This window comes from Rhinatrema bivittatum, chromosome 4 (assembly GCF_901001135.1).
Source record: "Rhinatrema bivittatum chromosome 4, aRhiBiv1.1, whole genome shotgun sequence".
Lineage (NCBI taxonomy): Eukaryota > Metazoa > Chordata > Amphibia > Gymnophiona > Rhinatrematidae > Rhinatrema > Rhinatrema bivittatum.
Window position 1 is genome coordinate 262781387 of NC_042618.1, and position 842088 is coordinate 263623474.

The following is an 842088-nucleotide window of genomic DNA, read 5'->3' on the forward strand; positions in this document are numbered from 1 at the left end:
TGATTGCTGTATTGACGAAGATAAGGTCTAACGTGTGTCCGGCTTGTGTGGGTTCGTTAACTAGTTGAGTGAAACCTAAAGCGGAGTATGTGTAGTAGGCTTCGCAGTTAGGTGATAATATGGAGTTGTCGACGTGCAGGTTGAAGTCACCTACGATTATAGCTGGGGCATCTAGATTAATAAGGGAAGTAGTTAATTCGACCAGAGGAGAGGCGTCTGGTTTCCAGTAAGCCTGGAGGAGCGTAGAGAAGTAAAATTTGGAGTTTGTCTGACGAGAAGAAGCCAAATTCGAGTTTCGAGTCGGTGAGTGAATCTGAGGTCCTTTTTGTAGCTAGGAGGATTCCTCCTCCTTTTTTTTTCCCTGACTGGGATGGGAAGAAGTTGTATGTCTCTGTGGGTAATTGGTTAATTATTGCAGTGTCTGAAGGTTTGAGCCATGTCTCAGTAATTGCGCATATATCCGGTTTCACATCGATGAGATAGTCGTTTAGTATTACTGATTTCTTAGTTAGGGATTGTGCATTGAATAGTGTTAACGTAAATAGTGAAAGGCCTAGCAGTTGGGTAATGGGAGTGATCACGATTGGAGAGAGGGATTTAAGGTTGTGGTGATTGGCGTGTCGAGATGAATGTCCTTTGGAAGGTGGACAGTGTGGGAGGATTGGGATTGGAAAGGATGGAGACATTCTTCTCAGATTGTTGGAGTGTAAGTGGAGTGGCTGGACTAGATGCTGGATGCTGGAGTGGCTGGACTGGATGCTGGACTGGATGCTGGATGCTGGAGTGGCTGGACTGGATGCTGGAGTGGCTGGACTGGATGCTGGACTGGATGCTGGAGTGGCTGGACTGGATGCTGGACTGGATGCTGGATGCTGGAGTGGCTAGACTGGATGCTGGATGCTGCGGTGGCTATAACAGGTTTTGGCTGTAATGCAGGTAGTAAACTCCGTAGGGCTTCAGCACGTTTACTATCTGTTACTATAGTGTTGTTATGGCTGAAGTTACTTACGTGGGTATGGGTCTGGCCTCCTCAGGGCTAGTCGAAGGGGCGAGACAAAGGGGCCTGCCCCTTTGTCGCGCCCTTCGAGACGCGGCTCGCGGGCGCGGCGCGCCGAAGGTGTGAGCAAATTTAAAACCCCACAGGCTGGCTCCCGATTGGAGGCGCGGTTTGGGTGGGCGGGGCTCGGCGATTTCGGCGCGATTCTGCTTTTTTTCAGATTTAAGTTGTTATTTTAGCCTGGCTGAGTGCCACGTTATCGGCACCGAGGCCGGCTGGTTGGGGAGAGAGTAGCACTGACCTTCCCCGGCAGGGCTCGGCGCCGATCGCGCAGGCCTCCCCAATCGCGGCTGCAAGGCAGATGAAATGGCGCCGGACGTCTCTGTAAATTTAAAACCCCACAGGCTGTTGCCTGTGTCTAAGAAGCCTAAGCGTCTTTCTCGTTGCACTGCTTGTTTATATGGACATCTCAGCCAGGAGTGCCCGCTGATTTGTGCCAGCGCTGTTTGGAGGCTCAGGGTGAATTGTCCTATGATTTCACTAAACCTGGTTCTTCCCAGCAGGATGTGGGCTGGTAAAGATGAGTCAGGTGGGGCGCTGATTTTGGAACTCCCCTAACTGGTTCCTCAGCAGGGGAAGTAGCTCAGTGAGTACACCTCAGGTCCCTCCCATTCTGGATGCTTCTACTGTTATTGTTTGTAAGGTTTTGGGTGGACCCTTGGACACTGTGGCTGCTGACCACGCCCATGGGGGGTCCCGTGAGGGCCACAGGTCAGGCTCAGCTTTAGGACACACAACACAAGATAGATCTTTTGTTAACAGTATTGAGGAGCCACCAGAGGTGGCAGTAGTGAGCAGAGATGGAGCCCAGCTGGGTTTGTAATCCCTCAGGGCTCTGGAACAGCGATCCCTCAATGGCTGTGCTGTAGTGAAGAGATAGTGAGTACAATGAAGTAGATGCAGGGTTCTGGAATAGAACCTCGTTGGTTGAGTACTCACACAGCGGTTTCTCTCTCGATAGGAACCCAGGAGCTGGAGTAGAGGCAGGCCCTCGAGGAGCAAGTACCTGGTTCCAGGGGACAGCTCTGAGAGAAGTAGATGGTAACTCACTGATGGTGTAGGCAGCGGTATCTTCCAGGCAGAAGTGAAGTCCAGGCAGTGAGTCCGGGAACATGGGCTCTCGAGGAGCGAGTACCGGTTCCAGACAGCGACCTGAAAGAGAATAGAGAGGCCCCCGAGGAGCGGGTACCCTGAATAGAGTAAGTCCAATAATGGAGAGGCAGAGTAGCTAGGTACGGAGAACGAATCCCATCCGTAATGAATCCCTTTACCATTACTCTTGCTAACTCTATTAGCTAGCAGTAGTGTAGGGTATTTGTATTCGGGATGCGTGACATTATCACAGGGGGATGCCCCTGAGGTTCGCGCCAAAGAGAGTATTTGAAGCCGGGCCGCGCAGCACGTGCACCCTAAGGCAGCTGGACAGCATGGCGGGAGGCAGCTCCCAAGCCGGACCGAGGATGCCGGAGAGGATGGCAGGCAGAAGCCGCGGCAGCCAAACGTCCGTCAACCGTGGGAGGAGTCGCCAGAGAGGAGGTAAGGAGGTCGGAGTGGAGACGTCGGGCAGCGACAGTCGTAACAGTACCCCCTTCAAAGGGCGGTCTCCTCTGCGGGTACCAGGTTTAGGTTTTGAAGGATGCATGAGATGAAATTGACGGAGCATCTCTTTATCAAGGATGTTAGCCTGAGGCTCCCAAGAGTTTTCTTCAGGGCTGAAACCCTCCCAAGAAAGGAGGTATTCAAGTGTTTTGCCTCGTCTTCGGACATCAAGAATCTCTTCGATCTTGAATTCTAGGTCATCTTCTGCATTGATGGCAGGTGGTTCCTGAGTCTTGGAAGAGAATTCACTGAGTATGAGAGGTTTCAAGAGTGAAAAGTGAGAAAAGCGCTGTGGATGTTTAGTCCGGATGGTAACTTCAGACTGTAGGTGATGTTGCCAAGACGTCAGAGGATTGGAAATGGTCCAACGTAGCGAGGAGCAAACAGAGTGGAAGGTAATTTCAACCTGAGATGTTTGGTAGATAACCAGACTTTGTCACCGGGTTTGAAGACAGGCGCTTGAGAATGGTGAGCGTCATAGAACTTCTTAGCGCGGTCACTCGCTTTAACTAGCATGTCTTTCGTCTGAGTCCACAGGTTATGGATTTCATCAGCAGTAGATTGAGCTGCTGGGGACGTCACTGAGAGCTTCAGTGGAATTGGTGGTGTTGGAGAGCATCCATATACCACTTCAAAAGGTGTAGATCCAGTTGATGTTGCTGGATGAGAGTTGATGGCGAATTCAGCCCAAGGTAACAGTTCAGCCCAGTTATTCTGACAGCAACTTACGTAGGCTTGAATGAACTGCTTTAAGGTTCTATTCATCCATTCTGTTAGGCCATTTGATTGCAGATGATAGGCTGATGTGTAGCCTAGAGAGATGTCGAATAACTTGCACAAGGCCCTCCAGATTCTTCTTGCCGTGAATTGAGATCCTCGGTCTTAGACAATGTGTCTTGGTAGGCCGTGAAGGTGAAAAATGTGCGATATGAAGAGCTTCGCAAGCTCCAAGACTGAAGGTAAGCCAGGCAGTGCCACAAAATGGGCCATCTTGCTGAAGCAATCGACTGTTACCCAGATGGTATTCATTCCTCCAGAAGGGGGTAAATTGACTATAAATCAGTAGCGATGTGTGACCAGGTCTGTTCTGGAACTGGCAGCGGTTGCAGCAAACCCCACGATTGGCCAGAAGCAGGTTTGTGTTTGGCACAGTTGGTACAGGATGTCATGTAGGATAGGGTATCTTTCTTTATAGTAGGCCACCAATAAAACTTCTGGATCTTGAGCAGGGTACAGTGTTGACCAGGATGGCCAGCCAGCTTGGAATCGTATGCCCAAAAGAGCACTTTCTTCCTGAGGTGTTTAGGCACAATGGACTTACCAGCGGGCACCGAATGTATAGTTGTCAAGATGACTTTCTTCGGGACAATTATGTGCTGAGGTTCTTCAGGCACATCCTCCGAGAGAAAGGAGCATGACAAGGCATCAGCTCTGGTATTTCTGTCTCCGGGGTGATATTTAAGCACAAAGTCAAAACGATTGAAGAATAAGGACCATCTAGCTTGTCTGTGGTTAAGACGTTGCGCATGGCGGAGATACTCTAGATTTTTGTGGTCCGTGAATACAGTTATTTGATGTTGAGCGCCTTCGAGCCAAGGCCGCCATTCCTCAAATGCAAGCTTTATTGCCAAGAGCTCTTTATCGCCGATCCCATAGTTCTTCTCTGCCGGGGAGAAAACGTCGTGAGAAGAAAGAGCAGGGATGTAAGGCTTTAGAGTCTCCAGTCTGGCTCAATACAGCCCCCATGCCGACATCTGAAGCGTCAACTTCTACGATAAAGGGCTTGTTGGGGTCAGGATGCCGCAAGCATGGTTCCATGGAAAAGGCAGTCTTTAGTTTCTCAAACGTGGAAATGGCCTCCGCAGACCGTTTGAAGTGTTGGCACCCTTGCGGGTTATAGCGGTCAATGTTACTGTTAAAGAAAGTAGTTCTTTATAAAGCTTCTATAATAGCTGGTAAACCCCAGGAATCGTCTCAGGGCCTTCAGGCTGGTAGGTTGGGACCAATTTTTGATACTCTCGAGCTTTTGAGGGTCCATCTGGAAACCATCTTTAGACACGATATAGCCAAGAAAAGGCACTGAGTCTTTATGGAATTCGCACTTGGAGAGTTTGGCGTAGAGCCGGTGTTCACGGAGTCGGCGTAGTATTTGCGTGACATCTTCTAGATGAGTGGGCAAATCCTGTGAAAATATCAGGATATCATCCAGGTATACCACGACACTCTTGTACCGCAGGATGTCGTTCATCATGTTCTGAAATATAGCGGGTGCGTTACACAGGCCGAAGGGCATAACTAAGTACTCAAAATGGCCGTCTCGAGTGTTGAAGGCAGTTTTCCATTTGTCGCCACTACGAATGCGAACTAAGTTGTAGGCCCCCTTCAGTCAAGTTTTGAGAATATTTTGAACCCCTGAAGCTGGTCAAACAGCTCTGAGATTAAAGGCAGGGGGTAGCGGACTTTAATCGTGATCTCGGTGATCGATCAAGGACGTAGGGTTCCATACTTCTTCCCCACAAAGAAGAAGCCTGCGCCGGCTGGAGACTTCGATGGTCTAATAAACCCCTTCTGTAAATTCTCCTCGATGTATTTGGACATTGCCTTGTTCTCAATCGCTGAGAGAGGATAGACACGTTCTTTAGGATTTTCAGTATTGGGTTTCAATCTTATGGTACAGTCATAGGACCTATGCGGAGGAAGAATGTCAGCAGCTTCTTTGGAAAACACATCACTGGAGTAGTAGGCATGCAGATGACAGGAGCAATCTCCTTAAAGCACTTCCCATGACAACCTGGGCCCCAACAGGAGAGTTCCAAGGATGCCCAGTGAAATTGGGGTTGGTGCGACTGCAACCAGGGTAACCCCAGGACAATAGGGTGCATGGCCTTCTCTAACACAAAGGAATTGACTCAATATGGAGAGCTCCGGTGCAGAGTGTTAGTGGTACAGTTGGCAAGTCACGTCACCTGGTAAGGGCTCTCCATGGATGGAGGATAGGACTAATGGAATCTTCAAGGTGACGAGGGGAATCCTCAGATGTTCCACTAGGTGTCGAAGAATAAAGTTGCCTCCTGCCCCTGAGTCCACTAGGGCAAGAGTTTGAAACTCAGACGATCCGCAGATCAAGGAGACGGAGAGAGAGCGGAGGAGAGGGCGTAGTAAGGCCTAAGAACAGTCCTCCTGCAGGACTTAGGCCTGTCCGTTTCCCGGACGAATTGGGCATGTTGGGACATCGTAACCTGCCTGTCTACAGTACATGCATAGACTATGCCTCTTCCGAAGTCTTCTCTCTTTGGAAGTCAAATGTCCACGACCAAGTTGCATTGGTTCATCCTCCACTGGCAACAGGAATTACTGGAACCATCCGAGGTGCAGGTTTAGCACTAACTTCTTTCTGACCAGGTCCTCTATTAGGCTGGAGCTCTTTCACCTTATCACGAAGCTGGTGATCGATCCTAGTAGCCAAAGCCACTAGTTCATCCAGCGAGTCAGGTGTTTCACGAGCGGCCAGCTCGTCTTTCAAAGATATTTAGGCCTCTGAAGTAGAGGGTCTTCAGGCATTTGGGGTCCCAGCAGAGTTCTGTAGCAAGAGTCTTAAACTCTATCGCAAAATCAGCCAGTGGTCGATTGCCTTGCTTCAGGTCCACCAGTGCAGAACCAGCAACAGTCATTCAAGCAGGATCATCGAAAACGGATTTAAATAAGAACATAAGAATATGCCATACTGGGTCAGACCAAGGGTCCATCAAGCCCAGCATCCTGTTTCCAACAGTGGCCAATCCAGGCCATAAGAACCTGGCAAGTACCCAAAAACTAAGTCTATTCCATGTTAATGTTGCTAATAATAGCGGTGGTTATTATATAAGTCAACTTAATTAATAGCAGGTAATGGACTTCTTGTCCAAGAACTTATCCAATCCTTTTTTAAACACAGCTGTACTAACTGCACTAACCACATCCTCTGGCAACAAATTCCAGAGTTTAATTGTGCGTTGAGTGAAAAAGAACTTTCTCCGATTAGTATTAAATGTGCCACATGCTAACTTCATGGAGTGCCCCCTAGTCTTTCTATTATCCGAAAGAATAAAAAACCGATTCACATCTACCCTCTCATGATTTTAAACACCTCTATCATATCCCCCCTCAGCCGTCTCTTCTCCAAGCTGAAAAGTCCTAACCTCTTTAGTCTTTGCTCATAGGTGAGTTGCTCCATTCCCCTTATCATTTTGGTAGGCCTTCTCTGTACTTTCTCCATCGCAATTATATCTTTTTTGAGATGCGGCGACCAGAATTGTACACAATATTCAAGGAGCGGTCTCACCATGGAGCGATACAGAGGCATTATGACATTTTCCATTTTATTCACCATTCCCTTTCTAATAGTTCCCAACATTCTGTTTGCTTTTTTGACTGCCATAGCACACTGAACAGACGATTTCAATGTGTTATCCACTATGACGCCTAGATCTTTCTTGGGTAGTAGCACCTAATATGGAACCTAACATTGTGTAACTATAGCATGGGTTATTTTTACCTATATGCATCACCTTGCCCTTGTCCACATTAAATTTCATCTGCCATTTAGATGCCCAATTTTCCAGCCTCACAAGGTCTTCCTGCAATTTATCACAATCTGCTTGTGATTTAACTACTCTGAACAATTTTGTATCATCTGCAAATTTGATTACCTCACTCGTTGTATTTCTTTCTAGATCATTTATAAATATATTGAAAAGCACCGGTCCAAGTACAGATCCCTGAGGCACTCCACTGTTTACCCTTTTCCACTGAGAAAATTGACCATTTAATCCTACTCTCTCTTTCCTGTCTTTTAACCAGCTTGTAATCCACGAAAGGACATCGCCTCCTATCCCATGACTTTTTACTTTTCCTAGAAGCCTCTCATGAGGAACTTTGTCAGATGCCTTCTGAAAATCCAAATACACTACATCTACCAGTTCACCTTTATCTACGTTTATTAACCCCTTCAAAAAAGTGAAGCAGATTTGTGAGGTAAGACTTGTCTTGGGTAAAGCCATGCTGACTTTGTTCCATTAAACCATGTCTTTCTATATGTTCTGTGATTTTGATGTTTAGAATACTTTCCATTTTTCTTGGCACTGAAGTCAGGCTAACCGGTCTGTAATTTCCCGGATCTCCCCTGGAGCCCTTTTTAAATATGGGGGTACATTAGCTATCCTCCAGTCTTCAGGTACAATGGATGATTTTAATGATAGGTTACAAATTTTTACTAATAGGTCTGAAATTTCATTTTTTTGTTCCTTCAGAACTCTGGGGTGTATACCATCCGGTCCAGGTGATTTACTACTCTTCAGTTTATCAATCAGGTCTACCACATCTTCTTCTAGGTTCACCGTGATTTGATTCAGTCCATCTGAATCATTACCCATGAAAACCTTCTCCGGTATGGGTACCTCCCCAACATCCTCTTCAGTAAACACTGAAGAAAAGAAATAATTTAATCTTTCCGCGATGGCCTTATCTTCTCTAAGTGCCCCTTTAACCCCTCGATCATCTAACGGTCCAACTGACTCCCTCACAGGCTTTCTGCTTCAGATATATTAAAAAAAATTTTTACTGTGAGTTTTAGCCTCTACGGCCAACTTCTTTTCAAATTCCTTGTTACATTTGGTTCCATTTTCTATGTAAAGCTCGGTTAGCTATGTTTGTTTTAATGTAAATCGATGAGATGTTCCCAACGTTCATCGGTATATAAATCTTCTAAATAAATAAATAAAAAATTCTCTCTTAGCCTGTCTTATCAATGTCTTACATTTAACTTGCCAACGTTTATGCATTATCCTATTTTCTTCTGTGGATCCTTCTTCCAATTTTTGAATGAAGACCTTTTGGCTAAAATAGCTTCTTTCACCTCCCCTTTTAACCATGCCGGTAATCGTTTTGCCTACTTTCAACCTTTCTTGATGTGTGGAATTCATCTGGATTGTGCTTCTAGGATGGTATTTTTTAACACTTGCACACTTTTTACTTTTTAGCACTTGCACACTTTTTACTTTTGTAGCTGTTCCTTTCAGTTTTTTTCTAACTATTTTTCTCATTTTATAAAAGTTTTCCTTTTGAAAGTTTAGCACGAGAGCCGTGGATTTGCTTACTGTCCCCCTTCCAGTCATTAATTCAAATTTGATCATATTATGATCACTATTGCCAAATAAGTCCAAAAATCCATCTATGTGCTGCAGAATAGGATCCTTGCATTCCCACAGTGTAGAGGCCCAAGACAAGGCCCTTCCATCAAGATAAGATAGAATGTAAGTAGTCTTGGAAAAAGCTGTGGGGAACTGAGTAAGCTGTAATGCAAAATGCATGCAGCACTGGTTTAAAAAGCCCCTGGTCTTCTGAAACTCTCCCGAGAAACGAACTGGAGCAGCCAGCGGTACAGCAGCCTTTAAAGATAATTCATGTAACTGACCTTCATTGCTGGAATCAGCGCCTTGGGTCTTCTGTGTGTGCAGCTGATGAAACGCTGAAGTAAGTTTCTCCAATGCGTCTTGCTGTTCAGAAATGCGCAAGGCCACGCCCGGATGGCCTGCACGGCATTGAGCTGTGTCGGATCCATGGAGTTAGCAATCTGTTATTGTTTGTAAGGTTTTGGGTGGACCCTTGGACACTGTGGCTGCTGACCACGCCCATGGGGGGAATTCCCATGAGGGGCTACAGGTCAGGCTCAGGTTTAGGACACACAACACAGATAGATCTTTTATTAACAGTATTGAGGAGCCACCAGAGTTGGCAGTAGTGAGCAGAGATGGAACCCGGCTGGGCTTGTAGTCCCTCAGGGCTCTGGAACAGCGATCCCTCAATGGCTGTGCTGTAATGAAGAGAAACTGAGATAGTGAGTACAATGAAGTAGATGCAGGGTTCTGGAATAGAGCCTCGTTGGTTGAGTACTCACACAGCGGTTTCTCTCGATAGGAACACAGGAGTTGGAGTAGAGGCAGGCCCTCGAGCGAGTACCTGGTTCCAGAGGACAGCTTTGAGAGAAGTAGATGGTAACTCACTGATTATGTCGGCAGCGGTATCTTCTAGGCAGAAGTGAAGTCCAGGCAGCAAGTCCGGGAACATGGGCCCTCGAGGAGCGAGTACTGGTTCCAGACAGCAATCTGAAAGAGAAGAGAGAGGCCCCCGAGGAGTGGGTACCCCGAATAGATTAAGTCCAATAATGGAGAGGCAGAGCAGCTTAGGTATGGAGAACGAATCCCATCCGTAATGAATCCCTTTTACCATTACTCTTGCTAACTCGATTAGCTAGCAGTAGCGTAGGCTATTTGTATCCGGGATGCGTGATGTCATCACAGGGGGACGCCTCTGAGATTTGCGCCAAAGAAAGTGTTTGAAGCAGGGCTGCGCAGCGCGCGCGCCCTAAGCCAGCTGGACAGCATGGTGGGAGGAGGCGCCCAAGCCGGATCGGGGATGCCAGAGAGGACGGCAGGTAGACGCCGCAGTAGCCAAACGTCCATCAACCGCAGGAGGAGTCGCCAGAGAGGTAAGGAGGGCGGAGTGGAGACGTCAGGCAGCGACAGTCGTAACATCTACTTTTTCATGGGTAGAATTTTTCCGGTGGTAGCAGTCATTTCTTCAGACGCAGTTTTCGGTCCTGTCCCATGCTCCTAGAGCAGAGGCACAAGAGGAAAACCTTGCTTGGATTTTTTGTTGGGCACCAGAGTATTCTTGGAATGGCAGCAGGTCCTCTGGATGGAGATCCATATGGCATGGAAGATGACACCAATCCTGCCTCTCTTGATGGTGAAATTCTCCTGGATTAGAGCCATATTGAGCTATGTTGCAGTTCTTTCATAGCGATGAACTTCCAGCTCTGATTTCTCAGACCTTGAAAATTGCTTGGAGTTCCTGGGATAGATTCAGTGTCTGAGCCAAAGAGAAATCCTATTTTGCTTTCCTTGCGTAAAGCCTCTTGTTTTTCCCCATGATGGAGGTCATTTAAGAATTAATTGATCTTGAATGGGGGTGCCCCAGAGGCTAATTTCAAAGGGGATCAGATTTTGGAAGGCCTGTACCCTCTGCATCCAGTGGTAAGAGAGCGCTTATGTTTTTCCCAAGTTGGAAATGCACTTGTGTGTGCAGTCCAAGCAGATCACTATTCCTGTGGAAGGAGAAGCAGCCTTGAAGGATGCTCATGCTAAAAAGATTGAGACTATCCTTAAGCGAGCATTTGAAGCAGTGGCAAATCGCTTCTTGTTGTTCCTTGGTGGCTCGCTCTTGTTTGCTTCTCTCTCAGAAGGTTGATGACTCTGGGGTAAACTTCAGGGTAGTTGTTGAACCAGCTGCTGCCTTCTTGGTGGAGGCGGGCTGTGATTTGGACTGCACTTCAGCCAGAGGGGTGGCTTCGATAGTAGTGGCCAGGCATCAGTTATGGTTGAGAAATTGGTCGGCTGATGCGAACTCCAAGGCTAACCTCATCTCATTGCCCCTCAATGGCTCACTTTTGTTTGGTTGTGAGTTGGCGAAACTGACCAGTAAGTGGGACGAATCTCTGGTTCCTTGTTTGCTGGAGGATAAGAAGCAGGCTCAGCGCTCTCTTCACATGAGAGGTCATGCTAGAGAATCCAAGCATTCTCAACCCTGTAGAGGAGCGACCTTCAGAGGACTCGACCCTTCGGTGGGTCTCAGTCCTTTCGTCCTCGACAACCCAGAAGAGGTGCAGGCTCGGGTAATAGAACCTCTCGAGCCTTTCAATGAAGGTTTGCTGACCCACCCCCCGGAACAGGAGATTGAGAAACACCTTTCTTTTATCAGAGGTGAGTCAAATCACATCGGATCAGTGGAGGTGATACAAGAGGAATATGCACTGGGGTTTCACAGTGTTCACTGGAATGTGTTCATGGTGTCTCCCTGCCAATCACCACAAAAAAAAAAAGCAGTGGAAACTGCATTGCCAAGGCTCCTCAGTAAGAGGGCTATGGTCCCAGTGCCTACGCCTCAAGAAAATACAGGGCGATTTTTCTTTATTTTGTTGTGCCAAAGAAGGAGAGCTCTTTTTGTCCCATTCTGGACCTCAAAGGCATCAATCGTCATCCTTGAGTGAAGCATTTTCGCTTGAAGACATTGCTCTCGGTGACAATGGCCATGCAGTCGGGGGACTTTCTTACCTCTCTGGATCTTTCAGAGGCGTATCTCCACATTCCCATTCGACTAGAATATCAATGCTTTCTGCGGTTCGCAGTTCTGGGATGCCACTTTCAGGTCTGGCCATCGCTTCCAGTACGTGTTCCAGGGTAATGCTGGTATATCGCTCCATGGTGAGACCGCACCTTGAATACTGTGTACAATTCTGGTCGCTGCATCTCAAAAAAGATATAGTTGCGATGGAGAAGGTACAGAGAAGGGCAACCAAAATGATAAAGGGATGGAACAGCTCCCCTATGAGGAAAGGCTGAAGAGGTTAGGGTTGTTCAGCTTGGAGAAGAGACGGTTGAGGGGGGATATGATAGAGGTGTTTAAGATCATGAGAGGTCTCGAACGAGTAGATGTGAATCAGTTATTTACACTTTCGAATAATAGAAGGACTAGGGGGCATTCCATGAAGTTGGCAAGTAGCACATTAAGACTAATTGGAGAAAATTCTTTTTCACTCAACACACAATAAAGCCCTGGAATTTGTTGCCGGAGGATGCGGTTAGTGCAGTTAGTGTAGCTGGGTTCAAAAAAGGTTTGGATAAGTTCTTGGAGGAAAAGTCCATTAACTGCTATTAATCAAGTTTAGTTAGGGAGGGGGGCACTCTTGCGCAACGATCAAAATGGCCGCCTAAGTGTGTAGCTCCGTTCGAGATTTTTTCATTATAGGAAGGAAATACTACTTTTTGTGCGTCTCCAGCTTCCTTTTTTTGCCGATTCAGCTTCGCGAATGTCCAAGCTCCCGATGGCATCCAGTAAACCCGGGAAGATAGAAGCGGCGTTTGCGGCGTCGGCAGGCACTAAAAGATCCAAGGCCGACCCTCCTTCCCCTGACAAGGCCCCGCCAACGAAGGTAATGGCGTCTGCCGATGTTGTTCTCACCGAGCTGCGCCAGCTAAAAGAACTGATAAATGTTAATATTGATGCTACTAATGCGATACGAGGGGAATTAGTAACAGTTTCGGCTAAACTGGAGTCTTACCAATCCCGACTCGATGATGTGGAATCTCAAGTCTCCTCTTTACTGTTAACTACCGCCTCCGTTCCTCAGATAACTAAAGAGATGGAGCAACTTCAAAATAGTATTGAAGACTTATCTAACAGGAACAGACGAAATAATGTTCGCCTACTTGGAATTATGGAGGGAGAGGAAGGCAATGATATAACTGGCTTTCTCGTTAAGTTGCTTACCAACAGCCTCAGCGTAGATTTTCAATATCCGCTGGAAATCGAGCGAGCACACCGAGTTCCATTCAAGCCACCTTCTAATCCCAAATATCCAAGACCGATTATATTTAAATTATTACGCTACCCTCAAGTACTGCAAATCCTGGGGCTGCCAGAACTCAGGCACCTATTCAATATCAGGGCCGTAATATAATATTTGTGCCAGATCTGGCTAAAGCTACTGCGGAGCGCCGGAAGGCCTTTTTGGCGATGCGGCCGAGACTTCAGCATATTGGAGCGAAATATGGTCTCCTGTACCCCGCACAGATGCGTGTTACCTACAACAATCAAACGCGACTCTATCAACAGCCCCAGGCTCTAGAGATTTTTTCACACTATTGATATTACGCCTGCTATGGTGACCTGAACAATTAATGGCTTCTACGGAGGTCATGATACTAGCTGGAGACGCTATACGTCGTTGTAAGCACAATTTTTTTTGTTCATTTTTCCTTATCCGGAATCATGTTTCATTATCTTTCTCGAGCGATGAGTTCCACTTGGACTGGCCGTTGGTCCGCCTAGGGGCCCCTAAGTTATCCCTCTGGGATTCTACCCTTAGCACAGTTAGTGCTAACACCGTTTAGGTTCTCTTGTCTTATCCTCTTTTTCTCTTCTTTCTCTGTTTCTTCTCCCTCCCTTTCTACTCTTTCCAATTCTGTTTTCCCTCTTTCTGTTGCACTTGTGCTTTCTTCTTCATCCTATTCTCAGACGATATCAGTACTACGGTATCGGATATTGCTTGATTTCCTTTTTTCTTTTTTCTCTCTTTTTCTTCTCCTTTTTTTGCCATATGACTAATATTAAGGCCTCGTTTACAGTGACTTCGTTAAATGTTCAAGGTTTTTCGCACCCCATCAAGCGAAAAAAAAATCCTCACTTATCTCCAATCTTTGCATTCTGATATCGCCCTTATACAGGAAACTCGATTAACATCTACTGAGGCTCAAAAACTAAAGCAGCAATGGGTAGGGCAAGTTTATTTTAGCCTGCTGTCCAAAAAAAAACGAGGAACGGCCATTCTCCTACATAAAAGACTAGACGCTACGGTGACCCAACAAGCTGCGGACACTGATGGAAGGTGGAATCTCATCCAAGCATCCATTAATAATGACATCTATACGATACTAAATATATATGCTCCGAATCTGGATGAACCTTCATTCTTCCATGATACCTTTGCCCGCCTTTTAGCTCATAATTCTACATCTACCATAGTTGGAGGAGACTTCAATCAAGTCCTGGACCCTTTCATAGATAAGAAAACATCTGCTCGTTTGACTATCTCTAAATCCAGCAAGACACTCAAGCATCTTATGTCTTCTTGGCCTATCGGATCCATGGAGACTTCTGAATCCTGCTGAAAAGGAATACACCTTCTTCTCTTTCCCACACTCTTCCTATTCCCGCATTGACTTTTTTTTAACATCTCATCATCTCATATCACAAATTCAATCCGCTTCCATTGCACCCATCTTAGTATCGGATCATGCGGCTATTACTCTACAAATTGACTTGCAATCTCCAATTATGGCGGACAGATTGTGGAGATTTAATTCTTCCTTACTTTCTGACCCGGAATTTCTAGACTACATCAGAGACAAAACTACTGAATATTTTTTGTATAACTCTTCATCTGAAATTTCATTGTCCACTCTCTGGGACGCTTATAAAGCCACTATACGTGGTGATATCATCAGTTTCTCTGCTCATCAACGGAAATTACGAAACGCTGAACTTGATCGTCTCCTACAATCCATCGTTTCCCTGGAAACAGCACATATTCGCTGTCCGACGTCAACTTCATTAGCTGAGGTGCTTAAAGCTAAATTTCAATACAATCAGCAGCTAAGTGCTTCGGTTCGTTTAAATGTTTTTCACTCCAATGCTTTATACTATGCGGAAAACAACAAAAGTGGTCATTTATTAGCTACCTATTTGAAAAAACGAACTGAAAAAAAACGCATTACCAATCTCACATCGGCCACAAACCATACTTTGACTCAAGATGCAGATATCTTACAAGCTTTCAGGGACTTCTATGCGACATTGTACCAAAACGAGGTTGATGTCTCTGAAGCTGAACTGCATTCCTTCTTTTCTTCACTTTCGCATCCCTCAATTTCTTCTACTCAACATCAAGAGCTCGAATCTCCGATTACTGCCCAGGAAATTGAACTCGCCATCAAGTCCCTTCAGACCGGGAAAGCCCCCGGTCCGGATGGCTTCACTACAGATTTCTACAGGGCTTTTAGTCAAGAACTTATTCCATACTTACAAAAAGTGTATTCTATTGCCCCCACTCAACCACAGTGTTTTCCCACATTTTCTGAAGCATGTGTGGTGGTTCTCCCAAAGCCAGGCCGTGCAACAACGGAGGTTGGAAATTATAGACCCATCTCTCTCTTAAATACTGACTATAAAATCCTCACTAAAATATTGGCCACTAGATTGTCTAAAATAATGCCACATCTCATTCACCCAGACCAATCTGGTTTCATTAAAAACAGGCTCATCGCCAATAACACCAGACTTTTTTTTCACATTCATGAAGCGGTCCACTCAAGTCCTCTCCCTGTTATTGCGGTATCACTAGATGCCGAAAAGGCTTTTGACCGCGTTGAATGGTCTTTCCTCTTTTATGTCCTCCACAAATTCGGATTTGGCTCACAATTTGTTTCCTGGATTCGGCTCCTATATTACTCCCCTTCTGCATTTTTATATATTAATAATCGCAAATCCCCGAGCTTTTCACTCCATAGAGGAACTAGGCAGGGGTGCCCCCTCTCTCCGTTGCTTTTCAACCTGGCTTTGGAACCCCTTCTTATTGCAATACGTCAAAATTCTCACATTACAGGTGTCTCTATTGGATCTGAAACTTATAAACTATCGGCATATGCTGACGATGTATTATTATTCCTTACTAACCCTGAAGTCTCATTATCTCATTTATTGCAATTAATCAATGTATATTCCTCTTTATCTGGATATAAGATCAATTGGCACAAGACGGAACTATTACCCCTTAATGTCATGGGCTCTATGGTTGACTTATCTACTTCTGTCATACAAAAGGTCCCCCAATGTATTAAGTATTTAGGTGTATACTTTTATACCAATCCTACCTTAACGATTTCTAACACAGAATCTCGTATTTTACAATCCCTTAAGGACTTAACTTTGGGTTGGTCTCCTCTTCACTTGACGTGGTGGGGGCGGTTAGACACTATCAAAATGGTGCTTGCACCGAAAATCATTTACGCTTTGTCAATGATACCGGTTTTTTTCTCCCCCGCTTTTTATCAAAAGGTAGACAGAATCCTTTCCTCCTTTTTATGGAAAAATCGAAATCCGAGAATTGCCTTGACCAAACTAAAACTTGTTAAATCCAAAGGGGGAGTTAATTTCCCTAATTTTCATGCGTACCACCAAGCTTTTATGCTCCAACAGGCCTATCATCATTTTCAGGAGGATACTGATGAATGGGAACAACCGAGGTGGCTAGCCATTGAACGTTCCCTTTTGTCTCCTATCCCACTGTCATGTTTTCCTGGTATGAAACTTCCAGTGAAATATGCCACTAATCCGATACTGAATTCTTTACACGCAGCTTATTGTCTCTTTGATTCCCTTCGCCCTCGTCAGATATGTTCTTGGAGCCACTCCTGTATGGCCCCCATTTGGTACAACTCATTGTTGCTCATTAACGGTAGTTCTTTCCTATGGCCACTATGGCATACTAAAGGAATATGGTTTTTGTCTTCCATTTTAGAGGATGGTAATCTTCTTCCTTTTTCTACTCTACAAAGCCTTTATGGGCTCCCTAAAACCCAATTTTATGCATGGCTACAGCTTAGGAACGCATTATCCTCCACCCCATTTTTATCCAATCCACTTACTGCTTCTCCATTTCTATTACAAATTTTTCAGGAGTTTGGGACTAAAGGTCATTTAGCTTCCCGCTTATATAAGACTATTGTTGCAACTAATATTAATAAAAATTTTACTAAATTATACCCAATTTGGACACGGGATGTAAACGTTTCTATCACTGCTGCTGAGTGGAATCATCTGTGGTCCATCACCACACGCATCTCACTATCTTCCAGTTTGACGCAGTCCTCTTTTTTCTTTATGCATAGAGCTTTTTGGACTCCCTGGCGGTTGCACCGAGCTGGCCTGCTTCCCACTCATCAATGTTGGTCATGCTCTACCCCCAATGCCACATTTGAACATATGTTTTATTCTTGCCCATACATACATACGTTTTGGTGCCAAACCTGGTCTATTATTTCCTCAATTCTTACACTGGATTCCCCTCTTACATTTGCTATCATATTTCTCCGGGGATCCAATCACTCTTTCCATCTATCCTTACCTCACCGGAAATTGATGGATTTCCTCTGCGCTGTTGCGCTTCATACCATACTATCAAACTGGAAGCGTAGTGATTTGCTATCCGTGACTTGGTGGTGGAACTCAGTCTGTATGTATTATAAATATGAAAAAGCAATGGCTATTAAGAGTCATCGATTGGCCTCGTGGGCGCAGGTATGGAAACCTTTAGAAGATTATATTCTTGCTAATGTACCTTGAATATTTACCTGGTATACGAATCTGTCATATCGGCTTCTTCCTCCTCTTTCTGCTCTGATCTCTTCTCTTTTCTTTCCTTTCTCTTTTACCTTCTTTCTCCTCTCTTTTCTTTTCCCTCTATATCCTTTGCTCCTCTAGTCTCTCTTCTCGCTCTTTTCTTCTCCTTTACACCCGCTATCTTCATATTCCATTTACAGCTTCGGTAGGAAGCATTTCTGATCCATTTTGAACTAGCAATCACAGCTGTTTAGTCAAAGTTACCATTTTGTACACGTTTTGTTGGCAATGTCTTAATTGTCTGTTCTAGGGCGTGAATTTTATGACCCTCAACAATTCATATCGGTTTCGTTATATATGCTCTTACATCTTCATTTTCTGTTATCAACTGTATATATATGACCAGTTTATGTAACCATGTGACGGCTGTATTGTGAAACCTTTCTTTCAATAAAATATTGAAACTAAAAAAAAAAAAAAAAGTTTAGTTAGGGAATGGCCACTGCTATTAATTGCATCAGTAGCATGGGATCTTCTTAGTGTTTGGGTAATTGCCAGGTTCTTGCGGTCTGGTTTGGCCTCTGTTGGAAACAGGATGCTGGGCTTGATGGACCCTTGGTCTGACCCAGCATGGCAATTTCTTATGTTCTTACGGTAGTTGCGGCAGAGTTGAGAAAGGATGGACTCCTAGTACACCCGTATTTGGATGACTGGCTGCTTTGCGCCAGGTCGCTGGAAGAGAGCTGCCTGGTGATTCACAAAGTGGGAGCTTGGCCATGTGGAGAACCTAGCCAAGAGCAGTCTTCAACCTACTCAGTCACTGGAATACCTGGGGGTTCAGTTGGACATGAAGCAGACCAAGTTGTTCCTGCCAGAAGCTCAAATTCAGAAGTTGCTAGCTCAACTCTGTCTTTTGTTGAACACTCTGCGCCCAACTGTTTTTGGTTTTACCTGCAGGTCCTTGGCTTAATGGCAGCAACACTGGAAGTGGTGCCGTGGGCGAGGGTGCATGTGTGTCCTCTTCAGTTCTCCCTGCTGTCTCGGTGGAATCTGCAGTCTTAGGACTATTCAATTTGGCTCCACCTGCTGATGGAATGTCTTCTCCCACGTGCAGTGGTGGCTGCAGGCAGATCATATATGGAAGGGAGTTTTGCTATCCCCTCCGGACTGGCTAGTCCTTACAACGGATGCGATTCTCCTTGGTTGGGGAGCTCACTGTCAGGAGGTGACAGCTCAAGGGTACTGGAGTGCAGAGGGTCTCTCTGGAACATCAATCGCCTGGAGGCCAGGGCGGTCTGGTTGGCATGTTTATATTTCGGTGACAGGCTACAGGGTTGCTCGGTCCGCATAATGAAGGACAATGCAACAACTGTGGCTTAAATCAGTCAGCAGGGAGGTACCAAGAGCCAGCAAGTGTGGCAGGAAATAGAACATTTTATGGAATGGGCAGAGGTGCATCTCCAGATTATCTCAGCCTCGCATATCACAGGCTAAGACAAATGTAAGAGCACATTTTCTCAGCAGGGAGAGAGTTTCAGCTGATTCGGGATCACTAGGGTTTCCCGTTCCTGGACCTGTTGGCGACTTTGTGTATTGTGTAAATTTCGTGATTCTTCAGCCGCAGAAGAGAATCTGAGGTCATTGGGGACTAATGCCCTAGTAAAGGAGTGGTCGGATGACAAGTTTCTGTATGCCTTTCCTCCATGGTCCATGTTGGGGAGGGGTTGATTTGAGGGATTGAATGCCACAGAGGGATGGTGCTTTTGGTTGCTCCAAATTGACCCAGGAGACCGTGGCATGCAGATCTGCGGAGGCTCCTGGTGGATTCGTCACTTCGACTTCTGGTGCATAGGAACCTGTTGCAGCAGGGGCCTGTCCTACATGAAGATCCGACTTGATTTTGTCTTACTTGTATGGCCCTTGACAGGTCTTGCTTGCTGAAACATGGATACTCTGCGGCAGTGATCTCCGCTTTGCTTAGAAAGTTCTCCACTTCCTGGCCTATGTGTGATCGCTTGTTTGTCCTCCATGATGGTACTAGACAGGAAGAGACAGTCTCATGGGCTACAATAGCTCATTGGATTTAGGAGGATACTGGGAAGCCATTACCTGGTCAGGTTCGGGCCCATTCCACTTGAGTTCAGGCAGTGTCATGGGCAGAAGTTAGATTGTTGTCTCCCGTTGACATTTGCCAAGTTGCGACGTGGTCCTCCTTACACACCTTTCCAGGTATTATAGTCTGGATGTGCAAGCCCGGGAGGATGCAGCTTTGCACTTTTAGCTTTGACTGGACTGGAGGCAACCCCTGTCCTATTCAGGAGTAGCTTGGGTACATCCCACTTGTTTTGGATTCATCTGACTGGACACTAAGAAATGAGAAATTACTACTTACCTAATAATTTCCTTTTCTTTAGGGACAGTCAGATGAATCCAGTTTCCCTCCCTTGGCTGCCGTATGATTGCATAATGATCCTCCTTTGTGTCTGCTTGTTACAGGGCTTAGTGTTATTACATTCTTGTCTGAGCTCAGTGTTGCCTGTTGGCTGAGTATTGCAATGGTTATCTGTTTTTCATCAGGTTTTTTGCTAGTCTGTCCACAGATGCTTTTGAAGAGAATACTGGCAGGCTGATGTAACTGCAGGGGTGTTTATACTGTGACATCAGTTTACTCCATCTCCATCTGCTGGTAGGAATGCATAACCCACTTGTTCTGGATTCATCTCACTGTCCCAAAGAAAAGGAAATTATCAGGTAAGTAATTTCTCATTTTGTTTTATGAAGAATGGTGGTATTTCTATTTTTGCATTATTGTGTTGCATATAAGTCTGGCTCGTAGTGGTTTCCAGTTTAGTTTTTTGTTTGTATCTTCCGGCGTATAAGACGACTTTTTAACCCAAGAAAATCTTCTCAAAAGTCGGGGGTCGTCTTATACGCCGGGTATCGTCATATAGGGCATACCTGCTCTCTGACCGGTTTCTCTCAATCACACACATGCTCTCAATCAAATGCATTCTCTCACTTACACACAGGCTGGCTGGCTGGCTGCTTTTCTCTCTCTCACTCACTTCCTCTCCCCGCCCCCCAAGCACAAATAGTAGCTGCAGCCCCCGCAGGCCAAGAAAGAAGAATCCCATCGGCCGCGGGAGGCTCATGCTGCAGTCTCCTTTCCCTATTATCAGCTGCTTCGATTGCTCGGGGGCCGATGCTGCTGTCGCCGCTGCTATTTTTCATGCGGCACGGCTTTCTCCTTCCTGCGCACCGCACTGCCGTTGCCGCTGGGCTATCAGCACATTCAAGTCCAGCGGGAATGGCAGCGGTGAAAAAAAAAAAAAAAGGCTGTGGCATCCGCGGCTGGCCTTTTCTTCTTCCCCCCCCCCCTTTGAACCGGAACAGGAAGTGATGCGCGGGAAGAAAGAGCTGTGCCGCGTGAAAAAATAGCAGCGGCGACAGCAGCATCGGCCCCCGAGCAGTCGAAGGAGCTGGTAATCGGGAAAGGAGACAGCAGCATGAGTCTCCCGCGGCCGATGGGTTTCTTCTTTCTTGGCCTGCGGGGGCTGGAGGAGGAAGCTGCTGCCGCTACTATTTGTGCTCGGGGGGGGGAGTGGAAGTGAGTGAGAGAGAGAGAGAGAGAGAGAGAAGCAGCCAGCCTGTGTGTAAGTGAGAGAATGCATTTGATTGAGAGCATGTGTGTGATTGAGAGAAACTGGTCAGCGAGCTCATGTGTGTGTATATGTGAGAGACAATGAAAGTGACTGCTCAGAGAGATGACTGATGTGTATGTGAGTGTGAGAGAGAGAAAAAGCATGGAAGTGAGAAATCTGGGTATGTGAGAAAGCATGGAAGTAAGAAGCCTGATTATGTGAGAGAGAGCATGGGAGAGGGAGGGCTGTGTGTGTGTGTGCGTGCATGCATGAGAGAGAGACTGGTTGATAAGGTGACGGTGTGTGTGTGTGAGAGAAAGAGACTGGTGTGTGTGAATGTGAGAGAAAGAATGTGATTCAGGGAATGAGAAGCCTGTGCACGTGGAGAGCAAGCATGGAAATGAGAGAGAGACTGGTGTGTGTGTGTGTGTGTGTGAGACAGAGAAAGTGATTATGAGAGTGAGAAGCCCTTATATGTACGGTAAGCAGAACACGGGAGTGGGAAGCCTGTGTGTGTGTATGGCATGAGAGAAACTGTTCAGGAAGGTGTCTGGTGTGTGTGTCAAAGACTGTTTGGGAAATGATTGGTGTGTGAGAGACAGAAACTGGTCATGGGGGCATGACTGGTATGGTGTGTGTGTGTGTGAGAGACATGGGCCCTAGGGAAGAGGACCATGAGTATAGAGCTTAGCCATTACTGCTGCTTCTGGTGTGTGCTACGGCCTGCATGGAAGAGGAGTAGGAGAGCTGCTGGAGGGGGTAAGTAAAGGTGGCTTTTAAAGTTTATTTTTCTTGATTGACTGCCATTTTAATTATTTAATATTATGTGATGTGTCTGCTTTTTTGAAATATTTTATTGGTGTTTGGAGAATGTTTAATAGTTTTTATGAGTTTTTAATTGTTGGATGTTATTCTGTTCATAGCTGTTTGAAACATTTATTCTGCTTATTAGTATAGTTTTACAATTATTTCTGTGTGTGGGGATCTATAGCTGCTTGCTAGTTCTGTTTTCCTAATAAGAGGTGTATTGGTTTTAGGGCCTGATATACGGTATTTGTGTAGTGTTGCCTTTTCATAGATAGGGTTGCTCCTGTTTGAGTGTAAAATTATTTTTTTTCTTAAAAATATGTATAAAAAAGGGGGGGGGGGTCGTCTTATACGCCGGAAAATACGGTATTTATACTTTATGGCCTTTTTATTCTTATTTGGTGAGAGTCTGTTTGTGTTCTGCATTTGTGACCAAGGTGTGCTTGTCAGAAAACGTCTTGCACCTCTTGGGTTAAAGGTTTTGCTGATTTTTGGTAAAGGCTGGAATCCATTATTGAAGTGGTTCCTCAGGTGCTAAAAATGATAGTGCTGAACATGCTGGATGCTGAAATGCCTGCAAGTGTCGGGGGTCTGATTGTTGTATCGAGCTCAGCCTTTGTTGCAGTTGATACCTTGTAATGTAGCCTCAACACAAAAAAGTTTGTCCACCCCTTGTTTAGGCTCATGTCAGTCGGGATTCAGCCAGCCCATGGAAATGAGATCTTATTATTAGGCTTTATTAGGGATGTGAATCGTTTTTTGACTATTTAAAAAAAAATTGTTCGATATTTTTTAAATCGTCAAAAATCGGTACAGTGCGCGATACAATAGAAATTTTCACGATTTATCGTGAAAAATCGTTACTCCGTAGTGTCCACTAATGGGAGTTATTTGGGGGAGGGCGGGAAAACCGGCACACCAAAACAACCCCTAAACCCACCCCGACCCTATAAAACGAATCCCGTACCTGGTGGTCCAGTGGGGGCGCGGGGACCGATCTCCTGCTCTCGGGCCATCGGCGCCATTTTGGCTGCCATTCAAAAATGGCGCCGATGGCCCGATTAAAAAAAACCCCACCTGACCCTTTAAAGATGATCCCTTAGCTTCCCCCCCCCTCCCGATCCCCCCAAAACATTTTTAAATTACCTGGTGGTCTAGTGGTGGTCCCGGGAGCGATCTTCCGTTCTCGGGCCGTCGGCTGCCAATCATAAAAATGGCACCGATGGCCCTTTGCCCTTACCATGTGACAGGGTATCCGTGCCATTGGCCGTCCCCTGTCACATGGTAGCACTGGCTGGCTGGCGCCATCTTTAAAGATGGCCGCCGGCCTCACTAAAAAAAAATTAACGATGTGAATCGGAATCGATTCACATCTCCAGCGATCAGATTTTTTTCTCCCTCCAGCCGAACCCGATCGTTAAGACGATTGGGCACACGATTCACATCTCTAGGCTTTATGGATGATCTTCAGTTTGTTACTGATTTGTGAGATTCTGCCATTCTTATTCTTTTAAAACTATCAGCAGCCTCGGATGCAGTAAAACACTCAGTTTTACTGCGTCTTACTATTGTGTGTAGATAGCAGTGGTGTAAAGTTTTTCTTAAATGGTAAATTTCAGAAAATATTATGGAAGAATGAATGCTCTACACCATATTCACTGAAGTAAGGGAACCTTATTCTTCCCCGTTTTTGTTTAATGTTCATTTGCAGCCTTGGGGAAATCATTAGATGTCATGATATTTTATAACATACTTGACGCGCCGCAGCTACTCGGCCTTCTTTTTCCCCTGCGCCGGGTCTCTCCCGGCGTGCAGGACGCCGCCAGCTTCCCAGCCGGCTGGGCCCTGCCCTATGCGCATGCGCGCGGCTATGGCTGTGACTTAAAGGGCCAGCAGCGGGAATCACTGCGGGCTCCGTCACTTGACGTCATCTGTCCTGGCCTATTTAGGCCTGATTTCCACAGCACCTCCACGACTTGGCAACAAGTCTCCTTGTGCTGTATTCCTTGTGGGATCCTGCTTTATTCAGCCTTCCAGTACCTGCTCTAGCCTTCCAGTATCTGCTCCTGCATTCCAGTACCTGCTCCAGCTTTCCGGACCCCGTTCCAGCTTCCTGTTCCTTCTCCCTTCGGATGAACCTCCCTGGCTTAGGACTTTGGATCGGACTTCACGCTGCTTGCTTGCTGCCTGCCCAGTACTTCGGATTGGACTTCACGCTGCTTGCTTGCTGCCTGCCCAGGACTTCGGATCGGACCTCTCCCTACACTCCTTGTATCTCGCCTTTACTTCGTTGGAGCTTCTACACAGAGGCCCACCTAAGTTCAGCCGGTCCCGGAACCCAAGGGTTCAACTTGCGGGGAACGGGGTTGATAGTGGTGAAACTCCAGCCGGCCCCTGTCTTCCGCCAGCCTCACCTTCTGACATTGGAGTCTGCGGTAAGCCTTCCTCCCAGGTTGTGTCAATCCCAACTCAGGCCAGGGGTCCACATTTCACGTCGAGGTCGCAACAGTTTGCCAAGTCCATGGACCCGGCGGAGGCTTCGGTTTTGGAGTCCCTCGCCTCGGCTGTGAAACGCCTTAGCCAACATCTGGATTCCACCATTCATCTGGGTGCTTCAGCGTCTGCAGCGATGGGGGCCCCAGCCCCCCCGCCGGCTGCACGGTCTGTGCTGCTCCTTCCGGCACCACCTCGCTTCGCTGGGGATCCTCAACTCTGCCGCGGCTTCTTGAACCAATACCATATGTACTTTGTCTCCAGTCTGTGCTTTTTCCGGATGACCTCACCAAGACCACTTATATGCTCTCCCTCTTGGACAGTAAGGCCCTAGCTTGGGCATCCCCTCTCTGGGAGTGAGCTGATCCAGTGTTGCAGGACTTGCAGTGCTTCCTCCCACTCTTCCGCACCGTCTTCGATGATCCCGGGAGGCAGTCTATCTCTAGTACCTCCTTGTTGCACCTACGTCAAGGGTCCCATTCCCTAACGGTCTTTGTCATCGAGTTTCGCACCCTGGCATCGGAACTTCACTGGGGCGAGGATTGTCTATGCTCAATCTTTTTGGATGGCCTGGCTGGTCGGATTAAGGATGAGTTGGCAGCCCGAGAGCTGCCCCCCTTGCTGGATGGCCTCATAAAACTGGTCAAGCAGATAGATCGCTGACTCCAGGAGCGATCCCGGGAGTTACATGCTCCCAAGAGACTTCCTCTGCCTACCCGAGTTCCTCAGCGCTTGCCCTCTCCCAAACAAACTGCTAGTCCAACCAAGGTTGCCTCTGAAGAATCCATGCAACTGGGCTGTGGCCGATTGACTACTGAGGAACCACTCCGACATCATCGTGCAGGACTATGCTTGTATTGCGGTGAGGGAGGGTACCTTCTGGCTCAAATCCCGGTACACCCGGGAAACGCATGGGCCTAGGTCATATTGGGGGACTTTTCCTGGGCCTGACATCTCCCGATCCCCCTCTCACCCTACCCATTTCTCTCAAGGTAGACGGTCAAGAATTCCACACTCTGGCCTTGGTGGTGTTACGGCTATGGCTGCAGTGCAACCGCCTCACCACCAGGGGTCCCTCTAGTGCTGGCTCTCCTGACAGGCCCAGTCCATCTCCCCTGTCCACTCTATGTTCTGGGCTGTCCCTTATAACCCTGCCTGACAGTTTCCTCAGTGCTTCGGCATCGAGCTCGCCTGGGCTCCCTGCTCTAGCCTTCCTTCCCTGCTTGCTGTGCGTTTGGTCCCAGGACCTTGCCTTGCGTGGCCTTCGGACCTTATTCCTTGCCTTGCCTTGCCTTGCACGGCCTTCGGGCCTTATTCCTTGCCTTGCCTTGCGCGGCCTTCGGGCCTTATTCCTTGCCTTGCCTTGCGCGGCCTTCGGGCCTTATTCATTCCTTGCTTTGCCTTGCCTTGCGCGGCCTTCGGGCCTTCTACCTTGCCTTGCTCTGGGTGTACCTTTGGGCCTGCTACCTTGTACGGTGTGTGGCCTAAGGGCCTTCTGTGTGTGTGTGGCCTACGGGCCTTCTGACCTGCCTTGCCCTGCTTACTGTGTGTGGCCTACGGGCCTTCTGTGTGTGTGTGGCCTACGGGCCTTCTGACCTGCCTTGCCCTGCTTCCTGTGTGGGCCTATGGGCCTTCTGTGTGTGTGTGGCCTACGGGCCTTCTGACCTGCCTTGCCCTGCTTACTGTGTGTGGCCTACGCGCTTTGTGTGTGTGTGTGGCCTACGGGCCTTCTGACCTGCCTTGCCCTGCTTACTGTGTGTGGCCTACGGGCCTTCTGTGTGTGTGTGGCCTACGGGCCTTCTGACCTGCCTTGCCCTGACCCAGCCTGAACCCAGGCACTGCTATCTGCCGCCTGCCCTGACCCAGCCTGGACCCAGACACTGCTACTTGCCGCCTGCCCTGACCCAGCCTGGACCCAGACACTGCTACTTGCCGCCTGCCCTGACCCAGCCTGGACCCAGACACTGTTTCTAGCCATTCCTGTCTCTCTCCACCTGGAGCCACCCTTCTGGGTGGTGTTCACGACTCCTGACCGGAGCCCATTCGTAACAGTATGCCGAAGCCACCAATTTCCAGGGGAAGAGATAGGTCTTGGTACTACCGGTGAGCCAATTTTTTCTTTTTCCTTCTACTCACATTATGCCTCAGCGTCCAAGTTTTTATGTCTGTGCTTGTTGCCAGACTTTGAATTATCCCAGTTACAAGAACTGTCTTGCCTGTCAACTCTCAGACCAAGAACACTGGGTATGCAGTAGTTGTCATAAGAGGAACGTCTCAGTCTATCAGGAATGTTTAAATTGTCTAAATCCTAAACCAGGGTGGTGGAAATGCTCCTGTCTTCCATGTCTGTTACCACCAGGCAAACCCTGCCCCCGTTGTGCTGCTCTAGGACCAGCTGTTCCATTAGAAAAAACAATCACTCTCCTAACCGGTATTCTGCTTTTGGCTTTACTAAAACAGACATTTTAGCTGGCAGTTTGTGGATAGAAAAACCCAGGACTTACCTGGCCAAGAAGGCTTCTGTGACACCAGTGCTAGAGCCTCGGGAACAGGTTTCTCTAAAACGGAGAGAGTTGATTAACTCTAGCAGGGCTCTGCTTCCCACAGCTGCTGTTGAGACACTAACGAGCACCTTCCCTAGACGTCCTAGAACTGCCTGTGCCTTCTCTAAACTGCTCCTCCAGAAACAAAATCAGGAGCTTCAGACTTTGGCTCCAGGTATCAAGCCCACGGCAGTCCAATCTGTGTCTTCCATGCGCACTACTTCTAACCCTGCTGCTCCCCCGAGAGGGGTCCGAGAATGCTGTTTCACCCCGAGAGGGGTCCAAGCCTGCTACATCGTCCTGAGAGGGGCCCGAGCCTGCTGCACTACCCCGAGAGGGGCCGAGCCTGCTGCACTACCCCGAGAGGGGTCCGAGCCTGCTGCACTACCCCGAGAGGGGTCCGAGCCTGCTACATCGCCCCGAGAGGGGTCCGAGCCTGCTATATCGCCTTGAGAGGGGTCCAAGCCTGCTGCATCACCCCGAGAGGGTCCCAAGCCTGCTGTTTCACCCCGAGAGGGTCCAAGCCTGCTGTTTCACCCCGAGAGGGGTCCGAGCCTGCTGTTTCACCTCGAGAAGGGTCCGAGCCTGCTGTTTCACCTCGAGAAGGGTCCGAGCCTGCTGTTTCACCTCGAGAAGGGTCCGAGCCTGCTGTTTCACCTCGAGAAGAGTCCAAGCCTGCTGTTTCACCCCGAGAGGGGTCCGAGCCTGCTACATCGCCCGAGAGGGGTCCGAGCCTGCTGCATTCCCTCGAGAAGAGTCTAAGCCTGCTGTTTCACCCCGAGAGGGGTCCAAGCCTGCTGTTTCACCCCGAGAAGAGTTCGAGCCTGTTGTTTCACCCCGAGAGGGGCCCAAGCCTGCTGCTTCGCCCCGAGAGGGGTCCAAGCCTGCTGCACTACCCCGAGAAGAACCTGAGTCTGCTGTGTCGTCCCCGGAGGGGTTCGAACCGGTCCTGCTGCTCCCCCCAGAGGGGCTCGAACCGGCCCTGCTGCCGTCCTCGGAGGAGTCCGAACCGGTCCTGCTGTCGTCCCCGGAGGGGTCCGAACCAGTCCTACTGATAGACTTTCTGACTCAGCCATCTGAGTCTACTGAACCGGTCCTGCTGCCGCCCCCGGAGGGGCTCGAACCGGTCCTGCTGCCACCCAGAGGGGCTCGAACCGGTCCTGCTGCCGTCCCCGGTGGGGTCCAAATCGGTCCTGCTGCCGTCCCCGGAGGGGACCGAACCGGTCCTACTGACAGACTTTCTGACTCAGCCATCCGAGCCTGCTGAACCGGTCCTGCTGCCGTCCCCGGAGGGGTCCGAACCGGTCCTGCTGCAGTCCCCGGAGGGGTCCGAACCGGGCCTGCCAACAGACTTTGTTACTCAACCATCTGAGCCTGCTGTACCGGTCCAGCTGCCGACCCGGGAGGGGTCCGTACTGGTCCTATTGTCGCCGACCCTGGAGGAGTCTGTGCCGGCCCTGATGCCGACCCTGGAGGGGTCCGGACCAGTCCTGCTGTCGTCTCAGGAGGGATTACGGACTATTTCGCTGCCCCAGGTGGGGTTTATGTTCCCCTTGTCACCCCAGGAGGGGTTATGGAAATCTGCACCGCCTCTGCTACCCCAGGAGGGGTCTAACTCTGCCGCCTTGTCCCAGGAGGGGTTATGGACTATGTTGCTGCCCCAGGTTGGGGTTGTGTCTGCCTTATTACTCCAGGAAGGGTTATGGACTGCCTTGCTGCCTCGGGAAGGAGTTGAACCTGCCGCATCGCCCCAGGAGGGGTCTGACTTCATTATTGTGTACCCCCTGCTAAGATGGGACCCAGGAGGAGGGGGAGGCCTTGAGGAGGGGGTACTGTTACGGCTATGGCTGCAGTGCAACCGCCTCACCACCAGGGGTCCCTCTAGTGCTGGCTCTCCTGACAGGCCCAGTCCATCTCCCCTGTCCACTCTATGTTCTGGGCTGTCCCTTATAACCCTGCCTGACAGTTTCCTCAGTGCTTCGGCATCGAGCTCGCCTGGGCTCCCTGCTCTAGCCTTCCTTCCCTGCTTGCTGTGCGTTTGGTCCCAGGACCTTGCCTTGCGCGGCCTTCGGGCCTTATTCCTTGCCTTGCCTTGCGCGGCCTTCGGGCCTCATTCCTTGCTTTGCCTTGCCTTGCGCGGCCTTCGGGCCTTATTCATTCCTTGCTTTGCCTTGCCTTGCGCGGCCTTCGGGCCTTCTACCTTGCCTTGCTCTGGGTGTACCTTTGGGCCTGCTACCTTGTACGGTGTGGCCTAGGGGCCTTGTGTGTGTGTGTGGCCTACGGGCCTTCTGACCTGCCTTGCCCTGCTTACTGTGTGTGGCCTACGGGCCTTCTGTGTGTGTGTGGCCACGGGCCTTCTGACCTGCCTTGCCCTGCTTACTGTGTGTGGCCTACGGGCCTTCTGTGTGTGTGTGGCCTACGGGCCTTCTGACCTGCCTTGCCCTGCTTACGGTGTGTGGCCTACGGGCCTTCTGTGTGTGTGTGTGGCCTACGGGCCTTCTGACCTGCCTTGCCCTGCTTACTGTGTGTGGCCTACGGGCCTTCTGACCTGCCTTGCCCTGCTTACGGTGTGTGGCCTACGGGCCTTCTGTGTATGTGTGGCCTACGGGCCTTCTGACCTGCCTTGCCCTGCTTACTGTGTGTGGCCTACGGGCCTTCTGTGTGTGTGTGTGGCCTTACGGGCCTTCTGACCTGCCTTGCCCTGCTTACGTGTGTGGCCTACGGGCCTTCTGTGTGTGTGTGGCCTTACGGGCCTTCTGACCTGCCTTGCCCTGCTTACTGTGTGTGGCCTACGGGCCTTCTGTGTGTGTGTGGCCTTACGGGCCTTCTGACCTGCCTTGCCCTGCTTACTGTGTGTGGCCTACGGGCCTTCTGTGTGTGTGTGGCCTACGGGCCTTCTGACCTACCTTGCCCTGACCCAGCCTGAACCCAGACACTGCTATCTGCCGCCTGCCCTGACCCAGCCTGGACCCAGACACTGCTATTGCCGCCTGCCCTGACCCAGCCTGGACCCAGACACTACTACTTGCCGCCTGCCCTGACCCAGCCTGGACCCAGACACTGCTACTTGCCGCCTGCCCTGACCCAGCCTGGACCCAGACACTGTTTCTAGCCATTCCTGTCTCTCTCCACCTGGAGCCACCCTTCTGGGTGGTGTTCACGACTCCTGACCGGAGCCCATTCGTAACAGGTGGACTCCGGGTCTGGAGGCAACTTCATCCTCAAACAGCTAGTTCAACACATCCGGATTCCTACTCACCTTGCCCCGGTGCCTCTTGTACTTTCCTCCATCTCTGGGGAGCCTCTACCAGGCAAAGTTTCCCATACTACCACCCCGCTCATTCTCCACACCGATGCTCTGCACGAGGAGAGTATAACCTTCCACTTCATTGACCGCTTCATCCATCCTGTGGTACTTGGTCTGCCCTGGTTACGGAAACATTCTCCACAATTTGATTGGGCATCCTCGCAACTCTCGCAGTGGGGTACCATCTGTCAGGACTCGTGTCTAAAGTCACCCATGACCCACCACTGTCTCTCCACGGTGCTCCTTCCTGCCAGGCGATGCCCCCATGCGGAGGTATTTTCCAAGCAAGGCGCAGATACCCTGCCTCCGCATTGCTTATTTGACTGTGCCATCAACCTCCTGCCTAATGCCGAACCACCCTGGTGTCGGGTCTACCCACTATCCCTGGCTGATACCAGGGCTATGTCCAACTATATACAGGAAAATTTAGCCAAGTGATTCATCCGTAAATCCACATCTCCTGCCGGAGCGGGCTCTTTTTTGTGTCTAAAAAGTATTGTTCACTCCGTCCCTGTATTGACTACAGGGGTCTCAACGCCATCACACTGAAAGACTGTTATCCCCTGCCTCTCATTGCTGAATTATTTGATCGCCTACTGTGACGGGGTCTGCCCCAACCCAGAGATATAGGCTAAAAACCCCGGAACCAAAAATCCTAGAAAAGGGGGGAGGAAAAAGACAGCGACACCAAGTCAAGGAAGAACCCTGGTTCCTTCCCCGGTAACTATAGAGACAGAAAAGCTACAGGTGTGGGAAATAAAGGGTGGAGCTCCAGAAGCCAATCCCTGGCTACAGGGGGATGGCCAAACAGAGGTTGGGGCCCCACGAGCCAATCCTGTACTACTGGAGGAGTTTACACAGTATAAAAAGGATTCCCTAGCAGAGCACTCTGTCTCCTGCCGGGGACTGAGGAGGAAGGACTTTACTACCTTTTTACTCTGGGAGACTTTGAGTCTGGATGTTCCCGCTACAGCTGTAAGTGAAGGAGGACAGCAACTGTGATCACAAAGAAGGTGAGCTCGTGCCTACAAAAAGCTCCTATTTGTTTGGATTTGCTTACTTTAAGGATACTTCACCAGGAACTGCCAAGCGGGTGGTTATATCTCTTGGGACAAGCGTGATATCCCTGAGGTATGGTGGGAGGTGGCAGTTAGGCCCATTGAGCCAGACTTTGACTTTTTGAGAATGTATTGAGACTGAGTTTTGTTTTCTCTTGGATGGCACTGAGGACTGAAAAGCAAGGCTAGAGACTTAAGGTGAACATTTGAAGCGAGCCTTTGTTAGTTAAGCCGCTGGCTCAGCAGGGAGGGCATCTACCTTCCAACCACGCCTGGGACGGTTCAAACCCCGCCTGGGGACTTGTAGAGAAAAATTGTATATGACTGCTAATTGAGTTTTTCAAGTGGCCAGGAAAGCTCCTCCAAGACTAGATCTGGAGAGAAGGAGTTTGGAGTCCACCGACCAGAGGAATCGTTACACCTACAGGAGCCCGGATCTTCTCCAAACTTGACCTGCGGGGAGCCTATAACCTTATCCGCATCCGGGAGGGTGATGAGTGGAACACAGCCTTTAATACTTGCGATGGGCACTATGAGTACTTAGTCATGCCATTCGGACTCTACAATGCCCTGGCTGTTTTCAGAATATGATGAATGAGATCTTCCGCAACCTGTTGTATAAGTGTGTCATCATATATTTGAATGACATTTTAGTTTTTTCCAGTACTCTCCGAACCCATCGCCAGGATGTTGCCTGAGTACTTCAACATCTTCGAGACCACCAGCTCTTCGCTAAACTAGAGAAGTGCTCTTTCGAGAAGGAAAGCCTACCCTTCCTAGGGTATATTGTCTCCAGAAACGGATTCCGCATGGACCCAGAAAAGCTTAAGAGCATCCAGGAGTGGCCACAACCGACAGGTCATGGGCTGTTTGGCAATCTCTTGGGTTCGCTAATTATTAACGAGCAATTATCCACAATTACACCAAACTTGTAGCCCCGATTACTGCCCTGAACCGCAAGGGCATGACACCTAAACTGTGGCCTCCAGAAGCCGTAATGGCCTTTCAGCGTCTAAAGACCACTTTCCTCCAAGAACCTTTCCTCCAGCATCCCGATCCACTGTGCCCCTTTGTCCTTGAGGTCGACGACTCTTCCGAAAGAGTAGGGGTGGTATTAAGCCAATACTCTTCTACTGGCATGCTCCATCTGTGTTCCTTCTATTCTAGACAGTTCTTGCCGGCAAAACAGAACTAAGGAATCGGCGACAAAGAACTTCTGGCGATCAAGCTTGCCTTCGAGGAATGGCGCCCCTGGTTGGACAGATCCCAATACCCCATCACGGTATACACGGATCATAAGAATTTACAGTACCTTCATCAAGCCCAGTGGTTGAACCCTTGCCAGGCCTGTTGGGCGCTCTTTTTTACCCGCTTTAATTTCACTCTGTGTTAACGCCCAGCGGCTAAGAATGTCAAAGCAGACACCCTCTCCCGCGCTTTCACTCCTGAAGACATCGCCGATCCTCCTCGCCATATCGTAGATCCAGCGCGAGTTCTCCTGTTGGCTACCATCTCCGTACCTCTGGGGAAAATGGTAGTTCCTCGCAGACTTCGCAGCAAAATCCTGCACTGGGCCCATGACTCCTGCACCGCGGGGCACCCTGGACAAGCCCACACCCTTGCCACAGTCCTGCGATTCTATTGGTGGCCCATGGTCAGGACGGATTCCTGTCAAGTCTGAGCCCAGCAAAAACCCCTGTCGGGTCCAATCTGGGGTCTGTTACAACCGTTACCAGCTCCTGCTGAACCGTGGTCGTATATTGCCATGGACTTTATTGAGGACTTACCACCTTCTGAGGGCAAGACCGTCATCTGGATTGTGGTCAACTGCTTCGCCAAGATGGCGCATTTCGTCACCCTACCTGGCTTTCCCTCCGCTCCACAGCTGGCGCAGCTCTTTGTACAACTTGTCTTCTGGCTACACGGTCTCCCGAAATATATGGTCTCCAACCGAGGAACATGATTTACTGCCCACTACTGGAGGGCTCTCTGCAAACAATTCGATATCGCCTTGGATTTTACAACTGCATACCACCCGCAAGCCAACGGTCAAGCGGAGAGGACTAACTGGACCCTGAAACAGTTCCTCCGCAGCTATGTCAACCTACAACAAAATGACTGGGACTCCCTACTCCCTTGGGCGGAATTCGAATTGAACTCCCATGTCTCCTCCGCCACCAAATCCTCGCCTTTCCTGCTGGTCTATGGGCGGCAGCCTCTCCCTCCGCTGCCTTTACCCTTGACAGTGCCCTCTCCTGCTGCCCATTTAACAGCGCATGAATTGCACCATCTTTGGGAACGCACTCAGCTTCTCCTACTGAAGGCCGGTCAAAGAGCCAAGAAAACCACTGATGCCCACCGAAGACCTGCTCCACACTTCAGAACCGGCGAAAGGGTCTGGCTCAGCACCAAATATATCCACCTGAAGCTTCCGTTCATGCGCCTGGCATTTCGCTATATCGGTCCCTTTTCCGTGCTCCGTCAACTGGGACCCGTCACCTACCAGCTACGTCTAGCTGTTAACTTTGTAAAGTTAGAATATGACACAGGTTTCACTAGGACAAGTCAAACTAACTCTGCATATAGCTGTATATTTGAACACACATTGTTACCGAATCTTTTTTCACATTTTTATTTAATGTTGATTAATTTATGTTATGATTTGTGCTTTCCTGTAAACCATTGTGATGGTAAATAACGGTTTATAAAAGACTTTAAATAAATAGCTCCGTCCCTGAGGATTCACAGTTCCTTTCACGCCTCCCTTTTGAAGCCTCTGGTGTTATCTTGGCCCTCTCGAACTCCTCCCAAGCCTCAACCTTAAACAGCCAAAGAAAAGTCCATCTACCAGGTCCATGACATCCTGGATATAAGGAAAAGAGGACAAAGATGGGAATACCTATTATCCTGGGGCTTTGGCCCAGAAGAGAATTCCTGGGAACTGGCCGCTAACATACTAGATAAGAACCTACTTAAGCAATTTAATTACTCCCATCCTGGGAAACCAAACCCCCGGGGGGGGGGGGGAGGCCCTAGAGGAAGGGGTACTGTTGCACTCACCGACTGGCTCCTTGCATCCCCCAACGCCGCACTGTCAGGCTGCCTATCCCCGGGCCCTCCTCGACGCGCCACAACTACTCTGCCTTCTTTTTCCCCTGTGCTGGGTCTCCTCCGGCGCGCAGGATGCCGCCAGCTTCCCAGCCGGCTGGGCCCTTCCCCTATGCACGCATGTGCGCGGCTATGGCTGTGACTTAAAGGCCAGCGGCGGAATCACCCGCGGGCTCAGCCATGAACATCATCTGTCCTGTCTTAGTGTTGGGTAATTGCCAGGTTCTTGTGGCCTGGTTTGGCCTCTGTTGGAAACAAGATGCTGGGCTTGGTGGACTTGGTCTGACCCAGCATGGCAATTTCTTATGTTCTTATGGCCTATTTAGGCCTGATTCCACAGCACCTCCACGACTTGGCAACGAGTCTCCTTGTGCTGTATTCCTCATGGGATCCTGCTTTTTTCAGCCTTCCAGTACCTGCTCCTGTCTTCCAGTACCCGCTCCAGCTTTCCGGACCCCGTTCCAGCTTCCTATTCCTTCTCCCCTCGGATGGACCTCCCTAGCTTAGGACTTTGGATCAACTTCACACTACTTGCTTGCCACCTGCCCAGGACTTCGGATCGGACCTCTCCCTGCCTTGCCACAGCCACTCCTTGGATCTCGCTTCTTTACTTTGTTGGAGCTTCTACACAGAGGCCTACCTAAGTCCAGCCGGCCCCGACACCCAAGGGCTCAACCTGCGGGGAATGGGGTTGGTAATGGTGAAGCTCCAGCAAGCCCCTGTCTTCCACCAGCCTCGCCTCTTGACATTGGGAACCTGCAGTAGGCCTTCCTCCCAGGTTGTGTCAATCCCAACTCAGGCCAGGGGTCCACATTTCACGTCAAGGTCGCAACAATATTCAGCTGTATCTGTCAGTGAGAGAAGATTACTGGGCTTCCGTAAGCAGACTTAATGAGTGTCTGTCTACCATTTATTTATCTATTTATTTATGCTTTATTTGAAATATTTAAATACAACTTATCCAATTTCTAAGTGGTTCAGAATAAAATGATCGTAAAAATACATCAAAAAATAAAAAATAATGCAAAGCACATAAGTCTGTAAAAAAACCAATACAAAACAACATATATTTTCCCGTAGATAAGCAGCATGAATTAGCCATGCTGACTGGGACGTCCTCTGGGCGGCTAGGTGGTGGAGCTCTCTTAGAACACTGAGTCTTTTAGTGTAGTATGCCTGTTTGGCTCCTCCCCCGCTTGCCTCAGTTTCCTCAGTCCGTTTTTTTTCACGAGCCTAGCAGCACACGGAGCTCTCATTCTCCTCAGAGAAAGTTTTGACTGAAATTAAAAAAAAAAAAAAGGTTTTACAGAAAAATCTCAATAGCTCAGGTTTCTTATTCATCTAAACCTGATATATGTCGTCGATTACCTGAGATGCCGCGACCACCAGGATTTAAATTCTGCCAATGTGGTAAGATCATGTCCGTCGCCAACGGACATGACCAGTGTTACCTCTGCCTGGGTCCCAACCATGACCAGACTGCCTGTAGGGACTGCGGCCCCATGTCCCCCCCACACCCAGAGGTAGAGAGCGGCTAAAATCCAAAAATTGATAGAGGCAGCTTATGGGTTCTATGCCCCCTCAGAGGAGTCTGCACGGTCCTCCCCAACCTTCCAAGGAGTCGATGCTTCCACGGGCTGCTTTGGTGGGTCCTCCAGCTTCGTCTCTGTCGACATCGAGGCTAACGACACTGACGCCGACGCACGGTGCAGAACACGTGTCGAGAGCGTTGAAGATGGCATCCACGTCGAGTGGTGATGGGGCTGCGACGTACAATCGATGCGTCCAATGCAGGAAGTAGGAGCCATGCTTTGGGCTCAAAGCATGCGCATCAAAGCAAATCGACGCCGATGCACCGGCACCAGTCTACATCAATGTATATATCAACAAAAGCTCCAAACAAAGAAGCATGTCACAGGGCACAAGAGGCCTAGGGAACCCTCGCCTTTCCTAACAGTCGACTTGGATGTGGCATCCTCCTCACTGGACATCTCTCCTACTTCCTCAACTTCTAGAACATCATGTTTATATGAGGCTTCGCACAAAAGGCAGAAAAGACCCCTGACGCCATTGCCCAGAAGTCCAAACACGGACATTCAGTAATCTGCTTTACTGCCGCAGCCTCCACTCAGGGATATGACACCTCAGCCCAGCGAACCACTCAGCTCACCTTAGTCTCACAGGTAATGACTCAAATTTCGCTAATCCTCTCCCAGTTTCTCACCACAGTAGAGGAACAGAGTGGATGTCTACCTGTAGCGCAGTGGGAAGCTCCCACTTCCCCACAGGACAGCCCCAGCCCAGGGCCTTCCCCCGCACAGCCTCCGTCATCTCATACTCCTGGTGATCAGTCTTACCAAACATCAACATCGCCAGGATCCTCAACAGGGTACCCCTCCGATCCTCTGGAGGACCAGCCTGAGCCAGTCTCTCCTCCAGAGGACTTGAAAAGGTAGGACAATGCCTCAACATAGAAACAAGAATGGTTCTGGACCCGAAAGCTGATATCCTGGACATCCTAAAGATATTTGAAAACCCTGCGGAACGCACAGCTTTACCTTCACACGAGGTGTTGGATTCTGTTATGAACAGGGCCTGGGAGACTCCTTTTTCAGGCCCATCCACTTCTAGGAAGATGGACCTCAAGTTTTGTATGCGACAATCTGCATATAACATACAGCTTCCTCATACATCCGTGGTCGTAGAGTCCACTATGCAGAAAGCTAGAAAATCTCGCCTTCATTCCAACACCCTTCCTGGGAAGGACTCAAAATATCTAGACAACTTTGGCAAAAAGGCCTCAGTCTGGAATGCTTAACGCAAAAATACAGCAACACCAAATCATCATCACCCAATATCTTTTTGAGTGTTTGCAGTCCTTGAAGCCTTTGCTTCAAGAGGCATCCCCAGACCATCACCTTCCAGAAGAATTCCATAACATGGAAGAGGGCCTGAGACATTATAAGAAACCGTGTACAAGGGATTCGAAACATCTTCCAAATCCACGGCCAATGCAATTACGACCCGGCGTCTCACATGGCTGTGAGCCAGTGCCATCCGAGAAGATGTACATGAGAAACTCACAGACCTACTGTGTCTCCCTGATAACCTCTTCGGAGACAGATTCAGGGAAACAGTGGCACAGCTGAAAGAATAAAAGATGGCAGTCATGTCCCTGGCTTCCCCCTCTGACCCGACATCCTCGAGGCAGTATTTCCAATCATACCACAAACCTTATTATCAGAGGTTTCCTTTCAGACTGTATCCTGCCCCCCGGCCTCCACAATACGCTACCTCTCGACCTCAGTCTTCCCAGACACAAACTCCTCGACAGTGTCAGCATGCTCAGAGGCAACCTAGACCTCGCAGGATCCCAATCCCCCTAAACCTTCCCAGGGTTTTTAGGGTGCAATCCCCACCGCTACCGCTCCTGGTTGGGGGCAGATTCTCCCATTTTCTGAAAGCATGGAAAACAATCACATCCGACCTCTGGGTCCTCTGAATCGTACAGGAGAGCTCCATCCCTCCCACTCCTCACCTACTGCGCCAAACACACCTATCAGTGCACTGCAGCCAACTGCACCTGGAGATCAACAGCTTACTCCAACAACACTGTATCTGAGCCCCACAAGGGTTTCTGTTCCCAATACTTCCTCATACCCAAGAAGTCGGGAGGGTCACGTCCCATCCTAGATCTTAGAGCACTCAACAAACATTTGACGACAGAAAAATTCAAGATGACGTCACTCATGTCCATTCTGCCCTTCCTGCAATCCAGCGATTGGATGTGTTCCCTGGACTTCAAGGATGCCTATTCGCACATAACAATGCATCCGGCGTCCTGGAGGTACCTCTGCTTTACGGCCAATGGCCGTCATTTTCAGTACAAGGTGCTCCTATTTGGTTCTCCTCAGCCCCCAGAGTTTTCACCAAATGCCTAGAGGTAGCGGTGGCTCACCTTCGATGCCGAGGGATCCAAATATTCTCTTATCTAGACGATTGGCTACTGGTGTCCCCCAGCCCGTCCCTCCTGCAAGCCATTCTCCTCACTACCATCCAATGCCTGACAACTTAGGTCTGATGGTCAACTATGAGAAATCAAATCTGCAACCTTCTCAAGTCTTGCTATTCATTGAAGCTCATATAGACACCTCTCGAGACAGAGCCTTCCTTCTGGAGACCCGAGCTCTCACCCTAACATCGCTCGCCAACCGCCTCCAGCAGTCTGCCACTGCCCCTGCTTGCCAAGTATTGACAGTCCTCGGCCACATGGCAGCAGCTATCTATGTTGTTCCCACACCCACCTCCATATGCGGCATCTGCAAGGGGCCTGAAAACCCAATGGAACCAATTCTCCAACCATCTTTCCACACTGGTCACCATGACTTCCAGCATGAAGCAGGACTTAAACTGATGGTTGATGTCAACAGCTCTCACAATAAGAGCTTCCCTGCATCCCCGGCACATCACACCATACTCACCACGATGCTTCCACCAGGGGATGGGGCACTCACCTAGTCCACCTGCAAACTCAAGGTCTATAGTCTGCCTGGGAATGAATGCAACAGATCAACCTGCTGGAGCTTATGAGCCATTCGGAACACTCTCTGAGCCTTTGAGACAACAGTCCGAGGAAAAACAGTCATGGTCCACACAAACAATCAGGTGGCCATGTTCTACATAAACAAGGAAGGAGGGTCCAGTTCCTGGAACCTTTGCAGGGAAGTGGTGAGGATCCTAGAATGGGTGACCAGCAAATCCATCATCCTACAGGCCACCTAACTGCCAGACATCAACAATGACAGAGCAGAATCTTTCACCCCCATGAGTGGGAACTCCATCAGGATATGGCAGACAGCCTTTTTCAGACCTGGGGCCTGCCACGCATCGATCTCTTCGCTACAGAACTCAGTTGCAAGGTACAGACCTTCTGCTCGGTGTTCCCCAGCTCCCAGAGATTAGTGCAGGATGTGTTCCTCATTAACTGGACGGGGGGCTGCTGTACGCCTTTCCCCCCCATGCCTCTTATCTCTCGCACAGTCCAGAAATGCATCTCTGATAATGCAGACCTCATTCTTATCACCCCAGCATGGCCCAGACAACTGTGCTACTCGTATCTGATTCGACTATCAGTGGACTATCCAATACCCCTGGGCAACAGCCCTCACCTCCTCACCCTAGAGGGAGGCTCCCTCCTCCATCTGCTCCACTCCTCTCTGAATCTCACTGCATGGAGATTGAAAGGCAGTTACTCCATCACCTGAACCTTTCACCTCAGCTGCAAGATATCTTGCTTTCCTCCAGAAAGACCTCCACAAGAATAAATTATTGACAAAATTGGCCCGTTATGCCTCTTGGTGCTCCGACAGTGGGACAGACCTGCTCACCTGTCCACCAGAGCGGTTATTGGACTACCTCCATTTACTCTACCGGAAGGGGCTAGCCACGGCCTCCATCATAGTTCACCTCAGTGCCATAGCAGCTTATCACTCTCTGCATAACGAAGGTCCAATCTCTTGTCACCTGCTCATTTCAAGATTCATGAAAGGAGTTTTACGTCTCCGTCCTTCGATCCAGAAGCCTCCCATGCCATGGGATTTAAATGTTGTGCTGGAGCAACTGATGTTGCCACCCTTTGAACCACTGGATACTTGTCATCCCAGGTTCCTTTCCTGGAAGGTGCTGTTTTCTAGTTGCAATCACCTCCACGGGATGTGTCAGTGAGCTGCAAGCCCTGGTACACTACTCATCATATCTGGAGTTCTATCACGACAGGTTATGTTATGTACACATCTCACTTTCCTTCCTAAAGTGGTCTCAGTTTTCCACCTCAACCAGTTTATTACCCTTCCATCCTTCTACCCTAAGCCACATAGTAATGAGGCAGAGCGTAGACTACACATGCTGGATTGTAAGCAGGCACTCGCTTACTATAAACGCAGAACGCACAATGATTGCAGGGCCTACCAACTTTTCATATCATTTAACCCTAATGCTCCAGGACTACCAGTTTCCAAAAGAACCCTTTCGTCTTGGATCTCAAACTGCAGACAATTCTGCTATCAGAAACACTCAGAGTCTTTGTCTTCATCCCCAAAGGCACACCAAGTCCGGGCTATGGCTGCTTCCATAGCTCACCTTCATGACTTGCCCATTCTGGACATTTGCAAGGCTGCCCACCTGGTCCTTGCTACAAACATTCACCTCTCACTACTGCTTGGACAAGCACACCGCAGCCAACACAGACGTGGGCATAGTAATCCTCAAGGTGAGCACTTCTCAAGACTGCAAGGTCAAAAGATGAACTGTCCGCATACCGTAACTACTGTCTTGAGCCCACTACCTACACCCATCATTGGAACATGATCAAGAACATGTGCTCAAGCCAGCTGGGGACTCCCAGGCAGCATGGATAATTCATGCTGCTTATCTACGGGAAAAGAGCAGGTTTGCTTACCGTAAACGGTGTTTTCCGTAGATAGCAGATGAATTAGCCATGCTGACCCTCCCACCTCCCCGGACAGTTCTTACTACTTATCTTCTGCTTGGACACGGACTGAGGAGACTGAGGGAAGCGGGGGAGGAGCCAAGCAGGCACACTACACTAAAAGACTCAGGGGCCGATGCAATAAATGTGTGTAGAAAGCGGGTGCTGAACAGTCAGCGCCCGCTTTCTTAACGCACCCCAGGCGCCTCCAAGGAGGGCGCCATGCAACATTTAAATTAGGGGTCGCATTAGCAAGGAGGCGCTAGGGTCGCTTGCTCGTCCCTAGTGCCTCCTTGCTAACAAGAACCCGATCGCTTTTACTAACTCAGCCATCTGCCGGTTATGAAAATCGACGCCTAGTTTATTTATTTTATTTATTTATTTTTGGTTTTTATATACCGGAAGTTCCTGTATACAATACATATCACTCCGGTTCACATTTAACAGAAATAACTATCGCCGGGGAGGCGGTTTACATGGAACATATCGAATATAATGAACGGATAATAATCAAGGTAAAATCTATTATGAAACAACTAAGATCAACTTAGAAAACAACTTGAAACATATAACTGACGCAATATGAACATTACAATAATGCTGTAAGACAAGGCTGAAAGTTTGTTCTTCTTCCTTTTAGCTCTCTGGGAAAGCTTGATGGAAAAGCCAAGTCTTGAGTTTCATTTTGAAAGTAGTATGGCACGGTTCAAGGCGGAGGTCCAGTGGTAGTGAGTTCCAGAGAGACGGGCCTGCTGTGGATAGAGCACGTTTCCTCAGGGTAGATTTAGCAGGTTGGGTGATCATTCTATTCTGGTATGCCCTTCTGGTTGGTTTGTTAGAAGAGTGTAGTTGAAGCTGGAAAGTTAAGTTGAGTGGGGAGATGTTATGTAATGCCTTGTGAATCACCGTGCAAGTCTTGAACTGAATCCTATATTTGATGGGAAGCCAGTGGAGATGCTGGAGGATTGGGGTGATATGGTCCCTTTTTTTGGCATTGGTAAGGATCCTTGCAGTAGCATTCAGAACCATCTGGAGTGGTTTGGTAGTGTATGCTGGAGGGCCTTGCAGGAGTGAATTACAGTAGTCTAATTTGGTAAGGATGATGGCTTGGAGTACTGTGCGGAAATCCCTGTAGAGTAGAAGGGGCTTTAGTTTCTTTAGCACATGTAATTTAAAGAAGCATTCTTTTGTAGTGTTATTTATGAATTTATTAAGGCTGAGTCTGTTGTCTAGTAGTACTCCCAGATCTCTGACTTGAGGTGGTGGTGGAATATCCTGAGGCGTCTGGAGAGTTGCTGGATGTTGGCGGGGGGTAGAATGCTCCGGTGCTGATTATGAGAATTTCCGTTTGTTTGTGTTTAGCACCAGATTGAGGCTGGTTAGAAGATCGTTGTATAAGAAGTTTATCGGTACAAGTACAGAAAACAGTTTTCTTTCTGCTTTCTGTACTTGTTTTAAATGCGCTTAGCTATTAATGCCTACTCCAGGTAGGCATTAATAGCTGATCGCTAAATGTGCGTCGAGACCGCACAGTGGTTTTTTTTTGCATCGGAGTGAATGCATAATACCTCATTTCACGTGCATTTGCATGTGGATGAGCGCTATTAGGTTCACTCCGCGTTGGACATGCGTTTGAATAGGCGCTAATCCCCTTATTGCATTAGGGGATTGATTAACGCCTATTCAACCTTGCGTCTGACTAAGGGTTTATACAGTGCGCTCGGCTGAGCACACTGTTTTTGACTGGCCCCCTCAGTGTTCTAAAAGAGCTCCGCCACCTAGCCGCCCGGAGGACGTCCCAGACAGCATGGCTAATTCATCTGCCAACTATGGAAAACACTGTTTACAGTAAGCAAACCTGCTCTTTTTAGCTGCTTCAGTGCCTAATATATCCATTTCCTCCTAAGACATCTACTTGCACAAAAGTAAACATTTTGTTGATATCATACAGGGCTTGCTTATATAGAAAAAATACATAATTTTTATAAATAACACACACTTTCACTATTGCTGATGTGTGACTAAAGCAGTTACCTCTTATTTAATAATAAAAAAGTAAATTAACATAAAAAATACTTGACTTATTTCTATCATAAAAATTAAGTATTATATATACTTAATTAAACAAATGAGTTAAAAGTAATTTTCTAAAGCTAAGAAGAGAAGACTATTTTTTTTAAATCTCCAAGGTAAAGAGTTCCAAGCAAAGAACCTTGGATTATGAACAAAACATTTCACGTGATTCATCTAGCCTTATCAGTCTAACTGATTAGAACCTCTAATAGTAATTGGATGCCGATAGAAGAGGTCTTATAGGTTGGTATAATTTTAGATCAGCATTAAAACATGAAGACACAAGCCCACTGAATACTTAAAGACAACAATAAATTTGATTTACCAAGTAATAGGAAGCCAATGAAGTTGTTTCATGTTGGAGAAATATGTTGGCATATAGGAATTCCAGATATAATCCTCATTGCCAATTTTGAACATATGGTAAAGCTTTTAATATTATTTGTGGTAAGCCCAAAATAAGATATTACAATAATCAAGTGGAGGTCATAATCAGGAAATGTACTTTGTTTTTAGGTCATTCTCTTCAATATACAGGCAAATCTTACAAATCAAACGTAACTTATAATATGCATTACAAACAAGTTGTCCTATATGTGGACATAAAGATAAAGGAGTGTTCATAATAATACCCACATTTTGTAATTGTTTAATATTAGAATAGCGATTTTATTGATAACAAATTGGAAGGGAGATCTACCTCAGGATTCTTTGTAAGGTACAAGATTTCTGTTTTTTTCATATTCAGAGTTCAAATTATTCAATAATTGGCTACTGCTTGAGAGTAATGATAAAGTGACTTGATTTTTTCTAATGTATCATTCACTGACTCATCAATTTGTAAATAAATTTGAATGTCATCAGCAAATATATGAAATTAACATGAAGCCCAATAATATTTACAAATTGGTGCTAAGTACACATAAACAGGGAAGCGGACAAAGCCGAACCCTGAGGGATCCCAAGTTTTAAGATCAAATAATGAAGATTCAGTATTTTTAAAACCACTTTCTGGTAACACCCCTTTAAAAGGATGAGAACCATTTATGAACATTACTAGCAATATCAATTTCACTGAGTCTAGATAAGAGGAGATCAGGATATTGATATATCAAAAGCTGCAATGAGGATCAAGCAGAACCAAAAGGACTTTTTTCCATTATCCAAACCCCCTTCGAAAGACATCAAAAAGAGAAAGTAATGAAGTTTCTCTTTACTATGTATGACCTGCACGAAACCCTATTTGTGAAAATTAAGACTAGACTGATCATCTAAGAAAAGTTGGAATTGTTTTTAAGACCATATTTTTCAAGATTTTAAAGAAAGAATGGAAGATTAAATATGGGCCGATATTTATTAAAATCTTTCAAATCAAGATTCTTTTTTTTAAAACAACATTTATGGTAGCAGTCTTTAATAATTCTGGAATATGACCCTTCAGTTAAAGATACATTCCACAAATCTTGCAACGGAAGCTGCATAGTCAGATCTTAAGCACTTCAAAGCTGCATTGGAGCATTTTAAAATAGGACTAAAATTTAGTATTGAGATTCCTAATTACTTCAGTTATCTCACTTTCAGTAACTTCTTCAAAAGTATCCCAAAAAATGTGGCCTATCATAATCAATATTAATACTAAAAATATTTCAAAAACTTAGAATTCAGTACCTCAGTCTTACTAGTAAAGGAAATGACTAAATCACTGGCATTGAAACCTGGATCAGGGTTGAGAATTTACACTCTTAAAGCGAAGTAAAGTAAGATGTTTCACATTGTGAAATATCTCTTTTAAGAGGAAGTCTCATTTAATGAAGTATTTTCTTTTTGCTACATCAATTTTTTATACTCTTCAAATTTGGAATGATAACTTTTGATCAACAGGAGATTTTGATTTTCCACCATTGCTGTTGTGTGTCCCGCCCGTGGCAGGCCTGCGACTGGGCCTACTCGCCTCCAGTGCCTGTCTGCCGGACCTGGCCCGTCCTCACTGGCGGTGATAGGCAGCCCGCCTGCGCTCCTGCACCCCTTGCCTCCTTGGCCATTCCTGATTCCTCTGCGGACCTCTCCGGCTCCTGGCGGGTCTCTCCACGTGTGCTGCGGGGAGACGCCGCCGTCCAACGTCCTGCTTGTTCCTAAGGCGCGCATGCACGCCTTGCTGGCCTTTAAAGGGGCCGCAACGGGGAAACTGACCCATGGCCCTGGATGATGACATTATCAGGCCCTTGCTACTTAAGGTAGGGCCCGCCACTCATTCCTTGCCTCTGGCACACAGGTCTCCACGCTAGTCGTGTGCTCGTTGCTCATCCTTGTTCCTGACTCGGTTCCTGGTTCCTACCTAGCCTTTGCCTCGGACTGATTACTGCTTTGATACTTGCTACATTTGGGCTTTGACCCTTGCTACGTTTGGACCATGCTCAGGACTGATTACTGGCTTTGACCCTTGCTACGCTTGGACTCCGCTTTGGACTGATTACTGGCCTTGACCCTTGCTCTGTTGTACCTTGTCTACTCTGCCGCCTGCCCTGACTCCAGCCTGTCCTGACCATGCCTCTGGTATCTCCCTGGACTTGGCCTACTAGGCTTCGGCCTTCTGCTGCACTGGGTGTCACCTACTCTTGTCTGGCCGTCCTTGCTGCCCGGGCCTCTGGATCCCTGCCTTGTCCGGACCTGCCTCGGTCCCTCCGATACCTCTGCTGGTCCCTGGCTACCTACTACATCTTCCATTGGGAGTCGTCTGATGGAGGTCCGCCCTAAGACCAGCTGAACCCGGCATCCAAGGGCAATTGGTATCCCCCCCCCCACCCTTTAATCAGCCAGCACCCTGAGCTGACATCACAAGGTAGGGCTAACTGTTCTGTCGAGGGGGAGAAAAGAAGAGAGCGAGGGCAGGTGTTAAAGCTCTGTAGCAGTAGTATGCTGTATGTCAGCAAGCTTGCTGTATGATTAAACAGGTTGCTGCGTAACAAGCAATTAAGTTTAACCCTGACAAATGTGCAGCCTTGAAAGTCAGTATGAGTCCCATTCCTGGCCTGGTTTCTGATACTGTATTAAATAACTGTTACAATTCCACTAAAAAGTAGGCTGTCTGAGCATTACAATTAGATTCGGCTCTTATGATGGAATACCAGATTAAGCAAGTATCTTAGAAAGCCTTTAGATCTACATTCTATGTGCCAAATTCATCCTTATGTTGAAACATAGAAATGACGGAGCAGAAGAAGACCAAGTGGCCCATCCAGTACTGCCCAGCACGCTTTCACACTTATTTTCTCATTACTGTCTGTTACTCTGACTGCTGAGGTCAGGCCCTTATTGGTAACTTTTTGGTTCTAACTTTTCTTCCACCCCCCCCCCCCCCCTCCGCCTTTGTTGTATGAGAGCAGTGCTGGAAGCTGCATCAAAGTGAAGTATCAAGCCTAATTGATTACTTCACTTTGTAGTATGCGCAGTATTTAAGCAAGCTACTCCTATGTTATCTGTTTACCCAGCCTGTTGCAATTTAGTCCTTGTTTGGTTGTTGTCTGAATATAAATCCTCTTTTCTTCATTCCCCCTTGCCATTGAAGCAGAGAGAGCTGCTTGGATATGCATTGAAAGTGAAGTGAAGTAGCAGGCTAATTTGGTTTGGGGTAGTAACCGCCGCAACAAGCAGGCTACTCCCACGCTTATTTGTGAATGCAAATCCTTTTTCCCACATTTCCTCTTGCCATTGAAGCATAGAGCAATGCTGGAGTCGCATTAACAGTGTGTATGTTTATTGAATAAGGCTACTCCTATGCTTATCTGTTTACCCAGCCTGTGCAATTTAGTCCTTGTTGGTTGTTGTCTGAATATAAATCCTCTTTTCTTCATTCCCCCTTGCCATTGAAGCAGAGAGCTGCTTGGATATGCATTGAAAGTGAAGTAGCAGGCTAATTTGGTTTGGGGTAGTAACCGCCGCAACAAGCAGGCTACTCCCACGCTTATTTGTGAATGCAAATCCTTTTTCCCACATTTCCTCTTGCCATTGAAGCATAGAGCAATGCTGGAGTCGCATTAACAGTGTGTATGTTTATTGAATAAGGTTATTAATCATCAGGTAGTAGCCATCATTCCCGCAAGCCACCGCCATGCCTCTACTCTTCATTCACATCCTCAAGACTTTATGGATCCACAAGTTTCTATCCCCCCTGCCCCTTTGAATCCTTCACAGTTTTGGTCCCTCATCACTTCCTCCGGAAGGGTGTTCCAGGCATCCCTTCACCACTCTCCATGAAGAAATACTTTCTGACATTGGTTCTGAGTCTTCCTCTCTGGAGTTTTAAATCGTGACCCCTGGTTCTGTTGATTGTTTTCCAAGAAAAACCATTTTAAGACTCTTATGCACACTTGTATTATCAGGTCTAGATCATTTTAATTCCTTCTTTCTGGGGTTACCAGTTAAAAGCATGCACAAGTTATCGTTCAGAACTTTGCACGTTTAATAGCAGGTTGCTAGTGGAGAGACAAAATTAACCCATGCTGAAAAGCCCTTCACTGTCTCCCTATTATATAATCATAAATGTTAAAATCTTAATCTTTATCTTCAAAGTAGTGTTATGGTTTGGGTTTAGCATATTATCAAGTCGTGGTAAAACTCTATGTGCCTGCTAGGGTGTTCCACTCATTAAGAGCGGCACAGTATTGGGGGTAGGTTTTTGTAATATGTGCTTCCCGGTGCGCACACATGGAATGCTGTTGTTGTTGTGCGATGTTAGAAAATTTGTGCATCACGCTCACATGCGCACTGGAACTTTATAATCCACGCGCGTATGTGCGGGCAGCGCACACCAAGGGGGGGGTGGGGGGGAGACTTACACAAATGTTTGCACACAGCGACACATTCCAGCCTTCCCCAGTACCCTCCCAGTCTGTTCCAATTAAGGAGCGGACTGGGAAGGAACTTCCTTTCCCCTATCTAAATTTCCTCCTCTTTCCTCTCTCCTCCCCACCCCCTAAACCCTACCTTTTTTCTTTTTTTTTTTTTTCCTTTTTTTGACAAATTACTTCAGCTCCCAAGTTACACATGCCAGCAGCTGGCCAGCATGCGAGTTCGGGACAGCCATCAATGGCACTGTCCTGGCCCGTCCCTTCCAGAAAGCCTGGCATTTACACACGTAGGGCTTTGAAAATCTACCCTTTAATGTTTAACTTACCTTAGGGTTTTGTTCACCCAACTCCAATGATTCTAGTTTATTTACATATAGATATGTATAGGGAATGCAAAGTGTCCACCCCTTCAACTCTTTAATTTTATGGTGAAACATAAGATTGATGGGAGGAGCTCTTGCTATTCAGTTCCGGAGTGGGGTATCTCCCCAAACTCTTTAATCTCATGAGTCAGTCCGCAGCCAGTCCATACAGTAGGTTGAAACACACTGCTCTAGTTGTTCTATCATCATGCCAACTGATGAGTACAAGATTTATTTCCACTCATTTTATTGTTATATGTATTTAAACTTTTATTTTCTTTATACCTTGGATCAAGCTGAAAAAGCAGATGGATTAATGTTGCATATTTGTTTTATATGAAATCCCAGGCTCTCTTAGTTGCCGTCTTCAGGTCAGCCACCATTTTTATGAGGTTGGTTTTTTTTTTTTAAGAATTAAGTTTCTGATGTTCTTCCTTCCCTGTCACCTTGACACCGCTAATCTCCTCCTACTGCAGGACCATTGATCTCATGGCTAATGAAAGCTGGTGCTCCTCCTGCTCTGGCAATCATCTCTTCTTTGGCGCTCATGTTTTGGCCAGTCACGGAGAGGAAGTGACGGGATAGGGTGAGATGGGGGTATTTTTTGGATAATGGTGACAAATCACCACTGCTTTTTGGACCAGCAAAAAAGCTGCTGCAGACTCGCAGTTGGGAAACAATGTAGTTGTAGTGTATTCTTTTAAATAAATCTCATCTTTTAATGTAATTAGGAACATTCACCAAAGTTTTGGGAAAGGTTTTCAGTGGTATTGACAAATTTTATTTTTCCCAGTACTATTGAGACAACAATCTAATTTGTGATATTGTTGGTGCGTATCCTGACAAACTTATTTTTTCAGACCAGTTACAGAATGCTAACAAATTGAAATTTTTTTTTTTAAAGATTATGGCAGGGAAACTGAAGTGGGTCACGGACATAGAAAAGTCTGTGCTTATAAACAACTTTGAAAAGCGAGGATGGATTCAAGTGTCAGAAGGTGAAGACTGGAATTTTTATTGGTAAGCTAAAATTTGTGTTTACATTTTGATCTATAAGAGATTTAGATTATATTATTAACCTATGAAAGGTCAAATTACTGGAAATGTTACACAGAAAAGGGAAAGTATCTAAGTGGGTTGAGCAATAGTCTCTGATTCAAGTGAGATATTAGGATATGAGTTCAAATCTCCTTTCTGACACAAACTGTTAGTTTTGACTTTGTGCTTGATTTTTTTTACTTTTATCCTGTCTTTCCAAATGATGCTCAGGGCAGCTTATAGATTTATTATAATTCAGGTACAATAAGTCCTACCCCAAAGCTCTTACAAGCTAACTGGGTACGTGTGAGGCAATGATAGATAAAATGGCTTAGCCAAAGTCACAAAGGATGTCACTGGAGGAAATGGGATTTGAACTCAGGTTTCCCTGGTTCTCAGCCCATTGCTCTAACCATGAGAAACCTCCCTGTGTCTCTGAATCTTGGTTGAAAATAATGTATTTGCTGCAGTCAGCAAATCTCTGGAAATGATAAAACCTATTAAATTGTTACTGCAGGCGAATCTGTATAATCCTAGTCACACTTCTGATTGGATGCATGGAAGCAGAGTAGATAGCACTAAGCAAAACATACAAGTTTAACTTTTCTCCCCTTTGGTTAGAAAGATTATAAAATAATTTACTCTTGTAACAGATCCTTACATAATTGTGGTTTAGACCTCCTAAGAGATCATTATTACTTATTATTAAAGGGCCAATTTTCAAATAGACAGGTACTTTTCGGTCTGTTGTTGGAGAGCATAGCATTCTGAGCACAGTTATCACTGCTGTTCTCTCTCCCACCCCTCCCTTCCCTACATTGATACAGACTGAACTGCTTGGGTCCAGCACAGGAAGGGCACGTACGTTATTTGGAGATAGGGGGTTATATGGAAGGGGGTCGATGGTGAGTTGCTCATTTCACTTTCTGCTGCCTTCTCTGTGCCACCATTGGCTTGACACTCTGGATGAGTAGTCTAGCTTGCCCACCTGTAGCAACAGCCCTGGGTACTTTCGCATGCATCTATTTTTCAAAGAAGTTGTCTAGCTAGTTTCTCTTTGAAAATTAACTTTCCTTAGCGTTCAGATAGGTCCAGTCCCAACAAGTGGGTTATGCACCTCTGCCAGCAGATGGAGATGGAGCAAAAGCTGACGTCATGGCTATATAGTTTCGCCCGACATCAGCCCACCAGTATTCTCCATCTTCAGCAGATGGTGTACATGCATTTCCCTTGCGAGGAATTGCATGTGAGGTAAACCCCCCCCCCACAAAGAAACCCCCCCAGAAAAGTTGGAAAGGAGATGTCGACATAGCACAGCTTGCCTCCTGAGGTGATACCATGTGGTCCCTTCCTCAGTAGTGTGCCTCAATCCGGTAGCTTTGACTGGTGTGGACCTAAATTCCAATTAATGGTTGCAGGCCGAGAAGAGGCTCCGCGGTGAAGGCTTTAGCTCTCTCCCCCAATAGCTAGGACTTGGTACCTGCTCTCAACCAGGGAAGGCTGAATCTAAAATAAAAGTTTTTAACTTTAAAAAAAAAAAAAAAAAAAAAAAGAGTCAGTACAGGAAGACAGCAGAGAAGGATCTGTGTCCTCAGCATTCAGCTGTGTCCACTCACATCTCTGGGAAGTTCTGTGAGGTGAAGAAAAAAGTGCAGACTACGGTGGGTTGAACAGCTGTTTGGCTAGGTCCCACTTCCAGGCTTCTTCCATTTTGGCATGCGGTAGGCCACGAGGTACTTGCATGCACTTTTTTGCTGCAGACAGTAGGCACGCTTGTGCAGAGAAGACTACTTTAAGGAAGCTGTTGTACTTAAAGGTTGGAGTGAAAGATTGTCAGTTCCCTTTTTGTCCCTGTCTGTGTGGAGGAGGAGTGTGGTGGTGGGGGGTGGTGGTGCTGGTAAGGAGGAGGAGGAGTGTGGTGGTGTGCTGGTGGTGAGGAGTGTGGTGGTGGTGGTGGCGGCGAGGAGGAGTGTGGTGGAGGATGGAGCGTGACAGGAGTGGGAGGAGAGGACAGAAGAGGAGAGTTGAGAGTAGGGGACATAGTGGTAGGGTCTGAGGAGTAGGAGCAGGGACAGGGGTGGTGGGAGAGATAGGTAGGAGGGAAGTGATAGGAGGGTGGGGGAGGGGAAAGGGTGAGGCAGGAGAGAATGGTGGGAAGAGGTAGGGCTAGACAGGCAGAGCAGAGGGGAAGGGAGCAGGAAGTGCAGGGTCAGGTCAGGTGGGGGGGAGGAAGGGAGGGGGAATCCGGTGGGTCGGAGAGTGAGTCTAGGGAGGAGACCCCTCCGGAAGTGGCACCCCAGCCAGGCAAGGGTCAGGCAGCGTGCTATACGCTTCAGCCAGGAGGACAATGATCGGCTGATCGAAGGTGTCCTCCGTCACTATGCCCATCTCTTTGGCAACCTGGCAGTGAAGACGTCCAAGGCAGCCAAGGCACAGCTATGGGCCACCATAGCTGCAGACATCAGACGACAAAGTGGCATACTTCGCACCGGGGAGCAGGTGGCCCACCGTTACAGGGACATAAAGGCGCAGCTGAAGGTAAAGATTGCGGAGCGGAATGAGTACCTGCGGGAGACAGGAGGAAGGTCCCCTTGCCCAATCAGATTCACGGACATGGAGAGGCATCTGATGCAGCGGCTGGGACCAGATGTCTTCAAGGGGTTGGACCCACAACTGGATACATCCCACCTCGAAGATGGTAAGTTGGCCTGTACCTCCCACCAGGTCCTTTGCTGTCCTGTTCAAGGTTCATACACAATGTTTAGTCCTGTATTCAGTTGTGGTTTCCCATGTGTTCTCCAGAACAGTGTTGACCCTCCCTCCCCCACACTGTGCCTAGCAGTATGAGGTGTGGAAGAACTGCTTAGAACTGTGAATGTGTTCTCCTCCCCATCTGCTCTGCACAGCCCAGGGTTGGGCCCCCCTCCCCCACACTGTGCCTAACAGGATGTGGATTTCCAGAACTGCTTAGAACTGTGAATATGTTCTCCTCCCCCATCTGCTCTGCACAGCCCAGGGTTGGGCCCCCCCCCCACACTGTGCCTAGCAGGATGTGGATTTCCAGAACTACTTAGAACTGTGAATGTGTTCTCCTCCCCCATCTGCTCTGCACAGGCCCTTGCGGAGTTCCCATACCCCATTCCCCAGGCCATGAGGTACAGAGATACAATATAACCTTATATGCTGCCTCACATGATTAGGTGCCCCTGTTCCATGGTACTGTCATTCAACCAAACACTGTGGTACTGATGCTGTTCATCCTTTTGTCCCCACAGAGCACTCTCGTCCCAGGCAGCAGAGGTCTGATCCCAGCTGGGAAGGCCCAGGCACCAGCACTGACCCACCTGGGACAAGGTGGCCACCGCTGTTCACCAGGCCCTTCATCCTGTGAGGGATTCAGTGGGCGGATGAGGAGGAGGAGGAGAAGGAGGGAGAGCTGGGCCCCACAGCATCAGGCAAAGGCAGCCCCCCTCAACCTGACCGAGGCCCTAGAAGGTCTGGAGTGGGGGGCCTCCCCCACCACTTTGGGTGCAAGCAGCCCACTCGCATTGGAGATGACTCTTCCCATTCAGGATACCCCTGTCCCGTCTCCATTGAGCCCTGTACCAGCACCTGTGGCAGAAATTGCACATCTCCCAGCACCAGTAGCCCCACCACCAGCACCACAACCAGTTACAGCAGCCCCACCCGACCGACGACCCATTCACAGGCTCACAGGGAGAGTAAATCCGCATGGAACTGCATGGCCTGAGGAGAGCAGTTACACAGCTGACCCGCCACTTCTAGCTCCACACTGCATCCACCACCCAGGCATCCAACAGTCTGACAGCAGCTTGAGGAGGTTGGTTATCTTCTTATCAAAGTAGATGGCGAGTTCTGTGACTTTGTTGGATGCTTGCTCGTCAGGGATGGAAGGGGGCAAGGGTTTTGTAAGAGATGAAACGACGGAGAATAAGGCTTTGGAGTCGAATGAGAAGTTATGAATTTTTTTTAGCAAAGAAGTCTTTTTTTGGCTTTGAGGATAGCAATCCTGTATGCATTAAGGTGGGCTTTGTAGTATGCAAGGGTGTCAGTGGATGGGGTCGTGCGCCATTTGAGCTCTTTGCTACGAAGTTTTGTTTGATGCTTTTAAGATCCTGGGTGTACCACGGATTCCTGTTAGCTTGGGGTGGTTTTAAGGATTTAGTAATGGTTGGGCAGGATTGATCTGCAATCTTGCTAGTTATCTTGATCCATGAGTTAATAGCCGAGGGTGCATCGGTGAGATCAAGTCGAACCAGCTCTTTTGAAAGCAGTTTGCTAAGATGATCTGTAGAGCAAGGTTTCCTGTATTGTAAAGTGGTTGTAGGGAAGACAGGTCGAGGATGGTCATTAATTTGAATCTCGGCAGAGATAATATGTTGATCTGACCACGGGATTGGGACATAAGATGGGACGGAGGCAGATGATAGACCCTCATTGAGGAAAATCAGGTCTAAAGAATGTCCCGCTTTATGCGTGGGACCTTTAACGATCTGGCTGAATCCCAAGTGGTTGAGTGCTGTGAGTAAGATGTCACAGTTGTGGGATAATGGGGAAAAGTCCACATGGAGATTAAAATCTCCCATCAGAATGGATGGTTTGTCCCTCTTGAGATGTTTAGCTGCGAATTCGATTAGGGGTGAGGGATCGGAGTCTAGAGTTCCTGGGGGTGAATAGACCAGAGCAATTTGGAGATGGTCCGAGTTGAATAGGGCTAGTTCTAGGTTACTTATTCTGGTGGATAATTGCAGTGAGAGTCCAAGTCCCTTTTTAGCACCTAGTAGTAGGCCTCCTCCCCTTTTTTTGATTCTGGGGATTGAATGGATATCATAAAGTTGGTTGGGGAGATGGTTTAGTAGGACTGTGTCTGTGGGTTTCAACCACGTTTCAGTAATGGCGCAAAGGTCTGGGTTGTTGTCAGTCAGGTGGTCATTGAGGAGATGGATTTTTTTTTGTGATGGATTGGGCGTTGAATAAGGTTAGAGTAAAAAGAGTGAGGCCGAGGTCCAAAAAGAGACAGACCCTAGATCAGAAACCCTTGGTCTCCTAAAGATTTTTGATACTCCAGCATCTCTTCCACCACAAGAACTCCTGCATTCAGTCTTACAGAAATCCTGGGAAACACCTTACGCAATCGCAGCAGTTTCCAGGAAAACAGACATAAAATTTCTTATGAGGAAAACATCGCCGTACTCTCTACCACAATTACCTCATGCTTCAATTGTAGTAGAGTCGGCGATGCAAAGATTTAAGAAAACAAAGTCGCATTCCTCATACCCACCAGGGAAAGACAACAAATATTAAGATGAGTTTGGCAGGAAAATATACCATAACTCTATGTTGAATGCTCGAATTATGCACCATCAATTCTACATGGTACAATACCTATATGAGTGCATACAAGCTATAAAAGGTATGCTTTCCTCGACTGCGGATCAAATACCTCCGCTTCTGCATGACATGGAAGAGTGTTCTCGACACCTTTTGAGATCGATCTATTAAGCATATGAAACATCTTCCAGGGCATCTGCAACAGCCATTGCAGCCCGCAGACTTAGCATGGTTACGTTCAAGTTCGATATGTGAAGACTTGCACGAAAAACTAACAAACCTCCCATGTACAGGAGATAACCTGTTCGGAGAATGATTCCAGGACACAGTAGGTAAACTGAAGGAAGAAGCTATAGCAGTACAATCATTAACTTCACATCCTCGTTATTCGACCACACGTCGATATATGGGATCTACTCGTCGGCAATCATATGCCAGGAGACCCTACAGATCTTACCAGTCCTTTTGTACACAGGCTTACCCTGTTTACCAGCGTCCTACTCCACAACAGAATACCTCAACCCAACGTAGAGGTAAACCACGTAACCAGAGCCAGCTACTGCAGTAAAATCGACTCCATCTTTTTAGTTATTCAGCCACCACCACAACATCAAGCTCCACCCGGCAGGATTCATTCTTGCCTGGCAGCCTGGGAGAAGATAACATCCGATCAATGGGTTTTGGAGATAGTACGTCATGGCTACAACTCCAATTTGTCACAAAACCCATATTAGCTCACCTTTCCACTCTCAAAATTCAAGGCTTTCAACCACAATTGGGGGAGGAAAATGCTTTGCTTCACAAACAACAAGCAATTCGCAAAATTTTCCCGGGGACCCAATCAAAAGGATTTTATTCCCCATACTTCCTCATACCCAAGAAATCGGGTGGACATCGTCCCATCCTAGACCTGAGGGAATTGAACAAGTTCCTCATCAAGGAGAAATTCAAAATGGTATCGTTGAAAACAATACTTCCTCTGATTCAAACCAAAGATTGGATGTGTTCCATCGACCTGAAGGATGCTTACACACACATTCCAATCCATCTGTCTTCGTGGCGTTACCTATGCTTTCGCTACGGACATCAACACTACCACTACAAAGTTCTCCCCTTTGGACTATCGGCTGCACCCAGGGTTTTCACCAAATGCATGGTAGTGGTGGCTCATCTCACACAAGGTATAACCATCTTTCCATATCTGGACGATTGGCTCATAATTGCCTCAACTCCAAACATCTTAGTAGATCACCTACATCGGGTGATACAATGCTTACAGGAATTAGGATTAGTGATCAATTTTCAGAAATCACACCTACAACCAACACAACAGTTACAGTTCATAGGAGCATGCCTGGACACTACTTGCAACAGGGCATACCTACTCACCGACAGAATATCGCAATTCTGTCACCTTCTACATACCTTGAACCATACTCGGAGACCTTCAGCGAGAGAGGTTTTGGTAGTCCTGGGCCACATGGCGGCGGCAATTTTCACGGTTCCAAACACCAGGTTACATATGAGACGCCTGCAATGGGGACTAAAAAGCCAATGGAAACAACATTCACAACCATTGACACAGAAGTTATCTCTGACCGCCGAAATGAAAAAAGATATAACATAGTGGCTCCTAGACTCCACCCTGTCCAAGGGAGCACTGTTCAGTTCCCCTCCTCACAACGCAGTCTTAACCACAGATGCGTCTCGCAAAGGATGGGGGGCACATCTCGAGATTTACGAAACACAAGGGTTATGGACAATCTCGGAAAAAACCTGCAAATAAATTTAGTGGAACTCAGAGCGATTCGAAATGCATTACAGGCGTTCCAAAACCAGCTGCAAGGGCGAAGGGTCATGATCTACACGGACAATCAAGTGGCGATGTTTTACATCAACAAACGAGGAGGGTCCGGTTCATGGTCCCTCTGCAAAGAGACCCTGATAATCTTCGAACACGCTCACCGAAATTGCATATATCTCCAGGCAACTTACCTACCAGGCGTGGCAAATACAAGAGCGGACAGGCTAAGCCGCATCTTTCATCCTCACGAATGGGCACTCAACACAGAAATAGCCCAAAACATATTCCGGCAGTGGGGGATGCCTTCGATAGATCTCTTTGCAACAGAGATCAATGCTCAAGTTCCCAAATTCTGCTCGATAAGACCAAGCCAATTCAGGATCGCCCAAGATGCCTTCCTCATCCCGTGGACGACAGGCCCTCCTGTACACCTTTCCTCCCATACCACTCATAACAAGGACAATTCAAAAGTGCATAGCAGACAAAGCTCAACTGATACTCATAGCCCCGGCCTAGCCAAGGCAACCATGGTACAGTTTCCTTCTCTGACTATCCATCATGGATCCAATTCGATTACTGAATTGCCAAGATCTTCTCTGCCAAGATCAAGGGACGCTTCTACACCCGCTACACTCATCTCTCCACTTGACAGTGTAGAGATTGAGAGGCTCCTGTTAACAGAACAAGGAATTCCCACCTTGGCACAATTCATCTTGTTAGAATCCAGGAAACTCTCAACGAGGAAACATTATAGCTATAAATGGAAACGTTACTCTACATGGTGCACTTCCAAAGATGTACCACCATTGGACTGCTCACCTGAGTTGCTCATTGATTATCTTCACACACTATATAAAGCTGGTTTAGCAACATCATCCATCAGAGTTCATCTCAGTGCCATAGGGGCATATCATAGACCAGTTAACAATATTCCTATATCCAATCACCCCTTACTGTCTCGTTTCATTAAAGGGTTAACTCACATTCATCCTCTGATATGTAAACCTCCAGTTCCATGGAACCTCAACATAATTCTGGCACAGCTCATTCTTCCCCATTTGAACCCATGGACTCGGCACACATTAAATACCTCACATAGAAAGTGGTATTCCTGGTTGCAGTAACATCAGCACGAAGAGTTAGTGAGTTGCAGGCCTTGGTCCATTATTCTCCATATCTGCAATTTCATCACCAAAAGGTGGTTTTCCGAACTCACCCATCTTTCTTACCAAAAGTGGTTTCCCAATTCCATCTCAATCAAACCATGGAATTACCCACCTTTTTCCCTAAACCTCATGCAAATGATAGGGAAAAAACTACTGCACACACTAGATTGTAAAAGAGCGTTAGCATACTACAAAGAAAGGACAAAATCGGACTCCCTTGTTTCTCAACTCTTTGTCTCCTTTGACCCAAAGGCACCTGGATTACCAGTGACTAAACGCACCATTTCCAGCTGGATAGCACAATGCATCACATTCTGTTACAATAAACAGAATTTACAATTACATTCTACTCCTAAAGCTCACCAAGTCAGTGCAGTAGCAGCCTCCATGGCATACCTTAAGAATGTACAACCCATAGACATTTGCAAGGCAGCTACATGGTCATCGCTTCATACCTTCATATCTCACTACTGCCTTGATCAACAAGCAGTCACTGATGCGAAGATAGGGCAAGCAATACTGCAATCTCTATCCTCCTGTCCACGGTGACTGCCACACAGTCAAAGATCACGTACAAACAAATATATCATAAACAACGTGATCGGGAGCTTGGGACTCCCATGACAGCATGGCTAATTCAGCCCTGCTATCGACGGGAAAAAGCAAGTTTGCTTACCATAAACGATGTTTCCGTCGATAGCAGGATGAATTAGCCATGCTGACCCACCCTCCTCCCTGGCAGTCACCTAGTCTTCGACTACACTAAGGCTTAATCACAGACTGAGGAGATTCCGTTACTTTCCTGCGCGGGAACACACGCGCAGCTGCAGAGAGCAAAGCTCTGATCTCTGCTTTGACAAGCTCCGCCTCCCAGACCTGATTGTCAGATCCCATGACAGCATGGCTAATTCATCCTGCTATCTACGGAAACATCGTTTACGGTAAGCAAACTTGCTTATCCGAAGCAGAAAGCCTGTGAGGGAATCAGTTGGACTGTTAGATGATCGAGGGGGTTAAATGGCACTTAGAGTAGATAAGGCCATTGCGGAAAGATTAAACAATTTCTTTGCTTCGGTATTTACTGAAGAGGATGTTGGGGAGATACCCGTTCCAGAGAAAGTTTTCATGGGTAATGATTCAGATGGACTGAACCAAATCACGGTGAACCTAGAAGATGTGGTAGGCCTGATAGACAAACTGAAGAGTAGAATCACCTGGACCAGATGGTGTACACCCCAGGGTTCTGAAGGAACTGTAGGAAAAAAACACTTTTCCCTCTCTGGAATAATAAGTCTGTGAAAGAGGTCTTTATTTTAAACACACTTTGCAAGGTGGGTGAATGCAATTGAGCAAGCCCAAGTTTTCGCTGGACAAGACTTAGATTTTATACTCTCTAACTTCCTCTTTTTTTTTTTTTTAGCTTTGTGGTTAGCACGTTTGGCTATCTTCCTATCTTTTCTTGCCACCTGTGGAAGGCTGGCCTATTTTTTTTATTTCTGCACAAAGCTTGTGCAATAAGGGTGTGTGTTTGTTTGTTTGTTTGTTTTGTGCTTTCCGTACTTGGGGCTGTACAGAGGGGGATGCTTCCTTAATACTTAGTGAGGAAAAGAGAAAGATGTCTTAATATAGCAGCTAAAGGCCCCTGTAGAAAGAGATAACGTCACTAGGGCTGTGCAGACAAATGTGTAACTTTGTTTCTGGGTCTCTTGCTTCTCTGCTTTGCAGAGGCCTGTATATTTCACAAGCTCGTTCCATGGCCTTTATGACATGGTGGGATTTATTCAGGTAATGTGTTTCTAAGAGGGGAGTTTTGGGGAAAGTGTTTTAACTTTATCTTTCTGCTAGAATGAGGCCTGGTTATTTTGGCCTGCTTCCAGCAGCAGCTCTACACAGCTTGTCTGCCAGCTGCTGGGTCAGACATGTTAAATGATTTTTAAAAACAAGGATTATTCTTTCTTTCTTAACTTCTAGGCAAAAGCTACAATTTAAGCATTTCTTTAAGCTACAAAAGTATTTTCAAGCATTCAGTTCTTCCTACCCTATTTATCGCAGCATTCTTATTTCATATAGCAGCATAGAGTTGGTCTTTAATATAAGACACATAATCAACTTATATTTATTATTTTCTATATAATAGTGACATTTGAACTTTACTTCTCACAGAACTCAAAATGAAATTTTCAGATCTATTAGTAAAAATTTGTAACCTATCATTAAAATCATCCATTGTACATGAAGATTGATGGGTAGCTATGTAGCCCCCAATATTTAAAAAGGGCTCCAGGGGTGATCCGGGAAACTACAGGGCCAGTTAGCCTGACTTCAGTGCCAGGGAAAATAGTGGAAAGTGTTCTAAATATCTAAATCACAGAACATATAGAAAGACATGGTTTAATGGAACAAAGTCAGCATGTCTTTACCAAGGCAAGTCTTACCCTCACAAATCTGCTTCACTTTTTTGAAGGGGTTAATAAACATGTAGATAAAGGTGAACTGGTAGATGTAGTGTATTTGGATTTTCAGAAGGCATTTGACAAAGTTCCTCATGAGAGGCTTCTAGGAAAAGTAAAAGTCATGGGATAGATGGTGATGTCCTTTAATGGATTACAAACTGGCTAAAAGACAGGAAACAGTATTATTAAATGGACAATTTCTCTGTGGAGAGGGGAGTGGGCAGTGGAGTGCCTCAGGGATCTGTATTGGGACCGTGCTTTTCAATATATTTATAAATGATCTAGAAAGGAGTATGATGAGTGACGTAATCAGATTTGCAGATGATACAAAATTATTCAGAGTAGTTTAAATCACAAGTGGATTGTGATAAATTGCAGGAAGAGCTTGTGAGACTGGGAAAATTGGGCATCCAAATGGCAGATGAAATTTAATGTGATAAGTGCAAGATGATGCATATAGGGAAAAATAACCCATGCTATAGTTACACAATGTTAGGTTCCATATTAGGAGCTACCACCCAAGAAAGAGATCTAGGCGTCATAGAAATCGTCGGTTCAGTGTGCTGCGGCAGTCAAAAAGCAAACAGAATGTTGGGAATTATTATAAAGGGAATAGTGAATAAAACAGAAAATGTCATAATGCCTCTGTATCGCTCCATGGTGAGACCGCACCTTGAGTACTGTGTACAGTTCTGGTCACAACATCTCAAAAAGATATAGTTGCACTGGAGAAGGTACAGAGAAGAGCGACCAAAATGATAAAGGGGATGAAACAGTTCCCCTATGAGGAAAGGCTAAAGAGGTTAGAGCTGTTCATCTTGGAGAAGAGATGGCTGAGGAGGGGATATGATCGAGGTGTTTAAAATCATGAGAGGTCTAGAACGGGTAAATGTGAATTGGTTATTTACTCTTTCGGATAATAGGACTAGGGGGCACTCCAATCGGAGAAAGTTCATTTTCACTCAACACACAATTAAACTCTGGAATTTGTTGCCAGGGGATGTGGTTAGTGCAGTGCAATTAGTTTAGCTGGGTTTAAAAATGGATTGGATAAGTTCTTGGAGGAGAAGTCCATTACCTGCTATTAATTAAGTTGACTTAGAAAACAGCCACTGCTATTACTAGCAATAGTAGATTTAGTTTTTGGGTACTTGCCAGGTTGTTATGGCCTGGATTAGCCATTGTTGGAAACAGGATGCTGGGCTTGATGGACACTTGGTCTGACCCAGTATGGCATGTTCTTAACGAGGAAAAATCCCTGGGTAGTTGCAAATGAAGTCTTGTGCCAGATTCCAACCCAGGTTTCGATTGAACTTGAAGCCTGTAGGTGCAGGAAGAAACTACCAGGCCTCCCAAAAAAGCTATCATAGTAAAAAGATTTTGAACATTTTAGAATCACCTGTATGGACAGCATTAACTTATTCCTAGACTGACTGTATAGGTCCATACCCTAAAAGACTGGCTTTATTTTTTTTTAATATGCTCGCATGAGTGTTTGCTTTGAGGTGCACATGCATGTCTGTGCATACTTTCATCTGCAGCAACTTAGCATCTAGAAGTAGAATCTCACTGTAGTTTTAGCTGTAGTGCCAGTTAGCAGAGAGTGGAAATATGGACTGGTGTGGAAAGCCAGGCAGTGCAATGGATACAGTCTCACTGTGGCAGCAGATGAAGGAGATCAAGCACTCAGTGGTGCCATTCCAAAGGGGGGGGGGGGGGGAAGGAGAAAATCAGGTGCCTGGCAAAGCCAGTGTAGCAAAGGGCAAGCATTGCATAGTGTCAGTTATCTTAGATTGTCTAAGGCCAGCAAGATTAAAATCGCCAGCCTAAATGTTTTAAAAATGCTCTATCAATACTGGCCTGCTCAAATGGCTCTAGTGCAGCTGACACCATGGGATGGTTCCTTTGTGCTGCCCGCGCCCCATTTTTTTCACAGTAGACCTGGAGGAATGGCTCTGCCAGCCACTTGAATCCCCCATTCTTTTTTTGGCAGCCATTGCAGGATGGCCACCTTCGTGCTTTTCTTCTTACCACTGTTTCAGTGGCAGGGGGAGAGGGCCCAAGACAGGTGAGATAAAATGCACCTCCCTGCAGTGTCTGTAGATTGGATTTTTTTTAACTTGTATTTCTTGTTTTACTGGAGGTTTTAATCCTCCTGCTTTGGCCATAATTGCACATTTTCATGTCCCCAATCAGTTTGGATGACAGGCACTGATGATCCCGTATTGTACAGGTTCTCAGTTTTCTCCCTTCTAGGCCTTAAGCTCAAGACCTTAAACTTTGATTTCCTAGCGTGTAGCAGATGGACTCATTACAAATGGGTATAGTGTGCTCGTGCTAGCAGTTGGAGACGGATCTGACGTCAGCATGTGGTACATATACCACTGCAGGAGTGCAGGCGCTCAGTAGTTAATTTCCATCTCCAAAGCAGTTTGGAGCTACCTCACGCTCACTGAGCATTTTTCCAAATTCTAACGACCTAAATTCATAGAAGAATCCTACCTGAAGTCGAGCCCCGCACTCCTGCGGTAATACCATCGGGTCCCTCCCCCAGTTGAGTTTCCCGAGGTGATTTCCATGGTCCCTCGGAGGTACGAGCCTCGGTCCGGTGGCCAGATTCGCGGCAGGGACCTAGCCCCCCGAGTGAGAAGGGCTCGGGCGCGGCATAGAGGCAGCCTCGGTCCTGATCATTCGCGGTGAGGACTTGGCCCCCGAGCGAGACGAGTTCGGGCGCAGCCTAGAGGCAGCGGGTGCACTTCCTCGAGTGCGGCGGTTGATGGTAATTACCCTCTCCCCCCGCAGCCGGAGACCGCCCGGGTCGCAGCCGGGGAAGCGCCGAAGATCAGGTAAGGCGTACATCTTCCACTTTGCTAGGTCTCCGAGGAAGCGAGGATTAGCGGGGGGTCTGCCTGCGTGGCAGCCCGCCCTAGGAGGTCGCCATTTTGCCTGCCTGCTCACTGTCACATCTGCCCTGGTTCGCCGCCTCGCCCTAGCGCTCAGACCGGACTCAGCGCACAGGCGACGGCGCGCGTAGGTTAGCGCCCGAAACTAATTGGGCGCACATGATAATTGAGAGGCGCACGATTGAAGAGGCGCACGATTTGAGAGCAGCGCCACGATTGACGAGGCGCACGTTTGGGAGGCACGACGTTGAATAGGCGCACTACTTCCGCGCTATTACAACGCGCACATAGAGATAACAGGACGCGATGGAGCGTATGAAAGCCCATGCCGTCCGCAGAGCCGGCGCCTCCAGAATCAGGCATAAGAGCTCTAGGCCTCTGCTCAGCCTGCCACCTCAGAGCCACACAGAGCGAGGAAGCAGACTCACTATGTACCCAATGTGAGGAGGCCCTGGGAGTTCCAGCCAGGGCCGGTCCCAAGGCCCAGCGTAATTGCTAGTTCCTCAGGGAACACCCCGGACCTAGCAGGCCGTGGTGAGCAGCCAGGGAACCCTAGAGACCTGGTGCCCCTAAGGCTAGAAACCTGCTTCGCTCTCATGGTGGAATTATTCAAGGGGATTCACGCCTTTCTCAGATGCAGTCTGAACCCCGAACGGACCCGTACGTACTGGATGACCCTACCCCTGGACCCTCAAGACCTAGCCACGGCCACCCGCCACCCGGAAGCCCCACTGATGGGGATTCAGATTGCTCTGTGGAAGAAGAAGAGCTCCCCGATGAGGGAGAACTTCCCTCGGGGATAGAGCCGTATCGAACCATGAGACGCTTCTTTCTTAAGGAGGATCTCCCAGACCTGGTCTCTCAATGCCTGTCGGAACTGGCTATCCCGGGCCACGGCACCCCAGGGGAACCTAGAATGAACCCCCTGCTGGAAGGCCTTCGTCAAACGGCCCACCATTTTTCCCTCCTACAAGCAGCACAGCAGCTAATTGATCTCGAGTGGAATGCGCCGGAGGCCTCATTCAAAGGGGGTCGGGCCTTGTCTGGCATGTACCCCCTGGACCCGGCAACCAAGGAGCTGCTGGCGTGCCCCAAGGTAGACGCCATAGTTTGCGCAATTGTGAAGCGCACCACCATTCCGGTGGAGGGAGGGGCGGCCCTCAAGGATGCACATGACCGGCGCATGGACGTCATTCTGAAACAAGCCTTTGAGGTGGCAGCCATGTCCCTACGTATTGCGACCTGCTGCACCATGGTGACGCGTTCCTGTTTATCACAAGCCAGGAACAACACCCCGGGAGAAGAAATGGAATCAGCCCTCTCCTTCCTCAATGACGCTGCCTCCGACCTAGTCCGTACGGCAGCCAAGGGAGTGTCATCCTCAGTGGCAGCCAGGAGACAGCTCTGGCTACGAAATTGGTCGGCCGACTGACTCCTCCTCCAAGACGCGCCTTACCAGAATGCCCTTTAAGGGATCCCTCCTGTTCGGCAGCGACTTCGAGAAACTGGCTAACAAATGGGGTGCCTCTCCATTGCCCTGTCTACCAGAAGACAAGTCAAGGAGGAACCAGCGCCCTTTTCCTAGGCCATCCAGAGGTAGAAGCTCTCAATGCTTCAACCCTTACAGGACTCGCTACCAAGCACCTCGTTCTCAGACCAGGAACCAGTCCTTTCGGACCAGGCACAGCAAGCAGGGAACCGGCTCGGGTTCGGGTCCCGGCTGCACCCCACAATGAGAATCAGCCGACCCATCTGGGGGACGAAGCCAAAGGGGGCAGGCTAACCCTATTCTACCGCAGGTGGGTCAAGATTACTTCGGACCAGTGGGTCCTCGCCATTGTCCGGGAAGGGTATTACCTGGACTTCCTTCACCTCCCTCCGGACAAGTTTGTGGAATCTCCTTGTCCGCCCCTCAAAAGGGCGGCGCTGGAAGCTACCTTGGGAAGGCTCCTGTCCCTTAAAGCCATAATCCCAGTGCCTGCATGGGAGATAAATTCTGGGCATTACTCCATTTATTTCATCGTGCCCAAGAAGGGGGGCACCTTCAGACCCGTCCTCGAACTCAAGTCGGTCAACCGGCACTTAAGGGTCCCAGGATTTCGCATGGAAACTCTGCGGTCAGTCCGAAGTGCCATACAGCCAGGGGAGTATCTCACATCCCTGAATCTGTCAGAAACTTACTTGCATATCCCAATCTTTCGGGATCATCAGCGCTACTTACGCTTCAAAGTCCTGGGACAACACTTTCAGTTCCGGGCTCTACCCTTCGGGTTAGCCACCGCGCCACGGACCTTTACCAAGGTAATAGTAGTGGTGGCGGCGTCACTCAGGAAGGAAGGAATTCTCGTCCATCCCTACCTAGACGATTGGCTGATCAGGGCAAAGTCACCGGAGGAGAGCCACCGGGCAACCAACAGAGTTATATCTCATCTGGAAAGCCTAGGATGGGTAGTCAACACAAACAAGAGTTCCCTACAGCCTTCGCAGTCGCTGGAATACTTCGGAGTCCGATTCGACACCCAGGGAGACAAAGTCAGCCTGACCTCCAAGAGGAAATTAAAACTCCGGAACTGTTTGCAGACTTTGCTGAGTGCCACCCAGCCCACAGCTTGGGATTACCTACAGGTCCTCGGCCTAATGGCTCCACTCTGGAAGTGGTACCATGGGCGCGGGCTCATATGAGACCGTTACAACGCGTCCTTCTATCTCGGTGGAGCCCACGATTACAGAACTACACCGTGCATCTACCTCTACCGGCCAGAGTACGGCATTAGTTACGGTGGTGGCTGCAGCCCGGCCACATGAGCCGGGGGTCAAAAATGTCCTCTCCAACCTGGACCCTGCTCACTACAGATGCCAGCCTGAGCGGCTGGGGAGCACACTGCGAAGAACTAACCACCCAAGGTCGGTGGAACAGAGAAGAGTCAGGGTGGAACATCAACCGACTAGAGGCACGGGCAGTCAGGTTAGCATGCCTGCGATTTACCCACAGACTTCGCAACAGAGCAGTCAGAGTGATGTCGGACAATGCCACCACGGTGGCATACATCAACCGACAGGGCGGAACCAGAAGCTGACAGGTATCCTTAGAAATAGCCCCCCTGATGGCATGGGCAGAAGCAAATCTCCAGGACATCTCCGCCGTCCACATCGCCAGGAAGGAAAATGCCACGGCAGACTTCCTCAGCAGAGCAAGCCTAAACCCGGGGGAATGGCAGCTGTCGTCCACGGCCTTCCAGATGATCACGGATCAGTGGGTGACGCCGGGCATGGACCTACTAGCGGACAGGTCCAACGCTCAAGTACCCAGATATTTCAGTCGCTGGCGAGATCCTCTATCCCAGGGGATTGATGCCCTGGTACAGCCATGGCCTCAGGAGATCCTGCTTATATGCCTTTCCCCCATGGCCCCTGCTGGGTGCCATTATACACAAGATTCAGCGGCACAGAGGCCTAGTTCTTCTGGTGGCCCCGGACTGGCCAAGAAGACCCTGGTACGCAGACATGAGAAGACTACTGGCAGGGGATCCTCTACCCCTGCCTCCTCACAGGGACCTGCTTTGGCAAGGTCCCATCCTCCACGAGGATCCAGCTCAATTCTCTCTTACGGTCTGGCCATTGAGAGGGCTAGACTGAAGAAAAGGGGATACTCGGGGCCGGTAATAGATACACTCCTCCGTGCATGCAAGTTCTCCACATCACTAACTTAGATAAGGATCTGGAGAGTATTTGAAGCCTGGTGCGAAACTCACAGCACCAATCCACATGCTGCTAAAATCCCCATCATTTTAGATGTCCTGCAAGATGGGCTCCAGAAGGGTCTGTCCCTCAATTCAATCAAGGTTCAGGTGGCAGCGCTATCCTGCTTCGGCCCCAGGAGTGACGGCAACAGCATTGCCACACACCCAGACGTTTCACGTTTCCTGAAAGGAGTCAAACACATTCGCCCGCCACTGAAGTGGCCAGTGCCCCCTGTGGAACCTCAACCTAGTTTTGGACTTCCTAGCGGGACCTGCCTTCAGACCCCTCCGAGGCCTGTCCCTCCGTTTGTTAACCTTGAAGATTGTGTTCTTGCTGGCCGTGTGTTCAGCACGCCGCATCTCAGAGCTACAAGCACTGTCCTGCCGCGATCCGTTTCTCAGGATCACCCCAGGGGCTATCCATCTTCGCACGGTTCCTTCCTTCTTACCCAAAGTAGTCTCGCACTTCCACCTCAACCAAACCATATCCTTGCCAACCACGGAAGGTTTGAAGAAGTCGGAAGAAGGTCGAATACTGCGCCATCTCGACATCGGCAGGCTGCTGTCCAGATACCTGGAAATGTCGGAAGCAGTACGAAAGACGGACCACCTGTTCGTCCTTCACAGCGGGAAGAGGCAAGAAGAAGCGGCCTCACGGGCGACTATTGCTCGCTGGATCAAAGAAGTTATCAAGGCGGCCTACGTAGAAGCGGGAAAACCACCACCTCTACGGGTCAAGGCTCACTCTACCAGAGCGCAAGCGGCCTCCTGGGCAGAAACTAGGATGCTGTCGCCAGCAGAGATATGCAGAGCGTCAACGTGGTCCTCCCTCCCTACCTTCTCCAGATTTTACCATCTGGACGTCCAGGCCAGTGAGGACACAGCATTTGCAAGGGCAATCCTAAACGGACCATGGGCAGCCTCCCACCCAGTCCGGGAGTAGCTTTTGTACTTCCCATTTGTAATGAGTCCATCTGCTACACGCTAGGAAATGGAGAGATTACTTACCTGATAATCTCGTTTTCCTTAGTGTAGGCAGATGGACTCAGCATCCTGCCCGGCTGCCGATTATATATAGGGATTCACCGTTTCAAGGTAAGCTATGTTTCCTTACATTGGGCATCCACCCTGCCGGGTGTCGACGCCTTCCGGTTGAGAACACTGGCAGTCTCCAGCTACTGTCAATCGGTCAGGTTAATCATGTTCAGTTCATTGATCGGTCAGTCACACATATATCCATAAAGCTTTTGCAAGGAAGATTACTGAGCGCCTGCACTTCCTGCAGGGGTATATGTACCACGTGCTGACGTCAGATCAGTCTCCAACTGCTAGCACGAGCACACTATACCCATTTGTAATGAGTCCATCTGCCTACACTAAGCAAAACGAGATTATCAGGTAAGTAATCTCTCCATTTTAGCCAAAGAGGGGACAGAGGACCAACTGTAAAATCTGAACTATATTAGCCATGCCTTTATACATGATCCTATGTGCACAAACAAAACCTAATGAACAGATTACACAAAAAGGACAAAAATGTATAGGAAAGAGCAAGAAATAGTTATCTTCTAAACTTGCACAAAAACATTAAAATAATGAATGCATAAAGACAGAAGAAACTAACTGCAACAATGCACAAGCCTGCTTGTAGCAAGTTTAGAAGGGACTGTACACAAAAAGTATGTGTCCTTGACTAACGTACAGCATCCCACCCAGAGCAAACACAACAAAAACATGGACAAACATACAAACAGGAAGGCAGCTGACAAACCAGAAAAACAGGTGTTTTGAAAGCCACAATTGTGTCTGATTCTCACAAAAGACAGTGGGGCCGATGTAATAAGACCCATGTTGAAATTGTCACTCTTTTTCTGCATGTATTTTTTTTAGTGTGCTCAGCAAAAGCAGACACCTCCGCGGGATATAATAAGGGGACGGCATGCAACAGATAAGCAGCAAAAAAATGCGTGGAATACTAATACACGAGCCAATACCCACATAAAAGCCTAAATGCAGAAAACTGTGGGAAAAACGGCACTAAAATAGGCGCTCATGGAAAAATGTTATAGTCATTTCAAATGAATTAAAGTTACCATTATTCAAAAATAAATTGTTTCAGCTCCTAACCGCCCTTTTACTCCATTGCTGACATTAATGTGATTGTGTGTCTGTGCACCCTTTTCCTCACTGGGCTGCTTAGCATAGATAAGCTCTGTTGGGAGAAAGCAGGAACTGGGGATGGACAGACCGGCTATCTCCGGGAGCTACAGACAAAAGCTCTGACACTGCCTGGAGCCACAGCATCACCAGGACTGGAACTGAAAGCCGACAAAGTGGTAAGAGCAATTGCGATCAGCAAGCCCCAGGCACCCAGCGAGGAAAAGACTGCATGACACACAACCTGGCATCAGAAAACTATTCAGGAAATGAAGGAGTTTAACATAACAAAGCTAATGAGAACTAATGCCAGCGATGGAATAAAAGGGCCTCTAGACAGGCATTTTCACTTAACTCCTGCCCTGACCCAGGCACTAAAAAACCCACATTAACCAATCTCTCTGCTAGCGTGGCTCCCTTTATAGCCCATGAATAAATAATTGCCTCCTTTACTTACCATTTGCATGTACTCGTGCAAAACCTGCCATGGGTTTTTGCGTGGGTATGTGTGCATATTTTTCTGTGCTAAATGTTTTTTTTTTTACATACTCGCATAAAATTAGCATGGAAAACCATGTGCAATTACCTGGCAGGCTTTGCGCAGCTTATTACATTGGCTCCAATATGTGCATACAAACCTCTAGCCTACACACAAATGGCCACATAAGCAAGTAAACCAGATGCATAGGGACAACCGCCCATTTAGTGGGTTGGGGAAAGTAATTGTGAATTAATAGCTTCGCGCTAATAAGTGCAAAATGAATCCTGATAAAGGAAATGGTTAATCCATCATAGATAATTGGAAAACAGATTAGGTCATTAGCTGGAGAAAATACTGCTTTGTACCAGGATGGAGAGAGCAAGTAAGAACTTAGGTCAAACTCTGTTCCCCATCAATAAGCAGGACTGAATTGGCCATGACTGTGGGTATGTCATTTGACAGCACCAAACAGACCCATCTCTCATAGCTTAGTAAAACTTTACTAAGCATGCAGCATGGGTCCTACACATGCGCTGCCTCATGAGACTCTCAGTCTCCTTTTGTCTGAGCTACTGCACAGCATGTACCCTTTTTCTCTTTTTGTTTTTAAAGTTTTTCTATTTAGTTTTGTGCCTTGTTGCAGTCTGGGTTTTTTCCTGTTGCCTCAGCAGTCCCTCAACAGCACTTTTTAAATGCTATTCAAAAAAAGAGGAAAAGAAATAGTAAGATGGCAAAAAAAAAAAAAAAAAAAAGCAAATATCCATGAAGCCTGTTATTAGTGGCTTCAAGGTCTGCATTTTCAGGCGACGGTTGGCCATCACCAGTGCTCATTAAGTGTACTATATGCCGGGACCCAGATCATATGGCAAGCTACTATAGCTATGGCTGCATGGTTCCCAGGAGCATCAGTTTTGTGGGCCTGAGAGATGCAGGACCTCAGAAGAGTGCTGAATGGTAAGTGCTTGCACGAGTCCAGGCATCAGGGTTGCTCATCTTACTGGCTCAGTATTTTTTCAGGCTAACACATTTGGCACCAGGCCAGTGTTCTTTACCCCGTTCCCTCTCTGTGACTCCAGTTCCCAGATCTGTCTCAGGCTTGGAGTCTAGCAAGGCTGGAAGGCCTACAGCACTGGAGGAGCCACCGAGCAAGGCACCCTAGTGAGGCTCATCCTTGGGTCAGACCCAACAGAGCCAAAGAGTCATAACTTGGCACTCAGACAAGGACCTGCACTAGGCCCTTCATCTGCACCTTGGAAGGATCAAGCTATATTGATGCAGGTGCCATCCTCTTTCTTGGCACGTAAACTTCCTATGACTCCAGCGCATCTTTTCTCCTCTGACTCCAGTCCCACGAGGATACTGTCTGTTTTAATGGCAAGAAACACCCACTCCAAGATGGCATCAAAGCATTAGGAACACCCACTCCAAATTGTCATTGATAACCTCGATGTGGAGACCTGCGATAGTAGTGCATCCGGCACCATCAACATAAATGACTTGCAGCACTGTCAGAGAAAACACAGGCTTGATCTCTGCTAGCAAGGAAACCCTCCAAAAAGGTCTCTATGCAGGACCAACTCAGTTCCATTGGAGCAGTGTCTTAGAGCCAAATGGTGATACTGTCTTTGGAGCCAAGCTCTTTGGCGATGTTGCAGCAAAGTAAAGAACCCATAGGGTCCTCAGAAGTGGATGTATCTCCCCCAACCTTGGCCTAAAGGGCATTTTAGCCCATGGATCAGTTAACAAAGTTGGTGAATAATTTCTTTGCCTTATTAACACCAGAGGACAGAAAGGGTAACTTGGAGTCTATCCTTTCCAAGATGGAGGAAGTGTTTCCACGTAGTGGAGTTCTGCTTTTTTCAACACTAACTAGTGTCATATCACACAAATTTCCAGCCTGAGCCCACAAATTATGTAGATTTCTCCTCTTTCCGGGGGGTCCCATCAGGTGTAGAATGATGAAGAAGGGGTTTCTGCCTAGTTGGACTGCATCCTCTCTGAGGTGATGGAGGTCTCCACCCCCATCACTGTCTTCCTCCAGGCTGGGGTGGACGAGGGTTCTATAGGAATTCCATCTGATCCCTTACTTGACTTGCCTCAGTATATGTCTTTTTTTTTTTTTTTGATTTGCTAATGTCTCTCTTTTTTTTTTTTTTTTTTTTTTTTAAGACCTTTCCTACTCCCAAGTTCTTGGATAAACTAGTGAAAGATGCTGGCCTGAGGATGGATATTTTGAACTGTTGCAGTTCCTACAACCACAAGCAAATTCAGCTGTGATTCTGGTTTACAAGCTACTTTAGGGTCTTCAGACAAGGATTTGGCAGTCTCCTACTTCATGTCTGTTAGTAGCTTGTAAGCTTGACCTGAAGTACAGGGTACAAGCTGTCTCTGGTTTTAAAATGGTTCAGCTTCATTATCACTTAGTGATAGCAGAGTTGGCTCTCAAGTGGGCCAAGAAGACAGAAGAGTTCTCTAATATGCCTCCGGGGAAGGATCCAAAGCTTCTAGATACTTTTGACAAGAAGGTGTTCCAGAGTTCTATGTAGAAAGCCCGGATTGCTGCTTACCAGTTGTATATGGTGCAATACTTGCATGAGTGTGTTAAGAAGCTAAAGCTGTTGTCTACGTCTTCAGATCCAGATCAGGCTGATGTTCATAGGGCACTATAGGATGCAGAAGAATGTGAGAAGCACCTGATCTGATTGGTCAATGAAGCTTTTGATACTGTGGCCAAAATTTCAGCAGCAGCCACTGGGTCATGAAGACTGACATGGCTATGAACTGCGTGAAGATGCCCATAACCACCTGGCAGATGGCCCCTGCACCAGTGATAATTTGTTTGGGGACAGAATCAATGAGACAGTGGCCCAAATTAAGGAACATCCATTTATGATACAAACTATCTATATGAGGAGGGATCAGCCACTTCTGATCAGACATCAGTTATTCTGTTTTAAGCATTCATTCTCCCTGAAACACTGTTTCTGCTTTAACAGTATCATTTGGCATCTCCTACTCTGCAGCAGCTCCCTGCTAGCGGGTGACAGAGGGAAAGATATCAAGTGAAGACTCTGCAATAGATGCAGTCCAAACTGGGTCCAAGGTTTTGATGGAATTCAAGGCGGATTCCCCAGCTCATTTGTTGAAGTCCAGTCTTTCCTGATGGCATGGCAAAAAATTACTAAAGAACAGTGGGTCTTAAAGATTGTGGAGTGTATCTATCACTTGAGTTTTCTTGCCCTCTCTGAGCCAGTGTTTTTCAGCCTTCAATTCAGACCCATTCAGTCTGCCCAAGTACAGCTGGAAGTGTGGTTCTTTCAGCAGAAGGTGGCCAAGGTGGTGCCTTTACAGGAGTGTGGTCAGGGATTCTACTCCCAGTACTTCCTCATTCCTCAGAAAATGGGAGGTTTGAGGCCTATTCTATATTTACGAAAGCTGAGCCAACTGCTGAGCTGAGGGAAATTCAAAATGAGCTCCCTCTACATGTTCTTCTTCTTTATTCAGCCGGGAGATTGGATGTGCACCTTGGATCTGAAGGACGTGTACTTGCATATTCCAATTCATCTGCTTCACAGGAAGCTCCTCTGATTTGTGGTAAAGGAGGTGATTTATCAGTACAAGATGCTTTCTTTGGCCTCTTAGTGGTTCCAAGAATGTTCACAAAGTGCCTGGCAGTGGTAGAGGTACGATTTAATCGAGTGGGGGTTTGTGTCTTCCCTTACCTGGACAATTGGCTAGTGATGGGCCCCACCCCTCTGGGCATTTTGGAGTCCCTCACAGTCCATCCAGCTTCTTCAGTCCCTGCGGTTTCTGATCAACTTCACCAAGTCAAGTCTTGCCCCGATTCAGAAAATTCAATTCATTGGGGCATGGATAGATTCTGTATGGACGTGAGCATTCCTCCCAGAGAAGAAGGCAGCAGAGCTAAGGGGCCTAGTTGACTAAGCAAGAACAGTCCTCATTTCCTTGGTCACATGACAGCAGCAACACATGTAGTTCGCACCTTCAGTGGGGTCTTTGGAGCCAGTGGGACCAGCAAACTCAACAATTGTCACACCCGATATTGGTGACTACCAGAATGAGAACAGTGGTGGTTGAAACAGATGGCCCTTAGTGTGGGTCTCTTGCTGAAGATTCCACCTCATCAGGTGAATTTATCCACCAATGCCTTCACCAAAGATTTGGAGGGGTTTATACTGGCACAAGGGCACAGGGAGTGTGGTCCTTGTCAGAGGGGTGCCTTCAAATCAAGTTACTAGAGCTGTGTGCAATTTGTCATGCCCCGGAAGCTTTCCCTCACCACCTGTGAGGAAGGAAAATCTTCATCCAGACCGACAATCGGGTACACATGTTATCTGTAAACAAACAGGTTCATTCACCCTCTGTCAGGAAGTGATCCGAATATGGTCATGAACTCTCTGTCATGGACTCTCAGTCATGAGGCCCACCTGCAGGCAACCTATCTTCTTGAAATTCAGAATATATTAGTAGACCATCTCAATAAAGTTCTATAACCACATGAATAGTTCTTGGATCAAGGAGTAGTAGACAGTTTGTTCAATCTCTGGGGACAACCAATGATTAGCTGTTTGTTTTATAGAGCAACAGGAAGGTCAAAGAGTTCTCTTCTATGCTTGCAAGCAGGTACGTTTCAGCTCTGGATACATTTCTGCTAAGCTGGGACATCATTCTACTGTATGCATATCCACTAATTCCATAAATCACAAGGACAGTTCAAAAGGTCCGCCAAAAACAGACATGGATAATCCTCATTGTTCCAGCTTGGCCAGGGTAAGTTTGGTTTCCATTTCTCATCCAGTTATCAGTTCAATCACCAATTCTGCTGGGAGCATCTCCGACTCTCATCACACATGAGAAGGACATGCTTTGCCACCCGACTCTATTCTCCCTGGCTCTCACATGGATGTTGAGTACATATTTAGTTTTTTCTCTGCTTCTTCCAAAGAAGGTGGAAGACATCCTAGTATTGGCCAGGAAGTCTTCAGCTAGGAAGCTGTTACAGTTTCAAGTGATAGTGATAGTGATTCACATCCTGGTATCAGTCCAGCTGTCTGTACCATTTTCCCTGTAGCCTGAGAGATTGCTTCAGTACTTGTTTTGCCTATCTTCATCAGGTCTTAGTACCTCTTCAGTGAAGGTTCACCTCAGCACTATCGCAGCATTTCATTCTAAGCCTCCGATTTGTAAACCTCCAGTGCCTTGAGCCCTTAATAGAATGCTAAAACAATTTGTGAAGCCTCCCTTTGAACCTCTGGAGTTGGTGAGTTGACATTTCTCACCTGGAAAGTTGTGTCCCTTGTAACGGTTACTTCTGCTCATGGGACAGTGAATTGCAAGAGCTCTTATATTCACTATACATTTGGCTCTTCTATAACAAAGTCTTTCTGCATACTCTTTTTCTTCCGCTACCTAAGCTATTTAATATATGTATATTAGTTTAATTAAATCTATGGTAACCCCCCTTCCAATCCCTCATTCCTACCCCCTCCCTCGGAATACCTTGTTACCCCAAAAAGCCAACTCTTATCAGTTCTTACCAGTTTTGACACGTTACTCCCCATGCTTAAGCTGTATCCAAGTTTTTCTCTCCCCCTGTTCTATGTAAGACAACTTTGTCACTGTTTTTATGGTTGCAATGTAAACTGGAGTGATAATTAACTCTGTTATTTGAACTTCGGTATAGAAAAGTTATAAATAAATACTCACCCCAAGTTTCTGCCAAAAATGATGTTGGCTTTTCATATTAACCAAGCTTTCTGAGACCACATGCATGTAAAGGAGAACAGGCTTTTCCATTCCTTGGATTGTAGAAGTACACTGGCATATTATTTGAGAAGCACTCAACTTCATTGTGAAGCTTCTTAATCTTTTGTGTCTCTTTGATCCTAATACACTAAGAGTGACAGTAGCAGGAGAACTCTATCCAGTTGGCTAGCAGACTATAATTACGTACTATTTTGTGCTGGCTGGCTTTCAAGGCTTATCAAGGGAGAGCCCTGCAGCTTTGGTGGCTTACTTCAGGGTCACTTCCACTGAAGACATTTGTAACGCTGTGACTTGGTCGACTGTGCACCCTTCACATTCCACTACTGTCTAGACAACATATCAAGAGATGTGGACAAGCAGTTTTGCACAGCCTGTTTATCCAGTAGTCCACTCTCCATTGGTGTAGTCTGGGCTGCTTTTTCAGTAATTGCTCCATAATGCAACTCTCAGCTTGGGACTCCCCACAAGTCATGGCTAACTCAGCTCTGCTTGTCAATAGAGAAAGCAAGTTTGCTTACCTGTAAAGAGGGTTTTCCATAGACAGCAGGATGAATTAGCCATGCTTATTATTTCCCTGCCTGCCTCCCTGGAGGGTCGACTACCTCGCTAAAACTTTGTTATGGGAATGCTGGAGGCGGTCCCATTTCTGGGAGATTGTGTACCCTTCGGCCATGACACGACCACAGAGGAGTTCCGGGAAGCGCTGAGGCAGGCGAGGAGTATCCAAGCACAGGCTGGAGATGCAGGACCCTGGCCTCTGCCAAACCTGATTGCATAAAAGAGACCCAGCAACACAATGTTGGTCTCTGGGGTAGCCCTCCGGCCCCTCGATAGCACTTTCGGACCTGCCGTATGGGAACAGCAAATGCGACAGGACAGACAGAGGCTGAAGGGCGAAGACTTCAGACGAAGACGAAGACTCAGGATACGTGAGGGATTCACACAAAGAGTCAGGATACTTGAAGGATGAGACGAGACTTACGATACTTGAAAGGTTGAGACAAGACTCAGGATACTTGAAGGGTTGAAGAACTGAGACGGACTCAGGTTGCTTGAAGAGAAGGACTCCGACCAAGTGACGAGATCACGAATTCTGAATAGGTACTGCCACACCACGTGCCCTACGCAGCCAATTAAGACGGTCACGGACCACGCTGGTGGTTCCCGACTCAGGTTACTTGGAGGTTCCACGATGAAGACTCTGACGAGGCCTGCACAGAGATGCGCCCTCCATAGCCAGGCAAGGACCACGCTGATACGGTACAGGTTATGCAGAGTTCATTCATATGGACAAGGCAAACGCAAGGGGCTTCGAGGACTCGGACAGCATTCAGGAGAAGGAGAAGAATCTCAGGATCCAAGGACTCAGAGTAAAAGACTCAGCGCGGAGCTTAAGTGAACTCGGAGTATGGAACCTGAAGCTTGGAGGATTAAAAGCCAGAATCTTCTGGAGGCTTACGCTGCCGAGGCAAAGGACATCTGGATAAAGGAATATCAGGAAGAGAAGACATCTGGAGAAGAGGACGTCGGGACTTCAAGGGATCTGAAGGACGACACATCATGAACATCAGGAGATCTGAAGAGTCGGACGTCGGAACATCAGGAACTAGACGGATGAAGACATGGGGTTCGACGAGAGACCTTGACGAAGATGAAGACGAAGACATGGAATTCCAACATGGAACAGAGTGCCAACGAGAAGCTGGATTGCAGAGAAGTCCGAAGGAGGACTGGCTCCTTGCGAAGGTAATGAAGTAATGAAGACAGGTCCTTTTTATAGGGCTGAAGAGGAGACTCCCACGATGACATCATAGGAGGACCACTCCCACGCTGGTCCTTTAAATATAGAGAGGAGGCACGGCCCCGCTCCTAAGGAGATGGAAGGCAGGACCCTGGAGAGCGGCGTCCCTGACACAGCACGGTGCAGGAGGAGAGCTGGGTCACGGAACAGGCCCTGACGTTGGAAACTGCTTCCTGCCGTGGAGAAGCAGCTGAAGGTGGCTCCCTGCCACAAGCAAGGCCGAGGATGAAGGCCCCTCCCCACGGAAAGGACAAGGTAATGTTGGCAGCCTCCGGGCCTCATGGGAGTGCTGTCGGCGGCCCCCTGGCCGCAAGGGCAGCATCCAGCCGGCTCCCTGCCACCGGGTAGTGCAGGAAGGTTGGCAGCCTCCGGACCGCATGAGGAGCGGTGGCGGCACCCTGCCGCAGCATGGCCGCAAGAAGATTGGCGGCCTCCGAGCCGCATAGGAATGCCATCGGCGGCCTCTTGGCTGCAAGGGCTATGTGGGAGCGGCTCCAGCTGCGCAAAACAAGGCGTCGGTGGCCTCCAGGCTGCAGGAAAAAGCTGGACAAAGGAGGTGAGAGACTGCCCATGGTGCAAGCCAGGGCAGAATCGTAACAAACTTAAGCTCTGAAAAATTCTGAGGGTGCATTTCGGAACCACTGCACATTCTCAATAAAACTTTACTGAGCTATAAGAAATGGGTCTGTACAGCATCATAAGAACATAATTGCCATACTGGGTCAGACTGAGGGTCCATCAAGCCCAGTATCCTGTTCCAACAGTGGCCAATCTAGGTTAAAAGTACCTGCCAAGTTCCCAAACAGTAAATAAATCCCATGCTACTAATGCTGGCAATAAGTAGGACTATTCACTAAGTCAGCTTGGTTAATAGCAGTTTATGGCCTTCTCCAGGAGCTTGTCCAAACAAGGCCATTGCAGAAAGACTAAATGAATTCTTTGCCTCCGTGTTTACAAATGAGGATGTTGGGGAGATACCAGTTCCGGAGATGGTTTTCAGGGGTGATGAGTCAGACGAACTGAACGAAATCACTGTGAACCTGGAAGATGTAGTAGGCCAGATTGACAAACTAAAGAGTAGCAAATCACCTGGACCAGATGGTATGCATCCTAGGGTCCTGAAGGAACTCAAAAAATGAAATTTCTGATCTATTAGTTAAAATTTGTAACCTATCATTAAAATCATCCATTGTACCTGAAGACTGGAGGGTGGCCAATGTAACCCCAATATTTAAAAAAGGCTCCAGGGGTGATCCAGGTAACTATAGACCAATGAGCCTGACTTCAGTGCTGGGAAAAATAGTGGAAACTATTCTCAAGAACAAAATTGTAAAGCATATAGAAAGACATGATTTAATGGAACATAGTCAACATGGATTTATCCAAGGGAAGTCTTGCCTAACAAATCTGCTTCATTTTTTTGAAGGGGTTAATAAACATGTGGATAAAGGTGAACCGGTAGATGTAGTATATTTGGATTTTCAGAAGGCGTTTGACAAAGTCCCTTATGAGGCTTCTACGAAAACTAAAAAGTCATGGGATAGGAGGCGATGTCCTTTCGTGGATTACAAGCTGGTTAAAAGACAGGAAAGAGAGAGTAGGATTAAATGGTCAATTTTCTCAGTGGAAAAGGGTAAACAGTGGAGTGCCTCAGGGATCTGTACTTGGACCGGTGCTTTTCAATATATATATAAATGATCTGGAAAGGAATACGACGAGTGAGGTTATCAAATTTGCAGATGATACAAAATTATTTAGAGTAGTTAAATCACAAGCAGACTGTGATACATTGCAGGAGGACCTTGCAAGACTTGAAGATTGGGCATCCAAATGGCAGATGAAATTTAATGTGGACAAGTGCAAGGTGTTGCATATAGGGAAAAATAACCGTTGCTGTAGTTACACGGTTAGGTTCCATATTAGGAGCTACCACCCAGGAAAAAGATCTAGGCATCATAGTGGATAATATTTTAAAATCGTCAGCTCAGTGAGCTGCAGCAGTCAAAAAAGCAAATAGAATGTTAGGAATTATTAGGAAGGGAATGGCTAATAGAACGGAAAATGTCATAATGCCTCTGTATCGCTCCAAGGTGAGACCACACCTTGAATACTGTGTACAATTCTGGTCGCCGCATCTCAAAAAAGATATAGTTGCGATGGAGAAGGTACAGAGAAGGGCAACCAAAATGATAAAGGGGATGGAACAGCTTCCCTATGAGGAAAGCCTGAAGAGATTAGGGCTGTTCAGCTTGGAGAAGAGACGGCTGAGGCGGGATATGATAGAGGTCTTTAAGATCATGAGAGGTCTTGAACGAGTAGATGTGACTCGGTTCTTTTCACTTTCGAATAATAGAAGGACTAGGGGCATTCCATGAAGTTAGCAAGTAGCACATTTAAGACTAATTGGAGAAAATTCTTTTTCACTCAACGCACAATAAAGCTCTGGAATTTGTTGCCAGAGGATGTGGTTAGTGCAGTTAGTATAGCTGGGTTCAAAAAAGGTTTGGATAAGTTCTTGGAGGAGAAGTCCATTAATGGCTATTAATCAATTTTACTTAGGGAATAGCCACTGCTATTAATTGCATCAGTAGCATGGGATCTTCTTAGTGTTTGGGTAATTGCCAGGTTCTTGTGGCCTGGTTTTGGCCTCTGTTGGAAACAGGATGCTGGGCTTGATGGACCCTTGGTCTGACCCAGCATGGCAATTTCTTATGTTCTTTTTTTAAATCCAGCTATGAGAACTGCTTTAATCATATCCTTCAGCAATGAATTCTGGAGCTTCACTGTGAATTGAGTGAAAGGTGTTATGACATTCTCTGTTTTATTCACGATTCCTTTCCTAATAATTCCTAACATTCTGTTTGCTTTTATGACTGCTGCCGCACATTAGAACATAAGAACATGCCATACTGGATCAGACCAAAGGTCCATCAAGCCCAGCATCCTGTTTCCAACAGTGGCCAATCCAGACCACAAGAACCTGGCAAGTACCCAAAAACTAAGTCTATTTCATGTTACCGTTGCTCGTAATAGCGGTGGTTATTATCTAAGTCAACTTAATTAATAGCAGGTAATGGACTTCTCGTCCAAGAACTTATCCAGTCCTTTTTTTAAACACAGCTTTACTAACTGCACTAACCACATCCTCTGGCAACAAATTCCAGAGTTTAATTGTGCGTTGAGTGAAAAAGAACTTTCTCCGATTAGTTTTAAATGTGCCACATGCTAACTTCATCAAGTGCCCCCTAGTCTTTCTATTATCTGAAAGAGTAAAAAACCGATTCACATCTACCTGTTCTAGACCTCTCATGATTTTAAACACCTCTATCATATCCCCCCTCAGCCATCTCTTCTCTAAGCTGAACAGCCCTAACCTCTTCAGCCTTTCCTCATAGGGGAGCTGTTCCATCCCCTTTATCATTTTGGTAGCCCTTCTCTGTACCTTCTCCATCGCAATTATATCTTTTTTGAGATACAGCGACCAGAATTGTACACAATATTCAAGGTTCGGTCTCACCATGGAGCGATACAGATGAATTATGACATTTTCCGTTTTATTCACCATTCCCTTCCTAATAATTCCCAACATTGTTTGCTTTTTTGACTGCCGCAGCACACTGAACCGATGATTTCAATGTGTTATCCACTATGACGCCTAGATCTCTTTCTTGGGTTGTAGCACCTAATATGGAACCTAACATTGTGTAATTATAGCATGGGTTATTTTTCCCTATATGCATCACCTTGCACTTGTCCACATTAAATTTCATCTGCCATTTAGATGCCCAATTTTCCAGCCTCACAAGGTCTTCCTGCAATTTATCACAATCTGCTTTGAGCTAAGGATTTCAATGTATTATCCACTAAGACACCTAGATCTTTTTCTGTGTGGTAACTCCTATTTTCTAGCGTGTAGCAGATGGACTCAAAACAAGTGGGTATAGTGTGCTCGTGCTAGCAGTTGGAGACGGATCTGACGTCAGCACTGGTACATATACCCCCGCAGGAAGTGCAGCAAATCAGTAATTTCCGTCTCCAAAGCAGTTTGGAGCTACCTTATGCTCGCTGAGCGTTTTTCCAAATTATAACGACTAAATTCTTAGAAGAAATCCTATCTGAAGACGAGCCCCGCACTCCTGCGGTGATACCCTCGGGTCTCTCCCCCAGTTGAGTTTCCCGAGGTGATTTCTGTGGTCCCTCGGAGGTGAGTGCCTCGGTCCGGTGGCCGGATCGCGGCAGGGACCTAGCCCCCGAGTGAGAAGGGCTCGGGCGCGGCTTAGAGGCAGCCTCGGTCCCGGTGAGGACTTGGCCCCCGAGCGAGACGACGTTCGGGCGCGGCTTAGAGGCAGCGGTGACGGTACTCACCCTCTCCCCCTGCAGCCGGAGACCGCCCTGGTCGCAGCCGGGAAGCGCCGAAGACAAGGTAAGGCGTACATCTTTACTTACTGGTCTCCGAAGAGCGAGGATTAGCAGGGTCTGCCTACGTGGCAGCCCGCCAAGGAGGTCGCCATTTTGCCTGCTCGCCAGCCCTGGTTCGCCGCCTCGATCTAAGCGGGACGACGGGCGCGTATGTTAGGAGCCCGAAACGATTTGGGCGCCCATTACTGGTGATACGCGCACGTTGATAGCATAGGCGCACGCTGATACGCGCACGTTGATAGCATAGGCGCACATTGCTACGCGCACGCCGATACGCGCACATTGATACGCGCACGTTGTTAGGCACACGCTGATACGCGCACGTTTATAGGCGCACGCTCATAGGCGCTCATTGATTGGAGCTCAGACGCGATGAAGCGTAAGAGAGCCCATGCGGCCGCAGAGCCGGCACCTCCAGACTCAGGCATAAGAGCTCTAGGCCTCTGCTCAGCATGCCACCTCAGAGCCACACAGAGCGAGGAAACAGACTCCCTATGTGCCCAATGTGAAGAGGCCCTGGGAGTTCCAGGCCAGGGCCGGTCTCAGCCCAGTTTGACTGCCAGTTCCTCAGGGAACACCCCGAACTTAGCAGGCCGCGGTGAGCAGCCAGGGAACCCTACAGACCTGGTGCCCCTACGGCTAGAACCTGCTTCGCTCTCCTGGGTGGAATTATTCAAGGGGATTCACGCCTTCGTCAAGATGCAGTCTGATCCCCGACCGGACCCATACATGCCTGATGTCCCTGCCCCGGGACCCTCAAGACCTACGCATGGCCACCCGTCACCCGGAAGCCCCACTTATGGGGACTCGGATTATTCTGAGGAAGATGGCGAGCCCCCCGAGGAGGGAGAACTCCCCTCGGGGATAGAATCATATCGAACCATGAGACGCTTCTTTCCTAAGGAGGATCTTCCAGACCTGGTCTCTCAATGCCTGTCGGAGCTGGCTATACCGGGCCAGGGCACCCCAGGGAACCCAGAATGAACCCTCTGCTAGAGGGCCTGCGTCCAACGGCTCACCATTTTCCCTTCCTACAAGAAGCACAGCAGTTAATCGATCTGGAGTGGAATGCGCCAGACGCTTCCTTCAAAGGGGGTCGGGCTTTGTCTAGCATGTACCCCCTAGACCCGGCAACCAAGGAGCTGCTGGCGTGCCCGATGGTAGATGCCATAGTTAGCACAATTGTGAAACGCACCACCATTCCGGTAGAGGGAGGGGCGGCCCTCAAGGATGCACATGACTGGCGCATGGACGCCATTCTGAAACAAGCCTTTGAGGTAGCAGCCATGTCCCTACGAATTGCGAACTGCTGCACCGTGGTGACGCGCTCCTGCTTATCACAAGCCAGGAACAACATCCCGGGAGAAGAAATGGAATCAGCCCTCTTTGTCCTCACTGACACTGCCTCCGACCTAGTTCGTACAGCAGCCAAAGGAGTATCATCCTCAGTGGCAGCCAGAAGACACCTCTGGCTACGTAATTGGTCGGCCGACTCCTCCTCCAAGACTCGCCTCACGAGAATGCCCTTTAAGGGATCCCTCTTGTTCGGCAGCGACCTCGAGAAATTGGCTAATACATGGGGCACCTCTCCATTACCCCGTCTACCGGAGGTCAGGTCCAGGAGGGCCCAGCGCCCTTTTCCTAGGCCATCCAGAGGTAGAAACTCTCAGCGCTTCAACCCTTATAGGGCTCGCTATCAAGCACCTCGTTCTCAGGCCAGGAACCAGTCCTTTCGGACTCAGCACAACAAGAGGAGAACCGGCTCGGGCTCTGGTCCATTGCCACACTCCACAATGACAATCAGCCGACCCATCCGGGGGTAGCAGCCATAGGGGGCAGGCTAACCCTCTTCTACCGCAGGTGGGTCGAGATTACCTCGGACCAGTGGGTCCTCGCCATCATCCAAGAAGGGTATTACCTGGACTTTCTTCGGCTCCCGCCGGACAAGTTTGTGGAATCTCCTTGTTCACCCCTCAAGAGGGCGGCACTAGAAGTTACCTTGCGGAGGCTCCTATCCCTAAAAGCCATAATCCCAGTGCCTGCATGGGAGGAGAATTCTGGGCATTATTCCATTTATTTCATAGTACCCAAGAAGGAGGGCACTTTCAGGCCCGTCCTGGACCTCAAGTCAGTCAACCGACACCTACGGGTCCCCAGCTTTCGCATGGAAACCCTGCGGTCTGTCAAGAATGCAGTACAGCCAGGGGAGTTTCTCACATCCCTAGATCTGTTGGAAGCCTACGTGCATATCCCAATCCATCGGGATCACCAGTGCTATTGACGCTTCAAAGTCCTGAATCATCACTTCCAGTTCCGAGCTTTACCCTTTGGGTTAGCCACCGCGCCGCGAACCTTTACCAAGGTCATAGTAGTAGTGGCGGCGTCCCTCAGGAAGGAAGGAATCCTCGTCCATCCCTACCTGGACGATTGGCTGATCAGGGCGAAGTCACCGGAGGAGAGCCACCAGGCAACCAACAGAGTGATAGCTCTTCTGGAAAGCCTAGGATGGGTAGTGAACTTGAACAAGAGTTCCCTACAGCCTTCTCAGGCGCTGGAATACCTAGGAGTCCGATTCGACACCCAGGAAGACAAGGTCAGTCTGACCGCCAAGAGGAGAGCAAAGCTCCGGAATCGTCTGCAGGCCCTGCTGAGCGCCACCCGGCCCACAGCTTGGGATTACCTACAGGTCCTCGGCCTTATGGCATCCACTCTGGAGGTGATACCTCGGGCGCGGGCTCATATGAGACCGTTACAACGCGCCCTCCTATCTCGGTGGAGCCCACAATCACAGGACTACACCGTACACCTACCTCTACCAGCCAGAGTGTGGAATCAGATACGGTGGTGGTTGCAGCCCGGCCACATGAGCCGGGGGTCAAGAATGTCCTCGCCAACCTGGACCCTGCTCACTACAGATGCCAGCCTGAACGAATGGGGAGCACACTGCGAAGAACTCACCGCCCAAGGTCGGTGGAACTGAGAAGAATAGGGGTGGAACATCAACCGACTGGAGGCACGGGCAGTCAGGCTAGCGTGCCTGCGATTTGCCCACAGACTTTGAAACAGAGCGGTCAGAGTGATGTCTGACAACGCCACCACGGTGGCATACATCAACCGACAGGGCGGAACCAGAAGCCAACAGGTATCCCTAGAAATAGCCCCCCTGATTACTTGGGCGGAAGCAAATCTCCAGGACATCTCCAGCGTCCACATCGCCGGGAAGGACAACACCACGGCAGACTTCCTCAGCAGAGAATGCCTAAATCCAGGGGAATGGCAGCTGTCGCCCACAGCTTTCCAGATGATTGTGGATCAGTGGGGGACGCCGGGCATGGACCTACTAGCGGACAGGTCCAACACTCAAGTACCCAGATATTTCAGCCGCAGGCGGGATCCTCTATCCCAGGGGATCGATGCCTTGGTACAGCCATGGCCTCAGGGGATCCTGCTATATGCCTTTCCTCCATGGCCTCTGCTGGGCGCCATTATACACAAGATTCAGCGGCACAGAGGCCTAGTTCCTCTAGTGGCCCCGGACTGGCCAAGAAGACCCTGGTACGCAGACATGAGAAGACTACTGGCAGGGACTCAGTTTCCCCTGCCTCCACACAGGGACCTGCTGCGGCAAGGTCCCATCCTCCACGAGGACCCAGCTCAATTCTCTCTTACGGTCTGGCCATTGAGAGGGCTAGACTGAAGAAAAGAGGATACTCGGGGCCGGTAATAGATACACTCCTCCGAGCACGCAAGTTCTCCACATCACTTACATATATAAGGATCTGGAGAGTATTTGAAGCATGGTGCGAAACTCACAGCACCAATCCACATGCCGCTAAAACCCTATCATTTTGGATTTCCTGCAAGATAGACTTCAGAAGGGTCTGTCCCTCAATTCCATCAAGGTTCAAGTGGCAGCGCTATCCTGCTACGGTCCCCGGAGTGACACAACAGCATTGCCACACACCCAGATGTTTCACGTTTCCTGAAAGGAGTTAAACACATTCGCCCGCCACTGAAGTGGCCAGTACCCCTGTGGAACCTCAACCTAGTTTTGGAATTTCTAGCGGGACACGCCTTCAGACCACTTCGAGGCCTGTCCCTCCGTTTGTTAACCTTGAAGATGGTGTTCCTGCTGGCTGTATGCTCAGCACGCCGCATCTCAGAGCTACAAGCACTGTCCTGCCGTGATCCGTTTCTCAGAATCACTCCAGAGGCTATCCATCTTCGCACGGTTCCCTCCTTCTTACCCAAAGTAGTCTCACACTTCCACCTCAACCAAACCATATCCTTGCCCACCACGGAAGGTTTGAAGAAGTCTGAAGACGATCGAATACTGCGCCATCTCAACATCAGCAGGCTGCTGTCCAGATACCTGGAAATGTCAGAAGCAGTACGAAAGACGGACCACCTGTTCGTCCTTCACAGCGGGATGAAGCAAGGGGAAGTGGCCTCACGAGCAACCATAGCCCGCTGGATCAAAGAAGTTATCAAGGCAGCCTACGTAGAAGCGGGAAAACCACCGCCTCTACAGGTCAAGGCTCACTCTACCAGAGCGCAAGCGGCCTCTTGGGCAGAAACTAGGATGCTGTCGCCTGCAGAAATATGTAGAGCGGGTGACGTGGTCCTCCCTCCATACCTTCTCCAGATTCTATCGTCTGGACGTCCAGGCCAGGGAGGACACAGCATTTGCGAGGGCAATCCTGAATGGACCTCGGGCAGCCTCCCGCCCAGTCCGGGAGTAGCTTTTGTACATCTCACTTGTTTTGAGTCCATCTGCTACACGCTAGGAAATGTAGAGATTACTTACCTGATAATCTCCTTTTCCTTAGTGTATGCAGATGGACTCAGCATCCCGCCTGGCTGCCGGCATACATGGGGATTCACTGACTCACGGTAAGCCATGTTTTTCTTATAGTAGGCCATCCACCCTGTCGGGGGTCGACGCCTTCCGGTTGAGAACACTGGCGGTCTCCAGCTACTATCAATCAGTCAGGGTGATCCTGTTCATTTAATCGATCGGTCAGCTACAGCTTTTGCAAGGAAGATTACTGATTTGCTGCACTTCCTGCGGGGGTATGAGTACCCGTGCTGACATCAGATCCGTCTCCAACTGCTAGCATGAGCACACTATACCCACTTGTTTTGAGTCCATCTGCATACACTAAGGAAAACGAGATTATCAGGTAAGTAATCTCTACAATATGGTGCCTAACTGTGTAAAATGGTGCCTAACTGTGTGATGCCACCCAAAAGTCATGCTAATTCATCCTGCTGTCTGAGAATCTTGTTTATAGGGAAGCAAACGTGCTTTGTCCATTGAGTTGACTTGAGAGATAAGGGACCAGGACACAAAAGTGCAGCAGTACCTGCTACTGCTTATTTACCCCCATTTTCTTCCTACCTCACCCTTGTGCACTAATCCTAGGTTCCTTGAAGCAGTTCAACAGCAATAAAGTGGTGCCTTGGACTGCTTCCTCTTCCTATGCAGCTCGGAGCTAGAGAGTTGCATTTGTGCAGCCCCTTAGTTCAAAACATAATTTATTTATTTATTTATTTTTAATTTTTATATACCGGAATTCCTGTATGCAATACAAATCAATCCGGTTTACAAGTAACAAAAGGTTGCCCTGGTCTGGGAGGTTAGACCGGGGTTTTTTACATAGAACATTGAACAATAACAATCAACCAATGAACATTATTACAAGGAACAGTGAAATATCAATAATATTTAACAAATAATAAATAACCTTGTTCGTGTTTTGAATAGTATGTGTGTGTTCCCCTTTTTACAATGGACTTTAGTAGCGTATATCGACTGCAACGGTTATATAATATGTCCTCTGTTAAATGACTGTTAAGTAGGCAATTTTAAATAGTTAAATGTTAAATAGGCATTGCGAATAAGCAAGTACGAGTAAGAAGTTAAGTGTCAAGCTATTCGTGACACCCTACAATGGTTGGATCTGAAAGACAGGAGGAGGTGCTTAGTTACACTCTGGGAATTGGAATGCTTGCCTGAAGAGCCAGGTTTTTTTAACCTTTTTTTGAATTCTGGTAGATTGGGTTCGAGTCGTAGGTCTGGTGGGAGCGCATTCCATTGGTGTGGTCCTGCAGTGGAGAGTGCTCTTTTTCTTAGTGTTGATTGGCAGGAGCTGCGACTAATGTGCCTTTGTAGGCGCTTCTGATGGGTCTGGAAGATAAGTGTGGCTGAAGTTGAATTTGTAGAGATATAGGTGCGGCGTTATGGATTGCTTTGTGAATGATGGTTAAGGTTTTATATAGGATTCTCTGTTTGATGGGTAGCCAGTGGAGGTTGCTCAAGATGGGGGTAATATGGTCTCTTCTATTAGTGTTAGTTAGGATTCTGGCTGTGGCATTTTGTACCATCTGTAGGGGTTTGATGCTGTTAGAGGGGAGGCCAAGTAAGATTGAGTTGCAGTAATCAAGTTTCGAAAAAATAATGGATTGAAGAACGAGGCGAAAGTCATTGAAGTGAAGGAGTGGCTTTAGCTTCTTTAGGACCTGTAGTTTAAAGAAGCAATCCCTGGTGGTTGTGTTAATGAATTTTTTTAGGTTAAGTTGGTTGTCAAGCCATGCTCCTAGATTCCTGACGTCTGCAGAGAGCTCCATGTTTTGTGCCAGGCTGGGTGCGTGGGTGTTCGGTTTGTGAGAAATCAGTAGCAACTCTGTTTTGCTGGAGTTTAGAATCAGGTTCAGGCTGGAGAGTAGATGTTTAATTGGTTGAAGACAATTCTCCCAGTAGGCGAAGGTTTTTTGAATTGATTCTGTGATGGGGATGAGGATCTGGATGTCATCTGCATAGAGGTAATGAGTAAGCTTGAGTTGTGATAGGAGATGGCAGAGGGGGAGGAGGTAAATGTTGAACAGGGTGGGAGAGAGGGATGAGCCTTGTGGTACACCTTGGTCTGATAGGATGGGGTCAGATTCCTTGTTGTTAATTCTGACCTTGTAAAACCTGTTTGATAGGAACGATTTGAACCAACTGAGAGCTGTGCCTTTGATTCCTATGTTTGATAATTGTTCTAGTAGTTGTGAGTGATTTACCGTGTCGAACGCTGAAGATAGGTCTAACAGGACCAGTAAGAATGACTGTTTTTTCTCCAGGTTCAAAAGTAAATTATCTGTGAGAGAAAGCAAAAGAGCCTCTGTGCTTAGTGATTTACGAAAACCATATTGTGCAGGGGAAAGAATGTTGTGCTCCTCGAGATATTCGGAAAGTTGTTTATTTACAGCTTTTTCCATCAGTTTGGAGATCAGGGGCAGGTTTGCAATGGGTCTGAAGTTGGCTGGGTCCGTGGGTGATGCAGTTGGTTTTTTCAGTAGGGGTTTGAGGATTGCAAGTTTTAGTTGATTAGGAACTGTGCCCATGGCTAGAGAGGTATTGATGATTTCTGCAATAGGTTTTGCGACGGTGCTAGGGATGGCGGTGAGCAGATTAGTAGGGAGTGGGTCCGAGGGATGTGCAGATGGTTTAATTTTTTTAAGTAAATTTTCAATCTCCATGGCTGATGTGGGCTCGAATGACTCTAGTCTAGAATTCAGCGTGGGTAGGTATGTGCTATGAGGTGTTGGAAGAGTTTGATGGGTTGTAAGGGAGCTAGTAAGGTTTGAGATTTTTGTCTTGAAGTAAGTGGCTAATTCGTTGGCTTTGCTGAGCGCTAGTTGGTCTGGAATGGAAGGTGGCATAGGTTTGGTGAGAGATGACACGTAAGAGAATAGCGCTTTAGAGTCGAAGATGAAGTTATGAATTCTTTTTGCATAGAAGTCCTTTTTTGTTTTGTGTATGGCGTTTCTGTAGGTGTTGAGGGTGGCTTTGTAGTCCAGTCTGGATGTGGGTGAAGGGTTGTTTCTCCAGCTTTGTTCTTTGTTTCGTAGTTTTTGTTTTAGGGCTTTGAGTTCCGGGGTGAACCACGGTTTTCTGTTGTCTCGTGCCGGTTGAATTACTTTTGAGGAGGTTGGGCAGAGTTGGTCCTTCAGCGCCATGTTGAACAGAAGAGAAAGCAGCCCAAGGTACTGTGTTCTGCTGCTAAACTCTGCAGCAAGAAAGGGTAAGGAGATAGAGAGGGTTTCAGTGTGGGTGCTAGTAAGGGGATTACAGGGGGGCCTGAGGGTGAAAGTTAAGGATGGGTTTAGATGGGAAGGAACAGTGGAATAATAATGAGAGAGAGAGTGTGAAATGTGAGTGAGAGAGGAGGTATGTAGTGAATGTGTGAATGAGAGGATGTGTGTGGAAAGTATTTGTGAGAGGGGAAGGGATGGTTGGGGGGTTGTATGGAATAATGAAAGGGATTAGAGGTAGTGTGGCGAGTATGTGTGAAAGCAAATAAGGGGGTGTTGGGCATATGAGAGTGAGTGAGAAAAGGGATCTTCTTGGAGGAGTGTATGTGGATCTACCCTCCTTCCTTCTCCAGGATCCCACTCCTTCTCCACCTGTGAGCCTTTTTCTCTTTCCTTCTTCCTTCTTTCCCTCTTTTCATCTCCTTTTCCTCTGCTCCTGATTCCCATCCTTCATCCTTCCATCCCTTATTCTTCTGCCCCCTTTCACCCTGAGGTCCCTTCTACATCTCCCTCCAAGTTCTCCTCCCCTAGAGTGAGTGATAGATGCAGGGGGAGCAAGAGTTGCTGTTGAGGAAGTGAGGAAATCAGAGAGAATGCGGGAAAGGAAGAGAATGAAGAAATTGGAAATAGACGAGAGTGTAAGAGAATTAAGGAACAGTAGGGTGTAAGTGAATTGATTGAAGAGCTGTGCAGTGTGAGTGAGGAGATTGGAGGGGCATGTGTGGAGAGACAGGGGATCAGAGGGGGTGTTATTGAGAGAGAGGATCGATTGGGGGGGTGGGGGGGAGGCATGAGTGGATTATTCCTTCCTCTCCTGATCCCAGGTCATAGCCTTTTTCCTCCCTCTTCCCTCTTCCCTTATCCTTTTTCCTTCTCCTTCTCCTCCCATCCCCTTTTTCTCCTCCCTCTGAGTATCTATCCTTTATCCCTTACTCTCCTATCTGAGAGACCCTCTCTCTCCACCTCCAGATCTCTTCCTTCTTCCCCCATCGTCCCCAGGGTCATATTATATTTTAATATGCAATTGTCTGCAAAAATATGCAAATTGACCACATAGTTGTTGCAGAATTTTGAAAAAACTATTGCAGAAAACTGGGGCACTGCTAAACATTATAGGTTAAATGTGGAAGTATTGACAGTTTGGAAGAAGGGATTGTCAGCAGTGGTGAATGATCCATAGGACACCTCCTTTGGCTTTGTTCATTTGATAATATTTTGGTATAGTCTTGACATGGATTAACAGGTGGGTCAACTGAGATTGGAGAATTTGCTATCTATTAATTAGATTTCTTGAAGTTCCATCATAGGTAGAGAAGAAATAAATGGTAGAAACGGACATTTAGTATGAAAAGTAGATCTATAGGTCAGCTCAGAATAGTATAGCTAAACTTTACTTATGGGTTCAGTGTGACATAGACATTGTAGAGTATTATGCACATATAGCATACTTATATAAGTGTATTTTTCAGCTTGGGAAGATCTCAGAACTTAAGCAAAGTGTCATGGACAGGCAGATTGGGTCTGAGGATTCCACCAGCAGGAGCAACACAGGTTCTGGTGACTGGCAGACTTTCTTGCTATCATACAAGGCAAGCTGAGGTCAGGGCTGGTAGTGGTCAGGCAAGGTTGAGGAAGGCAGAAGACAATCAGGGTCAAGAGCCTCAAGAAGATCAGTCCTAGGGAAGCAGACTGGGCAGGCATTGTCAGCAGGGCAAAGCAGGAACAGGGAGAATACATACAGGCTGGAATGAGCTGCTAATGTACTCTGCAAAGATAGGGCAAACAGGAACAGGTGCAGACAGGCAAGGGCTGAGAGCAAGAGCACACAGAGGGGATAGGTCTGAGAGAGGCACACACAAGATACAGGAAGCTACTGGGAGGTCCACAAGGAGCAGAGGGCCACAGGGAAGACTGGACAGGACAAGACAAGAACTGGACAGGGACATGAGAACAGGTCAAAGATATAGAAACACAGAACTAAACAAAAAAAAACATCGCAACAAAAACAAAAGAAGGCTTTCATAAACTCCACATACTAAAACATCTCAAGCCACTACTACACCAACAAGTATTCAGAACCGTCCTACAATCTCTTATCTTTACCAGCCTCGATTACTACAACTCGCTGCTAATCGGTCTTCCCAAATCTACCATAAAACCTCTCCAACTTTTACAGAATGCCGCAGCCAGAGTTCTAACAGGCAAGAAAAAATCTGAACACATCACCCCTGTTCTGAGGAGTCTTCATTGGCTCCCGGTTGATCAAAGAATCAGGTTCAAAACCTTAACAATCCTACACAACGCAATTTACAGAGCTGATAATACCACCCTCGATAACATGATCCAAACACACAAACCTCAACACACAACAAGAACCTCAAGCAAACTGCACCTAGCCATACCTTCTCTTCCTTCAGCCAAGCACTCCAACACTAGGAACAGAGCCTTCTCCATTGCGGGACCGAAAGCATGGAACTCCTTACCGGATTACTTAAGCTCACTCAGTGACATAAAATCGTTCAAAAAGGAACTCAAAACCTGGATATACAGACAAACATTCACAGATGGTGTTGGCTAAGCCTACATCTAACACACCTGAGACTCAATGACTTTATCTTGTTTTTTCACGAAATTTACGCAGCAGTACTCGTTCTTACTCTGATTAGATATTGTTTTACACTGCATGACCTGTTTTCTTCAACTTTTTCAATGTTTTTGTTGCGTTTTTAGTTAACACGATTCCCGTTTATATCATGCGCTATATGTAATGAGTTGTTCAACTGTAAACCGGAGTGAAGGCAGAGTGCTATACTTCGGTATATAAAAATCTATAAATAAATAAAAACAAGATCTAATGCAATTGAGGTACATATAAGACAAGCAAGCAACAAACAAGGAGGCGTAAGCAGGCCACAAGGCAGGGCAAGATGAGGCTAGAAGGTCCGAAGGCCACATGTTAGGGCAAGAAGGTCACAAGGGCCACGCAGTAACAAGGCCATAAAAGGAGCCAAGGTGACTCGATGAGGCACAGAGTTGTGGGAGAGGCAAGGATAAATAGGACTGGTCTTTCTGCATCATGGAGCCATCAAGGAGGTGGCTAGAGCAGGAGAGAGAATGGCTCAGTGAGGACCTCTGCTGGCAGAGGCTGCCTAGCAGCCAGGACATTCACAAAGGAGTTGAGTATATGTAGAGGGGAAACTTGTCTGCTTCAGTTGAAGTTCTTTCTCCATCTTCTGGCAGGAAGATGAAATCCCAGTTGCCTGGTGACACTGAGAAAACTAATTAGCTCAGAGGACATTCTTTATTCAACAGAACAGTTAAATTAACACTTGATATATGTCTGTTTCAGGTGACTCCTGTTTGCTTTTTATCTAAATGGTAGTGTTCATGTTCCTAGTGTTTATTGTCTGTGTAATACTATGCATGCTTCTAGGGCAGTGTTTCTTACCCCTGGTCCTCAGGGCACCAAATGGGTTTAGTTTTCAGAGTAACCAGAAAATGCAAAATATTAGAATGTTAGATCAAATAAAAACAAGTGTATTATGAATGTTCATTGCTAATATCTTAAGACCTGATATGAACATTATTGGCAACTTTTTTTTAAATTTTTGCCATAGAATGAAGGTATGTACCAGAAAAGGTCAAATCCAGTTTTGTTTTTTTTCTGGCATTATGCTCCCTTCAGTGTGAGTGATATATGTCAATGACAGAGGTTTGTTTTTGTCTTTTTTTTTTTTTTTTGCCTAGTATTTCCTCCTTTCTCTTTTTTTCTTCCCGTTCAGTAAGAAACAATGCTATGTGCCTTTATTTGCAACCACCAGGGGATTTTTCCCTATTTTAAGATTCTCCCGCTGTTCCTAGTCTGGTCATTGCAACAATGGTCCTGAGGACAGGAACCATGCACCAGGGCTCCTTTTGGAAGCGAGAACCATATGCTCTAAATCCGGTCACTCAGTGTCACTCTTCATTGATGACCAATATTTCACCTATCCTCCACCCCAATCCCACAGGGTCTGTGCATGCTACCTTTGCAGCATTCCCAACTGACTTGGAGTGTGGAAGACTCTGATCCAGGAATTTAACTGGGCACTTTCTTCATGGAAGTACCCAGTATTTCCACTGAGCCACCAAAGCTTGTTGAATGTCTGAGTTTTGAATCTGGTTTCTATGTGTAACTTGTGCTGTAAAAATGTTATTTATTTGTGCTACTGACCAAGCTGCTAATTTTTATAATTTGAAAAAGTTGTCTTAAATTTTTCTTTCTTTTAGGATGAGCATTCAAACCATTCGAAATGTTTTCAGTGTGGAGAATGGCTATCGTCTTTCCGATGATCAAATTGTCAATCATTTCCCAAATCACTATGAGCTGACAAGAAAGGACTTAATGGTAAAAAATATAAAAAGATATAGGAAAGAACAAGAAAAAGAAGGAAGTCCCATAGCAGAAAAGGATGAAAATGGAAAATATATTTACTTAGGTATATATGTGCTTTTTAATTAACATTCTTGCTATTGACTAAACTAAAGAAATATTATGAGTGCTTGCCCCTTTGATTGTTTTATAACAGGAAATTATAATCTGCAAAAATCTTGAGCATCAGATTCAGTGTTTGTATTTTGCATTGAATGTTTCAACAGGCTTCTAACACAAGTCTGAGTCTGATAGAGTACTTACCGGTAGCTCATCAATTAACTACATCTCATGGTTTTCTAAATATTATTTTCCATCGATAAGCAGGCTGAATTAGCCATGACATGTGGATGATGTCATCCAGCAGCACTGAACAGACTCATCTATACTAGCTAGTAGAGTGTTGCCTCATGAGAGTCCTCAGTCATTTTTTATCTGAGCACAAGTACGGATATGTACTCTGTCTCTCCAGATATGTTTTTCTCAAAATCTTAAACTCTTGACTTTTGCTTTCTTTCTTAAGAAGATTTGTTTTGGAGTACATTCTGCCTCTGAGACATTTGTAAGCCACAGAAGTCTTTTCTTTTACACAAGGCCCTCAAAAATATGGTATTGATTGAGTGGGATTCCCCTCAAAGTGGAAAGGGTAGCTGGATACTTAGTAGATTAAACCCCTTTCTACTGGAAGAAAAGAATAATCTTTTATAAATTCCCCGAGTGGATACTTTGGTGTCCACAGTAACCTGTAAAATGGCCATTCAATAGAGGGTGGTATGGCCCTCAAGGATAGGAAAATTGAAGCAGTTTTGAAATAGCCCTTTACCACAAATGCTATGGCCATACAGGCCTTTATATGTGGGGGCTATGAGGCCCAAACACTAGTATGCTGAATTCAGCAGTTCCTGGAAAACCCAGGAACAGCACACTTGGAATCAGAGATGGCATTTTTGATAGACACCTTGTATGATTTGATCGCGAAATCCTCCCAAGTGGGTAGCTTCAGGAGTAGTGGCCAGGATGCTTCTCTGGCTGTATAACTGGGTGGCAGATTTGGCTTCTAAAGCTTGACTTTGTAAACTCCCTTTCAGGGGAAGTCTGCTCTTTAGAGAAGACCTGGAGAGACTTCGAGAATCCAAACCTCAGATACTTCCATAACCAAAGCTCATCATGGGGTGCGAGATTGGAGGTGCCAGTGAACCCAAGACTTTCGTAGATTCAGATTGGCAAAAATGTCCTCTCTTCAAGCAACTAAGTCCATAGCTCATCCCTTTCAATGTCCAGAAAAGGCCAAAGCTCTTCCTCCGCAGTAGTTGGTGGACACTAGACTCAAATGACTCTTGGCATGCCCCCTCCAACAATAATACCAGTCGGCGCCCGTTTCTTACACTTTTACCACAAGTGGTCACAAATCGCCACATACCAGTGGGTACGAAATATCATAGAGAGAGGTTATTGCCTAGCACTGGTTATGCCAGTTCTAAACATCTTCATGATCTCCTCTTGAACCATCCTGGCCAAGAGAGAAGCCATAAACACCACCCCAATAAAGCTTCAGAACCTACAAGCTATAATCCCAGTGTCTCCTGCTGAATGTGATCAAGGGGCCATTTCAATATATTTGGTTGTGCCAAAGAAAGATGGCTCCTTTCAGCCCATCCTAGATTTCTAAAGGGATCAACAAACTCCTGCACATACTCCATTTCTGGATGGAGACTCTCCAATTTGTTATGGCAATAAGGAAAGGGGAATTCCTCACCTCTATGGATCTAGCAGAGGCTTATTTTCACATTCCTATGTGGAAGGCACATTAGAAGTATCTCGTTCTGTGTTCTAGGGGGACTCTTTCAATTTCAGGCTCTACCCTTTTGGACTGGTGCCTGCCCCAAGAATATTCACCAAGGTGATGATGTAGGTCTACGCAGACAGGGAATAATGATACATGCTTATCTGGATGATTGGCTTATCAGGGCCAAATCCTTTTAGCAGAGCCAACAAGCCTCAGCGGTAGTCATCCAGCTCTTGGAACATTTATGGTAGGTGATGAATTATGTGAAAAACAGCCTGTCACCCTTACAGTCCCTAGAATTCCTAGGGTCCTGCTTCAATACAAGAGTTGGACAGGTAACTCCAACCCACAAAAGGGTCCTCATATTGAAGACTTGCATAAATCCCAGCTTTTGGGATTTATGACATTTACTTTGGATTTTGTCTCTTGGGTCAGGGCACATGTGCCCCTTAAGGCAGGTCTTCCTCTCTCCCTGGACCCCCATATCACAAGACTATGAGTCCTGCCTTATCCTCCCTCAACAGGCAGGGAGAAGCCTGGTCTAGTAGATGAACCTCATCAAAGTGCAAAAAGGGTTTCCTAGCATGTGGATAGATGGATTCAGGACCAGTGGGTTATGTACTTCTACCAGCAGATGGAGACAGAGCAAACTGACATCACAGTATATATACTCCTGCAGTGACATCAGCCTGCCAGTATTCTCCGTCTCCAGCAGATGGTGGATGTGCATCTCCTTAGTAGGGATTGCTTCAGACTTTAGATGGAGAATTAAAAAAAAAAAAGAAAAAAAAAAAGAATTTATTGCCTCGCTCTCTTGCAGTGATACCAAATGGTCCCTTCCTCAGTTGAGAATTCTAGGTGATTTCCATGTTCTCCAAGGACAAGCAGGATGTTAGTCCTCATACATGGGTAACATCATCAGATGGAACCCGGCACGGAACTTTGATCTCAAATAATCTAGAACTTTCAAACATGCCCTACTGAGCAACTGCAGCTGTAGTCATTACCCTGCCCCCTAGGCAGAGTCCCTCAGTCTCTATTTTTCCACAGAGCCATGTGGTTGCGGGAGTCATGTGCTCACGATATTTAGCTTTGCTCTCTTCCTCTATAGTCTTCGTAAGAGGTTTCTTATAGAGCTGCAACTGTTTTCTTTAACTTACGGTAGTTTTCTTTTCTTCTCTCCTCTGTCTGCCAGCCGCATGGTGGGCCTTAGTCACTGAGCAGTCTGACAGAGTCTATTTCTTCCTTTAAAAAAAAAAAAAGTGTGTTGAGAGATATATATATATATCCATCCACAAATTCGGCAATACCTACCTTACTAGTGCGGGCTCAACCCAATGTAAATTTTACATGTATGTGTTATACATGTACTGTTGTATTGCGCTTAAATATATAGGGTGAAACATTGTGTTAACATAAAGAGATTAGATGTGGGTTTTGTTTGAGTACAGTGGGTAATCTTAGCTAGTGAAAGCTAGAGAACAGTTAGAATTGAGAGATGAACAGGGGTTTTTAGGTTCAAAAACTGTACATTCCATATAGTACATTTTTGTGTGAGGATTTAGTATTGTATACAAACAAATCATTTTTATAAAAAGATGTTTTCAATAAATATGAATTTTTTATTCTAAATAATTGTGGTATCAAATACTATAAGTACATACAGGTGCTTTTTTCCTTTTCCCCCCCCTTTTTTAAGGATTTTTTTGTGGTGTATGTACTGAATACTCTAACTTCTTTAGCCTTTCCTCATAGGAGAGCAGTTCCATTTCCGTTATCATTTTGGTCTCCCTTCTCTGCACTTTCACCATTGCAGCTATATCCTTTTTGACATGTGGTGACCAGAACTGCACACAGTATTCAAGGTGTAGTCTCACCATGGAGCAATACAGAGGCATTATGACATGCTCTTTTTTATTTTCCATTCCCTTCCTAATAATTCCTAACATACACACAGACAGCCAAATTTTAAAACCCCCCTTGCGTGTAAAATCCGGGGGTTATGTGCACAAGAGCCAGGCCTCTTCCAAGGGACAGTCCCAGGGGTGGGGAGGGGCAGTCCGGGGGGCAAGGAGGGGTGGGGCTGGAGGCGGCCAGGGAGTGAGGGCATGCGCAAGTTGCTACTGCTCCGTTGGAGCAGTAAGCAACAAAATAAGAAAAAAAAAGGTAAAGGGAATGGGGAGGAGAGTGGAAAGGTAAAGGAGGTTAGGATAGGGGGTAAGGAAGTTCCCTCCTAGTCCGCTCCTTAATTGGAGTGGACAGGGAGGGAACTAGGGAAGGCTGGGATGCGTTGCTGCACGGAAATTGTGAAAGTGTTTCCCCCCTTGTGCCTGCTGCACGCAAGTGCGGATTATAAAAATCTGGCGTGCATGTGCGCGCGGCCCCTGGATTTTATAACATGCGTGCGCCGGCGTACACATGTTACAAAATCAGTGTGTCCATGTGTGCGCGCCAAGAAGCGTGCGCACAGCTTCTAAAATCTACCCCAGAATGTGCAAAATGTAATGCAGATGCATTAACACAAACAAACTTTTCACATAGGAGGAGTATAGTAAAGTTCTTTTGTGTTACTGTCTGTGGTAATGCTGGCCTCATTTGCATTTATTTATTTATTTATTTATTAATTTGTTCAGTTTTATATACCGTCATTCGGTTCAGCCATCATAACAGTTTACAAAAATCAAACAGAGAATAAACCATTAAAAATATTGATGCATAAATTAATAGTGGAAAAGAAGAAGGGATCGGGGAGAGGTTGGTGGTGAAAAAGGGAGCATAAGGAAAAGAAGGGAAAAGGAAAGTGGTAACAGTATTTAAAATTTCATTAACATTGGCTGCTAATTTGCACATCAAACACCAAATTTACATATGTTAATGCAGTTTATTAGATTGGCCCCTTAGATGTGAAAATCCAATTTGCACATGCCACTTTCCAACCCCACCCTAATCATGCTCCTCATTTTGGCCAAAAGTACATGAGCTATGAAACCCCACGTAAACTTTATCTAGACTGAGCCAGGACAAATTTCACATTAGCCAGTTTACCCTAGTTCTTTAAAAAATTGTCTAATTATGACCTCAAATGCTTATATATAATCACATTTTTGCTAATTCTTATGTTGGTCCAATAAAATTTATTACAGCCTGCAAAGAATACAGTATTCCCTAGGAACAATATGGCTACTAGAACTCTGCACTAAAAAAAATCTATTTCCTAATATTTTCTTTTTTTAGTTGTGGATAAAGAAGCAGAGGCTTAGAAAACCAGCAGACACAAAGGCAGGCCAGGCATTGACATGCTGACAATAATATTACTTAGGTTACTGCTTACATAACATTATTATTTTTTGTTTAGATTTTGTGCCAGTCACATTTTTGCTGCCCGCTGATTACAACCTCTTTGTCGAAGAATTCAGGAAGAATCCCTCTAGCACCTGGATTATGAAGCCTTGTGGAAAAGCTCAAGGAAAAGGAATTTTTCTCATTAATAAACTCTCTCAAATTAAAAAGTGGTCCAGAGATAGCAAAACATCTTCGTAAGTAAGATACATTTTGTGTTTCAAAATTTTTTACAATTAGCTGTTACATTATCAATTCTCTGTAATTACACAGCCCAGTAGATCTTAGGTGTCTGCATGTTTTATTTTTGTTCCTTTTCAGGGCTATAAAAAAGAGATCCTACTACATGATAAAATAGCTCCCAGTTATTTTCATCCTTATACTAGCAATCAGATTTAAGGATTGGTCAATAGTCCTGCAGTGTAATTTAAATTTTGATTACATGGAGGAAGTGACGTCATCGGCCTAAGGTGGCTGCTTGAACTTTCTCTCCAGCTACCCCCACAGCATTTTATGCATTTCTAGCCCACTATAGCGAGATATTCGCCTCGATTGCACTGTGTCTTACGTAGGGGACAACACCGATTATGTCTCTCCGGAAAAAAGCGGTGGATCTTCAGCAATTCTCCTTTGATGCGGGCGGATCCCGATTTGCGGCCTTGGGAGACTCGAGTGCGGGCTCCGGTCACGAGGGAGACGGGGCTAAACCGCGCCAGGAGCCGCCGGAGATGGAAGGCGGGGATGAGCCTATTCTAAAGAAAGATCTACAATATTGGTTTCAGGACCTGAAAAAAGACATTAAAACCTTGACGGAGGAATTTCGCGATGCCATTGCTACTCTCTGCACCGATGTTAATGATCTAGGTCAGCGGGTTGCGGATGGAGAATCAATATTGGAGGACCATGATCTTCGGCTACTTACCTTGCAGTCTGAGATCGCTCAGCTAAAATGTCTCCATGAAGAAACCGTTCTGAAGCTAGAGGATGTGGAGAATCGTACACGGCGCAATAACTTGCGCATCCGCGGCCTCCCTGAAGACCCCAACTATGCTAATGCGGCGGAGGTGGTCCAACGTATCTGCCAGGCGATTCTCACGGCGGCCTCAGAGCCGGGGCCTGGAGTGTCGGCGGAGTTACCACGAGACATAGTGGTAGAACGGGCTCATAGGGCGCTGGGGGCGGCGCCCCGCAATGCACCCAGAGACATAGTGACTTGCCTGCACAGTTTTGTGGTTAAAGAGGAGATAATGAAAGCAGCAAGGAAGCTTGAGTCTTTTGAATGGGATGGGCATGAAATCGCTATATACAATGATATTGCCCCAGCGACGCTGAAGCGGCGAAGAGATTTTAACCAGGTGACTGCCTTTCTGCGCAAGGAACATTATCGCTATCGCTGGTTGTACCCATGCGGTATTGCGTTTACCATCAAAGGAATTACCTCGAGGGCAAAGACACCAGCGGAAGCAGCGGGTATACTTCAGGAGGTGGGACTGGAGATTACCTGTCCGGAGCCTGCCAGTGAACCCACACGAGTGGCCGTGGATCAGGCAAAATGGCAGCGAACGGGAAAAGGAGGACGCCGCTTGAAGAGGACATCCGACACTGAGTCCCGATCGCGGATACCAGCGGCCGGGAGTGGGAAAGACCTGGCTCCTCCTTGAGTTTTCCTGAGGTGTATATGATCTGGAGTTACACCTCATAAGTTTTTCAGAGACTTAAGATAATTGAGACATAATTTATTGCTTTGGGTAGAGCCTTGCTATAGGCTGCTTATTTCTCATGCATACCTCTATGTCCCACTTTGCTCTGGGTTTTAGAGGCATTATCTTTTGCTTCGGTGGGGCTAAAAGGTTTGAAAATTAGTGAATGTGTGCATGCTGGGGGGGGGGGGGGGGGGGGGGGGAGAACTGGATGTGACTTCCTCTATTCAGTCAGGCCTATGTTGGGTGACTCTGTATGTGTGAGGGGGGGGAGGGCGGGGGGAGGGAAGGAATGCAGGGGGAAACTGGGAAGTATTGGGCTGCATTGACTGATAGCATTTTGCTTCGAAGGCTACGGGGAGTGCTGGCAGGGGGAGGGGGAGATTCGGATCTGATGTCTCTTAAGTTTCTTTCCCTGAATGTGAAGGGCTTGAATTCCCCGTTGAAGCGACAGCAGTTGTGTAATGAGTTGCAGAGGCATCCTGCGTCTGTGGTCTTCATTTAGGAGACGCATTTACGGCGAAAACATGAACATCTACTTCGCCCCAGGTTGTATTCCCATAGATATTATGCTGCCAGCACTCCTGATAGCAAATATAGCGGGGTAGGAATTTTGTTTGCTAATAATTTGGGAGAAAAAGTTCTTGACATTGTAGTAGGCCCTAAGGGCAGATATTTAATTTTAGTGGTGGAAATTCAAAACTGCAAGTATACCCTGGTTAATTTATATTGCCCGAATCAGGGGCAGGGTGACCTGTTACACGAACTTAACCAGAAATTGCACAACCTGGAAGGGGGATATTTGATAATGGGAGGAGATTTTAATTTAGCTCCTACAGCAAATCTTGATACCTCGTCGGGTCAGGGGGGAACGCATGCTCGGGATAGGAAGTCTCTTAACCAGTTATTGACGGATTGGAATTTAGTTGATATTTGGCGGGAGTGGTATCCTCACAGCAGGAATTATACTTTCTACTCAAGGCCACACAATACATACTCCCGGATTGATTACTTTTTAATTGACAAAGCATTGAGTGACCACACATTAAAAGTAGACATAGACCATTACTTGGTCAGATCATTCTCCCCTGTGGTGGGAGGTGGAAATCCCTTCCGTGCAGCAGAGATCTCAGTACTGGAAACTTAATGACAGCTTACTGAAAAATAAAAAATATCTGGTTAAATTGCAAGCCCAACTGGAGGACTATTTAGTTCTTAACTCGGACCCTGCGGTGTCTCCGGTGACAATTTGGGAGGGATTGAAGGCCACCATGAGGGGTAATCTTATCAGTTTGGGGGTATATCATAAAAAACAGGAGGCCACTCGGATCAAATTGGTGGAGCAATTAACGGTATGGGAAAAGGAGCATAAGAAAGGTCAAACGCCCCATGCCCTCAGGAAACTAGACGAGATCCGTAGGCAAATAAAAGATTTAGATGCGGAACGGATTGCCTTTCAACTTGATCTTGTTAAGCAAGTGTATTACGAACAGGGTGATAGGCCTGGAAAATTGTTGGCCCATAAGCTGAAAGGACAACGCTTACAATCACACATTCAGTCCATTAAAAATGACAGGGGGCAACTATGTACACAATTGTCCGACATTAAGAACTGTTTCACCAGCTTCTATGAGGGGTTATATTCCACTGATCATGATACGACTGCTGCAGATATCGATCATTTTTTGGAAGGTCTGGGGTTGCCCACGCTGCCCAGTGCCACTGGGGATAGGCTAGGCTCTCCCATTGTGGACAGGGAAGTCCAAGAGGCTATTAAATCCTTGAAGCAGGGGAAGGCCCCCGGATTAGATGGGTATACACCCTTCTTTTATAAAAAATTTATGGATCTATTAGTGAAGTCGCTGAAGGATATGTTTAATGCATTGCGGGAGGGTCACCAATTGCTGCCCAATGGGAATGTGGCGGGTATCACCATCCTACCTAAAGCCGGCAAGGATGCCACGCTTTGTGGGTCATATCGGCCTATATCATTGATCAATATTGATTTAAAGCTGTTAGCGAAAATCATGGCCAATCGCTTAAGGGGGGTAATTCTTGACCTAGTCCAAGAAGACCAAGCGGGTTTTATGCCGGGGCGGTCAACCTCGGATAATATAAGGAAAATCTTAAATCTCATCTCGATAGTAAAAACTGGCCCTTCCCCAGCGGTGCTACTGACTATCGACGCCAAGAAGGCATTTGATAGAGTGCACTGACCTTTCCTGTTTGCAGTGATGGAAAGGATGGGGGTGGGGGGATATTTTTTGGCGTCGGTTAAAGAATTGTACAGAGACCCCCGGGCCTGTATTAAAATCAACGGGGGGGGGTACAGTCACTCGTTCCCTATCCATAGAGGTACCAGACAAGGGTGTCCACTCTCGCCTCTACTATTCGCCCTGAGCGTGAAACCCTTAGCGGAAATGATCCGACAATCCAAGGACATTCATGGGATTAATATTGCGGGGACTCAATATAAAATTTCATTATATGCGGATGACATTATCTTCACGGTTAGGAATCCCCTCACATCCCTTCAGGCTTTGTCCAATGTGTTGCAACGCTTTGGGGCGGTGTCTGGCTTTTGGGTCAATATGGATAAATCCAAGCTATTTCCTATTGGGCTTCAGCCAGACCAGATCTCTATTTTGCGAAATCTGTTTCCCTTTCGGTGGACGAATGGTCCTATACGATATCTGGGTGTCAATTTGGTGGAAAATCGTAAGGATTTATTTACGGCTAACTATATCCCCCTGGTCGATCAATTATGTAAGGATATGCAACATTGGGATAGATATCATATCTCCTGGCTGGGACATATAGCAGTTGTGAAAATGAACTTGTTTCCCAGGCTTAGCTACCTTTTTCAGGTATTACCTTGTTTGGTTGCAGACCATTAGTTGAGAGGTTTACAACGGAAATTTTTTTCCTATATCTGGAAACGGAGGCCTCCAAGAATAGCACGGAAGGTGTTATACAGGTCTCGGCTTAAGGGAGGTTTAGGTGTCCCCAATCTTCAGAAATATTATGTGGCATCACAATTACAGGCAGTGGTGGATTATCACATCCCGGGGCCTAAGAAACAATGGATAATAATTGAACAATCGTGGCTGGGGAGGGATGTCCCAGAAAATGTTTTTTGGGACCGGATACCTCCCCCGCAGAGGGATTCTCGTATCCTGCCTTCTCTGCGTTGTACGTTGATTTTGTGGTATAAGTGGAGGGAAAGTCTAACTGGGAAGAAGGGATATTTCTTTCCGGCTCGTTTCCATGGTCTGTCAGATTTCCCAATGGGGCGGGGTTCCCGGATGTTTTGTACTTGGGCGGACAAGGTACTCCAACGGGTTCAACAGGTTTGGGAAGCGGGAAAAGTGAAGTCCTTTTCTCAGTTACAGAGGGAGTTCCCTTTGCCAGACGGGGATTTCTTAGCTTATGCCCAAATACACCATTTTTTACATAAGAGGGAGGTCCTTCGAGACCTCCAGAAAGGAGTCTCATTGATGGAAAATTTTTGTATTTCATTGAAACTACCACCTAAATTGATGTCCAAACTATATAAACTCTTGGAAGATACTGATGTGTATCAGGCCTCGCACCTTCAGGCTTGGATGCGGGATTTAGGGGGGACCTGGGACAAGGAACGCTGGAACACCTGTTTTCTGAGTCTGGGGAGATTGAAAACGAATATAAAATGTTGTACCGGTGGCACCTTTGTCCCGGGACTTTAGCAAAGTGGTACCCGGCACTCTCAGATAGGTGTTGGCGATGTGCGGATACGGAGGGGACCTTTGCTCATATGTGGTGGTCCTGCCCTGTCATACGCACCTTTTGGACAAAGGTCCAGGGACTCGCGACCGCCATAGTGGGTAGGGAACCAAGATTACGTCCGGAGTTGTGGCTTCTGGGTCTCTGGCAAGAGGAGAAGGACCTGCGCAATACTAGACTATTGCGCTATTTGGCAATAGCTACCAGGTCGGTGATAGCCCAATGGTGGAAAAAACAGGAGGCCCCGCCTTTGCAGTTGGTTATCACCAGACTCAAAGGAATCAAAACGATGGAAAAAATATCTGGCTTCCGGAGGGATCGGATGGTTAAGTACGCACAGATTTGGGACCCCTTTGAACAATGGCTTTCGAAACATGAGGGAAGGGGAGGGCCTTCAAATGGTAACTCATTGCTGGAAGGGGCGCCTCTTTTACAATAAATATCATTCATATCATTGTTGCTGATGGTTCATGAGTGCACTTCATTGCATCTTGTAATGTACAGTGTTGGCTCTTAGGATCTTTGCAATCTCTCCTAATAGCCTGTTTGTTTATTTTTGTTTAGCTTTGCTTGTTCTTGTAGTTTACTGTGGTGTATTAATGTTGGGGATCATGTTCAATGCAGGTCCTGGGCTATGGGGATGGGGAGGGGAGGGAAAGGAGGGGGAGGGGTTTATACATGAAAATGTTTGGGTGACTGGACAGTCCTGTGTGGGCGAAGCTGTATGACACAATTCTGGCTTGTATATTTACTGTTATCCAAATAAAATGTTTAATTACAAAAAAAAACATTTTGATTACATAATTTTTGTCCATCTTTACCCAGGACAGGAAATGTACAGCTAAACATGCTGTTTTACAATTGTACAGGTTTACAGTTGTGTGGAGGAGTAGCCTAGTGGTTAGAACAGCGTGCAACCAGGGTTCAAATCCCACTGCTGCTCCTTGTGACCTTTACCTTTCATTTGCCTCAAGTGCAGACTTACCCTAGATTTATTAAAATGCTGTATTTATAGCAGAAATAGTGCCTGTGATAAAAAAGGGGCGTTGTTAGGCCAATTTTCAAGCTACCACGTCGCAAAGGCAATGCACGCTACATTATCGCACCTTGCGGTAATTTCTGCAACACGTGCTGCCTTGCGTTATTTAACACATTGCAGCATTTTGGGGAGAGAGAGAGGCTAAAGAGTGCATTGTACATATCAACTCCTCTTGTACTTTTCATCGATTCAAACAGCAGAAAATCTTCAGTGATGTCAAATTTGCTGTTCGTACCTCCTACTGTGTATGTAATCCCCTGCCCCAACCTACCCCAAACCCCACACTGAGTTAAAAGTGCCCCCCTCTTATAGTGGTATAAATAGAGTGCCATATTTATTTCTTTACAGAGTCTCTCTCTCTCACATAAAAAACCTTTTCCCCAGTGGAGACAGAGAAATAACTATAGTATCTTAATGTAATCTGCTTCGAAGTGCCAAAAAGCAGAATGTAAAATTCAAATAAATAAAAAATGCAGGGAGTATTTTTTGTGTAAATTTGCTCTTCCATATTTTGTAATTCCCTAATCACATCTAATAGACACACTGATGGATCATATAATCTGGTTGTAAGGGATTTTTCCAATCTCTGGAGTTGGAATGCCATTGTGAGATATTTGAAGTCATAACAAGCAAGTGGTCCAAAATGTGGCAGCGCAGGTAGTACTAGGTTGCGCAAGAAGTGTTCCAGTATCCCTGCTGCTGGTAAATTTACATTGGTTGCTGGTCACACAGAGGTGTGTGTTTAAAAATCTTTTGCTGGTTTTTGAAATGTTATATGGCTTGGGACCACCACAATTAAAAGGCCAAATACAGTGGTGTATCATTGGGAAAGAACAAAGATTGAATAAAACATTGCAGCTGCAATTACTAACTCATTAACTGCAGTAACTAATTCAAAACCCTATCAAACCCAGGAAGTGGATATAGCCGAGAAAGCTCGAAACCTAGGAGTAATAATTGACACAGAACTTAGCCTTAAACACCACATATCACTGAAAGTCAGCGAAGGCTACGTCAAACTCATGATCCTCAGGAGGGTGAAACCGATACTATCCCAGAAACATTTCAGGACAGTCCTCCAAACACTTATCTTCACAAGTACTGACTACTATAACACACTATTTCTGGGATTACCGTACTCCACAATAAGACCTCTACAAGTCCTTCAAAAGTCTGCCGCCAGAATACTCATTGGCAAAAGCAAAAGAGACCACATTACTCAAACACTGGTCGAACTACACTTAATTCACAAACTAATCAAGGAAGATAAAGCTGACTGGTTAAACACAGCGCTATGCTTACACGTACCCCAAAGAAATCTGAGATCAGCCAATAAAGCGCTACTAACAATCCCATCGGTAAAAACAGCGAAACTAACACAAGTTAGAGAGAGAGCGCTATCCTTGGCCGGTCCAATGTTATGGAACACATTGCCACTAGAGACAAGATTACAGTGATCCAAAAATTTTCAAAAAAAAGTTTAAAAACCTGGCTATTCAGAAAAGCATTTCACAATGAGAACAGAGAATGAAAAAACTCAGAACAAAGTTACCTAGATGAGTGGTCCCACAACTTTTATTTTATTTTAAACTCAATTAAGTTAGAGAACTCCAGCTTAAGCATAACCCTTGTATGATTACCATATTAATCATATACATGGACTAGATCCATGCCACATTTCTTATACATTATTTTATATGAGCATGTACCAACATTGTAATGGCACTTTTGTAAATTCATTTGTAACCAAACCAAATATATGTGCCTATATGTAAACCGTTGTGATGGTGCATTACTAAACGACAGTATATAAAAGATTTTAAATAAATAAATACAAAAAAGATCTTTTACCACAGCAATTCCAAAGTTGTGAAATGAGCTTCCTGGGGGGCTAAGAGAAGAACAAGATCTTTTGAAATTTCGAAGAGTGCTGAAAATGTGGCTGATGAGCAACAGCAGTAATTAAAGTGTATGGAAGGGGCTATAATAGGTTGAGCAGTAGCAGTAAATAAAGTATATTGAAGGGGCTAAGCTAGGTTATTAGGCGAGATATACAGCAGCTACACTCTCAACATTTTAATTATTTTAAGTATTTTAATTATGTGTGGAGATTTTAATTATGCATGGAGATTTTTGTTCTGTTATATTTTAGTTTTATTTTGGCCGATGTATATTGTGATATTGACTGTACATTGCTTTGAGCAATTCTTAATTGGGAAGAGCAATTCAGAAATGTTTTTTAAATAGATAAACTAAAATAAATAAAATCAAATGTTCTCCCTTTCTTCCTGGTACCAGCCGACAAACCCCCCTACTTTAATAGCCCTAGTTTTATGACTTGCACGCCATCCATAGCAAAAGTAAAGTTACACAGCAGGGGACCCTGGCGTGTGCTTGTGTGCATATTTATGCACTGGTTTCAATGTGAAATCCAGGAACGCTCATGCCTTTTTTGGAAAGCATTTTTTATGAAAACATTTTTTGGAAAGCATTTTTTGTGTGCACAGCGGGAGATACACATGTATGCGGGCACCTTTTAAAATCCACTCGATGCACTCCAGCCCAATATATTCGTGTATCTCCCATTTTGGTGCGCGCTGAGCTTTTAAAATTCACATTTCAGTGTGAATAGGTAATATTTCGTTATTATATATCTTCATCTGTGAACTGAAAGTGTTTAACCCAGTACAGTAACTTATTGTAATAATTATGGTTCCTGCTCATTTATACAGTGTAGCTAAAGTGGATCATAAAGAAATTTATACTAGCAATAATCTTGATACTAGTAACCTGAAACACAGAGGCAAAATTACTTGGCCAAGGTCACAATCAGTAGCAAGTCAGGATTGAGCCTAGGTTTTTATTTACCATTTAACTACTCTTCTTCATTAGCTAGATTATTCAGTTACTACAAATTTGTCAGCAATATATATATTAGTACATATTCTAAGGGTTTCATTCAAAAGGAATTTTTTTCATTCTGTACCTATAGAAAAATCTTTTCCTGTCGATAGCAGGGCTGAATTAGCCATGCTGTCATGGGAACTGTTCATCAGTGCCCGGGAGGCGGAGCTTATGTAGCAGAGTGTAGATTTTTGTTCCCGCGCAGGAAGTAACAGATTCTCCTCAGTCTGTTTTTTCCGCGCACGGGAGCGCACTCGGAGCTCTATTTTCCTCACAGACATCACTTTTTCGACGAAAATGTCCAAGAAAACTTCAGGTTTTAAGCCGTGTCCCTGCGGTAGGATCATGTCCGTTACTGATGGACATGATCAATGCTACCGCTGCCTGGGACCGAATCATAGACAATCGGACTGTCATTTCTGTGCTCACATGTTCCCGTGAGCCAGGCGGCATCGAGCCTATCGGATGATGGAGCTCACATTAACTAACAGGCCGTCCAAGACGCATTCCTCCCCAGGACAAGAGTCAAGGCCGCCGCTACTAAAAAGAAGAGCCTCGTCTTGCGATCAACCACCCTCCGGGACCGGAGGTAAGGTTCCCCAGGTATTACTTCAGCGAGGCCCGCGTGAACCCTTACCACGGGGCCGCAAAAGACGACATCATAGATCTCCCGACCGCGCTCAGATCAGGCCGGAGCTGAGGGGTTCTAAAACGAAACACCGCTCGGCAGGCCTTGGGAGCTCGGAGCGCCTAATACCCACGGCGCAATTGCCGCCAAAAGCGCCGACTCGACAGCTGCCGGAACCGGCGCCGGGAGGAAGATCGGCGCCGAATTTCCAGGAGTCGGGACCAGCGCCGAAGCTCGGGGAGCCGGCATCGGCGCCGGAAGAAAGGGCGCAGGGTTCGAAGCATGAAAACCCGGCACCGAGAGCAGCGCCGAAGGACCGAAATCGGGACTCAGAGTCCAGAAACTCGGAGCCGGAAGACGTGCCGAGAGACCAGGGGCAAACCCCAAAATGGCACCAGACATGGAAACCGGCACCTGGCAAACCATCCCAGACCCCACAAGAGAAACACAGGCATCGACATTCTCGCATTAGTGGGCAACGCAAACATCATGGAAAGCACTCGTCAGACGAAACTCGCACGTCTCACACGCGGGCCACATCAGACTTCCATCTCACACTAGGAAAAGGTCTGGGCATCATGGACGAAGCCCTTCCTATGCTAAACATGGGCGAAGACATAAACATCATCGATTATCGGACCGTTCTAGAGATCGGTCATTCTCCATATCCTCTAGCCAGGATATAGAATCCGAACAGTCAGGAAACAGAGTAATTCCGATCTCCTCCTCTACGTCGTCGAGCTCCTGTTCAAAATCCTCGGCAGGTAACCTGACAGGACACGCAGACTCTATACCTGACGCAGCTAGTCTGAGACAGTCAACACCCAAATCAGGACCCGGGGACACTTCCGGTAACCGCCGGTCAATGCCGCCGGACACACAAAAAGCTTTCTGGGACCTCTTCCAATCACTAGCAGGATTTTTTGAGACCTTACAATCGTCTTTCACCAGAGGACAAATTAGACAAGTCACACACAACAGACAAGCCACGGTCGTTGACGGGAGACCCAGATCTCACTCCTACCCGGACGAGACTACCCTCACCGGCACCATTCCATCGCTCAAGGAGTGAGTTGCTAGAATCACGATCTTCTCATTCCTCATCAACTGGATACCCTTCTGATCCACCAGAACAACCGGCGGAACCATACTCTCCCCCGGAGGACCTATCTTACCCGAAATTCGTGGAAAAGATGGGAACCATTTTGAAATTAGATGTACAAAAGTTACCGGAACCTAGGGCGGAAACCTTAGGCCTCCTAAACATTTTTGACACACCGGAGGAACCCACATCCCTTCCTCCACACAATATGTTACATGGAGTTCTACAAAAATCGTGGGAAACACCATTTGCAATGCCAGCAGTGTCTAGAAAGACGGACCTAAAATTCAAACTTCAGAAACCTTCTACATACTCCATACTGCAGTTACCACACAAATACATCGTAGTGGAATCGGCGTTACAGAAGTCCAAGAGGTCCAAAACCCATGCCTCCAACCCTCCGGGCAGGGACAATAAATGTTTGGATGACTTGCCAAATGGGTCTACCAGAATGCTATGCTGACCGCTCGTATTCACCATCATCAGTTCTACATGGTACAATACATGTATGAGTGCCTCCAAGCAACAAAGGGCATGTTCACCTCGACAGGAGACAACATCCCAGCACCCATTTTGGACATGGAAGAATGTTCGCGCCATCTTCTACGAGCGGTATACGAGGGATTTGAGACCTCCTCTCGAGCATCTGCCACAGCTATAGCAGTGCGCAGGCTAGCATGGTTGAAAGCCAGTGCCATTCGTGAAGATTTACATGAAAAGTTGGCTAACCTCCCCTGTCAGGGGGATAATTTATTCGGAGACAGATTCTAAGATATGGTCAGTAAACTAAAGGATCAAGCCCTGGCAGTGCAGCCCTTAACCACTCCAACATCCGCCAAACGATTCTATCCATCGAATCGGCGACAGACATTCACTAGACGTCCATACAGGAGTTATCAACCCTTTCGACAACCTTCCTATACTGCATTCCAGAGACAACAAACCCAACCTCTTCCTCAAAACCAGCAGAGGAGAGGGAAACCTCTAGGACAGAGACCGCAACAACAACAAACGGCGACTACAGGGAAATCCACACCGTCTTTGTAAGGATCAGGCCACCACCACTGTTAATGGACACCCCTCCGGGCAGGATCACAGCTCGCTTCTCAGCCTGGAAGGCCATAACCTCAGATCAATGGGTACTAGAAATTGTGCAGAATGGTTACCAAATTCAGTTTCTACACCTGCCCCAGATTCCACATTTCACGCCCTGGAACCCCAAAACTCAATACCCCCAACTGGCCCAGGAAATAGCCCTACTCCGACATCAGGGGGCTTTCCAGCCTGTACCTCGAATGGAATGCAACAGGGGTTTCTATTCCCCCTACTTTCTAATTTCAAAGAAGTCAGGAGGGAATTGGCCGATTCTGGATCTCAGAGACTTGAACAAATGGACTGTAAAGGAAAGGTTCAAGATGGTGTCATTGAAATCCATCCTTCCACTGCTACAACCCAAGGACTGGATGTGTTCAATAGACCTGAAAGATGCGTACACGCACATTCCAATCCACCGATCCTCTTGGCAATACCTCTGTTTTCAATATCACAATCAGCATTACCAATACAAAGTTCTTCCCTTTGGTCTATCGGCGGCACCCAGAGTGTTCACAAAATGCATGATAGTGGTGGTGGCCCACCTCCGACAACAAGGATTAACGATTTTTCCCTATCTGGACGACTGGTTGATAACGGCACCAGATCCGACATTACTGCGGTCTCACATCTCTACAGCCATCAATTGCCTCCAAACATTGGGATTACTAATCAACTACCCCAAATCCATCTTGCAGCCAACGCAAGTTCTTCAATTTATAGGAGCCCGCCTGGACACCACACGAGCTCGAGCGTTCCTACCGGACGACAGGAAGCAGACAATCCATACCCTCCTTCAGTCGCTTCTGTACATGCAGCGCCCGACGGCTCGACAGGTGCTGACTGCATTGGGACATATGGCAGCAGCGAATTTTACAGTGCCCAATACCAAGTTGCACATGAGACGTTTGCAGTGGAGCCTCAAACGACAATGGAAGCAACACACACACAACCCGTGCATACACGAGTGGCGTTAACGTCACAAATGAGCATGGACATCAATTGGTGGCTCCGAAAATGTGCATTGGACAAGGGGGCCTTATTCAATCCTCTGCCGCACAATGCGGTCCTCACCACGGATGCATCTCCGAAGGGGTGGGGGGCTCATCTAGACAACTTGGAGACTCAAGGTCTATGGACACGAGCAGAACAGACCTTGCACATCAATCTTCTGGAACTCAAAGCGATCCGCTATGCCCTATGGACCTTTCAGACGCACCTGAGAGGTCGAAGAGTCATGATCTACACGGATAATCAGGTGGCTATGTTTTACGTAAACAAACAAGGCAGGTCAGGTTCCTGGTCCCTTTTCAAGGAGACCTTACATACCGGGGCTAGCGAATACCAGGGCGGACAGATTGAGTCGCATTTTCCACCCACACGAGTGGCAACTCAACCCGGAAATGACCCAGCAAGTCTTCAATCGCTGGGGGACCCCATCGATAGACTTGTTCGCCACGGAACAGAACACGCAACTCCCACAGTTTTGCTCGATACGCCCCAGTGCTGTCAGACTAGCCCAGGATGCATTCCTTCTCCCGTGGACGTCAACCTTCCTCTATGCCTTTCCACCAATTCCACTAATTACCAGAACAATTCAAAAGTGCATGGTGGACAAAAGCCAAATGATTCTCATTGCCCCGGCCTGGCCCAGACAACCATGGTACAGTTTTCTCTTATATCTCTCGATCGACGATCCGATTCGACTACCGGACCGACCGGACCTACTACTCCAGGACGGGAGAATACTAATCCATCCTCTCCACCCCTCCCTCCATCTGACTGTATGGAGATTGAGAGGACACTACTGACGGCTCAAGGAATTTCTACAGTAGCTCAAGAAATAATCATAGCGTCAAGGAAACCATCGACTAGGCATAATTACACCTTTAAATGGAAGAGATATTCCAAATGGTGCACAGAACAGGGGATTCCGCCCTTGGACTGTGCTCCGACGCAACTATTAGATTACCTTCACTCCCTATATCAGGCGGGTTTGGCAACCTCGTCCATACGAGTTCATCTAAGTGCGATTGCGGCGTACCACTGGCCGATAAATGATCATTCTATTGCTGAACACCCATTATTATCCAGATTCATCAAGGGGTTGCTGCATCTGTGCCCACCAGTGAATAAACCACCGGTTCCGTGGAACTGCAATATAATTTTAGAGCAACTAATGCTAACCCCGTTTGAACCCCTGGAGTCAGCACACCTCAAGTATCTCACTTGGAAGGTAGTATTCCTAGTAGCGGTAACCTCCGCACGGAGAGTGAGTGAATTACAAGCACTAGTGCATTACGAACCATACCTACAATTTCATCACAATAAGGTCCCACTACGTCCTCACCCGGCCTTTCTTCCAAAAGTCGTCTCGGTGTTCCACCTCAATCAATCGATAGAGTTGCCCATCTTCTTTCCACGACCTCACTCCAATGACAGAGAACGGTTGCTACATACATTGGATTGCAAACGTGCTTTAGCGTATTACAAAAGAAGGACTCGCGCTCTAAACAGGGCATCTCAGTTATTCGTTTCCTTCAATCCAAAGACACCGGGAAAGCCGGTGGCAAAAAGAACGATCTCCAGTTGGATAGTTCAGTGCATCCAGTTTTGTTACAACAAAAGGAAGCTCTCACTCCCCTCAATACCACGGGCACATCAGGTACACGCAGTGGCCACATCCATGGCACATCTCAGGAACGTTCAACCTATAGACATCTGCAAGGCAGCCACATGGTCTTCCCTGCATACCTTCACATCCCATTACTGCATAGATCAGCAGTCAGCGGGGATGCGAAGCTGGGACAGGCAATCCTACACACACTGCCTACTAAAGCGACCGACTACCACGTCTGATCATCACGCACACACAACAATAAGCGTGATGGAGAGCTTGGGACTCCCATGATAGCATGGCTAATTCAGCCCTGCTATCGACGGGAAAAACAAGTTTGCTTACCGTAAACGGTGTTTCCGTAGATAGCAGGATGAATTAGCCATGCTGACCCACCCACCTCCCTGGTAGTCGTAAATGGATCAACTACTTTTAAGCTTAATTACAGACTGAGGAGAATCTGTTACTTCCTGCACGGGAACCCACGCGCAGCCGCAGAGGGAACAAAAATCTACACTCTGCTACATAAGCTCCGCCTCCCGGGCACTGATGGACAGTTCCCATGACAGCATGGCTAATTCATCCTGCTATCTACGGAAACACGTTTACGGTAAGCAAACTTGCTTTATGCAATAAAGCCCTGCGTGAGAAGTTTTCTACATAAACCTTTGAGGATCCTTCAGGTTAATTTATTAAGGTCTCTAATTTTGCTTCCTTTTTACCCTAACTAATTTAATGATGACTGCATCAATATCACCACTATAGTTAGTAGGTGGTGACATCCTACAAAGCCAACTCGTAATGCCATTCCTTTGGTTTCGCAAGGGAGATGCATCTTTTTTTATGTAATTCACTTTCTATCCTGAACTTCATGTAGAGTCACTTATGATATGTTGTATATTTATACGCCACTGGTCAAAGAGCAAATTTTTCCCCAAACCTCAGTCTCTAATGTTATTGCTCAGCTCCCATACATCAAGCCGATCTGATGCCTTTCACTAGGCTAGTCAGTAAAAAAGCTGTCAGTTGTAGAGATGTAGGGTTTTAATTGGTTTACCATTTGCATTCAGTTGAACAAAGATTTCTTTAGTGTTTAAAACATTTTAAGAATTAATATAAATTTTAATTCTTTTATATATTGCTTAGGTTTGTGTCTCAGTCTTCCAAAGAAGCCTATGTGATCTCCCTTTATATTGACAATCCATTACTAATTGGTGGGAAGAAATTTGATCTGCGATTGTATGTGTTGGTGTCAACTTATCGTCCACTAAAGTGCTACATGTAAGACTGTTGTCTACTTCCAATTTTCATTTAAAGCAGAAGTTCTTAAATTAGGAGATATGAAATGTATAATTGTGGGTGTGCCAGCCAACAAAGGAAAAGGTACTCCTGTGATTACCAAAACAAATCACTTCTGCACCCCTGGAGGAGATGCTATATAGTTAGTAGATCTTATCCCACTAAGCCCCGAGGAGAACCTGCTCCTCCATACTTCCCTACTTAGAGCAGTAGCAAGCCAGCAGCATGAGGCCACAACAAATAGATGTTCCCTGTACATACCTGGATCAGTCCTGACTCCTGGGTTTGGCCCCCCCTCTAGCAGATGGAGACAGAGGTTTACAAACAAAAACTCCGTCTATATCTAGGCTGGTGCCACCTATAGTCCGGCAGCATTCTTCGGTCTCCTAGCAGGTGGGGAGGGTGCCAAACCTACAGTCTGTGCTGAGGCCTAGATTTAGGTGGTAGATAGTGTAAAAAAAAAAAAAAAAGGAAAGAAGAAAACAGTCTAGGGGAAACAGACTAGGGCTCGGACCGCAGAGGCTTGCCTGCTGGTCACCGAGCCTGCCTCCCAGAGGGTTGCGAGATCCTGAGGGGACCATCCCCTCTGGTTGAGGCCGCTGACGCGTGGGGGAGCTCCACTTCCAGCGTTTCATCAGTACTGGGGGTGGTGACACCAGGGTGCCCGGTTCACTCCCCCCAGCTGGACCCGGACCTGAACTGTTGGTAACGTTTTTTGTTTTGAAAAAAAAAAAAAAAAGCTACTTTGCCTGTTTTCTGTCGCTCTTGTCTCCTGTTCCTCGCAGGGGGGGGGGGGGGCAGTAGAGCGCCGTATCGCCGTTGCTGGGAAGGAGTTTATTTTTTTTCTTCCTGCTGGGCTCTTCTCATCGGGGTTGCGATGCCACGGAGGGCTGCGTGTTGGGCCTGTGGGTCCACGGCAACGCGGCTGTCTAGGGACAGCCTTTGCTCCTCGTGTGTTTCCGGCGGGGAGGGAGGGTCCACGGCTCCAGTAGGGACACGGGGAAGCAGGCAGTTGCGCGCCGGGCCCGATGCTGGCAGGCCGGCGATCAGTGCCGGGCCGGCGTCGGGGATGCCGGGTCCGGGCGCCATTTTGTTTCCCTCGGCTGTTTCGGCGGGAACGGTGGCCATTTTATCACCGCGGGAAGCCACGGCAGACACAATGCTAGCGAGTGAGGGGGAGGACGACCCTCCGCCAAGGTTATCCTCGCAGCGTGGGGTCCCCAAGGGGGACAGACCCGCTAGTCACATTGGGTCCTTGCCTTCACATATCTCTGAGGGGGATGATGATGAGGATACAGACTCAGACTCTTCATTTGGGTCCGCGTTCGTACTCCTCATGCATAAGGCATTAAGGCCCGTCGTTGGGCCAAGAACAGACCACAGGAGACCCCCACTCCGGACCCAGAGCCTCGGGCAGAGAAACGGTCCAAAACAGGCCCGGGGTCAGAGGGCCAGGCTAGGGCTCGACCACTCCGGCTGTCGCCACCCAGAGGGGACCTGGATTTGACCACGGACACGGATGAGCCGGAGGGGCCTTCCGGGGATCCAGATCTCCCATCCCAGCCTCCGCGGGGGGTTGATGGGGACGGAGACCAGGGGGCCTCGGGATCCCGTGTGTCCCATGCCACCGAGGGGGATGACCCGAAGGTGATTCGCTTGGGGGTTGAGAACCGGTAATGATGATCCTGGTGGACCGGTGTTGATGGTCCTGGTTATATGATTAGTTATCGAGTTTGGTTTGCGTTATGCTGCTTTGACATTAAGTAATACTGCCGGACTGTAGGTGGCACCAGCCTAGATATAGGCGGAGTTTTTGTTTGTAAACTTCTGTCTCCATCTGCTAGAGGGGGGGCCAAACCCAGGAGTCTGGACTGATCCGTGGTACTACAGGAACGAAAATTATCAAAGGTAAGAACCTAATTTTCTTTTCAGGGTCCCCATGGCCACTGTATCCCTCACATCCTCCAGTGTACTTCCTGTTTGGAAATGAAGTATATACTAGCAAGAGAGGAGCAGTAACTGCGAGGACTATGAGCATAGAACAAGGAGAGTGGAGGCTTTCTAGTGGTTGGTAGAATTTGGTGGTGGGCAGGAGGGTGAGGCTTGAGGATGGTAGTGTCACCAGTAGACACAGCTTAAGAGGTAGAGCCATCATGGAGGAGAAGACCATGTAACTTAGTAGTATTAGCAGAGGAAGGAGTAGGTTCACCAGATGGGGGAAGGGCGCACAGGCATAGATTCAGACACAAAAAGTAAAGGTTGTAAGTCAATTTTTTAAAGTAAACTGTTCAAACATTGAAAGATTTACTGTTAACAATTGACCTTTGTGCATATTAAGTAATTTAAAGCTATATGACAGAGAATATAACTTTAAAACAACTCTGTATGGCAGAATATATGCACATATATGGCCACATGTAGATCCACGATAGTACTTCAGATATAAAATACGTGTAATTCTACCCCTAAATATATACGTGTATATATGCTTATTTGGAAACCATGCAATGCATTGAAGGGTTTGGATTTGTTTGGATTTTTTCTATCTATTTTAAAAACATATGTGCAAAAATAAAGTTGGACTTACTTGCGTAACACCTGCTTTATGCATGTAAATTGGTATATTTTAAAACATGCGTATGCAAATTGAAATTACCAGTTACTCCACTATTTTGCCCAGTCTTTCTCCAGGTCATCGAGACCCTCCTGGTTCTTCAGCGTGAACTCCCCACAGTTCATCCAGACCTCTCACCTGACTAATAGTCCACAATAAACAAGATTTATATCACTTACACAAAATTAGTAAGTGTAAAATTACACAAGTAAATTGCCAAATGTACACCTGCAAGTTGCTTTTAAAATAGCAACTTATGTGCTTAGGTGTAAGCTACACCCCTAACATACCCACTTTTTTGTACATGCAAAGCTGCATATACATGCATATGTGACCTGGATGCTTCACATATATGGAGTGTATGCTCATTTTTCTGTGTGTAAACTTAAAATTTACTCCACAATAAGCAAGTGTGCCACAGAATCCCTGCAGAATCTCAAAAAATGAACTCTACCTAGGTGCTATCAAGCTAGGGCGAGAGTACATTGTCTACCTTTCCTCATTCCATATCACATCAAAAGTTCACTGATGTGTACTGTGCTGTTCGTACATCTCACTGTGAATGTAAAACTGGTCCCAAAACCCTAGACCACCACCAAAACCTCACCTCGAGCTACTAGTTGACCCCTCCTACAGTGGTATAAATAGTTGACTAATATGTGTGCCATCCCAGAGTCTCTCTCTCTCTCTCTCTCCTGCCCAAAATGGGATTTGCGATATTTTGCAAATCACGTTTCGGGCATATCGCACAGCTTAAAACTCAGAAAAAAAGGTGTTGTTATTTCGGGCATTAAAATGTGAAATAACTTGTGTTATGCTATCGCACGCATTTTCATAAACCCACCCAAACTCCTCCCCTTTGACTAAAATTTAAAAATTTGCATACGCATCTCGCGATACGATAAATAATGCATGTGTTATGGCATTATCATGGGCGTTAGAGCCCTAATGCCTGCGATAACGCCTAATGCATTTTGATGAATGACCCTGTTAGATTGTAAGCCTTTTGAAGATGTAATCCGCTTTGAAGTGCTAAAGTATGTGAAAAGCAGAATATAAAAAAATCTAAAAGAAAAACAAAACTCTAAATTCTAAATAGGAGACCTTGATTACTGTGTATATGAATGTGTATATAATTTTATGGGGTTTTTTATGCTCCAACTAATATTTATAAATGCTTCTTTTTTTTTAAGGTACAAACTTGGGTTTTGTCGCTTCTGTACAGTGAAATACACACCTAGTACAAGTGAATTAGATAACATGTTTGTGCATCTTACTAATGTAGCCATTCAGAAACACGGGGTAAGTGATTATATGTACAGCTTATTGTGTTCAAGAGTCTTAGCCATTCATCTCTGCATTCAATGGGAGAGAAATTATGCTTGAACAGGGAATCCATGTGAATAAAATCTGCTAAAATAACTTCTAAAATATTAAAATTACTGCTTAGCTTGGGAAGGCTTATTTTTTTATTCTTGGTTCTTTCCAGTGAATGCAAAAGTGCCTTATATTCACTGTAAAATTAATGGTAAATTTTAAAAGCTCAGTGTGCACTGAGATTAGTGGATGTGCAAAGAATTCGGGCTTACGTGCGCCAATCGTATTTTAAAAAGCATCCATTATATGCATGTAAATGCTGTGGCGCGCACATCTCAAACGTTTCCAAAAAGGGGCAGGGCATGAGCGTTTCGGGGCCTGGCCAAATACTTAACATGCACCAAGGTCCCCTGCCACATAACTTTACTTCCATGATGATTGCATGTAAGTTAAAAATAAAAGGATCAAGCCATTTCAGAGGGGTTTAAAGAGTCTGAGGTAAATGGGGGGGGGGGGGGGGGGGGAGGTGTAGTCTATCAAACTAGGGGGTCTTAGTTGTGAACCGGTAAACTGGGAATGGTGTGGGCATGCGTCCCTTTTAAAATCCGACTTATGCGGTAGAAGCAGGATTTGCATGCTCATGCATATGCCCACTTAACATTTGGCACACGTGAGCCTGGCCAGGCTATTTTATAACGTGTGCATATACACATGCAAGTTATAAAATAGCTGCGTCCCTGGGGATGGGCTGACTCACATGCGCAAATATGTACTCGCACACTGGTTTGAAAGTTATCATCTCTCTGTTTACATTGAATAGGAAGGCAAGCTTGTAACCTAAAGAAGAAAGTACTGTGGTTGCCATGTTTTTTTTATCTTTATTTGTGCAACCTAAAGAAGAGGAACTTCAGGCCCATTTTGCAGATAACAGGATTATTTTTAAATTAAAGTGGATACCTATAAGTAGCCAATTCAGGCCATCTTGGTTGTCTTGTTGCTCTGCTTCTCAAACTTGGTGTGTCTGCCTGCCACTAAATTTAGTGCCTTTGAACTAGTATTTTTCAAGACTCAGTTTAAGCAGTGGTTACACAGCCTGTCCTTCTCTTCTCCTGTATCTTCTCTGTTTGTCATTTGTCCAGTCATCTATTGCATATTTTTATGTCTCTCACTAGTTAGATGGTGAGGTGATTCAGAATCACCTCACCAGAAAGAGAAAGATATAGAAACACAAGCTTTGAATCCTAAGAAGGTCATTAATAAAGAATTATAGATTTTCTAATTCTGAAAAATAAAATTTATGTAACCACTTGTACATGACAAAGTCTCATTTACTGCCATACGCATGACAAAGCTAGAATTTTCAGAAACGGTGTGAGAAGACTGCTTTAATAATCAGTTTTTAAATAACTCACAAAGATGTAGACTATATGGTTGCTTTTAATATACATAACATAGTAAATGATAGCAGATAAAGATCAGTCAGCCCAGTGCTTTTTAAGGTTTTAACTGCTGCCCTGTGCAAGTTAGCACAATACATTCCTAGAAGCACAAAGCAATCAAACCTCTGCTGAACTACAAATCTGTGCACTTCATTAGCATTATTATTTATTTATTTGATTTATATTCCACTTTTCAGGCCCTACCCTCCTCTGTTTATCTTCTAATACCAGTTTTGTCTCCATCACCTCCAGAAGAGCATTTCAGGTATCTACTATCCTCTCCACGAAAAAATATTTCCTGATATTGTTTCCAAGTCTACCCCCTTAGAGCTTCACATCATTTATTCAAAGAGAGCCAGAACTTTTAATTGTTTCCCTGCATGCAGGAAAAGCCATGAGGCAGAGGGAAGCAGATTGCCCTGCTACCTTGGCAGTTCGCAGTGACAGCACCAGTCACCAGTTTGGGTTATCCCATGGAGCCACATATTTTCCATTTGTACTGAGCAGGTAACCACTAGCTGGAGAAGCTCTTTTATTTTACATGTGCACAAGCGGTGTGAACCCAGCAAGATCACAAGCTGAACATAGTACTCATTTTCCGAAGGCATCATGTTAAAGGCATTATGAAGGCCTGCAATTTAAGCCATTCATGGATGGTCTGTTTTACTCTTACTTTCCTTGCATGCTCGTGGGAAAGTTCCTGGGCCCCACCCAAGTAAAAAGTACCATTTGTTCCTCCAGACTCCTTGAATCATGGTCCTCCTCAGTCCAGGCTCTTAAAACATTTTGTTTGGGGGGGGGACTGAGCTGGTTCCTGAGTGTTGGAGTCCAGGAGCTTTAGTAGAGCCTTTCTTCCCTTTCCCTAGAAACGTTCTCCCACACAGGGGTGTAGTGCTCTTCTGCCCTAGGCTGGCTAGTGAACCTTGGCATCTAGGAGGCTTTCTCTACTGGATTCCCTTCTTGCCAGTAGGGGGGCTAATCATGGTGGAGGATAGACCCTTGCACAAAAAATTCAAAAAGCAAGCTGGCAAGGAGGGGAATAACTTCTGGTTATGAGCTAAGCTGATCAGATGTATGTCTAGATCAGTGGTTCTCAAACTTTTTTCGGTCAGAACACACCTGGCAGATAGTTCTCACATGCGTAACACACTGAAGATGTGACCATCGCAGGGCCAAATGTAAACATACACTCTGCATCCATAGGAACCCCCTCGACCCTCAACAATGGGTGCATAGCAGAATTAGGACATTCCCCATACAATTCACCATATAAAAAAGATATTCTAGTTCGGGTGACATCTCAGTAAAAGCAAACCAAACTCCCTCTACTAACAGGTGCAATAGCCCTCTTTATGAGAAGATGATAATTTACCACTAATGCATGTCCTATTGAGAAAAAAACAACAAATAAGATTTATACAAATACCTACATGCTAGTAAAATACTTTACGTCGGTCACACACACAAAACTGACCTTCACCACAAATTATAAATATGGAGATACAAACTGGAATGGAAACCCAAAAAAGCCACTCTGCATGCAGTGCAAACCTGGAGAAATGTAAACAGAAATATAGCACCTAAACACTCTCAGCATCTGCAATAATGCACCCAAACTAATCCGTACAAAGTTACACCCGTATTATGGAACACACATAAACAGTAAAAACCCTATCTATGAAAAGGCAACACTACAAATATTAAACCAGGCCCTAAACACCAATACACCCCCAATTGGGAAAACAGAACAAGTCAAGCTGTTGTATATCCCCACACAGAAATAATTGTAAAGTTATATTTCCTAGTGTGTAGCCAGATGGACTCAGGACCAATGGGTTATGTGCTCCCCTACTAGCAGATGGAGATGGAGTCAAGTTTCAAAGCTGACATCACCTTAGATCAGTGGTTCTCAACCGGTGTGTCGCCAAGCACACGCAGGTGTGTCGCCACACTTCCCGGTCCCCTGCTGCCCAGCTGCTCCCCCTACCCGAGCAAGATAGGTCCTACGCCCAGGATTAAAACGCTGAGAGCCCAGGCGGAACATGGCAGGAGAGCAGGAGTCAGCGGCACCGGCATGCTCTCTTCTTCCCGCCGCCCCCCCCCCCCCCCCCCCCCGCAGCCCGGAAGAGGAAGTGGTGAGCAGCGGGTCCATGTGTGGGAGGAAGAGACTTTGCTAGTGCGCTCGGCATCGGCCTGAAGAAAAGAAGCACGGTCTGAAGAATGAGCAGCGCGGCTCAGAGAAAAACGAAGAATGTCACCAACCCCCGCGGCCGATGGGACTCCTTGCTCCGCGAGGGCTGAAAATGAAGTAGATTGCTGCTGACTTCAGGGTTAGAAGTGGAGGAGGCTGCTGCTGCTGCTAGTTTGGGGGAGGGGGGGAGAGTGAGTGAATGAGCAAGCATGTGTGTTTGAGATTCTGTGTGTGTGTGTGAGTGAGATAGCATGTATGTGAATGATTGAGAGCCTGTACATGTGAAAGAGAGTATGTGTGTGATTGAGAGCTGGTTTAGGTGAGGGAGCATGTGAGTATGTGATTGAGAGCATGTGTGAAAGTGAGAGAAAGACAGCATGTGTGTCTGTGTGTGATTGAGAGCTGGTTTAGGTGAAGGAGCCATGTATGTGATTGAGAGCCTGTGTGTAAAATGAGAGAAAGAGAGAGCATGTTTGTAAGCATGTGAATGAGAGTCTCTGTGTGTGAGAGAAAAGGACAGCATGTATGTGTGTGATTGAAAGCCTGTGTGTGTAAGCCTGAAAAGATAAACAGCATGTGTGTAAATGTGTAATTAAGAGCCTATATAAGTGAGAGAGAAAAAGCATGTGTATATGTGAGCCAGTGTGTGAGAGAGAGAGGAGAAAGTTGCAAGCAAACCACCCCCTCCTCCTGCTAATTCAAAACAATCTCAGGGCACCTGGATATCAAACGTTCCAGGTATGCAGAGCAAAACATTTTTTATATCCTTATTATTTTTCATTACTGGGTCATTGTGTCTGCTATTTTAAAATATTTTATTGGTATCTAGAAATGTTTGATATGAGTTTTTAATTATTGGATATTCCATTCATCCGCTGTTTTGAAATAATCTGTTCTTTTTGTTAGTATGCTTTTACTGCTACTGATTTTATATTTCTTGATTTGTTTTATAAGGATGGGTGATGTTTCATTTTTTCCTTTGTTACACTGCATACAGAGACTCTGGCTTGTTGCGGTTTCCAATTCAGTTTTTGTCTGCATGCTTCTAGTTAAGCCTTTTGGTCTCTTTATTCTTTGTTAGGTGAGGGTCAGCACATGTGATTCAGGTGAGGTTCTCTGCTGGGGTGTAGTTTCTGTGTAGGGCTCTATAGCAGCCTGACTTGGTCCGTTTTCCTAATAGGAGATGTATTTCTTAAGGCCTGGTGTAATATTTTCAGTATTGCCTTTTCTTAAGTAAGGTGGTTACTGTTAAGTGCTGGAAATTGGTGCTGTTTTGGTGTGGGATGTTTACTGTTTATGCAATTTCTGTTCAGACACAATATGTATCTTTTCCTTGTGTCATTCTTAACAATAAAAATAATACTGGACCTTTACTTTTTATTTCCGCTGTAAATTGTAATGAGCAGTGTGTCACACATGTGAACGTGGTCTGTCAGGTGTTTCACAATGGGGAAACAGGTTGAGAACCACTGCCTTGGATATACCTCTGTAGTGATCTCAGCCATTCAGTATCTCTCCGTCTTCTAGCAGATATGGACATGCTTTCCCTACACCAGCATTGGTGGTTTAGTGGGATTGCAGTACTCGTTAACCTTTAAATTGGAGAAAGATTGAACCCCGCTCTCTTGCGGTGATACCTAAAGGTCCCTCTCCCAGTTGAGCATTCCTAAGGTGATTTCCGAGATGGCTCAGAAGCGTTCCTTGGTCCAGTAGCAAGTTTTCAAGCGTGGACTTGGTACTGAAGCAGCTGAAAGGCAGCGGGTGCAGGAAGTTGAGCAAGGTGGTGATGACCAAAGTCCTCTCCCCCTGCAGCCGGGGACCATCTCCATACTCAGCCGGTAAGCGCTGAGCCTAGGTAAGTAGAAGGACTCTTCCGATTCAGAGACGTAGAAGGGCTTCGGTAAGTCTTTCCTCTGGTCTCTTGCCCGGTGTGCCATACCGACGTTCCCGATCCCACTAGGGCAAGGAAAGGGGGTTTCCGAGCGAGTTGAGCGGCCCTACGATGGGCTAGGTCCCGCTTCATGCTCGGTGGGCACTCCATGTGGCAGGCCGCGGCGGCGTGATCTTGTGCCGCCATTTTCCTCTATAGATCATCCGTATGCTCAGTGCGGGTCGGCCTTGCTGTGTGCCTAATGTGAGCATACGTTCGCATGTACCTGGGCGCATACCTATGGTACATACCAGCGCGCATAACCGTGAGCATAATCGCGCACATACCTGCATGCATAAGTGCACGCATACGCTCGAGTACAACCGGACACTTAAGAGAGGTTATACTTACGTGCATCAGGGCGGATCTGTGTGCGCTCAAGTCCAAGTGCTAGCCGGCTGAACGCACAAGTTACAGTTAACTATGGCTCCAGCAGCAAAGAAGCACAAATGGCTGCATCTGCTTTGGGAAAGGACAGTTCAGCGGCACCTACCCCAGTTCCTCCTGGGCTAGGTATGGATCCGGCGGGTGGATTTCTTTCAGGGCCTTCAAGCCTTTGTTCAGGTGCAGTCAGCTGCTGCCCCTGCCCGAACTGAGCTCCAGCCAGGAAGACCTTGTCCTCCCAGCCCTATCAGTATGCCTTGTCTCACCAAGGGTATCCCTGACATGGATCCAGACACCACAGACAACGAAGGGGATGCAGACTCGGAAGAAGGGGAAATCCCTCCAGGCTTGGAGCCAGACCAGACCATGTTACGGTTTTTCCATTGAGATGAATTGCCAGCACTGGTCTCCCAGACCATGAAGACTCTGGGAGTTTCCAGCACGCTCCCTGCTGGTCATGTTGGAACCCACTGTCTCAAGACTACTCAATTTACCTCCACCTATCGATAGAAGTATGTTTTCGGCTCCAGTGGTGGCTACAGGAAGTTCACCTAAGCAAGGGTGTAAGCCTATCCCCACCCAACTGGCTAGTCCTCCCGATGGGTGCGAGCCTCTGAAGATGGGGGAGCTCATTGTCAGGAATTGACAACCCAGGAGTGTTGGACCGCTGGGACTTAGGTGCGGTCTCCCGGAGGAGGTAGCGAACAGGAAGAGTGGGCGGTCCGAAGGTCAGGGCTGGCAGCAGACAGGGATATCAGAAGATGTACTGGAGTCAGGAACTAGGAAATCAGGCCGAAGGATCAAGGCAAGGCTGGAAAAGGAGCAAAGACTGGAACAGGAACAAAGGCTGGAACTGCAACTAGACGACTCCCAGGAGTGCACCTCGTTGCAAGGTGATGTTCTGAGGCAGGAGCTGGGTTTAAAAATCCTGCCGGCGTCTGACATCATCCCGGGGACTGGCCGAGGTTTCCCGCCACTATCCCTTTAAATTCTCCCTCAGTGCGCGTGTGCGCGCCTTAGGGGTGGGGTTTTTGGGCTGAGCTCAGCGGCGTCTTCCTCATGGGGACGCCGCCGCGGAGAAGGCCTGCCAAGGCCTGAAGAGCGTCGGGGCCTGCTTTAAACCTGCCGGGCGGCCCAGAGAAGGTAAGGGCCCGATCGCAACACATACATGCTGTAAATCACACACAAATGCTCTCTCTCCCTCTGGCTCACTGTCACTCAGGATCCTGGTTGCACACGAGATGCACAAATTCTTCTACTATGATGATGGGGAGGGCTACCCACCAGTGCTGATCACCTTGTAACAGCTAACATCCAAGGTAAAAAGACAAAAAAAAAAATTGAAAAAAACTGCCTTTGAAATTGAGAAGAGATTTCTGTGGGGAAAGCCATGATTCTGAGACCCGCCCCCTCCCCTAACATCATCGCAAATGGATCCGGGCAGTTTGAAAGGCGCCAAGCCAGCAGGCGCCGCGCGCCGAAGGGGTGCGACAGAGGGGCACTCCCCTTTGTGCACCCCTTTGTGTTATTTGTTTAATATGCTCCTTGTTATACCTTTTGCTTAATTGTTAAGAACTTTGATTTTGATGATTTTATTTTTGTAATCTCTTAGCCTCAGGTACAAAAATTTTATATTGTAAGCCCTTTTAGGGGATAGTGAATTACCTATTGTACCTTATTGTAAACCGATGTGATATCTCTTTTCGAAATGAACATCGGTATATAAAAATCGTAAATAAATAAAATAAATACTAACACTGCTGCCGTTCTGTCCAGGCAAGAATAACAGCAGTGTTTAAAAAACAAAACAAAACCCTAAAACTTGCCCCATCCCTTCCTATTTATTAAATATAAAGCCCTCCCCCAACCCCCCTCAAGACTCTTCCAAGGTCCCAGGTGTTCTTGCCTGGACAGAACGGCAGCAGTGTTAGTGGAAGAATTTGTGCGTCTCGTGTGCAACCAGGGCAGCGGGACACCAAGAAGTCGCGACACACAGTTTGAGAATCACTGGTCTAGATGGCTTCTTCAGGACTCTATTCTTTTATCCTTATTTCTGTAAAGCTAGAGTTTTTTATGTTCAGAGATGACTAAAGAGACTGGGAAAAAATTGCTCCCAGGTATGTGGCCAGAGCCATCTGCTAAACTCAAGAGATTGGGGAAGAAACTTGCAGCCAAAAACTCTTCTTCAGGAGGCCAATACATTTGGTAACAAAGAATGGGCTGAATTGCTGATTTTTCTAAATGCAACGGACACTATCCGTTCACTCATGAAAGGGTTAGCCAGTAAGCTCTGCACTGTTGTGGAGAAAGTGATGCAGCTAATATCGGCAGTAAAGGAGCAAGGCGAACAGAAAGAAGATGAAATCCGAGTAAGCAAGTTCAAGGACTCCCTGACGGTAGACCAAAAGATAGAGGCCCTGAAGAAAAAATGTAAACATTTAGGAGAGAGATATGATGACCTGGAAAATCGTGATTGTTGCAGTAATCTTTGGGTAATTGGCATTTCTGAAAGTTCTGTAAAAATAGCAGAGTAAAAACAGGCTGAGCACATATGGCCCTTGTGCCGGCTCATGTGCGGAGAGGCAGGCCACATGTCATGATTCTCAGACTATACAACTTTGGGAACAAAGCAAAAATCATGAAAGTGATATGGAAGAAAGGGGACCTCATCTATCAAGAAAGTCACATACACATATTCAGACTTCTTTCCTGACCTGCGAAGGAAAAGATATGGGCTTATCTCATTATCAGTTTAAACGTTTGCATGTTCTCCAAAATACAGTTGCAAATTTCATTTATGACCTAAAGAAGTCAGATCATGTAACTCCAATACTTTTGGTCCCTTCATTGGCTTCCTATTTTGTGTCGTATTAAATTCAAAGTTCTTTGTCTGACACTCCACTCTTTACATTCTGGCTATTTGTTTTTATCTGTCAGAATTTTTGGTCTTATACTGTCCTTCCAGAACTTCCAGAACTTTGCAGTCTTCTCAAAAGGGTCTCTTCATTTTCCTCCTCCCTCCGTCAACAGACTAGAATCCACAAGAGGGAGTACTTTTTCATATCAAGGACCTCTGTTTTGGAATATTTTATCAATAGACATAAGAGCAGAATCTAATTATTTGAAATTTCGGAAAGCAATAAAGGCCTGGCTATTCTCAGACTTTTGACTGTTAACACCTGCAGATGGATCTTTAAGAATATGGAGTTAGCTTTGACACCGCCGCTAACTAGTGAGTAATGTATTGTCTGTATTTTATATATATGCAGATTATTAATGTTTTGATGATTTAATTTTATGCTTACCATTTTAAGTCTGCCAATATTTTTTTGTATTTGACTATTATGTATGTTTTATTTTGTTATCCACTTGGGTTACTTGCTTGAAAAGTGGTATATAAAGTTCAGTAAATGAATTGAAAAGTTTACTGAAGTGAAGAAGTTGAGAAAGCATGGGTTTGCTTGCGCATTAATTTATCCAACTTACGGGCCGATACAGTAAAAGTCTCGGGAGAGCGGGCGAACGCCCGCACTCCCGGTGCGCGCACAGGCCACTCTCCTGTGCGTGCGATTCTGTAGTCAAATGAGGGCCCGTGGCAAAAAGAGGCGCTAGGGACACTAGTGCATACCTAGCGCCTCTTTTTGGACAGGAGCGGTGGCTGTCAGCGGGTTTGACAGCCGACGCTCAATTTTGCCTGCGTCGGTTCTCAAACCCGCTGACAGCCACGGGTTCGGAAACCAGACACCAGCAAAATTGAGCGTCTGGTTTTCAAGCCACTGGCCAATTTCAAATTTATTTTTTTTTAACTTTCGGGACCTCCGCCATGATATTAAGTTGGAGTGTGCACAGAAAAACAGTTTTTACTGATTTTTCTGTGCAGTTTCCTGGTGCCTGGAGAAATTAACGCCTACCTTTGGGTAGGCGCTAATTTCTGAAAGTAAAATGTGCGGCTTGGCTGTACATTTTGCTTTCTGAATTGCGCGGGAATACCTAATAGGGCCATCAACATGCATTTGCATGTTGCGGGTGCTATTAGGTTCGGGGGGGGGGGGGGGGGGTTGGACACGCGTTTTCAACGCGCTATTACTCCTTACCGAATAAGGGGTAAAGCTAGCGCGTCGAAAACGCGCGTCCAATCGCGAGTTAACAGTGCGCTCCGACCTCCTGCGGGCCTTGGCTTAGGCACGTTCACCTCTCATTCCTTTAAAGGGGCCTCGGCGGGAAACTAGCCTAAGGCACTGGATGATGACATCATCAGGCCCTTGTATATAAAGACAACAGGTCTCCACGTTTGTTCGTGTGCTCGTTGCCCATCGTTCCTGGTTCCTGCTCCTGACCCGTACCTTGGTCCCTTCCTTGTTCGCTGGACTGATTCTTTGGCTTTGACCCTGGCTACGTTGGACCACGCTCGGGATTGCTTCTCTGGCTTTGACCCTTGCTACGTTGGACCACGCTCTGGATTGCTGCTCTAGCTTTGACCCTTGCTAAGTTGGACCACGCTCAGGACTGATTCTCTGGCCTTGACCCTTGCTCTGCTCTGTTTCAGTACCTTGTCTTGCTCAGCCGCCTGCCCTGGCCTCAGCTTGCTTTGACTATGCCTTTGGTATCTACTTGGACTTGGCCTCTAAGCTACGGCCTCTATTACTTGGGTGCCCTCTGTCTCTGCCCTGTTCCTGTTGGCGCCCGGATCTCTGGATCCCCGCCTCATCCAGACCTACATCTGTCCTTGATACCTCTGCTGGTTCCCGGCAACTCTTGCACCACTACTACTGGGAGTCATCACACGGAGGCCCGCCTAAGACCAGCTGGCCCCGATGCCCAGGGGCTCAACCTGTGGGGAACGAGGGCTGGTATTGGCGAAGCTCCAGTTGACCGCCTTCTCCTAGTCAGTTCTGTCTCCCTACGGTGGGAACCCGTAGGGCTTGCCCTACGAGTTGCATCAACCCCACCTCAGGCCAAGGGTCCACCACCAGCGCAACAGGTTGCCATGGAATCGGCGGAGCCTTCCGCCCTCCAGGCCATTCCGGGCCTGGCCCTGAAGATCCGGGAACAGCAGTGGTTCCTAGAGGCACTGGCCTCCTCTGTCGAGCATCTCCATGCTCAGATGGATACCCATGCTGGGACTACAGCACTGATGCCTCCACCAGCTAGCTCATCGTCCGCACCCTCACCCTCTGTTGGTCTTACCCGCTCCACCCCACTTCAACAGGGACTCTCGACTCTGCAGAGGTTTTATTAATCAGTGCTATATGCAATTTGCTCTACAGCCTTCCATCTTCCAGGATGAACTCACATTTGGAAGGCAAGGCGCTGGCATGAGTGTCTCCCTTGTGGGAGCGTTCGTACTCTCTTCTTCAAGAGTTATCACGTTTCGTGACTGTCTTCCGTCGGACATTTGATGACCCAGGGTGGCAGGCTGTAGCTAGTACCAGTCTTTTATATCTGTGACAAGGTCAACAGACTGTTAAAGATTACACTATCGAATTTTGGACCCTTGCCACAGAATTGGCTTGGCAAGAGGATTGCCTTTCGAGCCATTTACTTGATGGTCTCTCATCCCAACTAAAAGATGAACTCGCAGCCCGTGAGTTACCCTCCTCTTTAGAGGATCTTATCCCTCTGGCAGGCCGTATTGACCACCGCCACCAGGAGCGTCACCGTGAAGTTCGGACACCCCGACGTCTCACTGCGGCGTGTTCCCGTTCTCCACCTGCAGCAGGGGCCGCGACCAGCAGAGTCCCACCATCTACCAAGATGGAAGAACCCATGCAGCTGGGTTGAGGGTGCCTTACTCTGGAGGAATGCCTTAGATGGAGGTATTCTGGTCTGTGCTGCCTGTACTTCCTGTACTGGCTACTGTCTCCTGTCTTGTCCTGTCTGAGAAACTCCCGGGCCTAAGTTCAGTGGGGGTCCCGAACTTGGACGCTATTACTCCGGCCCCTCAATTGTCTCTGCCAGTCACCCTGACTTGGGACTTTCGCTCTTTCCCAACCATGGCTTTAATTGACTCTGGAGCAGGTGGGAGCTTTATTCTGAAGGATCTGGTACACCTCCTAGCATCTCCAATCGTACCATCGAGATATGGTTACACATCACCTCTATCCATGGCAAACCGCTACCTGGAAGGATTTACCAAGTGACGGCACCCATCCGTCTTCTCACTGGAGCCCTATATGAAGAGGAGATTGAATTCTTTGTACTGGAGAAGTCCATCCATCCAGTGGTTTTGGGTTTACTGTGGCTTCAGCGCCACTCTCCCCAGTTTGATTGGGGAACCTTACAGCTCGTCGAGTGGAGCCCAGCCTGTTGTCAACAGTGCCTCAAGAAGGTGGCACCTTCTCTTGTGATCCCCCTTGCAGTGTCTTTTTCTAGTCTTCTGCCTCCATATGTGGACTTCGAAGATGTTTTTTCGAAGTAGAGGGCGGATATCCTCCTGCCTCTGTGTAAGTTTGACTGCCCTATCGAGTTGATGCCTGCAACCACGCCTCTTAGGGGTAGGACCTACCTGCTGTCTGTACCAGAAACCCAAGCAATAAATGAATACATTCAAGAGAGCCTGGCTAAGGGTTTCATCCACCCGTGTACCTCGTTGGTGGGCGCAGGCTTTTTCTTCGTCATGAAGAAGGATGGATCTTCGTGACGATTACCATGGCCCTAATGCCATAACTCGCAAGGATAGATACCCGCTTCCGTTAATCTTGGAACTGTTCGACCGCCTCCAGGGCACTACCATTTTCACCAAATTGGATCTACGTGGTGCCAATAATCTGGTCCGCATACGCCCGGAGGATGTTTGGAAAACAGCATTTCACACTAGAGATGGGCATTATGAGTACCTTGTCATGCCTTTCGGACTTTGTAATGCTCCTGCGGTATTTCAACGAATGATTGAGATTCTTCGCGACCTCCTGTATACCAAGGTCGTAGCATACTTAGATGACATCCTCATCTTCTCAAAAGACCTGACCACTCATCGAGCCGATATCCGCACTGTACTTCAGCACCTTCGGAAAAATCATTTATTCGCCAAATTGGACAAATGTCTTTTTGAAAGATCCAGCTTGCCTTTCCTAGGCTACATCATTTCCCAGCGAGATTTCACTATGGACCCTAGTAAAGGGTATTCGTAATTGGCCCCAATCAGTGGGTCTTTGGGCACTCCAAAGGTTGCTTGGATTTACCAATTATCGTCACTTCATAGCGAACTACTCCCTGTTGGCAGCACTCCTCATGGCTATGACTCGGAAAGGCAGCAACACAAAGAACTGGTCCTCTGAAGCTTTAGCTGCCTTCCAAGACCTCAAGAACGCCTTCCTTTCTGGCCCTTGTTTGCGCCATCCAGATCCGAACCGCCCCTTCATCGTTGAGGTGGGCGCCTCTGCTATAAGGGCTGGGGCGGTTCTGAGCCAGTACTTGACCCGAGGAGTTCTCCATCCATGTTCGTTGTACTCCCATAAGTTCTCCCATGCTGAACAAAATTATAGCATAGGGGACAGGGAGTTACTAGCTATTAAGTTCGCCCTCGAAGAGTGGCGTCCCTGGTTGGAGGGCGCATAGTTCATCGTCTTTACGGATCATAAGAACCTTGAGCACCTTGGACATGCCGAGTGTCTCAATGCTCCCCAGGCCCACTGGGCATTATTCTTCTCTTGCTTCAATTTTGAGTTCTGTTACCGTCTGGCGGAGAAGAACCTCCGGGCGGATACTCTCTCTCGTTCCTTTGACCCTGATGATGTTCAAGATGAGCCGAGTCACATCATAGACCCTGCCTGTCTCTCCCTGTCAGCCACCATCACAGTTCCAACCGGGAAGACCGTCATGCCTCGCCGGCTCCGAGAGAATGTCCTATGTTGGGCGTACAACGCGCCCGAATGCTATGCTTCCTCCAACGCTACTACTGGTGGCCCACTATGTTTACTGATATGCGTGCCTATGTGGACTCATGTCCAACCTGTGCCTAGCAGAAGTCACCAGTAGGCCGACCTTGGGGCCTCCTCCAGCCATTACCTACACCAGAAGAGCCATGGACTCATTTATCCACAGACTTTGTAGTGGACCTCCCACCGTCCAAGGGGAATACGGTCATCTAGGTCATCATAGACCAATTCTGCAAAATGACTCATTTTGTCCCTTTGCCCACCTTACCATCAGCTCAGGAATTAACACATCTCTTCTTTCAGCATGTCTTTTGTCTTCATGGTCTGCCCACCGATATAGTCTTGGACAGGGTCCCCAGTTTGTCACCCGTTACTGGTGCCCTCTGTGCAAGACGTTTAGAATTACCATTAATTTGACTACAGCTTACCACCCTCGGGCCAACGGCCAAGCCTAGCGCACAAACCGCTTACTTAAGAACTTCCTACGCGCCTATACAAATGACCAGCAGGACAACTGGATGGAATTATTACCCTGGGCAGATTTTTCCCACAACTCCCACATTGTAGCAGCCACTGGAGTTTTTCCTTTCTCCATTGTATACGGCAGACAACCTCGGCTACCACTGCCGATTCCACTGTCTGTGCTCGCTGGCAGCTCAGGCTACAGCAGATGCTTTTCAAGCACTTTGGACCCAGATGAATCAACATCTTCACTAGGCTGCAGCACGTGCCAAGAAATCTGCTGATGCCCACCGTTGACCGGCTCCCGAGTTCCAGCCAGACCAAAAGGTCTGGCTAAGCACTCATCAAATTCGTCTTAAACTTCCTTCACAGAGGTTTTCACCAAGGTTTATTGGCCCAGTTGCCGTTACCCGGTGTATTGGGCCAGTTACATACCAGCTCAGGTTACCACAGACCTTAGGAATTCATAATTCCTTTCATGTGTCTCTGCTCAAGCTGGTGGTACTCACTTGGCCTTCTCGTAAGGCTCCTGAACCTTCCCAGCTTTCCACAAAACCGATACCATGTATCGTGTTCAAGAAGTCCTTGACTGCCAAAGGAGAGGCCGCTATTGGGAGTATCTTCTCTCTTGGCAAGGTTACAACCCCGAGGAGAACTCCTGGGAGCCTGCAAGTAACATCTTGGACAAGGGACTCCTCCTCCGTTTCCATCGTACCCATCTGGGCAAACTCAAGCCTCCAAGAGGGGGGGCGTAAAGGGGGAGTTACTGTTGCATGCCCCATCCGTAGTAGGCCCGCGACCGGGCCTACTCACCCTTGCAGCACTGCTCCCGGACCCGGACCATCCTTGCTCACGGCTGTGGGCAGCTGCCTACACCCCCGAGCACATACTGCCCCCTCAGCTGTTCCTGACTCCTCCGTGGACCTCCTCCCTGCATCCGGCCTCCTGCGGGCCCTGGCTTAGGCACGCGTGCCTCCCGTTCCTTTAAAGGGGCTGCGGCAGGGAACTGACATCATTGGGCCCTGGTATATAAGGCACTAGTTCCTTGGCAACAGGTCTCCACATTTGTTCATGTGCTCATTGCCCATCGTTCCTGGTTCCTGATCCTGACTCCATTCCTGGTTCCTGCTCCTGACCCATACCTTGGTCCCTTCCTTGTTTGCTGGACGTATTCTTTAGCTTTGACCCTTGCTACATTGGACCATGCTCAGGATTACTTCTCTGGCTTTGACCCTTGCTACGTTGGACACGCTCAGGATTGCTTCTCTGGCTTTGACCTTTGCTGTGCTCTGTTTCAGTACCCTGTCTTGCTCAGCCGCCTGCCCTGATCTCAGCTTGCCTTGACTACGCCTTTGGTGTCTACTTGGACTTGGCCTTTAGGCTACGGCCTCTATTACTTGGGCGCCCTCTGTCTCTGCCCTGTTCCTGTTGACGCCCGGGTCTCTGGATCTTCGCCTCATCCGGACCTTCTTCGGTCCCTTGATATCTCTGCTGGTTCCTGGCAACCCTTGCACCACTACTACTGGGAGTTGTCATGCGGAGGCCCGCCTAAGACCAGCCGGCCCCGGCACCCAAGGGCTCAACCTGCGGGCGGGGAACGAGGGCTGGTACTAGCGAAGCTCCAGTTGCCCTCCATCTCCTAGTCAGCTTTGCCTTCTGACGGTGGGGACCCGTAGGGCTTGCCCTACGGGTTGCGTCAACCCCACCTCGGGCCAAGGGTCCACCACCAGCGCAACACAGACAAGAGGCATTGCATAGTAATCCCTCTGATATGCCATTTTTTTTGTTCTGTTTTTTTAAGACTCCTTCATACTGCCTGCTTCAGGATTGTAAGCAGTGTGGGTTATTTAGACTTTATTCTTCACTTTATTAAGATGTCTGACAAGTTCTACATATTAGACTGTATTCTGGATAAATTCTTGTTGTTTTTGTTTTTTCCCTTGCCTGAGTTTTTAAGGGGGGGTGATATTTAGATTGGTACTAAAAGATGTGCTTTCTCAGGGATCAGAGTTTTCTGTCTTCCTGGATTGGTAGCAAAGAGGATTCAGTTATTAAACAGGAACATGGAAGCTTTCAGGTTCCTATGGGAAGTTAAAATATTTTGACTCTGCACTGAGGCAGATCAGTCCACACAGTTGGTTATGCACCACTACCAGCGGATGGAGATGTAGTAAAAGCTGAAGTCACGGACATATAGCCACACCCCATCAGCCTGCCAGTATTCTCAATCTCCAGCAGATGATGGACATGCATTTCCTTTCTGGGGATTTCTGTGGTAAAAAATTAATGAAAGAAAAGGAGAAGATGGAAGAATTTTCAAATACCTTTTGAACATCTGAAGTGACACCAGTAGGTCCCTCCCTCAGTTGAGTGTTTTCAGTCCGGGAGCTTGCCTCAGGCATGGACTTAAAAAAAATCATTAAAAAAAAAAGTGGTTGGAGCCAGAGGGAGTGCTCGGCAGTGACGGCTTGTGCTCTCTCCCCCCGTAGCCAGAGATCCGTTCGTGTTTTCAGTCAGGAGGGCTGAGCTCAGATATGAGAACCAAAAAAAAAGGGAAGAGTTTAGGGAGGTTTTTTCTCTTCCTTCTTTACCAGGTCTCCTTCCCTCAACACTATGTTTGGCATCCCTTCCCTCCTTCCTTCTCTCTTTCCTCAGAGTTTAGTATAGAGTGGGTGGCACGAGCTCTGTGGGTTGAGCAGCCTTTGGGTAGGCCCCGCTCATAAGGCTCGATTTTCTTCAACCACATGAGGGCTGTAGTGGCATGATTTTCCTGTGCACTGGCGTGTGTGCACCCCGCGTGGCAGTACACTGACGTGAAGGCGCAGGTGCGCGTATGTGCATAAGACTGCGGCTTATATAGAGTGAGGGGGTATGGTGCAAGTGCATACTGTTTTGAGTGCATGCTGTCTGCATACTGTGCATGTACTTTTTGAGCGTTTACTGAACACACCCCGTCTGAGTGCACACTGAGTGCTTACTATCAGTGTATGCTGAGTGCATACTATTTGAGCGCATACTGCACGCACAGTGTCTGAGTGCCTACTGTCTGAACACCTCTTGACTGAGTGCCTCCTGTCTGAGCACATGCTATCTGGGTGCATTCTCACTTGTTTGGGCGCTTAATGTTTGAGCGCATCCTGTCTGGGCACATCCTGTCAGCATGTATTCTGTCTGGACACATACTGTTTGAGTGCATTTGATATGAGCGCATTCTATCTGGGTGCATGCTGTCTGAGCACATACTATTTGAGTGCTTACTGAATGGAACCGTGGCCCTTTTCAGGCGTGTGATGGTGTATGTTCTCCTGGAATGGTTATGGTGCCAGGGACATAGAGGTTTCAGTGTCTAACTAGGCTGGCCTAGAAGTTAAGACTCTGGTCTTTAACCTTGCAACTGATGCTGGTTCAAGCCCCATTGGGGGTTCTTTCCAGACAAGCAGTTTTCGCATGAGTCTTCAAAGGAACCTTCTAATGAAGTCATATAAAGACAGTTTGCACTGTGTGTGTATGGTGTAATTATGTTTATGCAGCTTGCATATAACGGCAGTGGAGCCATTGCTTTCTCTGTGTCCGTGTCAGCACTGATTGGACAAGATGATTTACCTACTATGTTTCTTTGTTGATGCTGGCCTTCCCCTCGGTCTGAGGGGAGTGGGACAGAAGATCATAAAATGAATGTATCTCCTTCTTCTTGATTTCCAAAGACCGAGACATCTATGAGAGATGTGGTTCAATCCGGCAATGTTAGTCTTGGGCCTATGGGCTCTGGGATCCTCCCTTTCCTGGGTGGAATCCCAGCATCTTCAGGTTTTTCTGCAGGATCACCCAGTTAGGGTCTCCAGGCTCCCACTTTTCAGCCACTGCATGCAAGTGCCACAGTGAAGTAGTCTTGGTAATGTTCAGGAAAATGTGCTTGATGATATGTGGATGCATCTGATGGGGATTTGGGTTTCTCCCTTCTGGATGAAGGGGAGACTCCTCCGGATTTGGAACCACATTACACTGTGATCTGAGTTTTTCCACAGAGTTGAGTTGCCAGGTCTATTGTTTCAGACTTTGGAGATGTTTGGTGTGGCTGGAGTGACTTTGCCTGTGTGCAGCAGGAGGACACCATACTGGTCACGCTACGCAAGGTCTCATGTTTTCTTTCCCCTCCTGGATGTGATTTCAGGATTGATTGTCCTTGAACAGAGCACCTTTGAACCTAATGTCATTGGAGGGCGTACTTTGGCAGGATTGTGCACCTTAGTTGAAAACAAGGGTGCTCTACATGATGCTCAGGATAGGTTTGAGACTATTCTTAGGCAGGTCTTGTGGCCATGGCGATGTATTTGCAGATTGTATCCTGTTGCTTCATGGAAGTGTCTGTCTAGAGCAGTGGTTCTCAACCTTTTTTCTGTCGGGGCACACCTGACAGATGGTTCTCACATGCGTGACACACTGAACATGCGTGACACAACAATGAGCAGAACTAGGACATTCCCCGTTTAATTTACCATACAAAAAAAGATATTTCTGGTGACATCTCAATAACAGCAACATAAATACTCTCTCCTACCAGGTGCAATAGCCCTCCTTATGAAAAATCAGTAATTTATCACCAATGCATGTTCTATTGAGAAAACACAACAAATAATATTGATACAAATGCCTACATGCTAGTAAAATACTTCACCTCGGTCACACACACAGAATTAACCTTCAAGTACAGAAAGACCACAAATTACAAATATGGAAACAGAAACTGGAATGGAAACCCAAAAAAGCCACTCTGCATTCTGTGCAAAACAAAAATATAGAACATGCATTGGTGATAAATTACTGATTTTTCATAAGGAGGGCTATTGCACCTGCCTGACCAATCTCTCTTTCTCTCTCTCTCACACACACATACACACCAGTCACCTGCCTGACCAATCTCTCTTTCTCACACACACAAACACACCCACACACACACCAGTCACCTGCCTGACCAATCTCTCTTTGTCCCTCATACACACACACACACACACACACCAGTCACCTGCCTGACCAATCTCTCTTTCTCACACTCACAAACACACCCACACACACACCAGTCACCTGCCTGACCAATCTCTCTTTGTCCCTCATACACACACCCACACACACACCAGTCACCTGCCTGACCAATCTCTTTCTCTCTCTCATACACACATACACACCAGTCACCTGCCTGACCAATCTTTCTCTTTCTCATACACACACACACCAGTCACTTGCCTGACCAATCTCTCTCTCTCACACACACACACACCAGTCACCTGCCTGACCAATCTCTTTTTCTCTCACACACACACACGTCACCTGCCTGATCAATCTTTCTCCCTCATACACACATACACACACACACACACCCACACCCACACACACACCAGTCACCTGCCAGACCAGTCTCTCTCTCTCTCACACACACACACCAGTCACCTGCGTGACCAATCTCTCTCTCTCTCTCACACACACACACACACCAGTCACGTTCCTCACCAATCTTTCTCTCGCACACACCAGTGACTTTCCTGAGCAGTCTCTTGCTCTCATACATTTCTCTTACTTACACACACATATTCTCTCATACACTTACACACTTGCTGGCTCACTCTCTGACTCATTCACCCCCACCCACAGCCCACATAGCAGCTACAGCACAAGGTAGCCGGTATGCTGCTATTAAAAGCAGATTCCTGACAGGCTGGAAACTGCAGCAGGAATAACCTCCCCAGCTCCACAGTGCTAAGAAGGCAGCACTCAACTGTTTGCTTGTGCTGCGATCGATCGCGGCACAAAGCAATCAGCTGAGAATATAATTCTATGCTTTTCTCCCCACCCCAGCTTTTTTTTTTTTTTTTTTTTTTTGCAGTTTGATTATTATTAATTTTATATTTTCTTGCTGGTGTCGCACTGGCAAGAGAAGGGGAGATCTGAGCCGGGGGGGCAGCGGCACCGCCGTACTCCTGCAGGCCCTGGCAAAGGGCCAGCCAGCTTCGAATGCGATTTCTGCAGCAGCAGCATACATGCATGGCCTTTTCTTCTTCCCGCGTGCCCAGTAAACATCACTTTCTTTTCCGGGCCACGGGGTGGGAAGAAGAAATGGTCACATTCCTGTTGCCAGCTTCCAGAAATACTGCTGCCATTCCCCTCGGGGGAATGTGCTGATAGCCCGGGCAGGTACGGCAGTAGTGTTCATCTTGCTGAGGTGAAAGGGAGGGGGGCGGGGAAGAGCAGCGGGTGCGCGCGACACCTGCTGGTGCTTCGCGACACATCGGTTGAGAACCGCTGCTCTAGAGACAAACAAGAAACAGGGTCCAATGGCAGTTTGGTACAGAACCAGGGCCACCGCATTCTTAGCCGATGTGGGCTGTGATAAGGTGCAGATAACTACTAACAGACAGGTGGCTTCTGTGATTGTGGCTACATGCCAGCTGTGGCTACGGTGTCCAGATCCAATCTCACAAGGTTACCCTTTTAGGGTTTTCATTTCTGAGGCATCCTCCGGTACCGCAGCTCTTCGATCTTCACAATGAAACATACATAAAAAAATAGAAATGATGGCAGAAAAAGACCAAACGGCCCATCCAGTCTGCCCAGTAAACTCCCACACTTATATTCCCATACTTATCTGTTTCACCAACCACCAAGTTCAGGGCCCTTGTTGGTAACTGTTTGATTCGAATTTCCTGCCACCCCCTGCCGATGATGCAGAGAATAATGTTGGAGTTGCATCAAAGGTAAATCATAAGGCTTAATGATTAAGGGTAGTAACCGCCGCATCAAGCAAGTTACCCCGATTCTTGTTTACCCAGACTGCACAGATCAATGCCTTGTTGGATGCTGTCTGAATGTAAATCCTCTTTTCCACATTTCCCCCTGCCATTGAAGCAGAGAGCAACGCTGTATATGCATTCAAAGTGAAGTATCAGGCTTAATTAGTTTAGGATAGTAACTGCCGCAATAAGCAAGCTACCCCCACGCTTATTTTTTTACCCAGACTGTGCAGTTCAGTCCTTGTTGGTTGTTGTTTGAATGCAAATCCTCTTATCCACATTTCTCCTTGCCGTTGACACAGAGAGCAATGTTGGAGTTGCATTAACCGTGTGAAGGCTTATAGAGTAAGGGTAGTAATCACCAGGTAGTAGCCATCACCATTTCAGCAAGCCACCCCCTTGGCTCTTCTCTTCATTCCCATCCTCCAGCCTTTGTGGATCCACAGTGTTTATCCCATGCCCCTTTGAATTTCTTCACAGTTTTAGTCTTCACCACTTCCTCCGGAAGGGCATTCCCTTCTTCTACTGATTTTTTTCCAACAGAAAGGGTTTACTGTTGACCATGGATCATTAAAACCTTTCAAGTAGTTGAAAGTCTGTAACATATCACCCCTGCTCCCCCCCCCCCCTTCTCCTCAGGGTATACATATTTAGGTTCTTCAATCTCTCCTCATAAGTCATTTTATGTAGAACCTCCATCTTTTTGGTCACCCTTCTCTGGACCGCCTCCATCCTGTCTCTGTCCCTTTGGAGATACGGTCTCCAGAACTGAACACAATACTTCAGGTATGAGGTCTCACCAAGGCCCTGTACAAGGGGATCATCACTTCCTTTCTCTTACTAGATATTCCTCTCTTTATGCTGCCCAGCATTCTTCTGGCTTTAGCTAGCGCCTTGTCACATTGTTTCGCCAACTTCAGATCGTTTGACACTATTACCCCAAGGTCTCTCTCCTGCTCCGTGCACATCAGCCTTTCACCCCCCCATCAAATACAGTTCTTTCGGATTTCCACACTCCATATGCATGACTCTGCACTTCTTGGCATTGAATCTCAGCTGCCATATCTTTGACCACTCTTCCAGTTTCCTTAAATCCCGTCTAATTCTCTCCACTCCTTCCGGCATGTCCACTCTGTTGCAGATCTTAGTGTCATCCGCAAACAGACAAACTTTACCTTCTCTCCCATCTGCACTGTCTCTCACAAAGATATTGAACAGGACCGGTCCCAACACCGATCCTTGCGGCACTCCGCTTAACACTGCTCTCTCTTCAGAGTAAGTTCCATTTACCATCACATATTGTCTTCTGTCCATCAACCAGTTTGCAATCCAGGCCACCACCTTGGCATTCACTCCTACGCTTCTCATTTTATTCACAAGCTTCCTGTGCGGGACCGTATCAAAAGTTTTGCTGAAATCCAAGTAGATGACATCGAGCGCTCTTCCTCGATCCAATTCCCTAGTCACCCAATCAAAAAAGTCAATCAGATTTGTCTGACAGGACCTTCCCCTGGTGAATCCATGCTGCCTCTGGTCCAGCAATTCGTATGACTGTTTCATGGTGAGATCTTGAGTACTGGGCTCAATTCTGATCCCCACATCTCAAAAAAGATATAAATGCACTACAGAAAGTAGAGAGAAGGGCAACCAAAATGATAAAGGGGATGGAAGTACTCCCTTATGAGGAAAGGCTAAAGAGGTTAGGGCTATTCAGCTTGGAGAAGAGACGGCTGAGGGGGGATATGATGGAAGTCTACAAAATCATGAGAGGACTAGAACAGGTAAATGTGAATTGGTTGTTTTCAGATAATAGAAGGACTAGGGGATGCAAGTAGCACATTTAAAATAAATTGGAAAAAAATATTTTTCACTCAATGCAGTTAATTTTTGGAATTTCTTGTCAGACAATGTGGTTAAGGCAGTCAACTTAGCTGGGCTTAAAAAAAGGTTTGGGCAAGTTCCTGAAGGAGAAGTCCATAAACTGTTATTAGTTGAGTTGACATGGGAATAGCCACTGCTTATTACCGGCATTAGTAGCATGAGATATATTTAATGTTTGGGTACTTGCTAGGTACTTGAATCCTGGATTGACCACCATTGAAAACTGGATTCTAGGCTTGATGGACCCTCGGTCAAACGCAGTACAGCAACTTCTTATGTTCTTAAGACCTTTCACATGTGAGTTCACAGCATTGCCTCTAAGCCACCAGGCTGGCTTATTTCTTCCTCTTTTTGCATAAATTGTGATTGTAAAGCATTGAGATTGATAAAATAAGGAGTTAAGGGAATCCCAACTAATTAATTAAACTTCTGTGATTTCTACTCACAAAGGGGCTGATGTAATAAGGTGCACTGAAGCTGCCGCGGGTTTGTGCATGCACTTACACATGTTTGTACACGTGTTTTCCCATGCAAATTCCTATATGGGAATGTAATAAGGATTTTGTGTGCAGGAAAAAAGCATGTACGTGTTTGCTGACCTGCGTTTTTTTCTGTACGAATGCATTCTAAAGGCATGCAAAGGAGGCAATTATCTAATCATAGGCAATGCAGAGAGCCGCGGTAATGCTAGTGCGGGTTTTTTAATGCAAGTTTTTTACTGCCACAGTCAGCACGAATTAAGTGACAGTGCCAATTCGGGGGCTATTTTATTCCATCGTTTGCATAGTGTGATTTTGATAATGGAGATTTCTGATTGTGTCCAGCTATTCCTGATGCTGTGGTATATCCTGCGGCTTTGCCAAAGGATGACAGCAGCAGAAGGTGACAGAGGTCATGGCAGGAGAGAGAGGATCTGGAGAGAGCAGGCGGAGAGAAGGGATCATGAAGAGCAGGCTGTTCCAGCTAGATTTGTTCTTAGCTAGCCATCTTTCTAGGCGCCTGAGCAGAAGAGCGCCTGTCTCGGTGCCTGAGCGGCAAGATTCATGATTAGCTAGGCACCTTTCTGGGCGCCCGAGCGTCTAGATTTGCGCTCAGCTGAGCGCCTATTTCTGCGCTCGAGCTTCCAGGTTCATGCCCAGCTGAGCAACTATCTTGCTGCCATGCAGTTAACACACATGAAAATATTTTCCATTTTTTTCTGCAGCACACACTTATTCCAAATATTAAAAATATATTCCAAGGTCATACTTTCACTGAATAGGGAGAGCCCTTCGCTCACTCGCTTTAATACACGGATTATCGGCGCAGCTTTTCAGCATGGATATGGCCGCTTATTACATTGGGCTTTACCATGCTTAGGTATGCGCATTTCTTCATAAGTGTGCAGGTTTCTGTGCGCAAATCATTTGCATAATTTATTTCTTTTACATCCCACGGAAGCACCAGCTTTAGCCGCTCACGGTGATCAAAACCCGCGCTCATAACTAGCGCCTGTTTTGCTGCAGGTCTTATTTCATTGTCCTCAGAAGAAGAGTGATTTTTGCATTACCACAGGAATTTATTTATTTATTTATTTGTTGAGTTTTATATACCATCATTTTGTAGAGCCATCACAACGGTTTACAAAAGTATACATTTTTCTTAGCAGTTGTGTAACAGAAAAGCAATGTGAACATTATACATTTTCTTAGCAGTTGTGCAACAGTAAAAACAATTTGAACAATATCAGAAATAAGCATATCAACTCCAGAGAGCATTATTCGGTTGGATGAGGAGGGTATGCAGATTCAGGGTGAAGAGAATGTATTAAGAGGTTTACAACTGAGAGTTCAATTGAGAGTTGGGATGATTAGACGTCTGAAGGTCAATGTAGAATTTGCGGAACATTAGTGTTTTTTAGGTCTTTTTTGAATGTTTTTAGGTCGTGTTGGGTTCTCAGGAATTTAGGGTAGGGTGTTCCAAAGTTTAGGTGAGGCAATTGAAAAGGTTCTTTCTCTTGTGGTTGCCAGATGCGCATCTTTGATAGGGGGAATGTTTAGGTAACCTGAGTTATTAGAGCATAGGTTTCTTGGAGGATTTTGAGGGATTATGTTTAGGGTGTTAAGACCTTGATGATCATTGTTTAGGATTTTGTGGATTATGGTCATTGATTTGTAAGCAATACGTGCAGTAATAGGGAGCCAGTGAAGTGAGGTCAATATTGGTGTTATGTGTTCACTTCTTTTTGTTCCAGTTAGGACTCTGGCAGCTCAGTTCTGCAGTATTTGGAGTGGTTTGAGGGATGAAAAAGGTATTCCAATTAGTATGGAGTTGCAATAGTCGAAGGTGGAGAAGATAAGTTGTAGTACAGTTCTGAAATCGTAGGGGTTGAGAAATGGTTTCAGGTGTCTTAGGGTTAGGAGTCTGTGGTATCCTTCTTTAGTTTTATTTGCTATGTGGTTCTTGAAAGAAAGTTCTTTATCAATGATAACTCAGAGGTTCCTGGTGTGGGTGGTAGGGAGTATAGTTATCATTTGTTTGTCAAGTATTGTCAGGGGTGGCGGAGTTGGATTGGGTTTTTTATCCATGAGTATTATTTCAGTTTTGTCAAAGTTGATTATGAGTTTCAGGGAATTTAGGAGATGTTTGATTGAGATAAGTAGTTCTGAGGTTTTCTTGTAGGTGTCTTCAATCGAATTTTGTATGGGAATGAGGAGCTGAATGTCATCTGCAAAGAGGACGTGTGTGATTTCATATTCTTTTAGTAGCTGGCAGATGGGGAGAAGGTGTATGTTGAAACGGGTGGCTGATAAAGCTGATCCTTGAGGGACTCCGGTGTTGAGGTTGATTGTTTTTGATAGGTTGTTGTTGATTAATACTTGGTATGTTCGATCAGATAAATAGGAAGAAAACCAATGTAAGGTATTGCCAGTTAAACCAATTTGGGATAGTTGCTTCAATAGTATATTGTGGTTCACTGTGTCGAAGGCGGCTGAAAGGTCAAGAAGAATGAGTGAGTATTTTTCACCTTTGTCAAAGCCTCTTATAATAATGTCATTTAGGGAGATGAGGAGAGATTCCGTGTTTAGGTTTTTTCTAAAACCATATTGGGATGGAGGTAGGATGCTGTTTGTCTCCAGGTAGTCATCTAGTTGAGTGTGTACGACTTTTTCAATGGTTTTGGCTATGAACGAAAGGTTTGATATGGGACGGTAGTTGGTAAGGATTTCCGGATCTAGGTTGTTCTTTTTAAGGATTGGTTTGATGACAGCAGTTTTGAGGCATTTGGGGTAATTGCCTTCGGTCAGTGATAAATTGACAATTTTGGTGATGGTTTTTGATATGGTAGGTTCAATTGATTTGAGGGTTGTTATTGGAATGTTGTCTAATGGCTGGCTGGCGGGGTTCATTTTATTTATTATAGATTGAATTTCAATGGTGGAGGCAGTGTCAAAGTTTGACCATGATGAGGATATCTTGTTGTTAAGTTTGGTGTTCTGGTTCTTGTTGGTTATGTTGGATTGGATTAGATGAGATATTTTGTTGTTGAAGAAATCGGCAAAGTCATCACTTCCATGTTTGGTGCATGAAGACTCTTGGGTGGTTTTGGTAAGTTTCTGAATTATTGTGAATAACATTCTGGGGTTATGATGAAATTTGGAGATTTTGTTGGAGAAGAATTCCGTTTTCGCATTGTTGATGATATTTTTATATTGAGCTAAGTTGTTCTGATAATTATTTAGTGTGGTAGTATTTTTGGTTTTTCTCCATTCTTTCTTTTTTTCGGAGTATGCGTTTGGCAGTTCTGATATTTGATATTTGAATGTCTTAAATGGGAAATGACTGGAGTAGATACTTTGTATATCACTTGTAATAATTTCAGCCTGGTGTTACTCATCTGTAATAATGCATTCCAAGTTTCATGTGGATTTATGACTCTGTATAAGGCTTGATAATAAAGATGTTACTAATCAATACAGAAATACTGAAATCATTAACTCTAGTCTCCTTTAATGACCAAATTTTTCTTCACAATGCAGGATGACTACAATCACATACATGGAGGAAAATGGACCGTGAATAATTTGCGTTTGTATCTTGAGAGCACACGTGGCAAAGAGGTCACTAATAAACTCTTTGATGAAATCCACTGGATAATTGTGCAGTCACTGAAGGCTGTTGCAGTGAGTATTATAAGCAGAATGCAGCAAAAAAGATTTCCTGGCGTGTAGCCAGATGGACTCAGAACGAATGGGGATAGTATCCGCGTGCTAGCAGTTGGAGACGGATCTGACGTCAGCACGGGGTATATATATCCCCACAGGAAGCGTAGCAACTCAGTAATTTCCGTCTCCAAAGCAGTTTGGAGAGCCTGCACGCTAGCTGAGCGTGTTTTCCAAATCTACTTTTCTACTTACTAAAACTTCTATAACATCGAGCCCCGCACTCCTGCGGTGATACCCTAAGGTCCCTCCCCCAGTAGAGTTTCCTGGGGTGATTTCCGTGATCACCCCGGAGGTGTAAGTCCTCAGTCCGGTGGCCGAATCGCGGCAGGGACACAGCCCCCGGGCGAGGTTCGGGTGAGGCTTTCGAGGCGCCTCGGTCCCGGCGTGGACGAGGCAGCGGGTGCATATCCTCAAACACGGCGGTGAAGGTACTTGCCCTCTCCCCCCGCAGCCGGAGACCGCCCGGGTTCCAGCCGGGAAGCGCCGAGGATCAGGTAAGACGTACATCTCTTATTTCTGGTCTCCGAGGAGCAGAGGATCGGCGGCGTGGCACGCCGTGGAGGATGCCATTTTGGGGCCTTGTTCAGGTATTGAGCGCCTGTAATAGGCGCGGCTCTATTCCTCCTTGTGCATATATTGACTTATTGCTGTGTGCATGTGCCACTGTGCGTGTATTACTAACCGCCTGTTGATGAAAGCGAGACTTTTGGCAAGACTTTTGGCAAGTCTTGTGGGGGTTAGGAGCCCCCCCCAAGCTGGCCAAAAGTCCCTGGGGCTCCAGTGGGGGTCCGGGAGCGATCTCCTACGCTCCTGACGTCGGGGGACAAAAAACAAAATGGCGCCGGCGCTACCTTTGCCCTGCTGTCATATGACAGGGCAAAGATAGCGCCGGCGCCATTTCTACAACGCACTGGAGGCCCGAGAGTAAAAGATCACACCGGGACCCTCCCTCTGGACCCCAGGTAATTTAAGGCATTTTGGGGGGGTTCGGGAGGGTGGGGGATTTATTTTAAAGGGTCGGGGTGGGTTTTAGGGATGTTTTAGTGTGCTGGTTTTCCTGCCCTCCCCCGATTTACGATTTACACGATATTTTAAAAAACAAAACCGCAACGATAAGATTCCCTCCCCCCTCCAGCCGAAATCGATCGTTAAGACGATCGATCACACGATTCACATCTCTATTGCTAAGTGCCTATTGAATGCCATTGAGCATATATTGCTAACCGCATATTGCTGAAAGCCTATTGAATGCTATTGAGCGTGTATTGCTAACCGCATATTGCTAGGAGCATATTGAATGCCATTGAGCGTATATTGCTACCCGCCTATTGCTAAGTGCCTATTGAATGCCATTGAGCATATATTGCTAACCGCATATTGCTGAAAGCCTATTGAATGCTATTGAGCGTGTATTGCTAACCGCATATTGCTGAAGGCCTATTGAATGCTATTGAGCGTGTATTACTAATCGCTTATTGCTGAGCCTTGACAGCCTTTATGCGGGTATTGTGGGCTGCATATTGCTGAGAGCATATTGTATACAATTGAGCTGTTTTCATGACTGCCTAGGGCTGCGAACATATTGTTAATTTTGTGCGCCTGTTGTATTACGCGCCTATTGCTGCCGCATATTATTATTGTGCGCCTGTTGTATTAAGCGCCTATTGCTGCCGCATATTATTATTGCGCGCCTGTTGTATTAAGCGCCTATTGCTGCCGCATATTATTATTGTGCGCCTGTTGTATTAAGCGCTTATTGCTGCCGCATATTATTATTGCGCGCCTGTTCTTTTCACATATATTATTGCCGCTTCTCTTTCAATGGAACAGAATGCATCAGCGTCTTCAGCGGCGGCGCCGCCTGCATCAGGCATTAGAGCCCTTGGCCTCTGCTCTGCATGCCAACTTAGAGCCACGCACAGTGAAGAGCCAGACTCCCTATGTGCCCAATGTGAGGAGGCCGTGGGACCCTCGAGCCAGGCCCAGTCTCAGCCACGGTTTGCTGACAGTTCCCCAGGGGCTACCCCGGATTTAGCGGGCAGTCTTGACCAATCGGGGATCCCGGGGGATCTTGTACCCCGGCGATTAGAGGCTGCTTCCATTTCCTGGGTGGATCTCTTTAAGGGGATTCATGCCTTTGTACAGATGCAAACGGCTTCCCGTCCGGGCCCTGCTGTTCCTGCTGTTCCTGTTGTTCCTGCAGTTGCTGCGGTTCCTGCGGTGGCTGCGACTGCGGCGGCTGCTGCGGTGGCGGCTCCTGCGGATCCTGTTCCTGGACCCTCACGCCCTTATCGTGAGTGGGACCTCCCGCCGCTGGACAGTCCAGATCAATCGGACCAGGAGGTTTCACCGGACGAGTCCGAACTCCCGGACGAGGGGGAGCTTCCCCCAGGGATTGAGCCATATAGAACCATGAGGCGGTTCTTCCCCAAGGAGGATCTCTCCGACCTGGTGTCTCAGTGTCTGGCGGAGTTGGATATTACAGGTCCCAGCGCTACGGTACCCTCTGCGCAGAACCCCCTGCTGGAAGGGCTTCGTCCTACAGCCCGCCATTTTCCATTCTTGCAAGCAGCTCAACAACTGATAGATTTAGAATGGGCGGCACCAGCGGCTTCCTTCAAAGGGGGCCGGGCCCTGACGGGCATGTACCCATTGGCGCCGGCTATCCAGGACCTACTGGCGTGCCCTCAGGTGGACGCCTTGATTAGCGCTGTGGTCAAGCGCACTACCATTCCAGTTGAAGGGGGGACGGCCCTCAAGGAGCCTCATGACCGGCGACTGGACGCCATTCTGAAACAGACCTTTGAGGTGGCAGCTCTATCTTTGCGGATCGCGACCTGCTGCACAGTGGTGACGCGTGCCTGTTTGTCACAGGTTAGGAACAACGCTCCGGCAGCTGACATGGAGTCAGCTCTTTCGTTCCTCACAGATGCTGCATCAGACCTGGTCCGGACAACAGCTAAGGGGATTTCATCCTCCGTAGCCGCCAGGAGGCAGCTCTGGATCCGGAGATGGTCGGCTGATGCGCCTTCAAAGACACGTCTCACCAGATTGCCCTTTAAGGGCTCTTTCCTATTTGGCAGCGACCTTGATAAACTGGCCAATACATGGGGTGCCTCTCCAGTGCCTAGACTGCCGGAAGATCGGTTCAGAAGGGGCCAGCGTGCCTTTCTGAGGCCCTCCAGGGGCAGGAGTTCACAGCGCTTTGTTCCTTACAGGGGTCGCTACCAGGCACCACGTCCTCAGGCCAGGAATCAGTCCTTTCGGACCAAGCAGCGCAAGAGGGGAGCAGGCCCGGGCTCGGGTCCCGGCCGCGCCTCACAATGAGAATCCGCCGATTCATCTGGGGGACGGAGCCATAGGGGGCAGGTTAACCCTCTTCTACCCCAGATGGGTCGAGATCACGTCGGACCAGTGGGTCCTTGCCATTATCCGGGAGGGATATTATCTGGACTTTCATCATCTCCCTCCGGACAAGTTTGTGGAATCTTCATGTCCCAGACACAAGAAGGCGGCATTGGAAGCTACCCTGGCGAGGCTCCTGTCCTTGAAAGCCATCATCCCAGTACCTGCCTGGGAAGTGAATTCTGGACACTATTCCATTTATTTCATGGTACCCAAGAAAGGGGGCACCTTTCGGCCTTTGCTGGACCTCAAGTCAGTCAATCGCTACTTACGGGTACCAAGGTTTCGCATGGAGACTCTGCGCTCCGTCAAGGCTGCAGTACAGCCAGGAGAATTCCTCACGGCGTTAGACCTGTCAGAGGCATACCTGCATATCCCGATCCATCCGGATCATCAGCGCTACCTACGCTTCAAGGTTCTAGGCCGCCACTTCCAGTTTCGGGCTCTGCCCTTCGGGTTGGCCACGTCACCACGGACATTCACCAAGGTGGTCGTAGTGGTAGCAGCGGCACTCAGGCGGGAAGGAATTCTGGTCCATCCCTACTTAGATGACGGGCTGATCAGGGTGAAATCTCGAGAGGAGAGCCTTCGGACAAACGACAGAGTGATCGCCCTTCTGGAAAGCTTGGGCTGGGTAATCAACGTCAGAAAGAGCTGCCTACAGCCTTCCCAGTCTCTGGAATACCTGGGAGTACAGTTCGACACCCGGGCGGACACAGTCAGCCTCACTTCCAAGAGAAAGTTGAAACTTCAGCAGCGTATCCAGTATTTGATGGGAGCCAGTCGGCCCATAGCCTGGGATTATCTGCAGGTTTTTGGTCTCATGGCATCCACCCTGGAAGTGGTGCCTTGGGCGAGGGCCCATATGAGACCTCTACAACACTCCCTGCTCTCTCGCTGGAGCCCCCGTCTACGGAACTATTCCACGCACCTGCATCTGCCAGCCAGAGTGCGGACCCAGTTGCGGTGGTGGTTGCAGTCCAACCACATGAGCAGGGGGTCGAAGATGTCTTTCCCCCATGTGGACTTTGCTCACCACAGATGCCAGCCTGAGCGGCTGGGGAGCACACTGCGAAGAACTCACCGCACAAGGGCGGTGGAACAGAGAAGAATCAGCGTGGAACATCAACCGTCTAAGAGGCCCGGGCAGTCCGATTGGCATGCCTTCGATTTGCTCACAGACTGAAGAACAGAGCAGTCAGAGTGATGTCTGACAACGCCACCATGGTGGCATACATCAATCGTCAGGGCGGAACCAGAAGCCGACAAGTATCTCTGGAGATCGCCCCACTGATGGCTTGGGCAGAGGCGAATCTTCAGGACATCTCCACCGTCCACATTGCCGGGAAGGACAATACCACAGCAGACTTCCTCAGCAGAGAAAGCCTAAATCCGGGAGAGTGGCAGCTGTCACCCACAGCCTTCCAGATGATTGTGGATCACTGGGGGATTCCGGACATGGACTTACTAGCGGACAAGTCCAATGCTCAAGTACCCAGATACTTCAGCCGCAAGCGCGACCCGTTCTCCCACGGAATTGATGCCCTGGTTCAGCCGTGGCCTCCAGGGACTCTGCTATACGCCTTTCCTCCGTGGCCTCTGCTGGACGCCATCATCCACAAGATTCAGAAACACCGGGGCCTAGTTCTTCTAGTGGCACCAGACTGGCCAAGAAGACCCTGGTACGCGGACATGAGAAGACTACTGGCAGGGGAGCCCCTTCCCCTGCCTCCTCTCCGGGACCTTCTACATCAAGGTCCCATCCTCCACGAGGATCCAGCTCAATTCTCTCTTACGGTCTGGCCATTGAGAGGGCTAGACTGAAGAAAAGAGGTTACTCGGAGCCCGTGATAGATACACTCCTCCGAGCTCGCAAGTTTTCCACATCCCTCACCTATGTAAGGATCTGGAGAATATTTGAAGCATGGTGCGACACTCATGGCACCAATCCACATTCGACCACAATCCCTATTGTGTTGGATTTCCTGCAGGATGGACTTCAGAAGGGTCTCTCCCTCAGCTCCATCAAAGTTCAGGTGGCTGCGCTGTCTTGCTATGGTCCCAGGAGGGATGGCAAGACCATCGCCAAGCACCCAGATGTTTCTCGCTTCCTGCAAGGAATCAAGCATATTCGTCCGCCACTAAAGTGGCCTGTGCCCCTATGGAACCTCAATCTTGTTTTGGATTTCCTCGCGGGTTCCACCTTCAGACCCCTTCGGGGACTGTCTCTCCATTCTCTAACCTTGAAGATGGTGTTCCTATTGGCGGTATGTTCGGCACGCCGCATCTCAGAGCTACAAGCACTGTCCTGCCGTGATCCCTTTCTCAGAATCACTCCTGAGGCTATCCATCTTCGTACGGTTCCCTCCTTTCTACCTAAAGTGGTTTCACAGTTTCATCTTAACCAAACCATATCCTTGTCTACCATGGCGGGTTTGAAGAAATCTGAAGAAGGGTGTTTATTACACCATCTCGACATTGGCAGATTGCTGCCCAGATATCTGGAAGTGACACAAGAACTACGAAAGACAGACCATCTGTTCGTCCTGCACAGCGGGAGGAAGCAAGGTGAAGCGGCCTCGCGGCCCACCATCGCCCGCTGGATTAAAGAAGTTATCAGAGCAGCTTACGTAGAGGCTGGGAAGTCTCCGCCTCTACAGGTCAAGGCTCATTCTACCAGAGCACAAGCGGCATCCTGGGCGGAATCCAGGATGCTGTCGCCTGCAGAAATATGTAAAGCGGCGACATGGTCCTCCCTCCATACCTTTTCCAGGTTCTACCATCTGGATGTCGAGGCTAGGGAGGACTCAGCATTTCCGAGGGCGGTCCTACATGGTCCTCAGGCAGCCTCCCGCCCAGGCTGGGAGTAAAGCTTTTGTACATCCCATTCGTTCTGAGTCCATCTGGCTACACGCCAGGAAATGTTGAGATTACTACCTGATAATCTCCTTTTCCTTAGTGTAGACAGATGGACTCAGCATCCCGCCCAGCTGCCTGTATACATGGGTTTCATCGATTCAAGGTAAGCCATGTCATCTATTTCCATAAGAGCATACACTCTACCAGGTGTCAACGCCTTCCGGTTGTGAATGCTGGCGGTCTCCAGCTACTATCAATCGGTCAGGGGAATCCTGTTTCACTTTTCACTGAGCGTCAGTACACACATCCATAACAGCTTTTGCAAGGAAGATTACTGAGTTGCTACGCTTCCTGTGGGTATATCTATACCCCGTGCTGACGTCAGATCCGTCTCCAACTGCTAGCACGCGGATACTATCCCCATTCGTTCTGAGTCCATCTGTCTACACTAAGGAAAAGGAGATTATCAGGTAGTAATCTCAACATTAATTCACAATGACTAATTTTATATAACCATGAAATTCAAGTTATCATATTTGAAAACAAGCTGAGCCAAGCAGTAAATTATTTTTTGTTTTTTTTACATTACAGTATATTACATTCTGGCAAATAAACTGTGAATTGAAATTAAACATGGGAGAAGGGCTGAATAACAAAAGATCCTTTTGGACTCATTTGTAATATTTTACCTTTTCTACATTGAAGACTACCTACTGTAATGTAGCAAGTTTCCTCTGACTAGGCTAGGGCTGGTCAAACCTGATCTTTGAAGGCCACAAACAGGTCTGGTTTTCATGCTATGCACCATGAATAATCTTGACACATAATTGCATCTGTTGATTCTAGGAAACAAATTAATTCATCTTTTATGGTTTCCATGAAAGCTAGATTGTTTGGTGGCTCTCAAGGACCAGAAAGTCATATTTCTGACCTGGGGGAAGGAAGGTCAGAGTTCACATTTATTTATTTATTTATTTATTTAAACCTTTTTTTTTTTTTTTTTTTTTATATACCGGCATTCGTGGGGACATCATACCGGTGTACAGTATAACAGAAATGCTTGAAAATACATGTAACAGGGGAATAAAAGGGGGGGGGGATGCATAGAAGTCAAGGTAGAAAGACAGTGCAACCGAACAAACTATTTAACGTGAGAAAAAATTATTAACATGAGAAAAACTGTAAAAACATATTTAGATGGGGATGTCTTCAATTGCTAGTTTTATATACAAGACAGCATAATCATAAAAGTACATGGTAAACAGATCAAGTTCCTGGTACATGGTAAGGAGCTAATTTCTGGTTACAGGAGGGTGTAGGGAAAGAACTGTTAATCGGGGAAGGCCTGACATTCAGTGACATTCAGTGACATTCAATGTTGCTTTTCAGCAACAAGTACGTTTTGTTTTAACTGTTCATCTAGAGCAGGGGTCAGGAACCTTTTTGGCTGAGAGAGCCATAAACGCCACATATTTTAAAATGTAATTCCATGAGAGCCATACAATATGTTTAAAACTAAATACAAGTAAATGTGTGCATTTTATGTAAGATCACACTTTTAAAGTACAATAAGTCTCTGAAAATATTACACCAGGCCTTAAGACACCAATACATCTCCTATTAGGAAAACGGACCAAATCAGGCTGCTATAGAGTCCTACACAGAAACTACACGCCAGCAGAAAACCTCACCTGAATCACGTGCTGTCCCTCACCTAACATAGAATTAAGAGACCAAAACGCATAACAAGAAGCACGCAGAAAAAACTGAATTGGAAACTGCAACAAGCCAGAGTCTCTGTATGCAGTGTAACAAAGGAAAAAAGAAACATCACCCATCCTTATAAAACAAATCAAGAAATGTAAAATCATCAGCAGTAAAACTGTACTAACAAAAAGAACATATTTCGAAACAGCTGATGAGTGGAATATCCAATAATTAAAAACTCATATAAAACATTTCCAGATACCAACAAAATATTTCAAAATAGCAGACACAAAGACCCAGTAATGAAAAATAATAAGGATACAAAAATTATTTTGCTCTGCATATCTGGGAACGTTTGATATCCAGGTGTCCTGAGATTGTTCTGAATTAGCAGGAGGAGGGTTGGTTTGCTTGGAACTTTCTCCTCTCTCTTTTCACGCTTACACACACACACACAGGCTTTCAATCACATAAATACATGCTGTCTTTTTCTCTCACACACAGACTCACATTCACATGCTTACAAACATGTCCTCTCTTTCTCTCATTTACACACAGGCTCTCAATCACATACTCACATGCTCCCTCACCTAAACCAGCTCTCAATCACAGACAGACACACATGGTCTCTCTCTCTCATTTAAACACAGGCTCTCAATCACATACTCACATGCTCCATCACCTAAACCAGCTCTCAATCACACACAGACAGACATGATCTCTCTCTTACTTATACACACAGGCTGTAAATCATACATACACATGATTTCTCTCACACACAAAGGATCTCAATCATACACACATACTCTTTCACACAAATAGGTTTTCAATCACAAACTTACACATACAGGTTCCCAATGGTAAACTTACATTCATGCTCTCTCTCTCACAGGCAGGCTCTCAATCACAGACATACTCTCTTTCACATATACAGGCTCTCAATCATTCACATACATGCAATCTCTCACTCACACACACAGGATCTCAAACACACATGCTTGCTCGCTCATTCACTCTCTCTCTCTCCCACCCCCACCCCGGGAACTCGCGGCAGCAGCAGCCTCCTCCCAACGCTAACCTCCTTCATTTTCAGCCCTCGCGGAGGCGGAGTCCCATCGGCCGCGGTTGAAGCTCTTCATTTGCCTCCGAGCCGCGCTGCAGTCTTCTTTTCGTCGGACACTAGCATGGCCTCTTCTTGCCGCGCACACACCCGATGCTCTCCACTTCCTCTTCTGGGCCGCGGGGGGTGGGGGTGGGGTGGGAAGAAGAGACCACACTAGCGTGGTCTATTCTTCCCGCGCATGCACCCGATGCTCACCACTTACTCTTCCGGGCTGCGGGGGGGGGGGGGGGGGCGGGAAGAAGAGAGCATGCCGGTGCCGCTGACTCCAGCTGTCCTGCCGCGTTCCGCCCGGGCTGACAGCATTTTAAGCCCGGGCGGAGGAGGACCGGGGAGCAGCTGGGTCAGCGGGGGACTGGAAAGTGTGGCGACACTTGTCTGCGAGCCAGATGCAGCCCTCAAAAGAGCCATATCTGGCTCGCGAGCCATGGGTTCCCGACCCCTGATCTAGAGTCTGTAAAGCCTCTGCTGATTACTTACTGAAATTAGCCCGAGAAATAACCCTGAAAAAAATTTGCTCTCTGCTTTCCCATTTGTTGAACAAAGAGCTGATCACTGTGCTAGCCCAGATATCATTGTTTACATCTATATAGCCATGCAAAGGAGTAAGAATAATTATGAAAGATTTTATTGAAATCTATAGAAAGAAGTCATTACAAGTATAACTCCAATTTAAGATACATAAAATGTAACCAGGTGAATCCCCTAAGTATGTGGCTTCTTCTCAGGAATACCAATTGGCTGGTAACTTTCACCCTAGTCGAAACCAAGCCCTAGACAAAAAACTCAGTCCAAACTTGCCAAATGTTTTTATAGCAAAAATAGGGTTTCCACAAAAATCAAACCATAGGTTCAACGGCAAAATATACAGACAGCTAACAAAAAAAGAGAGAGAGCAGCATCTCATGGCAAATTCAGTTCAAGTTCTGCATGTATTATTTTCTAGGATTTTTTTTTTAATATACATGATGACCTGTTGCCACCAAAACAGTTTTTGCTTCTTGGCAATGTTTTCGTGTTATTTTCCTCCTTTTTTTTTTCATTCTGAGCAGTCTGATTTATATTCTGCCATTCAGGTACTGTAGGTATTACCCTGTCCCCCAGAGATGTTTTAAATTAGCCGAATAAGTTGTTCAGCTTTGTCTAGATATGGGCTTCAGGAGGTGGGAGGTGGGGTGGGAGGGTTTGAGTGGGTTTGACAGTGATGGGAGAAGATGGAGGGTGACTTTATGCTGGAGACCTTGTAAAGATCCATTGCCGGATGCTCCTCCAGCATGCATGTGGCACTGTGAGCCGCCTGAATTGTTTGTCTAAGCCTCCTAGCTCTGTGCTCCTCGCTTTCTCCTGGCGGCCATCTGGTTTCCTGAATAGGCTTGTATTTATACTAAGACAGTTTCAGCAGTCAGTTGCCAGAACTTGGTCCTATCATCCGTTCCTCATACTCTGGCTCCACTTCTATATTCAGAAGTCATCATTGGCTTCTACATTCAGCACTCCTGTTTGTTCTTCTTCCTGTGTTCCTGGATTCCTGGTACGTTCCTGCTCATTACCGAATTTCAGGCCTCATGCTTCTTATCTGTGTTGAACTTTCTGGTGCTCCTGTTTTCCCACAAGCTCCAGAAGGTTCAACCCAAAGGGAAGATGGCTGGCCTATGTAGAAGTTATCTGTCGTCTCTGGCCTGGATGTGACTTTCCTGGGATTAGGCCACCCATCTCTAGGACAACCCATAGACTATACCCCTGTTGCGCTTGCCGGCCACAGAGTGCCGCGGCCGGCTTCTCTTACCCAGTGCCGCTCCGTGGCGGGATTGGGCCCGGGTTCCTTAGGAACAGCAGGAAGCTGCTGTTGACGTGCAGTGCCGCCTCCAGTCGCAGTCTGCCTCCCCGATGCGAGCCCCACTGATGCCGCTGGCCCTTCTCTCTCTCTGTGGCTCGGACGCCACCAAGCTCTTCCAGCGAGGGATCTTCCTCTGTCTTTTAATGGACCCGCAGTGGAAAAATGCTGCTAGCTCTCTGACGACATCATCCTTGGGTCAGTATATAAGACTGGATCCTGTTTCCAGCCTTTGCCTTGACAACAGGTCTCCTCGCTTCCTGCAATCTGCGTGTTGTCCCTGAGTTTCTGCCCTCTTCGTTGCTTCCCTTTGTCTTTGTCTTCAGACCGGATTTGACCACGAGCTATGCCGCCTGCCATAACCCTTGCCTGGATACTGACTACGAGCTAAGCCACCTGCCACAACCCATGCCCGGATACCGACTACAAGCTACGCTGCCTGCCTTTCCTCTGGACTTCCATCTTCACGGAGGCCCCACGTAAGTCCCGCTGGCCCCAGCACCCGAGGGCTCAACTGAGGGGAACACGGGCTAGTAGTGGTGAAGCTCCAGCGGGATCTCTGCTAGCCTTCTGCTCCTCCCCACAAGTGGCAACAACTCCCCTTTGGTCCAAGGGTCCACTCTTAGAACAAACCTATTACAGATCTTCACTTAATTTATGTTGGGACTTTTGGTAGGTAAGGGAAAGGGAGGTTTTTTTTAATCTATAGGTCTGCAATGTTTTCTACATATTTTAGGAGGATTGGCTGGCAACGTGGCATTGATTTCACTGAGGTGGGGGGCAGGGAATTGGGCCATAAGGCTGCTCAGAACTTTTTTTTTTTTTTTACTGCAAGCACTGCTTAATCTGCAATATTCTTTGATTATCACAGGGTATGTTAATGTTAAGTTGGTTATTTTAAACGAGTCCACATCTAGACCTAGCTGAATAAAAAATTTGGCTAACTAAAAATATCAGACTTAGCTGAATACAGCTAAATTTTAGCCAGATAATTGACCAAATATTCAAAAGTTGGCATTTATCCAGATAACTCAAAAGTTATCCTTATACATGCCTTTGAATATCAGTCCCTTCATCTTTATTCCAAGATTGTCCAGCATGAATTCCTCCATACATTCCTATAATATAAGAAACTTAAAACTTACAATTGGAATTTTCTAAGCCATTTATTATTTAAAATTACTTTTAGCCCACCAATCACAGCACTAGCCATTCTAGGAGGGTTGCAGAATACATAAAAACAGTATTAGTCATAAAAAATAAACAGCAAACCTGATTTAACATACACAAAATAAACAGCAATGTAAAGAATTTAATCAAATACTTAAATAAAAAGGTAATGCTTTAGATCCTTGCAAAACTCTTTCAGGTACTACATGGAACACAGTTTTAATAGCAGAGTGTTCCATAATTTAGGACCTACTGCCGAAAAAGCTCGCTCCCTCATAGAAACATATTTTATTTCTTTAAATGATGGCATAATTAATAGTTCCTGATTCTGAAAACACAATGTATGATAGGGAACATAAGAGATCTGTTAAATATTGTGGTTTCCCTTCTCTTAATACTTTAAAAACTAATAAAAGCACTTTAAACATTCCGTATTGTACAGGGAGCCAATACTTTTAAGGCTGGAATTTTATGATCAAAATGAAGGGTGGCCGTAATAAGCTGAGCATTTTGAATCATTTGAAGGGTTTGCAACGGATGGTGTTCTAAAAGCTTGCATAAAAATTTAAAATCTTGCATAGATAACGGGTATTTCAAGCATCTCACCATACATAATTTATTTATTTTTTTTTGGTAATTATTTTTATTGGTATTTATCACATACATATACATGTACTCCTTGATACCAAACATGGAGAGGAGAAAAACATTAACGTTAACGTCAGATAGCATACAACTTAAACATCCATACATTGAACAGGTATGCCTCCGAGGCTTATATTACCTCCCCAGTCCTTTTGAAGCATTGGAACCATAGGGACCCTAGACAATAAACCATATTCTCTTCAATACTCCTATGAAGCCATCAATCTTCCTTCCCCTGTCCCTTCCCTTCCCCCCCTCTTACCCCCCTACCCTATATGTGTCCTACTAGAAACTGAAAGCCAATGGTCTTAGGATATGTATATGTTGATTAAGGATCTGTGTAAAGTATTAATTAAGGAGCTGTTTAGACTGTTGAAGGAGTCAAATAGTCTTCTAGAGGTTTCCAAGTTTTTTCCATGGCCAACCTTCTTGTGCTGGAGGTACCTTGACCACAGGTATATTCCATTGTAAACAGTTTAATCAAGAGCACGTCTTCTGAAACCCAACTAGCCAAAATAGTTTTTTTCCCTGTCAGACTGGCTTTTTGTATGAATTTTAAACTATATTTATCTAAACCATAGTTATCCAGTCCAAATAGCCAGATTGCAGGATCGTTTGGCAAAACCGTGGATAGCAATTGGTTACATATGCCTATAAGCTGCAGCCAAAAGCCCTTAATTACTACACATGCCCAAAAGTTATGGGTATAGGTGCCTGCTTCTTGCATTTGAGGCATATGGGAGAGTCCGCTATGTGGGCTCTAAATGCTCTGTCAGTCACCATATAGTATTGTCTTAAAAATTTAAACTGTAATTCCCTATACAGTACATTCTCCGACCATTCTTTTACGTTCTCCAAACAAGATAGATATTCCTGCTTGGTCAACGCAAACTCCGACCATTTGGTCCAGCGCATCCAGCTACTGGTTGTGATATCAATCCCAATATTTGAGTGTAGTGTTTTACCATAAGCAGCTATAGTGGGTTTTTGTACCTTATTTACCAGCACTATATCATGAATAGCCCAAAATTGGGAAGTGACTTGTAGAGAGAACCTTCGTGAGTTGTAGAAATTCAACACTTGCAAATATGGAAAGTAATCTGTTGAGGGGAGGAGATATTTCTGTTGAAATTCAGAGAAGGAATATACTCGGCCATTTTCCCTCGAGAAACATTGATAAACCCAGAAAACCCCCTTAGTTCTCCATCTGTGAAACACAGAAGTGCCTGTTGCTGGCGGAAAGAGTGGGTGATCACATATAGTTAACAATGCTGTAAGCCGTGAAGACAATTTAACCTGTGTGCACAGACAAGTCCACACTTTCCGACAAGCTTGTATCAAGGGCTGAGTTGCCATTTGTAAGGGTAACATAGCTCTAGGGACCTGAAGGATAGGATTTAAGGTCAGCTGTCCCCACCACGATTTTAAGAAACTTAGGGGTGTGTAATGGGACGTATCCCCCAGGAGGTGTCTCACATGACGAAGAAGGCAAGCCAGATTGTATCTACGAAGGTTCGGGCAACCCAGACCTCCCTTCTCTGCCGGCTGCATCAGGACCTGCAGGGGGATACGAGCTCTGTGTCCATTCCAGATAAATTTCCGGAATAGAGTGTGAACTTCTCTACATTCCTTCCCGGTGAGCCAGATGGGTGACATTTGTAAGATATAGAGCCATCTTGGCACAATCATCATTTTAATTAGCTGTATTCGGCCCAGAATAGACAGGGGGTAGACCTTGCCATTTTTTTAGCTTAAGGGCTGTGTCCTGCATCAGAGGGCCCACATTGATTCTATGAAAATCCGTTATGTCTGAAGAGATTTTTATTCCTAAATATTTCATGGCCGAGTCTACCCATCTCAAGGGAAAAGTGCCCTGCCATGATTGTTTCACCCGTCCTCCCACATCTAAAGCTTCAGATTTATCTTTATTGATGCGAAGACCCGCAAATGTACCATATGCCTCTTGCATACTTAGTAAAGGGCCTAGTGATTTCTGGGGGTCTATAAGGTATACTAAGATGTCATCAGCGAATGCTGCAATTTTGAACGTATGTGATCCCATTCCAAAACCTTTAATGTCCGGAGAATTTGCTATTTTCTGGAGTAGGGGATCTATGGCCAGTATATATAAAAGTGGCGAGAGTGGACAGCCTTGTCGCACACCTCTATTGATAGACAACCCCTCTGATTTGCTTCCGTTAGCCACTATATGAGACCTAGGACTAGAATAGAGCATGTGAATATAATTAAGAAAATTACCCTCAAAACCATATCTCTGCAGAACTGAAAACAAGTAAGGCCAGGATACCTGGTCAAATGCTTTTTCCAAGTCGAATCCTATTACTAATGCTGGAGGTTTCTGAGATAAGGAGGTAGTCATAGCTGTGAGCAATTTGATGAGATGCGTGCAGGCTGGATGATTTTTAACAAAGCAGACTTGATGTGCTGAGATAACAGACTCAGTGTCCTGCTTCCTTCTCTTATCTAGTGTTTTGGCCAAGATCTTGAGATCACAATTGAGTAGTGAGATGGGTCTATAGGAAGCAGGGGAGAGGGGATCCTTCCCCGGTTTAGGAAGTACGGTAATGAAAGCTGTGTTAAATGAAACCGGGAGGGATCCAATGTGAACTGTCTCATTGAAAAAATTGGTCAGGGGATTAACTATCTGGTGCTGTAAAATCTTATAAAAATCAAATGAAAAGCCATCCGGCCCAGGAGTCTTCCCTGCCTTACTGGAGGAGATGGCGTTTAATACTTCCAGAGGGAGGAGGGGTCTATTCAGATATGATCGCTGAGACTCAGTAAGGGTAGGAAGGGGGTAGACCCTGAAAGAAATCCTCCTCCTCCCTAGCTCCTCCAGTAGTATCATCAGTGTATAGTTGTTCATAGAAAATGTGAAAAACTTCGCAAATCTCTTTACGTGAGGTGACAATCTGCCCCGCATTGGTTCGCATAGATGGAATGAATGTATGTGCTCTGACGAGGTTGGCCAAATGTTTCCCTGCCTTGTTCCCGTATCTGAAAAAATTCCTCTCCGCTACTTGAAAAGCCTTCTGTGCTCTCTGATGCAGTTCACAGTTAAGATCCTTCAGAATACTAAAGTATTCTTTTTGTGCAGTGGGAGTCGGGTGAAGGGCCAATAATTGCTTAACATTCCCCAATTTCATTTCCAGATCTAAAATTTGCTGATTGATTTTCTTCGCCCTTGCCGCTATAAAGGAAATAATTTCCCCTCTTAATACTGCCTTTGCAGCCTCCCAATACAAATGGGAATTCTGGGAATGCTGACGATTATGTGTCTCGTAATCTTCCCACTTCCTACGGAGAAATGCTTTGAAATGGCTTGTTTGTACAGAGGAAGCCAGGGAAACGCCAAAACCTTTCACCGGGTTCCCATTTCTGAAATTGTATCTCCACCCATATCATGGCATGATCCGATACCCCTAGGGAGCCTATCACCGCCTCTCTAAGCGCATGCAACCCATCCCTGGGGATGAGGATGTAGTCAATACGTGACAAGGAAACATATGCTCTAGATATGTGTGTATAGTCTTTCTCTGTTGGATGCAATGTACGCCCGGCATCTAGGAGGGAGAACTCAGAGCACAAGAAAGAAACGCCTTTCCCTTTCCTACTGAGACTGAATGGTCCTGGTGGGGATTTGTCCACACTCGGATCGGCCGGGAAATTGAAGTCTCCTGCCACTATTACGTATCCTTTGGCATGTTCCACCAATTGTTCCAGAACATAGGTATAAAAGGGGTGAGAATATACATTGGGGGCATATATACAGCAAATAGTGATTTCTTTTCCATTTAACTGACTCGACACCATAAGCAACCTGCCATTCGCATCGTGGACAACATTAGAAACAGTAAATGAAGCAGTTTTGTTTACCAATACCGCCACACCACCTTTTTTTCCCTTACGCCTGTGTGAAAAAACACGAGCCAACCCAGTCCCTCTTAAGCTTAAGGCTTTCCAGGGCTGAAAGGTTGTGTTTCTTGAATGCATTGCAATTGTCGGTTTATGGGATTTAAGTTGTTTAAGGACCTTGTATCTTTTAATCGGTGATCCCAGGCCATTTACATTCCAAGATATAATTCTAATATTGTCTCCCATGATGCAGTTTTAAAGGACTAGTATGCAGATAGATATGAGAAATCCATATTATTGTTATCCATTCCCTCCTGAGAGAACCACCCTGCTGAGAGTATGAGACTTCCCCACTTCCCAGATCTTCCATAACAAAGAAACCCACAAAGAAGAGCACAGCTCAAAACAATCACCTCATGCGTATACATAATTTGCCCCTACTTATTCCTAAAACAATCGCAGTCCTAAGGCTTTCCTTAACCCAAATCTTTAGTGGACACACATATTCCCCTCCCTTCCTGCCCCACTCCCTCTCATCCCTATTCCCCACCCCCTCCCATCTAAGCCCCTCTGCCTCTCTTCCCTCCCAGTGTTGAGGGTGATGAGAGCATACTACCATAACTAAATCCCCTGTAATGGGGTAGAGATCACGTTTAGTGTGTGGTCAGGTGCCCCTCTCCTTCCCTCCTCCGATACCTGATCTCATAGAAACTTAATCCTACCCCCGAACCAAGTTATGTTTTACATAGGTTGGAACTTTAACTACTAACACACTAGATTCCCTTGGTGGCTGAGAAACACAATTACAAGAGAAAGCAGATTTTAAAATGTAAGTTCCTGCAGAACTTGCCCGGTCTACAGACCCTGCGTCTAGGGAAGGTCCTATATCCTGCGGTCCATCACCTGTAACAGCAAAAATAAATTCAATAGTAGTGTAAAGTCAATCGGATGAGGCCTCAAGCACGCGTGAAATTCAGACTGTAGGTCTACAGCATGCTAGAGCGGTGTATCTCCCGGCGGTGTGCTTGCTCAGCGAAGTTCCATACTGTGGCCAACAATTAACGCAAACTGTAAAAACCCAATTTGAACAGTCAGAAGCAGCAGGGAAACTTGAACTGAGTGGAAAATCTCACTTTGAAGCTTGCCTGCCGAAGGTTTCCTCCATCCCTGGGGAAATGAACTCGTGGCGCAGGCTATCTGCGTGGCTAAGATGGCAGCCGTCTTTTCTGGCTCTCATTTCAGAACCATTGTGAGGAATTTCTGTGCATCTTCCGCCTTCTCAAAAAAGGATATCTGATTCTCATGCCAAACTTTTAGGCGCGCCGGGAACTGCAGGGAGAAAACTGATCTGTTTCTCAAATAAGGCAGAGCATACCGGGCAAAAAGCTTCTCCTTAGGCCAGAAACCTTTGCGGAATAATCTTGAAAAAGACGCACCTTTTTCCCCATCATAGGCAAGGTCTGGGATCTTCCGGTAAGCCTGTAATAGAGCCTGCTTGTGCGCAAAATTTAGAATTTTTGCGATCACCATTCGTGGCCGGTCGTCTCCCTCTTTACGTTGTCCTAGTCGATGCGCTCTTTCAACCCGAAAGGCTGCGGCAATTTCTGGCAAGTGAAGGGCGTCGGGTAACCAGCTTTCCAAAAAGTTCCCCAGATTGCTTTCCACCAGCGTTTCTGGTAAGCCCATTAGCCGAATGTTAGACCTTCTGGCACGATTTTCTAAGTCATCCAGTTTGGAGGAGTGCGCCTCCACTTGTTTCTCAAGGGCCTGGATTTTGCCTGTTAGTGCCAGAGTATCGTCCTCAACGAGGCTTACTCACCGTTCCAGCCTGTCTAATCTTGGATTAATTTCGTCCAAAGCCGTACAAACATCAGCGATTTGGTTAGAAATTGCCGCCAATTTCGTGTCCAGCGCTTCCATTAAGATAGCCTTAAAGTTCTCCGTCATATCGGGCGAGAGAGCGTCTGCCGAGGTCTGAGTTGAGGCCGCCGCCATTTTAGGTTCCGCCGGCTTTGTCTTTTCCTTGTCTCTTCTCCCGGCTCTTATCGGCATACCGGGGGGGGGGGGGGACGACCTATTTCATGTAAGAGGCTATTGACATGTAGTTGTTTGTCGCTGCGTTTTGAGGAGTTTCTATGCAGTTATAATAGCAGATTATTTAGAAAAACTGGATCGAGGCACCCGGAGCCCTCCTGCACACGTCGTCCTCCGCTCACCACATCACGTAATCTCCATAATTTATTTTAAAAAAAACTGATTTCAATGAAGTGCTAATCTGAGGTTTTAAAGACAAATGATAATCGAATAAAAAAAAACAAGTTGTGTGCACACTGTGAAATATGTTAACGAAACCCCATTAACAGAAATAATGGGTAAATCAGTTGCAACAATAACCCTACTGAACAATATTGCCTCTGACTTTTGAGTATTTAAAAACAGGCAGTTTTGGGACAAACCAGGTATGGACAGCATTCAAACAGCTAGACAAGGCAGTGGTAGAACTAATAACTTGAGTAATAGGTCAGAAGATCTGGATATCGTCTGCATAGAGCAATAAACACATCCCCCATTTCTGAATAATAGCAAACACAGGCTATAGATATTGAATAGAATGGGGGAAAGTACAGAGCCTTGAGCTTTAAGTGAATGCCAGGATGAGCTGTTATTCCCCAATTTAATCTGCTGCTCATAAGTCCCCAAGGCACTCCAAAACCCATTCTCCAGTGCCTCGCAAGGAAAGCATAATATTTTTCAGCAAAGCAAACAATGCAAGAGGGCAATTCAGAGAATTTTGTAGACTATAAGAAAATTATTCCTTTCCTAGCGTGTAGCAGATGGACTCAAAACAAGTGGGTATAGCGTGCTCGTGCTAGCAGTTGGAGACGGATCTGAAGTCAGCACGGGTACATATACCCCCACAGGAAGTGAAGCAACTCAGTAATTTCCGTCTCCAAAGCAGTTTGGAGCTCCTTCACGCTCGCTGAGCGTTCTTCCACTTCGAGGCCTGTCGTTCCGTTTGTTAACCTTGAAGATGGTGTTCCTGCTGGCTGTTTGCTCCGCATGACGCATCTCAGAGCTACAAGCACTGTCTTGCCGTGATCCGTTTCTCCGAATCACGCCAGAAGCCATCCATCTTCGCACAGTCCCTTAATTCTTACCCAAAGTAGTCTCACACTTCCACCTCAACCAAACCATCTCTTTACCTACCACAGAAGGTTTGAAGAAGTCAGAAGAAGGTCGAATTCTACGACATCTCGACATCGGCAGGCTACTGTCCAGATACCTGGAAGTGTCCGAAGCAATACGAAAGACGGACCATCTGTTCGTTCTACACAACGGGAAAGAAGCAAGGGGAAGCGGCCTCACGGGCAACTATCGCCCGCTGGGCTCAAAGAACGTTATCAAGGCAGCCTACGTAGACGCGAGAAAATCACCGCCTCTACAGGTCAAGGCTCACTCTACCAGAGCGCAAGCGGCCTCTTGGGCAGAAAACTCGGATTGCTGTTGCCTGCTGAGATCTGTAAGGCGGCGACGTGGTCCTCCCTCCATACCTTCTCCAGATTCTACCGTCTGGATGTCCAGGCCAGGGAGGACCACCGCATTCGCGAGGGCAATCCTGCACAGACCGCGGGCAGCCTCCCACCCAGTCCAGGAGTAGCTTTTTGTACATCCCACTTGTTTGAGTCCATCTGCTACACGCTAGGAAATGTAGAGATTACTTACCTGATAATCTCGTTTTCCTTAGTGTATGCAGGTGGACTCAGCATCCCGCCCGGCTGCCAGTATTCATGGGATTTCACAGGCCTCAAGGTAAGCCATGTTTTACTACATAGGGCATCCACCCTGCCGGGTGTCGACGCCTTCCGGTTGAGAATCCTGGCGGTCTCCAGCTACTATCAAACAGGTCAGGGTAATCCTGTTTAATTAATCGATCAGTCAGTACTCATAGAGCTATGACAGCTTTGCAAGGAAGATTACTGAGTTGCTTCACTTCCTGTGGGGGTATATGTTACCAGTGCTGACGTCAGATCTGTCTCCAACTGCTAGCACGAGCACGCTATACCCACTTGTTTTGAGTCCATCTGCATACACTAAGGAAAACGAGATTATCAGGTAAGTAATCTCTACTTTACCTGCTAATTTTCGTTCCTGTAATACCATGGATCATTCCAGACGGTGGGTTATGTTCCATGTCCAGCAGATGGAGTCAGAACACAAAATTCCCAGGGAGGACCCATATAACCACGCCTCCCCTGTAACAGCTCTCAGTAACTAGACTAACAAAGCCCAAAAGAGAGAGACTAAAAACAGAGGATCAAGTAATCAAAGAAGGAATTGAAATAACCGCTGTCCAAATAAACAGCAACTAAATTCTGAACAGTGAACTTGCGAACAGCAGTGCGTGAACAAAAAAGACGCACAGTATTCGAAATACAGAGTAAAAGATTGTTAAGACAGGTAGGCAGGGATGTACCACAAGCAAACCCCAAACCAAGGGAGGGTGTAAGGGAATGAGGTAAGCGAGAAACAAGGCAAGAGTAAAATATATGTTATTGATAACAATTCTAAGCATTAATATATACGTTCTAAGCATTAAAAATATTGCTAAGCATATAATCTGTATCCGTGCACTGTATTTCTGCCAATACTCACCAACACCCTTTTAATCATCCGCCTGACTGAGAGAGAGCACACCACAGGCAAAAAAGGGGTCCTGTCACTTCGTATGTCTACAAAGACACGCATCACTTTGCATGGCCAGCAAAGTAAGAGCAAGTTTCTCGCTCTCCCCGTTTTTTTCAGCCATAGCTGTTTTGTCTTTTATAGCCTAATGTAAACAAGTGTGCGTGCCAAACTAGACTGTGTGTATGTGGGACAGGATTACTCATTATCTAAGCAACAGTCCCAGTCTAAACTATGCATTCCAGACTCCAGGATGGATGGGTCAGGTCTCTGGGCCGAATGTCAGTGGCTGCAGCTGATTCTGCAGTTTCCCTTACAGAGGGTGTCTGGAATGATCCATGTATTACAGGAACGAAAATTAGCAGGTAAGGAATAATTTTCTTTTCCCTGTACATACCAGGATCATTCCAGACTGTGGGATGTACCCAAAGCTTTCCCATCACGGGTGGGCCGCAGACAGCCCTGCTCGTATTACCTTGTCTCCAAGCTGACCGCCCGACGGAGCACCGACGTTCCAGGCGATAATGTCTCGCAAAAGTATGGATCGACTTCCAGGTGGCCGCCCTACAAATCTCCTGAGTGGAGACGGAGGAGGAGCTCTCCGCCCAAGATGTCACCTGGGCTCGAAGAGAATGAGCCTTGACAACCAGCGGAGGGGGACTTACCTATGCCAAGGTACGCCGCTATGATCGCTCCCTTCAACCACTGCGCTATAAAATGTTTGGAGGCCATGCAACCCTTCCGGGGTCCGGACCAGAGGATAAACAGATGATCGGAGAGCCGAAAATCATTAGTCACCTCCAGATAGCGTATCAGAGACCGCCGTACATCCAGTCTATGCAGGTCTCCAGACTCAGAAGAGGCAAAAGATGGTAATTCCACCGATTGGTTGAGGTGGAATGCCGAACCACTTTAGGGAGAAAAGAAGGAACCGTCCTCAGCGAAACCCCTTCAGGCGTGAAACGAAGGTATGGTTCACGACAGGATAGGGCCTGCAGCTCGGAAATACGTCTTGCTGAACTGATTGCCATGAGAAAAATGGTCTTGAGAGTGACGTCCCTTGATGGTAGCCGAGCTTAGAGCTTTCGAACGGCGAATCTGGTGCTCAGAGGACTCTGAGCACCAGATTCAGATTCCACGACGGACAAGGTGGGCGAATCTGAGGCTTCAAGTGTTTCACTCCTTTAAGGAAACGGGGAGACGTTCGGATGCGAGGACAGAAACTCCTTATTTCCACTGCGAAGAAAAGCCCCCAAGGCCGCCACCTGAACCCGAAGAGAATTGTAAGCAAGACCCAAATCCAAACCTGCCTGCAAGAAGGAAGGGACTTGTGGCACTGAGGCCTGCATGGGAAGAATGTCATTCGCTCCACACCAATCCTCAAAGACCTTCCAGACTAAAACATAGGTAACAGAGGTGGACATCTTACGTGCTTTCAGTAGCGTTGAAATAACCGGCTCTCGGATAACCGCGGCCTCCTCAACTGACGCCTCTCAAAAGCCAGGCCGCAAGACAGAAGTGATCTGCCTCCTTGAAAAATATTGGTCCCTGGCGTAGAAGACGTGGCCAGCTGACCGAGACGAAGGGGACCCTCCACCGTCAAATTGCGCAGATCCGTGAACCATGGTCGTCGGGGCCACTCTGGCACCACAAGGATCACCGGCCCTTGGTGTGCCTCTATCCTGCGGATGACCTTGCCCACAAGGGGCCACGGGGAAAACATATAGGAGACAGCGCGGCCAGGGCAGGACCAGCGCGGTCTACGCCCTCGGCGCCGCGCTCCCGCCTGCGGCTGAAGAAGCGGGGCGGCATTTGCATTTCCGGCGGTTGACCATTAGGTCTACCGCGCGGATGTCCCCCATCGCCGTACTATTATCCGTATCGCCTGCTGCGAGAGCTCCCCACTCTCGGGATCCAAGTTTTGTCGGCGAGACGTCTGCCTGTACGTTGACCACTCCCGCTATATGCGAGGCCGCTAGTCGTTGGAGGTGAAGCTCTGCCCACTCCATCAATTTGCGGTTTCCAGAGAGACCAACCGACTTCTCGTGCCCTCCCTGGCGATTGATGTACGCCACTGTAGTCGCATTGTCCGATAGCACCGTGGACTGCTGATGGCGTACTATGGGGAAGAAGACAACCCTGTAACGCCAGACGGACGCCCTGGTCTCCCAAGCGGTTGATGGGCCACTTCGACTGTTCCTCCGTCCATCGACCTGGATTGAGCTGTCCCGACAGCCCGCTCCCCAGCCTGTGAGGCTGGCGTTCGTGGTGATAATCACCCAATCCGGGTCCTCCAGCAACACCCCCTGAGCTAGGTGCCGCGGTTCCAGCCACCTATGGAGACTGATGAAGGTTCCTCTCGGAATCGGAAGGATTGCCTGGAAATCTCTCGACACCGGCTGCCACCGGGAGAGTGAGAGTAGGGATCTCTGCAGAGGCCTCAGATGCGCAAATGCCCAAGGAACCAGATCGATGGTCGAGGCCATGGTCCCCAGTACCTGCAGGTAGTCCCAGGCAGTGGGCGTCTCGAGCGCCATATAATCCTTGAATCTGCTGACGCAGAGAATGAGCTCTGTCTGGATGCAGAAAAACCCTGGCATTCTTGGTGTCGAAGTGAGCTCCCAGAAAATCCAACGACTGGGACGGGGACCAGGCTGCTCTTGGTGAAGTTGACAATCCATCCCAGAGATTGGAGACGTTTGTACCACTCTGTCGACTGCGAGGATACACTGCGCTCGTGACTTTGCACGGATGAGCCAATCGTCTAGGTAAGGATGCACAAGGATGCCTTCCTTGCGCAAGGTTGCCGCCACTACCACCATGATCTTCGTGAAAACCCGTGGAGCTGTGGCCAGGCCAAAGGGAAGAGCGCGAAATTTAAGTGTTGACCCAAAATTTTGAAGCGTAGGTAACGCTGATGAGCTTGACAAATTGGTATGTGGAGATACGCCTCCGTGAGATCCAACGAAGCCAAGAATTCTCCGGATGATGAACTGCCGCTAACACTGAACGGAGTGTCTCCATGCGGAAACGAGGGACTCTGAGGGACCAGGTTGACCTGCTTGAGGTCCAGGATAGGACGAAAAGTTCCTTCCTTCTTGGGAACCACAAAGTAGATTGAATAATTGCCCCTGGCCCAGGTCGGCGGCTGGCACCGGCACTATGGCCCCCAATTGAAGGAGACGATTCGAGGGGTCTGCCGCACAGCTCCCTGTTTGATTAAGGACCCGCAAGGGGCAAAACAGGAATCTGTCCCGAGGAGCACAAACAAAATCCAAAGCGTAACCGCGTCTTAGAATATCCAGAACCCATTGAATCCGACGTGATTTGGACCTACTCTTCATAGTAGAAGAGAGCAAGGCGACCCCCCAGTTGAGGGACCACCTCGCGGGTCCGTCTGGCATCATTGGGTAGATTTAGAGGATTGTACCAGCACCCTGCGCTTCCTTACCCTGGCGGTGCCTACGAAAGGGCCGGTTCCAGGAGTGCGAACGAGAAGAGGGAGCCCGAGGTGGCTGTTGCCTCTGAGGACGCGCTCTCCGCTGGTTACGATAACGGTTTTCTGGAGTAATTATATGATCTTGACGAACGGGGGGTCGATCTTCGGGCAACTTGTGCACCGCGTTCTCATCAAGGGACTTGATGATCTGATCCAAGTCTTCACCAAAAAGATACCTACCCTTAAAAGGAAGGGACCCCAAACGTGTCTTGGAAGAGGCATCAGCCGACCAATTGCGAAGCCAAAGGAACCGACGTGCTAAGACCGCCGCCACCATGGTTCGGGCTAGGACCCTTAAAAGATCATATAAAGCATCCGCTCCATAGGCAACCATGGCTTCCAGTCTGTCCGCCTGGTGAGCCTCAGCGTCTGGTAAGGACTGGGGGTGAGAAGCTGCTGCACCCACCGAAGACCCGCTCGCTGTGCGAGGGAACTGCAGATAGCCGCCCGCATCCCTAAGGCCGAGACCTCAAAGATACGCTTGAGGTAAACCTCCAGCTTCCGATCCTGCATATCCTTCAACGCCGTCCCTCCAGTGACAGGAATAGTGGTATGCTTTGTGACCGCTGATAACGCAGAATCTACGGCGGGAACTTTGAGAATTTACAAAAAATCGGCCGGCAGAGGATTACAATTTTTCCATGGCTCTACCGACCCTAAGGTTGGCCTCCGGGGAATCCCATTCCCGAGTGATCAACTGCAAGATCTTGTGATGAGTGGGAAAAGACTTGGCTAGAGGCCGCAGTCCTGCTAGGAGGGGGTCCCCCTTCTTGAGAGCTGGGTCAGGCCCCACCGGTTCCGGAGGGGGATCAATATCCATTTCCTGGAGGATGTAGGGAATGAGGTCATCTAACTCTGCCGCTTGGAAGATGCAGAGGACTCTAGGGTCGTCGCCCTCCACCTGGGCCTCCAAGGTGGGGTCGTCCACGTCAGGGTCCTGGGACTGTCCTTCCCCCGACGAGTCTGTATTATCGATGGTGTCCCGGTAGGGCCACGAGAGGTCCCCGCTCCCCCGCCTACTAAAGGGGAGCGAGCCTGAGGGAGGGTCCCACCCAGGAGGGGGGGTAGGACATGGTATCTTGGGGGAGAGGGGTCCCCAGGTCCCGAAGGTCGTGTCTCTGCTTGAAGAAAAGCCCTGTGTATCAGGACTATGAATTCAGGGGAAAAGGCCTGGCATCCTGAGGGGTCACCCCCCGGGGGATCCCCCCTCTGCCTACCAGGATTAGACTCGAGTAGTAAGGGTCCAAAACGGGCCTAGAAGTGGGGAACGGATTATCCGTGTCCTCCTCAGAAAGCGCGGCAATCAGAATCTTGCAACAAAATGGCCGCTGTTCCCGCGTTGAGAGGGAACGGGGCCTGGCGCTTCCTTCCCACGTGGTCTGCAGCTCGAACGTCCTTGTTAGTAGCTGGTGCACATTCCCCCTCGGGGAAACAGCCTGAGCACAGACCCTCTTCAGAAAATAATCCGGCCCTGTCTGAGCCCCTCACAAGGCACCGCGGACTGCATCGCCGCAGGGAGAGAGAGGGGGGGGGGGAGGCTCTACAAGTGGCTCGCGCCTAAAATTAGCGCCCGAAACCGGCAACAGACGCTTGCCGCGGTCCCCCACCGACCTGAAGAAGAACTGACGGGGAATTACCCTCCCGACAGCAGGCGGCCCCGGGGACTGGTGCTTTGCGGGGCCGCAGGTCAGGACGTCGGTCGCTCCCCAAAAGGGAGGGGGGAAAACCTGGGTCAGGAGGGAGAGGCCGGCGCTACCGACTTTCACCTCAGAGAGCCGAACAGAGTCCAAAAAATTGCAGTCTTCTGCTGAAAAAGAAGATGAAACAAAAATACACTTACCCCAACTGAGCCCTCAGTGAGGAAAATGAGAAAAGAAAGAAAGAAAACAGGCAACAGCCTGTCAGCAAGTCACCAGGCTAGAGAGCGATGAGCCAGCACCAGGGGAGAGCTCTCCCCCTGCTGTAAGAGGAGCCTTAGCAAAGTGACCTAAACTGTAAATTTTAAAACTTCCTATTTTTTTTTTTTTTTAAACTTGATCCCCCTGAGGAGGTAGCCCTAAGCTAACAAGCTGGGGACCACAAGTCCCCTGCTCACATCTGCTAGTCAGAACGTTACAGAGAGCTGTTACAGGGGAGGCGTGGTTATATGGGTCCTCCCCTGGAATTTTGTGTTCTTGATTCCATCTTGCTGGACATGGAACATAACCCACCGTCTGGAATAATCCTGTATGTACAGGGAATAGTATATTTCCTACCAGTCTCAAAACACATTTGATAAGTACCTCTGTATCTTATTCACTTCTCCTATCATTCAGACTCTGTCTTACTCCATTTTCACTTTACCTTGCATAGCTTCCTCTTAACTTTTAACAACTCTGTAGAAAACCATGGAATCAAAAAGCAAAATTGCACTGGCTACATGACATCAGAGAGCAAATCCCTCCGATTTCACCAAGCCAATAAACCCACTAGACACATTCATCTCGCCACCATGCCCACCACTTCACCTAAACTCTTCAAATTAACCTCTACGAGAGCCCGTGCATTATCAATCGCAGGGCCTATTCTCTGGAACACAATGCCAGTTGAACTTCGCCAAGAAGAATGCCCAAAAACTTTCAAGCGCAAGCTTAAGACCTGGCTCTTCACCAAAGCATACACTTAAATTCTCATTTCTCTCATCTATGCCCTCCCATCTCTTTCCCCTCTTGCCCCGGATTTTCACTAAATGCGGGTGAGTCCCCTCTCGAAACTGGCTTCTCCCTAAGCATACACCATTCCTCCTCTCACTCCCTTCTGTGTTACCCTACTCCCTTCCAACCCCTTCTTCTCCCCCCCTCTCCTCACCCCTTCCCTTCTCAATTGTTATTTCATGTTATCCCCTATATTTGTACATTTGTATATACCTGCAATCTTTGCCTACATTAATTTATTAATCTAATCTGATTTCTCCTGTCACTTTTCCTCCCTTTTTTTCTCTTTTTTACCCTCTTGTAATCATGTTATTTTAATTTTAGTTTAATGCTTTATTTCCACTACCTCTCCTTACTCTCTAGTTAATATGTTTCAATATGTTCTAATTGTATTATGTTTAAACTTGTTCGATGTAAAGCGCCGCCACAGGCACTAGTTTCATGTTACGCTGTGAACCGATGTGATGTCATTGATGAATGTCGGTATATAAAACCGTTAAATAAATAAATAAATAAATAATAAATGTGTTCACAACAAAGTCTATTTTACAACGGAAGTAGAACCAAAGAGTCAACTGAAGTAGAAACAAGTTGTATAGGAAGCAGCCCATTCATGTGAAAATTTATCTATAAACAATCGGAGGACGAATACTTCTGAGCACCCTATTTGTTGTGCTGAGTGACAAACATTTTTTGAAATTTAAAACTAATTTAGAAAATGATCTGACCAACCCACTGTTTTGAAATTTAAATCATTAATATAGCGCTCAGATATCCAAGAACTAGGGACAATTAGTAATCCTAAAGTATGGCCCATCTGATGGGTAGGGCTATTAATAGTTTTTATTATTTCATTTCATTTGTTACTTATATACCACACAAATCAGACTAATATAGCTGCCCAAGGTGGTTTATAACAAATTTCATAATACGTATCAGAGGCCTCCAGAACAGAACATAAATCCTCCATGCTGGAATCGAGGAGATCGCCCATATGTATGTTAAAATCTCCAATACTAAGATGATCGATATACTTTAATCATTAATGTTAGTCATAGAAGAAAGTGCAAAAGTGAAATTGAGAGACTCAGATGTGAAGGGGAGGAATATGTATAGAGTTATGAGGAAAAAGCAAAATTGCTTAACACATACTTTTAAGTGTTCATTGTGGAAGAGCCTAGAGCAGGACCATATAAAATGAACACAAATAAGATTAGAATTGAAGTAAAATTAAATAGATTTTCAGAACAGTGTTCATGAGGAGCTAACTATAAAAGAATGAATTTTAAGACCCATGCGCATGCACACATACGTGTACGTTTGCCGGCTCGCGCACATGGACATGGTGATTTTATAACATATATGTGTATACGTGTGCCTAGTATAAAATCAGCTATATACATGTACTTGTGAGCATGACCCTATATTGGTGCACGCATGTGCATACAAATGCCACCTTGATTGCACACCAATGCAATTACCTGTTTTCCCAGTTCATGCCCAGTTCCACCCCAGTAAAGGAGAGAACTTCCTAAACCCCCTAGCTAACTTTGCCTTATTAGCCCCGTTCCTTAAAACCCCTCTGACTAGCCTAGTTTGCTAATTTATTACTTACACTCTGTCCGTAGCAGAAGTAAAGTTACGTGGTAGGGTACATGCTTGTGCACGTAAATACTTAAGCGCCAGACTTTCAATGTTACAGACTCGGCCCACTCAGACCCTGCTCCACACCCCGCCCCTTTTATGAATTTTTGATCTGGTGCAGATTTTAAAGCACTACGCGTGTCAAAGCTAGGAGATAAATGTGTACTCTCCCAGTTTTTAAAATCCACGCGGCACGAGCTGGGCCGAGTTACGCACATATTTTCTGGCTTTGGCACGCGTAGCGCTTTTAAATCCACCATGCATTGGGGGCTGGATGGGATACATTCAAGGGTATTGAAGGAAAAGAAGTCCTGGCAAATCCACTGGCTGACCTTCTCAATGCTTCTTTAGATTCAAGGGTAACAAAGGATTGGAGATGGGCATATGTGGTTCATAGTCATAAAAGTGGAAGTAAAAAGAAGGCTGGGAACTATAGATTTTCCTAGCGTGTAGCAGATGGAATCAAAACAAGTGGGTATAGTGTGCTCGTGCTAGCAGTTGGAGACGGATCTGACGTCAGCACGGGTACATATACCCCCACAGGAACATAAGAACATAAGAAAATGCCATACTGGGTCAGACCAAGGGTCCCATCAGCCCAGCCATCCTGTTCCAAACAGTGGCCAATCCGGGCCATAAGAACCTGGCAAGTACCCAAAAACTAAGTCTATTCCATGTAACCATTGCTAATGGCAGTGGCTATTCTCTAAGTGAACTTAATAGCAGGTAATGGACTTCTTCCTCCAAGAACTTATCCAATCCTTTTTTAAACACAGCTATACTAAATGCACGAACCACATTCTCTGGCAAACAAATTCCAGAGTTTAATGTGCGTTGAGTAAAAAAGAACTTTCTCCGATTAGTTTTAAATGTGCCCCATGCTAACTTCATGGAGTGCCCCCTAGTCTTTCTACTATCCGAAAGAGTAAATAACCGATTCACATCTACCCATTCTAGACCTCTCATGATTTTAAAACACCTCTATCATATCCCCCCTCAGTCGTTCTTCTCCAAGCTGAAAGTCCTAACCTCTTAGTCTTTCCTCATAGGGAAGTTGTTCCATTCCCCTTATCATTTGGTAGCCCTTCTCTGAACCTTTTCCATCGCAATTATATCTTTTTTGAGATGCGGTGGGACCAGAATTGTACCCAGTATTCAAGGTGCGGTCTCACCATGGAGCGATACAGAGGCATTATGACATTTTCCGTTTTATTCATCATTCCTTTTCTAATAATTCCAACATTCTGTTTGCTTTTTTGACCTGCCGCAGCACACTGCACCGACGATTTTCAATGTGTTATCCACTATGACACCTAGATCTTTCTTGGGTTGTAGCACCTAATATGGAACCCAACATTGTGTAATTATAGCATGGGTTATTTTTCCCTATATGCATCACCTTGCACTTATCCACATTAAATTTCATCTGCCATTTGGATGCCCAATTTTCCAGTCTCACAAGGTCTTCCTTGCAATTTATCACAATCTGCTTGTGATTTAACTACTTTGAACAATTTTGTGTCATCTGCAAATTTGATTATCTCACTCGTCGTATTTCTTTCCAGATCATTTATAAATATATTGAACAGTAAGGGTCCAATACATATCCCTGAGGCACTCCACTGTCCACTCCCTTCCACTGAGAAAATTGCCCATTCAATCCTACTCTCTGTTTCCTGTCTTTTAGCCAGTTTGCAATCCACGAAAGGACATCGCCACCTATCCCATGACTTTTTACTTTTCCTAGAAGCCTCTCATGAGGAACTTTGTCAAACGCCTTCTGAAAATCCAAGTATACTATATCTACCGGTTCACCTTTATCCACATGTTTATTAACTCCTTCAAAAAAGTGAAGCAGATTTCTGAGGCAAGACTTGCCCTGGGTAAAGCCATGCTGACTTTGTTCCATTAAACCATGTCTTTCTATATGTTCTGTGATTTTTGATGTTTAGAACACTTTCCACTATTTTTCCTGGCACTGAAGACAGGCTAACCGGTCTGTAGTTTCCCAGATCGCCCCTGGAGCCCTTTTTAAATATTGGGGTTACATTTGCTATCCTCCAGTCTTCAGGTACAATGGATGATTTTAATGATAAGTTACAAATTTTTACTAATAGGTCTGAAATTTCATTTTTTAGTTCCTTCAGAACTCTGGGGGTGTATACCATCCGGTCCAGGTGATTTACTACTCTTCAGTTTGTCAATCAGGCCTACCACATCTTCTAGGTTCACCGTGATTTGATTCAGTCCATCTGAATCATTACCCATGAAAACCTTCTCCATTACGGGTACCTCCCCAACATCCTCTTCAGTAAACACCGAAGCAAAGAAATCATTTAATCTTTCCGCGATGGCCTTATCTTCTCTAAGTGCCCCTTTAACCCCTCGATCATCTAACGGTCCAACTGACTCCCTCACAGGCTTTCTGCTTCGGATATATTTTAAAAAGTTTTTACTGTGAGTTTTTTGCCTCTACAGCCAACTTCTTTTCAAATTCTCTCTTAGCCTGTCTTATCAATGTCTTACATTTAACTTGCCAATGTTTATGCTTTATCCTATTTTCTTCTGTTGGATCCTTCTTCCAATTTTGGAATGAAGATCTTTTGGATAAAATAGCTTCTTTCACCTCCCCTTTTAACCATGCCGGTAATCGTTTTGCCTTCTTTCCACCTTTCTTAATGTGTGGAATACATCTGGACTGTGCTTCTAGAATGGTATTTTTTAACAATGACCACGCCTCTTGGACATTTTTTACTTTTGTAGCTGCTCCTTTCAGTTTTTTTCTAACAATTTTTCTCATTTTATCAAAGTTTCCTTTTTGAAAGTTTAGCACGAGAGCCTTGGATTTGCACACTGTTCCTTTTCCAGTCATTCAATCAAATTTGATCATATTATGATCACTATTGCCAAGCGGCCCCACCACCGTTACCTCTCTCACCAAGTCCTGTGCTCCACTGAGAATTAGATCTAAAATTGCTCCCTCTCTCGTCGGTTCCTGAACCAATTGCTCCATAAAGCTATCATTTATTCCATCCAGGAACGTTATCTCTCTAGTGTGACCCGATGATACATTTACCCAGTCTATATTGGGGTAATTGAAGTCTCCCATTATTACTGCACTACCAATTTGGTTAGCTTCCCAAATTTCACTGTCCATCTCACCATCTTGACCAGGTGGACGGTAGTATACCCCTATCACTGTAGTCTTCCCTGACACACAAGGGATTTCTACCCATAAAGATTCAATTTTGTATTTAGTCTCATGCAGGATGTTTATCCTGTTGGACTCTATGCCATCCCGGACATAAAGCGCCACACCTCCTCCCGACTGCTCCTCTCTGTCATTGCGATATAATTTGTACCCCGGTATAGCACTGTCCCATTGGTTATCCTCTTTCCACCATGTGTCTGAGATGCCAATTAAGTCTATGTCATTCAGTAATTTCCGTCTCCAAAGCAGTTTGGAGCTCCTTCACGCTCGCTGAGCGTTCTTCCAAATTCTAACGATTAAATTTCTAGATAACGACGAGCTCCGCACTCCTGTGGTGATACCAGTCGGTCCCTCCCCCAGTTGACTTCCTGAGGGGATTTCTGTGGTCCCTTGGAGGTAAGTGCCTCGGTCCGGTGGCCGACTCTCGGCAGGGACCTGCCCCCGAGCGAGAGAGGCTCGGGCGCGGCCTAGAGGCAGCCTCGGTCCCGACGTGGACTTGGCCCCCGAGCGAGACGAGTTCGGGCGCGGCCTAGAGGCAGCGGGTGCACCTCCTCGAGCGCGGCGGTGAAGGTACTCGCACTCTCCCCCCGCAGCCGGACACCGCCCGGGTTGCAGCCGGGAAGCGCCGAAGACAAGGTAAGGCATATATATTTACTTGTTGGTCTCCGAGGATCCGAGGAGAAGCAGAGTGTGCCTCTGGGGCGGCCAGTTCAGTAGGCTGCCATTTCGTCTGCCTGCTCGCCATCGTCTTCTTCTTGAAGCGTCCCGCCTATTGCTGCGCGCACAGCTATAGGCGTCCGTTGCTACGCGCACGGCGATCGGCGCATAGCTAGGCACCCGTTCATAGGCGCACATTGCTAGGCGCCCGTTCATAGGCGAGCATTGCTAGGCGTCCGTTCATAGGCGCATATTGCTAGTAGGCGCCCGATTATACACGCACGTTATAGGCGCACGTTATAGGCGCACGTTATAGGCGCACGTTATAGGCGCACGTTGCTAGGCGCACGTTATAGGCGCACGTTGCTAGGCGCACGTTATAGGCGCACGTTTATAGGCGCACTGCTATAGGCGCACATTGTTAGGCACACGTTGCTGAGCGCTGATTCCAGGCGCCTGCTTTCGCGCACAGCGCAGACTCTTATTGAGTTCACTGGTGGCATGGAAACTAAGAGTGACCAGGCTTCGGCAGTGCCGGCACCTCCAGTATCAGGCATCAATCTCTGCTCTGCATGCAACCTCAGGGCCACACAGAATGAGGATGCAGACTCCCTATGTGCCCAATGTGAAGAGGCCCTGGGAGTACCGGGCCAGGACCGGTCACAGCCCGGCGTTCTTCCCGGTTCCTCAGGGAACACCCCGGAGCCAGCAAGCAGCGGGGAGCAGCCAGTGAACCAGGGGGGCCTGGTTCCCATGCGGCCAGATATGGCTTCGATCTCCTGGGTGGAGTTATTCAAAGGGATCCATACCTTTGTCACGATGCAGTCAGCTCACCGACCGGGTCCGTACGTCCAGAATGACCCGGCCCCTGGACCCTCGAGGCCTAGGAACGGCCACTCGCCACCTGATAGCCCCAATTATGGGGATTCAGACTACCCGGCAGAAGAAGATGAGCCCCCCCGAGGAGGGAGAGCTTCCCTCGGGAGTAGAACCTTATCGGACCATGCGGCGCATCTTTCCTAGAGCGGATCTTCCAGACTTGATCTCGCACTGCCTGTCGGAACTGGCCCTTCCGGGCCAAGACACCCCAGGGGAACCTAGAGTGAACCCCCTGTTAGAGGACCTGCGCCAAACTTTTCACCACCTCCTACAAGTGGCACAGCAGCTCATCGATCTGGAATGGGCTGCACTGGAGGCTCCGTTCAAGGGGGGTCGGGCCTTGGCAGGCATGTACCCCTTAGCCCCTGCAACTAAGGACATGTTGGCGTGCCCTCAGGTAGACACCATAGCGCAATTGTAAAGCGCACCACCATCCCGGTGGAAGGAGGGACGGCCCTCAAGGATACACATGACCGGCTTATGGACGCCATTTTGAAGCAGGCCTTTGAAGTGGCAGCCATGTCCCTACGAATTGCGACTTGCTGCACGGTGGTGACGCGTTCCTGCTTATCTCAGGCTCGGAACAACGCCCCGGGAGAAGGGATGGAATCAGCTCTCTTGTTCCTTACTGACGCAGCCTTCGACCTCGTCCGTACGGCAGCCAAGGGAGTGTCATCCTCAGTGGCAGCCAGGAGGCAGCTCTGGCTACGTAACTGGTCGGCCGACTCCTCTTCCAAGACGCGTCTCTCGAGAATGCCCTTCGAGGGATCTCTCCTGTTCGGCAGCGACCTGGTGAAGCTGGCCAATAAATGGGGCGCCTCTCCTTTACCTCGTCTACCAGAAGACAGACCACGCAGGAGGCAGCGCCCGTCTTCTAGACCACCCAGAGGTAGAACCTCTCAGCGCTTCAACCCTTACGGGACTCGCTACCAGGCACCTCGGTCGCAGGCCAGGAACCAGTCCTTTCGGCCTAAGCACGGTAAGAGGGGAGCCGGCTCAGGTTCCGGCCCCGGCCGTACCCCACAATGACAATCAGCCGGCCCATCCGGGGGTAGCAGCCATAGGGGGCAGGCTGACCCTCTTTTACCGCAGGTGGGCCGAGATTACCTCGGACCAGTGGGTCCTCACCATCATCCGAGAAGGGTACTACCTGGACTTTCTTCGGCTCCTGCCCAACAAGTTTGTGGAATCTCCTTGTTCACCCCTCAAGAGGGCGGCACTAGATGTTAACTTACAGAGGCTTCTCTCCCTCAAGGCCATAATTCCAGTGCCTGCAGGGGAGATACATTCTGGGCATTATTCCATTTATTTCATAGTGCCCAAGAAGGAGGACACTTTCCGGCCCGTCCTGGACCTCAAGTCTGTCAACCGCTACCTACGGGTACCCAGCTTTCGCATGGAAACCCTGCGATCTGTCAAAACTTCAGTACAGCCAGGGGAGTTTCTCACATCCCTAGATCTGTCAGAAGCCTACCTGCATATCCCAATCCATCGGGATCATCAGCGCTATTTATGCTTCAAAGTCCTGAACCAACACTTTCAGTTTCGAGCGTTACCCTTCGGGTTGGCCACAGCGCCGCGGATCTTTACCAAGGTCATAGTAGTAGTGGCGGTGGCCCTCAGGAAGGAGAGAATTCTCGTCCATCCCAACCTGGACGATTGGTTGATCAGAGCAAAATCGCCAGAAGAGAGCCATCGGGCAACCAGCCGAGTGATTGCTCTTCTAGAGAGCATGGGCTGGGTAGTAAACTTAAACAAGAGTTCCCTACAGCCGTCTCAGTCAAAGGAATACCTAGGAGTCCTATTCGACACTCAGGCAGACAGAGTCAGCTTGACTCTCAAAAGAAGAGAAAAGCTCAAGAATCGTCTGCAGGCCCTGCTGCACGCCGTCCGGCCAACAGCTTGGGATTACCTACAAGTCCTCGGCCTGATGGCATCCACTCTGGAGGTGATACCATGGGCACGGGCGCATATGAGGCCGTTACAATGCACCCTCCTATCCCGGTGGAGCCCGCGATCACAAACTTACACCGTACACCTACCTCTTCCAGCCAGGGTACGGAATCAGCTGCGATTGTGGCTGCAGCACAGCCACATGAACCGGGGGTCCAGGATGTCCTCTCCGACCTGGACCCTGCTCACTACAGACGCCAGCCTGAGCGGCTGGGGCGCACATTGCGTAGGACTCACCGCCCAAGGGCGGTGGAGCAGAGAAGAGTCGGGATGGAACATCAACCGATTAGAGGCACGGGCAGTCAGGCTAGAGTGCCTGCGATTTGCCCACAGACTGCGACACAGAGCAGTCAGAGTGATGTCAGACAACTCCACCACGGTGGCATACATCAACCGACAGGGCGGAACCAGAAGCCAACAGATAGCTCTAGAAATAGCTCCCCTGATGACTTGGGCGGAAGCAAATCTCCAGGACATTTCCGCCGTCCACATCGCCGGGAAGGACAACACCTCGGCAGACTTCCTCAGCAGAGAAAATCTACATCCCGGGGATTGGCAACTGTCACCCACGGCGTTCCAAATGATTGTGAATCGGTGGGGGACCCCGGGCATGGACCTACTAGCGGACAGGTCCAACGCTCAAGTACCCAGATATTTCAGCCGCAGGCGGGATCCTCTGTCTCAGGGGATCGATGCACTGGTACAGCCATGGCCCCAGGAGATCCTGCTGTGTACGCTTTTCCACCGTGGCCCCTGCTGGGCGCCATTATGCACAGGATTCAGCAGCACAGAGGCCTAGTTCTTCTAGTGGCCCCGGACTGGCCAAGAAGACCCTGGTACGTAGACATGAGAAGACTACTGGCAGGGAATCCACCAACCCTGCCGCCGCACAGGGACCTGCTGCGACAAGGTCCCATACTCCACGAGGATCCGGCTCAATTCTCTCTTATGGTTTGGCCATTGAGAGGGCTAGTCTGAAGTCACGGGGATATTCAGGACCGGTAATAGATACACTCCTTAGAGCACGCAAGTTCTCCACATCACTAACTTATATAAGGATCTGGAGAGTATTTGAAGCTTGGTGCGAAGCTAATAGCACCAATCCACATGCCGCTAAGATTCCTATCATTTTGGACTTCCTACAAGATGGTCTTCAGAAGGGTCTGTTCCATCAAGGTCCAAGTGGCAGCACTTTCCTGCTACGGTTCCCGGAGTGACGGCAATAGCATCACCACACACCCGGACGTTTCACGCTTCCTGAAAGGTGTCAAGCACATTCATTCGCCACTGAAGTGGCCCATACCTCTGTGGAACCTCAACCTAGTTTTGGACTTTCTAGCGGGACACGCCTTTCGTCCACTTCGAGTCCTGTCCTTCCGTTTGTTAACCTTGAAGATGGTGTTCCTGCTGGCTGTTTGCTCCGCACGACGCGTCTCAGAGCTACAAGCACTGTCTTGCCGTGATCCGTTTCCCCGAATCACGCCAGAAGCCGTCCATCTTCGCACAGTCCCTTCCTTTTTACCCAAAGTAGTCTCGCACTTCCACCTCAACCAAACCATCTCTTTACCTACCACAGAAGGTTTGAAGAAGTCAGAAGAAGGTCGAATTCTACGACATCTCGACATCGGCAGGCTACTGTCCAGATACCTGGAAGTGTCCGAAGCAGCGGGAAGAGTTCTACACAGCAGGAAGAAGCAAGTGGAAGCGGCCTCACGGGCAACTATCGCCCGCTGGGTCAAAGAAGTTATCAAGGCAGCCTACTTAGACGCGGGAAAATCACCGCATCTACAGGTCAAGGCTCACTCTACCAGAGCGCAAGCAGCCTCTTGGGCAGAAACTCGGATGCTGTCGCCTGCTGAGATCTGTAAGGCGGCGACGTGGTCCTCCCTCCATACCTTCTCCAGATTCTACCGTCTGGATGTCCAGGCCAGGGAGGACACCGCATTCGCGAGGGCAATCCTGCACGGACCGCGGGCAGCCTCCCACCCAGTCCAGGAGTAGCTTTTGTACATCCCACTTGTTTTGAGTCCATCTGCTACACGCTAGGAAATGTAGAGATTACTTACCTGATAATCTCATTTTCCTTAGTGTATGCAAATGGACTCAGCATCCCGCCCGGCTGCCAATATTCATGGGATTTCACAGGCTCAAGGTAAGCCATGTTTTACTACATAGGGCATCCACCCTGCCAGGTGTCGACGCCTTCCGGTTGAGAATCCTGACGGTCTCCAGCTACTATCAACCGGTCAGGGTAATCCTGTTTAATTAATCGATCGGTCAGTACTCATAGAGCTATGACAGCTTTGCAAGGAAGATTACTGAATTGCTTCACTTCCTGTGGGGGTATATGTACCCGTGCTGACGTCAGATCCGTCTCCAACTGCTAGCACGAGCACACTATACCCACTTGTTTTGAGTCCATCTGCATACACTAAGGAAAACGAGATTATCAGGTAAGTAATCTCTACATTTATTTTTTTTATTTATTTGTTTTTATATACCGACATTCAACATATGTCATCACATCGGTTTACATATAACAAGTTGATAAAGAAAAAAAAAGAAAAATGTTACATTGCAATAGAAAGTGGTAAATGAGAAAGTAAAACAAGGGGAGGGAGATTTAATTAATAGATAAGTGAAAGAAAGAAAATTAGAAGAAGCAAATAAATTAGGTAACGAAAAGATTTGAGAGGGAGGTTTATCTTATGTACATTTAGGTGGGTAGAGGAGAGGTATTCAGTGTAACTTGATTAATATAGGATTGATGTAGATGTGTATTAGACAGGGATGGATTTGAGATTGGGTATATTGTGGAGGAGATGGGGGTGGGTATGGGAGAGTTGAGTGGTGATTTTTCTCATTATGTTGTAAATGCCTTTTTAAAGAGCCATGTTTTTATTTATTTATTTATTTTAAGTTTGTGATGTCGGCTCAAGTCTTAGGTCAGTGGGAATGGTGTTCCATAGGAGTGGTCCGGCTATTGAGAAAGCGCGTTCTCTGGTTGAGTTGAGGTGGGCTAATTTTGGGGAAAGAGTTGTGAGAAGACCAGTGTTTTTTCTGTGAAATTTGGAAATGAAGTACTACATCCATCCATTCCGTTTTGTTATATAATGCTTTATGGATGAGGGATAAGGCTTTATATTGAACTTTGTAGGGGATTGGTAACCAATGTAGCTCCTTGAGAATTGGGTAATGTGGTCAGATGTTTTGCTGTTGAGTGACCTTGCTGCAGCATTTTGTAGAAGTTGGTTTAATAGTGGAAGCTGGTAGACCAAGGAGAATTGTGATGCAATAATCTACAGGCCGATACAGTAAAGTGCGGCCGCGGTTACCCTGCTTCTAACCCGCTTTCTACTCACAATTTGGCCGCGTTAGCCCAACCCGCGATTCACTATCCCTTTTACCCCATCCTTACCGCTTCTTTAAATCAACAGGTACCCCTTTCCGCCCGCGGCATGTATATGAGATGTAAAGAATCGGATTAGCTATTCCCCGCCCCCCCCCCAATTCAGTAACGCGCGCCCCTACTATCACCTTTTTAACCTGCAGTTTAGCCGCGCGTTTAACCTGCTAATTTACCGCCTACCCCTACCCCTGCGTTAGAGGCAGGGGTAAGGGTAGATGGCAAACTTTCCCCCAAAAGTAAACCTAAAATCCCCTCCTCCCGAAGTGACTGGACATGTAAAATTTGTAAAACCTAAAATCCCCTCCTCCCGAAGCGACTGGACATGTAAAATATGTAAAACCTAAAATCCCCTCCTCCCGAAGCGACTCGACATGTAAAATATGTAAAACCTAAAACCCCCTCCTCCCGAAGTGACTCGACATGTAAAATATGTAAAACTTAAAACCCCCTCCTCCCGAAGCGACTCGACATGTAAAATATGTGAATAAGTGTAACCAACTTACTTTTTGTTTCTTTTTCAGCCCTTTCAGCCTTCTCTGCCGTCCTCCGGAGGGGGCAGCCGGCGGGGGCAGCCGGCGAAAGCAGCTTCCAGTGGCCCCCGCCGGCGAAGACGGACGAACGCACGCCCGTAGTGCACGGGCATTCAAGCCAGCGAAAGCACATGGACGGGCGTGCGTGATAAGCCATGTGCTTTCATTGGCTCGAGCGCCCGTTAATTTGGGCGCTCTAGCCAGCGAAGCATACGCCGTGACATCATGCGCTTTGCTGGCTAGAGCGCCCAAATTGACGGGTGCTCGAGCCAATGAAAGCACATGAATGCGCGTGCGTGACGTCACGGCGTATGTCACGCACGCCCGTCCATGTGCTTTCGCTGGCTTGAACGCCTGTGCACTACGGGCGTGCGTTAGTCCGTCTTCGCTGGCGGGGGCCACTGGAAGCCGCTTTCGCCGCTGGCTGCCCCCTCCAGAGGACGGCAGAGAAGGCTGAAAGGGCTGAAAAAGAAACAAAAAGTAAGTTGGTTACACTTATTCACATATTTTACATGTCGAGTCGCTTCGGGAGGAGGGGGTTTTAGGTTTTTAGGTTTTACATATTTTACATGTCGAGTCGCTTCGGGAGGAGGGGGTTTTAGGTTTTACATATTTTACATGTCGAGTCGCTTCGGGAGGAGGGGATTTTAGGTTTTTAGGTTTTCTTTGGTTAAAGTTGGGATCCACTTCCTGGTGCCTGTCATTTCAAATGTCATTTGAAATGACAGGTACCAGTGCACCCAGGATACTGTATAGGTGCTGTATAAAGCGCCTATACAGTAAAATGGATTGCGCTTCATGGACGCGCGTTGGACGCGTGTTGGACGCGGCTTGAATTTGCATTTGATTTTAATACAGTATCGAGCAGTAGGTGAGCCGGACTGTGCGTGCGGCAAACGCGGGTTCGCCCGGCACTAACGCAGCTCTTCCTACCGCTCCTTACTGTATCGGCCAGATAGTTTGGAAAACAAAAGGGCTTGTAATGCTATATGATAGTCTTGAGGAGGGGTTTGATCCTTTTTAGCACTTGAAGCTTGTAAAATCCTTTTTTTATTATGTTATTGATATGCTTCTTAAAGTTTAGTTCAGAGTCTAATGTTATTCCTAGGTCTTTTGCATTGAGTATAATTTCTTTGTTTGTTATGCAATTGCTGAGATGGGGGTCAGGTATGGGTGATGTTTTGTTGCATATATAGAGTATTTCTGTTTAGATAGTTTAGTCTGACCTCTGTGATGAGCAAACTAATGAAATCTCTGCTAAAACAGAAGATAATGCAGTTTCTGAAATCCAGTGGATTGCAAGATCCGAGGCAGCAAGGATTTACTAGAGGTAAATGTTTTCAAACCAATTTGATCGATTTCTTTGATTGGGTAACCAGAGAGTTGGATCAAGGGAGAGCGCTAGACATAGTGTAATTGTATTTCAGTAAGGCCTTTGACACAGGAGACTTTTAAATAAATTGAGCACCCTTGGTATGGAACTAAGAGTGACTGACTGGGTTAGAAACTGGCTGAGTGGGAGGCGACAAAGAGTAGTGATAAATGGAGTTTACTGAAAGGGAGGGGGCTTTGCTAATAGTCAAGCCAATGTAATATCATGCGCTCAGGCTAGCATATAGGTTAACCCCTGGTGGGTTGTGCGTTTTGGATGCACATCCATAACGCCTGATGCAGTAAGGGGATCAGCATATCTTAAACGCATGTCCAAACCAACGCATAGCTAATAGTGCTCATCGCATGTAAATGCCATGTTGAAGAGGCTATTAGCTAGTACCCCTGATGTAAAAAAAAATTTTTTTTTAAAGGTGCACCAGACACGCACATTTTAACCCTCAAAAATTAAACCAGTCTCAAGCTACCATTAAGTCTTGAGTCACCCCTAATACCTGTACAGAAAAGCAGAAAATACTGCTTTTCTGTGGTTCCTCTGACTTAATATCATTGCGATACTAAGTAGGAGGAACCACAGAAAGCAGCAACATGAAAGAAAAAAGTCTTGATGGGCGGTCAGGTTAGGAAAACGGATGTTCAATTTACGAGCATCCATTTTCCTAACCTATGGCTCTGCATGGGTTAGGAAAATAGATGCTTGTACAATTGAGCATCTATTTTCCTAACTCGCGCACAGCCACATCTCCTGGGTGCCCGATGCCATGGATGTTCTAGGGATGCACAATTTATCTCTAGCGCATCCTTTTTAGTGTGGCAGTCCATTTGCCTTTCGCATCGAGTGCCCAAGAGAGGTGAACGCGAGCGGTAAAAAATGGGCAACCAGTTTGGATACACATTTTTTACATTCACTTTATTTCATCGGCCTGAGTGTGCCCTAAGGATCAGTCCTGGGTCTGGTTCTTTTCAACATTTTTGTGAGTGATAAAGCAGAAGGATTGTCAGAAAAGGTTTGTCTTTTTGCCAATGATACCAAAATCTGCAACAGGGTAGACAGTCAGGAAGGTGTGGAAAACATGAGAGATCTAGCCAGGAATGGTCTTGAGACTGGCAACTTAAATTTAAATGGTCGACAACAGACTATTCCCATTTAAGATGTTAATTAGAAAAGGTTATCAATACGAAATGTTATAGTACTATTATATTTATCTGTTACCATTGTTCCAAACTACCTGTTACGGTTTACTGTAATACGTTGTTACCAATACTCCAATATGTCTGTTATGGTTTACTGTAATACGTTGTTATATCTGTAAACCAGAGTGAAGGATTGTTTCAAACTTCGGTATATAAAAGCACACAAATAAATAAATAAAATAAATAAATAATGTCAAAAAATACAGAGCAATGTGTTTGGGCTTCAAAAACCCAAGGGAGAGGTATGGTATTGGAGACAAAATTTGCTAAGCACAAAAGAGGAGTGGGATCTAGGTATGATTGTATCGGATGATCTTAAGATGGCCAAATAGGTAGATAAAGTGACAGCAAAAGCCAGAAAATTGCTTGGCTGCTTAGGAAAAGGAAAGGTCAGCAGAAAAAGGGAAGAGATATTGCCCCTGTATTGGTCCCCTGATGAGACCCGATTTGGAATATTGTGTACAATTCTGGAGATCACACATTCAAAAGGATATAGACCGGTTAGAGTCTGTCCAGAATGTGGCTACTAAAATGATCAGTATTCTTCTTTCTAAAGCTTTTGGGGATAGACTCAATGATCTAAACATGTACACCTTAAAGCAGAGCTTTCCAAACTTTTCATGTTGGTGACACACTTTTTAGACAAACATAATTTCACGACACAGTAATTCAGTCTACTAGCAAACCAGAGGTTAAAGATTAAACAAACAAAACGTATTTCGACAATTTATGTATGTTTCCTTAATAAATATACATAAATTTTTGTGGATTACATAATGTTACACCCACACTGACCCCCAGGCAGCTCCCATTCATTCTCACATCACTCCCTCCCCAACCCCCAGGCGTGCACACATTCATTCTCACACACACACAGAGAACCCCAGGCAGGCAGGCTGGCACCAATTTATTCTCTCACACACATATACACCACACACAGGCAGGCACCTATTCTCACACAGACAGACCCCAGGAAGACACCCATTCGTTTTCATACACAGATACAGCCTCAGGCAGGCACCCATACATTCACACACATACACCCCCAGGCAGACTCCCATTCATACACATGCACACACTAAAGACAGACCCCCTCTCTTTCTTTTGCCAGCAACCTCAGAGCCTCTCTCATTCCTCTGCTGCCACTGTCACTGCTGCCATGTGGATATTTGGGGAGGTGCTGATTGCTGCTACTGGCACTGAAGCCCATTCTGCTGCTGCCTCCTCTGTGCAGGCCCCGCGGTATTAAATATTTGCGGGCTTCCACTTCCTCCATACTGATCTCGTACTTTATGAGATCGGCATAGAGAAAGTGCTACTCTTGCACATTCCCAAAGATAACATGTCAATCACTAAAAAGTAATTTTTTGTACCTTTGCCGTCTGATCTTAGTTTTCTAATCCGTTGGTCACAGGCTTTTTTTTTTCCACCTTCCCTTTCTTGTTTTTTGCCAATTCCTTGTACAGGGTCTTTTTTTTTCTATTTCTTTTCTCTCAATCTGTCTTCTTCCCTCAAACACATAATCAGGTTCTCATTCTCACAGCGGCCCTGCTACCGAGTTTCCTCCTCTTCTCGAGCTGCTGCGACATGGAATCCGCAGCGACCCTGCTTACCGGGTTTCCTCCTCTTCTCAAGCCACTGCAACGTGGGATCCGCAGTGGCCCTGCTGCCGGGTTTCCTCCTCTTCTCAGGCCACCAGAACGTGGGATATGTGGCGGCCCATTAACGCTGCTCTTCTGTACATGGCAGATGATCCTCCTCCTTCCTGCCCACGCGGCTCAGGCAACGTTTTTCATCCGGGGCTGTGCAGGAAGGAAGGAGGAGAACTGAACGTGACCCTTTTCTTCGGGCCGTGGTGAGGTAAGCTCCACCACAGCCCCGCCGATCTTCCTGCTGAAGTTCCCTGCTTCTGCCAGCCCTGCTGCTATGTGGACCGGGCGACACGCCTTCACACTGCAGGCGACACACTAATGTGTCACGACACACAGTTTGGAAAGCTCTGCCTTAAAGGATAAGGGAGATATAATAGAGCAAGGGTGGCCAACTCCAGTCCTTGAGAGACACAAATAGGCCAGGTTTTCAGGATATCCACAATGAATATGCATGAGATAGATTTACATACAATGGAGGCAGTGCATACAAATCTATCTCATGCATATTCATTGAGGATATCCTGAAAATCTGGCCTGTTTGTGGCTTTCAAGGACAGGAACTGGCCACCCCTGTGATAGACATTAAATATCTCAAAGGTTATACAGGGAGTGATCTCTAAGATTTATGCCATTCTCAATGGACGGCGCCTGGGCGCGCCGCGGCACCAGAGACAATGGGAGAATGACTTTCATGCCATCTTGCAGGACAAGGATTGGGAGCAAATATATATGGTGGCTCCAAGAAAATTGTTATAAATTAATATACAGATGGCATTACACCCCAATTTCCCTTCACAAATTTGCACCGGACGTTCCTGACACGTGCTGGAGAGGATGTGCGGAACGGGGTACCTATTTTCATCTGTGGTGGCAATGCCCTAAGGTTTCCCACTGTTGGAAGACAGTCTTGGCCTGGCTTGCTCAAGCTCTTTGTATTGCAGTTTCAGTGGAACCGTGGCACGCTCTATTGGGACTACCGGTTTCCGGCGCTACTCTTATGGAACAGAAATTGGTGTTACAGATCTTCATAGCGACGAGAGCAGAAATCGCCCTTCACTGGAAGCAGGAACGGGCCCCGACTTTGGCAGCTGTTCAGCATCGTTTACATTCTTATTACCGGTTGTATCAACTAATGGCATTACATCAAGATAGGATCGTGGAATTCAATAAGGTCTGGTGCCCATATATTGACTGGTTACGGGCTCAGGACTCTTGCACATTATTAAAAACGTAGGCTACTTGGCGTTCCCAAAAACCTCTCTCCTTTTTCAGGACATTTATCTTGATATGTAAGGGTGGGTTCTTGTTTTGTGGGTGAGCACTCTCTGATCCAATGTCCATTTGGTGTCTGAAGTCCGAACCTCAATCTGGCTAAGTATCTGATTGGCCTGGTCCTGGGGGGGGGGAGGGGGGGTGGGGGCGGGGACAGGAGGGGGATGGTATCACTGGTTATTGAAACGGTATCAGTGGCCGGATGTACTTCTCATATGTTATTTTGTCTGGTTCATATCGTTTTGCCTGAGTTGTGTTGCACTCACTTATTATGCACAATTGTACATGATGTGATTTTTTGTTTGATGCACTCCGTTTACAACAAAAAAAAAAATAAATCTCAAAGGTTTCCATCCACAGGAGGCCCGCCTCTTTCAAAAGAAAGGAGGCTCTAGAACAAGGAATCATGGGATGAGGATGAAAAGGGGTAGATTCAGGAGTAATATTAAGAAATATTTTTTGCTAAGGGGATAGTGGATGCATGAAGTGGCCTCCTTGTGGAGGTAGTGGAGTCAAAAATGTATCTGAATTCAAGAAAGCATGGGATAAATGCAGGGGATCTGTGAGGGATTGATGGGAATTGTAAGGGCTAGATAAATTAGATGGTTGGGCATACTAGATGGGGCCATATGGTCTTTTTTCTGGTGACTTATTTCTATGTTTCTATGTAAAGAAGTAATGAAATCCAATATCTTGATAAAGTTAGTGCTAATTACATGAGGTGGACAATATAAAAAAAGAAAGACAAAACGGTTAAAACTTACAAGTAAGCCTTCACATCCAGCCACAATAGATGTGGATAAACATGTTATTCCTATAGAACAAAACAGCTCCACAACCTTCTTTGGATTTTTCTAGCATGATGTATCCCAGAAAAACAAGAAGGGCATATCTGATTCAACAGAATAGTGTCTTCTTCCAGCAACCATGACTCAGTGAAACAAAACATCAATTTTATCTTCCAACAATAAGGAGATCACTATATTTAAAACACATTGCTTTATGCAGTCCTATAAGATAAAGATATTTTATACTTAGCATCAGACCTATCGAGGGGTATTCCAGGTGGATAAATCAATACCAAGAAATAGGAGTAGACACTGGAGCACAAAGTGGAAAATAACACCTCATTCCCAGAATTATTGGAATCAAGTAAGACTCTAACATCACTATTAGTCCAAGAATAATAAGAATACAAATATCCCACATACAATTCACAACACTCCACCACCCATCTTTAGAATAACATAATGTATTAAATAAGCAACAGCTCCTAAAACAACTCACAACACACAATATACTTGTTGGGCGCCTCATTCGCGTCCAGCCCGCGCACGGGCCTAGCTCCTCCTCAGGTCCCGGGTTGGCCTCTCTAGCGGCAGCCGCGAGCTCTTCCAGGCCTCGGCGTTAACGGCAGCAGTTGCTGGGCCTCCCACTGCGCACCAGGCCTCATGCTGGAATTCGGAGCCTTCTGTGGCGTTGGCCACGCCACTACGTGCGCGCGCGGACTGCCTGGCCTCTTGTAGGGCCAGGGGCGGGTCCTAGCTCTGTGGCGCGCCCTGATTGAAGGAACTACTTAAGGAAGTTCCTGCTTGCACTTCCTTGTCGGGTCGGCTTTATTGCTAGATTGTCTCTGCGTGCTAAGCCTTGTTCCAGTCTCGTTCCAGGATCCTACTGTTCCAGCCTTGTTCCTGCATCCTACTGTTCCAGCGTCCTTCTGTTCCTGTGTCTGTCGTCTCCCCAGGTAGTACCTTCGGACTGTCTCTCTGGTACTGACCTCGGCCTGTTCCTTGACTACTCTGCCTGCTGCCTGCCTTATGACCACGGCCTGCCTGTGACCTCGTCTGACCTCCGGAACCTGACCTCTGCTTTGTTGACTACTCTCTGACTGCTTCCTAGTATTTGACTCCTGCTTTGGCTGACACTCCTCAAACTGATCTCTGGATCCTGACCCCTGCCTGCTTGAACATGTCTCCTGATTCTGGCTCTGTCCCTTGCCTTGTCATCACCTATGCTATTCTGGTCTTCCTTGCTCCATCTGACCTCCAGCCTCGAACCTGATAGCGCTCCTCTCCTATCTGTGGGCACGCCTACCATCTCTCCAGGAGACCCTACAAGGCCCACCTAAGTCCAAGCAGCCCGGGTCCCTACGGGCTCCACCCAGGGGGGACCACGGGCTTCCACTGTTGAAGCTCATCCTAGCCTCTGTCTCCTCCAGTGCTCTGCCCCCCTAGGGGCAGGTGCTTCCTGGTCCCTACCAGGGAGCCATTCTCCACTGCTCCAGGACAAGGGTCCACCCCCTGAGCGCAACAGGTTGCCAAGGCCATGGACTCGGAGGAGTCCCCCGCCTCCAAAGCCCTACCGGGTTTGGTCGCTACAGTCAAAGAACATCACCAAGCTTTGGAATCGCTGGCTTCTTTTTTTTTTTCCAAAATAATTTTTATTATATTTTTAAATAAATACAAAAATAAGACAACTTACAAAAATAAAACACAATACAATAAAATACAATATCAAATTAAATAACCATCAAACAACAATCAAACATCCCCAATCACAATCATACATTATCTTTCATCCATTTAAAACCACACCACATTCAACACAACATTCATACATTTCTTATTACATAAACCTCCATTTAAGACCAGTCATGTTTATAACCAGAATCAATCAAACCAGCTTGTAAATCTTGAGGGAGTATCGCGTAATAAGCTTGCCAACAAGCACAATACAATTTATCAGGTTTGCGTGTACCGCTACGGAAGTCCATAAATTCCATTTGTAAAAGTAATATCATTCTATTTGTCCACGCTGCTAGGGTAGGTATAGCCATTGGATCAGTCCAATCCGCCAATATGGTCCTACATGCTAGCATAATAGCCATGCGCTCAAATTTCCGTTTTGAAATGTTGCATGGCAAGTCTGCTAAATGAGAGCTATCTAATAGTAATTGTCCAGTGACAGGTATAAATACATCTGTACATTTTGCAATCATATGAAAAACTGAATCCCAAAAGGCATTTAATTTTGGACAAGTAAACAAGCGATGATATAATGTACCAACCATTGTTCCACACTTACTACACAAAGAAGTAGAAGTCAACTTCATTCTATTTCTTCGTATATCATAATAATAAAAACAGTGAAGTATTTTAAATTGGACTTCTCGTAATCCTAAATCAGGTAGAGACATGTATAATGTCCTAAAGCAATATTTCAAATAAGATGGTGTAATTTGTATTCCTATCATATTAGACCAACGAGATGCCAAAGAGACCAAACAAGAAACATTAAGGAATTTCTTCACTACTTTTCCTCAACCTGTAATTGAGTTTGTCATACATACTGTATCAATTATATTTATAGCAAAATTTGATTCAGCAGCTAACTTTTCAGAACTCCATAAGAAAGAATGTAAATAATGACGGACTTGTAAGTAAGCAAAAAAATGTTTTGTTGGAAGCTGATACGTACGTGCCAATGTATCATAGTCTAGTAAGATATGAGAATCAGCATCAAATAGATGAATTGGAAACTTTAATCCACGATTTGCCCATGATAAATAAATACCTTTATTCTCAATTCCAGGAAGAAAATTAACATTACCAAGAAAGGGATTTAAAAGAGAAACTTCACCTGATAAATGTGCACGATGTCGCACCCATCTCCAAGCGCGTATACATGGAGCCAATAATATTCTAGGAAATGATACAATACATCTATGGCCTGGGCGTAATTGAATAATACTAAGAGGAGAACTTGGGCGAGACATACAATCCAACATTCCTTGCTTACAATAACGATAAGTTCCCATAATCCATTCACTAATAAAACGCAATTGGCAAGCTACATTATATAGTCGAAAATCTGGCATATTTAATCCACCCTGTTCTTTAGGACCTACCAAAATATTATAAGCCATACGGGCTCGACCACCTTTCCAAAGAAAATTTTGAATAATAGATCGCAATCGTTGAAGATCTTTAACTCTCAACCAACAAGGTAATATATGGAGAAGATATAAAAGTTTAGGAACAATCACCATCTTAATCAATGCACAACGACCAAATAAAGAAAGTGGAAGAGATATCCAAACCTTCAACTGCTCCTCTAAGCGTGTTATGCAGGGAGGAATATTTAAATCATACAATTTATCTAGCTGTCTAGGAATGAAAGCTCCTAAATACTTTAATTTTTCAGGAGCCCACTGAAAAGGAAAAGTACTATGCCAAGTAGTAGATAAACTATCATTAAGAGCCAAAGCTTCTGATTTAGCAAAATTTATTTTTAAACCTGCTACTAAATGAAATTGTTCAAATAAGTTAATAATAACAGGAACACTCTTGCGTGGATTTCCTACAAAAAGTAAGATGTCATCAGCAAACAGAGCTGATTTTAATGGATGACCATTTAAACTAATTCCAACAAATTGTGGTGTATTTCGCAAGACATTAGCCAACGGTTCCAATGCCAAAATGAACAACAATGGAGATAATGGACAGCCCTGCCTGACTCCGCAGTATAATTGAAAAGAATCTGTAGAATTTCCATTAAGCAAAATGATGGCACTAGGATTACTATACAGCAGGGGTCGGGAACCCATGGCTCGCGAGCCAGATATGGCTCTTTTGAGGGCTGCATCTGGCTCGCAGACACGTGTCGCCATACTTCGCGGTTCCCCGCTGACCCAGCTGCTCCCCGGTCCTCCGCCGCCCGGGCTTAAAATGCTGTCAGCCCGGGCGGAACGCGGCAGGACAGCTGGAGTCAGCGGCACCGGCTTGCTCTCTTCTCCTCCCCCCCGCGGCCCGGAAGAGGAAGTGGAGAGCATCGGGTGCCTGCGCGGGAAGAAGAGACCACACTAGCGTGGTCTCTTCTTCCGCGCAGGCACCCGATGCTCACCACTTCCTCTTCCGGGCCGCGGGGGGGGGGGGGGAGGAGAAGAGAGCACGCCGACTGGAGTCATCCGGGTGCCTGCGCGGGGGTCATCGGGTGTCAGCCGGGTGCCAGCGCTGGAGTCATCGGGTGCCTGCGCGGGTCTTCCCGCGCAGGCACCCGATGCTCTCCACTTCCTCTTCCGGGCCGCGGGAAGAAGAGAGCACGCCGGTGCTCTCTTCTTCCCGCGGCCCGGAAGAGGAAGTGGAGAGCATCGGGTGCCTGCGCGGGAAGAAGACTGCAGCGCGGCTCGGAGGAAAATGAAAATCTTCAACCGCGGCCGATGGGACTCCGCCTTCGCCTCCGCGAGGGCTGAAAATGAAGGAGGTTAGCGTTGGGAGGTGGCTGCTGCTGCCGCGAGTTCCCGGGGGGGGGGGGGGGGGGGAGAGAGAGAGTGAATGAGCGAGCAAGCATGTGTGTTTGAGATCCTGTGTGTGTGAGTGAGAGATTGCATGTATGTGAATGATTGAGAGCCTGTATATGTGAAAGAGAGTATGTCTGTGATTGAGATCCTGCCTGTGAGAGAGAGAGCATGAATGTAAGTTTACCATTGGGAACCTGTATGTGTAAGTTTGTAATTGAAAACCTGTTTGTTTGAAAGAGTATGTGTGTATGATTGAGATCCTTTGTGTGTGAGAGAGATCATGTGTATGTATGATTAAGAGCCTGTGTGTATAAGTAAGAGAGAGATCATGTGTGTCTGTGTCTGATTGACAGCTGGTTTAGGTGATGGAGCATGTGAGTATGTGATTGAGAGCCTGTGTTTAAATGAGAGAGAGAGACCATGTGTGTCTGTGTGATTGAGAGCTGATTTAGGTGAGGGAGCATGTGAGTATGTGATTGAGAGCCTGTGTTTAAATGAGAGAGAGAGACCATGTGTGTCTGTGTGTGATTGAGAGCTGATTTAGGTGAGGGAGCATGTGAGTATGTGATTGAGAGCCTGTGTGTAAATGAGAGAAAGAGAGGACATGTTTGTAAGCATGTGAATGAGAGTCTGTGTGTGAGAGAAAAAGACAGCATGTATTTATGTGATTGAAAGCCTGTGTGTGTGTAAGCGTGAAAAGATAGACAGCATGTGTGTAAATGTGTAATTAAGAGCCTATATAAGTGAGAGAGAAAAAACATTTGTATATGTGAGTGACTGAGAGCATGTGTGTATAGGTGTGTCATTGAGAGCCAGTGTGAGAGAGAGCGCTGGTATGTGACTGAGAGAGGAGAAAGTTCCAAGCAAACCACCCCACCTCCTGCTAATTCAGAACAATCTCAGGACACCTGGATATCAAACGTTCCCAGGTATGCAGAGCAAAAAAATTTTTGTATCCTTATTATTTTTCATTACTGGATCTTTGTGTCTGCTATTTTGAAATATTTTGTTGGTATCTGGAAATGTTTTATATGAGTTTTTAATTATTGGATATTCCACTCATCAGCTGTTTCGAAATATGTTCTTTTTGTTAGTACAGTTTTACTGCTGATGATTTTATATTTCTTGATTTGTTTTATAAGGATGTGTGATGTTTCTTTTTTCCTTTGTTACACTGCATACAGAGACTCTGGCTTGTTGCAGTTTCCAATTCAGTTTTTGTCTGCATGCTTCTTGTTATGCGTTTTGGTCTCTTTATTCTATGTTAGGTGAGGGACAGCACGTGATTCAGGTGAGGTTTTCTGCTGGCGTGTAGTTTCTGTGTAGGACTCTATAGCAGCCTGACTTGGTCCGTTTTCCTAATAGGAGATGTATTGGTGTCTTAAGGCCTGGTGTAATATTTTCAGAGACTTATTGTACTTTAAAAGTGTGATCTTACATAAAATGCACACATTTACTTGTATTTAGTTTTAAACATATTGTATGGCTCTCATGGAATTACATTTTAAAATATGTGGCGTTTATGGCTCTCTCAGCCAAAAAGGTTCCTGACCCCTGCTATACAGAGTTTGAAGCCAAGTAAAGAAATTTCCAGAAAAATTATATTTCTTCAGTGCCCAAAACATATATTCCCAAGATAGAGAATCAAAAGCCTTTTCGGCATCCAGACTAAGAATTAATGATTCTGCTTTTGGTTGATAACTTAATGTGGCAATAAGACGCCGAACATTACGTACCCCCTGGCGACCTTTTACAAAGCCAGTTTGATCTTCATGAATAAGAGAAGGTAAAATTTGATTTAAACGAGATGCCAAAATTGCAGACAAAATTTTTATGTCCACATTAATTAAAGATATTGGACGATATGAACCTACTTCCAGGGGATCTTTACCTGGTTTAGGAAGAACAACAATAGTTGACTGATTAGATGATACAGCAATATGTTTGTCAATTAACATTCCAGTATAATATTTTTGTAAAGGTTTTAAAACAATAAATTTTAGGATTTTATAAAACTCAGATCCTAAACCATCCTGACCCGCTGCTTTACCCAATTTAATTGATTGAATTACCGAATAAATTTCCTGTTCAGTTATAGGAGTATTCAATGCCAATACCTGATCTCTAGAAACTTGAGGCCAAGTAATATTTTGAAAAAGGTTTTCTGCTACTTCCAAATTCATAGGTTTATGACCATACAAGGCTGCATAATATTCAAGAAACCTAGTAGCAATTTTCCCAGGTGCAGTCTGATATAAACCCTGACTATCTCGAATACCAACTACAGATGTATGATTTCTTTTAGGGCGGATAAGATGCGACATTAAACGACTAGTACTATTACCATGCTTATATAATTGATAGCGATAGTATCGTAGCGATTTAGAAGCTCTCTGATGTAATAAAGTATTAAGGGCCTCTCTAATTCTATCAACTTGTGCCTTGGTATCATTAGTCATATCCAACACATGTTGCATTTGTGCTGTTTTCAGAACCGATGTTAACCTCAATATTTCAGCATTACACCTTTTATTTCGCGGTGGAAGAGCTTCGTTCCCAGCTACGAGATACAGCTTTGGCCAATCCCATGGGCCTATCTGCCTCTATGCTTCCCAAAGCATCGTTGGCACTTCTGCACCTCCTCGATATAATGGGGATCCACGCTCCTGTCGTGGCTTCCTTAATCAGTGCTTCATGCAGTTTGCACTGCAACCCTCTTTGTTCCTGAAGGAAATCACCAAGATGACCTTCATCCTATCTCACCTAGAAGGGAAGGCTCTTGCATAGGCCGTTCCCTTATGGGAACACTCTGATCCCATACTTTCCAAGTTATCTGAATTTATTGCTCTCTTCAAGCAGACCTTCGGAGACCCAGGCCGCCAGGCTGTAGCCAGCCATAACCTACTCCACCTTCGCCAAGGGTCACGGACCCTCTCTGAGTATACATAGAAATGAAACATAGAAATGACAGCAGAAGAAGACCGAACGGCCCATCCAGTCTGCCCAGCAAGCTACGCACTTTATTATTATTTTTTTTTATCTTTTTCTCTCACCCACCTGTTACTATTGGCTTCCAGTACCCTCCAGCCCTAATTCCCCTCCACCCCACCACCAATGTAGAGAGCAGCGTCGGATCTGCATCCAAGTGAACATCCAGCTCAATTAGGTGTAGCAACCGCTGCAACAAGCAGGCCACACCCCTGCCCCATACTCTTACCCACCCCTGTTTTTTTGGTTTTTTTTTTTTTGGAGATGGCAGCCCTCCATCCTTCTGCTCCGTGAAGGTGGAACACCAACAACTGGCCACTGGCATCCCGCTCCGTGAATGCCTCTGTGGCTTCTGCCGCTCCATGCAGTGTTTTGCTGCCTCCTCTTTATTCATGTCCTCTAGACTTGATGTGGAGTTTAGGACTCTGGCCACTGAGCTTGGGTGGCAAGAAGATTGTCTGCAAGCCATCTTCCTAGATGGACTCTCCTGCAGTCTCAAAGATGAACTCTCCATCCGTGAGACTCCCACATCTCTAGAGGACCTGATTTCCCTTGCTGGGAAGATCGATCATCGCCTCCGGCAAAGGCACCTTGAAGTAAAGTCTCCCCACTCTCCTACACCACGTCCCACGTGTGTTCCTTCAGCTAAGACTCCAGCACCACCACCCTGTTCCGTGGTGGAACCTATGGAGGTGAACCGTGGGTGATTGTCTCTGACCGAACATCTCCTTCAGAGGAAGGAGGGTCTTTGCCATTACTGTGGTACTTTTGGACATTGTCTGCAGTCCTACCCGGTTTGTCTGGAAAACTGCAACACCTGAGCCTGGCGGGGGTCCGAGCTTAGGCGCTACTGTCACTGGCCCTCAACTTTTGCTTCCCGTTTCTCTGGGAATCAAGGCCCACTCCTTCGCCACTACTGCTCTTGTCGATACTGGAGCAAGAGGCAGCTTCATCATGAATGACATTGTCAAGCTTCCTCTTCAGCCATTAGAGGTGAGCCTCCGTATCGCCTCCATCCAAGGAGAACACCTTCCAGGGCTCATCACCCACCAAACAGTGGCTGTTCGTCTTACCGTGGGCACTCTCCACAAAGAGGAGATGTCCTTCTATGTATTAAAACGAACGACACATCCAGTTATCCTGGGGCTGCCCTGGCTCCAGACGCACAAACCCCAGTTTGATTGGCATTCCCTGCAGTTGGTGCAGTGGGGCTCTAAATGCCAGAAAACATGTTTACATTCTATATCTCCAGTAGTCCCTGTTCTGAAGTCTGTCACTTTACCTGGTTTGCCTCCTCAGTACACTGACTTCAAAGATGTCTTCTCGAAACAGAAAGTGGATACCTTACCTCCGTTACGCAAGTTCAATTGCCCTATAGAGCTTCTACCGGGCACAATGCCTCCCAAAGGCAGAACTTATCCACTGTCTCAACCCAAGACCCAAGCTATGTCTGAGTATATTAAAGAGAACCTAGAAAAAAGGGTTCATTCATCTTTCTGACTCTCCTGCTGGAGCGGGGTTTTTCTTCATTAAGAAAAAGGACGGCGGTCTACGCTCTTGTATTGACTACAGAGGGCTCAACACCATAACCCGCAAAGACCGATATCCCCTGCCCCTTATCTTCAAGGCAATGCCCCAGCAGTCTTTCAGCGCCTTATGAACGAAATTCTCCGAGATCTCTTGTGCTCCTTCGTAGTTTTATATCTTGATGACATCCTAATCTTTTCCAAAGACCTTGAATCTCTTCGAGATCATGTTCGGATCGTCCTTCAACGTCTGAGAGAAAGCCATTTGTATGCCAAGTTAGAAAAATGCCTCTTCGAGTGTAATTGCTTACCCTTCTTAGGGTATATCATATCCGATTGAGGTTTCTCCATGGATCCAGAGAAAGTCCAGGAGATCCGTGACTGGCCCCAGCCAGTAGGCCTATGGGCCCTACAACGTTTCCTTGGCTTTACCAATTATTACCGGAGCTTCTTTGCCAATTATTCTACCTTAGTTGCCCCGCTTACCGCCATGACCAGGAAAGGGGCTAACACTCGGGTGTGGACACCCAAGGCACAAGCCACTTTTCAGACGATTAAGGAGGCTTTCTGTTCTGGTCCTTGCCTTCAGCATCCGGACCCAAGACATCCATTTGTAGTTGAAGTTGACACCTCTGCAGTTGGCGCAGGAGCTGTCTTGAGCCAGTTTTCTCCCAAGGGTAAATTGATACCTTGTTCATTCTACTCACACAAGTTCTTTCCTACTGAACAACGTTATACCGTTGGTGACCGAGAACTTCTCGCAGTCAAGTTGGCACTCCAAGAGTGGCGTCCCTGGTTGGAAGCGGCGCAACACAAGTTTACCATCTTTACTGACCATAAGAACCTTGAATACCTTAAAGAAGCTCAACTCCTGAATCCTCGACAAGCCTGATGGGTGCTCTTCTTTGAACGGTTTAGCTTCTTTCTATGTTTCCATCCAGGTTCCTAGAACCTCCGTGCTGACGCACTGTCAAGATCATTTGAACCTGAAGATGTTCCTGAAGTTCCTAGCTACATCATAGATCCTGCCTGCGTATTCCTTGCCATGACCACTACAGTTCCTACTGGAAAAACCGTCGTTCCACGTAGATTATGTGAACGAGTTCTGAAATGGGCTCATGATTCCAAGTTGGCAGGACACTCGGGACATGCCAGGACCCTAGAGATGTTATGGAGACATTATTGGTGGCCAAACATGGTGCAAGACTCCCGAAACTATGTGGACTCATGTCCCGTCTGCGCCCAACAGAAACCACCTACCAGAAAGCCTTAGCGCTTACTCCAACTACTTCCAGCTTACTCCAACTACTTCCAGCACCTACCGAGCCATGGTCCAGCATCTCAATGGACTTTATTACAGACTTGCCTCCGTAATACCGTAATCTGGGTCATCATCGACCGTTTTTGAAGAAGGGTCACTATTCTCTTGCCGGGCCTTCCGTTGGCCCCAGAATTAGCCAAGTTGTTTTTGAAACAGATTTTTTGTCTCCATGGACTCCCCAAGGAGATTATATCCGACCAAGGGCCACAGTTTGCTGCCAAGTACTGGCGCTCCCTATGTAAAAAGTTTAACATTGCCCTGAGTTTCACGTCGGCCTATTACCCACAGGCCAATGGTCAATCTGAAAGGACCAATAGGACCTTAAAGACATTCCTCCGCTCCTACGTGAATGATCAGCAGGACAACTGGTCTGATCTACTACCCTGGGCTGAGCTGTCGCACAATACCCATGTCGCTGCGGCCACCGATGTATCTCCATTCTCCGTGGAATTCGGACGACAACCTTGGCTGCCTCTTCCAGTTCCTCTGACTGTTCCTTCTCCAGTGGCAATCCATGGCCCACACCATTCATCAAGTGTGGAACTAAGTAAAAGAGCGCCTTTACCAGGCCGCTGAATGCTCCAAGCTTACTTCGGATGCCCATAGATGTCCTGCTCCACTCTTCCGTCCTGGCCAGAAGGTGTGGCTAAGCGCTCGACACATACGACTGAGACTTCCCTCTCATCACTTGGCTCCAAAATACATTGGTCCATTTCCAGTAATTCGAAGAGTGGGAGCTGTATCGTATCAACTCCAGCTACCTCGTGCCATGGATATCCATAACATGTTCCATGTGTCATTGTTGAAACCTTTGGTCCTCTCCTGGCCCTCATGTAGAGTCCCCTCTCCTCCACGGGTCTCTACAGAACCAGATACATCTCTTCAGGAAAGAGAGGTCCTTGACGTCCGTCTGTGTTGAGGGAAATAGGAGTACCTCCTAGCCTGTGAGGGTTATGGGGCAGAGGAGAACTTGTGGGAACCTTCCCACAACATCCTTGATAAGGAACTCCTGAAGACCTTTCATAGGACTCACCCTGATGATCCAGGGCCACGTAGGGGGAGGCCTAGAAGAGGGGGTACTGTTGTGCATCCCGTTCGCATCCGGCTCGCCCACGGGCCTGCTCACCTCTCTGGCTCCTCTGCAGGTCCCAGGTTGACCTCCCTAGCGGCAGCCGCAAGCTCTTCCCGGACTCGGCTTCCCGCCGTGGCGGTTGCTAGGCCTTCCACTGCGCACTAGGCCTCACGCCGGAGTTCGGTGCCTTCCGGGGCATTGCCACGCCCTATGCACGCGGGCACAGATTGCCCGGCCTCTTGTAGGGCATGGGGCGGGTCCTAGCTCTGCGGCGTGCCCTGATTGAAGGAACTACTTAAGGAAGTTCCTGCTTGCACTTCCTTGCCTTGGCAATCGGGTCGGCTTTATTGCTAGATTGTCTCTGCATGCTGAGCCTTGTTCCAGACTCGTTCCAGCCTTGTTACAGGATCCTACTGTTCCAGCTTCCTTCTGTTCCTGTGTTCGTCTGTCGTCTCCCCAGGTAGTACCTTCGGCCTGTTTCTTGACTACTCTGCCACCTGCCTGCCTTCTGACCTCTGCCTGCCTGTGACCTCGTCTGACCTCCAGAACCTGACCTCTGCTTCGTTGACTACTCTGGGACTGCTTCCTGGTATTTGACTCCTGCTTTGGCTGACACTCCTTGAACTGACCTCCCAGATCCTGACCCCTACCTGATTGACCACATCTCCTGATTCTGGCTCTGTCCCTTGCCTTGTCATCGCCTACGCTGTTCTAGTCTTCCTTGCTCCATCTTACCTCCAGCCTTGAACCCGATCGCGCTCCTGTCTGGTGGCACGCCTGTCTACCTTCTCTCCAAGAGACCCTGCGAGGTCCACCTAAGTCCAAGCGGCCCGGGTTCCTACAGCTCCACCCGGGGGAACGGCGGGCATCTAGTGGTGGAGCTCATCCTAGCTTCTGTCTCCTCCAGTGCTCCGCCCCCCTGGGGGCAGGTGATTCCTGGTCCCTACCAGGGAGCTGTTCTCCACTGCTCCAGGACAAGAGTCCAGCCCCAAGCGCAACAATACTATCCCTATTTGTATAGCAACAGCATACACTGAACAACTAAAATTCTTTACCAAATGATTGACCTTAGCATCCATTTAGGCCTCATTGGCAGGATATAACATTTTGTGCAAGCTGGTCTGAAACGGGTGTATTTTGTTTCTGAGAAACTTTAAACTGTGGTAACTAAAAAATGGGAAAACCTCTACTGTATCATTTGTAAATAGGATTACAATAATTATAATCACATGCATGTAGATTTTAAAAGCCAAAACCAGGAGATATGCGCACAAGCTGGGCCAGCACGCACTAAGCAGATTTTAAAATGCATCTGTGTATGCGCGTACTTGCCGCTACGCACACAAATCAATTTTCCAAAAAAAGAGGCTGGGCATGGGCATTCCTGGATTTCAAAATGAATCCAGCGCATACTTATGCGCACATGTGTGCACCGGGGTCCCCTATTGCATAACTTTACTCTGCTATGGATGGCGTGCAAGTCAGAAAACAAAAAAAAAGTAAAGAGGTGAGCAGGGTTTTAAAGGTCAGGATTAACAAGGAAAAAGGGAGGCTATTAAACTAAGGGGTTTAGAAATCCTATTCCTTGCTTGGGTGAACTGGGAACACATTGGTAAAATTGGTAGTTGCATCGTGCCCTTGTCTACTAAAATCCCCCCACTTACTCAGTAGAAGTGGCATTTGCACGCATAGGTGCACACCTTCTTAAAATTGTGCACATGAGCCTGAGCTAGGTGGTGAGAGGGGCTCGAAAGCTGCCGCCATACCTGAGATCCTGGACAACGAGGCTCCCAACCCCGGAACAACTAGTCCCGACCAGCGGACCCAGAGTGAGGCTGGTGTGACGTCAGCGGGTGTCCGCTGCTACAAATTGCACAGCGGATGCTGGAGACTCCTGGAGCCTGAGCTAGGTGGTGAGAGGGGCTCGAAAGCTGCCGCCATACCTGAGAATCCCGGACAACGAGGCTCCCAACCCCGGAACAACTGGTCCCGGCCAGCGGACCCAGAGTGAGGCTGGTGTGATGTCAGCGGGCGTCCGCTGCTACAAATTGCACAGCGGACGCTGGAGACTCCTGGAGCCTGAGCTAGGTGGTGAGAGGGGCTCGAAAGCTGCCGCCATACCTGAGATCCCGGACAACGAGGCTCCCAACCCCGGAACAACTGGTCCCGACCAGCGGACCCAGAGTGAGGCTGGTGTGACGTCAGTGGGCGTCCGCTGCTACAAATTGCACAGCAGACGCTGGAGACTCCTGGAGCCTGAGCTAGGTGGTGAGAGGGGCTCGAAAGCTGCCGCCATACCTGAGATCCCGGACAACGAGGCTCCCAACCCCGGAACAACTGGTCCCGACCAGCGGACCCAGAGTGAGGCTGGTGTGACGTCAGCGGGCGTCTGCTGCTACAAATTGCACAGCGGATGGCGCACCGTCGCCGACGGTGCACCCTAAGCCGCGCGCTCGGCTTGTGCCGGCTTAGGCCGGAGAAGGCTGGGAGGCTGTTACGGACTATGGTAGCGAGCTGAACCTCCTCAGACTTCACTTACCCTGACGTCGGATAACAGAACTGTGAGTAGAATAAGGAAAGGGTTATAAGTGATTTTACGACGTAACATTTATGCCCCATACAAAAAGAAAGGGCAGAGTCAGGCAGGATGCCTCTACCCCTGCCAGACTAGGCCCTATACAAACTACCCTAACCGGATTCTACCCACCAGCAACAATTGTGACCCCGGAGTATCCCATTACAACGACGGATATCGAGCAAATATCCACGCTGTCGGGAGAAACAAGTCTAAGTCCCGGGGGCCAAACAACTCCCCCACCACCAATGTGCGCCGCAGAAACCCACAGCCTTGATTCACCCCTTTTTCGGAAGGCGTTTTTAGGGGAGAGTCCGATAGAGGAAGTCTGTGTGGAAAAAGAAGCTGTGCAAGGGGAAGAAGGAGAGGCGTTCCAAGTTTTGGATCAAAGAGCTGGGGCAATAGGAGGAAGTGGTGTTACGCCGCACGGTGATCCTGCGTTAGACCAGGGACTTTTTAAAAAAATTAATGAATCCATCTGCCTCAAGTGTTAAGTTTGAAATAAATCAAAAAGTGTCATTAGAAATGTTGTGGTCAGCAATAATGACATTACATCAGAATGTAGAAAAAATGAGTAGTAATATTAGAGATGTCCAATCCACACTGCAAAACTTAAGCCCCTTAGTGACAAATAATGGATCGACTCTCAAAAAAGTAGAAACAGATATTATTCAAATAAAAGATGTTCAAACGTCTATAATAAAAGGCGAGACCATGCTATCTAGAAAGGTTGAAAACTTGGAAAATTTGATACGGTACCCTAACCTTAGGTTTGTTAACTTCCCTAAGTGTAGCATGGTCTCCCCTGTGGAACAGTTACGAAACTATTTTAGTGAAGTTTTGTCTTTGGCTCCAGATAATCTTCCTTTGATTAAAACAGCATTTTTTCTGAATATGAGAGCACAAAATCAAAACTTAAATCAATTATTGCAGGAGTCTCCATTAAATGTCACTGATTTGATAGAGTCGTCATTTAGTACCCAGATAGAGATGAGGGGAACTTTAATTGTAAAGTTTGCCCTGCATTGGATAGGGACAAGATATTGAAGACGTTTATGGAAAAGAGATCCTCCCTCTATCTGGGTCAAAAAATATGGGTCTATCCTGATGTGACAAAAGATACCCAGATAAGAAGAAAAAAATTTATTGCCTTGGCTGGATTGGCTAGAACATTTGGAATACAAATAAATATAAAATTTACGTGTAAATGTTTAATGAAGGCAGAAGGAATAAAATATGTTTATTATGATCCTTCAGATTTAGAAAGGTTCCTGGAGAAACGCAGGTCACGAGATGGTGAACCAGAATCCTCAAATTGAAGTTTGTTTGATTTAATTAAAGTTGCAATACTTCTCTTTATATTAGTAAATTTTACTTTAAGGTAATTATGTACAAATGGGATTTGTTCAACAGGCTCCAAATTTTAGGGTCTTTCAGGAAACTAGGAAAATTAAACTTTACCTCTGTTTTTTATTTAAATAATAATCTATAAATCCAATGTTTCCATAAGAATTCATTTCTGTTATTGTAAATGAATACAAATTGTTTTTTCAATTTTTCTTTGTAAAAATGAAAATTCATAAATAAAGAATTAAAAAAAAATAAAAATTGTGCACATGTTCAGCCTGTTTTATCCCATACATGCATATAAGTGCATATGTTATAAAATGGCCGCAACCCTGGGCACAAGCCAGCAAATGCGCGCACGTGTGCCCGCGCAACTTTTTAAAAGTTACCATTATAGGGAATACATAAATTTTTCAGTTTTCTGCATAAAGTTCTGTCCAGAATTGAAATATATTTGTTTATTAATGCAAGCAATGTTATCTGTGTACATAGAAATGCACAAGACCTGCCCCAAAGAGCCTACAAGCTAAACCTAAGGTATCCTGAGCTATATGTTGTGCCAGATCACATTGTGAAGGGATGAGAGAAGAATCAAACTGGAGTTTCCTTGTTAAGAGCTTTCTGGTACATTGCTAGTTGAGTATGTGAACTTGAGAGATAAGACATAGAGGACAGAAATGAGAGAGAATAAAAATTATCTGCCATCAGTAGATACATTTCTGGAAGTATTATTTCAGTACTTCCCTCTGGCTTTCTTCTCTGATATATTTGTTTTACTACTTTTTGCAGTCTGTAATGAACAATGACAAACACTGTTTTGAATGCTACGGATATGATATTATCATTGACGATAAGCTTAAACCATGGCTTATTGAGGTAAGTAATTGATCCTGTATTCTTCCAATATCACAGTCCTGGGATTGAAGACATATTTTGTCCTGAACAACATTATGACAGGGAAAACTTCTTGAGGAACACCAGAATAGCAAAAGTTTCTAAAGCAATTTCTTTGGCATTTGCACCAAATAAAATCATCGAGAGGTGGAGCTAACTTAGTTTTCTGTACTTAGGGAGGGTAATATTGTTAACAGCCCACATGTCAGTAAGTCTGTATGTACATTGTACATACAAGATGACAACAAAATAAGGGATATAGCTAGTATACAATGATGTGAGAAAAATGGCTAACTATATAGAATGTGTATCAAGTTGATTATAGTATGTGTTAAAAATGAACTATATGTAAATATAACAATAGAGATAAGACCTCAGTTTTGGTTCTAGTAATGACTCATCTAATGAGTCATTACTAGAACCACTTTCACAATTTATTGACTGTTTTCTGAGAGATTTTGTATCTAATAGCGCATCCTACATTAGGGATACATCCCATTTCTTGAATATGGTCGAAAACTTGTTCATTAACATCAAAGATCTATGGTTTGTCACCTTAGACATTAAATCACTATATACTTCAATTCCACAAGAAGAGGCTCTAAAAGTAATTAAAACATATCTTGATAAACGTTGTAGACCGCATCGGGTACCCAGTGATTTTCTATTACAATTGGCTTCTATCGCCCTTAAAAAGAATTTTTTCATATTTCAGGGTAAATATTACCAGCAAATTTCTGGAACAGCCATGGGCGCTACAATGGCTCCAACCATTGCCAATCTTTTCATGACAGAATTTGAACAAGAGTGGATTCATCATTCTCCGTTTGTTTCCAAGATTGTTTTTTACAAGCGTTACATAGATGACATCTTTATTTTGTGGAGCGGTACTGAACAAGAATTACACCTATTCGAGAAATGGATCAATACCTGTGATGAAAACATACAATTTGTATTAAATTACAATTTTGTAGAGATTTCTTTTTTGGATGTTTCATTGAAAAAAATGGAAGATGGTGCCATCGTCACCACTGTATTCAAAAAATCTACTGACCGCAACACGATGTTGCATTTTGACAGTGCACATCCTATGCCATTGAAGAACAGTCTTCCTTTTTCACAATTCCTGAGATACAAACGGAATTGTTCTAACACCACAGTGTACAGACAACAGTCTGAAAAACTTAAATTGGATTTGAAGAACAGAGGTTATCCCAATAAATGTATCAAAACAGGATTCAAACGAGCACTGTATTATGATCGAGATGCGCTCCTTACACCACAACCAAAATCTCAAGATGAAAATATGATCACGTGTGTTACTCAATATTCACCTTGGTCACGTAAAATCATACAAGCCATGCGTCACCATTGGTTTTTGATTAAAATGATACCTGGTATGCAAGACATTGAATTTCGAGCAGCTTATTCGAGATCACAAAATTTGAAAGAAATCTTAAGTCCATCTACGTTGAAAGACGTTGAACATTCTCAAACAATAGATGGCACAACACCATTGGGTCATTTTAGATGTGGACATTGCAAGATCTGTGACCAAACATTGGAATTGAAAGAGTACATTTGCACGCAAACACAGTATAGATACAGAATGTACAATTTCACTACTTGTCAGACAGATCATGTGATATATATTATAAGATGTCCATGCAATAAAATTTACGTTGGACAGACAACAAGATCGTTCAAATTAAGAATAGGAGAACATAAAAGTTGTTTGAAGAACAAAAAGTTATCTGCTCCTATTGTTCTGCACTGCATACAGAAAAACCATGACGTTAAAGAGCTCAGATGGTTTGTATTAGAACACGTCAAACGTGACATTAGAGGGGGTGACAGAGAGAGATCATTATATAAGAAAGAACAAGAATGGATTTTCAAGTTAAAATCTGAAGAACCGGATGGTTTAAATTCTAAAATAGAATGGAACAGCCTCATTCATTGAATCATTTTTCTCGTCAGGTTATCATCATTCATTTCGTTTACCTTCACTGTTGAACAATAAATATATGACGGCTTGTGATTGAGTTCAACATTAAAGATCTTTATTGACAAGCAGTAAGTGTTACATTGTAACAATACGTATGGCTCCGACGGCATAGCACAACGTTAGTACGTTGGCAGCTTACAATAGAGAACACTGATTGGTGACTCTTTAAGCCAATCAATTGTTTAAATTTAGCGCGGCCATTTTTGAAAACAATTTCAGTCTGAACCCGACTACACTAGAAGAAGGTTTCTCTACAAAGTGTAAGTGACTTTCATTGCATTTTAACGCTATTCTAGTCATTTTTTCAAAAGGTTAAAATATTTTTTCAATTGTTTAACTTTAGAGTCCGCCCTGAAGCAGCGTTTTTTGCGAAACGCCGGCCGCGTTGGCGGCGGTTGTCAGACCCCTCGGGTCTCAATACGGCAGCACAAAGGAAACACAATATCTGCATTGCCAGTGATCATCAAATCTATTGAATCAAGATAAGTGTTATGCCGTATATTAATATTGTCGGGCACAAGACTTCATGAGAAGAGACGGGGTGATTTATACCGTCCGTCCTGGTATCAATTATAAGACTGAAATTTCTATTTTCAAGTTGTATTATGGTTGAACAAGATTCTGCCACAAACCTTGAGGCATTTTGAGATACAAAGCGATTGAACTAGCTTGCAACAGTATTACCAGCTCATTTTTGTGATTTACTTACTGAGTCATTCAGCAATTAATTCAAGATTATCGAGTTGTTGGAATAGCAACATTGTTACCTTATCGGGACAAATTGAATATAGCAAGATTACAATCATCTGTTGATGGAGTAAAAGAATCGCTACTTCATCTCTTTCAAGTTACAAAGTTGCTAAACATCAATACTATGTTTACATTTTTTGAAATGTGTTAGTTCATTCTAATTTTCAAACAAGATAAATAACAATTGAAAAAAAGTATCCACTTAAAATCTATTATATCGCTGCCTCATTGTGTTAATTTTATAAAAAATTAATTAAATTAAAAATTAAAATAAAAAGTCAAAATAAAAAAGTATGCTTTATAGCAATTGTTTACAATAAAAATAATTTTATAAAAAATAATAAATTCATTTTAGAGATTATAAGACCGATGATTGGACCTATTGGCCATAGAAGTTTCTGTTAATTCAGATCTCTTGCCAAAACTGAGGTCTTATCTCTATTGTTATATTTACATATAGTTCATTTTTAACACATACTATAATCAACTTGATACACATTCTATATAGTTAGCCATTTTTCTCACATCATTGTACATACAAGCCCAAATTTTCAAAGCGCTGCACACACAAAATCGCCAGGTTATGCTTGTTTCAATAGGCGGTACACGCACGTTATTTTGAGTAGCTGGCAGTTGTTCGTGTATGTATACTTGTGCTTGTAAAATGAGCATGTCAAAAAGGGGCATGTCGAGGACGGACACCAGACATACGCACGTTTGATGTATTTTGTAAGGGCCACGCACTAATGAGATGGCGCATTCAGGCAAATACATGTGTGTATATTTGCTACTGCATGTATACGCGAACTGGTGCTAACTTTCATTTTTACTCGGGTGTTTTCGTTTGGTTTGCCTCTTTGCTGTGGGTAACTGGATGCAGGAGTAGGGCAGACAATGGGAGGAAGTGTTTATGGGACTTATTGTTGGAAACTAGGAAAGTGTCAGGTAATAATACATGGCTAGCAAGTTTTGAATGTGGATTTGATAGGGCTAAGGCAGGGAATAAAATTTTCATGTATGCACTGATGCTTCCAGTGGGAGCACTGAGAGGAGAGGAACACCTTGCTGGTGGCTAAAAGGAATCAGTAAGTTTTGCTTGGGGCATTATGTTTTTTTAATTATTGGGGAGAAGTAAACTATTGGGGTATATTATTTAGTCTGTTTCTGCTTTTAATAGTCAGTAAGGCAGCTAATGAGCAGAAGTTAGTGTGTGTATTTCCCACCCACCCTAGATCATCCTTTAATTTATAGGCAGGTGCCACTTTCACACTAAAAAAAAAAAAAAATCTACCTTTTAACTTTACTTCACAAATTCCCCACACCTTATTGAGAGTTTGATCATTCCCCTGTAGGCCACTACCAGACATATAGTGAATACACTAATACATTTAAAGGATGCTAATTAGACACATTCCTACTCCCATAGCAACCTAAAACTTAACTAGGAACTGAACAAATTTGAGATGAAGGCAGCAGTCCAGCAGCAAGTCTTTTGCATCAAGTGCCACATGTATGATTTTTTACCCGCCGGTGACAAGTTGTACGTGTGCTCCTGTCTCTCAGAGAACGAGTTCGATCTCTGGAGGCTAGCGTGGCAGACCTGGAGGAGCTGAGGCAGACAGAGAGGTATATAGATGAGACCTTTAGAGATTTAGTAGCCAAGTCCCAGCTTCAGACTGGCAGCCCTGGTGCCTTGGAGGAAGAAGGTCTCATGATTGGAGAGCTTCAACCTCGTGCAGCAGGAAAGGATCCTGTAGCAAGGACCTGCTCTTCTCGTGGTGCATTGTCTTTTCGCACTGAGGATGTGTCTCCCAGGGCTACTGCCCAGGAGGGAAGGGTTAGGTCGGCTGCCATAGTTGTTGATTCGATTATTAGGAATGTAGACAGCCGGGTGGCTGGTGGGTGTGAGGATCACCTGGTAACATGCCTACCTGGTGTGAAGGTGGCGGACCTCACGCATCACCTAGACAGGATTTTAGACAGTGCTGGGGGGGAGCCGGCTGTCATGGTACATGTGGGCACCAACAACATAGGACAATGGGGGAGGGAGATTCTGGAAGCCAAATTTAGGCTCTTAGGTAGAAAGCCGAAATTCAGAATCTCCAGGGTAGCATTCTCTGAAATGCTCCCTGTTCCATGCGCAGGTCCTCAGAGGCAGGCAGAGCTCCGGAGTCTCAATGTGTGGATGAGATGATGGTTCAAGGAAGAGGGATTCAGTTTTGTAAGAACCCGGGGAACCTTTTGGGGAAGGGGGAGTCTTTTCTGAAGGGATGGGCTACACTTAACCAGGGTGGAACCAGACTGCTGGGGCTAACCTTTAAAAAGGAGAGCAGCTTTTAAACTAGAACAAAGGGGAAAGCTGACAATCACTCAGCAATACATGGCTCGGAGGGAGGTATCTTCAAAGGATACTAATGATGCATTAGTATTAGGGCATCCCAACAGTGAGGTTCCAATAATAAGAAACATAGTCCAAGTGCCTGTAACTAAAAACTCACCTGAGCTAGAAAATTCCAGTTTATCCCTATCAATTAAAAAGCAGAATGAAAATACAAACAAAAAACACACTTTGAAATGTTTATATGCTAATGCCAGAAGTCTAAGAAGTAAGATAGGAGAATTAGAATGTATAGCAGTGAATGATGATATAGACTTATTTCCTAGCGTGTAGCAGATGGACTCAAAACAAGTGGGTATAGCGTGCTCGTGCTAGCAGTTGGAGACGGATCTGACATCAGCACGGGTACATATACCCCCACAGGAAGTGAAGCAACTCAGTAATTTCTGTCTCCAAAGCAGTTTGGAGCTCCTTCACGCTCGCTGAGCGTTCTTTCAAATTCTAACGACTAAATTCCTAGACGATATCTCTTAACAACGAGCCCCGCACTCCTGCGGTGATACCAGTCGGTCCCTCCCCCAGTTGAGCTTCCCGAGGGGATTTCCGTGGTCCCTCGGAGGTAAGTGCCTCGGTCCGGTGGCCGACTCGCAGCAGGGACCTGCCCCCGAGCGAGAAGGGCTCAGGCGCGGCCTAGAGGCAGCCTCGGTCCCAACGTGGACTTGGCCCCCGAGCGAGACGAGTTCGGGCGCGGCCTAGAGGCAGCAGGTGCACCTCCTCGAGCGCGGCGGTGAAGGTACTCGCCCTCTCCCCCACAGCCGGAGACCGCCCGGGTTGCAGCCGGGAAGCGCCGAAGACAAGGTAAGGCGTATATATTTACTTGTTGGTCTCCGAGGATAAGCAGAGTGCCTCTGGGGCGGCCAGTTCAGTAGGCCGCCATTTCGTCTGCCTGCTCGCCGTCATCTTCTACCTGAAGCGTCTCACGGCGATAGGCGCCCGTCTATAGACGCCCGTTCATAGGCACACATTGCTATCTTAGGCGCCCGATGATAGGCGCCCGATGATAGGCGCACGTTGCTAGGCGCAAGTTCTTAGGTGCCCGATTATAGGCGCACGTTATAGGTGCACGTTGCTAGGCGCAAGTTCTTAGGCGCCCGTTATAGGCGCACGGCTATAGGCGCACCTTGTTAAGCGCACGTTGCTGAGCTCTGGGTTCAGGCGCCTGCTTTTCGCGCACAGTGCAGACTCTTATTGAATTCACGGGTGGCATGGAGAGTAAGAGTGACCAGGCTTCGGCAGTGCCGGCACCTCCAGAATGAGGCATCAATCTCTGCTCTGCATGCAACCTTAGGGTCACACAGAACATGGATGCAGACTCCCTACGTGCCCAATGTGAAGAGGCCCTGGGACTACTGGGCCAGGGCCGGTCACAGCCCAGCGTTCTTGCTGGTTCCTCAGGGAACACCCCGGAGCCAGCAAGCAGCGGGGAGCAGCCATGGTTCCCATGCGGCCAGATATGGCTTCGATCTCCTGGGTGGAGTTATTCAAAGGGATTCATACCTTTGTCATGATGCAGTCAGCTCCCCGACCGGGTCCGTACGTCCAGAATGACCCGGCCCCTGGACCCTCGCAGCCTAGGCGCGGCCACTCGCCACCTGATAGCCCGGCAGAAGAAGATGACCCCCCCCCCCCCCCCCGAGGAGGGAGAGCTTCCCTCGGGGGTAGAACCTTATCGGACCATGCGGCGCTTCTTTACCAGAGCGGATCTTCCAGACTTGATCTCGCAATGCCTGTCGGACCTGGCCCTTCCGGGCCATGACACCCCAGGGGAACCTAGAGTGAACCCCCTGTTGCAGGGCCTGCGCCAAACTTCTCACCATTTTCCCCTCCTACAAGTGGCACAGCAGCTAATCGATCTGGAATGGGCTGCACCGGAGGCTCCATTCAAGGGGGGTCGGGCCTTGGCTGGCATGTACCCCTTAGCCCCGGCAACTAAGGACATGTTGGCGTGCCCTCAGGTAGACGCCATAGTCAGCGCAGTTGTGAAGCGCACCACCATCCCGGTGGAAAGTGGGATGGCCCTCAAAGATACACATGACCGGCGTATGGATGCCATCCTGAAGCAGACCTTTGAGGTGGCAGCCATGTCCCTACGAATTGCGACTTGCTGCACGGTGGTGACGCGTTCCTGCTTATCTCAGGCTCGGAACAACGCCCCGGGAGAAAGGATGGAATCAGCTCTCTCATTCCTTACTGATGCAGCCTCCGACCTCGTCCGTAAGGCAGCCAAGGGAGTGTCATCCTCAGTGGCAGCCAGGAGGCAGCTCTGGCTACGTAACTGGTCGGCCGAATCCTCTTCCAAGACACGTCTCACGAGAATGCCCTTTAAGGGATGTCTCCTGTTCGGCAGCGACCGGGAGAAGCTGGCCAATAAATGGGGCGCCTCTCCTTTACCTCGTCTACCAGAAGACAGACCACGCAGGAGGCAGCGCCCGTCTTCTAGACCACCCAGAGGTAGAACCTCTCAGCGCTTCAACCCTTACGGGACTCGCTACCAGGCACCTCTGTCGCTGGCCAGGAACCAGTCCTTTCGGCCTAAGCACAGTAAGAGGGGAGCCGGCTCGGGTTCCGGCCCCGGCCGTACCCCACAATGACAATCAGCCGGCCCATCCGGGGGTAGCAGCCATAGGGGGCAGACTGACCCTCTTTTACCGCAGGTGGGCCGAGATTACCTCGGACCAGTGGGTCCCCACCATCATCCGAGAGGGGTACTACCTGGACTTTCTTCGGCTCCCGCCAGACAAGTTTGTGGAATCTCCTTGTTCACCCCTCAAGAGGGCGGCGCTAGATGTTACCTTACAGAGGCTTCTCTCCCTCAAGGCCATAATTCCAGTGCCTGCAGGGGAGATAAATTCTGGGCATTATTCCATTTATTTCATAGTACCCAAGAAGGAGGGCACTTTCCAGCCCGTCCTGGACCTCAAGTAAGTCAATCGCTAACTACGGGTACCCAGCTTTCGCATGGAAAACCTGCGATCTGTCAAAAATTCAGTACAGCCAGGGGAGTTTCTCACATCCCTAGATCTGTCAAAAGCCTACCTGCATATCCCAATCCATCGGGACCATCAGCGCTACCTACATTTCAAAGTCTTGGACCAACACTTTCAGTTTCGGGCGTTACCCTTCGGGTTAGCCACAGCGCCGCGGATCTTTACCAAGGTCATAGTAGTAGTGGCGGCAGCCCTCAGGAAGGAGGGAATTTTCGTTCATCCCTACCCGGACGATTGGTTGATCAGGGCAAAATCGCCAGAAGAGAGCCATCGGGCAACCAGCCGAGTGATTGCTCTTTTGGAGAGCCTAGGCTGGGTAGTAAACTTAAACAAGAGTTCCCTACAGCCATCTCAGTCGAAGGAATACCTAGGAGTCCTATTCGACACTCAGGCAGACAGTCATCTTGCCTCCTAAAAGAAGAGAAAAGCTCAAGAATCGTCTGCAGGCCCTGCTGCATGCCGTCCGGCTCACAGCTTGGGATTCCCTACAAGTCCTCGGCCTGATGGCATCCACTCTGGAGGTGATACCATGGGCACGGGCGCATATGAGGCCGTTACAACGGGCCCTCCTATCCCGGTGGAGCCCGCGATCACAAACTTACACCATACACCTACCTCTCCCAGCCAAGGTACGAAATCAGCTGCGATGATGGCTGCAGCAAAGCCACAGGAGCCGGGGGTCCAGGATGTCCTCTCCGACCTGGACCCTGCTCACAACAGACGCCAGCCTGAGCGGCTGGGGCGCACATTGCGAAGGAGTCACCGCCCAAGGGCGGTGGAGCAGAGAAGAGTCGGGATGGAACAACAACCGACTAGAGGCACGGGCAGTCAGGCTAGCGTGCCTGCGATTTGCCCACAGACTGCGACACAGTGCAGTCAGAGTGATGTCAGACAATGCCACCACAGGGTGGAACCAGAAGCCAACAGGTATCACTAGAAATAGTTCCTCTGATGACTTGGGCAGAAGCAAATCTCCAGGACATCTCCGCCATCCACATCGCCGGGAAGGACAACACCGCGGCGGACTTCCTCAGCAGAGAAGGTCTACATCCCGGGGATTGGCAACTGTCACCCACGGCGTTCCAGATGATTGTGAATCGGTGGGGGACCCCAGGCATGGACCTACTAGCGGACAGGTCCAACGCTCAAGTACCCAGATATTTCAGTCGCAGGCGGGATCCTCTGTCTCAGGGGATTGATGCACTGGTACAACCATGGGCCCCAGGAGATCCTGCTGTACGCTTTTCCGCCATGGCCCCTGCTGGGCGCCATTATACACAGGATTCAGCGGCACAGAGGCCTAGTTCTTCTAGTGGCCCCGGACTGGCCAAGAAGACCCTGGTACGCAGACATGAGAAGACTACTGGCAGGTAATCCACTACCCCTGCCGCCGCACAGGGACCTGCTGCGACAAGGTCCCATACTCCACGAGGATCCAGCTCAATTCTCTCTTATGGTTTGGCCATTGAGAGGGCTAGACTGAAGTCACGAGGATATTCAGGACTGGTAATAGATACACTCCTCAGAGCACGCAAGTTCTCCACATCACTAACTTATATAAGGATCTGGAGAGAGCTTGGTGCGAAGCTAATAGCACCAATCCACATGCCGCTAAGATTCCTATCATTTTGTACTTCCTACAAGATGGTCTTCAGAAGGGTCTGTCCCTCAATTCCATCAAGGTCCAAGTGGCAGCACTTTCCTGCTACGGTCCCCAGAGTGACGGCAATAAAATCGCCACACACCCAGACGTTTCACGCTTCCTGAAAGGTGTCAAACACATTCGTCCGCCACTGAAGTGGCCCATACCTCTGTGGAACCTCAACCTAGTTTTGGACTTTCTAGCGGGACACGCCTTCCGTCCACTTCGAGGCCTGTCCTTCCGTTTGTTAACCTTGAAGATGGTGTACCTGCTGGCTGTTTGCTCCGCACGACGCGTCTCAGAGCTACAAGCACTGTCTTGCCGTGATCCGTTTCTCCGAATCACGCCAGAAGCCATCCATCTTCGCACAGTCCCTTCCTTCTTACCCAAAGTAGTCTCGCACTTCCACCTCAACCAAACCATCTCTTACCTACCACAGAAGGTTTTGAAGAAGTCAGAAGAAGGTCGAATTCTGCAACATATCGACATCGGCAGGCTACTGTCCAGATACCTGGAAGTGTCCAAAGCAATACGAAAGACGGACCATCTGTTCGTTCTACCCAGCGGGAAGAAGCAAGGGGAAGCGGCCTCACGGGCAACTATCGCCCGCTGGGTCAAAGAAGTTATCAAGGCAGCCTACGTAGACGCGGGAAAATCACCACCTCTACAGGTCAAGGCTCACTCTACCAGAGTGCAAGCGGCCTCTTGGGCAGAATCTCAGATGCTGTCGCCTGCTGAGATCTGTAAGGCGGCGACGTGGTCCTCTCTCCATACCTTCTCCAGATTCTACCGTCTGGATGTCCAGGCCAGGGAGGACACCGCATTCGCGAGGGAAATCCTGCACAGACCGCGGGCAGCCTCCCGCCCAGTCCAGGAGTAGCTTTTGCACATCCCACTTGTTTTGAGTCCATCTGCTACACGCTAGGAAATGTAGAGATTACTTACCTGATAATCTCGTTTTCCTTAGTGGCATCCCGCCCGGCTGCCAATATTCATGGGATTTCACAGGCTCAAGGTAAGCCATGTTTTACTACATAGGGCATCCACCCTGCCGGGTGTCGACGCCTTCTGGTTGAGAATCCTGGTGGTCTCCAGCTACTATCAACCGGTCAGGGTAATCCTGTTTAATTAATCGATCGGTCAGTACTCATAGAGCTATGACAGCTTTGCAAGGAAGATTACTGAGTTGCTTCACTTCCTGTGGGGGTATATGTACCCGTGCTGACGTCAGATCCGTCTCCAACTGCTAGCACGAGCACGCTATACCCACTTGTTTTGAGTCCATCTGCATACACTAAGGAAAACGAGATTATCAGGTAAGTAATCTCTACAATTGGCATCTCAGAGACATGGTGGAAGGAGGACAACCAATTGGACAGTGCTATACCGGGGTACAAATTATATCGCAATGACAGAGAGGAGCATCTGAGAGGCGGGATGGCACTTTGTCTGGGATGGCATAGAGTCCAACAGGATAAAGATCCTGCATGAGACTAAATGCACAATTGAATCTTTATGGGTAGAAATCGCTTGTTTGTTGGGGAAGAGTATAGTGATAGTATACCTCACTCCACCTGGCCAAGATGGTGAGACAGACAGTGAAATGCTAAGAGAAATTAGGGAAGCTAACCAAATTGGTAGTGCAGTAATAATGGGAGATTTCAATTACCATCCAAACCATGAAGCAAACCTTGCACATCAGCAACTACCAATAGACAACGGTGCAAGAATACAACTTTGAGGACCAAATGTTCAAATATAATTTAATTCTTCTTTTTTGCACAAAATATAATTTATAATCGGCAGCTCCACATGAATCACAGAGTCATTTGTGTAAGTCCCCCGACACAGTCCCGTGTTTCGCTTGTTGCTGTATCGGGAGGGACCATCGTTATAATTAAATCTACAATACAAACAAATACAAGTGGTGGACTGTTGTGATCCTGCCCGCGAGGAGCGTGGGCAGGCTCTTACCTTCTCACAGCCAGTCGGGCTGCTGACGCTGCTGCTTCTTTCTCCCTGAATCAGCTGGGGCTGTCCCCGCAGCTGTTGCCATGCGGTCGGCTCCTGTCTTCCTGCCTTTCCCCGACGTGCTGCTGTGATCCCGGGCCCTTCAGTCAGCAGGTCGTCTCTGCTGGTGCCTGCTACAGCCCGGGTCCTTGCCTGGCTGGGAAGCCATCCCTGCCAGTGCCTGCAGCCTGCTACAGCTCTCTACTCTGCCTGCAGTCTTACCTCTCCTCCTGAGGCTGTCTTCACGGCATGGAGCCGTTCCTGCAGTCAGCCCTTCTCCTGCTTCAGTCCCTGCAGCTCTCTGTTCTCTCTGCCGGTGTCTGCAGCCAGCCTTACCTCTCTCTGCTTCTTCCTGCTTCAGTCCTTGCAGCTGGGAGCTGCTCCACTGACCTGCCTTCACCCAGTTCCAGCCCAGGGCTGCTCCACTGCTTCCCTGGCCTTCCACGTGGCTGAGGACGCCACCAGCTTCCAGCTCTTCTCTCCAGCTCCCTAGGGCGCGGGCGCGCGCCTCTCTGCTCCTCTTCAAGGTCCAGCCAGGTGTGGCCCCCTGCTGACCCCTCCCTGGGCATTGTCCTCATCAGCCCTACTAAAGGGCTCAGCATTCAGTCTGTCTTTGCCTTCGCAAGGAGTTGGTCACTCCTGAGATCCTTCGCTCCAGGAAGTCGTCCGTGTTCCAGCACTTCTGCAAGGTCCTGTGTTTCTTGTTACCTGTTGGAGCTCCTCGTCCAGTCCTGATGTCTGCCTGCCGTTCCAGTCCCAAGGTCTGTCTCTTGATCCAATTCCTGTGTTCCAGTTCCATGTTCCAGCCCTGAGGTGTGTCTCCAGTTCCAGTATCCGTGTTCCAGTCCTGATGTTCCTGCTGTTCCAGATGTCCTTGTTCCAGCCCTGAGGTCTGTCTTATCCTTGTTCCTGATCCTGATGCTTTAACCTGCCTTGAACTGCCAGGAGTGCAGCGTATCCTTGCCTTGAGCTGCCAGGAGTGCAGCAACCTGCTTCCTCTTTCCTGTGCTCTCCCGCTCTCAGCATGGTCCGCGACCAGCCTTCCAGGGCTGAGTAGGGCGCGCATGAGGCAGGGTGGTCCGCGACTCAGTCCCGTGGGTGGTCTGAGTAGGGCGCCCTGAGGGACAGTGCCCATGTCTTCCTTCAGCCCTCGTTCCTGACTCCACCTCTGTGCATCCAGTACCTCGTCCTGAGTCCACGTCTGTGCCTGTCCACGTCTATGCATCCTGCACCTCGTTCCTGAGTCAACGTCTTTGCCTGAGTCCACGTCTATGCATCCTGCACCTCATTCCTGAGTCAACGTCTTTTGCCTGAGTCCACGTCTATGCATCCTGCACCTCATTCCTGAGGTCCACGTCTATGCCTGAGTCTACGTCATTCCTGAGTCTCGTCTGAATCCATGTTCCAGTCTTCGCTGCCCTGGCCTCCATCTGGCCTGCCGCTTCGTGCCGTACCCTGCGGCAGGTCCGAAAGGGCTGGGAACGGTCGGAGGACTGTTCACAAGACCAACATTGCGGCGTTGGGGTCTTCCGAAGCGTGCAGGTCCGGAGGAGGGCCTGTCTTCCAGTCTTCACTCCAGCTTGCCCCTCTGTCCAGCCCATGCTCGGGCATGCTACGCCTCCTGCGGCACCTCTCCAGACCCCTCTGGTGTCGAGCTGCAGCCCAAAGGCACACACATCTCCCAGGAGTGGGATCGCTCTCCTAGCGCTCCACAACATGGACCACAAATAGAGGGGCTACTTTGTTAAAGACAGAGGTCACAATTGAAGTACATACCTTTCAGATCAAACATGGAGCTCGAGCGCCCTCAACAGTATCAAACATTTAAAGAACAGGATTGGCGCCAAACAGGAACACATCGCGAGATTACTGAACCAATCAAAACAGAGCGCATTTTTAAGGAAATAAATGCCACTCAATTTCTTTATTTAAGCCTTTTGGACTGATAGTATCTAGAGTGAATATCCATCTCTGCTCTTTTCTTCCCAGTACACTAGGATAGTCGCCCCCTCTAGGATGATGGGGGACCACCTCCAATACTGAGAAAAAAAGTTCAGAGATGACATGATTATGTTGAGACCAATGGTTTACCAAAGGCTCGTCTATTCTTAGCAGGCGGATGTTTGAACAGTGTTCAATTATCCTCGTCTTGACCATACGGGTAGTTTTTCCCACATATAGGAGGGGGCACGGGCATTGCGTCTGCGCCATATGAAATCAAAGATCCATTTTTGCCACCGGCGCAACATAGGTGGGGGAACGCCCACTGGTAAAGAGGGAAAACAGATAAAGAAATTTAGCAAAATGGTCATTTTGGTTATGGCTATTCTACCCAGCCAGGAGAAAGTGCACCTGTTCCATCGACTCATATTCAGTGTTAAACTATTTATCAAGGGATTGTAATTAAGATTGTATAGGTCAGGTAATCGAGCTGTTAAAAAGACCCCTAAATATTTTATGTGGGATTTCGCCCATTTATACGGAAACCTACTGCGGATATTTTGCACTTCGTCCGGGCACAAGGTCACATTAAGCAATTCTGACTTAGCGAAATTCACTTTAAGGCCTGCTACCTTGCCAAAGCTATTTAGTTCTCGGGTAACCCCCTCCAGTGACAAGGCCGGAGTTGTTAGCGTTAATAAAATGTCGTCAGCAAACAATGAGGCCTTGTACTCTGCAGATCCCAGTCGAATTCCCTTTATATCATTGGCTTTGCGGATCTGCGTCACCAAGGGCTCAAGATACAAGGCAAATAACAGAGGTGACAATGGACACCCCTGTCTAGTGCCCCTTCCTATAGGGAAGACGGGACCATAGCCGTTATTCACTTTGACCCTAGCTGTAGGTTTCTCATATAATTGCTGTAGCCATTGCAAAAAGAAAGGCCCAAACGCCATATGCCTTAAAGTGGAAAACAGAAAAGGCCAATGTACCAGGTCAAAGGCCTTTTCCGCATCCAAGGACAGTAAAACCGCTGGAGTCTGAGTTCTGCGAGCCCAACATATGAGATCAATGACCTTTCTTATGTTATCTGCCGCCATGTGCTGTGGGATAAACCCCACTTGATCAGTATGTACCAGCTGTGAAAGAAATGTATTTAATCTCTGAGCTAAGACCCGAGCCAGGATTTTGAGATCCACATTAAGGAGCGAGATGGGTCTATAGGAGCCACAGTATGCCGGGTCTCTCCCAGGCTTTGGAATGACAGTTATACCCGCTGTATTATTATGGGGCCCCATTCCTTTACCGTCTCTGAGATTGTTAAAATATTGGGCTAGGGGCTCCGCCACTATAGATATACATTTTTTTGTAATATATCCCAGTGAGCCCATGTAGCCCCGGCGATTTGCCAGATTTCAAGGATTTAATGACCATCTCAATCTCAATCTCACTAGAATGAATCGGGGCATCCAGGCTCTGTCGTTGCTCATCTGTCAAACTCGGTAATTCTAGATTTTGCAAGTATTCACGTATATCAATTTGTTGAATGGAATCTTCGGACTTGTACAGGTTCTGAAAAAAGTCAGAGAAAGCCTTGCGTATTCCCGCCGAAGCGGTAAGCATCTCTCCCTCAGAATTTTTAATTTTTAAGATATTATTTTGGGAGATCCGAGCTCGCAATTGGCATGCTAACAGACGACCTGCCTTATTCCCCCCTTCGTAATATTTCTACTTTAGAAATTCCAAAGCATGGAGAATACGTTTATTATCAAGTTGCGCTAACTCATCTTTGAGGGCAAGTAACTTCCGATAGCATTGTTTAGAGTGGGTCCTCATGTCTACCTTCGATAGCGCCGCAATTTTACTCATCAAAACCCGTCTGGACTCCTGTTCCTGACGTTTGCACGCCGAGGCCCGGGAGATTAGAATCCCCCCTTGCCACAGCCTTGGAGCATTCCCAACTGTGCTAGGAGATACCTCCCCCTCCAGAATTCAAATGGAAGTAATCCTGCATCTGATCATTCAAAACCTGTACAAAACCCGCATCTTGTAATAAGGATTCATTCAACTTCCAAAATCGACTTCCCGCATCCTGATCAACTAGATCAATGTCCAATAGTATGGGACCGTGATCAGACCAGGTGATAACTTCTATCTCCGCCCCCTGTACCTGGTTTCCTAGAAGTTTATCCACCAAAAAATAATCTATGCGTGAATAACTGTCATGAAGTGCAGAGAAGAAAGTGTATGATCTAGATTGGGGACATCTGTTTCTCCATATGTCAACCATATTCCAATCGTACATAAGGTTCCGCACTGCCTTTCTGCTATGCCCAGACAGCTGAAAGTGCGGTTTAGACATATCTAGTTCTGGTCGAAGCGCAACATTTAGGTCTCCCCCTAAGATAATTGGCCCTTCCGCCCTTGCAGCCAGAACCCCATGTAATTCCTTCCAAAAGGGCCCTGCATCTCTATTAGGGGCATAGACTGTTACTAATGTAATGTTTCCTAGAAGTTTATCCACCAAAAAATAATCTATGCGTGAATAACTGTCATGAAGTGACTTAGGTTCCTCACAACTACCAGCAGTGCAAACCTATACACACTGTCCCTTCAGCTCTCCTGCTTATCTAATGGCTGAGCCACTTAACAACTGTTACCTGTATTCACTCCGTTCTTTCCCTTTTCCCCAGTCCACAGATATTCGGCGATTTTTTTCAGCACGGTTTTGGTTTGGGTGGCAACCGGGCCTGGACCCTCAGCACAGACAGCCGTTCAGGGAGGGGAGATTTTAACGTTAGTCAGCCTGTACACCCCGTAGCTCTCGGCTCAGCGCCTATGGAGAAATTGTTTTGTCCTTATTTTGGATATTTTATTTACTTTTCTTAGATAATTATTTGTGTGTCCTTCAACTGTGAAGACCTGAGGACTGAGGTACCGTACAGCTCACTGCCCCCTATAGCTCCCTTTTGCTCTTTAGGCTACATGGCACCTGCAGCCGTTGTGCAATCCGTCCTCTCCTCTCTCTCCTTAGCTCCCCTCCAGCCCGAAGCAGCCAGTAAGCACCAGACTTGCACTATATTTATTAGATACTAACGCTCCGTAGGTTCTTAACCCGGCGGTATGGGCAGCGATTGAGTCCCTCTGATGTGAAGGAGTAGCAGGGGGGGAGAGAAGGAAGGCGGCACGGGGGAAAGCTCAGCCTCCAGCTCCTGGCCTCTTATCCTTCCCACAGTACTAATTAATACAGAAGTAGGAAAGGAGGTGTCTCCAAGGGACACTTTGGCATTTACTGGTACTTGCCTCTTAGTGCACTCCTTCAGTCCACCCCAAGTGCCGGTCACCACGCTCACCCTGCCCGGGAAGTTTACCGCCGGCGCGTGGAGCAAAATGGCGGGCGGGGGAGCTCCAACCTGAAATCTTTCTCCGCAGCGTGTCTCGATCGCCGTGAGTCAACTTCTGCTTAAGCGATTTTACTCCCGACAGTGATCTGAAGCTGCCGCTGTGTCGGACCTTTATTTATGCCCGAATTTCTCCCGCTCCGTTGAGTGCGCCGGGTACTGCGAAATGGCGATTGGGGAAGCAGGCCTGCCCAATCTTTTTTGCGGCTGATCGTGTTCCCCTTCAGTGCAATCCGCCCGTTTTTTTCTGGCGAATTAAATCCGCCCTGCTTGTTATTGCTGCCACCCGCAGTAAATCGCCAATTCAGATTGAGATTTGCAGGGTAAAATGAAGAGGCTGATTGTTCTCTGCACGGAGCCTCAGGCTCAAGCTGCCATTTTCTAGCGCGGCAAACAGCGCCCCCCTTTTCAATATATTTATAAATGATCTGGAATGGAATACGACAAGTGAGGTTATCAAATTTGTGGATGATACAAAATTATTCAGAGTAGTTAAATCACAAGCGGATTGTGATACATTACAGGAGGACCTTGCGAGACTGGAAGATTGGGCATCCAAATGGCAGATGAAATTTAATGTGGACAAGTGCAAGGTGTTGCATATAGGGAAAAATAACCCTTGCTGTAGTTACACGATTTTAGGTTCCATATTAGGAGCTACCACCCGGGAAAACGATCTAGGCATCATAGTGGATAATACTTTGAAATTGTCGGCTCAGTGTGCTGCAGCATTCAAAAAAGCAAACAAAATGTTAGGAATTATTAGGAAGGGAATGGTTAATAAATGGAAAATTTCATAATGCCTCTGTATCGCTCCATGGTGAGGACCGCATCTTGAATACTGTGTACAATTCTGGTTGCTGCATCTCAAAAAAGATAGTTGCAATGGAGAAGGTAAAGACAAGGGCAACCAAAATGATAATAAAGGAAAGGCTGAAGAGGTTAAGGCTGTTCAGTTTGGAGAAGAGATGGCTGAGACGGCTGAAGGGGGGGGGGATATAATAGAGATCTTTAAAATCATGAGAGGTCTAGAACGAGTAGATGTGAATCAGTTATTTGCATTTTCGGATAATAGAAGGACTAGGTGGCACTCCATGAAGTTAGCAAGTAGCACATTTAGGACTAATTGGAGAAACTTCTTTTTCACTCAACACACAATTAAGCTCTGGAATTTGTTGCCAGAGGATGTGATAAGTGCATTTAGTGTAGCTGGATTTAAAAAAGGTTTGGATAAGTTCTTGGAGGAGAAAGCAAATGTTGCTTACCTGTAACAGGTGTTCTCACAGGACAGCAGGATGTTAGTCCTCACAAATGGGTGACATTACAGGATGGAGCCCTGTACAGAAAACATTTCTGTCAAAGTTTCTACAAAGCTTTGACTGGCACTGGCACACTGAGTGCACTGAGCATGCTCAGCCTGCAATTATCCCTGTGAGCCACAGGTGTCTCCCTCAGTCTCGTCTTATAGCTAAAAGCGCAAGCAAAACTAAAATAAACGTGAAAACGTATAGAGACCCAACTCCGCGGGGTAGCAGGTGGGTTTCGTGAGGACTAACATCCTGCTGTCCTGTGAGAACACCTGTTACAGGTAAGCAACATTTGCTTTCTCACAGGACAAGCAGGATGGTAGTCCTCACAAATGGGTGAGTACCGAGCTGAGGATGCCCGAGAGTGCACCAAATGGACCCAAGACGCGCGAAGGGCGCGATGACGTGGGCAGAGTTTGGAATGGAGGGCATCCAGAAATCCTTAAAGGGTTGGTGGAAGGATGTTGGGTAGTTAACCCGAAAGGAATAAGAGTAGACGGACTGGCCAAACATGGAGCATGCCGGCTAGTCGTGAGTAAGCAATAATGGGCTGCGAAGGTATGGAGAGAACTCCAGGTTGCAGCCTGATAATATGTGTACAAGCAGCAGTAGCCGAAGGGAAGCTATTAAGGCTGAGGTGGATGGAACAGAGTGTGGTTACACACAGTGTTGTAGTGAAAAGCCTGCTTGTTGGTAGGAAAAGAGATACAGACCGTTTATTAGGAGGAATAGGTCTGTTTGCCAACTGGAACTCGCAGCTTGGCTCTTGCCACAGAAGGAAAGAGGTGGAATTTCTATGGAATGTAGGCAAGCTAGGTAGAATACAAGCGTAGCCTTTCTGTCCAACACCTCTCTATCACCTCTGGTGATAGAGAGGTGTTGGAAAAAATGGGCAGAGTATATCCTGAGTAAGGTGAGATGCAACATCTACCTTAAGAAAGATAGAAAGTTGAACTTGTGAAAACCACTCAGTGACAGAGGAACGCAGGGTCAGATGAGTATGTAACTAGAAGTGTATAACTCATTGACACTGCTGGCAGAACTGACATTTATGAGGGAAGAATGTCCCATGCCAAATTGTGAAATGAGAGGAATGGAAAGGCTCGAACGGAGAACGTATGAGACTTATAAGCATGAAAAAAAAAAAAAAAAAAAAAAAAAATAATATATATATATATATATATATATATATATATATATGTATTCCATTCCGTAAGTAGTGAAAATAGAGCCGGCTTGATCAGTGGATAATCCATGGTAAGCTGACTCAGAAGGGATGTACCGTAAATCAGGTATCCCCACTCCTAAACAATACACCAATTGGAACAGAGGTGTACGTATGTGGAGGATGTCTGGGGAGCAGAATCCGAGGGAGCAAGAGAAAGAGTGGTGTGGAAAAGAAAAAAGGGTAATACCCTTTTGTATGCGTCATGTGGTAAATCCTGCCATTTTGATTGGTAGGATTTATGTGTGGAAGGTGTTGTGACGCTACCAGAAACCTGAAAACATCAGTTAGTCTACGATGTGGGACTGACTGGTGAAGAGGTAGATTGGTTACTGGTGTGATAGATTGAGAAGTATGGGAAGCATACTGGTCTCGGTCAGGATGAGGGTTAGAGAAATAGTGAACCCCGTCCCGGTTCCACATTAGAAGAGTGCTGGCTATGAGAGGCAGCAGAAGAAATATATTTAAGAGGCCCTTGATGGAAGAAAGGCATCTATGGAAACGCATTGGAAACATGTGTAGGGAGTAGAATCTGTGCACCGTATGGTTCGATTCAGACGCAGAGGGCAAGTTCGGTTGACCTCAGCATTAGAAGATTTTTCTCTTTACACATGTAGTCAGAGACCATTCGAGAGGATAGAAACCTGCATGGAGAAGGTCTGCTAGTGCGTTCAGAAAATCTCTTAGATGAGTGGCCCGAGGATGCATGAAATGAGCAAGGGCCAAGGATAGAGCTGCGCAGCTTCTCAGCAGGGCAGCTAAGGTAATGCATGCTTGTGTATTAGAAAGCACATTGTCCCTATGCTGTCTGTCTGTATGCACAAAGGTTTGTTGCAGAGGCAGTATTGGAAGGCATAAGGATATAACTCATGACTATAAGCTTCAGGAAGTTTATGAGAAAACTGTGCCTGGAGTGGATAGACGCATATAGGGTTTGTAAGCTTTTAGGCCAAACTTTACAACCCTGAGTAAATGCGAGCATGAGCAGAATCAGACTAGGTTTTGGTTCTAGATCTGGAATATGGATGAGGGACGAAGCGGTTGCACAGCTTAGACCCACTAATATTGGAATGTCACTGAATGTAACCCATAGCAGTTTTCTATGAGGAAAGTGCATAGTGAAAATACCCCATGGCCCGACAATGAAGAATTGAGGGCCTAAGGTAGTAGAAGATGCAAGCAGGGACATGTAAAAATTTTTTTAGAATGTCTGCGTGTATGCTAGACAGGAAAGTCTTTATGACTGTGGTGTCCAGAAGTGTTGTATAAGGGATTTATGGTAGTGACAGTAATCCCAGTTAGGCAATGTATAGTGAGTCATGAAAAAGTTAGAGCTCCTTGCATGGACTGACTGTGGTTGTGCAGTTGTCCATGCAAGGAAAAGAGTGAATGATGTTGCAGTCCGCAGAGAAACAGCATTCACCAATAGTGATTCAATGAAAAACTTTGGCTGCCGAAGGTGATGCCAGCGGCAGATTTGTTGACTCACCATAAAGCACTTAGAAAGATTAGAGTAATGTACTTACTGCAATCTGGAAGCATGGAAACAAGAGTTACCATTGTCCCTGTGACTTCTGAAGAAATTTGGTATTTCTGAGGTCCAGGATGTGCGGAGAGTGACTACTTTCTGTGAAAAGAAAGAATAGTGCAATTAAAACTCCCCAAACCTCCCCCCCGCTCCCTTCTCCCCTCTGCGCTTTGTAGCGGTTGGGGGAGTGTACCGGGAACTTTGGTACAAGGTGGGGGTAGCCGCTCTGATATCCGGCCAGATGGGAGACCAAGGGGTGTCCCAGTGGAGGCCTGAAGTAATCTGGATATCATGTAAGCTCCCATGGGAGTGTGAGCGGTAAGTCGTACCTGCATATCTGCGTGCTGCACAAGGCGGCACTGAGACCTGACGTCAGGCTTCAAGGTGAACTTGTACTTGAGGCAATATTTGCTGAGGCTCGTGTTTAGCAGATCAGCGAACGCACCTGAACTTTGGTTTTGAAGCAGGAACCAGAGGACAGAGCATTAATCAGTACAGAGCCTCATTACTGACAAGGGAGGAAGCCCTGACGCAATCCCAAGAAGTGATAGAGGGGTTCTCCTGGTATTGTGGCTGACATAGCTAGCATAGCGATATGTGACACCAGTACAGTTCTTGAAAGGCACATGACCCAGAACTTTTCGAACCATGTGGCCCGAATTAGAGAACACATCTCAATGGGAATGCCCGCAAAAGCGGGTACTTACCATCTGACGTGGATCGCCGCAGTACGAGTCGGTGAAGGTTGTTGGTATCGTCGATATCCGGAGTCCTCGAGGGGTAGGCCGTGGAAGTAAAACGTCCGCCTCACTCTGAAACCTGGTATGGTGGCACAGGTACAGAGGAGACAGGTCAGGCGAGAATGGCATTTCGACTGCTATTGAAAACAGAGGGCCAAAATCCCACACCACTTGACGGTGGGGCACGCCAGGAACAGGGGAGCCCCTTGGAGCTCATGTTCCCTCCCTCGTCGTAGCGGCTCGATGTGTAGTGATGCCAATGCAGAATCCGTCGGACCTCGATCCGGTGTTTCTGGAGCACCAAGGACTGCTGAAACTGTACGGAACAGTGCTGATGGCAGTGGTGCTATTGCTCTGCCCGAGCATTGTCCAGTCTCAAGAAGGATAGCACCGATGAGCTGGATGGCATCAGCAGCGGACAATCACTGTGTCAGTGACAATGGGCGCCACGGTGCTCAGCCCGGTCTTTCCCCAGCGCCGAGATGGAAGCCCTCGCTGTCCTTGATGGCGATAGATGACGGACTGTCAGGATGCCTGCTCTGCTAAAAAGGGGCTTTAAAAGAACCCAAAGCGTGGAGCATTGTGTGCATGCGAGGGCATTACGTGGCGGTGTTATGTCGGTATTGATGGTATCGAGGGTGGCCGAAGCGGCCTCGAGGTATCGTCAAAAATAGATATGAAAAAACGTCGATGACTCGGCCAGAGTAATGATGTCAGTGATGGAGCACTGACAGCATCAGCATAGGTATCTATGGGAACGATGTGGCATCGAATAGTCGAAAAAACATCGTCGTTATTAAAAACAAGATACCTGCATCGATGGAGTCTATGACCGCATCGATAGGAACGTCGAAGACACCGATGGGAACGACGTGGGTGTCGAGGGCATCGATGTATAGGGGCGGGCGCCGATGTCCTCGGTGGCATAGCCACGGGCATCGACAGTATGGCCACGGACGTTGACGATATCGATTTGGACCGACTCGGGTAGGAAGGTGTGCATGGAATCGGCGCCATGGACAGGGGTGTCGATGGCACTGACCCGGGCTGGCATCGATGCCAGTCATGAAATTGGCATTGGCATCGATGGCATCCATGGAAAAGATATTGGCATGGATGCCCATCGATGGAATCGACCTGGGGATCGACTTCCACCAATGGGATCGATCTGGCATCGATAGCCATCGATGGAATCGATCTGACATCGATGCCCATCGATGGAAAACACCTGGGCATCGATGTCCATCGATGTGAATCACCTGGCATTGAAGTCCATCGATGGAAACCATCTGGCATCGATGTCCGTCAATGGAATGGGCCCTGGCATCGATGGGCATCGATGCCAGGGCCCATTCCATTGATGGAATCGACTCGCATCGATGCCCATCAGTGCCCATCGATGGAAAGGCTCTGGACATCGATGGCCTCCATAATTTAAGGGATGGCATCGAGGAAGTGACCCTGGCTTTGATGGAAGTGTCCCGGGCAACGGTGGCATCGACCCGAGTATGCATGGCAACGATGAGACAAGGTATGCGTCGAGGGCATGCACCCGGGTAAGGCAGCACCGAAGGAGCCCAAGGGAAAGACAGCACGAAGGAGTAAAAAACCTGGCAGCACTGATAAAAAACGATGCAGGGAGGATGGCATCAGGGTACCGCGGGGGAGGGGTACTGATGGGATCTAAAATCCAGGGCGGTCTGAGGAGGGGTACCTACGGTAGCGATGGGCATCGACTGCGCAAGGGAACCGGGGAAGAAAGGACCCTAAGTAAAGGGGCCCTGGCGGCAACGGAACCGTTGAAGTCCCTGTCCCACTAGTGCTAATAACCAAGCAGAGTGTCACAGAGAGACACTCACAGGCTATGTGTAGCTAACTGAAAAATAGGGAGAAGGAAGGCTTCAGTCGGTTAGCAGGCCAGAAGGTGACAGGAACCGACCGAAAAAATAAGTGAAAGTACTCACCAAGCGTCGTAAAAACGTACGTGGAGGGAGACCCGTGCAGGGAGAAGTGTCTTTTGAAGTAAAAAGTAAAGTTTTCCCATGAGGAAAAAAGTTAAAATTTCCTCACAGAGCTCCAACCGCTATGCTTACTGCAGAGCGGAAAAAAGAAGACTGAGGGAGGAGACACCTGTGGCTCACAGGGATAATTGCAGGCTGAGCATGCTCAGTGCACTCAGTGTGCCAGTGCCAGTCAAAGCTTTGTAGAAACTTTGACAGAAAATGTTTCCGTACAGGGCTCCACCCTGTGATGTCACCCATTTGTGAGGACTACCACAAATAGCAGTTAATAGACTTGTGAGAAGTCTATTAACTGCTATTAATCAAGTTGACTTAGGGAATGGCCTCTGCTATTACTGGCATCAGTAGCATGGGATCTTCTTGGTGTTTGGGTATTTGCCAGGTTCTTGTGGCCTCGTTTGGCCTCTGTTGGAAACAGAATGCTGGGCTCGATGGACCGTTGGTCTGACCCAGCATGGCAATTTCTTATGTTCTTACACCATGAGGAACTTTGATGGGGAAAATGACAGAGGAAATAGCCCCAACAAAGAACATCCCTTATGCTGTTTAATATACAGGCTATGCAACAAAACATTAAAGATTTGTAGTTTATTTTGCCATGTTTAGGAAAAAAACATTTATATTATAGTTGACAGCATATCTTCGTTCACCCCAGAAAGACCACAGCACCCTTTCACATGATAAAATTATCTGAGCAGCAGCAAACAAAACCTGATCGACAAATACAGCTGTCTTTCTAGCTGTATTTGTAGATCAGACATTCCTGCAATGCTTATAGAGCTTTAAAAAAAACCTGTCCTATGTGGTGAATAATGAGCTGACAATAAACTGCTTTGGTCTATACTGTGTATATACTGATAGGTAAAGATGTAACCAGTAATGGTTTACATAGCATACATGAGCAAATTTAGCTTACCATCATTATATTTAATAAAGTTGTACTGTCTCACTTATAAAGAAGTGCCTGATGGATATCTGTACACATTGCCTAGTTTTAGTTGGCAAAATACAATGCTCACCTTCCTGCCTTAGACATTGCATGGTGTCCAACTGTCCCAATCCACCCACAGCTGATTCTGCTAATGTGCTCAGCAGCAGCTGCTCAGATGGGATAAAGCTAATGTAGCTGCCTTGTACCTTGCAATCCTTCGGGTCTGCTTCTGCTTGACATGCCTCCTCAGGTCCCGCCATTTGTGCATCAACTCCCCAATTCTACGGTTGTGGTGGAACACAGAGTTGACTACATGCCCGATCCTCTTCCAGATCTGCTCCTTCCTGTAGGCACCCACCCTCTTGGACTGGGGACCATAAAGCATATTCTGGAACCACATGACTTGCTCAACAAGCATTTCCACCTCAGCGGGTAGGAAGTTAGTACCTGAGACATGGTGCAAGTAGGACAGTGAATGGGCAAAAGATAGTTTTGTAGGCAGCATAATTTGCACCCCATCCCACGTACATCACGCACATATGTGGGTCCAATCTGTACACATATCAGTTTAGTGCGGGTCATTAAAATTAATATGGAATGTGTGCTTGGTGGCTGATTTGTACGCGCTGCCGATTAATCTTGATGACTGACATGCTCGCCGGCTGATTTGTTAGTATAGCAATTACACTTGATGGCCGACCTGTGAGCTTGCTGATTTGTACGCATTGCAATTAACATTGATACCGCACAGGTGCGTGCTCTTTGATACCTACATGAATTAATTAGAATGAGGCTTAGGAATGGCGATTCTCCAGCTCATCATCACATAGCTTGGCTCAAGTGTTAATGATATCTAGTGTGAAATGGCTGAGGAAGTTTAAGCAAACAAGGGGACCCTTATGAAGCTTTTTGTTTATCATTGTAGAGAACATTAACACCTGACTGCTTTGCTATGTGGGAACGGGTCCAAGTACAGATCCCTGAGGCACTTCACTGTTTACCCTTTTCCACTGAGAAAATTGACCATTTAATCCTACTCTGTTTCCTCTCTTTTAACCAGTTTGTAATCCACGAAAGGACATCGCCTCCTATCCCATGACTTTTCAGTTTTCTTAGAAGCCTCCCATGAGGGACTTTGTCAAACGCATTCTGAAAATCCAAATATACTACATCTACCGGTTCACCTTTATCCACGTGTTTATTAACCCCTTCAAAAAAATGAAGCAGATTTGTTACCCTTGGGTAAATCCATGTTGACTTTGTTCCATTAAACCATATCTTTCTATATGCTCTACGATTTTGATCTTAAGAATAGTTTCCACTATTTTCAGGCTCACTGGTCTATAGTTACCCGGATCGCCCATGGAGCCTTATTTAAATATTGGGGTTACATTGGCCATCCTCCAGTCTTCAGGTACAATGGATATTTTTAATGATAGGTTACAAATTTTAACTAATAGATCAGAAATTTCATTTTTGAGTTCCTTCAGTATCCTAGGATGCATACCATCCGGTCCAGGTGATTTGCTACTCTTTAGTTTGTCAATCTGGCCTACTACATCTTCCAGGTTCACAGTGATTTGGTTCAGTTCGTCTGACTCATCACCCCTGAAAACCATCTCCAGAACTGGTATCTCCCCAACATCCTCATTAGTAAACATGGAAGCAAAGAATTAATTTAGTCTTTCTGCAATGGCCTTATCTTCCCTAAGAGCCCCTTTAACCCCTCTGTCATCTAATGGTCCAACAGACTCCCTCACAGGTTTTTTGCTTTGGATATATTTAAAAAGTTTTTATTATGAGTTTTTGCCTCTACGGCCAACTTCATTTCAAATTCTCTCTTCGCCTGTCTTATCAATGTTTTACACTTAACTTGACAATGCTTATGTTTTATCTTATTTTCTTCAGATGGATCCTTCTTCCAATTTTTGAAGGATGTTTTTTTTTGGCTAAAATAGCCTCTTTCACCTCACCTTTTAACCATGACGGTAATCGTTTTGCCTTCCTTCCACCTTTTTTAATGTGTGGAATACATATGGACTGCGCCTCTAGGATTGTATTTTTAAACAATGTCCATGCCTGTTGAACACTTTTAACCTTTTAAGCTGCACCTTTCAGTTTTTTTCTATTTTCCTCATTTTATCAAAGTTTCCCTTTTGAAAGTTTAGTGTTAGAGCTGCAGATTTAGTTATTGTCCCCCTTCCAGTTAAATTATTTCTGCGTGGGGTTCTAAGGCAGCTTGGCTTATTCTGTTTTCCTAATAGGAAGTATATTAGTGTTTAGATCCTGATATAATATTTATAATTAATATTTTTATTGACATTTTCATAATATACAAATTAAATTTAAATACAATTAAACAATAACATTTCTCTTTAAAAAATAGTTAAAATATAATTTGTAATTCTTTCTCAATTATTTATTCTCCCAACTATTTTTCCTCCCTTTATTACTAAATCGTCCCAACTACTTTCCCCAACTATTTTTCCTTATATTTATAATAAAGAATTGGTTCTAAATAAATAACATCAATATATTTTTCTATTCTAAACAATATATTAATTATTATAAACATTCTCCTTTAAATATATTTAAGAAATACATAGCATAACATTTTTCCAAATTGGAAATATTTTTTAAGCTTTATCTTTTGACGAGGATTTTGAATATCTTTTCTTCTTTGAATTTCATATAATGCAGTATGATATAATAATTTTAAACCATGTTTCATATAATGGTGCTTCTTCTTCTTTCCAAGACAATATATTTTTTTTAGCCAATAAAAGTGATAAACATAAAATTTGTTTTTCCCCATTGGACATTGTACTCATTTGTTCACGTAAGTGTAAATACAATAATTTACCTGACCATTCAATATTGGTATTTAAATTTTTTTTTAAAAAACATTGTACTTTACTCCAGTATATTTGTAATTTATGACATCCTATAAACATATGACAAAAAGTACCGTTTTGTAATTTACATTTTAAACATAAATTATTATTCCACAATCTCATATAATATTACCTGTTGTTCTAGTAATATAACTTCTATGTATAATTTGAAATTGAATTTTTCTTAAATTTGTTATCATTAAATACTTATAGATTAAAGAAAATGCTATAATAATTTCATTTTTAGTTAATAATCCTAAATTCCTTCTCCATAAAGGGCCAGATTTTCAAAGGGATATGTGTGTAAGATACGCGCGTAGCCCCCGAAAACCTGGCCCAAACACCCCCTGCACGCGCCTAGCCTATGTTGCATAGGCTTCCGGCGCGTGCAAAGCCCTGGGACGTGCGTAAGTCCCGGGGCTTTCCTGGAGGGGGGAGTGACGGGGGGGTGTCGCGGGGCATGACGCTGCCGGCACATCAGCCCCCGGACCGGAACATGGCACACGGCAGCCGGCCCGGCACGCGCAAAGTTACGCCTGCTTCGAGCAGGCGTAACTTTCGCGACAGAGGTAGGGGGGGTTTAGATAGGGTCGGGGGGTGGGTTAGGTAGGGGGAGGCAGAAGGAAAGTTCCCTCTGAAGCCGCTCCGATTTCGGAGCGGCCTTGGAGGGAATGGAGGCAGGCTGCACGGCTTGGCGTGCGCAGGCTGCCGATTTTGGGCAGCCTTGCGCGCGCCGACCCTGGATTTTAATGGATACGCGCGGCTATGTGGCTATTGAAATCCCGCATACTCTTGTTCGTGCCTGGTGCGCGAACAAAAGTACGCGTTTGCGCAGGTTTATGAAATCTACCCCAAAGTTGCTAATTTATTTAAATGAGATAATTGTAATTCTTGTTTTAAAGTAATAATCCATTTTGAAACTTTATTAAATTTTGGTGTAATATCAAAAAATATTTCATTATCTAAAGAAAATACTAATTTTTCAACATTAGTTTTACCTTTACTCAAAGAATAGTATTTTATATACAAATATGCAAAGAAATGTTTTTTTTTTGGTATAAACCAATTATTTTGAATTTCTTGAAAAGAAAATACAATTTTTTTGGTGACAAAAAATTGTCCTATACTATATAATCCTCTATTTTTCCAGTCTTGTTAAATTATTAAATTTTTATTTAATGGTAATTCTGGATTATTCAAAAACATTAAAAATGGAGAAATACAAGGATCCTTTTTATAAAATTTTCTCCACCACCAAAAAGCTTTTCTAAAAGCTGTATGCCAAAAAGCCTTTGGGGTAGATTTTATAAATCTGCACCCGCGCGTACTTTTGTTCGCGCACCAGGTGCAAACAAGAGTACGCAGTATTTTAATAGATACGCGCGTAGCCACGCTTATCCATTAAAATCCGGGGTTGGCACATGTAAGGCTGCCCAAAATCGGCAGCCTAAGCGCTGAGCAGCGCAGCCTGCCTCCGTTCCCTCCGATCCGCTCCAAAATCGGAGCGGCCTCAGAGGGAACTTTCCTTCTGTCTCCCACACCTTCCCCTCCCTTCCCCTACCTAACCCACCCCCCCCAGCCCTATCTAAACCCTTCCTACCACTTGTATTTTTATTTTATTTTATTTAACATATTTATATACCGTTTTACCAATCAAAGATTGAACAAAGCGGTTAACAGCCATAAAAATAAAATCAAGTTACGCCTGCTTTGGGCAGGCGTAACTTGCACGCGCCGGGCCAGCCGCCAGCGCGCAATTGCCAGACCTGGGAGCCGTTTCAGAGGCCTTGGCCACGCCCCGGGACAGAACCACACTCGTGGCCCCGCCCCCAAATGATGCGCCCCCACGACATGCCCCCTGACACGCGCCCTCCCCCCCCCCGCAAAGCCCCGGGACTTACACGCGTCCCGGGCTTGCGCACGCCACCGAGCCTACTCAACATAGGCTCAGCGCGTAGGGGGTACTTCAGCCAGGTTTTCGGAGGATATGCGCGTACCCCTTTGAAAATCTGGCCTTTTGTTTTTATTTTATTAGTAAATCCTATAAGCATATGGAAATAATTTATTGGATTATATGGATAAAAACTAATATTTCCTAGCGTGTAGCAGATGGACTCAAAACAAGTGGGTATAGTGTGCTCGTGCTAGCAGTTGGAGACGGATCTGACGTCAGCACAGGTACATATACCCCCGCAGGAAGTGCAGCAATTCAGTAATTTCCGTCTCCAAAGCAGTTTGGAGCTACCTCACGCTCGCTGAGCGTTTTTCCAAATTCTAACGACTAAATTCTTAGAAGAAGCCTACTTGAAGACGAGCTCCGCACTCCTGCGGTGATACCATTCGGTCCCTCCCCCAGTTGAGTTTCCCGAGGTGATTTCCGTGGTCCCTCTGAGGTAAGAGCCTCGGTCTGGTGGCCGGTTCGTGGCAGGGACCTAGCCCCCGAGTGAGAAGGGCTCGGGCGTGGCATAGAGGCAGCCTCGGTCCCTGCGTGGACTTGGCCCCTGAGCGAGACGAGTTCAGGCGCGGCCTAGAGGCAGCAGGTGCACCTCCTCGAGCGCGGCAGTGACGGTACTTAGCCTCTCCCCCCGCAGCCGGAGACCGCCCGGGTCGCAGCCGGGAAGCGACGAAGACAAGGTAAGGCGTACATCTTTACTTGTTGGTCTCCGAGGAAGCGAGGAGTAGCAGAGTCTGCCTACGTGGCAACCCGCCAAGGGGGTCGCCATTTTGCCTGCCTGCTCGCCGTCGCCTTCGGCCCTGGTTCGTCACCGCGCCATAGGCGCATGTTGCTAAGCGCACGTTGAAAGGTGCCTGTTGCTAAGCGCACATTGATAGGCGCCCGTGCCTAAGCACACGTTGATAGGCGCCCGTTGCTCAGCGCACATTGATAGGCGCACGTTGATAGGTGCCTGTTGCTAAGCGCACGTTGATAGGCGCCCGTTGCTAAGCGCACATTGTTAGGCGCCTGATGCTAAGCACCTGTTGCTAAGCGCCCGTTGATAAGCGCACGTTGCTAAGCGCCCGCTGATAGGCGCACGTTCATAGGCGCCCGCTGATAGGCGCACGTTGATAAGCACATGTGGAAAGGCGCACGTGGATAAGCGCATATTGGTAGACACACATCTTTCGCGCACATTACAAAGTGCAGACTCTAGCTGAGTTAACGGACGAGATGGAGCGTAAGAGAGCCCATGCGTCAGCGGAGCCGGCACCTCCGGTATCATGCATAAGCCTCTGCTCTGCATGCAACCTCAGAGCCACACAGAGCGAGGAAGCAGACTCCCTATGTGCCCAATGTGAAGAGGCCCTGCGAGTTCCAGGCCAGGACCGGTTGCAGCCCAGCGTACTTGCCAGTTCCTCAGGGAACACCCCGGACCTAGCAGGCAGCGGTGAGCTGCCAGGGAACGCGAGAGACCTGGTACCCCTAAGGCCAGATCCTGCTTCGCTCTCCTGGGTGGAATTATTCAAGGGGATTCATGCCTTTGTCACAATGCAGTCTGCTCCCCGAACGGGTCCATACGTACCGGATGACCCGGCCCCTGGACCCTCAAGGCCTAGGCATGGCCACTCACCACCCGGAACCCCCACTTATGGGGATTCAGATTGCCCTGAGGAAGACGACGAGCCCCCCGAGGAGGAAGAATTTCCCTCGGGGATTGAACCATATCGGACCATGAGGCGCTTCTTTCTGAAAGAGGATCTCCCAGGCCTGATCTCTCAATGCCTCTCGGAACTGGCTCTCCCGGGCCATAACACCCCAGGGGAACCTAGAATGAACCCCCTGTTAGAGGGCCTGCGCCAAATGGCTCACCATTTTCCCCTACTACAAGCAGCACAGCAGCTAATCGATCTGTAATGGAATGCGCCGGAGGCCTCATTCAAAGGGGGTCGGGCCTTGTCTGGCATGTACCCCTTAGACCCGGCAACTAAGGAGATGCTGGCGTGCCCTCAGGTAGACGCCATAGTTAGCGCAATTGTGAAGCGCACCACCATTCCGGTGGAAGGGGGGACGGCCCTCAAGGATACACATGACCGGTGCATGGACGCCATGCTAAAGCAAGCCTTTGAGGTGGCAGCCATGTCCCTACGGATTGCGACCTGCTGCACCGTGGTGACGCGTTCCTGTTTATCACAGGCTAGGAACAACACCCCGGGAGAAGAGATGGAATCAACTCTCTCGTTCCTCACTGATGCTGCCTCCGACCTAGTCTGTACGGCACCAAGGGAGTGTCATCCTCAGTGGCAGCCAGGAGACAGCTCTGGCTACGTAATTGGTCGGTCGACTCCTCCAAGACAAGTGGGTCCTCGCCATCATTCGAGAAGGGTATTACCTGGACTTTCTTCGGCTCCCGCCGGACAAGTTTGTGGAATCTCCGTGTTCACCCCTCGAGAGGGCGGCTCTAGAAGTTACATTGCGGAGGCTCCTATCCATAAAAGCCATAATCCCAGTGCCTGCATGGGAGGAAAATTCTGGGCATTATTCCATTTATTTCAAAGTACCCAAGAAGAAGGGCACTTTCAGGCCCGTCCTGGACCTCAAGTCAGTCAACAGACACCTACGGATCCCTTGCTTTCGCATGGAAACCCTGCGGTCTGTCAAGAATGCAATACAGCCAGGGGAGTTTCTCACATCCCTAGATCTGTCGGAAGCCTACCTGCATATCCCAATCCATCGGGATCACCAGCGCTATTTACGCTTCAAAGTCCTGAATCAACACTTCCAGTTCCGAGCTTTACCCTTTGGGTTAGCCACCGCGCCGCAAACCTTTACCAAGGTCATAGTAGTAGTGGCGGCGTCACTCAGGAAGGAAGGAATCCTCGTCCATCCCTACCTGGACGATTGGCTGAGCAGGGCAAAGTCCCCGGAGGAGAGCCACCAGGCAACCAACAGAGTTATAGCTCTTCTGTAAAGCCTAGGATGGGTAGTAAACTTGAACAAGAGTTCCCTACATCCTTCTCAATCGCTGGAATACCTAGGAGTCCGATTCGACACCCAAGAAGACAAGGTCAGTCTGACCGCCAAGAGGAGAGCAAAGCTCCGGAATCGTCTGCAGGCCCTGCTGAGTGCCACCCGGCCCACAGCTTGGGATTATGTACAGGTCCTCGGCCTTACGGCATCCACGCTGGAGGTGATACCATGGGCGCGGGCTCATATGAGACCATTACAACGCGCCCTCCTATCTCGGTGGAGCCCCCGGTGTAGATCACAGAACTACACCGTACACCTACTTCTTCCAGCCAGAGTGCAGAATCAGATACGGTGGTGGTTGCAGCCCGGCCACATGAGCCGGGGGTCAAGAATGTCCTCCCCAAGCTGGACCCTGCTCACTACGTTTGCCAGCCTGAACGGATGGGGAGCACACTGCGAAGAACTCACCGCCCAAGGGAGGTGGAACAGAGAAGAATCGGGGTGGAACATCAACCGACTAGAGGCACGGGCAGTCAGGCTAGCGTGCCTGCGATTTTCCCACAGACTTCGAAACATAGCAGTCAGAGTGATGTCGGACAACGCCACCACGGTGGCATACATCAACCGACAGGGCGGAACCAGAAGCCAACAGGTATCCCTAGAAATAGCCCCCCTGATGACTTGGGCTGAAGCAAATCTCCAGGACATCGCCGTCCACATCGCCGGGAAGGACAACACCACGGCAGACTTCCTCAGCAGAGAAAGCCTAAATCCAGGGGAATGGCAGCTGTCGCCCACAGCTTTCCAGATGATTGTGGATCAGTGGGGGACCCGGGCATGGACCTACTAGCGGACAGGTCCAACGCTCAAGTACCCAGATATTTCAGCCGCAGGCGGGATCCGCTATCCCAGTTGATCGATGCCCTGGTATAGCCATGGCCTCAGGGGATCCTGCTATGTGCCTTTCCTCCATGGCCCCTGCTGGGCGCCATTATACACAAGATTCAGCGGCACAGAGGCCTAGCTTTGGATTGAGCTAGGTCTAAGGGGCAGATTTTAAATACTTGCGCGAGCGCGTACTTTTGTTCGCGCAGCAGGCGCGAACAAAAGTACGCTGGATTTTATAAGATACGCGCGTATCTTATAAAATCCTGGGTCAGCGCACGCAAGGGGGTGCACATTTGTGCAACCTACGCGTGCCGAGCCCAGCGCAGCCTGCCTGTTCCCTCCGAGGCCGCTCCAATTTCGGAGCGGCCTTGGAGGGAACTTTTCTTCGCCCTCCCCCCACCTTCCCCTCCCTTCCCCTACCTAACCCACCCCCCCGGGCCCTATGTAAACCCCCCCCCCTAACTTTGCGCGCGTCACCGGCAGCCCCGCTCCGTCCTCCGGTCCCGGGGGCTGGTCCGGAGGCCTCGACCACGCCCCCGGGCCGGCACCACGCCCCCGGGCCTGCCCCCGAAATGCCGCGGCACGCCCCTGAAACGCCACATAGTTTCGGAGACGCCTCCGGACACGCCCCCTCCCGCCCCTTTTCCAAAGCCCGGGGACTTACGCGCGTCCCGAGGCTTTATACGCGCCGGCGTGCGAGGGCCCTGCGCGCGTAAATCCGGAAGGATTTACGTGCGCAGCCCTTTTAAAATCTGCCCCTAAGGGAATATCTGGAGTGTTGATGTGTGTAATGTTGGATACGTAAGCGAAAAGAGCTTTTGCGTCAAATACAAGGTCATGGATCTTGCTAGCATAGTAATCCCTTTTAGATCTTAGGGTGGAGTTCCTGTATTGATGGAGAGCTAGTTTGTAGGCAGCTAAGGTGCTGGGGCAGGGGGCCTTACGCCATTTGCTTTCTTTCTGCCTTAGGCTCTGTTTGAGTTTACGAAGGTTGCTTGTGAACCACGGTTGTCTTTTTGTTTGGTTCGGGTTTAGTTTTTTTGTTGAGAGAGGACATAGTTTGTCCGTGATGTTAGTCCGTGATGTTGCTCCAGGAGAGGATAGCTGAGTTAGGGTCAGAGAGGTTAATGTGAGGAAGCTCTGAAGCAAGCTGGTTGCTGAGGTCGTCGGAAGAGCAGGGTCTTCTGTAGAGAAATGAGGATTTCGAAGGGAGATTTTTTCCTGAATTGTGTCAAGGTGAAAGTGGCGGTGATTAGTGAGTGATCTGACCATGGGACCAGAGTGCAAGAAGGGGGGGAGGTGTAATTGATCCCTGCATTTACAAAGATGAGGTCCAAGGTGTGGCCAGCTTTATGGGTGGGCTTGTTGACGATCTGCTTAAAGCCCATGGCTGAGAGAACAGTGAGTAAAGCCTCGCAATTGGTGGTGAGCGTAGGGTTGTCGACAAGTAAATTAAAATCTCCTAAAATTATAGCCGGGGGATTCCAAATTCAAGTGTGTTGTAATTGTTTCTACAATGGGGGAGGCATCTGAATCCAGAAGGCCCGGAGGGGCATAGACGAGTAAGACTTGGAGTTGGGTTGTTTTGAAAAGTCCTATTTCTAGTTTAGAATCCGATTTTGTTGAGAGTTGGTAAAATTTCAGATCTCTTTTGGCTGCCAAAAGAATGCCCCCTCCCCTTTTTTTGAGACGAGGGAGGGAGAAGAAGTCATAGAGGTGGGTGGGGAGTTGATTTATTATTGCAATATCCGTTGGTTTGAGCCAGGTTTCTGTTATGGCACAAATGTCTGGATTGGAGTCTAAGAGATAGTCATTGACAATTAGGGATTTTTTAGTGAGAGATTGTGCATTGAATAGCGTAAGGGAGAATAGTGTTAGGCCTAGTAATTGTGTAAGGGGTGAAATCATAATTGGGATGAGGGCTGTGTAGTTGCGAGATCTGTGTAGCATAGTGGTTTTTCCTGTGGTGAGGAGGTTGTGTTGAAGAATCGGGATCAGAAATCTCAGTGTCATTCTGAACTGTTGTATTAGAGAAGATTGGTTGAGAGTTTGAGTGAGTTAGATGATTGCGTAGGGAGGTTTGATGAATGCTGGAATGGCTGACGACTGCTGGATCACACTGGGTGAGTGCTGGAGGGATGAATGCTGAGAAGGATGATTGCTGATCACGCTGGGTGAGTGCTGGAGGGATGAATGCTGAGAAGGATGATTGCTGATCACGCTGGAATGATAAATATGGAATGATAAATATTTTTCAAAGGACTACGTATAGAATCACATAATGGGGCAGATCTTAAAACATACACACGGGCGTAGATTTGTTCGCGCAACCCGGCATGAACAAATCTACGCCCGATTTTATAACATGCGCGCGCTGTTGCGCACATGTTATAAAATCCGGAGTTGGTGCGCGCAAGGGGGTGCACACATGTGCACCTTGTGCGCGCCGAGCCCGAGGGGAGCCCCGATGGCTTTCCCCAATCCCTTCAGGGCCGCTCTGTAACTCAACGAAATAAGGTAGGGAAGGGGGATTTAGTTAGGGCTGGGGGGTGGGTTAGATAGGGGAAGGGAGGGAAAGGTGGAGGGGGGAACAAAAAAAAAATTCCCTCCAAGGCTGCTCCGATTTCGGAGGGGCCTCAGAGGGAATGCAGGCAGGCTGCGCAGCTCAGCGTGCACAGGCTGCCGATTTTGTGCAGCCTTGCGCGCGCCGATACCGGATTTTAAAAGATACACGCAGCTACGCGTGTATCTTTTAAAATCCGGTGTACTTTTGTTTGCGCGCGCGTACTTTTTTAAAATTTGCCCCCAAATGAATAACAATTAGGTGCATATATATTAAGCAAAAGATAATTTCTACCATATAATTTACCTAAAACTAAACATATCTACTCTCTGGTTCAACAATTTTATGTTCTACTTCAAATAAAGCAAGTGTTGCTTACCTGTAACAGGTGTTCTCACAGGACAGCAGGATGTTAGTCCTCACATATGGGTGACATCATCAGGATGGAGCCCAATCACGGAAAACTTCTGTCAAAGATTCCAGAACTTTGACTGGCCCCTACTGGGCATGCCCAGCATGGCACTAACCCTGCAGCCAGCAGGGTCCCCCTTCAGTCTTATTTGATAGCTACAGGCAGTGCCAAAAATAAAACAACAAAACGTTACGAACCCAACACTGCCGGGCGGCGGACGGGTTTCATGAGGACTAACATCCTGCTGTCCTGTGAGAACACCTGTTACAGGTAAGCAACACTTGCTTTCTCACAGGACAAGCAGGATGGTAGTCCTCACATATGGGTGAGTACCGAGCTGAGGATGTCCGAACATGCACCAAATGTACCCAACAGCGTGCAACAGGCACAACAACTGGGGTGGAATTTGGTAGAGGGCATCCTGAACCCCACCGGGCAGGCGGAAGGGTGTTGGTACGTCACGTTGGAAATAGGTTATGCAGGACAGATTGGCCGAAGATGGAATCTTGTCTTCCGGCTTTGTCCAAGCAATAGTGGGCTGCGAAAGTGTGGAGAGAGCTCCAGGTGGCAGTCCTGCAAATGTCAGGAAGCGGCACCGATCGTAGTGGCCATGGCCATGAAGTCGCCATGGCCCTCACAGAGTGTGCTTTAACACAGTCTTGGAAAGGAATGCCTGCTTGCTGATAGCAAAAAGATATGCAGTCCGCCAACCAGGAGGAAAGAGTCTGCTTACCCACAGGTTGCCCTAATTTGTTGGGATGGAAAGAGACGAATAACTGAATGCTCTTCCTGTGGGCAACTGTACGGTCTAGGTAGAACGCTAGAGCCCGTTTACAGTAGAGGGTATGCAGAGTCTGGGTTGGAGTGGGGCCTGGGAAAGAGTCTGGGTTGGAGTGGGGCCTGGGAAAGAAGATAGGTAGTATGATGGATTGATTAATGTGAAACTCCGAAACTACTTTAGGCAAAAACTTAGGGTGAGTGCGGAGTACCGCCCGGTCCTGCAGGAGTTTAGTGTAAGGCGGATAGGTAACTAGGGCCTGTAACTCACTAACCCTGCGAGCTGAAGTGATAGCCAAAAGGAAAATCACTTTCCATGAGAGATATTTTAGGTCACAGGAGTGAAGAGGTTCGAATGGTGGTTTCATGAGCCGCCCGAGAACCAGATTAAGGTCCCAAGAAGGGGCCGGAGGACGTAATATGGAGCAAGCCTTTAAGAAAACGTGTTACGAGGGGTTGTACCGATATAGGGACATCCCCGACACCTTAATGGAAGGCGGCTACCACACTGACATGCATTCTGATGGAAGAGGTCTTTAGACCTGATTCCGATAAATGCCCGAGATAGTTCAAAAACCTTGGGATTGGACAGGAAAAGGGATCAAGGGAACTGCAAGGTGCACCATGATGTGTACCTTTTCCATTTATAGGAATAAGATTTTCTTGTGGAAGGCTTTCGTGAAGCAATCAGGACACAAGAAACCGAATCTGAAAGGTTACATGGTTGAAGAATTAACCTTTCAACATCCATGCCGTCAGGGACAAAGCCTGAAGATTGGGATGGCTTAGACATCCGTCGTTCTGAGTGATCAGAAGCGGGTGCGCTCCCAAGGGAATGTGCCTGCGAATGGAGAGATCCTGGAGTATGGGAAACCACACTTGGCGTGGCCAGTGAGGTGCTATCAGGATCATGGTTCCCTTGTCCTGACGGAACTTCTCGAGAGTCTTCGAGAGAAGGGGAAGTGGAGGGAATGCATAGAGCAGACCGGTTGTCCATGTGAGGGAGAATGCATCCCTCGGCCGAGAGTGCTGGCTCCAAATAAGAGAGCAGTAATTGTCCACTTTGTGGTTCTGAGGGGACGCAAAGAGGTCTATTTGGGGATAACCCCATTGCTGGAAGAGGAAGGTCGCTACCGAAGGGTTGAGAGACCACTCGTGCGGTTGGAAGACACGACTCAGCCTCCCTGCTTGTTGATGTACCACATGGCCACCTGGTTGTCCGTTTGAATCAGGATGACGTGATTTGATAGGCAATCCTGAAAAGCTCTGAGAGCATATCGCATTGCTCGAAGCTCCAGGAAATTTATCTGGTGTTTGGCTTCCTCTGGAGACCAAAATCCTTGAGACTGTAGATCGTTCACGTGAGCTCCCCAGCCGAGATTGGAAGCATTGGTGGTGAGAATGAGTTGAGGATCTGGCAGGTGAAAAGGCAGTCCCTGGAGGAGATTGTTCTGATCTTTCCACCAGACGAGAGACAGACGGAGTGCGTGGGTGATGTGGACAGTGGTTGACGAGGCTGAGTCGCTTGAATCCATTGTGATTTCAGAGTCCAATGCATGACTCTCATGGCCAGGCAGGCCATTGGTGTGAGATGGACTGAGGACGCCATGTGTCTGAGAAGGACAAGGAATTGCCGAGCTGTTGCTTTATACTGAGACTGCAACTGATGAGCGAGGGACACGAGGGTTTGCATTCGTTGTTGAGGTAGAAAGGCTTTTGCCTGTAAGGTGTCCAAGTCTGCCCCAAGGGACGACAAGGTTTGAGATGGAACTAAATAGGATTTCTCGTAATTGACGAGAAATCCTAGAGAAGTTAGAGTGTGTAGGGTTAAATCCAGGGACGATCAAGCGGCTTGCTGGGTTGGGGTCCTGATTAACCAGTCGTCTAGATAGGGGTAGACGTGAACACCTTCTTTCCTGAGAGAGGCTGCGACAACCACGAGACATTTGGTAAAGACTCATGGTACCGATGCTAGGCCGAATGGAAGCACCCGGTATTGATAGTGTCTTGGGCCTACTAAAAACCTGAGGTACTTGCGATGAGCTGGAGCTATCGCAATGTGGGTGTACACGTCCTGGAGGTCCAGAGAGCAGAGTTAGTCTCCTCTTTGTAGAAGAGGTAGAAGCGAGCCCAAGGTTACCATCTTGAACTTTTACCGCTGGAGGTACTTGTTGAGGGCACGTAGGTCCAGAATTGGACGAAGCCCCCCAGATTTTTTGGGGATCAAAAAGTACCGGGAATAGAACCCTAGGACATTTTGCGAAAGAGGAACGGGTTCTATTGCCCTTAACTGGAGAAGAAGGGAAACCTCCTGCTCCAGAAGGACAGAGTAGTCAGTTACTCTCCACACTTGTAGAGGTGGTGAATCCGTTGGAAGAGCAAGAAAGTTCAGGTGGTAACCCTGAGCAATGATTGCTAGCACCCATTGGTCAGTTGTGACTGATTGCCATATGCCGTGAAAGTGGCACAATCGACCTCCCACTGGTATGCCTGGCAGAGGAATCATGCTGCTGCTCTCCAAGGGAAAGTCAAAAACCTGAAGCAGGCCCCGGCTGGGGAGCTGCTTGTGGCTTTTGCTTCCAGGGCTGGCGAGATTGAGATTTTTGATAAGGCCTCGTAACTCGGGACCTTGCTGGTGGAGGATAGTACTTCCTTGGGCGGAAGAATGACTTCTTAGAGTCCTTCTTGAAGGGCTGTCTAGAAGGGAAGTCAGAAGGTATCGATGAGAGCTGTTTGAGCATCTCATGATGGTCCTTTAATTCAGCCACTATTTGCTGAATCTGTTCACCGAACAGATTATCTCCTATACAGGGCAGGTCAGAGAGCCTGTCTTGTACTTCTGGGCGAAGGTCAGAAAACTTGAGCCAGGCCCAGCGTCTTGCCGAAATGGCAGTTGCAGACACTCTAGTGGAGGTGTCGAAGATATCATAAGCTGTTCTTATCTCATGCTTTCCTGCCTCAAAGCCCTTGTTGACAATGATTTGAAGATGTTCTTGGACTTGGTCAGGCAGGGTTTCAGAGAAGTCCTGTATTTGCTTGAAAATGACCCTGTTGTATTGGGTCATGTACAGCTGATAAGAAGCAGTCCTGGAGATGAGCATGGCCCCTTGGAACACTCGTCGACCAATACTGTCTAGGAACTTGTGTTCCTTGACAGGAGGGGTAGAGGAGTGAGGCTTCATCCTTTTTGCTTTCTTTTGAGCTGATTCTACCACAACTGAGTGGTGGTCAAGCTGAGATTTTTGAAAGCCAGGTGCTGACTGTACTAGATAGGTAGTGTCAGCCTTTTTGTGTACTGGGGCAATGGATCCAGGATTTTCCCAGTTCTTTTTGAGGAGGTCAAGAAGAACTTGATGAATGGGAATAGAAGTGATCACTTTAGGGGCATCCAGGAACTGGAGAAGCTCCATCATCTGGTGCCTATCATCTTGCTCCGTCTGTAGCTGAAAAGGGACCAATTCCGACATTTCCTTCACAAAATTAATGAAAGAAAGGTCCTCTGGAGGAGAACGCTTTCTACTTTCAGTAGGAGAGGGAGGTGAAGGTAAGTCATCGGTGTCTGTGGAAGTATCATCACCCCAGGTGTCATAAGGATCAGCAGGCTGACCTGTAGGACCAGAAGGGGGTTGGATACCCGAAGGGCCTGGCTGAGGCTCCGAGAAAATCGAAGGAATCACCGGGGGCATCGTGGACGCCTTGGGGGGGCATCGGTGCCGGCATCAAAGGCATCGATGGTGCCGATGTGCGTATTGCCCCGATGAATGAATCGGTGGCAAGGGACGACATGGCATCGATGGCTGAGGCAGTACCCCCGAAGGAGGAATGCGGAACGGTGTTTCTCCTCCCGATGAAGCTGTCATCGGGGAGCGCACCGGAGCCATCAGAGACCCGGGAATCACCGGTGGAAGGGCAGTCATGAGCGCCTCCATCCGGGATAGCAGCGGTGCCAGCGCTGCTGGAATCGGGTCGGTGACCGGTTTCACTCTCGGTGCCAGTGTCGGTGCCGGAGGAACCTGGAGTTGTTGCATCGCCTTGTCGATGGCCCCCTGGACCAGCCGGTCCAGTTCTTCCCGGAGACCTGGGGCAATCAGCCCTGGCTCCATGACGGAAGAGGGAGGCTGAGGCACATGCGGGGGGGCCACCTTTACAGGCGGAATCGCGACTCCGAAACCCCGATCGGGTGAGGGTGGCCTCGATGTCCCGGTCGCAGGAATGGTCGGTGCCGTTCCTGGACGGGGCTTCTTTGGTGGCTCGGACGGTGGTGAGGTCGATGATTTCGCTCCCTCGACAGTCCGAGACCTATGATGCCGATGGCGATGTTTCTCCCTACGATCCCCTTGATCTTGAGGGGGAGAAACGGGAGTCGATGGCCGAGAAGACGTCGATGGCGGGCAGTCATCGGACAGTTGTCGATGCTGGTGCGACTTCGACGGTGCTGGTTCCGATGATGTCGATGCGATGGACGGCATCGGGGTGTGAGCACGGAAAAAGGAGTCCCAACTTCTCCATTCTGGCTTTGCGACCTTTTGGTGTCTTGAGGGCACATTTGGTGCACGTCAGGACATCATGATCACGGCCTAAACACATTACACAGACTCCATGAGGGTCTGTGATGGACATGGTGCGAGTGCAGTCTGGGCACCAACGAAACCCCGACGCCATGGCCATCGAAAAATCGAGCCGCGGTACGGTCGACGGCCAGTAGGCCACGAGGGCCAAACTCGACGGTAATCGATGAAAAACGGTGAAAAACTTACCGGAGTACCGCTGCCTGAGAAAAGTTAGAGGAGGGACCCCTGTGGGGCAATCTAATTTTAATTAACTCCGTGAGGAAAATTCCTGTCAGGAATCTCTTCAGAGCTCCTAAACCGCGAGGCTACTGCTGCGCGGAAAAAAGAAGAATGAAGGGGGACCCTTGCTGGCTGCAAGGTTAGTGCCATGCTGGGCATGCCCAGTAGGGGCCAGTCAAAGTTCTGGAAACTTTGACAGAAGTTTTCTGTGATTGGACTCCATCCTGATGATTATTTGCAGATGACACAAAATTGTTCAGAGTAGTTAAATCACAAGCAGATTGTGATAAATTGCAGGAAGACCTTGTGAGACTGGAAAATTGGGCATCCAAATGGCAGATGAAATTTAATGTGGATAAGTGCAAGGTGATGCATATAGGTAGCCCTTCTCTGTACCTTCTCCATCGCAATTATATCTTTTTTGAGATGCGGCGACCAGAATTGTACACAGTATTCAAGGTGCGGTCTCACCATGGAGCGATAGAGAGGCATTATGACATTTTCCGTTTTATTCACCATTCCCTTTCTAATAATTCCCAACATTCTGTTTGCTTTTTTGACTGCCGCAGCACACTGTGCTGATGATTTCAATGTGTTATCCACTATGACACCTCGATCTCTTTCTTGGGTTGTAGCACCTAATTCCATATTAGGTGGCAGTCAAAAAAGCAAACAGAATGTTGGGAATTATTAGAAAGGGAATGGTGAATAAAACGGAAAATGTCATAATGCCTCTGTATCGCTCCATGGTGAGACCGCACCTTGAATACTGTGTACAATTCTGGTCGCCGCATCTCAAAAAAGATATAATTGCGATGGAGAAGGGCTACCAAAATAAGGGGAATGGAACAACCTCTATGAGGAAAGACTAAAGACTTTCAGCTTGGAGAAGAGACGACTAAGGGGGGGATATGATAGAGGTGTTTAAAATCATGAGAGGTCTAGAACAGGTAGATGTGAATCGGTTATTTACTCTTTCGGATAGTAGAAAGACTAGGGGGCACTCCATGAAGTTAGCATGGGCCACATTTAAAACTAATCGGAGAACGTTCTTTTTTATTCAACGCACAATTAAACTCTGGAATTTGTTGACAGAGGATGTGGTTAGTGCATTTAGTATAGCTGTGTTTAAAAAAGGATTGGATGAGTTCTTGGAGGAGAAGTCCATTACCTGCTATTAAGTTCACTTAGAGAATAGCCACTGCCATTAGCAATGGTAACATGGAATAGACTTTTTTTGGATACTTGCCCGGTTCTTATGGCCTGAATTGGCCTCTGTTGGAAACAGGATGCTGGGCTTGATGGACCCTTGGTTTGACCCAGTATGGCATTTTCTTATGTTCTTATGTCACCCATATGTGAGGACTACCATCCTGCTTGTCCTGTGAGAATGTGTTTTTATTTATTAAAATAGCAATTCCTCTCTGTCTATTTTTATATGATGCAAAATGACATTGACCTACCCATTCTCTACACAATTTTTGAAGTTCAATATCTAATAAACTTGTTTCATGTAAAAAAGCTATATTTCCTAGCGTGTAGCAGATGGACTCAAAACAAGTGGGTATAGTGTGCTCGTGCTAGCAGTTGGAGACGGATCTTACGTCAGCACGGGTACATATACCCCTGCAGGAAGCGCAGCAATTCAGTAATTTCCGTCTCCAAAGCAGTTTGGAGCTACCTCACGCTCGCTGAGCGTTTTTCCAAATTCTAAAGACTTAATTCATAAAAGAAACCTACTTGAAGACGAGCCCCGCTCTTCTGCGGTGATACCATTCGGTCCCTCCCCCAGTTGAGTTTCCCGAGGCGATTTCCGTGGTCCCCTCGGAGGTGAGAGCCTCGGTCCAGTGGCCGACTCGCGGCAGGGACCTAGCCCCCGAGTGAGAAGGGCTCAGGCGCGGCATAGAGGCAGCCTCGGTCCCGGCGAGGATTTGGCCCCCGAGCGAGATGAGTTCGGGTGCGGCCTAGAGGCAGCGGGTGCACTTCCTCGAGCGCGGCAGTGACGGTACTTACCCTCTCCCCCGCGGCCGGAGACCGCCCGGGTCGCAGCCGGGAAGTGCCGAAAACAAGGTAGGGCGTACATCTTTACTTGCTGGTCTCCAAGGAAGCGAGGATGAGCAGAGTCTGCCTACGTGGCAACCCGCCAAGAGGGTCACCATTTTGCCTGCCTGCTCGCCTTCTGCCCTGGTTCGTCAGCCGTGCAATAGGCGCATGTTGCTCTGTTGCTAAGCGCACGTTGGTAGGCGCCCATTGCTAAGCGCACGTTGTTAGGCGTCCATTGCTAACCGCACGTTGGTAGGCGCCCGTGGCTAAGCGCACATTGATAGGCGCCCGTTGCTAAGCGCGCGTCGATAGGCGCACGTTGCTAAGTGCACGTTGCTAAGCGCACGCTCTTAGGCGCACGTTCATAGGCGCTCGTGGACAGGCGCACGTAGATAAGCGCAGATTGGTAGGCGCACATTTTTCGCGCATATTACAAAGCGCAGACTCCAGCTGGGTTCACAGACGAGATGGAGCGTAAGAGAGCCCATGCATCAGCAGAGCCGGCACCTCCAGAATCGGGCATAAGCCTCTGCTCTGCATGCAACCTCAGAGCCACTCAGAGCGAGGAAGCAGACTCCCTATGTGCCCAATGTGAAGAGGCCCTGGGAGTTCCAGGCCAGGACCGGTCGCAGCCCAGCGTACTTGCCAGTTCCTCAGAGAACACCCCAGACCTAGCAGGCAGCGGTGAGCTGCCAGGGAACGCGAGAGACCTGGTGCCCCTAAGGTCAGATCCGGCTTCGCTCTCCTGGGTGGAATTATTCAAGGGGATTCATGCCTTTGTCACAATGCAGTCGGCTCCCTGAACGGGTCCATACGTACCGAATGAACTGGCCCCTGGACTCTCAAGGCCTAGGCACGGCCACTCGCCACCCGGAAGCCCCACTTATGGGGATTCAGATTGCTCTGAGGAAGATGACGAGCCCCCCGAGGAGGGAGAACTTCCCTCGGGGATGGAACCATATTGGACCATAAGGCATTTCTTTCTGAAAGAGGATCTCCCAGGGCTGATCTCACAATGCCTGTCGGAACTGGCTCTCCCGGGCCATGACACCCCAGGGGAACCTAGAATGGAACCCCCTGTTAGAGGGCCTGCGCCAAACGACTCACCATTTTCCCCTCCTACGAGCAGCACAGCAGCTCATCGATCTGGAATGGAATGCGCCGGAGGCCTCATTCAAAGGGGGTCGGGCCTTGGCTGGCATGTACCCCTTAGACCCGGCAACCAAGGAGATGCTGGCGTGCCCCCAGGTAGACGCCATAGTTAGCGCAATTGTGAAGCGCACCACCATTCCGGTGGAAGGGGGGACGGCCCTCAAGGATACACATGACCGGCGCATGGACGCCATTCTGAAACACACCTTTGAGGTGGCAGCCATGTCCCTACGAATTGCGAACTGCTGCACCATGGTAATGCGTTCCTGTTTATCACAGGCTAGGAATAACACCCTGGGAGAAGAGATGGAATCAGCTCTCTCGTTCCTCACTGATGCAGCCTCCGACCTAGTCCATACGGCAGCCAAGGGAGTGTCATCCTCAGTGGCAGCCAGGAGACAGCTTTGGCTAAGTAATTGGTCGGCCGACTCCTCCTCCAAGACACGTCTCACGAGAATGCCCTTTAAGGGATCCCTCCTGTTCAGCAGCGACCTCGAGAAACTGGCCAGTAAATGGGGCGCCTCTCCATTACCCCGTCTACCAGAAGACAGGTCAAGGAGGAGCCAGCGCCCTTTTCCTAGACCAGTGATGGCTAACCTCTGACACGCGTGTCAGAGGTGACACGCCGAGACGTGTTTGCTGACACGCGCAGCATTTCATGGACTATCGGGATTTTTTTTTTTTGGCTGTGCCGAGCCTTTTTTTTTTTTCCTGCTGTGCCGATCCTTTATTTTATTTTTTTTAGCGGCTGCGCCGACCCTTTAAAATTAGTTTAGTATCTCTCCCCCCCCCCCCCCCCATGCCCCCGGGTGCAGAGAGGCTCATGCGGCGCAACGACAGGCAGATAGGGATCGCATTTAAACGCACTGATGCCCCTCCTCCTTCCTGCCTGTGCGGCCCGGAAGTAAACGTTGCCGGAGCCGCGTGGGCAGGAAGGAGAGAAGCATCAGCACGCGCAGAAGAGGAGCAGCACTTGAGCTTACGGGCCGCCGCGAATCCCACCCAAGTCGCAGCGGCCTGAGAAGAGGAAGAGGCCCGGTAGCAGGGCCGCCGCGACCCGAGAAGATCAGGGCCGCTGCAGAGCCCATCCTGCGGCGACCCGCGACGAGGCGGCCCAGAGGTGAGAGAGAGGCTGAGGGTCTGTAGAGGGGGGGTGTGTGTGTGTATATGTGTATGAGACGAGTTGAGAGATTGTGTGTGAGAGTGAATGTTTGCAGAGACAGCATGAGACAGCATGTGCTTGAGCAAGACAGCATGTGGGAGTGAGAGAGAGCCTGTGTGTGTGAAAGTCAGACAGCATGTGCCAGTGAGAGAATGTGTGTGTGTGTGTGTGTGAGGGAGAGAGAGAAATGCATGTGAGAATGAGAACCTGACTGTGTGTTTGAGGGAAGAAGATGGAGAGAAAAGTAACAGAAAAAAAGACAATATAAAAGGAATTGGCAAAAAAAAAAAAAAAATAAGAAAGGGAAGGTGGAAAAAATAAGAAAGGGAAGGTGGAAAAAAAAAAGCCTGTGACCAATCAATTAGAAAACTAAGATCAGACAGCAAAGGTTAAAAAATATATATATACTTTTAGTGATTGGCACATGTAATCTTTGGGAATGTGCAAGAATAGTAACATCCCCAATAGTCATGTGGCAGCAGTGACAGTGGCAGCAGAGGAATGAGAGAGGTTCCGAGGTTGCTGGCAAAAGAGAGGGGGGTCTGCCTTTAGTGTGTGAATGGGACTCTGCCTGGGGGTGTATGTGTGTGTGAATGAATTGGTGCCTGCCTGGGGGTCTGTGTGTGTGAGAATGAATTGGTGCCTGCCTGGGGGTCTGTGTGTGTGAGAATGAATTGGTGCCTGCCTGGAGGATGGAGCGGGAGTGGTGTGAAAATGAATGGGAGCCTGCCTGGGTGTGTGTGTTTGTGTGTATGTGAGGGAGCCAGAGAGTGTGAGAGCATGAGTATGTATGAGAAAATCCAGGGGAGTAAGAGTTTGTGTGGGAGGGGGGGTGGAGGGGGAGAGAGTGTTTTAATTGAAGATTTAGCTGACGAAATTCAGCAACAAAAAAGTCACTAAGCAGGTAAGGTAAAGAATTATTTGTTTTTGCTTTATTAATAAATACAGTACATATATTAAAATTATAACTTGTTATTAATTAGAGCTACAAATATCACAAAATTATGGATTTTTCTAGAAGTGACACACCACCCGAGTTATGCTCGGTTTTTTTTATGAATTTTGACACACTGAGCTCAAAAGGTTGGCCATCACTGTCCTAGACCATCCAGAGGTAGAAACTCTCAGCGCTTCAACCCTTACAGGACTCGCTACCAAGCACCTCGTTCGCAGGCCAGGAACCAGTCCTTTCGGACTAAGCGCAACAAGAGGGGAACCGGCTCGGGTTCAGGTCCCTGCCGTACCCCACAATGACAATCAACCGATCCATCCGGGGGTAGCAGCCATAGGGGGCAGGCTAACCCTCTTCTACCGCAGGTGGGTCGAGATTACCTCGGACCAGTGGGTCCTCGCCATCATCCGAGAAGGTATTACCTGGACTTTCTTCAGCTCCCGCCGGACAAGTTTGTGGAATCTCCTTGTTCAGCCCTCAAGAGGACGGCACTAGAAGTTACCTTGCTCCTGTCCCTAAAAGCCATAATCCCAGTGCCTGCAGGGGAGCCTGGTGCGAAACTCGCAGCACCGATCCGCATGCCGCTAAAATCCCCATCATTCTGGATTTTCTGCAAGATGGACTTCAGAAAGGTCTGTCCCTCAATTCCATCAAGGTTCAGGTGGCAGTGCTATCCTGCTACGGCCTCAGGAATGCCGGCAACAGCATTGCCACGCACCCAGACGTTTCACGTTTCCTGAAAGGAGTCAAACACATTCGCCCGCCACTGAAGTGGCCAGTGCCCCTGTGGAAACTCAACCTAGTCTTGGAATTCCTAGCGGGACCCTTCTTCAGACCCCTCCGGGGCCGGTCCCTCCGTTTATTAACCTTGAAGATGGTGTTCTTGCTGGCCGTATGCTCAGCACGCCGCATCTCAGAGCTACAGGCGCTGTCCTGCCGTGATCCGTTTCTCAGAATCACTCCAGGGGCTATCCATCTTCGCACGGTTCCCTCCTTCTTACCCAAAGTAGTCTCACACTTCCACCTCAACCAAACCATATCCTTGCCAACCACGGAAGGTTTGAAGAAGTCTGAAGAAGGTCGAATACTGCGCCATCTCGACATCGGCAGGCTACTGTCCAGATACCTGGAAATGTCAGAAGCAGTACGAAAGATGGACCACCTGTTCGTCCTTCACAGCGGGAAGAAGCAAGGGGAAGCGGCCTCACGGGCAACCATCGCCCGCTGGATCAAAGAAGTTATCAAGGCAGCCTACGTAGAGGCGGGAAAACCACCACCTCTACGGGTCAAGGCTCACTCTACCGGAGCGCAAGCGGCCTCTTGGGCAGACACTAGGATGCTGTCGCCTGCAGAGATATGTAAAGCGGCGACGTGGTCCTCCCTCCATACCTTCTCCAGGTTCTACCGTCTGGACGTCCAGGCCAGGGGAGGACTCAGCATTTGCGAGGGCAATCCTGAACGGACCTCGGGCAGCCTCCTGCCCAGTCCGGGAGTAGCTTTTGTACATCCCACTTGTTTTGAGTCCATCTGCTACACGCTAGGAAATGTAGAGATTACTTACCTGATAATCTCGTTTTCCTTAGTGTATGCAGATGGACTCAGCATCCCGCCCGGCTGCTGGCATACATGGGGATTCACCGACTCACGGTAAGCCATGTTTCTTATAATAGGCCATCCATCCTGTCAGGTGTCGACGCCATCCGGTTGAGAACACTGGCGGTCTCCAGCTACTAACAATTGGTCAGGGTAATCCTGTTCATTTAATCGATCGGTCAGCTACACATATATCCATACAGCTTTTGCAAGGAAGATTACTGAATTGCTGCACTTCCTGCGGGGGTATATGTACCCGTGCTGACGTTAGGTCCGTCTCCAACTGCTAGCACGAGCACACTATACCCACTTGTTTTGAGTCCATCTGCATACACTAAGGAAAACGAGATTATCAGGTAAGTAATCTCTACATTCACTATGACGCCTAGATCTCTTTCCTGGGTGGTAGCTCCTAATATGGAACCTAAACATCTTGTAACTATAGCATGGGTTATTTTTCCCTATATGCATCACCTTGCACTTATCCGCATTAAATTTCCCATAATGTGGGAAGTGGAGGGCTGAAAGGCCCCAATGCTGGGAGGAGAAGGATCTTTATTTTTTGCTGTGGCCAATTATAAGGAGGGGCCAGCAGGTCTTCAACCAGCAGTGAGGCAACAGAGTGGGAAATCTGCTGGTTGCATCCCACTAGCACAGGAAGTGATAGAGGCAAAGGTGGGAGAGGAAGTCATAAGAGTGCTTCTTGCTGCTGCAGTGCTTCAGGAGCCTGAAGAGCCGGCCCATGCCGCCGCAGTGCTGCTTAGGGAGGTGCGAGGGGTGCCCGTCCATGCCACTGCGGTGCTGCTTCAGGAGAAGAGCGGGAAGCCAGCCCATACTGCCACAGCTTTCACCTCCATCGTAAAAATTAGACAGCAGACTACAGAGAACCTCGGGGAACGCTCCAGCTCTGCGGGGCTGGTGTTGATCGCAATGGCTCCACGAGCATAGGGCCACTGTGATAAACTTACACCAACCCACATAATTGGCCGGACCAGCCCACTAGGACATGCCGAAAGCCCCGATAGGCCAATCCGCCCCTGTGCATGAGTGAAAACTGTCATTGTAATGAATGTTCCTCTGATCATGGGCTAGTTTCTTTATTTGTGCTTCACTTTTACTCAGTGGTAGTTAGCTAATATCAATAAAGCTGATCTTTCTGTTCTTAGGAAGCTTTACATACAGATGTGGTTGCATGCATAGTTCCAGTATACTAAAACTTGAAAGACTGTTGTAATTCTGTTTGGATAAAAGTTGTAATATAAAGCCAGATTTTTAAAATAGCCCTTTTTCGTTCTGAATTATAATTTTTTTCTGAGGCTAGAGGGCTTAGCTATTGTCACTGTTATGAATCTAAGTAAACTTAAAGTACCACTGTGCTGTTCCTGATCAGAACTCCCAAGCAGGCATCATATGGACACATTTAAAATGTGAATAAATACTGTGGAAAAAGTATTCACAGACCTTGGGGGAAAAGAGTCTCGTAGAAATTACTTACCTGATCATTTCATTTTCCTTAGTGTAGACAGATGGACTCAGGACCAATGGGTATAGTGTGCTCCTGATAGCAGTTGGAGACAGAGTCAAATTTCAATCTGACGTCAGCACAACATATACCCGTGCACGAGGCTCTGTTCTTCAGTTTTCTCCTCAAAATGCAATTATGGATATATGTGTGTTTGGATAATTTTGATTAACTTGGTTAACTTGATTAATTTGAGAAACTTGATTAACTTGATACTTGATTACTCGGATTGGTTGGTGTGGTTTCTAGCTGGAGAAAGCCAGGGCACTCAACCGAGAAGCGCCGACACCTGGTAATATGGGGGTGTCTGAACTAGAGATAAGGGTTGACTTACCCGTTCTTGTGTTGCTCTCGGGGGGAGGTTCCCCCGAGGAGTTTTGATTACGATGCAGCCATGGGCAGGGTGCTGAGTCCATCTGTCTACACTAAGGAAAATGAAATTATCAGGTAAGTAGTTTCTACATTTCCTAGCATGTAGCAGATGGACTCAGGACCAATGGGATGTACAAAAGCTACTCCCGAACCGGGTGGGAGGCTGCCCATGGCCCATTTAGTACTGCCCTTGCGAATACTGTGTCCTCCTTGGCCTGAACATCCAGGCGATAGAATCTCGAGAAGGTATGGATGGAGGACCATGTTGCCGCCAGACAGATCTCTGCAGGCGACAGCATCTTGGTTTCTGCCCAGGACACTGCCTGGGCCCTTGTGGAATGGGCCTTGACTTGTAGAGGTGGAGACTTGTCTGCCTCTATGTAGGCCGCCTTGATTTCTTCTTTGATCCAGTGGGCTATGGTTGCCCGCGAGGCCGCTTCTCCTTGCTTCTTCCCACTGTGAAGAACGAATAGATGGTCCATCTTTCGTATAGGTTCCGATCTTTCCAGGGATCGGACTAGGAGTCTGCCGACATTCAGGTGGGGAAGAAGGCATGAGTCTTCCGCGTTCCTTATGCTCATCTGGAGATGGCAGCGAGATGGTTTGGTTTAGATGGAAGTGAGAAACCACCTTTGGCAGGAAGGAGGGTACAGTGTGCAGCTGTATGGATCCCAGCGTGAATCTGAGGGAACGGCTCCCAGCATGATAGTGCTTGAAGTTCGGAGATTCGATGGGCTGAGCAGATTGCCACGAGGAACGCCTTCTTCAAAGGTCAAGAGCTATAGGGACAGACCGCGAGTTGGTCTGAAAGAAGCTCCCGCTAGGAAGTCTAACACTAGATTGAGATTCCATAGGGGTAACGACCACTTTTAGAGGTGTCCAAATGTGCTTGACCACTTTTAAGAAGGGGGAGACATCTGAGTGGGTCGCTAGGCTAGTTCCGTCCACCCTGGGTCTGAAGCTGGCCAGGGCGGCCAGTTGCACCTTGATGGAGTTGACGGACAACCCTTTGTTCACGCCATCCTGCAGAAATTCCAGGATCATAGGAATTTTGACTGTCCCTGGAAGGATGTCGCAGTCCTCACACCACACTTCGAATATTCTCCATACTCGAATATATGTTAAGGAGGTGGAGAACTTGCGCGCTCGGAGCAGTGTGTCAATCACTGATCCCGAGTATCCACTCTTTTTCAGACGAGACCTCTCAATGGCCAGACCGTAAGCGAGAATCTCGTTGGGTCTTCGGGGAGGATCGGTCCTTGCTGGAGTAGATCCCTGTGTGGAGGTAGGCGCAGAGGGTTTCCCGCCAGGAGTCTTCGCATGTCCACGTACCACGGTCTTCTTGGCCAGTTCGGGGCCACTAGAAGTACCAGCCCTCTGTGGTGTTCTATCTTGCGGATGATTCCGCCCAGTAGTGGCCATGGAGGGAAGTCGAACAGTAGGTCCTCCTGTGGCCAGGTCTGGACGAGGGCCTCTTTTCCTTGGGACAGTGGTTTCCGTCTTCGGCTGAAGAACTTGGGAACCCAGGTGTTGGACCCGGTTGCCAGCAGATCCATGGCTGGGGTTCCCCAGTGGTTTACTATCCGCTGGAAGGCTGCTGTAGACAGTGTCCATTCCCCTGGATCCAGACTCTCTCTGCTGAGGTAGTCCTCAGTGACGTTGTCTTTTCCCGCGATGTGGGCGGCTGATATCCCTTGTAAGTTTGATTCTGCCCACATCATTAGGAGCTCTACTTCCAGAGACACCTGCTGGTTTCTGGTTCCCCCCCCCCCCTCCCCCCGGCGGTTGATGTAGGCCACTGTTGTGGCGTTGTCCGACATGACTCTGACTGATCTGCCCCGGAGTCTGTGACTGAACCATAGGCAGGCTAGTCTGACTGCTCTGGCTTCCAGTCGGTTTATGTTCCATGCCGACTCTTCTTTGTCCCATTGCCCTTGAGCCATTAGCTCCTGGCAGTGGGCTCGCATCTATGGTGAGCAAGGTCCATTCTGGAGGGGATAGGTTTGTTCCCTCACTCAAATGGTCTTCTTGTAGCCACCATTGTAGCTGGTTCTGAACCTTCGCCGGTAGCCGGAGGGGGGCGGAGTAGTTTTGGGACATCGGGTTCCATCGAGACAGTAGGGAGTGTTGTAGGGGCCGCATGTGGGCCCTTGCCCATGGGACGACTTCTATGGTTGATGCCATGAGTCCGAGGACTTGGAGATAGTCCCATGCCATGGGAAGAGTGAAGTTCAACAATGCTCGTAGTTGTTCCATCATTCTCCTTCTCCTTGTAGGGGAAAGGGTGACTTTGTTCCATTTGGTGTCAAACCGGACTCCCAGGTTCTCAAGGGATTGGGAGGGCTGCAGGTGGCTCTTGGGTGTGTTGTCGACCCACCCGAGGCTCTGCAGTAGTTCCTGGACTCTGGTGGTTGCTTGATGGCTTTCCTCTGGCCAATCATCCAAGTATGGGTGCACAAGGATTCCTTCTTTCCTCAGTGTCGCCGCTACTACCACCATGATCTTGGTGAACGTTCAGGGAGCCATAGCTAGCCCGAATGGTACGGCCTGGAACTGGTAGTGATGGCCCAATATCGTGAAGCGTAAGAAACGATGGATGCGATGGATCGGTATGTGGAGATAGGCTTCTGACAGATCCAGGGAGGTTAGGAATTCTCCCGGTTGTACCGCCTTTATGACCGAACACAGGGTTTCTATGCGGAAGCGGGGTACCTTCAGGTAGCGATTGACGGTCTTGAGGTCCAGTATGGGCCGGAATGTTCCCATGATGAAGTAGATAGAATAGTGCCCAGAATTTTGTTGGTGTGTGGGCACCGGTGTTATTGCCTTTAGGGTGAGGAGTTTTGATAGTGTGGTTTCCACTGCCTTCCTCTTGGAGGGGTCGTGGCACGGAGAAATCACAAACTTGTCCGGGGGTATGCTGTGGAAGTCCAGGTAGTATCCCTCTGATGATGGATAGGACCCAATTGTCCGACGTTATTTCGACCCATCTTTGGTAGAATAGGGTGAGTCTGCCCCCTATGATCTCATCCTGTAGATGGGTCTGTTGATTCTCATTGCATGTTGCGGCTGGGGCCTGGTCCTGAGCCGGCTCCTCTTTTGTTGTGTCTGTTCCGAAAGGACTGTCCCCTGCCGGCGGGGTGAGGGGCTTGGTATGTGTTTTTGTATGGTCTAAAATGCTGGGATCCTCTGCCCTTGGGTGCCAAGGGAGAGGGGTGTTGGTTCCTCTTCCTTCTGTCCTCCAGTAGACTGGGTACTGGGGACTCACCCCATTTGTTGGCTAATTTGTGCAGTTCGCTTCCAAACAGGAGTGTTCATCTAAAGGGCATTCTCGTGAGCTTTGTCTTAGAGGTCGCGTCGGCTGACCAGCTTCGGAGCCAGAGCTGTCTTCTGGCTGCCACTATGGACGAGATGCTCCTGGCTGAGGTGCGTAGCAGGTCTGAGGTCACATCCATGAGGAATGATATTGCTGGGTCTAATGCCTCGATTGGCGTAGTTGCGTCCCTGGCCATAGCCAGGCAGGCGCGTGATACCACGGCGCAGCAGGCAGTGATCTGTAAGATCACAGCTGATACATCATAAAACTGCTTGAGGATGGATTCCTGCTGTCTGTCATTGGCATCTTTGAGTGAAGCTCCTCCCTCAACTGGTATGGTAGTGCGCTTTGTGGTGGTGTAGACCAGGGCGTCGACCTTGGGAAACCTCAGGAGTTCCTTCGTTGCGGGGTCCAAGGGGTAGAGAGCTTCGAGGGCTTACCCTCCCTTAAAGGTGGCCTCTGGAGCGTCCCATTCCAGGTCGATCAGTTGTTGTACGGTCTGTAGTGTAGGAAAATGGCGTGAGGTCTGGTGGAGCCTGGCCAGGAAGGGGCTCACCTTGGACTCTGCCGTGTTGCATGTGTCGGGGATGGCCAATGCCTTCAGACTCGTGGCTACAAGATCTGATAATTTGTCTTTTGGAAAGAAGCGCATCATGGTTCAATACGGTTCCATTCCTGGAGGGATTTCCCCCTCTTCCAGGGGTTCTGATTCCTCCTATGAGTCATCTGTGTCCCCTAAGGGGAGGCATTTGTCCAGGTGAGGCTCATCTGATGGAGGCTGGGAGGGGCCTGGAAGATTCTGGGCCACTGGCGGGGGTTGTGGCTGTGCCACTGGTGGCCCTGTCTGTGCGTGAATGTAGGATTGCAGCTCAGCGAAGAATCCTGCCCAGGTAAAGTTGCCTGGGACCGCATTGGGTCCGACAGCGCTCCCCGAGGGCCCCCACTGTGGAGGGGGCCGAGTCAGGAATAGAGAGGTCCAGGGTAGTCTCGCTGGTGGATCCGGAGTCCTCTACGGGCTGAGGGGGACCTTGTCTCGATTCTCCCCAGAGCTTCTTCGCATAGTAGGCACAGGGTGGGGGTCATCTCAGACTGCGCCGTTCTCAGGTGGCATGCTGGACAGAGGGCTTGACCCTTAGCTGTCTTGGACGGTGGTGCCATGATTTGCGCGTGTATCCTGTACAGGTGCACGTGCCGGGAGGCCTGGTTATGCGCTTCGTGTGCACCCACGTTATGCGAGTAGGAGCGGAAGATGCGCGCGAGGCTGTGCACACAGGCCTAGTTGTGTGCTCGGCCCCCTTGAGCGTGCCGCTGTGCGCGTCACTGAGCGCAAGGCGCAGATGCGCGTGCCGCTATGTACACAAGTACTTTGTGCGCGCGGCTCGGTTGTGCAAACGATATGGCGACCAAGGGGGGGAAAGGTGCCGGCGATCATGCGGTAAGATGGCGGCCCCCTTAGGGGGTCTCCACGTGGGAGGACCCTCTTGCCGGATCAGGGACTAGCCTGGACGGGGCTGCTCAACCCGAATGTACAGATGCCGGAGGGACGATCTGTGTGGCTGTCCGAGCCTCGAAGACTGGAGACTTAGAGAAAGTTTTCTACCTTACCTTGTCTTGGCGCTTCCCGGCGCTCTGCCGGGCGGTCTCCGGCTGCGGGGAGGAGGGAATTACCTTCACCGCCGTGCTCGTTTTTGCAGCCGCTCCCTTTTCAGGGGGTTACGTCCAAGCCGGGTCGGCTACCGGACCGAGGCTGCCTCTCAGCCGCTCCCTTTCCTGGGGGCTAAGTCCACGCCGGGACAGAGGCTTACTTCTGAGGGATCTCGGAAATCACCTCAGGAAATCTCGATTGGGGGAGGGACCTTTAGGTATCACCGCAGGAGAACGGGGCTCATTTTGGAGGTAAGGTTTCTTCTTTAAATTTGGAATTTGGTTTTCTAACGCTGTGCAAGCGTGTGTGAAGTCTCGAACTGCTATGGAGACGGAAAAACTGAAGAACAGAGCCTCGTGCACGGGTATATGTAGTGCTGACATCAGATTGAAATCTGACTCGCTCTCCAACTGCTATCAGGAGCACACTATACCCATTGGTCCTGAGTCCATCTGCTACATGCTAGGAAATCAATGTTTAGTGGCAACACCTAGTAGTCAGACTCGGGGTCCGTGTTAGACACTTCTGGAGGAAGCCATGAGTTATGGTGAATGGCTGACAACTGTCATTGCAATGACCTCTTAAATGAGTTGGAATTGGAATACAAATTAGGATTAAAAAGCTTGGATCATTAAGGAAGAAAGCTCATGGTGCCATTGCCCAGTGGAAACTAATCCAGCTGAGCTGGAAACACAAGCAAGAAGAAACCTTTTCATAAAAAATGGGACTGCATCATGAACAACTGAAAATATGAATTTGAGTAATTGTTTTTAAACTTAAAGGTTTATTCAAAATAAACTACATACACATTTTATTTCAGGATGGGCAAATTTGTTAGTGTTAAATCTGTACCTATCCTGTGGATTAATAGAAGACTTCAGTTTTCAGTACTATTGATCTGGCACTTATTTTGTCTTCCCAGCGGTCCGTGCCACACCTCCTCCCTCCCTGAGTGGACATGCCCTGACAGCTCAAGGAAACTTTGTCAACCTGAAAACTGGAGAGGTGCTGCTCTGAGGTGCACCCTCTATATTGCTCATTAGCCAACAGGGGCTGCCTCTTCCATGGCACTTCCAGTTCAGATCAGCCCCACTAAACAAAGATCTGAATTTGGATCCCTGGCACACAGTACTATGGCATCAGCCAGCCTGACTGACACCTTTTAAGAAGATTTTGGTTTGCTTCAGTAATTAAAAATCTATAGTTCTGGACTACAAATTATGAAACAGTAGCCTAACACCACAATCAATGAGACTGAGCAAAAACAAGGAGTGGTATATACAGATGAAAAAAGCACCAAGGATGAATTGCTCAGATTAATAGATGAATAATAGCATTCTCAGAATGAATAAATAAATAATTAAAAATATATAAGTAGAAAAAACATAAAAATAAGAAATACAAATGCAAAAAGATTTTATACAGAGTTTTTATTTATATGTTTATAACAAAGATAAACAGTGTAACTAGAAAAACTTTTGGTAGATTTTAAAACGTGCACGCAGGCGTCCATGTACACGTGCTACCTGGCTCAGGTGTGCGCATGTTATAAAATCGGAGGTCGGCGTGCGCAAGGGGGTGCACAATTGTGCAACTTGTGCGCGCCGATGCACACATCCTTCCCCCGTTCCCAACCCCCTTCGCTAACCTCCCTTCTCCTTCCCCTAACCTACCCACCTCCTAGCCCTAACCTAGACCCCCCCCCGACCTTTATCCTACCTTTTGCGCCTGCCCGCACCTGCACCCTGCCAGCACACGATCCTCCGACACAGTGACAAATGGCCACCGTGCCAGGAGTCTCTAACCCCGCCCCACCCCTTTTCCAAAGCCCCAGGACTTATTCGTGTCCCAGGGCTTTACTTGCATGGCCGGGCCTTTTTAAAATAGGCTCGGCGTGCATTAGCCCATCTATGCACGAAAATCCTCTGGTTTTACACACGTAGGGCTTTTAAAATCCGGGCCTTAATGTATATAATATATTAATATATAAATACACCACTCCTTGTTTTTGCTTGGACTATAAATTATAACAATACATTTGCCTTTTTTAACCTAGAATGCTGAGTCTCCATCACTCAGTATATTTAATGGACCTGTACAGAGAGTCTGTAAACATCTGGCTGACCCTGGAAACTAAATACAGGAGCTGGAAAGGATTATGTCAAATATACTATCGACAACAATTAAAGTAAATATCGTGATCTTTTTCTTTTTTTCTTTTTTACAGGTTAATGCCTCACCATCGCTTACATCCAGCACAGCTAATGATCGTATACTTAAATATAACCTTATTAATGATACACTTAATATAGTTGTTCCAAATGGGGAAATTCCAGATTGTAAATGGAATAAGTCTCCATCTAAAGAAGTTCTTGGAAACTATGAAATCTTGTAAGTTTTTAAAAATATTTATGAATATTTAAAGTATTTTCTTCTTGAGAGATGTTTTCCACTTCTTACAATAATTTATTTTGGTTCAAAATATACATAGTGTAAGGATGGCTATAAATACAATTGGCAAGAACATTGTGAGATGCTGACTGTGTGGTATTAGATTAAATGTTATTTGTCAAGGCATCAGATGTAGTTGCCTTATGCAACAAGAATATTCTTCCACTCATTCGTGCACTTGTGGTTACCGTATTTTTCGCTCCATAAGACGCACCTGACCATAAGACGCACCTAGGATTCAGAGGGGGAAAATTTAAAAAAAAAAAAATTGTGCTAAACCGGCTCTGCGTCTGGGCGTCTTATGGAGCAAATTAGGGGAGTGCATAGTTTTTTTTTTTTCTCCCCATTTTGTTTTCGGGTCTGGGGAGGGCCATTTCGGTCCACTCCCCAGATCAGAAAATTTTTCTTTCTGTGGGAACCCCCAAAACCCCCCCCCCCCTATCCCAACCCTTTAAATTAACAACCTCCACCCCCCTGACCCCCCCAAGACCTGCCGAATTAATTTCCTGCAACCCCCCACCCCCCTCACCCCCCCCCAAGACCTGCCGAATTAATTTCCTGCAACCCCCCACCCTCCTGACCCCCCCCAAGACCTGCCAAACGTCCCTGGTGGTCCAGCGGGGGTCCAGGAGCGGTCCGGGAACGATCTCCTGGGCGTGAGCCGTCGGCTGCCAGTAAACAAAATGGCGCCGACGGCCCTATGCCCTCACTATGTCACTGAGACCGACCGCTGCTATTGGTCGGTCTCAGTGACATAGTGAGGGCATAGGGCCGTCGGCGCCATTTTGTTTGCTGGCAGCCGACGGCCCTATGCCCTCACTATGTCACTGAGACCGACCAATAGCAGCGGTCGGTCTCAGTGACATAGTGAGGGCATAGGGCCGTCGGCTGCCAGTAAACAAAATGGCGCCGACGGCCCTATGCCCTCACTATGTCACTGAGACCGACCAATAGCAGCGGTCGGTCTCAGTGACATAGTGAGGGCATAGGGCCGTCGGCGCCATTTTGTTTACTGGCAGCCGACGGCCCACGCCCAGGAGATCATTCCCGGACCCCCGCTGGACCACCAGGGACGTTTGGCAGGTCTTGGGGGGGTCAGGAGGGTGGGGGATTGCAGGAAATTAATTTGTCAGGTCTTGGGGGGGGGGGTTGTAGGAAATTAAGTCGGCAGGTCTTGGGGGAGTCGGGGGGGGGGGGGGTGTTTGTTAGATTTTTGTTTGGTTTCTTTTTTATATTCGCTCCATAAGACGCACATACATTTTCCCCCCACCTTTGGGGGAAAAAAAGTGCGTCTTATGGAGCGAAAAATACGGTAATCCAGCAAAATCCAGCTTCACTAATCTTGAGGAAAATGAGTGTTCTGTTGCCTGATTCCAAGTTGGGAAAAGGAATGAGCCTTAATGCCATGCTCTTCTCTACGTCCTTGTATCTTTGTTCTCAAGAAAGCATCCTTAGATGATACAGACCTGCTTCTAAGAGCCTCCATATTTTTAAGCTTTTTGTTATTGCTTCAGCTTTAGAATCATTTTTCCAAGTTGGGGAAGCAACATTTGGATGAGGTTTTTCTGAGTTAGGGAGTAATAATTGTAATTTTTTTGGATGGGAATATTGTTTGGATAAGGTTTAAAGGAGAAAAGGCAACAATTGAAAATTAACAAGACTTGAGAGTCACAGGTCAGGTAGGCTGATGTAGGGAGCTAAAAGGAAAAGTAATAAAATGTTGCAAGACTGGGTGCCAGATCACAGTTTCCCAATTTATTGTGCTCACAATTTTACAGAAGAATCAAACAGTAACAGAGAAACCATATTTGCAACATATCAGAGGTATATTTTTCATCATTGTCTCTGTTAATTGCAGTAATACCTATGGCTAAGAAGCAGTAATATGAATTCAAGACCTACTTTGACTTAATTAGACAAGTAGTAGTTACAGACTGAAGATATGCCATCTTTTTATCCTTTCCTAGACAGAAGTAGTCCATGTGTATGTATATGTATGTTACATAGAACACTGAGGGGCACAGAAATACGAGGAACGCTGAAAGAGATGACATCAGCTGAGAGTGTAAAACAGAAAGAAGGACGGGAAGGGGGAATGAATGTCAGAAAAAGCAAGATCAGGGTTGAGAGAGACACACAATGAAAGGAGAGAGTGGAATAGGAAAGACATTTGAGGATGTGCATAAAAGATCATCAGGAAGAAAGAAGGAAACATAAGGAAATAGAGGAAGTTGAGAACATGAAAGAAATGGAAATGGGGTGGCAGGAGATACCAATGAAATGGATACTCATTTATGGAATAAATCTGACAAACAATGTTCCTGTTTTTAGGTATGATGAGGAGTTGGCACAAAGTGAAGGTCAAGAGCGTGATTTCAGAAGTCGTTCTGGGCAATTTGTTGGAATGAAAGGAAGTAGGACAAGAGATTCTGGAAGATCTTCATTAACTACATGGAAGTAGTTCTGTGAAAAGTATTCAAGTTAATAACAAAGACTGAAGTTTACTTCATTTGAAGATGTTATTCTCATTAGCAGCTTATTGTCCATGGAAATATCAATTGGCTTTTTAAAGAAAGATTAGTGGAAATAACTTGTCAGTGCTGAAGATAAAGGAGTTTTGTTGAAGTTTCTTCAAATGTAATAAGAAGCAGGCCCACATATGAGAGACCAGAGTCTGATTCTCAGACCCAGCTCCCCAGTCCAAACCATCACCCAAAACTGGCATATACTGTCTGGTTCATGAGCACATTTCTACTAAGTTACACAGTCAGTCCTTCTCAGCTAGAGGACTTTTGCTGTAGTGGCATGACTAGAGGGGAGATAGAACAGGGAATAGAAATGAAGATTCTGACTGAACTGGAGACCAAAAGGAATAGGAGGAAGCTGCTATACAAAATAGGTTTGTTTATTTTATTTATTATAGATACTTGCATATCCAAGCTTTGGATAAACTAGTATATGCAGTAAATTTCTCTGATAGTGAATATTATAGCGCATTACAATTCATGTGACTCTAAAATATTTGTTCTAATATGTAGATACTGTATAGTTCATATACATTAAATAAGATTTGACAAATATAACTTGGCAAAACAGAATTTAATATTAATGAAAACTATGAGAAATTGTATTAAACCAAATTTGTGTTGCAAATTAATGTTTGATCTATAAAGCTCAAACAGTTCTCAGTTCACCCTGGTTCTGTATTTAAAAAAATATCCAGCAGAAAATTATATAATAAAGTTATGTTTTACATTCTGCCTTTTCTGGCAATTTAAAGCAGATTACACTCAGGTAGATATTGTAGATATTTTTATGTTTCCAAAGGTTTTAAAATCGAAGAGGATAACTTTCAAACAACTGCATGTAGCGCATAGTTGGGGCTCTGCCAAAAATACGCACGTATTTTAAAATCTGCACATGTACGTCCATGCAGATTATAAAATACGTGTATTTATTATACAAAACATGCATATACATAAGCTACTTTCATAAATGTTCATGTGTATTTGAGCTCATACACGCACACATTTTCGCTAAAGCACAAATGTACGCATGTACAGTATGTTCTTTGAGCACGAATTTCCAGTTCTTCTGGGGCAGCCTCAATCCAAGATGCCTCTCCCCCTTCCCCCCCTGCAAGACAGTTAAACCTCACCAGCAGAGAGATGCATACCCTAGCATCTCTGGTGGCGAGCATGGAGGACCAGCTCTTCCTCATCAGGGGAGTTCAGCACCACCGCTGGAAGATGAGGCAGGCCTGGAGGGAGCTTCAGGCCAGATTTAATCAGTTGGCTTCCTACCCCTGAGGGGTAAGTAAATTGGGGGAACTAGGAAGGTGGTTGTGGCCACTACAGGGCAGCAGCCACCACCATCACCACCAAAAGTGGTGAATTTGGTGGTGACACAGCAGCCATAAACTCTCCACCCCCAAGCCTGTTGCCATTCCATCCCTTTCCCTATAGTGCCTTCTCCCCTTTCTGCCCCATGACCTTCGGATGTTGATCCTGAAGCTGTCCAGCCATTGTTTGGTGAGGGAAACTATGAACTACCTTGACACCTTCCATTAGAATCTGCAGAGAACCCCTTAGCATCAGGGGATATCTCAGTGGTTAGGTTTCTGACTCCAGGAGCAGGGTCTCTGGCTGCTTTTGGTCTGGCTCTGCAGAGAGTGGGGGGAGATGTTGAGCTGGGTCAGAGCTAATCTGCAGACCTGTGGAACTCCCCATCTACAGACTTCTCCACCTACAGACCTGCGGACCACAGAGTGCGGACTGCTGACTGCGGTCCTGCAGGTGGCAGACTGAGTCCACTTGCAGACCTACGGTCAGCTGGGTGAGTCCACCGACCTATTCCTAACCACCTGCGAACCTCACCACCTTTGATCCTGCGGATCCGCTGACCTCCCCACCTGCAGACCTCCCCAACTGTCTTTAGCAACAAAATCTCAGCTAGAAATGTCTTAAAAAGCAGTTCACCTGGTCAAAGAAAAAACCTAATGAACAACAAAAACATAAATCCAAACAAATCTAATAAAATTCTACAAAACTCTACAAACACCAAAAATCAAAACATCAGAACTTGCCTACTGCTCTCCATTCTACTTCTGAACACGCAATCAGTTTTTTAAAAAATCTCTTTAATCAATAATATTATTAATGAACAACAACCAACAATATTCTGCATAACTGAAACCTGGCTAAATGACAAGATTAAACCAATTATCACATCCAAATTACAATCTATTCCATATCCCAAGACAGAAAAGGTGGAGGCTTATTAATAATCTGCAAAAAAGAACTCAAATTAACACTAAAGAAAACTAAAATCTACCCGCCCTCTGAAGTAGCCATATTAAAATCAAAACAAATTAACATCAGATTAGTATACTGCCCTCCAGGCCTTCTCCAAAAAGACTTCTCACCCTTAATCCAACTTTTCACAAAAGAATTCTCTTCTCCTGAAACAACTTTAATTTTAGGAGATTTTAATCTTCATGAGTTACGCCAGGAACTCTGTCACAAAAAATTTAAACAAAACCTTAAAACCTGGTTATTTAAAAAAGCCTACTATTAATGAATTGAATCCTCACTACTCATCCTAATTTCCACAGTCTCTCATATATTGCTTATATTCTATTAATACAAAGTTATATATTGTATTGTATTCGTTCAGTTACTATGTTATACTGTAAAGCGCAATGCTGAATTACTGTTTGAATGTAAACCGAGGTGATGTTATTTACGTACCCCGGTATAGAAAAATCTATAAATGAAATAAATAAATAAATAAATGTAAATGAGTCTCCAAGATCCTTCTCCTGTGACATGTTCCTAGAAATAATGGAAGCCTTAGGATGGACTCAACACATTTCTGAAGACACCCACAAAGCAGGTAATTCTCTCAATCTTATTTTTGCAAACCCCAGTAATTTTAGACTAAACGCACAATAATCCCATGGTCTGACCACCACCTAATCAAAGCAGACCTATTAGACAAAAAGCAAGGAGCGAAAAGCCCTGAAAATATAACTACCCAAACATTCAGAAGGAAAATAAAAACTGAAACACTAACTACTGCATTAGAGTCCAAAATTTCCGATCTAAATCTAAACAGTTGCAATGAGGCATTTGTTTCATGGGATAATATGATCAAGGAAATAGCAGTCAAATTTAGACCAATCCAAACAAAAAACACAAAGAGCATAAGAACACAAGAAATTGCCATGCTTGGTCAGACCAAGGGTCCTTCAAGCCTAGCATCCTGTTTCTAACAGAGGCCAAAACAGGCCACAAGATCCTAGCAATTACCCAAACACTAGGAAGATCCAATGCTACTGATGCAATTAATAGCAGTGGCTATTCCTTAAGTAAACTTGATTAATAGCAGTTAATGGACTTCTCCTCCAAGAACCTATCCAAACCTTTTTTGAACCCAGCTACACTCTCTGCACTAACCACATCCTCTGGCAAAAAATTCCAGAGCTTAATTGTGCATTGAGTGAAAAAGAATTTTCTCCGATTAGTCTTAAATGTGCTACTTGCTAACTTCATGGAATGCCCCCTAGTCCTTCTATTATTTGAATGTGTAAATAACCGATCAAGATCTCTCATGACCTTAAAGACCTCTATCATATCCCCCCTCAGCCATCTCTTCTCCAAGCTGAACAGCCCTAAACTCTTCAGTCTTTTCTCATAGGGGAGCTGTTCTATCCCCTTTATCACGCTCCAGCCCTGCCCTTAAGAGTGCCAATTACCTTTCACCCCACTGCACTCATCACTCCAATCTCCAGCACTCACCTAATCCTCCTCCAGCACTCATCCTACCAGTCTCCAGCACTCATCCAATCTTCATCCAGCCAACCAGTCTCCAGCACTCATCCAATCTTCATCCAGCATCCAGCCAACCAGTCTCCACCACTCATCCAATCTTCATCCAGCATCCAGCCAACCAGTCTCCAGCACTCATCCAATCTTCATCCAGCACTCATCCTACCAGTCTCCAGCACTCATCAAATCTTCATCCAGCCAACCAGTCTCCAGCACTCATCCATCCAGTCTCCAACTTCCTTCAAACCAATCTACAGCACTCTGCCTACCAGCTTCAAACACTCATCAAACTTCTTCATCCTGCACTCACCCCCCCCCCCCCCCATCCAAGAAATTAAGAATCAGTGTTCTAATAACAAGCTCACCGGCTACATCAGGCCACAATGCCTATTGGTCTCCCAATACCAATTCTCCATCATAGGACCATGCTCACAGAAAAACCTTCCTTGATTTCCCGTCCACTCACCTACAAATCCCTCATCCCCATCATGATTTCCCCTTTTACACAGGTTCTAGGCCTAGCTCTATTCTCACTGATTCTATTCAACGCACAATCCTTCACCAAGAAAACGCTAATACTCAATAACCTTCTTCTGGACACAAATCCGGACTTCTGCACCATAACTGAAACATGGCTTAAACATACGGACTGTACACTAATAAACCAACTTCCAACTCAAACCTACGATTTCTTCTCCATCCCCCGACGGAAAAAAAGGGGTGGGGGTATTCTCCTAGCAGCCAAAAAAGATCTGAGACTTACACAATTCCCAATTAACTCACCTACAAAAATCGAAACAGGCCTTTTCAAATCAGATCATCTCCAAATCCTTCTAGTCTATGCCCTCCAGGCCTTCTAGACTCCGACGCCTCACCCATTTTAGAATTAACAGCATCACACCTAAATCTGGAGCACCCTGCCATAATACTGGGAGATTTCAACTTACATGTCGACGACCCCATTCTCTCAACCAACTGTGAAACATTCCTAACCGCCATGTCTGCCATGGGTTTCAAGCAGATAATCAACAAACCTACCCATAGAGCAGGTCACACCTTGGATCTCATTTTTGTAAACTCAGGCATCTCACACTCAGCACTACCCGTATGCAAACCAGTCCCCTGGTCAGACCATGCATTAATCTCTACCACCTTTTCGCTGGCACAAACGAACAACAAACACGTCCCTCAACCTCAATTTACCTACAGGAAATCTTGCTCATCCGATGAACTACACAAACACCTGGTCCGAGAACTCCCTCTCATAGACATCTCCACTCCCAATTTAGCCCTCCACTCCTGGTCCAATATAACAGAAACGACAGCAAACAAACTATGCCCACGGGCAACAAAAAAACTCAAACACAACGCCTCCAAAAGACAACCTTGGTTTAATGAAGAACTTCAAAAACTCAAACACTCCCTTCGACAGAAAGAAAGCAAATGGCGCAAAGCACCATCACCGACCTCCCTCTCCGCTTACAAACTCACCCTCCACCTGTACAAGAGCTCTACATTAAAAACAAAAAGGGACTTCTACACGCACAAGATCCATCACCTTATTTTTGATTCAAAAGCCCTTTTTGCTTACATATCAAATTTAACACAAATCAATATCCCTGACAACCCTCTCAACCAAGCGCAAGAAAAAGCAGAGGAGTTGGCCCTCTTCTTCAGCAACAAAATCTCCAACCTTTTAACACAGTTGAAGTCTAACACTTTAGCGCCATCCAGCACATATCTCCATCCCAACAAAGACATTTCTCTACAATCCTTTGAACCCATCACAACTTCAGAGATCCAAACAGTATTGAAGAAAATGAAACCCTCGTCACATCCATTTGACCATATCCCATCCAAACTACTTCTGCTAATACCAGATACCATCTCCAAAGCTCTGACAGACATTATCAATTGTTCTTTAGCCCAAGGAATCTATCCAGATGACCTGAAAATTGCCTCCATCAAACCGCTCTTAAAAAAACCTAACTTAAATCCTAAAGATCCTACTAACTTTCGTCCAATCTCCCTTTCATAGCCAAGGTAATGGAAAAATTAGTTAATGCCAGACTATCAGACTACCTCGAAGACCACAAAATTCTGTTCCCCCACCCAATATGGCTTTCGAAAATTTTTAAGTACTGAATCACTACTCAAAGCTAAACCCTGCTAAACATCCTTTGGACCCTAGCCAAGTTTCCTACCTTAAATCGGTTACTGAAACCATAGCACCCGTTATTACAAGAGATGTGCAGTCGTTTATCACGAATTAGGCAATTACAACGAAATTGCCTAATTCGTAGTGGTTCGGGGGCCCCGAAACCAGAAAAGGATTTTCCCCAAACTTCGGGGAAATTTCGTTTTTTGGGTTTGCATGGGGAAAGGGGCACTTTTTTTTTTTTTTTTTTAAATTAAAAACCACCCCAAACATTTAGATTAACTATAATACAACCCTCCCCCCCCCCATCCCGATCCCTCCCCAAGACTTACGAACATCCCTGGTGGTCCAGCGGGGTCCCGGGTGCCATTTGTTCCCCATTGCCAGCCTTGCTCAAAATGGTGCCGAATAGCCTCTGAACTACTATGTCACAGGGGCTACCGGCGCCATTGGTCAGCCCCTGTCACATGGTAGAAGAACCGACTTGGGGGGTCAGGAGGGGGCTCCTAATCCCCCCCCCAAGGCTTGCCAATAATCCCTGGGGGTCCGGGAGCGATTTCGTTGTCGGCTGCCAGTAATCAAAGTGGCGCCGATAGCCTTTGCCCATACTATGTCACAGGGGCTACCGGCGCCATTGGTCAGCTCCTGTCACATGGTAGGAGCACAAGATGGCGCCGATGGCCATGTGACAGGGGCTGACCAATGGCGCCGGTAACCGTCGCATCAAGCAAGTTACCTAGATGCTTTTTTACCCAGACTGCACAGATCATTGCCTTGTTGGATGGTGTCTGAATGTAAATCCTGTTTTCCACATTTCCCCCTGCTGTTGAAGCAGAGAGCAATGCTGTATATGCATTCAAAGTGATGTATCAGGCTTAATTGGTTTAGGGTAGTAACTGCTGTAATAAGCAAGCTACCCCCATGCTTATTTGTTTACCCCGATTGTGAAGTTCAGTCCTTGTTGGTTGTTGTCTGAATGCAAATCCTCTTTTCCACATTTCCCCTTGCCGTTGAAACAGACAGCAATGTTGGAGTTGCAGTAACCTTGAGAAAGAGTATTGATTAAGGGTAGTAATCACCAGGTAGTAGTCTCCACTCCAGTAATCTACCCCCATGGCTTCTCTCTTCATTCCCATTCTCTAGCCTTTATGGATCCACAGCGTTTATCCCATGCCCCTTTGAAATCCTTCACAGTTTTAGTCTTCACCACTTCCTCCGGAAGGGCATTCCAGGCATCCACCATCCTCTCCATGAAGAAATACTTCCTGACATTGGTTCTGAGTCTTCCTCCCTGGAGCTTCAAGTCATGACCCCTAGTTCTACTGATTTTTTTTCAATGGGAAAGGTTTGTTGTTGACCATGGATCATTAAAACCTTTCAAATATTTCAAAGTCTATATCATATCACCCCTATTCCTCCTCTCTTCCAGGGTATACATATTTAGGTTCTTCAATCTCTCCTCATAAGTCATTTTATGAAGACCATCCACCTTTTTGGTTGCCCTTCTCTGGACTGCCTCCATCCTGTCCCTATCTCTTTGGAGATACGGTCTCCAGAACTGAACACAGTACTCCAGGTGAGGTCTCACCAAAACACTGTACAAGGGGATCATTACTTCCTTTCTCTTACTAGATATTCCTCTCTCTATGCAGCCCAGCATTCTTCTGGCTTTAGCTATCGCTTTGTCACATTGTTTTGCTGACTTTAGATCGTTAGATACTATCACCCCAAGGTCTCTCTCTTCTCCGTGCACATCAGCCCTTCACACCCCCCCCCCCCCCCCCATCAAATACAATTCTTTCGGATTTCCACACTCCATATGCATGACTCTGCACTTCTTGGCATTGAATCTCAGCTGCATATCTTAGACCACTCTTCCAGCTTCTTTAAATCCCGTCTCATTCTCTCCACTCCTTCCGGCGTGTCCACTCTGTTGCAGATCTTAGTATTATCCGCAAAAAGACAAACCTTACCTTCTATCCCGTCCGCAAAGTCACTCAGAAAGATATTGAACAGGATCGGTCCCAACACCGATCCTTGCGGCACTCCGCTTAACACCGCTCTCTCTTCAGAACAAGTTCCATTTACCATCACATATTGTCTTCTGTCCATCAACCAGTTTGCAATGCAGGCCACCACGTAGGCACTCACTCCTAAGCTTCTCATTTTATTCACAAGCCTCCTGTGCAGGACCGTATCTAAAGCTTTGCTGAAATCCAAGTAGATGTCGTTGAGCACTCTCCCTCGATCGAATTCCCTAGTCACCCAATCAAAAAAGTCAATCAGATTTGTCTAACAGGACCTTCCCCTGGTGAATCCATGCTGCCTCTGGTCCAGCAATTCTTCTGACTGTAGATAGTTAACTATTCTTTCTTTCAGCAGCTACTCCATTCCTTTTCCTACGACCGAGGTGAGGCTAACCGGCCTGTAGTTTCCAGCCTCCTCTCTGCTCCCACTCTTGTGAAGCGGGACCTGAAGACTGGAGGATAGCTAATGTAACCTGAATATTTAAAAAGGGCTCCAGGGGTGATCCAGGAAACTACAGACCGGTTAGCCTGACTTCCGTGCCAGGAAAAATAGTGGAAAGTGTTCTAAACATCAAAATCACAGAACATATAGAAAGACATGGTTTAATGGAACAAAGTCAGCATGGCTTTACCCAAGGCAAGTCTTGCCTCACAAATCTGCTTCACTTTTTTGAAGGAGTTAATAAACATGTGGATAAAGGTGAACCGGTAGATGTAGTATACTTGGATTTTCAGAAGGCGTTTGACAAAGTTCCTCATGAGAGGCTTCTAGGAAAAGTAAAAAGTCATGGGATAGGTGGTGATGTCCTTTCGTGGATTGCAAACTGGCTAAAAGACAGGAAACAGAGAGTAGGATTAAATGGACAATTTTCTCAGTGGAAGGGAGTGGGCAGTGGAGTGCCTTAGGGATCTGTATTGGGATCCTTACTTTTCAATATATTTATAAATGATCTGGAAAGAAATACGACGAGTGAGATAATCAAATTTGCAGATGACACAAAATTGTTCAGAGTAGTTAAATCACAAGCAGATTGTGATAAATTGCAGGAAGACCTTGTAAGACTGGAAAATTGGGCATCCAAATGGCAGATGAAATTTAATGTGGATAAGTGCAAGGTGATGCATATAGGGAAAAATAACCCATGCTATAATTACACAATGTTGGGTTCCATATTAGGTGCTATAACCCAAGAAAGAGATCTAGGCGTCATAGTGGATAACACATTGAAATCGTCGGTTCAGTGTGCTGCGGCAGTCAAAAAAGCAAACAGAATGTTGGGAATTACTAGAAAGGGAATGGTGAATAAAACGGAAAATGTCATAATGCCTCTGTATCGCTCCATGGTGAGACCGCACCTTGAATACTGTGTACAATTCTGGTCGCTGCATCTCAAAAAAGATATAATTGCAATGGAGAAGGTACAGAGAAGGGCTACCAAAATGATAAGGGGAATGGAACAGCTCCCCTATGAGGAAAGACTAAAGAGGTTAGGACTTTTCAGCTTGGAGAAGAGACGGCTGAGGGGGGATATGATAGAGATGTTTAAAATTATGAGAGGTCTAGAACGGGTAGATGTGAATCGGTTATTTACTCTTTCGGATAATAGAAAGACTAGGGGGCACTCCATGAAGTTAGCATGTGGCACATTTAAAACTAATCGGAGAAAGTTCTTTTTTACTCAACGCACAATTAAACTCTGGAATTTGTTGCCAGAGGATGTGGTTAGTGCAGTTAGCATAGCTGTGTTTAAAAAAGGATTGGATAAGTTCTTGGAGGAGAAGTCCATTACCTGCTATTAAGTTCATTTAGGGAATAGCCACTGCCATTAGCATTGGTAACATGGAATAGACTTAGTTTTTGGGTACTTGCCAGGTTCTTATGGCCTGGATTGGCCACTGTTGGAAACAGGATGCTGGGCTTGATGGACCCTTGGTCTGACCCAGTATGGCATTTTCTTATGTTCTTATGTTCTCAACCTAGTCCTCAACAACAACAAAACGGAGTTTCTAATCATCTCACAAGATAACAACAACGGGCTGCTCAATCCATCTATCACCCCCTTATCAACCACCCCAGATTTAAGTCAATCTCCTCATGTAAGAGATCTAGGAGTCATTCTTGACAACCAGCTTAACTTAAAAAATTTTGTAAACACCACCACCAAGGACTGTTTTTACAAACTGCAAGTCCTCAGAAAGCTGAAACCACTTCTTCACTGCAATGATTTCCGTATGGTTTTACAATCCATCATCTTATCCAAAACAGACTATTGCAACTCCCTTCTGCTTGGACACCCGGCCAGCACCATCAAACCCCTCCAGATGGTTCAGAACTCCGTAGCCAGAATTCTTACCAACACCATCAAAAGAGAACACATCACCCCCATCCTTAAGAACCTCCACTGGCTGCCCATTAAATACAGAATCCTCTTTAAAGTGCTCACAACTATCCATAAAGCCATACACAACATCTCCCCACTCCACCTAAGCTCCCAACTGCGTCCACATACTTCATCCAGACCTATCAGAGGAGCATACAAAGGTACTCTATACGCCCCCCCAGCAAAATCTTCCCTAAGGAAACGCACCTTATCCACAGCAGGCCCTACACAGTGGAACGCTCTTCCTCCAGACATCCGACAAGAACCTTGCCACTTGATTTTTAGAAAGAAACTCAAAACTTGGCTTTTCTGTCAAGTTTTCCCAGGAACATAAAGCTTTCCCAGGAACATAAGCCCCTTGGTTGCATCTAGACTGCATCTTCCTCTGTTTATTCTCTCCTTTCTGACCTTATTTAAAGTCGTTCTGGGCACAATGTACCCTGCTAGTATTTACAGCTGTAGATCACAGAGGGTTACTCACACAAGCTGCATTTTTCACCTACACCCCCTCATCATTGTACAGATTACGTTATTGAGTTGTTTTGGCTTGTTTTCCAGACCAATCCTTATCTTAGCCAGAATTGTTTTCCGGACCAATCCTTATCCTAGCTAAAATTTGTTTCCCCTCCCAGTTTCTTGTACCCCTTGTTCTATGTACCTTGTACCTTGTTCCATGTATCGCCCCCGGGTGATTTCTTGGTTCACTGTTTTAATGTTTCAATGTAAACCGATGTGATTTGTATGTAATACAGGAACACCGGTATATAAAAATAATAAATAAATAAATAAATAGATTGTGACAGCGGAGGCAGAGAATTTTGAGAAACAGTGGTTAGTGAGAAAGAGATTAGGGGATGGTCGCTCCGTGGAATGTCTCCAGCAGAGACATCTGCATTACAACTGGATTTGTTTCTGAGAGATTTTTTGGGCTCTCTGTTTCATGTTAGGTTTGTTTAAAATGTACTGATCATGGAGTTTTGGGGATCTGGATCCTTTTAGAACCATAGTGATGTCAGCATACTTGTATGAACAATATTTTCAAAGTTCTTTCCTTACTTATTCTCATTCTTTCTGGGAGTTTAGGTTGGGAAATTCCTGGATTTTTCTGTTTCATTTCATATCTTACTCTACCTGTTGTGCTGCAATGGTGGAGAGCGCTAGGGGGCGCTCCCAATTGCGGGACAAGTGGTGTGTGCCCCTATGGTGAGACGAACCTCGTCTGGGAATAGAATTCTGAAGAGACAAAGACTCGGAACTGAAGTTAGGAGAGACGACTTGGCACTTGGAACTGAAGACGAGGACTTGGACATTGAAGAGACAGAGGCAAGAGCAAGGAGCTCCGAGTGCCCGGATACAGTTCAGGGGAGAGCTCGGAGACAGGGCTCAGAACCAGGAACCTAGAGATGGAACTCTGAGCCAGAACACTGAGGCAGACTCAGTGTAAGGAAGATTAAAAGCCAGGAACCTCAGGAGACTTGCACAGCCATGGAGACATCAGGAGACAAAGGGCGTCAAGACAAGGAAGACTGAAGACATCACAGGAACATGGACGAGGGATCCAAGACGGGGGATGCCAGGCAGGAACAGAAGACGGAAGTCCAACGGAACAGAACAAGGAGCCCAAGGGAGGACTGCTCCAAGGAAGCTCGCTCCTTGCCTAGGAGAAGTCTGAATGAGCTCAGAGCCCTTTTGTAGGTCAGAAGAGGCAACTCCCGGGGAGGAGCTACAGGTGGAGCCAAGAGGACCGCACCTTCACTGTCCCTTTAAGAAGGGGAGAGAGGCACGGCCTCACCCCTTAGGAGGAGCAGGAACAGGAAGCAGGACCCTGAACAGCGGAGTCCCTGCCGCTGCCGTGCAGGAACTGGAGCAGGAGGAAGCTGGGACTCGGGCAGGCCCCGACGTAGGAGGTGGCCTCCCAGCCACTGAGGAAGCAGGTGGGAGCAGCTACAGCCATGGGAAGACACTGGGGATGAAGGCCCCTCTGGACTGCAGAGCAGTGAGGGCGTCGGCGGCTCCAGCAAAAGACGCAAAGAAGAAGCTGAAATCCGCGGCTCCTGCCACGGTGAAGAGGAGTCTGGTGGACAGCCTCCAGGCCACAAATAGGCAAGCAGAGGCCGCGGTTCCTGCCGCGATGAAGGCCCGGCATCTGCGGAGTCCGGCCATGGGAGTTAAGAGGCGGCTCATGGCTCCTGCCTCAGCCGGATCGCAACACTTTCTCTGTTAATGGATCATGTCTCCTGCACTGAAGGGCTCAATTTGGAATGTTTCAGGTATATTTTCTATTACAAAAGCTTTAAGATATTGCAGTACTTAAGATGCCAGCATGTACGTATATCTGTGCTTCATGAAACTAGATTGTCTGATGAACAGCATCTTAAATTAAAGTGTTTGTGGGTGGGTAAAGTTTTTTCTGCCTCTTCTGGGAGTCGTAAGGCTGGGGTGGCAATTTTAATTAACAGGTATGTTCCTTTTCGGGAGACAAGGGTTATTGCAGATTCCGCAGGTCATTATATACTAGTGCAGGTCTAGCTTTATAAAATTCCCATTGTATTATGTAATATATACTCGCCAAATGTTTATTCTCACAAATTCTTTCAAAATGTATCTCACTTGTTAAAGCCTTTTTCACAATCTCTATTGTTTGTAAGGGGGGAATTTAATTGTTTCAGTGATCCCGCTTTAGATAAATCTACTTCTCATGTGATGCGCTGGTGGTGGACCCTTGGTCCGAGTTGAGGTTGACGCAACCCTTAGGGCAAGCCCTACAGGTCCCCACCATCGGAAGGCGGAGCTGACTAGGAAACAGAGGCCAACTGGAGCTTCGCCAATACCAGCCCTCGTTCCTCACAGGTTGAGCCCTTGGGTGCCGGGGCCGGCTGGTCTTAGGCGGGCCTCAGTGTGACCATTCCCAGTAGTGGTGGTGGTGCAAGGGTTGCCAGGAACCAGCAGAGGTATCAAGGGACCAACGTAGGTCCGGACGAGGCAGGGATCCAGAGACCCGGGCGCCAGCAGGAACAGGGCAGAGACAGAGGGCACCCGAGTATTAGAGGCCGAAGCCAAGGGCCAAGTCCACGTAAATACGAGAGGTGAAGTCAAACAGTTACCAACAAGTGCCCTGAAATTGGTGGTTGGTGAAACAGATAGATATGGGAAAATAAGTGTGGGAGCTTGCTGGGCAGACTGGATGGGCCGATTGGTCTTTTTCTGCCATCATTTCTATGATTCTATAAGTCAAGGCAAGCTGAGGTCAGGGCAGGTGGCTGAGCAAGACAAGGTACTGAGACGGACAGGCAAGGGCCAAAGCCAGAGAGTCAGTCCAGAGCGTGGTCCAACATAGCAAGGTTCAAAGCCAGAGAAACAATCCTGAGCATGGTCCAGTGTAGCACGGGTCAAAGCCAAAGATCAATCCTGAGCATAGTCCAACATAGCAGGGGTCAAAGCCAGAACAGCAATCCTGAGTGTGGTCCAACTTAGCAAGGGTCAAAGCCAAAGATCAGTCCAGCAAGGCAAGGAAGGGACCAAGGTACGAGTCAGGAACAGCAACCAAGAACGAAGACAGGATTAGGAACCAGGAACGATGGGCACAAGCACACAAACAACATGGAAACCTGTTGCCAAGACAAGGAACTAGTGGCGGATCCCTGGCTTATATACCAGGGCCTGATGACATCAGCATCCGGGGCCGCAGGCTAGATTCCCGCCACGGCCCCATTAAAGGTCAGAGCAGTGTGCGCGCGTCTAAGGCCAGGGCCCCACAGGGGGCTGAGCGATGGCGTCTCCCTACGTGTGCCACGGGGAGACCCGCCAGGAACTTGGGAGGACTGCTGAGGAGCCGGACTCTGCCGAGGAGGCACTAGTTTTTCGGGGGCAAAGGCAGCTGCCCACAGCCACTAGCGAGGATGGTCCAAGCCTGGGAGCAACGCTGCACGGGTGAGTAGGCCTGGTCACGGGCCTATCACCAATGGGGCACGCAACATCGTGTGATCCTTCCTGTTGGACAACTGAAGGGAATATCCTTCTTTCTAATTCCTTAGATTTAATAGACACCTGGCATATTTTACATCTTTTAGAGAAGGACTAAACCCATGTTTCTGGTGCGGTTCCTGACAGCGGCAGGCCCGGGGCTGGTTCCACTCACCCCCGACGCCCGGGTCCCGGACCTGGCCCTTCCTCCTTGGCAGCGGTAGAGACAGTCGCCTACATGCTCACGCTCTGGCTACACTCCCAGGCTCCTCTGGTCCCGGTCGGGTCTCCCCACGGGCGTCGAGGGGAGACGCCGCAATCTCCTAGTTCCAGCCTGCCTGCCTTAGGCACGCGCGCTTGCACCTTCACTGACTTTAAAGGGGCCGTGGTGGGAAACCTTCCCATGGCCCTGGATGATGACATCTCTCAGCCTTACTATATAAGGCGGGCCCCGCCAGTCTCAGCCTTGGCAACAGGTTTCCATGCTTCCTGTCATGTACTTAATTGCTGCCTTCTTCGTGTTCCTGTTCCAGTACCTGTTCCTTTTTCAGCGTTCGTGTTCCTGTTCCAGTACCTGATCTTGTTCCAGTCTTTGTGTTCCAGTTCCAGCTTCCTGTTCCCACTACCCTTTGGATGGATTCCTTGGCTTTGACCCTTGCTTGTACCCGACTATGCTCTGGACGGATTCCTTGGCTTTTGACCCTTGCTTGGACCTGACCTTGTCTTCAGCCACCTGCCCCGACTTCAACTTCAACCTGACCTTGTCTTCAGCCGCCTGCCTGACTTCAGCTTGAACCTGACCTTGTCTTCAGTCGCCTGCCCTGACTTCAGCTTGAACCTGACCTTATCTTCAGCCACCTGCCCTGACTTCAGCTTGAACCTGATCTCATCTCCAACTGACTGTCTTAGGTCTTGGCCTTTCTTAGGCACTTGCCTACTCACAAGCCCGGATTTAACTTGTTCCTAATCTCTTGCCTGCTTCTGTCTGTCCTGGCTTCTGGAACCTGGTGTTGTCTTCAACTTTGCTTCTTTGGACACTACATCTCCGCTGCTTCCTGGCACCCTGGCTTGGACATTCTCTCCAGGATCAACCACGCAGAAGCCCGACTAAGACCAGCCAGCCCCGGTACCCCTGCGGGGAATGAGGGATAGCATTGGCGAAGCTCCAGGTGGCCTCCATTTCCCATTCAGCCCCGCCTCCCGTGGTGGGGACCTTTGGCCTCAACTCCACCTCGGGCCAAGGGTCCACCTCCGCAACAGTTTCTAGGGCGCATGGATCCCAATCCAAATTAGATTACTTATTACTTTCACATTCTTTTTAATAAGTTATGGGAGGTGCAGATCGGAATTATAATGATTACTGATCATTCTTTGGTATAGTGAACCATAGAGAGATTAAGGGATGCAGGCACTTGCTCAACTTGCGCTTTCCTGCCCACTTATACAAAGATCCTGACTTCCTTTGTTTTTTACAGAACAAATGGGAAACAGATGGTTATTTTCTGGTGGAAATTTTTGTGGCTTCGTAAGAAACCCCACATTTGCATTCAGACTATGATGAAATCTTGGACCTTAGGTGTTAGGCTCACCGGTTGTAGCCGAGGCCCGACCTGGCCAGCCCTGCTGGCTCTCCAAGGTGTCAATTCGCTTCCGGCTCGAGCCGCGCCTCCTGGGCCCTTCCAACGCAGGCAACAGTTCTCCCATGCCGCCGGAGCCGTCCCAGCCCACAGGACGCCACCGGCTCTGTCCATCCCTGGCTTCCTCCTTAGGCACGCACGCATGCAAACCTGGGAACTTTTAAAGGGCCTGCGGTGGGAAATTGCAGCTGGCCTCCCCGAGTGACGTCAGAACCCAGCAGGTATTTAAACCAGCCACAAACCTTCTGTTATGTCAATGGCTGCTAGGCAGCCGCCTCACCACCAGAGGTCCCCCATGAGCATGCTCTCCTGGCTGGCCCAGTCCACCCTTCCTATCTACTCTATGTTTCTGACTCCCTTCATAACCCTGTCTAGCAGTTGCCTCGGTGCTTCGGCATCGAGCTCGTCTGGGCTCCCTGCTCTGGCCTTCTGTCTGCCTCTGTGTGGCCTTCGGGCCTTCTGCCTTGCCCTGCTGCCTTTGGGCTTCTACCCTGCTCTGTTGCCTTTGGGCATACAGCTTCATTGTGCTGCCTTCGGGCTTGTGTGTTTTATGTTTAGTGTTGTAATGTTTGGTTTGTCTGTCTGGTCATTGTCAGTATTGTTTCCCCGGGTTTCCCTTAGTTCAGTCACTCATACCAGCAATCAGTACCACCCTTACTTGCACGTAACCCTTGAGTCCATTCTTACCAGCACCCAGTTCCAGTATTCTGATCACTTCTGCCTGCATTCATTGTCACACATACCTCCATGCTGTTCCTGTGCTTCAAAGCTCACTCTTACCTCCACACACCTTGTATAGGATCCCTACAGCCAGTTTCCATTACCACAGGCACCCTCTTGTTAGCTTCCGCTCCAATAGCCCCAGCCAGTTCCCAGCTTTTCACTCCTGCCTACACCAGCTTCCTCTCCAGCCTATTTCAGAGGCTTTCCTGCCACCCCTATCTCTCTCCACCTGGAGTCACCCCTGCAGGTGGTGTTTACCACATCTCACCAGTGCCCATTCGTAACACCTTCGTCTGGCGACTTGGCTACAGGTCTCTTTTTTCCAGCATCCTTGCTTCTGGAATCCAGCCAGCCTGCTTTTGGCTTGCTTGTTCCTGATTTGGCTTGCCTGTTCCTGTTCCAGCTCCTCGGCTCCGGATTTACTCCGCTGCTTCTCTTCCAGGCCTTCTGACCTTCGGCCGGATCTCCTGGCTTCCCAACCTCGGACCGGCTCCCTTCTTTTTTTTTTAATTTATAGTTTATTACATTTCTTATTACATATTTCAATGAAAAAGAAAAAAAATATATTTTTGGATTACAATACACATTTCTCCAACAAAAGAAAAACTAAAGTAAATAAATTTAAACATGTACTTCCAAAGTTTATAGTCACTTTATAGGGGAGCAAAGAAAGAAAATATAACATTTATACCAGAAAATCACAACCATATGTGTTTTGGAGAATACATTTTTTTTTAAACCAGCCACAAACCTTCGCCTGACGACTTGGCTACAGGTCTCTTCTTTCCAGCATCCTTGCTTCTGGAATCCAGCCAGCCTGTTCCTGCTTCTGGCTTGCTTGTTCCTGATTTGGGTTGCCTGTTCCAGCTCCTCGGCTGTGGATTTACTCCGCCTGCTTCTCTTCCAGGCTTTCTGACCTTCGGATGGATCTTCTGGCTTCCCAACCTCGGACCGGCTCCCTTCTTGATTCTCACCGTCAGCCTCTGACCTTGGATCGGATTCTCCTTGCCTCTGCTTGCCTCATTCGTGAGACTGGTTCGTGGCATTCTCTGGACTCCTTCCTTGGACCTCCAGGTTCCGCCTCACCTCCTGATGCTCACTCTCTTGCCACCCTTCGTCACTGGGGCCCACCTAAGACAGCCGGCCCCGGCACCCAAGGGCTCAACCCATGGGGAATGTGGGCTGGTAGTGGCGAATCTCCAGTTGGCCCCAGCTTCTCACCAGCCTCACACCCCCGATGGTGGAGACCTGCTGGGGTTTACCCCTTCAGGTAGTGCCAACTCCGCCTTGGGCCAAGGGTCCACTATCCTATATGGATCCATAACATTAGGTGGCTTATGTTTGCCTGTTGGGGGTGCGCTAGGGAGCGATCCCAATTCCAGGGAGATTTAGTGTGCCCTTAGGCCACGGCACAACCCCAGAGGTCTCTGAACAAGCGCCGAGGCAAGACATGCTCAAGCACGGGCGGACAGGCTGAAGATCAGGAACAGTGACCTCTGCCGAACCCAATGCACCAGAAGAGACCCAGCAACACAATGCTGGTCTCTGGGGTAGTCCTCCAGCCACTCGATAGCCCTTTCAGACCTGCCGCTTGGGAACGGCAGATGCGATGGGATGGACAGAGATCGAGGACAGGCGATAGTACTGGAACAGAAACAAGACATAGGTACTTGGAGACTTGGACAAGACAAGGAAACGTGGAGACTTGGATGAGACGAGGAAACTTAGAACTCTGGCAAGAATTCAGACATGGATGAAGGTTCAGGATGCACAGACATTTAAACTCTTTCATTTAAGCCTCAAATCAAAACAATTGTTAAAACAGGATTCTTTAAACTTCATTTAATCTCTAGTTTACTGCATTTACTATTTTCAGTGATTTGTGCTATACTGTTTCCTCATTTGGATTATTGTAACTGTCTTTTGATAGGTATACCAAAAGTTCAGCTTTATCCTCTTCAGTTACTGCTTAATGCGGCTGCCCATTTATTGTCAAATTCTAAACGGTATGATCATATTTCTCCTGTTTTAGCCAGTTTAAACTGGTTACCTGTTTCTGAATGTATTAACTATAAGATAGCTATGTCATTCTTTAAACTCCTGAGCCCTGATTTTTCAACTTGGGCTAATGCTTTGCTTCGCATTTATGAAGCTTAAGATCTTCTCAAAACTGTCTACTCGAGGTACCATCTGTTCATTTAGCGCATTTATCTACCACCAGGGAGACATCCTTTTCGGTAGTTGTCCCAGTGGTTTGGAATCTCCTCCCTTTTGAACTCCGTGCCATTGATAACCAGAAAAAATTCAGACGTTCTTTGAAAGACTTCTTGCTCCATCATGCTTATGATATCTGTTAATTATATATCCAGCTGTTTTAAATTAATTACTTCTTATGGAAGTTTGTGATTATTGCATATAGCGTGAAGTGCAACTCTGGTGATTTTGAATATGACTGATGTTTGTGGATATTGATAAATGTTTTCAACAATTGCTTATATGTTTGAATATGAGTAATGTTTGACACTGATCAATGTTCTCAATAATTATTTACATGAAATTCATGGTATGTTTTGTCATCTTTTGTGTTCTTTAATAATTTTTATGTATGTGTTCTTTGTAAATCGCCTTGATCATTTGTGAAAGGCGATCAAAAAATTTTAATAAATGAAATTAAATGAAAGACATGGATAGAGATACAGGATGCTCAGATGTGGATGGAGATACAGGATGCTCAGAGGATTCAGACAAGGATTCAGGTTACTTGAAGACTCAAACAAGGATTCAGGATAAAGTACTGGATGAGGCTGAATTGCAGCACACCCTACACAGCCATCCAGGGCTGGTCGCGGACCACACGGAGGCGAAGCAGACTCTAAACGAAGCAGTGGAACTTGAAGCCAGGACATGACGAAGATTCAGGAGAGCCCTGCACCAGGGCGTTCCTACACAGCCGCCAGTGGCTGGTCACAGACGACACTGTAGTGGAGCAGGCTCTGGCAGAGTCTTAGGCATGGACGAAGCAGGCACAAGGAAATCAGACGACCGGGGACAGGATACAAGACTCAGGGTTCAGGACTCTTAACTTGGAACTTAGATTCAGGAACATTAAAAGCAAGGGTCCATCGGAGACTTGCGCTGCAAAGTGAAGGTGGGCCTTGTGCCACGAAGCGCCCTATACAGCCCCCCATGAGCTGGTCACGGATCATGACAGAGGCACGCCAGGAAGGACGGATGAAAGGAAGCTGGACGAAGAGCTGATGAAGAGGATATCAGGATAAGGACTCGGAAATTGGAACTCGGAACATCAGAATCAGGACACTGGACACCAGGGCATCTGGACAAGGACATATGGGACGTCTGCAACATGGAGCAAGGATCTTCAGGTACCTCAGGAGCAGGAACATCAGATCTAGGAGTATCCAGAGGGAGGAGCATCTGAAGACAGGAACATCTTTGAAGACGAGACGGACGAGGACACAGGATCCGATGAGAGACCAGGACATGGAAGGTGAAGCGAAGGATCAGGAACCACAGATGAAAACAAGGGAATTCCCACAAAGAATAGAGTGCCGTGAAGAAGCGAGATGAAGCAGAGAAGACTCCTGGAACAAAGAGCTGGAACCATGGAGAATCCAGGAGCTAACCACCTCCTTGCAAAGGCAACGCCAGACTGAAGAGAGGCTGAAGAGGAGACGCCTCTGGAACATCATCAGGTGGAGCCACAGGGCCCTGTCCTGCGCGAGCCCTTTAAATGAAGGGAAGAGGCACAGCCGCACGCCTAGGAAGAGGCAGGACCATGGAGAGCGGCGGCAGCGTCTGTGCTGCGAGAGAAGGTCCAGACATTGGCGGTTCCATGCCGCAAAGACAGAAGAAGATGGTGGCTCCCTGCCGCAGGAAGAGGAGCTCCGGGGTGGCCTCCGGGCCGCGGAAGAAGGACGGCGGGTTCTCCAGGTTGAGAAGAGTAAGAGGGGGCAACGTCCAGGATCTGCAATGACAGCGGCCTCCATGCCGCGCAGGAGAACCGATGGCTGCCCAGAGATCTCCTTCGGGCCTGGTGCAAACCTTTTGACCTGTGTAATATTCTAGTGGTTCCGCAATCCACACTACCTCTTCATATCAGACACTTCCCTTACTTTGGGGCGTGCCGTGCAGCGTGGAAGTGATTATGCTCCCACTTTCAAGTCTCCTGGCGGACATTAACGTTTGCAACCATTGTTGGCCTGCCGGCATTTTCTCCTGGTTGGGAGACCTCTATTTTCCTTCAATGGGCCTCAATGGGACTACATCATATTCATCAGCTGTTTGACTCTCATGGCACCCATCTGTACTCATTTATGGAACTACAAGCTAAATATGGCCTTCCCTCTGCTTCTTTCTTTGCATATTTGCAAATTCGACACTTACTGTGGAACTGGGACAAATCATCGGCTCTTGTTACCATGCATGGTACTTTGCAAAACTTCCTCATGCCGCAATCACAGAGCAGAAAATGCTCCAGTATGGTTAAAAAGCTTATTCTCTTCGGTGCCTCAGACAGGAACGAAAGACTGGCAGGCCTCTGGACTCAGGATTTACATAGCCATATCTCATCCTCTCATCTTACTAAGGGCTTCAAGATTATTGCCCAATGTGTGGAAAATGTGCAACTGAGAGAATCCCACTACAAACTGCTTCATAGAGTATATGTCCCCCCTATTCTAGCCTTAAATGGAAGTTGGCTTCCTCACCTGCCTGCCTCAAATGCCCTGCAGCTATGGTGACTCTATTTCACAATCTGTGGGATTGCGCTCCTATTCAGCAATTTTAAGCTAAGATTCTCCAATATCTTGGCCACCTCTTGGCTTTGGTATTGCCCGCAAATCCAAGGATGTGCTTATTACATCTCATTCATGAAACATTACCCGGACCACACAGGCACTCTCAATGCAGTTTTTTGAGTAAAGCTTTTCTATTGGCGACGCAGACAATTCTCACCCAATGGTTGGCCAAGGAACCTCCATCACTGACTCAATGGCGACTGAAACTACATAGGCTGGCCATATATGAGCATTTATCGGCAAAGATGTCACCTTCAAAAAAACGTAATGTTCAATACCTGACGATTTGGAATCCGTACTTGCTGTCTCTTCACCCTCGGGCTCGCAGTAAAATTTTGGCCGCGTCAGCATGACCATCCTATTCCATTATCACAACTGCACTGTCTCCCTTCCAGACAACGCAACCCTTCCACAATAACTAATTACTCCTTCTTTTGATGGCATGGGACCATGGAAGGTTCTGAGGATGGTATTACAAACACTCCGGAGGCCGCTCAGAGTAGGAGACCTGCGACCCTCAACTTACAACCCTCACAGCCGTAAAGGACAACACTATCCAAAACATTATCACTTCAGTCTCAACCGGTTCTACTCAACCTAGAACTTTAATCAGATCTGCTACCCACTGCAACCCACGAGGGATATGTCTCTATTCTAAACCTGCAACGGAGGGCGCTAGGGGCGGGTGGTAGGGTGGGGGGATCGGGGAGGGGTGGGAGGGTGAGTAGAATGGATGGTGTTATATTACTAGTCACCATGTACAGGACTGTTTGGTTTTTGCTTTTTCCCATATATTGTTGCAAACCCATATTTGGGTCCATTTCCACCCATATTTTCCTACGTGGGATGTTAGCATTCTGGCTTGTGGACTACTGATGTTCTGTTGTTTGCTTTCTGTTATGGAAAATTCATAAATAAAGGTTACAAAAAAAAAAAAAAAAGGTTTTGAGAGACCAAAGTGAATTTGAGTACCAAGGTGCACTAGGTTTATTCATGATTTGAAATACTTTTAATGGGGCTATTGAGTCCAAGGTTGTTGAGATGGCATCATTCCAGACTGAGACCATGTTGTCAATGTTTGAAGCAGGCGAAGTTGGCATGTTGGGAATAAATGAATCTATAAAGGTGTCGGGAGACACAAATTTTCTTTTTTTGACCGTAATGGCCTGCTTGTGATTAGGAATTGGTTCTAGTAATTGCATTGTATAGGAGATAAGGTAATAATCTGGGATAGGAGAAACAAAGGTGGGGTTATGGAAAGCAAGATCTAAAGTGTGACCGCGGATGTGAGTAGAAACTTTAATTAACTGATCCCATCCTAGGCCAGCCATAGCCTCTAGAAATGAGGTCATAGTGGGTGAAGGAGGAATTGAGTTGACATGAAGATTGAAATCACCGACTAAAATAGTTTGTTAGATTTATAGGAAGAATGGAAATTAGTACTAATAGACTAGACAAGTCCACGTGAAAGAGACCAGAGGGACAGTAAATAATGCTGATATTTAAGATAGAAATAGAAATAAGTAAAATTTCGTAAGGAGCCATAGAGGGTAACTACTTTTTTTTTAATAGGAGAAAGAGATGATTTTATAATAGCAAGCAGACCACCACCTCTACAATATGGTTTGGGCTCTGAAATAGCAGTATATCTATTAGGGCATAGACCGTTTATTGTAATAGTGTCCATATCTGTAAACCGAGATTCTGTGATCAGAAGGCAACTGGGATTAGTACTATTTATCAGGACAAATATAACAGGGGTTTTGTTTCAAACTGATTGTGCATTACAGAATATAATAGATGTGGTGGACAATAAAATAGTGGCAGTAGTTAAAATAGGCTTAATGGGTACCAAAGATTTCCTGTGAAGAGAAATAGAAGAAAAACGAGACTTGTTAGAAAGGGGGGCAAGACAGCCATATTGTTGTTCAATGATACTCTTCTGAGGAGAGGAGCTAACAAAAGGTATATTGTACTTCGCTACTGAGATAGCAATTTATCATGCCTCCGCTACGGAGTAGCAATCTATTATATATAGGCTGCTGGCAAGTCCCATAGAAAGAGAAGGTAGCTATCTATATAATACTTCCGTAAGCGGTGTTAGTGGTCGGTAGTGGTTGGCTCCCACAGAGTGACAGTAGTGTAAGGAATAACCACTTGGAGGAAATGGTGAATCCCTGGGCTGATGGCAGATGACAGTGCCCCCAGGAGGAGATCCTGAGAGGAACCACCGGCTAGGCTAGAATATGAAATAAACACAAATAGTTCTTTATTAGGCTGGAAGCTGAACCACCAGTGGTGGCAGTAGTGAGTCGATGTGTCCGGCAGGGCTGAAGTCCTTCTGATACTGGAATATAATCTCTGAGTTGCTGAGCTGTAGAGACAGACTAGAAGTAATGAGTAGACACGGTATACTGGATACAAGAAGGTACACTCACAATAGCAGATGTCTGCAATGATCTCTATGCCACAGAGAATCTTCAGTACATTCAGGAACAGGAGCCGTAGGCGAGCACTGGTTCCTATAAACAGTCTGTAATAAGAACTCACAATAGATGTATATGAAATGGCTTCTAGAGTAGAAGAGAGTCTGTAAAGGATTCTAGGAACATGGGCCCTCGTGGAGCGTGTACCGGTTCCTATCTGCAATCTTGCCAAAATAACTCTCGATCTCCGTACCTGCGATAACGTCTTGGACAGAAGGGAGTCTTCAGAGCTATAGGAATGTGGGCCCTCGTGGAGCGAGTACTGATTCCTATCTGCAATAGAACTCACTGTGTTCACGTCTGCGATCGCTTCCAGGCAATAAGGAGTCTTCTGAGTATTCAGGGACATAGGCCCTCGAGGAGCGAGTACCGGATCCCGTCTTGGCAATCTGAAATCAAGAAGAGAGAGCGGAGCCCCCGTGGAGCGGGTACTCCTGGTAAGTTTGAAAAGGCCGAGCAGTGGAGAAGGACTCCCCTCGCTGACTCGGATCATTGTTGCAAGTATCGTGGACTGCCGAAGCAAGTCCTGTTGGAGTTCCTTGCTAACTCATTAGAGGTTAGCAAACAAAGACCTTTTAAAGTGAAAATGGATGACGTCACTACGGGGGGACACCCCCGAGGTTCACGCCCTTGCTGGTACAAAGTCTGGAGCGCGCACACCCTTACGTCATCAGGAACATGGCGGATCTGTAGCGTCAAGCCAGCCCGGGGACACCGGGAACAAGAGGCAGGGAGAAGCCGCGGCTGCATCTGTCCATCAGAGCCGAAGGGAGTCACTCCCAAGCTAGAGAGGGTGGAGCCTGACCTGTGGTTCCTCTCGGGATCTTCCCTCGAGGGCGTGGTCATCTGCCACTGGTCCAAGGATCCACCCACAAATACCTACAGACTGCTGTCTCCCAAGCAGTCTGTCCACACCAATATAACAGATTGCTAACTCCTGCAACTCCAAATATAACAGATTGCTAACTCCTGCAACTCCGAATATAACACATATTTACCATTGCCAGTAATTGTAGGAATATCCATGGTAGAAAACTAGCTGAAAGTAACCAAACTTAAAATGGAAAAAATATAGCAATACAGATGAACTCAGGAGCAAAGAAGGGGCGAACAAAGGGGTGTGCCCCTTTGTCACGCTCCTTCACTGCACAGTGCCTCCAGCATCGCCGTGATTCCTAAAAGCTGTCATCCGACAGTGATCTCAGCAGGGGGCATGGCCCCAAAAGGCAGCCCAGCTTAGGAGTGCAGGAGAGATGAGAGGTGAGCACAAAGTCCAATAATGGAAGCAGAATCAACGGGGCTCTCATGGTGTTGTAGAGAGCAGGCGGAGGCAACAACAGGAGAAGGTGGTGGATGGCTAGAATGCCCTGCCGGAGGAGGTAGTGAAAACCAAAACAGTGACAGAATTCTCAAAAGGGCATGGGATAAATATTGTGGATCCCTAAAGGCTAAAGGATGGAAATGAAGAAAGAGTGCAGGGGGGTAATTTGCTGAAGCGGCGGTTACTACCCTTAACCAATAAGCCTGATACTTTGATGCAACTCCATCACTGCTCTCAGCTTCAACTGCAAGGCGTAACAAGGAATTGGTTTCAAAGAGCAACCAATGAGGGCCATGATTTTTATGGTCTGGGAAACTGATAAGTATGGGGTAACCTACACAGCGCAGCAGATACTACCATAAGCTTACTGGGCAGACTGAATGGACCATTTGGTCCTTTTCTGTCATCGTTTCTATATTTCTATGTGTTGCACGGGTTGGATGTCCTGTCAGATGTCAGATCCCGCTTACCTTTGCTTCGGGGTGACAAACGGGGCCTGGCCACAACGTGGCCGATAGGACTTCGGGCTGTGCATGCAGTTGGGATCTGCCATTCTTGCTGGGGTTCATCTCTGCCACTGCAGTGCGGCTGATGTGACAGTTCAGGCTGTGTGCGCGCGATTGGGGCCTGCCGCTCTCACCGGGGTTCCTCAATGCCGCAGTCATTCCGCAGCCGTTTTGCCTCTTCTTCTCACCGCTGTCTTTTCGGCTCTAGGCGCACACGCGCTGTTTACATTTAAATTAAAGGGCCAGCAACAGCTATCCTCGCGGCCCTCTTGAATGACATCATAGTGCAGGGACTATATAAGGATAGTCCCTGCACTCTGCTAGTGCCATGGCAATGACTTTTTCATAACTCCTGTGATTCCTGAGATCCTGATCCATTCTGTTCCTTAGACTGACACCTGCCTTGACCTTTGCCTGGACACCGCTCACGAGTATTGCTGCCTCCCTTTACCTGTGCCTGGACACTGACCACGAGTATCGCTGCCTGCCTCGACCTTTGCCTGGACATCAACCATAGAGACCCCATATAAGTCCAGGTGGCCCTAGTTCCTGAGGGCTCAACTTAAGGGGAACATGGGCAGGTAGTGGTGAAGCTCCAGCGGGGTCTCTTCTCTCCAGCCTCGCCTGCTGAAGATAGGGACTTTTGGGGTTCTTCCTCATAGGTAGAATCAACTCCCCTTCAGTCCAAGGGTCCACAACCAGAACAGAGTACCCCTCCCTCTAGGCCACCCTCCTGGAGGTCTGGGTTTCCCTGGATGATCCGCATGGAATTGCTTAATTAGTTTCTTGTCTAAGATGTTGGAAGCCGGTTCCCATGAATTCTCCTCTGGCCGGTATCCCTCCCAGGACAAAAGCTACTCCCACCGAGACCGGTGACGTCATCCACTAAGATGGCCGCCTAAGACCTCGGCTCCCCCCTCCTTCGCCGCTAATTCACCCCCATCGCGGCAATATTGGGCCAGAGGAACTAGAATTTTGGCGATCCAGGATCCTAACACTACACAGATGGCTACTTCCCGGAAAAAGCCGGATCTCAATCGCTTCTCGTTTGCAGCAGCGAGTACAGCAGCGGCGCTAGGGGAAGGAGACAAGATGGCGCCGGTCCTCGAGAACGCTGAGGAGCCGGTGCCCGCCGCAGTAGTAGCGGACACGGAGGTCCCAACCAGGTATGAATTCCGGACCTGGTTTCAAGAACTACGGGGCGATATGGCGCGCTTTCGTCAGGAATTGGGTGATATGATTGAGAGCACTAAGAGGGACGTCCGGGAACTTGAAAGGCGGGCGGATGACACTGAAACCGGACTGCAGGAAACACAAATGGAGCTTGACTCTGTTCGAGAAGAGCTGGGGCAGCTTAGGGACTCACATGACGAGTTGCAATCCCATGTTGAAGATTTGGAAAATAGAACAAGGAGGGTGAACCTAAGATTTCGTGGGGTGCTGGAAGGCGAAGAATTTAGAGATTGCTCACAGGTGGTGCAAGATATTTGTGCGTATTTGCTGGATCCGGAGGGGACCAAGAGAGGCTGCGTGAAGTAGTACTGGAGAGAGCGCATAGAGCTTTTGGCAATCCAAAGAATAAACAGGTCCGGGACATAATAGCCTGTTTCCACAGTTTTTTGGTCAAGGAGGCGGTGGCGCGAGCAGCGCGGGACATGGGCACTATAACTTGGAAGGAATGCAAAACTGAGGTGTTCCAGGACCTGGCAATTTCTACTATCAGGAAAAGGCGAGAATTCAGAGATGTCATAAACATCCTCCGTTCCCAAAATATCAGATATCGTTGGCTTTTTCCATTCGGCCTACACTTCACAATTAATGGGGTCCAGTCCCGTGTGCAGCGAGTAATGGAGGCGGAAGACATCCTGCGTGCTGCAGGCTTGCCAGCATCAGGACCGGATGGAACCAGCGAAACCATAGCAGTGAGCAACAATCGGAAAAGTGAAAGACCCAGGTGGAAAAGAGTGGACAACGGTGGCAGAAGATTACATCGCAGATCCGGAGGAACATCGGGACTAGAGGAACCAGGCTGAGCATGACCAGGACTATGTTTTGGTCTGATCGCAGGACTGGCTGGATCCTTGTGGACAGTGACTAAATATGATTATTGTTGACCCTGAAAGGCCTGTGGGTTATAGCGGCCTTACAGGAGGTGATTTGCAAAGTTATGGGGGTAAATGTTTTTTGACCCCCTGGCTCTTACAAGGGGGCGTTATGTTATCGATGGTTAACAAGTTGGAGGAGGGGGGAACTCGTTCAGGTCAAGCGGTGACGTCAGGTTTCACATGGAGGAGCGCCACTCGAGGGAGAGTGGCTGGTTGATGGGAGGGGTAGGGGTTGGGGTACAGGGGTAGGAATATACATGGGGATAGAAAACACACACAGGGCGAGAGGGGGATAGTACTGAGTCTGGAACCTGGAGAGGCAAGCCTCAAATGTAATGTGCATGTTTTGGAGTGGTTAACACCGTGCTTTAATAAATAACCATGAGGCCCTTAAAATTACTATCCATTAATGTGAAGGGCCTAAACTCCTACAACAAAAGACAGCTGTTCATGCGTGATATGGCCCACAACAAGGCGGATATCATTTTCTGTCAGGAAACCCATATTAGAAAACGTTATGAGCGATTATTGGCCTCAAAAGGGTACCCGCAAGTATTCCATGCTGCAGCTACAGTCCAGCATAAGTATAATGGGGTAGGGATCCTGTTCGCTAACTCTGTGGTAGCGGATATTCTATCTGAGATCCAGGATGTGGAAGGGAGATATATTTTGGTAAAAGCTAAAATTGATGAGGAATTGTATACTTTTCTGAATGTGTATGCTCCCAATGTGGAACAGTCTGTGTTCTTTACCAAACTATCGACCGTAATAAGTGAGTGGACGGAAGGTCGTCTCATTGTGGGGGGTGATTTCAACATCACGCGATACCCTTATTTAGATAATACCCACAGTGGGGGGGCGTGGGGGGAAAGTTTCAAGAAAGGCACTTAAAAACTTGATAGAAGACAGTGGGCTCACGGACATCTGGAGATTGCGCAATCCCACAGCTAGGAACTATACGTTCTTCTCCCATCCCCACAAGTCCTACTCTAGGATTGATTATTTTCTGATAGATAAAGCCTAGTGGGGAAGGTTTTGGAAGCGGAGGTGGGCACTATCACTTGGTCGGATCATGCCCCAGTATGGCTAACGCTAAAAACGAGAGACTCCCAGGCGGGTACCAAATTCTGGAGACTCAATGATAGATTACTGGAGGACAAGGGGTTTGTGATCCAACTAAAGAAACAGAGCGTTGAATTTCTGGATATCAATGAGAATGGAGAAGTTACACCCGGGGTAGTTTGGGATAGTTTAAAGGCTTATGTGCTGGGTCTATGTATAGCACGAGCAGCTCATGTAAAGAAAGAGAGGGATCGGGATTGACTCTCTCTCATGGATAAGATAGCCCGATTAGAATTGAGGCACAAGTGAACTTTAGATCCTGACACTTTACAGCAATTACTAGCAGCACGGCAGGCATTGCAAGCTCTAGAAGGGGATAAGATAGCTTATCAGTTACAATTGCTGAAACAGCATCATTATGAATGGGGGAACAAGGCTGGGAGGCAACTGGCCAGGAAGCTCAAAGAAAGGGTAGCCCAATCACAAATTACTAAAATCAAGGGAACTCAGGGTCAATTTGTGTATTCTCAGACAGATATTGGGCAATGCTTCAACCAATTTTACCGAAAACTTTACGATTCAGAGACCTTATGTACGCAGGAGGAGATTGCACAATATCCGAGGGATATTAAACTGCCAGAGCTCTCTCAAGAGCAGAGGGATCTGCTTGATGCAGAACTGAGAGAGGGGGCGGTCTCTCTTATTATCAAAGACCTTAAATTGGGGAAAGCCCCTGGGTTGGATGGATTTACCGGGAAATTTTATAAAATCTTCAGTATGGAGCTGATTCCACCGTTAGTGGCTATGTATAATGATGTCAGGTTAGGAGGAACGTTCTCCAAGGAATCAAATACTGCGGGAATTACGGTTTTGGCTAAGCCGGGCAGAGACCACACATTATGCGGTTCGTACCAGCCGATATCCCTGATTAACATCGACCTGAAAGTCTTAGCGAGGGCGCTGGCTATCCGCCTAGGCAGAGTGGCAACTAGGCTGGTAGATAAGGACCAGTCAGGTTTCATCCTAGGCAGACTCGCCTCGGACAATGTGAGGAGGGTGGTGGAACTGATGTGGTGGGCACAGACTAACGATATTCCAGAGGCGCTGCTTACGGTGGATGCCGAAAAGGCGTTCGACCGCGTGCACTGGCCGTATTTATTTAAGGTCCTGGAAGCTATGGGAATAGGGGAATTCTTCATCACTTGGGTTAAAAAGCTCTACGGCAGTCCGCATGCTAGGATAAAAATTAATGGGGCTTATTCAGATCCCTTTGAAGTTAAAAGGGGCACCCGACAAGGATGCCCACTGTCCCCCCTGTTTGCCCTTTCGCTAGAACCCTTTGCAGAGAAAATTCGGCAACACTCTGGCATACAAGGCATCCAGGTCAAGGACTTGGCCTTTAAGATCTCGCTTTTTGCCGATGATCTTTTATTTACTGTTACTGAGCCGGAGGCCTCTCTGACTCTCTTATTAGAGGAACTTCGTGAGTTCAGGAGAATGTCTGGCTTCAAGATTAATGCTGACAAATCGGAGCTACTGAATGTCTCAATGCCAGAGGACCAATTTGGAAAAGTGGGGAATGCTTTGCCATTTCGCTGTGCTAGGGATTCTATAAAATACTTGGGGGTCAAATTGGGGCCCCGACTTGACGACCTGTACAGACTCAATTATGGGTCTCTGTGGTCTCAGATCCAAAAAGAGCTGGACAGGTGGGACAGAACGGATTTATCTTGGTTTGGCAGGATAGCTGCCATCAAAATGAACATATTACCTAGACTCTGTTATGTATTCCAAACGTTGCCTGTGGCGGTGCCAGAGGGGGCCATGATTTGGCAAAGAAAGTTGTTCCACTTTATTTGGAAGCACAAACCCCCTAGGGTCTCTCGATCTATTTTATATAGGGATAGATTAAGGGGGGCCTTAATGTTCCTAATTTAAGCTGGTACTACTTTGCTATCTTACTGGGGGTGGTTGTTAATTGGCACACAACGGGTGAATCCAAACCGTGGGTTGCCATAGAGCAAGCAGCTTCCGGAGACTTTCCTTTAGCGTCTAGGGTGTGGAGTAGGGATCTGGGGAAAGTCATTAGTAATTCTCTCACACTGTTCACCAAGGTTGTTTTGAGGTTATGGGTTAAATAGAGGACCCGACTGGCAGGGTCTAAAAGGATATACCACCTCACATCTTTTTTATGCCACTCGGGGTTCCCTCCAGGACTGGATACAGCCTTTTCACAGAGGTGGAAGCACCTGGGATTGACAAAGGCTGGGCAAATTTTCAGGGGGTCCCATGTGTTGGACATGGCTGAGCTCCAGGATAAGCATGGGGGGGGGGGGGGGTCCCCGGGGGATTGGTACACCTTTCTGCAAATTATTCACTTTCTGCGCTCGGAAGGTGCGCCTGGGGAGCTATCCAAAGGCAAATCCCTATTCGAGTCCTTCTGTGAACAGCGAGGGCCCATATCTAAACCAATATCACGGATATATTTACTCATTAATAGTGGGTATAAAACTAAAGTGTCTTATCAACTACATTGGGAAGCCGATTTGGGTCAAATACTCCAGGACTCTGAGTGGGACCAATGTCATATGATTATGGGTAGGAGTTCCGTTTCTGCTACCATTAAAGAAAATGGATACAAAATACTATATAGATGGTCTATTTCGCCAGATAGATTACATCGCATGAATCCTCAGATCAGTGAAACATGCTGGAGGCTCTGTGGAGAGAGGGGAACATTCTTTCACATGTGGTGGCAGTGTCCCAAGATACAAGTTTTCTGGGCTATGATTACGGGATTTGCAACCGAGGTTCCAGGGGTTGAAGTGCAACCAGATCCCAAAGGCTGTCTCTTAAGCTTGGTGGATGGGAAACTTAGTGATAAGCATAAAATGCTATTATTGTAAATATATATCGCAGCTCGCAGTGAAGTAGCGTTCAGGTGGAAAAATGTTGATGCCCCTGCTTTGACGCACATCCTCTCGAGACTAGACAGGTTGTATCAGATGAGATACCTAACAGCGTTCAGACATGATCGTGTTCATAAATTTCAGGATGTGTGGGCACCTTATAAAGAATGGTTAACAAAGCAGACTTGAAGCTCACCAACTCGACTGTGGTGATATTAAAGAGGGGGTGAGGGGAGGGGAGGGGGAGTGGGGGGGGGGGGGGGAAATGGGGAAAAACTCACCGATTGTGCCTGTTAATAGATATGTAATCCGTGATCAAAAATGAGACGTGACACTGGTTGTTTATACTTGGTTTATTCATTATGCTCCAGGCTTGTACCTCTTTCTATATTCCGCCCTGGTTGGGTGGGGAATAATTTTACAAGTACAGTATATTCATGTATAAATGTTTATGATTCTGATTCCGTGTTACTATGTAAGTTATGATCTTCTATGCAGAAATAAAAATTTACAAAAAAAAAAAAAAGCTACTCCCACCTTCGACCTCATCTCCGAACATCCAGGATTTCGCGCACTTGATATTGTTGCTCTCAGTGGCAAACTGCGGCGGATCAGGAACTCTCCGAGTGGGCCAGGAGAGTATGAGAGGCTTAAGAAGAGAGACATGGAAGGAGTTATGAATCTTTAGTGAAGGAGGTAGTCGAAGTTGATATGTCACTGGTCAGAATTGTTTGAGCACTTTGAAGGGACCAATGAAGCAGGGTGCTAAACTTTGTCTCCTCCTTGAAACTGGGGTGCCACTCTGCGGTGGCAGCGTGTGAACTTTTTGGCCATCAAGCCTGCTTGCTTAATCGTACGTCGAGTATGGATCCACAACTATTTTAACTTCTTGGCCGTCAACTGAGCTGCTGGAGATGGGATGGTTAAAGGCAGTGGCAAGGGTGGAAGTGGCTGTTTGCCATAAACGATTTGAAATGGTGAGGAGGATCTGAGCTGAATCAATGAAGTGTTGTGAAGGCTCAGCAGCTTCCTCAGAGCAAAATGAGCAGGAAAGAGCATCCGCATGAAGATTCTTGGCTATGGGTCTGTAACGAAGCTAGAAGTCAAAGCGCGAAAAGAAGAGAGCCCAATGAGCCTGACGTGGGTTGAGGCGTTGAGCCTGCTGGAGATGTTCCTGATTTTTGTGGTCCGTATAGGCGGTAATTCGGTGTTGGTCTGCTTCGAGCCACTGACGCCATTCTTCAAATGCAAATTTGATCACTAGGAGTTCCTTGTCATCAGTGGCATAATTCTGTTCGGCTGAGGAAAATGTCTTGGAGAAGAAGGAGCAGGGGTGCAAGGTACCTGAGGAATTGTGCTGAGCACTGCTCCTACTCCATCGGATGAAGCATCCACTTCCACCATGAAAAGAAGTCTTGGATCTGGATGTCGAAGACACGGTTTCTGGAGAAAGGCCTCTTTGAGAGTTTGGAAAGCTACCTCAACCGCTGTGGGCCATTGCTTGGCATTGGCTCCCTTGTGTATTAGGGCTGTGAGTGGCGCAGCCAATTTGGAATAGTTCTGGATGAAGCTGCGGTAATAATTCATGAAGCCCAGGAACCTCTGGAGGGACTGCAAACTGCTGGGTTATGGCCAATCTTGAATGCTCTTCAGTTTCAAACGGAAACCTTGGTTAGAGACTATGTAGCCTAGGAAAGGTAGGGCCTCCTTTTCGAAAACAGATTTTTCTAATTTAGCATACAGGCAATTCTCCCACTGTTGTTTGTTGACATCCTGTCAATGAGACTGCAGATCCTTGGAAAATATCAGGATATCATCTAAATGCACGATCACACAGTCGTAGAGGAGGTCTCGGAAAATCTCATTAATCAGGTTTTGAGAGACAGCAGAAGCATTGTACAGTCCGAACACCATGACCAGATACTCGTAGTGGCTGCCCCTAGTGTTGAATGCCATCTTCCATTCGTCGCCTTCACGTATCCAGACCAAATTGTAGGCCCCACGGAGATCCAGCTTGGTGAATATTTTCACCCCTTGTAAGCAAACAACTCTGCTATGAGTGGTAGCGGATACCACAAGGAAGGAAGACCATCGAAGAAAACCCTTTTGAAGATTTTCCTTTATGTATTCAGACATAGCATCTGCCATGTTCTTCCACCAACATGGTGGAAGAACATGGTAGAGCAGCGGAGTACTTCAAGCTGATCTTTTGGCAACCAGGGCCCCATTGAGTGAGCTGTTGCGAGGACCAGTCAAACTGGGGATTATGTAGCTGTAACCAGGGAATACAGAGCACCACCGGATGGATGGCCTTCCAAATGACATAAAAGGTGAGACGTTCCTGGTGTGCACCATTCATGTGGAATTATAGTGGAGTGGTGATGTGTGTGATCTTCCCTGGTAGAGGGTCTCCATGAATGGAGAAGAGAGTCAATGGTACTGGACAAGAATGAGTAGGAATAAACAACTGCTCCACAAGATCTTTCATCAGGAAATTTCCACCAGCTCCGGAGTCTACCATGGCTAAGGTGGAGAAGTCACGACCTCCCACGGAGAGCATTATTGACAGCGTTAATGGCAGAACAGGTGAGGTCAGATCTAGGATCAATCGCCTGGTGAGTCCTAGGCTTGAGAGTTTCCCAGTCAGACAGGGCAGCGAGCGATTAGATGACCAGACTCTCCACAGTACAGGCAGAGTCTAGCCCGTTAGCATCTGATGTTCCTCTGGAGTCAAGCGATCACATCCCAACTGCATGGGTTCTTCCGTCTGTTTTTCTGGAGATGAAGGTGGAGTGAAGCGGGAGAAGAATGTCAGAGATGGCTGACAGCCCCACGCTTCCTCAGGCCCTGAATTCATGGGCTCTATCCTGCAGGCATCGGTCAATCCTGCCTGTTAAGTTGATAAGAGCATCCAGAGAGGCCAGAAGTTCATGGGCCGCCAACTCATCCTTGATCCTGGGTGCTAACCCATCCAAATAGATGGACCGGAGGCAGTCCTCTCCCCAGTGGAGTTCAGTAGCCAGTGTACGTAATTCGACTGTATAATCCACCAAGGAGCGCTCACCCTGGCAAATATGCAGGAGTTCAGATTTGGAAGCTGCCAAACACCCTGGTTCTTCAAAGAATGTTTGAAAAAGATCCAAGAATTGGGGAAGATCCTGAAGAATGGGATCTGAGCATTCCCGTGGGGGAAAGCCCAAGCTAGCCTTACCCTCAAGTAAGGACAGAATGAAAGTAGTCTTTGTAGCGCTGTCAGGAAACAGCTCAGCCTGGAGGCAAAAGTGCATGTTGCTGTGGTTAAGGAATCCCTGACATTGCAGCGGATCTCCAGCATAATGAGGAGGGTCAGGGAGCAAAATGGCCGAGTGCATGGATGATACCGGCATCAGAAGACTCGGTGTGGATGGGGTTGCACCTGCACCCACAGGTACCACAGAATCAAGACGGGCACTGAGTCGCTACATGGACGTCACTACTGACTCCAAGACCTTTTGCTGTTCCAGAATCTTCTGAGCTAGGCCCGGAATAGCCTCCGCTGGATCCATGGTTTTGGCGGTCTGTTCTAGTTGTGGAACCTTTTACCAAAGGAGACTTGATTCTACCTGTGAGAGAGAACCCCACAAGTCCCTACCTTCGGCAGGCAAGGCTGGAGAGAAACAGAGACCACGTTGGAGCTTCATCACTACCAGCCCACGTTCCCCTTAGGTTGATCCCTCAGATACTGTGTTAGGGCCACTGGCAGTGGTCTCCCGCATCTGAGCTTCCCTCCTTACTGGCGCGGCGTCCCTTACTTCCAGGGCGCCTGCTGCAGTGGCCAGTCATGTTCGGGGCGCCGCCTCTTATGTCTTTCCCTCACCGCGTCGACAGGCCCGTTTGTTCAGGCCCTCCCGACGCGGGCCACGCCCCCTCTGGGCCTTCTTAGGCCTGCGCGCGTTCTTGCTCTTTATTTAAAGGGACCATGGCAGGAATGAGATGGGATTTAACGAATCTGGAAGAGTGGTCCAATATATGGCAGCTGAGATTCAATGCCAAGAAGTGCAGAGTCATGCATATTGGGTGTGGAAATGCGAAAGAACTATATTTGATGGGGGGGGGGGGAAGGCGGTGAAGGGCTGATGTGCAGGAGAGAGACCTTGGGGTGATAGTGTCTAACGATCTGAAGGCGAAACAATGTGACAAGTCGATAGCTAAAGCCAGATGAATGCTGAGCTGCATAGAGAGAGGAATATCTAGTAAGAGAAAGGAAGTGATGATTCCCTTGTACAGGGCCTTGGTGAGGCCTCACACCTGGAGTACTGTGTTCAGTTCTGGAGACTGTATATCCAAAGGGACAGAGGCAGGATGGAGGCGGTACAGAGAAGGGTGACCAAAAAGGTGGAGGGTCTACATAAAATGACTTATGAGGAGAGATTGAAGAATCCAAATATGTATACCCTGGAGGAGAGAAGGAGCAAGGGCGATATGATACAGACTTTCAGAAGGTTTTAATGATCCATGGTCAATAACAAAACTCCAGGGAGGAAGACTTAGATCCAATGTCAGGAAGGTTTTCTTCACGGAGAGAGTGGTGGATGCCTGGAATGCCTTTCCGGAGGAAGTAGTGAAGACTAAAACTGTGAAGGAATTCAAAGGGGCATGGGATAAACACTGTGGATCCATAAAGGCTAGAGGATGGGAATGAAGAGAAGAGCCAAGGGGGTGGCTTGCTGGAATAGTGATGGCTACTACCTGGTGATTACTACCCTTACTCAATAAGCCTTCACACGGTTAATGCAACATTGCTCTCTGCTTCAACAGCAAGGGGAAATGTGGAAAAGAGGATTTGCATTCAGACAACAACCAACAAGGACTGAACTACACAGTCTGCGTAAACAAATAAGCATGGGGGTAGCTTGCTTATTGCGGCAGTTACTACTCTAAAACCAATTAAGCCTGATACTTCACTTTGAATGCATATACAACATTGCTCTCTGCTTCAGTGGCAGGGGGAAATGTGGAAAAGAGGATTTACATTCAGACAGCATCCAATATGACATTGGATAAGCATCAGGGTAACTTGCTTGATGCGGCGGTTACTACCCTTAACCATTAAGCCTTATGATTTACCTTTGATGCAACTCCAACATTACACTCTGCATCAACGGAAGGGGGTGGCAGGAAATTTAAATCAAACAGTTACCAACAAGGGCCCTGAACTTGGTGGTTGGTGAAACAGACAAGTATGGGAAAATAAGTGTGGGAGCTTGCTGGGCAGACTGGATGGGCCATTTGGTCTTTTTCTGCCATCATTTCTATGTTTCTGTTATGTTTAAAAGTCAGGGCCCAGCACTGGCTGTCATCTGAAATCAATTCCCCCTTTTCCCCCTCCCCTCCCAATACCATCGAAGTGGAGAGTGATGTTGCAGTTGCGTCAAAATCATGTAATCTAACTGGTTAAGGATAGTAATCCCTGTGCCATCTGTTAGGGATAGTAGCTGTGCTCTTTGCAGGTTATCCCCATGCCTCCTTTCCCCCTTTTATTCATTCCACCTCCACCCTTTAGGGATCCAGAGTGTTTATCCCATGGCTTTCTGATTTAATTTACTGTTTTTATCTTCACCTCTTCCAGCAAGGAATTCCAGGGAGTTGTGAGCCCCCCCCGGGAATTTTATATTGTGATTCTTTAGTTCTACTGTTTGGTTGCTAATGGAAAATATTTGAGCATCGTGCATCATTAAAACCTTTCAGAAATCTGAAGGCATATCATGTTTCCCCTGTATCTTCTCTCTTCCAGGGTATACATATTCAGATCCTTCAGCATTTCCTTGTAAGTGTTCTGATATAGACCCCATGCCATTTTGGTCACCCTTCTCTGGTCCACCTCCATGCTGTTGCTATCCTTTTTGAGATACAGGCTCCAGAACTGAATACAGTATGCCAGGTGATGCCTCACCAAGGACCTGTACCAAGGGCATTATCGCCTCCTTTTTCTTACTGGTTATTCCTCTCTTTCTACAGCCCAACATTCTTGTGGCTTTAGTTATCACCTTGTTGTATTGCTTTGCTGCTTTCAGATTGCAGACACCTATGACCCAAAGGTCCTTCTCCCAGTCTGTACACATTAGTCTTTCATCCCGCATCACACACAGCTCTTTTGGATTATTGTGTCCCGGATACATGACTCCGTACTTCTTGGCATTGAATCCCAGCTGCCAAGTCTTAGAACATTCTTTAAGCTTTCTTAAATCACTTTTTATTCTCTCTACTCCTTCAGGCGTGTCCACTCTGTTGCAGATCTTAATATCATTAGCAAATAGACAAACTTTACCTTTTATCCCTTCCACAATGTCGCTCACAAAGATATTGAACAGAACCAGTCCCAAAACGGATCTTTTCCCACAGCCCAAAGGGGTGCAAAGGAACATGGCATGGGGTGTTGTCACAGCCTTGGTGATAAGGCTCTCACCTGCGCATAGGAGGAAGTTTGGTGGTGCAAGGGAGGCTCAGGTACCAAGGAGAAAGGTGGGGCACCTGGGTAAGGGGTGCCACTGGTGTCAGATGGTCAGCCTATAAAATAGGTGGGAGATGCAAAACAGGATGTTAAGGGAAAACTGGTGTAAAAGGACCCAAAACTAGAGTAGGGCTGGTCTAGGTAGGCCTAAAGGAGGCCTGGTCAAATAACTGATGGTGTGGCCCAAGTGAGGATAGGTGGCTAGTCTGGGGAGGCCTGATCTAAAGAATGGCAAGAGGCCTGCAAGGGTGGCCAAGGTTAGGTGAGGTGGCTGCATGGAGCAGGATGCCATTGGGGTGTAACCTTCAATGTGGAAGGTTGGAGGGCAGCCACCTCACTTACAGGCCGATACAGGCGATTGGACACTCTAGCTTTACCCCTTATTCAGTAAGGGGTAATAAGGCATCGAAAATGCGCGTCCAACCCCCCCCCCCCGAACGTAATAGCACCCACAACATGCAAATGCATGGTGATGGCCCTATTAAGTATTCCCGCGCAATTCAGAAAGCAAAATGTGCAGCCAAGCCGCACATTTTACTTTCAGAAATTAGCACCTACCCAAAGGTAGGCGTTAATTTCTCCGGGCACTGGGAAAGTGCACAGAAGTGCACTTTCCCAGTGCCCAGAGAAATTGCACAGAAATTGCACAGTGCCTGGAGAAATTGCACAGAAGTGCACTTCTGTGCACAGAAAAGTGCACTTTCCCAGTGCACTTTTGGCAAAAGTGCACTGGGAAAGTGCACAGAAAAGCAGTTTTTACTGCTTTTCTGTGCACCCTCCGACTTAATATCATGGCGATATTAAGTCGGAAGTCCCGAAAGTAAAAAAAAACAAACAAAACAAAAATCTGAAATCGGCCCGCGGCCTGAAAACCGGACGCTCAATTTTGCTGGCGTCCGGTTTCCGAACTTGTGGCTGTCAGCAGGTTTGAGAACAGACGCCGGCAAAATTGAGCGTCTGCTGTCAAACCCGCTGACAGCAGCCACTCCTGTCCAAAAAGAGGCGCTAGGGACGCACTAGTGTCCCTAGCACCTCTTTTTGCCACGGGCCCCGCCCAGGAGACTTTTACTGTTATCAGCCCGTTAGGTATCATCAGAAGGTGGGCTAGGTAGTAGCTTAAGGAATACTGGTGGGGATGTAGGCTAAATATTTTTGATGGTGTGGGATAGAAATAATTGTAATAAATACTGTATTTTTCGCTCCATAAGACGCACCTAAGGTTCAGAGGGGGAAAATAAAAAAAAATGGTATGCTAAACCTGCTCCGTTCCCGGGTGTCTGTGCGTCTTATGGAGCGATCGTTTCCGGCATTAAAGAGGTGTGCATACAATTTGTTTTCGTTTCGTTTTCGGGTCTGGGGAGGGCCATTTCCGTCTACTCCCCAGATCGGAAAACTTTTATCGTGCTATTTTGTGGGGAAAAAAAAAACACCCTAACCCTTCAAATTTAATTAACTACAACCCCCCACCCTCCTGGCCCCCCCAAGACTTGCCAAAAGTTTCTGGTGGTCCAGCTGGGGTCCTAACACGTTCTTCCTCCGTCGGGCATTCGGCTGCCAGAAATCAAAATGGCGCCGGTGTTCCTTTGCCCTTACTATGTGACAGGGGCTACCGGTGCCATTGGTCGGCCCCTGTCACATGGTAGGAGCAATGCACGGGCGGCGCCATCTTAAAAAATGGCGTAGACCATCCATTGCTCCTACCATGTGACAGGAGCCGACCAATGGCATCGGTAGCCCCTGTCACATGGTAAGAGCAAAGGGGCACCGGCGCCATTTTGATTGCTGGCAGCCGAATGTCCGAGAGGGGGAGATCGCTTCAAGGACCCCCGCTGGACCACCAGGGACTTTTGGCAAGTCTTGGGGGTGGGGGGGTTGTAGTTTATTAATTAATTTTTTTTTAATTCGCTCCATAAGACGCACTGACATTTCCCCCCCACTTTTGGGGGGAAAAAAGTGCGTCTTATGGAGCGAAAAATACGGTAATAGTTTGGTGCTGCAGAATTGTTATTGTTAAGCACCAGATTATACATTATATTTACAAATGTTTGTTTTAAATCATATGGCCGTTTCATCCACTCAAAGAGGCCAGTTGTGAACAGTAGGAAAGTGTCATTAATGAGGGTGGGGGAAGCTGCAAGAAGTTACAGTCTGCTTCAGTTTAGGGACATGGTATATTGTCATTACCCAGCTAATGCAACCACACTTTTTTTCTATTAGCGAGAAGAGGATTTTTCTAGTTCTAAAGATGTTTACGGGAAGAATAGCCTTTGTAGGAAGAGGAGATAGTTCCGGTTTCTTACCCAGTTTTCTCAAGCTGTATGAGAAATAGTTTTGGTGATTTTTGGCTGTGTAAACCTACAGGCTTTTTTCCTCTCTGTCTATTCTGTACTAATTTACTTGGAGTATTTTTCCCTTTAGTAAAACATTATTTTGGTTTTGGAACTAAATTATTTTTTTAAAATGAGAATGTGTGAGATCCCACTGGAATTTACAGTTTTGCTGACCCCCCTTCCCCTCCCCCATTAGGAAGCATCCTAATCTGGGTCTGGGGTGTGTTTTCCTCAACACTGCGGTTGTTAAAGTTGGCCTCTTGGTCTGAGAAAGGAGTAGGTTACAGCACACCCACAAAAAAAAAACGAGAAAAAAATGAAATCCAAAGTGGACAATTAAACAGTAAAAAATAAATAAAACAAAAAAAATTATAAAAAAGAAAACGGAGGTTTCAAGGAAAACTAACATTTTTGCTTTGGCTCCCAAAGAAAAAAAACAAAACTTGTCTCCTGCCCAAGTTTTCAAGACACCACCCTTTCCCGGGAAGAATATGATTGCTAACATTACATTTACATTATCTGCAGCTGACCCAGCTATAATTGTGTGTGGGAGGTTTGTTCCTGGAAGTGAATTTACAGGGACCTCCTTTCAGATTTGATCTTTTACTGTGCAAACACTTCCACATCACCAAAGTTTTAAATGTTTAATACTTTTTTTGTGAGGATTCTTCCATTTTTTTGATGTGTGAATTTGTTAAAAGATAAAATAACTCTCCTACCAGCACTTACAGCTCGATCCAGTAAAGTGTGCTCCGTCGGAGCGCACTGTCACCCTGCTCTGGACGCGTGTTTTCCCTTACCCCTTATTCAGTAAGGGGAGGAAAACACGCGGCCCACCCGCGGCACCTAATAGCGCCCTCAACATGCAAATGCATGTTGATGGCCCTATTAGGTATTCCTGAGCGATCCAGTAAGTAAAATGTGCAGCCAAGCCGCACATTTTACTCTAAGAAATTAGCGCCGCCCAAAGGTCGGCGCTAATTTCTTCCGGCGCCAGGGAAGTGCACAGAAAAGCAGTAAAAACTGCTTTTCTGTGCACCCTCTGACTTAATATCATAGCGATATTAAGTTGGAGGTCCCCAAAAGTAAAAAAAAAAGTAAAAAAAAAAATAAAAAAATTTTGAATTCGGCCCGCGGCTGTCGGGCCGAAAACCGGACGCTCAATTTTGCCGGCGTCCGGTTTCCGAGCCCGTGGCTGTCAGCGGGCTCGAGAACCGACGCCGGCAAAATTGAGCGTCGGCTGTCAAACCCGCTGACAGCTGCCGCTCCGGGCCAAAAGGAGGCGCTAGGGACGCGCTAGTGTCCCTAGCGCCTCTTTTTCCTCGTTTGCACCGCGTCGCCTAATTTAAATACTGGATCGCGCGCACCGGCGAGGGGCCGGTGCGCGCGCCGGGAGAGCGGGCGTTAGTCCGCTCTCCCACGGACTTTACTGGATCGAGCTGTTAGTAAGTCAGAACAGTTACTTTTTCTCATTTTAGAAAGCTGATTATGGATTTCCTCTTTTGAGCTCTGTCCAGTTTTTTATTCATTTATTGCATCATGTGTGCATGTCCATATTTAGCATCAATTCTCAGTAGTAGCTATAAGAACTTTTTTTTTTTTTTTGTAGCTGAAAATTTTTTTCTGGGAGAAATAATAAAGATAAAACCTCTGTTGTGAATATAGGATTTTGGCTGCAATTCATTCTCCCTGACTGTAGAGTTCTATATTTTAAACTACTATTGTGGTAAAAAGAAAACACACACACAATGGTAGTTTAACACTGCAGGAATGCAGTATTTTATGCTCTGCCTCTTAACTGTTCGCACTTGGTGGAGATAGAATTATTGACAGTTCTGTTTAACAATTCTTTGGAGTCATTCTCCATATTAAATTGTTTATGAAGAGAAACAGGTTGTTAACAACAAGCCATCAATCTGACTTCTGAGGTGGGTTAAATTGATTAGGTCACTACAAAGAAAAAAATAGCGGACTATTTTTACGTCAATTGGTTACAGGATACAAGTTATCGTGGTTTGTAGTAGATGATCATGGCAAACAAAACCCACTTCTATGCATTAAATCTTAATTGTCAAACTCTTAACCACCCCTCAGATCATGCCTCCTTTTTTTCTATTTCGTCATTCTTTTACAAACCCTTCTTTACTAGCTACTCTTCAGTATCACTTATAAATTGAGTCCAGGACTGATCCAGGAGGCAATCTGCTGATAACTGTTCATTTACTGGTACCCTCTGTCTATCAGTCAATCAATTTCTAACCTAGTTTACTGCCTTAAGCCCCACACCGAGGTTGCTCAGTTTATTTATGAGCCTTCCAAATGAGGGGAAAAAAAAGTGTCAAAAGTCTTAAATCAGTTTTGACACCCCATCCAAATGTAACAAAATATCTATTTGGACACAGATGCTTAAAAAGGATATAGCCACTCCAACATACATAAGTTAACAATAACATGGGGAAGTGACCTAGGGGAGGATGTAGATCTTCTCATGGTTTTCAGGTCCCTATGTTGTTCATTATTGTCTGTCAGCATGCGAGAGACTCAGTTTAAATTGAGGGAAAAGATGAAATTGTGGGATTTTAATTTGTATCTGAACTGCAAGGTTCAACGGAGTACTTTCTCACATGTTGAATGGGTGCCCAAAATTGCAATTATTTTGGAATAAAGTGTGTACTATTTTGGAAAAAGCACTGGACTGTACAGTGCCTTGGTCAGGGAAACTGATATACTTGCAGTTACATAACATATGCCATACTGGGTCAGATAAAGGGTCCATCAAGCCCAATAACCTGACTCCAACAGTGGCCTGTCCAAGTCACAAGTACCTAGCAAGTACTCAAACATTAAATAGATCCCATGCTACTAATGTCGGCAACAAGCAGTGGATATTCCTTATTGATTAATAGCAGTTTTTTGGACTTTTCCTCCTGTGATACTACCGATGTGAAGCGGTATGTTATCGCGTGGTGCGGTATTTCTAAAATTTCCGTAAACACGCCCTTTTTTCTTAGCACATTATCCATTCGATAATACATTTTGATGAATCTTAAGGGTATGTAGTGACATTGCCAAACTCTCATGCTGACATTGCCAAGCTCTCATATGGCACTTCCGTGGGTTCCGCGGTTTTGGTCTGTTTTATTTTGCTTCTGGGAAGAAATTCTAGTAGATATTTAAGATGAAGAAATTCGATAGAAAGTTTTTTTTTTTTTTTTTTTTGTATGTGTTAATGTTATGCAATTTCATAAGTAGTGTAGTTTTGAATTAAAAATATATGGTTCAAAGATTATAAAGATTGTATTAAGTGTTTACATGTTTCAAAAATAAAATAAACGCCCTATTCTCTCAGTTACCTGTAAACCGATGTGATATCTCTATTGAATGTCGGTATATAAAATAAAATAAATAAATAAATAAATATAACACATTAAATTGAAAATTATATATCCACTTTTGAGGGGGAGGGGGCGCAGAATTGTGCTTTGGTCTAGGGTGTAGAAATGTGTAAATCCAGCCCTGATGGTTTGAATGTTTTGTGTGATCCATGTGGGGTTTTTTCCTTAGTTTCTTTTGTATTTTTATAGTCTTGTGCAGAATTGCAGAAATATAGGTTACATGTATAATAGAAGGATTAGGGGGCATTCCATGAAGTTAGCAAGTAGCACAGTTAAGACTAATCGGAGAAAATTCTTTTTCACTAAACGCACAATAAAGCTCTGGAATTTGTTGCCAGAGGATGTGGTTAGTGCAGTTAGTGTAGCTGGGTTCAAAAAAGGTTTGGATAAATTCTTGGAGAAGTCCATTAATGGCTATTAATCAATTTTACTTAGGGAATAGCCACTGCTATTAATTACATCAGTAGCATGGGATCTTCTTAGTATTTGGGTAATTGCCAGGTTCTTGTGGCCTGGTTTTGGCCTCTGTTGGAAACAGGATGCTGGGCTTGATGGACCCTTGGTCTGACCCAGCATGGCAATTTCTTATGTTCTTATATTGCTTGAGATGATTGAATCAGTCTACAGATGCACACTATATTTATTCAAGTCATTCAAACTTTTTTGAGGTGATCATTGTTCAGCTTTTGAGTATTCAGTTGTGTTAAGTCATGTCTGGCTTTTGAGGCAATCCATTATTCAGTCTTTTTTGTGTATCCCATTTAATCAGTCTTTAGATAAATGTTCCACTGAATGCTTAATTTTGCCTGGCTTTTTTCTTCAGCCAACATGCTGGACAGACTGGATAGGCTATGCTACTATATTCCTTCACATTCAAAGTATAAAATATTCCTGCATCAGTTTAATACTTCAGTGCAAAATATCACTTAACCTACACTCTCATTAATTCAGAAATCACTCTCATGTTGGCAAATGACGGTGAGATCTCTTCTAATTGGGCTGGGACACATGGCAGTGGCTGTACATGTGGTTCCACCAACTTGCATGCATATTAGATGTCTTCAGTGGGGCCTACATTCCTAATGGGATCAAATGACCCAACCCCTTACCAAGGTGGTCCATGTTTTCCAAATGATGTCTGAGGAGCTCAAGTGGTGGCGACGACATGTTCTTCGAGAGAGTGCACCTCTGTCAACCTCCATACTGAATAATGTTAATGACAGACCCCTCCACAAAGGGGTGGGGAACTTACATCAGCTCTTGTCGAACCCAGGGCACTTGGTCTCCTGAGGAAAATCAGTATCAAATCCAACCTGCATTCCAATAAACATTGTGTCTGTGGTAAGATACTTCACTGTAAGCTTTAGGTACTGTTAACCTACATGGGTAGTATGACTCATTAGTTATTTTATACTTAACCATTTAAAGCATGCACTATTGCATCTAACTGCTAACTGTTCTCCTCATATACCAATACACAGATCTCACCAGAACTGGCTAAAGTTTTTGTACTTTGAAGCTGTGTAGTAATGTCGTTTTTTTTCTCAGTTGCCAGAATAGTCGTTTTGAACACTTGCAATTACCTAGGATTTCCTCAGGGAAGAGAGGTCCAGGCTACGCACTGCTCTGTTCTAACAGCTATTGGGAAGATAGTGACCAGCACTAACATGCATCTTGGACATTTTTTTTACATGGCATTAGTTTGAATTGCTATAGTTGCATGCAGTGTGAATATTTTTGGTTCTGTTTGTTTAATATAGTGCAAACCTTTTTCATATTTTTCTTCAGATGGCACAGATTTCCTCAGTGATAACTTAGGGATATGTCCATAAACACCAGGTGTAAGCAATTCCGATCCTTGAGTTCCACAAACTGGTTTGGCTATCAGGATAACCACAATGAATATGAATGAGAGATATTTGTATACCCTGACTCCATTGTATTCAGATATATCTCATGCATATTCATTGTGAATATATCCTGAAAACCATGCCTGTTTGCTGCATTCAAGGACCAAATTTGCCTACTGTTGTATAAACACTTGAAGATTATTTTGATATCTGTTGGTCTTGAAATAAATCATAAACATTATTTTTGGTTCCATGACATCTATTTTTTTCATAATTGCAAAATGTATCTAGGATTTTATCTGCTATATTTGAAGGCCTCTTCTCATTTAGACATTAAGTACAATTTCTTAATTGATGTTAACTGCCCTTATGAAAACTATTGGTACTTGTGTACCTTTTTCTTAATCTTGAGCTGTTCTGTTTTCTTAAAGCAGCACCTTGTTTTGATGAATAAATGTTCCACTAATTAGAGACTGGAATTTAAAATTACAATGAGGAGATCACATGATGCAATGAAGGGGCAGACGTCTCTCTCCCTTCTCGGAGCCCCCCCCGTCCTGCATCTAGCCCCATCCGCTCTTACTTAAAGCACTGAAGCCGACATTTTACCTCTGGTTCTTTTAGTGGACGATCGCTGGATCCCCTGACATGGTATAATGGCGTCCCGACTGCAAAAAAGCAAAGAAAAAGGGAAAGATGGGGACAAGGCCCGACCCCCTGAACAGCCTGCTGATGCCGGGGAAGGGGAACCCGAACCTCTGCAAACAGCGGCTTTGGTCGCAATCAAGGTAGCAATGCAGGAATCGATTCGCCCCCAACTTGTAATAATTTCAGCTAAGCTGATGGAGCTATCTGCCACGTTATCCTCATATGAATTGCGTTTCTCGGACGCGGAGCAGCACATTTCTGATCTTCAAGATGGCTTGATATTGCTGCATTAAAAACCTCCGTAGCTCGGCAGTCAGAGCAGCTCGAGGATCTTGAAAATAGATCTCGCCGCTCCATCCTGAGATTTGTGGGGCTTCCGTAGTCAATTGGGGAAGGTGACCTAGCACGGATTCTGGAAACGTGGCTGTCCAAGACTTTGGGGCTGGCTCCTTCCCTAGGGTCGCTGAGAATCGAGCAGGCGCACCGCCTGGGGCAGAAAAAGGCCACAGATGCAGACCTCATGTAGTGATAGCCAAGGTTTTAAATTATGCACATAAAACAGGAATTTTGGCTGCACTGCGCTCGGGCAAATCGCTAATTTATGATAATCAGAAAATCCTGGTGTTTCAGGATTTCTCCGTTAGTGTGGCACAGCAGTGTAAGATCATGGCACCATTCCCTGTACGTACCAGGATCAGTCCAGACGGTGGGTTATGTCCCCCATCCAGCAGATGGAGTCAGAACAAAAACTTCTAGGGGAGGTCCTATATAATCTCCCCTCCCCTGCCTCAATTCTCAGTATTGTTCTGACTCCAGCAGATGTGAGCAGGGGACACGGTGGTCCCCAGCACTTTAGCTTAGGGTTCTAGGCTTTTCTTTAGAGGGATCAAGGAAAAAAAAAAAAAAGATAAAGTGGAACAGAAACAGGACAGAGAGGTGCCTTTGCCCTCCCTGCTTGGCTCGTGGCTTGCTGACAGGCTGGTCTCTCAGTGTTGCTACTTGCCTCTTTTCTCTTTCCCTTCTCTGTGCTTGGGGTAAGTGTTCTTGGTTTTTATTACAGCTTACCTGGAAGCCTGTGTGGCCGGCTGGGGTGCACATCGGTGGCGCCGATCTCTCCCCCTCTGCCCTGTTCATTCTTCCCCCCCTCCCCTCCCCTGAGGAGCGAGAGGCCTCCCGACCCGCGGCCCTGCGAAGTGACATTCCCCGGGGCCGCCTGCCGTCGGGAAGTCCAATTCCCCGACGGTCTCTTCGGGTCTGTGGGGGGGCGGCTGGGCCTGGTCTGGTCCTATCTTTAGCTCCATCGCCGCAGGTTTTTGCCGCGCGCGCGCCCCCACCCGCCCCTCCTCCTCTTCTCTTCACCGATGCAGCGATCGGCGTCCTGTGAGGCCCGGGGCCGTCAGAGGGAACGCCGATCCCGGGAGGGGCATCGCTCGAGCTGTCCCTCTGAGGGGGAGGACAGCCCCCCTCCGGGGGATGCCGCAGGACCGCTCGGGGAGAAAGCGGCAGGCTCCGTTCCCGCTGAGTGCGGGAACGGCGGCCATTTTGTTACAGGATTCAGGTGCCGGCTTCTCAGAGGAGGAGACAGAGGGCCCGATTTCGGTAACGCTGCTGGCTCTAGCCTCCGGGATGGAATCGGAGCCTGGTGGTCAGCAGGGGGAGCCCCCGGGTGGGTTCCCCTCGGGGGTTCCTGCCTTTTTGCCAGAATTTGTAGTTCTAATGCATAGGGCTTTCTTGCAGAGCAGGGAGTCGCCGGTGGGGGCCGGAGGTCCCCCTCCCACCAAGCTGGCGCGTCCGGACACCCTTCTGGGGGGGGCAGATTCCTCCAGGCCAGTACTCCACGACTCGAGGAAGGACCAGGACCTTCTCGAGAGCCTCCGGTGACTCAGTCGGCACCGCGTTCCTCTTCGGGGGGGACCCTCCTCTGGACCCGGATGGGGAAGACCCCATCTTGGCGACCCAGGTGGAGGGCGACGATCCGAGAGTGCTCCGCATTTTTCAAGCTGGGGAATTGGATGACCTCATTCCCCACATCCTGCAGGAGATGTATATCAATCCTCCTCCGGATCCGGTGGGGCCCGACCCGAAGCTCAAGAAGGGGGATCCCCTCCTGGCGGGCCTTCGGCCCTTGGTGAAGGCTTTTCCCACACATCACACCATATTACAGCTAATCTCCAGAGAGTGGGATGTGCCAGAGGCCAACCTTAGGGTCAGTAGGGCCATGGAAAAGTTGTACCCCCTTCCGTCAGACTTCCTGGAGTTTCTCAAGGTTCCCGCCGTGGACTCCGTGGTTTCAGCGGTCACTAAGCATACCACCATTCCCGTTACGGGTGGTACGGCGTTGAAGGACATCCAGGATAGGAAGCTGGAGGTATACCTGAAACGGGTCTTCGAAGTCTCAGCGTTGGGGATGCGGGCTGCGATTTGCAGTTCGCTAGCACAGCGAGCGGGGCTTCGTTGGGTCCAACAGCTGCTCATTTCACAGTCCTTGCCGGATGCAGAAGCGCAACAGGCGGACAGGTTGGAGGCCATAGTCGCCTACGGGGCTGATGCCCTGTACGATCTCCTTCGGGTCTTAGCCCGTTCGATGGTTGCGGCGGTGTCAGCTCATCGGCTCCTGTGGCTGCGAAACTGGTCGGCTGATGCCTCCTCCAAGACCAGACTAGGATCCCTCCCCTTTAAGGGCAAGTATCTTTTTGGGAAAGATCTGGATCAAATCATCAAGTCAACGAAAATGCGGTCCATAAGTTACCGGAGGACCGTCCACGTTCTTCCAGATCCTTCAGTTCCTCCAGAAGCCGGTACCGAAATCAGCGCCGGCCGTGATCTACGAGGCAACAGCTGCCCCGGGCGCCATCCTCTCGTTCGCACACCTGGAACCGGTCCTTTCGTGGACGCCGTCATGGTAAGGAAGGGCAGGGTTCGGGCACTTCCCCGAAGTCTGCCCAATGATGCCAGGAGGATCCGCGAGTCGATTCCCCGGCTGGGGGGTCGAATTGCTCTCTTCTACGAAGAGTGGGTCCAAATCACGTCGGATAAATGGGTCCTAGATATTCTAAGACACGGCTACGCCTTGGATTTTGTACATGCTCCCCGAGACAGGTTCCTGTTCTCCCCTTGCAGGTCCCGGCTCAAGCAGAGGGCCGTTCGGCAGACCCTCGATCGTCTCCTATCGTTGGGCGCGATAGTGCCGGTTGCGGCCTCCGAGCTCGGTCGAGGTCATTATTCAGTCTATTTCGTGGTTCCCAAGAAGGAAGGTATGTTCCGACCCATTCTGGATCTCAAGACCGTCAACAAGTCTCTCAGGGTACCTCTATTCCGCATGGAGACGCTTCGCTCGGTGCTGGCTGCGGTGCACCCAGGAGAATTCTTGGCCTTGCTGGATCTTATGGAGGCGTATCTTCACATCCCGATCCATCAGGCCCACCAGCGCTACCTTCGGTTCAAGATCCTGGGTCAGCATTTTCACTTCTGGGCCCTACCTTTTGGTCTGGCCACAGCTCCACGTGTGTTTACAAAGGTCATGGTGGTAGTGGCGGCGGCTCTACGCAGAGAAGGAATCCTGGTGCATCCCTACCTGGACGACTGGCTCATTCGGGCGAAGTCCCGAGCTCAGGGCCTTCGAGCGGTCGACAGGATGGTATGACTTCTCCACTCGCTGGGGTGGATCGTCAATTTCGCAAAAAGCAAGCTGGTGCCATTCCAGTCGCTGGACTTCCTAGGGGCTCATTTTGACACAAGGGAGGCCATGGTGTTTCTGCAGCCGGAGAGGGCACAGGCACTTCGCGAACAGGTTCACGGGTTCATAGCGCTCGAAACACCCACGGCGTGGGACTACCTGCAGGTGTTAGGAACCATAGCCTCCACCATCGATCTGGTCCCGTGGGCTTTCGCTCACCTGCGACCTCTCCAGAGGGCCTTGCTTTCCAGGTGGAAATTAGCTTCGTGGGACTACCAGGCGGTCCTACCGATCCCAAGGTCAACGTTGCTCAGCCTCCGCTGGTGGCTGGACCCTCATCGACTGGCCCAGGGTGTGTCTCTGGAGGCCCCGGACTGGGTGATAGTCACCACGGTCGCCAGCCTGACCGGCTGGTGAGCGGTCTGTCGAAACAGCTCGATCCAGGGCTGATGGGCGGTGGAGCAGACACGCTGGCCCATCAACCGGCTGGAGACCAGGGCGGTCCGCCTAGCTTTGCGGGGGTTCTTCCCTTTGGTGCACCATCGTGCGGTCAGAGTTCTGTCGGACAATGCGACCACGGTGGCATACATCAATCGCCAGGGGGGCACGAGAAGTCATCTCGTAACCTTGGAGACCGACAAGCTGATGGAGTGGGCGGAACTCCACCTACAGCGCCTAGCGGCGTCATACATTGTGGGCATGGACAACGTACAGGCGGACTTCCTCAGCCGACAACACTTGGACCCCTGGAGAGTGGGAACTCTCGGAGGAGGCCATGGGCCTGATAGTCAAGCACTGGGGGATGCCGCGCATGGATCTAATGGCAACCGCCAGAAATGCAAAGGCCGCTCGCTTCTTCAGTCGCAGACGGGAGCACGGCGCAGAAGGGGTCGATGCGATGGTCCTCCCATGGCCGCATCAGTGTCTCCTGTATGTGTTTCCACCGTGGCCACTAGTGGGAAAGGTCATCCGAAGAATAGAGGTACATCAGGGGCCGGTAATCCTGGTGGCGTCGGAGTGGCCCCGGCGGCCGTGGTTCGCAGATCTTCTCCACCTGACACTGGAGGGCCCGCTTCGTCTCAGTCATCTGCCACATCTCCTCCGTCAGGGACCAATATTTTTCGAGGGGGCAGATCGCTTCTGTCTTGCTGCTTGGCTTTTGAGAGGCGCAAGTTGAGATGTCGCGGTTATCCTGAGCCCGTCATATCTACTCTATTGCGGGCGCGTAAGACGTCCGCTTTGGTCACTTATGTTCGGGTGTGGAAGGTCTTTGAGGAGTGGTGCGTATCCCACGCTATCCAGTCGACCCAGGCCTCGGTGGCACAGATTCTCTCGTTTCTACAGGCGGGACTGGATTTGGCCTGGCCTATAACTCGCTCCGGGTTCAGGTGGCGGCCTTGGGCATCTTTCTTCATGGTGGGAACAATATTTTACTGTCTTCCCATCCGGATATCATCCGTTTCCTTAAAGGGGTGAGACATTTGAAGCCTCCGATCCGTCCTCCTTGTCCGTCGTGGAACCTGAACCTGGTGCTCCGTGCCCTCTGTGGTCCACCTTTCGAGCCTTTGAGCACAGCCACCATCAAGGACGTTACGCTTAAGACTATCTTCCTGGTAGCGACCAGCTCTGCGCGGAGGATTTCCGAACTGCAAGCGCTATCCTGCCGGGAGCCATACCTCCGGTTTTCGGCTGGCGGGGTTTCTCTGCGCACGGTGCCATCTTTGCTACCCAAGGTGGTCTCAGCTTTTCATCTCAACCAATCGGTGGAGCTGCCCTCATTTTCTTCGGCTGATTCGGGGGACCTGTGCAAATTAGATGTGCGGCGATGTCTGATGCACTATTTATTTGGAGATCACGAATGATTTCCATCTTTCTGATCACTTGTTCGTCCTTTGGTCCGGTCCCAAGAAAGGTTGCTTGGCTTCCAAACAGTCCATCGCTTGCTGGCTGAAGGGAGCGATCGTAGCTGCGTACCTTGGAGTGGGTAAATCTCCACCGCTAGCGGTCAAGGCTCATTCCCTTCGCACCCAATCGACGTCTTGGGCGGAGAGTACTTCAGTGTCAGTCCAAGAGTTTTGTAGGGCGGCCACTTGGAAGTCGCTTCATACCTTTGCGAGACATTACCGCCTGGACGTACGGGCAGCGGGGGGCGGTCATTTTGGGGACAGGGTCATCCGCGCAGGGCTGTCCTCGGCCCACCCATGATGGGGAAGCTTTGGTACATCCCACCGTCTGGACTCATCCTGGTATGTACAGGGAAAAGAAAATTATTCCTTACCTTGCTAATTTTCGTTCCTGTAGTACCATGGATCAGTCCAGACATCCTCCCTGTGCCTGGGGGTTGTTTGTGGGACATCCCTGCTTTCCTGTCTTCCTTTCTCTCTGTATTTCTTGGGGCTCCAAGATTGTTTCGTCTTGCAGTTATGTTCGCAAGTTCACAGTTCAGTTTATGGTTCCATATCTTGTTCTGGTTTGGTTGGACAATCATTATTAAATCGAATTGGTTACTTGATCCCTCTGTAGTAGTCTCTTCTCTTCTTGGCTTTGCTAGTCTAGTTACTGAGAATTGAGGCAGGGGAGGGGAGATTATATAGGACCTCCCCTAGAAGTTTTTGTTCTGACTCCATCTGCTGGACGGGGGACATAACCCACCGTCTGGACTGATCCATGGTACTACAGGAATGAAAATTAGCAAGGTAAGGAATAATTTTCTTTTTTGTGCCAAGCTATATGTCCTGGGAGAAAAAAGTGTTGTAGTGTACCCAGAGAGGCTAAGGGTAAATACTCCAAGTGGCCCCAGATGGTTTACGGACCCTGAAGCGGTACAAGATATATTGCCTAGAAGGAAGCTCTCAGAGTGAACATTGCAACTATTCCCTGAACGGAGCTGACCGCTTCTGGAAGCAAGCCTTTCTACTATTGCAGTTGTCCATTTTTTTTTCTTTGGTCATTGTCGTACTGGAGGACAGTCTCATTTTGTTGTTATTTCTCCAGACCTGGAGCTCAGCGCCCATCGCTTGCAGGTTCATTGGTAACTTTTTAATAGCCATTTGGAGGAGCACTCTACCAAAGGAGCTATGTTTGTAGTTAAATGGCACTGAGTCTGACTCTCCTGGAGTAAGATAGCCAGTGCTTACTGGGTGTCATTGGACTCGCTGTTTATTTTTCTGCTTTAAGTCTTCAAACACCCACATGGATAAAATTGATGATAAAAGACTATGGTTGTTGGTTTTATTTATATAGCTGCCTAAGGGGCCTTTCTTTAAGCTCTTGGACATGCTTTGAGGCTCCTCTAATTCATTTCTAAACTAACCTTTAGTATTGTTGGCTGATGGGGTGGGGGTGAGGTTAGCCGGTTTGCACTATTGTGATCTCCGTGAGTCCCTCTGCAATGTATTGGGACTTGGTAACTTTAGAGGCATTGGGGGGATGGATGGGTGGGATAGGGATGGGGTATTACTAGGGTGTATCTCCTGTGGTCTGATACTGGTTCATTCTGTTACTTGTCATTTTCTTCAATGTTGGACCTCATCAAGCTTTGATGTCTATCTGTAGTGGGAGCCTTGGCTGGGAGGGTTCCCACCCAATGTTATCTTGATAACTTTAATTAACATTCATGACTCCTGAAGGTAGCATGTGATGGCTCCCGGGGTTTGTGCCTCTTTTCTTGGAACGTGTGCGGTATTAATTCCTCTATTAAACGAACTAAGATCTTATCGGTTCTTTAAAAACACTCCACAGATATAGTTTGTTTTTTTTTTTACAAGAAACTCATCTCACTGACTTAGAACATCAGAAATTTAAAAAAAAATGGGTGAGCGAGGTCCATTACACCTCCGCATCTACTAGGTCGGCTGGCATCACCATCTTGGTTCACAAGCAGCACCCACGCCAGGTAAAAACAGAAATAAAAGACCCGCTTGGGCGATATATTATCCTGGTTGCAGAACTTCAGCAGCTTCTGGTTATTCTTTGCAACGTATATGCCCCTAACAATCTATGCCTAGATTTCTTTTAGAGCTTGTATGGCTAGCTCACTCCTTTTATGGATCATGACATGATTATTGGGGGGGATTTTAATAGTATCAGGGATCCTCATCTGGACAGGACAAGTGCCCACAATAGAGACGGAACAAAGGGCTGGGGCATACATTTTTTAGAGACTTCATTAAACTTGGTGGATACTTGCCGTATATTACACCCAACCGCTAGAGATTTTACACATGTCTCGAGGGCACATGCATCCCAGGCCAGGTTAGATTACATTTTGGTTAGTACTCGTATTTTCTCTAAAGTTAGCGCAGCAGATCTTGAGGAGGTGATTGTCTCTGATTATGTCCCTATCTGGGTTGAGTTGAATTGGGCTCCCGCCTCCATTAAGACTCGCATTTAGCGCTATCCCTATTTCCTGAATGAGGATCCCCTCTTTCAGGATCATTTACGCACTAAGTAGGAGGAATATTCACATCACAACAGTGAACATACCAGTGATCCAGTTTTGTTCTGGTATGCTGCTAAGGCGGTCCTTAGGGGGGAGATTATTTCTTGTGTGGTCCGCATATGGAAAATGATTGACAAGCAATTGCTCACCCTTAGTACTCAGCTATGGCGTGCCCGCTGTGCTCTACAGCATGCTCATACCAGAGCTAACAGAGATAAATATTCTACCCTTCAAACCACCATTAAAATTCTGTTACATCAGCGTGCTAAAAAAAGTTTATTTTACTACCAACTTCTATTTCAATTTGGCAATAAAGCGGGCAGAATGCTGGCGAATCTGGTTAGATCCAATAGGGGCCCCCATCAGATTGTAGCGCTAAAGAAACCTGCGGACCAAGTGGTATACGATACTTCCTTTATTCTGTCCTCCTTTAGGACCTTTTACACACGTTTGTATTCGTCTGGGCCCATGGCTCCACAGGCTTGTGAACAATTCCTTGCCCGTTTAAACCTCCCCTAACTAACTTGTGAACAACAGATGTGGTTGAATGGCTTAATCACAGAGGATGAAGTTAGGTTGACTATTAAACAGGCTAAATATTTTAAGGCCCCGGGCCCCGATGGCTATACCGCCAAATTCTATAAGTGCTTGGGGGATTTAGTAATGAAGCCTCTGGTGAATACTTTCAACTCTTATCACTTCATATCACTTGTTTTTCCATTGTGAGTTTTCATATCTGCAATTAGAGATTTACATTGCCTCGCTGCCAGAACCCTCTAAACATCCTCAAAGTTTTCTGACTTTGGAGGACTTCTTTGCGTTGGAGAAGAACCAGAGTCCATTGAGGTCAGGAGGAGATATTCTCCTTGCTAGCGTCTCGATGGAATGCTGAAGCAGAGAATCTGATAACTGTAGAACAGATTAAAAGGAGCTTTGGCTCCATCTCGAAGATATCCCCCAATGTCTATTTTAGAGAATTGCAATTTAATTTCTGAGGTGTGCTTATATTGGCGTATTACCATATTTCTTCTTCTGATCTCTGTGAGAAATGTAAGACAGAGGTTGGTACCTTATAACATATGTTTTGGGGTTGTTCTTTTGTTGCAAGCTACTGGAAACATATTCTTCAATACTTATCTCATTTATTAGATATTTCTTTAAAACTAACCCCACAATTGGTTTTGTTTGGACTTATTCCGGCCTTAGTGGTCAGAGGGCAGGGCAACGGACATTGCTGAAGAAAGCCCTGTGGGGGAAAAAGGTCATTCTTCTTCAGTGGTGGTCTTCAGATCCACCTTCGTATTGGATGTGGCAGAACCACATTCATGGAATGCTACTGATGGGCAAAGAGCTGACCAAATCTTCTTGTCAGCATCGACGGCGTTTTTTGCAAATATGGGAACCATATATTTTAACATTACCACACCGCCCCCCCCCCGGAGCCTGATACTTAACAATTAACATCCTGACGAGATGAGGCCACTACCTTCCCTTTTTTTTTTCCCCCCCCATATAATTAGGTCAGATTTTATACAGATATATAGGCCATGGGAGATTTTTTTTTTTTTGGGAGGGGGTTATAGGGGAAGAGGGAGGGGGATGGGTGGGGGGGGTCTCAAGTGATGGAAGCATAAAATGAGTGTCTTTTTGATATCCTGTTGGTATAACTACCTCTGTACCATCTAGCTGTTATTTATTAGTTATGCCACTTTTTGTCTGAATCCTCTTCCCCTGTGTATTTTAGTACCCTTTTTCCCGTGTTACCTTCCTCTAGCTTCCTCATTCATATTATTCTCTTAATATTCCATTTTACCCCTCCTCACCCTCCCTGTTCTTTGGTTCCTCTATCGTTCCCTTGTTTTTCCCACCATTGTTCTCTGTAATACGTTAAGTTATCTGTAAACCGATTTGATGTACCCACGAATACCGGTGTGGGATGAGTATAGAAAAGTTCTTAAATAACTGCCGGTTGTTGTTTGTTATATACCTGGGTTTGTACTGGTACCATCAGTATTGGTATTACTGTTTAATGATACTCAATAAAAACGTTTGAACATAAAATTACAATGAGATGAACAAAGAATTGTGTTGCCAAGGTAGTCTATTTAGATATGTGGAATTATCACCTACAATTTGTTTGACACCTTTTTATAGGACTAACTTAATACATCTGTGACAGGCTTTCAAGAGTTATCCAGTCTGACCTAGTGTACCTGAAAAGGGTATTAGTATTCCTTGGCTCCTACAGGAATGGCAGCTGAAGATTGGAGATACTGAAGATCAATGTGGGTAGGTCTGGAAAGAAGAATTATTGCCAATTTAGCGATTTTTGTAGCTAGATAGGATGACTTTTTGAACTAAATGGAGATTTTAGAACTGTGAATGAGACGGGGAGCTATTTTAGCTATTTTTGGACAATTTAGCTACAAATCTAGCAACTTTCTCACAACTCTAAAATTTCCATTGGGCTCCCTACTTATGAGGCATATCTGGAAACAGAAAGTGTAAGGTTGATACCTCCTCTGGCTAGAATGGGGCAGGAAAGTACAAGAGAGTGAGACCTCATATGGCTAGAGTGCCCTGTTGCATGGTCCTGCCCATTCTCCCCCTCGCTACAGCCCCTTACTCCTCAGAACAGGCTCTGCTGGATGAGTCTCTCCCTTATCCCCCACCCTCACTCCCGGAGAATCTGATGATACCATGGCTGAACTCTGTCTGCTAGAAGGAAAGAGGAGAAATCACAGCCAGCAAAAAAAAAAAAAAAAAGAGCAGGAGCTGCAGCAGCTTTATCACCACCTGACAGAAGCAGAAGAATAGAAGACAAGGAGAGGGTATGTTTATCTTCAGTAATTTTTTAAAAATTTTGTTTGCTGTGATGCTGGCAGTTAGGGGGTGCTCTCTGCCATGCTAGTAAGGCCTTTATATGAGCTAGTGTGGCTTATCTTAGAGAAGGGCAATTCAGTTTGTCCTGAAGATGCTGCTAGGGTATTTTAATCTTCCAGATGTTGATTGGGACACCCCAACTGCAGTTTCCTCTAGAACAATGGTTCTCAACCTTTTTTTGGCCAGGACACACCTGACAGATGGTCTCACATGCGTGACACACTGAACATGTGACCTTCATGGGCTAAATGTAAACATGCACTTTGCATCCACAGGAACCCCCTCGACCCCCAGCAATGAGTGCAGAGGAAAACTAGGGCATTACCCTGTACAACTAGTCATACAAAAAAGATATTCTGGTTCTGATGACATCTCAGTAAAAGTAAAACAAACTCCCTTTACTACCAGGCACAATAGCCTTCCTTATGAAAAGACAGTAATTTACCACTAGTGCATATCCTATTGAGAAAACACAACAAATAAGTGATACAAATGCCTACATGCTAGTAAAATACCTCACCTCCGTCACACACCCAGAACTGACCTTCACCAAGTACAGAAAAACCACTAATTATAAATATGGAGACCAGAAACTGGAATGGAAAATCAAAAAAGCCACTTTGCATGCAGTACAAACCTAGAGAAATGGAAAGAGAAATATAGCACCTAACATACAGGCCGATTCAGTAAAGTCCGCGGGAGAGCGGTCGAACACCCGCTCTCCCGGTGCGTGCACCGGCCACTCGCTGGTGCGCGCGATTCAGTATGCAAATAAGGTGGTGCGGTAGAAACAGGCAAAAGGAGGCACAAGGGACACTAACGCATCCCTAGCGCCTCCTTTTTGACAGGAGCGGCGGCTGTCAGCGGGTTTGACAGCCGACGCTCAATTTTGCCGGTGTTGGTTCTCGAGCCCGCTGACAGCCACGGGCTCGGAAACCAGACGCTGGCAAAATTGAGCATCCGGTTTTCGGCCCGACAGCTGCTGGCCAGTTTTAAATTTTTTTTTTCTTTTTTAACTTTTTTTACACTTCAGGACCTCCGACTTAATATTGCCATGATATCAAGTTGGAGGGTGCACAGAAAAGCAGTTTTTACTGCTTTTCTGTGCACTTTCCCGGTGCCGGCAGAAACTAGCACCATCCTTTGGGTAGGCGCTAATTTCTTAAAGTAAAATGTGCGGCTTGGCTCCACATTTTACTTACTGTATCGCACAGGCATACCTAATAGGGCCATCAACATGCATTTGCATGTTGAGGGTGCTATTAGGTGCTGCGAGTTGGACGCGCGTTTTCCTCCCCTTACTGAATAAGGGGTAAGGGAAATCGCACGTCCAAGGGCAGGTTAACAGTGCGCTCCGTCGGAGCGCACTGTACTATATCGGCCTGATAGTCCCAGGATCTGCAATAATGCACACAAACTAACCTGTACAAAGTTACACCTGTATTATGGAACACACTCAAACAATAACAACCCTATCTATGAAAAGGCAACACTACAAATATTAAACAGGCCCTAAACACTAATACATTTCCTATTAAGAAAACAGAATAAGCCAAGCTGCTATAGAGCCCAACACAGAAATAATTGTAAAACTGTACTAAAAATGTTACAAAACAGCTGCTGAACAGAATAACATCCAACAATTAAAAACACAAAAATTATTAAAACATGTCCAAATATCAATAAAATATTTCAAAACAGCAGACATTGCATAATACCCAATAATTAAAATGGCAGTCAATCAAGAAAAATAAACTTAAAAAGCCACCTTTACTTACCCTCTCCAGCAACTCTCCTACTCCTTTCCCTTCCAGGCCAATAGCTCTCACCAGAAGCAGCAAGGGCTGCTGAAGCTCTGTCCTCACAGACCTCTTCCTTAGCACCCACAACCAGTCACTCACAGACACACACACATTCACCCCCAATTAGACCCCACGACCAGTCTGTCTCTCTCTCACACACACATACATCAGTCATCTTTCTGACCAGTCTCTCTCTCTCTCACAGAAACACATCACCTCCTTGACCAGTCTCTCTCTCTCAATCACACACATGCTCTCGAACCCATTTACACCCAAGCTCTCACCCAGCCACCCACAGGCATAAGCTGTCCCGCAGGCACCCATACACATACACAGGCACAAGCTCTCACCCATTCACACCCACACTCTCTCACTGCCAAACCTCTTCTTCCTTCGCTGCAGGGATGGGCTCCAATTCCATTGCGGCTTTACTCCAGCTGGCCTTCTTTTTTTGCCACCACGGGGATGAGCGCCCTTGGCAGCCTTGCTTTGTTGGGGTTCGACACTGCCATTCCTCCCACCCCATCCCCGGGCTATGCGATGCTCCTTCTTCCTACCTCACCAGCCAATCAGAAGCTTCCTCTCTTCTTCCTATTCCCACTGGCAGGTAGAATGAAGGCGGCTTCCCATTGGCAGTGAGGCAGGAAGAAAGGAGGCTTCCCATTGGCCCGCAGGAGTTGGAAAAACGGAGAAGGGAAGTACAACCAGGGCAGTGGGACACCAGGAGCCACGACACCGGTTGAGAATCTCTGCTCTAGAATCAGGGAGATCCTTGATTCTCTGCAAGGAGAACTGTTCAGTCAACTAGTAATGGAATCCACACAGGAGGTGGGAATACTAGTCCCCTGGTGCTTACCAACAGGAACAGTATTTCTGATGTTGTAGTGGATGATTATCTGGAAACCGGTGACTACCGGATGGCGTGGTTCAATATTAGGATGCAGGCGATGAAGGTTCATTCTAAGGCAAGGGTCCTAGACTTCAGGAAAGCTTTCTCAAAATGGAGTATCTCAAGGAGTCATTAGCTGGATGGGAAAATCTAGGGGAAGTAGAAGGGCAGTGAGCAAAATTAAAGGGAAATATAAGGGCAACTAATCTTTTTGTTAGGAATGTAAATAAAGGGAAGAGGAAAAGGAGACCGTTCTGGTTTTCTAAAGAAGTAGCTGTAAGGAAGAAAAGATTAGCATTCCTACAAGAGATCATAAATAGTTGAAGACAGATGTCAATATCTGGAAATATTAAGAAAAGCTGGGAAAGTAGTCAGGAATATAAAAATTCAAAAAAGAAAAAATAGCAAATATGGTAAAAATGGAAGGACAAGATTTTTTTTTTTTTTAAAGATATGATAGTGATAGAGGGAATTTCAAAAGTGGCATTGTGAAACACAAAGGAGGAATATGTAAAGGTTGATGAAAAAGCAAAATTGCTTAACATATATATCTGTCGATGTTCACTGCAGGAGGGCCTAGAGCAGGACTACTTTAAAACAAACTGAAATACAATTGGAAGTGAGGTAAACCTCAATCGATTTTTTGAAAAGTGTGTTTGTGAGGAGCTAACTAAACTTAAAGTAGATAAGGCGATGGGGCCAGATGGGATACATCAGAAGGTATTAAGGTAACTGAGAGATGTCCTGGCACCTCTGCTGGCTGACCTTTGCAATGCTTCTCTAGAGTCTGGAGTAGTTCTGGAGGACTGGAAGGGCGGATGTGGTTCCTATTCATAAAGATGGAAGTAAGGAGGAGGCTGGGAACTACAGGTCAGTTAGTCTGACCTCTGTGGTGAGCAAACTAATAGACTCACTGCTAAAACAGAGGATAGTGCAATTTTTGGAATCCAATGGATTGCAAGATCCAAGGCAGTATGGTTTTACCAGAGGTAAATCTTGTCAGATTAATTTCACCAATTTCTTTGATTGGGTAACCAGTGAGTTGGTTCAGAGAAGAGCGCTAGAGGTAGTGTACTTGGATTTCAGCAAGGCCTTTGACACGGTTCCACACAGAAGACACACATTATGCACCCTTGGTATGGATCCTAGAGTGACTGACTGGGTTAGAAACTGGCTAAGTGGGAGGCAACAGAGGTAAATGGAGTTGACTCTGAGGAGGGTTCTTTTTTTACTAGTGGAGTGCCTCAAGGATTGGACTTTGGACCAGTTCTTTTCAACATTTTTGTGAGCGACATAATGGCAGTGTTGTCTGGAAAGGTTTGTCTTTTTGCTGCTGATACCAAAATCTGTAACAGGGTGGCCAGCCAGTAAGGAGTGGAAAATATGAGGAGGGATCTAGCGAAGCTCAAGGAATGGTCTTAGGTCTGGCAGTTAAGATTTAATGCTAAAAAATGCAGGGTAATGCATTTAGGAAAGGTACAGTATTGGAGGTGAAATTCTTCTGAGCACAAAGGAAGAAGCGGGATCTGGGGATAGTTGTATTTGATGATCTTAAGGTGGCCAAACAGGTGGATAAAGTGATGGTAAAAGCCAGAATAATGCTTGGCCACATTGTGAAAGGAATGGTCAGCAGGAAAAGGGAGGTGATATATCCCTTGTATAGGTTCCTGGTGAGACTTTACTTGGAATACTGTGTACAATTCTGGAGACTGCACCTCAACAGGATATAAACAGGATAGAGTTGGTCCAGTGGGTGGCTACTAAAATGGTCAGTGGTCTTCATTCTAAAACATATGGGGATAGACTTAAAGATCTAAATATGTATACACTAGAGGAAAGATGAAATAAGGGAGATATGATAGAGGCATTCAAATATCTCAAAGGTTTCCATGTACAGGTGGTGAGCTTTTTTTCTGGGAAGGAAGCTCTAGAACGAGGGGTCTTGATGAGGTTGAGTAATCTTAGGAAATATTTCTTTACAGAGAGGATTGTGGATATGTGGAACAGCTTCCTAATGGAAGTGGTGGAGACAAACATTAATCTGAAGTCAAGAAAGCATGGAATAAATATAGGGTAACTCTAAGGAAGTGATGAGAATTATAATGCTAAATTAATTGGACAGATGGGCAGACTGAATGGGCTTTATGGTCTTTTTCTGCCATCATGTTTTTGTGAAGAGGGATGAAGAGGTGTAAAGGTAGCCACTGCAGGCTGCGTAAGGGATAGCAGCAAGTGCAGAAATTTACATGATGATGCTATAGTGCCCTTTTGTAGCCAATCCAGAATGAGCAAATGAGCAGTAGTAGAATGTGTGTGTGTGTGTGTGTTAGAGAAAGTATGGGTATGTCTGAGTATCTAAGAAAGCATTTATGTCTCTGTATCACTGACAGAATGCGAATGTGTGTCCATTTCTGAGAGAGCAAGGCAATGTGTGCAAGTGTGATTCACCCCTATTTCACCACCAATCTTAAGCTCACCAGCTTTGCTAATGCCAATTGTTTTATCCAGAATGGGTGAAAAGTAGCTACTGTTCACAGTGGCTCTAGTGACTTTCTGCAAGTAGGATTTGGCAACACTGCAAATAGGTCTCTCTTCATCATTTCAGTCCGTGAAAGCTTGTCACAGATGTATTAAGTTAGTCCTATGAAATAGTATCTCGTATAACTTATTTGACTCTTAGTTCCAATGATATGAACAGAATTCTTTTTTGACAAATTTCTGCTAAATTTTAGATTTGTGTTTTACAGATGCATAAGCTGTGGATCTGAATCTTAAAAGGTAGATTATTTCATTGGAACACAAGATTTTTTTTTTTGGCTATTTTTCATTTGACACCTGCTGAAGGCATTTGGTACAAAGTTTGTAGTAGTTTGCTCTCTGTATTTAATAAGTGGGGTGTGGGAACCTGATGGTGCATTTAAAAGGTGAATATTTTATCCATTGGAAAAATGATTAGAATGCTTGATATCTAAACCAACTTATGTTAAATAGTGTTTTTAAAAAGTTATGTATGTAATTTGTGAACATTGCAGACTTGTCCTAAAGTTTATTTTTTAAAGAATGTGTAGAAATAAAAGGGAAAAAAAACCGGTTCCTGCTGTGTATTACTAGGAAGTATTATATCAGCACAGGACTTGTTAGTGCATGGTATAAAGAAAGGCCTATTCATAAAAGCTTGCATTGTATTTGTGGTTGTAAATACCATCCTTGCTAAACAAGTTAAACTGGTGTATGTCTGGAAAATGTGGGGTCTTTGTGTGTGCTAAGCTGCCTTGCGCTTCTTCAACTTTGGCAAATGAGTGAGCGTATGGATTTTTTTCTTCTTTATTTGCTGTTGTCTGTATTATCAAGAGCACTAAGCACCATTAATTCTATTGCAATAGTTTCGCTAACGGATGTAACCTTCAGATGTGCTCGTTCCTTGGAAAGGCAGCTTAATTTACTGCAGCATGTAAGCAAGCCAAATGCTGGGGGAAGGAGGGAGCAGCCAGCTGCAGTGTGGCAGAATGACCTTAGGTGAATGCTGCAAGGATTTCAGCAGCTAACAGGAAATGATGAAATGCTCTCAGGGAGCCCTGTGCTAGTAGCACAGGAGGTCACGCATACCAGCACAGCAGGAAAGACAGGTACCTGAAACTGAAAAATTATGTAAAGTTCTGTTTGTAGAATTGTTGGAAGAAGAAAATGTAAGTTAATGTGAAAGCTGAGACTTTTAAAAATGCATTCTTGTATGTTAATGTACATACTTAATCATTTACTAAACATCTGACAGAAATGGATTGATTTTCAGTGTGTCATACAATCAACTTGGAAATAATATAACTAGTCTGCTGGTTTAAAGTGCTCTGCCATATTCAAGATTTGCATTTGTTAGTCTGTAGTACTTATGCTTGCTGCTAGCACAAATAAGGAAACACAGGACCATTTTGTCTTCACTTAATGTTCTGATAACTGTAATTTGTTTGTGTCCTTTTTTTTTTAAATGTTGATTTTGTGACAAAATCAACTCTGGGGTTTGGATATTGTTACTGGCTGCTTAGTCTCAGTTTATGGTCTATCATCTCTTAATAAAGCTTTATTTTGGACTTATGCATTCCACATATATTTCTGCTTCTGATCCCTTTTTTGAGTAGCTATGTAGAGAGGACTTCTAGAAGTGAATCTTTCCCAGGATTTATTTTTAGATCTCTACCCACTCCAGCCCACCCCCCAAGTCCTTTTTAGGATGAATACTAACCTGATGTGAATGGTTTCAGCTGCTTCTAAACTCAGGTTTCTTCTGTGGTGGTCAATTGGCATACTGTTATCTAAAGGCAAGCTTCAGAAAACTGATATAAAATTGGCAGAGTGACAATAACTTCAGTGGTGGTAGTTTAGATTCTGACTGAAGAAAATCATTCACAGTTTTTATGTTTGCTGCTTTTTTTTTTTTTTGCTGTACTGGTAAGAGATTACTAGCTCTTTATTTTATTTTATTTTTTTTTGTTGTTGACTGGAAATATGTGACTAAGGGGAGTGTTGCCCAGGTTGGTGATGTCATCCAGTGTATGTTAAACAAATGTCCTTTTATATTTTGCAGTTTAGTAGCATAAGCAGCTGTGATAACAAAATGAGTGGTAATTTTGCATATTATTTTGTTATCCATATGGTAGTAATGATTTGGTAGTGGTAGTGATGATTTGGGGTCCCATTCACAAAATTTAAATGTTTATGCAGTGGTTCTAGTTGGCAATCTTTAAAATGATTTAAATGTCTGCCTGCAATGCCTGTTAGATTAATACAAAAGGGATGTAAGCACAGGGAAGCCGAAGGTCCTCAAAAAAAAGTTTATTAGTAAAACAATATTTCCATTCACGGACCTTTGGCTTCCCTGTGCTTACATCCCTCACGGCTTTGCTAGACCAACTTCCTTCTAGATTTATACAAAAGGTAGGGAGAGCAGGAGCAAGATCCATAAATTTGCATTTCTTGGCGTGTAGCCAGATGGACTCAGAACAAATGGGATAGTATCCGCGTGCTAGCAGTTGGAGACGGATCTGACGTCAGCACGGGGGTATATATATCCCCACAGGAAGCGTAGCAACTCAGTAATTTCCGTCTCCAAAGCAGTTTGGAGTGCCTGCACGCTAGTCGAGCGTGCTTTCCAAGACTACTTTAATCTTTTTCTCTTTTCTTATCTGCAGGTTCTTGGTCTCATGGCATCCACCCTGGAAGTGGTGCCTTGGGCAAGGGCCCTTATGAGGCCTCTACAACACTCCCTGCTCTCTCGCTGGAGCCCCCGTCTACGGAACTATTCCACGCACCTGCATCTGCCAGCCAGAGTGCGGACCCAGTTGCGGTGGTGGTTGCAGTCCAACCACATGAGCAGGGGGTCGAAGATGTCTTCACCCATGTGGACTTTGCTCACCACAGATGCCAGCCTGAGCGGCTGGGGAGCACACTGCGAAGAACTCACCGCACAAGGGCGGTGGAACAGAGAAGAGTCAGCGTGGAACATCAACCGACTAGAGGCCCGGGCAGTCCGATTGGCATGCCTTCGATTTGCTCACAGACTGAAGAACAGAGCAGTCAGAGTGATGACCGACAACGCCACCACGGTGGCATACATCAACCGTCAGGGCGGAACCAGAAGCAGACAAGTATCTCTGGAGATTGCCCCACTGATGGCTTGGGCAGAGGCGAATCTGCAGGACATCTCCGCCGTCCACGTTGCCGGGAAGGACAATACCACAGCAGACTTCCTCAGCAGAGAAAGCCTAAATCCGGGAGAGTGGCAGCTGTCACCCACAGCCTTCCAGATGATTGTGGATCACTGGGGGATTCCGGACATGGACTTACTGGCGGACAAGTCCAATGCTCAAGTACCCAGATACTTCAGCCGCAAGCGCGACCCGTTCTCACACGGAATCGATGCCCTGGTTCAGCCGTGGCCTCCGGGGACTCTGCTATATGCCTTTCCTCCGTGGCCTCTGCTAGGCGCCATCATCCACAAGATTCAGACACACCGGGGCCTAGTTCTTCTAGTGGCACCAGACTGGCCAAGAAGACCCTGGTACGCGGACATGAGAAGACTTCTGGCAGGGGAGCCTCTCCCCCTGCCTCCTCTCCGGGACCTTCTACGTCAAGGTCCCATCCTCCACGAGGATCCGGCTCAATTCTCTCTTACGGTCTGGCCCTTGAGAGGGCTAGACTGAAGAAACGAGGTTACTCGGAACCCGTGATTGATACACTCCTCCGAGCTCGCAAGTTTTCCACATCCCTCACCTACATTCGCATCTGGAGAGTATTCCAAGCATGGTGCGACACTCATGGCACCAATCCCCATGCTACCACAATCCCTATTGTGTTGGATTTCCTGCAGGATGGACTTCAGAAGGGTCTCTCCCTCAGCTCCATCAAGGTTCAGGTGGCTGCGCTGTCTTGCTATGGTCCCAGGAGGGATGGCAAGACCATTGCCATGCACCCAGATGTTTCTCGCTTCCTGCAAGGAGTCAAGCATATTCGTCTGCCACTGAAGTGGCCTGTGCCTTTGTGGAACCTCAACCTTGTTTTGGATTTCCTCGCGGGGTCCGCCTTCAGACCCCTTTGGGGCCTATCTCTCCGTTCTCTAACCTTGAAGATGGTGTTCTTGCTGGCTGTATGTTCAGCCCGCCGCATCTCAGAGCTACAAGCACTGTCCTGCCGTGATCCATTTCTCAGACTCACTCAGAAGGCTATCCATCTTCGGATGGTCCCCTCCTTTCTACCGAAAGTGGTTTCACAGTTTCATCTTAACCAAACCATATCCCTGCCGACCACGGCGGGTCTGAAGAAATCTGAAGAAGGGTGTTTATTACGCCATCTCGACATTGGCAGATTGCTGCCCAGATATTTGGAAGTGACACAACACCTACGACAGACGGACCATCTGTTCGTCCTGCACAGCGGGAAGAAGCAAGGTGAAGCGGCCTCGCGGCTCACCATCGCCCGCTGGATTAAGGAAGTTATCAGAGCAGCTTACGTAGAAGCCGGGAAGTCTCCGCCTCTACAAGTCAAGGCTCATTCTACCAGAGCACAAGCGACATCCTGGGCTGAATCCAGGATGCTGTCGCCTGCAGAAATCTGTAAAGCGGCGACGTGGTCCTCCCTCCATACCTTCTCCAGGTTCTACCGTCTGGATGTCCAGGCCAGGGAGGACTCAGCATTTGCGAGGGCGGTACTACATGGGCCTCAGGCAGCCTCCCGCCCAGGCTGGGAGTAAAGCTTTTGTACATCCCATTCGTTCTGAGTCCATCTGGCTACACGCCAGGAAATGTTGAGATTACTTACCTGATAATCTCCTTTTCCTTAGTGTAGACAGATGGACTCAGCATCCCGCCCAGCTGCCTGTGTACATGGGTTTCACCGATTCAAGGTAAGCCATGTCTTCTGTTCCATAAGAGCGTACACTCCACCAGGTGTTAACGCCTTCCGGTTGTGAATGCTGGCGGTCTCCAGCTACTATCAATCGGTCAGGGGAATCCTGTTTTCACTTTTCACTGAGCGTCAGTACACATTTCCATAACAGCTTTTGCAAGGAAGATTACTGAGTTGCTACACTTCCTGTGGGGATATATATACCCCCGTGCTGACGTCAGATCCGTCTCCAACTGCTAGCACGCGGATACTATCCCATTCGTTCTGAGTCCATCTGTCTACACTAAGGAAAAGGAGATTATCAGGTAGTAATCTCAACATTCCATATCATCCATGAGCGATCAGTCCAGACAGAGTTATGCTTGTCTGCCAGCAGATGGAGACAGAGAAAAAAAGCTCAAAACTGACTTCATCTCCTTGTACTGCCTTCAGCTCTTCAATATTTACATAGAAAAACAGAAATGACGGCAGAAGATGACCAAACGGCCCATCTTGTCTGCCCAGCAAGCTTTCACACTCTTTTTTTTTTTTTTTTTCTTTCTCTCATACTTATCTGTTACTCTTGGCTCTTAGTAACCTTTTTTATTCTATTTCCCTTCCAACCCTGTCATTAATGTAGAGAGCAGTGTTGGAACTGCATCTAAGTGAAATAGCTTAATTAGTTAGGGCAGGGGTCGGGAACCCATGGCTCGCGCGCCAGATATGGCTCTTGAGGGCTGCATCTGGCTCGCGGACAAGTGTCGCCACACTTTCCGGTCCCCCGCTGACCCAGCTGCTCCCCGGTCCTCCTCCGCCCGGGCTTAAAATGCTGTCAGCCCGGGCGGAACGCGGCAGGACAGCTGGAGTCAGCGGCACCGGCGAGCTCTCTTCTCCCCCCCCCCTCCCCAGCGGCCCGGAAGAGGAAGTGGAAAGTATCGGGTGCGTGCGCGGCAAGAAGAGGCCACGCTAGTGCGCTCGCATCGGCCAGAAGAAAAGAAGACTGCAGCGCGGCTCGGAGGAAAATGAAGAGCTTCAACCGCGGCCGATGGGACTCCGCCTCCACGAGGGCTGAAAATGAAGGAGGTTAGCGTTGGGAGGAGGCTGCTGCTGCCGCGAGTTCCCGGGGTGGGGGAGAGAGAGAGTGAATTGCTCGCTCATTCACACTCTCTCTCCCCCACCCCCACCCCGGGAACTCGCGGCAGCAGCAGCCTCCTCCCAACGCTAACCTTCATTTTCAGCCCTCGCGGAGGCGGAGTCCCATCAGCCGCGGTTGAAGCTCTTCATTTTCCTCCGAGCCGCGCTGCAGTCTTCTTTTCTTCGGGCCGATGCCGAGCGCACTAGCGTGGCCTCTTCTTGCCGCGCACGCACCCGATACTCTCCACTTCCTCTTCCGGGCCGCAGGGGGGGGGGGGGGTGGCTGTGTGTGTGTGTGTGAGATTGCATGTATGTGAATGATTGAGAGCCTGTATATGTGAAAGAGAGTATGTCTGTGATTGAGAGCCTGCCTGTGAGAGAGAGCATGAATGTAAGTTTACCATTGGGAACCTGTATGTGTAAGTTTGTGATTCAAAACCTGTTTTCACACACAAAGGATTGAGATCCTTTGTGTGTGAGAGAAATCATGTGTATGTATGATTAAGAGCCTGTGTGTATAAGTAAGAGAGAGATCATGTGTGTCTGTGTGTGATTGAGAGCTGGTTTAGGTGATGGAGCATGTGAGTATGTGATTGAGAGCCTGTGTTTAAATGAGAGAGAGAGAGACCATGTCTGTTTGTGATTGAGAGCTGATTTAGGTGAGGGAGCATGTGAGTATGTGATTGAGAGCCTGTGTGTAAATGAGAGAAAGAGAGGACATGTTTGTAAGCATTAAGCCTAGCTTAAAAATAAAGCACTCACCACCGGGGCTCCAGCGACGGCCACGCGGCTCACACGATCGTCCCTCGGCTCCGCCCACCGAGGAGAAGCAGCCTACCAGCGATCGGACACGTCAGCAGCAGAGGTAAGCGGGGGATTTAAATCCCTGCCGCTCCTCCCGGCGTCCTCTTCTTCTGCGACCGCCGTGATCGCCTCTTCGCCGCGATTGTCTGCAGCCCAAGCCTGCGCAGCCGGCGCTGAAGCCCGTCGGGGCAAGGCCTAGCTTAAAAATAAAGCACTCACCACCGGGGCTCCAGCGACGGCCACGCGGCTCACACGATCGTCCCTCGGCTCCGCCCACCGAGGAGAAGCAGCCTACCAGCGATCGGACACGTCAGCAGCAGAGGTAAGTGGGGGATTTAAATCCCTGCCGCTCCTCCCGGCGTCCTCTTCTTCTGCGACCGCCGTGATCGCCTCTTCGCCGCGATTGTCTGCAGCCCAGGCCTGCGCAGCCGGCGCTGAAGCCCGTCGGGGCAAGGCCTAGCTTAAAAATAAAGCACTCACCACCGGGGCTCCAGCGACGGCCACGCGGCTCACACGATCGTCCCTCGGCTCCGCCCACCGAGGAGAAGCAGCCTACCAGCGATCGGACACGTCAGCAGCAGAGGTAAGCGGGGGATTTAAATCCCTGCCGCTCCTCCCGGCGTCCTCTTCTTCTGCGACCGCCGTGATCGCCTCTTTGCCGCGATTGTCTGCAGCCCAGGCCTGCGCAGCCGGCGCTGAAGCCCGTCGGGGCAAGGCCTAGCTTAAAAATAAAGCACTCACCACCGGGGCTCCAGCAACGGCCACGCGGCTCACACGATCGTCCCTCGGCTCCGCCCACCGAGGAGAAGCAGCCTACCAGCGATCGGACACGTCAGCAGCAGAGGTAAGCGGGGGATTTAAATCCCTGCCGCTCCTCCCGGCGTCCTCTTCTTCTGCGACCGCCGTGATCGCCTCTTCGCCGCGATTGTCTGCAGCCCAGGCCTGCGCAGCCGGCGCTGAAGCCCGTCGGGGCAAGGCCTAGCTTAAAAATAAAGCACTCACCACCGGGGCTCCAGCGACGGCCACGCGGCTCACACGATCGTCCCTCGGCTCCGCCCACCGAGGAGAAGCAGTCTACCAGCGATCGGACACGTCAGCAGCAGAGGTAAGCGGGGGATTTAAATCCCTGCCGCTCATCCCGGCGTCGCGCGCCGAAGGAGCGCGACAAAGGGGCCTGCCCCTTTGTCTCGCCCCTTCGTTGCAGCCCCGAAGGAGCCCCGACCCCTACCCCGGAGTGGCCACAGACAAACCTCTGCTTAATTAACGTTTCCCAGAGCAATAGTGTTTACAACCCTACGGATTTCGCAGCCGTGTGTGCAACGCTCCGCCTTCCAGGCCCCAAACCGCATCTCATCACCTTCTACTGGGATTCGTGCGATCGCCACCACCCACTCGGGGACCCCCTGCCTTCATCCAAAGTCTAACCAACCAATTCCTTAAGCAACCAGCTTTCATCTCGGCAACCAACCGTCAACAAACTACATCTCCCCACCCAACAGCTCTCAATCAACACCAGACAACCTCTTCCCAGCATTCAACACTCAACCTGCACCAGATTACATCTTCATGCCCCAGCATTCAACCAACTTCTCAAGCTACTCTCCATTATGTACCCCCTAACCATCCCCATCATCCACAACCTAAGGTGGAGAGCACCCAAGCTCCCCACCACACCACTCCACCACAACCGCCAACAGAGACTCAGGCCCATCATGCTGACACCTATCACCCAATGCCTTGGCCTGGCTCTTTTCTCAATCACTCTGTTTAATGCGCAATCCATATCCAAGAAAACGCACATACTCAATGACTTCCTATCCGACTCTAAACCAGATATCTGTGCCATCACAGAAACCTGGTTAAAACCAACTGACACAACTCTAATTAACCAGCTACCTATACAAACCTACGACATACTGTCCATACCCAGACACAAAAAAAGAGGAGGAGGCCTCCTCTTAGCAACCAAAAAATCACTAGGTCTGACATTGCAGACATCCAATACCATAGCCAAAATGGAATTCGCTTTATTCAACTCTAAACATCTGACTATCGCCTTAATCTACGCTCCTCCCGGTCTCTTAGAATCAGACCCCTCCCCAATCATAGAACTAACAGCTAAACACTTAAATTCAGGAAAACCGGCTATCTTGATGGGAGACTTCAACCTCCACGTGGATGTCCAACCTCATTCCTCCAACTGCAAAACCCTTCTCTTCTCCCTCAACCATATGGGTTTCAGACAAATTGTGACAGAACCTACCCACAAAGCTGGTCATACCTTAGACCTGATCTTTATAAACGAAGGTCTTACATCCCACTCCACCCCAACCTGCCTTGCGGTTCCTTGGACTGACCACCGAGTCATCTCTTCAATGCTAAAGATCATTGAGCCCCTTCCCCTAACAACCCAAACAATTAACATCTCAGTCAGGAAACAGTGTTCAGGAGATCACCTAAGTAAACACCTAACCAAAGAACTAATGAATCTGGACCTCACCGACGCTAACTCAGCAACCTCATCATGGATCAACATCACCAACAAGGTTGCAGATCAAGTATGTCCCTTGACAACAAAGTCTATCAACCCGGACAAAGACAACAGGAAACCTTGGTTCACCACAGAACTAAAGTCTCGTAAACACGAGCTCAGAAGCAAGGAAAACCAATGGCGTAAAAGCCCATCTACAACAACCCTACTCAACTACAAATCATGCCTCAACACCTACAGAAACGAAATCAACAAAACAAAAAGAGAATTTTTCTCCAAAAAGATACACCACTTCTCATTTGATTCAAGAGCGCTCTTCTCTTATGTCTCAGCCCTCACTAAACCTCCCGGACCAAACATCCCAGATGACCAAGCTCTAAAAAAAGCCAGAGAACTTGCCGACTATTTCGACAACAAAATCACAGCCCTCGTAACCCCCCTCAAAGGGCCAACACCGCAAGCAAGCTTCGCAAGCAACCACAGCCAACAATCAGTTACAGCAACCGCTTCTCAACCCAACACACAAACATCATTGCTCGAATCTCTTGAACCCACATCCACCTTAGAAATAGCAAATATCATTAAGAAGATAAAACCATCCTCTCACCCCTTAGACCATATACCATCAAACTTGCTGAATTCTATCCATGACATCATTGCCAAGCCAGTTGCCGATATCATTAATTGCTCCCTTGCCCAAGGCCAAGTTCCTGACCAACTCAAGTTATCACTACTCAAACCTCTACTCAAAAAACCCAACCTTCCTACTACAGATCTGGCTAACTATAGACCCATAGCTAACCTCCCTATGCTAGCTAAAATTATGGAGAAAATTGTCAACAGACAACTTTCTGAATTCCTCGAAGACAACAATATCCTCACCAATAACCAATATGGATTCCGAAAGAAAAAGAGCACCGAATCCTTATTAGCCACACTAACGGACACCATTATCTTCAATCTCGAAAAAGGCCATCCTTGTCTCCTCGCGCTGCTGGATCTTTCCTCAGCGTTCGACACCGTGAACCACCCTAGCCTACTACAACGACTAACAGACATCGGCATCACTGGAGCAGCTCTCAACTGGTTTAAGTCCTTCCTAGAGAACAGAACATACAAAGTTAAGATAAACAACAAGGAATCTCACCCCATCCAAGTCAAGATGGGGGTACCACAAGGATCATCACTCTCCCCCACCCTCTTCAACATTTACCTTCTCCCACTCTGTCATCTACTTACTAACCTCAAGCTCACCCATTTCTTATACGCGGATGACATTCAAATTCTCATCCCTATCACGGAAACCATACAAAAAACCATGGCCTACTGGAAAAAATGCCTATCATCCATCAACGATCTTCTAACCAGCCTCAATCTAGTGCTAAACACCAAAAAAATGGAAATTCTCATAATAGCACCGGAGCATTCTACCCCGCCAACATCCTGCAACTCTCCAGACACCTCAGGATATTCCACAGCACCTCAAGTCAGAGATCTGGGAGTACTACTAGACAACAGACTCAGCCTCAATAAATTCATAAATAACACTACAAAAGAATGCTTCTTTAAATTACATGTGCTAAAGAAACTAAAGCCCCTTCTACTCTACAGGGATTTCCGCACAGTACTCCAAGCCATCATCCTTACCAAATTAGACTACTGTAATTCACTCCTGCAAGGCCTTCCAGCATACACTACCAAACCACTCCAGATGGTTCTGAATGCTACTGCAAGGATCCTTACCAATGCCAAAAAAAGGGACCATATCACCCCAATCCTCCAGCATCTCCACTGGCTTCCCATCAAATATAGGATTCAGTTCAAGACTTGCACGATGATTCACAAGGCACTACATAACATCTCCCCCCTCAACTTAACTTTCCAGCTTCAACTACACTCTTCTAACAAACCAACCAGAAGGGCATACCAGAATAGAATGATCACCCAACCTGCTAAATCTACCCTGAGGAAACGTGCTCTATCCACAGCAGGCCCGTCTCTCTGGAACTCACTACCACCGGACCTCCGCCTTGAACCGTGCCATACTACTTTCAAAGTGAAACTCAAGACTTGGCTTTTTCATCAAGCTTTCCCAGAGAGCTAAAAGCAAGAACAACAAACTTTCAGCCTTGTCTTACAGCATTATTGTAATGTTCATATTGTGTCAGTTATATGTTTCAAGTTGTTTTCTAAGTTGTTCTCTAAGTTGATCTTAGCTGTTTCATAATAGATTTTACCTTGATTATTATCCGTTCATTATATTCGATATGTTCCATGTAAACCGCCTCCCCGGCGATAGTTATTTCTGTTAAATGTGAACCGGAGTGATATGTATTGTATACAGGAACTTCCGGTATATAAAAACCAAAAATAAATAAATAAATAAATGTGAATGAGAGTCTGTGTGTGAGAGAAAAAGACAGCATGTATTTATGTGATTGAAAGCCTGTGTGTGTGTGTAAGCGTGAAAAGATAGACAGCATGTGTGTAAATGTGTAATTAAGAGCCTATATAAGTGAGAGAGAAAAAACATGTGTATATGTGAGTACTGAGAGCATGTGTGTATAGGTGTGTCATTGAGAGCCAGTGTGAGAGAGAGCGCTGGTATGTGACTGAGAGAGGAGAAAGTTCCAAGCAAACCACCCCACCTCCTGCTAATTCAGAACTATCTCAGGACACCTGGATATCAAACGTTCCCAGGTATGCAGAGCAAAAAAATTTTTGTATCATTATTTTTCATTACTGGGTCTTTGTGTCTGCTATTTTGAAATATTTTGTTGGTATCTGGAAATGTTTTATATGAGTTTTTAATTATTGGATATTCCACTCATCAGCTGTTTCGAAATATGTTCTTTTTGTTAGTACAGTTAGTACAGTTTTACTGCTGCTGATTTTATATTTCTTGATTTGTTTTATAAGGATGGGTGATGTTTCTTTTTTCCTTTGTTACACTGCATACAGAGACTCTGGCTTGTTGCAGTTTCCAATTCAGTTTTTTCTGCATGTTTCTTGTTATGCGTTTTGGTCTCTTTATTCTATGTTAGGTGAGGGACAGCACGTGATTCAGGTGAGGTTTTCTGCTGGCGTGTAGTTTCTGTGTAGGACTCTATAGCAGCCTGACTTGGTCCGTTTTCCTAATAGGAGATGTATTGGTGTCTTAAGGCCTGGTGTAATATTTTCAGAGACTTATTGTACTTTAAAAGTGTGATCTTACATAAAATGCACACATTTACTTGTATTTAGTTTTAAACATATTGTATGGCTCTCATGGAATTACATTTTAAAATATGTGGCATTTATGGCTCTCTCAGCCAAAAAGGTTCCTGACCCCTGAGTTAGGGGTATTAACCACCACAATAGGCAAGCTACACCCATCTGTTTATCCAGACTATGTAATTCAGTCCTTGTTGGTTGTTGCCTGAATATAGATCCACGTTTCTTCATTCCCCCCTGCCGTTGAAGCAGAGAGCTATGCTGGATATGCATTGAAAGTGAAGTATCAGTCTTACTCCCTTGCCGTTGAAGCAGAGAGCTATGCTTTATATGCATTGAAAGTGAAGTATCAGGCTTATTTGGTTTGGGGTAGTAACTGCCGTAACAAGCAAGCCTACTCCCTGCTTTTTTGTGAATGCAAATCCTTTTTTCCACATTTTCTCATTGCTGCTGAAGGTTAGAGCAATGTTGGAGTCGCATTAACCGTGTGAACTGGTGCTGAAGTTAGGAGTAGGCCACTTCCGGGAAGGATTTTGGCAGAGTCCTGGGGTTACTTCAGGTGGCTGTCCTATGGGATTGATTCTCTATTTCTCCTTAGGAATCGATTCATCTGGGGACTCTGCTCCCATATTAATAGGTCAAGCACTGGGTGATCCCCAGTGATTTTGTTCACTTGGTGGCTCTAACAGCAGGGCTCCTAGAGCAGTAGTCTTTGGGCTAATTTCCCTGGTAAAAGCATATTCGTAGAGCAACAGTCTTTGGACTGATTTCCCTGGAAGAGTGGAATCTTTAAAAAAACAAAACACAAAAAAAAAAACCAAGGCTTATTGCATAGACCCTTTCTCAGACTGCCTCCTGGTCTTCTATGGTGCTGGGCTAGATTTGGACTCTGTCAGGGGTTTGGAGGTGTTCACTCTCCCCTCTTCCTTTTTCTGCTGACTTTTGGTTTCATCATTGGGGGGGGGGGGTGTTAAGGGAGGTGGGGCATTATAGGTAAGTCACAGTGACTCAGCATGTCAACTAGTGTGTTATATCTGGCTTGTGAAGTGGCAGATACCAGCTAGGAGAATGTAACCCATGGAAGGTTGGCACTCTGCCTGCCAAAAGCAAAACTGGGTGAGTTCCTAGTTCAAGCCCTGGCCCCAAAGGTGGAAGGCAGCACTGTGGTGCCCATGGAAATATTAACAATTTTAATGCTACTTTGAGCCAAAAAAAAAATTATTATAATTGTGAAGGATAGTAGGCCCTACCTCTCCCCTCCGATAGTCGAATGGAGAAGTTCCGTGGGGGCTACAGATTTACCCTTAGGTAAGGCAGAATATGCACAGCTCCAGTTCACTATAGAATTATTGCAGCCAGTGAACTCTAGACATTTTGGAGTTCCCTTCTTACACTGTCTCTGCTAGGAGAGTGATTTGAGGGAACAGCCTATAGAACTGGCTCTTTCCCCTATACACAATAGATGCTTTCCACAGGGGCTTTTAAGACCAAATTAGGCTAATTGTGCTGAAGATGACTGCTCTTAGGATCTGTCTTCTAAAGTTCTTATGTTGGCTTTACATGCAACTAAAACAGGGATAATTTAAAGAAAATCCATGTAGATCAAATGACCTATAGATGGTTAAATAGTACTGGTAACATGCATCCATTATCTTAGAAGCAAATCTTTTGACTAACGTGCAGTGATTTATTTTTTTCACAATTTCATTGGTAATAGCATGTTTTGCTCTGCAGCTATGTCCATAACTTTACTCATAATTCAGTACATATTTTTCCCATCGATAGCAGGGCTGAATTAGCCATGCTGTCTGGGAAGCGTTGCGATCCCGAGTAGGTGGAGTTTCCTCAGTCACAGAGCTTTGACTCTGTGCAGCTGCGCAGTGATGTTCCCGTGCGATTCACTCTACTCTTCAGTTTCTTTTTTTCCAAAAGCCGACTGCATGCGGGGTTTTTTCCTCTCACCATTTTTTCCTGACAGGATTTTTTTTCAGCGATTATTGCTACATTTGTCTAGGCCCAGACCACGACCAGGCGTCGTGCAGAGACTGCGGCCGCATGTCTCCGAGGGCCCAACGTCAGCGAGCAGCCAAAATGGAGCATCTGAGGACAGGCTCCTATGCCCCACCGACTTCAGCCCACTCTTCGCTGGGACCGTTGAAGAAGGGTAAGGCCTATATCAAGAGCCCCAGTCCCAGCGAGTTGAAATGCTCCGTGTCGGGTACCTGGCCAGGGTCTGATACACCCTTATGATCTTCCAAACAAACTGGGGCTGTGGCTCTGGTACTGTGTAAAAAAGGATCGGGGGATGCGTCGACTGAGTCACAGGGCTCTGGATCCGGTTGACCCTGTTCTTTGGCGCCGACAACATAACGCAAAAGAAACATAAACCAAGGCTGGCGCACGACGCACCAACGACGCACAGATCGGTGCACAGCGCATTAAGGGAGCACGGCGCACCATCGACTCAAGAATCAGCGCACGGCACACCATCTGCGCAGGGATCGGCTCATGGCGCAAGAACAAAAGCGCAATGCACGGCCCAAGCAGGGCATTCAAACGATGCAATCAACACCATCTTAAGAAAAGCGTCATCACACGACTCATCTGAAACATCGACGCATTCCTCTCAAAAAAGAACAGAGAAGAGAAAGCATCATCACGAGTCACCAAGGGCTCCAAGTATAAGCCCAGGTATTGATGTAGAGATTCTGTCTGCTCCAGAATCTTTCTTTAGGTCACACATCAAGTGAGCACTCTTATACCAATCTTGCTCCAAGAGACTGTCTCCATCATTGCAGATTCCCTTAGCTAAACGTTTTCAAACATTTCCGGTCATTCAACCAAGATCTCAGCTCAAAGGAACATCGCCTGATGATATTTTGTTGGCTGCCATTCCAACCAAACCGTCTACCACACGGCTACACATACCACTTCAAGGTACCTTAGCAGCTTCTGCAATGTCGAAAATTTCTGAGGTTTTGAGTACCTTCTTTAAAGATCTGGAGCAATCAAAGGAGATTCCATCATCAGATTCCCCTCAGGTCTCTCCGCCTCCATCACCGATTCCAGGACCCATTGGACCCAAACATAATACCGACACTGGTCCCACCACTGAGTCCTGATTCTCAGTTATCTTTCATCAAACTCCTCCACGGGACTGCCATCTGACCCACCGGAAGGTCTACCGGAGCCATATTCTCCCCCAGAAGACCTAACCTATGCAAAATTTATGGAAAAGGTGGGTAACCTTCTAAAAGTAGAAACTGGAAAAGTTCCTGATCCCAGGGCAGAAATGATGGGGATCCTGAGAATCTTCGAAATACCCCCAGAACCAACTGCATTACCACCCCACTTGGTTCTAGACAATGTTCTACACAAAATATGGGAAACTCCTTTTTCTACATCTGCCGCCTCTAGAAAAATAGACACAAAGTACAAGATGCGTAACTCAACCATCTATGAAACTTCTCAGCTTTCTCATCACTCCATAGTGATGGAATCAGCACTATCTAAAGCTAAAAATACCAAGTTACATGCCAATGCCCCACTGAGCCGTGAAAGCAAATGCCTAGATGATTTTGGCAAAAAGGTATATCACTCATCTATGTTGTCTACTAGAATACAAACCCACCAGTTTTATACAACCCAATACCTTTACGAGTCTTTACAAAAATTACGTCCAATTTGTTTAGCAGAGGACAACACTCTTCCACAACCCTTTCTGGACATCGCAGAGGGTCTCCGGCATTTGCTCCGATCAATATACGAAGCCTTTGAGTCATCGGCAAGAGCCTCTGCTTCCGCCATAGCGGCCAGATGACTTGCTTGGCTGAAAGCGAGTGAGATTCGGCCTGATGTACACGACAAACTAGCCAACATCCCATGTGGGGGTGACAATTTGTTTGGAGACACATTCGAGGAGAGACGGTCTCTCACTTAAAGGAGCAGAGTACGGCCATGCTCTTTCTCACCACACCATCTGACATTCACAGTAGCCAACAAAGGTTTTATCCCTCCTATCATAAGAGGTATTATCAACGTCCATATGCTAGGCCAAATACACAATATAGGTCTCAACCATATGCTCCACCCAGAAGTTCCTCCCAATCTACTCCATCAAGGGGTAGATCTAGACAACAGAGGCAGCAAAAACAAACACCTGCACCTCAACAAAAACAACCACCGTCTTTTTGAGGACCCTAGAGCCACCAGCACCACCAAACTTTATAGAAGGACGCCTTCAATTCCTCCTAAGCACCTGGGAATCCATCACATCAGATCAGTGGGTGCTCAATATTATCAAAGAAGGTTATCAACTGAATTTCCTAACCATCCCATCTCTTCCTCACATCACTCCACTGTGGAATGTATATTCCCACACATCATCCCTCAACGCAGAGTTAGCCAACCTGCAAACTCAGAAATCTGTTCAATTAATCCCTCTTCAACAACAAAATCAGGTATTCTATTCCAAATACTTCCTCATTCCAAAGAAATCTGGGAGCTTCCAATCCATTCTGGATTTACGACACCTCAACAAACATATCCAGAAAGAGAAGTTCAAGATGACCTCTCTCATTGATAAACAGGCTAAATTAGCCATGATCTGTGGATGATGACATCCGATGCACAGAGTGAACTCGTCTCTCCAAGCTTTGAGCTCTACTGAGCATGTGCAGGAGTTCCCAGTTTTGTTTTGTTTTTTGTCTGAACTAGAACACAGATGGTTATTCAGTCTCTTATCCAAAGTTTTCATTTTTTCTTTTTGCCTTGCTGCCTCTACAGCACCTCTCAATAGCATATTTCAGTGCTATATATAAAACAAAAAGGAAAAAAGATGAGGAATTTTATGGAAATGTTTTTTCAATGTCAGGTAAGAAGAAAGCTACTGAGAGTGGCTTCAAGGCTTATATCTGTGGTCAAGTAATGTCCAGAACAGATGGCCACAACCTCTGTTGTTGCTGTTTGGGACCAGACTATAACCAGCCTAACTGCCCAGTTTATGTTCAAATGTCTCTGCAGTCACAGAGATCCAGAGCGACAAAAATAGAGGCCCTGTATTAGTTGGCCAGAGACCGCAACAAATCCTTGTTATGGCATGTAGCCTCTTCTGCTTTCCCAGGTAGTCACCTCAACCCAAGCACTTCTAGATCTCCTCTTTAATGCCAGCTGAGTGCTATGGTATTAGAAGGCCACAATGTGTCGAAGTCCAAATGCAGGCACTCCATGAATCCACCCTCTGCATCGAAGAAGCACCAAGATTCATTGGTGATTGTCTGTGCTGCCTGGTGCTTCAGAGCACCCAATGCATGGCATTTCAGAGCACCTGACGCTTGATGGCTCAAAGCACTCCCACGATGCAAGACCTTCGATGCATACACATCAGTTCTCTTAGTGCCAAATGGCTTGATGAATGCAATACATGGTGCACTCCTTAAAGTATTGATGCAGTCATCAATACAGATGATCTCCCGATGTTTCAACCTCTTATACCCAAAAAGATTTTACTGGGGTTCCTCCACGTTCAACTTGAGCTCATTCTGCCGCCTCTTCTCATTGGAGCACTAGGATCACAACAGAGAGACATGGCCCAGTTTATCTCTCTGTATCACCAAAAGAGAGACATGCAGTGTCTACAAGGTAAGTCTAAGGACCAAAATGATAAAGCTGATGGAACATCTCCCCTACGAGGAACGTCTAAAGAGGTTGGATCTGTTGAAGAGAAAAGATGTCTGAGGGGAGATATGATAGAGGTCTTTAAAATCATGAGTGGAGTTGAATGGCTAACTATGAATTTGTTATTTACTCTTTCAAAAAATACAAAGACTAGGAGTACTCCATGAATTTTAACATGTAACATATTCAAAACATCAGAGAGAATTAATTACCGGAGAATTTGATTAAGGTAGTTAGTGTAGCCAGGTTTAAAAAAGGTTTGCACAAATTCCTGGAGAAGTCAATAAACTGTTTTTAACCAAGTAGATTTAAGAAATCACCACTACTTATCACTGTACGATTAGCAGCATGGGAGTTATTTGCTGTTTGGGATCTTCCCAGATACTTGTGACCTAGATTGGCCACTGATAGAAACAGGATACTGGGCTTGAGAGACCCTTGGTCTAACCCAGTTGGGTAAGTTCTTATGATTGCCCTACTCACTCAACTCTGTACCCGAACCATAGTCTTCATCACCAGAACTCTCCAATTCTCCCTGCATTTAATGCAAGGGCTATACCTAGAAGACTCCAGATCTGGCTACGCTATCATTCCTCTTGTTTTCAACCAATTGCCTCTTGTGGAACAAGACCCAATCCTAGTTTCAGAGGAAGATATGCCTCCACACACTGGCCTAGAAAGTTTAACACTCTATTGAAATATTAACAGAGATTCAGAGGTTTCTTTGCTTTTATCTCAGGTGAATAGCTGCTCCTCTGCCTCTGCTGGTATCTTTTTCTTTGCAGCCAATGGTGACCATATCATCCTCTATAGTCTCCAGGGCACTCCCGCTATTGGGCTCTTCCTTATTTGCAGCAGCCATTCGGAATGCAGAGCTCTACTCTTGCCTTTACCAGATCATCCACAGTACCCTCCTTTTTTTCAATGTGGTTGTCTGTGATTTTGGATTAGGGCACTGTCTTCAGGGAGCTCTATAGGTATTCCATCGGACCTGCCTCCAACTCTGCCTGATCATACCTTTTGACCAGAAGACCTCTCCTACTTGAAATTCGAGAAGATGGGAATATTTCTGAATGTCCATGTGCGCAAGGATGCTAACCTTCAAACAGAGGTTATGGCACTCGTGAAAATTTTAGATATCCTTTCTGAACCCATCACGCTGCCTACACATGCAGTTCTTGATAATCTTCAAATGAAGATGTGGGAGATTCCAAATTCCGGTTCCATGCAGCCAGAAAGTTGGACCTCAAGTTTAGAATGCAAAAGTCCCCTGATTATGGAGTCATTCAGCTCCCTCATCAATTAGCTGTGGTTGAATCTGTGCCTAAAAAGGCCAAAAGGACAAGACCAAATTCCAGCTCTCCAACAGGTAAAAATCATCGCAACCTGGACAACTTTGGAAAGAAGGTACTTCAAGGCTCCATGTTGATGGCCTTATAGCACCTCATCAGTTTTACATGGTTCAGTATATACATAATTATATACAGAACGTTGAAGTCCTTTATATGCTCTGAGTTTGGCAAGCTCTTCTCCTCTCAACTCTTAGACTTGAAACAAGCAGTCTGCCACCTTTTTTGGGTGGTATACAAGCCATTTTCCTTCAAATGGCAAAGATACTTGCAGTGGTGTACTTGAAATGTTTTAGATCCATTCTCCTGTCAACCTCATCATCTTCTTTCTAATCTTTACCACCTACCAGATTCTGGTCTGGTTGCCTCTTATGTTTAGGTCCATTTGATTGTTATTGTGGCCTATCATGTTCCTGTTGATTTTGTCACTACCACCTCTTCTTCCAGAGTTATGAACTACAAGCGCTGCTTCATTATCCATCTTTATCTCTCAGTTTTTTTCACGGTAAAGTGGTTCTTCATATGTATTCCAAATTCCTGCCAAAGAATAGTCTCCACTTCTTACATCAAACTGTCTTTCCTATTTTTTTTTTACTGTGGCCACATGCACATGATGGTGAAAAATTTCCATATACCTTGTACTGTAAAAGAGCACTAGCTATTAAAACATTTTTACTTTTTAAAAATTTTTTACTTTTTAAAACTTTTTTACTTTTTTAAAAAATTTTTTACTTTTTAAAAAATTAAACAGTACTCACTCATCGAAAAGTGTCCCAACTGGAATAGCGAATAGGTGGTAAAGGTAAGAAAGAAGATGATGAGGTTGATAGGAGAATAGGAATTATTAGGAAGGGAATAGTTAATAAAACGGAAAATGTCATAATGCTTCTGTGTCGCTCCATGGTGAGACCACACCTGGAATACTGTGTACAATTCTGGTCGCCGTATCTCAAAAAAGATATAGTTGCGATGGGGAAGGTACAGTGAAGGGCAACCAAAATGATATAGGGGATGGAACAGCTCCCCTATGAGGAAAGGCTGAAGAGGTTAGGGCTGTTCAGCTTGGAGAAGAGACGGCTGAGGGGGGGATATGATAGAGGTCTTTAAGATCATGAGAGGTCTTGAATGAGTAGATGTGAATCAGTTATTTACACTTTCAGATAATAGAAGGACTAGGGGGAATTCCATGAAGTTAGCAAATAGCACATTTAAGACTAATCAGAGAACATTCTTTTTTACTCAACGCACAATTAAGCTCTGGAATTTGTTGTCAGAGGATGTGGTTAGTGCAGTTTGTATAGCTGGGTTCAAAAAAGGTTTGGATAAGTTATTGGAAGACAAGTCCATTAACTGCTATTAATCAAGTTTACTTAGGGAATAGCCACTGTTATTAATTGCATCAGTAGCATGGGATCTTCTTGGTGTTTGGGTAATTGCCAGGTTCTTGTGGCCTGGCTTGGCCTCTGTTGGAAACAGGATGCTGGGCTTGATAAGACCCTTGGTCTGACCCAGCATGGCAATTTCTTATGTTCATAAAGCACCTTTTCCAACTGGATCATTATGGTACATAACACTGCTATTCAGTGGCAGAACTTGACCTTGCCACTCCAGTCAAGGTCCACCAAATCCTTGCTATGGCCTCTGTCACTGACTTATGAGAGGTATCGCTAGAAGATGCACGTAAGGCTGCTCAGTGGTCATCTGTGCATAGGCTCAAGTCTCACTACTGCCTGGATAGTTAAACATAGTCAGTTAGTGCAGTGGGAAAAGCAATACTGCAACATGTTCTTTCTTAGTAGTCTACTCTCCACAGTGGGGTCTGGGTTGCTTACTTTGTAAATACTTCACTGCAACCCTCAGCTTGGGATGCCCATCAGATTACGGCTAATTCAGCCTGTTTATCAATGGAAAACAGCAAGTTTGCGTACTGTAAATGGTATTTTCCATAGATAGCAGGATGAATTAGCCATGAGCTACCTGCCCACCTCCTAGTCACTACATAGCTAGTTAGCTCTGACATGCACTGAAGAGGCTTCTGAGACAGTGCCCATACCAGAGATCCTGTACCATGTGCATTAGAGCTCAAAGCTCTACTAGCTTGGAGAGATGAATGTGTTCCATTCCACTGGATGACATCATATACAAATCATGGCTAATTTATCCTGCTATCTACGGAAAACACCATTTATAGAAAGCAAACTTGCTTTCTGCTGATTTTATTGGTAATTTCATAGCAGCATGTTCCTAAACGTCAGCTCCCTTTAGGGATTTCTCTTTTCTGACCATGCTCTTCGTTTTGGGGCTAAAGAAAGGACACTACTATTCTTGAACTATTACTGTTACATTGCATGTCTTTGTAGCTTTAGAACATAAGAACATGCCATACTGGGTCAGACCAAGGGTCCATCATCCTGTTTCCAACAGTGGCCAATCCAGGCTATAAGAACCTGGCAAGTACCCAAAAACTAAGTGTTTCCCATGCTACTGATGCTAGTAATAGCAGTAGCTATTTTCTAAGTCAACTTAATTAATAACAGGTAATGGACTTCTCCAAGAAGTTAGCCAATCCTTTTTTAAACCCAGCTACACTAACTACCATCCACATCCCCTGGCAACAAATTCCAGAGTTTAATTGTGCGTTGAGAAAAAGGACTTTCTCCGATTAGTTTTAAATGTGCTACATGCTAATTTCTTGGAGTGCCCCCTAGTCCTTCTATTATCTGAAAGTGTAAATAACTGATTCACATTTACCTGTTCTAGACTTCTCATGATTTTAAACACCTCTATCATATCCCTCCTCAGCCGTCTCTTCTCCAAACTGAGCAGCCCTAACCTCTTCAGCCTTTCCTCATAGGGGAGCTGTTCCATCCCCTTTATCATTTTGGTTGCCCTTCTCTGTACCTTCTCCATCGCAACTATATCTTTTTAGAGATGTGGCGACCAGAATTGTACACAGTATTCAAGGTGCGGTCTCACCATGGAGCGATTATAGAGGCATTATGACATTTTCCGTTTTATTAACCATTCCCTTCCTAATAATTCCTAACATTGTTTGCTTATTTGACTGCTGCAGCACACTGAGCCGACGATTTTAAAGTATTATCCACTATGATGCCTAGATCTTTTTCCTGGGTTGTAGCTCCTAATATGGAACCTAACATCATGTAACTACAGCAAGGGTTATTTTTCCCTATATGCAACACCTTGCACTTGTCCACATTAAATTTCATCTGCCCTTTGGATGCCATTTGGATGCCCAAAGATAGCAAGCTTCTTTTTAAATTCTATAGAAGGAAAACCTCATAATAAAAACTTTTCCAGGTGCAATATAAGCAAAACGCCTGCGAGGAAATCAGTTGAACCAAGGTATAAAAGGCACTAAGAGGACAAACCCATAGTACAGTGCTTCCCAAACCTGTTTTGGGGACCTCACAGCTGATATCCACAATGAATATGCATGAGATAAATCTGCATATACTGAGTCTCCATGATATGCAAATGATATGCACATTCATTTTGGATATTCTGAAAACCCGATTGGCTGTGGAGTCCCCAGGATAGGTTTGGGAAGTCCTGCCATAGCAGAGAGAAATTCTTTGCTTCAGTCTTTACTGAGGAAGATGTCAGAAACCCATGCCAGAAGTTATATTTTAAGATGATGATTCAAAGGTACTGAAACAGATCTCAGTGCACCTGGAAGGTGTAATAGGGCAAACTGACAAACTAAAGAGTAACAAATCACCTGGACCAGATGGCATACATCCGACTGCTTAGAATACTGAAAAAAAAAGAAATGCAGACATATTAATTGTAATCTGTAAACTATCAATAAAATCAGCTATAATATATGAAGATGGTGGCCCGGCGAAATGGTTGAAACTATTATAAAGAGCAAAATTACTGAATATATAGTTTAATGGGAAAGCCAACACGGATTTAGCCAAAGGAAATCTTGCCTCTCCAATCTGCTACATTTTATTTTTTGAAGATGTGAATAAATATGTGGGTAAGGTGAGCCAGTCGATAAATTTTATCTGGATTTTTAGAAAGTGTTTGCCAAAATATATCATGAGAGACTATTCAGGAAATTAAAAAGTCATGGGACAGGAGGCAATGTTCTATTGCAGATTGAGAGTAGGATACAAGAGAGAGAGTAGGGCTAAATGGTCAATTTTCTCAATGGAGAAAGTTGAATAGTGGAATGTCCCAAGAGTCTGTACTGGGACCACTGCTTTTTACATATTTATAAATGACCTGGAGATGGGAAAAGGAGTGGTGTGATCAGATTTGGTGATACTACAAAATTATTCAAAGTTGTTAAATCACAAGAGGATTGTGAGAAATTGTAAGAGACCTAGAGAGACTGGGCATCCGAATGGCAGATGAAATGTAATGTGGACAACTGCAAAATGATGCTTGTAGGTAAGAGTATCTTGAATTATAACTACACAATGCAAGGTTCCATATTGGGAGTCACACTCAGGAAAATAGTTTAGGAGTTGTCATAGATAATATGTTGAAATCCTCTGTTCAGTGTGCAGCAGTGGCCAAGAAAGCAAATAGAATGCTAAGAATTATTAGGAAAATAATGGATAATAAAACAGAGAATATTATAATACTTCTGTCTTGCTCCATGGTGCAACTGAACCCTGAGGCACACTGCTGGTAACACTCCCCTCCTTGGAGAAATTTCTTTCACCAGTGCAATTTTTTTTACGTATTTGCAAGCTAGATATTATAGTTCTATTTTAACTCATTTTCCATCATTATTTAAACTAGGATCACTAGAACACATAATTCTGTACATCTTCAAAATAATATGCTCTCCCACTGGTACAAACTCTAAATGTCAAAAAGCTCTTCAAAATTGTTTTCATGGCTGGTAAAATTATGGATGGGAAAACATAACATTGAAAGAACAGATATATAGATAGATATATATATAGATATATATATATATATATAGATATATATAGATATATATATATAGATATATATAGATAGATAGATAAAATTTTCATGTAGATAAACAGCTGAATTAGCCATGCTGTCTGGGTACGCCTTCCATGCCACTAGGTGGCGGAGCTCTCTAACAGGTCTATCCAGTAACGAGCGGTAGGAAGAGCTGCGTTAGTGCCCGGCGCACCCGCGGTTGCCGCACGCACAGTGCAGCTCACCTACCGCTCGATCCTGTATGTAAATAGCTTGCAAATGCAAGCTGCGTCTAAGAAGCGACCGTGAAGCGTTAGGCCCGCGCAACCCATTTTACTGTATAGAGTGCCTATACAGTATCCTGGGTGCGCGGGCCTAACGCTTCACGGCCACGCTGGTATCTGTCATTTCAAATGTCATTTGAATTGACAGATACCAGGAAGTCAGGATTGCCAGTCTCCTCTCCCCTCCTCCCGAAGCAGGGTGCGAAAAGCAGCCTTGCTCCGGGAGGAGGGAAGAAGGGACTGGCAGTACGAAGCGGCGAAGCGACTTACTTTTTGCACCCCCCTCCGGACATCGGATGACCTCTCGTGCCTCCAGCTGCTCGCGAAGATGGACGCCTGCACGGCCGCTGAAGACGTGGTGTCACGGCATGTGACGCCACGTCTTCAGCGGCCGTGCAGGCGTCCATCTTCGCGAGCAGCTGGAGGCAGGAGAGGTCGCTTTACACTGCCAGTCCCTTCTTCCCTCCTCCCGAAGCAGGGCGTGAAAAGCAGCCTTACTCCGGGAGGAGGGAAGAAGGGACTAGCAGTGTAAAGCGGCGAAGCGACTTACTTTTTGCAGCCCCTCCGGACATCGGACGACCTCTCCTGACTTCAGCTGCTCGCGAAGATGGACGCCTGCACGGCCGCTGAAGACGTGACGTCACAACATTTGGCGTCACGGCATGTGATGTCATGTCTTCAGCGGCCGTGCAGGCATCCATCTTCGCGAGCAGCTGGAGTCAGGAGAGGTCGTCCAATGTCCGGAGGGGGGGTGCAAAAGGTAAGTCGCTTCGCCGCTTCGTACTGCCAGTCCCTTCTTCCCTCCTCCCGGAGCAAGGCTGCTTTTCGCACCCTGCTTCGGGAGGAGGGGAGAGGGGACTGGTATGGGGGAAGCCACGATGTCCGGAGGGGAGCTGCAAAAGTAAGTCGCCGAGTGTAGGATTGCCCGTCCTCTCCCCTCTCTTTCTTGCAACTTTTTTTTTTCGCTTTTTTTTTGCTTCGGGAGGAGGGGAGAGGACTGGGGCTGCCCCGGAGACCAGCATCCATGGACGCGGCCAGGGCAGGTGAGCGGGGGCTGGGGGAAAGCTTGCCGCCTACCCTTACCCCTGCCTCTAACGCAGGGGTAAGGGTAGGCGATAAGTTAGCAGGTTAAACGCGCGGCAAAACGGCAGGGTAAAATAGCGATAGTCGGGGCGCGGGTTACTGGATGCTAGGGAATAGCTAATTCGCTCGTTTGCATGCAATATACATGCGTGCGGAAGGTGTTGCCCGGGGATTTTAGGACGCGGTAAGGGTAGGTTAAAGGGGGTTGTGGATCCCAGGAAGGGCTAACGCGGCCGGAAAGTGAGTAGAACGCGGGTTAGGAGAGGGGTAAATGTGGCCGCACTTTACTGGATAGACCTGTAAATCTAGTAAAGTCTTTCAGCTAGGTGCTCCCTCTTATATCCTCTCTGATTTACCTAAGGCTACTCAGTCATTTTTTTTCCACGCGGCTCTATCCTCCTGAGAGACTGAGAAGTTTCTGTGGGGGAAAACAAAAACCAAACCAGAACAATCAACCAACTTTGATTTGATTTCATCAGCAGTCAGAGACATGCCGCGTCCTGGTTTCAAATTTTGTTCCTGTGCCAAAATAATGTCGGCCACAGATGGCCACATTTCCTGCTATTTGTGTCTGGGACCCTTCCAAGACCAAGCAAACTGTGTGTTCTGCGGACGCATGTCCCCACGAGCCCAGCGCCAAGGGGCTGCCAAACTTCAGGAACTTCAATCCAGAGCTTCGGGCTCTTATGCCCCTTCTGAGGCCTCGGTAAGATCATCCCCAGGCCCAAAGAGATAGAAAAGGTCTCCTTTGTTGAGGAGGGCCTCCTCAGTCGAACTCCCCCCAGGTCAGAACACCCGCCGTTGCTCACCCGCCAAAAATCGACACACAGCGTGGGGGATGTGTCGGTAGCATCGCGGCCGCATGCCTTACCGACGCATCGACACCCAGAAGATAAATGCACTGACACTGCTCCGAAGTGTCGAAGCATCGATGCACCAACAAAGGATCGACGTACTGACACAGAGGCTACTGCGTCGAGACCACGCCATTCCAGCACATCAACAATGCTCCCGATGTATCGACGCAAAGAGGCAACTGCATCGCATCCTCGCCCGATCGCACCACCGACGCAGTTGACGCGCATCGGCGCACAACCAATGCGCCAACGACATAGGAAATTGTGGAAGGGAGGTTCTGGAAGCCAAATTTAGGCTCTTAGGTAGAAAGCTTAAATCCAGAACCTCCAGGGTAGCATTCTCTGAAATGCTCCCTGTTCCACGTGCAGGTCACCAGAGGCAAGCAGAGCTCTGGAGTCTCAATGCGTGGATGAGACGATGGTGCAAGGAAGAGGGATTCAGTTTTGGGGAAGGGGGAGTCTCTTCCGAAGGGATGGGCTCCACCTTAACCAGGGTGGAACCAGACTGCTAGCGCTAACCTTTAAAAAGGAGATAGAGCAGCTTTTAAACTAGAACAAAGGGGAAAGCCGACAGCCGCTCAGCAGCGCATGGTTCAGAGAGAGGTATCTTTAAAGGATACTAATGATGCATTAGAATTAGGGCATCCCGACAGTGAGGTTCCAATAATTAGAAAAGTAGTCCAAGTGCCTGTAACTAAAAACTCACCTGAGCTAAAAAATTCTAACTTATCCCTATCAATTAAAAAGCAGAATGAAAATACAAACAAAAAACAAACTTTGAAATGTTTGTATGCTAATTCCCGAAGTCTAAGAAGTAAGATGGGAGAATTAGAATGTATAGCAGTAAATGATGACATAGACTTAATTGGCATCTCAGAGACATGGTGGAAAGAGGATAACCAATGGGACAGTGCTATACCGGGGTACAAATTATATCGCAATGACAGAGAGGAGCACTCTGGAGGAGGTGTGGTGCTTTATATCCGGGATGGCATGGAGTCCAACAGGATAAAATCCTGCATGAGACTAAATACAATATTGAATGTTTATGGGTAGAAATCCCTTGTGTGTCGGGGAAGACAATAGTGATAGGAGTATACTACCATCCACCTGGTCAAGATGGTGAGACGGACAGTGAAATGCTAAGAGAAATTAGGGAAGCTAACCAAATTGGTAGTGCAGTAATAATGGGAGACTTCAATTACCCCAATATTGACTGGGTAAATGTATCATCGGGTCACGCTAGAGAGATAACGTTCCTGGATGGAATAAATGATAGCTCTATGGAGCAATTGGTTCAGGAACCGACGAGAGAGGGAGCAATTTTAGATCTAATTCTCAGTGGAGCAAAAGACTTGGTAAGAGAGGTAACGGTGGTGGGGCCGCTTGGCAATAATGATCATAATATGATCAAATTTGATTTAATGACTGGAATAGGAACAGTGTGCAAATTGAAGGCTCTCGTGCTAAACTTTCAAAAGGGAAACTTTGATAAAATGAGAAAAATTGTTAGAAAAAAACTGAAAGCAGCTACAAAAGTAAAAAGTGTCCAAGAGGTGTGGTCATTGTTAAAAAAATACCATTCTAGAAGCACAGTCCAGATGTATTCCACACATTAAGAAAGGTGGAAAGAAGGCAAAACGATTACTGGCATGGTTAAAAGGGGAGGTAAAAGAAGCTATTTTAGCCAAAAGATCTTCATTCAAAAATTGGAAGAAGGATCCAACAGAAGAAAATAGGATAAAGCATAAACGTTGGCAAGTTAAATGTAAGACATTGATAAGACAGGCTAAGAGAGAATTTGAAAAGAAGTTGGCCATAGAGGCAAAAACTCACAGTAAAAACTTTTTAAAATATATCCGAAGCAGAAAGCCTGAGAGGGAGTCAGTTGGACCGTTAGATGATCGAGGGGTTAAAGGGGCACTTAGAGAAGATAAGGCAATCGTGGAAAGATTAAATGATTTCTTTGCTATGGTGTTTACTGAAGAGGATGTTGGGGAGGTACCCGTAATGGAGAAGGTTTTCATGGGTAGTGATTGAGATGGACTGAATCAAATCACGGTGAACCTAGAAGATGTGGTAGACCTGATTGACAAACTGAAGAGTAGTAAATCACCTGGACCGGATGGTATACACCCCAGAGTTCTGAAGGAACTAAAAAATGAAATTTCAGACCTATTAGTAAAAACTTGTAACTTATCATCAAAATCATCCATTGTACCTGAAGACTGGAGGATAGCAAATGTAACCCCAATATTTAAAAAGGGCTCCAGGGGCAATCCGGGAAACTACAGACCGGAAAAATTAGTGGAAAGTGTTCTAAACATCAGAATCACAGAACATATAGAAAGACATGGTTTAATGGAACAAAGTCAGCATGGCTTTACCCAGGGCAAGTCTTGCCTCACAAATCTGCTTCACTTTTTTGAAGGAGTTAATAAACATGTGTATAAAGGTGAACCGGTAGATATAGTATACTTGGATTTTCAGAAGGCGTTTGACAAAGTTCCTCATGAGAGGCTTCTAGGAAAAGTAAAAAGTCATGGGATAGGTGGCGATGTCCTTTCGTGGATTGCAAACTGGCTAAAAGACAGGAAACAGAGAGTACGATTCCTGCTGCTGCTGCAGTCAAAAAAGCAAACAGAATGTTGGGAATTATTAGAAAGGGAATGGTGAATAAAACGGAAAATGTCATAATGCCTCTGTATTGCTCCATGATGAGACTGCACCTTGAATACTGTGTACAATTCTGGTCGCCGCATCTCAAAAAAGATATAATTGCGATGGAGAAGGTACAGAGAAGGGCTACCAAAATGATAAGGGGAATGGAACAACTCCCCTATGAGGAAAGACTAAAGAGGTTAGGACTTTTCAGCTTGGGGAAGAGATGGCTGATGGGGGATATGATAGAGATGTTTAAAATCATGAGAGTTCTAGAACGGGTAGATGTGAATCGGTTATTTACTCTTTCGGATAGTAGAAAGACTAGGGGGCACTCCATGAAGTTAGCATGGGGCACATTTAAAACTAATCGGAGAAAGTACTTTTTTACTCAGTTGCACAATTAAACTCTGGAATTTGTTGCCAGAGGATGTGGTTAGTGCAGTTAGTATAGCTGTGTTTAAAAAAGGATTGGATAAGTTCGTGGACGAGAAGTCCATTACCTGCTATTGAGTTCACTTAGAGAATAGCCACTGCCATTAGCAATGGTAACATGTAATAGACTTAGTTTTTGGGTACTTGCCAGGTTCTTATGGCCTGGATTGGCCACTGTTGGAAACAGGATGCTGGGCTTGATGGACCCTTGGTCTGACCCAGTATGGCATTTTCTTATGTTCTTATGTTCTTAATCGACTCAAAAACAGCCTAAGAACCACCACTTAGGCCATAAAAGACACAGAGAGGTGTCACCACCCTTGAAAGTGGAGACGGATCCAGAAGTTTCACTATCTCGTACATCTGACACGACTCCTTCATCACCAGGGGCTTTATCATCTGTGTCCCTGACCTCCATGGGCGCCCTCGCCCCTGAGCAACCTCAGCCGACTCCACGAGTTGTTCCACCTGAGCAACCTACCAGTAAAAGGCAAACTCAAGTGGATGTAATTCGGCCTACTATACCACAGATTACAGAACCATCACCGGCACCATTGACTTCAGGACTGGCTACTCAAGCCACTTCTCAAATTACAAACATATTGACTCAATTTCTACAGTCAATAGAAAAGTCGCAATTACCGCCTCATCTGTCTCCTCCCACATCTCCGACACTTCCAGTAGATCCAGTAATACCAGGCCCCGCGCTAAAGGACCTTCCAATATTACCTCCAACTCCAATTGAAGAACTTACGGATTCAGATTCCTCTTCTGATTCCTCCACGTGTTACCCATCTGATCCAGCAGAGGTACCCCCGGAACTGTCTTCGCCTTCAGAAGACCTAACATATTCACAATTCATTGAGAAAGTCGGGCAGATGCTGAACGTGGAAACTAGGAGGATTCCTGATCCACATCAGGAAATGTTGGGCATATTAAAATTTTTGATACACCTACTGAACCAGTGGCCCTCCCACAGCATCCTGTTTTGACAGCGCTGATGGAACAATCATGGCACACTCCATTGTCCATTCCCCCGACATCATGGAAAATAGATTTGAAATACAGAATGAAAGATTCTCCCTTTCATTCTTCAGTTCAACTACCACATCATTCTGTGGTTGTTGTTGGCAGTGCAGAAGGCGCTTAAGTCTAGGATCCATTCCAACACACCACCGACCAAGGATAACAAATCACTGGATGATTTTGCGAAGAAATCATTTCACTCTGTGATGTTAAACGCCCGTGTTCAAAACCACCAGTTTTACATCGCCCAATATCTGTTTGATAATTTATAGCAACTAAAGTCTGGGTTTTTGCTGGACACTGCTTTACTTCCTGTCAGGTCGATCCAGTAAAGTGTGCTCCGTCGGAGCGCACTGTCACCCTGCTCTGGACGCTTGTTTTCCCTTACCCCTTATTCAGTAAGGGGAGGAAAACACGCGGCCCACCCGCGGCACCTAATAGGGCCCTCAACATGCAAATGCATGTTGAGGGCCCTATTAGGTATTCCCGAGCGATCCAGTAAGTAAAATGTGCAGCCAAGCCGCACATTTTACTCTAAGAAATTAGCGCCGCCCAAAGGTCGGCGCTAATTTCTTCAGCCGCCAGGGAAGTGCACAGAAAAGCAGTAAAAACTGCTTTTCTGTGCACCCTCCGACTTAATATCATAGCGATATTAAGTCGGAGGTCCCCAAAGTAAAAAAAAGTAAAAAAAAAAAAAATTTTGAATTCGGCCCGCGGCTGTCGGGCCGAAAACCGGACGCTCATTTTGCCGGCGTCCGGTTTCCGAGCCCGTGGCTGTCAGCGGGCTCGAGAACCGACGCTGGCAAAATTGAGCGTCGGCTGTCAAACCCGCTGACAGCCGCCGCTCCTGACAAAAAGGAGGCGCTAGGGACGCGCTAGTGTCCCTAGCGCCTCCTTTCCCTCGTTTGCACCGCGTCGCCTCATTTAAATACTGGATCGCTCGCACCGGCGAGGGGCCGGTGCGCGCGCCGGGAGAGCGGGCGTTAGTCCGCTCTCCCACGGACTTTACTGGATCGGGCTGTCAGTATCATAATCTGGAGGAAGGTCTGAGGCACTCGATACGATCTATTTATGAGGGATTTGATGCCTCGTCAAAGACTTCAACAAACGCCTTGGCAGCGAGACGTCTCGCATGGTTGCGTTCCAGCGCCATAAGGGACTATGTCCACGACAAGTTGGCAAATCTACCATGTCGTCCAGAAAACTTGTTCAGGGACAAGTTCACGGAAACGGTGACGAAGATCAAGGAGCAAAAGACGGCTGCCCTTTCCTTAACATCTTCTTGCCAACATCCACATCACGACGCCACTTTACTTCTTCGGCTTCCTATAGAAGGACACCCAATAAGGCATTCAAGCCTTATTCCTATTACAAGCCTCAATCCTACCATCCAGCTAGGCAGCAACCCTATCGGCCTCAACCACCACGCCAGCGTGCCAGAGCCCCTCGCCAACCACGTCAACAAGCTGACCCGCAACCCGCAAAAACCCAGACCGATTTTTAAAAATAATGTTGCCACCATCACAATCCCCCTCTTGTGGGAGGCAGGTTGTCCAATTATCTTCCAGCCTGGAGTCAGATCACATCAGATCAGTGGGTCCAATCGATAATAGACCAGGGTTATACTCTTCATTTCTCATCCCTCCCCACCCTTCCACATTGGGTTCCACAGAAGCATTTAACATCTCACAAAGAATCTCTTTTGAGGGAACTTCAGATTCTTCTACAGACCAAATGCATTCAGAAATTACCTTACCAGGAATTCCATTAGGGATTCTACTCACAATACTTCCTAATTCCCAAGAAGTTAGGAGGTCTGCGTCCAATCTTGGATCTACATTCCCTCAACAAATCCATCCTTCCCTTTCTTCAATCAGGAGATTGGATGTGCTCTCTAGACCTGAAGGATGCATATGCTCACATTCCAATGCACTCCAGTTCCTGGTGTTACCTACGTTTCTAGGCGGACAACCAGCACTTCTAATACAAGGCTCTTCCATTTGGCCTTTCTTCTGCCCCCAGAGTCTTCACCAAATGTCTAGCAGTGGCGGTGGCACACCTTTGTTGTCTGGGGGTGTAAATATTTCCCTATTTGGACGATTGGCTCCTAGTGGCATCCAATCAAGCACTGCTACGATCCAATCTTCTATGGACTATTTCTTGCCTAGACAATCTAGGCCTCCTAATAAATTATGAAAAGTCAAATCTGGAACCCACTCAAACATTGCAATTCATAGGAGCCTTCATCGACACAGTTCAAGACAAGGCTTTCCTCCCTCACCCGAGAGCATTGGCTCTCTCTACTCTCTCTACGAATCTACTACACAGTGCAACAACACCAGCTCGCCAAATCCTAACTGTTTTAGGCCACATGGCAGCATCCATCTATGTGGTCCCACATACACATCTACATATGCGTCACCTGCAATGGGGACTAAAGAACCAATGGATTCAATTTCTACATCCATTGTCCACCCCCATCTCCATGACCTACAGTGGTGGCTACTCCTGTCACCACTACGGACGGGCTTGCCCTTACGACATTATATAATAACTCACCACAGACGCATCCCCCAAAGGATGGGGGGGCTTACTGGACACAAGTTCTCTAGACCACAAACAAACGTTCATTACACATAAACCTACTAGAACTAAAAGCAGTGAAGTACGCCCTTCTAGCCTTCGAAGACTCCTTACGAGGGAAAATAGTACTGATTCACATGGTCAACCAAGTTACAATGTTCTACATAAACAAGGAAGGAGGGTCCTGTTCCTGGAACCTCTGCAAGGAAGCAGTTCAGATATTAGAATGGGCTCATCAATGATAAATCTCTCTTCAAGCAACTTATCTGCCCGGGTTTAGAATTCCAGAGCAGACAAACTCAGCAGAATATATCATCCCCACGAATAGGAATTAGATCAAAAGGTAGCTCAGCACATATTCTCAGTTTGGGGCCTTCCTTCCATCGACCTTTTTGCAGCAGAGGACAATAGAAAACTGGAAACCTTCTGCTCGGTTTACCCAAGCCTACTCAGACTCGCTCCAGACGCTTTTCTTGTAAGTTGGTCTCATAACCTACTGTATGCATTCCCTCCGATACCACTCATCTGCCGTATGATCCAGAGATGCATCGAAGATCAAGCGGATCTGATCCTAATCGCGCCAGCATGGCCAAGGCAACCATGGTACAGCTACCTACTGCACCTATCAATTTGCAACCCAATTCCCCTGGGTAACAGCCCTCAGCTTCTTACCCAGCACAACCGATCTCTCCTACATTCTCTCCACTCCTCCCTACACCTCATAGCATGGAGATTGAACGGATCGCATACCAACACCTAGACATTTCTCCTGCTCTTCAGCACATATTACTTTCCTCGAGAAAACTGTCAACCAGACTCAATTACAAAAAGAAGTGGTCATGCTACGCTTCTTGGTGTTCCACAATGGGTATTGACCCTTTAACTTGCCCACCTTATGAGCTTCTCTCCTACCTCCATCTACTCTACAGTGAAGGCCTCACTACTTCCTCACTCTTTCATTTAAGCGCTATAGCAGCTTACCACATTCACCTCATCGGAGAACCAATTTCATGTCATGCACTAGTATCCAGATTCATGAAAGGAGTGTTACGCCTACGTCCATCCTTACAGAAACCACAGGTGCCGTGGGACATTAATATAGTTATCAAACAACTAATGCTTCAACCCTTTGAACCATTAGACACTTGTCACCTTTGATACCTCTCATGGAAAGTGCTTTTCCTGATTGCTGTAACTTCAGCAAGAAGAGTAAGTGAACTGCAAGCCTTAGTCCACTACCCTCCTTATCTTCAATTTCACCACAACAAGGTGACCTTACATACTCACCCAAAATTTTTACCAAAGGTGATTTCCAGTTTCCACATTAACCAAACCATCACCTTACCCACTTTCCATCCAAAACCTCATACAAATGACAATGAGAGAAAACTCCATACTTTGGACTGTAAACGTGCACTAGTCTACTAAAACATTGCACTCATTCACCTGACAGACCTTCACAGCTCTTTCTATTGTTCAACCTGAACGCGCAAGGACGTCCAGTAACGAAAAGAACTCTATCCACGTGGATATCAAACTGTATTCGGTTTTGCTGTCAACAACGGTCGCAAACACTACCTACGACTCCAAAGGCACGCCAAGTCCGTGCAATGGCAGCCTCGATGGCCCATCTACATGAAGTTCCCATCATAGACATCTGTAAAGCGGCAACATGGTCATCGCTGCACACTTTCACATCCCATTACTGTTTAGACAAACAAACTGCGGCTGATGCAGTATAGGACGGACTATCCTACAGAAGAGCACATGTTCCTCACATACACAGCCTTCATAGGAACTGTCCGCCACAACCTATCGTATTGAGCACATATTCAAACTTACACACATCAACTGCTCAATATCAGGCCGATACAGTAAAGTCCGCGGGAGAGCAGGCGAACGCACCGGCCACTCGCCGGTGCACGTGATTCAGTATTTAAATTAGGCCCGGCGGTAAAAATGGGCAAAAGGAGGTGCTAGGGACACTAGCGTGTCCCTAGCGCCTCCTTTTTGACAGGAGCGGTGGCTGTCAGCAGGTTTGACAGCCGACGCTCAATTTTGCTGGTGTCTGTTCTCGAGCCCGCTGACAACCACGGGCTTGGAAACCGGACGCCGGCAAAATTGAGCATCCGGTTTTCGGCCCGACAGTCGCGGGCCAAATTCAAATTTATTTTTTTTAACTTTTTTTACTCTTTGGGACCTCCGACTTAATATCGCCATGATATTAAGTCGGAGGGTGCACAGAAAAGCAGTTTTTACTGCTTTTCTGTGCACTTTCCCGGTGCTGGAAGAAATTAGCGCCGACCTTTGGGTCGGCGCTAATTTCTGAAAGTAAAATGTGCGGCTTGGCTGCACATTTTACTTTTTGTATCCCGCGCGCATACCTAATAGGGCCATCAACATGCATGTTGAGGGCGCTATTAGGTGCTGCGGGTTGGACGCGCTTTTTCCTCCCCTTACTGAATAAGGGGTAAGGGAAAACGCTCGTCCAAGAGCAGGCTTCGGAGCGCACTGTACTATATAGGCCTGTATGTCAGCTGGGGACTCCCAGACAGCATGGCTAATTCAGCTGCTTATCTACGTGAAAAGAGCAAGTTTGCTTACCGTAAACTGTGTTTTCCGTAGAGAGCAGATGAATTACCCATGCTGACCCGCCCGCCTCCCCGGACAGTTCCAGCATAACCTGCACTTTCTTTGAATACTGACTGAGGAGCCTGAGGTAAATCAGAGAGGATATAAGAGGGAGCACTTAGCTGAAAGATTTTACTAGATTTAGAGAGCTCCGCCATCTAGTGGCTCAGAAAACAAACCCAGACAACATGGGTAAATTTATCTGCTATCTACAGAAAACACCATTTACGGCAAGCAAACTTGCTTGTCTACTTTGATATGTTTAACAATTCAATTTATTCTAAATTTCAGAAACTTCAATTCATATGCATGTATATCATTATTATATTGGCACAATCAGAGCAATCAGGATTGGTAAGGTGAATTCAGAATTATGTATTAAATGTTACCTTGAAAGTGGTATTTTGGTATATAGTTTTGTTCTATGTATCGAATGTAAATCTTGGGAAGTAATTTTAAATACAATAGAAAAGTTATTACTGTTAAGCTGCCATTTTGAGATAATTTCTTCTTTTAGGGTCTATGCAATGGACTTTATTTATTTATTTATTTATTATGGTTTTTATATACCGATCTTCTTACATTATATGTAAATCAAATCGGTTTACAGAGAACAGTTGAATAAGCTTGCTTGTGGGCAATTACATATAACAAAGAACTTTTTGAGTAACATATTGTATAACTTTTTGAGTAACATTTAAACATAAGAGCAAAAATACATGGCTAAACATAAACATAAGAACAAAATATACATGGCACAACAAGTCTTATATGTCTAAGACTTGTATGGTATCTTATCTTATATTATGTTATATGATATTATATTATATATATTATTTATATTATATATATAATATATTATATATATAATATATTATATATATATTATATATATAATATATTATATATATATTATATATATAATATATTATATATATAATATATTATGTATATTATATTATATTATGTTATATTATATGTCTAAGACTTGTATGTTATCTGAGTGTTTTTGAGTCAGACAAGTATTAAGCCTCTGTGGAACACTTCTCAAAACATGACCTGTCAGCTAGATTCCATGCTGGAAGTCATTACCCTGCTTTCTGTTTTTTAAAACCAGGCACGCACGCACTAGAGAAAAAAATGACCTTGCAAAGCAATACTAATCAATCCTCTTCAGTCACTAGCAAAATCAACTTCTGCTCTCAGTACTCAGTAAGGAGAAAGACTAAATAGATTAGGACTCTTTTAGCTGGGAAAAAAAGATGGGATATGATTATGATTTATAAAATCATGGAACAGGGAATAGTTATTTCTCTGAGGACAAGCAAGATGGTAGTCCTCACATATGGGTGACATCATCGGATGGAGCCCAGCACGGAAAACTGATGTCAAAGTTTCTAGAACTTTGACTGCGTACACTGAGCATGCCCAGCATGCTCTCTACCATGCGGAGGTTTAGCATCACAGTTATTCTGCTCGTGTTACTTTCATTTAAAAAAAATGTCTTGGAACACTTTTCACTGATGGTTTTTTCCCACATGTGGGTCCCTCTTTCAGTTCCCCTTGTTTTAGGTTTTCTGGCAGTTTGGTAAGTTTTTTTCCACTTCTGTCCCCCGTGGCGATGGTGCCTCCACACTCGCTAGTGTCTGTCGCCTGCCACTTCCATTATTGTTTTTGCCCCTTTCAATTCGTATTGTCATGGCCTCGTTGGGTTTGCATTGGTGCCCTCATTGCCCGAGGACTATGTCCATCATGGATCCACATGATGTGTTTATCCTCTGCCTGGGGGCATTGCACGATATTCGGGGGTGCCTCCTGTGTGACCAAATGACCCCAAAGGGATGTCGCACTTGCCTCGACAAGATGGAGAAACTTTTCAGGGTGAGAAACTCCGAACCATTGGCCATCGGTGGCATGGATGCTGAAGGACCATGGAGCCACATCGATGGTGCTGCCCGCTTCGTTGATGCTGCCGGCGGATAGGAGTGCCGGGGAACAAACCCTCTGGGACATCGGGCTCGTCGTCTTTGACCTTGGCACTGGGGAAAGACCGGGCTGAGCACAGAGGGGAGGTGAGGAAGCATTGGCACCAGTCGCCTTTGATGCATGGTACTGGGCTCTGGTGGTCGGTGCTTGCTGTGATGCCCCTGAGGCGACCTCATGGTGAGGAGTGCCTATCCCATCAATGCCAGTGGTCTGCAACAGTCTCCAGTGGTCCTGATGTCAGTCGCCAATCCACCTCGGGGCTCCGAGGAAGACCTGGACACCCTCCTGTCTCCCAGTTGGTGTTGGCATTGGCAACCTTTCAGGAGGAGTTGGAGCTTAGGTCCAGTTGGCTGTCGATCGGGCGCTGCGGGGAATCGAGCCGGTGGCACAGACAGCACTGGTGCCCATGCTCTCCCTGTTGGAACTGCTACTGGAGTGTCTCAATGTGCTCTTCGGGGGGGGGGGGGGGCCAGCGATGCCCAGCGGGGCACCGATGCATCCCCTGTCTGATGCGGTGCTCATTGCTGGTTCCGTCAAGACTGGTGATGACACCGCAGCCTAAAGCCCCTCCATCCAGCTTTGCCAGAGCCGCCACCGGTGCCTAGGCCTCTGGATGAAGGCTGAGTACCTAGGGCCCCATTCCCTGTGGATTTCATTGAGGATGAGGCCCCTTATGACCCCTGGGAGGAGGAAATTGTGGAATCCTTCTCAGAGGACTCAAAGGGTCTCCCCTCAGAACCTTCTCCTCCTGAGGACCTGACCTTCGTTGGTTTTGTAAGGGTGATGGAGGCCATCCAGTTTCAGTTGATGATGGAGGAGGACACCAGGCACAAGATGCTGGAAATCCTCCAGTTTGGGGGGGCTCCTAAAGAGATCATGGTGGTTCTGGTGCACAAGATCTTTAAGAAGTTGCTGTTGAGGTTTTGGGAGCACCCCTCATGGTTCCTCCTGTAAATAGGAAGGTGGACGGGGTTTACCTTGTCCAACAGGCTACTGGATTTAGTTAGCAAGTAGCACATTTAAGACTAATCGGAGAAAATTCTTTTTCACTCAACGTACAATAAAGCTTTGGAATTGTTGCCAGAGGATGTGGTTAGTGCAGTTAGTGTAGCTGGGTTCAAAAAAGGTTTGGATAAGTTCTTGGAGGAGAAGTCCATTAACGGCTATTAATCAAGTTTTACTTAGGGAATAGCCACTGCTATTAATTGCATCAGTAGCATGGGATCTTCTTAGTGTTTGGATAATTGCCAGGTTCTTGTGGCCTGGTTTGGCCTCTGTTGGAAACAGGATGCTGGGCTTGATGGACCCTTGGTCTGACCCAGCATGGCAATTTCTTATGTTCTTATGATTTGAGAAGTGTCAGCTGGCACACCAATCGGTAGTAGTTGAATCTGCTCTCAAGAAGGCCAGATGCTCTCAGACCCATAGCTTGGCGCCCCAGAGAAAAATCACAGATCACTGGATGCTCTTTGGAGGAAGGTCTTTCAGGAGGCGATGCTCGCTGCCTGCATTGCTTCCTATCAGCTCTGTATGAGCCAGCACTCTTGCAACCTCTGGAAGCAGATGCAGGAGGCAGCCGAGTGGCTGCCTCAACAACATAAGAACATAAGAACATAAGAAAATGCCATACTGGGTCAGACCAAGGGTCCATCAAGCCCAGGCATCCTGTTTCCAACAGTGGCCAATCCAGGCCATAAGAACCTGGCAAGCACCCAAAAACCAAGTCCATTCCATGTAACCATTGCTAATGGCAGTGGCTATTCTCTAAGTGAACTTAATAGCAGGTAATGGACTTCTCCTCCAAGAACTTATCCAATCCTTTTTTAAACACAGCTATACTAACTGCACGAACCACATTCTCTGGCAACAAATTCCAGAGTTTAATTGTGCGTTGAGTAAAAAAGAACTTTCTCCGATTAGTTTTAAATGTGCCCCATGCTAACTTCATGGAGTGTCCCCTAGTCCTTCTACTATCCGAAAGAGTAAATAACCGATTCACATCTACCCGTTCTAGACCTCTCATGATTTTAAACACACCTCTATCATATCCCCCCTCAGTCGTCTCTTCTCCAAGCTGAAAAGTCCTAACCTCTTTAGTCTTTCCTCATAGGGGAGTTGTTCCATTCCCCTTATCATTTTGGTAGCCCTTCTCTGTACCTTCTCCATCGCAATTATATCTTTTTTGAGATGCGGCGACCAGAATTGTACACAGTATTCAAGGTGCGGTTCTCACCATGGAGCGATACAGAGGCATTATGACATTTTCCGTTTTATTCATCATTCCTTTTCTAATAATTCCCAACATTCTAATAATTCCCAACATTCTGTTTGCAGTAAGTAAAACACCTGTCACTGGTATGTCAGGGCCTGGAGTATAGAAAACACGAGGTTTGTTCCATCTATGTTGTTTTCAAGACGGCAGCGAGAGTCTCTGCAGCAGGAATCGGTGCCCACAGAATGGCATGGCTGCGGGCCTCGGATCTCAGACCGGAGGTAGAGGAAAGACTCGCTGACCTGCCGTGGTTCAGGAGAGAATCTCTTCAGAGATAAGGTGAGGAATGCAGTGGCCCAGTTGTGGGATCATCATGATACCCTCCAGCATCTCTCCACCAGTGCTTCAGACCTGCCTTCCTCAGCCAGGAGGTCTGCCGAGGCTGGGTCGGAGGAGGTCTTTCCACTGCTATAGGAAGTACTGTCCTCCAGCCCCTCACTCATGTTTGCAGAGGGTGAGCTTTCGCGGCCGTCCCAGGCATCAGCAAAACTCCCAAGCCCCAACCGGCACCCCTGCCCAAATACTGGGATGGAGTTTTAACTGGATTGTGGGGAGCATAAACCAGCCGCCCGTACCAGAGATGCTGGATTCCCAAGTTGGGGGCAGGCTATGGTTCTTCGTGAATCGATGGCCCAGTATAACCTCGGACCAGTGGGTTTTGTCCGTCAGGGTACCAATTAAATTTATTGGGTGTCCGCCAAATTCTCCACTGTGAGGGCTGTTAGTGCATCAGAAAGCTCAGGGAGCTCTCTACCCTGTTAATGGCCAGAGTGGTCAAGCCTGTCCCACAAAGGCAAAGGAGGCAGGGATTTTACTCCCAGTACTTCCTGATTCCAAAGAGGGCAGGGGGACCATAGGCCTTGGGTTCGGAGCCAGTCTACATGAGCACCCCACCCCAGGTTGGACGCATCCGTGGTAAGGACAATTTGGGTAGGGGGACTTTGGGAGGACACCGACACCAAGACAAGAGTCCCAGAGAGACTGAGTGATCGGGAGCGAGCCTGGAGGCCATGGGTGGCCTGGCACCACTGCAACCTCAAGGTCCATTGGCTCTGTGTATGTGTAAGCGTGAAAAGGGAGTAGCAGATGGTTGCAGCCATGTGGCCCAATGGCCCCAAACATGTGCCGCACTGAAACCTGCTAGCTCTGTTGAATCACCCTCTGTTATGGACGCCAGACTGAGCGCCCTGGAGTGCAGCAGAAAGGCGTTTGCCTGAACTGTGTCTAGCAGGGCTCCTATGAAATCAAAGTGAAATGATAAGCTGAGATGGGACTTCAGGTAGTTGCTGACGAACCCTAGCGACTCCACCACCCGGATGGTTAAGTGCAAGGACCGATCTGCCCTTGCCTGAGAAGTGCTCTTGACCAGCCAGTCATCCAGATAGGGGGAAACATATACTCCCAGTCTGCTGAGGTGTGCTCCCGCCAAGGCTAGGCACTTTGTAAAGTCATGTGGAGCCAACACTAGCCCGAAATGCAACATACTGTGCTGTTTACCCATCACAAATCTGAGATGCTTCTTCCTGTGACCGGGAGGAAAGATCTCAATGTGAGTGTACACATCCTTCAAATCAAGGGAGCATAGACAGTCCTCTTTTTGCAGGAGGGGAATCAAGATGCCCAGGGAAACCATCTTGAACTCTTCTTCTTTTATTTATTTTATTTTTTTTTTTAGAAACTTGTTCAAGGATAACCCTGTCTGTGGGTAGGGAAGTTCTGCACTGGATGATTTGTTGGGAAAGTATACAAAATCCTGGCCTTGGGTATTGATACATATGTCAGGTTGTTGGGTGCCCTGTCACACTTCGGCATCCCTGCTTTTTGTCTCCTGGTGGATATCTTCCCCAGGAGTTTGATTTTCCGTTTCGGTTGTTCTTGTCATGCTGAGAGGTGTAAATCAGAAGCGAGTTGTTGGTTGTTAAATACAGCCTAGCGACTTTTTTTCCCGGCAGCCCAGGGGTATGCCTTATTGTGTTTTTCACTCCTTCCGACCAGAATGTCATGAGTGGGGGAGGGAAGAACAGTTAGGGCATTCATGGTATGTCTTAGTGTATACCTGCAGGGATAAGTACACCACTGTTTCCCTGTCCTTTTGCCAAGTTCTAACCAGTACTGCCTTTAGTTTTTCATACTTCACTGAGTTGACCAAAGTGCTTTCCTGATCACCTGAACTATCCTGTGAACTGGATGGCTAGGCCTACTCTTGACAGGGTGAGTGTGGGTGAGCTTCAGTCCTAGCTTACTCCCTACTCACGAGTTTTTGGGCTAGCAATCCCGCTCGGGGATCCTCTCACACTCAAGACATCTTTCCTGGATGGTCAGATCTGTCTGGTATGTTGTCAGCCACATTGCTGCTTCTTCTCCCAAGTGTTGCTTGGGTTTTTCTGCTCACTGGCCATAGCAGTGTATTTGGATTTTCAGAAGGCATTTGACAAAGTTCCTCATGAGAGACTTCTAGTTCCTCATGAGAGACTTCTAGGAAAAGTAAAAAGTCATGGGATAGGTGGTGATGTCCTTTCGTGGATTACAAACTGGTTAAAAGACAGGAAACAGAATAGGATTAAATGGACAATTTTCTCAGTGGAGGGGGGTGGGCATTGGAGTGCCTCAGGGATCTGTATTGGGACCCATGCTTTTCAGTATATTTATAAGTGATCTGGAAAGGAATGCAACGAGTGAGGGTAATCAAATTTTCAGATGATACAAATTATTCAGAGCAGTTAAATCACAAGCAGATTGTGATAAATTGCAGGAAGACCTTGTGAGACTGGAAAATTGGGCATCGAAATGGCAGATGAAATTTAATGTGGATAAGTGCAAGGTGATGCATATAGGGGAAAATAACCCATGCTATAGTTACACGATGTTAGGTTCCATATTAGGAGCTATCACCCAGGAAGAAATCTAGGCATCATAGTGGATGATACATTGAAATCATAGGCTCAGTGTGCTGCGGCAGTCAAAAAAGCAAATAATGTTAGCAATTATTAAAAAAAGAATGGTAAATAAAATGGAAAATGTCATACTGACTCTGTATTGCTCCATGTTGAGACTGCACCTTGAATACTGTGTACTATTCTGGTCGCTGCATCTCAAAAAGATACAGTTGCGATGGAGAAGGTACAGAGAAGGGCGACCCAAAATGATAAAAGGGATGGAACAGCTCCCCCTATGAGGAAAGACTAAGAGGTTAGGACTGTTCGGCTTGGAGAAGACATGGCTGAGGGGGGGATGTGAAAGAGGTGTTTTAAAATCATGAGAGGTCTAGAACTGGTAAATGTGAATCATTTATTTACTCTTTCGGATAATAGAAGGACTAGGGGGGCACTCTGAAGTTAGCATGTGGCACATTTAAAACTAATCGGAGAAAGTTCTTTTTTCACTCAATGCACAATTAAACTCTGGAATTTGTTGCCAGGGAATGTGGTTAGTGCAGTTAGTGTAGCTGGGTTCAAAAAGGATTAGATAAGTTATTGGAGGAGAAGTCCAATACCTGCTATTAATCAAGTTGACTTAGAAAATAGCCACTGCTATTACTAGCATCAGTAGCATGGGATACACTTACTTTTTGTGTACTTGCCAGGTTCTTATAGCCTGGATTGGCCACTATTGGAAACAGGATGCTGGGCTTGTTGGATCCTTGGTCTGACCCAGTATGGCATGTGGTTATTGGGTGCGCTTCTGCAAAAGCATTCTGTCCTTCAGGTGTTAGTGGCTTGCAGTTTTTTTCTGGAGGGTTTTCTGAGACCAGTAGGGATTTTTCGAGTTTCTTGTGATACTGAAGGAAACTGCGGTTTCCTTCAGTATCTTGGTTTATTCTGTAGGCTTTTTCCTGTATTCAGAAGGAACTGAACCTACCTTGCTTTAAGGGTTTGTCATCCAAACCCTGACTGTAATAGTCTGTGAGGCAAAGTAAGCTTCTTGCTGAACATGGCATCATGCCTCTGCCTTAGGCACCCTTGCTACGCATCGGAATATTTGTATCTCTCTGTCCTATGGTTTTCTTTTGTAGAATCTTTTTTTTTTCCGCCTAGACCTGTTTTTGGGTCGACTGCCTCACAGGTAAATGGGAGTAAGGTGATGCTTTCAGCACTGTGGGGTTCCCCACTTTGTCCTTCTCTGGCAGCCTTTAGCTAGGGATTCAGCCTTGTGTGAGGACTACCATTCTGCTTGTTCTTGGTGGAAGCTGTAAGAGGTGTTCTAGGACAAGCAAGATGGTAGTCCTTACAGATGGGTGACATCATCAGATGGAGGCCACCATGGAAAACGTTTGTCAAAGTTTCTTGAAAACTTTGACTGGCACACCGAGCATGCACAACATGCAGCTTTCCGCGCGGCCACGCGGGGGACCCTCTTCAGTCTTGTTTTTTTCCAGGAAGCAGTCACCTCACTGTTCTCGGAGCTCTCTCCAAAATTTTCAGAAATCTTTTTATCCAGGATTTCTCCTCCTTTTTTCCTCCACATGTGGTCCCTCTTCACTGTTGGTTCCCCTGGCACTCGGTAGGTGATTCTCTCATTCTTTGCGGATGATTCCCAAGCGTGTCTTCTCCCGGTGGCAGCTCGCCATTTCCGCTCACCGGCTTATTTTCATGGTGTCTTCCTGTTTTCATAAGTGCCGCGGACCATGTCTCTTGTGGATCCACACGAGGTCCTGTATCCTCTGCCTGGGGGCTTCCCAGACATCTGCAGGTGCCTTGATTGTGCTCAGATGATCCCCAAGGGCAGCTTTTTGGCACCAAAAAGTCGGCTCCTTTGACTCCGGCATCGGGGATTTTGACACCAAGGGGTCTCCTCTGACTCGGCGTCTCCTTCTATGTCCTGTCCGATCCCTCTTTGTGAAGGAGAAGGCTCGGGGGACAGCCCTCTCTGTATTCTGACCATTCCAAGGCATCTGGATCGTCTACTTCCTCGGCGCTGGAGAAGGACCGGGCCGAGCCCCAAGGGAAACACAGACATTGGCACCGGCAGTCATCGTCGCACAGTGCCGGTTCCAATTCTGGAGGGGCACTGGCACATGCCGAGCCTCCTCTGAAACAACCCCCTTGGCGAAGAGGCTCCATCCTCTTCCAAACCTGGGAGTCCCAGGCATTCCCCACAGTGTGGTGCCGGGCACCGAGCCTCCTTGGCCCCCCGTGGAGGCTCAGTGATGATGCCTCCTCCTCCTCTGTCATCTGCGTTCGCATCACTGGATTTTCAAGAGGAATTGGACCGCAGGGTGCTACAGGCAGTGCTCTGAGCCTCCGGAGCATTGAACTGGTGCCTGCCCCCATACTGGTGCCAGAGCTAGCGCTCCTGCTGGAGCGTCTCGACGTCCTGTTGGGCGTTCTACTGATGCAACCGGTGCCAAGAGCTCCTTTGGTTCCCCATCAGCCACCGAGGTCCCCTCCGGAGCAATACCGATTATTGGATCATCAACTGCGCCTGAGGTCCTCAAAGATGCCTGCACTCCCTGAGCCCATTCTCGTGCCATCGGGAGTCCCAGGGCTGTTGGTTCCCTCGGGGTCTTCTGTGCCTCTGGCACCATCAATGCCATCAATGCCCCTTGCAGCCCCCAGCACAGAGACTGCTAAGACAACCCTCGATTCTGCTACTACTGGATATGGGCGCTGGCTTCCCTTGCCGTCCTCCTGTAGATGTTAGTGAGGAGGATGTGCCATATGATTCCTGGGGCGATGATTCATCGGTATCCTCTTCCGATGACTCTGGTGACTTGGCTTCCGAGCCCTCTCTGCCAGATGAGAGATGTCGCTCTCCCCTAGAAGACCTCTCCTTCACGGGCTTTGTCCAGGCTATGGCGGAAGCCATTTCTTTCCAGCTCTTCATGGAAGAGGACGCCTGCCACAAAATGCTGGAAGTTCTCCTGTTCGTGGATATCCTGAAGGAGGTAGTTTTTAGAATTTCTGTACCAGATGTGGGAACACCCGGGCTCTGTCACACCAGTAATCCGGAAGACAGATGCCCTTTTTCTGGTCCAAAAGGCACTTTGCTTTCAAAAATGCCAGCTCCCCCCCCCCCCCCCCCCCCCCCAAATCCATGGTTGTAGAGTCTGCCGTAAAAAAAAAAAAAAAAAAAAGCCAAGAGATCTCATACCTATTCCTCCACCCTTCCAGTCCAAGAGCATAGGGCCCTGGATGCCCTTGGTAGGAGGGTCTTCCATCGCCCCTTGGAAGACCCCCCTGTATCGCCTCCTACCAGTTGTACATGGCTCAATACAGCAGGAACTTGTGGAAACAAGTTCAAGTTGGCAGAGCACTTGCCACAACAGCAGCAGGATGCGCTGGAGGCAATAGTACAAAAGGGCCCTGGAGACTGGGAAGCATGAAGTGAGATCAATTTACGATGTCTTTGAGATGGCAGCCAGGGTATCGGCTGCGGGCATTAGCGCTCGTGCATGGCCTGGCTTTGGGCCTCCAACCTTCAGCCAGAGGTCCAGGAAAGGTTGGCGACCTGCCCTGCACCGTAGAAAATCTCTTTGGGGACAAGGTCAGAGATGTGGTTGCTTAACTCAAGGACCATCATGAGACCTTGCAGCAGCTTTCAGCCAGTCCCTCTGACCCACTGTCCTCTATGCGCAAGTCTCTGCGTCACGGACCTCACAAGTCCTTCTACCACTAGAGGAGATAACCTCGGCTTCCTGCGCCAGGGGCACTATGCTCTACGACCAGGAGCCGGCCTTGCCCAACAGCGTGCCCCCCAGGCACCGACCAGCCCCACAACCCAGTCCAGCTGTGGGCTTGTGACTGGCCAGCAAGAGTGGATGCCAACTTGTGATGCCCACGGACCCCTACCCACCGGTCGGGGCCGCCTGTGTCTTTTCGCAGACCGCTGGCCTCCTATTACACCAACCGCTAGGTTCTGGCCATCGTACAACACTGTCATGCTTTGAATTTCAGGACAGTCCTGGCGGATCTCCGCCCACCGCCAATGTGGGACCCTGTCGGGGCATTCAGAGGAAACTCTCGAGTTGGTACTCTTGGCCTTGTTAAAGGCCGGAGCAATAGAACCCATACCCCGCTCTCTCAACAGGTTTTTTTCAAACTCAACGTACTTAAAAAAATTTAGACCACTCCTAATACACCCAAGACTTCCGGACAGTGATCCAAGCCACCATCTCTTCCAAATTGGACTACTGCAATTCACTTCTTCTAGGGCCTCCCTCCTCCACGATAAAACCTCTACAAATGTTACAAAACGCTACAGCAAGGGCTCATTGCTAATACCCGCAAACATGAACATATCACGCCCATCCTCAGAGAGCTGCACTGGCTTCCCATACCCTCTCGCATTCACTACGAAACCCTGACTATAGTACTTAAATCCATTTACACCTACAACTCTAAATGGCCTTGACATGCCTTTCAATGCTCCCTCGCACACACGACCCACCAGAACTACCAACAAGGCACCCTTCTCGTACCTTCCCTTAAAATAGCACATCTCTCTTCTACACGCGACCGTGCCATCTCAATTGCTGGCCCCACACTCTGGAACTCCCTGCCTCCTAACCTGCACCTTGAACCATGTGTGATCAAATTCAAAAAGAAATTAAAAACTCTGTTATTCAAACAAGCCTATCCAGATTAGATCCTCCCACAGCAGTTAACCCCTGTGTCTCCCCTTTGAGGTTATGCTCTCCTTACATTAAGGATTAAGTTGCATGGTCAATCTATCTTATGTTATCCTCATGTTATCCTTATGTTAAGGATCACGTTGCGTTAATCTATTTTTCCTAGCTGCTCTTTGTTACCCCCATCCCAGTTCATTTCTCCCTGTTGACATGTAATTTCCATATTTTAATTGTTCAGATGTTAAACCGGCATGATGTCCACTACTAATACCGGTAATATAAAAGTTTCTAAATAAATAAATAAGGGTTCTACTCAAGATTTTCAGATATGAAAGAAAACAGGCGACCTTCGGCCCATTCTTGACCTCGGATCCTTAAACAGGTTCTTGCAGTGAGAACGTTTTAAAAATGGTCTCCTTGGGCACCCTGATTCCTCTCCTTCAAAAAGGAGATTGGCTCTGCTCTCTCAATCTGAAGGACGCTTACGCCCACATAGCGATATTCTCGCCTCACAGGAAGTATCTCCGCTTCGTAGTGGGCCACAGACATTTCCAATACTTTGTACTGCCATTCGGCCTTGCCTCAGCTCCGCGAGTCTTTATGAAATGTCTGGTAGTGGTAGGAGCATACACACACTGGAGTGATTGCACATGTTCCCCTACCTGGATGACTGGCTCAACAGGTGCACCTCGCAGGAGGGTGTTCTACGCTCCCTCTGCTTGATGGCCAAGGTACTACAGTCACTGGGATTCATAATCAATTTCCCCAAATCTTATCTGTGCCTGTCCAAGCAGCTAGCATTCATGGGGCACAACTCTGGCCAGATCATTCCTCCCCAGGGACTGCGCTCAGATCCTTTCACACTTCATCCGATGGTGGCCGACAGTCACTGTCCGGGTAGTGCTCCGCTTACTGGGTTCATGTCGCTCCGCTAGCCATGCGGGTTGATTAACACAGTGGACACTCCTCTCTCAGTGACTCCAAGCCACTCAGTGCCAGTACAATTCACCTCACCCCTTCAAGACTCTCTTGCCTGGTGGGCGGGACTGGCCAACTTGGAGAGGGGCTTCCCAAGGGCCATCCCCCCAGGTGGTACTGACCACCGATTGCCTCCACTTTGGGCTTGGGAGCACATGAGGGCAGTATCCACATGCAAGGCATGTGGTCGGAACAGGAGGGCAAGTTGTCAAATTTCCTGGAACTGCGAGCGATCTGGTACGCCTACAAAGTGGTTTTGATCCAGACTGACAAATCAAGTCACGATGTGGTCCATAAACAAGCAGGGAGGCACAGGCTCCTTCCTGCTTTGCTAGGAGGCGGTACAGATTTGGGCCTGGGCTCTGTCCAATGACATGCTCTTGCAAGCACTTTATCTTGCAGGGACGGAGAATGTGGTGGTGGAATGCCTGAACTGAACATTCCACCTCCACAAGTGTTCGCTCAACCCAACTGTTGCGGACAGAATCTTCCACCTGTGTGACATTCCGGACATGGATCTCTTTGCCTTCCCCCAGAATTACAAAATGATCCATTCTGCTCCCTGTACAGGAAGGATGAGAAACCAGCCTCAGATGTCTTTGCCCGGTTTTGGGGTAAAGGCTTACTGTGGGCGTATCTCCTCTTGTGAAGATCCAGCAGGACAGGGGCACCATGATTCTGGTGCCCCATATTGGCTGCAACAAATCTGGTTCCCGATCCTGTGTGACTTATTGATCTGGGAGCTCATACGTCTTGGCACCTCCCCGACCTGATCAGGGTAGATTGTGCCACCCGAACCTCCGTTCGCTGGCCCTCACTGCTTGGATGTTGAAAGGGTAGTCTTGCAGTCCCTCAATCTCTGATACTGTGTCGCAGGTACTGGTGGCTTCCTGAAAGCCTTCCACAGGTAAGTCTTACCGGTTGAAGTGGAGGAGATTCTCCCGACTGGTGTGAAGCAAAAGGCCTAAACTCTTTCTCGTGCCCCACTCAGCAACTATTGGACTATTTGTGGTCCCTCTCAGAGTCTGGGCTACAGAAGGACTAGGGGCACTCCATGAAGTTAGCATGTAGCACATTTAAAACTAATCAGAGAAAATCTTTTTCACCCAAGGCACAATTAAACTCTGGAATTTATTGCCAGGGGATGTGGTTAGTGCAGTTAGTGTAGCATGGGTTTAAAAAGGTTTGGATAAATGCTTGGAGGAGACGTCCATTACCTAATATTAATCAAGTTGACTTAGAAAATAGCAGTAGCATGGGATATACTTAGTTTTTGGGTACTTGCCAGGTACTTGTAGCCTGGATTGGCCACTGTTGGAAACAGGATGCTGGGCTTGATGGACCCTTGGTCTGACCCAATTTCCACCTGACCACCTCGATCAGAGTTCACCCGAGTGCTATCAGCGCTTATCACCAGGGATAAGTGGTACACCCATTTCTGTGCAGCCCTTGATGGACTGCTTCATGAGGGGCCTGTTGCAACCTAAAGCTCCCTCTGCATCGTGCTGTTGTGTCTTGGGACATCAACCTGGTACTAGCACGGCTCTTGCAGCTTAAATATCTCACCTGGAAAATCATTTTACTGGATGCATTCAACTCTGCTCGCAGGGTCAGTGAGCTTCAGGCATTATTGATGTATCCGCCCTTTACAAAATTCTTTCATGACAGGGTGGTTCTGTGCCCTCACCCTAAGTTCCTGTCTAAGGTGGTGACTGTTTTTCATCTCAATCAGTCCATAGTTTTGCCCCACCTTCTTCCGAGGCCCTATTCCCACCAGGGAGAACGGCTCTGCACAGCCTGTACTGCAAGCATGCCACTTGCCTTTTATCTTCAGCGCACAGCAGCCCACAGGTAATCCATGCAACTCTGTCTCCTTTGATAAAAACAGACTACATTTATTTATTTATTTATTTATTTATTTATTTATTAATTACATACTTTTCTATACCGACCTTCATGAATAGATTCATATCAAATCGGTTTACATGGAACAAGGGGATTAACTGAATAAACTATTTAACAAAGAAGCAAAAGTTACATAAAACAAGGAAATAGAACTTGCGGGCTAAGGTAGCCAGAAGCAAAGGACAGTGGAACTAAATAAATGAGAAATATAAAGCGCCGAAATTTCTTTTGATAGGATTAATTGGGAATTGTCATTGCCAAACCAACATTATCCAATTGGCTAGCAGATTGCCTCTCCTTCTGTTATGCCCAGGTGGGACTGCATCTTGGGGGTCATGTTAATGCTCATTTTGTCAGAGCCATGGCAACATCGGTGACCCACTCGCAAGCAGTTCCCGTGGAGGAGATATGCAAGGCTGCCGACATGGAGGTCTTTCCAAGCATTCGCTTCCAACTACTGCCTGGATAGGGATATCTGATGTGACAGTAGGTTCGGCCAGTTTGTTCTTCGGAATCTGTTTGAGATGTAGAACCCAACTCTCCCTGTCTAGGGCCCATTGTTTGAGTTCAGGGTTTCTTCCCCTCTGTTACCTACAACACTGGTGGTGTTGTGACCGTTGGGCACCTAGTTAGGTGTCTGTTGGTCCCCTTTTGTGTTGGGGAGCAGCCTGTAGCTAGGTTTTTACCCATGTGTGAGGACTACCATCTTGCTTGTCCTAGGAGAAAGCAGAGTTGCTTATCTGTAATAGGTATTCTCCAAGGACAGCAGGATGTTAGTCCTCACGCAACCTGCCGCCCGCTCCGCAGAGTTGGGTTTCTCCTTACATTTTTTCTTTTTTTTTTTTATAATTCTATGTTGTAAGACTGAAGAGGGACTCCATGTGGATGCGTGGTATAGGGGAATGCTCAGTGTACCTAGTCAAAGTTCTAGAAACTTTGACATAGTTTTCCATGCCATGCTCCATCTGATGATGTCACCCATCTGATGATGTCACCCATGTGTGAGAACTACCATCCTGCTGTCCTAGGAGAAAACATATTACATGTAAGCAAGTCTGTTTTTTTGTTTTTGTTTTTTAACTGTTTTTAGTGTTTGAAGGACAATTTTGATTTTAAAAAGTTTGCATAAGTCACAGCACAGACTCCTGGAAAGTGTTCATAAATATGTGTAAAAGTAGGTTTAAACATACACTTTGGAGCACTGGTGCGATTGATTTTAAAAACGACATTTAGATGCATAAACAGGATTTAATTGTGAATAACCCAGTTTGGGGTTGATGTAATGTGTACTGAAGCAGGTAAATGCGCATTTTCCCGTGCAAAGCCCTATATGGGTATGTAATAAGGGTTTTGTGTGCAGGGAAAAAAGCATGTAGAAATGCGCTTGCTTGAACAGTGTTTTTTTGTTTTTTTTTTTGCATGAGTGCATGCTAATAGCATGCAAAGGAGGTGATTATTCATGGGCAATGCAGGGAGACAAGCTAGAAGATAGAAATGCTAGTGTTTTTTTTTGTTTTTTTTTTAATCAGTTTTCCAATAAAGTTTCAGGAAAGAAAAGGAAAGTTTTACATATGAAAATAAAATAAGAAAAGCAATCAATTCTTCAATTCCATAAGTTTACAATAAGGGATCCAATATCACAATTCTAGGAAAACCCTGAAGGGACAATAAAGAAAGTATTGCTTTTTTTTCTATCACAGCAGGTTATACAGTTTTAAGGGTACTCATCCTTCTAATAAAGGAACAGGCTGAATTGATTCAATCCCCCAGACTGCAAGACCAGTTTATTACTAAGAAAGAAAGCTAATTGAGAAGGTGAAAGAAAAACATCGGTAAGACCCGTATATTTTAACAAATATTTACAGCGAAATTTTAGGATAAAAAGAGCCCCAATCTGTATAAGTCTGGGTTGCATCAATAAGAATTGTTGCCTCCTCTTTTACATTTGTCTAGAAATGTCAGGGTATATCCTTATTTTAAGGTGTAGGAAAAGTTCAGAATGATACCTAAACAATAGTCTAAAAATCCAATTGCGATCAAGTTCAAAAGCAAAGGTGACCACCATTGTAGCCGCTTCCGCAAGGGCACTGTCAAAGGTTTCTAGAAGTTGAGGTATGTCCATATTCGGAATTATGGAATCCATACCCTGGGGACCTACTTGATTCTCTTGCCTTTTAAAAGGAGGGTAGATAATATGATTTAGATAATGGGGGTATCGCAGTCTCAGGAACTTTTAATATTTCCATGAGGTATTTCTTAAACATGTGTGGTATTTTAGGAAAATTTATAAAATGAAGATTTTTCCCATGTATTACATTCTCCAAATTTTCAAGCTTGTTGTGTATAAGCTGGTTTTCTTTTTGTTAGTGAGTCCTGGGTAGACCTCAAAGCTTGTACCTCCTGTTTAACTTATTCAATTACCTTTGAAGAGAATCATTCGATTTACCTAAGAAATGAACAAGTTTCGAATACGTTGATTCTGTCCACAACAGGCTTAAGTTGTAAGGAAATTGAGGTTCTCAATTTATCTATTGCCTCCCATATAGAGTCTAGCGTTATTAAAGTAGATCTTACCAGGGTAGGTGGTGAAAAATTTGCGTAAGGGACTTGTAGCTGGAAGTAGAGATAAGTTCAGCCCGGGTCTTGATATTTTCCTCCATCGATAAGGCAGCACAGCCCAAATCAGGGTTTTCACCGGTATCGCCCTCCATTACTCTGACCCTGCTTAGGATCGTGGGGCATTGGCAGTATCGGCACCACACCCCACCTGACATCACATCCGGGTCCCTGGAGGCAGCAGAGTTCACCAGAGGAACCCTTGTGATTAGGGAGAGAGATGTTGATAGATCAGGTGGGGAAGCCGGCAAACCCTCTCCTGCCTGCACCTCCAAGGATGACACTCCTGATCGAATTCCGCATACGATGTGGGCATCCATCGGGCCAGAAGAGGAGGGGTCGGAAGAGACTGCAGGGTAAGTTCTTTCCCTTGCCATATGTTTCCAAGCTGTATGCAGCATTTGAAACGGGCAAACTCAGGAGAGAGTAACAGAGCTCACGCAGACTGTTCAGTTGCGGCCATCTTGGATCCCTTAGTCTGGATTTTTAATGCGGATTTTTTAGTGCCACGGGTCATGGCATGAGTTAAATGATAGTGCCAACTCGGGGCCATTTTATTCAATTGCTTGCATTGGTCTGCTGTGAATGTGTGTCTGTGCAGCTCTGGTGTTATTACTATGGAGATTTCTGATTGTATCCAGCTTTGCTAAAGGATGATAGCAGGAAAAGGTGGTGGCATGCAGTGTGAATTATCACCCATTAATATATTTGCCAAGTTTTATGCAGGCCCATGGTGTTAGAAGTATATGCATTCCTATTCCAGGGTCATAATTTTGCTAAAGAGGGAGACCCGATCACTTGCTACATTTGCTTTTATGCTTGGGTTTGTGCGCGGATTATTGGTGCAGATGCAGCCGCTTATTACATAGCGCTTTACTGTGCATCCGTAAGTGCATTTCGTCATGACTGCATGGATTTGTGCGCGGAAATCATTTGCATAATTTTTTTTTACATCCTGTGGAGGTGCCAAAACCCGTTCTCACAACTAGCACCTGTTTCGCCGCAGGTCTTATTACATTGGCCCCTTTGAAAATTGTCCTGAAAGGTTTAAAAATTGTAAGACTTTACTTACCATTTAAATGGTTACTATTTCACAACCCTCTATAGAACATTTCCAAAATCCTACAATTTTCTGATTATATGCATGTTACCCCACATAAGTTATGCCTTTCTTGGAGAGATGTAACTTGTGTGCCTACTTTGCTCAATGCCTGAGGATTTTCAAAGTGAAATTGTTCACGTAAGCTTGCTTTGAAAATCTCAGTAAAGACTGTGTTTGTAAGTACATGCAGACTTCACTGCTATGCTGGCAATTTAAAATTATCCTATTAAATACTAATGCCTGACAAGCAAATCAGGGACCTGCTGTGAAGTTTTCGCACTGTGAAAAGGGAATTTGAAGTTTGTTAGACATAGGCGTCTAACAACTTCAAATTCCCTTTTCACAGTGCGAAAACTTATTGGCTAGCTTGGGGGAGTGAGAGGGCAGCTGGGGGGGAGGTAGTTTTCCTTCTTCACAGCCACAGGCAAATCAGTCTTCAATGTAGGTATTGTTAAAACAGTTAATTATTTAAATTTCAATAGTTTAAACACAAACATTTTAAATATTTACATCCAGTATTGTATCTGGTCATATTGTGTTCTGGCCTGGTAGGAGCCATGTTTTTTTGCTGCTATAGCTGCTGTTTCTCCTGTTTTCCCTCAGGATTATACCGAGTTCTTTCTGCTCATTCGTTGTGCGAATTCTATTTTCTCTCTCAATTTTGAGCAATGTACGTTTTATTTTTTTATTTGCATGGTACACTCTCTCTTTCCTGTAGGTAACCTAAATATTGAGCAATTGTCCAATATGAAATACTGCAAAATGTTTAATTATAAGTATTGTCAAATTAGCACCTCATGTGTTAATGTTTGATAGTTTCTAGATGTTATCCAGCAAGGCTGGTAATGCCCTTCAGAAAGAGCCACACCTAGAATAATATTTGCTTAAGTTATTGCTATGCACCAGATTGCCCAACCTCTTAAGAAGGTATTAAGTAACTTCTTTATACAATGTGCTTGTGAGGCTGCTAATAGATTACTCTATATTTAGGATATTGTTATGACATCAGATTTTTAAACATAACCTGTTATACATTGCATTATTTACCCATGTTTAAAATGTTTATAGATGAAATAACTAAAAGGAGGGGGAAGGGAAGCAGGAAAAAGTGTGTGGAAGAAGGTAATGTTGTCACTGAATTTAAGTTTACTGCATTTTTTCATGTCAGTGATTTAACATTTGAAACTTTTCTGGAGTTTGTTCTAGAAGATTTACAAGCCAGGGCCAGCCCTTGGGGTGTATGTTCCCTGTCCCTGCCCAGGGCATCACCATAGTCAAATGGTTGCTGCTACCACAATCCAGGGGGGTGCCAGCTCTGTCTAAATGAAACCCATTCACCTCTATATGACAGGACACAGCCTGACTATCTTGTTAGGAGGAGGGAACACCAAATGGTGCAAGCGACTATCAAGCATGGCAGAGAGACTGAACTTACATCTTTGTAGGTTCCTCCACCACTTTAGCTTGCACATCTTCAGTTTGCAGCGAGCTCAGTTTTGGAGGGAAGCCTTTCAGGACAGTGCTGAAAGAGGGTGTGATCGTGGCTAGGCCAGTGCTGCTGTAGTAGCTGCTGGGCTTTTAGGAGCTGAGCAGCTGTCCTGGAAGGAGGACAGTGTATGCATAGTTGGCATTTCTGGCAAAACATCGGTGCATGCTGGCTTAGAGAGGTATGCTTGTGCTCTGTGAATTGTAGATCTTCTGCTTCTGCCATGCTGTGGAGGTACCCTGGGACTATAATCTCCCACATTTTCTGAGGCCCTGTCCCCTGCTGCATAGAGCTGGCCATGTTACAAGAAAGAGCTCCAAATTACTACAGTAAGATCCCTTAAACTCCATCCAGTGCATGAGATGAATGGATTCGATGACCCTGTAAAATACATTTCTTAGCATTCAGACAGGTTAATCCATGACCAGTGGGGTTAATCACCTCTACCAGCAGATGGAGACTGAGCAAAGCTGACATTCCTAGCATGTAGCAGATGGACCTCAAAACAAGTGGGGTATAGTGTGCTCGTGCTAGCAGTTGGAGACGGATCTGACGTCAGCACGGGTACATATACCCCCACAGGAAGTGCAGCAACTCAGTAATTTCTGTCTCCAAAGCAGTTTGGAGCTACCTCACGCTCGCTGAGCGTGTTTCCAAATTCTACACAACTAAATTCATAGAAACCTACCTGAAGACGAGCCCCCGCATTCCTGTGGTGATACCAGTCGGTCCCTCCCCCAGTTGAGTTTCCCGAGGTGATTTCCGGGGTTCCCTCGGAGGTAAGGGCCTCGGTCCGGTGGCCGGCTCGCGGCAGGGACCTAGCCTCCGAGTGAGAAGGGCTCGGGCGCGGCGTAGAGGCAGCCTCGGTCCCGGCGCGGACTTGGCCCCCGAGCGAGACTAGTTCGGTGCGCGGCCTAGAGGCAGCGGGTGCACTTCCTCGAGCGCGGCGGTGACGGTACTCACCCTCTCCCCCCACAGCCGGAGACCCCCCCGGGTCGCAACCGGGAAGCGCCGAAGACAAGGTAAGGCGTACATCTTTACTTGTTGGTCTCTGAGGAAAGCGAGGACTCGCAGAGCCTGCCTAGGTGGCAATCCGCCACGGAGGTCGCCATTTTCCTGCCTGGTTTGTCACTGCGCCCCGCTGATACGTTCATTTCCAGGCACACATGGAGCGTAAGAGGGCTCATGCGTCAGCGGAGCCGTCCCCCTCCAGCATCAGGCATGAGCCTCTGCTCGGCATGCAACCTCAGAGCCACACAGAGCGAGGAAGCAGACTCCCTATGTGGCCCAGTGTGAAGAGGCCCTTGGGAGTTCCAGGCCAGGGCCGGTCACAGCCCAGTGTACTTGCCAGTTCCTCAGGGAACACCCCGGACCTAGCAGGCAACAGTGAGCAGCCGGGGACCCCAAGGGACCTGGTACCCCTCAGACCGGATCCCGCTTCGCTCTTCCTGGGTGGAATTATTCAAGAGGATTCATGCCTTTGTCACAATGCAGGCTGCTCCCCGAGCGGGTCCCTACGTACCGGATGCCCCAGCCCCTGGACCCTCAAGGCCTAGGCACGGCCACGCGCCACCCGGAACCCCCACTTATGGGGATTCAGATTGCTCTGAGGAAGACGACAAGTCCCCCGAGGAGGGAGAACTGCCCTCGGGGTGTTGAACCATATCGGACCATGAGGCGCTTCTTTTTGAAAGGGATCTTCCAGGCCTGATCTCTCAATGCCTGTCGGAGCTGGCTATTCCGGGCCACGATGCCCCTGAAGAACCTAGAATGAACCCCCGTTAGAGGGCCTGTGCCAAACGTCTCACCATTTTCCCCTCCTACAAGTAGCTCAGCAGTTAATCGATCTGGAATGGAATACGCCGGAGGCCTCATTCAAAGGGGGTCGGGGCCTTGGCTGGCCATTGTACCCCTTAGACCCGGCAACCAGGGAGAAGCAGGCGTGCCCCCAGGTAGACGCCATAGTTAGCGCAATTGTGAAAGCGCCACCACCATTTCTGGTGGAAGGGGGGACGGCCCTCAAGGATACACATGACCGGCGCATGGACACCATTCTGAAACAAGCCTTGAGGGTGGCAGCCATGTCCCTACGAATTGCGACTTGCTGCACCCGTGGTGACACGTTTTTGTTTATCACAGGCTAGGAGCAACACCCCGGGAGAAGAAATGGAATCGGCTCTCTTGTTCCTCACTGATGCAGCCTCCGACTTAGTACGTACGGGCCAGCCAAAGGAGTGTCATCCTCAGTGGCGGCCAGGATACAGCTCTGGCTACGTAATTGGTCGGCCCGACTCCTCCTCCAAAACACGCCCTTTGAGGGATCCCTCCTGTTCGGGCAGCGACCTTGAGAAACTGGCCAATAAATGGGGCGCCTCTCCATTACCCCGTCTACCAGAAGACCGGTCAAGGAGGAACCAGCGCCCCTTTCCTAGGCCACCCAGGGGTAGATCCTCTCAGCGCTTCAATCCTTACAGGACTCGCTACCAAGCACCTCGTTCTCAGACCAGGAACCAGTCCTTTCGGCCTAGGCGCAACAAGAGGGGAACCGGCTCGGGTTCGGGTCCCGGCCGTACCCCACAATGACAATCAGCCGACCCATCCGGGGGTAGCAGCCATAGGGGGCAGGCTATCCCTCTTCTACCAAAGGTGGGTCGAGATTACCTTGGATAAGTGGGTCCTCGCCATCATCCGAGAAGGGTATTACCTGGATTTTCTTTGACACCCCGCCGGACAGGTTTGTGGACTCTCCTTGTTCGCCCATCAAGAGGAAGACCCTAGAAGTTACTTTGCAGAGGCTCCTGTCCCTAAAGGCCATAATCCCAGTGCCTGTGAGGGAGATGCATTCTGGGCATTATTCCATTTATTTCATCGTGCCCAAGAAGGGAGAGCACTTTCCGGCCCGTCCTGGACCTCAAGTCAGTCAACCGATACCTACGGGTCCCCAGCTTTCGCATGGAAACTCTGAGGTCTGTCAAGAATTCAGTACAGCCAGGGGAGTTTCTCACATCCCTAGATCTGTTGGAAGCCTACCTGCATATCCCAATCCATCGGGATCATCAGCGCTATTTACGCTTCAAGGTCCTGGACCAACACTTCCAGTTCCGAGCTTTACCCTTTGGGTTAGCCACCGCGCCGCGGACCTTTACCAAGGTCATAGTAGTAGTGGCAGCGTCCCTCAGGAAGGAGGGGAATCCTCGTTCATCCCTACCTGGACGATTGGCTGATCCTGGCGAAGTCGCCAGAGGAGAGCCACCAGGCAACCACAGAGTTATAGCTCTTCTGGAAAGCCTAGGATGGGTTGTAAACTTGAACAAGAGTTCCCTACAGCCTTCCCAGTCGCTGGAATACCTAGGAGTCCGATTCAACACCCAGGGAAGACAAGGTCAGCCTGACCTCCAAGAGAAGATCAAAGCTCCGGAATCGTCTGCAGGCCCCTGCTGAGCGCCACCCAGGCCCACAGCTTGGGATTACTTACAGGTCCTCGGCCTTATGGCATCCACTCTGGAGGTGATACCATGGGCACGGGCTCATATGAGACCACTACAACGTGCCCTCCTATCTCTGTGGAGCCCACGATCACAGAACTACACCACCCACCTACCTCTACCAGCCAGAGTGCGGAATCAGATACGGTGGTGGTTGCAGTCCTGGCCACTTGAGCCGGGGGTTAAGAATGTCCTCCCCAACATGGACCCTGCTCACTACGAATGCCAGCCTGAACGGATGGGGAGCGCATGTGAAGAACTCACCGCCCAAGGCGGTGGAACAGAGAAGAGTCGGGGTGGAACATAAACAGACTAGAGGCACGGGCAGTCAGGCTAGCGTGCCTGCGGTTTGCCCACAGACTTCGCAACCAGAGCGGTCAGAGTGATGTCGGACAACGCCACCATGGTGGCATACATCAACCGACAGGGCGGAACCAGAAGCCAACAGGTATCCCTAGAAATAGCCCCCCTGATGACTGGGCGGAAGCAAATCTCCGGACATCTCCGCCGTCCACATCGCCCGGAAGGACAACACCCACGGCAGACTTCCTCAGCAGAGAAAGCCTAAATCCAGGGGAATGGCAGCTGTTGCCCACAGCTTCCAGATGATCATGGATCAGTGGGGGACGCCGGGCATGGACCTACTAGCGGACAGGTCCAACGCTCAAGTTCCCAAATATTTCAGCCGCAGGCGGGATCCTCTCTCCCAGGGGATCGATGCCCTGGTACAGCCATAGCCTCGGGAGATCCTACTATATGCCTTTCCTCCATGGCCCCTGCTGGGTGCCATTATACACAAGATCCAGCGGCACAGAGGCCTAGTTCTTCTAGTGGCCCCGGACTGGCCAAGAAGACCCTGGTACGCAGACATGAGAAGACTACTGGCAGGGAATCCACTTCCCCTGCCAACACACAGGGACCTGCTGCGGCAAGGTCCCATCCTCCACGAGGATCCAGCTCAATTCTCTCTTATGGTCTGGCCCTTGAGAGGGCTTAGGACTGAAGAAAAGAGGATACTCGGGGCCGGTAATAGACACATTCCTACGAGCACGCAAGTTCTCCACATCCCTAACATATATAAGGATCTGGAGGGTATTTTGAAGCCTGGTGGCAAAACTCACGGCACCAATCCACATGCCGCTAAGATCCCTTATCATTTTGAATTTCCTGCAAGATGGACTTCAGAAGGGTCTGTTCCTCAGTTCCATCAAGTTCAAGTGGCAGCGCTGTCCTGCTACGGTCCCCGAGGGATGGCAACAGCATTGCCACACATCCAGACGTTTCACGTTTCCTGAAAGGGAGTCAAAACACATTTGTCCGCCACTGAAGTGGCCAGTGCCCCTGTGGAAACCTCAACCTAGTGTTGGAATTTCTAGCAGGATCGCCTTCAGGCCTCTTCAGGCCTGTCTCTCCGTTTGTTGACCTTGAAGATGGTGTTCTTGCTGGCTGTGTGTTCAGCATGCCGCATCTCAGAGCTGCAAGCACTGTCCTGCCGTGATCCGTTTCTCAGACTCACTCCGGAGGCTATCCATCTTCGCACGGTTCCTTCCTTCTTACCCAAAGTAGTCTCACAATTCACCTCAACGAACCATATCCTTGCCAACCACGGAAGGTTTGAAGAAGTCGGAAGAAGAAGGTCGAATACTGCCGCCATCTCGACATTGGCAGGTTGCTGTCCAGATACTTGGAAAATGTCAGAAGCAGTACGAAAGACGGACCACCTGTTCGTCCTTCACAGCGGGAAGAAAGAAGCAAGGGGGAAGCGGCCTCACGGCCAACCATCGCCCACTGGATCAAAGAAGTTATCAAGGCGGCCTACGTAGAAGCAGGAAAACCACCACCTCTACCAGAGCGCAATCGACCTCTTGGGCAGAAACTAGGATGCTGTCGCCTGCAGAGATATGTAAAGCGGCGACGTGGTCCTCCCTCCATATCTTCTCCAGATTGTACCGTCTGGATGTCCAGGCCATGGAGGACACAGCATTCGCGAGGGCTATCCTGAAGGGACCTCGGGCAGCCTCCCGCCCAGTCCGGGAGAAGCTTTTGTACATCCCACTTGTTTTGAGTCCATCTGCTACACGCTAGGAAATGTTGAGATTACTTACCTGATAATCTCCTTTTCCTTAGTGTATGCAGATGGACTCAGCATCCCGCCCGGCTGCTGGCATTACATGGGGATTCACCAAGTTACGGTAAGCCACGCTTTCTTATATAGGGCATCCACCCTACCGGGTTGTCGACGCCTTCCGGTTGATAACACTGGCGGTCTCCAGCTTCTATCAATCGGTCAGGGTAATCTTGTTCATTTAATTGATCGGTCAGTCACACATAAATCCATAAAGCTTTTGCAAGGAAGATTACTGAGTTGCTGCACTTCCTGTGGGGGTATATGTATCCGTGCTGACGTCAGATCCGTCTCCAACTGCTAGCACGAGCACACTATACCCCACTTGTTTTGAGTCCATCTGCATACACTAAGGAAAAGGAGATTATCAGGTAAGTAATCTCAACATTACGGTGTGTATACCCCTGCACTGACATCAGCCCGCCAGTATTCTCCGTCTCCAGCAATTGGTGACGTGCATCTCCCTAGTGGGAATTGCTTAAAAGAAAAATGTTAAGAGAAAAAAGAAGGAAATGAATTGCCCTCTCTCCTGTGGTGATACCTCTTATGGTCCTTCCTGAGGTGATATCTGTGGATCCCTCCCTCAGTAGAGTGCCTCAGTCCGATAGCTGGTTTTTGGCGTGGACTTAGCTGTAGAGAGAGAGAAACATCTGAGAGGCTAGTGGGTGCAGGAAGCCGAACGCGGCAATAAAGGCCTTTGCTATTCCCTCCACATTCAGAGATAGACTCTATACTCGGCCGGGACAGGCCTGAGCTTGGTAAAGAGTAAATATAAAAAAAAAAAAAAAAAAAAGGAATGAAGGATTACCTTTCCTTTCTGGTCTTCGAGTCTTGACGCGCCATTCTGACGTCCATTCCCACCTACAAGGGAGCTTGGGAGTCGTGGCAGTTTGGCGGGTTGAGCAGACTTTTGGCTAGGCCCCCCCTAAGGCCTTTGCTTAGATGCTGCGTGGTAGGCCATAGCAGTGTTTCTCTCGCTTTTCTACGCGCACGTCTGCGAAAGTGTCTGATGTTGGTTTCACACATGCGCGCCCAGGTGGGCGCCTATCTAGACTACGTATTGGGTGCTTAAAATTTTGGGCATCCGTACTGTGTGCTTATTGGACAGAGCTTGTTTTTGGGCATCTGACCAAGCTTGCTTTGTGGATGCGCAGTTGGGCGCACAATTGTCAGATGCTTTTGGGAGGTGTGTGCTGCTAGTAGGTGTTTATCCATGACATTAGTAGCAAAGAAGCTTAAGTGCTATACCCTTTGTGCTACTTGCCATATTCGGGCATCTCAGCCTGGGCATCCCATCTAACTGATGTCAGCGCTGCTTGGAGGCTCAGGAAGAGTTAATCTCTGGCTGATTTTGCTGAGCCCGGCCCTTCCCTGCATGATGCGGGAATGTGTCTGGAGGGGGACCTGTCAGAGCTTTCACCTGGTTTTGGAGCTTCTCTGACTGGTTCGTCAACAGGGGAAGGGCAATTCAGTGGGTGCAGGACCGATGCCCCCTGGTTTTGGTATGTTTCCTTTCTACCCTTTCTTAGGTGGAATTTTTTTCAAGGGGTTGCAGTCCTTTCTTCAGGGATAGTCAGCAGAGCCAGCCAAAACCTGAGTTCAGGATCGCAGACTGCGGAATCTCCGCAGGCCTGCTGCCACGGGTTAAGCGTCTAGACCTGGCTGCGGGTCATACTGATAAGGACCCCCAAATGGCACAAATGATGAAGGCAATCCTTGCTCCCTGGAGAATGAGGAAATTCCTCCAGGGTTGGAACCGTATAGAACAAAGTTGCCAGCTCTGATCTCCCAGACACTGAAGGGTGCTAGGGGTGCCGGGGTGCTGATTTCCATGTCTGAGCCAAAGAAGAATCCCATTTTAATTTTTTTTGCATAAAGTATTATGGATGCTTTTCAAAGAACTGATTGATCGTGCATGGGGCACTCCAGAAGCTAATTTAAAGGGGGATGAGCCTTGGAAGCGCTGTACTCCCTGGATCCGGCGGTGAGAGAGCACTAACGCTTTCTGAAAGTAGATGTGCTGGTGTGCGCTGTCACTAAGCGGATGACTATCCCTATAGAGGGTGGGGGGGGGGGGGGTGGGAGTGGGATGCACAGGATAGGAGAATTGAGGCTGTCCTTAAGCAGCCTTGAAGTGGTGGCAGTGAATTTGCAGATAATGCTCTTGCTGTTCACTGGTGGATTGCTCTTGCTTATTTCTCCCTCAGGAAGTCGATGAGTCTGTTTTGAATTCCAGGACATTAATGGAACCGGCAGCCACCCTTTTAATGGTTGTGGACTGCGACCTGGTCTGCATGTCTGCCAGAGGGTTGGCTTCGGTGATAGTGGCCAGGTGTCAGCTGTGTCCTGAGAAATTGGTCTGCCGATAAAATTTCGAGTCTAATCTTATGAAATTGGCTTTTAAAGGTGTGAGGTAAAAAAAGACATGGCCAATAAGTGGGGTGAGTCCCAGGTTCCTCGGTTACTAGAGGATGAAAAGCAGGCACTGTGCTTGTTTGGTGCGAGAGATCGTGCATTGGGTTTCAAATGTTTCGACCCTACAGAGGAGCGACTTCTAAGAGGGATCTACCTTTGTGTAGGTCCCAGTCCTTCATTCCAGGCATCCCAGATGGGGTGCGGTTTCGAGTGGCGGTGCCCCCAACACTCTCGGTGAGGATGTGGCGACCCATCCCTGAGAATAGGCTATGGGGGAGGTGGTCACCTGTGTCTTTTTTTTTTTTTTTTTTTTATTGGAGGTGGGTTGAGATCATGTCAGACCAGTGAGTTCTGGGGGTGATAAGAGATGGCTATGCTCTGGAGTTTCTCAGCGTTCCTCAGGAGGTTTTTCATGGTGTCTTCCTGCAGTTCTCTGCAGAAGAGACAGGCAGTGGAGTGTACGTTGTCTAGACTCCTTGGTCTATGGGGCATGATCCCAGGGCCCATGTCACAAGAAAATATGGGCCAATATTCCATTTATTTCATTGTACCCGAGGAAGGAGGGTTCCTTTTGGCCCATCTTGGATTTCAAGGAATTCAACTGGATTTTGCGAGTGACTTGTTTCCCCCATTGAAATCTTATGCTTGCTGATAATGCAATACAGTGGGGGAGTTAATTACGTCTCTGTTCTTGTCTGAGGCATATCTGTATAGTCCCATCCGGCTGGAGCATCAACAGTTTTCTGTGTTTCGCTGTTTTGGTGTGACATTATCAATTTCAAGTGCTACCCTTCGATTTGGCCACTGTGCCCAGAACCTTCACCAAGGTTATGGTGATAGCGGCAGTGTGAGAAAGGATGGTATTCTGGTTCACCTGTCCTTAGACGATTGGCTAATCAGGCCAGAGCATGAAAGAGAGTCTTCAGGTCACATGCAAGGTGGTGATCTGGTTAGAGGAACTATGTTGGGTGGTGAACCTTGGCCAAAAAGAATCTGCAGCCATCCTAGACATGAAGCAAGTTAGGGTGTTCCTGACAGAGATCAGCATTCAGAAAACTGAGGGTGCAAGTACAACCTAACGGTGTGTAATAATTTACAGGTGCTCGGGTTGATGGCAGCTTACCCTAGAGGTGGTTCCATTGGCAAGAGCACACATGCATCCTCTTCAGTGCACACTGCTTGCACATTGGAGTCCATGGTCTCAGGAAAACTTGATTCAGCTTCAGTTACCAGTGGCAATCAGCATCCAACTGCAGTGATTGCATGTGGATTATCTAACTAAAGGTGTTCCCCTATGAACACCAGAGTGGCTAGTACTCATGTCAGATTCAAGCCTCCAGGGCTGGCGGAATCACCTTGAGAGTTGACAGCACAGGGATGCTGGAATACAGAGGAGTATCTCTGGAGCATCAATGGGCTGGAAGTCCATGCTGTTCGGTTGGCATGCTTGCGATTCGTCGATCACTTGCAGGGTCGAGCAGTCCGAATGATGTTGGACAATGCGATGACAGTGACTTACATCAATTGCCAGGGAGGAACAAGAGCCAGCAAGTGTTGCAGGAAATAGCCCAATTCATGGAATGGGCGGAAGTACAACTTTAGGAGTTCTCAGCCTCACACATTGCAGGAAGAGACTGTGTAAAAGCAGACTTTCTCAGTAAATAGTCTGGATCCAGGGGAATGGGAATTGTCAGTGTTCCAGCTCATAGTAGGCCACTGGGGCCTCCCTTTTCTAGACTTGTTGGCGACATCACACAATGCAAAGATTCCTCACTTCTTCAGTTGCAGGAGAGATCTGAAGTTGGCTTAGAAAATAGACACTTCTATTACTAGCAACAGTAACATGGGATAGACTTTAGTTTTTGGGAATTTGCCAGGTTCTTATGGCCTGGATTGGCCCACTGTTGGAGACAGAATGCTGAGCTTGATGGACCCTTGGGCTGACCCAGTATGGCATGTTCTTATTTTCTAAGCCAGCTTAATTAATAACAGGTAATGGACTTCTCCTCCAAGAACTTATCCAATCCTTTTTTAAACTCAGCTACACTAACTGCACTAACCATATCCCCTGGCAACAAATTCCAGAGTTTAATTGTGCGTTGAGTGAAAAAGAACTTTCTCCGATTAGTTTTAAATATGCCACATGCTAACTTCATGGACTTCCCCCTAGTCCTTCTATTATCTGAAAGAGTAAATAACCGATTCACATTTACCCGTTCTAGACCACTTATGATTTTAAACATCTCTATCATAGCCACCCTCGGCCATCTCTTTTCCAAGCTGAACAGTCCTAACCTCTTTAGTCTTTCCTCATTGGAGAGTTGTTCCATCCCCCTTTATCATTTTGGTTGCCCTTCTCTGTACCTACTTCATCGCAACTATATCTTTTTTGAGATGCAGCGACCAAAATTGTACACAGTATTCAAGGTGCGGTCTCACCATAGAGCGATACAGAAGCATTGTGTCATTCATTTCCTAGCGTGTAGCCAGATGGACTCAGAACCAATGGGGATAGTATCCGCGTGCTAGCAGTTGGAGACGGATCTGACGTCAGCACGGGGTATATAGCCCCACAGGAAGCGAAGCGATTCAGTAATTTCCGTCTCCAAAGCAGTTTGGAGTGCCTGCACGCTGGTTCAGCGTGCTTTCCAAGACTACTTTAATTTTTTCTCTTTTTTCTCATTCTAGATTCTACTTTACCTTTCTTCAATGACTTTTGAGCCCCGCGCTCCTCAGGGGACGTTTCTGTCACTCCCCCCAGTTGAGCTTCCCGGGGTGACTGCCGTGGTCCCCCGGAGGGTGAAAAGTCCTCGGTCCGGCCGAACCGCGGCAGGGGCATAGCCCCCCAGGGGAGACTCGGGTGTGGCTTCGAGGCCCTCGGTCCCGGCGTGGGCGAGGGTAGCGGGTGCAGTTCCTCCAATTGCGGCGGTGAAAGGTACCGGCCCTTTCCCCCCACAGCCGGAGACTGCCTGTGTTCCTGCCCGGAAGCGCCGAAGATCTGGTAAGGCGTACGTCTCTTTGCCCAGGTCTCCGAAGTAGAGGATCGGTGGCGTGGCAAGCCGTGGAGGACGCCATTTTGTGGCCTTATTCAAGTATTCCGCGCCCGTAATAGGCGCGGCTTTCTTCCTCCTTGTGCGTATATTGCTTTGTTCTCGCATATTGGCTGCCACTGTGAGTTTATGCATATTACTGCTGAATGCCTATTGCTGCCGCATATTATTGCTATTGTGCGCCTGTTGTATTGAGCGCCTCTTACTGCCGCATGTTAGTGCTCTTGTGCGCCTGTTGTATTACGCGCCTATTGCTGCCGCATATTATTGCTATTGTGCGCCTGTTGTATTGAGCGCCTATTGCTGCCGCATATTATTGCTATTGAGCGCCTATTGCTGCCGCTTATTATTGCTATTGTGCGCCTGTTGTATTTAGCGCCTATTGCTGCCGCTTATTATTGCTATTGTGCGCCTGTTGTATTTAGCGCCTATTGCTTCCGCATATTATTGCTATTGTGCGCCTGTTGTATTTAGCGCCTCTTGCTGCCGCATATTATTGCTAGTGTGCGCTTGTTCTCTTCAGCGCCTATTGCTGCCGTGGATTATTGCGCGCTTGATATATTTGGTATGGATCAGCATGCGGCCGCGGCCTCAGCGGCGCCGCCGCCTGTCTTAGGCATTTCAGCTCTTGGCCTCTGCTCTGCATGCCACCTTAGAGCCACGCGCAGTACTGAGCCAGACTCCCTATGTGCCCAATGTGAGGCGGCCGGGGGACCCTCCGGCCAGGACCAATCTCAGCCGCAGTTTCTTGACAGTTCCCCTGCAGCTACCCCGGATTTGGGGGGCAGTCTCGACCACTCGGGAATCCCGGGGGATCTTGTACCCCGGCGATTAGAGGCTGCTTCCATTTCCTGGGTGGATCTCTTTAAGGGGATTCATGCCTTCGTCCAGATGCAGACGGCTTCCCGTCCCGGCCCTACTGTCTCTGCTGCTCCTGTGGTTCCTGCTGTTGCTGCGGTTCCTGTGGTGGCTATATCTGCAGCGCCTGCTGCGGCTGCCGCTGTGGTGGAGGCACCTAGGGATCCTCTTCCTGGACCCTCACAGCCTTATCGGGAGCGGGACCTCCCGCCACTGGACAGTCCAGATCAATTGGACCAGGAGGTTTCGTCGGACGAGTCCGAACTCCCGGACGAAGGAGACCTCCCCCCGGGGATTGAGCCATATAGAACCATGAGGCGGTTCTTCCCTTTGGAGGACCTCTCTGACCTCGTGTCTCAGTGTCTGGCGGAGCTGGATATTACTGGTCCCAGTGCTTCGGTACCTTCTGCGCAGAACCCTCTGCTGGAAGGTCTTCGTCCTACAGCCCGCCATTTTCCTTTCTTGCAGGCGGCTCAGCAACTCATAGATTTGGAATGGGCGGCGCCGGCGGCTTCATTCAAAGGGGGCCGGGCCCTGAAAGGTATGTACCCATTGGCTCCGGCTCTCCAGGACCTGCTGGCATGCCCTCAGGTGGACGCCTTAATTAGCGCTGTGGTTAAGCGCACTACCATTCCAGTGGAAGGGGGGACGGCCCTCAGGGAGCCCCATGACAGGCGAATGGACCCCATTCTGAAACAAACCTTTGAGGTGGCAGCTCTTTCTTTGCGGATTGCGGCCTGCTGCACTGTGGTGACACGTGCCTGCTTATCCCAGCTCCAGCGGCTGACATGGAGTCCGCTCTTTCCTTCCTCACAGATGCCGCTTCGGATTTGGTTCGAACTACAGCTAAGGGGATCTCATCTTCCGTAGCCGCCATGAGGCAACTCTGGATCCGGCCGTGGACTGCTGATGCGCCTTCGAAGTCTCGCCTCACCAGGTTGCCCTTCCAGGGCTCGTTTCTCTTTGGCAGTGGTCTTGATAAGCTAGCCACTACCTGGGGTGCCTCTCCTGTGCCGAGACTGCCGGAAGATCGATCCAGGAGAGGACAGTGCTCCTTTCCACGGCCCTCCAGGGGCAGGAGTTCACAGCGCTTTGTTCCGTATAGGGGGCGCTATCAGGCGCCACGTCCTCCGGCCAGGAATCAGTCCTTTCGGACCAAGCAGCGCAAGCGAGGGGCTGGTCTGGGCTCGGGTCCCGGTCGCGCCCCACAATGAGAATTTGCCGATTCATCTGGGGGACGGAGCCATAGGGGGCAGGTTGACCCTCTTCTACCCCAGATGGGTCGCGATCACGTCGGACCAGTGGGTCCTCGCCGTTATCCGGGAAGGATATTATCTGGACTTTCATCATCTTCCGCCGGACAAGTTTGTGGAGTCTTCCTGTCCCATACAAAAGAAGGCAGCATTGGAAGCTACCCTGGCGAGGCTCCTGTCCTTGAACGCCATCATCCCAGTACCTGCCTGGGAAGTGAATTCTGGACACTATTCCATTTATTTCATGGTACCCAAGAAAGGGGGCACTTTTCGGCCTGTTCTGGACCTCAAGTCAGTCAATCGATACTTACGGGTTCCGAGGTTTCGCATGGAAACTCTGCGCTCCGTCAAAGCCGCAGTCCAGCCCGGAGAATTCCTCACGGCATTAGACCTGTCAGAAGCATATCTTCATATTCCGATCCATCCGGATCATCAGCGCTACCTGCGCTTCAAGGTTCTGGGCCGCCACTTCCAGTTTCGGGTGCTTCCCTTCGGGTTGGCCACGTCCCCACGGACATTCACCAAGGTGGTAGTAGTGGTGGCAGCGGCACTCAGGCGGGAAGGGATTCTGGTCCATCCCTACCTAGACGACTGGCTGATCAGGGCGAAATCTCGAGGGGAGAGCCTGCGGACAACCGACAGAGTGATTGTCCTTCTGGAAAGCTTGGGCTGGGTAATCAACCTCAGCAAGAGCTGCCTACAGCCTTCCCAGTCAATAGAGTATCTGGGAGTGCAGTTCGACACTCGGGCGGACATGGTCAGTCTTACGACCAAGAGACAGTTGAAACTTCGACAACGTATCCAGTATCTGATGGGTGCCAGTCGGCCCATAGCCTGGGATTATCTGCAGGTTCTGGGTCTCATGGCCTCCACCCTGGAAGTTGTGCCTTGGGCGCGGGCCCATATGAGACCTCTACAGCATTCCCTGCTCTCTCGCTAGAGCCCCCGTCGACGGGACTATTCCACGCACCTTCCTCTACCGGCCAGAGTTCGGACCCAGCTGCGGTGGTGGTTGCAGTCCAACCACCTGAGCAGGGGGTCGAAGATGTCCTCGCCCACGCGGACCTTGCTCACCACGGATGCCAGCCTGAGCGGCTGGGGAGCACATTGCGAAGAACTCACCGCGCAAGGGTGGTGGAACAGAGAGGAGTCCACGTGGAACATCAATCGCCTGGAGGCCCGGGCAGTCCGATTGGCATGCCTGCGATTCGCTCACAGATTGCGGCACAGAGCTGTCAGAGTGATGTCCGACAACGCCACCACGGTGGCCTACATCAACCGGCAGGGCGGAACCAGAAGCCGACAAGTCTCTCTGGAGATTGCCCCACTGATGGTTTGGGCAGAAGCGAATCTGCAGGATGTCTCCGCCGTACACATTGCCGGGAAGGACAATACCACAGCAGACTTCCTCAGCAGGGAACGCCTAAATCCAGGAGAGTGGCAGCTGTCCCCCACAGCTTTCCAGATGATTATCGATCACTGGGGGATTCCGGCCATGGATTTACTGGCGGACAAGTCCAATGCTCAAGTCCCCAGCTACTTCAGCCGCAGGCGCGACCCGTTCTCACACGGAATCAATGCCCTGGTCCAGCCATGGCCTCCAGGGACTCTACTATACGCTTTTCCTCCGTGGCCTCTGCTGGGCGCCATCATCCACAAGATTCAGACGCACCGGGGCCTCGTTCTTCTAGTGGCACCAGACTGGCCGAGACGACTACTGGCAGGGGAGCCTCTTCCTCTGCCTCCTCTCTGGGACCTTCTACGTCAAGGTCCCATCCTCCACGAGGATCCAGCTCAATTCTCTCTTACGGTCTGGCCCTTGAGAGGGCTAGACTGAGGAAGAGAGGTTACTCGGGGCCCGTGATTGATACACTCCTTCGAGCTCACAAGTTTTCCACATCCCTCACCTACGTACGGATCTGGAGAGTATTTGAAGCGTGGTGCGACACTCATGGCACCAATCCACATGCCACCACCATACCTATCGTGTTGGATTTCCTGCAGGATGGGCTTCAGAAGGGTGTCTCCCTCAGCTCCATCAAAGTTCAGGTTGCGGCACTGTCTTGCTATGGTCCCAGGAGGGATGGCAAGACCATCGCCCAGCATCCAGATGTTTCTCGTTTCCTGCAAGGGGTCAAGCATATTCGTCCGCCACTAACATGGCCTGTGCCCTTATGGAACCTTAATCTTGTTTTGGATTTCTTCGCGGGATCCACCTTCTGACCCCTTCGGGGCTTATCTCTCCGGTCTCTCACCTTGAAGTTGGTGTTCTTGCTGGCGGTGTGCTCCGCACAACGCATCTCTGAGCTACAAGCACTGTCCTGCCGTGAGCCCTTTCTACGGATCACTCCGGAAGCTATCCATCTTCGGACGGTTCCCTCCTTTCTCCCTAAAGTGGTTTCACAGTTTCATCTTAACCAAACCATATCTTTGCCTACTACGGTAGGTTTGAAGAAATCTGAAGAAGGCCGTTTATTACGCCATCTTGACATCGGCAGATTGCTGCCCAGGTATCTGGACATGACACAAGACCTGCGAACGACGGACCACCTGTTCGTCCTGCACAGCGGGAACAGACAAGGGGAAGCGGCCTCTCGGCCCACCATCGCCCGCTGGATTAAAGAAGTTGTCAGAGCAGCTTACGTGGAAGAGGGGAAGTCTCCACCTCTGCAAGTTAAGGCTCATTCTACTAGAGCACAAGCGGCATCCTGGGCTGAATCCAGGATGTTGTCGCCTGCAGAAATATGTAAAGTGGCGACGTGGTCCTCCCTCCATACCTTTTCCAGGTTCTACCGTCTGGATGTCCAGGCCAGGGAGGACTCTGCTTTTGCGAGGGCGGTACTACACGGTCCTCAGGGAGTAAAGCTTTTGTACATCCCATTGGTTCTGAGTCCATCTGGCTACACGCCAGGAAATGTTGAGATTACTTACCTGGTAATCTTCTTTTCCGTAGTGTAGACAGATGGACTCAGCATCCTGCCCAGCTGCCTGTGTCCATGGGTTTCACCGATTCCAGGTAAGCCATGGTATTTGTTTACATACGAGCGTACACTCTACAAGTGTCAACGCCTTCCGGTTGTGAATGCTGGCGGTCTCCAGCCAATGTCAATCGGTCAGGGGAATCCTGTTTTCACTTTTCACTTTTCACTGAGCGTCAGTACACACATCCATAACAGCTTTTGCAAGGAAGATTACTGAATCGCTTCGCTTCCTGTGGGGCTATATACCCCGTGCTGACGTCAGATCCGTCTCCAACTGCTAGCACGCGGATACTATCCCATTGATTCTGAGTCCATCTGTCTACACTAAGGAAAAGAAGATTACCAGGTAAGTAATCTCAACATTCCCTTTCTAATAATTCCCAACATTCTGTTTGCTTTTTTGACTGCCGCAGCACACTGAACTGACGATTTCAATGTGTTATCCACTATGACGCCTAGATCTTTCTTTGGTGGTAGCTCCTAATATGGAACCTAACATTGTGTAACTATAGCATGGGTTATTTTTCCCTGTATGCATCACCTTGCACTTATCCACATTAAATTTCATCTGCCATTTGGATGCCCAATTTTCCAGTCTCACAAGGTCTTCCTGCAATTTATCACAATCCGCTTGTGATTTAACTACTCTGAATAATTTTGTATCATCTGCAAATTTGATTACCTCCCTTGTTTTATTCCTTTCCAGATCATTTATAAATATATTGAAAAGCATGGGTCCCAGTACAGATCCTTGAGGCACTCCACTGCCCACTCCCTTCCACTGAGAAAATTGTCCATTTAATCCTACTCTCTGTTTCCTGTCTTTTAGCCAGTTTGTAATCCACGAAAGGACATTGCCACCTATCCCATGACTTTTTACTTTTCCTAGAAGCCTCTCATGAGGAACTATGTCAAATGCCTTCTGAAAATCCAAATACACTACATCTACTGGTTCACCTTTATCCAAATGTTTATTAACCCCTTCAAAAAGTGAAGCAGATTTGTGAGGCAAGACTTGCCTTGGGTAAAGCCATGCTGACTTTGTTCCATTAAATCATGTCTTTCTATAGTGGTTTTGATCTTTAGAAAACTTTCCACTATTTTTCCTGGCACTGAAGTCAGGCTAACTGGTCTGTAGTTACCCGGATTGCCTTGGGAGCCCTTTTTAAATATTGGGGTTACATTAGCCACCCCCGGTCTTAAGTTACAATGGATGATTTTAATGATAGGTTACAAATTTTTACTAATAGATCTGACATTTCATTTTTTAGTTCCTTCAGAACCCTGGGGTGTATACTATCTGGTTCAGGTGATTTACTACTCTTCCGTTTGTCAATCAGGATTGCCACATCTTCTAGGTTCACCGTGATTTGGTTCAGTCCATCTGAATCAATACCCATGAAAACCTTCTTCGAAACAGGTATCTCCCCAACATCCTCTTTAGTAAACACCGAAGCAAAGAAATAATTTAATCTTTCCACAAAATGCCTTATCTTCTCTAAGTGCCCCTTTAACCCCTTGACCATCTAATGATCATCAGGGAAATATCGTCAGGGTGCAATGTTAGAAATAGCCTAAAAACGTATTTTTTTCTTTTTTTGTACAGAAGCCAGCATTGTCTATTTCAGCCCTGCTTATCAATGGAACAATCTGTGGGTGACATCTGGCGGCACCAAATGAACTTGTCTTTCTAAGCTAGTAGAACTTTAGCTCTGAGCATGAAGTAACGCCCGCACAGGAGTTCCTGTGCGGGTGTTACTTCCAGGAGCCTCTTAGGTCTATTTCTGTTCAAGCACAGCCCAGACAGGTACTCTGACTCTCCAAAGCTTTTTTCAAAATTCTTTACATTTTTTTCTTTTCTTCAGTTTCTTCACTTTGTTACCTCGTTGCTTTGCAAAACCCGCACAGCACTTTTCAGTGCTAGAAAAAAAAAGTTTGTACCTTATCAAAATGGCTGAAGAACGATATGCATGGAAAAATGAAGTCCTAATGGCAAGTGAACCTTGCTTTGCTCTGGATATGCCAGTGGACCTCCCTTGTTCTCAACACTCCAGGATACCACACATAGAGAAACTGTGTAAGTGTCTCAGAAGCAGCAGTAGATCCTCCTCCCACAGTGCAGCAGCATCTGTCTCTTTGGGAAATGAGTTGAGCAAGGGCTCCTTGTTACCTTCCCCATCAGCCTAAATCAAAGCCATGGGGGTAGAGTGTTAGGATCGCTCTGCATTGAGACGAAACCTGCATTGAAGAAATGTAAGTCAGCATGAGGCACCACAGCAAGCTCGATTCACAGTGCACCGATGGATGTGCACAGCACATCGAGGGATGCACTTGTCATATGGCGCAACAAGGGACAGCTTTATTCAAGCTGCAGCACTGGATGCACTCAGTGCAAGCTGTTCTGCAGGATGTGCACTGATGCATGCAGCACTTAATGCAAAGGCAGCATCAAGGCACAGGAATCAGCTGGATGCAGTCTAGGCCAGTTGATGAAGGTCTTACCTACATCTTTCAATTACCACAACCCTCATTCATTCTAAGTGGATAGTGGAGGGCTTCTGAAAAGAGATTCCAGCTCCAGTATTCTTCATACTGAGAGAGAGAAACCTTCTATCGAAATGTAGGAACTTGTCCTTGGAAAGGATGTTCCACTACTTTTGCCACATCAGAGAGCAACCAGATCACAGGTCTAGTGTGAAATTACCTTGCCTCTTCATTTTAAGAGACCAAAAAAAAATTATAACAAAATAAAAATTATCCAGTGCTTCTTCTCATCATTGATGCAGTGATTCCTTAGACCAGAGTCCCAATATCAACTATCACGGTGAAAACTTTTTCAGAATCCTTGTTATGGGTTTATTAATTTTCTCACTCAATGGCAGCAGAGATGAGCTGTTCAGAAGTTGTTGTCCAGGGGAGTTCCTCTCTATGGCAAAAGGATGAGCCCCCAGATTCGCCTTTGTCATCATTGGAGTCCTGGGTTAGTAAATCCTCACTTTCAGGTCAGGGTTCTACAAATATACCTTCTAACCTTTTTCAGGATATGCCTGACATTGCACTGGGACACTTGTCATATTCAAAGTTTGTTGGATTGATGGGGACAAGACTTACTGCTTGATTTTCAAGATCATTTACATGCATTTAACTGGGTTCTGCATGTGTACATATACTTTAACTGTGTTAAATCGCTTTCTAAGAATTGCTAGGAATTGTCCATACGTTTTACCTACACTTATACGGATAAATTACTTTTCAAAATTACTACAATAGTATGTTACATTTGCCTGTGTAACTCCTTTTAAGATTCATCTGTTTGCATCAAAGACCCCTGCAGAGAAAACTTCGGGTCCCTCCAGATATTGGATGCCCCATCTGAACAAGTGGCTCTCCTAATGTACTGTACAATAGTCTGCAGATGAGAATTTGGTAACACCTATCTCTGACATTCCTACAGTCACAGAGCTGAATCTCGAACGCAGAGTTGAACCTCTCTGGGGTTCGTAGCCACCAACTATCGCAACAGTCAATTCTTGGCAAGGAAGTCTTTCAAGAATGCCTGTATCTCTTCCATATGATGCAGTATCCTTGCAACTGTATTCAAAATCTGAACGTTTTTTCCTGCAATCTGTGGAAGGAGGGTCGTCTTGCTCACAACCACTTTCGAAGGTAGAAGTGCACATTTGTCACCACCTCTGTGCTGTCTATGAATTTTCAACTATTTTTCATGCATCTGCTTTGGCTGTGTAAGATGTGGCTTAGGATGAAAAGAATCCAAGACAGTGTTCATAAGAAGTTACCAGACATACCTGGTATCTGTGACAGTTAAAAAAAAAAAAAAAAAAAATTTATTTATTTATGAAATTTGTTTTCTGCTGATCCAAAAATCACAGCAGATTGCAATTATATATGCATAAAATTAATCATAAACAAAAACAAATTACATAATGACTAAAAGTATACAGGCAAATTAGTTTAAACATTTATTGGACAAAACAGATTTTTGCACCATTGTTCAGGCCTCTTTTTTAACATTAATTGATTGTAAGTCCAGGGGCTTTGCTAGGGGGGCGTGTCAGGTGGGCGGCGTGATGATCGGGGCGTTCCCGGGGCGTGTCAGGGGGCATTCCGGGGGCGAGGCTGAGGCCTCCGGAACAGCCCCCGGATCGAGAGATATTTATTTATTTATTTATTTAACATTTCTTTTATACCGATATCCGTTCGCACATCGTATCGGTTCACAGTGAACAAAAAACCATTGGGCAGTGCCCGTACATATAACAGATAGCATAATATAATATGATGAACTAGGCAACATATAAATAATTTTTGGGAGGAGCCCTTACATATAACAGGCATCAATGGGTAGATGCTATGGAATATAACTATAACTATATACATGATAGTGCAAAGTACAAAATCAGCAGACATAAGGGCGTTCATACCAAGATATCAGTATAACATTCATAGGGGGGTTTTATGTAATAGGGGGTGAGATGGAGTAGGCTTGCTGAAAGAGCCAGGTTTTAAGTTTCTTTTTGAAAGTGGGGGTATAGGTCTCTATGCGAATATCATGGGGCAGTGAGTTCCATATGGTGGGGCCAGCAAGAGAAAAGGCTCTGTTAATAGTGGAGGAGAGTTTAAAAGATTTAATAGATTGGGCATGGAGTGTTCCTTGGAGGGCTGGGCGTGTAGGTCTCTTGGAGGTACGAGTTAAGAGGGGGGGGTTAAGCCAGTTGAGGTTGGAATTTACTAGACTCTTATGTATGATCGAGAGTGTTTTATAAAGAATTCGTGACTATAGGGAGCCAGTGTAGTTCAATAAGTGTGGGGGTGATGTGATCTCTTTTCTTTGTGTTTGACAATATCTGAGCGGCGGCATTTTGTAGGAGTTGAAGTGGCTTAGTGTGTGTTGCAGGAATGCCAAGTAAGAGCGCATTACAATAGTCAATCTTCGATAAAATAATAGCTTGGAGGACTGTACGGAAATCATTGAAGTGTAGTAGGGGTCTGAGTTTCTTTATTGTTTGGAGTTTAAAATAGCAGTCTTTTATGATGGATTTGATGAATGGTTTAAATGAGAGGTGATTATCAATAATAACTCCTAAGTTGCGAGTGTGCGATGGGAAGTTGGTAGCTGAGTAAGCAGGAGGGATGTCTGGGATCGGTTGCCTATTAGATATGATTAATAGCTCAGTCTTGTTGGAATTAAGAGCTAGGTGCATGTCCTTTAGGAGTTGGTTGATGGAGGAAAGACAGGATTCCCAGCTGTGTAAAGCAGTTTGGATGGTGTCAGAGAAAGGGAAGATGATTTGCACATCGTCAGCATAAATAAAATGCTTGATGTGCAGGTTAGTGAGAAGCGTGGTAAGGGGAAGCATGTATATATTAAATAGCGTGGATGAGAGTGAGGAACCTTGGGGTACACCTTGGGGAAGACTGATGGGATCAGATTCATTGTTGTCCATTGTGACAGTGAAAGTGTGATTTTGGAGATAAGATTGAATCCAATCAATGGCCTTGCCAGTGATCCCAATATTTCTGAGTATGTTGAGTAGGACATCGTGATTGACTGTGTCAAATGCAGCCGAGATGTCAAGTAATGCGATAAGGTAGGATCCGGAGTCGGTTCCTTTGATAAGGGTATCGTGTAGGGAGAGGAGCAATGTTTCAGTACTTAAATGCTTCCTGAAACCATATTGGGTAGGAGGGAGGATGTCGTTCTGTTCAAGGTGATCGGATAGGCGTGAGTTCACCAGCTTCTCAAGAACTTTAGCTAGGAGGGGTAGGTTGGACACCGGTCTGTAATTAGAAAGAGTGGTGGGGTCAAGGTTGGATTTTTTGAGTAGCGGTTTAACTATAGCTTGTTTCAGAAAATTCGGGACAAAGCCATGCTCTAGGGAACAGTTGAGAATATTTGAAATGGGTTTGGCGATTACATTGTGTATAGATAGTAGGAGTTTAGAGGGAATAGTTTCAGAGGGATGTGTTGATGGTTTCATTTTCTTAAGTATGTTCTCTACTTCTAGGGAAGATGAGGACTCAAATGAGGAAAGGGAGACTGGAGAGTTGATATTGGGAAGACAGATATTGAGGTTGTTGTGCGAGAACTGTGCCGTGATGGATGATACCTTGTTTTTAAAAAATTGAGCTAATTCGTTGCAACGATTTGTAGAGGAGTTAGCTAGTTGTTGTGTGTGTATGGGAGAGATGGTGCGCCATCAGCCCGCTGGCGCACACGAGTTACGCTTGCCAGAGGCAGGCGTAACTTTTAGAATAAAGGTAGGGGGGGGGGTTAGATAGGACCGGGGGGGGGTGGATTAGGGAGGGGAAGGTGCAGGTGGGTGGAAGGAAAGTTCCCTCCCAGGCCGCTCCGATTTCGGAGCGGCCTGGGAGGGAACAGGCAGTGCGCGCCGGGCTCGGCGCGTGCAAGGTGCACAAATGTGCACCCCCTTGCGCGCCCCGACCCCAGATTTTGTAAGATATGCACGGCTACGTGCGTATCTTATAAAATCCAGCGTACTTTTGTTCGCGCCTGGTGCGGGAACAAAAGTACGCACGCGCGCTGTTTCTTAAAATGTACCCCATTATGTCTAGATTTTCTATATGGATTGTTTAAGACCAATTCAATTGAGAGAATGTGGCTGCATGTCTTATTACAAGAAACATTTGTAGAGATCACATTACCCCCTGTACTAGCCGATCTACTCTAGCTACCAGTCATCCAACGTGTGCAATATTAAACAGCCATGCTGACATTTAAGATTACTTACTCTAATTCATTACCATGGGCAAACACTCTTGTACATCTTTATTGCAAACTCACTCTTTAAGATCACAACAGAGAGGACTACTCAATAAAGTGTCAGTTTGTCAGGCACATCTATCTATGGTTATGGTTAGATTTATTTATTGTCTGCCTGTGCAAAACCCTAGGCTGTTTACAATGGAGACATACAAAATCATGATAAAAACAAATCAATAGGGTAAATAAAATAGAATGAAAGTGTGCCTTTTCTGGTGCTACCCCGATGTTTTGGAACTCCTTATGTGAATAGATAAGTCAGCTGGATTGTTTAAAATCATTTAAGTCAGTTCTCGGAACTTATCTTTTTAAGCAGGCCTACTGTTGCTTTTAATGCTCAACATCTAGCAGTTTTATTTGGATTGCCCTCGCAGGGTTTTTTTTAGTTTTCAGTTTTATATGCTCTGGGGTAGATTTTCAAAGGGGTACACGCGTGTACCCCCCGAAAACCTACCCCCAACCCCCCCCCCCCCCGCGCGTGCGCCGAGCCTATTTTGCATAGGCTCGGCGGCGCGCACAAGCCCCGGGATGCGTGTAAGTCCCGGGGCTTGCATGGAGGGGTGTGTCGGGGGCATGTTGGGGGGCGTGCCGCGAGTGACGCAGCGTTTCGGGGGCAGGCCTGGGGGCATGGCGCCGGCCCGGGGGCGTGGTCGAGGCCTCCGGACCAGCCCCCGGGTCGGGTGATGGCGTGGCAGCAGCTCGCTGGCGCGCGCAGATTTACGCCTGCTTTCCGCAGGCGTAAATCTGCCAACAAAGGTGGGGGGGGGGGGTTTAGATAAGGCGGGGGGGGGGTGGGTTTGGTAGGGGGAGGGAGGGGAAGGTGAGGGGAGGCGGAAGGAAAGTTCCCTCCGAGGTCGCTCCGATTTCGGAGCAGCCTCGGAGGGAACAGGCAGCGCGCGCAGGTTGCACAAATGTGCGCGCCGACCCCGGATTTTATGAGATACGCGCAGCTATCCGTGTATCTTATATTCTCGCAGGACAAGCAGGATGGTAGTCCTCACATATGGGTGACATCATCAGGATGGAGCCCAATCACTGAAAACTTCTGTCAAAGTTTCCAGAACTTTGACTGGCCCCTACTGGGCATGCCCAGCATGGCACTAACCCTGCAGCCAGCAGGGGTCCCCTTTCAGTCTTCTTTTTTCCGTGCAGCAGTAGCCTCGTGGTTTAGGAGCTCTGAACTGATTCCTGACAAGATTTTTTCCTAATGGAATTAATTAAAAATACTTCGCCCCACAGGGGTCCCCCCTCTAGCTTTCTTCGACCGCGGTACTCCGGTAAGTTTTTTCACCATTTTTCGTCGGTTACCGTCGAGTTTGGCCCTCGCGGCCTACTGGCCATCGACCGTACCGCGGCTCGATTTTTCCATGGCCATGGCATCGGGGTTTCGTCGGTGCCCGGACTGTACTCGCACCATGTCTATCACAGACCCTCATGGAGTCTGTGTTTTGTGTCTAGGCCGTGAGCATGATGTCCTAACTTGCACCAAGTGTGCCCTCATGACACCTAAGGGTCGCAAAGCCAGAATGGAGAAGATGGGACTCATCTTCCGTGCTCACACCCCGACGCTGTCCATCGCATCGACGTCCTCTGAACCGGCACCGTCGAAGTCGGTCTATCGACAACCGTCCGGTGACTGCCCGCCATCGACGTCTTCACGGCCATTGATTCCCTTACCTTCCCCTCAACATAGAGGAGATCGTAGGGAGAAGCATCGGCATCGTAGGTCTCCGACCATCGAGGGAGCGAAATCATCGACCTCGCCACTGTCCGAGCCACCGTTGAAGAAGCCCCGTCCAGGAGTGGCACCGACCACTCCTGTGACCGGGACGTCGAGGCCACCCTCACCCAATCGGGGTTTGGGAGTCGCGATTCCGCCTGTAAAGGTGGTCCCTCCGACTGTGCCTCAGCCTCCCTCTTCCGTCACGGAGCCGGAGCTAATTGCCCCAGGTCTCCGGGAAGAACTGGACTGGCTGGTCCAGGAGGCCATCGACAAAGCGATGCAACGACTCCAGGTTCCTCCGGCACCGACACCAGCACCGAGAGTGGAACCGGTTACCGGCCCGATTCCAGCAGCGCTGGCACCGCTGCTTTCCCGGATGGAGGCGCACATGACTACCCTTCCACCGGTGCTTCCCGGGTCTCCGATGGCTCCGGTGCCCTCCCCGATGACTGCTTCATCAGGAGGAGAAACACCGTTCCGCATTCCTCCTTCCGGGGTAGTGCCTCAGCCATTGATGCCATGCCGTCCCTCGCCACCGATTCACTCATCCGGGGCGATACGCACATCGGCGCCATCGATGCCGGCTCCGATGCCCCCCAAGGTGTCCGCGGTGCCCTTGGCGATTCCTTCGATTTTCTCGGAGCCTCAGCCGGGCCCTTCGGGTATCCAACCACCCTCTCGTCCTACAGGTCAGCCTGTTGATCCTTATGACTCTTGGGGTGACGATACCTCCATAGACACCGATGATTTTCCTTTAACCTCCTTCTCCTACTGAAAGTAGAAAGCGTTCTCCTCCAGAGGACCTCTCTTTCATTAATTTTGTGAAGGAAATGTCTGAGATGGTCCCTTTTCAACTTCAGACAGAACAAGATGATAGGCACCAGATGATGGAGCTTCTCCAATTCCTGGAAGCCCCTAAAGTGATCACCTCTATTCCCATTCATCAAGTTCTTCTTGATCTCCTTAAAAAGAATTGGGAAAATCCTGGATCCGTAGCCCCAGTACACAAAAAGGCTGACACTACCTATCTAGTACAGTCAGCCCCGGGCTTTCAAAAGTCTCAGCTTGACCACCACTCAGTTGTGGTAGAGTCAGCTCAGAAGAAGGCAAAAAGAACGAAGCCACACTCCTCTATCCCTCCTGTCAAGGAACACAAATTCCTAGACAATATTGGTCGACGAGTGTTCCAAGGGGCCATGCTCATCTCTAGAATTGCTGCTTACCAGCTGTATATGACCCAATACAACAGGGTCATTTTCAAACAGATACAGGACTTCTCTGAAACCCTGCCTGACCAATTCCAAGAACATCTTCAAACCCTTGTCAACAAGGGCTTTGAAGCAGGGAAACACGAAATAAGAACAGCTTACGATATCTTCGACACCTCCACTACAGTGTCTGCGACTGCCATTTCGGCATGGCGTTGGTCCTGGCTCAAGTCTTCAGACCTTCGCCCAGAAGTACAAGACAGGCTCTCCGACCTGCCTTGTATTGGTGACAATCTATTCGGTGAACAGATCCAGCAAATAGTGGCTGAATTAAAGGACCATCATGAGACCCTCAAACAGCTCTCATCGATACCTTCTGACTTCCCGTCTAGACAGCCCTCCAAGAAGGACCCTAGGAAGTCTTTCTTCCGGCCAAGGAAGTACTATCCTCCACCGACAAGGACCCGAGTGACGAGGACCTATCATAAATGCCAGCCTCGCAAGCAAAAGTCACAAGCAGCTCCCCAACCGGGGCCTGCTTCAGGCTTTTGACTTTCACTTCGAGAGCAGCAGCCTGATCCCTCTGCCAGCCATACCAGTGGGAGGTCGACTATGCCACTTTCATGGAATGTGGCAAACCATCACAACCGACCAATGGGTGCTGGCAATCATTGCTCAGGGTTACCATCTGAATTTTCTTGCTGTCCCATCGGAATCCCCGTCGCTACAAGTGTGGGGAGTATCCGACCACTCTGTCCTTCTGGAGCAGGAGGTCTCCCTTCTTCTCCAGTTAAGAGCAATAGAACCCGTTCCTCTTTCGCAGCAAGGCCTAGGGTTCTATTCCTGGTACTTTTGATCCCCAAAAAATCCGGGGGCCTTCGTCCAATTCTGGACCTACGTGCCCTCAACAAGTACCTCCAGCGGGAAAAGTTCAAAATGGTAACCTTGGGCTCACTTCTACCTCTTCTACAAAGAGGAGACTGGTTCTGCTCTCTAGACCTCCAGGACGCATACACCCACATTACGATAGCTCCAGCTCATCGCAAGTACCTTCGGTTTCTAGTAGGCCCAAAGCACTACCAATACCGGGTGCTTCCATTCGGCCTAGAGTCAGCTCCACGAGTCTTTACCAAATGTCTCGTAGTTGTCGCAGCCTTCCTCCGGAAAGAAGGTGTTCACGTCTACCCCTATTTAGATGACTGGTTAATCAGGGCCCCAACCCAGCAAGCAGCTTAATCGTCCCTGAATTTGACCCTACACTCTAATTTCTCTAGGATTTCTCGTCAATTACGAGAAATCCTGTTTAGTCCCATCTCAAACCTTGTCTTTCATTGGGGCAGACTTGGACACTTTACAAGCAAAAGCCTTCCTACCTCAACAACGAGTTCAAACCCTCGTCTCTCTCGCTCACCAGTTGCAGTCTCAGTACACAGCGACTGCTCGGCAATTCCTTGTCCTTCTCGGACACATGGTGTCCTCAGTCCATCTCACTCCAATGGCCCGTCTGGCCATGAGAGTCATGCATTGGACTTTATGGTCACAATGGACTCAAGCGACTCAGTCTCTCTCAACCATTGTCCACATCATCGACACACTCCGTCTGTCTCTCGCCTGGTGGAAAGATCAGAAAAATCTCCTCCAGGGACTACCTTTTCATCTACCAGATCCTCAACTCATTCTCACCACCGACGCTTCCAACCTCGGCTGGGGAGCTCATGTAAACGATCTACAGACACAAGGATCTTGGTTTCAAGAGGAATCCAAACACCAGATAAATTTCCTGGAGCTTCGAGCAGTGCGATATGCTCTCAGAGCTTTCCAGGATTACCTATCGAATCACGTCATCCTGATTCAGACGGACAACCAGGTGGCCATGTGGTACATCAACAAACAGGGAGGCACAGGCTCCTTCCTGCTGTGTCAGGAGGCCGCTCAGATTTGGGCGGAAGCGCTCTCCCACTCGATGTAGCCCAGAGATGCATTCTCCCTCTCGTGGGCAGCCGGGCTGCTTTATGCATTCCCTCCGCTTCCTCTTCTCTCGAAAACTCTCGTGAAGCTCCGTCAGGACAAAGGAACCATGATCCTGATAGCACCTCACTGGCCACGCCAAGTGTGGTTTCCAATACTCCAGGATCTCTCCATCTGCAGGCACATTCCCTTGGGAAAGGACCCGCTTCTGATCACTCAGAACGACGGATGTCTACGCCATCCCAATCTTCAGGCCTTGTCCCTGACAGCATGGATGTTGAAAGGTTGATCCTTTAACCACTTAACCTTTCAGATTCGGTTTCTCATGTCCTCATTGCTTCACGGAAGCCTTCCACAAGAAAGTCTTATTCCTATAAATGGAAAAGGTATACATCATGGTGTTCTTCACAGTCCCTTGATCCCTTTTCCTGTCCAATCCCGAGATTTTTGGACTATCTCTGGCATTTATCGGAATCCGGTCTAAAGACTTCCTCAATCAGAATGCATGTCAGTGCGGTAGCCGCTTTCCATAAAGGTGTTGGGGATGCCCCTATATCTGTGCAACCCCTCGTAACACGTTTTCTTAAAGGCTTGCTCCATATCAAGCCACCCTTACGTCCTCCGGCCCCTCCTTGGGACCTTAATTTGGTTCTTGGTCGGCTCATGAAATCTCCATTGAGCCTCTTCACTCCTGTGACCTAAAATATCTCACATGGAAGGTGATTTTCCTTTTGGCTAGCACTTCAGCTCGCAGGGTTAGTGAGTTACAGGCCCTAGTTACCTATCCACCTTACACTAAACTCCTGCAGGACCGGGCGGTACTCTGCACTCACTCTAAGTTCTTGCCTAAGGTAGTTTCGGAGTTTCACATTAATCAATCCATCATACTACCTATTTTCCTTCCCAGGCCCCACTCCAATCCAGGGGAACAGGCTCTGCATACCCTCGACTGTAAACGGGCTCTAGTGTTCTACCTAGACCGTACAGTTGCCCACAGGAAGAGCACTCAGTTATTCGTCTCTTTCCATCCCAACAAATTAGGGCAGCCTGTGGGTAAGCAGACTCTCTCCTCCTGGTTGGCGGACTGCATATCTTTTTGCTATCAGCAAGCAGGCATTCCTTTCCAAGACCGTGTTAAAGCACACTCTGTGAGGGCCATGGCGACTTCAGTAGCACACCTACAATCAGTGCCACTTCCTGACATTTGCAGGGCTGCCACCTGGAGCTCACTCCACACTTTCGCAGCCCACTATTGCTTGGACAAAGCCGGAAAACAAGATTCCATCTTCGGCCAATCTGTCCTGCGTAACCTGTTTCCAACGTGACGTACCAACACCCTTCCGCCTGCCCGGTGGGATGCGGATGCCCTCTACCAAATTCTACCCCCTTTGTTGTGCCTGTTGCACGCCATTGGGTACATTTGGTGCATGTTCGGACATCCTCAGCTCTGTACTCACCCATATGTGAAGACTACCATCCTGCTTTCCTGTGAGAAAGCAAGTGTTGCTTACCTGTAACACGTGTTCTCACAGGACAGCAGGATGTTAGTCCTCACGAAACCCGCCCGCCACCCCGCAGTGTTGGGTTCATAATGCTTTATTGTGTTATTTTTTCGGCACTGCCTGTAGCTATAAAATAAGACTGAAGGGGGACCCTTGCTGGCTGCAGGGTTAGTGCCATGCTGGGCATGCCCAGTAGGAGCCAGTCAAAGTTCTGGAAACTTTAACAGAAGTTTTCCGTGATTGGGCTCCATCCTGATGATGTCACCCATATGTGAGGACTAACATCCTGCTGTCCTGTGAGAAAACCTGTTACAGGTAAGCAACACTTGCTAAATCCAGCGTACTTTTGTTCGCGCGCGCTTACATTTATAAAATCTACCCCTCTATGTCTATTATATATTCACATAATATATTGTTTTATATTGTTTTATGATTTTTTCTTTATTTTTTTTGTTTTATGTAATAAAGGTTTTATTATGAATGTTATTTATTTATTTACTTCTTTTCTATACTGACATTCATGACAAAGTCATATCACACCGGTTTACATCAAACATGGGTAAGTTACATCGAACAAGGGAGTAATCAAGATAACTTAGAGATAACCTAGTATAATGATAACTTAAAACTTAACTAAAAAATAAACTTAACTAAAAAATAACTTAAAAAAAATGTTATTTTTGTAAATTGCCTAGTTTTACCCTCTTTGGCGATTAAGAAATTGCAATAAAGATAAATACATTCTTCTTTGGAATTAGTTTTTTGCAAATGCTACCTCAATTGCCTGAGAAGCAGTAATTGGAAAAGAACATGGTGATGGTTTGGGGTTCTGCACTTCTGCTGCCCCTGCACTGCATGCCAGCCTCCAATGATTTTGCTGCCTTTTGCTTCTACTCCAAAGCAAGAGAGAGGGGAACAGGTGGAGGTGGAACATGTTTTTCCAGTTCTAGCTTTTTATAGCTTGAGCTTACTCTCCTGCTTTTCTCCTGCTCAAAAAATATCTTATTAGTTTATGGACAGGACTCTTTTTGTTTCTCATTGTTACTACTGCTTGTGCTTCTGCCTGGCTTGGCTTTCTCTGCAAGAACAGCAAATTCTTTGTTCCTGCCATTTTTCTACATGTTGCCATTCTCTCATCTCACCTTTCTCTCCTCTCACCTTTCTCTGTGGTGACGTGATGGAATTGGAAATAGTAGCTACTGGGGTTTTTGATGTAACAACAATTTTATTAACTTACGGTAGTGTCTTCAGTAGTACCACTGAAATACTGTCCAAGATACAGCCAAGTCAACAACCTACAGTGTGCTGCTTAGCAGGCAGAATTAGAAAGCTTGGCAGTGACACGCAGTGTCTGCTGACTGGCTATACTTGTAATGTACTACAGCAATAATACACCCAGTAAATCTCAGTGCATGCTGTGTATATGTGTTGACTCCTTTTGCACACAAAGTCTGAGACAGAGAAGAAACAGACCAAGGCTCAGACTTCTCTCACTGCAGTCTGTCTCTGGGGCTAATAGTAGCTGCAGATTCCAAGACATAGAGAGACACTGTCACAGACTTACCTCTGTGAATAAATGGAATTGCAATGCCTCTTTGTCTTTCTCTCACACAGTCAGAGGAGCAGTAAAGAAAAAAGCCCTTGGCTAAAATTTTCTCTCCTTTTCAAAATCTTTTTTCAACATGTTTTCCTGGTCTCTCATAGTGCTTCAGGAAGACACATTTTCTTTTTTCTGATGCTGCAGAGACATGAGCTTAAAATGGTATCCACATATGCTCAAAGCTTCTTAGACACCAACTTCCACTTTTTTATTATTATTATTATTTATTTTTATTTTTTAACAATCCCCTCAATGCTAATGGCAACTAGATAGGCTGATTTAAAAAAATGCTTCAAACTTATTGGTCTTGTTTCCAGGTTTCCTTCCTGCTTCTTCCCTCCTCACGGTTGGTTGCTAAGTTACCTTGATCAGGAAAAATCCCAAGCTACCAGATGCAGTTTTACTTTGCCCATAGACTATAATGGGAAACAAAATAAATGAAGATTTTGTTATTATCCCAGGACAAGCAGGATGCTAGTCCTCACATATGGGTGATGTCACTGGACGGAGCCCTATCACGGAAAACTTTCTAAGTTTCTAGAAACTTTTGACTGGCACACTGAGCCCACTGAGCATGCCCAGCATGCCATGATCCCTTGAGCCATAGGGTCTCCCTTCAGTCTTTGTTTTTCCGCGCTGCAGTTAGCATCGCGGTGAAGGAGTCCTGTGTGAGTTTTCTCATACAAAATACTTAGAGAAAAAAGTTTAAAATTTCTCTCTTCATCCCCTTCATAGGGGTCTCCCTGTCTTCACCGGCCGGTGAGTATTTGGGTTTTTCCGGTTGATTCCGGTTAAACAAAATTTTTCTGTCAGAAAGCAGTCTACGGCTGTCCGGCCTTCATAATGGCAATGGGTTTTAAAAAGTGCTCGCACTGCTCTCGCACTATGTTCATCACCTACCCGCATGTCGAGTGTGTGCTGTGCTTGGGTGAATCCCATAACATATCCACCTGTCCACAATGCGCCGAAATGAGGGCCAAGGGCAGGCGAAGCCCGTCAGGAGAAGATGGAACTTTTGCATATTCAATTAATACCATCAGCATCGACTCAATCGTCTACGGCTGGAGCGGCTAAAAAGTTAGTAGTTTGAAAGCGTTGCCCTAATGGCTCCAGGGACTGCTTATCACTGACTCCATCCCGGTCATTGGTAAAATCTACATCGGTGCTTGAGAAGAAAAGCACCGAGCATCGGGAAAAGCATCGCCATCGTCATCGACGGACGTCGACACTCGATGTCGCATCGATTCTGGGAACCCCATTGATGCCAAAGGAACCATCACCGAAAAGAGCTTGAGTGGAACAGCCATCGATGCCTTCGATGCCTCTCACTCCAAGGCGTTCCCTACCGGTAACGGTGCCGGGTACCGAGCCACCACAGAGACCTGTGGAAGTGCTGGTTCCGCCTTCTCTGCCACCCCCTATAGCTGCTCTGACCTCACCAGTTATACGGGAGGAACTGAATGGATTTATCCACCAGGCAGTTAGACACTCTTCGAAACCTTCAACCGTCGGTGCCATCCGAGCTGATACCCATGCCGATGCCTGCACCGAAGCCTATGCCGATACCGCCGTCGATGCTGACACCGGACCTTTCACTCTTTGCACCAATTCTTGCGAAACTCGATACCCTCATCGGTGCTCTACCGGTACAACCACCAGCACCGCAAATACCGATCCCCGTGAGTGTAGACGATGCCTCCGGGGTTTCTCCCATGCCTGAACCCGTTCCAAGGCCATCTGGGATTTCTCGGCTGAGAATTCCGGTGACACCATCGATGCCTTTTTCTCCCCCCCATCAATGCCACCGCAAAAACCATCGATGCCATCGATACCTTTCTTCATACCTCACTCTACTCCCCCATGACACCCTTCATCAGACACCAGGAAGGAGGGAGACATGGATTCTTCATCAGAAGATGTGCTGTCTGAGCCATCCCCACCTGAAGAAAGGAGGAAGTCACCTCTAGAAGATCTTTCATTTTCAAATTTTGTCAAGGAGATGGCTGATACCAAAACTTTTCAACAAGTGACAGAAGAGGACACCAGGCAGAAGACTCTGGAGGTTTTGCAATTTGTGGACCCTCCTAAGGAGGTATTAGCAATTCCAGTCCATGAAGTCCTAGTCGACCTGCAGCACAGACTTGGGAGCACCCATGTTCAATCCCACCGGTGAACAAGAGGATGGACGCTACCTACCTAGTTCAGCACATTCCAGGTTACAAAAAGGCCCAACTCCCACACCAAACTGTGGTGGTAGAATCCACCCAGAAGAAATCAAAGAGGATACGTCCTCACTCATCGATACCTCCTGGCAAAGAACAAAAGTTCTTAGACACTCTCGGCAGAAAAGTCTTTCAAGGCTCAATGTTTGTTTCCAGGATAGCGTCATATCAACTATATATGATGCAGTATTAGCGCAATCTCTGGAAACAGATGCAACAACTATCTGAGACTTTGCCTCAACAGTATCAAGACTAGGTAAATGATCTCATACATAAGGGCCTAGAATCAGACAAACACGAAGTCCATGCAGCCTATGATAGTTTTGAAACCTTGTCCAGGATGGCTGCAACTGGAATCAGTGCACATAGGTGGGCTTGGCTAAAGATCTGTGATCTCAGGCCTGAGGTTCAGGAAAAGCTGACAGATTTACCTTGTGCTGGTGACAACCTTTTTGGAGGCAAGGTTCAGGATGTAATGGCACAATTAAAAGAACACTCTGAAACTCTGCGTCAGCTCTCTGCTGTTCCAACAGAACCACCATCTTCGGCATGTAGAACAGTACGCAGAGACACCAAGAAACCCTATTACCGACCAGCACAGAGAAGTCAGCCTAGACAAACGAGGGCACCTAGGCCTCCACCTTCGCCTCAGACAGGCCCTGCATCAGGATTTTGAGAACCCGCCAGAGGACAGCAGCCACTCCACCAACCTGATCCCAAATCTACCAGTGGGAGGTCGGGTCTCTTTCTTTCAACCCACTTGGTCAAACATTACAACAGATCAATGGGTACTATCCATTATAACACATGGTTACCAACTGGATTTCCTCACAGTACCAAAAGACTCTCCACCAAAGTCTCTTTGCGTACACAAGGATCACATCACTCTCCTGAACACAGAATTATCCACCCTTCTGAGAGCCAGGGCCGTGGAACCAGTTCCCCGACCTCAGCAGGGCAGAGGATTCTACTCCTGTTATTTCCTCATTCCAAAGAAAACAGGAGGCCTACATCCCATCTTAGACCTCCGCAATCTCAACAAATTTCTATGGAGAGAAAAATTCAGGATGGTCTCCTTAGGCACCATGCATCCCCTTCTTCAGGCAGGAGACTGGCTCTGGATCTGCAAGATGCTTACGCTCACATTCCAATATTCCCTCCTCATCACAAGTTTCTGTGTTTCCTGGTAGGTCATCAGCACTTCTAATACTGGGTTCTGCCATTCAGACTTGCCTTAGCACCCCAAGTATTTACAAAGTGCGTAGCGGTAGCAGCAGCTCATTTACACAAGAAACGTGTACACGTTTTTCCTTACCTGGACAACTGGTTCATCAGAAGCTAGTCAAAGCAAGGAGCTCTCACCTCTCTCAGGCTCACAATCAATCTGTTCCACTCGTTGGGATTCCTCATCAATTACCAGAAATCCCACCTCACACCATCTTGCCTACTGCAATTCATTGGAGCAGAGCTGAACACCATAATATCAAGAGCCTTCTTCTCAAACGACCCGGCAGAGACACTCTCCTCATTTAGCGAAATCTCTGCGCATAAAGAAACATGCAACAGCCCATCAGTTTCTAACTCCGCTCGGACACATGGCCTCCACAGTTCATGTCACTCCTGTGGCCAGACTAGCCATGAGAATAACCCCATGGACATTAAGATCACATTGGATACAAGCTATTCAACCACTGTTGTCTCCAATTCAAATAGCCCACCAACTATGTTCATCTCTCCTCTGGTGGGCAAACAAGAACAACTTGCACGCAGGCCTACCTTTCCAACAACCAGTTCCGCAAGTAACTTTAACTATAGATGCACCCCTCTTAGGTTGGGGAGCACACATAGGCAATTTCCAAACTCAAGGGACTTGGACGAAACTCGAAGCAACATTTCAAATCAATTTTTTGGAACTTCGAGCTATACGTTATGCTCTACATGCGTTCAAGGACTGCCTTTCACACAAGACTGTTCTTATACAGACAAGACAACACAGTAGCCATGTGGTACCTGAACAAGCAGGGAGAAACGGGCTCATATCTCCTTTGTCAAGAAGCCGCACAAATTTGGGACTGGCCCCTGACACATTCCATGTTTCTCCGGGCCACTTATCTAGCAGGTATACACAACGTAGTTGCGGATCGCCTCAGTCGTCCGTTCCATCCCCATGCGTAGTCCCTGGATCCTTTGGTAACGACCAGAATATTCCAACGCTGGGGCCAACCAACCATAGACTTCTTTGCATCCGAACTGAACCGCAAAGTGGACAGATTCTGTTCCCTATACAAGGGGGACCAACACTTATCTAGCAGGTATACACAACGTAGTTGTGGATTGCCTCAGTCATCAGTTCCATCCCCACGAGTGGTCCCTGGATCCTTTGGTAATGACCAGAATATTCCAACACGGGGGCCAGCCAACCAACCATAGACCTCTTTGCATCCGAACTGAACCGCAAAGTGGACAGATTCTGTTCCCTATACAAGGGGACCAACAAATTTGCCAGGGATGCCTTTGCTCGCCCCTGGAACTCAGGCCTTCTATACACGTATCCCCCGATACTGCTAATAACCAAAACTCTAGTGAAGCTACAACAGGACAAAGGGTCAATGATACTCATAGCCCCTTATTGGCCTCGACAAGTATGGTTTCCCATACTTCTCGACCTATTGATCAGAGAGCCAGTTCACCTGAGTACAGCTCCCACTCTCATAACTCAGGATCAGGGCAGGTTGCGCCACCTCAACCTTCAAACCCTATCCCTGACAGCCTGGATTTTGAAAGCTTGATCCTGCAACCACTCAGTCTTTCAACTAATGTGTCTCAAGTGCTGGTAGCTTCATGTAAGCCTTCCACAAGTAAAACCTATCACTCTAAGTGGAAAAGATTCTCCACATGGTGTGCACAGAAAAGTATTGATCCCTTTTCCTGCCTCACATCATCTTTATTAGACTATCTCTGGCACTTTTCAGACTCTGGTCTCCAGACCGCGTCAGGGTACATTTAAGTGCTATCTCAGCTTACCATCACACAATAAGGGGTGCACCGATATCAGCGCAACCCCTTGTAAGTAGATTTATGAGAGGTTTAATTCACCTTAAACCCCTGTTACGGCCACCACTCACAGAATGGGACCTTAATGTAGTACTAACAAGACTCATGCATTCTCCTTTTGAACCCATGGATTCCTGTGATATTAAATTTCTTACATGGAAGGTTCTCTTCTTAGTAGCTATTACATCTGCTAGAAGGGTTAGTGAGTTACATGCACTTGTCACATACTCACCCTATACAAGATTCTTACATGACCAAGTGGTACTCCGTACTCACCCTGAATTCCTTCCTAAAGTAGTTATGGAATTCCACTTGAATCAGTCCATAGTCTTGCCCACGTTCTTCCCAAGACATCACTCTCACCAAGGTGAGAGGGTTTTGCACACCTTAGATTGTAAGCGTGCACTTGCATATTACCTGGACCGCACTGCAGTCCATAGGAAATCCACTCAACTCTTTGTTTCTTTTGATAAAAACAAACCAGGTAAAGCAGTGGGCAAACAAACTCTCTCCAACAAGCTTGCAGATTGTATAGAGTTCTGCTATGAAAAAGCAGGCCTTCCTCTTCAAGGGCGAGTAAAGGCACACTCAGTAAGAGCAATGTCAACCTTAGTAGCACACTATCGTTCAGTACCAATAGCTGACATATGTAAAGCTGCAACATGGAGTTCTCTTCACACCTTTGCAGCTCATTGTTTGGACAAGGAAGGCCGACAAGATTCAGCCTACGGACAATCTGTCTTAAAGAACTTGTTTCCAGCATAATCCCAACTCCTTCCACATCCAACCTACTGTGATTTCAGGCTGCCTCATTTTTTCCAACAGTGTACCAGTTGTTGTGCCCGTTACACAAGTTGTTTGCTGTTGGTCCAATACAAGAATGACTCAGCCTGTAGCTTGCTAATCACCCATATGTGAGGACTAGCGTCCTGGGATAAAGCAAAATTGCTTACCTGTAATAGGTGTTCTCCCAGGACAGCAGGATGTAGTCCTCACGAAACCCACCCGCCACCCCGCGGAGTTGGGTCCGAAATGTTTTATTTTATTTTTTGGCTAAAGCTTATTGCTACACACGAGACTGAAGGGAGACCCCTGTGGCTCGAGGGATCATGGCATGCTGGGCATGCTCAGTGGGCTCAGTGTGCCAGTCAAAAGTTTCTAGAAACTTAGAAAGTTTTCCGTGATAGGGCTCCGTCCAGTGACGTCACCCATATGTGAGGACTACATCCTGCTGTCCTGGGATAACACCTATTACAGGTAAGCAATTTTGCTTTTTCATGGGTGCTTTTCAAAAACAAAAATGGTCTCATTCATTTAAAACAGGATCCATAGCTATATATTTATATTAGCTTCTAGCTGCATCTACCTACCTACCTAATCAGCCTGCCAAAGGTCAATGTAAAAAATACATTTTGTTGATGTTATATTGCTTTTCTTTTTTTGCCAAGTCCAGTAGGAATAATTGAAATGCAATAACTAATGAATTATAAAGAAGTGGTTTCCTGAAAGGAGTTGAATGACAAAGGTGAAGTCTAATATCTTTTTTCTGATAGGACTTTGTGGATAGTAAAATAACTTTTTGTATCTACACTATATAGATGTCATAAAAAAAATTCTTATTATATGTCATCTGTATTAATATTAATAATATTAATATGTCATCTATATTATATAGATGACATAACAAAACAGCATACTTCACCCACCTTCCAACAAAAAAGACTCATTCCTATAATGAGCTCTCCCCTCAACCAACTGTTGGGCCTCTCATTATTCTCCTTAACCCTTATCAATGCTCAATTCCTTTCGAAGAAGATCCACCTCCTCTATGACTATCTCACGGAAGCACAACCGGACCTATGTGCCATCACCGAAACCTGGCTAAAACCAGAAGACACAGTGCTTATCAGTCAACTCCCAGTACACACCTATGATATCTTCTCTATTCCCAGACCAAAGAAAAGAGGAGGCGGCCTACTTCTAGCTGCTAACAAAAAACTTGGATTGTCGCCTCAATTCACCAATGCATCCTCCTCGCTTGAGCTCGCAATTTTTAAAGCAAAACACCTGCAAATAGGCCTTATTTATGCCCCCCCCTGGTTGCCTTGAATCAGACCCATCACCTTTAATCGAACATATTGCCAAACATATCAACACGGACTCGCCTGCCATACTACTGGGTGATTTCAACCTCCATGTAGATGCGACCCCTCGCTCCTCCAGCTGTGACATTTTCCTCAACACTCTCAACTTCATGGGATTCAAACAAATCATTAACGAACCGACACACAAAGCAGGACCCACTCTGGATCTAATCTTTATAAATGAAAACCTCATCCAATTCTCTCAACCAACATGTTCCCCAGTCCCATGGTCGGATCATAAGCTGATATCCACCACATTGAAGAACCACCAACCACTCCCCTCAGCTTCACAGAAAACCACGATCCAATTCAGAAAACTATGCAACCCGGACCTCCTTAGTTCTCAACTGTCTGCAGAGTTAGACCAGTTAGACCTATCAGACGCAGCCTCTGCCTCATCCTTGTGGTCCAAAATCACCAAAAAAGTGGCAGACTTAACCTGCCCTCTAACCACCAAAGTTCTTCAATCCAACAAAGACAATAGAAAACCATGGTATACACCTGATCTAAAAATCTTCAAGCCAAGAACTCAGAAACAGAGAACATCTATGGCGTAAAATCCCTTCTTCAGCAAACCTGACAGCATATAAATCCCATATGCACCAATACAGGATCTCCATCCTCCAGGCAAAGAGAGACTACTTTTCTCAGAAAATCCATAAATTTATCTTCGACCCAAAAGCCCTATTCTCTCTAGTCTCCTCGCTCACTAAACCGTCCCCTACGACTATCCCGGATGATCAAGCTGCAAACAAAGCCGCGGAATTAGCCATTTACTTCAAGAATAAAATCTCAAACCTCATTGCACCGCTTACGGACAACAAGGCCCTACCTCCCCCTCCCCCCATCCCCGCCTCTACAAAGCTGACTACATTCTGGGAATTCTTCGAACCCACTTCCTCTTTAGAAATTGAAATAGCCATAAAGAAAATTAAACCGGCCTCCCACCCAATGGACGCGATCCCACCTAATCTACTCATCACCATTCCAAAAACCATCGCCAAGCCTATTGCAGAGATCATTAATTGTTCCTTATCACAAGGCCTAGTACCTGACCCCCTCAAACTGTCTATTCTAAAACCTCTTCTGAAAAAACCAAATCTATCACCAGACAACCCGGCCAACTTCCGCCCTATTGCAAACCTTCCGTTCATCGCTAAAATCCTAGAAAGAACTGTAAATAAGCAACTCTCAGAATACTTAGACACCAACAAAATCCTCTCTTCATCCCAGTTCGGATTCCGCAAAGCCAGAAACACAGAATCCCTGTTAATCTCACTAACAGACGACCATAGCTCCTGACCTCAATAATAAACAACCTTGTCTGCTCATCCTCCTCGACCTATCAGCGGCTTTTGACACGGTGAACCACTCCATTCTCTTAGATCGACTATCGTACATCGGCATTAAAGGCACCGTTCTCAACTGGTTCAAATCATTCCTCCAAAACAGGTTCTACAGGGTCAAAATTAACAATAAAGAATCTCCCCCCACTCGCTCAATGTTAGGAGTCCCGCAAGGATCCTCTCTATCCCCTACACTCTTCAACATATACCTCCTCCTGCTCTGTCATCTCCTCACCAAATTAAACCTAAAGCATTACTTATACGCAGACGATGTGCAAATTCTTATACCGATCACCGAGTCACTATACAAAACATTGGAATTCTGGAACACATGCCTTCAATCCATAAACAACCTTCTAACAAGCCTCAACTTGATCTTAAATACCAATAAGACTGAACTACTTCTTGTCACCCAAAACGGTAACTACACATACCCATCCACGCAACCAGTTTTCTCCCCCCAAGTCAAGAACCTGGGAGTCATCTTGGACAGTCAACTGAACTGCAGAAGCTTCATCAATAACACAACAAAGGATTGTTTCTTTAAACTTCAAGTCCTAAAACGACTGAGACCTCTTCTCCACTTCCAAGATTTTCGGACAGTCCTCCAAGCAATCATCTTCTCAAAAATTGATTTTTGCAACTCACTTCTACTTGGCCTCCCGGCAAATACCATCAAACCACTACAGATGTTACAAAATGCCTCAGCAAGAATCCTGACCAACACCAATAAAAGAGACATATTACACCCATACTGCGGAACCTCCACTGGCTCCCAATTAAATTCAGAATCGCCTACAAAGTAATAACAATCATTCACAAAGCCATTCATGACATCACCCCACTGGAGCTTAAAATCCCACTTCAACACCGCACACACTCCAGACCTGTGAGATCAGCGTACAGAGACACTCTCCAGACCACTCCTATTAAAACCTCGTTAATGAAGAGAGCTCTCTCCACGGCCGGCCCAACTCAATGGAACACGCTCCCCCCGGATCTCCATCTTGAACGTTGCCCGATCACTTTTAAAAAGAGACTCAAGACCTGGTTTTTCAACCAAGCCTTCCCTTAACTCAAATTTTCAGATGACTCTTTCTTGTGAATCGCAAACAGTCCCCTCATCTCTAATTAGCCTTACTCTGCACAGACGTTCTATGAATGCTCCTCCTTAGTACCCGGTCACCACTGTCTCTTAGGCGCTTGAGTACAACTGCTAAGTTAGTACCTGTCTCACTGATTATAGCTCCACTTGTAGTTTCTATGTTTAAACCCAGTTCTATGGATCCAAGTTAGCTCATCCTTGTTTAATGTACTGCATTCTCATGCAATGGTCATCATTTTAATGTAACCAATTTGATTTATAACTTGTTATATGAATTTCGGTATATAAACATAATAAATAAATAAATGTCACGCCTGCGACAGGTAAAAACATGCTTTTTTGGAAAAACAGCGCCATCTGTTGGACGTAAAAGCAACACACGCTAACTACAATATAAATGGGCTATGACCTACGGACCGCAAATGTGCCAGTAAAGAGCAGCTCTAACTACCGTGCACGTGCGGACCATAGAGCTCTGCGCTACATGCTGGGTGTCACAGAGGGGAGGAGAAAAGGGCAGATGAGTCGCCGCTCCGAGAAACGGCTCAGCCCAATCCTCCGCTGCTGGGGAAGGGAGGAGGGAGTAGGGACTGCTGGACATTTACACACAGGAGGAGGAAAGGTTAGAAGAGTCGCCGAGCCAGTCCGTCCACCACTGGGGAAGGGGGGGGGAGGGAGTTGGGATGGCCTGAGCAGAGCAAATGCAGTAGAAAGCGGCTGTGAAGAGATCACAAGCAGCTGCAGCCTGCAGCAGCCAAAGCGCAAAGAGCTGAACAGAGAACAGCTTGCCCTCCTCCCCTGACTCCTGAGTCCCGCAGATAAGGAGAAGCCAAGTAAGTATCCCGCAACTGCGGGGGGGGAGGCAGTGCTGTTAAGCCGGCTGTGGGTCTCAGCCACCACGGAAAGAGTTTACATGGGCATCACTCCACCCCCACTCCCAGCAAAGCACCATCACGAAAGTGAAAGCCAGAGCCCTCCTCCCTCTCAAGCCCCCGATCGGATTTCTTAAAGGCACAGTTCTCCCAGAAAGAGCAAAGTAAGCTTGCCAACGTGTCCCCAAATCTGTTGCAGTGCCTGCCGCCTGCCCTTTGCGAGGTGGGGGGGGGGGGAGACGGAGTGTTTTCCTCACTCTCCCAGCACAACAGGTGTGGGAACTTTGCAAGCTCTTGCGAGTGCAGAGCAAAGACTTAGGTGGAGAGGGGACAAAAATATCGCCCGTTTTAAACTGTGTGAGAGAGAAGTGTGTGTTAATGTGCGCTGAAGGTGAGTGTGAGTGCCAGAGAGAGAGGGGAGACTACGTGAGGGATTGTGTATGTGTGTGAGGGACAGAGGGAGAGTGTATGTGCAAGAGAGAGAGAGAGAGGAAAGCCTATGTAGGGGGCTGTATGAGAGAGAGAGTGTCCTCTACCCCCCCCCCCCCCAGCTCTCCACTTATAGGTTAGAGTGGAAGGGGTTGAGTGGTAGAGGGAAATGGGAGAGCAAAGGAGTTGGGGGCCTGTAAGGATAGATTGAAAGGGGTCTGAGCCTGTCCCTCCGCCACCGGGGAAGGGGGGAGGGAGTTGGGATGGCAGGACCATTACGCCTCACGAGATCCCCCTCAGCCACCGCTGCAGCTCCTACCACCGCCGCCGCCGCCTCTGGCCCTTCGTGGTGCTGGGGGGGGGGGGGGAGGAATGAAGCAGAGCAAAGATGTAGGAGGAGAGGGGACAAAAACCTCGCCCATTTTAACGGGCTTAACGGCGTGTACTAAATATTTTACGATTCCATTCCAAAGTTTCCGATTGCATTGTTAAATTGGAATTTTCATAGCTTTCGATTTATTTTCATTTTGATTTAATTATTTCATGTGACATTGCGTTGGAATTGAGCTGTGTCGTTTACCGTACCGTTCATTTACTGAGTGTAGTTTATTTTTTTCTTTTTTCATTCTTTTTCATATCTAGAATTATGCGGTTTACATCTAGACACGGATTGCTTCTCACATGGACAATTATATGTTGCGTGTTCTAGAGTCGGCAAACCAGACAATCTCTATATCTGCACAGACAATGGAACAACAAAAAATATTGTATACCCACAAGCATTGTGAAATTAAACATATTAGAAACGTTCGCTTTCTCTTTTCTTTCTTTTCCATTTAACCAGACTGAGCCACAGCAACGCGTGGCTGGGTACAGCTAGTTACAAATAAATACCCTTTATTCCTGATTTCAGAATTATTTGATCACCTGCAGGAGGCTACTATATTTTTTAAATTAGGTCTCCTGGTAGCCTACAACCTGATATGCATCTGGGATGGCGATCAATGGAAGACTGCTTTTAACACCTGTGGTGGACATTACAAGTATCTAGTGATGCCCTTTGAACTTTGTAATGTCCCAGTGGTCTTCCAAAACTTTCTAAATGATATCTTTATAGATATACACGTGTTATCGTCTACCTGTATGATATTCTGATATATTCCCCATCTCTCCAGTCTCACAGGGATCACATACGAACAGAGCTTCAGCACTTATGTGATCATGCTTTGTACGCTATGTTGGAGAAGTGTCTCTGAGCAGGTTGAGATGCCCTTCTTGGGCTATATAATATCTCACAAGACTTACGAATGGACCCTGCAAAGGTATCTGCAATCACTGACTGGCCCCAACCGGTAGGCCTGAAGGCCATTTAGAGATTCTTTGGTTTTAATTCATCAATGCTTGTGTCTGTTAGTACCCTTCACTGCCCTCACGAAGAAGGGTTCTGATGCCAGAGACCTAAGGCAGTTCAAGCTTTTCACAAATTAAAAACTGTTTTCTGACAGCTTCAGTCTTGCAGCGGCCGGACCTGTCCCGACCATTTGTTTTGGAGGTTGACACCTGTTTTGTGGGAATTAGAGCTGTGTTATCGCAAGTCTCTGCCGCTGGGAAGCTATTCCCTTGCACATATTACTCTCCCTTGCTGAAGCCAACTACGGAATCGGAGACGGAGAACTACTGGCAGTGAAGTTAGCCCTCAAAGAATGGTAACCCCACCTTGAGAGGGCCTGTCACCCTTTCACGATTTACACAGACCATAAAATCTTCATCTATGTATGAACTGACTGACAGCGTAATCCAGGACAGACTCTTTGGGTAGTACTCTTGTACTGTTCAGCTTCATTCTAATAAAACTGGTAGTAACACTCTAAACAACCAGCACTCAATTTTAATGTTTATTAATAGTATACAGCACACTTCTGAAAAGGACAAGATTTGTGACATCAGTCAAATAGTCTTTATTTTGAATTTTGTTGTAACCGAAACCTTTTGGCACCATTATACTTGTATATCCCAGTTCTTTATTGAACATAACCATTTGTGCCTTTATGTAAACCGTTGTGATGATATCTAACTTAACGACGGTATAGAAAAGATTTTAAATAAATTTAAATAAAATAATATACTCACCAGCTGAGAAAAATGTCAAGGCAGGCGCATTATCATGATCCTTTGATCCTGATGGTACATTTACAGAACCACAATATCCAACTGACGAAACATCTCTCCCTGTTTTCTCAGTGTCCAAGTCAGGACACTTTTAAAGCTAAGTATTCTTTTTTTTACTTTCTACTCCTGAAGTAGTTGTCATGTTAACAGCTGATGTCTGGTTTGCAGACATCATTTGGCTGGAAAAAACTGAGTGTTATATTAACATTGGAAATTATGTGCGTAAACTTTTGAAAAAAAGACAATTTTTGGGTGCATGATTGAAAAGACCATCAGTGACCATGTGATTGACTTGTTGTGACACCCTTTACTCTAATTGTTAAAAGAATTGTGTGTTAAAAACTTTGTACCTGATTCTCTAACTGGTTGATTTTACATCTCCAACGTGTGCCAAAGCTGGAAAATATGCATGTGATTTGGTCCGCTGCGTGCCGCACGGCTTTTAAAAACCACGCATTTCCTGGCACATGCATAAACATTTTTTTTCTGCCAAAAGGGGCACGGTCTGGGCGAGACAGGCAGGCTGAAACTTCACCATGAAGTCTGCGTGTAAGTATTTACGCACACAAGCTTGTGCCGGGGTCCCCTACTGCATAACTTTACTTCTGCTATGGACGGCGTGTAAGTCATATAACAAAATAAAACCTAGGCTAGTCAGTGGGGTTTTAAGGCTCGGGGCTAATAGGGTAAAAGGGAGGCAAGTTAGCTAGGAGGTTTAGGAAGTCCTCTCCTTTACTGGGACAAACTGGGGAAAAAGGTAATTGTGTCAGCACGTGTATCTACTAAAATTCCCCCGCACTTACATGCTTGAGTCGCCGTTTGCGCTCAGATGCATGTGGCAATATAAAATCGTGCACAAAAATCAAACTGTATGTATATGATGTATAATCCTTACAAGAATTCAAAACATCATCATATTTAACAAAACTACATATAGCTGATACCGTGTAGTCTTAATTAAGGAAGCAGAGAAACCTCATACAAAAATGGCGGGCTTTATCAATGATAGCCCAAAATGCCACATATATAGTTGTCCAGTCACAAAATTAATTACCGACTGTCACTATCGTATAATCATCGGTTTCTCCGCTAGAGAGTTTAAAGAACCATATTTTTTTTTAATTTTAGATTTTAAATTTTAGTCTTTTCAGTTCTTCAACTTAAAGGCAGTATAAATGCACTTATCGTAGCAGGAGTTGTGCAGCGGATACGTCAGGCTGGCCCGACACGGCTCATGTTTCTGTCAGCTTCATCAGGGGCCACCAAGTGCCAAATGATTCCAAGGTCTGCCCGCCATTTTTGTATGAGGTTTCTCTGCTTCCTTAATTAAGGCTACACGGTTTCAGCTATATGTAGTTTTGTTAAATATGTTGTTTTATTCTAATATAAAATCGTGTGCATGTGTATGCGTGTATAGCCGAATAAAATTGCGTCCGTGTGCGCTTGCTGGCAAATGTGCGCCTGGGCACAGGTTTTAAAATTTACTCCTAAGGGTTTTTCTCATAGACACAAATTGGGAGAAAAGCCTTAATGAATCTAGCCCATTATTTGGGGCTCTTTGTATTTGTATTAATTTAGGACCTGATTCTTCAAGGCATTTTCCCATAGATGCAGAATGGAAGAACGTCTTAGTGAATCAGGCCCTTAGTTTGAGCCATATTTGTGCACCTTTTGCAAGTTGTGAATTTTCGAACTTTATAGTCAGATGAATGTGATCATTATTATAAAGCATTTTACTGTTCCATACATGGTATTAGCCCCAAAATATCCAAAACCACCTTCCTTACATCATTTTATATAGCATTACATTCAAAGTGATTGTCTCCTGTGCAGAAGTCTTTTTGTTAATTTAAAAATAACAAATGGATGATTTTAATTATTATATTTATAGTTTATATTTTGTATTTTTGTCTGTGCTGTTATCTTTGCAATAAAGCAGAAAATCAAGTTCAAATATTTTAAATTCTAGTAACTTGAAAACAGTTAATTCTATTTGCATATAGTATCGGATCTTTTTTTTTGTAGGATGATGAAGAGAATTAAGAATTCAAAGAACTTTGGAAAAACCAAGAATACATTTATCTAGCCAAGATGTAGGTCTTTTTTGAAGGCTTTCTGCTCCCCATTCATTTTAGTTTCTCTTTCTTATGTCTTCTTTTGAAAGCTGTTCAGGAGGTTTGGGAAGAAAAAGGGATGGCTTAATCTCCAATTGAAATGCCTTGTGGCATGAGAGAATATGTAGGAATATTCTCAGAAGAAATAGTTAAAAAATGGTAACTCATTTTAGGTCTAACACAATGTCCTTCCATCAGACAAAGAAGCTGTGCATTTTATATTAATACTTCACAATCTAGGTAAACCCAGTGTTTTTATATAAACTATAAGGGAATAGTTACACACTATGTTTGTAGGACCATGCCTCACGGGGTCTAGGTATTTAAACCTGACTCTTTCTTGTGGGTTGTGGTCCGTTTTACTTTAAATTTTCCACATTTTTTTCTTTTTTCTTTTTCAATTATCACGCTCACTTTCAGCACATTTTTTCAATCTTTTGTTAGATTAGTGTCAAGCTGATAGAAACTCCAAACATAGTCACATATCAAAGTACTTCAAACGTCACTTTTTTTTCTTAGCCAGAAACCAATTCATTTAACAACAGTACTTATCCTGTATAACCCCGACACGATCGCGTTTTGGACCCACGCTCTAACGGTCCTGCTTCAGGGGGACAACAATTTTCATTTTCTTCTGTGACAAACAAGCTGAGAGGAAGTCTTCAATAGCTGTCTCCAATCATTTATTTATAGCTGCGATCCTCGCTTGGAATCGCCTCACCTTTATATATTAATATCATCAGAGCTAGAGTGCACGGAAACATTTTCAGAATTGTCCCAGGTACACCTTTCTGTGTGGAGAATTAGTCACTCATATGGAGCTCTGTGGCAGGAATTCCTCTACTGCAAATAGTTTAGCTAGTTTTGCAGTGATATTTTCTTTCTTTGGTTATAAGATGCTCATGTTTCCAAGATTATTTTTTCACCTAACCTTGAGGATATGGGGTTGTAAGAGTAATGTATTATGCTGGCCAAGTTTTACTTGAACTACTTCCTGAAGAGGAGAGAGAAATTATTTAATTTGTATAGGATTACATGCAGAGTGATTCTTTGTCACCTGTGCAGTGAATCTTTGGTTTCTGTTAATTTAAAAATTTAAAATAAATTAATAACTTTAGACACATAAGAAATATATAGTACATGAAGGTACTTTCATTTTGTCATATTTGGATTATTGTGAGACATAGGCATTGCAAAGGGGTTGAAAGAGATGGCAAGTGCCACCCCCCAACATGCCTTGCTGCCCCACTGGCACCTCAAACCTACTGTGGCTGCTGCTGCTCCTGTTTCTAGCTTGAGCCCTCTTCTCTTCTTTCCCTCCCTCCTGCGGCCCAGTTGAAACATGAGAAGTTTGAACCTCAGGACTTTATATCTTTGGAGCCCTCTACAATTCAAACATCTGATTGAACTGCAAGGGACCCTTTGGTTCAAACAGATGCTTGAACCATGTGGGGCTCTGAAAATATAGAGCTGTGTGCTTCAAATGCACATTTATTTATCTTATACCTCAAATGTCATTCATTTATCTTATACCTTTATAATCATATATATTATATTCTATCATGTTAGAACCTTATAACCACGCTATTTATTTATTAGGTATTATTTATAACTGTCAGCAATATATACTAATTCGTTAATTTAATTAATATGTTCAGTGTTTATGTTCAATGTCCAATGTTCAATGTTAATTAATATGTTCAATGTTCAATGTAAACCGCTAAATGAAGCAATAGTTCTTGTTTCTTGTAAACCGGGGTGATATGTATTTTATACAGGAACCTCCGGTATATAAACCCTATAAATAAATAAAATAAATAAATAAATAAGGAGGGGAGAGGAGGGAAAAGGGTTCAGGATGGAAGTAGCAGCCACACCAGTTGGGAGGGGAAAGAAAAATCGAGGACTAGGGATTTGGGGGAGGTCAGGGACTCAGAAATTGGTTGGGGGAAAGAGAAGAATGGGTTGGGAGAGCAAGGGAAGAACAGGAACTCAAGGAGAGCAGAGATTCAAGGAATGAGGATGTGTGGGAACTTCAAGATAGAAGGATAGGGGAAAATTGTGGACTCTGAGAGAGTTGGGGACAGAACAGGAACTTGGGGATGGGGAGAGCAGAGACTTGGATTGAACAAGAGATTGTGGGGGGAACAGTGGGGGACTCAGCAATTTGAGTGGAGGGGTTGTTATGGGATAAGAGAAGAGGGCTGAAGGTGGGGAGCTATTGAGAAGTGAATGGCCTAGATACCAGAGAGAGGATGAGAGGCAGTGGAAAGGGATGGGGATCCTGTGACGGGGTGAGATAAGAAGTACTTTACTTTGAGAAAGGAGTGGGATTGGGGCTAGGTCAATGGTAAAAGAGGAATAATAAATGGCTGGGTAAGGAATAAGAGACTGAAGAAAGGGGCTGGAAGTCAGGGAGCAAAGGGCTGGGACTGGTGAGGGAATGAGGGACAGAGAAAGGTAGATGAGTGGTGAGGTGGGGGGGAGTTCAGAAGGTAGAAATGGGGAAATAGGGAGTGAGTGAAAGACAGAGGGAGTGGGAGGCTGGGGAAGGAGAGAGAGGGGATTATGGGAGGGCTGTGGAGTAGACTAGAGTAGGAGATTGAAAGCTGTTAGGTGAGAGTTGAAAACTGGAAGACTGAGGACTGGAGTGTTAGGGGGGAGCAGAAGGGGTGAAATTTGGCTATAAGTGGATAGAGAGGCAGAGAAGAAAGATAGAGAAAAAAGATAAAAGGGAAAGTAAGGAAGAGAGGAAGATTGGAGGAGAACCTTGAGAAAAACTACTTAGGAGAAGACTGAAGAGAGAAACCAGGACCAATCCAATTAAAAAAAAAAAAAGGAAATGCTCAGACCAAACAGAACAAAACTTTCTTTTCAGTTTTTAGCATGTGCATTTTATATAATTGTAGTTTGATAGAATTGGCAGAAATGTATTTGTTTTTTCCTTCAGTGGTGTTGAATTGCTCAGAGTTAGGTTTCTCTGTTTTTATTTTAGTTTTTGTTTCTAATTTGTGGTTTCTTACTTTGTTTTAAGTCCGAGTAGGTCAGTGTTTATGTGAGACCTAGGTGAGGGATTCTGCCAGCAGTCTGTATAGTAGTTGTCTAGTGTATTTGTATTCTAGGGCCCAATGTAATATTCATACCTGGGAAATTCTGATTTCTATCCATCCTTAGATTGTCACGAATTAATGTGGGAAAGAGAAGGGGGCAGCTTGTGCACAAACTTTCTCTCATACACACACTAACACTCTCACATGTCTATTCTCATATTTTCACACACACACACATGTTCATTCTCATACACATGCTCCCACTTCTCTCATTCTCCCCCCACAAGCACACATTCATTCTTCTCCCTCTTGCACACATACATGCCACACACTTTCTCTTCTCTCCCTCTGACAACCATACCCACACACGCTCACACATTCTGTCTCATCACCTAGCACCCAACAGTGACAGCCTCCTCCATACCCACAAGATGGATGTTATCCCTCCTTCTGACCTGATGGAGCTTGTACTTCCTGCTGCTGTGAGATCCAGGTTCACTTCTTTTTTTCTGTGTATGCCAGGTTCCTCCTCCTCCTAGCTGGACAGCCTGACGGAACTCCTTCCTTTCCCAGCACAGGCCTGACACTCTTTTTACAGCCATGGTACCCCGATGCTGCTCCTTCCTGATGGTCCATGTTGCTTTCCCATCTTTTTCTTCTGGGCCTGCTCCTGCTCTTGTATCCAGAGTTTTTCGGTGTTGGCCCAGAGATTTGGCAATTCCCTTGGAATTCCTGAGTCTCCAGGCCAAATATGAAGAGTTCTGAGGTATGATAGTATTTGTAGTTGTGTCCTTTGATGTGTAAGGTTATTGTTGTTTTAGTCCTGAGAGCTAGTGCTGCTACACAGGTTCTGAGCATCATTTTTGCAGGGTTTTGTTACTTCACAAAGTGTCTGGCAGTGGAAGGATTTTTTGTTGCTATTACTGAGGTGACATCAGAATTTAAATATATTTTGTATGGTGTGTTATGAGGGGAAACACCCCTTGTCCATTGTTGGGAGAATATTTGTAAATATGGCATGTTACAAAACTGGAAGTGCAGGATTTACAGTGGGATTCTATCCCTTCCTGTGTAGAATCCAGACTTCACTCTTATATCCATATGGAAGAATTGGTTGCATGATGGTATCAGATTTTAATGGTAGATTTATTGGGTTCTTGAAACTAGTTTGGATTTTCTTTAAATTGTATAGAACAGGAGTGGCCAACTTAAGACCACAAGAGCCATAAATAGGCCTAGTTACAGGTAATCCATAATGAATGTGTATGAGATAATTTGCATATGATGGAGGCAGTGCATGCAAATATATCTCATACATAATCATTGTAGATGTCCTGAAAATTAGACCTTTTTATGGTTCTTGAAGACTAGAATTGGCCACCGCTGGCATAGAAGGTTCCTTGGACATTTTTCTTATTGTGCCTTATATACAATTTAAAGGCAGGAAGATATGCTGTGGAGGTGGATATATGATGTGGAAATGTAACTTTGGCTTGCTCTTATCCACACTTAGCTTGTCCTCTTCCCACTCTACCACCCCCTCCAAGTACTTTTGTCTAGAGATGCCATTCTTTTGGGATCTTGTGGTTGGACATGGGAGGAAGCCGGGTAACCTAAAAAGGGGGAATCTTAATGTAGGGCTGTGCATTCATTTAGAAAGAATGCAAAACCAACAAATGGAACAAACTGAAAATAGCCTCCTACGAAAGAATCTGAAAGTTATTTTTGTATATGTAGCATTTTTGAAAGAAAAAAATGGTGTTTGGCGGCTCTGGCAGGGCCTCCCCAAGCCAAAAATCTGACCTGATGCCAGGGCTAGTCCAGTGCAGCTGCTGTATAGCTAAATGGCACCGGCCGCACCAGACAAAGTCGCTAAAGTGATGACACTTCGGCACCATCCTCCAGGCAGACAATGCCATTTTTATAGGGTTGAGGGCCTGGTGGGAACAACTGGGCATCTTTCCTACCTGGGAAGTGGGTATGTGAGGGCCAGGAAGGGAGCTTCCTGGCCCTGGTAATTTTAAAGGGGGGAGGAGGAGAGAGTGACCCTGGACCAGCCTCAGCACTGGACTGGCTCGGGGTAGGCTTTGGTACTGGGCTCACCCTGGACTAGACGTTTGGCCTGGGGAGGCCTTGCCAGGGCCACTGGAGGCCCATTATGTAATGTTGTTTTTTTTGTTTGTTTGACAAACTGAACCAAAAATACAAATATGACAAACTGAAATAAAATGACTCCCCCTCCTCCCTCCCCCAGCCAAAATGAAAAAATGAACCAAAATTTAAAAAATTGGAGCTGCACATTCCTACTACCCAGGAAGGTGGAATACAATATAGAAAGATAAGTGTCATGGATAAAAATTGATCCGACAAGTTGTCATAGTCCATCTTGGCAGCTGGGATGTGATCTTGGCACTGTGTGCAGTGATAACTGGGCAGACTGGATGGACCTGCTGATCTTTTTCCTGCTGTTACTGGATCGAGGGGTGATCCAGGAAACTTCAGTCCAGTGCGTCCGATGTCCATGTTAGGCAAAATGTTAGAAACTATCATAAAGAACAAAATTGTTGAACATATAGATAGGCATAGTTCAATAGGACAAAGCCAACATGGTCTTACCAAATTGCTATATTTTTTTGAGGGAGTAAATAAACATGGGTGGGCCAGTTGATATAGTGTATCTGGATTTCCAGACAGCTTTTGACAAAGTCCCTCATGAGAGACTTCTTAGGAAATTAAAATGTCATGTGATGGGGGCAGTATCCTATTGTGGATTGCCAACTGGTTAAAAGATAGAAAACAGAGAGTAGAGCTATTTTATTTATTTTTATTTAAAAACTTTTCTATACCATTGTTTAGTAATGCACCATCACAACGGTTTACAAATAGGCACGTAAAAATAAGTTTGGTTTAAAATTAGTCTGAAAAAGTGCCAATAAATTTTTCGGTTACATGTTTCAATAATATAAGTTATATGATAACTGGTTTGGATTTTTTCCATTTATATGATTAATAGAATAACCATACAAGTATTATATTTTACACTGTAATTCTCTTATATTAATATTTAATTATGAGAAACATAATAAAGTAAGAAATTACGCTATTAGGTGACTTTATGCTGTGTGTAGATATTCTTTTGCTTGTTCATTTGTACTTCTTATTCTCCATTCTCACTGTTAAAAGCTTTTTTGAAAAGCCATGTTTTTAAACTTTTTTTGAAGAGTGTTAAATCTCTCATTAATCTTATTTCGAGTGGCATTGTGTTCCATAATATTGGACCGGCAAAGGATAGTGCTCTCTCTCTAAATTGGGTCAGTTTTGCTGACTTGACTGAGGGGATAGAGCTAAATGGTGAATTCTCCTAATGGAGAAAGGTAGTGGAGTGCCCCAGGGATCCGTTCTGGGGCCGCTGCTTTTTCATATATATGACCTGGAAATTGGAACAAGTGAGAAGTTGATCTACCAATGAGACAAAATTATTCAAAGTTGTTAAATCACAAGAGGATTGTGAGAAATTGCAAGAGGCCCTTGCAAAACTGGGAGAATGGGCATGCAAATGGAAAATTAAATTTAATGAGGACAAATGCAAAGTGATTATACTTAGGGAAAATTAGCCCAAATTATAGATACACAATGCAAGGTTCCACATTAGGAGTCACCATTCAGGAAAAGAATGTAGATGGCGTCATTGATAATACATTGAAATCTTCTGCTCAGTGTGCAGCAGCCAAGAAACCAAATACAGTGCTAGGGATTATTAGGAAAGGAATGGAGAATAAAACAGAAAATATGAAAAATCCTCAAAAAAGATATAGCAGAATTAGAAAAGATACAGGGAAGGGTGACCAAAATGATAAAGAGGTTGGAACAATTCCCCTATGAGGAAAGGCTAAAGAGGTTAGGACTCCTCAGCTGGGAGAAGAGACGGCAGTGGGGAGATATGATAGAGGTTTATAAAATGAGAGGACAAGAACAAGAAAACGTTAATCAGTTTACTCTTTCAAAAAGTACAAAGACTAGGGGACACACAATGAAATTACTAGGTTATAGAATTCATTGTTAGAGGATGTGGTGAAAGCTATTAGTGTAGCTACATTTAAAAATGGTTTGAACAAGTTCCTGGAGGAAAAGTCCATAAACTATTATTAAGGTGGAGTTACAGATGTTCACTGCTTACTCTTGGGATAGAATCTATCTACCCCTTGGTATCCTACCAGGCACCTGTGACCTAGCTTGGCCACGGTTGGAAACAGGATACTGGGCTTGATGGACCCTTGGTCTGAACCGGTATGAAACATAGAAACATAGAAATGACGGCAGAAGAAGACCAAACGGCCCATCCAGTCTGCCCAGCAAGCTTCACATTTTTTTCTCATACTTATCTGTTTCTCTTAGCTCTTTGGTTCTATTTCCCTTCCACCCCCACCATTAATGTAGAGAGCAGTGATGGAGCTGCAACCAAGTGAAATATCAAGCTTGATTAGTTATGGGTAGTAGGGGAAGTAGGGGAAGTAACCGCCGCAATGAGCAAGCTAACACCCATGCCCATCTGCTTTACCCAGACCGTGCCATTCAGCCCTTATTGGTTGTTTTTCTTCTCCCCTGCCGTTGAAGCAGGGAGCTATGCTGGATATGCTTGTAGTATCAGTTTTTCATCTCCCCTGCCGTTGAAGCAGAGAGCCATGCTGGATATGCGTGAAGTATCAGTTTTTCTTCTTCCCTGCCGTTGAAGCAGGATATGCATTGAAAGTGAAGTATCAGGCTTATTTGGTTTGGGGTAGTAACCGCCGTAACAAGCCAGCTACTCCCCGCTTTGTGAGTGCGAATCCTTTTTTCTTCTCCCCTGCTGTTGAAGCAGAGAGCTATGCTGGATATGCGTGAAGTATCAGTTTTTCTTCTCCCCTGCCGTTGAAGCAGAGAGCTATGCTGGATATGCGTGAAGTATCAGTTTTTCTTCTCCCCTGCCGTTGAAGCAGAGAGCCATGCTGGATATGCGTGAAGTATCAGTTTTTCTTCTCCCCTGCTGTTGAAGCAGGGAGCTATGCTGGATATGCGTGAAGTATCAGTTTTTCTTCTCCCCTGCCGTTGAAGCAGAGAGCTATGCTGGATATGCGTGAAGTATCGGTTTTTCTTCTCCCCTGCCGTTGAAGCAGAGAGCTATGCTGGATATGCATTGAAAGTGAAGTATCAGGCTTATTTGGTTTGGGGTAGTAACCGCCGTAACAAGCCAGCTACTCCCCGCTTTGTGAGTGCGAATCCTTTTTTCCACATTTCCTCTTGCTGTTGTAGCTTAGAGTGATGTTGGAGTCACAGTAACCATGTGTATGTTTATTGAATAAGGGTATTGTCTCCAGGCAGTAGCCGTCATTCTGGCTAGCCACCCACTCTTTATTGACGGCCTCTTGATTTTATGGATCCACAGTGTTTATCCCACGCCCCTTTGAAGTCCTTCACAGTTCTGGTCTTCACCACTTCCTTCGGAAGGGCATTCCAGGCATCCACCACCCTCTCCGTGAAGAAATACTTCCTGACATTGGTTCTGAATCTTCCTCCCTGGAGCTTCAAATCGTGACCCCTGGTTCTGCTGATTTTTTTCCTATGGAAAAGGTTTGTCGTTGTCTTTGGATCATTAAAACCTTTCAAGTATCTGAAAGTCTGTATCATATCACCTCTGCTCCTCCTTTCCTCCAGGGTGTACATATTTAGATTCTTCAATCTCTCCTCATAAGTCATTTGATGAAGACCTTCCACCTTTTTGGTCACCCTTCTCTGGACCGCCTCCATCTTGTCTCTGTCTCTTCGGAGATACGGTCTCCAGAACTGAACACAATACTCCAGGTGAGGTCTCACCAAGGACCTGTACAAGGGGATAATCACTTCCCTTTTCTTACTCGATATTCCTCTCTCTATGCAGCCCAGCATTCTTCTGGCTTTAGCTATCGCCTTGTCACATTGTTTCGCCGACTTCAGATCATTAGACACCATCACCCCAAGGTCTCTCTCCTGCTCCGTGCACATCAGCCTTTCTCCCCCATCGAATACAGTTCATTCGAATTTCCACTCCCCATATGCATGACTTTGCACTTCTTGGCATTGAATGTCAGCTGCCATGTCTTCGACCACTCTTCCATCTTCCTTAAATCCCGTCTCATTCTCTCCACTCCTTCCGGCGTGTCCACTCTGTTGCAGATCTTAGTGTCATCCGCAAAAAGACATACCTTACCTTCTATCCCTTCCGCATGTCGCTCACAAAGATATTGAAAAGGACCGGTCCCAACACTGATCCCTGCGGTACACCGCTTAAAACCGCTCTCCTCTTCAGAGAGAGTTCCATTTACCATCACACATTGTCTTCTGTCCGTCAACCAGTTTGCAATCCAGGCCACCACCTCGGCACTCACTCCTAAGCTTCTCATTTTATTCACCAGTCTCCTGTGCGGGACAGTGTCAAAAGCTTTGCTGAAATCCAAGTAGATGACATCGAGTGCTCTTCCTCGATCCAATTCCTTGGTTACCCAGTCAAAAAAGTCAATCAGATTTGTCTGACAGGATCTTCCAATGGTGAATCCATGCTGCCTCTGGTCCAGCAATTCTCCCGACTGTAGATAGTTCACTATTCTCTCTTTCAACAGTGACTCCATTACTTTTCCCACCACCGAAATGAGGCTAACCGGTCTGTAGTTACCAGCCTCTTCTCTGTTCCCACTCTTGTGAAGCGGGACCACCACCGCTCTCCTCCAATCATTCGGCACCACTCCCGTTTCTAGGGATCTATTGAATAGGTCACACAGCGGACCCGCCAGCACATCTCTGAGCTCCCTCAGTATTCTGGGATGAACTTCATCAGGCCCCATGGCTTTGTCCACTTTCAGTTTCACCAGCTCTTCCCATACATTTTCTACTGTAAATGGAGTTACATCTACTCCATTCCCCTCCAGTTTCTTGTTAACTAGTGTCGGTCCTTCTCCAGGGTCCTCTTTAGTGAACACAGAACTGAAGTATTCATTTAATATTTCTGCCATTTCTTCGTCTCTCTCCACACATTGATCCTTTCCACCTTTCAATTTCACTATACCACTTTGAACTTTTCTCTTTTCACTGATGTATCTGAAAAATGTTTTGTTACCACTCTTTACCTCTTTGGCAATCCTCTCTTCCGCTTGACTTTTTGCCATCTTGATTAATTTCTTCGTCTCCCTCAGTTCTACCAGATATTCTTCTTTGTGTTCCTGCTTTTGGGATCTTTTATATTTCTTGAACGCTGTTCTTTTAGCCTTTATTTTGTCAGCCACCTCCTTTGAGAACCAGATAGGTTTCATTTTTCTTTTGCTTTTCTTTACTTTTCTAACATATAGATTAGTTGCCTTGGTGATTGCTCCTTTTAGATTGGTCCACTGTTGATCCACATCTCTCTCGTTTTCCCAGCCTTTTAGTTCTTCCTCCAGGTACTTCCCCATTTCATCAAGTCTGTGTTTTTGAACATCAAAACTTGGGTTTTTGTGCTTCTTTTCCGTGTCCTTTTTGTGATATTAAACCATACCGTTTGATGGTCACTGGTGCTGAGGTGGGCACCCACCTGGACGTCTGAGACATTATCTCCATTAGTGAGCACTAAGTCGAGTATAGCTCCTTCTCTCGTGGGTTTCATTACCATTTGTTTGAACAAAGCTAATTGCAGGGCATCTACTATTTCTCTACTATTATTAGATTCTGCAGATGGGATTCTCCAGTCTACATCTGGCATATTAAAGTCTCCAACGATCACCACTTCTCCTTTCTTTGCTATCCTGTGGATGTCTTCAATCAGATCTCTGTCCAGCTCTTCCTTTTGGTTTGGAGGCCTGTAAACCACTCCAGTAAAAATGGATGCCCCATCTTTTTTTAAGTCGGCCCATAGTGCTTCTTCTTTGCCCCATCTTCCTTGCAGCTCAGATGCTTGGATATTGTTTCTGACATATAGAGCCACTCCCCCCCCTTTCCTATCCTCTCTGTCCTTCCTTAACAAGTTATAGCCTGGTATTGCCGTATCCCAGTCATGATATTCCTTAAACCATGTGTCCGTGACAGCAAAAACGTCCAAGTCCGCCTCCACCATTAGGGCTTGCAGCTCTGGGATTTTATTACCCAAACTACGAGCATTTGTGCTCATAGCTTTCCAGCTTTCTTTGCTCAGGTTACTGCTGTTCCTGGACTCCTTTTGTGACCTATTTAGTTGAGTTTTGTTATCCGCTTTTCTCTTTGCATTTGTGCAAGGGAAGATATTAATGCCTCTGATGACAGAGTCATCCATCACTGTGAGCTTTTTCCTTTGGTTTCTGATTTGGAATTTCTGTATGCATTGGGTTTTTTCTCTCTTTTCCGATAACATTTCAATCTTTTTCTCAAGGACTTCTTCAGAATTTAATACAGAGAAGGCATTTTGTACTTGTTGCACTTGATACAGTGTGTGTCTACGGAACACAGGTCTTATTCTTCCAGAGCCCACTGTAATACTTTTTAAGTTCCTTAATGGCCTGTGTGAGTGGTGGGATAGAGTTGTGGGTTGCACAGCTTTCAATAATGGGTGTCTGTGGGTTACAGGTCTTATCCTACCTGAGCCCACGGTAAATCTCTTTTTTCTTGAGTTTTGGTTATTCAGTGGTAAGTGGAAATTATTTCCTGAATAATGTACCGTGGCTGAGACTCTCTTTATTGAAGCTAATTCAGCTTTAAAGTCATCCAGCTCCTTTTCCAAGGTAGAGAGTTTTGAACAAAAGGGGCAAGCCTTAAGTTTCCATATGATTACCCTCAATATAAAGGCTCCACAGCAGTTGCATTGAATAGTACTCATTTAGGTAAGTTATTTGATTGGTGCACCTAAGGAATAATCAATTTACTAATTTATCTGGTTGCCTATTATGAAGTTAGGATGACTACATTAGAAATACAAACCTAGGGGTGGGTGGGCAGAGGGGTAGGGTGGGAGGGAGTTAAACAGTTTATACCTAGGTCAAGCTGGGTAGGGCAAGACACTTTCTTGTCCTTTAGCTAGTAAAAGATCCCACAGCACTTATATCCCAATTTGGAACAGATTATATGACAGCTATACAATTAGAGGGATACTGGGAATTTTTTTCTTTTTTTTTGTGGCTTTTTTGAATCTTACAACAATCTAATATCAAGAAACCAAACAGATTAGTATACAATATAATCAAGAAACCAAACTGATTAGTATACAACACTGGAATAGAAAGGGATTTGAAATCACAGAGCAGTTTTCTATACAGAATCAAACCAATATCAAGGAACCACAGATTATAATACTAGAATAAAAAGGGATTATGAAACACAGAGCAGTATTTCCAAAAACTAGTATCTTATCTGCACTGGAACAGTTGGCTCCTCTCCTGGGCTGTGCACAGTCTGTATTGTTTCTGCTGGCTCACAAGTTAGCTACCTCTAGCCACTGAGTGAGCCACACCCAAACTGGTTATACCTGGACTCTTCTGGATCTGGTCCTCTAGCTAGTAAATGTAAAGATCCTGGAACTGGTCCTCTAGCTAGTAAATGTATAGGATCCCACAGCACTTATAATCCCAAAATGAAACAGTTTATACCTAGGTCAAGCTGGGTAGGGCAAGACACTTTCTTGTCCTTTAGCTAGTAAAAGATCCCACAGCACTTATATCCCAATTTGGAACAGATTATATGACAGCTATACAATTAGAGGGATACTGGGAATTTTTTTCTTTTTTTTTGTGGCTTTTTTGAATCTTACAACAATCTAATATCAAGAAACCAAACAGATTAGTATACAATATAATCAAGAAACCAAACTGATTAGTATACAACACTGGAATAGAAAGGGATTTGAAATCAAGTCTTATGATGTTATGTTATGTCTCTCTTTCCTGCAGATTCTGAAGCTCTTCCACTGACCATAGGATATTACTGAGGAAAGCAGTGGCTCTTCCAACATAGAAATGTCTGGCTCATATGATGATTCTGTGGGGCTTGAAGTATCTAGTGACAGTTTCTGGGAGGTAAAACAATTTTTTTCATTCATTTTTTTATGTTCAAACATTTTTATTTTCGTTTTACAAAGAACCAGTTACATTCGTCCGGGGGCAGGTTGTTCTGCCTCTACCCCCGGCAATACTGAAAACACATACAGCAATGGCAAATCAAACCAGAGTTCCCCAACTCCCCCTCCCCGCCCACCCCCCCTTTCTTCGTTGACTCAAGTCCATTTGCCTCTCTGAAGGAATCCCAGTACATCCCGAAGGTTAGTACGTGCATACCCCGCGTAAGAGGTAAGAAAAAGTGAAAAAAAATGAAGAACTCCTAAAAAACTTTCGGACCAATCTCTAATTGTGATAATGTCAGTTGTTGAGGATACGACTCCGAGCCTGATGAGAAAGCGATTGTAGGTATGGCTCCCAGACGTCTAAGAATCTCTTCCGCTGGCGAGGAGGTCCCTTGGCGGAAAACGACTCCATATGCATCATTGTATACAAGAGGTTTCTCCACACCCAGAAGGAGGGTGGATCCACCTCCTTCCACTGCAAAAGAATTACTTTTTTCCCCACCGCACTTGCCTTCTGGAGAAAAAGGCGAACCCCCAGATCTCGAAGCCGGGAATCCGGGAGGTACCCAAACAGCAACCACCGAGGTGCAATAGGAATCGAAATCCCCAAGAGCCCGGCTAGGTATTTAGCAATATGAGTCCAAAAGCGCTGGACCATGGGACAGGACCAGAACATATGGGTAAGAGTTCCAGTACGGCCTGGACATCGGAGACAGCAGGGGGAACTCGCAATCCGCTGCTGATACGCCCGTAAAGGCGAAATATAGGCCCGTCCCAAGAATTTAAATAACAACTCCCGATAGGAGCTACAACTCGAGATCTGAGAGATTCCCCTGTAGCAAGTGCGTAACACATCCACTGTCATCAGAAATTCCCCATCCACATTCCATCTAGCAGTCATAACCTCAAAGAAATCATTGGCAAAGGTTTTAGTGAAACCTTTGTAATAAAAAGAGAGGGACGGGGCTTTAGACTGCGAGAGATGCAACCTCTCCTCCAAGGTCTGAAACACTCTATGTTGCAGAAAGGCAGGTGGTAGCGAACGTATATAATGATCGAGTTGCAAATAAGAGAAGAAATCCTTACGTTCCACCCCATAAAGTTCCCGAAGCTCTGACCAGGAAAGTTGGTGACCCTCCGAGTGGTAAAGGTGTCCCAAATAAATAATACCGAGATTTTGCCACCTCTGAAAGGCCTGAGACTGGCTGCCCGGCGTAAATGCCGGGTTCCCTTTCACCGCCAGTAAGTATGCACAAACCCGGGGGAGCTGTAGTAATTTTGTAAGAGCAACCCAGGCCTTCCGAAGAGGAGAGACAAGCACAGATTGGAGGAACACACAGGGTAGGGAGCGGCCTTCCTCCTGCAGTGCACAAGTAAGCGCTATGGGATGTGTGACCGCCCCATCCGCCTCCAGGGCTGTATACGTAGCCTCCCCCAACAACCAGTCTCGGATAAGGCGCATATTGCAAGCCAAATTATAGAGCCTCATATCCGGCACACCCAGGCCCCCATGTCCCCATCTCCTCCGCAGCCAAACCAAGGGTAACCGCGCCTTCCCCCCCTCCAAAAAAAACGCCGTAAGGCGCCATCCAACTGGCGTCCGTCTGTACGTGTAAGGTGAAGAGGCAAATTTTGCATAATATAGAGCCACTTAGGTAGAATCACCATTTTATAAAGGTGTACCCGCCCACTAAGTGAAAGAGGTAAGTGTCCCCACCTTGTCAAGGTATCCCGTGTCTGTTTAAGAAGCGGAGGAATATTTACCGAGTATACCCGGGCGGGATTCACAGGGAGAGTAATGCCCAGATAGCGGAATTCACTCGTCGCCCACTGTAATGGAAAAGAACCCGGCCAAGTCTCCTGCAGGGCCGCCGGATACGCGAGCGCCAAAGACTTTCCCCAATTAAGGCGAAGGCCCGAAAATTCCCCAAAAACAGCCATGACATCCATCAGTTTAGGGAGGGAAGTGTGCGGATTAGTGAGATAGACCAGCAAATCATCTGCAAATGCCACGCATTTAAAAATGGTTTGAGATAGTCGAACTCCCCGTATGCCTGGCGTCCGTTGTATAGTCAAAAGAAGGGGTTCCAATTGCAGGACAAATAACAGGGGGGAAAGAGGACACCCCTGTCGCGTACCCCGCGAAATCGGGAAAGGAGCAGAGCGTCCACCGTTTACCAGCAGCAACGCCTGAGGATCAGCATAGAGCAGCTGAACAGCCCGCAGAAAGAAACCCTCAAAACCCATTCTACGTAACACGAAGAAGAGATACGGCCATTCCACCCGATCAAACGCCTTTTCCGCGTCGAAGCTAATCGTGAGGGATGGAGTATGCTGCCAGTGACCAATTTCCAGAGCCGCGAGTATCTTTCTGATGATAGACAATACGTATCTCTTCCGTACAAACCCCACCTGATGTTCTCCCACTAATTCAGGAAGGACCTTCGCTAATCTATCGGCTAGAATCTTAGCCAACAGCTTCTGGTCGTAATTAATCAAGGAAATTGGCCGATAGGATTCCACCCTCTGGGGGTCTCTCCCCGGCTTTGGAATCAATGTAATGTGAGCTAGATTCATCTGTGGAGGATAGCTGCCCCTCGTAATTAAATCCGAAAAGAAAGCTTTCAAGGGTCCACAGACCTTGTCCAACACACAGCGGTAAAATTCGGCGGTAAACCCATCGGGCCCAGGAGCTTTCAGCCGTTTAGCATGCATAATCCCACCTTTAATTTCCGAGTCAGATATTGGGGCATTGAGCGCCTGTTTTTGTTCCACAGTGAGCTCTGGTAATGATAGCGTGTTACAAAACTGCTCACAGCGCTCCTCATTCCATCCCCCAGCCTCATATAGCCGAACATAAAAGGCTCTAAACAAACTTAAAATAGTCGAAGTCTGGTTTTCCACCTGACCGGTTGAATTCCTTAAGCCTGCCACATATCGCGGCCCCTTAGAAACCTGAATAAGATGGGACATCATTTTACCCGCTTTATTCCCATGTCGATAGAGCTGAAATTGATAATATAATATACTACGTTTAGCACGAGAATGAAGTACACTATTCAATTTACATTGTACTGAGTGGTATTGATCCCGAAGCGAGCGAGTATTGTTTCGAAGGAGCTGCCTCTTAAGACGGCGCAATTGGTCATTAAGCTGTAACACTTGGGCATTGAGAAGTCGCCGTCGATGCGCAACATAGGAAATAATATCCCCACGTATCACAGCTTTAGCCGTATACCAGAAAAGAGAGGGATCTGTCATATGCTCGTGATTGAGGGTAGCATAATCCGACCATCTCTCCAACAGATACTGCTGAAATTTAGGGTCGTCAGCCAGAAAATAGGGAAAGCGCCAGGACCGACCCCCCTTTTGTACAGACGCTAACTGCAAGTCCACCCATATCGGGGCATGGTCAGAGATAAGGATATTTTCGATACCCGCCTCACTTGCCATATGAAAGGCCTGACCACTGAGTAACAGATAATCTATACGGGCAAATGTCCCATGAGCTCTAGATAAGTGCGTGAATTCCTTGACCCCTGGGTTAAGTGCCCTCCATACATCCACCAATTGAAAGGAAGATTCCAACGTCTCAAGACCCCTACCCAACCCCGACTCCCGCCTATTCGCTTGTGAAGCATCTACCTGGGGATCCTTGACAGTATTAAAATCACCACCTACTAGAATTACCTCCGTGGAATATGGCATCAGATGTCTCACTAGTGTCTGATAAAACTTAGCATTGTAGGTATTATGGGCATAGATATTACACAGCACTACTCGTCTCTGATAGACATCTGCTACGACAAGGATAAAGCGGCCGTCCGGGTCCTTAATTTCATGGATAATGTGCAGTGGTAAATTTTTATGAAACAGTATCGCCACTCCAGCCGATCGTGTCGTCGCCGATGCATATGCCACGTGTCCCACCCAGTGTCTACGGAGTTTCACATGTTCATGATCGGTAAGATGGGTTTCCTGCAGAAAACCAATTTGGACCTCCTTTTTATTCAGATGGGACAAAATTTTTGTACGCTTGATAGGGGAGTGGAGTCCTTCGACATTCCAGGATATTACACGAGTGAGATTATTAGGGAGGCCGATGGGAGCCGACCATACCGAGCAAAAAATACAGAACAGAGCAAGCCTGAACTCTCCCAGCCGGAGCCCAGGCTCGCATCACAGTGACATAGGATGTACTAGAAATATCACAACCTTGTAAATCATGATGAAACCCCAGTATGAACTGGTCAACGAAGAACCCCCCCCCCCCCCCACCCCCCCTCCCCTCCTCCCACCCATTCCCCTCCCCCCAACCACCCAACTTCCATACCCCCACCCCCATAGAATCTCCCGCCTGTGTACACGCAGCACCCAAACTTAAGGCTCCCGGGTGATGCGATCAGGAGATCACAGAGCCGCCTCCTAGCCCGGGTGGGTTCCCCTCCCCGCCGATCCCCCCCCCCACCCTCCAACCCCGCTAGATTGAACAGTGATAACAACCACATACAACACACATTAGCAGTGTAATAACAGCATCCAGAACTCGGTCAACATGGATACATTGCAATGTGGGGTCAAGCCCATATGTAACTGTGAGAACAGGTTAAGACAAAGTACCAGCGAAAACATCTTAACAACTGTGATACAGAAATAATCAGAACTAGGCTGAAGTTGGCAACTTGAGCGGCCTAGCCACCAACTAAAAATCCCCCTGTCACAAACAAGGGGGGTCATTGCCAGTCCAAGTGAGTAAACACAACAGCAAGTAACAAGTGAACGGGAGATAAGAGGAAAAAGAAGGAAAATAGAAAAAAAAAGAAAAGAAAAAAAAGGAAACTATATGATACCAGTAACCAGGATCCCCCGGCCACTCGAAGAAAGAAAGAGAAAAAAAACAAGGAAGAAAAAAAACAAAAAATAAAAAAAACCTGCCATGATTGACAGCGCACGCCTGGTGCTGCTTAAATCTGCACGAGGGGCTCTGAGGATAGTTCCCCCCAAATAATTAAACAGGGATAGAACAAAACACAAAAAAAAACTTGGTAGGAGAACACCTAGACCAAGTTCCCCAGACTCGGCTCCCTGAGTTTCAAATAGAGCCCCCAGAGACATTGTAATTAAAGAAATGAAAAAATAAGAAAAAGAAAATGGCCGTTATAGTGGTATCGAGATAACTAAGCAAGTGCTACCCAGCCAAACCACCGGTTCCCGTCCCACCAGTCTGTGCATCGGGTAGACCCAACTCAAGTCTCTTGTCGAAGGAAAAAAATGAAAAAGCGTGTAAGTTGCAAAAAAAAAAAACGCCGCTTCCCCTGCACGATGCTATGCCACGCCACGCCGTGCCATGAACCTCCACAATGGTGCTCCATATGCGCTCCACCCGCTCAGGTTTTCGCGGCGCCGCTGGAAGCCAAGGCCTCCACAAATGCCTTAGCTTGGTCGGGGGTCTCCAGCCATCGAACTCCCTCGGCGGCCACCACCCGCATCCTCGCTGGATAGATCAAGGCGGCGCGAAGCCCCTGGTTAATTAATTGGGAGCAGTACGGGGCCATGGCACGCCGACGCTGGGAGACCCCGGATGAGAAGTCCTGAAATAATAAGATCTTCTGGCCGTCGAGTAACAAACTACGGCCCCCACGAAGGGCGCGAAGTATTTCAATTTTGTGCGCATAATTTAGTAACTTAGCTATTACAGGTCTCGGACGGGTATTCTCCGACGATCTCTGGCCAAGACGGTGTGCACGCTCCACGCGTAGCGGGCCATTTTGAGCAGATATATGCAACTGCTCTGAGAGCCATTTCTCTAACATCGCAGGTAGGTCCACGTCTTTGAAGGACTCCGGGACACCGATCAGACGAACATTAGAGCGCCTAGATCTATTTTCGAGGTCCTCTAACCTCTGCGCTTGCTGACCGACGGAGCTTTGGAGCGCAGCTATATCGATTCGGGCCGCCACGAGGTCATCATGCGTCTCAGATATTCTCGTCTCTAAATCGCTGAATCGCACCTCATATCCACTCAACGATTGCTTAAGCTCCGCTAGCTGCTCGGCTATAGCTTTAAGTTCGGGTCCAATCGCCGCGGTTACCGCCGATTTTAGCTGTTCAAGATCGGGGCCTACCCCAACTGAGCCTTGCTGCTGACGATCCGGAGAAGATGGCGGCTCAGCGCACTTCACCCTCTCCCGGTCTTTATCCTTTCGGATCATCCTGGTAGCCATTTGCGCTCTCACGGAGGATGCTGAAGTAAGCAATAGCAATCTTGATGGTTATTTAATCACGCCAGACTTTATAGCGTGGCCGGGATGGGATTGGATCGGGGATCGGGCCCAGGAGCTAGGGAACCCACATCCGCCTTTCCCGCTGGCTCACGTGATCTCTCGTCTTTTTTCATTCATTTTTACACATATAGCAAATACTTCTGTGTGCCTTCTTTCACTTATTTTGAGATATTTAACCTTCATTAACAGTAGCAGTTCAACATAGGTAACTCAAATAGGTTGATTCAAACTCTTAGCTGTATGTGTATATAGCAGTATGGCACCAATTCAGACAAAGAATTTTATGTTTCAATATTTTTATTGTATTTCAAGAATTGTAACATGACATATAACACACAAGTTCCCTGTACGTACCTGGATCAGTCCACACAGCTGGGTTTCGCCTCCCCTCAAGCAGATGGAGACAGAGAAGTTTTTGACTGACTCTGCCCTTAAGATGAGGTGCCACCTGCAGTCCGTCAGTATTTCTCTGTCTCCAGCAGATGGTGGAGGTGCAAAATCCTGCAGTCTGACAGAAACTTTCAAAAATAAAAAAATTCCTTGGACTCTACAGCCTCCCAGGGGATAGTCAGGTCCTGAGGGGACCATCCCCCCTGGTACCGAGGCATCTGAGCAGGGGGGTCTAAGACCTTGGAGCTCACTACTTGCAGCCACCAGGGTTGACACCGGGAAGTCCGGTTCACTCACCCTGCAGGGGAAGTAAGGAGCCTGTCACCAAAGCTCGCTGTGTTTTAAGGAAAAAAAAAAAAAAAAGACCCTGAAGAAAAGGGGTTTGGCAGCCAGGAGTGAGTAATGCTATCCTGAGGTAGGCTTTCCTGGGGTAGCGGCCTGCCCGTTGCCATCGTTTTGCTTCGGAAGGTTTTCTCCTTTTTGTTTCCTTAGCCGTCTCGACGCCTTACCCGCGATCTTCCCTTGGCTGCCATACCGCATGATGCAGCCTGCTTGGTTTGTGACGCCACGTGCACTCGCCTTTTGCGTGCCAGCCTATGCACAGAGTGCCTTCCCGGGGGGGGGGGAGGGGCCTCCCATTCTGGGACGTAGGGGAAAATTCCTGCCTGCCTTGAGCCAGTGAGGCTGCCTTCAGCTCAAAACCCCCCGGAGGACCCATTCCCGCTAAGCGCAGGAACGGAGGCCATTTTGGCTGTGCTTGTGCGGCCCGTGGAGGGGAAAGGGGAATTCCCTCCTTTGCTGTCACTGTGTCCTGAGGCCCCCAGAGGGGTGCCAAAACACAGCCTTGGAAAATTTTTCTTCGGCTGAGGAGCCTGGTGAGACCTCAGATTCCTCTTCCTTAGTTTCGACAGAGTTTGTGCGGCTCCTGCACAAACTGTTCAAGGCCAGGAATTTGGTCAGGCACATCGGCAGGGAGGGGAATCCCTCCTGTGCCACTAAGCATTTTAAGGGTGCGGCCACTGTGAAGCCCGGGGCCCCTGAACCTCTCGGGGCCTCACGGGTTGGTCGCTGTTTGAGATTGTTGCTGCCGCCGCCTGCGGTGCCCCCAAACAACGCGCAGCCCTTGGGTCCATCTGGGGCAATGGATGTGCCTGTGGACCAGGATCCAGATCTGGTTGTCGACGGCGATGACCCCAGGGTGGTGTGCTTGTTTCGTAAAGAGGAACTGGCCCTGCTGATTCCCGCCATTTTAGAGGAACTGGGCATTGAGGCCCCACCTGACAGTGAGACCCTGGCCTCGGTGGATCCTGAGATGTTGGGCCTTAGGGGCCTGACTAGGACATTTCCCTTTCACTCCTCAGTCACCGCCCTGCTCTTCCGGGAGTGGACACTCTGGATGCTGGATTGAAGGTTAGCAAGGCCATGGACAAATTGTATCCTCTCCCTAAGGACCTTCTCAGGATTCCTAGGGTGGATGCGGCCACTGTGACCAAGAAGACTACCGTTTCTGTGACTGGTGCTGCGGCGCTCAAGGATTTTCGGGATAGGAAGCTGGAGGTTCACCTCAAGAAGACTGTTGAGGTCTCCACCCTTGGGGTTCAGGCCGCTATGTACAGCAGTTTTATGTTGCGAGCAGGCCTTCACTGGGCACAGCAGCTTCAGATGGATAAGTCCTTGTCGGCCGCAGAGGCTATCCAGGCGGAGCAGCTGGAGGCTGTGGTTGCCTACAGTGCCAATACGTTGTATGACCTGTTGAAGACCTCGGCAAGAACTATGATTTCTGCGGTTTCAGCTTGCAGGCTCCTCTGGTTGAGGAATTGGTCAGCGGACATCTCTTCCAAGGCGCAGCTGGGTTCTTTGCCCTTTAAGAGTAAGCTGCTATTTGGCAAGGAGTTGGAGGAGATGATAAAGTCCTTGGGTGAGAATAAGATACACAAATTGCCCGAGGACAAGCTAAGGCCAAGGAACCCCTTTCCCCCTTGCACACGCTTTTGGGGGAACTGTAGGTTTTGGGCATCTAGATCCTTCGGCTCTTCTGCCTGACAACCCCCGAGCAGGCAGCAGTCGTGGGGGTCAGTCCTTTCGCGGACGCTAGCCCGGCAGGGTGGGTGCCGCCCTGGGCATGGGCGGTCCAAAGTCCTCCCAATGAAGTGAGGTCAGTCCACTCCTCAGTGCAGCTCATCGGGGACTGGCTGGCTGGCTCTCTTTGTTGGGAAATGTATGTATGTTCGGTTTGTTTATTGCACCTTTTAACTTGAATGTATAATCTAACAGTTTTTATTGTAGTTAAAGGACAGATTAGACAACATTGAACAATTAGCCATTAATATGAAACTGTTACCGAGCTTAAAAGGTACCTCCATTACCAATAATAGGAACAGATACATGTATAATTTACTATATGTGCCTCCATGTAAACCGTTGTGATGGTATATTACTGAACGATGTTATAGAAAAGATTTTAAATAAATAAAATAAATGGGCCAAAATTACCTCCGATCGGCGGGTTCTGGATGTATTCAGTTGAGGTTACGCTTTAGAATTTGCTCTGTCTCTCAAGGATCATTTCTTCAGCTCCCCATGCTCTTATCAGCAAAAGAAGGCGGCAGTGCGAGCTACTGTCCACCACCTCTGGGACTGGGGAGCCATAGTGCCGGTGCCTCCTGCAGAACAAGGAAGAGGCAGGTATTCTATCTACTTTGTAGTACCCAAGAAGGACTGCACCTTCAAACCTATCCTCGACTTGAAGAAGGTGAAGAGAAAGCTTCGGGTGCCGTGTTTTCGCATGGAGACCTTGCGGTCGGTGATTGCGGCAGTCCGCATGGGGGAATTCCTTGCATCCCTTGACCTGATGGAGGCTTATCTGCACATAGAGATTCGTCCTGACCACCAAAAGTTTCCTCCGCTTTATGATGCTAGGGGAGCATTTTCAGTTTTGCGCCCTGCCTTTTGGTCTAGTGACGGCACCCAGGACCTTTAACAAGGTGATGATGGTGGTGGCAGTGGCCCTTCGGAAGGAAGGGGTCCTGGTGCACCCTTACTTGGACGACTGGCTGATTCGAGCAATGTCAGAATCTCTCTGTCGCAAAGCAGTAAATCAGGTCCTGTACCTCCTGCGGTTCCTGGGTTGGCTGGTCAATCTGGCCAAGAGTCATCTGGTTCCCTCCCAGACTTGGGAGTTCCTGGGAGCCCTCTTCGACACGGCCACGGGCAAGGTGTTCCTAACCGAGGGCCAGATCCTCAAGTTGCAAGCCCAAGTACACTCACTGCTGGCCATGTGCATGCCCAGGGTTTGGGATTATCTACAAGTTCTGGGTTCCATGGCTACCACCTTGGAGTTGGTCCCATGGGCTTTTGCACATATGAGACCTCTACAATCAGCCTTACTATCCCGCTGGGATCCACTTTCTGAGCAGTTTCAGCTTCCGCTTCCTCTCACGGAATCTGCTCGGTCCAGTCTCTCTTGGTGGCTCGACCCAGACAAGCTTCGCCGTGGATTGGACCTGGAGGTTCCTTCTTGGACGTTTCCGTGCCTCCGTGGCTGATGTCTTGGCCTTCTTATAGGATGGCCTCGTGAAGGGTTTGTCCTTTAACTTGCTGTGAGTTCAGGTAGAGGCTCTAGGTTGTCTTCAAGGGACTGCGCGCAGCGTTCATTTGGTGTCTCACCTGGACGTGGTCTGCTTCCTTCGGGGAGTGAAGCATTTACGGCTTCCTGTTAGGAATCCTTGTCCCTCCTGGAATCTCAATTTGGTCTTGAGTGCTATGTGTGCGCCACCTTTCGAACCTTTGAAGCGGGCTACGCTAAAGGATCTCACTTTGAAGGTGGTTTTTTTGGTGGCAGTTTCCTCAGCCCGGCGGGTGTTGGAGCTTCAGGCCTTGCCTTGTTGCGAACCCTTCCTGCGGATTACGGATTCGGGAGTGTCTTTGAGAATGGTTCCCTTCTTTCTGCATAAGGTGGTGTCATCCTTCCATTTGAAACAGTCTGTGGAGCTTCCTTCCTTCCTGGTTTCGGATGCCCCGACCCCTCAGTCCAGGGATTTGAGGAAGTTGGATGTGAGATGGACCCTGTTACATTACTTAGAGGTTACCAACAGTTTCCGTCTGTCTGATCATCTGTTCGTGCTGTGGAGCAGCTCCAGGTGGGCTAAAAGGCATTTAGGGCCTCTAGGTGGTTGAAGGAGGCCATTAGCCCTGCATACATCACGAAAGGTCAGCAGGTGCAGGTCGGGCTCCATGCGCACTCTGCCTGCTCGCATGCGGCCTCTTGGGCTGAGTGTCAACAAGTCTCGCCTCAGGAAATCTCTAGGGTGGCTACTTGGAAGTCCTTACATATGTTTGCCATGCACTACCGTCTTGACATCCAGGGCCAGAGGGAGGTTTTGGTGATAGGGTGCTTTTTTTTTTTTTTTTTGCAAAATCATTTTTATTGCAAAGACCAGCATTTCCACTAGCACTACAACATATTCAAAAAACAATAGCAACAAGAGAAGAAACAGTACAGTAGTTGTGCTGGCCTCCTTTTTAGTAACAATACCCACCCCTGTAAGCAACCAGAACCTCCACCACTCCCATCACATTCAGACTGCACAAACCAAGCACACCTCATACACCCCATTCAGGCAACCACCTCACCTGCCAACCACATTCGCACCCCCGCCCAGGAACCCCAAAAGCATCTAAGAAAAGAAAACCCTGAGCAAGAGAATTTGGCAGCAAAGTCTACTCAAGAGTTACTCGCCCCGGGAGAATTGGTGTACCAAGTATCATTATATCCTGCTGTAAGCAATTGAGTCTGTAAATCCAAGGAGAGATGAGAGTAATAGCAAGCCCAGCAATCTGCATATCGCTTATCCCTGGGTTGAGGAGACTTGGGAAAATCCATGCGTTCCAGCAAAATCATGTCCATCATGCGATGGTGCCAGGCTCAGCAAGTATTGTTCGGCAAGCTAAGAGAAAAGCAGTCCTGCCAAAACGATCCTGTGCCCCCGTACATTTCACAAAGAGCGCCTGCGGTCCTGCCAATAGGAGCACAGCAGACAATCGTAAAGGTGTCTGAATACATTTATTGACGCACGCCAGTATGTGTTTCCAGAAAGTCTCCAGGGAAGAGCAGAGAAACAGTCGATGCAACATGGTACCTTCTGTTATGGAACATTTGATACATAGTGGAGAGGAGAGACGACCCATTCTAAAACGGCGCACATCGTCACAAATAGTATGATGGATAATCCGAAATTGCAGGTCGCGCAACCCGCAGTCCTTCAGTCGTTTATGCAGAGAAGTGAAGCAGGAAGTAATGAAGGGAACTGTAACAACCTTTGCACAAAATGGCGTCCAGTAGCGGGCCAGAAGATCAAGATGAGGAGTCAACTGCGTATTTGAAATCAGTCTACTCCAGTCTTGTATAGAATTATGTAAGTGCGCACATTCGAACAGTGTTTTAGCAAAAGCAGTTTCGCGTGCAAACTCTTCTGGTTGCCAGCGAAAAGCCTGCAAGTAGTGGCGAGCTTGTAGGCAAGCAAAGAAAAACTTACGGGGCAACTTTGCAATTCTCAACCAGAGTTGTGTATTGTAATACTTGAGGGATGTCTTCTTCAAAGAAGGGAAAGGCATACATAAGTCCACAGCGAGCCCAGGTCTTAAAGATGCCACTGGTGGTAATCCCAGGCTGAAAATCACAGTTACCCACCAGCGGGGTAAACAATGAGAACAAGCCCGGCAATTGATATAGACGGCGAAGCCACCGCCAGGCCCTGCGGCATGGATAAAAAAAACATTTGGGAATATTGAGGGATTGTACCTTGGCCGCAGGAGCTTGGACCACATATAGAGGAGACCAGGGCAAAGTCATACGAGTTAACATCCCCTCTTCACAGTAAGTATATTCATCAAGAATCCATTCTCCAATAAAACGCATCTGACAAGCAACATTGTAAGCATGGAATCGGGCAGGCCCAACCCTCCCCGAGCCTTCGGGTGCATCAGTGTTTGATAGGCAATCCGTGCACACTTACCCACCCATATAAATTGGATCAACCCCCTCTGCAATTTATTAAGATCAGAAACCTTGAGCCAAAGGTTCCAATAGCAATTTGGGAATAATCATCATTTTAACTAGAGCACACCGCCCTGAAAAATTGAGGGGAAGAGACTGCCAGGCCTGCAACTGCTGCCCCAAGGATGCCAGGGTTTCACATATGTTACACTCATATAGCTTATCCAACTCTCTGGGGATCCATACTCCTAAATATTTTAGTTTCCCAGGTGCCCATTTGAAGGGGAAGGAGCCAGGCCACGTCTGCGGAAGCCGTGAATGTAGGGCCAATGCTTCTGACTTATAAAAATTTATGTGAAGGCCCGCTATATCCCGAAACTGTGTAAAAATAGAGAGTATTACGGGCACACTCTGCCGGGGTCGTCCCACAAATAGCAGAATATCATCCGCAAACAAAGCAAGTTTAACAGGATGTCCACTCAAACTGATTCCCCAAAATCCTTTGTCCCGTCATAGCTTTTCTGCTAGTGGCTCTATTGCTAGCACAAATAGTAGGGGGGGAAGTGCCTTGCCTAACCACACATTGTAGAGGGAAGGGGACCAATAAACCTCAGTTAATAAGAATTTTGGCACTAGGATTGTGGTATAAAACTTGTAGCCACGTAACAAAGTCCCCGGTTATCCCATATTGCTGAAGCATCCAAAACATATAGTCCCAGGATAAGGAGTCAAAAGCCTTTTCAGCATCCAAACTTAGAATAAGAGCTTCCTCCTGGGGATAGTAATTTAGGGCAGCGATGAGCCTTCTCACATTTTGCACCCCTTGGCGGCGAGAAACAAAGCCAGTCTGATCTGAGTGCACCCAGGCGGGCAAGATAGTGCTGAGCTGAGCTGCCAAGACCGCTGCAAGAATTTTGATGTCCACATTAATTAGAGAGATGGGCCGGTAAGATCCCACCTCTTGTAAATCCCTCCCCTGTTTTGGAATTAAATGATAGTGGAACAATTTTCATCCGGTGGGAGGTTCTTACTCTGAATGAGAGAATTATAATATGAGGTTAGACTAGACAATAATGGGAACTTTAGGGTTTTGTAAAACTCGTTGCTTAGCCCATCAGGACCAGCTGCCTTGCCCTTTTTCAGTTTCTGTATTATAGCGAAAATTTCAGAGTCCACAATGGGGGTATTTAAGGTATGGAGGGTATCTCCATGCAGGTTTGGCCAATTTTGATGTTGAAAAAAGGCTTCTGACTGCGATCGAGGGAAGGGTTTAGAGGCATATAGTGACTTATAATACTTTACAAAACTTGCTTCAATATTATGTGGATCAGTATGATAGGTGCCATCACTACCCTTAACCCCCGCAATAAAAGACTTAGCTTTGCGAGGTCTGGTTAAGTTTGCAAGAAGCCTACCCGGAACATTCCCAGGTTTAAATAACTGATATTTAAAATATCTTAGGGATTTCGACACTCTTTGGTGCAACCTTTGGTGCAACTCTTTGGTCTACCCATACCCCTCCCTCCCCTATTTATTTCGTTAATTGCCCTGTTACTGCGTTTATGTTTCATTCTGTTCCTTGTAAAGGCTTTGCCTATATATTCTTGGTTGTAAGATATCTGTAAACCGGCACGATGTGCAAACGGTTGTCGGTATATAAAATAAAATAAAATAAATTAAATAAATAAATAAATAAATAAAGCATTGTTTAAGGCATTCCGTACCCGGTCAGCCTCTTGCTTGTTGGCTGTAGTGGAGTCGCAAGCAGATTTAACCTGCGCTCGCTTTAACTCTGCGGTAAGACGCAAGATTTCTGCATTTCTCTGCTTGTTACATGTGGCAACGAAAGCAATAATTTTCCCCCTCATTACAGCTTTTCCAGCGAGCCAAAGCGTGCGCGGGTCAATGCCGGGCGAATTATTGAATTTAAAATATTCATCCCATCCCTCTTTAAAATACTCCTGAACGCGCGCATCAGAGTCTAAATCTGGAGGCATTCTCCAAGAAAAAGCTGCAGGAAGGGACCTACCCAAATTTAAAGTAACAGATACGGGGACATGATCAGAAATTGAAATAGGCCCGATAGTGGCGTTGGAGATGCAAGAAAAAAAATGCTCTGGCACCAGGATATAATCCAACCTTGAATAAGAGCTATGAGGATGAGAAAAAAACATGAAATCCTGTTCCCCTGGGTGTAGGGTCCTCCACACATCTATTACATTTAGTTCATTACAGAGAAAATTAATGCCTTGATGCATGTCATTACTGCTCGCAGCTCTAGGGGGCTTACAATCAATTTGCTTGTCCATGACCGAATTGAAGTCGCCTCCCAAAATCAGGTAATTTCATTAAAATACCCACCAAATGAGCGAAATAATCATGGGAATAGACGTTTGGAGCATAGGCATTACAAAAAGCTATTCTTTGATGGTAGAGTGTCCCCACCACAATGACATAACGACCTTCCACATCCTGTAACACCTCGTCCAGCTGAAATAGTACCTGTTTGTGCAGAAGTATTGCTACTCCCCTCTGTTGCGAAGAATACGATGATGAGTAGCAGCTCCCAACCCACTCCCTCTTCAATTTGTTATGTTCCAGCTCCGTCAAGTGAGTCTCCTGTAAAAAGAACGCTGAAACAAGGATTGCAATTTTTTCCTTTTGATTGGAGAATGTATGCCATCCACATTCAGAGATGTGATCTTAACCGATACCATGTCAGCTGTTTAAAAGGACTACCACATTTATCATTTAAACTTGACGCATTTCAAAACCCAGGGAATTAGTATCAGAATATTAGTGCTCAATCGTTTAGGCTCTTGTCCTTACAGGGCTACAACCATTGTCATGGCAGCAGTAGCACTTAATTTTTCACCTCATTTACCAATTCCCACTAAATGGCAATTTTTATTTTCCATTTTTTTTTAAAACTGCACATTGATTTAATATTACTTATCTTTTTCTTTGCTTTTTCAAAAGCACTCCATTATTTCAAAACCACTCCGTGAAACCTCCTTCCAACACCTTTCTCGTGACTCGAAGTTATTTCTGCCTTAAAGGCAATTCAACCTCCCGCTATTTTTGTGACTGTTAAAATCTATAACCTCCCGACATTGCAATGTTTCGGTGGCTCATCTCGCCTGCTTCAGGGGATTCTTCCTAATAATAAAGAGAAAACACACTCACTAACACACTATTCCCTTTCAACAAAAATCTTTCTCTTTTACAGTTTTCTGGCATTTCAACACAATGGAACTCACTCGTTTAGTTGGCCTTACACGGCTCCTCCCTGCAGCACAAAAAACAGACGGCGTCTCTGCGCTCAGAAAATCTCGTCAGGACTTCCTGGTATTTAAACTCCCCTCCTACCTTCAAGCTCTCACCAATCAAAACATTCAGCCACCATCTCAGCCAATCACATCCCATTCTACATAAAAACCGACCAGTCAACTTCCTTATTCAGACCAGCAGGATGCGTGGTCTGCAATTTAAAAATCCATTTTTGTTCTTTCTGCATCAATCTTAAATTTAAATTGCCTCCACATACATCCTCTTTTAGAACTTCTAACACTGTGCATCTCATGCTACTGAATACATGGCCTTTCTCCAAACAATGTTGCACCATCGGTGCTTCTAATCTCATGCACTTCAGTGCACTCCTGTGCTCAATAAGCCGAGTTTTTAAACTTCTTACGGTCTTGCCAATGTACACTAGTGCACAGGGGCACCAGATTGCATACACCACTCCTTGGGTGGTGCAAGTGGATCTTACCCGAGGTCTGTAGAATTGTAATCTCTCTATTGGGATATCTCTATTGGAACATGCATTCTCACATACAGTGCAAGCATTACATGGGAAGTGACCAGCTACTTCAGAGATCTTATCTTAAGATGTTTTAAACATGGAATGGACTACTAAGTCCTTGATGTTATTTCCTCTTTTAAAAGCCATCCACTGGTGCTCTGCAAATACTTGATGCACTTGCAGAATATGCCAATGCCTTTTAATGCTAGTTACTACTTTTCCTATACCAGCTGAATAAGGTAACACACAGGTTAGTTTATTCTTCTTCACCTTTGGTTGAGGGGTTAAAAATAAATCCCTGTTATTCCACCGGGCCCGTTTTCAACGCTTTCCGGACTACCTTCTCAGGATATCCCCTACTTAAGAATTTTTCCTTCATTTCTTTGGAACGTTCCTTAAATTCATCTGTGGTTGAACATAACCTCCTCAATCTTAAAAACTGTCCAAAAGGTATACTATGGATCAGCTGTTGAGGATGATGGCTTGAGTATTCCAGCAATGTGTTTCTATCAGTTGGCTTTTTGTATATTGAAAAGAAAAATTAATTAGTTCTAATAGAAACTGAAATGTCTAGAAAGGGCACTTCTTTATTACCAAAAGTATAAGTAAATTGAAGAGAGGGGTCACAAGAGTTTAACCACCTTATGAACTGTGCTGCAGGGAGGAGCCGTGTAAGGCCAACTAAACGAGTGAGTTCCATTGTGTTGAAATGCCAGAAAACTGTAAAAGAGAAAGATTTTTGTTGAAAGGGAATAGTGTGTTAGTGAGTGTGTTTTCTCTTTATTATTAGGAAGAATCCCCTGAAGCAGGCGAGATGAGCCGCCGAAACATTGCAATGTCGGGAGGTTATAGATTTTAACAGTCACAAAAATAGCGGGAGGTTGAATTGCCTTTAAGGCAGAAATAACTTCGAGTCACGAGAAAGGTGTTGGAAGGAGGTTTCACGGAGTGGTTTTGAAATAATGGAGTGCTTTTGAAAAAGCAAAGAAAAAGATAAGTAATATTAAATCAATGTGCAGTTTTAAAAAAAGTTAGAAAATAAAAATTGCCATTTAGTGGGAATTGGTAAAGGAGGTGAAAAATTAAGTGCTACTGCTGCCATGACAATGGTTGTAGCCCTCTAAGGGCAAGAGCCTAAACGATTGAGCACTAATATTCTGATACTAATTCCCTGGGTTTTGAAATGTCAAGTTTAAATGATAAATGTGGTAGTCCCCATGTGTTTGAGTATTGAGTATAGATATACAGTGTGAGGAAAATAGCCCTAAAAACAGATTTATTGGTTTTCAGCTGTTTAAAAGGAACATAATGATAGCAGATAGCACAGAGGTGGCATTGACAGCGACGGGACCGAGCGCCCCCCCAGCCTGGGCACCCTCCCCCCCACGTCCAAAACAATATAAAAGGCACGAAATACCCATCTTCCCCATAGGGCCATGGGCTTCCCTCTGTCCCCTCTCTCCCCCCCCCCCCCCCCCCAGCCTTTGCCGCCACCATCCCCTTCCCTTATTCTTAAGGCACTACAGCTGGTGTCAATGAAACAAACACTATGAAGTGTACTAAACACTGAACCGCCCCTCAAGGAACAATAAACTGTAATATAAAAAAAAAACTGTGAGGAGATGAGAATTTTACCCCTAATTAGGGGCCCAAAATCAGTCATATGGTGACTCCATTGAATTGAAGACAAAGTCTTTTGCAAGTGCAGATCCAGCAGACTTATACCGCTATAAATTTGAAGACCTGAATTGCTGGCGAATTCAAGTCCAACAGAGCTGCGTCATTCAAGTAGCATTGACTTGTTCCAGCGAGGATATAAAAGAAGTGGCTTCCTCCTTTTTAGAGAAGAAAAGGGTAGTACCATTGTGCTGCACTCGGAGCTTTGCAGGAAAAAGTAGTGCAAACTGGATCCCCCTTTTGTGCAGCTCTGTGCATGCAGGGGACATAGCTTTACGCTGTGCTGAGACTGCTGCGGAGAAATCATGAAACAGCATGATCCGGTGGCCCTGATATTCCACATCCTTGTGCTGCCGAAAGGCTCTCATGAGTTGAATTTTGTGTGACCAGTTTAAAATTCTGGCCATCACAGGCCGAGGCTTACTAGTCGCTTCCTGGGTTGGCCCCATTCCGTGTACCCTTTCGCAGCGCAAGCGACCAGAAATCAAAGTCAGACCCACCTGAGTCGGCAGCCAGACTTCAATAAGATCATACAATTCTTCATCTGACATGGATTCTGGAAGGCCAATTATTTTAATATTATTATGCCGGTTCCTATTCTCTTGATCTTCTAAGCGGTCCAGCAGCGAGGAATTTTGCGTGGTTAAATCTTGTACTTGCCTTTCCACAATATGCAGCCGGTCCTCCTGTTCAGAAACTCTATGCTCCGCTTCGTCCAACCTGCCCCTCCACTGCATTTTTTATTTCCTCCATGGAGGATTGGATTTTTAGCAGCCTAACATCCAGCACTTCAGCAAACTTAGCAGATATTTTAAGTAGGGCCGTCTCAGAGACCTCTGCCACCGGAGCTGTGCTGTCTCCCGTGATGGCGGCCACCATCTTGGCCACACTATGCCCCTTTTCTTCTGGGGGGTCCGCGCTGATCTTTGGCGCATATCAGGCCGCAGATCGCTCGTTTTGGTCCCCAACCGCGGCGAATCAACAGCCCTACGCATCCTCTATCACCTCCAAGCACAGGACAGGTGAAAAAAACCAGACTGAGGGAGGATGGCGGCCGATTATAACGGAGGTGCCCTGGAGTGAACTCACCAGAGGAGCTGGATAAGCCGCGCTAATCTTGGGCTTGCTGCGGGTCCTAGAATGCTCGTTTTTTCGCCAAACTGCGGCGAAACAGCAGCCCCCGATGTCCTGCACAACATCCAGCCGAGAAAAAATGTGTTTTTATATTTTTAAGAGAGGGATGGCGGCCGATTCGGGGGGGGAGGGCCCGGAGCTAACTCAGTGTTGTTGATCCCAGTGATGTCATCCCGGAAGTCTCGGTGACAGGGTGCTTTGAGCTGGGCTCTCTGGGGCTCACCCTCTATAAGATAGCTTTGGTACATCCCAGCTGTCTGGACTGATCCGAGTACATACAGGAAAAGGAAAATTGATTCTTACCTGCTAATTTTCGTTCCTGTAGTACACCAGATCAGTCCAGACTCCCGCCCAGGTTGGGTTGGGGGATTTGGAGAGTCCGCTCGATCAGCGTTTGGCTTCAGGTTCTAGTCCCGCACAGGCGTGTTGTGCGGACATCAGTTATTCACTTTCCAGGTTTCTTCTTCCCTCTGCTCGTTCTGGGGAAATTTTTGTACATAGTGTGTGTTGCATTCCTTTTATCTGGCTTGGGTGTACAGGTCAATACTGACGGACTGCAGAGTCAGTCAAAAACTTCTCTGTCTCCATCTGCTGGAGGGGAGGCATAACCCAGCTGTCTGGACTGATCCGGTGTACTACAGGAACGAAAATTAGCAGGTAAGAACCAATTTTCGTCTACTCAATGTAGCAGCCATACACTACACCACAGAGCAGCAAACAAAACTTATTAAAATACAGCTTTTATTTTTTCTTCCCCCCCCGCCACACCAAGAATTCCCCCATCCTTTCTTGCAAACTGAATAATACATAATAATCTATATAGTATTATACCTATTTTCAGACAGGTTCCACATGTTACTTTTAAGCTATGTTGGTATATCGTTTTAAGGTAAATATATATCCTATCTCTTCAGGAAAACATGTCTTTTCAAGGACCAATCTACTCTTTTTGAATATGTTTCCAACATGCACACTAAGGGGTTGATTTTTAAAGAAGTGCGTGCACGTGCTACCCAACGCTCACACATGGAATTGCCGATTTTATGACATGCATGCACCGGCGCGCACATGTTATAAAATCCAGGAGCCGCGTGCAAATGTGTGCCGGATTTTATAATCCGTGCGTGCAACACGCACGAGGGGGGGGAAGGGAATTATGCAATTTTCGCACGGCAATGCATCCCGACTTTCTCCACTCCCAGTCCGCTCCAATTAAGGAGAGGACTGAGAGGGAACTTTTCCCGTAGATAAGCAGCATGAATTAGTCATGCTGTCTGGGTACGTCCTCTGTGCCACTAGGTGGCGGAGCTCTCTAAGATCACCAAAGTCTTTTAGTGAGGTGTTCCTTCTTGTATCTTCCCGCGTTTCCCTGAGGCTCCTCAGTCCATTTTTTTCCGTGCGACTGACTGTACAAGGAGCCCTCATCTCCTGTGAGAAGAATATTATTCTGTGAAGAAAAAATGACTGAAAGTGACAAAAACTAGCAGAATACCACAAGGAAAGTTTCAATAACTTAAAATGCCTCGTCCATCGGACTTTAAGTTTTGTTCCTGTGGTAAGATAATGTCTGTCACTGATGGACATCAAGTCTGCTATATCTGCCTTGGTCCCAATCACGACCAAGCAAATTGTAGGGACTGCGGATGCATGTCCCCACGAGCACAGCGCCAGAGAGCTGCCCAAATAGCTCAACTCAGAGGAGAACCATCCAGCTCTTATGTCCCCTCTGAGGATTCAGCCAGGTCATCACTGAGAACACATAGGAAGCCAAAGGCCCCATCTCATCGAAGGGCCACTTCTGCAGACCCCTTAGGTCCAAAACACCTGATATCGAAGTGATCACCATTGACGCACAGCGCGGGAGATGCGCTGCCGACTCCGTGGCCACATTCTGTGTCGAAGGCATTGACGTATCGAAGCACTGACGCGTCAAAGAAACTCCGACGCAACCTCGAAGCACCGACGCACCTAGTGAGTGTCGACACATCGATGCTCGGAAGACATTGCATCTCAATCAAGTGCCACCAGCGTACTGCCGACTCCTTCGAGGCCTCCTATGACGCCTCCTTTGACGCAACCCGACACAGAGCCTCTCCCACCAACGTTGCCGATGCAGTCTTCAACAAAACAGCCCAAACAAACATTCAACTGGGCACAAGAGACTAAGGGATCCTTCCCCACTATTAGTCGTGGACTTGGACGATAGCCCATCTCCTCCAAGGCTCTCCAGAAGCTCCTCAGCCTCTTCATAAGTTTTTTTTGGGCTATCCGCAGCCTCACACCACCACAGGGGTTCTGGACTACAGAATCCTCTTTACAGAAAGGTTACCCACCCACCGATGGACATCGATCATCTGAGAAGGCCAGACAGTGACATTCTGCTTACGGCACTACATCCATCAGAATTCCAGCCGTAACCAAGGCCACCCCTTACATTGGGCTGGGCCTCTGAAGCCATATCCCAAATTTCAAAGATCTTGTCTCAATTCCTCATGTCAGTGGAGCAGCAACACCAGCCACACCTGACAAGCTATCTGAGACACCTTTATTGCCCAAAGGTTCCCCTATTCCGGGTCCTGCACCAAAAGATCAACCTAGGAGAGGCCCTCACCTCCAGCGGGAGACTCCCCTGGTTCTTCTTCGCCCGGTTCATCAATGGGTTACCCATCTGACCCACAAGAAATTCCACCAGAACCGGTATCCCCCCTGGAAGACCTCACTTATTCGCAATTTTTAGAAAAAGTGGGCCAACGGCTAGATGTGGAGACCAGGAAGATACCAGACCCAAGGCAGGAAATGCTTGGGATCCTTAAGATATTTGACAGCCCAGCTGAACCCACAGCACTCCCGTCCCACTCAGTATTGGACTCCGTGATGGAAAAAGCGTGGGAATCTCCTTTCTCCAGAATGCCAACTTCAAGGAAAACTGATCTTAAATATCGGATGTGAGACTTGCCTTTTTATGCGACTGTCCAGCTTCCACATGCGTCGGTAGTTGTCGAATCAGTGATGCAGAAGGCGAAGAAATCGAGGCTGCATTCAAACACCCTCCCAGGATGAGATAACAAATGTCTTGATTTTGCAAAGAAGGCATTCTAATCTGGCATGTTAAATGCAAAAATTCAGAACCACCAATTCTATGTCGCACAATATTTATTTGAATGCCTACAATCTTTAATACCCCTATTACAAGGTGGTTCTATAGAAGTTAGCCCCCCTCGAGAATTTTATGACATGGAGGAGGGCCTTCGACATGTACGTTCCATTTACGAGGGATTCGAAACGTTGGCAAAAACCATGTCTAATGCCCTAGCGGCAAGAAGGCTAGCATGGCTGAGGGCAAGTGCCATAAGGGATGATGTGCATGACAAGCTAGCTTATCTTCCCTGTCGCCCAGACAACCTTTTCGGTGACAGGCTCACTGAGACGGTAGCAAAGCTGAAAGAACAAAAAGTGGCGGTATTATCTTTGACCTCACCATATGAGGGCTCATCGTCTTGACACCAATTCGCCTCTTACAGGAAACCTGCTTACCCTAGGCGCACATATCGGCCTTATACATCTTACCAGCCTCCACCATATCAGCCCAACTGCCAGCAACCTTAGCAGCAGCAGCAGGGTCCACACCAACGCCCTCGTGCACCCCGCCAACCTCGCCAAAACCCTCATCCTCCTAAAAACCAGCAGAGTTTTAGGACTACCCTTGCCACTGTTACCGACAACAAAAGTAGGGGAACAGTTGTCCCTATTTCTGGCATGGAACAAAATAACATCCGACCTTTGGGTCCTGACCATAATAAAGGAAGGTTATTCTCTCAACTTTGCATCCCTCCCAACTCTCCCACATCTAGTTTCCATGAAACTTCATGGTGCTCATCGGAGACCTCTTCTTCAAGAGATCGACCAACTACTTCAACAACAGTGCATATGAGAGTTAACTCCACCCCAGTATTAAAAGGGATTTTATTCACAATACTTCCTCATTCCCAAGAAATCTGGAGGGCTTCAACCAATTCTGGGCCTACGCTCCCTCAACAGACACGGAGAGAAAAAATTTAAAATGACTTCTCTCAAGTCCATTCTTCCTTTCCTCCGACCCAAGGACTGGATGTGCTCACTGGATTTAAAGGATGCATATGCCCATATACCAATGCATCCCAAATCCTGGCGTTACCTCTGTTTTCAAGCAGACGAGAGACACTTTTAGTACAAAGTACTCCCATTCGGCCTCTCCTCTGTGTTATGACTTGGAAGGTGGACCCTTGGTCCGGCGATAAACGTAAGTCCCACCGTCGGAAGGCGAGGCTAATCCCGAGGATCACAGGAGGTAATAGATGGAGATCTGGATGCAGGTGCCCTCCTGTAGGTCGTGTAGTCCAGATAGCTGGCGCCTCCAGCAGGTCGTGGGATCAGAAGCTGGCGCCTCCAGCAGGTCGTGGGATCAGAAGCTGGCGCCTCCAGCAGGTCGTGGAATCAGAAGCTGGCACCTCCAGCAGGTCGTGGGATCAGTAGCTGGTGCCTCCAGCAGGTCGAGGAATCGTTTAAGCACAGTTCAGAGATCAATGCCAAAGCAGGAACAAAACTCAGGAACAAACCACGAGAGCCAAGAAGCCAAGGCAAGGTCTGAAGGCTCAGACCTTGCCTTAAATAGTTCCCCGATGATGGAGCCTACAGGAAGGAACCCAACCTGCTTCCTGTACAGGCTCCTTTAAATCCTGGTTACTGCCGCCCGCGCGGCCCTAGGGAACTTCAGGGGGCGGGGCTAGCCGCGCAGAGAGGACGCTGCGGCCATGTTGGAGGTGGCAGCCACTGCCGTGGAAAAGGCCCGCCGACACCGGCCTCAGCGTCGGCGGTTGGCTCCACCGCTTTGATGAGTGACCGGCCCCGGTTGCGGTTTGCTGCGACCGGCAGCCATAACAGTACCCCCTCCTTTAGGCCTCCCCCTAGAAGGCTTGGGTTTCCCTGGGTGAGTGATATGAAAGTTTTTGAGAAGATCCTTGTCCAGGATGTTAGTAGCAGGTTCCCAAGAATTCTCTTCTGGCCCAAATCCCTCCCAAGCTAGGAGATACTCCCATATACGACCTCGTCTCCGGACATCGAGAACTTCCCGGACTTGATAGGTCGTGTCTTCCTCCAGCTGCAATTGTGGAGAAACAGGAACCTTCCGAGAGGGCCATTTGAGGAGCAATGGTTTCAACAAAGATACGTGAAAGGCATTGTGGATATGTTGTGAGACGGGTAGACGTAGTTGATAGGTCACAGGACCTATTTGTTTGGTCACAGGAAAAGGGCCAATATAGCGGGGAGCCAGTCTCATCGATGGGACCCTCAAACGGATATTTCTGGTGCTGAGCCACACCTTCTCTCCTGGATGAAATTGTGGTGCAGGTCTCCGATGTCGGTCAGCGAATCTTTTTGCAGTATGTGCGGCCCTTTGTAGCATCTGTCGGGTGTGTATCCAAAGTTGCTTTAACTGTGTGGCAGTAAGCTGGGCTGCCGGAGAGGGGACAGACAGGGGTAGAGGCACCGGTGGTGTAGGTTGCTGACCGGAGACGATTTGAAAAGGAGAAGACCTAGTCGAGGTACAGGTGTGGCATTCAATCACATCCGATCAATGGGTATTGGCAATCATTGCTCAGGGTTACCATCTCAACTTTCTCGCCCTGCCACCGGATTCCCTATCTCTACAGACGTGGAGAACATCCAAACACTCCATTCTTCTGGATCAAGAGGTCTCCCTCCTTCTCCAGTCAAGAGCAATAGAAACCCGTACCATTCTTTCAGCAAGGCCTAGGGTTCTATTCCCGGTACTTCCTAATCCCCAAAAAATAGGGAGGCGTCCGTCCTATTCTGGACCTACGGGCCCTCAACAAGTACCTCCAGCGAGAAAAGTTGAAGATGGTCACCTTGGGATCGCTTCTACCTCTTCTACAAAGAGGAGACTGGCACTGCTCTCTGGGCCTTCAGGACGCATACACCCACATTGCGATAAGTCCAGCTCATCGCAAGTACCTGAGGTTCCTAGTAGGCCCCAAGCACTATCAATACCGAGTGCTTCCATTCGGCCTAGCATCTGCCCCACGAGTTTTTACAAAATGCCTCATAGTCGTCGCAGCATTCCTCAGGACACAAGGTGTTCACGTCTACCCCTATCTGGACGACTGGTTAATCAGGGCTCCCACTCAGCAAACTGCTCTGTCATCCCTCAATCTAATCTTACACACGCTAATTTTGTTAGGATTTCTCGTCAATTACGACAAATCCTACTTAGTCCCATCTCAAACCTCGTCGTTCATTGGGGGAGACTTGGACACCTTACAGGCAAAGGCTTTCCTACCTCAACAATGAGCACTGACTCTTGTATCTCTTGCTCATCAGCTGCTGTCTCAGCACTCTGCGACTGCACGCCAATTTCTCGTCCTCCTGGGACACATGGTGTCCTTAGTCCATGTCACACCAATGGCCCACTTGGCCATGAGACTCATGCACTGGACTCTGAGATCTCAGTGGACTCAAGCTATTCAGCCTCTGTCGACCATTGTCCACATCACCGACTCACTCCGTCTGTCTCTCGCCTGGTGGAAAAATCAGACCAATCTCCTCCAGGGATTGCCCTTTCAGGTTCCAAATCCTCAAATCACTCTCACCACCAATGCTTCCAACTCCGGTTGGGGAGCCCACATGGCCGATCTGAAGACACAAGGACCTTGGTCTCCAGAGGAAGCCAAACACCAAATAAAATTCCTGGAACTTCGAGCAATCCGATATCCTGTCAGGGCTTTTCAGGATCGCCTCTAAAATCGTCATCCTGATTCAGACGGACAACCAGGTGGCAATGTGGTACATCAACAAGCAGGGAGGCACAGGCTCCTTCCTTCTGTGTCAGGAAGCTGCGTAGATCTGGGAGGAAGCTCTCTCCCATTCGATGTACCTCAGGGCCACCTGATTACTGGGAGTGGACAATGTGTTGGCAGACAAGCTGAGTCCCGTCTTTCAAATCGCACGAGTGGTCTCTCAACCCCTCTGTAGTGAACTCCATCTTTCAACAATGGGGATATCCTCGGATAGACCTCTTTGCGTCTCCACAAAACCGCAAATTGGAGAACTACTGCTCTCTTATTCGCAGCAAACTCTCTCAACCCAGAGACGCATTCTCCCTCTCATGGGCAACCGGTCTGCTCTACGCATTCCCTCCACTTCCTCTTCTCTCGAGGACTCTTGTGAAGTTACAAGGGAACCATGATCCTGATAGCACCTCACTGGCCACGCCAAGTGTGGTTTCCAATACTTCAGGATCTCTCCATCCGCAGGCACATTCCCTTGGGAAAGGACCCGCTTCTGATCACTCAGAACGACGGGAGCCTATGCCATCCCAATCTTCAAGCCTTGTCCCTGACGGCATGGATGTTGATAGGTTAATCCTTCAACCACTTAACCTTTCTGAACCAGTTTCCCATGTCTTGATTGCTTCATGGAAGCCTTCCACGAGAAAAGCTTACTCTTACAAATGGAACAGGTTTAAGTCGTGGTGCTCTTCTCAGTCCCTTGACTCAGCACCCAGGGACTGTGCTCCGCTTAGGAACATTCTTGTCAAATCAACTTCTGGAGCTGTAGGCGATCAGGTATGTGCTATGGGCTTTCAGAGATCAGCTGTCCAACAAAGTTGTCCTGATCCAGACTGACGTCCTGATCCAGACTGACAACCTGATCCAGACTGACATACCACATGACAACCAAGTAGCCATGTGGTATGTCAACAAGCAAGGAGGCATGGGATCGTACCTCCTGTTTTATATTTATTTATTTAGACATTTTATGTACACCGTCGTTCCATGTAAAGATTACAACGGGATCATACCTCCCGTATCAGAAGCTGTCCAGATTTAGTCTTGGTCCCTGTCCTATAGGATGGTGCTCAGGGCCATGTACTTGGCCAGAATGGAGAACAGGCTGAGTTGAGCCTTCAGACCCCATGAGAGTGGTCCCTGGACCAGGGGTTAGCGAATTGAATATTCCGCCTCTGGGGGAGCCTAGATCTATTTGCGTACCCCTACAATGGGAAGGTGCCTTGGGTCTGCTCCCTGGTCAGACGACAAACCAACCTTGGATGCCCTTGCCTGTCACTGGGGCAAGAGTCTTCTGTATGCGTATCCTCCGATTCCCTTAGTGACTAAGATTCTCTTGAAACTTTGCAAGGACCGAGGGACTATGATTCTCAAGTCCCTTCATTGGCTGAGACAGGCCTGGTTTCCACTCTTGCGGGAGTTGTCCATCCAGAAACTGATCAGTCTGGGGACTTCGCCAGATCACATCACGCAAAATCATGCCCTGTTGCTTGCAGCCTGGATGTTGAGAGGTTAATCCTGAAGCCTCTCGATCTCTGAGGATGTGTCTCAGGTCCATTAGAGTTTATCTTGGTGCAGTTGGCGCATACCACTATGATGTGTATGTTTAATGTGGGGCCAACTTCAATTGAAGCCTCCCCTTAGGCTTACCGCTGTGTCTTGGGACCTCAATGTGGTTTTAGCTCAGCTGATGAAAGCTCCTTTTGAGCCGCTGTACACCTGTGATCTGCAGTACTGGACCTGGAAGGTCATATTTTTGGTGGCGGTCACTTCAGTGCGCAGGGTCAATGAGCTCCAGGCCATAATGACTTATTTACCTTATACAAAGTTCTATCATGACAGGATAGTCATGCATATGCATCCTAAGTTCCTGCCTAAGATGATGCCGGATTTCCATCTTAACCAGTCAATCATCCTTCCAACATTCTTTCCTAGGCCCCATTCGCACCAAGGTGAATGAACACTGCACAGTTTTGGACTGCAGGCGAGCCTTGGCCTTCTACCTAGAGCAGATAGAAACCCATAGACAGTCCACCCAACTTTTATTTCTTCGATAAGAATAGGTTGGGCATTGCCAAACAGACAATATCCAGTTGGCTAGCAGATTGCATCTCCTGATATGCCCAGGCGGGACTGAATCTTGGGGGACATGTAAAGCTCATTCTGTCAGAGCCATGGTAGTGTTTGTTGCCCACTTGTGAACAGTTCCCGTGGTGGAGATCTGCAAGGCTGCGACGTGATGTTATCTTTACATGTTCACATTCCATTACTGTCTGGATAGGGATGGCTGACGCGACAGTAGGATCGGCCAGTCTGTCTTCCGGAGCCTGTTCGAGGTATAGAACCCAACTAGCCCTACCTAGGGCCCGTTGTTTAGGTTGTCTCCCCCTGTGTTACCAACAGCACCGGAGTTGTGCCCATTGGCACCTCATTAGGGGTCTTATGGACCCTTTTTGTGTTGAGCAGCCTGTATCTAGGGATTCACCCATGTGTGAAGATTACCATCCTGCTTGTCCTCTGAAAAAGCAATGTTGCTTACCTGTAACAGGTGTTCTCAGAGGACAGCAGGATGTAAATTCTCACGGAGCCCGCCTGCCACTCCGCGGAGTTGGGTTTCTCCTGTTTTTTATTTTTTTGTAATTCTATGTTATGAGACTGAAGAGAGACCCTTTGTGGACGCATGGTATAGGGCATGCTGGGCATGCTCAGTGTGTCTAGTTAAAGTTTCTAGAAATTTTGACGTAAATTTTCCGCATCGGGCTCCATCTGATGTCACCCCAGGTATGAGGACTAACATCCACCTGTCCTTGGAAAACATCTGTTACAGGTAAACAACTCTGCTTTCTCCTAAGGGAAACTAGTAAAGGTATTCTTAATGAGTGGAAAATGTATTGTGCAGATTGTGTATTGTGGTTAATGTGATTTCCCTCATGGGAAGTACTAGTCAGGGCAAAAGAGCAGGGAAGATTCCAGCTAAAAAAAGGTTATCTATTGGTCAAGGGATGATCCTGAATTTCTTGACAGTTGGGTTAAGCTCCTAAGGGCAGGGTTTTTGGAAAGGGTATATTACCCTGGTTAAGATGTGGGCTGGAGCTCCTTCAGAGTCACCAAGCCAAGAGAAGGAGGCAGCTGTGAATCCCTTCTGGGGTTTCAGGGGAAAAGGAGTTGGGCAGAGATACCGCACAGGTGTCTTAGAAACCTGAGTAAAGAGAAAAGACAGCCGAAGTCTTTAATATTAGAGTTAGAGTGAATAAAGGAACTGTAAGGCCTTCAGGACCAGAAGGAAGCCTGTGCCTAATTGGAGTTTCTGAGAAGGGTTGGGGAGCTGATTTCCATCTATAGAAGAGGGAATGAACCTTGCATCCATCCTAAAAGTTGTATCAAATTGGATTTAAACTGTTGTGGAAGTTAAGGAAGTTGGGCCTAGACTAAGACTAAAGAAATATTTGTATACAGAACTGTGATTTAACTTTGTTCTAAACTCTTGGAAAAGGATTGAGAGGGAAACTGCTGATTTTTTTCAGAAAGTGTGATTTCTACAATTTTGGACTGATTAACCAGTTTATTTAAATAAATTCTTTTGTTGAAGCACACCCTGTGTAGTGGACAGTGAATTTGGGGAGATGTTTGTGTGAGTGTTCTTGGCTAAGTTTGGCTCTGCAGTTTATCTACCCCCAGCCCAAGACCCAACTGAGATGGATTTCCTCAATTTGGGTGAATTACCTCAGGTTCCCTAAAGCTGAGAAGGTGACCCCAGATGGGCAGGAGGTTACAATTGTTACGGCTATGGCTGCTGTGCAACCGCCTCACCACCAGGGGTCCCTCTAGTGCTGGCTCTCCTGGCAGGCCAGTCCATCTCCCCTGTCCACTCTATGTTCTGGGCTTTTCCTTATAACCCTGCCTGACAGTTCCCTCGGTGCTTCGGCATCGAGCTCGCCTGGGCTCCCTGCTCTAGCCTTCCTTGCTTGCTGTGCATTTGGTCCCTGGACCATGCCTTGCCTTGCCTTGCGCGGCCTTCGGGCCTTATTCCTTGCCTTGCGCGGCCTTATTCCTTGCCTTGCCTTGCCTTGCGCGGCCTTCGGGCCTTATTCCTTGCCTTGTCTTGCCTTGCCTTGTGTGGCCTACAGGCCTTCTGTGTGTGTGTGGCCTACGGGCCTTCTGACCTGCCTTGCCCTGCTTACGGTGTGTGGCCTACGGGCCTTCTGTGTGTGTGTGTGTGGCCTACGGGCCTTCTCTGCCTTGCCTTGCTTACAGTGTGTGGCCTACGGGCCTTCTGTGTGTATGTGGCCTACGGGCCTTCTGACCTGCCTTGCCCTGCTTACTGTGTGTGGCCTACGGGCCTTCTGTGTGTGTGTGGCCTACGGGCCTTCTGACCTGCCTTGCCTTGCTTACGGTGTGTGGCCTACGGGCCTTCTGTGTGTGTGTGGCCTACGGGCCTTCTGACCTGCCTTGCCCTGCTTACTGTGTGTGGCCTACGGGCCTTCTGTGTGTGTGTGGCCTACGGGCCTTCTGACCTGCCTTGCCCTGCTTACGGTGTGTGGCCTATGGGCCTTCTGTGTGTGTGGCCTACGGGCCTTTTCTTCCTTGCCTTGCTTACGGTGTGTGGCCTACGGGCCTTCTGTGTATGTGTGGCCTACGGGCCTTCTGACCTGCCTTGCCCTGACCCAGCCTGAACCCAGACACTGCTACTTGCCGCCTGCCCTGACCCAGCCTGAACCCAGACACTGCTACTTGCCGCCTGCCCTGACCCAGCCTGAACCCAGACACTGCTACTTGCCGCCTGCCCTGACCCAGCCTGGACCCAGACACTGCTACTTGCTGCCTGCCCTGACCCAGCCTGGAACCAGACACTGTTTCTAGCCATTCCTGTCTCTCTCCACCTGGAGCCACCCTGCTGGGTGGTGTTCACGACTCCTGACCGGAGCCCAAGCGTAACAACAATTACATTTATTACAAGCATAAAGAACATATATAGCAGTTTTAGCACTTTGTCCCTTGTTTTGCATAGCTTGGGAGGTGGGGGATATTTATTTATTTTATTTATTTTTAATTTTTATATACAGACATTCTTACATTAAATGTAAATCATACCGGTTTACATAAAACAAAAACAGCAGGAAAATAATTCCATAGTCTGATACAATGAACAATTAAAACTAAACTTGTTAACAATATCATATATTGTTATTTTGATATCATACAAAACTCACTCTCTTGAAACTCAGAAAAACAGAACTATTCCACAAATCAGATTAATTCTTTTGGTTAGATCACAGCTTTAAAACAGGCATACATGCATTTTGGAAACGTAAATCATGGGTGGATGATGGGAGCACGCAGTATTCCATTTTGGACAGTGCCAGCTACCTATAGTATAGCATTTAAAAACAAGTTTTATAGGTAAAAGATCTTGTTGATTTATTTATTTATTTATTTTTCAATTTATAATTTTTATTGAATGAAAGATAGTACATGTACAGAATATAACGCAATAATAAATCCATGATATAACATGAAAAACAACCACAAGTACATGGGATATAGAGGGAATACAGTACAAAACGGAGTCAATGTACCCCCACGTATCAAAAGACATATCAAAAACCAATCATATGTACTATCAGAATGCCAACCCTATCCCCCCCCCTCCCCCTCCCCATACCAGGTGTCCGCATGAAATAAAGTACACTGTAAGTTGCCTGTCTTGACTGAAATAAAACCTATCAATGTATAATCGAGTCCCTGTGTCATCATTCAACCAGTACGCTGCATAGCAAGATCAAAAGGTGTATATAGGTGGGTATGTTTGCGCATCTGGCCCTCCCCACCCCGAGATGGACAGCCCCTAGGCCGGAGTAGTCTGAGCCCGCAGCCATATCATCAGAGGGCGCCATATCACCTGAAAAGGTTTCAGTTTGTCATGCTTCACCGCAGTCAGGTAGGATAAATGATACTGGCTATGTAGCCTGTGGAGTACTGCCGCTCTCGATGGCGGATCAGGCAGCTTCCATGCTTTAGCCAATTCTGCCCTGGCCGCAATGTAAACTTGACTAAGAAATTTATTAGTACATGTAGAATAATCCTCAGATGGTACGTGCAACAAAACATGTTGAACACTCGGGGCTTTAAAGCCCTGGATTACAGTGCCTAGCCAGTCAAAAAGCTCCTGCCAAAAGGGGGTGACCTTTGGGCACTGCCACCACACATGAATATAATTAGCAGTGTGGCTGCATCCCCGCCAGCATAGGTTGGAAATCGTAGGTATCATGCGATGCAGTTTCTCTGGAGTCAAATGCCATCTATACAACACTTTATAACACTGTTCTTGAATAGAGGCAGCAACGGACACTTTGGAAAACTGAAGAAAAATTAGATCCCAATCCTCATTAGATAGTTCTTTCCCCAAATCCCTATGCCACGCCCGAATATGCGTGGCTGAGTAGGGAGAGTGATTATTCAAGAGCTTGTAGATTTTAGAAAGAATGCCCTTAATGTTGTCGGAGTATGCACAATAAGATTCAAAGAGCGTTTTAGACAAACGGACCTGATTAGCAGAAAGCAATGAGTGGAGGAAATGGCGCACTTGCGCATAAGCAAGCACCTGCCCGGAGTCAAGGGGCCCCGAAACAGGTAAAGCCTCAATAACCCGGACAGTACCTCCCAACAGGACTTGCCCAAATGTGGAAAGCCCATTTTGTTCCCATACCGCTAGGCGAATGTTATCCATGCACCCCGTAAATAGGGTATTATGAAAGAGGTAAGAGGATTGGAAATAATCCGAATTTCCCACTAGCTTAGATTTCCAAGCCTTCCATACCCTGAGGGTGGTATGCAAAGCCGGGGGTACATGAGTCAACGTATGCCAGGTGGATCTAGGCTGCCAAGCCAAGGCCTGAATTGGCATAGACCCTATCTGTCTCTGCTCCAATTGAACCCACTGTTTAATATCAGCTTTATTATAAAAATCTACCAAAAAGCGGAGCTGTGCTGCTGCATAATACCAGATGAGGTTCGGAGCCCCCAGTCCCCCCGCCCTCTTGGGTAGAAACAAGACTGTACGCGCCACTCGGGGAGGACGTTTACGCCAAATGTAACCATATATTTTAGCTTGCCACTTTTTCAATAACATGGAAGGTATAAAAATGGGGATGGTGGAGAAAAAATACAGGAGGCGTGGGAGAATAACCATTTTGACGATAGCCAATCTACCCAGCCATGAGTATGAATCTCTGTACCACGTCAACATATCTCTGTCAATTTTCTTCCACAGGGAGTTATAATTAAGAGAGTATAATTGTGTCGTGCGGGGTCCAATGTGTACACCCAAATATTTGAGTGAAGTGCTAGCCCAGCGAAAGGGAAATTTGTGTTTGATGTCCACTACTTCCTGAGGTGACAGAGTGATATTCAGAAGTTCTGACTTGTCGAAATTGACAGTGAAGCCTGACACCCTATGGAACTGTTCCAAAGCTTCCGAGACTCCCTGTAGGGATTTAGCCGGATTAGTTAAAGTAAAAAGAATGTCATCCGCAAAAAGGGACATCTTAAAATGTAAGTCAGCTAACTGAACACCCGTAATTGATGCTGTCCTACGGACTGTCATGGCCAAAGGTTCCAAAAAAAGGGCAAAAAGCATAGGTGATAACGGGCATCCTTGCCGGGTCCCCCGCTGTATATTAAGCACCGGGCCGTACCCCCCATTAACTTTGACCCGTGCTTGGGGCTTGTCATAAAGCTTCTGAATTCAGGTTTGAAAAAACTCTCCAAAATTCATAGAGCCCAACACCCGAAACAGGAAAGGCCAATGGACCAAGTCAAAGGCCTTTTCTGCGTCGATAGCTAATAAAGCGGCCGATAACGTATGTTGATGAACACAGTCTATAAGGTCAACTACCTTCCGAATATTATCGCTAGCCATACGTGATGGAATGAAACCCACTTGGTCATTGTGCACCAGTAAGGGAATAATGCCCTTTAACCTTTCAGCCAGTATTCGGGCCAAAATCTTCAAATCTATATTGATGAGTGAGATGGGGCGATAGGACCCGCAATGAATAGGGTCCCTTCCCGGTTTAGCTAAGACTGTGATACCAGCTACATTAGCGTTAGTCGCCAACGTGGCAGGGCTGCGCAATGAATTAAACATCTCGAGGAGGGGTTCCGCCACTACAGAGGAAAGTTTTTTATAGTAGCTGCCGGTTAAGCCATCCAAACCCGGGGCTTTTCCCGGCTTTAAAGCCTTTATCGCCTGATGGACCTCCTCCAGCCGGATGGGAGCGTCTAAATATTGCTGTTGGGCGTCCGTGAGATGAGGCAGAGGCAAGTCCCGTAAGTACAGATCTATGTCTGTATCCTCTATAGTGGTATCTGCGCCATATAATTGCCCATAAAAATCAGTAAAGCAGTGTCGAATCCCCTCCGAAGACATAACTAATTGCCCCCCTGTATCCTTGATCTTAGTGATATGATTTTGGAGTAGGACCGCCTTCAAGCAACGAGCGAGAAGACGTCCCGCCTTGTTACCTTCCTCAAAATATTGTTGCTTCACAATGTCCAATTGAAAAGCTAATTTGTCAGCATCAAGGGCCTTAAGAGAATCCCGAATGCCAGTCATTTGTTTGAGAATCCTAGGGCATTGAGTACGCATATGACACTGGGATAGACGGGCTAGCTCCGTCAACAGGACCTGCCGTTGTTTCTCCTTCTCCCGTTTACAAAAGGACGCACGTGAGATAATTATGCCCCGTGCCACAGCTTTGGAACATTCCCAAATGGTGGGTGGAGATATACTGTCAGACAGATTAGTTTGAAAATATGTAATGAGCTGGTCACTTAACTGTGTCACAAAGGTGGGCTTGAGAAGACCCTCGTTTAAACGCCAGAATTTCTGCCCCGTGTCCCTGTTATGGAGGTGCAATCGAAGGATCTTGTTGATTTAATATACTTAAGACTCATAGCTCATGACACACTTATGGATTCTAACAGTCTCTGATTCTGGAATACAGACTAATAGCTTATACTTGAAGCTATAAAAATCTTACTGCTAATTGTGTTTCTCTAATTGTTTTGAATGTAAGTACAAGGGTACTGTTGTTGGGCACATAATTTTTCACTTTGAGCAGGGGTGGGTTGGGGCTCCTCCCCATTGCACAACCCTCTCCCTTCCCCATAGATGTTCCCGCTAATTGCTTATTTGGATGTGTGTGTGTGTGCTATTATTCCAATAATTTAAGACAGGCTGTAGGAGTGAGAACTCAGATGATTGGCTGCAAGAAGGAGCAGAAAGTATAAAGTGGCAGGGGAGGATTATAACCAAACCAAAAATTTTTTATTTTGAAAATCTGTTTACCAAGTAAATCTGAATTTTCAAATACAATGGTCACAGTTTTTAGAGAGGTCTGCAATGCTTCATACTATAATCCTACATCTGATTAGTTGGTTTTTCTTCTTTTCTTATCATTTGCTGGTAATACGAGATTCATTTTTGCCCCATATTATAATAAACACTTGACTCCTTTGCTTAATGTTTTAGGTTGGAAATTATAAGCGTACAGTAAAGCGAATAGATGATGGTCACAGACTTTGTAATGATCTCATGAACTGTCTTCATGAACGAGCTAGAATTGAGAAAGCCTATGCTCAGCAGCTTACTGAATGGGCAAAAAGGTGGAAACAGCTTTTGGAAAAAGGTAAGAATTGGAAAAACATTGCCTTTTGGATGATTAATGTTCAAAGGGAACAAATTGAGGTACAATAGCAAGTTTACCTTGTTTGTTATGTATTTGTAAGTGCATTACCTTTTTTTTCCCTCTCTTTTTATGATCTGGCTGTTTTCCTCTCTTGGACTTTCAGCTCTGTCAGAATCCAGGTTGCACAATTATCTGGAGATTTTTCCCCCTGTTTTATATCCCCTCCCAACTAACATTTGGTGCAGTTATTGCAGGAGCAGTCTTCTGCTGGGAGCCATGCACCCAGTCTGCTTCTGGCACGCTGCAAACATACCCCTAAATCCTGCCATTGGTTGTCATCATTGTGCAGTGATGACACACTGATCCACAGCGTCTCCAGCCAACACAGGGGAGTGGAAGTTCTCACAGGACAAGCAGGATGGTTGTCCTCACAAATGGGTGACATCGAGGATGGAGCCCACCACGGAAAAACTTCTGTCAAAGTTTAACAGAACTTTGACTGGCCCCTACTGGGCATGCCCAGCACAGCACTGACCCTGCAGCCAGCAGGGGTCTCCCTTCAGTCTTCTTTTTTCCGCGCAGCAGCTGCCACGCGGCGAAAGGAGCTCCTTCCACGTTCCTGACAGGAATTCGGAAATACTTTTTCTGAAGAAAAATTTGCCCCTCAGGGGTCTCCCTTAGACTAATTTTTCATCTCGCGGAACTCCGGTAAGTTTTTTTGCCGTTTTTGGCTGACTTACGTCGAGTTTGGCCCTTGAGGCCTATCGACAGTCACCAATCCCGCGACTAAATTTTTGGCCTAAGGCCATGGCGACGGGGTTTCGTCGATGTCCGGATTGCACCCGGACTATGTCAATCACAGACCCTCACAGGGTCTGTGTTTTGTGTTTAGGTAGCGAGCATGATGTCCTGACTTGCACCAAATGTGCCTTAATGCCACCCAAAGGTCGCAAAGCCAGGATGGAGAAGATGGGGCTCCTCTTCCATGCTCGCACCCCCACGCCATCGAAGGCATCGACGTCATTGGAACCGGCACCGTCGAAGTTGCACCATCATCGTCAACCCTCCGGTGACCGTCCACCATCGATGACTTCCCGGCCGTCGACTCCAGTCCCTTCCCCGGATGGACGAGGAGATCGACCAGAGAAACATCGCCATCGACGGCACAAGTCTCGGCCCGTCGAGGATCCAGAAACATCGACCTCCGTACGGACCGAGCCACCGACTAAAAAGCCTCGATCGGACCTGGCACCGTCCACGTCTCGTTCGCAGGCACCGAGGAAACCCTCACCCCCTCGGGGTGTGGGAGCCGTGATCCCACCGGTTACGGTGGTCCCTCCGGCTCAGCCTCAGCCTCCCTCTCCCGTCGAGCCGGGTCTTGTTACCCCTGGTCTCCGGGCAGAACTGGACCGGCTGGTCCAGGAGGCCATCGAAAAGGCGATGCTGAAGTTCCAACATCCTCCGGCACAGACTCCGGCACTGACTTCGCCACCGAGTACGGAACCGACCATCGAGCCACTAGTGGGAACACTAGCACCGCTACTACACCGTATGGAGACGCTTCTAAAGGCCCTTCCATCGGTGATTCCAGTGGCACCGACAACATCACCGTCTCCGACTGGATTATCATCGGGAGGGGAAGCACCGTTCTTACTTCCCCCTTCAGGGGTGGTCTTATCGGTGCCTTCTCATCCCTCGCCACCGATATATCCTTCGGTTCCACCGATTCCAAGGCCGGCACCGATTCCATCGACAGCACCGATGCCCTCGATGCCATTTACAGTTCCATCTTCCGCACCGGTGCCATCGAGATTATACTCGATACCCTCGATGGTTCCTCTTACTATCCAGGACCCTCAACCAGGACCTTCAGGGCTTCAAGCTCCGCGTGATCCCTATGATACCTGGGGTGATGATACCTCTTCTGACACAGATTTACCTTCACCACCATCTCCTACAGAGAGTAGAAAGCGTTCTCCTCATGAGGATCTCTCGTTTATTAATTTTGTGAAGGAGATGTCAGAGATAGTCCCCTTTCAGCTACAATCAGAAACAGATGACCGACACCAGATGATGGAACTACTCCAGTTTCTGGATGCTCCCAAAATCATCGCTTCCATCCCTATTCACCAGGTGTTTCTGGACCTTCTAAGAAAAACTGGGAGTCTCCTTCATCAGTTTCCCCAGTTAATAAGAAGATCTGACTCCACATACCTGTCCAGTCAGCACCGGGGTTTTCAGAAGCCTCAATTGGATCATCGCTCTGTTGTAGTTGAGTCAGCCTCAAAAGAAGCTAAGCGCCTAAGCCGCCTCCTCAACTCCGCCTACCAAGGATAACAAATTCCTGGATAGTGTAGGAAGAAAGGTGTATCACGGAGCTATGTTAATTAATTCACACATAGCTTCGTACAGCTATATATGACTCAATATAACAGAGCCATCCTAAAACAAATGCAGGAATATGCAGAAACCTTGCCTGATCAATATCAACCACAGCTTCAAGCCCTCCTTAACAAAGGGTTTGAGGCTGGGAAGCACGAAATTAGGACTGCATATGACATCTTCGATGCTTCCACAAAAGTTTCAGCCACAGCCATCTCAGCCAGACGTTGGGCTTGGCTAAAATCATCAGACCTTCGCCCAGAGGTCCAGGACCGGCTATCTGATTTGCCCTGCCTAGGGGACAACTTGTTCGGTGTCCAAATTCAACAAATAGTAGCTGAGTTAAAAGATCACCATGAGACGTTGAAACAACTCTCATCCACTCCTTCTGAGGTGACCTCCAAACAACCCTTTAAGAAAGACTCTAAAAAGTCGTTCTTTAGGCCACGTCAGTATTACCCTCCATCGGCTAAGCCTCGACCTGCACGGTCTTCCAACAAAGCTCAGCCACGTCAACCTCGGAAGCAAAGACGTACAGTAGCCCCACCCCCTGGGCCTGCGGCGGGCCTTTGACTTCCCTGTAGAGAGCACTTCCAAAACCCTCTTCCAGCCATCCCTGTGGGAGGTCGACTGTGCCACTTTTAGACCACTGGCTACAGATCACCTCAGACCAGTGGGGGTACTAGCAATTATAGCACAGGGTTACCACCTCAACTTCACTACTCTTCCTGCAGACTCCCCGCCTTTACAGGCATGGAGCCTAACCAGCCACTTGGTTCAGTTACAACGAGAAGTATTACTTCTTTTGCAATCAAACGCTATAGAACCCGTCCCTCCCTCTCAGCAGGGAAGAGGATTCTAATTCCAGGTATTTCCTGATACCAAAGAAATCAGGAGGGCTTCGTCCCATCTTAGACCTCGAGCCCTCAACAAAGTACCTTCAAAAAGAAAAGTTCAAGATGGTAACCCTGGGCTCGCTTCTCCCTCTGCTGCAAAGAGGGGATTGGCTGTGCTCTCTAGACCTCAAAGACGCTTATACCCACATTGCGATTACACAATCACATCGCAAGTACCTGCGTTTTCTAGTAGGCCGAAACCATTACCAATATCGAGTACTACCTTTCGGCCTGGCATCTACACCACGGGTCTTTACCAAATGCCTCGTCGTGGTAGCAGCATTCCTCCGGAAGGAAGGTGTCCACGTCTACCCCTACCTGGACGATTGGCTAATCAGGGCCTCCACCCAACAGATTGCTCAATCCTCCCTAAAATTGACAATTCAAACACTCCTTTCCTTAGGTTTTCTTGTCAATTACGAGAAATCTTGCTTAGTCCCATCTCAAACCTTATCTTTCATTGGAGCAGACTTGGACACCTTACAAGCAAAGGCTTATCTTCCTCATCAAAGGGTTCAAACCCTGATATACCTAGCTCGCCAGCTTCAGTCTCAAAACACTGCCACGGCTCGCCAATTCCTCGTTCTCCTAGGTCACATGGCATCCTCGGTTCAAGTCACTCCCATGACCCGACTAGCCATGAGAGTAACACAATGGACTCTGCGACACCAATGGATTCAAGCTTTTCAGCCTCTGTCCTCCATAGTCACAGTCACACAAGCGCTACGCCTGTCTTTAACCTGGTGGATGACTCAAGTCAACCTCCTTCAGGGCTTACCCTTTCTCCTCCCAGATCCACAAGTAATCCTAACCACCGACGCTTCTCACATCGGTTGGGGGGGCCCATGTGGACAATTTCCAAACTCAAGGGTTATGGTCACAGAGGAAGCCGAACACCAGATAAATTTCTTGGAACTACGAGCAATCCGCTAACGCGCTCAGAACTTTCCAAGATCATCTATCGAATCAGATCATCTTAATCCAGACAGACAACCAAGTGGCCATGTGGTACATAAACAAGCAGGGAGGCACCGGCTCCTTCTTCTGTGTCAGGAAGCTGCACAGATTTGGGCAGAAGCCCTCTCCCACTCCATGTACCTCAGGGCCACTTACCTGCCGGGAGTAGACAATGTAGTGGCAGACCAGCTAAGAGCCGTGTCTTCCAACCACACGAGTGGTCACTCGATCCTCTGGTAGCGACCTCTCTGTTTCACAAGTGGGGTTCTCCCCGCATCGACCTCTTGGCGTCCCTCAGAACCACAAGTGGACGATTACTGCTCTCTCATTCAGAGCCAGCACTCTCGGCCGAGGGATGCCTTCTCCCCTCAAGTGGACAACAGGTCTGCTCTATGCATTCCCTCCACTTCCTCTTCTGTCAAGGACTCTCGTAAAGCTTCGCCAGGACGGAGGAACCATGATCCTGATAGCACCCCCACTGGCCACGCCAAGTGGTGGTTTCCCATACTCCAGGATCTCTCCATCCGCAGGCGACATCCCTCTGGGATACGGATCCGCATCTGCTCACTCAAACGACGGATGCCTCCTCCATCCCAACCTCCAAGCCTTGTCCTGACGGCATGGATGTTGAAAGGTTAGTCCTTCAGCCTTTTAAACCTTTCCGGATTCGGTTTCTCGTGTCCTGATAGCTTCACGAAAGCCCTCCACCAGAAGATCCTATTCATATAAATGGAAAAGGTACACATCATGGTGCACTTCTCAGTCCCTTGATCCCCTTTCCTGTCCAATCTCTAACTTCTTGGACTATTTATGGCATCTATCAGAATCAGGTCTTAAAACCTCTTCCATCAGAATGCATGTCAGTGCAGTAGCCGCCTTCCATAAAGGTATTGAGGGTCGTCCTATCTCAGTACAACCCCTGGTAACACGCTTCCTCAAAGGCTTGCTCCATTTAAAGCCACCCTTACGTCCGCCGGCCCCATCTTGGGACCTTAATCTGGTTCTAGGTCGCCTTATCAAGCCACCTTTTGAACCTCTTCACTCCTGTGACCTAAAATATCTCACATGGAAAGTGTTGTTTCTTTTGGCTATCACTTCAGCTTCGCAGGGTTAGTGAATTACAGGCCTTAGTCACCTATCCGCCTTACACTAAACTCCTGCAAGACAGGGCGGTACTCCGCACTCACCCTAAATTTTTACCTAAGGTAGTTCGGGAGTTCATATCAATCAATCCATCATACTACCTATCTTTTTTCCCAGGCCCCACTCCAACTCTGGAGAACAGACTCTGCATACCCTAGACTGTAAACGGGCTCTAGCATTCTATCTAGACCATACAGTTTCTCACAGAAAGAGCACTCAATTATTCGTCACTTTCCATCCTAACAAGTTAGGACAACCTGTGAGTAAGCAGGCTCTTTCCTCCTGGTTGGCGGACTGCATTTCTTTTTGCTATCAGCAAGCTGGCATTCCTTTTCAAGACCGTGTTAAAGCACACTCTGTGAGGGCCATGGCGACTTCAGTAGCACACCTTCGATCGGTGCCGCTTCCTGACATCTGTAAAGCTGCAACCTGGAGTTCTCTCCATACCTTTGCAGCCCACTATTGCTTGGACAAAGCTGGAAGACAAGACTCCATCTTCGGCCAATCTGTCTTGCGTAACCTTTTTCCAACATGATGTACCAACACCCTTCCACCTGCCCGGTAGGGTGCGGATGCCCTTTTCCAAATTCCACCCCAGTTGTTGTGCCTGTTGCACGCCGTTGGGTGCATTTGGTGCAAGTCAGGACATCCTCAGCTCGGTACTCACCATTTGTGAGGACAACCATCCTGCTTGTCCTGTGAGAAAGCAAATGTTGCTTACCTGATGTAACAGGTGTTCTCACAGGACAGCAGGATGTTAGTCCTCACGAAACCAACCGCCCGCCACCCCCGCGGTGTTGGGTTCGTTTTATTTTTACTTTTTAGGCACTGCCTGTAGCTTTGAAAATCAGACTGAAGGGAGACCCCTGCTGGCTGCAGGGTCAGTGCTGTGCTGGGCATGCCCAGTAGGGGCCAGTCAAAGTTCTGTTAAACTTTGACAGAAGTTTTTCTGTGGTGGGCCTCCATCCTCGATGTCACCCATTTGTGAGGACTAACATCCTGCTGTCCTGTGAGAACACCTGTTACAATCAGTAAGCAACATTTGCTATCTGAGCCAGGCATCAAACCCAGATCCCGCTACATGACACGAGAACAGCCCCATGCTACAGTCCATTTTCAGTTTGTGTTATAGGTATAGATTGCGCAAGATAAACATTTAGCATGTATATGGGCTAAAATTATTATTTTGTAAGAAAAAGTGTTCAAAGGGAGACAAATGGGGCTGGTCTGATGGCTGAGTGGCTGTATTGCTCACTACCCTATGGGAGATCTGGGTTGAATGCAGAGCCTTTCTTTTGCTCCTCATGCTCTCAGAAGCTGTGAATGTTGCAGAGGGCAGTGTGCATGGTTCTCAGGCTCCCAACCATTGTACAACAATGATGCCTTTGAAAATTGCTTTCTAGGTATGTTCATGGATAAAACAGTATTTTATCCATAAAAATGACCAGCCCAAAATAGCTAATTGTATGCATATGGTGCCTGCTCACACGGAAGTTTACCCAGACTTAGTTGGAGGTGTTCCTGAGGCAGAATTGGGAGGGGTTTGGACATATATCCATACTTTCGCCTTTTCAAAGTTTGCACATAAATTTCCTTGACATCTTTCTGCGCATATACCAGGTGTAATTGTGTGTGGGTAAATTTGGGATAACTTTCAAAGTAGACTTATGGATATAAGTCCACTTAAAAAATTGGTACAACCCTGGGGAGTGCTGTTCGCCGCTCAGGGAGATGGCGGCTCGAGTCTGAGGCTCTTCAACAGTGATAACTGGCACCCTAATACGCACCGAAGATAAACCCAAAAGCGGAGATTAACTGCAGCAACAGATTGGGCAGGTACTGCGAACATTTTCGCCTAAAAAAAAGTCAGCCTGAGTCGAGACGAAGAAAATAAAGAGACAGAGAAGTTTAACATCGTTGAGTTCACCCGTCCGCCATCTTGCCGCAAGTGTGGTGACTGGATTCCCGACCGTAGGCCAGCTGCGGCGGAACGACTGCCTGTGCGATTTAAAGTAGTGAAACTCTACCAGAAACGGCTCTAATCTGCGGGCAAAACAAAGCTACAATCAACTCTAAGTCAAGCTGTGCAGAAGCCGCGGTCTGAGCAGGCTGATTAGTGCAAGGGTCCTCCCCCTCCTCCCACCCCTTCGGCACCCACGCTAAAGTTGATCGCCACCAGAGCTGGGAGATAAGTATTCAAAGCAGACCTTTGATTTACAAATTGTTACCTCTAGGTCTACCGTTTTAGTCAGCGTTGTCTGGGGGCGAGGTCGGGAGGAGTCGGAGAGGGCGCCTTGGATTTTAGTTAACATAGCCACGTGGCGGGTGGGATTGTAAGGAGAGCCTCAAAAGGAAAACAGCTTTAAATTTGTCTCAGACAGTCGACAGACTTCCCTGCAGTGTAAAACTTTAATGAGCTCCTGGATACAGGAAAACAGCATTTATCACCCTGCCATCAGTTTTACATCTTGGGGGAAGAAGTTTCTTCAATGCGGTTATTAATATTACACTAATATAGAGCTGCAAAAACTAAATAAAATAAATGAACTAGGGGCTAGGTAAAAGTGGCAGTCAGCACTCAGGACTGATTGAAAGGGTGCGTTTAGCGGCAGGCACCAGCAAACGATATAGCACCAAATTAGGGACAAATAAAGATCTCCCTTCCTAATTTTGCCCTAACTAGTGCTGAGGGGCGAACGAGCGGCCTGGTGTCAGAGGTTGGGCGTCCCCTGGCCCCCCCCCTACTTTCTCATTCCACGTTGGATTCAAACGCTACCAGAGCTGCCGGGTAAGAGTTTAAGGAGCCCCAGTACCTGTTTTAGACTGACGGGAGATTGGTGTTCCCCGCTTACAATGTTTTGTCGGTGGGCTCAGGGGGGAGGAGGAGAAGACGGACTGGATAACGGCTGCAGCTGACACAAGGTCTAACAGACAGACAGGGGAGCTGCAGGGGACAGTCAGCCTCGGTGTGTCCCTGCTTCTAGGCAATCAATGCTGCAGGGCAAATAAATAATCAGCTTCACCAGTTGGGGGGACCAAGCTGCAAGAAGAGGCTGGCATTCTGCTAATCGAAGTGGATTGTAAGAGAGCAGACTTTTTGGGTGATCATACCATTTCATCACCTCTAAGAAACATCAAATACTCATTTAATTTAAGGAGACAGACGACGAGAGGGGCAGGAAGGCCATCCCAATAAACAGCCGCCGCATACCATGAGCTTTTAAATGGAAACCAAATTGGAGGAAGTGACGTCAACACGGGAGATGGCTGCATAATCTGAGCACTCCTCCGACCGCAACAAAATTCCCTGAAATTAAAACCACCTACAATACCCACTGACTGTAAAATTAATACGGAACAGGCTTTATACTGGCAAAGATGTCAATGCGAAGGAAACTAGTGGACTTTAAGAACTTCTCCTACCAGAAATCGGATGAAGTGGGGGAGACGGGCCGGTTGCAGAATATCATGGCAGAGGACGAAATGGCTCCGGCAGAGGGGGGTAGGTGCCGACAACGTGGAAACAGAATAACATAAGGAGCATAAGACATATGGACCCCTTGCTGCTGTGACCCTAAGATGTTTTCTAACAGACCAACCACATCCCCAGCTTACAAAACAACAGTTGCAAACAGACCCAGAACTAAAGAATTGTAGTATTAAAAGACGCAAAATGAATGAATGTTCAAGGGTAAACCATCGACTTAAAAGCTGCAAAATTATGAAATTCAGTTGTAAACCGTCGATGTAATGAACAATAGATTCAATGAAAATTTAAAACTAAAGTCATTCCTTGCCTCGGCCTGCTCCGCGCGGTCTGCATTATTTTTTCCAGTGTTGTGTTGGCGGGTGTTGTTCGCTATTAGCCGTGTAGATGCCCTAATTCTTGCTCACAGATGCAAGAAAAAGATCAACACGATGAAGAAATAAACAGTATCAATTACAAAAATAAAACCAAAAACCCTAAACTGGAAGCTAACAGCACAATAATGGCCAGTGTAAAGCAGGCGCAAAGTTTCGATCGCTAAAAAAAACCCGCTAAAGACGGCACAAAATGTCAGCGCGTGTTATTGCATCGGGTACGAATACCTAATTAGCGCAATTTACTAACATTTGCAATTCCATTGCGTTATCCCGTTCACGCAGATTTTCCTCGTGCGTTAAGGATGCGTAAAATCAGTTATTGCATTCGCAGTCCCTTTGCGCTCGAAAAATGTGTGTTCAATTGCATGTTTGCGACTGCGCTAAAGACGAACGCCCCTGTATTGCTGTTTTCTCTTGCTTGGCTCGCTTTCTTCTCCACTTGGAACCTGATACAATCCTGCTTACTGTCGTACAGGGCAGGGTTCGAAGCTAAGATACCAATGGGCCGTCATTTGTAGGCACAGAATTTATGTCTCGATTCAGGCCTGAATTTGTCAATAGGTACACTTAACCTGGTTCCTAGGTGTGACAAAATCGGATGGGGAGGTGGGTAGCATGCTTACTGAAGATTTATTGCCTTCCAGCTATGCTGAATCTCACTCAGCAAAGAATAGCCCTCTGTTTCCTAATCCAGCCCCTCTCTTCCAGCTAGCATGCAGGGAACAGAATGGGAGGGGGAGTGATCATTTTGGTAAGATTAGGAGAAGCTGAAATGGGGTTCATTGGAGGTGAGAAGAGAGCCTGAGGAATGAGTGGATCAGATGGAGGGAAGGGGACAATGTGTGTGTGTACAATAGATAAGGGCTTGGTGCTGGTATGTGTGCATCAGATTGAGAGGTTAAAGAGGGGTTGTTAAGAGGGAGCAGGACCAGAGCACAGTAGGGATACTTCTCTCCTCTACTTTCCCTTCCCCCACCCACTGCAATCAGGTTTTCTCCCCCTTGATCTCAGATTCTATCCCCCAGATCCTGGAACACCCCTTTCCCCCCCCCAAATATGTCTTCCTGCCTTTCCCCCTTTTTCAATCCCAGAACCCCTCCATCCCTCTCCCGCTTTTCCTCCCATCTCAAGATTCCTGATTTCCCCCTTTCCTCTACCTTCCCCATTTCCCTGCCTCCCTATCCCTTTTTACTTTTCCTTCCCCATCCCTAGTCCTCTTTCCTTCTCATACACTTTCCTCCTATCCATAGTCCTTATACCTTCTCACTCCATTCCTAGTCCTCCTCCTTTGCTCTCCCCATCCCTGGTCCTCTTACACTCTCCTCCTCTTTTGCCTATCCTAGAGATCTCATCCCTTTCCTTTTCCCAATTAAAAAAAATAACTTATACAGACAAGCAAGGCTGGAAAATTACTGTACTTAATGTTTATAATATAAAATATGGAAATGTTTGCCAATATGCTTCAGAATTTTCCAGTTTTTGCCTCAGAATCTATGCCTGAGCTGCTGCAGCAAAGCTTGGGACTGTACCTTATACCTCCTATTCACTGTTGTTTGACCTTACCCAAGAGTGGGGAGGTGAAAGAGGGGACGCAACAGTGCCTAGGGGTGGCAAACTCCTAAATCCGTCTCTGCCTCGATTAGGCCACATTTTCCTGCAATGTCTCCCATCATAGTGATGGCCCTTGGTAAAGGGTCAGAGAAAGCATTTCCCTTTGGAGCCAAGAAGACATGAATTCTGAATCCTACCTGTGGCTGAGTGATAACTGAGATTCTCTCTCCCAGAGGAGTAGCATTCGCTTAAATGCATCTGTAGCCACATCCAGTCTGAGAAACAGAAGCTGTATCATAGAATAGAAAACTTAGGTCTCTGTATGATAGTGTAAATTGTTATGACTGGACACCAGTCTGGTCTGATGCTTTTATTTTCTTTAAAATTTTCATTTGATCTTGTTAATTTTTTTTTTTTTTTAAACAATGACATATTATTGACGTAAGTTTCAAGAATATCTCCCCTACAGGCATAGATTTCCCTCATGGACAGCCATCATGCGTGTGGTTGGCCAGGACACATCTGGGTGTGCCACCTGGTTAAGAGTATCACTTTGAACACCTGGCCCAGCTGAAGATACTTCCTGGAGAGGGTTTCCACTAAGCCTGGAAAAATATCTCATGGTATATGAAAAAAATCCATTGATATTTTAATGCCTCACTGTGAGGCTAGAGTTTTCTGGGTCTGATTTTAAAAAGCATTTACTCACTTAAAATTGGGTTTTACACATGTAAAAGCACTTCAACTGAGTATGTGGTTTTTTTTAAATTGCTACAGTATATGCCATTGAGTTGTCCCTAGGATATTCACTGTATAAGTGCATTTTATGCACATAAATGGCTTTATAAAATTGGTACAATAGTATGTCACATTTACATATGTAACTCCTTTTAAAATTACCTCCTAAATGAGAATTTATCCAGTTCAAGAAACTTAGTACTTTGAAGTGCTTTCAGTATGTATGCTCAATGCTGTTGAGTCTAAATTCGGAATTTGGATGTTATGAAAGCTCCCCTTTCTCCCTGTTAAGTGCAGGTGGCACATCCAGATGTCATCCATCCCCATTAGGAAGTTTCAGTGAGAAGTTTTTTTTTCTACGCCTGCTGTTAATTGGTTTCTCCCCTTGTTCATTGTAAACCAGTTCGATAAGACTTGTCTTGAGCATCGGTATATTAAAAGAACTTAAATAAATAAATAAAGTTTTCAGAAAGGTTTTTTTCCCCCCAGAATTAATTTTCCTGCACCTTGCTAGTAGCAGCTGTGCAGCGCTAAGCCTTCCAAAAGAATAAAGCAGTAAAACACATATTGATACCAGTCAAAAGCAAGATTTTCTCACTGGCTTTAGAGGTCATAGTCAGTAGTCTATTGATCATGCAGCAGCTTTGTTTTTAATCTTTATTTTTATTTTTCAAGTTTTATTTTTTACTATAAGCCCCAGGTCTCCTCTGATACTTAGGATTATATCAGCCTTAATTGATTATGCTCTATTGTATTCTCACAGGACAAGCAGGATGGTAGTCCTCACATATGGGTGACATCAGGATGGAGCCCAATCACGGAAAACTTCTATCAAAGTTTCCAGAACTTTGACTGGCCCCTACTGGGCATGTCCAGCATGGCACTAACCCTGCAGCCAGCAGGGGTCCCCCTTCAGTCTTCTTTTTTCCATGCTGCAGTTGCCTCACGGTTTAGGAGCTCTGTGGAGACTCCTGACAGGAATTTTCCTCACGGAATTACCTAACGTTAAATTGCCCCACAGAGGGGTCCCTCCTCTAACTTCTCTCTAGCCGCGGTACTCCGGTAAGTTTTTTGACAGTTTTCCATCGATTACCGTCGAGTTTGGCCCTTGCAGCCTACTGGCCGTCGTCCGTCCCGCGGCTCGATTTTTTCTATGGCCATGGCGTCAGGGTTCCGCCAGTACCCGGATTGTACTCGCACCATGTCTATCACAGACCCTCATGGCGTCTGTGTAATGTGTTTAGGCCGGGAGCATGATGTCCTGACTTGCACCAAATGTGCCCTCATGACACCCAAAGGTCGCAAGGCAAGGATGGAGAAGATGGGATTCCTCTTCTGTGCTCACACCCTGATGTCGTCCATCGCATAGACGTCATCGGAACCGGTACCGTTGACGTCGCACCAGCATCGACCACCGTCCGGTGACCGTCCGCCATCGACGTCTTCCCTGCCATCGGCGCCCGTTACTTCCCCTCAGGATCGAGGGGCTCATAGGGAGAAACATCGCCATCGGCATCGTAAGACTCGGACCATCAAGGGAGCAAAATCATCGACCTCGCCACCGTCTGAGCCACCATCGAAGAAACCCCATCCAGGAACGGCACCGACCATTCCTGCGACCGGGGCATCGAGGCCACCCTCACCCAATCGGGGTTTGGGAGTCGCGATTCCGCCTGTAAAGGTGGTCCCTCCTACTGTGCCTCCGCCTCCCTCTTCTGTCACGGAGCCAGGGCTGCTTGCTCCAGGTCTCCGGGAAGAACTGGACCAGCTGGTCCAGGAGGCCATCAACAAGGCGATGCAACAACTCCAGGTCCCTTCGGCACGGAGACCAGCACCGATGGTGGGAACCGGTCATCGACCCGATTACAGCAGTGCTGGCACCGCTTCTATCCCGGATGGAGGCGCTCATAACCGCCCTTCCACCAGTGGTTCCCGGGTCTCCAATAGCTCTGGCGCGCTCCCCGTTGACAGCTTCATCGGGAGGAGAAACACCGTTCCGCATCCCTCCTTCGGGAGTTTTGCCTCAGCCATCAATGTCAATTCGTCCCTCGCCACCGATTCATTCATCGGGGGCGATACGTACATCGGCGCCATCGATGCCTTCGATACCAGCACCGATGCCCTCCAGGCCGTCCACGGTGCCCCCGGCGATTCCTTCGATTTTCTCGGAGCCTCGGCCGGGGCCTTTGGGTATCCAACCCCCTTCTCGTCCTACAGGTCAGTCTGCTGATCCTTATGACACCTGGGGTGATGATACTTCTTCAGACACCAATGACTTACCTTCACCTCCCTCTCCTACTGAAAGTAGAAAGCGTTCTCCTCCAGAGGACCTTTCTTTCATTAATTTTGTGAAGGAAATGTCTGAGTTGGTCCCTTTTCAACTTCACATGGAACAGGATGATAGGCACCAGATGATGGAGTTGCTCCAATTCCTGGATGCCCCCAAAGTGATCACTTCTATTCCCATTTATCAAGTTCTTCTTGACCTCCTCAAAAAGAACTGGGAGAACCCTGGATCCATTGCTCCAGTACACAGAAAGGCTGACACTACCTATTTAGTACAGTCAGCCCCTGGCTTTCAGAAATCTCAGCTCGACCACCACTCAGTTGTGGTAGAGTCAGCTCAAAAGAAAGCAAAAAGGACGAAGCCTCACTCATCTATCCCTCCTGTTAAGGGGAACACAAGTTCCTAGACAATATTGGTCAACGAGTGTTCCAAGGGGCCATGCTCATCTCCAGAATTGCTGCTTACCAACTGTATATGACCTAATAGGGTCATCTTCAAACAGATACAGGACTTCTCTGAAACCCTGCCTGAACAATTCCAAAGCCAGCTTCAAATCCTTGTCAACAAGGGGTTTGAGGCAGGAAAGCATGAGATAAGAACATCTTATGATATCTTCGACACCTCTATTAGAGTGTCTGCAGCTGCCATTTCGGCAAGACGATGGGCCTGGCTCAAATCTTCTGACCTTCGTCCAGAAGTACAAGACAGGCTATTTGACCTACCATGTGTAGGAGACAATCTATTTGGTGAGCAGATCCAGCAAATGGTGGCTGAATTATAGGACCATCATGAGACCCTTAAAAAGCTCTCATCGATACCCTCCAAATTCCCCTTAAGACAGCACTTCAGGAAGGACTCTAAGAAGTCATTCTTCCATCCAAGGAAGTACTATCCTCCACTAGCAAGATCCCGAACTACGAGACCTTATCAAAAGCCTCAGCCTCGCCAAAAGCCACAAGCAGCTCCCCAGCTGGGGCCTGCTTCAGGTTTTTGACTTTCACTTGGAGAGCAGTAGCCTAATTCCTCTGCCAAGCATACCAGTGGGAAGTCGATTGATTGCCACATGTTGTGAAAGTGGCACAATCACAACCGACCAATGGGTGCTAGCAATCATTGCTCAGGGTTACCACCTAAACTTTCTTGCTCTTCCACCGGACTCACCACCTCTGCAGTCGTGGAGAGTATCCGACCACTCTGTCCTTCTGGAACAGGAGATTTCCCTTCTTCTCCAGTTAAGAGCAATAGAACCCGTCCCACTTTCACAGCAAGGCCTAGGGTTCTATTCCCGGTATTTTTTGATCCCCAAAAAATCCGGGGGGCTTCGTCCAATTCTGGACCTACATGCTCTCAACAAGTACCTCCAGCGGGAAAAGTTCAAGATGGTAACCTTGGGCTTGCTTCTACCTCTTCTACAAAGAGGAGAGTAGCACTGCTCTCTGGACCTCCGGGACGCATACACACACATTGTGATCACTCCAACTCATTGCAAATACCTCAGGTTTTTAGTAGGCCCAAAGCACTATCAATATTGAGTGCTTCCCTTCGGCCTAGCGTCTGCACCTCGAGTCTTCACCAAATGTCTCGTAGTTGTAGCAGCTTTTCTCAGGAAAGAAGGTGTGCAACGTCTACCCCTATCTGTAGACAACTGGTTAATCAGGGCTCCAACCAGCAAGCCGCTCGGATCCGTCCTCGTTTTCACCCTACACACTCTAATTTCTCTAGGATTTCTTGTCAATTACGGGAAATCCTATTTAATATCCCATCTCAAAACTTGTCGTTCATTGGGGCAGACTTGGACACTTTACAGGCAAAAGCCTTTCTACCTCGACAACGAGAGCTAACACTCGTGGCCCTCGCTCACCAGTTTCAGTCTCAACATACAGCAACAGCTCGCCAATTCCTCATCCTGCTAGGACACATGGCGTCCTCCGTCCATGTTACACCAATGGCCGGCCTGGCCATGAGACTCATGCATTGGACTCTGAGGTCACAATGGATTCAAGCTGTTCAGCCTCTGTCGACCATTGTCCACATCACCAACTCACTCCGTCTGTCTCTCGCCTGGTGGAAAGACCAGACCACTCTTCTCCAGGGACTGCCTTTTCAAGTGCCAGATCTTCAACTTATTCTCACCACCGACGCTTCCAACCTCGGGGGGGGGGGGGGGGAGCCATGTGGACAATCTACAGACACAAGGATCTTGGTCTCCAGAGGAAGCCAAACATCAAATAAACTTCCTAGAACTTCAAGCAATGCGATATGCTCTCAGGGCTTTTCAGGAACGCCTATCAAATTACGTCATCCTGATTCAGATGGGCAACCAGGTGGCCATGTGGTACATCAACAAGCAGGGAGGCACAGGCTCCTTCCTCCTGTGTCAGGAGTTGCGCAGATTTGGGCGGAAGCGCTCTCCCACTCGATGTACCTCAGGGCCACCTACTTGCCTGGAGTGGACAATGTCTGGCAGACAAACTGTCGCGTCTTCCAGCCACACGAGTGTCTCTCAACCCCTCTGTAACGACCTCAATCTTCGCCAATGGGGATACCCGCAGACAGACCTCTTTGCGTCCCCTCAGAACCACAAAGTGGACAATTACTGCTCCCTCATTCGGAGCGAGCGCTCTCAGCTCAGAGATGCATTCTCCCTTTCGTGGGCAACTGGTCTGCTCTATGCATTCCCCTCCACTTCCTCTTCTTTCGAAGACTCTTGTGAAGCTACGTCAGAACAAGGGAACCAGATCCTTATAGCACCTCACTGGCCACGCCAAGTGTGGTTTCACATACTCCAGGATCTCTCCATCCGCAGGCACATTCCCTTGGGAATGGAGCTGCATCTGATCACTCAAAACGACGGATGCCTACGCAATCCCAAATCTTCAGGCCTTGTCCCTGACGGCATGGATGTTGAAAGGTTAATCCTTCAACCACTTAACCTTTCAGATTCGGTTTCTCGTGTCCTTATTGCTTCACGGAAGCCTTCCACAAGAAAAATCTTATTCCTATAAATGGAAAAGGTACACATCATGGTGCTCTTCGCAGTCCCTTGATCCCTTTTCCTGTCCAATCCCAAGGTTTTGGACTATCTCTGGCATTTGTCAGTCAGGTCTAAAAACCTCTTCCATCAGAATGCATGTCAGTGCGGTAGCCACTTTCCATAAAGGTGTCTGAGATGTCCCTATAACAGTACAACCCCTCGTAACACGATTTTTAAAGGGCTTGCTCCATATCAAGCCACCTTTACGTCCTCCGGCCCCTTTTTGGGACCTTAACCTGGTTCTCGGTCGGCTCATGAAAACTCCATTCGAGCCGCTTCACTCCTGTGACCTAAAATATCTCACATGGAAAGTGATTTTCCTTTTAGCTATCACTTCAGCTCGCAGGGTTAGTGAATTACAGGCCCTAGTTACCTATCCGCCTTACACTAAACTCCTGTAGTTTCGGAGTTTCACATTAATCAAGCCATCATACTACCTACCTTTTTTCCCAGGCCCCATTCCAATCCAGGGGAACAGGCTCTGCATACTCTTGACTGTAAACGGGCTCTAGCTTTCTATCTAGACCGTACAGTTGCCCACAGGAAGAGCACTGTTATTTGTATCTTTCCATCCCAACAAATTAGGGCAACCTGTGGGTAAGCAGACTCTCTCCTCCTGGTTGGCGGACTGCATATCCTTTTGCTACCAGCAAGCAGGCATTCCTTTTCAAGACCGTGTTAAAGCACACTCTGTAAGGGCCATGGCGACTTCAGTAGCACACCTAAGATCGGTGCCGCTTCCTGACATTTGCAGGGCTGCCACCTGGAGCTCTCTCCATACCTTCACAGCCCACTATTGCTTGGACAAAGTCGGAAGACAAGATTCCATCTTCGGCCAGTCTGTCCTGCGTAACCTATTTCCAACTTGACGTACCAACACCCTTCCGCCTGCCCGGTGGGGTTCAGGATGCCCTCTACCAAATTCCACCCCAGTTGTTGTGCCTGTTGCACGCCGTTGGGTACATTTGGTGCATGTTCGGACATCCTCAACTCGGTACTCACCGATATGTGAGGACTACCATCCTGCTTGTCCTGTGAGAAAGCAAGTGTTGCTTACCTATAACAGGTGTTCTCACAGGACAGCAGGATGTTAGTCCTCACGAACCCCGCCCGCCACCCCGCGGTGTTGGGTTCGTAATGTTTTTGTTTTATTTTTCGGCACTGCCTTTAGCTATCAAATAAGACTGAAAGGGCGTCCCCTGCTGGCTGCAGGGTTAGTGCCATGCTGGACATGCCCAGTAGGGGCCAGTCAAAGTTCTGGAAACTTTGATAGAAGTTTTCCGTGATTGGGCTCCATCCTGATGATGTCACCCATATGTGAGGACTAACATCCTGCTGTCCTTTGAGAACACCTGTTACAGGTAAGCAACACTTGCTTTCTCTACACTCTGTTCTATACTGCTCTGTATTTTCTATATTAAATAGGTTTTCACTCCTTGTTCATGCATTCATTCTCTTTACATCTTTTCTGTGAAATAGTCTCCCATCAGAGGTTTAAGAGGCCATTTCCCTGGCAATTTTTTGGCTATAAAAAAATCGACCTATCTGCATGCCGAATTACCATTTCCTTCTGTCTTAGTTCATCATCTGACTCTCTCATGACATGCTTGTTAGATGTGCCGTAAATAGAAAACCATATTTATTTATTTATTTATTAACTTTTATTTACCGACATTCGTGAAGCACATCATGCCGGTTTACAATGAACTCGGTTTGGAGATACAGTATAACAATATAACAATATGACATTGAAACAATATGATGTTACTAACGAAAAAAAACAACAAACAAACCAAAACAAAATACAACAAAATAAACAATAATAATGAAACCAAGGAGTAGAGATTTGAGGGAGGGGGGGGAGGGTAGGCTGGGGGGCAGGGCGAGGGGAGGGAGGGTGGGTAAGAGGTAGGAGGGGGTGGGAAAAGGGGATAAGGAGGGGAAGGGGAGAAAGGCATAGTTAAAAGAAGTAAGGGGAGAGAAAAGCAGAAAAGAGGGATACTATGTACAGATGACTAATGTACAGGTATCACTTAACTAAGTAGAATTATGGAAGAGTTGAAACAGGCGGTATTCACTGGGATAAAGTTACTTCAGAGGGTATAGGGGGGGGTAGAGGGAAAGGGGAATACAGGGGGAAAAGGGTGGTGGCTGGGTGTCAAGGATTGAAGGGGGTAACTAGGGGGAGGGGGGAGGGAATAGACGGGCAAAGGGGAGAGAGAGAGTGGAAGGCCGAGCGGGAGGACCTGAGAGGGGAGGGGGAGCAGGGGGTGTAAGGTCGAGCAGGGGGGGCTAAAGGGGAGATATTAAGTTTGGTTTGTGTCGGGGTAGGCCTGTCGGAAAAGCCATGTCTTGACTCCTTTCTTAAAGTTGTGAAAGGATGTCTCTTGGCGTAGGAGGGTGGGGAGGGAGTTCCAGAGGGTGGGGCCAGCGACGGAGAAGGCTTCTCCCTCTGGTGTGAGTTGAGTGTGCTGCTTTGAGGGATGGGATGTGGAGAGTGCCTGTATGGGTTGTTCTTGTGGGGCGGTTGGAGGAGCGGTAATGAGGCATTTCATCGAGCCAGGTGTGGTTGTGTTTATGTAGGGAGTTGTGAAGGATGGTGAGGGCTTTGTATTGTGAGCGGAAGGAGATGGGCAACCAATGTAGGTCCTTTAGTATGGGGGTGATGTGGTCTCTTTTACGCGTACCGGTTATGATTCTGGCCATGGAGTTTTGTAGAATCTGGAGGGGTTTGATGGTGGTGGCGGGGAGTCTAATTTTGTGAGCATGGTGTAATAGTCTAATTTTGTGAGCATGGTGTATAGTCTAATTTTGTGAGCATGGTGGTCTGTACGACTGTGCGGAAATCATTGGTGTGGAGGAGGGGTTTGAGTTTTTTTAGGATGTTAAGTTTATAGAAACCCCACTTAAGGAGAGCTTTGATGTGGGGTTTAAAACTTAGGTGCTGATCTATGAAGACGCCCAGGTCTCTTACAAACTGGGTCTGAGAGAGGGTTGTGGTTGTATTTTGAGGAGTGTTCTGTCGCATGGGGAGAGTGAAACGTTCAGGTTGATTGGAGATGATGAGTAATTCTGTTTTTGAGGTGTTTAGAGCTAGATGGAGTTCAGATAAAAAGGCGCTTATGGTGGCGAGGCAAGATTTCCCAGCATTGCAAGGGTTCGCTTATGGACCCTTGAAACGGGATGAGAATCTGCACGTCATCTGCATATAGGAAGAATTTCAGGCCTAGGTCGGAGAGGAGGTGGCATAGGGATAGGAGGTAAATATTAAAGAGGGTGGAGGATAGGGATGAGCCTTGGGGTACACCTTGCATGATAGGTATGCGTGAGGATTCGTGCTTGTCGATTTTTACTAGGTATTCTCTGTGTGTGAGGTAGGAGGAGAGCCATGAGAGGGCTGTGCCGGCGATGCCTATTTCTGCTAGGCGGGCCATGAGTATTTGATGGTTGACTGTATCGTAGGCAGCTGAGATGTCTAATAGGGCGAGTAGGTACGAGTTTCCATGATCCATACCTTTAAGTATGGTGTCTGTCATGGCCAGTAGAAGGTTTCAGTGCTTCGGGCTTTACGAAAACCGAACTGTTAAGTGTGGAGGACATTGTGGTCTTCTAAAAAGTCCGTCAGTTGTTTGTTAATAACCCTCTCTAGGACTTTGGATAAGAAAGGAAGATTGGAAATCGGACGGTAATTGGCAGGGTCTGTGGGGTCAAGGGTGGATTTCTTTAGGAGGGGCTTATAAAAACAAAAATAATTTTTGAGCCCTTCCAATGACCTTTACCACAATTGTTAAGGATATGCATCTCTTGACAGCCTATGTAGTCAATTATGTTTCACCTCAGGAAAGAGAAGGAATTTTATTCCTGGATCTGCTTGGTATCCAAAAGTCACAAAACAATTCCCCAGCAAGCAGTATTTATAATCCTGTTCAGTCACTAGCAAAGGCAGCTTCTAATCTCATTACTCCCTCATTTATTGGCCTCCTGATAAGTCCTTCTCCTCCTTTCTTGTTGAATGTGATTCCTGTTTTTTCTTCTTTGAATCATCTTCCCCTTTCCTTATTCTTGGGGACATTTGTTAATGTGTCTACGAGGCAGTTTATTCTTATAACATTATTGGCCATTCAAGCTCCTCCCCTTCCTTATACTGTAAAGCTCACCAAATTCTCATCATGGTTCATTTTCAGAATTTTCTTCCTATGTTTTGTGTGTGTTCTGGCAAAGTCTCTCTGGCTAAATTCCCATGCCTGTGCTGACTTCATAAATTTCAGATTCATGCTGACCTTGGTTTGCTTTGCACTTGCCAAGCAAGACCACCATGTCCATCTCGCAAACAACCTTGCCTCCAACTCTCACCATCTCTTTGACATAGTCATCTGCCTCCACCTTCAGCCTTCTGCCCAGACTATGATGATTTGTTCCATGACAAGGTTCACAAGATTAATCTTGAGTTTCTACCAGGTCACCACTCCTTCCCCTTCCCCCCTACCCCTAGTCCATTTCATACTTTTCTTTGTTCCCTGCCACCCTTTATTCCTTTTCTGAAATCACATAGGAAGAAATTGCACATCTTCTGTCCTCCAAACTCACTACCCTGTTCCTCTGCCCTTGTTTCCATCCTGCTCTTCAAGCTCTCTACCGGTGCCATTGGTCGGCCCCTGTCACATGGTAAGGGCATTGCTCCTACCATGTGACAGGGGCCGACAATGGCACGGTAGCCCCTGTGATATAGTAAGGGCAAAGGCTAATCGGTGCCATTTTGAATACTGGCAGCCGACAGCCCAAGTGCAGGAGATCGCTCCTGCGCCCCCCCCCCCCCCCCGCTGGAACCATCAGGGACTTCTGGCAGGTCTTGGGGGGGTTCAGGAGGGTGGTGGGTTGTAGTTAATTACATTTAAAGGGTTGGGATGGGTTTTTTTGGTTTTTTTTTCCAAGAAAGAGAATGATAAAAGTTTTCTGATCCGGGGAGTGGACAGAAATGGCCCTCCACAGACCCGAAAACGAAATGGGGACAAAACAATTTTATGCCCTCCCCTAATTTGCTCCATAAGATGCACAGACGCCCGGGAACAGAGCCGGTTTAGCACACCATTTTTTTTTTTTTCATTTTCCTGCTCTAAATCCTAGGTGCGTCTTATGGAGCGAAAAATATGTTAAGTGATACCAAAAGTCCGAGAGAGGAAAATTTACAGAACATTCACAACTATGCTTGGAACTGATAAGAACACACACAGAGAAGGACTATTCCTCCTAAGATGTTAGAGCAGACTGATATTTTGGAAATGCTCCAAAAACAGTTCTAGCAAAGAGACTTGAAAAGGTTTCCAACACACGAAGAAGACAGTGGAAATTCACAGATGATTATGCTGCATTTAGCAAGCTGTAAAATAACAACAGTTGAAGTCTTGAGACACTGAATTGAAAAAGTGACATACAAAGTAGAATCAACAATAAGAGATCAAGTCCTCTTCACTAAATACAGTCCATGGTATCAACGCAAGAATAGTTAGGAACAATATTTTCCCTTGAGGAAACCTGCACATCGAAACAGAGACCTATGTAGGGACAGAGAGAATACAGGATATAGCAGAAGTGGAACAGAGACTACAAAAACATTGGAACAACAGTTCTGTGAAACAATTACAAAGTATCCTTTCTTGTGGACTGAGATTCAACTGTATTTCCTTTTTAATGAAGGTAACTTCCATGTGACTCATTTGCAATTCGCAAAGTATCTTTCTTGAAGTCCAGCTCTATTGCAAGTATGTCATTGTTTCATTACAAACCAACAATTCTGCACCTGTGGCTCAAATGTTATTATCTTATATTGTATGGAGGATATGGATATGACCATCATACATGTCTTATCATTGGCTCATAATTGAAACCTAAAATGACACTAAGACTGGTATGTGTAGTGCGACAGGCTATGAATGTTCAATGAAGCCTTAAAGCACTGTACCCAGTTTAATCATTTGGTCATTCCTCTCCACAAGGTTTTTTTTATAGGCTCAAGATCGCTTGGCTGTATGAGGTATAAGATAGTGCACAAATCAAATTATAAGGTGCACTTATCTGGGTCCTGAAGTTGATCCTCCAGCTCTGCAGGGTTTCGGAGTGTGCAACACTCCTTCTTCAGGGAGCTTCAGGATATCTTGAGTGAATGGCTTAAGCTTTCATTAGCCTGTTTGATGAGGACTCACTAAGAGTCTCTTACGTGCTTTTGGCAGCATGAATGTACGCTGTATCTGTCAGCGTACATACACTCACTAAGAGTCTCTTAGGTGCTTTTGGCAGCATGAATGAACGCTGTATCTGTCAGATACAGCGTACATTCATGCTGCCAAAAGCACCTAAGAGACTCTTAGTGAGTCCTCATCAAACAGGCTAATGAAAGCTTAAGCCATTCACTCAAGATATCCTGAAGCTCCCTGAAGAAGGAGTGTTGTACACTCCGAAACCCTGCAGAGTTGGAGGATCAACTTCAGGACCCAGATAAGTGCACCTTATAATTTGATTTGTGCACTATCTTATACCTCATACAGCCAAGCGATCTTGAGCCTATAAAAATCAAGAACATTCATAGCCTGTCGCACTACACATACCAGGTCTTAGTGTCATTTTAGGTTTCAATTATGAGCCAATAAGACAAGACACGTATGATGGTCATCCATATCCTCCATACAATATAAGATAATAACATTTGAGCCACAGGTGCAGAATTGTTGGTTTGATTATTTCAAAGTTTCTGCTCCTTACAGGGGTTTATAAATTCTTGTTTGACAAAATTATTGTTTCATTACAAGCATTATATATATTTTGACAATGTTTTATGTTGATATCTATACATGTTATATGTTTAAACAATTTTTATTAAGGTTTCAAAAGACAAACTAGAAAATACAATTGTCTGGGCGCGGTTTGTTCTGCCGCCGCCCCCAGCAACACTGACAGCAACCGTAAAAGCAACCCAGACATCCCAACACCCGCCCCCCCCCCCCCATCGCCGGCTGTCGTTGTCCATAGAACACCTCGCAAGGAAGTCCAAACCATCCCTGGTCGAATCCGCATCCGACACTGTAAGTGGACCAAGAAATTCCATCAGAACAAGTCCTGAAGCGCTAGTCGTTAAGGATTCGGCTCTTCGCCCTGTGTGGCAGCGATTGCAGATATGGTTCCCAGATGGCTAAGAATCTCGCCCGCCGCTGCGGAGGTCCCTGAGAAGAGAGAGATTCCATATGCATCATAGTAAACAAAAGGTTTCTCCACACCCAGAAGGAGGGTGGATCCACCTCTCGCCATTGCCCCAGGATCGTTTTCTTCCCCACCATGCTTGCCTTTTGGATGAAAAGGCGAGTACCCAGGTCGCGGATCCGCATTTCCGGGATATATCCAAACAACAGCCACCGTGGAGCCACGGGAATGGAAACCCCCAATATCCCAGCCATATATTTAGCAATACGTGTCCAGAACTGCAAAACCGCGGGACAAGACCAAAAAGCATGGGTCAAAGTGCCCGTGTGGCCTGGGCAACGGGGGCAGCAGTCGGAAACCGCAATACGCTGTTGGTACGCCCGCTGTGGGGAAATGTACGCCCGCCCCAAAAATTTAAACATCAATTCACGATAAGCACTATTGCTCGTGATCTGGGATATCCCCCGATAGCAAGTCCGTAACACTGTGGCTGTCATCAGAAGCTCCCCATCCGCGTTCCAGCGAGCCGCCATGACATCAAAGAAATCCGAACTGCTAGTCTTAGTTAAATATTTATAATAAGTAGATAGGGAAGGGGCTTTACGCTGTGAGAGTTGTAACACCTCCTCCACCTTCTGAAACACCCGCAGTTGCAGAAAAGCCTGTGGCAGAGCTTTTAAATAATGATCTAGCTGCAGATAGGGAAAAATATCCTTACCATCCATGCCATATAACTCCCGGAACTCAGGCCAGGTGAGTCTACGCCCATCAGTGTGATATGTGTCCCAAATAAATGACTCCCCGTGTGTACCACCGCCGGAAAGCCCGTGTTTGAGTACCCGGGGTGAAAGCAGGGTTCCCCAACACCGACAATAGATATGCACAGACTCGGGGTAGCTGCAATTTTTTTGTAAGTGCCTCCCAGGTTTGCCGGATGGGTACCACCAGTACTGACTTCTTGAACATGTAAGGTAAACCACGCTTCTCCATCTGCAAAGCACAAGACAAAGCAACAGGGAATGTGCTTGCCCTATCTGCCTCCACCGATGTGTAGACCGCCTCCCCGAGCAGCCAATCACGTATAAGACGCGCATTACAAGCCAAATTATAAAGGTGCATATCCGGGACCCCCAATCCCCCGACCCCCCAACGTCTCTGCAGCCAAGCTAAGGGCAGGCGAGCCTTACCCCCCTGCCAAAGAAAACGGCGCAGGGATCTGTCTAACCCCCTCCTATCGGAGCGTGTAAGATAAACCGGCAAATTTTGTAAAGTGTATAACCATTTAGGCAATATCACCATTTTATAGAGGTGTACACGGCCATTGAGAGACAGAGGCAACGGCCTCCATCGTTGCAACAAATCCTGCGTCAGCTGAAGAAGTGGGGGAATATTTGCCGAATATACTTGGGTCGGGTTTGCGGTTAGGTTGATTCCCAAGTATCGGAGCGAGTGCGATGCCCATTGTAAGGGAAACGTACCAGGCCAATTCTCGCGCAATGCTAGTGCCTTGGACTTCCCCCAGTTAATCCGAAGCCCCGAAAATTCCCCAAAGCTGCCCATGACCTCCAACAAAATGGGAAGAGAACTCCGCGGGTTCGTTAGATATACCAATAAATCATCTGCAAAGGCTACACATTTAAAGATAATATCATGTAGTCGGACCCCACGTATTCCAGGCGTACCCTGTATAGTCAAGAGAAGGGGCTCCAATTGCAGAACAAATAACATGGGGGATAGTGGACACCCCTGCCTCGTCCCCCTCAAAATAGGAAAGGAAGCAGAACAGCCACCATTAGCCAAGATAGAGGCCTGAGGATCTGTGTAAAGCAATTGCACCGCCCTGAGAAAGAACCCCTCAAATCCCATACGTCGGAGGACATAAAACAGATAGGGCCACTCCACCCTGTCGAACGCCTTTTCTGCGTCAAAGCTGATCGTGAGGGATGGAGTCTGCCAACAATGGCCAATGTCAAGGGCCGTAAGTATTTTCCGAACATTGGATAGGATATAACGCTTCCGGACAAACCCCACCTGATGCTCTCCCACCAAATCCGGGAGGACTCTCGCCAACCGATCGGCCAAAATCTTAGCCAACAGCTTCTGATCATAATTGATCAGGGAAATCGGCCGATACGAATCTACCTGTAGGGGGTCCCTCCCGGGCTTCGCAATCATTGTGAGATGGGCCATATTCATCCTCGGGGGGTAGCCACCTTTCATAATTAAATCCAAAAAGAACGCCTTCATAGGGCCACTGACCTTATCAATCACACAACGATAAAATTCCGCTGTAAAGCCATCCGGTCCTGGAGCCTTCAGACGTTTGGAATGCAAAATACCACCCCTAATCTCCAGATCAGTGATCGGGGCATTAAGCGTCTCCCTCTGCTCTAAAGTGAGCTCCGGTATAGCGAGAGCCTCACAAAACCTGGAGCATTTGTCCTCATTCCAGTCTCCCGCCCTATATAACTGAGTATAATAATCACGGAATAAATGCAAGATAGTCTGATTGTGGTTTTCAACCTGGCCCGATGCATTCTTCAAGCCCGCCACATAACGCGTCCCCTTAGAGGCCTGGATCAAGTTAGACATCAGTTTACCCACCTTATTACCGTATCTATACAATTGGAACTGATAATACAGTATACTCCGTTTGGCTTGGGAATGTAAGACACTATTTAACTTACATTGGGTAGAATAGTATTGGTCACGAAGTGGACCGGTATTATTACGAAGGAGCTGATTCTTCACCCGCCGTAATTGATCGTTAAGTCGCAAAACCTGCGCATTGATGGTTTTCCGTCTATGTGCCACGTAGGAAATGATGTCCCCACGGAGGACGGCCTTGGCCGTGTACCAAAATAGAGAGGGATCAACCGTATGTTCCTGATTGAGAAGGGCATATTCCGACCACTTGTCCATGAGATAACTCTGGAACTTAGGGTCCTCAGCTAAGAAATAGGGAAACCTCCAAGCCCGGTGCCCCGTATTTAGTGCAGCAAGTTGGATATCTACCCAGATCGGGGCATGATCAGAAATAATAATGTCTTCTATACCTGCTTCGCCCACCATAGGAAAAGCTTGTCCACTCAGTAGGAGATAGTCTATGCGGGCATAGGACGCATGCACCCGAGACAGGTGGGTAAATTCTTTAACACCCGGGTGAAGCGTCCTCCACACATCCACCAACTGTAAGGAAGATTCCAAGAGCTCAATTCCCTTTCCCATCCCTGTCTCCCTCCGATTGACTTGTGATGCATCCACTGAAGGATCTTTGACAGTGTTAAAGTCACCTCCCACGATAATGATATCAGTCAAATACGGCAGGAGAAGGCGATTAATCTTCCGGAAAAACTGGGCATTGTAGACATTAGGTGCGTAGACATTACAAAACACCACCTGCCTCTGAAACATTTCAGCAACCACTATAAGAAAACGACCGTCTGGGTCCTTAATTTCCTTTTTAATCTGCAGCGGCAAATGTTTATGAAACAGTATAGCTACGCCAGCGGACCAGGATGTCGCCAAGGCGTAAGTCACCTGTCCCACCCAGTGTTTACAAAGCTTCAAGTGTTCACTATCAGTAAGGTGAGTTTCCTGAAGAAAACCGACCTGAGCTCCCTTCCTATTAAGGTGGGCTAAGATTTTAGTACGCTTGACAGGGGAATGTATTCCGCAGACATTCCAGGACACTATACGGGTTGACTGACTAGAAACTCATGAGGTGAGCAATCATACAAAGCAGAACATATACAGGTGGACACACCTGGACTCTCCCAGCAGGAGCCCAGGTACAGAGCACGATTACAAACGACAGAAGATAAGAACCATCACAGTGTAGATCAGGAATGGACTTCAAAAAAGAACAGACGACGACATTCCCCTCCCCCCTCCCCCCCTCCAACCCACCCGCCCTCCCTCCCCTACCCCCCTCGAAATACCTCCCCCAAACCACACAACGCTAAGCCTAATATCGGCCAGCTTCGTATTAATAGAGATCACGTAGCCCCCCTCCCTACACGGGTGGGCTCCCACCTTGCCTTCCCCCCTTCCCGCCCCCATCCCTACCTGCCAATGACCCACAGTTATAGCTTGGCAACCGCTAGGCCTTCACTAATAAGGCATCTCCCCTTAAACTACCTGCAAAAACTTCAATTCGAAAACATTTCAATCACAAAGCAGAGAAATAAATAGGAACAGATACATGTGCATCAGCATGGAAGTAAACAAGTCTCGAGAGAGAAAAAAAATAAAATAAAATTATAGTGTACACCAGCAACGACAAAAAAAACATGGGCGGCCCCCCCACAATGACTCCCCACGACCCAGTCAGAAAGTTCAAGCCGCGTAGTCCAAAGGAAATAGAAAAATCCAAAAACAAAAAAAAACTGCGGGTAGATATCTCTGTATAGTATATAAAGCCAAAGTAAGAAAAGTCCCGATCTGGACCATACAAACCAACAAAAATCCGGGAAAACAGCCGGGCAATCTCTTCAAGATGGAACCTGGAGAGAAGTAGAGAAAAGAAAAAAAAAAAAAACAAAAAAACAGTCCAAGCAGGACGGAACCACCAACCTGGCCTCCACCCCACCAGCACAGGGCAAGAGAGAAGAAAAAATTAAAACTGTAGAGGAAGCGCAGGGGCCAAGGCCTCACGAGCGATGTGGGTCCCCCCGGCCCTGCCATGTGGCCTTTTCATCCCCCCTCAAGAACCGGAGTGGCCCTGCACAATCCCAATGTAGACTCCATGCTGTAATGCAGCCATGTTGAGTAAATATTGTGAACGAGAAAAAAAACAAAACTGTAGAGCAAGTGATGGCCGCTCAAACTCATCCTCAAGCACAGTCAGCGGCTGCCCGCCTAGAGCGCCGCGGCAACGGCGGACCGGTAGCGCCCCAGCCACTCCACGTGTCCCCTAAACTCCCGCTCCTCCCCCTAACAGGTAAAAAAAAAACAAGCTAACAACAGGGAACAGGGAAGAACTGAAGAAAGGCGAAATAAAACAGACTAGGCGTGCAGTCGTATTCCAGCTCCCGTCGAACCTCCGGTCAGCACACCATCCGCTCCGTCAGATCTTGTCAAGTCACCCGTTCACCGGATTGCCCGCTTTCATGGTCTCAACCAAGGCTTTCGCTGCCTCCGGCGTCTCCAGCCACTTGACTCCAGTGGATGTAGCCACGCGCAGCCGCGCGGGATAGATGAGGTTCGCTCGTAATCCCATGTTGATGAGCTGCGAACAGTGCGGGGCCATGGCACGCCGCCGTTGGGAGACACCAGAAGAAAAGTCCTGAAACAGCAAAATCTTCTGCCCGTCAGACAGTAGGGGGTCCCGCGGGGGTCCCGCGTAGCGCCCGCAAGATCTCAATTTTGTGCGCATAATTAAGTAACTTCGCTATCACGGGGCGGGGTCGTGCATGCTCCTGCGACCGTTGGCCTAATCGATGCGCCCTCTCCACCCTCAGCGGGCCATTGTGAGCCGGCAAATTCAGCTGTTCCTGGAGCCATTTCTCTAAGTATGTCGGTAAGTCCGCGTCTTTAATCGACTCCGGGAGGCCGATAAGCCGAATGTTCGATCGCCTCGACCTATTTTCTAGGTCTTCTAAGCGTTGGGCCTGCTATGTCACTGAGGTCTGTAAGGCCGTGATATCTTTCCGCGCCGCCACGAGGTCATCTTGTGTCTCAGACACCCTCGTTTCCAGTTCTCCAAAGCGCGCCTCATAGCCATTTAACGACTGTGTTAATTCAGCGAGTTGCTCAGCTATTGCTTTGAGTTCCGGGCCAATAGCCGCCGTGACCGCCGTCTTAATCTGCTCCAGATCAGGGCCCACCACCGGCGGGCTGGGCCGCGGGCGATCCGGGGAAGATGGCGGCTCTGCTCCTCTAACCTTATCTCGCTCCTTATCCTTACGGATAGTTCTTGTAGCCATGAGTTTGCCCGGAGGAAATGCCGTAAGGAAGAACAGCTATCCAGGAGGGTGCGTCAGCAGTGCCAAGCGTTTATTTAGGCCAGGGATGGGCTTGGATTGGGGAGCTGGACCCGGAGCTAGGGCTCCCACATCCGCCTTCCCCGCTGGCTCACGTGATCTCTCTATACATGTTATAAATGCATAACAATACAGAGAGTTTAGAAGTGGTGTGAATGAGGAATGATTGACTAGGGCAATTGATAAATATATGTGTTATTGTGCCAATTTTATTTTTTGATATATTTTTTGAATAGTTTGATATTCTTTGCCATTGTGTAATAAAACTTGCAACATAAATCAGTGGAGAGGAGGAGTACCCTAGTGATTAGAGCAGTGGGCTACGAACCAGGAGACAAGGGTTCAAGTCCCACTGTTGCCCCTTGTGACCTTGGGCAAGTCACACTACCCTTCATTGCCTCAGGTACAAACTTACCCCTAGATTCAGCAAAAAGTGTTAATAACGTATTGATAATGCCCGCATTAAGAAAAAGGGGCGTGTTTGTGAAAATTTTACAATTACCGCACCACTCTTAACTTACCACTTTGCATCAGTAGTATCATGTGGTGAGGTAAACTTAGCACACCCTGCAGTAATCCCTATTTTCACTTCTTGCACTAAGAGGTGAGAGAGAGAGACTATCTACAAGGCCCTAGACTCTATAACAGGGTACCATCAAGCTAGGGTGAGATAACATAGAACAAAATTTCATCTTTGTGAGACTTTTTTCACTCCAAATTACATCAAATCTTCACCAAAGTGTACTGTGCTGTTCGTACATCTCACTCTACATGCGAAACTGGCTCCTAAACCAACACCTCACCTTGACCTATTAGATGGCCCTCCTATAGAAATATAAATAAGTGCACACAGTGAGGCCCTCCCCAGAGTCTCTCTGTCTCTCTCTTCCTCCCTCTCCCCTCCTCTCCTTCTCCCTTCTCCCCTCCTCCATCCCCAAGCCCAGAAATGGCCAGAATGCAATTAAAAAATTTATCACGATTGCGTTATGCCCATTTCGGGCATATCACACAGCCCAACGCCAGGAAAAAAGGTTCAATGTTGCCCCTTATTTAAATAAATCCTGCCCAAACTCCTCCCCAATCCCACCCCTCCCAAAAATTTGAATTCGCGCCATGCGTTACGAATCTTTTCACATTCGTTATGGTATTAATGCACATGTTAACGCATTATCACGTGCGTTAATGCCATAACACATTTTGATGAATGACCTGGTAAGATTGTAAGCCCTCTGGGGATAGGGAAATACCTACAGTACCTAAATGTAATCCGCTAAAAAGTGCAAAAAGCAGAATATAAAAACCTAAATAAATCATCTTTCAAATCATTTAAAACATTAGTGATGTTACTTACCCTATTTTAGGGTTCTCTGACAGATATGGATATATAGTTATGGATAGTGAAAAAATATATGAAATAGGACAAATAATCAAAATAAAATAGTGTTCCATATGAAAAATAAAAAGTACAAAATGGAACCCTGATGATAAAGCATGTAACAAAAAATGTTTTATTTAAATGTCTCAGGTATCATAAAAAAAAATACAAAACTCATATACAGAAACAAAACCGAAAATACAGTTTAAAGAGCAGCATAATAAGAGAACATTCAAGCAATAAACTCAAAAAGGTGAGAACATTCAAGCAATAAACTCAAAAAGGTGAGAAAATATCAATGTACAAAAGGTTATTCTAATAATGTAGTCCATAAATTAATGATAAATGCATGAAGTAGCACAATCACTTTATTGTCAAAACAATTCCTTAGTTATAGAGCTATGTGCAGAGACGAGTCCACTTGCCCCTACAAAGACTTAGCTTATATATCAAGGAACCAACAAAGGCACCAAGTTTGTCAAAGAGATGTGCTATCTGTAGAAAACAATTTGAATATAATGTGTAAAAAAAAAATAATTTAATAAAAACCTTAGGAAACAAAATCTCAGATAAAAGCACTTGCTGCGAACATGAACGCCGATACACAATATGAAGTTTCCATTAAATCTTCACTGGATGTTTTAAATATTGTCTATATAGTAAAGATATAAGAATGTTTAAAAAACTATAGCTTGGTATTTTTTTATATCTGAGACAATTAAATGAATTATTTTTTTTTACATGCTTTATCATTAGGGTTCCATTTTGTATTTTTTATTTTTAAATCTGAACATTTTATTTTTTATTATTTCTCCCGTTTCATATATTCACTATATATATATATATCTATATATATATAGATATATCTATAGATATAGATATATCTAGAGAGATATAGATAGATATAGCAAAGCTTACATTTCCAAAATATGTCTGCTCTATCATGTTAGGAGCAATGTTCCCTCTCTCTATGTGTTCTTATCAGTTCCAAGCACATGTGTGAGTGTTCTGTAAATTTTCCTCTCTGACTTTTAGTATCACTTAATTGTTTACTTTCCCATCGTGGAACTGCTGTCATAACTTCAATTCTCACAGGACAAGCAGGATGGTGGTAGTCCTCACATATGGGTTACATCATCAGGATGGAGCCCAATCATGGAATACTTTTGTCAAAGTTTCTAGAACTTTGACTGGCCCCTACTGGGCATGCCCAGCATGGCACTAACCCTGCATCCAGCAGGGGTCTCCCTTCAGTCTCTTTTTTTTCCATGCAGCTTTGGCCACGCAGGTTTTTGGAGCTCTTCACAAGTTCCTGACAGGAATTTTCTTCTCAGGAATTTTTTTCCAAAAGTTGCAAAAGTTTATACCCCCTTGGGGTCTCCCTTCTCCACCGTCGATTGCTGCGTCCGTACGGTAGGTTTTGCCCCGATTTTCAGTGGGTTCCCGGCGGGGACCTGTATAGGCATTATCTGCACCGACCACAGCCGTCCTAAATTTTCGACTGCCACGATGGTGACGGGTTTTCATTGATGCCCTGACTGTCCGAGGACAATGTCAATCACAGACCCTTATTTGGTCTGTGTCTTTTGTCTGGGCTCGTCGCACGACGTAGAGACGTGGACCAATTGTGCCCAAATGACACCGAAGGGCTGTCTGGCACATCTGGAGAAAATGGCACTCTTATTTCAGCAGCGCCCATCTTCGCAGACTTCATCAACACCATCGATCCGATGCAGAGGAGTCTCTGTCGGTGTCTAGGTCTTCGGCGTCCCCGTCATCAGTGCCAGAGGCAGGGAAGGCTGAGCAATGTGAGAAGCACCGGCATAAGCATCGGGCTATGCCATCGACTTCGGGGACACCGGTGGCGTCATCGTCTAGTCTCGAGCCACCGAAGAAGAAAGCCCGGGCTGAGGAGCCTAAACCCTCCTCTAAGCCGGATGCACCGAGGCGTTCCCCGCCTTCGGTGGGCACAGCAGCAGAGATTCCACCGGGACCGGTGGACCCTCCAGCGTTGCCCGCCATGCCTCCTACTCCGGACCTGGGCTTCACAATTCCGGCGTTCCGCGAGGAATTGCACTGGATGGTGCAAGAGGCAGTGGTCCAGGCCATCCAGGGCCTTCTGAGACCACAGACTCCAGCACCGGTGCCCTTGCCGGAGCTGGCACAATGCTGCTTCCTCTCCTCGATAAGCTCGATGTGCTCATCGGTGCCCTGCCGGTGGCACCGGGGAAATCTCAAATTCCCATTGCTCCATCGACACCCATTCCGCTCTCTTCGGATGAAGAGGACTCGTCGAGGCCGGAGCCTGTCCCGGGACCTTCAGGAGTGAGTGCATCGAGGCGACCGGCGAAGTCACCGATGCCGTTTTGCCCTGCATCGGTGCCGGATCTGGATTTGTCGGTGCCAGGGCCGAGACCATCTGTGCCGGCACAGATACCTTTGGTGCCAAGACCTCCTCCAGCCGGGGGAGGTTCTTTTGTACCACTAAGACCACCGCTGGACGCGGGGGATCAGCCATATGATCCATGGACGGATGACACCTTGGATTCCCAGGATTCAGCCGATGTCCCATCAGAGCCTTCGCCTCCTGAGGAGAGGCACAAGTCTCCGCCGGAGGACCTCTCCTTCATTAACTTCATCAAGGAGATAGTGGAGACTATTCCCTTTACGCTGCAGACGGAGGAGGACTCCAGACACAAAATACTGGAGGTGCTTCAGTTCCTGGATCCTCCAAAGGAGATAATGTCTGTCTCAGTCCATGAAGTTCTACTGGATTTGATGCAGCGCAACTGGGAGCATCCTGGGACGGTCCCTCCTGTAAATCACAAGACTGATGCGATCTATCTGGTGCTGCCATCGCTTGGCTTCCAAAAGACGCAGTTGGCGCATCAGTAGGTGGTAGTGGAGTCGGCCCAGAAGAGGGCCAAAAGTCCAAAACCTCATTCTTCAGCACCACCTGGGAAGGAGCAGAAATTCCTGGATGCTTTAGGGTGCAGAGTGTTCCACGGCTCTATGCTCATTTCACATATTGCGGCATATCAATTGTATATGACCCAATACAATCGAAATCTTTTCAAGCAATTGCAGGACTTTGGTGAGTCCCTCCCGGAGCAGCTTCAAGATCAGCTGAACTCTATAGTTAAAAAAAAAAAAAAAAAAAGGCTTCGACGCAGGGAAGCATGAAGTCCGATCAGCGTATGACGTCTTTGATACTGTATCCCGGTTATCAGCGGCCGGCATCAGTGCGAGATGTTGGGTTTGGCTAAAGTCCTCAGATCTATGCCCGGAGGTTCAAGACCGTTTGGCTGATCTCCCCTGCACAGGGGATATTCTCTTTGGAGAGAAGATCCAGGAGATGGTGGCACAGCTGAAGGATCATAATGAAACGCTCCGTCAACTCTCGGCCGCTCATGCTGAGTTTTCGGCCTCCTCTAAATGGCCGTTTAGACGGAAGACGAAAAGACCAGTTTACAAAGCCCGAAGATATTATCCTCCAGCAGCGCAGGCTCATTCGTCCCGTCCATTCCAGAAGCCTCCACCACGACAGCCATGGACTCAGAAGGCACAACCTCCTGCACAACCTAGTCCTGCCTTGGAATTTTGACTCCCCGCTAGAGAGCAAGTATCATCCCCCTCTGCCATCCCTGCCTGTCAGCGACCGGCTCTGCCACTTCACCACCATGTGGCTAAAGATCACCACAGACCGGTGGGTCCAGTCAGTCATAGCTCAAGGTTACCATCTAAACTTCCTCTCCATACCGACGGACTCTCCACCTCGGCCGGGGTGGACTTCCTCTGATCCATTCTCATCATCTGCAGGAGTAAATAACTTCCTTCCTGCAAGCCAATGCCATAGAACCAGTTCCTCTTTCCCAAAGGGGACAAGGCTTCTACACCCGATACTTTTTAATACCAAAAAAGACGGGAGGCATTTGCCCCATATTAGACCTTCGTGCCCTAAACAAACATCTTCTGAAAGAGAAGTTTCGGATGGTAACCTAAGGCTCCTTACTACCGCTTCTCCAACAAGGGGATTGGCTTTGCTTTCTGGACCTCAAAGACACATACATACACATAGCAATTATCCCATCTCACAGAAAGTACCTCCGGTTTCTTTTAGAAGCCAGCACTTCCAATACCGTGTACTTCCATTCAGCCTGGCCTCAGCCCCTCATGTCTTCACGAAATGCCTGGCAGTAGTAGCCACATACTTAAGAAAACTAGGCACTCACGTCTATCCTTATCTAGATGACTGGTTGTTGAGTGCTCGGTTGCCGGAGGGGGTTCTAATCTATTATCAGAAGCCTCATCTGATTCCCATCTCAAATCCTCTCCTTTATCGTAGCGGATCTCGACACGATCCAAGCAAAGGCTTTTCTTCCCAGGGACCGAGCTCATGCGCTGGCGGTGCGGGCGCGCACTATATAGTCTCGCCGAACCACGACAGCTTGTCATGTCCTAGTCTTGCTGGGACATATGGCGTCCTCAGTCCATGTTACCTCAATGGCTCGCCTTGCCACAAGAGTAACGCAGTAGACATTAAAGTCCCAGTGGTCACAAGCACATCATCCAATGTCCAACATTGTCCATGTCACCAGGCAGCTTCGCCTCTCGTTGGAGTGGTGGATCCAGGAGTCCCACCTGCTCAAAGGGCTACCGTTTCAAGCTCCAGAACCTCAAATAATCTTAACGACCGATGCTTCCACTCTAGGTTGGGGGAGTACATGTCAACTAACTGCAGACTCAGGGAACCTGGTCGACAGAGGAATCACAGCATCAAATAAATTTTCTGGCGCTCTGAGCGATCAGATATGCTCTCGGAGCGTTCAAGGATTGCTTGACCAACAAAACAATCCTAATCCAGACGGACAACCAGGTAGCGATGTGGTACATCAACAAGCAGGGGGGAACTGGGTCCTACTTCCTATGTCAGGAAGTAGCACAAATTTGGGCATTAGCTCTCTCTCACGCCATGCTACTGAGAGTGACCTACCTGGCAGGCGTGGACAATGTTCTAGCGGACAAACTCAGTCGTTTGTTTCAGCCCCACAAGTGGTCCCTCAACCCCGCAGTGGCGGACTGGATATTTCGGAAGTGGGGATATCCGAGCATCGACCTCTTTGCGTCGGTTCACAACCGCAAAGTGGAGAATTTCTGCTCCCTACATCGCAGTCACTAAACTCCACCAAGGGATGCTTTTGCCCACTCCTGAGCGACAGGCCTCCTCTATGCCTACCCACCACTTCCTCTCATCAGCAAGACTCTCGTGAAGCTGCGCAGAGACAGGGGTCTAATGATTCTAATAGTCCCCTACTGGCCGTAACCGGTATGGTTTCCCATCCTTCACGACCTCTCAGTGCGTCCGCAAATTCAACTAGGCACGGAGCCGTCCCTGATATCTCAGAAGGATGGACAGTTGCGCCATCCCAACCTTCAGGCCTTGTCACTGACAGCTTGGATGTTGAAAGGCTAATCTTGCGGCCTCTCAATCTATCGGACTCTGTATCCCAGGTCCTGATAGCTTCACGAAAGCCTTCTACTAGAAAATCGTACCATTCTAAGTGGAAAAGATTTTCAATGTGGTGCTCTTCAAAGGTGTTAGACCCTTTTACCTGCCCCACAACTCAGTTTTTAGACTACCTCTGGCATCTCTTGGAGTCGTGTTTACAAATTTCCTCCATTAGAATACATGTCAGTGCGGTGGCCGCCTTCCATCGAGGTACAGGGGATGTCTATTTCGACACAACCCTTAGTAGTACCCTTTATGAAGGGCTTGCTTCACCTCAAACTCCCTCTCCGTCCACCGGCCCCGACTTGGGACCTTAATGTGGTTTTAGTGAGACTCGTGAAACCTCCGGTTGAGCCTCTGCATTCCTGCGAGTTACGACATCTTACTTGGAAATTACTCTTCCTTTTAGCTTTGACGTCTGCCCACAGGATCAGTGAGCTAAGGTGCTGGTAACATACTCCCCTTATACGAAATTTCTCCATGATCGGGTGGTCCTCCGCACTCATCCTAAATTTCTGCCAAAAGTAGTCTCCGAGTTCCATTTAAATCAATTTATAGTTTTGCCTACTTTCTTTCCGAAACCCCACTCACATCCAGGTGAGCAGGCTCTGCATTCTTTGGACTGCAAACATGCGCTAGCCTTCTATTTGGAATGCACTGCAGGCCATAGTAAGTCCACCCAGCTATTTGTTTCTTTTGATAACATTAAACTGGGTATCCCAGTGGGTAAGCAGACCCCGTCCTCCTGCTTGGCGGACTGTATTTCCTTCTGCTACCAACAAGCAGGCCTTCCGCTACAGGCACGCGTTAAAGTGCACTCCATTCGAGCAGTAGCAACGCTGTAGCACACCTTCGGCCTGTACCTCTTGCTGACATCTGCAGAGCTGCTACTTGGAGTTCTCTCCATACTTTCGCAGCCCACTAATGCCTGGACAAAGCTGGCGCTCAAGATTCTCTTTTTGGCCAGTCAGTTCTACGCAATTTGTTCTCAGCTTAATACCCACTTCCTACCACGACCCACTGGAAATTTCAGGCTGCCCGTTCTCCAAAAATCGCCCCTGTTGTTGTGCCTGTTTGGGTGTCTTTGGGTGTTTTTGGTACATGCGCAGGCATCCTCGGCTCGTTATTCACCCATATGCGAGGACAACCATCCTGCTTGTCCTGTGAGAAAGCAGAGTTGCTTACCTGTAACAGGGTTTCTCATAGGACAGCAGGATGTTAGTCCTCACGAAACCCATCCGCCACCCCGTGGAGTTGGGTACGCTTGTGATTTGTTGTTTTATTTTTCGCACACTCTTTTTACTATGAATGAGACTGAATGGAGACCCCTGCTTGGATGCAGGGTTAGTGCCATGCTGGGCATGCCCAGTAGGTGCCAGTCAAAGTTCTAGAAACTTTGATAAAAGTATTCCATGATTGGGCTCCATCCTGATGATGTCACCCATATGTGAGGACTAACATCCTGCTGTCCTGTGAGAATACCTGTTACAGGTAAGCAAACTCTGCTTTCTCAAATTCTTTACTGTTCATAACTATTTTTTTTTTTTTTTTTTTAGCATTTCACAGGGCAAAGCAGTAAACTAACTAGGAGGTTGGCCTGTGGACTTCAAACTAGTCTTTTGTCTGTTAACTTCTATTACAACGTGCCATTTACATCTGACCTTTTCAGCTCAAGTCATATTCTTAATTCATGCCACTCTGACTTTCGCCCTTTACATTTCATACAAAGAGTGTTTGCCAAAGTTTCCAGTGACCTATTCTGGATAAATCTTTGACTCGATTCTTACTCTTGACCTGTCTCCTGCTTTTCACACTGTTCATCGCCATCTGCTGTTGGATACTCTGTTTTGGTTCTCTTCTTGCCCCGCTCATCGCATTTTTAGCATGTACTCTGGTTCAGTGGTTCTCAAGTTAGTCCTCAGGACACATACAACAATCAAGTTTTCAGAATATCCATAATGCATATGCATGAGAGAGATTCCATGCACTGCCTGCATTGTATACAAATCTCTCTCATGCATACGCATTGTGGATATCCTGAAAACCTGATTATGTTCCAAGGACTCAATTGAGAATCACTAATCCACCACTAACCTATCAGTGTGCCTCTGTGCTCTGTCTTGAGACCTCAACTCTCTACTTGTTCCCTCTGATCTCTTCCCATGGATTTCAGTACCATCTTTATGCTGATTACTCTCAAATCTAGCTCTGTACATTAGAAATTTCACCAGGAATTCAGTCCCAAATCTCAGCCTGCTTGTCTAACCTTGCCATCTAAAATGCCCCATTGTAACCTTAAACTTAACATGAACTTTCTTATATTTAAACCCCCCTCACCTCCCTCTGTGGCTAATACTGTCTTCATCCTGGTCCTCTCAGCCCATAATCTTGGAATCATCTTCAACTTTCTCTACACACCTCCAAAACCCTGCTGAAACGTGATTTAGTTCTCTATAACAATACCAAAACCATCCCTTCCTTTCTGAACCAATACCCTTAGTCACACTGTCATCACCTCCCACTTAAAATGCTACAACCTGCTCCTCACAGATCTCCCACTGAGCCATACCCTCCTCTCAAGTCACTTAATTTGCTCCCTATCAAGTCCTACATATAGTTCAAGCTTCTACTCATCTACAAGTGCATTCTTTCTGCAGCTCATTGTTATCTTTGCTCTCATCTCTTCCTATAGCCCTCCATGTGAACTCCACACATTATCTGTGCCTTTCTTCTCCATTGCCAACTCCTGACTGTGCTTTCCACCTTGCTATGTTGTAGGCCTGAAATAGAATTCCTCCTCTCTGGCCTTATTGGCCTAAAACCCCCACCTTTTTGAGGCTGCTTTAACATCTTAACCCTTGTTCTCCTGATCATGCCCTTATTGGTTTCAACATTTTCTTACAATTAATGAAACTCTCTAATATATATTATTTCTGTTTATCTTGAACACATAGTCCCTTCTCCCTAGAGCTTAAGTTTTCCTTTCAGTTCAGGTCCTTATAAGGGCTTACTTGGCTGTTGGTGTGTGTGGTGCTAACACAGCAGTGAAACTTGTGGCATTTGCGGTGGTAGAATGCTGCATGCATGGGCATGCATGCACCTTACAATGAACATTGGTTTTCACTATCATATGTGAAAAGGGAAATTAATATTAATATAGGTCATACATTTCTGTGCATTTTCATTTTATAGTTATCACATTATAATTCTGATGTGTGGATGGGAAATGGGTAGCCAGTTCTGAACCTCAAGAGCAACAAATTTATTTATTATTTTATTTATTTAGAAGTTTTTATATACTGATGAACGTTGGGAACATCTCATCGGTTCACATTAAATGAAAATCAGCAACAAGTGCTTTACACTGAAACAATGAAAATGTGAATATACAGATAGGGTAAAATTGAACGATTTACAAGTTAGAAGGCATAAAGTATAAAATATGAAGCTTAAAAATATCACTATTTACAAGAATGTCGTGATGGACAGGGGGGAATAGGCGTCACGGGAGGGAGGTGTGCTGTTCAGAGTATGCTTGTTTGAAAAGGCATGTTTTCAGGTTCTGTTTAAATTTTTTTGGACATGATTCTTGAGGTAGTGAGGGGGGGAGTTTGTTCCAAAGGGTGGGTGCAGCTAATGAAAGTGCCCGAGCTTTAGTGGAGCTGAGCTTAGAGTCTTTGGGTGATGGGATATGAAGTGTTGCTCTGTGTTGCTGTCTTGTAGGTCTGTTTGTGTTGTGAAAAGTAAGGTGTTCTTCTAGCCAGTGCATATTTTGGTTGTGGAGGGCTTTGTGGACTAGGGTGAGAGATTTGTATGTTATTCTTGCAGTGACTGGAAGCCAATGTAGGTGTTGCAGTACAGGGGTGATGTGGTCGCGTTTATGGGTGTTAGGATCCGGGCAGCAGCATTTTGGAGTAATTGAAGTGGTTGCAGCATGCTTTTGGGAAGTCCTAGGAGCAGGGCCTTACAGTAGTCAATTTTGGATAGAATAAAGGCCTGTAGAATGGTGCGGAAGTCACTGAGATGTAGAAGGGGTTTCAGTTTTTTGAGTAAGTGAAGTTTGAAGTAACAGTCTTTGATTGTATTATTAATGAATTTTTTGAAGATGAAGTGGTTATTGATAGTGATGCCGAGGCTGCGCACATGTTGGGAGGAGGCAGTGGCGGAGGAGGGGGTGTTTGACTGAAGGGTGAAATGCTTTGGGGTGTAATGTAGAGAAGCTCTGTTTTGGCAGTGTTGAGTGCAAGGAAGTTGCTTGTCAGGAGAGTGTTAATGATCGATAGGGAGGAATTCCAGGTCTCTGTGGCTTTGTGAAGTGTGTCATTTACAGGTATAAGGATTTGCACATCGTCAGCATAGATGAAGTGTGTGAGGCCTAGCTTGGATAGAAGGTTACAGAGGGGGAGGAGATAAACATTGAATAAAGTGGAGGAAAGGGAAGAGCCTTGTGGAACACCTTGTGCAAGGGGGATTGGTTTGGACGTACAATTGCCTATTTGGACACTGTATTGCCTGTTCTGTAAGTAGGATTGAAACCATTGGAGGGCTGAGCCTGTAATGCCAATGTCAGTGAGGCGTTCCGTTAATATTTTGTGGTTGACCGTGTCAAAGGCAGAAGAAATGTCAAGGAGGATCAGAATATGTGAGAGACCTTTGTCAAGGCTTTTGAGGATGTAATCAGACAAAGAGACGAGTAAGGTCTCAGTGCTGTGATATTGTCGGAAGCCGTATTGTGACTGCAAGAGAATATTGTTTTCGTCAAGGTATTTGGTTAATTGTCGATTGACTGACTTTTCTAGGATTTTGGCTATTAGGGGCAGGTTCGAGATGGGGTGAAAGTTGGCGAGGTCGGATGGATCAAGTGTAGGTTTTTTCAAAATGGGTTTGATAATGACATGTTTAAGATTTTTGGGGACAATGCCAAGTGTGATGGATCTGTTGATGATATTTGAGATAGGCTTGGCAATGATGTCAGGGATGGTGAGGAGGGTTTTAGTAGGGATGGTGTCTAATGGATGTGTGCATGGCCTCATTTTCTTTATGATGGATTCAGTTTCCAGTGAGGAGGTAGTTTGGAGTGTAGGTAGCCTTGCATTGGTGGTGTTGAAGATGAATTCAGTGGATGCCTGTGTGGAGGGGAAAACGTGACAATGTTGTCAATTTTCCTGTGGAAGAAAGTAGCTAGGTCCTCGCATTTGCTTTGATTGTCTGTGTCTCGTGTGAAATTTGGGCTGGATTTTAAGCTGTTTACTAGTTCAAAAAGGGCTCGAGGATTGAATTGGAGGTTGTGGATTCTGTCTGCATAGAAGTCCCTTTTAGTTTTATCGATAGCTGTTCTGTATGTATGGAGGAAGGATCTGAAGGTAGTTAGTCGTGCAGGGTTGGGATTTTTGCGCCAGTTTCTTTCTAGTTTTCTGAGGTTGTGTTTCATAGATTTTAGCTCAGTGGTATACCATGGTTGTTTTTTCGTTTTAGCTGGGTCGATCACACGAGTTTGCATGGGGCAGAGCTTATTAGCTTTAGAGTCGGTACAGTGGCTCCAGGAGTCAAGAGCAGTTTCTGCGTCAGTTAAGTTGAGCTTGTTGAGTTCCGTAGTGAGGGCTGCTACTAGGTCTTCTTGGTTGCAATTACGCCTGAAATGAATGTTTTTTTTTATTGGAATGCATGGGTGTAGAGGTGGTATTTATAGTGCAGGTAATGTCAATGCGGTAGTGATCGGACCAGGGGATAGGGGAGCATATGGGTAAGTTGGTTTGAATTTGGGTATTGGTGAAAATGAGGTTTAGGGTGTGACCTGCTCGGTGTGTAGGGTTAGAGATAATCTGCTTGAATCCTAGAGCGTCTAGTGCAGTTAGGATGGCATCACAGGGAGGTGTGATAGGAGTAGTATCAACATGGATGTTAAAGTCTCCTAGGATAATAGCAGGCGAGTGACAATTTATGTATTTGGAAATGTATTCGATTAGGAGGGAGGGGTTCTTTTCAAGAAGCCCTGGGTGGGGGGGGGGGCATAGGCTAGGCAGATTTGCAGGTTAGATGCAGTGAATATGCTGATTTCTACTTTGTGAGGTGGGGGAATGGGTTTGTGTGAGATTAAGGCCTGAAAACAGGCCTTGTTTTCAGAATATCCACAATGAATATGCATGAGAGATTTGCATGTGCTGCCCCTTTTGTATGCAGATATCTCCTACAAATTCATTGTGGATATCCTGAAAACCAAGCCTGTTTGAGGCTCTTGAGGATCTGAGTTGGCCACCCCGTATCTAGAGATGCAGTTTTATTGCAAGAACATTAAGAGATTAAATTGGGAATGAAGGTTTTTAAAGAAAAGTTAATCCTTTCAATTAAAAGGTAATTTTATTTGCTATTAGTTATTGCATTGGCCTTTACATTAACATTAATGGGATTAGTCTTAACACTGAATTATAAGCATGCTCCCTTTTAAAATGTTAAGGTTAAGAAAAGCTAATTGCATGAATTAAGGCTCAGCTCAGTAATGAAGCATAATGGCAAGCTTATATGCACTGTGCAAATGATGAGGAATAAACAGAATGACAAATACTATAGACTACTTCCTTTTTTTGGTGTAGGTATCTTATGACGGCATCTATTGCCTTTAAAATGTGATATATATATGTATGAGATGTTTTCATATATTTGCCTTTTATAACTGTTATAAAATGATGGACTTATCTTGTTATTGCTAGGTCCTCAGTATGGGACTGTAGAAAAGGCCTGGCATGCATTAATGACAGAAGCAGAAAAAGTAAGTGAACTGCATCTCGATGTGAAAAGCCAGCTGATGAACGAGGACTTTGAAAAGATCAAGAATTGGCAGAAGGACGCATTTCATAAACAGATGATGGGAGGATTTAAGGAAACAAAAGAAGCAGATGAATGCTTTAGGAAAGCTCAGAAACCTTGGGCAAAAAGGCTGAAAGAGGTATATTCTCTACAGTATTCTATGTAGTTCCAGAATAGAAAGTCTTCTGTCCATCATTCTTGTTAAATCATTTCTTATTATAAATCCAGTTAATGGCAGGCTGGTATTATCTTTCTCCTAGGTCAAGCAGGATGGTAGTCCTCACACATGGGTGACATCATTGGATAGAGCCTGGCACGGAACTTTGATCTCAAAGATTCTATAGCTTTCAGCATGCCCTACTGAGCATGTGCAGCTGTAGTGATAACACTGCCCCCCAGGCAGAGTCCCTCAGACTTTTTTTCAGTGGAGCTGCTGTCTTGCGATTGTGAGCTCGTTCTTAGAAAATGTTTTTCACAGTATTCAGCTTTGCTCTCTTCTTACAGTTTTGTAAATTATTTTTTGTAGAGCTGCAGCTTTTATTTATTTATTTCATTTCCAACTGTCCGCCGGCCGCATGGTAGGTTCTCCCCTGTGCAGCCTGACAGTCTGTTATAAAAAAAAAAAAAAGAAAACTGCTCCTGCAGGTTTTTGTATCTGTGTCCTCTCTGTGCTCTCTCTGTTCTCTCTTTTTCCACACTGCTGACAGGACTGGAATTTGCAGTCCGTCTGTGATCCATCTAGGCCACTGAGCCTGGGGACTCGTCTGAGTTCTACCCGGGCTGGAGTTCCATGGTGGTTTCAGTGGATTCAGACAGTGCAAGGATCAAGGACCATGCCATCTCTGTAGGGGGGAGAGCTCATCCTCCCCACATCTCAAGGAACTAGTTTCCATGGGCAGGAGCCCTGGATGACATTGCCTCCCCTCCTGCTTGCCAGCCTTGCCAGGGCACAGCTGTGACCAGTGCACCGTTTATCTGATGCATCAATGACTGGACCACGTCGGGGACAGGGCCCATCCTCGGGTACCATGGTCCCCTTGATGCCGTTGAGGTCCAGGGTTACCCTCGTTGCATCGACATGCATGACTGCCCACGATGCCACAGTGCCCTTCGGTGCCGTCAGCATCTGTTGAACTAGAGTCTCGCTGCACCGGTTTGGGCACCGAGGCTTCCCTGCCCTTGGTGCCATAGTGCCGTGCACACGATGACACAGTGCCCCCTCAATGCACTTGATGTCACAGTGCCCTTGACTCGGTGCCGCAGTGCAGCACACTCGATGACACGGTGCCCTCGAAGCCTCGGTGTCACATACCTTTGATGCACTCGATATCACTGTATATTTGGCTTGATCCCTCGGCACAGTGCCCTCGATGCACTCGAAACCTTAGTGCTCTCAGGACACTCGATGCCTCAGAACCCTCACGGCACTCGGTGCTGTGGTGACCACAGTGCCCTCAATGCCACTGTGCTCTTGATGCCCGTGCTGCTCTCGATGCCAGCTCTCAACGCCATTGACGCCTGGATCCATCAAGGTGCCTGCATGGCCAACCTAGAGGTTGGCAAGGTCGAAGTGGTGGCAGGCCCTCTATACTGTTAAGGGCATAACATCGATACTGCAGCAGCCCTCTCTGCCGTTGAGGGTGTTCCCTGAATGCTGGGCCCCCCAATAGGTCATCGAGGTGCTTGGCCTCGTTGCCAGCATAGCCTCAATGCCATTGTGATGCGGTGCTGCCCCGATACCATTGACACCCTCGAGGACATCAAGGTGTGGGGCCACCAGAGAGGCCTTCAGACCACCAATGCCTCTTGTTTTCGCCTTGGCTGCATTGAGCCCCCACCGACCAGGCACCGGATCCACCATTGAGCGCCCTTGTCACCCCTGTGGCCGTCGACCACGGAACTCTTTGAAGCCCCGCATGACACAGCAGCCCTCGGGAGGAGGGTAAAGGTTCTTGGCCTCTTGCGGATTGAGCACAGGGGTAGCCATCTACTCGGTTGGTGCACCTGTCCGCAGTGGCCCAGTGCCCTCAGGGCTCCTGTGTGGTGTCTACTGCAGATCACTGGGAGGTTCAGAGTTGTCCCTCCAGCTGATGATCCCAGGGTTGGAGGCACTGCCAAAATGCGCACATAGTCAATATTAATGGTTGCTAGCGAGGATCTTGTCAGTCATACTGCTTGTGAGACCATCGAGTTCAAAGCATCGACACCATCAGATGAATCGGTGAGCCGAGGGGAATTGCCAACAGCACTGGCAGTCATTTGTTCCTTTTAACATTGATAACTTGTTGGGGGAGTGCAGGGCCTCTTCCTGCAGACACCCTTGGCTTCATTTGTCCATGCCTTCAGGCGTCGGGGCCCCCTGGCGATCGATGCCCATGGGCATCCGGTGTGCTAGGAGTGGTGCTATTCAGTGGCAAACTGCTTACAGATTGCAGGGCTTGTCCGCAGTCCTCTATAAGCACCTGCACTGGTCAGGGACTTTGCAGTGGTTTCTGGTGGGACTCATAGGTGAGCCATTTCTGACGCAGTTCGATGGCCAGCCTCTCGAGTGTTTTCTGGTACTGGAGGGGGCGATGTCATAGGCCACCACCCTCCACTATGCCTTACCCAGAGCACCAGTGGTGCTGGGGATGCCACCATCACACTGCCTCTCCACTCCGCTGGAGTTACTGTGGCACCGACGCGCAGCTGGCATGGTTGCGACAGATGAGGCATCTGTTCCAAGGACCTCGAATGCTGGCGGGTGGCATTCTCCCTGGCTGTGCACTTCTCAGCCATATACTTCACTTTCAATGCATATCCAGTGTAGCTTTCTGCTTCAACGGCAGGGGTGAATGAAGAAAAGATGATTTTATATTCAGATAACCAACAAGGACTAAATTGCACAGGCTGGGTAAACAAATAAGCGTGGGAGTAGCTTGCTTATTGCGGCGGTTACTAACCCTAACCAATTAAGCTAGATACTTCACTTAGAAGCAGTTCCTACACTGCGCTCTTCATTAATGGCGGGGGTGGAAGGGAAACAGAATCAAAAGGTTACATTAATGGCGGGGGTGGATGGGAAATAAAACCAAAAGATTACTAAATGCCAAGAGTAACAGATAAGTATGAGAGAGGAGGGAAAAAAAAAGTGTGAAAGCTTGCTGGGCAGACTGGATGGGCCTTTTGGTCTTCTTCTGCCGTCGTTTCTATGTTTCTATGTTAGAGTTCTGCCATCTTTCGGCCTGGTCTTGGCCTCCGCATCAGTCCGCACTGCATAGTGCTGAGGAGCACTGGCAGGGGAGGCATCATTACACACTCTCTGCTTGGTCATGGGGCAACATGTAACCACTGACTCTGGCACGTGGTTCTCAGCCCTCGCTGGGACATGGGGTTTCTCCCACAAGCTTGGCGCTCAGGATCATGGGTGTGCCACCATTCGTGGATGAATTACCACTACCAATGCCACTACCACCACCTTAAAGGACATAGTAGCCAAGTCCCAACTTCAGGCTGGCGGCCCTGGTGCTGCCTTGGAGGAAGAAGGTCTCATGATTGGAGAGCATCAACCTGGTGTAGCAGGAAAGGATCCTGTAGCAAGGACCTGCTCTCCAGGTGATGCACTATCCTTTCGTACCGAGGATATCTCCCCAAGGCCTACTGCCCAGGAGGGAAGGGTTAGGTCGGCCGTCATAGTAGGTGATTAGATTATTAGGAATGTAGACAGCTGGATGGCTGGTGGGCGTGAGGATCACCTGGTAACATGCCTACCTGGTGCGAAGCTGGCGGACCTCATGCGTCACCTAGATAGGATTTTAGACAGTGCTGGGGAGAAGCCGGCTGTCGTGGTACATGTGGGCACCAACGACATATGAAAATGTGGGAGGGAGGTTCTGGAAGCCAAATTTAGACTCATTGGTAAAAAACTTAAATCCAGAACCTCCAGGGTAGCATTCTCTGAAATGCTCCCTGTTCCACGCGCAGGTCACCAGAGGCAGGCAGAGCTCCGGAGTCTCATTGCGTGGATGAGACGATGGCGCAAGGAAGAGGGATTCAGTTTTGTTAGGAACTGGGGAACCTTTTGGGGAAGGGGGAGTCTCTTCCAAAGGGATGGGCTCCACCTTAACTAGGGTGGAACCAGACTGCTGGCCCTAAACTTTAAAAAGGAGATAGAGCAGCTTTTAAACTAGAACAAAGGGGAAAGCCGACAGTCGCTCAGCAGCGCATGGTTCGGAGAGAGGTATCTTCAAAGGATACTAATGATGCATTAGAATTAGGGCGCAACCTTTAAATTAAGATTTCCGTGTAAATGTTTAATTAAGTTTAAGGATAAGTCTTTTCTTTTTTTCATACCATCTCAACTAACACAGTTTTTGTGTGATAATTCTGGAAGTCGATGTATGTGAGCACCAGTGATTCAGTTTCTTAGCCTTGAAATGTTTGAGTTAGTCTTACCTTATCATTGAATTTAAGCTCCTGCCGAAGTTATAAAGATTAAGGTTATTTTATGAAGATTAGAATGTGATGACCTCTTGGATCTATATTGTGGACTTGAAATGCTTACATATAATTTAAGACTTCTTTAATATTTAAAGTTATGATGTAAATATATGATTTATTGTCAAGAAAATGTATCTTGATATGTTATTTAAAAAATTAATAAAGATTAAATAAAAAAAAAAAAAGAATTAGAGCATTCCGACAGTGAGGTTCCAATAATAAGAAAAGTACTCCAAGTGCCTGTAACTAAAAACTCACCTGAGCTAAAAAATTCTAACTTATCCCTATCAATTAAAAAGCAGAATAAAAATACAAACAAAAAACAAACTTTGAAATGTTTGTATGCTAATGCCAGAAGTCTAAGAAGTAAGATGGGAGAATTAGAATGTATAGCAGTGAATGATAACATAGACTTAATTGGCATCTCAGAGACATGGTGGAAGGAGGACAACCAATGGGACAGTACTATAACAGGGTACAAATTATATCGCAATGACAGAGAGGAGCCACCCGGGAGGCGGTGTGGCACTTTATGTCTGGGATGGCATAGAGTCCAACAGGATAAACATCCTGCATGAGACTAAATGCACAATTGAATCTTTTTGGGTAGAAATCCCTTGTGTGTCGGGAAGACTATAGTGATAGGAGTATACTACCGTCCACCTGGTCAAGATGGTGAGACCGACAGTGAAATGCTAAGAGAAATTAGGGAAGCTAACCAAATTGGTAGTGCGGTAATAATGGGAGACTTCAGTTACCCCAATATTGACTGGGTAAATGTATCATCGGGACACGCTACAGAGATAAAGTTCCTGGATGGAATAAATGATAACTTTATGGAGCAATTGGATCAGGAACCGACGAGAGAGGGAGCAATTTTAGATCTAATTCTCAGTGGAGCACAAGATTTGGTAAGAGAGGTAACGGTGGTGGGGCCGCATGGCAATAGTGATCATAATATGATCAAATTTGAATTAACGACTGGAAGGGGGACAGTAAGCAAATCCACGGCTCTCGTGCTAAACTTTCAAAAGGGAAACTTTGATGAAATGAGAAAAATAGTTAGAAAAAAACTGAAATAAGCAGCTACAAAAGTAAAAAGTGTGCAAGAGGCGTCGTCATTGTTAAAAAATACTATCCTAGAAGCACAATCCAGATGTATTCCACACATTAAGAAAGGTGGAAAGAAGGCAAAACGATTACCGGTATGGTTAAAAGGGGAGGTGAAAGAAGCTATTTTAGCCAAAAGATCTTCATTCAAAAATTGGAAGAAGGATCCAACAGAAGAAAATAGGAAAATGCATAAACGTTGGCAAGTTAAATGTAAGACATTGATAAGACAGGCTACGAGAGAATTTGAAAAGAAGTTGGCCGTAGAGGCAAAAACTCACAGTAAAATCTTTTTTAAATATATCCGAAGCAGAAAGCCTGTGAGGGAGTCAGTTGGACCGTTAGATGATCGAGGGGTTAAAGGAGCACTTAGAGAAGATAAGGCCATCGCGGAAAGATTAAATGATTTCTTTTCTTCGGTGTTTACTGAAGAGGATGTTGGGGAGGTACCCGTACTGGAGAAGGTTTTCATGGGTAATGATTCAGATGGACTGAACCAAATCACTGTGAACCTAGAAGATGTGGTAGACCTGATTGACAAACTGAAGAGTAGTAAATCACCTGGACCGGATGGTATACACCCCAGAGTTCTGAAGGAACTAAAAAATAAAATTTCAGACCTATTAGTAAAAATGTGTAACCTATCATTAAAATCATCCATTGTACCTGAAGACTGGAGGGTGGCTAATGTAACCCCAATATTTAAAAAGGGCTCCAGGGGCGATCCGAGAAACTACAGACCGGTTAGCCGGACTTCAGTGCCAGGAAAAATAGTGGAAAGTGTTCTAAACATCAAAATCACAGAAAATATAGAAAGACATGGTTTAATGGAACAAAGTCAGCATGGCTTTACCCAAGGCAAGTCATAGTGGATAACACATTGAAATCATCGGTTCAGTGTGCTGCGGCAGTCAAAAAAGCAAACAGAATGTTGGGAATTATTAGAAAGGGAATGGTGAATAAAATGTCATAATGCCTCTGTATCGCTCCATGGTGAGACCGCACCTTGAATATTGTGTACAATTCTGGTAGCCGCATCTCAAGAAAGATATAATTACAATGGAGAAGGTACAGAGAAGGGCTACCAAAATGATAAAAGGAATGGAACAGCTCCCCTATGAGGAAAGACTAAAGAGGTTAGGACTTTTCAGCTTGGAGAAGAGATGGCTGAGGGGGAATATGATAGAGGTGTTTAAAATCATGAGAGGTCTAGAACAGGTAGATGTGAATCGTTAAGAAAAAAACATAAGAAAAACATAAGAAAATGCCATACTGGGTTAGACCAAGGGTCCATCAAGCCCAGCATCCTGTTTCCAACAGTGGCCAATCCAGGCCATAAGAACCTGGCAAGTACCCAAAAACTAAGTCTATTCCATGTAACCATTGCTAATGGCAGTGGCTCTTCTCTAAGTGAACTTAATAGCAGGTAATGGACTTCTCCTCCAAGAACTTATCCAATCCTTTTTTAAACACAGCTATACTAACTGCACTAACCACATTCTCTGGCAACAAATTCCAGAGTTTAATTGTGCATTGAGTAAAAGAGAACTTTCTCCGATTAGTTTTAAATGTGCCCCATGCTAACTTCATGGAATGCCCCCTAGTCTTTCTACTATTCGAAAGAGTAAATAACCGATTCACATCTACCCGTTCTAGACCTCTCATGATTTTAAACACCTCTATCATATCCCCCCTCAGTCGTCTCTTCTCCAAGCTGAAAAGTCCTAACCTCTTTAGTCTTTCCTCATAGGGGAGTTGTTTCATTCCCCTTATCATTTTGGTAGCCCTTCTCTGTACCTTCTCCATCGCAATTATATCTTTTTTGAGATGCGGCGACCAGAATTGTACACCGTATTCAAGGTGCGGTCTCACCATGGAGCGATACAGAGGCATTATGACATTTTCCGTTTTATTCACCATTCCTTTTCTAATAATTCCCAACATTCTGTTTGCTTTTTTGACTGCCGCAGCACACTGCACCGACGATTTCAATGTGTTATCCACTATGACCCCTAGATCTCTTTCTTGGGTTGTAGCACCTAATATGGAACCCAACATTGTGTAATTATAGCATGGGTTATTTTTCCCTATATGCATCACCTTGCACTTATCCACATTAAATTTCATCTGCCATTTGGATGCCCAATTTTCCAGTCTCACAAGGTCTTCCTGCAATTTATCACAATCTGCTTGTGATTTAACTACTCTGAACAATTTTGTGTCATCTGCAAATTTGATTATCTCACTCGTCGTATTTCTTTCCAGATCATTTATAAATATATTGAACAGTAAGGGTCCCAATACAGATCCCTGAGGCACTCCACTGTCCACTCCCTTCCACTGAGAAAATTGCCCATTTAATCCTACTCTCTGTTTCCTGCCTTTTAGCCAGTTTGCAATCCATGAAAGGACATCGCCACCTATCCCATGACTTTTTACTTTTCCTAGAAGCCTCTCATGAGGAACTTTGTCAAACGCCTTCTGAAAATCCAAGTATACTATATCTACCGGTTCACCTTTATCCACATGTATATTAACTCCTTCAAAAAAGTGAAGCAGATTTGTGAGGCAAGACTTGCCCTGGGTAAAGCCATGCTGACTTTGTTCCATTAAACCATGTCTTTCTATATGTTCTGTGATTTTGATGTTTAGAACACTTTCCACTATTTTTCCTGGCACTGAAGTCAGGCTAACCGGTCTGTAGTTTCCCGGATCGCCCCTGGAGCCCTTTTTAAATATTGGGGTTACATTTGCTATCCTCCAGTCTTCAGGTACAATGGATGATTTTAATGATAAGTTACAAATTTTTACTAATAGGTCTGAAATTTCATTTTTTAGTTCCTTCAGAACTCTGGGGTGTATACCATCCGGTCCAGGTGATTTACTACTCTTCAGTTTGTCATTCAGGCCTACCACATCTTCTAGGTTCACCCTGATTTGATTCAGTCCATCTGAATCATTACCCATGAAAACCTTCTCCATTACGGATACCTCCCCAACATCCTCTTCAGTAAACACCGAAGCAAAGAAATCATTTAATCTTTCCGCGATGGCCTTATCTTCTCTAAGTGCCCCTTTAACCCCTCGATCATCTAACGGTCCAACTGACTCCGTCACAGGCTTTCTGCTTCGGATATATTTAAAAATGTTTTTCTGTGAGTTTTTGCCTCTACAGCCAACTTCTTTTCAAATTCTCTCGTAGCCTGTCTTATCAATGTCTTACATTTAACTTGCCAATGTTTATGCTTATTCCTATTTTCTTCTGTTGGATCCTTCTTCCAATTTTTGAATGAAGATCTTTTGGCTAAAATAGCTTCTTTCACCTCCCCTTTTAACCATGCCTGGTAATCGTGTTTTGCCTTCTTTCCACCTTTCTTAATGTGTGGAATACATCTGGACTGTGCTTCTAGCATGGTTATTTTTAACAATGACCACGCCTCTTGGACAATTTTTTTACTTTTGTAGCTGCTCCTTTCAGTTTTTTTCTAACATTTTTCTCATTTTATCAAAGTTTCCCTTTTGGATAATAGAAGACTAGGGGGGCACTCCATGAAGTTAGCATGTGGCACATTTATGTTGAAATCTTTTATTAAGAAAACGTTTATAAAGAGTGCCATACAGAGTATGAAACAAACATGTTATACATTGAACATGTGATAAATTGTACATTGAACATGTGATAACATCAGAAGGTGCTAGTGAGTATACAGCCATCATAATGAAAAACTATACATAATGATTATAGCACCATAAAAAGCAGTACAACAAGTATGTACAACAAAAATAGCCATTAGCTGCAGAGGCACTAGAAATAAAAGAAAAAGAAAAGGAAGAAGAAGAGGGAGTGATAGCAAGAATACTCAGATAATGAGAAAGACAAGAGAGAAGAAAAAGAAGCAGAAATAGGAGAAGTAATAGGAAAAGAGAGAAAAACGAGAATATAAGAAAGAAAGAAGTTGAGGATAAGAAAGGACCAAGCATTGATAGGTGGACAAACTAATATCAGTTTTCATGAAGAATTGTTAGGATGGGAAACAGATACACGTCTAATGGTTTCCACACTTGTTGACCAGGAGGCTAAACGCCTAACTTTAATTGCCATAGCTTTTTCATATTTTACAAAAAAGACAGACTGAGTTCCACCAGAGAGATTCAGAGAGAAAGTCACTCTTTTCCAGTTCGAGTGAATAATTGGATGCGCACGGTAAGAAGGAAATCTAAAAGGTTGCAATGAGCTGGTGGAAGGGAAAAGAGCCGGGTGGGCTCCTTTTAAAATAGTAGGGAATGATAATGGAGCGTCTACCTTGAGGATAACAGAGATAATTTGCCAAATTTGTTGCCAGAAGGAAAGCGTACATGGGCAAGAGTACAACATATGTTGTAGCGTAGCTTTGGGAGATCCACAGGACCAACAATTATGGGAAAGGAGAACTCCAGCTCAGTGAAGCTCCAGGGAGTCCATAATGCCCGATGCATAATAAAAAACACTGATTGGGTCAAACTAGGAGAGAGTGAGATGCGCATCATAACAGTCCATATATGTTTCCAAGAATTGGGAGATATGGAAATATCAGCGTCCTCCGACCATACCTCAATTAACATAGAATGAGAGGAGCTTAAAGCTAGGCGCTTAAGTAATTTATATAATCGAGAGGCCAAATGACCCTGGGGACCGTATTCTCTATAGATTTCCAATAAAAAAGGGGTAGCTGCAGGATAAATAGTCCTGCCTTGCAGCGAGGAAAAGGTGTGTTTAAGCTGTAACCATGCAAAAAATTGGGAGCTGGGTAAGGCATATTGATCTTGCAGAGATGAAAAGGGGCGGAAATCAAGATCATCAAAAACATCTGATATAGACCAAATGGAAGCCTTACTCCACAAAGGCCAGTGAAAAGGCCGGTTATTAATACAGATAAGAGAATTATACCAAATCGGGCCATATCTGGAGGATCTCAAAGTGTATTGTTGAGGAGGGCGCAGCTTTTCCATATCCCCAAACGCTTTGTGCAATGAACGCAGTATAGAATTGGCAGCCTTAAGAGAGGATAGCAAAACACCTGGAAAACATTCCATAGGAAGAGGAGTTAGATTGCGTTCTATTACCAGCCACCGAGGGCCTTCTAATTGAGGGAAAAAGCGAGAGAAATAGAAAAAACCAGGTTGCAAAATAAAAGCTTGGTGATATCTGTAAAAATCAGGAAAGTTGACTCCTCCTTCCTGTTTACTTGCTTTTAATTTACGTAAAGCTATCCTAGGGGTCTTGGAGCGCCAAAGAAATGAGGACAGGATCCTATCTACTTGTAGATAGAAGTCAGACGGAAAGAAAATTGGAATCATGGCTAATACATAATTGATTCTAGGAGCGAGTACCATCTTTATCGTGTCCAGACGACCCCACCAGGTGATATGTAAGGGCGACCATTTAAGCGTGGAGTCCCTGAGCTGTTGCAGGATGGCCGTGGCGCAATGTGTGACCGTATCATCAGGATCTGTATGGAAGCGAATCCCTAAATATTTTAGACAATTTTTTACCTTTTGAATCTGATATTTGGTAAGATCTATCACAGCACCAGAATAGTTAAGGGGCAACATTTCTGTTTTATGCCAATTAATTTTATATCCCGAGAGGGAAGAGTAGTCTGAGATAACCGATAAAAGCTTAGGTAAGGAGGAGTCAGGGTTTGTAAGGAATAAAAGGACATCGTCAGCGTAAGCAGATAATTTGAACATATCAGAGCCCATCGATATACCAGTAATATCAGGATTAATTTGAATGGCTGTGAGTAGTGGTTCCAAAGCCAGGTTGAAAAGTAATGGTGAGAGGGGGCATCCTTGTCTCGTTCCTCGATATAAAGGAAAATGGGTGGATTTCCGATTGTTGATATATAGGAACGCAGATGGGAGATGATAGATGTGTTGGATCCAGGAAAGAAAACGAGGTCCGATGCCATACCAATGCAAAATATGAAATAAGTAAGGCCACTCGACTCGATCGAACGCCTTTTCTGCGTCTAATGAAACAGCCACTGATGGTATGGGAGAATGGAATTGAGAGCAATTAAGATGGAGAAAAAGTCGAGAGTTGTTAGTAATTAAACGACCTTTAATGAAACCGGACTGATCTGAATGAATGACGGAGGGTAATACGGTAGAGAGTCTTGTAGCTAGAATTTTTGCAAAAATTTTGTAGTCTGTGTTAAGAAGGGAAATTGGGCGATAATTTGCAGTAAGGGAGTCATCTCTTCCTGGCTTTGGAAGCACTATCACTGAGGCCTCAGTAAACACAGTAGAAGATTGTGGATGATCCAGCATTGAAGAATAATACATAAGAAGATATGGAGCTAAAGTTTGTTTAAAGGTCTGGAAGAAGTCAGTAGTGAAGCCATCTGGTCCCGGTGCTTTCCCAGATGACAAGGAGGTAATAGCTGCGTTGATTTCTGACAGATGAATCGGGGTATCCAATTGCGTTGATTGGGCCTCCGAAAAAGTGGATCGTGGCAACTCTTGGAGAAAAGTAGTTAGGCGTGAGGGAGAGAAGTCAACCTCAGATTGATATAAGGACGCGTAAAAATCCCTGAAAGCTTGCAGTATGTCTGCTTCTGACGTCACTATTTTATGAGGTCGTACCTGAAGCCGTACAATTTTCTTCTTATCTGACCTCTTTTTTAAAAGAGAGGAGAGAAGGTGGCCACATTTGTTATTCTCCGAATAATACCGAGCTTTAGTGTGAAAAAGATGGAGTTTTACTTGCTCACTGAGGAATTGGTTATACTGATAGCGAGCAGCTATTAACGATTGAAGAGTTGTTGGAGATGGACACTGAATGTGGGCTTTCTCCAATTTGTCCACTTCCTGAGAAAGAGCATCCAGTGCAGCTTTGCGAAGCTTATGTTTGTGGCTGGTGTAACTGATGACTTCACCTCTAATAGTTACCTTAAAGGCCTCCCAGATGGTAGTAATAGAAATATCCGTTGTAATATTAAATTGGAAATATTCCTCCATTTTATTTTGAAGGGAAGCAACAAAGGTCTGATCTGCCAGTAAAGAGGAGTTAAAACGCCACTGACGATCCATCTGAATAGGCAATTGAAAAACACAAGTAAAGGTAGTCGCAGCATGATCGGAGACGAGTATGGGATGTATTGTCGATTCTCGGATTCTGGGAATCAGAGTATTAGAGATTAAAAAATAATCTATCCTTGAATAGGATGAATGAGGGAATGAAAAAAAAGTAAAATCTATTGCTGTTGGGTTGAACAACCGCCAGGGGTCAGAGAGCCCATATGTATGAACCAGATGCTTGAGAGTCTGTGTGGATTTCGATATGGAGAGTTTAGCAGTCGAGCGTTTATCGAGGAGGGGATCCATAGGTTGATTAAAGTCGCCACCAATAATAAATGGAGCTGGTTCCAGATCTAATAAGTGAGTAAATGTCGTTTGGAAAAACGTGGGGTCATCCAGATTAGGGGCGTACAAATTTAAGATGGCGAGTTTCTCATTTTGTAGTATGATTTGTATAAGGTTCCAACGACCATCCAGATCGGATTGTTGATGAACAATTTGAGCTCCTAGTCGTTTGTGCAACAAAATAGCTGTGCCTCGCTTTTTCTTAACTGCTGGGCAAAAGCAAACCTGACCCCACCCATTGTTGTTGTAATTTTTTTCGATTCCGTCTCGGTGAGGTGAGTCTCTTGGATTAGTGCTATATCAACCTGGAGTGAGTTTAAGTACGTAAGAACTTTTCTTCCTTTTGATTGGGTGGGAGAAACCATTGACGTTAAGCGATACCAATTTAAAATTGGAGATGGTAGTCGTCATATTGAAAAGCGACAGTGAAGATCCATGTAGCTTGTCCTACCTTTAAAAATAGCAGCCTCGCCTGGTAGTGTGGGTCCGTAGATGAGAAAAGAAGTAAAAAGCATAGTAAAAGTGAAAACATGCAGAGTAAGAGCTTCCATCCATGCAGTATCCTAGTATTTCCAAGTAAAAAATAGAAATTGAATGGAGAAGCCAAAAGCGAAAGCAAAGTAGTGAAATCACAGCAAGCCATACAAGTCAACGAGCCTCTCTGCAGACAAATGGCTCCCAGACCTCCGTATCCGCGATGATGAAATAAAAAGATTGATATCTTTAACACATAGCCAACTCCGTGTAGTCCATAAAGTATAGTAACATATGAATGATGATAAAGGAAAACATCTGCATTAAAAGGAATTACGGTGATAGAGCAGACACCTTGGTTCAGGTATAAATAAAATAAGATGGCTATATATAAAAAAAGGAATAATATCACAATCCAAGGAATGAAAACAAAAATTGTAGAGTAGACCTCCTCGTCTCAGATAGTCTCTACTGTATAAAATGCTGACCAAAAAGAAAGGAAAATGAAGCAGCCTTGTAAGTAGTTCCAGAGAACAAGAAACAAAAAGAAAAAAAAAAAAAAAAGAAAGCAAATCTATGGATTCCTACTGCTGAAAAGCAGTTAAGACACTGATGAAATAGCGTCCATTAACTTATGAGAAATTGCAGTGTGCTGCGTCACAGATACTCAAGTTATCATTTCAGCTGAAGCATCTTGTTCCGCTAAAAATTGTTCAGCTTCATTTACAGTATGAAAAAGTTTCGTTTGATTAGAGATGGTGATTTTCAATTGAGCAGGGTACAAAATCCCGTATTTTGCCCCCATAGCTTGCAATCGCGGCCTCATAGCCAGGAAGGCCTTCCTCCGATCCGCCGTCGACTTCGCTAAGTCAGGCACAAACAAAACTGATTGCCCCTGATATGTAAGTGGAGCTTTATTGCGGGCTGTGGTTAATATCAGTAAAGCTTGCTGGTATCGTAGAGTCTTAAAGATGATCGGCCGAGGGTATTTTGAAGTGCGGGTATTTCGCGAGGGAATCCGATGAGCTCGTTCGAGTTCAAAAGGTTGCTCAAAAGTAATATGAAGTAAAGTCGGAATACATTTAGTAAGAAATGTAAGCATGTCCGTACCTTCAGCTCCTTCTGGTATGCCCAAGATTCGCACATTGCGTGAGCCGAGCAGAGAAGAAAGCAGCGCCACTTCAATTAATTTAAGGCAGAAGGGAAGCAAAAATAGAAAAAAACCACGACGAAGCAGAGAAACTAAGCGGTGAGTCGGAAACCGCGCCCCCAGGGCAGCCGGCCTATCAGCACGCGGCTAGAGCCCTTTAAACTTTCGCGCTTCCCAGCGGCCTTCCCTTTTCGGCGCCCACCCGCCTTCAGCCACCACCTTACCTCTGTCGGGGCTCGCGCGATCGGCGTGGCCCATTCGGGGCAAGAGCCCGCTCACCCCGCGTGAGCCGAGCAGAGAAGAAAGCAGCGCCACTTCAATTAATTTAAGGCAGAAGGGAAGCAAAAATAGAAAAAAAACCACGACGAAGCAGAGAAACTAAGCGGTGAGTCGGAAACCGCGCCCCCAGGGCAGCCGGCCTATCAGCACGCGGCTAGAGCCCTTTAAACTTTCGCGCTTCCCAGCGGCCTTCCCTGTTTCGGCTGCCCCACCCCGCCTTCAGCCACCACCTTACCTCTGTCGGGGCTCGCGCGATCGGCGTGGCCCATTCGGGGCAAGAGCCCGCTCACCCCGCGTGAGCCGAGCAGAGAAAAAAGCAGCGCCACTTCAATTAATTTAAGGCAGAAGGGAAGCAAAAATAGAAAAAAACCACGACGAAGCAGAGAAACTAAGCGGTTAGTCGGAAACCGCGCCCCCAGGGCAGCCGGCCTATCAGCACGCGGCTAGAGCCCTTTAAACTTTCGCGCTTCCCAGCGGCGTCGCGCGCCGGGCGTCGCGCGCACAAAGGAGCGCAACTAAGGGGCCTGCCCCTTAGCGCGCCCCTTGGAGTGCCCCAGGGCCAGGCGGGCTCACCAGGGCCATCTCAGTCTGCCAGCAGACGTTCTCCAGCACTACTCATACGTTCTAATAACATACTCCATGTAAATACTTCAGCTGCCCACAAAAAAACCTCCAGCCCTCCTAGACTCCCTACTGTTCTTCACATCCATTCTTCCAGCAGTCATCACTCTCAGCATCCAGCAGTCATCACTCTCAGCATCCAGCAGTCATCACTCTCAGCATCCAGTAGTCATCACAATCAGCATCCAGCAGTCATCACTCTCAGCATCCAGCAGTCATCACAATCAGCATCCAGCAGTCATCACAATCAGCATCCATCAGTCATCACTCTCAGCATCCAGCAGTCATCACTCTCAGCATCCAGCAGTCATCACATTCAGCATCCATCAGTCATCACAATCAGCATCCAGCAGTCATCACAATCAGCATCCATCAGTCATCACTCTCAGCATCCAGCAGTCATCACAATCAGCATCCAGCAGTCATCCAGTTTCCAGCAGTCATCACTCCTAGCCTCCTATAATCATCCATCTAGCCTCTAAGAATTCAACCCAGCCTCCCCAACATCACAAGGTCACAGCACAACATAATGTCTATTGGCATCCCAATCCCTATTCTTCATCACAGTCTCATCACCAGAAAAACAACGATACTCCAACCTCGCACCACTAAGACCCTTATCCCAATCATGATTTCACCTATCACGCAACTCCTAGGCCTCGCTCTATTCTCTCTCACACTATTCAATGCGCAATCCCTCACCAAGAAAACACTGATTCTCAATGACTATCTCCTAGACGCAAAACCGGACATCTGTGCCATAACAGAAACGTGGTTTAAACCTACAGATTCAGTGCTAATAAATCAACTCCCCATCCAGCTCTACGACGTCTTTTCCCTTCCACGGCAAAAGAAAAGAGGCGGGGGCCTCCTTCTAGCAACCAAAAAAGAGCTCAGATTCTCCCAGCTACCAGTAATATCCAACTCTAAACTAGAAATAGGCCTCTTTAAAACAGACCAATTCCAAATCCTCCTCGTCTATGCCCCTCCAGGACTTCTCGAATCAGATCCCTCCTCCATCGTAGAAATCATCGCAAAATATTTGAATCTAGACGCACCTGCTATGATCCTAAGAGATTTCAACCTCCACGTCAACAATACCATTCTTACATCCAGCTGTGAGGCTCTTCTCACTTCAATGTCATCTATGGGCTTCAAACAGATCATCAATAAGCCTACCCACAAAGCAGGTTATACTCTAGACCTTATGTTCATAAACGCTGGCATAACACACTCATCCCCTACTGTATGCACTCAGGTCCCTTGGTCGGATCACTCATTAATTTCAACCTCCTTCAAACTGATTGAAAACCGCAAAACCCATCCTACTCAATCCTCCTTTCTCTTCAGAAAAGCCTGCTCCTCGGAAGACCTCAGCAGCCAATTGTCTAAAGAACTCCCACACATCAACCTGACAGACCCCAACACTGCCTTACTGTCATGGAGCAACATTACAGAATCAGTGGCAAATAAATTATGTCCTATCTCATCAAAAACACTTAATCCCAACGCCCTAAAAAGACAACCGTGGTTCACCAAAGACCTCCGAAAACTTAAACAATCCCTCAGAAAGAAAGAAAGTGAATGGCGCAAAACACCTTGTCCAAGCACTCTATCCATATACAAATTTGCACTCCACCACTACAGGAACTCCACCTTAAGAGCAAAAAGGGATTTCTACGCCCACAGGATACACAACATTATATTCGACCCTAAAGCTTTATTTTCATACGTATCCGAACTAACACAAACCAACGCCCCAACAATCCCCAGCGATCAAGCACAATCCAAAGCAGATGATCTGGCGCTTTTCTTCCAAAATAAAATATCCAACCTCTTAACTCAGCTGCCTCCAGGCCCACCTCCTTCGATCAACCTTTCTTGTCAAACAAACAAAAACATATTTCTTGAAGCATTTGAACCCACTACTGCTTCAGAGATCCACGCTCTCTTAAAGAAATTGAAACCTTCCTCCCATCCATCTGACCAAATCCCTTCAAAACTTCTCCTGCTAGTACCAGACACCATATCCAATACCCTGGCCGATATTATAAACTGTTCGCTAGTTCAAGGAATTTACCCAGAAGCCCTAAAACTTGCATCTATCAAACCCCTTCTAAAGAAACCAAATTTGGACCCTAACGACAACAACAACTTCCGCCCTATTTCCAATCTTCCTTTTATTGCCAAGATAATAGAAAAATTAGTCAATTCACAACTCTCAGATTACCTGGAAGATCATAAAATACTGCCCCCTACACAATACGGTTTCCGCAAGGCATTAAGTACTGAATCTCTCCTCATTTCATTATCAGACCATATCATCATGGGCCTGGATAAAGGACAATCCTTTTTACTAATCCTCCTAGACTTGTCTGCGGCGTTTGACACCGTCAATCACTCTATCCTCCTTAACCGACTGGCGGACATCGGAATAACAGGAATAGCTCTCTCCTGGTTCAAAACCTTCCTTTCAAATAGAGGATACAAAGTCAAAATAAATAATAAAGAATCCACTCGATGCAATTCTTCACTAGGAGTTCCTCAAGGCTCCTCCCTCTCCCCTACCCTTTTCAACATTTACTTACTTCCTCTTTGCCAACTGCTAACTAACCTTCAACTAAATCACTTTCTTTATGCAGACGACGTGCAAATATTGATCCCCATTAAAGAATCAATTACAAAAACCCTCAAATACTGGGAATCCTGTCGACAAGAAATCAACCTCCTCCTCTCCAGTTTAAACCTGATTTTAAACTCTGCAAAAACCGAACTCCTCATCATTTCCCCGGAAAATAGCATCACCACACTAAACACACCACCAAACATCTTTGTCTCCCAAGTTAGGGACCTAGGAGTCTTAATTGATAACCATTTAAATTTAAAAACATTCATCAACCGTACCACCAAGGACGGCTTCTACAAACTACAAGTATTGAAAAGAATAAAACCACTTCTTCACTTTCAAGATTTCAGAACAGTCCTACAAGCCATAATTTTCTCCAAGATAGACTACTGTAACTCTATCTTGCTTGGTCTCCCTTCCTCTTCCTTAAAACCACTCCAGATGCTGCAAAACGCTACTGCCAGGATTTTAACAAACGCCAAAAGAAGAGATCACATCTCCCCCATTCTCAAAAAATTACACTGGCTCCCAATTCACTTTAGAATCCTCCACAAGACCATCACCATCATCCACAAAATTATCTACTCACAAGCCACACTCAATCTTCAAATCCCGCTCAGACTACACTCCTCGTCAAGACCAATCAGAGAAGCATACAAAGGATCCCTACACGTTCCACAAACAAAAGTTACACACCATCAAACATTCAGAGAACGGGCCTTTTCCACCGCTGGACCATCATTATGGAATACCATACCCCCTGACCTCAGACAGGAACCTTGCTTACCAACATTCAGAAAAAGACTAAAGACATGGTTGTTTAGGCAGGCCTTTCCTGATCACATCTGACGATCACAACGGACTCTTATAACTCTCTCCAGACACACCACAACCACTTGTAAATTTCCCATCAACACTATGTAATTAATTGTAACACTTTGTAAATAAGTTAATTTATTCTGTTCATTCTTATTGCCTAAATTATTCCAGCTACTCTTCTTCTCACCCAAGTTCAATTTTCCCTTGTTTTATTGTAACTTTTTATATCTACCTATAAACACCAGTTTTTCGTTCAATGTTATCACTCCACTGTTTCCTGTAAACCAGCATGATGTGATTTTATCATGAATGCCGGTATAAAAAAAGCTTTAAATAAATAAATAAATAAATGTAAGCATGTCCGTACCTTCAGCTCCTTCTGGTATGCCCAAGATTCGCACATTGCTCCGGCGATTCCTGTTAGATAAATCTTCAACTTCTCTCTGCAATCTTTCAACCTCTTTAGCAATGTGCGGCAACGGCGCAGTAGTCACTAATAAAGACGCAGTTTGTGATTCTAAGTCCTCCAATTTTAGTTGAAAGGAACCCAGTTGGGATGTCACCGTCTGTAATTCAGATCGAATCGCTGTGGTTGCGTCTATGTTAACCTGAATCATCTCTTTGAACTGTTTAAGCTCAACGAGCACCAAATCAGCGGACGCCATGGATTTCGAGGAGGAGGCCTTGTCCGGCGTGGGCGGATCTTGTTTAGCTCGTTTTGTGCCCGACGCGGCCGCGAAGGCAGCTTCTATCTTACCAGATTTCGAGCTAGACATCTTAGGTGTAGTTATAAGAAAAAATAAGTAATCAAATTCACCAAAAGTATAGGCTATGTGAACTGAATGGATAGGAGTCCCGCGGAGCAGAAGGTCTAGGCAGCCATCTTGTCTTAGCGCGAGAGCGCCCCCCAGCATGTGGCACATTTAAAACTAATCGGAGAAAGTTCTTTTTCACTCAACGCACAGTTAAACTCTGGAATTTGTTGCCAGAGGATGTGGTTAGTGCAGTTAGTATAGCTGTGTTTAAAAAAGGATTGGATAAGTTCTTGGACGAGAAGTCCATTACCTACTATTAATTAAGTTGACTTAGATAATAACCACCGCTATTACTAGCAACGGTAACATGGAATAGACTTAGTTTTTCGGTACTTGCCAGGTTCTTATGGACTGGATTGGCCACTGTTGGAAACAGGATGCTGGGCTTGATGGCATGTTCTTATGTTCTTATGAATTCCACCCAGCATGCTTTCGCAGCAGAGGGCTTCCAGTTGCCCTCTATCACCTGGGCGTTTGTGTGGGTGCTTGTTCCCTCCTGGCAGTCACAACAGGTTGTGTTCCGCAGCCGGAGGACTGACCTAGGACTGCACCTCTGGTTGGATCCTGAAGTGAGTCGACATTGCGAAAGTGGCTAGAGCATCCTTTCCTTTCTCAGCAGAGGCTTATGTCTTTCGCCTTCTACCATATTCTTGTGGAGCAGTCCCTTAGGCTCTGTCCCTAAGAAATTTTCCTCTGATCTGGGGCCCCAATCTTCTGCATCGGAGTGGCTCTTTGGAGGCCAGGGCTGATGGTCATTGGACTGTCTTCAGCTGGGAACCCTCCCTTATCCGAGGCTGGTGGCCTGTGGTGGGTTAGTTGCTTCAGCGCCTCAGCAGTCTGTGATTGCACATGTACTCTCCTTCGGACAACCAGGTCACCATGTGGTACATCAATAAGCAGGGAGGCATGGGCTCCTTCCTTCTATGTCAGGAAGCTGCACAACTATGGGCGGAATCTCTCTCCCATTCGATGTACTCAGGTCCATCTAGTTGCCAGGAGTAGACAATGTGTTGACAGACAAGCTGAGTCGCATCTTTCAACCGCACGAGTGGTCTCTCAACCCCTCAGTAGCGAACTCCATCTTCCAACAATGGGGATATCCTCAAATAGACCTCTTTGCACCTCCTCAAAACCGCAAAGTAGAGAACTTCTGCTCTCTCATTTGCAGCAAACACTCTCAACCCAGAGACGCATTCTCCCTCTCGTGGACAACCGGTCTACTTTATGCATTCCCTCCACTTCCTCTTCTCTCGAAGACTCTCGTGAAGTTACGTCAGGACAAGGGAACCATGATCCTGATAACAACTCACTGGCCACGCCAATTGTGGTTTCCAGTACTTCAGGATCTCTCCATTCGCAGGCACATTCCCTTGGGAAAAGACCCACTTCTGATCACTCAAAACGACTGGTGCCTCCGCCATCCCAATCTTCAAGCCTTGTCCCTGACGGCATGGATGTTGAAAGGTTAATCCTTCAGCCACTTAACCTTTCTGAACCAGTTTCCCGTGTCTTGATTGCTTCAAGGAAGCCTTCCACGAGAAAATCTTACTGTTACAAATGGAACAGGTTTACGTCATGGTGCTCTTTTCAGTCCCTTGACCCCTTTTTCTGTCCAATCACAAAGTTTTTGGACTATCTCTGGCACTTGTCAGAGTCAGGTCTAAAAACTTCTTCCATCAGAATACATGTCAGTGCGGTATCCGCCTTCCATAAAGGTGTCGGGGATATTCCTATATCAGTTCAACACCTTGTAACGCGTTTTCTGAAAGGCTTGCTTCACCTCAAGCCTCCACTGCACCCTCCGGCCCCTCTTGGGACCTTAATCTGGTTTTGGGTCAGCTCATGAAACCACCATTCGAGCCTCTTCACTCTTGTGAACTTCGATATCTCACATGGAAAGTAATTTTCCTTTTGGCAATCACTTCAGCTCGCAGAGTTAATGAGTTACAGGCCCTAGTTACCTATCCGCCTTACACTAAACATCTGCAGGACCGGGCAGTACTCCGCAGTCACCCTAAATTCTTACCCAAGGTAGTTTCGGATTTTCATCTAAAGCAATCCATCATATTACCTACCTTTTTTCCCAGGCCCCATTCCAATCCAGAACAGGCTCTGCATACTCTTAACCGTAAACGGGCTCTATCGTTCTACTTAGACCGTACAGCTGCCCACAGGGAAAGCACTCAATTGTTTGTCTCTTTCCATCCTAACAAGTTAGGGAAGCCTGTGGGTAAGCAGACTCTCTCCTCCTGGTTGGCGGACTGCATATCCTTTTGCTATCAGCAAGTAGGCATTCCATTTCAAGACCATGTTAAAGCACACTCTGTGAGGGCCATGGCGACTTCAATAGCACACCTACGATCGGTGCCGCTTCCTGACATTTGTAGGGCTTCCACTTGGAGTTCTCTCCACACCTTTGCAGCCCACAATTGCTTGGACAAAGCCGGAAGACAAGATTCCATCTTCGGCCAGTCTGTCCTTCGTAACCTGTTTACAACGTGAAGTACCAACACCCTTCTGCCTGCCCATTAGGGTTCAGGATGCCCTCGACCAAATTTCATCCCAGGCCTAGTGCCTTGCACGCCCGAGTACATTTGATGCATACTCAGACATCCTCAGCTCGGTACTCACCCATATGTGAGGACTACCATCCTGCTTGTCCTGTGCAAAAGCAAATGTTGCTTACCTATAACAGGTGTTCTCACAAGGCAGCAGGATGTTAGTCCTCACGAAACCCGCCTGCCACCCCGCGGTGTTGGGTTCGTTACGTTTTCTTATTTTATTTTTCGGCACTACCTGTAGCTATCAAATAAGACTGAAGGGGGACCCCTGCTGGCTGCAGGGTTAGTGCCATGCTGGGCATGCCCAGTAGGGGCCAGTCAAAGTTCTGGAAACTTTGACAGAGGTGTTCCGTGATTGGGCTTCATCCTGTGATGTCACCCATATGTGAGGACTAACATCCTGCTGTCCTGTGAGAACACCTGTTACAGGTAAGCAACATTTGCTTTACATGGAGGAGGCAAATCAACAGTTAGTACAATTACGTTATGCGAATCAACATTTACTACAATTACCTTTTGGCAGTGGTGAGTATTGAGACGGAATTGATTCAAATGGCTTAACAGGGCGATTTGATTCAAAATCTCAATAGGTCGATAACTATGGTAGGTATCTCTAATTATTTACAGAGGGGGGGAGTCTGTACATGGGGGCAGGGTGGGGCTTATTGAGGTACGCAGGCATGTCTAGAGGTTAGTAGGGATTGTGACGTTTCTCTTTTGTTGTGAGGTTGGGGTGGGCATGAGGAGGGGGGGTGGGGAGTTAGGTTTGAGCGCTGAAAGGCTTTTTGGAACAGCCAGGGTTTTAGATTTTTTTTTTTTTTTTTAAGGACTGGTGGTGGACGTCTCCAGTCTGAGTTGTTCAGGGAGTGCGTTCCACAGAGATTGTTAGAGAATTCTTGTGAACTAGAAACTCTGGAAATATCAGTTGGTTTGAACTTTGTAGAAAACTTTTAAGACTACCTGGTGCGTAAAAGGATATGAAAACATGATTTCCTAGCGTGTAGCAGATGGACTCAAAACAAGTGGGTATAGTGTGCTCGTGCTTGCAGTTGGAGACGGATCTGACGTCAGCATGGGTACATATACCCCCGCAGGAAGTGCAGCAATTCAGTAATTTCCGTCTCCAAAGCAGTTTGGAGCTACCTCACGCTCGCTGAGCGTGTTTCCAAATTCTACACAACTAAATTCATAGAAGAAACCTACCTGAAGACGAGCCCCGCACTCCTGCGGTGATACCAGTCGGTCCCTCTCCCATTTGAGTTTCCCGAGGCGATTTCCGTGGTCCCTCGGAGGTAAGGGCCTCGGTCCAGTGGCCAGCTCGCGGCAAGGACCTAGCCCCCGAGTGAGAAGGGCTCGGGCGCGGCATAGAGGCAGCCTCGGTCCTGGTGTGGACTTGGCCCCCGAGCGAGACGAGTTCGGGCGCGGCCCAGAGGCAGCGGGTGCACTTCCTCGAGCACGGCGTTGACGGTACTCACCCTCTCCCCCCGCAGCCGGAGACCGCCCGGGTCGCAACCGGGACGCGCCGAAGACAAGGTAAGGCGTACATCTTTACTTCTTGGTCTCCGAGGAAGCAAGGATTCGCAGAGTCTGCTTATGTGGCAATCCGCCACGGAGGTCGCCATTTTACTGCCTGGTTTGTCACCGCACGATACGCTCACGTTGTTAGGCGCACGTTGTTAGGCGCACATTGTTAAGCGTCCATTGTTAGGCGCACGTTGGTAGGCGCGCGTTCATAGGCGCCCGCTGATACGTCCGTTCCTAGGCGCACATGGAGCGTAAGATAGCCCATGCGTCAGCGGAGCCGGCCCCTCCAGCATCAGGCATGAGCCTCTGCTCGGCATGCAACCTCAGAGCCACACAGAGCGAGGAAGCAGACTCCCTATGTGCCCAATGTGAAGAAGCCCTGGGAGTTCCAGGCCAGGACCGGTCGCAGCCCAGTGTACTTGCCAGTTCCTCAGGGAACACCCCGGACCTAGCGGGCAGCAGTGAGCAGCCGGAGACCCCGAGGGACCTGGTACCCCTCAGACCAGATCCTGCTTCGCTCTCCTGGGTGGAATTATTCAAGGGGATTCATGCCTTTGTCACAATGCAGGCTGCTCCCCGAGCGGGTCCATACGTACCGGATGACCCGGCCCCTGGACCCTCAAGGCCTAGGCATGGCCACGCGCCACCCGGAACCCCCACTTATGGGGATTCAGATTGCCCTGAGGAAAACGACGAGTCCCCCGAGGAGGGAGAACTGCCCTCGGGGGTTGAACCATATCGGACCATGAGGCACTTCTTTTTGAAAGGGGATCTCCCAGGCCTGATCTCTCAATGCTTGTTGGAGCTGGCTATTCCGGGCCACGATGCCCCTGAGGAACCTAGAATGAACCCCCTGTTAGAGGGCCTGCGCCAAACGTCTCACCATTTTCCCCTCCTACAAGTAGCTCAGCAGTTAATCGATCTGGAATGGAATACGCCGGAGGCCTCATTCAAAGGGGGTTGGGCCTTGGCTGGCATGTACCCCTTAGACCCGGCAACCAGGGAGAAGCTGGCGTGCCCCCAGGTAGATGCCATAGTTAGCACAATTGTGAAGCGCACCACCATTCCGGTGGAGGGGGGGACGGCCCTCAAGGATAGACATGACCGGCGCATGGACACCATTCTGAAACAAGCCTTTGAGGTGACAGTCATGTCCCTACGAATTGCGACCTGCTGCACCGTGGTGACACGTTCCTGTTCATCACAGGTTAGGAACAACACCCCGGGAGAAGCAATGGAATCAGCTCTCTCATTCCTCACTGATGCAGCCTCAGACTTAGTCCGTACGGCAGCCAAAGGAGTGTCATCCTCAGTGGCGGCCAGGAGACAGCTCTGGCTACGTAATTGGTCGGCCGACGACTCCTCCAAGACACGCCTCACGAGAATGCCCTTTGAGGGATCCCTCCTGTTCGGCAGCGACCTTGAGAAACTGGCCAATAAATGGGGCGCCTCCCCATTACCCCGTCTACCAGAAGACCGGTCAAGGAGTAGCCAGCGCCCCTTTCCTAGACCATCCAGAGGTAGAACCTCTCAGCGCTTCAACCCTTACAGGACTCGCTACCAAGCACCTCGTTCGCAGGCCAGGAACCAGTCCTTTCGGCCTAAGCACAACAAGAGGGGAACCGGCTTGGGTTTGGGTCCCGGCCGTACCGCACAATGACAATCAGCCGACCCATCCGGGGGTAGAAGCCGTAGGGGGCAGGCTATCCCTCTTCTACCGAAGGTGGGTCGAGATTACCTCGGATCAGTGGGTCCTCGCCATCATCCGAGAAGGATTTTCTTCGACTCCCGCTGGACAGGTTTGTGGAATCTCCTTGTTCGCCCATCAAGAGGACGGCCCTAGAGGTTACTTTGCGGATGCTCCTGTCCCTAAAGGCCATAATCCCAGTGCCTGCAAGGGAGATGAATTCTGGGCATTATTCCATTTATTTCATCGTGCCCAAGAAGGGGGGCACTTTCCGGCCAGTCCTGGACCTCAAGTCAGTCAACCGATACCTACGGGTCCCCAGCTTTCACATGGAAACTCTGAGGTCTGTCAAGAATTCAGTACAGCCAGGGGAGTTTCTCTCATCCCTAGATCTGTCGGAAGCCTACCTGCATATCCCAATCCATCGGGATCATCAGCGCTATTTACGCTTCAAGGTCCTGGACCAACACTTCCAGTTCCGAGCTTTACCCTTTGGGTTAGCCACCGTGCCACGGACCTTTACCAAGGTCATAGTAGTGCAGTGTCCCTCAGGAAGGAGGGAATCCTCGTCCATCCCTACCTGGACGATTGGCTGATCCGGGTGAAGTCACCAGAGGAGAGCCACCAGGCAACCAACAGAGTTATAGCTCTTCTGGAAAGCCTAGGATGGGTTGTAAACTTGAACAAGAGTTCCCTACAGCCTTCTCAGTCGCTGGAATACTTAGGAGTCCGATTCGACACCCAGGAAGACAAGGTCAGCCTCACCTCCAAGAGAAGATCAAAGCTCCGGAATCATCTGCAGGCCCTGCTTAGCGCCACCCGGCCCATGGCTTGGGATTACTTACAGGTCCTCAGCCTTATGGCATCCACTCTGGAGGTGATACCATGGGCGTGGGTTCATATGAGACCATTACAACGCGCCCTTCTATCTCGGTGGAGCCCACGATCACAGAACTACACCACACACCTACCTCTACCAGCCAGAGTGCGGAATCAGATACGGTGGTGGTTGCAGTCCGGCCACATGAGCCGGGGGTCAAGAATGTCCTCTCCAACCTGGACCCTGCTCACTACGGATGCCTGCCTGAACGGATGGGGAGCGCATTGAAAAGAACTCACCGCCCAAGGGCGGTGGAACAGAGAAGAGTCGGGGTGGAACATCAACCGACTAGAGGCACGGGCAGTCAGGCTAGCGTGCCTGCGATTTGCCCACAGACTTCGCAACAGAGCGGTCAGAGTGATGTCAGACAACGCCACCACAGTGGCATACATCAACCGACAGGGCGGAACCAGAAGCCAACAGGTATCCCTAGAAATAGCCCCCCTGATGACTTGGGCGGAAGCAAATCTCCAGGACATCTCCGCCGTCCACATCGCCGGGAAGGACAACACCACGGCAGACTTCCTCAGCAGAGAAAGCCTAAATCCAGGGGAATGGCAGCTGTCACCCACAGCTTTCCAGATGATTGTGGATCAGTGGGGGATGCCGGGCATGGACCTACTAGCGGACAGGTCCAACGCTCAAGTACCCAGATATTTCAGCTGCAGGCGGGATCCTCTATCCCAGGGGATCGATGCCCTGGTACGGCCAAGGCCTCAGGGAATCCTGCTATATGTCTTTCCTCCATGGCCCCTGATGGGCGCCATTATACACAAGATTCAGTGGCACAGAGGCCTAGTTCTTCTAGTGGCCCCGGACTGGCCCAGAAGACCCTGGTACGCAGACATGAGAAGACTACTGGCAGGGACTCCGTTTCCCCTGCCTCCACACAGGGACCTGCTGCGGCAAGGTCCCATCCTCCACGAGGATCCAGCTCCATTCTCTCTTACGGTCTTGGCCATTGAGAGGGCTAGACTGAAGAAAAAGGGATACTCGAGGCCAGTAATAGATACACTCCTCCGAGCGTGCAAGTTCTCCACATCACTAACATATATAAGGATCTGGAGAGTATTTGAAGCCTAGTGCGAAACTCACAGCACCAATCCACATGCCGCTAAAATCCCTATCATTTTGGATTTCCTGCAAGATGGCCTTCAGAAGGGTCTGTCCCTCAATTCAATCAAGGTTCAAGTGGCAGCGCTATCCTGCTACAGTTCCCGGAGTGACGGCAACAGCATCGCCACACACCCAGACGTTTCACGTTTCCTGAAAGGAGTCAAACACATTCGCCCGCCACTGAAGTGGCCAGTGCCCCTGTGGAACCTCAACCTAGTCTTGGAATTCCTAGCGGGACATGCCTTCAGACCACTTCGAGGCCTGTCCCTCCATTTGTTAACCTTGACGATGGTGTTCCTGCTGGCTGTATGCTCAGCACGCCGCATCTCAGAGCTACAAGCGCTGTCCTGCCGTGATCCGTTTCTCAGAATCACTCCAGAGGGTATCCATCTTCGCACGGTTCCTTCCTTCTTACCCAAAGTAGTCTCACGCTTCCACCTCAACCAAACCATATCCTTGCCTACCATGGAAGGTTTGAAGAAGTCGGAAGAAGGTCGAATACTACGCCATCTCGATATCGGCAGGCTGCTGTCCAGATACCTGGAAATGTCAGAAGCAGTACGAAAGATGGACCACCTGTTCGTCCTTCACAGCGGGAAGAAGCAAGGGGAAGCGGCCTCACGGGCAACCATCGCCCGCTGGATCAAAGAAGTTATCAAGGCAGCCTACGTAGAAGCGGGAAAACCACCGCCTCTACGGGTCAAGGCTCACTCTACCAGAGCGCAAGCGGCCTCTTGGGCAGAAACTAGGATGCTGTCGCCTGCAGAGATATGTAGAGCGGCGACGTGGTCCTCCCTCCATACCTTCTCCAGATTCTATCGTCTGGACTTCCAGGCCAGGGAGGACACAGCATTTGCGAGGGCAATCCTGAACGGACCTCGGGCAGCCTCCCGCCCAGTCCGGGAGTAGCTTTTGTACATCCCACTTGTTTTGAGTCCATCTGCTACACGCTAGGAAATGTAGAGATTACTTACCTGATAATCTTGTTTTCCTTAGTGTATGCAGATGGACTCAGCATCCCGCCCGGCTGCCGGTATACATGGGGATTCACCGACTCACGGTAAGCCATGTTTTCTTATATAGGGCATCCACCCTGCCGGGTGTCGACGCCTTCCGGTTGAGAACAATGGCGGTCTCCAGCTACTATCAATCAGTCAGGGTAATCCTGTTCATTTAATCGATCGGTCAGTTAGACATATATCCATAGAGCTTTTGCAAGGAAGATTACTGAATTGCTGCACTTCCTGCGGGGGTATATGTACCCGTGCTGACGTCAGATCCGTCTCCAACTGCTAGCACGAGCACACTATACCCACTTGTTTTGAGTCCATCTGCATACACTAAGGAAAACGAGATTATCAGGTAAGTAATCTCTACATTTCTCCTTCGACAAACAGATTTGTGGTCCTCACAGATGGGTGACATAATCAGATGGAGCCCGGCACGGAAAACTTTTGTCAACGCTTCTAGAACTTTTACTGGCACACTGAGCATGCCCAGAATGCCACTATTCACACGTGCACGCAGGGGTCCCCCTTCAGTCTCTTTTTTTTCCATGACAAAGTTGCCTCACGGTAGTGGAGCTCTGCTCTTAGTTCATCTTTTTCAAAGTATTTTTCCCGGTCGTTTGTCAACGTTCTTGGCACCGGGTCCCTCATCTTCAGTTAGTGCCATCCGGTGTGTGGTAGGTATTTAAATTTTTTCCCTTCATACGGCCAATTCCCGGCGAGTCACCTCTTGGTGACTGATGGCCATCAACCGCTCGCCAACTATTTTTTGTGGTGGCATCCAGTTTTTGCCAATGCCCCCTGTTCCTGTGGACCGTGTCGATTACTGATTCACATGAGGTCTGTATCCTCTGCCTGGGGGCATTGCACGATGTCTGAGGGTGCCATCTGTGTGACTCGATGACCCCCCAAAGGCCTTCGTGCCCGGCTGGATAAGATGGAAAAGCTTTTTGCCAGAAAGTCTAATCCATCTTCTCCAGCATCGGGGACATCAACACCTACAGGCCAAGGGTAGCCATTAGATATGCCGTCCCTCTCGTGACAGGCCATCTCCAGTGTCATCATGCTCAAGGACTTCAGGATATTTTCCTTCCTCTGCTCCGGGGAAAGACCGGGCTGAGCACCGAGGGAAGTCCCGCAAACATAGTCACCAGTCGCCCTTGGTGCATGGCTCCAGGACCGGTGCGGCATCGGCAACTGCTGTGCTGCCACCAAAGCGACCCTATGGAGAAGAGGCACCGTCCTCAATCAGAACCAGGGAGTCCAAGGCATTCCCCACTGGTTGCGGTGCTGGGCACCAAGCCTCCTTGGGACTCTGACGTGGCTCTGGTGACTCCTTCGCTTCCTCCTCCTTCTCCATCCATTTTAACTACAGTGGACTTTCAGGAGGAGTTAGACCGCAGGGTTTAGCAGGCAGTGTCCGAGCCCCGAGGGGGTATCAAGCTGCCATCGGCACTGGTCCCTATGCCAGTGCCGGAGCCTGCGCCATCTCTATCGGCCCCCTGGTCGGGGGCTGGCTACATCTATTTGTGGACCTTTGGCCCAGCATTACATCAGACCAGCGGGTTCTCGCCATCGTTCGCCGAGGGTACCAGCTGAACTTCAGGGATGTCCCCACAGACTCTCCCCCATGTCCATTATGGGGTCTGTCCTCTCATCAGGAAGTGCTTATGACAGAGCTCTCCACCATAATGATGGCCGGGCCAGTCAAAACCGTCCTGTCCCCCGCCCCGGCCAGGGGTTTCTACTCTCGATACTTCCTGATACCAAAGAAAACAGGGGACCTGCACCCTATTGCACCCTATTCTCGATCTGTGGACCTTGAACAGTTCTTAAAAGAGAAAAGTTCAAGATGGTCTCTTTGGGCAACCTGATCGCTCCCCTGCAAAATGTAGACTGGCTCTGCTCCCGCAACCTAAAGAATGCCTATGCCCACATCGAGATCTTCCCCAGCCACAGGAAGTATCTCTGCTTTCTAGTGGGCAAGGAGTATTTCCAATACCGTGTGTTGCCGTTTGGCCTCACTTTGGCTCCATGGGTCTTGACCAAGTGCCTGGCGGTTGTGGGAGCTCACCTGCGCCGGTAGGGAGTGCATGTGTTCCCCTATCTGGACGATTGGTTAATCAGAAGCAATACTCAGCAGGGGGCACTCTGCTCCCTGACACTAACTGCCCATGTGCTGCGGTCTGTGTGGTTTGTCATCAACTACCCCAAATCCCATCTCAGCCCATCTCCACATCTGGACTTTTATTGGGGCCAGACTGGATACAGTTCAGGCCAAGATGTTTCTGCCCCATGACCGAACACTTATTTATTTATTTATTTATTTATTTATTTATTTATTTAACATTTTTCTATACCGATCTTCAGTCCGGTTTACATCAAACTTAGGGGTTAAATTAGTAGAAAAACTGTATAACAAGAAGGCCGAGGCGCAGTTACAAATAACAGGGAAAATTGCCCTGGCAATCCTGGTGGGTTTGGTCCACCGCAGTCATCAGGTTTCTGCTCACCTGTTCTGTCTTCTGGGTCACAAGACTGCATCTGTCCATGTTACCCCATTCGCCCAGTTGTGAATGCACAGTGCTCAATGGACTCTGCGCTCTCAGTGGCTGCAGGCAACCTAGGACCTCAACACACGTGTCTGCATCACACAGCCTTTTCAGGACTCCCTGTCTTTTTTTTGTTTTTGTAATTAAACATTTTTTATTGTGAAGAATTGTTTAACATTCCAATGAAAAAACCATATACATATAAACCCGACCATCTGGTGGGTTGCAGCCACTGCTCATATAGCCAAACAAAGTACTTTATCCAAGGCAGTAACAATCACAATAGTCCACCTTTTTCCCCTTTGAGTTTCCCCCTCTCCCCTCCCACTCCTCCCTCCCTAGTCACATAAAGCCCTATGGTCTCTGACCCAAAAGTTAGATGCGTTAATACCCCTACTTCATGTGGGATAGAGTGAGCACGAAGTGTTATGATGGCCCAGCCATTTATGCAGGGGGGGAGACCAAATCCTATTGTATTTTGAGACGTTATCTCTACTAATAGCAATTAGTTTTTCCATATAGGCCACTCTCTGTAACTTATTTATTTATTTATTTATTTTTAATTTTTATATACCGAAGTTCTTGTAGGGACTACAAATCAATCCGGTTTACATAAAACGAAGAACTGCTCAACAGAGAGCGGAGCTTTACATGGAACCGAGGAACATATGGAACAGTATAACTGATTGACAATTTAACATAGTGCTAAATAAAGTAATAATAGTTTAACTGGAAATAAATAAAGCAATATAATATTTTATAAAGACAGTTTAACTGTTTAACGTATCAATAAATATAAATATAAGCAATGCCAAATATATATATAAAATATAGTAAATTTTTGAGCTTAACGGTAATTGTCCAGTAGCAGATTCTAAAATTAGTACTTGATGCCGTGTTCATAATTAGGGTAATTAGGATACTTAGGAATTGTGAAGTCTGTTCGTCACCGTAAAATTAATCGTCTGGGAAAGCTTGTTGGAAGAGAAATGTCTTCAATCTTTTTTTGAATTCTTGATGACTGGGTTCTAGTCTAAGATCTGGGGGAAGCATATTCCACTGGTGAGGGCCTGCTGAAGATAGCGCTCGTTTGCTCAATGATGATTTAATTTGTGGAGCCTGCAATGTTCCTCTGTATGCGCTTAGTGATCAGCTTAGTGATCAGCTGACCCCTCGGAGGAATTTTGTCACTTTTCCAATTTGCAACAATTAGCAACCTGGTAGACACAGCTATAAAGGAGAGCAGGCCTTGCTGACCCCGGGGTAGATCCCGGTTGGGGAGCCCCAGCAACCACTCTTCTGGTCGAAGGGATACCGATGTATCCAGTAGTTCACCTGACACTCATCCCAGAAAGGCTTAATTTTCAGACAACCCCACCACATATGTAAAAGCTTACCCACCAGATTACAATTCCTCCAGCAAATAGGCTGAGTAGCCAGGGACCATTTAGCCACTCTGATAGGGGTGAGGTACCATCTATACAAAAGTTTATAATTATTTTCTGTCTTAGCCGCCGATATTTTCTGTCTTAGCCGCCGATAGAAAGGAGGACTCCCTGTCTTAGTGGGAAAATCTCTCCAGTCTGGTGTGGGAAAGCTTCCGTTTCAAGCTTTCCCACACCAGATTGTGCTTACCACCGACGCATCCACCCTGAGTTTGGGGGGGGGGGGCGCATGTGGACAGCCTCCGTAAACAGCATCAACTTCCTGGATCTCAGAGCAATCCGCTACGCTCTTTGGGCTCTTTGGGATCGTTTGTCCCACAAAGCTGTCCTGATCCAAACGGACAATCAGGTTGCGATGTGGTACATCAACAAACCGGGAGGCACAAGCTCCTTCATCCTTTGTCAGGAGGCGGTGCAGATATGGTCCTGGGCCCTATACCAAGACATGTTCTTGCAAGCGATTTACCTGGCTGGGACGGAAAATGTGGTAGCGGACTGCCTGAGTCGGGTGTTCCGACCACACGAGTGGTCACTGGACCCCTCGATAGCGGACCAGATCTTCCACGTGTGAGGAACCCCAAATGTGGATCACTTTGCCTCCCCATGCAACAGCATAGTCAGCCATTTCTGCTCCCTGTACAGGAGCAACAGGAAGACAGCCTCAGATGCCTTGCCTGTTACTGGGGCAAGGGTCTCCTGTATGCGTATCATCCACTTCCGCTGGTAATGAAGACTCTCATGAATCTCCAGCAGGACAAGGGACCATGATCCTAGTGGCCCCGTATTGGCCGAGGCAGGTCTGGTTTCCAATCCTGCAGGACCTGTCATCAGAGAGCCCATCCGTCTGGGGACCTCTCCCGATCTGATCACACAGGATCGGGACAGGTTGCGCCATATAAATCATAGGTCATTAGCTCTGACAGCCTGGATGTTGAGAGGCTAGTCCTGCAGGCCCTCACTGATGACATGTCTCAGGTACTAGGAGCTTCAAGAAAGCCTTCCACCAGGAAGTCTTACAGGCTCAAATGGAGGAGGTTCTCCGTCTGGTGTGGTGGTCATGGCTTGGATTCATTCACCTGCCCCACACCGCGATTACTAGACTACGTGTGGCACCTCTCGGAGGCTGGACCAAAAAAGCAGGAGGGTAGGCTATCTAAAAAAGCCGATTGAGCAAACAATGGAGATTAGACGCCAAAGAAATTTCCAAGTACAACTTTTATTGAAAATGGAGACCAATGGTTTATGTATGTGCCCGACTCAGATCAGAGTTTCGCCCCCACTGGGGCTGCCTCAGGGGCTTGTATGTGTTGTTGAACAATATGGTGAGTACCATTAGTATTCACAAATGTTTGCATATAATGGTCTAGTGGTCAGATGCTTTCAGCGTTAATGTCGGATGCACTCGATCTCCATTCGAGTACACAATGGACATTTCTTTGGCGTCTAATCTCCATTGTTACCTCTCGGAGGCTGGCCTGAAGATCAATTCGGTCAGGGTCCAACTGAGTACCATCAGTGCTAACCCATCAAGGTATAGGTGGTATGCCCATCTCTGTGCAGCCCATAGAAGGAAGGATGATTTATGCGGGGCTTGCTTTGGATGAAGCCCCCCATGTGTCGTCCTGGGACCTCAACGTGGTGCTAATGCAGCTCATGTGTGACCTATTCGAGCCTATGCACTCCTGTGATCTGAGGTACCTAACCTGGAAGGTTCTCTTCCTCGTGGCAGTCACTTCAGCTTGCAGAGTTAGTGAGCTTCAGGCGTAGGTAACATATCTTCTTACACGAAGTTCTTTCATGATAGGGTGATCCTGCATATTCACCCTAAGTTTCTGCCTAAGGTGGTGACTGATTTTCATCTTAATCAGTCTATTATTCTGCCCGACTTTTTCCCGAGACTTCATTCTCACCAAGGCAAACGGGCTCTACACAGTTTGGACTGTAAGGGGGTCTTGGTCTTTTATCTCAAACGCACTGCAGGCTACAGGCAGTCCATGCAACTCTTCATATCTTTTGACAAGAACAGAATGGGAGATGCGGTGGGCAAACAAACTGTCCAACTGGCTGGCAGAATGCATCTCCTTCTGCTATGCGCAGACGGACCTTCAGCTTGGAGGCCACGATAAGGCTCACTTGGTGAGAGCCATGGTGGCATCGGTAGCCCAATTACAAGACGTGCCCATTGCTGAAATCTGCAGAGCCTCAACATGGAGATCCCCCACACATGTTTGCTGCTCACTATTGCTTGGACAAGGATGGTAGACATGACAGTATCTTCAGCCAATCTGTCCTTCATAACCTTTTTCAGGCTTAAAAACCCAACTCTCCCTGCCTAGAGCCCATTGTTTGGGTTCATGCTGTCTCGCTATATTACCAACATCACCACAGTTATTTTGTGCCCGTTGGCACCTGGTTCGGTGCCTGTTGGTCAGAAGCTTTACTGGGAGCAGCCTATAGCTTAGTATTTACTCATCTGTGAGGACTACCATCCTGTTGGTCCTAGGAGAAAGCAGAGTTGCTTACCTGTAACAGGTGTTCTCATAGGACAGCAGGATGTTAATCCTCATGAAACCCACCCACCACCCTGCGGAGTTAGGTTCTCATGTGTTTTGTTATTTTATTTTTCCGCTCGTGATTTCTATGTTATGAGACTGAAGGGTGACTTTCATGGACGTGCGGATAGTGGCTTGCTGGGCATGCTCAGTGTGCCAGTCAAAGTTCTAGAAACTTTGACAAATGTTTTCCATGCCGGGCTCCATCTGATGTTGTCACCTATCTGTGAGGCCTAACATCCTGGTGTCCTAGGAGAACACCTGTTACAGGTAAGCAACTCTGCTTTCCAAACTTGAATTTTGCTGAAAGTTCAAGAATCTGAAGAAGTTCCGTTACCTCTACAGCATATTAATGCTGGGCTCAGACACAACACTGTAATAAGTTATAGTCTCTATATAATCTTATATTTTGATCTCCTTAAACAGAATTTATAAGTCATAACAAATTACAATGGCTGTTAAATGAGGGATTGCTAGTCAAGGTTATCATCCTGTCTAGGATAAACATTGAGTAGTGGTAGTTTTCTCAGCTAATTTTAGGCATAAATCTAATTTTGAGTAATTAAATCAAATCTAGACTTTACATATATAACTGACCAAGTAAAATCTTAGTCCTTATGTTTTATTTTATTGTTAATTTCCAGTAATTAGGACCTGCAGAAAATGTCTCTTGTGAAGGTTGGCATTAATGTGTAGATAATTTAAAAATGCAAAAAGCAGGACTTGGGGTATTTTGTCCCCTGTCTCTTACCTGTGGGGATTCCTTGTTGGTGTGAGGGCTGGAAGAGTACCGTATCCACATTGTACCCTTGCAGCCAATTATTGGCCATCACAGTTGCAGCAGTTGTCCTCCTTCCTGTCCCTCAGCCTGGATGGCTGAGGTATCTGGTCCTGAATCTTCTGCACCATTCCATATAGGGCTAGCCCAAAATGCAGAGTTTAGAATGATTTTTAATTCTCTTATTTGACATCTTTTCAATCCACAGACACAAAACTCCATCTTTTCAATCCACAGACACAAAAAACGAGGGGGCGACCTTCTACTAGCTACCAAGAAAGAACTCAGACTTACATCACATACAATCATGTCCGAGTCCAAACTGGAACTGGGTTTATTCAAATCGAAACAACTTCAAATACTACTAGTTTATGCCCCACCGGGATCACTAGAAGCGGACGCCTCTCCCCTTTTATAGAATCTATAGTGAAGCACATCAACACAGACCTTCCAACCATGATCATGGGAGACTTTAACCTCCATATCGATGCCTCACCCTGCTCTTCCAATTGTGAAGCCCTCCTCGCCTCCCTCAGTGCAGTGGGATTCAATCAAATCATCAACAATCCTACCCACAAAGCAGGACACACTCTGGATCTTATCTTCATCAACTCTAATTTCTCCTGCATGACGGAACCCTCTTGTACCCCAGTCACCTGGTCAGACCACTTTCTGATAACCCCACCCTCTCCACAAAAAAACAGACATACACCCCACAGCACCATTCCACCATTCACTTCAGGAAACCATATGCATCCGATGTACTCAGTGATCAGCTTTCCAAGGAATTCACAAACTTGGATATATCCAACCCCGACTCAACCGTACTCTCCTGGCACAAGATCACTGAAGCAGTAGTAAATAAATTATGCCCCGCAGTCTCCAAAATAATTAACCCAGCAAAAAAAGGAAAACAACCCTGGTTCACTCCTGAAAACATCACAAATTCAGCCCCTCCGACGATACCAGACGAACAAGCTCAAACCAAGGCTAACGAGCTCGCATTATTCTTTCAGAAGAAGATTTCGACTACTCTTGCACTCCTCCCAACCAATACCACCCCCCTCGCTACATTATCCAATATCCACAACCTCGCTGGAGCCAATCTCGACAATTTCGAACTAACCTCCCCCAGAGAGATCGAATCCCTTCTTAAGAGACAGAAACCATCCAGCCACCCAGCAGACAACATCCCATCCAAACTTCTGCTACTTATCCCAAACACGATCTCTGGACCGCTGGCCAACATTATAAACTGCTTGCTAACTCAAGGTATTTATCCAGACAGACTAAAATCCGCTTCTCTTAAACCCCTCAAGAAACATAATTTAGACCCCAGAGAATTAGCTAATTTCCGCCCCATCTCTAATCTCCCATTTCCTAGCGTGTAGCAGATGGACTCAAAACAAGTGGGTATAGTGTGCTCGTGCTAGCAGTTGGAGACGGATCTGACGTCAGCACGGGTACATAAACCCCCGCAGGAAGTGCAGCAATACAGTAATTTCCGTCTCCAAAGCAGTTTGGAGCTACCTCACGCTCGCTGAGCATTTTTCCAAATTCTAACGACTAAATTCATAGCAGAAACCTACTTGAAGACGAGCCCCGCACTCCTGCGGTGATACCATTCGGTCCCTCCCCCAGTTGAGTTTCCCGAGGCGATTTCCGTGGTCCCCTTGGAGGTAAGGGCCTCGGTCCGGTGGCCGACTCGCGGCAGGGATCTAGCCCCCAAGTGAAAAGGACTCGGGCGCGGCATAGAGGCAGCCTCGGTCCCGGCGTGGACTTGGCCCCCGAGCGAGATGAGTTCGGGCGCAGCCTAGAGGCAGCGGGTGCACTTATTTATTTATTTATTTATTTAAGGTTTTTTTATACCGGCATTCATGAACTCGTTCACATCATGTCGGTTTACAGATAACAGGGGTGCGAATAATACAACCAAACATAAATAACGTGATGAAGGGTAGCAGTTACAATTAACAAGGGCTAATGAACTGGGAATGTAAGAAATAGAAAGAGATAGAGGAGGTTAATTATATACAAAAGTACAATATAAATATGGCGTCTCATATATACAGTCTCTGAGTAGAGAATTTATTTGTGGTGCATATTAGGTAGAGTTCGGGAAGGCTTGCCTGAAAAGCCATGTCTTGAGTCTTTTCCTAAAGGTTAGGAGACATGGTTCGTTTCTGAGTTCTGGAGGGATGGAGTTCCATAACGGTGGGCCTGCAGTGGAAAGGGCTCGGTCTCTTAAGGTGCTGTGATTAGTGGTTTTCGTGGGTGGAACAATGAGGCATCCTCTGTAGGCTTCCCTGGTCGGTCTTGTGGATTTGTGTACGCGGGGAGGAATTTGTAGATCGATTGTGGTATGTTGGTGAATGATTTTGTATATCAAGGTGATGGATTTATAAATGACTCTGAAATGAATTGGTAACCAGTGGAGGTCTTGTAGCACTGGGGAGATATGGTCTCTTTTCTTAGTGTTTGTCAGTAGACGGGCTGCTGCGTTTTGGACCATTTGGAGCGGTTTTGTGTATGAGGAGGGGAGGCCAAGTAAAGTGGAGCAGCAGTAGTCCAATTTCGAGAAAATGAGGGCTTGGAGGATGGTTCTGAAGTCTTTGGCGTGGAAGAGTGGTCTTATCCTTTTTAAAACTTGCAGTTTATAGAAACAGCCTTTGGTGGTTTTATTGATGTGGGCTTTGAAGTTCAGTTTATTGTCGATTAGCACACCTAGATCTCTCACATGAGTGGTTTGTAGGTTGGTTGGCAGAGAGGTTGTGAGATTGTTATCAGGAGTTATGAGTAATACCTCAGTTTTGGTGGAGTTTAGTACCAGATTTAGGCTGTTGAGGAGGCTTTTGATTTCTAGGTGACAGGATTCCCAGTATTCAAGGGTTTTTGAGTATGATTCTTTGATGGGGATCAGGATCTGGATGTCATCTGCATAGAGAAAGTGTATTAAATTGAGGTTGATGAGGAGTTGACATAGTGGTAGGAGGTAAATATTAAAGAGTGTAGGGGATAAGGAGGAACCTTGTGGGACTCCGATGGTCGAGTCGTGGCGTGATGATTCTTTATTCTGGATTTTTACCTTGTAGCCTCTGTTGGTTAGAAATGATTTGAACCAGGAGAGCGCTAAACCAGAGATTCCTATCGCAGCTAGCTGTTTGATGAGGATAGCGTGGTTTACGGTATCGAAAGCTGCTGAGAGGTCCAGAAGGATCAATAGAAAGGATTGACCTTTGTCTATGCCTAAGATAAGTAGATCTGTTAGGGAGGTAAGTAGGGATTCTGTGCCCCGATTTTTGCGGAATCCATGTTGTGAGGCGGATAGAATTTTGTTGTCTTCGATGAAATCTGATAGTTGGGAGTTCACAAGCCTTTCCATAATCTTGGCTATGAAGGGGAGATTAGCTATTGGACGGTAGTTGTTGGGGTCTTTTAGGTCCAGGTTGTGTTTTTTTAAAAGAGGTTTGAGTGAGGCTTGTTTGAGGTCTTCTGGGAAGGAACCTTGGGAAAGCGAGCAGTTGATGATGGCCGCTAATGTTTTAGAGATGGTGTCTGGTATTGAGAGGAGAAGTTTTGAGGGAATATGGTCTGCTGGGTGTGAAGATGGTTTCATTCTTCTAAGGATGGTTTGGATTTCGGAAGACGAAGTGGGTTCAAACATTTCAAGATGAATGTTTTTGATGTGAGGCATTAGGGCTGGAGTTAGGGGGATGATATTGGAGGGAAGTTGAGTAAGAAGATTTGTGATTTTGTTTTGAAAGAAGAGAGCAAGTTCATCTGCTTTAGCTTGAGCTTGGTTACTAGGGCATTCTGGTGAGGGTACTTGGGTTAGGGAGGAAACATAGGAGAATAGAGCTTTCGCGTCAAAGACTAAGTTGTGGATTTTGGAGGCAAAAAAGTCTCTTTTTGATTTGGAGGTGCAGGCCTTGTATTGTTGTAGCGTGCGTTTGTAGGCTGAGAGTGTGCTAGCAGTAGGACTTTTCCGCCAGTTAGATTCCTTTTGTCTTAATTTTTGTTTTAGCCTTCTGAGATTGTCGTTGAACCATGGTTGTTTTTTGGAGGCGTCTGGGTGGGATTTTTTTGTAGTTAGAGGGCAGAGCTTGTTGGCTATGGATTCTGTGATGGAATTCCAAGATCGTAAGGCAGTATTGGGATCGGTGAGAACAATAGCAGGAAGGTGTTTGGTCAGCTGATTGGTGAGGTCGTCAGGGTGACAAGGTTTCCTGTAATTGAAGGAGGGAGTAGGTGAATGAGGAGTAGTAGGTTTTTCCAATGCGAATGAGGTAGAAATCAGGGAGTGATCTGACCAGGGTACCTTCGTATTTTTTGGTGGGGAAGACGATTTTATGCCTTTGTTGATAAAGATCAAGTCCAGCGTATGTCCTGCTTTATGTGTCGGGTTTTTGACTATTTGGGAAAAGCCCATTGCTGAGAATGCTAGTAGAAGAGTTTGGCAGCTAGGTGAGAGAGCAGGGTTATCCATGTGTAGTTTGAAATCTCCTAATATTATTGCTGGGGTGTCGAGGTTGAGGAGGGTTGTGGTTATTTCGATGATGGGTGAGACGTCAGATTCTAAGAGACCCGGGGGGGCATATATGAGAAGGATTTGGAGTTGGTGAGATGTGAAGAAGCCAATTTCAAGTTTAGTATCGGAGTGTATCGGATGTTGTGAGAATTTAAGGTCTTTTTTAGTTGCAAGTAGGATTCCTCCTCCCCTCTTTTTCAGTCTAGGTAGGGAGAAGATGTCGTAGGTTAGCGTCGGTAGTTGGTATAAAATTGCAGTATCTGAGGGTTTCAGCCATGTTTCAGTTATTGCGCAAATATCTGGTTTGGCGTCAGTGAGGTAGTCGTTGAGGATTAGTGATTTTTTGGTTATAGATTGCGCATTGAAGAGCGATAGTGTGAATAGTGAGAGGCCTAGTAGTTGGGTTATCGGAGTTATTAGGATAGGTGTGAGAGTTTTTAGGTTGCGATGGTTTGCTTGTCTGGTTTGATTTGTTTTCTGTGAGAAATAGTGATGTATGATGGGGATTGAGAATGTTGGATGCATTTTAGCGTCCTGGAGTGGGTGCTGGGTGGATGCTGGAGTCCTGGAGTAGGAGCTGGGTGGATGCTGGAGTCCTGGGGGTTGTTGGTGTGTGGAGTCGTTGGTGTTGTTTGATTGTCTTTGTCTAGCGTTGATGAATGGCTGCTGGGGTCCTGGAGAGTTGTCCGTGAGTGTCACAGGTGTAGTTGTTTGCCTCTGTGTGTGTCTTTCTGGATTGAAGTTTAAGAGTGAGAGCGGTCAAGCGTTAGATGGCTGGTCTGGAGTGTGTAGTTGGCCCTGGTTCTGGTACGCTTGGAGGTCTTGGTGGATTTTAGCAGGAGTTCAGCCGGTTTCCGTTTTAGTGGTCGAGGGCTCCGGGGCTCTCAGGGGCTGCACGAAGGGGCGCACAAAGGGGCAGGCCCCTTTGTCGTGCTCCTTCGGCGCGCGGCGCCTAGGATGTCCGGGATTAAAAACCCCGCTTGCTTCTCCGTGATTGGTTGAGGAGCATAGTAGGAGGAGGTCCTGTCTTGTGGCTTCCTGCGGCGGTGGGCGGAGAGTGGAGAGTCAGCTGGATCGCCGCGATTTCAAGAAGAAGAAGCAGGAGGAGGTAAGATTGGAACTTCCCCGTGGCCGGAGCGGGGGCCCACGGAGGTAGGGCGAGAGTTAATGGCCTTACCCCGATGGGCTCAAGCGCCGGCTGCGCGGGCCTCTCTCCCAGCGCCTATCCGTTCCGGGGACCTGCTTTCAGTCGTGCGGTCTGCGGCAAAGAGGGCGTCTGCGGTCGTGCTGGGTTTTTAAATTCCACTTCCTCGAGCGCGGTGGTGACGGTACTTACTCTCTCCCCCCGCAGCCGGAGACCGCCCGGGTCGCAGCCGGGAAGCACCGAAGACAAGGTAAGGCGTACATCTATACTTATTGGTCTCCGAGGAAGTGAGGATTAGCAGAGTCTGCCTAAGAGGCAACCTGCCAAGGGGGTCGCCATTTTGCCTGCCTACTCGCCTTCTGCCCTGGTTCGTCAGCCGTGCAATAGGCGCCCGTTGATAGGCGCCCGTTGCTAAGCGCCCGTTGATAGGCGCCCGTTGCTAACCGCACGTTGATAGGCGCCCGTTGCTAAGCGCACGTTGATAGGTGCCTGTGGCTAAGCGCACGTTGATAGGCACACGTTGCTAGGCGCACGTTGCTAGGCGCACGTTGATAAGCGCACGTGGACAGGCGCAGATTGGTAGGCGCACATCTTTCACGCATATTAGAAAGCGCAGACTCCAGCTGGGTTCACAGTCGAGATGGAGCGTAAGAGAGCCCATGCGTCAGCGGAGCCGGCACCTCCAGAATCAGGCATAAGCCTCTGCTCTGCATGCAACCTCAGAGCCACACAGAGCGAGGAAGCAGACTCCCTATGTGCCCAATGTGAAGAGCCCCTGGGAGTTCCAGGCCAGGACCGGTCGCAGCCCAGCGTACTTGCCAGTTCCTCAGGGAACACCCCAGACCTAGCAGGCAGCAGTGAGCAGCCAGGGAACCCGAGAGACCTGGTGCCCCTAAGGTCAGATCCGGCTTCGCTCTCCTGGGTGGAATTATTCAAAGGGATTCATGCCTTTGTCACAATGCAGTCTGCTCCCCGAACGGGTCCATACGTACCGAATGACCCGGCCCCTGGACCCTCAAGGCCTAGGCACGGCCACTCGCTTATGGGGATTCAGATTGCTCTGAGGAAGATGACGAGCCCCCCGAGGAGGGAGAACTTCCCTCGGGGATTGAACCATATCGGACCATGCGGTGTTTCTTTCTGAAAGAGGATCTCCCAGGCCTGATTTCACAATGTCTGTCGGAACTGGCTCTTCCGGGCCATGACACCCCAGGGGAACCTAGAATGAACCCCCTGTTAGAGGGCCTGCGCCAAACGACTCACCACTTTCCCCTCCTACGAGCAGCACAGCAGCTAATCGATCTGGAATGGAATGCGCCGGAGGCCTCATTCAAAGGGGGTCGGGCCTTGGCTGGCATGTACCCCTTAGACCCGGCAACCAAGGAGATGCTGGCGTGCCCCCAGGTAGACGCCATAGTTAGCGCAATTGTGAAGCGCACCACCATTCCGGTGGAAGGGGGGACGGCCCTCAAGGATACACATGACCGGCGCATTGACGCCATTCTGAAACACGCCTTTGAGGTGGCAGCTATGTCCCTACGAATTGCGACCTGCTGCACTGTGGTGATGCGTTCCTGTTTATCACAGGCTAGGAACAACACCCCGGGAGAAGAGATGGAATCAGCTCTCTCGTTCCTCACTGACGCAGCCTCCATCCTAGTCCGTCCGGCAGCCAAGAGAGTGTCATCCTCAGTGGCAGCCAGGAGACAGCTCTGGCTACGTAATTGGTCGGCCGACTCCTCCTCCAAGACACGTCTCACGAGAATGCCCTTTAAGGGATCCCTCCTGTTCAGCAGCGACCTCGAGAAACTGGCCAGTAAATGGGGCGCCTCTCCATTACCCCGTCTACCAGAAGACAGGTCAAGGGGGAGCCAGCGCCCTTTTCCTAGACCATCCAGAGGTAGAAACTCTCAGTGCTTCAACCCTTACAGGACCCGTTACCAAGCACCTCGTTCGCAGGCCAGGAACCAGTCCTTTCGGACTAAGTGCAACAAGAGGGGAACCGGCTCGGGTTCGGGTCCCGGCCGTACCCCACAATGACAATCAGCCGACCCATCCGGGGGTAGCAGCCATAGGGGGCAGGCTAACCCTCTTCTACCGCAGGTGGGTCGAGATCACCTCGGACCAGTGGGTCCTCGCCATCATCCGAGAAGGGTATTACCTGGACTTTCTTCAGCTCCCGCCGGACAAGTTTGTGGAATCTTTTTGTTCACCCCTCAAGAGGACGGCACTAGAAGTTACCTTGCAGAGGCTCCTGTCCCTAAAAGCCATTATCCCAGTGCCTGCAGGGGAGATAAATTCTGGGCATTATTCCATTTATTTCATAGTGCCCAAGAAGGAGGGCACTTTCAGGCCCGTCCTGGACCTGAAGTCAGTCAACCGGCACCTACTGGTCCCCAGCTTTCGCATGGAAACTCTGCAGTCTGTCAAAAATTCAGTACAGCCAGGGGAGTTTCTCACATCCCTAGATCTGTCGGAAGCCTCCTTGCATATCCCAATCCATCGGGATCACCAGCGCTATCTACGCTTCAAAGTCCTGAACCAATACTTTCAGTTCCGAGCTTTACCCTTCGGGTTAGCCACCGCGCCGCGGACCTTTACCAAGGTCATAGTAATAGTGGAGGCGTCACTCAGGAAGGAAGGAATCCTCGTCCATCCCTACCTGGACGATTGGCTGATCAGGGCAAAGTCACCGGAGGAAAGCCACCAGGCAACCAACAGAGTTATAGCTCTTCTGGAAAGCCTAGGATGGGTAGTAAACTTGAACAAGAGTTCCCTACAGCCTTCTCAGTTGCTGGAATACCTAGGAGTCCGATTCGACACCCAGGAAGACAAGGTCAGTCTGACCTCCAAGAGGAGATCAAAGCTCCGGAATCGTCTGCTGGCCCTGCTGAGCGCCACCCGACGCCACCCGAGGGTTCAGAGGGTTCAGGTCGTTCAGCGGGGGTTCGGGACCCCCGCTGAACGACCTCCTGCAGTTGATCTCCTGCCGGCGCCATTTTCCATACGGAAAACGATTCGCGGCAGGAAATCGCTCCCAGACCCCCGCTGGACCCCCAGGAACTTTTGGCCAGCTTGGGGGGGCCTCCTGACCCCCACAAGACTTGCCAAAAGTCCAGTGGGGGTCTGGAACGACCTCCTGCAGTCGAATCGTGTTGGTCTATGGCCGCCGCCATTTTGCGGCGGCCATTTTGCAAAATGGCGCCGGCTGAAGACAACACGATTCAATAGCAGGAGGCCGTTTCGGACCGTCACTCTACCCAGGGTAATTTAAGGCATGGGGGGGGGGGGTTCGGGAGGGTGGGGGATTTAATTTAAAGGGTCGGGGGTGGGTTTTAGGGGGTTTTAGTGTGCCGGTTTTTCTGCCCTCCCCCTTCCCCCGATTTACGATTTTTTGACGATAAATCGGGGGAATTGGTATTGTATCGTGGCCCTAACGGTTTTTGATGATTTAAAATATATCGGACGATATTTTAAATCGTCAAAAAACGATTCACATCCCTAGAAACTAGGATGCTGTCGCCTGCAGAGATATGTAAAGATGCAACGTGGTCCTCCCTCCATACCTTCTCCAGATTCTATCGTCTGGACGTCCAGGCCAGGGAGGACACAGCATTTGCGAGGGCAATCCTGAACGGACCTCGGGAAGCCTCCCACCCAGTCCGGGAGTAGCTTTTGTACATCCCACTTGTTTTGAGTCCATCTGCTACACGCTAGGAAATGTAGAGATTACTTACCGGATAATCTCATTTTCCTTAGTGTATGCAGATGGACTCAGCATCCCGCCCGGCTGCCGGCATACATGGGGATTCACCGACTCACGGTAGGCCATGTTTCTTATAATAGGCCATCCATCCTGTCGGGTGTCGACGCCTTCCGGTTGAGAACACTGGCGGTCTCCAGCTACTATCAATCGGTCAGGGTAATCCTGTTCATTTCATTGATCGGTCAGCTACACATATATCCATACAGCTTTTGCAAGGAAGATTACTGAATTGCACAATAAAGCTCTGGAATTTGTTGCCAGAGGATGTGGTTAGTGCAGTTAGTGTAGCTGGGTTCAAAAAAGGTTTGGATAAGTTCTTGGAGGAGAAGTCCATTAATGGCTATTAATCAATTATACTTAGGGAATAGCCACTGCTATTAATTGCATCAGTAGCATGGGTTCTTCTTAGTGTTTGGGTAATTGCCAGGTTCTTGTGGCCTGGTTTTTGGCCTCTGTTGGAAACAGGATGCTGGGCTTGATGGACCCTTGGTCTGTCCCAGCATGGCAATTTCTTATGTTCTTATGCTGCACTTCCTGCGGGGGTATATGTACCTGTGCTGACGTCAGATCCGTCTCCAACTGCTAGCACGAGCACACTATACCCACTTGTTTTGAGTCCATCTGCATACACTAAGGAAAACGAGATTATCAGGTAAGTAATCTCTACATTCTTAGCCAAACTCACAGAGAAATTGGTAAACACCCAGTTCTCAGAATATTTAGAAGAACACAATATCCTATATCCATCCCAATATGGCTTTCGCAAATCACGCAACACGGAAACCCTCCTCATCTCACTAACAGACCACATTATTATGGGATTAGACAAAGGCCACTCTTTTCTCTTAGTCCTTCTAGACATCTCGGTAGCATTCGACACCGTCAACCATTCCATCCTCCTGAATCGCCTATCAGACATAGATATATCCGGTTCAGCTCACAGATGGTTCAACTCTTTCCTCAGCAACAGAAGCTTTAAAGTCAAAATTAACAATAAAGAATCACCTTCGACAAATTCTTCACTTGGCGTACCTCAAGGATCCTCCTTATCACCCACTCTTTTCAATATCTACCTCCTCCCCCTTTGCCAGCTGCTAACAGATCTTAAACTAATACACTACCTTTACGCAGACGACGTGCAGATTCTGATTCCTATAACAGAGTCCATCTCAAAATCGCTCACGTTCTGGAACAACTGCCTACAATCTATCACCAGCCTTCTCAACAGTCTAAACCTGGTCCTAAATGCCACCAAGACCGAACTCCTCCTCATCTCCTCCAACCAAGATAACTTCCTCCCACAGACCCACCATAACACCCAGTTCACTCATACTCATGTAAGAGATCTCAGGGTAATACTCGACAACTGCCTAAACCTAAAGAAAATGATCAACATCACAACCAGAGATTGCTTCTACAGACTCCAGGTTTTAAAAAGACTCAAACCTCTCCTGTATTTCCACAACTTCAGGACAGTTCTGCAATCCTTGCTATTTGCCAAAATAGACTACTGCAGCGCTCTCCTCCTAGGTCTCCCCAGCTCTACCACTAAACCGCTACAGATAATACAGAACGCTGCGGCTAGAATTTTGACCAACACCAACCGTGGAGAACACATTTCACCCATCCTCCGAAACTTACACTGGCTACCAGTTGACTACAGAATCCTACACAAATCACTCACCTTAATACACAAATCCATCCACAATCACCTGCAGCTCGACCTCGAAATCCCTTTCAAACTCCACACCTCCAACAGACCGATTAGAGAAGTCTACAAAGGAACTCTGCACACCCCTCCAACCAAAGCCACGCGCCTCACCTCGACCAAAGACCGAGCTTTCTCGACAGCAGGCCCAACTATTTGGAACAACATCCCCACAGACCTCAGACTGGAACCCTGCCTCCTAACATTTAGGAAAAAACTCAAGACTTGGCTTTTTTGCCAAGCCTTCTCATATTCCCCTGATACATACTAGATGGCCTATCACTCTGCATGAGCTATGGAACTTCGTACCTCTTCCAAGTACCTAATAAGCACAAGCCCTTAATCCTTAATTGCATTATGTTCTTAGTTAACTCCCCTCTTAGGCCTTTCTTTCCGGCTGCTTAAGCCTCCAAGTTTACTCTCCTTGTTCACTGTAACTTTGCTTCTTCTGTTTAAATGATTATTTGTTACAGTTTACCCTGTTCGGTGTAAACCGATTTGATATGGTTATTTAACCATGAAGGTCGGTATAGAAAAGAGTTAAATAAATAAAATTTGACATACCATTGAAACTTAATGTAGTTCTACTCTACTTAACCAGAGTTGTAGGAGGAATGTAATTTTACTAGAAATTTCATATGTTTAATTTTATAATTATGTATTTTTATATAGGTGGAGGGTTCAAAGAAAGCCTACCATGCAGCGTGTAAGGAAGAAAAACTGGCAATATCTCGGGAAGGAAACAGCAAAGTCGATTCATCACTGAACCCTGAACAGCTAAAGAAGTTGCAGGATAAAGCAGAGAAAAGCAAACAAGACATGCATAAGGTCAATAAATTGTGTTTTTGTTCTAACCACTCCTATGCAAGGAAGCTTTACTAGAAGCACCAATTATACTTTGTTTTGTTAGTTAATTGTTACACAGAACAAAATTAAACAAAACAAAAAAAAAACCCTGGGTTTTATGAAAATTAAATATCTTTGTAGATTTTGTATATAGACATCTTTTCATGATACAAGATTGTACATTTCTCTTCTAATGAAAGATTATAACATTTGAGCCAAAAATTAGATAAAGATGGCTATTCTTCATTTTAGGAATAAAAAGCACCCTTAATGCAGGTATGGCCTGGCTATAGTAATCTTGAGAGATTCTATAGAATATGTAGTTTGGAGCACTGGCAGTTTTTGTCCAGGTCATGTCAAACTGGACCTTTTATACTGTTCTAATATAAACTTTTCAGTTCAAGTATGCATATTTTGTGCTTTATGTAGACTGTCCCATAATTGTAAGTAAGTGAGTAGAACATATTGAACACATTCTTAGAAATATATTTAGTTAATGCTAAAGAATTGTATTCTATTCTGAAAGGAATAAAAGATCACAATTTTAGAATTAGTCTATATTATACGTACTATATATATTGTTTTCTCTTAATTCAGTGTTGTGTAGGTCTTTGGAAAACTCCATTAAAGAATTAAAAAACTTTATAGCATTTTAGATCTAAAAAGATGAGGAATTGCTTGGGGAGAGAGGGCTGCTAAAGGACTGATCTTTTCCAGTTAATTTTATTCTTGTATAAGCATAAGATACATGTTGCAAATTTAGAGGACTATTTTTAAAGCCATTTCTGTGGATGAGCAATGCTTTATCTACAGAAATGGGCTTTTACAAAACTGCTCACCCAATATGTGGAAAAGTGTACACATGTAGGGGCCTCCCTGTGCATACTTCTGTTTGCAGTTTCAGAGATGTATTCGGGGTAGGGTTGGGGAGAGGTTTATACTTACACACATGCTTTTACGTTTTCAAATGTACGTGCATACTTTTCCTTGAAAAAAAAACCTATGTGGACATACCAGGTGTAAATGCATGTGGTAGTCTTTTGTGGAATAATTTTGAAGGGGCAAGTATGCTCATACTGTACTTTTAAAAATTTGAGTAAAGTCCCACAGACTTTATACCAACATGGGCAGTCGCAAAATTAGCTTATTAATATTTTTGTTGATTGGCCATATATACAAGTGAAATGTAGCTTGTATTGCTCTAAAGGTAAGTATTTTCTTTGGATGTTCCCAGATGGATTACTTGACTTGTTTCCCCATTGCGTGCCACCTAAAGGAGCTTCCTAAGCTAGAAAGTTCTAAAATGAAGAAGAGCAGTTGCTCTGTTTGCTTTAGATTTTAGTTGCTTTTATTTGTAGCTCTGTAATGAGTTTTTCTTATTTGCTGCTATTTTTTAAATATGTATCATACATTTCTAAATCTCTCTTGTGGAGGAACTGTCAGATGCTGGTCACTTCTATGCCCTTTCAGTTATGCCATTGTCAATACTTTTTTTTGTGATAGTTATAAATGCTTGTCAAGTGAACTTCAATGTTTTGCTTTTTAGGAAAGTCTTTCTTTTCAATTGGTTTTCTTGGTGCATGGGAGGTCCTCCCCCCTTTTGCTCGAAGTATATTGGATGTATAGTCAGTTTCTTGTCATGTCCCAGTGAATCACTTTAAATCCACAAATCCTTGTTCCCTTTAGAACATAAGAAATTGCCATGCTGGGTCAGACCAAAGGTCCATCAAGCCCAGCATCCTGTTTCCAACAGAGGCCAAACCAGGCCACAAGAACCTGGCAATTATACAAACACTTTTCCTCTCCACAAGCTTTTCTCCAAAATCCCTTTCCCCTTACTCATCTTTTTTCCTGTCTTCCCTTCATAACCTTTGCTGTTTGTCTCTCTAATCTGTCACCTTTTTTTTTTTTTTCTCTTTCACTTTCTCACCCAATTCCTGCTGGTACAGTTATGTTTCCTCCCTTTTAAGCCTTTGTACACAGGCTTCTGGCCTGTGTTGATGACTCAGGCTTGTGTTGCTGGCCTCTTCTCGTGCTGTGAAACTTTGATCTCTAGGTTTGTGGAGCTAGCATCCTCTCTCAGGTCTGAGACTATGAATCCCAAACCCACATTGCAGGCATTTATATCTCTTGCTATGGAATTGTAATCTAAGGGCCCATAGTAATGACTAGGGATGTGCATTCGTTGACATTTGTGCATCCATTTGTTTTGTTCATTTTGCCACTAAGCACGTATCTAACGAATGGACGACGGTATGCATAATGAATGGTGTGCACCTATTCAGGCACACAGTAAACATAAGCACACACCATTTGTTTTGTGTACACATTTGTCCATTCGTTATATATGCTCTTAGCAGTGAAACAAACGGACACACAAATATCAACAAATGCACATTCCCAGTAATGACTGATTTCTTTATCAGGTCTGGAGCTGCAATCCTCAGATTTATGCTATCATCTTCTCTCTGTGACCATAGGACTATAATCCCTGAGCTCACAGAGATGGCTCATTCTCTCTCCAGGACTACAATATTTCCAGGACACACTCTTCAGTGTATTCTTGGCTGTTGAGGATTACAGGCCCTGAAATATTCAAATTTGAGAACTGCTCTTTTCCTAACTGATGGTTGGCGCAGCAATAGCTTTTCCTAACTGATGGTTGGCGCAGCAATAGCTGTTACCTTTTCTGTAACAGCTATTGCTATGCATTGTAGAAAAGATTTACCTTATTTTTTGTATAATACAGAATTGGAAAATATTACTTAAATTTTTGCGTACAACTTAAATATTGCAGAATTTTTCTGCTAATATTCAGTTAGACGTTTTCTTGAATTTTTTGTACATACTTAGTATATATCTCTGATCTTGAATTTTAGAGGTTTTGAAACTTCATTTCTGTTTTGTATACATCAGGGATTCCCAAACGTTTGAGAAGAAGGGCCACATTGAATGTTTCAGATCACTCAGAGGGCTAGGATCCCCTTCCCATCAGTTTGAGTTGAGGCAGGTGGGAGACTATTCTGCCTGGTCCTCTTGGTGATTTGAAATGCTGCAGAAGGGAGGAGGGATTGGGTGATTCCAGTGATATGGCAGAGTTGGTAATTCTGCTGCCTCTCCAAGATCCCTGCCCTTTGCCTTCCCTTGTATCTGGCCTGGTGGCAGTGGGAGCATGTTCCAACACAGGTACTCTCTCTGACACAGACTACTGGCATCCCAAGTATGTTAAACCTTGTGAGCCATCGCTTCCTCGCCTTGCTGCTGATCATCTACCTCCTCCAGTCCTTCGGAATTACTCCTAACTCTAAAGAAGCGTTAAAAAGGTCAGCTAGTGGAGCTGCCCGAACTTCTCTGTATTCCCTTAAAATTTTTGTTTTATACTATATATATATAATGTAAAGAAATTCATCTTGGAGGAGCTTCAACTAACTACATGAATGGAAAGGGGGCAATGGCTCAAAAAGTTTGCTGGTAGTCAATGTGAGATTGGGAAGCAGCAGCTCCTGCTGCTGGCCAGATGAAATTCTTTTTTTTTTTTTTTTAATTTATACTTTCCTAGCGTGTAGCAGATGGACTCAGGACCAATGGGGTATAGTGTACTCCTGATAGCAGGTGGAGACGGATCAGATTTCAATCTGACGTCAGCCCTTAGTACATATACTCCTGCAGGAAATGCAGCTCTTCAGTATTTTCCGTCTCCATAGCAGTTAGGGACTTTCTGCACGCTCTCACAGTGTTAGTACAAAATTAAATGGAGAAAACCAAATTCGGAAGAAACCTTACCTCTGAAGACGAGCCCCGCTCTCCTGCGGTGATACCCTCGGGTCCCTCCCCCAGTTGAGAATTCCCAAGGTGATTTCCGTGGTCCCTCGGAGATGAGCCTGGGTCCGGCGGCCGAATCGCGGTGAGGACCTAGCCCTCGATCTCTGGCGCGGCTGAGAGGCAGTGGGTGCACCCTCAAGCACGGCGGTGAAGGTATTTGCCCTTTCCCCCCGCAGCCAGAGACCGCCCGGGACGAAACCGGGAAGTGCCGAAGACAAGGTAACGTAGGAATCTTCAGCATAGACTCCGGTCTCCGAGGTTCGAGGAGTCGCACAGGCCACCGGCCGGGACCTGTGCCGCCGGGTTGATCCGCCCTAGCAGGGCCAGGCCCCAGTTAGTTTCAAGGGTCCTCCCACGTGGAGACCCTCCGAGGTGGTCGCTATATTGCCCGCGTGGTCGCCGTCGCCATATTGGCCCTATTCGCCACTCTGTCCGCCATCTCGTCCGGGCTCACAAGGCCAACTAGGCGCACAAATTACATGTGCGCATAAAGTTACACGCGCAAGGTACATGTGCGCATAAAGTACACACACAAGGGCCGCGCGCATAAGTTATGCGCGCCTATCGGGCTTAGTGCATATCTGCGACTTAGACGCACATCTACGCGCACAACCCGCACGCACATCTTAGACGCTCCAGAGCGCATAAAAAGAAGGGTTTACTCGCCTATAGTCATGACACCACTGGGAACGGAGCTCAAGGCCACTGCCCAGCATGCCATCTCAGAGCCGCACAAAGCGAAGAGGCCAACGTCCTGTGCGCCCAGTGCGAGGAGGTCCTGGGAGATCCAGGCCTGGGCCAGTCCCACCCAGGAATGAGTACTAGCTCCTCAGTGAGTACCCCGGACCTAGCAAATTCCAGCGGGACACCCCCTCAGATGGGGACCTCTAGGGACTCAACGACCCAGCGTCTTATCTCATGGGTGGAATTCTTTAAAGGGCTACACACCTTCGTCCACATCAAACGGAGCCTCCGGCTAAACAGCCACAGTCTCCACCAGAAGACTTTTATCCCTCAGGCCACGATAGGCCTAGACAAATGTTTCCACCGCCCAGAAACCCCACCTATGGGGACACGGACAGCTCTGAAGAGGAAGCAGAGCCCCTAGAAGAAGGGGAACTCCCCCCGGGGACAGAGCCTCACCAAACCATGAGACGCTTCTTCACTAAGGACGAGCTCCCAGACCTGGTCACCCACAGCCTGAAGGAACTCGCAATCCTGAGCGCAAGTGCTTCGGGGGAGCCTAAGACGAATCCCCTACTAGAGGGACTCCGTCGACCTCTCGCCATTTCCCTCTCTTACAAGCCATCCAGCAGCTAATTGATCTGGAATGGAGTGCTCCAGAGCCCACATTCAAAGGGGGACGAGCTATGGCAGCCATGTACCCCCTGGACCTGGCGGCCAAAGATCTTCTGACATGCCCAAAAGTGGATGCCAAGGTCTGCGCGGTCTCGAAGCGCACTACTATCCCAATGGAGGGAGGAGCAGCGCTCAAAGATGCTCAGGACTGACGTCTGGAATCCATCCTTAAACAGTCCTTGACGTCGCCGCTATGTCTCTACAAATAGCGGCCTGCTGCACCGTAGTGACACGTGCCTGCCTATCTCAGACCAGGAGCAACACCCCTGGAGAGGCCATGGAACCAGCAGTATCATCTCTTGCAGACGCCGCCTCCGATCTGGTGCACACAGCGGCCAGAGGAGTGTCATCAGCTGTAACTGCCAGGAGACAACTCTGGCTCCGAAGCTGGTCAGCCGACGCATCTTCCAAAACGCGTCTCACAAGGATGCCCTTCAAAGGATCCCTTCTGTTCGGCATCAAACTAGAGAAACTGGCCAACAAATGGGGCGAGTCCCCATTGCCGCGCCTACCGGAGGACAGCAATAAGAGAAACTAGCGGCCCTTTCCCCGAGCCTCCAGGGGCAGAGGTTCACAATGCTTCAACCCATACAGAAGCAACTATCAAGCGCCCCGTCCTACGGGCAGGAACCAGTCCTTTCAGAACAAGCACAACAAGAGGGGAACCAGCTCGGATCCAGGCCCCAGCCGCACCCAATGAGATTCAGCCGCACGCAATGAGATTCAGCCGACCCGTCCAAGGGAAGAAGCCATAGGGGGCAGACTTGCCCTATTCTACCACAGATGGGTCGAGATAACTTCGGACAAGTGGGTCCTAGCCATCATTCGAGAGGGGTACTACCTGGATTTCCTACGAATCCCTCCGGACAAGTTCGTGGAATCCCCCTGCCACGACCTCTCCAAGAGGGTGGCAGTGGAAGTTACACTGACCAGACTACTGGCCCTCGAGGCCATAACCCCAGTGCCTCCACAAGAAATAAATACTGGTCATTATTCCATTTATTTTATCGTTCCCAAGAAAGAGGGGATGTTCAGGCCCATCCTGGACCTCAAGTCGGTCAACCGTCACCTGAGGATTCCCCGCTTCCGCATGGAAACCCTACGCTCTGTAATAAGGGCAATACAGATCCCTGGATCTTTCTGAAGGCCTACCTTCACATCCCAATTCATCAGGAGCACCAGCGCTTCTTATGCTTCAAAATCCTGGACCGTCACTTCCAGTTCTGGGCACTACCCTTCGGGTTAGCCACAGCACCCTGGACGTTCACCAAGATCATAGTGGTGGTGGCGGCAACACTGAGGAAGGAAGGAATCCTCGTACACCTTTACCTAGACGATTGTCTGATCAGGGCGAAATCCCCAGAGGAAAGCCAACAAGCAACCAACAGAGTCAAAACTCTACTGGAGAGCCTCGGATGGGTGGTCAACACAAACAAAAGTTGTTTGCAGCCCGCAGTCGCTAGAATATCTAGGAGTCCGATTCGACACCAAAGAAGACAAGGTCAGCCTGACTCCCACAAGGAAATCAAAACTGAGGAACTGGTTACAAATCCTGCTGAGCGAACCTTGCCCCACAGCATGGGATTACCTACAAGTCCTCGGTCTGATGGCATCCACACTGGAAGTAGTGCCATGGGCGTGAGCTGACATGAGACCCCTATAGCGCTCACTCCTATCGCAATGGAACCCACTGTCTCAGAACTACGCCGTTCGTCTCTCGCTTCTGGGCAGGGTCCGGAACCAGTTAAGATGGTGGCTGCAGGGCAGCCACCTGAACCAGGGGTCAAGGCTATCTTCACCAACCTGGACCCTGCTCACCACAGACGCCAGCCTACGAGGATGGGGAGCACACTGCAAGGAGCTAACCGCCCAAGGGCAGTGGAACACAGAAGAGTCGGGATGGAACATCAACTGCCTAGAAGCGCGGGCGGTCAGACTAGCCTGCTTGCGATTCGCTCACAGACTTCGAGACAAAGCGGTCAGAGTAATGTCGGACAACGCCATGACAGTGGCCTACATCAACCGTCAGGGGGCAACCAGAAGCCAACATCTCTGGAAATCGACCCTCTAATGTCGTGGGCGGAAGTAAACCTCCAGGAGATCTCAGCCGTCCACATCGCCGGGAAAGACAACATCATGGCAGACTACCTCAGCAGAGAAAGTCTAGACCCAGGAGAATGGAAGCTGTCACCCGCAGCGTTCCAAATAATAGTGAACCGGTGGGGGACACAGACATTGACCTTCTGGCAAACCGGTCCAATGCCTAAGTACCCAGGTACTTCAGCCGCAGGCAGGAACCTCAGTCCCAGGAGATCGATGCCCTGGTACAGCCCTGGCCACAGGGGACCCTATTATACGCCTTCCCGCTGTGGCCCCTATTGGGCGCAATCATCCACAAGATACAGCTACACAGGAGACTAGTACTCCTAGTGGCCCTGGACTGGCCAAGAAGACCGTGGTACGCAGACATGAGAAGACTACTAGCAGGGACTCCCCTGCCACTGCCTACACACAGAGATCTGCTGCAACAAGGCCCGATCCTCCACAAGGATCCAACTCAATTCTCTCTTACTGCCTGGCCATTGAGAGGGCTCGCCTGAGAAAGAGCGGATACTCGGGGGCTGTAATAGACACACTACTCCGAGCATGCAAGTTCTCCATATCTTTAACGTACATAAGGATTTGGCAAGTATTCGAAGCCTGGTGCGAAGACCACGACATCATACCACGCTCAATTAAAGTTCCCGTGATCCTGGAATTCCTGCAGAACGGGCTACAGAAGGGTCTATCCCTCAACTCTATCAAGGTATAGGTAGCCGCATTGTCATGCTATGGTTCCAAGAGCGAGGGCGACAGCATAGCGTCTCACCCAGATGTTTCACGCTTCCTGAAAGGAGTCAAACACATCCGCCCACCACTAAAGTGGCCGGTACCTTTTTGGAATCTCAATCTGGTCTTGGATTTCCTAGCAGGATCCTCCTTCAGGCCCCTCCGCAGTCTGTCCCTCCGCCTGTTAACCTTAAAGACAGCATTCCTGCTGGCAATTAGTTCAGCCTGCCGTATTTCGGAACTACAAGCGCTGTCCTGCCATGAACCATTCCTCAGGCTCACCCCGGAAAAAATCCAGCTATGCACGGTCCCTTTGTTCCTTCCCAAAGTGGTGTCACACTTCCATCTTAACCAAACCATCTCTCTACCATCGCTGGATGAGTCGAAGAATTCAGAAGCGGCTCGTAGCCTATGCCACCTCAACATCGGCAGCCTCCTATCCAGATATCTGGAAATGTCGGAGCCCGTACAAAAAACGAACCACCTATTCCCTGTACGTACCAGGATCAGTCCAGACGGTGGGTTATGTCCCCCGTCCAGCAGATGGAGTCAGAACAGAGCTCGAGGACACCGCCTCCTATACCAGCGCACCCTCTGCTGGAGCTCAGTATCTTTCTGACTCCAGCAGATGTGGGTTGGGGAAACAGTGCTTCCCCAGAGTGACAGGTTTTGAGTTTTATTTTCATTACTTTGAGTCTCTCCTGTCATTTTCTTTTGGCTCTAACAATTTGGATCAAGTTATTTAGAAAAAAAAAGAAAGGTATTTTGCCTGTCAGTAATTTTGAGGAGGCGTGCTTGTCTGTTCTGTCTCCTCCTGCAGCTTGCTTTGCTTCTGTTTTGGGTAAGTGTGTTTTCTTTTGCTTTTAGCTGCGTTCGCTCGTTGTTTGCCGGGACAGCCGGCTCCTGCACACGTCCTCCGACGGTCCAGCGGCCCGGCGAACTTTACCTCGGGCCTGGGCGCGCCGGCAGTGGTTTTTCCCGCCGGCGCCCAAGGACCAGTCGGATGGGTTGCGTTGGCCTTAAGGCCTCCCCGCGGTGTTTTTCATTGTCGGCCCCCCCCCCCGAGGCTTCCCCGTAGCGGCGTCTTTTTATTATGCCGCGCCTGTCTCGTTGTGAGACCTGCGGCGAGGCAGGGTCTCATTTCTCGGCCGAGGGAGTCTGTTCACGCTGTCTCCCCGACGGGGAAGCTGCCGCGCACGGTTCGGGTTTGCGCCCAGAGCCCCCCTCGCCGCAGCCAGGGAAGCGCGGGCCGGCCACGTTCTCGTCAGTGGCGGGAACGGCAGCCATTTTGGAGAGAGATTTCACTGAGGTACACTCTCTGGATGCGAAGGACGCAGTTCGGGGCGCCCCCCGCCTGCACCGAGGCCCTGAAGAGGTCCTGTCAGCCCGGCCACCACAAGGGGATTCTGCTGCTTCGGCTTCACCCGGTCTGCCGTTTTTCTCGCCGGACTTCATTTTGAAGATGCACATGGCCTATCTACAGGGACTGGCGGACCCGGGGGGTGCTACCACGGGACCTCCGGCACCCAAGATCTCCAAGCTCGCGGTTCCCATCCCTGGGTCCCTGATTCCTCCTGGCACGGCCGCAGGACCCTCAGCTTTGCCATCCCAGCCGCTTGCGGTGGGAGCGGCTTTCCCTCTGGGTTCTGACCCCTTGGACCCTCCGGATCCTGCACATGCGGAGGGACAAGCCGAGGGCGACGACCCGCGAGCTCTGCGCATCTTCCACAAGGAAGAGCTGGAAGACCTATTGCAACGGACTCTGCAAGAGCTAGATCTGGATCCACCGCCGGATCCCCCGGCACCTGTGGCCCCAGCGGTTGCGACATGCTCCAAAAAAGGTGATCCGGTACTGGCTGCCCTTAGGCCTAGGGCTAAGGCGTTCCCGGTCCATGAGTCGTTTCTACAGCTCCTCACCGGGGAATGGGACGTTCCTGAGGCGTCCTTGAAGGTCGCCCGGGCCATGGAGAAATTGTATCCGTTGCCGGAGGATTTCCTGGATCTCGTCCGGTTTCCAAAGGTGGACTCGGCAGTCTCGGCAGTGACTAAGCAAACTACGATCCCAGTTACTGGCGGTACGGCCCTACGGGACACGCAAGACCGCAAGTTGGAGACGTTCCACAAGAAGGTTTTTGAGGTTTCGGCCTTAGGGATGCGGGCCGTCATGTGCAGTTCTTTGACCCAGAGGGCCAGTCTTCTCTGGGTCCAACAGCTCCTAACGTCGCAGCAGTTGCCTCCGGACGAAGCCGCTCAGGCTGACAGCCTGGAGTCTGCCATCACTTACGGGGCGGATGCTCTGTATGATCTCTTTCGCGTCCTGGCCCGGTCCATGGTGTCGGTGGTGGCGGCTCGTAGACTCCTGTGGCTCCGGAATTGGTCTGCGGACACCTCCTCTAAGTCGAGCCTGGGATCCCTTCCCTTTCGGGGGAAATTCCTCTTCGGAAATGACCTGGATCAGATCATCAAGTCTCTGGGAGAAAACTCAGTGCATCGCCTGCCCGAGGATCGGCAGAGACCTTATCGGGGTTTTGCCTCCACCAGAACCAGGGCTCGGGCACAGCGGCGCTACAGATCGTACCGGCAGCCAAGTTCTCGTACAACCTCCAGTAGACCGCAGCCGTGGTCACGCTCCTTTCGAGGCCGGAGGCCCTGGAGGGAGGGCTCGGGGCAGGGGAACCCCCCGCCAAATCTGCTCAATGATGCCAGACCGGCCCACTCCTCCTGCCCGCCCATCGGAGGCCGACTCACACAATTCGTCGAGGAGTGGGTAAAGATTACTTCAGACCAGTGGGTCCTGGACACCATCCAAGACGGTTACGCCTTGGAGTTTGTCCGCCTCCCTCGGGACAGGTTTCTCTTCTCTCCTTGCGGCTCCGACCTCAAGCGGATGGCGGTTCAACAGACACTAGACCAGCTACAAGCCATAGAGGCTATCGTTCCCGTTCCCTTCGCAGAGGTGGGCTCGGGCCATTATTCCATCTACTTCGTAGTGCCCAAGAAGGATGGGTCGTTCCGGCCCATACTGGATTTGAAGGAGGTGAACCGCTCGCTGCGGGTAAGCCGGTTCCGCATGGAGACTCTGCGATCTGTGATTGCCGCAGTCCACCAGGGCGAGTTTCTGGCGTCCCTGGATCTGACGGAGGCGTACCTGCACATCCCTATACATCCGGACCACAGGCGTTACCTACGCTTCAAGATTCTTGGTCATCACTTCCAGTTTCGGGCACTACCCTTCGGGCTCGCAACGGCTCCGCGGACGTTCACCAAGATCATGGTGGTAGTGGCGGTGGCCCTTCGGAAGGAGGGTATACTAGTGCACCCTTACCTGGACGACTGGCTGGTACGGGCAAAGTCTTTCTCTCATGGACAGGACTCGGTGGCCAGAGTCTTGGAAGTGCTTCGCTCCCTGGGCTGGGTCGTGAACCTCACCAAGAGTTCTCTTGTTCCATCGCAGCGCCTGGATTTCCTGGGAGCGACCTTCGACACACAACTGGGCATGGTATTCCTGCGTCCGGACAAAGCTATCTCTTTCAGGGAACTCATCCATCGCTTCGCGGCCTTGTCGGAACCCACAGCGTGGAATTATCTGCAGCTTCTGGGAGTGATGGCTTCCACCATCGACATGGTGCCCTGGGCTTTTGCTCACCTGCGTCCTCTGCAGGTGTCCCTCCTGTCTCGCTGGAAACCTGTGTCGCAGGAGTATCAGGTGATTCTGCCTCTCCCTCAGTTGGCTCGGGACAGTCTGAAGTGGTGGTTGGTTCCGGCTCACTTGGCCCGCGGCGTCTCGCTCGACGTTCCCACTTGGGTAGTGGTGACAACCGACGCCAGCCTCGTGGGTTGGGGCGCAGTCTGCGGCCGAAGCGTCACACAGGGGATGTGGTCCCCGGAGGAGGCGAGGTGGCCGATCAATCGTCTGGAGACCAGAGCGGTGCGCTTAGCACTTCAACGTTTCCTACCACTGGTTCGGGACAGGGAAGTCCGAATTCTCTCGGACAACGCAACCACAGTGGCTTACATCAATCGTCAGGGCGGAACGCGAAGTGAGCAGGTCTCCGCGGAAACCACGCTTCTGATGGAATGGGCGGAACTCCATCTCGTTCGACTCGCGGCCTCCCACATCGCCGGGGTGGACAACATTCAGGCGGATTACCTGAGTCGTCAGCGCTTGGACCCCGGCGAATGGTCTCTTTCCGCCGAAGCGATGGACCTCCTGGTTCGGCGCTGGGGACCGCCACGGTTGGACTTGATGGCCACAGCCCTCAACGCCAAGGCCCCGCGCTTCTTCAGTCGCAGAAGGGAGCACGGCGCAGAGGGGGTGGATGCTCTAGCGTTACCGTGGCCGGCAGGCCAGCTCCTATATGTGTTTCCTCCCTGGCCCTTGGTGGGCAAGATTCTTCGACGAATCGAAAACCACCGCGGTCCTGTGATTCTAGTGGCACCAGAATGGCCGCGGCGGCCTTGGTTTGCGGATCTGCTCCACATGGCGGTGGACGGTCCAGTCCGTCTGAGTCATCTTCCACGGCTCCTACACCAGGGTCCGGTATTTTTCGAGCAGGCGGCACTCTTTTGTCTTGCGGCCTGGCTTTTGAACGGCGACGCCTCCGACGCAGAGGCTATCCGGAAGCGGTGATTTCCACGATGCTTAGGGCTCGTAAGCCCTCGACCTCTGTTGCCTACGTGCGAGTGTGGAAGGTCTTCGAGTCCTGGTGTGTCGGTCATGGGACCCGGCCGACGGAAGCAACGGTTCCTCTGATCCTTCAATTTTTGCAGGACGGATTGGATAAGGGCCTAGCATACAATTCTCTTCGAGTACAAGTGGCGGCCCTGAATGTTCTGGTACAGACACCGGTTTCTCTGCCTCTCCAAGCAGATATCGCTCGTTTCCTGAAGGGTGCTAAGCATCTCCGGCCTCCGGTTAGGGACCCCTGTCCGTCGTGGAACCTTAATCTAGTTCTCCGGGCCCTGGTGGGCGCTCCTTTCGAGCCACTACAGGACGCTTCCCTCAAGGACCTCACTATGAAGACGGTGTTCCTTGTTGCGATTTCTTCTGCCCGTCACATCTCGGAGCTGCAGGCTCTTTCCTGCAGGGAACCGTACCTCCGCCTTTCGGAGGCGGGGGTTTCTCTACGTACCGTACCATCTTTCCTTCCGAAGGTGGTTTCCCCCTTCCACTTGAACCAGACGGTGGAACTTCCGGCGTTTTCTCCAGGGGAAGAGAGGTCCCTTCGTTATTTGGACGTCAAACATGTTCTGCTCCGTTACCTGGAGGCTACCAATGATTTCCGGGTTTCCGATCACCTATTTGTGCTCTGGTCGGGACCTAAGAAGGGCTCCTCCGCATCGAAGACAACGATTGCCCGCTGGATCAAGGATGCCATCTCGGCGTCTTATATCAGAGCTGGGCGTACTCCTCCTGCGGGCGTCAGAGCTCATTCTACGCGCTCGCAAGCCGCTTCTTGGGCGGAGTCTCGGTCCGTCTCTCCACAGGAAATCTGCCGGGCGGCGACATGGAAGTCGTTGCATACCTTTGCTCGGCATTATCGGCTACACCTGCCGCCTTCAGCTCCTGTGCTTTTTGGCGATCAGGTTCTCCGAGCAGGGCTCTCAAGGACCCACCCGGTTTAGGGAAGCTTGGGTACATCCCACCTTCTGGACTGATCCTGGTACGTACAGGGAAAAGAAAATTATTCCTTACCTGCTAATTTTCGTTCCTGTAGTACCATGGATCAGTCCAGACGCCCACCACTCTGGGATTGTGCGCTCCTGCTCGGAATCATATGCGTCTTCTGTCTCTCTTCTTCTCTATCAGAGTTGTACAGCTCCTCACAAGTTAACTGGGGCGACCTCGTTTTGGGTTCGTGCCTATTTATTGTTCTTGATGTTGACTTACGTCAGGTTTTTTGATCCAAATTGTTTTGTTCTTGCTCTTTTGGGCTTTGTTATTCATGATACTGAGCTCCAGCAGAGGGTGCGCTGGTATAGGAGGCGGTGCCCTCGAGCTCTGTTCTGACTCCATCTGCTGGACGGGGGACATAACCCACCGTCTGTACTGATCCATGGTACTACAGGAACGAAAATTAGCAGGTAAGGAATAATTTTCTTTTCGTCCTTCACAGCGGGAAGAGATAAGGGGAAGCGGCCTCACGGGCAACCATAGCCCGCTGGATCAAGGAAGTCATCAAGGCGGCCTACGTAGAAGCAGGCAAGCCACCCCTTTTACAAGTCAAGGCCCATTCTACTAGAGCCCAGGCAGTGTCCTGGGCAGAAAACAGAATGCTGTCACCCGCCGAGATTTGCAGGGCAGCGACATGGTCCTCCACACCTTCTCCAGATTCTACCGCCTGGATGTCCAGGCTCGGGAGGACACGGCATTTGCAAGGGCAGTACTAAGGATCAATGGGTGGAGACAGATAAAGAAATGGCAGAATTATTAAACAAATACTTCAGTTCGGTGTTCACTAAAGAAGACCCTGGAGAAGGACCGTCGCTAGTTAACAAGAAAATAGAGGGGAATGGAGTAGATGTAACTCCATTTACAGTAGAAAATGTATGGGAAGAGCTGGAGAAACTGAAAGTGGACAAAGCCATGGGGCCTGATGAGGTTCATCCCAGGATACTGAGGGAGCTCAGAGATGTGCTGGTGGGTCCGCTGTGTGACCTGTTCAATAGATCCCTAGAAACGGGAGTGGTGCCGAGTGATTGGAGAAGAGTGGTGGTGATCCCGCTTCACAAGAGTGGAAATAGAGAGGAGGCTGAAAACTACAGACCGGTTAGCCTCACCTCGGTGGTGGGAAAAGTAATGGAGTCGCTGTTAAAAGAAGGAATAGTGAACTATCTACAGTCGGAAGAATTGCTGGACCAGAGGCAGCATGGATTCACCAAGGGAAGATCCTGTCAGACAAATCTGATTGACTTTTTTGACTGGGTAACCAAGGAAATGGATCAAGTAAGATCACTCGATGTCATCTACTTGGACTTCAGCAAGGCTTTTGATACCGTCCCGCACAGGAGACTGGTGAATAAAATAAGAAGCTTAGGAGTGAGTGCCAAGGTGGTGGCCTGGATTGCAAACTGGTTGACGGACAGAAGACAATGTGTGATGGTAAATGGAACTTACTCTGAAGAGAGAGTGGTGTTGAGTGGAGTGCCGCAGGGATCGGTGTTGGGACCGGTCCTGTTCACTATCTTTGTAAGCAACATTGCGGAAGGGATAGAAGATGAGGTTTGTCTTTTTGCGGATGACACTAAAATCTGCAATAGAGTGGACACGCCGGAAGGAGTGGAGAGAATAAGATGGGATCTAAGGAAGCTAGAAGAGTGGTCAAAGACATGGTAGCTGAGATTTAATGCCAAGAAGTGCAGAGTCATGCATATGGGGTATGGAAATCCGAATGAGCTGTATTCGATGGGGGGAGAAGGGCTGATGTGCACAGAGCAGGAGAGAGACCTTGGGGTGATGGTGTCTAATGATCTGAAGTCAGTGAAACAATATGACAAGGCGATAGCTAAAGCCAGAAGAATGCTGGGCTGCATAGAGAGAGGAATATCGAGTAAGAAAAGGGAAGTGATTATCCCCTTGTATAGGTCCTTGGTGAGGCCTCAACTGGAGTACTGTGTTCAGTTCTGGAGACCGTATCTCCGAAGGGTCCGAGACAGGATGGAGGCGGTCCAGAGAAGGGCAACCAAAAAGGTGGAGGGTCTTCATCGAATGACTTATGAGGAGAGATTGAAGAATCTAAATATGTACACCCTGGAGGAAAGGAGGAGCAGAGGTGATATGATACAGACTTTCAGATACTTAAAAGGTTTCAATGATCCAAAGACAACGACAAACCTTTTCCGTCGGAAAAAAATCAGCAGAACCCGGGGTCACGAGTTGAAGCTCCAGGGAGGAAGACTCAGAACTAATGTCAGGAAGTATTTCTTCATGGAGAGGGTGGTGGATGCCTGGAATGCCCTTCCGGAGGAAGTGGTGAAGACCAGAACTGTGAAGGACTTCAAAGGGGCATGGGATAAACACTGTGGATCCATAAAGTCTAGAGGACAATGAATGAAGAACGGGTGGCTCACGGGAATGACGGCTACTACCTGGAGATAATACCCTTATTCAATGAACATACACACGATTAATGCGACTCCAACATTGCTCCAAGCTTCAACAGCAAGAGGAAATTTGGAAAAAGATTTGCATTCACAAAAAGCGGGGAGTAGCTTGCTTGTTATGGCGGTTACTACCCCAAACCAAATAAGCTTGATACTTCACTTTCAATGCATAACCAGCATAGCTCTCTGCTACAACGGCAGGGGAGGAAGTCTGATACTACGTGCATATCCAGCATAGCTCTCTGCTTCTACGGCAGGGGAGGAAGTCTGATACTACGTGCATATCCAGCATAGCTCTCTGCTTCTACGGCAGGGGAGGAAGTCTGATACTACGTGCATATCCAGCATAGCTCTCTGCTTCTACGGCAGGGGAGGAAGTCTGATACTACGTGCATATCCAGCATAGCTCTCTGCTACAACGGCAGGGGGAATGAAGAAAAGTGGATCTATATACAGACGACAACCAACAGGGACTGACTTCATAGTCTGGGTAGACAAATGGGCATGGGTGTACATAAGAACATAAGAAAATGCCATACTGGGTCAGACCAAGGGTCCATCAAGCCCAGCATCCTGTTTCCAACAGTGGCCAATTCAGGCCATAAGAACCTGGCAAGTACCCAAAAACTAAGTAAATGTAAATGTATCATCGGGTCACGCTAGAGAGATAACGTTCCTGGATGGAATAAATGATAGCTTTATGGAGCAATTGGTTCAGGAACCGACGAGAGAGGGAGCAATTTTAGATCTAATTCTCAGTGGAGCACAGGACTTGGTGAGAGGGGTAACTGTGGTGGGGCCGCTTAGCAATAGTGATCATAATATGATCAAATTTGATTTAATGACTGGTAAAGGAACAGTGTGCAAATCCAAGGCTCTCGTGCTAAACTTTCAAAAGGGAAACTTTGATAAAATGAGAAAAATTGTTAGAAAAAAACTAAAAGGAGCAGCTACAAAAGTAAAAATTGTCCTAGAGGCGTGGTCATTGTTAAAAAATACCATTCTAGAAGCACAGTCCAGATGTATTCCACACATTAAGAAAGGTGGAAAGAAGGCAAAACGATTACCGGCATGGTTAAAAGGGGAGGTGAAAGAAGCTATTTTAGCCAAAAGATCTTCATTCAAAAATTGGAAGAAGGATCCAACAGAAGAAAATAGGATAAAGCATAAACATTGGCAAGTTAAATGTAAGATATTGATGAGACAGGCTAAGAGAGAATTTGAAAAGAAGTTGGCTGTAGAGGCAAAAACTCACAGTAAAAACGTTTTTAAATATATCCACAGCAGAAAGCCTGTAAGGGAGTCAGTTGGACCGTTAGATGATCGAGGGGTTAAAGGGGCACTTAGAGAAGATAAGGCCATCGCGGAAAGATTAAATGATTTCTTTGCTTCGGTGTTTACTGAAGAGGATGTTGGGGAGGTACCCGTAATGGAGAAGGTTTTCATGGGTAATGATTCAGATGGACTGAATCAAATCACTGTGAACCTAGAAGATGTGGTAGGCCTGATTGACAAACTGAAGAGTAGTAAATCACCTGGACCGGATGGTATACACCCCAGAGTTCTGAAGGAACTAAAAAATGAAATTTCAGACCTATTAGTAAAAATTTGTAACTTATCATTAAAATCATCCATTGTACCTGAAGACTGGAGGATAGCCTGATTGACAAACTGGACATTTATAGCTTGCTTATTGCGGCGGTTACTACCCCTAACTAATTTAAGCTATATATTACACTTAGATGCAGCTCCAACACTGCTCCTTGCATTAATGGTGGGGGTGGAAGGGAAATAGAACCAAAGGGTTACTAAGAGCCAAGAGTAACAGATAAGTATGAGAAAAAAAAAGTGCGAAGCTTGCTGGGCAGACTGGATGGGCCGTTTGGTCTTCTTCTGCTGTCATTTCTATGTTTCTATGTTTCTATAAGTGGGTCACGGGCAGCCTCCCACCCGATTCGGGAGTAGCTTTTATACATCCCATTGGTCCTGAGTTCATCTGCTAATCGCTAGGAAATGGAGAAATTACTTGCCTGATAATTTCGTTTTCCTTAGTGTAGTCAGATGGACTCAGCATCCCACCCTCGGCTGCCGTTACTCATGGAATTTCGAATGATTCAAGGGTAAGCCATATTTTCATTCACCTAGGACATTCACCCTACCGGGTGTCAATGCTTTCTGGTTGAGTATACTGGCGGTCTCCAGCTATAACCAATTCAACCAGATCAAGTTAATCAAGTTATAAAGTTTAACCAAGTTTATTTATTTATTTATTTATTTATTTTAAGTTTTTCTATACCGGCATTCGCGATGAGTATCGCATCATGTCTGTTTACAATTAACAAGTGAAGAGGTAACAAGAGGTCATAAATAACAATAAATAACAAAAATTAAAAAAGGTAGTAGTAAAGTAACAATATACAAGTGAAAGTTAAGGGTTGCAGTTACAATAAAACAGGGTAGTAATAACTTGGAACAGAGAAAAGAAGCTAGGGTTTTTAACTAGATACATATGATACATATATGCATATCAATGCATTTGAGGTAATAACGAATTGCCCTAATGCTGTGGAGTTAATTTCTATGTTAAGGTAAAGTCAGAGTGATTAGTCAAAGACTGATTAAGGTTCAGTTTAGGTCAGGAAATGCTTTCATAAAAAGCCATGTTTTGAGTCTTTTCCTGAAAGTGGGGAGGCAGGGTTCCTGTCGCAAATCTGGTGGGATGGAGTTCCACAGTGATGGTCCTGCGGTGGAGAAAGCCCTGTCTCTGGCTGTTATGTGTCGCATAGTTTTGGAATGTGGTATTTGTAAGGATTCTTTGTAGGACTCTCTGATTGGTCTATTTGATGTAAATATTTTGAGAGGAATTTGAAGGTTGAGCTGAGAGTGTTGATGTATGGTTTTGTAAATAATGGTAATGGACTTATAAATAATTCTGTAGTGAATTGGCAGCCAATGTAAGTCTTTGAGAATTGGTGATATGTGATCTCTTCTCCGGGAGTTTGTTAATATTCTTGCAGCCGTGTTTTGAACCATCTGAAGGGGTTTAGTGTGAGAAGAGGGAAGACCTAATAGTAAGGAGTTGCAGTAATCTAGTTTCGCGAATATTATTGATTGAAGAATTGATCTATAGTCTTGAAAGTGAAACAGTGGTCTTATTCTTTTTAAGACTTGGAGTTTATAGAAACAGTCCTTAGTGGTTTGATTTATGAATGATTTAAGGTTTAGCTTATTATCAAAGATAGCTCCTAGGTTTCTTACTTGTGGGGTTTGTAAATTTGGTGGAGGATTTGTGTCTGTATTACTGTTTTCGGTGGAAATTAGGAGGAGTTCGCTTTTTGAAGAGTTTAGTATTAGATTTAGGTTGGAGAGGAGTCCATCAATTTTTTGAAGACAAGATTCCCAGAATTCAAGAGTTTTAGTATAGGATTCTTTGATGGGGATGACTATCTGGACGTCATCTGCATATAGATAGTGTTTAAGGTTTAATTTGTTTAGAAGTTGGCAAAGAGGGAGCAGGTAGATATTAAAGAGCGTTGGTGAGAGGGAGGAGCCCTGCGGAACTCCTGAAGAGGAAGCGTAGTGCTGAGATTCTTTGTTGTGTAGTTTAACTTTGTATTTTCTGTTTCCTAAGTACGATTTGAACCATGATAGAGCTGTTCCTGTTATTCCAATATTTGCTAGTTGAATTAGTAAGATGGAGTGGTTAACCGTATCAAAGGCAGCTGAGAGGTCCAGGAGGATTAGCAAGTATGCTTGACCTTTATCCAGGCCCATGATAAGGTAGTCAGTCAGGGAGATTAGTAGTGATTCTGTACTTAAGGATTTCCTGAAACCATATTGGGTCGGGAACAGAATTTTATGTTCTTCGAGGTAGTCTGATAGTCTGGAGTTAACCAATTTTTCCATTACCTTGGCTATGAACGGGAGATTTGATATAGGACGGAAATTGGTGGGATCATTGGAGTTTAAGTTGGGTTTTTTTAAGAGCGGTTTGATGGATGCAATTTTCAGGTCGTCAGGATAGATTCCTTGTGCTAGTGAACAGTTAATGATGTCTGTCAGAGCGGTAGAGATGGTGTCTGGTATTAGCAGGAGAAGTTTGGATGGGATGTAGTCTGATGGGTGTGATGAGGGTTTCATTTTCTTCAATGCAGCGAGTAACTCTGATATTGAGAATAGTTCGAAGGATTGTAGAGAAGTGTCTTTGTTGTGATGTAAGTATAGGTTTGATGGATCTGAAGTATTGGGTCTCAGCTGTGTTATCAGGTTGGAGATTTTATTGCTAAAGTAGAGGGCCAGTTCCTCAGCTTTTTCTTGTGCTAGGTTTGCTGGGATGTCAGGAGTAATGGTTTGTGTTAAGTTAGATACATAAGCAAATAGGGCTTTGGAATCGAAAATAATGTGGTGGATCTTCTGTGCAAAGAAGTCCCTTTTAGTTTTTAATGTGGCGTTTTTGTATTGGTGTAGAGCGAGTTTGTAAGCGGAGAGGGAGGTTGGTGTTGGTGATTTCCGCCATTTGCTTTCCTTCTGTCTGAGTGTGTGTTTGCGTTTTTGAAGTTCTTCGTTAAACCAAGGTTGTTTTTTGGAAGTGTTCTGTTTGAGTTTTTTTGTTGCCAGTGGACAGAGTTTGTTTGCTGCTGTTTCTGTTATCTTGTTCCAAGAGTGAAGGGCTGCGTTGGCTGAGGTGATGTCTATTAGTGGGAGTTCTGGGACCAGATGATTGTGTAATTCCTCTGATGTGCAGGATTTCCTGTATATAAATTCTGGAGGTGGGACGCATTTTTTGCTTGTTTGTTCCAACGAAAAGGCAGAAGATATTAAAGTATGGTCTGACCAGGGGACTGGTTGGCATGTAGGTGGTGTTGAGTGTGATATGTTTGAGTTAACAAATATAAGGTCCAGGGTGTGGCCTGCTCTATGGGTAGGTTTGTTTATGATTTGTTTGAAGCCTAATGCCGACATGGCGGTTAGGAAAGCTTCGCAATTGGTAGAGCGAATGGGGTCGTCGACATGTAAGTTAAAATCGCCCAGTATTATGGTTGGACGATCCAGATTTAAGTGAGTTGCTATTAATTCTAGTATGGGTGATGCATTGGATTCTAGCAGGCCTGGGGGGGCGTAGATTAGAAGAATTTGCAGAGGGTCTGATTTGAATAGTCCTGTTTCAATTTTTGAGGGTGAACTAATTGGGAATTGGGTAATTTTTAGATTTTTTTTGGCTGCTAGGAGGATACCTCCTCCCCTTTTTTTCTTTCTGGGAATGGAGAAAATATCGTAGCTTTGAATTGGAAGTTGGTTTATTAGTGCTGTATCCGTTTGTTTAAGCCATGTTTCCGTGATAGCGCAGAGGTCGGGATTATTGTCCAGGAGAATGTCATTAAGTATTAGTGTTTTCTTGGAGAGAGATTGAGCGTTGAATAGTATCAGAGAGAAAAGAGCTAAGCCTAAAGTTTGGGTAAATGGGGAAATCATGATGGGGATAAGGGATTTGTAAGTGGGTGGGCGTGAGATCAAGGAATGTTTTCCTGTGAGATAGGTCCTGTGATGGAGGATTGGAATTGGGAGGCCCATGTGAATAGTGTTCAGATTGTAGCTGGTGAGGTTAGTTTTTTTTTTGTTTTTTTTTTAATGAAGCGTAATAAGACTTGCTTTCTGGAGAGATGTGTGGGGTTTGATGATGGTTTGAGAGCTATTAGAGTAGTAGAATTGGTTTAATAGTAGAGAGGGATTTGATGAGTGGCTGCTGGATGAGTGGCTGCTGGATGAGTGGCTGCTGGATGAGAGGATGCTGGATGAGTGGCTGCTGGAAGAAGAATTGGATGAGAGGATGCTGGATGAGTGGCTGCTGGAAGAAGAATTGGATGAGTGGCTGCTGGATGAGTGGCTGCTGGAAGAAGAATTGGATGAGTGGCTGCTGGATGAGTGGCTGCTGGATGAAGAATTGGATGAGTGGCTGCTGGATGAGTGGCTGCTGGAAGAAGAATTGGATGAGTGGCTGCTGGATGAGTGGCTGCTGGAAGAAGAATTGGATGAGTGGCTGCTGGATGAGTGGCTGCTGGAAGAAGAATTGGATGAGAGGATGCTGGATGAGTGGCTGCTGGAAGAAGAATTGGATGAGTGGCTGCTGGATGAGTGGCTGCTGGAAGAAGAATTGGATGAGAGGATGCTGGATGAGTGGCTGCTGGAAGAAGAATTGGATGAGTGGCTGCTGGATGAGTGGCTGCTGGAAGAAGAATTGGATGAGAGGATGCTGGATGAGTGGCTGCTGGAAGAAGAATTGGATGAGTGGCTGCTGGATGAGTGGCTGCTGGAAGAAGAATTGGATGAGTGGCTGCTGGATGAGTGGCTGCTGGAAGAAGAATTGGATGAGTGGTTGCTAGATGCTGAAAGGATGCGTGTGTGCTGGAGGCTGCAGTGCAGATTGCTAGATAAGGAAATCCGAGATAGCTAGGGTTAAGAGTGCAAAATGCTTGGTATTCTAATACGTAGGCTGTAGTGTGTCCGTTGCCTTTGGAGGTGTTTTCTTGACTTTATAATATTCTAAAGGGATCCAGAGGTGGAGGTGTAAATAGTCCCCGTTTGGAAGGGAAACGGGTAAAGGGTCCTGGCTCTGGGACGCTCCAAGGGGCGCGCTAAGGGGCAGGCCCCTTAGAACGCGCTCCTTCGGACGCGCGATGCGCGACGCCGGAGGTAGTCGCCGCAATTTAAAGTCCTGTTTGCCGCCCTCTGATTGAAGTTATAAAGTTTTTCAAGTTAATCAAATTAGTCAGTCACACATATATCCACAATTCTTTTCGAGGAGAATACTGAAGAGCTGCACTTCCTGCAGGGGTATATGTATTGGAATATCTTATTCAAACCTCAAACCACTCCAGATTCTGCAGAACTCAGCAGCCAGAGTTCTGACAGGAACAAAAAGAAATGAACACATAACGCCCATATTGATCTCACTTCATTGGCTCCCATTTAAAGCACGCATCGAACACAAATCAATGACCATCATTCATAAAATTCTAAACAATGTCAAGGACTAAATGGCTTAAACATAACCCCCCAGAATCCTCAAAGAAACCTACATTCAAACAACTCAGGATGCTTAAATATCCCCACCATCAGAGATGCGCATCTAACAACAAGAGAGAGAACCTTTTCCATTGCCTCCCCTAAATTTTGGAACTCCCTACCTAAAGATCTGAGAACCCAACCCAACCTCAAAACGTTCAAAAAAGACCTAAAAACATTGCTGTTACGCAAATTCTACACTGACCTTCATACTTCTGAACATCCTAACTCCCAATCAAACTTTCATCCAAAAACCTCAAAATAACTTCTCTCCAACCAGAACAAACAATCCCTCCTCCTCCCACATAAACTTTCTGGACTTGAAATGTTTAACCTCTGTTTAATATGTACATTGTTATACTTTTTCCACAATTGTTAAGCGAGTAACAATTTAAATTTTGTAAACCGTTATGATGGCTTTACCGAATGATGGTATATAAAACGCAACAAATAAATAAATAAATAAATAAAATGTGCTAAGGGCTGATGTCAGATTGAAATCTGATCCGTGTCCAACTGTTATCAGGAGTACACTATACCCCATTGGTCCTGAGTCCATCTGTCTACACTAAGGAAAACGAAATTATCAGGTAAGTAATTTCTCCATTTATTAAATTTTTTCAACTTACAAGTAAGTCAATCTTACTAATAGCAAATAGAAACATTCATATCATATTCCATCTACAATTTACAGTAAACACAAAACAGGAAATCTAACATTGATAATTATGTTTCTCCCTAAAGCAACATTCTGATAGGGGGCGAATAAAAGGGAGAATTTCACACAATTAATCAGTTTCGCTACAAATGAAAGAAATTGGCATAACGTGACTAACAACCATCAATCACTTTATGATCCCTACTTAGTGCTAACTAGGAGGTATAACAGTAATCATCCTAGAATTTATAAATGATTTAAGTTGTTCAGGAAAATAAAAAATATAACATTCTTTCTGTATTTCACAATGCATTTGCATGGATATCTAAGCACAAATGAATAACCCATTGAAATTGTCTGTGGTCTTAAGGTCAGAAATTCTCTTCTTCTCTGCTGTGTAACACGGGCAAAATCCGGGTAAATTCTTATTGCCGCCCCATAAAATGGGGTTGTCATATTCCTAAAGTAAGTGAGTTGATGTTCTCAACGATCCCTCCAGAAGCTTCTTCAGGAGATAGAGGCAGCCCGTAGAATCCACACCTCTGTTCCTCTCTCGCCAATACTGCAACCATTATTTCACCAGGCTGCTTCTCGGCAACAGCTAGGCAGTCAGTGGGCAGCAGCATCAATGGGTGCCGGGAATCAGGAGGGCTGAGAGTCACTTCCCCCTGCGACGCTGAGGCTCCCTCCTCAGATGCCGAAGCAGGGGCATTCACCTCCTTTCCAGTTGTTAGTTCAGGTGAGTAAGATGTTATTAGTCGCTGTCCAGATATCGGGGTTGGGTTGGAGGGGTATACTCTAATTTTACCCTCTCTTTTCACAGGCATCGCAAGGGCGTGCGAACGGCTTAGGAAAAATTCAGGGACAGCGCTTCCCTCACCACCTTCACGCCGCCATCTTGCCCTCTACATCATGGGCGGCCAGATGAAATTCTGGTGGTGTTATATTCTCTCCTGATGGTTGTATTGGGGGAAAGTGCATTTGTTTTTGAGAGAAGCAGTTTATTCTGGGAGTTCTGACTTCATTGGAAGAGAACTCTTTTACTTACACAGTAGCACTCTCTGAAGCATGTAGTTCATCGCTACCTATCTCTCAGAAACCCCATAAAAAGCATTCTTTTCACATAGTTCACCTGAGTATTCAAAGAAGTCCTCAATTCATCTGTGACACAGTTCAGAGATTTTGTTCTAGTTTATTATGGTTTCTATTTTATCCAGAAGTAAGATCTGTTTTTTCCCTGTACGTACCAGGATCAGTACAGACAGCTAGGTTATGCCTCCCCTCCAGCAGATGGAGTCAGAGAGAAAACTGAAAGCACCCCCTAGATATACTGGTGTGCCACCTGCGATCCTTCAGTATATTCTCTGACTCCAGCAGATTGAGAGGCATAACCTGCGGTCCTGGCCTGGTCAGTTATTTATACTGGGGAAAAAAAAAAAAAAGAAGGTTTGGGGACTGGATCAACTAGTCTCTTCCCTGTTTTCTCCCTATTGTTACCTTTGTTTTTCTGTGTGGTTTCTTTCTTTCAAGGGAGAATATTGTGCACAGCGCAGCTTGCAGCTTTGCGTCAGTCAGGCACAGAGGGCATTGTCCTCTTCTTTTTCCCGGACTAGCGTGTCCTGAGGCTGGGGGAGAGATTACCGGTGGGCCGGTCACCCTCCCCCCACTTTCCAGGGGTCCAGCCCTGAAGGGGGTTTTGCTATTAGGATAATTAAGAGGTTGAATCCTCACAGAGAGCAAGTTGAAAAAAAACCAAAAAACAAAACTATTAAATAAAGTTTGCTCGGGAGCCACTTAAGGCCTGTTGGGGACAGGCAGTGGGCTCTTCTACTTTTCAACCCTGGCCTGCCAGTGCCGCAAAGGGACTCCGGAGGGGGTGGCTGATTCACCCGGCCCGTTTCTTTGGTTTGCAGGGGTCTGTACCTGCTTTGGCGCGCTTTTTTCCTCTTCTCAGTTTCTTGCCGCAATGCCTCGATCTTCGGGCGAGGGCGCGACTCTCTCGGGAGGGTCTCTGCTCCCGATGCCTTCCCGGAGGCGAGGGACCCTCCCGGGGGCCGAGCGCTGCCCGCAGCGGGTCCTCACTTCCCCTGGCGACGCGGCACCGCGCGGCTTCGGGCAGCCGTTCCCCGGCCCCTCCTCCTTCGGGGAGGAGAGCGGCGGCCATTTTGGCCACGAGGCACACAGACCCGTCGGCATCGGAGGAGGAAACCTCCCCTCCCCCTTCTCCTCCGGACCTCAGCCTGCGCTCCCTGCCTGATTTGGAGGACTCTCAAGCCCCCCCCCCCCCCCCCACCAGGAGAACCGAGAAAAGGTTTAAAGAGAGCGGTGCCTTTTTCCTCCGATTTTGTGCTTTTAATGCACAAAGCATTTTTGCAGGCAGAGTCTGGCTGGGAGGCGGAGAGTCCCTCTCCCCCGAAGGTCCCCAAGGCCCCCTTGGATCAGGGAAGCTCCCTGGGGCTGGGGCCCACCGGGACCACTGTCCTCCGCCGACGGGGGGAGGGGGGATGAGGATTTGGGGGACGCGGGGGCTGCCCCGGATCCTCAGGGGGCTCCGGATTTATTCACTATGGATGAGCAGGGCTCCGTAGAGGGGGCAACCCCCAGGTGCTGCGATTGTTTGGGAAGGATGAGCTGAATTTTCTCATCCTCCATGTGTTACAGGAGATAGAGTTGTCAGCCCCGCCTACGGATTCGGACACGTCTACGGGGGACATTGCTATGGCGGGCCTTCGGGCCCCTCCTCAGACTTTTCCCTTCCACCCCAAAGTTTTGCAAATTGTGTCAAGGGAGTGGGAGACGCCGGAGGCTTCGCTGCGCGTGAATAGGGCTATGGAAAAGCTTTACCCGTTGCCCGCAGACTCCTTGGATCTTTTGAAAACGCCCGCGGTGGGATTCGGCGGTCACGGCCGTGGTCAAACACCCGACTATCCCGGTTACGGGGGGTATTGCTTTAAAGGATCTCCAAGATCGCAAGCTGGAGGTCTTGTTGAAGCGCATCTTTGACGTGGCAGCCTTGGGGGTCCGGGCAGCAGCCTGCAGTAGCCTTGTCTAGAGGGCCAACCTGCGCTGGGTTCAGCAGCTACTGACCGCGTAGGAGCTTCCCCCTGGCGAGGCAGAACAGGCAAATTGTGTTGAAGCGGCGGTCGCTTATACAGCGGACGCCCTATATGATTTGTTGCGCACCTCAGCTCGCATTATGTCCTCGGCAGTTTCCGCTAGGAGGTTGCTGTGGCTCCGTCGCTGGTTGGCGGACGCCACCTCTAAGGCGAGGTTAGGTTCCTACCCCTTCAAGGGCAAGTTGCTATTTGGCGAGGAATTGGATCAGCTCATTAAGGATCTGGGGGACAATAAAGTTTACAAGTTGCCTGAGGATAAGCCCAGTCAGTCTTGGTCCTTCGGGAATGCCAGAGCACGTTTCCGGGGTCAAAGGCGTTTCCGTGCGTGTAGAGGTGGTTCCTTTCCCCAGAAGCAGCAGTCCACCAGGTCTCAGCCCCTGGTCTTCTTCCTTTCGTGGCAGGAGACCTCCGCAGGGAGGAGCCTCGCAAGGGTTCGCTGCAGGCAAGCCCGCGCAATGAAGGCGCGCAGACCCATTCCTCCGTGCCGTTCATCAGAGGTAGTCTGTCCCGATTCTGGGAGGAGTGGGTCAAAATAACTTCGGATCAATGGGTCCTCGACGTTGTTCAGCAAGGTTACGAGTTGGATTTTGCACGTCCCCTCCGGGATCTTTTTATGATTTCACCGTGCGGTCCTCCGGAGAAGCAGCAGGCTATAGTTCAAACCATCAACCACCTGCAAGCTATGGGCGCAGTGGTCCCGGTCCCCCTGGCCGAGACCAGGACGGGTCGGTATTCCATATACTTCCTGGTCCCCAAAAAGGAGGGGCACCTTCAGACCAATTCTGGACCTAAAAGGTGTGAACAAGGCGTTGAGAGTGCCGTGTTTTCGGATGGAGACGCTACGGTCTGTTGTTGCGGCCATCCACAAGGGAGAGTATTTGGCTTCTTTGGACCTGACCGAGGCGTATCTCCACATTGGAATCCGGGAGCCTCATCAAAGGTACCTGAGATTTATGGTGTTGGGGTCCCATTACCAATTTTGTGCCCTTCCTTTCGGGTTGGCGACCGCGCCGCGAGTATTCACCAAGGTCCTTGTGGTGGTTGCGGCTTCCCTCCGTCGCCAAGGAGTCCTTGTCCATCCCTATCTCGACGATTGGCTCATTCGGGCAAAATCCCAAGCATCTTGCAGACGGGCAGTGTCCTTGATGGTGCGTCAGCTTCAGTCGTTGGGATGGGTAGTCAACTTCGCGAAGAGCCGACTCAAGCCCACGCAACATTTGGAATTCTTGGGGGCTCGGTTCAATACCCTGGTGGGCAAGGTTTTTCTTCCACATCAACACATGCTCAATCTCATGGCACAGGTGCGGCGCCTGCTGGACCTTTCCACTCCCACGGCTTGGATTATTTAAAGGTCATTGGTCATATGGTGTCTCCTATGGAGATATTACCGTGGGCTTTGCGCATATGCAGCCATTACAAACAGCGCTTCTGTCTCGTTGGGATCCCAGATCAGAGGATTACGGCCTGGAATTGCCCTTGATGGAGCCGGCCCGCTCCAGTCTGTCCTGGTGGCTCACTCCAAGCAATCTCCAGCAGGGAGTGGACCTGGAACCTCCATCCTGGATAGTGGTAACGACGGATGCCAGCCTCTCCGGCTGGGGGGCGGTCTGTCAGTCCCGAGCGGTCCAGGGCTCCTGGTCAGCGCTCCAGTCAACGTGGTCCATCAATCGCTTGGAGACCAGAGCGGTACGACTGGCCTTGCGTCGTCTTCTTCCGATTGTGCGCGGCCGAGCGGTCAGAATCCTATCGGACAATGCGACCGCAGTGGCGTACATAAACCGCCAAGGCGGCACAAAGAGTCGAACAGTGGCGACAGAGGCGGCGTTGTTGATGAGCTGGACGGAACGACATTTGTCGCGCATCGCGGCCACCCACATCGCTGGGGTGGACAACGTTCAGGCAGATTACCTCAGTCGACAGCATCTAGATCCGGGAGAATGGGAGCTGTCAGCAGAGGCGATGCATCTTATCACTCAGCGTTGGGGGACTCCACGCTTAGATCTGATGGCGACTCGACAAAATGCGAAAGTGGCGCATTTCTTCAGTCGAAGACGAGAGCACGCGTCAGAAGGCGTGGATGCTTTGGTGCTTCCGTGGCCTCGTCGTCTCCTTCTTTATGTGTTTCCTCCGTGGCCCCTGGTGGGGAAGGTGTTACGCCGCATAGAGGCTCATCAAGGAATGGTGATTCTGGTAGCTCCGGAATGGCCACGTCGCCCGTGGTTTGCGGATCTCGTCAATCTGGCGGTCAACGGTCCTTTACGTCTGGTCATCTTCCCAACCTTCTCCGTCAGGGCCCAATATTTTTCGATCTGGCAGAACGCTTTTGTCTGGCGGCCTGGCTTATGAACGGAGGCAGTTGAGGAAGAGGGGTTATTCGGATGCCGTTGTAGCGACTCTCCTTCGGGTGCGCAGATCTTCCACTACGCTTGCCTATGCTAGAGTTTGGAAAATTTTCCACGACTGGTGCGCTGCGCTCAGTATTCCACCCAGACGTTCATCCGTGGGTCACATCCTTTCATTCTTGCAAGATGGCCTGAAGAAGGGTTTGGCATATAATTCGCTTTGAGTTCAAGTAGCGGTGCTGGGCTGCTTGAGAGGTAAGGTTGAAGGGTCTCCCCTTGCGAGTCACCCGGATGTTGCAAGGTTCTTGCGAGGGGTTCGGAATTTGCGCCCTCCTATACGGGTTCCTCGTCCTTCATGGAACTTAAACCTGGTACTCCGGGGCCTATGTGCGGCGCCCTTCGAGCCTATTAAGACGTCTTCGATAAAGGATCTGACCCTCAAGACGGTTTTCCTGGTGGCTATTTCCTCGACCCGTCGTGTTTCGGAGCTGCAGGCTCTTTCTTGCCGGGAGCCATTCTTGCATATTTCAGCGTCAGGAGTCTCCTTGCGGACCGTCCCTTCCTTCTTGCCTAAAGTAGTCTCAGCGTTTCACGTCAACCAGACGGTTGAATTGCCTTCTTTTTCGGAAGAGGAGCTGCAGTCGTCTCAAGGTAGGGACTTGAGACGTTTAGACGTCTGGCGTGTCCTTTTGCGCTATTTGGAGGTTACAAATGACTTCAGGAGGTCGGATCACCTTTTTGTATTATGGAATGGTCCCAAGAAGGGGTTGCAGGTGTCCAAGGCTACGATTGCACGCTGGTTGAAGGGTGCTATTGCTTCCACGTATATCGGCTGCGGTAAACCTGTTCCTGATGGGCTTAAGGCTCATTCATTGCGTTCTCAAGCGACCTCGTGGGCGGAAAACCAGTTGGTCTCTTGTCAAGAGATATGCAGGGCGGCCACTTGGAAATCCTGGCATACGTTTTCCAGGCATTATCGCCTGGATGTCCATGGTCCGTCTGCGCAATCCTTTGGGAGCAGCGTGATCCGAGCGGGACTCTCAGGGTCCCACCCCAGTTAAGGCGGCTTGGGTACATCCCAGCTGTCTGGACTGATCCTGGTACGTACAGGGAAAGGAAAATTAGTTTCTTACCTGATAATTTTCGTTCCTGTAGTACCAAGGATCAGTCCAGACGCCCGCCCTCTATTCTGGGAGTCCGCTCGTCTTTACTGTTTCTTCACTTGCAGAGTATATTAGCTACGTTTGGGACAGTTTCCCTGGTAAGTTGTCGTTCCTTAGTGTTTGGTTACTCTCCTTGGTGTCATGTTTGTCATACTTCGTTGTCTGTGTCCTCAAGGAGGTTTCTGTTTGATCTGGTCACTGAGTTTTCAAAAAGTAAAAAAAAAAAAAAGATGGAAAAGATATTTCTTGGGGGCACGATTGGAAGCGGTTACTTAATTCTGCTTTGATATCACATATACTGAAGGATCGCAGGTGGCACACCAGTATATCTAGGGGGTGCTTTCAGTTTTCTCTCTGACTCCATCTGCTGGAGGGGAGGCATAACCCAGCTGTCTGGACTGATCCTTGGTACTACAGGAACGAAAATTATCAGGTAAGAAACTAATTTTCCTTTATAGTTTTTCAGTAAATGCTACTGAAGTTTTAAGAATTGGCCTGTCTTAGTGTATGAAGTTAAAAGAGAATTTAACTATCTGTATAGTTAGAACATAAGAAATTGCTATACTGGGTCAGACCAAAGGTCCATCAAGCTCAGCATCCTGTTTCCATCAGAGGCCAATTCAGGCTATTCAGTGGGTTCAACTGTCAGATTCACTCATGCAGCTATGTCTGTGCATCATGGCTTGTGGCCACACTTAAGACATACAGCCAGGGCCAGGATTGGAGCACAGACTCTAGCAGGCCAATGCAATATCGATGCAATAAAACATGCGTCCAAACTAGATGCACTTTTTTTTTTTTATTGCGTGCACAGTCACATCTCTTGGGTGCTTGATGCAATAGGCAAATGAGCCAATACGGGTTAGGAATGGACGCTCGTTAATTGACCATCCGTTTTCCTAACTTGACTGCCAGCAAAACAATTTTTTTTGTTACTCTTTTTTTCGGTTCCTCCGACTTAATATTACCACGATATTAAGTTGGAGGAACTACAGAAAAGTAGTATTTTCTGCTTTTCTGTTAACATTTGGGGCTCCTCAAGACTTAACGCCAGCTCTGGGGCTGGCGTTAATGTTTGAGGGTAAAAATGTGCACATTGGATGCACATTTATTTTTTACATAAGGGGGGTAATAAGTAATAGCTAATAGCCTCATCAGTGTGGCATTTACTTGTGATAAGCACTATTAGCTACGCAGTGGTTTGGTCGTGGGTTTTGGACATGCTAATCCCCTTATTGAATAAGGAGTTACGGATGTGCGACGACCTGTGCGCTAGCCTGAGTGCACGGTATTGCATAGCCTGTAGGTGTGTTGTTTACATAGGGCTGAGGCTTCTTCAGCAGCCTGAGGACATGATTGCAAGCAACAGGGCATTAACTAGTGCTATTAGAAAGTTGGAACCTTTCATTTCTCACAGGACAAGCAGGATGGTAGTCCTCACAAATGGGTGACATCACAGGATGGAGCCCTGTACGGAAAACTTTTCTGTCAAAGTTTCCACAAAGCTTTGACTGACACTGGCACACTGAGTGCACTGAGCATGCTCAGCCTGCAATTATCCCTGTGAGCCACAGGTGTCTCCCTCAGTCTTCTTTTTTCCGCTCTTCAGTAAGCATAGCGGTTGGAGCTCTGTAAGGAAATTTTAACTTTTTTCCTCATGGAAACACTTTACTTTTTACTTGAATAGACACTTTTCCCTGCACGGGTCTCCCTCCGCGTACGTTTTTACGACGCTCGGTGAGTACTTTGACTTATTTTTTCGGTCGGTTCCTGTCACCTTCTGGCCTGCTAACCGACTGAGGCCTCCCTCTCCCTATTTTTTCAGTTAGCTACACATAGCCTGCGAGTGTCTCTCTGTGACACTCTGCTTAGTTATTAGCGCTAGTGGGACAGGGACTTCAACAGTTTCCGTTACCGCCAGGGCCCCTTTAGTTTCGGGTCCTTTGTTCCCCAGTACCCTCGCGCAGTCAATGCCCCATCACTACCGTAGGTACCCCCCCTCAGACCGCCCTGGATTTTTAGGTGCCATCAGTACCCCTCCCCTGTGGTACTCTGATGCCATCCTCCCTGCATTGTTTTTATCAATGCTGCCAGGTTTTTTACCTTCGCGCTGTTTTTTCCTTGGGCTCCTTCGGTGCCGCCTTACCTGGGTGAATGCCCTCGATGCACACCTCGTCTCGTCGCTGCCATCCATACTCAGGTCGATGCCACCGTTGCCCGGGACACTTCCATCGATGCCGGGGTCACTTTCCTCGATGCCATCCCTTAAATTACGGATGCCATTGATGTCCAGAGCCTTTCCATTGAGGTCCAGAGCCTTTCCATCGATGCCAGGTCGATTCCATCGATGGACATCGATGCCAGATGGTTTCCATCGATGGTCATCAATGCCAGATGGTTTCCATCGATGGACATCGATGCCCAGGTGTTCTCCATCGATGGCCATTGATTCCAAGTCGATTCCATCGGTGGAGGTCGATCCCCAGGTCGATTCCATCGATGGGCATCCATGCCAGGTCGATTCCATCGATGGGCATCCATGCCTATACCTTTCCATAGATGCCATCGATGCCAATGCCAATTTCATGGCTGGCATCAATGCCAATATGGATCCATTGATGTCTGTGTCTCTTCCATCCATGGTGTCCATGCCAACATCAATTCCATCGGTGCCCAGGTCGGTGCCATCGACACCCCTGTCCGTGGCACCAATTCCACGCACACATTTGCTACCTGAGTCGGTCCAATCGATACCGTCAACATCCGTGGCCATACTGTCGATGCCTGTGGCTATGCCACTGAGGACGTTGGCGCCCGCCCCCATACATCGATTCCCTCGACACCCACATCGTTCCCATCAGTGTCCTCGACGTTCCTATCGATGCGGTCACCGACTGTGTCGATACCGGTATCCCTTGTCAGTAATGACGATGTTTTTCACGACTGTTCGATGCCATATTGTTCCCATAGATACCTATGCCGATGCTGTCAGTGCTCCATCACTGCCATCATTACTCTGGCCGAGTCATCGACATTTTTTTCATATCCAATTTTGACTATGCCCTCGAGGCCGCTTCGGCTGCCATCGATACCGTCAATACTGACATACCACCGCCACGTAATGCCCTCGCCTGCATACAGTGCTCCACGCTTTGGGTTCTTTTTCAAGCCCCTTATTAGCAGAGCAGAAGTACTGACAATCTGTCATCGATCACCATCCAGAACAGCGAGGGCTTCCATCTCGGCGCTGGGGAAAGACCGGGCTGAACACTGTGGCACCCATCATTGCTGACACAGTGATCGTCCGCCACTGATGCCATCCAGCACATCGGTGCCATCCTTCTTGATGCTGGACAATGCTTGGGCAGAGCAACATCACCACTGCCATCAGCACTGGATTCGTACAGTTTTGGCAGCCCTGGGTGATCCAGAAACACCAGATCGAGATCCGACGGATTCTGCATTGGCGTCATGACACATCGAGCCGCTGCGACAAGGGAGGGGATCATGAGCTCGTTAATCGGCTCCCCTGTTCCCGGTGTGCCCCACCGTCAAGTGGTGTGGGATTCTGGCCCTCTCTTTTCAATAGCAGTCGAAATGCCAATCACGCCCGGCCTGTCTCCTCTGTACCTGTGCCACAATACCAGGTTTCAGAGTGAGGCGGACGTTTACGTCCACGGCCTACCCCTCGAGGACTCCGGAGATCGGAGCCAGCAATCTTCACCGGCTCGTCCTGCGGCGATCCACGTCGGATGGTAAGTACCCGCTTCTGCGGCATTCCCTTTGAGATGTGTTCTCTAATTCGGACCACATGGTTCGAAAAGTTCTGGGTCATGTGCCTTTCAAGAACTGTATTAGTGTCACATATTGCTATGCTAGCTATGTTAGCCACAATACCAAGAGAACCCCTCTTTCATTTCTTTGGGATTGCGTCAGGGCTTCCTCCCCTTCCAGCAATGAGGCTCTATACTGATTAATGCTCTGTCCTCTGGTTCCTGCTTCAAAACCAAGGTTCAGGTGCGTTCGCTGATCTGCTAAACACGAGCTTCAGCAAATATTGCCTCAAGTACAAGTCCACCTTGAAGCCTGACATCAGGTCTTAGTGTCGCCTTGTACAGCACACAGAAATGCGGGTACGACTTTACCGCTCATACTCCTGTGGGAGCTTACATGATATCCAGATTACATCAGCCCCTCCAATGGGACACCCCCCTGGTCTCCCATCTGGCCGGATATCAGAGTGGCCACCCCACCTTGTACCAAAGTCCCGGTACACTCCCCCAAGTGCTACGAAGCACATAGGGGGGAAGGGAGGGGGGTCGGGGAGTTTTAATTACACTCAGGCCTATCCTGTAAAGTGCGGCCGCGTTTACCCTGCTCCTAAGCCGCTTTTAACTCACGTTCCGGCCGCGTTAGCCCTTCCTGCGATCCCGAATCCCCTTTAACCTACTCCTACCGCGTCCTAAATTCCCCGGGTAACCCCTTCCGCCCGCGGCATGTATATTGCATGCAAACGAGCGAATTAGCTCAATATTGCATGCAAACGAGCCAATTAGCTATTCCCCTAGCATCCCGTAACTCGCGCCCCGACTAACGCTACCTTTCCCTGCCGTTTTGTCGCGCGTTTAACCTGCAAACTTACCGCCTACCCTGACCCAGGCGGTAGAGGCATGGGTAAGGGTAGGTGGCAAGCTTTCCCCCAGCCCCCGCTCACCTGCCTCGGCCGCGATCATGGGTGCCGGTCTCCGTGGCAGCCCCAGTCCTCTCCCCTCCTCCCGAAGCCAAAAAAAAAAAAGCTTTTTTTTTTTTTGGCTTCGGGAGGAGGGGAGAGGACTGGGGCTGCCACGGAGACCGCTTTCCCCTGTGCAAGTAAGTTGTTTCGCCGCTTGTCTCTTCTCCCCCCTCCCGGAGCAGGGCGCGAAAAGCTGCCTTGCTCCGGGAGGGGGGGGGGGGGGGGGGGTGAGATGACAGCGGCGAATCCAAAAAATAAGCGAAAAAAACTTAAAAGCTAAAAGTAAGTTGCTTCGCCACTGTCATCTCTTCTCCCCCCCTCCCGGAGCAGGGCGCGAAAAGCAGCCTTGCTCCGGGAGGGGGGGAGAGAGAGATGACAGCGGCGAAGCTTTCCCCCAGCCCGGACGCCGGCAAAAAACTTACTTTTTTGTAGCCAGCCATGAGCAGGAACACGATCTGGCCTGCCTTAGCTCCTCCCGACAAGATGGCCGCCTGCACGGGGAAAGCGTGCAATTGGCCGCTGAAGACGTGACGTCACGACATCACGTCTTCAGCGGCCAATTGCACGCTTTCCCCGTGCAGGTGGCCATCTTGTCGGGAGGAGCTAAGGCAGGCCAGATCGTGTTCCTGCTCATGGCTGGCTGCAAAAAAGTAAGTTTTTTGCCGGCGTCCGGGCTGGGGGAAAGCTTCACCGTTGCTAGTGTCCCCCCTCCTCCCGGAGCAAGGCGGCTTTTCCGCCCTGCTCCGAGAGGAGGGGGGACACTGAAAAGTCGTTTCGCCGCTGTCTTCGCCGTTGCTTCGCCGCTGTCAGTGTCCCTCCTCCTCCCGGAGCAAGGCGGCTTTTCGCGCCCTGCTCCGAGAGGAGGGGGGACACTGACAAGTCGTTTCGCCGTTGTTTCTGCGCTGTCGCCGCCGTTGCTTCCTGGTATCTGTCATTTCAAATGACATTTGAAATGACAGATACCAGCGTGGCGTGAAGCCTTAGGCCCGCGCACCCAGGATCCTGTATAGGCGCTCTATCCAGTATCCTGGGTTGCGCGGGCCTAAGGCTTTTCGGACGCGGCTTACATTTACATATAATTAGGCTTCAGGATCGAGCTGTAGGTGAGCTGCACTGTGCGGGCGGTAACCGCGGGTGCCGTAGGCACTAACGCAGCTCTTCCTACCGCTCGGTACTGGATAGGCCTGACTATTCTTTCTTTCAGTGAGGCAACGGAATAACACATACACAAAGCAGGAAATCACCAAGAAAAAGCAGTATTGCTTACTTTTATTATTTTCTCACAATTTAAGTATTAAATTATAAAGACAGTTAATAATAAATGGTAACCACACCCTTTCCCATTTAGAGTATATTATCGAACTATGTAACCGTATAATAATGGCACCCTTTGGATAAATTAGAAACCACATATTTGTGCCTAACTGTAAACCGTTGTGATGGTGCTCTACTATACGACGGTATAGAAAAGTTTTTAAATTAAAATTTCAACAGAAAGTAGTTACTCTCCACACATCCTGGACCTCAGAAGTACCAACTTCCTTCAGAAGTCGCAGGTAAAATGGTAACTCTCGTTTCCATGCCTCTAGGTTGCAGTAAGTACATTACTCTAATCTTTCTAAGTGCTTTATGGTGAGTCAACAACTCTGCCGCTGGCATCAGCTTTGGCAGCCGAAGTTTTTCATTGAATCACTATTGGTGAATGCTGTTTCTCTGCGGACTGCAGCATCATTCACTCTTTTCCTTGCATGGACAACTGCACAACCACAATCAGTCCATGCAAGGAGCTCTAACTTCTTCATGACTCACTATACATTTCCTACTGGGATTACTGTCACTGCCATAAATCCCTTATACAACACTTCTGGACACCACAGTCACAATGACCTTCCTGTCCAGCATACACGCAGACATTCTAATAAATTTTACATGTTCCTGCGTGCATCTTCTATCACCTCAGGCCCTCAATTCTTCATTGTCGGGTCATGGGGTTTTTTCATTATGCACTTTCCTCATAGAAAACTGCTATGGGTTACCTTCAGTGACATTCCAATATTAGTGGGTCTAAGCTGTGCAACCGCTTCGTCCCTCATCCATATTTCAGATCTAGAACCAAAACCTAGTCTGATTCTGCTCATGCTCGCATTTACTTAGGGTTGTAAAGTTTGGCCTAAAAGCTTCCCAACCCTTTATGCGTCTATCCACTCCAGGCACAGTTTTCTCATAAACTTCCTGAAGCTTATAGTCATGAGTTATACCCTTATGCCTTCCAATACTGCCTCTGCAACAAAACTTTGTGCATACAGACAGACAGACAGCATAGGGACAATATGCTTTCTAACACACAAGCACGCATTACCTTAGCTGCCCTGCTGAGAAGCTGCGCAGCTCTATCCTTGGCCCTTGCTCATTTCATGCATCCTCGGGCCACTCATCTAAGAGATTTTCTGAAAACACTAGCAGACCTTCTCTCTGTAGGTTTCTATCCTCTCGAATGGTCTCCGACTACATGTGTAAAGAGAAAAATCTTCTAACACTGAGGTCAACCTAACTTGCCCTCTTTGTCTGAATCGAACCATACGGTGCACAGATTCTACTCCCTACACATGTTTCCAGTGCGTTCCCATAGATGCCTTTCTTCCATCAAGGGCCTCTTAAATATATATCTTCTGCTGCCTCTCATAGCCAGCACTCTTCTAATGTTGAACCGGGACGGGGTTCACTATTCCTCTAACCCTCGCCCTGACCGAGACCAGTATGCTTCCCATACTTCTCAATCTATCACACCAGTAACCAATCTACCTTCTCACCAGTCAGTCCCAGTCAGTCCCAAATCGTAGACTAACTGATGTTCTCAGGTTTCTGGTAGCATCACAAAACCTTCCACACATAAATCCTACCATTCAAAATGGTATGATTTACCCTTTTTTCTTTTTCCACACCACTCTTTCTCTTGCTCCCTCGGATTCTGCTCCCCAGACATCCTCCACATACGTACACCTCTGTTCCAATTGGTGTATCGTTTGGGAGTGGGGGTGCCCAATTTACGGTACATCCCTTCTGAGTCGGCTTACCATGGATTATCCATTGATCAAGCCGCCTCTATTTTCACTAGGCACGGAATGGAACATATATTTCATGCTTATTAGTCTCATCCGTTCTCCGTTCGAGCTTTTCCATTCCTCTCATTTCATAGTTTGGCATGGGAAATTCTTCCTTCATAAATGTCATTTCTGCCAGCAGTGTCAATGAGTTACACACTTCTAGTTACATACTCATCTGACCCCGCGTTCCTCCGTCACTGAGTGGTTTTCACGTGTTCAACTTTCTATCTTTCTTAAGGTAGATGCATCTCACCTTACTCAGGATATACTCTGCCCATTTTTTCCAACACCTCTCTCTCACCAGACCGAGAGGATTCTTTCCATTTCTTGGACAGAAAGGCCACGCTTGCATTCTACCTAGCTTGCCTACATTCCATTGGAATTCCACCTAACTCTTTAAGAACATAAGAACATAAGAAATTGCCATGATGGGTCAGACCAAGGGTCCATCAAGCCCAGCATCCTGTTTCCAACAGAGGCCCAAACCAGGCCACAAGAACCTGGCAATTACCCAAACACTAAGAAGATCCCATGCTACTGATGCAATTAATAGCAGTGGCTATTCCCTAAGTAAAATTGATTAATAGCCATTAATGGACTTCTCCTCCAAGAACTTATCCAAACCTTTTTTGAACCCAGCTACACTAACTGCACTAACCACATCCTCTGGCAACAAATTCCAGAGCTTTATTGTGCGTTGAGTGAAAAAGAACTTTCTCCAATTAGTCTTAAATGTGCTACTTGCTAACTTCATGGAATGCCCCCTAGTCCTTCTATTATTCGAAAGTGAAAAGAACCGAGTCACATCTACTCGTTCAAGACCTCTCATGATCTTAAAGACCTCTATCATATCCCCCCTCAGCCGTCTCTTCTCCAAGCTGAACAGCCCTAATCTCTTCAGCCTTTCCTCATAGGGAAGCTGTTCCATCCCCTTTATCATTTTGGTTGCCCTTCTCTGTAACTTCTCCATCGCAACTATATCTTTTTTGAGATGCGGCAAGAGCCAAGCTGCAAGTTCCAGTTGGCAAACAGACCTATTCCTCCTAATAAATGGTCTGTGTCTCTTGTCCTACAAACAAGCAGGCATTTCACTTCAACACTGTGTGTAACCACACTCTGTTGCATCCGCCTCAGCCTTAATAGCTTCCCTTCGGCCGCTGCTGCTTGTACACATATTATCAGGCTGCAACCTGGAGTTCTCTCCATACCTTCGCAGCCCATTATTGCTTACATACGACTAGCCAGCATGCTCCATGTTTGGCCAGTCCGTCTACTCCTATTCCATTCGGGTTAACTACCCAACATCCTTCCACCAACCCTTTAAGGATTTCAGGATGCCCTCCATTCCAAACTCCACCCACGTCATCACGCCCTTCGCGTGTTTTGGGTGCATTTGGTGCACTCTCGGGCATCCTCAGCTCGGTACTCACCCATTTGTGAGGACTACCATCCTGCTTGTCCTGTGAGAAAGCAAATGTTGCTTACCTGTAACAGGTGTTCTCACAGGACAGCAGGAAGTTAGTCCTCACGAAATCCACCTGCCACCCTGCGGAGTTGGGTCTCCATACGTTTTCACGTTTATTTTAGTTTCGCTTGCGCTTTTAGCTATAAAACGAGACTGAGGGAGACACCTGTGGCTCACAGGGATAATTGCAGGCTGAGCATGCTCAGTGCACTCAGTGTGCCAGTGTCAATCAAAGCTTTGTGGAAACTTTGACAGAAAAGGTTTCCGTACAGGGCTCCATCCTGTGATGTCACCCATTTGTGAGGACTAACATCCTGCTGTCCTGTGAGAACACCTGTTACAGGTAAGCAACATTTGCTTTCTCCTGTGAGGTAATAACCTCTAAGTCAGTCCTGAACACATTTTTTGAGCAATCGCCCCCTTTCCATTCATAGAATTAGTTGAAGCCTTCCCCAAGATTGGTTAATTTACATTATAGATGAACTGTATAAAACAATGGCTTTAAGGGAATGCAGAGAAGTTCTGTCAGCTTCGCTTCTTTAGAGTCAGGAGTAGTTTCGAAGGACTGGAGACAAGTTGATTTGGTTCCTCTTCACAAAAGTGGAAGAGGAACCTGAGAACTAAAGGTTGGTTAATCTAACCTCTTTGTTGAGCAAATTAATGGACTTGCTCCTAAAACAAAGCATAGAAACATAGAAATGATGGCAGAAAAAGACCAAACGGCCTAGCCAGTCTACCCAGCAAGCTCCCACACTTATTTTCCCATTCTTATCTGTTTCACCGACCACCAAGTTCAGGGCCCTTGTTGGTAACTGTTTGATTCAAATTTCCTGCCACCCCCCGCCGTTGATGCAGAGAGTAATGTTGGAGTTGCATCAAAGGTGAATCATAAGGCTTAATGGTTAAGGGTAGTAACCGCCGCATCAAGCAATGCTTATTTACCCAGACTGCACAGATCAATGCCTTGTTGGATGTTGTCTGAATGTAAATCCTCTTTTCCACATTTTCCCCTGCCGTTGAAGCAGAGAAGCAACACTGTATATGCATTCAAAGTTAAGTATCAGGCTTAATTGGTTTAGGGTAGTAACCGCCGCAATAAGCAAGCTACCCCCACACTTATTTGTTTACCCAGACTGTGTAGTTCAGTCCTTGTTGGTTGTTGTCTGAATGCAAATCCTCTTTTCCACATTTCCCCTTGCCGTTGAAGCAGAGAGCAATGTTGGAATTGCATTAACCGTGTGAAGGCTTATTGAGTAAGGGTAGTAATCACCAGGTAGTAGCCACCGTTCCAGCAAGCCATCCCCATGGCTCTTCTCTTCATTCCCATCCTCTAGCCTTTATGGATCCACAGAGCAATTTCTGGAAGCCAATGGATTACAAGATCAAAGGCAGCATGGTTTTATCAGGGTTAAGTCTTGGACACATTTGAGTTTCTTTGACAGGGTGACCAGAAAGTTAGCTGGTGTAGTTGAATTTCAGTAAGGCCTTTGACATGGTTCCACATAAGCAACTTATAAATAAAGTCAGCACCTTTGGTGTGAGCCCTAAAATGACTAATGGGGTTAGAAACTGGTTAAGTGAGAGACGACAAAATGGTAAATGGAGTTCACTCTGAGGAAAGGGGTGTTACTAGTGTTTACTGGAGGGATTGGTCTGCAGATCAGTTCTTTTCAGTATTTTCCTAAGGGACATTGAGAATGGATTGTCAGGAATGGTTTGTCTTTGTGGATGATGATAAAATCTGCAGCAGGGTAGACAGTAAAGTATGGAAAACATGAGAGGAATCTAGTGATGTTTGTGAAATGGTCTAGAATCTGGTAGCTAAGATCTAATGCTAAAAATGTGCAGTCCTAGCAGAACTCATAGAAGAGGAGGTAAGACAGAGAAGCATCCAGGAGAATGAGGACTTAATTGAATGAAATGGACCATAAGATGACAGCTGGACAAAGATTACTATAACCACTAGATTCTATATCTATGTGCCCACATGCTAACCTCATGGAGTGCCCCTTAGTCTTTTTATTATCCAATAGAGTAAATAACTGTTTCACATTAACCCATTCTAGACCTCTCATGATTTTAAACACCTCTATCATATCCCCCCTCAGCCGACTCTTCTCCAAGCTGAAAAGTCCTAACCTCTTTAGTCTTTCCTCATAGGGGAGCTGTTCCATTCCCTTTATCATTTTGGTCACCCTTCTCTGGTGATTAATTTCTGAGGGGCATGGAGGCATCTATCTGCCAACCAGACATGTTGTCCCAGGAAAGGTGCTGTCTACCAGTTGGTAAAATCCAGGACATTATGAAGCAATGACTGAAAATTCTCAAGCCTACTGACTACTATCCGATGCTGTTTATCCATGTTGTCCCAAATAATACTGCTAGGTACCACACCCATACTTTCAAAAGTGACTTCATAGTTCTAGGAGATATACGATAAAGCATATAGGTTCACAGGTAGTACTCTCCTCCATCCTCCCAGCCAAGGATAAAGACTCAAGCAGGGAAGCTCGTATTCTGGAGATGAATAAATGGCAGGACAAACGGTAGTGATCGGTATAAATAGGGATCCTTTATTGGTGTTAGCTCGACTCAGGCCGAGTTTCGCTCTCACAGGAGCTGCCTCAGGGGCTACTACAAGAACAATATTAATTAAAATTACACATGACTGACATACATATACATAGCAAATGAACATAAATGTGTGTTAATATGAATAAAAATGTAATCAATTTGAAAATAGAAATAATGAATAAAATGATAAAACATGTATAAATACAGACAATAATACAGAGTAAATGGTAAAAACTCAAAACACATGATTATCTGCTTATGTTGTAGCAATGTGTGATTATCGTTCACTGTGTAACATTGTGAAACTTATAGCAATGATGTGCAAACTTTATATGTATGTGTATGTCTGACAACAATAGGCATGGTATTGACAGGAGAGAGTCATTGATAAACTGGACATTGTATTTAAACAATTAAATACCTGTACCAAAGGTCGCTTGTGTTATCTCACATACCAATGTGAGAACTTCACAACATATTAATTGGAATTGCTGGGAAACAAGGGGGAACACATGAATGTTATGTGGAAGATGTACACATACTCACATATAACAATTATCAACATAAAAATGTCAGACATACATATAAAGTTTGCACATCATTGCTATAAGTTTCACAATGTTACGTAGTGAACAATAATCACACATTGCTACAACATAAGCACATAATCATGTGTTTTGAGTTTTTACTATTTACTCTGTATTGTCTGTATTTATACATGTTTTATCATTTTATTCATTTTTTATATTTTCAAATTGATTACATTTTTATTCGTATTAACACACATTTATGTTCATTTGCTATGTATATGTATGTCAGTTATGTGTAATTTTAATTAATATTGTTCTTTTAGTAGCCCCTGAGGCAGCTCCTGTGAGAGCGAAACTCGGCCAGAGTCGGGCTAACACCAATAAAGGATCCCTATTTATACCAATCACTACCATTTGTCCTGCTTTCCAGCATCATTGATCGGCTTCCGATTTGTTTGATGAATAAATGGCTGCATAGATGATGGCAATGAGAATGTTTAGGCTTCTGGACCATGGTTCATGGACTACTGAGCAGAAATAGGGTTCACCTGTCAAAGAAGGGTGCAGCTTCTTTCAGCACTGACTAGCAAACCTGCTGAGGAAGGCTTTTAAACTTGGATCATTGGGGACGGATAAACAAAGCCCTAAGTTAAGTGAAAGTCCTCAGTTAAGTAAAACAATAACTTGCATAGAATTTGGAAAATGGACCAAATCTGGAAAGCTATATACTCTAATGCTCATAGCATAGAAAATAAAGTCCCAGTTCTAAAGGCAATCATGGAAGTAGCTGATTTGGGATGTAGTGTCTGTCATGGAGAATGTGGTACATGGAAAACCATGGCTTGGATATAGTTATACTGGGCTACAATCTAGAACAGTGATTCTTAAAGACCAGGGCCGAAGATCGGAGCCGCTGGTCGCTGCTGCCAGAGACCAGGCCAGTGGGGCCGAAGAAACAAAGACTGGCGCTGCAGGCTACCGCTGGAGACCAGGCCGGCGGGGCCAAAGAAACGAAGATTGGCACTGCTGGCCGCCACTGGAGACCAGGCTGGCGGGGTCGAAGAAACGAAGAACGGCGCTGCTGGCCGCAGCCAGAGACCAGGCCAGTGGGGCTAAAGATCGGAGCCATTGTCCACTGCCACCGGAGACCAGGCCAGTGGGGCTTGAAAATCAGAGCCACTGGCCACTGCTGCCCAAGACCAGGCCGGCGAGGTCAAAGATGAGTTGTTCAGCTGGGGGATGGTGTGTGTGTGTTGTGTATGTGAGTCAGGGAGGGTGCTTTTGTGTGTGTATGTGCGTTGTGTATGTGAGACAGGGTAGGTGCTTCTGTGTGTATGTGTGAGAGAGAGAGAAGAGACTGGTTATGTTCCCTATGGAAGAAGACCATGAGGACAGCTTCAACAACTATTGCTGCTTCTGGTGTGGCCTCCAAGGGAAAGGAGTAGGAGAACTGCTGAAGAGGGTAAGTAAAGGTGGCTTTTTAAGTTCATTTTTCTTGAATCGCTGCCATTTTAATTATTGGCTATTATGTGATGTGTCTGCTGTTTTGAAATATTTTATTGGTGTGAGAAGAATTTTTAAGAGTTTAAGAGTTAAATATTCTGTTCATCAGCTGTTTTGAAACATTCATATAGTTTTACAGTTATTTCTGTGTGGGAATATATAACAGCTTGGCTTTTTCTGTTTTCTGTTTTCCTAATTGGAGGTGTATTGGTGTTTAGGGCCTGGTTTAATATTTGTAATGTTGCCTTTTTATAGGTAAGGTTGTTCCGTTTGAGTGCATACCATAATGTAGGTGTAATTTTGCTCAGATTGGTCTGTGTACATTATTGCAGATCCTGGTACTATGTTACGTGCTATATTTCTGTTTCCATTTCTCCAGTTTTATACTGCATGCAGAGTAGCTTTTTTGGGTTTATATTCCAGTTTCTGTCTCCATATTTGTAATTTGTGGTCTTGCTGTATTTGATGAAGGTTGATCTTGTGTGTATGACCGAGGTGAGATATTTAATTAGCATGTAGGCAAGTAAAATACCGCATTTTATTTGTTGTGTTTTCTCAATAGAACATACATTGGTGGTGAACTGCTGTCTTTTTATAAGTAGGGCTATTGCGCCTGGTAATAGAGGGAGTTTCTGTTGCTGTTATTAAGATAACACCAGAATATGTTTTAATGGTAAGTTGTATGGGGAATATTCTAGTTCTGCTTTATATGGAGAAGAGATGGCTGAGGGGGGATATGATAGAGGTCTTTAAGATCATGAGAGGTCTTGACGAGTAGATGTGAATCGGTTATTTACACTTTCGAATATTAGAAGGACTAGGGGGCATTCCATGAAGTTAGCAAGTAGCACATTTAAGACTAATTGGAGAAAATTATTTTTCACTCAGCGCACAATAAAGCTCTGGAATTTGTTGCCAGGGGATGTGGTTAGTGCAGTTAGTGTAGTTGGGTTCAAAAAAGGTTTGGATAAGTTCTTGGAGGAGAAATCCATTAACGGCTATTAATCAAATTTACTTAGGGAATAGCCACTGCTGACAGGAATTTTCCTCACGGAACTTTCTTTGAAATTTTCAAAACTTCTACCCCATCCAGGGTCCCCCTATCGATTCTGTACCCACGGTCGTGTAAGTAAGGCTTTACCCTCCATTATGGTCGATTCCTGTCTAGTTTTCCCTTTGGGACCTACCGGCCATGGACCACACTGCGGTTAAATTTTTGTCGAAGCCATGGTATCGGGTTTTCGGCGGTGCCCCAATTGTCCTCTGACAATGTCCATCACAGACCCGCATGCGGTTTGTGTGTTGTGTTTTTGGGTGGACCATGATGTCCTAACTTGCATCAAATGTGCCCAAATGACGCTGAAGGGTTCGTAAGGCCCGCTCCGAGAAGATGGAGTTTCTCTTCCAGTGCAAACCACCGACTCCATCACAGGCATCGACATTGTCTGAACCGGCGGCGTCAACCTCTCGTCAGCAGCTGAATCCCGGTGCTTCCCGCCCGCCACAACCTGCTTTGAAGTCGTCCACCGCTTCTTCTCCAGCGCCGGAGAAAGACCAAGGCATTCATCGAGAGAAATGTCATCATAAAGCTCAATTCGCTGATCCAGGCAAGCCCTCGGCATCGGTGTTGATTGAGCTTCCCACTAAAAAAACCCGTCCAGAGAAGGCCCCATCCTCCTCTGAGACTGGGTCATCGAAGCGTTCCCCACCTTCATTGGTGCCGGGAGCCGTGACTCCACTTTCATCGGTGGACCCTCCAGCTACGCCAGTGCTGCCTCCTACTCCGGGGCTGTGGTTACACACTCCAGGCTTCCGCAAGGAATTGGACCGGATGGTCCAAGAGGCCATCGTAAAAGCGCTGCAGGGCTTCCAGCCTCCATCGATGCCGGCACAGATTCCGGCTCCAGCCGCCGACCCAATACCCGCAGCACTCGCACCTTTACTGGATAGAATGGATGTGCTAATCGGTGCCCTTCCACCGCTGGGACTGAAGACACCGGTATGTCCCAATCCTTCCACTCCGATTCCTTTGTCATCAGAGGACGAAGATGCACCGAGGCCAGAGGCCACTCCCGGGAGTCCTGCCACCGACTCGTCCACCGGTTCCATTGGTGCTGATTCCACCAACGATACCACACCGTCCCCGGTCGGTGCTGCCGTCGGTGCCCCCTTCGGTGCCATCAATGTCTCGGTCTGATCCTACAGGAATAACACCGTTTCTTCCGCCTGAACATCCCATGGGCACAGGAGACCAGCCCTACCAACCTTGGATGGATGATTCTTCTCAGGATTCAGATGATCTGCCCTCTGAACCGTTTCCCCCTGAAGAGAGAAGGCATTTTCCTCCAGAGGACCTGTCCTTTATAAATTTTATTAAGGAGATGTCTGAGGCCATTCCAATCCAGCTTCAGACAGAAGAGGACTCCAGGTACAAGATGCTGGAAGTGTTCCAATTTGTAGATGCACCCAAGGAGATCATGTCCATCCCTGTTCATGAGGTCCTTTTAGATCTGCTCAAGCGCAACTGGGAGCTTCCAGGTTCTATGCCCCCAGTAAACCGAAAAACAGATGCCTCCTACCTGGTACAGACAGCTCCTGGATTCCAGAAAACACAGCTCTCCCATCATTCTGTGGTTGTGGAATCGGCCCAGAAGAAGGCTCGTCGTTCTAAGCCTCATTCTTCCATGCCTCCAGGGAAGGAGCAAAGATTCCTGGATGCCTTTGGCCGACGTGTTTTTCATGGCTCAATGCTTATTTCCCGCATTGCTTCCTACCAGTTATACATGAACCAGTATAACAGGGACCTTTTCAAGAAAATCCAGGATTTTTCTGATTCCTTGCCTGACCAATTTCAAGATCAACTTAACTCCTTGGTCCAAAAGGGTCTGGATGCTGCATATATCTTTGACACAGCCTCCAGGGTGTCTGCAGCGGGGATTAGTGCTCGTCGATGGGCCTGGTTGAAGTCCTCTGATCTAAGGCCAGAAGTACAGGACCGATTGGCTGACCTCCCCTGTGCCGGGGGATAATCTCTTTGGGGACAAGTTCCAAGAAAACCATAACGCAGCTCAAGGACCACCACAAGACACTACGTCAGTTTTCTTCAGTACCTTCTGATTTCTCATCCACCTCCAGGAGGACATTCAGAAGAGAATCTAAGCAGCCATCGTTCAAGCCACGGAGATGATATCCTCCTACTACTCGAGGTCGCCCCTCCAGGCCTTACCAGAAGGATCAGTCCCAGCAATCCCGCGTCAGAAGACCCAGCCAGCTCCTCAGCCGGGCCCAGCTTCAAGATTTTGACTCCTCGCTGAAGAGCATGGAACATCCTCCTCTGCCATCTGTACCAGTCAGCGGTCGGTTGTGCCACTTCGCAGACATCTGGCACACGATCACCACAGATCACGGGCTCCTACGTTCTCTGTTAGGAAGTTGCACAGATCTGGGCGTGGGCTGTTTCCCATTCAATGTACCTCAGAGCGACCTATTTGGCGGGCATGGACAATGTTCTGGCGGACCGGTTGAGTCGAACCTTTCATCTGCACAAATGGTCTCTCAACCCTATGGTAGCGGACACAATTTTTCAACGCTGGGGTTACCCACACATGGACCTTTTTGCGTCCATACACAACCGCAAAGTAGAGAACTTCTGCTCGCTCACTCTTAGTCTTCACTCACAGCCGAGGGATGCTTTCACCCTATTGTGGTCCAGTGATCTCCTCTATGCGGTCCCCCCTCTATCACCAGGAGACCGTTAAACACAGTCCCACACTTACCAGCTCTCAGGAACTTCTGCAGCGCTGCCGGGAGCCTCTCCATCCACCAACGTCTACTCCGCAGGGGCCTACCCCGAGGGTGACCTGACTGGCCGACTGCCCCCACCAACGACGAGGAGGGCCAACGAAGCGACACCCCACCCCTCCACCCCCGATCGTGCCTGCATCCGGCGAAGCAGGGCCCTAGTCTAGGCCTCTAAGGAGCCTGTCACAAAGCTGCACCAGCGGATCCGAGGCCTGCACAGCCCCCTGACGTCAGACGAGGAGCCGGGTGAGTGTATTTCAAATACTTACCCCAGGCGCCGTGCATCGCTCGCCGAAAGAGCACATCCAAAGGAGCAGGCCCCTTTGTGTGCCCCTTCGTGCAGCCCATTCAGCACACCCTCCAGTTTGTTTCCTCCTTCCTAATTTTATTTTTCTCTCTCCCTACCTCTCCCAACCCTGAAGAAAACAACCCTCATAATATACAACCAATTACTGTCCTCTACCATCTCTACTCACAAATCACTCGTAATCTCCTTACAAACTAAAAGAAGCTCAAACAGAAGATAAGAATATGACTAAAAAAATCCCACCTCCAAACAAACAACCCACGCCCTCTAATAACCTTTCAGCACAAAAGAAGCACCCAGCCTCTAAACCTCTCTACAAACTGAAACAACCAATAAACAACAAAAACACACATATCCAATTCTCAAGCTATATGCTACTCTCATTCATACTTGTCAATGCCCGTTCAATAATAAAAAAAATTCCTCTGTTCAATGACCTACTCATTGACTCCAAACCAGATTTCATCGCAATAACGGAAACCTGGCTCAAAAACACAGATTCCGGGGCGCTGCAGAGGTTTCAGGACTTGATATTTCCACATTTCTACTGACCTGCTCGTTGGGGTGAGGGGAGCCCGGCCTGGAATGCCCTGGTGAGGCTGCCTGGCCCCGTCGACGACGCCGGAAACCCCGCCCACCAAGTGACGTCATCAGGGTGGGACCCGCAGCCCATAAAATTGGCTGTGCAGAGAGGTTTCTTCGGGCGCTGCAGAGGTTTCAGGACTTGATATTTCCACATTTCTACTGACCTGCTCGTTGGGGTGAGGGGAGCCCGGCCTGGAATGCCCTGGTGAGGCTGCCTGGCCCTGTCGACGACGCCGGAAACCCCGCCCACCAAGTGACGTCATCAGGGTGGGACCCGCAGCCCATAAAATCGGCTGTGCAGAGAGGTTTCTTCGGGCGCTGCAGAGGTTTCAGGACTTGATATTTCCACATTTCTACTGACCTGCTCGTTGGGGTGAGGGGAGCCCGGCCTGGAATGCCCTGGTGAGGCTGCCTGGCCCCGTCGACGACGCCGGAAACCCCGCCCACCAAGTGACGTCATCAGGGTGGGACCCGCAGCCCATAAAATCGGCTGTGTAACGGCGCTTGTCGTCGTCGGCGCTGGTCCTAAGCCGCGCTGTCCCAAGGGGCGCGCGGCTTAGTGCGGCTTTGTGAAGGATTTGGAAAGGATTGAAAGCCCTCTACAGCCCCACTTTAAATCGAGAGATCTAAGTGTTGAACTTGGAACGTCGGTACCACTGACCCAGAACATTAACAATGCCACATTCAGCTAGAAAGCGGAGGGCCAAAGAAAAAGAGGCCTCCAAAGACTGTGTTTCCACTAAAATGGGCCCGATGGATGCACATGTATACCGCGGAGCACTGTTATTGGGTGAAAGTTCGCTGAGAGAAGGTAAGGAGGAAGTTTTACCTTGCCTCTCTCCTGAACTCTGTACCACCTTATCCCCAATAGAACGAAGTCCCCCAGGTAATCCAGCAGAGTTGAGACTACAAATGCAAGTACCTGAACCGGAAAAGGCTAATGAGAGCCTGGGAACACCGGAACAAGGTCATGTTCCATCCTTAGATTTGATTAGCTCCTCTGTTGAGTCATCGGAACCTGAGGTCTATGTCAGTAAACCTAATGAAAGGGAAAACTCTGAGGCAAAAATTATCCTTCCACAAATAAAGAGGTTAGAACTGAAAAAGCCTGAAATTATATCTCTGGAATCAATATGGGAGGCTATCCAGTCTCTAAATGAGAATATTTATACTCAAATGTCCCCAGTATATAGTAATATGGAGAAAATGGATGTGAGACTTGTGGAAGTTGAAAAAGAAATTCAAATTGAAAAATTAAATACCGCTAAAGTAAAGATTGAAATAGAAAGCAATAAAGCACAACAGAGTGCGATAATTAAAGATAATATAATTTTGACAAATAAATTGGAAAATATTGAAAACACCCTAAGGGGGAAAAATTTGCGTTTCATCAACTTCCCAAAAAGTCATTTAATTTCATCGAAGGAGATGTGGAAAAAATATATGTTAGAGGTATTAAAGATACCAGAACAGGCTTTACCAATAACTACTAGGATATTTTATATTCCTGGTAGTAGTATTGCTAAAGAAGGAGAAGACAGAAAGGTAAACAATGCCCCTACACAACTTAATTTAACTGAATTTCTAGAAACTTCTCAAAATGATCAAACTATACCTGCTACTATGGTGGTTTCCTATTTAATGGAAGCAGATAAAGAAATGACTTTGAGAATGTTTTTTAGACATAGAACTGAATTGTTTATGGGATACAAAGTTAATATATTTCCTGATTTGGCCAAGCGTACTCAAAAAAGGAGGAAACAATTCCTCATCTTAAGACCAAGAGTGTTAGAAATTGGTGCAATGTTTCTTTTGAAATATCCTTGTAAATGTCTAATTAAATATCAAAGTTTATCTTATGTTTTCTTCCACCCGAACCAACTTTCAACTTTTCTTGTGGGTAAGAGAGTTCATCCCCAAAAGATTAGGGAAATCTGTCTAGATAATTCGTTCATCTATGATGTATATCACTGTGCTTTGTTCCAAATTTCTTTAACAGCTTAATAATTGAATTCCTTAGGTAGTACTTTGGATCTCGGATTGTGGACTTTGATTTATGATACAAAATGATATATTATATTATTCGTATTGAGATATTTCTTATATGATTTGATTTGTATATGTTTTCAAACAAGAAGTGATTTCTTGATGTAATGTTTAAAATTCATTAAAAAATATAAATATTAAAAAAAAAAAAAAAACAACACAGATTCCGTACTAATTAACCAACTGTCCAACCAGGAATACAACACCACCTCAATTCCCAGGAAAAATTAAAAAGGAAGTGGTTTAATGCTTATCTCAAAAAAAAAACTTCAACTGACCCTTTGTCCTTCAAACATATCTCCACCATTCGAAATTGCTTTATTTGATTCGCCAAAACTACAGATTTGCCTCGTTTACTGTCCTCCAGGAGCTCTAAAAAAAAACTGCTCCCCACTAATTGAATATATCATGAATAACATATCTCTCAACAAACCCATCATCCTTGGTGACTTTAACATACACTTCAACTTACCCAACCACTCAAAAACCTGCCAAACTATCATCGATGCACTATCAACACTAAACCTAAAGCAAATAATCCAATCTCCAACTCATAAAGCAGGTCACACCATCGACCTCATCTTTATCAACACTGAAGTCTGGCAATCAAATACTACTCAAACCATAGAGATACCTTGGTCTGACCACCATCTAATCCAAGCCAACTTATCTATCAACTTCAACCTTAAAGCACCTCAAATCATTCCAAACAAAATATCTTACCGTCCTCCGTTCGACACTGAACTTCTACAAAAAACTCTTCAAGCCGAATTAATCAACATAAATCTATCTAACTCCTAGGATGCAACAACATCATGGCTAAATATCATGAAACTAGTAGCAGACAGCATAAATCCCATTATTACAAAGACAAAACAACAATCCAAACACAACAACCAGTGGTATAATGATAACATCAGAACTGCCAAACGTATACTCAGGGAAAAAAGAAAGAATGGAGAAAAAACAAAAATATAACCACACTAAATATTTATCGGAGCCACTTAGCACAATATAAAAATATCATCAACAATACAAAGAAGGAATTCTTCTCCAACAAAATCTCCAAATTTCATCATAACCACAGAATGTTATTCTCAATAGTTCAGAAACTTACTAAAACCACCCAAGATTCTACATGTACCAAACATGGAAGCGATGACTTTGCTGACTTCTTCAACAACAAAATATCTCATCTAATCCAAACCAACATAACCAACAACAACCAAAACATCAAACTGAACACTAAGATAACCTCATCATGGTCAAATTTTGATACCGCCTCCACTCTCAAAATTAAATCTATTATAAATAAAATGAACCCCGCCAGCCATCCAATAGACATCATCCCTATAACAACCCTCAAAACAATTGAACCCACCATATCTAAAACTATCACCAAAATAGTCAATTTATCCCTGATTGAAGGTAATTACCCCAAATGCCTCAAATCTGCAGTTATCAAACCTATTCTAAAAAAGAACAACTTAGATCCTGAAATCCTCGCTAACTATCGCCCCCATCTCAAACCTATCATTCATAGCCAAAACCATTGAAAAAGTCATACACACCCAACTTGACTATCTTGAAATAAACAATATCCTATCTCTAACTCAATATGGATTCAGAAAAACCTAAACACAGAATCTCTTCTTTCACTAAATGACATAATACTAAGAGGCTTCAACAAAGGTGAAAAATACCTACTCATCCTCCTTGACCTCTCAGCTGCTTTCAACACAGTAAACATAAGAACATAAGAAAATGCCATACTGGGTCAGACCAAGGGTCCATCAAGCCCAGCATCCTGTTTCCAACAGTGGCCAATCCAGGCCATAAGAACCTGGCAAGTACCCAAAAACTAAGTCTATTCCATGTTACCATTGCTAATGGCAGTGGCTATTCTCTAAGTGAACTTAATAGCAGGTAATGGACTTCTCCTCCAAGAACTTATCCAATCCTTTTTTAAACACAGCTATACTAACTGCACTAACCACATCCTCTGGCAACAAATTCCAGAGTTTAATTGTGCGTTGAGTAAAAAAGAACTTTCTCCGATTAGTTTTAAATGTGTCCCATGCTAACTTCATGGAGTGCCCCCTAGTCTTTCTACTATCCGAAAGAGTAAATAACAGATTCACATCTACCCGTTCTAGACCTCTCATAATTTTAAACATCTCTATCATATCCCCCCTCAGCCGTCTCTTCTCCGAGCTGAAAAGTCCTAACCTCTTTAGTCTTTCCTCATAGGGGAGCTGTTCCATTCCCCTTATCATTTTGGTAGCGCTTCTCTGTACCTTCTCCTTCGCAATTATATCTTTTTTGTGATGCGGCGACCAGAATTGTACACAGTATTCAAGGTGCTGTCTCACCATGGAGTGATAAAGAGGCATTATGATATTTTCTGTTTTATTCACCATTCCCTTTCTAATAATTCCCAACATTGTTTGCTTTTTTGACTGCCGCAGCACACTGAACCGATGATTTCAATGTGTTATCCACTATGACGCCTAGATCTCTTTCTTGGGTTGTAGCACCTAATATGGAACCCAACATTGTGTAATTATATCATGGGTTATTTTTCCCTATATGCATCACCTTGTACTTATCCACATTAAATTTCATCTGCCATTTGGATGCCCAATTTTCCAGTCTCACAAGATCTTCCTGCAATTTATCACAATCTGCTTGTGATTTAACTACTCTGAACAATTTTGTGTCATCTGCAAATTTGATTATCTCACTCGTCGTATTTCTTTCCAGATCATTTATAAATATATTGAAAAGTAAGGGTCCCAATACAGATCCCTGAGGCACTCCACTGTCCACTCACTGTTAGAACGACCGACTCAAATCGGCTTAACTGACACCACTTGGTAGGTTCTTTCAGATAAATAGGAAAAGAACCATGGTTCTCTTCCTATTTATCTGACCGAACCTACCAAGTTTGAATCAATAACAACCCATCCAAAAAGATCAACCTTAACACTGGAGTTCCCCAGGGATCAGCATTATCTACCACCCTATTTAACATATACCTTCTCCCCATCTGCCAATTACTAAAAGATAATGGAATCACCCATTTCCTCTACGCCAATGACATTCAACTTCTGGTTCCCATCCAGAATTCGATCGAAGACACCTACAAGAAAATCTCGACTCTACTCATCTCAATTAAACATCTCTTAAATTCTTTGAAGCTCATAATCAACATAGACAAAACTGAAATAATACTCATGGACAAAAAACCCAATCCAACTCCGCCACCAAACAACTGAACTCTATACAACTTGACAAACAACTGAACTCTATACTCCCCACCACCCACACCAGGAACCTTGGAATTATCATCGATAAAGAACTTACATTTAAGAATCACATATAAATAAATAAATTGTTGTTATATGTATTTTATTTTATTTACTATGTTTATTTAATTTTTTTTTTCTTTTACTTTAAATACTTGTTTATTCTTGTAAACCGTTTTGGTGAGCGATCTCGCTTTGAAAGACGGTATAGAAATGTTTTTAAATAAATAAATTAAATAAATAAAATAAAACTAAAGGAGGATATCACAGACTTCTAACCCTAAGATACTTAAAACCGTTTCTTAACCCTTATGATTTCAGAACGGTGTTACAACTACTCATTTTCTCCACCTTCGACTACTGCAACTCCTTACTAATTGGAATACCTTATTCAAACCTCAAACCGCTCCAGATTCTACAGAACTCAGCAGCCAGAGTTCTGATAGGAACAAAAAGAAATGAACACATAACGCCCATATTGATCTCACTTCATTGGCTCCCTATTAAAGCACGCATCGAACACAAATCAATGACCGTCATTCATAAAATTCTAAACTATGATCATTAAGGACTAAATGGCTTAAACATAACCCCCCAGATTCCTCAAAGAAACCTACGTTCAAACAACTCAGGATGCTTAAACATCCCCCCCATCAGAGATGCACATCTAACAAGAGAGAGAACTTTTTCCATTGCCTCCCCTAAATTTTGGAACTCCCTACCTAAAGATCTGAGAACCCAACCCAACCTCAAAACGTTCAAAAAAGACCTAAAAACATTGCTGTTTCGCAAATTCTACACTGACCTTCATACTTCTGAACATCCTAACTCCCAATCAAACTTTCATCCAAAAACCTCAAAATAACTTCTCTCCAACCAGAACAAACAATCCCTCCTCCTCCCACATAATGATACTTTCTGGTCTTGAAATGTTTAATCTCTGTTTAATATGCACATTGTTATACTTTTTCCACAATTGTTGAGAGTTACAATTTACATTTTGTAAACCATTATGATGGCTTTACCGAATGACGGTATATAAAACTCAACAAATAAGTAAATAAATATGCCTACCCTCCGCTTCCACTCATTGCCAAGACTCTCGTGAAGTTATGAAGGGACAAGGGCTTAATGATCCTCATAGCCCCCCACTGGGCACGCCAAGTCTGGTTTCCAATCCTCCCAAGACCTCTCGGTATGCCAGCACATTTGCCTTGGGGCAGACCCGCTACTGATAACTCAGAACCACGGGCACCTACGCCATCCCAACCTCGCAGCCCTGTCCCTGATGGCCTGGATGTTGAAAGGTTGATACTCCGACCCCTTAACCTTTGGAGTCGGTATCTCGAGTCCTAGTAGCTTCCTGAAAGCCTTCCACTAGACAGTCTTATCGTTCCAAATGGAAGAGGTCCATTGACCCTTTTACTTATTCCACTGCAAAATTCCTAGACTACCTCTGGCACCTGTCAGAGTCTGGCCTACAAACTTCCTCCATACGGGTACATGTCAGCGCGGTAGCCGCTTTCCATAATGGGATAGGAGATGTCTCTATTTCGACACAGCCCTTAGTATCGCGCTTCATGAGAGGCTTACTCCACCTAAAACCTCCACTATGCCCTCCAGTCCCTGCTTGGGACCTGAACATGGTTTTAGGACGACTCATGAAACCTCTCTTTGAGCCTCTCCACTCATGTGACCTTCGCTATCTCACGTGGAAAGTGCTATTTCTTCTCGCTATAATGTCCACTCACAGAGTTAGTGAGTTGCAGGTATTAGTCACCTACCCGCCTTACACTAAAATTCTGCATCACAGAGTTGTGCTACGCATCCACCCTAAATTTTTACCGAAAATAATATCAGAGTTTCACATCAATCAATCAATCATACTACCTACTTTCTTTTCCAGACCCCACTCCCACCCAGGAGAACAGGCACTGCGTTCCTTGGACTGCAAACGTGCCCTGGCCTACTAAGTAGAGCGCACGTCGGCCCATAGGAAGTCCACTCAACTGTTTATTTCTTTCAATAAAAACAAACTAGGTACTCCGGTGGGCAAGCAGACCCCCTCTCTTCCTGGCTGGCGGACAGCATTGCTTTTTGCTACCAGCAAGCAGGCCTGCTGCTCCAAGAACGTTTAAGCACATTCTATCCGAGCCATGGCAACCTCAGTGGCGCACCTCCATTCGGTTCTGATTTCTGTAAGGCTGCCACTTTGAGTTCTCTCCATACTTTCGCAGCCCATTACTGCCTAGACAAAGGAGGCAAACAAGATTCCATTTTTGGCCAGTCGGTTCTATGCAACTTATTCTCAGCTTAACTTCCCAACATCCTTCCAGTGACCCATTCAGGGTTTTCAGGATGCCCTCCTACCAAAATCCACCCCTGTTGTTGTGCCTGTTGCATGTCTTTGGGTGCATTTGGTACATTCCTCGGCATCCTCAACTCGCTATTCACCCATATGTGAGGATTACCATCCTGCTTGTCCTGTAAGAAAGCAGAGTTGCTTACCTGTAACAGGTGTTCTCACAGGACAGCAGGATGTTAGTCTTCACGAAACCCGCCTGCCACCCCGCAGAGTTGGGTTCGCCTAAGATTTATTTTAATTTTTGCACGTACTTCTTGCTATACACAAGATTGGGGGACCCCTGCTGGATGCAGGGTTAGTGCCTTGCTGGGCATACCCATTATCCAAGGACAAGCAGGATGCTAGTCCTCACATATGAGTGACATCACTGACGGAGCCCTAGTGCGGGAAAACTTTCTGTCAAAGTTTCTAGAAACTTTGACTGGCCCTGTAAGGCCACTGAGCATGCCCAGCATGCTATGATATTCTCTGCCACAGGGGTCTCTCTTCAGTCTTCGTTTTTCCGCGCTCCTATAACCATCGCGGAACAGGAGCCGTTGAGACTTTCTCAACAACACTTTTTGACTGAAAAGTTAAAATTATTTGATATTCTCTCTCACAAGTCTCTGGGGGTTTTTTTCTTCACCGGCTGGTGAGTACCTCAGTCTCATAATTTTTACTCTGAGTAAGAATTTTTTCTTCTCACAAATTCACATCGTTCATCGACGGCTGTCGACCCGAAATGGCTACCGGTTTTAAAAAATGCCTGGTATGTGCCAGAAAATTGTCGATCACCGACCCACACATCGAGTGCGTAATGTGTCTGGGAGAAAAGCATGAGGTAAATAATTGCCTGCAATACGCTGAGATGACGCCGAAAGGCCGCAAAGCGAGACTAGAAAAAAATGGAACATTTGTTCCGTCTCCAGCTTATCCCATCTCCTTCGACATCATCGAAGTCGTCTCCGGCTGGAGCGACTAAGCGCCTCCTGCTTAAAAAACCTTGCCCGGCATCGTCGGGAGATTGCTTGTCCCCTTCATCGTCATCGACGAAATCCACTGATCCACATAAAATCAAAACATAGACATCGACATTGATGACCATCGATATCCGACTCCGGTTCCCAGGAAGAATCGATGGCGAAGCGGCCGAGGACGCAGGAAACATCGGTCCCGTCGACGCCTGGGCCTCTTCTTCCGCAACCATCGATGCCTGATTCTCCACAGGGCTCTGTGCAGGACCTCATACCTCAGCCTCCGCCACCGCTTACAACTGCTCTGGTACCATCAGTTGTAATGCTGGAATTGTCTGATCTCATCAGACAAGCAGTATCACAGGCTTTGAAGGACCAATCGATTCCGACGGGCCTGTCAATGCCGATGCTCACAGCATCAATGCCGGCAAATCTGCTGATGCCGGTGTTGATGTCGACACCGAAGACAGCCGGAGAATCGATGATGGCACCGAGAATCATCACGGCATCGACCTTGATTTACGCACAGCTGCCATCGACGTCTTCGATGCCGATTTCTATGTTACCCCCAACCGCCATCGACTGCTTCGACTCCGAGGCAACCAATTTCAACAACACCTGCGTCGATGCCACCTACAGTTCCATCGACACAACCGCAGACAGAAGAACCTGAACCTCAGGATCTGGCTTTCTTCCAACGTCTCTTACAGAGATACCAGAGTGTCATCGATACCCTGCCAAAAAAATCAACAGAAGAGTTTTCTTCATCACCCTTCGATGACCCATTACCAGGACCATCAGATCTCCAGCAACCACCCAGATCCTCCCCTAAATCTCCCTATAGAGATGATGATGAGGATTCTTGGGATGATCATGGTCCAGACACATCTTCGGAGGACTTCATGTCAGACCCTTCACCACCAGAACCAAGAAAGAAGTCCCCACCGGAAGATCTATCGTTTTCCACCTTTATACAGGACATGGCAGACACCATTCCCTTCAAACTTTCAGCAGAGCAGGATACTAGACAACACACTCTAGAAGTCCTGCAGTTTGTTGATCCACCTAAACAAGTATTGGCAATCCCAATACATGATGTCCTCTTGGATCTGCAACACCGGATTTGGGAATACCCGTGTACTGTCTCCGCAGTAAACAAACGTGTGGACTCTGCATACTTGGTACAGACAGCACCAGGATACCAAAAGGCACAACTACCACATCAATCTGTGGTAGTGGAATCTGCCCAAAAAAGATCTAAGCATATCTGCCAACACTCCTCAACTCCACCTGGGAAAGATCACCGCTTCCTCGATTCCCTTGGAAGGAAAATTTACCAAAGTGCAATCCTGAATTCCACAATCTCTGCATACCAACTGTATATGACACAGTACCAGAGAAATCTCTGGAAACAGATGGAAGAACTTACCAATTCTTTACCAACACAATTTCAGGAAACAGCACAGGGCCATAATCAACAAAGGCCTAGAAGCCAGGAAACATGAAGTGAGGGCGGCGTACGACAACTTTGACATGGCTTCCAGAAGAGCAGCTGCTGGAATCACTGCTCGCAGATATTCATCGCTGAAGGCCTCAGGCCTGAGCTCCAGGAAAAGCTAGTCGACTTACCATGTCTAGGAGACAATTTATTTGGGGAAAAAGTCCAAGAGGCCATACAACAACTGAAGGACCACACAGAGACATTGCGTCAATTGTCTCAGATGCCAAAAGATACATCTACACAATCTCCTCGGTGACTACCTAGGAGAGAATCCAGGCGTCCTTATTACAGGCCTAGGAGATACTATCCTCAGACTTCTAGGGCTAGGTCCACTAGGCCACAACAAAGATCCCAAGCCAGACAGCCTAGACAACAACCCGCACACAGCCTCCCTCCACAGACAGGCCCAGCGGCGGGCTTTTGAAATAAAGGCCAGAGAACAGATCCATCCCTCAAACCCTCGACCAGATCTCCCAGTGGGAGGAAGAGTATCACACTTTCACACCCATTGGCTAAAAATAACCTCAGACCAATGGGTACTCTCTATAGTTTCTCGGGGGTGCAAGCTAAATTTCCTATCAATTCCAAAAGAATCTCCACCGAGCCCCTTTCCACATAAGGAATCTCAACTCATTCATCTACAAAAAGAATTATCCACCCTTCTGAGAGCCAGGGCTGTAGAGCCAGTGCCCCAGACTCAGCAGGGCAGAGGATTCTATTCCTGTTATTTCCTCATTCCAAAGAAAACCGGAGGCCTATGTCCCATCCTAGATCTCAGAAATCTCAACAAATTTCTAAAAAAGGAAAAGTTCAGGATGGTTTCTCTAGGCACCATGCTTCCACTTCTTCAAACAGGAGATTGGCTTTGTTCTCTGGACCTTCAAGACGCTTATGCTCACATTCCAATATTCCCTCCCCATCGCAAGTACCTCCGCTTCATGGTAGGTCATCAACATTTCCAATACAGAGTACTGCCATTCAGACTTGCCTCTGCTCCCAGGGTATTCACAAAATGTCTGGCAGTAATTGCAGGACACTTACACAAAGAAAGTATCCATGTAATTCCATATCTAGACGACTGGCTCATCAGAAATCAATCTCTACAAGGAGCTCTGACTTCTCTGAACCGAACGATCACTCTACTTCACTCCATGGGCTTTCTCATCAATTATCAAAAGTCCCATCTCACTCCATCGCACCTACTTCAATTCATAGGAGCAGAATTGAACACCATCCTCTCAAAGGCCTTTCTACCCGAAGATCGGGCAGAAACACTTTCCAGGTTGGCAAACTCAATTTGATCAAAGAAACAGGCAACAGCTCATCAGTTCCTAACCTTATTAGGCCACATGGCCTCCACAGTTCATGTCACCCCTATGACAAGGCTAGCCATGAGAGTAACTCAATGGACTTTACGGTCTCAATGGATCCAAGCCATTCAACCACTACATTCTCCAATTCAAGTAACCCACCAGCTACGTTCCTCTCTACTCTCGTGGGTGAACAAGGACAATTTGCGCAAGGGCCTACCTTTCCAACAACCAGTCCCCACAGATAACGTTAACTACCGATGCATCCACCTTGGGTTGAGAAGCGCACATAGACACTCTCCAAACTCAAGGGACTTGGACACAACTCGAAGCAACATTTCAAATCAATTTCCTAGAGCTTCGAGCTATACGTTATGCGCTGCATGCGTTCAGGACTGCTTTTCACACAAGACTGTTCTCATTCAAATGGACAACACAGTTGCCATGTGGTACATCAACAAACAGGGGAGGTACGGGCTCGTATCTCCTTTGTCAAGAAGCTGCGCAGATTTGGGCCTGGGCCCTGAACCATTCAATGTTTCTCCAGGCCACTTATCTGGCAGGCACTCACAATGTACTAGCGGACCGACTCAGTCGTCATTTCCAACCACACGAATGGTCCTGGATCCCTCAGTAGCGACCAGGATATTTCAACGATGGGGACAACCAACAATAGACCTCTCTGCGTCACATCTGAATCACTAAGTACAAAACTTCTGGTTTCTACACAAACAGAAGAATCAACCAGCCAAGGACGCCTTTGCTCGCCCTTGGAACTCAGGCCTACTATATGCATATCCTCCAATACCGCTCATACCAAAACTCTAGTGAAGCTACAACAGGACAAGGGGTCCATGATACTCATAGCCCCCTATTGGCCTCGACAAGTATGGTTTCCCACACTTCTAGACCTATCAGTCAGGGATCCAATTCGTCTAGGAGTAGCTCCCATTCTCATAACTCAGGATCAGGGTCGGTTGCGCCATCCCAACCTTCAATCCCTATTCCTGACAGCATGGATGTTGAAAGCTTGATCTTACAACCACTCAGTCTTTCAACCAATGTATCTCAAGTGCTTATAGCTTCACGAAAACCTTCAACATGAAAGAACTATTCTTCGAAATGGAAAAGGTTTACTTTGTGGTGCAACCAAAAGAGTATTGATCCTTTCACCTGCCCCACTACTTCTCTACTAGACTACTTATACCATCTTTCATTGTAAGACATTTACTTGTCAATGTTATTGTTTAGAATGTAAACCGAATTGATCAGTAATTCTGTTATTGGAAAGTCGGTATATAAAAATGCTAAATAAATAAATAAATCTTTCAGAATCTGGTCTCCAGACTTCATCTGTAAGAGTACATTTAAGTGCAATCTAAGCTTACCATAACAAACTGGGAGATGCACCTATATCCTCACAACCTCTCGTCAGTAGATTTATGAGAGGCTTAACTCAACTTAAACCACTAATTCGGCCTCCAGTCACAGAATGGGACGTGAATCTGGTTTTAACAAGACTCATGCGTTCTCCTTTTGAACCCATAGATTCCTGTGATCTTAAATTTCTCACATGGAAGACTATCTTCCTCATAGCCATTACATCAGCTAGGAGGGTTAGTGAGTTACAAGCACTTGTAATATACGCACCCTACACAAAATTCCTACATAACAGAGTGGTTCTCCGTACACATCCAAAATTCCTTCCCAAAGGTAGTTACGGAATTCCACTTGAAACCAATCCATAGTTTTACCCACATTCTTTCCAAGGCCTCATTCCCATCAAGGAGAAACAGCCTTACACACCTTTGACTGTAAGCGTGCGCTAGCATTTTACATAAACCGCACTGCAGCCCACAGAAAATCTACTCAATATTTGTTTCTTATGATCCAACAAACCAGGTAAAGCAGTGGGTAAACATACTCTATCCAACTGGTTAGCAGATTGCATACAGTTTTGTTATGAAAAAGCAGGCCTTCCTCTCCAAGGGCGAGTAAAGGCACACTCAGTAAGAACAATGTCAACCTCGGTAGCACACTATCGTTCAGTGCCAATCCTTGACATATGTAAAGCAGCAACATGGACTTCTCTTCACACCTTTGCAGCTCATTACTGTTTGGACAAGCAAGGACGGCAAGATTCAGCCTATGGACAATCTGTCTTAAAGAACTTGTTTCCAGTTTAATCCCAACTCCTTCTACACCCAACCTGCTGTGTTCTTCGGCTGACTCATTTTCTTCAACAATGATGCATTGTTGCTTCACTACAAAATGACTCTGCCTCTAGCTTGCTAATCACACCATATGTGAGGACTAGCATCCTGCTTGTCCTGGGATAAAGCAAAATTGCTTACCTTGTAATAGGTGTTATCCCAGGACAGCAGGATGTAGTCCTCACAGAACCCACCCGCCACCCCAGGGAGTTGGGTATTATACTATTATTATTTTATTTTTGCTAAACCATATTGCTACATACGAGACTGAAGAGAGACCCCTGTGGCAGAGAATATCATGGCATGCTGGGCATGCTCAGTGGCCTCACAGGGCTAGTCAAAAGTTTCTAGAAACTTTGACAGAAAGTTTTCCCGCACTAGGGCTCCATCAGTGACGTCACCCATATGTGAGGACTACATCCTGCTGTCCTGGGATAACACCTATTACAAGGTAAGCAATTTTACTGTAGGTGCCAGTCAAAATTCTAGAAACTTTGACAAAAGTGTTCCGTGATTGGGCTCCATCCCAATGATGTCACCCATATGGTGAAGACTAACATCCTGCTGTCCTGTGAGAACACCTCTTATAGTAAGCAACTCTGCTTTCAGTGTGTTAAGCATGTGGGAACTATTTATCAGGTGTTCCTGACAGAAAAAAGGTTGAGAACCACTGTCTAGAACATAAGACTTACAATACTAGATCAGACCATCAAGCCCAGTATCCCTTTTCCACAGAGGCCAATCCAGGTCACAAGTACCTGGCAGGATCCCAAGAGATAGATACCTTGCTGCTTAACCAAGGGACAAGAAGTGGATTTCTGTAACTCCACCTTAATAATGATTTATGGACTTTTCCTCCAGGAACTTGTCCAAACCTTTTTTAAAACTTAGCTACACTAATAGTTTTCACGAGATCCTCTGGCAACGAATTCCAGAGCTTAATTATGCATTGAGTAAAAACAAAAAAAAAGATTTTCTTTTATTAGTTTTAAATGTATCATATAGTAACTTCATTGTGTATGCCTTAGTCTTCGTACTTTTTGAAAGAGTAAACAACCAGTTTACTCATTCCACTCCACCTCATTATTTTATAGACCTCTATCATATCTCCCCTCACCCGTCTCTTCTCCAAGCTGAAGAGATCTAACCTCTTTAGCCTTTCCATATAGAAGATTGATCTATTCCCTTTATCATTTTGTTTGCCCTTTTTTGTACCTTTTCTAATTCTGCAATATCTTTTTTGAGCTTTGTTGTCCAGAACTGCACACAATATTCAAGATGAGGTTATACCATGGAGCAATACAGAAGCATTATGATATTCTATTTTATTCTGTATTCTTTTCCTAATAATTCATAGCATTCTATTTGCTTTCTTGGCTGTTGCACACTGAGCAGAAAATTTCAATATATTATTGATGATGCCTAATCCTTTTCCTGATGATAACTCCTAAAGTGGAACCTTGCATTGTGTAGCTATAATTTGGGTTACTCTTCCCTAACTGTATCACTTTGCACTTGTCCGCATTAAATTTCATTTGCAATCCCAGTCTCCCAGTTTTGCAAGGTGGTCTTGCAGTTTCTCACAATCCTTATGTGATTTAACAACTTTGAATAATTTGGCATCATTGGAAAATGTGATCACCTCACTTGTTAAGGAAGTAGTAGGAAGGAAGGGAGGAGGGGCATTATATAGAAAAAATATATATACAAAAACATTTACAGGGCATATGAGAGAAAGAAGAGACACTGTGGAAAATGGCACTATATAGAAAAATGTATAAAAAGGTTTGAGGTAAGGAAGGAGACACTGGGTTATTCTGGAAAGAGGGAATGGAAAATCTAAGAATTTAATGGAGGATATTCACAAATTGCTATAAAAGGGAAGGTTGCTATTGCTATATGTTGATTGAGATATCCCAACTGCAGTGTCTTAGTAGCAGGGAGATCTTGGTTCCCTCCAGGAAGAACTGTTCAGTCAACTATTATGGAACCCTCAGGGGAGGGAGTGATATATGGACCTGATGCTTACCAGTGGGGAAACTGTTTGTCAGTGTGCACCTGGTATTGTTGTTCAGTTATTAGAACACAGGTGGTGGGAGGTTCATTCATAGGCAAGGGTGCTAGACTTCAAGAAAACTGTTTGTTAAAATGGGGATGTATCTCAAGAAGTCACTAGCTGAATGGGAAAATCTAGTGGGAAGTAAAATAAAAAGCAGTGGGCAAAAACTAAAAGGTGATATTAAAAGGGCAATTAACTTTTTTTATTAGGAAAGTAAATAAGGAAAGATGAATAGAGGCCACTGTGGTTTTCTAAAGAAGTAGCTGAAAGGATAAGGAAAGAAAAGGTTAGTATTCTTAAAGAGATCGCAGAAAGAAGACGACAGGTGACAGTATATTGAAAAGCTAAAAGAAACTGGGAAAGGAGTCAGGAATGCAAAGACGCAAATGATAATGGAACCCCTGACAGAAGGAATAATATTGCACATGGTGCTTACGAATAGAAAAGTGTTTCTAATACTCATCTGAGCACTAGTGATCATCAGATGATGTAATTTAATATAACTGCAAAGAAGGAAAGGAGTCACAAAAGTCAAAGTCTCTGTTGAGAACGGGTGTTTAGTGTGCCCATGGGTCTCAGCCCGACCCAGACCTTCTGAGCCGAACCAAGGGTTGACGGTGGCCCCGCATGGCTAACTGTCTACCCTCCGCCAGGCCGGCAAGCTCCCATGGCCAGACATCCGAGGATGTTGGAAGGTGAATGGTCCTCCGACCATTCCAGGCCCTTTCGGACCTGCTGCGAGCAGCAGGCTTGGTCTGAGGTTGAGGGCAGACGGGCCTTGACATGAAGACATGAAGATTGATGCAACGGCATCACATAGCACGAAGACTTGGTTGAATGCGACGGCATCCATGGCACGAAGACTTGGTTGATGCGACGGCATTCATGGCATGAAGACAAGGGTTGATGCGACGGCATCCATGGCACGAAGACAAATGGCTGATGCACGGCATCCATGGTACAAAGACAAATGGCTGATGCAAACGGCATCCTCGACAAGGACATCCAAGGGAGGCAACACAAGGCATGGACATTGGCACTGTCCTCTCAGGCGCCCTACTCAGGCCATCTGCAGGACAGAGTCGCGGACCACCCTGTCCGTTACGCGCCCTACACAGCCCTTGCAGACTGGTCACAGACCACGACGGGAGCAGGACAGCACAGGAAGACACATCAGGACTAGACGGCTCAGGAGCACAGGACAACCGTCCACTGGCAGGCAGTCCACCCAGGAGTACTGCATCTGAGGGACCCCCCGGTCTAACCGGTACCAGAAGGCTCAAGAGCGAAGAACGAGGGCATGGCACAGGAAGAACATCCAAGAAGGCAGGAACACCAGGACGAAGAGGAACGAAGACACCTGGACATGGACCTCAGGCACGAAGACTTGGACATGGCATGGCAAGCATGACGAGACAAGACGACATCACAGTGAGGGGCTCACAAGATGAGAAGAAGACCTTACACAGGCTCTGGCAGGCAGGAGCCTCCAGAGCGAAGACTCACCGACGATGCAAGGAACTGGAACGAAGAACGGAGCAGCCTTTTATAGGGCTGGAGCAGGAAATAGTCCCAAGGTGGGGCCCAGACGCTTCCTGTGTCTGGCCCTTTAAATATAGAAAGAAGATGCGGCCGCGCGCCTAGAAGCAGGAAGCAGAGGCTGTGCAGGACCATGGCCAGCGGCCTGCACAGTGTCTGTGCGTAGGAGCGTCAGACGAGGAAGGGCTGGCCTGGAACCCTGGCCCAGCGTGAGCAGCGGCTCCAGCCGCTGCCAGAGGCACCGGGGGCGGCTCCTGCCGCTACTCGAGCCCGGGGCTGCGGCCTGGGATGCCGCGAAGAGCAGATGACGTTGGGGGCGGTCCCAGCCCCATGGAAGGCCGCGGAGGTGAAGAGGATCGCAGGCGGCCTCCGGGCCGCGTGGACAACTTTAGGCCGCGGCTCTGGCCACGTGGGAGGGCCGACGGCGGCGTCCTGCCACGTCGGCAGAAGACAAGCAGCATGGGGTGAGTGGCCTGCTCGTGGGGGGACCCGCGGGCAGCGCAAGTTCATAACAGTCTTGGATTTAATAAATATCAATTTTGGTAAAATGAGGGAATTAACTTAAGGAGGTGCTAGCAGGATGGGAGAGAGCAGGCAAAGTAGAGGAAGAATGGTTAAACTGAATAGAGCTATATAAAAAGCAATACATTTTTGTTAAAGTAAATAAAAGCAAGAGGAAAAAGACCAATGTGGTTTTCAAAAAAGATGGTGTGGGATGACCGAGCAACTTTCATAGGCTGGACACAGAAACCATGCTGACTCCAGCCTTTCCTTAACAGACTAAACCTTTATTTACACTTTTCAACATACAATCACAGTAGAGTATCTACCATCAGCAGTAGCACTCACAGCTTCAGTTAGGACAGCATTATAATTAGGAGCTGCCTTCTTCTATATCCAGATTGCTTCCCTCCAGCAGTCTACTCACAGCTTTGGTTAGGTCAGCAATGTATTCAGGAACTGCCTTCTCCTATAAATGTAGGGACCTCCTGATCCCAGCTGGGCTCTGCCTCTTATCCTCCCCCAGCTGCCCACAGAATCTTCCTGCCTATCAGGGTCCCACCCACAGAACACTCTCTCTCTCTCTCTCTCTGTAGGGATTTAAGGTGGGGCATTAAGGCCTCTCCTTCACATACTCTCCCTGTCATTTTGAACCCATTGGTGCAAGCATTGCTTATTGCAAAAAAGAATTTACAACTAAAATTAATTGATCATATGTCTCCACCCTATGAAACTGCTTTATTTGATTCAAAAAATTTGCAAATTTGTATACTTTACTGCCCCCCACTGGTTTGCTTGAACACAGTTGTTCCCCCATTATTGAATTTGTAACTAACTAGAATCAAACTTGATAAACCTGCTGCTTTTCTTGGAGATTTTAATATCCATATAGATTGTACTTAGCCTATCCCAACTTGCCAGAATATCCTAAAAGGTTTTACAGCTTTAGGTTACAAACAAATTATTGATGGCCCCACACATAAAGCAAAACACACATTGGATTTAATTTTCATCAATTCAAGATTAGCGGATTCAGCCCCTCCAACCATTACCCCCATCCCATGGTCTGACCACTTTCTTATTAATGCCAAAATAACGTTGATACATATCAACAGTACCAAAATGTGGAACCGGTCACTTTCTCCTATCGTCCCCATTCAAACTAGATACTCTTGTAGAAGCAATGAAAGCTGAGGTTGAAAATTTGGATGTTTCATATGCTGAGTGTGCAGTTAAGACATGGTTTGACATGAACATTTATGAACATTTCCCCTCAGATAATACTATTTATGCCACATAACAATATTCTTTATCCCTACCAAGCAGTTACTATTCAATAACGCTAACACATTCTTTGATCTATATACTTGCACTACTCTTACTTTTGTAAAGACTATTTTGATCCTTTAATCCGTCTATTAATTCCAGACTCCCAAGTAATTACATTTCCTGTATATATTCCCAAATTATATATATTTGTATCATTATATCCTCCACCTGCTAAGTGCGCCCCCTATGAATTATTTGATGTTAATTATTTTCTGGTTTATTTTATATCCGTTATGTACCATTCTAAATTTGTTGGATTGTAAAGCTGTTGCTGATTTATTGTTCATTGTAAACCGAGGTGATGTTTTCTAACGTGCCGCGGTATATAAAAACCCTTAAATAAAATAAATAATAAATAAAATAAATGACCAACAATGTGGCGAATAGCATAAATCCTATTCATTCAAAAAAATATAAAAAACCCACATATGGCTATCCTTGGTATAATTCCAAAATCAGACTGGCAAAAGAGAACTCAGAAAAAAAGAAAAAACCTGGAGAAAACTCAAAAATACCTCAACTCTTTCAGCATACAGATTCTATCTGACTTACTACAAACGTTTGATTAACAATTCAAAAAATGAGTTTTATACCAAAAAAATTCAAAAATTAAATCACAATCCAAGAGTATTATTTTCTATTATAAAAAACTTGACAAAAGACGTTAGCCATAATCAACTACAGTTAACGGAGGATAGATGTAACGAAATTGTGCTTTTTTTCTGTGAAAAAGTTATTAATCTAATTAATGAAAACCTTAAAACAGAGGATCAATCTATTGAAATGGGAACAAAAGAAGTAAATGCCTGGGCAGAATTTGATTTAACCAGTTCCGAAGAAAATTTATGCTATCATTAATCAGACTAATCCTGCAAATCATCCCTAGATAATATTCCAACTGATACACTAAAACAGATCAAGGATTAATTACCCCCCTCCCCCCGAATTTTGAACATAATCAACCGATCCCTCTCTGAAGGACATCTCCATGAAATTCTAAAAACTGCTGTAATAAAACCAATTCTAAAAAAAGACAAATCTCGACCCATCGGTCCTTAATAATTATCGACCCATATCAAATCTCCCATTTATATCCAAATTATTAGAAAAGACAGTTCAAAAACAGCTAACAAAACACTTGGATAACAATAACTTTCTTTTCCCATCTCAATTTGGCTTTTGAAAACACTATAATACTGAATCTCTTCTTTTGTCACTAACCGATATCCCGCTAAGAGGATTCGACAATGGACAAAAGTTTCAATACTATTAAATCTGTTAGAGACATTTGACACAGTTAATCATTCTATTCTACTTAAAAGACTAACTGAAATCAGACTTATAAAGACAACTCTGAAATAGTTTATCATATCTAACTAACCAGAATTTTCAAGTAAAAATTAATAACTCATTATCAGAAAAAATAAAACTTAATACAGGAGTCCCACAGGGTTCAGCCCTTTCTGCAACGTTGTTTAGCATTTACATGTTGCCCCTTTGCCATCTGCTTTCTGGTCTTGGTCTAATGCATTTTATTTATGCAGATGATATACAAATCCTTATTCCAATCAGTGATTCTATTGAATCTACATACAAAAAAACTGCCATGTACTTATCATACATTAAAAAATTGCTAACTCACATGAAATTCATTCTGAACATGTCTAAAACAGAAATCATAGTATTGGAGAGAAAAACATCCAATGAACTATTACCACCTTTGACACTGGAGGACAAGCAAACGAAAATTCAGACATTACAACAGGTCCGTGATTTGGGTTTCATTGTTATGGTTGTGGACCCTTGGGCCGGGACGAGTGACGATGTAACCACTGAGGGATTGCCCCCAATGGATCTCGTTTCCGGTAGGTGGAGCTGGTGAGGACAACTCGGCAGGGCCTTCACCTATACCAGCCCTCGTTCCCCGCAGGTTGAGCCCTTGGGTGCCAGAGCCAGCAGGACTTAGGTGTGGGTGCCTTGTTGAAGACCGATGAAGCTGAGGATGAAGACAGGATCAGAGGTCCAGGTCTGGGCTGGCAGCGAAGGTGCAGAACAGGGTCCAATCCGAAGGTCCGGGGCAGGCAGCAGGCAAGCAAGAACAAAGTACCAGGCCAAGGGTCGAGACGGGCAGCAGGCAAGCAGAGACTAGAAGACAAGCCGAGATCAAGCCGAGGACGGGGTCATAGGAACTGAGGATCGAGGAGAGGACTGAAGACAGTAACGAAGGCACAGGCAGGAACTGGGATGCCAGGACAGGACTCAGGAACTCAAAAGCTGAAGCAGAAGCAGGAACAGAACCAGGAACAAGGCAGGAATAGGAAGAAGAGATGTCTGGAATAGCAACTAGCACTCTGAGGAGACGACCTGTTGCAAAAGCCAAAGAGCTGGAGACTGCTGTGGGATTTAAATACCCCTCCAACGTGACTTCATCTCCCAGGACCGGGCTGAAGTTTCCCGCTGTGGCCCCTTTAAAGGGCGGAGCCTCCTGCACGTCTAGGGAGACCTCCCGCCGGATGGAGGAGGATGGCGTTAGCAGCCACGTGGAAGCCGCAGTATGCCTGGAGTGGAGCACACCGCGCCGGGCTGCTGAGGTGGCCGACAGGTGGAAGAAGGTAGGGGGGACCGGCCGAGGCCTGCTGCAGCCGGGAGCCGCAACATTCATTGTTGACAATGAATTAAACTCTAAGATACATATCGCAACCAAAATCAAAGAGAGATATTACAAATTATCAATATTAAAACGACTAAAACCATTTTTGGACCAAAATGATTTTAGAACTATCCTTCAACTCCTAATCTTTGCTAACCTTGACTATTGTAATGTCTTGCTTCTAGGACAATACGTCCTCTACAAATCTTCCAAAATACGGCAGCGAGAATTCTTACAGAAACGAAAAAGCATGCCCATATCCCTCCAGTCTTGATATCACTTCACTGGCTTCCTATAAAATATAGAGTTGAATACAAAACACTAACAATAACTCACAAAATTATCTATGGAGAAAGAACAGGCTAGCTCAATACAGCCATAAAAATACACACCCCACAGTGAAATTTACGATCTATGAATCAAGGACTTTTATCCATTCTCTCAATAAAATCTGCCCAATTAACACAAGTAAGATAGAGAGCAATTTCATTAGCAAGTCCCAAAATGGAACTCACTACCTGTTGCGGTCCCGGTCGCTGGACTTGCGACCGGGTCCTTACCTTCCTCTGCCCTGGGGTCCCGCGATCGTGTCCGGCATTTTTTTAGGCCTTCTCGGCCCTCTCCGTGGCAGCGTCTCCACGAGGGAGACGCTGCAGAGCTCTGCTTCTAAGCTCCGCCCCCCTTAGGCACGCGCGAATGCAAGGTAAAAGGCAGTTGGAGGTGCAGGGGCATGAAACCGAGGCCCCTGAGATGACGTCAGACACCGGCAGGATATTAAACTCGGCGTCTGACTGAAGTCGTTGTCTTGCAACAGCGTTCTTTCTAAGGAGTGACTGTTGCTGTCCATGGTCCTGTGCTCCTGATTCAGTTTCTTCACTTGTTCCAGCCTTCGCTTCAGATCCTGCTTTTTCACCTGTTCCAGCCTCAGCTCCTGATCCTGCTTCCTTGCCAGTTCTAGTCTTCGCTTTAGTTTCTGCTTTCCAGCCCTCGGACTGACTTCCTGGTTCTTGATTTTGGTTCGTATTCTGTTTCTCTTTGCCTGCTGTCAGTTTTGATCTTTGGACTGTTCTCCACTCAGCTGGACTTCTGCTACAGGAGACCGCTCCTAAATCCCAGTGGCCTGGGTCCTCATGGGCTCCTCCCGGGGGGGGGGGGGGGGATCGCAGGCTTCCAGTGGCAAAGCTCCTGCTTGGTTTCCCGTCTCCGTGACACCTCCCGGCCATATCATCTCAGCGGAGTTCTCTTCTCATCCAATCTTCATCCGCACAGCCGGCCCAAGGATCCACTAACCCCAGCGTTAACACTACCTACTGAAACTCGCTTACAACAAAACATAAAAAGCTTTAAAAAGGAGATAAAAACTTGATTGTTCAGGAAGGCATATTCTGAAATTCACTGACATTTTCCCGCTATTGATACAGCAAAAGATTACTGATTACCTGCTCAATTAATTTATTACAGCATATACCATTAGCTGACTCATGTTCATGATTGAATTGTTTTATTAATTTCAATACAGGAACTGAACTGCTTTATTAGTTTTATACAGAAATTTTATATGACCTTATTAATTTCAAATGGACCCAGAAAACAAATCGGAAGCCGATCCAGTTGGCTGTGTAGTAGTAAAGAAAGTGGAGATCGGTGTATATTAAAAAAAAGCCCTTTATTGAAATTTGCCCGACTCTGGCTGAGTTTCGCTCTTTGGTCGAGAACTGCCTCAGGGGCAACTAGGAACAAATATATACAGTGTTTAAAAAATAAATAAACACATAAATAAATGAGAAAATTAATAAACAACATACATGGGTGTACAAACGTTAAAAATGATGCAAATCATAACATGTATGTGTGTAGACAACACAATGGAATACAGAAACAATGTAGAGAGAGAAAAAGCAGGACACAGTCTGTGTGCAGGCGTCATTAATTACAAACAGTAGTGGTGGAAACAGATAAGAATGCGCTGGAGAGGATTGACTTGGTGTTAGTGTAAACAACAATGCAATTATTGTGGTTAAAATGTGATAAAATACCAGGGAGTAAAGTGCTTTGGATAATAACACGGGAGGTAAAAAAATGAAAGATGAAAGAATAAAAAATGCTTACTAAATATGAGTAAGACTTATTGCATTCCTGCAGGGCTGAAGCCACAATATTAGTGCGTCCACTATTATATACAAACTTTAGTGCCTATTTATTTATTTTATTTATTTAAAGTTTTTCTATACCGGCATTCGTGATAAAATCACATCATGCCGGTTTACAGATAACAGGGTGTGTAAAACAGAACATTGAACATGTGCATAGAACTGTAAAGTTACATTAAAACAAGGTTTATCTAACTGGGGGAGGAAAGAGAGTTAGATGAACTGAGCAATTTTAAGGTTAATTATTTACATTATATTGTAGTGTCTAGTTGAATGTGTTGCTATACTTTAATTAGGATCTGGGAAGGCTTGTTTGAATAGCCAAGTCTTAAGCCTTTTTCTAAAAGTTAGTAGGCAAGGTTCTTGTCTCAGATCCGAGGGAATAGAGTTCCATATTGAGGGACCAGCTGTGGAGAAAGCCCTGTCTCTAAAAGTTAGATGGTGTGTGGATTTGGTTTGGGGAACGATTAATGATCCTCTGTAAGCTTCTCTGATGGGTCTGGTAGAGGTGTATTAAAAAATTAAAAAACAGAAATTAAAATTAAGGTTAAAAACAAAATGCCTCTTAAAACAAAAAAATGCAAAGATAAAAAAATATGTAAAAAAAGAACTGGATGCCCAATGTAACTTAATTAAAATGTCTAAAACTATTTGTCAATATAAACGAGTGACAGGATGTCATTGTAAGTGAGGATTGTGTTAAAATGTGCCAATTTTACCTGTTATATGGTACATGTAGTCAAGACATGTAGCATCAAATGTGAAGAACACTACATTCAATTTTGTCCTCAAAGCATTGGTAGGATATATGAGACTAAAAATACAAAAGAAAAGACATTCCAAACTGTAAGGCTACATGTCAATATACTGTATTTAATCAAAAGTTGGCTGGCTACTAATACTATATTTATTTATTTATTTATTTTTGATTTTTATATACCGATGTTCCTGTATACAATACATATCGCACCGGTTTACATGGAACTGAACTGTCGCCTCTGGGGCGGAATACATTGGAACAAAGTTGAAAAGAACTTACAGGGAGACAAATGTACTACTACTATATGGCCAATATGAATACATGTCTCAATTCATTTGATACAAATGCATAAGGGATTTTATTAAAAAACCACAACACAGAGTGCTGAATTTTGCCTGCTAACTGAAGTGTATTGAAAGTATGAGTCCCATCGCTTGCCTGCGGTACATAAATTGAAAATGAGATATGTCAGGTGGAGTACTGTAAAATAACTAACTATATGCGGAAAACTGCGCGCCAGTAGATGTTGCTGATTAACTTTACTCCCTGGTATTTTATCACATTTTAACCACAATAATTGCATTGCGGTTTACACTAACACCAAGTCAGTCCTCTCCAGCGCATTCTTATCTGTTTCCACCACAACTGTTTGTAATTAATGACGCCTGCACACAGACTGTGTCCTGCTTTTTCTCTCTCTACATTGTTTCTGTATTCCATTGTGTTGTGTATACACATACGTTGTGATTTGCATCATTTTTAACGTTTGTACACCCATGTATGTTTATTAATTTTCTCATTTATTTGTGTGTTTATTTATTTTTTAACATTATATATATTTGTTCCTAGTTGCCCCTGAGGCAGCTCTCGACCAAAGAGCGAAACTTGGCCAGTCGGGCAAATTTCAATAAAGGGCTTTTTTATATACACCGATCTCCACTTTCTTTACTGCTACTTATTAATTTCAATACAGGAACTGAACTGTTTTATTACTTTTATACAGAAATTGTATATGACCTTATTATTTTTACTTCTGATATCATGTAATTATTATTATACTTAATATTTTATATACATTGTATTCCTTTCTTTTATTGTATTATTTTTATGTATGAATTTAGGAAATGAAACTAGATTAGAAATTTTATGCAAATGTTGTAAACTGTTATGATGGAACCCACCACCAAATGACGGTCTAAAAAAATTTGTAAATAAATAAAAATAAATATATAAATAAGCATCTTCACTCACCCTGGATACCATCCAGGGAAGTGGCCTCTCTTCCCAAAAGATTCTTCACTGGCCTCCCACTAGCTAAACCCTTGCTGGGGCTACAGGGTTGTGCTCTTCCCTTTTCACTAGTGTTACCCCAAGTGCCATCATTACCACCATCCACTGCATCCTTTGCCCAATGACCACACCCAGTCCTTCAGCTGAATCCATTTGTTGCTCCTGGTTCCAACCCAGGCTAGACTCTCTGGACTTTACTTGGGAGTTCCTATGGTGGCTTCCACTCTTTTCCTACTTTACCTATAGTGCCTTCTGACTCCTGTGTGCCGTCTCCACCTACAACGCCTCCCTCAAGCCCTTTGCATTTGTTTTGTCTGGACACTCTACATCACCTCCCTCTGGGCTATCTGCAATGCCACTCTCTGGCTCCACCACACTTCTCTCAGGCCCTTCTACAGCATGTCTGTCAGGCCTGTTTACCACACTGCCTTCCAAAGGCCATTCTGTACTGCCCTATTCTGGATAGTCTGTATTGCCTCTTCCAGGCCAAACTGTCTGGCTTCTACCCAGCTACTCTATACTGCCTTCTTCATGGCAATTTGTAAGGCACCTTCCTGAGCTTTCTGGCACAATAGTCACTGCAGATCCCGTGAGCTGACTCTCATTCTCTTGCCTGGGACTCAGCTGTGCCTGTCTTTGTAAGTCAAGCTTTTCTTCTGCCAGTGGTGTGTTCACTGGTTCCCCTCTAAGCTTTCTTGTCACACTGTCCCCAGGCTTTTCTCTGGCTTCAGCACCTTTGCTGCTTTTATCTTCCCTTGCAGCTTTGTCCCTCTGAAGGACAAAATACCAGTCAGGTGATTCAGACAGCTCTGTGCTTCCTCAGTTTCCAGGAGCCAGAGCCCTGAGCCCTTCCTTGGCTTTACATCTGGTAGAATGTCAGTCTTTTTCTTCTTTCCTTTATAACACAATGGTCTTAGCGAATTGCCCCAACTTGTTCTCCATGTGGGTCATCTCTCCCAGGATCTCCTCTGATCATCCAGCAGCTGCAGGCATTCTTCATCCTGCCTGGGATTCCTGGGAATGGATTCTCTGGTTTCCCCTAGCTTGGCTTGCTTTTCTGATTTCCCTACCTCTGTCTTTATTTGAGCAACTTTTTCTCCAAACTTTCTTAGCTTGCTCACTCTCCTTTATTTGTAGCTTCAGCATCTCCACTAGCTAGTTTAGGTTTTTTTTCCTGCTCCTTAGCTCTGTTACGGGAAGTCTTCTCTGCATCCAGACCTTCTTATAATTCTGCCACCTTTTCAGAGACCAACTGGCTAAGAGATTCCTCCAGCTGAAACTCCATATTTAGTCCTCTACGTTTTCTGTTAATTATTAGGAAAGTTTTTCTTTCCAGAGACCTCACCCTGACATTTTCCTTTCTCTCATTCACTTGTCTTTCCCTGTACCTGTTTTTAGTTGCCATACCTCCAGCCTCAGGTTCTCCCTCCTGTTCTGCTCATGAGAGGTGGAAACTCCTACTACATAAAAGTACACTGTTGTCCCCTTCTTCCAAGCACTTTCTATCTTTTATGTGTTACTATCCTTAAGTTCAGTAACTATGGGGCCTAATTCTGTCAGGTCACCCTTGGTTTCTTCCTGTATATCCACATTCTTTTCTGTAGCCTTGTGACTCCCTGGGGCAGATACCTCAGGGTCATCCTTTTCCCTACTCCACTTCCTGTACAGTGTTTCCAGTGGATCCTTAGGTCAAGGTTCCCTTTCATGGGCTCTCACCACAATTCAGACAGGGGAGACAACATTCAATAATTTCACCCCAGCTTGTTCAGTCACACCATTATCAATGCCACCTTCAACATAGTGTCTTTGCACTTGCATAAGGACAGGTTCCTGTGGCATCCACTGAACCCCACAGTGAACAATCCAACCCAGTGCTACTATGGTTTTCCACTACCGTACCTAGTTTTAGTAGTGCTACCTGCTTACATTCACCATCAGTGTGGCTTTGCCATGCCGTACTTAGAGCCAGGTTGGTCCTGCCAAAAAACTTTCTCCTAAGCCTCGGGAACTAGCTTTTCTGGCCCTTCCAGTGGCTGCTGCTTCATTAGCCACTTATTTTTCTTCTCCTTGGGATCCACCACAGATTCTTTTGAAGCTCCTTTCCATTCTACTTTTACAGCAGCTCTTGCTTCTGCTGCTAACACCTTTTCCCACCTTATTTTAAAACAAGGCATTGTTTCTACAGCTAACACCTCTTCACACATCACTTTTGTAGTAAGTACAGCACTTGCCCCTTCTTCTATGGCAGAAACCACTTCCTTGTGCTTCCATCGCTGACATACAGACATTTCTATACCAGGTGTCCTTATCATACAAGCATTCCATAGTACACTTTAAACCCTGTTTTCCTTTTTCTAGAACCCTATGTTAACCCAAGACCGGAGGGGGAACTGCCAGAGGTTTTGCCTGGTTTTCGGGCTTCCCTAACTGGTTTGTCAGCAGAGGAAGGCAACCCAATGGGCGCAGGACTGATGCCCCTTGGGTTTGGTATGGATTCTTCTGCCTTTTCTTGGGTTGAATTTTTTTAAGGGCTGCAGGTCAGGCGCAGTCGACAGCCCTGGCCAAACCTAAAAGTTAAGGATCGCAGGCATGCGGATCCCCACACGCCTGGTGCCATGGGTAAGCATCAGAGTACATCCAGACCTGCTGTAGGTCATCCTGATAAGGACCCAGATGGCACTAATGATGAAGGCGATCCTTACTCCCTGGAGAATGGAGAAATTCCTCTGGAGTTGGAGCCATATAGAACAAAGTTGCGTTTCTTTCATAGAAATGATACCGGCTTTTATCTCCCAGACATTGAAAATGCTGGGTGTGCTGGATGCAGTTATAAATCAACAAGTAATGATAGGTAACTGAGGTAGTTTTCTATCACTAGAATTGATCCGATACATTTGACTCAAGGTTTAAGACATGGTGAAAGAGAAAAGAAAGTTAAAATCGAATAAAATAAAATAGTATAGATTTCACATTTTAATTATTTCATTGTATCGATTCCCCTGCAGTGACATCAGCCCACCAGTATTCTCCATTTCCAGCAGATGGTGGACTTGCATCTCCCTACTGGGGATTGCTTTAAACTTTTGAAGGAGAAAAGAAGGAAATTAATTTGCCCCACTCTCCTGTGGTGATACCTTATGCTCCCTCCCTCAGTTGAGAATTCCTGAGGTAGCTATTTTCAACTGGTGTGGGCTTAGTTGTAAAAAAAAAACAAAAAAAAAAACTGAAAGGCAAATGGGTACAGGAAGTTGAACACGGCGGTGAAGGCTTATGCCCTCTCACCTGCAACAAGAGACCGACCTTGTACTCGGCCGTGACCGGCTGAGCTCAGGTAAAGAATATTGTTAAAAAATAAAAAAATTACAAAGAGAAAGGGAGTTGAGTAGGGATTCCTCCCCCCCCCCCCCCCAAGTCTCCATGCTTGGCACATGATCTGATGGTCATTCCTGCCTCTGGTGGAGTTCAGGGAACAGGGGTTGCCTGGCGGGTTAAGCAGCCCTTATGGCTAGGCCCCGCACGAAGGCTCATCTGGTTTGCCACAGTGGCATTTTTGCGTGTTTTCTATGTGCCGAAGACTGCTCTCCAGTTTCCATAGGATCATGCTAGTATGTCTGACCTTGTGGCCAGTTATGCGTTTGGTTGGACGCTTAGCTAGGTGCCTAGAAGTACTTGCCAGGCACCTATTTGTGTGTGCATGCACATGCCTTTTTTGCACATATTATCTGTGTGTCCTGAGAGAACTCAGGTTGGGCAGTTATATAGGCACAGTGTTGTGCGCCTTATCTGTGAGCACCTAATGTTTTGGGGGTTTTTTTGTTGCTCTGTTGTCAGACGTCAGTCTTAGGCGTCTATAGTGAAGAAACTTAAGCGCTTTGCCCTCTGTGTTGTTTGTCATATTAGGGCATCTCAACCTGGCATTACCTCGAATTTGTGTCAGCGCTGTTTGGAGGCTCAAGGAGAATTACCTCCTTCTGATTTTACTAAGCCTGGTTCTTCCCAGCGTGGTGTGGGAATGGAAAAACATCTGCCAGAAGAGTCACCTGATTTTGGACTCCCCTAACTGGTTCGTCAGCAGGGGAAAGTAGTTCAATAAGCACAGGACAGCTGGCATGGATTCTTTATTTTAAAACTTTTCTATACTGACATTCATATAAACATATCACATCGGTTTACGTGGAACTGGAGTAAAATAACAAAGTTAAATGAAAAAAGAGGCAAAGTTACATTGAACAGGGAGATGAGTAACTTGGATGTGGGAGGAAACAGGTATCAAAATAGAGATTAAAAATAGTAAAATGGTAAAAAAAAAAAAGGTGGCTAACTAAGGCATAATTAGGCTAAATGAATAGGCAAAAGAATGTTAACCGATAAACCTATGACTTATATAGATTAAGGGAAGAAGTAGGCAAAAGCTGTCAACCGATAAATTTAGGGATTATGTAGACTAAAAGGGTGGGAGAAGATGGGCTGGCGGAGAGAATAAGGGGGCTGGGGGAGGGGGGGGGGAGAATGGGAGGAGAAGTTAAGGTAGGTACCATAGTTCTTCTTCTGCCTTTTCTTGGGTAGAATTTTTTCAAGGACTGCACTCCTTCCTTCAAGCGCAGTCCCCGGCCCCAGTCAATCTTAACAATTCAGGATCGCAAGCGGTAAAATCCCGCACGCCTGGTGCTGCGGGGAAGCTTCGGGGTACACCTGGATCCGGCCTTCCCAATAGGGATCCAGATGGCACGTATGATGATATTGATCCTTCCTCTCTGGAAGATGGGGAAATTCCTCGTGGATTGAAGCCATATAGAGAACTATGTTAAGGTTCTTTCATAGAAATGAGTTACTGGCTCTGATTTCCCAGACATTGAAGATGCTGGGTGTACTTGAGGCTAAATTTACGTGTGAGCCTAAAAAGATCCCATTTTGATTTCCTTGCGTAAAGCCTCATGTTTTTTCCCTATTATGGAAGCCATTCAAAATTAATTGATCTTGAATCGAGCACCCCAGAAGCTAATTTTAAAGGGGGCTAAGTCTTGGAAGGATTGTACCCCCTGGATCCAGCTGCGAGAGAGCTATTAAGTTTTCCGAAGGTGGATGCGCTTTTGTATGTGCTGTTACCAAGTGGTCGACTATTCCAGTAGAAGGGGGAATGACCTTGAAGGATGCACAGGATAGGAGAATTGAGGCTATACTTAATCAGCCCTTTGAAGCAAGGGCAATGAATTTGCAGTTAGCTTCCTGGTGGCTCACTCTTGTTTATTGCTCTCTCAGGTAATTGATGAATCTCATGTAAATTTCAAGGCAGTGATGGAACCAGCAGCCACCTTTTTGGCAGATGTGGGTGAGTGCTTCGGTAATAGCGACCAGGCGTCAGTTATGGCTGAGAAATTGGTTGGCCAATACAATCTCGAAGTCTAACATTACGAAGTTGCCCTTTAAAGGCTCACTCTTATTTGGGCGTGAGCTAGAGAAAATGGCCAATAAGTGGGGCGATACAGCTGTGTACTGTTCCTTCCTTTTTGCCAAAAGTGGTCGCAGATTTTCACTTGAATTAGTATTTCCTTGCCGTCTCTGGACAGGGCTGGAGATGCAGAGGATTAGCACATGTTATGGTGTCAGAAGTCATATCTTGAGGTATTTTAGAGGTTTCTGAACCTCTCAGGAAGACGGACCGGCTGTTTATACTCCATGATGGGAGTAAACAGGGTGAGCCGGCGTTGCGGGCTACAATAGCTCGCTAGATTAAGGAGGTAGTCACAGCCGCGTATGTGGATGCTGAGCAGCCGTTGCCTAGTCAGGTTAGAGCTCATTCTACTAAGACTCAGGCAATGTCATGGGTGAAGGTTAGACTGTTGTCTCCTGTCGACAATTTGCCGAATTGCAGTGTGGTCCTCTTTACACACTTTTTCCAGGCATTATCGCCTGAATGTGCTGGCCCGGGAGGATGCAGCCTTCACATGTGTGGTTTTGACTGGAATGCAGGCAGTCTCCCGTCCTGTTATAGAGTAGCTTTGGTATATCCCACTGCTTTTGGATTCACCTTTCTGTACACTAAGTAAGGAGAAATTACTACTTACCTGATGATTTCCTTTTCCTTAGAACAGACAGGTGAATCCAACTTCCTACCCTTGGCTGCCGAATGCTTGTGCTATGGTCATCCTGTGTGGCTGTGTGTTCCATAGATACTGGTAGTGTCAATCCAGTCCCTAGATTAATGTTCTTTTACTTTGTCTGAGCTCCGTGTTTTCCTGCTTACTGAGTGCTGGAATGGTTATCTGTTAATAATCAAGTTTTGCTAGTTTGTCCAAAGTTGGCTTTTGCAGAGAATACTGGCAGGTTGATGTCACTGAAGGGGTATATATACTGTGATGTCAGCTTTGCTCCATCTTCATCTGCTAGTAGAGGTGTATAACCTACTGCTTTTGGATTCTTACCTGTTTGTACTAAGGAAAAGAAAATTATCAGGTAAGTAGTAATTTCTCCTTTAATTTCTTTGCGTAAAGTATTATGTTTTTTCCCATTATGGATGCTATTCAAGAATTGATTGATTTTGAATGGGGCATCCCGGAAGCTGATTTTAAAGGGGGATGAGCCTTGGAAGCTATGTACCGCCTGGATCCAGCGGTGTTAGTCATTTTTTGTTACTTTTGCTGAAGATGTATGGATTCAGAGTTTTCACCCAGACACAAACTAGTTTGAAGGCCACAGGCCAGCCTTTGAGTGAACTCCTGTTTACTGTGTTGCACTGTGAAATGTTTACAAACAGGGAAGAGTCTGTTATTTAGTTATTCCACTAAGTCTGTTATGAAAAAGCTAGCAATTAACTTATACTAAAGCCTGAGAGAGAATGAAAGCCACACAGCTGTGTCTGAAATCTGATACGAACTCAGAGGGAGGGAACACCGCTGCTTTCACAAGCGTTTGTAGTGTATAAGGAGAGACAGCGGGAGAGAGAGACCTGGACGTGATGGTACGGCTGATCCTTTGGAAATTTAAGCTTTTTATATCTGTGTAGCAATTGTTATTATCTACTATTACTTCTTCTATACGATCTGATTTTATTTGTTCTATCCTCCTATTGCTCAAATAAACTTACTTTCTTACCTGGAACCGTGAAGTATTGAATCAAAGTTTGTGTATGGCTCTTTGTGTTGGGAATAAGTTCCTGGGTTCAAGCCCTCAGATATAATCCTAGTAATTGCATATGGACAAGTGCAAGGTGTTGCATATAGGGAAAAATAACCCTTGCTGTAGTTACATGATGTTAGGTTCCATATTAGGAGCTACCACCCAGGAAAAAGATCAAGGCATCATAGTGGATAATACTTTAAAATCGTCGGCTCAGTGTGCTGCAGCAGTCAAAAAAGCAAACAGAATGTTAGGAATTATTAGGAAGGGAATGGTTAATAAAATGGAAAATGCAATAATGCCTCTATATCGCTCCATGGTGAGACCGCACCTTGAATACTGTGTGCAATTCTGGTCGCCGCATCTCAAAAAAGATATAGTTGCGATGGAGAAGGTACAGAGAAGGGCAACCAAAATGATAAAGGGGATGGAACAGCTCCCCTATGAGGAAAGGCTGAAGAGGTTAGGGCTGTTCAGCTTGGAGAAGAGACGGCTGAGGGGGGATATGAAAGAGGTCTTTAAGATCATGAAAGGTCTTGAACGGGTTGATGTGACTTGGTTATTTACACTTTCAAATAATAGAAGGACTAGGGGGCATTTCATGAAGTTAGTAAGTAGCACATTTAAGACTAATCGGAGAAAATTCTTTTTCACTCAACGCCAATAAAGCACTGGAATTTGTTGCCGGAGGATGTGGTTAGTGTAGCTGGGTTCAAAAAAGGTTTGGATAAGTACTTGGAGGAGAAGTCCATTAACAGCTATTAATCAAGTTTACTTAGGGAATAGCCACTGCTATTAATTGCATCAGTAGCATGGGATCTACTTAGTGTTTGGGTAATTGCCAGGTTTTTGTGGCCTGGTTTGGCCTCTGTTGGAAACTGGATGCTGGGCTTGATGGACCCTTGGTCTGACGCAGCATGGCAATTTCTTATGTTTTCATTTATGTAGGGAATAAGCTCCTGGGTTCAAGACCCCAGGTATAATTCCAGTAATTGTGTGTGTTTATATGAGATTAGCCCCCAGTTCAAAACCCCTAGGTAGGATACCAGTGTGCAAGAGAGCAGTTGTGCTTTCTGAAAGAGGACGCTCAGGTGTGTGCCGTCACCAAGTGGATGACTATCCTATAGAAGGGGGAGCGGAATTGAAGGATGCGCAGAATAGGAGAATTGAGGCTATCCTTAAGCAGGCCTTAGAGGCAATGGCAGTGAATTTGCAAATAGCCTCTTGCTGCTCCCTGGTGACTCGCACTTGCTTCTTTCTCTGGAAGACAATGAATCTGGTTTGAATTCCATGGCAGTGATGGAACTGGCAGCCGCCTTTTTAGCAGATGCGGACTGCGACCTCATCCGCATTTGAGTCAGAGGGGTGTGACTTCTGTGATAGCGGCCAGGCGACAGCTATGGCTAATGAATTGGTCGGCCAATTCAATTTCAAAGTCTAATCTTACAAAATTGCCTTTTAGGGATCACTCTTGTTTGGGAGTGAATTAGAAAGAATGGCCATTAAGTGGGGTGAGTCCCAGGTTCCTCGGTTACCAAAGGATAAAAACCAAGTCTCATGCTCGTTTGGCGTGAGAGATCGTCCTAGGGGTTTCAAACACTTTAGACCCTACAGAGGAGCGTCTTCTCAGAGGGCTTGACCTTTGGTTAGGTCTCGGTTTTTTTGTCCCAGACAGCCCAGGCAGGGCACAGACTTGAGCAATGGTGTCCCCCTGACCCCGTCAATGAAAGTGTGCCGATAAGGAGAAGTTAAATTGACTGAACTGAACATTATTGGGGAATACTGTGGGAAGATTTCTGTGACTAAGAATATTCATTCGAGTATATATGCCTCACACTAAAAGAAAGGGGAGATTGAGAGGTGAGGTAACAAGCTCACCAGCAATAGACCCTCGTCAGCCACAGATCCCCAGTTTTTTCCCAATGGCTGGAACCTCCACACCGGAGAGCTTTGTCGCAGGGGGGTTGGAGGGAGAGCGACCACCATCCCCTTTGACTTTAGATGTCACTCTTAGCCCCGGATTTCCAAAGAAGCGATCTCACCCTGGAGAAACTAGTTTGTCACCCTTAGTAGTGGCAGAATCAGTACCATTACAATTATCACAAGAAAGAAATGGGAGGGAAACTACTGCTGTGAATGAGAGGGAAGAACAATTAAGAGCCCTAGCGGAATCTAGTTTAGTCGTGAAATCTGATTCGATTTCCTTAGAAGGAATTTGGTCTACTTTGAAATCGATTGAAAATTCAATAAAGGTTCTTTCTCAAATTACTTTAGAAACCAAACAACAAACAATGACAAACAATCATTTAATTGCTAAGTTTAATGAAAAAACACATTTACTTGAAAATAAAATTACTTCTTTAGAACAAAAGCAAGTAAAATTGATTGTTTCAGAAATAAATATTTCTAAAAGATTAGAATCAGTAGAAAACTCATTAAGAGCTCATAACCTGAGAATAGTAAATTTTCCAGTGATTAAAAATATTTCCCCAATAAACCTTTTTAGAACTTATATGTTGCAGGTTCTAAAAATCCCAGAACCAGCACTTCCGGTACTGGTTAAGGCTTATTACCTTCATCAGGTAAATCAGGATGAGGCACAAAGTGAAGGTCTGAATTTAACAGATATATTGGAACACTCTTTTGAATTAGAAATTTCTCATAGAAAGCCATTGCTTATTTCCTTTGCCTTTCTATCAGAGAGAAATAATATATTGCGTTTATTTTTTAGAAATAGACAGGTTAAATTCTATGGCTTTCCAATTTGGGTATACCCTGATGTAATAAAACAGACACAACAACGTCGAAAGGAATTTTTACAGATGAGGGAACAAGTAATCAAGTTAGGAGCTCGCTTTACGTTAAAATATCCTTGTAAAGCTTGTATAGTTTATAATAGAAATAATTATATATTTCTTGAACCTGTACAATTGAAAGATTTCTTGATTGCTCACCCTGCTCAGGTATCTACAGCAGTTTTGGAATGAATAAAAATGGGTTCATAGTATCGTTCAGTTAATCAGTCATGTTACTATTATTTGTAAATTTTTATTTCTTGATTAACGCTATATTCTGTTTTTCTCCTTATTATCTTATAATTATGATGCCATAAAGTAGTGAAAATATATGTCAAAGTTTGATTTTCCTTTACCTGATTGTTACTTTGAACATCAGTTTTTCTGTATAAGAATATTTTCTTGGTTATATTTCAAAAATTGAAAATAAAGAATTAAAAAAAAAGAAAGTGTGCCATCCCACCCCCGGGAACAGGAGATAGAGGGTCATCTCCCTCTTTTTTTTTTTATCTGAGGTGGGTCCAGATCATGTCAGACCAATGGGTTCTGGAGGTGATTAGAGATGGCTGTGCTCTGTAGTTTCTCAGCGCTCCTCAAGACGTTTTCATGGTGTCTCCCTGCAGCTCTCCACAGAAGACAGGCAGTGAAGTGTGCGTTGACAAGGCTCCTCAGCCTGCGGGCTGTGATACCAGTGTCCATGTCATAAGTAAATATGAGCTGATATTCCATTTTTCATTGTACCCAAGAAGGAGGGTTCCTTTCTTCCCATCCTGGATCTCAAGAGAGTCAATTGTCATTTGTAAGTGACTCGTTTCCGCATGGAAACCTTACTCTCGGTGATAATGGCAGTACAGTCAGAGGAGTTTCTTATGTCTCTGGCTTTGTCAGACATGTACCTGCATATTTCCATCCAGCTGGAGCACCAATTGTTTCTGTGTTTTGGGGTGACATTATCAGTTTTGAGCACTACCTTCAGTTTGGCCACCGTCCCAGAACTTTCTCCAAGGTCATGGTGGTGGTAGTGGCACTGTTGAGAGAGGATGGCATTCTAATCCACCCATACTTACACAATTGGCTAATTCTGGCCAAGCGTACTGTTAATCACCACTGTACTCTGTGGTTCCTCTGTGGAGGAATCACAGAGAACAGTATTTTGGATTTTTTTTATAAGCCCATGATGTGTGGAATGACTTAATGCCAGCTCTGGGGCTGGCATTAAATTTGCCGAGTTAAAAAATGTCCTTTGGGTGCCTGCGATTTAATGCATCAGGGGATAATAGCTAATAGCCTCATCTACATGGAATTTACACATGATGATGTTCTTAACTTCTTCACCAAGAATGATACACCATCAATTTACAAGAGAGCGTGCTTTTTCCATTGCAGGACCAGCTTTATGGAATACTTTACCCACAGAAATAACACTTGAAGCTACTAAAACTTTCAAGAAAAAATTAAAAACTTGGGTTTTCAATAAAGCATTTACAATGTCTTAAGATCAATAACCCCTCTTTCACTTTCAATTATACCTTCCCTTTTTCCCATCCCCCTTCCTTTTATTTTATCAATCACTACACTCTTTAACCCATCCCTCTCTTGTTTCTCCCTCTTCTCAACCCCCAATCTTTCACTGATCACACTCCTATTTTTAACATATTTGATAATTATATATTGTAATACATATCCCATTTTTTCCCCTCATTTGTTATATTTTATTACATTGTATCCATTTTTTTAGTTAAAATTGTTATATGTAAACCGACGTGATGGCATTGCTGAATATCGGTATATAAAAGCAAATAAAATAAATCAGCTACACAATTTTGGCATGCGTTTTGGACACATTAATCCATTTATTGTATAAGGTGTTAGTCTAGTGCGTCAACCTGTGCACTAGTCTGGGCGCACTTTATTGCATCAGCCTGATAGGAAATGCTCTATTAGGTGCTATTTATACTTTCTTGCCTTTTAATATGTCTTGGGTGCATTGAGAAATATGGGTTTTTAGACTTGCAGAAATTTGACTATTAATGATTAATATCTTTTCTGTTAAATATTTTTTCAACTATTCTTTTATAGCGTTATTTTAAAATCTCCACTCTGGAAAAGTATTTTGTGCAGAACGATCAGCTGGACTATTCTACTAATGCAGTAAAGACCTTGAATTTGTGTTCCTTTTTTTATGACTATTATAAATAAAAGGTCCCATATTGAAAATTCAAGATACCCTGTTGTCCAGCTGAGTGAAAACTCCTATCTCCTATCTTCCCAGGCAAAAGAGAAGTATGAAAAATCTCTGAAAGACTTGGAAGGCTGCACACCACAGTACTTAGAAAACATGGAGCAGGTGTTTGAGCAGTGCCAGCAGTTTGAGGAAAAACGTTTGCGTTTCTTCCGTGAGGTCCTATTAGATGTTGAGAAACATCTCAACTTGTCTAATGTTGGAAGGTAAACGTTTGCTCAAAATGTTCATTAGCTTTGTAGTTGGGAAATTTTTTTTTTGAAATGTTTTAACTAGATATATTTAACTCTGCCAGTATATGACATAAGTTTCTCTGGATAACAATATTTGTGTACAAGGTGAATAAGTAGATAAGTTCTAGAGTATAGTGTTCATTCTCTTCTTTTGTGTTTCGCTTCAGAATTTATTTTAAAGTAAAGTTTTTCATGTTATTCATGTGCCTATTTAATTATTTTGCAATCTGAAATATTTTCAGTGGTTTTATTTTCATATAGCACTGGCAGTGCATCCACTGTGTGCAAGGTAAGCATGGATAAATTATAGCAACACAATGAATGATTGTCTGTAATTGTATGTTACAATAGAGAAAAGAAGTTCCTACATAAAGACTCTTGTATCTAATCAAAAACTCAATTGGACTATTTTTGCTCCATTTCAGCCAAATCTTTAAATATGCATAAATATTGTTTAGAAGGTAATTGTGCCAAATAAAGCCCAAAATACAAATAAGGGGAAATATTAAACCAATACAATCCAGATTCCCATCAAAGTTAATTTAGAAGAAACATAGAAATAATGGTACAAAAGGACCAAATGGTCCATACAGTCTGCCCAGTAAGCTTATGGTAGTATCTGCTATGCCATGTAGGTTACCCCATGCTTATCAGTTTCCCAGACTGTAAACGGCATGGCCCTCATTGGTTGCTGTTTGAATCCAATTCACCGTAACACCTTGCCGTTGAAGCAGAGAGCAATGTTTGAGTTGTATCAAAGTATCAAGCTTATTGGTTTAGGGTAGTAACCATCGCACCAGCAAGTTACCCCCGTGCATTCTTTTCTTCATTTCCATCCTTTAGCCTTTAGGGTTCCATAGTATTTATCCCATGCCTTTTTAAATTCTTTCACTGTTTTTGTTTTCACCACCTCCCCCTGAAGGGCATTCCAGACATCCACCACCTTCTCCGTGAAGAAATATTTTCTGACATTGGTTTTGAGACGTCTTCCCTGAAGTTTCATTTCATGACTCCTAGGTCTACTGATTTCTTTCAAATGGAAAAGGTTTGACGTTTGTACATTATTAAAACCTTTCAGGTACCTGAAGGTCTATATCATATCACCCCTACGCCTCCTCTCTTCCAGGGTTATATATATTTAGATCCTTCAGTCTCTCTTCATAGGTTTCTGATACTCCCCCCACACCATTTTGGTAGCCCTTCTCTGGACCACCTCCATCATGTATCTATCTCTTTTGAGATAAGGGCTCCAGAACTGATCACAATACTCCAGGTGAGGCCTCACCAAGGATCTGTACAATGCATCACCATTTCCACTTTCTTACTGGTTATTCCTCTCTCTATGCAGCCCAGCATTTTTCTGGCTTTAGCTATAGCCTTGTCACATTGCATTGCTATCTTCAGATTGCCAGAAATTATCACCCAAGATCCCACTCTTGGTCCGTGCACACCAATCTTCTCCTCCCCCCCCCCCCCCCCCCGCTTCATTTTTTGATTACCACATCCTAGATGCATGATTCTGCACTTATTGGCATTGAATCGCAGCTGCCAAATCCCTTGCATTTCAATTGCTTGGATATTGCTTCTGACATAAAGCACTACTCTCCCTCCTTTCTTGTTCTCTCTGGCCTTCCTTAATAAGTTATAGCCCAGGATGGCTGTATCCTAGTCACGTGACACCGTGAACCATGTTTCTGTAACAGCAACGATGTTCAGATCTGCTTCCACTATTAGAGCCTGCAAGTCTGGGATTTTATTGCCCAGACTACAAGCATTTGTGCTTATAGCTTTCCAGCTTCTCTCCTTCAGGTTACTTTTGTTCTTGGACTTCTTTTGTACTTTATTCAGCTGACTATATTTTCTTCACCCATTTCTTGGAGATGATGGGGGTGACATTCCAATTTCCTTCTGCCACCCCATCCTCTAATTTAAATGCCTTATGGCATAGAATTTGAGTTTATCACTTTGGATCTTTTTTCCTGCCACAGACAGATGTAAGCCATCTTTGATATAGAGCCTTTTACTGTTCCATACATGGCCCCAGCCCCCAATATATCCAAAACTTTCTTCCTTACACCAGGTTTTGAGCCATGCATTGAAGTTATCTATATGGCTTAGCCTCTCCTTCCCCTTCTGAAAAGGCAATAGTCTTCACCATGTGACTAATCTACTTCCCCAGAGTGTGGAAATCTCTCTCTACTGCTTGCATTTTGTTTCTAGCAAGGTCGTTGGTTCCCAGATGGATAATAATGTCAGCTTCAGAGTCCTTACTTTCTTCTATGATTGCATTGACTATCTGAATAGCATTTCTACCAGCCGATAATCCTGGAAGTCTTTTAACTATAGTGTTCCCCTCGAAAAGAGTTCCCGAATTAGTGCCTCTGATGACTGAGTCACCTAGCACAGAAAGCTTTTTCTTATGGTTTTTGGTTATATTATGGAATTTGTTGTTTCTTTCCTTTCAGATACCACTTCAGTCTCCATTGCTAAAGCCTGTTTACTACCCAATACAAAGAAGGCATTTTGTTCTTGAGTCACTAAAGAGACTGCAATACAGGTTTTATTCTATCAGAGCCCACTGTAATCCATTTATTCTTGGTTTCTGTATGCTCTGTGTAAGTGGGAGAGGACAAGTGGGCTGTGCAATTATGAAGAATGGGTGTCTTTAGGTCACTGGTCTTATCCTAACTGAGTCCACTGAAAACCACTTTTTTCTGGATTTCTGAATTTTCTGTGGTAATGGGGAAACAATTCCTGAATGCTGTAAAGTGGGTGAGGATTCCTTGGTGGTTGCTAATACTTTTTTAATTGTAGCTAATTCAGCTTTTAAGGTAAGCCAACTCCTTTTTCATGGAAGAGAGTTCTGAACAAATGGGACAAGCCTTACGTTTCCAGACAGTTTGCCTCAAGATAAAGGCTCTGCAATTGTTGCATTGAATAATTTTCATTTTGTTCATTTAATTTGATAGAGAGCACCTATAATGCGATAAAGAATTATTTTGTTACCAATTATGTATCCCAGCTAGACTATATTAGAAGAGGAAGTCCGGGGGAGGGTGAGAGGGAATTAAATAGTTGATATTATTAGCTACTATTTATTTATTTATTTATTTAAAAAAACAAAACAAAACAAAACAACATTGTATGCTGCTGTTCAGTACATCACAGCAATTTACAAGAAAGCCATATATTATAAAATTACATGACAAAACAAAAATACAAATGATACATAGTGAAAATACAGAAAGTAAAACATTACAAAATATAATACATCACTATTCATTATAGAACAGCACCTTCCACTGCAAACTCTTTGCTATATAGTCAGGTCTTACTATAATTTTAGCTTACTTGGAGTTATAGGGATCTTGTCAGATCCTCTGTATAGTTGTTGGTTTTTTTAATCCTCTCTTTTAGTACTGCTATCCATATCTAATAATCCGCACTTTCTGCCCTTCAGTGCTGCAATCTGAGCAATTGCCTGAAAGACACACCAACAAAGCAAATATATAAAACTTTTTTTTGCTATATTTCAGATATTAAGACAGTAATATATACTTAGTTTTGAGAGCCCTTCTGGACAGGAAATAACCTGAAAAGACTGGCACTTGCCCTTGCTATTCAGAAGACTATCTGGCTGCTATTGATTAGGATCAGCCCCACCTGAAGAAAAGCAGCCTTCTCTTAGGTGAGGAGTTTTTTTTATTATTTTTTTTTCCTCTTTTCCACTACTAACAATCAATATCTAAGAATCTACACTTTCTGCCCTTCAGTGCTGCAGTCTGAGCAACTAACCCTCACAGACACACCAACAATGCAAATATACAAAACCTTTTTGCTATATTCAGATATTAAGGGCAGTAATATATACTTAGCTTTGAGAGCCCTTCTGAACAGGAATAACCTGAAAAGATACTGGCACTTGCCCTTGCTATTCACAAGACTATCTGGCTGCTACTAATTAGGATCACCTTCACCCAAGAAAGCCCCCACCCCAAGAAACATCATTTGTATGCACCTAATTAGGATTGTTGGACCTTTTAAATGCCAGGGATCAAATAAATGAAAATCCTTGGTCTGCTTAGTTTAATGATCTCTCTTTGTTATGCTCCGGCTTGTGGACCCTTGGGCCGACGAGGGGATTGTTACACCTTGCGGAGGATCCGTAGGTTCTCTCGTCGGGTGGCGAGGCAGGACAGAGGAGGAGAGCAGCTGACCCTTGGCACTGAAGACAGAAGCTACTGTGGAGACTGACAAGGAGATGAGCAGAAGGACAGTCTTCACCACTGGTGGTCTGCGGTCCCCCCGGGAGGAGCCCATAGGGACCCGACCGCTGGAACTTAGGTGGACCTCGAGAGGTCAGGGTAACGGTGCAAAGGACAACTGGAGCTTTGCCCTGGAAGCCCGCGATCCCCCCAGGAGGAGCCCGTAGGGACCCGGGCCGCTGGGACTTAGGTGGGCCCTTGGAGACGGTAGTCTTGAAGGTGTCCTAGGTCGAGTGCCGGAGGATCAACGCTCACCAGTCCGAGGTCGTGTACCAGAGAGTCACCGCTTGCCAATCCGAAGTCAGGAACCAGAGAATCACCACTTGCCAATCCAAAGTCAGGAACCAGGAACACCAAGATGAAACAGGAACCAGAGTCCAAGCGCAGGGAACTCACCGAAGCAAGCAGACTAGACAGCGTCGTAGGGGACATTGCCAAGTCGAGGAATGGTCAGAGGAAGTCTCCTTATATACTTCCTCTGGCCCTAGAGGTAAGAACCAGCTGCAGGCAATTAAAGGGCGAGGTCCCTTTAACTCTGGAAAAGGGGCGTGGCCTCGCGTCCAAGCATGGCTACGGCCATCTTGGATCTGGGCCGCGGAGGAGAGCAGCAGCGGCCGCGCGGGAGGAGCAGGGACGCTCTGATCCCAGCGGCCAGCCTGAAGGCCCGCGCCACCGGGGCAGGGCAGTCGGTCCCAACGGCTGCCCTGGTCGTCGGAGAGGTAGGGGACCGCGGCCCGCGGACGGCCGTGGGCACGGAACCACAACACTTAATAATTTAAAACAATTTTTAAATAAAAAATTGTGTGCGCCAAAAAATATAAATAACTTAGCTGAAAGTAGTCAGTTTCTTTGATATCCCTGAAACAATGCTGTTTCGAATTTTACTACATCGGAGGCAAATCAAAGCATATTTCAATAAGCAAGTCCATAAATGTAATTAACAAAAACAGTCCCATGGCTTCTGCAGCTGAAACAATGTTCTTAAACGTGAAACTGGAAATGACGCAAGGACATAAAATCACATGACAACACTTTCAACCACAATGCTGATCATAGTGAAGAAATAATTTTAAAACAATGAGTACTATTCTCATTGTTAAGACCATATGGGTCTACAGTATCCAAAATATAAATCCATTATCATATTTTATTTAATATAGCTGAGAAATCTCCTTTCCTGAGAGGAAATGGTACTTGTTTTATTACCACCCAACAAAGTTTGTGAAACAAATGCTGGTGATCTGCACAATGCGTCACTGTAGGGGTGCTCAAAGTGACAGCGTCAATATGGCTCTTCTGTTCAACAATCAAGTTTAAATTACTCTAGATGTGCGTCCATCATATACTAGAACACATGAGCAATTCGGACTAGTTTGGTTTAACACAAGAGCCGCATTAACACTGTCACTTTGAGCGCCCCATGGTGATGCATTGTGTGGATCCATCAGCATTTGTTTCATGAACTTCTTTGGGTAGTATTTGAACAAATACCGGTTTCCCTCAGGGGAGGAGATTTCTTAGCTATATTAAATAAAAGATGATAATACTGGATTTGCATTTTAGATACTGTAGACCCACATGGTCTTAATGAACAATTAAAATATTTCTCATTGTTTTAAAATTATTTTCCTGTCATGTAGCCAGATGGACTCAGAACAAGTGGGTATAGTGTGCTCGTGCTAGCAGTTGGAGACTGATCTGACGTCAGCACGGGTACATATACCCCCACAGGAAGTGAAGCTCCTCAGTAATTTCCGTCTCCAAAGCAGTTTGGAGAGCCTGCACGCTCGCTGAGCGTGTTTCCAATCTACTTACTAAATTTCTACAGGAACATCGAGCCCCGCACTCCTGCGGTGATACCATTCGGTCCCTCCCCCAGTTGAGTTTCCCGGGGTGATTTCCGCGATCCCTTGGAGGTTTTGGCCTCGGTCCGGTGGCCGAATCGCGGCAGGGACCCAGCCTCCGAGCGAGGCTTGGGCGGGCTAGGAGGCGCCTCGGTCCTGGCGTGGACTTGGGAGGCAGCGGGTGCATTCCTCAAGCGCGGCGGTGAAGGTATTTCCCCTCTCCCCCCGCAGCTGGAGACCGCCCGGGTTTCAGCCGGGAAGCGCCGAGGAAGAGGTAAGGCGCATAACTTTTTACTTTTGGTCTCCGAAGTTCAAGGATCGGCGGCGTTGCCTGTATGCGGCACGCCGCGGAGGTCGCCATTTTGTCGGCCCTGTTCAAGTATTGAGCGCCCATGATAGGCGCCTGTATCGTATTGAGCGTATATTGCATATTGTTGAACATATTATTGAGCGCATATTGTATTTAGCGTATATTGCTGTCCGTATATTATTGAGCGCATATTGTTTTGAGCGTATATTGCTGACCGCATATTATTGAGCGCATATTGTATTAAGCGTATATAAGCTGCTGCTTACTATTGGTGCATGTTGTTGAGCGCATTTTGTTGAGCGCATATTATATTAAGCGCTTATTGTATTAAGCGCATATTGCTGCCGCATATTATTCAGCACATATTCTTCAGCGCGCAATGGAACAATCGAATGCCCCGGTGTCCCCGGCGGCGGCGCCTCCTGATTCCGGCGTGAAAGCTCTCAGCCTCTGCTCAGCATGCCAGCTCAGAGCCATGCACAGCGAGGAGCCAGACTCCCTTTGTGCCCAATGTGAGGAGGCAGTGGGAGCCTCGGGCCAGGACCAGTCTCAACCGAGGTTTGTTGACAGTTCCCCAGGGGCCACCCCGGATTTCGCGGGTAGTCTTGAGCAACCTGGGATACCGGGGGACCTGGTTCCCCGTAGACTTGAGACCTCCTCCATTTCCTGGGTGGATCTCTTTAAGGGGATCCATGTCTTTGTACAGATGAAATCAGCTTCCCGTCCAGGCCTTGCTGTTGCTGCTGCTCCGGTGGCTGCTCCAGCGGATCCTGCCCCTGGACCTTCGCACCCTTCTCGTGGGCAAGCACACCCGCCTCTGGGCAGTCCGGTTCAGGCAGACCCTGATGTCTCGGAGACCGAATCAGAACCCTCCGAGGAGGGGGAACTTCCCTCGGGGATTGAGCCATATCGAACCATGAGGCGGTTCTTCCCCAAGGAAGATCTCTCCGACTAGTATCTCAGTGCCTGGCAGAGTTGGATATTTCAGGCCCCAGCACTACGGTGCCTGAAATATCTACACAGAAACCCTCTGCTGGAAGGTCTTCATCCTACAGCCCGCCATTTTCCTTTCTTGCAAGCCGCACAGCAACTAATAGATCTGGAATGGGCTGCACCTGCGGCCTCATTCAAAGGGGGTCGGGGCCTGATAGGCATGTACCCTCTGGATCCGGCAATCAAGGGAGATGCTGGCATGCCCTCAGGTGGACGCCTTGGTTAGCGCAGTGGTCAAGACACCTACCATTCCAGTTGAGGGGGCGGGGGGTGGCGGCCCTCAAGGAACCTCACGACCGGCGACCGGACGCCATCCTGAAAGACATTTGAGGTAGCAGCTCTGTCTTTGCGAATCGCAAACCTGCTGCACAGTGGTGACGCGTTCCTGTTTATCACAGGTCAGGAACAATGCTCCAGCAGCAGACATGGAGTCCGCTCTCTCGTTCCTCACGGATGCTGCATCAGACCTAGTCCGTACAACAGCCAAGGGGATCTCATCTTCTGTGGCTGCCAGGAGGCAGCTCTGGATACGGAATTGGTCAGCCGATGCTCCTTCGAAGACACGCCTCACCAGAATGCCCTTTAGAGGTTCTTTCCTGTTCGGCAGCGACCTAGATAAACTAGCCAGCACATGGGGTGCCTCTCCAATACCGCGACTGCTGGAAGACAGGTTCAGAAGGAACCAGCGCGCCTTTCCGAGGCCATCCAGAGGCAGAAGCTCCCAACGCTTCATTCCCTATAGGGGTCGCTACCAGGCACCCCGTCCTCAGGCCAGGAACCAGTCCTTTCGGCCCAAACAGCAGAAGAGGGGAGCCGGCTCGGGTTCCGGGCTCGGGTTCCGGGCCCGGCCGCACCTCCCAATGAGAATCAGCCGATCCATCCGGGGGACGAAGCTGTAGGGGGCAGGTTAACCCTCTTCTACCCCAGATGGGTCGAGATTACGTCGGACCAGTGGGTCCTCGCCATCATCCGAGAGGGGTATTATCTGGACTTTCATCATCTCCCTCCGGACAGGTTTGTGGAATCTTCATGTCCCATACACAAGAAGGCAGCCTTGGAAGCTACCCTGGCGAGGCTCCTGTCCTTGAAAACCATCATCCCAGTACCTGCATGGGAAATGAATTCTGGATACTATTCCATTTATTTCATGGTACCCAAGAAAGAGGGCACTTTCCGGCCCGTATTGGACCTCAAGTCCGTCAATCGATACTTAAGGGTCCCGAGGTTTCGCATGGAAACTCTGCGCTCAGTCAAGACCGCAGTACAGCCAGGAGAATTCCTCACGGCTTTAGACTTGTCAGAAGCCTACCTGCATATCTCGATCCATCCGGCTCATCAGCGCTACCTACGCTTCAAGGTTCTGGGACGCCACTTCCAATTCCGGGCTCTGCCCTTCGGGTTAGCCACGTCGCCGCGGACCTTCACCAAGGTGGTCGTAGTGGTAGCAGCGGCACTCAGACGGGAAGGAATCCTCGTCCATCCCTACCTGGACGATTGGCTGATCAGGGCGAAATCACGGAAGGAGAGCCATCGGGCAACCAACAGAGTGATCGCCCTTCTGGAAAGCCTGGGATGTGTAGTCAACCTCAAAAAGAGTTGCCTACAGCCTTCCCAATCACTGGAATACTTGGGAGTACAGTTCGACACCCAGGCAGACACAGTCAGTCTCACTACCAAGAGAAGGTTAAAACTTCAGACGCGTCTCCGGTCCTTGATGGGAGCCAGCCGGCCCATAGCTTGGGATTATCTGCAGGTTCTCGGCCTCATGGCCTCCACCCTGGAAGTGGTGCCCTGGGCAAGGGCCCATATGAAACCTCTACAACACTCCCTGCTCTCTCGCTGGAGCCCCCGCTTCCGGAATTATTCCACGCACCTACCTCTGCTGGCCAGAGTGAGGACCCAGTTACGGTGGTGGTTGCAATCCAACCACACGAGCAGGGGGTCGAAGATGTCCTCCCCCACGTGGACTCTGCTCACCACATATGCCAGCCTGAGCGGCTGGGGAGCATACTGCGAAAAACTCACCGCACAAGGGCGGTGGAACAGAGAAGCGTCAGGGTGGAACATCAACCGTCTAGAGGCACGAGCAGTCCGGCTAGCCTGCCTGCAATTAGCTCACAGACTGAGGAACAGAGCAGTCAGAGTGATGTCCGACAACGCCACCACGGTGGCATACATCAACCGCCAGGGCGGAACCAGAAGCCGACAGGTATCTCTAGAGATAGCCTCATTGATGACTTGGGCAGAGGCAAATCTTCAGGACATCTCCGCCGTCCACATTGCCGGGAAGGACAACACCACGGCAGACTTCCTCAGCAGAGAAAGCCTAAATCCGGGGGAATGGCAGCTGTCACCGGCAGCCTTCCTGATGATTGTGGATCATTGGGGGATTCCGGACATGGACTTAGTAGCGGACAAGTCCAATGCTCAAGTACCCAGATACTTCAGCCGCAAGCGAGATCCGTTCTCACACGGGATCGACGCCCTGGTTCAGCCATGGCCTCCAGGAACTCTGCTATATGCCTTTCCTCCGTGGCCTCTGCTGGGCGCCATCATCCACAAGATTCAGAAGCACCGGGGCCTAGTTCTTCTAGTGGCACCAAATTGGCCATGAAGACACTGGTACGCGGACATGAGAAGACTACTGGCGGGGGAGCCCCTTCCCCTGCCGCCTCTCAGGGACCTGCTTCATCAAGGTCCCATCCTCCACGAGGATCCGGCTCAATTCTCTCTTACGGCCTGGCCATTGAGAGGGCTAGACTGAAGAAAAGTGGTTACTCGGAGCCCGTGATAGATACACTCCTCCGAGCCCGCAAGCTTTCCACATCCCTCACCTACGTAAGGATTTGGAGAATATTTGAAGACTGGTGCGACACTCATGGCACCAATCCACATGCGACCACAATCCCTATTGTTTTGGATTTCCTGCAGGATGGACTTCAGAAGGGTCTCTCCCTCAGCTCCATCAAGGTTCAGGTGGCTGCGTTGGCTTGCTACAGTCCCAGGAGGGATGGCAAGACCATTGCCACGCACCCAGATGTTTCTCGCTTCCTGAAAGGAGTCAAGCACATTCGTCCGCCACTGAAGTGGCCAGTGCCTTTGTGGAACCTCAACCTGGTTTTGGATTTCTTTGCGGGAGCCACCTTCAGACCCCTTCGGGGCCTGTCTCTCCGTTCTCTCACTTTGAAGATGGTGTTCTTGCTTGCTGTATGTTCAGCACGCCGCATCTCAGAGCTACAAGCACTGTCTTGCCGGGATCCCTTTCTCAGAATCACTCCAGAGGCTATCCATCTTCGCACGGTTCCATCCTTCTTGCCTAAGGTAGTCTCACAATTTCACCTCAACCAGACCATATCCCTGCCTACCACGGCGGGTTTGAAGAAATCAGAAGAAGGGCATTTGCTACGCCATCTTGACATCGGCAGATTGCTGCCCAGATATCTGGAAATGACAGAAACAGTACGAAAGACTGACCATCTGTTCGTCCTTCACAGCGGGAAGAAACAAGGAGAAGCGGCCTCTTGGCCCACCATCGCCCGCTGGATTAAAGAAGTCATCAGAGCGGCCTACGTAGAGGCCGGGAAGTCACCTCCTCTACAAGTCAAGGCCCATTCTACCAGAGCCCAAGCAGCATCTTGGGCAGAATCTAGGATGCTGTCGCCTGCAGAAATATGTAAAGCGGCGACGTGGTCCTCCCTCCATACCTTCTCCAGGTTCTACTGTCTGGACGTCCAGGCCAGGGAGGACACAGCATTTGCGAGGGCGGTCTTACACGGTCCTCAGGCAGCCTCCCGCCCAGTCCACGAGTAAAGCTTTTGTACATCCCACTTGTTCTGAGTCCATCTGGCTACACGACAGGAAATGGTGAGATTACTTACCTGATAATCTCGTTTTCCTTAGTGTAGACAGATGGACTCAGCATCCCGCCCAGCTGCCTGTATACATTGGTTTCACCGATTCAAGGTAAGCCTTATCACTTCTTACATGAGTGCGTCCACTCTACCAGGTGTCGACGCCTTCCGGTTGGGAATGCTGGCGGTCTCCAGCTACTATCAGTCGGTCAGGGGAATCCTGTTTTCACTATTTCATTGATCGTCAGTACACATATATCCATAACAGCTTTTGCAAGGAAGATTACTGAGGAGCTTCACTTCCTGTGGGGGTATATGTACCCGTGCTGACGTCAGATCCGTCTCCAACTGCTAGCACGAGCACACTATACCCACTTGTTCTGAGTCCATCTGTCTACACTAAGGAAAACGAGATTATCAGGTAAGTAATCTCACCATTTTTTACTACTATCAGCATGTTGTGTTTGGAAGTTAGCATGTGGCACATTTAAAACTATTCGGAGAAAGTTCTTTTTTACTCAACACACAATTAAACTCTGGAATTTGTTGCCAGAGGATGTGGTTAGTGCAGTTAGTTTAGCTGTGTTTAAAAAGGGATTAGATAAGTTCTTGGAGGAGAAGTCCATTACCTGCTATTAATTAAGTTGACTTAGAAAATAACCACTGCTATTACTAGCAATGGTAATATGGAATAGAATTAGTTTTTGGGTACTTGCCAGGTTCTTTTGGCCTGGATTGGCCACTGTTGGAAACAGGATGCTGGGCTTGATGGACCCTTGGACTGACCCAGTATGGCATGTTCTTATGTTCTTTTTTTTTTTTCCATTTTTTGTTTATTGATATTTCAACAATTTACTTTGAAAATTGAATATTGAAATAAAGAAAAAAATCATTGCAATACACACATAATCTCCTGGTAGGATAGAGGAAATACATTTTTCTCTCAATTATAAGAACAATGGGAGAACCAAAAAGATAATTAGCGGATTACAAAAATAATTTATACATCTTACTCAGGAAAAACTCAGTGTTGTGTACCCATTCTATCTTATCCAACCCTCCTAGTTCTGGGAGTTTAGGAGTCCAGATATTGACGGAGCTGTGCTGGGTCAGTGAAGATATATCTATTATCTTGATGTAAAAGAATACATCTACACGGGAACCTAAAAAAATATTTAGCTCCACGTGAAATCACTTCTTGTTTCATTATCAAGAACTCTTCCTCTTTTCCTGCATTTTCTTGGTTATGTCCGGAAATATTCTTATCTGGTAACCATAAAATAATAAGTTTTGTTTTCGAAAAAACTTTTTCAGAATATTATCTCTATCTATGGTTTGTACAAACGATATTAATAAAGTCGCTCTACTCTCAATCTTTGTTTCATATGATTTCTCCAAAATTTGAGATAAATTATCAGGCTCTTCAGTAACTTCTCTCTTCTGTTCCTTTTTATCAGGTAAATAAATCATTTTTGAAAATATAGGAATATTAACCTCGGTGTAACCCAGAATATTCTTAAGGTAACGTATGAAAAAGTCCTTAGCTGTCATCCATCTTGATCTGGGGAAATTCAAAATTCGTAAGTTATTTCGACGAATTTCATTCTCTAGGAAGTCCATATGTTTTCCCACACTAGTTTCAGTTTTAATAAAATTATACTGAACCTCTTTCACTCCAGTTATCTCAATTTCAACTTTATCTATCGTCTTTTCCATCGATTGAATTCTTTTTTCCAAACCATCCGATTTTTCCATATTTTGCCTTATTGCTGAAGTCAACTCACAAATTGCCTTGTTCATACTTATAAGAACTTTCCGAATTTCTTCCAGATTTAACTTTTCAGCAATCTCCACCGGTTTCCCCACAATCACCTCAATTCTGGGCTCCTTACCTCTCCCTTCTAGGAGACCAGCCTCTCCATTTCCTTTCTGAGTTGCTTCCTCTTTACCTCCCCCGGAGCCCTCACCGGGGCTCACCGAAGCAGACGGGATCCCTCCGTCGCTTCTCGGGGAGTCATAAGTCCTTGGAGCAGAATTTGATTCCATCAAATTGAGCTGTTCCTGCCCCGATGATCCTGGGGTTTGAAATGGCCTTGCTGGAACTGTTGGAGCCCGGGGACTCAAAGATGTTTCGTTGGCCTGGGCGTCTGATGGCCGCTCTCCAAAACAGACGCCAGCGGCCTCTCCTTCCGGATCCTGGTGCACAAGTCCGAACGCATCGATTTGCGGCTGCCGCATCGAGGAAATAGGTGTTGAGGAAATATTTTCACGAATCTTTGCTTTTCTTTTCGTATGAGGCATCTGGTGCCAAGAAATAATCGCCAAGGAAATCAAATTTTCAAGAAATTACTCAAGGAGCCGCGGAGCCGAGGTGAGTTCGTGTTACTGAGTGGCAGCCATCTTGGTTCCCCTTGTTCTTATGTTCTTAAGTGTTGTCATATGACTTCATTACATCCTTATGCAATTTTTTTTTTTTGCAAAGAGAAATTTTTTTTTTAAATAATTAAAAGGAACCATCTAAACTAAGGAGACAGGATTTTCATTTATTTGATCCCTGGCATTTAAAAAGTCCAACAATCCTAATTTTATAGATACAAATGAAGCTTCTAAATTAACTTTGATGGGAATCTGGATTGTATAGAGGGTAATTGTGTCTGAAAAACCTGGACAATTCACTTTGCTAATTTGGCAGTTTTCCGTATACCATTCAGCACTGTAATGTCAACTGTAAAGATTTGAATCCATTACATTTTTTGTTATATTCAAAGTGGATTATATTCAGGTTTTGCAGGTATTTCCCTGTTCCCCGAGCGCTTACAATCTTAAGTTTGTATCTGAAGCAATGGTGGGTGAAGTGAAATCACAGCCTAAGCCTGAGACCAGTGTATGACTTCCCTGGGGCCCGTTTCCCTGTCTGCTATGCAGGGAAGAAGGATCAGTCCATTCAAAATGGATCTGCATCTCCATGAATAAGTGCCCTGAAAATTGGGGAGTATGGCTACCACTTGAGCTTCTCTTCCAGCCTAACAGAAAACAGTCTTCATTTCTGATCCCTTTCAATCTGCTCATCTGCAGCTTGAAGTAGCCTGTCTTCTTCAGCAGAAGATGATCAAGCTTGTCCTAGCTCAAGAGTGTGACCAGAGGTTCTATTCCTGGAATTGTATAATCCCGAAGAAGTCAGTGGGGTTAAGGCTTATCCTGTATTTGTGGAAGCTGAACAAATTGTTCATCTGAGAAAGATTCAAGGTGAACTCCCTCGAGATGATTCTGCTTTTCATTCAACCGAGGGATTGGATGTGCACTTTAGATATGAAGGACACTTTTATGCACATATTCCCATTCACGCTACCTATCAAAAGTTTCTCAGATTTGTAGCATAGGATGTGCACTACTGGTAAAAGGTGTTTTTATTTAGCCTCTCAGCTGCCCCAAGAGTATTCATAAAAGTTTTGTGGTTGTAGCTGCACAGCTTCATTGGCAGGAAGTCTCACATGTTCCCATACCTAGACAATTGGTTGGTGATGGGCCAGTATCTAGCGGGAGTGCTAGAGTCCATTAGGACTATCTGGTTTCTCCAGTCCCTGGGTTCCTGGTCAGTTTCTTGATGCCCAACTTGGTCTCATCCCAGAGGATACTGTTCATAGGAACCTGGATAGACTCTCTTCAGAAGGGGGTATTTATTCCTGTTGAAAGGGCCAGAGTCTTGTTGGGCCTGGTGAAGCCCTTTCTTCAGCAGATTCAGATGCCAGCAAAGTCTGTCCCTCATATGGTCACATGGCCACAATGGTGCATGTGGTTTCTCTGACTCTTCTGCACATGTAGTAATTTCAATGCCCCCCCCCCCCCCAGGCCAGTGGGATCAATCATTCCAGCCATTATCCCATCAGATCTCAATAACTCCTGAGATGCTAATGTCCCTCCAGTGGTGGATAAACCCAGAGGTTCTAATAGTGTGGATCTCATGGTGCATCCTGGCTTATCAAATGACTCTGTCCACCAACACCTCCCCCAGAGACTGGGGAATGCGCACTGGTTCTACTTGGACCCAGGGGATGTAGTCACTGACAAATCATTCTTCAAGAACTGCAAGCCATCCATTATTCACTAAGGTCTTTTTTCTATATGCTCTTGAGCAAGGAAATCTTGATCCAGACAGACAACTAGATGGCAATGCTCTGTGTAAACAAGAGAGGAAGCCCTCTAAATCTGATTATGGGCCAGTCATCACAATGCTCATCTCCAGTGGATCTATGTACTAGGAGTCTAGAATATATTAGGGGAACACCTCTGCAGAGGTTTGAAACCACTCAAGTGGTCCTTTGGATCCCGGGGACACAAAAGACTTGTTCAGTTGTTGGGAAACATCGTTGATTGAGCTGTTTGTCTTGGAAAACAAGAGGAAGGTTGAGAATGTATGCTCCATGCATCCAAACAACTACAGATTAGCTCCTGTACTAGACTGCAATGTCCGTCCATTGTGTGCATACTTGCCAGTTCCTCTCATTGCCAGGACTATCCTAAAGATCCTTCAGGGTAAGGCAAAAGTAATCTTCATATCTCTGGCCTGGCCAAGGCAAATGTGGTATCAAATATCATTCATCTATCCATTCATTCTGATTCCTTTGAGGATGTCTCCATCATCAGACAGGAGGGTGGCAGTCTCTGCCATCCAGTTGTGCCACTGCTGTCCCTCGGTGTGGTTGTTAAATGTGTGGTAGTCTCTTCCTTACTGCTTCCTAGGAAGGTGAGGTTGTGCTGATTTCCTACAATTTTGAGTGGACAAAGTTCTTGACATGGTGTTGGACCAGCCAGCTGGATCCCGTTTCCTGTGTCCTGAGGGACATGCTTCAGTATCTTCTGTTGTTCTTATCCTGGCCTCAGCACCTCTTCAGTGAAGGTTCATCTCATCACCATTGTGGCATATCACTAGCAGATGGAAAGAGTGCTCTCTCCAACCTTTAGTATTTAAGTTAATGAAAGATCTATGACATTCTAAGCCTCCTGTCAGTAACTAACTTGTGCCTTGGGACCTCAACATAGTCCTAGTTTAGTTCCCTCCCTTCGAACCTCATGAGTTGGTGGACTTTAGAGTAAGTGAATTGCAGGCTCTGGTTTTCATATTAAACATACTTGCTGTTTTTTCACAACAGGGTTCTATACATGTACCCTAAATTCCTTTGAAAGTGATGTCTGCTTTCCACAGTAAGCAAGCTATTGTGCTTCCAAAATTATTTCCAAGACCACATGTGCACAAAGGAAAATGGACCTTGGACTGCAAGAGAGTCCTGGCATATTACCTAAAGAGGACTCAATCTCACCATCAAGCTTCTCAATCAACTGAGAATGGCAATGCCACGGGACTGCAGGCTGGAGTCAGGTTGCACCCCATAGAAGTGGTGCCACATTGCAGGACTTGTCTGGAGTTAATCTTTTGCCCAGCCAGCCCCCTTCCTCACAGGTTGAGCTCTTGGGTTCTGGGGCCAGTAGGACTTATCTTCTGCTGAACATCATGGCAGGGGCTAGATTCATGCATAGGCTGGAAGCTGGAGACTGGCTGGGAACTGGACCTGAGGACAAGGGCAAGGCCTGAGAAACATAAGGAGAGAACAGGGCTGGGCAGAACAAGGACAGAACTGGACCCAAACGGGACAATGACAAGACGTAACAGAAAATTTAGGTCCTGAGGTCGCTATGCAAAAGACTGGAGGCCACAAGGCTAGGAAAGGCAGAACGCCTAGAAGCCACAAGGCTGGCCAGATCAGAGAGCTGAGTTGACTCAATGAAGAAACACTGAGAATACTGGATAGGCTGGGTTAAGTATCGATGAGGCTTGGGCATTGTATAATCAGAAAGGAGGTAACTGGCAAAGTAGTGAGTAAAGCTCACTGAGGACCCTGGTAAAGGTCCCATTCCAGTGGGAGCACTGAGAGGAGAGGATCACCTTGCTGGTGGCTGAAAGGAATCAGTAAGTTTTTGCATGGGACATTGTCCTTTTTAAAAGTATTGGGGCAAAGTTAACTAATTGGGAATATTATTTAGTGTGTTTGTGTGTTTATGCTTTTAATAGTCAGTAAGGCAGTGAACAAACAAGTTAGACTCTTTGTATTTTTAAATAATCAGTCAATAAGGCAGCTAGTAAGCAGTAGGTAGTGTGTTTATTTTTAAAAGTCTGTAAGGCAGCTAGTAAGCAGAACTGAGTGTTTGTATTAAAAAAAAAACAACCCCACACATAACTCCCCCCCCCCCCCCCCCAAAAGTAGCCAGAAGCTAGAAATAAGCTAGGAGCAGTGTATACCTAAGTAAAAAGGTTGAAAAGTTCAGTTCAGTTACTCACCTTGGAAAGGTGTTGAGGTAGTGTGATTTGGTTTGAATAGGTACCAACATTTGTTAATCAAGAGAGCAGTGAGTCACTCTGGCTGACTAACTGAAGTTAGACTGTTTGTATTTCCCAACCTTCCTACCCGTCGCCCACCCACCCCTAGCTCATCCTTTAATTTATAGGTAGGTGCCACTTTCACAAAAAAAAAAAAAACAAACCCAACAACAAAAGTTTGAGAGTTTGATCCAGACCCCTGTAGGCTACTACCAGACATATAGCGAATTCACTAATACATTTAAAGGACGTTAATTAGACACATTCCTACTCCCATAGCAACCTAAAACTTAACTAGGAACTGATCAAAATTGAGATGAAGGCAGCAGTCCAACCGCAAGAGGGGGGATTCCCAGTCTTTGCATCGAGTGTCACATGTATGATTTTTTACCCACCGGTGAGAAGCTGTACATGTGCATGCAATGCAAAGAGCTCCTGGCTCTCAGAGAACAAGTCCGATCTCTGGAGGCTAGAGTGGCAGGCCTGGAGGAGCTGAGGCAGACAGAGAGGTATATAGATGAGACCTTCAAGGACATAGTAGCCAAGTCCCAACTTCAGACTGCCAGCCCTGGTGCTGCCTTGGAGAAAGAAGTTCTCATGATTGGAGAGCATCAACCCTGGTGTAGCAGGAAAGGATCCTGTAGCAAGGACCTGCTCTCCAGGTGATGCACTGCCCTTTCGTACCGAGGATATCTCCCCAAGGCCTACTGCCCAGGAGGGAAGGGTTAGGTCGGCCGTCATAGTTGGTGATTCGATTATTAGGAATGTAGACAGCTGGGTGGCTGGTGGACGTGAGGATCGCCTGTTAACATGCCTACCTGGTGCGAAGGTGGCGGACCTCACGCGTCACCTAGATAGGATTTTAGACAGTGCTGGGGAGGAGCTGGCTGTCGTGGTACATGTGGGCACCAACGACATAGGAAAATGTGGGAGGGAGGTTCTGGAAGCCAAATTTAGGCTCTTAGGTAGAAAACTTAAATCCAGAACCCCCAGAGTAGCATTCTCCGAAAAGCTCCCTGTTCCACGTGCAGGTCACCAGAGGTAGGCAGAGCTCCGGAGTCTCAATGCATGGATGAGACGATGGTTCAAGGAAGAGGGATTTTAGGGAAGGGGGAGTCTCTTCCGAAGGGATGGGCTCCACCTTAACCAGGGTGGAACCAGACTGCTGGCGCTAACCTTTAAAGAGGAGATAGAGCAGCTTTAAACTAGAACAAAGGGGAAAGCAGTTCGCTCAGCAGCGCATGGTTCGGAGAGAGGTATCTTCAAAGGATACTAATGATGCATTAGAATTAGGGCATCCCGACAGGTTCCAATAATAAGAAAAGTAGTCCAAGTGCCTATAATTAAAAACTCACCTGAGCTAAAAAATTCTAACTTATCCCTATCAATTAAAAAGCAGAATGAAAATACAAACAAAAAACAAACTTGAAATGTTTGTATGCTAATGCCAGAAGTCTAAGAAATAAGATGGGAAAATTAGAATGTATAGCAGTGAATGATGACATAGACTTAATTGGCATTTCAGAGACATGGTGGAAGGAGGACAACCAATGGGACAGTGCTATACCTGGGTACAAACTATATCGCAATGACAGAGAGGAGTACCCAGGAGGCGGTGTGGTGCTTTATGTCCGGGATGGCATAGAGTCCAGCAGGATAAACTTCCTGCATGAGACTAAATGAACAATTGAATCTTTATGGGTAGAAATCCCTTGTGTGTCGGGGAAGTCTATAGTGATAGGAGTATACTATAATCCACCTGATCAAGATGGAGAGACTGACAGTGAAATGCTAAGAGAAATTAGGGAAGCTAAACAAATTGGTAGTGCGGTAATAATGGGAGACTTCAATTACCCCAATATTGACTGGGTAAATGTATCATCGGGACACGCTAGAGAGATAAAGTTCCTGGATGAAATAAATGATAGCTTTATGGAGCAATTTGTTCAGGAACCGACGAGAGAGGGAGCAATTATAGATCTAATTCTCAGTGGAGAACAGGATTTTGTGAGAGAGGTAACAGTGGTGGGGCCGCTTGGCATTAGTGATCATAATATTATCAAATTTGATTTAATGACTGGAAGGAGGACAGTAAGCAAATCCACGGCACTCGTGCTAAACTTTCAAAAGGGAAACTTTGATAAAATGAGAAAAATAGTTAGAAAAAAACTGAAAGGAGCAGCTACAAAAATAAAAAGTGTGCAAGAGGCGTGGTCATTGTTAAAAAATACCATCCTAGAAGCACAATCCAGATGTATTCCACACATTAAGAAAGGTGGAAAGAAGGCAAAATGATTACCGGCATGGTTAAAAGGGGAGGTGAAAGAAGCTATTTTAGCCAAAAGATCTTCATTCAAAAATTGGAAGAAGGATCCAACAGAAGAAAATAGGATAATGCATAAATGTTGGCAAGTTAAATGTAAGACATTGATAAAACAGTCTAAGAGAGAATTTGAAAAGATGTTGGCTGTAGAGGCAAAAACTCACAGTAAAAACTTTTTAAAATATATCTGAAGCAGAAAGCCTGTGAAGGGAGTCAGTTGGACCGTTAGATGATCGAGGGGTTAAAGGGACACTTAGAGAAGATAAGGCCATCGCGGAAAGATTAAATGATTTCTTTTCTTCGGTGTTTATTGAAGAGGATGTTGGGGAGGTATCTATACTAGGGATGTGAATCGTTTTAGGACGATTAAAATTATCGTCCGATAATTTTAATATCGTCTTAAACCGTTATGGAACACAATACAATAGAGATTCTAACGATTTATCGTTATAAATCGTTAGAATCGTGAGCCGGCACACTAAAACCCCCTAAAACCCACCCCCGACCCTTTAAATTAAATCCCCCACCCTCCCGAACCCCCCCCAAATGACTTAAATAACCTGCGGGTCCAGCGGCAGTCCGGAACGGCAAGCGGTCCGGAACGGGCTCCTGCTCCTGAATCTTGTTGTCTTCAGCCGGCGCCATTTTCCAAAATGGCGCCGAAAAAATGGCGGCGGCCATAGACGAACACGATTGGACAGCAGGATGGTCCTTCCGGACCCCCGCTGGACTTTTGGCAAGTCTCGTGGGGGTCAGGAGGCCCCCCACAAGCTGCCAAAAGTTCCTGGAGGTCCAGCGGGGGTCAGGGAGCGATTTTCCCGCCGCAAATCGTTTTCGTACGGAAAATGGCGCTGGCCATACGCGTATGGCAGGAGATAGACTGCAGGAGGTTGTTCAGCGAGGCGCCGGAAACCCTCGCTGAACGACCTCCTGCAGTCGATCTCCTGCCGGCGCCATTTCCGTACGAAAACGATTCGCGGCGGGAAATCGCTCCCTGACCCCCGCTGGACCTCCAGGAACTTTTGGCCAGCTTGTGGGGGGCCTCCTGACCCCCACGAGACTTGCCAAAAGTCCAGCGGGGGTCCGGAAGGACCTCCTGCCGTCCAATCGTGTTCGTCTATGGCCGCCGCCATTTTTCGGCGCCATTTTGGAAAATGGCGCCGGCTGAAGACAACAAGATTCAGGAGCAGGAGCCCGTTCCGGACCGCTGCCGTTCCGGACCGCCGCTGGACCCGCAGGTTATTTAAGTCATTTGGGGGTGTTCGGGAGGGTGGGGGATTTAATTTAAAGGGTCGGGGGTGGGTTTTAGGGGGTTTTAATGTGCCGGTTTTGCGATTTTTCGATTTTTCACGATTTTTCACGATATTTTACCCCCCCAAACGGCAACAATACGATTCCCTCCCCCTCCCAGCCGAAATCGATCGTTAAGACGATCGAGGACACGATTCACATCCCTAATCTATACTAGAGAAGGTTTTCATGGGTAATGATTCAGATGAACTGAACCAAATCACAGTGAACCTAGAAGATGTGGTAGACCTGATTGACAAACTTAAGAGTAGTAAATCACCTGGACCGGATGGTATACACCCCAGAGTTCTGAAGGAACTAAAAAATGAAATTTCAGACCTATTAGTAAAAATTTGTAACCTGTCATTAAAATCATCCATTTTACCTGAAGACTGGAGGATAGCTAATGTAACCCCCATATTTAAAAAGGGCTCCAGGGGCGATCCAGTAAACTACAGACCGGTTAGCCTAACTTCAGTGCCTGGAAAAAATAGTGGAAAGTATTCTAAACATCAAAATCACAGAACATATAGAAAGACATGGTTTAATGGAACAAAGTCAGCATGGCTTTACCCAAGGCATGTCTTGCCTCACAAATCTGCTTCACTCTATTGAATGAGTTAATAAACATGTGGATAAAGGTGAACCTGTTGATGTAGTATACTTGGATTTTCAGAAGGCATTTGACAAAGTTCCTCATGAGAGGCTTCTAGGAAAAATAAAAAGTCATGGGACAGGTGGCGATGTCCTTTCGTGGATTACAAACTAGCTAAAAGACAGGAAACAGAGAGTAGGATTAAATGGACAATTTTCTCAGTGGAAGGGGGTGGGCAGTGGAGTGCCTCAGGGATCTGTATTGGGACCCTTACTTTTCAATATATTTATAAATGATCTGGAAAGAAATACGACAAGTGAGGTAATCAAATTTCCAGATGATACAAAATTGTTCAGAGTAGTTAAATCACAAGAAGATTGTGATAAATTGCAGGAAGACCTTGTGAGGCTGGAAAATTGTGCATCAAAATGGCAGATGAAATTTAATGTGGACAAGTGCAATGTGATGCATATAGGGAAAAATAACCCATGCTATAGTTACACAATGTTAGGTTCCATATTAGGTGCTATTACCCAAGAAAGAGATCTAGGTGTCATAGTGGATAACACATTGAAATCGTCGGTTCAGTGTGCTGCGGCAGTCAAAAAAGCAAACAGAATGTTGGGAATTATTAGAAAGGGAATGGTGAATAAAACAGTAAATGTCATAATGCCTCTGTATCGCTCCATGGTGAGACCGCACCTTGAATACTGTGTACAATTCTGGTCGCCGCATCTCAAAAAAGATATAGTTGCGATGGAGAAGGTACAGAGAAGGGCGACCAAAATGATAAAAGGAATGGAACAACTCCCCTTTGACTAAAGAGGTTAGGACTTTTCAGCTTGGAGAAGAGACGGCTGAGTTTGGGATATGATAGAGGTGTTTAAAATCATGAGAGGTCTAGAACGGGTAGATGTGAATCGGTTTTTTACTCTTTCGGATAATAGAAAGACTAGGGGGCACTCCATGAAGTTAGCATGTGGCACATTTAAAACTAATCGGAGAAAGTTCTTTTTCACTCAACGCACAATTAAACTCTGGAATTTGTTGCCAGAAGATGTGGTTAGTGCAGTTAGTATAGCTGTGTTTAAAAATGGATTGTATAAATTCTTGGAGGAGAAGTCCATTACCTGCTAATAATTAAGTTGACTTAGATAATAACCACCGCTATTACTAGCAACAGTAACATGGAATAGACTTAGTTTTTGGGTACTTGCCAAGTTCTTATGGCCTGGATTGGCCACTGTTGGAAACAGGATGCTGGGCTTGATGGACCCTTGGTCTGACACAGTATGGCATGTTCTTATGCTGAAAATTAGGCTGAAACTTGGCAAGGGGAAACTGCACCGCATGCAAAACTGTGAAGGTACCACTTTCTCCTTTGACACCCTACTTCTGGGTCCCATTTGCCCTGGGGGTTGCAGCCAGTAGGTATTCATTTCCTTGAATTGCAGTCGGTGGAGTCCAGATTTTGAAAGGAGACAAAGGTGCTTGGAACAGAAGTGTAGAGCCTTGAACCAAAGCTTTCGGTGCTGAAGTGCTGGTTCAGGTTCTCTGGGACACTGAAGCACTGGATCAGGCTCTCTGGGGTGCTGAAGTACCAGATCAGGTTCTCTTGGGCTCAAAAGTGCTGGATCAAGTTCTCTGAGGTGCTAAAATACTGAATCCAGGTTCTCTGGGGTGCTGAGGTATGGGGCCAGAATCTCTCTGTCGCTAGGTGGTCATGTTGGCATCCCTCTGGTGCTGCATGGCTGTACTGATGTCTCTCTGAGACTGGACAGTTGGTTCAGAGTCTCTCAGAGCCTGGATCATTCATTCAAGATCTCTCTGAAGCTTGGACTGCTGGCTTGGAGCCCCTCTAGCACTGAGTGGCTGTGCTGTCATTTCTCTGGCACTGGATTGCTGGAACAGCCAAAATTGAATTCCTCAAAAGAGGATCTGCTGAACTGGTTCTCGAGTGGAGTGGATGGAATGGACTCCTCTTGGAGCTGAGGCACAACTGAGACCGGCGGAACTTCAGATGTAATTACTGTTCTTTCAGGCTGAGAAGATAAGATAGGATATGCAGAAGGCATTAATGGTGTTTTCACATTTCTTAATGTCTGAACTGCAGCACCCGACTTCTCTGAAAACAGAACTGCAGCTGTGGTAGGAACAGGAAGCTGGAGAGGATTCTGTACAGCTGGAGTGGAGCCAATTTCAAAGCTTGTTCTCTCAGGAGGGATTCATAAATGACAAGAATGAGAATGGTACCATCCTACCCTCCTGGGAGTCAGAGTTGAAGATAACAACTTGTTACCTACAGCTGCAGGCAGTTGATCTCTAGCTTTCCTTGTTTCAAAATGTCTACATACTGAAGCAGTGGTTCAGAAGCAAGATTATCCAGTGTATTCACTGGCTCCTGATTGTCCCAGCTGGATCCAGGAGCAAATTTTGCCTTTTCAGGTAACATTTTAAAATTTTGCTAGCAACTTATGGCTGTGCTTCGTATTTCTTGAGAGGAGCTTTCCTGATGTTAGAATCTAAGGTTTGCATAGTAGGAGTGGGTTTTGAAACTGTGGGTTTCAGAAATTCTAGGCTGGATCTAGAAGCTGATTTTGCCTTTACAGGTAAGGTTTTAAACTTTCCTTGCTTAAATTTACTTGTGTCTGAGTGTGCTGGGTTTTTCAAGGAAGCCAGGTTGGTTGCAGAATAAATTGGACAGTCTGTCAGGAGGCATATACCCAGGAAGGCATTTACATTTCCACCAGATGGGGTTGAGGAAACCACATCTCTTGCAATCTGGAAACATCAGAAAAATGTTAGCTGGACATTTGTTGCACTTCCAGTAAGCTGGGGTTTGCAGTGCAATCATATCATCAGGAAGTGGGGTCCAAAGCTTGGAATCTGGCTTGCATGCAGCACAGGTGCTACAGGAATTTATGGATGCGGAGTTTATAGACCAGTACTCTATTCAGTCCCACAATTCAAAATTAGGAAAATGACAAGATAATGACAAGCATTTAAATAATGCAAAGGATTCCATATTTGGTAGGCAGGGAAAACATAACGAGGTATGGAAATTACGAAGGCTTGAATTGCTAGGGTCAATAACAGAATGATAAAAATCTATTCCAGACTCACTGGGTTAGCAGGAAGCTCTGCACCCATTCCTGAGGCAGTTGTTTGGCCATTCTGTCATGGGGCTGCAAGCTGGAGTCAGGGTGCACCCCCGCAGAAGTGGTTTAGGACCACAGGGCTTGGCTGGTGCTCATCTTCTACGTAGCCAGCCCCCTCCCTGGCAGGTTGAGCCCTTGGGTTCTGGGGGCATGCAGGACTTGTCGCTGAACATCATGGCAAGAGCTGAATTCAAGCACAAGTTAGGATCTGGATATAAACCACAGGGTGGGGGCTGGTTACAGAAAGAAATTAGAATGTTTTCATGTAAACAGTAGTATTAGATATATTCTAAAAATATCGGTTTTCCAGATTCATGTCTGTTGTACTTCTTGTCCTTATTCATAGGTTTTCTTTATGCCTTATTCCTTTTGGCCTGTTTTTTCCCATTCTGCTACCTCAGGATGCCTTCCTGAGCTAAATAAGTCCCCTTGCTAGTTGGGAGCTTGAAATAATGTCTCTCTCTAAGAACTTCCCCCATTACTGTTTCCGGGATGAGCAAGATTCGCTTCTATAGTGGTGGTAGTCATCCCTTTCCTGGAGTTGGATAGCATTATCTCTACAATATGCGTGAATGCTCCCCCAGGCTTAAAGGAAAAGGGATTTGAAAATGCATTGCAGTTGAGTTTCATTGCTAGCATTGATAAATTTTATTTCTTGCATTTTCATTCATTTTAGGAGTTGGGGCAGGTGTGTGCCTTTTATGGCCAGGCTTGTTTTGTTTTTTTTTATTTATCCTTAAATTTACTTCTCAGTGTTCCTGCATAGGTATTCAGATAAAGGCAGCTCATTTGAATGCTTATTTATGTTTGAGTCAGTAATGAAGCTTTCAAAAAGTTAAAAAAAAAAGAGTATCTTTTCAGCAATGAAATAAAAATTAAAACAGAAAAGGATGAATTGTCATTTTGTCTTTATAACTGCCACTGAATACATTTACATTACAGATTTAAAAATTATTTTATTTAGGAGGAAGTGACGTCACTTCCCATGCTGGTCGCATAGTACGGGGCTCTCCGTCCACCGGAGCTATTTTGCGATTTAAAACGTGACTACCCGAGCGATTCGGAGCCATAAATAGCGCTATCAGCTGCGGACATACTCTGGATGATGACCTCCAAAAAAAATAGTCAGTAGACTTTAAAAAATATTCTTATATTAAAGGAAGGGAAGATCCCGAGGATAAAGTGCTCAAAATGGCGGCGGAAACAGAGCCTGAGCAACTGCAGGACGGAGGCGGGGACCCACAGGGAGCGGACTCAGGGCCCCCATCTCGTGCTGAGATGCGCTCCTGGTTCATATAATTGCGCCAGGATATAAGGTCCTTTAAATCCGAGATAGCTGCTACCCTTCAGGAGATGCGTGATGATCACACTAACATGGGTCGCAGAATTGATGAAATGGATACCCACCTGGATGACCACGAAGAGAGATGGACAAGTCATCAAAAAGATATCACTGCCCTGCACACACAACATACCGAACTTGCAGATAAACTGGAGGATATTGAGAACAGGTCCCGATGCTGTAATTTACGCTTTAAAGGCGTACCGGAAAGGGAGGAGTACGTGGACTGTAAACTGGTGATCCAAAAAATCTGCTCAATGTTCCTTGATGGGGCTGAGGTGGATGGTGGTACTCAGCCCAGTACTCAAATCGAAAGGGCTCACAGGTCCCTGGGATCCAACATGGGGAATAGACCCCGTGATATTATGGACTGCTTCCACTCTTTTGCTTATAAAGAACAAATCGCTACTGCAGCGCGACGACACCGTTCTTGGCGCTGGGAAGAAAACGACATCGCTATCTACGCGGATCTCGCTGCCACTACCCTGCGCAAAAGATTGGCTTTCAAACCAATTACCACCGCACTGGCAGCAGCGAAGGTTCACTATCACTGGCTCTTCCCTTTTGGGCTCTGGTTCCAGATGGATGGGAAGTCATACCGGATACACACTTTGGAGGAAGCAGCGAGAGCCACGAAGGAGTCCGGATTGAAGGTGGAAATTCCAGCTTCCAACATTACAGCAGCTAAAGGATCTCGACCTGAGACGCCGCTCTGGCAGCGAGCTCCAATAGGAGGTTGCCGATTCCAGAGGAATAATAGTGAAGGACAGAGGACTGATGCTCCTACTTGAACTCCTTGGCAGTAACTATCTTCCTCCACCACGTATGGGGCTTCCCCTATACCAGCATGAAGTGGTCACACAGTGGTCATGCTCAGGTTACTGCGGATTATAGTATTCCTCTTTTACAACATAAGGGACTTTTTATGCAGTATATGTTTCAGTTAATATGGTAGTTCTATATTATGATGCTCCGGGAACGGACGGCACCATCCACCAGCATGGGATCTTCCTCCGGTAAATACTGGGATCGATTGGATCCTTCCCAGCTGGCTTTATGGGGAGGGGAGAGGGACGGGGGTTGGGTATTTAGCCTCTATACATGTATGCTAGTATTATTATTGGTTTGGGGTGGGTGCATCTCTCACTGTACGAAGTGGTCTCTTTCATGGCTGGACCCGGTCTGTCACTTTCAATATGCAAGGCCTGGGACTTCTACTGACTATTATGTTATGCAGCGAGCCTTGATGATGGCACACATTGAGCGTTCATGGGGGCACTGTACGGTTCCCAAATGACTTCAGTTAAATTTGTTTCCCTTAATGTCAGGGCCTAAACTCAGGTAGTAAACGTCAGCTTCTCTTTCAAGAGATGAGCCGCATGAACGCTGATGTGATGTATCTGCAAGAAACGCATCTTAGAAAACGTTATGAAGGTCTTCTGAAATCTAATAAATACCCGCACCAATACTGGGCAGCGGCGCCGAAGACTGCAAAATACACTGGGATGGGAATCTTAATTCACAAAGACCTTCATTTTGAATTGTTAAATTCTCATATAGATACTCAGGGCCGGTATCTCTTACTGAATGTGAAAATGGAGGGCGAATTACTGACACTGCTCACTATCTATGGGCCGACGTCCCAAAAGGAGGCCTTTTATCCTGCCCTACATTCCATTATCGCTGACAAGGCAGAGGGGAGTGTGATCCTTGGTGGAGATTTTAATGTAACACTTAATCCCCATCTTGATAACTCGTCGGGGCTTAGCGCAGACTCTACCCTCACTAGGAAGGCCCTTAAAAACATACTCACACTTATTTCAGGGATTGATATATGGCGCTCTCGTTTTCCAACTTCCAGATGCTACTCCTTTTACTCACAACCTCACAATTGTTATTCTATAATAGACATGTTCCTGCTAGATAAGACACGCATCAACATGGTCAGGGCTGTGGAAATTGAACCAATTGTTTGGTCAGACCATGCTCCCATCTGGTTTAGTTTACAACTGCAAAACTATGACCGGGATCTACGTTTCTGGCGTCTTAATGACTCTCTGCTGGATGATAGTGAATTTCAGCGGCAGATAGCTATGGAAATCCAGGAATATCTACACAATAATGATACAGGGGAAACAGACACCTTGACCGTCTGCGAATGTTTAAAGAGTGTTTTACGGGGTACTTTTATTGCTAGGGCCACATTTGTTAAGAAACAGAGAGAGAGGGAATGACATGGGTTGATGACTCGCCTTCATTGCCTAAAAACCGCCCACATGAGGGATACTAATCGGTCACAGTTGCGACAGGTTATTCAGGAAACGCAAAATAAGATAGCAGCACTTGACGTGGCGCTTATCGCGCATCATCTAGATTTAGCGCAGCAGAAATTTTTCGAGGGCGGGAATAAAGCCGGGAGATATTTAGCTCAAATGCTCAAACGTAAACAGGCGCAAGTTATTATCCCCAAGATCAAAAGCTCAGAGGGTACCCTACTAACTGACAATACCTCTAACAGACAACGGTTCCATCAGTTCTATGCTCAGCTTTATAGTAGGGACCCGAATGTATTAGATGGGAATATCCTTCAATACTATATATTCCCCTACCATATATTCCCCTACTAATATATTCCCCTACCATAATTGACTGCATCCCAGCGGCAATTTTTAGATAAAGCCATCACATTGAGAGAAATTCATGATGCCATTAAGACCTTAAAACTGGAAAATCACCAGACCTTGACAGTTACACACCCAGATTTTATAAACAATACATCATGGTATTGGAACCCATGCTCCTCAATTTCTTTAATTCGTTGAGAACCGGGTCCCAACTCTCTCCACTTGCTAATGCAGCGAGGATCACCATCTTAGCAAAGCCTGGTAGGGGATCCCACTCTTTGCGGATCTTACAGGCCCATATCTCTTCTGAATATAGATGTTAAAATACTGGCTAAAATTTTAGCAACAGAAGAAAATAGGATAAAAATAGGATAAAGCATAAACGTTGGCAAGTTAAATGTAAGACATTGATAAGACAGGCTAAGAGAGAATTTGAAAAGAAGTTGGCTGAGAGGCAAAAACTCACAGTAAAAACTTTTTAAAATATATCCAAAGCAGAAAGCCTGTGAGGGAGTCAGTTGGACCATTAGATGATCGAGGGGTTTAAGGGGCATTTAGAGAAGATAAGGCCATCGAAGAAAGATTAAATGATTTCTTTGCTTCGGTGTTTACTGAAGAGGATGTTGGGGAGGTACCCGTAATGGAGAAGGTTTTCATGGGTAATGATTCAGATGGACTGAATCAAATCACGGTGAACCTAGAAGATGTGGTAGACCTGATTGACAAACTGAAGAGTAGTAAATCACCTGGTCCGGATGGTATACACCCCAGAGTTCTGAAGGAACTAAAAAATGAAATTTCAGACCTATTAGTAAAAATTTGTAACCTATCATTAAAATCATCCATTGTACCTGAAGAGTGGAGGATAGCAAATGTAACCCCAATATTTAAAAAGGGCTCCAGGGGCGATCCGGGAAACTACAGACCAGTTAGCCTGACTTCAGTGCCAGGAAAAATAGTGGAAAGTGTTCTAAACATCAAAATCACAGAACATATACAAAGACATGGTTTAATGGAATAAAGTCAGCATGGCTTTACCCAAGGCAAGTCTTGCCTCACAAATCTACTTCACTTTTTTGAAGGAGTTAATAAACATGTGGATAAAGGTGAACCGGTAGATGTAGTATACTTGGATTTTCAGAAGGCATTTGACAAAGTTCCTCATGAGAGGCTTCTAGGAAAAGTAAAAAGTCATGGGATAGGTGGCGATGTCCTTTCGTGGATTGCAAACTGGCTAAAAGACAGGAAACAGAGAGTAGGATTAAATGGACAATTTTCTCAGTGGAAGGGAGTGGACAGTGGAGTGCCTCAGGGATCTGTATTGGGACCCTTCCTTTTCAATATATTTATAAATGATCTGGAAAGAAATACGACGAGTGAGAATCAAATTTGCAGATGATACAAAATTGTTTAGAGTAGTTAAATCACAAGCAGATTGTGATAAATTACTGGAAAATTGGGCATCCAAATGGCAGATGAAATTTAATGTGGATAAGTGCAAGGTGATGCATATAGGGAAAAATAACCCATGCTATAATTACACAATGTTGGGTTCCATATTAGGTGCCAAAACCCAAGAAAGAGATCTAGGCGTCATAATGGATAACACATTGAAATCGTCGGTTCAGTGTGCTGCGGCAGTAAAAAAAAGCAAACAGAATGTTGGGAATTATTAGAGAGGGAATGGTGAATAAAACGGAAAATATCATAATGCCTCTGTATCACTCCATGGTGAGACCGCACCTTGAATACTGTGTACAATTCTGGTCGCCGCATCTCAAAAAAGATATAATTGCGATGGAGAAGGTACAGAGAAGGGGCAACCAAAATGACAAGCGGAATAGAACTACTCCCCTATGAGGAAAGACTAAAGAGGTTAGGACTTTTCAGCTTGAGAAGAGATGGCTGAGGGGGGATATGATAGAGATGTTTAAAATCATGAGAGGTCTAGAACAGGTAGATGTGAATCTGTTATTTACTTTTTTGGATAATAGAAAGACTAGGGGGCACTCCATGAAGTTAGCATGGGGCACGTTTAAAACTAATTGGAGAAAGTTCTTTTTTACTCAACGCACAATTAAACTCTGGAATTTGTTGCCAGAGGATGTGGTTAGTGCAGTTAGTATAGCTGTGTTTAAAAATGGATTGGATAAGTTCTTAGAGGAGAAGTCCATTACTTGCTATTAAGTTCACTTAGAGAATAGCCACTGCCATTAGCAATGGTAACATGGAATAGACTTAGTTTTTGGGTACTTGCCAGGTTCTTATGGCCTGGATTGGCCACTGTTGGAAACAGGATGCTGGGCTTGATGGACCCTTGGTCTGACCCAGTATGGCATTTTCTTATGTTCTTAATTGTTTTATCTCACAGCTGGTGTATTCGGACCAGGCAGGTTTCATCCCTGGGAGGACAACGGCGGATAATGTTCTTAAAATTCATTCAAAAAAGAACTGAAAACTCTGTTTCGCAAATCCTACACTGATGCTCATACGTCTGATAATCCCAACTCACAACTGACCTCTCATCTATCAACCTCAACTCCTTCACTCCATCCAGAACCTTCACACCCTTCTCATTCATCTTAATAATACTTTCTGGACTTGAATTGTTTTATTTCTGTAAAATGTTCACTTTGATATACTGTTAAGCAACTACTAAGTAAATGCACGCTTTGTAAACCGTTATGATGGCTATACCGAATGACGATATATAAAACTCATCAAATAAATAAATAAATAAAATGCGATAATATATGGTATGTGAAAAAACACCACATATCCTCTATGGGGTAGATTTTATAAATGTACGCACGGGCGTACTTTTGTTCGTGCACCAGGCGAGAACAAAAGTACGCTGGATTTTATAAGATATGCGTGTAGCTGCGCGTATCTTATAAAATCCGGGGTTGGCGCGCACAAGGGGGTGCACATTTGTGCAACCTGCGCGCGCCGAGCCCAGCGCGTGCTGCCTATTCCCTCTGAGGCCGCTCCGAAATCGGAGCGACCTCGGAGGGAACTTTCCTTCCATCTCCCCTCACCTTCCCCTACCTAACCCCCCCCCCCCCCCGGCCCTATCTAACCCCCCTCCCCCTACCTTTGTTAGCAGATTTACGCCTGCGGAAAGCAGGCGTAAATCTGCGCGCGCCAGCGGGCTGCTGGCGCACCATCACCCGACCCGGGGGCTGGTCCGGAGGCCTTGACCACGCCCCCGGGCCGGTGCCACGCCCCCGGGCCCGCCCCCGAAACTCGTCATTCGCGGCCCACTCCCGAAACGCCGCGTCACTCGCGGCACGCCCCCAACACGCCCCTCTATGCAAGCCCCGGGACTTACACGCGTCCCGGGGCTTGCGCGCGCCGCCGAGCCTATGCAAAATAGGCTCGGCGCGCGCAGGGGGAGTTTGGGATAGGTTTTCGGGGGGTACGCGCGTACCCCTTTGAAAATCTACTCCTATAGCTTTATCTATTGGTGCCGAGAAGGTGTTTGATATGGTGCACTGGCCATATCTCTTTACCACTATGGAGAGAATGGAATTTGAGGTTCCCTACTTACAATGGTTGCGTCAGTTATATAATGCTCCCCAGGCGTGCCTTAAGATCAATGGTGGTTACTCTCCCACATTTGTGGTGGGCAGGGGAACTAGACAGGGTTGCCCGTTATCGCCGTTATTGTTTGCTCTCTTTTTGGACCCCTTTGCGATTAATGTCCGGCGCCAGGCAACTATCACAGGGCTGACAATGGGCAGAATTACTACTAAATTGTCCCTCTAGGCAGATGATATTTTACTCATGCTTACTAATCCCGAGTTATCCCTTTCCACTCTCACACAAGAAATGGAGGCATTCAGTAGGGTTTCGGGCTTCAGAGTTAATTGATAGAAATCCGAGATACTGAATATTAACCTTCCACAAACAGAGACCTTACGCTTGCAAAGGTTGTTTAAATTCTGATGGGCCCGATCACAGATTAAATATCTAGGGGTGCTCCTTAGCGCTTCTCAGGATTTATTCTCCATAAATTATACTTCTTTATGGAGTAAACTAAGTAAGGATATGGAGGAATGGAGCCGCCATTACATTTCCTGGATGGGCCGAATAGCGGTCATCAAAATGACTATATTACCAAAGCTATTATATCAATTTCAAACATTGCCTACCTTGATCCCCGCCTCACAGTTACAGCTGTGGCAGAGGAAATTTATGGCTTTTATATGGGCGGGGAGACAACCGAGCGTGGCCCAGCGGGTTCTTTTCAATCCAAAAAGTCAGGGAGGACTTAGCGTTACAGAATTATCTCGATATTACTGGGCGGCTCAGTTTAAGAAATTGGTGGACTGGCGTAAAATACGTCAGCACAAACAGTGGGTACAACTTGACCAAGAAATAATTGGATACACCCCTCTCAGTAGCCTGCTTTGGCAACCAAAAGGAGCCTGGCTTGTAGGGATAGGGGCCACTTCTCCCCCATCAGTCCTCAATTTGATAACACTGTGGCATAAGCATAGTTTCAGACTCCTGGGGCAGAGGGAATATCACCTTAGGTCCAGCCTATTCGCAAATAAGGCGTTTCAGCCCGGGTACGAGAACCCAGCATTTCACCTTTGGCAGCGCCAGGGTATTAGGACATGGGAACGTGTTTGGGGTCCTCAGGGTTTACGCCCCTTTTCAGATTTACGACGACAATTTGACTTACTGGCTTCGGCCACTTTCCCTTATCTACAGTTAGCTCATTTTGCCCGTGCCATTATGATTGATATTCACTTGAAGCTGGGGGTCTCTTATTTTGAAAAATTATGCAGGAAAGCAGACGAATCTAAGCAGACATTATCAGTGATTATATCAATTACTACTGCTATCTGACGAGTCCCCTTCAACATTTCAGAAAGCCTGGGAAACGGATCTTCACTTAGAATGATCATCCCGGGAATGGAAAAGGGTCTTTCGGAAGATAGGAAAAGGATATATTGCCTCTTCTTTGATAGAAAATTCTTATAAACTATTATACTGATGGTATATGTACCCTCAAAGACTACATAAATTTAAATCACACATTTCAGATCTTTGTTGGTGGGCTTGTGCGATGACAGGCTCCTTCCTTCTTATGTGGTGGGACTGTCTTGTAATACAGGAGCTATGGCAGGGGATATTTCAGTGGATGGGGGATATGATTCCTAGTTTAGCTACTGTTACACCGGGATAAGCCTTATTGGGTTTCAGTATCTCTGGTATCTCTGAGGAACATAATTAGATCGGCTCATTATATTTTGACAGCTGCTTGGTGTGAAATAGCAAAAGTCTGGAAATCCTCTGGGGTGCCAACAAAAGCAGCCATACAACTTAAGGTGGACAAAATATATTTATTGTCAAAAATTACAGCTTATCAACATAAATGCATCCCTAAATTTGAAAAGATTTGGCAAGTTTACATGACATGGAAAACTGCACAGGACACTGAATTTCCATCCTTGACAACTGTTTGATTTGATGTTTTCTGCTTGTTGCCATCACGGAAGCCAAGGGACACGGACTGGTTCTTAGTATTATCTTCTCATGTACTTCTCATCAGGCTTTTATCCCATTCAATTCTACATGTATATGAGGTAGGGGGGGTGGGGGGAGGGTTAAGGACAGAAAAAATCATTGAAGATAGGGTGTTGGTGGTGAATCCCTATTCTACTTTACTATATTGTCATTTCAGGGGCAGTTGCTAACTCATTACGTTCATATGTACTAGCACCATGTGTCTGTACCATTTTCATGTTGTCTATTCTTACCCTATGATGTAAGGGATTCGATGATTATTATGTTATGGTTAATAAAATTTAAATATAAAAAAAAATTTATTTTATTTAGCCCACGGTAAATAAAATATTGTTGTCTTGCAGCTACATAAACATCTATCAAGACTTGGAACATGTCATCAAAGCAGCAGATACTCTGGAGGATTTGTCTTGGTTTAAAAATAATCATGGTCCAGGAATGTCAATGAATTGGCCACAGTTTGAGGTAGGAATAGACAGCATTGTGCATTATTTCTGCAAAAATACATATTTAACTTATGTTGAAGGTTTCTTTTAATAGTAAAGTATTGTAGAAAAAACTTCAAACAAAAATTGTGTTCAACCTGTTTTCATGTTCTCTAAAGGTAAGCAGTTCACTGTAGTCGCACATAGGTAACATCATCAGATGACACAGAGCACATTTTCCAGAGCTTTTCAGAGAAGGCAACATCCTGAGCCTTGAGCCACAGAGGAACTATTTAACATTCTCAGAAGGCTCAAAGACCCTTCTGAGAATGTTAAATAGTTCCTCTGTGGCTCAAGTCATCTTTTTCCATTGCATCTCATGGTCAGTTTTACATCTTCACTATTCTCCCCAGTGATTTTTCTTCCAGTTTTCCCCTTCTTACCAGTGTGTGCCGTTTCTTCTACTTGGTACTCTTAGTTTTTTGTCAGTTTTAGTTTAGTTTAGTTTTCAGCATTTTGTCAGCAGGCATCTCTTGATTTAGCTTCTGACTCTTCTGGCCACAATATCCCCTTTTTTTGTCTTTGGGCCTTCTTTTCTGACAAGATTGCCTGTGTCTTTGATTTTGCATTGTTGATTTTTGGACAATGGTAGGAGTTCAGCGGCTTCAAGAAGTGCCTAGACCATCATAAGACCTGCTACAAATGTCCAGGAGATAGAGCGGGATCTACATTTTTAAATACATTTTTAATTAATAAATATTTCCCACTACAGCATCTGCTCCAGGATGTTGCCAAGAGCCATCAGATTCTGACAGATGAGACCGTCTCATCTGCAGGAAATTAAAGTGGTCTAGCTCCACTGAGCCAACGCCAAAGAAACACAAGGACAATGAACCACTGGAAGCTTGTAGCTGCTGAGGGAAGGTATTGACTCCTTCAGCACTTCAGAGACCAATTCTTGATCTCTCAGCTCATGCAGAGGATTAGACTGAGCTTCAGCAGAAAGGACATAAACACCGGTCTATTCTTCATAGCTTTGTGAGCAGGGGGAGAATGGTATGTGCACCCCCAACCCTGAAGTGGTTGTGCATGGAAGGAATCTTTACCTGGAGCCAGAGAATAGGTGTGTCGCATGGCAAATTCATGTTCTGCAAGAAACTCCAAGTAGATGACAATTATCTTAAAGTTTAATAAAAAAAAATCATCAAACTTTCCATAGTCTAAATCAAGGCAGTAAGCATATGTAAACATCTAAATATGGCTCAAAAAGTCCAGTATATATTCCACAATACACATCCCCTCTATTGGGAGGGACAGGGATGACCCATTTCTAGAAAAAAGTAAAGTAAGCATGCTGAAACAGCAAATCAGGAAAAGCCAAACTGAACAATACAAATAGAAGTAAAATAGCATACATACCTTTAAATTATACTGACAGAACATGGTTTACATGCTGCAAAGAGCGCACAAGAAACGCCGATTATTTAAAGTACAGAATAGGTGCCAAACAGAGCAGACAGTCAGTGAGGTTGGACAGTAACCAATCAGAAGGCAAAATTAGACAACCAAGCGATGCAAAGGATCAGGCACCATTGGTTTCTCACTGGACCGATAACCATCTAATTACTGATTTAAGATTTTTTGCACTCGAAGTGGTCACTATCCCCCCCTTGCAGTGGGGATTTTTCTAAGCTTTTGATCCAACATAAAAAATGATGGATATTCAAATTGAGCACTTTAATCCCCCATGGCCTAAATAAAGAGAACGAGTGGTCAGCTTTAATTTGAGTGATCAGTGCCTTGTTCTTACATCAGTATTGTGAAGGGTAGAGGGTGTGCGAGTTGTTTGTGCTGCAATTTAGTTGACGCAGCCTTGCTGGCAAACTCCCAAGGCTTACACCAGCAGCTGGCAAATGCGCTCTGTAGCGGGACAGTCTGGAGCTTCACCTATTCCAGCCACCGCCTCCGCAAGTCAAGCCCTTGGGTTCTGGCATCTGGCAGGACCTAAATGGGTCCCTAGTGCCATGAAGAGAACTAGAGTCCAAAGGCACACTGGGATCAGGACAGGCAGCAGACAATGGAGTCAGAAACTGGCCAAAGTTGGGGCAGGTACCTAGCAAGATTGGTCAGGTCCAGGCAGCAAGGGTGGACAAGGTCACACACAGGACATTGGACAAGTCAGGACAAGTGTGGTATGGCGCCCCCTAGTGGCAGGTCCTTTGGAGTGACTTCTTGCTTGGAAGCTTATTCTCAAGGACTGCTGCAGCAGATTCCTTTATAGCAGAGTCAGCACTGAAGCTTCTCCTGGGAGTGATGCTGACACTGTAACCTTTAGGCAAGGAGGCTATTGGTTAAAGTTACTTATATTGTGAGGGCCTCATAAAGATAGGAGATTGAGACAGGTCTGTACTTATTCCCTCTCCCATGCTAAAAGTAAGAGTTGCCTTCCAATCATGGGATTTTCTGCCATAACTTAAAATGACATATTGCACACCCAGGCAATAGCTTAATATAGTGCTCTGGAGTTTATTGAAGCTAACGTCACAGAAGAGAAGTCACACACAACATAAAAGTGTTGCCCAAAACACATTTCCACCTAATCAATGTGAGCTTGGGTTTCCTATCCTTTTAAACCAGTGATTTGTTAAAATAAAAACAACAAGCTTCTTTCTCTATGCTCTACTATGCTTTCCTTCAACATATATATAGGCAATGCAGGTTTAATACAACGGTAACTCCTAATTCTCCCAGATATAAAGTAGGACTGGAAAAATCCCATTAAAAGAAGGGCTCCCTAGGCCAGCTACATAGCCTTAATTACAATTCTCAACAGCTGCCATAGTTTAATACAACAACCCTTTTTTACACAGCTACCAACTCATAGTTGTTGTTAACCCCCCAAAACATTTCCTTTTCTTCATAGTAATTCCTACTTGGTTCCAAAAAAAAATAAGTACTCTCAGCATTTAAATAAAACCTTCCACCTTTGCTTTTTCAGTAATAGACCTAGCAACTCAATTAACCTAAACAGTGCTAGAGACTCTTATCCAACAAACTGCTGCACAGAAGTGAAAATTGAAAGAGAGATATCTTAGGGCTGACTTAGCTTTAGAATAAAGTTGTGCCTGGGCAGCGTTCTCCTTCTGCGTCAGCCTCTCCATCCTCCTCGCCTTCCATTGAGCTCGCCTGACTTGTCTCCTACCCCTTGCCTTCTGGAGGCCCCTCTCTTTATATGAGTTAGTCTACTCCTCCCTAGGAAGACACCGCCTCTTTGTTTCCCTGCCCCCAACACTTCCAGGGGCTGACTAGCAGGGCATCTGGGAAATGTAGTTTCCCTTTACTTCCTGCAAAGGAACCTTCACACCTGAAGGAAAACCACCTAAAGTTTTAAAGCAAAGAGACTCACCACTGGCTCAAATCACCCTACACAAGGCAAGGATGTGCAAGACAAGACTGGAAGACCAGGCTGGATTCAGGATCACAGAAGACCAGGAACCAGCAACACGTACTGCAAGGCAGGAGACCCATTGCTGAAGTGAGGCAATGCTGCAAGGGCTTTGTTTAAATAGGCCGGTCAACCTGACGTCATTGGAGGGCACCGCTCAGTGTATTCTGCCATAGGGACCATATAATATGAACATATATGCACACGTGTGCCTAAGGAGTTTCCAGGACCGGAGCAGCACAGTGGCATATGGGGCCATGTTCTGCAGTGTTGAGACAGTGGTGTTCCTTATGCAGGAGGGTGTTAATGGCATCCTGGGCCACGCTCAGTGGTGCAGGGCGAGTACAGTGGCTCACATGTTTGCTGCTTTGATTTAGACTTTGGAAAGCTTGATGATTTTTCATTAAACTCTCAATTGTCTTTAAGACCATTGCTATTTGCTTGGATTTTCTCACAAATCATAAATTTGCCATTGAACACACCACTTCTCTTGCTCCATATATTTGTGTGACTCACCTTTTCTCCAAGGACAAGTGGGATGGTAGTTCTCACATATGGGTGACATCATCAGATGGCGCCTGGCACGGAAAACTTTTGTCAAAGTTTCTAGAAACTGACTGGCACACTGAGCATGCCCAGCATGCCGCTAACCAGGCATCCATGCGAGATCCCTCTTCAGGCTCTTCCTTTCTGCAAAGCGTTTGCCTCATGGTTCTGGAGCTCGCTCTTATTTATTCCTTTTCTGCAGTTTTTTCATCTCCTGCATCGCGTGGGGTCTCTCGCGTTTTTTCGGTTTCTCTGCCTGCGATCTGGTAAGTCCTTTGAGCGGTCGATCATCGATGGCATCATCCCCTGGTGGCTGCCAGCCAACGACCGCACACCATGTGCTTTTTGCGATGGCACTGATAGGCTTTCGGAGGAATGAATACCATCTGGGTAACAGTTGATTCCAGATCGATTTTACAAGCCCTGATTCTTTCCGGGCTGGATTATTGTAATGGATTATATCTGGGATTGCCAGATTCTGCCACCAGACCCCTCCAGCTCATTCAGAATTCTGCGGCTAGAATTCTAACAGCAACCCCTATGAGACAACATATTTCTCCCATATTACAGAAACTACACTGGCTTCCGGTTAAGTATAGAATAAAATTTAAAATTTTAACACTACTAAATAGTATTGATTCCGTTTGGCTTTGCTCAGAATTACGAATGTACAAACCACCTAGGGATCTCAGGTCAGCAGGAAAAAATTTGCTGGAAGTTCCAACAATAAAAAAACCGCCTTAAACGTCACCAGGCAAAGGGCATTCTCTGTTGCAGGACCTTTAATGTGGAATGCCTTACCTGACCCTCTGAGACAAATTCAGAATAAAAAAGAATTTAAAAAAGCTTTAAAAACACACTTTTTTAAAGAAGCTTTTGGAAATTTAGACCCCATCGAAGGTTAGACCTCTTTGTTTTCTAAATGTTATCTATCCTTTTATGTTTTAATAGGTTTCAATAATTTATTATTTTTTATCTTGTTTATAAATTAAATTAATTTTATTTAATTTTTTTTTAAATTGATCATGAGTTTAATGTAATTTTTATTCCATCACGATTTTTAATTTTTAACTTTCTTTTAATTTTCTTTTTAAGTAATTGAGGAATTAGTTTAGTTAATTTTAATTTAATTTGGAAATGTATTGTAAACCGCTTCGGTCATTTCTTGAATTTGGTGAAACGGTATATAAATGTTTTAAATAAATAAATAAAGTTGATCGCTTCAGCAAGATGGCCCACTTTGTAGCGCTTCCTGGCTTACCCTCAGCCTTGGAGCTTGCGAAGCTCTTCATATCACACATATTTCACCTTCATGGCCTACCTAGTCACATTGTCTCTGACCGTGGTTCACAATTCACGGCACAATTCTGGAGGGCCTTGTTCAAGTTATTTGACATCTCTCTAGACTACACTTCAGCCTACCATCCGCAATCAAATGGCCAAACAGAACGGATGAATAGGACTTTGAAGCAGTTCATTCGTGCCTACGTCAGTTCCCGTCAGAATAACTGGGCCAAACTGCTACCATGGGCTGAATTCGCCATCAACTCTCATGCAGCAACATCAACTGGATCAACACCTTTTGAAGTGGTATATGGACGTTCTCCAACACCGCCACTTCCACTGAAGCTCTCAGTGACGTCCCCAGCAGCTCAAGCTACTGCTGATGAAATCCATAACTTGTGGGTTCAGACAAAGGACACGCTGAATAAAGTGAGTGACCATGCTAAGTAGTACTATGACGCTCACCATTCTTAAGCGCCAGTCTTCAAACCTGGAGATAAAGTCTGGTTATCTACCAAACACCTCAGAATGAAACTACCCTCCACCCGGTTCGCTTCTCGCTACATTGGACCAATCCTCCGACGACTTGGCAACATCACCTATAGTCTGAAGCTAGCACCTGGACTCAACATCCATAATGCTTTCCACGTTTACTTCCAAGACTCAGGTACCACCTGTTATCAATGCAGAAGACGACCTAGAATTCAAGGTTGAAGAGATACTTGATGTCCGAAGACGAGGCAATGCACTTGAATACCTTCTGTCATGGGAAGGTTTCGGCCCCGAAGAAAAGTCTTGGGAGCCTCAGGCCAGCATCCTTGACAAAGTGATGCTCCATCAATTTCATCTTGCGCATCCTTCTAAACCGAAGATTGGTACCCGAAGAGGAGACCGCCCTTTGAAGGGGGGTACTGTTACGACTGTCGCTGCCCGACGTCTCCACTCCACCCTCCTGACCTCTCTCGTGACTCCTGCGGTTGACAGACGTTTGGCTGCCGCGGCGTCTGCCTACCGTCCTCTCCGGCGTCCCCGGACCGGCTTGGGCGCTGCCCGCCATGCTGTTCAGCTGGCTTAGGGCGCGCGCGGCCCTGCTTCAAGTACCTTCAGTGGCGTGAACCCCAGGGGCGTCCCCCTGTGATGACGTCATGCATCCAGGATACAAAAGGCCTCCACGATTGCTAGCTAATCGAGTTAGCAAAGGTTTCCTAACGGATGGGATTCGCTCTCCGTACCTTGCAACTCTGCCTCCTTTGGACCTACTCTATTTGGGGTACCCGCTCCTCGGGGGCCTCTCTCTCTTTCTTATCTTTCAGGTCGCAGTCTGGAACCCGGTACTTGCTCCTCGAGGGCCCATGTTCCTGGACTCGCTACTTGGACTCCACTTCTGCCAGGAAGACACCGCTGCCTATAACATCTGTGTTACCATCTCTATCTCTCAGAGCTATTCCCTGGAACCAGGTACTCTCTTCTCGAGGGCCTGCCTCTACTCCAGCTCCTGTGCTCCACACTGAGAGACCGCTGCATGAGTACATTACCAACAAGGCTCTATTCCTGAACTCTGCATATCGTGCTACTACTCATCATATCAGTTCTCTCTCTTACAGCACAGCCATTGTGGGATCGCTGTTCCAGAGCCTGAGGGACTACAAGCCCAGCTGGGCTATATTCCAGCTCACTATTGCCACCTCTGGTGGTTCACCAATCCTGTATAATAAAAGAACTGGTGTGTGTGTGTGTCTCCTACGCTGAGCCTGACCTGTGGCCCCTCACAGGACTTCCCCTCGTGGGCGTGGTCATCTGCCACAGGTCCAGGGATCCACCCAAAACCCTTACAAATAATAACAATTTGGTTCAGTTTGACTGACTCATCACCCTTGAAAACCATCTCCGGAACAGGTATCTCCCGAACATCTTCATTAGTAAACACGGAAGAAAAGAATTAATTTAGTCTTTCTGCAATGGCCTTATCTTCCCTAAGAGCCCCTTTAACCACTCGTTCATCTAACGATCCAGCCAACTCCCTCACAGGTTTCTTGCTTTGGATATATTTTTAAAAATTTTTATTATGAGTTTTTGCCTTCATTTCAAATTCCCTCTTCGCCTGTCTTATCAATGTTTTATACTTAACTTGACAATTCTTATGTTTTATCCTATTTTCTTCAGATGGATCCTTCTTCCAATTTTTGAAGGATTTTTTTTTGGCTAAAGTAGCCTCTTTCACCTCACCTTTTAACCATGCCAGTAATCGTTTTGCCTTCCTTCCACTTTTCTTAATGCGTGGAGTACATCAGGATTGTGCGTCTAGGATTGTATTTTTAAACAATGTCCAAGCCTGTTAAACACCTTTAACCTTTGCAGCTGCAGCTTTCAGTTTTTTTCTAACTATTTTCCTCATTTTATCAAAGTTTCCCTTTTGAAAATGTAGTGTTAGAGCTGTAGATTTACTTATTGTCCCCCTTCCAGTTATTAGTTTAAATTTGATTATGTTATGATCACTATTGCCAAGTGGCCCCACCACCATTACCTCTCTCACCAAATCCTGCATTCCACCAAGAATTAGAACTAAAATAGCTCCCTCTCTTGTTGCTTCCTGAACAAATTGTTCCATGAAGCAGTCATTTATTACATCCAGGAACTTTGTCTCTAGCAAGTCCTGATGTTACATTTACCCAATCAATACTGGGGTAATTGAAATCTCCCATTATTATTGCACTGCCAAATTGATTAGCTTCCCTGATTTCTCTTAGCATTACATCATCTGTCTGACCAATTTTTCCAGCGCAGATGAAGGACTATCATGAGACCCTTCAGCAACTGTCAGCTAGTACTTATGACACCTAACCGCCCAAGACACCCCCTCGGCAATACCTGAGGTGGCCCTTTTACTGGCCGTGCAAATACTATTCTCCAGCAGCTAGGGTGAGACTTCAACCCAGAGCAAGGTCGAGACAACCTCGGGTGCTCCATCTGACCCCAGTTCCGCCGCAGAACCCCACCATGGGATTTTGTCTGGTGGCCAGGGAGCATGAACCAGCCCTCCCTGCGTGGCATCGACTCCCCTGTTGGGGGATCGGGTAAAGCTATTCACAGACCAATGGATTTTGATTACATCAAATCTCTGGGTTCTGTCCATCGTGCATCAGAGCATATAGAAAGCCATGGTTTAATGGAACACAGTCAACATGGATTTACCCAGGGAAGTCTTGCCTCACAAATCTGCTTCATTTTTTTGAAGGGGTTAATAAACATGTGGATAAAGATGAACCGATTAATGGTAGTGTATTTGGATTTTCAGAAGGCGTTTGACAAAGTCCCTCATGAGAGGCTTCTAGGAAAACTAAAAAGTCATGGAATAGGAGGTGATGTCTTTTCATGGATTACAAACTGGTTAAAAGACAGGAAACAGAGAGTAGGATTAAATGGTCAATTTTCTCAGTGGAAAAGGGTTAACAGTGGATCTGTATTTGGACCTGTGCTTTTCAATATATTGATAAATGATCTGCAAAAGAATGACGAGTGAGGTTATCAAATTTGCAGATGATACAAAATTATTCAGCGTTGTTAAATCACAAGCAGATTGTGATACATTGCAGGAGGAACTTGCGAGACTGGAAGATTGGGCATCCAAATGGCAGATGAAATTTAATGTGGGCAAGTGCAGGGTGTTGCATATAGGGAAAAATAATCCATGTTGTAGTTACACGATTTTAGGTTCCATATTAGGAGCTACCACCCAGGAAAAAGATCTAGGCATCATAGTGGATAATACTTTGAAATCGTTGGCTCAGTGTGCTACAGCAGTCAAAAAAAGCAAACAGAACCAGGCCGATACAGTAAAGCGTGGCCGCGGTTACCCTGCTTCTAACCCGCTTCTAACTCACAATTTGGCTGCGTAAGTCCAACCCGCGATTCACTACCCCTTTAAACTCATCCTTACCGCTTCTTTAAATCAACCGGTAACCCTTTCTGCCCGCAGCATGTATATGAGATGTAAACGCTCCGATTAGCTATTCCCTCCCATACAGCAATGTGCTCCCCGATTATCTCCTTTTTAACCTGTAGTTTTGCCGCGCGTTTAACCTGCTAACTTACCGCCTACACTTACCCCTGCGTTAGTGTGGAGCGTCGGGTCAGAGAGGCGAAATTTCATGGGCAAACGACCCCCTCACCCCCCGGAACCCTTACCCTGGCGTTAGTGTGGTGTGACAGCAATAGGCAGGCTCCAGTCAAAATCCCCCCCCTCCCGAAGCAAGGCGCAGGGCGAAAATAGACATGTCATTAAAACAAAAGTAAATTAAAGTATAATAAAAATAAACTTACTGCATGTGAATTTTCTTTGAACAGTCCTCTCTCTCTCTCCTCCTCCCGAGGCGCGTACTGCGGCTCCCCTGCCTCCCGGGGGCAGCCGGTGGTGAAAGGGGCGGGCGAAAGTGAATGAATGCACGCCCGTACGTGGCAGGAGCCGGCGGGCATGCATTCATTCACTTACCTTCGCCGGTGTGCATGCATCCATCCAGCGGAGGGAGCCGGCGGCAAAAGCGGCTTCCAGCAGCCCCCGCCGGCGAAGGTGAATGAATGCGCGCCTGTGGGTGCAATTTGGTCGCTCAAGGCGTGACGCCACGACGTTTGGCGTCACGGCGTGTGATGTCGGCGTTCGCTAATGCACTGCCTTGAGCGCCCAAATTGCATTCATTCACCTTCACCGGCGGGGGCTGCTGGAAGCCGCTTTGGCTCCCCTGCCCCCGCCGGCGAAGGTGAATGTTCTTTGAACAGTCCTCTCTCTCTCTCCTCCTCCCGGGCGGGCGAAAGCGTACGGGCGAAAGTGAATGAATGCACGTCTGTACGCGGCGGGAGCCGGCGGGCGTGCATTCATTCACTCACCTTCGCCGGCGGGCGTGCATTCATCCAGTGGAGGGAGCCGGCGGCGAAAGCGGCTTCCAGTAGCCCCCGCCGGCGGTGAATGAATGCACGCCTGTGTGTGCAATTTGGGCGCTCAAGGCAGTGCATTAGCGAACGCCAATGTCACACGCCGTGACGTCAAACGTCTTGATGTCACGCCTTGAGCTCCCAAATTGCACGCACAGGCGTGCATTCATTCACCGCCGGTGGGGGCTACTGGAAGCCGCTTTCGCCGCCGGCTCCCTCCACTGGATGAATGCACGCCCGCCGGCGAAGGTGAGTGAATGAATGCACGCCCGCCAACTCCCGCCGCGTACAGACGTGCATTCATTCACTTTCGCCCGTACGCTTTCGCCCGCCCGGGAGGAGGAGAGAGAGAGAGGACTGTTCAAAGAAAATTCACATGCAGTAAGTTAACTTTTATTACTCTTATTACGCTTTATTCATTTTTGTTTTAATTTTTGCGCTGCCTTGCTTCGGGAGGGGGGGGAGAGGACAGGTACCAACGCACCCAGGATACTGTATAGGCACTGTATAGCGCTCTATACAGTAAAATGGATTGCGCGGGCCTAACACTTCACGGACGCTTCTTGGACGCGGCTTGCATTTGCAAGCTATTTAAATACAGTATTGAGTGGTAGGTGATCCGAACTGTGCGTGCGGCAAACGCGGATGCGCCCGGCCGTAACGCACCTCTTTCTACCACTCCTTATTGTATCGGCCTGAATGTTAGGAATTATTAAGAAGGAAATGGTTAACAAAGCGGAAAATGTCATAATGCCTCTGTATCGCTCCATGGTGAGACCGCACCTTGAATACTGTGTACAATTCTGGTCACCGCATCTCAAAAAAGATATAGTTGCGATGGAGAAGGTATAGAGAAGGATGACCAAAATTATAAAGGGGATGGAACAGCTCCCCTATGAGGAAAGGCTGAAGAGGTTAGGGCTGTTCAGCTTGGAGAAGAGACGGCTCAGGGGGGAATATGATAGAGGTCTTTAAGATCATTAGAGGTCTTGAACGAGTAGATGTGAATTGGTTATTTACACTTTCGAATAATAGAAGGACTGAGGGCATTCAATGAAGTTAGCAAGTAGCACATTTAAGACTAATCGGAGAAAATTCTTTTTCACTCAACACATAATAAAACGCTGGAATTTGTTGCCAGAGGATGTGGTTAGTGCAGTTAGTGTAGCTGGATTTAAAAAAGGTTTGGATAAGTTCTTGGAGGAGAAGTCCATTAATGGCTATTAATCAAGTTAACTTAGGGAATAGCCACTGCTATTAATTGCAACAGTAGCATGGGATCTTCTTAGTGTTTATTTAATTGCCAAGTTCTTGTGGCCTGGTTTGGCCTCTGTTGGAAACAAGATGCTGGGCTTGATAGAGCCTTGGTCTGACCCAGCATGGCAATTTCTTATGTTCTTAACTAGAGGTCATGATTTGAAACTCCAGGGAGGAAGACTTAGAACCAATGTCAGGAATTATTTCTTCATGGAGAGAGTGGTGGATGCCTGGAATGCCCTTCCGGAGGAAGTGGTGAAGACTAAAACTGTGAAGGAATTCAAAGGAGCATGGGATAAACACTGTGGATCCATAAAGGCTAGAGGATGGGAATGAAGAGAAGAGCCAAGAGGGTGGCTTGAATTGTTGATGGATTCTAACTGGTGATTACTATCCTTATTCAATAAGCCTTCACAAGGTTAATGCAACTCAAACATTGCTCTCTGAATCAGGCAAGGGGAAATGGGGAAAAGAGGATTTGTATTCAGACAACAACCAACAAGGACTGAACTACACAGTCTGGGTAAACAAATAAGCATGGGGGTAGCTTGCTTATTGCAGCGGTTACTACCCTAAACCAATTAAGCCTGATACTTCACTTTGAATGCATATACAGTGTTGTTCTCTGCTTCAACAGCAGGGTAAAATGAGGAAAAGAGGATTTACATTCAGACAATATCCAACAAGGCATTGATCTGTGCAGTCTAGGTAAACAAGCATTGGGGTAACTTGCTTGATGCAGCCATTACTACCCTTAACCATTAGCCTTATGATTTGACTTTGATGTAACTCCAACATTACTCTCTGCGTCAATGGTAGGGGGTGGCAGGAAATTCAGATCAAACAGTTACCAACAAGGGCCCTGAACTTGGTGGTCAGTGAAACAGATAAGTATGGGAATATGTGTGGGAGCTTTCTGGGCAGACTGGATAGGCCGTTTGGTCTTTTTCTGCCATCATTTCTATGTGTCTATGATTTACACTTTTGAATAATAGAAGGACTAGGGGGCACTCCATGAAGTTAGCACATTTAAGACTAATCGGAGAAAATTCTTTTTCACTCAACGCACAATTAAGCTCTGGAATTTGTTGCCAGAAGATGTGGTTAGTGCAGTTCGTGTAGCTGGGTTTAAAAAAGGTTTGGATAAATTCTTAGAGGAGATGTCCATTAACTGCTATTAATCAAGTTAACCTAGTGAATGCCCTCTGCTATTACTGGCATCAGTAGCATGGGATCTTCTTAGTGTTTTGGTACTTCCCAGGTTCTTGTGGCCTAGTTTGACCTCTATTGGAAACAGGATGCTAGGCTTGATGGACCCTTGGTCTTGACCCAGCTTAGCAGTTTCTTATGTTCTTAACTTGCATTTCCAATTAGTTCTACCCCGCTCACCTCCATGCCCTTGGTGGAGAGCATCAGGGAACTTGCAGATGCTTTGGGTAGAGCTCTCTGCCCTCCTACTGGCTTGGGCAGTCAAACCAGTTCCACCAGGTCAACTGGGTGAAGGGTTCTGCTCCAGATATTTCCTGATTCCCAAGAAAACTGGTGGCTTTCAGCCCATTCTGGACCTACGGGCGTTAAACCGGTTTCTGGTCAGAGAAAAGTTCAAAATGGTGTTGTTGGGCACCTTGATTCCCCTTCTCAAAGGGGGAGACTGGCTCTTCTCCCTCAATCTAAAAGACGCGTACACCCATATCCCCATTGCTCAGGCGGATCGGCAGTACCTGCAGTTCCTAGTCATTGGGAATCACTGTTAGTATCGTGTGCTGCCCTTCGGCCTTGCTTCTTCATCCCGTGTTTTCACCAAGTGCCTGACGGTGGTCGGAGCTTATCTTCAGAGGCAAGGGGTTCATGCTTTTCCCATACCTCAACAATTGGCTTATCAAGAGAAACTCCAGACAAGGGGCATAGAGTGCCCTGCGAGTCACGGTCCTAGTCTTGTAAACTCTGGGGTTTCTGATCAACTATCCGAAATCCCATCTCCAACCATCCTTGCAACTGGACTTCATTGGAGCTTGGCTGGACACCGTCCAGGCGAGGGCTTTTCTGCCTCGGGACAGGGCGGAGACCCTCGCGGCTCTCCCTCAAGTGGTCTCCAATTGCTTCAATGTCTCAGCGCACCAGTTTCTCCAGTTACTGGGCCATATGGCAGCAATGGTACGTGTCATGCCATTTGTTCGGCTGCACGTGCGCAGGGCTCGGTGGATGTTACGTTCCCAGTGGTGTCAAGCTACCCAGGACTGACGAGCTTGTGTCCTAATCACCACGCTGCCGCGTCAGTCCCTCAGGTGGTGGGTGACCCCCTCAAATCTGGTGCGGGGGATGCCCTTCTGGAGCCCACAGATGCGTCTCTGATGGGTTGGGGAGCCCAAGTTGCAGGCCTCCACACCCAGGGACCTTGATCCTCGCAGGAATTGCAATCCCAGATCAAGTTCCTCGAGTTGCGTGTGATTCAGTATGTCCTACAGGTATTCAGAGAACAGCTTCTCAAGAAGGTTGTCCTTGTTCAGACCAAGAATTAGGTAGCTATTTGGTATCTGGGGGGAACAAGGTCATTCACCCTCTGTCAGGAGGCAGTCCACATCTGTTCATGGGCCATCGAAAACGGCATCCTCCTCAGGGTAGTGTACCTCCCAGGGATGGACAATGCCCTGGTGGACTTCTTGAGCCATGCCTTCCGACCTCACAAGTGGTCCCTTAATCAAGATGTAGCGAACCAGATCTTTTTCTCGTAGGGAACCCCAGTCATAGACCTCTTTGCTTCCTTGGAGAACAGGAAGGTGGACCGCTTCTGCTCCTTAGGCCGGATGAGCAGCAGATCGATGGCAGATGCCTTTTTGATTCACTGGGGTATCGAGCTTCTATACGCTTACCCTCCCCTTCCATTCATCTGAAAAACACTCCAGAAGCTCCAGCAGAACCGGGGCACCATGATCCTGATCGCCCTCTTTTGACCCCGCTAGGTCTGATTTCCAACTCTATGGGAACTGGCCTCGCACCCCCCGATCTGGTTGGAGACTGTTCCAGACCTAATCTCTCAGGACCAGGGCAGGTTCCACCACCCCAACTTCCAAGCCCTGGCTCTCACGGCTTGGATGTTGATCAGATGACTGTACAGGCTTTGGGCCTTTTTTTTTTTTAATAACAGGAAATAATCACAAAATATCATGACCAATAACATAATAGAAAACATAGCAAAACAGCAATCCAGTTTTACATAATCAAAACATCCCTTTCCTCCCTCCCTCCCGGTATGCTACATGTACAAAATATATTATGAGAATATGCACGTAAGTTTGAAAAGGGTCATCGTTCTGTGGAAATAAAATAATAGAGTGGCGAAAACAAAAGATAAAAATAAGACAAAAATAAAATAAGTCAGATAGTCACCTTGTATATAGATTGTATTTTTGAAATATGTAACCAAAACAATCCTGGCACTATGTAAGATAGCATTTCCTCAGCGGAACATTAAAGATATGTGCCTCTATGTAAACCATTGTGATGGTACACTACCAAACGACGGTATAGAAAAGATTTTAAATAAATAGTGTTATAAGGTGTATCACGAGTCCTGTTGGAGTCCAGAAAACCTTCCATGAGAAAATCTTACATTCTCCCAGGACAAGTTTACACTGGTTGCCATTGCAGCAGCGAATTATTTATAAAATTGGCATGATAACATTTAAGCTAATTAACTTGAGTTCTTCTCTTTGGTCTAATGCACTCTTAAAAGTATATGAACCATCTCAGTTAAGATCCTCTCAATGGGATTTATGTGCCCTCAGTCAGAGCTGCTCACCTTACAGTAACAAGAGGATCTGCCTTTTCCTTTACCAATGGAAAGCAGAGTTGCTTTCCTGTAACAGGTGTTCTCCCGGGACAGCAGGATAATAGTCCTCACATATGGGTGACATCATCGGATGGAGCCCTATCACGGAACACTTGTCAAAGTTTCTAGAACCTTGACTGGCACACTGAGCATGCCCAGCATGCCACTAACCCTGCATCCAGCAGGGGTCCCCCTTTAGTCTCTTTTTTTTCCACGCAGCATTTTCCTTGCGGTTCTTAGGAGCTCTGTGAGAATTTCTCATCATTTTTTCCTCATGGAACTTTTCTCCAAAATTTTCAAAATCTTTCCCCATTCTGGGGTCCCCCATCGACCGCCGACCTCCGCTGACGCTGGTAAGTTTACCACGTTTGTTGCGGTCAGTTCCCGGCGGTGCTTCCATCGGTGCCCGACGACCACTGACCGCTCGCCGCCCACTTTTTTGTCGGAATGGCGACCGGGTTTCAGAAGTGCCCCGAGTGTCCGAGGACTATGTCCATTACGGACCTGCATGACATCTGTGTATTATGCTTGGGGCCTTCCCACGACATCCAACGGTGCACTAGCTGTGCCCAAATGACCCAAAAGGGCCGTCGCACCCGCCTAGAGAAGATGGAGCACCTTTTTGCTTCTAAGCGTTTGTCTCCATTGACGCCAGTCAAAAGTGCTCCGAGTTGGAAGCTTTCTACATCAACAACCCCTTCTCCATCGGCATCTCAACAACATCGAGACGCCGGTGACCGGCCGTCACTGGTATCGTCCCGCTCAAAGGCTTCAACATCCTCGTCCTCTGCATCGGAGAAGGACCGAGCCGAGCATCGCGAGAAGCTCTGTCATCAGCACCGACACGAAGCTTCATCCAGTGCCGTCACCGACAAGGCATCAACATCGACTGAGCCACTGTCCAAGAAGTCTCGGGGAGAAGAGCCCCCATCCTCCTCTGGACACCGAGGTATTCCCCACCTTCAACGGTGCCGGGAGCCGAGACTCCACTAATTTCTGTGGACCCTCCGGCAACGCCTACTCAGCCTCCAACCCCGGCCATTGTGTTACCAACACCAGCCTTCCGGGAGGAATTGGACCAGATGGTCCAAGAGGCAGTCCTTCAGGCGCTTCGAGGATTTCAGTCGCCACCAGCGCCAACTCCCATGCCGATGCCCGACCCGGTGCCTACTATGCTAGCTCCACTCATCGAAAGATTGGACACCCTGATCGGTGCACTTCCATCGGTGCCCTTTCCTTCCAGACTGGCAGCGCCTCCGAAACTATTGATCCTGATTCCATTATCTTCGGACGAAGAAGAACCGGGCCGTGCCTCTTCTCCTTCCGGGAGCTACCGATGCCAGAACCGATTCCTGGGCCATCGGATTTGCTTCCGCACAGACGGCCATCAAAGACACCGATGCCTTCGGTGCCACCACCGTCCTCTGTGCCACCTCGTCCTGTCTCGGTGCCTCCATCTTTTCCATCGGTGCCACCTCCTGATCCAGCTAGATTTGGACTTCTGCCTCCATCGGAAGGCCCTCAGGGTGGAGGAGATCCACCATATGACCCTTGGGATTTATTCCTCTGACTCTCGATTCAGAGGACCTTCTGTCAGAGCCTTCAACCCTGGAAGAAAGATACCACTCCCCTCCGTCGGACTTATCATTTGCCAGCTTCATAAACTGAAGAAGATGCCAGGCATAAAATGCTGGAGGTGCTTCAATTCGTGGATGACCCCAAAGAGGTAATGGCAATTCCAGTCCACAAAGTTCTGATTGACCTCTTGCACCATACCTGGTGGCACAGTGCCACCAGTCAACAAAAAAAAACGACGCTACATACCTGGTTCAGTCAGCTCCGGGTTTTCAGAAGAGCCAGCTACCCTACCACTCCGTAGTGCTAGAATCTGCCCAGAAAAAGGCTGAGATCCCAGCCTCATTCTTCTGCCCCTCCTTGCAAAGAGCAGAAATCCTTGGATGCCTTCGGCCGAAGAGTTTTCCAGGGGTCTATCCTGATGGCACGTATAGCAGCCTGTCATCTATATATGATGCAATACACCAGAAATCTCTGGAAAGAAGTTCAGGACTTCACTGAGACCCTGCCTGAAGAATTCCAGGAAGGATTGTCTACCATCCTCCAGAAAGGTCTCGATGCTGGAAAACATGAAGTAAGGGCAGCATATGACATCTTCGACACTGCCTCCAGAGTGTCAGCGGTGGGAATAAGCGCCAGACGCTGGGCACAGCTCAAATCCTCAGACTTACGCCAGGAAGTCCAGGACAGGTTGGCATATCTTCCATGCATGGGGGACAATTTGGCAAGAAAATTCAGGAGACAGTAGTGCAACTAAAAGATCACCTCGAAACCTTGCGTCAACTGTCCACTATCCCCTCGGACTTCTCGTCTACTACCAAAAGAGCATTTAGATAAGAACCTAGAAGGCTAACCTACAAACCACATAGGTATTACCCTCCTCCATCCTGGGCTAGACCGACCAGACCCTCTCACAGAGGTCAGCCTCATCAATATAGGCCCTCAAAAGCCCAACCAGCTCCTCAGACTGGTCCTGCATCAGGGTTTTGACTTCCATCTAGAGAGCAGCAGCCAACCCCCCCCCCCCCCCCCCTCCCCAAACCAACTTTCCTGTGGGCAGACGCCTGTGCCACTTTGCCAACAAATGGCACACAATCACAACAGATCAATGGGTCCTTTCCATAGTAGGCCACGGTTACCATCTAAATTTCCTTACATAAGAACATAAGAAATTGCCATCCTGGGTCAGACCAAGGGTCCATCAAGCCCAGCATTCTATTTCCAACAGAGGCCAAATCAGGCCACAAGAACCTGGCAACTACCCAAACACTAAGAAGATCCCATGCCACTGATGCAATTAATCACTAACCAATCTCTTTCCCTTTTCAACAATGCACCAACTTGAACATACAAGGGAATGCTTGTTTGGTGGTTATCTTGTACGGAGGTTTCTTGATAAGGGTAACCGATTTGCAGTTATCCTTACTGGGCAGGCAAACACAGAAGGCGTCGCACGTTCAACAGAAGAAGTGCAGAGAAGTTAATAGCATGCTGTGAACCCTATACAGGACACAGTTGATTCTCCCATAGTCCCTGAAGCAGGCACACAGTGCCGAAACATGGCCCGTGTCGGACGTGCAGCTCCATACCCATGACACATCAATAAAGGCGACTACCTTGATAAGTATGAAACAAAATCACAGTGGGTCGGAAAAGCAGCAGGGGAGAAGGGATTTTAAGAAAAATTGAGAAATTTATCAAAAAGTATCTTTAGCAATAATTTTGAATTTAATAAAAGAACAATAGACGGAGGTTAAAGTAAGGATAACTGCAAATCGGTTACCCTTATCAAGAAACCTCCGTACAAGATAACCACCAAACAAGCATTCCCTTGTATGTTCAAGTTGGTGCACTGATGCAATTAATAGCAGTGGCTATTCCCTAAGTAAATTTGATTAATAGCCGTTAATGGACTTCTCCTCCAAGAACTTATCCAAACCTTTTTTTGAACCCAGCTACACTAACTGCACTAACCACTAGAGATGAGACTCGGAACTGAAATCGGATCCGATTCTGGTTCCGATTCACTTCTATAGAGATGTGAATCGGAACTGAAATCGGATCCGATTCTGGTTCCGATTCACATCTCTACTAACCACATCCTCTGGCAACAAATTCCAGAACTTTATTGTGCATTGAGTGAAAAAGAATTTTCTCCAATTAGGCTTAAATGTGCTACTTGCTAACTTCATGGAATGCCCCCTAGTCCTTCTATTATTCGAAAGTGTAAATAACCGATTCACATCTACCCGTTCAAGACCTCTATCATATCCCCCCCTCAGCCATCTCTTCTCCTAGCTCAACAGCCCTAACCTCTTCAGCCTTTCCTCATAGGGGAGCTGTTCCATCCCCTTTATCATTTTGGTTGCCCTTCTCTGTACCTTTTCCATTGCAACTATATCTTTTTTGAGATGCGGCGACCAGAATTGTACACAGTATTCCAGGTGTGGTCTCACCATGGAGCGATATAGAGGCATTATGACATTTTCCGTTCTATTAACCATTCCCTTCCTAATAATTCCTAACATTCTGTTTGCTTTTTTGACTGCTGCAGCACACTGAGCCGACGATTCTAAAGTATTATCCCCTATGATGCCTAGATCTTTTTCCTGGGTGGTAGCTCCGAATATGGAACCTAACATCGTGTAACTACAGCAAGGGTTATTTTTCCCTATATGCAACACCTTGCACTTATCCACATTAAATTTCATCTGCCATTTGGATGCCCAATCTTCCAGTCTTGCAAGGTCCTCCTGTAATGTATCACAATCCGCTTGTGATTTAACTACTCTGAATAATTTTGTATCATCCGCAAATTTGATAACCTCACTCATCGTATTCCTTTCCAGATCATATATATATATATATATATATATTTATATATTCTTAGAAGCCTCTCATGAGGGACTTTGTCAAACGCCTTCTGAAAATCCAAATACAGTACATCTACCGGTTCACCTTTATCCACATGTTTATTAACCCCTTCAAAAAAATGAAGCAGATTTGTTAGGCACGACTTCCCTTGGGTAAATCCATGTTGACTGTGTTCCATTAAACCATGTCTTTCTATATGCTGTACGATTTTGATCTTGAGAATAGTTTCCACTATTTTTCCCGGCACTGAAGTCAGGCTCACTGGTCTATAGTTACCTGGATCGCCCCTGGAGCCTTTTTTAAATATTGGGGTTACATTGGCCACCCTCCAGTCTTCAGGTACAATGGATGATTTTTATGATAGGTTACAAATTTTAACTAAGAGATCAGAATTTTCATTTTTGAGTTCTTTCAGTACCCTAGGATGCATACCATCTGGTCCAGGTGATTTGCTACTGTTTAGTTTGCCAGTCTGGCCTACTACATCTTCCAGGTTCACAGTGATTTCGTTCAGTTCATCTGACTCATCACCCCTGAAAACCATCTCCAGAACTGGTGTCTTCCCAACATCCTCATTCGTAAACACAGAAGCAAAGAATTCATTTAGTCTTTCTGAAATGGCCTTATCTTCCCTAAGAGCCCCTTTAACCCCTCTGTCATCTAATGGTCCAACAGACTCCCTCACAGGTTTCTTGCTTCAGATATATTTTAAAAAGTTTTTATTATGAGTTTTTGCCTCTATGGCCAACTTCAATTCAAATTCTCTCTTCGCCTGACTTATCAATGTTTTACACTTAACCTGACAATGCTTATGTTTTATCCTATTTTCTTCAGATGAATCCTTCCAATTTTTGAAGGATGTTTTTTTGGCTAAAATAGCCTCTTTCACCTCACCTTTTAACCATGATGGTAATCGTTTTGCCTTCCACCTTTCTTAATGCGTGGAATACATATGGACTGTGCATGTAGGATTGTATTTTTAAACAATGTCCATGCCTGTTGAACACTGTTAACCTTTGCAGCTGCACCTTTCAGTTTTTTTCTATTTTCCTCATTTTATCAAAGTTTCCCTTTTGAAAGTTTAGTGTTTGAGCTGCAGATTTACTTATTGTCCCCCTTCCAGTTATTAGTTTAAATTTGATCATGTTATGATCAGTGTTGCCAAGTGGCCCCACCACTATTACCTCTCTCACCAAATCCTGCATTCCACTAAGAATTAAATCTAAAATAGCTCCCTCTCTTGTTGGTTCCTAAACCAATTGCTCCATGAAGCAGTCATTTATTACATCCAGGAACTTTGTCTCTAGCAAGTCCTGATGTTACATTTACCCAGTCAATATTGGGGTAATTGAAATCTAGAAAGGAAAGAAGCAAAACCTTGCACATAAGCAAGTATCACAGTACGCTGGTGCAGGATAAAAATTTAATCACCATTAATTTCTATGGTATACTTTACTTGAGAAATTGAACATCAAGGGGCGGATTTTCAGAGCCCTGCTCGCGTAAATCCGCCCAAAACCGGGCGGATTTACGCGAGCAGGGCCCTGCGCGCCGGGAAGCCTATTTTACATAGGCCTCCCGGCGCGCGCAGAGCCCCGGGACTCGCGTACGTCCCGGGGTTCTCGGGGGGGGGCGTGTCGGGGGGCGGGGCCGGAGCGCGCGGCGTTGCGGGGGCGTGTCGGCAGCGTTTTGGGGGCGGGTACGGGGCGTGGCTACGGCCCGGGGGCGTGGCCGCACCCTCCGTACCCGCCCCCAGGTCGCGGCCCGGCGCGCAGCAGGCCCGCTGGCGCGCGGGGATTTACGTCTCCCTCCGGGAGGCGTAAATCCCCCGACAAAGGTAAGGGGGGGGTGTAGACAGGGCCGGGTGGGTGGGTTAGGTAGGGGAAGGGAGGGTAAGGTGAGGGGAGGGCAAAGGAAAGTTCCCTCCGAGGCCGCTCCGATTTCGGAGCGGCCTTGGAGGGAACGGGGGGAGGCAGCGCGGCTCGGCGCGCGCAGGCTATACAAAATCGATAGCCTTGCGCGCGCCGATCCAGGATTTTAGTGGATACGCGCGGCTCCGCGCGCATCTACTAAAATCCAGCGTACTTTTGCTTGAGTCTGATGCGCAAGCAAAAGTAGGCTGATCGCGCTTCTTTTAAAATCTACCCCTAAGGATATACATAGTTCAAACAGGCAACTGTTTGAATTTATGGAGTTGCCTGTTTGAACTATGTATATCCTTGATGTTCAATTTCTCAAGTAAAGTATACCATAGAAATTAATGGTGATTAAATTTTTATCCTGCACCAGCGTACTGTGGTAATTGAAATCTCCCATTATTATTGCACTGCCAAATTGGTTAGCTTCCCTGATTTCTCTAAGCATTTCATCATCTGTCTGACCATTTTGTCCAGTTGGACGGTAGTATACTCCTATCATTATACTCTTACTTAACACACATGGAATTTTACCCATATAGATTCTACTGAGCATTTAGTCTCTTGTATGATCTTTATCCTGTTGGACTCTATACCCTCCCGGACATGAAGTGCCACACCCCCTCCAAGTTGATCCTCTCTATCATTGTGATATAATTTGTACCCTGATATAGCACTGTCCCATTGGTTATCCTCCTTCCACCAAGTCTCTGTGATGCCAATTATGTCAATCTCATCATTTGCTGCTATACACTCTAACTCTCCCATCTTATTTCAGACTTCTGGCATTGGCATACAGATTTTTCAAAGTGTGTTTTTTGTTTGTAATAACAACTTGCTTTTCAGTTGCTAGGGATAATTCAGAAATCATTAGCTTCGGTGATTTTTTACATATAGGTACATGGACTATGTTTGCTTTTAATGGAACCTCTCTGTTGGGATGCCCTAACTCTCCTGTTTCATTAATAGCCTTCAAGGATACATTTCTCCGAACCATTCACTGCTGAGTGATTGTTGGCTTTCCCCCTTGTTCTAGTTTAAAAGCTGCTCTATCTCCTTTTTGAAAGGTAGTGCCAGCAGCTTGGTTCCACTCTGGTTAAGGTGGAGCCCATCCTTTCGGAAAAGTCTCCCATTTCCCCAAAAGTTTCCCCAGTTCCTAATAAAGCTGAATCCCTCTTCCCTGCACCATCGTCTCATCCACACATTGAAACTCTGGAGCTCTGCCTGCCTCTGGGGACCTGCACGTGGAACAGGAAGCATTTCAGAGAATGCCACCCTAGAGGTTCTGGAATTCAGCTTCCTACCTAAAATCCTAAATTTGACTTCCAGAACCTCTCTCCCACTTTTCCTATGTCGTTGGTGCCCACATGTACCACGACAGCCGGCTCCTCCCCAGCACTGTCTATAATCCTATCTAGGTGATGCGTGAGGTCTGCCACCTTCGCACCAGGCAGGCAAGTTACCAGGCGGTCCTCACGTCCACCAGCCACCCTGCTATCTACATTTCTAATAATCGAATCACCAACTATGATGATGGCCGACCTAACCCTTCCCTCCTGTAGCAGGTCCTTGCTACAGGATCACTTCCTGCTACACCAGGGTGACGTTCTCCTACTGGGAGACCTTTCTGATCCAAAGCAGCACTGGGGCTGCCAGACTGGATTTGGGACTTGGCAACTATGTCCCTGAAAGTCTCATCAATGTACCTCTCTGTCTGCCTCAGCTCCTCCAAGTCTGCTACTCTAGCTTCCAGAGATCGTACTCGTTCTCTGAGAGCCAGGAGCTCTTTGCACCGAGTGCACACATACAATCTCTCACCGGTGGGTAAAAAATCATACATTTATTTATTTATTTTTAGATTTTTATATACCGGTGTTCCTGTATTAAAATACAGATCACATCGGTTTACATTGAAACATAAAAATTACGCCAAGAGGCGGTACATGTGACACTCAATGCAAAAGACTGGAAAGTCCCCCTCTTGCTGCTGGATTGTTGCCTTCATCTTAGTTTTATTGAGTTCCTAGTTAAGTTTAGGATACTAAGGGAGTTGGAATGAGAGTACTTTAAATGTACAGGTGAATTTACGAATTAATCAGCTAGTGTCCTACAAGGGGATGATTAAACCTTCAGTAACGGCTGGTGCAATAGTATGATTTAGATAAGACCCTGATTGATTTTTAATCAGAAAGTGTCTCGTGCCTAAAAATCAAGGGTTGAGTGGGTGGGAAAGACAGACCCTAGAATTAGCTATCTCTGGCTTGCTTATTACCTCAGACACATCAAACTCTAAAGAATATATCCCTTAATTTCACCTTTCACCAAACTTTTATAAGCCCAAAGATTTCTGAAAACTATACTTACCAATCTTCTTTAACCAGGACTCTCCACCGCATCAGGCCTGGAGTCTAACCGACCACACTCCACTTCTCGAGGCAAAACTCTCAATCCTCCTGCAGTCCAGCGCCGTAGAACCGGTTCCCCGTCTGCAGCAAGGAAAAGGGCTCTACTCTCGATATTTCCTGATTCCAAAAAAGTCGGGCGGCATACATCCTATATTGGATCTCCGCACCCTAAACAAACATCTTTGCACGGAAAAGTTCAGGATGGTTACCTTGGGCACCATGCTCTCTCTCCTCCAAAAGGGAGATTGGCTCTGCTTTCTAGATCTTCAGGAGGCTTATTCCCATATAGCCATATCCCCTCCTCATCGAAAATATCTCAGATTCATTGTAGGTCAAAGGCATTTCCAATACCAAGTGCTACCGTTCGGCCTGGCGTCAGCACCCCGAGTATTTTCGAAATGCCTGGCAGTAGTGGCAGCTTACTTAAGACAGCGCAGTATCCATGTCTACCCATATCTAGATGATTGGCTACTCAGGAATCCATCCAGTGAAGTAGTACTTCAATCCCTCCATCTTACCATACAACTGCTACAGTTGTTGGGATTTCTCCTAAACTACCCCAAATCTCATCTGACTCTTTCACATACTCTCTCGTTCATCAGGGCAGATCTAAAAACCATTCAAGCCGGAGCGTTCCTCCCAAGGGACCGAGCACGCGCACTGTCAACCTTGGCCATAGCAGTTCAGACTCACCAAACCCACTATAGCTTGTCACCTGCTAACCTTGCTAGGACACATGGCATCTACAGTTCACGTTACCCCAGTGGCTCGATTAGCCATGAGAGTAACACAATGGACTTTAAAGTCCCAATCACATCAACATCTGTCACAGATTGTCCACGTCACCAGCCAGCTCCGCCTCTCTCTAGTTTGGTGGATACAAGAGTCCAGTCTTCAAATAGGACTCCCTTTTCAACCACCAAATCCTCAGAATACGTTGGCCACAGATGCCTCCAATCTGGGTTGGGGAGCCCATGTCAACGACCTACAAACCCAAGGGACCTGCACCAGGGCAGAAGCGAAACACCAGATAAATTTTCTGGAGCTCCGGGCGATACGGTATGCCCTATTCGCATTTCAGGATTGCCTATCAAACAAGGTAATCCTAATTCAAACAGACAACCAGGTAGCAATGTGGTATCTCAACAAGCAAGGGGGCACAGGCTCTTACCTGCTATGCCAGGAGGCAGTGCAGATCTGGGCCTGGGCTCTCTCCCATTCCATGCTACTGAGAGGAACCTACCTGGCAGGTGTGGACAATGTGGTGGCAGACCGGCTCAGCCGGACCTTTCATCCCGACGAATGGGCCCTAGATCCCACTGTAGCGAACACAATTTTCCACCAGTGGGGTCACCCACACATCGACCTCTTTGCATCAATTCACAACTACAAAGTAGACCGATTCTACTCTCTACACCGCAGCCGCGAGACATCACTGATGGATGCCTTCGCACACTCATAGACAACGGGTCTTCTATACGCATACCCTCCTTTTCTACTCATGCAAGACTCTCGTGAAGTTATGACAAGACTGGGGCACAATGATCCTCTCTTCCCCATACTGGCCACGACAAGTTTGGTTTCCCATCCTACGTGACCTCTCAGTCCAGCAACCAGTTCGCCTAGGCACAGATCCAACTCTAATAACGCAGAACAATGGACTGTTGCGTCATCCGAACCTCCATTCCCTGTCTCTGACGGCATGGATGTTGAAAGGTTGATTCTACAATCCCTTAACCTTTCTAACGATGTGTCCCAGGTCCTCATGGCTTCATGGAAGCCTTCTACTAGAAAATCTTATCATTCAAAGTGGAAAAGATTCTCCTTGTGGTGCACAACAAAGTGAATAGACTCCTTTTCCTACCCCACAACAAGTTTCCTGGACTACCTTTGGTACCTCTCGGAGTCTGGACTATAGACTTCCTCCATTCGAGTACATGTTAGAGCCATAGAAGCTTACCACAAAGGTGTAGGAGATGCCCCACTTTCAGCGCAACCCCTCATAGGGCACTTTGAGAGGCTTACTCCAGCTAAAGCCTGTACTGTGTCCCCCATTATGGCATGGGACCTCAATATTGTACTAGAACGGCTCATGTGACCTCCGTTCGAGCCACTACACTCCTGCAAGCTCCGGCATCTCACTTGGAAAGTGATATTCCTAGTTGCTGTTACATCGGCTATAACATCGAGTCAGTGAGCTATAGGCACTAGTAACATACCCACCTTATACCAAATTTCTCCCCGATCGTGTGGTACTTCGCACTCACCCTAAATTTTTGCCAAAGGTAGTTTCTGATTTCCACTTAAATAAGTCCATAATACTCCCTACCTTTTTTCCAAGACCTCACTCACATCCAGGTGAGCGGGCACTGCATTCCCTGGATTGTAAACGTGCACTTGCCTTTTATTTGGTCCGCACTGCAGCCCATAGCAAGTCCACCCATCTTTTTGTCTCCTTTGATAAGACCAAACTGGGAGTTCCGGTGGGCAAGCAAACCCTGTCCACCTGGCTGGCAGACTATATTACCTTCTGCTACCAACAGGCAGGCCTTCCACTGCAGAGACGCGTGAAAGCGCATTCGGTCAGAGCTATGGCAACGTCAGTGGCGCACCTCTGCTCCGTACCTATTGCTGACATCTGTAGAGCTGCCACATGGAGCTCTGTTCATACTGTCGCAGCTCATTACTATCTTGACAAGGCTGGCAGGCAAGATTCCATCTTTGGCCAATCTATCCTAAGTAATTTGTTTCCAGTTTAATAACCCAACTTCCTACTTGCGACCCACTGTGAAATTCAGGCTGTCCCTCACAACCAACAGCACCCCTGTCGTGCCTGTTGCACGTCGTTGGGTGCTGCTTGGTTGCCTCTATTCAGGCATCCTGTAGCTCGCTATTCACCCATATGTGAGGACTACCATCCTGCTTGTCCTGGGAGAAAGCAGTTGCTTACCTGTAACAGGTGTTCTCCCAGGACAGCAAGATGTTAGTCCTCATGAAACCCGCCCACCACCTCGCAGAGTTGGGTTCACTTACTTTTTCTTATTTTATTTTTCGCTCGTACTTTTTGCTACAAACGAGACTGAAGGGGGGACCCCTGCTGGATGCAGGGTTAGTGGCATGCTGGGCATGCTCAGTGCGCCAGTCAAAGTTCTAGAAACTTTGACAAAAGTGTTCCGTGATGGGGCTTCATCCGATGATGTCACCCATAACTGAGGACTAACATCCTGCTGTCCTGGGAGAACACGTGTTACAGGTAAGCAACTCTGCAATCTAAAGTGGAAAAGGTTTTCAGCTTGGTGTGAGGGACAGGGTCTGGATCCCTTCTCTTGTTCCCCACCTGCACTTTTAGACTACCTCCTGTTCCTTTCCGAGTCTGGTTTGCAGACCATGTTGGTAAGGGTTCACCTAAGTGCAATTGGGGCATACCATCAGAGTACGATGGTACCTCAATTTCTACCCATTAGCTTGTGGGTTGGTTCATGAGGGGCTTGTTTTACAACTTAAGCCCCCCACTCGCCCACCAGCGGTTTCCTGGGATCTCAACGTCATCCTGTCTCAATTCATGAAATCTCCATTTGAACCATTGTGGTCCTGTGACCTGAAGTACCTTTCCTGGGAGGTCATCATCTTGGTTACGGTTACTTTGGCTCGCAGGGTCAGTGAATTGCAAGCTCTGGTATCGTACCCCCCTTATACAAAATTTTGTCATGACAAGGTGGTTCTGCATACGCACCCGAATTTCCTTCCTAAAGGTGATCACGGAGTTCCATCTCAATCAGTCCATTGTGTTGCCTTCCTTTTTCCCAAGACTGCACTCTCGCCAGGATGAGCAGGCTCTGCACATTGTGGATTGTAAAAGGGCCCTGGCCATTTAATTGGAACTGACGGCACCTCACCACATATCTACTCAGTTTTTTTGACTCCTTCGACATAAACAGATTGGGGGTCACAGTATCCAAACAGACCTTGTCCCATTGGCTTACAGACTGTATTTCCTTCTGCTATGCTCAAGCGGGCTTGAGATTTGATGGTCATGTCAAGGCTCACTCTGTGCGAGCCATGTCAGTCTCAGTGGCTCACTTGCGTGCAGTTCCCGTTCACAAGATTTGCAGAGCGGCGACCTGGAGTTCTCTCCACACGTTCATCTCGCATTGTCTAGATAAGGATGGCTGGCGGGACAGTCAGTTCAGACAGTCAGTCCTCCATAATCTCTTTCAGCCATAAAATCCCAACTCTTCCTCTGTAAGCGCCATCTGTGGGTGCAGGCCTGCTCCCCTGGTTCTTGCAGCTCTAGTTGTTGTACGCGTTGGCACCTGTTCTATGCTGTACTTATTGGGAGCAACCTGGAGCTACTTAATCACCCATGTGTGAGGACTTACCATCCTGCTTGTCCTTGAAGAAAGCAGAGTTGCTAACCTGTAACAGGTGTCCTCCAAGGACAACAGGATGTTAATCCTCATAAAACCTGCCCACCGCCCCATGGAGTTGGGTTTCTCTCGGTTTATTATTTCTTTTTTCGTGAACTCTGTTATAAGACTGAAGAGGGACCCCGCATGGACGCGTGGTTATCAGCATGCTGGGCATGCTCAGTGTGCCTGTCACCCATGTGTAAGGTCTAACATCCTGCTGTACTTGGAGAATACCTGTTACAGGTAAGCAACTCTGCTTTCTCCACTATCTACACAGTTGTGCTGGGAATTTTTACCTTCCATCTGGCACACTCACCGTGCCAGTGTGTAGCAGTCCAGCTTCAAACCTTTGGCACACCTCGAGAAACCCTATTTGAGGATGAACGTCAGAGATGAGTGGAAGAGGTGGCCCTCTACAAAGGAAGAGTGCCAAATATCATTGACTAGTTTGACTCCACTTGGAGCATGATTATGATTATCGATATTCTCTTTTTTTGTCACTTCAAAAAGGATTATATTCAGGTACTGTAGTAATTTCCCTATCCCCAGAGAGCTTACAGTCTAGTTTGTACCTGAGGTAATAGGTGAAATGACTTGCCCAGGTCCCAAGGAGTGGAAGTGGGATATTAAGAACATTCATTTGCAATGAATTATGTTTATAGATCCAATGTTCATGTAGATGAAGTTCCTTCACACGATCATCCCCTCGTGGATGTTTATGAATAAAAGTATTTGCTTACTGTAAATTGTTTTCCGTAGATATCAGGATGAATTAGCCATGATCTGTGGGGTGGTGCCTTCTGGCAGCCCTGGACAGAATTATCTCTCCAGTCTTTTAGAACTTTTAGCTCTATTATGTATCTGTGGGAAATCCCATGTGTGGGCATCATCTCTTCAGTTCCTCAGTCTGTTCCAAAGCATTGAAGATATCATGAGTCTGCTTTTCAGAGAGGAGAGTAGGCATCTCGTTGCTAATTCATCTGTATATACAGAAAATGCTGTTTACAGTAAACAAAGTTGCTTTTTTCCATTAATAAGAAAGTCTGAATTAGCCTTGATCTGTGGGGAGTCCCAAGCTAAGGGTTGCAGTGCAATGTTCAAATCAAACTACCCTCACTCCACATGGAGAGAAGACTACTTAGACACATTATGATTTAGCATAGCCTGTCCCATTTACACTGTCGACAGAAGCAAGAGCATCCAGGCAGTTGTGGAAATTGAATATGTGCACAGAAGGCCAAGTGGCCGCTTTTCAGATATCCTCAATTGGCAGCTTTCTTAGGCAGCTCTCTTAGGCTAGAACCTGATGGGCCCATAACTGACCAGTAAGTTCTTGTTCAACTGATGCATAGAAGTATTGAATGCAATTTGTAATCCAGTTGGATAAGCAACCATTTTGAGACAGGAGTACCCACTCTGTATTGAGTCAAACAAGTGAGGGGTTCTCCTGTGAGACTGGGTTTGAAGTTTGTAATAGGTGAGTGCTCTTTTACAGTCAAGTGTGTGCAATAGCTTTTCCCTGTCATGCTTATGAGGTTTTGGGAAGAAGATAGGAAAGATGATTGATTGATTCAGATGGAAAGCAGAGATCACTTTTGGCAGGAACTTGAAATGAAGGTGGAGGAAAACATTTGTGGCAAGTATGGGGAATAGTGAACCAGTGTCTGTAGTTCACTCACCCTGCGCATAAAGGTGACTGCCACTAAGAGCAGCACCATCCAGGACAGGTATTTCAAAGAAGCTGACTCAAGTGGCTCAAAGGGGGTTTTCATCAGAGATGAGCACCACGTTGATATCCCGAAGCACGGAAGGTTTCTTGTCTGGTGGCTTCAGGTGAAGGAGACCCTTCATGAATTTGGATACCAACAGGTGTAGTAAAATTGGATTTCCATCCTCTGGCCTGTAATATGCTGCGATGGCACTTGGGTAAACCCTGACTGAGGCTGTTGCCAGGCCCGACTGAGACCAACTGATGAAGATAGGACAAGAGGAAATGCGGGCTGCAAGTGAATGGGTCCAAGGAGCACAGTGTGTGCACCAAGCAGAGTAATGCTTCCATTTAAATGCGTAGTTACATTGAGTCAATTGTTTTCTGGCAGAGAGAAGGACATCCTGAATTGGCTCAGCTAGGGATAAGTGCGCTAGAACTGAGCATTCAACATCTAAGCCATCAGCAGCATAGGATGCAATAAGCTGCTCCCATCCTGGGTCAACAGGTATGGACTGTCTCAGAGTCTGAATAGAGGTCTGCTGGAGACGTGTACCAGATATTCAAACCATGGCTGTGCTAACAGAATCATTCTGGCCCAATCTTAGATAACTTTCTGGATAGTACGTCCTGTAAGTGGTATTGGTGGAAAAGCGTACATGATGCATTCGTCCCAGGGGAGGATAAGTGTATCTATGGCCTCTCGATGCTGGCTAAGTCGTACATAACTAAAACAGTCAAATTTCCTTTTCTCTTCTGTGGCAAAAAGGTCTATCTAGGGCCAAGCCCACTCCAAGAAGAACTGGTCGGTTGTGATTTGATCTATGGACCATTTGTGCAGGTGGAATACCCTGCTATGTCTGTCTGCCAGTGTGTTGTCTATTTCGGGCAAATAAGTCACTTGGAAGAGATGCTGTTTTTGGATTGCCCACTGCCAGATGAGTAGGACTTCCTGACAAAGTCTTCAGGAGCCTATGTCCCCTTGTTTGTTGACGTAGAACATGGCAATTTGGTTTTCCATGTGGATCAAGATGTTCTGTCCCCGAGGAACATAATTGAAGGCTCTCAGGGCCAAACAGATTACTCAGAGTTCCAGCAAGTTGATTTTCACTTGACTTTCTTGGTCCAACTGGCATCCTTGACTCTTGCATGGGCCTGTGTGAGCTCCCCACCCACCCAGCAGCAGTGGAGGCATTTGTGCCAGAAAGGCACAGAAAGGGTTTGGATGTAGCGAGATCACAGTCTTATACTGCTGGGGCTATAGCCATCAACGTATTACATGCTCCATCTCTGTGGTCACAGTTATCCTTGTGTTGAGAGACTTGGAGGCATTGGTTCCACTGTCTGCACAAGCCCCATTATATGCTGCTTTTATGCAATTGTGTTAAAGGCACTACGTAGATGGCCACTACTAGATGTTCCAGAAGCTTGAGTAGTTGCCAGGCTGTCTGTGATCATGAACAATTTTGCTATTCTGCATAGGGTAGCTATCCTGTACAGTGGGAGAAACATTCAGGCTTGTTTCGTGTATATGATCACCCCAATGAATTACAGGCGTTAGGTGGGGATCAAGACTGACTTCTCAAAGTTTATGATGAATACCAGTGACTGAAGAAGGTGAATAGTGGTCGGTCAGGGTGTAGTGGTGAAGGGAGTCCTTCAACGCTACCATTAGCCAATTGTCTAGGTAAGGGACTAGGCAAATGCCTTGACATCAGAGTTAGATGGCAATGACCACCAGATATTTCATGTACTGGAAGTGACTATCAACTACCTTGAAGCAAAGGAATTGGCAGCAATGAAGATAGATGGGAATATAAGCATAGGCATCCTTGAGTTCCAGGGAGTACATCAAATCATTGGGCTGGATGAACAGAAGAATAATGCTCAACAAGAGCATCTGGAATTTCTCTCGACAGAGGTGGTGGTTGAGTTTGTGAAAGTCTAGGAATGTTCGCAAGTTTGGTGGATGTATGGTGAACATTCCACCCAATAGAAAAGTCCTATACTCATATTTCCCGAGCCTATAACACCGTTACACATAGAGATTATTTGCTTTTAAAAAGAGATTGTTTCTAAAGTAACAAATGTTGAAATTGGATCGGCGGCCTTACCAGACCATTTGATGGTGTGGGTGGATTTGAAGGGTTTTTGGTCTTCTGATTCTCAAAGAATATGGAAGTCTTCCTAGATACCTTTATTTAGGCTTTAAAGATTTGAAGAAAAACTGGGGGAAATGATATTCACCAAGATGACCCAGTACTGTAGGGATACATTATTTCATATACAATCACTAAATGGAAAAATTTAATGCAAAAGATTTTGAATTTGGAATGTCAGCTTCAAGTAGCTAAAAAAGCACATCAACAACATACATTGTTGAACAAGAAGAAATATTTAGTGGTGTAGATATCATTAAATACCCTTTTGCACCAGATAGCAAAAGATAATTTTGCGTATTATAAATATAAATATTTTCATTATGGCAACAAGTCTGAGAAAATGTTATCTGTGTTAGCGAAAAGGAGGTTGGGATCTTGTTTTATAGACTCTATGAAAGATAGAGTGGGAGCATTGGTGAATTCTAATACTATTTGCAAGATATTTCACCATTATTATTTGGAGCTTTATACAGATCAAAACAGTGATTTTGATAAAATAAGGGAATATTTTGTGTCTCTCAAAGTGCCTACCTTAACTACAGATCAGAAACAGAAACTTAATAATCCGATTGGGTTACAAGAAATCCAACTAGCAATTCGGCAAACTCAATTGATGAAAGCTCCAGGGCTGGATGGCTTTCTAGCAGAATTTTATAAAATTCTGGAGCTTCAAATTTCTTTGCCAATCAGTAAGATGATCAAGGCCTTAATAGCCAAAAGCCATTTTCCTTTAGCTTCTAACCAAGTGGACATTATGGTCCTATTGAAGCCAGGTAAGGACTCAGCTTTGCCAGACTGATATTGGCCAATTTCATTAATAAATTTCAATATAAAACTTGTTGAAAATTTTAGCAGACCGAAAAATTCTCCCAAATATTATACAAGATAGTCAGGTGGGTTTTGTCAAAGTTTGCCATCAAATGGCCTAAACAATGTAAGCCCCTAGATTCACATCTTTGGAATCACTTCCACCAGGAGATTCAGGATTACCAGTCAAACTCAAAAAAGGAGATACAAAGGGTGATCGTTTGTTCAAAAATCTCCACCATTTCCAGGATTTATGGATGGCTTTGAACCAAAAACTGAAAGTATGAGGAAGCAATTTGGAAGGTAGGGAACAATGTAACAAATTAACCAGATCCCACAGGACAGCGATTCAGGCAAAATATTTATCAGGATCAAATTTGAAATTTCCAGAAACCCAGTCTTGAATATGCCTTAATGGGGCAGCCACATTATAGGCTCTGAAATCTGGCAAGGCTTATCCGTACATCTATTTTTTTAGAACATAAACAATGATATGCAGGTTTTCTTCTCCAGATGAAGGAAGTGACAGCTGATTGAAATAACCTAATGTCCTTTACTTTCAACCATAGAGGAAGCATCTGGAAGACGTATAACATTTTAGATAAAATGGAGAAATTACTTACCTTAGTGTAGACAGATGGACTCAGGACCAATGGGCATAGTGTACTCCTGATAGCAATTGGCGATGGATCAGGTTTCAATCTGACGTCAGTCCTAGTACATATACCCCTGCAGGAAGTGCAGCTCTTCATTATTCTCCTCGAAAAGCAATTGTGGATATATGCATGACTGAATAACTTGAATAACTTGCATAACTTGATTAACTTGAACTGGTTGAGTTGGTTATAGCTGGAGACCTCCAGTGCCCTCAACCGAGAAACGTTGACACCCGGTAGGTAGGATGGGTGTCCTAATTGGAGGGAAAGCTTGGCTTACCCGTGATTATCTCGCTCTCGGGGATGTCGCCCGAGAATTCCATGAATGACTGCAGCCATGGGTGGGATGCTGAGTCCATCTGTCTACACTAAGGAAAACGAAATTATCAGGTAAGTAATTTCTCCATTTCCTAGCGTGTAGCAGATGGACTCAAAACAAGTGGGTATAGTGTGCTCATGCTAGCAGTTGGAGACGGATCTGACGTCAGCACGGGTACAAATACCCCCGCAGGAAGTGCAGCAATTCAGTAATTTCCGTCTCCAAAGCAGTTTGGAGATACCTCACGCTCGCTGAGCGTGTTCCCAAATATTTCAGCCGCAAGCGGGATCCTCTATCCCAGGGGATCGATGCCCTGGTACAGCCATGGCCTCGGGAGATCCTGCTATATGCCTTTCCTCCATGGCCCCTGCTGGGTGCCATTATACACAAGATCCAGCGGCACAGAGGCCTAGTTCTTCTAGTGGCCCCGGACTGGCCAAGAAGACCCTGGTACGCAGACATGAGAAGACTACTGGCAGGGAATCCACTTCCCCTGCCTCCACACAGGGACCTGCTGCGGCAAGGTCCCATCCTCCACGAGGATCCAGCTCAATTCTCTCTTATGGTCTGGCCCTTGAGAGGGCTAGACTGAAGAAAAGAGGATACTCGGGGCCGGTAATAGATACACTCCTCCGAGCACGCAAGTTCTCCACATCCCTAACATATATAAGGATCTGGAGAGTATTTGAAGCCTGGTGCGAAACTCACGACACCAATCCACATGCCGCTAAGATCCCTATCATTTTGGATTTCCTGCAAGATGGACTTCAGAAGGGTCTGTCCCTCAGTTCCATCAAAGTTCAAGTGGCAGCACTGTCCTGCTACGGTCCCCGGAGGGACGGCAACAGCATCGCCACACATCCAGACGTTTCACGTTTCCTGAAAGGAGTCAAACACATTCGCCCGCCACTGAAGTGGCCAGTACCCCTGTGGAACCTCAACCTAGTTTTGGACTTTCTAGCGGGACGCGCCTTCAGACCACTTCGAGGCCTGTCCCTCCGTTTGTTAACCTTGAAGATGGTGTTCCTGCTGGCTGTATGCTCAGCACGCCGCATCTCGGAGCTACAAGCACTGTCCTGCCGGGATCCGTTTCTCAGAATCACTCCAGAGGCTATCCATCTTCGCACGGTTCCTTCCTTCGTACCCAAAGTAGTCTCACACTTCCACCTCAACCAAACCATATCCTTGCCTACCACGGAAGGTTTGAAGAAGTCGGAAGAAGGTCGAATACTACGCCATCTCGACATCGGCAGGCTGCTGTCCAGATACCTGGAAATGTCAGAAGCAGTACGAAAGACAGACCACCTGTTCATCCTTCACAGTGGGAAGAAGCAAGGGGAAGCGGCCTCACGGGCAACCATCGCCCGCTGGATCAAAGAAGTTATCAAGACGGCCTACGTAGAAGCGGGAAAGCCACCACCTCTACGGGTCAAGGCTCACTCTACCAGAGCGCAAGCGGCCTCTTGGGCAGAAACTAGGATGCTGTCGCCTGCAGAGATCTGCAAAGCGGCGATGTGGTCCTCCCTCCATACCTTCTCCAGATTCTACCGTCTGGATGTCCAGGCCAGGGAGGATACAGCATTCGCGAGGGCTATCCTGAATGGACCTCGGGCAGCCTCCCGCCCAGTCCGGGAGTAGCTTTTGTACATCCCACTTGTTTTGAGTCCATCTGCTACACGCTAGGAAATGTTGAGATTACTTACCTGATAATCTCCTTTTCCTTAGTGTATGCAGATGGACTCAGCATCCCGCCCGGCTGCCGGTATACATGGGGATTCACCGACTCACGGTAAACCATGTTTTCTGATAATAGGGCATCCACCCTGCTGGGTGTCGACGCCTTCCGGTTGAGAACACTGGCGGTCTTCAGCTACTATCTATCGGTCAGGGTAATCCTGTTCATTTAATCGATCGGTCAGTTACACATATATCCATAAAGCTTTTGCAAGGAAGATTACTGAATTGCTGCACTTCCTGCGGGGTATATGTACCTGTGCTGACGTCAGATCCGTCTCCAACTGCTAGCACGAGCACACTATACCCACTTGTTTTGAGTCCATCTGCATACACTAAGGAAAACGAGATTATCAGGTAAGTAATCTCAACATTATATAAAAGCTATTCTGTAATTGCACACTGCAATCTGTAGTCTTGACGTATAAACCTAAGCTGATTTGATTGTTTTGGTAGCAGAATGTCAAATGAAGTTCCCCTCGCCCTCAATAATGCACTGCTGCCATCTAACACAGGGATGGTCAAATGTTTTTGTCCTGGGGCCACATTACAAGCTATCGAGCTCAACAAGGATTGGAGGGTAGAGCGTGGTGTGGCAGAGTATGGCGGGTCCTCCACACAGCAATCAATCTCCACCACTTATGGCAGGCATTTCAGTATCCAGCAGGTTTAAGCACCATCATTTTTAGCACCCAAGCAGCCCCTTTCAGTCATGGGTCCCAGCTTCTAACATCATCAGCAAGACCTTCAACCCAAAAGGTATAAGGCATTTTCCAGGCAAGCAGACTACCTCACCTCAGTCACAAATGCAGAACTCTAACTGAATAAGACCATAAAATGTAAAACAGAAAGATGCAGACAAAAAACTAAACTGAAAACCACTACAAACCAATACAATAATGCAAAAATAGAAATATCACCATTCCTTATAAAACAAAATTAAGAAATATAAAATCAATCATGATATCCTAATAAAAATATTTCAAAACAGATGAAGAATACAACATACAATAATTAAGAATAAGGATAAAAAAGGTTAAACATTTCCCCAAAATCAATTAAATATTTCAAAACAGCAGACATATCAAACACCCAATAATTAAAACTAATAAGGATAAAAATTCCTCTCTCCATACTTACAATCTTTTGATTTTCAGTCACTCTGAGATTGTAGTGGATAAATGGAGGGGGGAAGTGGGGGGAACATACATACTTTCTCTTCTCTTTTTCATATACACACATTTACAAGTCCTTCTACCCTCTCTTTGCCCTACCCTCTTCCACTTTTTTCCTCCCCTTCCCTCTCTCACCTTTAAGTCGCTCACCCCCTCCCATCCACTCACCCCCTCAGTCAGTCAACCTCTTCCCTTCCCTCTTGTCCGTCACTCACCCTCATTCAATCTCTTCACTCCCTCTTGATCCTCATCCCTTCCCTCATTCTTACTGGTTTTCCTCTGTCAGGTTCCCTTCCCCTGCTTACTTCTGTCAGGCTCCCCCCCCCCCCCCCCCCACACACACACACACACTCTCTGCACTCCTCTCCCTCTGTCAGGCTCTTTCCCTTCCTTCCACCACTCACTCCCTTCCTTGTTGGTCACTCCCCCTCCTTCCTTTCACTCCCTTCCCTTCTCTCTTACTTCCTTCTCTCCCCTCAGTAACTCCCACCCTCACCCCCTTTCCTCTTGTCATACCCCTTCTCGTCACACCATGTGACTAACCCTTCCTGCCAGTGGCATCGTGGTCTTCCTGCCAGCTGGGTGCTGGAAGCCCGTTGGCAGGTTAACTTCGGGCCCACCACCATGCAAGGCTTGTTCTTGCTGGCAGGCGCAAGGAACCCCAGCAGCACGTGTCTCCACTACGCCACTCTTCTTCTTCTTGCTAGTGGGGATTGGCAATCTCATCACTCCACAGCGCCACGGTTCAGGACAGGCCCTTTTCTTGTCTGCCACACATAATGTTATCTTTTTACAGATAGGTGGGCCAGATTAAACTTGGTGATGGGCCAGATTTGGCCTGCAGGCTGTAGTTTGCCCACCCCTGATCTAGCAGCAAGTAATAAACAGCATATTAACACAATGCTGATATAGTGCTAACAAGTATAAATACCATTTTTCCCTGGGATGGAAAAGCCATTTCTAAGCATTAAAAAAATGCTTTAAATCTGCAGTTAGACACACTTATAGAATAAAAATTTCTTAACTACAGTTGTAAACCTCTTACTCCAATGCAGTAACTCCACTATTTATTTTCTAAAATGATTAAAGAAAAATAAAATAAACCCTCTCTTTAGTTCTTTTTTAGGTTTCTGTAGTCCATTTCAAACATTATAGTTTTTATTACACAATCAATCACTTTGAGCTAAGCTGACATTTCAAAGACTACAGTTATTATGGTAGGTCTTTATCAATTCTTCTTAAATATTCTAATTCATTTTTTCATTTTTTCTGCTTTCCATACAACAAGGATGAGGTAAGTGATATTTGTTCATTGTTTAAAAATACTAATGCACACCTACTTGATAACTGCGTCTATTCAAAAATAGAATTAATATTAATGCAAAACTAAAACTGTACTCATTTGATTAAAACTTGAGATAATTTTCAAAACTATTTACCTGGGTAAATAGGCTATCTCAAAATTGCCCATCCTGATTGTAGGTTAAAGTACAAGTATAGTTCTGTAACATGTATACGTTTACTCACATTATATTATAAGCAGTCATGTGGAGGGGTTAAGTTGGAGGAATTAATGTGTGCAGTTTTGATTGGGGAAAAAAGGTGCAAATCTGTGCAGGTATTTTTCCCTTGGGCAAAAAATCTACTTTTTTATAATTTAGTCCAAGTTCAGATCCAAATATAGCACCAGTCGCCCATCATTTCCTTTTAAATTATTTGGAAAAGGGAATGATGAGTGAAGTGATCAAATTTGCAGATGACAAAATTATTCATAGTTAAATCACAAGCGTATAATGATCAATTGAAGTGAGGGCCTTGCGAGACTGGAAGATTGGGCATCCAAATGGCAAATGAAATTTAATGTGGACAAGTACAAGGTGATACATATAGTATGCTGTAGTTTTACAATGACCATAGTAGGAGGTATCACTCAAGAAAAAGATCTATGTGTCATAGTGGATATTACACTGAAATCATTGGCTCGGTGTGCTAAGCTGGTCAAAAAAGCAAACAATGCTAGAAATTATTAGGAAGAAAATGGAAAATAAAACAGAATGGGCTTCCGGTTATGGCGTAGCTCTGAGAAGTCGCACATTGGGTAAGCTCCTACGAGGCAGCTAATTATCTGCTAATTATTGAGGTATCAACAGGACTTTGGGGCATTTCATTGACTCCACAGACTGCACAGAGCTTTTGAAGTTTCAATGCACTGCGTATGGATGGTAATTGGTCTTGTGCTTGCATCATATTGCTGTGTATTTTCATGGAATCACTGCTGTTGCATATCGCTTTTTCATTTCAATCTAAACCTCTACATCTAGGCTGGGGAATGTGTGGGCTCACATGTATCATATTGTCTAAGATAATCTGTATTAATATCATGGGTGATATTATTTACTCATTGATAAAACCTTTCTATAGGTACCAAGCATTAAAACAGCAAGACTTGATTTTAACCCATATAGCGCCTTCTCAGTGGCAGGTCCTATATTGTGGAACTCATTGCTGACTCCAATTCGACTTCTCACTAACGCACAAGACTTTTAAAAAGCTGTAAAAACCTACCTTTTCTCACTTGTCTTCACTGATCCAAAGGCATGACGGCTCTACTTTTTCCTTTTGTTTTAGCTGCCTTTCTATAAGTTGTACATTTACATATCTATTTTAATTTTTCATAGTTTTATCTTTTATCCTGACCTTTACTTTTATGTTTGTTTTTATATGTTTAAAATTTGCTTATGTATGTTAATATTGTAAACTACTTAGACCTAATACTGTATAGGCGATATAGAAAAGCTTTTAAATAAATTGAATGTGGTCGGGGTCCATTCTCCAATAAAAGCTCATATAAAGGTGAATTTTAAGACCATGAGAGCACATGTGCAGCGATTCTTGGAAAATTCTACACCTGGGTGAGGGAGGGGGTTTACTTACATAGCTAGGGCCCATGACACTAAAAATAGGATTGATTTCCTTCTCATATCAGCAGCTTATTTCTCCTACTTAAAAGCGTCAGACATAGGCGCCCCCCCCCCCTGTGATTTCAGATCATTGCCCTGTCTCATGTGTCTTGGAAAACTTTACCTCTCATTTGGGAGATTTAGACTGGAGAATGCCTAGACGGTTAGTTAAAGACAAAGAATTTGTGTAGCTTTTAGGAATAAAATGGGAAGATTATGTGAATAACAATAAGCAGCATATGGAGGACCCATTTCTATTTTGGGAGACTGCCAAAGCAGTCTTGCAGGGAAACATTATTAGTTATACAATTTGGCGGAAGAGGAAGCTTGATGGTTATATTCTGTCTCTCACCAAATTGACTCAGTCTCTCCAGCAGCGGCTAGCTATTGATCACTAACAACAAACTAAACGCGATTTCTGGGCTGCCTCCAAGTTACTTCTTGATAAGCTACATCAGAGAGTTCTTTCTTCCTTTCCACTTCACAGCACAAGTTTTTCTTATATGATAACAAACCTGGGTGGATGTTTTCAAATTTTGTACAGCAAAACACCAGTATTCTTTTGTTACCCATCTCCAAGAGCAGGAGGGCATTTCAAGTACTTCCTCACAGGGGATTAGAAAATCTTTTGGAGACGATTATCAGACTTTGTACTCAGCTGAGGAAAGTAACGTGGGAAATACAGGAAACTTTATGCAGAAGGTACTGTTGCCTAAATTATCCTCTTCACAGTTAGTCCTTAAATCAGTTAATGTTCAGGAAGTACAGCAGGCAATTTCAGAACTTTCTCTATTGAAATCCCCTGGCCCGGATGGCCTAACAGCCCAATTCTATATGACACTTAGAGAATGTAATGATGTCCCTTAAGATGTTGTTTGATACTATGATACAGTTAGATTGGATGCCTGACTCCTTGAAGAGTGTCAATATTATAGTTTGCCGAAGCCTGGGAAAGGATCCTAAATTGATAACTTCTTATCACCCTAGATCCATTTTTAAATCTGGATATCAAACTATATGCCAAAATAATTGCCAATAGAATTAAGTTGATTTTGCCTGCTCTTATTTCTGCATGGCAAGTGGGATTTGTATCTGGTAGGAGAGTGGTTCTGAATGTTCGCAGAGTTCTCACATTAGGTGGTCATATTAAATAGAGAGGATTACATCGAAGAGATCCAGAGACAAATACAGGATGAAACGACTTACATCAAGTTGTCAAATAATCCAACTATTGAATTACAGAAACAGATCAAAAAATTGATTGACTTAGGAAAGCATGCAGGTTTCTTAACAGACAAGGAATATAATTTCTTGAATGTAAAACATCCTAGAACACCAACAATATATGTACTGCCCAAAGTACATAAAACACTAGTTAATCCGCCAGGAAGGCCAATAATTTCATCTAATGAGTCATTACTAGAACCACTTTCACAATTTATTGACTGTTTTCTGAGAGATTTTGTATCTAATAGCGCATCCTACATTAGGGATACATCCCATTTCTTGAATATGGTCGAAAACTTGTTCATTAACATCAAAGATCTATGGTTTGTCACCTTAGACATTAAATCACTATATACTTCAATTCCACAAGAAGAGGCTTTAAAAGTAATTAAAACATATCTTGATAAACGTTGTAGACCGCATCGGGTACCCAGTGATTTTCTATTACAATTGGCTTCTATCGCCCTTAAAAAGAATTTTTTCATATTTCAGGGTAAATATTACCAGCAAATTTCTGGAACAGCCATGGGCGCTACAATGGCTCCAACCATTGCCAATCTTTTCATGACAGAATTTGAACAAGAGTGGATTCATCATTCTCCGTTTGTTTCCAAGATTGTTTTTTACAAGCGTTACATAGATGACATCTTTATTTTGTGGAGCGGTACTGAACAAGAATTACACCTATTCGAGAAATGGATCAATACCTGTGATGAAAACATACAATTTGTATTAAATTACAATTTTGTAGAGATTTCTTTTTTGGATGTTTCATTGAAAAAAATGGAAGATGGTGCCATCGTCACCACTGTATTCAAAAAATCTACTGACCGCAACACGATGTTGCATTTTGACAGTGCACATCCTATGCCATTGAAGAACAGTCTTCCTTTTTCACAATTCCTGAGATACAAACGGAATTGTTCTAACACCACAGTGTACAGACAACAGTCTGAAAAACTTAAATTGGATTTGAAGAACAGAGGTTATCCCAATAAATGTATCAAAACAGGATTCAAACGAGCACTGTATTATGATCGAGATGCGCTCCTTACACCACAACCAAAATCTCAAGATGAAAATATGATCACGTGTGTTACTCAATATTCACCTTGGTCACGTAAAATCATACAAGCCATGCGTCACCATTGGTTTTTGATTAAAATGATACCTGGTATGCAAGACATTGAATTTCGAGCAGCTTATTCGAGATCACAAAATTTGAAAGAAATCTTAAGTCCATCTACGTTGAAAGACGTTGAACATTCTCAAACAATAGATGGCACAACACCATTGGGTCATTTTAGATGTGGACATTGCAAGATCTGTGACCAAACATTGGAATTGAAAGAGTACATTTGCACGCAAACACAGTATAGATACAGAATGTACAATTTCACTACTTGTCAGACAGATCATGTGATATATATTATAAGATGTCCATGCAATAAAATTTACGTTGGACAGACAACAAGATCGTTCAAATTAAGAATAGGAGAACATAAAAGTTGTTTGAAGAACAAAAAGTTATCTGCTCCTATTGTTCTGCACTGCATACAGAAAAACCATGACGTTAAAGAGCTCAGATGGTTTGTATTAGAACACGTCAAACGTGACATTAGAGGGGGTGACAGAGAGAGATCATTATATAAGAAAGAACAAGAATGGATTTTCAAGTTAAAATCTGAAGAACCGGATGGTTTAAATTCTAAAATAGAATGGAACAGCCTCATTCATTGAATCATTTTTCTCGTCAGGTTATCATCATTCATTTCGTTTACCTTCACTTTTGAACAATAAATATATGACGGCTTGTGATTGAGTTCAACATTAAAGATCTTTATTGACAAGCAGTAAGTGTTACATTGTAACAATACGTATGGCTCCGACGGCATAGCACAACGTTAGTACGTTGGCAGCTTACAATAGAGAACACTGATTGGTGACTCTTTAAGCCAATCAATTGTTTAAATTTAGCGCGGCCATTTTTGAAAACAATTTCAGTCTGAACCCGACTACACTAGAAGAAGGTTTCTCTACAAAGTGTAAGTGACTTTCATTGCATTTTAACGCTACTCTAGTCGTTTTTTCAAAAGGTTAAAATATTTTTTCAATTGTTTAACTTTAGAGTCCGCCCTGAAGCAGCGTTTTTTGCGAAACGCCGGCCGCGTTGGCGGCGGTTGTCAGACCCCTCGGGTCTCAATACGGCAGCACAAAGGAAACACAATATCTGCATTGCCAGTGATCATCAAATCTATTGAATCAAGATAAGTGTTATGCCGTATATTAATATTGTCGGGCACAAGACTTCATGAGAAGAGACGGGGTGATTTATACCGTCCGTCCTGGTATCAATTATAAGACTGAAATTTCTATTTTCAAGTTGTATTATGGTTGAACAAGATTCTGCCACAAACCTTGAGGCATTTTGAGATACAAAGCGATTGAACTAGCTTGCAACAGTATTACCAGCTCATTTTTGTGATTTACTTACTGAGTCATTCAGCAATTAATTCAAGATTATCGAGTTGTTGGAATAGCAACATTGTTACCTTATTGGGACAAATTGAATATAGCAAGATTACAATCATCTGTTGATGGAGTAAAAGAATCGCTACTTCATCTCTTTCAAGTTACAAAGTTGCTAAACATCAATACTATGTTTACATTTTTTGAAATGTGTTAGTTCATTCTAATTTTCAAACAAGATAACAATTGAAAAAAAGTATCCACTTAAAATCTATTATATCGCTGCCTCATTGTGTTAATTTTATAAAAAATTAATTAAATTAAAAATTAAAATAAAAAGTCAAAATAAAAAAGTATGCTTTATAGCAATTGTTTACAATAAAAATAATTTTATAAAAAATAATAAATTCATTTTAGAGATTATAAGACCGATGATTGGACCTATTGGCCATAGAAGTTTCTGTTAATTCAGATCTCTTGCCAAAACTGAGGTCTTATCTCTATTGTTATATTTACATATAGTTCATTTTTAACACATACTATAATCAACTTGATACACATTCTATATAGTTAGCCATTTTTCTCACATCATTGTATACTAGCTATATCCCTTATTTTGTTGTTATATTCTGTCTCTCACCAAATTGACTCAGTCTCTCCAGCAGCGGCTAGCTATTGATCACTAACAACAAACTAAACGCGATTTCTGGGCTGCCTCCAAGTTACTTCTTGATAAGCTACATCAGAGAGTTCTTTCTTCCTTTCCACTTCACAGCACAAGTTTTTCTTATATGATAACAAACCTGGGTGGATGTTTTCAAATTTTGTACAGCAAAACACCAGTATTCTTTTGTTACCCATCTCCAAGAGCAGGAGGGCATTTCAAGTACTTCCTCACAGGGGATTAGAAAATCTTTTGGAGACGATTATCAGACTTTGTACTCAGCTGAGGAAAGTAACGTGGGAAATACAGGAAACTTTATGCAGAAGGTACTGTTGCCTAAATTATCCTCTTCACAGTTAGTCCTTAAATCAGTTAATGTTCAGGAAGTACAGCAGGCAATTTCAGAACTTTCTCTATTGAAATCCCCTGGCCCGGATGGCCTAACAGCCCAATTCTATATGACACTTAGAGAATGTAATGATGTCCCTTAAGATGTTGTTTGATACTATGATACAGTTAGATTGGATGCCTGACTCCTTGAAGAGTGTCAATATTATAGTTTGCCGAAGCCTGGGAAAGGATCCTAAATTGATAACTTCTTATCACCCTAGATCCATTTTTAAATCTGGATATCAAACTATATGCCAAAATAATTGCCAATAGAATTAAGTTGATTTTGCCTGCTCTTATTTCTGCATGGCAAGTGGGATTTGTATCTGGTAGGAGAGTGGTTCTGAATGTTCGCAGAGTTCTCACATTACTGGAGAATTGGCAGAAAATGGGAATTATAGACCCTGTCTTAATAAGTTTTGATACAGAAGAAGCATTCGATAGGGTCTCTTAGCCTTATCTGAAATTTTTGTTGCCACTTTATGGGTTTCAGGGCCTAACTTTTGAGGCCATGCTGGTTCTTTATTCTAACTCTGAAGCTAGGATGTGGGTGAATGATTCCTTCTCCCAGTCTTTCCCTTTAAAGAGGGGGATCAAGACAGGGGTGTCCCTTGTTGCCTCTGCTATTCATCCTAACACCTGAGCCTTTGGTACTGACACTGAATGCTATGATAGCTGCGGCGGAGGGTATATGAGACTCCCCGTTTCTTAAAGTTTTACTTTTTGCAGATGACATTTTACTCTTTCTGCCTAGAGCCAGGCACTATCTGTCCCAAACACTAGCAATCTTTACAGTATATGGTCAATGGTGGGGAACTTCAATAGTCTGTTCAGCTGGAATCTGTCTTATGGGGATGGAATTGGATAATGTGAAATTGGGCAAGGATGGCAATATATTTCTTTACAAGTGTTGCCTAATGGGGAAACAATGTATTCTTTTGAAATGACCAGATTTCAAAGTACTGCTCTGTTTACACCATTCTCTAGGTCTGCTATTGTATATTATTGGTCTGGTTCCTTGCTAATTGTTTGATTTAAGATTCAGTATACCTGCATTTCTCTTATTGTAGAGCTGTCTTTAATAATCTGTTAATATTGGCACATAAGTGCTGAGGGATCATTTAATAGATCATATTAAAGTTCCAGGAAGTATCCTGCTCTACCCAGCTTGTCCCAGGTTAAACTGTTTGACTCCTTCCCACCCTACCCCTCTACCCACCCACCCCTGGGGTTTGTTTTCTAATAAAGACTGCCTAACTTAACATTAGCAGCAAGATAAATTAGTAAATTGTTAACAGTAAAGGAAATACCAATCAAGAAATTTACCAAAATGAGGACTATCCAATGTAACTGCTGTGGAGCCTTTATTCTCAGGGAAAGCTTCTGGAAACTTAGAGCTTGCCCAATTTGTGCACAACTCTCTTCCTTGAAAAAGGAGCTGACTGAGGTTAAAGCTCAATTAGCTTCAATTACAAGAATTACACCCACATTGCATTACTCAGAAAATAATTCCCCAATACCACAGAAAAACCAGGAGTCAAGAAAAAGAGATACATTAGGCTCAGGTAGGATAACACATGTGACCCACAGTCACCCATTCTTGACAGATGGGCAGCCAACAAGTATTACCCCCCCCCCCCCCACTCAAACAGGTCATTAAGGAATTCATTAGAAACTAGGATTACAGTGGGCTCTGGTAGAATTAGACCTGTGATGAGGAGACACACACTGTACCAAATGCAAAATGAACAAAAAGCCTTCTCTATATTAAAAACTGAAGAAGTTCTTGAGAAAAACATTGAAGTGTTACCAGAAAAGAGAGAAAAAACCCAATGCATGCAGAATTTCAAGATCCATAACCAAAAGAAAAAGCTAATTGAGATGGATAACTCTGTCATAAGTGGCACAACTGCAAAAGGAAAGAGTGAAGTGAATAACAAATCTCAACTAAAGTCTCATAAGGAGTCCAGGAAAAGCAATAACCTTAAAGAGAGAACCTGGAAAGCTATGACCACAAATGCTCATAGTTTGGGAAATAAAATCCCAGATCTGCAGGCCCTAATGACGGAGGCAAAATTGGACATTGTTGCTATCACAGAGACATGGTTCACAGAGTCTCATGATTGGGATACAGCAATACCAGGCTATAACTTGTTAAGGAAGGACAGAGTGGATAGAAAAGGGGGAGGTGTGGCTCTTTATGTCAGAAACAATATCCAAGCATCTGAGCTGCAAGGAAGTTGGGGCAAGGAAGAAGCACTATGGGTCGACCTAAAAAAAGATGACGGAACGTCCATTTATATTGGAGTGGTTTACAGGCCTCCAAACCGAAAGGAAGAGCTGGACAGAGATCTGGTTCAAGACATCCATAAGATAGGTAAGAAGGGAGAAGTGGTGATCGTTGGTGACTTTAATATGCCAGATGTAGACTGGAAAATCCCAACTGCAGAATCTAAAAATAGTAGAGCGATAGTGGATGCCATGCAAGTAACTTTGTTCAAACAAATGGTAATGGAACCCACGAGAGAAGGAACTATACTCGACTTAGTGCTCACTAATGGAGATAATGTCTCTGATGTCCAGTTGGGCGCCCACCTCAGCACCAGTGATCATCAAACGGTATGGTTTAATATTACTAAAAGAATATGGAAAAGAAGCACAAAGACCCAAGTTCTACAGTTCAAAAACACGGACTTTGAGGAAAAGGATGGGAGAATGAGAGAGATGTGGATCAGCAGTGGACCAATCTAAAAGGAGCAATCACCAAGGCAACTACTCTATATGTTAGAAATGTAAAGAAAAGCAAAAGAAAATTGAAACCTATCTGGTTCTCAAAGGAGGTGGCTGACAAAATTAAAGCTAAAAGAACAGCATTCAAGAAATATAAAAGATCCCAAAGGGAGGAGCACAAAGAATATTTGATTCAACTAAGGGAGACAAAGAAATTAATCAAGTCGGCAAAAAATCAAGCGGAAGAGAGGATTGCCAAGGAGATAAAAAATGGTGACAAAACATTTTTCAGATACATCAGCGAAAAGAGAAAAGTCCAAAGTGGTATAGTGAAATTGAAAGGTGGAAATGATCAATGTGTGGAGAGAGACGAAGAAATGGCAGAAATATTAAACGAATACTTCAGCTCTGTGTTCACTAAAGAAGACCCTGGAGAAGGACCATCTCTACACAACAAGAAACTGGAGGGAAGTGGAATAGATGAAAATCCTTTTACAGTAGAAAATGTATGGGAAGAGCTAAAGAATCTGAAAGTGGACAAAGCCATGGGGCCTGATGGGATTCATCCAAGGATACTGAGGGAGCTCAGAGATGTGCTGGCGGGTCCGCTGTGTGACCTGTTCAATAGATCCCTAGAAACGGGAGTGGTGCCGAGAGATTGGAGAAGAGCGGTGGTGGTCCCGCTTCACAAGAGTGGGAACAGAGAGAGGCTGGTAACTACAGACCGGTTAGCCTCACTTCAGTGGTGGGAAAAGTAATGGAGTCACTGTTGAAAGAGAGAATAGTGAACTATCTACAGTCGGAAGAATTGATGGACCAGAGGCAGCATGGATTCACCAGGGGAAGATCCTGTCAGACAAATCTGATTGACTTTTTCGACTGGGTAACCAAGGAATTGGATCAAGGAAGAGCGCTCGATGTCATCTACTTGGATTTCAGCAAAGCTTTTGATACGGTTCCGCACTGGAGACTGGTGAATAAAACGAGAAGCTTAGGAGTGAGTGCAGAGGTGGTGACCTGGATTGCAAACTGGTTGACGGACAGAAGACAATGTGTGATGGTAAATGGAACTTTCTCTGAAGAGAGAGCGGTTTTAAGAGGTGTACCGCAAGGATCTGTGTTGGGACCGGTCCTGTTCAATATCTTTGTGAGCGACATTGCGGACGGGATAGAAGGTGTAAGGTTTGTCGTTTTGCGGATGACACTAAGATCTGCAACAGAGTGGACACGCCGAAAGGAGTGGAGAGAATGAGACGGGATTTAAGGAAACTGGAAGAGTGGTCGAAGATATGGCAGCTGAGATTCAATGCCAAGAAGTGCAAAGTCATGCATATGGGGAGTGGAAATCCGAATGAACTGTATTCGATGGGGGGGGGAAAGGCTGATGTGCACGGAGCAGGAGAGAGACCTTGGAGTGATAGTGTCTATTGATATGAAGTCTGCGAAACAGTGCGACAAGGCGATAGCAAAAGCCAGAAGAATGCTGGGCTGCATAGAGAGAGGAATATCGAGTAAGAAAAGGGAAGTGATCATCCCCTTGTACAGGTCCTTGGTGAGGCCTCACCTGGAGTACTGTGTTCAGTTCTGGAGACCGTATCTACAAAGAGACAAAGACAAGATGGAAGCAGTACAGAGAAGGGCAACCAGGAAGGTGGAGGGTCTTCATCGGATGACATACGAGGATAGATTGATGAATCTAAATATGTACACCCTGGAGGAAAGGAGGAGCAGGGGTGATATGATTCAGACTTTCAGATACTTGAAAAACTTTAATGATCCAAAGACAACGACAAACCTTTTCCATCAGAAAAAAAATCAGCAAAACCAGAGGTCACGAGCTGAGGCTCCAGGGAGGAAGACTAAGAACCAATGTCAGGAAGTATTTCTTCACGGAAAGGGTGGTGGATGCCTGGAATGCCCTTCCGGAGGAAGTGGTGAAGTCTAAAACTGTGAAGGACTTCAAAGGGGCGTGGGATAAACACTGTGGATCCATCAAGTCTAGGGGACGTAAATAAAGAGGAGGCAGCAAAACACTGCACAGAGCGGCAGTAGTCACAGAGGCATTCACGGAGCGGGATGCTAGTGGTTGGTGTTCCACCTTCACGGAGCAGAAGGATGGAGGGCTGCCATCTCCAAAAAAAAAAAAAACAGGGGTGGGTAAGAGTATGGGGCAGGCTTGTTGCAGTGGTTGTTGCTTGTTGCAGCTTGTTGCAGGCTTGTTGCAGTGGTTGCTACCCCTAATTGAGCTGGATGTTCACTTGGATGCAGATCCAGCGCTGCTCTCTACATTGGAGGTGGGGTGGAGGGGAATTAGGGCTGGAGGGTACTGGAAGCCAATAGGAGCAGGTGGGAGAGAAAAAAAGATTTAAAAAAAAAAAAAGGATAAAGTGCGTAGCTTGCTGGGCAGACTGGATGGGCCGTTCGGTCTTCTTCTGCTGTTATTTCTATATTTGTCCGCTCCCACCAGCAATTTTTGGCACAAAAATTTAGATGAACTATTATGCTTGGAATCTCGATCTATTCAGGTGAAGGTGGTGTCTTACATACACAATTTTTCCTCAATTTGGACTCCTTTTATAAAGTCGCTGCCGGATACTCTTCGCTCCATTATCACCAGATGTACCTGCATTTCCTGAGAAGATGTTTTTCAATGTGACATAATTTGTTTCTTAACACCTTCTTCCTTGCTTTTTATATGTATCTTCACACTTATTTGGCTATTGAGTACAAGTATACCACCTGTATATTTACTTTAGATATTTTGTGTCCCAAGACAGTATGCTGTCTTCCATGTACTTATGTGTACTGTAATACCAGGGTTGGGGAGGAGGTATATTGTGTTCATTGGTTTGTGAAGGAAACTGTTCGTTGTATTTACTTTTGAAATCTAATAAAAACTTTATGCAAAAAAAAAAAAGGCGGTAAACAGAGGGTAGGACTAAATGGCCAGTCTTCCAAATGGAGAAAAGTCATAAATGGATAACCACAGATATCGATACTGGGACCTGTGCTGTTTAACGTATTCATAAATGATCTGGAAAAGGGAACATCGAGTGAGGTGAACAAATTTGCAGATGACAAAAAATTATTCAAATCTGTTAAAACAGAAACTGTAGAAGCACCTTTTGAGACTAGGAGACAGGGAACTGAACGGTAGATGAAATTTAATGTGGGAAAAGTAATCCCAGCTACAAGTATACGATACTGTGTTCTGTATTGGGAGTCACTACCCAAGAAAAGGACTGTGGAATCCTTGTGGACAATACATTAAAATCCTCAGCTCAGTGCATAGCGGCAGTCAAAACAGCAAATAGAATGTTTGGAATTATTTAAAAAGGTATAGAGAATAAAATGAAACATATATTGTCTCTATATCAATCTAAGGTGCAATTGTAACTTGTGTGCAGTTCTGTATGCCCCATCTTAAGAAAAACATAGTGGAACAAGAAAGATGTAGAGGAGGGCAGCAAAAGGGAATGCAACATCTCTCCAATGATAAGAACCTATGCAGGCTAGGGCTCTTCAGCTTGGAAAAGACAACTGAGAGAGGACATGATAGAAATTTGTAAAATCATGAGTGGTAGAATGAATAAATAACAGATGGTTATTTACCTTTTCAACTAATACTAAAACAAGGGGACTTTCCATGGATCTCATAACCAGCAAATTCAAAACAAATCATAGTACTTTTTCACTCAGCGCAAGGGAATCTGTTACTAGAGGACATGATTGAGGTAATTAACTTTAGGTTTAAAAGAGGTTTGGGAAAGTTCCTGGTAGACTAAAGAAAGCTATTGCTATCCCTCGGAGTAATAGGAATTAGATCTGTTTTGGGATTTGCCAGGTCCTTGCTTATTTGTAAGTTTATATAACCTTATTTGTTTTATTCTCTTTTATTGTATTTTTAACCTTTTGTAATTTTGTTTTATTGTCATATTTTATGCATGTTTGACTGTACATCACCTAGACCTATTTTAGTGTTAGGCGATTAATAAATGCTAATAAATGTAAATGTAAACCTAGATTGGCCACTGTTGGAGAGCAGAGACAGGATATTGGGCCTGATGCACCTTGGTCTGACTAGCATGGCAATTCTTATGTTCTTATATAAAGGAGCTTCTAGAGACATTCAGCACTGCAAATGAAAATTATCTAGTGTAAAGTGTTTGTGCTGTAGGTTTCCGCAGGTTAAAGCTACTGTTAACCGTTATGATTTCTAGACTATGCTTCAAGCCTTATTCCTCACTGAGCTGAAGTATTGCCACTCAGTCTGTTGAACTACCTGTAACTGTGCTCAGGACACTCCAAATTGTTCAGAACTGCCACTTGTGTATTGACTGGTTCTAGCATCAAAGACCATATTAGGCTTGTTCGCCATTCACTACATTGGCCTGTGATATATTGGAGGATAAAAATATAAGATGGCCATGTTCGGGGGAGAGGAGAGAGCAAGTATCGTGCTACGGCTGTTACCAGGATTCACAGTGAATTTCTGCAAACCAATTTGCCTAAACCCGAGGGTCAGGACTTGGTCCTGGCTCCGAAGGAGGAGTCGCCGCCCGTCTGACATCACAAGCAAGCGACCGGAAGGTATTAAACCAGCCTTCTTCGTGGCGAATAACTGGGGCGAGGAGAGAGCAAGTATCGTGCGGCAGCTGTTACCTGGATTCACAGTGAATTTCTGCAAACCAATTTGCCTAAACCCGAGCGTCAGGGCTTGGTCCCGGCACCGGAGGAGGAGTCGCCGCCTGTCTGACATCATAAGCAAGCGACCGGAAGATATTAAACCAGCCTTCTTCGTGGCGCGCAGCTGCCACCGGCGCACCGACCAAGCCGTGCGTGCGGCTGCTTTGGAGCTTTTTGGACTAGAGGACATAAATCTTGAAGAATAGGCCAATAAGTAAGTAAAAATTTATTTCTTCTCTATCCTCAATCCCCCACCCTCAGGAGGATTAAGTTAATGTCTCACGGTAAGAGATATAAAAAGAGATACCTTGGTGGATTTTTCCTACTCAGTGTTATTAACTCTAATGCCGCACACTAAAAGGAAGGCGCGGATAAGGGAGGCGATGGCCTCGACAGCCCCCCCCTCCCACCTTCCAACTACATTGCAACCCCAGATATCTTTTTTTTTCAACATCAACATCGGCTAATATAGTCCCAGAGGAAAGGGCTGCTGTGGAAATCACTCCTGAGTGAGAAGTGAATCCACTAGCCGAAGTCATCTTATTAAGCCCCAGGGCTCCTTGCACTCCCTCCCCACCAGTTACAACAAAAATTGAAATAGGTCCTCTTGTATTTGAAGAGGCCCCAGATAAAAGGAACATTGTATCTTAACAAGGAATGGAGAGTGGTGATCATGCTGTGCGGGGTTTGGAGGTCCATAAACCTAAGCTGCAGGTTATTCTGCCTACTAAACCTAATGAAATTACAGTGGAGACTTTGTGGTTCGCAATTAAATCACTGGAATTGACAATAATGAATTTAACATTACAGTCTGTTAATTCTCAACAAAAAGAATTAGAAATGGAAAATGCTACATCTTTATGTAATAGTAAAACCCTAAATCATGAAGAGAGGTTAGAAAAGGTGGAAACCCTTCAGAAAAATTCTATTAAATCTGAAGAGATTAATATAAAAAAGGTAGAATATTTAGAAAACACCCTGAGATATTTAAATCTGAGAGTCTTAAACTTTCCCTTTGAAAAGATAACATCTGCAAAGGATATGTTTATAGAATATCTTCAACATGTTTTGAAAATGTCTAATCAAGCGATCCCAGTATTCACAAAAATTTATTATACTCCTTTAAAAGAAGTGTTAGAAAATCAAGTAGGTGAGATTCAGCCACAAACTTCTCCAAATTTGACTGAGATGTTAGAAACTTCTATACATACTGAGATATCAGAAAGAGCTACATTACATGTAACATTTGTCTTTCAAACTGAAAGGGATGCTATGTTAAGATTATTTCTAAAACATCGAACAGAGAAATTCCATGGGCAACAGATCTGGATTTATCCAGATCTGGTGAGAGCAACTCAGTTAAGAAGAAAAGAATTTCTGAGGTTGAAACCTGAAATTTTGGCAAGGGGAGCAAGATTTATCTAAAGGTACCCTTGCAGATGCAAGATAAATTATAAGGATCACAAACCCAACACAATGTTGGGTTCCATATTAGGTGCTACAACCCAAGAAAGAGATCTAGGTGTCATAGTGGATAACACATTGAAATCGTTGGTACAGTGTGCTGCGGCAGTCAAAAAAGCAAACAGAATGTTGGGAATTATTAGAAAAGGAATGGTGAATAAAACGGAAAATGTCATAATGCCTCTGTATCGCTCCATGGTGAGACCGCACCTTGAATACTGTGTACAATTCTGGTCGCCGCATCTCAAAAAAGATATAATTGTGATGGAGAAGGTACAGAGAAGGGCTACCAAAATGATAAGGGGAATGGAACAACTCCCCTATGAGGAAAGACTAAAGAGGTTAGGACTTTTCAGCTTGGAGAAGAGACGACTGAGGGGAGATATGATAGAGGTGTTTAAAATCATGAGAGGTCTAGAACGGGTAGATGTGAATCGGTTATTTACTCTTTCGGATAGTAGAAAGACTAGGGGGCACTCCATGAAGTTAGCATGGGGCACATTTAAAACTAATCGGAGAAAGTTCTTTTTTACTCAACGCACAATTAAACTCTGGAATTTGTTGCCAGAGAATGTGGTTAGTGCAGTTAGTATAGCTGTGTTTAAAAAAGGATTGGATAAGTTCTTGGAGGAGAAGTCCATTACCTGCTATTAAGTTCACTTAGAGAATAACCACTGCCATTAGCAATGGTAATATGGAATAGACTTAGTTTTTGGGTACTTGCCAGGTTCTTATGGCCTGGATTGGCCACTGTTGGAAACAGGATGCTGGGCTTGATGGACCCTTGGTCTGACCCAGTATGGCATTTTCTTATGTTCTTATGTTGAGAGAGAATATTTCTTTAATTGTTTTTCCTAATGGTTATCGCTCAATTTCTTTATATAACTTAATTCTCTTGTATTGCCTGGAGTTTATACAGAAAGAAATTAGAATACTTTTGATTCATGAATGTTTAAATTGGTTTGTTCTTCCTCTTTCTGTATTTGTATACATACAAACTGAATTTATTGTAGTTTGAAATGCATAAATAAAAAATTAAAAAAAAAAAAGATAGCCATGTTCATTCACATGTTCTTGAGGAATAATGTATTCCCTTAGGTTTGACCCATGCTAGAAATCCACCAACCCACTCAAGCATTAAGATCTGCTCAACATAGCCTAACAATGTGCCCACCCTCAGCTAGCTCATTTAGCTAAAACTTGCGGCAGACCTTTCTCTGTAGTAGGGTCAATATGAGGACTTACATGCAAATGTTCATAAAATTGCTTAAAAACTTGCGTACCGATTTTAAAAGGGCCTCGTGTGTAAAAAATGGTTACATGTGTGGCCGGGCCTTGTGCGCACTGCATGCATTTTAGAACAAGCCTGGCCATGCATGTAACCTCCCGTTATGTGCCGAAGTACCTAGCCCTGCAAAATGGGCAGGCCAGGGGCGTGGTCAGGGAAGTGCGTGCTGGCAGCCGGCTGGCACACAGAGATTACTTCTGCTCCCGTAGAGCAGTAAGTATTAAAATAAAAAATTTAGGGATAGATATGGTTAGGTTAGGGGTTGGGGAGGAGAGGGGAAGAGGTAGAAGGGTTAGAGATAGGAATGTTCCCTCCCTGCCGGCGCACGCAAGTTACTATTGCTCCGGAAGAGGAGCAATGGGTAAGATAACACTTTGGGGGTTAGATAGGATAGTGTTAGGGGGCGGAGAGGAGGGGGAAGAGAGAGGAATGTTAGGTCGTTTGGAAAGTTCCCTCCCAGTCCGCTCCTTAATTGGAGTGCACTGGGAGGGAACTGGGAAAAGGGACCATTGCATTGCCATGCATAAATTAAAAATTCCCCCCCCTCTCCCCGTGTGCGCAAGTTGTGGGCAGTGCGCACATGCGCGTATGTTAAAATCTGCTGCGCATGTGTGCGCGCCCCTGTATTTTATAACACACGCGCATTATAAAATAGCTGCGTCCATGTGTGCGCACGTGAGTTTAAAAATCTATCCCAAAGGTTTAACTATATACAAAGCTTTTTTATGCAAATAGGAATTAATTTTCGTGCCTGCCTGAACCAATTGACTGATCAAGGCACCTCTCACACAGAGACAGAGTGAACCAGGTTAAGCATCATTTAAGTAGTATAATTAAGAACATAAGAAAATAAGTGACCAATCTAGATGTCAGAAGGCTGGCAGGAAACCACAAGGCCAATCAATTCCATACTCCATATCCCAGGGACAAGCAGTGGTATTCCCCAAGTCTAACTTAATAATGATTTATGGACTTTTTCCTGGAACTTGTTCAAATTTATTTTAAACCCAATCACACTAACAATTTTTACCAATCCTCTGGCATTGAACTCTAGAGATTAATTACGTGTTGAGTAAAAAAAAAAAAATTCTCTTATGTTTTAAATATATTACCTAGTCTTTGTACTTTTTGAAAGAAGAAACTACCAATTTGCATTTACCTATTCTGCTCCACTCATTTTATAAACCTCTATCATATCTCCCCTCAGTTATCTCTTCTCCAAGCTGAAGAGCTTTTCCTCATAGGTGTACCTTTTCTAATTCTGCTATATCTTTGTTGCAATGCAGTGATTAGAATTGCACACAATACTCAAGGTGCAGTTGCACCATAGAGTGATATAGAGGCATTATGATATTCTTTGTTTTATTCTCATTCCTTTCCTGATAATTCCTATTTGCTTTCTTGATTGCTGCCACACACTAAGCAGACAATTTCAACATATAATCCATGAGGACACCTAGATTCTTTGGCTGTGTGGTTAATCCCAATGTGGAACCTGGCATTGTATAGTCATAATTTGGGTTGCTGTTCCCTACATGCATAATTTGGGTTGCTCTTCCATTCCCTCCATTTCTCCACATTAAATGACATCTACCATTTGAATGTCAAGCCTCCCATGCTTGCAAGGTCCTGTAGCAATTTCTCACAATCCTCTTGTGATTTAACTTTGAATAATTTTGTGTCATCAGCAAATGTGATCACCTCATTCATTCCCATCTTTAAGTCATTTATAAATATGTTAAAAAGCAGTGATCCCAGTACAGATCTCTGAGGCATTTCAGTACTCACCTTTCTCCATTGAAAAAATTGACCATTTAACATAGAAATGATGGCAGAAGAAGACCAAATGGCCCATCCAGTCTGCTCAGCAAGCTTCCATGCTTTTTTTTTCTCTCTCATACTTATCTGTTACTCTTGGTCTTTAGTAACCTTTTGGTTCTATTTCCCTTCCACCCCCGCTATTAATGTAATCTTTGGTTCTATTTCCCTTCCACCCCCACCATTAATGTAATCTTTTGGTTCTATTTCCCTTCCACCCCTGCCATTAATTTAGAGAGCAGTGCTGGAACTGCTTCTAAGTGAAGTATCTAGCTTAATTGGTTAGGGGTAGTAACCGCCGCAATAAGCAAGCTACTCCCACGCTTATTTGTTTACCCAGCTTGTGCAATTCAGTCCTTCTTGGTTGTTATATGAATATAAATCCACTTTTCTTCATTCCCCCCTGCCATTGAAGCAGAGAGCTTCTCTAGATATGTATTGAAAGTGAAGTATCAGGCTTATTTTATTCGGGTAGTAACCGCCATAGCAAGCAAGCTACACCCATGCTTATTTGTTTACCTAGACTGTGGAATTCAGTCCTTGTTGGTTGTTGTCGGAATATAAAAATCATCTTTTCTTCATTCCCCCTGCAATTGAAGCAGAGAGCAACACTGGATATGCATTGAAAGTGAATCATCAGGCTTGTTTGGTTTGGAGTAGTAACCACCGTAAGAAGCAAGCTACTCCCCGCATTTTTTGTGAATGCAAATCCTTTTTTTCACATTTCTTCTTGCCATTGAAGCATAGAGCACTGTCGGAGTCGCATTTACCGTGTGTATGTCGATTGAATATGTGTATTATCTCCAGGTACTAGCAGTCTTTCCCGCAAGCCTCCCTCTCTTCCTTCACATCCTCTAGACTTTATGGATCCCCAGTGTTTATCCCATGCCCCTTTGAAGTCCTTCACAGTTCTGGTCTTCACCACTTCCTCCGGAAGAGCATTCCAGGCATCCACCACCCTCTCCATGAAGAAATACTTCCTGACATTGGTTCTGAGTCTTCCTCCTTGGAGCTTCAAATCGTGACCCCTGGTTCTGCTGATTTTTCTCCAACGGAAAAGGTTTGTCGTTGTCTTTGGATCATTAAAATCTTTCAAGTATCTGAAAGTCTGTATCATATCACCTCTGCTCCTCCTTTCCTCCAGGGTGTACATATTTAGATTCTTCAATCTCTCCTCATAAGTCATTCGATGAAGACCCTCCACCTTTTTGGTCGCCCTTCTCTGGGCTGCCTCCATCCTATATCTGTCCCTTCAGAGATACGGTCTTCAGAACTGAGCACAGTACTCCAGGTGAGACCTCACTAAGGCCCTGTACAAGGGGATAATCACTTCCCCTTTTTTTACTCGATATCCCTCTCTCTATGCAGCCCAGCATTCTTCTGGCTTTAGCTATCACCTTGTCACATTGTTTCCCCAACTTCAGATTTAGCCTTATCTTTAACTTAACTAGTTCTCAGTCCACAATAGAACATTGCCTCCTATTACATTACTTTTTAATTTCCTCCATAGTCTCATGATTACTTTGTGAAACACTTTCTGAAAATTCAAATACACTATATCAACTGGCTCACCTTTATCCACATGTTTATACATGTCTTCAAAACAAAAATGTAGCAGATTGCTGAAGCAAAACTTCCCTTGACTACATTCACATTGTCCCATTAAACTATGACTATCTATATATTCAGTAATTTTGTTCTTTATAGTAGTTTAAATCATATTTACCAGCACTGAATTCAGGCTTTACAGGTCTATAGTTTCCTGGATCACCCTTAGAACCTTTAAAAAAAAATGTTACATTAGCCTCAAATTTTCAGGTCCTGTAGCTGATTTTAATAATAGTTTGCAGATTACTAATATTAGGACTGCAATTTCATTTTTCTATTCTTTCATCACTCTGGGATATATACCATCTGGTCCAGATGGTTTGCTAGTCTTTAGGTTGTCAGTTTGTCCTATTACATCTTCCAGGTTCACTGAGATTTGTTTCAGTTCCTCTGAATCATCACCTTTAAATACCACTTCTGGCATGGGTATCTGAATTATATTTTCCTCCATAAAGACCGAAGCAAAGAATTAATTTAATCTCCCTGCTATGGCCTTCTCTTCCTTTAGTTCCTCTTTTACCCCTGGAACATCTAATGATCCAACTGATATTCTCTCAGGCTTTTTCCTTTAGAATGTACCTGAAAACATTTTTATGATGAGTTGTTTCCACAGCAAGCTGCTTTTCAAATTCTAGCTTTTCTCCCTTTATCAATGCCTTACATCTAATTTTCCAGTGCTTATGCTGTTTTCTGTTTTCTTCACTCAGATCCCTTTTCCATTTTTTGATAGGCTATCCTAGCCAGAAGATCTTTCACCTTACCTTTTAACCATGCTGACAGGGGGAGTCTGGGGGAGGGACCCAAGATGGCCGCACGCTAAAGCCAGGTTCTTGTGGCCTGGTTTGGCCTCTGTTGGAAACAGGATGCTGGGCTTGATGGACCCTTGGTTTGACCCAGCATGGCAATTTCTTATGTTCTTATGTTCTTATAAGGTACTCCAACTCCTTCCTCGCCTTTCATCTTTTTTGCTGAAGAATCTTAAATATTTACCTTGAAAATGGGCAAGAGAAAGGAGGGGCCAGAGTGTTCCCCAAAGCTTTGGAGGGGACTCCTCTTTAGGGCCTGATGGATCACCACGTCATGTGGAGCCAGGAGCCCTTGTTGAGCTCTGTGAATGCGTCCTTGGGCGGTCAGTCTAGAGGTGCTCCTTCGCTGACTACCCCGGACCTGGATTCATCTCTCTCTCCAAAGCAGGGTCGGGTGCCTCCTCAACCTGGCACCCCCCACGGGGTGTTCAGTGTGTTCCCATCGCACCCCGATGATGGTGAGCAGCCAGCAGTGTCCGCGTCCGGTGGAGCCAGTTTGGAAGCACAATCTGAGGGAGCTGGTTGCCGGCTCGGTAAGAGAGCAGAAATTTTGTTGGCTATTTCCCCAATACCCTCAAACGCTGGACTTTGTACAATGGCAACATCAGCGGTAATAACTGTTTCTTTATCTAAACCTGCAAATATTACTTTGGACATAATTTGGGAAGTGATTGCTAGCCTGCCTAATCAGGTTTCACAGTTTTTTTTCTCAATATCGTGACTTCTCGAACTCCTTTAATGCCTCCCAGTCTCAAATATTAGAAATAAAATCTCAAATTGAATCAATTGAGTTCAAGGAGATAAAGATACATAAGTCAGTTGATACTATTTTGGTTGGAATTTGTATCTTCAAAATAAGATGGAGAACCTGGAAAATGTTGTAAGATGCTGCAATCTCAGAAATTTAAATTTTCCAAGGAAAAGATTTACCACTCCAGTTGAGATGTTGCGCAGATAATTCATGGAAGTATTATCCATCAAAAAAAAAGTACTTCCACCTATTTCAAACACCTACTATCTGCCTAGTGTAAAGGTTTCGAATTTGAATAATGCACCAATAGATGCTGTTTCCACTGATCTGTCTCATCTATCTTCTTTTTTTGAGAATTCTATTGAAGAAAATATCAATTTTTTTACCTTAATTGTCACCTTTGCCTTGGACTCAGAATGGGACTTTGTCCTGAAAATGTTTTTCCACAAAAAGGATGTATTGTATTTAGGAACTAAGATATGTGAGTTTTCTGATGTGTCTAAGCTTACACAAGCTAAGAGAAAACATTTCTTATTTATGCGTCCCGCAGTTGTAAATTTGGGCGCTTCTTTTTGGCTATATTTCCCTTGTAAGTGTGTCATTAAACAGAGCGGGGTCAAATATGTTTTCTTTGACCCCTCCCAGCTAAATACTTTTCTGAATGATAAAGTTAGGCAAGTTCCATCTACCCCTATATCCAGCCCATAGTGATCACGACCAATTGGCAATTTTGAGGAATCTAATCTCTTTTGTGTTGCGGCCTTTTTCTTCTATTATATAAGAATTATATAAGAATTCTATTATATAAGAATTCTCATAATTTAATTAGGTACCCACCCCAATTGTGGTCTGACAGGGTAGTATTGAGATTTAATATGTTTGTATAAGGTATTTTCCTAACTTAAGAACATAAGAACATGCCATACTGGGTCAGACCAAGGGTCCATCAAGCCCAGCATCCTGTTTCCAACAGTAGCCAATCCAGGCCATAAGAACCTGGCAAATATCCAAAAACTATTTCATGTTACCGTTGCTAGTAATAGCAGTGGCTATTTTCTAAGTCAACTTAATTATTAGCAGGTAATGGACTTCTCTTCCAAGAGCTTATCTAATCCTTTTTTAAACACAGCTATACTAACTGAACTAACCACGTCCTCTAGCAACAAATTCCAGAGTTTAATTGTGCGTTGAGTGAAGAAGAACTTTCTCTGATTAGTTTTAAATGTGCCACATGCTAACTTCATGGAGTGCCCCCTAGTCTTTCTATTATCCAAAAGAGTAAATAACTGATTCACATCTACCCGTTCGAGACCTCTCATGATTTTAAACACCTCTATCATATCCCCCCTCAGCCGTCTCTTCTCCAAGCTGAAAAGTCCTAACCTCTTTAGTCTTTCCTCATAGAGGAGTTGTTCCATTCCCCTTATCATTTTGGTCGCCCTTCTCTGTACCTTCTCCATCGCAATTATATATTTTTTGAGATGCGGCGACCAGAATTGTGCACAGTATTCAAGGTGGGGGTCTCACCATGGAGCGATACAGAAGCATTATGACATTTTCTGTTTTATTACCATTCCCTTCTTAATAATTCCCAACATTCTGTTTGCTTTTTTGACTGCCACAGCACACTGAACCGACGATTTCAATGTGTTATCCACTATGACGCCTAGATCTCTTTCTTGGGTGGTAGCACCTAATATGGAACCTAACATTGTGTAACTATAGCACGGGTTATTTTTCCCGATATGCATCACCTTGTATTTATCCACATTAAATTTCATCTGCCATTTGGATGCCCAATTTTCCAGTCTCACAAGGTCTTCCTGCAATTTATCACAATCTGCTTGTGATTTAACTACTCTGAACAATTTTGTGTCATCTGCAAATTTGATTATCTCACTCGTCATATTTCTTTCCAGATCATTTATAAATATATTGAAAAGTAAGGGTCCCAATATAGATCCCTGAGGCACTCCACTGCCCACTCACTTCCACTGAGAAAATTGTCCATTTAATCCTACTGTTTCCTGTCTTTTAGCCAGTTTGTTATCCACAAAAGGACATCGCCACCTATACCATGACTTTTTACTTTTCCTAGAAGCCTCTCATGAGGAACTTTATCAAATGCCTTCTGAAAATCCAAGTACACTACTTCTACCAGTTCACCTTTATCCACATGTTTATTAACGCCTTCAAAAAAGTGAAGCAGATTTGTGAGGCAAGACTTGCCTTGGGTAAAGCCATGCTGACTTTGTTTCATTAAATCATGTCTTTCTATATGTTTTGTGATTTTGATGTTTAGAACACTTTCCACTATTTTTCCTGGCACTGAAGTCAGGCTAACCGGTCTGTAGTTTCCCGGATCGCCCCTGGAGCCCTTTTTAAATATTAGGGTTATATTAGCTATCCTTCAGTCTTCAGGTCCAATGTATGATTTTAATGATAGGTTACAAATTTTTACTATTAGGTCTGAAATTTCATTGTACCATCCGGTCCAGGTGATTTACTACTCTTCAGTTTATCAATCAGGCCTACCACATCTTCTAGGTTCACCGTGATTTGGTTCAGTCCATCTGAATCATTACCCATGAAAACCTTCTCCGGAACGGGTATCTCCCCAACATACTCTTTAGTAAACACTGAAGCAAAGAAATCATTTAATCTTTCCGCGATGGCCTTATCTTCTGTAAGTGCCCCTTTAACCCCTCGATCTCTATACACCATTTCTTGTCAAGTTGTTTAAACTTGTTAATTTGATTTAAAATTGATAAATAAAGATTAAAAAAAAAACATACTGACAGGTATTTGATCTTCCTTCCACCTTTTGTAATATGTGGAATACATCTGGTCTGGTATTCCAAGATGGTATTTTTAAACAATGTCCATGCTTGATGTAATCTCTTAACCTTTGCAGTTGGTCCTTTCATTTTTTTTCCTAACCATTTTCCTATCTCCGTTTTTAAAGTAAAATGCTATCACAGTAATGTAATAACATAATGATGACAGAAAAGGATCAAAATGGTCCATTCAGTCTGCCCAGCAAGCTTCTTATGATAGTATCTGCCTTGCTGTGCAGGTTACCCCCATATTTCTACTTTACTGGGTGTCCTCACTCCCATTATCAAGTCAAATTTGTTCATGTTCTGGTGCCCTATTGCCAAGTTGGCCTAACACCATTATCTCTCCCAAAAAATCATGATCTAAAATAGCTCCTCTTGTCCTTGTATCAACTGCTCCATGAAGCTGTCATTTATTTCATATAGATACTTTACCTCCTTAGCATGTACTGATTTGACATTTAACCAGTCAGTACTGAGGTAATTGAAATCACCCATTATTGCTGTGTTGCTAATTTTCTTAGCTTCTCTAATATCTATTAGCTTTTCATCATCTGTCTGTTCATTCTGGTCAGATAGATGGTAGCATACTCCCATTGCTGTTCTATTCCCCTTCTCACGTACAATTTCTATCCATAAAATTCTACAGTGCATTTTGTTTCCTGCAGAACTTTTATCCTGTCTGACTTTGTGCCCTCTTTAATATATAGGGCCACACCTTTACCAATTTGATCCATCCTATCTTTGTGATATAACTTGTACTGTAGTATCACAGTGTCCCATTGGTTATCCATTTTCCTCCAGGTCTCTGAGATGCCAAGTATAGCTACCTCTTCATTCAATGCTGTACTTTCTAATTCTCCCATCTTATGTTTGACTTCTAGCATTTGTATATAGACATTCCAAAGTATTTCTATATTTCTATTAACAACCTGCTTATCAGTTGACAGGGTTAATTTAGAATCTTTCTGCTTTGTGTGCTCTTTACTTAAAGATACTTGGGCTACTTTTGCATTTAGTGTAACCTTTCTATCAGGATGCCCTAACTTCCCTGTTTTGTAAATATCAATCAAAGATATATCATTCCGAGCCATGAGCATAATCATCTCATCCATGCATTGAGACTGTGGAGCTCGACCTGCCTCTGTGGTCCTGTATATGAAATGAAGTATTTTTTAAAATGCGTCCCTGGAGGGGTACCCCCCTGGAGGGGTACCAATGACATAGGTACATGTGGGTACCTATGTCATTGGTACCCACATGTACAAAGACAGTTGGCTCCTACTCAGCACTCTCTAAAATCTTATCTAGGTGACTTGCAAGGACTGCTACCTTCACACTAGGCAGACAAATTACCAAATTAACTTTGTTCACTCATCTATCTACTTTGTTAATGATTGAGTCCCCCACTACAGTGGCCATCCTAAAATCTTCCCTCCTGATCACAATCCCTTGAAGGTACATCTTTCGTGCGAGAATATAATGTATCACCTGGAGGACAGGTCCTAGCTACCGGATTACTTCCTGCCACACCAAGGTGATAGCCTCCTGCCAGGTAACATTTCTCCTCCATTGCAGCACAAGGGCCCAGTATAGCCTCAAACAGCTGGGTTCTCAGTATTAATAATGGAACAGATACCAAAGTCATATATTGGAAACCCTGCTAGAGTGCCCATAGAGAAGTTCTTGGTTCACCTCTCAGAATCAGGAGCTGCAGAGACCAGAGAGTGGTCAAGCACCTTTTACTACAGGAAAGAAGGCAAGGATTTTATTCCAAATATTTTCTGATCCCAAAAAAGAAACAAGGACTCTGCCTTGATAAATAACCTGTTGAAGGAAAAGTTCAAGATGATTTCCCTAGGCATCTTAATCCCTTCTAGAAAAAGCTGACTGGTTATGCTTCCTAAACATAGGATATTTACACCAACATAGTTACATTCAAGTCACTTGAAGTAACTCAGATTTGTAACAGGAAAACACCACCTCCAATATTGCATATTGCCATTCAAGCAAGTAACAGCACCATAAAAATTCACAAAACATTTAGGAGCATTGAGGGGTATCTACATAAGTAAGGATGTTTGTATTTCCTTTTGTGGACAATTGGCTGATAAAGAGCACATCTTGGGAACTGGTAAAAGGATTGATGAACAAATCCAAGTGTTAGTCACTGGATTCATTGTAAACTACCCCAAGTCCTACTTGAGCCTGTCATCCCAAATTAGAATATATAGGAGCGAAACTAGACACAAATCTGGCAAAAAAATTTACTTTTGCATGAAAGGATCAGCACCTTGATACCTGCAATGAAGGGATTAAAAAGTCTGCAAACATTAGCATGGGGTATGTTGATAAGATTGGGTCTTGTGGCAATTCTCAATATAGGATGGGCCCAATGAATCTTATAGACTTAGTGGCTGCAAATCAGTCAAGATCTGTGAGACAGTATCTCAGTAACTCAGAAACTTAACTTCCTGTCCTGATGGCAGAACCAATTAGCTCTAGCCAGGGGAATCTCCTCCTAAATTCTTCAAATTGTCCTAACCAAAGACACATCCAGCCTGAGCTAAGAAGCTCCACAAGGTTAGATGATCGAGGGGTTAAAGGGGCACTTAGAGAAGATAAGGCCATCGTGGAAAGATTAAATGCTTTCTTTGCTTCTGTGTTTACTGAAGAGGATGTTGGGGAGGTACCCGTAATGGAGAAGGTTTTCATGGGTAATGATTCAGATGGACTGAATCAAATCATGGTGAACCTAGAAGATGTGGTAGGCCTGATTGACAAACTGAAGAGTAGTAAATAACCCGGACTGGATGGTATACACCCCAGAGTTATTCTGAAGGAACTAAAACATGAAATTTCAGACCTATTAGTAAAAATTTGTAACTTGTCATTAAAATCATCCATTGTACCTGAAGACTGGAGGATAGCAAATGTAACCCCAATATTTAAAAAGGGCTCCAGGGGCGATCCGGGAAACTACAGACCGGTTAGCCTGACTTCAGTGCCAGGAAAAATAGTGGAAAGTGTTCTAAACATCAGAATCACAGAACATATAGAAAGACATGGTTTAATGGAACAAAGTCAGCATGGCTTTACCCAGGGCAAGTCTTGCCTCAGAAATCTGCTTCACTTTTTTGAAGGAGTTAATAAACATGTGGATAAAGGTGAACCGGTAGATATAGTATACTTGGATTTTCAGAAGGCGTTTGACAAAGTTCCTCATGAGAGGCTTCTAGGAAAAGTAAAAAGTCATGGGATAGGTGGCGATGTACTTTCATGGATAACAAACTGGCTAAAAGACAGGAAACAGAGAGTAGGATTAAATGGACAATTTTCTCAGTGGAAGGGAGTGGACAGTTGAGTGCCTCAGGGATCTGTATTGGGACCCTTACTTTTCAATATATTTATAAATGATCTGGAAAGAAATAAGACGAGTGAGATAATCAAATTTGCAGATGACACAAAACTGTTCAGAGTAGTTAAATCACAAGCAGATTGTGATAAATTGCAGGAAGACCTTGTGAGACTGGAAAATTGGGCATCCAAATGGCAGATGAAATTTAATGTGGATAAGTGCAAGGTGATGTATATAGGGAAAAATAACCCGTGCTATAATTACACAATGTTGGGTTCCATATTAGGTGCTACAACCCAAGAAAAAGATCTAGGTGTCATAGTGGATAACACATTGAAATCGTCTGTTCAGTGTCTGCGGCAGTCAAAAAAGCAAACAGAATGTTGGGAATTATTAGAAAGGGAATGGTGAATAAAACGGAAAATGTCATAATGCCTCTGTATCGCTCCATGGTGAGACTGCACCTTGAATACTGTGTACAATTCTGGTCACCGCATTTCAAAAAAGATATAATTGCGATGGAGAAGGTACAGAGAAGGGCTTCCAAAATGATAAGGGGAATGGAACAACACACCTATGAGGAAAGACTAAAGAGTTTAGGACTTTTCAGCTTGGAGAAGAGACGACTGAGGGGGGATATGACAGAGGTGTTTAAAATCATGAGAGGTCTCGAACGGGTAGATGTGAATCGGTTATTTACTCTTTCGGATAGTAGAAAGACTAGGGGGCACTCCATGAAGTTAGCATGGGGCACATTTAAAACTAATCGGAGAAAGTTCTTTTTTACTCAACGCACAATTAAACTCTGGAATTTGTTGCCAGAGGATGTGGTTAGTGCAGTTAGTATAGCTGTGTTTAAAAAAGGATTGGATAAGTTCTTGGAGGAGAAGTCCATTACCTGCTATTAAGTTCACTTAGGGGCGGATTTTCAGAGCCCTGCTCGCGTAAATCCGCCCAAAACCGGGCGGATTTACGCGAGCACGGCCCTGCGCGCCGGTAAGCCTATTTTACATAGGCCTACCGGCGCGCGCAGAGCCCCGGGACTCGCGTAAGTCCCGGGGTTTTTGGAGGGGGCGTGTTGGGGGGCGTGTCGGGGGCGGGTCCGAACCGTGCGGCGTTTTCGGGGCGTGTCGGGAGCGTTCCGGGGGCGGGCCCGGGGGCGGGCCCGGGGGCGTGGCTATGGCCCGGGGGCGTGGCCGCGCCCTCCGGACCCGCCCCCAGATTGCGTCCCGGCGCGCTAGCGGCCCGCTGGCGCGCGGGGATTTACGTCTCCCTCCGGGAGGCGTAAATCCCCCAACAAAGGTAAGGGGGGGTTTAGACAGGGCCGGGCGGGTGGGTTAGGTAGGGGAAGGGAGGGGAAGGTGAGGGGAGGGCAAAGGAAAGTTCCCTCCGAGGCCGCTCCGATTTCGGAGCGGCCTTGGAGGGAACGGGGGTAGGCAGCGCGGCTCGGCGCGCGCCGGCTATACAAAATCCATAGCCTTGCGCGCGCCGATCCAGGATTTTAGTGGATACGCGCGGCTCCGCGCGTATCTACTAAAATCCAGCGTACTTTTGTTTGCGCCTGGAGCGCAAAGAAAAGTAGGCTGTTCGCGCTCCTTTTAAAATCCGCCCCTTAGAGAATAGCCACTGCCATTAGCAATGGTAACATGGAATAGACATAGTTTTTGGGTACTTGCCAGGTTTTTTTGTCCTGAATTGGCCACTGTTGGAAACAGGTTGCTGGGCTTGATGGTCTGACCCAGACTGTTGGTCTGACCCAGACTGTTGGTCTGACCCAGTATGGCATTTTCTTATGTTCTTATGTTCTTAAGGTCTATGGTCTGCTTAGGAAAATCTTCATCAAATAAATTTCCTCAAGGTAAGCATGATTTAAAATATGCTAAGGGCTTTCTGAGATTTGTCCTATTTCAAACTCATAATTGGGTAGTTATGTTCTGTGGGGTAGATCTTAAAAACATACGCGAGCGCGTACTTTTGTTCGCGCACCAGGCGCGAACAAAAGTACGCTGGATTTTATAAGGTACACGTGTAGCTTATAAAATCCGGGGTCGGCGCACACAAGGGGGTGCACATTTGTGCAACCTGCTCGCGCCGAGCCCAGCGCCTACCTAACCCACCCCCCTGGCCCTATCTAAATCCCCCCCTACCTTTGTTGGCAAAGTTACGCCTGCTTTCAGCAGGCGTAACTTTGAGCGTGCCGGCCGGCAGCCCTGCTCAGTGTTCCGGTCCCGGGGGCTGGTCCAGAGGCCGCGGCCACGCCCTCGGAACACCCCCGGGCCGAAACCACGCCCTCGTCGCCGCCCCCGAAACGTTGCTTCACGCACGACAAGCCCCCGACACGCCCCCTCCCCGCCCCTTTTACAAAGCCCTGGGATTTACGCGCGTCCCGGGGCTCTGCGCGCGCCAGCAGCCTATGCAAAATAGGCACGCGTAAATCCAGCCAGATTTACGCGCGCAGGGCATTTAAAATCCGCCCCAGTGTGAACAAACATGGAGGAACAGGATCATACCTCCTGTGTTAAGAGGCTGTCAGAATGTGAAACTGAGTCATCTCTCAAGGAATGACTCTGAAAGCTACGTATATAATGGACAAACTCATTTAGATCCTGGAACCACATGAGTTCAGAGGAGTTGCAGTGGGGAACATCTGTGGTAGGTCTTGTTTACATCTGCATTGAAAAGAAAGGTTTTGCAGTTATGCTTGATAAGAGGGTCATAGGGTCTATGATGCCATCTCCCCATATTGGGAAGAGAGTCTTTTGTATACATATCTTCCAATTCCTCTATTTATGTATTTAAAAGTTTTTATATACCGCACAAATAAGGCATATATATGCCCTTCTAGGCAGTTTACCATGTTACATTCATAATATCTATTATCAAAGCATTCAAAAATAAAAAGTAAAAACATCAAAAAGCAAAATAATTTTGTCTTGATGGTCGTATTAGTGGACGTACTATCATTACTACTATATCTGTATGTTGTATTCACTGTTAAGCAGGTGCATACAACATACAAATACACACAGGCAAACACTCTACAACATACAAATACATACAGGCAAACACTCTACTAAAACTCAGAAAAGACCAGGGTCTATGCTCCTCATAGACCCTATTGGATGAGAAAAATTTGGTTTCCACTCCATTGGAAGTTATCCATTAGGGAACCATTTTGGTTAGGAAATTTTCCAACTCTAACTGTAAGAACTGCCAAAACAAGGGTCCATCAAGCCTAGTAACCTGTTTCTGACAGTGACCAATCAAAGGTCACAATTATGCGGAAGGATGCCAAATAGTAGATAGATTCCATGCTGCTTATGCCCAGGGATAAACAATGACTTTCCCAAAGTCTGTTTGGTTAATAACGTTTATGAATTTTCCTCTAGGAACTTATGAATCTGGCTGCCCGACAGCTCTCCCCCGCCGCCAGCATGGCCCTCACTGGGCCTTGCTCATACCCGCTCTAGCTGCCACTTTGAAGGCTGCATGACGCGGCAAGGCCAGCCCTGTAAGAACCTCCCTCACGGTATACTTTCCGCTTCAGCGTGGAGTTTCCTCTCTGCCTTTGACCATTTGTTCCTTGTGCTCATGCCTGTATAACCTTGTTATTGTTCTTTGTTCTTGGACCTTTGCCTGTTTAACTTTGCCCTTGTTCTACTTATAGCTCTGTTCCTGTTTAGGCCTGTCTGCCCTGCCTTGTATTGTCTCTTGTCTGTGCTCCTTATCTTGACCTTGTCTTGTAGGGCTTATTCTGTCTGCCTGTATTCTGTATCTTGTCCTGTCGAGGCCCTCCAGTGACCTCCGTTATCTGTGTGTTTCCAAGTGTTTCCAGACCCTTCTGCTGCCTGTGGGCCTCCCATTGACCCTTCTGCTCTCTGTGGGTCTCCCAGTGGCCCTCTTGTGTCTTGTTCAGTCCTCTCAGTGGCCTACTCTGTGTGCATATATTCCTTGCTTTGTATACTGTTTCATTTTTGCCCTATCTTTGTTCTTTCCTTGTCTGTCCTGCCTTGCCAGAGCACTCCTTGTTCCTGAGTACCCTATTTCTGACACACTGCCCTCCAGAAGACCTGCCAGCCACCAATACCAGAGAGATCAACCCAAAGTAGCTGGTCAGGCAAAAGTTCTACAATGACCCTTCCTGCACCTGGCCCCTGCAGAAGACTGCAATCCTGACCTGCCTGCTCCTTATTCCTGCTCCTTATTCCTGTTCCCTCAGTTTGGGGGCATCCCCAAATCTGCCAACCCACTGTGACATCTGTGTATACATTTTTTCTTTTTTTTTTTTTAACCCAGCTATGCTAACTGCATTTACCACATCCTCCGGCAATGAATTCTAGAGCTTAATTGTGCATTGAGTGGAACATGTTCTTAGATTTGTTTTAAATGTGCTACTTAATAACTTCATAAAATGTCCCCTAATCTTTTATTTTTGGAAAGAGTAAAAATACTAGTTCGTGTTTACCCATTCCACTCCACTCATGACTTTATAGAGCGCTATCATATCTCTTAGCCATCTCTTCTTCAAGCAGAAGAACCCTAACTTCTTTAACTTTCCTCATTTATATGTTGGTTGACAATTTCTGTATCTTTTCTTGTTCCGCTATATCTATTTTGAGATGATGTGATCAGAATTGTACACAGTACTCTAGGTGTAGTCACACCATGGAGCAATGCAGAGGTATAATGGTAGTTCATTTTATTCTTTATTCCCTTCCTAATAATTCCTAACATTCTGTTTGCTTTTTTGATTGCCACTGTACATTGAGCCAAGGATTTCAACATATTGTCCTCAACGACACCTAGATATTTTTCCTGGGTTGTGACTCCTAAAATGAAATTACCATCATGTATATACAATTTGGATTATTTTTCTCTTTGTTCATCAATTTGAACTTTTCACATTAAATTTCATTTGCCATTTGTATGCTCGGTCTCCCTGTCTTACAAGGTCCTCCTGCAATCTCTCACAATCTGCTTGTGATATAACAACTTGGAATAATTTTGTGTCATCTACAGATTTGATCATCTCACTGATTGTTCCCTTTTCTAGATCATTTATAAACATGTTAAAAAGCACAGATCCCTGGGACACTCCAATATTTACCTTCCTCCATTGAGAAGACTAGCCATTTAGGCCTACTCTATTTCTTATGTTTTAACCAGTTCACAAGAGCACATTGCTTCCTATCCCATGACTTTTTAATTTTCTCAGGAGTCTCCCAGGAGGGACTTTGTCAAACACCTTTTGAAAATCCAGTTAAATTATATCCACTAGCTCACTATTATCCACATATTAACCCTTCAAAAAATGTAGCTGATTGGGGAGATGAGACTTCTCTTGAGTAATTCCATGTTGACTTTATCCCATTACACCATGTCTGTCTAGGTATTCAGTAATTTTGCTCTTTAGAATAGTTTCTAACATTTTTCCTGACACTGATGTCAGGCTGAACAGTATAATTTCATGGATCCCTTTTTAAAGATTGTCATCTATTGCCCACCCTGCAATTTTCAGATATAATAGATAATTCTAATGATAGGTTACAAATTACTAGTAATAGATCTGCAATTTCATTTCTGAGTTTTTTCAGAATTCTGGGGTGTATATAATCTGGTCCAGGTGATTTGCTACTCTTTTTGTTTGTCAGTTTGCCTTATTACATCTTCCAGGTTCACAATGATTTGTTTCAGTTTTCCCAGATTATCATCATTAAATACCTTTTCTGACATGGATATCTTTCCCCAAAATCCTTCTCGATAAACATCAAAACAAAGAATTCATTTAGTGTTTCTGCTATGGCCTTGTCTTCCCTAAATGCTCCTTTTACTCCTTATCATCTAATGGTCCAACTGACTCTTTCACAGGCTTCTGGCTTTGGAACCTTTGATTTTGCATGTTTTGAGTTTATAGTTTATCCCATTAATTTGCGATTTAACTTCTTTAATTGTTTGAATGTCTGCTTGAGCTATTTACCAAATTCATGTTAGTTCCCATTCAGTCAGCCCTTGTTCTTTATCTCGTATTGGAAAATGTGATTGCAAATGATACAGTATTAAGTTCAATTGTCTGCACACTGTCATTGTGGATGATACCTGTCCCTCTGTTTCCTGTGTAGTCTCTACTCTTGCAACATTAATATAGGCAGGAAATGATTCTCAAATGCCTCTAAAAAAAAAACTTCACATTAAGATGGGTACTGCTGTGCGTTCACAAGTTGATCATCCTGATATATATAATCACTGCTCTGCAGAAAATGAAAATGTTTACATTTTGATCTAAGCAACAAAATTAAAGGTCTACATCATGCAGTTATGTTGCTTCCTCTCAACTTCAAATGTTATGAAAAGAAGCAGATGTGCTCAGGACTTTCATTATTTTACTACTCGTGACTCTACAACAGTGATTCCCAACCATTTTTATGTTGCAGCATATCCGGCACTGGGTTCACTTTGTTGTGGCACACTATCACCTTCTCTATCTTCTCCTCCCCCACCTGGCATTATTGACTTCACTTCTCCACCTCACTCAATGTCATCACTTTCCCTTTTCTCCCTCCCCTTGGCATCAGTACCTTCCCTCCCAATTGATATCACATAAGAACATAAGAAAATGCCATACTGGGTCAGACCAAGGCTCCATCAAGCCCAGCATCCTGGTGCCAACAGTGGCCAATCCAGGCAATAAGAACCTGGCAAGTACCCAAAAACTAAGTCTATTCCATGTTACCATTGCTAATGGCAGTGGCTATTCTCTAAGTGAACTTAATAGCAGGTAATGGACTTCTCCTCCAAGAACTTATCCAATCCTTTTTTAAACCCAGCTTTACTAACTGCACTAACCACATCCTCTGGCAACAAATTCCAGAGTTTAATTGTGCGTTGAGTAAAAAAGAACTTTCTCCGATTAGTTTTAAATGTGCCTCATGCTAACTTCATGGAGTGCCCCCTAGTCTTATTATTATCCGAAAGATTAAATAACCGATTCACATCTACCCATTCTAGACCTCTCATAATTTTAAACATCTCTATCATATCCCCCCTGAGCCGTCTCTTCTCCAAGCTGAAAAGTCCTAACCTCTTTAGTCTTTCCTCATAGGGGAGCTGTTCCATTCCCCATATCATTTTGGTAGCCCTTCTCTGTTCCTTCTCCATCGCAATTATATCTTTTTTGAGATGCGGCGACCAGAATTGTACAAAGTATTCAAGATGCAGTCTCACCATGGAGCGATACAGAGGCATTATTACATTTTCCGTTTTATTCACCATTCCCTTTCTAATAATTCCCAACATTCTGTTTGCTGTTTTGACTGCCGCAGCACACTGAACCGACAATTTCAACGTGTTATCCACTATGACGCCTAGATCCCTTTCTTGGGTTGTAGCATCTAATATGGAACCCAACATTGTGTAATTATAGCATGGGTTATTTTTCCCTATATGCATCCACATTAAATTTCATCTGCCATTTGGATGCCCAATTTTCCAGTCTCACAAGGTCTTCCTGCAATTTATCACAATCTGCTTGTGATTTAACTACTCTGAACAATTTTGTGTCATCTGCAAATTTGATTATCTCACTTGTTGTATTTCTTTCCAGATCATTTATAAATATATTGAAAAGTAAGGGTCCCAATACAGATCCCTGAGGCACTCCACTGCCCACTCCCTTCCACTGAGAAAATTGTCCATTTAATCCTACTCTCTGTTTCCTGTCTTTTAGCCAGTTTGCAATCCACGAAAGGACATCGCCACCTATCCCATGACTTTTTACTTTTCCTAGAAGCCTCTCATGAGGAACTTTGTCAAACGCCTTCTGAAAATCCAAGTATACTACATCTACCGGTTCACCTTTATCCACATGTTTATTAACTCCTTCAAAAAAGTGAAGCAGATTTATGAGGCAAGACTTGCCCTGGATAAAGCCATGCTGACTTTGTTCCATTAAACCATGTCTTTCTATATGTTCTGTGATTTTGATGTTTAGAACACTTTCCACTATTTTTCCTGGCACTGAAGTCAGGCTAACCGGTCTGTAGTTTCCCGGATCGCTTTTTTAAATATTGGGGTTACGTTTGCTATCCTCCAGTCTTCAGGTACAATGGATGATTTTAATGATAGGTTACAAATTTTTACTAATAGGTCTGAAATTTCATTTTTTAGTTCCTTCAGAACTCTGGGGTGTATACCCATCCGGTCCAGGTGATGTACTACTCTTCAGTTTGTCAATCAGGCCTACCACATCTTCTAGGTTCACCGTGATTTGATTCAGTCCATCTGAATCATTACCCATGAAAACCTTCTCCATTACAGGTACCTCCCCAACATCATCTTCAGTAAACACCGAAGCAAATAAATCATTTAATCTTTCCACAATGGCCTTATCTTCTCTAAGTGCCCCTTTAACCCCTCGATCATCTAACGGTCCAACTGATTCCCTCATAGGCTTTCTGCTTCAGATATATTTTAAAAAGTTTTTACTGTGAGTTTTTGCCTCTACAGCCAACTTCTTTTCAAATTCTCTCTTAGCCTGTCTTATCAATGTATTACATTTAACTTGCCAACGTTTATGCTTTATCCTATTTTCTTCTGTTGGATCATTCTTCCAATTTTTGAATGAAGATCTTTTAGCTAAAATAGCTTCTTTCACCTCCCCTTTTAACCATGCTGGTAATCGTTTTACCTTCTTTCCACCTTTCTTAATGTGTGGAATACATCTAGACTGTGCTTCTAGAATGGTATTTTTTAACAATGACCACGCCTCTTGGACATTTTTTACTTTTGTAGCTGCTCCTTTCAGTTTTTCTAACAATTTTTCTCATTTTATCAAAGTTTCCCTTTTGAAAGTTTAGCACGAGAGCCTTGGATTTGCATACTGTTCCTCTTCCAGTCATTAAATCAAATTTGATCATATTATGATCACTATTGCCAAGCGGCCCCACCACCGTTACCTCTCTCACTAAGTCCTGAGCTCCACTGAGAATTAGATCTAAAATTGCTCCCTCTCTCGTCCCTGAACCAATTGCTCCATTAAACTATCTATTATTCCATCCAGGAACATTATCTCTCTAGCGTGTCCCGATGATACATTTACCCAGTCAATATTGGGATAATTGAAGTCTACTATACAGAAACAGTTAATAATTAACGTGCAACGAACCACACTTGTCTCACAAAAAGTCGTCGCAAAAGCCAAAATTTTTTTTAAATTTTATGTGCATAGAATTTATCTAGAAATGTGGACCATCATACCACCCTTGGTTGATTCAGGCAGTAAGCCACGCTTTCAACCACAACGGGTCACATTTAATCATCGGTCCAATAAAGTCTTTTGAATTACTTCAATTCTGTCTTCACTATTTTATTAAATTTACTTTTTTTTATCTTTTTTGTCCATTTATGATAAAATATTTTTGACGATATTAGGGTGAATGTATTTGAAGCGGAATTTCCTTACTTGTACGGAGCGCTGCCGCGCTTCCAAACCTTTGTCTTCAATACTGCCGTGCTTTATAGGTGAGGATTTCCGATTGAGGGTGCTCATACAACTAAGAGCTCCTGTAGTCCGACGTACGTTTCGCGATTGCGCTGCTTCAGGGACTATGTCCTGATCGGAAAGTTGTAGTGTCTGGACTTGAAAAAGTGCAAGGTTAATTCCCGCCAAAATTGCTTCAATGTTTAAATACCTTAATGTTTCCTTTCGTCTGATTCATACGGTGTTTAATGCCTATAAAAATGACAATAGATATGAAACCACATATATTTTTGCACAGACGTTTCTCAACGTGAAATGTGCACCTTCCAAATGAATTACAAAATAAGCATGATTGTAATCTTCTCTTACCGCATTCAGTCGCCTAATCCTCTTACCGGCGTTCTACTGAATTGCCGCGAGATCTAGCCTGATTTTATAGAATCACCCAGCCACACCTGGGTATTTGATTTGGCAGGTGAGTGGATTCACATAAAGTGAATCCACTCTATTTCCTTGTTGAGGCCACTAGGGGTCACTGTATGCAATTGGAAAATCCACCGTTGTTCACATTGTTGCAGTTTTTTAATTCGATCTCCTTTTCTCCAATGTGGGTGAATAATTTCTAAGATGGTCCATTTAATGTCAGAGAAATTGTGATTACAGTCTCTGAACCTTTAGTAACACATTTCAGAGACTGTAATCACAATTTCTCTGACATTAAATGGACCATCTTAGAAATTATTCACCCACATTGGAGAAAGGGAGATCGAATTAAAAAACTGCAACAATGTGAACAACGGTGGATTTTCCAATTGCATACAGTGACCCCTAGTGGCCTCAACAAGGAAATAGAGTGGATTCACTTTATGTGAATCCACTCACCTGCCAAATCAAATACCCAGGTGTGGCTGGGTGATTCTATAAAATCAGGCTAGATCTCGCGGCAATTCAGTAGAACGCCGGTAAGAGGATTAGGCGACTGAATGCGGTAAGAGAAGATTACAATCATGCTTATTTTGTAATTCATTTGGAAGGTGCACATTTCACGTTGAGAAACGTCTGTGCAAAAATATATGTGGTTTCATATCTATTGTCATTTTTATAGGCATTAAACACCGTATAAATCAGACGAAAGCAAACATTAAGGTATTTAAACATTGAAGCAATTTTGGCGGGAATTAACCTTGCACTTTTTCAAGTCCAGACACTACAACTTTCCGATCAGGACATAGTCCCTGAAGCAGCGCAATCGCGAAACGTACATCGGACTACAGGAGCTCTTAGTTGTATGAGCACCCTCAATCAGAAATCCTCGCCTATAAAGCACGGCAGTATTGAAGACAAAGGTTTGGAAGCGCGGCGGCGCTCCGCACAAGTAAGTGAAGACAAAAGTTCGGAAGCGCGGCGGCGCTCCGTTCAAGTAAGGAAATTCCGCTTCAAATACATTCACCCTAATATCGTCAAAAATATTTTATCATAAATGGACAAAAAAGATAAAAAGTAAATTTAATAAAATAGTGAAGACAGAATTGAAGTAATTCAAAAGACTTTATTGGACCGATGATTAAATGTGACCCGTTGTGGTTGAAAGCGTGGCTTACTGCCTGAATCAACCAAGGGTGGTATGATGGTCCACATTTCTAGATAAATTCTATGCACATAAAATTTAAAAAAATTTTTGGCTTTTGTGACGTCTTTTTGTGAGATAATTGAAGTCTCCCATTATTATTGCACTACCAATTTGGTTAGCTTCCCTAATTTCTCTTAATATTTCACTGTCCGTCTCACCATCTTGACCAGGTGGACGGTAGTATACCCCTATCACTATAGTCTTCTCCGACACACAAGGGATTTCTACCCATAAAGATTCAATTTTGTATTTTGTCTCATGCAGGATGTTTATCCTGTTGGATTCTATCTTCCCTTGCTTCCCAGCCCCCTGGAATCAACAGTATCATTCCTCCTCATCACTCTCTCTCCCTCCCCTCCACCACCCCTGGATGGCCTCCAGCAGGCGAAAGGAATCTGGTGAGAAGTGCCTCTTACCAGTTACTGCCATCACTGCCTCCTCTACCAGCTTCCCTCTGATGTCATAACTGTGAGGGGCAACAGATCTTGAGACTATGGAGCCTTGCATGGTTCCAGTTTAAGAAGGAAGCCAGCAGAGAAAGCAGTAGCAGATAAATGCTGCTTCCTTTGCACTCAGGAAGGCTAATCCACATTGGCTTATGCTCCTCTACCAGCAGATGGAGGTGGAGTAAAGCTGAAGTGATGGACATATAGCCCTGCCCCAACATCAACCTGCCAGTATTCTCCATCTCCAGCAGATGGTGGACATGTATTTCCCTACTGGGAATTGCTTATGATAAAAAAAAAAATAATAATAATAATGAAAAAAGAGAAGGGACGGTTATGCTCTACAGTTCCTCCAGATTACTCTGGATGCCTTTATGATCTCTCTGTGCAACTCTCTGCAGAAGCAAGTAGTGGTGGAGGCTATCTTCAGGGGACTGTTGGTCTTGTAGGCTGCTGTCCCCTTATTCTGTTGTTCCCAAGAAGGAGGAGGGGGGTCCTTCAACCCATCCAGGATCTTAAGGAAGTTAATCATGTTTGGCATTTGACTCATTTCTGGATGGAAACTCTGCGTTCCATAATAATGGCAGTACAAACAAGGGAGTTTCTCATGTCTTAGATCTGACAGCGGTATATCTACACATTTGCCAGGAACATCAGCATTTTCCTGAGCCTTGCTGTTCTGGGCCATCATTATCACGTTCAGGCTCTGCCTTTTGGGCTGGCAACTGCTCCTGAGACCTTCTCCAAGGTCATGGTGATAGTAGCAGCATCCTGGTATGTGCATATCTGGACGACTTACACCCATCTCAAGTGCTGGAGTGTTTTGCATGCAATTAAACACGGAGTTGGGCAGAGTATTTCTGCCAGTGTGTCATATTCAAAAGTTAATTTCTTAGGTTCAGGCCCTGAGGACTATTTGTCCGACGATGTGGTCTAATCTTCAGGTCCTAGGGTCGATGGTAGCCACTTTGGACATAATCCCTTGTGCAAGGGTGCTCCTGCGGCCCCTCCCAGTGGCATGCACTGTCACAGGAGTGCATGGTGTGATTTCACTTACCCTGGCAGTAAGTGTTCAGTGGCACTGATGGCTACAAGTGGATCATCTCAAGAAGGGGATTTTCCTGGAGAAACCAGGCTGATTAGTTCTCACGACAGATGCGAGCCTTCTGACTTGGGGGACTCACTGTCAGCAGTTGGAAGCGCATAAGTTCCACTGAAATGGTGGTTCGCCAAGTGGCTAGAAATTCGTGCAGTCACGGTACTGTTAGAAAATGCATCGCCAGTAGCCTACATCAGTTACCAAGGCGGAACCAGAAGCCTGTCAACTAATGCTAGCACACTGGGATCGTCCATTTCAGGTTTTGCCGGTGTCCTCTGACAACACAGAGGTACCACAGTTCTTCAGTCTCAGTAGAGATCCGAGAGCACAAAATATCGATGATCATGTTCAGATGTGGCCACAGGACAGGATAGTATATGCCTTCCTGCCATGGCCACTGATAGGCAGGATCGTTCAGAAGATTGCTAGCCAGACTGAAATCGTACTTCTGGTGGCTCCAGATAGACTCCATAGTCCATAATACGCTATTCTGCAGAGGCTTTTGGTGGGCAGTCCTCTCAGGCTGCCTCTCAGGACAAATCGTTTGCGTCAGGGACCTATTCCACAAAAAGATCCAGATTGATTTTCTCTTATGGTTTGGCCCTTGAAAAGGCTCACTTGAAGTGTGATAGCCTTCTGCAGTGATTTCCAATTTGTGCCAGGCCAGAACATATTTTCTACATCTCTGGCTTTTGTTACAGTCAGAGAGTTGAGAGGCCTGTTGTGAGGAGCGAGGTTCTCAGCCTCTTAAGGGGGAAATTCCTTTAATTTTGGAATTTCTGCCGGAAAGTTTGCTTAAAGGCTTGGCCCTTAACACTCTGCAGGTTCAAGTAGCAACTCTTTCCTGTTGTTGGGGATGAGTCAATGGTGGGCCATTACCTTTTCATTCAGATGTGTCCCAGTTCTTGAAGGGAGTTAAGCATCTTCAGCCTCCCTTGTGGCTAATGATGCCCTCAGTGGGACCTTACTCTGGTCTTGAATTTTTTTTTTTTTTGACAGTTCCCACCTTTTGTCAACTAAGAACATAAGAAATTGCCTTACTGGGTCAGATCAAGGGTCCATCAAACCCAGCATCCTGTTTCCAACAGTGCCCAATCCAGGCTACAAGAAACTGGCAAGTACCAAAACACTAAATAGATCCCATGCTACTGATGCCATTAAAAGCAGTGGCTATTCTCTAAGACAACTTGATTAATAGCAGTTAATGGATTTCTCCTCCAAGAACTTATCCAGACCTTCTTTAAATCCAGCTACACTAAATGTACTAACCATATCCTCTGGCTTAATTGTGCGTTGAGTAAAAAATAATTTTCTCCGATTAGTTTTAAATGTGCTACTTGCTAACTTCATGGAATGCCCCCTAGTCCTTCTATTATCGGAAAGAGTAAACAATTGATTCACATTTACACGTCCAAGACCTCTCATGATTTTAAAGACCTCTATCATACGCCCCCCCCCCCCCCAAACCGTCGCTTCTCCAAGCTAAACAGCCCTAACCTCTTCAGCCTTTCCTCATAGGGGAGCTGTTCCATCCCCTTTATCATTTTGGTTGCCCTTCTCTGTACCTTCTCCATCGCAACTATATCTTTTTTGAGATGCGGCAACCAGAATTGAACACAGGTTTCACCATGGAGCGATACAGAAGCATTATGACATTTTCCGTTTTATTAACCATTCCCTTCCTAATAATTCCTCATATTCTGTTTGCTTTTTTGACTGCATACTGAGCTGACCATTTCAAAGTATTATCCACTATGATGCCTAGATCTTTTTCCTAGGTGGTAGCTCCTAATATGGAACCTAACATTGTGTAACTACAGCAAAAATTATTTTTTGCTATATGCATCACCTTGCACTTGTCCACATTAAATTTCATCTGCCATTTGGATGCCCAATCTTCCAGTCTCGCAAGGTGGTCCTGCAATTTATCACAATCCGCTTGTGATTTAACTACTCTGAATAATTTTGTATCATCTGCAAATTTGATTATTTCACTCGTCGCATTCCTTTCCAGATCATTTATAAATATATTGAAAAGCACTGGTCCACTGAGATAATTGACCATTTAATCCTATTCTCTAGTTTCCTGTCTTTTAACCAGTTTGTAATCCACTAGATTTAGATTTATATTCTGCTTTTCGCACTTTTTTCAGCGCTTCAAAGTGGATTACATTCAGGTACTGTAGGTATTTCCCTATCCCCAGAGGGCTTACAATCTGTTTGTACCTGAGGCAATGGAGGGTAAAGTGACTTGACCAAGGTCACAAGGAGCGACAGCAAGATTTGAACCCTGGTCTCCTGGTTTGTAGCCCACTGCTCTAACCACTAGGCTACTCCTCCACTAAAGGACACTGTCTCCTATCCCATCACTTTTTTGTTAGCTTAGAAGCCTTTCATGAGGCACTTTGTCAAACGCCTTCTGAAAATCCAAATACACTACATCTACTGGCTCACCTTTATCTACATGTTGATTAACCTCTTAAAAAACATGAAGCATATTTGTGAAGCAAGACTTGCCTTGGGTAAATCCATGCTGACTTTGTTCCATTAAACCATGTCTTTCTATATGCTCTGTGATTTTGATCTTTAGAATAGTTTCCACTATTTTCTCCGGCACTGAAGTCAGGCTCACTGGTCTATATTTTCCTGGCTTGCCCCTGGAGCCCTTTTTAAATACTAGGATTACATTGGCCACCCTCCAGTCTTCAGGTACAATGGATGACTGTAATGATAGGTTACAAATTTTAACTAATAGATCTCAAATTTCATTTTTTAGTTCCTTCAGAACCCTGGGGTGCATATCCATCCTATCCAGGTGATTTGCTACTCTTTATTTTGTCGATCTGGCCTACTACATCTTCCAGGTTCACAGTAATTTGGTTCAGTTCATCTGAATCATCACCATTGAAAACCATCTCCGGAACCGGTATCTCTTCAACATCCTCAATAGTAAACAGAGAAGCAAGAATTTGTTTAGTCTTTCTGCAATAGCCTTATCTTCCCTAAGAGCCCCTTTAACCCCTTGGTCATCTAATGGTCCAACTGACTCCCTCACAGGTTTCTTGCTTCGGATATATATTTTAAAGAGCTTTTCTTATGAGATTTTGCCTCTATGGCCAACTTCATTTCAAATTCTCTCTTAGCCTGCCTTATCAGTGTTTTATACTTAACTTGACAATGTTTATGCTTTTTCCTATTTTTTTCAGATGGATCCTTCTTCCAATTTTTGAAGAATGTTTTTTTGGCTAAAATAGCATCCTTCACCTCACCTTTTAACCATGCCGGTAATCATTTTACCTTCCTCCCACCTTCTTAATGCATGGAATACATCTGGACTGTGCTTCTAAGATTATATTTTTAAACAATGTCCATGCCTGTTGAACACTTTTAACCTTTGCAGCTGCACCTTTCAGTTTTTTTCTAAATATTTTCCTCATTTTATCAAAGTTTCCCTTTTGAAAATTTAGTGTTAGAGATGTAGATTTCCATATTGTCCCCCTTCCAATCATTATTTCAAATTTAATCATGTTATGATCACTATTGCCAAGTGGCCCCACCACCTTTACCTCTGTCACCAAATCCTGCATTCCACTAAGAAATAAATCTAAAATAGCTCCCCCACTCATTGATTCCTGAACCAATTGCTCTATGAAGCAGCTGTTTATTCCATCCAGGAATTTTATGTCTCTAGCATGTCCTGATGTTACATTTACCCAGTCAATATTGGGGTAATTGAAATCTCCCATTATTACTGCACTGCCAAATTGGTTATCTTCCCTGATCTCTTAACATTTCATCATCTGTCTGATCATTTTGGCCAGGTAGACGATAGTATACTCCTATCACTACACTGTACGCTTACCCAACACATGGGATTTCTACCCATAAAGATTCTACTGAGCATTTAGGCTCTTGTATGTTGGACTCTATACCCTCCCAGACATAAAGTGCTGCACCCCCATCAAGTTGATCCTCCGTATCATTGTGGTATAATTTGTACCCTGATATAACACTATCCCATTGCTTATCCTCCTTCCACCAGGTCTCTGAGTTGCCAGTTAATGTATGTCTCATCATTCACTACTATACATTCTAACTCTCCCATCTTACTACTTAGACTTCTGGCATTGGCATAATGACATTTCAAAGTGTGTTTTCTTGTTTCTATTAACCTTCTTTTCAGTTGATATGGATAATTTGGAATTCTTTAGCTTAACTGATTCTTTATTTGTAGGCACGTGGGCTACTTTTGCATTTATTGGAACCTCTCTGTTGGGATGCCCTAACTCTCCTGTTTAATTAGTATCCTTCAAAGATACATTCCTCCGAACCATGCACTGCTGAGTAACTGTTGGCTTCCCCCATTGTTCTAACTTTAAAAGCTGCTCTATCTCCTTTTTGAAAGTTAGCACCAGCAGCCTGGTTCTATTTTGGTTAAGGTGGAGCCTATTCTTTCAGAAAAGGACGGGCTCCACCTTTCCTTGTGGATCCTTACGTTGAAGGCAGTTTTTTTCTCATGGCAATCCATTCAGCATGTCTGTTTTCTAAGCTGCACAATCTTCATGCCGTGGGCCGTTCCATGTGTAACTTCCTTTCTCTTTGCCAATAGTGGTTTTGGAAGTTTCAATTGGATCGCTCCTTTTCCCTGCCCATGCTGAGTATAGACTTTTGCTGGCCTTGGATATCAAGTAGTATCTGATGAAGTACTTGACTATTTCTAAATCTTTCAGGAAGTAGGATAGGCTGTTTGTGCTTCATGGTGGAGGTAATCAAGGGGAAACGGCAACGGAGATAGCTATAGCCCATTGGAAAAAGGATGTCATGGCCGCCTATGTGGATGCCGAGCTTCCTTTCTCTAAGCAAGTTAGAGTGCATTCCACTAGAGCTCAGGGTAGTATCATGAGTGGAGCCTTAGTTATTGTCTCTGGCCGAGTTTTCCAAGCAGCAATGTGGTCTTCCTTGCATACCTTCCCAAGAAATACCCTTGGAGGGTGCAGCCTTCATACATGCGGAATTAACTGGACCACGGGCTCCCGCCCTGTTTGGAAGTAGCTTTGGTACATCCCACTGGTGTGGATTGGTCTGCCTGAGTGCAGAGGAAGGAGAAATTACTACTTATCTGATAATTTCCTTTAAGGAAGGCAGGCCAATCCATAGCCCGCCCTCAGCTGCCTACTTGCTTTTAGTTCATCCCTTCTTTGTGGACAATGAAGACTGTTCTTTCATTGAAGGATTGGTAAGTGACATAACCAGCCCCTTAGATCAGTTCATGTTAATTCTTTTGACTGATCTCTGTGTTTCCAATTGGGTGGAAGCATGAGTGCTTGACTGTTAATAATCATGTTATCATATAATCAGTTTATCCACAGTTTGGCTTTTCCAGAGAATACTGGCAGGCTGATGTTTGGGCAGGGCTATAAGTCAGTAATGTCTGCTTTACTTCATCTCCATCTGCTGGTAGAGGTGCATAATCCATTCGTGGATTGACCTACCTTCCTTAGAGGACAAGAAATTATCACATAAGTAGTAATTTCTCCTTGCTGATTTTCTGGTGGCAGGAGGATATGGTGCAGAGGACTGACATGGTGGAAGAAAAAGAGTAAGAATTTGATGCAGACAACATTGGCTGTGACCTGCCCCTATCTTCCTCTGCAGGCAGTTAAAATGTTGCAGTACACCTAAGATTTCTGCTGTGGCACACTGGTTGGGAACCTCTGCTCTATACATTAGCATTGCTTTGGCAGTAATGTAAGGAGTTTTGGGCCCCTCTGGTTTGATGACGTCCTTTTAAGCCATTTTAATCATGTTCAAGAACAGTGAGAACAATCTCTATTTCTCATTATCTGAATTCATTTCACAGGAGTGGTCTCTAGACCTGAACCGTACCCTTAGTAGACGAGAGAAGAAAAAGGCTACAGATGGAGTAACGTTAACTGGCATTAACCAGACAGGAGAGCAGGCTTCAGTGCAAAATAAACATAGCAGGTGAGACACTTCTTTTCTCATACATGTTGGCATTTGAAGCAGCCTAGGAGTACAGATGTTGAATGTAAAAAACCGTGTTGAACTTTTTTATATTGAATTCCTTTTTAAAAATATTCATAATATGAGATAAAATGTTCTTGCATTAGAAGTGGGTATCATGCAATTTCCATTGTTCATAGTTTGAATATTCCATTCTTTAATTGTTCATTTAGGCTCTAAGTGACATAGCTGTTGGTCACTATTAGTTTAGCTGCAGCCTCAAATGAACTGATATTCACTTTTCAGTTTGCTTCCCATATTTCTTATTTAAAAAAATATTTTTTCCCCACAGAAAATTCTGGTGTAGTTAGCATTGTTGATTTTTCTGGTTATTTAAGTGATTTATTTTTCTTTATTTTTATTCTTCCCAAACATATGCTCAAAGTTGATAAATTTTAAAATACAATCAAACATTTAAATCAAACTAATCATAAAAGCTAAAAATATCATTACCTAATAAATGCCGCAATTAAAATAAAATAACATACCTTATTTTTCGCTCCATAAGACGCACCTGACCATAAGATGCGCCTAGGATTCAGAGGGGGAAAATTAAAAAAAAAAAATAAAAAAAATGGTGTGCTAAACCGGCTCTGTTTCCGGGCGTCTGTGCATCTTATGGAACAAATTAGGGGAGTGCATAAAAAAATTTTGTGTCCCCATTTCGTTTTCGGGTCTGGGGAGGGCCATTTCGGTCCACTGCCCAGATCAGAAAACTTTTATCTTTCTCTTTCTGTGGGGAAAAAAACCCAACACCCCCTCCCCATCCCAACCCTTTAAATTTAATTAACTACAACCCCCCACCCTCCTGCCCCCCCCCCCCCCCAAGACCTGCCAAAAGTCCCTGGTGGTTCAGCAGGGGTCCGGGAGCGATAGCAAAGACTATCGGCGCCATTTTGAATACTGGCAGCCGACGGCCCAAGTGCAGGTGATCGCTCCCGGACCCCCACTGGACCACCAGGGACTTTTGGCAGGTCTTGGGGGGGTCAGGAGGGTGGGGGATTGTAATTAGTTTTTGTTTTGTTTTTTTATATTAGCTCCATAAAACGCACATACATTTTCCCCCCACTTTTGGGGGAAAAAAGTGCGTCCTGTGGAGTGAAAAATACGGGGAGAAGAGAGAGAGAGAGAGCCTCTGGGAGGGCACACATATTAGTCAACTTTTATACCTCTGTAAGAGGGGCCATTGTGAACTCGGGGTGAGGTTTTGGTGATGGGCTGTGGTAATTTTCCAGGTACCGCATCACATAGCTAGTTTACTGCAACACATGTTAAATTTATTGCACTTTTTATAAGGCTCACATATAAGTAAACTATTTATACCACAAGAGGGGCAACTAGTAATGCGTGGTGGGGTAGTTTTACATGCACAGTCAGATGTACGAACAGCATAGTAGACAGTAGTGAAGATTTTATGTGATTTGGAGTGATGAAAGGTATAAAAAGATGAGATTTGTATAATGTACTCGGAGTAAATTGTACAAAGGTTTAAAAAGATGAGATTTGTATATGTACTCTCGGAGTAGATTGTACAATGTTCTCAGAAGTTAGCTGGCTAAATGAATATTTGGGCACTTGTCTAACTAAAATGTAGCTGGCTAATAGGGTAACCAGCTAGAATTTAGCGGGCTAAGTTAGAGGTGTTCCATGGGCATAACTGGGAGGAGTTGAGTTAGTTGGTTAAGTTAGCCGGCAGAGTTAGCCAGATGACTTACCCAGCTATGTTTGATCAGGCCAAAGAGCTGTCCTAAAGTTAGGAAGGTGTAGTTAGCCAACTAACTTTAAGGTAGCCGGCTATATTCAATAGTGCAGTTTCGCTATTGAATAATCTTCCAAAGTTAGCCGGATAAGGTTATTCGGCTAACTGTGCTAGCCACACAGTTTCTGAATATGGACCTCATTATGGTCCATCATAAATGGTAATAATTATTGTTAACTCTGCCTGGGGCCTAACCATGATCAATCCAACTGCCTGGACTGTGATAGGATGTCACCCCGAGCCCAGAGACAGAGATTGGAGAAAATTGCGCAACCTGAGACTGAAGATGAGCTGCTGTCAACTTGAGAACCTGGATTGTCTTCATTGTTGGGGGGCTCAGCTGGAGCCAGAGAAAGGGGAGGAAGTTATCCCACTCTTTCTTAAGGAAGAGCAAGCAAGCCCATATGCAAAAGCACTGTTCTGCCTCCACAGGCAGCTGTAGACATGCCAAGTGTCACCTTCATCGCAGCCCAAGCATCACTGCGCCCTACCTGCCAAGAAAGCTCGACTGCACATGGAGCATTGATGCACCGGACTCATGGCACATCCCATTGCCTGGCACATTGAAAACAGCGCTGCAAGATGCAAGTAAGCAAACAGTGCTAAGGAGCATAAGAAATCAAGCTCATAGAAGTAGCTGAAGTGGGCTCCATCCAAGGCTTTGATGCATGGTGCACAAAAATCAAAGGGACATGATGCATTAGCTGTCTCACTTCCAACCTCATCACATGTTGCATCGCAACATTACACATACGATGTCTTAGGATGCCAAGGACATTCATCCTCCGAAACTATGATGGATATTGCTTCCAAGCACAAAGCCTCCACAGCACTATCAATGTAGCGACCAAGCTTAAGGACCCCTTCAGATTCCTCACATAATGGGAGGAGGCAGTTATTCTCAGCCCAACCAACAAGGGCACCCAGATAAGACTAACACCCCTCGTTCTCCTTCCAGTCCCTGAAAGGCAACATTTCCCTGGGGGCTGAGAAGCAACTGCCATCTGGACCATTGCTTCCAGAACAATCTGTGGCCTGGGATATCATAAAACAGCCATCCCACTACCCAGATACCCTCAGGGTATCTTCTCTATCTATAAGACCATCATTCAATTACCCCCAGGTTGTCCTAGGGCACTCCCAGTTCCTAGGCTTTTGCAAAACGGGCTCAGTCTGCAAACACCGGACCTAATATATTCCCTGCTTCCAGTCATTCAACCAGCCTCTCTAGAGCATGAACACATCTTGGGTATTAGAAGAGTATGCTGCACTGCTGACCCCAGGCCATGTAACAGATAACTTATATAGTTAAGAATTTCTTTTCATCTTTCATTCTGCACATGGAGCAACCACATTTTCCACCAGCCTATCCAATCCTTCCCCCAACATCAGAAAGGGTGATGCCAGAGCTCCACCACTACCAACGTCATCCTCTGAGGGACTGAGATCCCCCATACCAGAGGAGTTTCCACTGAGGTCAATCCCATCAAGGGATCACAGCCCAATCTGTTTGCCGCAGACTTGTTTACTTTTCTACCACTCTCCAAGGAAGTCCCCGGGCAGTTCTACTGGAATACTTTCAGACCCACATGAAGATCCACCTGGACACACCTCACCACCGGAAGACCTTACCTACTCCAGATTTGTAGAAAAGATGGGCACCGCTCTTAAAGTGTAGAGTTCCACAAAGACACGGACCCCCAATCAGAAGTAATGGGAATTCTGAAAATCCTAGATATCCCTAATGAACCATTAGCCCTCTAGTCTCACAATGTCCTGGATACAGTACTTTATGAAAATGTGGGAGATCGCATTTTCAGGAATGACTTTTGCAAAGAATATTAGACTTAAAATTCAGACTGAAAAAGTCACCAGGCTACAGAATAGTTCAGTTGCCCCACAAGACCGTAGTGGTAGTGTCAAAAAGGAATATAAGCAGACCTTACCTTATTCAATTTTAACTCTTCTGCCCTTTTAGACAAAAGTTTATTATTTATACAGGAATGTGAATTCTAACTTTAGAGTAGTGCACCAAATAAATAAAGTAGTATAGTATGCAGAGAAATAAACCAGACTGAACGTATTTAAAAATACTTTGGAATTTCTTTTTATCTGGAATAAAAATAATCTAAAAAACTTCTAAATGATATTATGAGACATTTCAATGTTTAAGTCTTAATCTAATCAAGCAGTACATAATTATCAGGGTAAATGCTGTAATCACTCAAATCGAAACAATTGAAATCAAATAAACATCAACAAGAGACATTTCTCTTGTAAAATCAATGCATCTCTAATACATATCTGGCTAATACTAGCTAGAAATAATAGTATTTAATTTGAGGGTTCTCAAATGCAGAAAGATATAATTAATTGTTTAATTGCTCACCAGATCAATGAAGCTATTAAGCCGTGCTGTCCTCTTTTGTCTCTCCTACATGTGGTCAGAAGTTCCATATGCAATCTGCTTCTCTTTGTTAGCAGTCATTTAAATAACAAAAAAGTCATGTTGGGGCTAGCCTGCTCCTTCTCTTTCAAAAGTTAACAAATTAGCCCCTCCTTTCTAAAACAGAGGAGTCTGAAACTAGAAAGTTTCAAAAGTTCATTAAAATTGCTTTTCCTGCTTTAGCAAGGATCTGAAACTAGGGAGGCTACCCAGCTAATTAAAATTTTGCCTGACTTCTCTTCCTTCAGATAGAGACAGGCAGGAAGGGCTCTGGTTTTTTTCTAACTAAGCAGAGATAAGAAACAAAGTATTCTGGACTTTCCAAGGACCCAGGTGTCGGTTGGAATGCTGTCTGGTCTTGGAAAGCAACCCTTAAAGGGTCCCCTTTCTAACTAGATGCAAAGATTAAAAAAATAACAAGATTTTATCTGCATTTCCTATGTAGCCTCATCAAGGTCGCAGGTGTTGGTTAGAAAATATCCAAAAGAGGCCCTGGTTTAATCCTGAGCCTAAGAAAAGCATATGAGAATGAATGCTTATATATTTTAATACTAATTTAATATTTACTGACTACACTGAACATAGGAAATTATTAATAAACACAGTTTAATATTTAATAACATATTTTCTGACATTCCCCCCCCCCCCCCCCCAATGGAGTCAGCAAAGCAAATTCTAAACATAGCTAGATACATATAAATCAGTGAAGCGCTTATAAGCTTGGGGGAAAAGTGATTACACAATAGGCTACATGTGATGAGTTGTGTCAGTGCTCAGCATTACATAGATACATAGATAACCAGAGTAGAACCAAGCTGCTGGCACTAACATTCAAAAAGGAGATAGAGCAGCTTTTAAACTAGAACAAGGGGGAAAGCCAACAGTTACTCAGCAGCAAATGATGAGATTGACATAATTGGCATCAAAGAGACTTGGTGGAAGGAAGATAACCAATAGGACAGTGCTATATCAGGGTACAATTTATATCGCCATGATTGGGAGGATCAACTTGGTGGGGGTGTGGCACTTTATGTCCGGGAGGGTATAGAGTCCAACAGGATAAAGATCATACAAGAGACTAAATGCTCAGTAGAATCTATATGGGTAGAAATCCCATGTGTGTTGGGTAAGAGTATAATGATAGGAGTATACCACCGTCCACCTGGACAAAATGGTCAGACAGATGATGAAATGCTTAGAGAAATCAGGGAAGCTAACCAATTTGGCAGTGCAATAATAATGGGAGATTTCAATTACCCCAATATTGACTGGGTAAATGTAACATCAGGACTTGCTAGAGACATAAAGTTCCTGGATGTAATAAATGACTGCTTCATGGAGCAATTGGTTCAGGAACCAACAAGTGAGGGAACAATTTTAGATTTAATTCTTAGTGGAACACAGGATTTGGTAAGAGAGTTAACAGTGGTGGGGCCACTTGGCAACAGTGATCATAACATGATCAAATTTAAACCAATAACTGGAAGGGGGACAATAAGTAAATCTGCAGCTCAAACACTAAACTTTCAAAAGGGAAACTTTTATAAAATGAGGAAAATAGTTAGAAAAAACTGAAAGGTGCAGCTGCAAAGGTTAAAAGTGTTCAACAGGCATGGACATTGTTTAAAAATACAATCCTAGAGGCACAGTCCATATGTATTCCACACAAGAAAGGTGGAAGGAAGGCAAAACGATTACCGTCATGGTTAAAAGGTGAGGTGAAAGAGGCTATTTTAGCCAAAGAAAATCCTTCAAAAATTGGAAGAAGGATCCATCTGAAGAAAATAGGATAAAATATAAGCATTGTCAAGTGTAAAACATTGATAAGACAAGCGAATAGAGAATTCAAATTGAAGTTGGCCATAGAGGCAAAAACTCATAATAAAAACGTTTTTAAATATATCCAAAGCAAGAAACCTGTGAGGGAGTCGGTTGGATCATTAGATGACAGAGGGGTTAAAGGGGCTCTTAGGGAAGATAAGGACATTGCAGAAATACTAAATGAATTATTTGCTTCCGTGTTTACTAATGAGGATGTTGGGGAGATACCAGTAACGGAGATGGTTTTCAGGGGTGATGAGTCAGACGAACTGAACGAAATCACTGTGAACCTGGAAGTTATAGTAGTCCAGATTGACAAACTAAAGAGTAGCAAATCACCTGGACCAGATGGTATGCATCCTAGGGTACTGTAGGAACTCAAAAATGAAATGTCTGATCTATTAGTTAAAAATTGTAACCTATCATTAAAATCATCCATTGTACCTGAAGACTGGATGGTGGCCAATGTAATCCTAGTATTTAAAAAGGGCTCCAGGGGCAAGCCAGGAAACTATAGACCAGTGAGCCTGACTTCAGTGCCGGGAAAAATAGCGGAAACTATTCTCAAGATCAAAATCGTAGAGCATATAGAAAGACATGGTTTAATGGAACACAGTCAACATGGATTTACCCAAGGGAAGTCTTGCCTAACAAATCTGCTTCATTTTTTTGAAGGGGTTGTTAAACATGTGGATAAAGGTGAACCGGTAGATGTAGTGTATTTGCATTTTCAGAAGGCATTTGACAAAGTCCCTCATGAGAGGCTTCTAAGAAAACTAAAAAGTCATGGGATAGGAGGCGATGTCCTTTCGTGGATTACAAACTGGTTAAAAGACAGGAAACAGAGTAGGATTAAATGGTCAATTTTCTCAGTGGAAAAGGGTAAACAGTGGAGTGCCTCAGGGATCTGTACTTGGACCCGTGCTTTTCAATATATATATATATATATATATGATCTGAAAAGGAATACGAGTGAGGTTATCAAATTTACGGATGATACAAAATTATTCAGAGTAGTTAAATCACAAGCAGATTGTGATACATTACAGGAGGACCTTGAAAGACTGGAAGATTGGGCATCCAAATGGCAGATGAAATGTTATGTAGACAAGTGCAAGGTGTTGCATATAGGGAAAAATAACCCTTGCTGTAGTTACACGATGTTAGGTTCCATATTAGGAGCTACCACCCAGGAAAAAGAGCTAGGCATCATAGTGGATAATACTTTAAAACCGTCGGCTCAGTGTGCTGCAGCAGTCAAAAAAGCAAACAGAATGTTAGGATTGGAAGGGAATGGTTAATAAAACGGAAAATGTCATGATGCCTCTATATCGCTCCATGGTGAGACCGCACCTTGAATACTGTGTACAATTCTGGTCGCCGCATCTCAAAAAAGATATAGTTGCGATGGAAAAGGTACAGAGAAGGGCAACCAAAATAATAAAGGGGATGGAACAGCTCCCCTATGATGAAAGGCTGAAGAAGTTAGGGCTATTCAGCTTAGAAAAGAGATGGCTGAGGGGGGATATGATATAGGTCTTTAAGATCATGAGAGGTCTTGAACGAGTAGATGTGAATCGGTTATTTACACTTTCGAATAATAGAAGGACTAGGGGGCATTCCATGAAGTTAGCAAGTAGCACATGTAAGACTAATCGGAGAAAATTCTTTTTCACTCAATGCACAATAAAGCTCTAGAATTTGTTGCCAGACGATGTGGTTAGTGTAGTTAGTGTAGCTGGGTTCAAAAAATGTTTGGATAAGTTCTTGGAGGAGAAGTCCATTAACTGCTATTAATCAAATTTACTTAGGGAATATCCACTGCTATTAATTGCATCAGTAGCATGGGATCTTCTTAATGTTTGGGTAATTGCCAGGTTCTTTTGGCCTGGTTTGGCCTCTGTTGGAAACAGGATGCTGGGCTTGATGGACCCTTGGTCTGCCCAAGCATGGCAATTTCTTATGTTCTTAATATAAAATTGGTTACATTACCAAGTTGATGCATAGAGGTATGAGCTTACAAATCTGAGTTGGTTATTAATGATAAACAGACCTAAGGAATTTCTCCGTATTTTCTTATGGGAAGTAGAGAACATTCCTACCCAATGAATGTGAAATTTAAAATGAAATGCTGCTCATCCAATCAATTAAGAATGAGGGTTCATAACTACAGTCTCTATTGGTCAGAGGTCCGATGATGAATGCATCACAGATTCCATCATGTGTAGGGATCTGTGGGCCATAAATGCCAATTCTACTCACCAATTGATCGAGCAAACGAGCCAAAGTGGCAGGGGTGCATAGTGAATAAGACACATATCAGTCCTGTCGATGATAGACAGTTATTGTCAGTCTTCAGTGGATCCGGCCGGATTAGAAGTATAATATACCTGGGAAGTCAGCCTGAAAAATAATAAGTGGTGGGTACCATTTGCTCACTTTCAGTCACTGAGTCAGTCAGATCAGGACTTGGTTGCTGTGGTTGTAGGACAACTGAGTGGCTGTCCTCGAGTGAGAGCGCTGCATCCAGCCAGACCATGAAGTCATTTTCTTCATCTCCTGGAGAGTTAGCTGGAGTAGGGTGTGGCGGATCCAGTATCACTGATTCTCACAGGACAAGCAGGATGGTAGTCCTCACATATGGGTGATGTCAGTGGACGGAGCCCTGTTACGGAAAACTTTTCTATCAAAGTTTCTATAAAGCTTTGACTGACACTGGCACACTGAGTGCACTGAGCATGCTCAGCCTGCAATTATCCCTTTGACCACAGGTGTCCTCCCTCAGTCTTCTTTTTTACGCTCTGCAGTAAGCATAGTGGTTAGGAGCCCTGTGAGAAAGTCTCACAATTTTTCATAACGGAAACACTTAAAACTTTTACTTCACAAACACTTTTTTCCTGCACGGGTCTCCCTTCGCGTACATTTAATCGATGCTCGGTGAGTACTATGCCCTGTGTTTTGGTCGGTTCCTCTCACCTCACTACGGTTTCCCGGGCCTACCAACTAAATTGCGGCCTTCCCTCTCCCTATGTTTTCACAGCCCCACATAGCCTGCGAGTGTCCTCCTGTGACCCTCTGCCTAGTTATAAGCGCTAGTGGGATAGGGACTTCCACGGTTACCATTGCCGCCCGGGCCTCTGTTGAATTCATACCTCGGTACCTTCGTGCAGTCGATGCTTCCATCGCTACCATCGGTACCCCCATCCAGGCTGTCCTGCCTTTTTCGATGCCATCGACACCCCCCATGGTCCGTCGATGCCATCGATCCCCGCATCGATTATTTCAGTGCCATCAATGTTTTCATCCATGGCGCTGATTTTTCCATCAATGTCATCGATGCCCAGGTGGATGCCATCGTCTATTCCATCGATGCCCAGGTCGATTCCATTTGCCATCGATACCATCAATGCCTGGGTTTGTGCCGTCTATGCCATCGGTGCCCGTTTCTGTGCCATCGATTCCCGTGTCAATGCCCATGTTGACGCCCGTGTCGCCATCGATGCCCATGTCGACGCTCATGTCGATGTCATTGATGCCCATGTCGACGCCCGTCTCCATCGATGCCATCGACGCCCACGTCGTTTCCATCGGTGTCCTCATCGATCCTATCGATGCGGCCATCGATTCAGTCGTTGCCGGTATCAATGCCATCGATGTCTATTCGATTCTTTGATGCCACATCATTTCCATCGATACCTACACCGATGCCGTCGGTGCCTCCGTCACTGTTATCGTTGCTCTGCCCGGGCCATCGACGTTTTTTCATTTATATTTTTCACGATACCCTCGAGGCTGCTTCTATGCCGCCATCGATACCGTCGATACTGACATAGCATCTACACACAATGCCCTCGCCTAAACACAGTGCTCCATGCTTTGGGTTCTTAACTAAAGCCCCGTATCAGCCTACGACACTACATAATGCCAGGAGCAGTGCAGGCATGCTGACAGTCCGTCATCATTCGCCATCCAAGACAGCAAGGGCATCCACTTCGGTGCTGGGGAAAGACCGGGCTGAGCACTGTGGCACTCATTGTCACCGCCACGGTGACCATCCACCACCGACGCCATCCAAGACATCGGTGCTATCCTACTCAGTGCTGGAGAATGCCTGGGCCGAGCAACATTGCTACTGCTACCGCCACTGTTCCACACAGTGCTGGCATTCCTCGGTGCTCCAGAATGACCGGTCCGAGTTCCGAGGAATTCTGCACTGGCGTCACGATACATCAAGCTGCTGCAAAGAGGGCTGGGTTCGAGTCATAATGGCTCCCCTGTACCCGAGGTGTTCCCCACCGACACCGGTGCGTGGTTCTGACTCTCCACAAATTACTGTGGTAGCGCCAGACACGCTCAGCCTGTCTCCTCTTTACCTGCGCTACCATACCAGGTTACAGAGTTGAGTCGGACATTTACGTCCTTCAGGCTGTCCCTCGATGCCTCCTGAAATCCACGGAGCCATCGATCTTCACTGGCTCTTCCTCTTGCGATCCAAGATGGATGGTAAGTACTCTAATCCCGCTTCAGCGACAATCCCTTTGAGACCTGTTCTCTAAATCGGGCCATATGGTTCGAAAGGTTCTAGGTCGTCTTGTCTTCCAAGAACCATATTAATGTCACATATCGCTATTGCCAGCTATGTCGGACACAATACCAAGAGAACCTCTCTACCAATCATTTGGGATTGCATCAGGACATCCTCCCGTTGTCAGCAATGGGACTCTGATTAATATTCTGGCTTCTGGTTCCTAATTAAGGACCGAAATCCCAGATGCATTCGCTGATCTGCTAAATACAAGATCCAGCAAACACTGCCTCAATGCAAATCCACCTCGAAGCCTGACGACAGGTCTCGATGTTTTCTTGTACAGCACACAGAAATGCGGGTAAGACTTTTACTGCTCACGCTCCCATGGGAGATTACATGATATCCAGATTACATCAGCCCCTCCAGTTGGACACCACCTGGTCTCTCAACTTGCTGGATATCAGAGCTGCCACCCCACTTGGTACCAAGATTCATGGTACAGTCCCCCGGACACTACAAAGCGCGGGGGGGGGGGGTAGTTTTAATCTCACTATTCTTTCTTTCAACAGAAAGTAGTTACTCTCCGCCCATCCTGGACCTCAGAAATATCAACTTTCTTCAGAAGGGACAGGTAAAATGGTGGCTCTCGTCACCATACTTCCATACCATCAGTAAGTAGGTTGCCTCTCTCCTCTAATCTTTCTATGTGCTTCATGGTGAGTCGTCAATATTACAACCCCAAGCTCCAGCTTCGGCAACTTGGGTATTTCATTAAATCACTAGCATTGACTGCTGTTTCTCTACGGAGTAAAACATTATTCACGCTTTTCCTTGCATGGACAGCTGCATAACAATAGTCAATCCAAGCAAGAAGCTCTATCTTCTTCACGACTCACTATAAATCTATTACCTGGGATTGCTGTTAACTACCATAAAATCCATATAGAACACTTCTGGACACCACAGTCACAACGAACTTCCTGTCCAACAAACGCGCAGACATTCTGACAAATTCCTATATGTCTCTGCGCGCATACAACATAACCTCAGCCCCTCAATTCTTTCATTGCTGGGCCACGGGATTTTTTCACCATGCACTTTACTCATAGGTCCAGATTTGCTATGAGTAAGATTCAGTGAAATTTCAATTATCAGTGGATCTAAGCTGTTCAACCGCTTTCGTCCCTGATCCATATTGCAGATCTAGAACCAAAACCTAGGCTGGTCCTGCTCATGCTCGCATTTACTCAGGGTTGCAGAGTTCGAACTAACATCTTCTCAACCCAATATGCGTCTATTCCGCTCCATGTAGAGTTTCACATCAACTTCCTGGAGCTTCGAGCCATGAGTTATGCCTTTATGCCTTACAATACTGCCTCTGCAACAAACCTTTGTGCATACAGACAGACAGCATAGTGACAATGTGGTATTTCCAACACACAAGCACGCACAACCTCTTAGCTGCCCTGCTAGGAAGCTGCGCAGCTCTACCCTTGGCCCTTGCTCACTCCATGCATCCCCGGGCCACTTATCTAACAGACTTACTTGAACGTACTAGCAGACCTTCTCCATATAGGTTTCCATCCTCTCGGATGGTCTCAGACTACATGTGTAGTGAGAAAAATCTAGCGCTGAGGTCAACCGACCTTGCCCTCTGCGCTGAATCGAACCATATGGTGGCCAGATTCTACTCCCTTCACATGTCTCGAATGCGTTCCCATGGACACCTTTGCTGCAACAAAGGCCTCTTATATGTGTCTCTTTCAATGCCTCTCATAGCCAGCACTCTTATTATGCTGCACCGGAACGGGGTTCACTGTTTCTCAGACCCACGTCCTGGCCGAGACCAGTATGCTTTCCCATACTTCTCAATCTATCACATCAGTAACCAATTCGCCTTCTCACTGATGTTCTCAGGTACTGGTAGCGTCGCAAAAACCTTCCACACATAAATCTTACCATTCAAAATGGCATGATTTACTACATGGCGCATACAAAAGGGTATTACCCCCTTTTTTCTACACCACTCTTTTCTCTTATTCCCTCGGATTCTGCTCCCCAGACATCCTCCACATGGGTACACCTCGGTTCCAAATGGCGTACCACCTGGGAGTGGGGATACCCAATTAATGGTTCAACCCCTTCTGAGTCAGCTTACCATGGGTTATCCACTGATTAAGCCGCCTCTATTTTTACTGGTTACGGAATGGGGCCTATATTTAGTGCTTACAAGACTCATACGTTCCCTGTTCGAGCCTTTCCATTCCTCTCACTTAACAGTCTGGCATGGGAAATTCTTTCCCTCGTAGTCATCACTTCTGCCAACAGGATCAGTGAGTGCCACACCTTGTTACATTCTCACCCAATCCTGCGTTCATCCGTGACCGAGTGGTCTTGCGTATTCAACTTCATATCCTTCTTAAGGTAGACGCAGCATCTCACCTTACTCAGAATATACTCTGCCCACTTTTCCCCAATACCTCTCTCTCACCAGGGTGAGAGGGTTTTCCACTCCTTGGACTGTAAAAGTGCACTTACATTCTATCTAGACTGCACTACACTCCATAGGAATTACACCTAACTCTTTCCTTCTGTGGCAAAAGCCAAGCTGCGAGTTCCAATGGACAAACAGACCTTTTCCTCCTAATTGACTGTATCTCTTTTTCCTACCAACAAGCAGGCATTTTACTACAACACCGTGTGTAACCACACTCTGTTAGGGCCGTACCAGCCTCAATAGCTCAACTTCGGCCGGTGCTGCTTGTACATATTTGTAAGGCTGCGACCTGGAGCTCTCTCCATACCTTCGCAGCCCATTATTGCTTAGATAACACTGGCCGGCATGCTTCCATGTTTGGCCAGTCTGTCTACTCATCTTCTTTTCGATTTAACTACCCAACATCCTTCCACCAACCCATTAAGGGTTTCAGGATGCCCTTCTTACCTAATTCCACCCCCGTCGTTGCGCCTTTTGCATGGCTTTGGGTGCATTTGGTGCACTCTTGGGCATCCTCAGCTTGGAACTCACCCATATGTGAGGACTACCATCCTGCTTGTCCTGTGAGAAAGCAAATGTTACTTACCTGTAACAGGTCTTCTCACAGGACAGCACGATGTTAGTCCTCACGAAACCCACCCGCCACCCCGCAGAGTTGGGTCTACATACGTTTTATTATTTTAGTTTCGCTGTGCGCTTTTTGCTATAAGATGAGACTGAGGGGAGACACCTGTGGTCAAAGGGATAATTGCAGGCTGAGCATGCACAGTGCACTCAGTGAGCCAGAGTCAGTCAAAGCTTTATAGAAACTTTGACAGAAATGTTTTCCGTAACAGGGCTCCATCCACTGACATCACCCATATGTGAGGACTAAAATCCTGCTATCCTGCAAGAACACCTGTTACAGGTAAGCAACATTTGCTTTCTTCATCCATTGCAAGAGACTGTGGACTAGATGCTGAAAACCAGGTTGAGCTTGTAGTCAGGCTGGGGGCTCTGGAGATTCCACCGGATACACCATAAGAACATAAAATTTCCATGCTGGGTCAGTCCAAGGGTCCATCAAGCCCAGCATTCTGTTTCCAACAGAGGCCAAACCAGGCCATAAGAACCTGGCAATTACCCAAACACTAAGAAGATCCCATGCTACTGATGCAATTAATAGCAGTGGCTATTCCCTAAGTAAACTTGATTAATAGCCGTTAATGGACTTCTCCTCCAAGAACTTATCCAAACCTTTTTTGTGCCCAGTCACACTAACTGCACTAACAACATCCTCTGGCAACAAATTCCAAAGTTTTATTGGGCGTTGAGTGAAAAATAATTTTCTCCTATTAGTCTTAAATGTGCTCCTTGCTAACTTCATGGAATGCCCCCTAGTCCTTTTATTATTTGAAAGTGTAAATAACCGAGTCACATCTACTCATTCAAGACCTCTCATGATCTATCATATCCCCCCTAAGAACATAAGAAAATGCCATACTGGGTCAGACCAAGGGTCCATCAAGCCCAGCATCCTGTTTCCAAAAGTGGCCAATCCAGGCCATAAGAACCTGGCAAGTACCGAAAAACTAAGTCTATTCCATGTTACCATTGCTAATGGCAGTGGCTATTCTCTAAGGGCCGGATTTTAAATGCCCTTCGAGCGTAAATCCGGTCAGATTTACGCGCACAAGGCCCTCGCGCGCCGGTGCACCTATTTTGCATAGGTCGCCGGCGCACGCACAGCCCCGGGACGCGCGTAAGTCCTGGGGCTTCGTAAAAGGGGCGGGGAGGGGGCGTGTCCGGGGCGGGACCGGGGTCAGGAGGCGGTTCAGGGAAGGACCGGGGGCATGGCGCCATCCCGGGGGCGTGGTCGAGGCCTCCGGACCAGCCCCCAGGTTGGGTGCTGGCGCGCCAGCAGCCCACTGGCGCGCGCAGATTTACGCCTGCTTTCAGCAGGCGTAAATCTGGCAACAAAGATGGGGGGGTTTAGATAGGGCCGGGGGAGGTGGGTTAGGTAGGGGAAGGGATGGGAGGGGAAGGTGGGGGGAGGGAACAGGCAACGCTCGCCGGGCTCGGCGCGCGCAGGTTGCACAAATGTGCACTCCCTTGCGCGCACCAACCCCGGATTTTATAAGATACGTGCGGCTATGCGCGTATCTTATAAAATCCAGCGTACTTTTGTTCGCGCCTGGTGCGCGAACAAAAGTACGCCCTCGCGCAAGTTTATAAAATCTACCCCTGTGTGAACTTAATAGCAGATAATTGACTTCTCCTCCAAGAACTTATCCAATCCTTAGCTGTCGCTTCTGCAAGCTGAACAGCCCTTACCTCTTCAGCCTTTCCTCATAGGGGAGCTGTTCCATCCCCTTTATCATTTTGGTTGCCCTTCTCTGTTCCTTCTCCATTGCAACTATATCTTTTTTGAGATGCGGCAACCAGAATAGTACACAGTATTCAAGGTGCGGTCTCACCATGGAGCGATATAGAGGCATCATGACATTTTCCGTTTTATTAACCATTCCCTTCCAATCCTAACATTCTGTTTGCTTTTTTGACTGCTGCAGCACACTGAGCCGACGGTTTTAAAGTATTATCCACTATGATGCCTAGCTCTTTTTCCTGGGTGGTAGCTCCTAATATGGAACCTAACATCGTGTAATTACAGCAAGGGTTATTTTTCCCTATATGCAACACCTTGCACTTGTCCACATTAAATTTCATCTGCCATTTGGATGCCCAATCTTCCAGTCTTGCAAGGTCCTCCTGTAATGTATCACAGTCTGCTTGTGATTTAACTACTCATCCGCAAATTTGATAACCTCACTCGTCGTATTCCTTTTCAGATCATTTATATATATATTGAAAAGCACCAGTCCAAGTACAGATCCCTGAGGCACTCCACTGTTTACCCTTTCCCACTGAGAAAATTGGCCATTTAATCCTACTCTGTTTCCTGCCTTTTAACCAGTTTGTAATCCACGAAAGGACATCGCCTCCTATCCCATGACTTTTTAGTTTTCGTAGAAGCCTCTCATGAGGAACTTTGTCAAACGCCTTCTGAAAATCCAAATACACTACATCTACTGGTTCACCTTTATCCACATGTTTATTAACCCCTTCAGAAAAATGAAGCAGGTTTGTTAGGCAAGACTTCTCTTGGGTAAATCCATGTTGACTGTGTTCCATTAAACCATATCTTTCTATATGCTCTACGATTTTGATCTTGAGAATAGTTTCCACTATTTTTCCCTGCACTGAAGCCGGGCTCACTGGTCTATAGTTACCCGGATCGCCCCTGGAGCCTTTTTTAAATATTGGGGTTACATTGGCCACCCTCCAGTTTTCAGGTACAATGGATGATTTTAATGATAGGTTAAAAATTTTAACTAATAGATCAGAAATTTCATTTTTTAGTTCCTTCAGTACCCTAGGATGCATACCATCCAGTCCAGGTGATTTGCTACTTTTTAGTTTGTCAGTCTGGCCTCCTACATCTTCCAGGTTCACAGTGATTTCGTTCAGTTTGTCTGACTCATCACCCCTGAAAACCATCTCCGGAACTGGTATCTCCCCAACATTTAAATTCCCACAATATTAGTGGGAATATTAGTAAACACAGAAGCAAAGAATTCATTTAGTCTTTCTGCAATGGCCTTATCTTCCCTAAGAGCCCCTGTAACCCCTGAGTCATCTTATGGTCCAACCGACTCCCTCACAGGTTTCTTGCTTCGGATATATTTTAAAAAGTTTTTAATTATGAGTTTTTGCCTCTATGGCCAACTTTATTTCAAATTCTTTCTTCGCCTCTCTCTTCGCCAGGTGAGGCATCTGATGAGCCGTGTTAATATCCTGATTGATATTCTGTCAGAGAGAAGATACGGAAATAGCAGGGCACAAGCTCCCAGGGCACACACTGACAAATGTGAGCGTTGAAGGCCCTTCTCAGTGCTCCGTAGACAGATGATGCCAGTCTTCTCGGCAATGTCCAGCAAAAGGAATATTGTGGGAACTTAAAGCATTGCAATTTTTATGCGGAAAAGAAGGCTCACATGTAGCAAGATGGTTCTCTGAATACATCCAGTTCCCATGATCTGCGTACTCATTTATGAGATCAGGTCCCAGGCTGATAATCATTGCATCCTTCTTAGGATTAGTTGGATACTGTATCATTGAGCTTGCACCTGCCATCTCCGGTTCGTGGCTTTTTGTTCTAATTTCTCCTAAAACAGAAGAATAGAACGCCAATTATTACTATGATTCCCAGGATTAAAGGGAATAAATTGATCCCTAAGTCATGAAGGAGGCCACCTGCCCCCTCTGTTATGGCTTTAACTATTCCGACAGCTGTTTTTACTATACCACCCACTAATCCAGAGAAGGCTCGACCCATGGCACTGGAGAATACCTCTGGCTTCAGCAGGTCTTCCAGGATCAGTTCCCATTCACTAGCTGTTAATTATATCATTCTTAGATGCTGCAAGAACTTATCCTCAGACATTAGCCAAAGTGAAGACAAATTTCTTAATAATACATTCACATTTAAAACATGACTCAATAACCTCTTCAGCTCAGTGAATTGTACTGGCTTAAATTCCATCTTTCTTACAGTTTCAGTTGACCAGGCACTAAGTGAAGGATAAAATTCCCATGGTCCACGCTTAATGACAGATTGTGCAGTAACTAGATACAATATTCCCGGTTGAAATCCGCACCGTGCTTTATCTGACCAAAGGATATAGGATCCATTAGGTAGTTTCAAGAAAACCTCTACTAGTGGCCCGGGATTCGGTTCTAGAGGGCAATCAGCTTCTCCTTCTAGTGTAAGGCAGGTATATAACCTTGTACCAGGGAATTGCACACAGTTACAGGAACCTTGCGGCAACCCTGTGCTATAATCCAGTGATAGCCAGCATTATTAATACACAAATGCGTTGATTCAAAGATTTTAATTGTTTTAATCCATTTACTGCTGCCGTTAGTGCTTTGAATGTATTGTTCCCAGTTCTGAATCTCCCAACATCTCTTCCACACCTGGGTGGTGATTGGGAGAAACATACGCCTAACCCCTTGTACTAAATTTGATCCTAAGGTTGCCCATGGTTCTTTTCCCATTTCATGTTTAGTGATCTGCAAAATAACTTGAGGCTTCAACTTGTGCATATTGAATTTGTTCTGCTGTGAGGTTTAAGAACATAAGAAAATGCCATACTGGGTCAGTCCAAGGGTCCATCAAGCCCAGCATCCTGTTTCCAACAGTGGCCAATCCAGGCCATAAGAACCAGGCAAGTACCCAAAAACTAAGTCTATTCCATGTTACCATTGCTAATGGCAGTGGCTATTCTCTAAGTGAACTTAATAGCAGGTAATGGACTTCTCCTCCAAGAACTTATTTTAAACACAGCTATACTAACTGCACTAACCACATCCTCTGGCAACAAATTCCAGAGTTTAATTGTGTGTTGAGTAAAAAAGAACTTTCTCCGATTAGTTTTAAATGTGCCCCATGCTAACTTCATGGAGTGCCCCCTAGTCTTTCTACTATCCGAAAGAGTAAATAACCGATTCACATCTACCCGTTCTTGACCTCTCATGATTTTAAACACCTCTATCATATCCCCCCTCAGCCGTCTCTTCTCCAAGGTGAAAAGTCCTAACCTCTTTAGTCTTTCCTCATATGGGAGCTGTTCAATTCCCCTTATCATTTTGGTAGCCCTTCTCTGTACCTTCTCCATTTATTTCCTCTAACATTTTTCCCAATTGAAGGTCCCCCCACTTAGGTTTTGGTGAAGTGAGACCATCTATAAAATGAGTTAACTGTTCTATTCTTGCTAGGACCTGTATTTTTTCATCAGTCATGGTTATGGCTTCAATTCCTAGCTGTAAGGTTTGAGCTAGATAATCCCTTAACTGAAAAATACCTGCTTTTAACTGATATTCATTAGACTGAATGCCTTTAATAGTAGTTTTAATTCTATCATTAAGATTAAGGAATGTTTTCTGAATCTCATGTTTCAAAACATTCCTGCATTTTCTGCTAACTGTTCTCATCACCCAGTTGGGCAGGGGAAATGAGTCATTCAGCCATTTAGTTTGTACAATAAGATGTAACACAGAAGTAACCTCTGTGTCATTCTTCCCTTCTGTCAGGCCGCGAATGCACGCAGCCATTAGAGACCAGCCTAGCACTATTCTATCTGAGAAAAAATGTGCATCTTGAGTAAAGAAAGGTCCGCATACTCTATTAGAAAATCTTTTATTACAAAGATTAACCTGATAACGCCAATTAAGGCAACATGAGCATTGTGTCTGTGTAGATAAAGACTGGGCACAAAAAAACTATTGTTACCACTGGCATTATTCCACAAAGTTATATTATGATAAGGGATTCCCAACCAATGGGTAAAAGTAACAGGCAATTCATCACAAAATACATGATAATGTGTAATATTTAAAAACAGAATTTCATACGGTAGTCTACAAACATATGACAGAGAATCTTTAATCAGAGGGAGGGGGAATCCTGTATCCTCACCCTCCCCCCCCCCCCCCCCCCCCATGTGGAATAATTGTCATAAGAAAGTGTTACCTCAGGAAAGATGTCCATCCAGGAGAAAACAAGACCTTTAATCAAACCTGAAAATCCATACATAGGACTAGATGAGGAGTCCTCCAGAAGCACTTCTTGATAGGAGGTTTTGGCAGGCACAAGAGTCATTATTGAGGCAGGGATGAAGGGCAGATTTGCTCTGGAACTGTTCAGGAGCACCAATATATGGTTGGGAGCAGTACTGCAGTTTCCATGAAGGTGATCTAAGGATCCCAGTAAGATTGACACTTTCTTTCCGGAAACCCAGGAACAAATTCTGGTACTTGGACGAGCAGAACTCTGCTCGGAAGCCATCAAGAGGGGATTCCGATGTGATCGAAGGAAGCTGCAGGGAGGATCAATCCAATTGCTGGAACAGAGCAATAAGCCTGGATTCAAGACCCTCAGGCTGAGATTCCGGAGAGATGCCTTGCCAGACCTGGTGAGTGTAATACCTAAAAGGAACATCAATATGCAAGAGAACAGGATCCTGTACCAACCAGCCATGGTACGGAACCAAAATTACACCAGATGGCAAAGGCACAGCAAGGAGTGACAGTGGTTCAGAAAGCAAACGTTTACTTATATACGAATGAGAATAACGGAGTTCCCGGGAAGCTTCGGGAAAAGAGGTGGAATGCACCTGGGTATGAGATACGAGGTAATAGAGAGAGATGGGAAAAGCAATCACCAAAAACACCAACATGCAATAATATACTTATAATAAGGTTTATAAAAAAGAAACACCACATGCAAATATGTACTGATTGGGGAACAAATAGCACAGCATGCAATTAGAAGCCATTGCTGGAGGCGGGTTAAATAAGGAAGGCGTTCAGACGTGGGTCTAGTTATGTCGAGAACGACCTGGTCTTCTTGTTCTGGGGTAGGCACAGCCATGTCACTTCTCAGAATTACATCAATTTCTTGAGCAGTGGGGGCGCTTGGCAGCGTCGGTCCCTCCTGTCTTATCTGCGTCATTGGAAACTGTGGATGCAGGAGAGGCTGGGGCTCGAATGGAGGCGCTTGCACCAGAAAACCCCAGTGTCTTGGGTACCAGCTTGACATCTCTAATAGACACAACTTTTCTGTTCTCTGGATCCTCAGAGTCAGAAAGCAACGGTCCCGAGGTACCTAGAAGTTCTGTAACAATAAAGGGTTTAGACCAGTATGGTTCTAATGAGCCACGAACATGCATTTTGCTCAATACTACGGAACCAATCAGAAATGGATTTGGATTCTGAGGGAATTCGTCAGAAGTAACCACAGCATCTGAGGAACCCATGTTTTCTAGCATAAAGAACCCAAAGAGAGACATAGCAGGAGCTTCATGATTGGTAGTTATGGTACTGTTTAGCTGGATTTGTATCTCCAGGAGCTCATGGTACCAATTATTGGGACTAGCTTTTAAGGCAAAAAGTTGCAGACTACGCTTTAACCTCACCATTCACCCTTTCAACCAAACCTTTAGATTCCGGACGGTGGGGGTACAAGAATTGATGAGTAATGGAGCGATCAGCACAGATGGTTTCAACCTCCAAATTTCTGAAGGCTGGACCGCCATCTGTGCAGAGTAACTGAAAAGGCAATATACCAAATACAATGGCTAGGCGATTAACAGTAACTGTTGCTGTAATGCGTTTCTGTGCAAATAGAAATACAAAGCCAGTGAAAGAATCAAGTACTACCAAAATATGTCTATACCCACGGGAAGAAATAAGTGGTCCAACATGATCCATATAGACCACCTGCCCTGGCCTAATCCCCCGTAGAAGTGTTCCTTCTACATAAGGGGGTCCAGTTCGTTTGGGACTTAGTGCGCTGACATTCTAAACACTCATGAACCATTTGTTTTGCCTTACTTCTGGTTAAAAGCCCATCTGAGTGCTGGCACAGAGTTGCTGCATTTAAATGTAAGGAACTATGACAAGCTAGACATAGCCTTACTGTGGTCTCTTGCCGAGAAGCTGCCAATTTGGCTGCTTCATCAGCCAAATTATTGAAACGAGCATACCAACCTACAGACTCGTGAACAGGCACATGCAAAACTATTACCTGGACTGTAACGTTTTTTGAAGAAAAAAATATCAATCTCCAGTGTGCTCTGTGCGCTATTGGCTTACCAGTAACATCTAAAAAGTCATTATTTTCCTAGACTTTCATATGTGAGTTGTACCCAGCCACAACATATGTAGAATCAAAATAAACCATTATGGACCTGTCAAGGTCCAAATTGGTCATGTGTTCAATATGTGTTAATGCCTTTTGAAATGCAATGAGTTTGACTTGCTGGGCTGTCATATCTCCCAGTGGCCAAGAGTGTGTGTCTGACACTTTACACTGGCCTCTCCTATTAGGAGTTAAAATTACATTAGCTGCTCCTGCAAAAAATGCAGAAAGGTAGTCACTAGAGGGCGTTGCAGACCCATCAATAAAAATCACAAGCTGCACAGTCTGATGGCTAGGCGGCAACAGCCTATCCTTCTCAGGTTCTAATGAAATTTCTTCACAGGCTAATTCAATGCCCAAATCTGCTAAACCATTCTAATAATGGAATTGCACATCATCCCTATATTGATCAGCTCTCCATTGGATCCATCTAGTTGCTATAGCCCTGCTCTCTGGGAAGAATGGTGAGTCACAGCCCGCAGCTGTGGTACACCTGTATAGCAGTGAATGAATTTTCCTTGAGCCAAAGTAGAGACCTTGGAAAGGCAGTATCTGACAGCTGTCAATGTTCGCTCAACTATATTAAATTTCTTCTCAGGCAGAGAGAAATTGTGTGTAATATAGCATATAGGCTGGCATTCATCATGATTACTTATAGTGGCAAAGAAATGTGAGTCAGAAACCTGAAGCACAAGATCTAAATCTTTTACCGGATTACAGTGTGCCAATGGGGCTGAATTCTTAACAACTTCCTGGAGTGCCCATAGACACTCCGAATGAACATTAGTCCAATCCCTACCCACAACTGCATCGCCTTTTAACAGATCATATAAGGGCTTGGCTAATGCTGCAAAATTAGGTACTGTTTTACATGCAAAATTGAGACCTCCCATTATAACCTGCAACTGGCGTGATGCTTGAGGTTCGGGAAAGGAAATTATTTTTTCTTGGAGTGTGGGGGCCAGTGAAGCTCCAGCCACCCCAATTAAAAATCCCAGAAACTTTACTTCCTCAAAGCCTATTCTAGCCTTGGCAAAATTCACCACAATTCCTTCCTCACCCAGGACCTGTATTAGCTTAACAACAGACTTCCAAAGCACTTGCAGCGTGTCTGAAGCCACATATATGTCATCAACATATGGAATGGCATTATCAATGTGATGTCATTGAAGGAAGTCTTCAATGACTGCTGAAAACAGTACAGGGAAATTTTTAAATCCCTAGGGGAGTCTGGTATATTATTACTTTCCCCTAAATGTGAATGCAGTTACAAGGGAAGAACTGATAGGTATACTCCAGAATCCATTAGCTAAATCTAAGGTGGCTTTCCACTTAGGGCACGGCAAGTTATCAATCGTTGATGCTGGATTGAGGGTCTGCGCCGCCACTGTTTCAGAGGAGGCATTAAGGACCCGATAGTCAATGACCATACGGGTTTTCCCATTTGGTTTTGGCACTGGGAGCAGAGGGGAATTAAATTCAGAATATTCCTCTCTCAAAACCCCTTGAGCTACTTTCTGAGAAACAATCTCATCTAGGTCATCCCAGAATTTTCTGTGTACAGGGTACTGTTTCTGGGGATTGAAAGGCTTAATTAATGTAATCTGTATTGGTTTAGGGATTTGAACTAAACCTGTGTGTGGGGGGTAAAGCTGAATAACCCCTAATATAAGCCATTCTTTAAATTTCTTTTCTAGTTCTGCTTCCCCTACTAAGGTTTTGAGCTGGGGTGATATAGAATCTTTAACTGCCTCAAAACCATATGATGGGTCTTCCCTCATCATAGAAGGAAGAACTGGTACATCAGCCTGCTTGAAATAGATTGCGTACGGGTCCTCTTCATCAAACAAACAGGCTACCGTTATGGTGCAAGGTCCTTTGTAGTAAGGGGAATAAATCTCTATGGTTGCTAAGGGAGCCTGAGTCTGCCGTCCCGCAAACATAGCTATTGTTGTATCTTGATTTAAGTAATGTATAGAATCCCATTTCCTTGTCAAAATGCTAATCGTAGTCCCGTGTCTACCATCCCCACATATAAATCACTCTGCTCCTTACATTGGATCCACAAGGGGTTGAGTTTTGGGACCAGAGTTGCACGCTTCGCTGGTTTTCTAAGGGGTAGGTGCGGGAGGGCAATCGGCTTTAGATATAACTCCAGATACCCCTGGGGGTCTATCTGGTGCTGGAAACCATGCAGGAGTCGTCCCTTTATTTTCCTTCACAGGATACCGGGGAGCCCACCTGGTGCTGGAAGGAGTTTCCTGTGGAAGGGGTGTATACTCCTGCCTAGAAGTCCCAAACTCCCTGTTTTCCCTGTGATATCTGTCCTGGGAGGAAGGGTTTATGAAATTAAAACTCACCCTCCTGTTGGGTTTTTCAGGCTGAGATCTTTGGCTGTCCTTTCCTCTCTCCCTGTGTCTTTTGGATCCCTGCTGTGCCTGTTTAAATGGCTTGCCTGGGATCAAAGGTTTGCCAGCCTCTTCAAAAGCCTGTTGAATTAGGAAGGGAAAATGCTGATTTCTTTCAGCAGGAGCTAGTGAGCTTAATCTATTACTAAAATCAATGCGAATAGAGATTTCAGGCATAATATCTTTCAGGATTTCCCAAACTTGGTCAAAATTATCTAACGTAACAAGCATGCCTAATGAATAAGCAGCTGAAATCAAATATTTATGCAAAATTTTCTGCAGGATCGCCCCTAAATTTTTAATCAAGGGTTTGCCAAATATTGCCCTAAAACAACAAGCATAATAACCCCCCACGAGTCACAAATGGGGGGGGACTAAATTCTGTGGCATCAGAGTTGAAATTATATAGTGTCTGGTGCGTGCATCACAAGGACCCGTGACTGCCTCTAAAGCCACAAGCCTAGTTGCCAAATGCTCTGGTACCAGATTAATATCTGCAAGAAGCGTGCCTAACGCCCGTCTCACCCTGCTTTACGATCAATCTCAGTACAAGCTCCAAAACCCACGGGCGTCCCCTGGGAAATGGAATTACTCCCTTAATAATCTCTCAAAGTCTGAAAGCATCTTAGGACGACAGTGTAAAACACATTTTTCTTCCCAGCCAGAACCTGGTCCACAGCGGGAGCATCATAGAACAGGATTGCATCCAACGGGGGTCTAGCCTCGGTGAATGCCAAGCGCCCCCCCCCCCCCCCCTCTTTTCAGACACGGGGACTGCCAGAGTTTCCACAAACACTAAACGTGAATGACATTTGACAATCAGGGAGAGCAAAAGGCACAACATTTTCCTCCCCCCTTCTGTCTAATCCTAGAAGTCTCCCCTGCTGGCTCCATGCTTTCAGACGGCATATGTCCTTGTGAAAGCACAGAGAGGAATCACTCTCAATTTGTAAATGGAGAACAAAAGACTGTTCTGAATGTTATTAGATTCAACCCAGGTACAAAATGCTGCTTCTTGCAATGCCCTTATTCTATAAGGGGTAGATTTACAAACAGCGCGATTTGGCGTACTTTTGTTGGCGCATCAGGCGCAAACAAAAGTACGCTGGATTTTAGTAGATACGCGCGTAGCCGCTAAAATCCGGGATCGGCGCGCGCAAAGCTATCGATTCCGTGTAGCCGGCGCGCGCCGAGCCGCGCAGCCTACCTCCGTTCCCTCCGAGGCCGCTCCGAAATCAGAGAGGCTTCAGAGGGAACTTTCTTTTGCCCTCCCCTCACCTTCCCCTCCCTTCCCTTCCCCTACCTAACCCACCCGCCCGGCCCTGTCTAAACCCCCCCTTACCTTTGTCGGGGGATTTACGCCTCCCGGAGGGAGACGTAAATCCCCGCGGGCCGCTAGCACGCCGGGACGCGACCTGGGGGTGGGTCTGGAGGGCGCGGCCACGCCCCCGGGCCGTAACCACGCCCCCGGGCCCGCCCCCGAAACGCTCCCGACACGCCCCGAAAACGCCACGCTGATCGGGCCCGCCCTCCGACACGCCCCCCTCTGAAAACCCCGGGACTCCCGCAGACTTTACTGTATCGGCCCGTTTGTTAGCAGTCATTTAAATAACAAAAAAGCCATGTTGGGACTAGCCTGCTCCTTCTCTTTCAAAACTTAACAAATTAGTCCCCCCCTTTCCAAAAGAGATGAGTCTGAAACTAGAAAGCTTTTCCTGCTTTAGCAAGGATCTGAAACTAGGGAGGCTACCCAGCTAATTAAAGTTTTGCCTGACTTCTCTTCCTACAGATAAAGACATGGCAGGAAGGGCTCCGGTTTTTTTCTAACTAAGCAGAGATAAGAAACAAAGTATTCTGGGCTTTCCAAGGACCCAGGTGTCAGATGGAATGCTGTCTGGTCTTGGAAAGCAACCCTTAAAGGGTCCCCTTTCCAACTAGACACAAAGATTAAAAAATAACAAGATTTTTTTCTGCATTTCCTCTGTAGCCTCATCAAGGTCGCAGATGTTGGTTAGAAAATATCCAAAAGACGCCCTGGTCTAATCCTGAGCCTAAGAAAAGCATATGAGAATGAATGCTTATATATTTTAATACTAATTTAATATTTACTGACTACACTGAACATAGGAAATTATTAATAAACACAGTTACATATTTAATAACATATTTTCTGACAGTAGAATCTGCCATGAAAAGAACAAAAAAGTAAAAACTTCATTCAAACATGCCACCGGGAAAAGATCATAAGCTTCTGGATGATTTTGGAGAAGATGATTTTTCAAAACTTTATGCTCACAGCCAGAACTGAGCAACACCAGTTTTACATGGTCTAATAAATGTTTGACTGTCCAGAACTTAAAACCCTAGATTTGAACAGAAATTGATGAACAAATTTCGCCTCTGCCACTACATGACTTAGAAGATGACCTCTGCCATTTACTTCAACCAGTCTAACCATACAGGAAGGGAATGGTTAATAAAACGGAAAATGTCATAATGCCTCTATATCGCTCCATGGTGAGACAGCACCTTGAATACTGTGTACAATTCTGGTCGCCGCATCTCAAAAAAGATATAGTTGCGATGGAAAAGGTACAGAGAAGGGCAACCAAAATGATAAAGGGGATGGCTGAAGAGGTTAGGGCTAACCAGCTTGGAGAAGAGATGGCTGAGGGGGGGATATGATAGAGTTCTTTAAGATCATGAGAGGTCTTGAACGAGTAGATGTGACTCGGTTATTTACACTTTCGAATAATAGAAGGACTAGGGGGCATTCCATGAAGTTAGCAAGTAACACATTTAAGACTAATCGGAGAGAAAATTCTTTTTCACTCAACGCACAATAAAGCTCTGGAATTTTTTGCCAGAGGATGTGGTTAGGGCAGTTAGTGTAGCTGGGTTCAAAAAATGTTTGGATAAGTTCTTGGAGGAGAAGTCCATTAACTGCTATTAATCAAGTTTACTTAGGGAATAGCCACTGCTATTAATTGCATCAGTATCATGGGATCTTCTTAGTAAGAACATAAGAACATGCCATACTGGGTCAGACCAAGGGTCCATCAAGCCCAGCATCCAGTGGCCAATCCAAGCCATAAGAACCTGGTAAGTACCCAAAAACTAAGTCTATTCCATGTTAGTGTTTGAGTAATTGCCAGGTTCTTGTGGCCTGGTTTGGCCTCTGTTGGAAACCGTATGCTAGGCTTTATGGACCCTTGGTCTGACCCAGCATAGCAATTTCTTATGTTCTTATGAGGTTTTTGGCACAACTGTCTGAACATCAGCTGACTCCACAGGGGTGCAATATATTTCATGGCTCAGGGCCAGCGGAATATGGTAGGATGGGCACGATAAGCTTGCAGACCTCCCGTGCCTAGGGGATAGTCTGTTTGGCAAAATATTGAGGGAAACAGTCACAAATAAAAGAGCAAAACATTGCCATGCAATCATTGACGGCTCCTGCTGAGCACTAGAGCACAAACAGGTGCCCATTCTTTCCCAGAAGACCTTATATATCGTACCAGCCGTATCATCTTCATCCTTACCAACCACCGTAACAACAACCACAGGCCTCTCAACCAAGAGGGAGGCAAAGGGAAAGACCTCCACAGAAATCACAACATCCCACGACAAAACTATCACAAAGTTTTTGATGTGCCAGCCACCACAGCCAGAGCCGTAAGTTGGACGTAGTATCCAACAGTTATTAAATTGTTGGACCCAAATAACCATGGACCGATAGGTGTTAAAGATCATTCAAAAGGGCTACAATCCGAACTTTTCCAAACACCCACAGATGCCTCATCTGGTTCCTCCCCCCTCCCAACCCCTCTTGACACAGGAGGCTCACAAACTGAAACATCAAAATGCCATTTGAAAGATAGCCCTATCCCAAGACAGCATGGGTTATTCCTTCCAGTATTTCCTCATTCCCAAGAAATCAGGAGATCTCCTTCCAATCTTGGACCTCAGAGGTCTGAACAAGCACCTACGTTGAGAAAAATTCAAGATGACATCTGTCAGCCAGATACTACTGTTCATTCAACTGAACGACTTGATGTATTCTCCCAACCTCAAGAATGCTTATGCACATATTCCAATACACCCGTCTTGCTAGCATTTCCTCTGTTTCAAGGTGGGGAGAAGCATTATAAATGCAAGGTTCTCTGGTTTTGTATTCTCATCTGCCCCCAGAGTATTCAGAAAATGCTTGGCGGTGGCTGTGGTGTACTTACAGCATGTGGGGATATGACTATTCCCCTATCTGGATGACTGGTTGATTATGGCACCAAACAAAGCTGAACTCCTTTCAGCTGCCAAGATAGCCATTCATTGCCTAGAATCACTAGGCTTGCTCATAAACTACAAGAAATCCATATTTCAGCCTGCTCTTTGCCTTCAATTTATAGGGACTAAAATAGACTCTATGGTGTCGAAAGCCTTCCTTCCCCTCGACAGGACAATGAGCCTTCAAGCATTGGCGACTCAACTTCTGTGACAGACTCTGACAATGGCATGCCTCATTGGGCCACCTAGCAGCAGCGATTCATGTCATCCCTCTCACCCGCCTCCACATGCGACGCTTTCAGTGGGGACTTAGGAATCCATGGAGCCAATTTTTTCTACCCCTCTCCACTAGAGTTCTCATCATGGAAGAGATGGCTATGATCTGGCATGTTAGACTCTGGTGCCCCACTTTGTCCCACTCCACAGCAGGTGATTCTGATAATGGACGCCTCCACTATGGTCTGGGGTGCGCATTTGTAACAGTACAAAACAAGGAACCTCTGATCAAGCAAAGAAAGATCATTATGCATCAATCTACTAGAGCTGAGAGCGAATGTGTTACTCTGACAGCATTCATGCATGTTCCTTGGGGTAAGAACATCGTGATCCACATGGACAAACAAGGAGGCACAGGATCATGGATCTTTTGTCAAGAAGCCATTCACATCTGGGAATGGACAGATCAGTCCACAGCAATACCTGCCAGGTATTGCAAACACGGAGGCGCACAGACTCAGCAGGATATTTTGCCCATGCAAATGGCCCCTGTCACAACAAGTGGCCAACAACCTATTCCAGCGATGGAGCAACTGTGGGATAATCTTTTTGCCACATAACAGAACAAGAAGATTGCTTCTGCTCCATCTGCCCCAGCCCTCACCAGGAAGCGCCAGATGCCTGCCTTCTGTTGTGGACAGAAGGCCTAGTGTACGCATTCCCTCTGATATCATAAATATCAAGGACCATCCAGGAATATATACACAGTCAAGCTAGAATGATTCTAATTGTGCCTGCCTGGCTGAGACAAGCATGGTATGCTTATCTTGTATATTTTTCAGTGTTTTGCCTGATTTTCTCTGGGGAGCAACCCAACCTCCTGATCCAAGAGCAGGGGTTTCCCTACTTCACCCATTGCAGCCATCACTGATCCTCACCTCGAGGGTGTTGCATGCTCAGTCCTAGCTCAATGGGACTTGCTAGAACCTATATAGGACATCTTACTATCCGCCAGAAAACCTTCGACCAGATGCATCTGTTCATTCAGATGGAGACGTTACTCCCATTAGTGCACCACACATAGGACTAACCCTTTCGTCTACGAGTCTCGTCAGTTACTATCCTACCTCCACTGTCCCTCCTAGTCCGGTCTAGTGACATCAGTAATGGTACACTTAATTGCCATTGCTGCCTACTATTCTCAGGAGAACGGATCCCTGATCTCCACATATCCGCTAATATCCTGTTTCATGAAAGGACTCCTACATCTTCATCCACCAGTGCAAAAGCCACCAGGGTCCTGGGACATCAGCATTGTTTTGGGTTTTTTTTAAATCATTTATTCTTTATTGCATTTTTTCAGATACAGTGCAGAAAAAGGGAAATGAAAAACAGTCAATACATAGTGATCTATGATCTAACATATACTTCCCTCATAGTCCAAAAAATAAGCACATAAGGAAACATTGGGGGGAGATATAAGTAAAACAAAAATAGAAAAAATGAATAGAAATGAGTATATTTTCTCTATGAATCTAATTACTAGACACCAACATTTCTACCAAGAAATGGCTACTACTATTTACTCTTATCAGAAATAAAAGTTTCAAAGTGAACAGGATCCATAAATATAAACCTATTATTTTGGTATTCAACCAAACACTTGCAGGGAAACGAGATAAAAGGTCCCACCTAAATCAATAACTTTCTGTTGTAACTGGAGGAACTGCTTCCTCCTGACTTGTTTTGATCTAGCTACATCTGGAAGATTTGAATCCTCTTCCCACAAAAGGAAAAATCTTTACATGAAAAATATTTTTGGAAGACCCAATCTTTGTCTTTCTCAGCATAAAATGAGACCAATAGAGTGGCCCTGACAGGAATATCATCACTACAGGCTACTAAAAACGTAGATATATTTGGACTAGCTACCGTTAAGTATCCAATTCTCCTTCTTCTCTAGTTTCTTTCTTATAGGTAGGCAAATAAAAATTTTTTTAGATAGATCTTTCTTTATCATGGGGAAAACCTAAGACCTCGTAAATATATTTTTTAAACAATTCATGGGGTAAAAGCAGTCTTGTAACAGGAAAATTAAGAAAACATAAGTTTTTTGCCCTCTGAACATTTTCTAAAGCCTCTATATTGTTATGCAAAAGAAAACAATCTTTAAAAAAGGAAGGTACTTGATTAAAGTATTTGTAGTACCCTCAAGAGAGGTAATACAAGCCTCACAGTTTTCAATTTTAACCTTAGAGTCTCCCATATACTTTGAAAACTGTTGGAATGTTTTAGATAAAGTCTTATCCATCTTAGCACAGTTCTCCAAACATCCATTGTCACCTGAGTAGATTCTTCTATGTTATCCAGCGAAACTGAATCAAGTTGCTGAATTATATCTCTTCCCCTTGCTAACTTACACAGGGAAGTGCCATTGAATTTTTTTTTTAATTTTCATTTTATTAGGTTTTTCATAATATACAAAGCATAATGGTGTATTACATCAATAGCAATCAATAAGCAGAAATAATATTCTCAAAATATCACAATTTGAAATTTACTACACCCATTAGACCTCAAACAGTTGGTGTGGGAGATGTATAAACTGCAATACCAAGGGAGAATCTAAGAGAACAAATGACTAGGAAATTATTTATTATTTTATTTATTATTTTTATATACTGACATTCGATCTGAGATATCATATCGGTTTACATTCAGGTACTGTAGGTATTTCCCTATCCCCAGAGGCTTACAATCTAAGTTTGTACCTGAGGCAATGGAGGGTTAACGTGACTTGCCCAAGCTCACAAGGAGCGACAGCGGGACTTGAGTCCTGGTCTCCTGGGTTATAGCCCACTGCTCTAACCACTAGGCTATTCCTCCTCCCCTGTATATTGGATTCTTACTATATAGACTTCTTTAACTTCTTTAACTACCACCCATTTGCTTTTCCACTTTTTTGGCCTCAACAAAACATTTTAGCTGGTCCCGGTGTTGAAAAAAAATATAATTGTCTCTCCCATACTTAAGAACACATTAACATGGGAACCTCAGTATAAAAGAAGCACCCACTGCTAGAACATCCTGCTTTAGGGCCAAAAAACTTTTCCTTTTTTGCTACGTCTCTTTAGTTATATCTGGAAAGATTCTAATACCAGATCCCATAAAGGGAATGTTGATTTTTTTTTAAAGTAAGCACGCATTATTTCTCCCATATTTTCATTATGGAAAGATATTAATGTAGCTTTCTCAGCAATCTCATATGTTGAAGATTCTAAGAAGTCCATTAGATTTTCTAATACATTGGGAGCTGATTGTATTTGCTGATTTCTTTTCGTTGGTAGAAAATAAACCTTTTCTAGGGGTGGAGTCTTTTCAGAGGGAATCTCTTGAAAATACTGCTTCATGGTCATTCTAGGGAATTCTCCAACAACCCTTGGAAAGTTTATTATTCTCAAATTTTAGATGCCTCAGCATAGCTTCTATATTTTCAATTTTTCTTTTCGCTGCACCACAATCTTGAATCAATGTAGATTGAACTTCTTTTACTTGTTTTATATCATTTTCCAAACTAATAAATTTCTCAGTCACCCTCCATCTTGTGTCCCTCAAAGTTCTTATTCAGTATATCCAATTGGCAAGGAAACAGTATTTATCTTTGTCAAACAATCAGCTATTAATTTTGCCATTGCCTATGACATTTTCCATAGGCAGTCCAAAGTGACTACTTCTGGCTTTTTAAAAGTCTATCTCACCATCGGTGAAGGGAAGAGGCTCCTGCCTCCAACTTCTACCTCCTGGGCTCTGTTGTTCCTCTCTTCTTCCATGTTCACTCTCACCAAGGGAGTTCTTCCATATACCATGGAGGTCTGCGGGTAGTCCTATCAACATCGCCCCTTCAAGCTGCTGCACAAGATTATCCACTTCGGGGTTCTCCGAGAGCTGCGGGTCAAAGTGGTACGCGCAGCTGATGGTAGTTAGACTGTCATCCGGAGGGCTGAGGGAAACCCTCTTCTGAGGTCGGGTCACATTCTCCCCTCTGTGACCCAACAGCCGGACCTCTCAGCTCTTTCTCTTCCGATTTTGGAACGCATTGATAGATCGTTTTCTGCCATGCTGGAACAGCTGAGACCGTTTAGGAGGCATTTTTCTTCACGGAAGGAACAGCTAACAAAGGAAAAAAAACCGCCAGAGCAGTATTCAGCACATCCGGTCAGGGCACCATCTTGATTCCACCCCCAAGTGCCATTGAATTTAAAGCAATATGAGATTGCGGAGAAGTAGCTTGGATAGACTGGGCTTAGAGAAGCCCCGGAACTAGATGAGGCTTCTCCACTCAAACTTCTAAAGAAGTCGGTGACATCCACCCTTGCCCATCCTTTTCCCCTCCCATAGGGCAGAGTCTTAGCCAAGTCACAAGAGGAAGCAAAAATTCTCCAGAAGGGATGTGCATCTTTGGCACAGCTTCGGCTGGGATGCTGCACTTATGCATCCTGGTCACCGCTTGATGATGTCAGTTCGGGGCACGGATGACTGGGCAGGAGGGAAACCTCCACTGCTCCACCAGCTGGAAAGTCATCCTCTAACGGTGGTACTCTCTCTCTCTCTCTCTCTCTCTCTCTCCCTTCACCTTTGTGTACAGGGCTGGAACACCACTCCTATTCATCCCAGTCACTGCTTGATGATGTCAGTTCGAGCACGGACGTCGTGACAAGAGGGAACCTCCTACAATGGTGGTAATCTCTCTCTCTATATATTCCCCCCTAACTTGTTCTTATTTAACTAATGAAGGCCCCATTCGAGCCTATGAAGTCCGAATCGCTGAAGTTTGGACATGGAAAGTACTCTTTTAGTTGAGGTAACCTTCGCAAGAAGGGTTAGCGAACCTCAAGTTTGCACAACAAGGTGTTTCTCTGAACACATCCAAATTTGTACCAAAAGTCGTTCTCAGCTTTCCATATAAACCAAACCATTACACTTCCAACTTTTTTCCCAAGCCCCACAAGCAAGAGCATTGAAAAGCTACTCCTCACTCTAGATTGCAAAATGCTTTAGCATATTACAAACGCAGGTCATCAACAGCTTGTCAACTATTTGTCTAATTGAACCCCAAAAAATTGGGAGTGGGTAGTTTTAAAAAAAAAAAAAAAAAGGCACCTTGTCAAACTGGATTACTTTCTATATGCAATATTGTTATTCGACAAAGGCACTTGTTTTTGCACACCCAGTGAAAACCCATTGGTGCGAGCGACCAGCTCCTCTACAGCACACCTCAAAATGTGCCAATAGAAGATATCTGCAAAGCTGCTACGCAGTCCATGTCCCTATTTAAATCGTCATGTCACACCACTGCCTTGACGCATTAGCGGCCAGAGACAGCTCAAAAGGACGAGCGATATCTACCCAGGTGGTGTTCACATAGACTGACTCTCCACAGAGGAGGTCCAGGTTGCTGATTATTTTTTTCCTGAATAACCTTTGCTACAACCCTCAGCTTGGGACTCCCCACTAAGCATGGGCTTGCTTATCGATGGAAAAAAAGCAAATTGCTTACCTTAAACTGTGGTTTCCATAGATAGGATGAATTAGCCATGCAAAACCCATCCTTCTCACTGGACAGCAATCCTACAGCTTTGCCTAAGCTTTGATACAGACTGAGGAGACTCTAAAAGATACAATTGTGCTGGAAACTCAAGCACATCCCCAGAAAAGCTGAAAGCTGTACTAGCTTGGAGAGACAGTCTTGCCTCAAGCTGCCTGATGACGTCACCCACTGAGTTACCCTTCAAATGGTTAATTCATCCTCTATCTATGGAAAACACTGTTTAAGTTAAGCAAACTTTATTTATTTTATTTTAAAATTTTATATACCGCAAACAATAAGACATTTACATGTCCGTCTAGGCTTGTTTATGCAGACTTCTGCCTGAGGGCCCCAAGTAAAGAGAATTACAACAGTCCAGGCTCAAGGTAATAAAAGCATGGATCAAAGTTTCTAGATACCTGACTGATAAATAAGGCCATAGCTGTCTGTTACACTGAAGTTGGAACAAGGAAGTTTTTACTATAGAAGAAACATGGGAGTCAAAGAGAGGACAGAGTCTATAATCATCCACAGACTCTGCCCTTGGGAGCTGATAGACATCACAGTTCATCACATGACAGTACAAGATTTAACACAGGGAGTGACAGTTTTATGACTCACAAAACTTTGGAATTATCTGACTTAAATGTGTTTATTCATTTAACATCTATTCCTTTATCTTTTTTATACCACAGTTTAACTTCAGAGTTCTGCAGCATCTGGGGAAAGGGTGGTGTACAAATGAATACTGTCGGTATAAGTACAAAATTTAAAACTCAAATTTCAAAGTAAAACCCATTGAAGCTACATGTAAGTATTAAATAGAGTAGAAGAGAACATTTAAACTCTGGGACACCCACAATTTTAATAATAGCATTGAGATGAAACTTTTCCAAACTTTCGTTTAGAATCTGTTAAAAAAAAAAAAAAAGTGAAGAAAGCCAAGATCTTGAAATCTAAAGGGTAACTATTTAAAAATTTCATAGTCTGCAGAGTGGCAGTAAAATAAAATAAAATTAACAAAACCACAGTGGAGCTGGTGCACCAGATAACCTAATGATGCTAACAAAAGCAATCTCTGGGGTGAATTTTCAACCCTGCGAGCAGACGTACATGTGCACGCGCTACCCGGCATGCACACATGTACGCCCGATTTTATAACATAGGCGCGCGAATGTTATAAAATCGGGGGTCGGTGCGCACAAGGGGGTGCACACTAGTGCACCTTGCGCGCGCCGACACCCGCAGGCTTCCCATGTTACCTCCCCCCTGACCTTTGTCTTACCTTTTGTGCCTGCCGGCAGCCTGCCAACACACAATCCTCCAACACAGCGGCAAATGGCCGCTGTGTCAGAGGCTTCTGGCCCTGCCCCTTTAGTAAAGCCCCGGGACTTAGACGCGTCCCGGGGCTTTATGCGCATCACCGGGCCTTTATAAAATAGGCCTGGCGCGTGTAGAGCTTTTAAAATCCGGCCCTCTGTGTTTTCGTGGCCTGAGTGACAGATGTCAAGAGGCATGTTTATTTAAGTGGTCTTTTAATTCATGAGATTAAGCCTGATAAATTAAACAAATCAGCCTTATTATTTCCAAAGAACCTACCCATGCCATTTCACCTTGGGTGGGGGGGTGGGGGCTGGGGCGCTATCTCAATTAACTATGAGGAAGTGGCAGCTAAATCCAATTCAGAGCAGATGGTTGAGATTTTATTAATAAAAAAAAGTAGCAAAACTCTCTCAGTACAGTTGTTTGTTTTTTTATTTTCGTCATCCATGCCAGAGACTGGGGTTTTAATAGATTCCTTACTACTTTAAAAAGTTCTTTTGAATAATTTCTTACAGAAAACAAAATCCATTAAAAATTCTTTTTTAGCAACTTGTTTTGCTTTTCTAACATCTTCAAAAGTAGTAAATATTTTAATTTGTTCTACATTGCAAGTTTTCCTCCAAACTCTTAACTGGTAACTTTGTTTCAACTGTCCATGCTTCTTTGAAAATCACCTCACATATTTATTTGTAGACTAAACCAAGTTTTTTTCTCGGGTAATTTGATTCACTGTTATTGCTGACATTTGACACCATCAGGGTCATTCATCAAGTTGCGTTATGGCGTTATCGCAGGCATTAGGGCCCTAAAGCCTGCAATAACGCAACACGAGATGCGTATGCAAATTTGAAAAATTTAGCCAAAAGGGAGGAGTTTGGGCAAAGTTTATGAAAATGAGGGGTGTATAACTTTGTGTGCGATACACTATCGCACGATTTAACTCTGGAAATAACTACACTATTTTTCCTGGCGTTATGCTTGCGATAGCTGTACATTATGGCTGAACCTGGATTTGCGATAAATATCACAAATCCCATTTTAGGCAGGGAGAGGGGGAGGGAGGAAAGAGAGAGAGAGCCTCTTGGGAAGCCCACATATTAGTCAATTTTTTATACCACTGTAAGAGGGGCCATTCTGAACTCAGGGTGAGGTTTTGTGGTGCCCGAGGTTTTGGGGGGCAGTTTTACCTGCACAGGCAGAGGTACGAACAGCACATTTCCTAGCGTGTAGCAGATGGACTCAAAACAAATGGGTATAGTGTGCTCGTGCTAGCAGTTGGAGACGGATCTGACGTCAGCACGGGTACATATACCCCTGCAGGAAGTGCAGCAATTCAGTAATTTCCGTCTCCAAAGCAATTTGGAGCTACCTCACGCTCGCTGAGCGTGTTTCCAAATTCTAATGACTAAATTCCTAGAAGAAACCTATTGAAGACAAGCCCCGCACTCCTGTGGTGATACCAGGCGGTCACTCACCCAGTTGAGTTTCCCGAGCTGACTTCCGTGGTCCCTCGGAAGCGAGAGCCTCGGTCCGGTGGCCGGTTCGCGGCAGGGACCTAGCCCCGAGTGAGAAGGGCTCGGGCGCGGCTTGGCCCCCGAGCGAGACGAGTTTGGGCGCGGCCTAGAGGCAGCCTCGGTCCCGGCGTGGACATGGCCACCGAGCGAGACGGGTTCGGAGCGGCCTAGAGGCAGCGTGAGCACTTCCTTATGCGCAGCGGTTGAAGGTACTCTCCCCCCGCAGCCGGAGACCGCCCGGGTCGCAGTCGGGAAGTGCCGAAGACAAGGTAAGGCGTATATCTTTACTTGGTCTCTGAGGAAGTGTGGATTTGCTGGGCCTGCCTACGAGGCAGCACGCCAAGGAGGTCGCCATTTTTTGCCTGCCTACTCACCTTCGGGCTAAGCTAAGCGCCCGCGATAGGCACACGTTGCTATGCACACGCGATAGGCGCACGTTGCTATGCGCACGCGATAGGCGCACATTGCTATGCGCATGCGATAGGCGCATGTTGTTAGCGCACGATAGGCGCATGTTGTTCACATTGTAAGCCGCCGCGTATAGGCATTTGTAAGCCGCCTGGTATAGGCGCACATTTATAAGACGCGTGTATAGGTGCACGTTTAAAAGGCGCGTATTTATAAGACGCCCGTGTATAGGCGCACATTTATAGGACGTGTTCCTAGGCGCATGCTGTTAAGCGCTCTTGTTAGGCGCACTTTATTGGGCGACACCGAATTTCAGGCGAATGGAGCATAAGAGAGCCCATGCGGCCGCAGGGCCGGCACCTCCAGAATCTGGCATGAAAGCTCTAAGCCTCTGCTCAGCATGCAACCTCAGAGCCACACAGAGTGAGGGAGCAGACTCACTATGTGCCCAATGTGAGGAGGCCATGGGAGTTCCAGGACAGGACCGGCCCCAGCCCAGCGGTTCCTCAGGGAGCACACCGGACTTAGCGGGCCGCGGCGAGCAACCAGGGAACCCGAGAGACCTGGTGCCCCTACGGCCAGATCCGGCTTCGCTTTCCTGGGTGGAATTATTCAAGGGGATTCACGCCTTTGTCCAGATGCAGTCTGCTCCTCGAATGGGTCTTTCCGTCCCGGTGGATCCGGTACCTGGCCCCTCGAGACCTAGGCGCGGCCACTCACCTCCCGACAGCCCCGATTATGGGGATTCGGATTGCTCCCAGGATAGTGAGGAGCCCCCCGAGGAGGGTGAACTTCCCTCGGAGATAGAGCCATATCGGACTATGAGGCGCTTCTTTCGGAAAGAGGATCTTTCAGGCCTGGTCTCACAATGCCTATCGGAACTGGCCATTCCAGGCCAGGAGACCCCAGGGGACCCTAAAATGAACCCCCTGTTAGAGGGCCTGCGCCAACCGGCTCACCATTTTCCCCTCCTACAAGCAGCACAGCAGCTAATCGATCTGGAATGGAAGGCACTGGAGGCCTCATTCAAAGGGGGTCTGGCCTTGGCAGGCATGTACCCTCTGGGTCCGGTGTCCAAGGAGCTGCTGGCGTGCCCCAGGGTAGACTCCATAGTTAACGCAATAGTGAAGCACACCACCAATTCCGTTTGTTAACCTTGAAGATGGTGTTCTTGCTGGCTGTGTGTTCAGAATGCCGCATCTCAGAGCTACAAGCACTATCCTGTCGTGATCCATTTCTCAGAATCACTCCAGAGGCTATCCATTTTCGCACAGTTCCATCCTTTTTACCCAAAGTGGTCTCACGCTTTCACCTCAACCAAACCATATCCTTGCCTACCACGGAAGATTTGCAGAAGTCGGAGGAAGGTCGAATGCTACGCCATCTCGACATCGGCAGACTGCTGTCCAGGTACCTGGAAATGTCAGAAGCAGTACGAAAGACGGACCACCTGTTCGTCCTGCACAGCGGGAAGAAGCAAGGGGAAGCGGCCTCACGGCCAACCATCGCCCGCTGGATTAAAGAAGTTATCAAGGCAGCCTACATAGAGGCGGGAAAACCACCGCCTCTACAGGTCAAGGCTCGTTCTACCAGAGCACAATCGGCCTCTTGGGCAGAAGCTAAGCTGCTGTCGCCTGCAGAGATATGTACAGCGGTGACATGGTCCTCCCTCCATACCTTCTCCAGATTCTACCGTCTGGATGTCCAGGCCCGGGAGGACACGGCATTTGCGAGGGCAATCCTAAACGGCCCTCGGGCAGCCTCCCACCCAGTCCGGGAGTAGCTTTTGTACATCCCATTTGTTTTGAGTCCATCTGCTACACGCTAGGAAATGTTGAGACTTACCTGATAATCTCGTTTTCCTTAGTGTATACAGATGGACTCAGCATCCCGCCCGGCTGCCGGTATACATGGGGATTCACCGACTCACGGTAAGCCATGTTTTCTTATATAGGGCATCCACCCTGCCGGGTGTTGACGCCTTCTGGCTGAGTACACTGGCGGTCTCCAGCTACCATCAATTGGTCAGGGTAATCCTGTTGATTAATCGATCGGTCAGTCACACATATATCCATAAAGCTTTTGCAAGGAAGATTACTGAATTGCTGCACTTCCTGCAGGGGTATATGTACCCGTGCTGACGTCAGATCCGTCTCCAACTACTAGCACGAGCACACTATACCCATTTGTTTTGAGTCCATCTGCATACACTAAGGAAAAGGAGATTATCAGGTAAGTAATCTCAACAATAGACATCAGTGAAGATTTTGTGTGATTTGAAGTGATAACAGGTACACAAAGATGAGATTTGTACATTGTACTCTCGACTTCGCTGTGTACTGTTATCACTCCAAATCACACGAAATCTTCACTGATGTCTACTGTGCTGTTCATACCTCTGAATTTGCATGTAAAACTGCCCCCCAAAACCTCACCCTGAGTTACTAGTTGCCCCTCTTACAGTGGTATAAATAGTTTACTTATATGCAGGGGCGGATTGAGGGAAAATAGTGGCCCGGGGGATTTTTCTCCATACTGGCCATGGGTACCCAATTAATATACAATATAATTTACATATAAATTTACATATATATGTACACCCCCCTATATTTCGGCATGGTCCTCCTGTATCAACACAGTACTTTTGCCAAAACTCAAAAAAAACAACCCCACCTATGAAAAAGAATACCACAAATATTACACCAGAATCTAAAATATCAATACACCTCCTATCAGGAAACAGAACAGGCCAAGCTACTACAGATCCCTACAGAGAAACCACATGCTAAAAGAATGCTTCATCTCAGTTTTGCATACAGAACACAAACTCTCACCAAATACAGAATAAAGCCACATAAAGTATAAATAGAAATGTGCAGACAAAAACTAAACTGTAAAACATACATGCCAGACTCTATACAGTGCAACAATAGAAAAACAAAAATGTCACCGTTCCTCATGAAACAATCAATAAAATCAAGATATATAAATCATGAATCATAATTATAAAATCATACTAATAAAATAATTTCAAAACAGCTGATGAATAGAATATCCAATAATTAAAGACTCAGAAATTTTGAAACCTTTACCAAACACCAATAAAATATTTCAAACAGCAGACACATCACATACTACCCAATAATTAAAATGGTAGTCAATCAAGAAAAATGAACTTAAAAAGCCACCTTTACTTACCCTCTCCAGCAGTTCTCCTACTCCTTTCCCTTGCAGGCCACACCAGAAGCAGCAGTAGCTGCTGAAGCTGTCCTCACGGTCCTCTTCCTTAGGGACCACAACAATCTCTTCTCCTCTCTCTCACACACACCAGCCATACCCTCAAGACCAGTTTCTGTCTCTACACACCAATCATCTCCCCAACCAGTCTCTCTCTCCTCACACACACATACCACACACACACACCAGTCATCTCCCTGATCAGTCTCACATACACACGTCACCTCTCTGGCCAGTCTCTCTCAATCACACAATGCTCTCGCTCCCTCTTACAAAGGCTTTCAATCACACATGCTCTCTCTATTTCACTTACACACAAGCTCTCAATCACACATGCCCTCTCTCACAGCCACAAGCCAGCCAAAAACATGCTCCATCTCTCTTGCACACACATTGACACACAGAAGCACCTCCCTGTCTCACATACACTTACTCTCACAGAAGCACCTTGCTTTCAGACTTGCAGCATTTTTCACTTTTACTAAAAGTGAAAGTGATGATCCCAACCATTAAATAAGAAAACCACATTCCTATCAGAAGGCGAAATGACACCCTTCCTTCAGGTTCTGTCCTCCCAAGGGACAGCCACCCACACGTACAGCTTCTCTTGTTTTACGCTTTCAGGCAATAAAGCAAGTGTCTTTCTTCAAACTATCAGTCATATGATTATTCATGTGAGATATGGAACCGAAAGACATCCTTAGTCAACTTCCCTTTTAAATGGGAAGATTCCAGTCTTAGTCATTTAAAAATATACATTTTCTAAAGGCTTAAAAAAAAAATAGCAAAACCAGCAGCACCGGTGTTCACTTCTTTGGCCCCCGCCGGCCTCGGTTTTAATTTCTTCAGCCCTCCGGCTTGGTCTCTGGTGGGGGCCGAAGATATCAAAATCGAGGCCGGTGGAGGCCGAAGAAAAGAAGATGCGTGTCGCCCAGCCAGCCTCCGCTTGAGGCTGGCTGGGAGGTGCCCATCTTCTTTTCTTCGGCCTCCGCCGGCCTCGATTTAATATCTTTGGCCCTGCCGGCCTCGATTTTAATTTCTTCAGCCCCCACCGGAGGCCAAGTGAGGGCTGGCTGGGCGGTGCACATCTTCTTTTCTTCGGCCTCCACGCCGCCGGCCTCGATTTTAATTTCTTCGGCCCCTGCCGGCTTGGTCTCCCACGGGGGCTGGCTGATCTTCTTTTCTTCGGCCTCTGCCGGCCTTGAGTTTTATTTCTTTGGCCCCCGCTGGCTTGTCTCCGGCAGGGGCTGGCTGGGAGGCGCTGAGGCTGGGCTGAGGAAGAGCCACGCGGTCGAGACCACGTGACCGGGGGAAGCCCGATCCCCGATAGGCCAGTCCGCCCCTGCTTATATGATGGCCTTACAAGAGTCAGTCTCTCTCTTTTCTTTCTCTCTCAGCGGCCCAAATGTGATAAAAGCCTGTCGGGCACTTCTTAGCTCATGCAGGTGTGTGAAATGTAATGCGCATTGCTGTATCTGGGAACATTTCCCTAACCACGCCCCTTTTTATCTTGGGCACTATTCTCATAAAATTATAGCAAAATGATAAATCTATATCCATATTTGTGCAGTTTAGCTGGCAGGTTACCAATAGCCCCTAACAATTTCTCAGCAGTTATTTCATGCAGGGAGCAAAATGTACAAAGTCTTTTGACTGTGCTTTCAACCAGCCAGGTTCATAATTTATTTATTTAAAAAGTTCTTATAAACCTCACATGCAGATTCAAGTCTTAATTCAGAGTAAAATCAATCAAATTTGATCTGAATTACTAATTGAAGCCAATTTAGGAAACTTTTAAAAGACACATGTAAACCCCAGCATGCGCACAAGTGCCAGGCTCTGAAAAAGGGGCAGGGAAGGGCGGGATGGAGACCGGCCAACCGGCGCACAGAAATTACGTCTACTCCGGAGGAGCAATAAGTGGTTAAATAAAAACAATTTTGGATGGTTAGGTAGGGGTTAGGTGTCAGGGAGGAGAGGGGAAAGGGAAAGGGAAGGAAGGTTAAGCAGGGGGGTAAGGAAGTTCCCTCTAGTCCGCTCCTTAATTGGAGGGAACTGGGAGAGGCCTAATTGCGTCGCCACGCGTATTACTTGAAAATTCGCCCCCCCCATGGGGGTGATCAGATTTTATAACATGCGCGTGCATGTTATAAAATCGGCGCATCCATGTGCGAGTGCCAGACACCGCGCGCACATGGACGGCGACGCGCTGCTTTGAAAATTGACCCCTAAGTCTTTTTTCCTTCGATTTTTCTTTTGTTATAACTTTGAAATTCCTAGGAAAAATAAAACACTGAAAACAAAAATCTGTAAGAATCTTATCTATTTTAATTGTTATATTTAATTTTTGTGTTAATTTATTGTGGTATTTGTTATATACATTTATGGTTTTACTGTTGTGCTTATATGTATTTAATTATTTTTTGTAGCATGCATTGAGTGTAAATTTTCCATAAAAATGCCTACCTAGTTTTCTTCTATCTCCTTTTGAAAAATACTGCATAAGTTCACTCAGCATACTAATCTCAAAAAGCTACAGCTACAGAGTCCAAGGACATGTCTTAACTCATTCATTGCCTAGTGGGGTAGCATTTAAACTTAATGAATATGGAACAGAGTGAAAGACACGTAGTTATGTCCTAACCCTTTATGAAATTTATTTTCCAAACTTTCGTATCCTTAGAGATTTACAATAGAGCTTCTCGCTTGTGATTGTAGGGAGAATAAGAAGGATTCCCAAATTTGTAACATATTGTCTTATTTTCTTCCAGATACACTTTTAGGAAGTGCTACTCTAATGGGAGGGGTGGGGGGTGGAAATAGAGTCGAGGTAATGAGTTGACTGTTTGTGACTTTAGAATTTGAACTTTTTTTTTACCTCAATACTAAGTCTTTATGGTCATTCTATGGCTTTTGTATAGTTCTTTTTGGGGTTTGTGTTGTATTTTTTTTGTAACTTTGTTTAAAAAAATTCAGTAAAAATGTTTATGAAAAAAAAAATGCCTGACCCAAACAAATTAATGTTAATGTTACTGTTCTTATTGGACCAAAGATAGATAAATAAATGTAATATGTGGTCTCTAGAATGAAGATGGGATTTCATTGCTTAAGTAAGACCCAGTATACTTGAATTAGTTAAGAATTCCTGTTCTTTCTCAGAACCAATAGTATCCACTTAGATATTAAAATTTCCAACTCAATGAATTTTTAAATTTGTTACATGTCGATGTGTATGAATACATTTACAGGTTTACATGTATGCATATAATGTGTATTGCATGTATTTGTGTGTATTTGTGTGCATATAAGTTATTTATATATATATATATATATCTGTGTGTGTATATGGTAAGGTATTAAACTGAAAATAATTTAGCTGAATTACTTGTATAGAGGGAGAGAAAAATTTGAACTGGAGCTAGAAATCAGTATTGCTATGGAAAACTGAGTCATGCTTTTTAATTGGAAAGTAAAATAAAATATTTACATAAATATATTGTCTTAATCGATAGGGTCATGTTAATGCTTTCTTTTTCCCAAATAGTTATTAGTGTCCCGAATACAGTGCAGTCAGTACAGTCAAGTTCCAATCCCTTTGAAGATGACGAAGAAACTGGCAGTACTATCACTGAAAAGGAGGACAATAAAACTAAAAAGTTGGTGAAAGAACAATTTGTTTTTCTCTGTCAACTTCCTCTATCCAAGGTTTCTAATTTTTAATTTATAAGTAGGTGCACTGTACTTCACACAATGCATAAAGTCCTCATGTAAGAGGATTCTGTGAGCAGTGTTCTAAATCTAATTCCTTTTTTCTAACAGATGTCATTTTTACTTCTCTCTGCTGGTGGTTGTCCTGATGTCAGCCACAGTAGCTAACATGACTTGCTGTATGCTTTGTTCTTATATGTTTTTGAAACATTTGTGTAAGAAAATTACAGTTTCTGAGGCAACCTATGCTATAAAATTATGTATATGGCTTTGCTTCTGCTTACAATTTTTGTTTCAATATTATTGTTGGGTAAGTTTTAAAATGCTGTTTACTTACTATCAGGTCAATACAGTAAAGTGCAGCCGCGGTTACCCCGCTCCTAACCTGCTTTCTACTCACTTTCCGGCCGCGTTAGCCCTTCCTGCGATACACAATCCCCTTTAACCGATTCTTACCGCCTCTTTAAATCACCGGGTAACCCCTTCCGCCTGCAGCATGTAAATTACATGTAAACGATCGAATTAGCTATTCCCTCCCATACAGTAACGTGCGCCCCGACTATCGCTATTTTACCCTGCCATTTAGCCACGCGTTTAACCTGCTAACTTACCGCCTACCCTTACCCCTGCGTAAGAGGCAGGGGTAATGGTAGACGGCAAACTTTCCCCAAAAGGAAACCTCTAAAAACCTAAAATCCCCTCCTCCCGAAGTGACTCGACATTACTTTTTGTTGCTTTCTTACTTTTTGTTGCTTTCAGCTTCTTCCCTTCTCTGCCGTCCTCCGAAGGGGGCAGCCGGCGGCGAAAGCGGATTGCAGCGATCCCCCCGCGCAGGTCCCGGTTCTCCTGGCAAGGCCCTCATCAAATTGTGAAGTCAGGTGAGAGCCCACTGTTCTGTGCTTTTCAGCCCCTTCCCTTCTCTGCCGCCCTCCGGAGGGGGGAGCCGGAGGCGAAAGCGGCTTGCTGCATTCCCCCCCACCCGCGCAGGTCCCGGTTCTCCTGGCTCAGCCCTCATCAAATTGTGAAGTCAGGTGAGAGCCCACTGTTCTGTGCCCTCTCCAGTCACGGCGCAAGCGAAGCGAAGCGTACTTTCATTGGCTTGAGCGCCCGTCAATTTGGGCGCTCCAGCCAATGAAAGCACATAGACGGGCGTGCGTGACGCATGCCGTGACGTCACGCGCGCCCGTCCATGTGCGCCCAAATTGACGGGTGCTCAGCCAATGAAAGCACGCCTGTCAATTTGGGCGCTCCAGCCAATGAAAGCACATAGACAGGCGTGCGTGACGCACGCCGTGACGTCACGGGCGCCCGTCCATGTGCGCCCAAATTGACGGGCGCACAGCCAATAAAAGCACGCCCGTTTATGTGCTTTCATTGGCTGGAACGCCCGTCAATTTGGGCGCACATGGACGGGCGCACGTGACGTCACGGCGTGCGTCATGCCCGTCTATGTGCTTTCATTGGCTGGAGCGCCCAAATTGACGGGCGCTCAGGCCAATGAAAGTACGCTTCGCTTCACTCTGCTCGCACCGTGACTGGAGAGGGCACAGAACAGTGGGCTCTCACCTGACTTCACAATTTGATGAGGGCCGAGCCTGGAGAACCGGGACCTGCGTCGCTGCAAGCCGCTTTCGCCGCCGGCTGCCCCCTCCGGAGGGTGGCAGAGAAGGGAAGGGGCTGAAAGCAACAAAAGGTAAGTTGGCACATGTCGAGCGACTTCGGGAGGAGGGGATTTTCGGTTTTTAGGTTTTCATGGGTTAAAGTTGGGATCCACTTCCTGGTGCCTGTCATTTGAAATGACATTTGAAATGACAGGTACTAGCGCACCCAGGATACTGTATAGGCGCTGTATTAAGCGCCTATACAGTAAAATGGGTTGCGCGGGCCTAACGCTTCGCCTAACGCTTCGCAGACGCGGCTTGCATTTGCAAGCAATTTAAATAGAGTATCGAGCGGTATGTGATCAGAACAGTGTGTGGGGCAAATGAGGGTGCGCCCGGCACTGCCTCACTCTTTCTAACGCGTCCTTGCTGTATCGAGCCGTATATTTGATGAAATCTGGGAGTATATGGTGGTGCTTCAGAGGAGAGGGGGAGACTTGTTTTTTTGTGGAGGGAATGGAATACAATTATTTCACACATTTTTTTTCAATCCATTACCATCAAAAACTGATTTTCTTCATGCTGTAGTGCCTAATCCCAATTAAAAGTTTTACAATATAGTATTAAGCAACATATTTTTTTTTAATTGTGTTTTTAGCATCAGCAGTTATGATAAAAGCCAAAGCTATCCTACTGAGTGGTCTGATGATGAATCTAATAATCCTTTCACTTCTAATGATGCAAATGGGGACACTAATCCATTTGATGAGGAGGTATCATCTAGCATGGAGGTGCGAGTACGAGCACTATATGATTATGAGGGCCAAGAACATGATGAACTCAGCTTTAAAGCCGGTAAAAGCTTTTAATTTTATAATTTTGCTGAAAACATAATGCTTGGTGGCTTTTAATTTTCCAGCATGGCTTCTGTGAATTTGTTCTGTCCAGTTGATGAGGCAGGTACCTTTTTTAGTGGTCATGCCAGTATCGTAAAACATTATGGGCCCAATATTCAAAGATGTCCAGATATAACTTATCTGGATAATTTAGAAGGGGTATTCAGCAGCACAGCTATACTGTTGAATGTAATTGGATAAATTCTAGTTAGCCAGATAACTTATATCTGGATAATTTTAGACCTGCTACTAAGCAGGTCTAACTTATTCGGTTAACTTAACAGGTACGGCTGAATATAGGCATTTATCCAGTTAAGTTGCCTCATCTCGATCTGCCCATTGCCCACCCCCAAGATATCAGGCTATCTACTTAGCTGGATAAATACTTATCCGGCTAAGTGGTGCCTGCTGAACATAATCAGATATTTAGTAGCTGTCCCTATTTATCCAGCACTAAATATCTTCCTCAATATAAATTTCTATCTTCTATTCCAGTGCATTCTGGTTCTTGACATTTGCTGCATTAGCAGCAGCAATTTTAGGCAATAAGAGAAAGTTTTGCAGGAATGGGAGTTAGAAAATTTGAACGACTTCATTTTAGTGAACGTCCAGAAATTCAACATTTATAACCAAACCTGCTACATTGAATTCCCATGACCCAATTTTATGACAATAAACAAATTGAAAATGTGCTTTTTCAATTTGATTTTTAACAAGTTTGCAGCGTCTTTCAAAGGGTGACTATATCCCTTCCCTTGGCCTGCCTTCTTCCCATTATAGAGAATGAATAAAGGTAGAAACTCTTAATAACTTTTAAAACCTTAACAAATAGCATAATTACAAAAGTGTTGCAGTACAGTTTGCTAAATGTAAAACTTTGTTTTGCAGGGGAGGAGCTAACTAAAATAGAAGATGAAGATGAACAGGGCTGGTGCAAAGGACGTTTGGAGAGTGGACAAATGGGCTTGTACCCAGCCAACTATGTGGAAGCAATCCAGTGACCAAGAACAAAGTGATTCCATGTGTGCTACAATACTGTTCTACCTGTACAGCTCAGTCTGTTTTCATTAGGGTGGGAAATGGATAGTGTATTGTGTACATGCCTTGTTTAATGCAAAGAATTTATGATTATATATCAGTACTAATACCAGTGAAGACATATGAACAGGTTATTAGCCTTGTTCTGTGGCTTATACACAGTACAAAACTTAGGAGCTTGTGTTTATGTAGCAACTTACCGCTTTTTCAGTTTCCCTCTGAATGTCTCTTTATTTCTCTCTCTCTGTACGTTTTGTGTTTTCTCCTTTATCTGCAGCAGTGCCTTGTATTCTTCAAATAATCATACTTTATTTTAAGCGATCAACTGTAATTTGAAGCAGTTTATTTTCTGCATTGATGTTTGCTTTATGCTATTTGGTATTTCTGAGACTATGCATTTTTATTACTATTTAAAGTGGAAATTCAGTTTTTTGTTGGATCCATTTCATTTTGTGCAGTACCTAAATTATGAACTAGATTTATGCAATTTTCTGCAAACAATGAGATCACTGCAGCATTTCTAGAATGTTGTATACTTATTCTCTCCATGCTGCCAATGTGGTTCTTACCATGATATATAACAAGTATTGTATTGAATAGATTATATGCTACAGATATTTGCAGATGCTCATTTTATAAACATATAAACTGTGGTTGTATTTCTGTTGTAAATGCTATTTATGCATTTTTTTTTTACACTGAAGATGGTTTTCAGGATAGAACATAAGTAGCACTCTTGAGAAATCCCTCCCATATGCCATAGTCTTCTTAGAATATAATCCTTGCTAACAATTTCACGACTGATTTTTGGAAAGTAAAAGATGTACTGAGATGTTTTTCAAGTAAAAAAAATTCAAAACGTCTTTTTGTTGGAAGACTATGCATGTATGTATGTGCATATACTTATCTATATATAATTTGATATTCAAACAAAACTAAAGAGCATGTATGCCATGGGTTAGATTAAAAACTGCTTGAAGACTATTAAATTGCAGGCATATTTAAGTCAATACTGTCCCTTTTTTACTAGTCCTCTTATGAGAGTCTCAAGTATTCTGTGATTCAGACTTCCAGATACCTAGAAAATAAGGTATTGTAGTTGGAATTATGTTGCTAAATTATGGTTCATATATGAATAAGCTTTAATCCTTTGCTTTTTTGTAGCACAACACTGTAAAGTTTTCATCAGAATTAATTGTAGCCTTTTTGCTCATTTACCTGATATGACGCATTTATGACAAACTAAAAAGGTGCCCTTAGTATCACATAGTATAATACAGGAATCTGTGAAAAACATATATAAAAAGACACACAGTTCTGAGAGAAATAGATGTGCTATACTATGGAACTATAGTAGTAATCTAAAACATTGCACCATAAATATATATTATTTAATTATAAAAAGTTGATTTCTTAATGGTATTTTGGTCTAGGAAATCGTAGCAGTATTGATGTTTTACTTTCTGCTGTAATGGAAGTGTGTAACGCTAAAAGAAGGAAGCAAATATTTTTTCTTGAAATTTTACTTAGAGCTGTCACCAGAAAACTAAATAACAAAAACTTTTAGAATTGGGAGACTGGAAGTTGTTGGTATTCTTATTATCAAAGACAATATACAAACTATAAGAGAATCCATTGGGCTTCCTGTTGACTAAAGTTACTGTACTGTGTGAATTCCAGAAGACTCCAGCTTCAGGACTGCTACCGCTTGTTACCTTGACTAAACAGTTACTTTTTTTCTCCCTTCCAAAGAATGCAGTTCTCTAGTATATCATATGCTGTCCAGCGTGAAGTTAGCACTTGATCTGGCTATACCACTAACTCACTAACTTTTTTTCTGCTTGGGAACAAAATAAAATGCCACATAATTGGTTTGTCAAACCATATGATAATTCCAAATTATACAATATATTGTTTTTGCAGTGCTTTATTTGTGGCTGAATGGCCAGCAACAAACTGCCATTCTCATTGCCAGCAGGATTGACAGCACTTCTAGTGAAAACTGCTAGAAAACTCCTTTTTACTAAAAAATAACTGTGCATGGTATATTAAATGAGTTTGCTAGTGATAGGATGTGTATGGCTTCCTCATGGGATTTTTGGGGAACAGGTGGGTGGAAGTGTGTATGAGGGTGCAAGTGTACCTGTATAGATATAATGTTTGTGGTGGTTGTGGGATTATGTAAGGTGGGTGTGTAGGAATGTATAGGATGTGGATATGTGGGGTGTAGTAGGGGGACAGGTAGCTAGAGATATGTTAGAGTATGTGTGTGAATGGCAAATGAATGGGGAGGTGGGTGTGGCTGTATGTCTGGGGTTGTAGGAATGCATGAAGTATGACTTTGAAAGTGGGGGAGGTGCCTTCAAAAGTGCCTTTTAGTGCCATCCATCGCCAGTTGCTTTGGTTATTTTTCCTATCTCTTTGAAGGATGTGTGGGGTATAGTATCTATTTCTGTTTGCCTTTGCTGCTCTGTGCCAAATTGCTGGAAGCGTGAGGGGGTACTTCTGGAATGGAGTGGAAGTTGGCATTCTAACAGTTGTAAAAGCTTCTTTTGATTTCCCATAGAAAGCAATGGGCATATTTTTTTGGAGACTCAGTTCTCTGGAAATTATATATGTTGGAAAGCATAAAAATACCTCCCCATCTCTGTCATATATATATATATATATTATGACAGAAAAAAATTACTATAATGAGCCAATTTATATCCACACTCTAAAAAAAATATATTTATTTAGTATCAAATTCTAAAAGGTATTTTTATACAAAAATTGACATGCATGCCATCAAAATGCATCAAGATGCAACACATAAGAGCATCACAACACAATTTTATGAAAAGTGTTTACAGTATCAAAGTAATTTTATAAGATAAGACTGCAGACAGTCAATCTCTATAATAAATTACACTTGAATAGCGCAACGGTACCTATGACAGTCAATAAGTGGAAACTAGAATAAATGCACATTTTGTAGATTAGAAGAAGCTGAATGTTGTTAATCAAAGGATTACAAGTGTTATTGTATTCCAGATGGTAACCACAACGGGAAATACTGAATGTCTTACAAAACCGAGGAAACTCCTCTGTAGTTAAATAGAGGAAGATGAATGTTGTAATCCAAGGATTAGAGTGTTATTGTATTCCAAATGGGAACAATGTCAGGAACAGAAATGCAGAGATACACGTAATCAGAAAACCCCATTTAGAAGAAGCTCAATGTTGTAAATCCAAGGATTTAGAGTGTTGTTGTATTCCAAACGATAGCCACAAAGAGCACCTCAAAATGTCTTTATTTAAAATGAGGAAAACTCCTTTGTAGTGAAAAACAGCGTTGAGATTGTAGCTTTACATAAAGGGGTAAATTTTCAAAACCTTACACGCGTAAATCCCGAGCTTATGTGCGCCAGGCCAATTTTCAAAGCCCCGACCACATGCGTAAATCCCCGGGACACATGTAAGTCCAGGGCCTCAGGAAAGGGGAGGGGGCGTTGGCATGGCTAGAGGTGCGTGGCACAGCGGCCATTTGCCACTGTGCCAGGGGATCGCGTGCCAGCATGCGCAAATTGCTCCTGCCCCAAGCAGGAGCAAATGGCATGACAAGGATTTAGGGGGGTTTAGAATAGGGCTAGGGAGCGAGTAGGTTAGGGGAAGGGGTAGAAAAAAGGTAGTATAGGGGGTAGGGAAGTTCCCTCCTTGGCCGCTCCTAAATTGGAGCAGACTGGGAAGGAATTGCTGAAGGCCGCGGGCGTCGGCATACGCAGGTTGCAACAAATGTGCACCTCCTTGCATGCGCCGACCCCCGATTTATAACATGCGCGCACATGTTATAAAATTGCATGTCCATGTGTGCGCAAGTTTTTAAAATCTACCCCAGAATTGTTTGTGATGATGTTTGTTTTTCATCTTCATGCATTTTGATGGTATGCATGTTAGGTTTTTGTATAAACATACCTTTTAGGAATTTGATACTAAATATATTTTTTTGAGTGTATATATAAATTGGCTCATTAGTGTTCTTTTTTTCTGTCATTAGTTTCATTTGCTGAACACTTTATTTTTTGTTTTTGGCCTATTTTCTTCTTTCATTAGGTGTGTGTGGTGTGTATATATATATATATATATATATAGATCTACCTTATAAATGGCCTGTGACCGACGGCCCGCAATGCGCAGTAGAGCACAGCTCTACTGCGCATGTGCGGGCAAGGATGTCGATCAGAAAAAAAAATGGCGGTGGGGGCCGCAGGAGCGGGAGGAGAAGCACAGCGGCGCCGCGCGCGGCGATCGCGGTGCCGCTGCTTCTCCTCCCCGATCTGCCGGCAGATCTCGGGGGGGGGGGTGTCACTTCCCCGCGCCCCCCCACCGAGATCTGCCGGCAGATCTCTGGGGGGGGGTGTCACTCCCGCGCCCCCCCCCCCCGAGATCTGCCGGCAGATCTCGGGGGGGGGGGTGTCACTCCTCGCGCCCCCCCCCCACCAGATCTGCCTGCAGGATGCGGGAGGAGAAACCGCTAACTTCTCCTCCCAGATCTGCCGCCGATCTCGGGGGGGGGGGGTCACTGCCGCGCGCGCGGGAGTGACCCCCCCCAGATCTGCCGGCAGATCTCCGGGGGGGGGGTCACTGCCGCGCAGCGCGGGAGTGACCCCCCCCCCCGAGATCTGCCGGCAGGAGCGGGAGGAGTTAATGGAGCCGGGCGAGGGTTGCGGGAAGTCGCGCTTACGGCGCCGGGAGGAAATGGAGGGGGTGAAGAGAGGGGGACTGAGTGAGTGGAGGGAGAGGGGGACTGAGTGAGGGGAGGGAGGGAGGGAGGGGGGACTGAGTGAGTGGGAGGGAGGGAGAGGGGGGACCTAGTGGGAGGGAGTGAGGGAGAGGGGGGACTGAGTGAGAGGAGAGGGAGGGTGGAGAGGAGTGGGTGGGGGAGGGGGGTGGTGAAGAGTGGGGGAGAGAGAATGAGGGGGAGGTGAGAGACAGAGGGATGTAGCCAGTTTTTAACGGGCTTTACGGCTTGTATATATATATTCTAAGCTAATTCAGATGCATATTCAACATTAAAGATCAAATCTTGCATTCAAAAAAGGAGCTGTGAAGGAGTATACAGGAGAAAACCCCAAAATATCTTAAAGGACTGGATCCCAGAGATCAGTCTGGTCCATCTTAAGCCTAAAACTGTAGGAAATCCTGAAGGGAACAGGAGGCTCAAGGGAGAGAAGGAAGTCTAGAGCGAGAAAAACTCTACTGAACTGTAATACTACCTTTTTGTTGTTTGAACTGCAGAACTGCATTTGTTTGCTTTCTTGTCACTAATAAAGAATTTAGCAAAATTTCTGCCAGAGTACATCCTCAACCTGTTCTCTGATTACTCTAAGACCACTATGGTGCCCCAGGGGGCTTTTGAAATCCTTAACAAATGGAAAATAGAAGTTAATGACCTTTTGGTATTTTTTTAGTTTCATATTTTCCATATTTATCTAATTTTGTTAAATTGATCAGCTAAGCTGGCAAAGGTTTCTTTCTGTATATGCTTTTTATACATTTCCTTGGTTGAGGAATGCAGGTTGGGACTGCTTGGGGGCATCATTAGCATTAGTTTATTGTATGAAACTGGTTTTATCCTCTTAAGCAAAAATAAATGCACATTAGATTATCTTTGATTTTCCACTTTTGTTAAGAATTGAGTATTCAGTCTGAAACTTAACTAGAAATTATTTAAATAAATACAATCTAGTTTGATTTTCTTTGCCTTCTTTAACGTCAGTGTATTTGTTTCATTATGCTGATGTTCCTGTACAGTGAACATGGCTTCAGTTGAGATTTCTTTTCTATTTAGGCAGAAAAATTAAGACAAACACTTCTTCCCTAATACAGTTAGGGAAAATGGTTGAAATGTGGACATGTAAAGTTGCTATTTCCAACAGTATACCCACGAGAAGTGGATAAAATATACTGTTGACAAAAAATCAATAAAAGTTAGAAAATAACAATGAGGTCCATATTCAAAAAGCATTAAAATTGGCTAACTCAAAAGGTTAGCCGGCCAAACAAAGTTTTGGGGATTTATCACAGCTAAATGCTAGCCAGCTAGAGAGTTTAGCCGGCTAATTGGGGGGATTTGAGTTTGGCAGTGTAAGTTAGCCGGCTAACTTCAATATTAAGCGTTAGCTGGATAATTTAAGCCTGCTAATCTGATCAGGCAAAGAGCTATCTAAAGTTAGCCGGCTATAAATAGCCGGCTAACTTTAAGATAGCTGGCTATATTCAGAAGTGTAACTGCACTATTGAACATACCTCCAAAGTTAGCCATATAAGTTTATCTAGCTAACTTTGATATCCAGGCTGGGGTCTGGATATACTTCTCTAGTGATAAATTTTGCAAGTTTAATACAAAAGTGCCCAATTAATCCTAATTCCTGATAATCTAAAAGTAATATCTAAATTTACCACCAAAATCATAATGGTACTGATTTAATGCTATTTGTGCCAATTTCATAGTCATGAATCCCTTTACTTTTCATGAGGCATTACTGAATTAACACATCACATTAGTCAATTATTTAATTTTGTGGGAAACAATTGCTGGCGATGTGGTCATTATCCAGTTATGCAGATATCTGTCAACCCCCTAAGTTTTGACCTGAGTACGGTTAATTTCTCCATCAAACTGGGCATATCGCATGCATTTAGAGCAATCAAAATACAATGGAGTATGAGGACTTACAGCCACCTGCATATCATGGCATGTTTTAGCTGATAGGCTTTCTAATGAAGTCAGATAAGAACTGTTCCACCAATGTACTGAGGTGTCACAATATTAAAAACAGTATTGTCAGTTATTTGCTTAAAATAATTGTGGATTTTAATTGTCGTGCCCCAATGCTTTTTCATAAATATTTATTTTACTTTGATAGACAATGATGTCCTGCAAACTAGTTTGTTTTTTTTCATAACATTACTGATTTTGCATGGATTGTCTTCCAATGTAAAACAACATTTTGAAATAATTACAGATTTAGTAATTACAGAAATATAACATGAACCCATTTGTAAACCCATTTTCCAGTAGCAGAAAGAAAAATACCTAACAGGACAGTGTTTTGAGAAGCCTCCTTCTAACGAGGCCTTTGAAGGATTATTCAAACTCCAACTAATGTCCTTCAACTTCAAGTTCTATAATACAACCAGCTCATTTAAACTGTTCGTTGTAAATATTTAAAATGCTATTAACCTTTTTCTTTTTCCTTCCTCTCCCAGTTTAAGCATCCCTGTTTTTTGTAACTGCTTTCTTCCGCACTACAGTTTCCAGTTTGTTTTTTCTTTCTATGCACCACTGTTTAATGTAACCAGCATGATGTGATTTATCATGAATGCCGGTATATAAAAACCTTAAATAAAATAAATATTTTTTTAAACTGACCCCCAACTGCATATTCCCGTGGCTTTTGTCAGAGCCTTCTACAATTCAGAGTTCATGGGCTGGCATAAATTTTTAACACAAGTTACTTTCCGTAAGCTGTAAACTTTAATGTTTAAAACATTTATATGCCACCTATTTTAGATTCTAGGTGGCTTGCAAAATTACAGTCATATAATATAAGGTAATAGAAATAAATTCCATTTTTTCCAATTTGGTAATAATCTGTTAGCTAGGATTGTGCAAAGTTGGGGAGGTTCCAATATATTCCTGTGATGAAAATGAACCACAGGTACTTTGGTAAATTCATCTAAAGAAATCACTCGAGTTTTTTTTTCTATTAGTATGGCCAACTATATTCTAAGTTTCCTTGTAAATGTAGAGGAGGCTAAGACATACTTTTCCTCTGTGGATTTGCCATGTATCGTTTGAGCAACAACTTCAATTTTTGAATACTCCCATTACCTTGGAACAGATATAGAGAGTTATCTCTCAAGTCCAATACTCAAGGCTTTAGTCTTGGTTGGCTTTTCTAACAAATTTTCTAAGCTATTTATGGATCAGATTACTGGCCCTGTGGTATTATATTTTGAGGATTTAATTCAAAAAGGAACATTTACTTATGGTTCTAATAATGCCATTATTACAGTTATTCCTAAACTTGGAAAAGACCATATAAGGTGAATTTAAAAGCCTGATGCACACCAAAACCTGGAGATATGCGAATATGCTTGGCTAGCACCACCTAGCAGATTTTAAAAGCCGCCTGAGTACGCGCATATCTCCCACTGTGCGCAACAAATGAAAAGTTCCAAAAAGGGGCGGGACAATGGGCATTCCTGGCTTTCACATTCAAATCTGTGCGTAAATACTTGCCGCACAGGTGCACATCGGGGTCCCTGCTGCGCAACTTTACTTCTGCAATGGATGGCATGTAAGTCAGAAACAAAAACAGAAAAAACTAGGTTTTAAGCATTAGAGTCTAATGATGGGAAAGAGGGCTATTAAACTATGAAGGTTTGGAAGTGCTATCCCTTAACTGGGCAAACTGGGCACGAACTGGGAAAATGGGGCAATGACAGCGCGGTGTCTTATAAAATTCCCCCACTTACACGAAGGAAGCGGGATTTGGTGTCCAGTTAAAAATTGTGTGCACATGTGCAGTCAGGCCTATTTTATAACATGCTGCACATATATATATGTTATAAAATGGCCGTGTTTCCTGGCATGGGCTGATGAACACCCATGCACCTGTCACTGCTTCCTGCATCATACAGAGACCCTATTTCCTTAAATGTGAATTTTGAAAGCCCAGACGCGTGCCAAAACTGGGAGATAGGTGAATATGTCTGACCAGCTTGCTGAGCGGATTTAAAAGCCACCCAAGTATGTGCATATTTCTTGCTACATGCACAAATAAAAAGTTTCAAAAAAAGGAATGGGGCAAGACCAGGGCATTCCTGAAACCAATGCATAAGTACTTATGTGCCTAAGCGTGCACCGCGGTCCCTGTGCATAAATTTACTTCTGCAGTGGATGGCATGTAGGGTAATAACATAAAAAATCTAAGCATGTATGGGGGTTTTTAAAGATCAGGGGCTAACAAGGGAAAAGGGAGGATTATTAAACTACGGGGGTTTGGAAGTCATATCCCTTACCTGCTAGACTGAGAATGAAGTAGAGAAAGAGGTAATGTACTGAAATCCCCCTACTTACACAATAGTAGCGGCAATTTGCAGGCATATGTGCGCACCCACTTAAAATTGTGCGCACAGTCGGCCTATTTTTTACCATGCGTGCATATACGCACATATGTTATAAATAGCCACATCCCTGGCTGCAAGCTGGCAAACACGTGCACACGCCTCCTGTTTAAAAGTTACCACCCCCTATTGTGATATCAATGTAGAGACTATATAGTCCTCCAAGAGATGGCCCTAGTTCCCAGCCCTTGGTTAAACAAGCTGCAAAGGGGCATATATTCATTACAGCAACTGTCCGTCCTCAGAGGTTGTCTGAAATAGGGAGACCCTTAGGCACAAGGGGGGGGGACGGACTAGTCCAAGTTAGTGTGTGGTAGTGTAGATTTGCTTTCAAAGGAGACGTAGCTATATCAGTGTGCTCTCCAACGGGCCGATACAGTAAGGGGCGGTAGAAAGGGGTGCGTTAGTGCCCGGCGCACCCGCGTTTGCTGCACGCACAGTTCAGATCACCTACCGCTCGATACTGTATTTAAATGCATGCAAATGCAAGCCGTGTCCAACGCACGTCCATGAAGCGCAATCCATTTTACTGTATAGGCGCTATACAGCGCCTATACAGTATCCTGGGTGCGCGTGGTACCTGTCATTTCAAATGACGTTTGAAATGACAGGTACCAGGAAGTGGATGGCTCTCCTACAGTCCCAACCCAATCCAAGCCCCAGCAGAGAGAGACGAAATTTAGCCGCCCAGTTCCAAACCAACCCAATCCACAGGAAAAAAAAATGCTTCTCGCACTTAGCCGCCCCAGTCCCAAACCAACACAAACCCAATCCAAGCCCCAGCAGAGAGGATGAAATTTAGCCGTCCAGTCCCAAACCAACCCAATCCACAGAAAAAAAATGCTTCTCGCACTTAGCCGCCCAGTCCCCAAACCAAACCAACCAATCCAAGCCCCAGCAGAGAAGACGAAATTTCACAGTCCCAAACTTTCCCCCAGTCCCCCGCTCACCTGCCCTGGCCACAGCCATGCAAGCCCCCAGCAGCAACAGTAGAAGGGCGGCGAGAGAGAGCGCGGCTTCAGCAGCCCCCGCCGGCGTAGATGAATACCTGCACCCCTGTAGGTCCAATGTGGACGCTCAAGGCAGCGAAGGCGCATGCGCACATGCCGTGACCGGCTGGACGACGGAGCTCACGGCGTGTGCGCATGCGCCTTTGCTGCCTTGAGCGCCATATTGGACCTACAGGGGTGCACGTATTCATCTTCGCCGGCAGGGCTGCTGAAGCCGCTCTCTCTCGCCGCCCTTCTACTTCTGCTGCTGAGGGCTCGCGTGGCTGCGGCCAGGGCAGGTGAGCGGGGGCTGGGGGAAAGTTTGGGACTGTGAAATTTCGTCTTTCTCTGCTGGGGCTTGGATTGGGTTGGTTTGGTTTGGGACTGGGCGGCTAAGTGTGAGAAGCATTTTTTTTCTGTGGATTGAGTTGGTTTGGGACTGGGCGGCTTAGTGCGAGAAGCATTTTTTTTTCTGTGGATGGTTTGGGACTGGGCGGCTTTTGGTGGTAGAATCAGATAATTACATTCTTGTGAATACAGACAGTGCAATGGAATGTATGGGATCATGCTGAGCCTTAAATACCAAGGTTAAAGCTTTAAATTGAATATGCTGAGCAACCAGTGAACCACACTAACGCAAGGGTCAGGGTAGGCGGTAAATTTAGTAGGTTAAAGACGCGGCAAGATATGTTAAAAAGGCGATAGTCGGGGCGCACTTTATGGGAGGGAATAGCTAATCGGATCGTTTACATATATATACATGCCGCGGGCGGAAAGGGATACGCGTCGGGTTAAAGAAGCGATAAGGATCGGTAAAAACAGATAGTTGAATTGCGGGATAGACTTACGCGGCGAAATTGTGAGTAAACAGTGGGTTAGAAACGGGGTAACTGCGGCCGGCGCTTTACTGTATCGGTCTGCAAGTTAGGCCCCAGCTTAGCAAGGAAGAGAGAGGCACTGCCCTGCCTGTTTCGTTGATACGACTGAGGGAAAGAGGAGAGGTAGAAGTACTTTTGCAATTTTCTGAAGTTTTACAGTTTTGACTTGAACCATTCCTGGCAGGCAGCAATCCCCTGTTCAGGGGTGATCAGTAGAGCTATGTACCTTTTCACCCAGACCAAGAGGAGATTACAGTGCCCATTCTGAGAGAAGGTTTTTCCCCAGTTTTTTCCTTTCTCACAGGACAAGCAGGATGGTAGTCCTCACATATGGGTGACATCATCAGGATGTAGCCCAATCACGGAAAACTTCTGTCAAAGTTTCCAGAACTTGACTGGCCCCTACTGGGCATGCCCAGCATGGCACTAACCCTGCAGCCAGCAGGGGTCCCCCTTCAGTCTTCTTTTTTCCGCGCAGCAGTAGCGCCTCGCGGTTTAGGAGCTCTGAAGAGATTCCTGACAGGAATTTTCCTCACGGAGTTAATTAAACTTAAATTGCCCCACAGGGGTCCCTCCTCTAACTTTTCTCAGGCCGCGGTGCTCCGGTAAGTTTTTTCACCGTTTTTCGTCAATTACCGTTGAGTGTTTGGGCCCTCGCGGCCTACTGGCTGTCGACCGTACCGTGGCTTGATTTTTGCCATGGCGTCGGGGTTTCGTCTGTTCCCGGACTGTACCTGCACCATGTCCATCACAGACCCTCA

The 842088-nt window shown here is 46.1% G+C and overlaps 3 protein-coding genes across 9 annotated transcripts in view; all 3 read left to right on the plus strand.

Annotated features, from left to right (window-relative positions):
• Positions 1-270205, plus strand: part of TTLL1 (tubulin tyrosine ligase like 1) — a 383001-nt gene extending 112796 nt beyond the window's left edge. For 2 of the 5 annotated variants that reach the window (XM_029600090.1, XM_029600091.1), the window contains exons 4-11: positions 93826-94034; positions 99109-99289; positions 115083-115217; positions 119043-119151; positions 146132-146275; positions 208519-208605; positions 266727-266890; positions 269282-270205. In XM_029600090.1, the coding sequence (XP_029455950.1) occupies positions 93826-94034; positions 99109-99289; positions 115083-115217; positions 119043-119151; positions 146132-146275; positions 208519-208605; positions 266727-266890; positions 269282-269411 (1159 nt within the window). In that variant the 3' untranslated portion in view covers positions 269412-270205. Of the gene's footprint in view, positions 1-49258; positions 49397-50241; positions 50276-93825; positions 94035-99108; positions 99290-115082; positions 115218-119042; positions 119152-146131; positions 146276-208518; positions 208606-266726; positions 266891-269281 lie in introns of those variants that run through there. The other 3 variants (XM_029600092.1, XM_029600088.1, XM_029600089.1) reach the window with 3 other exon arrangements.
• Positions 209346-212434, plus strand: LOC115090676. The gene is made up of 2 exons (XM_029600093.1): positions 209346-210891; positions 210975-212434. Exon 1 carries the CDS (start codon positions 209372-209374, stop codon positions 210584-210586), a length of 1215 nt encoding a protein of 404 aa, XP_029455953.1. The 5' UTR covers positions 209346-209371; the 3' UTR covers positions 210587-210891; positions 210975-212434.
• Positions 270206-333251: 63046 nt separating the features above from the next.
• On the plus strand, positions 333252-833091 carry PACSIN2 (protein kinase C and casein kinase substrate in neurons 2). Of its 3 annotated transcripts, none has more exons than XM_029600100.1 (11): positions 333252-333404; positions 447595-447720; positions 483427-483583; positions 527202-527437; positions 574999-575154; positions 662385-662560; positions 697438-697558; positions 735834-735839; positions 782112-782236; positions 829011-829207; positions 830137-833091. In XM_029600100.1, the coding sequence occupies exons 2-11, from the start codon at positions 447661-447663 to the stop codon at positions 830247-830249; spliced, it is 1347 nt and encodes a 448-aa protein (XP_029455960.1). In that variant the 5' UTR covers positions 333252-333404; positions 447595-447660; the 3' UTR covers positions 830250-833091. The 3 variants fall into 3 exon arrangements, with proteins under 3 accessions (XP_029455960.1, XP_029455958.1, XP_029455961.1); XM_029600098.1 differs by lacking the exon at positions 333252-333404 and adding an exon at positions 434568-434627; XM_029600101.1 differs by lacking the exons at positions 333252-333404; positions 735834-735839 and adding an exon at positions 434571-434627.
• Positions 833092-842088: the final 8997 nt, after the last annotated feature.

Excerpts from the sequence above, each read along its gene's own strand:
- LOC115090676 (XM_029600093.1), top strand. The coding sequence starts at position 209,372 with ATGGGCGCTACAATGGCTCCAACCATTGCCAATCTTTTCATGACAGAA.
- PACSIN2 (XM_029600100.1), top strand. The coding sequence starts at position 447,661 with ATGTCTGGCTCATATGATGATTCTGTGGGGCTTGAAGTATCTAGTGAC. Across the intron at positions 527,438-574,998 it reads GGGCAAAAAGGCTGAAAGAG|GTGGAGGGTTCAAAGAAAGC; the intron begins GTATATTCTCTA and ends ATTTTTATATAG. Across the intron at positions 829,208-830,136 it reads TGAACTCAGCTTTAAAGCCG|GGGAGGAGCTAACTAAAATA; the intron begins GTAAAAGCTTTT and ends TTTGTTTTGCAG.